The 1,146,486-nt window shown below is 43.3% G+C and overlaps 33 protein-coding genes, 5 long non-coding RNA genes and 4 other non-coding genes across 128 annotated transcripts in view; 26 read left to right on the forward strand and 16 right to left on the reverse strand.

The window, feature by feature from the left end:
- Positions 1 to 464: 464 nt before the first annotated feature.
- EPHB1 (EPH receptor B1) lies at positions 465 to 78,138 on the reverse strand. 3 transcript variants are annotated; one of them, XM_061465236.1, is made up of 18 exons: positions 77,872 to 78,138; positions 53,676 to 53,740; positions 49,624 to 50,305; positions 30,584 to 30,739; positions 27,691 to 28,026; positions 24,907 to 25,088; positions 23,541 to 23,703; positions 21,628 to 21,736; positions 21,351 to 21,415; positions 17,809 to 17,931; positions 15,083 to 15,330; positions 14,726 to 14,941; positions 12,514 to 12,663; positions 11,704 to 11,897; positions 11,037 to 11,192; positions 9,336 to 10,683; positions 3,494 to 3,797; positions 465 to 792 (listed from the first exon to the last, which is right to left on the reverse strand). In XM_061465236.1, exons 1-16 carry the CDS (start codon positions 77,927 to 77,929, stop codon positions 10,575 to 10,577), a joined length of 3,012 nt encoding a protein of 1,003 aa, XP_061321220.1. In that variant the 5' UTR covers positions 77,930 to 78,138; the 3' UTR covers positions 465 to 792; positions 3,494 to 3,797; positions 9,336 to 10,574. The 3 variants fall into 3 exon arrangements, with proteins under 3 accessions (XP_061321220.1, XP_061321219.1, XP_061321221.1); XM_061465235.1 differs by lacking the exon at positions 3,494 to 3,797; XM_061465237.1 differs by lacking the exons at positions 3,494 to 3,797; positions 77,872 to 78,138 and adding an exon at positions 71,556 to 71,655.
- An 8,476-nt stretch (positions 78,139 to 86,614) lies between these two features.
- On the forward strand, positions 86,615 to 165,152 carry ANAPC13 (anaphase promoting complex subunit 13). Of its 2 annotated transcripts, none has more exons than XM_061465243.1 (3): positions 86,615 to 86,618; positions 162,457 to 162,558; positions 164,709 to 165,152. In XM_061465243.1, the coding sequence occupies exons 2-3, from the start codon at positions 162,460 to 162,462 to the stop codon at positions 164,832 to 164,834; spliced, it is 225 nt and encodes a 74-aa protein (XP_061321227.1). In that variant the 5' UTR covers positions 86,615 to 86,618; positions 162,457 to 162,459; the 3' UTR covers positions 164,835 to 165,152. The 2 variants fall into 2 exon arrangements, with proteins under 2 accessions (XP_061321227.1, XP_061321226.1); XM_061465242.1 differs by lacking the exon at positions 86,615 to 86,618 and adding an exon at positions 161,327 to 161,388 and having other exon boundaries at positions 162,433 to 162,558.
- KY (kyphoscoliosis peptidase) lies at positions 113,044 to 132,015 on the forward strand. The gene is made up of 12 exons (XM_061465374.1): positions 113,044 to 113,270; positions 114,240 to 114,302; positions 116,443 to 116,505; positions 118,501 to 118,575; positions 118,747 to 118,788; positions 119,460 to 119,510; positions 120,543 to 120,625; positions 120,989 to 121,097; positions 123,419 to 123,536; positions 128,017 to 128,205; positions 128,783 to 128,973; positions 130,066 to 132,015. Exons 1-12 carry the CDS (start codon positions 113,138 to 113,140, stop codon positions 130,962 to 130,964), a joined length of 2,016 nt encoding a protein of 671 aa, XP_061321358.1. The 5' UTR covers positions 113,044 to 113,137; the 3' UTR covers positions 130,965 to 132,015.
- Positions 135,837 to 161,372, reverse strand: CEP63 (centrosomal protein 63). 2 transcript variants are annotated; one of them, XM_061465239.1, is made up of 14 exons: positions 158,378 to 159,643; positions 156,565 to 156,745; positions 154,599 to 154,694; positions 152,239 to 152,364; positions 151,244 to 151,357; positions 148,601 to 148,834; positions 145,663 to 145,808; positions 144,747 to 144,881; positions 144,004 to 144,118; positions 141,837 to 142,034; positions 141,311 to 141,397; positions 139,283 to 139,482; positions 138,404 to 138,710; positions 135,837 to 136,367 (listed from the first exon to the last, which is right to left on the reverse strand). In XM_061465239.1, exons 1-14 carry the CDS (start codon positions 158,419 to 158,421, stop codon positions 136,209 to 136,211), a joined length of 2,142 nt encoding a protein of 713 aa, XP_061321223.1. In that variant the 5' UTR covers positions 158,422 to 159,643; the 3' UTR covers positions 135,837 to 136,208. The 2 variants fall into 2 exon arrangements, with proteins under 2 accessions (XP_061321223.1, XP_061321222.1); XM_061465238.1 differs by lacking the exons at positions 135,837 to 136,367; positions 138,404 to 138,710; positions 139,283 to 139,482 and adding an exon at positions 161,291 to 161,372 and having other exon boundaries at positions 141,093 to 141,397; positions 158,378 to 158,514.
- Positions 165,153 to 166,808: 1,656 nt separating the features above from the next.
- On the forward strand, positions 166,809 to 180,575 carry LIPH (lipase H). Its single transcript, XM_061465240.1, has 10 exons — positions 166,809 to 167,480; positions 171,316 to 171,683; positions 172,366 to 172,474; positions 172,577 to 172,678; positions 173,636 to 173,725; positions 174,732 to 174,899; positions 175,818 to 175,913; positions 176,897 to 177,008; positions 178,494 to 178,667; positions 180,226 to 180,575. The coding sequence occupies exons 1-10, from the start codon at positions 167,429 to 167,431 to the stop codon at positions 180,296 to 180,298; spliced, it is 1,344 nt and encodes a 447-aa protein (XP_061321224.1). The 5' UTR covers positions 166,809 to 167,428; the 3' UTR covers positions 180,299 to 180,575.
- On the forward strand, positions 180,571 to 183,553 carry TMEM41A (transmembrane protein 41A). Its single transcript, XM_061465241.1, has 5 exons — positions 180,571 to 180,724; positions 180,800 to 180,953; positions 181,128 to 181,289; positions 181,920 to 182,058; positions 182,377 to 183,553. Exons 1-5 carry the CDS (start codon positions 180,627 to 180,629, stop codon positions 182,595 to 182,597), a joined length of 774 nt encoding a protein of 257 aa, XP_061321225.1. The 5' UTR covers positions 180,571 to 180,626; the 3' UTR covers positions 182,598 to 183,553.
- A 1,963-nt stretch (positions 183,554 to 185,516) lies between these two features.
- Positions 185,517 to 264,284, reverse strand: MAP3K13 (mitogen-activated protein kinase kinase kinase 13). 6 transcript variants are annotated; one of them, XM_061465244.1, is made up of 17 exons: positions 264,155 to 264,284; positions 255,762 to 255,850; positions 234,399 to 234,544; positions 210,862 to 211,436; positions 204,389 to 204,572; positions 203,752 to 203,943; positions 202,945 to 203,103; positions 199,805 to 199,963; positions 197,678 to 197,786; positions 196,621 to 196,730; positions 195,312 to 195,428; positions 194,649 to 194,786; positions 192,951 to 193,695; positions 191,489 to 191,559; positions 188,718 to 189,015; positions 187,950 to 188,047; positions 185,517 to 187,861 (listed from the first exon to the last, which is right to left on the reverse strand). In XM_061465244.1, the coding sequence occupies exons 4-17, from the start codon at positions 211,361 to 211,363 to the stop codon at positions 187,825 to 187,827; spliced, it is 2,919 nt and encodes a 972-aa protein (XP_061321228.1). In that variant the 5' UTR covers positions 211,364 to 211,436; positions 234,399 to 234,544; positions 255,762 to 255,850; positions 264,155 to 264,284; the 3' UTR covers positions 185,517 to 187,824. The 6 variants fall into 6 exon arrangements, with proteins under 6 accessions (XP_061321228.1, XP_061321230.1, XP_061321229.1 ...); XM_061465246.1 differs by lacking the exon at positions 264,155 to 264,284 and adding an exon at positions 262,752 to 262,770; XM_061465245.1 differs by lacking the exon at positions 234,399 to 234,544.
- A 7,490-nt stretch (positions 264,285 to 271,774) lies between these two features.
- EHHADH (enoyl-CoA hydratase and 3-hydroxyacyl CoA dehydrogenase) lies at positions 271,775 to 297,789 on the forward strand. The gene is made up of 7 exons (XM_061465250.1): positions 271,775 to 271,888; positions 279,253 to 279,356; positions 279,723 to 279,895; positions 281,277 to 281,388; positions 281,681 to 281,785; positions 287,550 to 287,891; positions 295,259 to 297,789. The coding sequence occupies exons 1-7, from the start codon at positions 271,815 to 271,817 to the stop codon at positions 296,527 to 296,529; spliced, it is 2,181 nt and encodes a 726-aa protein (XP_061321234.1). The 5' UTR covers positions 271,775 to 271,814; the 3' UTR covers positions 296,530 to 297,789.
- LOC133275348 (uncharacterized) lies at positions 281,794 to 283,256 on the forward strand. The gene is made up of 2 exons (XR_009745475.1): positions 281,794 to 282,573; positions 282,728 to 283,256. It is a non-coding gene; the product is annotated as an uncharacterized LOC133275348 (long non-coding RNA).
- A 4,307-nt stretch (positions 297,790 to 302,096) lies between the features above and the next one.
- Positions 302,097 to 323,256, forward strand: CUNH3orf70 (chromosome unknown C3orf70 homolog). Its single transcript, XM_061465253.1, has 2 exons — positions 302,097 to 302,456; positions 320,048 to 323,256. The coding sequence occupies exons 1-2, from the start codon at positions 302,279 to 302,281 to the stop codon at positions 320,602 to 320,604; spliced, it is 735 nt and encodes a 244-aa protein (XP_061321237.1). The 5' UTR covers positions 302,097 to 302,278; the 3' UTR covers positions 320,605 to 323,256.
- A 675-nt stretch (positions 323,257 to 323,931) lies between these two features.
- On the reverse strand, positions 323,932 to 398,176 carry VPS8 (VPS8 subunit of CORVET complex). 2 transcript variants are annotated; one of them, XM_061465251.1, is made up of 45 exons: positions 397,967 to 398,176; positions 397,205 to 397,273; positions 395,010 to 395,140; positions 392,903 to 392,996; positions 391,853 to 391,885; positions 390,402 to 390,456; positions 384,209 to 384,333; positions 382,933 to 383,019; positions 382,078 to 382,145; positions 381,308 to 381,461; positions 381,146 to 381,205; positions 380,188 to 380,295; positions 378,669 to 378,749; positions 377,386 to 377,556; positions 375,286 to 375,360; positions 374,362 to 374,397; positions 373,428 to 373,518; positions 373,157 to 373,203; positions 372,188 to 372,277; positions 371,753 to 371,799; positions 371,021 to 371,243; positions 370,662 to 370,751; positions 369,385 to 369,436; positions 369,076 to 369,118; positions 368,263 to 368,335; positions 364,927 to 365,046; positions 364,306 to 364,377; positions 361,586 to 361,705; positions 360,838 to 360,894; positions 360,360 to 360,442; positions 358,937 to 359,021; positions 357,819 to 357,917; positions 353,837 to 353,926; positions 353,328 to 353,374; positions 349,948 to 350,089; positions 349,166 to 349,255; positions 348,709 to 348,751; positions 347,849 to 347,952; positions 346,372 to 346,450; positions 344,825 to 344,907; positions 338,945 to 339,025; positions 337,595 to 337,764; positions 336,765 to 336,933; positions 325,259 to 325,339; positions 323,932 to 324,601 (listed from the first exon to the last, which is right to left on the reverse strand). In XM_061465251.1, the coding sequence occupies exons 1-45, from the start codon at positions 398,090 to 398,092 to the stop codon at positions 324,452 to 324,454; spliced, it is 4,194 nt and encodes a 1,397-aa protein (XP_061321235.1). In that variant the 5' UTR covers positions 398,093 to 398,176; the 3' UTR covers positions 323,932 to 324,451. The 2 variants fall into 2 exon arrangements, with proteins under 2 accessions (XP_061321235.1, XP_061321236.1); XM_061465252.1 differs by lacking the exons at positions 382,078 to 382,145; positions 390,402 to 390,456; positions 391,853 to 391,885; ... (2 more) ...; positions 397,205 to 397,273; positions 397,967 to 398,176.
- Positions 398,177 to 398,280: 104 nt separating this feature from the next.
- NME9 (NME/NM23 family member 9) lies at positions 398,281 to 407,673 on the reverse strand. 4 transcript variants are annotated; one of them, XM_061465264.1, is made up of 7 exons: positions 405,742 to 407,673; positions 405,395 to 405,520; positions 402,189 to 402,246; positions 401,450 to 401,553; positions 400,234 to 400,305; positions 399,745 to 399,861; positions 398,281 to 399,129 (listed from the first exon to the last, which is right to left on the reverse strand). In XM_061465264.1, the coding sequence occupies exons 2-7, from the start codon at positions 405,425 to 405,427 to the stop codon at positions 399,058 to 399,060; spliced, it is 456 nt and encodes a 151-aa protein (XP_061321248.1). In that variant the 5' UTR covers positions 405,428 to 405,520; positions 405,742 to 407,673; the 3' UTR covers positions 398,281 to 399,057. The 4 variants fall into 4 exon arrangements, with proteins under 4 accessions (XP_061321248.1, XP_061321247.1, XP_061321246.1 ...); XM_061465263.1 differs by having other exon boundaries at positions 405,656 to 407,673; XM_061465262.1 differs by having other exon boundaries at positions 398,281 to 398,359; positions 399,053 to 399,129; positions 405,395 to 407,673.
- Positions 407,674 to 407,826: 153 nt separating this feature from the next.
- Positions 407,827 to 474,983, reverse strand: ARMC8 (armadillo repeat containing 8). 9 transcript variants are annotated; one of them, XM_061465254.1, is made up of 23 exons: positions 474,724 to 474,981; positions 472,287 to 472,363; positions 459,264 to 459,335; positions 442,027 to 442,169; positions 441,829 to 441,926; positions 437,351 to 437,443; positions 432,884 to 432,943; positions 431,612 to 431,692; positions 428,676 to 428,751; positions 428,495 to 428,585; positions 424,923 to 424,983; positions 422,663 to 422,863; positions 421,772 to 421,867; positions 420,189 to 420,271; positions 419,816 to 419,897; positions 418,935 to 419,021; positions 417,982 to 418,074; positions 417,366 to 417,515; positions 415,559 to 415,654; positions 413,652 to 413,747; positions 413,083 to 413,155; positions 411,718 to 411,811; positions 407,827 to 409,824 (listed from the first exon to the last, which is right to left on the reverse strand). In XM_061465254.1, exons 1-23 carry the CDS (start codon positions 474,766 to 474,768, stop codon positions 409,791 to 409,793), a joined length of 2,082 nt encoding a protein of 693 aa, XP_061321238.1. In that variant the 5' UTR covers positions 474,769 to 474,981; the 3' UTR covers positions 407,827 to 409,790. The 9 variants fall into 9 exon arrangements, 8 of the variants coding, with proteins under 8 accessions (XP_061321238.1, XP_061321241.1, XP_061321240.1 ...); XM_061465257.1 differs by lacking the exon at positions 415,559 to 415,654 and having other exon boundaries at positions 474,724 to 474,982; XM_061465256.1 differs by lacking the exon at positions 459,264 to 459,335.
- A 1,622-nt stretch (positions 474,984 to 476,605) lies between these two features.
- DBR1 (debranching RNA lariats 1) lies at positions 476,606 to 485,696 on the reverse strand. Of its 2 annotated transcripts, none has more exons than XM_061465278.1 (8): positions 485,419 to 485,696; positions 485,213 to 485,337; positions 485,046 to 485,126; positions 483,686 to 483,771; positions 482,198 to 482,422; positions 481,256 to 481,336; positions 479,694 to 479,839; positions 476,606 to 479,150 (listed from the first exon to the last, which is right to left on the reverse strand). In XM_061465278.1, the coding sequence occupies exons 1-8, from the start codon at positions 485,613 to 485,615 to the stop codon at positions 478,472 to 478,474; spliced, it is 1,620 nt and encodes a 539-aa protein (XP_061321262.1). In that variant the 5' UTR covers positions 485,616 to 485,696; the 3' UTR covers positions 476,606 to 478,471. The 2 variants fall into 2 exon arrangements, with proteins under 2 accessions (XP_061321262.1, XP_061321263.1); XM_061465279.1 differs by having other exon boundaries at positions 485,242 to 485,337; positions 485,419 to 485,680.
- A 2,820-nt stretch (positions 485,697 to 488,516) lies between these two features.
- PPP2R3A (protein phosphatase 2 regulatory subunit B''alpha) lies at positions 488,517 to 543,846 on the forward strand. Of its 8 annotated transcripts, none has more exons than XM_061465273.1 (14): positions 488,521 to 488,967; positions 499,372 to 501,821; positions 516,095 to 516,355; positions 518,022 to 518,125; positions 519,559 to 519,661; positions 521,438 to 521,512; positions 526,696 to 526,782; positions 529,503 to 529,659; positions 531,500 to 531,548; positions 532,546 to 532,635; positions 533,619 to 533,794; positions 534,324 to 534,442; positions 537,378 to 537,484; positions 543,529 to 543,846. In XM_061465273.1, the coding sequence occupies exons 2-14, from the start codon at positions 499,815 to 499,817 to the stop codon at positions 543,536 to 543,538; spliced, it is 3,345 nt and encodes a 1,114-aa protein (XP_061321257.1). In that variant the 5' UTR covers positions 488,521 to 488,967; positions 499,372 to 499,814; the 3' UTR covers positions 543,539 to 543,846. The 8 variants fall into 8 exon arrangements, with proteins under 8 accessions (XP_061321259.1, XP_061321258.1, XP_061321257.1 ...); XM_061465269.1 differs by lacking the exon at positions 543,529 to 543,846 and adding an exon at positions 541,839 to 542,229; XM_061465271.1 differs by lacking the exon at positions 543,529 to 543,846 and adding an exon at positions 540,834 to 540,968.
- Positions 543,847 to 548,077: 4,231 nt separating this feature from the next.
- MSL2 (MSL complex subunit 2) lies at positions 548,078 to 565,873 on the reverse strand. The gene is made up of 2 exons (XM_061465277.1): positions 565,035 to 565,873; positions 548,078 to 552,036 (listed from the first exon to the last, which is right to left on the reverse strand). Exons 1-2 carry the CDS (start codon positions 565,174 to 565,176, stop codon positions 550,439 to 550,441), a joined length of 1,740 nt encoding a protein of 579 aa, XP_061321261.1. The 5' UTR covers positions 565,177 to 565,873; the 3' UTR covers positions 548,078 to 550,438.
- Positions 565,874 to 568,403: 2,530 nt separating this feature from the next.
- On the forward strand, positions 568,404 to 603,024 carry PCCB (propionyl-CoA carboxylase subunit beta). 4 transcript variants are annotated; one of them, XM_061465281.1, is made up of 15 exons: positions 568,404 to 568,527; positions 579,539 to 579,658; positions 581,816 to 581,884; positions 583,798 to 583,854; positions 587,137 to 587,250; positions 588,831 to 588,941; positions 589,258 to 589,366; positions 590,279 to 590,399; positions 593,733 to 593,814; positions 595,745 to 595,868; positions 596,565 to 596,672; positions 599,686 to 599,786; positions 601,403 to 601,501; positions 601,652 to 601,745; positions 602,752 to 603,024. In XM_061465281.1, the coding sequence occupies exons 1-15, from the start codon at positions 568,471 to 568,473 to the stop codon at positions 602,871 to 602,873; spliced, it is 1,488 nt and encodes a 495-aa protein (XP_061321265.1). In that variant the 5' UTR covers positions 568,404 to 568,470; the 3' UTR covers positions 602,874 to 603,024. The 4 variants fall into 4 exon arrangements, with proteins under 4 accessions (XP_061321265.1, XP_061321267.1, XP_061321266.1 ...); XM_061465282.1 differs by lacking the exon at positions 568,404 to 568,527 and adding an exon at positions 573,708 to 573,831; XM_061465280.1 differs by lacking the exon at positions 568,404 to 568,527 and adding an exon at positions 577,438 to 577,637.
- A 783-nt stretch (positions 603,025 to 603,807) lies between these two features.
- LOC133275359 (uncharacterized) lies at positions 603,808 to 606,101 on the forward strand. Of its 2 annotated transcripts, XR_009745479.1 has the most exons (3): positions 603,808 to 603,973; positions 604,170 to 604,349; positions 604,384 to 606,101. It is a non-coding gene; the product is annotated as an uncharacterized LOC133275359 (long non-coding RNA). The 2 variants fall into 2 exon arrangements; XR_009745480.1 differs by lacking the exon at positions 603,808 to 603,973 and having other exon boundaries at positions 604,124 to 604,349.
- On the reverse strand, positions 605,574 to 787,019 carry STAG1 (STAG1 cohesin complex component). 3 transcript variants are annotated; one of them, XM_061465266.1, is made up of 34 exons: positions 786,916 to 787,019; positions 745,162 to 745,296; positions 738,465 to 738,567; positions 728,501 to 728,665; positions 712,626 to 712,722; positions 683,600 to 683,676; positions 681,808 to 682,012; positions 679,410 to 679,561; positions 674,237 to 674,310; positions 665,529 to 665,652; positions 659,502 to 659,600; positions 654,692 to 654,771; positions 652,429 to 652,536; positions 650,059 to 650,173; positions 647,996 to 648,113; positions 646,915 to 647,018; positions 644,009 to 644,101; positions 643,794 to 643,883; positions 643,391 to 643,594; positions 641,242 to 641,312; positions 636,316 to 636,403; positions 634,700 to 634,780; positions 628,076 to 628,168; positions 624,305 to 624,479; positions 621,897 to 622,036; positions 620,047 to 620,148; positions 618,413 to 618,561; positions 617,237 to 617,365; positions 613,113 to 613,318; positions 612,097 to 612,268; positions 609,404 to 609,514; positions 609,083 to 609,197; positions 607,935 to 608,015; positions 605,574 to 607,839 (listed from the first exon to the last, which is right to left on the reverse strand). In XM_061465266.1, exons 2-34 carry the CDS (start codon positions 745,188 to 745,190, stop codon positions 607,816 to 607,818), a joined length of 3,774 nt encoding a protein of 1,257 aa, XP_061321250.1. In that variant the 5' UTR covers positions 745,191 to 745,296; positions 786,916 to 787,019; the 3' UTR covers positions 605,574 to 607,815. The 3 variants fall into 3 exon arrangements, with proteins under 3 accessions (XP_061321250.1, XP_061321251.1, XP_061321252.1); XM_061465267.1 differs by lacking the exon at positions 786,916 to 787,019 and adding an exon at positions 785,048 to 785,604; XM_061465268.1 differs by lacking the exons at positions 738,465 to 738,567; positions 786,916 to 787,019 and having other exon boundaries at positions 745,162 to 745,294.
- LOC133275391 (proline-rich protein 2-like) lies at positions 783,718 to 787,152 on the forward strand. Its single transcript, XM_061465360.1, has 3 exons — positions 783,718 to 783,776; positions 786,243 to 786,707; positions 786,789 to 787,152. Exons 1-3 carry the CDS (start codon positions 783,718 to 783,720, stop codon positions 787,150 to 787,152), a joined length of 888 nt encoding a protein of 295 aa, XP_061321344.1.
- Positions 787,153 to 791,546: 4,394 nt separating this feature from the next.
- Positions 791,547 to 795,904, forward strand: SLC35G2 (solute carrier family 35 member G2). Its single transcript, XM_061465287.1, has 2 exons — positions 791,547 to 792,421; positions 794,132 to 795,904. The coding sequence occupies exon 2, from the start codon at positions 794,154 to 794,156 to the stop codon at positions 795,387 to 795,389; it is 1,236 nt and encodes a 411-aa protein (XP_061321271.1). The 5' UTR covers positions 791,547 to 792,421; positions 794,132 to 794,153; the 3' UTR covers positions 795,390 to 795,904.
- Positions 795,905 to 797,335: 1,431 nt separating this feature from the next.
- Positions 797,336 to 801,235, reverse strand: SCLY (selenocysteine lyase). Of its 3 annotated transcripts, none has more exons than XM_061465285.1 (12): positions 801,103 to 801,235; positions 800,897 to 801,009; positions 800,708 to 800,808; positions 800,425 to 800,581; positions 799,967 to 800,094; positions 799,692 to 799,856; positions 799,458 to 799,564; positions 799,135 to 799,171; positions 798,719 to 798,802; positions 798,485 to 798,587; positions 798,227 to 798,302; positions 797,336 to 797,603 (listed from the first exon to the last, which is right to left on the reverse strand). In XM_061465285.1, the coding sequence occupies exons 1-12, from the start codon at positions 801,132 to 801,134 to the stop codon at positions 797,444 to 797,446; spliced, it is 1,263 nt and encodes a 420-aa protein (XP_061321269.1). In that variant the 5' UTR covers positions 801,135 to 801,235; the 3' UTR covers positions 797,336 to 797,443. The 3 variants fall into 3 exon arrangements, with proteins under 3 accessions (XP_061321269.1, XP_061321268.1, XP_061321270.1); XM_061465284.1 differs by having other exon boundaries at positions 801,085 to 801,231; XM_061465286.1 differs by lacking the exon at positions 798,227 to 798,302 and having other exon boundaries at positions 797,461 to 797,603; positions 801,085 to 801,234.
- Positions 801,236 to 801,460: 225 nt separating this feature from the next.
- LOC133275362 (uncharacterized) lies at positions 801,461 to 806,240 on the forward strand. Its single transcript, XM_061465288.1, has 2 exons — positions 801,461 to 801,618; positions 802,649 to 806,240. The coding sequence occupies exon 2, from the start codon at positions 802,682 to 802,684 to the stop codon at positions 803,522 to 803,524; it is 843 nt and encodes a 280-aa protein (XP_061321272.1). The 5' UTR covers positions 801,461 to 801,618; positions 802,649 to 802,681; the 3' UTR covers positions 803,525 to 806,240.
- A 457-nt stretch (positions 806,241 to 806,697) lies between these two features.
- LOC133275392 (autoimmune regulator-like) lies at positions 806,698 to 811,568 on the forward strand. The gene is made up of 7 exons (XM_061465361.1): positions 806,698 to 808,966; positions 809,046 to 809,220; positions 809,310 to 809,495; positions 810,215 to 810,292; positions 810,377 to 810,716; positions 810,790 to 810,999; positions 811,104 to 811,568. Exons 1-7 carry the CDS (start codon positions 808,826 to 808,828, stop codon positions 811,246 to 811,248), a joined length of 1,275 nt encoding a protein of 424 aa, XP_061321345.1. The 5' UTR covers positions 806,698 to 808,825; the 3' UTR covers positions 811,249 to 811,568.
- On the forward strand, positions 809,529 to 810,062 carry LOC133275363 (uncharacterized). Its single transcript, XR_009745481.1, has 3 exons — positions 809,529 to 809,602; positions 809,694 to 809,807; positions 809,912 to 810,062. It is a non-coding gene; the product is annotated as an uncharacterized LOC133275363 (long non-coding RNA).
- A 2,066-nt stretch (positions 811,569 to 813,634) lies between the features above and the next one.
- On the reverse strand, positions 813,635 to 813,753 carry LOC133275540 (5S ribosomal RNA). The gene has a single exon (XR_009745583.1). It is a non-coding gene; the product is annotated as a 5S ribosomal RNA (ribosomal RNA).
- A 15,873-nt stretch (positions 813,754 to 829,626) lies between these two features.
- LOC133275393 (uncharacterized) lies at positions 829,627 to 832,575 on the forward strand (the record flags this gene model as incomplete). Its single annotated transcript, XM_061465362.1, is given in 3 exon segments — positions 829,627 to 829,715; positions 830,173 to 830,252; positions 832,466 to 832,575. Coding segments are annotated over 3 exon segments (279 nt in total), but the record flags the coding sequence as incomplete, so codon positions are not given.
- Positions 832,576 to 836,095: 3,520 nt separating this feature from the next.
- LOC133275552 (5S ribosomal RNA) lies at positions 836,096 to 836,214 on the reverse strand. The gene has a single exon (XR_009745590.1). It is a non-coding gene; the product is annotated as a 5S ribosomal RNA (ribosomal RNA).
- A 555-nt stretch (positions 836,215 to 836,769) lies between these two features.
- On the reverse strand, positions 836,770 to 836,888 carry LOC133275558 (5S ribosomal RNA). The gene has a single exon (XR_009745593.1). It is a non-coding gene; the product is annotated as a 5S ribosomal RNA (ribosomal RNA).
- A 2,100-nt stretch (positions 836,889 to 838,988) lies between these two features.
- On the forward strand, positions 838,989 to 855,009 carry EFHD1 (EF-hand domain family member D1). The gene is made up of 4 exons (XM_061465289.1): positions 838,989 to 839,339; positions 846,869 to 847,016; positions 852,132 to 852,266; positions 853,374 to 855,009. Exons 1-4 carry the CDS (start codon positions 839,044 to 839,046, stop codon positions 853,506 to 853,508), a joined length of 714 nt encoding a protein of 237 aa, XP_061321273.1. The 5' UTR covers positions 838,989 to 839,043; the 3' UTR covers positions 853,509 to 855,009.
- Positions 855,010 to 855,481: 472 nt separating this feature from the next.
- Positions 855,482 to 860,656, reverse strand: LOC133275371 (uncharacterized). The gene is made up of 3 exons (XR_009745484.1): positions 860,527 to 860,656; positions 857,265 to 857,391; positions 855,482 to 856,593 (listed from the first exon to the last, which is right to left on the reverse strand). It is a non-coding gene; the product is annotated as an uncharacterized LOC133275371 (long non-coding RNA).
- Positions 859,938 to 935,933, forward strand: GIGYF2 (GRB10 interacting GYF protein 2). 18 transcript variants are annotated; one of them, XM_061465291.1, is made up of 30 exons: positions 859,950 to 860,077; positions 861,093 to 861,119; positions 872,509 to 872,588; positions 874,994 to 875,123; positions 877,355 to 877,450; positions 881,167 to 881,305; positions 888,021 to 888,132; positions 888,685 to 888,725; positions 907,280 to 907,459; positions 913,285 to 913,502; positions 913,593 to 913,755; positions 913,824 to 914,042; positions 914,516 to 914,706; positions 915,389 to 915,548; positions 917,680 to 917,846; positions 918,227 to 918,315; positions 919,321 to 919,428; positions 919,957 to 920,054; positions 920,546 to 920,646; positions 921,428 to 921,589; positions 923,386 to 923,487; positions 926,387 to 926,545; positions 927,708 to 927,944; positions 928,507 to 928,629; positions 929,132 to 929,332; positions 929,431 to 929,631; positions 929,923 to 930,082; positions 931,355 to 931,524; positions 931,902 to 932,049; positions 934,155 to 935,933. In XM_061465291.1, exons 3-30 carry the CDS (start codon positions 872,548 to 872,550, stop codon positions 934,220 to 934,222), a joined length of 3,984 nt encoding a protein of 1,327 aa, XP_061321275.1. In that variant the 5' UTR covers positions 859,950 to 860,077; positions 861,093 to 861,119; positions 872,509 to 872,547; the 3' UTR covers positions 934,223 to 935,933. The 18 variants fall into 18 exon arrangements, with proteins under 18 accessions (XP_061321274.1, XP_061321277.1, XP_061321278.1 ...); XM_061465290.1 differs by lacking the exon at positions 861,093 to 861,119 and having other exon boundaries at positions 859,938 to 860,077; XM_061465293.1 differs by lacking the exon at positions 861,093 to 861,119 and having other exon boundaries at positions 859,938 to 860,077; positions 923,389 to 923,487.
- On the reverse strand, positions 893,611 to 902,775 carry KCNJ13 (potassium inwardly rectifying channel subfamily J member 13). The gene is made up of 3 exons (XM_061465308.1): positions 902,676 to 902,775; positions 896,123 to 896,603; positions 893,611 to 895,228 (listed from the first exon to the last, which is right to left on the reverse strand). Exons 2-3 carry the CDS (start codon positions 896,598 to 896,600, stop codon positions 894,606 to 894,608), a joined length of 1,101 nt encoding a protein of 366 aa, XP_061321292.1. The 5' UTR covers positions 896,601 to 896,603; positions 902,676 to 902,775; the 3' UTR covers positions 893,611 to 894,605.
- Positions 935,934 to 936,862: 929 nt separating the features above from the next.
- SNORC (secondary ossification center associated regulator of chondrocyte maturation) lies at positions 936,863 to 947,665 on the forward strand. 3 transcript variants are annotated; one of them, XM_061465309.1, is made up of 3 exons: positions 936,863 to 940,881; positions 946,788 to 946,967; positions 947,525 to 947,665. In XM_061465309.1, the coding sequence occupies exons 1-3, from the start codon at positions 940,806 to 940,808 to the stop codon at positions 947,632 to 947,634; spliced, it is 366 nt and encodes a 121-aa protein (XP_061321293.1). In that variant the 5' UTR covers positions 936,863 to 940,805; the 3' UTR covers positions 947,635 to 947,665. The 3 variants fall into 3 exon arrangements, with proteins under 3 accessions (XP_061321293.1, XP_061321295.1, XP_061321294.1); XM_061465311.1 differs by having other exon boundaries at positions 936,863 to 938,633; positions 946,791 to 946,967; XM_061465310.1 differs by having other exon boundaries at positions 937,282 to 938,633.
- Positions 947,666 to 950,170: 2,505 nt separating this feature from the next.
- NGEF (neuronal guanine nucleotide exchange factor) lies at positions 950,171 to 999,336 on the reverse strand. 4 transcript variants are annotated; one of them, XM_061465315.1, is made up of 17 exons: positions 999,135 to 999,336; positions 991,014 to 991,072; positions 987,736 to 988,098; positions 984,083 to 984,197; positions 973,964 to 974,149; positions 973,754 to 973,854; positions 968,810 to 969,084; positions 962,311 to 962,471; positions 961,939 to 962,091; positions 959,801 to 959,930; positions 959,235 to 959,309; positions 957,238 to 957,327; positions 955,433 to 955,596; positions 954,264 to 954,419; positions 951,896 to 951,975; positions 951,364 to 951,468; positions 950,171 to 950,769 (listed from the first exon to the last, which is right to left on the reverse strand). In XM_061465315.1, exons 3-17 carry the CDS (start codon positions 987,992 to 987,994, stop codon positions 950,597 to 950,599), a joined length of 2,223 nt encoding a protein of 740 aa, XP_061321299.1. In that variant the 5' UTR covers positions 987,995 to 988,098; positions 991,014 to 991,072; positions 999,135 to 999,336; the 3' UTR covers positions 950,171 to 950,596. The 4 variants fall into 4 exon arrangements, with proteins under 4 accessions (XP_061321299.1, XP_061321300.1, XP_061321301.1 ...); XM_061465316.1 differs by lacking the exons at positions 987,736 to 988,098; positions 991,014 to 991,072; positions 999,135 to 999,336 and adding an exon at positions 985,522 to 986,166; XM_061465317.1 differs by lacking the exons at positions 984,083 to 984,197; positions 987,736 to 988,098; positions 991,014 to 991,072; positions 999,135 to 999,336 and adding an exon at positions 982,871 to 982,935.
- Positions 962,467 to 964,987, forward strand: LOC133275378 (uncharacterized). The gene is made up of 2 exons (XR_009745487.1): positions 962,467 to 962,585; positions 964,088 to 964,987. It is a non-coding gene; the product is annotated as an uncharacterized LOC133275378 (long non-coding RNA).
- On the forward strand, positions 975,420 to 1,012,204 carry NEU2 (neuraminidase 2). Of its 12 annotated transcripts, none has more exons than XM_061465320.1 (5): positions 975,420 to 975,555; positions 978,880 to 979,014; positions 1,007,919 to 1,008,133; positions 1,009,113 to 1,009,317; positions 1,011,093 to 1,012,204. In XM_061465320.1, exons 4-5 carry the CDS (start codon positions 1,009,117 to 1,009,119, stop codon positions 1,012,029 to 1,012,031), a joined length of 1,140 nt encoding a protein of 379 aa, XP_061321304.1. In that variant the 5' UTR covers positions 975,420 to 975,555; positions 978,880 to 979,014; positions 1,007,919 to 1,008,133; positions 1,009,113 to 1,009,116; the 3' UTR covers positions 1,012,032 to 1,012,204. The 12 variants fall into 12 exon arrangements, with proteins under 12 accessions (XP_061321304.1, XP_061321305.1, XP_061321303.1 ...); XM_061465321.1 differs by having other exon boundaries at positions 1,007,919 to 1,008,081; XM_061465319.1 differs by lacking the exon at positions 1,007,919 to 1,008,133.
- Positions 1,012,205 to 1,016,902: 4,698 nt separating this feature from the next.
- INPP5D (inositol polyphosphate-5-phosphatase D) lies at positions 1,016,903 to 1,070,102 on the forward strand. 3 transcript variants are annotated; one of them, XM_061465312.1, is made up of 28 exons: positions 1,016,903 to 1,017,159; positions 1,022,001 to 1,022,064; positions 1,042,341 to 1,042,491; positions 1,044,616 to 1,044,787; positions 1,046,041 to 1,046,181; positions 1,050,793 to 1,050,880; positions 1,051,590 to 1,051,670; positions 1,051,848 to 1,051,919; positions 1,052,188 to 1,052,311; positions 1,053,424 to 1,053,530; positions 1,054,065 to 1,054,167; positions 1,054,959 to 1,055,155; positions 1,055,953 to 1,056,070; positions 1,056,572 to 1,056,668; positions 1,057,956 to 1,058,094; positions 1,058,764 to 1,058,872; positions 1,059,027 to 1,059,115; positions 1,059,353 to 1,059,434; positions 1,060,591 to 1,060,680; positions 1,060,839 to 1,060,952; positions 1,062,056 to 1,062,138; positions 1,063,207 to 1,063,294; positions 1,063,903 to 1,064,052; positions 1,064,776 to 1,064,869; positions 1,065,105 to 1,065,212; positions 1,065,788 to 1,066,060; positions 1,067,610 to 1,068,186; positions 1,069,056 to 1,070,102. In XM_061465312.1, exons 1-28 carry the CDS (start codon positions 1,017,026 to 1,017,028, stop codon positions 1,069,056 to 1,069,058), a joined length of 3,648 nt encoding a protein of 1,215 aa, XP_061321296.1. In that variant the 5' UTR covers positions 1,016,903 to 1,017,025; the 3' UTR covers positions 1,069,059 to 1,070,102. The 3 variants fall into 3 exon arrangements, with proteins under 3 accessions (XP_061321296.1, XP_061321297.1, XP_061321298.1); XM_061465313.1 differs by having other exon boundaries at positions 1,065,791 to 1,066,060; XM_061465314.1 differs by lacking the exon at positions 1,016,903 to 1,017,159 and adding an exon at positions 1,017,638 to 1,017,663.
- An 8,626-nt stretch (positions 1,070,103 to 1,078,728) lies between these two features.
- ATG16L1 (autophagy related 16 like 1) lies at positions 1,078,729 to 1,100,426 on the forward strand. 8 transcript variants are annotated; one of them, XM_061465332.1, is made up of 19 exons: positions 1,078,729 to 1,079,082; positions 1,079,948 to 1,080,041; positions 1,081,964 to 1,082,069; positions 1,083,499 to 1,083,572; positions 1,083,763 to 1,084,014; positions 1,084,907 to 1,084,972; positions 1,087,345 to 1,087,434; positions 1,088,161 to 1,088,217; positions 1,088,410 to 1,088,457; positions 1,089,174 to 1,089,276; positions 1,091,720 to 1,091,825; positions 1,091,941 to 1,092,011; positions 1,093,268 to 1,093,339; positions 1,095,647 to 1,095,767; positions 1,096,600 to 1,096,705; positions 1,097,453 to 1,097,602; positions 1,098,014 to 1,098,061; positions 1,098,428 to 1,098,529; positions 1,098,928 to 1,100,426. In XM_061465332.1, exons 1-19 carry the CDS (start codon positions 1,078,968 to 1,078,970, stop codon positions 1,099,019 to 1,099,021), a joined length of 1,875 nt encoding a protein of 624 aa, XP_061321316.1. In that variant the 5' UTR covers positions 1,078,729 to 1,078,967; the 3' UTR covers positions 1,099,022 to 1,100,426. The 8 variants fall into 8 exon arrangements, with proteins under 8 accessions (XP_061321316.1, XP_061321317.1, XP_061321320.1 ...); XM_061465333.1 differs by having other exon boundaries at positions 1,087,348 to 1,087,434; XM_061465336.1 differs by lacking the exon at positions 1,088,161 to 1,088,217.
- LOC133275557 (small Cajal body-specific RNA 6) lies at positions 1,089,487 to 1,089,758 on the forward strand. The gene has a single exon (XR_009745592.1). It is a non-coding gene; the product is annotated as a small Cajal body-specific RNA 6 (non-coding RNA).
- Positions 1,100,427 to 1,102,425: 1,999 nt separating the features above from the next.
- Positions 1,102,426 to 1,123,349, forward strand: SAG (S-antigen visual arrestin). Of its 2 annotated transcripts, none has more exons than XM_061465340.1 (15): positions 1,102,426 to 1,103,188; positions 1,104,975 to 1,105,120; positions 1,105,692 to 1,105,752; positions 1,105,843 to 1,105,887; positions 1,106,186 to 1,106,379; positions 1,107,922 to 1,107,981; positions 1,109,103 to 1,109,170; positions 1,109,366 to 1,109,501; positions 1,109,853 to 1,109,937; positions 1,111,165 to 1,111,237; positions 1,112,145 to 1,112,282; positions 1,112,585 to 1,112,662; positions 1,113,502 to 1,113,525; positions 1,113,932 to 1,113,996; positions 1,120,772 to 1,123,349. In XM_061465340.1, exons 2-15 carry the CDS (start codon positions 1,105,031 to 1,105,033, stop codon positions 1,120,813 to 1,120,815), a joined length of 1,161 nt encoding a protein of 386 aa, XP_061321324.1. In that variant the 5' UTR covers positions 1,102,426 to 1,103,188; positions 1,104,975 to 1,105,030; the 3' UTR covers positions 1,120,816 to 1,123,349. The 2 variants fall into 2 exon arrangements, with proteins under 2 accessions (XP_061321324.1, XP_061321325.1); XM_061465341.1 differs by lacking the exon at positions 1,102,426 to 1,103,188 and adding an exon at positions 1,120,110 to 1,120,119 and having other exon boundaries at positions 1,103,583 to 1,105,120.
- A 945-nt stretch (positions 1,123,350 to 1,124,294) lies between these two features.
- Positions 1,124,295 to 1,146,486, forward strand: part of DGKD (diacylglycerol kinase delta) — a 64,664-nt gene continuing 42,472 nt past the window's right edge. For 3 of the 7 annotated variants that reach the window (XR_009745489.1, XR_009745488.1, XM_061465342.1), the window contains exons 1-3: positions 1,124,295 to 1,124,473; positions 1,139,903 to 1,140,013; positions 1,141,202 to 1,141,282. Coding sequence is in view for 3 of the 7 variants with exons in the window: in XM_061465342.1 (XP_061321326.1) it covers positions 1,124,315 to 1,124,473; positions 1,139,903 to 1,140,013; positions 1,141,202 to 1,141,282 (351 nt within the window). In the remaining 4 variants the exon portion in view is untranslated. Of the gene's footprint in view, positions 1,124,474 to 1,132,272; positions 1,132,509 to 1,136,913; positions 1,136,933 to 1,139,902; positions 1,140,014 to 1,141,201; positions 1,141,283 to 1,145,800; positions 1,146,046 to 1,146,376 lie in introns of those variants that run through there. The other 4 variants (XM_061465344.1, XM_061465343.1, XM_061465346.1 and 1 more) reach the window with 4 other exon arrangements.

Consider the following 1,146,486-nt stretch of genomic DNA (forward strand, 5'->3'; position numbering starts at 1 on the left):
CTGCAACCATTTACAGTAATCCTTAAGGCAAGCATGTTCAAGCTGAGCATCGGCCTTTTAATCGACAGGCTGCACAAAGGCTGGGGAGGCGAGGAGCCACTGTGCTCCCCCAGCACAGACAGCGCTTTCATCCCAGTCAGCACTTCCAGTGTGGCTTCCCCGAGCGATTCCACATCAGGACTTTGAAACGCACCCTGCAGAGAAACCCATGCCAAGAAAATTCCTTCTCCCGGCTTTTTGCAGCAAGCAACCTCCGATAGGGATCACTGAGAATCGAGTCACTTCATTTACAAACTGGAGAGCCAAATCTGATAGACATCAAAATCTGAGGTAAGTCAAGGAGCGATGGAGCGCTGCCAGTTCCCCAAATGAATATTCATGGCAAATATTCACCCAGCTCCGAGCTGGAGAGAAACCGGCAGCAGAAAGACTGCCCCTGGGAAAGGGAAGGAGAGGGATCAGGCTTATTTCATCATTTTTATTGAGTGCAATTTTCTCTTTAGTACAATATTCTCTGAAAGTTACTGTTACAAACTCCGACAATTTCAACACAATCAACAAATTGGGGAAGGAGGCAGGGGGAGGGAGGGCAAAAAAAAATTACAAGGGTTGAAATCTTTTACAGACATCTCACTGGTTATGTACAGGACAAGGTAGGGCTGGCTGGCACGGGGCACGCTGCGGCTCGGGGGGCATCACCGTCATCATCTCATGGGTGGCGGAGGGCAGCGGTCCCCAGGGACCAGTGTCAATCCCCTCTCCAGTGCCTCTGTGGTGCTGGACTTGATGCCCCTGCAAGGAGGGAAATGAGAAAAGGATGAGAACAAACATGTCCCATGCTGGGAGATGAAGCGGCACTTCCCCAAAACCATGTGCTGGAATGCTGAGCCCCTTTGTCCTGCAGCCGATGGCAACTGCATCCAGCAGAACCCAAAGACTTCTTACAGCAGATCCAGCCTCTCAAAGAAAGAAAGGAAAAAAACCCACAAAAAGCAGTGTTTAATTAATATGCTGTCAGAAAACTGATGATTTCACTGAAAGCTCTCAATTTTTTCCTCGGGGGAACAAAAAGGAATGGAAGAGACACATTTCTTTGTGTGAAGATGAGATGCTTCAGTGAGCAGAGACTGAGCCTTGATTTTGGGGGCGGGAGGGTTACTGTGTACCCCAGCAGTGATGATGCTTTTCTTTCTCCCCCCTCCCACTGTAGTACGAGCACCCTCAGGTCTAAAGCAGAAGCAAACCATCAGGCACCATGAAAAACTCTTTCCAATGTAACAAAGCCCACTCATTTTGTCTGCTGCCAGGGGGAAGCCAGAAGGTCTCCAAACTAGAAGAGCAGCACCAGGAGCACCTCCTTCTCACCCTGCAACCAGGAAGTCCTGTGTAGCAGCAAAATCCCATTATTTAGCTGCTCTGCAGAGGCAAAGATGCTTTTAATATACAGCTGCAGCTTGGAAACATAAAGGCACCACATTAAATAACAAAGCAGTTGACCGCTGTGTCCCTTTGCTGGGCCACTGACAACTGGGGCTCAATGGCTAATTATTGCCGGGTGCCTCTGTGCCTCTCTGAACATACCAATGCTTTCAAAAAACAACTCCAGCTATGTCTGACATTTCAGTGCTCTTAAAATGCATCATTCTCCTGAATTAAAATATTTTTTTTAGCAAGCCTGGGTAGTAATGAAACTTTTATTTAGTAATTTGGTGTTTGCAGAAAAAGGGGCATGGGAGAAAGCATGACAGAAATTGAGACGATCTAAGGAAAAAAAAAGAGCTTTGGCTGGGGGAAAAGATATCACTGCATATTCCTTATGCACCGGGGTCCATTTTCAGTGCTTGGAGATTCAGTCTCATGGCTCCCATTAGCATTAACGGGAGCAGAACAGCTAAACGGCTGGAAAATCAGTGACAACAGAAATACAACTGATGTTTTACAGAAGGCAACAGACGCAGGGTGCAGCAGATGCTGCTGAACACACTGCTGAGCCAGATGGGTCCACAGGAACCCAGGGCTGCAAATCAAGGTGGTTGCACCCAAGTCAGTGAGGTGACAGTGATTGGTATCGGCCACGGATTTGGCCACATTAAAGCTGAAGCCAAGCAATGGCTCCAGCGCCACCTTCTCCCTGTGGCCTTTCCCAGCTCGTTTAGCCACAGCCACCCTGCCCGGGAGCAGTGGAACTGGGGAAGGGTTTGGGGTTTATATTCCCCTGAGGAGCCTGTGCCTCTCCCGGGGGAGGTGCAGCAGCAGCCCCTCCCTTCATCCAGGGACAGCTATGGATGATCTGCAAAGATCCCGAAGGACCCAAAGGTAAGGTCATGGGCAGCCAGGAGATGATGGGGAGGGGGCAGCACATTTGATCACTCCCCAGGTACACAACCACTGAATCACCCCCTGTTGCACATCCCATGCTCCAGCGTGGGAGCCCCTGCAAGCAGCACAGCACAGAGGGCTTTGATCTCAGCCTGTAACTGTTGGCATGACACAAATAGCAATAAAAGGGCCACGTTTGTGAGATGAGAAGGCATCCCATAAGGGAAGGTGTTATCAGCATCAGTATAGCTGTAGGAGAGCCAGCATCGTGGTTGGGATGCAGGCAGCATGCCAACCCTCAGGTGCTCTCCCTTTCCGTGCTTATGGGAATAGGACAGCCCAGGCAGAATTGCAAATACCCCAAATGATCAAAGGATGAATGGCATTGCAAACCCAGCTGCTATTCCTGAATGCTACTGTGGAAAAGGGGTGCGGCTTCAGAGCAGGTAAGGGATGGACGCACGTGTGGAGCTGCCCCCAAAGCCATCACTGTATCACAAACCACTTCAGAGAGCCCTTTTCAGGCTCTGGCCTGGCTCTTGCCCTTTGGGCAGGAACCTGCTGGAGCTCTGTCCCCATTTGGGCATCACTGGGGTTGGGGTATAGCACTGCCACCCTGGCACTAACCCCAGCCAACAGACCAGAGCCAGCAGCATCTGGCTGTGGACACCTCCCCACATTACTGTGGTGGGGAATCAAGAATTCACCCTATAGCATGATGGGGGAACAATGAACCAGCTGGCCTGCACACATTTCACAGCCTGCCTGTGAGAGCATCCTCAAGGCTCCAGCCCACATTTCTGACACCAGGCTCACCTTGCTTCTTAGGCAACACTTGGCATGGTCTGTACCTCCTGCCATCAGTCCTGCTCAGTGCTAATTAGCATTGATAATTGCACTGATGATGACCATAATTTCCCTGCTCTCTCTCCCTTACCTTCTTGCAAGGGTTCAATTGCCTAATAAGACCCCTGGGGATAACAATTGAGAGAGGAGCAGGTTCACCCCCACCACGATGTCAGCTCCTGGGCAAGGTGTGGGGATAGGAGAGCAGAGAAGGGAAAGCCACAGCATGGGCTGGTGGATGGGGAAAGCTTGTTTACTTGGGGACACGGAGAAAAGTTCACTCCAATTAACTTTTTAAGTGGATAGGCATTAACCTCCCTACACTTACCTAGAATTAACACAGCCTTAAGTAGATTTTTGCCTAATCCACCTGCACATCGGCCCTGAAAGAGTGAGTCTGTTTTGGGAAAGAACAGAGTTCAGCTAATCCACTTAAAATTCACACAGCTGGTTTGCCCAGATTAACCTCCTCCAGCACTTCCCCCCAGAGATGGGCCGGGAGACCTCAATGCCATCCCATCTCTGCCACTGGCACGGCCACGCTGTCCACGGTTGCCTCACTTCACACTGCAGCTGGTTTCTCCTCCACTTGCTGTGTGTGTGTTAGGGTCTGCTGGGACCCGCTGATCCGCCTAAAACAGGCACAACAGAGGCACACACCAGGGATAGCCCTGGAGAGCCAGGGGCTTCAACGGCATTTTAAAGGCCAATGGCCAGAGGAAGAAGAGCAGAAGCAATAGAGATGCTCAGACACAGATGGGGAGGGAGCAGGCAGCTAATCCTGGGCGGGAGGGATGCTCACAATGCTGCGCCATGTAGGACAGCCAAAGCAGATGGGACACATTGGGACACTGTCCCCAGAGTGTCAGCAGCTCTGACAACCCAGGAAGGCCCAGCTGGATTGTACCATAGTCACCAAAGGAAGATGCATTTCCTTCCCTAGCACTGATTTGCTTCTCTGACAGGAACTTCTTCTCTAAGCTTTAAGGTCCCTTCTAAGTCAAACCAATCTAGGATTCTATGAACCAAGAGACCAAATTTAGTGCCATGGATACTGACCCAAAGTACCCAAAGGCATTTGCCTGGCTCCCATCTCACAGTTCCTCTCCTGATCAGAGCAGCTGCATCTGCTCCTCTTTCCAAGGCAAACCGTGGGATGGCAATATAGTCCATCATGGTCCAGTGACAGATGGACACAAGCCAGCAGACATCCCTCAAGACACAGATGCAGAACCACAACCCAAGCGCATCAAAAATGGGAGAACGCAACACAACGGCAGCTCTCACACCTCCAAGAGACAGGGTTTGGAGAAGGTTGAGCACAGCCATTCCCCCATGGTAGGAGAGCTGGACAAGATGATCTTTAAAGGACCCACCCAACACAAACCCATTCTATGAAAAATGTAAGCTGAAACAGGAGCAACGGGGTAATCACTGACAGGGTGAAATAACTCGCCATGGAAGTCCCATGGGCATGGACTTCGTATGTTTTCCATCATCACTTAGGAACTTTCCGGCTCCTCTGAAACAGAGGAGATTCACTGGGAACTGCTGAAAAAGGTCTTCTTCAGGCTCTTTGAAGATAATATGGAAGGTTCCCAGGTTCCAAGTCATAATTAGATCAGAATCCACTCTGGCAGGATCTTTCACAGAAGAGGCACCAATGCAGATGATGACATGGTGGTTAAATAATCCCCTGCAGCTCCTTGCACAGTGGGGACATTAAGGAAGCAGGAGACACACAGCACCTGGATGAATGCATGAGCTGGATGTGAAACCGTGGCCCCAACCGCCTCCCTTTCCATCTGCAGTCGGAAGAGGATGGTTGGCCTTGGAGCTGCAGAACATTTCTGAGAGCTTGAAAATCCATCACAGGGTCTATAAATCCATTCCTCATCTTAGAAACCAATTGATCCCTTTTTCTTTAAAGTCAAATTCAATGTTTAAGAGCAATGATTTCCAAGTGAACATAGAGTGGCTCAAATATATCGGCAGCTTTTACGGATCAGAGGCAAAAGCATTAATTCAGACCTCAACAAATGCAAACGTGTCTGTCCCCATCATACAACAAAGGTGTTGGTGGTGATGCAAAAAAACCCTCCATAGGTGATGCCCAATGATTTATGCTAGGCCACAGGCCAGCTGTGATGCTCCCCTGACTCCCAAAGGGATATCCTCAACCAGCAGGCAGGGATGCAGCCAGCTTTATTGACAAGACCTCTGCAAATCAACCCCAATACAACCCTTCCCTCACTCCAAATCGGAATCCTCCCCATTGGCTCGTCAAGAGGATGCCATTGCCCTGCAGAGGAGAAGAAAGCAGAAGAAGAGAACCTGCAGGGCTCAGGCTGGTGCCAGGGAGCTCCTGGGGCAGAGATGAAGGAGAAGGGAAGAGGAACAGGGGGAGAGACAGCCCCATTTTCTCTAGGGAAAGGAGCATTACAAGCACCAGAACCTGACAGGCTCAGAAATAATGGTCTGAACTCGCTGTTATTTAAAAACCGGCTGCCTGCTGTTTTCATCGCAAGCCCCGCTCTGACTTGCAGCAACATTTAAAATTAAATATACATAAGTGCTTTCAAAGAACTGTTAATTTGAAGGTCATTAAATGGCATAAAATACATTCCTTTTCTTTTTTCTTTTTTTCTAGAAAGAGGCACATAATAATGCTATTAATACATGCTCCTCTTCCACGTTCAAAAGCTCCTTCTCGCCTTGGATGTGCTAGTGGATGAGTTCACCTTTGCTTGCAGTGGCACGACATCTCATTTTAATTACTGCTATTGAGAAAGCTGCTGCTGAATCCTCCATCGCGCACAGTGCAGCCCACCAGAGATGGGGTTGTACGAAAGACACAGCAAAACCCCAGGGGAAAAGATGCAGCTGAATTGTCAATGGGGGTTTTTGTGGGGGGATGTGGGGAGCTACACAGGGGGGCTGACACTGGAGGATGCAGAAGGGAGAGGGCAATGTGAAGCCAGTTGGCAACACCCAGTCCAGATGTGATCACCTTGCCCACTCACTCCCACACCAAGACCTGGGGCCAAGGTCTGAAAAGGTGTTTTGAAGCAAAATTCCGTATTTTTTATGTAATACAACATGAAAAAAAAGACAAAGCCAACACAGACACACACACAAAAGACACAAACGGGCTGAGGTTTTTGCAGTTGCCATAGGAATGTAGAGGAGCTGACAACTGCCAAGCATTCCTGTGAAAGGACAGGAACACGGCAAGCACGAGCTGGGCTCACTCAAAGGCAACCCAGGCGAGCAACCACATCCAAGTGCTGCTCCTAAGCACAGAGGCAGGAGCAGTCAGAGGAGCAAGATGCCATGAATGAGCTTCAGCTACAAGAAGCTACAACCAACCCCAGCAGACTCCACCAGTGAAGGGCACCTCTCAGCACTAGCATATGCCAGTTGAACCTACCAGGACCCTGTGTGATGGATAAAACCCAGCCTAGAGGAAAGGTCTGTGGAGTTGGTTCATTTTGACAAGAAAAACCTTTTTCTAACTTTCATTTCCATGCAAACCAAAACTGGAGGGAGGCATAATTTTTGAGCCATCCCTTACCTTTTGGGATCTAAGAAAGGAATTCCAATGGATCAGAAGACGATGTGAAACAGGAGCTTTCGTTTTTGGACCACAGTTAGTGGTTTCACTTTTTTTTTTTTTAATATACTTTTTTTTTTTTTCTTTCTGACAAATGTGGGGGTCTTTCCCTACATTTGGCAGAACTGCTCCACGATGGCAAAGCATCCAATGGATCCAAAACTGCACCACTCCTCAGTGCATAAAAACATACCCCCAGGTCCCACCACTGCCTGTGGCTCCTGCCCCATCTCTGCACAAGGCAAAGTGAGAGCATCTTGACATCTTCTCCATGACATCACTAATGAAGGAGACTTCTTAAATGACCTGGACCAACCAGTGACCAACCAAGTACTCAGGAGTCTGCTTCTGACACAGGACTGAATGTTGGCAGCAAGCCTTGACTTAGGCAGCACCCCTTTGGTGGGGCCCTGCACCTCCTATCCTGGTGAGAGCTTCCTCCTTGGCACCTGATGAAGGAAAAGAAGAGCCAGTCCAAAGACACACAACCACACTGTCATGACTAGGCAGAGATAATGCTATCATTCCTGGACAGAAAGGCTTTGTGAAGCATGGGGAAGGCTGCAAACCACTGCTGTGCAAACATGGTGCCGCTCTCAGACAAAAGCCTCTCCCTCCTCCATCAGTGGCAGTCCTGGGGCCCAGATGTGCTTCCTTTCCATGCTGACACCCACAGCACAAGTTCCTTGCAAGCCAGAAACTTGCCTGCAGCCACCATGCCATGGGCAAGGCAGCAGTGGTACTCTGCCTATGGGTGTTTGGCAGCTCGGGTGAGCCAAGGGCCAGGGAAGGTCATGAGCATCATCCACGTTGGGAAATCAAACCAAGACGTAAAGCAGGACTCAGTATCTCTGAAAGCATCTGAGTACTTGGGCAGCCAGTTTATCCACTTGTGGGTACCCCGTCTGCTGGGTTGGATGTGCAGGACTCAATGCTTCATGTTACAGGTTTTATGCTAAGAAAGGTCTATGGTGCCATCACATCATCCCTCCATCCAGGAGGATGCAGAGCAGGGTGCTGGACCAGCTGCTTCACAGGTGCTTGCGCGGCCAAGTGACATACAGCAGGGGAGTCATAAAGGTGGGGTTTTGATATTTAGCCTGTGTCGCTGTCATTCGCTTCTTTAAATGCCTTTAGCTTCCTTCTAATAAAAGAGAAACCATAAAAAAACCCACAAAGGATCCTTCACTGCCAGCGAATATCAATGTGGCAAGGCAGCGCATTAACATGCACAGCACCCGCTCCATCTGCATGTTGTATTCCTTGTGACAACATCCTGGAATACAGATTTGGGCCACGAGTATCCCAAGAGGTATTAGCAATCGTCTATCAGACAGGACGAGGAGCAGTCCCTGCTGTTGTAAACAAGGGGTGTTTTTCTCTGTCTCCTTCTCTGGGGGGAGTTCAGTGATTTGAAACAAGCTCATTCCTGCATCTTGTTAGTTCCTGTTCTTCAGCAGAGCAGTGGGTCATCTTCTTCAGGCAATTAAAGAACTAAAATTTCAGGTGTAAAAAGCACCCCATCACCAGGGTCCTTCATCTGCTGATGGTGTCAGCCACCATCCTCCTGAACCAAGTACATACTCCCCACAGGACACAAGGGGGTCCCCTAGCCAGAGAGCAGCCTGATGGCCTCAGCACAGGGGACAACACTCACACCCAGGACACATGGACAGGCACTGGCAACAGCAGAGGAAGAGCTTGTCTCTTGCGCTCAGTGCCAGCAAGCAAATCTGCTGAGGCATCTCCATAGTATAAATGGACGTTGGGCAATCCAATGGTGCAGATGGACAAGGAGCAACCCCATGGTGTGATTGGATGTGAGGCATCTCCACAGCAAGGAAGGACAAGGGGGAAAACCCACAGCACAGGTGGACATGAGACATCCTCCAGGCACTGATGGACAAGGCATCCCCACGGCACAGCCAGATATGGGTACCCCCACAGCACAGACACAAGGTATCCCTACGGCACAGCTGGGTGTGGGGCACCCCCAAGGCCCAGGAGGATGCAGTACATCCAACACAACATGGATGCAACTCGGCGCAAGCAGATGTGGGGCATCCCCACAGTGGGGGTGGATGCTCAAGGAGGACAAAGAGTTTCTCACACATGTATGGTCCACCAAATAAGAGCAGGGACCAGCAGCCCTTGAGGCACAGTGGGCAGCCTGCCCATGCCACTGCTCTCCCTGCCATGTGGGTGCCGCTTGCTTCCAGGGCAGTGCCTCCAAGACCATGGTGATGGATCATTACAGCCTGCACACAACCATCTAAGTAAAAGCCTTATTAAGAGTTCATTCATTTTATAAACTCTCAGTGCGATCCACAAAGGGAAGTTAGATTGCCCAGTCTTACAATATTCTGTGTAAACACTGACACGCGTCTAGTAATTTTAACTAGATCAATTTGCAAAGGAAACCGACGGTTGTACAAAAAGAAAATCAAATTAAACACAGGGAAACATTCACTGGAAGAGGCTTTAAGGAAGCAAGTAGTAAAACACAGAGAAAGGACGGATGGATGGACAGAGACACACACAAGACTAATGGACCTACCTCTGAAGCCATGAAACCTAAGTCTGTAAATCAATGTCAAAATCCTTAGGTCCACAAGATGGGGAAAAAAGTCCTCCATAGCCATCTTCCACACATCGCTGAGGCTCGGGAGGCCTTAGCAGTCTGTTTCCCAGAGCACCTCTCCTCCTTTCTCCAGCAGTCACCAACCCAGTCACAACCACACAGCGGCTCCTCTGGTCCCATCCCGTCCCCATCGCACCGGCCGGCCCTTGGCATCCTCCTTGTTTGCAGGATGCTTCGCTGTTGGGCACTTCCCTGCTCCCTCCCACTCCTGGGAGCTGTGGGCACAACCCCTGTTCCCCCCTGGGCTGGGGACCAGCTGGCTGCTGGCCGCAGGGTCAGCGGTGATCTTCGGTTACGGACAAGCAGTGAGTCCACAGTAGGGTAACGATGTACACACACGCATGAGCGCACACACACATGGGAACACCTCTTTCTGTTTTCCAGGATGGATTGGTATCTTTTTTAATCCTTTTTTTTTCCTTTATGGAAAAAAAAAAATGCAAGCAAAAGAGAAAAAGAAAAAAACCCAAACAACAAAAACCCCAAGGTTTTCTATTGAAGGTACATCACTTCTTCAATATGAAGACATTAACTGGATTGAGTCGGATCCTCCATGCAGTGGTCAGCGAAGTCCTTTGGTAGTTGCTGGAGTGGCACCCGGGTGGGATGGCAGGGAGCTGTGGAGAAGTCTTCAGGACACTTCCGCCCAGTCCATGAGCAGAGAAGGGAGTGGGGTGAGCAGGGAAGGACAGGGCAGGGAGGGAGGTCAAAAGAAGAAAAGGAAGGTGGTTTCTCCAGATGGGATGCTCCATCTCATGCCTGTCCCTTCCCCTTTCTCAGTTTTGACCACTGCTCACTGGTGGTGGGATTGGAGTCTGGTATCTAGAGTTTGGGTTTGCTTCCCCAACGCACATTGGTTTGTCTTCATTGTTTTTCTGTGTTTGTTTTGTTTTTTAAATATATGATTTGTACATATTTATATGTATTTATAAGCTGTTCCCCATGACATTGGTAAGTGTGCTTTTGTTGGTGAGGAACGGAAGTCACCAGTTAGAGATGAGTCCCAGGAACATCCTTCATCTGCGGTCACAGTCCCCCAGGCAGCTGCAGCACCTCTCCAAACGCTGCCCCACGGGGCCTGTCAGTTCCTCCCCTCCCACCTCTGCCCCTCCGCTATGTGCCCTCCCCGTCCCCTTCCCCATAGAACAAGGGACGTCATGCCATCGAGGTTGGAGACTGACTCATCTGTACTCGCATGGACTGGACGCTGTTCAGGATCTTCTTCTGGTGCCCAGCCAAAGTCACCCCTATTCTCAAGAGGTCTCTGGAAGACAGACAGAGAAATATCAGTGGGCAGCTGAGGGCTGGCGTATCTGGTTTGCTGTCTCTTGGTGTGGTGAGGGATGTAAACTCAGCTGGTCCATGCCTTTCAGCAGCAGAACAGCCACAGCACCCAAGTACAGCCCTGTGAGTATCACTGGGACAAAGTGGGACTAAGAGCAAGGAGACCCACACACTGACCCCCATATGGTGAACACAGCCACCTCCAGACTCAGGGTGCTTCTGCTGACCAGTGCGATGGATACTCACACCTTTCCTTTGCAGGCGCCTTAAACTGACTTTCCCACCACCCTGCAACCCCAACCAGCCTTGGACCTCACATGGCACCCAACTTACTCGGATGTCATCTGGGCAACAAGCTGCAGGGAGGTGAAGCCAGCAGTCAGGAAGCTGTCTCGGTACTGGCTCATCTTCACAGCGCTCAGCCAGTCGTCTACTGAGGTAAAGGCAGTGAAGTCGGGGATGGAGCGGTCAAGGAGGGGCTGAGAAGGCCTGCAAGAGGACACACCGCTGGGGACAAGCCCAACCAGTGCCAAGGGGCTGCCTTGCAAGAGCCCAGCCAGTGCACAGATGCCCTCCCCAAGCCTGTGCTCTTGTGCATCCCCCAGCACTGCCCTGCTCCCACCACATGCCTGAGACAAGGAAGGCCGTGAGGAAGGCCAGTCCCATGAGGATACTGCTCTGCTGAGCAGCACTTTGCAACCCCACACGTTGTAATCCAGCTGCAGGAGCTGCAGGGACAGAGACACTGGCAGAACAGACACTGCACCAGTATGGTCACACAACATAAAGAATCAATAGCAAAGAATTATTGCTGTGGCTTGACTGAAAACTGTGTTCTTTGTCTGCCTGTCAGGCAGAGCAAAGACAGAAACCCCCCATGCCTGGCAAACGATTGATGAATTCCTATCCTTCCCTCCAGCAGCACAAGCTGTGCAGGGAGCCTCTCGCCACGGCTTGGGATGCAGACCTGAGAGCATCCCCCACATGCTGGGAGACTCACACAGCGGTGATGGTAGCCACAGTTTTGAGGCTTGCCGGGTTGCGGATCATTTTATCCAGGGTGTTGACTATCTCAGTGAAGCGAGGACGGGTGTTGCGGTCCTTCTGCCAGCAGTCCAGCATCAACTGGTGCAGGGCAGCGGGACAGTCCATGGGTGGTGGGAGCCGGTAATCCTGCTCAATGGCATTGATGACCTGCAGGGTAGCGGGGAAGAAAGCAGCATGTGAGGAGGATGAGGGACTTGGAGACCTCATATAGGAGGAAAACACAGCCAGAGCAGTGGGTAAGCCACCCCTGCCACTCCTCATTCTGAGCCAAGCTCCTTGTGCGGGCAGAGGTGCTACAGGCAGTGCTGCCACAGACTGGGAAGGCAGCTGCCAGCCCATCTGATCAGCAGCAAAGGGAGCAGGAGGAGACACTCCTGGCTCTGATGGAGCTGGGGCACTCAGAGGTTAATCTCTGCTCTGATGCTCCGCGCACCGCAGTTCCTCTCTGCGGAGAGCTGCCACTCATTATCTCAGCAGATCGCATCGGAGTACGGCAGTCCAACTACCAAAGCTCTTTCCCTGCTCGCAAACCCTCTGAACATTTTCAAAGGCCCTGTGGCTTGCTGAAGTCCAATTACCAGCCCACTGGCTTTTCTTCCCCATTTCCCTCCTTGCATCCTCCTGTTCCCTAGCCTGTTTCATCTCCAAAACTGAGTGCTGCCGAGGCCCCATGAAAGAGCAGATAACCATTCAGGCAGGGATTTGTTTTGGGAATGAGCCCACCACCACCTCCAGAGCTGTGTAAATGACCCCCAGTGCTTACATCTTGGTTGGACATGTCCCAGTAGGGCCTCTCTCCAAACGACATCACCTCCCACATGACAATGCCATAGCTCCAGACGTCGCTGGCCGAGGTGAACTTGCGGTAGGCAATGGCCTCTGGTGCTGTCCACCTGACAGGGATCTTGCCCCCCTAAGGAAAAAGGAAGAGCAGCTGAGAAACAGCTTCCTTGGCAGAGGTGCCTGGACATCCATGAGCCAGGGTTGGAGCCATTCTGCACAGCCCTGGCTGCCAGTCCTGGGGATGCCACCAAGGAGTGAGCTGGTGGTACCCGATGTGATGAGGAGACAGAAGCCAAAAACATGTTCATGGATGTATCATGTACCTGCACAGAAAGGCCTCACTAAGCAAAACAAAAGGGTTTATCCCACTCACATGTGACCCCTGAATGACATCTCCCCATGCCGGCTGCCCTACAGGACCCAGCACATCAGTAACCTGTCCCCAGGTCCCTTACCCAGGGAGACATTAGATGACAAGGGCTATTAGCAGGAATGTATTAGCACTTATCACAGGTTAAGAAGCCACAGCTATCCCCATGCATCGACCTTCAAGGTCTAACCTAAAAGCATTCTCTTCAGCATCATCTGGGCTCCCACAACTGCTGGAAGGTCCTTCCAGCCCCACTTCTGGAGAGAGATGCAAATAGGAGAACATCTTTAAGCCTCAAAGGAGACTCAGAAAGCACTGAAACAGGAAAGCACCTTTGACACAGGGCCCCTCATTTCTCCTAAAGGCTCAAAATCAGGCTCAGTGTCTCAAGCCATCCCATTAGCTCCTGGCAGAATGCAAAGGACTGGAGGCCATGCCAAGAGGGCAGGGATGCTGTGGAGGGACAGTGTACACAGAGGGAATGCTCCAAGGGAAAGCAACCCTGAAATAACAGCAAAACCAGCCAAGGGATGAAGAAAAACCACAGACATGTCCAGTATTTACTGGGGGCAGAACTGCATTGTAAAGCGTTCAGTGCAATTGTTTTGCGTAGGCTTTCTGCCGAAGTGTCAGCTGCTCTTGAAAGATGAATGGCAAAAAATGTGATTTGAATAACTACAAATGGAGAAATTAACTGCTAGGTTGTTTTTCCTGCCTTTTCCCCAGAGCTAAAAACCTGCTGTGGGAGGCAGAGTGATGTAATTGCAGGCACAGCATCACTTCCCAGCTGCCGGGGAGATCTATTATGGCCTAAATTAAATAAAAACACAGATGAGACAACCTCTTTTATCTCTAAAGGTGGTGAAAAGGCTACTTCTTACCCCATCCCAGCAGATACTGCTGGGTGTCTGACCCAAGGCCATTGCCTGCAGGACAGGTCTGGGCAAGGAGTGGGGCAGGTCCATTGTAGGGGGGAACATCCCATGAGCAGGGGATGAAGAGCAACAGGCTGCAACTGGGCCAAAACACAAAGTCAGCCTTAAAGGCACTCCACGGGTTTCCCACTTTGGAGGCTGGAGCCCAAGAAACTGCTGCTACAGGAGTCGGTGCTGCCTTGTGCTTGCACCCAGTGCAGTCTTTTAATTAATCAATTAGATGAGGCCAAGGGGTTGCTCATTCCCTTCTTCTCTAATCATCTTTAACACTACTAAGGGGCTCACGAGCTCGCTGGCCGGAGAATGGTCATGGTGGGGACTTGGGTGTCTCCTGGGGTGGCAGGGAGCAAAGGGACAGTGGGGTTGCCATGACCTACAAATGAGTTAATTAAAGATGAGAAGGGTGGCTAGGGAACAGCAGAACTCCCATTAGGCTTGACTCTAATTAATACTGGAACAAGCTTCCAGCAGAGAAAGGCAGACCAAACCTGGAGCACCAGGGAGTTAAAATGCCATCGCTGTGCCAATGGGAGATGCTGTGATCTCCCTTACTGTCTCTGCAGTGACTCCTCCATGCACCTTCCCTTCATGGAGGAGAAGGAAGGGGCTTATCTGGAAACTGCTAAGGGCAGAAAGGTGCTTGGAGGAGGAGTGATGCAAAAAACATAAAGGGCGAAAGAGAAAGGAGGCAAAAGAGGATGATGGGTGGGAACCACAGCCAGGGCCTTTGGGGCACAAGCCTGTGTGGTGGGAACCCTCCTGAAATGCTCCCACTCATGGTAGAATCTCTGGAGCATACATCCAGTGCCCTTCCCCCAGGTCCAGCTGGCAGCAGACGCAGGGCAGGCACTGGGGATGGGCAAAATAAAACCTCACAAGGTACCTACCAAGGAGCTGGTGTAGGTAGGGTCGGATGTATCGTCCTGCAAATAGCGCGAGAGGCCAAAGTCAGACACTTTGCACACCAGGTTGCTGTTGACCAGGATGTTCCTGGCAGCCAGATCTCGGTGCACATAATTCATCTCTGCAAGGTACTTCATCCCAGCAGCAATTCCTCTGAGCATCCCCACCAGCTGGATCACTGTGAACTGCCCATCATTTTGCTGCAATCAGAAAGAGTAGGCACTGGGGTGAGCATACAGACCCCAGAGCTGCTCAGCCCAATCTTAGGAGGATGCTGCACCTCCACAGAGGACTACCCACCTGCCCTAACTGATTAAGGCAGAGGTATGCCAGCATCTTACCCGCAGGAAGGAGTCAAGGGCCCCATTCTCCATGAACTCAGTGATGATCATGACTGGTCGGCTTTTGGTCACCACCCCTTCCAGCCGAATGATGTTGGGGTGGTCAAACTGCCCCATGATGCTGGCCTCGCTCAGGAAATCCCGGCGCTGCTTCTCAGAATAGCCAGCCTTGAGTGTTTTGATGGCCACGTAGATCTCCCGCTTGCCAGGCAGCTTCAGGCGTCCTTTATACACTTCTCCAAACTCCCCTGCAAGTGCAAGACCATCCACTACCACCTACTCCTCCACAAAAAACATTGCAAAGCATAATGGTACCTTGAGCTGCTTGGTCTCCAAACCAACTGGATGAGGAATTACCTTCAGCAATACTCTCCTCTATAAATCTACTCACCTGTCCTCTTTAAAAGGGGCAATGTTTGCTGCTGAGGATGTGTTTAGGCTTGCGACCTTCTCCAAGGTGACAGAATCCAGGACCGACAGAAGAAGAGGCTGGGGTTGCTCTTGCAAACCCCCTAATAAGGATTTGCAGAGCAAGAGCAATAACATTTAAGGACTACCCCAAATATCAGTTGTCGGCCTTGATAATCTCAGTTACCTTTTTGCACATCACTTATCTTGGAATGGAAAACAGTTGGGTCGTTTGCATTGCTGCCCTCTGATTTAAAATGCAGAGAAAACATCCTCTCATTTTCAGCAGGAGAGCTTTTCCTTCACCAAGGAAAAATTTGCCTGTGAAGGGATTACGTTTAAGCCAGGTTTTCAGCCACTCTGCCTTGATGAGTAGCAAAGGGCAGCTGAAACATCGCTGAACTCGATCCCGATCAAACTAGCTCATTGCTTCATTGCAACTTCCCCCTGGCTTCTCACTTTCTCTTCTACAAGTATGACACGTTAATTTAAAAATGGCAATAAAACCAGCACAGATGACATACAGATATGTGAATGCATGTATATATATACATATGTATGGAAATATGGCACAGACTAGAGCGAGATCTGATTTTTTCTTGTTATCTCATGGAAAAGCCAAATGGGAAATCCCAAGACACCCCACTGTCATCTAGCAAATATGTTCATAGAGCTTTTCCTGCCTCATAGGAACTTTAAGAACACAAACCAACTTTGTGTCTGTCCTAATCCATCACAAAACCTTGAGGTGTCCTCGTCTAGTGGGCAGATCCCCGAAGACTGGAGATTGGCCAACATGACATCTCTCTACAAAAAGGGCAGGAAGGAGGACCCCAGAAGCTACAAGCTTGCCAGCCTGACCTTAGTGCCAGGGATGGTCATGAAGCAGACGATCCTAAGTGAGATTATAAAGCGTGTGCGGGAAAACACAGGGACCTGGCCAGCAGTCAGCATGGGTTCATGAAGGGAAAGTCCTGCTTGACCAACCTGATCTTCTGCAATAAGGTGACCCATCTGCTTGATGAGGGAAAGGCTGTGGACATTGTCCATTAGGAATTAAGTAAAGCATTTGACACTGTCTCCCACAGTGCTCTCCTGGAGAAACTGGCTGCCCATGGACTGGATAGGTGTATTCTTCACTGGGTTGGAAACTGGCTGGACGGCCGAACCCAAAGAGTGGTGGTAAATGTTATCACATCTTGCTGGTGACCGGTCACTAATGGTATCCCTCAGGGCTCGGTGTTAGGGCCAGTGTTGTTTAACATCTTCACCGGTGATCTGGATGAGGGGATTGAGTGCACTCTCAGTAAATTTGTGGATGACACCAAGCTGGGTGGAAGTGTTGATCTGCTGGAAGATAGGGGGGCTCTATGGAGGGATTTGGACAGGCTGGAATGATGGGCTGTGGCCCTGGGATGAGGCTCAGAAAGGCAAAGTGCTGGGTCCTGAATTTGGGCCACAACAACCCTATGCAATGCTACAGGCCTGGGGAAGAGTGGCTGGAAAGCTGCTTGGCAGAAAAGGACCCGGGGGTGCTGATTGATGGAGCTGAACGTGAGCCAGCTTGTGCCCAGGCAGCCAAGAAGGCCAACAGCATTCTGGCCTGTATCAGCAATAGCGTAGCCAGCAGGGCCAGGGCAGTGACCGTCCCCTGTACTGGGCACTGGTGAGGCTGCACCTCAAATCCTGTGTTCAGTTCTGGGCCCACCACTGCGAGAGAGAGATTAAAGTGCTGAAGCGGGTCCAGGGAGGAGCTGCAGAGCTGGTGAAGGGTTGTGGAGCACAAGTGTGATGAGGAACAGCTGAGGGACCTTGAGGGGTTTAGTCTGAAGAAGAGAAGGCTCAGGGGGGACCTTATAGCTCTCTACAAATACCTGAAAGGAGGTTGTAGTGAGGTGGGAGTCAGTCTCTTCTCCAAGTAGCAAGCGACAGGACAAGAGGTAATGGCCTCAAGCTGCACCAGGGTAGGTTTAAATTGGACATTAGGAAAAAAATTCTTTATCAAAAGGGTAATCAGGCATTGGAACAGGCTGCCCAGGGCAGTGGTGGTATCACCATCCCTAGAAGTGTTCACAAACCATGCAGATGAGGCCCTTACTGACATGGTTTAGTGGGTGGTCTTGGCAGTTCTGGGGTAATGGTTGGCCTTAATGATCTTAAAGGTCTTTTCTAACCTAGTAGATTCTATGATTCCTTGAGGATTTCCCAGTGAAGGACCACACATACACCCCTGAAAACTTCTCCAGGTGGGTGTCTGGCCACGCAAGAGCAGTGGAGAGGGCAGGAAGGAATGGGCGGCAGGCGATGGCAAGACCCACCTGCTCCAATAACTTCTTCAATCTTGACGAAGGATACATCAATCTCCTTGGCGAACTCTCGGACTGCCTCGTTGGGATCCTCATAGGTGAAGGGGTCAATGTAGATCTTCATTCCTGGAGACCCTTGTTGCAGGAAATACAGGAGCAAAGCAAAAGGGAGAGAAAATAAGAGCATTTGTGCCATGGCCAAGAACTGGAGACCCCCATGTCCTCATACTCTCTGTACACCCATTAAGATGACTGCTATCACTGTCCTCACATGCCACCTCCATAGACCCTTATCATCCTCTTTGGTCTCCCCTATTCTACCTGACCCTCCCCTACATTCCCTCTTCTCCCCCTCTGCCTCTGTTCCTCCACTATTATCCTCCTTCTTCTTCTTCCTTGGCAATGGGGAGCAGTTATAGACATGAACTATAATTAGCTGGCTTTATGGTGAGGGCTTTACGAGGCTCTATGCATTAGTCAAGAAATATTTATTTACCCAAAAAAGCCTCTGATAGCTTTGTGGCAGCTACTAAATTGACAGAGTGCAGCAATTATAATCAACAACCTGTATGGAGCCATAAAATACAGCTTGGCCCGCCTCTGTGACAAGTGTGCAGTCCCTCACACAGGGGCAACACACGCAGCAGGACCCAAACATGCTGCAGGGAGATGCAGGAAGTGGGATCTTGCCCTTTTCAAATGGCAGAGAAATCAAAAGAGGCCCCTAGATTCCCCAGATGGTGTTAGCAGACATCTTGTCAGGATGCTCTGGGGCTTGCAGAGCTGCAAGGGGCACAGCCACAGGTCAGAGCATGCCCACAGCCATCCCTGGGCCTGAGCTGAGGACTGTACCATAGTCCCCAAAGGGGAACCTAAATGGGCTGTGGTCCCCCTGAGGGGGATCAGACTCCTGTGCCATTTCTTAACCAAAAGAGGACTGGGGATGGTGTAGCAGCCCCTCAAGGTCATCTCTGGAGGAGACCAGGAAGGACATCACTGCCTGGTCCTCCCTCCTGAGGCACCTTGCCCTTACTGTGATCAACAGTGTTTGATTCCTGTCACACTGGTGTTTCCCAAAGCTCTTCTAGAGGCAACCACAGATGAATGCATGGACCACAGTGTTTTTCCTGTGCAGCTCTACACTGGGAATCCAGATCAGCTCCCGGCCACTTTGCAAGTAATTTGGGAGGAGGCATGAAAGCCTCACAGAGGGGCAGTGCTGGTGTAGAACAGCTACAAAGGGAGAACTGTTTGCAGGGCACCCAGGATTTGAGAGGGACCGGACAGGAGAATCCTCATGCCTAAAAGGGCCACCTGGGGCAAAAGCTCTGCACCTTGGAGGCAGGCGGGGAAAGCTGCAATGAAGCCATCTGTGCATCTCCCAGTTCATAAATCCCTTTACAGCTCTGTCTCATACACTTTAACTGCCCCATAAATTTTTTTACAAGAGCAGCTGATGCTCCAGCCAGGATTACAAAGGGATTTACAGGATCATAACTGAGACTGACTCACTGATCAAAATATTGAAGAAATAAAGGAGGCAATATGCTGAAGTTTCCTGCCCACCACCAATACAGGCTGGTGTTCAAACACCCTCTGATGTGCCCTGGGGTCTGCCCCTAGGCTCAGTGAACACCAGGTTTAGCTCCCCCTCTAATGCCCATCCCATCCGAACAAATGCGATTAGGGCACCTAAACCCATTACTCGTCTCTGCAAACCTCAGCCACCGGCTCATCATCACTATGCTGGCAAAACCCAGGCAAAATGCCAGGTACCGGAGCACAGCACCAAAGGCAACCCACGCTGAGCTTGCCTGCAAAGAAAACTCTGCTCCTAAAATCACCCCAGTACTCCTAGAAACTGGATTAGGCCATTTATCTCTACTGCAGATGACGGCAAACCTTTTATCACTCTGAAAGTTTAAGCACTCTGCCCCACAGCCCTGACTCCAGCATTAGATTCTTTCTGACATCATTTTTCCTTGGGAATAAATATCGCTGGGACAGAGAAAAACCCCTTCCCACTGAATCACCACCACTCCAACAGGGCGCTTTCCCTATCTACCTTATCTCAAGACTCCCAGCAAAGGAGTGGCAGAGATAAAAGCATGAGAAATGACAACCTGAGAGACCCCATCTCACCCCAGAACCAACCCAGGGCAGTCCTTACCAGCCGGCAAACCTGGGGTGCTCCTGGGAGGAACAGCAGAGCTGCAATTGCTGTGCTGCTGCTAAACGTGTGGCTGATTTGTTCCAATGGATGCACTTTTTATTCCATTAGCTGCTGGCCACAAATTTCTCACCTGTTTTGCTCAAGCATCTGCAATAACCAGGCGCCTGGAGGCTTGCTAACCTTGAAAGGGTTTTGCTGTGCATCCAGGAGCCCCAGTACCCAGTCTTCCTGGCACTGATCCTCACATATCCCAGCTTTAAAACTACACACAGACACATGCTTCGTTTCTTTCCTACCTGGTTTGAGCACCCTGTGTTTTGGAGTGCTTGGGGTGAGCTAGGAACACAGCTAGGGCGTGAAACATTTCAAACCAGGAGGAGAAACAGGATAAATAAGCCCACCTGCAGCCTGACACAGACCAAGCCATCAGGCATCAAATAAATCTTCCCCCGACATCCAAGGTGCAGAAACAGAGAAACAAGGAAGGAAAAGCACAGGTCCATTGTATTTAAGCATCACCCAGTGATGTTCTGAAAGCATCCAAAAGGTCCCCCACAGCCCTGCCATCATGTTGGGAAGGTTTGGTATGCAGCTGAGAAGGTCAAGAGTTCTAACGTGGTGTTGCTGGCTTGGCTGGGATCACCTGGCTGCCTCCAAACCCTCTCCTTCCCTGTCAGCACTCCTGTTTTTCTCTGCCAGACTGATCACTCTGTCTCCACCCCTCCCCCCTCGATCCTCCATCCTGCTCCTGCCCTTCCCCAGCCATCTTTCACCCATCCCTGCATCCCATCACATCCCTTTTTTCCCCAAGCAGGTGGTCTCTTCCGACAAGGAAAGCAAACTCCACCTGGGAGACATCTCTAAGAGAGCATAAATGGGATTTACATCCTGTGGGCATGGACCCTGTGAGCACTGGGTGGCAACTACTCACCCCATGAAACTGATACTTTATTATCAAGGGCACCTGAGCAGACATTATACACAACAGTGGAAGGAGCAGCCCAATACTGGGCTGCAGCAGGAAATCAGTTTATCCTCCCTCTGAACACCACCTCTCTCCTTCCCTACCTCCTTTGGAAGTCTTCACAGGATCCTCTCCCCATCCCTTGTCCCCCTACATCTCCCTCTCCCCCCAAATCCATCCTCATCCTCCCGATCCCCCTCATCACTCTTCTTTTCCCACCCTCAATGCTGCACCACTGTAAAATCCCCCCAGACACCCTGACACACAGTTGTGGACATCTCTGCTCCCACCCTATGGCGCTCTCCACCTGTCCCATGGGGCTTTCATCCCCCTGCCACACACACTGAAGGTGGAGGCATGGGGCACATGCTGGGTGCAGGTTTAGGAGTGTTTCCCCAGCCCACTTTCCCCGCTCACCTCTCCCGGTGCTGTAGTGCTGTAACTTATCGCTGTACACCGCCTCCTTGCTATAGGCACGCTTCCTGGGAGACAAGGGGAGAAAACAAGCCAGGCTTGAGGGACCAGTAGCTGGCAGCAGCCCCAAACCACTCCCCTGAAGCAGCACTTGCTGATCAGTGACAGCTTTGTACTCCCTCCATCTATGGGATCTCCCATCCCTCTCTTCTTACCCCACATCTCTCCCGGCTACATCTTAGCACCTCCACTTACAGGGACACATTCCATGGGGACCCACCTGCTGCAGACAATGGAGATGGCCACCAGTGAGACAATGAAGACCACTCCAGCTGCTGCGGACCCTGCGATCAAAGGCAGCTGCTCTCTCAGCTCTGACTTGTAGTCATCTGCAAGAGAAAAGGGATAGGGTGAATTCTCCCTTGCACACTCATGGAGCAAGGGCAGCCTCCTGGGAAGGGATCCTGTCATGCCCCCTCTGATTCCATGGGCGCTGCTCCCCTGGGAGGGTGGTGGAACAAGGGGGATCCAGGCAGGAGTGTTGGTTGAGGTAGGTGATGAATCGGTGCTGCGTTGCACAGGGAAGGATTGTCACACTTGGCTCACACATACTTTGGGTTAAAAATGTGGAAGAGAAGGTCCTGGGAATGAAGTCAAATCCACTGCACATAGGCCCAGTTTGCTGCAGAGATGAGGTTCACAGGGTGGCTTTGTCCATCGCTCGGGAGTTTCTCCTCCCTCAAAAAAAATTTAAACCTGTTGGCCGTTTTGACCAAATTTAACAGGAGCGAACTCCTTTTGTAGAGCCACAGCAACTACAGCACCAAGCATCCCTCAAGCCCCCTGCATGCCCTTGGCCACCTGCTGTGTCCTTCAGCAGCAGACTGAGTTGAAAGCCAAGGTGGCATAGGGAGGACTGGAGGAACCCCAAGAAAGCCACTTGCAACCTCCATGTGCCTCCCCACATTTTCCTCCTCTTCTCCCCTGCCCCATTAGTGGTGTGGGCACCCGCAGCGGGCAGTATCCAGCAGACCCCACACTCACAGGGGCTTCTGCAGCTCCCCAGAAACATCCCCCTACCTCCAATTGTCCCCAGCAAGGTCTGCCAGGCTGTGCCATCAGCCACAAGTGAGTTAAAATAAACTCACTCCAAAAGAAGCACATAAGCACCCCTTTATCTGTATTTTTCTATTCCGCGGTTAATTAGTAGCAACTAGATTTATCTCCTGCATGCTGCTTAAAGCCTGAGAAATTCTCATCTAACCATCAATTATTATTTAATAATCTACACTATCCGTTCTTATTAAATTTCAATTAATTGCTTATTTGAGGCAAGATTTTTTGTCTCGCTTCTCTAATCTTGAATATTCAAGGCACTGGGAGGGTTTATTACCATTTCCTTCCCTTCGGTCCCCTGCGTGGTCCTCCTCTTCCCACTCCACTCAACAGGGTGACCCGGTTTTAGGAAAACAGAAAAGCTTTAGGAAAAGCAGGCAGCAGAGCTGGGACCCATAGGTGTCACCTATGTGGAGCAGGAACCATGCAAGCAGCAGCAGGGAAGGGCTCTCTGAGGGGACTTCATCTGCTCCAGGAGTGCTTCATTCACTGACTTCTGTGTTAGTTCTGAAGCTGGGATTAATGAAGAACCATCCCAAGGGATCTAGTATTTGTGGGTGCAGGGAAGGACTGGGGCCAGAAGAATGACAGCATGAGGCCAGAAGCCACAAAGGTCATGAGCTGGTCCTTTTCCTTCAACACACCACCTCAGGGTGGCAAATCAGCTTTCAGTGATGGCTCTGACCTTTCCAGCTTTGTCCTGATGTCTCATATGCAGTCCTGAGCATCCCACAGTCCTTCCTCCAGGGATCTACAACCCTCCTGTCCTCCCCACCCCACGGTGCCAGGCTCACAGCTGGTGGCAGGGGGTCTCTGCCACCACAGCTGGAGGCAGGAAAGACAGAACCACAGCTAAATAGCAGGGGGAAAAAAAGAGAGCTGAGAGATTCAAAACAGATTACTCCTCCAGCTGGCGATTAATAAGACACTGCTGTAAATCACCTGGCTTTTGCCACGCTGCCCGCTGGGAGCGAGCTTTGCAGAGGCAGGTTCGTTTAATCCAATTAGAGCTTGAAGCTGTCACTGGAACAAAACAACCACCCCGTTTGCCTCCCTGTGCCCCCTCCCCGGACTCACCATCCGTCAGCGTCTGGAAGCACATCTTCCCACTGTATTTGCCATAGCCGGCTACAGTGCGGGCTCGCACCTGCACCACGTACACCATCCCGGGTCGCAGCCCCTCGATCCTGGCTGTGTTGGTCTGGCTGCGGGCCATGGAGGAGTTGTACTCGTTGTGATCCTGAAGGCATCACCGACAGAAACGGTCAGATGCAATGGGAATGGGGAACAGTGCTGGGGACGATGTGCCTTGCAGCCCACCCGTCCACATTGATGGCAGGGATGAGTTTTATCTTCAGGGGAATCAAGCAGTGGCCCTGGTTCTGCTCCAGAAGGGAAAGCACTGGAGCCTGGGGAAGGAGGCTCAGACCCTCCTGGTTGCCCTTGATCCCTGATGCAGAGAATCTCCCAGAAACAGGACCTACAAGCTCTACTTGTCTTCTAAGGATCTGGGGAGGTCCCACAGGCAGCCCTCCTGGTCACAGCATAGCAAAGAGCATGGAGCAGTGGGGAAACAGTAAGAGCATCCACAGCAAATATACTCATGAGCAGCAAATTCCTCCTCTTTGAACCACTGATGTCCCTGCACATTGCAGAAACATCATGCAGTTACAGAAACACCATAACATGCCCTATGAGGCCCTGCTCAAGCAGGTTCAAGGGCAACTGGCCTCTGACAAGAGCCCCAACCCCTACGATCACTGCTTTGCTAACAAGGGTTCTTGTGCTAAACCTTGCTGGAAGCCTCATGCATCCCAAATCTCATTTTCTGCAATGCTCCCCAGTGCTTTGCTGTATAGGGGCTCTGGTGAGATCACCTAATTATTCACATTTAGAGGAATTCATTCAAGCTGGCAAGACACAGGAGGGATGAACAGCTTGGCCATGGCACGGTTCACCGCAAGGGTCGAGTGTGTGTCCCCTGTGGGCAAGGACAGCTGCCAGTGAAAGGATGCAGCGGGAGGCAATGACCCGGCAAAGGGACAACCCTGATAACTCTGCCTGGTGTTTTCCATCCGCTCCTTTCCTCCTGACACTGACCCCAGGCTCCGAGTCACTGCTGGCTTTAGCAGATACCAGAGCCAAGGCAGCAACAGCACTTACGTACCGGAGAAAATGCTGCCATGGGAGAATTAGCATTTGTGGCCACATCTCTTCCCTTCCTCTGGCCGCAAATCATTCCCACCCTCCCAAGCCAGCGCAGGTGACCTGCTGCTTGTTCCACCCCCCATCCCACCACTCTGACTCTTGTCAGCAGAGAGCCTCATCGATGTTCCCCATCTCCCAGCAAGCTCAGAACCTGAGCAGCCTCCTGAGCAGCACAATACAAAGCTCCACGTGTCCCCAGCCCACGCCCCATTGCAAGGTTTCCACTCGAGCTTACTGCTGCTGGCCTGGAGCCCACAGTGTTGCTGACATCGGGTGTGCAGATGCGGCTCAGCTTCTCGTAGTAGCGGATCTCATAATCCAGGATGATGCCATTGGGCTGCTCAGGCTGAGGCCACGAAAGCGTGATGCTCCTCATTGTGGCACTCACCTGGTGCATGATGGGGACAGTAGAGGGTGCTGGCAAGGAAGCAGGGGAAGAGTTAAAATTATCAGAGAGGGGTAGGACCAATGGCCCTGGGGAGGGCAAAAATTCCCTGGACACACAAGAGCATCCCTAATATCCCATGCCTGTGGCTGTTCACCATACAGGACAAGTTCACACGTTAGCGGTGGGAAGAGCAACATCTCAGCAGCTTATGTGGAACCAGAGCAGCAAGCTGCAAGGGAATTCTGGTATTTAAACCAATGACTTTTTAATTAGGGGTTTAGAAATCCTCAGTGCTCCTTCTCCCTGGGACTGCTTGCTCCAAGGATGTCTCCCACAGTGGGGCAAAGACAGCAAAGCTCTCCCCAGCAGGGACAAACCAAGACCCAATGGCATTTTCCAGCTCCACTTGCCATCTTTTGCTGTAACATCCTCTCTGGGGGAGCCAGCATCCAGCACTACAGGAGCCTGTACCGCAGCTGTGACCCCATGTGCTGTTATAATAGGATGTAGGAGCAAAACTCTGCCAACCCCCAGGACGATGATGGGAAACCAGCTCAGGAACACCCCAACCCAGTAAGGAGATCCCAGGGTGCTGGAGCCTGTGGCACAGCTTTGGCTCAGCCCTGTCCCAGAGGAGCTGCTGGGCCTGCTCTCAAAGCTCTCGGGGGATGCTCATCCTCAATGCCCAAATGTGTCTCTCCCAGAAGTTTTTTCCAAACCCCAAGCACTTGCAAAACACTCTCAAACCATCCTTGAGCTCCTCACCCACCCAGAGTTAAGAGAGCAGGTTTCCCAAAATAGTTACCAGGCACATTGTCCCCACTGCTCCTGCTCCATGTTCTGCTCTCTGCTTCCACTGGAACAATCCCAGGGCTAATCTGCGCCTGAGCATCCCTTCAGCCAAGGACTCCCACAGCCAAGTATCCCTGGAGCTGAGCGTCCCAACAGCAACAATGCTGTCCTTCCACCATCAAAGACACCAAACTAATATATTAGCCAGGAGCCACTTTTCCAAAGGCTTTTTGCCCTCCAAGTTATACTTGAAAGAGTCAGAGCCAGCAAATATGGCCCTGATACTGTACTTAATCCTATCAAAAAGCCTCTCTAGCATGACCAGGGCAGAGCTCAGCTTGGCACAACCAGCTTGGAGCATAGGATAGTGCCATGGAGGGAATCTGGGTGTGATGGGAGCTCTATTCCATGTAGCTGCACTGGGAGATGTCGATAGTTTGGCACCACCTTTGTTTACCTGGCATATTTAATACCTGGTTGTTTGGGGGGGGGGGGGGGGGCTAATCTCTCCACAACCATTCCAAGACGTTCATGGGCTGAAATTAAACACTTCGCTTGATTGCTGTTAATTGCTGCGTTCCCCACCCTGTTAGCGTGGATAGCTGTGTGCAGGTGGATGGGGCTGGGAGCAGCCCTGTGGGGTGAGATGCACTAACCAGCCCTGCGGTTGGAAAAGCCAACTGCAAGCCAAGCAGTTTTAGATGGTCAGCACTGATCTTGCCCTTGACATGCCCAACGCATTTCCACCACATTACCCAGCAGCCCATCCTGTGGCACTGGGAGCATTTCCACGTTAATACCCATCCTTTGCAAGACAAACAGCCAGTGCTGGGCTATGAACAGATAGCCACAGGTGGCCTGGCTGTTCCCAGCTTCCAAGCAGCCCCGGGGCAGGATGTGAGCAAAGAAACACCCCAAAAATCCCACCCTGGAAAAGAAAAGGCCTGGAAACAAGAGGCAGGCTTGACTGCATGTGGTTCAGGAGACAGCGATGCCAGCCAGGCACAAGCATAGATTTGTACTGCCCGGAGCCAGGAGACTTAAATATTTATGCCAGGTTTCTCTGCTGCGCTATCCCAAGGGAGCACCTTGGCAAAGCCTGCCTACATGACACGCTCAGCACAAAGCAGGAATTACCATTCCCTTTCTCTGCCCAAAGCAGATGGGTTTCCATCTCCTTTACTCTCTGTGTTCCTTGTTGCAGCCTGGGACCAGTTTCCCCCTTGTCATCTGTACCCCCAGCCTGCTGGCATCCCAGCTTGGCTCAGAGCTGTTGTTCAGCTCCTGACACCTGATCAGAAAAAGGGAGGGAAAGGGGCAGGGGAGCCTGGAAAAGGGAACAAGAGGAAAATTATGGGAGAGCAATTTGCCAGAGGAGACAGAGCCTGAACTCAGCCCTGAGATGATGCTCCTTCCATCCTGTAATGCTGTTCCTTCCATGCTGTAACGCAACCAGGCTGCATTTCATGGCTGGATTCACCCCATCTCCCTGATCCCACTTGGGAAAAGGTGGGAAATGGTGATGCTATTTCATCCCCAAGCAATCTAGAGGTGGATAAAAACCAGATATCAGTCCCCTCTCTCCCACAACCCAGGTCTCACTTTTCCCATCCCATCCACCTCCCCAATACTTTTCCTTCCTCTTTTCCTGGCCTTTCTTCCCTCTTGCCACCTTCCCCACAGCCCACTTGGGGTTGGCTGCAGATTTACCACATCCATCACAGACCACTCACATGCAAGGAGCTTTATCCTTCAGATGTGGAGCTTCCTTCCACATGGAGCTTTTCATTGGTAGAGTATGGCTAAAACCCCCCAGCATTGCATCATCCCAGGACTCACCCGCTTGGTTGGTGGTGATGTTGACGGACACGTGCTGCTGGGGGAAGGGGCTCTTGTTGGAAACCCCATTGACAGCCTGGATCTCAAAGGTGTAGGGCGTGTGTGCCCACAGGTTGCTGATGAAGACCCGGGTCTCTGTCAGCCCCAGCTGCCTGGGGACAAAGTCCACATTGTCATCACAGCGGGAGCAGGCGCGTCGGTCCGACCGGCACTTCTTGCAGATGATGTTGTAGGTGACATCGTCCCGACCCCCTGTCTCTCGTGGTGGGTGCCACTCCAGGATGATGGATGTCTCATTGACGATGGAGATGACGTTGCGGGGACCAGACGGGACACCTGCAGCAAAGGAGAGTGCTTGAGACAGCCCTTGTCCAAAATGTTATGCTCAGCCCTACTGGGGCTCAGCGGGAGCCCTGAGGGCTCCATCATGGCTCCATCTGCTCCTCTGCCCATCACATCCTGCCTCAAGAGGGATTTGGTCTCCATAGCTTTGCCCAAGTCAGGGTCAGGCTCTCCCCATTGGCAACGCTCAACAGCTGCATCACCAGCCACAGAGGGGGTTTCATAGTTCAGACAAGGACTCCCATGGCACAAATCCACTTAGTCTCAAAAAAAAACCAACAAACCCATGCAGAGTGCACACACATCCATCTGCAAAGATGGACTCATTTTAACGATCAGGAGATGTCGAGATACCTCCAGTGCTCACGTGGAGAAGCAACTCAAACAGATTATCACAGCGAGAGAAACTCCACTTAGCCAGCACCGCAGATAAATGGAGGAGCAGTGGGCAAAGGTAGTCAAAAATGGAAAGTGGTTATTAATGGTTCGATATCTCAAGTTGGGAGCGCAGATATTTAACAGCGTGGAGGAGAGCTGGCACCACTCTCTGGTTTGCAAGCAGCTCGGATGTTGGACAAGAGATCAAAATTGCATTGATCAAATCCACTGGGAGCCATTGCAAATGCTTCGGAGGATGGGAATTGAATGTAGCTCCAACTGCAAGCGCTGCCAAAACAGGGCCAGAGTCCGTAAGGAGTGATTCAGGAGGAATCCAGGCAGGACAGCCTCACTGAGGTACAAACATACATCTACCCAGGTCTAGGGAAGGATTTGGCGTTAGCCAGGACAGCTCTGCATCCAAACCCACAAAATCCAGCTGCTGTGTTATGTCAAATAAGGAAAGCAATTAATTACTTGTGCTGGATGGGCTCAGTGCTGCACTTCCAAGGAAGAAAAAGGACTTTGCCGTGATGCAGGGAGCAATAAAAATGATGGATGACTTGACCTGTGAGGAAAGGTTAAGAGCGCGAAGCATGCTCTGTCTTGGGGAAAACCATCCCAGGGGAGCCCTCCACGTGAGTGTGCTGGGGAACATCGTTACTGCCCGCAGATAAATTAGCCCCATTAGTGGCTGGGGATGGGCTGGGCGGAGGCAGCTTCATCAGCGTGGGGGTGACATGGCTGGTGGGATGGATGGAGAGGTCAGCCATTCAGGATGACCTCAGCTGATACCCTGCTCTGGTCACTGCTCCCAGCCAGCCCAGGGGGTCATGGGTGGCCACCCCTGCCCAGCTCCCTGCCTGCACTGCCCTCTTCCCCTGCTCCCTTAATCCAATCCCCCTCTTTGTACCTTAAGCAGACAAGCTGTTTTTCTTCCAGATAAAGGAAAAACCTCTTTCTTCTCTGGCCCAGCAGCAAACCACTGTCTCCCCAAATTCCTCCCCTTTAATTACAGCCCCTTCCCTCCTCTGCCAGGGGTATGGCGCAGGGAACACATTCAAAAGCATTGCCCTTGGGAAGGGCTCTAGTTAAGGGACACAGCTCCACAGTGTTATTTACTCCTCTAACACAGAGAAACTTTGTCAGGGAACAGCTGGCACCTCAAATAGAGCCTTGTAAAATTAAGCATCAACGAGAAGAAATGAAAATTGGCAAATAGACTTTTTTATACTGTATTTGTACAGTGCAGCAATACTGTAAATCAGCTGTGTAACAAGACATAATAAAGATATATGGATTATGTGCAGTTGTGCTACCTGCTGAGTACCTCTGGTTTGACAGCTCAAGTGATCCAGCAAAGCATGCAAATCCTTTCCCCATTTCCAACCTGCATTTCAGGCACTTCCTAGCACCAAGGGTCCAGAGCATCCTTGTGTTAAAGCTTCTTGACAGGCTGACTCAAAATCCCCATGGGGACTAGGAATCGAGGCTGAGATTCATGGTCCCAGTGGGCTTAAGAGCACAGCAGCTCTTTTTTCTCTCCTGGGCTGTTTTCTCACCAAAAGACAGGCTTGAGGAGGCTGCTGCCATCACAGGCAGTTTGGGCAGACACCCAAGCAGCATTGCATTACATGCAACACCGTGCTGAATACCAATGCTTAACACACCTTTTCCCCTATAAAAATAGAAATACTCCATCTGCAATGCTATGAACAAGACAGCAACAGCAGGTAACTTTAAATTCTAATTTATCCTGTGGATTATCTCTGTACCATCATCACCACTGCCAGAGTGAAGTATAAATCCACATGGCTGCCAGAGAGGTAGGTTGCAGGGCTGTCCCATCACTCATTGTTTGGTGTGTGTCACAGCAATGTCCCAGGCAAGCACAGCAAAGGGTGATATAACAACTTCTATAGCACATGGAGGTGGTGTGTGCCATGTGGAAAGGGATGGATGTTCACTGTGGGTACCCCAGCCCTCTGCAAGCCTAAACCCTCACAGTGGATTGACCACAGTTGGCAACCAAATGCCCACCCAGCCCCAATCTTGCTCCCCTCTACAGCAGGACAGGGGGAGAAAAGAAGACAAAAAAGCTCCTGGGTTGAGATGCTATCCCCAGCAGCAGAGGAGTGCGAGACCCTTCCGCCAACTCTGATCTATTACTCACTGGTGCAGGCAGCTGTCGGTGGGTCAAAGTCTGCCCGGTAGTAGCCATTGCGGCACGTGCAGACTGGCGACGCCTCGGCGGTGGAGCGGCTGTTGGAGGGGCACGGCACGCAGACCCCTGCACCCTGGCTGGCCTTGAAGGTCCCTGCTGGACAGGCTGCAAGAGAAGGGAGAGAAAAGCAGTTAGGTGCCAAATCATCCCAGAGAAGAGGTGAGAGCATGTCCTGTCCTTGAAACAGGGCAGAAAGAAAGACAGATACAGAAAAGCTTCATGCCTGTATCAGAGCTAAACAGGGTAGCACCTTCTTATTGAAGTCTGGATGGCCAGAACTTTCCACACTGGCCATGAATTATTTCTGTGGCCACCAGGAAAACACTGAAATCACACAGTAAAGATACAGTAATTAGCCAGGCAGAGCAAGGGGGCTGCAGAAGCTGCTTCACTCCCCACCGTTTTCTACCCAGGCATGGGGATGGAAGGACCCCTGGCCCAGCAGCACCCATGGGGAAACAAACATGAAGGAGCAGGACAGTATTCCCCTTCTGCTGCTCTGGAATGTCCTTTTCCACCACCCCAAGGGTATGGCTCAGGTCTCACATCTCTTTTGCCATGCAAAATCCAAATATTTAATTAAGAAGCTGATGGGAAGCCCATGACAGTGTTTTACAGATCCATCCCCATTAAAGCCCTGCAGCCCAGGGCTGGGGATAATAATCCTCCTGGCCTTTGGCCTCCAAGTTAATTCAAGCAGGAAATGGAAACTAATCCATAAACAAGAAGATGTTCCAGTTACAGCGAGGCTTTAGTCAGTGATAGGAAGAGATTTCATTCATCAACTGCCTTGCTGCTTTGCAGTTAGAGGGTGAAGGTGGAGCGACAAAGATGGGGTCCCCAAACCCTGCTCACTCCACCGGTCCTCACAAACTAGGTGATGATGAATGGATGCTCATTCATCCTGGACATCTAATAAAACCCCCAGGTGGCCCCTATGAAACAGATGGCTGCAGAAGGAGTTGTCTGTATTTTGGCACATGTACTTGAGGGACCAGACCTCCAAACCAGATCCACCACCCATCTGTGGAGAGACCGTGCCTGCCCTCACACACAGAGTGGTCCCACCTCCGTTTGGCTCCTGGCTTTGCCCCTGTGATGCTCCTACCACCAAGGCATGGATCTGCAAAGAAACACCCTAAGTGTCTCATAAACACGGCAATGATTGAGATAATGGAAAGTGCCTCTTAGCCCCTGTCTGCTGCATCAGGATATGAGGCATCTCCTAGCAGCCGTGAAGAGGAAATTAATAGGAGCGAGCAGGAGTAACCACTTTGATGCAATTTCCTTGGGAGATAGTGGACCATCTAATCTTTATTGGAGCCCTTTAACCTGTCATTCAAAACTCATGAAGGCCTCTTGCTCACACAGTCTTTCCAGATATTAAAAGACGATAAAAAAGGATAAATCAAAACAATATTTTACAATTTTATTATTCAGGGGATTTATTCCCCTGCCTAAGGCACACAACCAGCTGCAATGAACCGTCTCTTTCCAATGGCACTAACAGCTGAGTGAGGACATGGCATTCAGAGGGATCAGCTACCATCTCATGCTGCGCTTCCTCCTCCCTACCACTGCCAAGTCCTCTGCATCCTACTACAGCTATTCTACACATATGGCATCTTACAGAAGCTCTTAGGGCCATAAACCACCATCTCTTAGAGACAGACAACTAGGCACACAGGGTCACCACACATCACAGGACACTGGGAGGGCACATAAGGCCTTGAGAGGAAACTGCAGGATACCCGACCAGAAGGCAGCTGGATGCAGACCCCTCCCTGAGCCCCACACGCAGCCCTGTGCCCCATAACAGCACGAGGAAGCACAGAGCTTCACAAGGCACACAAAGCAGGAGACGAAATCACAAGTGGACACCAAGACTTCAAGGTCATTTCCATTTCTCCACCTCTCCCTTCCCACCAGCACCTCCTCATGACATCCCTGCAGCACTACACTCCTGACAGCAAGCGTTAGCATCCATGAGATGCGTAATGGACTCTAAAGCTGAAGGATGTGTTCAGAAACATGCCTGAAACATGCTGGCCTCTTTGGAAGAGCAGGAAGGAGAGTGCAGTGGTACCAGGGAAAGGCCACCTGCATTTTGATGGGTGGAGACAGAAATGGGAGGGAGGGAGATGAAAGGATTGCAGTGCTACAAACATAGCATAGTTTTAAGCACAGGGGCATGTTGGTGGGTCGGTTGAAGGGGTTTGTCAATTTTTAATTACAACTCATCAAAGTGATGCTCTGTCACAATATCCAAACAAAGTACACTCTGCAACCCAGCATCCTCAGGTTTCTTTCATCACTTTGCTTATTCATAAATTCCTGTAATCTGCAAGAACGTGGCTCTTCATTGGTAATGATAACAATTAGCTTTCCCTCTCCTATAATTACACTGTGCTTGCCTAAAGTCTTCCACAGTGTCAGGGGAGGTGGATGCCTTCTCTCTTCTCCCAAGCTGCTGCAAGCTGCAGCCCTCTGCTCTCACTATTGCCTGTGTCTCCTGTCTTTCTGGGGGAGCTAAACCATGACCTCACACTGAAGATGAAGCTGGAACTCTCAAGCCCCCACAATGCCATAATGGGATTTAGAGACCCGTGCAGCATGGGATCCATAACCCTTCAGATGGTAAATGCGCAGTCTGAGCATAAGGCTCAGATAGAGGGCTCAAGACCAGGAGGGAGCAATAAATCACCCCATTATCAGCAAGCACAATGTTTACCCTGATTTAAGGGCTGCTGCAAGAAAGCTTCCCAGAGCTGGCAAGGTCTGAATCCACTTTAACACCTCGGACAAGCACAGGATGAGGCTTTGCCTTGCTTTCCCCTACGGAAACGTGCTCCTTCTGCCAGTGCCCAGGCTGCGGCGCAATCTGCATCTCTCCAGCTCAGAGAAGAATTAATTGATTGTTGATTATGTGGGCTGGATAAGATTAATGATGTGCTTAACTATCCATTTCCTTGTGTTTAAGCATTACGGGTGTGTTTGGAAATGATGAGGCAGAAAACTCAGCAGTAGCGGCACACAGCAGCACTGCGAGGCTTTGTAACTGTTACTGGTAACTCTCCTGCCGTAACAGCCTGTATCCTGCACCCTTATATTTCAGGTGCCTGGGGACCTAGAAAGAGCTGGAGGTAAATGGGATCACTCTGATCCTCCACCCCTGCTCCTACCGAAGGCCAAGCCACCCGTTAACAGACCAGATGCTCTGCAGAAGGGGCACAAGGGCAGGGGCATCCAAGCATTTCATTCTTCAAACTAAATAATCCTCTCGGTTAGCACCTGGAACTTGCACTTTTTAATTACTCTCTCAGGGAAGCTTAGTCTGGTAAAAAAAAAAAAAAAAAGAAGAAAGAAAGAAAGAAAGAAAAGAAAGAAAGGAGACATCTCCTCTATATTAACTTGCTTTAAAGCTCCCTGGGGATGTGGAGTGGCAGTTTTCCTTATCAGGTTTTAAAATAGGAGCTTCTGAAAAGAATTACAGATTTTAGCTGGCCATTCAGTAAGCCCATCTCCTCCCCTCACTGGTACCCCACCGTAGCTCCTTCACCCACAGCAAACTGAGCCTGCGCCGCCTCATTGTTCCCATGCCTCTGATGTCTCTGGTGGGGCAAACCTAACCACATTTGCCAGGTATTCACAAATTCATGCTTGTTTTGGGTTCCCTTTTGGGTCCAATGCCTTTGCAGGACAAGCTCATTGTGTTTAAGCACATCTGTGGTTATGGTGGCTGTTCTGGTTATTTTGTCCTCCTTCCTAGTAGCCGGTGCAGTGCTGTGTTTTGGCTTTAGTCTGAGAATAAAGCTGATAACACACCAATGTTTTAGTTGTTGCTCGGTAATGCTTACCCTGATCAAGGACTTTTTAGTCTCTCATGCTCTGCCAGTGAGGAGGGGCACAAGAAGCAGAGAGGAAGCAGAGACAGGACACCTGACCTCAACTAGCCAAAGGGGTATTCCATAACACAGCATGTCATGCCCAGTGTATAAACTGGGGGAAGTTACCCGGGCCCAGATTGCTACTTGAGTTGGGCTGGGTATCGGTCAGTGGGTGGTGAGTAATTGTATTGTGCGTCACTTGTGTTTATTGTTTTCTTTCCCTTTCTCTTTTTAGTTTTATATTCTCTTCCTTTATTATTTCCGTTATTATTAGTAGTAGATTTCTATTATACTTTAGTTACTGGACTGTTCTTTGATTCTTTCAATTCTCCTCCCCATCCTGCCTGAACAGGGGGGAAGAAAGAAGATGAGATGAGCAAATGACTGCATGGTTCTGAGTTACCAGCTGGGCTTAAACCACAACACTAGCACAGCAGGTAAGAAGAGATGGGTTAGAAATAGCAGTGCTGCAGAATGTGATGCCCTCAAGCAAGCTGGAGGTGCAGAGAGCACTGCCACATGCAAAGGCAATAAAGAGCCCAGATGGTCCAGCCTTGCTCCAAAAAGACATGTGGATGTCACCCACCAGCACCCCCAGGACATGGGTAGCGGGGAAGGTGGCCTGTTGCACCTGAGGACACCACAAGCCATGAGCAAAAGAGGAACTGCAGCTCATTGCACTTACAGCCCACTGGAAAAGGATTCAAGGCCATTTCTCCCCCCTTCTGGAAATGACAGTTTTCATTAAGGAAAAAAACTTGCCCCTAAACCAAATGCTTTCTGCAAGAGGCTCATGAGTTTTCAATGAAACCAAAAATAAAGAGAGAGATGCTTTACTGGAAACCCCTTTGCCCACACCAAATGCATTTATCTTTAAGCACACTAAGAAAAGAAGGTGAGGGGAAAGCCCATCAATTTTTCAGCCTTCAAACTGATTAGCTCAAATGATAGGAATTCTAGTGGCAAGGCAGCTCTCCTCCCTGTCCCACTGCCTCCATACAGGCTAGGAAGCCCTCCTAGATGCTTTCAGCTGAAAGATACCATCCAAGCAAATAAACACCCAACTGAGACTGCATGCCATAGAACAACATTTAGAGGATGTCGTGATTACAGGGGCAGGAAGCACCAGGAGACTGGTGATACCACATCCCCTCTTTTTGTCCTCTCCACAGACATCCAAGCAGGGAGCAGGCACTTGTTGCCAGAGGTTTAACTACTTGATGTTCTCCCATCATCCCTTCCCTCCTGCATCTCTGTTGGAAAAGGGATTGGGGTTGTTTAGGATTCCTCCCCCCGCCTCCTTGCTACTTTTTAAATGATCCAGTTCCCTTTTCTACCAAGTCAAGTGCTTCTCCTGAGCACCTCAGCCCTGGCATGGCCTCACCAAGCTCAGCAGGCAGTCAGTAACACCGGTGCCCACACTGCCATGCCAACCACTATGAGGCATCTGCAAACTAAACTGAAGAGGCTTCTTTATTAGGAGCATTGCTATGCTCCAGCAAGGAGGGGTGGGAGGGTACCCACCATACGCATCCTGCCTTCCTGACCATGCTGAGAAGGGAGGTCAGACCCAGTATTGAAACACCCGTCAGCCACCAAATTTCCCTTCCTACATCCAGTCATTGGGGCAGGGCGAGTAGCATGACCCAGATGGAGAAACAGGGAGGCTGGAGCATCCCCACCCCCTCAGACAGACGTGTGCTCCTCCAGGGAGGAAGCTCACTACAAGTCCCCAAGTAATGCCAGAAATCACAGCACCCTGGGGACAGAACACCCCAACAGAGCCACATCTCAGGGAAAGATAAAAACCACATTTTGGTGCAAACTTCAGCATTTTTGCAGCCAAACACAGAAATTCTCATCATTCCAAACCACTTAGAGCTGCTCCTGCCCCAAGGCCAAGTGCTCACTCAAGCTAATTACAAACAGCGCCTGCCTCGTCCCATTGCCTTTCTGTATTTCAACACTGTATAGGCAAAAACTCATGAGATAAACACGAGCTTCCAGCATCTGGGTTTGCATCCTGTGGGCAACAGGCTGCATCTCTCCTCAGTGTGTAAAGGGAAGAGGCCCTGGCTCTTCATGGCACAGATGGTTAATCAAACCAGACCCTTATCTCTGGAGAAATGGGTTTAGATCTGCCTTGGGACACATGTAAATTGAAGTCAGCAGCTTCCTGGCCTGCCATGGTTTATTCTTGGGAGAAAAGTAAAATTCAGTGTGGTTTTTTCCTTCTCAGGTTTTTTTTTGCTGCTGCTCTTCTCACAGATAAGGAATCAATCAAAGCAGGGCAGGATTTCAGTGGCACTTGCAGGTAGCTGTGCGAAGCCAATCAGAGGTAACAGAGTGTGGGTGCGTCTGCATTTGCCTCTCCCGAAAATCCCATCCCTCATCAACCAAGGATCTGCTCCTCCAGGGCAGAACAGGGTGCCTGCAGATTGAGCCGTGTGTGCTTGGCTGCAAGCAAAACTCAGCCGATCCTCATCCAGAAGTGTTTTTCCTCCAGGAAAGCAGGCTTGGGAAGATTAAGGATCTCTGGATGCAGAAGAACTGTTTAGGTAGTGCCATGAGCCTAAACAATGAATTTAAGCCTCGAGTAGGGCATGGAAGCAGCCAAGTTTGGCTCCCACGTGCCTGCAGCACCCATCTTTCCAACAGGTCCACGCTTGCCTATTTAGCCACCACTTTGGGCTTGACTTTCTCTGCTTTTCATGGTTAGAGGGATTCTGAAGGTCTAAAGATGAAATCTGTCCCAGACCCATTTGCTGGATGAGAAAGGGGAGAGCACGCATGCCCTGGGCAGACGGCATTGCAGGGCTGCCAGCTCACCGCAGAGCAGGGAAACTTGCTTTGCTCTCCAAAACAGACAACAGGGGGTGAAAAAAACCCACTTCTGAAAGTCATTTTGCAGATCACTTTTCTCCCACCTGGGTTTTGCTCCAGTTTAGTTTCCACTTCATGCCAGGCTGAGGCCACCTGCTCTCACACCACAACTTCCCCACCACTTCCCCCTTTTTCCATAAACCTGACACTGAAATAACAACACCAGATCTTCTGCTCCACCAATTTTGCATGGGAAATCAGGCATGAAACGCGGCTGGAGGGCACCTGGCACAGCTCATGGAAACCCTCAAGCCCACTTCCATTTCTCCCCAGTGTTTCAGATCTTCCCCCTTGGGAATTAAAGCACCGCTATTGAAGGGAGCAGGGATACTTGCCTTGCTCTCAAAAACAGTGAACAAGGAGGCACTGCAGGGAAGGATCAGGCTAGCACTGCCTCTCTGAGCACCCACGTTCAGTGGTCAAACACTGAATAATTTGATCAAACACTACACAATTCATCTGCACAGGCTGGAAGGTTTACAGTAGAGCAACCACCAGTCGCATGGCCGCAGTGGTGATGGGCACCAGCTGCTCATCACAGTCTTAATGCTGCCAAGCTTATTATTCTGAGTCAACAAATGAAGGGGGCATGAATCTCTCAGCCATGACTTGAGGCGATTTAACCTTCTACTCTTCTTTAAAAACATATTTAGCAGCTGGAGCCTGCCACGGGCTGTCAGCCGTGCAAGCAGGACAGGGCTGGTTTTGTCATCGCTGTCCCAAACCGCATGGGCTGAGGGGCCAGGAGCTACCTGAATAGTAGCTGCAAATGAAATGCCACGACCTAGCTCTCCCTGGGGATGAGATGTAAGGAAAAGGGAGATTGATTTTCCATGGAAATAGACAGACAGCTCCTAGGCTTCCCCACCCCTACCAGCGACAGATGAATATTTACATCTCTGCTGCATGTTAAAACCAGAGCTAAGGGGTGGGGAAGAAGCCACATGGGAAAACCCTCACAACCTGGGGCACTATTGGTTTTAATGGGGATGATAAAACTAAGGCTGAGCTAAAGATGGCTGGTGCTACGAAGGCAAGAGATGCTCATAGTGTCACATTGGTGATGCTGATGGCCATCAGATTGCATCAATCCTGGTCGACTCGGCCAAGCATGAAAGGGTACCACCAAGACATGTGCTGGTGAGCAAATGCATCTCCAGCACTGCAATGTCACTTGCAATGAATCTCCTGATGAATTTGAAGCAAACAAGTGGGGGGATCAAGATTCAGGATAGGACTCACATTCCAAAAATACAAGCCCCAGAAGATGCTTTACTCCTACCCCGGGCACTGGTCTCAATATAGAATTCATGGCATGAGACTATTTCCCCCATGAATTGCAGCAATGTGAGACTCCAGGAGCCCATAGACACAGACTGAAAGCCGTACAGGAGAGCTGATACTTTGATGTACCACTTCACAGCACATTCCGTTCACCACTCAACACCTACGTGAGCAATCGAGCCACCTAATGAGCAGGAAAGTGAGCTGCCACAAAAATGCATGGTGGATCTCAGAGACTAGCTCTTTCCTCAGATACAGAGGTGCTAGAAGGGGCTGTAGTTAGAAGACCCTAAAAACAATCCATCTTTGCTTTGCAACCAGCAGAAACCCCCTGGGGATTTCAGGAGCCACCAATGTCACACGTAACTCCAGCACCCTTCCCAAATGGGAAACTGGAGCAGCATCGCCCCTGGGCTCCCTGAAGCACAAACCCCTCCTGGCTGGGATGCAAACATCTACCACTCTTAATCGAAACTAATTAAGTACCTTTCCCTCCTTTGCCAGCTCACACCACGCAGTATCCCCTCAATCTAGAGAGCATCAAGTGCTTATTAATTACAGCTGAAGTGGTTCCTTGTTAGTGCTGACACCATGAAGATGAGTCATCCCAGGATGGGGGATAGCTCCAGCTACAGGGACAGGTTTGCACTGCTGGCACAGCCAGGGACATGTGGACACACGGCTTCCATGCATTCACGCCATGACACTGGAGGACATCGTGCCTTGCATTGCACTGGGGTGGTGGGATGCCCCATCATGGAGCAGGACCTTGCCATCCTGATGAAGATGAGCCTCTGGGGCTGCAGTTTGACTGACTGGTGGAGGACCATGCCCAGGGATGGTTTTGGCATGGGAGGATGGATTCAGCAGGGGAAGATGTCCCAGCCAAGGCGCAACTGCTCCCCGAGATCCCTCATTTCCCCCCCCCCCCCCCAAGAGCCCCATGTGTGGAATTAATTAGAAAAGTAATTAAGAGAGCTCCCCTATGAATATTTATAACCAAGCAAGCCATAATTACTGTTCCTCAGAGGAAAGGCACCTTCCTACCCAGGCACAGAGAGGGGAAGGGAAATGTAGCACTGATCAGGGGACTAAAGGCACCCTCTGCTCGTGCCTTCACATCTACTTGCCTGCACAAAGCCCTGGTCCTTGGGAAACTACTTCTATTAATCCACAAAAGCATAAGCTTTCCACCCCTCGGGTGGCATTTTCAGCAGCAAGCTGCCATATTTCCCACAGCTGAGTGCAATTTACTATTATTTCTATATATGAGCATCACTTATGTATATTCTGTACAGAGCAAACCCCGCAAGCATCAAGTAATCCCTGCTCCCAAAGAGAGCAACCAGCTCCCTGTGTGCCATGCTGGCATGCATCAACCCATCCCAAAGCTATGTCCAGGGTAGGTTTATTGAGCAATTGGTTTTAAGTGCCTCAGTAACATATAGTAAAAAATAAAAATAAGAAAATCAGATCAAAATAAGTCGATATCAATCTCAACTCAAAGGCAATTTACCCTCTTGGCTGCTGAACCAGCAAGGGGATAACCAGTTGAGCTAGGGTAGAAATTCAATTCCTATTCGTTTCAATTCGCCTTGTGTATCAATTCCCTAGGAAGCCTCTGCTTTTATGGACCAGTTTTAGACAGCAAAGCCCAGAAACCAGACCTGAGATCACCTCTGAGGTGACACACAGCCCCGTGCTCACCCAAAAAACCAAGGAGATGGCAAAGCTCTGCCACACTGACCAGAGCATCATCCTGGAGAGGCCCCAGGAAGTCAATAGATGAGATGAGAAGAGATGGTGTTAGCCCAAGCATCACTCCCTGCTCACAGGGATGCTGCCACTGGGAGGTCAGCGATTACCATGCAGGATGCAGCCACACCAATAGCATCACCACAATAGCTGGTAGCTCCTACTCTCAGCTCTCTCCTTCCTAACAGCCATTTTCATACAAGAAATACCATATAAGCAGCTAAGTCCTGAGTTTAACATGAAAACTAAGCAATGCAGTTCCACACCATGCCATTAATTGCATTTCCTTGGTTGCTGCTCGCTGTGTGAGGCTCCCCTGGGAGCGCAGTGTGGAGGAACATCAATTCCCTCCTCGTCCAGGTTTGCACATCTTAATTTGAGGCACCCACAGCTGACTACTTCGTTTGGTTTGATGCTCCAATAGACAAGGCGTGGATCTTTTCTTGGCTGCTAGTCTGCTGCGCTGGCTGAAGACGGATGGATTTTCCTCTGGCTCCCCAGCCCTCCTCCAAAAGCCTTGCTTAAGTGCGCCAGTGATGCTTTGATTTAATCACCACGCTCCTACTCTCAACGCATCCTCTGAGATACAAGACACCAGGTGTGACAAATGACCACTTTTAACACACTCAGAGCTAACACCCAAGGCACCGCTCCATTTGTCACCGGCTGGGTGCAGAACGATCCAGGCAGCACATGCAGGGGATTTGGAGAGGGTGGGAAATTAAAACCTCAGTAATCTGTGCTCATTTCTTTTAGCCCTCACCCTGGTGGGCTCCACCCTTCCTCTGCACATACACACAGTGTCCCAGGCCCTGTGGCTGGCAAGTCCAACACATGCAAAAACCCCTCTGACAGCCCAGGGAAAGCAGTGTGAGGTGCAGCAGTGTGACATGCTCCACAACATCCATGGCTTTTCCATGGCTTGCATTTACACAATGGGTCTTTCACTTAATAGAACATCATCAGCGAAGGCCTGTTTCCCAAACCAGCGGTTGCAGGAGACCTGCAAAGCTCAACAATACCTCAAGGGCACAGCCTAGCTTTCAAACATCCTGCACAAGGGACTGCCAATGAGTTATCCCATGGCTTGGGGTAAAAATATGCCCAGTTTATCATTATTATTACTAGACAGCAGGGGTAAAAACACTCCTTTATTTTCCCTTTTTAATTATTATTACTAGCTTTCTGGGAGACATGTTGACTCCTAAAGAGCTTGTCATGGGCTGTACAGTGCAGCACAGCCCCAAACATGGGTGAGATGCCCATCCCTTGGAAAAAAAAACTGCAGTAAAATCATGGTTTGGGTTCCATGGGACCTTAAAGCTCATCCAGTTCCAACCCCTGCCTCGGGCAGGGACACCTCCCCCTAGACCAGGTTGCTCCAAACTCCGTCCAGCCTGGCCTTGAAGACTGCCAGGGATGGGGCAGCCACAGCTTCTCTGGGCACCCTGTGCCAGTGCCTCAGCACCCTCACAGGGAAGAGCTTCTTCCTCGTCTCTAATCTAAATCCCCCTTCTGTCAGGTTAAAGCCATTCCCCCTTGTCCTGTCACTACAAGCCCTTGTAAAAAGCCCCTCTCCATGTTTATTGTAGCCCCTTTAGGCACTGGAGCTGCACTAAGGTCTCCCCAAGAGCCTTCTGTTCCCCAGGCTGCACAAGCCCAGCTCTCTCAGCCCATCTTCAAAGCAGAGGTTCCAGCTAGAGCTGTTCCCAAATGAGCACTCTCGTGACTCAAAAAAAGCAAAAAAAAAAAAAAAAAAAGGAAAAAGTTACAGAATGGCTCTAAACCACCCCGGGCTGAGTCACCGAGTTTGCCAGGTGCTGACTGCTTGCAAACAAGGATGGAAACAATGCGGGGGCAGGACATGAGCCGGATCCTGTGCTTCCTCACAGCTCTCCCATTGTCCAGGAGAACAATCCCAACACTAGCCGGAGAGGGAAGGGCCTTCGACGAGGCCAGGGTGAGAGATGGGTCTCCTGGGCTAGTGTAAGCAGAGGAGGTCAGGAAAACTAAGCGGGTTTTGCAGCCCCACCATTGCACGGATGCACAGACATGTGCCCATAGCAGTTCCTGCAGCATACAGAGAGCTTTGCACCCCTATATCCCCAAGGAAGCACACTTCAGCTACCACAGAAAGCTTTTTAGATGGACCATTAACAAGCCAAGGGTTTGGAAGCAGATTTATGCTCCCATTTGTAAACAGGCTCATGAAAAGCACCCTTGGAGGGGTGGAAATCAAGGGGGGATTTTTCTTTTTAAGACTGGATTAACACTTAAAAGTTCCCATTATAAGGAGGGAAAACACATAAATGGACCATGGGACAATTTGAGAAGGAAAATACTGCATCAAAATAAATACACACACACATACACACACACACACACCCCATACAGCTAGGGTGCCATTCCCTATTCCCTTTGAGGCCACGTGCAGTGACAGTGCGGCCAGGGCAGCCCAGGCTAGTGATGCTTGCCTGACCTCCACTCACATCTTCTCCTGGGCATTATCCAGGTTTCTCCTTCACTTCCCATTTGGAGGGGTCTGGATTGCAAACATCACTCAGACCCTGCTCATGATATGGGGACAAAGCCAGAGAGCAGTAGCTGCAGTGCCCGAGTATCCTTGACAGCAGCATCCAGGGCACACGGTCCTTCCCCATCCCTGTGTTGTGGGAAAGGAAAGGGCCCGAATCCACCAAAGGAACATTTTGGCTAATAATGTCTAATTAAGACTTCCATTAAAACCCATCACACTCATTAGAAAAAATATTTAGCAAGGCTTTCTGGACATTTTCCTTGCAAAATTATCACAGAGGTTAATGGATGTCTTCATTAAGGCATAATTTAAGAAAAATCACACTTTTTTTTTTTCCCTTTCTTTCTTTTTTCTTTTTGGAGGCGCAATGATTCAAACGCTTCCCCTCTGCAGCGTGGCCGTCGTAAAACTGGGCTGCCTGTTCCACCCAGTGGTGGAAGCAGGGAGATGGCTGCCAGGCAAAGGCAAAGCCCCTCCAACAAAGGGGAGCGTCCCTCCATCCCTCCCTCTGGCATCCCTGGGAAGAGCTGGGAGAGCTGCCACTTTCTCAGTAGTCAGAGGTTTGTGGCTCAGCTAAACACAGAATAAAACACTCTCTGCTGCCATTAGGTGTGGAAGGGTGCACGGATGCTCTCACTTTGGTCTAAAATCAGGTTTTCTGATGGTTAATGTCTACCAGGCACCCAAACCCTGGGGGAGCAGAAGTGCAGCCCCAGTGTGCCAGCACACTGCCCAGCCACCCGTTCTTTGGGTGTTGAAGTGGAGAAAAGCTTGAAATCCCACTTCCAAACACACAAAGAAACGTCTTCCCCACAAAGCCACCTAAAGGATCGTGAGCATCAATTGCAGCCGCAGAGTTTCCCTTCCATCCAAGCTGTCGGGCACGCATCCCTGCTGGTGCAGCGACCATGTGTCCGTAAGTACAGATTGAGACAGAAAGGTCTGGAAACAAACTGTTTGACCTTGTCCTGGTCTCCGGGAAAGAGCTTGAGGAAGCTTAAAGCAGGTTTTAAGCCCAATTATTTAAGATTGCAGGTGGGGTTCTTCATAGGGATCCCAGCCCTCAATGTACCCATCCCGCTCTGGGACGCTGCCAGCCCCATCACATATCCTGTCATAGGACAGGGCCAGATGCCATTGTGCCATTGCGCCCTAGGGACACCAGAGCACCCCTCCAACCCCTCCACCTTGCCACAGCCACCAAACCAGGGATGGGGAGAGGGTTGCACTTCCTAAAGCAAGCTGGGAAGCTGTGGCTCCGCTAAACCAAATCCAAGGGAAGGAAAAAGGAGAGATGGGCAGGGCAAACACTTTCTTTTTACCTCTTTGTTTTTCCCTTCCTGTTTTAGAGGATAAAGTGCTCAAAAAGAGATCACCTGTGGGCCAGGCAAGCTGGAATGAGATGCTGAAGAGAAAGCAGTGGGGAAGCAAAGAGGCAGTGAGGTCTTTCTGCAGCCCCTGCAATGCTTGGAGTGCTCACCCTGATCCAGGTGCCAGGGCAGCTAGGCATGAAACTGCATCATCCCGGAACAGATATACCCCAAAGCACAGAGGAGGAGGGCTCTGTATCCCCAAGACACAGTGAGGCAGCTCACAGCCTCCCTTGCTGCTATCCACCCATGCAACAAAACCATCATCATCTTCTTCACCCAATGAAACCTCTACTGGGTGCCACACACAGTACAGGGGCACTGGATCAGAACATGGTGCATGAAAAAGGTAGGCAAAGGGACAGCCAGACAGAACAAAAAGACCCAGTTCTCAGCACAAGCAATGATTTGATCTGGAAAACTTGATGCTTCCCTGGGTTTAAGTGTTAGCAAATTATTCTACTAATAATTACAAAATGTTCCTAATTATTATTAAAAACAAAATCACTTTATAAATCCCATGCTCCGCTATTGTTTCCAGCCTTCTGTGGTGGATAAATAATGGAAATCAATAATTATCACCAGAGCTGCTCAGTGGGAAGGGAGGATAATGGGGGAACTAGCATGGGGCTGCTTGCTCCTTGACATTCCACTGGTAGGAAATTTACCCCCCACAACTCCTTTCCCAAATCCAGCCCTCCGTGCACAAGGAAGGAGAGAAGGCCAAACACAGAAAGGAGACAAAGAAGCCAATGGGATGCAGATCACTAAAATAAACCCGCACACACACACAAAGCTTTGGCAAAGTCTTGGCAAAGCCTGGTGCATGGCAGCTGAAAAAGGGCTGGGGGACCTGCAGATGGGGAAGGGGACTGGCTGCCTTGCAGAAAGCTGGGATGCCTGGGAGCAACGATGCTTGAGGAGCAGTTTCTGCCTCACAGGCATCACAGCCCAGCTTTGCTCTTGTGGTTTGGGTTTAGTTTTTATTTTGCCACCCCTGCTAGCTCAGCTGTTGCAAGCAAGCAGGTCGGTTCATTATCCCAAGCTGCAGCAGCTTGGACGCTCCTGACCACACCACGAAAGGAATTTGCCAGTAGGGAAAACACAAAGGCAAGAGAAGCTTGCGAAGCAGCAGGACCACCCTCACCCCTTCTCCCTGGGTTTATAAATCTTTTATAAAGTAAAAAGATTCAGCACAAAGCTGATTCAGACCCAGACTTCTTCGCTGGCTTCTCTGTGCAACTGAATTATCGCCTGGTACTGAGAAGGTCAGAGAGAAAGAACGCGTGATTCCAGAGGACAAAAGTACAGTGCCCCATCCTCAAAATCAAAAGGGATAAAAGCCAAGACACTCGCAACTGCCATCATTCTAGCGAGGGGTTACCTTGCCATCATTAGGTTTCAGAGTAAAACACCAGCAGAGAAAGGGTTTAATCATCTTCCTTGAGGAGAACAAGCAAAATCCACCCAGCACGCTCATCCAAGGTCTCAAATGATTTCCCTGGCCTCCCAGTGATCCCCACTCCCGCTTTTCCTCCCACCTCCTCACCAGCAAAATGATGCATTACACCTTGACCATGCAAGGAAGCCATAAAGCAAGGCTGAGGGACAGAGCAGAGCAAGATGAATGGATTTAATATCAACCCGAACTGAGCATGGGCTATCGCACCAAATGAATTATTCATTTTGAATTCAGTAACAGCCTCCATTTCACATTGACCCACAAGCTCTCACGGGCATGAGATGCCGAAGAGGATGGGGTAGGCAGTCCAGTGGGTTTTAGGGTATGGCATGCCATCTCCCATATGAGAGCAACACAACTCCACACCAGCCAGGAGGTCTGTGCCAAACCCAAACAGCCTGGGATGGAAATGAAAACCAGGCAAGATGGATAAAGAAAACCTCCCTCCACCCCCACCTTAGTGATGTGTTGGTAATGACCCCTCATCACTTTGACCCTAACACACAACAATAATCTCTTCGGGACTCAAAATACCCCCAGATGAAGATTGCATCCTGCCTGTGCCTTTTGCGAACGGCTAAGTGCCGATAAAAGCTGGTATTAATGAATCCCTCAGCGGCCCCGAGCTCTGCTGTCAGCACGAAACCACTCCAGTCTAATAGCCCCATGACAAACGCAGCCTCTATCCCTGGGGGTGGGAGGGATGAGAGAGGACTGAGGGGGGGGCTAAACAATTCAACCCTAATTTTTCCCCACCACTTTAGAATTAAGCCCATTTTGTCAGCCTTAAAATACCAAGAGATTTTTTACTTCTTTTTTCCTTGGTGACAATTCCCCTGGGTTTGTTAAGTGGCTCATCTCAAGCCAACGAAGGCTTTGAGCAGATGTCAGGAGCACGTGGCTCCTGGGAGCTGGGGTCTAATTCTGGCAGCATCTCTGCGAGGTGAGCCCAGCAGATGAAGGCGGCAGAGGAATGCAATCCCTTCAAAAGCACCAAGACAAATAGAAAACCAACAAATTATTATGACTAAACCTTGTGATGTGACACCTCATGCTCACCAGAAGGGCAGCAGTGTGCCCAGGGCCTTGCAGTATCTCCAAGGTCTAAAGGGCTACAAGGAGAAACTTGTTGGCCAAAGGGTGCACACGAGCTACAGAGAAGACGGAGTCCAACCCAAGGTCAGATTTCTATTCAAATGCAGTTAATTTTTCCAGCAGTCCTAACGTAAGCTCTGGCTCAGGCTTTTAGGACTGGTTTTAATGAACCTTCAGGAGGGGCTGGCAGGTTTAGTGGTTTTGGGTTCCTCGTGCGAACTTCAAACTCACATGTCCCACTTACAACCCTAGCCTCTCATCTATCACCCCAACATGGGAACTGGGAAATACTCTCATAGGACTGGGAGAGGGGAGTTATGGGAGCTCTGCTCTAAAGACAACATCATACCAGCACCCAACAGTGCCCACAGGATCATCAAAAAAACATCGTCTCATCATCACACATATGCTTGGTGCTATTTAATCACCTGCTTGGTCTGCATCCACAGCATACTTTGGTGCCTTTCAGGATCCCAGATTATGTCAGTCAATCCATAAAAGACATTTCTACTGCCTTAGGCCTGACAGAATCCTGAATTTTCCCTCAAGGAGCCCGAATGCAAAGCATGCTCCCCATGCAAGGCAAAACGCTCACTAGAAGCTCTGCAGAGCCCACATTAGGGCAGCACAAGGGGTTTCTCCTTCAGCATCAGCACTGCTGAGGAGTGAGAGCACAGCTGGAGACAAGTGATGTGGCACAGAGAACTCAGCAAATTCCCAATGTACAGGGGTCTGGTCAGCGCAGCTTTGATGGCATAAACACACCATGACTGGTTTGGGGTTTGCATGAGAAAAGGAAACAAAAGAAGCCATGGAGATAGGCCTAATGCCCACCCTGAGCAGGTTTGCTCCCATGCCTCTTTATAGAGTCCTAGAATGGTTTGAGTTGGAAGGGACCTTAAAGCTCATTCAGTTCCAACCCCCTGCCATGGGTAGGGACACCTTCCACTAGACCAGGTTGCACCAAGCCCCGTCCAACCTGGCCTTGAACACTGCCAGGGATGGGGCAGCCACAGCTTCTCTGGGCACCCTGTGGCAGCACCTCAGCACCCTCACAGGGAAGAATTTATATCTAACCTAAATCTCCCCTCTGCCTGGTTAAAGCTGTTTCCCCTTTTCCTGTCACTACAAGCCCTTGTAAAAAGCCCCCCTCCAGATTTCTTGTAGAATCTTGTGTCCTCCTATCCCCCATTCTCTGCCTTGTCCCATACAACAAGCACTGGGTAGGTGCAACAATCTCCTCCTGGGAAGTTAGAAGCATTCAAGACCCCAACTTTCTCCACCACCCCAGGCAGCAGTAGATAGAATGGTCAACATCACTGAAACCTGCAGCAGTTTTACATTATCGTTTTCCCCACATTTCTGGCAAAATGACATTATTTCCCAATTCCAGTCTTTAGTTAAAATGATTATTTATTTTTCAATGACGAGAAAATGTCATTTTGCCATAAAACCATGTGTGCTTTCTGTTTGTTTATTCAATAGTAGAGGAACGTCTCGCCAGAAACACTTCGGTTTGCAGAGCCCTCCCTCCAACAGAGCACTTTAGATCCTCATGGGAATCCATCTCCTAGTGGGAGCAAAATCACATTCAAGATCAACCACAAAACTGAAAGGATCCACCAGCGATGCTACTTGATGGGAAAGCAAGGACTCTGGTCCTTTCCCAGTTGTTGCAGCCCTGGCACAGGAAGGCATCGCCGTCCCTACACTGGCCAGGCAGGAGTGTAGCTTTTCATGGTGAACACCTACACAAGTTCCTAGGTTTAAAGCAGATGAACAAACAAGTTTCTCCATAGCTTGAATCCTAACTTCGCCATTTTCATGAAGAAGACACGCATGATGGCCACCCCAAGGAGCATCACATCCAAGCCTGCTACACTTGCTGCCACCTGCACCAAAAGAGGTTCAAGTCAGACCTCTTCCCATCACTCTCCCTCCTCCAAAACCAACCCTAAAGCCCTTTGACACCTGTCTTTAACCTTCTTCTTCCCAAGATGGTGGTGCCTACCTTCTGGAAAGCACTAATGAAATGAGGTTAGCTTCTCATGCAAAAAGACCTCTCCTTTTCCCTCACTCCAAACAGCATACAAAAAAAAAAAAACAAAACCATCTTAACTGTGAAGAGACAGAAAGGGCAGCAAATAAAGCCAATCCTCCAACAGTAGTTGGGAAATATTCATCAGAACAGCGAAAGGAGATGAAAAGCAGCGAGTGCTGTTTTTATTTTATATTTATAACCCTGTGCTATGGAGGCCTCCAGCAGGCAGCAGCGGGCTGGGGAAACCCAAAAAACACAGCAAAAAAAATTCAAACCAATTAATGCTGAAAATCAGAGCAGCTTCGCTGCAGCCGGGCCCAACAGCAGCTCCCGGCTCCCGCAGCTCTGCTGGGGGAATAACAAGGCAGATGAAAGCGGCTCTGCTTGCGCGGCACTTTGAAGGTAACAGATCACAGAGGAGGCTTCCAGCGGGCTCGCAGCAGCAACTGCTCATGGAGTTTGGCCATGGACTGACCGGAGCACACTAAGAAGACACAGGTTGACTGCTCCCAAATCCCTGCCTGGTCCCCAGAGCAACACTGCTTCGCAGCAGGTAAACGGTGCAGAGCCCATTTCACAACAGGCATTACCCAAAGGAGCTTGTCTGGGGACAAACATTTTGTTAAGCAAAGCTCAAAACCGATAGAAGCACCTTGTTAGCCAAAATCAGCCTTACCTTTGCAAGCCACATTGTTCTCCGGCTCATAACCAGCCTTGCACGTACAGCGGCCGATGGGGACCATCCACTCCCCATCCCCATTGCAGTACAGTTTGATGGGCACATCCACCTCCTCAGCATTGGGGATGCAGGTGCCACGGGCAGTCACTAGAGAGGTGCTCTCCGCTCCTGTCATCGTCTCTGGGAAGATGGCAAAGTTCTGCACCACGCTGGGGCACTTCTTGAAGAAGACCCTGACAGACAGCAGAGACATACAAGCCCCATAGTCCTGGAAAGCCAGGTAAAAGCCATTGCGGGTCAGGGGCCCGAAACTTCTCACTTCTGTGTTCACCTTCATCAACCTGCCACCAAAGTCCACCTGGGAGAAGCTCTCGTCAGCAGCAATGGTGTCCACTTTGAGGTAGGGTGCCTCTGTCCAGAAGGCAGACTTCTTGGTGGCAATGACAGAGTCTGTCTCGTAGTAGTAGAGGTTGAAAGTCTCTTTGCAGGAGCCAGGGACGTTGGGGAGGCTGCTGCAGTCCCGCACAGTGAAGCGCATCTCGGTGTAGATGCGGTGAGCTCCACGCCGGTTGATGAACGTGGTGAGGAGCCAGTTGTTCTGGTTGGGCTCGAAGACATTGCACACCTGGTACGTACGGATGGTGTTGAGGTTTTCGTCGTAGCCACTGACTTCTTCCCACTGCAGAAAGAAGGGAGAAGTGATAAGATGGAGGTAGAAGGGCTGGCAGTGGCCCATGAGCCATGGAGGTGCTACTCACTCTGCACAAGACTGGAAAGAGAATCCTAAAGCCCAAAAGAGACTAGAAACATAGTCAGGGACACACAACAGGATGCATGGGCAGAAACACCACCTGGGACAGCATCAGAAGAAATCCTCACCCTCCTGCCCCTGCTTGTCTCCCTCCATCGCTCCCATCTGAACATCTTTTCCATGTAACCATCTTAGCTGCCCTGAGAAGATGTAAAAATGGAAAGAAATACACTCCAGGTATGGGGAGGTAAGAAGAAAAGCAGCACACAAGGATACAGCTTCATTAAAGCCTAAGCCAGCACATGCGCTGGAGAGTGAGGCTGACCCCAGGCTCTCAGCACGATGGGATCATTTCCCCTGGGAAAGAAAACTAACTAAATAAAACATCACTGCTGCAGAGAGACAGAATATAGATTTGCAATTCGATTTATAGAAGGGCATTAATATAATCCAGGCTACAATTTCAATTAAGGGACAGCGGCAAACTGTGAATAGTCTGTGATGGCATTAGAGTCCTACAGACTGATTTACAACCTCATAATCCATTCATTCTAACTAATCCATGTTTACAGTCTCTTCATAACAGCGTTACTCGTATGACAATCTTTAAACAGCACTCTGAATATCATGCATAACTTCCAGGAGTGATGCTATGGCAGCACTCCTGGGTGTTTGTGCCTACATGGGGATACAACGGCAGATGGTTGATGCCAACCTGCTCTGTCACGTTGAGTCTTCCCAAAGAGCTCATGTACCACAACCAATCCTGTAACCCTGATTTTGCCATCTTTCATTTTCCATTTAACAACCACTTTCCTCACCTACTCCGCAAGCTTCTCCCTTGTAAAACACAGCCCTGATGTAAAAAATCACAGGTTCTTATTTTGTTTTCAAAGCAGGGTCCTCCTCATGCTGCCAAGAAGTGCAGCAGAATGCTTGCTCCTGGGTCCACCTACTCAGCTCCACTAAGTTTAAGCAATGATCACAGCTCAGGGTTGCATGTTGTTGTTAAACAATGTTTACCAAGACAGCAATAAACTCTCACACATCCAGCTGAGTGCTCTCCCTTCTCATTCTGTACCATGAAAGCACTGCAAAAAAACCCTCTCCACCATGGACAAAATGTGTGAATTCACTTCCCTTTCATTATCAGACACCTTTTCACATGAGAAAGGTTCTCCCCAAACCAAGGGGGCTGGCATTGTTCCCCGGTCCCAGTTTCCACCTGGGATGTGCATTACAGCCCTGTCATCCAATCAACACCGGATGACAAGCTCTCTTCCTGCACTCACACCAGCTCCACTGTCTTTGCTGAGGGAATCCTTCCCTTCACTCCACCCGCCAGCTCCTACACCCCAGCCAGGTGCATGGGAGGGGGGACATGACCTGTTATCCTTTATTCCCAGTGCCCATCTGAGAGCCAGCTCTCTCGCCAGATCCTTCTACGGAGCATCTCCTGAGCTTTGCTGCTTTCCTTTGCGGGAGGGCTGTAAACAGCCTCAAAACTCGGAGCCAAAACCTGCCAGCAGACCCTACCCGCACTTCAAGCACCCAGCACATGGTGCTGGAAATAACACGTAATGCCACTTGGAAAACCCTCCTGAGGGTTTGGGGCCAGACCCATATGCTCCCTTGGGAATCCCTTGAGTTCAGCAAGGGATGAATCCTGCAACCAGGCACTGAAGAGCAGCAGGTGCCTGTGTCTGAAAAGACCCACAGTGCCAGCAGCTGCTGCCATCAATGCTCTAACAGCAACAAATGCATCATTTTGACGAGATCCCACTAAATAATTCACAGGGAGCTGGAGATTAAGACAATGTTATTCTATGTCTCTACTGAGATTTAAAGTGCATCCAGTGGGGAGAGCAGAAGGACAGCCCACACCCCACTGCAGCCAGTCCTCAGCGACCACAGCCCCTGCTGTCCAGCTGGCATCTGAGCCCCAGCACTAATGTCAGCATCCCCGCTGAGCCCCAGGGCACATCTGTGAGCCAGGGTGAACAGTTACTCTCAGAGCTCAGCCCAGCACAGGGGGATACCACTACCCAAAGGGACTCAAAGCCTGCACACAGCCCATGCTGATGGCAACCCCAGCATCAAGAGAGGTGGCTCATCAAATCTCTGCACCTCCAGCCCCAAGAGGAATGAGAGGAATGTGGCAGAAAGAGATGACACTCCAGCAGTAGCCAGGAGCCCCTCCCCCACCCCCTCTCTCCTGCCCCAAGGTGCAGGAAGGTTCCATTTATAGATGGCAGCTACTCTTCTCCCTAACAAGCAGAAATTCATACATGTATCTTAGCATCTCTAAGCCAGGTTGCTTGGATGGGTGACACTCTGCAAACCCTGGCACCCACACTCTGGAGAGGCTTGACCAAATACTGGCCATTATCACTGGACAAGCCAAGAAGTGATACAAATTTGCCCCCTAATATTTGTTGTGAGCTATTAAATGGGACAAATCCTAACACTAAGAGCTGTAACCAACCAGCTCATAAAGACTACTGCATGCCTGGAGCAAAAGGTGTGCAGCCTCATTTCTTTCGAGGATCTGGCCAAGTCAGTCACACCCTAATGAAGATGCAGGCTGGCATCCTTTCCCTTTTGGTGACATGTACTGGAGGCCCTGGGGACAGACTCTGCTGCTGTACTCATCCCTGCCTAATCAGATGCCTGTACTACCATGATGCCCATCTATCAGCTCACATCTCCTCCTACCACCACTTCTCTTCCCCACTGGCTGAGTCTCTCACTTTCTCTGCCAGGGGAATGTGAGTCAGGTTATTTTATGCTTCCATTCCTCAAAGGCTCGTATTATATAAAAAAGATGTTTTAAGTGCCTCAGGGTGTTTTGTTCCTCATTACTTCATAAAAGTGACATTAATAGCCAGGGAAGAGCACTGCCGAGTGCAATTATGGATGATGTTCCAGGTATGAAAGCTGTTTTGAGCCTACTAATGTTTCCTAATTACAAGCCTTTTGGCACAGGGAGAGGGAAGGCGTGAGCAGAGGGATGGAGAGTGGTGATGGGGATGGACCCTTCACCTGGGAAGAAGACAGGCAGGGGAGGAGAAACCAAGCAGATAGAGACCACCTTTGCTGAACTCCCAAGACTGGTTCAGGGAAGGGATGCTCAGCCCCAGACCAGCCATGCAGCTTTGCACAGATGTCCCATACTAGCCCAATGGGGCACCACTGTTCCCACTACAACTTCTTCAGCTCCCCACCTGCATTTTAAGTTAAATAGCCCATAAGAACCCCATGAGATCATGTAAGGATCAGCTGGACAAGAAACACTTACCCCTGAAGGCGGGTTGGCGGTCCAGCCCAGCTCGGCCGTCGCTGTCCGTGTATCCATCAAAGTTTCTGAAGAAACACAAGAAAAGGAAAGCAAACTATTCACTCCTGAAGTTTTCAATGACATTATGAGCTTGGAGCCACAGAAAAACATTCGGCTGGGTTCACAGAACATGCATCTGACCCTTGGAGCTGCTCAGAAATAAAGCAGCAGGTGCCCTAATACATCTAATGAACAGCTTCACTCCAGAGCAAATGGTGCAGGACAAGACTCTTTGCAGAGTCTCAGCCTGAACCAAGCCCATGCTACCATCTCTGACCCTCCCAACAGTGTTACCAAATAAAACTATTTAAAAACTAAGAAGGATGCTGCATTTCAAGGAGTCATTACATGCACATACAAAACCCCATTCAGGCCCGTGAGTTTGCATTAACTCCTTGGAAGCAGCAGGAGACAGGGGGAAAGACTCCTACCACAGGCAGAGCCCACCCTCTCCTCCAGAACCTCCATATGGGCTTTTCAAGTGGGTCCCATTCAACTTGTTCGCAGCTACTTGCTTCGCCCTGCAACACCAGACATCCCCTTTTATGCACTGCAGCTGTCTGGTGCCCTGAGTTGCCCTGGCACACAGTTGTTATTTGTCAGAGTGATTTCATATAAGCAAATAAAAATCACACTGTTTGAGCCGGTTTAGTCTGCTAGGGGTCTTCAGATGGAGAATTTGGTGGGAAATGTTTAGAAGCTGTAATACAGCTGACATATCCCCACTTTCAGTCTTTAAAAATAAAACCCAACAAAACACAAGAAGAATAACAGCGAGAGCAACAACATATAGAAACAGATGGGGAAAATGCTCCAGGTTTTATTTATTTGTTTGCAGCAAGCAGACATGCAGATTCATTTCCTCAGTTCTTGTGTCTCGAACAAGCAGGAGGAGGAGATGCTGGCACAGCCGAGCACCTCCCGTCGTTCCCCTTTCCCAGGTATTCATGGCAGCTTTACAGTGCCAGGAAAATGGGTGCAACCAGAGAAATAAAGGTCAGGAAATAAAAATCAGCCCAGGAACATGAACTGCCGCTGGACCGCTGTTTTTAATCTCTCCACGCCTGCTCCAGCAATTGCATGAGGGAAATGAGACTCCTATTAATCTTCCCACCCCTCCCTTTGCTGGCTGCTCTGGGATGGGAAGCCAGAGAAGCGTGACCAGGAACTCCCCACCCTGCTACAACTGATAAATGCTCTAACAAAATCCCTGCCGGAGCTGCTGGCCCAGCCTGGCTTCCAGAGGTAAGCATAGCCGTGGAGGGAGGGAGAGCAAGGCAACTGCCCCAAAGAGAGAAGGAAAGGGTGCTCGGGAGCATGCAAGGCTTCTGCGCCCCTAACCAATCCCAGGATGCTTCTGTGGCACTGCCAGGGAGCCTTCAAAGCCCACAGCACCCACTCATTCACCCCTACAGGGTACACAAAAGCATGGTGGCCTTCATGCTATCACAGCATGTTACTCCATACAGTTTCAGCCCTTTTCTGTTTGGCAGAAGCCAGATAATACAATCCCAGTTCCAACTCCTCAGGACCAGGGGCTCCAGACCTCCAGGAAGTTTCTGCTCACCACCAAGCCTTCCATCCCTTGCAAACAGCCCCACACCTCATTAAGTTGTCATTTAATGCTCACTATGGCCCTTCAAATAGCAGGCAGACGTGCCCATGCATAAATGGAAGCAAAGGCGGAAGCAAAAGGCCGTGCAAGCACCTCCCAGTCCCCCCTCCCAGCAGGGCTGTGCAGGGAAGAATGCTCTGAGAGCCCCTAAAATGATCTCTGCTTTTCCCCACAGCAAATGCAGTATCCTCGTGCCATGCACAGGAAACTGAGGCAGCAGAGTCCAGGGTGACGCAGGGAGCGTTGGCCAGCCTGGGACCCAGCTCACCCACCCCATGGTAAGTAAGGACACACTCAGTTACAGGAAAGGCACTTCTTGCAAGGGTTTGTTCAGGCAGCATTCTCACTCCATCATCTCCCTTCCTGTTCCACACACTTACAGCTTCCTTCTCCAAGCCATTGGGATGGGATTTGGGATTTTTTGGGGGGTGGGATGATGACAGAGGAATGTACTCCTGATAAAATACAGCTGCTGTGCAGGGCAGTAGCACACGAGGACCAGCGCTGCTCTGAGGCGACATCCACCAGGATCCCACCCAGGAGATCTCACCCCTTAGCTCCAGTTTCTCCCCAAAGGCTCTTTTGGAAAGAAAGCAGCAGCAGCAATGATCACTAAAGAGCAGACTTCAAAATAACTAATTAAATAAATAAATTAATTGAACACAGAGAAGCTTTCATTTGGAGGTTGTTGGAGCCCCAAGGGGACTGTGTGGCTGTGGCCAGGGAGGTTGCATTCACGAGGTTTCCACACTGATGCACATCTCACACTTCAACAGCTTTGTGTTTCTAAAGCAATTTGCACACCCAATGAAAAAGAGGGCTGAGAGCCACTGCTAAAAGTTTGACCCTCTACAGACCACCTCTTGCTCAGATTCTGCCCTGAAGCTGCCATATACAAGAAGATCCATAACCTGGTAAAGTGGTTTGGTTGGCTTGTTGTTTTTTTTTTACATAAACTGGCTAAATTTCAGCTCAAATTCCTGCTGAGCTCACCCTAACCCCGTGACTGCAGAGGCACTGGCACCAGAAAGACTCAGCTGAGCAATTTCCCATTGACCTCCGCTGCTTCCTCTTGGAGGAAATCTTGGCTTTTACTTCATTTTCTGGGAGGTTCAAGTAACCCCGTGACACCAGGGGAAATCCCACAGGGACGTTTACGGCCAGGCCACTTAGGGCTAAGGCTGCTGAGCACCCTCCTTCAGCACTGGGGGGGTTGCAGATGATGCTGCCTCTTGCCCTAGTTCCTTGCAAAGCAATGGGGGATGAGAGGAGGCTCTCAGTGCTCATGTCTCCATCTCTGGGCTGCAAAATATCACTACCAGTGTGCAGACACAGGGGTCGCTTCCCCCAGGCATCCAGCCCTTGGGAGCAGGCAAAGCAGGGGCAGGAAGTGAGATCCCTTTGCCTGCTAGCAAGGGGATTACTGCAGACCACTGCCTGAGTGGCATTAACCAGTGGAAAAGCCACACAGATACCTTGTACCTCTCCTCTTGCCTGCCTCATCCTGCTGTGAGGACCACTCCTTGTTATTTGGCACTGGGTATTAACGCTATCATCTCCCCATGCCTCCTACATCTAGCATGACACCATTAGCCACACCACATGAACCCCGTGCTGCCTGTTCACCTGCATCAGACAATCCCAGCACCTCCACTGTGCCAGCAGGCAGGCTCAGTGCCCACAGGGCAAATGCAGGTAAGGCGCTGCCCTTCCCTTGCCTGCTCAAGGTACAGCTACTCCAGCAACTCATTTCACACACGTGTGCAGAGCAGATGCCCAGGGGATGCTCTGCTCAGGAGGGAGCTCAATACAATTCACTCAGAGAAGTCTTCAGTACCTGAGCCTCCACTGAAGGCAGCTGACCAGGCTATAATGGCTGAAGTCCTCATTAGAGAGAAGACAAGCTCTGCTACCAAGAGCTTAGCTCTCAGAGTGAAGAATCTTCAGCTGTATACAGTAGATTTTCTTTAATGGACACATTACTTTAAACTAAGCCTTCACCATCTGTTCCAGTCCCTAATTATCAATACAAAAACAAACGTCTACTCACAATTACACTCATAACAAGTAAAGATGCCAGCAATTAGAATGCACCAGCATCCTCGCTGCTGAGCGGCACATCCATCTGTGACAGTGCTCATGCAATCCGGGCAGGGAGAACCGGCTGCCATCCCCGGCTCCCCTCACCCTCCTGTCCAAACCAGTGAGAGATGTGGCCAGAGCTGATGCCTGTGGTGGGATAAGCTGGATCTCAGAGAAGCAAAGGGAAGGGTGGCATCCTTCAAGTTACTCAGGCAAGAGTAGACAGGTGGGGAGCAGGGCAGCACAGGATCCACTGCAGGAGCTGATGCCACCTCACCAACCACCCTTCCCAACAGGATTTAAGCCTCTTCCAGAAAAACCTTTCTGAACTACCTAAACCAAAGTGAAACTTATTTCCTGAAACCCCCAGCTTGAAACCTGTATTTCAGATCTCTCCAGCAAAGAGGGCTCCTGCCAATCTCATCATAGAAGGTGGGACTTTTCCCTGGCAGGGTGCAAGGTCTGGCTACAGGCAGAGAGAGGCGGAAGAAAGGAGACCAACACAACTTGATCCTGTTTCAGCACTGTCATCTGGACAGAAAGAGGTGTGACAACAAATCTGTCCAGGGGGGCCATGAAGAAACTTCCAGGAGTACTGCACTCCTCAATAGATGCCTTGGGAACATGGTCCCTCTCCCAGAACAAGAAGCAACAGCTCTCGCTCCGACAACATAATGGCAGGAACCAGCCTAAGGCACTTAAAAGCAAATGCTTGGGCATATGCAAAGAGATGCAGGCATGTCTAAGATAACCAAGAGGAAAAAAGACAGAAATTAAGCAAAATAGGGAGAGAAGGCTTGGTAACAACAGATGGGTAGAAGGAGATTTGGAAAGGATGCCAGCTGCTGGGAATAAGCCCCCAAGATGCGTGGGGAGCAGAGGGGTGCATGTCAATAGCTGAACCTTCACAGGGAGACGGGAGGGCAGGCATTGAGCGAGAGGCAGCGCACATGTGGCCATGCAGGGCTCAAGTCTAGGGTCCAGGGTGACAGAGGATGCACTGTGGGTAAGATCTTCAGAAACTTGTCCTGATGTGCTACAGTACAAAGCTATCACTGGCGGGTTCACTGCATGGTCCAGCCCCAGGGCATGTCCTCTGGGCAGTCCCAGCCCCATAGCATGACTTCCTGAAGGGGAACAAAAGCAAAAGAGTTTTTTCCACAAGCAAAGCACCATATTTTCCCCTTTATTTCATGCTCATAAATGCCAAGCTTTCCTTCTACCTCCTCTTTCTCTCCCAGGAGCTTCAGCAAAATCAACCCAAGGCAAGCGCACAGCTTGGGAAGCTTCTGTCCAAGTTTGGTGACATTACCAGAAAAAGGGAACTATAAAGGAACAGAGCCAAGATGCTTTATTACAAAGACTAGTGCTAAATAATATCAACTGCTATGATGCCGCAAGCTCTGCCTTGCCATGGTTGTCATGACTTCAGGCCAAGCCCAGACTGCATCCATGGCTTTCATCACCATTAATTCATGATTGCATCACACCTCTCAACATCAATGGGAAGAAAGTCCCACAGGTGCCAGGGGAATAGTCTGAATTTAATTCTATTTCCCACAGATGAAGGGGTTCAAGCACACACCAGGAGGTTGCCTGAGTAATTCCAGGTGCTCTTCATGACATTGCTTCTGACCACAACATCCTATAATGTGGTCCAGGTTCACCCTTGCAAGGCTTCAATATACCCTGAGCTTGGACTAAGCTGGGAAAAAGCATGAACATGTGATGTGTGTGGCTTTGCCACAGGGACCAAGGCAGCAAGGTGCTGGGCACACATACCCCACAAAAAGCCTCTTCTGCAGGAGGACTCCCCATCTGGTTCCTGCTCCTAACTGAGAGGGAGCACTACTGCTCACCCCTTATGCCACAAAGGAGCCAGCAGCTACACTGCATGAATGCCATGACATCTCCAAGATGGTTTAATTACAGTGCTATAGAGGTAGGCAAGGTAAGAGCAGGATCAGCCTCTCTCCTTTGGTAAGAGCTGCTGCTCTGAACAGTTTCCTGAGAGCACCAGCTTCCAAAACAGCCTCTTACTGTATCTAAATACTTTCAATCAAAAATATTACAGCAACAACTAATTACATCCCATCATTCCCATAGCTCTCTGCCTTTAATGGTGCATTTTGCTGCTACGGAATGATGTTGAAACTGCTCTGGAAGTGCATAACGAGCTCTCCCTATCAATCTCCCGCGGGTTCGTTATGAAGGATTACCCACTGAATAACGAACCCGTCGAGAAGGGGGAGGATGTGCTAAACAACAACAAAACAAGTCAACACCCAGCATCTTCTGCCTGTGTTTTAAAGGAAACCACCAATGCTCTGGGGTCTACATGAACCTCTTGGGGTAGAGGAGCCTGCTCTGCAAAGACACCTCAACCATGACACTACCATCAATGGCCACCAGCCAGCATAAGAACATCTGTGGTGGCCAAGAAAGCCCTGCTTTTGGTTGGAAAAAAGAAAGAATTTATACATATACATATCAGCTGAGGACGAGTGTGTTGTGTCAATTTGTGATGGGATGCGTTAAGCTGTGGCTGCACAACACAGTCCTGGACCTCCTCTGGGATCCCTTGTCAATGGCATGGATTTCAGCATGCAATGAAGACGCATCACAGCAGGGCAGGCAATAACTTAATGAAGCTCAGATTTGGGGGTGTTTGCTCAGCAACTATATAACAACTTTATCAATAAGCCGCTGCCTGCTGTGACTGCAGGATGAAACGCTCTAATTACAAACAGCAAACACTACCCATATCAGGATATAGCAAATTGAAATATACTGGTTGATGTGCCTGAAAACAGACAGTAAAATACCTGCTTGAATTTCTGGAAGCGTATATGCATACGCACGGCAAACCCAGCATATCAGGCAAGAGCAAAGCACAGGAGAAAGACCCTCCACCAAGCCCATGTTTAACACCAGCTAAAAAAGTTCAGGAGGTGATGTAAAGTTTGGACCATAAGTCCCACTGACCAACACTCACTCCTCCCTGCACACCATGCAGAAGAGACCCAGCCCCAGCATTCCCTCTGGGTTTTCACACTTGGAAGGGGCTTGACCCAGCATGGGTACGTGGTGTTGGATGAGCTCAGCTGAAGCCATACAATCCATTAATTATAATCCTACCAAGGAGAGAGACAGTAAATCAAAGAGACAACCTGCCTGCAAATAAATTACACGGGGGAGGTGGAGGGGGAGAGGAATGGAGAGGAAAAGAGAAAGAACTGCAGAGGGAGAGATAAGGAAGAGGGAAGGAAACAGCAGCAAATTACCAAAACAAAAAGAGCACACATCACAGGGAAAAAGAAAAAGGGGACTAAATCACATACAAAGACAAGAGAGAGGAGATAGGGCTTTCAATACCTTTTGTTTTCTTAATTGTAAATCTACTTCAGAAAAACTGGGAACAAGTTTTAATCCACCAAGCTCAAACCCAGATATCGGATGCTAGGGGAGAATCTCAGGACAGCTTGTTACAGGTAATCCAATGTTTTCCAAATATAAAGGAGCTCATTTGCTCCTGTAAGTGACAAAAGTCAGTTGATGATATCATACTTTTTATAATTGCAAACAGGCCACAGGTATACAAAATCCACACACAGATCATAGTCCATGCCTAAGTATTTACAGATGGGAGCAGATGTGTTTGGCAACTCAAAATCAAGCAGCAACAAGGGCCGAGAGAGCACTTTAAGGAATGCTCTGGCCCACCAGGACAGAGCCAGCCATCCCAAGAGACATCCCTACTATCACCACCCAGGAGCACATGCCAAAGCAGATGAAGACTCAAGGTTGGGTGCCTGAGGACACTCTATCCCTTGTCACACAGTCAGGTGGTTTCAACATCAGATGGGCGCAGCACCTTGCATTCTGGACCTCTTGGGTAGAGACCTGCTGACTTGAACAACCATCTCACCAGTCAAGCAAGTGAGGAGGATCCAGTCCCCCAGCCCACCACAAACCCCAGGGGTAGCACAGCACCTTAAGGGATGGCAAGGATAAACCAAACATGGGATAGTGATGTCAGCAACTTCATGTTTCTGCTACTTTTCTGTAGCTCACTACTTGGTCATCAGCCATGTATAGCATTGGTTGCACATGGTGTGCTCCAGGCAGGTTGAATGGAAGCAAGCGAGCGAGCTCTATGAGAAGGATATTCTGCCAGGAGCTCTTCCCTTGAGAAGAGATAACTTGATCTTCATCATGCTATATATGAAAAGACAAGGAACCTCCCTAAAAGGAAATAAAATAAGAGCAGCATTTAGGATTTCACAGACAAGGACCATTGAAGCCTAATGAGTTCAGTGAAACTGGGATTTCCCTTGGAAAGGATAACCTTTAAATACAGAATTAGTCAACTAAGAAGACAGAGAAACCATAAACATCAATATCATCCGTGATTACACATGCTAGAATAAATAAAAAAGATGAATAGTCTTCATGTGTGGATACACAGGACATTCACCTGTGGAATTGCCTGAGGATCTCCGCAGCAGTATGCTCATACATGTCTTACAGCTGCACCATGCTTGGCTATGAAGCCAGTCTTCAAGACCTACTCCAGCAATGTCTCTGTGCTGGTGGTGCATGACGTTTTGCTGAGCTACTGCACCAGACCTATCCATGCAGCTCTGCTTCCCTGCTGGATTTATTTTGCCTTACTGTGGGATAGCACTGCCTATGAGGAAAGCTCTATAAACCCAAAACATTTATCCTACATTTCCCTTCTTGAGGGATTCAGGATGAGTCACAGTCTTGGACCATGTTCTCCAGGAAAGCTTTGTGCTCGCTACAAGAACATGCATCTCGCAGAGCCCTAAATCTAAAATGCCAGCCATAAAGAGCCCTCAAGACGAGAGATGCACCTGGCATAGTCCAGCTCCTATTTACTAGATCTGATTTTAAAATGTCAAAGGGATTCTGCATGAGCTATGAACATGACAGACTGCTCAGATGGCGAGCAAGCACTATCGGGGGACTGAAGCTTAGCAAACAGCATCCCTTCGCCCATGCGCATCTCCTCCCAACACATCCAGGGGCTTGGTGTTTCAGACACCAAAATCTGGGAGAAAAACCTCCCTTTTCACCCTGACAAACACCCTGACTGCCAACAGCCAAAGCCAGACTGCTTGGTCGAGCCAGAAAACAGTTTACTCCCCTTCCGAACCAAAATTAGAGGCTTGCAAAGAAAAATCCCGCTCTGGACAAGCCGGCGTGAAGCAAGCATGCAATGAGCTTGCTGGCACAGCCCAGCATAGAATAACGGCAGCCAGATTGATCCTGTATTTTTTAATGCAGCATCCAACACGTACTAAAGCCTTCAGGGAGGCCAGTCAATTATTCTTCAGGTGTAAATAATAACCAAACAATAGCAACAGTACTGCTGACATGAGGATGCATCCTGAACATCGTGCCCTGGGAGCCTCAGAGGGTGGAGAGGAGGGAAGGCAGGGTAGCACGTCTGGAAACATGCAGGGATGCTCTGACTGCCACTGGAGATGTGGAACTCGGCTCTGGCCTCAGCGTAGCACAGGCATCGAGGGGAGGAGGTGGAAATATTGAACCTCAAATGGAAGAAGCTGCAAAAGCTTGTTGGGAAGCGGCTCCCGCACCACCTCCCTCCCAGCACCGGCCGCCGTGCCGAGCATCAGCTCTACAGTTTTTGCACCATATGGAGTCATCTCACGAGTGCAAATGAGGCAAAGAGCACGAGAGGCAAAGTGAAATAAATCTGTGCCGCCACGGGGGCTGCTGGCAGCAAGGGAAAGCCTCTGGTGGGACACAAATGGGAGTGGAGGAGGCTCCACTGCATCCCCCTTTGGTGGAAAGCCAGCCCCATCACCTGCCATGTCCTCCCCACCATAAAGCTACACACATGGGAAAGGGAGGGAAAGGGGATGTAGCAAAACCAACAGGTCCATGACAAAGGGCACAGCACCCTGTGAGCAGACCCCAATGGGTTTTTTTTGCTCTGGCCCCACAACCAAACGCTGCTTCCCAAAATGTCCTGCAAACCCATCCCTTGGCTTTACAGGTTTGCCTGGAACTCACCTTTTTTCTGTCTTTTTATTTTTCTCCACTCTGATTTAGGCTAAAGAGCCAATGGCCAGGATCTGTAACTACCCTCCATCCTGTCCCCCAAAATTTTACTATCAATCTGAGCTATCTTTAGGTACGTATGCACGTGATAGCTGGTCCATTGAGTAAATAAAATGTGTTTGCCAAGGTGTCTAAACACCCATCCACACAAGGATGACACTGACAGGCCAGTGGAGCTGTGTTAAACCCTTGCCTAAAACTACTGACAGCTACAATCAACTGCAGTTACCCCTTTAGAAGGTGTTCTTCATTAATGGGGTGCACTGCAGGGGCTGCAGGACCCCTCTTCATAAGCTGTTGGTGCATAACCTGAACTGTGCCAGGAGCAGTGGGCAAACTGCTGCCTGCCTTCTCCTGCTCCTGGCCGTGCCAGCACGAGGCCCTATGTCCCCCAGGTTTCTCCCCACCAGGATCTGTACTCTGTGAGAAGAGGGGGAAAAAGGAACACTGCTGAAAGTCAGCCTTAGATCACAAGGTTTTGCTTAGGACTCGGCTTACGCCAAGCTTTTCCTGCAAGCTGCAGCTGACTGAACTGCTGCGTGTCCACAGCTCCCACCAGCTCTGGGAGGCAAGGAAGGAGGAAGAGAAGGATGCTGGCAGGAGGCACTGCTTGGCTGCTGGCCTGCCCAGCATCCTCTGCCTCCAGTGCCTGCACGGGTGCAAGCTGGGAGAAGGCTCTAGCATGAGGACAGCCATCTGTGTGCCAGGAGTGGTGCCAAGGCAAGGTTGGGGGATTGTTTTCCCTACACACACCCCAGGATGGTCTCCTTCCCAAATGCACAGGTAAAGATGACTTAACACATGGGTGACACCTCACCAAAACACTTAAGCATGGGGTTGCAAGGAGGTAAGCAAGGAGAAATCCACTTGAGGCACCTCCAGCAGCCCGCCAGTCCCTGGCCAGATCCCAGGGAGGTACCGAAGATCAACTGTGAGCAAGGGATGGTTCCAGCATGATCGGCAGAGCTCCATTTCATGCAACACCAGCTCTGCTCATTTTTAAAGCGGCACCATTGATGATAAAGTTCCCCCTAAACTCATCTCCATATCAACCTCTTCTCCTGATGACACTGACCCATCCTCCCTGATTGTAGTTTCCTTACTGAAATAAATCATTTTAAGTGCACGTTGTGCTCTGGGTCTCATTACTGTTCATCATCTTCTGCACAACGGAGCTGTCACATCTTCACAAACTCTGACACCTGGGTGACACAGAAGCAATTTGGGATGGCAGGCAGGTGGGGAGAAAGCACTCACAGCTCAGCAGGGCACCAGAAGCTTCCTATCCCTCTTCCCTGCAGCTTTCAGATGGTGGGCTCACGCTTTCCAGCCCCTCGTGGCACAAGAACTCAGAACAAAAGCACAAAGGCGCAACAAGAATGCAAGAAGGGATCATTGAAAGCAAGTACCAAGACGATGGAAGGATGTCAGGAGCAATGGCAGATGCACATTGATAGCCAAAAGCATCTTCCTTCAGCAGGGAAGCTTCCTCCAGAAGAGGTGTCAGAAACTCTTTCCTCCCCAGATTTAAATCAGAAACACCTACAGAAGGAAAGGAGGAAGAGCTGAGCACAGGGCAGCAAGATGGTCACCGAACCTTCTCTGTCATGGATCCTAGGCAGCACCACATTCAAGTCCTCATCACAGATGGGCGTTTCCAACTCCACCAGGTTACTCCAGATTAATATAGAACAGAAGATCACAGTCGCACTGCACATAGTACATTAAAAGCTCTATGCCAAAACCCGTGAGGACAGATCAGACAGAAGCAATGCAAAGGCGTTGTTTGCCTGTCACATCACTTTTGAAAGCCAAACACTCAGAAGTCACAAAAGGGAGCAATTAAGGCTGCTGCTGATCTTGTAGAGCCCACAAAGACAAGCCTGTGGGGTTTTTAATTGAGGAGTGTAAGTGCTACCAGTTTCCAGATGGCCAGCAGCCCCACGAGGGGCTGGAACCTGCTTGGTATCAAAGGCCAACGTCACTGGCAAGGAAGGAGCAGCTCATCCATTGCCATGCAGCTGACACCTGCATCCCTGCACATCAGCATGGCTCCCTAGGAAAAGGAGCTGTTTCCCAGTGCAGTTTTTAGGAGAGCACAAAGGTTGGATTTCCCAGGTACACAGCACCTACATACACCCCTGAGCACGGACATGGAAAAGATGTGCTGCTCTCATTCCTTCCATAAGGACAACACTTATGCTTGTCTCAATGTCTCCACCTCCGCCATCCCATCACAACCTCACTGGAAAACATCCCTCACTGCCCCAGTGCCCACAGCAGGAGGAGAATGCAGAAGGAGATGCAGGAGAAGAAGATCACGGACATGCATGCACACCAGGACATCTAACACTGCCAGGAAGGACACCCCAAGTGATTCCACAGGCTTTGCTCTTCTCTTCCACTATCTGACCCCAAAAACCGAACCAGCCCACTGCAGCCCAGCCTAAGAGACCCCGTATCCCCCCCTCTTTGCCCAGGGCACTTGCACACATGTTCGCACACGCCAGCACGGAGCAGGAGGGGAAGTCGTGTTGCAGAAATAACACAGGCACACAAACAAAAGAGCACAAGCCATTAATCTGGGTGAACCAAAGGAAATGAAATCATTATGTCTACAGCTACAACATCCCGAAGAACAAATTTCCTGCCTGGATAATAAATGGATTCTTTTGTTTCACGTTGGCCCCAACCACGTGAGTATCTTGGCCTATTCCTCATCCAAAACATCTTGCTGTATAAATACCCAGACGGGCTCGAGTTTCAGCTGCTAAAAATATGTTTTAATTACAATAATATATAATAACAAAAAAAACACCAAAAAGCGCTAGATCTACAAGCTCCCCTTGCCTCCTAAACAACCTCTGAAGGCTTTTCAGCATGCAGGCAGGCAAACAAAAAGTCAAAAAGTTGCCAATTACAGCTGAACAGCATAAATGCAATCTTTAAAAGTAAGACCAAGGCACACGAGAGGCAGCCCTGGGTTAATGCCCAGAATAAATAACCCCTGCCAGAAAGAGAAGTGATGGGTTCGTGAGCATTTGAAGCACTGATGCCCCGAAAGTACCTTGTAGGTACCTCCCAGAAGCAGGACAGGCACACCGAGAGCTGCTCCTGACCTCTAAAACCTCAGGGCTGTGCAGGTTTTCTTCTGAGCCAGGTTTTCTGCTGGTGCCTCACTAGTGCTTGGGATTTCTTAGCTAGATGGATGGGGAAATACAAGTTCTGGCTTCTCCTGGCCTGGCAAGGGTATGTGTCAGCTCTAGGAAAGGCTCTGGGGGTCTCAAGGGAATGCAGACTTCTAAGAGAGTTGTGTCAATTACTGGTTTCAACTGATACTTTAACTGCAACTCCACCAGATCACTCTGTTAAACCCATTTTTGCATCTATGTATTTTGCTTCTGACTTCAGCTTTTTTTCACTTGCCTTCCCAGTTTTACAAACACATAGCAAATGCTGCATCAAGTTTCAAAACAAGACATGGTTTTGAATCCAAACATCAAGCGCCTTAGTGCAAAAAAGTCCAAATTGTTTGGATGTTAAAGAGATAGATACTTCCATGAATGGAAACAAGCTCCAAAATCCCCCCAGCCTAGCAGGCACCTGGAGGCAAAAGATTCAACCAAGGCCATGACACTCAATCATAGCTCTTACGGTCCCTGGGTTGCACTTGCTCTCCATCACGCCACACATCCCAGCATCCCAAGGCAAAACACTCTTCAACTTCAAAGACAAGCTGAGGAAACCCTGTTTTAAAAGCTGGCTTGGTGCATCGCACCAGCAAAACTTCATTTTCCTTTGTGGGTCATCTTTAATGTCAATTATGTTATAGACACCGGGAGAAGTGTCCAAGCATAGCTGCTGCCTCATTCCAATTGCTTATCACCACTGTTTCTTCAAGGAAGGGGAGGAAAAAAATAAGAAAGTCCTTGGAAACTAAATATTTACACACCCACGTACGCTAATCCCAACGGATCCAAGGGTGGGAAGCCTATTTAAAAAGCCATCCCTAATTACTTTCCCATTTGAAAGGGAATAATCTGGTGATTAACTAGAGCGCTTTATGTTAGTAATCACATACTTTTGAAGAGGAATAATCTGCTGGTGTGTGCACAGACAGTACAGGGACCCAACAAGCAGTGCCATGAGCTGGAAGCACAGTGGGTTATTAGTGCAATACACAGATTTATCAAGAGCATCTTTGAAACCCTTTTTGCCGATGTATTAGCAAAACTAACTCTCTTATCAGACAATAAGGGAGTTTCTGCTGGTAAAAGGCTAAATAATCCAGACCAGGGGATGTACACAAGGATTTCCAAGGTCCCTCCTGCCACTGCAAAGCAAATAGCAATAATTCGCTAATTGGCAACAGCCGCTGCGCTGCTCAAGGAAAGGGCTGAAGCCTTCAGGATAGGTGAAAGTTTGATTATAAGACATGCATGGCAGATCATTTAGAGAAATAAAACCGCATTTGCTTTGCCACAGCCAGCTATTAAAAGTGGAGAATGTTATTTCAGGTAATAAAGAGCAAGACCTGAGGACCAGCCTGGGAATTCAAATTTATAGCCTGTATCAAATTCATACGCTGTAAAACTTCACCTAGTTTATAAGTTTCTCACCAACTTCATAAAACATGTTTTATTATTATTGTTTTCTGACTCTCCTGCCTTAATAAAATTCCTCTCCCAGCCCGTGTGGGTGTCGCATTATAAACATTTGCACTTTGATTCATTCAAGACTGAAGAAAGCTTTCAAGGTAACCTATTAGGAATACTTTAAATGTTTCAAAGACATCCCAGTTTCCCCTGAACGCTGCAAAGCTTTAAAGCAATAAATAAAAACGTGCCTTGCCACAAGCCACCTCCAAAAATCTGCTGGGCTGCTGACTCAAGACATCACATTTGGGAGCGATCGAGTTGCATACCAGCCCGGCAGGGTCCATGCCTGGCATGGGATGAGAAAACACAGGGGTTATCAGGGCACAGGGGAAGGCAGGTACCCACCCATCACCCCCCAAGCCCCTTTAGCAAGGAGCCCTGGGATGCTGCTCAGTGGATCCCACTGGTTGAAGGCAACCAGACCATTTCCTCACAGTTAGGAGCCAGACTGTGCAAAAGCAAGGGTTTCCCCATCCCCAATCAGCCCCAGCACTGGCACACAAAGGCAGAGCGGGAGGGTGTTCTAAGCAGCATCCTTCTCAAAGAAGCCCATTTTCTCCAGCCTCAGCCAAAGCCCGTCGAAGTTAATGAGCGTCTTTTTATAGCTTTCAGCAGGCTTTCGAGAAAGCCTTTCAGTGCAGGGGACTCCAGCATGTGCGCAGTGGTGCCAGCCATTGCAGTAATAACCCACGCACAGTGCAAGGAGGGATAATAAAAGCTGATTTTTGTAAAGATACTGAACACAATTAACTCTCAACCTTACAGCTCCCACCAGCCTCCTTCAACCTCCTCCCCTCTGCAGGGTCAGTTTCAGCATCCATTGGAGGGGCATCACCAGGTGATGGAAGAGTTTGGGAAGGTCCTACCTAAACTGGGTCCAAATTAAAGGCATCAGTGCCTTTAATTCCTGCACAGCTGAGGCTTCTCTCTATTTCACTGAGGAAGAGTGAGGCTACCTGGTGTGGTGCACGTGGCTCAAGGAACCACACCATCCCTCCCCAGGAAACATGGCATAGAGGTGATCCTCCTATATTTTATTAATCCAGAAATTACCCCTTTACAGTTTTGTACCTGGTGACAATAACACCATTATATATGGCCTCACAGTGCCTCTGCCAATAGCCTGATGCGCTCAAGCGATTTAGACCCTCACCAGCAACTCATCTCAAAGACCATGCATCTCCAGGAAGTCCACCCACTTGCATGAAGCTTCTGGACAGCTTCAGCCAAACCCTACGGGCTGAGGCACGCAGCATCTCAGGCTCACTTGCAGCCAGACCGTGCTTCTAATTGCCAGCACTCAATAAAGGATGCAAAGACCCAACATCACTGCTTAAAAATCGTTACAGCAGTAGCTATATGAACATATTGAACATATTTGTTTCATATGAAAAGCAGAGCTGATGCATCACAGAGCGCTCTAAAAGCATCTTGCTCCTGCTCTGTCTCTGTGTGTCCATCTCATTCCTTGGGCATCTGGAAATTTCAAGGGACTCCAGCATCAGGCACTGCGGCTACTTCCATTCCTGTGACAAGTGCTGCAGGTACTAAAACCCTTGCAACAAGCACTGTGACTACTCAAACCCCAGCAACAGGCCCTGTGGGTACTCAAACCAGAAAAGTGCAGTGGTGATGGAATCAGAACTAGCTCGAGCACACAGCAACCCAACACCACACACCATCTTTCCTGCCTTAACAGGCAGTTATGACAGATGGAGCCCAAAGTCATGGATTAAATTAACTCAATGGACTTTTACAGGGATGGTCCATAGACTAAGGGAATGATATCTGTGTGTATATCTCAAATGTCTGGAAAGGTGATGGTCTGTTCCTATGCATCAATCTCCTTCCTTGGGCATTTAGAAATATGAAAGTGTTCGGTGAAAAACAATAAAATTAAGGTGCTCAGCCACCTACCAAAGCCAGCACCCCGCTATTTCTTTGAGCTGCCCCAGGTTGTCCCCAGTACATGAGTCTATCCCCCTCCCAGCTCCCCCCAGCCAGACGACAGGGGGCTGCCCAACAGGACTGGAGCAGATCCCCAGCAGCCAGCCCACTTCTCCTGCCTCCCAAGGGCAGTGCTTCCTTTTCAACTCTTCTGTTGGGTTCCTGGTTTTCCTGGGGAAGATGTAATTCACACCCCTTCGCCTCTTCCACGGTCATTTAATGTCTTTTGAGCAAAAAGCAATTATCCTCATATGAACAGGACCCTGGCGAGGATGATAATGAGTCCGCTCCGACCCTGCGGCTAAGGAAGCAGCTGAAGAGAGTGGAGGCCTCTGGTAATCAAAGGCGCATCCCTGGCCTCCAATGGCATAAAGAATAAAAGAAAAGAAAATTTAGAGCCTCCATACAACTTCTGTTGTTGCCGTTCCTTGCTCCATCTCTCCAGCCATGGCATAGGTTATAGCACCAGGAGAAAGGCGACCAACACCAGCCCTGGATCCCCTCCACTTTGCCTTGTAGATGCATTTTGTGTGTTGCTTGCCAGCTCACCCACAGCACCCCGCAACAGGGAGCTGGCACAGGGGGGGTTGGTCTCATGCTCAAAAGCCAACACCACACACCTGTTTTCCCAGGTTTTGGAGCTCAAGGAGCACCCCCCTATTTGGAGTTAAGCCCAGAATGAAGAAGACCTGCCCTGCCCCCGGACTGGCATGCAGGGCCAGGCAAAAATGGGTGTCCCCGTATTCTGCCCTGCAAATGGAAAGAAAATAGGAAAAGGAATGCGAAGACATGTACCTGCAACAGGTCTTGGGCTTTGCAAGACTGAAAAGGCTCCCCAGGAGATGGTAGAGCCATGAGGAGAACATCCAGAGATGCCAAACACCAGGGCAGTGTGCTGAGCTGCTCTTCCCCTCAAAAACATGAATATATAGCCAAGCAAAGACACCAAAACCCAGCCACATCCAAAGCAATCCAAGGAAGATGCTCACTAGGTTTGAATAATCCAAAACTTGGTGCCCTGTTGCTGCTGGGTTGTAGCATACACAGTACCAGTGCATCAGAGAGACAGGCAGAATGTAAGAAGGACTTTTTGGGGAAAACATCATGAAACAATCCTTTAACATCATGACAAAGCCCCTGTGTGGGATGGGAGAAAAGAGCCTAAAAGCTAAAAGGATAGCCACAGCCTCTCACCTATTCCCAGCCTCCACTTTTACTCCTTGCATAACAAATCAACACTTCATCAGCTTTGAACAACAGTAACACCCACTGGATGCCTCCCCAGATATTAAATGTGTTTCTTACTACACAACAAGTGCATACCTGAGGGCTTATTAATAAGAGCTTATCACTTGGCGTGGCTATTTCCCAATTTAAATAAATAAATAAATACTGTAACCCCCCTATCTCCCCCCAAACAAACTTAACAGGTTTGTATTGGAAGAAGCAAGGCCAAAAGAAAGTCATCTTCCTTGGCCAGGGCTCAGCGCAGGGCCCCTTCCCCTTTGAACTGTTGCCTCTGATTTTTCACCACAGGCCTCCCAGCAGGAACTTATTAAAGCCAGACCAAAGCACGTATGCTTTAATAGTAATTAGGTCACCCTGGGTTGTGGGCTTAGCAGGCAAAACTATAATTATTTAGAAACATCAAGTTTAAATGCCAAAGAGCCTTAATGCAGCTGAGCTAATTAACTAATTTCAACTAAGTAACTGATTAGCTTAAAAAAGAAAAGGAAAAAGAAAAATCAATGATCATAGACAACAACATTTTCTTTTAACAGGTTGTTTTCTTGCAGCAATTCTCAACTGCACAAAAGGAGACCAACAACCCCCGCTAACCAAATATTATTGTAATTAAATATTCAACAGAAAGCCTCTTCAATTATTCAGAAGACTGATAACACTTGTTTATAATTGGGGTGGTGGAAGAGGTTTCCAGAAGCAGGGATTCTGCACATTATCAGGCTCTGCTTACAGATGCAAACCCACATGGGCAGATGGGTCATGGCATCAGTACACAGTGCCGGCTCCGGCACAGCTCCAGCCACCACTCCCATCCCTCCTGCAAAACTAAACTCAGGAGAAGGATGCTTTCCAGCCTCGACATAAGAAAATGGACCATATGGTCCACATGCTTTCTGGATTTTTGTCATTAGACCAAAAATTTAAGGGACTAATGGCCAGTTTCCAGGTTTCACACCATTTTCCTATGGTAGCGTTATTCCCTCAACAGAGAACCAGAAGGAAAAGCAGACCCTGGTGTATCATTATAACTCACTAAGCAGCATTACCATAGGAAATTACAAATTAGCTTTTCAGCAAAGGATATGGGGATATTTAGATTAGCTATAGAGGAACTACAGAACCTTTCAGTCCATTTATCAAAGCTCTCGTAGCTCCAACTTCCAGAGAAATGAAACAATAATAAATATTGAGCAGGGAAAGTTAATCTCTGCCGAACGCACTTTAATAATTCAAAAGTTATGAGAAATTAATAAATAAAGCAGACCCTTCAGCTCCTACAAACACACATCACATTTTTCTCACCATTTCTCATGATGTGACTTTGTGGAAAATGGATGGTGACGCAAAGAAGAAAACCCAAACCAAACCACAAATATCAGCTATGCCTGGGAGCAACCACATTTACAGTGCAGAAGGGAGCTATGTCTGCCACTTATCTGGAAAGCAGTAGTACTGATTTGGGCAAGAGTTTGCTCTCGTTGTCCCCAAAACAAGGGCTGTGCTGCCTCTACCTGCTACTGGATGGTGTCCACATCAGTCCCCTGTGCCTGCTCCCACTCCTGCACACTCTGATGCAGCCTCTCAAGCTGCTCACCTTTGGAAAGACTAGTTTTAGCCCCTAAAAACTGGACTGTGCAATAACCAGCCTGGCATTCCGGGGCCATCCAAGATCCCCGCTCTCTCCTGATGCTGCTCTGATATCACTCCATCTCTTTCTCCTCCCACACCAACCTCCACCAAGAGGGGAAAATGGGAGGGATGCTGGAGGCCCAGCCAGCAGAAGCACCCTGTGTTCACAGGTGGACCATGATGCATCCAAAAGTCTTCTGGATTCATGTTCATTTGCCATCCCCACCACTCAGCATCACTTTGCAAGGTGCTCTCGGTCACCAGTGGACTTCTACCATGTGGGATATCCACACCACTCCCATCACCCCAGCTCTGTAGACCTCCATGAGCAACAGGCACTCTGGCTTTGTAACATCACAACTGAGGCTGTGCCTTTCCAAATCACTACCCAGCAAATACCCAAGCTTAACATTTGCCTTGTGCAAGTATTCAAGCATGCAATGCTTGATAGCTCAAATGTTTGCAGAAAGAGAACAAGGTCAAATTGAAATGCACTTTCAAATTCTAATGAATATTTGGGGAAAACATTCCCTCCCCCAACCCCAACTATTTACTCAGCCTCCCTGTGCTGTTAAATGACTGCTTATACCAACTGTGTCTGTTCAGAGGGAACGGAGCACTGCAGTGTCTTTTGGGCTGTATCACAGAAGTCTGGGTATCCTCCATGAAGCTATTTCCGCATCAGAGTATGATGAGCTCGTACCCGCAGCTGGGAGAGGTATAAAAAGCCTCCTTGAGCTGTCTGGATCTCAGCTGGAGTGGTGCAGCACACACCACAGGCATTACAAGAGCAGCACTCTGAGAGCCTCAGCCTTGCTCTGAGCATGTCTTCCATTAGCCTCATAGAATCAACTAGGTTGGAAAAGACCTTTAAGATCATCAAGTCCAACCTCTACCCCAGGACTGCCAAGTTAAGTCCACCATTAAACTATGTCACTAAGGGCCTCATCTACACCCCACAGCAGTCCTTCTGCACTAGGGACCAAGACTTTGCTGACCTGATCAGCATTGAGTTCCCCATTGCCCAAGGAACTATTTTCCCCCTTTCACCAAATCTGAGTATTTCTTTCACTTACAGAATCCATTTCTGCTAGAAACATCTATTATTTAGCACCGTGGTCTGGATCCAGAGCCAAACACATTCAGGCTACTTCATAGGCATCAATATTTTCTTCCGATTCTTATGGCCAGCAGAAGATTTTTACTCTGTCATGTTGTGCTAGGAGCTGCATCTGGGGTAGGGATGAGGCCACCTTACAAACCTTCCCCGGCAGCTCATGCCACAGTAGACAGGGCCGCTAAACATTCTGGAGCACAGGACAGCAACACTGTGTCCATAGGGAGACAGTAAGCAGAAAGAGCAGAAAAATATACGCATTTATCACAAACCTCACATTTTTATTGACTGGAGATACCAGCAATTAGTAAAACCAAAAAAATACCAGCAACACAGGTATCTGCAGTCTCAGGGCAGTTTTCTATGACTTGACAAAATGCTTTCCCTTCAGGCTAACAAGATCTGGGCTCACTCATCATGCCAAGGATAAAGTTATTCCCCTTGAGGTTTTGGGGTTTTTTCTTTCCCAAACAGTTAGTGCAAAAAAGTAAGAGTAAAGGAATGGCTAGATATCAGCACTTGCAAATTCCCATGCAGGATAACAGCACTTGCAAATCTCTCCTGAAGACTTGTTCCTAGCTTCTCCTTGAAAACTGCTCTGCTCCCGGTGAAGTAGCTGGGCCAAAGGTGGAAGCTCACATGGTGACAGCGGTGATGGGAAGGGTGGTGCGGCAGCCACCGGCTCTCAGCTTGCTCGGTGCAGGCACCACTCCGGCGCCTGACGGAAGCAGAGGAAGCCCAAAGGATGCCTGCAACAGATGTGTGCATCCCGAGCCAAAACGGGAGGAGAGAGGGCGCCTGGGATGGGCGGCACGCAATGAGTAGGAGCCAGGGACAACATGCTGTATGCAAACTCTTCATCCCCGGTCCTCCCTCAGGCTGTGATTCCGAAGGCAAGGCAGGTAAGCAAGCACATAAGCACAGAAAGCAAAACTAAGCCGGATCTGCCAGCCCTGAGTGAAGCTTTTCACCTCCCTCCCCCCTTGCTTTGCTTATCGTAATGCTGCAAGCAGCAATACAGGAGATGGAGAGAAAAATCTGTCTTTTAAAAGAGCAGGCATGAGGCAGAGAGATGATGGATAGGTGAGCAGGCACGCAGATTAAATATCCTGTGTGGAGAAACTGCACCAAAATGGACATCAGCCCCAACTGACATACCAGCACCTCAAATTCCAACAACTCCTGTATTAAAAGGCGCAGCAATGTCCCATTACCATCCTCTCTATATGCTAAATGTGACTATATTTGGTTCAGCTAACACAAGAGAGAGCACACGAGCGGCGCCTGAGTGATTGCAGGGTGTGGGAGAGATGGAGTATTTCTTCCTGTCATCTTCTCATGTCCCTCTTCCTCTTCACAAGCCACAAAAAGATTTTAAAACTACTATAAAGATCCAGGTGTCCAGCAGAAAGCAGCCAGCCAAGCCCCAAGATTTGGTAAAAATCAAGTAACCATAAGAAAACTCAGATAAGCGACTCCACTATCTCCAGGTTCATGTGCCGCAGGCAATGAGTTAGCAAGGTTTTATGGAGGATAAAGAGATGTTTGCAGGCAGCCCTGACCCCGGCTGCATCCTCCTCCTCCTCCCCCTCCAACCGGGTCCAGACCCTCAAACAACTCTCCCCCTACCCCCCCCCCCCCCCCCCGCATCCCAGAAAAAAGACTTTTTGTTCGGATGGCTCATCTGGGACACAGGGAGCCATGGCACAGCCATCCTCCAGCCGTGGCTTTGACTTGCTGTCAGAGAGGGCTGCTGGCAAAACCGGTCTCATGGTTGTTCCAGGGGAAAAGCCAGACCCCAAGGTAGGTCAGGCTCTAGGAAATGCTTCAGCTTAGGCAGCAAAACCCATGTTTCAATCGAGCAAATGTGACCTCTGCACCAGGAGGATCCATGCGATTTAAATAAGCTCCATAAAAAGGTGTTTTCCTTATATAACGATGCCAGCAGCCTGTCGCCTTAAGTCCAAACCAGATTCGATTGCTTTGCCTCAGGAATTTCTCATCCAAAATTTCCCCTTTAATCTGAGGTCTCCCCCAGGATACTACTTTACTATCCAAGCCATTTCCTCAGCTGAGTAGAAATGACACTGCTCTTCAACAGGTTCAGTCCCAGGCAAGGATGCTGGCTCTGCCAGCCCAGCACACACTCCCAGGGATGGCTTGGGGCAAGCAGGGGAAGACCCTGCATGACAGACAGACAGACACATCACCCAGGAGACTGCTCTCAGACAGGGACCAAGCCGAGGTCTCCCAGACAGCCGCGATGTCAGCAGTACCTCAAGCAGCTGACGCTGCAAACACCAGCTAGTGAAGTGCTGCTAACAGGTCTGGCATCTTCACGTGCGGCTTTGCGACCAAGCAAGCATGCACCCGTTTGCATCACGCTTAAGCAACACATCAGCATTTCCACCTCGAGTTATTTCTATACAGAGATGAAACGAGGGAGGAAGCCTGAGAAATAAGAAAGCAAATGCCTGGCTCAGCCAAAAGCTGGCAGAAAGTAGATGCTGCAGCAAATGGGCCTGGCTGCCACAACCCAGCAGGCATGCTTGTGAGCAGAGGGCAACCATGGCCAACACTCCCATCCCACTGGAGACCATCACAGCAGCATTCCAGCTCCTGAACCAGCTCTGTGCTGCCCAGAGCTGAGCTGCCACTCTCCAGCCAGCTCTATCAGTATCTAGTTCAGCTGTAACCATGCTCATAATAGCTGTATCACCCTAAAGAGGGGACAAACCCCACACAGGCCAGCACCTCAGCTAGCCCACAAGACTCCATGCATCATCTTTCTGTAGCCACATGCTTCTTGTTGCCTCAAGCGGGGGACCACACAATATTCCTCACTCACAGATACTGCTCAAGCACCAGGCAACCCCTGCCACGGCCTCTTTGCTCGTGTTGTACCAGGAGCAAAGGAGGCAGTAGCAAAATAAAGCAAACCAATAACCCAATAAATACTTCCAAAGCCACACCAGCCAGAGCAGCAATGCACCACCAACACCAGCCTGGGGCGACCTGGCTGTCCTGCCAGGCCCAGCACCCAGAGGCTGGGTCTCAACCGTGGGCACCATCCCAGTGCACAGAGTCCCACAGCCAGGCAGGTTGATGGGGAAAAAAGACTTCAGCCCGACAGCACGGACCTCGCCGAAGGGATGTCCATGCATCTGCCCACCAATGGGACAAGCATTTCCTGGACCAGCCCATCCCAAAGAAAGGAGACCCCTTGCCCACATCGCAGGTGCACCCATCCTCCTTTGACTCAAAGCTTTCACGGGTGCTGCTGGGAAGCACGGGAGGAGGAAGACAGCCAGAGGCAGCCTACTGCACAGCCACGGCCCCTGGAGGTGTTCCCCACCGCGACCCCAGGCAGGGCTCTGCCGGGGACAGCATCCGGAGCAGCCGCCGGTCCCACGCAGATCCGGACGGCTTTTCCACAGCCGCCCCCGAGCGCTGGAAAACCCCCAGCCCCTTCCCGCAGCCACCCACGGCCGCGGGCGAGCCCCGTGCTGCCAGCACCGGCTCCCCCCGGCTGCGGGAGAGCGGCTGCCAGGACCGGCCGGCGCCAAGGGGAGCTCCGCGCCCCTCGAAACGGACAGGGACCGCGCCGGGAGCCAGCCCCGTGACAGTCTGCCGCCCGCGGCACACTGCGCGACGGGGGAGCCGGTTCCCCGCGGCGCTGGGACTCGCGGCTGAGCATCACCCCCGACTCCTTTCCCATTCCCATTCCCATTCCCGGTCCCGGTCGCGTCTCACCTTCCACGGCGGCCGCGGCGGCAGCCAGGCAGAGCAACACCACCAGATCCGCAGCCATCGCCTCCCCGGGCTCCTCGCGTGTCTGCTCCGCAGGCGTCAGCCGCTACCGGCGGGCGGCCGTGAGCGGGCATGGGGGTGCGTCCGCGGGACGGGCCGGGGTAGGTCGGGTCTGGCCGGGACGGGGCCGGAACCGCGCCGCCTCCCCACGCCGCCCGGGTCACATCGCCGCCGCGAGTGGAGCAGCGGCCACGCCGCAGCCGGCCCCCGCCGCCGCCCGGCCCCGCCCCTCGCCACCGCCCTGCCAATCCCCGCGGCGCTCCCCGCCTTCGCCCCGCCTCTGTCACCACCCCGCCAATCCCCGCGGAGCGCTCCGCCTCCGCCCGCCGCTAGCTGCTGTCCGAAGGGGGACGGCGCCCCCTGGCGGCTCAGCGCAGGCGCCGTCACCCTCCCCCATCAATCCTGCTCGGGGGACCCCACCTCCGCAACCCACTATGGGGCGGACGCAGAGCCCTCACCCCGGGGACGGAAGGGTGGGTCCGGTTCCTCCCTTTTGTACCCGCAGGAAGCTGGAGCAAACAGGCAGCGCCACGGCGAGCCGGGCCCCCGGGCAGGCCAAAACGCTGCTGCTCCCATCTCAGGGTCAGCACGCTGCAGCCACATAAAAGTCAATGTAGGGTCTTCCTCAGCCTCTTGCCTTCCTCCGGCATCCTCACTGCTTGCAGGGCATCGCCCCGGGGCCCAAGGTAAGATGGCACCCAGGAGGAGGGGAGCCGCAGGCTGCTCTCCCTCCCCGCCAGACGCCAGGGTCCCCAGGGTATAGCATCCCTGTCTCTGCCAGCAGAAGGTGCTTGTCCCAGGGGCCACGTCCTTGTGCGCGTGAGCCTTTGGCAGCGTGGAGTGTCACCACTGCACAGATGGGAGCTGAAATGATCCCTCCAGAAGGGGATTCACCCTGTCCCCACCACCCCATGCACTGTGACAAGGCAGCTCTGGTTCATAGAATCGGATCGGTTTGGGTTGGAAGGGACCTTCAAAGCTCATCTAAATTCCAACCCCCTGCAATAAGCAGGAACATCTTTAACTAGATCAGGTTGCTCAGAACCACATCCAGCCTGGTCTTGAATGGTTCTAGGGATGTGCACCCACCACCTCTCAGGGCAACCTGTGCGGTATTTACCACCCTCAATGTAAAGAACTTTTTCTTCACATCCAGCCTGAGTCTTCCCTCTTTTAGTTTAAAACCATCATCCCTCATCCTATCACAACAGGTCCTGCAAAAAAGTCTCTCCCCATCTTTCCTATAGGCCCCTTCTAAGAACTGAAGCAATAAGGTGTCCATGGAGTCTTCTCCAGGCTGAACAACCCCAACTCTCATCTGTTCCCCATAGGAGAGATACTCTATCCTGCTGATTTCTGTGACCTTCCTCTGTACCCTCTCCCGCAAGTCCATACCTTCCCTGTACTAAGGACTGCAGAGCTGGATGCAGGGCTGCAGGAGAGGTCTCACCAGAACGGAGTAGAGGGGCAGAATCCCCTCTCTTGTCCTGCTGCTCATGCTCCTTTGGATGTGGCCAAGGATTCAACAGGCCTTCCCGGGGTCAGCATCCGCCTTAGCTCCTCTCCCCAACCAGGCAGTCACTTCACCTGGTTCAAAGATGACCCCATCCCTCTCTCCTGCAAGGTTCATGCACCCCAGCACACACAGGAAAAAGAGGGGCAAAACTGAGGGCAGGGAAAGCAGCAAGGGCTTATTCAGGTCATAGCCTGTATCCTGTATCCAGAGCGCATCTGCTATTACAGTGGGACGAGCAGCCCTGCAGAGGTACCAAGCACAGGAAAACAGTCATAGAACAGTTTGGATTTGAAGGGACCTTAAATTATCATCTAGTTCCACAGCTTCTCAGTGAAAGAGTGCACAAAACCCACCATTCAGCAGTGCCACAGGAACAAGAGTTTTCTTTTGCAGTTGTGCAAAATGTATTTCGAGCAGGTCCTATTCAGTTGAGCAAATAACAGAAAAAAATTGCCAAGAAGCTTCTGGTGATGTTTTAAGGAAATTTGCTTTTATCTTGACAACCCTTCTTCATTTCCTTCCCATGAATATCTCAGCAATCCAGTTTACTCACTCAGAGGATCACAGAAAGAAAACTGTGAAGTAAATGTCAGTATTATTTGCATCTTTATCCAGTCTGCCACAAAAGCAACACCATGTTATTTATCTGATCTAGCACAACTCAGTAACAGCTCAAGTATAGAATATTCATGATGTGCAAAGCAAAAAATGTTAATCATTTGAAAATACAAGAGGCAAAGAGCTGAGCCTGCGAGTTATCCAGAGAACTGCCTCGGTTATTGGGGGGGGGAATAACCAAAATAAACAATTGCTATCCACTGAAAAACTTAAACTTGCATTCAGAAGCCAACGTCTGACAAAGAAAAAGAGCCTGACAACTTTTGTATAAAGAAAAAAAAGAAGAAAATAAATCAATATTCTTCTGATTTCTTTTCAGCTGGCCAAAGAGTTGGCTGTGCTGGGTAAAAGCCAGCTGTGTTTGTTCAGAAAGCTTTCTCTTCTGTCAGCCTTGCTCCAAGTCTCAACAGCAATGCTTCACTTTTAGAGGAAGCAGCTCAGGAAAAGCCCTCATTCAGAGGGCAGGCACAGGGAGGCAGCATCATTTGCCATAGGGCCACTCTTTCTTGCTCACCTGATGGGATTATGGTCATCAGCTTCCACAGAAATCACGGCCACACCAACATCCCGCTAAAGGACACACCAAGGGCAATAAAGCTGGCTGGCTGGCATATTTTGCCCCATTTCGCCTTCTGAACTAGCCATGTTTGGGATGCTTCTCCTGCAGTGCCCCATCCATCAGGATGGACTTCCTTCAGATCCCCACCTGAAGGCCACCAGCAGGGTCCCATCTCATTTGCTTCTCCCCAGAACCCCACATCCCAGAGCTGCAATCAGAGCAAAAGGCCCCAGACCACAGGCAGCGGCAGCAGTGCATCACAGTGCTCAAAGTGTCTTGCAGAAGGCAAAGCACCCCTCCAGGCCACACATAACCCCCAGTGATGCCCACCAGGCATCCATCCAGGAAGGACACAGGGCTAAAAAGTCATGCTAAGAGTACAAAGAGCCTCCGGGAGGGCTTCTGGCAGTCCCATGCCTGCTGTGCACGGCCAGTCCCTCTGCTCCTGCGGCACAGCCGGCAGCACATTGAGATGGCGGCAGTCAGCTGCCAGAATTAGCTCTGTCTTAATTAACAGCTTTGCCTTTGTTCTCTGATGATGCTTCAGGCAATGCCAAGCCCTTTCTGGAGGATGAAGATCTGGGATCCCAGTGAAAGGAAACATCAAGAGTTATCACATACTGCAGCACAGATCTCCCCCTTAAAACCACTTTCAGGACCAAAGGTGTCACAGTCTGTGATTGTCCCACTCCTCTCCCACCACACTGAACCATCTGAAACACAAAGATTAATCCCATCTGACTGTCCCTGTGCATGTGGTGGCAGGAATCGTGCTGCAAGGGGGTTCTGGAAGGGTCACCCCGAATCTTTTGAGCTGTGAACCAGCAAGTCCAAGCCCTGGGAGAGTCTGACACCTCTTGCAATACAGTGCATTCATCCCTAGGGTGACCAAGGCTCCTGTCCTGCCCCAGAGCTACTGCCCAGCTCAGACCAGGAGGATCACTGGGAAGGTGCCCTTGGGGGGGGGGGGGGGGGGGGGGGCTGGCAAGCTGCTTGCTAACATAGGAGCATCTCAAAGCAGACATAAAGGTTAAACAAGCCTTCCACTGAATCAGCCCCACCAGCACAGTGCGGACCCACAGGCAGAGGGGCCTCCTCTTGCCAGAATAAGCACAGGCACTAAAGCAGCCACAATGTTCCCAGTTTATTTTCCAAGCCAAAGCCAGGTCTGTGAAGAGGGCAGGAAGATCTGTGCACAGCACATCCTCAGCAAGTGCTCTCGCAGGAAGCCATCCTCAGCAGTGCTCTCACATCCCTAATCCTGCTAGCAGCTTGCCTGTGCATTAATTGCAGAGGAAAAGCATGCACCTACAGCGTCTTCCCAGCAGTCAAAGCCTGAGGAGCTGATAAATGATAAGAAAAGCAGATTCCTTCTATTTTTTAGCGTTTCAGACTTGTCTACTGTGAACCAATACAAGCCGTATGAGACAAGTAAGCACAGGGGATGTTGGTGAGCAGCATCCAGCCTCTGCAGTACTGCCTATGCAATACTAAAGTCTAAATAAATGTGATATGATGCAATAACATTAATTAGCACCAGTAAGTGCTTTAGTGTATTCACCAAGGGCAACAACTCAGTCACTTGGCACACTGCAGTCCAAACTGCTTACTGCACTCCCAGGAGAAGTAGCCTCAGGGAGACTTCTGGACCTAAAATACCATAGGGAAACTAAAGGGAGGGAGGGAGAGAAGATATTCCCTTCTTCAGCCATTCACAGAAAACTCAGGTATCTTATCAGAGCAGAAGCTGTAGGAAGGACAACTCCTTTTGTCATGTGAACAATTTGAGAACTAAATTGAAGTGAGACATGAAGAAAAAGTAGGTGAGATGAAGGTTAATTTGGCAACCAGAGTGAGAACAGAGGGAGCTAAGCTATGGAAGAGTCTATTAATTCCCTGGGCAAAAGAGACGCACAGTCAGAGCTGGGACTTGGAGTAACTCCCCGCACAGTAGTGAAAGATGAATTGCAAGTTCTTCTTGTGGAATATTCTGTTTATTAAGTACAGAAATAGGAGACAGTCAAGTGCCTCAAGCCTCTCAGTGCCTGAGAGCATATTAATCACTCCACATGATTGAACAAAAGATGAGAGCGGCATTAAGACAGTCTCTAGTGCAATGCTAGTCACCATATAATAGAATGGACCCACAGCTTTCTCCACTCCACAATACCACCAGCTATAGGGGCAGGGAAGGCTCTTCCTTTTCTAGCAGTGCATGGCAGGATGACCTTTCTCTGCAGGACAAGGTAAAGATCAGCAGGTTCTCCTCTTTGGAGGAAAGAAAACCCCACATCACTTTGATTCCACAGATGCTGCAACTTCTGCTTCCTGGGTTTTCCCTTTAATTGGGCTTTCCAGGATGGTTGCAAGGCTGCAGGACAATACAAGCGCAGATCAGGCATGCTGCTTGCTCCACATTTTTCCTTCTTTCCAGCCTCTCCAGGTGGAAGAATCTCTTTGTTCCCTTGAAGGCAGAGGATTAACAAAGGCAAATGCAAAAAAAAAAAAGAGAGAGAGAGAAAAACAAAGCCTCCTTTGAGGATGGATGACTTCTTTTTATCTGTTTCTAATCTGGCTTCAACTTTCATTTCTTCAGGAGAAAAAAAAAAAAATGAAGATTAAATTTTATGCCAAGGCAAGCTATAATAAGTGACAGAAACACTCTGTCTCAGGCTCTCTGCTGGCTCTGTGAAGTCAGAACATTCATGGGGAAGAAAGCGAAATACAGACAGGAAAACACTTTCAATGGAGATTTAAAATAAAAACTCTGCTCATGTTCCGAATGCAAAACCTACAAAAAAATACGCCTCTCCTCCAAGGAAATTTTGTTATCCTGAAGCAAAATGCAATTTATCTTTGGAAGCTTTAAGAAAACAGGGAGGGGAACCTGCCACAAGAGCTCCACTTTATCACAGTATTTGGCTTGTTGCAGTCTGAGCTGTGTTCCTACTTCTGGAAGCAAACAAGAGATGTGAAGTTTAAGGTGCAAGACTACCCAAAGCAGCAGGAAGGAGGGAGAATGGTCCAGCCCACCACATATCAGCTGTTTCAGGGTCTCATTCAGATGTTTCTCTACTGAAATCACTTAGAGCGCAAAAAGCTGGCTTGCAGTGGCTGCTTTGGATTGGATTCCCTTCTCATGCAGAGGAAAGTTCCCCTTTTCCCCTACTACATCATGATGAATTTCCAATTGTCACCTTAATCAATGGTCCTGTGAACACTATCATGAGGGTAATATGAATTTTTTCCCTTTTCTTATCACTCACAGGGTAATTACATAGATGATTGCACTCAAGGACAAGAGCGTGTGTCCTGCACCCTTGCACAGAGCACACCACACAAGCACAGACATGGCAAAATCACGCAAATTCTTCCCCAGGTAAAGGGAAGGCCAGGAATATTCAATCAAATCTACAACCCATATGCACAAACAAGTGAATGCCACTGCAGGCACTGTAGCCTGCCTGATGTTATTTGTCATCAAATCCCACAGATGGATAGATGCAAAGGCCAGAAGGACCTGCTTCACCCCCATAACCTAACTGCATTAGGCACTAAACCTCACCCAGCAAGTTTTGCCTTGCTCATTTGGCTGCTTGCAAGAGAAACCTGCGTCTCAACAAAGTCCTTACAAAGCTACCCCTTCGTATACCCCAGGTACACATTTAAACTGCCCCAGCAGCTCCTGTGGCAGTTTGAATGCCACAGGTTCACTTGACATGACTCAGGCTGCCCTTCCCAAACTCCTCTTGGGGAACCAGCTGCCAAGACCATGAGATGCAGCACCCTGGCTCCTGCTGTGCACAGCTTCCTGCTTTGGCAGCCAGGGTCTACGTGATCATAACCCTACTAGTGACCTACGCATCCCTAGCTCTACCTTATGCCATCAACAAGGAAGGGAGAAAGACTATGTCATTACTCTGAAAGGAAGGAGAGTACACAAGATATACTCTGTGCAGTGATAACTGCACAGTTCTCTGCTCTCATCCCTCCACACCACAGCGCACAATGCCCGGGCACTTTACACAGCTACATTCAAGTGTAATTCTTAATACAAGTATTTGGAAGAGGAATGAAGTAAGTCTTCACTAGGTTTGATTGGCAAGAGACATCAAGAGCCGTGCAGGAGGGGATTTGAGGAAGGATTGCATTTCAAACAGGGCAGGCAGTCAGAGGTTTACCCAGAGCAAAGAGGGAAGCAGCAAGGCTGTCGTTTCATCGGTTAACATCTGGCAGCTGCAGAACTTGGAGATAATTCTGCCTCCGTCCTCCAGAGAGTTCGGATCTGGGAGGGATGCCAGGGACATGGCAACCAGGAGGGGATGAAATTCCTTCACAGAATCCAAAACAGGCAGTCAAACATCACAATATTCTTCCTCCCTTTAAATGAGTGACTGTCTGGTGCTGATTGAGCCTGTGGAAACTGGGGGAAAGGGAGATACAGTGGGGGAAGGTGAAACACAGGCAACAGCTTTTTTATCAAAATCACAGCTTTTTGATCAAAACCTGCAAAGACAGCTTTTAACAGTTACCTACATTTCTATTTTTTAAAAAGCTAACAAAGAAACCTAATTGTTTCCATTTACAAATACCAGGGCTTGGTTACAGACAAACAACAGAAAATTCTGGGGTTGGAGAAAAAGAAAGCTAAGCCTGCTCTGATCTTCCAGCCAAAACTTGAAACTTATTCAAGGGCAATTCTGAACATTAACAAGCATGTGCTATAACAGCTTGTGTAACATCATCACTTGCAATCAGATTTATTTCACTGCAGGGAAAAGGGTAATCTCCACCTGAGCGGCATCCTATGTCCCCCGCCTCTCTGCCAGCTTTGCACTGGAGATGACCACAGCCCAGCCTGGGAAGGTGGTGGTCTTCACCAGGAAGGCGTAACAGAGCAGTGAGGCAGGTTTTTCAATTACAAAGGAAGTTGTTCTAATGAAGTCTGAACACATAGGCTGCCTCTCCACAGGCACTTCTCTTACATATGCCACAAGGCTCATTCCAGACCCCTTTCCAGGTTGCACATCTCTGACTCAAGGACACAAGCCCTCAGACTGGAGAAGAGGCTCCTTGCTGGTACAAAGTAAATGAGACCCTTTGGGGGGCACTCAAGCAAGGAGAGCTGCTCAGGGCTTCACCCAGGCTACATGCCTCCATTCCCAGTTATTCATCCATAAGACGCAGTGTTAGTCTGAGTCCAGACACCCCATTTTGCTGATGCCCATGCTGCAACCCGGGCTGGGGTCCAGCATCCCAAGTCTCCTCTGACCATGCAGATGACAGAGGTTTTCTCCCACCAGCCTCTGGAGGTCAGCAATCAGCAGCACTGGGGCTCTGCATTAGAACTGCCACTGCGGGAGAGAACGACCAAGGAAAGAGTGCAAGGGAAGACCCAGTGTTCTGAGCACAATACGCTCCCTGCCTGCATAACATAGGTGATGCCAAATATTGCAGGGGTCAGGCACACACATCTCCCCTGCACTGCTTTCCTTCCCAGCAGGCATGCAGGAGTACAGGACCTTCCTTGTTAATAGGAAATTATTCATTTCTAAAGCCTGGTTTTCCCATTTAAAAGCTACAGTCTTGTGCCAATTTGTCCACAAGAAAGCCCCATTTCTGGGAACAGGAATGAACCTGCATTGCACTTAGCCAGCCTCCAATATCAGCTTCTCATTTCATATCTCTTGGCTACAGCCAACCATTTACAGCTAAATCATCACTGAATTTACAGAGGTTAGGAGTTGCTGGTAACAAAAAAACTCTTGTTAAATTTATTACCTATAATCTGACATTGTCCTGCATAAATCTCAGTGTTCCTGGTAAATACAAAGACTTCCAGTAAATGAAAGATACCAATAAGAGTATAGGTAAGTGAACTGGAGAGTTATCTGTTATGGAGGAGAAGCAGGGCAGAGACCCTATCCAGACCCATTAGAAACCTCCAGCAAAACCCACTATGCAGAGCAGGGAAGGAAAACATCTCCCTCACCTGCTCCAGAAAGGTAAATAGTGAACGAGGAAAGTGGGAAAAGTCCCTCTGCCAGAACAACGCTGACATTGCCTCTCTGGGACACATTTCCCTGTGCATCAGCAGGAAAGCCATCAGCATCTCCCAGAGCCACTGCTCTGCTGTTTGCCAAAAGTCAAATGTTAATCAAAAGAGGGGACTGCTCCTGGATAGGGATACAACAGAACATGAGGGCTTCTGGCAGGGCTAAAACCTGCTATCTGCTAGCAGGAAACAAGTTTTCCTGCCCCCTGGTAAAGAGTTTTTATTGCTGGTTTCCATCCAGCTCTCTAGGAAAGCAAAAGTCTTACTTGTGGGAGAGGATCATTAATCTCATTATTTTTGGATGACATTTCTAGGTGTGTTCTCAAAGCTCCAGGTTCATGGCAAAAGCACAAACAAGAGGACTGGTCCATCATGTACTAACACAAGATCACTCTCCCCAGAAATGGGAGTGGATAAAAGGGAATGAGTCTGGGACTCAGGAGATTAAAGAGGAGAAGTGGAGGACATGTGCAGGAGGTCAGCCAACTGCTCCCTCCTCTCCCCAGCCCAGCCTTAGCACCATCCTCCCTGAAGTACTCAATACAGGCCCTCAGTCTCTGCAGCAGCACACCAGCTCTGCCCCTGCCTGCATCATCTTTGCTGCGAAGCAACAAGGGAAAAAACAATGTGGTACCCAAGGGGAAAGGCAGACACAATGGATTTTCTCATGACCCTACCACCTCAAGGGATGAGATCAGAGCCATTAAGGCAAAGTGCTGCTCTCTTCATGCACTTCCACGAATCAGAAGCCCTGTTGCACAACTCTGCAATGTTATCAGACACCCAGATTTCCCAATCCAATGGCAGCTTCTGCAAACATTCACCTACTACAGGTAGGTGCTTCAGTCCTACACACAGTCATCATCACATCTCTGAAGCTGCTTGCAGCCCTGAGTACCACAGCAGCTAGCTGGAGCCTCCTACAGTACACTTGGGTCCTTATTTATCTTGTGACCACACCTCAGCTGTGACTCGTCTCATCCTAACAGGGCTCCTCGGCAGCTGGGCTGAAGAGGGGTGCAGTCCACAGGTACAACCTCTCTATCAACCCACCTTTAGCTCTTCCTCACTGAGTGACAGCTCTCAGAGACTTGCCAGCTGAGAAGGAGCTGTCTGTGCTGAGGCAGATGCTTCAAAAGCAGCAGGAAGGGACATTGGGCTGGGTTGACTGGTCATGACGTGCTCCTAACCCAAACTGCTCCACACTGTGACTGTGGCCAGGCAGCCACAGGCCTGCTCCCAGCACCTTCACTGCTCCCATCCATCAGCATCTCCTTAAAACCCACCAGCCTGCACTCACCCATGGTATTACTCCCACTTTCTCTCTGGGAGCTTCAAGCACCTCCTGACAACGTTGCTCTACGCCCCCTTCCTCTCCCTGCCCTTTCATTTCTCTCATCAAAGTTTCTTTTCATCTCCCACCTTCTTGCCTCGGGGGGCTATTGTTCACCTCTCAGCAGCCCACAGAGCCATGCCGCTGTGCTAGGAAGGGCTCTGCACCCAGCACGGAGCTGGGGAGCGGGCACCAGTGTGGTGCCTCTCCAGGGGGGAGCAAACACCAGCACCAAAGCGGCTCAAAGTGCCCCTGAGCCTCAGGAGCTCCCCATGAAACCAGCAGGGTTACAACAGGGTTATGTGGGATGAAGTGCCTCTCTGTCAGACAAGCACATGCATAGGAAGAGGAAGGCATGTAGTAAAGTATGTTTTAGCGCAGGCTCAAAACATTAAATCTGTGGGAGCCTACACGCTCACAAACTCAGGTTGTGTCAGCACAGTGAAGCACAGTGATCCTAAATGCAAAAGGAATAAATGAGGACAAATATCCCCCAGGATGGACGGGCAGACACAGCCAGAGGCGCAAAGGTTATCTCCAGATTACAGACGTGATACTCCCAACACTAAGGTGCAGAGACAGCACAACACGAGCAAGACCTGAGAGAGGGAGAAGAGATAACAGCTTGAGTGAAGCAACACTTTGCAGCCTCTTTGGCAACAGCAAAACCATCCCTTCATTTCAGATTAGCTGATTTTTGTGCCTGTTTAGTTTCTTCTAAAGGTCAGAACATCTGCACAGGTTTGTGTGAGTGTGCACACATGTGTTTGAAGCAAAACACTGACTCCTTTTGAGGCTATTCAGTGTTACATTCAGTTTATTCCCTTCATCTCTTATGAAGTAATTTGGGAAAATCTTTAAAATTGCTCACACTCAAAACCAAACTGTTCACTGAAATGTCTTTGTTTGGTTTTTAACTGTCCATTGTTCCTTGTACACAAGGGCATCACCAGGAGCCCCCAGACTAACACAAGCCTCCTTCATAGAATCATAAAATCATTAGGGTTGGAAAGGACCTTAAGATCATCTAGTTCCAACTCCCCTGCCGTGGGCAGGGACACCTCACGCTAAACCATATCACCCAAGGCCTCATCCAACCTGGTCTTGAACACTGCCAGGGATGGAGCATTCACAACCTCCCTGGGCAACCCATTCCAGTGCCTCACCACCCTAACGGGAAAGAATTTCCTCCTTGTATCCAATCTAAACTTCCCCTGTTTAAGTTTGAACCCATTACCCCTTGTCCTATCATTACAGTCCCTAATGAAGAGTCCCTCCCCAGCACCCCTATAGGCCCCCTTCAGATACTGGAAGGCTGCTATGAGGTCTCCACGCAGCCTTCTCTTCTCCAGGCTGAACAGCCCCAACTTCCTCAGCCTATCTTCATAGGGGAGGTGCTCCACTCCCCTGATCATCCTTGTGGCCCTTCTCGGGACTTGTTCCAACAGTTCCATGTCCTTTTTACATTGAGGACACCAGAACTGCACACAATACTCCAGGTGAGGTCTCACAAGAGCAGAGTAGAGGGGCAGGATCACCTCCTTCGACCTGCTGGTCACGCTCCTTTTGATGCAGCCCAGGATTTGGTTGTCTTTCTGGGCTGCAAGCGCACACTGAAGCTGGCTTATGTTCATTTTCTCATCAACCAACACCCCCAAGTCCTTCTCCTTAGGGCTGCTCTGAATCTCTTCTTTGCCCAACCTGTAGCTGTGCCTGACCCAGGTGTAGGACCTTGCACTTGTCATGGTTAAACCTCATAAGGTTGGCATCAGCCCATCTCACAATTGTGTCAAGGTCCCTCTGGATGGCATTCCTTCCCTCCAGCGTATGAACCGAACCACACAGCTTGGTGTCATCAGCAAACTTGCTGAGGGTGCACTCAATCCCACTGTCCATGTCAGCGACAAAGATGTTGAACAAGACCGGTCCCAACACCGATCCCTGAGGGACACCACTCGTTACTGGTCTCCAGCCGGACATTGAGCCATTGACCACAACTCTTTGTGTGAGGCCATCCAGCCAGCTCTTTATCCGCTGAGTGGTCCATCCATCAAATTGGTGTCTCTCCAATTTAGAGACAAGGATGTCATGTGGAACAGTGTCGAATGCTTTGCACAAGTCCAGGTAGATGACATCAACTGTTCTACCCCTGTCCACCAGTTCTGTAGCCCCATCATAGAAGGCCACCAAATTGGTCAGGCAGGATTTCCCCTAAGTGAAGCCATGCTGGCTGTCACCAAGCACCTTGTTGATTTTCATGTGCCTTAGCATGCCTTCCAGGAGAATCTGCTCCAAGATTTTGCCAGGCACAGAGGTGAGACTGACTGGTCTGTAGTTCCCCTTCTTGAAAATGGGGGTTATATTTCCCTTTTTCCAGTCATTGGGAACTTCACCTGACTGCTGTGATTTCTCAAATATGATGGCCAGCGGCTTCCCAACTTCATTTGCCAGCTCCTTCAGGACCCCCGGATGGATCTCATCAGGACCCATGGACTTGTGTACGTTCACGTTTTTAAGATGGTCTCAAACCAGTTCCTCTCCTACAGTGGGCGCAAGGTCTTCATTCTCACAGTCCCTGCATCTGCCTTCCAAGACTTGGGTGGTTTGGTCAGAGCCTTTGCCAGTGAAGACCGAGGCAAAGAAGTCATTCAGAACCTCAGCCTTCTCCAAATCCTGTGTAGCCAGTTCTCCCGAGAGCTTCCTGAGGGGGCCTACATTCTCCCTAGTCTGTCTTTTATTTGCTATGTACCGGTAGAATCCCTTCCTGTTATCTTTAATACCTCTAGCTAAGTTTAATTCTAACTGAGGCTTAGCTTTCCTAACCTGGTCCCTAGCTTCTCGGACGACATCCCTGTACTCTTCCCATGCCACCTGTCCTTGCTTCCACCCTTTATAAGCCTCTTTTTTCATTTGAATTTTCCTCAGCATCTCCTTATCCATCCAAGGAGGTCTCCTGGCCCTCCTGCTGCACTTCCTTCTGGTTGGGATGCAACACTCCTGAGCTTGTATTAGGTGATCCTGGAATATCAACCAAGAGTCTTGGGCCCCCCTGCCCCCTAGGGCTGTATCCCATGAAACCTTACTAAGCAGGTTCCTGAAGAGGCCAAAGTCTGCTCTTTTGAAGTCCAGGGCAGTGAGCTTGCTGCACACTCTTCTCACTGTCCTGAGGATCTCAAATTTGAGCATCTCGTGATCACTGCATCCAAGGCTGCCCTGGAGCGTCACATTTCCAACGAGCCCTTCCCTGTTGGTGAGCACGAGGTCAAGCATGGCACCTCTCCTTGTCGGCTCCTCTGTTACTTGCAGAAGGAAGTTGTCTTCCACACAATCGAGGAACCTCCTGGATTGCTTGTGCCGGGCCGTACCGTTGTTCCAACAGATGTCAGGGTGGTTGAAGTCACCCATGAGAACAAGGGCCTGCGAGCGTGAGGCTTTTCCTATCTGTCTATGGAGTGCTTCATCCACAGGTTCTCCTTGATCAGGCGGTCTTTAACAGATCCCCACAGTAATGTCTCCCATAGCTATATTCCCTTTAACCCTGACCCACAAACTCTCTGTTGACTGCTCACCAGTCCCCAGACAGAGTTCCATACTCTCCAGCCTATCCCTAACATAAAGGGCAACTCCCCCTCCCTGCCTGCCAGGCCTGTCTTTCCTAAAGAGCCTGTAACCTTCCATTCCAACACTTCCATTCAGTTCTTGGCTGCCTATCTCCGCCTTGTCCAAGAGAGATGAGGCTTTCCACACACATGGTGCTTTCTGCAGAGTCACATACACTGTGGGCTGACCCAAAGCCACCAGCAAAGCCCTGCTGTGCCATCCCAAGGGCAGTGCTCAACACAAACAGCCCACAGCTGGGAAAACATAGATGAAGAATGCAAGATGTGCTGGTTTGGAAGCTCAAGAGGGTTGATGCTGTGCAGAGACATTCCTCTTTTCAGCTAGAAGTGTCCCCTGCACTCAGCTCACAGCATGCCTACTTGCAAAGCATGCCCAAGCCCCACAGTCTCTGCCCTACTTGAGCTGCTCCAGCCCATATGGCTGGCAGCACACAGGCTAGACTGAACTGAGGCTTCTGGGACAAAAATACACTTTTTCCCCATCACACTGAATGCTGACATTTTGCCAGCATCCAAGCCCCCACAGCTGGTTGTAAATCATCCATCAATCACTAAATAAAACAACCCCGACCCTTTACCATCCCTCATCCCCACTAGCAAGCCAGGGCAACGCATGCCAGAGCATGGGGATGGGCACAATGCTGCTGCCTCAGGGCCAGGCAGCACCTTGGGGCTGACACACACCAGCCTTAACTATACCTACAGTTGTAAGAACTGCATAAATGTATGTATAAAATAACCTACTTAGCTCTTAAAATATAATAAAAATCAACAAGTTGAGAGCCACAGCACAACAGACAACCTTATCTGTGAGCCCTTTATTTTTATATGATATATCCAAATATGATGATGCGATGAGCGGAATATACCAACTTGGGTAATTGGTGATGGCCTGAGCACATGTATGCACTGCTGATCTGGTTGCCTTAAGGTCTATGTATATTTACAGTGCCAGCTTGTTTGCATTTCTGATGATTTGAAACACTGAGAAGGTAATCAGCTCCTCTAGTGCATGCAATCAGCTCCGCGGCATTCCTTGCTCTGTTGTGGGTGAAGCCACTAAGACTGTAATTTCGGAGCTGACAAACGCCAATAAGCTGTTAAACGGAGCTGGGGAAGGCTGCTGTTGGGACCAAGCACTGAGCTGCAAGGACACCGGGTGCTGCAGGGAGATGGAAGCAGTGAGGAGCGACACCAGGATCCAAGGCTGCCCAGCAACCATGATGGGACTGTGTTGACACTTGGAGGCTGGCTGCAATTTAAGTCTGAGCATTGGCTCAACTCTTTTCACTGGATGTTAGCATTCCCATTTCTTCACCTAAAATCCACTTGAGTAATCAGCCACAAAGCTAATGACTCGGGCCCCAAATCAGCAAAGTACTTGAGCACATGCTGAAGTCCCATTGAAAGAAATTAGACATAAGCAGACTCTTTGCTCCAAAGGGAGGGGGCTTTCTGTAAAAAGAAGTAAGAAGGAGGTTCCAAATAGGCGAAATATTCTATGGAAGCAATCCATGCTCACTTGAGTAACCTCCAAGCACCCTGCTCAGTGTTTGTAAGGACCCATCTGAAGCACGGGAAACCTACAGCCCTAGACCTGGCTTTATTTTCTTGGCAGCCAAACCTGAATAGTCTTCAGAGGGTAGCCTTTGGACTTGCAGGCTGCTCCCAGATCATGTGCATCCCGCACTCACATGCTGCAAGAACGCCTCCTGGTGTGCCCTGAAACAGCAGCCAGGGTGGGGAAGAAGGGATGAAGGGCACAGCATACACAGTCACCCAGGCAGGACCAGCATCTCTGCATGGTGCCACACTGGGTTTCCCCAGCAAGCTGCAGACAGGCTCTGAGCACCACCAGTGATCAACAGGTTACAGCCCAGGGACCCCAAAACAAGCCCCCTCTTGTTATTGCAAGGATTAGTGCCCAAGCAGGACTGAGTGTGCACATTCCCACAGCCATGCTCCCACCCCGATGATCCCCCTCACACCTGCTTGCCAGTGGGTTCACAGAAACCCATCATCTCAGCCCCCCCAGCCTCCTCCCTCCCAGTCACGCTCTGAAGTGATGGGAAGAGCAGCGATCAAATTTCCCCATGCACCAGAGAACAGGAATAGCATTCACTCCTGCCAAGGACAACACCTCGCTCTGGCAGGTTGCACAGGTATCCACCCAGAGCAGTTGAAATCCAGCTATAACTTGCCTTAAATATGGAATCTTACAGCCTGACATGGTGTTAATGCATACATATCGATATTCATACAGATCGGCAACCAACCTGATCAAAGGAGAAGGTTTCACTGGAAGTTTTCCAGCATCTGGATATCTTTATTACAGTGAATTACTTAGGTCAAAGCCCTAACTTGTGTAAACTGGCACAGCTCTGCTGAAATCAATACCCTTACGCCAGTTTCTGCTACTTGATGAGGTGGCCTAGGATCTCTGTATTGGTTTTACTGTCTTCTGCCATCATCTGCTTAGTTCCCATTTCAGGGCCTCTTGCTGAAGTTTGTGAAGAAATACAGCCAGCAAGCACATATTCAGACTAAAACAAACTGTAAATAGGCCTCAGAGAAGGTAAAGAGCAGACACGCTGAAGTAGGTGGTGATTTGCTGGAGCCACTTGGTGCTGAGTACCACGCTCAGCCCTCTGCTAGTCACCAAGAGAACTACTGAGCATACCCCAGCTCTTGGGAGCTAGTTCTGCTCAGAGATAACAGGGAGGCTTTTAGAAGTGATAACAAGGACTGAGATACTTGTTGGGTAGGCTGAGCAGAGCTGGTGCCTGGCTATAGCAGGATGTAGTTGAGAGCTTGTGCCAGGGCAGTTCCTGCATTCCAGCACACTGAGAGGACTTGTGCCCTGCACCATCACAGTGGCTTCTGGTGCTCTGCTTTTTCCTTCATGGAGTAAAAAAGGAAAATGCAACCCCATTCATTCAGCTAATCCATCCATAATAGCTCTAAGAAAACAGAGAGGCTGAACTTTTAGTTGACAATTTTTAAAAGATACTCAATACTTCTATTTTCAGCTCATTTTGGTTTTGCTTGCAGAATCCTGGGGAGAGGGTTAATTCTGCAAGTGAGAGAGTGCACCAGAACAGCTTTACTTGTAACTGAGTAGCTCAGTGGTGTTAGCTGTCTCAGGAAGGGTTTGCTTCTTTAGGTCTCACAGTGCTTTGGAGATTATTCCTTGGTTTCCTGGAGATCCCCCTGTCTTCCCCTTAATCCATTCTAAAGAGGTGTCCAATAGAGAGCCAGCCTGAGACAAGGTGGACCAAGAGGCATTCATGCCCTTCCACATGCAGAGAGCACGAAAAGAAGGGAAAAAACCCCTTATTATAACAGCCTTTTGCAGAAAGTCAAAAGCAAAGTCGTATCAGACACCTTTTACAGAGGCAACAGCAGCCAGAGGGGTAAAAGAAAAGGCCATGCTCGGCTTCTCTGGTGGGACTGGACCAGTTTACGTGCTAATCCCAGTGTGAGCAACCAGAGCTGTCTCCAGCCGGAGCCAGTTGTCTGACTTCAGCACTTGGCAGAGATGAACAGAGATCTGTAGCGCAGGCGCTGGCTGCCTGAAGCCATGGGCTGCTCGGTGTCAGCAAATGGAGCTAGATGGAAAAACAAATACAGAGAACATCTTGAATTTGGAGAGTGATTCCTGCACCACTACAGGGCTCAGCAATACCGCTGCCTTGGCTTTTTAGTGCCTGCAGCATGCTTTATGGTGTGGCCAATGGCAGGGAGGAAGCTGCCATCCCTCCCGCAGCTTGTGCAATGCCTGCAAGCTCAGGGATATTTCAGCATTTTTTGTCCCTGAAAAAGAAAAGAAAAAGCCCATAATTCTGAGGCCAAAGCAGAGAACTGAGGGCAAAGAAGGGATTTTGGCAGGAAGGCACTGGAGGATGATGCTGCGGATGGGTTATATTCTAGGGGATAGCAGCTCGATGCTCCCATGGAACGGCCAGTGCTGTCCTCGCTGACAGCCCAGGATCCAAGCACCCATCCCCAGATGCTTTTGGAAATGCCACCTGTATATGTGTAACATCATGACACTACATGCCGCTGTGACAGGGCTGGCAGTGCAGAGGGCACCAATGGGGAGGGAGCGGGGGATGCGAGGCAGCGTACAGATCTAAATAAGGCCAGAGAAGTAAGGGCAGGATCATTTTAATCAGTTAAAGTTTCATTACCATGGATACCACAAGGGGGGAAACATTCCCTATAGGAAAGGGTGAAGCATGTACTTTCTTTTCCCAGATGGCAGGTCTTGCAGCCAGCCTCCCTGATGAAATGAAGCATGTCTGCATCCATGTCCCCTTCCTAACCCTCAGTTTTAGAACCTGTTGGTTAATTTTAGCCAGGTCATATCTGGGGATGTCTCAGGGGACTTCTGCTCCTTTGCCTTCTAGGAAGTGGAGACAGACAGCCGTGGACAGTCCCCCTCACAAATCCCACAGGGGAGATGCTGCTACCACAGGGCACAGAGTTCACTCATGCCCTCTGAGCAGTAGCTGCATAAGCATATGTCCTTTATACCCATATATAGTTCAGGTTCAAGTGAAAACAAAGTAGAAATGGCTAAATACTAACCCTGATCCTCCTCCCAGCAATGCACTCAGCAAAGCCCCCCCTCCTTCCCTCCCCAGGGAGAGCCAGGCAGCAGGGAGTGCTCAATGGGGCACAGCACACTCTATTCTTTGGTCGATATTTCAGCCTGCAGATCAAAAGTCTCAATTTCCAGCCAGCTTCCCTAGAGGACACAGATAGTTAAGGCAGTACTTTCTCCCCTGCTCAACTTCCCATTTTTTTTGGAGAAAAGTGGCAGTGCTACTTGTTCAAAAGCTTATAATATCCTTTCAACCAAAAAAAAAAAGAGAATTAAAAATACTTCTGCTAGTGCAGCTGAATGGCCAAACCCCAGCCAAGCTCACTGAGCGCACCTCTCATTCAAACTTTATCTATTATCTTGTCCAGCTTGAACAGCACAGATTTACACGCACCTAGCAGGGGTGTACCCGATTTCCACCCCCACCCCACCCCACCCCCCCCCCCAAAAAAAAGGTCATTAGCATCAGCATTTCTGAGACCGGTTGAGACAGCCCTCTGCTTGGAAATAACCAGAGGCAGAAGCTGTTGGTGCCTTGGCACACCAGACACCTCATCCAGCCTCGTTTTGTGAGTCTGTGCTTTGCATCAGGGTAAACTCACTGCCACCTAAGCAGGTTGCTTCAGGGACAGCTAATTAAATAAGGCCAAGCAAATCAGTCATTGGAAATAACAGCTCTAGCGAGCCTCACACCTTCTCGTTCCAGTGAAGTGCTCGTGAGCCGGTCCGTTCTCTCATGTGTTCACTAAGGAAAACAGAATATACAGCATGTGGCCTCAGGCCTTCCCAAGCATTTGCTGGCAATCCATGGCACTGGGTGCATCCACTCTGAACACAGCAGGTAAAACTTTTCTCTTTCTACAAGGACCCATGTCAGAGAACAGAAGGCTTTTCTCACTCCTTCTGAGGCAGGCAGGATTCTGGTATCACCCATGGACTCCAGCATCCCACACTGTCAGAGTGAGGAAGATTCTGGGTAAAACCCCTGTGTTTTAACTAAGCAGAATCACAGCGGTGATTGCTTCACTGTTTGTTTTTTCCTGGTCTATTCTGAATTTCAATTGGATTTGGGGCTGGAGGGACAGCAGCTTGGTCCTGCTCCTGTTGCAATCCCAGTGGCTCTCCCATGGCATGGGGGAATTAAATCAAATTACACATGGGCCAGGTGAGGAGTAGTGGGATTAGAAGGCAGCTATGATATTTCCCTTTTAAAGACCAGCAAGGCAGGGGATGGAAGCTAAGTGGTAATTGATCTGACTTCTGAAGAACAACATTTCAAAGTAAATTGTTAGGGATGAACCAGTCATTGCCATTTACATTTCCCATGGTTGATAACAGGTTCCAGCTGCCCCAGAGACAGGAGAAACAGCACAGCCCACCTAGCAAAATGCCAAAGAGCACAAACCATCCCAGCAGCAGTATATTCGTGGGTGGAAAAGACCCTTCCCAGACCAGAGCCACTGCCCTGCCAAAGTACCTCTTGGAAATCTCCACCAAAAACCATGTCTGAGCCTCTTAACCACTCCCTCCACTGTCACAGTGGATTTGCTCCACTAAGTTAGGCAGCCCCAGGACTGGCTACCGGCATGTGCTTCAGCATGTCTGCAAGCACCAGGCTGGCCTCAGATCTGAGCCACAGAGTTCTCATAAGTATTAATAAACCTAGGTTCATCATCCTGACTTCAGCCACTGACCCAAAGCTGATGGGTCCCTTTTAGTATGGTGTACAGGCTGCTCTTACCTCTCTGCATGTGGACACCAAGTGGAAACTCAGAGAGATATCACCATGTTTTAAACCTGATGGATCGTGGCGCAAGCATCACCCTTCGCGCTTGTAACAGCCGTGCACCTCTCTGGGTGTCTGTGCGCAAAGACGGGCAATGTTATCTTCCCGCGGCTCTCTTAACTGCTTATCGATCCCAGAGAGCCTCCAAATGGATTTCTGCAGCTAGCTATCATCCTCCATAGCCTGGGAGATCCCTTCTATATCATAAAGTAGACATCTCCGTTACAGCTTTATTTACTGCAAAAGAGCAATTAAGCCATCCCAATTCGATTTATGGCTAGCGCAGATAACTCTTCTTAACACAGGCCAAGACCAGCTTAACTTTTGGATGCTTACCTCTTGCTAAGTGAAAGAAAAAACAAAAACCCAGCTTCATTTGTGCATTTTTTGCATCTCTAGCCCAAATTCAAGCCTCACCTGTGATCAATCATGTACAAGCTGGGAAAACATCCACTAGAAGTGCATTTAATAGATTTCCACTGTGTTCATTGCACAGTCACAAAGTCGGACCTCAGCTCATCTAGCTTTATTTTCTGAAAGCTGCATCCTGAAGCTGGTATTCAGGACGTGGTGGGTTTGATACCCAAAGCTATTTAAACATACAGCTTCATACCCAGGACAGCACAACAAAGCCATGGGGCAATAAGGTACGTAAGGAGAAAGGCATACACAGCCAAGCCCAGGATGATGCTCCACTTTACATATGAGTCACCAGGGCAAGGCCACCCGACTGGGGATGCAGTGGCCCAGCCAAATGTCCAGCCAGTATGGCAGGGGGCTGGAAGCCAGGACATCCCTCCCAGCCCCTTCCTGACACTCTCTGGGGGTGCACTGTGACAGCCATCACCCCAGCACACAAAGCCTCTTGTGGGTTTGAGCCTTAGCTGCTATTCCAACAGCTTTCACTGGATAATGTTCATGCTTTACAGCTTTACAGAAAAGAGCACTGAGATTGATACAGATCTGCACTTTATTAATTTTTCCAACTACCAGCACTGAACTAATCCAGTTGGAGACTAATCTAATTTCTCAATAACGTGTAGATTTTCCGCATTATCAAATTCATTTCTCATTACCCATTAGGGCAAGTGGAGTTTCCGTAGCAAGGTGGATACCTCAGCATCGCTGCGTAATGCTCCTTCCAATATTCCACTCGGCTAATGGATATCCTCTCTGGGTGAGAGTCTGTGGTATTTAAAGACATTCTCTTTTTAACTAATTTTATGTCTAGGCAGGACAGAGCATTAAGACTGGGGAGCCCAGGGTGAGCAGTAAATGTCTCAAGGTGCTGCTTTTGCTTAATCATACGCTTAGAAAGGTTCTAAATAATACATAAATAAATAAAGATATCAACAATAATAGCCTGGCTATTTTTGAGCTAATCCTTGCAAACAAAAATGGGCTAGGCTCTGCATGCCAGCCCTGCTTTCCTGGTGCACTCGCACATGTGCCTTCAGTCACAAAACCCCATCTCAGCCTGTACATTTGCACCACACTTTGCAGGTAAAGGGACCTGCTCCTTTGCCAGCTCATGTCAATAGTACTGCCACTGTGACTCAAGCTCACAGGTACAGAGATCAGCCTCAGCAGGAGTACATACTTCATCTCATTTCCTCCTTCTTCCATACTCATCCCATTTACCCTAAGGAAAGCAGACCTGCAACCTGTTTCACCAAGTCCCAGAAGCCGGAGGTTTGCTCTCATCCTCACCTGTATGGGAAACATCAGGCAGGTTTATATGCTCACTTGCCTGTTTGTTCTTGGACATAGCAAAGACAAGAAGGGAAAAAAAATAAGGACCCATGCCCTTTCTATGTTTTCCCCCTTCAGCACTTCAGACAATGTCTGAATGTTAATTTAACAACTTCTGGACAGGACAGTAGCCTTATTTAATGTATGGTGACAAATTAATTTACAAGGACAAGAAAAACAACCATAGCCGTTCAGCATCTGAAACACAGCATTATTTCCTGCGGCATTAATTGGTGGCATCAGTACTGTGCAATTTGTTACTGGTGGCACATTTCTGTATGGCTTCATTTCCTTAAAAGCGTGGGAATTAATTAGGGGTTTGTGGCAGCACGGGACTGGCAGGCACCAAGCATAATGTGGGCAATCACCAGAGAGGCTTCCTCGCTGCACGTGTGCATTAAAGGTTAGTAAACCACTGGTGTAAATACCACAGCTCCCCTGACTTACGGGGATTCATTTACTCTGAGGCAGATGTGTTTACACCAGCTGAGCACTTGCACCCCTGTGTTTAAGTGCAGAACAAGAATTCACCTCTTCTAAGTGATATATGGCAATGTTTAATCATCGGTGTTTGTTTCTAAGTAGCAGGGTTACTGAGGATGCCTTTTCCCAGTTAGCTGTTATCCTCAGTAATTTCTGCTGACAAGAAATTCAACCAGGCAGCTCCAGCGCTGAGATGTCACTGTCCCTTCTGCTGACACCATAATTGTATTTCACCTCCATTTCTTTTATATGCTGAGTAACTCCGAGGGGGAAAATAGAAGCACAGCCCATGCCATTCTGTCCAGGTGTCATCAGCAAACTTGCTGAGGGTGCATCAATCCCACTGTCCATGTCACCAACAAAGATGTTGAACAGTGCTGATCCCAGTACAGACCCCTGAGGAACATCACTCGTCACTGTTCTCCACTGCAACATTGAGATGTTGACCACAATACTGTGAGTGCAACCATCCAGCCATTTCCTTATCCACCAAGTGGTCCTTCCATCAAATCCATGTCTCTCCAGTTTAGAGACAAGGATGTCGTGCACGACAGTGTCAAATGCTTTTGCACAAGTCCAGGTCCAGAGGACAAGATCAATCTGTATTGGTGCTATGAGATGGATGAGGCTGGGGAGGGAGGATAAGGTGCTCCACAAGAAGATTCATGCTCCGCAAGTCAAAGAACATTGCAGGGCTGCAAAAAACAGAACTGTGGACACGCTGCATGCCTGGAGAGCAGAGGCTCATCCTTACCTGTTTCCTCAGCAGAGGTTGAGAAGGCCACACTTATGGGCACAGCCAGCCCTGCTGCAGCTTTGAGAGCTGCATTGATGCCAGGTTCCTCACCGCATGCTTTGGGCTCCTCAACACTACAGCAGAATTACTGCTGCTGGTGTCAGGCAACATTCCTTGAAAACACTAATCACCTTTTACCCCTTCAAGCAGTGCAATACGCCATAAAACCAGGGCATGAGTTTGGCTGGAAGCTCATAAGACTCCCCAGCATGTGAGCAATGCTGGGATTTGAGAGCCCCGATGTACGGCTTGAGCACCAACAATTCAAACTCCATTTTGACTTCAACACATGGCCAGAAAAGCTTATAAATCAAAATACAGTGTGTCCAGGGGTCCTCTGACCTAGCACTGAAATTGGTTACCCCAAGAAAACCTTCCCATGTCTTCCAGTGGTTCAGAATTTATTCTAAAATGATGTATTTTATACATATGCATTAGATATTTATATAAACCTGACCTTTAAAGAGCTGCCCTGAGCACTACATATAAACCAAATATGAAATATTTCAACCAACAGCTTCAAGATGACATGTGGGTAAAATTCAGGGCTGGGGAAAGGAGAAAAGAGGCAGGCTCTAAAAATTGAATACTGCAGAAAAATGTGCTTCTAACCTTGGCTCTGCACCAGGTTCACGAGATGTGTCACCCCCAGACCTCGGTCCTCACTCTCCAAGACACAGGCATGAGCTCAGATGACCTATTTAAGGTATGCTGAGATCCCAGAGGACAAAAACTAGAGATGCAATGGTGACATTTAGCTGCCCAAATCCTAAATAACTAATGAGCACTTTTGGGGCTGGTCAGCAAAAGCAGTAAAGTTGTAAGAATTCAGGAAAAATTACTCAGTTTCATACTTTCTCATGGGCCTTGTTTAAAAGACCTTTCCTACAGGTAACCTGATAACCCTGTCATCAAACCTTCACTAAAGCAGATCAGAAACAACTTGAGTCTCCAAGTCATAGCTGATGACTAGTGGCAGTGCATCTCCTAACACAGGGCTTGCAGTATTAACATTTACAAAATCACAAGACCCTGACGCTAAGTCTCATGACCTTTAAGTCAACTAGATTCAGGTTTCTTTTTTCTTTCACTCTCACTGCACTTTTGGGATGGATTTAGGGAACATTGCAGGGAGTCACCATCACCCATTTCTTCTGACATTTACATTTCTGGTCCCCTAAATTCAGGTACTGTAAGCACTGATTTATTTTTCAATAGTTCTTTTCAATTGGTACATTTTGATAATCCCTGGATTTAGGCCAATTCATGAAAGATTTTAGAGCTTGGTTGAAATTTATCTCCCTTTGAAACTCAGTCTGACCCAAACCAGCATTAAACAGGTCCTGAAGGTTGTCCAAATTGGCTCACAAAGAAAACCTCTTTCCACTGAGCTAGGAGTGACCTTATGCATTTTATAGGTCACAAGGAAAGGAGAAGGACTAAGATTCAAAGAGAGGATAATAGAAAATCCCGTAACACTGAGCCTGCACCATGGCCCTAGGTGCGCAATACCAGAGCAGTCCTTATTCAGTCCTTTCGCCACATTTCTGCCTTTGATAACACATTCCCCCGGAAAGTGAAAACCAAGTTCAGAGAAAGCTTTGCACTGGACTGCATTTATGTGGTTGGCTAAAATAAAAAAGCAGAGTCAGGTGTTTGATGGCTGCTCTATGGCACTGAGTGAAAGCCCTGCTTCTTTCTTTTGCATTGCTAAGGTGTGCATTGTAGATAAAAGTCCCATTTCTGACTGAGGCACTCACTGCTGCTCCCATTAGTGAGAGAACCGGGTCTGCTCCTGCTCTGCCCCATCTTGCTCACCACCACAGGATGACTCTTGGCTTTACTGGCTGCCATGAGCAAGTGGGAACCCCTGACATCCCTTCTCCGTGTTGCAAACAGGCACCAAAACCCACCCAATCCTGCTGCCCACTTTTGGTGACTCCAACTTTCTGCCTCGCTGGCTGCTGCCCTGTGAGCCTTTTGGCTCACCAAGGCTGGATGGAGGTGAAGGCACAGTGACACTGTGAGCCAGCTCAGCATGGCCCAGCACAGCTTAGCAACACCCAACCGCCTCAGCTGGCTCTATTTGTACATACAGATAAATATACATTAGACAGAGCTGAAAAGACAGAGTCAGCTCCTCTCTGAGGCCCTTCAGCTCCTGTTACCAACAGATCCCCCACGCTCTGTGGCACGCACGCTCTTTATAGCAGCCATCAGCCTGGCACAGCATAGAGCAGATGGTCATAACGACTTGGCCCACGGCCGCTGTCAGCCCCCAGCTCCTTGCCTCACATGATGTTCAATGGGCCACCTGGGCTCCTGCATGCCTGTGGGGCCAGGCAGGACACAGTGCAACCGGGGACAATGCTGCAGCAGTTGCTGGCATGGCAGGGGTTAACACCGGATGGTCCCAGAAATTATTGGCTCGTGCTGCCCTGGCATCTCCACCTACCACTGATGATACTGCTCCTGCTCGGGGTAGCTGTGGCAGAAATTGGCAGGGAGAGATGCTCTGAGCAACACTGAATGGCAGAGAGAATGCAGGACCTTCGGCTAAACCTCAAAAGTCTTATTACCACCATTAATTACCTGCTCTTGGTGCTCATTGCTGATGCAGCTTCATCCTGCTGATGTGGCTGCACAAAGGTCCCCAGGAAGCGTCCACTGCCACTGTTTGCACCTAAGACGAGGGCACAAGGGGTAGAAGATATCAGCGTGTGGCACATGGCCAGCTCTGCAGGAGAGAGGCAGCAACAGCAGGGGCAGAAACCACATGCTTTACCCCTCAAAGCACATGTATTACCCCCAAAGGTGTAAGGAGACAAAGGGCAGCCTGGGCACAGCCACAACCCATCACCTCCACGGGGCTGAGGACATGGTCAAGAGACAGGTCTTGCAGCTTGGCTGTAGGGAGCCTTGGGCAGGTAGAAACCATGTGCAGAGATTGGCTTTGTGCATCGGTCAGGTGTTTCCCCCACAGCTGGTGGTTTTGCACTGTCACCAGCAAACTGTTGTTTGTTTTTCAGCCAAGAGCAATAGCCATTCCAGGAGGCTCCATGAGAGAGCCCTCGTGGTACTGGTAAAGCAGGGGCCCAGCAATGCACTGGTTGCAGGGAGTTAGTGCAGCGTCAGTACAGCCCTGAGCACGTGAGACCCTGCAGAGCTTCTCCTCCAAACTTTGCTTGGAGGAGCCCCACTCAGCGAGCAGCCGGGCTGCACAAGTCCATAAAGAGGAGAGGCAGCAGCGCTCCAACTTCCTGGCACTCGGGGAATCTTCCTGGATCACATTACGTTCATGTGTCCTCGGCTCATCTCTGTACAGTTGAAAAACACTGTAAGGGGAGACAGTTAATTGAGACAGAGCAAACCCCAAGGTAACAGTTCCTCTCCATTATGCTCAACTGGAGACCTGCTGCTTTAACCAAACCAGCCTATTTGCTTCTGGAGATGATCCTCAGCTTGCATTAGTTTGTGGGTCAGGATCAGAGGGGCCGTGCTGCCTGCTAAAGCTTCACATTGCTCCCAAGGAGCAGTTGGTTCCCTAAGATTTTGGCTTATCAAATTAACTAGAGTCAAGGAAGGAATTAACAGTGATGCTACCCTGAGCTAACACTGAAGCAGGGTGATGAGGATGGTGGTGAGGCGGTGTCACTGCAATGACACTCAGTGTTTACTCCACTGGTGATGCATGTCACAACCTGCGCTGTGTTTGCCTGCAGCATGAAGGGCTCCCGGTCCATGGCGGAGATGTTTCTAGGCACGGCCACGACACAAATATATAACAGTAGTAATACTCGGGATGAGGGGGAAGCTCTTATCTGACCCAGGAGGACAGGGCATGCTGCTGTGGCACCCACACCGCGCTGGACATTACTGGTGCAAACTGCTCCAAACACCGTCTGCACTGTGCACAGCCCTCATGTGCAACACCCAGGAGCGCTTATCTTACCTTTTTAATGGATGCTTGTTTAAAGGGATGCTTTCAGAGCAATGAAGATGCTTTGTCACTTCAGCAAAGTGATTTCCCTTGTTGAACAGGGAGCAGTGCTTGTGTCCTCAGCTCTGCAGGGTGGTCACAGGGGCTGAGTCTTCTTTTGTTTGAATGCTAAAGCAGACAGGCACAGAAATGAGGAAAACAAGACACGCCTTTGGCACAAAGGGGCACAGGCTCCTAACACAGCCCTGACCTGAGGGGTAGGGAGCAGGCAGAAGGCTCTTATTTTACTTTTCTAGAAGTATGTCAATATTACATGGCATAGCAAAGTATTTTTGGAAAGGAAAAAAAAAGCAAAAGAAAATTAAAAAAGGAAAAAAAAACAAGAGAAAATTAAGAAAGAAACAAAACAAGCAAAAAAAACCCAAACATACAAAAAAAAACAAAACCACAAACAAAAAAAACCCAAACATATAAAAAACCCAAACAAACCTATTCTTGCTAAGCAATGACTGGTATTCTTCCCACCCAGTTTGGCTGCACTGAACCTAAGCACATCTACTCTTGCCTTTAGTCATGATATGTGTCCTTGGCTGGATGAACAGGGAAAGGAGGGTGGTTGGTACGCACCAGCTCATCTTTGAAAGAGCCAAATTACAGGCTTTGCTGAGCACAGTGGCTGTTTCAGCACTATGGTAAACCTGGGACTTCTCTGGGCAATCTGAAGGAGCTGGCAGGAGAGAGAAGGCAAAGCAGAGCATCATTCCTGGGGTAACAGCCCATGCACACTTCTTCCCCAAAGCTCAGGCTTAGCAGGAGCCTCCAGGAATTGAGCCCATCACATTTCCAATAGGAAAGCAGAGTGAACAGCACTGTCCTTGCAAGCGTCTCAATGACACGAATAATGTGCCACAGAGCTAAGAGGGACAAATGGTAAATCTCCAGCTAAGACAATGATAATGGAAGTACAGAAGTGAAAAATCATTACCTGAGTCTGCTCTGGAGCTATCCTGAGGGACCCCCGTAGGCTTTCTGGGTTAATTTAACCCTTTGGTTCTCATTCCAATATTCAGGCTGATGTGCTGTGCACTGACTGTGCTCAGTTAGGTTTTTCCCATTTCTTCACCAAAACAACTTTCTCCTTCTCCAAACAAAGCACCATGCACCTCATCAGACCAGCAGCATCATGCCATTTGGTGCTCAGCTTCCCTAAACTATGCAAGCAGAACAAAAAGCATAATGTTATTTCTAGCCAGCTGCTCAAGGAAAGAGCCTAATAATGATTCTCCTATTTCTAACAGCTCACATTGGTGAGGTGGGAGCAGTGACTGGACAAGACAGCCCAGCTCCACAGGTAAGCTCATTCCCTCCCGAGTAGGGAAGTCTTTCCTGACTGCTTTTTGGACTCCTGGAGTGGAAGGGAACTATTTCAGCCCTGCTAACATTGCTTAGTGTGCCCCAGCATCCTGCCAGCTCTCTGAAAAGTTAGAAATGCCCATCAAGCATCTCCATGGCAACCCCAGAATGCTCATTCCAGCCAGGACCAGTGTCCGTGTCAGAGCTGCAGGTTGCCAAGTTCATCTTCCTCCTTCTGGAAGGGCAATGGGAACCAAGAGGGTATCTGCTTCCTCTTGGTGAGCTACCAGGCTGATGGGAAGCAGTGTGCCAGACGCCTGGGGGGCATTGACCTGAAGAACTGACCAACCAGCTCCTCCGAGCTGGTAGCAAAACGCCTTGCAAAGCATGAAGATATGGGCTGGAGGACTCTCAGCTATACAATCTCTGCCAGACATAGACTCATAGAATTGCTTGTGTTGGGAGGGACATGCACAGCACAAGAGCCAGAATTTCAGAGGAGGGATGTGTTGGGAAAGCCAGCCTGCCCCAGGGAAGAGACCCCCTTCATATTTACTACTGGTGTAAGTAGAAATAATGTTTTCCACCCACCCACCCTCATGTCTTCATTTATGTCTCATAAAACATTTGTAAGTGTACTACCCATCCCAGATGCATTTTGCATTGCGCATTAACCCCACTTGTCTGAGAGCAATTTTATGGTAAGTGGTTAACAATAAAGCACGTCTCCCAAGGGCATGGCTAACTCATAATTCAGGTTACTGGGACACCTTAACGAATGATCCCCAAGCCCTCTGCAGGGTACCCACAGGCTAACACAGACTGTCCCTGGAAAAGCTGAAAGAGCCATTTTGAGAGGTGGTCTTGTGGTGGTTGGGAGAGGACAAAACCTCAACCAGCAGAAGCCAGGAAAGCTCACTGGCCTCCCAGAAAGGTCAGGGGCATTGCACTTGCCCCCACTGCCTTCAAAGCATCAGTTATTTGAAGATCACAAAAGGATCAGTGCCTTAATGACCACACACAGCCCTACCAGAAGCACTCTCCTCATCTAGAAACGCCAGCAACAACACATAAGCCAAGCAGCACGCTGAAGGTCAATATATCCATGCTTGGACAGACAAGACAACATAGCTCTGCAGCCCTGGCAACCTCTGGTGGTGAATGTCCTGCCAAGAGCACCCCTCCTTCCCTTCCTCCAGCAGCCCTGTGTGCTGGGGACAGAGGTTGCTTTGCCTTCAGCTGCTGGTGCTGCAGGCAGAGAATCCAGCAACCATGCAAGACAAGGAGGAGCAGCCTGCCAGAGCAACCGCAAGTGGCTGAGGACACAGGGCCACCCCTCCAGACCTCTGCCACAGGGCATCAACATTGGGTTTTTCATTTTTAAGAAAACTTAGCTAAACTTCTGCTGACTCTTCAGTTGCTGAAGGCTTGGTCTTCAAGGAGCAAAGAGCAGTGATCATCACGGCTGTATTGGTTTTCACTGAAAAAGAAGGAAAGTAGCAGAAACCTTCTATTTGCAGTCCTCTCTCTGAGCACAGAGATGTGACACTCATATTCCCTGAGCCACAGCTCTGCTTCTCACCCTGCTCCGCACTCATCATATGGCTGCTTCCAGCATCACTGTGCAGGCAACCAGGGCAAAGCTGTCCACACACTCCGCAGTGCAATGAGTGCTGTGCTGTACCACTGGCCAGAGGCCAACCAGGCTTGGCTTTTATGGACCAGCAATCCCATCCAAGATGCCTTACCTCCTGCCAGAGGCTCATCCACCTGGGGACAGCTCTTTCTCCAAGGCAGGTAGACTCAAGCTTCAAAGCATCGCCCCCAGCATGTCTCTTCCTGGGGGTCATGGCATTCAATTCAGTTCTGCAGCAGCCATCATTGTCTCCCTGCAAACTGAATACGTCCTTGACCTCTCCTCACAGGACTTTCCCAGCCATCAATTAGCTTCCCCGTTGTGTGGATACCAGGAACTGAATACATGGTTTTATAGTTCAGTGGAAAGTTCTGCTGCTGTCTTAAATCATAAAGCACAGCTGCTGACACAGCAGAAGCTGCAAAATGAACAGAGCATCTGAGCAAGCTGTGGTTTGGAAGCCGCTGGGAGGAGAACAAGTCTTGCAGCTCTGTTGGAGGCAGGAAGAAAGGACAGGCAGGCCAAAAGAGTAGATTAAAACTCATCAGAGTGCAATTGTAATGCATTATACAACATGAACGCGTCCTGGTGCTCCAAAGTTAACTTGCAATTGAGAGAGAAAATGGCAGCTGAGATTCAGTGTCTACAAATGCAAAGTAAAGCCAGGGGAGGGGGGGGAAGAGGAAAAAAAACACCTCCAAATATATACGCACACAATAATGGGCTCTAAATGAGCTATTCTGAGTTGGGAGACAGATCTTGGGAGTCTATGTGGATAGTTCTGTGAAAACACCCGCCCATGGTGAGTGAACAAAGGAAAGCTAATGCTGGGAAAGGACTTGAACAGGAAGGGCACGAAGAACAAGACAGGAATCACTGGTATGCCTGCACATGGAGCAGCATGTCTAGCCCTGGTCCCCCATCTCAAAAGGGGTACAGTAGAGCTTACAAGGGCACAGAAGAGGAGCAGCAGCAACAGGGAACAACTCCTGCACAAAGGCTCTGAAGCTTGGAGGTGACTGCTTATGGATGGCACAAGTAGGAGAAACCAGGCTATTATTTGCCAGAACCCAAGAACCAGTAAGTATCAAATGGAAGGCAAAAGTTTTAAAGCAGTGAGTATAGCCAGTTACCAAAGGTGTCATCAAGGGCATGTTGCCTGGGTTATTGCTGTGTCCACCTCTGGAGGGATGTGAAGTTGTTGAAGCAAGTCCAGAAGAGTCCATGAAGATGCTCCAAGGGCTGGAGCAGCTCTGCTCTGGAGGCAGGCTGAGAGAGCTGGGCTGGTTCAGCCTGGAGAAGAGAAGGCTCCTTAAGGGGAGACCTTAGAGCAGCTCGAGTGACTAAAGGGGCTACAAGAAATCTTGTCAAATGCCTGATGAGGGCATGGAGTGACAGGACAAGGGGGAATGGCTTTAAACTGACAGAGGGGAGACTGAGACACTAGAAAGTTCTTCCCTGTGAGGGTGCTGAGGCACTGGCACAAGGTGCCCAGAGAAGCTGTGGCTGCCCATCCCTGGCAGTGTTCAAGGCCCGGTTGGACAGGGCTTGGAGCAACCTGGTCTAGTGGAAGGTGTCCCTGCCCATGGCAGGGGAACTTGAACTAGATGAGCTTCAAGACCCCTTCAACCCAAACCATTCCATGATTCTGTGTTAGTTCCAAACTAAGTTAAAGGGTCTGACATTCATCTGTAGGTGACCTTGACATTGGGCCAGGCCTTCCTCTCCAGACAGTGGAGAAGATCCTGTACCACCAGGGTGTAAGCCATTGCCTCCAAGCTAGCCAGGTCAAGAGAACATACCCTGTCTCTGCACCGAGGAGAAGGCAGCCCTAGCACTTTTTCCAGGTGCAGACATCTACAGCAGTCTTGGAAAAGCATTTAGGTCTCCTCACCCATGGTCCTAGTAGGACCAAGGCTTCCAGCAGCCACCCTTCAGCACAGGGCATCTTCCCACCGCATCTTCTCCTGGAGCCTTTATGGACCACAGTGAAGGCAAAACACCTGCAGAAGAGTTAAAATGCTTTCCCGGGGAACACAGCCTGCAATTTTCCTTTCTACCCAATGGGATTCAAATAATCTAATTCTTCCTCTACATCTGTACAGTCTCACTCTCCCCCAGATCACCCCTGGAGAAATGACAGCCATGTGGTAAATACCTGTAATCATGACACTCTGATAGCTTCTCTTGTTCTCTGGCCATTAATTCATCTCCCTGGGACTTAGGTGAATATTTTAAACCCTACAGCAAATTCAAAGAGCTTCCTTTATTTTAAAATCAACACAGCAATAAAAGGCTTTCTCCTTTTCATCCTCAAAATGTAAATTATGGTGGTTTTATAAGGTTCAAAAATATCCTTACACACAGACAGATGCTGCTGGTTGTGACCCTATCTCAGGCCAGTGACAGGCTTTCTATGCATGAGAAACCACATGGACATGTAAACCCCTCAAACAAGGAGAGCTTGCTGCTGCAAGGGGGAGGTGGCAGCACCCACCCCAAGCAAAGCCTTTGCCTTCATGCTCATGGCACTGTCATAAAAGCACAATCAGAAACCTTCCCTTTCCCCTCTCAAGGTACCCTTTTGTTCAGAAAAAAATAGAATACAAGAACTGAAAATGCAAAAGAGCCCTCCAAAACCAACCACCTTCTCCCTGGTATCGTTATTTCTAGAAAGCAGAAACTTCCTGCAAATGTTTTCATTGTGCTGGAAGCACATTTTGGCTGAATTTAAAGCAATGAGGCTACCAGAAGAAAGACAACGGCATGGTGCTGGGGCAGCTGGGCCAGGAGCAGCCAGTTCACCATTAGGAGAAAGAAAATAAGGCTCTAGTATTTTTTTACATCCCACCAGGAAGGAAAACACCAGCAGCAACCACCACGTGCTCAGCTGTGGAGGCTCCAGCTCAGAGCTGCCAGGGAAGAAATGCATCAGCTTAACATCAGCTGGTGCCACCACATGTACTTGGATGTCTGCACTGAGTTCAGCTTGTGTTCTCAGTGTGACTTGGGTTGCACCACTGAAACCTTCTTTTACCAATGTCCCCAGCCACAGCTTTATTCTTTCTTGTCACTGAGCCACCACCTTGCTGGAACTGGAGAGGAATGAGGTTAAGAGCAGACCTGGAGGAGCAGCAAGCTGCTTTGCTGGAGGAGCAAGGCCAGGACATGCAGGGAAATCACTGTGGATAGCAGGCAGTAGCAGAGTAAGTGGGATGGTGGGAAGAAGCATTTGTTGGAGCAGAGCTTGGTACAGGACCTGTGCAACACCAGAATCAGGATTGAGCCATGCCAATGAGTGATTTAGGAGATCAGAGCGTCCCACCTGGGAAGATGAGGTAGAAGGGACCTGCAGGAAGAAGGGCTGCGTCTTGGATGAGTGGCTGGGGCAATGGGGAGGAAAGGGTGCTCCTCGCTGGGCACACAGGCAGAGAGATGGGACTGGTGACAGGTGAGAAGGGGTGCTAAAGGCCAGCGGGCAGATGGAGAAACTGTGATTAGAAAGTCACTCCAGCCATAAATCCTGGGACCTGAACAGGAGACGGGCAAGCCCCAGATGGCTTGGAAAGTCTGTCTGGCAGAGCCCAGCACGCCTCAGGGTGCATCTGTCCTTCTTCCTCCTCCTCTTCAGGTTTAACCACCTACAGCTAGCTCCTTATAGCCAGAGCTGAACCAGGCACCCCTAGTGAACCTAAAGCAACTCAAATACATTAACTATAGAGCAAAATCACTACCTAAACCCCTACAACATTATCCACCCCCAGCACAGGACTCCTGCTGCATTACTGGGGGTTACATGCAATGTCTCATCCCTGACGATCCTCTCTTGGCAGGGATGCTGCAGGCACCATCCAGGGCATCACAGTGTGTGCAAGGCCATATAAATGTGCACCACCAAGGGTGAATGGAGGAAGGCTCCCCACAGCCACATAGGCTATTTCTGGTTACACTGAGGAGCTGTTTAGGGCTGGATTTGCAGGCAAGCACGGGGCCAGACCGGCTGTCCGTGCTTTGGAAGGGGCTCAGGAACAGAAAAGGGCCAGGAGATGGGGAGGGAACAGGATTTATATAGAGATCCACTGGGAAAAACCATGTCTCCAAACACAAGTAACCTAACACCAAGCAGTAGTATCAGCTCCTGCACACAGACCCCGGACAACAACTCTGGCTGTGGGCTGGGGAGAAGAACCCCCCAGCCCCAAAAGCACCCTTGACACCTGCATAAAGGCACCTTGCTCGTGCCAAGCACCCAAGCCCCCTCCTCTGCCAGCAGAGCCTCCTGTGCCCCCAGAGCCCTTCCCAACACTGCCGAGAGCCCTTCAGCCCACAGGTGCTGTTGCTCCCTGAGGACCACCGGCCAAGCCGGGCCAGCGGCCAGCAGTAAAATTAGAACGTGTGTCCCTGCCAGCCCCTTCTGCGAGCTGCAGGGACCAGCTGAGCCCCGCTGCGAACCCGCACTGCAGCCCTTCTTGTACCCCTTTTTCTTAGCTGGGTGAGTACATTAGCTGGCTTCTTTGGGACACAGCATGGATTGCACCCTGCAACTCGCTTTGCTGCTGACACTGTGCGCAACCAGCAACGCTGTGAAGGCTGATCGTCCCCATCACACGAGGCTGGTCATGCCCCGTTTCTAGCCCCTTTTCCCCCACTGCAGCTGCTGCCCTCATCCTGCAGCGGTTATTATTTACACTCCTAAGTATCCCTCCAGTGTCAGCCGGGGCAGAGGATCAAAAGAGAAAGCCTTTTAAGGATTTCTGCCAGAGCTGGGAAGCAAATCCCCCCCAGCCAGCAGCGCTGATGGGGGATTTGAGTGTAGACAAGTGCTTAAAGCCAAAAAGGGCATCGAGAAGGGAGGGGGAGCTGGGGCACTCTCTGAAACCAGACACACACACAACTCCCCCCCACACCGAAACCAAGCTCTTTCCTCTGCTTTAGGAAACGGATCCCTCCCGTGATTTCCTTTCAAAGGTGACCAGTAACCTCTTCATTAGGGTTGGCTTTGGCAGGGCTCTCATGGTGCAGTTGGCAGGGCCAGCCCGCCGGTGCTGCGGCTTGGGGGGGGAGAGCACTCGCCTTTCCCCAAGGGTGGAAAATAAACAGGGCAGCTCGCAGCAGCGGCAGCTCGGCGGCAGGACCAGCACCCTGGCCATGCTCTGATGGGTACCATGGACTTTAAGACAGATCCAAGCGCGGTAACCATCAATTTGCTGCTTATCGTCCACCCTGAGGAGGCAGTGAGCAAGCAGAAAGGGCAGAAGGAGAGGCCAACAGACAACGACGGAAGCACAGGTAACCTCTGTTTGGTGCCAGGGAGGGGAGGGCAGTGTGTGTCTCAGACAGTGAACTGAAGCAGCAGCTTTGGAGCATGCATTGGACTTCCCCCCAGTCCCACCACCCTTCTCCTCTTTTCCTTTGCAGATGTGCTGCAAAGCCCTAGACTTCAAGCTCTGCCCATAGAAACCCAGTGTGCCTTCCCTGGTCCTGATGCAGGACAGTCCTTGCTTGTGTAACACTGCATGTCGCACTCTGTGCATGCAACCCATGGTGCAGGAGGTGACATACACACAGATACTAATCCAAGGGCCATGTTTGCACCTTGCTTTGCCATGCCCCGAGGTGCCTCCACAGCCTCTGTGGCTATGCAAAGGGAATAGGGTGAGAGCTCTGCAGTTTCACCCCAGAGCAGTGCCTACTACACCGGAGTACAGGGGCAAAGCTGTTGGAAGCATGTCCAGGCTTTGTCTCCAGGGATGACTGCCCTGAGCCATTTATAGCTACAGTTTGAGACAGTGTCCCTGTCCCTCCAGGGGATGTTCCAAAAAGCTAAGGCTGTGCTCTGCAACTGTGGGGGGACCCTCTGAGCAGAAATAAAAGGAGAAAAAGGAGCACTCCTGCTCTAAAACACTGTTGAAAACCTATGTTTGCAGACAATCAGTTCCAGGCTAACAAGGGCAGCAAAACTAACGCAGAGGTTGTGTTCATGCTTCATCTAACTTAGCATCCACCGCATACCCAAAGAAGAGCAAACCCTATCAAAGCAACTTAGGCCTAGACTTATGCTCTTTCTTCCTCCTGGTATTTCCTATTCTAGCAACAGGGGCTGCCACAAATGCTGCAGACAAGACAGGGAAGGTGGAATCCTGGTAGATCAGCTGGAATGATGGGTTACATGAAAGGCTTGGGTGTGCTTGGCCTCTAGGCAGTGCCAGAACCTCCCTGCAGGAGGACAGCCTATGATCTCACCTTTATGTTTTATAGGTCTGCAGGATGATGGAAATGGAAACAGCAGGTCACAGCCACCTCAGGGGAGAGACCTTAACGGTATGATGTCTTCTCACTCTACTGATAAACTAACCACAGCACACAAAACCCATCTGCAAGCTTTTAGCACCCAGCTGTGCCTCTAGAACATAAACATGCTTGAAACAGCTCATCCCTTTCCAGAGCTTTGAGGGGTTTCAACAGACAAGCAGAGGGCATCAGGCCTTGTACCCTGGGAAGCATCCCCTCCTCTGCCCCATGGCCAGGATGCACGTGGGTGGCACTGCAGAGCCCTATGCAAGCAGACATGCAGCTCAGCCCTACTTCAGGTGCTCAGAGCTCTTGCATTTCACAGTCAGCTGATGACAAGGTAAATTCAGTGCCCTAAATCACTCAGGTTGCAGATAGAGCTTCCAGAGTCTTCCCCAGCACTCACACAGCTCAAGCAGGGTCTGGGGTGTGCAAGAAACCTTTCAATGCATCTATTCACCAATCCTTTCTCCATCTCCCCTGCTCACCTTGCTGAGTGCAAGGCAAGTTGATTGCTATCCAGGAATGATGTGGCTGTTAGTCTTGAGTGTTCCCCTGCCAATTCCTCACCCATCTGCCCCGAAACAGTTCAGAAGGAACATCTGAAAATGCTACCCCAGGCTGCACACAGCCAGGCTGCAGGACTGCAATGCAACGGGACAGAGCAGCTCCCAGGAAAGGAAATCAGACCATCTGACTTGCTTTCTTGGTAGCCTAAGCCTAACGGGGTGTCTAGCAGAGAAAGACAGTGGGCAAAGGTAGGGCAAAGGTAATTCTCATGGTACCAATGGATTCTAGTTATACAGAACAGGAGCTCTGTTTCCACAGGCCAAGCAATAGCAGCATACAAAAGCCACGGCTGTGCCCTGTACTATGCTCAATAGGAACCCTGATCAAATCCCCTCTGAAATCAGCAGTGGCTGGATGGTTCTCACAGACTGTGAGCAGTGACATTTCATGGCAAGATACACCTCTGGGTTTGTCTTTTTACAAATCTGATAGTCTCAGACACCAGGTAACAAAAACCTCCACTCTGGGAAGCAGATAAACATTCAACACTCTATGCTCCTCGGTCACACTCAACAGGGTCTGCAACCAGAGCTGCAGAGCACAAGTCAAAGCCCCCATTACGAGAGAATGGTATCAGTCTTTTACCACCCTGAACTAATGTTAAGAGTATTTAGTATGCATATGGAAAACCTACCCTTACAGCTCTACCTAAGGCACAATCTAAATCCCTGCGAGGATTACTAAGGAATTCCTACACTGGAGAAGCAAGCAGAGCTTTTGCTCCTCTAGCACCACAGGGGTTAATAAATTCCCCTTTAATCAGCTGTGTTAGCATCTTGATGAAACCTCTGATACCACAGAGCAGCTGGTGCTGCCGCAGTATTTACAAACTGGATGACATAAGCCTCGTCCCAGCCTCACTGAGGCAAACAGGCTGCAGCCCTGCATTGTGCCACAGAACCCCATCCTTCTCCCAGCCACAAGGTACAGATGGTATCCGGCCTTCAGGACTAGCCATGGTCTCCTTGCTCTGGTCTCTGGTGGCTGGCAGGACAGTGATCCCACGACACTTTGAGAAGAGAGCAAGGGATCACCTTGGCCAGTGTCCACCGCAAGGCTGAACCATCCAGCCCTGGCATTTGCTGCCTGCCCTGGCGTGTCAGTGGAGCCCAGGGGAGCGGACCTGTGCTGCCTGCAGCTGCATAGATCTCCACACTTTCCTCTGCTCCAAGGACCCCAGGGCTAGCTGGCATAGCTGAGATGGTCAGGGGCTCCCAGAGCACAGAGGGGAGAGGTGAGTATGAGGATGAGATAATGACAACCACAATGCTCCCTCTCAGGGACCAAATCACCTCCAAGCCTTCTTGTGCTGCCCTTCCACCCACCTCCCCAAACAGTGACCTGCTGGTCTAAAACCCCTAACTCCTCACCCTGAGCAGCAGCACCCACTCCAGCACTTCCTGGTCTGGAGCATCCCTCTGGAGTGGGGCCAGGCACCCCAGGACCCTGACCAATTGGGCATCAAAGCTGGAGAATAAGGTCAAACTCCTTGTGTCATTACTTACTTGGCTGCTGAACAAAGGCACAGATTTAATCAATTTCCACACCAGGCACCTCCACTGTCTTCAAGGCACTGAAATGTTTTTCTTTGTGCAACCAGGCTGTCATGTCTCCAAGGAGCCCTGCAAGCAGACACAAGCCCTTACTTCATACTCCAATGAAGGTAAGTGGTATCCCAAAGGATATCAGTTTTTAAGAGCAGGGCTCCAGTGAGTTCCCTGTCAAGCTTTTGCTGTAATAAACCAACCTCAGAATGTCCCCAAAGAGGGGAAGAGCCCTACCCTGACAATTTTGTGATCTTAAGCCTGAGGAATTAAAAGTTCCAAAATCCCTGGAGAATCCTCAGGTCTTTCAGTGTGGGTGCATGGAGGTGGATCCTGAAGCACCAGGGGTCCCATCAACCCCCTTGACATAGAATAGGTGTAATCGGAAAGCATGGTAAGAACATACAGCTGCTAATGTCAGATATCCCAGTGCTGATGGAAGGGTGCAAAGGCTGGAAGAAATAATTTTGGTAGAATAGCTTGAGATGACTGCAGAAGTCCTTTCATAAGGACTTGCAAGGAGCCATCCCTGCACTAGAACAGGGGCACTGCTGGGCCAGCTGGATCCCAAGGCACTTGCTGGCAAAGAACCACAGAGAAGGAGGAGAAGAACCAGTGTTTCTTTATGAAAGATATCTTGATTAGGAACAGTAAAATAAGTCATAAAATCTGCAGTAAGCATTTCATAGCATTAGTTTTCAAAGCAATGGATGTAGCACTTTGGAAAATTTCCATAGAATTACAGTTTTAGTCATTTGGTCAATGCCTTTTAAGCTGACTAGAAGGTGGCATTCCTTGCCATTAAATTTGTTTCTTGAAAACGTAGAATCTTAATTTATGGGGAAAAATGGAGGAAGTGGAAGTTGGCAACAAAACCCAGAAACCCCAAACCAAAAAATAATCTTGGGAAACAAACAAAAAAAAAAGACTCCTGAAAATATAAAAATCCTAAGGAAATGATATCATTTGCACAAAGGCATCCCTTTGAGAAGCAATTTCATTTTACCTTTGAGTTAACTGACAAAATACAGCAGCCAGCTCTAGTCTTGCCATCCCAATACCTGCAGTCATCACAGACTTAGAGTCATGCTCTAGAATTTAAAAGGAGGGGTTTTACAGGTTTCTGGCTTTCTGTTTTGTGGGCTTAAAGGACATGGAACCTTCCTGCATAATCACAGGAGATGCTTAACTTCTTCTGAAGTTAAATGCCATGGAAAAACTTTGTGCTTAAAGTGCAGATTCCCCCTAATTAGCTGGTTCCAAGAGCTGGCTTTCAAGGAAAACCACAAATGTCATGAGACTTTTTGATAACATTGGTAACATATGTGGTTGGATGGCAGCCCCAAGCGCATTAACATCTTGACCTTCAGTCTCCAAAGCAGCCTCTGTCTGATCCGAAACAGGGAGCCGACGAGTGCACTGAGTTCCCCAGGGAGCCTCGGTGGTTGCAAAGCCTCCTGAAATGCTTGCCCAAAACAATGTAGTTTCTTTCAATAAGTTCAGGTAATTCCTTCAAGACAATTCCAAACTTTTTCCCTTGTACTTCCCTCTGTGAAACTTTAAACACAAGACCCCCAGGTTTCCAGTGAGGTTGCTCTATAGCACCATGGCATGCGGAGTGCAAGCCTCAGCCTGGACCTGGACTCTGCCTCTGACAGGGAATGGCCCTTGCAAAGCATTTTAATATCACAAGTCAAACCATTTTCATAGCTCTGAGCCATTTTTTTGTTTGATTCCAAGAAAAATCAATGAAACAAATTAAGTCTCCAATTACCGTATCTCCATCAATAGCTATTTAATATGGTGATAAACGTGGGGTTTTTAAGCTGCCACATAATCCTCACTGAGGACCTCTGCTTTATTTATGATCCCCTTTATCACCTGTGAGGCTCTTATGGGCTGTCTTGTGTTTTTTGAGAGCTACAAATTACACCAGAGGCGACCCCAGGCTGAGTGCACAGTTTATCTTATGGGTGCTTTGTTTTGCCTGGAAACCCAAGTGTTTTGATACCTTCACAGTCACCAACTTAAGAGTCAGCTCTTAAGTCTTCCCCTCTCCTCCACGTCTGGGTTAGTTTTGCCTTCCTTAGGGAGTCTGTCATCGTTTCTTGCAGGAACCCAAATGACAGTGGAGATTCATCCCAAGGACACCACCCCGCAACTCTTCAAGAAACTCTCCTTTGGAAAAGGTACGGCCTGGGTTTTCCATCCTAGCAAAGCAGGCCAAGGGTGGGAGGGCAAAGGGGCTGCATCCTTCCCTTTGCACAAGTAGGGAAGGCAAGAAACACTTGAGCTTGAGGAGATGCAGCATCTGGGGTGGGTGTTGGGGTGATTGCACTAACCATGCTGGGGTATTGCAGGTCCCCGGAGGCTGCCCAGACTGAGAGGTCAGGACAACAAAGGTGGGTCACTGCTCTACCACAGCACGTATCTCACCTAGGAGAAGACACGGGTCTCTTCTCCCCATGGAGCTTGAGGCTCTTTAGAGGATGCCAACCCCTGTACCCACTCTCCCTGCAGGGCAGATGCTGCTGGACCCTGGGGCTTGAGGAACAAAATCCTTCTTCTCCTAGGGCAGGGGGGGTCTTCTCCTCCAGCCCTGCGATAATGAAGGTGGTGACAGTCGGGCCCACAGCATCCCTCAGCAATCCTGCAGTTGCCACAGAGCTCTCTGCAGGGTGATCATCTGACAGCTCTGGAGCTCAGCGCTCCCTTCTTCCCTGCCTGGGGGGTGTTTGGCTGCGTGGTGGGCAGGGGGTTTGATGTCCCCAGCCCTCTGGCTAGAACAGGAGATGCCTGACTGCTGGGGAATGTGGCCTCTGCAGAGCCAAAGGACTGCAGGGAGAGGACACAGCCCACTGTGGTTCAGGCAGCTTGCTTCATCCCACTCCCCTCCACACACGCACTCTGCAGGATGTTGACATCCACACCAAATGCAAGAGAACAAGGCAAAGAAAAGCCTCAATTTCAGCTTTTCCCACCCAGTCCTGCTCCCCAGAATCACTTATTTCTGTTTGTCTTTTCCCACCTGCCAACAACTGCTCATCTCCCTTTCCCTTCTCCACTGTGCCAGGTTTCCAAAGGACTGAAGCCCCACGGCCGCCAGGAAAAAAGGACCTGCATGGTAACACTCAGCTGTCCCCACACCACTGGCACAATGGGCACAATGCAAGGCAGCCCTAGATAGGGAGCCCATCACTCCTAGGAACATGGCTTGCCCTGCCTCAAGCCTAGACTGAAGCACACTGGAAAGGGATTTACTTTATATTGCCACAATTAGCATTCTGCTTCCCAACCCTCCGTTCATTGGGTCAGTGGATGGGGAGAGCTTGGGGTATCAGAAGAGCAGGGCTTATGTTAACAAAACACCTTTACAAGTCAGGAACAGACCTTCTGGCCACCTCCCCAGTAGGACAGAGCCCTGTTTGGGGGTGATGGGGAAGCAGTGGGTGATGAATACAGATCTCGGAAGTACTGCTGGCTTTTCAGCTAGGATAGGGTGGAACTGGATGAGCTTTAAGGTCCCTTCCAATCCAAACCATACCATAATTCTATGAGAAGTTAGTAACCGTTTGTTCACACCAAGTAGAATCGGGAGCCTGGAGCCTGCAAAGATGCAGACAGAGAGGTAGACACAGCAGTTTCAGTCCAGCCGTTTCCTGTGTTACATTTCTCATGTGCTTGAATTCTTGCAGAATTTTCCACCCAAAATACTCATTTCTATCAGCAAAGCTGCTGCAGAACCCAGCTCTTTTGTGGGTTTTGTTTGTTTTTGGTTTTGTTTTTTTTTTTGGAAGGTCACACTTTTGCCAGGTCTTTCACCATGCAGATTTTTCCTGATGCTTCTGCATTTTTTCTCCTAAATATAATATCCTGGGATTTTCTATGCTGTTGTACAGTGCCAAAGACAGGGGGGCACATCCCACTCCAGCATTGCCCAGATTACACCAGACTAGACAGGATGGCTCCTGCTTTCCATGCAGCTGGCAGGGACCTTCTGCAAATGCCCTCATGTCCTCTGCTCCCTAAGCACCTGCTGATGGATCCCTCCACGGGTCAGGCAGGAGCTCTACAGCATCCACTTATTCAAGCATACAGCCAGGAGAAATACCCCCTCCCTCCCTTTCCGAGACAACGACAACTCATTTCTTCCCAGCCTATCCATGGGACAAATCCTCTCTGAAGTCCATGCCAATAGATCTGCAGCAATTTGAGAAGCTGGATGCCTACGCATTAAAAGTAAGTCTCTCTTTTGCCTCTGTCCTCCCCCTCAGCTCCCCTCTGGGGATGATCCTTGAAACCCAGCTATCAGCACTAACACCAGCTTAGCCTGAGATACTGGGGCCAGTGCCTCGGAACCTCCCAGTTTCCTTAGAAAGATCAGCAATGTAGATCCCACTCTAGGGGGGAAACTATGATCAAAAATACTTCCTAAAACATATAATACAGCTCTGTATTTCTATGTTAAGGAAGCTTGAGTCAGATCAGTCTCCCAGCAGGAGGGTTCTCACTAGCTTTAAAAGAATAAGAGCGTGGGGATGAAGGGAGTTGTACCATAGCCATTTCTTCACCATGCTTGCAATGATTCCCCCTCTCAAACAGGTAAACATCAAGAACAGCGTAGAAGAACTGGTTAAAGCCCTGCTTAAACAAGCCCGGACTGATCTGGAAAAAGTCCGAGCCATATGGATGTGGATATGCCATCACATAGGTAGGTTTTGATCTTCAGTTGAAAAGATAAGGCTGTTGCTATCAGGACTGTTACACCACCATTGTGGTTGACTATACATCCTGTGGGTTAGCTTCACGGGGTGGGTATGAGGGAGGAAGGTTTTCTGTATGTATTTATCCAGAAATGTATTCAGAGGTTGTCTCACTCGATACATCCAACAGAGATATCTCACATCTCTGCCTCCATAGTCCCTCTCCCAGCACTGACGGGCTCTACGAGGTTTTGTGTGTAAATGATTTCATTCCACATGATGAATCTGTAACTCCTACCCAACTCATCCGAAAGTGTAACCATAAAAGTCCCTATGAGCTCGATGAGCTTGAAGGTCCTTTCCAACCCAAACCATTCCATGATTCTATGACAGTCTGATGGCTGTCCTGCTGCACCTTTGCCCCTGTGTTTTGTGGATACATGCTGTGGTGCAGTTTCTAGCTGGTACCTTAACTGCATTCATCCTGTTGACACATCCATCACTCGTGTCAGTGCAGCACACTGGAGAGGCCAGCCTTGGTAAAACACGCTGTCATCTGTGTGACTGCCATTCCTGCCTGTACAGGCACCTATTCAATCTTGATGACAACTGCAATGACCCAGTGATATACATACACAAAAATGTTTGTTTCCCATTAACTCCTGGGGATGGAGGGGGAAAGCACAGCTATTCCTCCCCTCACCTCTTCAGCATCCTGATGGGCTTTTGGTGAGGTGCAGTTCTCTGGCTGAAGCTGCCACCTGACAGAGAGCAGTGGAGCAATTTGGGAAGCACTGGCCTAATCTCACACCCACTGCAATCAGCAGAGCTTTGCCAGCAGCTGCATGGTTAGCATAGTGAGGTCAACCCCGAGCAGCTTTAATCTTCCCCTGCACTACGCAGGCTGCTGATTTCCTGAAACCCAGCATTTGACTCATCCCAGCACTGCTGACCATTCAGCCTTTACTCTGTTAACTCATTTCTGCCTGCCACTGCCTGGGCTGGGTCCTGCTCAGGGCAGACACTCTGCTTTGAGCTGGTCCGTTTACACATGCATGGCAGGTGTTTGATCCCTGACAGGTAGGCTGCAAAAATCCTCACAGGTTTTTTCACCATCTCAGCCCCAGTTCTCCTTCATCCCTGCAGAAACTGACCCCCATTTACGGGTATGGGAAATAAACACAGTGCTAGGGATGTAAACTGGTGAGCAAAACCTCAGTGTGTCTATCCTAGAAGAGCACTGATTATATAAACTCTTACCTTGGATGGATTTTAAGTGAGAGCACTGCTCTCTGGGTATTAATTCCCACCCAGTTCAACTCCCTGCCTCTGATGGACTGTTACCTCCATAAAGCAGCAGCACTAAAAGAAATGTTAGCAACCATTTCCAGCATGAATATGGAGCCACACGCAGCCAGATATCCCTCCATACCCCTCAGAGTGCCCTGCAGCTTTGCTGGTGGCCCAGTGAAGAGCCCCAGTGGAGAAAGCCAGCCCTTCCCTACAGCCCCACAGGCTGACCCACAGGCAGCTGCCATCTGAGCCCTTCACATACAAGCCAAGCAGCCGCAGCATTTCATCAAAGCACAAATACAGCATGTTGCCAGCTTTCTTTTCCTCTCCCACAGCATTAAAAGGAGGATAAATCAGCTGATGCAGCATTCCTTAGAGCTTTGTCAGAAAAATATGTTCGTATTTTAAGAGGTTACGGACATGGCCAAGGTTGGTCAGCATTGAATTAACCTTCCCAGGCCAGTTCCTCAAGCTCTGCCTGAAGAAACCCCGCTGCGCCACTTTTCTGTATTCATTCAAAGTACTTAAGATTTCCTACACTTCCAGGTATTGCTATGACTCACTTGCAGCAAGTCATTTCAGGTATTTCTCGATGAGTTACTTCCCAGGTATTTTTAATACAAATTGCTTGTAAAGAGTGCAAAATGTTCAGTGTCTTCCTTTGACAGTAACAGCAGTCCAACTCCTCCTAATGCGGAGCACTCTTGCTTTTACCGGGAGCTCCTCAGATGATAGATCCCCCTGCACAAGTGCCACCCCTGGGGAGACTCTCTGTAAAAAAGCAGAGTTCTCCTCTCATTTCAATTCAACTGCTGAACCCCAGCCCAGGCTTAAAACAAACTGTGAGGAGAGATAAGACTTTGTCCCTCTCCCCCCAACCACCATCCACAGCATCCTTGTGCAGCACATGCCATGGCTCATTTCTCCTTGCTCATGCTCATGGAGATGAAAAGCAATCCAAGTGTGGCTCCCACTACCCATCGATTCCATTGCCTCAGGCTTTTGGATGAACCTTTGTCTGTGTTCCTTCCCACAGAATACGACGTAGTGGGCTACCATAACAAAAGCCAGCTGTCAAGCAAGCCCATAGATGTGCTTCAGATGGGGAAGAGCATTTGTGAGGGATACGCTGGGCTCTTTGAACACATGTGCAGGTAAATTAAGTTCAGAAACATTCAATGCCAGGGAGAGTTAATATTCATTGTCATCGCTGTGCCTCTTCTGTCTGCCTTTGCATTGACTGATGTGACTCTAAGCAGGATGTAGAACTTTAGCTTTCAAATACATGCTGTGGAAAACCAGCAAGCCCCAGAAAGGTCAATTTTGCCTCCTCCTCCACTCCCTCCACCCTCCCTCCCCAGCATAATTTACTTTGTGCCATCTGCTGAGCTTCGCGTTGCATTAACATAATGGCAGATGAAAACACTGAGCTAATTCAGTTAGAAGAAGCTGTGTTTTCCCTTTGATATCTGTATGTGAAGGTTAAAAGCATGGCAAGACTTAAACAAGGAGCGTTGTCTCCAGCATGCTCCCACGCAAGTGGTAGGCGCAGGCCCAAAAGGAGCTTCCCCAAAACCTTCTGGAGATGCCCTCTCCCCTCCATTACCAAAGCACCATCTCACACTTACCACACTGTTTTCTGCCGTCAATCTCAAGGTCCATCACCCTGGAGGCCAACATTGCAGTTTCCATTTTATAGCTACGTGGGCATTTAGTGACTAAAATCCATTCTCCTGCCTACAAAACTGTGTTGACTTCACTGGGGATCCAGTGGGGTTTCCCCCACAAAGCAGGATTTACAATCACAAAGCCATTTCATGGAAAAGGCAGCCATTTCTTCAGTGGGGAGCACAGTGCCTTGCATGTGAACAGAGCATAAATCCCTTCTCCCTCATTTTTCTCCAACCCAGTAAAGGAAAGAGGTGGCCTTTGTGCAAGGCAACCCTCAAGCACCACAGCAAGAAGCAGCACCTCACCTCTCACAGCTCTATGCAATAGTTCAGCTTAGATTAGCAAAGGCTGTGAGGGTGCTTGTCAAGTTTGGGACCAGCCTTATGTAGAAGGGATGTCCAAGGGGAGAAAACTGGACCTGACAACTCAGAGACACAAGATTGGAAAGGTCTTCCTAACACCAGAAAGCAATGGTGTGCTTTCCTAAGGGCATGGGCTTGCAAGGTGGCTCTCCTAGGGAGCACCTTCTCAGCAGAGCAGCTGCCATGTACAAGATAGCTTTGGGAAAAATTAAAGACCAGTTACTAACTGCCATGTGTAAGTTAACAATTGGCTTTCCACAACATCCAACAAAACTTGGGAAGGTTTTCACCACGAAACAAACAAAATAAACAGGGAAAAGGACAGATCAGACGCTAAAGTGGTGAATGCTTCCAACCAGTGACATATCCCTCGATATTGCATCTTGCTTTCTGAACAGTAACATAAAGAAATAGGGTAATGAAGTATGAATTTATAACTGCATCTTATGAAACAGTTATTAGCACTTAGAAGTGGGAAAAATTTGCATCTGTTCATTAAAAAGCATATGTTTCATTCATTAACAAATCTTTCCAAGGATATTTTTTCCTATTGAAAGGCTCGGTTGATTTACTCTTAATTCTGCAGTTCCACGACGATTATGCATTTCATGATTTGGGAAACCTCCCAGTCATCCAAGCCTATCACTTTTTCAAATATTAGCTAGATGTTTAGCTCCTTTCCTTGCAAAATTGTAACCAAAGACAACAACGCTTTCCTGCAAGGGGATCTCCTCATTGCTGCTTCTTGTGCACTGTTCAAGTCTGATGCTGAGTCTAGGCATAAAAGCAAGCGCAAAGGTTTTTCAGAGCCAAGTTTTTGAGAGAAAAAGGCCTTTTAAAGTGCCCTTTTCTTCTAGCTCCCACTGAGGCAACTTAAAAAACTCAATTCACCAGTCACCAGTAATTCCCCCAATACTCACGCTGGTCAATGGCTGACACCGGCTGAGTCCCACTATGTCCTTACTCATAATTAGTCTGCAAATTATCCAGGTTTCACATCCTCTTGCTTTTCCTGTTTACTACAGTCAGTAGCCTTCCTTCTTTTTAGGCACAGTGTACACTTACCTAATACAAGTATAAACCATTCTGTCTCCCTCTGGAGAAGCCAGACTTGCCTTTTAAGATGAAATCATCAAAGTCAATCTGAAATCAAAGGGAAGAAGGTGCCGTTGAATTCCAATGACACCTATAGCAAGATCCAGATTATTTCCCTACTCTTTTTGGGGCAGAAAAGCAACTTAGCTTTTAACCTCTGTGCTGCACCAAGCAGATGTTGCCAACTGTTTCCAAACTCAGTTGTTCCAGTCCACCTTGTGTTTAGGTTATCTGCTGCCATCACATTGCCACTTCAAGCATTTCTGGAGATATTCTCAATCTTTCCTTTTCCTGGTTAATTTATATGCATAAAGTAATTTAAATGAGAACAGAGAGATGATCACTCTTTTAACTAGTACAGGATTGCTCTTTTACAGGATGTTTAGAACAAACTCTTCCTGTTGCTTTGCGTATGTTAACTGTGAGAGTACAGAGAGAACGAAAGGCAGAACTTGCCCCTTAATGTTCTCACCAAATATCCCAGCTAACAGGAATGTCTAGAGAAGCCTAGAAGGATTAGATGCCAAATCCCCATGAAATTAGTGGGAATTTGGTATTTAGCTCCTGTTAGGCCCCTTGGGAACTCCTAGGATCAAATCTTCCTTGAAGATCCCAGGATCCCAGTCTCAGTTACATCATGTAAATCCAAGCTCTCACCAGTCTTGTCAGTGGAGTTGCTCCAGTTACCACCCAGCTCCACGTTAGAATTTGGCTCACGGGCGGCTGCTGGCTGGCAGGGACTTTATAGACCACCCATGACACCAGGTTTCTCAATGGCATTCCTTCCAGGCTGGCCACGTTCACTCTGAATACCTCCTGTGACAGGCACTGCCTCGCTCACACTACAAACAGCCCACGCTCTATGAGAGCTGGATTGAACGCTCCCTCCTCTTCTTTGCTGGCCATCTTCAGCAGGGATGGGGTCCTGCCATGTTTCTCCTCTCTATGGGTTGTCTTCTCTCTGCAGACTACACAGCTGGCTCTCAATCAACCCTTTGCAGCAGTGATTCTACCTTTTACACTCTTTCTTAAAGAATTTTGGAAAGAATATAAGAATACTCTTCAAGAGCATCAAATAACTAAGTAGTACAAAGACATCCAGGTTTAGAGCTTAGTAAATCCTATGAGAAGCTGAAGTTGCCACCTTCCCTTTAAACCAGCATCATCTGTGTAAAGAAAGCAGTCCTCCCTGCAAGCACTGCTGCACTGCCAATTACCTGATGCAATGATAACAGATACTGCCAGTATCTCTTATCAGACCTCGACTTCCACAACCATGCTAATTATCTTCTCCATAAATACCACTTTTCCTCTGAGTTAAACCCACATTATGCAGGCAGCCTTGCTCTTGAAGCATGCACAGTTTATTACTTTAGGTAGTTGATCCATTTAATGTACCTTTCAATGAAGAAGAAAAATGTCAATACCATCCTACATGAAAGACAATCCTCTAAGCAAAGCAGTTTTAGATTAATGCTGAAATAAGACACCAATGATAAAATCCTATCAACAGCAGATAGCTTATTACATGGTGCTTATTTAAGTCTTATTTACACTTCAACACAGGTATTCATTATATTTCTTTCAAAAGAGACCAATCATTTGTACCCTGGGCAAGCACAAGCTCACTCTTTAAGGAAACTAAATCAGCATTCACGCTCCCATGAGGTCTAAGATACCTTAGCGGGTGTCAAACACCAGGCCTGCCACCACAGAGAGAACACAAGCATGAACAGGCACACTTTTAATTTCTAATTACACAGGCTAATTGTGGACAGCTTCAAAGGGATTCCACTGAGTAAGAAGGCAGAGAGCAATTAAGCACACTTCATCTCTGTCATCCTCCTCTAATAACGCTGAATTGATGGTGCATCAGGTAAAAAGAGAGAGAATATGCAAAAACTGGAAAAGGAAAGCCCCTTCCTCCAGTGGGATGCTCTCTCAAAGTCCCTGTGCAAAGACTACAAGAAAACAAATGGCCCCTACCCAACACCTTGGCATCATTACCTTGGGTCACTCTTGCATGCCCACCCCATATGAAGCCATTCACTAGCACAGCTGAGAAAAGCAGTCTTTACATGATGTCAGTGGTAAAGGGGAGAACTCGCCTGTCTCTGGATGTGCTGACAGGCTGCTATGGGAAGGCAGTTAGAGGAAAGCTGTACGAAGTACAGAGATTCCGCCAGCAAGAAAAGTAGAGGGGCCCAGCTAACAGCAAGCTTTCCAAAGAATGAAGAAGCACAGTAACCTAGGCATTTAGCACAGCGTCTGTCACCACGAGCAGAAGCTGGAGTTTTCAAAGAACACAAGCACACTTGGACGTATAAAACCCTTAACTCCCTTGGGACTCAGCTGTAAGGAAGCACCCGAGGAGCTGATGGAGCTGGTCCATTTGACTACAGGATTGAAGTTCTGTAGGCCTTGCCCCTCCTTTTGTCCTTCCACAAAAGTACACCAACAGGTTTAAAACAGAAGTCTCCTGCTGCATCTTACTGTTTCCTTTTAGTATTGCAGGTATCCAGTGCATGAAGCTATCGGGACACTCTAAGGGGAATGGGTATAAGATGGGACAGACCTTTACAGGGGACTCTGACCATACCTGGAATGCTGTTTATCTTGATGGAAGGTGGCATTTACTCGATAGCACCTGGGGAAGTGGTGCTGTTGATGACTCTTTCACCAAGTTCACCTTCAGGTAAAGAACCATCCTCTATGTTAATACATAATAAACCTACCACAAAGGCAGAAGGAAAGCTGATGGGTTTGGCCCACCAAGCAGTGACAAATATTAGGTCTCACAGCAAGACCCAAACCCCTGAGCAAAGTGTTGAGGTTGCCTATACAAGGGATGGAGCATGTATCTGTAGAAAGGCAGTGACTCTGAGCAACAAACTGTAACTGCTAAAAGTGACCTTGTTTTGTGCATCACACCCTCAGTTTATACAATAGTAGCTGTCACTTGATTCATAGCCTTCACCTGCCTGAGAGAGGGTGCCTCAAACAACAAGCAGTGCCTCCCTCTGCAGAAGCCCATGGTTGCAGGGGGTAGTGCAGACACCCTGGTTTTATACAAAAGCTCTGCATTTGCCCTGGAAATGGAAGATCAAAGATCAGGTTCCTTCTCTGCCCAGGAAATTTCAAGCCCACCAATCTCAGTTTCTCAGCAGCCCGAAACATTCCAACTTGCTCCTGCTGAAACCACCACCACTGCGCAGGGGAAGAATTAACTATTTATAATAACTCATTTTCCTTTAATCTCCTCTTTCTTCCAGATACAATGAGTTTTATTTTCTGACTCACCCGGCCCTGTTCATTAACAATCACTTCCCAGACAACAGTAACTGGCAGCTTCTTAAACCAGCCCTGACGCTGAAAGACTTTGAGAACAACATGCTGCACAACAGCAACTTTTACACGTTGGGCCTGCTGACAGCACACCCGGAGACGGCTGTCATCCAAACAGGTAACAACACTCTGGGAGGGAACCTGCAGAGCATCCTCCTTTATGTAGCCCCGCTTCCTCCACACTCTGTTGTGCATGCAGCACATTATATTTTCATCTTGGTTCTGGCAAGCAGAGTGCACTCAGAGCACTTGGGGCAGAGGCGGGTATGTTGTATTCGTTTTGGTTTGATTTGTTGGGGTTTTGGGTTTCTGTTGTTATTGTTGTCCAAGCCATGAAAATCTGTAGTAGCCACTGGGTCTAAAAGAAAGCCTCAGTCAGCAGCTGAAGCTGAACTACTCTATCAATCGGCATCAGCGGTGTAAAATTAGAAGTATTGCCATTATATAGTAGCAACTCTGGCTTGGAAAAAAAAAAAAAAAAAAAGAGATAAAGAGATTAAAGCCTTTTACAGTGTTCCATAAGTTTGAATTAGTGAACAACACATAAAGGGGCACTTCTATGCGGCATCCTGTGTAAGTCCACAGCAGCCCTTTCCACATAAAACTATTCAGGTAACACCACAGAACTACAGGGCCCACATTTAAGATCCCTTCTCCAGATTTTTCAAGAGAACTGCAGGAATTCAACTATGTCACAAATGCTAAGAACATAGAGTTAAAACTTGAAGGCAGCAGCATTTTAGGACTTCATGTTGTCTTCAAGCTGTTTGGGAACAGGCTCATAGGGAGGTAGATTATCTCCTTCTACATAATGGAGGGTTCCTGCACTTTTCTCTGAAGCTTCTTGGAACAACTACTAGACTAGTAATGGTACTAATCACATCTAATTAAGCCCTTCTCGAGGACACAAGCTGACAATACTTTCAGTTATATTAACTATTCTATAGGACCACAGTGCATATCAAATATAGCGTGTATCAAAATAGGATGAATGCACATCTCTAAAACAAAGGCCACTTTTCACTTCATTCTTTTTGAGACACTGGCCTAAGCAGACAGCTGACAAGCTATGACCTGGCAATTGCAGCTCTTTATTTCATTATTAGTGAAGCAGCAATTTACTGGGACAGATTAGTAACCCCAGAACACAGTGCACATGGAAAAATGTACTGAAACTCCTATGCAGTTTCTTTTCTTTTGTATTTCATAGTCAATGGAAAAGCCTCTGTATCAGTGGACTGCCGCTCTGCCACACTATTCACGTTTAAGCTGAAGGGAACAGATGAACACGGTTTAATGACTTTGAAAAAACACGGAATGAAGCTGGATCTCTATCCACAGAAGACAGGGAGTCACAAGCTGCAGATCTTTGCCAAGTCCTCCAAAGCCTCAGATGTCTACAGCTGCGTGTTAGAGTATGTGGTAGAGTGCAAGTCTGTGGACAAGGCCATGCGCTTCCCAAAGGACCTACATCAGCCTGTTGGACCCAGCTGGTTCACGGAGCGGCAAGGGTTCCTAAGGCCATCCCACCCCGACCCCATCATTCACACCAATGATGGGCGGTGTTCTGTCACCTTCACCCTGGGCAAAGACATAAGCGTCTTGGCCTCGCTGCACTGCGATAGCAGCAGCCTGACAGAGGATATGGGAAGGCGGCACATCATGCAAATCCATCGTGGGAACCAGATTGAGTTGAAGATCCATCTCCCCCACGCAGGGAACTTTGTTCTGAAAATCTATGCCAGGAAAAAGTCAGATCCCGGCAATTACGACTATATCTTCAACTACCTCATCACCTGCCTGAACACTGAAGTGAAGTGGCCAGCTTTCCCTCAGAGCTACAGCAAGTGGGTGGAAGACTATGAAATACTGGAGCCACTCTCCGGCTTGCTGCCAGCCAATCGCAATGTTCAGTTTAAACTCAAAATGCACGGGATAGCAAAGGTGCTAGTTCAAGCTGAGAACGCTTACCCTCTCACCCAGAGCAGAGGCTACTGGGAGGGAACCTGCAACACCTCAGGATGCAGAGAGGTGTTTGTGATGGTGCACGAGAACGCCAACCACAGCTTTTATTCACATGTCCTGAAATACGAAGTTGAGAGCCAGTAACACCCCTTCCTTGTTCTTTCACCCACCTGCATGAACCAACCTTTCCAACATGCCCAAAACCAACACAGCTTTAGAAGATTGCTCATTCTCTCAATCAGACCTGTTCTTTCAAACGAATACAGGACAACACTTGCAGGCTTTTGCAAGACCATGGGCTCAAAAGTTTAAAGAAGCAGAAAATCCTGTTAAGAAGGGAGCAGCAGAGGAAGAAATGAAATGAAACCCTCACCTATGTTTCAGCAATACTGCCCAGGCAAACGCTTTGAAGAAAACAAATGTCTGGCCATAGGTCATTCTGTGCCAGCAGTGGTTGCTGGCTTCCAAGTTATGGACCATAAGAAAAGTCTTACAATGGCTACTCCAAGAAGAATCCACCTAGTTACAGGGCAGGATGAAGAAAGTACACCCTGGTTTTGAGCAGCAATATTGGACACAGGGAACTTCAGGATATTTAAACCAAGTTTCTGTTTATCTTCAGACAAGCTGCAAAATACAGCCCAGGAGAGACAAGCATTAAGAAGAAGATACAACATGAAGTTTTCTTGTGCACTTCATTGTCTTACAAATTTAAGCAATACTGCGAAATTACTTTTTACAGTGACTCTTAAATACAATAAACAAAATCATTTTTACCTTTTTATATTAGAGTATGTGAATTGTAAACACTTTTTCTGTGATATCAGCACTACTATCATATCTCAAGAATATAGGTGTTTCCATAACTAAAACAACAGTAAAGTGGAGAATAAAGTTCTCAAAAGAAATCACTCCTTACTCCAACTTGTCTATGCAACACTGCAACTGAAAAACCAAAGGTGTTATGTGGAATAGCTGGCTGAGTGAGATTATTATCATGTAAAAACCTACATGGTGCTGTACTCTTGGAAAACCCCTACATGCACAAGGCAAAGGTGGTCTTCTAGCGAATCTCACCACAAGTACACATCAAAAGATCAAGCAACGCTTTTGTAACCGACTGAGATGTCTGTATTAGCATGGCCCGAGAGATACTATGTTTGAGCTTGAATTTACAATAAACCTGTTATGTTTTTGCATTCTGTTTCATTGACCACACGATACGAATTCCTCTTCACAAAGCTGCTGCATTTTCCACACGCATATGGGGGCTGTTCCCACGATTCTCTTCTTCTCAGCAAGCGGGTGGCGGTTCTACACGATAGCAAAGGGCTGCCCAGATGCAGCAGGCTCACTGCCTCCACATCCCTCCTACTTAACTTCCTCTACCTCAACACCCAGGATTGAGTCCCCATTTTAAGTTGAGTATCTGGAGCTGTATTCCAAGTAGCAGAACTCCCAGTGGGGATGCAGGCTACTGCAGACACAAGTTGCAAGTACAAACACAAGACGTAAGCTAATAAAGCTTACTCTAGTATGCCAGGAGTACAGCAATGCTGTAGGGTCTTTTTGTACTTGGAGACCAGGAGGCTCCATATGTGACATAAAAGTAGGTTTTAAGTCCTTCTCCAAACAGCTGAGTGTCTTTGCCCTCAAAAACTGGCAGCAGCAGCAGCTCCTTCCTGCAGGAACACTAACAAGCCTTGTAGCCCAGCAGGCATCTGCTCCCTGGACAGCAACACATACTGAACAGCACAGATGCAGACGCAAGAAAGACTTAGGGATTTTTTGATTGACTGGGACCTTGAAGGCTAAAGCAAGCCTTGTCCATAAGCACAGACAGCCCCGGCTTATTCTGATGCCTAGCAGAAGAATTCTTTTTTCTTAGACCCCATTTTTTCCACATCAAGGAGGACACATTTCAGCAGTTTACAGGTCAAGCTGATACAGTCAAATACGTCACCTTCTTACAATGGGAAGATAAGGCCGTACCCCAGAGTTTAGGAGCTAAAGAAAACTACTTTTTCCACATAACAGAGTCAAGGATATCAAACTATATACACCTTTTATGCAACCAAATACTTGATGTTCACTTACATGCATATAAACAGGCACAACTATTGGGCAGCTATAGTAAAGCCTCTCTGAAGGATGACACCAGGATGAATGCAGTTGTGCTCCTCCTCTCAAAGACTCCCTGTTGCAAGGTCTCTCTCAGCCCACGTGCTCTATTTCCATATCCAAAAGGCTGAGGAGTCGGGGGTGGAAATTATCCCAGGGGAGTAGAGAGAACAGTTTATACACTTTTGCCTCCTACCTAGTAAGTTCTCCAGTATTCCCTCCTCCCCCTACACAGCACTGCAGACCCCAGGCACCTGCGATTACACACATCATACAGGCACAAACTCATTTAACCTCTCATAGTAAAGACTGACCCAATGTACTGTCACACCCATGGAAGAACATGTGTAGCACGCTGATGAAAGAGCCTGCAACAGCCTCCTACTTTTTTGATGCTAGGCTGGTCCCAACAGAAGCACTGAAAGTCAAGTTCCACATTTTTGTTTCAAAGAGGAAACAAACGTCTGCCTCAGCCCTGCAAATGTGTGAGAAATTCTTTAGTATTATCGAAGACATGAGTTCAAAGACATAAAAAAAGAACCCTCTACAGCTTCATTAATTATAAAGCTTCCAGGACCAGGTGATTATTCCAAGGGATGTTTGACACTGCAAAGGCAGAGAACACCCAAGAAACCCTGCAGCCCTAGATAAAAGCATCTCAGAAGTCTGTGCTTGTTATGACATCTCCCTCCAGGATAAACAAGCCTTTTTCCTCCCAATCATATAAAAAAATGCACATTCTTCACTGCAGCCAAGACTCTTAACACCAGGAGAACATCACTGGAACAGACTTCGTTATCTCAGCACTACCAGCTCTCCCATTTCAGTCAGAGCTCTCCTTTGGCAGGCCTTCAGACTGAACAGGTTTTGTAATCCTTACCCCACCAAGAGGTGCAATTACTTAGCACTATGAATTCAGGTCATTCAGTTTTGCAAACACCTTGTTTCTCAGGGAAGGTAAATAAACTATGTGTAGAACAAGCTCTTCTCTCAGGCAAGTACATCTCTGCACTTCCATCTACCCACAAGCTAACTTCCTCACCCATGGAACAAATCTGGTTAGCATACAACCAGATGCTCTGCTGTTTCCATGTTGTCTGTTAGAAAGGCAGGTGAGTAAACATAAGTAATGCAGAGAAACTGTTCAACTCATCACACCGCCCTGCTCAACCTCTGTTCTCTCCTGTTGTCTGAGCACAGCACCTCCAGAAACAGCAGGCACACAGCAATCCATGGCACTGTGCTTCTGCAAAGAGAGAAGGTGGCACAGAGAGGGTACATACACCAGCACAGAGAAGTAATTCAGCAGCTGTCCTGTTGCAAATTTTACTCTTTTGATCACTTTAGATCAAATCTTGACATCATACTCCCTGAATGGAGGTGCTTATTACATGTATTAGAAGTCAACAAATACTGTAGGGTTACAGCTGCTAATTAAACAAATGGATCATCTGCAGTTTCGCTCTTCACTTCTGCCAACATGAAATGCCAAGTATCTCTAAAAGCAAGGAATACGAAAGCAAACATCACTAACGACCCAAAACATCTTCTGAACTTCTGGAAACTCTTAGTGCATGATGCAACTCAGTAACTTATTTAAAAAATCTTCAAGAAATATGGTTTGTAAAGTATCATTTAAAATATGGTATTGCTGTCACCACTGAAGGACAAGGGGAATCCCTAAGAGTTCCAGCATACCACACTCAGTGGACCTATAGTTTCACCCTGCAAGAGAAAGCAAGTTTGATCTATCCTATTTTGCTGTCCAGCTTTTGTCAAAAAACCCCATGACCAGCAACCCCTTACTTGAGATCTGCATAGTTAAGGTAGACATTCCAAAAACACTTGCCTGTGGACAGCTCGACAGGAACCAAGGCCAGTGCTGCAAAACGCACAACCAGAGTTTATTTCCAGTTGTGGGCAGCTCAAACCTTCATGACAAAGACTGCACAATGAGAATCCAGACTGGATCTGAAGGTTTTATCCTTATGGAGTTCGAAGGACTTCATTCAAATGGCTTTGAACTCTGGAATGCAGAATTGCTTGACCAAGTGCAATTCCATTTTCTGGCATGCTGAAGAGGCTGCAGTCTGCAGACGGGCATCACCTTTACTGAACTCATCTGTCTAATCGTATGGCTGGGTTTTGCATGCATATGTTGGTTTTGATTCCTGTTTCTTGACAGCATTAAGACAAGATGAAACTGATGGAAAGGAACAGGAAACTTACAGACATGGACAAGGGGTGTCTCCGTTCCTAGATTTACCTATACAAAAGTTGTAAAGGCTCAGCCAGAGAACTGCAGAGTGCACCTGGAAGATTGAGTCCATAGGAATAGGTTCCGTTCACTCATTAAAAACTTCCTTTCCTTGAAGGACTGAATAAATTCCTCTGAACAGGCCACAGATGCATTTTAAGAAAGCACTTCAACTTGACTGGATAGCATCTGAAACTGCCTAGATTCAAAACAGGCTGATACCAGCTTACACAGCAGCTGCAACTACATCTGCCATCCAGATGAATCTCACTTGTTTGCAGGTTTCCTCCCATTCAATGTCATTTCCAGTTCCAGCTCCTCTCTTTTATAAGAGCTATGTCCATAATAAGAATTCAGGCATTCATTCCTCAGCTATTTTGTAGTACTTCAAGCAATGTGCAAGGCAAGATAAAGACACCAAATACTACACAAACAGTAAAAGGAAGAAGTTGCAAGAACCAGGAAATATTATGAAATTCCACTAAGGGGAAATTAGCTGGAGAAAATATAGGTAGCCTAAAGGAAACACGAATTATATTACATGCTCTTTGAAGAAGATGTTGATTAAAGTTCCTGAGAAAAGGCAAGATAAGCCACAAGAGATTTACTCTGTATATCTGCATGAACAAGAAAAGAGGTGGAGTTTTAATTCTCTTTTATTTCAATGCTTTTAACATGTATAAAATATACTTAAAATACTTTACATTAAAATTAGCAAATAGTTTGCTTCTAAAAAAAACACCACTATGTCTTTATGAGTGCACAAACACAACTGATGCACCTTTCTGACCTACAGCAAGCTATCTAAAGCGTCTGTGGGGTAGTATCGTCCATGAGATGAAACGTTAGAAAGGAGTTTCCTTTCCTCAATATCCATCCTGCTGATTCAGCTCAAAGTGAGAGATGCAGCCTCTCACTCTAGCTCCAATGGCACCTAGTTTATAGGTAACCTTCCCAGTCACACTTTGGAACCATGTAAGCATACCAGCACTCAAATTCAGTAAGAAGCATTATTCCTGGTGTCCAAATTGTCTCACTATCTTTTCACTCTCCTTTTTCAGCTCCTCAACGTGAGCATTTAGGCACTCCAAGATGTGCTGGGATCTCAGTTCTTCCTCTTCCAAGTATCTTGCAGCTATCGATCCAACTGAAGCTGTAGGCAGGGGGTACTAAAAGGGAAACAAAAGGACATCACGCATTCTTTCATTCCAAGTTTCAGCAGAAATACTACTGATCCACTAACCATACCAACAAATATGCCTCTAAAGGGCTCTTGTGTCATTTCTTTTATTAGGCAGACTATGCACTCAGATTTCATGCTTTTATCATAGGTAAATGTCCCTCCCAACAGTCTCCAACCAACAGCAAAAGCCTCCCAATTCCACAAAGGAAGTACAGACCAAACTCCCATGGGAAAGGCAGCTCACTGGTCAATAAACTACCCCAGATTCTTTTCTTTACAGTCAAGAACTATTCCTGCTACTCGCATCACTTAACCACAAGATCTTAACTTACAAAAGTAAGACTGTAAACTAGGCTTAATTTAGGAGTTGATGAAGAGAAGCTTCCTGCACAGGGCCTGGCAGGTGAATTATAAAGTTACTAAGGGGCTGCTTTCCATTACAGAAATCTTGCCTTAGTGTCTTGGCAAGAGAACAACATAACTGGTTGTTTCCAACTGGAGTCTTATGAGGTTTTTTTTGATCTTTTATCAACAGCCAAGAACAAAGGAACACAGAAAATAGGCTGTAGATAACAAGCAAATCTCTCCTACCCCACTACTGTCTGCTGACTAGAAAGCTCTTAATAAGTTCCTGGTAATTAGCTCTCTTAATTCTCCTCTCGATGTTAAAGGAACTGATTTACAGACACTGGAGCCTGATCATGAGCAAGGAATCCCAATCAACACCAAGAGAAATAACCTGCATTTCCTTACAAGCCTTATTTCTACCTCTCAGAACAAGAAGTAACACATTCTTTTCTACCAAACATCAAGCCCAAGAGCTCCTCAGGCCCTTAAGTGGAACTGTTTGCCCTTCATTTCTAATCCTGCAATCTGAAGAGTTTCCATTTGGAATATTACAGTTCCCTAAGCTCCCAACATGTGTTTTCTGGACATGCCACCAAGCTAATTTAGTCTTGAAATAATCAAGACCTATTCTTGGTAGTAACCCTCACCAAGATCTACAAATCTGACAAGTCTCCACTTATCTGTGCACCAGCCTTACTCTTCTCCGATCTCCCCACAAAATTAACTGTTGTCACTGCTAACAACACACAACCAGAGGAGAAAAGACTGCTAGGGGAACACATCTGGAGCAAGGTCCAGTACTCGGGATTCTCCCCTCCCTGAACTACTACAGTTCTGTCTGACTCAGAGTATGACAATCACTCTTGCTATCCCTCTTCCATTCCCCTCCCTGCACAGGTCAGCATACAGCCTGGTCATTACAGTGGGTACTAGGATAAATGGTCTTAAACACTAAGGAAGAAGTGATTGAGTCCAAGTTTCCTGTATCTTGGGCAGCTGAGCTGAGGTAAAAGAGCAGATAAGGTGCCAACACTGCTCTCTACTTAAAAAGGTATGATTAGTGACTGAGAAAAATAATAGCTTCCCCTTTTGCAGTGAAGCACTGATTTCAAGCTTTCCTATCAGCCAGCATAAGTGGTTCTAAGTTCAGTGTGCTGACTACTGCAGTCCCATACAGAGGGGTCAAACTCACCCCATGCATTACAGTGAACATAAACGCGCATGCAGCACTAGCTTTCAGATTCACCCAGAAACTCTTACGTTGAAATACTCAGCACTCTGTATCCCCCTCTGAGCCTCTACCAAGCCAAAAGCTGAAGGAGAATTCTGAAGTGGCATAAGCAGGTAATGGTACATGCTGTGCATGATGTACAGCACCAGGATAGAGAACACCATGAGCTTCTGGATTTAGCTTAGCAATTACACCAAATCCAAAGCCCTTCCCCAGAGACTTCTGAAGAATAACCACATGGCTCTCATTGTCCAAGTATTACCCACCCAGCAGTGGTTTCTCCTCCCTATTTAATGTTTGATATATGCTTACAGAATCACTCATATCATGCAGCCAGACTGTACATTCAAAAACCTGGCTCCTTTTGCCAGGCAAGAGCCCAGCTATATCCTCAGCTGTCCAACAGCAACCAGCTTACCTCTGTTGTCTGTACAATGACTTACCAGGGGCACAGATTCTCTCTGATGATTTGAGATGGACTGCTGAGATGCTTCATCTGCAAAATCTTTGTTCCCATCCAGCACATGGAACAAAGAAACCATTCCTGGCAAGATGCCCAAAGAATGTGACTCCATGGAGTTCTTCCTGCTGGTCTGGGTGGGAAGTTCACCCATCTCAGGGGTCACAGTTCTTATTTCATCAGTCCCACACCTCTGGAGCTCCCCTTGATGATGCTGAACAGATCCACCAGGCTGGCGATGTGCTCTCTCTGCTTGTTCGTCATGTTTGTGCTGTGCTTCCCGAGTTGTCCTGGAAGGCAGGTTTGAACACGTAACTGTTTGACAGTTCGCCTCTTAGCAGCTGAACTTTAGCAAACACTTGCACAGAGATAACAATCAACATAGAGGTTACTAATAGCCCTGACAATCCACAAACTGGCTGCTGTTTCCATAGCAGTTCCAGATGCTCATTCAGCATCTACAGAGTCATTTCTCATTCTTCTGCTATTGTAGATGCCACAAACTACAGTCTGTACATGCCAGCAATGCAAAAGAATGGAGCACAGCTACCTGGGCCACAAGTAACTCTTTCACCAAATAGGGCACATGCTGCTCTTCAATCAAAGAAAAAGGCAAAGGCAGTCAAAAGATAGTTAAATGCTAGCTAGCTTTGCAGAACACGAACCAGCTGAGACTAAAAGCTACTGCACTACTTAAAGCACAAAGGCAGATTCCAAAACACTCCTTGTGTTCTCCCACACATACTATATGCTGGAGATAGATACTATACATAAAGCATGTCATTAAAACCCCACACATCCCTATGTCTCTGTTCTCCTCCATAATAAGGAAGCAGCATCCTGCGATTAATGCAACACTCACCTGTGCTGCACATCCTTGGCCTCAGACTCTCCCCCTTGCATCTGCTGAGCGGTGCCCTCAGGTTCATCCTGGCATACCTGTCGAGGGAGCTCCAGTTTTCCTCTGGCCTCTGCAAGATCCTTCCGCAACTGCTGGTTCTCAGATTTTAACTTCTTTATTTCAGCAACATAGTCTTCAGTGAGCGTTCTGACATCTTTTTCCTGATAGACAGAGAAAGGCTGAAGCTGAAACTTCTGATTTGCAAAACACCATAGTCAAATCCAGAGCAAAGGCTGTCAAGTGATTCCTTCAGGCATATTCTCTAATGTCAATTCTGACTGGCAAGATTTTCAAGGGTTTCATAAGAGCAGATCAATTATATATGCCTTGTTGTGTTTGCATCCAGACAAGCTGTGTTGATCTGCCTAGGAAAGGAAGTTTCTCTCACCACTGGATGCTTCTGAACACACGAAAATATAGACTGAGAATAGGTCACAGATACCTCCCTCTGGCCTTGGGATAATGAGAAAGACTACATCACCTCGAGTTCTCCTCCAGGTGTATATTCTCAAGATTCCCCACCTAGCTAAGGTGCAAGCCCCTCAGTCAAAGCTGGGAACACTCAGGTGGCACCCCAATAACCTGTCTCAATCTGAGCAACACTCCAGGTATCAGAGTAGCAGGTTTCTCATAGAGGCTGAAGAAACACATAGCCCAGTGGCTAAATATGCAAGCAAAGATGTTTGCAAGAACGTTTCTAGATCCCCTCACTCAAATTAGCAAAGGCCTATGGCAGTAGTTACAGAAGGCCATGCATATACCTCTCCACCTGGGATGACCCATATTCCCTTGGAAACTGTCACCAGTTAAAGAGAATTTACTTGTATTTTCTTTTTGGAACTCTGAACGAATTGCTTCTCCCAGTCTCCTTATCAGGCTCAGTGGATATAATTTCCATTGTTTCTACTCCTGCAACAGTCCTGCTTTCATTTTGCCAATTCTATTCAATTTAGATGCATTATCATCACTGCTGTATCTAAGGACTTTCCAAATGTGCATTAGAAGAACCTGGCCTAGATCTTCTTTTGCACTGTGCTATGAAGTTTTCGGTAAGTCAGGCAGGCAAAAGCTCAGCACTTCAAGCAGAAAGTAATGGGCCTTAGGTCATTCTAGTCTCAAATCAGCCATTCAGAAAGCTTTGGGTTTTTCTCTATCTCACCAGCCACAAGTTTTCATTCAACACTATCCCCAAGAACCTGGCACATTTGGCAATCACCCCAAGCTAATACGAAGAGCTGAGTATTTCCCTCCCACAGACTGACAGGATAAAACCTCTGACATTATATTCCCATCAGGTTTTCAGCTGTCTGAATCCAGTCCTTTCCCTCATAAGGCATCCATTTTTGTTTATGTGAGACAGAACTTGCAAACTAGACGTCTCTTGCTTCCTGCAGGCACTAAAATGAATCACCTTCAAGGTATTATTCTGACAAGACTGCACCTCTTCCATTGGGGCTCCACTTCTCCCCTGTGGACAAGGCGACCTCACCTAGCGACAGTGCCTCTTCTCAGTGCACTGTCCCAAAGTATCCAGCCCATATTCCCAGGCTGCAACCTCCCTGTAGAGTGCAAAGGACAGCCCTGTTGAATGGCTCCTCACCAGAAGGGAAACATGCTCTCACCCCAGAAACTGCAAGGACCACAGCAGTTACAGCTCTGAGACAGATCAAAAGGATATCACAGATTTAGAATCAGGAGTGAAATGGCATAAAATGGAAATGTAACAAAATGTACTAAAAAAAAAACAAAAAAAAACCACTGACCAGACCCCATGGAGAAGAAACTGAGAAGATGGCTCTGTTTGTGAAGTTTTCCTCACTACTCTCTGACCAAATAAGATGCTCAGTGTTTCTGTGCCTTAATTGCTCAGAAATTTTAAAGTTCACTGAACTGTACCAAGCATTTTGAGAAGCCTGGGCAAAGATTACTGTTCCCTGGTAGGGAAAACACAATACTAGCCCCTTCCCATCTTTGGTGCCCCATGCATACTTCTGGTATACCGCATTCTGCTTTTTTCAGCATCTCTGAGAGATGACGGTTTTCCAGCCTCAAGGTTTCCAGCTGGACCAGAATTACCTGAGGGGACAGAGGCAAACAACAAGCTCACAATAAAGAACACAACACATGCCCGCAACACCCTACAGGCATTTTGCACCCTCAATTCAAGCACGAGTACAAAGCAAGTTTTGGGCTGTTAGTTCTACAGAGACGCTATAGAGAAGGCCATGCAAATAACCAGTCATTTACTTTAATTTCCACAGATGTCATCATGAGACCTAGTAAACATAAGCCATCTCAAAGAATTCTGATGGATTGTCAGTTACTGGCTGGAAAAGACGTAACAAGACAGATTCAGTGACCACCATAAATTTGAAGGTTTCATCAGAAGGGTCCCAAAGTCTTTGTCCAAAGGCTGAAAAGAGAAGGGAGCTATTAACATGACTAAAAGCTAGGATAGTATTCCAACCTTCATATCCCTTAAAGAGACAGCATAAAAGTCTTTTGCCTTTTTTACCCTGTGTTCCACTGCTTTCCTCTCTGCTCTTTCAATCTCTGTTCTCAGCCGTTGTTCTAGGTCTGATGTGGAGCCACTTGCAGACGCAATTGTGATGTCTCGCTGGTGTAACTCTTGTGTCAGCCTGGAGATTTCCCTTTTCATCCCTTCTAGCTCACTGCTGTGAGTCTGCTCAGCTTGAGAGAGCTGCTCTTTCAGCTGGAGGAAGATATGCACACACCACCCATAAACTTTTAAAAGATGTTTCAGCAAAAAAGCAAAAGTATTGCACATGGTTATGCGAAATCTAAGTATTGGAAACAAAAAGCTCTATGTAACAAGCAATCTGTGCAAGCTTGTCTTTCTTGATTGACAAGTACCTCATCACAAACCTTTTCCACACTGTAAACTGCCAACTGGGACACCGTATCAGTTACATGCTGTGGTGCACTCAAGAAGACCCATAACTGATCAAATCACAGTCTGTTTAGCTCACCATTTACCCTCCACGGCCAACAACAGATACCCAAAGGTTTACCATCACTGGACAAGCACAGTAACACTTCCATAATATAACTTTGCAATGTGCCATTCTGCCTTCCTGAGGCAGAGATGGTATCTTTAAATAGCTCTAGCCAGACTTTTCTTCCTTGAATTTCTCCTAAGCCTTTTGAATCAATATTAGCTTGTAGCAACTAAAGCTACCATGGCAAACTTCCATAAGCTAGCTATGCACAGGGTAAAAATACACCTCTTTGTTTTTGTAACTCCATTTGATGACCACTGGTCCCTGCATTATGAGAGAATAATCATTCCCTACTTACTTTGCACATGACAGGCATTTTATTTTTAGTATATTCAATCTCATATATCTCTTTTCTAATCTGGTAAACCCTATTCCATTCAGCTGTTCCTTGTATAAAAACATCCCATGCCATCCTTTCGGTCATCTTTTTCCATCTCTGATCTTCTTTTATACAATCTTTTTTGAGATGGCAGACCTGCACTGCATACAATATGCTGGTAAGCACACTGTATATTTATTCAGCGACAGAACAACAACATAGCATAATTTCTTCCCTAGCATTCCATTAGCCAGAAATATTAACTACCCAAAACACCAGGATTTTTCTAAGAATTACAAGCATTTTAGCAAAGTGAACCAGATGATCTCTGCCTAGCCATGTAAATACTATACATATAGTGATTTATCTCCATGTCACCCCAATGCCTCCCAAGCATATAAAACAGAACCATAATAAATCTCCCTTTCCTTCCCAGCAGCCTGTAGGAGACTCATTTATTGTGTGGTTGTTTAAATGTGCAACCAGGCACACATCTCCAACAAGACCTCCACCTCTGTACATTCAGAATAAAGGATTAAAAGACTTTCAGCGAAGTGAAGTTTTTCACTCAGGCCAATGAGGTTTCTACTCTAACCAGGCTCCAGTGAAATCTCCTATCCTAATTTATCTTGACCATTATTAAAAGTCAAGCTTTTTGGAAGGCTATGACATTTTACAAGGTCCTGTCATGACAGGACAAGGGGAATGGCTTCAAGCTGACAGAGAGAAGATGTAGGTGAGATCTTAGGCAGAAATTCTTCCCTGTGAGGGTGCTGAGGCGCTGGCACAGGTGCCCAGAGAAGCTGTGGCTGCCCCATCCCTGGCAGTGCTCAAGGCCAGGCTGGACAGAGATTGGAGCAACCTGGTCTAGTGGAAGGTGCCCCTGCCCATGGCAGGGGGGTTGGAAATGGATGAGCTTTAAGGTCCCTTCGAATCCAAGCCATTCTGTGAAAACCCATTCACCCCTTCTTCTTCACTCTGTTGGGATCCTGTATTAGGTTCAAACTTGGCATTCCAGGCCTTAATTTCTTTGCATACTTGTCCCTCCAGCACTAATTCAAGTATCTCCACACTGTAGAGAAGTGCTGCATGACACAGAGGCAGGCCTGAGAGATGCTCACGAAGTAAGCCACAAAGCCAAGAACCTCTAAACCTATCCTCTAAAGTCCACCTTTGGCAGACCTCCTCCTTACCCTTCAGCATATCACAGCCTCCATAAGACTCCCAGCCTTTGGCCCCATTTGGAGCTTTGCTAACCATACACTACTGAGACACATGACACACAGAAGAACAGCTGACTCCACAAGTGCCTTTCCCACTCTCCAGGAACAAAGCAGCATTACCTTTTTAATCTCTGCCTTTGACTCAGTATGGTGCTCTTCCATTGACTGCAGCTCTTTGATATTCTCATCCAGCTCTTCGCTCAGCTGTACACACCTTGCATTTGAAGACACCAGGCTGGGTGCCAAATGTAAAACTACAGATTAGAATACCCCAAGGAGGAGGACATGGTCAGAGAAACTTTGATCTTTCAAGCAGCCTCCTATATCCATCATAACAGAAACTGGACTCTTAACCTAGAACTTCCTACCAATCCTTTGGTTTTGTTTACCAAATCATTTCAAAAGAGATCAGGAAACTGATATAACAGATAATAGCTGTTTCTTGTTTGTTTCTTTACCATACTAAGATTACAAACTTCCCCTGCAAACGTTAGTCTGAAAGCCACAAACTCAGAAAGGAAGACTTGTTTATAATTCTTATTTCACAGGAAGGTTTAGATCTGGTTCTTACCAGCTGACTAACAAAGACTCCTTAATCTATTAGGAATGAAGGTGCTAAGCCTAAGCAAGCCAGAACACGGAGAACACCCACAGTGTGCAGTGAAAAGCAGCCAACCAATTAGCAAAACAGCCTCACTATTCAACTGCAAAATGAATAGCTTTTGATTTCTTTAGCCTTTTTATATTTAAAATAAGCCTACAAAACTCAGCGGGACTGGTTAACTTAATGAATACAATATATTAGCTATTGTATTATTATCCGAGTTTTACTGCACATTCACTGGAAGCAAGCAGTCAACTACCTGTTCTCAAGATGAGTCACCTCTGACTGCAAGTGCTGCTCCTTCTCCTGGGCAATATCCAGCTGCAGTAGTATATGCTCCAGCTCTAGCCCCGGAGAAGACAATTGTTTCTCTTGCAAGCGCTCTTCCAAGGCCCTAAGCAGAAACAGGAACTTTAATCTCAGCACAGAAATACTATGTCTGAGTTCACAGGGAATATAATCACTAATTTTTCTGGAATTCTCTGAAAAATATGCAAAACCTAACAGTAGGTGACACCTGTGTGTATCGTGAATATGCAAACATACCTGCCAGATGACAGCCCCCTGTTTGAATTCAGGCTGATTGAAAAAGATTACATCCTTTTGTGATGGCCTCCCTGCCCCAGACAGTCTCCCTGACATTAGCAGACATGCAGCCTGCAAGAAACAGTGTGGCTGTTAGGTAACATAAGCCAAAAGTTTTGACACAGCCATCAGAACAGCATGTTGTCAGCACAGAAGGCCAAGATGATTCTGTCACACAGGTTGTTACCTTATCAATACCCTAACCTGACAACATTAAATCGCTGAGAACTTTTACTTATGTTAATAAGCACATTACCAAATCTTGACAGGCCTCCAGCACTTGACTAAAAATGCCTGGGGAAAGCAAAAGAAATAAAAATCAAAAGCCCTATGCTGCCTCCAGAAACCTAGCTGAGCAGAAAGCTGATTCCTTGACACTCTTCACTGAGTATCAGTTGATTTCAAAAGCAATGCAATTTGGCAAATGCTGCAAGGAAGCACAGCACTTGTGAGAAACTACAGTATATCATTCTACAGATCAACCAATACAGACCCAGCTGTATGAAAATACTTCTACAATCTTCAGTGGGAGATCCTGAACTATAAATTTGGATTCAAGAGCATAAACACCATTGAGGCACAGATGCTACCTGATCAGGAGTTCTTTTGTGCAAAGAGTTTCCGTCGCCCTGGCCAGCTCACTCTGTAACTGTTCCTGGTGCAGCTTGGAGCTGTCAATGAAATCTTCTTGAGACTGCAAGGTGGCTCTAAGTTCCATCTTCTCATCCTGTAGCACCTGCATGGGAGGAAGAAGGAATGACTGTTGCAAGATGGACCAGCAAAATCAGTCTGCTGTAATGCACTGAGAGGTTGACCAGATTTTTAAGGAATCCTTGGAAATACTGCAGAGCACAACACGGGTGCAAAGACAGCTTTGAGGCCAATCAGGAACTTTACAAAAGCTCTAGAAAGAGACAAGAGCTCTGGGATGAAGAGCCTTCCTGCTACTTCTCACAGCATTGCTTTATATTTGATCAAGAAGAGCCTGTGGATGAAGCATTCTATAGACAGATAGGAAAAGCCTCACGCTCACAGGCCCTTGTTCTCATGGGTGACTTCAACTACCCTGACATCTGCTGAATGACGGTATGGCCCAGCACAAGCAATCCAGGAGGTTCCTCGATTGTGTGGAAGACAACTTCCTTCTGCAAGTCAGAGGAGCCGACAAGGAGAGGTGCCATGCTTGACCTCGTGCTCACCAACAGGGAAGGGCTCGTTGGAAATGTGACACTCCAGGGCAGCCTTGGATGCAGCGATCACGAGATGCTCGAATTCGAGATCCTCAGGACAGTGAGAAGAGTGTGCAGCAAGCTCACTGCCCTGGACTTCAAAAGAGCAGACTTCAGCCTCTTCAGGAACCTGCTTCGGAAGGTTCCATGGGATACAGCCCTAGGGGGCAGGGGGGCCCAAGACTCTTGGTTGATATTCCAGGGTCACCTAATACAAGCTCAGGAGTGATGCATCCCAACCAGAAGGAAGTGCAGCAGGAGGGCCAGGAGACCTCCTTGGATGGATAAGGAGATGCTGAGGAAAATTCAAATGAAAAAAGAGGCTTATAAAAAGTGGAAGCAAGGACAGGCGTCCTGGGAAGAGTACAGGGATGTTGTCCAGGAAGCTAGGGACCAGGTCAGGAAAGATAAGGCCCAGTTAGAATTAAACTTGGCTAGGGATGTTAAGGATAACAGGAAGGGATTCTACAGGTACATAGCAAATAAAAAACAGACTAGGTACAACGTAGGCCCCCTCAGGAAGCTCTCGGGAGAACTGGCTACACAGGATTTGGAGAAGGTTGAGGTTCTGAATGACTTCTTTGCCTCGGTCTTCACTGGCAAAGGCTCTGACCAAACCACCTAAGTCTTGGAAGGCAGATGCAGGGACTGTGAGAATGAAGACCTTGCGCCCACTGTAGGAGAGGATCTGGTTCGAGACCATCTTAAAAATCTGAATGTGCACAAGTCCGTGGGTCCTGATGAGATCCATCTGCGGGTCCTGAAGGAGCTGGAGAATGAAGTTGCTAAGCTGCTGGCCATCAAATTTGAAAAATCATGGCAGTCAGGTGAAGTTCCCAATGACTGGAAAAAAGGAAATATAACCCCCATTTTCAAGAAGGGGAAAATGGATGACCCGGGGAACTACAGACCAGTCAGTCTCACCTCTGTGCCTGGCAAAACCTTGGAGCAGATTCTCCTGGAAGGCATGCTAAGGCACATGAAAATCAACAAGGTGCTTGGTGACAGCCAGCATGGCTTCACTAAGGGGAAACCCTGCCTGACCAATTTGGTGGCCTTCTATGATGGGGCTACCGAACTGATGGACAGGGGTAGAGCAGTTGACGTCATCTACCTGGACTTGTGAAAAGTGCTCGACACTGTCCCACACGACATCCTTGTCTCTAAATTGGAGAGACATCAATTTGATGGATGGACCACTCGGTGGATAAAGAACTGGCTGGATGGCCGCACACAAAGAGTTGTGGTCAATGGCTCAATGCCTGGCTGGAGACCAGTAATGAGTGGTGTCCCTCAGGGATCAGTGCTGGGACCGGTCTTAACATCTTTGTCGCTGACATGGACAGTGGGATTGAGTGCACCCTCAGCGAGTTTGCCGATGACACCAAGCTGTGTGGTTCGGTTGATACGCTGGAGGGAAGGAATGCCATCCAGAGGGACCTTGAACACAATTGTGAGGTGGGCTGATGCCAACCTCATGAGGTTTAACCATGTCAAGAGCAAGGTCCTACACCTGGGTCGGAGCAATCCCAGGCACAGCTACAGGTTGGGCAGAGAAGAGATTCAGAGCAGCCCTGTGGAGAAGGACTTGGGGGTGCTGGTTGATGAGAAAATGAACATGGGCCGGCAGTGTGCACTTGCAGCCCAGAAAGCCAACCAAATCCTGGGCTGCATGAAAAGGAGTGTGACCAGCAGGTCAAAGGAGGTGATCCTGCCCCTCTACTCTGCTCTTGTGAGACCTCACCTGGAGTATTGTGTGCAGTTCTGGTGTCCTCAACATAAAAAGGACATGGAACTGTTGGAACAAGTCCAGAGAAGGGCCACGAGGATGATCAGGGGACTGGAGCACCTCCCGTATGAAGACAGGCTGAGAAAGTTGGGGCTGTTCAGCCTGGAGAAGAGAAGGCTGTGTGGAGACCTCATAGCAGCCTTCCAGTATCTGAAGGGGGCCTATAGGGATGCTGGGGAGGGACTCTTCATTAGGGACAGTAGTGACAGGACAAGGGGTAACGGGTTCAAACTTAAACAGGGGAAGTTTAGATTGGATTTAAGGAGGAAATTCTTTCCTGTTAGGGTGGTGAGGCATTGGAATGGGTTGCCCAGGGAGGTTGTGAATGCTCCATCTCTGGCAGCGTTCAAGGCCAGATTGGACAAAGCCTTGGGTGATATGGTTTAGTGTGAGGTGTCCCTGCCCATGGCAGGGGGGCTGGAACTAGACGATCTTAAGATCCTTTCCAACCCTAACTATTCTATGATTCTATGATTCTATATTCCATTTCCTAACAGCTCCTCCACTGACCTCCAACATTTTCTTGGATTGCCTTAACTCTTCTTGAACTCGTTGTTGATCTTCCAGAATCATCCGATTGTTTTTGGTCAGGTCATCCACCCTCATATTCAGCCTCTCCACCTCCAGCTCATTGGCACAGATAGCATCATTTGCCCTCTCCAGCTTGTTGGTTAAATGCTGGATTTCCGATCGGCTGGCCAGCTCCACAGACTCCAGAATCTGCTTCCGATTGGCAAGCTGAGTCTGCAGAGAGCAATTGGTTTGCGTTAAAGCTGAACTACAGAAAACACTGCATATCAAAACTACATTCAAAACAACTACCCATTTCTCTGTGTAACACTACCTTGCAGGGAATTAGGGGAGTTACAATGGGTAAAACTTCTGAGGGCAAACAGAATTCATTCAAAGAAAAAAAGGAAGAGGGAAAGGAGGAATCTCCAATTCCAAAAGGGGTGAAAGAGAATTTGGGTAGAGAGGATGTCAAATCACTCATGTTGTCTGAGTATGAGCTATCTCAGAACAAATCTAACTACTACTTTTTTGCTCCTTAACCTAAGGCTAGACCAGGACAAAGGGCAGTATGTAAGAAGGTTTGTAAATACCATACACAAGTAGAGATTGTTAACAGATTGTTAATTCCACACCAGGATAAAAAGCAGCTCTTGGTGCACAGGGGAAAAAACAAACCCACAACCATCACATAGACCCAAAAACCAAACTGCCTGTAACAGTCAATTATCTTTTGCTTTATGCAGTAAATATCTGGTTCTAACAGCTTGCGAGAATGCTCACTTTGAATGTGTCATTGTTTTAATGGCAGACAAAAAAAGTTACAAGGAACATATGACTAGCAAACAATACATGCTCTATTATTTATAGGCACAATATTTCATAGCATTTCTTTCCATGTAGCTAGCTGGTGAAATTTAATAAGCCAGCTCTCATATAAAGCTTCCAAGAATATTCATTTCATATACTCCCTTTCTGTATAGTACCTTATAATTTTTAAAGGCTGAAACAAAATATTTGAGCACTCTTTTACTCCCAATTTTTAAGAGTACCAATTCCTGCCAGCTTCAGAATCACCACATGCCTTGATTTATTGCCTGACACGTAATGCCTCGTAACTGAGAAAACTATAGGAACTGTGCATTTGGAAGACTATCATACAATTTTGATTACAGCCTTTTCATTATTTGAATAGTCATGACAGAAAATGTAACCGGGAGGGGCAAGAGTTTAAAGCACAGCCTTTCTCCACCCAAGAAAAAGGAGTACCAGACTACCTGAATATTTATTTCTGCATTAAGAAAATATTTAAGCTATCTCTTATTTCCAACCACAGAATATGCAGGATAGCCCAGAATTCCAAGTTTCCCCTGTTGGCTTTCAAAGCTGCAGGTGCTACAGCAGTAAGAATGCCAGGCTTCCCAAAGCTGAATTGAAAGATATGAGGGGAAGCCAGCTGAAAGTAAAGAAAGGGGAAGTACTCCATGGTCACAGATCTCAGCTTGACCTTGTGCCAGAAAAAAAAAAAAACAAGCATACAAAATGCACAGAAACATCCAAGGCAAAAATTTAGCACTTTCATGTTTGTCTTGTCAAAGAAATTGAGGATTCAGGTAGTCTGCTCACAGTACCTCTGCACCAAAGTCATCTGCACCACTCAGGAAAATCTCCCCAAATCCCTCTTTTTCTGCTGCACAGTAAGAAGAGTTCCTCTGCACTCCAGTTGCCAGCCTGCACTCCAAGGACACATCTGTTCTCAAACAATTGAGCTATCAATGATACAAAGACAGCAGAGCAGCAAGACCTTCCGCTTAAGGACTCTCTGCATTTGTAGATCTACCAGTGTCAGCCTCTCACAAAGCCGCTGTCAGAGTCAGCTTCAATCCTGTCATCACAAACTTCCTCCTTGCAGGAGCTCCCACTCAAGAGCAACTCAGGAGCCCATTAAGTGTAAAGCCCCCAGCAAGAGCTTCTTATCAGTGTCTGCTGTGATTGTGTCAGTGTGACTTCACAGCTGTGCTCTAGGTCAATTCATCTTGCTCTGCTTCAGCAATACTAACTCACTGAATGATTAGCTTTTCAGGAACTGCAGTCCCACTACTTCTTGTTTTTAAGAGACATAGAAAAAGAAACGTAAAAGAGACATAAGAAAGAGAAAGGGGGGCTGGAGGGAGGGGCTGAAAACTGCTATTACTGCAGTACTTTGCAGAAGTAAGTGCCTGTTGTAGGGGAGGACTATCTTCCAACATCATCCTCTGAGCTGGATCCACAAGGTACATACTTAGCAACTGGCAGGTGCACAGCTTTGAACTAGGTGACATGATGTAACAGCTATTTTAAAGTGTCACGTGCTGTGGTCTCTGCCACCAAGTGAAAGCTTCACCCTACTATCTTCTCTACTAATTGGAGGGATGGTAGGGAGAACTGCAGAAGGTTGATCCAATCTCTGTTGACAGACTCCAGATCTTTTTTTCCACACAGCACTTATACAAGTAAACCTTATTCCACCAGGACATTAAAAGTCATTTCAATAGCAACTTAAACTGGATTCAAGCCTGAGAGTTTTCATTAGACTCTCCACCTTCCCCCCTCCCTTCTGCTGCCACAAACAAAACAAAAACTTTCAGCATATATTAACTGTACCTGAATGAGCTCAGACTGCTCAGCCAAAGCCTTCCTCTGTGCTTCCAGTGATGCCACCTGCTGCTGGTAAAGCAAGCGCTGTTTCTCCCAGTCAAGTGATTTTTGCCGAAACTCCTGCAAGGACAGCAGGGGTGGGTTGGAGCAGTATGTCCATGCAGTTGACAAGAAGACCCCCTTCTAGTTCATATCTGCGTTTGCTTTCCCTCTCCACCATATCCTCATGCACCTTTCCCCACAGCAGGGAAACCATTAGCTAGTCATTTGATGCAACAACTCAGCAGTACAAAACCCCCCTCATACTGTGCTTGCTGAATTTCTTTCCCCCCTGCGTTAAAGCATCAGTGTCAGTTATTGCTGTTTACAAATGTTAAGTGCTAAAAGATTCATGGCTAATTTCATGGATTTGCTGTCAGAGGTTTAACAACTGGCTTTAGCTTCCAAAACATGCTGCTACTGAAATCACCAAGATGACAAGTATGAATTACAGAATTTTAATGCTAATCTCTGCTCCAGAAATTGGACACTACATCAGTGTGTTTGTGTGTTTGACACTACAGTCAGATGTGTTTGCTGGCCACATCTTCAGGGCACAGTAGAAGAAAACTGAGTGCGGTTGAGCTCCGTGTAGCAGGAAGATTAAAAGATGAGACAGAGTTGAGAAGTGTGACACATAGCTCCCTCCTCCTCAAAGAAGTGAGATGACAACCTCACCACACTGGAATTCATTCCATTCACATAATTAATTACTCTTCCAGCACCTTCTTCCTTTTATTTAGTCTAAAAACAGCAGCACAGTCTATCCTGTGTTCTGAGTGCAGTGCAGGAAATCACCTTTATTACACAACCAGTTGAGAAGAGCTACACCTTGAGTAGAGAGGGAGTACTTCTTAAGCAGGATTAACAGTCCTCTTCCTAGGTGACTACTGAGTCACAATTGAAGCCCAGTCAGTTAACGCATACAAACTCCGGTTAGCACTTGCTTTTTCACTACATACCTCCAGCTTCCTGGTCAGTCGGCTTATTTCAAAATGGTCCTCCCCTTGTCCCTTGCTAGCTTCTCCTCTAGCTTCTCTTAGCTGTTTCTTCTGCAGCTTCTCATAGCTCCTCCTCAGCCTAGACAACTGCAAAGTGAAAGAGCCAACTTTGTTTGAGGCCTCAAGGCAAGAGTTAAACAGCAATTTAAAGGAAGGCACACAAAATGGCTTCACACAAGCAATTCCCCTAATCAAGGCCACACAGCCTGCAAGTGAAGACTTCTAGATGTATAATGAGCCTATTATACCAACAGAACAGAAAAATATGCCAATTTGTATCAGGGTAGCAAGATGCCATTGAAATCATGATATCAGCAGCTCTAGTTAGACCTCTGTCTTAGCACTATTAAAACACGACTGTAATATTGATAAGATGGAGGTTTACATGTAACTGTTACTGCAGCAAGAGCATGGTACCCCTCTCTCTGGCTCCCAGCCACAGTAATTGCAGGTAGTACCTGTGATTGCTCTCCTCATACAGAGGAGCATGTCACACCACACATGGGGTGGGGGGTAGTTCTACCCAGAGATACAGTTTCTTATGTGATTAAAACACACTTGTGAAGCTCAGGTGGGAAACGGAACTCTTCTGCTCAGTGGGAGAAGGAAGATTTGAGAATTGCCATTATACATAATATTAATACTACTTCATGTGTTATTTTCTACTTAGACACACTATGTATTTCACAATGAGTGCAGAATGCCAACAGAAAATATCACACCTATGCCTACTGCTAGAATGCCAAAGTCATATCAGAAGCAGGAATGAGAAGAAAACTCTTGACATTTAAATGACCTGCTGTGCAAATAAGCACTTGCAACTTGTATGGAATTTTCCATCTGATAAGCTCTCCCAAATCAACTATTAAATAAAAAGTTTCCATATAGCCACATGGATTTGAGAAGTCACCATTCCAATTTTACTGATGGAGAAAGCTTAGTCCACGGATGACAAGAAGGACCATGAGAAGAAAAAGCATCTCAATCAAGACCTCATGAACTGGTCACAAAAGGTTCTCCAGTGCCCTGAGTCAGCAAAGTACTTAAGCATGTTCCATGGGAATGGACAGACATACAGGTTTAGAGTTAATATACCAACATCTTTTGCCAAACACAACAGATTACAGAGATGGTTGAAAGAATAAACCTGTGAGTTGGACACTGTACCTGTAATTTTACAGTTAATGGTGGTAAACCGAGACCACAAGAATTTTCCCCAACAGTACTAAGAAGACTGAGGAATATTGGAGCTTAATGTCTTCCACATTAGTACTGTGTGGGTAATACAACAACACATTGCAATTCTGACCACAACACACACACTGTATTTTAGCCTTAGCAATTCAGGCAGACCTGCCAATGCAACTCAGCTTTGCTTTGCAGCTTATTCACAATACCAGTGGGAATGCCTAGTGAATGAAGGCTCTTAGTCATACTGAATAGTAAGGTGTTTTAAATAAGGACAGATGGCTTCTGTCATCAAAGCTGAGACTACCAAATTAGTTTAACTTATGCCTTATAGTGAGCATGAACTAGGCACAACCTTCCAGAGAAAACAGGTCAGTGCTCTACTAGCTGCTCATGCCATTTAACTCCCTGCTACTGACAAGCAAATGGAGGCAGGCAAAGAGTTAAGGCATAAACATGGAATGCTGTTATACCACCTGCAGGACATTCCACATGCACCACCATGGAGTGAATAAGAAGCTTTTTGAGATGAAAGCTATTAAAAAATATTTTCTAGTTATACTTAGTTTTTATTAAGTGTATTAAGATTAATATGCCTTGAGAGAACAAAATCTTTACCAACAAAATCAGAGTCAATGGAGGCAAAAAGAAGACAAGCTACGTTCCATTCTTATTTCTTGATCTCATATGATCCAGACCAGCTACACCACCACCCTTTTTTAATGTCATGAAATGCTGAACGAGCAAAATGCTGCTTCCTGTACCCATGGCAACTTCAGAATAAGCACAATGGTGACTAGGGTGGATGAACACAGGACATTTTTGCAGTAAACTTCTGCAGATGTCTAACAGATGAAAACTCCAACACCACATCTGCTACACATCTCTACTCCAACAGCTTTCTGTTTGCCACCAAGTTCCTCCAAAGCACAAAAAATGGGTCTAATGAAGCATAAAAATATTACTTTGCCTGTATTCAATGCTCTTTCTTTCTTTTTCTAAGAACATAAAAATTAAGAGTGGGAAGTTTTAAAACCATGGCATTAAATAAAAGTAATACCACAAAGTGTATCACCCATTACATTTTATATCAACTGGGAACTAAAACCCAGTCTTTTCTTTTTGCAACTCACCTCCTCCTGAAATTTCTTCAGCTGTTGTTCATATTCTCTAGCCATGTCCAGTTTGGCCTTTTCCATGTCTTCTACCTGGTGACGCAACATGTCAACCTGAATGAAGAGTTAAAAAGCGAATAAATACAATACAACTGGACCTTATTGTCAGTAGGTACTAGGATCAGTTTTGATTTCATAAATATAAATTACAGTAGGAGTGGGGACTATTAAAGGATCCTAATTCTGTTAGCAATTGCACCTTTCAATGGGGTCACTCACTATGAATCAGATTAAGTCTATGCCTAAATCTTTGGTAGGCTACAGGCAGAACTGTTTGTGTTCTGGCCTCTTGTTTTGAGCTAGTTTCTGGCTTTCATTTTTTGAGGATGAAACCTACAGTTTTGGCTTGCATCAAAAAGCTATTTCTATCTGGTATTTTCATCAAATTCCTTACAAGCATGAATTATGATTTCAAGCTATCTACCAAGAGAAAGGATGGCCATGTCATTACCTTAAAAAGCTCAGGTGAAGCAAAGATTCGACATAACACATGGCAATGAGAGGAACAAAGTAAAAATAGGGCTCTGAAACTCATGGGGAAGATTTCTCTTCCATTGATTCAAGTGCTCCTGTGACTCTTTCTTGTCTTCCTTCTTCCCCCCCCCCCCTCGTTTCCCATCCCCAACTATGAGTGGGCAGCTTTCTAACTGCAGGTCCAAAGGACAGCAAGCGAGCAAACACAGAAAATTCATGAGTGTATTCAGAAGTGTGAATATACTCCAGCAGGGACTTTACCCATAGCCTACAGTTCAGTTTTTAAATCAATGTTTGCCGGTGGTGGTAAGAAATATTTCAAAAGTGTCTTGAGAAAACACAATTGATAATAACAACGATAACCTACATGATAAAAAACACCGTTCTTGCAAGTGTCCTGTGGCATGACTGCAGATTTAATAACTCTGTAGCAAAGACATTCATCCCAACACTTACTGTGCAGACCAGTAGTAGCACCTGACCATATCAACAAGAAACTACAGCTTTCTTAACCCACTGCTGCTACAGCCTATCACACTACCAAAAGCTACACAGCAGTACTTGAGTAATTCTGAGGATGTAACATAGATGCACAGGCACCAAGAAAACCCAACTACTTGTGCAGTTATCAGCTGGCTTTCAACCCAAGAAGTCAAAGCAACTTCACAGAGTTGCCAAAAACACAATTTGTAGTACAGAGTCTGCCAAAATAAATGACACAGCAGCTATAAATAGAAGGACAAATTTTAAGTGCTTTCAGAAAATGTCAATGTGGCTAGATCTTAAGATACAGCCACCCAGACTCCTGCTGATTTCCTCTGATCCAAGAAAAGATACATCAGTTCATTTGCACAAGTGCAAGTTTATGGTCCTCATCCTGTGCAAAATCGTCACTTACGGGTACTTCTCCATCAATACAGAAATTTTTGCAGTTGCCCTAGGCCTTTAAAGGCTACAAAATCTTGGGCTGCAAAAAATAGCCCTTAGAGAATCAACCAGCAATATCTTGCTGTAGTTCACACCACCAAATGACTGCAGGTTGCTGGGCTGTCCATTACGGCTATAGCCAGATTCTGGGTTCTCTCCAGAAACTCTGACAATTCAATCTGTGGGTTTCCACCAACCCTTAGGGAGTTGATCACTTGACTTTGACTGAATTATGAATCAGACACCTTGCTCCTACAGGCTCCTTTGTAAATGCTGTTCCTTATTTCCAACTATGAGACAGGCTCCTGTTTCACTTAACACAGCTATTTGCCAAAGTGAAATTTAAATATTAAAGAAAAAGAAACCTCACAACCAAAAATAAGACCCCAAACTAATGAAACAATCCCAAAACACACGTCCATTCAAAGGCAAACTCTAAAATCCAGGTTCAGTCATTATATTGCAGTACAGTATGTAAAACACACAGGCTGATACCAATCAGAACAGTATGAACCTAAGGTACCTCCTTATACGTTTCCTGCAGAGCCGCCCTGGCAGAGGAAAGTTCCTGCTCCCGAACACTCAGGCAAGCTTCCAAAGCCTGTGTCTGTCCTTCCCATTCAGTTTTCTTGTGAGCCACCATAATGTCAATCTGCTTCATCAGCTCTTGCAGCTCAGCCTCACAGGAAGTCAAGAACCCACCACTGGAAAAGAAAGAGGTTGAAGTCACAAAGCAGGCACCAAGCAACACAGGCCCAGTGTCCCATCCCAACAGAGTCAGCAGAATAAACTGACTTGCACCAAGGGACCAACTCTGCATTTGCAGTGTTCTGACCTCTATGAAATTAGCTGGCAGAGAAATACATTTAATACTTGCTTTAATCCCATTCTCCAATGCAGCATCTCACACATTATGTTCATATGTCTGGGCAGAGATCTAAATTTGATAATGGCCAACAAAGAATACTTGTGAAATCCCAGCAAGAACAAATGACCTACACACTTTAAATGTAGGGGGTTTGTCTTCTACACAGAGAACATTACAAGCACCTATAAACACTTCTCTCTGTCTCAGTACTATGCATTATCTAAGTAAACTGGAGCATGCTTTATCCATTTTTTATTTGCCTTAATTGCTCTCCAGGCAGAGGCGTTTTATACCAAGTTTCAGTCAACACAGAATTCTTAGAGCCAACCTATCAGCTCCTGAAAACAGAAGCTTATCACAAATGCAGACAAAGCCCTGAGTAGAGGCAGCTGGATGACAACACGATAATGAAGAATAAACCATTTGCAATCCATTGGGAGAGTATGCTCCCTAGCGACCCTGCACTTTCTAATTTGGTACAGTAATTATTGAAGCTAATTCAACTAACTCCTCTAAAACTTCACCAGCTGCTAAGCCAGGGCCAATATTAAGGCTGCAAGGTACAGCCCTAGAGGCCGGTGAACTCCATGATGATCTGTACCCCTTTAATTTGCCTGTCAAACAGGAAGCACTGAAAAGAAATGGAAATCAATAGGTTAAGGAATTGAAATTTCTCTGTTCCCCCAGGGCATATGCACACTTCACAAGTTAGCAGTTTTTTTGGGAAAGAAATATCTCTTAAAGGAGCTAAAATCAGTTAAAGTTCACTCTGTCCCGTGAGTTAACCAAAAATTAGCAGCTATTATGCAGAGCAGTATTTCCTTCACAGCATCTGCTAACATAAAGTTAAGCCTAAACTTGATTTCTGCAAACAGCTCTCTACCAGTAAACTTGTCACGTTCTCAAAGATGACTATGAAAATAGCATCAGTGACATTTGCTTAACACACCAAACATTTTATTTCCATTACTGGCACTACAGTCGCTCTCAGAGATCCAAAAGTCTAAGACAGAACATTAAGGATTCTTCAGAGATGAATGGGACTCTGCAATTTCAACACAAGCAGGAAATAATCAGATGTTTTCAATAAAAAAAGGTAACAGTCATGTCCTATTAACCTTGCAAGGCTGTTTTATTCACACTTTTGATTACTACTGCTCCTGCCGTTGGATGGTAAGAAGAGTTCACAGCAAGAAAAACAAAAAAAGGGAGGCAGGGTTTTCAGGAAGATGTAAAACTAAATTAAGACTATAATACCTAACAAGGGATTACTGCAAAGCCAGCTAACTCAGTGACTTTGCTTCTGCACCAGCTGAAGGCCACTGCACCAGTGTTTATCCACCATCATGTGCTAGTGGACAAATTCCAAAGCCCTTATTTAAGCAATGGAAGTCTTGTCTGATATCACAGTATTTGATTCCAAATAAGAAGGAATGTTAATACTTCAATGATACTGTCACATACATACCTCCCCTGCCCATTTCTTTGCATTCCTTCCAGCAAAGCCTCCATCACTAAATCCTGGTGACTTTAGCAGCTAGGAACATACACAGCTGCAGTGGTCACCCATCGCAGTGTAGGAAACAAGGCTACTTCTCCATCCTGCTGCAGAACAAGCAGAAGCCCACAGACAAGTTTGAAAAATTACAATTAGCACACAATTTCAGGTGAGGAAAACAATGGTCATCTTCATGAACCTGCAAGCCAAGTACCTGCCAAACAAAGGAAACCAGATTTTTCTGGCAAACCCAGCATTATCAAACTGCAGTAATAGAACTGTGTGATCTAATAAATGGAATAACTCAGCAGCAGTGAAAGAGAAGCTGCACTTCAGCAAATGGGCAAATTCAACCCACTGGGACTGACAGATCTCCTGACTCCTATATGCACTTGGGAACTTCCAAATGGGCCAGCCCAAGACCTACCACTGACAGAGACATTCGTCAGTCAAGGGAAAAACCGTAAGTGGCAGTAAGGATATATCCATAAATTAGATCTCTCCTGTGTCTCTTTTGACAGACTAGGCTAAAGAGACCCCCTATAGTGATGAGTTCTGAATGCAAGCTCATGATCACATTCAGAATGCATCACTAGTTCATATGGTTGTGAGGATTTTCTTTTAAGATAGCACTAACCCTTTAAAAATTCATGTGGTGCCCTAAGATATGAAAATAAGTTGCAGAGGTTTTCAGTAGCAGTACATTGTCTTAGTCAAAAATTACCTTCTTTATGTCATAAACATGTATGCAGGCACACAGAAGTTTCATGTATTTGTGAAGCAAGAAAGGTTTACATTGAAGGCAAAAATGGGGAACAAAAGAGCTAGGATTTATTTCAGTGGCTCCTACATGAAACTGTGGCTCTAACAGAAAAGATGGCTATACTTTTTGTACCTGAGGGTACAAAACTACACTTCAGTTTCAGTCTGTGGAGGTATTCACACAATCTTGTTTTCAAAACATCTGTGCACTTTCTCAAGTATTTAGAGATGGAACCTCACAGCATCTTTCCTCAAAGATCAATATGGCATTATTAAGCAATCAACAAAAGGGGCAGCAGGTCACAAAAACTGAGACCTTCGGAAGCAAAGACTCAGTTTTGCTTCCTTTCACTTCCATCAGAGCTTCTATCCTGCTCCTACAGCTTTTTAAACCCATCCAGAGAATCAAGCCTGTCTCCTGCTAGGAATTCAGCTGTATTTAAACCACATACAGAAAATACATACTTCACTGAGGAAAAAAAAAATAACCCCTATCCCTACACTGATAGTGTTTTGTCTCTCTTTGGTCCTGCCTGCACTTAAGAAAACTTTAATCCATATGCAGAACATGTTTGCTGTACTGCTGATGGCAAGAGCTGCTGAGGAGAGCAGATGAGCAGATCCCCTGAGCTGCTGACAGCTCTCCAAGAGAGCTCTCCAGGTGCCAAGAGCAGACATTAGCCAGTTGCTGTTTCATTCTAATCACCCCTACACAGAATCAGTTTTCAGTGGGTAGCAGAGAGATTTCACTGTCCACTACAGAGATGTTCTGCTAAAATTCAGAAAGGAAATCCAGAGAGAAATCCAGGTCCTTTACCCGCAGCTCCTTCCACGAGAAGCCAGGATCACTTCAACACTGAAAGCTTTAATGCTACAAGGAGCCAGACGGCATCCCCTTTTGCTTCTGCTAGGCTTTAAGCAGGGTCCCCAAGGTAAGACACCTGAATCTGTCAGCCCTGCATACTTGCCAGCCCATCTGGGTTTGGGAGAAGAGCCTCAAAATCTGACACCTCTGAACAGTTATGCTACGCAGAATCATGGAATGGTTTGGGTTGGAAAGGGCCTTAAGGCTCATCCAGTTCCAACCCCTGCCATGGGCAGGGACACCTTCCACTAGAGCAGGTTGTTCCAAGCCCCATCCAACCTGGCCTTGAACACTGCCAGGGATGGGGCAGCCACAGTAAAAACCCCCTCTCCAGATTTCTTGTGAGCCCCTTTAGGCACAGGAAGCTGCTCTAAGGTCTCCCTGAAGCCTTCTCTTCTCCAGGCTGAACCAGCCCAGATCTCTCAGCCTGTCTCAGAGCAGAGCTGCTCCAGCCCTCACAGTATCTCTGTGGCCTCCTCTGGACTCTCTCCAACAGCTCCACATCCCCCTTGTGTTGTTGCCTCAGAGCTGGATGCAGGACTGCAGGAGAGGTCTCACTAGAGCACAGCAGAGGCAAAGAATCCCCTCCCTCGACCTGCTGGTCACACTGCTGGGGATGCAGCACAGAACATGGGAGGTTTCTGGGCTTAAGCACACACTTCTGGGTCATGGAGTGCTTCTTGTCAATGAACACCCCCAAGTCCTCCTCTGGGCTGTTCTCTATCCACTCATCAGGTTTAAGTCGGTATTATATCCTGACCTCCCAAGCTTGCAAGTCACTATGTGCACGTTACAGGCAACTGAGTAAAGACCCCACACGGACACCAGAGGACGAAACAATCTGCCATCAACTACAGGTGAAGCAAGAAGAGCTGGCCCGTTACTTCTGAAACTGACATAAAAGTATTTGAAAAACAAACAAACAAAGCAAAACAAAAACCGTTTAAAACCCAACAATTCACGAACGCATCACATCCACTGAGTCGAGCGCACTCCGACCCGCAGGCCCCCGCTCCCCAGGGAGAAGCCCCCGCCCGTCCCGCGGGGCCGACCTGTGCTCCGGGCTCCCCGGGAGGCCCCGGCCAGGCCCGGCCGCTGATCAGCGATGGGGCCTCGCCGCGAGGGGCCACGGTCCAGCGGCGGCCCCTACCGACTGTGTCCGCCGCCCGCCCGCCCGCCATCGGGCCGGCACAGCACCTCCCCGCCACCAGCGCCCTCCCTCCCGCCCTCCCTCCCTCCCAGCACCGCTGACCTACCGGCGCAGCCAAGCCGCGGCCTCGGCGGCTGGAGGCCGCTACGCCTGCGCAGGGTCCGCGCCTGCGCACTGCCGCGCCGCCGAGCCGGAATGGGCAGGGTATGGGGGAATGGGCCGCGGTCCTCGGCGGGCAGTGGGGCTGGAGGGGCGGTGGGGCACAGAGAGGTCTCCGGCGGGAGCGGCGCGGGGGGGGCCGGGGCCTTATCTCACTGCACCGGTCGCCTGTGCTCCCTTCGGGGCCGCCTCGCTGATTGTAGAGGCAAGGCCTGTGCAACATACAGCTCTGGAGCCAGGCATGGCCACGGGGCTCCTGCACCCCCCGAGATACCCGGGTTCGGTACCCTCCAGCCCTGGCTGTTGTCCCGAGTGCCTGCGGGGACGTGTTGAAGAGGACAGAGTAGTAACAAAATGATGACAGGAAACCCCTGGAGTGATAACAGTGGCTGAGGGGGAAGGCAGGTCTCTCTTGCCCAGAGAAACTGTGGCTGCCCCATCCCTGGCAGTGCTCAAGGCCAGGCTGGACGGGGCTTGGAGCCGCCTGGTCCATTGGAAGGTGACCCTGCCAGTGGCAGGGGGTGGGAACTGAATGAGCTTTGAGGTCAAATTCCAACCTAAACCGTTCTTAATTCTCTGATTTTTCTCGTTTCACCCATTTCCTGGATTTACGGGTTTGTCAGTATTCTGGGTGCCTTTGTTCTGACTTTCCCAGACTCACAAAGGTGTGGATGAGTTAACAGCATTGAGCAGGGACAGAAAGTGAGCAGGCACCAAACACAAGCAACAGTTCTGTGAAGAGTAAGAGGGGACAGGGAAGCTCTAGGTCCTTAAGCTTACCCAAAAGAGATTTCTGAGGGTCGGCAGCTATAAACATACGTAAATCTATAATTAATAATAAGAGGCTAGTTTTCGATATGCATTAGAGATGAATGTATGTATCTGCAGTTCAGTTTGATAGTGTGCTTTCCAGGTGTAGTTCTCCTGTGTTATAACCACATAGCCCTTTTTCAGTGGATTAGGAAAATCAAGGTTTTCCATAAAAGCTTAATAGAAATTGGATCAGAACTGGAGCAAGCCCGTACTCCAAACTCCAACTACTTGGTTAGAGATGTGGTTGTTAGCAGTACTGCCTGCTTTGTGTCACAGATTTAGCTGTCCTCACCTTCTACAACGATGGACAGCGAAGTGCTAAGGGATGGCAGAATCCTGGATTTGATCGACGATGCATGGAGAGAAGATAAATTACCGTACGAGGATGTAGCTATCCCTGTGGTAGGTGAACTGCTCTTATCAATCACAGTTAAGGCTGATGTGTTTATCACAGCCACTTCCAAGAAACAGCACAAAGAGTATTGCTCGTGGTACAGCTTATGTGTGCAAAAGATTCCCAGGATGGATGTGACTCACTCATGTCCTGTATGCCAGTCATTCCTGTGGGCATACAAGGATGTGGATGTTTCTCTCCCCCACTCCCCTGTGGGGAAAAATCTCACAACTTGAGTGTTCTTTCCATGGCACAATTCTGGGTTTGGCACCAGGGAGAAGCAGAAGTGCCTTTTCTCTGTGTTTCCCCTTCCTGTTGCTAGTGTTTGAAGTGGTTTCCCAGTTGGTTAGTAGAACAGAGGAACAGTCACATGCTGAGAGTCTTGGTTACTCTTTATTTTCTGAAATTCCATTTTAAAAAACCAAAATTTTCTCAAATATCTTCCTAAACAGTCTATTCAGATACAGTGTTGCTGTGGCCAGTTCAAGGGTAGTAGTGAACAAACTGGCATCTGTAGTATGACTCGTTTGTAGCACTGCATCCAATGCATGGCACCTGTCTTTTCATTCAGTGTACAGCTTGTTGTACAGCTACAAGACCAGAGAGGTGCAGCTGGAAAAAGGTTACTTCTGATCCCATAAAGCCCACAACTGAAACTTCAGATCTCCCACAATGACACCTTTCCTTAGCCATCTTGAAACTACCAGGGCAGTGGGAGATATCCGAGGAGTTTCCTTTTCCTTGTTCTCTCTGGTACACAAGCTTTGCCCTGGCTAGCATTCACAAAGCAGTCATGCTAAGGTCACGGGGACTTGATAGGCTGCTAGTTTCTAGAGAGACATTTCCACATTGCTGGTGACATAGCTCAAGCTTTAGCCCTTACACCGCTGCATTTTCAGAGAGGGCAAGGAGCAGCTACACACCTCCAAAATCCATATATACAGCATACAAGTTATATCCTGCCAAGATTTGGGCTTGAGGAATGATCTTGGAGAGCTGTGATTCTCAGATACAGAAGCCCAAACCCCTCTTTGCTTGGAATAACCTTTATTAGACAGGCTAATAATTACGAACTTGTTCCTTGCTGACAATTGCCTTTACCCTGTGCCCAAACATTGTGGTGTCTTTCCTTGCAGTCATTTCTTGAGCTACTTACAGTCACATACAGAAGGCAGCCTCAAAGCAGGAAGCTTCGTTAAATAACAATGGCAAAAAGGACTGGCTGTGGATATAAAGATCCCCAGGGATAGGATTGGCTCTGATCACATAGAAAAACCAGCACAAAATCACAGGAGATTTACTCAGTGGTATTGTCAAAGAGCAAATAGAATGGCTGCAGAGTGGTATTTGAGCCTGTCCTGAGCATCTGATCGTAGTGCTCACTTGAGAGATTCCTATGAACTCAAAGGGGCTGAAACCATATGTTGCTTTCAAAACTGAAACGTTTTATTGAGCTCATGCTGGGGTTTCCAGAGATCTAGAACTCCCAATTCTTGCCCAAGTGGTATCTAGCAGAAACAACAAGCACTCCTTACGACTGCACCAATACATCAGCACAGAGAACAAATAATATGAGGGAGGAAAATGAAATCTCAGTTAAACTGTACCTCCTTCTTACTGTGTTGTGAGCAGCTCTATGTTGCACCTGACTTCTACTACTGATACAGCACAGCCACCCCTGAGTTCTGAATGCAGAAAGAGGAAGGATTTCTCACCTGCCATAGGAAAGTAACATATTACAGAACCACTTGTCTTAATAAGAGCTATAATAAATACAGTATCTGTATGCTTGGCAACAGCAGAAGAAACACATTGGAAATGAGCAATAGAATAATTGCATTATACTATTATTATTTTGCATTTGCTGTATATTCTCCTTCACTGCATGTGCAGTCGGAGTGTATAGCAACACCCCAGGGGCCTGGAAAACCAATTTGCCTTTCAGATTAAGCACCATATTCATGTGAAGAGAATATTGTTCACAACTGGGCTTAGTAATATTTTTAAGTGGCTCAGTATGTATGATATGTATTGTTCAGATACACCCTCTGGTCTTGTTTGTGGATTTGTGTATTTACCCATATGAAGTCTTAGTAACCTACTCCTTTCAGGAAGTGTATTATGTGTGAAATGCAGTGTATCTCTCTTTGGTTCTCAGAATGAGCTTCCTGAACCAGAGCAAGACAATGGTGGAACAACTGAGTCTGTGAAAGAGCAAGAAATGAAGTGGACAGATTTGGCTCTCCAGTATCTCCATGAAAACGTTCCTCCCACGGGAAACTAGTGAATCAGTGAGATTTCATGCTGTGGATGCATGAATGCAATATAAAGAATATTTTTCAGCTGACCATCGCTGTCAAAGGCTTCTCTAAGGAGGAAACAGCACTTCTGAAAAAGCCTCAAACAGTGGCCACACACAGTTTAAAATGCTTCTGTAATAAGTGTGAAATAACAGTGGCTGCCTGACACCTCAGAGCTAATATAAAAAATGTTTCTCTTATGTAAAATTATTTCCTATCTTCTGTTAAATTGTTCTTAAGTTGGTGCCAGTTTCAATCGTAAATGTTTTCTACATGTAATAAAAGAAGTTATTTTTACTGTCTCAAGTTGGTTTTGATTTCAAAACTCACAATGGGATCATTTCTGACTCTGAAGGTTTATGTCCCAAGAAGTATTCCTATGTGTTCTGTGGTGAGAGTTCAGTGTACAAAACCTAATATCCCTAAGTCAGTTGTTACCATCTTTAACGAGTGTGTGGCTGAGGAAGGTTGTGTGGGGCAGGCATGACAGATTGGTCAACAGGATTCAAGAGCTGGAAGTAACTTGTAAACATATGTGGTTATTTGAACGCCTCATCTCATGGTTTGATGGTGGTGGTAATACTGGCATTTCCAGTGCTGACATGCTGGGTATGTTTGCCAGTACATGTACTGCAAACAGACAGTCTGATTTGTGCTAAAAAAATAGCATATTTTTGAGTAGTTACTCAAAATCATTGGTTTTTGAGGGAAGATTGAGGCTGACAAGGAAGAGCCTGCCAGTCCCAGTGTACCACCTATTGAATTGATAGCCACTTGGATGTGCTATCTCAGATGGGAAATAGAAATCTGAGGAAAACAATGGGGAAAAGAAACAAGCAGGCCTTAGCTTGAGGCAATAAATTGTTACCTCTTTTTGTGCTGAGAAGAAAGGCAATGCCTTCTTGATTTCTTCTTCTCATTTTATCTCTGATTCTGATATGTCTTTTGCAATAGGTAAAAGCCTTCTGTTCATCTTGCCTGTTTCACTGTTGGACCAATTCCTTCACATCATTGGCAGAACTTGCTAAGGAGCAAATATTTTGACAGAGTTTAGGATTACTGGTAGAGGTGAGAAAGGAACTGGAAGGAAAACAATATTCCAAGTTACTTTCTTTTGCCAGTGCATCAGAAAAAGCACTTCCCTGGAGCCTGCAGCTTCCAGACTCCAGTGTTTTTGGTGTCTTTTCTCAATGTGTAACCTCTTCAAAATAACACGGCTTTTGCCTGTGTGATTACCAAATGGCATCATAGCACATGTCCTGTAAGACTGATTGCTGAACTGTATGAGGATGGAGAGCTCAAGGTGCTTGTGAAGCAAACATGTATGTTACTGGGCTTGCACCCATGGCTGCAGCGTAACCTGCGCCTGCACCAGGGAAGCAGCAGGCACTTGTCTGAACAGGAAAGAGCAGCAGCCAGCCAGCAGGCAGAGCTAACGATTAACCCAAGAATTAGCAAAGTCAAAATGCTTAATACATACAGAATGGACCAAAGAAACAGTTATGCCACTGGGAACTGTAAGAGTGCAGCTCCTCACTGGATCATCACCGGGGGAAAGTAAGCAGAGCCTGTGCTTAATGAGGTGTTTCTGATCCTCCCCATGTTCCCTGTCCCTGGTCTGTGTTAGAAGAATTTGCTAAGGAAACATTAGGAAAAGCTACCACATAGCTTCTACACAGCAGCCATCCCTGCTCTCCGCTCCCCTCACTTCTTAACAAACTTCCCACCACCTCATGTTTCCAATTCTGCCACTAGATCTTCCAGCTCCAGCTTCAGACTTCCTTTCCTGCCCCTGACAGTGGTCTTTACATCTGCCATCTTCCTGCCATCCAGCACGGGAAAAAGAAAACCCTTTCTTACTTAAATTAGAGCTGGATTCATGAGGTTCCAGCAGGTCTGCAAGAAAATATGGATCTGGTGAGGGTGCCAGATGTAGTGTCATCCAACACAGCAGTCACTTGACAGCCCAGTGGAGACCCAGACTGACTCAAACTGGTACCTTCTCTTGGTCACACCATAGTGCTGTGCCTCCTGCTTGAGGTGACAGGGTCTCATAGGTTAGAAGGGATGCTGGGCCAGAGTGCTCAGCACAGCTGGAGGGATGTGGGAGAGTATGAATCCTTCAATGTAGGGCCCTGTGAAACCAGGCGCTTGCCCTGCCCAGATGCTTATCACACTTGCAGTGACACACAGGTTCTCCACTGCCTATTGACATTCTTTGCAACAGACAGACATGCAATAATTCCCTTAGTTTCAACACCTGTAGTCAAATTGCTGCTTACAGTGATACCAAACCATTTGTGTCTTGGATTAGTCATTTCCCAGGGCAAACTAGATTTAAAATAAGGAGACCTGGTAAAATAGAAGGTGCCCCACCTTTTTCAGAAGAAGCTTTAGTTGTATAACTAAAGACTGGTCTTCATTTCTTGGCTGGTAACTTCCTCCTTTCACCACACCTACGGTTACTGTCAGGGAAAAAAAAGAGAGCAAACTGTTGTCAGAGACAGAAGATACGTGCCAAAGAAATTGTGGGATCCTTCAAACCTTTTACCTGCAGAAGTTCCATGTGGGAATCCATATGCTGAGGCTGTGCGTTGTGTTGATCTACCTTTTGTATGCGGTGAAAACAGGTAAGAAACCAAGCATTTGTTTTCAATGTTTCTGTCAAATATAACACGCTTTCTGTGCTTTGCAGAAGCATGAATATATCTACTCTCTGCATTACAGTTACTGCGTAGGGTTTTTCACCAGCATTATTTATTCTGGCAAAGCAAATTATACGGGTTACATGAATGTAGTCAGCTCTAAGAGTTCCAAATATAAAACCAGCAGTCATTTTTATTATCTTTTCCTCCCTTTGCAAACATTCCTCTTATATAAGTACTATCCATCCACACTGAAAATGTCATTTGAAATCTTCAGAGAAGAGTGATTTCTTCTCAGCAGTGTCTGATATGACAGACGCAAAGGATGAATTACCATTCGTGAACATAAGCTTCATTTGATATCCTCACAGCCCTACCAAGAATCAACCTGTGTAACAATAAACAAATGTACTGCCTTGTGCTACCATACTCATGGGAGCAAGTCAAGTTATAGCTCTCTGCTTTATAGGGAAAACATAGGATTAAAGAAACCCCAGAAGAATTCTTGTAAATAATAACTTGTATTTCTGGGTTCTCTGGAGTAATCCTGGGGTCGCATTTTGCTTGGTTTGTTAAATATGCTTTAGGAAATGTAGTCGTAAGAAGTGGAAAAAGGCACCAAGGAAACCCAGTGAGATACTGAAGACCAGTTTAAGAGGTAGAGGGCATGCTCCCTCTTTGGAAAAGTGATAGAAACGTTCACTGATGCTACTGGGATTTGCTGTATGGTAGTGAAATGTGCTTAAAGCTGAAGGCTCATTATTGATGCATAGGACAAATCTGTTGGAACACACTGTAGAGAGCCCAGGCAAGGTGACTGTTTTCAGTGTCAGTGAAACTGCAGGCAGGCACAGAAGCGGCAACATGCTTATCTGAGATCCATGCAAAGCACTGACTGGGAGAGCAGCCCCCTTCACAGGCTCTTTGTGGAAATACAGTCTTCCAAGGACCACAGCTAGGACAACTGCAAATCTGACCCTCTGAAGTGAAAATCCGTTGGAACTTCACTTTGCAAGAGGACAGACCAGTGGAGTTAAAAAATTCAGCTGCTATTCTATTCATGCAGACAGCCTCCAGATCACAGCCCTGAAAATGCCACTATTGCAAACCCTGCCTGTGCGCAGGGTGAGCATCCTGGACAGATACATCCAGAGCAGAAGAACATCCAGGACAGAAGGAAGAAAAAGCCTGGTTCTGAAGCTACATATATATATAATGTGGTTCTGAAGTTACACATATATATATAGATATATTCATATTCATATATGTAACTTCAGAACTTCAGAATCCTGCTGCATTAGCACCTCTGAGGCTGATCTCAAGCTTGTGAGGAAACTAGTGTTTGCCATCCTATTTTACACACCAGAAAACTGAGCAGACAGAGGAAAGTGAATTGCCTGAGGCTGTTCAGCAAGCTAATGACCTAGACAGGGCTGGAAGCTAGTTAATGGGACACTGAGTTAATTGTCACATTTATTCACCTTTCCTTGAGGGAAGAGGACTGTTGGACATGGGTTAAGTACAGTGGTCTGTTTCCACCTCACTTACTTGCTTGCAGAGTTAAGCTCAATCAGCCTCTTGTCCATCAGAGAAATCATGCTGGAGTTTCAAAGACAATTCCAGCCATTTGCGTAGGATTCGCTGTGCTTATCAGAATGAAGAGCAAATCCAGGATCACTGGCGGTCCTCATGTGTCAGCTTTTGTAACACATGGTGGATGAGTCTGGGATATGCACCAGCCTGCCTGAAGAGAAGCTGGCAGGTTTCCCCCCACTATTAGCACTGATCTGATTTTGTTAATCAAAATAGAACGAATCTAACAGACTTGGTGCAGATATAACAAGGCTTTTCAAACAGTTCCTGTGTTAGGTATTAGCAAATGCTGATCAGATCCTTAAAACCTCCTCTTTAGCAGAAGGTTTGGGCTGTTCTGGTGACAAACATAGCGCTCCTGTGGGCAAGTCTCAGCACAATGCAGGAGATACAGAAACAAATGAAGCAATCAGTGCGATCTTGCACCATGTAGAAGTAATTCTTGCCTGCATTTCTGCCTGTACTCCTACAGCTTCAGCGGTGGTAAAGACGACTAACAAGACTATATAAAAATACCATAGAATAAAACAATGGTTATTAATGAAAAAGAAATATTGTATTATTTATGTTGCAGTAGCACCTAAAGGACAGTCGCTGAGAATCACTGTGAATGCTGGTGTATAGCAGCAAAAAATGATGCCTTTTCTCTGCTAGCTACTTTGAGATCTCCATGTGAGCAGTGTCACAGGGGAGCTCTTACTGCTGCTTCTCTGGAGCATCTTAGCACTGTAAGAGCAAGGTGAGAGCAAGCTGCTCAGGAGACAGCCATGCAGGTCACCTTTACTCTTGCAGGCAGGACCCAGAGTCCCACTGCCCCTGTGAGCCCTGATTGAAGCATTACAGAGGCAGAACACCCTCAATTCAAAGGCCACTGATTTCAACTGAGGTTCACTGGGCCTGGCTGAGGGCTCATTTTCTACCACTCCTCTCCCACTTAGTCATATTTTACCATAGGCTTTATACAGGAAGGACTCCATGGGTTTCTAGTGCTAAAATTTATTTCTGAATTTATGGTAGCAATTTAAAATATCCAGTTGGACTTAACTGCAACATACTTCCAGCCTATTAACTTTTATTTCTGGAGCTCCTGGGAATTCTACAAAGTAATTAGCAGAACTATGGCAACTGAGCGGATCATTTTATGTGCTGGGCACATAGCATTTATATCACTCTTACGCTTCTGATTTCCATAGGAGGAGAACAAGGAAAGTTGCTCCTAGAAACTGTGAGAGTTTCATCATTTGGAAATTGAAATGCACAGAGCAATGGAGATTTGCTCGAGCTCAATTAGCTTACAGCTGTGGGGTTTCTAAACCCTTCTACCTACTGCACAGCCCTTCAAACAACAAAGCTCAGGAAGATTTCTCTAGCAACTGCAGCCTGAACAGTTAATTGCAGCCCAGGCTGTATGTGTGAGAGACTCACTCTCCCACAGGGTTCTTCAATCAGATTAAGGGGATTTGCAGAAAAGGACTGTGACGCAGGAAGAGGCTACAAAACCTGAGAGAGCCTTCATAAGCAGTGCCTGTCTGGAGACAGCTACTCCATTCCCTCCCAGTGCCCTGCTGGAGATAGCATTGGACTCAGAAGGCTCAGCTGGTGTTCTGCTGGAAAAGCAAGGAACAAAGACAGGCTTTCAAATGGCAGAGGCCATCCCATAAAGCAGCACTTACATAAATCTCAGTTACTCTTCAGCTGTGTATGAAACAGTATCAGTACCGTATTTCATGCGGTCAAAGGGTGTCCCATTTTGCAGTCTGAAACAGCAGGCTGCATCTGCAAACACAAATGAAGGACTGAGCTGTCCCTCACAACAGCAAGATCCTCTGCAGCTTGTCAGCTCCAGTTACAAACAAACCATGAAGGTATCTCTTTACTCTAGAACCTGTCCGGAGCACCTGGGTCTGCTCTCAAACCAATACAACAATTGGTTGTCAGTCTCTAATTCCTTTCCTCACACCAGAGGGATTCTTGGAGAGAGTATATGCCATCTCCCAGATGCTAGTGGAAGCAGGACTGTGCTGCTCCAAGATGGTACACCTGCTGTCTTTGTTCCAACATGACAAGAAAGCCTAAGGTTCAGGGTAGCTCCAGCCATGAACATGATGGAGAGGAAAGAGGTAGCTCACAACATATATTCCTGTGCCTGTGCAGGCTGGCAGGAAGAAGGGATCAAAGCAAATGCATTGGTGCTAACCTCAGGATTGCCACACTGTGCTCTTTTCAGATCCCGAGGAGACATGCCCTGCATTCACAACTCTCAGCATCGGCAATGCTTTGGTAGGGACACACCTGAACGTGAAGCTGCTGCTCTACACCAGACAGAACCCAACCTGTGCTGAAAAGCTCAATTCACCAGCCTCCAAGTATCTAGATGTGACCAAGAAAACTACCTTCATCATCCATGGGTACCGATTCACAGGCTCTGCCCCCGTCTGGATCCCAGACTTGGTGCACCTCCTGCTTTCTGTAGAAGACATGAATGTCATCGTTGTGGACTGGAACCATGGGGCAACAACTCTCATCTACAGCCATGCTTCCAGAAACTGCAAAAGAGTTGCTGAGATTCTGAAGAAACTGATTGATGAGACGTTGGTAAGTTGAACACTCACACTATGATACAGTCATTAAGGCACCCTATGGAGAGGGCACAAAGGAAGTGGTTAAAACAGCAGCAGTTCTGGGAAAATAAACTCCTAAAAGGAAATATATTATTTTTTTCGAAGTGCAGCTGTACTTGCAGTGCCAAACTCTACCCTCAGTCTTGGTACAATGGTATTTTGTTGCAATATTCAGTTTATATATAAAAATAAAAAACTCTACAGATATGTTTTCCCATACATAGAAACTCTATTTCCACTTAATGTATGTCCAAAAGTAAGCTTGTGGGCATCCACTAGAGTTTGCAACTCCTCTAAGATGTTGCACAGGTACAGACAATGATGACACTGGAATTCTTGCAGGAACTACATGTGGGGCTAATGGAATCGTTCTCATGGGGCTGATGAATATTCTCTCCTTCCATACTTGTAGTCACTGCCACAGTAAAATACAACCATTGCCTGAGCAGCTCTCATCACAGCTCTGTCAGATATGGGCCTCAAACATGAGCGCTGGTGGTACTGTGGGATCATCAAAGGGGGAATAGTCACAGAATGGAACACACCAAGGGAGAACGTGGGAAAAGTAGCGAGATACATTTACATTCCTTCTCCTAATACTGTTTGTGCCTTTCATGTGCCTAAAATCTGTGACCACGAGTACTTTTAAATCTCAGATTGATGGAGCATCCCTTAACTCCATGCACATGATAGGAGTGAGCCTGGGAGCACACATCTCTGGCTTTGTGGGGCAGCTGTTTGATGGTGCACTTGGAAGAATCACGGGTAAGCTCTTCCTCCTGTCAGTCCTTTTGCTGCAAGGATAGCTGTTCACCACGACCACAGTCAGTGCTCAAGTGACACCAAGTGCCTGGCTTTGTGTTGCAGGTCTTGACCCAGCAGGCCCATTGTACCGAGGAAAACCACCCAGTGAGAGGCTGGACCCTACAGATGCACAGTTTGTTGATGTCATTCATTCAGACACGGATGGTACCTGATATTTGTCCTCTTTACCATAACAAAGAAACCTAGAGGCTGATAGGGAGCATGGGAAAGCAGGGGCTCTGGTAGGCAGCAGTGATCCTTGCTCCCCTATCCCAGGAGAGCAGCAGTCTCCTTCAGTGGTGCTGTGAAGGGCTCTGTGTCCCTGCCTTGTCCTCACTGTCATCAGCACTCCCTCGGGAGCTGCTGTTTTATTTGCATTTCAAACATGCCGCAGGTTTATAGCAATTACAACCTCATGGCCCATGAATAGCAAGGACTTAGGCACTGGTGCAGCAGTCCCCTGTTGAGACCAGCACACAGTCCTGCCGGAGCAGCTCCGCACTAACCTCACACTGGGGGGTCATCCCAAAAGCTAGTCACACCGCTGAATGCCTTGCATAGCAGATCAGTTATTCCCAACCCAGTGGCTCCCTGCACTCTTCATCCCACCTCCCATAGGCTAAACCCTCCTCCAGGGTGAATCTGGAATCTCCTCCAGCCCTCTCTTTTCCCAGCCGGTGCACAGCACATCTCCAAACCCACAGCAGTGCAATGCAAGCCCTCCGCTCTGCTCACACTGGCATCCGGACCCACTGGGCTCGGCTTTCTGACCTCATCTTCTCCCAGCCCTTCCAAGAACTCAGACTTCAGCAGCACAGCGATACACAGTGTTTCACATCCCTTTTCCTCTCCCACACACAATGACACAAAAAGCCAGAGTTTGTACAGTCGCATGCACTGACTTATTTTAGGTATTTGATAGCATTGCTAAGCTGACACAGCTGGGTCACAGCCATTTGGCCTGCTGCCTAAACAGATGAATGACATTAATATTCCTGCACAGGCAGGCATCCTAAAGCTAAATAACTATTTTTTCCCCCTAGTTGTTTTCTTATGTTTCCTTCTTCTGCATTTTATGATTCAATATTCCCACTCCTCACCTCTCATATTTTCTTTTATCAGGACTAGGTTACAGAGAAGCATTAGGCCACATTGACTTCTACCCCAACGGTGGGACCGACCAGCCTGGCTGCCCACTGACAATATTTTCTGGTAATTCATTCTGCCTTGAATTGCACAAACACTGACAGAAAGAGAGGAGAAGGACAGAGAAACATCATCATTGCTTAGAAAATACATGAAGCCCAATTCTGGGAAAACCATAACAGCAGTCTCTTCCCAGCACTGACGTGGCCCAGAGGTGGAAGAGGGGGTTAGCTGATGTGTATCAGGAAGCCATACGAATCAGGATTAATCCTGTTCTGTCACAAATGCAAATAGGATAATTGTCCATACACTGAGTTATAAGGTGGATTTGTGCCTTTATTTTGTGAATATATTTAGAAAACCTGTGGGGTTATTATTATTATTACTACTAATAATAATATTATTATTACTTCTTAGAACACACACAAACTCCAAAGACAAGTAATAGCAAGAACCTGTTCAGAAAACAGGTTCAAGATGAATGGGGTTATAATGACCCCAATGCCCCTTTCTTGGCAGTGACAGGCAGTGCAGTCTGGAAGGCAGAGGCCTGGTCTTGAGTGCAAGAAAGCTTTTACCCTTTCCAGCCTGGCAGCAATGGTTTTGTGGAAGTTGGGTGAAGAAGGTACCTCATGGAAGAAAAGGCAGTAATGTGAACTCAACCCTTTCGAGACCCAAAAGGATCTGCATAGAAAACAAACCTGAAATAAATATCCATAGGAAATATGGATTTTTTTTTAATGGGAATGAGGCTTCACCCATTTTGCTGCTCATGCAACACCTCATTTTATTTGTTATGTCTTTCTAAAGAGTTTTTTACACCAAAAAGAAGAGAACACCTGACACTGAATAGTGTCTACAGCTGGATCCTCTGAAACTGCACCAGTAGACACAGGCAGAGCTGAGTGCACTCAAAGGGAGAGGCCAGTGCCCACTTAGTGTTCTGCCACAGCCCCATGCAATCTGCTGTTCAGGCTGGTCAGTGATTGTCCCTTTTAGCTAGTGCATTGATGCTGTTTTCCGGAAGCACGAGGGTTGCTAACAAAATGTTTCTTCCCTGTGTATGATTAAGGATTGCAGTATTTTAAATGTGACCACCAGAGGTCTGTTTTCCTGTTCATGTCATCCCTGAAACAGAGCTGCAATATCACGGCGTACCCGTGTGACTCCTACAGGAATTACCGGAATGGCAAGTGTGCCAGCTGCAAAACCTTCTGGCCTATGCCGTGCCCCATCCTAGGTGAGGATCCAGGGAATGTAAATACATCCTGAACACACGTGTCTGACAGAGCTGCCCACTGTTACTGAGACTTGGAGTGTGACAAGTGTTTTGCTGAAGGGCTAACACCACATGGTGCTTTGCGAAAGCATGTCAGTTATTCCCGCTGAAGCTGTTGAGATGGTGTCTCACTGACATCTGCAGGGCCACAAACCTCTGCTGCAGGCAAAACAGGCCTGAGAAACGTCCCTGCTCTTTGTACAGTCACATGGCACTACGGTCTAGAACACAATGCACGTGTAAAGGATTCTAGAACTGGAAAAGCCAAAACAAGATGGGATCTTTACACAAAAGTCTCAGAAACAATGAATTAAGGTCCATTAGTTGCAGAGTTTGAGGGACAGGGACATGTTCTTACTACAACAGAATCTTTTCTAAGAAATCTTCAGCTCCACAAAGCCCTCTTGACTGTAAAAGGAACGGCAGTGTGATGGACAAAGGGCATTCTGGGTGTTCGTAACTGACCCACAGAGGTGTCCCAGCCTGGATGTGACAGGCTGCCATTTCTGAAATGCTGATGTTAAACCCCCTGACAGTTCCAGAAATGAGCTCACAAAAAAGGGGATGATTTTCATTCTGCACTGCAAAATGAAATCCTTTTTGACCATGGATGGTCATAAGGTGTGGAAAAAAGACTGACCTTAAAATAAGCATTGAGCAGTAACCAGGCATATTTAGACACTCAGCTGGCTTTAGTTACACAAGTCAAACCCAGCCCTGGTACAAGTCTGCAGAGCCCAGGAGCATGCGTCACAGCACCACCTCACAGCTGGCAAGCAATATGCTATTTCTTAAATACTTGCTTTGTTATTTTCAGCAATTTAGTTGCTTACCTACCTGTGCAGTAACTCTGTTTCCTCTACAAACTGTCATCTATAGGTTATTATACCCATGAGTGGAAAAGCTATTTAACACAACAGAGCCATCCAGTGACAAGTATGTTTTTTGATACGGCAGACAAAGAGCCATTCTGCAGTAAGTGACTAAGATTTCTGAGATCGTTTTTCTCTGCGTATTGCCTCCTTCCACAGCAGCTGAGCAGGGACGTTTAGTTGCAATTGGCATCATAGGCAGCATTTTAGAAGCAAAGCCAGCAGCTGCTGGGTAGAATTGTGTCCATCTGCAGCCTTGCCATTACGTTCTTTATCTGCAAACCTGCCCGGTGCTGTGGAAAGCCAGTTGCTTGCTAGAGATGTGTTAAGAACAGGCTCATCTTGCTTACGGTGCTAGGAAATTTGCTGAGAACACGCAAATGAAACATGAAAGGGTAGTTCCTAAGCTGTGTTTCAAAACAACACACCACAAGGTGTGGTGCAAGGAAAAGTTGTGTGGGAACAATGAGAGTCAAAGGCATGCTCTGAGCTGAACAGGTGAAAGAGCTACCATGGACAAAAGCAAAAGGCACAGGGAAAGGGCCCAGGCAAGGGAGAATCGGTGTAAAAAAAGGTTTCCCCAAGGTTTCTCCTCATCTCAGTGGCCACCAACATACCAAGCCATGGGCAGGGATTATGGCTGGTCAGCAAGCGAATTCTGTGACTGACAGAGCAGAGGAAAGAACAGACAATTCTGCTCTAAGACGGAGAAGACAAATGAAAGATGGCAAAAAAGAAATGAAGGGGTTCAGGAGTGGACATTCAGAGGCAGATAGGACAAAGAAAAGGCAATCTGAAAATGAATGAGGAAGGCAGGGAGTGAGAGGGCGTGTGCTGAAAGGCCATCTTGCATGCCATTTGTGTAACCCTTGCTGCAGGGCTTTCCCACATCTCTTAATATTTCTGTTAGCAATCTCTGCAAAGGGAGGTGGAAAAAGGGATGGAGAAAGAGGTTTTAGAGATGAACTGAATGGGAGGAAGTCATCCTCTGACTGCAGTTCAGCTCCAGACAGGCACAGAGCTGGGCTGGAAAGCAAAGCAAGCATGCAGAGTCTGACCAAGCTTGTGCTCTCTCTCTCTCCTCAGTTTATCACTACTTTGTGGATATAATTACATGGAACAAAGACACCAGAAGAGGCACCTTCAGCATTGTACTAGCTGATGAAACTGGGAAGGAGGCAGAATCTAAAGTTAACCCGTAAGTCTTACCCATCTATGGTCCCTAAATATTAGCAAACCACTTGGTATGACTGCATCTGCGAGGAGGCAAGATACCCTCCTCTCATTTCCCTGCTGATCCTTGGCAGGGTACATGCCTTAGGGCTTTCCTGGCCCTACGCAATCCTCACAGGCTTCCCTGCCGCAGAGCAGCTGACAGCCCAGGCATTTGGTTTGGGCTCTTCGCAGTCATCTAAAGGACTGAAGTGGACAATCTCAGCCAGGGGCACAGCTGTCCTGCACTTCCACTAAAGCAGGAGGAAAAAAACACATCTCCCCCTCTTTCCTTCCCCTTCCAGGGAGTATTCCGTTGCAGCTCTGGGTGCCCAAGACAGCTGGGATGAACCTGAGCCTGACTATGTAACACCCAAATCAATTCATTTCACTTGGAGAGGCAAATTAATGACTGGTCTTATGTTGACATACAAATTCCCAATTGATCATAACACGCTTCAGACAAACAAGTCCTGCTCAACTAGTTTTCTCTATCTGCATACTCTCTCAGCCATATCTGCTTGCACTGGAGCAATCTGCATAGCTCCCTGAGGCTGCACAACAGGACCAGCGAGTGTGTGGCAGCCCACCAGGCAGCTTGCCTACACACACACGCATCAGAAACACCTTTGGCAGGTTAAAACCTGCCCTATTTTGTCAGACTCCTAAAACTTCTCAACAAGACCAGACATTTTGAGCATTGCAACCAGGATACACTTCCATCACAACTGCACTCTTCACCTTCCTAAGGGAAAACTTTAAACGATGGCCATACAACCAGAGATATAAAGAATGTGTTGTGTGGTCATGGCCACGGTTGTGCTGCTTCTGCACCAAGACAGGTTCTGTTTTCATGCATATCTCAAAGTGGAACTGGCCATCCTGTCAAACCCCAGCCCTGCAAGTTTTCATGTCTCTAAGCCTGTGCTTAAAGCTGGATTACTTTCCATTCATTCCACTCAACACTGCACTGTTTCACAGATGCTTCTGCTGCATTTGCTGGAAGAGACCTACCAGAAATTTAGCTAGGGGCATTAATACCCCCAAGGTACAGTCTTCCATTTGTAGAGCTTCCTCAGCCATACAGTGTTGTTACAAACAGATGTCTATATACAGCAGTGTATTCTCCAGACTCCACAAGTGACTCAGTGTTCAGGTCTGCACACACAGCCAGGTACAAACATCATTCGAGTCTGGGCCACTTGGATTCAAAACAGCATCACAGTGGGGATTCTGGTTTGGGACCAGAGCAAATGACATCAGACCTCTGTGTCCCCACTCTCACCCCGAATAACTGAGTGCAAAAGTGGCTGAGCAGGTTCACACCTGGAGACCTGAATTTCCTGTAAATCAGAAGCTGATTGTGAGTTCAGTCCTCACCCCAGCACTGTTCCTAATATCACACTGAATGTATTACAAGTGGTGCTATTCCCTTAGTGACTCTCCAACACCTTGTCTGCTTTATCTTTAGAGAAGTTTCAGCCTTTCAGCGTTACAACCAAATCACTTTGCTAGTTGGATTTGACCAGGATTTTGAAAATATAGAAAGGATTTCCCTGACGTTTTCCACAGGATCTGTCATTGGCCCAAAATTCAAACTCAGGATTCTCCAAATGAGGTTCCGGTCACTTACAAATCCAGAAAGGTAAGCAGAGGTTTAGAAGCCATTGCAGACTGGACAGAAGTGAATCAATCTCCCACATTCCTGGCCTGGCTAAGTTTGTCCAGAAGAATTAGTTTTATTTCACATTTCACTCTTGTACACCTGCCTTAGGAATAAATGCTGTCTTTAGTGCCTACACACAAATCCCATAGGTGAGCACGCACCTGAACACAGACTTTGTCTTATTGTACTAAACACATGTACTTAGTGGCCCAACTCTGATGTGGCCTGACCTTTGTACCTTTGGTCAGGAAAACAACTGTTGAGAAGCTGCCCGGACGCGAACTCTAGACTGCAGGTAAATCTAATACAGATATCCAGCCCCAAATACACATTTTATAACCCAGCCAATTTCTAAGTCCAGCCAAGCAGGGAGATTAATTTACTCCTGGAATTCCAGGAACTGGGAGCTGCTTGCCGCTATGCCCTAACGCACTGACTACCGTCCACATCGTGAGGCACCTGCTAGGTTATTTGCGGATGAGACCTCTACAGCTGCTTCAGTCACCTCTGCTCTGGAGTCCTACCCTTAAGCTTCCCTGATTTCTAGGGCACCTTTGCAGGACAGGATCTCTACCTGAGCTCAGCAAGTACATAATCTCTTAGGTTGACCCTATGTTGCTATGTGAACATCAATCCATACCATGCTTTAAACTTGGGTTAAACAAGGATTGCATATCACAGAGTGAGGAGGGTGAAGCAAAAACAAAAGGACAGAGCTGCGGAACATGTTTGCTTGCAGACGATGAAGGTCAGCTTATCTTAGCCTTGCAATAAGGAAAAGACGGTGTATATACCTAATAAGCAAAGTCAGTCCTTCTGCACCTCCCCCTTGCTGACACTCACTTTCTCCTGTTCCCTATCTCCACAGTCACTTCCAGCCCAAGAGCCACATACAACCTTTAAAAAGCAGGTGCAAATGCCCTAACTTTTCATCAGAGGCTGTCTAGTCTCTCCTAGGAGGAGCTGCTACAGACTATGAGCACAGTTACATGACTGTTTTAACACCATTATGTGTCGCTGTCACATGGAGGGATGTCCTGCCCTGTCTTTTTCCTTACTCCAGTGCTAATTAACAATGCTCACGTGGTCCCAGGTGAAACCGTAAGTGTTTCCACTGTTTTTTGGCTGGTCTAGCTCTAAGCCAGATCAATGCCTGGTCCCAGCTCCAAGTGCCAGCACAATCCCTAACACTGGCACCAGGGAATTGGTGAGCTGGAAGGACCACCCCGCTCAGGGTGCACACAAGTGTAGACTGGCTTAGAGGGAACCATGAACTCCAGAGCCTCAGTTTGCTTGCTGACTTTTGTGTTGCTTTTTCCACAAGGAAATGCCAAAGATAACAAAGAACAGAATGATCAAGGTATCCCTGACATCGGTAAGGCTTGAACTCAACCTCACTTTAGGTGGAATTCAAGCTAGCTGTCCTGAGAACGACTGATTAAATGTGAGCCTCCAGCATGCTGGGAGACTTGACTGGGAGGTGATACAAGAAAGGCTGATCTTTCACTTTCTGGCTTGCATTACTGTGTTTATGCAGACCACAGCTGTGCAGGTACGACCTTGTGCTGATGGAGAACACCAAACACACCTTCAAGCCTATCCCATGCTGAGGTAGGAGCTAAGACCTGCACATCTGACGGTGACAGCCGTTCACAGCCGTCTGGGGACTCACCCGAAAGCTCCACGGCACCTTCTGCGGAGAACAGACGACAGCGCGGCAGGGCACTTGTATCAATGACCTGATTTATAAACGGGGCTGTGGAACTGACATAAGAAACACGAGGTCCTGCCGTGCTTCTGGGATTCGGGACCGCCTTTGTGCCCTGGGAGGAGGCGGGTCCCTCGGGGCGGCCGCGCTCCGCTCCGCCCCGCGCCTGCGCGGCGTGTGAGGCCGCGCCGCACCGCACCGCACCGCACCGCACCGCACCGCACCGCGGGATGTGGCGGCGGCTGGCGGGGCTGCTGCTCGCCTTCGCGGCCGCCACGGCCGGGTTGTGGCTGCTGTCGTCGCGGCTGAGCGCCGGGCAGGCGCGCAGGTGGGTACGGCGGGGGTGATGCGGGTCTGCGCCCCGGCGTTCCCCGTGCTCTTCCTTCCCATCCTTCCCCTTCAGGCCACTGCGGTTCCCGTCGGACCTGGAGGAGCTGCGGGAGTTGGCCGAGGCGCTGCGGGACTACGAGAGGCAGCACCGGGGCGCGGCGCTGGCCTTGTTTTGCGCCGCGTACCTCTACAAGCAGAGCTTCGCCATCCCCGGCTCCAGCCTCCTGGTACGGGAGCGGGGCGAGGGGTGCTTGCAGGGCGGGAGCCGGTACCAACCTCTTAGAGGGGCCCTGTGCCCGCAGCTGGTGCTGGGTGAGGAACAGGGCTATCGCCTGAAGGCAGCGGGTGTGAGGGCACACGCGTTTGTCCCGTCCGGCTCTCAGTCTGTTGTGCCCCGGCAGAACGTCCTGGCTGGAGCGCTGTTCGGGCCGTGGACCGGGCTGGTGCTGTGCTCAGCCCTAACGTCTGTGGGAGCGACCTTCTGCTACCTGATCTCTGGCGCGTTCGGGAAGCAGCTCATCGTCTACTACTTTCCTGACAAAGTGGCTCTGCTGCAAGGAAAGGTAAGAACGGGGCTGGCTGTGCAGACACGCAGAGCAGCCCCTGGTTGAGGCTGCCTTGTGAGCTGACTTTGTGAAACAATGAAAGCACACAGGTCTGTAAGAGACCTCTGGCACAACCTAAGAGCAGACTGCTTTCTTGGGAGCAAGCCTGATTGCAAAGAGGGTGCATGGAAAGTCCCAGACTGGTTTGGTTTGGAAAGGATCTTAAAGCTCATCCAGTTCCAATCCCCTGCCACAGCAGGGACACCTTCCACTAGACCAGGCTGCTCCAAGTCCCGTCCAGCCTGGCCTTGAACACTGCCAGGGATCAAAAGTAACATCAAATGGATTGGCTGGGAAGCCCCTGTGCTCCAGAGCTGCCTCTTGCCCATTTTGTGCTACATTGTACAGCTCGAGGTGGTTCTGACATTGACTTCCTGATGTCATGCAGGTTACAGCCCATTTTCACCACTTGAATGGAAGGGGCTGCCTTACCATTAGGCACACATACATACATATATTTGATGCTTTTCATCAGTTCTGGACTGATGTAATGGCATGTTAGAAGAAAACCTCACTTTAGTATTGTTGCCATTCAGATATTACTTGTGTCTGAAGGGCAGAAATAATTTGGAACGTTTCTCTTGGCAGGTAGAAGAGAACAGGAGCTGCTTATTTTTCTTCTTGTTGTTCCTGAGGCTGTTCCCCATGACACCAAACTGGTTTCTGAATCTCTCAGCTCCCATTTTAAACATCCCTGTGTCCCAGTTCTTCTTCTCCGTCCTCATTGGTAAGGCCTGGGGAGACTGTCTGAGGGGGTAGTGTGACACTGCCTGTCTCCTCATCATCAAGCCTTGGGCAGTACACTGGGCTCTGGAAGGCAGAGCACCAGGGTCATAGCTGGGACTCTGCCCCGTTGAACTGTTTGCCTTTGTGCTGCCCTTACACTTGGAGGTCTTGAGCATTTTACAGATACCAGTGGAGAAAGAACCCCATTCTTTCCATTATGAACACAGACTCCTGTGTCTGGCCTTGGGCAAGGGTGTACTTGAGATAATTTTACGTAGGTGCGATGCTAACAGGGTTTTTTCTGCTCTGATTCTTTCAGGTCTTACCCCATATAATTTCATCTGTGTGCAGACAGGAGCCATTCTGTCACAAATCACCTCTTTGGATGCCATTTTCTCCTGGGACACATTGCTCAAACTGCTCGCAATGGCTGTGGCAGCACTGATACCAGGGACCCTTATCAAGAAGTACAGCAAGAAGCGCTTGAAGCTGGATGACAACAAGCACACTCAGATACTCAACGGCAAAAAGAGCTTGTGATGGCCCAGGTGCCCCAGATGTTGGGGCCTCACAACAGCTCTCTGTCTCGGGGGCTATATTCTGCATGCTCTGTGCCAGCGTGGACCAAGGACAATTGCAGTTTTTAAATCATTCTTCTTGTCAAAGAGGAGGTATAAGGATCTTTATTTTTAATTAATGTTTTAACTGTGCATGTATCTGCACGGAGAGCACTATACAGGGGCTCTGTGAATACTTCGGTTAATGTGCCTGTTTTGTTTAAATTGGCCTGTGCCTCCAGCGTGCCTGAGGATATTGACAACCCCCTGCAAATGTATCAGCACGGGGATGAAAAACAGGGAGAATTAGCATCCCATGAGGAAGGCAAATCAGAACCCCTTAGTTCCTCCCAGCTCTTGAACAGAGGGAGCCCAAGCACCACAGTCTCCCTCCCAAGTCAAGACAGGCTTCCACTGGGCTCCCATCCTTCCTTCCAAATCCAGCTCCATAAGCCCAGCTTGTCTCACTGGTGTGACTGATGTGGCAGCAGACAGCTGGGTTTCTGCCCAGCCTCATCCCTTGGCGCTTGGGAGGCCACAGCACATAGGGCTGTGTCAAGCTGCAACAGCAGCTAGTTTGCAGCAGCATTTCCCAGCTTTAGGCAGGCCCTGCTCCCTCCTCCCCCTGTCCTCTCCAAACCCATATTTGTTCAGCATTTTTGGCCTGAAATGAGAAACCATGCACTTCTGTGCTGTTAGGTACAGTAGTACAAGGACCAAGTTGAGAAGAAAGTAATCATGTTTCTGCACCTTCTGTAGGAGAGCTTGCACAGTTGTAAAAGACTGTTCCTCTATCATTCAGATGTTAAGTGCACCCTGCAGCAAAATCATTCAGGATTTGGGACCAGCTGTGAGCTGCTGGTACGTACCATTCATATGTCAGAACTCAGGAGATTGTTTCTGTCAGTGGCTGCTACTCCCCACAAAGTCTAAGGGCGGGGGGAAGAAATAAAGAGCTTGATGTGCCCAGCTGGCAGTACCTTTGAAACCTACACATTTGTTCATGTGTAACTAGAAGGTTTCCAAATAAGCAGGTTAAGTCTTTGTTCCATTGCTGAAGGTCATATTATCTTATTAGATACTCTGCTTCTGGGGTTTTGGTATTTGCACCTCCTTGCTCTACTCTTCATGAGTCTGCCCTCCACTCAGAGGACAAAGTAAACTTTCTGGCATGGAAGAGGGCAGATGGGAGCACTCGGGAAGATGAGACAGTGAATGCTTCATCCCCACCAGTAGGGCTGAAACTGAGTGGGACAGCAAGGTTCCCAGGATGAAAAGTCATGGCTGCAGATTCAGTCCCCAGTTCACATTGCAAAAAAATCACTCATTTGACAAGAGCAAAAGCCAATGCTTTCGTGCACTGATAGGCTACATGTGTCCAACCAAGGCTTCCCTGCTACTTGGAGCTCCTGGTAGTTCCAGTTGAGCTGTGTTCAGAGATACGTAACAATTAGTTATTAAAAGGCTTCATGACATTGTCCCAAAGTACACAAGAAACCATTCCCACATCACCAAACCAGCCTGAGAAGCATTGAAGTACACTGGCTTTTTATTCCATGCATTGTTTGCTTTGATAGTCATTCTTGTTTCCATCACTGTACACTGTTCAATACAAAAAAAAAAAAAATAAATCAAGTTTGTATCAGGAATCCACAGAGCAGGGAGGAGGGAGATGAACACTACTGGACAGGGCCAAGATGAAATGGTTACTTAGAACACGACAGTGGGGAACGCAACATTCAGCTCTGAGAGAAAATCTAGGCTAGTGTTCAGGAGCTGTCAGCAGCCGTGAGAACTGGATCAGGGTAGTCAGGATGCTGAAAAAGGAACCAACAGTTTACTTCTGCCCTGCAAATACAGTGTTGCTGAGAGGAGAAAGCAGGCTGACTTACACCTCTCAGCCCCATACCCTGCTAGGGGAGAACATGTGAGGAACCGCAGCAGAAGTGCCCATACAGCAACATGGAGATCATGTCTATGTGCAGATCTAGGGAGGTTTCATTAAGGAAAATGCCTATATAACCCCCTGAAAAACTGCCAAGAATGCAGGGGAATGCTGAGCCACTCCTGCCTGCACACAGCCAAGGGCATGGGATGTGCGCAGCGGGAGCCTGGGATTACATCTCCATGGGTACAGTGTTATGTGTTTAGGCAAGGGGGGGATGCCCTAGTGGCAGTCCCAAAGGGACACTGCATAGTAGGCAGCAGTTAGGATGAGCGACACTGGACTGCAACAATGCAATGACTGGGGCATGTAAAGAAACTAGAGCTAAGTGTGGCAGCAGATAACCTGAAGGGTTCAGCTCTGCTTTTCCGGGCTGCAGAATGGGCCAGTGTCCCCAGGCAAGGATGGGGAGGAATCAGCACACATCTGGGACCACCTGGCCCAGAAAGGTCCCAAAATCCCACACATCAAAGTTTCTCTGCACGCCCAGAGAAATTTCATTATATGGTGGAAGAGGGCTAAGCAGAGACCACAGCTACCAAAACCCCTCTGGGATCTTTGTTAGGGACTGAATCATTGCAGACAAGTCCCTGCACAGAGACTCCGACAGGCCTGAGCTGGAGGCAGCTCTCCTTTGGCTGTAAGGCTGCCCTAGGACACCAGTGCTGCCCAGGCTGGGAATAGCTCTGCCTGCCGGAGCTCAAGAAGCCTGTCAAATCTGAGCAGCAGAGTGTCTCCAGGGACATAAGGTCTGGCATCCTCTGCTGTGGGGGACATTTGATGGCAGTTCTCAACCTCTGTATGCAATTGTTCAGTCTCTCTCTTTGTGTGCGTATGTTAAGTGCACACAGTTCTCCATTGCTAAATTCCTGCACCCCGGCCTCTAGCCTCCTGAGTGACCATCTGCACCACCTATTCCACACCAAAATCACACACACACCATGACAGCAAGCCTTTCACCTCCTCCTGCCGCTGGCCAATAAACAGAGAACATCTGGGGGAGAAATGAGGGATGAGAAGAGTGAGGAAACAAGAAACAAGCCAGGAAAGAGCTTCACTCCCCAATGGCATTCTGCTTCCACCCAGAGCTGAGTATTGCTGCTGCACGCAGGTATGAGCTGGTTGCTCCCTCTCCAGCAACCTCTTTGGTCCGACACGGATAATCCACCATGTGGATCCACTGCTGGCCACCCCAATCTTGTACCTGCTGCCCAGAGCAACTGCCCTCCTCTCTGCTTGTCCTTTTGAGTGCTCTTGCCAGGGATCTTGTTCATTTTGTGACCAGTTCAGAAGCCACTCACTCCCTGATCACCATTCCCCATGAGATCAGGAGCTGTCAACTCTACCAGCAAAACAAGCACATTGCAGCATTAACCACGAGGAGTACCATGAGGCTGACTGCATCCACCTCTCAGAACAGCCTTGACAGGTTCTCTGGCCCAGTGTAACAGCATCCTTAGAAACCACGAGAGGCAGCCACTACTGACAGCTGCTGAGACCAGCTCTGCTCCCATTCCCCCCCAGCTACCAGGGAGAAGGTAACATCACACAAACAGATTACAATTGTGCTAGCAGTGAAGCAAACCTTCTGATCTACAGAAATGATAATAAATAATAAAATAACATCATAACTTAAGATCTGTGTGTAGTCCAGCTACAAAAATTTAAAAATATGGGATAATTTAAACTCATACAATACTGCTCTCTGTATAAGTAAGACATTTTCCTTCACTTTGCCATGAGGCTATAAATTACCACAGTTAAATTCAAACCAGTATTTTAACATAAAATGTAAACAAACAAAGCAACAAAAGTACCTGTCCATGGTCCATTCCTGCCGTTCACCTCAGGCTGGTGTGCCAGTCTGCAGAGCAGCACCCAGCACGCTAGGAAGGGCAGAGTGAAAGCTCTTGCAGGGCAACATCAGCTAAAGGGGTAGGGGGGGAATCGTGCTCTATCGTTTTGTTCTCTTTAAATATTGTTTTAGAAGAGTAGTGTTTGAAGGGAAGGCACTATGAGTTCTATCAGAAAACAAATTTTTCTCATCTGCCAATGCCTCGGCCTGTCACATAGCAGTACTATTCTCACTTTCACCTGCAGAGTGTCAGCTTAAAGGAGAAACAGAGGCCTCAGGGTACACCTGAGACACAGCTGTGACACAGCTACCATGGAGATTCCCTGTGCAACCCGTTTTGCACAAAGCCTGACATGAAGGGCAGGCAGCTGTTAATGCTTTCAAGAATGTACAGTGAATAAGGAGACAGAGCAGGGCTGATGCTCTTAACCTAGGCCAGTGATTCCCAGTCTTCCCCCTCAACGCACAGCTCTCTGCTGGTTATTGATGCTGTTGTAGGTGAGAGACTGCTTCTCCAAGTCCAGGACAGGCATCTCCAGTTTCCTCCCCAGAAGAGTGCTCAGGCTCTGCAGAATGTGCTTTCCACGGTTTGCAAGTTCTTGCTTTTCCAACACTGATTTGATTGATTATTTTGACTGACTGAAACAGACAGGAGGTAAGAGAAGGAAGTAAACTGGGAAATGGCACACTGCATCTGAAAGAGGTTTCCCTGCTCAACTGGAGATCGACATTGCCAGAGTGAAGCAAGGACGATGTTAAGAAGTGCTCTTATACCAATTCTCGAGAGGACGAGGTTAGAATACATTTGCAGGGTCTCACAACAAAATGCTGATTAAAAAAAGAAACTAAAAATCTTTAAAATAAAACCCACTATTACATTCCTGGGGATGTATCAACTCAGAAGATCCTGGAAGTTAGCACCTCGGTACCAATATTCTCCAGGAACACGTCCAACCTTCTGATTAAAAATGACCCAGCTGGTTATACTGAATACGCTTTGTTCACAGGTTACCCTATAGTAAGGTCTTTTTATGCTTCCTCATTTGGTAAGACTGAGTGGTTTAGTTTTCTTGATCTGTTCTCCAATCTTCAGGGCCATGAGGCCTGGTCCCCTGTGAAAGCAGCAAGAGAAGCCCCTCACGTCTGTACACATAGCTGTCCAGGCAGGACTCCCAGGATGTTTCTCTGTAATGTGCTTGCTTTCTGAACTTAATTTTTTGCAATAAGTCTGTGTGTCTATAAATACAATCCACTCTTTACAGTAAAAAGTGTTAAAATGTCAAAAAAATAAATATCCATGTTACAGTAACTAGATTATTCAATAAAATACATCCCTGCCATTCTTGATTGAAATGCTCAAAGAGAATTAATTTCATTTGGACATTTTCCAGAGATTCGGGTTATTGCAAATCACTCCTGGGGTGGGAAGGAGAAGCATCTTCTCTTCCTGTAAAGTGTGATGAAGGGGAATGAAGTGGAATCTCAGGGAAATCAAAATGCCAGTATCAGGAAGCTTTGGGGGAGATCTGTTTTACCAAGTAGCAGAGCTGCAGGGCTTATTGGTCCTGACTGTGGCATCAGAACACTCCCCTTCAGAAGAGTCACAGTCTGATTCTCCAAACTGTGCTGGGTTCTGCAAAGCAAAAGGAAAAGTGGAGACCTGAGCAACATTCCTGCACCGCAGATCAACCACACCATCCCAACCTGTCACAGCAGACAGGCAAAGGTCACCACCAGCAGAGAGATTAGCAGCACACAGGAGATAACAACAGTGCACAGTCACCCTGCCAAAGGTCACTTGTCTCAACAAGGGTACAGCAGAAAAGTATCTGGTCAGAGCATTACCAAGGACACATGGAGTTATGAGAAGATAGCACAGCAGGCTCTGCCCTACCCCTCCCAAATACTTGGCAGACAGTAAAAGGATGAAAATCGTTCTAGCTTCGCCAGCAAGACTGCCAATGGGTAAGCTTGAAGCAAACAGTTTATATCCATTCCATTTCATTATCTATGTACTATTTTTATTCCACTTAATGCAACTGCAAACCTGATGGCCTCCCAGCATCATGCTCATCTTGACCAGGAAATTATGTACAGCTTGCTTTGTGCTACTTTTTCCCCCAGCTACTCATGTGGCCAGTTATAAGAAAGACCTATTTAAGCAGTTGCTTTGCTATAGTACATCTACCACAGCATTTCTTAGACAGTCACCCAAATTTATGGCTTTTGGATTCATTTCCATAACATTTATGGGGGTTTTTACTCAACAGAAAGAAGAGGGGAGACCTAAACTTACAACTCACCTCACAGCTGTGTTCATCTGCACAAAGTTTGCCCAGAGACATCTGAGTCTTGACTCTCCGCACTGCACACTCTTTGTCTGAAAGCCCATCAGACTGGGTAGAGATTTCAATGGGGATCTCTGGAGTCTGGGACAACATGTCCTCCAGCTTCTCAGCCAGCTCATCTTCCAGCTTGGCTGCCACCTCATCTGGACTGTTTGAATGATCACTTGTGTTCCCCTCCTCTCCATCTGACACAGAGAAGTTCTCCGAGCTGAAGGTTGAGTAGGACTGGCAGCTACTGATGCAGCGGTGAGGTCTGCAAACCAGGAGAGTAGATCAGCATGCAGCTTGTATCACAGTATCTCTGACTGCAGAGAGTTTCCCGGGTGCTGTGCTTGGCTATTCTGTTATACCTGGTCTTGACAGACTTCACTGCTGGTGCCTGTTCAGCCCTGGGTGAGCTTTTCCCCAGGAGCACACTGCCAGCCAGAACAGTTACAGCTTCTCAGTGGGCAGGTTTCCACACGTGCTCTCACTGAACAGAGTAAGAATGAGCTAGAGAGCCAGCACAGCCTTACAGTTCAAATATCAGGAACTCTGTTTCTGACATGTAGCAAGAGCAGCCCTCTTTTGGAACATATATCACAATCAAACCCCTCACAGCATTAGTAGTGCAGTGAATGCAGAGTGGCTGCTACATTCTACACAGGTTTCCCCAGCAAAATTCTCGTCCTCCTTTCTGAAGCATGACATGCAGAGCAGAGTTTTGCACCTGTACTTTTAACTGGCATCTTCAGCACAACATGAACAGGGCTTCCCTGCTGTAACAGGCAGCCTGGGCTGCTCAATACCCGTCTCCCTAGAAGACATCACTCAGGCACAGCACATGCAATACTGCCTGGTTGCTTCTCCACACTGGGCTGAGGACTTGATGCTTCCAAAAACATCTTTGCGCAAACAAGGTTCTATCCATTTCCAGGGGATAGAAGGCTTCACATCAACTCTCTGAGAGTCTCTTCCCACTCTACGAACACTCCTGCAGCTGCATCAGAACTGATCTGCAAGGCTGGCAGCAAGAGCTCTGCAAAGTGCTGGGCTGCCTTTCTTATCTTGAAGCTATGGAAACCTACCACTGTTTGAATGATGTAGTTCAATATCTACATCTTTAAAATTCATATGTTTCTATTCTGGCTTGTCTGCTACATGTTCATACTAGCTGATCTGCTCTGGAGCATAGTCTTCTTTAACAGTCCTTTGTCCTAAAGCAAGACTGTACTTTAATATACAAACCTAAACTGTATTAGGTTTCAAGCTAATTCAGTTGGGAAAAACAGTGATCTCAACAGCCAGGCTAGAATTTAGATATGTGCACTCGAAAGTCCTCAGTTACCTGAATGTGGAAATTGCTTCATACCAGGATTGAACAGTAATAGCACAAATTATCAGTTGGCTGATCATGCCAGGAGACCCACAACAGGTCATCACATTGAATTTAGGAAAGGCAATTTGTCTTCCAAGTTATTAAATCACAGAAGTGGCAATTATCACGCAAGGACTGTATGAGTGAGCAAGCTCCTCTAGTTCAGTGTTGTCTTTGACCCTAGGCAGGAAGACATAATCTGGGTAAAGTATGACAAAACAGAGTATGCAGACAGAGCCTGCTTTCTCCTGGCATATCTTCTTGGTTTGTATCACTCAGCAAATCTAACTTCTGAGCTGAAGATCAAACCTGCAGTGCCAATAGACACTGATGGATCTATACTCCATAAATATAGCACTTATTCTTGTTTATGTTTTGATTTCCACAGCATACCTAGACAAAGAGCTCCACATATGAAAGCACTTTCTTTTTTTCATTTTAAGCCCCCATTTGCTTCATGAAATGTCTCTAACACGAAACGTATCATTGTTTGTCCATTTTTTCCACATAAATTACAATTTCATGCACCTCCAGTACCATCTCCCCTCCTGCTAGACAAGTATTTTTCATGGACGTAATCTCTTTTTTTCTATGGAAACCACCTCTAACCATTCTTGTCAGACATTCTCAGTACCTTTTCAAGTTTTACCATGGTCTTTGAGCTGGGGCAATGCAGTTGGCATTCAGGAGTCAAGCTGCATGATGTGCTGTGAATGTACGCAACAGCAGACACAATTTTATTTTCTTCTCTGCTTTCTTCCTAACAGCCTTTAACCTGTTTGCCCACTGTATCACTTCTGCACTTCAAGCAGCTGCTTTCATAAAGCCACAGCACCAATTCTATTATCTATTTCCTGAGCACAGGACTGTAAAGCCCACTATTACATAGGCTTCAGTAAGAATGCCCCTGCAAGTCTTATTTTACAAGCAACACCATCAAATTTGATCTCCCTTGTTGTCACCTAGCTCTTCAATCCTACTTGAATTCAACGACAAAGGTGCTGGAGTCTGCTCCACTGCAGCAATAGTTAATAAACATTTGAAAGAGCCCACAGAGGGTCCCAACATTCAGGAAGCCTGAATCTGGTGAAACAGATGTAGCAGCTTATTATTACAGGCTGAATGTCATCAAGTGTGATCCAACTGTGCTATAAAAAGCCTGCAGAAGAAAGGCTGTGCTGAAGATACCACCTCAGAACAGGCTGAAAACAGCGAGCGAACATGGGGGAAAAACAGTGGGGACGGGACACACTGAACGCAATTCTATTCTTTTGTCAGCACCTCTTACAGTTTCAGTCCTGGTGCTACGACAGTTCTCCTCCTGAATTTTGTCCCAACAGAGACTGATTAGAGTGAATTCACCTTTTACCTTTGTCTACGAGGGAACTCCACTTCACTGTCTACTTCGCCCTCTTCCTCTTCTGAAGAGTCATCACCACTCTGGCAGAAAACAAAGACAGGAATGGTATCATTTTGGTGAAAGAACAAACATGCAACTACATGGTTGCCCTTTGGTCCTCCAGGACAAAGTCACAGTGTCAGCAGCCTGCAACAAGAGGAAAATAACCTGCACATCAGTGAAAACTGGCTCAGGCATCTTCTCACCAGGAAATCCAGCAGTCTTCATGCTGCCATTTCTGAATTTGGAGTGACTGGCTTTGAAATACACTGGAGTACTTCAGCAGGTATTGAGTACATAACATTCCAGATTTCTACAGAAGCAAATTAAGTAGTTAATACCATTCTGAAACCCACATAAATTACTGAGGTTATCTAGCACTCTCGGCTTTGCAACGTCAACCCTCTTCTGCATGAGCCCACCATGGAGCAGGACGGGGGATGACATAGCCTTTGCTGGTGTGTTTCACCATCTAGAAAAACTTGAGTTTTGTTCCATTCTCTGCCTCAGCAATCAGAGCCCTTTATTCTCCTTTTCTCATCCAAATCCACCTCCTGCACTCTTAGTTTTTGCAGCCTTGTCCTAGCCTACCCAACCTGCCAACCCTTCATTCAGAATCAGTCTCTTATTTCATCCCATCCCATTGTAATGTGAGGTCCTCCTCCCTTCATTCATGACGCAAACCACACTCTTGGTCTCATCCTCCTTTTCCTTCAGTTTTACACCCAGACCCAGTTTTCCTACTCTTTGAACTCACTCAGACTGGTTCCTACTTCTCTCACCACCTGGTGGATGGAAGCAGGAAGAATGAACTGTTTCTGTACAACTGTGCTGTAACATCTTTTCGAACTCCTGCAAAACCTTCACAAACACACAAGAACTATGACTTTCAGTCAAGGAGATAGTTTCTGGCAGGTGCAGCAAAAGGCATGTCCCCAAGATGATGGCAAACGTTGAATTCCTGTTCCAAGACACAGCAGTGCTACAGATTCTCAATGAAACTGTTACAGGATATTTAACATCTCCAAAACAATGCAGTTACCCCCTCCTTTGTTTTGAGAAAGGCTGGAAAACATTTTGAGACAGTTGCAACAACAAAAATTCAGTAGACTAAGTTTCAGATCAAACAAAAACTCACTAAATTGCAAGTAACAGACCTAGGCCCTATCAAAACCCCATTTGACAGCCCTCATTATTAGCAGTATGCTCCAATATGCCTACAGTACTTCTGACATTAAATGTATGTCCAGATCACAAAGTGAAGTTCAGATAGGCATTATTTCTTTAAGATGAAGTTGTACATATAACTCTACTGCTATGTGCATGGGAAACATGGCTTTGCTACTATCCTATATCCAGACACCTCCTTTTGGTGGAGAGGGAAAAGAGGAACAAACTTCAGATTTCCTAAATCACTATGTTTTGTCCTTACCTTCTGAAGGGGTCTTGGTTTGCAAGGTAGCACTGAGGAAGCCATGTGCTGAGGAGTACCTAGGGCAGATGCTGACTTACAGCTGTCAAAGCCCTCTTCATCCATCTTCTCAATGAACTGAGCGTTTTCATATAGGGAAACGGATGTTGGTGATTGAGAATGGCTCATCCCTGTTTCAACAGATGACATCTGCACCTGACCACTGTCCTCTTCCCTGCACTCTAGACAGGAATGATATGGATCCGTTTTGCAACACTCCCAATGATCAGCTTTGCTTTCGTTGCTCTCCAGGTTCCTTCGGCAATCTGCTTCCATGGCAGCAGAGATGAGGTCAGGGCTAGAACCAGACATCCGCCTTTGCGCATGGTTACTGAGAGGGCTCCGCAGCGCTGCTGCAGGGCCGAAGTACCTTAAGTTGTTTGCACAATTGGCAATATCTTGTCCGTGGGCATGAAGCCGTGAGTGATGGCCATGTGGATGGCTGTGGCCAGGTTGCTGTGGTAGGCTGGAGTGATGAGAAGGATTATGAAGTGGAGGAGGAGGTGCATCGTCTTGCACTGGCTGGTTTTTCAAGATCCCTGCAAAATCATTGTAGCTGCCTTTGCTGTTCCCTCGGCGGTGACGTGGCTTACTGCGGTAGCGGCTTTTGCCACTCAGCGTGGACATTTTGGGACTTCCTGAGACTGGTGAGCCATTGGATGCTGCTTCTGTGCTGGGTATGCCCTCTGACTTCAGTAGATCTGGCCTGGGAGACAGTCAGCAGAAGTTATTCATTAAACCACACTCAGACGTGACATCAGCTTGGAGTCAGGATGAAGAGGCAGCTGTAGCCATAAGCACACCCCACTTTTTAAAATCTACAGGCTACCCTCTTATTCAGCTGTTTGACTTGTGCATTTTAGGTTTATTTAATTCTCTCCACTCAATGTCCTTTCTGTTCAGCTTATGCTCTACACTTTTTTCTTGGTGATTTTTCCAATATATGCCACATACTCTCCTTTTTCCACTCTTATTTTGATGTTCTGTTCCCAAAATAGCTCCTTCCTAAGACCTTGGTGCAGGGCACGTCTTTTACTATGCACTCAGCATGGTAGGATCCCAATCTGCTCATGGTTACCAGCCTGTTCATTTCAGAAGCATGTGTGGCTATTATTTCAGAGTGATTATTTACTGTTAATCAGGACTCTCTAACTTCTGGAAATCCCAGAAAATAAAGAAGAATAAGATAGAAAGCTCCCATTAAAAAAAAAAAAAAAAAAAAAATCACTTACTGAAAGTCATGCAAAAGAGACACAGCTGAAGAAGACAGCATGAATTCCCAAATCTCTCATCCCAGTTTAATTCCTCAGTAATGAAACCATCCTCTCTGAGGACTGGTTTATTCCCACAATTCCTTATCCCGCTTAGAAATTTGAGACAATACATTAGACACCTCCTGTCAAAGCAACATCATCTGCAAAAAAATTATATGGGCCAAACAGCTCCAGAAAGCTGCCCAGGTAGAAGGGACGGCAGAATTCATTCCTTCTACCTTCAGATAATTAAACAGATGTGGTTCTGAGGATCAGATCACGCCCAAGAGTGAACATCCCTTTGGCCTGTTCTTTGTTGTCATCAGACTCAAAGGCAAGTAAGCTGCCTGCTTATCTCAGTGGGGATCTACTGCTGGTTCCCGGCACAGGGCTAGGTTGCTCTTACCGTTTAGTCTGGCTGCCTGGTTTATGGGAGACCCCTTTCCTCTTCATCAGCTTCTCCACCGTATTGGGGTGGATTATTGGTCTAACTGGGTGGCGTTTGTAAGTCCCAGGGTATTTCTTTTCTACTGCTTGTTCCCTCCTGAAACACAGGGAAGAAAACCAAACCCCATAAAACAGATCAATTCTCTCTTTATCCAAGTGCAGCTCCTGCAGGGCAGAAGCACAGCTCCACTGCGAGCACACTGTGTGCCTGTTTCTCAGCTACGGCTGGGTGCAACACAACATGCAGCATGAAAGGGTACAATCCTTTTCTAAATACTCTCTGCAGAGATCAGGCAACTGGAACAGGGCCCTAGCACACAGTCCTGAAACAACACTGCTTTTTTCTTTACAAAGGGGCCAAAGGATGCCAGCATCACAAGGGAAAGGTGCCTTTCTCCCAGTCAGTGGACACTGGGTAAAGATATGTGCACTAAGTGGTCTGCAGTAATCTCCTCTTAAGGGGCCTCTCTCTGCTTGTCAGCTCTTCACTTACCCTGTGAGCTTGTCGGGGGCACTAAATCTACAAGTACCACTGTGCAGTTTAGGTGTAAAGCACTCGTTTTTTGATCCTGTATGCATACTGCCACATGCATGGCATGCCATTAGGCCTAGAAATACATACTTTATGAGCTCCTTCTCACGGACCTCCAGCTGCAGCATAATAGCACTGAGCTCCATGTATAAGTTATTGGCTCGTTCCAGTTTCCTCTCATAGTGTTCACGGATATCTAGTGCATGTCTGAAAAACAGAAAAGTTGTTATTCCACAGTTCACAGACCAAGAGAGGAGGATAAGTATAGGTGCTTTAGGAAAAAACCTTTTAAAAGCTCAATTTTCCAGCTGTATTGCACTGAACCTCAGATAGAGGTAACAGTGAACAGTAACTAAGAGCTTGATACAGCAATGAATCATTGTGTGATTTAGAAAGCATTTCAGTCTTGAAAGAGTGGCAACACTTCTCACTAGAGAAGCTGCAAATGCCTCACATGCATCCTTTGGCCAAGCCCTGAACATCCTGTTTGCACAGAGAAGGGGCTAAATCAGCTTCTAAAGAAACAGGAAAAGAAGTCATCCCTTTGTATTTCACAAAAAGCAGTATTACCCTATAACTACTATATAGCTGCAGAAGACATCTTGACCCACAGCTGAAAGATGTGACTATCAAAAGCTCCCTAGGGCTGGGGAACACTCATCAACAACTACATAAAACTGCTAAACAAGGTTTTCTTTAGACTCTCAAGTTTGACATAGAACTGCTACTCAGTGGTTCATGTTTCTCTGTCACAACTACATTGCAAATGTTACCACAGAAGATAACACTTTCTTAAATAAACGTTCCGCTTTCATTGTTAAGCTGGTGTAATGTTCAAAACGAATTTCAGTAGGCTGGTAAATTGGAGTGTGCTCACTTCTCTGGAAATAACTAATCCAAAGAAAGTACCAGGGCAGAGACAGCTCACAGCAAACTGCAAGATGTGTTTTCCACCGAGACGGATGTACAGGCTTGAGTGCTGTCAACACACACATCAAAACTCAGGCAGAAACATTCTGTGGTAAATATACAGGCCTTTGCACATCTTGCCTGGAGCAAACTGCTCGGACTGCCCAAAAGCAGGGAGAGTTTCTACTGTTCTCTCTCTCTCTCTGTCTCTCACTAGATTCCCATCTGCCAAGCAGCGCTCAAGGCCTAGGGCACGTCCATGGGAACTTCAGTTTCTGGACTCACAAGGAATTTAGGCTGCCCAAATTTATACCATCAGGAATACTGCATTCTGTTTTGAGGTCATCAGTAAAAGAGGAGCATGAAAACATTTGGGGGCTAGAGCACATGCCCTGTGAAGAGAAGCTGAGAGAGCTGGGCTCATTTAGCTGGAGAAGAGAAGGGCTGGGTGGGAAAAGTGAGCAGTAAACATAAAAGTCTGTCAACAGACCTCAGCTCTTCTCTTCGACGACGAATCAATTCTTCATCTAGCCGGTGGATACAAGTTCCTTCACTTTTAATTTTCTCAAAATGTTTCTTCACTTCTTCTCTCCATTCAGCCTAGGAAAGCAATTTACTTTTAGGTATTTACAATGAATTGGGAACCCTAGCTGCACCAAAGAAACACTCTCGGGCAACATTCTTTGTGTCTGCAGAAAATTACAGGTTTGGGTTGAAAACATGTTTCTGGTAATTCAACTATTTGGGTAACAACATTGCAGCATGTTCAGCTTTTTCTAATGGTGTTTTCATTTGTGCTCCAATTAGTTTAAAATATAACTGCATTTTTTAAAATATATATTTTTAAGAATTCCTAAAGCTCTTTTCATCTTAACACAACATTTTGTCCCTTTTGCCATTTAAAGTAAACATAAAGGCTTATGATTTGGAAAGCTGTATTCATAACAATGACTCTCATTAGGGTGATACCAGCTCTGTTTTCCCCTTAAAGCCCTGGTGCTTGCAGGTTGAATAAATACACCTGCTTCCTCACATAAACCCTAACACCATACAGATCCTCTCTACTGGAGGCAAGGTTTCATTCTCATTCCCTCCTTGGAAGTAGACAATAGCACACTGGGTAGGACTCAGAGGAATCTTTGAGAACATACTTTCAAATCTTTTCTGGAAGTCCCAGAATCCCTTCACTGCCCTGTAACAGCTCTTTGTTCCACTGGCTGCCTGCTCATCTTCACTATGAATGCAATGGTTCCGCTCTCAGCAGTCTCATGGTCTCCTGTACAACAGTACTGGGAGAACAGCTGGGAGCAGAACATCTAAAGTCAGCAGTCTGAGGGAGAAGTGAATGAGACAATGCTGAGTTTCTGACTCACGTCAGCAGCTGTCTTAGTTTGTGGAAGTTTGGGGAAAAGATTTTCAAATACTCATCAGTTTGCTTCTCCCTAGGAGTCAAACTGAAATCATGGATCCAGATTTCTGCTGTATTCAGTGCAGCCTCTGAAATCAGATCCTTGGAGCTAACTCTTGTACTCATGGGCTACAGTTACCTGCGATTTGAAATAGGTTTCCTGAGGAGTAGCCAGCACATCAGCAGATGCAATATCCAGGTGCATCAGTGTTTGCCGGAAAGAGGGACGATTCCGGGGCTTGCTCTGCCTGAAGCAAAACAAATACCCAAGCATTAGGTGAGGTTAATACTGCTAGCTTCTCTTACCATTCCAAAAGGCTTTCTCACTAGACCATGTTTTCTGTATTGTGTGGCTGACAGATTAGAGCAAAGGAGATTTTGTAGCTTTCTCTTTTTCTGAATATGAGTTGCTTTATAATCGTCTTTGGTTTGTGATGATCTATTCTGAAGACACACAGAGATGAAAATCATCTAAAATAGAAAAATGTGTTTACAAAGTGGAAGATAGGATACAAACTGAAACTGTTCCTAACTTGTTTGTCAAGACCAAACAGGTGTAAATTCACTATCATGGTAATTTCCAAATTTTAGAATGGTAATACTCAATCTAGTAGAGATGATAATTTACATTCAACTAAACAGGGTGTTTATAAACACCAATGTCTCTATGTTGCCACATAGTACATGCCTGAGCCTACAAGTATTGTAATGCACTAAACATCTAAGATCACATTCAAGTACAAAAGCATTTGTATCTTTGAGAAAAAACACCAGTACTTGAGCTTCAGGACCGAACCCACCAGGACTTGTTCCATGGATTCGGTGCCCAGGACAAAAAAAACCAGCTTCTACAAATTACCTACTCCCACTAGGTGGAGGTAAAAGTGTATGTACTCGGTGTTGGGAGCCTGCCTTTTGCAGCCATGCCTAGAAGCACAGCCAGGCAGAGCAGTCTCAGCACAGATCCTGCAACAGCATGACCTGCTGCAGCTCAGGGTCGGGGGGTAAGGAGTCACCTGAAAAGATCCATAAATGCTCTCACCTATTTTTCCCTTTGTGCCATCAAAAGGATGGCTGGTAAAATTCATGGAGTGGGAAAATGCTGAAGACCCCTTACACTCCATGTCAAATCCAATTACAAGGACAAAGCATTTTCCATATCTATCCCTGTAAAATACCAGTTCCATAAAGAAAGCTTTAATTTCTCTTTGTCCAGTTTAAAACCCAGTCACTTACAAGGGGGTTTCAGAGTGAAAAATCATTTCCTTTAACCCTGGAGGCAGCCTATAGAAATTTTACCCCTACTCTCCTTCTATCTCCTTTTCTCTTTGCACAGAGCTACCTTTTATCACCTACTTTGCTACAACAAAGCACCCACCTCTGTGAAGGCTACTAAAGATGACCTTCATGCTGCCTGACCTTGTATCATAGAATTAACTAGGGTGGAAAAGAACTTTTAAGATCATCGAGTCTAACCTTTATTCCAGGACTGCCAAGAGCATCACTGAACCATGTCAATAAGGGCCTCATCTGCACGGTCTGTGAACACTTCCAGGGACTGTGACTACCACTGCCCTGGGCAGACTGTTCCAATGTCTGACCACCCTTTTGGTGAAGAAATTTTTCCCAATATCCAATCTAAACCTCCCCCGCTGCAACTTGAGGCCATTTCCTCTTGTCCTATCACTTGTTACTTCAGAGAAGAGACCAGCCACCTCCTCTCTCCGTCCTCCTTTCAGGTAGCTGTAGAGAGAGATAAGTTCCCTTCCTTTTCTCCAGCCTAAAAACCCCCAGTTCCCTCAGCCATTCCTTATAAGACATGTGCTTCCAGACCCTCCATCAGCTCTTCTCTGGACTCCAAATCCTGATTCACACTGGTCAGCCAACTCAGAAGTAATCATCACCCTGCTGGGGCTCCCATCAAGTTCTACTCCCCCATTTCTCTCCTGTTGAATTCCTTCCCCCTCACTAGCCTGTCTCAACAGCATCACCCACTCCCTCCCCCACCCATCTGCCCAGCAAACCAGACAGGTTGCTTCCTGCTTCCCCTAAGCAACAAACATCCTCCTGGAGTCCAAGCCTGCTGCCACAAGGATGCAGAATCAAAACGTTAGAACTTACTGCTCTCATGACAAGTGTGAGAGTATTCAAGAGCCCTCTGCTCTGGGCTCAACACCCTGACTCTGGTTTCACTGGTTTTACTGGGAGTCTCGCAAGAGCAGGGAGCCAGCCCTGGGTCTCTGCAGTGTGGGGTTCAGGCTCTTACCAAGTCTGCTTCATGAGGATTTTGAAACCATCTGGGCAGGTAGAAGGGACTGGAAGGTGCAGGCTGTTGCTGCCCACACCCCAAATGATGGCCGAAGAGTCCACATCCTTGTAGGGTATCTCTCCTGTAAGCAGCTCCCACAAAACTACCCCAAACGACCTGATGAAGAAATAAATCAGGATAAAAGCTTCTGTGTGAATTCAATTTAACAGAAACACATGGAGCTTGAAAAAAAAACTCCACTGTTTGATCTGAAATTGCAAGTAGGTGCAAGTGTGTTTACATACTAATTTTTACCAAAGAGTACCTATTTCACCTACCAGGTAACTCTTCCTCCTCTGCCCCAGCACTGGGCTGAACACCAAATCACATTGGTTTTCACCCACCCTTCCCTACTTGTGAGATTTTAAAGAACCTGAAAGCACATTTTCTGCACAGATTAAAGCTCACTCCTGGTAAATGAAAAGGAAAGTTAGCTTTCCTCAGATAGACTTTTGACTATTCTTATTGTTAAGAACAGTTATTCTGTTGTTCTACTAGTTACTCGGTTATTTCTAACTGATAAGTGTCTTACAGAGAAAACACAAAGGTTTTGTGTTGTGTTTTTTTTTAAACACTTCAACTTTGTTTTCCCTAGACAAAAGCTCCCTCTGCTGTTACAGATACTCCTAGGTGAGTTTCGCAGGCTTGAGACTCAGCGCTACAACTACTGCAACATAGAAACTAAGAAGCAAATGCAACATGTCTAAGTGACAGTATCATAAGCACATGCAGTCTCATCCAGTATTTATTTTGTGCTGAAGAAAGGTAGGCTGAAAGGTGAAAAAAATAATTAAGAGAACTCTTCCTGGAAAAGAGCCTCCTATTACAAGAACTGAAAGGCAAAGGTGAAGAAACTCCCTCTGTTTCTCTTCCTTAGATCAACAGGACCAAAACCTAAATTTATAACAGGAAACAGCTACTTGGTTTTTTTACAATCTTCACTCAGTAAAACACCAAAGACATCTCAAACCAGTCAATAAGGAAGTAATCAAAATGCTGCTGAGAGTCAACACCAGTCTTACTGTACGTAAACAACCACCTACGATGCAAGCTGAGGTACAGCCCTCTCAATTTCAAACCCAGATATATCACCTTACCTGCCTGCCCCATCCATCTGTGGGACACCAGCCCTGCCAAGCTTGCTTCAGCAGGTGAAAAGTGAGAAGTGAGTTTCTGGCTTGTACTAATATCAAGTTGCTTTTAGCAAGTACAGATGAACCGACTGGGTCTGGACAACCAGTCAGGAAACAGAACTTCATGTGAAAAACGCTGCACTTCCAAAGCCCATCGGCTTCAAATCTTGGGGGGGAGAAGGACCAAAAAGCAAATCTGAACATTTTTTCCCTCAAAACATTTTCCCCTGGGCTGCAGGAAAGCATACGGGACAAACTACGAGGACACCCTATCTGGTTTCAGCTTTGTTATGATTAAGAACTGACAAAGGATTTGTTTATGATTAAGACAAAGGATTTTCAAGACTCCTGGTAAGATTATAGATTTCTTTATTTTTTTAGCATGTTGTTAAAGAGGAAAGAGAGCAGACATATATAAGCAGCTCAGGAGCTGTTCCCATTTGTTGTCCGCATTCATGAACATCAGTTTTACTCATATTGGAGATGGAACGGATATCAAGGAGGAGTTTGAGCAATTGTGACTGCAGCGAACTCAAGAAGAACTTGCACCAAAGAACCTATAGCTTTGCAACAAGAAGCAACATCTCTAAGTCACTGAGGAAAGGAGGAAGGGAGGGCCCTGATCTTCAACACAGCAAGCACGTGGTTTTTATTGCACATGGTGCTCCACACAATATTCCTTAACCTAAGCCACTCTAAAGGACAGAAAGATGAAAGTGGAAATCCAGCAGTATGCCTCCTCATGAGCCTGTGATTCAAAGGAAGGAGCCTCAAAAGACAAATGGCAAGTGTATTTTCTTTCCAAAACTACCCATGAGTTTCTCCTTGAAGTGCTGGCTCTGCTAAAGCCTGCTACATCCACATAAAATGAACATACAAAACACTGTGGGTGCAAGAAGATCTGTATACTGAAGATTACAAGACTTTCCCTATCCCTTCAGGAAATCTCAACTTAAAGTCATGACCTAGCTCTGAGCTACAACACCAGCAGCAGCCTGCTGTGTGACTCCACTTGCACTCTGAACCACCCATGGCTTTGACCTGCAGCTTCATGCTGCATGAGGGAGATGACAGCATTTGAAGCTGAAAAAACACAAGAAAGAAAATCCATCTCGGCTAGCAAGCAGGGAAAGGGCATCCACCCTGGCTACTGACATTCAGCATGCAGAAATAACAGGGCAGAAACATAGTTGCAGTTCCCTTGAGGATCCCAAATGCTGTGAAGAGGAGCTCCAAAGGAGCTCCAGGGCTGAGTCCTCTCTCAAGCATGGTTAATAGCATGGAGATCTGAACCTTTCCTGTGTTCCCTTGTACACAGAACATTTCATGAGGGATAGAAAGAGGCATTCAAAAAACTCTTACAATATATCCTGGTTTCATTCCTCTCAGTCCCAGCGTGAGGGGTTAGATTGACTGGACTATAATCCTGTGGCTATACATACAACAGGAGAGACCAGTATAAGGAAGGCAAAAGCTGGCTGGACCCTTCAAGCTAGCAGAGTAGAGGGCTACCTTCAGCTCAAGCGTGGCCCTAAAGAGGGTAGAAAGCAAGTGAAAAAAAATCTGGCTGCAGAAGTTGAGGTGGCTTCTGAGCACCAGGAGCGGAAGAAAGCTCTGGCCTGAATAATGACGCAGGGAAGAGCTGTTGCATTTGCTTACTGCAAGACACAGATAGTCTGCACTGAGTCTCGCTAGGTATCTTCAGATCTCAACACACAGCTTTTACACATGTATGTCATTTCTCTTCCCATTATAGCCATTATAGCTCATTCCATTATAGTTCAATAACAGAGTTCAGGGCACTAGGGAGGTGGAAAAAAGAATAATCTACCACAGAGCAAACTGTCCCCATGCTTAGGATGAGAAAAGAGCACTGAATATGTAAAGTGCTAGGAAACCAAGTGGCTTTTAAAACCTTGGCCAGGAAACAGAAGGTGAAGATACTTAAATGTTAATACTACTCACCAGATATCCACCTTTTCAGAGACGGGCTCATTGCGTATCACCTCTGGGGCCATCCAAGCCACAGTTCCCGCAAAAGACATTTTGGTACTTTTATCACTGAGTTCTTTAGATGTACCAAAATCTGAAATTTTTACTGCATCTGTGTGTGTAACTAAAACACTAGAGAGAGGAGAGGGAAGAAAAAACAAAACCAAGAGAAATCAGCGTTTACACTGGGAGAAAAATCCCTTCTTCATCAACACATTTGATACGGCCATCCTGTTCACAACTGCAGTACAAGAACAAAGACTATGCATTTTCAGCAATGAAAACACTCACTTTCTTTGGGGCAGTTGCGTTTTGTGCCTCAAATGCATTTCTAAATGTGACTAGTCAAAAATCAATCTTGATAAAATTGCAAATTAACAAGTCACTGAAGAGCCACTGTATCTGGGGACATTTGAGAATTGCAGTAAAGCTGTCCTTTGAACCGCACTTTAAAGCATCTAAAAGTATGCTCTTAACACATTGTCACAGTCATGTTATAGGCTAAAGAAGTGATAAACGTCTAGGGAATAAGAATATAAGCAGACAGATAGTTTTAGTCAGACAGCAACAGAGAAATGAGAAAGATGGGTTCAAAAAAAAACAGGGAAATAACAAAAGAGCAAATAAGAAGGAAAAATAAAAAAGCAGAAAACAACAGAATATCCCATTTTCAAAAAGGAAAAAAAGTAATGGGGATTTTGACCTAACTTTAAATTATTCCTCAAGGAAAACAAAAAAGACAACCACAACTGGAGGATGTTCAAGTAGCTAGAGTCTCACTTTGGTGACTTGAGGTCTCGATGGATGATTTTGTGAAGGTGCAGATAATTCATCCCACTTGCGATCCCTGTGGACCAATCCACAAGCAGCCGAGGGGTGACTTTCCGCCCTGCTCGCAGGACTTCGTAGAGCTGTCCATGTGCACAGTACTCCATGATAATACAGTAGCATGGGGCTTGAGTGCAAACTCCCCTGTCAAAGGAAACACACAGCTAGTGAGGACCACAGTAAAAGTGCCAGAGCAGCTCTCAAAGGTGGCAGTCAAAGGGCAGGAGAGTAGCCTATTCAGTCTGCCTGGCCAAGGCTCTGCTAACAGCTCTCCTTCCTGAACAGGAAGGGGAATGTTCCTGCATGCTTTGGACAGGAGAAAGCTCATTTATGACAGGGATGGGTTTCCTTTAACTTTCACACCACGCAGATTTGTAAGGTTCACTGCATGCAAAGTACAGCATTAGGTGAGAATGGTGTCCACAGCTTTGTTTTCACCAAAATGTGTGACAACTGAAGAGGAAGGATGACCACCCATTTTTTTCTATAGACAGCTTAGTTCCTGGGTTTTAAAAACCTTAGTCAGGATACGTAACCAAATAGCTCTTCCTGTGATAAAGGTATATTTCTAACAAGTTTCATAACCTACTTGAATGCAATGATGTTCGGATGTTTGAGTTTCCGCAAGTGCTTGATATCCGTTTCATTCTGATCTCTCACTTTCTTGATGGCCACCTCCTCCGCCCGGAATTTGCCCAGGAAGACAGCTCCCTGTGCACCACTGCCCAGCCACTGCAGCTCCGAGATCTCCTCAAATGGGACCTCCCATGTATCTAGGCACAGGCAAGCAAAGGGGATAAAAGATCAAGACCACACAAATGTTCTGCTTTAAGATCACACCAGGACAGCACCTACCATCTCCCTTGCTAAATCTCAAAGGTGGACTTTTTTGGAGGTAGTAGATGGCATCTCCTCCCATTAGAGGTACAGCTGAGGCATGCACCACACATACTCACCCCCAGCATCCCTTTCATCTAGCTCCTCTCCCCCACCTTCCCCACCACAGTCACGCCCAGCCTGCTCCTTCCCATTCTCCCATCTGCTTTTTCAACAGAGCTCACCACCACTGCTAACCACTCAGGTGAGCTGCTTCCACTTAGCAGGCAGCAATTTAATGTACCAGGGACACTGGATTAACAATTTAGGGAGGACTGCTCCAAAACTGAACGAGGATGGTATCTCTTATGAAGTACTTGACTCCGTTGGGATGAGAAGACACATTTAATATTCACAACCGACAGAAAGAATATTGAGGGTTGTCCATCCCTCACCCAAGATAGGGCAAAAATAGAAAATAAAAGTCAGAGATAGAAAGTTATAAACCACAGACCAGCAACCACCAAGTTACCCAACACAAAGCACATTAATCACCACTACCAGTCACAGAAACAGGCCTTTCCCGCACCAACATTGGGTATATCAGTGTCAAATAGGCTAAAAAATCTTAAGTGATTTTTACTCTTAGCACCCAAATGCCTCTTCAGAGGATACTGCCAGAGTTGTCCAGCAGCACTATATAAACTGTTTCAAGACAGCTGTGCCCATCAGAACAAAAAGCCTTGTTGGCTGGGAGTCACCTTGAAATTACCTTAACATACCCCAAACAGCAAGATAAAAGGTAGGCAATAGTTTATTTACTGTAACTCAATAAATGTCTAAGTTAAGAGAATAAATTATTTAGCAGCAAAACCAACAAGCAACCCTCTGATTTCCGAAATAAAAGCAAGTTGCACCTGTACAGATCCCTCTTTCAGATGTTTACAAAGATGTGTTTTCTTGTTTCATACAGTTTCCAAGCCATTGGGGTGTTCCCAGGACTGTAACTGGGATGATGCAGAAGTGTCCCTTTTAGCTACTGTCACCACTGAAGGGAAAGTTATATACCAAACTGCCTCTGGACTGATCTCAATTCACATCTTCCCCTGAGATCATTCCTGCAGCAGTCAGCCACTAGCTGGATGTCTCCTGCCAAATGCCTGGTCTCCAAGCATGGCCAGGGAAAGACATAAGCTCCCATCTGGAGCCAGATCCCAGCACTCTGCTCACTGAACTAGAAAAAACCATGTTCATCTACAGCAAAAATTTCCTTCAACTTGGCAGGGCAAAGTTCAGTCCTCAGCAAGTTTCCTCACAGACACAAATCTATTTCTCATACTGATACATCCACTTGCAACCTTACATCATATACAAATATTAAGAGTGCATGCAGCTCTCAACTGAAAAAGCATTAGAACTAACCAACCCCAGTAACCATGGACTGGGCATGGATTATCCCTATCCTCAGTTTTCCATAATGACACTGTGAAGGTGATATTGTGTACCAGGCAACTTCTCTAAGGCACCCAAAGCATGGGAGTAGTGATGGGTAACTATATTGCTGTCACCTAGGAGCCCTAATTTGCTCTTAATATTACCTATTAACCTCTGCAATGAGAAAGGCTGAGGAAGATTGTAAACAAAGTAAGTGCAAGTTCATGCACTTCTTCCTGCAAAGCCATCTGTCATCTTGTGTTTATTCAGTAAGATAGATACTTTCCCATATCCCTCTCACACCCTGATCATCAGGGGCACGATTCAGGGAAGGGGATTCAGTGCAGCAACAACCAGTGAAACATGGTACATCTTAGGGAATTTTAAGAAGAAAAAAGAGCCAAATTATATGGAACATCAAACGCAACAGTAAGACAAAAGTAAAATTAAAACACCTCCACTGAATAGGAGCATGTTCCTACATTACAAGGCTGCCAGCATCAGCGATTTCATTGGGACCCATAACATAGCAGGCACTGAAAAGCTTCCTAAAGAAAGTGATGCTGGTGGAGAAAAGCACTGGACTGCGCTCAGTTGAAAACCAGGGTTTGAGAGCATTTCCTACTACAACCCAAACCCACCTACTAAAATATGTAAATTACCCTGCATATGTGCTCCCTATGGCTGCCTGGGACTACCCTCAAGGCCAACAGGCTGACAAGGGTCAGTAAGACAAAGTTAGTCTTATCAGCCCTGCAGAGGGGCAATGGGCAAGGCTGGAAAAGGGAGGACTCAACATACCACCAGGTGAATACAGATGAAAGTTGAGAGCATGCACATCACCCAGACAGCAGGTCTAAAGCTCTGCCCGCTGCCTGTATGGATCTGTTCTGAACAGCCCACAACACCTTGAAGCAAAGATTGGTGAATTATTGCTGTCCCATCTACACAGCAGGTACAATGAGAAACTGAGATCTCTGTCACCTCAACCAACAGCTCGAAACAGAAACAGACATGCATAAACCAGCTGCAATAACTTGGGTGCCTGGCTATGATAATTCACCATAGTTATGTCAAAGAGCCTGTCCAGAAGAGTAACACCTCAGATGATCAGCAGGGTGACTAGGAAACACATCTGGACACACTAATCAAGACCAGGCTGCACCAGCAGCCTTGTTCAAAAAAGACCATTACCATTGCTTGCCTAAACATCCTTTGAGATTGCACAGACCTTGAATACAGCACTCCTCTTCCACCAGCATACGACAGATGAAGTTGCCTCCTGCCAGGATGGAGCAGTTTTTATTCCAGACTCTTCTGGGCCTAAAGAGAACTGTGGGATACCTCCCCTAAATAAATTAAAGTGTAATAGAAGCAGGAATTACGCAAGAGCTTGTGTTTCTAAGGTGATTAAGAGCCATTTGAGTATAATGATGGGAATCTGTTTCCCATGGGGAAGAAACACAGGAGCAGCCTGAGCCAATCTACTTGAAGCAAATTTTGCCATTTGCCAGCGCTGGCTGCTCACCAGCACTGGCATTTTGACAAGAAGCATCTCGGGTTTACAAAAACCCCCACAAACACAAGCACACTTTGTAAAGCACCTCACTGCCCAGGTTGACACAAAAACACACACACTGGTGGTAAACACATAACTTGTGAAAGGGAAGGTGAAAGCAGCTCCTGAAGACAGATTCTTAATCCAAAGGAAATAGCTTGGAAGTCTAATGAGTCTGTAAAAACACAAGTCAATATAAAGTGCTAGAGTCCCAACAATCCAAATTAAATAACTGGTAGACACAAATTAAAGAACAAAGTATATCTCCCTGAAAGCACTCACCAACAGCCTTTAGAAATCAGGGTAAACAACTGGAAAACATCATCAGGAGTGATTTTATGGGTCAAACACAAAATACTTAAAACTCAGATAATCAACCTACAGCCACTGAACAATACAGAAGCAAACACTCCCTGCAGGAATAACTGCTCACCGAGCAGACAGAGCATTTAACAGCAGCAACTGGCACTGCTTAGTCAAACAGTGGACCACCCTGCAGCAAATGCCAGTTGGCCAAAGCTCTGCCCAGTGTGGGTCCTCAAGGGAAGCACAGAAATGCATTCCTTCTGATGACCACCTCAGGTGTTGAGAAGCAAACTCAAGTACTAATTTCAACAGAAAGATAATCTGGAATCTTGAAAAAGTTGTTCTTATCTTTACCCCATTCACCAAGTTACAAGCCAAGCCTTTCTGGGCAATACGGACTCAAGTATCAGACACCTGCAAAGGGCATGAAACCTATTTATATGCTGCTACTTGCAACCACACCACAACCTCACAGCCACCACATCCTAAAGTCTGGGCCTGCAGGAGATCCAAAGCAGGTGAGCAGGGATGCTAGCAAGCAGCACAAACTACTAGGAAGCATCTGCAGGCAATGTGAAGTCCCCCATGGCTTCAGGTCCAAACTGGTCTCTCACCCCAGCTGCTGATTCAGGCCAACATAAAGGATTGCTCCTGGATAAGGCTTAAAGTATTTGTTTCATGAAAAGGGGAAAAAAAAAAAAAAGAAAAATCACCTGCACAGATCAGTGGCACCAGCCCAAAGCTGTAAATAAACTCCCATGGGAATGAAAGGCTACCACAAGCCTCCATTTACTGCTGAAAGAGCCAGAGACATTTCCTCAGCCTGTTTCCTCCAAGTGCATAGCACGTGCACAAACACAAACCTTGCAATGCCGACAGCAAACTCAAAGCATCCATGAGTCTATGGCTCTGAACATGTGACGACACTGAGAACAGCAAGATACTTATGTGTGCACAAATTGGAGCTCTGCATGTACCCTCCAAACACAACAACGCTCTCAGCTGCTCCGTTTCATTAGTTAGCATGTCAATCTTTTTTATTAGTTACTTTCACACAAAAGAAAGTGTCCCATGTGAGCCATTCAAAGCACATATTAAACTGTGATCTCCCATGCACCTGCTGTCCCAATTATACATGAAATACAAGCTTTTCATCTCACAGGTAGCTTTCCTGAAGCTACCCATCTAAGCCCACAGGCACAGGCAAGCACTCCACAGCAGGCAGCAGGGAACACTCTGACCAGGTGAGATAGTGCCTGTATGGAACAGTCACAGAGCTGCTGGAAGCAGTCAATGTAACTCTGTATCTGTAAACTATTCAAGGAAAGTTTTAGCTTCACTTAAAACCATGAGCATCCAAACCAAAGCAGTATAACACAGGCATATTGACACCACACCTCCTTTGAATGCTATCCAACGGCTCTGAAGTTTCTTTTCCTTCACAAGGGAGACTCCCCAGCCAGATGCAGTCTCTTCCAAAACTCACCACATCTGACTCCACATACTGTGCAATCCCCCCAGTAAGTGCTAATTCCCCAAGGAGTTTTCAGTCACTTGTTTTATTTATAGACTCAACCATGCGTGACATGCTGATTTTACAACATGCAGACAAAACTTTGAACCAACTTTGCCAAAGGATGTCAAAATCAAGTCAACTCTTGCTGAGCACACAGAATCATAGAATGGTTTGGACTCAAAGACACCTTAAAGATTATTCAGTTCCAGCCCCCTGCCACAGGCAGGGACACCTTCCACTAGACCAGGCTATTCAAAGCCCTGTGCAACCTGGCCTTAAAAACTGCCAGGGATGGGGCAGCCACAGCTTCTCTGGGCACCCTGTGCCAGCGCCTCAGCACCCTCATAGGGAAAAGCTTCTGCCTAAGGTCTAATCTCACCCTCCCCTCTGTCAAGTTAAAGCCATTCCCCCTTGTTCTGTCCCTACAGGCCCTTGTAAAAAGCCCCAACATGTCATTTTACAGCTCTGTTCCTTCGTATTAGGAACTGTTCCTTCATATTAGGAACTGTTCCCCTACTCTGGGGCTTAGATATGAATCACTCAGATGGGTTTTCTAATCACGTATCTTACGATTTGCCTATCCAGGAAACTATTTGGTTAATACCGAGTCATGATCACGGCAATACAGGAGAATTCTACCCCATGGATTACAATGGTGGCCAGGCTGTTCCCATTTATAAGCCTCAACCATTTTGGCTCCTTAATTCTTATGACAGCTTGTTCTCTCCCCATCTGCCACTTCCCTCCCCCTTGTGCTAGGGGAGAAATTAGACACCAAAGGCAAAGCATACTCTGCTCTTTAGCTTTCAGTAACCCCTAAAGATATATGTATGCCACTGACTGGGACAGCACTTATTCCCAAACTAAACTTATACATGTATACATCTAAGTGAAAAATATATAAATGTTAAAGGACATATTTCTGGCATAATAAGCACCAAATGATATTTTAAAGAATAAAATTACTCCTGAACAAAAGTTCATGTAATATGCCCACAGAGAAATAGTACTGCTATTCAGTGATCAGCTGGAGATAGCCTTCACACATCCATACAGGAATACAAATGCCTTCATCAATGTTTTTCATCTGGCATGAAAAAAAAGAAGATATGAAGTAGCTGGTACAATCCCTGTCTTCAACACAAGTATTTCTGATCCTCACTTACACAAATACTCGGTTCAGATTCAGACCTTGTTACAATGGTCCAAGGCATGGTTCAGAACAGGCAATTGTTTCTGAGTTCATCACAAGCTTTCTTTGCTACAAATGATAGCCTTTGGCTATACAGTGCAGGAGTTCTCTTTGCAAACCCATATTAGGGCTACACAAGACAAAAAGTGGTCACATGAGAAGTTTAGGAAAAGCCATGGGTTGCTCTTCTCACCTTCACACATTCCCCCTAAAGCAATAAAGGTTTGCTTCCCTACTTACCTTGCTGTTGCAGTTTGTAGTCTGTGGAGTATGCCTTGCCTATGATGTTCCACACAGGCCGCAGACAACCAAAAAGTCCCTCAAGAAACCCACCGCTCCCACTGCCTGATCTGTTGAACTGGACTTTAACATCATCCGCTCCACTGTTGCTCTCTCCATCCATAGTGTTCCTGTTGCCCTGAGGAATGGCTGTTTCAGACTCATCCTGCTCTCGCAGCTGCAGCACACTGTTCTCAAATTGGTCCCTAGAGTCCTCGCTGATGCTGGTCAGCACTGCTGCAGTGACCGGGCTGCTCACATTTTCAATGAGGTCTGCCTGCAGCAAGCCCTTCTCACGCACATCCTCTATGAGCTCCGGGGATGGGTGGTTTCCAGCAGGTGCATGTTCATCATGTAACCTACTAAAGTCTTTGTCTTCACAGAAAGCTTTACTGATCGAGTTTGGAGAGGAAGACAAGCTCAGGCGCTCCTGAGTACTGGCCATGATGCAGTGAGTGTGCATCAAGGAGATGGTCTGAGCTGGTACTTAGAGAATGAGTACAACATAATTCAGATGTGACACATGGAGCCAGTACCTGAAACGAGAGGACGAAGAGCAACTTTCACATTTTCAGGTAAGTATTCTCACTAAGTGCACTTTCACCGAGGCGAGCTGATAATTAACCAGACATTCCAGACGACTGCTGATAGTTAGTAATTACTGCCCTGAAAGAAGCAAATAAATTATTCCAACAGAAACTCCACTCAGACTATAGTCTTGGTAACTCACAACATGAATTACTTTGTAAAAAAACACCACAAGTTTTAAACAAAGGCCTAAAGGTCAAAACCATGAAAATGTGTTTGCAATAAAGACCTATTTCTTCATGGTTAACCATGGTTACAGCATTTATCAGACTCAAGCTGAGCCCCAGATGTTTCCCCGCTCAGGTATGGTTGAGTCCAGTCACTGTTTCTGGGTCTGGCACAGTCCACAAGTTCAGGATTCCTCTTCAAACCCTTGAGACAAGGCATTAGAAAACCAAAGCACAGTGACAAAAGTACCTTGAGTCCACCAAGAGATGGTTTGGAGCTGTCCCTTCAGAGCACGACCTAGTTATAACCATACTGGTCCTTTATTTTAATCCTTTCAAGTTCAAAGTAGCAAGGTAAGTTACACTCTCTGACCATGTAAATGTCACTCTCCTGAACAACTAAGACTCGGAGAGCTTACGGGAACAATCTTCTCTGATCTCCCTCCTTCAACAAGCCTGAAGAGCATCTCCTCACATTGCTCTCTGCTTTCTTCATGCATGAAATTCCTGGTAGGTTGCATATCAGAGCTGGTGTCCCATTTAAAAAGTTTCCCCATCTCTTGCTACATGCTCCACTGAAAGATCCTTTTTCCACTATCCAGCATAGCACCAAATTTCTACAGTGCCAGGGGTCACACTGCAAAAGCTGCCCACAGCCAAAGCACATTCCTGGGGTACAGCCACTTCTGAAATAAGTCTCTAGTTTTGCACCAGGAGTAATCAAGCACCTTCAGCCTGTAGCACAAAACACAGTTCAATTTAGAATTCCATATGAGGTTGAAAGGGAGGAAAAAACCTAGCATTAACAGAAACTACTTTGTTAAAAAGCAAGCTCAGTTACACTGGTGCAAAGTCCCAGGATCTGCAAACAGCCACTGAAAGGAAGAAAGAGGTGGCCAGACAGCCCACAGCCAATTGAAAGGGAACAGCTCAGCCCCATAACTTCTCAAGATGAGGTCACTACAGAGATGAGAGATAAATCCCTCAGCCAGGTGTATGAGAAGCTTACGCCCTGGGCTTCAGTCCCTCTCTGACAGCAGAAGCAGCAAATGGGAATAGCCAGGAGCCTCTTATGTTCCCATATTTCTGCCTGATCACACCGGATATGCATAAAGCTTTATTAGAACATTGTTTAGCCTGTAAACTTTGTTCTTTGAAGGGAAACAAAACAGCAAGTGAGACAAAAACTGCAGCACAGTCCATACTAGTAAAGGAGCTGAGTTAGACTAGCACGGAAAGTTCAAGAGTTGGTTACTCCTGGCCGACCTGTAACCAGCACTACAGTAATCTATTCCCAGCACAGGAAGCTGTAGGGTGACTACACTAGTGTGGGTATGGTTACTTGTAGTAGCAATTACATGATCACAGATTTTGTTGTTGATAGAAAGAACAGCAAGAAGTTTCAGATCTGAACAGAATTTAAGACCTAAAGAGATATCAAACCAACTCTAATCCAGCATTTGTGAGCACTGTCCCTGCTCATTTCCAAAAGTCTGAGACAGGAGATTCTTTGAACAAAAATAATGAGACCAGTGTTCCTACAGAGAAATCTGCTTTGCATACCATCTTGTTAAGCAACATAAATAAAACAGCAGTCAGTTTTCCCTGCAAGAAAGCTTAGAGTAAGAGGCGAAACAAGAATTTGAGGTAATGGTGTCATGAAGTATCTCAAATTTAAACAGATGGTAATTGCATTAAGGACTAAATCAGACTTAAAGGATAAAATTGTTTTGTTGTTACATGACTCTCAGAGTACACTAACTGTCTAGGATTTGGCTTTTAGCTTTCTATGTAGTTTTCAGACTTGGGAATGTTTGTGTAGATTTAACAGGGAAAGAACAGCTTCTCCTGTACATATTCCATATTTTCCTAGTTTCTAAATGGATTATCAGCAGCATGTGTGTCTCCTCCTCTCCCCATGCATTTCTCAGTATTGCCTGGAAAGTTAAGCCCCTCTCTTCCATCCTGCTCCTGAAGCACCACAACATATATATATTCTGCTGCTAATAGCTACTAGACCACCCTGACCCTCAAGTTCACTTCTACTCTGATATCATTTGCCCTAGAGAAAACTACTTTCCCCCCATGACTGGGGCTCAGTCCAGGGCTCACAAGTGTACAGAGATCCCTCTCTTCAATTTCAATAAAAAGATCAGGTTTAGGAAATCTTGGATGTTCCAAATAAAAAGTCTTTAAGCACAGTGCCCTGCCGCATTATGTGCCACTGTGTGTGCTTCATGAGAAGAGGAGGCATGCAAAAGTTACACAATTATTTCCAAATTGTCATGGTACAGCCTTACTGAGGTACTTGCATCAGCAGCCTGAGTTTTCAGAGGTTTTGAGAGCATGAGACAGCAGCCTTCATTTGAAAATAACTTCATATCAAGACAACTTGAAGCGGTTCAGATATGTTGGGGGGGAGGGTAGAAGGCAGCTTCTGCCACAATGCATGGATGCTGACTTATTGAGGAAATTTAATTTTTTTAATTATCTTCCATTACAGTAAAGTCTACAATGTGCAGCCTCTTGTCTTAGCAAAGTCTGATCTAACACAGACAAATAAGGTTGTCTTTGACCTTGCCATCTCTTCAAGCAAGGGATGAAGAACATGTATCAAGCTTTACCGTCATGCCTCCCCTACTCTTTTGGTGAGAGTACCAAAGATATGGCTGATTGTGTTCATGTTGAACTCCTCCCAATAAAATAAATCTTAGTTTCATTTGATGCAAAGAAAACGTTTTCTTGAAAGTTTAAAGTTTCTCTATAAATAGACTGTTTCTCAGCTGGAATGTTTATGACCTGTATGTGCTTCCTTAACTTTTACAGTGAAGACTGTAGTGAAGCAGTGTTCTATCTTTGCACTGTTTCTGCTGTAGCAGTCTTCAAGTCAAAAGCTGAGCACTGTGTGTGGAGGAATATTGTGTGCTTATTGAAGAAACTCAGATTTCACAATGTGCTGCTGCAAAAGCAGACTTCAAGGCAGACTCTGAACTATTTTGATGAGTTCATGCACTCTGAAGCTAACAAATTTATAAGGAAATTAGAGGCTCGGTGTAATTTTGCATGGCCACAACTTCTTGTAAATTATTCCATTTCCAGGGCAAAGCATTCTTCCAGGCAAACTCCCACCGTACCCAGACAAAAGGAGCACAAAGTGCACCTCTTCCAGTAAGAGCTGAGACTGTACCTCAATACATCAGACAGCCTGAACTGCAGTTCAAAACTATTAGGAAAGTGACAGCTTACCCAAAACAGCACCAGAGCAGGTGAGTAAGTTCTCACAATGCATTTTGCTTGATACTGTGTCTGCCAGTAAGTGTTCTCACACACACAGAGAAACCAAAGCCCGCTATTTATGAGTGTGTCAAAGCAATGGTCAGGTTTGAAGACATGTGGCATGGGCCACAATGGAAGTTTATCCTTTAAAGAGCTGTGCTAAAAATAGAGCAACAAATCACAATTCCAGACACAGCATGCCAACAGACTGTATGCTGTAAAGGTTGCATAAGTACAAAGCGGTTGCCGCTCAGTTTCCTAATAGCACTAATGTCTAGTAATATTATTTTCTTTGAAGCATTAGTTTCTATATTACCCAGTCAAGCATATTCTATGCTTGCACTTCCAATATATAAAGGAAATAAAAGCAACTGTGTGATCCACGATTAAGGGCTGAAAAACAGCAGCTGGCAGAAACTAACCAGCTGATAAATGGCAAATATCAAGGACAGAATAAATTCCTGTCCATATCACTATTTGCATTTGAGCTCTGAAGTTCCCTGGATTTTTCCTGGTACTCAGTGTGATTTCCTTCTGGCTCCATTAGGTACAGCAAGGTAACAACAAACACCTTTCTGCACTGGTAAAAGTGCAATTTACGTGTGTATCATCTCAAGACTACTGCAATACTCCTGGCTTAGGACAATACTTCAAACTGTTCTAGAATCTAACAAAAATACAAACAGCATGCTTATAAAGTGTATTTATCTTGCTACACAGATCCTGCAGCTCTGTTATCCTGCCCTTTGTGATTATTTCTCCATATCTACAAGGAATTTTTACAACAGGTTGACACCCAGTCCTCTTCCATCTCTTGACCTTCCACACTGTACAATGTCAGCACAGGAAAGCACTCAGAGTTGCTGAGCTGGCAAGTACCACCGTTTGCTGTCTCTTCTGACCTTTGTGTTTTGAAATCACATGATTTTATTACAAAGGATTCCAATAAACTCTCTTTTTCTGGTCTCCTGGTGAGGAAAGTGCTGCACTTGTGGATCTCATACTCCTCTTATGCTGCACTTTTATGGTTTTACAGTACTTGGAATATGTGTTTTGCATGGTTGTGTTGAACACAAACCATAATAGCAGATTTACTACTAGAGAATAAGTTACACATCATCAAAATGCAGCCTCTTTGTTTTCAGAGATTTTGGTTTAGGTTTCTGATTGGGATTTTTTTCTTTCCCTTCTCCAGGAAGGGGAATAGCTTGGGGTTTTTTAAAACAACCAACCTCTTGATCTCAAGATGCATTGCTCCTTCAAGGAAGCATGTTTCTTCCATATCACGACATAGATCCCACCTCTCCCCTGCATGAATGCTCAGCCACAATACAGCATCATTTTTAAATATTATAATTATGACATTGTCCAAGCATAATTAAACTATTGCAAAACAGTTAAAAATGCTTCACCGGACCCACTTGAGATTTTCTGTCACTACACAGCTCTGAACACATCTGCACACATACCCTAACCCACTCTACAAGAAAACAGCAGATTTACCTGGGAATCCTCCAGCGTTATAACACTGGCTTTTTTGTGCTTTACCTTGCTCTTTCTTGTTGTCAAATAAATACTACGTTACTCTGTCCTCCTGCAGAATGCTAGCTGGAATATGTACTTCAAATTCCTTTCTCCAGTAATTATTTGGATGCCACTTCAACATAAGGTGAGTAACTTTCACAGATATCAAAATCATCACCTGAGCTATGTAGTAGCAAATGCTTAGGGTCCACAGCTATCAGGATCACTCTAAAATGTAAACAGAATATTTTAACATGACCATGGGCATTAAGCACACGAGAGCACAGACATGTAACTGCTGTATGTAGCTATGTCCATATTATCACAACAGAAGCTTGAATTCATGTGTCTACTGATGTAAATTAGCCTTTATTTAATATAGCCTAAGTTAGGGAGATACAATTTTTGGCAAAAAGTTATTTTACAATTGTAACATACTTTTGTCTGTCTCTGTGTCAGTGAGAAAGAGAATTATGTCTAGCTTTCTGATCTGAACCCTTTCTGACAATGACAAAAATAGTACAGTCTACCAGCCAAGAAATATTCAGAATGGCTGAATTCAAGCTCTCTGCACAAAGCCAAAGCCAGCTGGAGGCTTGATATGCACCTTACCTATTCCAACTAAGCCTGTTAGAGCAGAAATAAGTGGCACCTAGACTACAGAATAAGAAGAAACCATACCACACCACAATGACAGGTTCATCTATCCCTATTTCCTGTCTCCAAAACCTAAGGAAAGGATCTGCATGCAGCAAAACCTCACTAGTGCAGTGCCATCCATGATCTGCAGCTCACTGACTTCTCCATCAGCAGCACACAGGGGTATTTTTACATTCTTTAGCCCACAGAATATTGTTCCTGTGCAAATGTGTCACAGAATTTTTTTAACCAGAACACTTTGGCAACCACTGTGCTGTGGCAAGGAGTTCTGTAGCCTAACTGTATGATGCATAAGGTAATACCAACTATTCTCCTCTTTGTACCTCTCATCCAGTTCCTTTCTTCAAACCACCAGTTGGTCATTGTTTCAATGACACCTGAACCCTTACTTATCTTCTCAGTGCCAGCTGTGATTTTATGAACTCTCATTCTCCACTCCAACATCTTTTCTCAAGTTTAAAAATCCCCACTCTACCTTCTCATTCACCATATGAAAGCTGCTCTGTATCTTTAATCACCTCTCTACATATTTTCCATTTCTCCTACTCCCCCAACTGTAACTTACATCACTGTAAGGGGATACAAGACCACAGAGAGAATCCCCAATGTGGGCACACCACAGGAACGTACAAAGGCATAACGATCATTTTTGTTCTTTGTTGCTTTCCTAACTATTCCTCTAATGCTGCTTGGTGTTTAAGCATACTGAGCTAACTTCTATGGATCTTTTACAACCTTAAAACCTCTCTCCTGAGCAGTAAAAGCTGGGTCAGAGACCAGTTTCTACATATAGGGTGGTAAGATTAAATTGTATTTAATCAACAATAAATCTGACTGATGTTTTATCATACAAGCTCACAAGAGCTTTCCAATACTCTCTGCCATTCTCTTACATGTTTATTATCCTCAACACCTTACTACTGTAGTCTCACAGCCTAAATGCTCCTGCTTCAGAATATTCCTACAATATCGAGTCAAGGGATGAAAAGGTGGATAAAGTATAAATAGTGCCATCAAAGCAGAGCCATATGACAGTTCCTTTTAGAGAAAAATGTTTCAAAGTTGATTTATACCTGCTTAGTTTCTGTAAGAGCCTCCGGTAAGTATTCTTGCCAAAATCCCAACAGATTGTATCAACCGGGTCCCCTTTTCTTACATGCTCTTGACTCCTCCAAAGGAATTTAATAGATTTACCTTAACCGAATTGTGTTGACTGTTATCCCCCACATGAAATGTGTGCATCTGCACTGGCTCTGAGCATAGGAATGGATTTCTACCTCCACAAACACTAGGCAAATATTTAACTAGGAAATCCTTCAACACACAAATTTGTAGGGGGTGGAGAAGTGGTGCTTGAATCGGAAAAAGAAATCAAGCACCTACTTCTATTTTCAGCACAAGGAACAAACAGAGCAGGGGGGAAAAACAAAATCACCTCTGCAAACAACACAGACAAAGAACCAACCCCCCCCCTCATGTTTCAGGAGACCTCTTCAGCTGATTTCAATGGAAGCAAGCTGGATTCCCATTCCACCTGCTAGCCATCTATGCAAGGTGCAGTTTGGGAACTAAGCACCTTACGTAACTGCGTATTTTCAGCCCTACATACATAAATGCTTCCTCTATCATGCAGAAGATATTTTTGGATCTGCTAAAATGCTACTGTGTTCTTCCAGGGCTTTGCATTCTTCTGCTCAGAAATTGCATAATCTGATGCCATAGGAAATAAGTGATGTTGCATAATGATTCTTCTATTCACTGCAGGATTTTGGTGCTCCACGTTTCTGGGGCACAGCGGGCCTTCTCTGTGTTCCTGACTTTAGGTCCTTGGTTTTTGAAGGACAATCCATCAGTTACATGCCTTTGGGAGGCGGAGGGTAAAAAACTAAGGACCATCTTACACTGCATTGTTACAAGAATTTCTCTTCACAAAAGTCAGTTTAACTCTGTACACTCATTTGCTACTTCTGTTTTCCCTCACCCTGGTTGTTTGCATGCCTTGAGCTATGACCATACATAAAGCACAGGGAGTTTCATATACAATGTCCTGAAGTCTAATTGTCCATAGATACCCTCCATCACAGCCTCATCAATACTATAGTAAAACATTTAGCTTGCGTAAAAGACAGACTAAACTCTGATTAGCTTTTCATACTACTGAATTACGATTGGAATCTGCTCAAAATTTAGAAATGACCTTAAGTTACATTCTCCTCTTTCATCTTTCCAGCTGTCTTCATAGTATGAAACAACATTTAAAGTCCAGTCACAGACTTCAGGCTCTGCTCTGCTTTTTTCTTCTCTTCATCCTTCAGAATTCTGCACTTTTTTCTTACTTCATTCAAAAGCCACATTATTTTACTAAATAACAATAACAGGTTAAGGGATTTAAATTCAAATATTTTAAAACTACAAATCCCAGGAAAATCTCAAAGTTAAGTTCACAGACACTTCACAGCCTCATTGACATTGCCACATGAAGCCATTAAAATGCTCCAGTACTACTAATGAACAGTACCTTGTAATTTTCCCCACTTTCAGAACTGAAACATCATATTTTCCTCCAAGGAATAGCATTAAGATTAATTAATGTCTGAAAGACCTTTGAGGATGAAGATCAATATCAAAGTGCTATTTTCAGGAATCCAGTGAATGAATCAAGCTCTCACTTTAATTCATGTGAGGCATCCGCCTGGTCTCAGGTAAACTCACTCACATGCTTGTTTTTGTAGTAGATATGAATTATTCAGTACTTGCAAAGCACACACAGCTACACACATAAACTTCTCAGCACTAACAACTTACATGCTTCATACCTAGTACTAAAGTAATAAATAACTGTTCATAAAAGTACAAAAATTACTGGGGTACATGCACTGCTTTGGCCTCTATCAAAACTATACGAGAGAGTGTGTGCACCTGATGCAAAGGGGACAGTTGAAATCCAGCTGGCAGATCTCTCAGATGAGAAATGACAGTAGTATTAAGTTGCATTTAGCAAGCTCCATACATGAGCAAAGAGGATTACTCCTTGATAGAGAAGCAAGCACAATGACTTGCTCAGGAGCCTCTATTAAGCCTGTATTACTGACACAGCGTTAAGGGGTTAGAGCAACATCTGAGAGGCATGATCCTCTTCTTAGGCCACTAGAGCTTTACATGATGGTAACACGATCAAGACAGCACACACAAAACATGGTCATGGGCTGAGAAACCATTGAGGAGCCTCCAGAGGCCTGACATCACATGTGCCACCCAACACCCTGCAGAAACCTTCTTCCAAAGCAGCACTCAGCCCCTTGGCTCTTGGCTCACCCCTAAATACACCACATTTAGCTACAGTTGATAACCCAACATTTGAGAATCTCCTCAGACAGATAAGGATGGTGAGGTTTTATTTTCTGTGTTTCAGCAGGAAAGTCACATGTCTACAGCTGCATCCCTGGTTCTGGTGCCCTCCTGAGATATCAGAGTAAGGGGTTGGGGACAGGAACGGACAAACATGCTAGGAGTTAATAAAATGTCCAATGCAGAGAGACCTCCATTCCACTATGCTGAAGCCCAGCTTCCCACCCACACCCCATCAAGACTTTCTCCTTCCTTCCCTTACAGCACCTCTCACACTGAGTTAGCAAGAAGAAACAGAACAATTACGGGGTCACAGGAGGATTATAAAACCCATGTGCTTCACACCAGAAAGCTATTCTTCACTCTGGCCTACACCCAACTGTTGCTAATGCTTTTGAACCCACTCCAAGGACCAACTTTTCAGTTGAAGCAGCAAACAGAGAAAGAGAACAGAGGTCAAAATGCTTGTTGAGTATTTACAGGGGTGGGAGTAAGTACACACAGAGTTTCTGTTCCCAGCCCACCTTGGTATTCCTGACGCAGCTGCCAATTTATCATTCAAAACTCAATCCAAAGTGGATTGTGTTTTAGGTGAAATATTTACTTCCTTCTCCCCAGGAGAGGAGAGTGATTTGCTGTAATGTCACAAACTCAGCAGCCTGAGCCCCTGCACAGGACATATTTGCCAAGGAGGGATAAAGAAATCCCCAAACAAACCACCAAACAAGAAGCTGGCCACAGCTTGCTGAAGTGCCAGCTGTCCAAGAGCTTCAGCCCTCTCTGAGGTTGCAGAGGTAATATTTGCCTCAGGTGACACATTTTGATTCAGTAACGGCTGAGAAACTCACTGGCAGCTGTAAGGCACTAAATCTGCTGCTGCTGTTTTCCTCCAAACACAGGACATCAGGTGAGAGCTTGGCTACAATGCTTTATGCACATCAAGGTGTGGCCACCTTTCCCTGCCTACCCCGGCCCCAAGGACCACTGCTGAAGAGGAACCTGCACTGATTTTAACCTGCTCATATGATCAGTGTCAAACTTCTTTAGTTTGATATATAGAAGCTTTATTTTAAAACTACCATCTTGAGAAGTCCTGCTATTTGAAATCAAATCCACACATCAAGACTGCAGAAAGCCTGGAATGGGTACCAGATATGGACAACTCCAGTCCAATCAGTCACCATCTCACATTTGTTGTTAATAAAGTCATGAGAACACAGGAAATAACTGTAAAACCTTTCTCACCCTGCCACTGCTTAGAGCAGAACCATTTTCTAATAACTACTAATTGTGAAACAGCTTACTTAGGAAGAGATTGTCCAATAAATCACTAGTCAATTTTCTGATCCACTGGAGATAAGCCACTTACCAAATCTTTACAATAGGAAACAAAAGAGGAAGGTTAAAAATGCAACCAAAAAAACCCAAACCCAAACATTCTTAAACACAAGTTCACATACAGCTGAGAAGTTTAAGAGTCTCTACCATATATTCTGTGCTAGAAGTTATTTCCTAATTCCAGGCACAGGGGTCAAAACGAATGCCAGCTATAAATTAAACTATCAGGCAGCAAGGGACAAAGACAAATCTGAATGACAGAACCATTCCAGATCAAAGAATCAGACTGGCGGACCAAAATACAGGAAACAAAACTGGTGGTAAAGCAAAACAAACAAACAAAAACCACTACCACATCAAAATCAGGATTTATTTGTGTTTCACAGCTGAGGTCTACTACACAAACAAAGGTTCAAAGGGTTGCCTCTCTCTCTGCAAACAAAAACCCTCATACACTTGGGGACACAACAAAAAGGATAGTAACAAAAACTTTCAAAGCACTGGCAACTTTCACCTCCACATTCTAGGCCATCCCGGGATGTCTGTGGCTACACACCCCCACCCCCACACACTGTGACAACTGCCCACACTGGGAAGTCAGACTGGCAGAGTCTTTGCACTTTACTTCAGCCATTTGTTTTTTATTTCAAATATTCCCATAATTTCTCCTTCAAAACTATCAATCTAAATATATTCCTCCAGATTCTTCTGTTGAACAGACTATTAGTAAAAATGGGTATATCCAAACACATAGGCCTGATGTCATCTTTCTCCAGATCAACTTAAAATACCCAGTTTTTCATTTACATGAGAGACATGTGGCTTGCTGTGATGAAGCTATTGCAGTATTTAAACCACCCCCCCAAAACAAAAAAAAGAGCATCTGCACTCATTTCATGGGAAAAAAACATGACATCATGCCCCATTAAGCTAAGCAAGAATATGACAAATCTTGCCCCAGTGAACAGTATCCTTTACTCCTAGCTTCCTCATCTATTAGGAAAATGAGGGCTAAAAATCATGTGTTCAGCACAAAAGAGACAGCTCAAACTCCTATTTTCAATAATAATAATGGAACAAATTCCTACCCGGCTGATAGGAAGAAAACCACATCTCTTCTTCATCTCAAAAACAAAATTCAGTTATTGATTACTGTAATACAACAGAGGAATTGTTTGATTAGACCACAAGGGGAAAAAATTATGATTGCCTAGAAGGCAAAAAATACAGTTCTGCTTCTTGATATTATCTTCAGCAATTCTTATGTCATTCCCTGTATATTCCATATATATCCATTCTCCATTGCCATTCCCTTCCCCTTTAAAAGGGGGGCACAAGAAGATAACGTGCAAAATTGCAACTGAAAAATGTCTAGCACACCGACACGCAAAAGGACAGGCCAGCTATCAGATCTATGTGCACTGATGGATAAATCCAGGTTTATGTTTCCTGCTCCCTTCTTTCAGCATCATTTTTTCCCCAGCCCTTTCACATCACAAATGCAACATCCATCTGTCCTTCTGATATAAATGGTGAAAGGGTAAAGCTGACCATTAAACACACACACACAAACCCACATGCTTAATGAGAAAAAGACATTTTCATCTAGGTACTCACAAGGATGAAGATTCCCAATGTGATGCTCCATTTTCTTGTTTTAAAAAAGATGGAAGGCAAAAAAAAAAAAAAAGAAAAAAGGAAAAAAAAAAAGGAAAGGAAGTGTTGCAAAATAAAAGGAAATTCCACCCACACAACCCTGCAGCCTGCTGCAAAGAAGCACCGAAGCGTGCTGACGTCAGGATTCATGAATGGATGTAAATCGGGCTGTTCCCAGATTCGGTGAGCAGGAGCAGGGAGCAGGGGGGCAGCCAATCGGCGTGGGCACCGCCGGCAGCCTTCTGCCACCACAGAGCTGGGTACCCACTATCCAGAGCCCAGCGCTGAGCCGCCCCAAGGGGCCAGGCCGTGGTGCTCCCCCACGAGCAGGAAGGGCTGCGATGTGCAGGAGAGGACACTGGAAACAAGTTGTTCATGACCCAAGTGAAGCTGTTGGGTAAAATGGCATCGCTGCTGCCATTCCACAGAGAGGAGCGGGTGAGGACATCCTCTAATGCCTTCAAGTCATTGCTCCAGTGAATCTCTGCCCCTCCGTACGGCTTGGATAACAACAGCCTATCAAATAACAGCCATCTGTTATATGAATCAAATGTATTTAGTAATCAGCAAAGGAGTTTATCATCTCCCTGGCTGCTTGCAGGATTACAAACCCTGGGTGTTATTATTAAAATAACTAAATATAAGCATGTACCGGAGGAAGCTGCAGGGAGAACAATAGGAGGCTTGTGTTTGATTAGTGATGCAAAAGCACCAACAAAATAAAAATAGGAGCGCTAACAAAATCACGCATTCAGCTCTCCTCAAACGTTCCCAACAGTGGGCAGACAAGCTCACAACATTGCACACATTCAGAAACAAGAACTGGAGCACGTACAGTTTCACGCTTACAGCTACGTAATAAATGATGGGCACAACATAACCACAGAGCAGCCTACCAGCCATTTTCATTTCATTTTCAATTCCATACCAATGGACATACTTAAAACTGCACAGCAGATGTAAGGAGGCAGGGTGTCATTTTGGGACACTCAAATAGATGGCAATGTTGTGGTGAATGCACAAGAACAGCTATGATTAACTTGGACCTGGACAGGGTAAGCGCATGAGTTCTGCCTTATTTCTGTAGCTTTGAAATATGAGGGAAGGACTGGAGGGATGAGCATAACTAGGAATTAAGGTTAAGGTTTAAAGAAGAACGTAGGCTGTAAGATATGCAATTACACCACCCCAGGGTTTACCAGAATTCACCAATTTGGCCTTTAAAACTCAATCTAAACAATTATTGAGCCAGAATTTCTATATACTTTCACCACCTCTTTTGCTAGCAAGTAGGAAGCAGTTATACCAAAATAGGATGTCCCAAAAAGCTACTCTGGTGGAGCACATCTCAGGAGAGTGTCTGAGAGAATCCCTCCTTTCCTTATGAAAACTGGGTAACATCCCAAAATAAACCAGGACTGGATGTAACAACACTGCAGATCTGGGTTTAGAAACCAAGGATTTTGTGCTACACGAGTGATATCATGTGAGCCAGCACCAGTTATTCCAGTTTGTGTGAAGGGAGAAGGAGGGCAGGATGCAAAAGCCTTCCTGGAGGCCAATACAGCCACCCCTACAGAGACAATGCCTAGCTAAAAATGCATGTGTATGAGAAGATATGTGGGGTTTACATATATTAAGGCAGTAGTTTATATTTTTAATGCATATTTGACATGAAACAAGGAAAGGGGACAGAGCAGTAGTTCTGCATGCAGTTCTTCTCCAGTTATGTTATGTCAAAAGATGCTGCCTGGGAGCTGTTGAACTTCTACATGTGCTTCTTTGCACATCTTCATCTATTAGTTGTACCATAGTGTATTATTCAATACTATCACCCACAAAAAAGTTGCAATGATGGAAATGCATCAGTGTGCTCTAAATTCGACAGCAGCCACAATAAATTGAGCTTTGATTTTGGACTTGGATTTTTTAATTGGGCTTTATAAAGCTGGCCAGATAAAATTAAAATTAATGCAAATTTCTTGTTACCTACTTTGGAAGCCAAAGAAAGCACAAGTTAGCTTTAGTTGAAGAAATATCCACTGTTTAAGAACTAAAAGTCACAAAACACTAGGCATAAGATTTCCATCCAGGCAATACAACTGCAGACTGAGCACTACTATACAAAAGGAGAAGCAGACGCGCAGGTATGGTGAGACATCTCCTCTTCAAAGGCATCATTTCGCGTCACTATTTCAAACCCCAGTTGCACCAGGGTACTTAGACCTGCTCTGATTCCCTGCTTTCCTTTCCCTTCAGAGCCCAACACTGCTTTTAACTGCCATCACCACGGTGGCACAAGAACAACAGTCTCCAGATTTCCCTGGCATTTTCGGAACAGAAACAAAAATGTTAATGTACTCTCTTACCCTAAAGCAAAAAGGGGTAAGTTCAGGAACTAGAAGGGGGAGCACAGTACCACATGCAAGAAGTGGAACAAAAAGAGAAATATTGCTATAGAACAAGAAAAGTCAGAATAAAAATAGAAATGAAAATTATTTTTGGAGGATTCCAACAGTTAATTGCAGTGACATTTAAAAAAAAAAAAAAAAACAAAAAAACAAAAAACCAATCACCCAGCTGGGGAAATAAGTGGGAACAAAACTCCAGGAAGACTCCAGCAGGAGAAAAGAGCTTGCACATACAACTCAGATTTTAATTCTCCATGGTGACTTGGTTCAACATACCAACACTCAATTTCATCTGTGTCTCAACAGCTCAGGTTAAAATCTCCAAACACAAAGGTCCTGAATGTAAAGCAAGCCAAATACTTTAACTTGTGATGGAAAAGGAAATACAATCATTGGCCTAAAATTGGTGGCTGTCAAAAGATCATGTCGGTAGCCAAATAATATTAGCAATAGAAAACAGGATGGTTGCAACTGATTACATATTTTAACAGTACACATTACATAGTGCGTTCAGTGGCAACTAAGTGGATCAGTATCACAAAGAGTAATTATTTTCCTCCTCCTCATTTAGACAAAACCACTAGTAGATGCAGGGAACTGTAGGTATCAGACACCCAAACACAATCCTGTGGATAAGTTTAGCTCAGTATCAATGTGAAAATGGGAAAAAAAGTACAGAGTACAGCAAGGATATTAAAGAAACCCCAAACTTCATGAGGGACCACACAAGTGCCAGTGAACCGTTCACAGGGAGCAGGATTTCAGAAAGAATACATGAGTAACTAAGTAACTAGACCACTGAGAGACATAGTAGGCAAAAGTGGCAGTAAGGGGTGCAAAAAGGAAAGCTACAAGTAGCTAAAAAGTATCTGTTTGCCACTTTTGAAAAAGAAGATAATTAAGTGCTTTCAAGCCAATTAGCAACTCCAAGGAATGTTATACAGCATCTGCTAGACATAAGTTTCAAGTTGGCACATCATAGTAATTTCAGCCCAGTCCTAAAATAATCATTTAACAAGTTCTCCAACCCCCGTGACCTTCAATTTTAATACCCCTGAAAACTACTAAAATTGCAGAAGACTGAGAATAACAATATTGTGCCAATATTAAAAAGTAGCATACGTTTGCTATTTGTAGTCCTTGGTAACTTGATGCTGAATCCTGGGCAAAAATCCTAATAGCACCTCTGATTGGAAAAGTTCTGCTGCATCACAGCAAAGTCCCATTCATCCCAGTGTCCTGTCTCTGATGGTGACCAGTAACAGACACAAAGGGAAGCAAAGAAAAAAATCAAAGTAAATGCCTAACACTTACTGTTGCGTATTCCACTAACAAAAGCAGAAAATTAGAAAAGCGATGAAAGTGACTCAAAGGCTAATTCCATAATCATGCATCAATAAGGCTGTTTAGAAACTTATCTGACACACACCTGAAGGTACAAGAGGGACTCCACTGTAAAAGCTTTCTACCTAGATTAGTAAATAGGTGAGGTGAAACAGCAAATGATTCTCTAACAGGAGAAAGCCTAGGTAAATATTTGCACGGTTAGGGTAGCTAGTGGGACATTTTACTGTCAAGTTCTAAAACTCCATGAAATCTTTGATCCACTCTTCCAAACCTGTAGGCGTACATTCCTCTTCTGAATGTCCTAACCCTTAGCAGTGGGGTGGGCAACGGAAAGGAAAAGGATCATACTGAAACCTTTCACCATCAGATCTTCAGGCTTCTAACCAGGATCTCCCTGGATCTGGAACTTTGAGAAGTCCTCCCCGCAAAGGCAGGTGAAGAGGAACTACAATTTGACAGGACCATCACCAAGAGTTAGGAGTCAAGAATTGTGACCAAAGGACAAAAAGACACTCAAAAAGCCCCAAACCTTTTGGCATATGCAATACCATGAGAACAGGTGAGTTGTAATTTCAGCCAGGGCCATAACTATGAGCCCTATTTTGAAAGGGAGTCCATTTACAACAGGACAGCCATAGTGATTCCAGACCCTGGCCCTGCCTTGCTGCTCCTGCGGCAGCTAAAGAGCCACCACCTGGAAGATGAACCCTACACCCAATAAGAGGCTGCCTTTGGAGTAGGATAAATCTAGGATGTACATTTGGGTGACCAAGTTGCTGCTCCACAGGCAATAGGACTATCCCTGGAACAAGGCTTGGACCCTTTCAGATCAGAAACATCAGAGCTTCCTCAGCTCACAAGACAGCATAATAAGTGAGCCATGATGAGAGGTTTAGGTCTGCTTAAAAATGAAAGCAGAGAGCTTGAGATGGCTGCAAACTCATAGATGTGCAATAGCTTGAGAGAAAGCTACCCGTATAGTCAACTGTCTGCCCAAAAGCTATTCAAACAAACTCACAGACACTTGTACCACCACCCTACAGTCTTCAAATGAAATTGTTACCAAATTCTGTGACCAAAGAGAGGCTTCTTACAACAAAAAAGGTCATTCACACAGTTGCCAGTTGTTGGGGGTTTTCTGACTGAGTGTGCCCTGCAAGATATGATGGGTAGGAGTACATAAGACTATATGATGACTTCCTTTAACCTTGTATCACCTTTATCAACACTCCAGGAACTAAAAGGGAAAAAAATTACACTAAAGGCACTAGAATGACAAGACAAAATGCATTATCACAGAATGGTTTGGGCTGGAAGGGACCTTAAAGCTCATCCAGTTCCAACCCCCCCACCATGGGCAGGGACACCCTCCACTAGAGCAGCTTGCTTGCTTCAAGCCCTGTCCAACCTGACCTTGAACACTACCAGGGAAGGGGCAGCCACAGCTTCTCTGGGCAACCTGAGCCAGCACCTCACCACCCTCACAGGGAAGAATTTCTTCCTAATATATAATCTAAATCTCTCTTTCAGCTTAAAGTCATTAACGTCTTTCCTTCGTTAAGCCTGAGGCTGGTATACATTCTTTTTTAAGGAGTTTCCGGGTGATTTTCCCAGCACATCTACTCTTTCCAGAGGTGCCCTGATTTTCAGGTTCCTCACAAAGACAGAAGTCTGTGCAGTTTTAGGAGAAGGCATGCCACTACAACAAAAGCAACATGCACTGATAAGGCTGGGGAAGCTCAAAAGAGTACCTTTGCAGATTTTTATCTTCCTGAAGGAAGATGGCCTGGTTCCACCATAAAGAAAAGCTCTGGAACTCCATCAGGAAAGAAAGCACTACTACAGAAGAGACATGACAGCCTATTTCCTTGCTGCTAAAAAGGCAGTTAATGCAGCAAGTGAACAACAGTCTTTCCAGATTTACAGTCATCATGGCCAGCTGGCAGGAAGCACAGAGGAGACACGTAAAGCAGAACGTGCACATAGACAGCACCCTTGTGTCTGGGGAAGCTGCTAACTAAGGTGTTCCTCCTTGAGGGAAGTCTCTGACACCTGAAACTACATGGACTCTGGCCACATGCTTTCCCTTAGCCAGGGGTGTGTGAGGGCACTTCATTTATCTCTTTCCAAGCTCCCCATCTGTTTGTGCAAAACCTGTTGGAATTTCATTATCTTAAAACCTCCATCTCTAACATGTGGTTGAAATCAGACAATGGGCTGTACAATTATCAAGGAGAGGATGAACAAACAGGAAGTCAGCCTGAATACAGATAGTCAGGAGTAGGGTAATACAACTAGAAAAATGAAAAATGTGTTTCTCTGCTGTTTTTTTTCCTCTAGAAATCATTTGCAGAATCATTAGCAGAGGCCATGTGAAAAAAGCAGATCTATTTGTTTTAGAGAACATGCCAAAATGAAGTCTTCCGTAACAATAATTGACTCTAGTAGAATTGTCAGCAGTGAGAAATACTGCAAGTAAAAATAAGTATGCATAATTAGCTGTTCTAAGGGACACATTTAAAGCCAACTGAGCTACAGTCACCTTTCCTCTCCCAGGTTAGGAGCCTGCAAAAGAAATGAGAGACCTGACAACGAAGCCTCAATATTAGTGCCATCTGGAAAGAAAAGTCCTGTAATTTATGTTATTCCCATAAAACAACATATTCCTATAAAAAGGCATGCATAAATGGGAAGCTATTGCAGGGAGGAATTAATGAAACTGGAGAAGTGATTAAAAAATGTGGTACAATTCCCTAAGGTCAAGTTCTGCTCAGAGGAAAAAAAATCACCTGAATAAATATAGAATCAGCTGCTGAGCAGCTGGTGTGTAGATAAGGATTCAAGGTAGAGAGGATCACAGACTGAGCACAAATTATGAATACCAAGTTGTCACAAACAAGGCAACTTCTATCCTTTGAAGAAGCAGAAATTCCCAATCTACTTAGTTTTTATAAGGCCTTTGGTAAAGGCCATTTATGGGTCAGGCTTGTCAAGAAAGAGAGAAACCATGCCAGAACTACAAGACAGACAGTAAGGAGAGCTATGAGGGATGAGTGAGCTAACTCACTGGGGTTACTCCATCTGAACAGAGTAAAAAAAGAAGCTAGGATTGAGGTATGATGTACTCTTTAAAGATAAAAAACAGTTTCTGCAAAGAAAGAGGAAATCTATCCTCCACATCTGTGCTGAGTAGGAAGAGCACTGGACCCAAAATGCAACAAGAAAAATTTACCTAGGCCACTAGAAGAACTTTTCTAAATGGTAAACAGTGAAAACACCAGCTCAAGGAAGTCACACTGCCTCCCATTATGAGGTAAAAGAAAAATCATCTTAAGAACTGTCCAGTAATAGTGATGATGATTTAATGCAAAAGGTCAAGATGATCTTTTGGAACCTTTCAGGCCTCTTCTATGAAGATATCAAAATACTGAAAGCTTTGCAGCAAGACCAGAAGCTAAAAAATTAATCTGATCTTTTGCAGTATAAGGTCTTGCCAAATTAAATCCTTCATCCTTGTTACTGTTACACAACCTCTCTGAGGAATATTATTCAGATTTCTACCAAAAAAAAACCAACAAAAAACCACCATCCTACAAAAACTGCTGACAGCGGAATTCAAGCATTTGTAAGTCAGAGACTGCCAGAATTAGGCACTATATTTAGTACTAACAGTCTTCTCTGTAGTCCTGTGATACAATTCTTTCAGGAACAGTGGATCAGCTTTACATAAATATTCTCAAGACAAATAAAACCAGCTGAGCATCTTCCTCCAAGACTAGCATCAGTCACGAGGCTATCAGTAGCTTTTGCTTCAGAGCTTTCTGCTTGTCTTTCCTCTATCGAAAAAAACCTGTTCTGTTCCCCCGCTGCTAAATGCAGACCCTAAAAGAATCCTCTTGATTCTTGACACAGAATTACTCGTTTCATGAAGTTATGACAACACCTTATACAGTTACAATCATGATTAACAGATTTTTAGTCCAGAATATTCAGATAGAGAACATTAAACTTGTTGGCAGTGGTGATTTTGATCAATTTTGGACAATGCAGCAAGATGTAGAAGGCACCCCAAATCAGGACTCTTTCAGGAGATGCTGTATGAGATACTAAACACTTGCTTTCTGAATTAAGTCACAGAACTGACTTTAAGGGACAAGCAAATTTAAACAGCCTTCATCAAAAGGGCACATAAAAGTTAGCTGATTTCCTAATACTCCAACCAACTCAATCAAATCGTCAACATTGCAATGCACAGGTTTTGCCTATTCAGGGAAAATAAGCACCACATTAGTGAAGTCAAGTAATGGCTAAGAGAGAAAGCATGAGAGGCACGTTCAAAAACATGTCAGCTGAAGCATTAACCCCAAGACCTTCCAGGACAACCCTTTCACAAGAGTGGTTTATAACCTATAGGCCTCCATAAACAGAGTGAAAAAAGTGACTGCACTTCTTTTCAAGCAGACAGATGTGAGCCTGCTCAAGCTCCAATTTCCCCCTTATTAATAAGAAAAGGTTTACAGGATACGCATGTATACTTTCCACAAAAAATTAATATACTGGAGGAAAGAACCATGACAAGCTACATAATTAGAAGCTTGCCTGGTTCAGTTGCTCTCCCATTACATACCATCTATAAATGTCAAACCCCCTTACAAGCCACACTTTCTATCCTTAAGCCACCTCTATTACATTGCTGCTATGCATATGGCACTGCAATATAGAGTGCCTTGTCTATTAACTGAAAAAAAAAAAGCTAAATAAGAAGCAGCAATGCCAATGAAGTAACTGATGAAGTGTCGTTGATGAAGAAAGGACAGGGTAGCTCATGCAACTAATTGCTTTCATTGAAATGAAACCACATTCACATCAAGGGAGAATTCAATTCTTCAGTAAAATACTTCACCTTATTTATAACTCTTAATGAGAGACAGCTAAAGTCTAAATATATGGATGCTCTACCTCTACAGCACCCACCACTCCTCAGAGAACAGATAAAAATTGACAGCTTTTATATTAAGAAATTAATCCCAAAATGTAGCTCTATCTCATTTCTTCTTGCAACCCCACTCAAAAGTGGCTCAGACACCTCTTAAAACTTACATAGCTGTAGCCTTCTCTGCATGAAGTTATCTCCTTATGACAAAGATCATACAACCGTAAGAATATTTACAGAACAAAACCATTTTTAGTCTCCTTAAGCGAAGCACATAAATGTTTTCTTCTATTATGCATATATCCATTCACTAACTGAAGAAAACTTTACACGATTTTACAGTTAGAGACAAGGATAAGAGATTTTTCAGCTAACATCTATAAAGAAAACAAGAAACAATTTTTTAAAATTATTCCTCTAAACTTAATTCCCAAAAGATTACAGAATTTTTATACATTTTGCTCCTTTTCAGTTCTTTACAGAGATATATGAACATTTGCTAACTAACAAATTTTGCAATACATAAAATAGGTGTAGTTAAACTAAAAAAACCACATTCAACAGGTGGTATATTCCTTGAAAGAGCAATATCCATAACACAGGAAGTGTCCTGCTAACACCAACAGTGATCTCCATTACAAAAAATATTACAAGCTCACACTGATACATTAGACTATTAGAGAATATGAGACAAAGAAAGAAACCTTGAGCCATTTACATCATGTTTCAAAAGTGCCAGCAGACCACAGTGACTCACTCAGAGGGCAAAGAGAAAGAACAGTACACTTGAAGGACAACAGCCCTCTTAAAGCCCCTAACCTGTGTCCTAAGTGGTCGCTCTGTCATGCCCAAGGGTGCTCTTACATGGCTGGCCACTCCTCAGAAAATGAAATTTTCTGGATCCACCTGTCTGAGCCTGGACTCCTTTTCAGTTAAAACTTTTTGCCACAGACCTTGCAGGAAGCTCCTTGAAGAAGAGAGCCAAGTTTTCTTAGACTATGAACTAGAATGTTTTCCGTAAGGGAAACTCAGAGGGACTAGGTCAGTCAGACTAGAAATAGGAAGGGTTTATATAGCACCCCCCTGCCTGCTTCGCCTTGTTCCCAGCCTTCCATTTGGCCCTCAATGTTCCAATTGCAGCAAACTCTGCCCAGTGCTGTCTGATCCCTAGGGAAGTTTGTCATCACCTCTGAGGACTGCTTCTCAGTGTTACCCTACACGAGTGGCAGACTTCTGGCTGCCTACTGCATCTCTCACTCCCTGCCTCTTCCTTGCACTGCTCAGCCTCCCAGAGCTCCTCTCCTGAAGCTAAACCTGGCTGCTCCCCGGTAGTAGTCACCTCCTCCGTGATGCAGGCTCTTTCTTCCCAAAGACAGACAGCACAACTGTGAACAGAAGTACAAAACAAACAAATTCTGTCTACCGCAGAAGTGCCAAGCTACTTTTAATGAATCCCCCCCTTTACTATAACAAAATGGGCTGGGAGCTTGCTAAAGCACATCCCTGATCATGGCTGATAATTGCCAAAGGGAAGTATCAGAGGTAGGACACCAGATGTGCACAAGCTCTGTACTACCTATAGCAACAGACATCAGACACAGAATCAGCAAGAGAGCCAGCTAAACAAAGTACCTACTCAGAGCACTCACCTCCAATAGCAAAGTCTGATACTACTCCAGACATTTGACATCATTTTTGAATCAAGAACAGCTGCCTGAAAACAAATAGCTAAAACCATTGAGTTCTTACCTCACTAAACCAATAACCTGCTCAGATTTCAAAATGAACCACAACACTGCATTTTCTGGAGCTTTGCTGGTGTCTCCACTCTAGCTACAAGAGCCTGGATTCCTGTAAGGATATCTGCATTCTCCAGCCAGTCACCAAAGGACAATGAAAAATATCAAAATTATCCCCTCTCAGAATTAATAAACCTGAATTAAGAGATTCAAACGCTTTCAAAGTCCAAGTTATATTTAAAAAAATCTGAACACTGTAAGATTAACTTTAATCTACGGAAACACCTCTTTGGCACTTGCCCACATCTGAACTGGATCCCATTAGGTGTCTGCAATTGAGCTATGGACACAGTATAACATGAGAAGAGGTGAACTCACCTCATTCCCTAACCTCAAAAGGAAAGCATATCTAAAATTTAAGGACAACTGCAGGAGTGAGTATGTTACCGCTTCATGCCTTCTCCAGCTTCTGACTGGTTACTACAGTTTAAATGTCAACAACTGCTGATACCTGATCATTTTTCCAGATGCACTGAAAGCCCATGTCCTCTTGGCTTACTGCACACGTGCTTCCTCTTCAAGTCAGATAAATCAAGCTGTTCTCTGAAGTTGCACCATAGGTAATGTTTAGGACAATCCAGCACTGAAATCTTCTCCCTAGAAAGAACAAGAAAACTCAAAATCCTACTACCAAAGATGCACTTAAATAAATGCTCCTAAGATCAACCTGAAACATCCCATTAGCACAGCCTGATGTTACTTGGCACATTAAAACACAGCAGAAAACATCCCAAATTAAGTAGGCACATTCAAAAAAGAGGCTGGGAGTAGAAAAATGCCTCAAAACATTTAGTACATCCTTTCTAAGCACAGGCATACACTCTCTAATCCTTTTGTGGCACAATTTTAATCTAAATTAAGCAAGCAGCTCCAGTAAAAGAGCTCAAGGCTTTCCTTATTACAAATTACACCATTCAGGATTGGATTAGACTTCAAAATAACATGCTTCAAGATAATCTGCTAATGATTTTTCGCACTTAGTGTTTTACCTGAACTCCACATTATTTGTTTTCTCCCTTTCAAGCAAATTTTAGGAAAAGCATAGGTTATTACAGTCCTCCTATGTATATACAACTCATAATACCATTGTTCCTCTTGCTATCAGAAATATGCAAGCAAAGAGACAACGAATACTGAGACTGCCAACCCTGAGCCTACTGCATCTTCTTCCCACTCCTCAAAAATCTACAAGGCTACAAAGACTAAAGCCAGTTATACATAAAATTAATCAACAACTTTAAATTACGCAACTGGCTAATGCTAGTCTTTAATGCAAAACACTAAACTAACTGATCTTAAGTAAGGATTACCTCTACCCTCAAACATTGCTTTCCATATATCCTTAATCATCATGGACACAACAAGGCTACTACAACACTGAAGAAGGGATTCAGTAATACCAGCACAACTGTTTTCCCAGCATGAAGAGACTTTAGACAACATAAGCTGAGTGGCCTTGCAAAAATATAGGCACTATCTGCCTCATGTGATTCAAATGGTCTCAAAACCACTCCCCAAGTTTGGGAAGTTTAGTGTATTTCTATTTTGCAGAAGAAGGAGCAAGCATTGCTCATTCCCCTAACACGTTAACACTGCATACTTTGATTTAACCCAAGATTAACTTTCAGGATTATTTAATAAATTATGGAGGAAACAAGAAGGGGATGTATAACACCAGTCCTCAGCAAGAAAGAAGGTGCCACCAGCACTCTTGTATGGGAGACAGCAATGACTATCAGTGGGAGCTGGTTTTATTCTTAGGGGTCCCTCCCACAGAGCAATTCACCCCACACTCTTCACAACTTTTTCTGATATTCTTTTATTCTCATACATTAAATTATCAGCAGTCACACCTTCTGAAACAGTCACTTTCAATGGTAGCAGGAAAACAATCTCAGAAGGAGTTAGGACTTGGTCATTACAATTATACACACAAGAGAATAACAGTTACACTCTGCTACAGGAAAGAAATGTGAAGATCTGCAGTTGAGAAAAAAACAGTTCACAATTACAGAAGATGAATAATTTCTATTGAATATGCCTTAAAAACTACTAACCGAGGAGTAGTGAAAACAAGTCCTACAAACCAAATCCCTGTCACTCATAGCTCAGCCCAGCACACATTTGCTGGTTTTCTACCAAGAACACTAAGTCTTGCCACCACTGCCATTTTATTTTAATCTGTATTAGTTCTCTTACCTTCTCTAATTTGCCACACAACCAGGAAAGGTAATTACACATTCCCAGTAGGAAGTCAAGGTTAGGCTACATACACTGTATTTGGGAATAGAAAGAGGGACATAGAAATATTCTTTGCAGGAGAAACTACTGACCTGCAGCCGCTATTGCCCCATATTAACCATTTATTTACAGACTAATTTCCAGGTCAATCACTTTCCTGGAAGCAATACATCAATATTGGCAATGACAGATACACAACTGTAGTGAATCTGTTCATCCATTTACACTGCTCCACCATCAGGAGCAGAAGGTATTTCCACCAATGCATTAAAGCCTCTTGCTGTGCCTTCATACTGCGTTACCTAAAGCAAGTGACAATGCTCCTCAGGGAGGACTTCACCCATTTTAGTCAGCAGTTTGCAGAGAACAAGAAAATCCCCAAATGAGATAAACCAGCCCAGCTCTGGTGTGCACTGCCTGAAGTTGAAACCACTGGCCACCAACACCAGCACTACTCTAGTAGGAGCTGGTGCCCGAGTAGTATTACAAAAGCACACAGCCAGCAACTCGGTGGCACCAGTAGAGCAGCCTCACAGACACATCCTGAGATCAAGATGGGGATACAACAGAGAAACATAAGAGATGTGCTATCCAAATTCCTTACAAGTGTAGACATTTGACCACTCCAAAGCAGATGAACATGTATATACATTGTTACAGATCACATCACTTAGCAAACACACCCAGAAATTGGGAACATAGCACATAGATATGTAGTTTAATTCCTAATGAGCACACCACTGAGAAGTGTATTTATTAAGCAGTTAAGAACTCCTTCCTGATAAGGAGGTAAGGAGGGATTACTTTAAGATAAAACCCAGAGTAAATATACATATACTTTAACAGGTTTATTTGACAAACTTCAGAGTTTATAACTTTTATCTATTAAAAACAGAAATACTTGCCTTTGTTTGTAATAAAGTTACATGACTCTATGAAATCAATTTTAGAAAGCTCCCAAAAGCCAGTAATTACAATTTTTACCACTGCTTTAAGACAGGAATGGTGCATGTAAACAAACCAAGGTTTATATTCTTGCTTAGAAAAAAAAAAACAAATACTGTAAGTAGATACTGTAGATGAAACAATAATACAGACTTGAAGATCAAAAACACACACAAAAAAAAAAAGAGTGTATTTGATTACACTATAGTTTTAAACATAGCTTGCATATATAGAAAACAGCACATAAAATTAGAGAGATGTTCATGAAACCACGAGACACCAGATGCCCGAAGCTGGCAGAATGCCACTGGAATAAATTACTGAATTTCACACTAAAAATGCAGCCTTCTGAGGCCAGGTTTTCAAACACCATTTGATAACTGGTAGCAAAGGTAGGAGCTGACAGGCCCATAGACGAGAAAGGGTTTCTGGGGCTGGAGGACTTTCACCACCAGATGAGTTTAGCTCTTCCTGCACTTTCATTTGCCACCAGCTTTTGTAGTATTCTATTGGCTTTCAACAGATGCTGTCTAGATTCGCCCTTAGAGATTTTATGCATCTATATGCTAATACAGAAGACAGCATGGTGTATCACAGATTTTAGTTCTTAAGAATGCATAAATGTACCTACCAACTTACTTAATAATTATTAATAGTAGAAACAATTAATGTGAATAGAACAAACAAAATCCAAATGAATGTAATACAGAATTCATACCAACCGGAAACTGAGTTACAAAACATAACCCATTAATTGGATTTTTCCTCTTTAACATAATCACAGTGGATCCAAGGAATTCTTTCAATGTGGTATTTCTCATACTAACAAAATATCAGCAGAATTCTGAACTTGTATTCAAACAGTAATCCCTGCAGATGGATTTTGTTTAAAGAACTGACAGGAAAAAAAAACATTCTTTGCTCCAAAACTCTTCTACTTGTGGTAAAAACCAAGCTGTACTGAAATCAAATAGTTCTTTCTTAGATATACTTCCATTATGTTCTCTGATATTCTCTTCCCTTATAATCTATCTTGTATTCTGTTACATTATCTTCTCTTACATTCTCTCCTCTTACATTCTCTTCCCTTCTCTTATACTTTTTTCTAGTTTACTCTCTTATAAGAGAATAAAAGTGAAAAGAATACCAAAGACCAGAGAATACAAGAGTTTCTGAGGAGAGACTGTGAGATAACACAAGAGATTCTAAGACAATTTAAGAGAACCCGAGAGATTCTAAGAGAACCTAAGAGAAGACATCCCAAGAGATCCCAAGAGAACCAAATTTAAGAAAAGAGAACATAAGAGATTATTAGAGACTATTAAAAAAGAGAACATACGAGAGAACATAAGAGACTATTAGAGAAGAGAATACTGAAGAAGGGAATCTAAGAGAACCTAAGGGAAGAGAGAGAACCTAAGGAAAGAGAGAGAACCTAAGGAAAGAGAGAGAACCTAAGGGAAGAGAGAGAACCTAAGGGAAGAGAGAGAACCTAAGGGAAGAGAGAGAACCTAAGGGAAGAGAGAGAACCTAAGGGAAGAGAGAGAACCTAAGGGAAGAGAGAGAACCTAAGGGAAGAGAGAGAACCTAAGGGAAGAGAGAGAACCTAAGGGAAGAGAGAGAACCTAAGGGAAGAGAGAGAACCTAAGGGAAGAGAGAGAACCTAAGGGAAGAGAGAGAACCTAAGGGAAGAGAGAGAACCTAAGGGAAGAGAGAGAACCTAAGGGAAGAGAGAGAACCTAGGGGAAGAGAGAGAACCTAGGGGAAGAGAGAGAACCTAGGGGAAGAGAGAGAACCTAGGGGAAGAGAGAGAACCTAGGGGAAGAGAGAGAACCTAGGGGAAGAGAGAGAACCTAGGGGAAGAGAGAGAACCTAGGGGAAGAGAGAGAACCTAGGGGAAGAGAGAGAACCTAGGGGAAGAGAGAGAACCTAGGGGAAGAGAGAGAACCTAGGGGAAGAGAGAGAACCTAGGGGAAGAGAGAGAACCTAGGGGAAGAGAGAGAACCTAGGGGAAGAGAGAGAACCTAGGGGAAGAGAGAGAACCTAGGGGAAGAGAGAGAACCTAGGGGAAGAGAGAGAACCTAGGGGAAGAGAGAGAACCTAGGGGAAGAGAGAGAACCTAGGGGAAGAGAGAGAACCTAGGGGAAGAGAGAGAACCTAGGGGAAGAGAGAGAACCTAGGGGAAGAGAGAGAACCTAAGGGACCCTTGGGGAAGAGAATCTTAGGGAAGAGAATCTAAGGAAAAAGGGAAATATAACCCCCATTTTCAAGAAGGTGAAAATGGATGACCCGGGGAATTACAGACCAGTCAGTCTCACCTCTGTGCCTGGCAAAATCTTGGAGCAGATTCTCCTGGAAGGCATGCTAAGGTGCTTGGTGACAGCCAGCATGGCTTCACTAAGGGGAAATCCTGCCTGACCAATTTGGTGGCCTTCTATGATGGGGCTAGAGAACTGATGGACAGGGGTAGAACAGTTGATGTCATCTACCTGGACTTGTGCAAAGCATTCGACACTGACCCACATGACATCCTTGTCTCTAAATTGGAGAGACATCAATTTGATGGATGGACCACTCGGTGGATAAAGAACTGGCTGGATGGCCGCACGCAAAGAGTTGTGGTCAATGGCTCAATGTCCGGCTGGAGACCAGCAACGAGTGGCATCCCTCAGGGATCGGTGTTGGGACCGGTCCTGTTTAACATCTTTGTTGATGACATGGATAGTGGGATTGAGTGCACCCTCAGCAAGTTTGCCGATGACACCAAGCTGTGTGGTTTGGCTGATACACTGGAGGGAAGGAATGCCATCCAGAGGGACCTCGGCACGCTTGTGAGGTGGGCTGATGCCAACCTCATGAAGTTTAACCATGCCAAGTGCAAGGTCCTACACCTGGGTCAGAGAAATCCCAGGCACAGCTACAGGTTGGGCAAAGAAGAGATTGAGAGCAACCCTAAGGAGAAGGCCTTGGGGGTGTTGGTCGATGAGAAAATGAACATGAGCCAGCTTCAGTGTGCGCTTGCAGCCCAGAAAGCCAACCAAATCCTGGGCTGCATCAAAAGAAGCATGACCAGCAGGTCGAAGGAGGTGATCCTGCCCCTCTGCTCTACTCTTGTGAGACCTCACCTGGAGTATTGTGTGCAGTTCTGGTGTCCTCAACATAAAAAGGACAGGGAACTGTTGGAACAAGTCCAGAGAAGGGCCATGAGGATGATCAGGGGACTGAGGATGAAGACAGGCTGAGAAAGTTGGGGCTGTTCAGCCTGGAGAAGAGAAGGCTGCGTGGAGACCTCACAGCAGCCTTCCAGTATCTGAAGGGGGCCTATAGGGATATTGGGGAGGGACTTCATTAGGGACTGTAGTGAAAGGATAAGGGGTAACAGGTTCAAACTTAAACAGGTGAAGTTTAGATTGGATGTAAGGAAGAAGTTCTTTACTGTGAGGGTTGTGAGGCACTGGAATGGGTTGCCCAAGGAAGTTGTGAATGCTCCATCCCTGGTGGTGTTCAAGGCCAGGCTGGACAGAGCCTTGGTTGACACGAGGCGAGGTGTCCCTGCCCATAGCAGGGGGGTTGGAACTAGATGATCTTAAGGTCCTTTCCAACCCTAACTAGTCTATGATTCTATGAGTCTATGATTAGGTTTCGGGCAATAGCTGAGGTCCAAAGAACCAGGGCACCACCAAAATGGTACTTGTAATTCAGAGACCCACAGGGTGCTTGGCTTCTGCCAAGGTCTGAGCAGAAGTAAGAAAAATGATGGGAGTATCTCTAGCAGAGCAGCTCTCTTTATAGATGAATACCAGTATGATGAAACAAAAGATGGGAGAAAGAGGAGGCCACACATTCAGCCTCTGTTGCTCAAGATTTTCATTAATAATAAATAGAATATCACCAAGATACAGCCATTGTGCAGGGAGATCAGACTGATGTTGTGATGCCCAATGACCACATCTCTGCACACAGAAATCAAAAGAGCCCACATGTGCACCTTGTCTTCCTACCCTCCAGTGTGCCACAGCCACACTGCCTTTTGGAGAGACTGGCCTTAAAGCAAACGATTATAGCAATAACACAATCAGAACAATCAACTGGAAACAATGCACTTCTCCCACAGAGCCTCCACAGGTACTTCAGTGGCCTACTTGCTCTGTGCTGTTAAGTGTGCTGGAAGCCACTTATGTATAAACAACTGTACACATTGCACATTTCATTTACACAGTATGCTCCCAGCAAACCAGCAGGCAGTAGCATCTCAGAGGCTGTGCTCCTATGAGCTTACTGCCAAGTGGGCCACAGTCAATGTGTAGACACCAGTGATCTAGAGCTGAGAGGAGATGCTGGGCCAGCCAAATTAGACTTCAAGGTGCACACTGACAATTTAGATACTACATGAAAGGCTCAAGCAGATCTTGCAATGCATTTATTATAGCAAAAGCTAGAATAATGCCATTCAAGCTGATATTGAAATTGGAAGAATTCAGTTATTTCTGAGGTATTGGGCCTTTGTACTAGACTTTCAGCAGAGACAATGGCATTACAAGCATGGCAGCTCCAAGGAGTGATACTCTGAGAGGCTTGTCAAACATACAAGGGAATGGCTTTCAAATTGGGCAGGTAAAAGCAGGCTCAGGATCTGTCCAGGACTTTGAGCCTCTGTGAGCGTACTCAGCTCATTTGGCTGCAAGTCCCCTTATTTTCTCAGATCCCCTCTATCTCTATCCTGGGCAACTTAAATATCTAGTCTGGTTTGATAGGAGAACTCATTCTCTCCACCACCTTTGTGCTAATAGCATCCAGGGTCTTCAGATCTATTAGGTGATATGACTAATACCTGCCATCTGTTCATTATTACCTTCCTTCTCTCCTCTCCTGAATAGGAGTCATCAGTAAAGAGCTTGTTCTACTCAATCTATTTTAGGAGCGTGGGCTTTTAGCATCCGTGGAGCACTGTTCTAAGCTAAAAGTTAAACCAAAGAAGTAGACCATGCTCTTGCAACATCCCCTAGGTCCTGTAAAAGTCTCTGACTAGGCTCAGGAACAACTCTGTTTTCTGTAAGTTATCTTCACTCCCAGTGTGCCCAACAAACAGAACTATTGCTCAGGTTTCAAGCCACAGAGCAGCCTGCAAATAAGATGCAAGCCTCAGAAGGTATTCTACTGCTCTCTGCAAAAACCAAGTCTGTCAACACAGGTTACAGCATCAGCAGGTAACATGCTGCAGCACTGTTACCTGGTTTGAGGAATTAGGAGCTCTTGATCAATTACACCAGCTTGGTACAGACCACTGAAAACGAAAATAGGTACAAATAACTGAGGCCAGATTTCTGCCCATCAGACTTGGGTGAAATCTTCCAGCTCACAGGGAATATTAAGCAATACTTATACCAACAGCTGTTCCCCGTAAGCTATGGTTAAGGGAAAAAAACAAGCTGAACACAAAAAGGGAAGGTGGGCTTGTAAGGAGAGAGGCCCGTGGAGGATAATTTCAATGTATTTCTTGCAGGAGCTGTTTCGAAGTGCAGGGAAAATAATCACCACACTGTAGGAAGCCTGGAACACTGAGGAGTCTCTGGCCCCATAAATGTTTAATTTGAGCAAAGTAGCAGATTCATAGTAAGCATAGTTCTGCCACAGCTGAATTGCACACTCCTGCTTTGAGTTCTTAATGACACAAAGGTTAAAACTAAGTATAAAAATAGAAGAAAAAGAACAGGGAGATTTTTATCCCTGGGACTACAGATGCAGTGTGCACAAGCCAGCAATTTACTCAGCTCTCTCTCTTTGCTATTGCACAATGCAGTAGCAACATATACAGAGCCCTGAAGTAGGTACCTTGATTTCACAGCTTTGACAGTTTGACCCAGTGCTTGGGATAACATCACCTGAGAACACGAGCCATGGCACCACATCTTAGAAACCAGCAAATGCTCCAATTAAAGGTATCATGCTGCCTGTTACAAAAACTGCAAAACTATAGAACCAGAGTGAAGATGTATGTGGAAATAGAGATGAAAATGAACCCACAAGGCCCTGGGAGCAGAAGAGGGACTTACCTGGAACTGTTCCACCAGAAGAAGGAGGGATTTCCCCCCTGTGCTGTTACCCTTGCAAATAAAACCCATCATCTTCAGTTATTCCCATCCCACCCTAAACAATAAGCTCAGACTGGTTAAATAAATGTGAGAGGAGAAAAGTTGCTAATTATGTGTTTCTTCTTGCCTAAAATGCAAGAAGATCCTAAAAAAGAAGTTAATGCATTCCATGACCTCATGAGATATCCACCTTTATTTTTCTTCCCTGCTCTTTACTTTAACCAGACTGTCACCTGATCACCATTATCTGCTTCTTTTCCCTCCACCTTCAGAGGAGCATATTTTCTGTCCCTATTTATACCTTTCTCATCACAGACTTAATTCTTTTTCCTTCTACACACACTTGCTGCAACTCGTACAACTACCTCTCTCTCCTCCACACACCTAGTCTTCCTCCCCGTTTCCAATCCTCAAGACATATACGGCTTCACTAAAATCAAGTGCATAAGTTCAATTAGACCCAGGTTTTTCTCCAGCAGCATAACCATATCTTATTAGAGTTATGTCACTTATCCCAAGCCAGCTCTCCATAAGTACTGAGTGGACAAGCACCATCAGGAGCAGGAAAACCCTGTGCTTATCTTTCCTTATTCCCAGGATGAGAGCATCAAAAGCTGATAACACTGGAAAACTAGGAAATAGCAAACAGAAAATGCTATGGAGCCTGTTAAAATCTGTTCAGCCTCTGGAAACCCTCCACAGAAGTGCAGATTTTCTCTTTTTAAAGTATGAATAGAGTCAAAAACACATACACTACTATTCGCATATTTTGTAATCTCCTCAGGATTTGCAGTATATTTTAGAAAGTAACCATGAGTTTCAGAAGCAGTTCCAAGAAGTAGTTTTATTTCCTGAAGCAGTGGAAAAAAAGCAGAGGAAGAAACAGAAATCACTGCAATTAGCTGCTGGCAACAAACTTGCAAAGCCAAGACAGCACCCTGGGCTCTTCCATACACACCTCAGGTAGGAACATATTACCACTGATAAAGCCAGACCTTTAGAGCAATTTTCACTGATGGCTGCTCTGAATTTTTGGCTTCCCAAAAACTGATGTCAAGTGGCATTTCTCCTTGCAGAACACTGACCTTTGCAGGCCTCTGGAAGAAGAAGCAAATCCAATACTAAAAAGATACAGATGACAACCAACGTGCTGGTGTGCCGTGCTACTCCAATGACAGAAAACATTAAATATTTGCATTAACATACTATGATATATTCTACTGTGATTGCAATCTTCTGTTCTTATGAGAAACACTCTCTCACTCTGAATACAAGACAGATGGTACTAAGTAAGCAAAACAGTTGTTCTGTAGCTTATCAAACACTGATCAATGACCTCACAATCATACAAAGGCTGCAGAAGGCAGAACCTTCCAAAGATGCAGTTAATGGACAGACTCATGAAACACCTTCTGGAGACTCAGCCTTAGTCATACTCTGTGACTTTAAACTACAAGGAGGATCCCTCCTCACTAGGATCAAGGTGACCATGGGGACTTGAGGGTACTGATTGATGGCTGCTGAACATGAGCCAGCTTGTGCCCAGGCAGTCAAGAAGGCCAACAGCATTCTGGCCTGTATCAGCAATAGCGTAGCCAGCAGGGCCAGAGCAGTGACCATCCCCTGTACTGGGCACTGGTGAGGCTGCACCTCGAATCCTGTGTTCAGGTCTGGGCCACTCACTACAAGAGAGACATTGAGGTGCTGGAGCAAGTCCAGAAAAGGGTAACGGAGCTGGTGCAGGGCCTGGAGCACAAGTGTGATGAGGAACGGCTGAGGGACCTGGAGGTGCTTAGTCTGGAGGACAGAAGGCTTAGGGGGGACCTTATAGCTCTCTATAACTACCTGACAGAAGGATGGAGGCAGGAGGTGCTCATCTCTTCTCCCAACTAACAAGCAATAGTACAAGAGGTAACAGCCTCAAGCTGCACCAGGGGAGGTTTAGATTGGATATTAGGAAAAATTTCTTCACCAAGAGGGTGATCAGGAACAGGCTGCTCAGGGCAGTGGTAGTCACTGTCCCTGCAAGTGTTCAGAAACCACCGTAGATGAGGCCCCCAGTGACGTGGCTTAGTGGTGGTCTTGGCAGACCTGGGATAAAGGTTGGACTTGATGATTTTAAAGGTCTTTTCCAATCGAGTTGATTCTATGATTACTCCCCAGATCAAGAACCTGTTTCAGAAAAAAGCATAGATACACCAAGAAGTTTAAGACACTGCTACGTAAAACCACCTGCAGCATTTCATGTGCAACCAGTAAAACTAACAACCGCCGCCACCACCACTGCTGTATTGTACATCTCATTTCTCACTGAAGAGCCAAAAGGAAGCCTCCCTCCATCTGCAGCTGACAACAGCAGCCACAGATCTGTTCTTCTAGAACAGAACTGGCTGTAAATATTGGCTGGAAACATTTATTCCCACTAGGGAGTGGTTACAGTCCTTAATTGTTGCCAGCAGCTGGGGTCTGGGGAGTCTTTCCTGTGCCAAACAGCAGAGAAAACAAAACAAACAGAAAATGACTGCACCTTGAATATACCACAATACCTGAACTTATGTGGCCTAAAAGGGGCCCCTGCACTTGCATTTAGGCTGGAGAGACTGAAAGCAAAAACATATTTTAGAACAGCTATAGTCAACCACTTAAGCAAAATTACTGAAAAGGCGCTCTGTCCTTTATGTCACAGATTGAAAGGTGAGAAAACACCACATAAAGGTACGGGACCAAAACATCAGAGGTGAATGGCAGACCTGTAGACCTGCACGTGGACAGTGATCCTAGTCTTTTCTATCACTTTTACAACACTGACAAAGTTCACTCCATAAATACAACCCCAGCTTGCCAGAAATGCATTACTGACTGAGCACAGTTAATAAAATACACAGCATGAACAGCGAATACAGATTAAACAACGTTCTGTGTGAAGTTCAGCCACATCAGTGTAGACTGCCAGATACTTTCCTCCATCTTCTTCAAACAGAAAGAGTTCAGGAGTTCCCTGAAGTTCTTCATAAGCAATTCTTCACACCAGCTGATCGATATAAACCCTTTTTTGAACAGAAAAGAGAAAAAAAAAAAAAAAAGCTCTATTATGGGACATTTTTTTCTACTCCTATAAGGTATCTGTGTAAGCTGTGTTGCAAACCTGAAGGTCAAAGCTTCACACTGATTTGTTGACTGTCCCTGGGAAGACCAAGAAAATCGTAAAAGGAATACCCAGAAAGAAGGCCAAAGAACAACTCAGTATGGCTTGTATAGACTACACCAAAGTTTCCTTGTGACGAGATTTCTGGCCAGGATATAAACATGAAATAATCCTTGAGAAACTATCTTGTTCATATGCTGAAGAATTGTTAGCCATTATATAGGAAGATGACAAGGTGAATTTATAACCTGGTAAACTTTAAGCCTGAAGAGATGGAGAGCAATAGGAGGTGGTCTTTGTTACCAAAGTCTTTGCTATTGCAGATTCAGTACAGATTCTCTTGCTCCAGGCAATCACTTGATCTCACGCGATTACCAGAAAGACCAAATTCTACTTCAGAGGTTGAACAAAACTCAGGAAACGTTTTGTCTCAAAAAACATCTTGGAAACATGAAGCAATCAGAATGATGTAGCTTTTTTGTCCTGCTCGGTGTCCAAGGTAACAAAGGTAATCAAGACAAAGGCACAAAATAAGACCGACTGTTGATGGTTAGTGTCCAATACAGGTATGATTTTTCTAGGTTGGATTTTGTGAATATAATCATCTGAAATGACATGAAGGACAATTTTCTTTAGCACATCTGAAGTGCTTGCTGAGAAGAAAAGAACCCTTAATGCTCACTTCTGTATCCCCTTTGGGTTTACCTTGTATCTTCCTCTTCTAGAAACCAGTTGATCAAACTTTTTCACATGCTTTCTCACATGCTTCATTGGAAGCATTACAGATACAGCCTTGTTGCTCTGAACATTTCAAAAGCAAGTGTGTGTTAAGGATAATGAATCTCAGCTACATAAGTATTTTAATCTGAGGATGCCAGAAACTAACCCTTGATGTTGAAAAATGTAGATCAGAGACAGTAAGAGAGGGGACTTCACATTTACTCAAGTGTGAGAACAGTTATTCATGCTCCAGATAGATCATCAGTTCAGAATGAGGAAACACAGGCAGTGGAATTCTGTTCCCTAGGAGCTATAAGATGTCCTGCAAGCCTAAACACACTGGTGTATCTTCTTGTTCTGCTAACAGCATGACAGACCAACAGTCCACACAGGTAAGAGGCAAGAGTTAGCTATGAAGGTACGGCTACTGATTACCCAGGATTATCCTTTTTCCCAAATTCATAGCTTCAAACATCAGCCAGACTGCTGATAGGAGAATAATGAGACAGCACTATCAGAAATCATTCCTGAAGTTCAATCCTCAAGCACAATGGTGAGCTCCTTGCAAAGAAGAGTAGAGCAGAACATCTTTTCCTTTAGCAAAGAGCCCCATTTATTCTAACAAGTAGTTTTTTGATTGTCAACTTGATTGTTAGACTAGAAGACTAACAGCCAAGAAGCCTAATGGTTACTGGTCATGGCTGCTGAGCAAAGAGCCTTCATGTATGCAGCTGTTTATGGGACTGTTGTCTAATACCTGGCTTTCTACATAACACCCTTTCATTCCTTCCAGTTGTCCTGTTACTCTTGCACTTCAAGAAGAGACTAGAAATTCTGCTTACTGAATAATTCCCAGTAGATCACTCCAGGTTGTTTCAATGAGAAGGTTAAAAGGTTAAAGATAACTCTCACACAAGGCCACCTTCCAAGATTCTGGTTCTTGGAATATGCTGCTCAGAAACTTTTTTTCTACTGCAGTATCACAATCAAATATCTTAAGACATGACAGAAGGAAAACATAATACCTTAGGAAAAGGTGAGAATAGTACATTAAAAAGTACTTGATGTCAATCCTTCAAACATTTAAGTATTAGCTAAACAGTGACAGGGGTTTATGAGAGTTTCTTAGCTGCTGTGCCTTCCCTGCTCCCAGCATCAGGGGAAGCAAAGCCATCAGCTGATGGTAAGTCCCCTGTGTAGCCAGTGTGGCACAATCAGGTTGAAGAGAAACAACTCTTAATGGCTCAAGCATCAGGCTTGATAACAAAGAAGCCTTTCATGACAAACAGGTCAAAGAACAGATTCCTTTGACCTACATGTCCTACTGCAAACAGTAACACAGTTTGCCTTTTTTCTTTTTCTTTTTGTTTAAAGCATCAGGAAGAGTGAAAAAATCGGTCCTAATGCACTTAACAAACCTTGGCAACATTAGCCTGTTTTCTCTGATAACTGCTACTCACCCTTATCCATGCTAACTTCTGGTAAATTTGTATGCTCTCCCCTCTCAAAAGCAAGAGTGAGAGCTGACACTTCCTTCACCCTTTTCCCCCCCCCTCTTGTTGAAACCTTACTTCCACTGCTCTAATAGTTCTTGACTTAACTGGGACAAGGAATATTATTCTGGGCTTCTCTGTCCTAGCAGTTAGTCTACTCTGTATTAACCATCCAGAGCACTAAAAAAGTCATACTGAAGCCCCAGGCAACCATTCTAACACTGCCTTAAATTTGTGGTTTAGTAAAACTGCCTAATTTTACTGGACTTATATAGCCATTTATTTTTATACACACACACACACACACACACATACTTCAGTGCTAATTATATTCAGAAAATTCTCTTCTCTGCTACACGAAATGAAGTTCATTTAACAGCATTTGTTCCAAGAAGTCCCAGTGAGTTAAATTTCTATCCAACCTTAAAACATAGCTATTTCTTGGGTAATACTTTTTTTTCCATCCTTTTAAGCAATATGCAGAAGCATTTATAATACTTAAGAACAGGCATCGTAGTAAATATTACACTCTAATACAAGATAGAATTGTACCCACAAGTTTTAATCTAGGCTAGCACATCCAGCCACCCAAACAAAGGGGAGGGTTTTCTAAGTAGGCAGGGTATACTACCATTGCACCAACATTTTCAGTTTTTAAGGATGCAAAATGTTTCTGTACAACCCCAGTTTTCACAGAAATGTAATTAAAAATTTGATTTGACTCATCTGTAGCAGCAACAGTTTCATACTACAACATGTATACCTCTAATAGCTCCTGTCAGTAAACCAAAATCATAGAGTCTCAGAATCACAGAATGGTTTGGGTTGGAATGGACCTTAAGATCATCTATTTCCAACCCCTCCCACAGGCAGGGATACCTTCCATTAGACCAGGCTGCTCAAAGCCCCGTCCAACCTGGCCTGAAATGAAATTAAAACCTGCAGTGGCGCACATCTTAACTTCGTGACAGAGCATTGCTATTTCTGGTGCAGGAACAACAAAATGGAGTTTTCTTTTATATACTGCAAGAAAGCAAATCCCTTGCATTTTTCAGATGGCACTTCCTATAAACTGCCACTCATTTTAACTCCAAGACACAACATGCTAGATACATGTATTAATACTTACTGGAAGAAAAGTGCCCACAGAAAAGGCTTTCCTTTGAGTCACTTTATCTAAGTTTTGAAACTCTTCTATCAGGTAAAATGAAGATAGGTTTCAACTTCCTGGAGTCTGTGCCTGGAATAACCAACCATAATTGAGAGTCACCGCTAAATTATGCTGTTCAGGTTCTCAGTGTACAAGACTCCCTCATTCACAAGCAAGGAATTAAGCACCAGCTAAAGACTGGTATCAGTACAGGGCAGAGCAAATAAAGATACCAGCATTATCACTTTTCAGGTAAGTTAGCCAGTGCAAGCACAGCTGACCAGAAAATATACAGTGGAGAAGCAGGAATGTATCAAAGCAGAAGCAGTTCTTGCTAGACCTGAAATAATACACACTGAGAATACAATATCCTCTGCTACAGCTGCAAAATTTGGCAAAGTAAACATTATGCTTCTTAACCGTCATCTCGGGAAAAAACAACCCATTTAAAAGCACACAGCTCAGTTCTTCAAATATAACAGAAAAATACAAAGTAGCACCAGAGACACAATCAAGTTCTGGGTGGTAAACTACACACACTCAGTTTTCACTTCCTAAATGACAATGGATAATTATTTTTCTTAACCTCAGTAGTGTTGTGTCAGGCAGTGTTTACAGAAAACATAATTTCTCGTATTGGTAGATGACATAACAGCTGAGATAGCCTGCACTTGCCTTCACAGGCTGTGACTTTAATTGAGGCATACTAGAGTACATTAATAACACTTTTTGAAAGACCAATATCGGCTTCATTTATTTTTATAAAGCCTTTCCCTGCCCTCATTTTCACTGACTACACATGTCAGAGCAAGGTCAAAATAGCTTAATTTCCTTCTGCACTGGACAAAGAGGCATAAAGAAGAGCCAGTAAATTTAGCATCTTTCATTTTCACTGTGGCTTAAGGAAGAACAGAAGGAATTTATTAGCATCAGATTGACTCCAGCATAACCTGGCTGCTTTTATCAAGGTTGCATAAATTAAAAAGCTAAAACCAAAACTCCACTTTGCTTGAGGTAAAAAAGATGCATCAACCCAAGGGCAGCATTTAGATTTCAAGGAAAAATAAATCTTGGTAGCAGATACGAGAACAGTTGAGCACTTTTCCACTATTTCAACATAACAAATAATGCAATGCTTACGCATCAGAGAATGGGGACCGAGTCAAGTGCCAAAAGAACTAAGTTTGCCATGTACCTCACCGGTAAATACTAAACTTCTCCTTTACTTGAGAGCACTGAGCAAATGTTATTTTAATGAAAAACGTAATTCTGTTTAAAAATGGCAAATGCAATGTGCTTGAGAAGCAGGATCTTTGTATTTGGTAAGGCAACATGCAGACAAGTAGTGCCACCTGGCAAATCTACAGTTACTTGAATGATGCACCTCTTTCATGCCAATCAATATTTAATCATTACAACAATCATAATGTAATCAAACTCTTTTTTTTTTTAATATATCCACAGAATATTTAAATGTAGGGAAAAAAACATAAAAATAGAATTGTTGTACTTGGGAAGCTGGAAGAAACACCAAAGGAATCTGAAGTGGTACCTCCTTTTCCCCTCCAAAGACTTTTCCAGTTTATTCCCTTAACTAGATGACAGCTTAATATGCTCTGCTTAGCACACACAAAAAAAAAAAAAAAAAAAAAAAAAAAAAGGTATTTTCTTAATAGCAGACCTTAACAGAAGAAAAGCTTGTGGTGACTTTCAGCCTGGACACTTGCTCTCTAAGTAAAGTGGGTTGCAGACTCCTTCTGGCACAGTGAGGTCTCAGATCAGGAATTCCTATAGTTTTGTTCATGGAAAGTTAATGAAAGTGCAGTGGCTGTGTAAAACAGCTCTAAGAACAGCAAGCCTCAGGCTAATACTGATAGTACAGCCTCCTGTGCCATTACGTGAAACCTATCAGTCCACAGAGGTAATATTTCACATCCAGTTGCAGTAAAACAAATGGTCCCCAGCACAGCAAATGAAACATCTGAAAAAGTCTACGTACATCTAGTAACTAAGTTGTCAAATCCACCACTGTAACACTGACAACAGCTATAAATTCAATGTGGGGATGAACGTGATGGATTTTCCTCTAGGAAACTTGGTGTGTCTCAAGCTACTTAACACTACTTATACAACTGAGTTGCATCTATCGTGCTTTCAGTTTAAACATGAAACCCTCATGATCTCCAGTAAAAAAAAAAAAAAAGAGATAATCCCATGATTAGTTGGACTTCTTTAAGCAACTCTAGAGATGGCTGGGAGCACTGCCCTTAGCAGAAGGGGATAAGCAAAGGAATATCTAAAAGTTGACGCGGTTCTCATCCACAGCTCTAGTGGCCTGGAGAGCTCCCCCAAAACAGTCTCAGTCATCCAACACTCAAAACATTCCTTACGCCCAAGAGTAAGATGGCAACTGATTCTGCCTGGGCAGTACCATCCAGTTTGTGCATCTGCCCGAAGTTCAAATTGTCCATATTTAGTCAAGATTCAGGTTAAATTGGTAGCAAATTTTTCTCCCGATGAGGCAAGAATTTAATCCAGAAACACCAAGGCATTTTTCACATCCAGAAGGCCACAAGCGATGACACAGCTAGGACAGACAGGCAAGGGAAAAAAGCTAACAGTCTACTTAGGATAAAAGCCTGTTACAGTCTAATCCATATGAAAAACAGACAAGGCCTCAGCAAAACCCAGTGGTTACACAATATCTGAAGGGTACACATGGGAAGCCAGTCTTACAGTACCTCAGTGAGCCAGTGGATGTCTCATAGACCATATCCTATTCCTTGCCATGTCTATTTCTTCCCAAGTAGTGTTGCCCAGTGAGCTCAAACACTCGGAGCACTCTGTACCCCAATTTAAGCTGCAAATACCCTCTTTGAGGAGACAGCAACACATCATCATCACTCAGGCACCCTTTGGCTGCAGTAGCTGTCAGAGAAGCACAGACCTCCAATCCTAAGGCCCTCTCTGCAGCAGCCAGCAGTACTTAAAAGCAATCAAGCAGGAGTGAACTGCTGAAACCTCCTGCCCTAGTAACAGCCCTGAATACAGTGCACTTTGCTGCTCCCATGGGAGGCCAGAGATGCACTTCCTCCTGTGCCCTGTCCTGCAGGAGGGATGCGATCAGAGCAGGCATCAGATCCAGCTTGCTGGCCATCTGGCAAACCACAATGCTGCCTCTGATCAAGAGGAGGCTTCAAGCCAAGAATTAGTACCAACTGTTTTACTGGAAACATCTCCAAACATTTTCCAGCTACCTAACAAGGCTGGAACAGCTACTAGTTCCAATGGAGGCACCTCTTTACAACTACATGCTGTGAGAAGACCCTGCGCTGACAAGATCTGCTGGGGTTGTGACAGCAGCTAAGAAATCAGCAAGGAACAGGAATAAGTACTCAGAGCAGACAGTATCAGGAATACCAGTACTGCCTGATTATTTACTTAATGACTCATATGGAGGAGGATACATCCATTTAGACTTACTGACCAGTATGTAAACAGGTAATAAAAGAGCTTATGAAATCACTGGGAGCTCAGCCTTTCCTGACCTCAGAGAACAAAGAAGCCTTATAACAGCCAAGTATCTTCTTTTCACTCTCCGTCTTTCTTTACCCTGTTGCACAATCTTTCTCCACAGATTAAAGTTACACTTTTCACCAAATGTGAATGCAGAAGAGGAGAGAGCAAAAGGTATTTCTGTTCATCTACATCAATAGAAAAGTACAGACTATGCCAGCATAAATATATCCAAGTGAGATTCCTTAGTTTTCCAGATTTTTTTTTTTTTTTTGGCAAAAGGGTTCACAGGTAACATTTTTACTTTCAAAACATGAAGAGCATGTGGCTTAACTATAGACTTCTGCAATCAAGCATCATAAGAACTTTTTAATATTGGAGATTAATATACAGATGCTGATTCGTGCAGAATTCAGAGACTGCACTTAGACATACTTCCCCCCCAAAAAAAAACAACTAAAAATCATTATACACATACATAACCATTTACAGCCTCTTTACATATCAGAAACACATAATGTAGAAGAAACTATGACACTCCAAGACCTGCAGGCATGTTTTGAATGTGTAGACTGCAAACACAAGACAGGGGAAAAAAAATGGCTATTTCTTCATATACATGGAAAACAACTAACATATGCTCTTGAAATACATCCTACTTTTTCACAGCACTAGCTTCCACATTATTAAGTAGGAAGTGTGAAACATCAATAGCAAGTTCCTATTTAAAGGCCTGCAGGAGTTCTCAGTGTCTAAATATATATAACAATACCAACTCAAAATCCAGTTATGCCAGTTCACAAAGATACTCAGTTGACCTCAGTTTATACTTTTGTACACTTCAGTATTACTTTTCCCCACACACCGTTGCAAGGAACACCCAGGGCAACACACTTTCACTTAATGAAAGAGAAGCAAAGATGCTGATTCCAAAACATGGACCCAGTATTGCAGATCGCTTTCCTCCAGAACTAATCTTACATAAAAATTCCCATGGCTCTAATGTATATAAATTAAGTTACTCAAACATGTTCCCAAAAATTCCCACAGCTCATCCTCTTGAATCTGAAGAGGACACTTGCAAAACATAGACAACTAGTCAATGCAAGAGAACCTTTTAGAACTTGGTAACACTCTGGTTTGGGGATTTTGGGTTTCCATCATTTTTATGCAAAATTGTGCAGATTATACCAGAAACCAAATAGCACAAATTATTATGAACAGTATTTCTCTCTCCAGATACAAGTCTTATCTTCCTCAAGTAGTAAAGCCCCCTGACCCTGCATCCTTCCTACCTCTGTCAAGTACTACAGTCATGAGAGGCTCATCAGCACTACCAAATATACAAATATTTAAGAAACTCACATGGATAATGAGACACAGCTTAAATTTGCAAAACACAGGAAATGAGAGTTCAGTGCAGGCTGAATTTCTACAAGGCCCTTTCTTCTCACACCAAAAGGGATTTATGCACAACAGGCCTGTGACTCCACTGCTGAACACTTTAGAACAATTTCTGCACAGACAGAATGACAACTGACAACCCCCCAGAGCTATTTTTCACCACTTGCATTTCTCTATTAGCTCTGAGTCCATAGGTATCAGGTTGCTCATACCAAAATATAGAAAAATTAAAAAAGTAACCAACAGAAAAGCACATTTATTAGCCTAATTAAAAATTAGAACTAATGTTGCTGAAGAGGCAAACTTAGGCATACCTAAGCTCATGGCTTCTTCTTGTATGTTCTTCATTAAAGTGACAGTAAATGCTAAAACAAGATATTTTAAACCTCAACTGTTTGCCTCAGAAATCCTGGTTTTATTTGAATGTTGAATGCAGGACTCGTGTGACATTTCCCATTTTGACTTCTGTTATTAGAGGATTTAAAAACAATACCACACAGCCACTGCCTACAGCCCCGATGGGCTGAGTAGAAAAATAACATAAAAGATATCAAGAACTCTACGAAATATAATTTTTATTTCATTTAATTCAAGCTTTATGCTCTTTACTTTGGGGAAATTAACTTACCATCTTTAATAGTAAGCACTCTTCTTCAGCTACTCTGAATGCTGATAGCATCAACTGAGGTACAACTGGAACAGAACTTGAAAATGCCTAACGTGATTTAATATATTCACCAAACTAAACAAAAGTTTGCCTTCCAAACTGAACTTTCTCATCCTGCAAATGAAACTCCTGAGTTTCCTCCACTCACCAAAAAATATCCATGTTCCCACTGGCTCACCTCTTTCACTGAGTACTCCAGCTTTTTCAGATCTTTCAAATCAGTGATAATCAATAGCTATGGTGGAAAATGTTACCTACTTCCTACATATTTCTCCCAGTGATAAAATACGTATTTTCACAAGCACACTTCTATGGGCTGTGCCAGCCCAGAAAGGCAGCTGCACACTAAGCTGAAACGAGGACAGACCTACCTTCAGGAAGACTGATGGTCAAGGGTCAAGGCACTGGGCAGCTCATCTGTCACATGCAAAGTCTACTCACCTTCAATACATGGCTTATTTTGGAAGATGTAACGGTCCATCAGTTTTAGTCATTAGCTGTCTTTGGTCTTCCTCTCAGAAACTGGTATTCTGGAGATATAAGAAAAACTTCAACTTAAAATACAGCACTCTCAGGAAAAATTGTATGTTACATAAACATTGCATTTTTCCTGCTTTTTACAAGGCACACTCTAAATTCACCCAAAACCAATTTGACAGATCAAGTCGCTGAATTGCTAGGTTGTCTTATCTCAAAGAAGGTGGTGAGGGCTTCTTTCTTCACCCCTGCAACTCTCACAGCTTACACATTTACTATCTACATTAGAGTTTAAAGCTACACAGGTGCCAGAACTGAGAATTATGCTGTGTTATCAAAAGTCCCTTTTCACCTTGTCTGCTACATTTTACATACTGACATATATTCACTACACTTAGGTTTATCTCACAAGCACTGAGCTTTTCTGCTGAATTTCTCCAAGGTTCCCTTGATAATAGTTTAGCTTCCTTAACCTCACTAGAGACACTGGTTTCCAACTATGCAGCACAATCAGGGCCACTTCTTAGTCTGCTTTGAGAACTTCCAAGGATTATGATATATGTGGAAAATAAGGCTGAAAAGGCAAAGCAAAAGCACTAGGATTGTAAATGAGCAAATGCCACACTAGAAATAAATTCCCTAGGAGGCCCATTTTGCAGCCAAAATAATTAGATCACTAGCAAGAATCATCCTGAGCAGGTAGCTGGTGTGTTAGGATATTAACCAAGGTCATGTGCCTCTCACATCACAGTTTTTAAAATGATTCCTCCCCTGAAAACTTAACCCTAGGGCTCCATCCAAATTAAGTATTCACTGTTGATGTACATCGGTTCAAACTGAATCAAAGCATGCCAGAGTCTGTCAAGAGCTGACTGCCCAAGGAAAGGCAGTGTGCCTTCTAAGTGAGAGAAGGCCACATCTGAGAGCCACCTATACTCTGTGACTGCTGCTGCTGGGTGTTCAGAGACAACTGCCAACTCATTAAAATCCCACAGTAAAAGTTTATTAAATATGCAAACATTAATGGAATTGGACTAGCAGCTACTTAGGCAGATAAAATTTCAACACAGCGTGTTCCTGCAGTTCCTGTTACCAGTATTCTGCCCTTTTGGAAGTGCCTGTGAAAGAGTCAACTCTACTTAAGGGAGTAAAACTCTCTATCTCTTTCAGATCATTCAGGTCACATTCTCCAAGGCTCTTAAGAGCCAGGAAGCTTAGGAAAAGACACATATCTCCCAATAATTACAGCTCAGTATATACTATTCTCACTTGTCTGCTTGCGATACACAGTCTCCCCACCACTTTTTTTTCCCCTTTGGCCCTATCTGCAGGACAGGTCCCAAACCACTCTGCAGGCTTACAGGTATAAAGATTTTGCATATATCCCAAATTCACAGTTCTTGTCACCTTGCTGCTGGAGTTTGAGAGAACTACAAAGAGAGAAGTAGAGCTTCCTACAGACAATTTAGATTTAAGATTATATATAGATTGAAGAAAACCAGCCACTTAAAAACAACTCTGCTGAGTAGAGCTCTGCTTGGAGTGACTCTTTCTAAAAAAAAGTGTCAGAGTCCTCCATGCAAACAACAATCTCAATACAATTTGTTCCACAAAATGCAGTTTCATTCCTGGATGACTCTGCAAAGTCCCAGTGCTTGGTCAGTACCTCAGCAAGCCTTCAGGTTTTGCTGTAGAGTGAGATCAGACTTGGAAATGTTCTTCACTAATACTATCAACATAATCTGAGCTAGCCCAGGAGGGAAAGGAGGACTCATTACACAAAGCATAAACACACTCCTAAGTCTGTAATACACCTCCATGTGACTCTGGCAATAGCCCTTGCTTCCTCAGTAGTAGTTTCAAAGAACATATGGAAGATTTAATCCTCTAATCATTAAATAAAAAAAAGTCTTCTCCCAACACACAGGTGTGGTATAGCACCTCTGCCTTGGAGATGGGAAGTTTCAGAAACAAAGACTGAAATGAAATCTTATGGAGCAACCTGGAAAAAGCATAACTTGCCAGGAAAGAAATGAAATTAAGAAGTACAATGCACTGCAACCTCCAAACTAAAGAGTGAATTCATTGACTGCAAGAAGGGGAAACTGTCCATTCGGGTGAGCAGGTTCTTTACTACCATCTTTCCTGATACTGAGACAGTTGGGTAGTAGAAAAATGTGGGCCATTTTAAGTGCCAAGAACCACCCAGCTTATGCAAAGCAATGCAAATCTGAAGTTAGTGGTTTCTTTCATTCCTGCAACCACAGGGGCCAACACAAAACAGACAGAAGGCTCAAGGATGCCTTGACCAGGAGGGAATCAACAAAATCAGATGTCCGTTATCTGCGGCAACACAAGGCATCACGTGTCACAGAACCTTGAGCAGCAGCCAATTTGGAGTCCACAATAGCATTCCAGTCCATGAATCAGGAAGCCTGGGCTTAGATTTAGGTTTTTTTGAGAAAGAAATGACAGATCCTGTTGGAAATGAAGGCAAAGAGATCAACTTTCTGAACAGGGCACTGATCAAATCTCACACTCAGAGTCTGGAGAATCATCTTTGCTGCTTAAGTGTGCTCAGAACCACAGGAAAGCATCCAGCTCATCAGTAAGCTTGAGGTGCTGGTCCCGAGGTCAGCTGCTCCCTGACAAAGGAAAGGAAAATCCATACAAATCCTTTAATCTCTTAGGGACATCATGATGATTCTTTCTGTTACAACTTGTATATTCTGGCCCTAGACATAGGTGAAAAAAAAAACCCTGAAAACATTCCCTATGGCTCCAAGCACCAGGAATTTTCTATAAAGATTTCTCCTCAGTCAACTGCCTCGGTCAGCTTACTGAGCTCCTGAACTTGACTGCACTAAGCAGCACCCATCAACAGCTTGGATCCTCTCTCCCCAGAGAGCTCTTGCCCCCCAGGAATGGGCTATAGATAAACAAATACAAAAAATAATACTTCATTGAACAAAGGTGCTGGCTGTGAGCTACTGCCCATCAGACTGCAAGAGGAGTCTCTAATCACAAGATCACATCAAATCAGTTAACCAGCATCACTATTTCCTCCCATTACAGACAGATAAGCACATCGAAACTACAGGACATTGCGCAGGAATGTAAACGACCCATTAAAAAAGCTCTCTATTTGTAAGTGAACCAGGAAGGTCAAAGTACTCTGTATCAGCTGTAAAACATATTAACCTTCACTTAGGAAGATATGAAGGGAGAGAAGTCCTCCCAGCAACCCTATGAGTACAGCAACTTTTAAACGTTCTCATTTCTAAAGGGGTGTTGCAATACCACTGAGCAACACCGTGAACTTTAGCATTCAGGTTGTTATAGGGAAAACAGGTAGAAAACAAATGATGCTAAGGAAAACTCAGAAATCAATCTGCTACCTGCTGAGGCCCATGGCACCACTAGCATGAGACCCCACCACTGTTTTCTCCACCTCTGCCAATATTCAGGTGCTTGGCTGATCTGAAGCCAGCAGCAGCACTGGATACACAGCACCAGTGAGAAACTGCTCTTCAAAGGATAAAAAAGTAGTCCAGAAACAGAAAGGAAATTCCACCTCCTTTAGCACTAAGCTGTCTTGTCACAGACCAAAGGCCAAAACTGTAATGGCCATAGCACCAGGCACCAAATAAGACAGTGAGATTGCAACCTGATGAGCCAGGCTGGTACAGTGATCCAGAGCTGCAGACACCAAGGGCATTGACCATTATCTATGAGTCATGGGGCAAATCTCTTGAGCTAAGACAGGAGCAGTCATAACTCACAAGCCTCTTAAACGCGGACAAGGTGTTTCCTGACAACCATAACCAGTCAAGGGAGTTAAATGAACGTTTTCTGGCCAACTTGCTGCTGGATGACCCCACTAACACTTCTTGGCAGAAGACAGGATCCTCTCTGACAGAACCACCACCAACAGCTGATCCAGCACAGTGAGACCAAAGCTGACATTGCTGTACTTGCCTTTGCTTGGCTGTGAGGTTAGATGGGCTGACCACCTTCTCCCCGAGGGAACTCCAAAAATAGCATTCACTAACTCAAGGGAGTCCACGCCTGAATAAACCACAGGCAGAGGTCTTTGTTCACAGCTCACACCACAGCAGTAACTCACTCAGTAGATGGATACAAGGAGAAACATAGGTCACACATGCAGAGAAAAAGAGATATCCATACTTCAAAGATATCATAGATCTTGTTTTCAGGGTCACGAAATAAACATCCATTAAAATAGCCTGCAAGTGCTGGTGTACAGCTCAATATGAGCCAGATGGGCCAAGGGAAAAACATGATTCATTAGAAAGTAAAGAAGTTGTTGGTTATTTTCCCCACTAAATTGCCCAATGAATCACTAAAGAAAAATCTTTGTGATGTAACTATTCAGACTTACATAAAGAACACTCGTAATTAGCTCTTCAAGTAATCCTCTGACCACCATCTGGAGTTCAGCCTAAACCTTGACCTCACTCACACCAAACATCCGTGCATCTTTGAAACACACCCAACAGCGAATCCCATCACACTAAATCCATGAAGTGGAAAAAGCTGACAGAAGTATCAAAACTTGAAATACCTTTCACTTCATGGGCTCTACACAAACAGCTCTATAAATCCATGTTCCAGAATATCCAGAGTAAGCAAAGAGCAATTCACCCCCATCACATTTAGGGAAATGGTTTCAAAAGGACTAAGAGGCAGGATTTATTAACCCAATCCTACATGTAAAAGAAAATATTTCTTCCACCAAAACCTTAGTTTATAGCAAAAGAAGTCAACATATGACATACTCAACCTTATTGCAATAACACAGGAGAAAAGTCTCCCTAGAACTAGATTCTGACAGGAAACTAGACTTACCAAAGATATTAAGTCACTTATTCCCCCACCCACCTATAAACAGCTCAAAATATATTACTATTAAAGGATGCAGAAATTCCTTCATCTAAAGCACCACAGATGTCTGAGGTTTTTTTTTCTTTTCGCTAACAACCTCCTGATTAGTATGAAACTCCTATTCCCACAGACAAATGAGAAAGACTAAGATGCCTCCCACCTACAAAGCCTCTCAGCTAGAAAAAAAATTAGTTTTCCATAATATACAACTGTGTTGCATGCCGAGCTCCCCACAGCAAAGCATTCAATGATACATGCCACAGCACCAAAGAAAAACTATCTCCTTAGTTCCAGAGGAATTCTGTTTTCAATAAAGTTTAGCAAGCAGATTTTTAGACCTTTGTAAGAAAGCCCACAACAGCAAGGGAAGAGGCATGAAGCAGGCCAAAAATACTGAACCAGTTATGCTTAGTTCATATCTGAATCTGCAAGAAGGAGAAATGTTTATTTTTTCAAGGCATCATGCATACATAAAACACAAAGAGCCTTCTGTACTGAGAGACATGGTCCCAGAGACAGACCTCCTGACAGCTGGCCTACTGGCACACTGGTACTTTTCAGTAAAAATAAGAACAAGATGAGAAAGGACCACCAGGGCTGGCACCAATGATGAGACCCCAAAGTCTAGATATTTCACTATCAACAGAGAAACAGAAAAGGACTGTCACCACCCCCAGGTACAAAATTTACTACCTACTCATGTAATGCAGCAGAAACTAACATGGGGCATGAATATATTACAGGAAGGTTGCCGAGCCTCCTCTGCAATCATTAGCTGTCTCTGTGCACAGCTAGGCTGGCTTCAGTTTGGTAGGGGGTAATTTTAAGTCGTTGCTATCTTTGCCACAATACCCTTCTCTTGGCAGCAGCTTCAGCAAGGGTTACACAAGACCAAAGTCCTACACAGCAAGTCAATATTTAACTTAAGCACTGTACTGTTGAGACCCACCTAAAATATTTGATAAAGTAACTTATTAAATCTTACACTATCTTTTCTAACAAACAATAATAAGGAGCAATTTATCTTCTAGTTGTAAAGATAAATTCAACAACAAAAGCAGTTAGATCCAGCTTTAGCAACTTTAATAAGGGACCTAATAGAAAACGTTTCCATGAAAGGAGATCAAAACAATACAACATATATACTGCAGAACAGGTTCAAGGCAGGGGCAGAAGCCACAGTACAAAAATCATTTAAAACAAAACCACAGTGAGTTCTGGAAAGTCAGCACTTTTTCCAAGAAGTAGCATTTTAACACTGCAATTAAAGCCATTGAACTATGTCACAAAGGCATATATAAAACTCCTGGACATTACAAGGAGAATTCATTCTCCCTAAATAGCTGAATAAAATCTATGAGCTGCTGTACTAACGTGGACTTTAAAACAGTACAATAAATAGAACACTGGGTTGTTGTTTTTTTCCTTTTCAGGATGATTCTTCTTAATCTTAGTGAAGCTAATCAAATTATTTATATCCCTAAAATGTCTTAGCATGCACCTGATGCAAAGTTTTGCTAATAGTCTTATCTTTTATCATCTTAATGGACAAAAATTTAGCTGATGTCAGAAACAGCTGTTAAAATACAGTTCAGACCAAAACTGAGCAACTGAGAGTAACTTCCCATTTGCTACATCCATTTCAATTCTTTATCCACCTCTTTCCTGTGCCTAATGTGATCTCTTTATACATTGCTAGTACTCCTATCCTTACACTTAGCAAAAACTCCTTTTGTTCTCTGAACATCTGTTTTAGTGATGATTCCAGTGGAGTTACTGGTAATAATCATCACAGGCAAAGTCCTAAAAGCTCTCCAGTTCTACATGTCTAATCCTTCACATTTAACAGTCTGGTCATCAAGCAAAAGTAAACTTTTTCAGGAAACAACATAAATATGAAAGTCTGGAGGGGGGCTGAGATTTTTAGTCACATCATAAAATAAGGAGACAGTATCACACAGCTGTCAGCTAAAAAAGTACCAAACCAAAACAACAACCACCACAAAAAGCCACACAAAAAACCCAGCCACCAACACTAGGCCAGCTCACCTGTGCAGGGAAGTGCAGCCCCAGGGAACATTTTCACAAGCAGCTTAACTGATTTTGCCCCATGACACTGCCTAATGGGCGGACCTGCCTCTCCCTGTTACATACACTGCATTAGTACAGATACACAGCTCCATCGGTTCACTTGCTGTATGGTGCTAACTGCTGGTGGGTTTAGCAGAGGAATCCAGCCAACCACACAACCACTTGCACCTGCACAAGACAGGCAATGGAAATAGGCAGACAGAGAGCTGGAAAAGAGGTGCACAGGGCCACCCTTCTGAGCGGGAACATAATCTTAAACCTGATCTCCTGAAATTCCACACCTCATGGTACCTATAGTTATGTACACATAGAAGTTAGCTTTCACATCTCAAATGCCTCCTTGGCACAATCAGATCAGGACTCTAATCCAACTCAGAGTGAATGCAGAAAGTATTTACCTTATGTTTTCACTCTGCTTTGAGAGCAAGATCAGTCTGTTAAGACCAGTCTATCTCTGAACTACTAAAGCTAGAGGATAAAAGAACAACTGCAAATGAAGTCACAACAAGGTCTTAGCAATTTCCAGCAGCAAAACTCCCACAAAGCTGAAACGAGAAAGGAGTCTGACAGGGTCCTATCCATTTCCTCTACATGCTTCGTTTTCATTGTGCTACATTTGCAAGTGTTACTTCTATCTATTTCCATTCTCTTAGCAAAAATAAGCTAGAGGTACTAGATTCTGCCATGGGAACTGCTTCTTCACACAAAGACGGCAAGATGCTGTCTTCCTTCAGTTTTAAGCACTGCAATTCTTACCAGCTATCCCCTTGTTTCACTCTATTGAGCTAAGCCAAAGATAGTCCAAGCAGTGCACCTGCTAAAGCCATCCCTTTCACTCTTCCAACCTCCTGCCAGGTGACAGAAGCACAGAAATTACTTACACTTTTTTTTTTTTTATGTCAGCAGCCCCTGGGACGTTTTGCTCAGACAGGATTACAACAGTACACCAGACACCATGGTCTTAACTCAGTAATGATCTACCTCCGATCCCCTCTGAAGAGCTACTTAAACGCTTCCTCCTTCCCGGGAAGAGGAGATAACACCCTGCGATTGTTCACCTGTCTCAAAATAAGCATTACCAACACCTTGCCTCATTATAGGGCTGAGAAACAGCTACTGCCACAGATATCACTGTTTCTTTTAAATACTAAAACCTCCTTTTTTTTTAATATGCCACTCAACACAGGACAAATCCTGTCTCGACGCGTGCAAAGCAGAAGCGAACCCCGCGGGATGCGCTCAGTGCCCCTAGGGAGTCCCGAGAGGAGAGGCACCCAACGCTCCGACAGCGCTCAGGTGTCTGAGGGGCCACCTCAGCAGCGACCCTGAGGGCCCTGCCCGCACCGCCCTCCCCGCGTTACCTGGGCACCGCGTCCGGCGCCGGTAACACCGCCCGGCTCCGCACCGCGCCGGCCTCGCCTCCGCAGCGTCACTTCCGAAGAGGGGCAGGACCGCAACACCTTCCTCTCCGCCCCGCCGCGGTTCGCTGGGCGCGCAGGCGCAGGAGGCCTCCTGCGCCTGCGCGCCCAGCGAACCGCGGCGGGGCGGCGGGTCCGTGAAGCAGCGCGGTGTGCCCGAGAGGCTCCCGCAAGAGGCTCCGCGGTCCCGTAGCAGTGGGGAATCCCTGCTGCCGAGGATCGGGCCTCTCGGACAATGGACGGGCCCCAGCCAGGCGTGTTCTCGGCCGCCAGGGCAGCCAGTTTAGTCACCTGTGTGGGCTGACGTGGAAAACAGTGCCCGAATTCGTGGCTGAGTGCAAGTAGGGCAGGCAAACCACAAAATTCTTGTAACCTCAGGTTTCCCCTGTTACCCCAATAGTCATAATTTTTCATCCAGTTCTTACAGAAACCCGGACTGGTTTGGGTTGAAGGGACCTTAAAGCTCATCCAGTTCCACCCCCCTGCCACAGGCAGGGACACCTTCCACTAAACCAGGTTGCTCCAAGCCCCTGTGTGCAACCTGGCCTTGAACGCTGCCAGGGATGGGGCAGCCACAGCTTCTCCGGGCACCCTGTGCCAGCGCCTCAGCACCCGCACAGGGAAGAGCTTCTGCCTAAAATCTCATGTCAATCTCCTCACTGTCAGGATAAAGCCATTCCCCCTTGTCTTGTCACTGCAGGCCCTTGTCAAAAGCCCCTTTCCAGATTTCTTGTAGCCCCTTTATGCACTGGCAGCTGCTCCAAGGTCTCCCCGAAGCCTTCTCTTCTCCAGGCTGAACCAGCCCAGCTCTCTCAGCCTGTCTCCAGAGCAGAGCTTCTCCAGCCGTCGCAGTATCTCTGTGGCCTCCTCTGGACTCTCTCCAACAGCTCCACATCACCCTTGTGTTGTTGCCCCAGAGCTGGATGCAGGACTGCAGGGGGGGGTCTCACAAGAGCACAGCAGAGAGGGAGAATCCCCTCCCTCGACCTGCTGGTCACACTGCTGGGAATGCAGCACAGAACATGGGAGGTTTCTGGGCTCAAACACACACTGCTGGGTCATGGAGAACTTCTTGTCAACACCCTCAAGTCCCTCTCAGGCCTGCTCTCAATCCAGTTTCTGTCCAGCCTGTATTGCCCCGTCCATTACACCATTACAGAGGTGACAGCAAGCATCCATAGCTCGCTGGTGTCACCGGTTTTTGGATAAAGTCCTGTAGTGCTTTTGGTGACACCATCTACTGCAAACCAGCACATGCAGTACAAATAATTAAAATAAATAAATACAAAAGGCAGCAATACCTGTATGACAGCACTAAGTGCTTGTGTTTGCTGGCATTTTAAAAATCCTGGAACATGTCCCCCACTTCTAGTTCTCACCCAGTGGAAATCGTAACAGCCACATCAATTTCCATGGTAAGTAATGAGGAACCATCGCTGCAGTTCACTCTGCTGTCTTACTGCATATCAATCCAAGAAAAAGGTCTCTCTACGTGCACAAGCAATACCACGGCTTGCCAGGAGGTGTTGCTTTGAAACCACTCAAATATCGGAGCTTAAAAATCATGAAATGGGCTTGGACTCTTAAAAATAGCTGACTGACACTTTGTTCTGGCAGGGAGAAATCACGATCCTCCATTTGAAATGATAATTTTTCTTTAAGAGTATTTAAATCTGAAATGCACAGAGTAGTTTGGAGGGAAACAAATGCTGAACAGGCAACCTACTCGATGGGAAATAGTACTGGTTTGACCATTGCTAACAAATACGTTAAATCAGCTTTATGTATGTAAAACTGTCTGGCTTTGTCTTTGAAGGTCTGGATGTTAATACATATCTTAACAGACCCGATGTGGTGGGGAGTTTTAGAGGGGTAACTCTTGTTTTCAAGAAGCCAGGGAGTATACTAAAGTCTCAATAAGACAAATAGTCATGCTGCTCAGCTGTGTCACTGCACTCTCCACATCTGCAAACATACCTCTTTAAAGAAAATTAGCTTTTTTTTCAAAGGGGAGTGTGCAGTTTTGGATATATAACTGTTCTGTGCCTACAGCCCTGTTTCCAAGTGCATTTAACAGTGACAAAATTAGTTATTCATTTAATTATGCCCAGCCTCTGTCTAGAAGACAGAACAGGAGGAGAAGTTTCCAAGCCATTTGAAACCTTTCTTGCTAAAGGAAAAACTGCCTCAAAGGATACCCAGCAAGGAGATATTTTCAAATATGTCTTTATCACATCAAGCTAAAATGACCTTCATGGCTAAAACAAGCTGAAGCTTTTCAGCAGAAATTTCAACTCTAGATTGGATGATATTTCACAGCCCACAATATGCCTTGTTGTGTAGACATAGTTATCACACTTACTCCAGCTGTGCCTTTCAAAGAGCTATACATGCCAGCCCTGAGGCAATGAACTCCAGCTCACTGAGGCTCTGGAAGGCTGTTTTTGGAGACAGATTACAAAAGGACCTTAGAAGAGGAGGTCACCTAAGTGTGTGTATAACCAAAGGAGCCTTTGAAAACTATTTTATGATCAAATGTTTACCAATATTGGGTTTTAGCACAGTTTAAGGTATTACCTAGGATCAGAGAACAGCATACCAGATAAAAGATTACAGATGTGAGGAGATCCACAGCTCTTTTTACAACAAATAATTTCTTTTAAATAAATATATATAATATATAAAATTTGAAAGTCATAACTGTAAAAGGGAAACCAGAAAACAGTTGTTGGTGAATTTAACTGGCCTCTACAAGCCATTGTTTTCAACAGCAGGGTGTAAATCAAGTCTGATGTTTGGACCCACTGCTGTCAAGAACAAGTAAGTTTTCAGAGCTCCCACACTTCTCAGCACCATGACCACAAATTTTACCACAAAACCTCAGCACGGATTCTGCAGCTAGTTAGAACTTCCATATTCCTCAGACATAATTTCAGCAGAAATACTTCTACAGCTGGAACACCACTGCAAACCCTCCTTTTCAAATGCCTCTGGGGTCAGGAATTGACATGTTTTGTGCAACTAGTCAAATAATAATTTTCCAGAAATTTTTGTTCTGTGTGAATAGGTTTATAGGAAATCAAGCTGCATCTTCTGAAACACCTTGCAGCAATGATATACTAGAATAAAAAATAAGCTGAGCCTCCTATAAATAAAGCACTTGTTCGTATCCTTCAGCACTTCCTGATGATTCCTAAGGCTGATGATCCCAGGAGACCTGACAGACTCTTGTTGCTCTGGCTCAGGAAGAAGCAGGATTCTTTTCCTTTTACCACAGCACATTCTGAGGGGTGTGGAAGACAAAGCACAACATTCACATTCCTTGAAATCATAGAATCATAGAACGGTTAGGGTTGTAAAAGACCTTAAGATCATCTAGTTACAACCTCCCTACCATGGGCAGGGACACCTCACACTAAACCATATCACTCAAGCTACGTCCACCCTGGTCTTGAACACTGCCAGGGATGGAGCATTCACAACCTCCCTGGGCAACCTATTCCAGTGCCTCAACACCCTAACAGGAAAGCATTTCCTCCTTATACCCAATCTAAACTTCCCCTGTTTAAGTTTGAACCCGTTACCCCTTGTCCTATCACTACAGTCCCTAATGAAGAGTCCCTCCCCAGCATCCCTATAGGCCCCCTTCAGATACTGGAAGGCTGCTATGAGGTCTCCACGCAGCCTTCTCTTCTCCAGGCTGAACAGCCCCAACTTTCTCAGCCTATCTTCATATGGGAGGTGCTCCAGTCCCCTGATCATCCTCGTGGCCCTTCTCTGGACTTGTTCCAACAGTTCCATGTCCTTTTTATGCTGAGGACACCAGAACTGCACACTATACTCCAAGTGAGGTCTCACAAGAGCAGAGTAGAGGGGCAGGATCACCTCCTTTGACCTGCTGGTCACACTCCTTTTCATGCAGCCCAGGATTTGGTTGGCTTTCTGGGCTGCAAGCGCACACTGAAGCCAACTCATGTTCATTTTCTCATCAACCAACACCCCCAAGTCCTTCTCCGCAGGGCTGCTCTGAATCTCTTCTCTGCCCAACCTGTAGCTGTGCCTGGGATTGCTCCAACCCAGGTGTAGGACCTTGCACTTGACATGGTTAACCTTCATAAGGTTGGCATCAGCCCACCTCACAATTGTGTCAAGGTCCCTCTGGATGGCATTCCTTCCCTCCAGCGTATCAACCAAACCACACAGCTTGGTGTCATTGGCAAACTTGCTGAGGGCGCATTCAATCCCACTGTCCATGTCAGCGACAAAGATGTTGAACAAGACCGGTCCCAACACCGATCCCTGAGGGACGCCACTCGTTGCTGGTCTCCAGCCGGACATTGAGCCATTCATCACAACTCTTTGCGTGAGGCCATCCAGCCAGTTCTTTATCCACCGAGTGGTCCTTTGGTGAATAATCCCTCACTTTCACTTATAATAATGGAGTTTCTAAGGATTTAATATTGCCATTTTGAGAAGCCTTGCCTTTCTCCAGAGCTAGAATGGGCCCCAGGTATATGTACATGTAATAATACAATAATACATATAATAATACATAAATGTATTATTGTGTACAGTTCTGGTGTCCTCAATGTAAAAAGGACATGGAACTGTTGGAACAAGTCCAGAGAAGGACCACGAGGATAATCAGGGGACTGAAGCACCTTCCGTATGAAGATAGGCTGAGAAAGTTGGGGCTGTTCAGCCTGGAGAAGAGAAGGCTGCGTGGAGACCTCACAGCAGCCTTCCAGTATCTGAAGGGGGCCTATAGGGATACAGGGGAGGGACTCTTCATTAGGGACTGTAGTGATGGGACAAGGGGTAACGGGTTCAAACTTAAACAGGGGAAGTTTAGATTGGGTATAAGGAGGAAGTTCTTTACTGTAAGGGTGGTGAGGTACTGGAATGGGTTGCTAAGGAAGTGAATGCTCCATCCCTGGAGGTGCTCAAGGCCACGTTGGACAGAGCCTTGGGTGACATGGTTTAGTGTGAGGCATCCTTGTCCATGGCAGGGGGGCTGGAACTTGATGATCTTAAGGTCCTTTCCAACCCAAATTATTCTATGATTATATATTTACTGAGCATTATTCTCTACTACACAGTAGTCAAAAGCCCAGTAATCAAACGGATGACAAAACTGGACAACTGCAGAGGAATATCCATGACCTACCTGCCTTGTCCTGTTGAAAGCAAGCCTTTCATTACTCCTCAAACTTTCTTACACAAAGTTAAGCCTCTGTCATAATCATAGTTCACTTCAGAAGTGGCACCAGCTAGCACAGACAGCTAGTACAGCTATCCCCTAGAAGAGGATGAAGACATGAGCAACTTTAGACAGTCACTTTTAGTTATATTTCTCTTCATATAGCAAGATATCATTTCTTTTGGCAGGCCTAGGGCTAGAGGAAGATTCCACAATGTCTTGTGGTTTCACAGTCAACAGCTGCCAGGCAGGGAAGAGCCCTGCCCCTTGCAGAACAGCTTTACGAATAGAAGCGCTGTACAAGAATAGAAATATAGAAAAAATAGAAACCTGTACAAGCTTTTGGTGAATTGCTCAAAAGCTTATAAAAAAGAAGCTTAACCATCTTGATTACATTTTGTCAAGGTTAAGTGCACCAACTGGCTCTGCAACCGCAACCCCCTCCCATGGTTGCCTATGCTCAAGATCATCTCTGATAGAGCAGACCTGCATTGGCTTGGATCAGACTGTGAGAGTTAAAAACAGGAAGGAGCCTAATCTGGGACCTATGCCCATGTACTCACCTTCTCCTTTGGACTGAGAGTTGCAGTTAAGCTCAGGCCTTTGCACTTGGTCCTGTACAATTCAGCACAGAACAAAGGTCTGAAGACTTTAATTTCCTTTGCTGTATACATTTAAACACACTTCTTCTCATTACCAAACTCTATTTGTCTTTAAGGAGAAAAAAGCATATATGGCTTGCAACAATAAACCTGAAACTTTTACTGGAGCTTTGCCACAATCTTTTAAATCTTTCTTTTTTTTCTTTTTCTTTCTTTTTTTTTTTTTCCTGTGAAATGTCTTTTCCTGAGACCTGTTTTCTTCTGTGTTTATTCATGCTCAGAAGTGCCCTGTTTTGTCACTACTACAGCAGTTGTGTTATTAAAGGACAAGTAAAATAAAGCTGTAAATAATAAACAGAAAGTACAACTCAGAGTGATCTTTGATTTTATTACAGTTAATAAAAACACACCAGGCCAGTTAGCCCTCCAAGGAACAGTTTACCTATTTTTATGAACTCCCCAAACACACTGTTTTACAAGCGAATTGCAGAGTATTGTCCCTGGTTTTGGTTGTTGTGTTGGGTTTGGGGTTTTTTTACATAACAAGTGACAGAAGAGCTGCAGGGATCCATCACAACAGCAATAACAATAAAGGCAGCAGTTGCTATGAGTGAAGACTACATGTTCATACAGACTTTTCCATAGACATAAATCAAGTTCTAAAATTATCTACACCTATTCCAGACCAGGGGAAGGAGCTGTAGCCATTCTGCCCCATGGCTGACTTTTAAAGGCCAAGAGATAGAAAAGAGAGATTGTAGAGACATAAAAACGTTTCAAGCAAAGATCACATTCCACAGCAAGCTAGGACAAAATACACCTCACCCCATAGATTGAACCAACAGCCTACAGTCCGTAGGGAAAGACAGGCCTCATTACACACTCATACCTGTGAGCAGCATGTGTGGTTGATGGCTTTTTTTCCGCAGGAGTTACTGGGGGGACTCACGCTGTTCTGTGATCAACTCTGATGTGTCTCTTACCAGCACTGTGAGAACACAGACTGGAAGCATCCTTGTGTTTTCTGCATTGCTTCTGGAATAGCTGCATAGGGGATGGTCACAGGGCAGGACAACCAGACACCAGCAGATCCATGTAAAAAGTCATTCAACAGCCAGGAATTTTCCCTCCAAAGAACCTTCTTTCTCCCTAAAATTACTTTTTTTGTGTGAAGGACATATTTTGTAATATAAGAAACAACTTATTTATTTGTTTGTTTATTTATTTATTTCCCCCTACCTTCTAGGTTTTTTGTTACAAACTGGTATTTTTCTGAGTAAGATTTTACAATGTGTCAGAGCTGACTATATCATAGAATCACAGAATAGTTTGGGTTGGAAGGGGCCTTAAAGCTCATCCAATTCCAACCCCCTGCCACAGGCAGGGACACCTTCCACTAGACCAGGTTGCTCCAAGCCCCGTCCAACCTGGCCTTGAACACCTCCAGGGAAGGGGCAGCCACAGCTTCTCTGGGCACCCTGTGCCAGCGTCTCAGCACCCTCACAGGGAAGAGCTTCTGCCTAATAACGAGTCTAAATCTCCCCGCTGCACTAAACTGAGTGTTGTAAAGGTAATGGCCGAGGAGACCGAGGCTACGTAACTCGAAGGAAAGTGCACACTAAACCCCGGGCAGAGCCACCGGGTCCCTGCGGGCCAGGGCCACGCCGCCTCTGGGTCGGGAGCCGCATCGGGCGCTGTGGGCGTCCCTGGCCTGGCTGAGGGCGGAGCCCAGCGGGGGCCGGCCAGGGTGGTGTACCCGGGCGGCGTGCCCGGGCGGCGGGGACAGGGAGGAGAGCTCGTCATGGCGCAGTACACGAGGGGTGCTGCCTCCGTGGCCGTCATCCGGCTCCGCAACCCGCCTGTCAACGCGCTGAGGTAACGCCGGGCGCCTGCCATTTCCTGCGGCGGCCGGTCCCGCCGCTCCTCGCCTGGGCAGGGGCCATGGGTGTGGAGCGGCCGCAGGCTCGGCCCTGTGGCTGGCCCTCCCGTGGTGAGAGGGGTGGGGGGTTCTCTGACTGATTTCATCGTGTCCTAATGGCCCGCCTCTCCTTGTCGGTGTGAGGCCCCTCCTGGCCGCAGGACAGGCACCCCTGAAAGCCTCTGACGAGGGGCTTCAAACACCACTCGGGTACCTGCTTCAGAGAGAGCTTAGATCTCCCTTGGCAGAAACCATGCTGAACTTTTCCGTGACTTCTGCACTTTGTAATGATTTCTAGTCGGTTTCGGCTGTTTTTTTTCAAGGAGGGTGTCAGGCTCACCAGTCTGTATTTTCTGTCATCCTCCCTGGAAGCTGTTCGAAAGCTCAGTGTGTTTCTCGTCTTTAAGCATCAAGATGATGTTTCCAGCAAAAAATCGCACTCAGCAGTGTTAGCAGTTCAGCTGCTTCACCCTGACATTCCTTCAGAGCTCGTAGGTGAAAACCAGCCTTTCCTCATCCGTTTGCTACTGTTGTAGTCGCCTGCCCCACATGCTCCATGTACCGGCTTGGCAAGTCCCTGCGCTATCCAAGTGAGCACAGAGGTTAGGACAAAGGGCTTCGTAGGTAACAGACATGGTTCAGCAAGAGGATCTGGCACCAGGATTAAACCATGGTTAAAGGCTATCAGAAGCAAAGACTGTTCATTTGCTGTTTAAAAATGATTAAGGAATTGACCTCTAAATACTGATCTTGGTCAAGAAAGGGCTCAAGTGATTTCAAACATGAGTCAGTGACAAGGCAAACACCAATCCGTAGGAGCGTCTGAAATTGTAGTTTTTCATGTGCTTTGAAAAGAACAAACATGATTTTTTTACTTTACATTATTTCTTGTAATGTGCATTTTAGTTTATTTAGTTCTGAGTAGCACATAGATCCTTTTTAAGCAGCTGTAGTTGAAGAGCTGTTCTGCAACAGTGACCATAGTATCTATTCATTGTATATTCACAAGCCCAAAAAAAGTCCTCTGCATTTATGCTCAACTTGTAAGCAGAAAGTTTATTAAAGAGAAGCCAAAATAGACAACAGCATGAATAGGAAATGCAACTTGCTCTTCTGTAGCAAGCTACATTGCTCTGCTGTAACTGGCAACGCTTACCCCCTGGTTGCAACACATTTACAAGGGAAATAAGATCATTTTTCACGTGCTGAGATAATTATGATGAGAAAACAAACTTTGAGTGACTTGATGAGATTGGCTGAACTGAATCCCAGAACTGCAAGGTGCAGGAAATCCCTTGGACCTCCTGTGACCAAGACCAGCCTAAGAAAACTTCCAGGCTGTGCCCACAATAAACTTTCCATCCTTACCAGGAAAAACTGAAATGCAGAGATAAAGAATCATAAAATCACTTAGGTTGGAAAAAACCTTTAAGATCATCAAGTGCAACTGTTAACAGTAACATATATGTGCTTAAGGAACCTCAACTCTGCCTCTTTTGAGAAATCCTGGAGAGGACACGAAAGTTCCCTTCTGCCTTCAAACAGCAACAGCATGCAGCTGTGCAACAGCCTCTTGAGAACAGACCCCTGCCTCTCCTACCCGTTACTCTTCAACTCTCAGTGACCTCACAGCAGGGTTCAATTCTGACAAACCAAGGGTAACAGACAGTGTGGTCCTGGTCCTGTCCCCCAACCCCAGGAGAGAGAAGGAAGAGCTTGGCAGACTTCAGATTCATTAAAAAGGCAGTTTCCATTGAGTGCTGTATCTTCAATCCCCCCCCCCCAAACATATCGTGATGCCCACACACTTTTATCTGCTGACAGTCCCACAGCACAAAGGCCCCAGAGAGACCCAAGTACTTACTGCACCCAGTAGGCTCATTCCCTTGTTATGAGCTCTGTAGCACCATAGCACAACCTAAGGTAGGACTGTGTCATGCTGTGCCATGTGTCCTCACAGCTTCTGCTCTGCTAGCATTGGTGCTCCTGGGGCTGGCAGCAAGCAAATGTGGCTGAACACCAGCAGGCTGGTTTAGATTGGTTTTCAGCCAGTCTAACTCTTGCTGTCAGCTCCTTGTGCAATTGCACAAGGAGCATGGCTGGCACAAGGGACTGAGTAGGAGTACGTGGGGAAGGATGGGAGCCTGCACAACGTGTATTTAAAACAGGTAAGCTGCTATGAAACTATAACATGATACACGCCTGTGGTCTTCGATCATGTCAGGGTAATACCTGTTTTAGAAGGTATCCATAATTATCTCATACTGGCCATCTGGTAGTTTTTAGCTGAGACCTGGGTATAGCTAGGAAAGGTAGAGTACTCTGATCCTTGTGTGTTCCTCCTGCTGCTGCATACTTTATGTACTGGACAGTAGGGGAGCAGGTTTGTGATTGCTGTTGGAAATGTCTGACTAGGTAGGTGATAGCCGGCAGTGAAAGCTACAGACAGGAGCCATTTCCTGCAATCCTGAAAATTTAATTTCACAGCAGGCACAGATGCTTTCTAAAATGCTGGTGAGGTTTTGCTGCTGTACTCAAACCTCACCTGTCTCTCCCCATTCTTTGTGGTGCTGTTTTCCCAGCACCCAGGCCATCACACTGGCCATTAGCACTTAATATCCACCGATGGGTAGGAATTAGCTTTCTCATGTCTGACACCATCCACTGCTGTGCAAATACCTCCAGGGCATACGCTCCTGAGGAACATATGCTGACTTGTGAATCTACAGCAAATTTGGCTCCCAGATTGACTCCCCTCCAAGCTAATCTTTCTCTCCACCAGCAGAGGTGGCATGTGCCAAATGTGATTTGTTTGGAGGTGTTTTTTTAAACTAGTTTGGAGAAGTTTATTATTCAGAGATCTGCATTTATGAGACCATGGCATAGAGAGGAGAGATTTAGATATATCAAGAACTGGGAAGTTTTGGGGAACAGATATACAAGACTTGTAGGAGAAAGGACCAGCCACACCTTATTAGCAGAGGCAGGCTGCTGCACTGAAAATGAAGAAGGATGTGGAAGAGGATTTCAGCACTTGAGCTGGCAAGTGTAGAAAAGCTCCAGAGCTGAAAAGATGGGACATGGGATAGGAAGTGTATGTGAGATTATATAAAGTGTAACAGTGTAACAGTCATGACTGGAAAAGGCTTTCCCTGGCTGCCAGGATTGTCCTTCTGACCCCAGATCAGCGTAATGATCAGAACATACAAAGGAGATAAGAGAAGCTGCAACTTCGGGTAGGTTGCAGTGATGTGTGATAACCTGTGTTGGACTGGATCAGCATCTCATCAAGATGATGCATCAAGATGAGATGCAGAGAGAAAATTCTGGGATGAAGTACGTGTCTGCTTCCTAGAACAATTATTCTAAAACCCCACAGAAAGGATGCCATTCTGGGTTTGGCCTTAATTTACGTGCATGACTCCATTCAAGCCATGTTAGCTGCTGTGTGTCAGCAACTACTACACAGCTGGATCTGACGCTGAGGGAAGAGAGAGCAGACCAGGTAAATCCAGCACAGGAGTACTCAATTTCAAGAAGAGAATTATGTGAATACCCAGCAGTTAGTTCAAACAGAAACACTGCAAGAAGCTGTCCAACAGACAAGAAGCCTGCAACAAGGGTGGAGGGTGGATTGATGTTTGGGTTTGGATTTTGGAGGGGGTGTGAAAGTTTATTAGAAGCCCAGGCAAACTGTTCAGCCAGTAAATGATCCAGTAGAAGCCCTCCATGGCTTGATGAGAAAGCTGAGACAAATAAGGAAAAAGTTTTTTTTTAAGAAGTGGAAAGGTTACTCAAATGAGGAGAACAAGAAAGCCTGTAAAACTTGACAGGAGAGATGCAAACTGGAAAATAAGACTAGAAAAATATGAAAACTGGATCAAAACATGCTAAAAAACAGTAGCAAAAATTCTTCAAATAAAAAAATATAACCCGGGACAAGCTTACAGGATGCTGATATCAAAACTGGCAATTGCAGCTCAGGGAAGGGAGCCTTAGCTTTGATAGTTATGTGATCAGCTCAATGTGCTGGGGTAGCCTGAAAAGCCCACAGAATATTGACCACCGCAGAATATTGGAAGCAAACAGAGGACATCCCTTTTCTGAAATATTAACCATCTTAACTGTTGTGTGTAGTTCTGGATTTTGCACTTGCAGACGGATATAGGGACAAACCAAAAAGGGACAGCCAAGGGGGATGGTTCACTGCATGAAGCAAGTGGACTGAAAAAGCTGAGAGTCATCAGTTTGGAGAGGAAAAAGCTGTGGGAGAATAAGATCAAGGTTTACAAAATCATGAAGAAAGTAAATAAATCAAAGGCAACCAAATCCTGCAGCAGTTGTACTAGGGGACTAGGGGTATTTGATTAAACTAGTAGGAGATTGTTTTAAAACAGATAATACGGAGCTTGCTGCCACAGCAGCCTGTGGAGGCAGATGGATCAGCAGAATCAGAAAGGGATTAGGCAAATTCATGGACAGCAGGTGTATGAGGGGTGCTGAAAAGAACGTGCATAGGCGTATGCAGCAACATTCCCAATGCAGTGATTGTGGATGTTAGGGGAAGTGCAAGAGGAAAGGACCACACCTGCATGTTTTCCATAGATAGCATTTTCTACTGTTGGATTCGTCTCACTTCTTTAGAGGTGACTAAGTAAATTTTTTGAATTCCTTTAAAATTACTCTTTTTTTCCTCTTTTTTTTATTTTTTAATGAAAGTAATTCATTTCAAACATTCACAAGTCCTATCTAAAATCTGAAATTACTCAGGTAAATAATAAAACCTTGTTACAAATTTTGCACATCATCACTGCAATGAGTTTTATGCAAAATAAAAGCATGGTGTGGTCACTTACAAGAATATTTTCTTACCCTGGTGTGCAGATGTTCTTTAACAGCACCTGAGGTTTGTTTCTGATAACTAATACTGAATCATCTTGGCAGAATCACTTTTCTTGCAGCCAGAATAGTATACATGGGGGAGCTAGTTTTGTAAAGTGTAATGACATTTCATAATGGTTTTCCCTTTAAGCTTCCAGCCTCTAGGTGAATTCGGTATTTCTGGGGCCTGGCCCTCCACTGGTGCAAAAATAGACCTCTAAGAGCAGCAAGCACTGGGTGCAGCCTGTGGGTCCTTGTCAAATAGCAGCAGCCACTGCACTTGATATTCCAAAGGGAGATAAAATCCAAAATTTTAATACGTATTTTTTTCTCCCACAGAATATGAAACCATATATTAGAATTGGAAAGGCTTTCATATTCTGTTACACAGAACTATATGCACTGGAAGGACCTTTACCAGGTCATCTAACAGTTTTTCTTTGTCATGGCCAAATTATTCTCATTTTAAGTTTCAGCTTTCAGAACCGTTACTAATGCTAGACCTCAGAGTTGTCTTTGATGTCTGGATGAAGCAGTTGATACATAGAATCATAGAATAGTTAGGGTTGGAAAGGACCTTAAGATCACCTAGTTCCAACCCCCCTGCAATGGACAGGGATGCCTCACACTAAACCATCTCACCTAAGGCTCTGCACAACCTGGCCTAGAAGGGATGGAGCATTCACAGCTTCCCTGGGCAACCCATTCCAGTGCTTGACCACCTTTACAGTAAAGAACTTCCTCTTTATATCCAATATAATCTTCCCCTGTTTAATAATAAGTCTCTAGCTCTCAGGGCTCCCACTGATCCTTCTGTGTAGCATGGCCTTTACCAGGCAGCAGCTGATGTTGGACACCTCCCTACAGCCAACAGCCTTGATTAATAGACTTTGCTAACAGCTTCTCTTCATTTTTGATTTTGAAGGAGGAATATGCAGATGTTGTCTGGCAGGATCCAACACAGCTGGCTTACAGGACATTTCTCAGGCTCCCTAGATTTTCCTTTTCAGTCTGTGGATTTCCACTTACATGCTGCAAGCTTTTGCACATACATATGTGCAAATATGTGATAACCCACCCTGGACACTCCTAGAAGCATTACACTTAGGTACAGTGATGGTTTTTTTATCTACTTCATGACAAGCTTCCTTTTTAGATTAAATGCCTTCAGACATATTAAAATCATGCATAAACTAAGTATGTGTCAGGCCTTCCTATCAGTTCATTTTAATTAACACTCCTCCTTCCACTGGGCATCAACAGAACTCTGCTCCCTTTGCGTCAGCTACCAAGCTTGTGCTTATGGTAGCAACCAAGCTTATGCAACCAAGATGGGCTTATGGTTTGCAGAAGATGTAAGAACAGAAGTTGTATTTATAAAGGACTGGCAAGCATCAGTGATATTCCACAGCTTCCAGCTTCTTGTGGCTCAGATTTTCTGAATCAGATCTACATATATAGTATTTATTCACATGTGCACACAGGAAAGTCACACAAACTATATATACACTTACATACAAGTGTGTGTTTATGATATACACACAATTTGCATTAATATTTCTACTAATAAAGTGTTAGGTCTTAATGCTTCTATTTTTACCTACCATCGTCTTTATTGTCACTGTCTTCTAAAACAGGCTATACTCTCCATGTCCATCCATCCCACACATGTACATATAAATTAGTTTCTGAGCTTCAAAAGTGAGGTGAGCATGAAGTCAGGTCAGATTTTTTGAATACCTGATATGTAAAAAATACTATTTATACTTTTACTATTCCATTTTGAAGCTTGTTGTTAATTCTTTGCTGGCCATATTCCCTTCTTGTGTCTGTGGAAATATATTCAGTGAAACAAAAGAAGACATTTTATGTAGTGTTTTAGGCCCAGATTCACTTTGTCAAGATCCCACACAACTCTAAGTCTGGACCTATAAACAGATCCACAAGGTAGAAAGCATTATAATCATCAGCATAGCACCAACTCTGTGTCAGGTGTTTGGAAGATGATAACTTTTTATCCCTGGAGCTTCTTTCCCTTTTTAAAAAAGTCTTAGATTGTCAGTGGTTTAGCATTAATTAACTTTAAATTATGCTAAACTGTTTTCCTGAAAATCTAAATGTTTAATTCATAAAGGTATTTTCAAAATAACATTTCCCTGTGCTGCTTACTTTTGAAACAGCAACGCCATAGTCAGAAGATGACCCTCCAGGAGGTAAATGACTGGTCAGCAGTCATAAACTTGTTGGATTTTGGCACTTGGCTGTAAAGTAAGTGGGGAACTAATGAAAGGATTCACACAGAGAAGCTGTGGCAGAAGGCAGGCTAGGGGAGAGATATGCTAGGACATACAGCTCATTTTCACTGGAACAGTGTTTATGACAGACCTCTTGGAAGGGTAAGGTACTCAACTGTTACTCACCGAATCTCTAATTCTTTCAGTTTGACAGTTCTCCAGGCATTAGAGGATGGCCTGAAGAAAGCAGATGCAGATCCTTCAGTGAAAGCTGTTACGATTTGTGGCGAAAATGGGAAATTCAGTGCAGGTACAACATGTTCCATCAAATACAGCCTGAGAAAAAGAGGAGACACCCACTGTGTCTGAAGATTCTTTGCCTCATAACACTGCTGATAGAAGTCCTGATTAGGCTGGAAATAGCCACAGGACAGTGGGCTTTTTCTATTCTGCTCTGCCACAATTGACATGGGGCACATAACAAGCTGGCTCAAGGAGCTGGGGTTTCTTGAAGGTGGTCCCAAAAGGGGCTGATTCCTGTTAATCACTCTCCTGCAAACAGCCTCCTTTGCAAGGACTTGATCATCTGTGAGCAATTCTGATTGCACAGGGGGACAGACTGTTCCACTCACTGCCTTGCCCAATAATTTTTCTTCATGTCTCTATTCTAATTTAGGAGCTGACATTCAAGGATTTTCTTCTCCAAGGAGCCATGGTACTTTCTTGGGCCCCATTGTGTCTCTCATAGAAAGGAGTGAGAAGCCTGTGGTGGCTGCCATTGAAGGCATTGCCTTGGGAGGAGGCCTGGAGATAACACTTGGCTGTCACTATCGGATTGCACATGTGAAGGTAACACACACTGTGAAACAGAGAGGCTGGTGAAGGCGTCAGGAGCCATGTACGTATGGCTATGGACAGGGTGGTGCAGCATACCTTTCCTGGGATCATCTGCCTGGAGAAGTGGAGCTTTATAGCTACAGGATACAGGTCTGCATGGTCAGACGTTCTTCACCTACAGTATCCCCTTTGACATGCTTTACTATATAACTAACTTCTAGTCATTTCTAAATATAAAATTGATCTGTAACTAATACAGTAAGATGGCAGCATAGAAACTCCAGTAACTGAGTCTTAAGTTGCCCTAGGTCTCAGGAGTTATTGTCTATATTCTGATTTAGATGGCTGTATCTTACTGGCTCGTACAGTGTGACTTTCTCTTACTTATTTCTTTTAACCCAGCCATGTGAATTTTGCATTTCTTTCTGCTAGTGGCCTAGTTTCAATAGGTAATTGAAACAGCGAGCACACAGCATTTACAGTTTGATTCCCCCAAGCTCTTGGCCCTCAAGGAGCACTCTGACCAAAAGACAGTTTTACAAGTCTTTTGAGGAATGAACCATTTTGGGGGAGTTTGTTTTCTTGAAACCCTTCATTCAAGATTTGGGAATGCTGAGCTACCTTTTAGCAGTGCATGGTATCCCTGTAGAGACTCTTCAGTGATAGGGCCATCCCCTCGCTCTTGCAATGTAAATCACTGTTTCTCCATGACAGTGTAGGTTGCTGTAACAGCATAAAGAGGTAGTCTACATCACCTTATATGCCATCCAAGGTGTGTACCACAAGTAGTGGTCTTAAAATGACTCCACATCTCTTAGGAGCTCAATGGGAAATATGCAAGCTATTTTTTTTTTTAAATGAAACAACAAAATCTAGATAGATTTTTAAGAGAAGACTCCACCTTTCTGCTGCCCCAGCTTCTCTGCCATTACTAACCTTTAAGTGCACGAAGAACCATTTGAAGGAAGATTAGAGAAGGGTTCAGTACCAATTTTCCTTTACTAAACTTCCAAGAATTAGAGCAGGGAGGTATAGTTAAATCAGAGTGCTCACCAGCATTTGGTAACAACTTGAAAGTATTAGTTTACATGTGTCAATCTGGGGGATGCTGTTGGCCTCACAGCTGTCCTCCAGTGCTGCGCTAGCGCACATACATCCCCTGAAAATTGGTGTCTTTCCTGTGCATTTGTACACAGGTTGTTGAAATGGTCGTGCGGGCTTTTGTCTTAATGTCTTGTGTGGCAAAAAGCAAGGATGAAGTTTCTACATAGAAGTTTTGAGGCTTCCTAAAGGAGCGATGTGTGAATCAGATTTGCTTGTCTTTCCTCTATTCTGCTCAGTTTGTAGTGATCACTCTTTCTAATCAGATTTGTTGTTGAATTTGACATTTTAGGCACAGTTGGGTTTACCAGAGGTCACCCTTGGGTTACTTCCAGGTGCTGAAGGCACTCAGCGACTTCCCAGACTGATTGGGGTACCAGCTGCTCTGGATATAATCACTACAGGTAAATTACTGTGCCTCAGCCTTGCTCTGTATATAGGAATATAGCATTGAGTCATACCACCAGCTTGGTCTAAGAAACATGAATTTCTTCTATCTGTGTAGCTGCTTAGGTTGAAATTCAGCCAGCTTCCACTAATGATGGGCTAAGGGATGGATGCACATGCTTCCGAGGCATGTAGTTAGTAATGCATTTTATGTACCTGATAATAAACATGTCTAATATTTGAAGCCAGCTACACATTTATTGCCCATCATGCCCCACTGTAGTCACCTTATTTCTCTTTTTATCACAGGAAGACATATTCCTGCAACTGAAGCACTGAAACTGGGCTTGGTTGATGAAATTGTGGAAGAAAACACAGTTGAGGCAGCAATTCGCTTGGCAAACAAAGTGATTGGTGAGGAAACAATTGTAGCAATGCCAAGAAATAATTGGTGACGTTTCAGGGATAGAGAGACTCAGAACAAAGCCCATCAGTTTGTTCCAATCTATATGCTCCATTCACTGAGTTTTGGCATCCATGTAAGATAGAATTAATTGCAGAATTTGTTTTCTTTTGTCTGAAGTGGAAAAATTAGATGCTGGAGAGCCGCAGGAATTCAAATGAGGATACAGAAAATAGATATGTATCAAGTCCTCCTGCTTCTTGATTATATAGCCAAACTCACATGTCCCTCTGGGCTGCTGCACTCCACTGATTCGGGGGAGTATGAGCTCTTTCCATATATAGTTTGGATCACATCTGGTACTGCATGTATTCTGGTTGCACCATCAATAATGGCTGATCAGAAATAACTTTCTCCCTCTAGTGAAGGGGCTAGCACATCCTCAGCCCAACTTCATGAGATATGAGTCCGGAAGGGACTCTGTCCCTAATGCTTAAACTGCTGTGTAAGAAAATGGCCTGTGGAGATGGGAGGGTTGTGGAGAGAGATATCCCCCCACCCTTAGAAATTACAAAATCAAATTCACTGGAGTTGACACAAGAAGAGGAACGTTCCTTGTGCAACGTGAGGAGAATCACTTTGAGAGGAAACAGGATATTTTTCCACTACTACCCTTCCTTGTACCTTTGGAAACAAACCACTGACTTCCATCAGGATTTCATTTGGAGTTCTGCCACAATGGCATGCTTGCATGGTATTTTGGGGCTTCATTTTTAGTGCAGATTTGATGACGTAAGCAGTCCTCTTTTCTCTTATATATATTGAGACTATTTAAATATAATTCTTTATAAAGAGATGAGTGATGTGCTTCACTATGGCTTCTAGGAAAAACAAAGATACTTTGGTTCACTGATTTTGAATGAAAGCTGTTTCTCCATCTGTTGGGAGAGCAGTGAAATATTGCTACTCTTCTAGGCAAATGAACCCAACAAACAGTGTTACCTTTGATGTACCCTCTGGGCTTCTCAATGATGCCCTACATAAAATCTGTACCAGTACTGATGGCAGCGGCAGTATATCATAAAATGAGTAATGGATACATTGCTAGAGCTGCAAACCAGCAAGAACTCTGGATTTCAACAAATGCCATGTGAAATTGGGTGAAATTTAGATATTTGTATGCTTATTTCTTCTGTGACAGACATTGTGCAGTGGTTGACAACTACAAAAGTCAAATTGACCTTAAAGGACAGCCTCAGGGTTGAATCGCCACTATTCCTCAGTGTAACTTTCTTTCTGGAACTTATGCCCGCTACCACTACTGGCAAATTCCTCTTCTGTAGCTTCATCTTCACTGTGAATTGTCACTACCAAGAAAAGATCCTGAGAATTGTATAAGCATTCAAGGAACTTAGCTGGATGTTCAGCAGGTGACCTGTCTCAGTCTTACTCAATATTAGTGGTAAATTTTCTATCTGTTTATTGCTGGTTTGAGTTACTCTAGTTAAAATGAGTAATGTCACTTGAAGGTGCTTCACATCACACTGTATACCAGCTCCAACAGGACTTTAAAAATGCTTTCAGACTCCTTCCAAAACCTTTACTGGAATTGGCAGTATGTGCTTTAATAGTGAAAATGCTGAAAAGTCAGCTAGTCTTTACTTCTTTCCTGCCTGGAAAGTTTCTCATTAGACCTTGCAGAAGGCCATGAAAAGTTTTGATTCACAGTTTAGCCTCAGGTTACCTGATGATTTGAAAGAATATTATACCCAAAGTCTGTATGTTCCTTTTGATTCATTCCTAGCTTTGGCATTTGCCTAAAGTTAATAGAATTATTCTGCCATACAAATGCAAACTTTTCTTTCTCCACATCAAGCAGAAGAGACTACAGGCTTGCATAGCTGGTCTGGGTTTTGTTCACATTATGCTCTGGTTTGATTGAACGTTTTTCAGATAATCTTAGTGTAACCACATAGTTGCATAAAAAAAAAAAGCCATCACCGAAGCCCACTGTCTTTGTAGGGCATGCAGCATTTTGTTTCCAAGTATCTCTTACTTTCTTTTTTTCAACATGAGGCTAACAACTGCTGGCAGAGCAGTTTGGCTAAATAACTGGCTTTGTCACCAATGAAATTTCTGTTCCTGGGGAGGCTGTACTGCAAGAGAAGTCTCAAAGAGTCAATTCAGAAATTCTTTTCTCCTAAATCTTTCTCAGCACTGGAGCTGCAGTATCTCATAGCAAGAGAGCCAGCTCAATTGACTGGCCTTACTAAAGCAAGGGTCCTTGATTATTGGTTTGATATGCAGTTGACAGAGCTACCTTTACAGTAGGTATGCTGGGAAAACATCTTCATCCTTGCATTTTTAGAGGTTGTTCCTAATGAGGAACACCTTCAAAAGGAATTTGTAAACAAACCTGAATAAGAGGTTGTAGGGATACACAAAGACAATTATGAATTCTAATTGAAATTCTTCATTGAAAAACAGTGATTATAAATTGCAGATAGGAAGCAAGCAAGTGTTCCTGGCCTTCTTCAGGCCGACTGGCCTCTTTTTCACTTCTGAAGGGATTTTTTAGAAGGAATAGACAGGAGCTAAATCCTTGGAGACAAGGAGAATGTTCTTTCATTTGATGTGCTTGGTAATTGCTGCTCTAATTCAAAGCTGCATTACAGAATTTATCCACCTGATGGCATCACAAAATTGAAGAATTGCTGTAATTGCTTGTGGTAGGCAGTAGCTTGCAGCTTACACTGGCCACCTCTTTCTTTCTGTAGTCTTCCTCAGCTGGAGCAGAAACTGGCTGATGATCTGCCACACAGCACCCTTCTTTGAGGCTCTCCCTTCATATATAATTATGCCTTGCTTTCTGACCACATCTGCTGATTGACCTTTAGCATCTTTCTCAGAGTGCAAAGGTATCAATGGCTTGCACCAAAGAGCCAAGGAAAATCAGTTCAATTTAGACTAGCTCAGGCCCCATGAGTATTAAACTGTGCATGGAAAGATGACGGAGTTCCTTACTGTAAGCCACCTAGGAGTAACTGTGGAAGAAGCATGTGTTTCTTCTGAGCCTCATAGAACCCAAAGGAGTAACAGATAGTGCTGTTAGGTAACTGCATGCTTTAAATGGAGCCTGATGGAGAAAGGCTTTCAGTTACCATTGCAAGGGAATATGCATAATACAAGACATTTTAATCTCTCTCCAGGGCTCATGATTCTGGCTGCCACCCTCTTTAGCCTGAAGGTCTAGCAAAGTGCCCCTTTGACACAACCAGAGCTTGTGAAATGTCTGACAAACTGGACTGTTCTCTTCAGGCCTGAGACCACTCTAAGCCTGAGGAGCAGGGGTCCAGTCTCAGCTTTGTTTCTGAAATTAACAAGCAGTTCACTGTGCCAAGACCACCATTAGGCTAACCCGGTCTCTTGCATGGGAAGTCCTAGAATACCTCAGAGGTTTACAACTCTGGGATAATGGGGGGGAGCGGTTTATTGCTTAAATAGCACAGTATTTGATAGCTTACATGTTGCTTTCACTGATAGAAATGTTACAGACTTGATCTGCCCTTTGTGACATCTGCACTACAAGCCCTAGTAAAACAAAGCATCTGTGCTAGCTCCTGTGCATGGATGATGCTTTTCCCTGCAGCACAGATGTTTGATACTGTTCACATTCCTGCTGCTTTGATTTCAGCAATCAAGCTGCGCATGTCCCACACTGATCTCTTCTTCCCAGGTTTGGATACAGATAATTTTTTTCCTGTTCATAAATGTCCTTGACTCTTGATTGATGTCTTGATTGCAGAAGCATAGACGCTGCATGGAGATGCTGCAGAAATACTTGGCAAAAGCTTATTTGGCTTGCAACTAATAAGGGTTGTATTACAGGACCCTGAGGAGTGTTACTTTTCTTTTTTACCCTGAGGAATTGTCTCATGTCTCCCATCACTATTTGTGCTTACAAGTAGTATTTATCTGAAGATAAAGCTTAAAGGCTCCCAGTAGTATTCCTTTTTTACTGGTCCTTTCCATATGAGAGATGTCCTATGAAGACCCTTGATCTATCCAGTCTTAAGTGGCTTTCCAGTCATGAGATCTGCTTTCTGGGGTAAACTCAAGATTTCCTCGTGATGAAATGAAACCCACTATTTACGTCCTAAAGAAAGGACTGTGGATAAAGAGCATTTCTAGGCTAAAAACACAAATTCAAGCAAGAAACAAAGAATTCCAAAATGAAGGAACATTATCCTGACTAAATCCTGCAACACTGGCAGATACAAATTATATTCACTGTCAATTTGAAAGCATTTTTATGAACTCTGATTAAAAGGGAAGCTACTTACACAGTGAGGGTTCATATTTATGTTCTCTAAAAGGCATAATTAAAAAGCCTGAGTTCTGAAGACCATTATTTCAGGAAATCAGTGTCTCAGCTCATTTAGGAAACTCATATTTCTGTTTCTCTCAAACATAACTCAGTTTTGGAGGAAGACCTAGGGTCAGGACATGTTCTTTGAGTAACTATGATTGCAGTGCTGCCATTATTCCAGTTTTTCAGCATCCTCTGTATGAATTCCTGCTCCCAGATCTTTTGCTGATATACTGAAACTCTGGAACTTTCCTAATTCAGACAATAGGAAGAGAAAGGAGCTGGATGCAATATGCCACCTTTGAAGGAAGTGTTCTCCTGTTGCAGAGCTCTCCTCTAAGAAGCTAGGGCAATGAGGCTGTATAGCAGAGAGCTTCTCAGCATAAGGTTCTCACTGGGGGGGGGGGCATCCAGCACCCTTCTTTGATGGCAGTCCTGGGTGCTTCTGAGAGCAGAACTGCAGCAGTCAGTGCAATAACGTTGCTACACAGTTCACAGTTCAGATGTGGCCGTGATGACAAAATTGTCTCTATAAAAATGTTGGGATATTAAGGGGATACATCCTGAATTTCTGCTCTTGTTTCTTCATGGTCTTTACTGAGGCAAGCTGCCATTAAGAGCATAGGAACAGCCTGAGTATAGACAGATCAGAGATCTTGTAGCAAGCATCAAGGTTTGCACTTCTGAAGAAGATGGAGAAGACTTCGGCCTCAGAAATGTAACTAAATTCTCTGAATTAAAATCCTTTCTAGGTATCACCATAGCAACCTCTGTCTGTAATGAGACTCACATATTTATGTGGCTGCTTGATTCACCCCTTGCTGACACAGAGGCATGAACTCTCCCTTGTTATTCATTTGCTCCCCAACTCACACTAGGTGAGCTCTTGGTTAGTCCCAAAGTGAATAGAAAGACTCCTGAAGTCAGTGTCTATTTCCCAGTCTCTTATAAATGCCTGGGTCAGGACACTGGCTGGAATCCATCTGGCTAGCAAAGTCCATTCAGCACCGAGTACTAAACAATACTGCAGGAAATCTTTAGTTCTGAAGCTAATGGAGCAATATGAATGTGGCAGCTGGGACTGTGCAGTAAGAGAGCTGGAGAAGTAGAGGCACTCTGTATAGCTGAGAAAAAGGAGAGAATTACTTCTTTGAAATTGAAATCTTGCTTTTTTGAAGTCTGAGAAAGGACTTGAAAAATTGCAATTGTCACAGCAAACAGGAGACTAAAGAGGAATGACAAACACTTTAGTTCTAGACCCAGATCACTGTGCCATGCAAGCCCCATTGGAGTGGGCTGATGAGGAAGAGGCAAACTGCATTCTCAGTCTATGTAGAAACACCTGAACATCCATAGTCTTCCAGATCTGGATGCTTTGGTCCATAACTCAATTTTTCTACCCCCAGGCCAGCCACTGGGACCCCACAGGCTCAGCCTGAAGCCAGTTCCAAAACTGCCCAACATGGAAGCATTTCTCCGTGAAGCTCTTCTGAAGGTGAAGAAACGGGCCCACGGGTGTCTGGCTCCAGAGCTGTGCTTCCAGGCAGTCAGAGCTGCCACAGAACAGCCTTTTGCAGATGGCGTCCGGAAGGAGCGAGAGCTGTTTAACATCCTGCTGACCTCAGGCCAGGCACAAGCACTGCAGTATGCTTTCTTTGCCGAAAGATCAACGCAGAAGTGGACGACACCCAGTGGAGCTTCTTGGAAAAGTGCTTCCCCTCAGCCCATCCACAAAGCAGCTGTGATAGGTAAGGGAATGGGAAAGCTGAGTAGCTGCTAACTGAAGAGTTGAAGGGAAGTGGGATGAATATAATTGGGCTTTACTCATGGCAGAAGGCTGAAGTGGGATTCCCTAGTGATCATTTGCCAAAGTCACGGGTACCCATCACAGGCAAAGATGCTCCATAGGTGCAAGGCTGGAACTTGTTACTGCATTGATAAGCTCAGAAATTCAGATAGCAAGTCACATCCTACTAGACTGTTATCTGATGCCTGTTCTTTCAGCTTCATCTGGACCATAAGCAGTCTGTTCCCTTTAAAATACTGCTGTGCTAGTCCCGGCTTTGTTCCACATTATAAGCAGGTTTGCTCAAAATTCTCCTCCTCGTAGTCTAGGTCTGTACTGCAAGTGCGTATGCAGAGTCTCTCTCAGGGATGTATTAACACAAAAACGTTTTGACAGCTGTATTTTAAGAAGATTTCATCTCACTGGGATCCACTCCTGCCATTTTGTAGCCCAGCAAGATAATGCCTTCATTAATTTTTTATAAGAGCAATTTAAATAAAACCTTTGATGCACTGCTGAGATTAAAAAAATACTATCATTCAGCTCTGCCTGTTGATAGTAGCACTCAAAAAATCGTTAGACAAGTAATGGAGCATTTGGAAAACATCCATTCTGGTTTAGAGAAAGCTCACCAGATAACACAGCTCTTTCCTGGGTGCTTCTCAGGTCTCTCTTGCCCTTCAACATGAACTCTAATATGAGCTTTGACAGTTCATTTCAAACCACAAAACTTTTTTTTTTTTTCCTTTTTAAAAGTTCCCATCTCTTCATTAGCTGCCATATTGTATTTTTAATCAAAATGGTGTTTAAACATTGGTCCACCATTCTTGTGAGAAGGATCCATGACTCTTACAGCATTTAGGTAAAGAGTCATGAATTATTGCCAAGTTTATCATATGGCTTGAAGAGCATAGCACTTCAGACACATGCAATCCCAGACATGTCAGTCCTGCAACATGTGCTTGGGCAGGAAGGGCTTGTGGTGGAGTTTTGTAGGAATGCTGAGGTGACCAGAACGGGGATTCTCTGCTACATCCTGATAAACCATGGCAGAAAATACATTTGCAGAGTCAGAGTGACCATTTAGCCAAAAGGGCTGTTTAGATTCCTATCTGCTTATGTTGGTGATGTAACTGAGCTAGAGGGAATTCTGTGGAGAAATGCAGACAGGTTTCTGAATTCTGGTCTGAAATTGTGCCAAACTCTACCCCCAGTTTCAGTGGTTTTGTAGCTGGTTACAAACAATGCTCAATTTAACACATACATTTTGCAGAATAAGTAAACTAAGTGCTTTGATACTTTTGCTGCAGAGTATGATCTGTCACACTGTGAGCATTTTCAGGACTCTGAACTTGCCCTAATTTTTCAGCACTACATAAAACACACACAGCCAAAGTGGGAACAGTATTCCAGGAATAATTATGCTAAGACCAGGTACCAATATGTTTCTTCCTTTTTTCTACTTAGTATGCTAAAGGTAACAGCCAACTTTCGTATTAGCAGTGTACAATACATCCTGTTAATTAACTACTGACAGGAAGCAGCTGCACACCAGGGATGGGGAGCCAGTGGCAATAACACCTCCAAGGGGGACAGAACCATAGAACCTTTGAAGCTGAATGTCTTGTTGTGCAACCTCTCATCTCAAATAGGACCATCTAGAGCCAGTTGCCCAGGACCATGTCTAAACAGCTTTTGAATATCTCCAAGGATGCAACCTCTGTGGGCAGACTGTGCCAGTGCTCAGTCACCCCACATTAAAAAAAAAAGATGTTCAGATAGAAGCTCACATGTTTCAGTTCATACCCATTGTCTGTCACTAAGAGCCACTGAAAAGAGTCTGGCTCTTTACACCTTCCCTTCAGGTATTTGTATACATTGATGAGATTCCTCAAGCCTTCCTTAGGCTGGTGTCACAGCTCTTCAGCCTTTCCTCATGAGACACTCTTCAATCCCTTAATTATCTTAGTGACCCTTTACTGAACTAACTCCAAAAGCTCCAAATCACTCTTGTACTGGGAGCCCAGAACTGGGCACAGTACTCCAAGTACAGTCTCACCAGTGCTAAGAGGGGGACAAGGATCATATCCCTCAACCCGCCACTAAGGCTTCTCCTAAACCAGCCTAGTATACCATTGGTCTTTTTTGCCACAAGAACATATTGCTGCTTATAGTCAACTTGGTGTCCCCCAGGATCCCCAGATCCTTTTGTGCAGAGCTGCTTTCAGAGAGTCAGCCCGCACCATACATTGGTGCATAGGAAAACTACTTCCTTTCAAAGTCAAGGGCTTTGCACTTCCCCTTGCTGAACTTCTTGAAGTTCCTATCAACCCATTTCTCCCTCTGGATGGCAGCACAACCCACTGCTGTATCAATTATTTACAATAGCTGAGCAGAATCAAGCAGGGCAGATCCAGAGATCATGGGCAGTATCTAGTAGAAGTATAGATGATCAAACAAAGCTCACGTGATGGTACAGGTCCGAGGGAAAGTTGAGAAGCCAGTGTGCAAGCTGAGATCTGGCTCAACAGTATCTGTAGCCTCCACACCCACAGTGAGGCACCAGAACTCTTCCAGCATATCTTAAGAAAAGAGCAAAGGTCTGGGTCTGAGCTTAAATAGATCTCTGATGCCCATGGGCCATGCTTCACCTGGGTGAAGGCTCCAGGTGTAGCTGGTCAGGGTCATTAAAGTTTATCAGTGCACTGAGGGCCTTGACACTTACCAAGAATCCTAATGCCCTTTCTGAATCACTGCTTATAGTTATAGCTGGCTTTGTTTATGCTATACTATTTATGCTATGTTCATGTTATACTTTATTTGATAGGTGACATCTCCTATTTTCGAGGTTATTGATCACCTCCTTTTAACTCTGAATCCCACACCATATTGTCACTGCTTTGTGTCACTCCTTTCTTCCACCTGTGCTTTTTCCCCTCCCCTTAGAAAGTTTTCCTCCTGTTTTCCTTTTGATATCATTGAAATTGCAAGTCTGTTAGTGACAGGTGTAGAATATGCCAGCACAATTGGATTTTGTCTTTCAGGATGCTGTAACAAAAAGCCATTCTCCAGCCAGTACCATTCTGTACAGTATCTCATGACTTTACATTCTGGATCTTAAATACATTCTTGAAGCATCAAAAATCAAAATCTTAGGGATGGTTTTTGAGAGACTAACACCTTTTAAAACAGTGTGGCTCATCTGTGCAGGTACTGAGCCTACCTATGTGATCCAGGGCCTCTCTATTTTTACTGCAGAGAAGGGGAGTCAGAGAAAAATGTTGCATAAATTTTGTCTAGTCAGAAATCACACAGACCCCATTTTCCAATAGACAGTGCTGTGCTGTTTCACTAAGACCATGTTGCATTATGTTGCTGCTTCCATCTTTTTTCACTGCACGATGGGAAGCAACTGCAAAAATCACACTGACTTCCTCCTCCTTTGGTACATTTTCATATGCCTAGGGGACCTAGAGTGTGGAAGCAGTGCCATGAATTCCAGGGGAGCCTTGCGTTGTGGTTCTTCTGCCTTTCTAACATCAGCAAGAACTTGTTGGAGGGAGCTGGCCCATGGCTTGCCAACCATGTCTTAATGTAGATTCAGCATCAAGGATGATCTATTATTTCTGTGGGCATACTTGATACACAGCATTGATGATGAACTGGCAACCATCCCTGTGCAGTGCGTGCTTCCCAGTAGCTGCCTTTGTCTGCAGTTTGCTTGCTGAAAGATTTCTAAGTGGGTAACACCCAGTTATATGGTTTCCCTCCTGCTCTTAGCCTAGCTGTCTTTGAATGTCTTCAGCCACCTGCAATATCACCTACTTCACTTGCTGCTTCTTGTTCTAAACTCTTGGCTCTCATCTCTTTCCACCTTCTCTGGTTCCTTCTCTTGCAGAAGCAGAGCTCTTCTCTGTCCCTTCTCCTGTCCCATAGCTCCCTGCTTGCCATGAGTATCACATTATTTCTGCTTGAAATTAATACCCTGAAACAGAGAAAGAAGCTCTTTGCAGCAGCAGCCTGCAGCAGTCCACCACTGCCAACTGCTCATTGTTGTTTTTATCAGGAAAACTGGAACAGTCTTTGCATATTTTTACCAATCTATGAAGTATTATTTCCACTGCCTGGCATTGTAAAGTCCAAATATTCATTATAGTTCAGAATATGTTTTTCTCTAGTGTGTGTGACTGTACGTAAGTTGCTTTGTACATATTTGCAGATCTTTTGGTTTGAAATTTGTCTTTCCAGTCCTTCAATTAATTTTGCATGATTTTTTGTACTCTGAGTACCTCATGTGACAGATCAATAATTAACAGTTATTATTCACTCAGCTTGTCTAGCAAGTGGATTTGTCATCTCCAGATTTGGCCTGAAATTGCATGAGTTCAACTGTGGTTTTATTTATGTGTCAAAGCTACATTTCACAACAAAAGAACAAAGGCAGGATGGCTAGACACTGTTTTTTCCTGAAGTGGTTTTCAGTCTTCCTTTGAAAGATGTGCCTTGCGCATGGAAGAGGGCACAGCTCTGAAAACTGTTCCCTGCATGAAAGATAATAATATAGGGGTGTTTTTTTATGGTTTGGGAGAAGAGAGAGCGCTACTGAGTAAGAAAATGGAACATATAGTAGCAGTTCTGCAGTAGTTCCTGTGTGATCTGAGCTGAGCATGTGACATTTCCCTTTCTCTTTCTTCTGTAGCCTTCTACACATCTAAGTCCCAGAGATTCCCCACCATTTTTTTCTGCTCTAATATATGCTTCCCCAAGATAACTTGACTTTAAAAAATTCAAAAGGGGAGTCCTCTGAAATGCTTCTTTCCCTGCTGCATATCCAAATCACTCCTTAGCTTTATAGCCCAGTTTTAGAAAATATTTCCAGGGGAGTCATGCTGTGCAGACTCTAATGTAACAAAACCCTTGGAGCTTTCATTACTCTCTCTGCCAGCTTCATTAAATGTCATTTCATACATGCCACTGAAGAGTTATGTTGTAAGTTAAGTTGAGAGACAGCATTTCTAGGTCAGAAACAAGCTTGGCAAGCTCGTATCTTATCTATAAGCCTGTTCCTGTGGCCTAGAAAATGAAGTACTACAAGCATATATTCCTGTCTATCATTGGATGGCTAAAACCTAGGCGGGAGTACTCATACTACATACGGATGGAACCAAATGGTTAGCACCACTGCAGAACTTAGGCTGGAGAACCTCTGCTTATGGAAGAGGTTTGGATTTAGGAAGAAGCAAAGTGTTCATATTGTGAGAGAACTGCTGAGATTTCAGTCATGGAATTGACACAAAGAGGAACAGGAGTTGATAAGGCCGAGGATGTGTGCATTATCTGTTTACAAGAGCTTGGAAAGCCTAGGGGGAAAGCCTAGGGAGAAACCTGAGGTCTCCACCCTGGAAAGTAAGAGACTTCAAAAGGGAGCCATGTCAAACTACAAACACTTTAGCTTGCTATCTAAAGAGAGCCTTAAAGAGGGGACTGGGCTTGGTGTGTGTACACGAGGTGGTGACTTACCCTCCTGCACTCTCTGAGAAGAAAGCAGCTCATGTAGCTCACCAACGACGGGGAAAAAAGCTCTCTCATGAACTGTACCTACCATGTCTAAGGCTTTGAGTACTGAGCACAGTGAGAGGAGCTAAGTGTTTGGGTTTTTCAGGTCAGCAAAGCATGGACACTGAAATACCAAGGACCGATTTATGTTACTCTAGTTTTATTTTCAAATCAGTTTTTAGTAGTAATTGATTATGAAGTAACAAATCTAATTTCCTAGCAAGAAACTTCAGCATTTGCTTGGCAGTGTAATTGCTTATAAGCAGGCTGCCAGATATTGATGTCTTATTGTGGCTAAGCAGGGAATGTTTTAATGCCTTGTGTATACACATGCTGAGGGTGGACAGAACTAAACCAAGGGTGTGTGGCTTGCAGGAAAACCCACCTTGTTTGAACTTGGTTGTTGGAACTTGCTTAGATGATGACATAATTTCAGCTCATCTTTACAAAGCTGCTTAGACAATTTTTTTAATCCCTTTGTTTCTGTTTATTTGTTTAGCTGACTTCATTCGTAAACCTGGGATTAAAACTATAATCATTTTTACGGAATTATAACAAACCTCTGCTTTGTTTGTTGCTTTATTTAGGATATTCATAATCCTCCCATTCAGATGCTTTGCACTTTTAAAACTAGTGAAATTGTGCTGGCTTTCTCTCACTAGTTTGTATTAACTTAGTCCAAAAAGCCTCCATCACTGGAGAGCAGGATAAATAGTGTGGGTCATGTATCACAGGAAAGTGTAAGCATGCAGCTTCATTTAATGTAACAGAGGACAGAGCTGGTGGAAGGGCCCAAAAGGGGTGAAGGGATCAAGCCACTAAACTCCACACTGGTTTTCCTGGGATATGAGCTGGTAGCAGTGCATTTATGGATCTTGGAGAAAAAAAGTACACCTTGAATGGATGTTCAGTTACAGGAATTCTGGGCAAGCACTTGAACTGTGTGATTGGACAAGGCAGACTGTGTCTTTGAGAATCTTCAAAGTTGGGAATGGCCTGTGTTGGAGGACTTGTCCTCCTAGTGCCAGTGGGCCCAGTGGGGGGCCCAGTGGGCAGAGATGCCTGATAATACAGTGCAAACAGTAAGCAAAAGGCTACTGATGTTCCAGAGAGATTAAAAAGGAGATAGGAGATAGAAGATTTTGAAATCTGGGTGAAGAACACTGTGTTGCTTCCATCCCATTTGACCTGGCAAGGAGAAACATAAACGACACTAGAGACAAAGTTTAGTGCAGATCACTGTAGCAGGGCCTTTACAGAAATAGCAGGTGAATTTTCTTTGCTTCAAAGATCACACAGTGAAGTGCAGAGGGAGAAGAGGAGAGAAGCAAAGAGGAAGCTTGGAAGGAGGAGGGAGAAACCAATTGTCTAAGCTTTGCTGATATCAAATGCTCTGTATGGGGTGTATTTGCTTACACTAATTTTCTGTGAGTGCCTATAAGGGACCATCTCACAGGAACTCAGAGGCACTGGTAACCTCAGGGTTGTGAAACTGCCTGCTAGAAGTTGGTAAAAGGGTTGAAGCTGAAACTCAGGTCTCCTGTCTTTGATCCCTAGGTTCTTACTCTTAACTAATGCTGGTTTCTCTAGGTGTAAAACCTTGAGAGGAGAAGACACGTATCACATGTTCTGCACACACTGGAATGTGTGCATAGTCTTCCACATAGGCTTCCACATCTTATCCTGGAGACAGACAGGAAATACCACTGTCAAGTGATTAATTGTAACATTTTCTATTCATAGTCTCTGATTCTGTCTCACTTTTATCCTTAGGGCTGGGAACAATGGGCCGAGGCATTGTGACCTGTCTTGTTAAAGCAAACATCCCTGTGGTAGCCCTGGAGCAGGACCTGAAGTATCTGAACATGGGAAGAAAAGCTGTGATGCTCCTTTTGGACCATGAGGCTATGAAAATGGAGCAGAGTGCCAAAACCCTGGATTTCCATAACCCTGCACGTCTTCAGTTCACTGTGAATTTTGATGCGCTGCGTGATGTAGATCTAGTCATTGAGGCTGTGTTTGAGAATATGGCACTAAAGAAGGAAATATTCCACAAGCTGTCCAGAATCTGCAAGCCAGGGGCCTTTCTGTGTACAAACACATCAGCCCTGAACATTGATGAGATAGCTTCTGCCACAAGCCGCCCACAGCAGGTCATTGGCACGCACTTCTTCTCCCCTGCTCATGTGATGAGGCTATTAGAAATAGTATATGGCCATCACACATCCCCCACCACCATTGCCACTGCTATGCAGCTAGCCAAAGCACTGAAAAAAGTTGGTGTGGTGGTAGGGAATTGTTTTGGATTTGTTGGGAATCGAATGATGTTTCCATATGTACAACAGGCAGTTTTCCTTTTAGAGGAAGGAGGCAGCCCAGAAGCAGTAGATCAGGTTCTCGAAGATTTTGGCTTTAAGATAGGACCTTTCCGAATGTCTGATCTTGCTGGGCTGGATGTGGGCTGGAGGTCTCGAAAGGACCAGGGCCTCACTGGGGCCTCACTGCCTCCAGGAGCTCCTGCCCGCCAGCGGCACGGCCATCGCTACAGCCCACTGCCTGATCTGCTGTGTGAGAATGGCAGGTTTGGCCAGAAAACTGGAAAAGGCTGGTATCAGTATGAAAAGGCTGGGGGCAGGATAGCCAAGCCAGATCCATGGCTTCACAACTTTCTGTCCCAGTACAGAGATACCCATCACATAAAGACCCACTTTATAGACCAGGAAGAAATCCTGGAGCGCTGTTTGTTTGCCCTCATCAATGAAGGGTTTAACGTTCTGGCTGAGGGAATAGCATCACACCCAGAACACCTGGATATAATTTATATCAATGGCTATGGGTGGCCAAAACACAGGGGTGGTCCCATGTTCTATGCTTCCACCGTTGGGCTCCCTTGCGTTCTGGCTAAGCTGCAGAAATACTCCAAGGCCCACCCTGATGTTCCTGAACTACAGCCCAGTGCCTTTCTAAAAAAGCTGGTAGCTATGGGGAACCCTCCCCTCAAAGAGTGGATGTCCTACCTCAGCCGCCAGAGCAACAAGCTGTGATTTCACTGATGCTTGCTATACACATTCAATGGAGGCCGATCTCATGAAACAGATGCTGTAATTGCACTGTCTTTTCCAATCAAAACCAAAGTGCTATATGCTCATAAACAATGTCACTGGCCTTCATGGGCATTTGCAGAGAATAGTTTGGCCAATGATTGCTTTCAGTTCCCCTCTTGCTGCAGGTAGCCACTGCCATCACCTACCCTTCCTTCTCAGCACCAGCCTCACCCACCTTTGCACATCGCTGTGTAAATGCCCCTCTTATTTTGTTCTGCCTTCAGGCCTTCACAGATATGCATCTCTTCTAGTCTGTGGAAGTGAGGGAGCAGCATCCACAGCCTACAAAACAAATAACTGTGGGAGGCAAGAGAGAGGTGATCACAGTTCACCCAAGACCAGCTGATCTACTGGATCCTGTCTTAAATCTACTTCCCAGTTTGTTCAGGTCTTTCCTGTGCAGCCCACCGCCCCTGGATTCCCTGGCTCTCTCTCAAAGAGCCAGCTGGAGGCTGTTGCCTTCCTGCTGCTGGGAGAGAGATGGCACAAGGGGTGCAGCATGAAGAGATGAAGTCAAATGAATTGGAGAGAACATGTTTGGGCAGAGAGAAAGGGGCAGAGCTGGTACTGTCCCTCTTCCTTGCTGCAGAGGAGATCCTAATAAATGACACAGAAACCACAAACACATTGACCTGACTAACCTGCCCTGTGGTGTTGGCTCACAACTGGCCTTCTGCATCCAGAATCCATCCTCCATCTTCATTATCCCCACCTGACTTTGTCCAAGCAGAAACATCTTCTGGCATCTCTTTAGATGTGGCTATGTGTTGGATCACTCTCCCCATCTTGCCTGCCTACAGTTACCAGGTCTTGGGGATCAGCATGCTCTAGTTGACCAGACTGAGACATGGCGTGGTACTTACCGGGTTTCTACAAGAGCAGAGGACATGCTGAGAAGTGCATGGCTCAAGAGCTGTGCAGGCAGAAACATTGCTGCAGACAGGCAGGGAGGTGGCAGGTCTCAATCAGAGAGTAGAGCAGGGTGAGAGTGTGCCAGACTCACTCCAGGCTTGATACTTTGGGACAAAATCTCCCATTTCTCGTGTCTAGTGAATGTATCTTCCACAGATAGGTTGTGTGGGGAATAGGTTGGTGTGGATTCTCTTCTCGGGGACGTTGGATGTCTAACTTTTGCTTTTTATTTTAATAAAACTGCTTTAAATATCTAATGACAGATTATAAGGTATCATATGGGATAGCTGTTCTTTTTTCTCCATCGCTTCTCTACATGGTAGAGTTAGATATTTTTCCCATTTGTGGAGGAGTTTGCATCTGAAAAGGCTGCATGCTTTTTTTTTTCCTAAATATGTCTTATTTTACCCTTTATCTGCCCCTGTCCTTCAGTGGGCGAGGGTACGAAATTGAGGGCAGGAAACCTTTCAGAAGTCACAAGCCAAACCAAGTGCCTTTTTTTCAGGGAGGATTTTCCTCCAGGACCAGAGAAAGTGATAACTCCAGGCTCAGCAAAGAGCTGTGGTTTCCTCTGAATCACTTGTGTGCCACAGCCGAGAGCAGCCCAGCATTTGCTGAAAGGTGAAGCACTACTTCCATGCAAGCAGGCTCCGCGTGACATGTTACACAACAGCACTGGCTGGTGCTGGCGGCTGTCATGTCATCCACAGGACAGCTCTGGACACGATGTGCTGCCCAGGCTAACATCCTCTCTCCAGTCTCTCACGCTGTAGTGCTCACCTGGGCTGGAGATGAGTTGGGAAAGGGCAATTCCCCTTACAGCAGGATCAGGCTCTGGAGGAGAGGGCATGCCCTTTCTCTGTTGGAGATATGCTGGTCTCGGGATATTGAGACCCACCAGCCCTGTGGCCAGAATGCTCCTCCTCACCTGCAGCACTTTTGTACTGGTGCATTTGATGTACCCATTCCCCTTCTCATCTACCCTGAAATTACTGAGAATAGAGGCTGTTCACTCTAGTAATGTCTCTCCTGACAGAAGCTCATTTGTAAATTCATATTGATCAAAGCAGCACAGCATTGATCGTCCTGTCCAGCCATCGGTGACGTTGCTGCGCTGAGAGGTTGCATTTGTAGCTTTGAGAGGGCGGGCACGAGGTTCGCTGCTGATGGCAGGAGTGTGTGGCAGTCCTGCTCCACTGCTCTGCTCCCCTGCCCTCAGCCCTGCAGGGCAGTGCCCATGCTCTGCAGCCTGATTCCAAGCCCTAGGTGTCTGCTGACAGGCAATCTAATCAGAAAGCACCAGCCTATCCGTGAGCTTCTTGGGTAAGTTGTTAAAATAACAGCCTTGCAAAGTCCCTGACTAGCTCAAATATGCAGTGATACCAGAAATACGAGTGACACGTTTCTTCATTTAACAGGGAGAAAACACAGCCCCGTGCAGAGAGGACTTCATAACCACTTGGTACAGGATTAGTTTTCCCAGCTGTCTTTTTAAACCAGCTAAATAGTTTCACTCAGTGAGAAAATACCTGTTAAAGATGCTTTCCGGATAAAACCATCTCTGCTACATCCCTAAACCATCCAGAGCCAGGAATGTCACTTGTTGCAAGTCTGACCATTCGAAGCTATGTGAGCATGAACTGAGGCAGTGCAGTTGTTGGTGACACACAGTGCAAGCTGGCTGTAGTTCATTCTTAATCTTGGGGACCTGCTTCTACTTTCATGTGAGTGTCTGGCTGCACATCTAAGCTTTCTGCATAGCGGGGTTGCCAGCTTTCAGTGCTGAGGATATTTGGTTCCAGCCCTGCAAGTACCTATGGTCTCCTCCATGCAGCTGCAAAATTGTTAGATGTCTTTAATTAAGCCAGTGAACTCTGCCAGTGCAGCAGATGCCTCCATTAACTGCTCAACCACAGGCATTTTGTGAAACAGTAAAGAATGGGAGTGCACCAAAGGAGAGAATTGCTTTAGCTTTGATCACCATCCCCTGCAGCATTGGGTCTTCAAAGGGAGGCAAAAAGCTCCCTGCCTTATGGTGTGCTAAGAAGCACTGTCCTGCAGTGTGTGTCCGAATTTGCTGTGGCTCTTGAGGTTTGTCAGAAGCGTATACACCATTTCTGTAACCCATTTCATTTCTTTTTAACAGAAAGTGATCTTACAGCCCACAGACTAGGTCTGAGAGCAGCTCAGAAGGTGAAACAGCAGTAGAGAGGGAGAGCTCCACACCAGCACATAGAAGACACAGTTCTCCTTCTGCAAGGGGTCTCGTGGGAGCTCAGCTGCATCCTCTCTTTGCTGCTGGGGACTCCAGGGAACAGGACGACAACAGGACAATGTCAAAGAAACACCTGATTTCGCAGTCAGTTTCTTCTCGGCTTGCAAACAGCTGAGCAAGGTCCTGAATGTGTACAGATTTCAGTGGGATTTTGGCAAAACAAAGACAGGTAAGCCTTGAGAATTTATTTGGAAAGCTCACTTTCCAGTGCAATTAACCCTGGAGGAATTTAAAATCCATAGGCCTGTGAAGTTCCCTCAGTCCTGATGATCGGTTTGAGGAAGGTTCAAAGCCCCTGCTCCGTGCAGCTAGGCAACCATCTCCTGCCCAGTTAGGCTAGTTTCATGGGTCCCTGCAGCCCTCAGCCAGCTCTGATTGCTTTTATCCCAGCAATCAAAACCAGCCCCAGAAACATCCATTTAGCCTGTGCAGAGATCTCCCTTGAACCATGGGCAGCCAGCCTGCTGAGAGGGAGAGGCTGCAGCCCCCACTTGCACATCCCAAGGGCGTAAGCTGGGATGCAGCTGTGTATGCCCAGGGCTCACCTAGCACTGAGATACTGCAGGAGGGAGCGAAAGACTCCCTGAAACCATGTAAGAGCAGGAAGGGCAGCAGCAGACCAGGTATGTGCTGACTGCCCATGTGCGTTGCATTGAAAGGAGGCTGGTATACCGCAGGTGAGCATTCCAGCCTTCCCACTCTGGGGCTCAGTTCAGAAGGGACCAGCAGGACTGTTTTGTGCAGCCTCCCTTGTGACACAGGACAGAGACTTCCCCACCCAATGAGCCCTCCATTTAACCATCCAGCCGATGAAACTCCATCCTCCAGCGCCTTTGCTTTGGGGGGAAAAGAGTGCTGTGGGTGTGCAGCATGAGTGCTGCGTACATGCATACAGCTAACGAGTTCAGCAGCCTGACTGAGGGTAGGGTAGTGCATGGGTTAGGAGCTGCTCAACTGTATGTGTTGTTTTGGTGGGTCTCAGCCTTGTGGCTCAGAATTGGTACAAGCAGTGAAACGTCCCAGGGCCAGCAGCACTGCAGGGAGCTGGTCTGTGCTGCCAGGCAGGGACGATGGCCAGAGGCCGAAGTCTCAGTGCATCTCTCTGCTCTGTAGTTATGATCCATATTCCTTGTTTTTACCCATGAAGCACATAGCTGATCACAGCAATACACCTGCAGCTTGATTGTTCTTCAGCTCTTTTGGTTGGCAAGAAGCAAATGATTCTCTCAGTGCATCTTCAGGAGGGGGGACACCATGGGGACACCTCTGGGATCTATCCCAAGGATAGACCCCAAAGGAACTGTCTGGGAATATTCTGGAGAACACATGAGTATTTTTTCACTACTTCTGACAAAGAGCTATCGGGTGTTGTACAAAGATAAATGACTATGAAACTGACAGGTCTGCTCTAACAGAAAGCTGAATTCAACTCTCCTACTACTGAGCAGAGGGGCAACAAAAACAGTTTACTTTCAAACATGACAGGGGAACAAGCCCACCACTACACTTTGGAAACCAAATCATGTTGCCCCTGCTCAAGATAAATCCAAACTTTAATTCTGGCCTGAAGATATGATTGTCAGAGAATAACAATACACTTCCATTATTAATCAAAATTGTATCTACCGATATTTTACAGAAATGGAAGGCAAAGGTTATCTGTTTTAAAATTACTGCATGCATAGAAAGAAATAGTTTCCTCATTAGATGACCTGAGAATAAGTAGCAAGAAGAATAAAACAACAACTGCCTCTGCCACAGCCCACGTGTACAGCTCAGTCTCCTGGTTCGTTGACTCGCAGAGGTGATCTTTGTCCATGCCATCTGGTAAAATCGCCAAGTGCCACACACTTGGAACACTCAGATCACTTGTACCTGGTCACATAATCGAGCCTGCTTGCCTCCTTCTCGTGCTCCTTGGAGGCTGCTGTTCAGATGCAAAGATGCCTGGATATCATTTAACATGCCAGGCAGGGTCCAGATTGGAGCTCTTCACGCCCTACCATGGCAGAGGCAAGCAGGGGATGGATGCTCCATGAACTAAATGCCTGGCACCGTGGCCTGCCGGCATTGCTCACCTCTGCTGGGAGCCAGGCTGGCCCAGCCAGGGTTGGTCTCTACCGGTGCACGTGTGCTCCTGCACCTACAGGAGACCTTTGAAAAACAGGTAAATCTCACAGCGGGTCCAAGCTCACTGCGGCAGGTGCTCTCAGTGTAACCCCCGTGCGCAGGGCGGCCCCCGAGCTCACAGCCCGGGCTCCCCAGGGTTACCGGTCCCGGCTGCGGGCGGTGCCGAAGGACGGGCGGAGCCGGCGGGGCGGGGCGGCCGGGCCCTGCCCGCGGCGCTGTCCCCCGCGGCGCTGGGCGGGCGGGCGGTCCCCGCTGCGGCTCGGCGCCTTCTCCTCCTACTCTTCCTTCTCCTCCTCCTCCACCTCCTTCTTTTCCTTCTCCTCCTCCTGCTGGCCGCTGCGGCGCGGGGGCTGCGGGCGGAGCGGCGGCGCCATGAGCGGGGCGGCGGCGGCGGCGAAGAGCGAGAAGCTGGACGAGGCTCAGGCGCTGGCCCGCAGCTGCGCGGGCAGACCCGACTTCCAGCCCTGCGACGGGCTCTCGCTCTGCGCCACGCACAGCCACGGCCGCTGCTTCCGCCTGCACTGGTGCTGCCACCTCGGATGGTGCCACTGTGAGTGAGTGTGAGCGACCCTACCGCGCGGCCCCAACGGTCCCCGCGCGCCGCGCTGACCGGGGCCCGCCTCACCGCCCCGTCCCGTCCAGTCCAGTCCTCCCCCAGCTGCCCCTGCCTGCTTGGCGGCCGCAGTGGGGACCCCGGCGTTGAGGCTGATGCGGTGGGACCCCGAACTTGGGGCGGCGGCGGGGCTCGAGAGCTGCCTCAGGGCCTGGCGTCCGGACACCCCTCAGAGCTGCTGTGGCACCCCGCTGGTGCTGCGTACCGCTGTCCTCATGGAGCGGGCGTTCACTAGCGTTCACTTCGTTCTCGGGTCTAACTGTCTTGTTTTTGCAGGCGTGCGGTTTAAAAACCCTTCTGAGTAGAGAAGTGCTTTAGGGTATCTATGTAACAGTGACTGCTTTAAAACCCGGCGTTGATCCGATTCTGTTGAAAAGGCGCCCGACCAGTTTAATATCTGTATTCAGGTACTAATGCGTATAGTAATGGAGGCTGGGATTGAACTGTAGATGTCCAAACATAGTTTGATGAATAATTAATCACATATAGCGTTGAAGAGCAGGCTTTTCAAACAGTGGGTCGATACGAGGTCAGGAAGTGGTGGTGGAGCTGTGTACTTAGGTCGTACTGTGTTTTGGAGATCTTAAAGCCTGAATGGTTGGGGTTAATGTTGGACACTTATGTGAGGGTTGCTTGGTGCTGCTGAAGGTATCCCTTGACTCCTGACATCCCCTTTTTTTAGAGTCTGTCGCCATCTCTCCTTGTAGTTTAATCTCCTACATGGATTCCCTCTCACATACACACCCCTGATGGGGAAAAGCCACCTTTTATTTGGAGCTTCTATTGGAATTAAATACACATTCCAGGAATTTTGCCTTGATTTGGGGTTCATTTGAAATCACTTCAGAAAAATGGCTTGTTTTTGCTGCCTGTGCCCTGAAATGAGTACTGTGTGGTGGCACAAGTGGCTATGTGAGAAGGTACTGTAGTCACCTGCTGCACAGAGACAGGGATGACTCATTGGCACTTCATAGGTAACACGAAGGCCCTCAAGTTGTGACCTAGATACACTCTTTTCCAAAACGTCTCTGGTCTCAGTTGTGGTCGCCATCAAGATAGATGAGCATATACGCATGCTGGAGTACAGAATCAGAGCTCAAAATGGTGTTGATAAACTGATGGTGTTACCTGAAATCAATCGGGGATCATCTTGGGAAGGGGAAACCAAATGCAGAGCTGGGAACATCAGGAGAAGTAACATTGTGGAGAAGGATCTGGGGATTAAGGTGGATCGCAAACTCAGTGTGCGTCAGCAGCAGGAGGCCTTTCTGGTAAAAATCCCAAACCAGAACCCGAGCCTTCACTTGGGGATGCATTAACAGGAGCATTGCAAGCTTGCAATTTAATTAGTCTCTTCAGCTCAGCAGTGATGAAACCAGACTGATGAGCTTGGTTTTGAGCATTGCACTTCAAAAAGCTGTCAGAGAATTGGGGAGGTTCTGTAGGAGATCAGCTTAGAAAATATGATTTACAGCAGGGTGCAAAAGCAGAGGGGTTTCTTTTGCGGTAAAAGACTGATGGAGGGAGGGTAGAGGAGCTTTGCAAAGTGTAAAGGTGGCCTTGCAAAGAAAGCTGTGTTCTAGTCCTCTGCACAGACTTAGTAAATAACCAGTTACCACTTACCTGTGGCAAGAAAAATGTAGGTTTGGATATTGGAAAATATTTTAACTAGGAAAAGAAATGAATCAATAGAACAGAGTACTTAAAGTGAGAAATCACGGTCTTTGAAAGCCTTTAAAGAAGGCTTAGACTGGTGTCTTTTACGAGTTGCTTGGAGCTGATTCCCTCTTGGAAGGACCACACAAGATCGTATCCAACCCTGAGCTTCCGTGGGGCAATCACAAGATTTAAATGTAATTAAAGCTTTTGTAAGAAGTATGGACTTCCTTCTTAATTCCTCCTGTATGACTAAGGAACCTTTGAGATATATTTGCCCCATGAAACTATTTTAAATGAGGTCTTTTCTTGTTTAATCTTCTGACAGTGATGAAGACGTGCTCCTTATTGCCTCCTTATGTCCTCGTGCACTTTCAGAGCTAAGGATCGCTTTGTATCCTGCTCCTGCAGAATGAGTTGAGTTGGACTTAAAAGGAGTGAGAATGAGGCCCATAATGGAAAATCATATAGAGGTCAGAGATGTAATTAAACAGTGTTGGGAGTTATCTTCCATAAACATAGTACTGTAATATTGACTTGGGAATTCTCAGAGGGTTCTTGAAAGTGGTTTTCTGTGACTCTTAAGAGCTGTGTTGGGGTACAGGAAGCTCTACATCAATTAAAAAGGCCTTTGAAGTATTATTTTCCATCAGTGTCCGAGGTCCTGGAGAATGTCAACTCGGTTAAAGCGCACTTACACTGAAAAATTACAAAAACTCACCACCACTACGGTGAGTAGATTGTCTTCTCATGTGTATTCAGGATCACATCTGCTTACTTCAATGACAGAGGCAATTTAGTGTTGCAGAGCCACTAGGCTATAGAAGTAATAATTGAGAAAGAACCTAGTCTGAATTCCCCAAAGCCATTTTTGTTGGCACGCTCTGAAGTGAACAATACTTTAAGGGCTCTCTTTACCTCTGATGTTTCTTTCTCCATAAAATGGCAATAATAGCTGGCGGGCAAAATTACAGAGACTGTTGTGTATCCAAACAGCTCCAAGAACCTCAAGTGCTGTGGGTACCTGTATGACTTCTGTGTCTAAGCCTGGGAGTTTATTTCAGGTCATTTTCAGTCAGTTTTGGACTTGGTGAGTAGCAGATTTCCCTCTGAGATGGGAGATGGTTTTCTAGTGTGCCCCTGAGCCTGGGAGGTCTGAACCCAACTAAAATCTGTAAGCAGGCGCACACAAGATGTGCAGCACCAGTGGGCCTGGAGAGGCTGCAGGAGTGAGGGCTGGCAGGATGCGTAGGGTGTCACTGCCTGGCTCTGTGGGCATCAGGGATCCGGGAAAGCAGGCAGCACCCTGTATCCTGCTGCAGCAGGTATCTACAGCATCGTTCCCCTCTGTGCTGCCAGACATCTATCTATACACTCCTGTCTCCATGTGGAAGCAGGATGAGGGTTTAAGCCTTCTGACTCCTCTTTCCCATAGGGAAGAAGGTGTTTCGGCTTCAGCCCCTAAGTTTGTCCATTTACACATTTCTCTTGCTTGTGCTGTGCCCTTTCAGTCTATCCCTGCGTGCATTCCCCTTGCCAGGGTGACAGTCCCCTGTACACCTTCCTCCCCTTCCGTGTGACAGCCTTGTGAGGTTTTGTTTATTAGATGCAGGTTAGAGCCTTAAATTACTCAGATCTACTTTTTCCAGAAGTCAGAGAAAACATGCGCCAGAGGCAGGTCTGCAGCAAGGCACCTGCCTTCCTTTCCTCACCTCTGGATTTCTGCTGCAGCTCTGATTTGCACTGACGCTGTCTGTGAGGCTGCTGGCCGTGTAGTGGCGCCAGCTTCTGTCAGAAGGGCTCAAATCCTTGGCGTTACATCTGTATTGACAGCAGGACTTTGATTTTACTTCCTAAGAACTAGCCCACCAGAGAAAGCACCACACTTGATACAAGATTGGCTTCATCACTGGACAGTGCAAAATAAGGTGTTCTGTTGCAACTGTATTTCTTAATTTGAATTTCTTGCATTATGTTAAAATACTGTGTAAAACTCAGTACGTTATGTTGCAGTTATCAAGAATATGTCATGAATAATGGTTCCACAACACTCGTTTCGCAGCAATATAATACTATCAACAGATAGTAATTCTGCTACCTTGTATTAGCCTTTCCATGATCAGCATCAAAAAAGCAGGCTTTTAGATACTTAAATCCTCTTACATATATTAAAAATAAATGCAGCAAATGAATTTCAATTTGCCACTTCTGCGAGATTCGGCTGTTGGGACCATTTACAAGGAAACAAACTGATCATGGATGAAAGCTGTGAGTCTCCTTTGGGTGGTCAGAAAGGGAAAAAAGCAGTTATTAGGCTCAGAAGTGTAAATTGTTGTGACAGCAGAGGTTTTAAAAAACAGGAGTGCTCCCCTGCCCTTGTGTTTTGCTAAGTGGTGTGTAGCAGTTGGAGGTCTGCCTTGAAATAGCTTCCTGCTCCCTGGAATGCATCATGTAATTATGGGACTGTTATGCCCCGAGTTTAGATGCAGACCTGCCAGTTTCTGCATGAGGTCAGGCAGGCTTGGCAGGAAACCCAAGAAACTGTCATTCCTTGGCCAAGAGAACATGGTTTTATAGGATGGGTGGCACACCGTGGAGGGCTTGTGTTTTCTGAGTAAGGAGAGGAGGACTTACCTGATATTGGCTGTGCCAGCACATATTCTGGGGATGCAGAATGCAAATATACTTGAATTGCTTGTTCATCTGCCAACTGAGCAGGAAGCCCAGGATTTCTCTTCATTCTCAGGGCAAGCTCCATTGCTTCCTCACTGTGTCTGTTTTAGAGGCATCTGCAAGTCCCCTGGAGGTGCACAAGCCAGTTGTAGTTTTGGGTCTGCAGTCAGTCTCTGCTGTGTGTTTGAGTGGGGAGAGGTGATTAACAATCTCCCACAGCTGCTGCCAGGGAATGAAGCAAATCAGTCACTGCACCTGGGTGTACTCTGAGCAGATACTTGTTCCGTACATTCTTTTTTGCTTGAAATACCAGTGGTTTTCTTTGGTAACATTTTTAAAATTGAAAAAAAAAGAAATTAAAAAAATAGTTTTGTTGTCCCTCTCCATTGAGGCCAGCCTTGGTTATACCTCTTCCAGAGAGAAAGATGTGCTCTCAAATGTCACATCACATCTCCTTGCTGTCCTCTGGCAGCGTGCACACGCTAGTTCCATGCACCAGGAGCTGGTATTTTCCCCTGCTATGCAAGGATGTGTGCAGCATTTAGGTAGCTCTGCACACCAGTAGCTTTTCTGTGGTGTCTCTCCCACCTCTCAAGCAACAGAAGCGATCAGCAGGGGCTTTGACAATCTTTGAAGCCCATGTAATTATTCAGACCCCAGTCTGCCTATGGGAACTGTAAGCAGGGAATCAGCAAGGCAGCCTTTAAGTTTCCTGCAACAGATCACTGGTAAGAGAGCTAAAATGGTTATTGACGGTATTCAAGTGTACCATGACAGAGGTGGAGGGGGGAGGGAGGGTCTAAAGAGGGGCTGTGTCTGCCTGCCAGAGAGTTTCTGTTGGAGAAGTTCATGTCAGTTCATGTTAGAGAAGCAGCTACTGCCCTGGAGGGGGATCCTAAAATGAGCCCTTGGGTACTCTGTAGCACTGCACACATTGTAGATCTCCAAAAGCCTTGCTTGTGTCCTGGAGGGGGTTTCTTTATATTGGCTTTTTGGTGGCTCTCTGCCACATCCAGGAGAGAGCAGAAGGGCAGTAGTGTACCAGTGCTTCACTTGTGTCTCTGCAACAGGTAATGCAGACTGGAAATAGCTAGCCTGGCACTTGTGGTGGCAACTTGAATTTCTAGCAGTGCTCTTCTACAGGGCAAAACTACATCCTGATGATTGAGTTGTTGGATAAACATGAAAAGGGAGTTGTCACATGCTTATCTTCTAAATTCTGAACCTGAATATTTGGAGCATATCATACATTTTTCTTTGTGGGAAACTGTCTAAAGGAATGGAGTAGTGGGACTAGGAACTGGATCTGGGTGTTCTCTGAAAACTGGACCTGAGGGTTCTCTGAAAACATGGTTTGTCTTGATGAGAGGATGATTACAAGGCGCAGGAGATACAGGCTTTTTTCATTTGCTTTTGCTGTGAAAAGGATTTGAACATACATCCAGTTTAAGCGTGTGTATGTGGACAAAATGTTTGTGCACAAGCAAGGCATTATGCTGAGCACCAGGCAAGAGCCACAGAAAGGTGGATTTTTCAGCTTGTAATGGGAAAAGGCTTTTAATGAGGATTTGATGCCTGTGGCTGTGCAAGATCTTCTCTTCACCTGTATTTTGAAGAGCTATGATGTTCCAGCTTCATTTCACTAAGCTGTACATAATGAAGGAGAGAATGTCAGCTTAATATATTCTGAAGTGTTACTCTAAGGGAAAACACTTATCCACCAGTTTTGATGGGTGCACCATTCTGGACCTGGATGGCATTTTGTTGCTCTGCTTTTAGTTATAATCTGCAGTTCACAATATGAATGTACTATTGATGCTGTGTCTCTGAAAGAGAAACCACAGGTGTAGATTCATCATACCCTGTGGGAACATCAGTGCCTTTAAAAGAACCTGCTGACATTAATTTTGAAATCCTTACTATAATGCAGTTATGTATTATAGTAAGGAGACATACATGTTCTATTACTATTAATAAAACCCCTGATACCACTTAAGAGGAATAGACCACAAGAAAATCCTTGAGTTCAAGTTACTTGCTGTAAGTACACCCTGTAGGACTAAATCTTCTATGTTTCATACAGGCTTGAATAGAAATCACTGCACTTCTTTCTCCAAAAGACCTGAGAAAAAGAGGCCTTGTGTACCAAAACACTTCCTGCCAGCCAAAAACTCTTGTTTGTCATGCATGACTGTGAGGCTGTGTTTTGTAATCTGTCCATCCATCTGAAGAGCGTGATGCACAAATTATTATGTCTGCTTGCCCAAAACTCAATGATCTGCTAGTAAGAGCCTCTGAGATTTGCAGCTAAATGACCCTTCTCTATAGTTGCTTGAAAGGTTAACCCACTGTTTTCATAAAGCCTGCTCAGGACCACCCTAAAATGACAAGTCTCTGGATGTTTCCTCTGAGAAGCAAGTAATTCCAAAAGAAAAGTTAATTATCATTGCATCCTGTCAGCTGGTGTGGTTGTCTTGTGAATTCAGGGCACTCTAAAAGGCTTCTTGGTGAAGGCAGCGCCTCTGCTCCTGCTCGGAGATCTTCATTCTAGTAAAAGGTTTCAGGCACTTTTCTCACTGCAAAGTAACAGCTCAAAGATAACATTTGTATTGGAGTACAATGCCTGTGGCAAGTGTGTGGCTTCCTTCCTGGACTCTGTAGGTGAGGAAATCTGTTTGCCAGCTTGAATCTGTGAATGTGCTTACTCCAAGCGCCTAAATGCAGAAGTGTGTAACTGCAGTGCCTTCTAACATATCCTTGCTCTCGTGGTTATTGATGGAAGTGTCTTGAACTGCAGCCCGTGGTCATACCCTTGCATTGCCCTATGAGACAAAACTGAGTCACAAGATTGTAATCTTCATGGCTTCCATCCTGCAGGTCTGCAGAGCTGACAGTGTGCTCAGGTTTGCTGGAAGCACTGAAAAGGGCTTTCAGGTACTTGGCACAGGACCTTGAATTTCCGGGCAGCACCTGTGTACTCATCAAGCATGTTTTGTTGCTGCTCCTGTTGACGCAACCAGCAGAGCTGGGCTTGTAAAGGATGCAGATCTTGGGGTGGTTTTATGTAATGGCTCTCAATTTAACCAATGTTGCCTTATGCTTCATGACTCATGTCAAGTCTTGGTAACTTAGTTCTGCACACTGATAAGGCTATACCAGAAATTCTTGTTTTTCTAAAGGACAAAAAGCAAAATGCTTTACTTATAAACATTGTAAGATGTTTCAGAATGATAACTGTGACAGTGTGGGCTTAGCTGTTGATGGATGGCACAAGCTTATATTAATGTAAAAACCTGGTTAACGGTAAATTGAATTCCAGGTAGTGCATATATATATATATATATGTACCTCTCTCTCTCTGCATATAAAGTGACCCTGTTTTAGTGTGTTGTGGTTTTTATTCCAGCACCTTCATGGATTCATCTTCCCACAACATACAGAGTATGTTTTCATGACAGCTTTGATTCTGCCACTGATCAGTTTTTATGTATGACTGATCACAGAATTCAAGAAGTGCAGTTGGTGCAATTTGGAGATGTTTTTGCCAGTAGCTGAGTTTATTCACGTAGATGGAAGTCAAAAACCTACTGGGAAAGTAAAATCTGATTGCTTGGCAACTGGGCCTTGTTTTTAGTATACCCATACTTTAATTTAGGCAACGTAACAGTTGGAATTCGTACATAACCTATGTTGTAAAACAGTTTCAACAAGAGGCATGCATTTGTATTCTTGTCCTCACTGGTGGCTGTGGAACTTGAGAGCCCACACATGTGCTCTCAAAACTGCATGTTTTGCTTGTGTACTTGCACCCAGCCCTGAGATACTCTCCCTGCTGTGCCCAGTGAGAGCATGTTCTGCTGTTGTCCCTCTCACTGCTTGATGCATGACGCTGGTGCTGGAGCACACCTGCAGCAGTTTCAGGCAGGGTGCTTGTCTGCTTCATGCTGTGTAGCTGCCTGTGTTGTTGGCATTTCAGTGCTTTGCTGATCCTGAGCCACATTGCAGATGTTTGCATTCACAAGTGCCACTTGTCCCTGGTGAAAGCTTCAGACCATGAGGTGTGCCAGGGTGGACTGATCTACTCTTGCAACCTTTCTGCAGTCCACCATTTGCCTGCCTATAGGCAGGGCAGGCAAAAAGAGACACATTTTTCCTTGTTTTTCCTACCCTGTGCCACTAGACCTTAGCATTCCTCAGCTGGTCTTGTGAGATCTTGGCTCTCTGAGTATGAAACCAAGTGCAGTGCTCTTACCTCTCTGCTAGTGTTTGCTCCCACCTGAGTCGTCCAGCTGCTTTGCCTGCCATTTGCCCTCAGTAGCACTGTGTGACATGATGGCCCTCCTCCTCCTCTCCTCCAGTGGTGGCACTTCATCTGTTTGCTCATGCAGAATGTTGCTGGAGCCCATACCCCCTAAGGGAACAGTTGGTATCCATACCTACACACATCAGTTCCATGTGGTGATATATTTTGGGTGCAAGCCAGGAGAGCAGCCCTTTAAATTCTCCAGAAATGGGTTCTGTAATAGAAACACGAAAAATGGTTTGAAGTATGAATGGCAATGTGTGTAGATAGGCAGCAGAAAAAGGAATAGTATGGGGGTTAAAAGAATGGCCTGTACTGATAATAGGGACACTGTTACCCTCAGTGAAGTTAAAGAATGTGTTGTTTGTCAAGCCAAGAAAGCTTGGGCTCTGGTAAGGCCACTGCACAGCAGGAAACCGAGCACTCTGACATGAGGAAGGCAGCAGCATAGGTACAGCACACCACATATGCCGTTGTTTCTCCTGTCAGCCCACCAGAAGAACAGGCTGTAGCCGTAAAGGTGTGCCTGTTCCAAGCTGCAAAAGCCAATCTCCTGACTCAGTTGTCCGTCCAGGCTGTCTCCTGTGGGTGCAGAGTATGGGTCTTTCTTGCATGGTACAGTCCTTTGGAGAGGACTTGAAGAACCCATGAACTGTTCTGCTTATTTGAGAATTCACAGGAAAACAGTCCCATGGTATACAGGGGCTCATGGGTGCCCCTCTGCGGTATGTACTGCACACCTGAACGAGACTATAACTTGTCTCCCTAGTGCCTGTGATTTCTCTATAGCAGGAAATGCCTTCATTTTCTAGGTAGCTTCTGACACTGATCTGTGCTGATCAGTTACCATATCAGCACACTGTCTGTCTGCATGAAAATGATGGGATGCTGAAGCTTGAGCAGATGGTGCACAGGGATGGTTTTGCAGAATAAATATTTAGCACTAAGCTTTTTTTTTTTTTTTTCTATTTTTTGTACTGATTTTTTTTAAGAAAATGTAGCATAACTTGAAGGACAAATCTTTTCAGGGAAATGTGCAAACGTGGCTGTTCTCCCCTTTATGGCACTTCTCATGGGTACTGAAATGAAACAGCTCCTTTCAGGACACACGTGTGGTGTGCATTGTTGTTCACTGGGTGTCAATATTCTGTTCCCTAACAATGGTTAATAAGCAAATGTGTCCCCTTCAAGAGGGTTTATAGCTACGTGAAACATTTCTCAAGCTCTCTGGGTTGCTTTTTCTCTAACTCCGGTAAATTCATGCAAGCAATGAGAGGAAAGAGCAGGGATGACAGAAGAAAGCTGCAGGGTCTGTTTGCATTTAAGAGTTACCTGCTCTAAAGGGAGGTGCACAGAAAAACCTCAAAGGCTTAGACAGCTCACAGCATGTACCGTCATGATCCTCTTTGTATTTAAAACAGATCAAGACAAAAGGGCATTAAAATACAAATTTGATGAAGAAAAACTTTCCGTTCCCCCCCCCCCCCCTTCTTGGTTTCTTGTGAAAAGCTTATGGCTCATCAAGTCAAGGGCTGTCACAGATGTTTCTGCTATTCAGCAATGAGAGGGAACACCTCTCAGTCACCTGAGAACTGGCAACTGTTCAAAATCACCACTGTAGAAACACTGCTAGACCGATTCTTTTCTGTGCTTGGATGAGGTTGGGAATGGGATGGATTTGTTAGTGCTCTGAAGTAGGTGATTCTGTGCAAAGGTGCTGTTTGTGATGATACACTTCAGTTAGGTCAGAGTCTGCTAATGTTTCCTGGTATATTTCCAGGCTGCTAAGGTCCTGTTGCATGACTTCTTTTTCATTTATGGTGGTGGTAGGGTAACTGGTGTTCCTTTGCAGAGCTGACTTGTATCCTTGGAGTCTCTTTTACGGTCACTTATTATGCCTTCCAGCTATTCAAGAAGTACTGGAAACATGCAGGATGTTCCGTTTGCCTTCCCCACAGTAGAAATTTGTTTGAACAAATTCAGTGCATTTTCAAAGTTCTTTAGAAGAAGCTCAGGGCAAGGTATCACTTCCATTAAGGTATTGCATATCTTCATCTACAAGGCTCCTTCCACGTTGACAAACACTTCAGTTGTGCTTCATTATGGCCACCAATAGCACAGTTCAGCTCTATTTGATCTTGCACTTTAAATCTGGCAGTGCCTGTGTCCTGAAATTTTCTTTTCCTCTGGTGGCTTATTCTCTGTCTCATGTTCCTAACACAGCCCATAATGTTTTGCTACATATGCCATGATGGCTATTCCGTACGATACAAAGAAATGGAAACTGGGTTAGGGTGGGCTTTTTTTTTAACATCTGACATCTGTAAATGTAGTCCAGGGTTTCTCCTTCCATTTGTTCTCTCCCCTCTGGAAGAGCTATTACTATGCTCTATGCAAAGTGTAATTTGAAGCTATTATAGTCCTTGGTGAATATTTATAGTTAGGGTAATCTTTGTTTGCAAAGGTTTGTTGTTCCAAGCTGTGCATATAAGAGGAGAGAGAAAGAGGGAGAAAGGCCAGAGGCAGTCATTTTATCCTCTGTTGCAGCCTGCGGGGATGGAAGGCAGTATCCCAGTGTAACTCAGACCACTATCACACTTCTCTGCTGAATATAGTAGGTACTTTAAGCAGGTTTAGGGTGTGGAGTGTCCTTCAGTATACATCTCTGGACTGTGGGCAGTGAGCTTTGCTTTACCCTGTAGAAGATGAAAACCATCCCTCTGACTTTCTGCTTTGTCAGTGTTGAAATGAAACCTGCTTCCTTCCCTTGTACGGGCTGGGTCCGACCGTGGGCCAGTCTGGCACGGCAGAACTGTCTGCCACCAGTGCCACCCACCGCCACGGGGAGCTTGGAAAACCAGCTGGGTGTTTGACAGTTTATACATGGTCCTTGGGTTACAGTGCCAATCCAGGCAGCAACACAGGACTCCAGCTTGTAGCTGTCATCACCTGCGAGACAACTTCATTCAGATGTCAGAGGGGTGTGCTTCCAGTCAGCTTTTCCTAAAGAAACAGACTTGTCTCTCCTGCCACTCTGATGACATAGGAAACAACTCCCACTGGAATAATGTTTGGGAGTTGTCCATCTTTTGCTGTGCAGAAAGCTAGAGCTCAAGAAGCTGATCTCCAAAGTCTCCCCACGCAGAGAAATGTGGAAGAGCAGCCTTGCCATGAACTCTCCTTGGAGTAATGCAGAATCCCTCCAAGCTAACACTGTCTCCTCTTATACATACATGATTAATACTTGCTTTGCATTCACTCCTTCAAAGCTGTGAAGTATCTAATTAGTTTGGGTTTTTTTCCATGTTTTTCATAGTGGGACCAATTTCCCCTCCCACGTAAGCTGATCTGTTTTGGCAGGGTTCTGTGTGGCAATACAAGATCCTTGCAGGGCTGGAGTAAGAGTCACAGCTGACTGCAATGGAAGATCACTGATGCCATTAGAAAGGTATAGGTTCAAGCAGAAAACAGTCACCAGCATTTAACAATCAGCTCTCTGCTCTCAAACCATGGGCACCACCCTCCATAGGCCTTTTGCATACCCTTACCCAGTGGGAACAACCAGCTGCCCAAATATCAGCCCATGTGCTTTGCCCTGCCTTTGAAGCCACTGCTTCATCCTCTCCAAAGCACACACCGCAGCCAAAGGCAGTGGAATCTCCAGTGGGGTTAGAGCTGGTTCTCCCCCAGTGTCTGTTGGTTAGATTCTTTCACCACAAGCACCCAGCTCAGGTGCATGGGAGCAGTTCCTCGGCCATACTGGTCGAAATGAGCCAGGTTATGTTAAATAACGTACGGTCAGCAGGTCTTTGTTAACCTTGCTGCTTTTTGGAGAGTAAATGAGCTGACAGATTGGAGTGTGTAGAAGTACTTGTCCAAGCACCTGTAGGGGAAAGAATATGTATGAAAAAAAGCTTTTATATTTCAGTTAAAAGATGTCTAAATGTCATGCATGCAAACAGATACACACAATATGTATCACTGACTTAGACTCATAAGACCCTCAGCTATCTTTCACCATTTCCTAAAGCGCAGTACACTTCATGGTGTTATGGGCAAAATATCCTCCAAGGTAGCATTCTGAGAGGGAAAAACTGAGGGTTTGTGATGAGAAATCTCGCTGCTGAATAATGCATTTAGTATGGTCTTTTTAACATGCCAAACATGTTAATGAGTGCCAGAGGTAAACTGGAACACCAGGATGAAGGGAAGTGGAGACTAAAATCTTCAAGCAGCACCTCTGCTTATTTCATGGTTAAGTTACTTTGTATTAGCCATGGAAATTGCTGCTGTGCCTGTTCAGTGAGGATGCATGCAGACTGCTCAATTAGCAAAAAAACAGAAATGACCTCATGGCTCGCTTCTGAAGGCGGGTATGTATTTATGGTTTTGTAAGCAGGAACACTATAATACAGCTTCCAATCAATCAACCATATAGTTCTGGTAATCAAAGCCACAAACAGGCTTTAAATAGATAGTACATGGAAGTATGTGTCTGCTTTTGGGGATAAACAGTTTTCCGTGGTGCAGGGGTTTGCTGGAGATCTGCAGGTCGTGATAGAGCTTACTGCTCTGCTGGGTTCTGCCTTAACGTGCTGGCAGGTGGCACTGGGGGCATGGAGGCATGGCTCTGGTGAACAGCCTCCATCCGGTTTGGCAATAAAAATCCTATTCCTGTGAACAGAGAAGCAGGGAGATAAGCACTGCCCAGAACTTACTTCCTTGGGCACGGTGAATAGTGGTTTTGCAGTTAAGTATTGCCATTAGTGTGTGCTAATTTGGTTTTTAGGCTTTCACAAGGGTCAGCTGAATCATGAAGAAATGGAAAAAAGAATCAGTCCGTTTTAATTGTGCTCCAATGGCTCTAACTGTGTGACTGGGATCCAAGAGGAGCAGTGTTTATGGCGGGTAACAGTTCACCAGTACATAACAGCAGCAAGTGTAGATACTGGTGCAGGCAGGCACAACAGTTCAGTGTAGCCTACGTACCTGCTTCTTGTTGCCTCGTATTTCATTATCTCATCTGTTAGCATATGACTGTCATGGGTAATTGAGACTTACCATGATGAGAGTTTTGTCAGAGCCTCGTTTCACATGTTTCCTGTTAAACGCCCAGGAGAGGAATGGGCTGTTTTTCACCCTGAGCCTTTTTGCCATAGTGGTGGAACTGCAGAGCCAGAACTACCGCTTCCCCACAGCGGCTGTTGCAGTGCTCGAGAACTTCCCAGACTTGTGCACACGCAGCAAACTGCTTCTCACAGGAGCTGCAGTTTAATTTTGGACACGTGTTCAGCACGTGCGGAGTTTTTCCTCCACTGAATTACCATCTTCCGCGTAGGCAGCGGTGGCAGGTGACCCAGGAAACAGCTTGCAGCGCAGTGTCTAGTCTGACATCTGGATTTGTACAAGACACCGTAATTTACGGGAGCATTCATCAGTACAGCTCAACTGCAGAGTTCTTCAACTGACTTGGTTGGAATAAGTAGGCAATCAATTACATGCTAGCATATTGAAAGGAATGCATCGGAATAGGTGCCCCAAACACTATTTTATCATACGCTTTTGCCAGCTGTTTGAAGTCAGCAGAAATACTTTTCTTGATTTCAGTGAGAGTTCAATCAGGCTGTTATTTTTTCATACAAATATTAAAAGAACTTTGGGGCTCATGCTTTTGGATAATTTTCTGGGAAAAGCTCGCAAGCTGCAGGGGCAGAGGCACATCTTATTTTTAAGTTTCTGCATTTATTTTTCATTGGCTGTATCATGGCTGATGCATTTACACACATTATGTAGGCTAAAGAGTTGTAACGGAGGCTGCAATCACAGCTTTGTCCGTGATTCAGTCTGACAGTCCCAGCTGTGAGTACGAGCACCCCTTAAAGAGATCTGATCCTGTTCTAAACCACAAGTTTAATCTGAAATAAACTTGGCCCTAAAACAAGCTAAAACTTAACAAACTTGTACCAGAATTCTAAGGAAGTGTAGAAATAAGTTCCTGGAGAAAAACTTGGTTTTTCCATTGGGCAGTTCCTGGTTTACCCTGGCAGAGCTTGTCCTTGGAACATGAGGAAACTTTGGGCTGTTCCAGGGTCACACACATGGAGATCCCAAATCCTCTGTTAACAGAGTAGCAGCTGTTTTCTTTTACCTTGAAATTAGTGCCAGCAGGGCAATTTTGAAACACACAGAGGACTACCTCGTGCTGGTGCAATGGTAAAACAAGCAGCTGAGCTCCCAGGTAACACCTCATCTGCCCCTGCCCCTGCTTCTTTTGGGGAAAAGTCAAGCTGATGAATCAGATTCATCATTCCATGTCCACGCTTGGCTTAAACCCCCTGCTTTCTCCCCCACACTGCCTCCCAGCCTTCTGCCAGCACATCGTGGCTATTTTAAGTGGAAAAATATAACCCTGTTGTACAGATACCTTTTTTACTTGAGCCTGTTAAAAACCTTCACCAGCGGCATCCATGGATGCTTCAAGTAGAGGTGGCACAAAACTGAGTTGAGAATTTTTTTATCACTCGTTGTCAATGGAAGAGAATAGGAGCCCACACAGGAGCACTCCAGATAGAGGAATAAATACAGCATCGTGGTTTTAGGCAAGGGTAGGCTGCATTTCAGTTTCCATGAGCTGAATGCTAGGCATTCCAGCCAGCAGCACACTAATTGGTCATCTGCATTGCTTTGCAAGAAAAGAGCATCTTTAATGGCCATTAATTCCAAAGAAGGATTTCTGGAGAGCAGTGGATGGCAGGAAGCCGTGGGCTGCTGCTGTTACAGTGGGTCTGCCCACCTGCCCCCAAGGCAGTGACTACCAGTACTGAAATATCTGTGATGCTGCTCCAAAGGGCACCAGAGGAATAAGGGCCCTGCTCTGCCTGCGGTTGAAGTGTTCAGTTGTTTGATGCAGGCACTTAATTCCTCTGAGTCACACTGAGTTTTGTCTCTAGACGATGGTATGTTGGAAAGATGGGAAGTGGAGAGGATGGCTTTGTATTTTCTGTCATCCAGCCACAAACAGGAGGGAAAAAAGCATCTTTTATTTTCACTGAGCTTTTCCGTGAGCTCCGTTAACAATTATCATTCCACAGCTTGTAAGAAAGAAGTGCTTGATGAGGTATTCAAGGGGAGCTGGTCAGATCTGTTCATGAAATGTTCTTTTCCCCTGCACACCCACTGCTGCCGTCTCACTGCTCTCATTCTGGCTGGTCTCCAGGGCTGGGCTGTTCTCAGCATGGCTGGTTCCTGTGAGCCCACTTCCAGTGTCGGCTTCCTCACAGCACGCTCCCCTTGGCTCTGTGCTCTCTGTGAAGCTTCCTCTGTTCTCCCCATCCTGCAGCAATGGGAGGTTATGTCGTAGCAGAGGGACGTGGCTGATGTCACACGAGCCATTTCCCTTCCAACAGCAATAGTGCAGCAAGGGTGGGAAAAGCCTTCCCAGTGCTCCAGGCTTCCCCACTGATGTGCCGGAGCAGGGCTGGCAAAGCACAGGCTGTGCGTGGGCCCTGGCGCAGCCAGCCAGCACCCCGGAGGCTGCTGCAGCCAAGAGCTGGGATCCCTCAGCCTATCCCAGGGCTTTCACCCTGCTGCAGGGGCACTGGCTGCAGTCAGAGCTCTTCCCACGTCTGGGAAGGACGCCCAGGCTGAGGTTGGGATTTGTTTATGGCAGAGAGGAATAGCAAGGAGGGCAAGCAATCCCTTCCTTGAGGAAAGTCCTTCTCTAGTGCTGCTGTCCCAGGCCACGCTCAGCCTCCCTGAGTGGAAACGCAATCACTGCTCCGATTTTCCAGAGGAATGGGTAATTCAGGGGAGAAGGGCTGCACCTACCTCTGAGCTGCAAGCACAGGAATGCGTGGCAGGTCTCATCACGGCACAGCCCAACTCATTAATGCGCCTTTCTGCCCCTTACCTGGAGAGCTTCAAGCATCCAAACCAGCCCTTCAGTGCTGTGGTACTTTTCTGCCTTGGCAAAGCATTTGAACTCGTGCATCAAAACTCCTCCTCGAGCCCCAGTACTTGTAGGTCTTCTGGAAATCTGTGTTGTCACAGTGTACGAGCCCCTAGAGAGACATGAATCTTGCAGAGGCTTCATGCAAATAAAATGCAGCATTTACAGGCTTAGGCGTTGCCTCAGGTTCTCAGTTTTTCTTAACAAAGTACTGATTTTCTACTCTTTTATTTATTTCTTTACTAAAAGATGTTCAGTTCACACTTGTTTCAGCTGTAGAAAATCAACATAATCCTATTTTGTTACTACTTAAGCAGACAATCAGGATGCCAAAAGCATTTCTATGGCTTGAGAATTCCCTTATTTTCTGCTTTAAAGTTCTAATTGTAATCATGTATGAATCTCTGGTTTATAATATGGAAAACCATAATTGAGTCCCCAGAAAAAGAATGGGAAACACATGCAGGGAGACTTGGTGTAATTTTGAATAATAATAATATAATAAAATCTTGATCATTATAGCAAAGACATGAGCTCAAATTGCTCTGTGTTCGGTGAAAAAAACAAAGTCTGAGCATCTTTTCAGTTCTTGTCCCCCTCGAAAGGGGTGCTGTCAGCCTTGCCATCTGTCCCACCTCAAAGCTATGGAGCTGTGCCCCTGCAGTTAATTTTCCAGAGTTAAGTGATGTCCTGCAGCTGTGTTCAAAGCAGGGGCAGGGAGAGAAGTAGGACTGCGTAAGGACAATTGTGCTTATGCACAGTATTAAGCATCAGAGAATCCATACCAGGAGAGGACTAAGGACCCTGAGGCCATTGCAAACAGAGCAGCTGCTGAGCACAGGGAACCGCTGGTTGTTCTTAATGGCCAAAGGCAAGCATCATGTCATCAGTTTGTTTCTGACTTAAAGATAATGATCTTTAAGTGCTGCTTTTCTGTTTTCCCCGCAGGTAAATACGTCTATCAGCCCATGACACCCGTAGAGCAGCTTCCCAGCACTGAAATACCCATTCGTCCTCGGGAGTCTACAAACACCATCCAGATCTCTGTGTCGCTCACCGAACACTTCCTGAAGTTCGCCCCGGTCTTCCAGCCCCCTCTGCCCCCTGACTCCCCGCAGTTCTGCACCATCGCAGACCTCTTCATTGACAATTACCGAGTGAAATGCATCAACGGGAAGATGTGCTACGTGCAGAGGCAGCCTCCCCCCGTGCCCCACAAGATAAAGCCTGAGGAAGTCCCTGTTCGCAATGCCTTAATCACAAAAGAGAGCAATACACCAAAACCAGATCACTGCTCGTCCCCTTCCAGCTCTGAGGACTCTGGGATCAATGCGGTGGGGGTTCACTACATGGAGTCGTGTGATGAGGACACGGAGGGGGTGGCTGAGCTAAGTTCAGAAGAAGATTACAGCCCGGATAGCAGCTGGGAACCAGATGAATGCCCGCTCCTGTCACCCTCGCAGTGCGAGATGGAGGTGATTGAGACTATAGAAACCACTGTGTGATCCAACAAGTTGGTATCAGATCAGTCCAGTTCCCACTCAGTAATGTTGCTTTTGTAGTATTTCTATTTTCTGTTTTCTCTGACAATCCTTTTTTTCCAGTGCACTTGATATTTCAGATTCCTCATGGGAGTGCAGTCACAGGACATGCATATTGGTGAACTAGTAGCAGCCTGAGCATGTTCTCTGAGCATGTTCACTGAGCATGTTCTCGGCCTGATCAGATCTCCCAAGTCTGCACGTAAGGTAGTGATAGATCTTAAGACTTTTATAGCTGAAACAGGCCCTTTTCTTGGTCTGGGTTACATCATATACTACTTCCCATCCAAGGATGTGCCACTCGAGATGTTTCCATCTGTCAGGATGTTTGCAATGGGCCTCCAAAGCACAGAGGGTGAGCTGGTGCAGCACGCCTGCAAGCAGCAAAACCAAGTAGCCCTTATCCTTTCTCCAATAGCTACGTGAGGTACCGCAACCAGAGGCTCTGTCCATCTCCCTGTCCTTGCGCATTGTCCATCCTCTTTGTGCTGGTGTGATCCTTCTTGCAGGCCATTGGCACCACTCTTCCAGCAGGTTGGTATGGCAGGCTACAGAACGCACAAAGTGCCTCCAACTTCACTACAGGCTATGCACCGAGCATCTGCTGAGTTAGGTCAGGCTCTGGAATCTCCTGAGAAGGCAACTGTTGCCCCAGAGGGGGATTGGTTGCCTGGATCCCACTGGTCCCTTTTCTCTACAAGGATTTCAGGAAGGGGATCTGGCTTTCACAGCTTAGCAGGAGAGGGAGCAGGCAGAGATGAAGCGTGGCCATCTAACTACTACCGTGCTAGACCGGGTGCGAAACAATTGGCAAAGGAAGTGACTACCTCCAAACACACAAAATCCACCCTCGGCTCTGCCTGCTGCTCTCTGCTGTGCTGTTTGGTGCCGGACACGTGCACTCAGGACCAAACGGCCTCAGGGCCTGCATCTGCCCGAATAACAACAGAACTTTACACAAGTAGTTACCAGCCACACCACTGTGTCGGCAGAGCTTGGGGACTGGAGGTGCCCAGGGGAGGTGGCCCAGGGGCTCAGGAGTGTGCACACTTGTTAAAATACAGCCTAAGGTTGTTCTAGCAGAGAGAGAAAGCTTCGGCTCCTGCTCCTTTGCACCCAGTTCAGGAGCAGGCCCTGAGCAAGGGGTTCCTCAACCCGCAGGTTGAGAGCAAACTGTCTCACTGTGGGTTGGTTTCAGCCCTGCTTGATGAAACAACAATGTCCTTCTGGTTTCAGCGAGCTGGAATCGGTTGGAGTCAGTAATAACTGTGTTTTCAACAGCATCACTGAACTTCTTGGTGTATTTGCTGTTTACCTTTCAGAAGTCATTGGTGAATATAAGGCTGTATAAATGTGTACAGTTTAGTGGTTGATACTAGATTATAGTCCATGTTCAAGGGTGGCTCATCGCTCTCACTGTATCCTGACAATGTACTACTAATTTTATACACTTTGTAATCAGTATCTTTAGGAAGCGTTTAGGCAACAGTGTGTGTGTGTGCACATGCGCGTGTGCTCGGAGTTTACCATTAATGGTTATAAAGTAATACTGTACTTTTTAGACTAACACCTTCAGACAAAAATAATAGGGTTTATAGTTTTGATGACTTAACACAAAGAAGTGCAGTGCTTGTTAAATGAGGAACTTGGGTCATTGCATGAACAGATAACATCCTCACAAAGCACCTGGAAATACTCTGGTTTTAATGAGGGCATTTAAATGAAGGCCGTAGGAAAACTGAATAGGATTTATTTATTTTTTAAGGGCAGGGCTGTCTTTCTTGGTTAACTGAGGTTTCTAGCAATGTTTTAGTGTCTTTTGACCATTCAGACACATTCCATAGGTAGAAGGAAGCATTATGTATAAACCTACGACATTTACTCATATTTAATCTTTCAATTGTAATCTGAGCGGAGCATTGGAAAAAGCTCACTCTTATGCCTGGCCTGCCTGAGCTTTCTTCCAGAGGCAGCTCCTCCTTCCTGGGAGGATGGGTTGGGCTGGGTGTTCCCAAAGGACTATGGGCAGTGAGGACAGGGTCTCCTCACCCCTCTCGCTGTGGGTGCCAAGCACAGGGAGGGTCACCATGACCCTCTGGCTTGGCATGAGCTCACCTTGTTGTTAAGCAAGCAGGAGCCGCCTCCTCCTGCTGTCAGGGGGCACCGGCTGTGAGCGCAGTGAAATGACGTTGGGTGTCGATGACCAAGACTTACCGTGGGGTCCTGTGGTCTTGCAGGTTTGTATGACTGTTGTCAGGATACGTTCTTTACTAACTGTAAGTAATTAGCAATATTCACAAGCTGTGAGTGTCTCCTACCCAGGATTTGTTCAGATGTCTTAAGCACAATAAGCTGCCTCTTCCCTCTGTACCTGTAAAACGTCAGTGGAGCAGCCTCGTGTGGAACGGTGTTTCGTCAGCCAGCACGGTGGCCCGTGTGTCACCGTGCTCCATCGCACACCCCAGTTCAGAAACACGCTCGCACAGAAACGTGGTTTCTTTTCTTTGCACAAACACGGGCGTACGTGTGCTGTAAGAGACGTGCCCTGGGCTCACGCTCCATGCTGCCAGGGAGAGGTGTGTATATTTCTCTTTAATAAAATACTAAGCAACTGGAGCTCTGCTTGTCCTAACTGTGTGTTTGCCACACCAGAGGGAAACATTCTCATGTTTCCAGTAAAGGAAAAGCCAGGGGAAAGACGGCAGGGAAAAGAGCTGCAAGCCTAAGCTGAGGTCTGCCAGCAGCCCCTTGACTTACCTCTGGGTGAGTAGGCCTACATATGGCTGCAAGCTGGGAACATCAGCCTGGGGCACCATGTTGTAGTTCTTGATGCTTGGGGTGAAGGTGAGCACACGGTACCCCAGGGTGCACAGCAATAATGCTCCTCCCCAGCTGTGGGCTCTGCACAACTGCCAGTGCTTCTGTTTTCCTTGGAGGCAGCAGCGCTGCCCCGTATTCCTGCTGGGACCCTAAGGGTATGGTACCCTGAAACATCCAAGTGAACAAGGGGACAGGAAAGATAATGATCACCAGACCAATAACACACATGGCTGGGGCAGGAGGTGATATAGCATAGAAACACCACTGCTATTAGGTTGCAGCTGTGTGAGCAGCGTGACAAAGGTGGTGCATCTTTCTCTATCAGAGTTCAGCAGCAACTGCACTAAAAAAACGGGAGCCAGCAGCACTGCCAGAGCACAGCCCTCACCCACTCCCTGGGGCACAGTTCACACAAGAAAGTTCAACCAAGGGACTTTTAATGGATGTTTGTAGGTACACGCCACGTGCAGGTTGTTTGCTCACACATTCTCTGTGTTCTTCAGCCTTTTCCCATCTGCCTGTTCTGTGCCCTCAGACCCCTGACTGCTACCATGAGACAGTGAGTCAGGCCTTGCCAAAACAGCTGCTTTTACAAGTACTACAATTAAACCTCAGGTACAGTACCCATCCACAGAAACCACACAGCACCGTGGAACACGGGCTCTGGGCTTAGGACAGGCCACGCTCCTCCAGTGGAGTGGAGCTGGCTCAGTTACTTGGCCAAGTTGCCACCGCTGCCATGAGCCTCTGGGTCAGTGCAGGTAGCCCAGCACTGCACGGTGCTTTGGCACACTTGGTTTTGCCCCCAGAGTTCCCCCCAGGGCTGCCTCAGGCACCCACAAACCCACCAGAGCCCAGCAAGACTCCACACAGCACAGAGGGTCCTAGGAAAGGTGGGAGAGGGTGGAAAGTCCAGCGTTGTGATGGAAAAGCTTCCCAGCACCAAGACCTGAAACCAACCATAGCCTTGCTGGGGCTGGGGGCAGCAGTGTTAGTCTTCAGCCAGCGGAGGGGGAGCCAGATGGAGTTGGAAGTTCTCGTTCTGGAAGACACTGCTGGTGGTTGGGTCACCGTGGGAGATGCTGAGCAGCCCGTGCTTCTCACTGCTGTGGCCACGGGACAGCTCTGTCAGGAGAGCCAGCTGCAAGGCAAAACCCATATACATCACCCACTGCACGGCAGCACTCGTGCAACCACAAAACCTTAACATCTGCAGAGAAAAGGGCACAGGGTATATATGGTACGTAGTAACCCTGCAGAACTCCATGCAGGACAACTTCAAAACAACCTGAAGGTTGTTTTAACGTTACCTAATTGAAAACAATCCCAGAAAGAGCTGGAAATAAAATACCAACAGCTGCAGCCACAACAGGCAGGAGGCACAAGGAAAATGCAGGGGACAGGGGGAGCTGCACTTCCCTTGAGACAACACGGGGGGCAGGAGGAGGGAACCTGGGTGATGGAAGGAGCCAGTGGCTGGAGAGGAGGTTATCTGCAAATCTAAGCGGATTTAAGAAACTTCACGCCGTTTGTCAGGCCCAGCCCCGAAGCCTGAGGCATTTCCATGGCTTCACTGCCAGTGGATTCCCCAGCTCTGTCAGAGGCAGCGTGACTGCCTTGGGATGTGCAACAGCCAGCTCCCGGCACAGCAAACTGCCAGCACTATAGCACTAAACGAAACCCAAGAGAGAAGCCAAAGCCCATGCTGCTTTGTAGCACAAGTGTTAGTACCGGGCTTGACAACAAGCAAAATACCCTTTCCCAGTTGAAACCCAACGGAAGACAGGCGGGTACGTACCCTGGAGGTTCCTCGGTTGAGTCGGCAGAGCTGGTCAAAAGCTTGGATTTGCTGAGGATCCAACAGGGACTCTGAACTTGTCTGATAAAAGAGAGGGAAGAGGTTACAGAAATAACACACAACGAGATGCCAAGTTACTACACACAGAAATTCATCCCTGCTCCCATGCTTGGGCCTGGAGCAGCCGGTCTGCAGCCTGTTCAGGGGGGCTTTCATAGCCACCCTCCTCTGGCTTGAAGCCACTGTCTGGGAAAAAAATACCCTATTCTTGCTCAAAGAACAGAGATACGCTTACATCCACAATGACTTCTTGTTGAGGTCTGTAGCTGATGGCAGACAAACAGAACTCGGTTACCTTTGAGGAAAGGAAGACAAAAAAGAAAGGAAAAGGAGAGATGGAAAAAGAGAGAAAGAAATGGGACGGGAAAACTCCCCCACAGCCAGCTGGGGAGAGAAGTAATGGGTCTGCAGATGGGCAGCCTCTCCTGGGCTTTTCCCCAGGCAGCACCAGCTCCCCCCAGCCCTTTCTTGTCATCTGATAGTCTCCCCCAGCCCAGCTCAGCCTCCCTGCTGGGTCATGACACACTGTGATCAGGCACAGGCTGTGCATGGCTATTATGGGGAAGGATTACTGTGCCAATGACTAGTATCTACTAATGGTATCTCTTCTAAGGTCCATTTTTAACCTTAGTAGGATGTTGCAGCCTAAAAGGTAGGAAACAAAGGGTGGGAAGGGGGCGAGGAGACAAGGCAGCCTGTGCATCAGCGGCAGCCACATCCCCTGAGGAACTGGACACAAAGGACATCATGGTACTGCCCAGCAACGCCAGCATTTGCTGGGTACAAGGGCAAGCATCTCCCAGCAGTGCCAAGGCAGAACTGCAAACAGGGGGACCACAGCCTGCAACAAGAGCATTAACGCAAGGAGGGCTGCATACATACTCAAGCTGCTTTAAAAGGCATCATTAACATATCCCAGGGGGAGGTGACAGAGCATCACGGATCCTTGTAGGTTTGTTCCATTTTATCACATCACAATGTTTCTATTTTGAATGTTTCTGCTCATATTCCAAAGCAAAAGCATCATCAAGAAACTACAACAGAAGCCAAGGAGAACAGCCTCCCTCATGAGCAGCAATCTGGCATCTGTTGTCTCTGGCGATCTATTTTTAAGGGAACATTCAATGTTCATTCTCAAATATTTTCCCCAAAATATATTTCCCAAGGGCTATTATCTCAAGATGCTGCAGTCCTACCAGTGCGTACTGACTGAAGCTGCATTTACTTTAAAGTCTCCTTGGCACTGGATCAAGCCCAACATGAAGAACTTGTATCACTGCCTTCAAGGAAGGTGATAACTGCAATGATGGCTGAATTCCTGATCCCAGGAAGGCAGAGAGGGCTTCACTGTTCTGCCTAAGCCAGGAGTTGGGACCATTCCCAGTCAGGAACAAGCTCCTTGGCTCCTACCAGCAGCCAGGCCCTTCTCCCAGGGATGGTGTTCTCTAGGGTTGCAGCACATTCATTTGCTTTCTACTTCTCATCCATTACCGGGCGTTTAAAGAGCACGTTCCAAAGCTCTGCGAAGATGACTCCCAGTCCTATCTGGGGAAATCAGCACATGCTGTAGTGATATGATGCTCTTCAGGGCACGGCACACTGGCTCCCAAGCTCCTCTGGAAGAGCTCACCATCAGCTCTTCGTAAGAGCCAGCAAGATTCAGTACACACCCTAGAAAGTACACCCAATAGTTACCCAAAGCCCAGGGTACTAAGGTACAGCTTTAAGGTACTCACCCCATGGTGAGAAGCACCCTATGTCCCAAGCAGAACCAAGCAGCCCTGCCCAAAGAGGGTGAGAAGCTGCAGTCTGCAGTGGATAAGTTCTGGTGGAAGAAGGAACAATGCTTTGCCAGAGATCCTCCATCACATGCTCCCCTTCGTACTCAGCTCCAAGCAAAGCACAGCCAGGACAGAACCTGGCCACTCACCTCTCCATCATGTGAATGTCCCAGAGGTGGCTCAGAGCTGGTGAGCCCAGGAATGCTCTGGGGGAAGAGGCACCGAACCCACAATGGCTGTCCTGAAACCTGAATCATTCCATTAACTCTCCTGAAGCCACGTGCATCTTGCCTTTGAGGCGTTCATAGGTCTGAGGGGAATGTGTTAAGTGCAATCATTATGTTGGAAGCACCTGCTCAGCCTCACTTCTTCCCCCTCTGAGATATTCTTTATACATGTAAATAGCTATTTGCTAATCACCAATCAAGCAACCAATGTCCATATTCCCTGCACATATGGCATCGGCTTTGAACCAGAGAGCCTGTGACAGCGGGGGTCACGTATCTGCAGCTGCCAGGTTTTAAAGGGACTTCCCAAGGGACAGGCAGGTCAGTCTCACTTGGAAAAGAACAACAAAAAGCAAAGAGGGAATAAAAGAGTTACTGGGACCACAGGCATTCAAGGACAAGGAAAATGCAATGTAATTGGCCTCCCCTCTTCTGCTATCTCTTTACCACACATATGTAACTATCAATCAGACTGTTCTCCAGGCTGATGAGCTGAAATATCGCAGGCAATTCTTTCTGTTGTCATGGAAACAAGTGCTGTCAGGCCTTTTCCTTTTTTTAACTGTGTCACTAAAGGCATGTTTTCATTCAAGAGCTACAGGGAGGCTCCTGGAGTCCAGCATCAGGAGTCAGGCATTAGTGGAACCTACTCAGCTCACTCACCCCGCAACACAGCTTATGCCTCCAGTGCTGCTGCAGGGCCAGCCAGCTCGTCAGTGTCTACATCAGTACCAAGTGGTTCAGCACCTCCAAGCCATTTCCAGCCAAACCCTTCAGAAAGGGCTCAGGCTAGATTCAGAACCCAAGGGATGCAATTTATCCCCTTGAGGATCTGGGCCAGCAAGGAGAAGAAAGGTTCCTTTGTGTTTTACAGTTCTCACAGATCCCACCACTATAATGCTAATCTCCATTGCACATTTTGCTTGCACGCATTCCACCTCCTTCAGATAGTCACCACACAGCCCTCCTAAGCCTACAATTATCTGTAATTTAACAGCTACAAAATCCATCACCAGCTAGTGCCTAAGCAAAGCAGATTATACAGCAGTTGTAAGCAGAGGCACCATTAACAGTCATACCAAGAGACCCATCCAAGCGCTGCCTTCCAGAGCCACACCTTCCACAAAAGATACTGTTACATCAATTAGAGAATCAGAGCATCAGAGCATCACATTACCCTGGAGGCAGCTCCAGAACATGGTGTGGATGCAGCCAGAAGTCCTGGGGAAGGTTTTGGGATTCCCGGGAATAAAACTAAAATCCACCTCCCTCATTTACAGAGCCAAATCCATAGGCAACAGATGCCAAGTCCACCTTTTGCCATTCCTCCCCTGTGGTTGGACACCTATTCCATCATGGCTCAAGTAGCCTTACAAAAAGGTACCTCAGTTCAGATTTTTAATAAGCCAATTCATGTAAACCCAAGTATATCTACCTCTTTTTCACAGAAAAAGGACCTGCTGTTTTCATGGTGCCCCCAAGAACATGGAGCAGTCAACTAAAAAGAGAGCAAGGCAGGTAGCTGCTCTGACCCAAAGTCACTAGAATGACACTGAAGTTACAGAATTGTTACTGGAGTTTGGCAAAACCTCAGGACACCCCTTGCAGGGCACAAGCTGCCTGCTGCAGACCTCTGCAGAGCTACTGCAGCATAAAGCACCACTGCTGCGGGACAGATGCTGACTGGAGGTAGGAAGTCTTGCAAGTCCCTCTGGGCAGTGCCCTCTTTGGCACTGACTTGCCAAAGCCTTCCCTCAGCACTGCAGCAGCAGCACTGTCACACAGGCCCGTGCTACAGCTCTGTCCTCTGATGTCTATGGCAGCAGAACAGGAAAGCAGATGTCTCTTATTTCTACTTGAACTTAGCTAAACTTCAGGAGCAAACCTCCTACTCAAGGCAAAGGATAGGACAGGATTCTTTGTGGTTTAATAAACTCGCTGCTGCTGCAACATGAGATACTGCAGTGACCGAGGAGAGAGGAAGAACTGTCTGTATTAAATACCAGAAGCACACTGGCATACCTCCATTCTCCCTCTGCTAGGCTGTTCAGCAGCTCACGCCTGCAGCGGGCACTGTTGGAATATTCCTTTGGACTCCCGCTGATGCCTTCAGCCAAAAGAGCAGTAACACTGCTCAGGATTAATTAATCCAACAGAAAACACACATCTCACTGGACAGACAGCATGGCCCAGCAGATGAGATTCTTATTTGTAATGTAGCAGGCTTCAAGGGCAGCATGGCACATGGATTAACCATTACATAAAGATGAAGTGCAACAGACTGATCTCAATTCAGTGCCGGAACCCAAGAGGACAGAGTGCCATGAATGAAGGCAAATAATTCATTTTCTAAATGTGAGCTAAGAGGCTGCTGTACAGCATCCCACAAGAGCCAACCACAGAAGACAAGAGGTGCAGAGTTCTCTCAATGGCATGAGACTGGGGAGGGAAAGAGAAGGCAAAGACATAAAGGACAAAGCCCTACTTGGTGTACAAAGGATTAGTGACCGCTCCTGCCAGAGGTTTACTGATAACATGACCCCAAACCTTATAGAAAATCCAAGTGGACACCTCTTCTATCAGTTCCCTTCATAGCTCCTGACACCTGTGTAGCAACCTGCTATTGCTGTTTAACAGGGAAGTTTACAACATGCTTACAAACAACTCTGGCCTTGGGAGCTCAGCTGCAGCTGCCCAAGCCTGTCTACACTCAACTCCCATACAGGATGCCATTTTCATTGTGCCACGTGAGAGTAAAGGAATGGGTAAGAAGGTGGGACATGGAAACTGCAGCTTTCCATTTTAGGTATTTACAAGAGACAGATGCTCATCTGCCACCTGCATTCCTGAAAGCTGCCCTCCGAAACAGCCAGTGACACCCTCAGCTACAGCAAACACTACTGAAACAGCCATAATTCCCTCTCATACCCTCCCAACTGTGTACTACAAACTGAACCAAACCTTCAGCTTCTACTTATTTTGCTCCCCTCCTTCAGAGGAATATCAGAAGAAAGGAGTCATCTGCCATCGCCTTAACCATTTGGCCTCTTAGTTATTGCTCAGCTTGGAATGGGCAGCAATCACCCCCTCCAGCAGCAGCAGCAAGCACAGCACCACAGGTAGGTCACTGGGCCTCTCCACTCTGTGCTGGGTCTGGAAAAGCAGCCTCTCCTGGCAGATGGGAAGTCACACATTTTCCTTCCCGGCTGTGCTCCAAGGCAGATCTGTGAAGATAGACTGAAAGCCTGCGATTGCACAGAGAGGACATGCAATGAGCTCTGCTGGCTCCTTGGAGAGCAGAGACGTAACTGTCAAGCACTGTGCTAAGCTACATAGAACTATTGGCAACAGGGACTGATGCAGTTAGTGGGAATATCAACAGGCTGCAGCAGCCCAGCATCTGTTACTATCTTATCGTATCACAGAATGGTTTGGGTTGGAAGGGACCTTAAAGCTCATCAAACCCATCCAACCTGGCCTTGAACACCTTCAGGGATGGGGCAGCCACAGCTTCTCTGGGCACCTGTGCCAGCGCCTCAGCACCCTCACAGGGAAGAACTGCTTCCTTACATTTATCTCAATCTCCCCCCTGTCAGGTTAAAGCCATTCCCCCTTGTCCTGTCCCTACAGGCCCCTGTCCAAAGTCCCTCTCCAGGTTTCTTGTTGCCCCCTTTAGGCACAGGAGCTGCTCTAAGGTCTCCCCTTAAGGAGCCTTCTCTTCTCCAGGCTGAACCAGCCCAGCTCTCTCAGCCTGCCTCCAGAGCAGAGCTGCTCCAGCCCTCACGGCTATCTCTATGGCATCTGGACTCACTCCAACAGCTCCATGTCCCTCTTGTGTTGTTGTCCCCAGAGCTGGATGCAGGACTGTGGGGGGGTGGGGGGGTGGTGTGTGACTCAGCACAGCAGAGGGGAGAATCCCCTCCCTTGACCTGCTGGTCACACTCCTTTTGATGCCGATTTACATGAGTCTGTCCTACAGATCCTTCTAGATATTAAATGTTTCAATAAAAGGGAGGAAATTTTCATCAAACCATGATGAAAATGAGATGCAAAGTAAAGCAAGGATTACCCACTGAAATTTTGCCATCTTTTCTCTTAACCACGACACAGCACTTCTCCAGGTGAGCCCAGGAGCACAGGGCAGCCAGTCTCACTGGGCTTCACTTCAGGGAGTATGAAAGTCAGCTGTCTCTGCATCGTGTTAGCCTCTCATGAGTCCTAGAGGGCAACACTTTGAATTGTAGGCAGTAAAAGGAGATTTCTGCCAGGCTACAGATTGCTATAGGAAGGAAGGGGTCTGATTTTCTAAAACAAAAACCAAATCAAACACAAACCAACAACAACGGCAACAAAACCAGCACCAAAACCCAAAGAAAACAAACAAACCAACCTCAAACACCCAAACCAACTGAACAAGAAATTTAACTAACCACCCCCCAGTATGAAAAGTCCAAGAAAATAGTTTTGATTTAAAAGCTGTTAAAGGAGAATTATGATTTTGAAATGAGTCTTCTAAATGTGTGGTTTATTTTCCATTTCAGCTGTGGTGCCAGTCCTCCTCTAGTTAAGGCTCCCACGCTCCATTTTCTCTTACCAAATCACTTGTTTTTCCAATACATTACAAGAAATCTTATAGCACAGATGTTCTGCTGATGAGAAGCCAACAGTACAAAGTGTCTCTAGTTCCTCCCTTACATGGATTTTCCTATGCATTGCTGAAGAAGGAGTCTGCCACCAAAGCCACCTCCAAAGCCAAAGGACTGAGTATTTTCTCAGTTAATATGGATGTGGGAATATTATCTATGGAGGAGAATGCATAATCTTGTAACTGTTTAAAATGCTAATTACTGGCTTGGTGCCATTGGGGGGCAGGGGGGGAAAGCATCACACTTGGGCATTTTAAAAGTTACAGAGTCCTTGGAAAAATCTTGCTGTTGCTGGGATTCAAGCTATAACTGATGTTCACCGGTGCACTGAAAACAGTGAAACCGGCTCCGTCTCTGATTGAGAGGGGTCATGTAACATTTGACTAGCTCTAAAGTAAGTACTGACAAAAAAAGAAGTCCTAAACCTTCATTCTTACCCAATACAAAGTGCACAGACATGCTGCAGCGGGACATTTAACATCTCAGGTAAGTGATGCACCATGGTACCAGCTCCTCACAGGTAGAAGTGAGTCACGAAGCTCTGGGTTGGGTGGAAGGCTGTGTCCCAAATTGGGGTGCTGGTGGTAGGCACAGAACAGAGCTCAAAGGTGGAGTGTGACAAAGTGGATTAACTATGGATCACATTCATTGTCCATCCTGGTGTGACTTGACAGGACTAAACTTCATCTGGAAAGCCCTAACAACAGTGCCCTTAGAACTCAGGCACAATCTCAAACTGAGAATAACCAGAGCATGTCAGCTTAGGGGCTCATGGCATGTTCTGCAGAGCTCACGGCCCAAGAGCCAAAACCGTGTGCCTCTGTGATGCCTAGTATATAGGCTAGCAGAATAAACGGAAAACACAAACTAGCTCACTGAAACGAGGCAAATTAGTTTTGGAGATCAATGACTAAGATACCACGAGTATTTCACTTAAGTATTTAGGCAGAAGCCCAGCTACTGTGCTTTCACTTAACAGGCCTCAGCGAACTTCAAACACTGTAACGTAAAACCTGCACATTTTAAATCAGATTTGAAAACCACACCACAAACACACATGCTTTCATTTCTTTTAACATTCATTTATGGTATGGTATCAGGTAGGAAGGACAGGAAAGATAATAGATGATCAGTTTAGACCCAGAAAATTTCCCTTGGGAAGACAGCAACGCTTAGGGCATAACAGAGGAAGCACAAACTTTTGGTAGCAAAACCAGAAAAAGTCCCTTTGCCCTAGTGATAGGAGAAGGGGGAATGGCTTTATGCTGAGAAAGGGTAGATTTCGATAAGATATAAGGAAGAGGCTCTTCCCTATAAGGATGGTGAGGCCCTGGCACAGGTTTCCCAGAGAAGCTGTGGCTGCCCCATCCCTGGCAAGTGTTCAAGACCAGACTGGACAGGGCTTGAGGCAACCCGCTTTAGTGGAAGGTGTCCCTGCCTTTGGCAGGGAGTTGGAACTGGATGAGCCTTCCAACCCAAACCAGTCTGTGTGATTCTATTCTTCTTCACTGGGGCAGAATGTCTCAAGCACTCATCACAGCAATGCTCCATTTAAGTAAGTGCTATCACCAGATTCAATAATGGTTCAGTGCTGCCTCGTGCCATCTCTCCACCTCCTCCAGTTTCAAGGCAATTGCTACAAAAGTCATGCATGCAAAGCAGGGACAGAGAAAACACTGTCTTTTGGGCTGTCGTTTCACATACAAATCTCAACAGCATTGCAAAATTCCAACTGACAGTCTTTGTTTCAGCAGAGCAGAACTGGTACTACGAAATGCACTCCAGATGCTCACTGGCATTTCTCAGTATGAATCTATTCCTAATTCAAGGCTTGCTAAGAAAATAAATGCCTAAACAGAAGATTTCACTAGCGGGGAAGGGGGGTATATGCGTGTGTGAAAAAAACAACCCACATTAGATTTTGCCAACAGACAGACTAAGCTTTCAGGGTCTTCAAAGTGCTTGCAGAAGAATACCCTCCCCACATATCTATGCACAGAATGTCCGGAAGCTTTGGAGCTGGCTCTCCAGGGTCTAGGGAAGGCAGGGCTGGAAGCACTACTTTGTTAGTGTAACCTCCCTCTGGGATTTCCTGTTCCTTGTTTGCAGGAACACCAGCTGTGGAAGCAAGAACAGCTTGACCAACAGAGACCTCTTGGTCTGCCCAGTGCCAGCAGAGTTCAGAGACAATGCAGAGAAGCCCTTCAGCAGAGAACTGCAGCACCAAAAGGCTGAACAGACATTGTGACAAACGGGAATAAACCCCTTCTGCACCTAGGGTGGTACCAGCGACCATGGCTATCTTGGACACAGGCTAAGGACCGTTGAGAACACACAAATGGGGAGGGGAAGGAGCCCCTTCCTTCAGTTCCTTTGCTTGCCTGCATCTATCTCCAGTATCTTGCATCATCCACTAGGTTACTATAGAAAATGCACCTTTCAAACAGGCCTTAATTCTGCACAGAGCCGTGTCATTTCAAAACATGGGGGCTCAGCTGTTTTTCATGCTTTATTCTCTGCTTATATTTGAGACTGAGTAAGACCAAACCCTGCCACACCAGCAGGCAACAGCCTTCCCCCAGCACCCAGTTCTGTGCTCCACAGGACCCTCCTCACCCTCCTGCTTTTATCTCCAGTGCAGCCAGGCAACACTGCATCCACCTCCTCCACCTGGCATTCCCAGCACTTCCTCCCCAGAAGGAAAGGCCTGTTCTGTAATGCAGATCACTGCCTGGCCAGCTGAATTGTTATAGAGGGTTAATGAACACCACTGAGCAGCAATTGTTGAGCAAACAAACTTCCCGGAGAAGCTAGAGATTTTACTCTCGATTGCCAAGTCTAAATATATTGAGCTTTTTAAAGACCTGACTGCGCAACAGTTTAATCACATGCAAGTACAACAGTTAAATATTATAATGTATGAGTAACATCGCAAACTTGGAGAGGATCTGGGACATCAGGAGGTGGGGGGCTTGAAGCAGTGTTCAGGCTCCACTGAGACAGAGCCAAGCTCTGCTGGGTCGGCTGCGTGCCGCAGGAAGCGATGGGCTTCTCTGCCAAGAGCACATGACAGACAGCAGGGAAGCATCCAGCACTCTCAGATGGTCTGGCACAGACATTTTCTAGGTAGTGCTAGGTGATCTGTGCTGTAGCCTGCTTTCTTCCCCATCCAGTCTCTCCATGCCTCCCTTTATGCTGCAGTCCCAACCAGCCCCTCACTTTTACAGACAGAGCAGTTAAATAAACTGATAATATCCCTGTCCCAATGATTCTGGTGTCATCTGGAGCATTTTCCACTTTATTCTGCTCTGGGGTATGTCCAGACTGGTATTAAAGGGGAGACACAGGTGTTCCCTGACTGACCAGCCCATGGGAAACCCAGTGATAACCAAGTTTTAAGGCACTGGTACAAAATGTCAGGCACTTTAACGATGAATGTAGTTTTAGTACTTAGTTCTGCCTTTAGCTTCTGAAGTTAAACCTGGTCTGTCAAACCCATTTGCACACATTCCTTTGGAGATCTCTAGAAGGTAAAATATGGGGCTGCTGAATCTGGCGAGCTTTAGAGCCAGCATCGATACTTCACTGTAGCAAGACGGTACATAAAGTGACGAGCATTTCTAAGCAGGCTGTTGGGACAACAGTTGGTTTTATAATCTCCTGGGAAAGCTGTTCTTTCTGCCACTATATGAGAAACTAACACAAGTTGACTGCAACGATTGCATTGTGCTCCATACGTTCCTCAGAGATTACTTTCCCCCCAAGTCTCCCTTCAAGCAGGAAGTTTCTGGCTTTGTTAATACAGAAGCTGATGGAAGTTGACTAATGCTGTTAGCCATCTTTTGATTGGAACTGATTTGGCAGAAATTGAAATAATCTGCTCAAAGAAAACTAAAGTACTACTATAAAAACATACTCCAAGATTGAATTACTCTGGTTTCAGAAGTGGAAAAACACTGCTTTGCATGCATCTGTGCAGTGACAAATGCATAAAGTACCTTGAGGCATTTAGGAACAAACCTTCACAAGTGACTGCCTTTGCAGGAATGTTGGGAAAGGGGTTCAGCTCCCCATGGTGCAATACCCCTAAAACATATCCCAACAAGCTACCTGCCATGTTTGCTTACAATCCACAGTACCACAGAAGCATTCATATTGAGACTGGACTTCTTTTCACATTAGCGATGGTGAAAAAATTCTTGCACACAAATATGGACAATAAACACAAACTAATTATCTCCTCCCTCACCCAAATCCAGCTGTATCTGTCTTGTTTACACACAAGCTTCTTAAAACATTGTGCAAGCACTTAATGAGTGGGATCAATTCCAGATCTTTTACCCAGAGCCAGGTTATCTGTCATGAAGATAGAATGGAGGCTCCACGATCCAGCCACAAGCAACGTGACAGCTTTTAATACAAGTTTTATATAAAAGGCACCTAAAAATAGTTTGAAAGGAACTGTCCCCAGTGGCCCACCCCAGGCTCTCACAAACAAGAAGCAGCAGTGGATGCATCTAGCGGGCTATCAGCTGCAAGCATCCAGCTCCCCTTCAGGCTGGTTAGTAGTTCCCAGACCTTCTGGATGAACACGTATCAATTACTTCCACAGCTCTGTATACCCACACCAAAACAAAATGACATTCATAAATGTGACTAGTTAGCTGCTGATACTGTTTGACAGTTACTGATCATGGGTTTGTCTGGAAGCAAAGACAGACAGAACAATGAAGTGACAAAGCCTCTAAGCACTGCTTGATGTTTACTTGAAGAACTGCCTCACAAACCTTACCTGTGCCAAGGGTGCTCCACTTCCTTTTTTTAGCTCTGAGAAGTTCTCGCTCAGTTTTCCTCCCTTGTTACTTGAGTTGCACTTGTAGCATATCCACCTCATCAGGCCTTTAGTTACTGTCCCACACTCTTTACTCAACAGACACAGCGAATGGTACAAGTGGCCACAGCTGTAGAAGAGAAAAGTTTTGCTAGGTCCTTGAAAGAAGGGTGACACAACCTGACAGCTCTACACTGTGGAAGAGAAATCATACTCAATGGAAAACAAGGCTGCTTATATGTAAATACAGCTCAGTAGTATATACACTCCCTTCATACCTCCACATCCTCCTGCAATATTTCTAGACTTGCAAAGGTAACAGTAGATGTCCATTTGCTGATACAGCCACAGATCATAATACCAAGGTAACAGTGATCTTATTTAACAGCCACCTGGCCACAGACAGGAATATCAGAGATTCCAACTAGGGACAGAGTCAGACCTGCAGTAGATCCAAGATGTACAAATACAGGCAAGGGAACCCCAGGTGCTGCAATTGTACATGTTGTATTTCTGGGAGAGATGACTGATAACCTGACAGCTTACTGAACAGCTCTCACTGAATTGTAAGACAATTCTTTCCAGCAGAGACAGAGCTGGCTGCATGTAAAGAAGGCTGGCTCTGATAAGTTTGATTAGCCAGCCTATTTACAGTGCAAGGGAGCAGGGAGGGATACATGCTCACAGGAATACACAGGATTACTTGTGCAAGTCAAAAGACCAGTAGTCGTTTGTGTCTTTTACAGCTACTAACATGATCACAGCTGTGACCCTATACCCCTTAACTTTACCTGAAAATAATGATTTCATCAGCAGTTTCTTGCCTTCTTTTGTACTGCTGCAGACAAATGCAGCAGTAATCCTGCTTTGGGGTAAGCCCTCTAGTGACAGAAGCTCTTAGATTACACAGGGACCAGTGGAGATCATGGTTGAGAAGATTCGTAGTTGTCTCTAGAAGGGTCTGTGTGGAAGATAATATACAGAATAACTAGGTCATTTTGTCACCTCCAGACTGCAGAAACTTTATACTTATTGATTCTTCACAACAAGCAGCTTAGCAGATCACTAACAGCAAAACCAACCCAACAAAATTGCTTCTCTTTATGTATTCTAGCCATTGTCCTCAAAATTGTCCTTTTACCACATGTGCATGGAGGCAATACCCTTTCAGTCATAAATGGGTCTTCTACTGATTTTTGTCAAAGACCATTAAGAGATACATGGTAAGCTCATTTTGTCATCTTCCATAGCAGACACTCCCTTTACCCCCCCCACCCCCGGTAAGCCACTGCTTACATCCCCCATTTTAGGGCTCTGGTCTGTGATCTATCAGTGCTCTGTCGCAGCAACTCAGAAAACATTACAGAGGTTGCACCAGTTGTACAAGCAGCCTGTACCAGACAACTGCCAGGCAACAACAGAAGACCTGTCATGCTGCTCAGAGCAGTCCTTTACCAAGAACCCAAACAGAGATAATGGCTTTTTATGTTCAGTCCTTCACAGTAAAGCTATTTCCCATTTTATTGTTCAATTGTATGCTCCTGCATGGAGGCCTGAGCCATAGCTTGGATGGTAGTGCCATATGGTAGGCAGGATGAGGGAGGGTGAGTTTGGAAGAAGACTCTACATTCTGTTATAGGGAAAGAGTGTTTTAAAAACTGTTGAAGTTTGGACACTGCCTGGGATTTGAGACTGGACAAAGGAAGGCAGGAATGAGACAAAGGTGAAATCTCATCAGGTGACAAAGGAAGTGCAGCACTGCCGTTGGGAAGTGGCAAAGCAGCCCAATTAAAAAAGCTTTTATTTAAAACCACATAAAAAGACAAAACATACTGGGCTTGAGTTTCTAAATCCCTAACTGCAGGATGAGCTGGAGAAAAAGCAGATGTTTATCCTTTCAGTACATTAAACAGAAAACTGAACTACAGGGGTGTTCACCATGTACTTGTCAGCCCCTTCACTTGCAATCTGTTTGTGAGCAATGCAAACTCATTCCCCTTCCCCCAATCACACAAACATGTCACTTTCACATCCATTTGCTTTCCTTTGCAGAGAGAAATGGAAAACAGAGTAGAAGGCTAGATAGCTAAAAGTAATCCCAGTACACAGCAGTGGACAGAGCAAAAATGCATGTAACTTACTTGTTCATAGTTAAAAGTGTCCAGCATTCCCAGGACAAGTCCTTGAATTTCTCCAAGTTTCCCTTTTCCATAAACTGGATCCTGCATGAAGAAATGAAAAGCAGCAGTTGAATCACAGGATGTGACCATTTTGGCTTTTTTTTTAACCCCTCCAGGGTGGCATTGCAAACAGGCACACGGGCAAAGCATTGGAAGAGGGGAGAGGGAGAGACTTCTGCAATGTCCTCCCCTCCTGCCAGGCCCCACTGCACAACAAGAGAGCAGGCTTCTGCTAATGGGTGTACTGGACCATGCCAGAAAATACCTCTGCCCAGCAACTAGCACAGCCAGAGTTTCCCAACAGCTCCTAGTGTCCACCAGCACTAGCAGCCACCAGCACTAGGGTCTCCTGAGCAGAACTGACCCTGAAAATCTCTCCACACAGTTGCAGAAGTGCCAGCCCCTACCAATGTGCAGTGTGGTATCATTTCCAACATGCATGTGCCAGGAACAGCTTCCTCCTATTTGCCTTTACAGCAACAGCATGATTGGACTAGAAAACTGCACAGTTTCACTGAGGAAGATGCCCTGCAAGCTGTTGGCTAACCAGCTGGGATCCAGCCCATCTTTGTGTCCTTAACATAAACAGCATGGAAAAGGTGCCAGGTTAGTAGCAGGATCTGCCACTGACTATTGCAGTGGTACTGATCCACATTGTGTAGCCCTGTGGCCTCAAAAGTCTGATGCACAGAAAAGCAAAGCTTGGTCCTCCCCACCCCAAACTGGCACCAGTGAGGCACACACATGCCTATAATCAGAACAAGCCTATTCAGGAACACCTCAAAAGAGGATCAGGGGAATTCATCTTTGTGTAACACGCAAATCCCTGAGGCTGACAGCCAGTCATTGAATTAGACTAGAAAAAAAGTACTTTGCCCTGCTGGGAAGCAGGGAAGGATAGTGGGGGAGGCCTTCTTTCAAGAAGCTGACTGATGGAATGGGCAAGACACTGGCAAAAATAGACTGGCAAGATGTGAAACTAACGAGAGAGTAGAAAAGTGATGAAGACACAATGGAAACAGAAACAGAAGGAGTTGGATGAACAAGCTCTAGATGAAATGAATGAGAAAAAGAGCAAGGCTATTCCATGCTGGAACTGAGAGCAAGGGAGAGAAAGGAGAATCAAAGAGTGCAAAAGCAAGTTGACAAATATGACTAAAGTAGCATAGAAGTTACACTGCAAGATACCCAGAGAGATCACCAAATCAGCAATAGAAAGTAAGGCACAATTTTTGAACAACAGTCTTCAGAGGAAATGTGACAGGCAGAAACGCCAATGTTCAAGCCTAAATAAAAACAACACTGAGTAATAGCATTTGAGTCAAAATCAGCTCTAGCTTTGGAATATACAAAAGAGCTCAATATACTGCAGAAGCTACTGTTTAACTAGGTGAACAGTACAGACACAAACACCACCAAGTTTTCTTTCTGCATGCATAATTTAAAAGCAACAGCATAGAAAGTACACTACACTGAGTCACCACATGAATTATGGAGGGCAACAGGGAACTCAGGACATCCAACACAGCACGTACATGCTTCATAACATAGAGCAAGTTATTTTTGCATTCACCAGATACTTTTCTAAAGCTCTCAAGTATATGGCCAAGGAAACTCAGGCAGGTAACTCACAAAATGTACAGGTGCAACCATTTACATACAGATACTCAAATTTCTCAAGCCACAAGTGGACACATTCAAAGCAACTTGTTTCTTGCCTGGGTAGAAATAAAGGAGGAAGAGAAGTTGTGAAGAAGAGAGAAGGAGAGCTGCCTACCACTTTGCAGAGGAGGAACCTTGAGTCTGAGGAGCAACTTTCAGTTCCTCATTTTTCTCAAGTCACACTAGATGATCACTTAAAAAATGGCAGGTAGGAAAAGAATGGACTTTTCTCTAAAGAGGAGGCATGTGGCCTAACAAAGTCTTATACCAGGTGAAAGTGGCAGAGTTCATGCAGTTGTAATGATTTCTTCCAATTTGCTGGTTTCAGCCCCCACAAAATTTACCCTCACAAGAACCCTGTGGGATCAATTACTTTCGTGGAGGAATATGTTTCATTAATTTCACCTTATAAAATCTGTCTCCCTTTGGAACTTATGCACGCTCCAAATACACTGTATGAGATGGCACATAAGTAACAGTCAGTTGCACCAAGCCAGGAACAGATCACAGCTACAGCTTCCAAGCTGGTATTTCCCTGGGAACATGGCAACTCTCAGCATGCTAAACCAAATCCAAACTTACTGCCCAGGAAAAGTCCACTAATCAGGAACAGCTGGCAGGTATCCAGATGCAAGCCAGAGGTGCTCATTCACTTTTAGCCAGTTCTGTCTCCTTTATTCCCAATTTTTTCCCAGGTCCAGGAAATAGCATTTTCTTTGCAAACGCTCTTACAGAACTGTGCTAATAAGTGCACTATGAACTCAGAAAACACATTCACTTGCAGCTTGTCCCATCTGGAAGGGGACAGAAGCAACTATTGTATCCAAAACTAATTCCCAGTATTGACCTTCAGGACTGGAAAGAAAAAAAAAGGCAGAGCCCTAAGCAGAGATGGAAAAAAAGTCAAGCAAAAGCTTTCTGGATCTTACTGCTTCCAGTCTGGAACAGTTTTTACAGATTCCTTCCTTCCTTCCCCACTTTGGGATTCCTACAGGTAGAGTTTAAGTTTCTGGCTTCTCCAGTTCTCTTTTTTGTAGGAGGCATCAGCTGCATCTACTTAGAAAGCATTCATGAAGGATTACAGCTTTGTAAGGGAATTAACACTCAACCTTTCAGCCCTCTTCAGACAGCATTCACATCCTTAATGACATGGAATTTTTCTTAATGCTCAAGAGGATTCCTCTAGTATCTCCCCTAATAAGGTTATTTCAGATTTCTTATTTACAACTTTACAACTTTATTAAGGACGAGCAACTACATAACTGTGTCAATTATTATTTCATGTGACTTCAATTCTATCAAGCTGAATCAATACACTGTAATAGGCAGATGAGAGGAGCCTGCCTATTTTCCGTGAGAGCTGTGGAGTCTGCTCATAGCCCTGTGCAAGGTGCCCTTCAGCAAAGCATTTTGGTTGCAAAGTTAACATTTGCATAAGGAATAATCTGTAAGGAATTAAGGGCAGAAGAGGAAGAAAAACAGCCCACTAAAATTGGAATACTCTTAATTCCTTTTCAGAAAAGGCAAGATAATCTACCTCAGTTCACTGATATCATCCACCTTAGAAAAAATCCCCCAGTTAATTCCTGGGCAGCTGCTCTACCTTCCAGGCCTGCAGCTCCAGTGCATCTATGCTCTACCACCAAGACTCGACCTCTTGGAACAGCTTTTGAGGTCATTTTTAGAAAAGCACTGCTTATAATTCTGAGTTTCACAGAAGTACTTTGGGGGCTTGGGCAAGGCTGTATGTCTCCAGGGCCAAGAAGAGCTGGTTTAAGAATTTTACTTAAGGTCACAGTTAAAGCGGCACATCAATAACAGTTCGAACAAGGCCCTGTGTACTGCTCAGAGCTAAGACAGAGCAGTTTGACACCAGAGTTCAGAATTTTACTCTTTTTCAGTGAGCAACTACACAGCTCTGCAAGAGGAATACCCACACAAATAAAGGTCTTTCTAGCTGAGAATGCTGTGGACACAGAGTGTTTTGGGGAAACACCATGTATGCATGCCATGTTGTGATTCTTCCCGGCAGGGCAATTAAATGCCATTCCCAGATAATCCAAGGAAGCAGACTTCAGGGCACACTACACACAGAGGCAAAAATCCAGTGCTCCCAGCTGCCTAACATGGGGGGAGTTTCTCTCCTGATCCCAAGCATGGCAAAGGTTCAGAACCCCTGAACATTCGAGCTAGGCACTCAAAGACATGGCCTCAGAGTAAGACGCAGTCATCACCACTTCTGACATCATCTTCCCAGCTGAATTCCAAGCAACATTCTTCTAAGGGCCAAGCTGTGCCTCAAAATAAAACCCAAAGAAAAACTCCTATGGGCATCCAGTCCAAGCCCTGAAGCAATAGTTTAATACAACACAGCTACAAACACACAACCTAACGTGACCTAGAGCAGTGAATTCCCAGAAATACAGATATAAAGGTTGATGTAAACAGAAATCACACCTGTGCCAGGGGAGGTTTAGATTGGATATTAGGAAAAATTTCCTCAAAGAGAGGGTAATCAGGTATTGGAACAGGTTGCCCGGGGCAGGGGTGGAGTCACCTTCCCTGGAAGCATTCAAAAACCATGTAGATGAAGCCCTTAGTGACATGGTTCAGTGGTGCTCTTGGCAGTCCTGGGTAATGGTTGGACTTGATGATCTTAAAGGTCTTTTCCAATCTAATTGATTTTATGATTCCATGAAATGTGTGATTTAAGCACAAGAATGAAGGGTTAAATGAATGGTGTGTCTTATTAACAAAGGAAACTGCCCAGCTGCAAAGCTGAGGACAGTGTCAAGCACTGAAAGCAGCAGACTGATAAGAGCCCAGCACAGACAAGATCTCAGTGGAAGACTCCATGTCCTAATGTGAAGAGGATGACAAGTTCGTAGAATATCATTTTTCTGTTAGCCCAACAGGAGAACAGATTATAACCATGTGTTTCAAACCTAGCTTCCAAACAAGGGAAAACAAAATGTGCAGTTATCTGATCTATGATTTATGGAAGCCTAAGTGAGAATAAGAGGCAAAATTACACTTTATAACAGCCAGTAATACCTCCCAGATGTGTTATCTTCACAGTGGTCTCTGTTTTGCCCCTCACCCCATTCTGGTAATTCTCAACATAACCCAGGAAAGCCTTGCTGTCAACCTCCCCACTTATTCATTCACAGCTTCTGTATAATATCCTGCCTACATTAGACATCAAACAAAGCCCAATAGGAAACTGCATCTAACACCCCAGTTCAAACTAGATGAAATAAGTTATTGAAGAGCCATTAAGTTTGCTCGACACTTTCTACCTTTGATAAAACCACATTTCATTTGATCATGCTTTCTATCCATTCCTTTAGAACATGTTTCACTGTCTCTAACTGTGATTTTTTCCAAAATCCAAAGTTGTGCATAATATTAAGATCAAACTAATAGGTTGTTAGAGCTGTGTGTTCACCTTGTGAAGCCTGTAAGACTTCTTCTACATTTTTTTCTTCTCATCTGTAATAGAAACCCTGAAGTCATTCAACACTTTCTCAACCTTTCAATCATTCTACTCTGCAATGCAGACAACTTTTTTAATTTGTTTCCTGCATTTCTCAAGGTTTGCTATTAAATCCCACCTCATCTTTTGTCTATTTTGCAAATTAACAAATCAAATCTGCTTGTGATCATTCAACCCGAGATCCCATTTTGAAATCAGCTCTTCTATAAAATGTTTGCTGCCGACAAACATCTCTAAAATAATACATTGCACTGTCAATCAAAATGGCCTGGTTGTGATTTCTTTCTCCAAAGCCTATAAACTTTGCCTCAAAACTCTCCATCCCATAGCCTTAGCTAAATAACTTGCAACAAATTTAGTTCCAAGTTCTGAGAAATTCATAGTGGCTTTGTTCCTAAAACTGCCGAGTTTCAGTTCAAAGTAATTGCAACATTTGAGATAATATTTTATTTGGTTTGCAGGTTACCTCAATTAACTTCTCACAGGTTTGTGCGTTCCCCCAAGTCTCCTTAGAGCATCAATCTCCGAGGTCTTTCTATCAGCTTTTCCAACTTATATCTCACCAACTTGCACTGAAATACTCTGAACTAGACAAGTAGCTAATCTGATCTTTAGTGACCTGGATATTGCTCTTCCCAAGAACTGAGTGGCACAGTAAAAGCTTCTTCTCTTCACAAACTCACCTGTAGAATTCTCTGCAGAATTGAAGGAAGAGCAATAAATGCAGCCATGTTGTTCAGCACTTGCATTGTCAAACTCTTCAAAGCTGAAACACCACACATAAAAGCCACCAGCAGTTCATTAGGATTCAAGGAGTAAAGAGAGATCTATCTTACAGATTAAGAGAGTTCCATTTCAGTTCAAGTTTTCTCATTTGAACACAACTTCCATCTTTTTATTTCTGCGTGTTTTGCACTAAGCACACACAGCTTTCTGCATCAGAAAGTATAATTAAAAGGTTTCGATATCACAATGCCTCTCCATTCTCGTCCCACACCCCACCTACAGTAAATATTTTGAGACTGACTTTGCAGCACTGCCATCCACTTTCCCTACTGCTACCAAAACCCAATTTGGATTCCTTGGCCATGTTATAGCCCCACAGACTCTAAAACTTCCTAGAATTGATCTTTGCATGAATCTTGTTCTTCGAATCCCAAAATTCCCCAAAGAGCCAGTACTCAGATATGCATGGACCCAGCAATTCAGCTTCTTTGTGGGGATAATTAGCTAGTTAGAGCAGCTTGAGAAGTATATACACTAGGAATAAAAACAAAATAGTTATGCAGGATCCAAGTGTATTATCCCCTCATCATTTCTCAGTCACTTCAGATGATTACTTTTCTGCAGGCATTAGCTCCCCAAAATAGATAATCTAGGGGACATTCTGAATTTAGAGGAAAAGATAAGTTGAGGGAAAAGGAGTGCTTTTTGGGGGGATTACTGATCTCTGCAAGATCAGGGTTCCAGATATAGCTAACCATCACTGCAAGGTAATAATGATGCAAAGAGGACAGACAACATGATAACCACCACACTTCCTTGTAATAGGCTGTGACCCTTAACCACACACAGCTACAATCAGTAGAAAGCATAATGCTGGAATGGACCAAAAGACATTATTCTGTGTCAAGACCACACTATCTAAGCTCATTTTTAACTAGTCTTAAGCTTTCCATAAAAGGAGGCTTTTCAAGGTATGCTGCTGACACCCACAACAGATTTAGGGCACTAGAACTGGAGCAGAGAATTTAGCTAGTGTATTCCAGTTTCACTGGTTTTATATACAATAGACAGGTACAGGGATAGGCATACAAAAAGGCTGGGCATGGAACATGACAGTTTATTAAGTCAGAAGCTCATAAAGTGTAGACTGCAACCTACTTAAAACCTAGAAAGCCTTTGTATGTGCTGTGCACCTTGGCTTTTTCAAAGAGACCATCTTCAGTGGAACCAACTTACTTAGAGAATTTTATGGTAGGGTCCATTTTTCACTCAACAGAAAAGCCCAAAACCAACCAAACAAGAAGTACCTCACAGACAGCTGCAGCCTACCAAGCACCCAGCCTGAGCTCAGCCCTACAGTCACTGCAGTTGGGATCTGCTGCGAAACCAGAAAGTTAAGGAACTGAGTAACAAATCTGCTTTTCTTCTATTCAGTCAGTAGAGGATAACAGACTGTACACACATTTTCATTAATATTTGGAGTCACAAAAGCCAAAATACTTACATTCGGAGTAACGACACTGTGAAGAACCAGACAATTTCTGTGGGGACATCATAGCCTCTAGCAGGGGAAACCAGAGGGCCTGAAATAATTGAGTGCAAGGAAAAAACCATTAAGAACACAGCAGTACTAAAAATGAACTGTGAGCAATGTCCAATCCATTTCCAAAGACTCAGTTACACATTCTGAAGAACACAACTACATTTCCCATGTTTGAAATGGAACAGAACTGAAGCATGTTAACATAACCTCAGAGCAAAGCACTTTGGGATCTGCTTTCAGTCTAGACTGCTCATCTTAGACCAAGATAGTGTTTGATGGAGGCCTACGCACAGAAGACCTTTGACTCCTGTTTCTCCCTCTTCTCCATCCTCATCTGTTTCTTACTCGAACTGTGACAACAATCTTCTTTTACTTCATTCAGTCCCCAACTACTTCTCCATGTGAGATGCAAACTCTCTGCTGTAGACACTGCTTACAGAAGAGGAAGCACAGTAAAGGGATCCCAGCTGGAAAGGGGTATCTAAATTCTGCAGGCAGTATACAGGAGTTGTGAAAACTCACATAAACTTGTAGTGGGGAAGCCGGTCCTTCATATGGTGACCAGAGTCAAATCTTATTTGGGCATCAACATTCCAGCAGGTGGAACAGGATCCAGAGTGAGAGCAAATTCTAACTCAAATCTATCCAACTAGGCAGGTGGGCTATAAGGATGCTGGGTGTGCACACAGACACCTCTTCAGTAAAACACAGCAGCTATCTGTATCACAATAAAATAATTTAAAAGAAGAAACTGAGTGGGTCACCTCATACACTGGACAGAATCCTTGATTTCCAGACATGTCACCTCTTCAGACCCAGTAATAATATTCTCAGTTTTGAGTTCAGCTACGTAAGTTATGCATAACCTTAGGAGTCACTGCCTTCTGTCACTAACGCTGGTAAAATGGAAACGCAACCACAGTACAAGGAAACAGGCAGACCCAGCTCTCTCTGTAGGAGCTCAAGCAAGCTCTATTGTCTCCACCCCTGAAAGAGCAGGCTGACATTACGTTCAGTATTTTTGAACATATTCGAAACAGCAGTATTCTGCAGTCACGGTGACAGCAGGATCAGCTTTGTGCCACCATGAAGTTGGCTCAAAGCTTATTATGCCTTCCTTAGTGTCTGATTGACATTCAAGCCAGAATTTCAACTAGAGCTAAAAAGGGGAAAGGATGTTGTCTCATCTGTGTGTCATCAGTGTTCACTGCTGACATGCACTTTATTTTGTGCTTCACCCTTACAAATGAGGATTTCTCTCTTGTGGGTCTAAAATCTGCAGCACTGCAAGAACACCACAAGGCAGAGGAAAACAATGACTGCTTGAGATATACCAGTATTTAATAGACAGGGAAAGAAATAAGTACATGAAGAAAAAGGTTTAGGAGATGCAGAGGACTTTATTGATTTTAGTGATGCATTTTTTTTATTACCTTACCTCTCGCTGTTGCTGGTCTAAATTGTGTGAATTTCTCTGGCAAAGGGCAATTGTTTTCATTAAGGTATCTTCAACGTTTTCTAGCAAGGTGAGTTCAGCTGAGCCTAAGTTTTGGGGGGTAAAAAGAAATTGCAATTATAAACGCTGTTAAATATGTTAATTCCCAATCACTCTGCAAAATAAAATCATGCTGTTTATCTAAAGTCTGTTCACTACAGTGAGCAACTAAATTATAAAGACAGGTCCTGATTTTTAGCACTTTCCTGAGTAGCACAATAAATTTGCATTTCATGTAATCAAACAAGGAAGATCTTAGCTGTGGTTTAGGATACCAACAACAAATATGGAAACTGCATTTAATTAATTGTCCATGAGTCCATGGGCTAGTGAACAGCACACCTGTGCATATGCTTACTTTCTGTCAGCAGAACATTCTTATTTCTCTGAGAAGTTTGCTTCAAAAAAAGCAACTTCCAGATGTCTCTCATCACTGTTCATATATAATGCCTGCTATAGCTCAGTAATGAGTTTGAATGGATTCTAACATAGGAAATATGTCTGGTAAGCCAGTAAGAGTACCAGTCACAATCAAAAAAGCTAAGAGGGCAGCTGACCACACACACACAAAAAAAAACCCATCCATCACAGCTTGTTCTAGATCTCCAGCAAGATCAGAGCAAGTGTAAGGAAGTGGCATCAGAATAACTACCAGGGCCATGTGAATATAAATTTAAGCAAATGTCGCTGCAGTAAGTAGACACCTGAGCCAGGATCTCATTATGCCAGGTGTCAGACATATGCACTTTACATTTTTGTATTTATCTCTAAAAGAAAATGGAATTTAACTTGATAACTCTTACTTTCATCATCTTGTGTAAGCATCAGCAACTTGCTCTGCAATCGCTGAAACAAAAGAGAGAACTCGGAACAGTAAACTTGCAGAATCTTGACAGAAGCATTTTTACAAGATGTGGTTACAAAGGCTCACCCTCATTTTCTTCCCCAGTATGACTAAACATAGCATAAATGTCTTTCCAAATATGGAAAGGAAAACAGGAGCTGAAAGATGATTTTTTTGATTACCAAATTTCAGCATATGTTATGTCCTAGATGTTTAAAGATGTGCCAGAAAACGATATTGTTCTGCTGAGTCTGCAGACAACTCCTATTGTTATTTGACAAAAGGCAAATGCTTCCACGGATTCCAGTGGGAAATAAATTAAGAAGCAATGACAACATCAAGCCATCATGCTGCTGGCATGTCATGCCATGCTGGTATGTCAAGAGTGCCACGTTCAGGATATCAGTGTACTGTACCTCAAGCATAACCAAAAAGGCACCATGGATATCTCCTTTCTTCTCCAGTAAATATGAAGAAGCTTCATGGAGCTGATGTTTCTGGGTTATCTGAGTTAAAAGGGAAAAAAACCAACCAAACAAAAAAGGTAAATGTTTGTCTTGGGAAGCCTGCCAGTGTTTGTTTACTCCACAAGACAGTGACAACCAGACGGCCAGAAAGGAATGTCTTCCCATGTGTTCACAGGCACCTTACCCAGCCAGAGCAGCATGCCTACTTCCCATCATTACCGGCTCTGCTGGGTTTATTTCTCAACCTGCACTATTGCTACCATCAGCATTAAAATCTTTAAATAAAAATCTGTAAATCAAAATCAAGGACAGATTATCATCAAGATTTTCATAAAGGAAGGAAACGGTTGCTCTCCCAGCGCTAGTCAGATTTTGGTAGTTTTACTTTCCAAAAAACCCAGGCCCATGATTTCATACCTTCAATATATCAACCAACATTAACACACCCAGCCTATATTCTGCAGTTACTTAGTAGCTTCAGAGCACTAATGGCCTTTTGCTTATTAGCCCGAAGACTAAACTCAGAAACAGTACATTAATTATAGCTAACCATGCTGCAGGAGAGCAGTTCAGCAGCTTGAAGGGACAAACAGCATTAGAAACGGAGTGGAAGAGTATCCAGGAGCTAAGCCACAAAGTAGGCTAAAGTACTTTTACAGTTCTGATTCAACTGTAAAACAGCTGATATGAATGCTTCCCCTAGCCCTTGTCCTTATACTTGTCTTTCCTACCTGGGTGGTTTCTTCCAATCTGCAGTATTCCAGAACTTTAAGTGTCTCCAAAACCTGGCCTGGGCTGTACTGACACAACAGCTCAATGAACTGCTCAGTGATGCTGGGTGATAAGTGTATCAGTTCTTGGTTAATACCTTCTCTGTAATAGAAAAGCCACAGGAGACTGAAGTCAAATTCCAGCTCAGAAATTTGGCTGGAAAGAGTAATTTCTTATTCAATCATGTGTTGTCTTTTTCTCCCTAACACAGATGCAAAAAATCTGTGGTTTTAAGAGAAAAATTACACTTTTCCACTAGTTACTGGTGCTGGAGGTCTGTTAGCAGGTATTTCAGTTGTTTACAGCATATTCTATTGATGCTTCAGTATAAATTAGACAATCAAAGACCCCTTATAAGAAAGATATCAGCACAGACACATCTTCAGCAATTCTATTGGAAAGGGGTGCAAAGAACTCACCTAAATTCTTCCGGCACCTAGTATTCATGACTTGATGAGCAAACTGATCTTTCCCTTAATCATTTCACTCAAGAAATGCAGAGGAGAGAGAATGGAAAGAAACCTGGACATTCATAATGTTAAAAACTAAGCAACAGTCTTGAGACTTGCAGGTCCTGCAACATGACTATGGTCATCTTCAACATAACCATGCCAACCATCTCCCCTGCCAGAATCTACATGCTCTTTCCTAAAAGGAAGAGATAACCACTGGTTTCTCACAAAACCTAGCACAAGTGACCCTTGCAAGTGTTCTGGAGAGCTAGTCAGTGAGAAGAGCCATCATAACAGAACCTAGAAGTTTAGCTATCTGTTAGTACACTTATAGACCCAGAACACTGTGTTGCTAAGGAAGCTAATATGGGTGGTAAAATACACAAACATACACTGCAAACAGATATGCTTCACTGTGTTGTTTTTTTAGAGTTAAAAAACGGTAAGAGTTTAAAATGGAAATGTAGCAAAAGCTGTGAATAATGAGCTAAGCAATACCACATTCCTCATTTTCTGTGGTTGCTTGTAAGATACAAACATGTGGACATTTGGTTTTAATTTCCCCAGGCAATTCCTGTTAACCCTGTTTCCTCCCTTCCCCCTCCTTTAAAATAAATCTCTAGCTAAATTAAATGGGCCAAATTAATCCCTAATGCAATTCCACCAACCAGGATAGTTACACTAGTATGATGAGTCTTGTCCACATATGATCAAGCAATCATTCATTTGTGGTTGAGACATTAAAAGCTCATTTACTGCTCTAAGAATTTTGTTCAAAAAAAGCATATAAGCACTTCAATTGACTTGAGAGACAGATGTTTTCCGGAGAATCTCATCACTGTCTTATGTATAGATATACTGAAAACTATACGTTTATGTGCAGATTAGGTCATGCATAGCAAGATTTCTCCCTCCTTCCATATCTCTCCCAGGATACAGTTCTGCTCATTTCGATAGGTCTTAGAAGCTGGCAATCTCAAAGCACTGAAAACAGACCACAGGACCTGAAGTGTTATAAGAAACCCTGCAACACTCCAGCAGTGTAGCATCTCTACAAAACACTTATTAGCAACATAGTTTAATAAATTAAACCTTGGGCTTCCAGACCTTCCAATCTATGGTGAGTCACTGCCACATGTGAATCCAAAATATTTAGTAGTATTTTGTTCATTTTTCTGTACAACTGTCCAACTTATCTGTTGCTTATTGAGTATTCTGACATCTACAACCCAGTCAGTATGTGGTTTACCTCCATTACTTGCGGTGCTGAACACAGAATCACAAAATGGTTTGGGTCAGAAGGAACTTTAAAGTTCTAACCCCTCTGCCATGGGAAGAGGCACCTTTCACTAGACCAGGTTGCTCAAAGTCCCATCCAGCCTGGTCTTACCATATCTTACTGCAGTGCAGAGAATTAGTTGATTTTGGAACTCAGAGGGAAAAAGGAACTTTCCTAAGACACATATGGCCCAACAAGCCAAGCCACGTCGCCTCATGCACCTTACTGAACATCAGTCTTTGGGGGGAAAGTGGAGATCTTTCAAAAGATCAGATACAGAAAACTGCTTCCTATTGCTGGCTTGAACGTGCATGTGTTGCTTTTGATTAGAAAATAACTACAGGAGAAATGACTATATTTAGCTCTAAATGTGGTAGAGTTAAATTAGATACATTTATTGCTCAGAGATTATGGAAGCCACTCCATGCATAAAATTAAAATCCAGGTTAATTACTACCTTCACTGGGTCTCACTTGCTGCAAGTGCTATCATAGCATAAACAAAGCCCTACTTTACATGCAGTTAAGGGATCATTTCTGCTTAACTATTCAAATATTAAAAATTATTCCATTACTAAGTCATCCCATTTCTCTTCTCTAAAACCCAACCAAGATATTTACTTGGCAAAATTCTAATTTTATTTTGGCTTGTAAGAAAACAGGTATGGAAGTTAACACCTTCCATACAAACATGGTGTGAAACTCAAAAAATAACAAAATAATGTGTCCTTTTTTAAAATTTACATCCTAGCAAAATCCCAAAAGTGGTTAATTCCAGGTTCTGGATTCCAAAGCACCCTTTTTATTTCAATTCAACAAGAACTGAAACATTGACATTTGAATTTAGATAGTATTACCTTTTCCTGCCATTAATCTTCCTCATAAAGCACAATTAATTTGTAGCTAACTGACAAAACAAGACCTCTCCTTCAGCTGCATTAACAATTGCTTGAAAGCAATTGGTGCTGTGCAGATATAAATGTCTTACAAAATACACAAATAAAATCAAGGTCTTGTAGCATCTGAAACTGATTCAACAGAAAGAGAACACTCAGTGCTGAAATACTGAAAAGAACAGGAGCAGATGGAGCAAGCACGTAGTTAAAGAGAAGTTTGCAGTGAAATATGGCAGCAAGTCTGAAATAAGATAAAAATGAAAAATGCCAATAGACCAAAATGCTTTTCTATTTATGCTAAACTTGGGTCCCTTGGTCAAGTAATCAAATAGGTGGGTTGAGAACAGAAACTGCCATTTCTGAGAAAAGAAATGGCAGTTTCAGTCACAGGGTAACCATTTCACAGCCTTCCCAAAGAAGCTGTTACAGTAATGCCCAAACTCCCACCAGCATGGGGGACGTGTCACATTGCATGTACTGGAACCCACACCACTCCCCAGTTAGGAAGCCAGCAAGGGCTCTGCTAAAGGTTACTCCCCAGAACACTTATTTCTGGGCTACCCTACTTGACTTGGGGCAGTTAGAAGAACAAGTCACATTTTCTAAGCCCTTATCTTGGCTGTAGGCTGTCTACTGATATACCATTTCAAAAGAATTTATTTTAACCCATGTTTTCAAGCTGTAGTTTGGAAGTGGTCCAATTTTCTTACATACCTTGGATCAAGGAGACTCCTCAGAAACTGGAAGAGTAAGAACTGGTCCTGTAAAACAGGAGGAGACAGAGTATTACTATTTTCAGTAATGTGCTATAAACCAGTGATTCCTGAATTATACCCATTGAAGAAGATACTGTTCACAGCTGGTGCCTGCTGAACAAGTTGGTTTAGGCATATGTCTTGTGTAAATACTCAGAGGATAAGTTTGCTGACAACAGCTCTCTTGGATCTTTGAGTACAAGTCATTACTGAACTCCAAACTAAAAACCGCATCAAGTGATGCAACCAGAAACCCAGAGGTCATACATTTTTTATGGCCACAACTCTACAAACAGGCCAAATAATTTAAATTTAGCAATTCCTGCAGCTGAGTAGTTATCCAGCTATTTTTCTTCTGTTTATGACATAGCAACAACTTACTATTACTCTTAGCAATCATTCCCTTCAAGAATGGCATCCCCACCGTGGAGAAGCACCAGTATCAATCAATGAAGTCGGACACTTTACCTGAAGTTTTGCAATGATGCTCTCAATCTGCTCACTGAAGTGAATGGCTACCAAATCAGCTGCTTTACATGGGCTCAGCAACAGTAATTCCTTCAGAGAATCACAACAAAAATAATAACTTTTAATTTCATAGGCAGTGTAATTATGCAGTATTGCTGAGTCCATTCATACTGTAACTGCACCTTTGCCTACATGAAAGCTATAAAATTATGAATACCATCACACAAAAAGTGATTTTGAAAAACAAAACAACACATAGAAGGAAGGGTAGTTTTCAAGGCATTTTTGAAAGTCATGATTTTACTACGTGACAGGCCTGCTAAGAATGCAAAACTCTTCACACCAATGAGACCACATCTTAGTCCTCAGGCAAGGAAATCACCAGATTATCTGACAACTGCCTTTCACCCCTGCCAATAAGACATTCCTAGTGTCAACTAAGAGCCAGCAGTAGAGAGGAAACAGAACCCTCAGTTGACCGTGTTGTATGAACTCAGCATGAGTCGGGCTTCTCAGTTAGCATATGTAGAGCTTCAGTTAGCATAAGTAGAGCTTCTCTGTAAGTGGAAAAATACTAGGCCAGAGGGGAGGTTAGCAAGAGATAACTGTGGAGGAAATGAAATCGCAACGTTAGTGATGAAATTACAATGTTAGCGATGTTAAGAACAGATGTTAAGGACAAAAGACAGGATGTAAAACTGCAGTGTATGGATGTTGAGGCTAGTGCTAAACATAGGTAACTGTTGTAACTTGTATTAAGCAACTTTGTGTAAAGCCCAATCAGAAGCTTGTTGGCAAGGCATGTTAACCAATCAGCGTATAATCAATGTGTGGATTTGTGTATAAAAGATCAATTGCTTGATCACATTGATCGTCTCTGCGCTGTCCACGACTCCCGCGTCTACAGACCCTAGGGCATTTTTCAGTCAAATGGAAACAGTGCTTAACTGGCTTGAACTGAACAGAACCAGAAGTTTATAAGCAGGTTTCCTGTAACTGTTAACTTCAATTGATACCTGTCCAGATGTAACAAAAAAAAACAAACAACAAAAACCCCACTAAACAATTTATTGTCACAAAAGGAAAAAAAAAAATCTTTTTAGATGCCTGTGGGTTTGCCTCCTGTCATACTTGATCTAAAAGGCTTCATAACATACATGTTTACAAAACCCAGAACATGCAATTTTTGCTCATAATGCTTCCAAATGCATCCGTATTTCCAAATATATGAGAACCAACTGCTTCAAACCAACATTGGCTACCTAGTAACCATTTCCAAAAGCCCCTGCTTACACCTACAGAGGGGAAAACATTGCTTTACTAAACAAAACCAACTGTCACAGTGGTAAAGAAAGAAGCATACATCTGGAATTAAAAAAAAAACAATCTGAAAAAGTTACTTAGCACTAACGTGGTCTCCAGGCAGCTGTAGCAGCCACCAAATTCAGCCAATGTTAGGAAGAGACCAGGGTGAAGGGAAGAAAGCAAGCAACAAGGAAGAGTGTGACTACTCCACAAGCTCTTTAAGGAAGACCTATCATAGAAAATGTTTTTTGTGAGGTTTTCAAACCAAAATTTGTCTACTGTATTGTATATTAAACAGCTCTGTGGTGTCTGACCCCACAGCTTTACTGGCTGAGCCACCACAGCTCTTAGTTGCTTCCCCAGCATTCAGAAGCACAACTCTTTCATCTCACAAGCCAGGGCAAAGGACCCAGAAGATCTTACCCACATCAGTTCAGAGGAATGCAGAAAGGATGTAGTGTGACTGCCCTAATTTGCTTCTCACTCTGGATAAACCCTCTCTGGGAGGCTGGACTGCTGAAGATAGGACTGACTGGCTGGAGGGAGATGACCCAGCCTCCCTGTAAGTGACTGCATCTCTTGAATCACTCTAACCTTCACAACCTGCCCCAGAGCTTGGGTTTTCATCCTCTCCCAGGCTTGGACAACTTGCAAACATGGTGGTAGAGGCAGACAGCCCTTAAAGGAAACAGGACTGACACAAGGCATGTAGGTCTGAGGACAGGAAGTGACCACCACAAACAGCACTATGATTGAAGAGAAGCCTTAGGCTTTATTTTCAAGATAAACATCAAGAGACAACAACTATGCAGGATGACAGAGAAAAGAAGTGGCACTGATCACAAACCCCACTTTCTGTCATACAGTCATCAAGGAAGCCTCTGTAGTTTCAACTAAAGAGTTCAGTTTGCTGCTTTCATACCTCAGCAGATGAAAGGTCAGTTGTTCCAAGACCTGAAATCACACCACTGCCCTAGTAAAATCTTATTTATTATTTTAAGTCTTCTGAATGTCTGAGAGCATGATTAATAAAACGGAAAATAACGAAAGCCCATAGCAGCCAATAAGCTGCTAAACCACATGAAATTGTATATACTATTCACCAATCCTGGGAAACAGAAGATGCCAAAAGGAAAGAGGGAGTTGATCTTAGTGACAAAAACCAAGAAAGGTGACCAGCAGCTTTTTGGAGGAAACTGCAAAAAGCATAGGTAAAAGCACCTGGATGTTATCAAAATGGCTGATGGAACAGTGAAGGAAACCCTGTTTTTAAAGACAGTGACTTCAGAAAAGTACCAGCTCTGACAAGTTGGGCACTGGGCACTTTTGACACTGTATAATAATCAGAAGTAGCTCCAGACAGAGAAAACAAACAACTATCAGAAGCTTAGCAAAACTGGTACAACACAATGAGAAACATCAGGAAGGGCAACCCAGGACATTTTTTATTTGTGCTGAGACATCCAAACATGGAACAGCAATTGTAAAGGCCTCAGACTGAAGAGCAAGGAGACCTACCTGCAGTTTGACAGACACAAAATAAAGCTTACAGAGGGAGGGTGACTCACTCATAATGCCAAACAATTTGGGTTGTATATACCAGCACAAGCAGAGACAAAAGATGCAGTAGGACAACAAAGCAGACACAGGAAGCAGCACAGCAGACAGCAGTATGCTCAACTTGGAAAGCCCAGCATGGAACCACAGTTGCTCTGATTAGGTAGTAACAAGCCAGGCCAGCTCAGTCACAGCGCAACCATCATGCCAACAATTAGCACAGGCTCTGAAAGTGCATCTGGAGAGTGGGTGTGAGCTCACTGAACTGCACACCATACAGCTGGATTCACAGGATTTCTTTGTTTATTGTTTTTTAGTCATTTTCCCTCTTGGCCCATTTTCCTCATTAGACACGCATTAGTGGGGATGCTGGCAGAGATCAAAAGTATTCTGTATCTTCCAAATGTGCCCAGTACTTTCTTTGTTCACCTCACAGGATACAGACTTCCGTGGCCCTTTTCTGCTAAGTAGCTGAGAAAGTGCATGACTGCTTGTTTTATAGACAGAGGTTCCTGGCTTATCTCCACATAAACCTTCAGGGGACTGACACTACTTTACAGGAACTAGAGATATTACGAATTTTCCATGTCTACTGACTGGACAATTGTTTCAGACACATCTCCATTCCCTGAAGGAAAGAGATCTTAAAGACATAGGGAAAATTACTAGCTAAAGAAGTCTAGCAACAGTGTGTGCCTTACAGTAGAAGTCACGTCTTCAAACAAGTTAGAAGTGCCAGGGTACCAAGGTTGAATGTTATTATCATTGTAACATAAGGAACTGGATACCACAGACCATGAGGTCAACAATGTCAGTGTCCTGTCCTTGCTGCTGCTCCATGCTCAGGAGATGCTAATGCATCCCTTCCCTGCTATACAGCACTCACTAACCATCATCCCCTGATAAAGTCCTATTATCAAAAGAGCAGGAAACCAAGGAAGCCATACTAAATCTAAGAGATGCTTTTATATTAATCTATGAGACTACTGAACCTTAAACTCAGAGCTCTCTAAACAGTTGTGATTCAACATTGTTACACTCCCACTGTCAGAACGGCACTAGGCAGATCCAACAGGAGTTAGCAGTAGCTGAATTACCATAGGTTTAGGATACACTGTACCTCTATATGTTCCAAAGCTTTCTGCCACACCGACTGCTTTTCTTCAGCGCTGTAGCCAGGCATGGACAGGATGTTGTGAATGTAGTTGAAAACTTCTTCCTGTGAGGCATAAAACCATAGATGGCATAGTATGTTCTGTAGCACCACTAACAGCATTAGATATTGCTATGGAAGTCTTAGGTGACCTCAGGACTAGTCCTCTCTTAGTAAGTCAATATAAATTACCTCCAAGAAAAATTATATGTCCCTAAATAGCTTTTGAGGAACTGCTAGGATAAAAAAAAAGGCAAGAGGAACGGAACTGATGCTAAACATGTTAAGCACTGAGGTCAAAGAGAACTGTTTTTCCACTATTAAAAATGTCCCCCTCTTGCTCACAAGAGGAAAAGACAGGACATCACTCTTTAGCTAGGAGCATAGGCAGAGAAAAGTGTGCTCCATCAGAGGGTAAGTCAGTTTTCCCAGCATATTCCTGAATTGCTTTTCAACACTAGCCTGTCTCCCGGGTTCTGCTGCACTGTCGACAGCTCAGATGCTCTCTCGTGCCAGATTTTTTGATGATTTCACTATCACAACATATCTATTCTGACTCAGTCACCCACATAACTTTCAGCATAGTGGCTTTACAAGGAGCTGGTAAGATCCCATTTGCCAACTTCTGTTGGTGCTAGGAAAGAGAATACCTCAAAAACTGTGGCAGATATGCAACTTGTGCACATGCAGAAGGTAAATGCAAAGAGGATTCCAAATTGCAAATTAAGGGCAGAGAAAGTCTGTACAGGGGGAGAAAAGAGAATTCTGGTGGCAGAAGCAAAGTAGTATTGTAGTTAGCAACATCTGCAATCAATCCCATCCTGAACTCAAGTTTTATGTATTAGCATTATTTAAATTTAAAAAGAAAACTCCAAAGCTTTAAAAAGAAAATCATCACCTCTCCAACACATGCATGAACAGAAAAAGCCTTAACTGTAACTAAGAATACTCAGCTGTAAAGGAGGACACTTACTAAGACAGAGAAGTACAACAAAAGAGCAGGGCTGTTGTGCCCATTTACACTCCAGACAGCAGGGCAGGCTGCACTGCTGTGAAGAAAGGTCAGAAGAACCAGATTTACTCACTTTTCTCACTGGATCACGCAGGTAACAGTCAATTATTTTGTCATAGCGAAGCTCTCGTTCATACATGAACTCGCAAATCTGATAGCTAAAATGAAAAATACTTTCTGCATTAGGAAAAACACACTCAGCTGAGTCATCAGAATAGAGGCAGGTAGCTCAGATCCAGCACAGTTTGGCAGCACTCAGAAAATACAGCATGTTTTACAAAAGGCATCTGAAAGTATCTTACATCAAGGTTTTCAGTAGATAGGTTGGGTGGCTCCAGTTTACATGTACCATTTGGTATCAACCACAGACTAATAAGCCTATCAATCTCCCTCTTTTGGAGAAATTATCATACAGAGTAAAGAAAACCAGAGTTACTAAGGTAAGGGACAGAGGAGAAAAATCCTTGAAGAAATCACGTTTCACAGGTTCTGCTGTTCACAGATCATCTTTTGTTTCCATAAAACACTCAACTAAGCTAGGCCAATCCACAAGACTACTTTGAAGAAATACACTGAAAATGACTCAATAATGCGTGACACAGCTCTCTACTACCAAATTTTAATAAGCATCTTAAGTATTTTGAGACTTCAGATAAAAAGGATGCAAATGAGGCAGAACAAGTAAAATGTCTGCTAAATAACATTACATTATAGGTCTTTCAGTTCTGATGGAAGAGGCTAGTTGGTGGTCCTGAAACAAGGAAAAAAAAAATGCATTTCTTGAGTCTGATGAATTTGACCGAGTAACTCCTAGGACACACAGGAAAACAGGCATGGTAATCCCCACCACTGGACCTCTAGCCCTCTCATCCTTTGTAGTATGGTGGATTAATTCACATAATACCCAGATTCAAGATTTGGCTGAAGATGCTCTCATTGGCTGACTCTGCTCTGGCATAAGAGACTCTTTCTAGGAGCGTAAAGCATCTAAAGGAGACGGTGGAAATTTTAAGCCTTTCCAGACATTGTGTTTGTCTCTCCTACTCAATTCTAAAATAAGTACCATGGGGGTGGCTCCAGACCCCTTCACGCTTTTAAATCCACCTGTGGGTCTCACCCCAATGAGTCATCTCCATCTGTCAGTGGTAGAGCATTCAAATATACAACTTTACCTTTGAACAAAGCCTGGGGTCTTGCATATAAAGTGCCAAAACTCATCAAGCCCCACAGAGCTTCATGCTGAAGGGTTTCCACAGCTCTACCCCCTCTTATCTTAACAATGCCTTCTGTAAGAACACCCAGTAGAGATAAGACAGAAAGACTGGGACTAAATATAAACATATTAGATGAAGCATATGTGAATGCACACAGAAAATCATCCCAAACACAGCTGCAAAGTAGGAACAAGAAATGTGGAGGAAAAAAGCTTTGCAGGAGATTTAAATCTCAAACACAAGATTTAAAGGCAACATTCTATACTGCACACAGCAACTTACAATTCAGCTTTTTCTGCCATTTGGATAAGACGACTCTCTTCAAACTGTACAATCCCTCCTGCCTGGAGCAATTCTAAAAGGACCTGCAGGTATTGAAGACCAGTTATTTGTATTGCTCTAGCAGCTGCCATTAAAAGTACACTGCTCCTGCTCCATTAAACTTTGTATTAACACAGAGCTTATTTCACAGACCTTTTTTAATTGTCTGTCCATTAGCTATGAAGGTCATAAGCTTTTCCAGGATTTTTTTTGCCTCTGTTCTTACTTGTCCAGCAGGCAATGCTGGGGTAGGATCCTCCTTCACTTCTGCTGTGTATACAGCACTGTCCAGTTCATCCATACTGGTCACCATTCCTAGGCTAGGTGTCTGCTTTGGCATACGAAATTCAGCCAACATCCATTCCCAGGGAGGCCAAACTCTGCTCTACAGTCTGGTCATACTTGGTGCTTAAAGAAATGTTTCCTTGAAAGCTATTACCTGCTGCCTCTCTGAATGGCGGGAGTCATCATCTGGACTGCACAGAAATTCAAGGACCTGCACAAGAGTGTAGAAGTTAGCATGACCTAGGCCCTCTTAGCATAGCTGTTAGCGTAAACTCAACAAGCAGACTGTGAGCATCAGTAGTGGAAAGAGCAAATCAGAACACAGTGGTGCAATTTGAATGAACTATTCATCTGTGAGGTACTCTCTACTTGGTCCTGTAACTAAGGACACTTAGGAATACCAGAGCAATCAAGAACTGCTGAAAGACTCCAGGGAAGGAAACCCATGACTCTGCACCAGAATATAAAACCAAACTTTGGGGAACCCAGAGAATATAAAGAACTAGGGGATCCTGTGGCCCTGCCTTAGACTACGTGCCAAACAACTGAAACCACTATGCTGACCCTCTTGACTCATCTCCTGGACTGAGCCATCTCTCTCCAGGAAAAGAGGAAATCATGTAATTAATAAGTTTCATATATCTTTAATTAAAGTGTTTAATCCAAATCTATTTAGCCTCCACAGAGCTTAAATTACAACAAAAGAAATATGGAGCTTACTGTGTTTCTGTGGTCTCTTCTACTGTGCTTCTTCAAAACCACAGCAAAGTCCCAGCAAGATGCTACATGTTTTATAATGCACCAGTACTTCCAGAATTGCTTCAGTCTACAGCACTAGCCACACTTTCTGTAGTGCTGTGCCGTCTCTGGGATTTTTCCAACCTTCACAAAGGAATACTTGCCTGGTCAAAAAGTGTCCTGTTCACAAACAGTGTGTTGTTGGGTTTGGCGAGCTGACGGGCAAGGAAAGTAAAGAGACAGCCAACTTGAGATGGAGTGAAGTCAGAATTCTCCACCATGACCTGAGAAGCATTACAGAGAAAAGGGAAAAATAAAAACACAAGTGATAGATTCTGCAGCTGCAACAAGAAAACCCTGTACAGCCCTTGTGTCTCCTCCTGCCCTAGACATCTACACAATCTCCTGGTGTTAGTCCATCCTAAAGATCAAAAGGTAAGCCACCTTCCACAGCATTTAGCTGTCTGACCTTAAGACAAACAGTGGATGTGCCCTTGCTAAATCCCCTCTGTTCTAAAGCTGAAGAGGCTCAACCTTCTGTTGTGTACTTAAGGGAAGTATTCTTGTATGTCCCTGACTTTTGGGTGTGAAGGGCCTCCAAGCTCATGCTTATCTCCATCTCTGTAGTCTGCGCTGATCACTGGACATGTAAAAGAGCTTCTGAGCAGAGAAATGTAACATGAGAAAAAAGATTAAGAATTACAGAAGGGAAGAAAATAATCTGACTTCTAGCCCCTGACACCCACCTTTTCAACTGTGGTACGCAGAAGATCTGATCTAATGACTAAGAAACTCTAAAAACTAAAATGAGTAAAAACTGTAGGTTTGGAGAAAACTTTCTTTTCTCACATTAAATTAGCTGTTAGTTTATAAATATTTTGGAAAACTTCTAACTGTGCTAACTTGACTTGAAATTACAGAAAAAAGAATATCTAAGATTCACTACAAAAGGGATTTAAAACTCGACAAGTGCTTGTCACCCATCAGGCATGTAGCAAATGAGTGTGATGCATCCTGAATTGGTGTCTCATACTTCTAAAAAAATCCTCATCACTAAGGGGATATGAAATGCCCCTGTTTGGAGAGTCCCCCTCTAAAAGTACTGAGTTTAGCTGGGAGGAAATCCATCACCTGAACAATTCTGTCAGCTAAAATCTAAGAATTGCTCATAGCAAGGCCTAGACACAGAGCATTTCAGTTTATAACCTCATTCAGTTTAAGCTTGAGGGATACAATTGATTTCTTAAAGTGACCTAGAGCTGAAGATCATCATGAGCTATCATCATGGTTATCTGGCACAAGTAGAGGCAGACAGTTAAGACACATGGAAGTATCAAGTAGAGCTCTGCTTGAAACATCAGGTAGTGCTATAATTCTTTTTTCATCTTCATTTTCTGTTTAAAAAGGCCATTTCCTACAGAAGCCTAATAATGCTAATAGCATTAAATATATGGCTCACTAAAACAATAGACATGTTCCTTCATTTTGGCTTTGTTTTTCACAAACTGGGTCCTCATTAGTCCCTGTGAACGTGAAAATACTGCACCTCTGAAATAGAGCAACCTTACAGAGGCTGCAGGCCAACCATGTGGATGTTTTAAAAGATGATATATTCGGCAAAGTTTAGATTAGCATAAGCAGAACATCTGTGTTGACCAAACAATTTTAGAAGTGCAGCTATTTCCTAAGAAGATCTTTTTTTTCTCAATTATAAAATTAAATAAAAAGCTCAAAGATTTTTTTATTTATTTTTTTATCCAGAAGGACAGCAGATTCCAGACTAAGGGACCAACAGTTCTCATAACACCAAATTGTCTGTAGATGCATTTAATCCTGCAGCACTTCTCACAGTTGCCTTCCTTTCTGCCTCCAAGAGCAGGGTTGGTGGACATTTGCTACATGACCAGCAGCACAGAACAGGGCTGTAAACAGCTCCATCCAGCCTATGTAGTGCAACAGGAACACATTCCACAGCAGCTCCAGAACACAGCTGCAGTATGCCACCTCCTGCTGATGACAGCTAAAGACACAAAAAGTCATGGTCAAACCCAGCAGAGGGCTAACATCCTACTCGGGCAGTCACAAAAGTTCCCCCACAGTGGCATTATCTCAGCCCCTCCAGCACAGTCTGCTGCAGTAGTGCTATCACTGAACTCACTCACTGGTGCCCTTGCTCTCATCTATCAGTGACAAAAGTGACTGGGAAATGCTACTTATGATATGTTTATACATAAACAGCTTCCAAGTGGAGTTACTCATTATTAATGCTGACAGCTCAGAAGGGGAAAGCAAATGGCATTTGGCAGAGATAGGTTTTTAATGAGAACATTCATTGTTAAGGAACATGGTTTGCAGATGACAAGTGATTTCTAGAGCACCAGCCTGATAACTCTGACATTCCTCTTCTCTCCCATTTACTAAAGATAGGCCTGTCATTCTGTGTATGTTACATCTCAAACACAACATTTACAGATAGAGGGAGCAGGATTTTATCAGAAGAGCACTGGCACCCTGCCAAGCTCAGGATTCCTAGGACCCTTTTTTCCTGCTCAGAAGGAATCAGGGAGTGGAATCAATAAGAAGCTTATCAAAATAAACTTAACAGTGCAGAAGAGAAATCCGACAATGAAGTACAACCCAGGTGAAATAACAGACAGGAAGGGAGACCTCTCTGTCACCATATTTAATGTGCATGAAGCACCACTTTCAAATATCCAACTGACAGCCCTGGCTGAGGTTAACCCACACTCCAGCACATCACCTTCTTAGAGGTGTCATCCACAGCAGGATTGGGACACCTCATCCAAGTCACAGGCTTTGCTGCACAGTGTTGTACATAATCACTTAAATGTAAACACAGAGGTTAATTTTTAGGCACACTCACTTTCAGAAGTATGTCCACAATTCTCTGTTGATATTCCACAGCTTGCTTGTCATTCTTAAAGTCTTCAAAAGTCTGCATGAAGCAAAACACTGACACCTTGAGCAGAATGCTCTCTACTGCCAACCCCAGAAATACAAACAGACACAAAGAAGCAGCCGTATCACAAAACTGGCAATGCTTTTAAATCCCTTCTGTGCATATCACCGAAGCAGCAGGTTCCAAGACAAGTTAGGTAAAAGTAAAAGGTCCAATAGACAGAGGAAATTTGGAAAGGAAGAAAGATGAATCTTTATGCAGGAGAAAGATGTAGGTACTAAAATACTCTTTCCAAATGCATTATTCTTGTTTCACCTGTGCTTTAAAGATGGCTTCTGTTACCAGTCTTGACTGTACAACATCATGTTCATCAGTTTTTGCTTAAGGACATAAAGAACTACAATGATTTCCTCTGATATCTTATAGAACACCCACTAAACCTGTTCTTGCATCAAGCCAATAACTTCTGGTTTAGCTAAAGAATGAACTTTTTTAAAGGAATTTTAGAGATCATGCAACTATGACATAGATGAAGGAAGAACCGGGGTTGCATTTTTCTCTTGGAGGAGATCAGTGATCTCTTACCAGTGCAAGAACATTAAGGAATTCCCGAGTGTCGAAATGCAGCAAGGTACGAACATAAGGGTAGACCTCTTCATCCACAGATCCCTCAGTTGAATGCAGCCGGATGAGAAATTCAAAGACCTGCAATGAAAATTCAAACAGACACAGCAGGTTTCCTCTGAGTTTCAGAAAACTGATAGCACAAGCACAGGGAAAAGCAGCATCATTACCAGCTTTGCACTTCAGCTTTAAATCACTTTAGGAGCCCATCAGTGTTCTTACTTGAATGATGTTTTCTTCTGCTTGTTAGCAGGAAAAAAAGCTCCCCTCTTTAGACTCACTAACCAATTGAAGATCAATCAAAATCTGAGATCAAGCAAAAATTAAGGCTTATACTTGCAGACTGAAGCACATGAAATTAGGTAACTCCCTCCCCTTTTTAGCATCTTTCCTGGGAAGCTGTGCAACTCCTCCTTATCCAGGGCACAGCTCCTCTCCTTGTCATCTGTTCCCTTGGGAAGAGCCAGTCAATCTGCCTCCTCACTCTCATGCTCAAAGCTTTTGGTGCTGCAAAGACTGACTTCAGTGCTGCTCAATTTTGTCTCCTCCACTGACTTCATAGTTCCTGAAATATGAACATGTTTTTCAAAATGAAGGCAAACTCCTTTACTGAACTGCTGACAGAGGCATCCAGACCCTTCCAGGGAATGAACAGGGCAGCAACAGCTCCAGTTGTCTCACAAGAGAGACACACTCACAAGAGACCTGGCTACCAGCTGAAAGAGAGCAGACTGACTAACACTCATGAATATGTATTAAAATACACACTGGGATCCCATGGAGAACTGTCAGGCAACATGCTCTTCCTAGTCATCCTCAGGAAATGCCATGCTCCTGTGACCACAGTGGCAGTGAAGCCAGAAGGAGTTAGCAGCTTGACTTTCAGACCCACAATCTTCCCTGCTGGCCTCCTTGAGCCTTCTATCCACCTTGCCATCTACGAACAAGTAAGAAAATAAAACATCCTAGACTGCAGCTAGAGTGGATTCAAGCACCCAGACAGAAAGGTATCACTGAAGCCAAGTTCTCAGGAACAGTATCAGAGATCATAGAAAGGAGAGATTGATGGCTCTTCCCCAGAGCTACTGCTGCTGGGTGGGCTATCACTTCCCTTCAGGCTATGAGCCACAGTCCATTGCTGCGCCAGCTCTACTCTGTGCAGTGGGCAACTTGGTAAGGACCATGAGAGAGGGCAATAGCTTAGTGCTTGATCCAGCAAGGGGGAGCAGACTGGTTTGCACACTGTGAGAAAAGGGTCTACAATAACCCAGAGCTACCACATACATACAGCTACAAGCTCTGGATTAGGAAAAAAACAAAATCCCAGACAACCAACAAACAAAATCAAAACACACAGCCACACTCAAAAACAAAACAAGCAAACAAAAATTCCCCCCAAACCAACCAAACAAAACCCCTCGAAACACCCAAAACCACCACACAACTAAAAAACATTTGTTTTATTTTACTGCAAAAAGAAAATGCAAAACAGAAGGTGCTTCTTCTCACTGAAATTCTGTAACTAAAGTGGAATGCTAGAGACCCCCCCCCCCCCCCCCCAAAATTTTTCCAGTAAAACTGGCCAGAAACTCAGGAGTTTTATGAGCACAAAGTGATCAGGAGCATCCTCTGTTTTAAGAAATTGTCAGAGATGATTCTAAAGGAGTTAAGCTTTGCCTTAAGCCAAGCTTCAGACACAGTTTAAAAAGAAAGAAATAGTCCGCTTGAGGGCTTTGATGGAAATAATGGACCAGGAAAGGAGATTCACTTTGGCAGTGACCAAGCCAACTCTCATGACATGTAACCTGCATGTCTAGTCATGCTTTTGGCATAAGTTCACTGTTATTCTAGCTAGGTATTAATCCTTAGGTTAGTTTTATTATCATACTTATGATGAAGCCATTAAGAACATGCTCACACTTTCCTGAACAAATTATAAGGTGTATGCAATAGTATTTGTTTCCTCAAAACAACCTGTCAACAACTTGGGCAATCCACATGGAAAACGTTATTTCTCCCAGTCGAAAGCTACTGGTGCAGAGTCAGAACAGTGTGATGAATCTAGCTCAGCCAAAAATTCTGCACTGAACAGGGCAGCAAAGAACAACACAAAGAGATGCAGCTCCAGAACCAAACCTTCTCCCCAAGGGGGACAGCAGGATAAGCCTGCACTGTCATGGGATAATAGCACACAGAAGCCTTAAAACATTGGCTGCTGTTCCTACAGCACCCTGGAAAGATGACTGGAATATTAGGCCACCATTCTTCTTAGTAGGACTAGGCAGAACAACAAAGAACAAGAGATGGGTAGTCAGCCTTTGCTCAACCCAGAACATGTAGAACAAACAGCTTTAGAGCCTATACACATAAAGACTTTTCTGAAGCAGTTAAGATTATGCCTTGTACCAGAATGGCTGGAAATGCTCAGGGCCAACTCTCCCAAACTAAGGTTTGCCAAGATGGGTGGGTGAAAAGAATTTAGTATCAACTTATTGCCTCTTAACCAGAGATGGAACAGACTGAGAAAGCAGATGATCCTGAAGTCACCAAAAGACCAGAAAATATCAAGCCATGGGGTGCTTCATGATTTTTCTCAAAAGAAGGAAGAAACTGGCTACCTTTTAAGTTGTCTCAAAACAAGCTGTCTCTTTAGCTGACAACTATAGGAAAAGGGAATTGTACAAGGATGCAGTTTGGAACACTTGACTACAATACGCTCTCGACCTCAGCTGAATATCTGCAGTAATCACAAGGCTGGAAACTTATCTTCAGCAAATACAATGTTTTGATGAGCAGAGACAACCATGAACAAGTTTTAGCAACAGTCAAACAGAGGAAGGAATATTTAGTTAATGTTCTTTGGTGTTACCTCCCTTTCTACTCCTGTCCATCCCACATTACGTGCATTTGAAAAGAGGGAAGATCCCCATATTTGACATGTTATAGTCAAGTTTAGAAAGAAGAGACAGTGACAAATTTCTGGTAACTCTGTGGTAAAGAATAAGGAAAAAACAAAAACAAACCCAATCAAAATTAGTGCCACTAAGAACTCTATGTTCCCACACCCCAATTTACAGTTGAAGGAAAAATACAAAGTTTAAATGTTCAGATTGCAACAACTGTTTGATTTAATTTCCTAAAAGTTTGTTTGGTATTTACAGTGGCACATACTTGTATCACAAGGTTAACAGCTACCAGACTGAGAATAGTTTTCTATCAGAATCCCATGAAATAAGACATATGTACCTTCTTTAAAAAACCTCATACAGGAAAGTTCCTTTCCAAAAGGTTGCTCACCTGATTTTTAACCAAAGGTACCAGATCTTCAGGAATATCACCCAATGGATATGCACGGCCTGCCAAGCAGCAGCTAAAGAAAAGGAGGGAAAAGGCATTTTTAATACATCCTGACATTGAACAGATAATGAGTTAGTTTTCAGGATGCTTTTAAAACAAGCCAAGTTATTTTATGAATCATGAAAGCAAGCATTGCAGACTGCACTGCTCAATAAGCCAATCCACTGCATGAATTTGCATCCACAGTATGCTATTCCACAGCACAAAAGGAATAGAGAAACTCAGTATTTCTCACAAAAATCTTTAATCTTGCATTTTAGGAAGCTGGACTAATGCAGACTCTAATGTTCACCATCTTGAGTAGATTCCAGAAAGAGAAATTCCCTAATTAATCATTACCATGCAATCTCAGACTGACTCCTGCAAATGACGAGCAACACAGAAAGCAGCAAGCAAAGCTATCCCAAAAGGCATGGTGGAAAGGGCTAAAACACAGCTTTTCAGGCTGCAAGTCCTTGTTCAAGGAGCACTGTGCCACACACAGGACAAAGAACATACTCTAACCAAGTTCTAAGATACGGTCTTGGTGTATCAGCAGTAATCTGAGCTATAAAGCCACCAACTTCACCCTACCTATCCACTCACACCACCTGTAACAAGAAGTTACAGTAACTTCAAGTCAGCTGTACAAAGTAGCCATTGCTATTGCAATCACTCAGGCCTCCAAACACACTAAGATTCTGCAACTACAGTGAATTAAACAGTTGGCGTCACCACTAGGAAATGCCTCACACCCTTTCTAAAGGACCTTACCTTATATATACAAGCAGCTTGTTGCCCATTATCACCTGCTCATCTACAAAACAAGAATTATTTGTTACCTTTTCTTCACAAGACAACAGACAGCTGCAATTCTTTTTCCCAGCTGTTAGCAAAACATTTCATCTCATACACATGGAGAGTTTAACACACCATAAATAGTACTAGAAAACTTTTCTGTTCTCCAAGACACTTATGGGAGACATGCATTTCCTTCTTGCATCCCTCTGTTGGAAGTGACTAGAGATATTCAAAACATCAAATATCAAAACTAGAAACCTTTACAAAGAAAGAATTCCGTACCTGTGAGAGACTTCCCAGCATTCAGTGGAGAAGCAATAACTTTGAACAGCTTCTGCAACAAGAAAGAAGGCAGTGCTCAAGCAGCTGGAAAAGCTCAATGCAAAGAATCTGTGTGGGTTTAAAGCAGAGGTCAATGGTGTATCTTCCCCACAGAAAGTCTGCTGTCTCAACATGTCTTACGATTAAAAGGCTCAGGAGACACCAAGATGTGGCAAAGGATACTTTTCCCAGCTGATGTTAGAACATATGAGAAAAGAGCCCCAGAGAGTGCTCAGTTTGGGTATGTAGAATGAGGACTCATCTAAATACTTAGCTCTAGAAAGCAGAAAAAGTTATTTGTACTTGTACAGCTAGTGTTAGGTTTCCAGAAGTCCTTTTTAAATCATGAACACTTCAAAATTATCTTTCCTTTGAAAAATCAGATTATGTTGTAATTGCTAAAAATTGGGCAGTTTAAGGTTTTCGCACTCAAATGGACCCAGCTCTCCTTTTCAGCACTACTGAGAAAATAGCAGTACTTCCCTAATGAAACATACTGATGTTATAGCTATAGCCTTCAAGAGCAAGTGGTGTACCAGGCACATTTTCAGGATTACGAGCAGCAGCAGCAACAGGACCTCCAGTTACAGCATTACAGAGTCCTGTGCTTACTGTCAATAGATCACACCCAAAAGCTAAGAACAAAGCCTGCCCCAGTTCAAGGACTGTTTCTAGCCTTTTTTCTGAATTCTGTACACAGGTAAGTTCACCCTTTGTTTCCATTACTCTTTAATACATATTAATATACTAGGGTGTCAGCAGAGGAAGAACAGGAAGAAAAAAACGCATGAGGTGTTCATACAAGCTCTCACACCTATACCCCTGTTAATCCTATTGTGTAAAATACTGATGCTTTCTCAGCATGTCATGTCACATAGGCCAGGATCACCACAAGCAGCAAAGCTGTTAGAAGACATCATCTTGTTTTTCTGCTGCTTTTGTTTCATGTTTGTTTCAGTAACACAACTAAATTTCCTGCTCTAACTTTGCAGAGCATTGCCACCTCAGCAGGGAAACTTGTGCTCTAAAGCATCGTAATTACAAACTGCTTTTCTCCTCTACTGCATCTAGTCAAATACACTGCATGTATCATGTGATTTCTCCCTTGAATTAAAAAGAACAAGAATATCTACACACTGAATGAGAAGATAATGCATTGGGTTTGAAATGCAGTTTCTCAGAAAGAACATGTGCTGAACACGCAGAAATCAACTCACTGCACTGAACATCTTTCCTACCTCCATGGGACTAATGTAGTCATTCATCCCACTGTTATAGACATAGATCATGGCATCATAGAGATGGTTTTCCCAGCATAGAAGAACTACCTGCAAGGCAAACAAATCATAATGGAGATATACAGCTGGTCTTAGCTCACAGTTTTCTTATTTCCAATTTGATCCGAGGGACACAGGGCTAAATTCTGTTACAAATTAGTGACCAAAACGCATGAATGGCTTGGACTACATAAGTTTTGTCTGCTAAAAGGTGACACCTTTTTTTCCACATTCTAGGCTGTGCTTAAAAGCACAAGAAGTTTGCATCAGCAACTAGTGTATGCTGCCATCTTTTAGAGGAACTCAATACAAGAGCTCACCTGCTGTATGTCCAAGCTGGTGATATCCATATGCACAATGCAGGCTTCCAAATTTTCCAGCCTATTCTTGTCTTGGAAGTGAAGCAGCAAGTCTTTCATCACTTGAGGTGTGATTCCCATCAGCTTATCACTTAAAATATATGGCTCCAAGCACTCCAGAAAGATGCCTTTAGCTACAGAATTCTCACTCATCTTATCATATACCTGGTTAAATAATAAATCCCTAGGAGAAGAAAAGCATTTAGTTATCAAATAACCTTATTAAAATCTCCTTATCTGCTTTCTGAGGGCTCCAAATTAAACTCTAGTTTCCCTGTATTTATCAAACTCAGGAGCAGAATGCCCTGTTCAGCTTCTTTACTGATGCAAGTGACAGGCAGCTACACAGAACCAATCAGCTATGGATGCTGCAGCAAGAAAACCTGCTGTCAGAGGGGAAATTACAACAAGAAGAAAACGTATCAGGGTGCCTTCTTAAGGTGATGGTGCGGGGGAAGCAGTTTGAAGCAAATTCTTCCTCAACACTTCAATGAAAATTTAAGACACTTTTTGAGTATTTAGTACCCTGACTTTAGTATCAGTTTTTCAGCATTTCTCTAAACTGTGACATGATATACGATATGACAATGACATTATATGATTCCTCTAAACCATGTGATATTATAGGAGACAGTACTCAGGACTACATGGATTTGGGAGACTTGGGAGACAGGCTTGCAAACTGAGACTTACGTGCGCTGGAGTACGAGACAATAATCAACTATGACAGGCACCACATCCTGAGAAAGAAACATAAAAAAGCTGTGGGGATTGGCAAAAATCCTGCCAAACAGCACAACCTACAGAGCACAAAATGAAGCCTGGCCAATACAGAGCAGAATCAATGAGTTATTTGAATCAGCTGGTAGCTGGCACAGTTACAGGTTTTCCCATATGCTGTTTCATATGGACAAAAAACCTTAGTGACACTTCTGCAGAGGACAGAAAACATACAGGTTCTGCTCTGCTGCCTAGCCATAGCTAAGTCCTGATTTCACTAGTGCACACAATAGATGAGAGTGTTCAGGTAAACCACAGCAGTATTATTCAAAACTAGACAATTTTTGCAGCAAAGTCTGATTAAAAAATTTCAAGATCTGTACAAGAGAGTCCTCTAGAGCATCATACCTGAAAATGTTGCTCCATAACCTGGATTTTCCCTTGGTCAGGACATTTCTTCAAAGTCCGATCAGCATAATGGAGAAGTATTTCAACCATCTGAATTACAATAAACACGAAAATTCATTCAAATCCCAGACTAGAGGCCCTACTTGGTAGCACATTTAATAGACTGACTTGGAGGCTGGGGCAGCACTGTAAACTTTGTTGTCCCATTTTGGGTATAACCTACTGTGGGCAGGGAGAAGAGGCTGCCAGGAGACAATGGTATGATTGGCATAGAAGTGGCCTGGTGGGACACTGAAGGCCTACACTAACTGACACAGAAACCGGGCAGCCAGTCTGCCAGCAAATTTTCAGGCAGATGAACACATTTGGAAACACAAGACTCATGTGGGTCATGTTTTTACCCAAAGCTTAAGCTACAGTATCTTAAACAGCAAAACTTATTTACCTGCAAATAAAATATACGTGAAGAACATGTAAAGTTCTTCACAGTACAAGCTGAATAACTACTCCAATAACTGTGTATTTTTAAACATACTCTTCCCAGAAAAAGGTTCCTCTAACAACTGAGCAGGATCACTTGATGAGTTTATTCCATGTCCATGTATACATGGAGCAAAGTTTCCATCTTGAGTCACCAAATAAGCTGCTAACTTGCTAACCAAAAGTCAGGAAACTCTGGAGTTACCTACAAAAAAAGTTTCTCTCCACTGTGAAGGGACCAGAGATCTCAAGGGCTGGATGATAATGTCAAGTTTTCATTTGCTAATGCTGGAGATTTTATCCCCACCTTTACCTAAAAGGTATTCCCAAGTCTCCTCTAAAATCCTGCTCACAATTTTAGCAAAGGTGCACACGTACATGTTCTAGAGTTAGATGGATTAACTTTTGGAGGACAGAAACTTTCTTCCAGGAACACAGTATCACACCAGTATACATGAAAATCCACTTAGGAAGAGATCAGTGACTCACTCTGTCAGCAATCACTGCTTTCCGCTTGCTTGTGTCCCCAGACAAGCCTAGAAAGAATGAGGGAGGAAGGAAAACCATGAAGCTATTCTCATCTGAGGTACCAGTGGAAAGGTAAAAAGCCAAACCCAAAGCAACACGTCCTACTTTCTCTTCTTCAATTCAATTACCTTTTTCTCCACCCCAGAAAAGTGATTTCTGTACCTGCATAGGTTAAACTCTTCCACAGTGGTTTCAATTAAAAAATAATTAAAAAACCCAAACCCAAACTTACCTACCACAGCCTTTGCTTTCCCTTCATGAAAAGACCAAGCTAGAGCCAGGGCATCAGTGAGACACTCTTGTTTCAGAAGGTGGTCAACTCTCTAAAATGACAAGTAATACTGGAACTTAGTATTACAGAAAAGGCCAATTTATAATCAGCACTTCCCAGTGACACTGTGCATGGTGTTTGTAAGACCCTACCCAGAGCAGTATGTGCCACAGTTCAAGAAACTGAGCAGAGAGGAGGTACAGAGAACAGAGATAGGAAAGAAGAAAGGAATGGAAAGATGCTCTTACAAAAGAATGATGAAGGAGCTTCATTTAGCCTTGCAAAACGAAATCTGAGAGAGAACATGCATACATCAAATAAACATAAGGTGAACTGAAAAGAACAACACAGGAACAAATAGGCATAAACGGATCACTAAGAACTTTAATGTGGAAACTGATGAGATTTCAGCTGTCAGAGAAATGACGTTAAAAAAAATACAATCTTCTATCAACAGAAACAAGGATCTAGAATCCAAGGAACTTTCTAGGTAGTCTGTGTTGGATTTTATGATGTAGCTCCTGCAGTAGCTGGAGACAAAATTCAGTGAGCCAGATTTCCTTCTGCTCCCATATACATATCTGGCAGACAGAAGGCTTACATTTACTCAGTCCTTCAAAGTCATACATTGCACTAACTTTATCTTGTTAGCAGAAGCTGCCACATGGCAAGGCATTATGTCTTGCTTGGGAGAACAAGGTCTCCATTCAGCCTGCAAGTTTACACAAGCAGGAATCCCACAGCATCTCACCTTAGAAAGCAGTGTACCTGTGGTGCTGGCAGCACGTAGAAATCAGGAATCCTGAATACAGTGCTTGGAACATACTTCACAAATGCTCCCTCCCTCCTCTCAAGCAATTCATACCTAAGCTGTACAGTTTTCCTCTCAACGTACCTCTCTCCAGCTTCTCAATGTCATGACATGAACAGACTAGAAAAGAAAGGGAAAAAAATCATTTAGATGAAAGTAAGTAATGCAATTCTCAAGCTCAGCATGGCAGGAATAAATTGGATGTTCATATTTAACAGAAAATAATGCCTCACATGGCCTTAAAACCTGTATGTTCCAAGATACTGTCCCTCACTTCTTCCACTACTTCCACATGCTATCCCATAAGCCACCTCTCTCTTTTTCACAGACAGCCTGCACTGCATGACAGGGAAAGTGAACATGATATTCCTCTTATCATTTCATGCAACAGAGTCTAGTTTTCCCTGCTTTCTTATTTTCTTCTGTTTACTTACTAGTGCATTTAGGACAGAAAAATTGAAGCTTAGGACAGAGGAGTAATGTAATGCTAAGTCTACCCAGAAGTAGCATGAGCCAGGATGCTGTGAAACTATGACCATGTCTCATTTAGTGCATACCTTGGCTAAAACCAAATTATTGCACATTTCTTTAATCACACAACATGTAGTAGGACAAGGGGGAATGGCTTTAAATTGACAGAGGGGAGATTGAGATTAGACGTTAGGAAGAAATTCTTCCCTGTGAGGGTTGTGAGACAGTGGAACAGGTTGTCCAGAGAATCTGTGGCTGCCCCATCCCTGGCAGTGTTCAAGGCCAGGTTGAACAGAGCCTTGTGCAACCTGGTCTAGTGGAAGGTGACCCTGCTCATGGCAGGGGGTTAGAACTAGATGAGCTTTAAGATCTCTTCCAACCCAAACCAGTCCATGATTATGATGATTCTATACGCTCACAAAGAACCCATCCTTTACCCACATCTCCACAGAATAAAAAATTGGCTTTCTCCAGAAGATAAGCTACTATCAACAGTGAATGACCTGTATTTTTATTTAAAAATCCCCATATCTTTACCTTAGTTCCAAGGTAAAAGATCTGACCACCGCAGCTGCTGATGGACTGGTAACAAGCTTTCTCTCCAACCAGTGCCTACAGGGAGGAAAGTTAAATGCAGGTAAAACTCCTTTCTGTTTTCATAAAGTTTCCCAAGAACATATACATACACTTGAACTTTAGAGACACTTTGCAATTCAAAAATCAAAATGAGGACTGGGAGAGAACAACACAGATTGCTGGGCAGCAGTAAGTAATAAAGTTCTGATGTCACTCCTTCCTGCTTGTGAATGCAGCTTAAAGCGCTACTAAGCTCTTGTTGCCCAGAAAATATGACAGAATCATAAGGACCCTCAAGCATTGCTCTGTGTCTATCTTCAGAAGCAAAAAAAGTTATGGGGCTCTTCCCTTGCCATCTGCTTTTTCACAGATCTTCCTCAAGAGCAAATGTGTATGAGACACAGATGGAAAGAATACTGAAGTTGCTACAACAGGAGTTTGAATGCCAGTAACTAGTGTTCAAAAGGCACATTTATAATGTGAGAAATGGAGGATCACATCAAAATTAGAGATTTTACCCACGGGCAGTGCTTGCTTCCCACTCAGCTATATAGTTACACAGCGTAGTTATTTGTCCTGTGCTTTTCTCAGTATGGTCAGATAGCAAAGCTTCCTGGATCTCTTCACACTGCTGAAAGGTGTGTCCATTCCAGGGACTTTCATTAAGTAGAGTTATTTTGTAGACTCGCAATAGCATTTTAACAGGCAGCACTTATCTGGGCCTGTTAGTTTGTCAAGCCGCACATTTCTGGCTTTCAGGGTAATCACCAGAAGTCATCACAGGACATGTCAGAACTTCTGGAACTGAGTACAAGATTACTCCACGTAATGACCTATACCGCCTTAGTGCCAATCTCTACCTGTGCTCTGTAAGGTTGTGCCTGACAATTCCAGATGGCAGACGGTGATTGCTCATTCAGACTAGACTCCACCTTCTGAATCTTTCTTCCTCAATATGCATCTGCAGCAGAAATAATGACAGCAATGCTATCATGGGAAGCAGATAAAGCAGTGAATGCCAGAGAAGCAACATCTTTGTAGATCTAAAAGGCTGCAAAGACTTCTCCGTAGATCTGGCCATTCAGATTTGAAGAAGCACTCTTTTCTTTGCTGCTAAAGAAAACCGTGACAGAGAGGTCTTTCTTAAGAAAGTCTGCCATTCTGCACTGAAGGCACTTCTCCTTGGGCTTCTGGAGGCAAGTCATGACCATATGCTGGGTCTGAAATTGCTACAGACCCACGAGCCTTCTGCTAGTACTTTGGGCCAGCTAGTCTCACAGAGCTATAGCAGAATTGAAGAGGAACCATCTTCTCCAGCTGTGGAATTTCAGAATCCCTAGGCTATCTCTGGGGAAGGAAGCACTGGGAGGTTGAATGAAAGGACAGAAGGCCCTTTCCTACACACACTCTTGGCAAACTGTTTCCAAAACAGAAGCAGCCTTTATTCCATTGAAAGCAGTAACTTTTCCCACAACCATGACTTAAAAAAAATCCTCCACAATTCTATGGCAATACAAATACCACATCAAAGCAAGCTTGCTAAAGGCACATGTGAGTTACTGGAGATACCAGGAGGCACTGAAATTAACACCTACTTCAGAAATAAAACATGTCTAGACACCACAAGGGCCAGGGTGTAAAAAATAAATAACAAGCATGAAAATCAAAATAAATGAAAGACAAATAAACAAAAGAGGAAAAACCAGAAAACACGATGTTTGAAGTGTTGCAGCTTCAACGGCAGGGAACGTGTACTGCACAGACACTGCTATAGCAGAGTATTTGGCACACAAAGTGGAAAAGCTTACAGGTATCTCTTGAAGAATAAAGTACACCAGCTTTTTTTCCTGTACAAAGTATTCCAAAGCTTGGCAACTTAAAAGCAGCTCCCCAAAAACATCAGTGCACAAAAAGAAACATGAGCTGTCTGTTAGCTTACCACATCAATACCATATATGATTTTTGAGATACTTCAAAAAAGCTTTTTCCAAAGCTCCAGGCTTGTGCTTAGAGTATATCTGAAACAGAGCTACCTAACACAAGCAGACAATTTGTGCCTACCAGGGCTTCGCTGACATTGCCTCCCGTAGCCAGGGATTTGAAGTGGCTGCTGTTGTATACCAGCTGCACTTCTGAGATCTCTATGGTCTCCAGCTCCTCCTGTGTCTGACGATCTATAACATGCAGCTTCTCCACACTGTCCAGAAGCACAGCTGTCCGTGAGTTTATCCACTGAAAAAGCAACAAATCACAGATTTCAGCAACACACACACAATTTGGGGCAAACCAAACAGGCTCTGACCATATCCGTGAGTATCAATTGTGGAAGTTCTAGGATGGCAAGTCACTTCACAACAGCACCCACGCATAACTCCAAAGGTAAAGACTCCTTCTGGAGTACCAGCTTTTACATTGAGAAAAAATACAGGGAACCTTCTTACAGAAAACACCTGGAGACAAATGGCAACCCACCAGAGTTCTTGTGCTCCTGGTACACTATTTATGCTCTAGCACACTTTCTGTCCAAAGGTCTGAAAACCAAGACTACTACAACACCTCAGTGCCGGTTCTCAAGTCCCTTAAGAGGGAAATATGGCACCAGGACACATTCAAAAGAGAAATAGTACATCTAAGTTTAACTCAAAGCCTGTCATTCACATTCTGTGGCATTGACTTTAATGTTTAAAACCCTGCAAATAAAAAGACATTTTTTTACACCACTTTCACAATATTTTTTATAAGCAGCCAAGCACATTTGTTCACAAACTTCCAAAAATTCCAAAATTCCAGCTGATGTGGATGTTTATCTTGGTATTTTGGCCTTTTACGTTTTACTCACTGCATTCTGTAAATGTGTTTTAGAATCAAACCATTTTTTTTGGTGTTGAAAGCATCAAGCAGTTTTGGTGCTTTAGCAAACAATCACATATGGAAACACTAGAATTTTATTGAGCCGATTACACAGAAGCTTGCTTTTTTTTTTTTACTGAGAATACAGAATTAAAAAAACAAAAAAAAAAAACTTTCTTGCCAGATTTTCTCTGGATCTTGAAAACATTTCCTCCAAAAGGCTAACCCTCTTTCCCAAGAAAAGGGAGTATAGTTGCCTCCCTGCTACTATTTTTTTATCTTTTAGCTATTACTTGCTATTTCACTTGTGCTGGTTTTCCACTGAGTCCCAAGTTTAGTGGCACTTTCATTAGTTAGGTCCAGGTAACACAGCCACTTCTTACGCTACATTTGTAAAGCCAATGGTATAGAACTAAGGGCTATTGAGATACATTTACAAGAAAACTAGTGCAAACCAGAAAAAAAAATAGCCATTCAATACTATTAAGACTCACAGTAAAGTTGATGAGGTCATAATGCAAATGAAGCTGCCTCTGCTTTGTGACATGTATTGCACCAGTATCATCTCTCTTCACCTAAAAGAGAAATTGGACAGGTCTGACTCAAACTCAAGAGACTTTCTTCAGCTCAACTTCTCTTGTCCCAGAGGGCATCACACCAGCTCCAGGAGTCTGAAGCTCTGCTCAGACACATTGAACATGCAGTAACAGCACACACACTTCTCAAATGAAGTGTGATGTCTCACTTTCAAAAGCACTCATGCAAGTGAGGAAAAGGAATGCTCTGAGCAGGGGGCAGTAAAAATACACGCCCTCTGCTGGGCCAATTTTAAACCATTTATTTGTACTACAAGAGTTGAATATCATAAACAAGTTGGCACTACATGTGTTCAAGGGATTATTCTCCCCAGTCCCATCTCAAGTATTATCTAAGGCAATTCAGTTTCTAAAAGGGGTGTAAGCCTCCAGTATTCAGACAGAGAGCACTAAAGGAGGACTGGTTCTCATTCACTGACTCCCAAGAGACCCAGCCCCATTGGAATACTGAATTGAAGGGAGATACTGCATGACAACTGCCAGTCAAGGGTTCTCGCAGCCCATGCAGGAACTAGTATATTTCCTGCTCATTAAATTACAGAACACTGATGTGAAACTGGCTTTAATTTATCATCATTAAAAAAAAACATTCTGCAGACCAAGAAAAGGGTTTTTACATTTTGATAATTTGAAGTACAAGTGGGACCTGAATTCAAGGAACATGGCTACTGTTTAGTAACCTATAAGCAGAGCAGCACCATTGGCCATAGCTGAGCTGCGTATCTGTGCAGAGGCTCATGCGATGACATGCACACCTTCAGCAAGACAGGCTTAAACATAAACATACATCCTTTTCTTTCTCCCCAGGTTTAGAGGGGAGAAAGAGGATTTAATCCAGACAACACAACGCCTGGGCGCTTGAGCAAAGCTTAAGGTCCAAGATGACAGCAGAGCTGGGAAACAAAATTAGCACTCTGAAGCCAAAATGCCAAATCTTCTGAAGCCTAGGTACTGCTCTTATAGTGAAATCAGACATGAAATCATCTTCAAACATATCTGCACATGTAACTTCTGCAGATCTAAACAGGACAAGTAGCATGCTCTTAAGTCACATTCCAACAAGACCTGAATGCTGTTTTTTCCAGACTCGTGTTTTAAAGCAAAAAAATAAAATGGTATCTCAAATTCACATGATCTCCCTGAAAACAATTCACATTTTTCTACTTACAGCAGAAATAAGCTGCAAATCAACACTTCTGGAATGCATGTAGCTCATACCTCTAGATTCGCAGGGAAGGGCACCCCTGCTTGCTGAAGAGCAATGACCAACACGTTTGTCTTTCCAAGCTGGTTGCAAGCTGCAGACATCCTCAGCATGCACTGACATCATACTGACATTGAGACAGAGGCTCAGTCAAATGAATATGTGGATAAGCCATGATCATCTGAAAAGCAGCATAGAACATCCAAGGCTTACCAGAAGAAAGTGAACGACGTCTCCTCGACAAAACGCAAGCATTGGGTTCACAGAGTTCTGTACAGCCACAAAGTGCCACGCCAAAAGAGGGACACTAGAAGGGTCCATCTGTTAGACAAAAAGCACAGGCAGTATTTAAGGTACACAGGGCAGAACCTCAGTTTCAGGCCACATGCTGCTCATCAGCTGCTACTCACTGACTTTGCCATGTACACACATAGGCTGTAAAGCAATTTCCTGGTCTGCTGGCAGCTGAGCAGTAGCTTATGCTCTTTGATGCAGTCACACAGTTTAGGGGCAATGTGTATCTCTTGACAAAGTGGACAGCCAGTCAGAACAAAACCTGTGTCCTAGCTGTATAACGTAAATCCAATCTCACATGGACTGATGGACTACAACAAGCTGCAGCTTGCTAGCAGCCTTGACTCCATTCTCCCAATCTAGCATGTCCCACATCTTCCCCCAGGTGCTTTTCCAGGAGGAATTAAAACAGCAATTAGTGAAAGTACATAATCAAGAGTTCAGAAGACTATTCAGTGCTCTAATTCCACTTTGTTTCTGTCCCTCTGGTCAAGGGTTCTGTCATACTGTTCTCATGTAAAGCAACGGCCCCAGTCCAAGCTGACTGTAGCAATAACCAGGTGAACATCCCATCTGCGGGTGCATTCAGGCTGCAGCAGGGAAGACAAGAAGTTAGCAGTCTTCTACATTACTCCCTTCCTACTTATTGGAGAAATTCAGCATCTTTGCATAGGTACCGCTGGAAGCAGCCTTTTCACCTCCTTTCTGTCTACAAAAAGCACACATCAGACCAATAGATTATCACTGCAACTCTACAATGTAGAGTTTACTGCATGCTGATAAAGTAACAATACCAAAGACCTGATCTCAACCCCTTCACTCTAGAAACTGTTTGCAGCCATAATCCAAAAAGCAGGTCTTTGGCTTCATTACTCACACGACCATAGGGAAAGGTCATCCACACTTTCAGAGATGGCTTCAGGCCAATAACCAATATCTTTAAGAAAAATAGAAAGGCAAATTAAAATGTTTGAACATATACCAGCAAACCTCTCCTTTGCGATTTCTCACAGAAAACCTTCTGCAAGCAGCAAGTTACCTTTGTCAGGGAGGCCATAGCCAGCAGTGAATACTGGGTGATAGGATGGTCTCTCAGATCAACTTTTGCATGTAATGGTTCAATACAGCAAACTTCCCCTTTTGAGCCACTGAAGAGACATCGAGATTCACATGTTCTCACTCCCATAACCCTCCTGCAACGAAAAGAAATCAGCTTGGTGGCGAGCTATGAAGAAGAGATCAGCCCAACAACCTCATGAAATCTCAAGAGCCATCCTTCGTAAATATTGTTTTTAAGAAGTCCTTTACACAACTCTAGATATCACTTTTAGTGTCACTAAAAGCAGTCACATAAGCTGCTCAACTATGGACAAGAATTACTTAAGATCTTACTTAAAAGTAAAGTTTTGGAATTACAGGACATGATCAGATTCCCTTGACTGTCAATAGTTCCTCCTTGTCCTTCCTCCTCTTGAAGAGACCATGAAGAAAACAAGCAGTTACTGCAGGGCAGTTCTCACTAATGAAATAAGTAAAACCAAGAGGCAGAACTTTTATGGCAACTACCAAGAGCCCACAAGGAATGCCAGGATTGATACTTTAATAATTTAGGCTATTCTTTGCTATTATACTGCCAGATAAAATCTTACTTCAGCTGTGAAATTGTACTGCAGTCCTAAATCACACCTTCAACATTCAGACAGTAGCATTACTTGTTCCAGGGGGGATTTTTTTGCTTGGGTTTTAAAAACTGTAACCTAGAATTATTTTCTTGTACTTTCTACAGGTACTTAAGAGTTATTGTCTTACTTAAATGACAGTTCAAATACGGAGCCTCCACTGTCATTGCAAATTGCAAGCGTCGGGTCATCTGTAAACTGAGGAGATAATTAGAAGTGTCACTAAGAAATAAACTACAGGCAGAAAAAAGGAAAGAAAAAATGTATCTATTGCATTAGTAACAGCACCCAAAAGTACAAGCATTGTATCTACCAGAAAGGCACTTTTGACATACAGAACTGAGATAATTACATGATGTGTGAGAAAAGTAAGGGAGAAGAATTTGTGTGATGCATCAAAGTCTCTGCTCTGACCAGACTGCCAAGGAGCATTATGCTCTGGTAGGAAAAGTCCACTTATAATGAAGACATGCACAAAATCAGATGTTTCTGTGCGTGACAACAACACTGTGATGAGCAAGAAGCCATAGATGATTCCTCTTCCAACACAAACATTCACAACAAGTTATTTGAAAAACTTGAAGTTTCTACACTCCCAACTCATTTAAGTTTAAAGTTGGCAAGTCACATATCCAGTTCAAACCACAGCAAATTTTAGAGAAGTGTATGCTAATAACTATTTCTTCATAAATGTTGGCATCAGAGAGAGGAGTTAGAACAGACAACAACTGTTGTTTCTTATAGTACAACCCACAGCAGTACAATTATTTCAGCTCTCAAAACACTCAGTTTCTTTTTGAAATAGATTTTCTGCTCCTTTTTCTAACCTCCGGATACTATTACCATATAGCTCCTAGGTAGCTGCTCTAATCTATAAACCTGAAAGCTCTACACAAGGAAAGTCAACACAAATGACTGAACACAAATGTGTTTAAAAAAGTAACTAGTATAGAATCACAGAATGAGCACATGTAGTGTTTGTTACCTTGATATGCAGTATGGCTGTCCCTGGGGGGTGGGCATCTGTTATTGATCGCAGAAGCTTCCCACTGGCCAGATCCCACATTGTGATCTGCAAGCAGATTGTTGTCAGTACATATGTTTACTGCCAAGGGCCTCTCTTCACCACCTTACAAATTATTACATGGTAAACTTCTATATTCCCAATATCATCCCAGGTTAGTAGGGTCTTCCTATCAAGAAAAGTGATTTGAAATCTCTTCCTACCCTGTTCTTATAAGCAATTTACTTCTCTACTTATACTCTCACCACAAACCTTGTCACTCCCCTTCTCCTGCATTTGCTCAGCATGACAGATCAGAAAGAGGAAACAGCTTGGCTTGAGCTTGGATATTAAATTCAGGCAATTTAAATCAAACTTTTTATTGGAAATACTGTTTTATATGGTTCCATGTAACATCTATCAATGTTTCATAGACCAGACGTTTCAGAACTGCTCCTCCAAAATACTTTATATGAGTATCATTTAAAACTGGCCATTGGCTCTGCATGGATTAGATCTGTATTTCCACATCATCTGGAACAGTCCCTCATTTAGCCCTGTCACAGGCACTGGAGCATGTTTTATCTAGAACGGATGTGAAAGCCAAAGAAGCAAAGGGAAATGAAACCAAAAGAAAAACAAAACAACCTTCTTTGTATTCCATGGTCCTCCCAGTTTTACCAAGTTAACTCTATCTATTTTGCTTTTGTTTCAGTCTTATAACTTTTGGTCAGGAATTGTTTTCTCTCCTTAAGTTCAGGGAAGGGCATAAAACTAGAACAGTAGTTCTTAAGGTATTAGTAAAAACTAATCTCGGGACTAGACACAGGTTTCAAGAAATTCAAGTCATTGCTACAACAAAAACTAGCTTTACATTACAAAGCACAGATCTCAAAGTGATCTGGGAAGACTAAGTTGGGCGTCCTGTCATCGCACATTTCAGTTTATTAGGGTCAGGATTTATGTCAGAACAAGCTGTGATTAACCAAATCCTTCACTGTATTCTGCATTACCCATTTCCTCCACAGAAACCTACCCCCAATTAATTTGTCTGAGTTAGCTCGCTGGATGCAGGAACTGGCCAGCCAAAAACGCTCCGGACAGATCAAGCCACATACACTACTTTCTCAACACAAAACCAATGAACAGCTACATACTGAATGTGCTTGGCTTGGAGATATTGTCACCTCTGGATAGTCTCTCAGTAACAGCATGCAGAAGGGCAGGGCACTGGACCATCTCATCCTATGGGAATTACCTGTCCTTTTGCAAAGCCACACAGAAGCCTCGAGCAGTCATTGTTGATACTGAGAGCAGAGATAGCCCCATACTGGGCCCCAAGTGCAGTGCTGCCCAGACACAGCCGAAGAGCCTGGTTTTGATCTACAGCAGAAATAAGAAATTAAAGAGAAAGAAAGAGCAATCATTAAATTTAACATCATGCAATTATTTACATTTAAAATTCACTTGATTCACAGGCTTACAATTAAGTTCTTAAGAGTTTACAAGATGAGAGCACATGTTAGTACAGATATAGTGCGACACTCTTGCAGGGAAATACAAAAATTATAAATTATTTTAAAGCTACAAGACAGGCACAGGGAATATGGAAATGCAGGGGTACTAGAAAAATCAAAGCACTATGCAGCTTTCCTTTTATTGTTCTGCAATGGTGCTTAAATTGCAGCAGTCTGATGCCAGGGAGCCACAGCAAACCACAGCACCTTCTGCTCCAGGGGCCAGGCAGAGTGTTTCAGCCACCACCTCTATTAACTAAGCATAAGGCAGTGGAAACACTTCAAACTTAAGGCCATCGCTCTGCACACAGCTCTCTTTAGTAGGATAAGATGGAAGCAGAAGCCATGTGATGGAAATAAAAATCATCCTTTGCCATGCTACTAAAAAACACCTTGACATCACTGTGACAAGGGTGTATATGGCATAGATTAGAATGAGTCAAAGAAGAAAAATCATAGAAAATTTGCATGGAAACTCAGAAAACAGAGCTACAGCTGGAAAACAAGTTCCCCCAAGAGGTATTCTCCAGATGGTGTCCTTCAGGTCCCAAAGAAATAAATCCTCTTCCAGAGGTCTGGAATTACAGTTCATTTACCAAAAGGCCATCTCCTAACCATAGAAATATGTTTAAAAATAAGAAAAATACTGCTGCTTTTGCTGTTGAAGGTGAATTGCATTCTTTTTCTTCCACTTTAGCTTAAACCTGTCAGTAAGTCGATCAGTAACCTGTTTCCTGTAAAGCATGAAAAAGGAGAATCCTTCACAGCTTTCAAACAGAAAAGGGTAGCAGCTCCAGAATCACTACTGCTTTCAGTTCAGCCTGAGATCTTAATATGCACACCGACATGAACTTTAAAGTCAATTTCCTTCTTCCCTCACCGTCATTTCAAAATAAACAAGACCCCCACCCCAAAATTAAATGCTTTGTATGACTCAAGTCATTTCTTCCTAAGAAGGAAGTGCCCACTGCTTGCCAGTGATGCATTTTTAGAGTTGGGAAATGATCACTTGGAAAGCTAATCCCACAGAAACCCACACCAGTACATCAAAAGATGACACATGGAGAAGCCATTAAATAAGATGGATGAAATTGCTTCCAAAGCAAAGCAAGACACCTGTATCAATACACTCATATTAATCAACTGGTAAAGTAGTAAAAATGGATAAAAGCAAAAGGTTATAAAAGTTGATCTAATGGTTTTCCAGATTAATATTATCAACTTTTAACTAAGGCACATTCAGGATTAGGCACAAAAAGCTTTTTCCAGGTGTTTGAAACAAAGGGGCTATCAACTGTCAAAAAAATGCTTTTCATTTTGCAATTGACATACAGCAAATTTTCAGCTGAAAAAAACTTCTGGCAGTAACTATTTGTGTTGCTGTCAAAGTCTGAAGTCAAATGAGATGGCACATTGATACAGCTCTACAAGTAAAGAATAAAAAGTTTGTGAATAGAAATCACTTTCCAGCAGAAAGGAATACACATAGCACTCCAGAAGCTATTACTTCTCAGATCACCAGGTTTTAATCAAGATCTTTCCCTTGAGCCATGATTTTCATAAGTTTGAAAGGCCTGCTTTATTTCCTGCAGAATTACTTGGATGTTATATGTCCTTTCCTCCCACCTTTATTAGGCACAGTGCCCATAAATGCTCTCCCAAGAGATATATCCCTCTTGGCTGGGGGATGGTAAGCTAATGGGTGAGCTCCTCACCCCCTGCCTTCAGCTTAAGCTATTGAAATGATTACTCAGAGCAAGGGTTAAGTCAGGAACCTGTGGTTACCACATCAGGGACCCACTGCTCCCTCCTCAGCAGCGTAACCCATGCACGAGCAGGATTTTTAGAAGTTGCTGTCTGCTTGCACAGATTTCACAATTTCTGGCTTGCTGCTCTCTGAATTGGGTTCCTTCTTCATAGTGGTCCCACTTGACAGCTCTCAGGCAGAAACAGATGGATTGTAATCTTTGTCCTGTCCCAAAATAATTCCTTTAAAACCAGCTATGGACCTGCTGCCCTAAGGCATTATAAATAGCACATTTACCTGTTGCTCTGCTGATATTGCCTGGAGAATTTGGAAGTGTGCAATGCACATGCATTCAATAACCAATTCCCAGAGCAGCCAGCAGTATCACCCACTGACTGATTACTGTACTGCCTTACTTGCTGCTTATCTGGTATTTTAAATTCTTGCATAGACAACATGCAAACTGGGCAAGACAGGAGTTGTTCATGCAGGGTACGTGCACAGTGCAATGTTACTGTACCTTTTCCTTTTCAGTCCACACAGAAAGGGCCAAAAGAGGAAAGAAAAAGCCAGAAATCAATATAAAAGGAAGGAGCAAAGTAACAAACAGCATATATGTGAAGTTCTTCAGAGAGAACCTTCAGATTTTGCTGACAGTGCTTCCTTTTACTAACATTTGCCCTTTTGATTTATTCAAGTAACTGAGAGGATGCTGTGGCAGCTAGTGTTTTAAAATCAAGTGGTTTAAAAAGCATATGGAATCAGTGAAGAAAAATGAATTTATAAATTTGGACTTCATTGTATTGAAAAAAACCCAGACATCAGAGAGGAAATAAAACTGGAAGTTCACAGTGATGTAACTGGTAAGACTATTTTCAGCAGGTGTCACCACCCAGCCAATCAACTCCCCATTAACGTCAAAAAACATTCAAGGACAACAGTTCCCGAAGTCTAGATTTAATGCTGTCTTTAGGTGCTTTGGGTCTCCCACGATATCATATCATTCTCACAGCTCAACAAAGGCTCAAGACACTAAGTTTTACAGCCAACAGAGAAAATAAGTGGTTCCACACTAATCAATACAAAGCTTAGCTATACAGACTTTTTCTGTCCAGAACATAAAGTCTCCATGAAAAATAACACATTTCAGTGACTTCTGTTTAAAGGATAGTTTTTGAGTAGTGTAAAAATCTCTTGATTTACTTTTACGTTACTTATAAGTAGTGTAAAAAGCTCTTCTAGAAGGATGGAGGAAAAAAAATCTGAAAATTATTTATTGCTTTAAGATCCCTTCCAACCCAAACCATTCTATGATTCTATATAACTAACATCAGATACCAGACATGGCAGATCAAGAGGTTTAGATGGGATGTTAGGTTGGGGGCTTTTGCCTCTACAAGATTATGTGGCCCTGGAGCAGGTTACTAGGAGTGTGCAAATGCATTTGCCCGTTGGGCAGTATTTTCCATCCGTAAGAGTTCTTCAAGACTTGGCCAGACAAAGCCAGGGCTGCCCTGATCCGATTATTGGTGACAGCACCAAACACAGGGTGACTACAGGTCTCTAGAATCCCTTCCTACCAATACTTGTAGCACAAGATGTCAAAGAGTTGGCACCTAATCTAACAACTCCACCAGAAAAGCATTCAAAAAAGCAGAATGAAAGCCACCCAAGAGTCCTCAAAATGACAAAGCAGAGACATCAAAAGGTACAGGTGGACTTAGGAGAAGAGACAAGCAAAATAGCTACATAAAGCAAAAATATATGCAAGAAAAAATAATGAGTTAAAAGATGTGCTGGTGACACAACACTCAGAGAAATTTAAACATCAGCAATGTTCAACCAGAAAACAGACCTACATTTCTGCAGGGAAAAAAAAAATTATGTTTCCATTGTACAGTATCAGCCATGCGCACAGCTTACAAAACTCAAGTAAATCTCATCTGCATTAACACACCTTGCAGAAAAACTTCTTCATAAAAAAAAGTACAGAAATTGATCAATCTACAGACATAAACTGCTGGTTTAAATGACAGACTAAACCCAAGCCAGAACACTAATCCTCAACCTTTGTGCACAACAAGGACTTATGCAGCCATATCCTGCAAGGATTTCTCTCTTTGCAGATAGTTCTGAGAGCACTGTGATCAACACCCAGGTTTTAGTTACAGAACTGAAAGAATTTAGCAGAGAATGGAAGCGTCCAGCCTCCTTCAGCCTACTAATGCTTCATCACCCTGATGGCAAAAAATTTCATCAGAGCTTCCCATGCTGCAGCTTGTATCCACTGCCTCTTACCTAACACCACGGACCATTGAGAAGGGTCCAAGCCTCTCTTCTCTATACTTTTCCATTAGGTAGTAGAAGATATGATATTCCCTTAGTCACCTTCTCACCAAATTTTCTCAGACTTTCTTCATGTATCATGCGCTTCAGCCTCACAGTAATCTTGGTGAACCCTCTCCACTGGGCTCGCTCACTGTGGTACATAGAAGTCTTCCTTGTACTGAGCAGTCCAAAACTGTACCCAGTACTTCAGATGTGATCTTAAAAGTGCAGAATAGAGGCAAGTATTCATTTTTTAGAACCTGCTGAATGCACTTGTGATAATACAGCCCAGCACATAGCTGTATAAACAATAACTTTGTATGTTTCAATAGATCAGAAAGCTTTAAAGGCTCTGTTGCAAGTATGCAGAGAAGTTCTTCAAAGCACAGACATTTATTTTATTTTAATTTATTTTAATAAAAGCTAACTAGTGGAGAGCTTGCATTGCTCCAAGTTTCCTAAAGGCCACAAAATGAACCAAATAACTACAGACTATACAGCCTTGCAAATATCATGGATAAAACAACAGTAAACATGTTGGTCCAGTCATCAAAGAAAACTAGCATTGAGCAAAACAAGCAAACCTTACAAAATACATAACCCAAAATAAGACAGCATACTAAGCATCCTGGACATTCAGGCATTCAGTGGCCCACTCTGTTAAACAGGGCTTGATGCAGAAATAATCACGACAAAGGTAAGAATGACCATTCCTCTTTGCATGCTTATATGGAGTGTTACAGCCCCTTCTGCAGTATAAAATGCTAAAAATAACTGTTCTCTATTATGATACTTGCAGAGAATAATTTCTTGTTTAAAAGGTTACTGACTTCAGAGTGTCTGCAAATAGAGGCACAACAGGAAAATCAGAGTAAATATGTGTTCCATAGCAGTGGTATTGGAGATCTCCATTTATCAGACAAATTCTAGGAAAACCACAAAGATGTACAACTAAAACCTCTGTAATATCATGTACTGACTGTAGCAGGTAAGTAGTTTTTTACATACAGATTAAGCACATCATGTAATCATTTCAATACTGGTAAGCAAATGGCATCAAATAGTTTTCAAATCACCCAGAAAGGTGAGTTTTACACTGTTTGTCTTTCCCATCCTTCTGTTGTACCCTGTCCCTCATAACTTTTGGTCTCTTGAATAGTTTAAGCCAACTTCAAAAGAAAAGCAAAGAAGATAATGAAATTTCTAAACCTGTTAAGGATTTGCTGCTGCATAAACAAAAGGCACAGAACCCCAATGTGACAGGAGCAATTCAGGATCTGTTCTTGCTCAGCTGGCAAGCTGGATACACAAAGGCAAAAGCTCAGAAACCTTTTAAAGAAAGTTTGGTGTTAAGAGGAAGGAAATAATAACTGAATGAAGGGACACAGAAGTGACTGGTGCAGGGGAAAGTCAGGGAAGGAGAAACCTATGATGCAAGCCTGCAGGTACCATGGGTCAGAAGTTTCACTTCCAGAAGAATGCATTTTTGTTTCCCTAATTCTGGCAGCCAGTATGCCATAAGTAAGATAAACACTGTGCGAGATGACGGTTGCAAACTGGTTCTGGTTTCTTCCACATGTAAACAGAGTAATTTATATTTAAAAAAAACAAAAGACTCTAAATTGTCTCAGAGCTAAATATCTCAATGTGCCAATCCCCAACGAAGCAGAAGAAATATGCAAATATAGAATATTACATGTGCTTCATTTCTTTCAGTAAAGAAAATCCCATTTAGCACACGCAGAACACACTACAAGAAATCCACGCTGCAATTCTAATTCAGGCTGGGCTTTTCTTCCTTGTGCTTGGGTTTAAGATCATTAAAATGCAAAAAACTCAAAACATTATTTTAAACTTACCAAAGATGAGTGCTAACCCATGGGAAGTCCCCACTGCGATCAGATTTGATGCTGCCTGAAACAGTCATGCAGAAGGATCAAAAGTAGATGAAATGTCAGTGACAAATCCACCACTTAAACTCTTGCTACATTCATGCGAAGTTTGCCAAAAAAGGGGACGATTCAGAAGGTTACAGACAGAACCATTTTCTAATTTGTGACAAGCAATTCCTATGTGAAAGCTAGAGAAGTATTGCACCTAAACAACCATCACATGCATTTTCTCATGTCCAGAGGGCTGCCATTTCCTCTGCTGTTTGAAATTCAAATGCTCAGAGTGATACCCACAGTGAAGTATCTTCTCCGTAAAGGTAGCCTCACTCTTTTGCTATGGTAGCTGAGTCTAAATACCCAGAAGGTTTTTCTCACTCAGCTGTTTATACCCACATCTGAACTCTCCCACAACCCTGGGCAGTGCTGGTCCCCTGAAGAGACAGTCCACAGCAAGCCCAGAGACTCCAGCTTCATTCCATGGGGAATTAAACATAGTTCCAAGGTCCTACTGCACTTGCAAACCTGCACCAAATTAAATAAAATTTAATAGAAACACAAGATGCTGTAGATATATTAATGTTGTTCTACTTCATGTTTCTTAGCAAGTGTAAGTCAGATTAAAAATATTAAGCACTTTAACATATGGAGTATGTAAGTACAGGTTTTTATCCCATGCGCACGAGCGTGCTTCCACTTCTGCTGTGCAACCTTCTGCCTTAGATGTGACATTTTTTGTTTTTCTTTTTTAAACAAAAAATCTTATTTCTTTTGGACTGCTGCAACTAAGCACATCTTTAGTTTCTTCCTAAAACATCAAAACTCATTTCACAGGGACAGAACAAATACTTGCTGTATTTCACCTCCTTAAAATAATTCTCTTCTCCTTTAACTACAGACACTTCAGTATTTTAATTAGCACACTTGACTTCAGAAGTTTAATGCAAATTGCTAAGCAGGAGTATCTTTCAGGCAGGGTTTTAGTGAAATGTTATGTTTTAAGAGCTGTAGAGATTTTGAGCCCATCACTTTTTATGAGCACTTCAGTTTAAGTTTCTCTAAAAACTTTTTAGGAGTCAAAGCAATAACTGGCAAAGAAGAAATAGCTAGGGAAATGTAATGTGTTCAACAGATGAACACTTACTCTATGGGGAAGGGTTAGGTACTCAACTAACAAGCCCTAGTGATGACATGAAAATGGGGAGAGTGTGGGGACTGATCAGCAGAGAAGCAGCTGGACAGTTAATAAAGGTTGCACTGTCCCCAGTAACTAGATACTTCATGCTGCTTCTCCCACCCCTCATATCTGAAAATTTTCAATAAGGCTAAGAAGGCAGATGCCTTTATTAGCTGTCTTAAATTACTGCTTTAACAAACTTGCATGGAAGCTAACTACAGCTGAAAATTGCTAGAGTACTCACAATTGCAGTGGGCAAGCCAGCATCCACTTTGTCCTAAAAAAACAGGAGAAGTCATGAGTTAAGAGAGACAGAACTTCCAGCTCCATGCATATGTCTCATAATTAGAACCACAAAATGCAGAAAAAACACCAAGTTGCATTTTAATAGTCCCACCAAGGCAGAGAGTGCTGAGGGAGGGAACCACTGGCTAGAAATACCCAGAAGCGATGAGAAAGTGCACGGAAGTGGAGAGAAAGTAGAATATCCTGTAATTCCGTATGGAAGTTATTGTGTCTTTCTCAAAACAATCTAATCTTAATAACAGTTCTCAGTATTCTCTCTGTACACAGCATAGTCATCGTCTGCAAAACTACTCCCCCCTTCCCTCTCAAGCACACCTTCTTAGCTCCACATGCAGGTGGCTCTCCCACACCTCCATCAACCTGAATAACAGCAGCAGCACACCACAGAGACTCTGGTCACACAGCCATCACACACTCTACAGATGAGTCACTTCTAACAGGCCTACCCTTGCATGCTTTAGAAATCGTATGCTTAGTAAATCACCACCTTAGCTGTAATCTGGGACAGTCGGTTTTCCCCTGGCAGTACAATCTACAGAGCAGCTCTACTGCACCTGTGACTCAAGCGCAGTCACAGACACAGGAACATGCAAACCCCCTCCTCACTCCACTCAGAGGAGTATAGTCTGTCCCTGCTGCAGGCATTAAGCAAACCTTTTTCCAGCATCTTCAATCAAGCAGACCAACAACACTGCTATCATTTTATATTAACATTTCCCATCAAGTTTAATGATACCTAGCAACATAAACCAGTGTTAAATAGGATCTTCTGTATTTCTACCATATTACTGCTGCAGTAAGAGTCAGCTACTGCCCTATTCTCTACCAGCTAGGGATTACTAGCTAGTAAGTTATGTACTAAACATCTTGGTATTATCCAAAACCAATAGTAGGCGGAGGGAGGAGACTGCACGCACATTCTCTTTCACACCAGAAGTTACTTTTTTTTATTCTTAATGGTTGCAAACCAGGAGAAAAGGACACTTACTGCTGCAGACACTATTTGGGCAGAAATTCCTTTCAGAAGTGAGAGCCGTATAACTGATCCATGGAGTGAGAGAGAATCTGGGAGCTTTTTCTTCCTAAGGAAATGAGATATAAACCAAATGTATTAGAGCAGTATAAAAGTTTGTGACTTCGCCTAAACCACAGCTAAACCAGAAGGTAAATCCTGCATGCAGTTTCCATTCCTGTTCTCGGGGCCTACACACACAGAATGAAATGGGCATGAGGTTATTAGCAAAGCCTGCTATGTACCACTGTGCCTGCATAAAATAGGTTTTTATCTCATCACCCATGGGATAAAAGAAAAAAAAAACCAGTTATTAAAAAAAATTTCAAGCACGTATCTGCAAACCTTAGATTTATTAATGAAGCCTGAAAGCAACACTTTTGCTCTTTAATTAATCTTCCAGTAAGTCAGGAAGTTTCAGCTTTTAAAGGTGAGTATACAAGGAACATACACAATTGGAAAAGACTCATTAATAGAATATAAACCCCTAGGAAAACTGAAGGCATGCATAAGGTATAACATTCAATTAAAACACAGATGATCTGCTATGAAAGGTTAAGTGTTTCTGCTTATGGAGAAAACGTCTTTACAAAGTAACTAGTCTAAGTGGGACAGTTACTTCTAAGGAGCATTGGTATACTGTAGCATACACAGCAGAAGAAAAATCCCCAAGGAAGTTGCAGTTTTGTTACCAAGTACACACCACCACAAAGGCAGATTTCCAAAACTAACACACAAACATTTGGTTCTTATCTCTCCAGAGGTGCACAAGTCAGTAGCTAACATGTAAGAGGGCTAGAAGGATGCCAGAGAGGGACACTTCATCAGGGACTGTAGTGATCAGACCAGGGGTGATGGGTTCAAACTTAAACAGGGGAGATTTAGGTTAGATATAAGGAAGAAATTTTTCCCTGTGAGGGTGCTGAGGTGCTGGTACAAGGTGCCCAGAGAAGCTGTGGCTGCCCCATCCCTGGCAGTGTTCAAGGCCAGGTTGGACAGGGCTTGGAGCAACCTGGTCTTGTGGAAGGTGTCCCTGCCTGTCGGAACTGCATGCGCTGGAACTGGATGATCTCAAGGTCCTTTCAAACCCAAATCATGTATGACTCTGTGTAGGAAATATGCTAATAGCTTATATTATGGCTAAGGACCCATAAACATGGCAACTAGCTTCATCCAAAGATGACGGTAACACTCCCAGGTTTTTCTGCCCACTTTCTACGGGAAAATGTCTAAGCCACTCCAGGTAACATTTCCCTCAACAGGAACCATCTTATTGGAAAAAAGAAAGGAGTCAGTACACCACTATATGCAACCATAAGCCATGACACTTAAAAGTGTTTCTATTCTATTACTCATGCAACAATCACATCTTCACACAGCACATACGGCATCCTGAGTGGCTCAGGATGTAGGATCAGGCCATCATTTGAGTAATTAATGAAACGAGTCAGCAGTATTATAACTAATTATCACTTTCTGGGCTGCTCTTAGATGTCAAGATTAGCATTCCATTGACAGGAATGACAGACGTTCACTTGACTTTTCAAAATACCCACCAGCTATTTGCAGACTCTGGCATTCACCAGAAACACCTCCAAAAGATTTTCTTTAAAGTCATCGTGGTTCAGTGTTTGAAAGATTCCATTAAAAATTCAGAGAAATTTAAATAGTCCATCTCCCATTAAATGCATTTATTTAGCTAAACAGGTGAGCCCTCAGTACAAAACTAAATCCCATCTTTGCCTACTTGATCTTGCAGGAGTAACTGTGTTCTGCCAAAAGCAGCTTCACTGGAGCCCCTGCAGCTTTCCTGTGGGACTTCAGCATTGGATGTAACAGCACAAGACAAAATCTATCCATGCAATTAAAGGGTTACTACTCAAGTAACAGACAACTTGCATGCTCAAAGCAATGCTCAGGGAGGAGGCAGCAGGAAGTTGCCTTAGGAAGTTTCAACTGCTCTTAGCTTTAGATTGTCCTTCTACCCACTCCAAAAAAAAAAAAAAAAGGAATTTTTTTAATGGATATAAGCAGTATCCCTTCAAAAATCATTTATCTTCCCAGGGTATAAGTCCTGCAATACCTTTTCAGGTGCGTCCGGTCCCCACTGTCAGAGCTTGCTACAGAAGATGTGTCATAGGAGTGTGTATCTGTGTTATCAATGTTCAAGAGAAAGGGATCCTCCAAAATGAAAGACTCTTCTTCATCATCAGTCTGAAGGAAGAGAATCAACGCAGCTTATTACACATTCAAAATACAAAACACCCAAACTGGAACATTAGCAAAACAGCATCAAGTTAAGCAGAAAACTCGAGGAGATGACAAGATAGTCTTACATGTAAAGAACAGAACTACGCATTATTTTAAGAGACCAATTCTGTCCAAAAAATGGTTTCCAGAATTCACAATAAACACAGAAGTGGACTGGAGAGTCAGTCAACTGATCTTTCTTCACCAGATATTATCTACTCCATCAGAACTTCAACTGACCTTTAACTAAGCTGTTCTCGAAAGTCTCCAATTGCAGAGAGAAGGCCTAGAATTATCATCATCTGCTCCAGCTCTTCACCAAGTGGTGGCTAAGAGTCTAGCAATCCCTCTGGCTGATATGAGGGTTGATTTTGCTCTCCTCTGTGCTCTTGCTGGTGATAACCTTCCCTCTTTCTCTCTCAGGCTTAGCCTGAAATTTTTTTGGACAGTATGTTTTAAACAACCATTCTCCCTGATGTCTTCAAATTCCATACAGTTCACATTGCTCTCAAAGCACAGAGCCAAAGAGAACAGCCCCACCTAATGCTAAATGTACAGGGAATAGAGCAGGTACACCCCAGTTGTCTTACAGCTGGCAGTCCTGTGCCCATTAAAGTGCTCCTTTTTCCAGCGTAGCTGTATACCTTTTTGGCTCAGTCTCCACTAAAACCCTTTCTGGAAGGTGCTCTGCCAGTTATTCCATCCCGTATGTACTGAGATAAATAGCAGTGAAGTCAGACTTTGGATTTGTTTGCACTGAACTACACTTTCTTTGTGATTTCCTCTCAAGTTCAAGATTTGGATTCTACTCCTCTGCATTGCCTTACAGTTTGGTAATACCCAAATCCAGTAAGTTCCTTCTGCCTTCATCATCCAAGGCATCTGTGGGAACAGGACATATCTCTGTACACTGCTGCTTCTACTATTCTTCTCATTCCCAGACTGTATCTCCTTGGGACTCCTTACACATGCATCTTTAATACAGCTTTTAAAAAGCCCTGTCACTTCACCCAGGCTTCTTTTCCCTTATACTGGGTTCCTAGGAGGTCCAACCACAATTTCTTCAGTTTGCTAAAACACTTGTTTTCTTAAAAATTTATCTTTACTTCCATGCCCTTCTTTTTATTTGTAAGGATCATGTACTCATGTTGCTATTGTAAAAGAAGTACTGAATGGGGATATAAACAAGACAGAATCGGCTCTCCTCTGCAAGGTACTACAATAGCCAACATCAGATGTTGAGACAGTTCGGAGGGCTACATACACGAAATTTACAATATAAATGGAGTTGTGAAGAACCCAGCTCTCATCTCCTCTCACAATTTAAGAACTACCCAAAAATCTCTGCATTTATTTCTAGCCAAAAAGAAAAAAAGTTGCTTGATGACCCTGACCTTTAATGGACTTTAATAGTCTTTAGGTGACTGTCCAAAGCCACAGGTTAACATGTTAAATTTGATGAAAACACTTTATATATACCTAACCAGGGGGTACAAGAAACTTGGAGAGGGGCTTCTGACAAGGGCCTGTACGGACAGGACAGGGGGAATGGCTTTAACCTGACAGAGGGGAGATTGACATGAGGCATTAGGAAAAAATTTTTCCCTGTGAGGGTGCTGAGGTGCTGGCACAAGTTGCCCAGAGAAGCTGTGGCTGCCCCATCCCTGGCAGTGTTCAAGGCAAGGTTGGACAGGGCTTGGAGCAACCTGGCCTAGTGGAAGGTGTCCCTGCCCATGGCAGGGGGTTGGAACTGGATGAACTTTCAGATTCCTTCCAGCACAAACCATTGCCTGATTCTATGTTTCAGCAGTAGATATTTTGATTAAAAAAACCCACTCCAAACATATTACAAACTGTACAGCAATCAGTTAACTGAGCACATGTTTTGTCAGGTATCAGGAAATTAGTAAGTTATACAGTTTTATTTCCCACAAAAACACAACATGAGAAGAGCCACAGGAGTACGTGCTGCCTCATCTTAGCTCCTCCCTGTCTTGGAGCCGGTTGCATGTCCAATGGATCACTCACCTCGTTCAAGATGCTCTCCAGTGTTGGAGGGGTATCAACTTGAGGAATGTCGAATTCTTTATCATCAATCTGTACATCAGAAACCACAGACCGAGTTTAAATTGCCTACTCCAATTTCCAAACTAATTTCTAACTAAAGAAAAACAAACCCAAAAAGCAGCTATGTATGCACTCCTTCCAACCAGAGTCTGCCCAGAAAGGCAGTATACACACTGCAGTTTCTCCTATTAGAAATGCAGTCTCTGAAACCTGGCATTGCAGGACTGAACAAGAAGTATTTAGCATCTGAAATAGAAAATAGTTATATAGTGGCCAGATCTGTCAATCCGACAGATATCAAAATCCTTTTTCTATTTGTAAAGATCGCTACCAATGTTACACTGTCCTTCTAATACCGACAGACATCAGTACACAAGATTCTTTTTTTTCCTGACTGCTTACTAACGGGAAAAACGCATAGTTTTCTCAAAAAAAAAGGCACTTTAACCAGATGTTTGCATAACTGAACAGCAAGCTTTGCTATAGCAGTGAACTAGCGCAGCACTTGCGTCCTGCTCACCCACCTAACTTCTGCGGTCCTGTCCCCACAGACCCTCCCCTCATGGCTGCCTCAGCGGGCTCGCAGCCGCCAGCGCCGAGCGGAAGGGAGGGAGCGGCCGGGCCTCAGCCGCGGCCGCCTCCCTCAGACTGCTTGTCCCCGAAGGAGGTAGGAAGCGCCCCGGCAGGCGGAGATCTACGCCCGAGCACAACATCGCGACGCACCAGCTCGCTGCGGCAGTCCAGCTCGCGCTCGAGCTCCGCCACGCTCAGCCGATGTACAGGAGGCTCCGGGCACGGGTCGGCCTCCGCTCCCGTGGGGCAGGCACCCTGCTCCGGCGCCGCGTCCATCACCGGGCCTGCGAGCGCCGCGGCGGTGACAGCGCCAGGCCGGCACCGGCGGAACTCGAACCCGCGTCCGGAGACGCCCCCTGCCTGCGCAGGCGCAGCCCGGCGAGGCCACCTTCCCAGGTGCCGGCCTTAAAGGGGCCGAGGTGCCTGCGCTATCGAGAAAGAGACAGAGAACGGCGGTGGTGGTGTCGCACAAAATCCATGTGTTTATTGGGAAATCCCACGTCTGCTCCACGACAACGGCTGGGAATCAACAGGTGCCTTAGCCTCCGAGGGAAGGAAAGGGGAAAAAAGTTAGTAATAGGTAAAGAAATGAGAGATCAAAATTCATTACATCCCTTCCAGACCCACGGTGCCTTAGCTAAAGCCCAGTGGGTTTTGCTGCAATTTCCAGCATTTTGGGAGCCAGCACGTGGTGTGCGCAGCGGCAGACTGCAGCTGCGTCCCAGCAAAGCCAAAGCGAGTGTCACTGTAGGTTAGAAGTCTGGTGAGAGGCAAAAGCCTTTGGGAATATGTGGCTAATTTTAGACAAGGCAAGAGCTGGTGTAATAAGATTTGGTGCCCAAACGTGTTTTCTTCTAAAAGCCACTTGGAACAGCTGAGCAGCATGTGCAGCTAGTTCAGTATTTGTTATTAAAGACAGAAGAAAGCCCTCACCAAGCTCAGGGGAAAGGTCAGTACTGACAAATGCAGTTTAAACCATTGGAAGGATAAATAGTTCAATGGTATCAGGCACCTAAGCTACCTTGCTTTCTTATTTGTGCCTACAAAGACTGTTTCAAGGTGATATATCCTTAGTATTGCTCTGTTAGAGAGTGGGGAAGAGCACGTGGTGCCCATTTGGAGGAATGTCCCCTCCAGCACTCAAGGAGCAGCAGCAGCTGAATCATCATTTAGGGTTCCAGCTTTAGCAAATGCAGATGCTAAGGGCAAAAAAGAGCATCCTACAGCTGTACCTACCTCACCTATTTAGCCTTCCACTGTTCCTGAAGAACAGCCACTTTTCCCTCTTCTTTGGAGAAGGCTCTGTCTTGTACCTAGCAGTAAGAGCATGTGCATAAGCAAGGAACATCCTGAGCATCCTCTTGCCTTCTAGGAGGGCATCTGCCAGGCAGGTCCCCACTTTCCACCTCAGCAGCCCAGACAGGGCTTTGAGCAACCTAATCTAGTGGAAGGTGTCCCTGCCCGTGGCAGGGGGTTGGAACTGGATGAGCTTTAAAGTCCCTTCCAACCCAAACCAGTCTGGGGTTCTACTATAGAGACCTGCTAGAGATGCTGGAATTAGAAACTGATTTGGAAGGCAGCTTTAAGGAATACCATAAATGCTATGGGTAGGTGAAGAGGTGAAAAGAAGTCACAGCAGAGTTTCCCTTTCATCCTCTAGAGCCGGATGATATGCACTCCTTTTACCTCTTGTCAAGAGCACCGAAGTTTTAAAAACTGCAGTCACCCTATCCAGGTTCCTCCACCCAGGTAGGCTCCACAGGCTTGTGAACGCTCAAACAATGTAGTAACTGGATTTCAGAGTCAGTTCAGACGAAAGGACAGGATTTTTGCAGAGAAGTGACTCCGCTTTAGAGCTATGCTGGCAATGGGGAACTGAACCTTTTCTCTGGTGTGCACATCTGCAGGTAAAGGATTTATTGACTTACTACCACACGCTGTCTTCCATGTTCTAAAACCTTCCTTTCCACAGCCAGCTGTTCAAGGATGGTCTTCTGCAGCAATGGTGCATTTGCTCCTCTTACTGCAGCTACTAATTCTCCTCCCTGAAAGGTGTGAAATCTGTCAGTATGTGCTCCAGTTGTGCCCTCTGAGCTCTAGAAATCACCACAGCAGCACATCATGTATGGTATTATGTACCAGTCTCTCCACCCTAACAGAGCTGTTCTGTTCCAGAACAAGAAAACTTTGGAATTAGCTTCTTTGTCATTATTACATTATTCTGTTTCTTCGTGGTAAACTCTGGCTGTGTGTTGTTATCCATGTAGCACTTGATCACCAGCAGATACTGGCATATACAGAGCAAATAAAATTGTCCTGCACACACATGAAAGAAGAGTATCCCTCAAAACAGTTGTTCCCACTGGTAAGTCATGTTTATTGCTATGCAACTACTGTAAAAAAATATTTTCACTCACTGCATAAAACAGAAAGACAGGCTCGCATTTTCCTCTGTATTTTTCCAGACTGTCAATGGAATCAACTTCAGCCTAAAATGAATGGAAAATAAAACAGGTGTTTCTAGAAAAGCATTTCTGCTTTGGAGGAATACCCATGTTAACCACCTGGGCTCAGGCATCCCCAGCTGGCTGGCACTCATCCCCCACATAGAGCAGAACAGCTCCACATCCCATTCTTATGGGGCAAAATGACACTCGTCAGAGCCAGGGCGACAACCAACTCCCAGCTCACGATCAGTGATGAGAAGCCAGCAGATTTCACTCACAGCTCTTGTGGGGCAGGGACATCTATCTCATAGCAGCTTACCCTAGCAAATCCCAGAGAAAAAGCCTGAAAGAATGAAATCAAGCCCTTTTGTCTACAGGGAGTGAGAGAAGAGACTGGAGGAGCTGTGGTGGCAGCAGCAGCAGTAGGCTGCATAGAGTCCTGGGCAGGAGCTTCTATGAGAAACCTCATTGCCCATGGCTGTCGGCAAGTAAAAGCTGGCCTTCAGCAACGAAAGGCATTTAAAGACAGAATCACAGCATGGTTGAGATAGGGAGGGACTTCTGAAGGGCTCTAGTCCAAGGCCAAGACTCTGCCTCACAGCAGGGCTAGTCTGAATGCAATAGGAGGTTTCTCAAGACTGTGTTAATTTTGAGAATCTCCAAGAATCAGTGCTCCATAGCCTCTCTGGGAACTAATCCCAGTGTCCAGCCGCTCCTACACTGAATGAATACTTTTTCCTTCTATCTACTTGTATTTTTCCCTGCTGCAACTTGATCCTGTTGTTCTTTTGCTGCGCATCATTGTGAAGTGCCTGTCTCTGCCTTCTCTATTTATACCCTACTAGACATCTGTATCTTAAGTGTTCTCCAGGGTGAAAAAACCCAGCTCCTTCAGACTCTCCCTGTACATCAGAAGGACATGCATGTTAATGATTCTCTTTAGCATTACTTGCTTAAGCAGAAATCTGAAAAGTACAGAACACTTGAAGCTTGAAAATTCTTATTGATCTGGATTCTTACTGATGTAGCCAAGTGTCTGTATTTGGCAGGCTCATTCTCACAAGCTGGAACTCCTGGACTGTTAGAATTTTAGCTCAATATTGGAAAGATAAAATGGCTTTAGCCTTTAGCTACAAGCTGTTTTCAGGGGACTAGGTATTTTAAGCAGTGCCAAATTAGTCCTTACCACAGCAAAATGCAGGAGATCACTGCCAACTTCATTCCTTATTTTTTGGAAAAGATCCACTACTGTTTTGCATGGACCACACCAGGCTTGATACACATCAACAACTGCAAGCAGAAAAATTAGTAAGAATGAGGTCAAAATGGGTCAGTTTAGACACAGACCATTAAGTTGGTTTTGGCATTTTTCCACTTTGCAACATAAGCATTTGGAAGGGCACTGCAGAAGGGTGCCAGTGCAGTAAGAAGAATCTTGAAAACCTCTGAGGACTGAAGTCCTCTTTGGTGACCTCTGGAGCACCACCCTGGGGAAGATTAGCCTCATGTCCAATCAGAATTTCCCAAGCTGCAACTTGTGGCTGTTGCTCCTAGACTTCTGTCTAGAGTGTGGCAAGACCCCTGTTGAATGCTAGAAAGGCTATAGATTCAATTCTGAAGTAGAAACTATTATCCTCTGTCAGGCTTCAAATGCTAGATCTGAGAATCAAATCACATTATAAATAAACAAGCTAATAACAGTAATATAGAGGAGTCTTTAGAGGAAACATTGACATGTCCCTCATAAATGATGAGGGCTACAACCTCCAGCTAGTCACACCTCTATTAGCATATTTCTTTCATTCAGGGCCAGAGGAGTAGAGGAACTGACTGAACGTCCGTATCACTAGTAACTGACTCCTGATAGTACTGGTGTCTTTTTAACACAGAACAAAAGCAATCTATTATATTGATCAAACCCTTACCAATGAGTCCTTTGAGACACAGCATTTCTTCCCAAAGCTCCTGGCTATTGATGTTAATCTGTGTGAAAATTTAAAAACACAGTAAAAGCAATGGTAAGTCATCACCCTGACTGCTGCAAATATCTTGACAAATCACTTCAAGCTTGCCTGATGTTACCTGAGCACTCAAAACTCTTTTTGACTGCAATTCTTTCACCTTTGACCAGATAGGCAAGGCCAAGCTGTGCTAGAAAGTGTGTGGAAGACCTCAGAGAAAAAGCAGCTGAGAAGTCAGATATTCTCACACCCAAACTCTCATTCGTTCCTCCTTTCCACATGCTCTTGCTACTACCTGATGCCAGCTCCAAGACAGCCACCAGTAAGCCAGCTAACTCTAGAAAAGCTTATTAGAGACTCACAAGAACCAAGGAAAGACAGATAGAAACGGTAACAGCATCCAGCCAACAGCAAGCCTTCCCCTCTTTAGTGGCAGTAATTACTTGAACAGCCTGGTTACCTGGGGGCCCCACACTCTGCAGTGAGACTAAGTCACCTCCTGTTCTGAGGGGTGACTGGGGATGTGGTCCCTTGCAACCCAACAGGACCTCTGGATGGCTGACCGGAGCCCCAGTTTATCCTACCAGGCTGTGCTATGGCACAAGAGGGAAGGTCTGAAATACCTGTACAACCTCAGGTTTTTCCTGGCACCCTCCTGCTTTTATGGCAACAAAAGTCTTTCTGGGGCCATGCAGCAAGATCTGAAAGCATGGAAGGGCTCCAGATATTCCTCCTGTGCCTTGGCTTATCATACAGCCCTGCAAATGTGCTGCTACCAGGAAGAACAGCAAGGCAGCAGGTCTCAGAGACCCTGAGCTCCCTACCACAGCACTTTGCTACAGGAGAAACACAAAGAGCTACTTTGCTTTCACTTAAATGGAAGTCTGATATGTAATGATGTTTTAACACAGGCTAGCAGCTAACACAGTTTAGAGCCACTGGCAAATAACTGGACCAGTTCTCTGCAGGCTGCCTGGGTCACGCAACACAGGCTTGGAGGAGAGCCACACACAGACACCACTAGGTTGCAGAGACCTCCTATCAGAGCCAGCATGGTGCTCAAAAGCAGTGCAAGGTTGTGGCCTGGGCTAACCTGAGCATTCAGAGTGCTACTTCAACATGCTCATCTCCAGCACACAATCCTACTTTCCTCACACCTATTTCAGACCCCGTTCTCATCCCATTTTACAAGGGATGAGAATGATGATTCTCCACAAGCAGTTTCTCACGTTACCTGCACACATGCTATGCTACTTCCTTAAGATGTTTCAGGTGTTTCTTGATAAACTAGTAAATACGCAGCTTTCACAATGTCTGGTCACTAGAGGGTGATCTGAGCTCATCATGTCCTTACCTGAATTACCAGCTGCTACTTAAAGACTTCCAAAACATAGTGAACAATAGAGATTTAGGCTGGAAGAGGTCTATGGAGTCCTTAGTCTAATCCACTGCTCAAAGGTCAGTATTAGAGCAGATTGCTCAGGAACTTACCCAGTCAAGGATGCCCTAGACAATCCCATATTGTGCCACATGCTATTTTATCCCATGTTTCCTGTTATTAGAAAGGGAAGTATCTTCAGCATCTTTCCTATCTTACAGGACTTGCCCTGTAGTATGTACTTAGAAAAACACAGTAAGATTAAAAAAAAAAAAAAAAAGCTCCTTGAGAAATGTAAGATCTTCTGGTTTTGTTCATCCTGAACAATGAGGATTCCTAATAACTTTCACAGTTGGCATCATAAACCCTAACTACATTTAGTCTACATTGGAAGACAGTAAGTTTCAGTAAGACCAGTGATTTTACAATAACTAGCACCAACATTTCTAAAATTGCAAAGAATACTAAGAGTGGAAACTCCAGTGCAAATTAAATGGCCTCATACAGACTTCCAGAGTCCAGCATCTCCCAGAGAATGACGAGTTGGTCCAACACCTCCATCCGTTCTCTTTAACACATGTCCCCAAGCCTACTTTTATTCAGAGAACACCTGCAGAATTAAGTAATGTAATGATTCCAGTTACCTCTAGTGCTGGGACCACCCTCGGAGTGTTTCACAGAACATTAATGAATTCAAATGATTTCAGATAATAATTTGTGATAACGAGTTAAAGCCTGAGTTGAACTGATAGATTGAGGTACCCTTCAAAGTGCTTTGCTAATTTCGATGCCCTGAGGTTGCTAGGACTTGGCTCTTCTCTAATACAACGAGAACCTTTCCAGGACATCACATTATGTCTTACACAAAGTTCAGCTTTCATCTGCAGATGTGATCATATTTTTGCAAATCTAGACCTAGCTTTCCCTTAGTTGCAAAAGTTGCAAAGCCTGCTTGACGTTTTCTGCATGGCACAGGAATACAGCTAGACAAACAGCAGGGGAAAGCAGTTTTACCTTAACAGTGATCCTTTCTGTCTTATAGAAATGCTCACATTTGCACTCCATGCTTTCCAGTTTTAACAGTGAATAAAGAAGGTTATAGAGACCATAATCTCCTTCCATATTTCTCTCTTGCAAAGACTGAGCTTTTTTTTCAAAATTTTAAGACCTTCATAACTACTTTTGGTTTTTTTTTCAATGTCTTTGCATATGAAACTATTCTCCGAAATACTCTCTCCCCTATGCAGGTAATTATAATGCATCATTAGGTCACTTGTGCAGTGTAAACAGGAAGAAATTCATCTACTCACCATTGTGAAATAGATTTTTCAGCCTTTGAATTTTTTCTTGTACCTCCTAACTTTTCTTTCATTACAGTGATTTTTCTAAGTATGTGAACTGGTCAGATGCTCAGTGACAATTGCCCTTCAGGAGAAATGCTCCCTCCCCCAGTTCCCTACTTCTGAATGGCTTCTGAACCATTGTCCCATGAAACACAGACGCATTTTGATCTATGAAAGTAGCCAAACCTGTGCCAGCTCTTAACAGCTCTGGAATACAACCTGCAGCCCCATAGCAACCTCCCTCTGCACACCATAGCACTGACCCTGAGGACAGGTTTGACTTGCCATGTTTTCCCATACTTCCTACCTGCCTTCAGGAAGGTTTTTCCACCCCAGAAACCTCACAGCAGGGCTTTGCCAGGAGAATCTGAAATATCCCAAGACCGAACTTCATCCTTTGCACATACTATGAGTTTAAAAGACACTTTAAAAGCCTGGCTCCTACTGACCTGCAGTACTACTTCCTTCTTCTTTGCAGCCATCCTTCTGCAGGAACAAGGGTCTTCTGAGCAGCAGTCCCAAGTGCAAAGCACTGCAGATGTCCTCTAATTACATGAATCCAGTTGCTGTTCAATCTGCACCACAGAGAAAGCTTTTTACGTGTCTTTGCTCCTCCAACCCACCACATACAGCCTGACAACCCTGCCCTTTTGGAAGGGAGCAGTGTTGGCTCAGCAGTGTCCAAAGCCTGGACACAGCTTTGGTCACACCCTTTTCACAGAGGCAGGGTGCTGCTGCTAGCCCGAACTTGCCGTTTGCTTTCAGCAGCCTGTCCCCACACAGGGCCCATCAGTACCTGTGCAGCAGCTGGCAGCACCCCAACGCTGCTATGGCAGCACCCTAACGCTGCTATGGCAGCCATGGCAATGCCAGGGGGAGCGGAAGCCAAGCCCAGCCCGCCCCACTCTCTTATCGAAGTCCCCTGCAGACAGGAAGTTCAGCTCGGTCTTCTCGAATTCCCATTCATGCAGCAGCAGCTGCAGTTGGAGCCTCTCTGCCTTCCCTTTGTCTGTCAAACCTGCCCAGCTCCCCACAGCCCTGCCTAGAACCCAGGAGAGGCGATGAGCTGCTGGCCCTACTCCAAAGGCAGCTCAGGTTTTGAAGGTTGGTTGGTTTTAACCTTATTTGCAGTGAGAGGCCAGTGCTGTGCCCAGCACACCCCAGGACGATGTGCTTTTGAGCACGGCTGCTGCTCAACTCGTCCCTTCACATGCCTGGGGGGGGGGTCACTGGGCTCCAGATGCAGACACATAATGTCTGGTAGCTTGGTCCCCCAGCTGCCCAAGGTCTCTGCTGCTTGAGGATTTGGCTTTTGGCACGTCAGCTCTCCTAGTGCCCCTGGCAACTTAAGGTGACATTGTCTAGTACCTGCAGGGGACATGGTTCTGCTGAACGTTGGCAGGGGCTCCCCTGCCTCCAGCACCAGCTCAGCAGAGCAAACTGCACCCTGGATGCCCCCTGCATCTTTCTTTTTGTAGGAATAAGCCTTCAGTAAAGTCCAGATGATTTTAACCGCTACTGAAATTTTGCATGTTTACACATATGTGCTTACACTTTAGGATTACCAAAGACACTCCTGTTAAACCCATTTTCTGGTCTTCAAGAATCTACTTTCATTCACCTCAATTATTCCTTCCTCTGCCTGTTCTGTCACTGCTTCAGCAGTTTCGTGGAGGTGCAGCACCTAATGCAATTAGATCTACTGCAGGTTTAAGTCTGCAAGAACAAGTTTTAAAAAATGAGATGTTTTCCTTAAGAATATATTGGCACAATATGCTTTTAAGCAGATCATTTGGCTTCTTTCATAACTAAAATGCAAATCTGTGATATAAACAACAGCCAAATAAGTCTCATTTGACTTTCTGAGTGGGAGAGACCACTACCCTGACAACTAGCATGCCAAACTATTCGTTTCTTTTAACACATGTAACCTTTGAGAGAAGCACTACCGCTGCTGGACACTGATACATAGACTTGACATACTTATCAAAATTAAGACTGCTTTTTAAAAGAGAAATGGCACAAGAACAGCAGAAATCCTGGTGATTGGTATTATGCCAACTTGAAGAACTTTGCTTTGGTTCTGCAAGCAAATACATAAGTAACTCATAAGATGCTGTTACCTAAATGAAGTCGGTAAAGATCTGGCTGACCAGCAAACAAGTTTGTTCCCACTGTGAATCTCAGGCTAGCAACTGTCAGTCTGCAGAGAAGCTGGCACAGAAAGCTGAGGTTTCTCCATGAAGCTGAGAAAAATCTAGATGTTCTGGTAAAGTTCTTTTATTTACAGTATTCTTTTTGTACATATCTATAGCGACATCAAAAATTATTCACAAAGCTTAACTGAATGTAAAAATGTTCTCATCCAACAGTTTGTCCTACCAATATCTGTGGAAAATGCCAACTGCTCTCATGCAGAAACACGATTGTCTGAGCACTGGTTTTTACTGTTTCTGGAAGAATTTTAGGAAACCACCTTGAAACATGTACAGAGATACTTACCTTCTTCTGAACACCTTTAGGCACCGGAATGTTATAGAAGCAAACTCAGATTTGTTTTTAGAAACATGAACTGGGGGAGGATGAGAAGAGGTATGTAAAAACTTGAGCTCCTAAACACACATAGCAGGAGTGCAAATGTGGAAGTCAGATGCATGCTGTACAGTTTTGTGTTTACAGTATCTGCTTTTGGAAGGTCTTTTTCCCCACGTCAAGCAAAAAATCTACTTGATTGACTTTTGTGAAGAAGACTTCACTTCTGAGATACTGGTATTGATCAAGTTCTCACATATTTTTACTTTTGCTTTTGTTCAGCCCCCAACGTCCATCATGGAAAATTTGCAGAAGGACATTAAAAAACTGCCAGTCACTTACTGCTATGTCTAGGAAAAAAGTGTCAGGTGCTCACTTTTATTTGTCTTTCAAGGATGGAAGAAGTTACATGAAATGCATATATTGTCCTTTGCAACCAAGTGATAACAGTTATCTGATACATAGCACATTCAAATTCCAGGCCAAACTGTTGTCACATTTTCTGACACAAGTAGTTACCTTGGAAAAAAGTAAGGCTATCACAATGTGACCTTCTGATTAGAAATAAAAGACTAAGATACTTATCAAAATTGGTTAGCAAAGTTACAGACCTCTCTTCTTGCTGCAGCCTTTCTGAAGTTGAGTGTAACAAAAGGAAGATTTGGTTTAAGACATCGGCTGCTACCTTTAGTGTGCTAGTTAGTGCTATGTAAATACAGTGCTTGGAGATTCTGACTACTAGAACTATGGCCTAAACTGAAATCAGAAAGTGGACACAGGAAGAAAGCAAGAACCCTGAACTGCATGAAGGAGAGCTCCTTGCTGCCCACCTTTGTTCCTATGTATATTTGACTGGGTTCTCATCATATTCCAGCCTAACCTTACACAGTTGTCTTTTTCTGTATTTTTTTTCTCCACACTTACAGGCATAATTTCAGGAACTTATGAACAATCTAGGCTTCTGAATGCAGTAAAATCCCATCACTTATTATCCAGGTATCCAAATCCATGCAAGTGTGTATATCTGCATATATACAGAAAATCTGTAGCAACATTACTCAACTAAAAATAAAACAAAACAAAACCCAAAACCCCCAAAACCAAACCACCAAACCCAATTTTTCCATCCCTTCCCCAACTTAATGCACCCAGCTGATCTTTCACTGAAGTAATTTGTAAGTCACTTCATTATATCTGGAGGCAAAGGATGCAGAACAAAAGCAATCCCTTAATCACTGCTTGCCAGCTCCTTCTGGCCTCTTGAAAGTACAACTTCTGCAATATAGTGTTTGCTCTACTGCTATTCATGATTAGCAAAAAAATAAAAAATTAAAAAAAAAATCACCAGTGAAATAGGCCAATCCTTCAGCAATTATCTGAGCAAGTTCTTGGCTACTAAAGCAATAGCTTATGCCTGCCAATATTGCCGCCACCTGTTCCTTTCCAGACAAGTCAACAGTCATGCAAACTCTGAAGTATGAGCTTTTCTTCTGAAAACCAAAGAAACCCAAAGCAATCCCGTTCACCCATTCCATGGATTTGAGCATGTCATCAGTACCAGGTGACCTTGTACGGTAGCAAAAACCTCTTGGACCTCATGAGTACAGAATGCACTGCTTATAATTTAGGGTCTACTATCTTGCTCTACTTTTCTTTTTAAAAAGGAAGTATAATGTAAGTTAAGCTGAAGTTCAGAAATGCATATATTTTACTTAAAAACATTCATCTGCTCAAAATTCAAAATAAACTTTATGGGATACAACAGTTTGGTTTTTCTTTTTAAATAACATTTCATTCAAACTGTATATAATTCATTGAAGTATTCATACAGCAAACAATGGTTAATCCTTGAAAACCTGTAGAAAAAGATTTTCACACACACACAAAAAAAGGAAAAACGAAACTGAGGTCTCACACTCGCACACATTCACCCAAGCACACACTCGAGCACATCCTCGCACATCCACACACAGGCTGCAGCAAAAGCAGAAAATTGTAGGCCCAAAAGGAAGGTGATGACTGATTGTTCTATCCGGAAGTCCAGGTAGCTCAGGGAAAAAAAAAAACAAACAACCAAAACCCCAAAAAATACCAAAACAACCCCCCAGGAGTCCTCTGAGTAAAGAAACTACCTCAAGAAAATTCTCAAGTGCACTGGAGACCTGATCATTTAAACTGTTTCTGCAAAGCAGCTCCCTGCACCTGAGAAAAACGCAGCCCAAGGTGACTTGTGCAAATACAAGGAGTCAGGAATATCTCCTGTTATTCCTTAAGTAGACATGAGGGGTGTCCATAGATTCAGTTAGTCTTTGATCATGCAAGATACTGCTGGAGTGCTGTCTTCGCCCTGCAATAAAGGAACAACCTGTCAGTTATTGGGGTTTGGCTTTATCAGCAACAGCTTTATGTACAAGACTGTACAAGACATACAGGATGAACGAGTGAGGTAAAAGGAAGCCGCACGGCTGCCTCCTTCAGTTTGGAAGGATCGAGCCCATGGTGCAGAAGTGTTCTGCATGGGCTGTAACCATTTATGAATCCACCCTGCATCTAAGAATAACATGGTCTATCCAAGTATATAGATGCTCAGCCCAACTGAGCAACTTTTAAGCATGGTGGGGCTCAAGATGTATATTGAACCTCGTTATCAACACACCTTAAGAGCAGTAATTGTGAAAAATAGTTACTTTTCTGAAATACATATGTACCATGAAAAGTAGGTCTTTGACCTGGGAAATGAAAGAGGTGTCATAACTCAGAACATATTACAAGCAAATCAGTCTTGTCAGGAATGCCATCCCTGACATATAATGTATGTTGAAACATACCATGATGTGAAAGGGAGAAAAGAACCAACAGTCACTGTAATACTGGAATTTATGTAATCTAACATTGTGCAACATTTCTGTTAAGAAAAAAACACCTCCCAGAAGTCCACGGTTACAGTTTCATAATAATCACTTCAGTTAATTCAGTGTTTCCTATCACCTGAAGTGAGCAGCTTTGCTCTTCTTTTGTCTCCCACACTTCCCAGCCATGCTATCATGATCCTGACAGACTTTCCTAAGATCCAATACAACTCAGTGACTCTGAGGGAGATCACTTATTTTTTCTTCCAAGTTTCCTGCTGCCCTTGCAAGCTGTATCAGCTCATCACGAGGGCTGATGAGGCTGAGTTTGGACAGGGTAAACATCCAAACATCTCAGGTAAACCTGGGAGCAGGTGGCCAGAAGAAACAGGAGACACTGTCTTGGGACAGTGCTAAGCACAAGCAGCTCCATGTCTCTTAAAAACAAGTCTTACACGTTGACAAGCAAGGCCCATTTACCAGGAGGTATTTTTACTGGTAGAAGTTTTATTCCTATTTCTCACTGTTTGAAAACCTTATTTAATTATTCCATAACTTTCTGTAAGCCTGCTTGTTGATATCTATTTGCTGCTGGTTATCACCTTCAATAGTGATACTTCATCACAGACTTTTAAGCAGAAGTCCTAACTTTACTACAAAGTTGTCCAAGAATGCTAAGAGTATCTTCCATAGAAACAAGAAACCAAAATCTAAAGATTTTTAAATACTGTACAGTTTGTAGTTGTCTGTGTACGACCTCTTCCGAAAAACAGGTCATCTCCTTTAGTTCATGAAAGAAGTATGGGTCATTACTAACTGTAGATCAGATAACTGCAAAAAGTTACCATAAAAAAACAGAAACTTTCATTAGCTATTTTGGTTATTTGAAGAAGTTAGATGATCTGTGTAGATACTTTGAGTGACAGAACAGGTATGTGAAAACTTACTGTTGAGCTTAGTTAGTTTAAAAGAATTTGAGATCAACAACAGTGCTGATCCTGTATTACCTTTTTAATTCAGTGTTATGTGATTGTTCACTATTGTTGCAATCCTCTGGAACTTTGTTAGTAACCCAAGGTTTACACAAATATTTGTGTATCAGTGAGATATCAGTGAGATTTCAGAGAGGACTTTCCACTGGTTTAGAAGACCTTATGTGTAGTTATTTTAGACTATTGAGAACTGCAGTAAAATTTGCTACTCCTGAGCAATACAAAACCTGTTCCTTAAGTACTCGTCATTATTTCTTTCTATACCATAAAACTTAGTGCAATAATAAACAGCTTTTTTTCTGGGGATTTTTTTTTAATAATCAAGATATAAAAAAAAAATCTTAATAAAAGCAAAGATTTCCCTCTAATCATCTTTTTTGATTTCTTCTTTATACTCACTTGTCACACAGATTTGGATCTGATGACTGACTCAATTTATGTAGAATATCTACTATTCCCATGTCTCGTAGTTTATCTTGGCGTTCTTGTGAACCTACAATGATAAATCACATTGTTGGGAACACCACCAAAAATAAATGTCTACAGAACAGAAGAAAGGAGTGGTTGTAGAAACCAGCTTAAAGGAGGGGTATGGAACACAGTTCAGCTAGAACACAGCAACGGAAAAACTTCACTGCAGCTACTTCCCAAAGGAGTTGTAGTTTCTTTTTTTTTGTACTCTTGGTGCATATATTTAAAGAAAATAAAATGTTGAAGGCAAAAATCTGAACACATTTTATCCTAAAGTAAGAAGCTTGACTTTAGTTTGTTTATTCTCATCTCTCTGATTTGGATGGAGAGAACATTTAACTGGAGGTGCGTTTCTGAGTCTGTCTTGTAGCACTGTACAATTCCAGTATAATGAGCAGAAAGCCAGCAGGAACACAGCTGTTATCTGTCGAGTATCAAACACTGAATGAAGTTCTGTGATCTGAGAGATGTGGAATGAAGTACATAGTTGAGGTGGGGACAGGGAAGACACTAATCAAAGCCAAGTAGAGACACTAACTTCTTTGCTGAAGAGCAGCACAGTCAACTTGAGGGTTTTGAAATCATCCACCTCAAAGTCCTCCTCCCAGATTCACCATTCCACAAAGCATACCACCTCCCACCACTCCTTCCCTTGCCATTTCTTCTAGCTCCACACTGCTGACTCCACCTCCCCTCTCCGCCCCTCAACACAAACACATGTATTTTTCTCTGCAGCAGCAACCTTCAGCTCTCTCCTGGTTATTTTTCACTGTTCCAGGCCATGACTCTACCAAATGCCTTCCCCATTCCTTCCAGTTCCAACCACAAGCCTTTTGACTGGTTTCGGAGTCTCACCACCCAACCCATTCAAACCATACATACTGGGGAAAATTTCTCTGCAACAAACCCCAGGCTGATCCTCTCCAGTAAGCCTGTTTCCTCCAACAATTAGTTTTCACAACCCTTTTGAGACTTGGAAGCTCTCACTTCACTACAACTGTTTACAGCTATTACAGAAATGCTATAGGCAGAAACCTTCCACCATGTGCCTCTCATCAACTCCGATTTATTGACAGTCTTGTGACTCTTCTTCCTGCCCCACAAAAGCTCTCTACACTTTCCTCAATGGCCTCTTGACCACTCTCACTTATTCTGTGTTATACCTATAATGATGTCTCCTTTTATGCTTTGGATCCCACTGCATTGTGCACTGCAAATAGTGATCACTATGCAACATTAACCTTTCAATCAGGATAGTAACTTGTATATGCATTAATAGTGAGGCTTTCTTACCTTCTTCTTCATTCCATATGAGATTAGATATACAGAACATGGCAGCAAGCTGAAGTTTAGCATTTGAATGACTCTAAATATAGAAAAACATTACTCAAATTTAGAATAAATTCAGAAATCCTCAGAGTTACATTTTTGCATTCATCCTGCAATAAATAAGGTAGCAAAGCAGGGACTAATTCTTATCTAATTCTTATCTAAAAATTCTCTCAGAGATAGTGCCATAACATAAGGCTCTTGAGTAGCTTTAAATCACATCCTTCCAAATATTTATTGGGGTCTACAGGAAATGCCTTTTCCAAGATCATGATGCTTTTTCCAGGTGTGTTAGAAGCACTGCTTAAGTCACTGTAACATTCTTATGGGAAATAACCACGGACTTTTCCTTTTTATCAGATCCTCAGTATGCCTGCCATACAGAACTGCACTACATTATTCCTTAAACAAAACTGGGTATATGAAAGTTAAGTGCATGATACTGAATAATTTACACACCAAAATGCTAAAGTACCCTTTTTTTCATTCCTGCAAAAGATCAACATAAAACCTTTCAGAGAAATTTTCCATACCATGTAATATTTGATTTTCTGCAGGATGTCATCATTGGTCATAATCAGTTCTTTTGCTGTTGTCCCATCTGCTATATTGGCAAGTATACATAATGTCTGAAAGACAGAAAAACTGTTATTTGGCCACAGATCACATCCCATGATTTATACAGTTTCTCTGACAGCTTTGAACTTGTGACAAACAATTTCTTTAATTAGTTTTAATATCTTTAATCTGGAGTTTTCAGCTTGCATACATCTGGGGCCAATGCCAGAGTTAACAGCCATGGATGAACAGCCCTGGCAAAAAACCCAGTCACTGCCATTTTAAAATAAAAAGCAATAGTCACTAAAGTTTTACTCATTGAAATGAATTAAGTCTCTCATAGAAATAAGCAGCATATAAAAAAATAAATATACTGGAAAATTAAGCAGTCTATTCTGTATCAGTGGCTAGGGAAAAAACCTGATCCAGAACAACCAAACTAACATATCCATCTAGTTCTTCAGGCCAGAAAAGGAAAAAACAGACCTATATTCTGATCTGGCAGAGTAATAATTTGTTGTTAACAAATCTAATCACACATTTTGCCTGCAGAAATAATTGAAACTATTAATGCATCTGGTTATTTCTTGCAAATCAGAGGAGCAATCCTACCGAACACCCATGAAGCACCTAGGCCCATTTTGGAACTACATGCACAAAGCATTAAGACTTGAGCAGGCATCTTTGCTTGCTCTCAGGAGGCACTGGGAAATGCTCTAAAAATTCTTTCCCAAAGAGCTGTGGAAGAACTTAACCGTCCTTTCTGGACATACAGGGATGACTTCAGAGGACACCAGGGAATGATTAGCACTGGTATGACGCCTGTGTGTACACTCTATTCATGTCAGCAGTAGCAGAGATTTATTATTTCCAAGCTGCTAACTACACACTGCTGAACAAGTCAGCCAGTAAGTACTGTCCTGCTAGAAGTATGGTCTCTCGTGTGCAGACAGGCAGTGTTGCATAGATGACTTGACCCGTCTGGATTTAGCTCAGTGACTTTACACTCAGTTGCAATGCTGTTTGCTACCAGTACCTATCTTAAGCCAAAACAATCCTCTGGAATCACCCACAGTTTCTCGCTGTCCCCATTCTTCATCACCACATGTTTTGTATAGGGAAGAAACAGGGTTCTCCAACTGTCTTGTCTGTCAGAAGAGTTAATCAGCCAAACTCTGCCCATCTATCCTCTTGCTTTAGCACACCCACAGCAGGAATTCCTGTCTGCTGGCCTCCTTATGCAGCCACCAAGCCAGAGATGCTTTTCCCTACTCGCCTTCCTCCTGCACACTGCTTTTCTTAAAGCTTTATTTTTTGTAGGCATGTCCTTCCCCACTTTCTCCTGGGCTACACCAGCATGCTCTTTTCCCTGCTAGCGCTTCTCCTCTCATTGCTGCTGGCTCCTGCAGGCACCCAAAAGTAGGTGAGTTACCCAGTCTCCCAGCAGATCATACATAACTGCCAGCAAGGCAGGTGATGATGGTATTCTTCCTTACTGCCTGCTCCTGTGACTGCTATAGGAGGAAATAACCATAATGCTTTCCCCAGCACGACATACTGGCTTCTTTATCTTCCATTGTTCCTACTGTCACTTTTCTGCTACTGCAATTGCCTTAAATTTAATTCTTTTGCTCTCACATACAGTGCCCTTCTCTTTACCAAACCTACATTGAAAAAAATACTTTTAATTCAATTCAAACACATTTGTAATAATTCATTATAAAAAACAATGTTCTTGTAGGTAAAGTTATTCATTTCCCAGATCTCAGTAAAATATTCACATCATAATCCCAAACAAAAATGACATGTTGAGAAAAGTAAGCCTTCTCAGCCATTTCTTACATTTTATTCCACCAAGGCACCATGAAACAAAAAAGGATACCTGTTCTTTGACTTCTATATTGTGCTCCCCTTCCAGAATGAGGGTCACTGCTTGCATGATTTGCTTCCCATGAGTGCTCATGATATGATCTATGTGCTGCCAAAGCAATGATGAAATACAATCAGTGTAACTTTCCAGACAAAGAAGGGGCATTCCTACTTGAATTACTTTAAGAGTAACAACACTGCACAAAGGCCCTAGCTCCTAGTGAGGTCTCCCAAAACCAAGAACTTCTTACAGCAGAAACACTTCATAATATTCCTCTTCATCTGAAGCCTGGTCTTGTTTGAGAGAGCATGATATGGGCCTTGGTTCTGATTTCACTGTAACCTGCAGAAAAGACACTGGTTTCTCAGTTGTATGGAGGCCAGTCTGAAGACTAAATCCTGCTGGACTCGAGCTCTAAGTATGATGCTGCAGTTAGAAGGAAACACTTCTCTTCTGATAACAGGGGGATATCAGAGAGGGGTAAGAAAACTGTTGTTTCTTAACAGCTACTCTTACTGGCAATCTGTGACCAGATCAGATATCCATATTTTAAAAGTCTGACAGGGTTCAGAGAAATAAGCCATATATGTTACTTATCACCCAGGAAAACTGTCTCAAGAGACTTAACAAGTAAAAGCTCATTTGATCACAGACTATAAACACTTACACTAGAACAAGCCTGATCATTAGGAGTAACAGAAAAAGATGAAACTAGGCCTACTGGATTAACAGATACCAAAACTCAAGAGTGGCAGCACCAGAGATTACCAGTACATGGCACACTACAATTTTTTTAAGACATTAGGGATTCTCATAGGACTTCCTAAAATTGCTAATAATGAGACTTCATTCAAAAGCTGCTGGATGAGTTACTCCGGAGTGAGTTTTGGGTAGAGAATGAGAATGGCTGGTTCTGGCTCTAAGACATACTATAGAAAGCAGGTGAAGCTAGTGAAGAAAGCCTTCAGTGATAAATGAGACTCTGCTGTCAAGAGCTCAGGGTGAATTTAATGAATGGTTATTAAATATCCTTTCACATTAAGACAGAGCTAATTTTCTATGAAGCGCATTGAGACTCAACGAGTACAAATATCAGAAGATTTTTTGCAGTGACCTTTTTATGGTAGAAACACAATACGTGATAAATGCACAGTAGAGGCTTCGTGGTTTTTTTCCCCCACAAAAATGTTGGCTTGCCAAATGTTTGTTGCATGTTTTCCCTCTGTTCTTCACAGGGGATTACCCCTTTCTTTTCCTCCACCAATATCTCTTTCTCCCTGTCAAAAACAATTCACGGGCTTACATTTTCAAACCATTTTATTTCAGTGTGTAAAATGAACGTATGTATTTTGTAAGTGCACAGTCCCACAGTCAAACTCAAAAAGCCAGTACTATCGATACAATTGGATAAGAGCAGAAATGTATCAGGTGTCAAGAAAGAAGAAACACAGATACCCTTAAGATATGTACCTCTCCACACATTGACTCAACAGTGCAATCTTGTTGTTCTGGACAAGTTTCACAAAGACTGTTAAAAAAATTCTTTTGCTGAAACTTAAATGCAATGGAATTTAATATTAAACATAACCATCTAGCTCCATACTTGATAATAAATACAGAGTTTGAGTGGATGCAGAGAATTCTTTCAAGTATTTTCTTACATTGATTTGTATATTTAGTTACAGATACTTGGATAAAGCCTCAATTTTAGCAAATATCTAATATTAAAAAGACAAATAACTTGTCTTTCAAAGAAGTGTTGTAATATCTGAAAGTTTTATCAGCTTTCAGAAGAAAGTCTGTCTGCAGCTCTACTTACTGGGCGAGTAGATAGAAGATTCCTGAGCAGTCCCAAAGTTTTCATCAGAACATTTACATCAGAGTCAGAAAGCAACTGGAATAACTGCTCTGTACTCAGACCTCGTAAGATGTCTGATTTAATCTTCTGTTCTGCTTGAAACGCCATATTCTGAAAGAGAGAAATTGGTTTTGCTTGATTTTGTCTTAACTTAAATTTGAGCTTTCACTCTTGTAGCAGACAATTATCTGCAAGCATATATCTTTCCTAAATTAAGCTTGCAAAGGTTCTAATTTATGAGCAACTGCTACACAGTGAACTGAATTTCCACACATCATTACAGCTGACCTGGTTATTTTACCTACTTTTACTTGTCCCCTGGCATGCTACCGACACTACTTAAGACACTAAACTGTTTCCCTGAATAATGTGGGCAACCAAACTTATATCAGAACTGAAGAGCTTATTTTATTTTACAGACTAATTGATGAAGTGTTCCAAGCTGATACTGTTCTCCAGTAGTAGTAGGGTGGAAAGACAAGCCAGATTTCAGCTATGATGAGTTCTTTAAGTTACATTCACAAACTTTTTAAAAGGCAAAATCAGAAGTGGTATTTCATCAGTGTGATCTACTTACCATTAAAGCCCAAATGCCATTCACTCGCAAGGCAAGATTTTCACTCTGTGTTAAACTACATAGAAGTTCTATGGCTCCTGATTCTAAAATAGGCTAAAATGAAAAGGGAAAAGGAAAAAACAAACAAACAAACAAAACTTTAAAACATTACTTTGACTAACTACATATCTATACAAGCATAAATATATACAAAGACATGAACCATGTATCCCAATAGAAAAACACATTATTTCAAGCCATTCTGAAGTGGAAACACTAAGCCAACTCTGATCCGCAGTACGAACAAGAAAGCCATGGGCCAATGAACTGTCCTTGGCATTATTTCAGTTAATTTTCTATCTCACAGACATGACTAAAGCCACCAAGATCGATTATAAAACCAATGTAATCCCAACTGCCTTGTAGGAGCCCACATATACCACAACCTTGCGAGAGTTTTCTGTAATTAAGTAATATTTAAGACTTGAACTGTTCCACTGCTATCAAGTATTGATACGTATGAAGTGCACAAAATACAGACATCACAGAACTCAAGAACAGATCCTGTACTGTTCACTCAAGAACAATAAAACCCACAAGACTCAGCTTTGCCAGCATTTTCAAGATTACAGCAGTAATTCTCCAAGACAATGAATGGATCATAGTGCCAATGATCAGTTTGTCGTCTTCTTGCTTTTGAGTTTTTTAGATAATACTGTTTTACGAGTCAAAACCTCCACAATTTCATGTCTACTTCTTTGAGACATTTAACTATTCAACCATGTTTAACTGTCACAACACTTTAAACAGAGTTTTATTCACAAGCTATCAGTAGTACACTCTGCCTAACCTTACAGCTCTGTAGTGTTTCACAAGCAGTGGCTACCAATTAAAATACATTATACAATGGTTCTATAAGCATAAAAGGTAACTTTTGTCTATTACTACCTTCTTGTTTCTGGATAAATACTGACCTCCTTGCTTGGAGAGAATTCCAGAAGAAGATTGCATAGAGTAGAAGATGCTACTACAAGAATTTCATTTGGAGCATTCTGTAAAACCTGCAGTTATAAGGGGGAGAGTGAGGAATTTCTGTTAACTGGTAGGATAAAGAAGGAATAATTCTCAAATGGAATACTAGTAATCATGCTGCATTCTGATATTCCATACTTTAGGAGACACTTTGATGCTAGTAGTGCAGATCCAGACAGTGCTCATTCAACTCAGTGTGATGATACACATTATATGACAAGCTGGAGAAATGCAAAGTTATTTCACAGAAGCCAGATTTGAGAGCTTTCAGGCCAAATTAAAAAGAAATCAGTAGCAGCAGATCCCCACTCTGCAAAGCATGTATGTGCTGGCAGTTGTAATTTAGCTCTGCAGCCAATCTCTCAGCAGAGAGCAGGCTGTATCCTGTAGTGCACCTCTGTGCCATGGTTTACAGAAAAGCAGATGAAACTCCAGGAGGAGCCTCCTCAACACTTCCGTACCTTGTGCAAAGCACAACAGGGTAAACTTCCTCCTGACTATCTTTTCAGGAAAGCATGTAGCCTGCAACAAGTTACACTCTCTTATCTGTGCCCAGAATCTCCAGCAGGACCCATACATGCCACTCTTAAAACGAGCATCTCTTTTGCATGTTCTGAAAAAGCTCAGTGAGGAAATAGGCATTTGAGATAAAACCGCTTCTCCACAGTCCTCTTCACTGCTGCTTGGCTTTTCCTAATTTACTACTCCTAATTAGGAGATCATGGGATTTTGATGTCTGGGTAATTTCTATTATGATTCTACAGAAAGGCATGCAAATAGAACAGACACCATAGTATTTGAGACTTGACTTTTCTTTACTTACCTTCATTAAAGGTTTCCATACAGCATGATCCTGAAAACTTGTCCTGAGCTGCTGTACGGAACGGGACAAACTGTGCAAACATCTGTACAGGAAAATAAACTGTCATTGTGAAACATACATGCCACATGTACCATACTGTAACACTGCTTCTACAAAAAGATTCATCTTAGAATTTGGGATGTAGTAGACTGTAAATAGCAAAAAAACCCAATTGTACTAGTCCAGGATAACCCCCTCCCTCCCCCAGTGACTATGCCAACAACAGAACTAACTTCAAATTAGCTTTTAAAAAATTAACGGAACTTCTAACTAACAAGTGCAGCACTGGCTTTTGGCCAGACAAGTATCTGTATGAATCAGAAAAGCCTCCTACCTGACTGCAGCTAATCGCACCTTGATACTAGATTCAGACAAGCCATTAACAATACGATCCATCATATTTTCGGTCTCAATGATCTGGAACAAAAAGGGTTATGAATGGTGTATGAACAAAGTAATATGAATACTTATGGTTTGTTGGTTTTTTTTGTCTGCAACATTTGAAATACTGCATATAAAAAACATAGCTAAAACCAGCAAGCCATATTCTCTTCCCAAATTAGGTGGAAAGCAGCGTGTATCTGCACACAATTTAGAAAAAAAAAATTTACATTCTATGCCCCACTACTGCTTTAAATTACTTTATTAATCATCAAGGAACAAGAGGGTCTTTTATATATATACACACACATATATGAATTACCCTTAAAGTCATACTAAAGCAAAAGAGAGCACGTGTGACTGCACACAATATATACAAACTACAGAGTAGAGGTATGTTGTAGAGCTATCTGGAAAAAAATACATGGTAGTTCATCTGCCACATTTAGACATGGCCAGCACAAGCACTCAGGACTAGGATAAAATGGAACTTGTACCAAGATGAAAGATGGCTTTTCTATAATCAGTCAACTTGGTCATGTACACACCCCTACCACTTAGTAAAAAAACAAAGCTTTGACTGTAAAAGAAGGATCCTTACTATTAAGTAAAGAAGTTAATCCTGCAACAAACCAGAAGCTTATGGGTTTGAATTCTGGAGATCCTGAATGGCTCCCCAGTGATGTACCTTCCTGTGAGTTATCTTTTCAACACTGTTTTCCTGCCTCCTTCATGTCCAGATCTTTCTTCTTTCTGTTTTCCCCCCTTAACTAGCAAGTAAACTCAGGAAATTCTCCTGCCCTTGCCACGTTTAATATAGCAACTCCATGCTTAATTCTAAAATAAATTTTGCTTTTAATTATTCATTGTTTAATTTCCCCACCACTTTCCAAATAAATTTTTAACTATAAGTGCTCCAATCATCCCATCTCTTTACTGTGATGTTTGAATACAGTCTGCTTTCCTTCATACCAACTGCTTTGCTATGACACTGCAAGCCCCCTTGGTTGCTTCAGAATCATGGAACAAATTTTGAATTTGTTTACCAATATAATTAGGCCTTTCCAGGGGTTACCTAAAAACAAACCAAAACAAAACCAACCCCACAAACAAACTAAACCCCCCAAACCCCCAACATTTCTTTTATAATAGGATATATGACAACAGAGGTATATTCTGTCCCTCAGATCATAGGCTTTAGAAATTACTCATATGCCACAATATTTCTTAAGAGTAGCAAGGGCCATAACATGTTGAAAAACAAGTTATTGTGAGAATCTAGTTCATCCCTGTAAAGATGCTTACATAAATAACCTTTACTTTTGTATTTTATGATGACAAGACATTAATGTTTCTTCAAGTACCATGCAAAGAAAGTGCAATCTGGACATTTATATTAATGTCAGAGAAAGAAATCCTTCTCATTTCAACCTATTTACATCACAGTGAATAAAAAAACAAACCAAAGGGCTGGAAAGGGTGCAAATTCTTTCAGCTACATCTTTGCCCAACTGCTAACATTTTTCAGAGGCTCACCTTTTTTCTGATATCTTCGTCATTTGCTCCCAGGGAAGCATAGAGCTTGAAAGCAGCTTGGCGCAGTTCATGGGCATGCTTCAAATCATGGTCAAGCTGTTTAAATAAAGCACAGATACCTAATTTAGACACTGAAAAATTACAGGTGTGATGTTCTTATCTTTTTGTAAGTTAATGCTTAGCTACTGGGCTTTTGTCTACCACACCACGGGCAGCCAGAAACACAAATGAACTGATGTTCCATTAGCTGATGTCCACATTTACCAACTGAATACAGTAACTGAAGAATATGGTTGATTTCTCTGCTGAGTTACAGATAAGTCAACTTAAACAATTGAGGCCAAAACAGTTCTGTAAAATTATGACTCCATCCAGACCATATTCAGGCAGAACATATTCTTTTTTACCCAACAGAAAGAAGGCAGACTTAAGAAAAAAAAAAAAAGAAAAAAAAAAGGAGAGAATCAAGGGAATTTTTATCAAGAGAACTGTGTTCAAGGCCAGGCTGGACAGGGCTTAGAGCAACCTGGTCTAGTGGAAGATGTCCCTGCCCATGGCAAGGGGATGAACTTTAAGGTCCCTTCCAATCCAAACCATTCCAAAAGCAGCCAAAAGCAACCAAAGCCAGTCTTCTAAAGTCACATGACATCCATATTAAGGTGGATATTAACTTCTGACTTCTGCTGCAAAGATAACTCAGCAGGGTACAAACTTTCTAGGAGGTTTCTGGAAGGTTATATGCATCAAGAATCAAGTCCTTCTGGACTTCTGGTCACTTTTCTGTTGAGGAACTCTGAATAAGGTTTAAATAGAATTAAAAAATATCCTGAGCCCATTTATTGTTGGTTTTGCACATTTTTCAAAGCTTCAGAACTGGGTAAGGAAACATACCCTCTTGATATCAGTGATTGCACTCACTGAGCTGGGATACTTGAAGTAGTCAGCAAGCATGACAATGAGGTGGTCAGTAATGCTGGCAATTCTCTGGAGCTCCACATCTGTTTCAATCAAATAGGCCAGTGTTTCTGCTCCTTCTACTCGCTCCTCCAGAAGTCTTTCCTTACTACACATTCGAACCAAACACGGCAAAGTCTGAAAAGTTAAAAACCAAAACACAAACAAAAAACACCAACCACCATTGTTTAGTGCAGCTACATTCATAAAGAAGCTCACACACACAAAAAAAGGAAAAAAAACAGCTATCCTAGAGCAATTCTCAACAATGTTCTTTAGATTTCTGCTTTCGAACAAAAAGATTTTAGAGGTTTTAAAGACACACTGAGCAATTGTTCAGGCATTACAAAGTTTACAGGAGGCTACTTACAATCAACTTCTCATGCAATCAAAATTATACAATGCTTAGAAGTGACCATGGTCAAAGTTTCACAAAAGTTGGGGGGGATGGAGTGGAAAATCCTCTCAAAAGTTCATATTTGCACAGGTTTATTCTTACTATACGCAAGAACCAAAAGTACCTAAGCTGTACTCAAGAAGTACTCGACCACTCCTGCCCTTCTGCAATCTAGGACTGACTAAGGACAATGCAGTCAAAAACAATCTCAGGGCTTCCTTGACCCACACTGGCTCCTAGTAGTAGGGAAGGGAGGACTACTCCTAACTAGCATATTTGGTCAAGCAGAAATGAAGTCGACTTGGAATCCAGGTCCATTCTGCCTTATTCTGACATTCCCCCTAGGCTGGTTACACTCACATGGCAGCATTTTTGTCATCCCTTCTCTATTTTATATAGTAAAACCAATCAATTCGTTCTTTACCTGAAGCTCAATAAAAAGCACTTAATAGTGGAAAGATCAGTTCTTCAGTGGTTGGGGACTCTGTTCACTTAAGTCTCACCAAATAGAAGTATGAACATGGATGAAGAGTAACATCAAGGTTTTTGCTTGTGTAACTCTACCAATTTCAACAGAATTACACTAGTAGAAAATGTTTCTGAGAGTTATATTTTTGGGGACCTGAAATAACATCTATCCATTGATCGTTCAAATAATTAAATAGGTTAGTACCTCATCTCCACTCCACAGGTAAGGAAGCAGAATTACAGGACTTGCCTACATTTAGTAAAAAAAAAATAGATGCTACCACAAGGATTACCATTTAGGTTGTGCATCTTGTACCTAATCAAATGAGCCAAAACACATTCTCCCTGCGTATCTGCCACTTAAGACACCAGATAAGACTTCCAGCCTGAGCAGTTGAAAACTTGTTCTAACAGCACAGACACACCTAAAGACCTTCTGCTTCCTCAGGAAGTCTTCCAGAACTCTTTAAAAGAGAAAACAGCTGCTGAGGGTTGGTAAATTTAAGCAGCCCTGGGAAATCACCTCATTCCAAAAGTGAGATTTCTAAGACCTCAGCAAGTTTGTTCAAAGTTTGCCTTAAAAGCCTTCAGGTGTTTAATTATTACTATACTTTCTAATCAGTAAATTTAGATCTGCACCATTATGATTTAAATATCATCAGTTTCTATTACCAGGCTGGCATAAGATTATATTAAAAACATGAGGCAAGCATAAATAAATTAATGAAAGTTGAACATAAGCTCTCAAAATTGATATTTAGGTTGAGTAAGGAAAAAAAAGTGGAATTCCACATCTAAATCACAAAGATAACCTAATTCCCAACTCCTTCCAAGGTCAAGCATTGTGAAAGCTGAGAAATCGCCTGCTCATGACAGACTCCAGATTGTGCAAGTATTTTGACTATAGCCATATAAAACAAGCTATTGGAAGACAAACCAGTGCCTTGTTCATACACAGAGACCAAGGCAGTAATGTTGTTTCCAAGTTTCTTTCCAAGGATATTGAAATGATTACAAATCTCAGATGGATGTGTGTAAAACTCTGCAATATTTATTCTTGGTTACTGACCTTTTAGTATGGTCTTTTATTAAAAGCTTCTTAAAAAAGCTTTTAATAAAAGCTTTTTGCTTAATGCTTAAAAACATAAAGGGAAACTAGGGAAATAATCTTTTAAATAAATAAAAAAAAACCAAACAAACAAACATGAGAGCTTGGTGCTTTGAAGCCTTTGGTATAACAGATTTTGTGCTACGTCTTATATCAGACATGAAACCAGGATAGCCCTACATGAGAAAAAACATTTTAAACAGAAAACTGTTTAACCAGCTCACCTTAAGAACGATGCAAGAATCATCTGTTCGTATTGCTCCAGCTCTGCACATGGAAGTAAGGCTGTAACAACACAACAAAACATACATTCAGCTATCATTGTTCTTATGCACTTCAGATATTGCAGAACAACCAACAGTACTAACAAGATATACTCCCCTTTGCTCTACCATTGATTTAAATACATTTGTGCTTACTAGACTTGAGCACACAAACTACTACAGGTGTATTTTTAAGCAGATTTCTAGTACAGGACATCATGCTGGAGCACCTATTAATACATACACCACACACTGGTTCAAAAAAGGTCTAACCATCAAACTCAACTGATTCACAGATCCCTTTTACCAACAGACTCCCCCCCTCCCGCCCCAAATTAACAACATACCTTAAAATAAAGGAGCAATATACATAGACATGTGGGTGCACTTAAACAATTGGGGAAGAATCTATACAGGGTTGGTACATTGTCAGCTTAGTCAGAAACCCTTCAAGCTTTGCATTACCTTAGGAGATGTGCTATTGTGATGCTTGTCCACAGGCATGCCTTAAGCTCTACCGAAATAAGCACTTCCTTGCTAATGATGAGCCCAATTAAGTCTCTTGCCTCTGAACTAAACCACCATTTGCTCTTTGTTAGACAACTTAGCGGACATGACAACTCCAAGGTCTCAAACTACAGTGCTGACACACAACATCAGACTAACAAGTAAGTTGCTCTGTTATTTTACCTGCACACCTGCTAGAAGCTACCAGAAACGCAAAGTAGTTCACTCACCACTAAAAGTGGTTTACATTTAAGTGGCTTATAGTTTCTACCTGCTCTGCTACAAGGACGTAGAATGAAGATAGATGGTAACTACTCTGCATTCACTGCAGGAAGTCGAGTACCTTTTGATTCAGCTTTGAACTAAATCATTGTAACTGGCTTTTATCACCACAGTTGAGATTAAAAAAAATAACAGAATTTCAGTAAAGGTGACTTAAAAGTAACATGTTTCAACTCTCAACTGGGCAGGTCAAAAGTGTACATAGAGTCCATTATAACTGCTCAGCTAAGGAACAGTAATAAGCTAACGTACTGTAACTATTGTGTTTCACTGCATTCCTGAGCTCCTTCCAAGTGCCTAAAGAAAGTTCTTTCACCTCTTAGAAGGTATCATCACTGATCCTTTTCCAAACAACTATCAGTTGACAGACAAAGCTAACATCCCATAATCAAAAGTCTTTTTAGATACTATTTGTCAGAAGATAAAAGGCTTGACTGTTAGCATAGAGATAATTTTATAAACTTTACTGTGCAAGCCCTGTAGCTGACAGCAGAAACTACTCATTTTCACACCTGAACAATCAGGAGAAAAGCGCTTGTCTTGCAGTTGTCATTTAGTACAGCCAAACCCTATTTGCCAGACAAAGTAGCTCTATTTCAAACTTGAAATAATTTAAAGTATGTTCACTTCAGGTAAAATATGCTTGGCTTAGCTGGAAGCAATTCCAGTAATTTTACTAGAGAAGGTTACTGCTGCACTCATAGCTGCAAATCACTCTCCCAAGAGGCTTCCTGTTCTTCCCTCTGTGCCAACACTGCTGCTCAAGTGAAGGATATTTACTCCATTTCAATCAAGAGGTATTAACTTGATATTAGTCTTCCAGGTCTACTTCAATTGTTGAAAATCAAACAAAACTTCATAAGATAGCCTTGTATGTTTTTATACACAAATACATAAAACACCAAGCAGGAGTTAAGTCTAATTTAAAAGCAGAGAAAAGAGGACCTATGACAATTTCCCCTACTACTCCTATTACAAAAAAAGAAAAGAGAGAGACTGACTTGAAGGCAATTAAGCAGGGAATGGACTTATAGAAGAAAAGCCAATAGGTCTTTGCAAGACCCCAGGACTGTTGTGAAACTGAGGTCTTGAGTGCTCTTCTAAGAAGGATGACTGCCCATGGACTAATCAGAAACCCAATCTGAAACTCAAGATTCTAGCTTGTCTTCCATTTCCCTGCAATCTACTTTTCACTACGTCATTTCTTCCATGCTTCCAAAGGTCCATGTGAGCCAAAGTACTGAAAAGCAACAGCAAAAGATGGGACTATCTACCCAACTCCTCCCAGTTTGAAGCAGATCAGTAAAGAACACCAACAGACCTGAAAGCATTCATCCCAGAATCAGTAAAAGCAACCAACAGACCTAGGAGCATTCCTCCCAGAACAAGGAGACAGTCCAGAGCCAGAACAATTTGTTTAACTCCAACCTACCTTCATGACTTAAGAAATAATCTAATAATTCTCTATGTATACTTTGAATTCTCAAAGAAACATCAATCAGAACTGAGACTGCTACAACACAGTTAATTTAACTTGCCTTCTTCACTAAGACCCACCTAGCAAAACCAGCTTGCATAGACTAATTGTGGTTAGAAGGGAGCACAGGAGGCCCCAGATGGACATCCCACGTTGAGCAGGATTACCTAACCCCCCCCCCACATACACACCTCTACAGCTTCTTCCACGAATGGGTTAAGTCATCATAACCTGGAAACATTATGAAAGAAGTCACCCTACCTACCCTACATGTTCTTCACACAGAATCTTGAGATCTTACACTGAGACAAGTGCCAATGAAATTGTATGGTGAACTGAACCAGACAACTCACTGATCCAGGTCAAAAGCTAAAACAATAATCAAACAATATATCATCAGTGTCCAAACTCTTGAGTTATGTTTAATTTTAGCGGTTTATAGCAATGGGTAGTTTTATCTTTTCAACTGCCTGAAAGAATTTATTCCATTATTATCAACACAAGGAAAAGGGTCTTAAAGAGAGTCAATTCCCAGCTTACGAAGTGAGTATAACCCTAGTGTTGCTGTTACAGAACTTGATCACATTTTGTCACAGGGTAGAAAGTCATCATGAATATGAACACATAGACATGTGCCCACACTAGAAGGGAAAGTTTGATTTGAACTATAAAATTAATTGATAACATTAATGCTGCTGTACGACCACAAGAAGCTTAAAGAATAATCTATTTTAATTAAAACATTTGGCAATAATGCCTACCTCTGCTCTATCATCATCTTAGTGCAGATAGCTCTCAACAAACCACAGCCCTAGTTACCCAAGTGAGTCCTCTAAACAGTGTTGCAACAAGGACTTTAAATTACACTACATGGTGATATTTCAGTATTATACTTTGTAAGGAGTATGTACATTATGTAAGGGCTATATACATTGAGTATATACATTGCATTGACCGTAGCCTATTCAAAGCAAAATCCAATTTACTTATGAAAACTGCAGTTCAGCTTAAGAAAATTCATATATCTGAATACACATTCCTGACAAAACTGCAGCTCAGCAACCTTTTTTCCTGTTTATGTACAGCAAAGTGAAAGTTATGCTATAAAGATCATTAGATAAGAACCACTTATTCAAGGATTAAGTTGATGCAAAAGAATAATTATTCCTAAGATTTCAGATCACATTACTATGCAACAAGCAAAAAACAAACAGTTAAAAAGTATGAAATTGCATACTATTTCATTCTAATTCCTGGTGAAAATTACCATTTGGCTGATGTGAGCTGCATTTCAATAGGCTTGTCCCTTTGTAACATCTTCACAAAAATTTGTGGTAACAATTCTCCATCAACTGACACTGAAAGCAAGGAAAGAGAACTCCAAGTCATTCTAATTCAGCCAGTTAATAAAATGAACGTCAAATAAGCAACAGCAGCATTATACTTACCATTTACAAGTGTCATTGATACCTGTGGGTTTTCAAAGGCTAGAACTGAGAAGCATTTCAATGCTTGCATTCGAACCTGTGTAAAAACATAATATGTGAACTATAAATGTAAATGCTAATTTAAAATTAATTTTATAATATCTAATCACAGCTGCAGTAAAATCTCTTCTCAGTAGTAGTGAGATCTTAAGTGAGGAGGAACAGATAAGAGGCTACCTGGCTTCAGAACAAAAGCTTTGACAACACTTCCATTTACTTTTCAGACAATCTAATGAATACAGCCTATGCTTCAAATCAGCAGGAAGCAGATTGTGTATTGAAAAAGCACTGAAAAAAAATCAGACCCATATTCCTGCCAGGTGGAAGTCAGGGAGGGGTGGGGTGGTAAAGGTTCTAATGAGAACAATAAAGTCTAGCTGGAAGTTACTTGTTTTATAAAATACTGTTTTATTAAATACATTAAAATTACTACAGCGACTACTTTCTTTGCTAGTAAAGACTACTTAAGGGCAATTAGTTTGTAGTTACATGAGAAAGAGAAGGCAAGCATTTGGGAAAATACGTAAATGTGGTCTTGAAAATGTTATCTGTAATGCTGCTGTAAAAGCGTAGTCCCTTCGTGTTAGACATCTCACCAGTGGTGAAGATGCACATTTGTAATGATGCAACACATGGGAAAGATACTTATGCAATCAGCTGGCTATGGGACAATCTCAGAACCAAAGGAAAAGAGTTTCTTGAAAAAAAGCAGCCAAACCTCTTGGCAGACCAAGACAAACTCTTCTAGTGGGGACTGAAATCCCATTTTGAGAGTTTCTGCTGTTTACTGATGTGGTCCTATTGCCTAACTCATCTGAGATACCTTGCTTTGCTTTACTGTAAGTATTGCAAAATAGTCAATGGCAAACAATGATAGGACAAGGGGTAATGGGTACAAACTGGAACACAAGAGGTTCCATTTAAACTTGAGAAGAAACTTCTTCTCAGTGAGGGTGACGGAACACTGGAACAGGCTGCCCAGGGAGGTTGTGGAGTCTCCTTCCCTGGAGACATTCAAAACCCACCTGGACACATTCCTGTGTAACATTATCTAGGTGTTCCTGCTCCGGCAGGGGGATTGGACTAGATGATCTTTCAAGGTCCCTTCCAATCTCTAGCATACTGTGATACTGTGTAATTAGAAATACATGCTGACCTTCCTGTTAAATTCTATTTGACTGAATATTAAGAAACTGGATATAAAAGCATGAGAATGAGATGGCTTGTATTCTGCAAAAATGTATCAGTTACATGAGAAGTCTGAGAATGTTTAATTACTGCAGAACACTAAGAATGCAGCTAGAACTACAAGGAAGCTATTAATCCCCCAAGTATGAAAGTGTATGAAGAGCAGTTCAGTATGTGCACTGGGAATTTAAAGGCCTCGCCAAACTAGCAAAGAAGGAAATAAAGAGTACGTATCTCTCCAGTAAGGTAGGACTAAAAATATGTACTTTAATGCAATGCTATGTGTATCTTGTTGTGAAAAAACAACTTGGAAAACTTCACCTTGCTCCAATTTCTTTATTTTCAAGCAGCTCTTTGAAAAACTTAGGGAAGATTCAAAGCCAAAAAGCTGTTAGAATAGGTTGCAACCCAAACATAGCTTGGAAAATTTACCTTAAGCTACAGGATAAAAAACGTTAGCTAATGAGAGAAAGAGTAAAATTTTGCCTTATCATGGTGAAAACTATTCAGTACAGAGAGACAGAAGATAGAAATTTATCAGTTCCTCTAACAAAATATTGAACACACACTTCCTACTGGATTTATTAAAAAAAATAAAGCAAAACCGCAAACCAAACAAAAAGCACCACACAGGAGATTAACAAGCCCCTGGAACAGAGCACCAAACCTCCCTTCACTTTAAGTTCTCATTTAAAGAGTTTTTCCTGCTGAAAGATACTTTATCAGGAATGTTCTGCATTAGGCAGGAGATCAAAATAAACAAGCACAATTATCTCCTCCAACCTCAATTAACCAGCAATCAGCCTACTTTCAACAAAATAAAAATGGCACGATAACATACCAGGTATACTGTATGAGAGATTTTAGTAAAAATAACTCAAGATAAATTTGGATACACTGAAGTGTTTCTTATTTTCAGAACTGAGACATTCATACTTGGAGGGGAATAACTGATAGATTCATAAGAAAGTCCTTGAAAGTTCAACTCCTGAGACATCATAGGACTGGCTTCAGATTTAAAATTATCTGTGTAGCAGACATCTGCTAGCCCTAAAAACCCCACACTACACAGGAGAGCCTCAGAAAGCATTTTATGCACTCAAACATTTTATTAAGTCATCTACAGCAGACTACTAAGGCTGTGCTCAGGATCTGAAAATTTGGCCTTAGACTTCAAAGATCTAGTTGACCCTCCAAGTTACAGCTAGAGTATGATGCCTTTCTCTAGAGGCAGTACTTTCAGATAGTCCAGGATGGACTTGCAAAATGCAAAGGACAATGGAGTTGAGACTTCGGAAATTCAGCGAGCACAAAACACAGGTAGTCAGCAGCCTCCACACATTACATGTGCATGCTTTCGCAGGTGTGACTTCTGTTTAGGACAGCTCACATTTGCTTCTCATTGTCTAAATTTCTTTTTCTCAACTACTGTTCAGCAAATCAGACCGTATTTATTGGATTGCCAAGTGACTGTTCTCCTTTGGATGAATGACAGATAGCTTTATTTTAATTAATTGTGTTTTAACTTCACAGAGCACTTCAAATCAGTCTCGTTTTGCTAGAAATCCATGTAAGTAAAACCAACTTTTATTCTAGTAATACATATTACACCTGTTTAGAGTTCATATGCACAGACATAATTTTTATAATCCTCATTTGGATTCCTTTCATAAATATATGTAAAACATGGAATAATTTTAACGTCTTACTTTGTAGGAGGTGGAGACTAATAGATGTGCGATATTCTGAACAGCTCCATGGTTAAATAAGATTGTCTGGTGATCTGGACCCTTCAAGGGAAAACATACAACATGATTTACTTGATTTACTTTTTTTAACAAACATGGAAGAGGCTTCCACTATCTACAACTTACTGTTAAGTATTAAAGGTAGATATATTAACATTTACATCGTAATCAGCTGGCATATCAACTATTTTTAAAATAAAGGAGTACAACTCTTTATTTTTATAGCATTTGTCCTTTTCCAGTAATCATTTCCACTCTTTTCAATAAGCAATGAAATTAGTTGCCACAACTGAAAAAACTTTAGAGTTATAGAAAATTTCAGAAAAATAGAGTATTTATATTTCTATTCTTTCTATTGGAAACAACTGAAAGCTCCTGATTTTCTCTGAAAGTTTTATCAATTACCCTCAGTTACTAACATCTTCATTGGTAGTATTAAGTATTTTCAACAATTTTAAGTTAATTTTTAATTCTGAAACTGTTTCCTGAATGTGGTAGTGCTTTGAGATTGACATTCTCCTCCTACAGATTACTTTAGTTTCAAACATATTTAGCCATAAACCTAGTCAGCCACCATTCATTTATTGTCTTCAAGATCTAAGCTGGCAATGGCTGATACATCAATATTTTTCCAAGATTTAAAAAGCATCTGGAGTTAAACAGATACTGGATTTTGCAGTAGAAAGGTCTCAGAACTTCTGTAGTATGACAAAGCTTGATGAGGTTGGAATAAACATGAAGTCTCAGTAGGACCTGTAACCCTCAACTGTCTCTTGTGAAATCTGATCTGTGACTTACAAACATCTCTTCAGAAGTAGCTTCACAACTCTAGTCATCTTTGCATTAAGTACGAGCTACGTGCAATTTAAATCCAGCTTTTGGAATGTGACAGCATTAATCATACCTTGATGCATTTTTTTGACTAATCTGCAAGTGAAGAAAGTTATCTTCACTTGCTCTTTTGTTCAAACCCAGCTGAGTTTATGTGCACATCTAAACATCCTAGTAGGCATGAGTGGTGTTTTCACATTTGAAAAACGGTTGAAATCAGATTCCTCTTACAGTCAAAAGAACATCTTATAACATCCCTTACTCTAAGTAAAAAAGCATAAAATTACTTCAGATGTAACATATCTGGTGCTTTAAGAGATGCTTCAGCTGCTACTGCCACCAAGAGCTTTCTATCAAAAAATGCAATTAGAACAGCATGGTTGAAGTAGGAAAACAACTTACATTGGCACACAGAAGTGGCTGAGGCAATGATTTAAAGCCGCAGCTATGCCAGTGTTGAAGCTGAAGAACAGACATTAAAATATGTGAAAAAAAAAAGAATGAAATTAAAGTAAAAGAATTCATATTGACCTACACAGTTTTAGTAATCTACAAGTATTAGTTACTTTTCAAAGAGATGCAGATGGTAAATTCTGTGCAAACAGGACAAATGCATTTCAGAGTTGACACCTAGGTGTATTCTCATTTGCGTACTGCTAGATGAACAAGAAAATACCTAAGCTGTACACATTGTGTTTGCACACACCAATCCTGCTTCTTTTAATTCACAACCAGGTTAATCACTAACACACAAATAGGGACAGCTTCAAATTTAAATGTGAAAACTTGAGAATACGATGTATCATTTCCAAGCAGCTTAGGCACCAATTTAATAGCAAGACCTTCCACTTTTGTATCTTTTTGCATATACCAACAGAGTTCCAGGAGCCAGTCCTACTAGAGTGATCTTTTAACTCCAAATATGATTGAATGCCATAATATTTTGGGAACAGAAATCATACTGCTTGCATGATTTTCCACCATAAAAATGTCAATTTTCAACAAAACAGTAGAACAGAACAATGTAACAATTAATTCCATAATGACATTTTAAAAGCAGGTATCTAAATGCAAATGTACCTTGGTTCAGGAATCCAGCACCAGGCCTAAGATCATGTAAGAAAACATTCTCAGAACAGGCTTGGGAGGAAGCTGCCTTGATTACAGGCTGTATCCTGGATCTTTCCCAGACACAAGATTTTAATTTTCAACTGGTGGTGAAATTACTACTTACAGAGATGTCACCACATTCAAATACAAGTTCCAGAACTATCCTTCCAATTATTCAAACAACATGTTTCCAAATGCACCTTATGTTTTTAATTTGACCATTAGAATAGTAAAGCTTACCTACCCATATCACTTTCTCTGTGCAATAGAGAGAAACTTAAAAAGTAAATTTTGACTTGCATTTTAGCTTACTGTGTACATCAACCTCTTTTTTTTTTTTTTTTGTTTGCTTATATGTTGATAGAATCCTGTCTCTGTATGTTAAGGACGTCATCTGCTCCCCCTGTAAATCAACACTTTCCCTTGCTTAGGATGACTCTTCTCCAAGGACAATGTTTTTCATTAGTTAATTAAAGTGCAGTGAGACACTATAAAATAAGCAGTAAAACCAGAAAACAGCAGCAATACGCTAGCAGCCTGAGTTAAGTATTGCCTAGCTCAAGAGAACAGATTTGAGCTTTTCCAGGGATATTTGAGCAGGCAAGAAAGAAAGAAACCTGAGAAGCCCAACCAAACAAGATTCTGGCAAGGAAGAGGAAGAAATAGATTCACAAGATCTAAGCAGAGAACAGTATGCAGGGAAAAGGAGGGTAGGAGCTATGATACATCAGTATTAGTTTAATGAATGAATGTACTAAAACAAGGAAAAAGAAAAACATTAATACCTCTTATAATATATGCTAAGCCTTACCTAAATACTAAAGATTATATTAACTTACTTCTGAAAAAAGTTAGAAAAGTTCTTTCACTCATGCCCTTTTGGGGGGAAGCTGAGGTCTTCTTTAAAAATGTACTAAATACTAAAACTTCCAGTATTTCAGTTTTCTTCTTCAAATTATAAGAATGTACATTGCCTATCCATATAAATCACAAAATTCCCTGCAAATTTTCCTTCACTGTATTAGATGCATTTTGTTATGGGTAATGGTTGGACTTTATGATCTTAAGAAGTCTTTTTCAACCTACTTGATCCTATGAAAATACAATAATTGACTTTGATAATCAGACCTGAAACCCAAGAGCTAAACAACAAAGAAAACAGGCATTTCAGATTTTTGCTGAACAGCTGCATTTGCCTGGGCAAGAAAGAAATAAACGAGTTCTTGACCAATTTAACATTTGCGATGATCTGGTTACTCAACCTCAAATATTTTTGTTAAGTAGCAGATGTTTATTCTGTAAATGCAACTATTTTCTAATACTCTTTTCATGTGCATTCATGTTCCTATCTGTTCACACAATCATCTTTCTCTTTCCAAAAACTTGATTATTCAAAACATTCACTGTAAAATTTGCTCAAGAGATATTTGAGGGGTGGAGGAGGCATTAAAAACCTCAGTGAGCACAGTGAGTTTGTAAGATCTTCTTTACCCTACTCCTGTTAAGTAATTCATTTGGAAAAAGACGACAATAACAGTTTTCGTGTTGGATTAATTATGTGGAGTTACTCAGCAGTCCTCACACAGCCAACAGTGTTTATACTGCTACAGAGCTAACTCCTGATTGTATGAACTGACTTCTATACCACCCAATAAGCAGTCCTGTGTTATTTTGTAAGCCAGCATGGTCCATTTTTTCACCTGTTCCAGCTACTAAGGAGACTTTCAAGGGCTTGAAAGATGCCTCAACTGTACTTTTCTTCTTAAAATACCAATTTCTTTTTGGCTGGATGGCTGCACGCAGAGTTGCGGTCAGTGGCTTGGTGTCCAAGTGGAGACCAGTGATGAGTGGTGTTCCTCAGGGGTCCATATTGGGACCAGCGCCATTTAACATCTTTCCCAGTGACACGGACAGTGAGACTGATGCACCCTCAGCATGTATGCTGATGACACCAAGCTGTGTGGTGTGACTGACATGCTGGAGGGAACGGATGCCATCCAGAGAGACCTGGACAGGCTGGAGAAGTGGGACCGTACGAACATCACAAAGTTCAACAAGGCCAAGTGCAAGGTCCTGCACCTGGGCTGGGAAAATACCAAGCAAAACACAGGTTGCACAGATACTGGATGGAGCAGCCCTGAGGCGGTGTTGGTTGACAAGAAGCTCAGCATGAGCCATCAGTGCGCACCTGAGCCCAGAAACCACCCATGTTCTGGGCTGCATCCCCAGCAGTGTGACCAGCAGGTTGAGGGAGGGGATTCTCCCCCTCTGCTGTGCTCTGGGAACACACACACACACACACACACACACAGTCCTGCATCCAGCTCTGGGGGCAAAAATACAAGAGGGATGTGGAGCTGTTGGAGCGAGGTCAAAGGAGGCCATGGAGATGCTGTGAGGGCTGGAGCAGCTCTGCTCTGGAGGCAGGCTGAGAGAGCTGGGCTGGTTCAGCCTGGAGAAGAAAAGGCTCCAGGGAAACCTTAGAGCAGCTCCAGTGCCTAAAGGGGCTACAAGAAATCTGGAGAGGGGCTTTTGACAAGGGTCTGTAGGGACAGGACAATGGGGAATGGCTTTAACCTAACAGAGGGGAGACTGAGATTAGACATTAGGCAGTTCTTCCCTGTGAGAAGCTGAGGCGCTGGCACAGGTTGCCCAGAGAAGCTGTGGCTGCCCCATCCCTGGAGGTGTTCAAGGCCAGGCTGGACGGGGCTTGGAGCAATCTGCTTTAGTCGAAAGTGTTCCTGCCTGTGTCAGGGGGCTGGAACTGGATGAGCTTTAAGGTCCCTTCCAACCCAAACTATTTCATAACTCTTTTTCCAGTATTAGCTAGAGAACTGAACTTCCACAGTCCAGTGTAGGATTTTGTCTTCATGTTTTCTTTAAACAATTCCATAACTATTAGCAGCTGAGTTACATTTTTATATCACACTAACTTTGCAGTTTTCAGCCTTTCAAAAGAAATGCAATTGGATGACTGTACATAAAGAATACTTAAGGTAGAGAAAAAAATAGTTTTAAATAAGGAATAATTCAGAGTTCCAGAAGACTCACAGTGATAAGGAAGGAAGAAATTGGAGGTAAATGCTTAAAAATCCATAAATTTTAGACAGTTTTCATTTGTTAGTCTGGGAGATAAATATGATGTATGATCTTTTAGTTTTAAACTGTTTCTACAAGGGAAAGATGCTGTACAAGTCTGATTTCCTATACTGAATTATTTTGATGCAGTTACTGTATAACTCATGGGTTTAGTAGATACCAGAGAAACACAACAATTAAAAAAAACAGTGGTGTATACAAACATGGTGGGGGAGAAGGGGGAAGAAACAAAACCCTCTGTGTTTGGAGTGGGTTTACTGCTGTTTTTAAATTAGTTTTCCCATATCAGTGGCATTGCACTACATAGCTGCAATGCACATGTATCTGGAGAAACCTGGTAGAGCTCAACTGAAAAGAGCATTTTACTTCCTCTCACCCTACAGCCTTCCAAAATTTGTACTGACAACAGTGAGGACTGAAACTTGCCTGCACCGCTGACTTTATTTAGAAGCCAAAGGTACAAACACACACACTAGAAATAAAACACTTATTCACATATTTCATTTTACTGTGTGAACCCCAATGAATCTGTCAGCAAATCCAGAACAATAACAGTTAAGTCATTACTGTCCTACTGTTCCTGCCACAAAAGGCATTTTTCACAGCTTCTTATATGCCAAAAACACAAGTTACATAAAGAACATGTATTCTCTTTCTTACTTTGCAACAATGTGAGAAGATCTGACATATGTATTCTTGTGTGTATCGAGACCTACTGAGCAGTGCCATGAGGTGGGAGATAACTGTAGCATCCTGGAAACAAGTGAGAAAAGAAAATAGTATTAACACTGTATTTCAACATAGTTTCTTCACAGTTTGCTACTTAAAAAGAATACTCTTGATACTGCATTCCATTTTCTCCCTTTCATTTGCAAGGGCACAGGACAAGATCATTAAAATAGTACAGGAGAAACTTCAAGGCAAGAGTGACAGTTCTGAATTAAGTCTGCATGGAAAACATAACGGGTCAATGCAAGTTAGATATAAAACTTCTGGGATTTGTCTCCAGATTATTTACTTCATAAGACAGCAAAGAAAGAATGGGGGGAAAGCCCAAAAACTTACTGACTGCAGATATGGTTACTGAAAGCAATTACTTCAGGAGTTGTGTTTGTATTTTCTCAGTACAAGTGTGATTTACTTACCTCTTCATTTCATGTCCAAGTACAAGAAAGCAGGGAGAGGAACAAGGTACCAGACTGAACCATGTACAGTCCACCATAAATTCTGTGGCACTCACTTTCTAACTGAATCACGTGATTCACTGACTGACTTTAAGTCAAACATACACAATAGGTGCTATTAGCATGTGTGACACTAATTCCAAACATATCAGCTAAAGAAAAATCATTATACTAAAGTTCCCTTCTGAAAACACATCCAGTTACTTAAGCTGTGTAGTATACCATGAAATTTTAAAGCTTTTAAGTTACTTTTACCAGTACATCCCGGTATGCAGGATGGCAGCAACGGGAATGGTGTTAAAAGAAATACTAGTCATTTTAGTTTGGAATAATGGTTAACTAAATTACTCCTATGAGAGAAAGGGTGTTGAATGCAAGAGTTGAACGACTGTGTGAGTCTTCCTTTACAAAGGATGTATGCTATACTTTCCCTATACAAGCAAATCATACTCTTTGTTTTATCTGCAGAATGATGAATTGCAACCCTCCGACTAGGGAAAAGGGGATTAAAATTAGAGAAAAATCTTCATGCTCTTCAGCTGCTTTTACAGTAATGAAAGTAGCACCAGCCTGTTTTCATGACTACAGCTTCAGAGCTATACAGCTGTTTATGACAAATTTTATTTCCCAGTTACTTGGGAAATCTTTAAGCACACTTTTTTATATTAGCAAAATGAACGTGTATAAGTCTCTCTTTTTTTTGGATACATTTTGAGGTCAGGCTAAGCTCTGCAGTATTTTAAAGTATTTTTATATATATATAATTTACCAGCTTATTTTAGAAAGCTTTGCTGCCAACAACCAGGCCTTCTTATTCTCCACAGAAAACAATAGACCAACAGAGCCAAAAAACACATGGAGAACAAAAACAAGTTGTTTCTACTGCTTGTTTCTCAATAACTGGAAAGGGTCAATACGCAAAAGCCTCATTTGCCATTTCAACATCTTATAGAGAGATGTCCTGGAGCTCTTCCACATCCACAAGCACGCGCACAGGAAAAGCAAGGAACAAACTATTCTAAGCAGTATTCTTATTGTCTGGTTAACAGTAGCGCCATCTTCTACCTTTACACATCGCATATATAAAAATGCATCTATTTCTCTGGTTTCTTTGCAACTTCAGAACCCAAACGCCTGCAGGGAAATGGTTTAGTTGCAGGGTAATAGTGAAAATTAAATCTAAAACCATGTTGTAATAGCACTGATGGTGCTCTTGACTCCCTCTGACAGAAGTAAGCCTGCAATGGTGTGTAAACTAAGTGGGCACTGTGTTTAGGCCATATGCCAAGCAGAACAGCAAACCTCCATGAAAAAGCAAACAGAAGCAGCTAAGAGGCCAAACTTGTTGTCAAGAAAGACATGGTACAAAGTCACAGCAGGTCCTAAGACTTCAAAGTGTCTCCTTTGAGTTACATCAAAACAAGCTGACAATGTACCCAGGATTCCTCTGTGGTTTAACACATTGAACCCATTAAAACAGATTCTTGCCATCATCTGTAAATCTCTGGCAGCTGAAGATATCAAGCCACAGTACTATCCAATATGTATGTGTGTATATATATATATATATGTATGTATGTATATATATACAGTATGTATATATGTATGTACAGCATACATATATATATGCTAAGAAGCTTATCACTGGTGAAGTGCATCTTACACAAAACAAACAAGAAGTCAGGAAGGCAGGAGGAAAAGAGACACCCCACAATTCAGAGATAGCAAAATTTACAAAAAGGAGCTTCAAAATGCAAGATGCAGGACCTGACATCTGCAGGGAAATCACTGGTTATGTCATACGGCTTATTTAAAAAGGTGCAACTACAAGGATGAAAATGTTGGTCTAAGTTCTTCTCAGTTTTGGGAAAGTGGAATGTCTGCCCTAAATTTTTGATTAGACCTGTAATTACTTTTCTCAAATGGTGCCTTGTGGAACACAGTTTGCAGCAGTGGGGGCTGTGGCTATACCTTCCAAGAAACAGGAAAAGCACCCCTTCTTTTCAAGGGATTTTCATTCATTACTGTTCAAAGCACGGGTTTGGGTATTCCCACAAGAGAAGCAAAAAAGAAGCTAATGCACAGAAATTTTAAGCATGGCCATAAAATACTTAACATTCAGGTGTCCAACTGGAATGGGTGATTGGAAAATGGGTATTACACTTGAAAGTAAACATGGCACCCTCACCAGATGATCTTTTCCTGTAGCTGTGATTAAAGGACATCATGTCTGCCTGAATAAGGAACGGAGTAGCAGAATTCTGATGTCACTGCTATGAAGCAGAGAAACACAAAGGGTGAAATAGAAAATCCATTATCTTAGGCATATAGTTCCACAATGTTAGTGGTAATTTATATGATAATAGAGGTTCTTCCACATTTCTGTATATGCTCTTCCACTTCCTCTCCCTTCCAGATATCACATCTCTCCTCCAAATAGGGAGGAATTAACAGTCTCATTAAGCACTGATTCCCAAGAAGAGATATGGATTGTTAATGGAGACAATCATCTTAAGCCCTCACTTTGGACACTTGAGTGCAGGAAGCAGATGCCCCTGCAATTATAAGCTCTTAGGGGCCAACCTGGGGGAATCTGGGAGCATAAAGTGGAGTCAAAGGAAGGAACTGAGAAACAAAGAGGAAACTCTCACATCACTCGTAAGGGGTGCCTCCAGCGGTCATACATTCAATCTGCAGATGGCTTCCTTGCTGAACAATCAAAAAAACAATTGGAAAAAGGCAACGAGCAGAGGACAAAGCTGGCGGATTACCTACACATACTAAATACAAGGGTAAGCTCTAAAGAGCTGCAGAAGGATTTCATGAGATGGACTACCTAGCAGATGAAATTCAGAACAGGTATGGTAAAACTGAGTTCATAGAAAACAAGTTTACATACCTATTTCTGCAATGAAAATGTAAGAAATCATTAGAAAAGAAATAGAGAACAAAGCCATCATTACAGTACTATGTAACAACTAGACAAAATCATGAGGAAAATCTGTTGAAGATTATTAATACACAGAAATTGTCTGTAGTAATGACAGAGACACCTGAACCACAGAGAAAGTACAAAATCAGAGGCCAGCTTCACTACAAGCATCAGGTCTTCCTCAGCAAGCAAGAGTCATTCCTTTGAGTGGTGGGACTAGGGTGGTTAGCATTATGGGCTTCCAATTGCCCTCAGAATTTGAACCTATTAACTGGCATCCAGTCAGCTGACCGGTGCACTGCTATCCTTTTCCTAACAGACTGCTGGTACAGTACAGTTCACATGCCAGAGCTTGCCTCATCCCTTACACTGGGACAAAAGAGAAGGGAAAAGTGCAAATCCCTTTTCCCCTCTTTCCAATTAAGAGATAGCGAGTTTCAGCTAGGCCTTTTGGGTCTAAGCTGCTAAAAGACAGCCTTACCTTCACTGGCTTTGCCCAGTCACCTTAACAAAGTCAGCACCAACAGGCCTATTGCTCACACGCTCCAAGCTGAACTTAAGATTATGAGTTCAACTGCTCATATGAGCATATTCCTGTCAGTTAAATGTAAATCACATATACATTAATGAAAAGAACAGAAGAGTTGAGGGTGAATCTTTTCCACATCAAGTGCTCAAACTAAGCAAGCACGCTCACAGCTGGAGTGGGAAGATAGCGTCAATATTTTAAATTTCAGAAACTAACTTTTGCAAATATAACTGTGATAATGGTACCTGCAAATACCATTTAGAAACAGTTTTTACTCGTTAAGATTGCACACAAGCCTGAAAATTTTGGTGTGCTACTTTGTTGACCATCTCATATCAAATATTGCTACAAACATTGGCAAGACAGAGGCCTTAAACGTAGATGAGAAATACTAACACTGTTGGTCAAATAAGTCCTCATTACTACTGCAGACAGCAAGATCTTTCACTCCCAAATTTACAGGTTTTAAAAGGACAGTCATCTTGCAACTTACTGTATATAACAGATCTTCTGGAGTTACAGGGCTAATGAAAATAGTACGAAGACATCGCAAGCAAGCTTCAATAAACTTCAGATCTGGTGACAGCAATCCTACAAATACAAACAAAAACTCCTATTCAGCTTCATTATCTTCGTTTATTTGAGTACTTTAGGAACATTCATTAACATAGATCCATTAAGTGGAAAGTACCTTGCAATAAGGCTGGGATAATATGGCAGTCTAGTAGGGATTTGACATTATTCTCTGTACCCATTGCGAGGCTTCCAAGGACCACGGCACATTCTGTTCTCAGTTCTGTGCTGGAGGTTTCTTGCTGAAGTAAATACAGCAACCTGGAAATAGAATTATTTATAAAGATAAATTCAGATTAAAGAGAACTTCTACATATGGAAAAAAAAATTATCTGAATCCTGCTATGTAAAGAAGATGAAGGCTGAACTAAAGAGCAAGATGAACACCTTAGTCATGAGACCCTTTTTACACTGTGTGTTCCTACACAGGTTTTACTTGCTGTTATGGTACAGAGATATCACACTGGTGGTTCAGGTTTTTTTGTCCCCTAAAAAATGCAGTGTCACAGTACTAATATCCCAGACGAGGTCTTTCAGGATACCAGGAAGACTGCAAATTTCAATTAAAGGAAACGAGTCTGCAGTTTGACGTCAACGGGAAAGGGAACCTCAAGAATCTCCCCTAACACCTAGGGACATTATTGCCTAGATGATGATCTTTGGCAGTGACTTCTTCTGGGTCCAGGTTCATATTAAATGCCATCATTAAGAATAAGCATGGGGTCCGAGAGTAATCCGAGTTTTGAACACTGAGGAATGATCATATAGAACATAAAGAAAGCACAGTAAAATTTTATATGCAGGAAGGCAGCTGAATTGTAGCTAAACAGGATCACTTCAAGCTTAAAACACATCTTGCCAAACTCATACTTTGGGTCTCAACCAATTTGGATTCTTCATACAGAATCAAGACAGCTAAAAGCCCCTTTGAACATACTTCAGATTACACATGTAGCACCTGAATCACAGCAGAGGTCCCCAATCACTTTCAGTCTAAATCTGAGTCATATAGAGAGTGACCAGATTCCTACTTCACATCAGCAGAGAAGATAATCACTTAAAGATTCACATGGTTTACAAGCTGAAGATGAAAAGTGTTTAACTAAGGACACCCACATTACATACAAGTCTGAGCAAAACCGAAAGAGGTAAGATGACTTAAGTGGACACAGAGATACAATTCTCTCTGTATATGCAACATACACTGTCACTTTTCTAGATTCACTGAGCTAAGACAGAAATATTCTCAATTTAGTAACACACTACCCTATCTAGTTTCAAAAGGTCTCCCGTAAAGCCAGGCAACATACTAAACCCTTCTCTAGGAGCAAAAAGGAGCCACTGCTGAAAGGGAGAGTAGTAGTTACTGAGGTTGACAGATCCCTGAACAAAATACCCCAAAAGCTGACTTCCCCAATTAAAGGCAAGGGAAAAAGTAACCAGAAACACAAAACAAAAATGCAATTTATTTACATGGGAATGGAAAAGGCCAACCAAGGGAATAGCAAGCAGCCCCACAACAGACAGTAACACAGAAGAGTATCTTTTAACACGCATTCCAAGTGTTTTCCACTTATGTAAGGCAAAAATTGCTTCCACTACGTTTGAAATCTAAAGTAAAAGGCCACAGACATAACTATGGCATGCCACTGCAAGAAAGGCATGAGATGAAAGGTCTCCTCAATACCTATAAGCAGCCTCAATACCTATGAGCAGCACGTTCTTTACATAAAATTCATTCTATCCCAGGCAGCAGATAATTTCCCAATCTCTTAGAGAAGAACAGCAAAATAATCCCCCACTATTCCCTAAGAATCTATTTAGATGAAAAATTCTGTGATTGCCAATCTGCTTTGCTAAACACAGGTTTGACAGCAGCCAGGAAGCAGAGGTATGCTAGTATCACTCAAAGCATACATGTACCCTTCCTGATTTCACGGTGGAAAAAAGCTCCAAAACATGAACACATACTAAGAAAATGAAATACAGTTTCTCCCTGAATACAAACAAAGCAGTTGAAATGTGGCACAAAATTAATGTGTGAGATGCAAGCAAACCCAAAAGCACAGACATCTTTTCTCCTTTCAACTTTCTTCATATTCAAAGGTTCAGACTGGCATATGTTCAGAATGGCACAGATTTCCAGAGTCATTGATGTTTTCCTTAATCCACTTCTTCCAAAAAACTTACCAAAGGCACCCAGGTTCTTTGTCCCTTGCCATCTGATTATCTGAAAGGCCCCTTATTCCTGATATTTAGAAATCTCTAATTTTTTGTAGAAAGCGATTCCTGACTGATTTACATGCATTTCATATTGCATGGATATTATCCTTTAATTTGTGTATTTCTTCTCATTTCTTATTGACATAATGGTCCTGAGACACTTTGGCCCAGAGTGCCCACATGGCTCAGTGGAGTTGATCTGCTCATCCATTTATCTTCATTGTACCATTGCCTGTAATACTGACAGAGCAAGGTTTGTAAAGAAAACTCAGATTATCAGGTGTTCACACATTATTTGTACAAACTCACAATTAACCGCACCTGTATAATGACCTTCTGGAAAAGTAACAAAAATCATACTTACGGCAATTTAATTACATGTTTCTAAAGCTACAAATTCTGGTATGTACCCTTTGAACTATCAACTGCACTATGTTCAGGGTAAAGATTAGCGCTGCTTCTGAAAGGCTACAAAATAAGTAAAATACATAGCCAATGTTATGCAAAAGCATCGCAAAGGAAAAAAAACATTCCACTTCTATTCCAAATGCGACAGAATAACCCTGCATCACTGTTACATCTTCACAGACAGCTGGTTTTGTTCTCTGCCGTCCAGATCAGGTAAGGATACACAGGAAGCAGAAACTTCTTTGATCGTGTACAAATGCAATGCAAGTGATCCCAGCTAAAATTCCTCCTTGAAAAGGTGTTACATTTTTTTCTGGACTCTGAGATATATGGAAAGCACACTCTCACCTACTACTCTAACTGTGACATTTGCCAATTATCAAGAAAAATCCATTAATGTAGAAAATAATTTGACATGAATTACCATGAGCAGATTAATTCATTTAGTGGAGTAACCTGTACAGCTGTTCTAACACCAAAGACTTGACATTTCTTGACCCTTTTAACTTACACACATATATTTTGTAAGCTAATGTTGCAGAACACTTCTCAACACGTTCTAACTCTACTACTAGAAACAGTTACGTATCTTCTATAATCTTTATCACTTCATTTCACCATAAAATTTAACACACACAATTTAAAAAGCTGGAAAATTTGACTTTGAAGAATTGGCAATTTAGAAAACTTCAATAAATAACCTGTTCCTTGTAACCAGAAATGTTCAAAGAACTACAGAATTATTTAGGTTGGAAAAAACATTTAATAGAGTCCAACCATTAACCCAGCACTGCCAAGTCCATCACTAAACCATGTCCTGAAGTGCCACATCTAAATATCTTCTAAATATATCCAGGAGTGGCAACTCCACCACCTCCCTAGGCAGCCTGTTCCAGTGCTTAATAACCTTTCAGTGATGAAATTCTTCAGTCTGAACCTCCCCTGGCGCAGCTTGAGGCCATTATCTCTTGTCCTGTTGCTTGTTACGTGGGAGAAGGGGCCAACCCCCACCTCACTACAACCTCCTTTCAGGTATTTGTAGACAGTGATAAGGTCCCCCCTGAGCCTTCTCTCCTCCAGACTAAACCAGTCCCAGTTCCCTCAGCCACTCCTCTTAAGACATATTCTAGAGCCTTCACCAGCTTGGTTACCATCCTTTGAGCATGCTCCAGCACCTCAATGCCATGTCCTAAAACACTTTAAAAAGGTATTTTTTACAAAGTCCAAAAGCACCCTAAATTCTGAAGGTTGTTCTCTTCCAAAGAAATTAATTGCTACTTTCTTTTCCATGAACACTCTGCAGTTGGAACAGATGTTACAGCTATGTTAATGTTAGAGAGTGAAAATGAAACATGCTGACTATATGGTCTTTCTGTGTGTCTAAAATAGAAATCCTTAACTCAGCTTTATAATTAGTTAAGATGAAAATTTAAGTTCAGATTTTACACACAATACATTTTGGAACTATTAATGATATCTTTTCCTAGATCTTTAAAATATGCTTGTTTTTCAGATTAGGTTTTCCACAGAGCTAGATACCCATATTATAACATTTTCTGTGTCCTTCTTTAAAAAGAGAGCACTGATGGCAAGTAACATTGAAAACTAAGTAGTTAAATGACAAACTGTAAAACTACAAAAAATATAGTGAAAAGAACTCATATAATTAATAAAGATGAAACTATCAATTAATAAATTACTGTTAAACATTAAAGACAAAGACCACATCCTTCTATTGTCAAAAGGAACACAGGAATAGCACACTAATGTACATCCTGGACTGGTTTGGGGTTTCCAAGGGTCTAATATAGACAAATTCAGTAAAGATATTTGTAATTCATTCCACCAATGTCAATATTAAGAAGTTAAAAAGGTAAAAAAATGGCACGTTCACGCAAGGGATAAGAGGAAAAGTCATCATTTGGATTTTTGAAATTTAAAAGATATTACTATGGTAATTGTCCACATTTTTTAAGAACATGACATCCCTACTTATCCTGGATCTCTTATATCCAGCATTGCTCCTTAATCAGCCAGACTTATACTAAACCTGCAGAAATACTGGAACAAAGGCTCTGCTAGAACCACCATAACTCAGTTTTGTAGAGCCTGAGTGTTTCAGGAGGAATCAAAAGAACAGGTATTATAAAATAGCAAAAAGGTACTCATGCTCTTATTGACTCAGTTTTCAGCCTGTGATCCCACAGTAAAGCTCATTACAATGAGACACAAAATGAAATAAATGGGAAGATCTTGCAACACCTTCATTAACATTAAGACACTGTTTGAGGCTAAGTAGTTTAAAACACAATATTTGGACTTTTGCAACCTTCTAGAAGGCTTCCCTATGCTATTTTCCTCTACTGCTGATGTAGAATACAATTTCTTCCATTTGTCCCTGCAATTCTAATAACAATTAACTAATTAAGGCTTTTTTCTCAGATATCAGTAATGGTATCCAGGCAATTGTATCTAAATGAGGTAGGGCAGTAAATCCATACAGAGAGACAATTCTATTAACTCCATGAACGCTTAGAAACCAAAAACAAGGTCAGCTGAAGGCATGATGTATTCTGAACAAGTGACTGGGATTCATCTAGGGAAAGCATAAAGGATTCTACGTGAAGTAGAAAACTTTCCAGGAAAGTAGCTGCTGAAAAAATGGGAACTATCATGGCTTGGCAAGGAAGATTCAAATTCAAATTTGCCTTTCTTTTTAAGACTGAGATTTGGTGCATCCAAGTTGTGCACTGTAAAACAGACTCATACGATTTAGACCTCATCAATCCACTGTGAACACAGACCTCACAGTTAGCTAAAAATAGCAGAAATTTACTCTTTGACATTCCATCCCACTTACAAGTTGTCACAAAAATCTCTGCAGCTTTTAAAACACCTGGGAAGGAGACAAAACTCAGCACTTCATCAAGCCCCATAATCAAGGAAAAAGAGCTCAGGGCTACAGTTCCAAGTTATAGTGCCATGAATCTTGAGATACCTTATATCAAAGTATATGAATAAATAAGAGCTGTAATTCAAATCACGATTATCTGAATATGTATTAATAGTACCCCCACAAAGCAGATGAATGCACTATATGCTGGAATGGTCATGATTTCTTCTTATTCTGCCCTGGAAGATGCTTGTCTTTCAGTCCATTGCCAACAGGCCTGAAAAATATACAATGGAAACATGCAAAGAATATACAGCTGAAAGTACTACTGAGGCATATTCTTTTGTGTTAGCTTACAGAATATTGAATAACAAACAAGTTAATACATAAAGAGGTTGACCTCTGAACACATGGGAAGCCCCAGCTAATACTGATCACAAACTGTGAACTGAAGTATTAGAATAGGTCAAACAGGATAGGACAATTTACAGACTTTATTCAAACTGCCCATTTTAATGCATTCTAAGCATTGGTTTTCAAACAGTGTACAAGAAGCAATCACTGGCCACAGAATTTTCCAATGCAAGAACTAAATATCATTTTGAAAGTACACAGATTAATTTCTGTAAAATATCTGAAATGACAAACAATGTTATGGATTCTTACACATTAGGACTCAAGAATGAGTTATTTTTATGACTGTTAGTCAAACAAATATATCCCAAACTGAGATGTCACATTCTCACTTCTGGACGCAACAACTTAATTCAAAATCTCCAGAAGCTGGAGCCAAAGGGCCTGGGTTAATTCTACTACCAACCTACAAAGCAAAGATAACTGCTTCTGAAGAATTTCATACAAAGCAAACAGTACCTGTAACTTTTATTTTTTAAAGCCAAGTTAAGAAAACTAATGTTAGGACTCTGCTTTGAGCCATACTATTGAAAATGCTCTCACTACTTCAACATCTCTAAAAGAGATAGTAACACTAGCAGTCCCCTTCCATGCGAATTAGAGAGAAAAACCCTTCTGCACTAACACAAGCAGTAGGAAAGAAAGTTGCAAAGAAATCTTTTTCCTTTAGGAACAAAACAAGGAGTCTCAGGTCACAGCTCTAGTAATTTATTCTAATGCTTAATCTTATTTTTGTTCACTTAACTAAATCCAGTGTTGGAGCAGTACAATACCTACTGAGCTGTAAGCTCAGTCTGAATTAAAGAAGAAACAAAACAACATGGAGTAAATAAGGACTATGATCAAGTTTTTCCTCACCTTTCTCTTTAATGATCAATTTCATTTGAAAATAACTCTTGCTACTTTCCATTGAACTATTGCAGTTTGATTCACCTTTTTATAACATGAATGTTTTCATTCAGCATGTAACACTGTGTATCCCAACGTGCTACCAGATCTCTGAAGTTGTTCACATGCAGGCACTTTTAAAGTAACTTGAAGGATATTGAATTTGATACAGTATGGCTTCTTTCTGCTACTAGATAATCTCACATCCAAGTGCATTTACACTGTCTGTATGAGCTAAATTATTCTATTTCCACCTCCAAGAAAACTCTGGAAGCCATTTAGCAAAAATAAAAACATCCTTTATTTGCAGCCATTTATACTAGAATATGTGGGATCAACACATAGCCCCTGAAGCCAAACAGGGCTTACATTTCACTAACAATACTCAAAGCTTTTTAACTTACACAGTGAAAGACACTGATTCAGTTTAGTATTATTTAAAGTGTGACACAGGCTAAAAGATTTTACTACATCAGTTGCCTTCATCAAAGTAAGACTATTTTTGACATGATACAAGCTTTATAATAGGCATTATATAAAGCAACATCTTCATCCAGTCTTGCTTCAAGCACTCTACCACTCTGCTCAAGACTGATGTAAGTTCACTGTTCATTCCATTTACCTTTGCAAACCATCAACATGCAAACTTCATTCCAAGTCTTCCAGAAGTTACTGTGTGAAAATACTCTTGTGTTAAAACATCAGTGAATCAGCCAGCCTATGAGCACTATCTGAAAAACTACTGTTCATTTAGACCAACTCATTTTAAAAGGCTTTTGAATGAAAATACTAAGGAGTTTTAAAGCATAAAATACATTGTTTCAACTTCCCATTCAGCTGCATTTTGAAATTCTTTACTGTACACAAAACAGCTACACTACACTTTCACTCTGATATCACCATCCTGCACATCAAAGAGGATGTAAAGAATTTCTTCTTTACTGTACTGTACTTCTTACAAATTTGATTCTTACAGCTCCTTAGGAACAGATATGAGATATCCTAAAACTACCTTTTATATGAGGTTTTTAAGCTCACACCCCCCCCCCCCCCAAAAAAAAACAAACCAAAACAAACCACACTTTAAAAGGTGCCATTAGAAGGAGAGCTAATATTAACAACTTTTTTGCTAACAGAAAAGGCACTTAAGCAATACAGGGCTGCTCAGCTTTTAAACAAAACCATCTCTGATGCAATTCTGCTGACTGCAAATATTTGCCTTGACTCACATGTACTTCATAGCTGAATTACAATACTTTGTTCTAGTTACATATAACCCTCATGATGAGGGTTATTCCTCATAAAGAAACATATAATTACTTAAACAGGCTCTCACTTGCTTTGAGGAAAAAGCAGGGATAACCACAGGAAGCCTATTAGAGCCTCTGCTCTCCACTTCTTTCACCACTCTAAAAGCAAAGGAAGCCTTTAAAAATATCAGCATTGCAGATGAAGCTCCTTTATGTAAGCACACAAACCACTAGTTTTGGGCACAGATCCCTACCTTATGGAGCACATGACACAAAACCTCCAATTTTAAAGTCAACTGCAGCCAAGAACAGGACAAAGTGTCAGGAAAACAATGGCTCCTCAGGACTTCAGACAGATCACTTTGTTAATGTGCATGACAAACTTAGTAATACTGCGTCCAAAAGTACTGAGTTCTTGACAACTGGTAACATGCCAGAGATCGTGAATGTCTTAAAAGACGTGTGTAACTGATGATGAGTACAATTCTTATTTCCACCACCAGCAGTGGTCATGCAGCTCAAGTTGACCTGAAGACATCACAATTTCTGCAGTCAGCAAGTCAATTAGGTAGGAACTGAGGATCACAGAACCAGAGCTGTGAGGAATCTTGACAGATCTTCTAGTCACTAACCTTGCTCCAAGGCAAAATTATCAGTCATTAAACTGCTTGCAGTTACTGTCTTGCTTTCAGTACTTCCATTGGTGGAGATTCACCACACACTGCCACCACCAGCAGCCTTTCAGCACTGCAAGGTGTAGGATGTACATACATTTCTCTGCTACTATGGTGCAGTCTCACTCTCTCTGTGCTCTTATGTCCATTTTTCTTTTTAACTTAACAGAACAATGCTTTTTTTGTGAAAACTTTTGTTAAGTTTTTTTGTGATTACTGAGCTGAAGCAGTTTTCAGCGCAGCAACACTAACATCACCACAAGTGGTGGCAGGATACGATCAGAAGCAGAGAAGGATGGTTCTGTGAGAAGAGACCTGTGAAATCAACTTGGCTTTTCACCTGCACCTTTACATAACACTGCCTAGGTCAGAGCCACCAAAGGCAGCTTCATTAGCATAACAAAGTCCTAATCCCAAGGCAACAGACAGACGAGATGCACAAAAGATGCACTTCCACCAACAGAAGTTTTCACAAGAAAGGAATTGCTACCCAGCGCTGAGAGATGAGGAACAGGATTACTCCAGAAATACTAATTTTAGAGAAGACACCAAAGCAAAAATAAACAAAAAAGCTCAAAACACAGGCATGAAGCTTGAAGGCTCATTTGAACCTAAATCATCACCTCAACAGATAATGTTTAGAATGGAAGGTAGCATCAGGACAACAAAGTGCTAGCATGTTGCATATTTGGCAACCCTTCTCTAAGAAATAAACCCCCACTTGCAAAAAAAACGAGCTCCATCTCATGTCCATGCTGTTATCCTTATGGTTTCCCACTGAAACAGAACAAGTTGAAAAGGTGCCCACACTGGAAGGCAAGCTGAAGATCAGAAATGGAGTAGATCCTAGTATTTTCTGGCTTTGGACACAATCTTGCCAATAACTACTTTATAAAGATGTAACAAACTAGGAAGATCAAAATTATTTCCTGTATCACTAAGCACACGAGGTCTCTCTTCTGGAGAAGAGATGATACACAACACATTTTTCTGCAGTTAAGAGAGATCTCGTGCCAAAACAATTCATATAATGATTATTGATAAACCAAAGGCTTTATTAGAACAATCAAGCCAACTCTTTGTCAGAAACATCAGCTTACAGTTTTAGAACAATTTGTTCCCTGCAGTATCAAATGACCAAGGGAAACGTAACAGATTCCTTGCCTTCTGTAAACTGCAGTTTCACTATCCTAAAAAGAGACTTTGATCCCTTTATTGGTAAGCACTTAAAATTTAGGGTAAATAGTTATAACACCCAAACCTCACATGCAAATTTGACATAGGTTTTTTTAGGCTGAAATTTATGCCTTTTCTTTTTGTTCCTCCAAGCTTGATTTCTGAACACTGTCTATTCCTGTTAGAACCAAAGATCCTACCACACATTTAGACAAGTTATCTGGCATATCAAAGTCCAGCTTATCACCCAAACCACAACAAATAATACTATTGACAGCTTCCTATCTGTCACTTCACTAACATTTCTAGAGCTGCTCTTTTTCTAGGCCTCAGACTAGAAATCTTTCTTCATGTCTGCAGGAGCTACTGCAGGCATGCTTCATCCCCTCAGGCTTAAGAATGCTTCGGGTTTTATTCCCTCTTTAACAAATGGTGCTGCACAGACACATTGACAGGAAGGAGTTGCCATTTCCTTTCCATAAAAGGGGTTCATCTTTCATGATGAGGTTTCTTCTCTCTCCTCCATGTCATAAAAGTAACTGGCTGCTCCCTTTTCCTCATACAAAAGCATGTAGTGAATCTAGAAACCTCCAAAGGTGCAGTTCTTCCTGTATTGAATAAAAATATACTTTTGTGTGTGTGTGTATATATATACGCACACACATATTGTATTTTACTGTATTGAATCCTAGGTTTGTATGATTTGGCAAAACAGGCAACCCTGCAATATTATTCACAGCTAATCAAGAAGAACAATGCCCAGCTACTAAGGATTTTTTACCTTTTCAAAATTATTCATAGTAGAAACTGAAAGATATAAATCATCAGATATAGAAATAGTCACCTGCAGACAATTTACCAGTCACTCAGGTAACAGAGAATAAAAAACCCCCCAAAAAACCAAAACAAACAAAAAAACCAACCAAAACACAAGTTAAATGTTTCTCATACCAGTTTCCACCATTCATCAGCCCTTCCCACTTCACAATATCAGAACTTTTCCAACAGAAGAACTTATTTTTGGTGGACACCTTAAGACTAGAAACCAGAAAACATTAAAAAAAAAAATAATCTGCCATCATTGCTAAACCTAATCACATCTGCCTACTAACCTAGGCTGTAGTGAAACCTGATGGCCAAATTTGTTCCCTGAAACTGTTCAGCAGCTTTACTGCCCCAGACACAAACAAGAAAAAACCTTCTTTACCAAAGTTCAGTATCAGGTCCACAGAGCAGGGCATACCTCCCCAAAGGTGTTGTTTTAGAGAATCAGTCTAAAGCCATTTTGGGATAGCACTAGGTTCAATACTGCTCTGCCTAATCCTAACCAGACAGTAATTAAAGAGATTTGCATGACACCAAGCACAACATATATTTGCACAAATACATCTTTCATGCATAATCTTAGCATATAAAGTTATAAATTAAGAAATTAAAGCTTTCATTAAAACCATACCCTCACTCATATGGGGAGGCTTCCTTATACTAGCTAATAATAGATTTTAGAGCGCAATATTCTCAGGCAAGTACTAACACATTTTGTCTGTACAGGAGATGTTCTGTCAAGTAGTCCTACAGTTAAAAGATGGCCAGTCCTTTAGCAGTAGTGTTATAATAGGACACTAATTAAAACAACTTCTTGAGCAAGTGTCTGAATTCAAGGCTAACGCTAAGGAAAAAGTAGACACATCAAGGCAGTTTTTCATTAAATCAGGTTACAGAATCAAAGAGTAGATGATACTGGAAGTGATCTCTGGAGGTCACCTAGATCAATGCTCTGCTCAAAGCAGGGTCAGATAGAGTATTTGGGTAAGTATGTCAGCCATGAAGACAAGCTTTCCAGGACACAAAGTAATAGACATACTTTCTTTGTGTTAAACTAAAATTGTACTTACTATACGCACAAGCCTCTATATTCCTAAATACCCAAACACAGGCAGCTTCTTGCATATCTTTTACATAAACAGTAAGTTAATTGTTTAACTAATAACATTATCTGACATGTGTCTAACTCCAAGAAAAGCTGAAAGCAACAGCGTGTTTTTTCACCCTGCACTCCTGCAACTGCTCTCACAATAGTCAGCACCCCAGCATAAAAGTACTCCATTTGCAAGGGTGTTCTTCTGCTAAGCTCCATGCAGGATCATTAATATCATGGGTCATCTACGAATTTGTAATACCATGCATTTAAAGAATTGTTTGGGGTACTTGTGAGCTATGCAAAACCATCCTGCCTAAGTTTTCTTTTTAAGTCTCAAAACAAAAGTAAGACACACACAAACATTTCAAATTATATCAGTGATACGCAAATTCCTCTACTTACTTATCAGCCCATCAGCTTTAAGTTTTCCAGATTTGCCAGCTAATAATGGACACAAAAATCATCTTTACAGATCCTTTTGCGTTTAATGTAGATACTAGCCTATATAAAATCCTTTTCCTCAGCTGACAGACTGGGATCTAACAGAACTTTCCAGTTAATAGACATCTTATCATCTTAGTGGGTTTCACAGTTGTCAAAGCAGCAGTCTTACTTTCTGTTAAACATTAAAAGAACACTGCCTGGAGGAATTTCAAAAGGAATGTCAAATTTCACGGATGTCCACATGGGTGTGGCCCCAGAAACAACTTAAAACCCCAACAAATTTTTACTACCTTTCACTACCACACAATCTAGCAGTATGCTTCGCAGAACTCAAATTTTAAATGATGGAATGGGTAAGAGTTCATCAGCTGCTCTACACGTCATTTCAAATGTGCTCCAAATAAATAGATAGATAGATAAGTAAATAATTGAATAGATGAAAGCCACAGCAACAGTTAAACAGAATCCCTAATAGATTACTTTGGGAAAGGCGAAAATTAACTGTATAAAGTTTTTTGAGGTGAACCTACCTGGAGATTGGCCTTTAGCTTTTTCAGGAAGAAGTACACTACCATATTATAGCTCCAGACTTAAGCACTTTATAGAATCATAGAATAGCTACGGTTGGAAAGAACCCTAAGATCATCTAGTTCCAACCCCCCTGCCATGGGCAGGGACACCTCACACTAAACCATCTCACCCAAGGCTTCCAACCTGGCCTTGAACACCGCCAGGGATGGAGAATTCACAACCTCCCTGGGCATCCCATTCCCATGCCTTACCACCCTAACAGGAAAGAATTCCCTCCTTACATCCAATCTGAACTTCCCCTGTTTAAGTTTGAACCCATTACCCCTTGTCCTGTCACTACAGTCCCTAATGAAGAGTCCCTCCCCACCATCCCTATAGGCCCCCTTCAGATACTGGAAGGCTGCTATGAGGTCTCCATGCAGCCTTCTCTTCTCCAGGCTGAACAGCCCCAACCTTCTCAGCCTATCTTCATATGAGAGGTGCTCCAGTCCCCTGATTATCCTCGTGGCCCTCCTCTGGACTTGTTCCAACAGTTCCATGGCCTTTTTATGTTGACACCAGAACTGCACACAATACTCCAGGTGAGGTCCCACAAGAGCAGAGTAAAGGGGCAGGATCACCTCCTCTGACCTGCTGGTCACGCTTCTTTTGATGCAGCCCTGGATTTGGTTGGCTTTCTGGGCTGCAAGTGCACACTGCCAGCTCATGTTCAGTTTCTCATCGACCAGCACCCCCAAGTCTTTCTTATGCCTTAAAACTCTGGAGAACAATCAACTGGAAGTTAGAAAATCATTTTGTTAAATGACAAGAATGTTTTAATGTTTTTTGTTATAGGACTTGGATGGTAAAGTTGAAGATCTGATTTAAAAACCTCTGTATTCATTTTGGAGCAAAGGAGTAACTGAAGCTCTTAATGAGAAACTAGCTCTGAAGTGAATTAGACTTTAAATATTAAACTCTCAGTAATAATTAGATAGTCAATAACTTGATTCAGTGAACATTTGTGATGTAATAGCACAGGTCAGAGCTTTAACAGGCAACCACAACACACAGGAAGACAAAGCTTTGTTCTGATGACTGGAACTTAATACTGTCTTCTCTACACTCTGCCACCCGCCAGATGAAGGGAGGAAATATGTCACCAGCTTGAAAGGGCCAACTGTTGACTGTGTAACCAACCACTGAATGCCATCTCTTTCAGGGTACCAGAAAGTAGTCCGCAGACTTGCAAAACAGTTATCAAGAACTTACTCATGTGTTCATTTCATGGAATGTTCTTCTTTTTCAATTCCACCTCTATAAGCCAGAGGCTTTAGACTGTTTACTGCAGAATTCAGAAAGGGCTGTCAAGCGATAACTTCTGCCTACAACAGAACCTAAACTACTCACTAGCTCAGTGGCCTTAAAATGTAGCTGATGTGCAGCTCATGGGAAAGCTCATAAAGAAGGCCTCAAGGTACCACAGAGCAGGGAGAGAAAAACTACTTAGTTTCAGAAGTTATGTCAAAGAATGGTGAGACTTCTGGGTGGTCCTAGTAACCACTTCTGTGAGTCTCTAGTTCCTTCTGTATTCCTCTATGCCTTATGTGTTACTAAGTGGCAATGAACATGGTGACATTTCTACCCTCTACTACAAACTCCACCACAAAGGGGCTTCAATTACAATTCAGATTATTGGGAGCCAGCAGCACTTCAGATAAACTGCTACTAGAGGGAAGTTGTTTCATTGAATCAGAAGTCCCACCAAGATGACTTCGTAAAAAAAATTTACTTTGAGCTGAGGACTTAATCATCTTCCTGAGATTTACGAGTCAAGAGCAACTGACAAAAAACTTCAATTACTGATCCTGTATTCTGAAGAGCTTTCTAATTATGTTCATAGGCACAAGAGCAGCAGTATTAAATTGCCAAGTGAATGAGCACACCAACAATTAGTACGGACTTTCTCATTCTCTGCTAGCTGTGATGTAGAGTAGAAGGGTAAAAAAAAAAACCTAGAAAATTGAAGGACAATACAGGTAGTAAACTGTTTTTAGGCAAGGCTATTTTTGGCCTGCCACTGAAGGAACTTGGTATATCATGGCATTAAAATACCCGCTTTCCCCCTGAACTTCAGAAATTTTGTTTTCTGGCATTGCTACTAAAAAAGTTACGGTTTCAAAAAGTAAAATTTTTGCAGTCCTGACAGAGGTGCCCAAGGCCAGCATTTCCTGAGAATGTAAAGGAGTAACTCTCATTCTGTAGCAAGGAAGACATACAGAATATAATTTCTTAAGAAAGAAAACCCACATACAGGTTGTTGCATTTATATTCTTAACATCCAGGACCATGTTTGTACATCCATCTGTACAGTTCATTACAAGTCTTAAGTCCCCCTTCTAGTCCACTGGCCTAGAAATGACAAGAGATTCAGCCATACTACCCTGCCATTTTCTTCCTGTACAGAGATATTCAAAGGACTTTGCATTTCTTTCCGACCAAGTAGCAGTCAGATATTTTAAAATAGGGATATTTCAAACCTACCAGTAGTATTTCACCCAATTTTAACAAGATTCCTAGACTAGTCTCCAAATCCCATATGAATTTGTTCTAATATCTGAACATACTGTTTTCTTTCTCAGTAAGTGACAGAAATCTGAAGGGGTTCTTTGGGTCTAAAGGGTCTCTTCTGAAAGCTTGGTGGAGAAATACTTTGGGAAGAAAAGAGAAGCACGAAATGTGTAAACAAGAAGTTGAGCTACAGGACAAAGCAGCAGTAGAACTCTAACAATCCCCATGCCATTACAGAAAAGACTCAGCTTCCCTTGGGAGACCACAATCTAACACTGTGAAAACTGTTCTCATTAACTTTGCAGAGGAGACTTAAAACACTAGCTTGCTTAACTCCTATTCTTATTGAGGGAAAGGTCTGACTTTGCAATTGGAATTCCAGAGGTTCCCATTCTCTAAGGGCTTCAGTGGCCATTTCACAAATTATAAAGTATCCAAAGCACCAATGAATTCCTACCACTTTGTTAGAGAGAACAACAAAAGCAGTTCTCTAACCTATAATCTAAGCCTGTCAACACCGTGAGGGAATTCTAAAGCTTTCAGAAAGGTACTTGGGAGTAGATGATGATGCCACTTAAGTTTTAGCCAGGGAGAATCAATCCTCTTTTCTCACTATAACCCAGCCAATTTAGCATCATTTACACCTCTAGTCTGAAAAGCCTTGGCATTAGAATTACTTCCATTTGAGGATAACTTGTACTGAAGTGAGGACAAGCATGATAGTTTAACCTTTTAAGATTTTCCAAATCCAGTCATTTATCTGCAGTTACAGATTAACCATATAATTTACCTGGACAGCCAGAAGGCATTAACAGAAAAAGCCCATTTGGATTTTCATTACTGGGCATAGAACAAGTAACAGCAGAAAGCAGGATAACTGAAAGAACATGAAGTCCTACGAAATTTAAGAACAGGCAGATTCTAGATTTGGAAGCTAGAGATCTGTCACTTTTAAAATGGGAACCACAAGAATCAAAAACAGTTGCAAGAATCCCTTAGGGCATGTTAATGAAAAAAAAAATCCCTTAATCGCTGCATAATGAACAAATGTCCACTTTGATCTTTTCCTCTCATGTGAAGTCTTCTCTGCACCTGTTTATATTTGGTCAAAACAGAAGATAATTCAGCAGGTTTTTTACAGGGGGGTTTCCTCACAGCTAATCCTTAGAGAACTTTAAGGACAAGCCTTAACACAAACTCAATCTGTAAATAAGAAGGTATTTCCTGCAAATAAGACATTTTTAACAAGCCAGAAGCTTTCTGAAGCAGGACAGTTTTGGGACTTAGTTACCATTTAAGCAAACAGATCATAGGGGGTCCCATACTCCTAGCACTAGTACATTGCTCCATGTTTTCCTTCTCCATTGCTGCAAATTGTTGGGAGAAAGAAGCCTGGAGGAGAAGAGGTGTGAAATGAAAACTGGAGTGAGCAATCCAGTAGATAAAGTTACCTGTTAAATCTGTACTAGTGGAATCAGGATCCAGAAAACATTAACATCAGCTGAAGCAGTAATTCAGCAATAAAGTATGATCAATGGTTTTTAGTCCACTGAAGCAGGTAGAGAAGACAAGCAAATTATCTCAGATGGCTTTCAGTATTTTTAAATTATTTTTTAACATAACCTTACACATTTTCACTTGTGAACTCACCAGGCAATTGGCTAAAGAACAGGATTAAGATACAACCACTTTCATTCACCATTAATATCCATGTCAGAAATCAGATTTCATTCCTGAGCTGAAAAAGTTTAATAAAAATCACCAAGACTTCTTTACAGAATTCTATAAAATTCTAAATTAAAAAGCATTACTCAGCAGCTTGTTCTGTAATACATGAGTTCAACATTTCAAGTCTCTCTTACATTAAAGAAAGTATGCAGTCAACTACAAACAAAAGTTAAAGCAAAAAAGTGCCTGTGATCTAAGGATCATTATTCCAGATCTGTTGTGAATCAGTGAAAAGGAGAGTAGCAAAGGACATACCTTGGAACTGCTCCCAAAACAATCAAGTTGGCTTTTTGTTTGTTGTTTCCAATTACAGCATTTTTCATATCTCTGTAAATCCAGAAAGAAAAACAAACCCTGGTAAATTATGCTGAGGTACTGAGGGCTTAAACTATAGAACTTACTATTTCCATGAAGGCTTATCAGGTAGTCTTCCACATGTCCACGCTGCACCTACAGGACTGGGGAGTGCTTTAGGGCAGAGTTTCCACAGCCCACACATAAATACCCCAGAGCTCTGGGATTCTATTACATCCCAGTTTACACGAGTAAGCAAAACCCCAAACTCTCTCACATGCACGCCAGACACTAAGAAGTCTCATTATTGAGGAAAACTAGATATACTGGTTCTTTGTGCCCATATATTGAACTAGACTTCCAAAATAAACCCCCCACTATTGGGCTGGGAAAGCAGGTGTGGGTAATTTGAAGTATTAACTGAATATTCTACTGGGTGCAGGAAAGAACAAGCTGGAAATGAATAAAATTAAGAAAAAAAGGAGGGGGGGAAAAAAAGGAAAAAAAAAGAACTATCACCAGTCTCCAGAGACCAGGCTTTCACTCTCCTCTTCACCACAGGCTTCCTTTAATAAATTTCAGCAGGACACCTAAATATCTGTATGCCAAAATCCCAGGTGTAAAGTGCAAACAAAGACATTTTCCTGTCTTGGTGTTACTACAAGGTTAAATATATTAAAGACGCTCATACTATGGTAAAGGAACAAGGGAAGTATTTTCGGAAGAGGACACGGGGAGCATATACTAAGAAGTTCTGTGAAAATGTGTAATTTGCAACTATGTTGTTCAGAAAACTGCTACTGTATCTTAATAACCACCGCTGCCTTTTAAAGATCTATGAACAACCAGAGCAACTTATGGCCAGGTTCAGAAAAATAAAGATTACACACTTCCAGGAATCTTCCTAGCTGTAGGGATATTTATAAGAGCAGAAAACAAAACCAGTCCAAATTCAGATAATTCTTTATCAACAAGTAACAAAGCAATATTTATTATTATAGTGTTTGTAGTCGCAAAACTGGTAAGTAAATCACTGGCTAACTATGTCCATCATTCAAGTCATTTGAGAGCTTCAGTGATTGCTTTAAGTGAGTATATTTGCCTGCCACTATATCACTCTTTCACCTGTTATCTTCAAATCTTAAGAGATTTAGAGCAGTCTTGTTCTTTAAGATCTATCTGGCCCTGCATGAACACTACATATACCTCAGGTACCCACTGAACATGCCAATTCCACTGCAATAAGAAGTTGTCCCAAGTGTTAAACTCACTCCATTAGAGCTATAAAGAACTCTTTAGCCAAGGCAGCCAATATCTAGACTGGCATAAGCAGAACCTTTATAAACCTCAATTAGTAAAAAGTAATTGCCCGTTCCTCCTGACTTATGTCTCCGCGTGACTCACTTTCCCATTGCAGTTATCCAGCCACAGAATAGTGCTCTAGGAATCTTAAGCAAATGGAAGCTGTCCAAGTTTGGCTAGTGATCTTGCAGCTCCAACAGGTGAGCAGCATTAAAAGCAGCTGAACACTGCAGTTTTACGTATGTCAATGCAGGCAGAGTCAGGAAACCACTTGACTCGTCGAGTGAGCCCTTACTTCAGGGGAATCTGCCTGTACACCACAGCTTAATGCAGCTGAGCATCAGCATAAAATGCTGGACCTTCTGTTGTAGCTACTGTAAGTTTGGTAACTACACCGCAAGACAGGAGGAGAGGAGAAGGAGCAAGATCAGAAGACAGGCTAAGCTGGAAGGAAGCCCAAGAAAGTTTAAGGAATGGACTTGAAACTTCCACTAACCTCAGAAACAGTACCTCAGTGGTTTCTGTGCTGAATGATTGACATGAAAGTATCCTCGTCATTTTGAAAGGCTTTTAAAATACAAGAGACAGTCCCAAACAGTGGCAGAAACAATGATCAGATGTCTCAAAGGAATGGAAACTGTATCAAAAGATGTGCGAGGTTCAGGCACTAAAGTGAGTGCTCAAGCCACTCTTAAGACTTTTAAAAAGGCTACCTCTCCCTGTTATCTGTAAGACACCAGCTCCCAAAGTCATCAGAAAGGCTTCATCATGCCATGCATTCATGAAGGCATCCTGAGAAGCTAAAGAAAAGGCACTTGCCAAGCACTCTGAAGAACTGACAGATTTTGGTGACATTTTTATGGCCGGCTCAAGTGATTTTACACACTATTTTGTGTTATACAAAACAACAAACCCACTACCAAACTTTGGTGACTCCTGCACCAGCTCCACAGTAGAATGGCTTGATAACCTTTCAACCATTTATTATGTCTTAAGTAGGGCCTAGACAATTTGATTGAGACACCCCTTCAGAAGCGGCAGGAACATGGACAACCTCCATAACACTCAAACTCAGAGGTCACAGACCTCATCTGTAAACAATCCAGATGAGTTTCTACATCCTAGTTCACAAAGTTCCTCAGAAAGGTAGACAAGAAATATCACAAGCTTGAGACTTCTGACAAATCCAAAACATGTACATCTGACCACTTCAACTTGCAAACAAGTAAAATACCTTCAAGTTGGTGATTAAAAACTGTCAGAGAAAGACCAGCAAAGATCACCATGTTTGCATGCATTATGCCTTGGCACTCCCAAGTTCCATGCCACACTTATCTCTTCAAATTTGCCTTACAGAAACGAACCTACTCAATAACAAAGAAGCAGGTGGATATGGAAACCAAGAATATCCTTAAAATGCCATAATCCAATGTAGAATAACAGTAGAGGATTCCTCCCCCTCATTCCTGTTTACCATAAAAAAACAATTATGTGATTCCACATTACATTTGAAGGAGATTTCCCTCATCAGGAAGCTAATCTCCTTAAGAATCAAAGAAGTACCAGGTACTGTCCCAGTGTACATGGTCCTTGGTGAATCATGAACCTTGGAAAAACTGAGGAAAAATCCCTTATTTGAAAACATCATCTCCAACAAGTTTGAGCTTGACTGATTTCAGATCCAAGACAATGTGAAATTAATTCAAGGAGAAAAAGCAGTAAAGATCACTATCTTCTATAACAGGTAACAAAGAAACCTCAGAAATCTGTAGTTCAAAACTGGATACCCACTCTACTTCTGAATGTCATGCACACTGCTCATACCTCCCTGATGGGTGAAAAGGAGTCCTCGACATGAGGAAAAAGGAAACGTTAGAAAAAAGGTAAGAACCTCAAAAGAACAATTAGTCGATGGTGATTCTAGGCCTAATCTGAGAGAAGGCCGTGATCCAGAAATGGGATATACACAGGCTTTCTCCCAATGATCAGCTCCAAGTTCTCAGGTAGGTTATCAATACTGCCACGCAAAAGCACATTGTGAACAGCTTCAGAAGAAAAATGCAGATATCCCTAGTGTCTCAGCCTCACAAAGGTGCCTTTCTATAGCCAAAAGTCAAACCATGCAGCTTTCATACGACAGAGGTCTTAAGATGTATTTGAGGTTGGTTGTTTTTGTGTTCAATCTTCTAGTTTAGAATCAAACTATATTCATAGAACAAAATAACCTGAATTACAATAATTTTAATGTATAGGTTTAAAATCTGATAGCTGATATTTATGCCTACATTTACTATAATACAATAAAGTAATTCATATTATTTTTCAAATGGGATAATATAGGCTGCCAGCAGTAAAATATGGCAAAGAGATCCTAGCTAAGCACTCAGAAATATTGTTTCCTCTTCTGCTGAACCAGCTTTTTCCACCTCTTATTGCTTATGAAAAATAAGAATATAGTTTCATCAGTTCAATCCTGTGACCACTCAGTTTTAAATTATGAAACCAACTACAGGCTGGAAAAGCAGAACAGCAGAACAACACATTTTCTTCCCACAAACTTGGGGGGGGGGGGGGGGTGTGTGTGTGTGCATGTCAAGAGATTATCAGGCGAGGTTTATCAGCTTGAAATCTTCTGGAACATAGTAACCCCGAAGCAATCAGATCAATTAAATAGCTATATATAAAATGCAATGCATGCTAGATTCGTAAGTGTATTAGCGCAGTAGGAGTGTTTAAAATAAAGTAGCTTAGGAGTACATTAAAATCACCCCACCCTAATTTCCATACACATGCAGCTCGACAAGAGTTACAAGAGGAACTAATCTGCCAATTGTGTATTAAGTTGATATGTTTTTATTCTGATGCTTCATGTGCCATCGTTTAAAGGCACCAGCTCTAGCTCACTTTAGATAAGCAAAAAGCAGTATTAAATAAAACAACCTGTGAGTAAAATACAAGGTTTGAGTTTTAATGATTCTAGCAAATAAGAAAAATAGTATTATGACATGTCTCCGTCCTGAGAAAATGAGCATTTTAGTCTGTCCATGTAAGTTATTACTGCAGAAGCAGCTTAAGGTGTTGAACCTTTTTCTAAGCAGAAATCACTGAAGTTCAACTTTCCCATGAAGTTGATCTAGTTCAGGGCTCCTCCCATCATAAGTGTCCGTCCAGTACTTAAGTGTTCAGTTTTCTGACATGGTATGAGCCAGCCTCCAGTGGAGAAAGGACAGACCTCTAAAGCATTCCCAGAAGACCTCAAACCTGCCCCTCTTCTGCAAAAAGAGCACAAGAACGCAACACGGATACACGGACTCCTCAATGACATTTGTTTTTTTCCTAGATTTTTAAATACAGTAAATCAAGCACAAATACACGAAATATTAACTTTCTGATAGGAAGCCCTGGAGCCCGTGTCACTTTCCAGCAAAGCAAACCAGAAGAACTTGAAACAAGCTAGTGTAACTTACTAAGGAAGCAGCAACAGGAACTACACAGAAGAGGGTGAAATAAACAGCCTGCATGATATTTTCTCATGTCTTTTGAAAATAGAGTAAGTAACAACATTTAAGAGGTTCCTAGACAGAGAACAAACTTGAGATGAACAATCACAGAAGGAAAAGCAGTCCTAGACACTTCCAAGTCAATGTTTTCACCTTTAGTATAAAATTACGTATTTACAAGGGATTCCAAGAACATTACGCACACAGAGGAAGCATCTAAAACAATGCACTGTCAGACCAAAAGATTTATCTACCAGAGACTGGTCAAAATTATGAACAATAGAACGAACAAAAACCATCATTTTGAACAGGATTTCAAAAACTCAAACTGCAACTATATGAAAAGCTGAGGTACTGGGAGCTGATACAAGGACATAGCTCAAAAAGAAACTTGTTTGCCCCAGCCTCAGCATGGTTTCTAGGTTCCAGTATCATGTAAGCCAATAGTACCTGGGCAGACTGGACTCGCATAAGAAGCTAACTGTACAGCTTTGACAATTATGCTCTCTGTAGCTTTCACCTCCTTTTCCTTCTCCCTTCCACCCACTCTCCCATTTTTATGGGCAGATGCAAAAACAATGAGCAATGGAAATTAATGACAAATTTTGCATGTTAAAATATGTCCATACTTATTTTGACAGAATTCGTTTCCCAGATGGACATCTGTTAATTACCAAAAAACCAACTTGTTTTCTACCCCTTTAGCAGGGAGCATGTTTGTACTAACATGATTACTAGTCCAACCAAGTGAATAAAAATGTTAACAACTCCTGCCAACTAAAGCAAACCACAGAAATCATAAATCAGCTTATTTTTAAGGTTAATCATCAGGTTGGGAAGAAAGGTTTCCAGATTTCTGATCTCATTCAGAAAAAAAAATACCACATGGAGACACTGTTACTCAATGTTTTCCGGTTTTAACACTTAGAAATTGCTACACAATTAATATACAGTGCAAACTAAACAAACTCAATGTTCAAACAAGGAAACCCTAAAATCCATGGTTGTTCCCAATCTTAATTCTGTACTCTCAGACACTGCATAAAATCAAAGTACTGTAGAAAAACAGCAGATGGCTATAATTACAGCAATGCAGAACACTAAATGTAACATAGATAATGCCAAAAGTGACTGTTTAATCCAGCTTATCCAGATCACAATGTCACAGAAACCACTCGAACTCCTACCTGAAGTCTCCTCTTTGGAGAGACAACTTACCTTATAATAAGTTTTCTTGCCAAGGAAAGTCTACTAAATACAAAGGTCAGCTATTTGAACGATCCGTAACTGTAGTTAGAAACATCTACACTTTATTCCTACCCTGAATCTACCCAGGTTTCCAGTACTCGTCTTACTATACGTGTAAGACTGAAGAAACCTCACATATCAAATCTCTACTTCCATATAAGAACTTACATCAGCCAATTCACATCCTAGGCTTCTACATAAAGCTTAACAACTTCAGCTCTCCATGTCTTTGGCTGCAGTTTCAACCCAAGTTCCTTTCAAATCTCTAGGCTGATTGACAAAACAGGAGATGCTGCTTTGCCCACATGTCTCTTAAGCATGTTTTATTGCCTCATCCTTTACACTAAGCCTTAAAATTGTGTTACAAGTTGCATGATCAATAATAAAAATGGCGTACTCAATTTTAAGAATGATGTAGCTCAAATTTAAAATGCTGAATTCAGTGAAGGATGGGAGTTTAGCTTTTATTATGTAAACTTTTTAAACTAAAAAAAACCCAACCATAAAAAACATAGCTGGAACTCTATATATCAGCATTTCATGTTCAGATTCAATATCCATTATTTAAATAAACTAGGTCATAACAGCAAAGAATTATCCAAAGAGAGGTGTGGGGAAAACAGCTGCAGTTCAGAACTCTGGGAAACTGAGATATCTCCTGCTCTGTGACATCAGGTCAGCAAAACACTTTTTTAACCATCTCAAAACAGACAAACCACACAGAAAGAACAGCCTTCACACTGTTGCTTCAGGTGAATGAGCCAGACCACCAAATGTAACTGTTACTTTTTTGTGTCTCCATCTTCCCCCAAGGGTATTTCCCCTCCCTTGACGAAGCAGTGCCTTCAGGATTTAGCAGTATATCCCACAGTTGAAGCAAAAATTAAATGAAACTTCATTAAGAGGCATCCTGCAATGCTCCATTCTTGTAGCACTAGTATACATTCACTGTTGCTGGGTTTAATGTTATTTTCATCCATTCTCCCACTTTAAGACCACCAGTCTGTATCTAATGAATGTTATCCACCAAAAGTCATTCACATAGAGAACTCAAGTTTCATTCAGTACAAGAAAACACCTTAAAGTGGCCCTCTAGCACCTGCTTAGCTATTCTCGGGTATGAGCTTGTAATAGTGTATGACACAATGTCCACTTCTGCTTACGCCAGCAGTCACTGAAGGATCACAAAAACCTGTTCATATGACACAGCTACTACCTGCTAGATTATAATCTGTTTCTAACATGAAAGTCCAATCTCAGATTTTTAGCTCCAAATAGCTGTCAGTTAAGATGATGTACTGGCATTCATTTGCCACAAACTCAGACGTCGAAACTTTTGTGACCAATACTCACTTGATTTTCTCCAGCTACATCAGCTAGGTCTGACAGAAGTTGCTTTTCCTCTCTCATCCTACGTACAGCCTCAAACCATCACAACAACAGCAGTACTCTGGCATCCAGGGGATTTGGGAGAAAAATGGCTTCATGCCCTTCAGAAATGCAGCACTGAAGCACATTTATTAATCATCAATTCTCTCTCACAGGCTCACAGTGGCAAATGCAAGCTTGAAATATTAAACAACCCCATTAGACTGAAAACTGCAAGCCAAATGGAATAAGGATAACTAATCTCCTAAAGTTTAGACCACCTCTAAATATTAGAGCAAGAGATAAAGAACAATTTGCTTGCAAAAAAATAGGATTGTACATTCGTACCTTTTGCTGCATGATAAAGGAAGCACAAGAGCAGGAGAGTATCTTACTCTGACCCTTCCTATTGCATCTTCCTCTCTTTACCTACCCTATTCTTCTGTTTGACTCTCCAAAACCCATTATATTGAAAATTACTCTTCACAGAGCACTACGTAATTCTCAAATGATGCTTGAGGCCTTTCAATTTCATCTTCTCTCATTCTGAAAAGCTTGTCTAGCTATTAGATTCCTCAGCTTACCTCTTGAAAGGGAGAAAAAAAAACCCAAAGGGAGTAGAGCTCCCAGCACTCTCTCAGCATCACTTAAACCTGCTCAAAGTTCCGTCAGGTCCTGCAACCTAAAGAACATGCTTTCCATTTCTAAGCCACAAGGAGCCTACCCTGCACTTCATAAAGTATCAACAGAGGACATTCAGGAGCCTCTTCCCTCAATACATGAATGACGAAGCACGAAAACAGTGCTTAAAAAAATTGCATCACTTGTTCTAAGCCAATCAGACCTCAAAGTTCCCTTTTGCATCTGTAAGAATATGTATTTACTACAGAGTACTGTCTAGGAGATAAAAGAATCAGTCAAAAATATAGGCAGAATGTATCAGGAGTAACCCTCTAAGGACCACTCTGTTTCCACAAGGCCATTCTGGCGAAAACTGAAGCAAAAGAACATGCAAAGAACAAAGCATGGCTCCTGCAGAAAATTTAGGTTCAGAAGTGCCCATTGAGACTGGAAATGTGATTGCATATGTTTGGGATACACAATGTGTAAACAAGTCCTGTTCATCATTTACTGTTAAAAGATTTGTTTAACAGGACATAAAAAACAAGAGGCAGAAGTAGCATCTTCACAACTGTCTGAAGGAGGTACCTGCTGCTTCATTAGAGCCAAGACAGGAATTTCTTCTCTTCCCACTCCATGAAGCTGCCTCTTATATTTCACACAACCTTCCCTGAAGGCACGTGTGGAACACTGCACTGATGCCCTTGTTCCAATTGCCATAGGTGAGAAATACAAGACACTATTATACAGTCAATATTAAACACATGCCTGGAACTTTTTAATTTTTTTTCTCAAAACCAAGAACACACAAATGAAAACAGTTGTATATCAAAACCACACACAATTTGAGGTGTTCCTAATTCATTTCAAAGCAACCAACCACTAAAGAGACATAAAACAGGTTCCGCAAAAGCAGGGTGGGTTTGGGCTTTTTTCTCTGGTTTGTGACTACTTTGAAGAAGGCAGAAACCATCAGGCAGTACAACGCATCTTCAGTCAAATGCAATACAAGTCCACTGTCCCTTAGAGGTGCTTTTAACACATACCTAACTTTGCATCCAAGTTTCCAACTGACATCCAATGTCAGTTTCAGTCTTCAAAACACTAAGCGTAATCACTAACCACTGCAGTGCTGTCAATATTTTAGGGTCTCCAGGGACCCTAAAAACATAACTGTCAGATTCAAAGCCATCCACAAGTTCTTACCCATAAACCAGCTATCATACTTTTATTATCAACTACACAAATTCTCAATCACTCAAAACCATACTGTGCAGAAAGCATCTATAATTCCAATCAAATACACTGCACAGATCTGTACCAGTGCTCCCACCACATGCTCCCTGGGAAAAAGGAAGATGCTGTCAGACATTTGGAAATTGGTTCTTCAGTACCAAGTGCTACTTCTATAGTATGTTTACCTCATTTTTCTGAGAAAGAAAATGCTCACACAAGTTTGGAAAATGCTTATCTAATAACTGCAGCTGGCTGGATAAGCACACTCATAAAGGACAGAAACAGCAGTAGCACAGGAATTCTCAGTGCATCAAAGATGATTATTTACAAGCTTTAAAAGATGACATCCTCTGACTGCTGACAAATAGCCTGATGAGAAACAGTTGGGACCTTGAGTAAGCTAGATTTGTCAGAAAGAATGCTCCTTTCAACACCAGCCCTTGAGATGGACTTAAATAGCTCTTCATAAAATGATAGGTTGCCTCTTTGAAGACATCAGGTAAATGTAAGCACAACAAGAAGTCTCTCAAAGAAGCCCCAGACCAGAAAATAAACTAGAGGACAAAAATTGGTATTAGTCTTGCATCTGAACAATGTGGTTCTGAGCTTAAGAGCAGATGAAAAGCAAATTATAGTCTAAAGATCACCACCCAGAACTGTTTAAATGAAATACTGCTGCACACAGAGCACAGGATAATGTTGTAGCAACTATTTTGGGAAAAATTAAACTCTTCCAACAATGCAGAAATTTACAGAGCTATGTTCTGCTCCCCTGACAATAACAGCAAGATATTTTAAGAGAACACAGTATTTAATCCCCTACAGTATCTGGCTGAGGTAATCTATGTGCTGTCAACACTAACATATTCAATAGCTGCACACCTGACACTAATGCTGACCTTGCAGAATGCAGTCAAAGCATACTTGAGAAAACCTGAACTGTAAAACAGTATGTAGAAGGTGAAAAGTTTAGAAGACCGCTCAAGGAGTCACAGAGTAAAGCTGGAAAGACCTTCCAGGCATAAGTATGGCCACAATGTAGACTTACAGAATAAAGCTAGTATACTAAGTTCCATTTATAGAAACAGTAAATAGAAAGGTAAATACATACACTGCCAGACAGATGTGGGTATGAAGATGTGGGCCTGGCACACTTTAAATAGTTTGCTACCACAATCAGTAAGAGGTAGCAGTCACCTTTGTAAGAATCTCAACATTTCCAATTAAGAACTGAAACTGATTTACTGGCAGGTACACACAACTCTGCCCTTCCTATCTACTATCAATACCCAGATGAACACGATAGAAACAATGTGAACAGAAGTTCTGCAGGAAACTTGTTATTTGGAAATAAAGATCAATGGAACCACATACAGCAGCACTTGACAAAAGCGAAATGGTCTCTCAGTTTTCCCTTGAGGAGAAAAAGGAAAAAGCTCCTAGCCAGGTAAGACTTCACTGACTGGACAGAAGATTCTGAACACCACCTCTCTGACAATTCATGAGAAAGAAAAGAAAAGATGATATTTAATCTTTTAAATACTTTCAGAATGTGTAAATAAAAGCTTTCTCAAGTTACAAGATGACAACTGGACTGGCATGATTTTCAAGTTCAGGAAGCACTTAGCTATATTCTACCTTTATCAAACCATCAGAAGATGGTTTTCATTGAAATTAAAAGGATGCAATTAAAAAAGCCCCAAACCAAAGTTCATTCAAGTGTCTTTAACACCATATGAAAAACATGAGTATTGTTAACTGAAACCAACGTGCAAAACCAAAGTCTCTTAAGACAGCCTATTTTCTGATCCTTGATATTCATACTGTTCCATCAATCAAAATCAAAATCTAGGTCATCAGTATTTTCAGCCAGGATGCAGGGATGTAACCCAAAAAACACCCACAGCACATCTTAGGAACCAAAGATTTCCAGCAAATTATGCACAATATCTAGTAAGGCTTCTGACAGACACTTCTGGTAGAACTTTAATCCTCTTCTACCCCACCTCCTAAATACCAGTTCATTCCAAATTCAATCTCTTCAGATACCCTGAAGCCAAAAGAAGTGCAAAGCAGTATCTTTCTGCCCAAAGGAAATCTTGGCCTTAGAGCCATTTTTAATACATACACTATTCTAAACTCTATTTTTAGATATACACTTTTCTAAACTGGAATGTTTCACACTCATCCACCAATATTCCAAAAGTCACTAATCTATCACAGAGGATTTGCTCAGTCTCAGGAAAGATACGCTCTCAAAACTAGGGTTTTGACCAGAGCATCACAAATATGGTTTACCCAAATCTGCCATTTGAAAGCTACTGTGAAATATATTGGTATTTTCTTGTCTTGAAATGCAAGAAAAGCATCTCAGCATAGAACCCACTGACATCTATGGACAAGATGAAGAATTTCAGATGTTAGCCAAGACAAAGATACTGCTCAAAACTTCTATTTCTGGGAAATCAGTTATACTTCAAAAGACAAGGAAGGGATTACCAAGGGTTGTGGGTTCCAGTCCTTGGACAAGAAAGGAGAGCAGGGAGGAAGCACCACCCAAGGCTCGGACATCTGACAAGGAGAAAAGAGGGTCTCAGTCAACCCACCTGGATATAAGGTGAGGCACATCCTTGCCTCTGGGACCATCACACAAGCCCTTACAAGCAGTGAACTAAAAGTCACGGGTGGAAGCAAAACCAGACTCTCCTACAGCAGAGTTAAGAAACTGTACATAGTTATAGTGGAGTACCACCAGTTTTTATACAGGTAAGGGGGCATTTCAACCAATGAAGTTCCCAGGACAGTTTCATGTATTTTGTGTTTTCCATGTATTTCAAAGGGACACCAACTCTGGTATGTTGCCCCTGGGACACCATCTGGAATAATTTTTTTCACCTCCTACTGGTAAACACCTCACACTGTCCTAAGCAACACAACCAACACTCTTGGCTTTTTGATCCACTTGGTTCTTCAATGTCTTCTGGCTAGATAGCCACAGCCAGCAAGTTACTGGTAGGCCTGAAAAGGTCTGGTTTTACCATCAAGAGTCTGTCCTGGGCAAGGAGTTGTTTGCCACGTTATATGTGGTTACAATAAAAAACTTATAGCCCAAGGACAGCTAGAAAACAACTAGATCTTTGCACCAGTTCTACTACCTATTCAACAGGGCAAGTCTTCTACTCACTCCTTCAATGATTACCCCTTATCACTGGCACACAGCAGAGCACTGAAATATAATTTGCATCCAAATTAATTTCTATGGAAGCATTTTCTTTCAGCCTGCACTTCCCATCAGTAAGACAGAGGCCACACATTAAAAAAAGAAAAGAAAAGAAAACATTCAGGCACAGCAGCAGGGGAAAGAATAAGAGGCAGGTACACTGGCTTGGCAGTGGAATAAGAGTTTCAGTAGACCTGGAAGAAGAATAATGGGTGACCAAAAGGAAGAAATGTACCCAAATAAAATTCTGAATGTCCACAGAACATTTAACCTCATTTCTGGCAACTGGAAGGCTCTTATGAACCATATGCAATTCAGAGTGACAGTCTGCTTCAACAATGCTGTCACTTTCGCATTAAAACTTTTCCAACAAGATTTCTCAAAAAAAGATAGGAAGAACTTCTGGCCCTTGACATAAAATTCTAGTGGAATTCAAGTAAACCTAGCCTATGCACAACCAACAGCCCAAGGGTGTTTCAGATGACTTACATGACACCTTGCAGGACTTTCTGAGGATCAAGGTCGAATAATCTATCAACATAGTGGCGGCTACTCGCTGTTACCTCCTGTGGAGACAGGAAAAAAAAAGTAATGCTTTAAATATTTCATATCAATTAATTACATTAGATATTAGGAAGAGGTTCTTCCTTTTGAGGGTGCTGAGGCACTAACCCAGGTTGCCCAGAGAAGCTGTGGCTTCCCCAGTCCCTGGCAGTGTTCAGGGCCAGGTTGGATGATCTTGGAACAACCTGGTCTAGTGGAAGATATCCCTGCCCATGGCAGAGATTTGGAATTATGAGCTTTAAGGTCCCTTCCAACCCAAACAAGTCTGAGATTATATCATATAATGGCAGACAACCAGAAATGGCTAACACAGCAGCAAGTTTACAAAATCTATCAGGCAAGATAGCAGCAAAACCACAGAATCATATTTAACTGTGTAGTATGTTACTGCTGGGCAACACTCACGCAAAGAATTAAGCTTGTGTTGAAGTGCGATTTAAAGAAGATGATATACGTAATATACATAACCTGTTATGATTCAAAGCAAGTTAACAGTGTCAGCTGTGAACAGGGCATGCAAAAAGCATCTACTTCAGTTACATTAAATTCCAATTTTATTATGTTTAATTACTACATAGAAAAAACATGAATTCCTGAAAGAAAGCTTTAAGAGCAGTTAATGCTGCTCAAGAAGAACACCCACAAACAAGCTCCTGAAAATAAGGAAGCCTGTATGAAGGCATTTTTCTGTAACTGACTTTAACATGACATATGTACACAATTCAGAGACTGTCCTTCTATACAGCGTCCCACACAGCTCCAACAGAGACAGCAGCAAAACATTCTCTGTAATTCCCACAGCTACTTTGTAAAACAAAGTGAACTCTCCTCTCAGCAACAGGACCATGCTTGTAAGCTAAACATTTACGCACCAATGAATTGTTATTCCCTTTGAGAAGATCCAAAGTTGCACATGACAAGCGTTCCAAAAACTAAGGATGGGACAGGGGAAGGGAATTTTCCCTCCAGGTTCTCAGGAACATGTGCCAGGGTGCTTTTCCATTATGTCTTGGGTTTTTTTCTTTTTGCCAGCTCAACTTTTCCTTAGGCTTTTCATATATTTTTTCCTTCTGAATTTTCCCTGAAAGAAGCTATAAGGGAACTGACAACCCCTCCTTGCTTTTACAAGTATCTACTCTCAAGCTGAATCTGCTCCTGCTTCCCCACCCAGATGTCAGAAGCACCATCAGCATCTTGCCTGTAGTCTCAAAGAGAATCATCTAGAGGTAGCAATGCTTCTCTGACTCCAGAAAAACTATTTAATTATGCAAAATGAATTCTACAGCTTCATAGTCACTGTGTAATGAAAGTATTTTCTGACAAAAGCAGTAGACTTTGATCTACCTGATCTACATATTTATACACAAAAGTCTTCTAGACTTCAGAGATCCCACTGTTTTCTGTTTCTAAAATACCCTAGCTTTCACCCTATCAACTATTATGTTTGCAATATGTAGAAGAGCTTTCGTATCCAGGCAAACAAGTTTTTCAAGTAGTCCCCAAAAAACCTACCAACATCAGCAGTTTCAAGGTTCTAATAACCACTAAGAAATAATAAGGGAAGAAACAGCCCCAAAATTCAGTTCTTTTAAGCAGCATCTACACTACATCTTTTGCATTATTACTCCCAGGTAGCAGAACCCTGATGAGCAGCAGGACTAGGCTAGCAGCACCGTCAGTTCTACTTACTCTCAGCTTCCCCAAGGAAGCTACCGGTAGTTGTCAGACCCTCCTGCCACACCAGCGCCCTGCCCACAGATGCAACCCATCAGCCTCCTCCCTTCAGCACAGGCCATGCCGGGAGATCCCCAGTAGCTCCTACGAGAGGATTAGCGTTTCGCCACCAAAACACCACCCACATGCTCCGCCAGCCCGCCGCGCTTGGGAGAGACCCTGCCTCAGCTCTGCCCTGCCGCAGCCGCGCTGTTTCAGCGCAAAACAATGTCAGCGAAGCCTCTTTTTGCTGAATCGGAGCTTCGGGGGGCTGGAGGAAAGACTGGCAAAAACATTTACAGGAGAGCAACTGAACAGCCTAAGTCGTGTCATGAGGTAAAACACGTTCAGAAGACCCGGCACCTTTAGCCAGAACAGGAACGCACTCCTCTGAAAAAGAGAGGATGCCGTTCTGAAGAGAAGTCTCCCTCTCTCGAGAAGTTGTTGCCACAGGGGATGACGGGGTACACGCCACACAAGAGAACGAGCGCCCTACCGACCCCCGCGCCACCCTTGCGGCCCACCATAGCCCGCGCCCCCCCCAGTCACCCCCGCTACCGTACAAAGGGGCCGGAAGGCCGGCCCCCCTCAGCAAAGGCCAAGGTCAGGCCGAGGAGCGCAGCGGCGGCGCAGGCCCCGCGGCACTCACCGAGAGGACGCTCATGCGGAGCGGCGCCTCCAGCACGCACGCCATCTTGGCGGACGCAGCAGCAGCTCCGGCGGCGGCGCCCTCACGCTCGCGCGCGCGCCGCTGCCGCCGCCGGCGGGCACGGCCTCATGGCGGAGCGCAACACAGCGCCGCCGGGCGGGAGGAGAGCGGCGGGGGGAAAGGAGGCGGAGCTCCGCGGCCTCCCGCGCGGCGAATCGGCCGACGCTGACACCACGCTCCCTTCCGGCGGCCCACCGCCAGCCCGCATGCGCCGGCCATGGCCCGTCCCGCCCTGGGCGGGAACCGCGTGAGGACGCTGTAGACGCGAGCCTGGCCGTGAGGGAGAGGCCGAGGGGCCTCAGCGCGGGCTGCTCTCGCAGCACCGAAATGGGCACGATGCGGTACACGGTCACAGCCCGACCTTATCGCGATCAACCGAGTGTAGCTTCAGCTACCTGGAATAGAAATCATGGAATTCGGTAGGCCCTCCTGTAGCCCTGCCCCTGCCTGTGTGGAGCTCCTGGGACTTAATGAGCGTGAACAGGGCGTGGGCCTGCGGTTCATCCACAGAGCTGGAGCGTTAGGAGAACCGGTTACTCTGGGACACGGGCATGGCACGGTTTCCCAGGCTCTGCCTTGCTGCACAGAAACTAAACGGTTTAGGAACTTTAGGTTTGGTCATAGCTTTTTTTGCTTTCATGGATCTTTTAGTTTGGAGGTTTTGTAGAAAACGCCTCAAACACCCACAACTTCACACAGTAAGATCTGATATTTTTGTATTAGCACCCCTGTATTTCACCTCTTGTGGCACGGAGGTTCCAATTCTATCAACCATTGCTCCTCAAAGCAGAATTAAAGGGGCAGCAGGTAGGATAGTAAAAGGCACAAAGGTCAGGTTAACTTCTGCTGTTGCAAGTTAAACACAGGCTTGCCAGCTGTTAGAAATGGCAGAGGAGAATGGGAGCACAATAGCTCGGGATGCTGTCACACACTGACTTTAATACTTGAATTAAGAAGAGAAAAAAATGATGAAGCTTTGAACAAAACACCTGTGCTGGTCTGGAATAAAACAGGTGAACACTTTTCTCAGGCACTTTGTAGGGAATAGCACATATAATTTTAGACTAAGTGCAAGTTGCTCATGCTGAAAAACACTGTGGTACAAGACAGAGATCTTGACAGAGAATTTCTCAATTTACTCAAGAAACAAAATTTCTCACAAAAATTTGAAAAGTTCTCAAAATCCTCTAAAGCTTCTTTTTGAAGAGGGCTGAAGCATCTGGGTCTTAAAAGCTGAATAAACTTTGTCAGCCTTCCCTGGTGTTTTTTGTAATTTGTGGAGTACTTGATATTCACTGGAGATGCTTCAAGTTCAGAGCTTCAACTGAATTCTACATGCAGCAAAGGATCTTGCTGACAGGGAAAGCCTATCATGGACAAAAGCTCAGTAGGGGAGGACACTTCAGACTGCAAAGAGGGTGTGAACAACTGCAAGAAAGGGCACAGTGACATTATACAGATCACACACGATTTGTACTCAAAAACAGGTTAACTATATTTACCAGCTAAACTCTGCTCAATGGATGCTGAAATACTGTATTAAAATATATTTAAATATTCAAAAATCATTATCTTGTCAAAGTCTCCTGCTTTATGGAAAGCAGAAACACATATCAGAAAAGGGGGGGGGGGGCGGACGGGACAGACACGACAGGGACGGACATGGGACAACACTCAACAGAACAGTTTGTTTTTAAAACATCAAATAAGACTAAAAAGTCTACCTATTACATGTAACATAAATCTACTCCAGTTCACAGGCAATCTGACAGCTGAATACTACACCCGGATATCTTGTGAGACTTTCCAAGTTCGCAACACATTTTATGCTTAAAATATTTTATTTCCAATATAGTCTTCAGATCATGAGGCATGCTTAAAATTTTAGCACTGCAAACTCAAGACCCTTAAAGATAGTTAAATATCTACAGTAATGTCGCTAATAATTCACAACTGCTTTAGATAACCTGAGGGTTACACCAAACACTTCCAGTTTTTCCATCACATCTTAGTACAGTTCTCTTTGGTGGGTGTTCTGAGAGATAAGCAGGCACAGACAGACAGAGGAGGAGTATTAAAAGGGCTCAACTAATCGTTTAGTAAACAAGATAACATCCTCTGGAAGAAAGCCCAGGATGTTAGTAGCCACCAGTATAAAGCTGTTAATTGAAGGTGGAGAACATTAATTTTGCCATTTAATAGCCCCTGAATACTTACACATATTTAGTTTTCACAGTGAACTGCTGACAGGAGAGGAACCAAGATGAATCCCACAATGCAGAAAGACAAAGTCTTGCCCTTAGTCTTTCCCTGCAACATAACTCACACTCACCAATCCATTTCACTTATTTCTCCCTGTCCAGTTCCCTTTTCCTGTCAGGATGCTTTTTTCTCTCCACAGTGCCTGTGCCTCAGAGGAGCAAAAGCACACAGGAGCTATTTGTGCTCTCAAGGGCAGCAGAGTCATAAGGAAGCCACACTGTCTGGACTCCAAAACCTCAGCACAGCACACCAGCAGTATTTGATAGGAAGACTAGCGAGTGTAAAGACATACGCTTGAAAACGTTGTCTTTTCATTAATTCAGTAAGTTTTGTTATCCTTGGCCTTGTAGGCCAGAAGAGTGTAATCAGTTTGCTAATAATTCAGGACAAACTGGAACAGTAAACAGAAAACTCCCAAGAGGGTCCCTCTTCTGGCAGCTCCTGTCTTCCCTCAGCTGAAGTTTGTGAAGGTATTGTGGAAGATCGCAAATCCAGTGGTAAGAATATGGCAAGTCACAAACTGCTGAAGAGAAGTGACAGGTGAAACCCCAGGCTAATGACAATGGTAGGCATTATTGTCTCAAGCAACTAATAATTATAAACATCAACCACCTTATCTGAAACCAGCCTTAATTAAGGCGAGACAGTGATGATGTCCATGTTTAGGAAGCTCTTCATCCTAACTACTTGCATTTTAATTTCAAGACATTGTTTTCAAGTTTTAGGAAACAGCACACAAGTGAGTTTTTGAGAAGAGATGCACTTTTCCATGGTCCACATAAAACTGCCATGCTTCAAATTAAGAGACGTTGTTCTCTATCAAACAGTAAGTAAAAGCCTATACTGGACAACATTGTTTTGTTTATGACATTTTTCTGTGGCATGAATATCATCAGAAACAAAAATCTTCACTCTTCTATTGCTGTTTTGTAATCAAGGGAATTCTATTTTCAAATTTAGTTCATGGAGTTATTGCATATGCTACTTTGTATTAAAAGTTCAGTATAAAACAAAAGCAGTAAAATCAAATCATTCAGTCTTGTAAGTCAGACATCCTCCTACTTTGACTTGAGTTATAATTTAAGATTCCTTTTCTTGTTAAACAGACATGGTGAATTCTTATATAGCAGTACAGTGAAAGATATGTAGTATACACTAATAACCAAGAACTGAAGCAAAATCAGGTGATTATACATAAGCTTTAAATCCTTTGACAAAGTACTTTCTTGGAAAAGTCTGCTTCTGACTTAGATGTTCAATCCAGATAAATCTTCTTCCTTGTAAGAGGTACACAGAGCCTCTTCAGCTTAAGAAAGTAATATCAATAAGATCAAGTAACATTAAAAGCATGAGTAGTCCACAACAGTTCTTGCCATCTTCCCATAAAAAGGCAGGGTGAGAACTTAGTTATACATCATATGAAGTATTATTCTGTTTTATCTTCATCCTCTGCAGCATAAATAGCTTGATTCCTTCTCTTAATTTTTTTAATGCCAGTGTTCCCATTTTCACTACCACAAATGCGCTTTAATGGTCTCTCACTTAAGCTCTTCTCTTCCACCTGCTTACTCACACCAGATTTCTCCAGTTCCTCATTAGTGGAGTCCATAGCATCATCAGATGATACCGCCATGGAGTCTGGCATGATCCGGATGTCAGAAAAACTTGCAGAGAAGTCAGGAGGATGGTCAGGAGAAGGATCAACGGAACATGTACTCAAGTCTTCATCACCACCTTCTTCATCCAGCATTATTTCATCTGGATTAATGGATGAAAGTCCAGAATTATCTGTACTATATTCACTGGGTTCCTCTGCTGACCCAGTACTGTCCATCTCCTCTTCCTCCTCCTCTTCTTCATATTCACCTCGTACTGAGCCCTCATCTTTAGCTTGCTGGATCCTGTCATTGATGTCAGTGAGACCAAACCGGGCACAAAACTCAGTGGTCTGTGGATTGATGGTATGAACTGGTTCCACATGTTTTTGGGGCTTCCTGGGATCATAACAAGCAGCTGTCAATGTGAAGTTACAAGGGATTTTGAGGTTATGATTCATCTCTTCTAACACCTCTTTGATGGCTTCTTCTGATGCACTGTAGTCCCACCTAAATAAATGTATAAAGCTTAAACAAGTGTGGCTAATGAAAACCTATTTCCTGCTCCCGCTGCAAAGAGAATCTTCATAAAATGGATAAAGAATTCATCTTACAATAGACACCTAATTCCTCAAATGAGTTTTCAGTTAAGTACATTACCTTTGGAAAATATTAACATTCCCCTCTCCCCATTTTTGTATTATGTCACCCTTGTGTACTGAGGCACCCAAGAAACATTAACCCACCCACCCTTATAATCCAGCCTGATTTTCAGTCTCACAGTGTAACTGCCAGGATGATCAGCAACCATGTATATTTCACTCCTCAAATGGTTGTGTCTAAGTTTGCAAAACAAAACTAACTGCCCCTGCAGAGCAGCAAAGAAGTCATATACTCTAGAGTACAGCTCTTGTCAAAATCCCCTTTGCTCTCCAAGGCATTTAGCAGGACCTACAGGCATTACAAGCTGCAGAACAAGAAACACAATTCTAAGGTAAGTTTGCTTCCAGTTCAGCAAAAATCACCCTTTCATCTGTTTTGCATGCAACTTACTTTCCATGAAGGCCATTCTTTTCAGGCATATTCCATGAGCTCTGAGTCACATTAACAAGACTGTTGGTGGCCTTGAGGATTGCAATCCACTCAGCATCATACTCCAGCGAATCACCTGCACTAGGATCATGTTCTATGTCTATTATCTGTTTACAAAACCACAAAAACACATGAGGTGAGTTATTTCCCTTGGCACCAGAAACTGATTAAAGTTTCAAGTATTACTTGCATGGTTTACAGTTTTAATTAAGTTTCAAGAACACTGAGATAGTGATCTCAAACAAGTCCTCTCAGTTAGTCCTAAAGTTTACAGCAATAAAGGGCTAAGAAAGGACAATCAGCAATAGTAAAAAAAAGCATTACTGTATTTTACCTTACAAGCAACTAAAGCAGAACATCCTCCTCCCCACTGCCACAGCTACTGGACAGTTATGGAACTTGGAAAACAGAATTTGCCTACTCTTGAAATTCATACCACCTTCTAGGCAAATATATAATCAAGAATTGATAGCAACAGTCACTCTGCTGTATAAACAAAACAAAGATACACTTTAAACCAGAGCTACATACAGCCGAATCACCATGCTGCTGGAGGCAGTATTACTCCAGATCAGTTTTGCTACAGGAGTCTAAGTCTGGACTAGCACCCCAGTGTACCTTTGCATAGCAAAAGATCATCCTCTCTCTATCCTTCAAAGGTAGCTACTAGGGCAAATGGATACCACCACACATCCAAAAGACAGATAATGAACCATCTTCCCTTTAAGCTGACAAAAAAGGGCTACTTTAAAGGAAGATCACTGAAATACTTCACTGCATTTGAAGAACACGTTGCCAGCAGCTCCCTTTCATAACAAAAGATTTTACATACATCCATATGAGATTTTACAGATGGCACCCCAAGCAGCACAAGCCACAAACATGAACATTGTTTTGCTCATAGTTTGGCAGTTGTATTAAGAATTCCCACAACCCAGACCTCCTACTTGTCCACTGCCCTTCCTAGCCAAGATATGCACTAAACAAAAAGAAGCAGAACCATTCTCATAGGAAGCCACAGCAATTCCTGCTGGAATTAAGAAAACTGAAAGGAAATTACAATATTCAACTTAGGACTCAATCCTGTCTGCATTCATGAGTCCAGAGGCAGAGGCCTTAACTTACCCAGACTAAACTGTAAAAGAAGAAAAGCCCCAGGATGGCCTTTCTTTTTAGGTTTGACATCTGGGGAGGGGTGGGACCAAACAAAAAAAAACAAAACCCAAACACCATAAGAGAAGATTCAATTCAGGTTAAAGTAGGGCTACTCCTCCAGTTAAGTGTTTGTTCTAAGGTGGAAAGAAACAATAGGAATAAGCAAGCACCACACGTGCATGACAGGACACAAGGTTTGCTTATTTTAACACTATACAAAGAGCATTCTATACATGGACCATTCCTAGTTTCTTTCCAATTCCTCCATTAATCAGAACTATTTTTATGCTTGTACCCAGAAACACCACTTAGCAGTCCAGATAAGTGAGGCACTTCAAAAGTGATAACCCACTGCACAAAGTCATCACCTGCAGAAAGTCTCTGTGTGGCAGGCATTTATCCAGAGCCAAAAACTTCGTTGCTTTTGGTAGCTCTTCTTTGGAATTTGTCTAGGAAACAAATGGTGTTAACACAGTCATTACCATTTCTGTGAAATTTGACCATTCTAAATAAGTTATATAGAGAGATTCAAAGGCATACTGTATACAGAAGATGACTTTCTGAAAATCAGCATGGGACTGTAAGAAAGAGATGGTGGGACAAAGACAGACTTTATGTGAAGTCTAACAGGAAGCCAGATGCAAATGACAGCAATAGAAAGCAAGGGCCATACTTCATCCTTAATCCAGGCAGCTGAGCACACATAGCCTTGAAGCAAAAAGAAAAGCCTTAACATAATTTGAAATAGACTTGTTGAGAATAGGTCTAGAATTACAGATTTACAGCTAAATAATCTGCAAATAGGAATAGCGTGTCACACCACTTTCAGGAATAACTCAAACCAAGAGAAGCTGCAACCTACAGGGGGTGTCTTTTGGCTTTACCCAGGCCACCAGACAACTTAACCTGCCAAGCCTTACTACAGGTATCCTCCCATCACCAGTTAACTGCTCTCTTCTTGTTCAGTTGCTTCTCTATAACCTTGTTTTATAGTTGTCTCCTTCCTCAGTGAAGTGTTAAAAAAGACTGATTCTCTAATAAACTTTATCAGTTTCAAGTGCAGTAATGTTAGCTGTTTCACATTGTCCCTGAAGAAGATTAGGTACTTCCACCACTGATTTATAATGTCTCTTTAACTTACATAGCTCAGTAGTCTTAAAACCTCTTCATGTTTTGCAGCTTAAGCTGAGCTTTAATAACTGAGCAAAAATATTAAGAAGTTGCTTTTCTGGACATGATTACCTGCACTGGAATTCTAAATGTGCTTGGGATATATACATTTCTGATACTTCCCCCACCACTCCCTTTACCTGGTGTTGCATAAAAGCTGCAAATTTAACATGAAGATGTGCTGAGAACCAGTAGGTGGGTTTCAGATGCTGCAGAAGCTCTGAGGCAGCAGGGCTTCCTAACGTGTTGTTCTCCACTTCTTGTCGGAAGAAAGACTTCATCTTAAGAAGCTGTTTCTTGTTCCCATAGTGATAGATGCTCCTTGGCCAATCATGTGACATAAATATATCAATTGGACGCTTTAACTGTCAAGCCAAAATGCATATAATATAAATAAAACACATATGGTAACTTTCAAAATTACACAGCACAAGATGGAACACGTGTAACATGTTCTACCTCAGATCAATGCAGAGATAGCTGTGACAATAGCCTCACTTTCAAAGCAAGGAAGCACACCACTGAGCCCCATCTTTCAGGTGGCCTTTGCAGTTGTCGAGGGACTCTAGTCTCCATGGTGTGTACTGCACTTTCTTGAGACAGTCAGCTGTGGTTTATATATACTGCCTTATAAAAGAGATCATATCATCACAGTAAGTGTCAGGCACTCTGAAGGAGACTCTTATAAATTACAGTTATAGAGCAAATTCTCTACCCACAATCAAAGGAATCTTCTTCCTCCTGAAAATTTTTAAACAGCTTTGTTTAAAAGGGATAATGGCTAAGCCATTTCTCCTCAAAGGAAGCACCCTCTGAAGTCTAATCTAAATCCAAATGCAACTAATAAGAAACTTCGAATGACAGCAAACCTTTGTCATATGTGCAGCATTGCTGTATCTACTGAACACTTAAGTGTGCAACTGCAACCTGAATAACCATTCACAAGATGCTTATAAATACATGTATTTACACCACAACTTAAGCCAAAGGGAGTAGCCCTTCTGACAAAGCAGGGAGTAGGCAACAGCTCAAAACTAAAGCTAATCTGTCTTTTGAACTTCTCACCCTGGAGTCAAAAATAGTTCAGCCATAGAAACCTGGTATCCGCTTATTCAGCTGGTTCAATTTTGATTAGTTAACTTTTCACCAACCATCTCGCATGTTAGACAAGGCAGCACCCCATCTTCCTAAAGCTAACATAAGAGAGGAGTATAGCTGGAGTACTTTCCATTCTGTGAATTTTATCCAATTAATTAAAACAAAATCACTCCTGCCTGTGCCAATTCAGATCAAATATGCACTGCCACACAAAGCTTTAGAAGAATAACTGTCCCTCGAAGTGTTCAAAAACCATGTAGATTAGGCCCTTAGTGACATGGTTTAGTGGTGGACTCAGCAGTGGTGGGGAACAATTGGGCTGGATGATTTTGAAGGTCTTTTCCAACCTAGCTGATTCTAATAACATCCAGCATGAAATGGCCTGTCCAGATTAGCTAGGAGATATTGGTAAGATTTGCTATCCAATAGTGTATTTGCTCAGAGTAGCTTTAGCAGTTTACTTCTAAATTAATGATAACTATTTACCACTGTTTAAAAAAAAAAAAAAAAAAAAAAGATTTTTCACTAACCTGCTTGAGTTTGAAGACTTCAATATTCCTCACATGGTAAGCACTTCTGATTGTTTGCTGGTTATATGGCGGACACTCAAAGTGGCCTGAAACGTTTGGGAAAAGGAAAAGTAGTTGCCCAAATTGATAGTTGCCTCTTAATGCTATTGAAAGCTAACTTCTTGGGGTTACACAGACACCTAGAGCAATCCCAAATACAAGGCTGCCAATCAAAGGAGACACTGTATTTCCTTTACACAAGGCTTACACCAGCATGTGTTGCACACAGCAAGTCTCTGTGAGTGGTTAGTGACCAGAACATAACTTAGGACCTAACAACTCAAAAAGAGGTAGAAACCAAAAGATCACAAAGCAATGCATGAGTACTGACTCAGGCCACTGAGGCTGTGATCTTTTCGTGTTTCTTCAAGATTGCTACTGTCAATCATGAAACTACATCTTAACAGATTCAGCAGCAGTTTGAACATGTCTGTAATTGCCCACAGGCACCACAGGATCTGGAAGTGCAAACACATACCCTGCCAAAAGAGACGGAGTCTCCAACTTTCCCTCAGGACAAGAAACCTGAATGCCTATCAGAGCTCCCAAGGACTCTTAAGAATGGACAGAAAAATTTCTTTTCTAGTAGTCAGCGCTATTGTCGACAAAGCCTAATTTCCCCATGCAACACTCAGCATATCAAGCAGGTATGCTTGATAACAAATTTAGGTAGCATTAACAAATATCTGACAGAATCATGTTTTCTCTGAAGCACTGTATTACTAAACATAATATTACTGGACAAGAAATCGTAAGTAAGAGAGCACTATTTAATGTGTTGAGGAGATCAGAAAGGCTAAACTATCTTCTATTTGATATGAATGTATAGATTCATATCAGCTAGATATAAATCTATGATTCAGCTAGATATCTTCTAGGTAATACCAGATATCATCTGTACAATGATGGAGACCCTTCCAAGGAATAACTTGAATATACAAACATATAACCAGGAGGAACCAATCCCGAGATGCACCAACACTAAGCCTCAGTCCATTTGTACAATATCATACTTATTGACTGTTTCACACAAGGAAAACGAAACAGTCTTCCATTGCATGCTAAAAGGTCACTACCATGGAAAAACAAGACTATTCCAACAACAACATTTAAAAGGTGCATTGCTTCCTGCTGTGTCACCACACAGCTACCGACTCATCTACCACCTCCGGAAAAATCCGTGTGTTGAGCCAAGAAAGGCTTCCATCATAAGAGTCAGTCTAGAAGAGAGGAGGCACAGACAGACCCACACATGACAGCTCGGGCCTAGTGCTTCCCTCCCGGCTACCCACTCAGCGAGGCCCGCTCTGTCCAGCCATACCTTTCCGGTAGTCGTGTGACTTGAAGATGCCGGAGATGCCGCCAATCCTCACTCCGCGATATCGCACAACACCTGCGTAACCTAGGAGAGACGGGAGCGCGGCTTGTCACGGCGGAGCTGGGGCACGGCGAAGGGCTGGGGGGGAAAACGGCTCTGGGAAACCCTACCGAGGTAGTAGATGTTGGGCGCCACCCACCCGCCGTAGGGCAGCTCCTGCAAGTGGTTGGATGCCTCGTGGTTCCCACCAATGAACACCGTGAGGACCGGGGCTTTCTTCTCGCCGGAGTAGTACCTGAGGAGAAACGACAGATGCTGTAGCAGGGTGGGCCGTGCCGGGCCCCGGTGGGACGAGGCCAGGCCGGGCGGCGCTCACCGGTAGAAGGTCTGCATATGGCGGTACTTGGCGGGCACAGCCATGCAGTGCAGGTCGGCCTCGTTGCGCACGGCCTGGAAGTCGCCGCAGCAGAGCAGGAGGTCGGGCCGCACATTGTGCCGCCGCTGCAGCAGCTCCAGTGTCTCGTACATCTTGTCCAGGGCGCCATGGCAGCACCCCGCGACCGCCACCTTCATCGCCGCCGCCCCGCCACCGCGCACGCGCCGCGCGCGCCTACCTCGTCACCACTCTCGTCACCAACTACGTCACTAACCACCGCCCTCCCCGGTGCCGGCACCGCGGCGGAGCTCGGTGGGTGCGACCGGTCCCCCCTAGCCCGTGTAGAAGCCACGGCCTCGGGTGCCCAGGCCCGCCAAAGCCGCTCCAAGCTCGCCGGCTGTCAGGCTGGCCTAGGGAATCTAGCGCTGAGCTCCCCGTCTCTCTCCCCAACAGCCGCGGGGAAGAGTCACACCGCTGGCAGGTGGGACCTGCACAAAGGGGAGGGGGGAACTGCCCCGGCACAACGAACCGTAATCGGTCAGAAACGCCTGTTACACGCAACCGAGCTTCGCGAACCCGCGATGCCTTCTGCAACGGGGCAGGGGGCCCCGCAGAGGGAACGCTGCTTAGCTCGCAAACCACCACGCAGCTCTCTCCACAGGCACAGCCGGTGAGTGCAGCCCACGCTACCTGCCAGCTTAGCAGGGAAGCTGCAAGGCTTCACTTGGTTCTCATTGCATGGCACAAGAACAAGGAGCAAAGATGTTGGTGGAGCAGCAACAGAGCAAGCAGTAGCTGTGCATGCTTTTGCCTGGCATTTGTGCCAATAAAAGGCAGGCTTTGGGCTTGCAAAGGACATGGCATTCCTTCAGTGTGTTTGTCCTGCCACTTCAGCATTAAGCAAGCATATTTTCAGCATATTCAAGCACTGGCTTCTTGTAACTTCCTAACATAGGACAGGAGCAGTCAATGCCTTTACCAGGGCAATGGGGCACAAGGCAGGGCAAAAAATCAGGCATCTCCCGTTTTACTCACAGAATGTCAGGCTCCCTCATTTGGAAAGCAGTGGTTTCTTTGGTTTTAAGGGCAGTGAACCGGATCATAGGGTGGTACCTGTGTGTCACAAAACCCACTCCAGATACTTTCCACTGTTCAGGTTTGCTGGTTTTGGGTTTTCTGAAGCAGTCTTGAGGGATGGAGCAAAATTACAAGAACATAATTAAGCATGAACTTGCTGCTGCTTACCCTGTAATCATGAAACCAAGCAAACATTCCTGTTCCCCTACCATAGCAAGTATTACATAATGATCCCCCTTTTGATACTAAGAAAATATGAGTGTTCTCTGATACATGTCATAATTTCACAATCTCAGGTTACTGTGTGTTCTTTGGGACTCTCATCCAAGCCCAGCTGAAGTGAAGGGGAAAGTTCCTCTGGCTTTTAACACATTCCCTCCCCCCCCCCCCCCCCAGGGTCTCCAGGGTAAAAGCACACACAGGAGCAGTCCTGGGTGCATGAAACTCGTTCACTAATTTTGCTGACACCCACCTAGGTGTGCTGTGAGAATCTGGTCAGCCCCACACATCTGCTGGGAAGGTTTTACAGGTTCTCTGGGAGAGAGCTGGAGCCCCTCCAATTTACATCTCAGACTTGCTGAAAGGGAATGGGTGAAAGACAGAAAAAGTCCATGAGTCTCTGGAAATCACCCTCCCCAACGTACGCTATCTCAGGGAGCAGATGCTTCTCCTGCCTACCCAAATTCATCTCCAGTCAGTCAAGATAAGATGATACTGCAATTTTAATTCCCGGATTTGTTAGCTTGCCTCATTTCTCATACTCCATGTGCCACTTATCCCAAGTAAATTGGTACACAGTAAAGTCTGTAAGGGTTGTTTGGTTAGTTGGCTTTTTCTAGTAGCCGTGCTACTATTTACAGGGTAAGTAGCAGCAAGTTAATGTTTTAACCGTGTTACTGTAATTCTGTCCAGTCCTTCAAGAACGTGAAGGTCCTTCACCCCTGTGACTGAAGCGCAGTCCTCTTCCACTCCATTGTCTAGCTATGGATTGGGCTTTGTAGTCATAGTCCCTTGGCCTGAACTGCTTATGCAGGTCTCTTATCTTTGCATGTCCCGTCCTCCAGCAGAGGACCCTCACTTCTTGGATGTGACCAAATGCACACCCTGTCCTGCGCAACAGGTGAAGGAACTGTGAGGCCAAGAGGGAAGAGTCCCAGCAGATCAGTGGATGCTTTGGATAGGAGGTATTTGCCTTTTTGGCCTGACAAGTAATGATTCTTTCTTGAGTTAACTATGATAATTTAGTGACGTGGAAGTAATTAAGATTTCCTCTCCAGAGGAAAGAGGAAGAATGAAAGGCATCCTAAGGGGCAGTGGATGACAGGATTGCTTCCCTCATCTCCCAGAACAGAATGAAAGATGTTCTTGGAGATTTTCCTCCCAAGTCCTTTGTGGTGCTTTTAGAAGATATTAAAGGATTTCCAGCACATTTAGAAGATACTAAAATGAAGAGGAATAGCAAAAAGGAGACATCTGTTTCAGACTTTTAGGGAGGAATAGCGTGGCTGAGAAGGAATGTATGAGGGAGAAGTGCTAGGAGGCAGTAGTGTACATGTTGGTGAAGAAGAGGAATATAAAATGGAGGCACAGGAGACATACCTGTTGCGTTCCAGCTGGGATTTTAAGGTGTCCCTGTAAGCTGCGAGGGAGCATGGGGTAGCACGTTGGTGTGCATGTGTGCGACTGAAGAAAGAGGCTGCTGCAACTAAGCAAGAGCTTGTGAGGTTGGCCTAAACATCACAAGGCTTACCTGCAGCTGTGTTCCGGTGTCGCTGGGCACCTCCTCCTGCAGTACTGGGAGTTGCAACGTAAAACCACGACCTGCAGCGTAGCAAAACACACTGTCAACACAAGCACCACTCGGGGCCTCGCCACTGAGGCCCTTCCAATTGCATTTTGGCTTTTTTGCCTCTTAATTTTTCTAATTTTTACCTTTTCTCGGAGGCACTCATCACGCTGCTTTGCTGGCGGACACTACTAATGGCCTCCAGCCAAAGGAGGCTGAAAACCCGATGAAGCCAACAGATGAAGCAACGGTGTATTGCCGGATTTCCCGAGTGGCCGAGACACAACACAAGCCACCGCCCGAGGACGCTAAGTCCCGGTACACCGGGGTCCCGCCCGGCCGGCGCTGTGGTACAGGCGCTCAGGCGAAGGGCCCCCATCGCGCTCCCCTCCTCACACCCGGCGGCTGTGGGGAGAAGGAGGGGCGGAGCAAGGCGCATGCACGCGCGCGGGGGGAGCGGCGTTCTCCCGCCTCCTCCTTCTCCTCTCCCCTCAGCGCGGGCAGCGCCATTCCGCCGCCGCCCCCTCATAGCCCGGCCTCGACCTGAACGCCCGCGGCCCTCCCGCCGCGCCTCTAGGGCGGGGTCCCCCCAGCTGCGCGGAAGGGGCTGGACGGGGCGGGCGGTGAGAGCGTGCCCAGCGGCGGGAGCAGAGGCTTCGGCATGGGACGGGGCGCTGCCCCGACGGGTAGGTGTGGTGCGGGGCCGCTGAGGGGGTGACAACGACGCGGAGGTGAGGTGGGATCGAGCGGTCGCTGGCTCTCCCTGGTTGGGGACAGCGGTTGCTCCCCTCAGGGCCCGGTGGCAGGTGCCGGGCGGGCCCTCGGGGTGGGGGGCGCCGGTGTGTTGTGTGTCGGTGGCGAACCGTCCCGTTGTCGGTGCCGGTGCTGACAGGGTATGTCGGGGAGCTGCGGGCCGCGCCGGGGGCTGTGGGGAGCGGCGCTGCTGACGGGCTGCTTCTGGGAGTGCGGTCGGGACAGATGGGCTGAGCCGCGGTTGTGGGGAGCGGTGCCTGGATGGAGATACCAGGTAGTACAGAGGGTGAAGGGCGAAGAAATACTCGCATCGCACGCGTTTTAGACGTGAGCACCAGTACGAGGTGGGGGTGTGGAAAGCGAGGCTATAAATTGTCTGAAATTGTTTTGACAATGTGCTGAGAGGCATAACGGCTTTTTAGCACAGTGGTCTGGGTGTAGTTTCCAGTTCGGGATGGCCCGAAGCTGTTAGTTGTAAAGCAGGTGGTTAACACCGTTGAAGGATCGTCTCTACTTATGCTGTTCTCTTTTTCGGTGAATGCTTGCTGCTTGCTACTTGCTGCAGGACCCTGTGTGTCTGGACCTTTGTCTTCAGTGCAGCCGTTAATACATGAAAGTAGGGCTATCTTTTCTATGCTTTATGAAGTATTTTTTCGTGAGCAAGAAGGGAACAGCGTGGGCACAAGGTTCCTCGGTTTGTGGGTAGGCAAATCCAGGATTAAGTTGGGCATAAACTTGTAAAACTGAGATTGAACAACTAATGGAATTATTTACTGAAGTACATATTCCTAACGTAGTGATACTTTCTGAAGGTTATCACACTACACTGTCTCAAGTAACGTAAATGTTTTTAAGGCTGGTGCTAATTTTATTACCTCTTCTCCACACTAGAGAAGCAGCCCTGGAAGGTGTGCTTTTATGTGCCCCCATTTTCCCTGTAAAGGCAGGCTAGCAGTGCAAAGAGCTCAAGAGGTAAATAGTCCCACAGTTGTTTGCTGTTGAAGTGAAAAGCTGGGTACGTTTTTGTTGGTGGTGTCATGGCATTACCTCACATGATCTGATACCAGCTTCAGGAAATAAATCCAAGCATTTACTTATGATAGCCACCTCTTGTCATGATTTTCCTGTGAATCTCTCAAGCTTGGTAAGTGTGCTCTCACAGGTTACATGTGGGGAAGTTATTTCTGTGACAGCTTTGAAGAAATTGTCAGTATTGCTGGATTTCTCTCAGTTGTGTAAAATTACCTATTAAATGGCTGTTGTATTCTGAGAAGTTGAAGCAAGAGAGAGTGGTGGGTTGCTTTTTGTTGTTGCTTTGGTTTTGTTTTTTTTTTTTGTTTTGGAGGTGTTTCCAGTATTTATGTATCTGGAAATGGTAACATTGTATATCAGCTGAGACTGATTTACATTTGACTTCATATAAAATAAAAAAGTTGTTCTCTGATGGCACATAGCCAGTTTCCATTACCTAGACCATTGCAACCACTGTCATGTGTCATCCTATTTTGTACTCGTAATTTGCACAGCAGTGCAGTGTTAAAGGTAGCTACGGGCAAAGTGGCTCAAGTTCAGAGGCAGAGTGCAGAGATTCACTGGTAAAGCATCTACTTCATTTCCTTCAGCTGCAACCTGTGGAGCAGGTGAAGCATATTGTGGCTCAGGCACTTCAGAAATCTCTGTAGTGGAGCCATGTGGTCTAAGACTCATTGCTGCTATCCCTGGAGGTGTAAATATGATGCTGCGCAGTGGAATTTGTTTTCATTTTAGTTCTTTCCTCCTTGTAAAAGAGCGGAAAAAAACCCCACAAAACCCAGAACCTTTCTCCATCCTTCAAACAGTACCTCTGAGTTACGTGCATGTTGATCCAGCACAAAGGTTGCTGTGCAATCTTGCTTCACTTCCTTTATATAAATGTTTTCAATACTGTTTTTACTTGAATGATTGCATGCTGTTCTTCCCCATAAGACTAGGTTTTCTTCTGTTAGCCTGAACTGAACTTTTCTGAAGACTAAATTAGAGTTTAGATCCTGAGCTCCAATGCTGGCAAAAACTGGATGGCAAAGTAGAACTGTGGGAGTTTTCTCATTCATAATTAAGGTAGCTAAGTGCTGTCTTTAAGAACTGGTTTAATTTGTGTGATGGGACAAGCTTCTACCAGACTTCACTGTTGTATTTCCTGAGCTGTTTATGTCCTTGGACCTGATCTGTGGAATGTCTGATGTGCAGCTGAGCAGGTACTGTGCCTTGACCACATGAAACCTGCTGTCATGTCACATACTTTGGAAAATCAGGCTTTGAGCACCAAAAACTGATGTATTCTCTTTGCAGCAATTCTTGCAAGGTAAAATGAGGATAGTAGTGGAAAGTAAGTTAATGATTAAGTAGCATGTAAATACTGTGCTGAAGGAAAAAAAAGAATTCTAATTCCAGGATTGTGTATGAATAGACTGCAGGGAGCAATACCTGAGGTCACACAGGTAACAGGCAAGCTTGTGAAAAATGACTAGTCGTTTTAAAGAATATTAGGATTCATGAATGTGAGCACAGCTGTTCACTCAAATTAAAATAAGGCAATCTTCACTTTTTTTTTTGTTTTCTGGGTTTTGTGTGTATCATTTAGCTTTCTAACCTGTTTCTTTTTAAATACATGGGTTGGGGAGGCAGATAAAGTTGGGTTGGTTTTTGTTTGGGTTTTTTTTTTTCTTGTTTGTTTTTTAAATGTCCCAGGTTAAAGATACAGGGGAAGATACTTCCTCTGTCTTGCTGGGATGTTGGGCTCAAACACCTTTTCCTTGGTAGAGGAAATGAGTTAGAAAAGTTAACCCCCGCTTAAGTTACGTGTTGCTTTGATGGTGCTGCTCTGTGCCTGTGGTGTGGCTTATCAAAGTTATAAGCAATAAAGGCTGTAGGAGTGCCAAACTTCTTGAATGCTAGGACACTTTGCACCTTTTGGCATAATTTGTTACATTTCAACAGCTGCTCCTCTTCAGTGTGAGATGGAAAGCCGGCAGGAATGGGCTTGTGGAAGGTATGACTGGTGGAAATGACTGCTAGCTTTGTACTGCTGTGGTGATGCATCAGAGGAAAGGATGTGTGTGCAGCACAGAATTGCATCGCTTCTCTCCAGCTTGGCATTTCACTGTTCTCATTGCTGACCTGCTCAGGAGCTGGGGCCAGATATGGGCTGGGAACTGAGGCTACTTTGGAGAAATGGCATGTCACTTTAGACAGAGAGAACTTTACCAAAACTATTGACTGCATGAGGAAGTAAGTGAATAAAGAGCAACGAGATGCAGATAAGACACATAAGCCAAATAGGACAGCAGTGAGAAATGTATGTGTTCTGAATAGATTGGCAAGGAATGAAAACAAGTTTTGGTTTTTCTTATTAATTTAAAGATTTATTGTACTCTGTAGATCATTAGCAAATGGCTGGGCAGCTACGGAGGAGTTTTACCTAACTCAGAAATAAGTTTCCAAAGTGTGTTCAGGGAGTCTGTATATTGGAACCTCAGTATCAACAAAGGTTAATAACTGAGGGAATGCTGCCTTGGACACAACTCTTCCTCTGTTATTTTAACAGTCTAATAAAATCACTTTGTGGAAAGTAGCTGGATACTGTTAACTCTAAATTAACTGATTCCAGGGAAAATAAATGTAGCTTGCAAATATGAAGTTATCCCCTTCCATATAAGGATATAACCAGCCAAGAGATGCATTACTTAATCAAGATGGCTCTGACCCCTGCTCTGAGCATTGCTAATTACATGCTTTTGAAGCTGTTTCACCTCCTGTGTTTTCTGGTTGGTCACCTTAATTTCTGTCAGCATGACAAAGCTCAGTTAGGGTTATACTTCCTACAGTGTGTTTTATTGGGGTTTTTTGTTGTTTATTTTTACTTGCACCTTGCTAAGCTTCAACATGTATGTTGATGTATTTGGGCCTGATAAATGAGCTAAAATTAAATAGTAGCTTTAGAGAGACATGGGACTGGAACAAAAAATAGTTAGCAAGTTGTTTCTACTTAACAGACTGGTGTTGTGTGGAAAAATCGTGTGAGCTTTTACTCTTTTGCTGTCTCATCTGTAGAACTGGAAACCAGTCTCATGGGACACAAATTCCTGTCTGGTCAGTTTTTGCTCCAAGTCTCTGCAGAGGAAAAGTTGAAGAAAGATATTTCAGAAAAGTTGAAAAGGGTGAAATCGTTCTTGATATTATTAACTATTGTCCTCCCCAGCCAAGGCCCATAATGACAGGCTTTACAAGGCCCATACATCTGTCATCCCTAACAGTTTCTAGTATACTGGTGTTCAAAGATCCTTCATGCTGGTATTTGCGAAGGGTATAGAAGCACTGGAATATTAGAGAACCCTGTGACTTAACCTGAAGGAATGACACTGAATAATACAGCATTCACTAACTGCAAGTCAGTAGTTTAGAACAATAGTTTAGTGTCTGCTGCCAGGTTTGTTTTCTAAGAAGTGTAGACTAGACTATTGTTATTTATACAAGTATAAACCTTTTGAAGTGTTGGGCTTGCTTTACATCACTGCTACTACAAACATGGAGAGCTTGTATTTAAGTTACTGTTGGGAGATTATTTTTACAGTAAATCTACTGAAACAAGATTTCCTAATATAAAAATTGACTTCTTCAAATCTATATGGACTGCAGAGCAGTATTTATTCTGCCATGGATGGTGATTCTCAAGGTCATGTCTATTTGGAAGCCTGCCTTGATAAGTGTTCCCATTGCAGTGACCTTCATGGTTCACTGCAAGAATGCTGAAGTCCAGCTTCAGATGGTAAAGGTAGATGGTCTGAGGCTATTCAACAGGAAGACACAAGAGGTGAATGAGTATTCTGCCTTTTCTGGATTTTCAGAGAGCGTTCTTTGCTAATGCTTTTTAAATGAAATGATCTGCTATGGAGAAGGAGTGTAGGTTTTTCAGTAATTAATACCTGGTTAAAGTGTAGGAAGAACTGTCAGCTTTTCTAGTGAAGAGTAATCACTAGTGGAATCCCATGGGGATCTGTGTTCAGGCTTGTGTTGCTCAACATAGTTATAAATGGTCTGGAAGAGAGGCTGAGTATGAGGTGACAGTATATGCTGAAAATCACTAATCAGGGTAGCAGAAAAAAGAGGTGACTGGGGGTGCAGAATGTTCTCGCAGTACTTGCTTGTAGGTGAGTTTTATTTGATGCGAGTAGTGATAAAATTACATACACAGAGAGAAACAACTGTGTCTACGTAGTGATGAGCTCTTAATCTGTGCCATTAGAGAAAGATCTTTTAAGTACTCCAGATAGTGCTCTGCAAAACTATGATCAGGAGTCAAAAAAAAAAAGAAAAGGGAGGGGGGAGGAGGAGCAAATAGGAATAATGGAGATCTCTAGGAAAATGAGAAGGAGCAAATCAGGATGCCAAGCTGTAGATCTGTTTTATGTTTCTCTAATGAATAACATACCCTCCTCAAAGTTAGGGGCAGACATTCTCCCCTCTCCAAAGAATTAGAGTAAGAATAGGGGGAAACACAGAGGAGCATGATTGAAATAGCTTTTAGTAAGAAGAGTAGCCAAATAAACTGAAGCTTAGCCTGGAAAATACATGATTGGAAGTAGGATGGGTAAGAGGAGGGATTATGATAGTAATCTGCCACCATGGGAATATGAAGCAATTCTTTCCTGTTTATTTTGTCGCCCAAATACAGCTAGAATTAGAGGGCATCAAGTGGTACCCCAGCAAAGATGGTAACTGCTGACAGAGGAAGTGTTAAAACATGACCTCTTGATTCCCCAGAACCCTATTGGGTCCATGACATCCTTTGAGGCATTTCAGAGGTTTGCTGCATGTGTGCTTTTTAAGCTACTTCCTGCAGTACGTCATTGCACCCATGTCTTGTGCTGGAGGAGGAGGAGGTGAGGAGTCAGACCATATCTACCCTTTCAATGCCATTCATAATTTTATAGAAGAATAGATATTCTTCCAGAGTCATCTCTCTTCCAGTCTGAAATGCCTAGTCCTGCTCAGTCATTCCTGACAGACAACCTGCTCAGTTCCTTTGGATCATTGTTGTTACCCATCTCCCAGCCTTTCTTATGAGACTGTATGAAAATTTTAGTCTTTAAGAGTGAAAACCTTCCACTTGCATAGAGCATTCTATCATTAGGTAGCTCCCTGCACATTTTACAAAGGACAGCACTATCATTGTTTACCCTTGAAAGATGGGTTAACAAGAGGGACAGAATGCATGAATTAACCTAGGTGGCCATGAGAGCAGATGCTTTGGAATATATTATCTGAAAACAGTGAGGCTTGGAAGAGGGGGGTACTCTACAGTGATAATCTGTTCTGGATATTGTGCACAGTTTGGATTTCTACATCTCAAAGTGTGTAGTTGAACCAGAAGAGCTTATTAGAGGAGCAGTGTAAGTGATCAGAGGCACAAAGTGGCTTCTATACAAGAGCAACTGTGTAATCAAGGATTAATAATCCTGGAAAGGTGAAGACGGGGAGGATGTAGAATTCCATAGATTCAGGAATGCTGTGGATAATGTGCATACAGGTCTAGTGTTTGTGGTCTGTTTCAGTACAAGAACTTGACATACTGAAGCTGGTGAATAACAGAATTGAAAGAGGCGGTATGTGATGGAAAGTCTTTTCAAAAGAAGTGAAGGGTTTCTGTTGAATCTGAGGGATGCCTAAGCACATGGGAGGGAAATCCTTTGAAGGTTCCTAAGTACAGAGAAACCAAATCCAGCTTCACAATTCTCATGAGCTGGAGAGAGTTGGAGGCTAGGAGAGCATTCCTAGGAAATACTGTATGTCTTATAATACTGTTACTTGAGCATTGGCATATTGATACTTTGTTTGGTAAACTGCAAACAAAAGTCACATATTTGTAAGTAAGAGGATGCAGTTATATGCTGGTTTTTGCCACCACAAGCTCCTCTAAGAGGGTAAGACCTGAGACCTGATTATGTAGCTAGGATAATGCTTCTGAAAATGTACTGATGACTGTCCAAATGGCAAAGCTGTTCTGTGTGTCTTTCTGTTTGTCCTTTGCAAGATTACCAAACAGGAGAGTTTGTCCAAACGCCTCTTCTACTAGAAATAAGCACACTTGCATAGTGATCCTCATGCCATGCATTGGTGCAGAAAGGGCTAGTTTACCCCATAGTACGTTATGGTGGTTTCTAGCTTGTGATTGCTAATAATGTTGTTGCTAGTGCTGGAGATAAGAGTTCAAGAAGTCTTTGCTGAATTTGAGACCTTCAGAGGTAGCAGAGGCCTGTCTAGTAGCTTTCGAGACTTCTGCTGACAAGTAAGACAGTCCCCATCCTAACAGATTTTCATTGTTCAGTTATTTAACTCCAACATAATCTTTGCATGAATAGAATTTCTTGTGTGTTTTATATAATAACCTTTTATATAATTAGTATCTGCAATAATTTTTTCCTTTGAAAAGTGATTCATGTCATCTTGCAGATAGGAAAGACATAAAGCATTATTCTGCAGTCATACAAGAAGCCCTATTCATTCACAGTTTGTATTGTGAAGCCAGTCCCATATCCTCGGGGTTGGAACTGGTTTTGTGGCAGCAGTCCTATTTACAGAATCTTTATACAGTATATCTGAACTGGGGGCTGTTCTAGAGCCCCAACTGGAATGAAATGCAGGCTGAAAAGAACGAAGTATGAATGTTTTTTCATGCAGTCAGTCTTTCCATTGTTGCTATTCATAACTAGTAGGTATTAGTCAGCAACTGAAAATCACAACAAAAGTCCATTCAAGCTAAGCTTGGGTTCAGGTTCCCCAGATGGTAACAGGAATACTCTCAGCTTAGGTTTTGCCTTGACTAGGTTTACATGCTGGATCATGTTTGGTGGATCACTGGAAAATAAAGCTACAATCTGTGCATGTGCTACCTTGGTCAAGCCAGGGGAAAAATGAGGAAAATAGTTTCTACTCTGTATCTATATGTATTTGTGCTGCCTATACAATAATAGGGTTTGGTTGGGGGGGCTTTGTAGTTCTTCTCTGTGTGTTTTTGTTGGGTTTTTTGGTCTTGCATAGTTGGAATGAAGTGCTCCAGCACCTTGAATAACCTTAGGGAGAAAATTACCCTTGGAGTTGTATAAAAAAGGAGATAGTGATTCTAATACCTTATTTCTCTAATTAAGGAATAACTTAATCAAGATGTATTTATTTCCCAAATTAGGTGTAAACCCAGACTGTTCTCTCCTGAAGACTACTAGTCTCTCCTTGCTGTGTGTGAGATGGAAGGAGCTCAGAGAAAATCCCACGCATTTTCAGAAGCAGTATTAATTCTTCATCAGATCTTTTGTCCTGAAATACCCTACTTTCTCTAAATATTATTTAACTTTGATTTCAGGAAATGCCAGAAGGTTTGTTTGTAATTGATGAAGGCTCAGAAAAGGAAAAGCAGAAGACCTCTTACCCTGAATGTGTTAGAAGGCACTCTCAGGGAGTTGGTGGATCATTTAGACTTTTTGGAGGCTTAGAAGTATGGGTTTTCCTGTCTGAACAAAGCCCATTAAGTCCTGTAAGGTGAAAACATTGGGGAGCCAACAGTACTTTTTCTTAACTGAGGCTCTGATTCAGCAGAGCATTTAGCACACCCCATAGTGAAGCCTGAGAGTCAGTGGCTGCAGGGTGTGGAGTCTTACTACCTGGGTTGATGCCTGATGGTAGAAGCACCCCGGGGTTTAAAAACGATTCTGTTTATGCTCTTTGTGCCCAGCGCCCTGACTCACTGCTGTGGCTGGGGCACACCTCATAGCTCAGATCATCCCTCTGGAAGGCCCTCCCATGCCTATGGGGCTTTGGGGCAGTGCCAGTGGGCGTAGAGGGGAGCAGGACAGGCACAGAAGTGTACTGAGGAGCTGGCCCTGGCACAACATGCAACTTGGCCTGTGATGTTTGATAGGCAGGTGGCAGCCTGTTACAGATACCAGCGTGGTAGTTGGAGCAGTTAGTTCTTCACCTTGAATGCAAGCGTTTCAGTGCTTTATATAATCTAAACAAATAGGGAAGGTTTCTTTGCAGTGTACAAATCTACCTAATTGTGATGAGCACACATGGCACACTACAAAGTCCATTGAATACTCTTGTCACTGCTGCTGAATTGCAAATTAAGACTTTAAAAATATGTAAAATGTGGAAGTTCAGCAGTCATCAGCTATCCTCAGTTCTTAATTACAACAGCACCAAACTCGGGAACTTCCCTTTTGTGTGATACATTCGTACAGCCTTATGAGCTGGATAGGTGGGATATAACGTGCATGTAGGGCATTCCTTTCATCGGGTGCAGGTCTGGCCTTTCACTTGGTGCTAGATATTTACCTTTAAAAGCCACAAAATAAACCCATGTGATAATATGACTTAGCTGCGAGATAAGCATGTTTGATTAAGTGGTTTTCTGTTTGTACAGGAATATAGAGGATGCTCAGAATTTCATTGGGGTGTTCTGATTATTGAAATATTAAACACAGATGAAGCAATTACTAAAATATAAGCGTCTTAAACCTAGGATTTTCTATCTTTTTGTAACAAAGTTGAGCAGCTTTTGTGTTTTCTGGTGTACATCTAACTGATGAAGGGAAATGCAACTCAAAATGGCTGTGCTAAGTGTAAAACAGTCAATTCCTAGTTTTCACAGGCTTAACCTTTTTGCAAATGTTGCTTTCTGTTCTTGATGTCTACACAAAAAAGTGTAAAGTATGCTGCTATTCATGGGTTCTGAGAGAAAGGAAAAACAGTTATTCCTCCTTAAAATACTTTGCCATGGTCCCAGAGACCCTGGTGAAAGGCTAATGGAAGCCCATGTGCCCTTTCCTAAAGGCCATGCATTCTTAGGGGCATTCATCTACTTTGCTCCAGGCTGTTTGCAGCTTTTTATAATCCAGAGAATTTGGAAATCCTGAAAATACTTTTCTCCACTGCTCTTTGCCTTATCTTTAGAGCCTTGGAAAATTGAAGTCAGAAATTCATGTGATCCAAATGTTTTGCTCCATTAGAATTCAAGGTAATGTTTTCTTCAGTCTGTGGAGGAGAAAAAGCAAGTCTGAAAGAAATTAATGAGTGGTTAAAATAGAGCTGTTAAAATGGCAACACGCAGACAGCCTGTGTATAAATATAGGCTAGCTCCTCAGCAGTGTTCTTATATGGTAGATCTGAGTGAAGGAAAAATATCAGCCTACTCTTACTCTGTACAAGCTTGTGTGTTGGTTGTTACAGGCTGGTGCCATATGCTTGGTAGTAGACAAGGCTGCATATTACATGGAAATCATAATGACACCTTTTTTCTGTTGCAGGGACCTACCTTACCAGTGTGAGAGGGGAATCTCAGAAGCATACTGTGGATTTTTTGTCTGTACATGCTACTTGATCTATCTTTTATTGACCCACGCAAAAGTAGAGTCAAACAAAAATCATTGTCACTTCTGCCTAAGAACTGGCTGACTTTTCTGACACCTGCTGGAGAAGCTTCCTGGACTATTAGAAATAGAGCAGCTTGTGCTGCATCTCTGGTCAGCAAAGCTTTATGCATGGAGTACAAAAATCAAGTTGCCTTACGTTAAACCGTATGCAAGTTGCACTAATTGTCATAACTGTACTGCTGATACCACTCCAGACTTGGCATTTCCAAGTTTCTCATGTAGTTTGAGTGTTTCCAACTGACATTGGAATGTTTTTATCAAATCTGGTGTGGCTGTGAAAAGTTTATGTGTGGGGTGAACTTTTTCCTGTTAAGTTCATGGTAAATTTTGAAGCCTCACTTCCAAGTGTGATCTGTGCTATGGCAGCAACCTACAGGCTTATGGTCACTTCTGTGAACTGCTACAGCAGCGTGGTGATAGACCAGCACTTTCGGCACACTGTACATTACTGCACAGGGACTTGCCAAGTGTTTAAGCAAGGGGTTACATGCATAGTTGCCCACCACAGTGTCTGCGCAGAGCTCACTACCCAAGATACCAACCAAGACCATAAAATTCCTGTTCCTGAAAATGGACTTGCCTTGCCTGGAAATGAGGACTTTCACCAAATCCTCCCAAATAATCTAAGAATCAAAAAGGGGTCTTCAGTGCAAGCCTCCAGCAGTTTGAAAGACATTACTGGTGAGGCAATAAACCTTGCCAGTGGTAAAATAAAGGAATTCTCCTTTGAAAAGCTCAAAAACTCTTCCAGCCACGTGGCCTACAGAAAGGGAAGGAAGGTTCGCTCAGAATCCTTCAGCAGACGTTCATTTGATTTTGACTTGATCTGTGGGCATTTCGGCAATGATGAGAACTGCCCTCCATGTGGATTTTTGCAGAGTTCCTCACCTGTGGAGAAATGGCAGGAAAGCAGTGATGCTCCAGAAGTTACCATGAATAATCCCGTGGTTACCTTCTCGCCTCATTCGTTCTCTGAAGAAAACTTCATTACCCAGATTTTGGAAAAACACAAGCTAGATGGTGGTTCTGGTGGAGATATCAAGGTGTGCTTAGACATCTTGCTCAAGTGCTCAGAGGATCTGAAAAAGTGCACAGACATAATAAAACATTGCATCAAAAAGAAATCTGCAGACAGTGTTAGTGGAGGGAACAGCAATGACCCCCTGGCCAGTTCAGAAATGATATATATGAACCTGATGACAAGATTTTCTTCATACCTGAAAAAGCTACCTTTTGAGCTCAAGCACCCAGGACACAAGGAAGCTAGTGACTTAGCAGATCTGGTTAACTGTTTTCATGGCTTGCAGCAAACTCCCTTTCCCCCAGTATTTGGAGATGAGCAGCCACCTAGGTATGAAGATATTATTCAGCAGCCATCCTCAAGTGCACTTTCTCTCAGACCAGGTGATCAGTGGGAGGTGACAAGCACCTCTCAGTCCATCCCAGCAAGTACTGTGACGTTTACCTCAAACTCACTTCATAGCATCCCACAGGAGAACAGTGAGAGAGCTGTGAAAGATGGTTGTGCTCTACCTCAGTTACCAGCCACAAGCCCTTCTGACTGCACATCCTCCGCTGAGGCTCTGTACATTGAGGAGGAGTATGATGGGGAAAGAACATTAGGGAAAACAAAGAAGGCAGAGCAGAAAGGGGGCTGGGAGAGTTTAGAGCTCAGCTACCAGCTAGCTGGTGGTTCAGATCTAGCTGCCAATGCTAAAGCAGAATGTGCCAGAGCGGGAGATGCTGAGGTTTCACACCCCTCTGAGAAAATCACTCATTTAAAACCAGCTTCAGATTCTGTATTGTGTGGTTCCCAAGCTGATGTGTCCAAAGGAGAACAGATGTGCAGTAAGATAGACAAGGATGAGATAGACAAACTGCTGCTGGACTTGGAGTGCTTCTCACAGAAAATGGAGCGTACTTTGAGGGAACCTTCTAAAAAGGAGAGTGAACCTGCCCATTTCCAGATGTTTGGCTGGCAGGGTAGGCAGGTACTACCTTTGTCTCTTGAACCTAAAAGTAAACCAGTTGACCCTGCTTCCCCTTTGTCAAAAATCATGGAAACCAATGGACATAAAATGGAAGAGGACGATAAAGCCCTCTTACTGCGTATCCTGGGAAGCATTGAGGACTTTGCCCAGGAGCTTGTGGAATTCCAGACAGGCAGGGGAAGCTTATCCAAGGAGCGGGAAGTGATGCAAATTCTTCAGGAAACTTTAACGACTTCTTCACAGTCCCTCCTAGCAGGGCAAAAATGCTGTGCTGGGATTGTCTCCAGAGACTCTGTCCCAGCTTCAATTCAGCAGGCCCCAGAAGTGATTAAGGTAAGAGAACCAAACCTTTGATGGGGTAGTGAGTAAAACAAACATGGGAAACATGTGTAGGGGCACACAGTTACCACTGTTAAATGATTCATTGTGCTTGGGATGCTGTAGTGTGGAATAACATGCTAAACCTGGCAGAAATGGAGCCTTTATTTAAATACAAACAAAAAAAGGAAATGAAACCCCCTAAGCAAACTAAGTATGCCATGACATGGTTTTACCCTTGAGCTTGTTCCTTTCCTGCTGGTAATCCTGTAGGCTGTTTGCTTGTGATTTAAATGGGTCCTATATAATAGCAAGTAGAAACTATTCCAGCTAGCTACTTTCTTCCTGGGAGCAGATACTGGATTAATGAGAACTGAATATTCTACCTCTGCCTTTCCCTATCTCTGGGCAGGCCTTTGTTGTTCTCCTCATTTCTAGCTTCTAAGGAGAGAGATCCTCCATAGCACAAAGGTCAGAATCTAGGAGGATTTAATATACCTCTCCCTGTCCCTAGTGCATGTAGTCATTGTGGAGTCTTCATTGCTTGTATCTCTCAAATAATGAGTAGCTTTTCCCAGGAAAAAGGGTCTTAATGGGAGCCTACTTTAGAGGGAAGCCACGGGTGTTTGTCCATCTTTTAATGCTTTTTATCTGATAAGTGCCAAGTTTTCAAGACAACTTGGTGTCAAACTTCCTTCCAGGTGAACAGAAAGTATAGAGAGGGCTTCAGTTTCCAAAATTCACCTTTCATACAGGCACTTAAAAAGTGCCAAGGTTGGAAGTGTACTTTCACAGGTGCTTCCAGTGGAGCATGATGTATGTGTCTGCAAAACTGTCTGCTTTTCTGAAAATACAGGAGTTTGGTGCAATTTTGAAAGGCTGGAGTGTGTCTGACCCAAGATGACCACTGAGATCTTTTTAGACTGGGTTTTCTGAGTGTTTCTGATGTTTCTCTGCACATCTTTGCTTACAGAAAATGGTGAGCATAACCTTATCTGATATCTCCAGCAAGGGAAAAAGTCTTTTTCCCTTGAAGAGTGTAGAATTAAGAACCTGCAAAAGCTCTAAAGTGATCTCTTATAATAGCTATTCTTGCCTTGAATAATAATTTAGAATTTTTTCTAACTTGTGAACTTCAAATAAAAATGTTTGACAGCATGGCAGTGAGTTTGTGGCAGTTTTTCTGGAATTCTTGAAAGCTGGATGCGTTTACACTGTTAAATAGCTTATCAATCTGGTCCCTTGCCAGCTTCTGTTTCCCTAATCACCCACCTAGCCTGTGTGTTAGTTTGCTCCCAGCCTGCCTTCTTTGGACATAAAACATGCACCCATGCTACAGGAGCTCTTCTTTTCTGTGCAGCAGCACAAGCCTTGCTTTGTGTAGATGCCTAGAACCAAAGATCGTAAGAGAAAATAACTCCCTTGAGGACCCAGAGGAGCTGGAGGGGGCCTGGGCTGAGCACTGTGCAGCATGGATGCAGCTGGTAAGCTTTGGAGGGAGTTAGCCCTTGGCAGAGTGGACAAAAGTCATCTGAACCGCTGCCTCTATACTTATTCTGAGGTTTGCTGTCATTTATAGTACAGATGTGGCCACACATCTGGCTGTGGTCACAAGGCCCTCTCTAGGTATAGCATCTAGGCAATATGCCCATGTTCCTTGATAACTCTGGATCTGCCGTGGAGCTCCATATGGATTCTGATTCAGTATTGCACATCTGTGCTTGAGTAAATAATATGTAAAGTATTTGTTGTATTTTATTAGGGCTCATAAAACTCTTATCAAATGATTGCATGCACAAGCAAAACCCCAGAGATCTAGTGCCAATGAAAATGCAGTCCAGCTTTCATTTATGAAGGCTGTGACAGTTTTAATATGCCTCAAATCCTAAATGGTAAAAAAAGAGAGGGAGAGCTGCTTCAAACAGGACTGTTTTCTGGCTCAGTTGGCCTATCTATGCTGAAATCTGTGCTAATGTATATCAGCAAAAGCCTTTATCATAAAACAAATTATGATTTTCCACAGAGAACAATAGAATTGCCTCTTCATTTTTAAAGCCAAAATATTTAGAAACTCGGAAATGAATACTCAAGAAGTCCATCAACTTTACAGAGCACATAATGAATGCATCATGCTTCTTTCAGGCAGGCCCGGAAGTGTTACATACTTTGAGACTGTCCAACATTTCCCATTCTGAGGTTCAGTTTTCCATTGCTTATCTCTAAACCTCCAACTATTTGTTTTAACATTTCCTGTTCTGTGTGCCTGTCTTAAGCTGATTATTTTAATGTGTTGGTTTTGAAAGAAATAGTTGAGTAAAAACAGTTCAGTTGTCTAGTAGAGGCTAGCAAAGAGCCCAAGTGTTTATCTGTAGCTTTGTCTCTAGATAGAGAGGCAGTAAGGAGTCCTGGGTGGACTGGCACGTGTGAGGGAGATAGGAAAAACTAGAACCAGTGAGTAGTGAGGAAGGTGGAGATGGGGCTGTTGGGATCATGAGACCTGAACTGCAGGAGTGCTAGGGTCAGGGTTTGGGGTCTTTTGGTTTTATTCTGTTTGGGGTTTGGTTGGTTGTTTTGGGGGTTCTTTTGGAAGGCAAAGGGTGCTGCCTTTGGGGTAAACTGTTGTCTTACATAAAGTCCTTTGAAAAGTCAGTGGTAGATGGTTTTGACTTTAGCCTCTCTGTGCCCTTCGTCTACTGCCTGTACAGAATGGCTGATTTGACAAAGTATTTAAATCGGGTAATGTTTGCGGAATACTCTGAACTCTAGTGAAAGTACCCTAGAAAAGTCTGTAAGGAACTACCCTGTTTGAGTAGTACAGGGCTCTGATGCAAGTCCTGCTCATGCATTTTATTTTAAGAGCTGTTAGATAAAGTTTGTAAATAACTTAGCAGAGACCAGGACCAGAGTTTGATACAAGAAGAGATCTCTCTTTTTGTCTTTCTTCTGTTGAGTATATCTTCTCAAGAGATGTAGTAGTGAGATGGTGTAGTGAGCCAGAAAGCAGTCCTGCTTCCCATTTCTCTCTTCCCCCATGCCGCTACCTGCTGTTGCATGGTTCTGAATCTTTATGCCAACTCTGATACTTTGTGCAAGATAGAAATTATAGGTAGGTTTGTTTTCTGCCAGATTAGTAAATGGAATTGCTCACAGAGGTCAAATGGGTGACACAACCGTTTCTGGACAGAGAGGGTAGGTCTGAGAGCAGAGGGTTTACAGTTTGCAGGGTTGATGGATGGTATCAGACCATTTTGTCTAACTGCATTGTATCTGACTGAGATAGTAGAGCCGCAAGTCAAGTATCCAAGAGACCATTGCCTGCCGCCATGTTTCCTCTCAGCTGGCTCTAGGTAGCATCTGTCTAGTCCTGCCTCTCCTTAATGGCTGAGGTGGGTATTGCTGGGATCCTCAGAAGTATTCTTAACTCACCGTGCTCTAGAATGCTGTCCTGAGGCCAGGCACCTTAATTTTTTTTTTGTCAAAATGTCTATATTGCATGCTTAAACAGGTGGCATGCATATGGCTCTGAGTGGAATTGAGTTTCATAATCATATAAAGCTGAAGTTGACCTAGCAGCTTCATAATTCTGCCCCTTCAAAATGTTACTTCATAATTCTGTGTAACTTTTCATTCAGCAAATCTAATTATATGATTATGAAGGATCTTGTGTGGGGCAATTGACTCTAAAAAGTGGCTTCTATAACATCAGTGTAACTTCAGCTTTTTCAGGAAATAATCACATTTTCTCAAAATGCATCCAAAATATGATGTAAAACCACTTGTGGGAAATCAGCTTTCATCTCATGTATTACAAATTGTTTTCATCAAATATTTGTATCTGTCAAGCTTGCACACAGTCTGCATTCTTTTCAAACATCAATTATTCATTAATCTAAACCAAATAGTAAAAAAGGTACTTTTTTTTTTTTCTGCTTGGTAATAATTATTAAAAGAAATGAAAATAGGAAGTGAATCTTAGATCAAAGATGCTAGAGAAAAAAAACAAAATGTTAAATTGGATGACTTGGGGAGATGCTCATGACATGGGCACCTTGTAGTCAGGGACAGACACAGTCTCTGCTTGTGTGAAACTGATTTATTTTGAAGTAGACATCTAAAGGCAGGTGAAACAGTCTAGTGGTAGACATTGAGGTTTTTCAGCTTCATTGACTCTAAAACCAATAAAACACCACACTGTTGCTGGAAAAGTTTAACCAGTTTAGGAAGCAGTTGAAGCTGGTGCCCTTCTCAGCTGTGCAGAGTGCATTGAATTGTTGCAGCCAGGCTTTGGGGTACAGCTAAGTCCTGTGATGATCAAATCATACAAGTATTTTGGGACTAAGCCTCCAGCTTTAGGTGCAGGTGAGATTCTATGTTCTGGTGGCTAATGAAGGCAGTCTGACACCTCTTTAGATTTGACACCTCTAACCTTCACATTTTAAACTGGGTCAATTATAGTGAAAAGGAATTTCTTAAGTTTGACTTGGTTTCTTCAGTTGATCCATAGGCTGCTGGTATCAGATTTTTCTGCTGTGGATTTTGTCCAGTTGACTTTGAAACTGTTGATACAAGGTTCTTTTACAGTGAATTTCTCACAGTATTGTATATTTATGTTTTTATCTGTACCCACCTTATGTGTTTTGAGGGTAGGAACTACTGTGCTAGGAACCTGCTGTAGTGCAAAACACTGGCATTCAGACACAGCAAGCCTTGCCTGCAATTTACTTGTCTTTTCCTAGGTTATCAGTGCAAAAACCCCCAGACTTCCAGGATCTTTTGTGGCTGGTTAATCTGTGAGTGTCAAGTATGTGGCTGATTTTTTGGGGGGTATTTTTAAGTAGTAGTTATGTCTCTTTCATGCATCCATCTTTTAAAGTCCTCTGTAGCTGGTCTGGATGCAGCTGTAGGTACCAGAGGTTCTTCAGACAGCATTTCCTCTGCAGTCTGTAAAAGGAATAGCAGTCTGTAGCTGGGTTAGAGTTCAGTTAAAGACAAAGTAAGTACACTTGCCACAAATGATTTAAAATGCCCCTTCTGACATGCTGCTATATATGTGCAGAACTCTCAGTGCAGTGGAGCCTTGTGGACTCTTCAGGCATTGCCTTCACGTTTAGAAAAAACTTTCACAGTAAGGAAACAAAAATGTATTCCAAAGCTGTTGCACATGGATCTGTGTATCCTTCACTTAGTGGCAATTCCAGTTAAAACATTCCTGCCTGCTTTTTTTTTTTTTTTTTTTTTTTCTCCTAGGGCTTCCTTTTCTTATTGTCGTCATCATCCTACCACCCTGTTAGGCCATGTTCAGTTGCAGGGCGCACAGCAAAGTGGGCTGATGACATGGTAATAGCCTTGCAATTCTTGGGACTTGTAGCTGTGAAGATACATCTGGGATTAAAGGTTTTCAGTTCCCAGGCTGCACAGTTCAGTGACCTAATGGGACCTGAACTATGATACATTCTTGTTCGAATCTTCTTTCATAAAGAACTGGGCTCCCCAGCCTAGGTTTTGGGACCGTGACCTGGTGATTGAGAAACGCGAGGAGAGAAAATCAACTGGGGGGTGGGGGGGTGATGCAGATTTCCAAAGACATTAAAAAAGTATTTTTGTGAATGCCATCTGGGGAGTCTCTGTCTTTTAGTAAATAGCCTATTTAACTACACAAGAGCAAACCTGTGGTAAGAACAACCTTTTGTATTGGCTGTTTCTGTGTCTACCTGTAATGCAGTAAGTCACATTAGGTGATGCTGCATTTGAATTAACTTTGGGCCTCCTACAGTAAATCAGGAAAAGGACATCAGAGGCACATATTGAACAAAAGCTTTCTGTTACTGAGGCCTAGTGAGACCTTTTCATTTCAAATGCAGTACGTTGGTGAAAGCAAGCCCTACTAGCTAGAAATGGGATGTTGTTCTGTGTTACTAAGCTTAGAAAGTAAACTGGCCATGTAGCTAGAATTTCTCAAGTCAAGTAGAGAAAACAGTTCATGGGACTAAGTGTTCATTTGGTGGAGTAAGAACTGCATTTAGACCTTTGTTCAGCACCATTGTCATGATAGGGGAGGGAGAACACACTTTTAACAAGTCTAGACAAAGTCTGAGCAAGACTTTGAAGTCTGTTCGCTCAAAAGTTGTGCAGAGAAAGAGTAGACTATTGTCCACTGAGAAATGCTCTGCCTTTGCCTTGAGGGTTATGGGAAAAGTGAATAATGGTGCATTTTTGGTGTCTGTATGAAACCTTTTTCTTAAGAACTGCTTTAGAATGCCCGAGCTTATTATCCAAGATCATCATTATGTGCTTGCTTGGTGTTAAAGAAAATTGATCATTTGCTTTTTCCAAGCAAGAAGGAAAAGTTGATGTTTTTTTAAAATTGCAGCCTTTGGTCTGGAGTGGGAACTAATGTTGATCCTCTGCTTCACCACCTTGGAAGCAGGAACCTCAAACTGCTAGCATTATATAGGCACAGGCCTTGGCTGAGATCATGTGGTTTAACTCTAGCTGAGTCTGATACATGTTTACACCTAAACTTTCAACACTGAAGTGCATAAAGTAAGTACTATTGGGGAAGATGGTATATTTAGCCACTTCTGCAGTGCATCTAATTTTAGCACTCTTGGTAGTGGTGGTGGGTGCTTCCTTTCCCATATTACCCCTGGCCTATTACAAGCCAAGGACAGATTGTCTGTCATGTAGCCAGCAGGGAAATAGATTCTGTTGTAGATCATGTTTCTCAATTAAACTATTACAAGAAGGCAGAAGATCCTTGTGGTACTGAAAGATACTTTGAATATCAGTTAAAAAAGGGAGCTTTGGCTTCAGGAGTTGAGATAAAATCTCTAGATGTTGTCCTTGTGAAGAGAGAGAAGACATAGTATGTTGAAGCCACTTGGCATTTTTTGCATGTAAAAATCAAAACCAAGAAAGCAACGTGCTGGTCTTGACGTGGTCTCCTTCTGGAAAGGGCAGCATCTGCTTAGGAGCTGACCAGGATGATGATCAAAGAAAGTTCTCTGCGGAGGGACCCAGACTTGGGAGGGGAGCTAGCTTTCCTTGCGAAGGGCTGTGACTTCGTTCTTCCATCTCGATTCAAGAAGAGGCTGAAGTTATTCCAGCAGGCCCAGGTTTGAACGCTTGGCATTTCTTTTTTTCTTTCCCCCCTTTTTGTATTTTTTTCCTTGGATCAGAGAATCAAACTGTCCCCCCTCTAGGCATGTCTATTTGCAGAAAGCTATTTGCAGCTAGATACCAGCAGGTTTAAAAATAAACCTTCCAGGCTTAGATTGCAGAGTTAAGTGTCTGTAAACAAGGGGAAAAAATTAACAGCAAGGGCAGTGATTGAATAATGAGAGGTAGTGTAAGACACTGAAGTCTTTTCTGTGTTTTTCTAAAACTCTTTGTGTGATTGCTCTGAATGCCTCCTGTTGCATGTGAAACAACCACAACATTCTGTTGTATTTAGTGGGTTATGCTCTCTACTATACAAATCTGTGCACAGAGCAGCCTACCTGGCTTTGGCGTTTGTGATTTTACCAGCAAGGTGCTTCTTTGTGTTGTTTCCTGTAATCTGTGGGCTGGGGATGAAGGAGATCATAGAATCACTTAGGTTGGAAAAGGCCCTTAAGATCATGGAGATGTAGCCGCAGAACTGGAAACTGCACCACGGCTGTATGTCTTGGTCAACCCCAGCTGCTGTACTCAGTTTCTGAGACAACTGTCAAAAGATTGGGGTATTTTATGCTAGGACACCAAATGGTCATGTAGCCACCCCAGATTTACATTGTGTCCCAATATGCTGGAATCAGCTGATCTTGAGCTTCATCTATATTTAAGTAATCAGTGACCCAGTAAGGAAGTTAAAAAGTTTAAATTCTGAGTGGTGCAGCTGTTTTCCAAAGAAACAGCTGTTAAAGTTGCTCCGGAGTATATTGTAGTGCTTTTGTTTTCGTGATTCCTGGTGACAGGCTAAAGTACATATGAGGTTAATTTCTGGAACATGTTTTTTTGCTCCCTAGAGGAGAATTGCATGAAGTAATAATGCGGAGTAATAACTTGGGTGTGGACCATGAGCAATTTAGGAGAGACTAACAAGAACCACTCAGCACAGTGAGGTTCACTCTCCAGAGCTGGCCTGATCACCTAAGGACATCATCAGGGAATGGATTGCAGGGGGAGATAAGATCTCCTGGTAGACCAGCTGGAAAACCTGACTAGCCTTCGGTATACAAGCCCTGTGCCTGGGCTGAAGTAGGAGCAGCACCTTCACTGCTAAATGCGTCAAGAATAGCTGCTCTGGGGCTACAGATCCAAGGCAAGTAAGTGAGTTAATGCAGTGGGCAGGCAGCTGAAAAAATAGTGCCTTCCTTTCTCTTATCTTTCTTCCAGTACGTGTTCCCTCTTGCTACTGTGTGTCACCCCCATCTTGCAGTGGGCCCCACAGACCTTTCTATGAGCTGGCTTAACTCCTAACATGGTAAAATATCATCCAGCAAGTCTGTTTTCCTCCTTTTAGTGGGTTAAATTGGCTCACAGAGGGCAAGCTTGGGATCTGGCATTTAGTACACAGTGGCAGTGTACATTTGTGGTGCAGTGATAGGAGTTCTCCCACTTGGTAGCAGTGAGATGTTAAGTTTTGTGTCTTGTTGGGCTATACCTTATGGTTTGGGTTTATTAGTGTGAAGTGAGCCAAGAGTGGAGGTAATTTGTCTCACTAAGTAGAGAAAAAATGCTAGCAGGAGAAAAGGTAGTAAGGTGGTTGTAGGGAGCAGACAGATGTTTGTGGAACACGTAGATGTTGGCCTGAAAGGCAAGGGAGAAGCTTTATTGTAAACCCATGTCTCAAGTACTGTACATTTCAGGTTTTGTGCTCATCTCTTGCAGGACTATTTATGGAAGGATCAGAGAGCCTCCCATAGTAGTGTTGGTAGGAAGGAAGGTCTCTAATCCAAAATCTCACTTGCAGGAAAACTATTCCTAACACTAGGTCACATTAGCACTGGCTTTCTTCAAGTCTTGAAAACTCCCCAAGGATAGGGGTTCCCCTCACCCCTTTCCAATGACCTCTTGCAGGCTATAGTACCAGCAGTTAAATTCATCCTCCAGCCTAACCCTCCCAAGCTGCAGTTTATAGCTCTCGCCCCTTTTATACCATTTACCATTACTGAGTTTGGCTCCATCATCTCTACCTATACTTCAAATAGCTGTAGGCTGTGGTTATCCTGTCCCTTAGCTTTCATTTTGCCTGCCTAAACAGGCCCAGCCCCTCAGTCTCTCCTGCTGTTTGATACTGACCCTGGCTGTCTCATTTGTCTTCTGTAGATCACTGTCTAGTCTCTCCCCATCCTTTCTGAAGGCTCAGAACTGGTCACAGTAATGCTGATGCAGCCTCACTAGTGTCAGGCAGAGAAGGTGGTAAATTCCCATGTTCTTCTGGCACTACTTCTAGTGCAGTTTGCCTTATTTATAATTAGCCAGTGCTGCAGGCTCGTGTTCAGCCTGATGCACCTATTTCCCCCACATCTTTTTTCAGCAGAGCGGTTGCTCAGCCAGTGGGTCCCCAGCCTGAGGTAGTGCTTGGGATTGCTGTACTCAGGAGCAGAACTTGTCACCTTTACTAATGGAAGCAGTTGAACAGTTTGTCAAAGCCTCTCTGCCTGAGAGGCCTTTCATCATGGCAGTCTTCCCCTAGAGAAGTGTCATCTGCAAATCAGAATAGATGAGAATTGCAGTGGAGCTTCTGAGAGGAGTGGGGATTTATGCCCACTGTTGTCCTTCTGTCTGAATTAACACTGGTGGTTTTCTCTATGGAATTTCCAGGAAAGCATTTGGAGAGTGGGGTGAAGTATATCAGTTGTGGGAAGGGTATGTGTAAGATCTATAGGCACGCCTGTCAGGCATGCGAGGCCTGTGTTTGAAAAACTCAACTGGATAAATCCATGAGGAACTTGGTCTAGCCATAGAGTTATCCCTGCGTCCCTTCTCACCTAAATCCTCTTGTGATTGTGTTGCTTAAGTAGAGTTTATTCTCAGTTTTGTTTTGCTACAGTTGAACTTTATTTCTGCAGGAGAGTTTACAATTCACAGTAGAAAACAGTCTATTCAGAAATGCATTTTCTCAGAGCCTCACTTTCTTGGGCTGTTTGGAGCCATTTGCGGATGAAACTTTGCTGTTCTTACTGTCCTTAGAGATGGGTGAGAGAGGCAGCGGATAAATACAATGAAGGGAAAGTGCTTCAGGGAAGGAAAGGAAGAGGAGGTCTCAGGCAATAGATACGAGTCAGCTTTGGAGAACTGATGATCTTTTGAGGATGGCTTATGTCCAGTTACCATCAGACTTCAGGAAGACAGGAACCATTAAAAAAAAAATGGAAAGAGACATGAAGTCAGCAGTGTGGACTGCGAGAAACCAGGCTGAGTCACTGTCCCATAGAAGAGATGATTACAGAATCCAATTTGGAAAAAAACCCTCAAGAAACTGCTAAATTTATTATCTAGAATCCTGTTGGAGCCTGGGGCCAGGAGGAAGGAGTAGAAAGTATCTGAGCGTTTGATGTGATACTGCTTCCTTCTGCAGTTTTCTGCTGGGACTGGCAGAGGCTTATTCTCTGTGCTTTGTGTAGCTACAATGAGGCTGCAGTTCTGTCTGGTTTATTTATAATCCAGATGTCACTGTTTTAGTCTGTCCCTAAATAAATTATATGACTGGCAAAAGGTGTTATATGGTGGATAGAGAGAGTTAAGGTAAATTACACTGCACTGTAGGGTAATATTTAAAAATGGGCTTTACTCTCACCTTCCTATTTGGAAAAAAAAGAAAGCCCATTAGCTTTTCATAACAAAGCCAAAAGATTATTATAGTATTTGTAGCTTCCATTCTTAGTTGCCCTTTCTGAAAATGCACATCCCTGTTAGAGGAATGTATTTGACTAATCGAATAGCACTAAGTTTAACTTTTTGCAATGAGAAACTTTTTTTCCCTAAGGAATTGCCACAGAATTACCCCTTGTGTTGCTTTCTTTGTTGATTGTTGGTTGGTTTCGTTTCCACAAACAGTTGTAATTGACTCCCTGCTGTGCCCAGAGTGGTTGACATCTGGTTATACCATTTCCAGAATATTCACTTACAAGATTGTTCTAAGGAATGGGATGGTCAGGAGCTAGCTGCTGCTGCTTGTTTTTTCTTTATGTTGTAGAAAGCTCATTTCTTACATGAGAAGGAAGAAAAGTTCAAAGGTTTTATTTCTATTTCTGAAATAGATTCTTCTGAAAAGAAGCTGTCTACAAGCAACGCTTCCACCTTGTTTGACTTGGACTGAGTAAGAGTTAGTGACTTAGTCTTATTGGGAAGGTCAGCTGCAAACCTGTGTCTGAACTGGCACCCTAGTTTGAAGCTTAGCATCATTCCCTCTATTTCTCCTATAGATATGTGACCTCGCTTGTGTTGTGGATCAGGAAATTAATGTAGATTCTGGACTCCTGACTTGTGGCTTGTGTGAGCTGGCACCGAGTATTGCTGACTTTGGCAGTACCTGGAGGTATCTGCTCAGCCTTTCAGAAGGTGGAGGCCAAAGCAAAGTGGAAGAGTTGTGTTACAGGATGATCAGCTCAAGTCTTGTGCCATATCAGGATGTATGTGGTATGCAGAAGAGGAGGAGAATGGCATAGTGCTGTCATGGTCTCTTGTACCCTAAGGGAGGGGGATATATTGTTCAAGTGAAGAGGTAGTGTCCATGAGGAGAACAATATGTTGGTTTGCTTCCTTTTGGTTTGTGGACCAGTTTGTTAAATTTGAATCACTTCTAGTTCATCACAGCCCTGACAGCTGGGAGTGCATGAGGGCACTGAAGAGAGTAGTGAGCAATAAACCTGTTTCTGAGGACAGACTCATGTTAGGTCCTATTATAGAAGTCAAGAGTCTGCAGTTGGCACCTTATTGTCTGTTCCAGCTTTGCATTGTTTGTATGAATATGGTACTGTAAGAGACCAGCAGGGATTTCCCTTCTGCTGGAATCCAGAAAGTGAAAACTAGTGAGTGCAGTCAGGTCTTGGCTGGAAAAGCCACTAGCTAGGCAGGGCAGGCGGGGGAGGCAGATTGTAAAAGCAGAAGTGGTGGTGTGAGAGAGTTCTCCAAGTCCTAGCTTGGCTTAGACACCAAGGTCTGATTCATGAACGCACTATTTACCAGTCAGATGAAGACTTCTTGCAAAGGCCTGTCCTTGGGAGCTCTATTCACCCCTTGCTTTGCTTTCCTTTCTGAAGCACCCATCCATGGGAAGGAGATGGATCTTCATCTACCTCTAATATGCAGCAGTGTCTGCTCTAGGGCCATGTGTTCCCTCTCCAGATACATTCAACGTGTCTGGGTTTTGCTTTTGTTACTATGGGTGTAGAGCAAAAGGAACCCAGGAGAAGTGTTGTCTTGTATTAGACTTGTGAGCTGCTGCTCACAGAGTGAACAACTGCCCCATCTTAACTCCTGCCACCATTTGAGATCACCTACCTGCATTGTCATACTATGAGACAGAGTAACCCAGGCTGATGCTTACCCTGTCCCACAGTTCTCTTCAGCCCTAGTAGTACTTTGAGCCTCAGACCTGGCCTGCTCCAGTGTCACTCAGGATCAGACACAAAGATGAGCAGTATGTGAGGGAGTAGGAAAAGTCAAGGAAGATGGGAGGAAGAACAGATGGGCTTGTTCACCAAAGGTTAAGAGCTATACTGAGGGATATACAGACTATGAGTACTGGTCTTGATAGACTCAGAAATCCTGAAGGCTGAAAGTGATCTTCAGCTTTTCCTCTGTTGTTAAGACACAGGAGGACTTCAAGAAACTCAAGCTCCAGGCTAATGTGTTCTGTACAGAGCAGTTACACTATAAAAGTATACTTTGGGTGGCATGTATGTGTGAGTGTTCCTGCTACTGAAATGGGATGGCATTTGGGAGAAGGAAGACTTCCTCCCCATTCAAAGAAAGATCAGTGAGGCAGCACAGTGAAGATGGAATCCTTCCATCTCTCATTTCACAGGTCTCTGAAGAATGGGTTATGATATCCTCTAAGCTGCAAGTAAAAACAGGGGTTAGGGACACTTTCACACTCACTTCTTCACTTTCCTAAAAGTAAGCCCATGGTAAATTGAGATAGTCAGTATGTGTTAAGGAAAAAGCTCCAAGTTCCTGGAAATTAAGGCAAAGAGTTTAGTCAGTTCATCATATACATTCTTCTGTATTTAGTGAACTTGGACTTGGCTACTTTATCCTAAAACCATTTTGTTTTGAAGCATTTAGAATAAACAAACTGAAAGTTGCAGCTGTGTTTACTTGACTACTCCCTTATTAGCCTCTTATCACATTTGTTGTAATATTAATAACAACTCTTGCATTTGAACCCTTGTGCAACAGACAAGCCTGTCGCCCTTTCCCAAGACAGTGTGTATTCATGGGGGAGCAGGAATTTGTCATCTCTTGGCATTCCAGCGTCTGAATTCTCTTATACTGTGACTGCTTTTCTTAGTTTAAGAAGTGTTCTCTCCCTTGTCTGAAAAATTACCTATTTTAGGCTCTCATGATGTACTTAAATACAAATGCTGCCATTTATGAGAATTCTTGATGTATAGCTAGAACTAGAAAGTTGCAGATTCCCATTAGAAAGGGGATCTAGTGGGATCACCACATCAGCCATATGTTTATTACAGACAGGAGAGGAGTGGTAGGCTCATAGAACTAATGAATAAAGAGGAGGTAGGCATAGGAAGAAAGACCACCCTCAAACAGGCACGCAGAAAGCCTACTTTCAGTTCCCTGTTTTCTCCTTGTTTCTCACCAAACGTTGTAGGTGCTGATTCAGTAATACCTTTGGGTGCTTTGCCTGCAAAAGGGTCCTTTTCAACTGGAGTTGAAAACATACCTTTTGCATTTTGCACTAGCTCTGTGTGCTATATCATGTGGGTGCCTAACAGCAAACTGCTGGCTACTCCTGATTCCTGATGTAAAAATTGATTTTCCAGTACTCAGTACCCTGAACAGAATCAGATCTTGGGCTGTTAGGCATAGAATAAAAGGCTACATATATTAAATGCACAGAAGCTACATAAAAGCAGATGTGATGTGTCCTAAATTTGCCATGTTTGATATTGTGGAAACATTTTATTTGCTACTTAATATATGCGTTTTTATCCCTGTGCTGTAATTTAGTTGTTGTTGGTTTCCAGTATCTTTCCAGTCACTGGGAGCACAAACTAATTCCTCCTGCTCTGTGTGCCATGCTGTTAAAAAGTGTCTGTTTTTCATTATCTTTTCAGGTTCAAAGTAAACAAGAGAAGAAATCTGGAACTTCACCCCCAGTCTCTTTGAACTCTGCAGTTAGCTCTTGCACTGTTCTGCCTGTGAATAAAGCCACCAGCAGTACCCCTTTGTCCATAAACATTCCACGTTTCTACTTCCCTAAAGGACTTCCAAATGTCTGCACTAATCATGAAGAAACCATTGCCAGGATTGAAGAAGCCTTTACAGAGTTTGAAGACGAGAAAGCAAACATCTGTGAAATGGGGAAAATTGCTAAGGTAACTGTTCTCTAGGGTTTTAATTTTCTGAGAGACAGACTGAAACTAAAGCTAATAAAGTATCTCATAGCTGTTCTCATTTTTGGGGGGGAAGAACCAATATCCTTTTGCTCTGAATCATTTTGTTTAGATTAAGAAAATAGTAAACAAAAAGGAGCTCAATTTGATGTTTGCCGCACCTGATGTGTATGCTCTTTCTTGCTTTGATTTGCAAAATGGCTCTTAGATTTCTTGCTAAATGCAGATGGCATTTTTGTTTTTCTGTTCCTCCATAGTTATGCTCAGGAGATAGTAGAAACTTAGCCTCTTCAGGTAGTGCTAGCTAACTGCTTTGTGATTAGCTGCCTCGCTGATCTGGCCAGGATCTGTGTGTGCTCTTGCAGTGTTGCTTGAGAAGGCCATTTGCAGCCTACAGCCTCTTTGGATGCAGAAGAGAAAAACACTTAGCCCTCAGCCACTGAGATGTGTATACTCAATATCCATAATTCAGGTGTCAGCAGACTTGGAGTAGCTACAGTCTGCTAATGAGTTCCTGGCTTCAGGGAACAAAATGCAGCACTTGTGTGGGAGCATGATGCAGATGGGTGGTTTTATTTTCCTTTCCTTCATCCATGGTTTTTAGTAATGCTGATCTAAAACTAGCAGTTGTCAGACACACTTCATATGTTCAGTTTGCCCTGAATGCATCTTTGGCACTGTAGATTGAGAAGTAAATGAAGGTTCTGTCAAAGAGGAGCCCTTTTCTTCCAAGAAGGAAGATTTTTCTGAAAGGAGAGACTGGGTTGGTATTTGTTTGTTGGTTTAAGGAATCCGGGGCATTATTTGTAAACTATCTCTGGAAAAAAAACAAACAAGTTCTTTGCTCAAGCAAAAAAACAAACAAACAAACAAAAACCCAAAACATTTGAAACTGATTTTTATGGCAAGACAGGCAACTGAGTGTGGCCTGTCATGTTCAAACTGAGAAAAGCAGGATGGTGGTGTAGAAGAGACCTCTACCTTTCTGTCTGGTCTCTGCATCATCTGTCCCTATATGGATATACTCTATGCTATTTAGCTATTGTAAGGCTTGTTTCTGTTCAGTGGGATTAGCAATAATGGTACAAGTTTCGAGGCTTTGAAAGAAATGCTACAAAAAAGCCCACTAAAATAGCAGAAAGTAAATGGGCTGTTCTGGGTGGAAGACACCACACCAAAAACTGTGAATTTTCACCTTCAGGCATTTAATCATTAATTGTCTATAATCAGGATTGAAGTTTCCTTGCTGTCAATAAGAAGTCAGCTCATATAGAATGGGTCATCCTTTTCTAAGGCAGGCCAGTGAGGCAGCTGGTGTGAGTGCCCTTCTGGAAGGAGGTACCTGTTTTTTTCCACTGTGCCGGGTATCTTGCTGAGCGGTTCAGTCAGAGACGGAGCTTAAGAGCTTGATAGTCTCTGATCCATTTCCTAGCCTCACAGGACATTTTTCTCAGCTACTTAAAAAGGCAGAAAGTTTTTGTTGAATTCTGAACCTTGGCATACAGTAAAGAGCTTTTTGACCAACCTGTGTGCCTTACCACTTCCTTTCCCTTATGTAGAAGGGTCGATGATGAATTTGGTGTGTAAACAAGCAAGCTCCTCTGGTGAGTGATATTGTATTCCTCTTTCTTCTGGTGTTTTATTACAGATATGTGGCTGCCCACTCTACTGGAAAGCACCTATGTTCCATGCATCAGGAGGAGAAAGGACAGGATGTGTACCTCTACACTCTTTTGTATCTATGTGGAGAAAGTGAGTATAACAAATGCAGAGTTCTCTTTCTGGAATAAGAGCAGCCTACCATGAAAGTCTTTCTCATCCCCCTTTCCCCTCGCCCCCTTCTCTTTCCACCAGATTTTTCATATCACTGTCTGTTCTTTAGAAGAAAATAAATGGCTTAAAAATCTCCATTGGCCTAAAGTTATTTTATATGCCAGCTGTATGCCTATAGTTGGCATATAAAATATACTAACATGCTCTCTAGAAATAAGTCAGCTATTCTGAGATAGCTGGTAGATGTCAGTGGATTTTGGATATATTTCTCTCAGGCCTTATGTGTGTGCTGCTACATTAATGCAACTGAGTGAGTGCTGTTTGGGAATGGGAAGAGGAGGCATGTGATAATGTTCTAGGACAGGAAGAAGGAATGTAAAATCAGGAAGCATCATACAGGTGAAAACTCTGGGAGCTTTAATAGTTACTCCTTTCCTCAAGCATGCTGTGTAGTAAATCCTTGGGGTTTGACAGTCACTTCCATATATCTTTGTCAAGGCTTCTTTTTGAAATTGAGAGCTCTGGATATATTGTACTCGAAGTCAGAGCTGTGAGATGGAACAGGCTTACTCTTTTGCCTAACCTTTTTTTTCACTCCAGAACTATTCAGTCTATGTTGTGAAACACCTGAGAAATGTCTACATCTCATGTCTAGAGAGAGTTCTAATTTTTCACTTAATGGTTTGCTCTTCAGATTCTTGAAGTAGCCTTTAACCCTGGACTCCCAAAGTATTTCCTGTGATAATATTGTCAAAACAGCTTCTAGTTACCCTGGCAAAATTTCAAAAATGTTTAGGGTGACTGTGATCAGTAAGTTTTCCTTAACATAGCCAACGTTTTTTCCTTCCTTAGGTTCTTCCAATTACTCTTAATTAATCCCTCATGAAACCACATATTTTCACTCCTCTGATTTTCACATCCTTCAGATATTTGCACACTGTGGTCATGCCCCTCTTCTGTATTCTCTTAACCACACCATTCCAAAGACAAGTTTTTCTCACTGTAATTGCTATAATGCAGCATTTTTAAAAGTCAGGTTACTTACTATATTGCTGTGAATCAAAGTAAGAACGGTCTTCAATAAGAAACTGTTTACCACTGCAATGTTAACATGAAAAAAGCTACACTGGCTGGAAGTACCTTGGTGCTGCTGAAAGATATTGAAGAAAATGGGTGCTGGTAGCCTGAGGTCAATTTTGCATCATTCACAGTGTAGAAGTATGGTGTAACGTAGAATTACAGAACGGTTTGGTTTGGAAGGAACCTCGAAAATCATCTAGTTCCAACCCCCCTGCCATGGGCAGGGACACCTTTCAAACATGTAATAAAGCACTTCGTAATCAATCTATAGTTCATTATTGTCCTGCAAAGTACTCCTGTGTGGTTGGAGTAACTTTTTCTCTCTCTTGTAGAATCCTATGTAACTGCCATGATGATGCATCCAGATTTACGTCCCTTTTAGCAAAGCCCAACTGTGACTACCTAGAACAGGAGGACTTCATCCCACTGCTTCAGGTACCTGCAACAGCTTGGCAGTGAAGGGATGGGGAAGCAAGCTGTGTTTATTTTGTAACTACTTCCATTTTCATGCCTTTAAACCTTTACAAAGGAGCTGCAGACCTTTGATTTAACAGCTCCTTGGTGAGGTTTATTTTGGAGTGAAATAAAAATAAGCATTTAAAGTGGACTGTTTTGCAAAAGTACCAACCAACTACATGTCTTGCTGTAGTCACTGAAGATTGTCAAAGCTTTATTTAGTCTCTTAGGATTAATATTTATCAGTATCTGGTAACCAGTCTGAAAATTGACCCATTTCCCTAAGTGGTTATTGGGGAAAATGCATGGTGCTGTTGATAGTCAAGCACAATATAAAAGCTTATTAGGAAAGTTGTAAAAGTTGCTTGATAAGACCATTATGATTGAATTTGTGTAGTAAGACTCTCAGTTACAATATGTGGAAATCTCCAATTTTTTTTCAGTTCCAGTTGTTCTGTATATGCCTCTAAACCTGCTAGTGCACAAGTCTCAGTGCTGATTTATCATTTCCTAATATTTAGGCTAAGTGTGTGCATCCTGATTTAATTTCTTTTCCTCTTATTCCCATGTGATGTTTTTAACAAAGCAAAGTATCATTCTTTAATTATTTGTGGCCATTTAGGCAGGTTCTGGATAGGTTTCTTCATGGCTTCTCTATAAATCGGGTCCATCTGCTCCTCAGATAATTTGTTGATGCTTTTTCTGAGCTTTCCCACATATCTGTAGGTTTCTCACGTTGAGTTGCCCTCTGTACAGAATGTCTGAGGAGATGCTGCTCTGGGGAAAGATTTTGTCTGCACTGAGTATTTCTGTGTCTCAAAACCAGGACTGTGATGGGTATATTTTCTCGTGTTGCTTTTATCTTTTCTCCACTGGGCACGCTGCCTTTGCTGATTGCAGCTCTGCTTTTTAGCTACTGGTGCAATCAGAGGCATGTACAATCTTGTTTGTCAGTCAACCAGAGACTAGCAATATTACACCATCATATTAAACATCAAGTTAGACTGGCCAGTATTTGGTCATATCGCACCCCTAAGGGTACTGTGTCTGCTTTATCCCTTTGCCATGTTGTGCTATGGACAAGCAAAACTTTGAGCACTTCTTTAAAGGGTAGAGGAGTCACACATAGAGATTACACAAATATTGATTCATACAGGATCTGAACTGATCGTTCATGGCCTGAGCAGTTTATCTATGACTTTGGTCATGTATTTGACTTGCAAAAGGCTGATCTTGAGAAAGAGGCATTTCTAAAGTAGTTCAAGTTGGAAAAGCAGTGATCATATCTGTATGCATTCTAAGGCTCACAGGAGCTTTCATTGTTGTGGAGAACAAAAAAGGTAACTTTCTCAACCTGTAAAGGAATGTCTATTTCTGACGTGTAGCTCTAATAAATGTTAATATCTTCAATGAATGGAAGAAAAAGGTCTTGGAAGGGAGGTAGTTGCATGGCCAACTAACTAATTTTTTGTCTCATTCAATGAAAATGATTTTTCATCTACTCACTAACTCTCTTCCTTTGTTTTTCTGTCCTTAAGTAAATCAAAATGGCCCAACAGGTGCGTATTGCCCAGAAAATGTATTCTACTTATAATATGAGAAGGTTATAGATAAAAGATGTCATTTTGGTTTTACCATTAATGTTGCAAATACAGTTTCAAAAGTAAGCACAAGTATTGGTTTGTAAACCCAGTAACTTCTAAACATTAAAAGGAGAAGAAAATCTATTTCATTTTATTTGGTCTTATCTTGCAGGATGTGGTGGAAACGCATCCTGGCCTGACGTTCCTGAAGGATGCTCCGGAGTTCCATTCGCGGTATATTACGACGGTAGGCTGGCTCCTTTGATCTGCTATGATACCAACCTTCCCTTTGTGATTTGTCACTGTTTCCATCAGTGAATCCTTGGGTTGTTTTGTTTTTTTTTTTTTAAAGGTGTTTTTAATATTATTGGCAATGAGTTATGTGAAGAACGGCTTCCAAAGGCAAAATGAATCTGCCTGTGTGTGCAAGAGGTTATTCAAAAGGTTAATAATGATTTTCTGGTCTTAAGCAAATCTATGAAAACATCTTCTTTGGCCTTTAATACTCATGAAAGAAAACGAGATGTCCTCATTTGGTGGAGATGTGGAAGGCTGTATGCTTGAAGATTTCTGTCACTCAGACCTAAAGAATCTGTGGTTGTTCTGTGGTACAAAGTATCCACTGCATTCAGTGGTCTCCTGACCAGTCTCCTGCCCCTTGCACTTACCAGAAAGCCTATCAAGTCTGAGTCTTTGAGGTTTCTACTGTTTGTTGTTGGGTTTGTTCTGTAGTTTTGTTCCAATGTTGCAGTCAGCAGTTAGACTGTTACTTTATAGAATAAGTTGTACTTTCTCTAAGCCTTTAGCCTGTCTCATATTGAGTATAAACCTGGTAAAAAGTATAAATGATAGACCTGATGGGAGCTATATCGCAGCAGGGCTTTAGATCTTAAGGTTTCTCCTATTTGCTTTGAGGTCTGCATGGGGGCCAGCTGCACCATGTACTGGCAGCTGAGAGATTACTGACAGACATAGGCTTGTTCCTGTCATTTAAAGCACTGATGGTGGAAAGACACTGTTTTTTATGGGTTAACCTCGCTGTCACACTAATATTTTATGAAAATGTGTGACAAGAATCGATTCTAAATGTTTCAGATGCACTTGAACCTGACAGTGAACATCTGTATATTATCAACATATTTAGTCCCTATGGAGCAAGGCAGTAGATACATTAAGCATAGTAACTGGACAGAATAGGTATAACAGTGGCAAAGGGATTAGAGGCACGTGAATGGGTGAGTGGAAGGTACCTGTGGCACGCGTACCCTTATATGTGTTGCTTAAAGTAAAGGTGAGAGCTGAGAGATTTAAGGTCATACTAGCATTGGTTTCTGACTGCAATATCAACCAGTTGCTCTTTGCTGGTGAGTGGGTCATGATACAGTGCCCTGTTGCTAGCTGTTTGCTGATGACAAAAGCATTTCTGTGCATCTGCCTTTTCTCTTCTCAAGTCATATGCTGTTTCCTGTATATTTCAGCGTCTAAATGAGGGAATAAAGGCAAGAAACAAAAATCTTTGTAGAGTAAGCCCTACATAATCACCCTTGCTGCACTTTTTGGACCTCATTGGGATGCAGTGCATGTTCTGATCTGAGAGACCAGCTGTGTGAAGCTGAGGTTCCACTTCAAGATAAGTGAAGTGCAGGCTGCTACTAAAAACAGCAGCACCTTTTTCTTCCTCTCCTTTTCCACAACTTCCCTTGTGCCTGGGCAAGGCCCTGCGTGACCGTCACAAAGCAGTCTCATAACCAGACCATTCATGAGGATGTGAAGCTCCTTAGTGCTTCTTGATTGTGCTTGTCTCTCCACTGAAGAGTTGGAGCCTTCAGGCACCGTCACTCACAATACTCTGACAGAGGTGACTTCCTAGGCTTGCTCCCATGGAGACAGGAAACTTGTGTTTGCGTTGGAGTTGAATGCATATAGCAGCAAATCTTACAAAGCTGAGAAGTCCCTTTAGACTTCTCACATTGGCAGGCCAGTGCTGTTCCGGGTGTCTGTCCTAACAGACAAATACCTTCTGAGCTCAGTGTTTGGCCTCGGACATATCACTGAGTTGGAGCAGAGTCAAGACACTGGGAGACAGACGGTCTGTTGGGTCAGGTTGTTGCCATGTGGAGTGGCAGTACTTGGCCCACTGCAGCAGTGACTCTCCTCTGATACCAGGAGTTCCTATTTCTCACATCTCCTTTCACAGACAGTTTGGCACTTTTGTCTCTTCAATATTACAAAACTCAGTATTTCCACCAGGAGGTAATGAAGGAAACAGCTTTGTCCTTGGATTTTGGGACTACTTGGATCCTTTTGATTCCTTCAAGGTAGAGTGCCTTATACCTACTTACACTGAGAGAATGCTATATTTGCTGCCAGTGCAAGAGTTTAAGTTTATTTTTGTGTTACAGAGAAGGGCTGTAAGGAGACTGACTTGTGTGTCCATTGCTGGATACAGCATCACTTGATTGAAATCACCTGGAGCATAAGCTAGCAGTCTAGTATGGGTAAGATGTGTACACATGCTTCTTTTTGCCTACCTCTGCACCTTTTAGAGGCGCCTTTTGGATACAATAAGCTGTAATTTACCTATATCAGTATCTGTGAGCTGTTGTATTGCCAGTGTACTAAACTACTTGTGTTTGTTTCAACAGAGACAGACTCCTGAAGCTGGTGAAGACGGTGCAGAATATCATGTGGCATTTATTGGGAAATCTTTAAAATGTGACTTTTGGCAGAATGTTCAGACAAGGCTCTGAGTTAGCACTGCATGCTGTTGTTGAAGAGCTGATTCAACTAAAAACAGCTTGGCAAAACATATTGGTTGTTGAAAAATGTTTTGGCTTATGCAGTATTACCAATGCGAATGTGTAAGGGGAGGGTTTAATAAAGTCTTACGGCTTTTTCCAGAAGTGGTATTGCTTTTGTTCTTCAATGGGAAAATGGGGGAAATGTCTATAACTGACCTATCAATGGTTTGGGTCCTGGAGGTAGATTTCATGAGGATAATGGTTAAATAGGAAGGGATTCTCCCTTCCAAAGGCTGTTGTACTGAGTTTAGAATAAATAATCTTTCATGCTGGGAAAAATGAAACTAGTTTTGGCTTTCCGTAAGGTGTAAGGCTTGAATGCTGCAGATTATCTCAGATTGTGTAACTGTGTTCTAGGATGTTTTCCAAATGCTATTTTTGACAGCTTAGTTTTCATAACCTGAAGAAGAGAGGTATTGACATTTTTCTACTGAAATATAGAAGAGAGGTATTGACATTTTTCTACTGAAATATACACTATGTAGTGTCTGTTGAAACTGGACCATTATTTGAATAATAAAGGATGCACTGAGTGACTTGCTGTGGTAAAAGATGAAAGAAGATTCCGTTTTACCTCTGAATGCTTTACCACTAAGTGAGGACAGAGCAGCTGGAACGTCTATATGAATATGATCTGATAAGGGAACTGTTTCTTAGATGTCATAAAGGGGGATATTTTGTCTTTCCTGAAGGCAGAGCAAAAAAATGCTGGTTAGGTGTCCCTTTTCTGATTCTTCAGATTGTTATTTTTGAGTCCTTGAAATGGTGTGCAAATGATGCATCTTGAGGAATAGCTGCAGCATTGTCAGGTGTGATAATATGAGGTGAGACCCATTTCAGTCTCTGGGATCTTGTGCAATCTGGAAGTAAAGGCCAAACAAAGTACAATATTGTAGTCCAGAATGGCAGGGACTGCCACAGGCATTCAAAAAGAAGCAAGCATACAGTTTTTTTTCATTGTACTTAAGACCAGAAAAGATCATTGTAATTACCTAGTCTGACCTCTTGCATTATACAGGCTATAGGACATTACTCAATGACTCCTATAGTTAGGTTTTTCTGTTTGTTTTTAAATGAATTGATACCTAACTCCAGAAAGACATTCATCTTTGAAGTCTGGAGTGATAGTTGCAGCGTTTCCTTAGGAGTGGTCCCAGTGGTTAATCTGTGGCAGTGTAAAAGTAATGCACTCTTATCTGTCTGAATTAGGCTGATCTCAGCTTCTAGTTATATATTTTGTGAGACCAAAAGTCCTCTTGCTATCCCACATCTCCATGTGTAGGCTTTCAAGGACCAGAATAGTTACCAATAGGTGTCATGTTCATCTAATTTGAATTTATTAGTTCTCTCTCTTGAGGATGCATTTTAAGTCCTCAGATCATTCTTGTCGCTTTCAAAAATCATTTGTGCTCATCAGCATTTACTGGCTTACTGATCTGTGTATCCCAAAGCAGGCTGTTAGCAGCAATCTCATACTTGGTTCCAGATCCATTCTGGACTAAGAACCAGCACTTGTGTGACTGAGTCAAAAGTATGACCCTTAAACGGTGATTGCCTACTCAGAGCTAGTTGTAGTTATGAAACAAATCCATCCCATTTAATTTAACTGGCTTAATCTCTATAATGTCCATATTGTTGTGTAAAGTTAATTTGCATGTTGGAAAAGCATGCATTATTATTAAGGTTTACCAGGATTCTATAATAGTATGTCAACTTGATATTGGAGACATCAAAGGCTTGTTTGTATTTGGTTTCATCAGCAAGAACTCTATTCCATATCTTTCAGTGCTGATGGTCAAGTTAATTATATTTTTAATTTTTCTTGTTGAGTAAATTGTTGATTCCTCTGTTAAGTTTATTCTTGCATGTACGTGCTTGCTTGGTCACACATTACTTTTTCCCCGCTGTGATATTTGGCAAGCTAGGAAAGAGCAGGCTATTCAGAGTTCAGCTTACTTTCTTTAGGTGCTTGGGAGCATACTGTCTCTGACTATGAACTGTTTCCCTTGGGTTCTCAGAAGTCTGTGTATTTCCCCCCATGCTTTTTACTTTCACCAGAGGCAGATCAGTAAAGGAGACAAATGAGGCTGACACCTTCCTAAGATAAATGCAGAGAGATAATCCCAGTTGCTTACTTTCAGTGGAGCCACAGAGAGGATGAGATACTGTTATAGACACAATAGGTCAGACATCAATTGTGGCTTTCATTTACATGTCCTGTTTCCTCTTCTAAAGTCCTGATTTTATTTTTGCTTGTGCAGAGTATTCAGTTGAGATCCATGCAAACTACAGTGCCTGAAACCTGAAAAACTATTTCAAAGTGATTTGTGAGCACTTTAAACGTATTTCCTGACATAAATAATGTATCTGCATGCTCAGATGTGTGAACTAAGATCGGTAAAAATATTTGCAAAGTCAAAATGGATAATACTGTTTCAGAAACACATGTGCCTTTCAGACTGCATGGGGAAATAAGGATAGTAGTAGCTACAAAAAAGACCACAAAGTGATTTTTCAGAAAGAATTTCCCTTAAGATGAGTGAATAAACAAAATAAAGTTTCTGCATTTATGTTCCCAAACTGGTATATTTCAGGAGTTGACTTCAAGAGCACTATTCATGTGTTACAGGTTATACAGAGAGTATTCTACACAGTCAACCGATCCTGGTCTGGGAAGATCACTCTAACAGAGCTGAGGAAAAGCAACTTCTTGCAAGTATGTTGGTTTCTGCCTGGATAAGATATGGAATGCATCAGACCTTTGTTCCTGTAGCTCTGTACTGTATAGCGAGGGAGCTGTGCCTGGGGTGTAGTGAGGTAGGCCAAATGCAAATGCTCAGTGCCAGGAGATGGCTGAAGGTAGTGGAGGAATTCTGTCTGAGTTGAGGTGAGAGAAGGCCAGACAGGCTGAGAGAGTTGGGCTTGTTCAGCCTGAAGAGAAGGCTCTGAGGAGATCTTATTGCAGCCTTCCAGTACCTGAAGAGGCCTAGAAGAAATCTGGAGAGGGACTTCTCATAAGTGCATGTAGTGACAGGACAGGGGGAGTGGCTTTAAAGTGACAGAGGGGAGATTTAGATTAGATACTGGGAAGAAGTTTTTCCCGTGAGGGTGCTGAGGTGCTGGCACAGGTTGCCCTGAGAAGCTGTGGCTGCCCCAGCCCTGGCAGTGTTCAAGGCCAGGTTGGATGGGGCTTGGAGCAAGCTGCTCTAGTGGAAGGTGTCCCTTCCCATGGCAGGGGGTTGGAACTGGATGAGTGTTAAGGTCCCTTCCAACCCAAACCACTCTGGGATTTTCTGACTGGAGTAGCCAAGAGTGCACTTGATGGAAGGTCAGGGGCGACTGTGCACCCACTCTAAACCTACATCTGGCAGATTGGCTCTTGGCTCCTGACCCAGCCAGAGAGGAAGGGAAGCAAGACACAGCAGTGCACTATTTTTAAGTGGCTCATTGAGCAGCCAGGAATAGCTGCTGGATTGCCTACAGTAGGTGGTGGGTAGGACAGCCAATTTCCTGACTTCCAGCCAGCAGTTAGCCCACTTGACAGTTGGTCAGGTATGTATCTCAGGAGCAGATCTCCACTTCTGCAGTAGACTCCTTCAGAAAAGTTAATAAATGAAGCTTGGTTCTTGTTACAATCCCTGTGATATGTTGTTATATTGGGCAGATGCTTCAGGATTTGGGTATCTGTTCCCTGTGTACTTTGCCAAGAGAGTACCAGGTTAAAACTGTCTAAGGCTGCTGAAGTTCAGCCCAACCTAAAAGTCATTAGGTTGAAAGGTTAAGGACTCAGCTAAAGCAGTGAGGCTTCCCTATTGCATCCTATTCTCCCTTCCAGATATAGCATGCTGGCTTCCTCAAAAACCTCAAGCATGAATTCACACTCCTCCTTTGAGACATCGTCTGCCCCACTAATCACATCAGCTAATGGAGACATCAGTGCTCTCTTGAATTGTTTCATGCCAGTCCAAGCTCTCTGATGCTAGTTCTTCCCTAGAGTCTGCTACAAACAAATCTCAACTTATCCTGCATCTTTACTCACTCATTTTGTCCCTTTATGCACTCTTCCCATTTTTCTCCTTGCATATCTACTCTTTCATCTCCTGCTGCAGGGAAGTTCAGCTAAAGGAACTTAATTTTGCTTGGGCAGTTCTTTACTGTGTGTAGATGGCATATTTTGGCATGAGCTATGAAAGAAAAAAGAAAAAAAGAGCTATTGAAAAACCTCCCCAAGTGGTTATCACCTGCAGAGAAATGGAGAGACCAGTGAGGAATCTGAAGACTACTGAGTGACTGATCAGAAGTTTTTAGACTTGAGAACCAGCAAGCCAGAACAGTACATATGGTAGTGCTTGAAACTTCACTGAACCTTGTGGATCGCAGGATGTTAGAGTTTTGCTGAGACTCAGTCGGGCTCCTTGAATGTCAAGATGACTGAAAGCTGATGTTAACTATCAGTACCTACATATAGTACAGCATCTGTTTTTGTGGTTATGGATAGGAGGGCCACTAAGCCTGCCTGCTTAGAGGCCCAACTTCCTGGGATAGAGCTCTTGGGCTGTGTTTCACCTCCTTCCCTCTGAGGGGCTGTGAGGGGAGGCCAGACTTACAGCTCACTGGAGTCTGTTAGCTTTTATATATTCCTGCAGCCATAATTTATTAGACAGAAAAGGTGGTCTGGTATCCTCTGCACTAGGAGAAGGGCAAGCAGGGAGTTGGCACTGGTAAACGTGATACCCTCATGAGAGGGAAGAGTAGACTTTGATGTGAAGTGGGAATGAAACAAGAAAGTTGTCTCTAAATGTTTTCTAACAAGCCATGCTAACAGATGTCATGGCTGGAAATCTATCTAAGCTTCCCAGTTAAACCAGTCTAATTCCTGCCAGCTGCAGCCCAGGAAAATTAGTATGATTGGTTTGAGCTGCTTGGGATCCATCCCTCCTTCCCCAGTTCAGGCATGAGTCTGAAGCAAGACTTGATTTTGCCTTTTGGGAGCCAGGCAAGGATGTGTGATGTGTAAAGATGGATCTCGGTTCTTGTGGAGAACTATGGACTTGCTGCTGTAAATGGCTCTAAGAGTCTTTGGTGCAGCTTAGAAATGTTCCACAAATAATGGATCCCAGCTGAGACAGCAGTTGTGTTATTTCTCTGCCTCACTTTTCACTTTAGGTGAAAATTAGCAGAAATTGTTCACAGGAATGGCAGAAATATGGTGCATATATATACACACACACACTAACCAGGATAACTGAGCCAGATGCTCTGTAAGTGCCTCTTGAGGAATGAAGCAGCAAAATCTCCTACAGGGGAGAAAGGCTGTATTTTTGGATTAGCTCTTGGAGCTGTGTTCACCCAACTTCCCCAGAGGTTGGAGGACTTCAGCTGCTGAACTGCCTCTTTGTCTAGGTTTAACTTCCCACTTTATTTGTACTCTTTCAGACTCTTGCTCTCTTGGAAGAAGAGGATGACATAAATCAGATCACAGATTATTTCTCCTATGAGCACTTCTATGTTATATACTGTAAATTCTGGGAGCTGGACACTGACCATGATCTTTACATCAGCCAGAAGGATCTGGCTAGGTACAGTGATCAAGGTATGCTGCCTTTAAGCCATGGTGGGATAAAGGGGATGGATGAAAATAGAATGTTCCCACTAAAGAGTAAAGCCTAGCTTTAATTTGGTTGTTTTGATGCCTCAAAAAAAATCTAAATGGAGCCATCCATTTCTTACACAAATGCTGATTTACAGAGCCAGTTGTAGGGGCTTAGACACAGACACATGCAGTACGAGTTATTTTCTTCATGAGCAGCTAGAGAGGGAGTTTCTGTTCAGGTGTGAGCCACTGCTAGAAGGGGAAGCTAATACCATGTCTTGAAGCTTGCTTATTATTTATTAAGGATTTTGCTGGAACTTGGAAGTAGGGACAAGGACAAACCCATATGAACTTCAGAGACTGCTGAAGTGCAGTCTCATTATGCATGAGAAATATTCCAGAGTTCAGTGAAGCTGTTAAGACTTTAGGATATAATGTCTTGGACAAGAGCTTGAGCTGTTGACCAGCACCTTTAATCCTGAAAACAAAGCTTTCTTGGATTCTTTTTGTAGTAGCTGCATCTTTGGGGAAAGTAGGTCTAGGACAGAGAATCAGATTTGGGAAAATGAGTTGTTTGGACACGTGACTGGCTGTGTCAGGAAAGGTGAAGTATGTGGTGATCTGTTTTAGTATGTAGGGCTATAGGGAGCTGGGCGTGTGACAAGTTGTAAGGCATTGTTGGAGCTCTGGGATGGGGACGCTTTGTACAAGCCAAAGCTTTGTACAAGGCTGAAGTAAGAAAGAAGTAAAGGGGTGTGAGAATGACAATGCTGTAGCGGTGTGCGTGTGTCAGTGGTGTGGTGGCTCATGTGTTCTGAGTGCAGATATTTATGGGAAGGCCATGGAGGTTCTGGGTGAGTGTGGCAGTCACAGGAGTCAGGAGCATTGATAATAGGGCTGGATGGGGTGAGGACGGACCTGACTTGGGGTGAGGATGGACCTGACTTAGGGTAAATGATATGGGAGACTTGGTCCCTGCTGGGAGGGTGGAGTGTGGGGATGAAGTATTTGTTGCACAGGAAGCTTGAGAGCACTGTGCACTGGGAAGCTGAAGACAGAAGGGGTGCTGTGGGCAGGGTGAAGGGGAGAAGCCATCAATTCAGTGCTACAGCAGCCTGTCAGCACTATACCAGGGAGGTATGAGGGGTGGTACAGGTTGAGTCTGCCTGGCTGGTGTGTCAGAAGTGTTCCAGGACTAGAGGACTGATGGAGAATGTGTAGAAGGAGCTAAGGTAGGGGTCTAAACAAAGGGTGTCAGCAGTCTAGGAAGGTATAGTCCTCAGGACTTCTTACTGCTTGGCTGTTGTGTCTCTGACGTAACAATCTATAGCACACATTTCCTGAATGGCAAAGCCTTCCCATTCACCTAAAACTATGCTTGGTTTCCGTTGTGCTTCCCTGCAGCAGAAATGCCACAGCTTGTGCTCTGCAAAGAAGTGTTTTGTAGGGATTTAATATGTGGGTTTTTGCTTGATAACTGAACTTCTTTTGCAATACACAGTGAAATAGTCTCCTATCATCAGGATTTGCTTATGTGAGAAATCCTACTGCAGCAAAGTAGGAGTAACAACACTGCCCATGTCCAAGAATCGAGACAAGACAGTTGCCATATCTGTGGGAAGATATAGTGTTTGGGAGGGTACAAAAGCAGATACACTGCAAGAGTTATCTTTGGTTTTTACAAAATGCTGATAAAAAGAGACCATGAAGTGGTTAGACAGTATAGATAGAGCATTATTTCAGTAGTGGGAAATGGCTTTGTGTAGATGTAGCATAAACAACTGACTAGGTATTCCTGTGACCTGTAGTTTCATTTTCTCCATGTTTTCTTTGTTTCCAGCTTTATCGAACAGGATTATTGAGCGAATATTCAGCGGCGCTGTGGTGAGGTGAGGAATAGCATCCTGGCTGGGGATGGAAGCAAAGGGAATTTCTGTCAGGCTGATTAGAAATGCAGGATACCCTCAGAAATCCCACTGATCAGAACGGTTTCCAACATGGTGCTGCAGCTGCCTGAAAATGGAGTGACACTTCTGAGTGTCTTAAGAAAATAAGTACAAAATTCCCATAGGATGACCACCTATAGACCTCATTGTGGAATAAGCTGGGCATAGCTGGAGGGAACATGGAAGCACTGTGTTTGTGCCCTGCAGTGTCACAGGGATAGCTGGAGAGCCCTGCTTTAAAGTCACTGAAAACTAAACAGCCCAGCACTTGTTGTGAGAGGGAATGTGGTAGATGAGCCTCAGCTCTGCAGTGACAGCAAGGCAGCAAGTGCTGTGCCTGTGGGGAAGCACACAAAGATGGGTGCTGCAGAGGGCATGGAGTACAGGCTAAATGGGTGACCATGCCCCATTTTCTCTTATCAATGATTTGGGGCCTTTGAAAAATGTGTTTGATAACATATAAAGGCAGGCTGAGGAAGTTGGGGATGTTCAGCCTGGACAAGAGAAGGCTGCATGGAGACCTCATAGCAGCCTTCCAGTATCTGAAGGGGGCCTATAGGGATGCTGGAGAGGGACTCTTCATTAGGAACTGTAGTGATAGGACAAGGGGTAGTGGGTTAAAACTTAAACAGGGGAAGTTAGATTGGATGTAAGGAGGAAATTCTTTCCTGTTAGGATGGTGAGGCATGGCAATAGGTTGCCCAGGGAGGTCATGAATGCTCCATACCTGGCAGTGTTGAAGACCAGGTTGGACGAGGCCTTGGGTGATATGGTTTAGTGTGAGGTGTCTCTGCCCATGGCAGGGGGGTTGGAACTAGATGATCTTAAGGTTTTTTCCAACCCGAACTATTCTATGATTCTATGATCCTGAGTATTTAGGAGCTTGGTGGTTTGGTTTTGGGTTTTTTTTGTTTATTATTTTTCTTCATGTATGTTTCAGAGGCAACGAAGTTCAAAAGGAAGGCCGCATGAGTTACGCTGATTTTGTGTGGCTCCTGATTTCGGAGGAAGACAAAAGGAGTGCTACAAGGTCTTGACTGATTTCTGTGTCTTAGTAAAAGCATTGATATGAGCAGATAAGAGTATACAAAACTTCTGTGACCTACTGCTTTCTACAAGAGATGGCAGCTTGGGTTCCAGTGATTTTTAGGAAGAAAGCAACTTACTGTCAATGTTTGATCAAATAATTTGCCTCTCAGAGAAATTGTGTAGAAGCAGAGTTTTCTTTTAATGTTAAAGTGCCTTCTTAGTCATTAATCCCTTTGGTCACTCCATGGCATGAAACACTGGCTTTGAGGGTAAACCCATGATATGTTTCCAGCAGATGGGCATGTTCCCCTCATATATGTAGTAAATGTGTAAGAAGGGTTTGTAGGAAAACTTTGCTGTGTCACTTTGTAGAACCTGCCTGTGTACGTGGTTTGTACAGCCACTGTGAGACTTGTGCAGAGCTGAACTAGATCTGCATGTGATTATGACAGAGATTCTTACGAGTGAAAATGAGAAGACAGCTTCATAAATGTTGGACTGCCCAGAGGTGAAGGGAGGATGTAACGTGCAGCTGCCTCAAAGCATTGCCTTCTGTATGAAGGAGTAGAGAAAATAAGCGCATACCATGCCTGCCTCATCACTCACCAGGGTCACTTGGGCACAACCAGTGTCCTGGGTTTAGAGTTGGTTGTATTTAGCCAACATTTGCCACTGAATCAGAGAGAGACAAATGAGCCACTTGAGCTGCAGCACAGTGGACGCTTGCTACAGCTACCAGGTGAAGTACGTCATGAACATGGCTGTGCTCACAAGCTGCCTAGGAGGTTAACAGGAGATGCTCTTGAGTGTTGGCCTGTGTCTCGATTCTTCCCAGAAGGTATTTTTGTACCTCATTTTATGCCATCCTTTGTGCAGAAGAGGATTAGAGGATAAGAAAAGGGGAATGTGCATTGCTGCAATCTCTGCTGTACAGATTTCCTAGCGCAGTGCTGTGCTTTCACTAGACTTGTCTCTATTTCCTAGCATTGAGTACTGGTTTCGGTGCATGGACCTGGATGGGGATGGAGTGCTCTCCATGTATGAACTGGAGTACTTTTATGAGGAGCAGTGTGAGCGGATGGAAGTGATGGGCATAGAACCACTGCCATTTCATGACTTGCTGTGTCAGATGCTTGATCTCGTTAAGCCAGAGAAGGAAGGTAAGTCCTGTTTAATGAGAGTTTCCATCCTCTTAGATCTGTGATGAACTGAGAGAGTAATGTTACTGTGAAATCCATCTGTAAGTGCTGGAATCACAGGGCTGAAATTACTGCACAAGGTCAAAGTCTGAACACTGGCTATTGTCCCATGTTATGCATCAGGAGGTTTGAAATACTGAAACAAGAGACCTTGTGAATTAACTTGCTGGAACTGGAGCTACAAGTCTTGTATATTGCAGCTGTGGGAAGTGCTGACAGCTTAGATTATGAAACTGAACCATCCCCATTCACATTCTTTCATATTTCTCATGAATGTGAAAGACCTCCATATGTATGTGAGATACAAGCCTAATAAACATATACATTTATTGAATAGTGTTAAAATCCTTTACTGACTTGGGAAGAAATGTAATATTGTAGAATATCGGTGTTATAATTAAAACTTTTATGAGACTGACAAGGAACAGGTCCAGTCTCTCACTAAGTAAAAACTCAGTAGCACAATAATGTGGGGTTTTTTTTTCTGTAGGAAGAGTAACCCTGCGAGACTTGAAGAGGTGCAGAATGGCTCATGTATTCTACAACACCTTCTTCAATTTAGAGAAATATCTGGACAATGAACAGAGGGATCCCTTTGCAGTGCAAAAGGTATAAATCATCTTTATTTCTAAATACAGATTTCTAAAAAATTCCCATATCTGCTACTGGGATGTAAGGGAAAATCCAGCTTAATATAAGAATACTTTTTCCCCAAGCAGGCCTGTCAGACACTGGAACAGGTTGCCCAGAGAGGTTGTGCAGCTTTTGTTCTGAGGTTTTCAGCATGTGACTGGACAAAGCCTTGAACCCCCTGAATGTGACCTCATAGCAAATCCTGATTTGAGCAGAGGCTGGGACTAGACACCTCCTGGTTCTCATCCAACACAAGTTATACTACTACAGAAATACATTTTATATATATATATATATATATGTTGTAGTATATATATATTTTTTATATATATGTATTACTTGTATAATAGTAACACAAGTTATACTAATCTATATATATAGTTTTATACTACATATATACATGTGTGTACATATATATACATATATATATGTAGTTATGCTAATACAGTTCTGTGATTTGGTTACCATCACTGATCCTACTACACCAGCACTGGCAGTGCAGTGTGTAATTCTAGAGCGAATGACGAGAGTCTGCTGAGTTGCACTGATTCAATTCAGAGCGGGGTGGGTTCAGCTGCACTGGAAAGGAATCTGGTTGTTGTGGTTTAAGCCCAGCCACACAGCCTCTCACTCCCGCACTTCCTCCCCCTGCTCCCAGAGGGATGGGGAGGAGAATCAAAAGAATGTAACTCCACGGGTTGAGATGAAAACAGTCCAGTAGCTAAGGTATAACACAAACCACTGCTGCTGCCACTAATAATAATGGTAAAGGAAATAACAAGGGAAGAGAATACAACTGCTCACCACCTGCCGACCAATACCCAGCCTGACTGAGCAGTGATCTAGCCTTTCTGGGTAACTCCCCCGGTTTATATACTGGGCATGACGTGCTGTGGTATGGAATACTTCTTTGGTCAGTTTGTGTCAGGTGTCACGTCTCTCTTCCTCCCGCCTTCCCCTCCTCCCTGGCAGAGCATGAAACTCACAAAGTCCTTGGTCAGGGTAAACATTACTTAGCAACAACTAAAAACATTGGTGTTATGAGCACTGTTCCCAGGCCGAAAGTCAAAAACACAGCACTGCACCAGCTACTAAGAAGGAGAAAAATGGCTGCTACTGCTGAACCCAGGACAGTGGTTAACTCAGTTTGGAAAGGAGCTGTGAGATTCAGAACTTGAGATCCCATTTGTCTCTTTCCATCTCCCATACACAGCTGTAGGCTACGTGTGAAGTTCATTAAACATCTGGGCTGGTGCCTGATCCTTAACACTAGCAATTTTCCCATAGCCTAAGCAGAACAGAAGAAACAGATCTTCTTTACAACACAGGGACTGAGGCAGATGAGATGCCAGCTTCATGATTAGGTCACACATGTAGCGGACTAGATGGAAGCTTTGAATGTTGCAGATTGTGCCTGGCTGCAGTTATTCATCATCCTCTCTTCGCAAGCAGAGAAAATACAGGAGGAAATTGTGGCTGTTGTATTTTGAGGTTGTTGCTCACCACTGTGGGATGTTCAGAGACCTGAGTTTTGTCAGCTGTTGGTGTAAAGTCCCTCATTTCTGGCTCCCCTTGCACATCCAGTGAAACCAGATGTGACTACAGCTTAGAGACTATCTCCCAGAAGCCTCTTATCTGGTCAAAGTACAGTAAAGTGAAGGGGGTGCCAAAATTAACTCTGGTTCCCTCCCAGCTGTTCCCATGTAATCTGTAAGAACTTTTGTGGTTCCATGATTCAAGGCTTAAATATATCTCAGGCCAGAACCACCCTCTTTGTTTGTTTGCTTGCTTGCTTGCTTGCTTAAACTGGATCATCGTAAGAGCAGTCAAGCGGGCCCTGGGGGATAACTTATTTTCCCTGTCCTATAGTAAATGGCAGAGAGCCAGATGTTTATAATGATGTTGCTCTGATACCTTCTCACAGACTTAGTGTCCTGGTTTAACCCCAGCTGGGAGCTCAGCCCCACACAGCTGCTCACTCACTCCACCCCAGTGTGATGGGGGAAGAGAATCAGAAGAGTTAAAATGAGAAAACTCATGAGCTGAGATAAAGACAGGTTAATAGATAAACCAAAAGCCATACACGCAAGCAAAGCATACCAAGACAGGAAATTTATTCACTCCCTCCAGTGGCCAGGCAGGTGTTCAACCATCTCCAGGAAGGCAAAGCTCCATCATTCCTAACTTGGGAAGACAAGCACTACCACTCCACATGTTCCTCCTTCTTCCCCCAGCTTTATATGCTGAGCACAATCCCATATTGTATGGAATATCCCTTGGGTCAGTTGAGGTCAGCTGTCCTGGCTGTGTCCTCTCCCAGCTTCTTGTTGGGGTGGTGTGGGGAGCAGAAAAGGCCTAGGTTCTGTGTCAGCACTGATTAGCAGTAATCAAAACATCCCTTAATTACCAACGCTGTTTTCATCACAAATCCAAAACATAGTCTCATACTAGCTCCTGTGAAAATGAACTCTATCCCAGCCAAAACCAGGACACTTAGCAAATTGTGAAAATTTCCTCAAAACATCAGTTAAAATTGACATTTCATTAAAGATTTTAAATCACTAAGTTCTTTAACCAGTTACAAAGTGCACAGATGCAGGGCTTGCTGTGCTGGAGCAAAGAAAATGTGTGGTTCTTCACGTTCAGCATTTGTGAAATGAAGTAGGCTGTTTGTTGGCAGCTCAGGTCAGCTTTGTTGACTAAGTAATGTATTTTTTTTCACAGTCATTTATGGGCAGATGTTAAAATTAAGAGAACTTGAAGATAATTGTGAATCTTTCAGTTATAGGCAATTTTTGATTAGCTGTTTCTGTATAGTTGCTTACTGTTCCTAGCATTGCTGTTTGCAGTAGGTCTAAACATGTGAAACAGCTGTATGGATGTAGTGTGCTTGACTGTCTGATTTCTTTAGGACATTGAAAATGATGGCCCTGAACCCTCTGACTGGGACAGATATGCTGCCGAAGAGTATGAGATTCTTGTGGCTGAAGAGTCTGGGAATGAACAGTTGCAAGAAGGGTAAGCACAGGCATTGCTCTGCCCTTGAGATGCACTCCTTGGCTCCAGCTGAGGGTTAGTAGTTTGTGGATGCCATTTTTAACAGAGGTTTAGTGGACTTCCCATTTGAACTCAACACTGAAGCATGTGAAGCCTGAAACAGTGGCTCCAAATGCGGTATTGGTGAGGTTGTCACAATGGGCTGCTTTGTGGGCAGCCATTTGAATCAGCTGCACACGCTGTAGTAATGAAGAAGCTGGGGAAAAGGACAAAGCCTTTTTCTTTTTGCAACGATACAAATAAAGCAATCAAATTACTTTGGCTGGTCTTGGCCATGCATTGACCATGTCACGCTACCATATATTAGAAGCTGGAGCTATGTTACATTAATTATACCAAGCAGAGATTTTCTTTATTCAAGTAATTTTACTTTTGTCAAACTCCATGCCTGCCAGCCTGTGCTCTTAGCTGTGTTTCAACATTCTAATTAATATAATATGTTCGTTGAGATGTTTTCTTTAAAATACTGATGGTTTCTGCAGTAACTAGACTTTTTTTGCAGCCTTCTATAAAATTATGGACAGATACTCCAGCTATCTTTAGAGTCAGTGAATTTAGACAGAGCAGTTGCTCCATAACCTTTCTGTGTACCAGGGCTTCCTGCAGAGGCTTTTGATGGAGACTCAGTACAATAGTCTTTTTGAGTTGCACTTGTGTTAATATATTCTGGAGAATATTTCTCTAAAGTCTCAAGGTTAATATAACAAACATCCAAAGAATGCTTACCCCATGTTAATCTTGCATGATTCAGGACTTCATCCATTCTTGAACAGTATTTGCTGAGTAATTAAAGTGAGAGTACTGAGAAGATTGCATACTTGTCAGATTTCCCCCACTGAAAACTGCTTGGGCTAACAGTAGCACCTACTAATTAGCCACAGAGATTTGCAATGCTGTTGAGAGCAGTGTTTCCCTTTCTCCCTGTGATGTGCATCCAAACAGCTATGGGCTGTTCCCTCATCTCGTTTGAGCAGCCTTGCCTTTTTGTGGCCTTCACAATGGAAGATGAGGTAACATGGATGGAAGATAAAATTGCTGTATTCTGTGCAGCTGCTTTGCAACACCTGTGTCCTCAGCACAGGAAAGAAATAGGAATCTGCCATAAAAGCTTTGCAGGATCATGAATCCCCAAACTCACCAAAACCAGAGGAAAAGTGACACGTGATGTCAGATATTTGAAGTCTGTCAGAAACAGCTCTGTGTCTTCCTGTAAAGAGCATGTCAGCAACCTTGCTGCTTGCTTTTAAGAGCCCCTGGAAAGCTCTGTAGTCATGGCAGCAGGATTAGATCTCATTTGTGCAGCATAGCAACAGACCACACAGGAAAAAAGGAATGGAAAAGGAAAAACAAAGAGCTGGGTGCCCAGACAAATTTGCCAGAAACAGGCATTGAGTTTTTGCACATACATTATTTCTGCTGTCTTTTGAGGATGACAGAGGCAGGGAGTGGGGACAAAACCAAGACAATTTATGAGCTCTATCATACCAGAAGATTAGCTGACAAAATAAGGAAACTGATATTTGTCTTATTATTTGTATTAACATTTGAAAATAGCCATCATTGAGCAATCACAGACGAATTGGTGTGTACCACATTTGTGACATAGCCTTGTTCGTAGTTTCTATGGATGGAAAGTTCTAAACCCAGTCAGTGTCTTTCTGGCTGTCTGCAGGCTTGCCCATGTGTGAGCACTGGTCCTGGAAGAGGAATCTCATCAAGACATAGTAGATACTCAGTGACTTCAACGCTGCTGTGACCCTGTTGAGAGCTGTAGTCACCAAAAATAAGATGAGAAAGGAGTGGTCTTGCTCAAGACAATAATGAAGCATCATGTTCCACTGGAAGCTTAAGCTCATCTGAACACTTCTCAGCCATGCTCTGCTTTATACATCTATGCATGAGATTCAGGGAAGAGAGTCTGTTCCCTGGTGAATGTACACACACATTGTTTGAAGGCAGAACCAATAGCTGAAGCTGACCAACACAAGCTTTTTGTGCAGATATAAGCATTTGTTTTGCAGAAGTCCTTTTTTGCAGTCCAGGCTACAGCCTGCCTAGCAGAAGTGGGCACCGTTTCGTTCACTGTTCCAGAAACCAGTTTCAACCAGCTGATATACATGGAAACCACAACTGATTTCATGTAAAGAGGTATTTCTCCATAGGAAGAGAAATAAGGAGGCAGAGGCCCTCTTATATCAGCTGCTGGTACAAGAGAATCCCCTTCACCTGAGCAACAAGGAGGGGGCACACAACAGGGCAACTCTGCTCCAAGGCAGGACAAAGACACAGAAGCAGATAAACGTAAATAAGGTTTAGGCAGCTCAGGCTATTTTTCTTGCCTCCCTGATGGCTGATGGCTCAGTTGCTTTCATGAACCTGGCAGTATAAGGGAAAGGGGTGAGAAGCACATCACTGAACCACCCAGTGGCAAAATGTGTGCTTGCTGGAAAGATGGACAAAGAAGTTCCTGGAGTATTTTGCCTTCTCTGAACAAACTAGAGTTGCCATGGCTGAGTCTTGAGGAATGGGTGTTTAATCTGCACAAGTCCATATTTGTATTTATAGGACTGTGAAATTTTTAAACTGGCCTGGAAGGAGAGAAGGTGACTTATCTTTAGTGATAATCTTGTGGAAAAGCTGTCCCTTGGATGCTTCTTGTCCATAAAGGTGGGATTTTTTCAAAGATGGGAAAGGCAGACATTGCTGAGACTTAAGGAGAAAAGAGTGAAGTGGAAAGGCAACTAACTTGGGAAAGGACAATGGGAAGCCCCTTTTAAAGCAGACATGAGAAGGTTTAGTCTAGAAGCAAAAGGCACTGGAAAGAAATAGTAGAATGGAGCTCCAAGGGCTGGTGTATGTGCAAGATAAACAATACAGGACAGAAGTCATATTTCACATACAGAAGGAAGAAAGCTGACAGAAGTTGGTGAGATTGAAGGAAAAGGGGACACAGCAGGAACATCCCTAAGAACAGCGTTCAAATGGAAATAGAGGTTTCCTCAGCTGCATCATCTTTAACCAGGGAAACAGAGAAACCAAGGCACAGAGAGACATGCACAGTCCCTTCCCAGGTAGGGGTGCAGGAGGCAGAGCCACAGGTACCACGGAAGCAAGAAGTGTGTACATTGTGTACTGACAATCTTTACATGCATGATCAGAACAGTTACTGGTGTAGGATCCAGACTGTTCTTTCTCCCACTTATGCAAGAATCCAGAAGGTGGCAGAATTAATAAGCAGGTGCTTTCCGTTACAGAAGAGATAACGCTGTTGTCCAGGAAGATCTCTGCTGTTTGTCTCTTTTTCATATAGGGATCACCATACTATAGCACAGAATCCTCTCCACAGCAGGACATACACACTGACAGGCACCTGAGGATTTGCTCTGCCTGCATCTGAGTTACTGAAGGGAAGAGCAGCACAAGAAGCAGTACAGAGCTCTTTCTTGGCATCCAAGACCATCTTGGATCCAAGGGGTATTGGAGGAGTTAACCTTTGTGCAGCACAGATTACCATGAAGAAACTAGAGTTATTCCTGTGCTTGCCATTGAAACATCTGCTGCAACATTTCCTTCATAAGCAGCATTGCTTTCAGAACAAAAGGAAGAATTTTAGTTTCTTGGGAGCCCTGAGAAACTAACCTGTAGTGTGCTGAGACTGAGCGCACTAAAAGTGGTATTTCTCGGGAATAGGAATGGGATGAGAGACCTAAAGCAATATCCTCTGCTGCAGAGCACAGAACCCAGCCAGTCCGAAAAGAGTAACTGGCTGGAGCTGAGGATTCACAGCCGAACCTCCTCAGACCATAACTGCTAAGGCCTGGATATTAAACTTGGAGTGAGAAAGGAATATAACAGAATGGCCACAATTGTTCATTTGTGGATGTCAAAACATACCCTAAGCCAGAAGATGTTTTGGAAACCAGGTGTTTCTGAGCAAGTCTAAGAAAGCCAACTCTCCTCTAGGGCCCTGATGCGTGGCTGGATGACTTTATTTCTACCCTGAACTACTAATGCTACTTGTGAGCTACTGACAGTTGTTACTGAAAGTGGATTTGAGTTTTAGAATGCTGAACACCGGTGAAAAGTTGTTCCAGAATTTAGGAATGAGGATGGATGGGAGCACAAACTCATGTCAGCTGTCAGAATACTGATTAATACCACGCTGTTTTCAGTGTCTTGTTAACCTGGACGAGGATATATATATTTTGCATGCAACTGTGTTTTAGCCAGCTGGTTTAGTAGCCACTGAAATAACTTACCTGAAAACACTTGCAGCAAAACGCAGCTTTTAAAGACATACCTTTTATCTTTGCAGATCATTTGAAGAAGACTATGACACAGATGAAGTTTTATCTCCCCCTGAAACTGGAGACAAGTCAGACAAACTAGCTGTTATCTCAGATCTCTCAGCATAGAGAAATGGAAGACATTTAATCAGTATCTTTCAAACTGGATAGTGTTCTGTCCCGAGACACTTAGGGATTTTTCTGAAGTCTGTCATTGGAACAATGTGCTTTATTTTGTACACTGTAACTTGAGAACCCCTTTTCTTTTCCCGTGTAATTGCATTAAGGTAATTTCTATAAAAAGGCTTTTTACAATGTGTTATCATGCACGCTCATTAAAAATGGTGATTGCACCTTTTTTCATTTATATATAAATCCTGTTGTGTCCCCAAATGTGCAATAAATGCCAGCATCAAATGATTAACTGTAATAACTGCATGCGAGATCTACAGTGGTTGTTTCCCACTTCAGCCCTCTGCCATTCTGTCCCCTTGACTTTATACCAGGAGTGACAGAAGAGCTGCCAAATTCACTTAGTTTAAATGTATGTCTAGAAACCTTTTAAAACCAAGTCACAATGAAGTTCCCTTTCTTTCTCAGTGTCCTGGAAGCCAAGGCAACATGCCTCCACGTGGGGAGAGGGAAGTCCCCTGGTGTGCTTTAAACCACAAGCTCTTAGAGTTGATATTGGACATTATTTTACTTGTATGAATGTGTGGACAGTTAAAGCACTACATGATGTAATGTTTGTCTAAGAATCTGAGATACAGATAACATTTCTACATATTCTCCTCTGTCTAAGAGGATCTTCCTCAGGCTAGTGCTTTGTCTCTGGAGAAGTACCTTGTAGCATATTTACAAAACAAGACATGCTGCTCAGCTGGTATGCAGAAACTGCCATGTCTTGTGTGCACCAGTTCCATCCATTCCCTGTGTTCTCCTGCTCTCCTGTATTGCTAACCTGTAGCCTTCTCTAAGAGCCTAAGCTGAGATAGATAGTGAAGAAAAAAATCTAACCCTCATGTGCTATATTTCTGTCACCAGAGGGATCCTTTAACTAGTAAAAGAATTGGTCTGTAATACTTTCCACCCATCTCAGAGAGAAAACTAACTAATAAACTATTGCTTTAAGTGCAAAATTAACCTTACTTTCTTCATAGAATCACAACTGGTGGCTCTTGTAATAATAGCACATGCTCTGCTGCTGGAGATGTTTCTCCTTGCTGACTAGCAGCTGTCTGTGATTCAGCACAGAGGTGATTATAACAGATTCTTACCAGTTCTCAATTTTAGCCATCATATACACACAAGCAATATCTGGTACTTACCTTCTCCAGCTTGGGATAGGTTTCAGCTGTCATATTTTATTTTAACTGTCATAATTGTGCTCAAATATGTACTGCTTGGTTGATGTGTATACACTGTATTTCCTCTTACCTCACTGTAAGACTATCAGACCATGCTTCCTCAGGACATTGCCTCCAGAATACGCAGGAGACAACTGCCAATGCCATGATGAGTTCTTCAAGCAGGCACCTCCTTACTAAAGCCAGAAGCCATCCAGTTAATAGAGAACTTGTGTATACACACTATTAGCTGGGTGTGTTTAGTATAAACACACTAGCACAATGGAACACTAATCCCTAGATGATACCCCTGAGTGTTAATAACCAAATAAGTAATTGGCTGATCACTACAATGCAGCTTTGACTTTTCCAGGAGCCTTTGAAGCACAATGCCTGCCTGCCAGTGCCCAGGTGGGATACACTGCTGCCTGGTGGAGGTTAGTGACTCTCCTCAGGATCGAATTCCAGAAAAGAGGAAGATTTCAATTGTACTGAGCTTGGAGATCTATTTTCTTTTTCCTGAACGAAGCTGCTGTTAAATCCAGAAGCATAAACACACACCCAGGATCCTGGATTTGATACTTGGGAAAATTCTGGATGCCCAGGTTATTAGGAAAGACACTGCAAGGTAACTTCCATTCCATAATAAAAGATGTAAGCAGGAGGGAGCACTCTAGCCAAACTAGGATAAATCTCTACTAGGATAAGTCTCTTTGAATGTAGCAAGCACACGAGCAGCTCTGTTCAACACCAGGGTTCTGGAATCGCATCTCCATCATGACTATAAGCTTGAGGGGAAAAGCTTTACTGGGGCTGATTCTACAAAGGCCCAAACGCAGAAGAAACTAAGTCATGGGTGCAGAAATGAACATGGGATGGAAGTCATACAACTGCTAATTCTAACAAGCTCCATCCATGTTGTACCTTAAGGAACCCAGGCAAAGTAGTTCTTTGCTTTTCTTCACTGTCAAGGTCCAGAATGGCCTTTTAGCTTGGTAAAATTTTACACCTCTCCAAAGACAAAATTCCTCAAAGGAACAAGAAGAACCTGACCCCATTCTAGGCTGAAATTGAACCTCCATGTTACGTCAGCATTGTTAGCTTTTAACTCCATAAGCAGCAGTACTGGAATGTCCAGTTTGCAAATTATGTACAGCCTCAATCCAGAGTAACTTGGTGATTGTCTCTTTAAGTTTTTAACCTGGGATAGCCCTTGTGCCTCAAAGAAAAGAAGCTCTCCTAATGCTGTTGTACAGATTAATAGATTAAGTCAGGTTGGAAGGGACCTCCATGTGTCTCTAGTCCACCTCCTCACTCAAAGACAGGACAGCTTCAACGTTAGAGCAAGTTTCTCAGGACCTCATCCAGCCAATTTCTGAAGATTCTCCAGAGATGGTGATCCTACAACCCTTCTGTGTATTACATTTCTTCCTCCTCCCTATGGGAGTTCAGAGATACATCCTTTTCCAGGAAGGACCTGTATTCCTGGGAATGCACAATTCCATTTTCACACTAGGAGGAAGTGGGATGAAGGACTTGAGGACTCACCTGTTGAGCAAGTGACACCCTGTTCTCAAGCAGCAGATGTGTGCTGGGATGCAGACACAGCCCATGGTGGCCTGAACAGCTGGTACCCCAACATCCTTTGGTGCATCGCTCTCTTAGTTTGGCATTTCTGTTCCTGCTGGGTTGTGCCTCAAGCGCACTGCTGCTGTTCCTGTTCACTCTGTTCACCCACTGCTTCAGGATACTTCGTCTTTCTCCTTGTATGCCTTTTGCAGAGGGGCTTTACCTCAACCCATCAAATCAGTTCAGCTCTCCATCTCACACCACACCAGTCTGCCTGAACTTGTGCCTTTTTTTTGGAAGAAGCTGGTAAAAATTGCCAGTTACCTTTTCAAGGTTTGACTTCAGTCAATTCAGACAAGCCTGTAGCTGCTCTGCTGAGCTCTTTGGTCCCCAAACCCAGGACCCTCTCTTCTACAAACAGAGGCTCACTGCTGCTATGACAAAGTGAAGTGATTCCAAACCCTGGTCATGCTTCGTACTACATCAACACAAAAAGCTAATCAAAGTAAAAAAAAAAAAAAAAAAACACAACCGATTTTAAGCAAATGTTTTACCTTAAATGTGACTATAAAGACAAGCTATAGCCACCACTGCTAGTGTGGTATCAGTGAAAAACTGGCAGCAATTTGTATTATTTACTCCAAGAGCAGAAATCCATTCTCTCTCACAAATAACTTTGAAAATAACCACCATTCAGCAGCCACAGCTGAATTAAAGGAGATGGGTAAGTTAGCCCTGTCCACAGCTTCTCTGGGTGGAAGGTTTCCAAATCAGCAAGGTAAATTTGGGAGCTCCTGTCCTTTTCTTTCTGGGACAGTCCAGAAGAAGCTTCAGAGGTCAGCAAGCACTCCAGAATGAAGCAACCCAAGGATCACCACACAGAAACCTTGCAGGAGTCCGCTTCACTCTGACTTTGCCTCCATCCCCAGTTGCCAACACCACTTTAGATGTTGCATACTTTTAAAGAAGGACAGATCATGCAGTGATCATTGTAAACCAGCTCAAGCTGAAGTCTTAGGAGCTGGATTCCTTTTTCCGTATGAATAGCCAGAAAAGCGAGTAAAATTCAGTTTTGCGTGATAAAAACAAAATACCCTTTCGTTAATTTGTTCTCTCTAGTTGTTTGCTTTTGCGTGGCTCAGTCCTGTGTCCTTACAAAACCCTTGCTCTTTATCTGTGTATTTGCAAGTATTTTTTCTGCAGTACTAAGATTGGAGATACAGCTCAATACAACCACAGCTCCTGCTGCAATGGTACTAGCTTGATTTTTCTTCTTCCAAAATCTCAGCAGTAACTGCTGCATGAGTTTTCCTCAGCAAACCTGGCACCGATAAAGGTCCCCTCCTGCGGCCTGCCACCGAGTGGCAGTGCTGCAAAACAGACGTGGATAGCAAAAGAAATTCCAGTCAGGCTCCAGCTTCCAGGAAACACTGCGGAAAACTTTCCTGATCTCCTGAACTAAGGATTTAAGAACGGTGACTCGAGATACTCTCACCAAGCCACGGTGCTTAGCTTTGGAAACAAAATAGGCCTGCAAGGCCAAAAAAAGGCCACTAAAGTGTCATTTTAATGGTGGCTTTGGAGGACAGCATTTCTAAATCACAGTATCTTAGGTCTATGCAATCACAAATGAACCTCAGCAAAAGAGCATGAGCTACTGTAAGAAAAACATGCAAACAGTGCTTACCCTTGTGTTCTGAGCTCTTCCCTCTATCACTGGGTGATGGGTTTAGAAACAGAATATTTAATAATAAAGGTTCTCATACTTTGTAAAAGTAGTTTGGAGACATTTTGTGCTGGCATGGTTTGAACTTTGTATTTTTACTTTGTATTTTCTTCTTTTTTGGCAAATAAAAGACTTTTGAATTTAAAGTCCAAGCCCTGCTCAGTGGTGGGGCAGTATTACTGTTCACTTCATCTCCAGCTACTGCCCAAAATTGCCTTCCTGGCTGTTGCTGCGCTCACACCATCCAGTTACCTGTCAGCAAGCCTGCCAAAGCCAAAATTCCAGGCTTGCTTCACAGAAATACTGGGGCAAAGCAGTGTGATCATTGTTAATAGTTAAGACCAAAGAAGCTGTGTTCACAACATTCTCAGTACCACTTTAAGTAATAGTGTGTACCTTTCAGAAGGAGTTTCATCAGCTGTGCCACATACTTGGAATTATTCTAACATACAAAGCCACTCTTCTTGCCATTTCACTTGTTAGATAGTTAGCAATAGAAGGAGTTTTTTAAATCAGTGTAATCTGTATAAACAATAACGTCAGGGAGGGGCTTCTTCCATCAAGTAAAAAGCAGCTTTTATTCTGGATCATGCCAGAATCCTTGCACAATTCATGTGCCACATCTGTATCATCTCTTCCTTGGAAATCTATCAGTGTTCCATTGAACACGCAGCTCCTTGCCCTGCCATAAGTACCTGTATGAATGAACTACAGGAAGAGCAGCAAGGTCAACACAATCCAAGTGTCATTTCCAGTTTTGTTCCCCCTTCCTCTGGGATTTAATCCCAACCAATGATTTCACTCATACATGATTATGTGGAAACAGCCTTTCCACCCAAAATGAAAACTTAGATGTCTACTCTTTCTTGAACAAGCATCTTCCACATGTACACATCAGGGTGGGCAAAAGCACCAGACTAATTTGGTACCACTACACATGACCCTAAGTCCAGAAGGAGTTCTGTTCTTCCCATCTTTGCAACAAACTTTCAGGCAGTTAGCCTCCCGGAGCAAAACATTTGATGAACCACTTTTCTTTTCTGATGCAGCGCTACAAACTACAGGATTTCCATAAAGTTTGGAAGTTAATCACCGTCTTCAAGCGGATTGGGAAGAAAGCTGAAACATCACACACTTCCTATATGAAAAGAATCCCCGCAGCAGCTTCCTCTTACACTAACGCTGAGAACGGTTCCCAGCTCCAGAGCCCGCAGGAGGAACACCTGCCAGCCCAGCCTAAACTGGAGCTAAAATGCCCCTTGACTGCTCTCCATGAGTGATCCCCAGCATACAGGCAGCAGGGGGCAAGTCCTTGCTGTGGGCTGCACTGGGCTGAGTTTCCACTCAACTCTTTGACCACAGCCGAGGCTGGAAGGTCCCACACAGTACTATTGCTATAAATCAGAAACTAAAGTTTTTCAGAGTAGAACCACTTCAATTATTTCCACCAACATTCTGATCCTTTCCCTTGCTCAGCTTATTCAAGAACAGTTAGCCAGGAGGTTAAGAAAACCAAACCAAGCCAACCCTAATTTAAACAATTACAGAATTAGTCATCAACGGACTAAGTGGTATTTAGACAGTAAGTTCAACATATGCCACACTGATGTCCTCAGCAGTTGCAAAATAGAATTAGAAAACTAACATTTATTAAATCAATTTGAATTTTAATATACATTTCAAGAACGTGGCAGCATAAAAGGAAATTGTTTTAGAAACAACCTGAATCTACCATTTGCAGTTTTACATTAACGATCAGGGCTCTCCTGTCCATGGTTCCAAAACACACTTGACCTAAATTCTCCAACTTTTGGTACCACATTTAATGCAGCAGTGAGATAGTAAAGATTCCAAGTTCTCCCACATTTCTGGAGCAAAGGTACTATGTATTTCATTTAATGAAAGTCCTAATAAATGTACCATCAACAATCTCAGCAAAACTTTAACAGCTCTGCAAAAGCATTCAGAAACAACCCACACTGTGCAGTTCACTCGCCTTAAATCAGACTCTGGTTCAGCTACTTTTCTTACACGTAGTGAACTAATAAACAGATTTACATTAGTAGGTCACCATCAAACCATCAAGTTAGAAAATGGCAGGATCCTTCTGGGTCAACACAAAAATCACATACAAGTTTAACTAAATACATTTTAATAGGACATTGTTAAATCTCATTCATGAGGGCTAAAAAACACAGATCCTGGGTACTTGGGTTGGCAAATAAAGACAAGAATACTAAGAAGCATTTTCCACCATTTACTCATTATCAAAAATATTTTTCAACTCTTCTTGCAAAACAAAAACAAAAAAAGTACAGACTGGACACGTACATCACATTTTTCTTCCTATGGCTTTAACCCCCCACCCTACCCACCCCACGAAAAAGACGGGGGGAGAAACAAACCAAAACCAACAAAAAGATCTGACCACATTCACAGAGAATGACACCACGGTACACTACAAAACAAAAGGAGGTGTCATTTGTGTCCAAAGGTTTTTGCTTATTTCTTAGGTGAGGAACCATCATTGTACATGCTTTGTGCCAAATCAAAAACACCTCACATTAGGTCAGAAAGCGTGCGGGGTTCACTGCATGAGTAAAAGCAAAGGTGGAAGCAGTAAAGTAACGCAAAAAATTCACATACTATTTAACATGCTGTCAAAACAGGAATTAGCTTTTAAATCAGAAGGTAATGTTTTGTGTTCTAGTCAGCCCATGTTTTGTTTGTGCTGTATCATCCAAAGAAGAGAAATTTCACGAAAGAAAATTACTTTTTTAGGCTGCCAACAGAGACCTAAATTCAAGACTAAATTCTTCTGCTTGTACTCTTCTTATTCAGGGATTACACTAATAAAAACTCTTTTGCATAAAGCTCAATTCTTACAAAGACACTCTCATTTTAACACTTCAACAACTTTGTGGGACTTTTCCCTTTTGGAGCCCTTTAGCCCACGTTGAAAAGCACTGACATTTGAAAGCTGCTTTCAACGAAAAATGAGATAGACTCTGGGTAGAGTGAGTTATTGTAGCTTGTTCTATCTAATAAACATCCAAAATACTTGACCTTAGATAGCAATGGATCCTCTGACCTAGCTGAGAGAAGATACCTGTCAGTGAAGAATTACCCTCAAGGGGATAGATCCCAGGCCTCTTACAGTACAAACTTCATCAGACACACAATGCCCCCGCCCCACTGGGGATAGCTGCTGTGGAAGTCTCCCTGTATCCCAGGCACTGAATGGTGCTACTAAAACTTGAGCCTTCTTTGCGTACAAGTAATTTTCTCACCCCAGCCAAAGAGTCAGGAACATGACCTGTAGAACTGTCAAGAAAAAAGGATGATGTTCTTAAAGGGGACTCACCATTCATATCTGACCAACTGAGCTTCCTGGTCCTCCTCTGGAGCCTGAGCTGCTCTTTGGGCAACAAGTTTTCTCAATGTATGTACTAATCTTGTTTTAGTTTTAAGCTGTTCTACAGAGTAGATAACCAATTCTCACACTCAGACATTATCTACCCCTTTCAGACTGTATTCTCCAGCTCAGGGCTGTATACCCTACAGGAATATCAGGTTATTTTCTAGTCATGGTGACAGTAACTAATCAATAATTATTTACACCATAATCTAGCACAGTTTAGATGGACTAACTAGATACCACTTCCTACATTTAAGCAGAAGCTTTGACTGAGCACAAAGCATGACCAAGTACAATGAGGTTAATATACTCCTTGCCAAAGATCTTGTGATAGAATCATTTACATCAGCAATTGATCTCAAACTATGAGGTGCTGTAAGAACTAAAAACAGTTTTAGGGTAACTCCTCCATTTTCTGCAACTATTTCCCAGACACTAATACACATAACATAGCAATGAAAAACACTTGATACAAGTGATCTAAACGCAGGAGCTCCAGCAAGTTAAACAGAACCATAGCTGCCTTAAAACTGTAGCAGTTCCCCTACTGATGGCAGGGAAAAGAAAGATTCAACAGTCATATCTCATGTCTATAGCTTCATCCAAACTTTTATCATCGTGTGTACTGGCAGCTAAAAACGTCGTTACTGGTGACCCTGTCACATTGATTACACTGGTGCTTGTGCTGGCATTGCGCACCGCAATGCTTGTCACATTAATGCCCAAAGTAAGCCTAGTCTGCTCCAAGGCCTTTTCTGGCACTGCAAATGCCTCCAGCTTCTTCTCCCCATTAGCCATGTATGAGTTTTGGCAGCCACGGCATATGCAGTCAAGGCAGGCTTTGCGGTTAGAATAGCAAGGGCAGCGTTGGCCACGGCATGTAAGAACACTTGGATTTTGGGTGGCACGACCGCACTTACACCCCTTCTTTTCTTGTGGCTTTTTGTACACAGTTTTTGTTGGGCTTCCCGGCATAACATTACTGCTAGGAACTTTCTCCTTTGCTTTGTCTTTTGTTTTCAGCACCCCCGGTTTGGCTTTCGGGTGAGATTTTTTAGGGGCATGTTCCAAATTCTTTTTCACGCTTTTGTTAGACAGGAGCACAGTTTTGCTTATTTTGGGAGTGGTGCCTCCATTGGGTACAGTTGCAATAGGCTGCAAAGACATTTTATTTTCCTGTTTCACTGTTACAGGAGCTGATGCTCCCAGTGTTGGGCCACATATGATGCTGGAAATGGGTAGAGGTTGAACTTTCTCACTGTCGCTTTCTGATCGAGACCGCTTTCTGTTTAACTTCACTACCTTGGGCGTCGCTGCTGTACAGGAGATCCCATGAGGAGAAGCGTCTGTGGACATGAAAATGTTATGGCTAAGAGGAGGGGGAGAAAGCTGCAGGAAAGGACCGTTAGTCATGTTTGCTTCCAAGTTGGGCTGCAAATTAGAGTCACAGACTTCAGTATTTGAAACTGTCTCTAAGCTCCGGAGAACTTCCTCAACGCTAAGGAGAAGTGAGCCCCCTGGTTTTATGTCTTCACTGAAACTGCAGATGTCGATGCCTGTCGTACACAAGTCACTACTGGAAACTGTATCGCACACAGGCTGCAGGCTGCTGGAGATGTCCTCAGTTTTTATATACTCTCCAGTACTACAGACATCAATTGTGTTTGCATGTTCAGGAGAAGGAATATTCACTCCAAGTTTATCTACCGAAAGCCCATTACAATTGGGCAACCCGTTGATAACAGAACCTCTAATATCGATGTTGTGTGTGCTTTCAGGGATCGATGTAAAACTAGCTGGAGGATCAGTTGTGAGTTCTGAGGTTGAAGGTACTGGGGAATGTGTCAAACACAAAGCCAAGGCTGTATCAGAAGATTTGTCTGTCTCTTCATGGAGTGGCGATCCATCTTTGAGCAAAGCCAAAAGATCTGCAGAACAATCAACTGCCTGGATAATATCTCGTGCCAGCGGAGTTTGCGTTATGTATTCGCAGAGTTTCTTATAGCAGTTCACTAAGATGCTTAGTTGCTTATTCTCCTCAAACTGTTCGTAGTCCTTGCACCAGCTACATGACGGTTTCATCATCATCTTCTTGCCTTTACACGTTTTGCAGACATAATGCTGACATGTGGAGTTCGTAGGAGCAATAGGGTCTTGTAGCAAATTTCCTAAGGAAGAAAGAGAGAGAAAGATTACAATGGACCCAAGGCATGTTTCTGGGATAGTATGGGATGAATTTTTTGTACTATCAAAGCAAAATATCCTGAAAACCTTCAGTAGGTCACAAGAGAACACAGCATCCAAGCGCTGTCCTGTAAAAATGTTCACAGCTGCCATTATCTGGTTTTAAAACAACATTAAAAAAAATAAGAAAACCATCACACCATCATCTGTTGTGCTTCTACAGCCTTTATAAACCTCTCAATTAAACCACTACCAAAGCCCTTGTCTCATTCAGCAGTTTCTGCCATTGCAACTTCTAAAACACACAAAATTTCTAGGAGTCTACCAAACTGCAGCAATAAACTCCCATGAAGAGCTACTGCAGAGATTGTAAAGAAATTAGTGAAAACAAATGGCAATGGAGCAGAGGGAAATTCTAAACGGAATGTGAAAATGATGAAATCCCAACCCCAGAAGGAAAGAAGACACAGCAGACTTTGGTTTACTTCTCATTTAGCTGGGACTAAAAATAGAGCCTAGCTTTGTGACAGTCATTGCAGTGACTACACCACAGAATTTCTAACTTTGCAAGCAAGAGCAGTTAAATGGATCCCATAAACTCTCACAAACACTGAATGAAGTACCTAGTAATATATTTGAATAAAAAAAGGGGGGGGGGGGGGGGGGGGGATGGGGGGGAAATATACTGTATTGCTCTGTAATTGCCTGTGCCAAACCAGAAGGTGCAACAAGGCAACTATTAACACATCCTGGGGAGTGGTAGCTCCTGGTCTTCCCATACACAGACCTTAGTCAAGAATCTAAGCCATCAGGTAGTAGAGCAAGACATTATACTAACCCTTGGCTGTAACAGCACTTACAATACAAAACTTGTCCCTCACTCTGTAGCTTTTCACAAAAAGTTCCTCATCCTTTCCCAACATTTTCACTGTTCAAACCACTTTTGAAAATTCAACTTTGTGCATTAGCACAGTATTTCTGTGACTCTTGCATTCCATAACCAAGCAGACAATCCCAATTTCCCTTTGAAATCTCAATTCCTTAGTACCTCTTTGGGAAAGGGCTACTCCAGGCCTCCATCTGAGCTGCCTTTCAGTAGAGTGGCTTGATGTAACTTGGTTTTTGATGACCTCAGCACTGACTCTTATTGCTCATTATGTTGTATTTTTTTGTAACAAGATGTGATGGTTTAGGAAGTTGGCCAGTGGCACCCAGCACACATCTACACAGAGTCAAACACTGGGAACTGCCATCATTGTGAACCTGGAACAGCGGCCACTGGAACAGTGCAGTATTTGAACAAGCCAACTGAAAGAAGTGCAGGAGGAGCACTGAAGAGGAGAGACTGTAGAACAGAGAAAGGTTCAAAGCACAGTTACAGCAACAGTTGATGGGAAATAGACTTCACAACCAGAGCCAAGGTATTTAGCTTTTCTTTGCTGATCTAGTGAGGAGGGGCTGACTGAGGAAGAGTGACTCCACAAGACCCCACCGTGAGAAGAAGTAACAAAACACTCTTCAAGTTAAGCAGTGAAGATTTCAAGCCAACAGGTGGAACATTAAGCCACATAATCCAACCTGCAGTGGAAATTTTAATTTCTTTTAAAAGTTCCCTTTAAATGACATTATGTAAGCAGCAACGCAGGCAAAGACTTCCACCATCGTCTTGTTAGAAAACTCCCTAACTCCCATGGGGGGAAAATGAAACAAACTTATTTAAATCACATTAGATAGTTTCCGAAGTCACATCCTTCAGCAGAAGCAGTTCATGAACAACTGTCCCTCCTGGATCTTTGAGTCTTTCTAGCAGGACAAGCAGAAAGCTATGCCCTGACCAGTGCAGGAGACAAACGCATCTAACGCTCATTCATTTAATGCTTTCAGACCTTAGAAGCCATCATACAACTACATGCATCCACAGCACTTCCACAACCAAAATCCAGGACCAGCATTACACCCAATGCAGCAGAGTTGGGTGCTCCTTGGACTGTCGTTAGCATCATCATAAGCAGCAAAAAGAGGCTAAGGATGAGTTATGATGATCAATGCTTCACACATTATGAAGCACTTCAGAGATGAGACCAAATAAACAATATACCATTTTAACTTTTAATTAGATGAAAAAAAAAGTCATCACCAACTGTGCATTTTATTTCTCCCAAAATAAAATTGGCTGGAACTGTTGAATGGGTATGAATGCTAAAAAAAGGATACTGAAAAATTTAGATTTCAAGAAGCTTTGAGGAAAAAAACCCAAACAGACGGAGAGACAAGATAAAACACTTCACATGCTCTCACTGAAGAACAGGGCGAGTTACTCTTGGTAAATGCCAGGCAACCTACATGAGAGAGACATCAGGAATGCCTGTGCTGTGGGAGTATTTTCAGCTTCAGTTCAAATCTCATTAAATATTCATTCTTCAGTTAGAGTCTCTCTTGTATGGATTCTGTGGCACCGATCACTCTCTTCAGCTTTAGTAATGTTAAGATAAAGAGTCAACCATGAGATGCAAATTCACAGAAAATTAAGTTTCATTATTTTAATACTCAGGGAATGATAATAAGCAGTAATTTCCCAGAAAGACACCACCCGAGTTGCTACTCAGAATCTTGAGGTACTAAGCTCTGTTACATTGCAAACTGCTGGACTGTAGGGGCTACCAAGCCATAACACTCATTTGGTGCTGCAAATTTCCAGATCTTCCCAGATGATGATTATAAACTCCACCATGAAAATAAAGCCAGGAAGGATTCTAAGATGTTACCTAGCCCATCCTTAAACTCCTATAATCACACTGAGTTAGACCAAAGATCCATCTAGCCCAGCGGGCCATACCACTAGCGGCCAAAAACAGATGCTTAGGGGAAAGAGTAAGAACAAGGCAAATAAACTTCTAATACCTGCCCAGTTTTTAACTAACCATTATTAGCTGAGATAATTCTCATGCAAGATGGGGTTTCCATGGACTCAGTATCCCTCAGATGCTCTCCTTAGGTTTGCCTCATCTTGTCTTTCCCTCTTTCAAATGTAATTGCAGCAGGCTTTGACCAGAAGGTCCTACTGTGCCGAATTTCTGGTTCTCATGTTGCATGAGGTTAACAGTGAATTCCTACTTCTCTCTTCAACACTACTCACGGTTTTACGGACATTTACCACATCAGCCTCAATGTTGTCTCTGTTCCAGACTACAGTAGTTCCCTACAATAGGTCACCCTTCTAAATCTTCCACAGTTCTTTTTTTTGAGATGGAGTACCACAACGTAAGATACAGGTGAACCACAGCCTTATACAGTGCCATAACAAAGTTCTCAATTTTATTCTCTATTCCAGTCCTGATTTTTAGCATTTGCTTTGCTTTTCAACTGATACTCAGTACTGAGCCGTTATTCTCATGGAGTTTTCCATCACAAGGGCAAGATCTCACTTTTGGCTGGCAGCCATAAATGCTACCCCTTCCTATACATTTACAGATGTAAATAGATCTACAAGATATAAAAATGGTAGGCTCTGAGAAGTTAATATTTTTCCATGTTTATAACTTAATATTTGTCTAAGCTAAATGTAATTTTACGTTTTATTGCGCACTCATTTATCAGTCCAAGATCCTTCCATAACTACCTAATGCAGGCCTTCACTTTTACTACCGTAAATAGGTGGTATTGCTAGACTTTGCCTCATCTTTTCTCACCCTCTTTTGCAAGGGCTTTATTAATACACCAAACGCAACATCATGTTCTTACAAAGTCTCCAGTAAAAGGCCTTCCCTAAACAACATCAACTCTTAACATCTACTTTCAGAAAAGTTTACTCAACATCTGCATTAATTTGAGCACTTACAATTACTAAGAAGCATCTAACAGAAGAAATACTTTTAATATATTATTTACAAAATATCACAGCTGTCCTGGAAAAGCTGCTTACAGGAGGGAGGTCATTGAAACCACAAGGAATACTTCCTATTGTGTTCCTTAATGAGCATTACTTCACAGCTGCAGGAAGAGGGGAAGCATCTGCAAATTGTATCTCACAGACCAAAGGGAGGAGAAGAATTGGCAATCAAAGCAATTGTTAGGTGTATCAATCCAGCAAATGTGCTCCAAATGGATGACATTCACTGAGAAGGAAGACTTGAAACAGATCACCTTCCATTCTCATCCTTAGCAAAGGCAGAAATACAATGCTCCCAAAAAGAGGGTAAACACAAATAACTAGCTTAGCACCCTTGGAAAAGCATGCTGAAACATAATATTTTGCTTTTTTTAAAAACTCAAACTCTTCATAATGATATAACTATTAAATATAAATTTGCAGAACTAGGAAAAAATGTGTTACAAGTAGAATTAAATGTATCACTGGGGTTAATCTGACATTTGTCTGCCAAAGAGCCTTTAATCCTCAACTGCATTCATATCACCAGAAATTGCCCTCATTTTATAGTGCACAGCAAGCAAGTGGAAAGCTCAGTAGTCCAGCCCTCTACTCCCTGCACTCTCTACCTGACTAAAGGGGCATATCTGCTCCATAATGCAAAAGCAGGTGCGCCATCCATGAAGAAGGAAGCTCACCTGCACCAGTTAATCTGTCAACATCAAACATTACAGTTACTGTGACTGCATTTTTAAACCAACATTACAAAAAAGCTTCTGTGAACTTTAGTCAGATGAAAGCAATTCTACAGCACTGTGAATCTAGCAAGTTTTAAAAATCAGGAAGCTATAATCAGTCCAATGCAGCACACAGACACTTCTATGTTACACTTAATATTCAGCAAACACCTCTGAAGTAACAAGAAGATGGAGATTTAATAGTTGCTCTGCTACACTTTCAGCATTTTCATTTCTGGATTAAACGTGATCTGATTGTTTCGACTAAAATAATTAGCAACAGGCAGTAAGCTCAGACAAATTACTACATTCAAGCTTCAGAGTTAACCACCTCCTGAAGGATGGGAGGTAGTTCTCATTTATGGACAGTACCACTTGGATAGGCTTTCTGAAGTCCATCTACTGCAGCTTAAGTACTTCAGCTTAAACAGCCTCTGATAGGAAAAAGATGCTTGCCCCCCTTCTTCCATGCATTGCTCCCTTCTCAACCCCACACTGCATCTTTTCATCTAAGTATCAGCTAGATCCAACTGAAGAATAAGTAGCTCAATGAGGTTTCAAAGGAAAACATGCAAAAGAAAGAGTCATAAAAGCAGTAGCTTTTGCAAAACTATTTGATGATAGTTACCAGACTTTAGTACTTATGCCTGCCTATCTGTAGAAAAATAAAACAAATGTTTAAGATCTGTTTTACATGGGTGAAAGATGCTGGTACTTACTAGAAAAGAAGATCACTAAATCCACGCAAACGCAGAGAAACTTCAAGAGAGGTTAGTGTGAGGGACAATTGCCAAGGACAAGATGACAGTGAAAGGTCTCCTTCCACCAATCTCAAGCCAGAACATAAACCCCTTCCAAACTGTATGCTTAAGATGGTGAGCCCAAACCATGGTCTGGTTGATCCACCTCACATATATGGCACTTAAGTCAAGAGGCAGGTTCACCAGATGGAAGTTTGTCCTATCCCTGCCCTGATGAACTGCCCAGTTAGATAAATGGTTGGCAACTTCTCTCATCATTCAGACACCTACTGGATCACCGGACAGAGGTGCTGCCCAGGTATCCTACAAATCAACATTTGTAGCCACCACACTCTTGACTGAGGCATGAAGACACAAGGCATGCGCAATATTACTAGCACACAACTTGGAAGCCATGTCTACAAAGCACAGATTGTAATAGTTCACAACGACAACACTAGAAATTTATTTATCCTTTAATGTTCTTTGTGAGACAAGGTTTTCTAGACAGAAATGTTTTTTTTCTACCAAAAACTACAAGTGGAAAAACTTGTTCAAGACTTTCAGCACACAATCCTTTTTCAGGTCTGAGACAGCAAGAGTTTACCTGTTAATTAAATGATAGGATTTCTTCAAACAGTAAATAAAAACCTTGCTTTTGGATCACCACAATTACAACAGTGCCTCTAGAATTTGTCCAAAGACATTCATAACTTTTAACAGGTTAACAGAATTCTCATCAGATGAAATAGAAACATGGAGGATATACCAAAAGTGCATTTAAAAAAAAATAAAAAATAAAAGCAACAACTTATTTCAAAGTTTTATCAGAGAAAATATTCTGGTAGCTGCTGAATAGATCTGAGCATCCTCCATCAACAAACAATGAAAAATTAGCTACAGAAATTATTACCCTCATATAGGGATGGTTGTGACTAAACAACTAAGGATTCTACAACTGTTTGGAAAAATAAAAACTGCACTGTTTTTGTCGGAACACCATGGGAACCCAAATTAACCATGGTAAGAATACAGTTGGCCTATTTTTCTGCATAGAAATACAGTCAATGTCTTTAGCTAAAGTTCAAAGAAAAAAAAACATCACCACAGAAAATGACAACAAATTGCATTTAAATGTAGAAGGGCCTGCATTGTTCTCTGACTTCAGCCCCTGCACAATAAACAACAGAACACATTTTACCAAGTCCTATGTCAAAGTTGTGTTTCTGTTTGAAAGTCTTTTTGTTTACAAAATCACAGCCTAGAAAAATTCTAAATGTATTTTTAACAAACTAGGTGGAGAAGTTCAAACTTGCTGATGCACAAACTTCAAGAAGATAAATTTATCTTTTTCACCCTCCGATGTCAAATTTTCATGTGATGATATTTTCCGGAAGTCAAGGTTGCTGTATTTTAAGAGGTTTTAAATAGCAAAGTTCACATTTCTCTTGTGTATAAGACATGCTTCCATGCAGCATAAATACTCCTAAAACTTGCTTTGAAAGTTATAGGATCAAGTTGATCATACTCTCTGAGCAAACCAAGAAGTAATGAAAACTGATTTCTGCCCACCAACAAAAACATTCATACCATGAACTGCACAATCTTAAACTAAACTGTCCTCTTCAAGGCCATTGGAGAAGCAGCAAGCCCTGTGCTGTGACCGCAAGGCTCAGGGAATAACAAATTACATCACTGAAGGACTCCAAGGTGAATTCCCCCATAAAAGCAGGGAAATCTTTGGAAAGCACTATCTGGGAAGCACACTGATCAAGAAAGGTTGTGCAGTGTAGTATTTCAAGAAAGGTTGTGCTGTGCAGTATTTCTCAAGTCATACACTAGTTGGAAAAATCTTTTCTGGCCTCACAAAAAACTCCAACATAACATCCACCAACTGCTTACTCCATATGTGGTCAACCTAATCTGTAAATTATGACATAGTAAGAAAACAAACCTGAAGAAATCTGTGTTTGAAAGCACTATGTCCATAGACCCAGACAACTAAGTTGTCCCAATAAGGATGCCTTTTGGCAACACTAACTTTTCTTCAAACACTCTGAAACGCTATCAGTTTAACCAATATCCTCAGGCAACCATCAAAAACCCATCCATCATTTCCCACTGCTGTAATGAGAAACACACTCTCATCTCAAATCACATCAGAAGACAATATTGCAATCTCCACTTTGTGACCTTCTTTTGAAGCCCACTATCAACCAGTTGGAATCAACAGTGGAAACCAGAGCTACTTCTCTTCCTACTCCTCAATTTTGTTCAAAGACAGAGGAATATTTTTAGGTTAGAAATCAATTTAAATTCAAATGGTAAAACTTTACGTTATCAAAACTTATTCAGTACAATGCAGACAACCTTGAAAAAGCAGCTTTCCTAGGAGTCACACACAGGATTTAAAAATAGGAAACTGAATTTAAGTAAGGAGATCTTAGGAGGAACAAAAATAATCCAACATGTTCCTGGCTAAAAGTGGGTGTATTCAGAGATAAGCGAGTGAACATTTTAGAGACAACTGCCCATGCTGGTTACCTCCAAAACAAGAATACCTGCAGCAAAAGGTGTTTAATAGGTACTTAGTCCTATAGTCCATGCTCCCTGATGACTGTTTCAAAGGTTCTGGTTATTTTGCACATTCTTCAGAAATTCTGAAGTCTTTTGGCAACCGCTCATGTAATTTTTAAGGGCAACATAACATATTTTTAAAAACTACCAATATGTGATAGCTGCACAGCATTTTTCATCATTGAAAATGGAGAAAAGAAGAAAATGTGAATGAAAAAATATCTTAAAAAGCAGTGATCCAGATCAGTTTTCAAACATAAAAGGCTGCTCATCTGGAAGCACAGATCATGAATCAATCTTCACTCTCCTTAATCTAGGGAGAATGGACAAGAAAGGAGATCTCCATCACAAAACATAAACACGCCTTCTCACTGTAACACTCTTAATCCAGACTGAACTCAATCATGGCTCACATCCTAAACAGAAAATCCAGTATCATGCATATAATTAAGTTTCATTAGTAGTGGGAATTGGTTTCTTCTGCCTTCTTCCATCTCAGCGACCAGAAATTGCATTTCTAGAAAGCTTCAACCTATTTAGGTGTCACCCAACATTCTTTGAAGGACATGAGCAGGATGGAAATAACATTCCTATGCTAATATTTCTATAGGGAAACAAAAAGTCAACAATTTTTGTGGGTTTAGTAATCCATGCCGTTTCCCATACTTGGGAATTGCTTCCATAATGCTACTTTACCATTTAGCCTTCAACCATCTAACTAAAACCGTCAAGAACAATCACAGAACTGACAGGAGCTATGTAAGGTACCAGCCAGTACTGACACATTGTTTCTTTGTTCTGTCCTACCTCTACCTCTTAATCTCCCTTAAGCCACATGTTGCCTCACATCCCCTTACTGAGTTTACAGGATGTTTAACGCAGGAACTGTATTCTTACCCTGTATTTCTACAGCTGGGTTCCTGGTCAAAATGTTGTCCTAAAACCATGCTCTCTTTCAAGCACTTTCACATTAGATATGAGCAATAACAATCTTTCACACACCTTTTCAGTATCTTTCTGAGGTTTCAGGATGAAGTCTTCCACTTAGGTAAAAAGCTAAGCTGATCTGACTGGCAATGTGTCTTTCACAATCACTGTAACTGAATTTCAAAGAAGGCTGTTAATGCTGAACCTCTGGATGACTTGCAGTAAGCTAAGTGGTATTTGAAATAGAGAAAAGCACTTTTTTAGAAGATTTTTATCCCAACAGACAGTATTTTAAAGCACAGAAGTTTGCTACATAAATTCTTTTAAGCTATTTTTAAATTAAATATGGTATTAACATGCAATTTAGTAATAATCACTTTAGTCCAGAAACTAAGCTCAGATTTCGCATCTGCTAAACTATTTTTAAATTAAATATGACATTAATGTGCAATTTAATAATAACCACTTTAGTGCAGAGACAAAAACTCAGATTTCACATCCCCAAAACACATAAAGGCCCATACCTTCTGTCTAATGCACACTCAGGAGTGGCTATTTTTATGTTTTAAAAGCTCTAGGAAATACTGTCCCTGTAAAAGGATGATGCATTACCTACAACACCATCTAGGAAACTATCACATGATCCCACTTAAATCCTAGAAACATACACCGCCGTATCGACATAATTTCACCTTTATAACCCATTAGGCAAGAGAGAGACCTCAAATCCACCTAGAACAGATGTAACTCACAACGGCATACTGGATTTACATTATGACTTTCTACTGATGGAACTGCATGTGTTGCCAATTTGAATCTAAAATCAGAGCTTTAATTTCACAGTTATGTGGGTCCAAAAACTTCTGCCACCCTTACTATGTGAGCTGGTTTAAAAGACTATCAGATCAAAAGAAAGTAACCTGGCTTATGTGTAGCGCAGTGAGAAAATAGTGAAAGCACAATAATGTTAGTTGATTTATATAGCTGTCACTCATTTCTTCTAAAAAAATTCCTCTAAACTTAAAGGGACAATCTTGACAGTAGAATTAATAACTACATCATAACAAAGCATTACAGAATGCATTCAGAGAGATTAAATATCGAGGAAAGACTGATGACATAAGGAGCACTAATTTGGGGAGTAATTTCCCAAGGGAAGTCCAGGAAGTCCAACACTCAAGACTAACCAAGTGTAGCAGTTTTACACATTACTGGTAATTCATGCAGCATTTCTTCAACAAATCATGATTTTTAAACATCACAGTCATGAGAGCATCCTGCTAAGATCTGTGCAAGGGAAGTACCAGACACTCACAAAGTTCTGTGTACATGAATGAACCCATACCCAGATATTTGCATCTTATAGCCTAAAAATACAAATAAAGGGGAAAGAAATGACCATCTGAAAACCTTTTAAATACTTTTAAACCCTGTACAATGTAAAGTTTAGGATCATCATAGCATTTACTCTTTTGATCATGACATGTCACAAAGTAATCACAGAATGGGTTAAAAGGGACCTTAAAGATCATATGGTTCCAAATTGCCTGCCATAGGCAGGCACACCTTCCACAGCTCTTAGCACTAATGTGTACAAAGAGGAAAGGATTTAAAAAATACCATAGCAAGGTCAGAGGGCCAAACATCAAGAGGCACCAACATTCACCTATGACAGAAGTGGGAGAAAAGGAACAGAAAGGTCCAACAAGAAGGTGAATTTGCCTTTACCAGCCTCAGCTGAATATTTATGACTGCTGGCCAGCAGTTTTGTATCAGGCTGGACCACTCTCCCATGACTGACTGCCTGCAGGTTCAAGATAGACACTCTACTAATTCTGCAGGACAGATACTGTATTTTACTGTATGGCTTCACAAAGAGCCTGGTATTTACTGAGGCCTCTGTATGCTAGCATGCCACAAACAGGAGCCCGGGACACAGAGACATAATACTGGGGAATTCTAATTTGAAACAAATAGCAGCTGCAGTTACCTGAAAGCTAGCCACAGTAGGAAAAACAAACAAACAAAGCCAAAGCAATAACTTTAAGATTCAAAGAAAATAAGGGATGAAGAGAAGTATTTTGTAGATAAGAATGGTCAATGGAAGAGAGCAAACTAAAAAGCATGCTTTGCTCTACCAAACTGAGAGTAACAGAAAAGCCAAGCAAGAAAAGCTGAAGAAGATTAAAATAGCTCAGGAATTTGGGCAGGGGCAAATTAGACAATTTCAATAGCATAGAGTGTAAAAATAAGATTGCAAAAGGCCAAGAAGGGAAGAAGTCAAGGCAAAGAGAACAAAGAACACATTTCAGAAGAGCATTCTTACACTGGAGAGGCCAAACAGCACAGCAGTTAGAAGCACATAGTCCCTATGCAAATATCGTATTAAAAAAAAATAAAAATCAGGAAAATATTAACATATTTTTAGGCAAAAGCAGTCTGGTGATTGACCAAAAGAAAGGTGAATTTATAGAAAAAATCAGTTAGAGATTGGAATTAACAGGGCTGAAGGTAATAAGCAAGAACGAAAGAGTAGAGGTAAATCGATACATCGATACTGACATCAGGGTTACATGAGGCAAAAAAAAAAACCTTAGACAAATTATTGCAGGAAATGACGACGCAGTGATCCTGGGAACAGGCTCCCTCTTTCCCAGCACAAACAGATCGCTATTTTCTAAGACTCTAGAGGGAGGAGCCAATAGCTACAGGATAGGAAGCATCCAACACTAGTTCAGCAGCTTCAACAGTTGAAATCCTGATCCTGTAAATAAATTATTTAGCTTTCTAAACCCCAGTAATTCCATTAAATCTTAGCGTGACCACACACATTAGCAAAGATAAATACATGCAAACATAGTGGATGTAAGTCCACTCAGTTAAGAAAATACAAACATACACAGGGCCAGGACTTTAACAGAGAGAAAAAAGGACTGATCAACTGAGACAGCTAAGAGCTCAAGTCCCTCTCCCAACACTGACCAAGGCTTCCAAAGGGAAGTTCAAGAAAGGCTGACAGCTTATTCCGCAACTTCCTACCAGGAACGGACACATGCCCCCACTTCATAAATACAGAAGAGTTCAATTCCTTCCCAATGTTCCCCAGACTGCAACACTGAAATTCCAGATACCTGCCTTTGCCCACAAAATGCAGAATGCTCTTTTCTTTGGGGAGAAGAAGCAGGAAAATCCCAGCAGCCTTTCAGCCTATTTGCTTTTATGGTAATTACTGTTATAGGACAATTACATACACCGCACAAAAAAGGAAAAAAAAAAACAACAAACCCAAATATTGTTTCTTTGTACTTAAAAATCTTGGCTTTCCCTCTGAATTATTTTTTGTTCTTTACCTTTCAAGGAGGTAACAAAAAAAAAAAAGGGGGGGATAAAAAGTTATTTCCCTGCCCCTATGCTGTTTATTGTTTTGAGTATCTTTTACCATGCTTTTAGTCATCACTTTTTGAAAGCAATTAACTCCACTATACCAGTGCATCCCAATAACCACTAATAACTACCACAGCCTTTACCACATAAAGTGACCATAATAAAACATTGCAATTTAGGGGGAAAACAGAGTCTCTCAACAACAAAAAAAACCAACAGATTATTTCTTGTGTAGCTTGCCAGGCTACTAAACATGCAGACCCCTGACGCCTCTATTTTTTACCAATATTGCCGCAGCCTGCCCCCCATTCGGGTTGGGTTTTTGCCCGAGAGGAGGGGGGCGGGTTTAAACCAGCAATATTTCCGCTCCGCCTCTCCCAACTGGCTCAACAACCACACCGCTACAGCGGTCCCCCCTCCGCGCCCCCCGGGGCCACTGCCCCCCCCCCCCCCCCCCCCGGCGGGAGAACCGCGGCCGCCCACGTGGGCTCCCTCCTCGGCGGTGAGAGATTCCCCCTGGGAGCAGAGGCGCCGCGGCCAAAGGCTGAGCAAAGTTTCGTGGGCCAGCGCCGTGCGGGGCGGGAGGAGCCCTACTGCAGCGCTGTCTCCGGAGGCCGGGGCGAAGGCAACCCGGCGGGGCAACACCGAGGCGGGCTCTGTGGGCAGCGCGGCCCAGGGCAGCCCGCAGCGCCGTGCGGGGAGCCCCGGGGGAAGGCTCATTGTGCAGGGAACAAAAGAAAGATCCTCACCGCAAACGCAGCAGGAGAGGGACTGCCTGAAGTAGGGCAGGAGCTTGTTAATCTCTGTAAAGGACTGGGGATCTCCAGGGTCGTAGTTGAGCACCAGGCGGCTCGCTGAAACGTAGAGAGCAGTGGCATTCACCGGGTTCATCGCAGCCGCTCGCACGCCGCCGGCTCCGGGGTGAGAAGAAGGCGCGGCGCCGAGTCCGTGCGGGCCGCGGGGGCAGGTGGCCCCGGGGCGGGGGCAGGCCGGGTGTCACCTTGGTCCGGGGCCACCTGGAGCCGCGCGGCGGCGGCAGCGCGGAGGCCGCGGCGGCCCGGCGGCCCTGTCAGAGGGGCCGCGCTGGCTCCTCCTCCGCCTCCAGCGGGGCCTCACTCCCGAGCAGCGGCCTCGGCCCGCCCGCAGCCACACAGCGCAGGGAAAGGCGGCGGCGCTACTCCAGACTGCGGGCCATGCCGGGCCGCCTTCCCCGGGGCCCTGCTCCTCTCCGAGCGGACGCTGCCTCAGCGGCGGCCCGGCATGGCGGCGGCCGCAGAGAGGAACCGCGAAGCCAGCTCAGGGCGGCGGCGGGCCGGGCCGCGCTGCCCGCTCCGGCGGCGGGGGAGGGAGGGAGGGAGGGAGGCGGATGCACCTGGGCCTCAGCGCGGCCGCATCACCGCGGCGCTGCCGCGGCCTCCTCCGCGGGGCCGGTGGCTCCTGGCTGCGCGGCCGCCGCTCGCGGGGCCGGACCCGCCGCCTGATCCGCGCCGCAATGTCAATAGCAACCGTTAGGTCCAACCGTCACTGCGGAGCCATCGCCGCTGCCGTCCAGCACCCCGCACTGCGCATGCGCGGCCGGGACGCTGCCCTCCCCGCAGCGGGGGCCCATCCCGCGGGGCGGGGGGGTGGGGAGGGAGTGGTGTAGCGCCCTCTAGCGGGGAGCGGGGCTGCCCTGCCGCCCTCGGCCTGGGAGCGGCGCTGGCCTGAGGGAGCGCGCGCCGCGGCGAGCGGTCGCCCCAACCGCCGCCTCACCCCGCTCCGCTCAGCGGAGGGCGGGCCGCCACCGTCGCTCCCTCGCCAGGCGGGCTGGGTCGGCTGCCGGCAAGGCCCCACCGGCGCGTGTGCTGCCCCCGTGCCCCGGGTGATGAGGCTTATGCCCGCGCTCAGGGCCTCCACCTCACGGGCAGCCGTGCCTCCGGAGCGGCTGGGCGCAGTCACTGCTCCCTGCTCCTGTCATGGCGAATGCCTCCGCTCACCTATCGGGCTGAGGAATCAGGCTCCGCCTCTGCCTTATGTCATCCTGGAACCTGCAGCCAGGCCTGTCAAATAGATCAGGTTTCCGTCTGGGCTTGAGATGCTGGGGTTCCGACTGGCCCCCCCCCTTCCACCTAGCAAGGAGCAAGTCCAGTGTGTATACCTTCAAAGTCAGAGCTGCAGGGCCTGCGAGGTCCTTAGAAGATATGGCACAGGACCTGCAAAACACACCCTTCTCAGATGCGGTCTGGATGCCCCAGTGGACACCACTAGCTGCCTCCACAGGGCTGAGTAGACAGAGGCTTACCACAAGTGTTCTTGCTGCCCATACCATCACTCTGGAGACCCTAACATATAACACAGCAGTGGATCTACAGGTTTTGGCAGGTATGACCAAGATACAGGCACAGGAGGGATTTTTTTTTATCTTCATCGGGTTTTAGGTTACTGGGGACATGTGGAAGGAACTTCTGATATTTCCACTGTAAGCACCACTGCAGCCATTTCACACATCTCCAGTTCCTGTGTTGCAACACAGCCAGTGCCATCAAAGCAGTCCTCTCCGTGCTTGGCCTTTTGGGGAACCATCTGATAGAACCTCTCTTTTTTCCCAGTTGTCCCTCTCTGTGTTCACCTAGAGTTGCCCACATTAAACTAATCATAGGATAGTTAGGGTTGGAAAGGACTTTAAGATCTAGTTCCAACCTCCCTAATGAAGGAGTTCCACCTCTATCTTTTTGTTTGTTGTTCTCTTCATGAATGCCCCCCAGCTTTCCAGCCCAAGTCAAAATGAGTGTGTATACAAAATGAAGGAATTTGGGTCTTGACTACTAATACACGGTTAGCATTGCTGGTCCTCATCAAGCTGTACAGCTCATTCCCCACCTGACACTGTTTTAACATAGCACACATACAGCCCCTGTCTCCTCACTCGGTGCTTTTCTCATATTAATATGCATATTATTAATATTCTCAACATACACCCCCTTGTTCCTTTTGGCCTCACAGCAAACACTCAGTATGCCATCTATGGACCATAACTCCTTGGACATATTGAGTCCCTAACCTGACTTTATTTCATGGTACAGCATCTTCATTCTCCCCCTCAGCCTACATGTATGTTGTCTGTAAAAGGCCCAATTCCTTCTTCAGCTTACTGCCAGAAACACCTGAACCAAGCCAACAAACTGAATTAACATTCAAACAATTTCCCACCAAGCACACATTCTCATGCACACCTCCCTGTATCACACCTTCTGCCAAACTCCAAACAAAGTGTCCTGAACACTCTCATCTCAACCCCTCTCAACTATATCTCACACTGCTCTCTGGCTGTTATGCAAGGAACTGACTTGACACCCAACATCCAAAGAGTTCTAGCAGTCTTGGCTAATTTCTGGGATTTACTCCTCCTGGGTATCATGCACAAGCTGGATTCAACAGTTGCCATCCGTAGTGTTCCAGGAGCAAACCTCAATACCCCATCCACAGCACTATCCTGCACTACTCTCACATTCCCTGATAGAGCTAAATAAGTAGGTTTGGATTCCATCTAAGAAGAACTGCATCTAAATGCTCTAGAACTGCAAGTAAAACTTATTAAAATCTTGAAAACTATGGTAATTTGAAACTGCAAGAATAGCAAGATTGACTAGATCATACTCTTTTGGCCAAAGGAAGCCCATAATGCTTTTTTCCTTCCCACTGTTGCTGGCTGATGTGCTGAATTTGACTTTTCTTCTAGTCAAACCCTTAAGTAGAGGATTCGTGTTTCTAACAGCGCAGTCCAAGAAGGAGATTCAATTTTTTCTACCTCTATTGATTGTGGTCTATCACCATCACTATTCTGGAGAGCGAGTCGTGCTACCCAAACATTTTGGTTTAGGTCCTCAGCTGTTTGAAATCTAGGACAAATAGAGTGGTGAGGCTAAATATGAGAGCACCAAGAAGATCTGCAACCTCTTCCCCCTGCCTTCAGGGGTTTGGCTGACTGCCTGTGCATTAGGCCAGCTCTGATGGGGTGCAGCTGTGTGACCTTGGATCAGACTGCTGAGAACTAGCCTAGACGTGGAAAGTTCATCTAGGCCCTCTCAGCTGTGCCTTAGGAGCTGCCTTTAAGCTGTCTTTTTCTGAACTATACTGCATCTGTTTGTTGACTTCCTGCTTTAACCTTAGACCTGCCTCATTGTTGTGGATGTCTTGCAAGTGGTCATGGGGCTCACCCTTGTTCCTGCTGCTGGACCTTACTGTTCTGCTCTTGTTGTTCAGGTACTGTGGGACTGTATTTGTTGTCAATGTTAATACTGCCTTGCCCACTTTCCTGTGGCTTTCCTGGCTCACCTTCCAAAAGTAGCTACTTTTGCTGCTTTCTGATACTGAAAGTACTGTAGCACAAGTGTTGTCTCTGCTCACCTACTTCTCCAGCCAGTGGTATGTGCTTAATATTGAACAAGCTCTGAAACACTCAAACTATTTCATATGCCCATGGAAGTAACCTTCACTAGCCATCCTCTTTCCTCTGCTGGGAGAGTAGCAGGAAGAAGGGCTTAATGTGTAATTCTTCTTACATGTCCAACTGCTGTGGTTTTATTTCTACTTCTATGTTACATCTTTTACCTCCCTGAACCCATCTGCCTTGGGAGATCATTTTAAGAGACCTGTGTAGGAAGCAAAGACTCTGCTTCTAATTGGTGAAGAAGAGATAGTATTTCCAGAGATCTAGAAGGGGGAGGGTAGAGTGCAAAAGAAAACAGATAGAACATTTATTTAGAAAACTTAATCTAAAGCACTTTAAAAACAAGGGGAGGCAAGAAGTTTTTTTTTATGTTTTCCTGAGAATCAGTTCAATATTTCAAACCTGCTGCTGTTTCAACATACCCAATTCCTTGGTGTTGGACAGCAAACAAGTTCCTTCACTCTACAGGTTACAGACTGCTTCTAAGTTAACTCTTCTAAGTTAATCGCAAACCTATTCCTGTCCTTCAGTAGAGCTACCTGTCTGTCTGACTGACCCTCAGTCATATTGTGGTCATGGATTAATTCAACTGCTTCAAGTCTGAGCTTGTATGCTGATCTTGATTTACATCCCTTCATCTTTTCAATGGAAAATGAATCTGAGTAAGGTTAGAATAGGGATGTTATTCCACTTCCCTGGTCCTGCCAACATTCTACTCATGGCTGCATTTGGAAGAACTAGATATTTCATTCAGATTAGGTTAGAATAGGGTGTCTGAAATCTGCCAAACACAAATATTTTCATTAATGCCCAATGTCCTTGGGTTATATTTTAAGTCCTTGATACTTTACTACAGTGCTTGAATAAAAACAAACAAACAAACCACCAACACACCACCCCCCCACCCCCACCCTCCCCAACCAAAAAAAAACCTACAAACATGTAGATCTTAATGGAAGGTTCTCTGTAAACGTGCCAGATAGAATATGAGGTGATGAAGATGCTCCCTGTATCAGGACAGCCTTTTCTTGTGGAATTGGTGCATCGTAAAATGTGTAATTACTACAGTGCTCCAACTTTAAGGGAAAGTTACCAACTGAGAACACTTTAAAAAAAATACTGGTCACCACATACAGTGCCTTTGAAAAGCTTGCACATTAAGAAACTGGTGGGGTTTGTTGTTTTGTTATGAGATTTGTTTGGGTTTTTTTCCCCTCAGACAATGGCAAACTTACTTCTAATTGTTTGACTTGCTGTATGTTTCCTTCTTTGTCACTGCATTTTGAGTATCATGTCAAGAAAGGCAGGATAAGACTGGAGTGACTGTAACAGTTCTAACAATAGTTACAGATGCTCATGTTTTCTGGGCTAACTTTATTAATGAATTAAAAAACTAACTCGAACACTAATAAATATGAAATCATAGTAGATACAAAAGAAATGAAATGAATACAACCTGCGCCAGTTGTGCAGGGTTTATTTGTAATTCTCCCTGATTTTTTTATTTTTTTTTTTTTCTCTCATAGGGTTTTCCATTTAGCTTTGTAACCCTCAAATGCACAAGGCAGGGGGGGATGACATGGCTTCAGAATCCTGGGGAAACAGAGCATACTAGCATCCCCCAGTCCATTGAGTTTGCCTTATTTTATATCCATGAATGAACTGTAGACTTTCCCATTATTTTTACCCATCTATGTTCAAAAGCATTCTTATGTTATTCCAGAACAGCCACATTTTCTAAAAAGTACTCCAGTTGCTTACTGATCTCTTACTGAGATCTCTCTCTGACGATTGTTGTCCTTGCCTGCAATGCCACATCTGGGGACATCCTATTTTTCCATATTATAGGAGTGGCTGCAATAGCCCTTTCATTCAAGTACATATTCACATATGAAGAAGCCAATTCCTGCTTTTTCATCTGAGTGTATTTTTGCAAGTAGCCTTTCTTGGAGGACAAAAAAGGTGTCTACATCATCAAGCTTGAGACCTGGAGTAGTGCAGTACAATGTGTGTTTTTACTGGTGCAGAGGAGTTCCCTGTTTTAAGCCAGAAAGTTTTCTACACTGTTGTTGAACATTGAAACATACAGTGCTGTACAAACAGTTTTATAACAATGTTTGTTAGGTTCACCAGTTATTTGCAACTGTGTGGAGTTTTCTTTTTGGTTGGTTGGTTTTGGTTTTTAACTATCTGCTGCTTTTCAGAAACCCCAAGAAAATAACCAAGAATTTATTTCTGGTTTGGATCCACAAGGGCTTGAGAATGAATATTGCCAAGAATGTAAAGGTCCCCAAGATCTCAGTATAAAAACCACCCACTAAGTCACTATTGTTATGGGGTTTGCTTATTGTTCTCCACAAGCCAGTCACCCACAATTCACTTACTTCATTTGGGTGATATGTTTAAAGGGAATTTTCATAGGCTGAATTAATAGGACACATTCCCCAGCATTTATTATTCAGCATGGCTTTTTCCTTTAGTTGTCCCAGCACTTCCCTGGTGTGAAACAGGCCAGTGGGTGTAGCTGCAAGAGCTTTTCTCCAGCTGTGTGAGCATGCCTGGCCTGATAATTGTTCTATTTGAATCAGTATCAAGTACCGTCATGCATTTTGCATATCATATTAGATCTTTGGTAATCAAGTTCCTCCTGTTGTTGTTAAACTGTGTAGGTATAAGCAGAAGTAATGAGGTATCTCTTTGCAACTCCTCTCTTGGATGAGATGGATTCCTCCTTTTTTCCAGAACTGGATCTGAAAGCTTTTACCAGATACTAAACATGTTCTGTGTTGGTCTCCTTCATATTTACAAAAGTACCCTTTCCAGTTATTTTTTCCTTGTAGTGGTATTTACATAATTGCACCAGTAAGCTTTTATTGTTGCTAATGTAAAAAATCTGTTTACCTTACCTTTCAAAATCATCACAAAACAGTTTTCCAACATGCACATTAGAAGCAGAAGGGTATCAATAAAGCTCACAGCAGTCCATCTCCTCACTGAAGCTGTTTCTTTCTTACTGGTGTTGCCAAGCAGCTAGCCACTGAATTTTGGCTCGAGGAGCATGGTTCTCTTCCTCTCTGATCATCTTCCCAGCTGCCCACTGAGCTGTGAGGTTAAGAAGTACTATAGAAGCTCATGCAGGGAGCCCCTCTTTCAAAAAAGTAGATTGTTTTTAGCTTGGTGGTTTGTGGTGGTGATGATGCTGTTGTTATTGTTATTAAAGTAGGAATATTCTGACCTCTCTCTTTTAGGTCTTAGTTGTAAGTGAGACAGATAAACAACTGGAACAACACTGTCCTTACTTGTTTCCTTGACTGCCTTGTTCCCTCTGTGGGCTAGTAAGTATTACTGTGACTTCCTAAAGGTGACTTCTTGGATCCATATGTTCTCTCTGCAGCTTTTCTTTGAGCAAAGCATTTCTGCTGCTCTGTAATGAAAACTCTTCTGCCAAATGGCAGATAGATTGTTAATCCTCTTGGTGCTTTTCCTTGTTTTGACACTGAAAAATTTCAACTGCTTTTTTCAATAGATACTTTGTAGTTACTCTGCTGACAAACATTATACCAATATTATATCTTCATGGGCTGTTTTTGAGAAAGCAGTATAGTACAGACTGATTATTTCATTTTATCAGACAAAGAATATAAAGTTTTCTTTTCTCCTTTTTTTTTTTCTTTTTACAAGATAATACCAGTATTTAATAGTTGATTAAAATACACCATTCAGAGTATCTCACCGAGACAACCTCATGTCTGACATGATCACAGCAGTCATTTCTGGCTTTTAGTATCTATGAATTCAGTTTTGGCTTTGTAACTAGTCTGAAGTCTGCTTATTTTTGTGAGTCTCCAGCTCATCAGTGGTGTAAGCTGTGAGTCAGTTCAAAACCTGAGCTTCCAGGAGTGCAGGAGTTTTGTCAGAACAGGACTCTCAGTGCGGTCTGGAATGGCACAAAGCAAGTAGAGATGATCTGGGATTAGCACTAAGTATTCAAGCTGATTCTGAGCCGAACTGCTATGTAGAAATACTGGTTCAGCTCTGCATGTGTTCCAGCTTAATTCGGGTTTAGTGAGAATGCTACTGTACATACTTATCTCAGAACAAGAATCTATACACTTCATACACTTGAGTTACCCCTCTGACTTAATAAATCAACCAACATTGACCTTGGACTGTTTCTTACAGGCATACAAATTAATGATGGAACTGGTTTTTTTTATTGATGACTTATGTTTACAAAAAATATACACAAATTACTACTTGACTGAACATAAGAAAATTGAATAACAGGAGAATGTTTTCTCATAGTTAAAAGTCCTCTTGCAAATGGATTTGGCCTCAGAATACCTTCTCCTCTTTCACTGAATTGCATTGTGGGGGCTTCTTGAGAAACTGCTTGAAGAATTTTTGTGTTCTATTGCATCTCTGAGACAATATCTAACTAAACAATTCTAACAATATAGGACTGTGTCAGAACTAAAGTCCAGTATCCTGCTTCAAAAAGCAGGCAATGACAAATATGTAGAGAACACTAATAATATAGTAAGCATATAGTGTTATTTTCCTAGCATAGTCTTCCAACAATTTGCGTCTTGAACCTTCAAAGACCAAAGTGACATGTTTGCATTTTATAGCCTTAGATAAGTGTTTCCAAACTCTTTTAGCACACAGGGTACCCTGTTGTAAGTAGTTCCTTAGTTCAGCTATGTGGTACAGAGAAGTACCTCCTTGTAACAGATCATCTATCTGCCTGTTCCAGCTGAAGCCAATAATGTTTGTGTTGAAATAGCTGGTGAAGAAGGATCAATCCCCATTCCCTCCTTTCATGTTACTGCTGATTTTGCAGGTGTCCATCATTCTACCTCAGCTGTTCCTTTTCTAGGCTGAGGACTATTTATTTGCTGCTTTTGCAGAAGCTGCTTCATGCCCTCAGTCAACTCTGTTCTTTTTGCAGTCTTTCTGAGTGTGTGTATATATGTGTGTGTATATATGTATGCGTATATATATACTAGAGAATACACAGAATCATATCTCTGTATCTCATTTTCAAGAGTGGGGCACAAAGTGCAATGGAGGGCCAGAGCTGCATGCAGTATTGGTCATGTGGATTTACCATACAGGTATTTTGTAGCATAGTATATTTTTTATTTTGTTCTTTTTAGCAATCATTACTAATATTAAGTTTACTTTTTAACCATAATTGAAAATCAAGCTGATGTTTTTCTAGAGGTATTATGAACTTGTGCCTTTTAGTACCAAACAGTTCAAGCGCCCAAGGTGTATGTGTTCTTGGGATTGTTTTTCCCTAGTGCATCATTTGACATCTATTTGAACTTCTTTTTCTGCACTCTGTGAGGTCCTTCAGTGATACTTTTTTTTTTAGTCATAACTGTTAAGCAAATCTTTTGGTCTTGACAGGAAATTGCACCTCACTAAGGCCCTTTTCCAGATCTTTCACAGTTGCATTGAACAGAATAAATCTCAGTGCAAAGAAGAAAAGATGTCCTAGCTCAAGAGCCCAGTGGGATTTGCTAGTTAAATTGTTTCACACTGAAAATTTACTTTTCACTCTTAATTTCCTAAACAACTGCCCTGTGTGACAGGATTTTAATCTAATGGCAACTTAGTTTCAAGAGGTTCTAATAAGGGACACTCTCAAAAGCCTCTGGAAACCCTCGTAATCATGTGAACTGAATCTCTGGTGTGGGTGTTTGACTTCATTAAATAGGGCTACTAGGTCTGCATGGCATGACTTTCTGTAAAACCTGTGTCGGTTCCTCCCCAGTATGTCCTCCCCATGAACACTGGGGTTTAGTTGGATGTGGGGGTGTTTTAGTGGTTTGCTTGGTATTTTTTTTTCCACTTTGCTTCATAATTCGTATTGGATTTACAGGTTTGCAATTTTCTTCAATCTGTTAACGCCTGTCTTAAAAATTGGCATTGCGGTAGGCACCTGCCATATGAGGTTTATAGCAAGAAACTTGCTATTGAAGCTAGTTCATGTCTGAATTATAACACCAAGGTGGAAAAAAAGTCCTGGAGACATGTTAGTATTAATCATGTGGTCTATAGCTTAATTTTCTGCTCTTCAGGGTGAAGCAGGACCTCCAATGTCTCACTTTGTCAAATAAAAATGGGGTTTGGTACAGAAATCTTCTCAAGTTCTTTTGCACTGACATAGATGGGGGAAAAAAAAACACCAAAAACCAAACCCCAAAATAGATTTTTCTGCAATGGTTGTATAGTCTCTGAGTAATCTCTTTAATGTTGATGTGTCTCATTGCCAGATTCTCTGGCATGCTTCCTTTTTCTCAGGTATTTGGAAAAAGTATTTACTGGCTTTCCTACTTGTAGCAAGCTGTTCCTAAGAGTATTTTTTACCCTCTTCCCTCTGTTTTTTTTTCACATGTAACCAGCAATAGTTTACAATTCTGTTTTACCCTGTACTCCTCTCTTGGGCAGAGTTTCAATTATCTGAAGAGTGCCTTTTTTTTTTTTTTTTTTCTAGTAACTCCCATTGCCATGCTGTTGAGGCATGCCACCTCTCTTTTCCAGGATGGGCTCTTTTTGAAACCTCTCTGTACCCAGAATGTGGATTTTTAACCCTTTTTGCTTGTGACCCATGTTCTGAATAGTGATTATTTTCATTTCTAAAGTCGCAGTAGCCAGCCTGAGTGATACCTAACCAACCTGTTTCCCACTGAGGGACAGTGGAGGCTTTTGTTTCAAACATCTCCTGTTGTCTGTTTCCTGCTTGAGCTATTTTGTGATCAGGGAACCCTCCTTGGGTTTTCACTGAGCCTGATGGGCAGTGTTAAGTGTCTGTTCAGCTGCTGCAGGGGAGCAGCTATCTCACAGATAGGCAGGAATGCAGCTAATAACATTTTGCAGTTATGCTGGCTGGGGGTTGAAATAGTCTCATGCTAGGTAGGTGTGGGCTGAGGTGCTCAGTGCCTTCCTTGTCTTGGTCTTCACTGACAAGATGTCCCCAGGCTTTTTTGCCTGCAGGCAGGGATTACCAGTAGTGGAGGATGATTGAGTTGGCAGTTACTGAGAAAGTCTGACAGCTACAGTCTGGGGGAACTAGACAGAATGACCCAAGTGTGCTGAGAGGGGTCATGGAGATCAGGGCAGATCCCTGATGAATGGGGAAAGGCTGAGGTTACACCCATCTAGAAAAAAAACTGGGGAGGATGACTGCAAGGCAGTAACCTTCAATTTGTTTTCTGAGGAAAACCATGGACTAAGTCTTCTTGAATGCCTCTTTCTGGCACAGGAAGGAGGTGTTTAGTAATAGCCAACACAGATTAATCTCGGGTAAATCACGTGTGACCAACCTCAGTGCCTTCTAGTGATAAGGTGACTAGCTCTGTAGATGAGGGAAGAGCAATGAATGTCATTTACCTTGATTTGTGCAAGGTTTTTGATGATCTGTTACTATACAGTTGTACCTAGGTTGGGACATCATGGCGAAGAGAGATAGTATGGTGGTGAAGGGCTGGAGCACTTCCAGAGGTGGAAAGGCTGAGGGACTGGCCTTCATCTTTCCTAACCTCTCTGTTGAAGTGCCTAGTCAGGGCAAGAGACAGTTATCTTGAACTGAAACAGGGCAGGCTGCTGCTTAATAGAAGGGGTGGGAGGGGAATTAAGTTTCTCCCATCAGGCCAAATCTTTGCAGACTTTTAAGATCCAGATGATGCCCTGAGAAAACTGGTATGAATTCAGTGCTAACTCTGTTCTGAGTAGGAGGCTGGACTGGAGCCTGAGAACCCTTCCAAAATGAATTTTTATGCGCCAGCTTGTATATGCCATGTAATCCAAGAATTTCCATTCTTGGAGATTCTTCTTCAGAATTACCCTTGTGCTGTGTATAGGGCCATGCTTGTGTCCTCCTTTGTGCTTAGTGTTGCGCATGTAAGGCAATATTCACCTAGGGCTAGCTCAGTTCTTTTCCACTGACTTATTTCTTGGTCGCCAGCAGCTGAAGTGGGCTACAGGGGTAACAAATGATCTGCTATATACAGACGGCTGCTTTTGCAGAGCAGGCAACTGCCTGGGAAGCGATGACATCAGATCTCTGGATTGCGGATACGCTGCAGCTAGGTCACTTGGTCTGCGCAAATGTGTATTCCCCAAACACCCTAATCCTCTCCCTTTTTATGGAGGTCTTTATTTTCTTCATCCTTGTGAAAGTGTGATGTGACGAGAGCCAGACTGCCCGTTAATAGGGGGAGAATTGGTGCCTATGTATCACAGGGACAGTGTTTTCATAAGAAATACTTTCTAGCACTCAGAACAAAGAGAGGGCAGCTAATCTTTAAACGCTTCTGCTTGCCGGCTCCATTTTTGAAAAGCCAGTTTTCCAAAGTCCCGGTGGTTTTCCGGAAGCCAAAACAGTATGTCCGCAAAAGAGGAAAAGGAGGCCGGGAAGAGACGATGCATTTTCACATTGCTCTGTCGGAAAGCTTCCCTGCGCAAAGACAAAAGCGATTAACAATTCGGCTGAGGAAAACCCGGCCTGCCCGTCTGGCAGCTGTCTGCTTGCGGCAGCGCCCGGCTACTGGCTACCCCTTTAAGGGCCTCCCGGCCCGGAAGGACCGCACTTACTGGTACCCCCGAGCCGTCCGTAGGCCCGTCTTCCGTAGGAACGCCGCGCTGGTTCCCGGGGCAGCGAGGCCGTGCCCGCGCAGGGCCGAGTGCAGGCTCCGGGCCAGGCCCCCGCGGTCGCGCGCAGGCGCTGCCGTGGCTGGTGCGCGACATGGCGGCGGCGCTCGTGTTGCGGCGGGCGGCGGGGTCTCGGGCGCTCTGCCTGTGCCGGGCCGCCTCGGGGGGCCGCCCGCCCTCCGTGCCCGAGCGGATAGAGGAGAAGCGCCGCGCCGCGCTGCTTGGGGGCGGCCAGGCCCGCATCGACGCCCAGCACAAGCGGGTGAGCTGTGGGCGGCGGGGAGAACAGCCCCTTCCCCGCTGCGCTCCCCCCTCCCGGCCGGGGCGCTGGCACGGCCGTCCAGCCGCCGGGCTCAATAGCGGGGCGTCTCCGCTTCGCGGCAGGCACGGTCGGGATGGGATGGGTAGTCGTAGCGAACGCCGACCCTCCCGGGTAGGCAGGGAGCGGTGCTGTGCCGCGGGCAGGGCTCAAACGGCCTCCTGCGGTCAGAGGCGGAAAACGCTCGAGTCTTAAAATCACAGAATGGTTTGTGTTGGAAAGGACCTTAAGGTCATATAGTTCCAATCCTCTGCTATGGGCAGGAACAGCTTCCACTAGCCCAGGTTGCTCAAGTCCTCGTAACCCCGGGCGGTTTTGCTTTTCAATTGCAGAGGCATTTTTTTTGCAGTGGAGTTATACTGAAGTTACATTAGAGACAGCATTACCTGTTATTCGAGGCAGGAAAAAAAATTAATTTATCTCAGCTTTGTCGCCGAGATTGGCTATAATGTGTGTGTATGAGGGGTACTGCCTAACGTATGGCAAGTTCTAGGTTGCTTAATACTTTGTTGGGCTTGGAGGCATACTGTGCAGTGCAGTGTCATCTTTTACACTGCTGTTGCAAATCTAAGCTGGTCAAAGACAAATGGAAATAAGGCAGAGAAAAAGGCAGATGGGAAGGGTGAGAACAGCTGGATTTTTAGTCTCATGTTTCTATTATTAAAATTTTAGGCAGTACTGAAGTGGGTGACAATGTAGTTTTCCTGGTTTTGTGTGTTGTTTCTTGCTGGGATGTCTTTTAATTTTAGTGCAAGGACCTAGTGGTACTATGACGGTTTGTAGGCATCGAGAAGATGGGGATAGCTGTTTGTGTGAAGGCTGCATGAATGATCAGTTTGCCTATTATAACTTTGTTTCCTGCGGCTGTACAGCATCTGAACATTCATAGGCTCACTGAGTTACGTTTAGGATACTGACAGAATCACAGAATGGTTTGGGTTGTAAAGACTTTAAGATCGTCTAGTTCCAGCCCCTTGCCATGGGCAGGGATGCCTTGCAGTAGATCATTATGCAATTATTTCTGCATCTTGGGGTGTCTCAAACATCTTATGTTTTATGTAAACTAAATCTCCGGCTTATGTTAGTCTTTGCTGCATTTGTTGATTTTCATGGACTTTCTGACTTCGTGGTCAGAAGTTTTGTAGAGAAGCCAAGCTATGTTTTAATGTCACGTTGAGATAGGGTTATACCATCCCTTAAAGAAGATAACCCAGCTGCCCTGAGCTTTGTAGGCAGATACTTACCTGGGCTGGACAGAACACATTTGTTTGGAAGGTTAAGATAAAAAGGACTTTGCGGTCCTTTATTCCTGCATGGCATCATTATTACTGAGCAAGGGACAATGCGTGTCTTGTCAGTTGATAACTTTCGTGGATCTTACTCTACTTTTGCTCATACCAGTGTCCAACAGAAGAAAAAAAAAAAACTGAACCAAAAGGATTTTGTCAGAATTTTCCCTTTTCCTGTCATTTGCTGCAGTCAGATATAGAGCATAGTGAATTGAGCTTTGAACTGTTGGTAAGGATTGGTTTAGCTGTGGAAGAGTTCCATGTTTAAGAATAGAACAAAGACCTTAATAGTGGCATTTAAATGTGTAGGCAAAAATAGCTGTGATGCTATTAGATCTTGTTGAAAAGACTCTGGTATGGTTTCCTTTATCTTGTGGTAGTGCTGCTCCAGTAGTCAGCCTTTTCAAAGTGTGGCTTGCATGATGTTTGTTTTTAATGGGCCAAATGTAGCAAATGAAGTGAAGCCATGTTTGATTAAACTATATCTGCTGGTGGTCAGTAAACTGAGCCAGAACCACCTCATGGCTGTAGTAACTGTTGTTTGTTTTGTTTCAGGGAAAGCTGACAGCAAGGGAACGAATTCTTTTGCTGTTGGACCCCGACACTTTTGATGAATATGATATGTTTGTGGAACACAGATGTTCTGATTTTGGGATGGACTCTAGTAAGAATAAGGTAATTTTACTTCATATAACTCTTACTTCTTTGTCCTCTGTTCTTCAGCCATTTAGCCAGCCAGCTGGTTGATGGAAAATAGGCTGTTCTGTTCACATGTAATCTCTTTTAATTGTTTTATTTTTTGTTTTCTAATTTCTCTTTTATTACTCTCAGTTTCCATTTAAGAGCTTACCTGGTTTACTTTTCCATTGTCTAAACTTGATACCTTTTTTTTTTTTAAGGTCAGATATCTCTAGGATATTGCCTTAATTTGTATTTTAAATAATAGAGGAAGCTGCAGAGCTTTGATGTTAAAGCTTTGTTAATCAAGATGGGTATGAAGAACAAACATAGGTAGATACTTCTGCCTCCCTGCAGGTGACATCCAAGTTATAGAATGAAATAACTCAGATCTAGCCAAACTAGAGAGTAATAAAATCCTTTAGGGCCTTAAAATCTGCTGTGTTAGGAATTTCAAGCATTCATACTAGTCTGTTAGCAAGTCTGAGAACTGTGTAGCAAACTTCTGCAGTTTTCAGGTACACAGCTGTGTATCATAAATTGAAATGGTACCTGAGGCTCATCACATAGAGGGAAAATTTACGGCTCCCTAAAGTCTCTCACTGTAACATTGATGCCTGATAAATTACTACATGGGAAAAGTATTTTGTTGTGATTTAGTACAGAAAGGACAATGAACGTGCTGGGATGTGTGGGTGTGCCTGGTCAGTGTGAATCTTCCTGTAGCAAAACGTCCTATTTGCTGTGGAGTGTTCAGTTTTGGTGTGTGGTGAGAACCTGCTCTGCATATGCCACTGCCCCATGCTGCATATAATGACTGCAAGTTCCATTTATATGGCTATTAAACTAGTTCATCAGTTTTCAGTCCTTCAAGTCGCAGGGCTGCATCCTATAGATGAGGGAGGATTCAGCAGGCTTCCACCATGAGCAGCTGGAGCATTGGGAACTGGCAAAGGTCTAGAATTTGGTGTTGTTTTAGTAGCCAGGAGTCTGATGGGACTTGGTGTTAGGAAGGATGTCGTGTTAGACCTTCTCTCAGGGAGCATAGGAGCAAACTTCTCTAAGTACTTTCTTCTCCTCTGTTCCCTAGCAAACTCAAATAACTGCAGTGTTGCCTCTCATCATGCTACTCAGCACTGCATCCCACAATGATGATAACAAATGGCTGTTTCTGAAGAGATGAGGAGTGACTGAGTCCTGAAAGTTGACAAGAGGGTTAATTTTTTCCTTGTCCTTCAGAATTTACCTTTTGGTGAGCTGCATATTGTGTTTACAGAGTAGGGTTTCACAACAGATGTCCTGACTGTGGCCAGTGAGCTGGAATATTAGTTTAGCATTTAATTTCTCAGAGTTCCTGGAACTTTCTGAAGGTAGGCTAAGACCTGTACTTACACTCAGGCCACTCTGCAGGCTGCTTGGGCTTTTAGGAGTCATCTGCATGAGACAGCATCTGGAACTACAGGTGTGTTTCCTGCTGTTCTATGTGCTAAGAACTATGGGTTGGTAGCAGTGCTGTCTGTGCAGCCTGAGAGAACTCCCCAACTTGTATGACTTTCCTGAATACAGATCACCTTGAGCATAAATATTCTTTCAAATACCAAACAGTAAGAAGCATTCCTTCTCTACTGTTGTCTTGAAAGATTTCTGTGTATATTTCCTTTTCTGAAAAGTGAAACAAAGGTAAGAGATCTTAAGATTTACAGGCTCCATTTCCTCTTCCAGCTCTTTATTCTTCCCTTATTTACAGGATGGCAAATGGAACAGGTTAGGTTGAAGTGTTTTTGACCTTTCAGAGGTTTTTTTCCCCCCTGCATCAACACCTCAAGAAAGGTTTGTGTTCTGTGTCCATTCTGTAAAAAACATCAATTGGTTCTGATAAAAAGTACATCCTGTCTCTAAGGACATGAATTTGCTTTAACTCCAGATGTGCTGAAATTCAAGAGGGAACTGTGAAATTCAGTAATCTTAACACTTAATACACAAATAATACTTGTAACACATAAGGCCAGTCCTCTCTGAGAATCAGCCTTTACTTTGACTTGGTATTCAGTATAAGTTTGTGGGGTTTTTAGTGGATGTTGTCACTGCTTTGATTTTTTTTTTTTTTTTTTTTTTCTAATTTTACTTTTAATGAATTTGGTTTTTTTTATGCAGTATCCTGGAGACAGTGTGGTGACTGGCCGGGGACGGATTAATGGGAGACTGGCTTACGTTTTCAGTCAGGTATGCTTTTACTTGTTGTTTTGGTTTGTTTTTTTTTGTTTTTTTTTTTTTTTTTTGTTTTTAAATAACATGAACTCAAATATTGTGAATATATTCCAAAGGATCAGTGTGGCCATGTAATAATGTACCTGTTTACCTTCTAGCAGTAAGTGCAAATTAGATGTAACGTCCTGTGGGAGGAAGCAGGGCACCTTCAGACAAGAAGCAGCAGCAAAAAAAGCATTTCTAAAACTTTTGTTGAGTGATAGAAGTAGTTGTGATGAAGGCGAGGTGAAAATATGAAAGAATGCAAAGCCAGTGGGAATGTTTTGAAAAGACAGTGTTATTACTTCATTAGATATTGACATGCTGAGAGACTGGAGGAGTCCTCCAGAACTGCAGTTTTGATAACCAAGAAGTGAATTAATGGGGAAGTCAGCGACTGAGCACTGTGTGCTTAAATCAACTTTAAGCTTTGACTCTGTCCCTCCAGTTGGATGCGTGTGGATGAGCTCCTGCAGGCATGTGGAGACCTGTAAGTGTCAGTGGAAGGCTTTGCAAGTTCTAAGAACTGTCTTCTGGGTTTCAGACTGCAGAATGGGGGCTGTTTGCTGGAGATGGCAACTGGAATTGCAAGGAGTGGAATTCATGACAGAAGGCACTTGAGCAACCTTGAATTGTTTCTCAGGTTCAAACTCTGAATAGTTGAAGAGACTGTGATAGATAGTATATAAATAGAAACATAAAGTATCCTTTTAATGTTAAGGTATGCTTTTTATGTTTCAATAAAAATATTTTAAAGGAATCATCATAAGTAAGTTATTTGTTTTGGTTCATCTTAACACTGTGAAAGAGAGGCTTTCTTTCAGATCATGGTAACTGCTGCTCTGTTCTGGGCCACAAAGTAGCCTTTGTTCAATTTGCTCTCATGGCTAAAATGATTGCTTCTGTGTGACCTTGGAGAAAGTCATACACCCTACTTTTTTTTTCTTGGATATGTAGTCCTTCCAAGGAAGGGCACTGTTATGTGGGCCTGAACATAAGACAGGAACTGAACACAGACCTAAATTTTAGAAGAACACAAGTAGAGGGCAGTTTTTATATTAAAAGAATTTAAATGTGCCCCTTCATGATACACCGCTCATATTTATATTTCAAGACCTTTTACCCCCTCCAAATTGAGATGCCACCTAAGATGTTCCTTCCTTTTTGGATTAACTGCTACTTGTTGTCCACACAGTTTTTAGAGCTTATCTGAGAGTAAGACTTGGTGGGAATACATCAGAGAAACTCACCACAAGTTGGCTTTGGGCTCTGTTGGTGCCGGTAGATGTCAATGTCCCCTTTTTCTTCTGTGTCAGTCCTAGGGCCTCATGTTGCTTGCTCAAGATCTTACTGCTCATGCTTAGGGGTAGCACTAGTAATCAAGTTTTGGCTGACATAGTCCCTATAGCACTCATTAAAAAATTATCAACTCTTGAAGCATAACTCATGAGTACAGAACAATGGCATATATTTTCAGGTTTTTACTTCAGCCTGTTTGTGCGCATGTCTTGCATGCCCCTTGCAGTGAGACCCTCCTCACAGGTGAAACTTCCCCAGACTGTTCCACTATTGATAATACTGACAAAAAAGGAATATACATTTGTAGAAAGAGAGAATGTTTCTGTAGGGAAAAAAAAAGGGAGGGAGCAAAACTAAGTTTGTGATTTCAACATGGAATCCACTGGCAAATACATCTAATAGATCTTTTTACTTGTCAGGAGGTTTGAATAGAGCAGGATTGATCTGCAGGCTGCACTGAGGGATTCCGGTTGTTTTGGAACAGCATACCAAATATAGAGCATTGTAGGATTGTACTAGATTTACTTGCAGTGATTTTACTTAAATGATTTTATTTTTCCCCCTAATCTGAAAATTTGTTTTCCCTCCAGGATTTTACTGTATTTGGAGGCAGTTTATCTGGAGCTCATGCCCAGAAGATCTGCAAGGTAATATTTCACAGGTGAAAATAAACCAGAAAAATTGTCAGTGTCCTTTTCTCAATCTGTTGTCTTAATGACTTTGGAGAAAATAATTTGTGACTGACTTCAGTGGACTCTGGCCATGTGTCTTGGCAACCTGAAAATACCTGCCTCCTCATGGCAGTTCAGATGTGAAAGCACAGGTGAGCAGAGAGGTACTCTTTGGAAACCTTTCAGGTATAAGAGAGCTTTTCCAAGTAATACCTTGTTTAACCAAAGCTGCCCTTTCTACTGTGCTGTAAAAGACAAGAGAGACTTGCAAAGTACAAATACGAATTAACTAGCCATTGTCTGCTGGAGAAATGTGAAATGCTATGTGGAAGTGTGTGGTATTTATAAAAAACAAATGTAACAAGTAAACAATCTGAAGAGAAACAGTTTTACATCTTGGAGGTCATACTGATACTCAGAGCTTCTGTTATCAGGCACTTGTGGTCATTTATTCTCATTTGTCTGCTTGTTTCATTGGAAAAGCTGGTGTTTGAATCCCATGGGGAGGAAGAGAGCTTTGTCATGCGTGAGTGTTCAGTGGTGTGGACTGGTGAAAACTTCCCGAATTTTCTGGCTAATGAATCAGAAACAAGGTTTTTGATGCCCAAGGTGTTTTCTCTTGATGGAAGTAAGTACCTTTTTTGGCATAGGCTCCTCAGCAGTGAGGAGGTATAAAACTAAAAAACGCAAAAACTTTGGGCTCGATAATAACAACTTGGCTTTACTAATATTGGGAAAGACTTGATATTACCCTTTTACACTGGAGCTTTGGGAAGGGCTGTAATAGTGCTGAAATGGGAGGATGCTTCCTGATGGTTCTTTTGTCTCTTATTTCTAAAAAAAAAAAAAACAACCAGGGAGAGCACAAATAGCAGAACCAGAGAAAAACGTGAGTCCTTCCTAGCTGGTACTGTTCTTCGTTGGCATCAGTGTCAGTGGTAGCCTCTGAAGTTTGAAGGCCCTGGATGCATCAGTTGCTTTGGGGCTCACAGTCTTTGAGGCTGCAGCCTGTGCAGTGCAGAGTTGAGAACAGGCTGGCAGGGTGGTGTGGTATCTGTATTGCTTCTCTGAGTTCTTACTGGGCTCAATTCTGGGAAGCAAAAATCTGTTAGGAGAGAGATGATCTTGGCTCCTGCAAACCTTATCAGTGGCATAAGAGTTGTGAAATGTTGTGGAATGTGGAAGTGAAGTTGTTCTCCTTCGGCTGGGCTTTCCTGGAGATGTGCCCTATTGGTGATTATTGTTTGCCACTTGGGAGTTTTGCATGTAGCTGCAGAGGGGTAGCAGGATTTGGCATCTTGCAGTGACGCTTCAGGCAGGCTGGGTAGGTCTGGCCTACAGATTTCGAGTTGTTTTTGCAGAAGAGCTTTGTGGTCTTTCACACTCCATTAAATGCTTGCAGTGGTTTCCCTGAAGCAGCAGAGACTTTGTGTGGCTCTTTTGAGAGTAACAGGTGCTTGCTTGTGGTGGGGAATGCTTTAAAGCCTGTATACATAACAGGCTTCTATGATGTGTTTCAAGGCAATTACTGAGTCTGTGAGATGAAGAAAAGTGTTTTTGAGAATCAGTTCTGAAATGTTCCGTACAAATACTAGTATGTCAAATAAATGTCTGGTCTCAAATATATGAACACATTTTTAGTAGTCTGCATGTGCATTTTGATGTGTGATTTAGGAAGAACTTCAGTGTCTGGAAAAGCCTTGAAATGATTAATCCATGTGCAATTCCATGGAAAACAGCAATGTTGTGTCAGTGAACTTGTCACTAACCTGTTGTAATAGGATAATAGGCCTTCTAGGAAGAAGCAATAACTGACTCAACTGATCTTTAATAAGGCATTCGCTAATGCCTTGTGTAACATTCACATAAGCAAAGGAGGGCACTCATGGCTCACAGAGCCTCTCTTTACAATCCACACAGATGTTTTCTAAATGTGGATTTGTATTTAAACTGTAAAGTCATTCTGTGTGTCTGCCACTGGGATGTTTCACTTTATAAATGAACATACAGGCACAAAGCATGAAGAACCCCTGTTTTGCATTGAATGACTGCAGGGAGGAACAAAGCCACTCTAGAACTAGACAATTATCACAAATTCATGCTGGAATGTTGGTACTGCTGTGATGCCATTGATTTGAACAGGACCGAGCGTGGTTCCTGCAGCATCAACTTTGACATTTATATTGCCAAGAAACACACTAGTCTGAAAGACAGGACTGAAGTCTTACAAAGCTTAATTAATTAAAGGTCTGAAATGTCTGAAATCGGATGCAATCTTGTAACAATGATTGAAAGGGCTAATACCAGGCAGGGAAAAGCAATTCTGAAACTCAAAATGGGGATTGGTTGACAATGTGTACTTTGACAGAAAATTATTTGGGAGATAAAGCAGATCTTAAAGCAGATTTTGACATAATATGCCAGTGCTATAGTGTTATGGAAATGGCAAACCTTTTACTTGGATCCAGTAAGATGTTTTATGTAAGGAATGTAAGTAATTCAATCCTCCCACTTAAGCCTCTGTTGAAGCATTGATCCTGAGGCATGTAACCAAATGATCAGATATCTAGAAAATGGGATGTAGAAAGAATGGTGCTTAGTTTAGAAACATGAGGAAGATATAAAGACTGAAGGGACATTTGAGGTACTGGAATGTTTATGAAGATGGAGGCAATGAAGTAGTTACTTGCTCCCCCTGACTAGTGTATTTCAGGAAAGAAGTAGTATTTCTGAATTTACAGAGGAAAGGTTTAGTTTAGTCTTTTCAAAGAACTTCTAAGAAGGATAATCAAGCGTTAGAATATACTGCTTAGGGAGATTACACAGTGACCACTGCAATAAACTTTTAAGATCAGATTAGACATATACAAGGGAATGTTTAAGGTGCAGTTGAGACCTCTTACGAACAGTGATAGATTGGTCTTCTCTGGTCCAGACTCCTGTGATCATGTCACTTGGCACAGGGTTTGGGTAATACAGTGAGTATGGAGATGCACGACTGGTAAGGCAGATAAATATGAAAGGTCTTGGGAAAGATTATATGTGTATCTTTTAGCCTCCAGTCTGAGTGAGTCAAAATGCGATACCTCAGTAAGCAGTTGGTGACTGTGATAGTTAATACAGAGAAGCCGAGTGCTATGTAGGCAATTCAGATTCTGGCACATAGGAATTTTTCTTTATTTTTTTTTTTTCAGGGGATTTTCATTTTGTGGTTTTAGCTTATCTAGGTCAGTAATGAGGAGTTTGTATTCATACTAGGTCATGGATCAAGCTGCTATGGTTGGAGCACCTGTGATTGGGCTGAATGACTCTGGAGGAGCCCGTATCCAGGAAGGAGTGGAGTCCTTGGCAGGCTATGCAGACATATTTTTGGTAAGTAGACTGGTGATTGACCAGGAAGCTTCACATCCACAAAGATGGCCAAAGTAAGCAAGCTTTTAGGTTGTCATCATCCTATTTCAGCCACTGTTACCTGGTGAATAAAACAGCATATACAAGGGCTTGTGAGACATGGACTGTCCTCTTGGTTCTCTTCTTGGCTTTGGACAAATAGTATTGCTTAGTTACATTTACCCATTTGTGAAGGGTAATGCTGAGCCTTGTAAAATGCTGTGATCCAATGAAAAGCCTTGTAGGAGCTGCACTATATATGGAGCTATGCCATAAGGATGGAAGAATGGGCAATATATTTAATTGAAAGAAATCTCTAACTGTTTAGCTTTCTGATTTACGCTAAAGTATGGGTTGCTTATGTTGGGATGTAATTTCTCTCAAGTGTTTATCCATTTGAGACAGGTGGACACGCTGTAGTTCAGAGAGTGGTTTGTTAGGTGAGTGATGGTTGTGATCCACCACCAGCTGTCTCTGTGTCTCCTCTGAAATACAGACATGGTAAGAATTTCACATAGCAGATTTGTTTTTAGTAGGGCTGATAAAAGGTAGAGTATTTCCACTGCAGAAAGAGGGACTTAAAGTAAATCAAATACTATGCGCTTGAAGAAAACTTGAGAAACCCTGAGCAGAAGGACCAAGTGCCTGTTCTGTCAAGGTGGTAGCGTATGGGGGGGGGGGACTTTTGGAAAGGAAAAAAAATACGCAAGTCAGAGGTTTCTGTTCTAACAGCATGCCGTACAGTGTTAACCTCACCATTTGGGCATTTCCAGTACTGACTGGACTGGTGAAAGTTTTCTTTTTGTACAGTATTTCTGTGGCTAATGCAAGAATTGTTCCTCTAGAAATGCAACTGATAATTTTTTTTTTTTGCTAGAATGGCGTTATTTTATATGCCTACCAAAACACATTGCTTTGGATACAAAGCACGTAAACATGATTGTGCTTTCAGTAGGAATGTGAGCAGGTGGGATGACAAGTTAGTCAGCTGCTTGCACTCTTATGGATTAGTGCAATCTGGGATGATGTAGCTGAGCAGTTACAGAAGTCAGTTGTAATCCAGTTGATCAATGAGCAGTGTAAACAGTTTCTGGACAACATCCATCCCTGTTGGTGGACAGCAGTTAATTCACCATTGTGTCAAACTTGAGCCAGTGCAGGAATCTTGATTTTAAAAGAATCTCTGCCAAAGTTGGTTAGTAAAGCTTACTTCTACCTCTGAGGGGTAGTGTACCAGTGTGTTCACATTTGAGATATGTACACATCTCGCCAGTCCAGGCTCAGTGCAGTATTTGCACATACCGTGACTTCCTTTGCAGTCATTGTATGGTATATGAAATCAAATGTATGGGAACAGAAGGAAGCAAAACAAAAGCAACAACATTATTTTGGTTATATTTGCATCAAGGTGTTTTCTCTAGATGTTTGTCTCCCGCTAACTGAAGCAAGCTGGCCTCCCCTGTGTGTGACTGTGTGTTCTTACAGAACCTGTGCACAGGCTTAAAGAGAGACTTCCCTTTTTTTTTTGCTAAAACTAGATGTCTTTTTTTTCTCTGTTGCAGAGGAATGTTCTGTGTTCTGGGGTAGTTCCACAGATCTCCCTCATTATGGGTCCTTGTGCTGGTGGAGCTGTGTATTCACCTGCTTTAACTGACTTCACATTCATGGTAAAGGTAAGCGTGGAGTGCATCCTCCCCTGCGGCTGGTAACATTGATCAGACACTAACTCCACAGGTAGAGGTTTTTGAAGTCATCTCTTTGGATTAAGTTTATTCTTAATGAAAAGTCAAGAAAAACTTTCCCAAATAACTTGTGGCTAATTGCATTTTTAATATAATGCATTAAGGATTTTAAAGACTTTTTTTTTTCCCGGTGTTCTACTGTTTTCTTTTTTTGGGGCAAGTCTCTAGAGGCTGTGGCTTTTCCTCAGGTGCTTTTGCAGCTTGGGTCTAGCATTTACCGTGTGTTTGCTTTTTTCCCTTCCCCCAGGATACATCCTATCTCTTCATCACTGGCCCGGATGTTGTTAAGTCTGTTACCAATGAAGATGTCACCCAAGAGCAGCTTGGGGGTGCGAAGACACACACTGCTGTGTCTGGTGAGAGCTGGGTAGTTTACTTAACACACTAATTGTTCCTTAAAGTAAATGACATACTTGTTCTAGCTAAACAGCTGATTGTACTCCTGAGTGTCACTTGAGTCTAAGTGATAAAGCCTTAAGCACAGGATCTTACTCTGCATAGGGATCTCTTGTGGCAGTCCTTTTTAATAATGAAAAACAGAGTAGGAAAAGCAAGGGAGCATGGGAGAGTTTAGGAATTTGGAAGAGAAAGTAGCAAATCCACAAAAGATTCTAGAAGAGGAAAGACTGTTGGAGGCAGGGCTTATCAATGCAGGCTTGGTGTGGTGTGGAGTTTTGTTGTTTGTTGTCCAGAAATTTGCATGGGTTGAAAGATTCTTAACAGTCCTTTGTTTGCTTACTAATGCGCTTGAACTTCTGAACTATGAACTGAGTGGCAATGTGAGATAAAGGTTTTTTCCCCCTCCTATCTGGGGAAACTTGGTAACTCATGGATCTTCTTGATGCTCAAAATGACTGTGGGATCTCAAATCCTGTGTGAACTGAGCTGATGATGAACAGTACCAAATACAGATATGCTGTTCAGATCCAGCCTTTAGAAAAGATCTTGTAGTCCAAAGCTTGAGTGCAGCAAGGTACCTGGACTGAATTCCAGAAGGCTGGAATCCAGCTAGGTCTGTGATAGCTGATAAGCCAGTTTAAATTATTTTAAGTACGAGATCAACAATCCAGACCTGTTAAGGAGGAAGTCTGAGAGAGCCACACATTTTCTAGATATTTTTAACTGGTCAAATTTGGTGGCTTAAAACTCCTGATTGTTAATACCTCAGGTTTAAAAATTCTTACTTCTTTGTGTCTTTCTTTGTACATACTTGAAAAGGAAACCTTGCAAAATAATTCCACTAACTGCTTAATAATGTTTCTTTCCAGGAGTTGCACACAGAGCCTTTGAGAATGATATAGATGCTCTACTTAATCTCCGAGAGTTCTTTAATTATTTACCTCTTAGCAACCGTGATCCAGCACCCGTCTGTGAATGTCATGACCCCAGGTAAGTGGAGACTCAGATCTGTGGTCCCTGACCACTGAATTTCATGGCTTCTCTGGTTCAAGTAGTGTACAGAGGTGAACATCAGCCTGGGATCTTGGCTGATAATTCTGCCTTGTGGTGTGTGAACATGAGATGTGTTTCATCATGTATGTGTACATACGTACATGCTCACTGTTACGTTTCGTGTTTGAAAGCAGCGTTACGCAGGCTGATGTACAGAATTGGGGAAAAGTTATGTCTGTACAGATGGGCTGTCACAGTCCTTCGAAACAAGTGAGCAAGGCAGAAAACGGCATAGTGAACTGAAGTGGGAGAACTTTCCCTGCTTTCTAAGTTATGTGTCTGTTAGGCAAGATCTGCTTGTTAAGGTTTCAGGTGGGAAAGCGACAAGGAAGCAAGAGGCAGAAAGTTGTGTTAGGTACTTGTCTCTCAGCCTCCTTGTGTACTTGGCAACATAAAAAAGGAAGGACTCGTCATTTCAAGAGGAGAAAACCAGTGACTGTCTGGACTTTCATCAGAGAATTTTCCCAAGAGTTTGAGGGGCAGCACGGGGCTGTGAGTAGCCAGCCTTGCTTAGTAGTGCTAACAACAGAGAATGTCAAGGAAGTAAAACAATTTTGACCTGAGATTGTTTCACACCCAGCTCAGCCCTTTCAGTAGGGAATCCGTAAGAGGCCGTCACTCTCTCTTCTATGGGAGCTGTGCCTGACTTTGGTCCTTTCAGCTCTATAGCTGTGTGTGATGTATGTCTCGTGGTTCTTACTTGCCTGAAGATGTTCCCATGTGAGACAGGAAGGTTATCTTCTTTACATGCTTCACTGTTCTTTGCAGTGTCTTTGAAACAAATAGTTTGAGGAGGTGGTTTTGGATCAGTTTTACAAATCACTGCTCTGGTACCTGAAGCACATTGTTCACTCTTAGGCACCAGATACACTGTTAGAGGATCACAATATAATAAATGCAATTTGTACTAAGAACTTGAATTTACTAGCCTCTCTACATGTGAAGATAGATCTGTCTGTTAAATTTGCTTATTTTTGTAGCAACATCTCCAATATTTATCCCATTGTACTCTTAATGTTTGCATTGGTATTATTTCATCTGGACATACTGACATCTTAATAGTCCTTCAGCTTTGAATCGATGTGTTTGATCCTTACATTGCTCCAGTCAAAGCCCATTACTCTAGAGTAATTTCTTTCTTGTTGCATCATTTTTACACCAGAGAAAATGGGCATAAATGATGCAAATTAAATGTAATTTTGTAGGTAAGTAGGTTCTTTGTGGTGCTGAAAAATGCCAGTCTTGGTTGCTGAAACTTCTGTCAGCTGGAATTTCGGGTGTCAGTGGCTTGGGCTCTAAAGAGTTAGAGGGTTCCTTACAGTACCAAATTGTCTAATGGTGAATGCCCTGCCTTTGAAGGGTGTATGGTTCATTGCATTTGGTATATTGTACAGTGTGATTTTTACCTTTGTGTGTCTTTGACTATAAGCAAATTCCATTTCCTCTAAGGCCTGAAGTATGCACACAGATTTCTGGAGGAGGTTATTATCAGTTCTTGGTAACTGTTTCACTTTTGTACCGAGTGAAAACCACTGTTGCTGTGGGTGAGGGTAACTCAAGCTGTCGCAGGCTTCAGATGACTGCTCTGATGATGAGCAGCAGTTCCTTCCTGCTCACTGGGATCTGTAAGAAACACAGTTCTCAACCTCTGGAGTCTTGTGACTCCACTAGCAAGCACCAGCTGTCCTTTATCTGTGATGATTGGAAGGAGACTGTCAAGCTTGTGGTATCCTGGGTAATGTCTTCATTGTGAATGTGGGTATTTACTTTAATGTCATTACAGTTTCCCTCAGTACTGTACAGCACTGTGAATTTATGGGAAGAGTAATTTCATTTTTCCACTTTCCTTATCCTTTGGGGGACCACTGGTAACACAGAACTAAGAGCACATTCATACCTACCTTATGGACAAGAAGTTTTAGAATCTTTTGTGGCTCGAGGTTTGATATGTTAAAACTGGTTGCTTTTATCAGATTAAGGTTTCATTATATAATTTTATGGAAGTATTTGCATGCAATACTCTTTAATCATGTGGAAAAAAATACCTGAAGTGTTGCTCTCAGTTTTAATCTATTAATAGATGCATTGCAGTGTCTCGGCAAGCAATTGTGCCTCTCTAGTCCTGTGTATGTGAGGGAGCACAGAGCCAGCGGTGCGGCTTGCACTAGTGTTTTCCATCTGATTTTGACAAACTGCAGATCGCTTTGGTTTTAAATTGAGTGTCTAGAGCCTTGTGTTGTCTTGTTTCAAATACACTAAATCACAGGATTGTTAAAATAGGAACTCCACAGAAACACCATTTATAACAACTGTAGATCAGTATTTTTATGGAATAGCACAAATAGAATAATCCCTGAAGCCTTCTTAGTGATGACTCATAAAAATTAACACCATCCTCTGCCTGCCCTCCCTTGGGACTGAATGAATCTAGAGACCCAGTTTTTCCTAACATTTGCAGGTTCTTAGTGAAGCCAGTATGATCAGAGATGGAGGTGAGGTAACTGATAGTGTCAGCTGCCAGCAGGGAGGCAGCACTTTTGTTACATATAAAGCCCCCCATGAAGTGAGTCCCTGTTAAGCAGGGTAACAGTCAAGATGCTTTAAACGCAGACACTGAACTGCAGAAGCTGAGAGTGGATGCGTTTTCCCCACCCAGGAAGCTCTGCTTGTTTTCAACATCACGGGTGCACAGTGCGGTCAGGGAAAGGATCTGAGCTATAAATGTGCAGCTCCTGAATTGTGTGCACACAGTAGATGAGGGTAGATGGCAGGAGGCTTTGCTCTGCCACTGGGAGAAACCCTTGTGCCTGTCAAGCTGTGAGGACTGGAGCTGCTGGCTAAGCAGGCTCTTCTGCTTTGGCAGCTTGGCACTTGCTCTACATCCTTTTCCCCATGGCTGAATTGTGCCCCACCGCAGTATTCCTCATACCTTCCTCCAGTGTCCCCTGCAGATGTTCCCCACACATAACATGAGGCTCTTCTAGTCAAAGAGGAGCAATGTGTTTCCAGAAGGTGGTTCAGGAACAGAAGCATCTGTGGAAGAGATGTCTCCATCAGGAAGGGATAGCTCATACTTTTCTTCTCCCAGTGTGTGAGAGCTCAGGGGACTGAGGCACAACTGCCTGAGGCCAAAAGCACTTTTTTCTTTTCCCTATATCAGAGCAGCAGTTCCCATGAAGTCTCTTCAGAGGTGGAATTCTTTACCCGAGTTTTTGGTCTTGGTGTTCATCTGACGTGTAAATACTGTTGCTCACACTCTGTCTTCTGCAGTGACCGTTTGGCTCCTGAGCTGGACACGATTGTACCAATTGAATCTACTAAAGCCTATGATATGCTGGATATCATACACTCTGTAAGTCTGCTACTGTGAGCACTGGTGAGATGAATATGGATAAATTATATTCTGTATGTGAGTAATTGAAAGATATCCATAGAATGACACTGAAGAGATTTTTATTTTTACTCTTCCCAGGTTACTGTTTGACCTGGGCAGTAGCCATGAATGAAGGGACAACAAAAACCACAGAAAAAAACACTTTAGCAGATGAAAGGAATCCTAAACCTTGATTCAGGATCCATCTTTTTATACTGCATATGTAACTATACAGATGAGAGATGCTGTAATTCAGTTTTCTCTCTGGGGCTGAAATCCCCTCCCCACCTGTCCTGAGTTCTGTCACTTGCCCCCTCCCATACTTTGTTATTACTGTCTTGAATTCTCTCTTATAAAAGGTGATAAACTGCATAGAGTGCGCTCAGAGTTCTTACCCTTCTCTGTTTAGTCCAACAGTTAGTTACACACATAGGCAGTACAGGAATGCTTTTTTTTAATTAGAAGTCAAGCCCTCAGAAGCTTGGAATCTCTGATGTTAATGTTCATCCTGTGAAGCAGAGCTCCTGGGAAGCTGGCGTGCAAGGGAACATCTGACTCTTTTTTTAATACCGCCTGAAAGCCAGTACTGCAGTGTGTGAATAGTTGAAGTAGCACAGGCAGTGCTGGTAATTCTCTTGCCTAACTTTGAGTACTTCACTTTTCCAGTTATAAGAACTTAATGCAGTCTAAATGCTCGGGCAGAGAACATGGTTGTAAAATAAGTTTTATCACATGACAGTGTTACATCCCCTTATAATGTAACCCCCGAGTCCAGATTTTGAGTACTGAAATTGCTAGCTGCTGCTTTTGCCACTCAGCTGTTGAATGGTGGATGTCCACCCCAGAGTTCCAGGGTTCTGAGGTGGATGCTGAACCTAGGACCGAATCCATTTCAAGGCAGGATACGCAAACAGGGGTGGGGTGTCAGCTGTGTTTGTAGGACCTTTACATATTTCTCCCTTTTGCTGTTTTATTGAACTCTCTCTCCACAGACTCACTCAGCCATCACATTTCAGTTTGCACTTGCTCCATTCAGGTTTATCTCAGTGTAGAAAGTAAGCTCAGGATGTCTTTAATCTCTGGATTTTTCCATTCTGAGTTTCAGTACTACCTCCAAGGTAAAAGGTGGCATCTAAAAAAAAACCCTTTTTAGAATTAGGGAACCAAGCCAAAGCCCTCCCATGGTCTTTGAGAACTATTAAGGAAAGAAATAACACTACTTCAATAATGCTTAAATTTTTTCCACTACTTTTCATTTGGCTTAGGCTCAGAAATGACTGACAAACTGCAGTCTGTATTGGCAAAGTTGTCATAAACAGTTGAAAACAAGGAAATAGAGTTGAAAACACTAGGTAGGCATCCATGTATAGGTGTCGCTACTGCTCCATATGTAATTATGTTCTCTTTTGAACACAGCAATTTTGTATTGGCCTCTGTTAGATCAGTGCTCCAAACGTGCAAGGAAGTAGAGTATGTATTAAACACGTCCTGGAGCATTCCTGAGATCCGTGAAGTACTATTTGCTTTGTATCATTGGGACTTGTTCTTTGCAGGTGTAGTCTGCCAGTTACTAAGCTGTGAGAAGGCAGTTCTTAACATCTGATTTGAAATGCCTGTTTCTTGTAAGCTAGGAAAAAGGCTGTCTACAGAGGAAGTGTCAGACAGATGTTCTCTGATGGAATGCCGAAGTGGCGGTTTTGATGAGTGCAGCGCTAGTTAATTCCTGGAAGTAAGGCTGAAAAGGGGACTAAAAGGTGTCTTTCTTCCTCCTCCTAATTCTGTGAATTCTGATATGTTTTAAAAGTTGCAGTACTGACGTAACTGATTTTGTGTTTGCCTCTGTAAAGAAATATGCATATATATGTAAGTCAGCCCTCATGAGGGCTCTGCCTAACTCTCACCCTTGCAGGTTGTCGATGAAAGGGAATTCTTCGAAATCATGCCGTCCTATGCCAGGAACATTGTTGTTGGCTTTGCCAGGATGAATGGACGAACTGTTGGGATAGTGGGCAACCAACCCAAAGTAGCATCAGGTTAGAGCTAGCTGTACAAGTCCGGTCTGAAACTGCCACCAATCATGACTTTCTGGTTTGCTCCTTGTTTTTAATTTTTGTGCCTTTTTGTTTGGGAAGATCAGATGACCCAGTGTGATGTGTTATTCTTTTGTAATGTTGACAAGATACTGGACAGCAGGTTTTAATATTAATTTTCATTTGGCTTTTAATGTTTCACATAGGTGGCTTATGCAAAATGTGTTTAATATTATAGCGCATAATAAATTCTAAATCCACTGAAACGGAACAGAAACTTTGCAGCGTGTTTACCAACCCCACAATATTAGTGGACTAAACTGATTTTTTGTTTTAGTGGAGAGCTCTGCAGCCCTTCAACATGATTGATCTGAAAAATATCAATGAAGAGAAAATGACAGAAAAATATTTAAAATTGCAAGAATATACTGAATTTAGATTGCTGCTTTGGGGGATAGAAAGTCTTTATGCAGAGTGTTCGGAAATTAGTTCCTCTTGAATATAGTCTGTACTCTTAACCTTAGTTCTAAACCAGGCAAACTTCATGGCAGATTATCTCCATATTGTCTACAGATAAGCTTTTGTTCTGTTCTATGAAGACAGTAGAGCTGCAATAGTGTGATTCTGAGTTGTCTTGAATTACTGCCATTAGCTTATCACTGGAATTGTTAACACCTTATCCTGTTTTCTTAACTTTAGGGTGCTTAGATATAAATTCTTCTGTGAAAGGAGCCCGCTTTGTTCGTTTCTGTGATGCTTTCAACATACCACTGATTACTTTTGTGGATGTTCCTGGATTTTTGCCAGGTAAACCTTGCCTTTATATCTTACCTCATTGCAGGGTGGGGTTGGTGTTAAAAACTCATTTCAAAAGCTCTGTGAGAAGACCTTTACAGTAATAGACTTAAATAAACCAGGCTTTAAAATCCTACTTCTGGGGACAGAAACTCTATTCTGAGTACAGTAGCCATAATAAGGAGATTGAAATACACAAGAGATTGCAGGAAAACAAAAGAAGCGCCTGTACCATGCCACTAAGTGTGTTCTGAGGTTACAAAGCTTTTTAGGACTTACTGGAGAAGAGGGACAGTTCATGCAATAAGTCAATGCAGAATGTTTAGCAGTCTGATAGAGATGCTGGAATGACCAGTTGGCCAGAGGTGACCATGGGTATGTCATTCCATGGAAAGCTCTGTCCTGCTGTTTGGAATTCCAGCACAATGTCACAGCTGTGACTATGGCCTGTCCAGGAAAAAAAAAATCTGCATTTCCTAGAGATGTTGTCCTTGTCATAAATGGTGTGGAATTCGCACTGTTTCCTTTATTATAAGGAGACTCCCTGTCCCTTTAAATGCTCAGATGTTTTATTTAGATGCTGTTTTATTTATAAGCCTGTAACCTGGATAGTGTGGTAGCAGAAGGCCCCGCAGAGACTGTGGCTGCCCAAGAAGCAGTGGAAAGCAGTCCCACACATGGTTTCTGAGCCCTCTGGTTAGGGTTACATGGGAGCACAGCACTGCTGATTCTCCTGTGGGCAGGGAGGCCACTGGTCAAAGCAGCTGTGTTACTGAGCTAGTACAGGCCTCTGTTGCTCTCCAAGCTTTGCTGCAGGAAGAGAAACTACCTCACCTACCAGCTTCATCTGCTGTACTTAATGCCCAAATGTGTAAAAGGCTGAAGCTATAGAGGGGAAGAAAATACTACATCCTTGGTTGCTGTTGATTCAGTTATACACAACCCCCCATCTCTGTATTGTTTTTTTCATGCTTCAAGGCATTTTTCAGATAAAAGAATGCTCATGGTTGAGAAGCTTTAGGTGAATCAGTAAGGAAAGGTCTGAGATTAGACTTTTTCCAGCATAGGCTTCATGAGCAGTTAATGTTAAAATGACCTTTTGGAAAACAGGTTACGAGAGGATGATGAATGCTATCCAAATAAACATGCTACATCTTTCATACCACTCAATATATAAGGTTAATACTGTTGGATAAACCAAGGTTTGCCTCAAGGCCTCTACAGCAATCAAAGCATCAAAATGTCACGAGTCAACATTCCAGTTCTTGCTTTGATACATGTTTTTACAATGAGGCAGTACAGAAGGTGTTAACAGAACACCTTCTTCCCTCCTGGCCTCTGTCCTTTTTCTCCTGCTGTGGACATCCCCTCCTTCTCTGAGGTGGACCAAGCAGCAGCTTAGTTCACTTGAGGGCTACTGCAGGAATCTAGATTTGGACAGTTGCTCAGAGTCCAAGACCAAAGCTATTTCCATACAGCTAATTAAAAGTAGTTAACTTAGTGTATTGCACAATAGAACGCGGGTTTGAAAGTATGTAAATAGAAGATAAACAAAAGTAGAGAAAGCTAAAAAGAGGAGACCTGAGGCTTGGCACTGATCCTAAACTGATGTATTTTTAGGAGCGTGACAAGATCAGTACAATAGCATCAGAAATTTCAGGTTACGTAACAAATTCTGAAGGTGGCGGTCAACTCATCCCTCTATGCAGTACAGAAGACGAATGAATGTTAGTGATCCAAATACTTTAATAGGTGTGCACAGAGATGACATTTAAGACATTCATAACCAGTAGCTGGATCAAAACATGTATTTAGAACAAGTCTGGGATTGAATCTATGATCAGAAGAGTTTGTTACTTGGCCATGGGTGACAGTGTCAATAGTTCAAATAATAACTGAATGGTCTTACACTTGAAGTATTTTAAGTGATTGGCTATGCTGCTCAATGTGTGAATTAGAAACTGAGACCAGGGGTAGATCACAGGGTCTGCAAGAGCTCTGCAGCATCCAGGTCTCTGCTGAACATCCCAGCTGTGCTCAGACTGTTGTTGTGCTGGTTCCGGTTGGTGCTGCGGGGAAGGTTCTGCAGGCTTTACAAGTCCCACAGGCTGGAGGGAAACAACAACCAAAAGTGAAGTTGTAGCTGAGAAGAGACATTTCTAAGTGTAATAATTTGTATGTGATTAGACACTCAAATGACACTGAGGGAAGCACTAAAGTCAGGCCACCCAGAGAGTTACTACAGCTCACTAAAGAGTTTTTCTTTAAAATCTTACATTTTAAAAAAGATATAAATTAAAAAAATCCCAAAGTACTCTAAGAAGTTTTCTCAGGTGCTGAAAGCAAAAGTCAGGAGGTGGATAAACTGCTAGAAAATAATTGTAGAGTTACATCTGGTGGTCTGAAATTCAGAAATCCTATAAATAAGGTGTATGGGATTGCTGTTTCCGAGTCACGCCAATGAGGCCTGTGTTTAACCTCCTGTGAAACAAATGACTTGTATTCATGTTTGCTGCATATGATCATTCTCCAGCAGCGCCTGCTGTGAGAATCTTTACAGAGGAATTCATGCTCCATTGTTTAAGGTCCATCATCTTGGCCTTGCTTGAAGGACAACTAGGATAGGTCTCTGATAGCCAAACTGCCTTTCAGTATGGCCTAGAAAAAAGGGGATGTGGAAGAGTGGGTTTCTGGAGAAGTGAATCTCAGTTGTGTTTTCAGCTGGTAGTCACAGTCGAAGTCCTGAAAATGATATAACTGTATTTTGTTCCTAAGAACATACCATCTGGTGAGTGTGCTGGTTCTGTGACCTCATCCGCAAATAATATATGCCGCTTTTGGTGCGAGTCTTACTGTAGTGTTGCTCAGTATCTGATTGAGACCATTGCCTGGTATTGCCTTCTCCTGGATATTAACACGTCTCTGGTTGTTGTCAGGTTTGCTGCCAGTAACGGATGATGATGCCAAACTGCATAGGGGGTTTTGTGAATTCCCTGGAGTAAAAAAAGTTTCTTGTCATTTATAGGTACAGCTCAGGAGTATGGTGGAATCATACGTCATGGTGCGAAGCTACTCTTCGCCTTTGCAGAGGCAACTGTGCCTAAAATCACCATCATCACCAGAAAGGTAAGCTGGCATGATTCCATGGTGCTCTGCTGGAGTTCTTGTTTTCACTAGTAGCAATTTTAGCTATGCAAAGCTCTGCCCATCTGTCCCACTTGTGCTTTCTGTTGTCACATCTCCATTTGTCCCATCTGGTAACACCTCTTTATGTCCAGTTACAAGAGGCCATTTCTTCTTTTCTCAGACTGTTACCTCAGCTCCTTCATTCCTTGTACCTCTGCACTCCTCTAAAATCACACGTTTTTGCTCTTTGCTTTCTCCCTGGAATGCTTTCAGTCAAGTATTTGTCCTTTGTCACCCAGCTTGTGTCACTGAGGACATGCCATCTGTTTGCACAGAGCAAATCATCTTTCTGCGTTCTTGCCACTTCAGTCTCCTTTTCCAAAACCGGTGCTGACTGTATCTTTATACGTTATGCCTGCAGGTTTCATGCTCACATGGTTTCTCTTCTTCCATTTACTGCTGCTATAGTCTATTTATTTTTTTCTCCTCTCTCTTTTTCTGCAAGGTGCCTGATACCATGCTGCCATAAGCTCCGCGATTTTCTAGGTCCTAAAAGGCTTAGCTTTTTCCTTGCTGGTCTGCCCCTCCTGCTTTGTTTTCTGAGAGGTTTGCTTTCCTTCTTGCTGTCCCTTTTTTCTTTCTCTGATTCTTGTCAATATTGCCATCCTTTACTTCCCAAGTTTGCAGCCTTGCTGTAGCTTTCAGTAATGCCTTGCAACAGACTGTACTGCAGTCTGCTCTGCAGTTCTGCAGTATCTGTTCATCATTGCTGTCTGGAGCGCTTCCAGTACCAAAGTGGAGCACTGCAGAGCCTGAGTGCTGCATTCCCTGGCCAGGAAATTCCAGAAGCATGTCATTTGTTTGTGTGCATGTGCACGGTGTGGCTTGAGGCCTGCTGTTCAAGATATATGGTGATTCCTCCCTACCTGCCATCAAGAAGAGTAGTGGGTTACCAGCAACTGCCTTCCTTGCTCTTCGGGGTTCTAGTTGAAGAGATATCTGTCTTAGGAGAGCAGAGCAAAAGGGAGACAGATGCTCATGGTCTCTTTCAGGTAAAATTTAGCCCCACTTGCTTGTCTTCAAACTAGTAAAAACTGCAAGAGGAATGTAGGCTATTGCTGTGAGCAACTTCACACTAATTAATTAATTAGGGCCATGAGGATGATCAGGGGACTGGAGCACCTCCCCTATGAAGACAGGCTGAGAAAGTTGGGGCTGTTCAGCCTGGAGAAGAGAAGGCTGCGTGGAGACCTCATAGCAGCCTTCCAGTATCTGAAGGGGGCCTATAGGGATGCTGGGGAGGGACTCTTCATTAGGGACTGTAGTGATAGGACAAGGGGTAATGGGTTGAAACTTAAACAGGAGAAGTTTAGATTGCATATGAGGAGGAAGTTCTTTATTGTGAGGGTGGTGAGGCACTGGAATAGGTTGTCCAGGGAGGTTGTGAATGCTCGATCCCTGGCAGTGTTCAACACCAGGTTGGATGAGACCTTGGGTGAGATGGCATAATGTGAGGTGTCCCTGCCCATGGCAGGGGGTTGGAACTTGATGATCTTAAGGTCCTTTTCAGCCCTAACGATTCTATGATTCTAATCCCTTTTTTTTTTTTGTTCCAGGCCTATGGGGGTGCCTATGATGTAATGAGCTCAAAGCATTTAAGAGGAGATGCAAATTATGCCTGGCCTACTGCAGAGGTGGCAGTGATGGGTGCAAAGGTAAATCCAGGGTGACTCCTTACACTCTGAAGCAGCTGACCAGAATGCACATCTGTACAGTGTGGCAGGGGGAAGGGGCTGGTGGAACACACAAATATCTTCTGTACAGCCCCAATTACTGTCACTGACATGTAGACTTTATCTTCTTAGGGTGCTGTCCAGATCATTTTCAGAGGAAAAGAGGCAGCTGCAGAGGCAGAATACGTGGATAAGTTTGCAAATCCCTTTCCTGCTGCCATGAGAGGTATGGTTTTCTCACACTTTGTGTCCCCTGTTTGAGTTTCCCATTGCATGTAGTAAATTTGTAGCTGTTGAGTTCCTTTCTGCTAGTGATATTTGCATCCGAGTCAGAAAGGTGATGCTTGACCACAGCTTGTGGAAAAACACAGAACATATTCAAATGGAGAGGGACTGGTAAGATGTGGGGATTGCACTGAAAAGCAGATTTTCAGTTTCATAGACACTGGAAAGCATCTCAAAACGCAGCCTTCCACTTAAAGGCACAGATGCTTTGACAGTCTGTTTTGACGGTGGCCTTAAGAAAAGGTCAGAGTCTGGTTCAGTTTAGTGATGTGACCCGGGACTCTCTGGAGTAAATCCTCCCACTGTATTTCCTTCTGGCTTAACTGTGCTGTGGAAGGCAGTTCTGCAGGCTCTGGAGCTGGCGCTCTCCATTTCCAGTTGTGCTGGCTTACTCTGTTGATAGGGTTTGTACTTCATTTAAATCCCAGTAATAGTGCCACAGAGCTGGGAAGACTTAGCCAAGCTGTTTTCCACCATAATCACTGTGCACAGTATATCCCTCCCTCTGGTTTTGCAGTAGACTACTACTGCTGTTAGAGCCAGAAAAAAAAACCAGCTTCCTGCATGTGTGAAGTCAAGGGATGTCTCTTCTAGTCAATACCTGTAAATAAGTCAGACTAATGGTAGTACATGGAAGGAGATGGTATGACTAAACTTTGCAGTGACAGGTACCGCACTCAGTGAGTAAAGCCCCTCCTTAACATTTTATGGCTTGCTAACTTTTACAAAAATTAAACCCCCAAATGTTTCTGATTTAAAAACTGCTGACACAGGAATATTTCCTTTTCAGGCTGTTTAAATTATCTTAAGTTAATTTGTAACTTGTGAACTGTTTATTCCAAGCACTGTTTTGATTTAGCTGATTGACATTGCAGCCTCCCTACAGCAGGCTGAGAAGCAAGCAAACACTTCATGGTTGGTCAGGTTTTGTTTTCTTTTCTTTACAGGGTTTGTTGATGATATCATCCAACCTTCAACCACTCGCATGCGCATCTGCCATGACCTAGATGTGCTGGCTAGTAAAACACAGTCCAGTCCCTGGAAGAAACATGCTAATATCCCACTGTGAGCATGAGAAGGGGCTTGGCCATGCTGGAAGACACAGCAGTATTCTGAATGCAGATACTCCCTGTTTAAGTGCAGGTCTACCTTGCAATGGAAACAATGTTTTCATTTTGATTTTGTTAATACCATTAAATCATACTACATATCTCATTTAATTTGGGGTCTTACCACGTCATCTCTACAAACCCATTTTTGTGGATTAATAATCCACATAACCTGCTATGCTTGCTGCAGGTGAGTAGTTACAAATTGCACAAGGTCAGATGCTCCATGGGCTGCTCCATCCTGTAGGCCCTTGGAGGTGGCTTGGGCAGGCAGAGCTGCAGCAACCTCTCACTGCTCAGAGTCAGACCCTGGGGAGTTCACGTCTAGCCTTGGGTCCACCTCTGGAGTCTGACTCCACTTCCCTCACCACAGACTTGGAGAGAAAAATCCTGAGCTTGGATTTCAGTGCACTGGAATCCAGGCCCTGCCCATCTCAGACTAACCTGTTCTGTTCCTCAGCTAGACTGTCTGACTCGCAGCTTTTACACATTGGCTGGGTCTTGGTTGGTATCGGTGATCTCCAGGCTGTGACACAGGTAGTTAAGAGTTGTGGGGCCAGTCTCCTCTCAAAGGACAAGAGACAGTGCATCCACATTGGAAAAAAGGCAGTTCTGGTGGGACACTAGAGTCTTCCTCCGTGGGTGTGGGGGGCCTTTCTCCCTCAGCACAGGATTGGAACAGACACCTCCAGGGGCCCCTTGCAGCCTTATTTTTTTCTATGATTGTTTGCCAGACTTGCAAGGAACTGCTCCAGTAGCGTTACTACAGATGATCAGCCCTGCACCCTGTGCTCACTCTGCTCATTAGAGGTAGTGCTTCAACTACATCCCCAGAAGGGTAGTGAGTAACAGCTGTCAGCGTGTTTAGCACTACTGCAAACAGCTGCCAACTTCTGTAATGATCTGTTTGTTAAAAGTAACCTCAGTAACTTACGGCACTGTATTAGAAGACAGAGAACTACCCTACCTGCACGCTGCTGCTGCTCTTGACTCCCCCAGGCACGTGCCTGAAGTGGAAGAAAGACAAGATGGCAACTTGGCAGGTAGCATCTCTTCCCAGGTAGGTGCAGCTGATGCCTGAGTGAGTACAGCCATGGAGCGTGGAGCCTGTACCTGGTGGAGAAGGGCAACAACTAAAAATCATCTGAAAACACAGTACAGAAGGAGTGCTTCAAGTACGAGTCCCAGCTCCACTGTTCTTTGTACTAGCCAGAAGCAATGTCTTGTTTACTAGACATTGTTAAATCCTGTTACAGGTGTACTGTCCATCCTGGCTGCGGACACACTGAAGCTACCTATAGGAATGTACCTGGTGGTACTGCAGCAGAAACATGCACTTGGAGCAGATGTGTGTACCTGCTGCCCACAGAACAGAGCTGGCTGCAACAAGGTAAGGTAAACTGAAATATTGCTATATTGAGGGTCGCTGCCATGAAGTGAGTTCTTAGGTAACTGAGAAGCTATAGTCAGAGTCTGGAAGGAGCAAGAGGATTTTTTGGAGGTAATTAGTAGCTGAGAGTTGCTGGTGGCTATCTCAGGTTTAGAGGCAAAAGCTGTTTTAAATGAAGCAATATGCACGCAGTTTCCTCAGCCTGCCCAGTGTCAGGAGGAGATGCTAAATGAGAAACCCAGTTGTCATAGTCACAAACAGTAAAATAAAACCTTTCTTGTTTCCTAACCTCATTAGTTCTGTAGACTTCATCCTGTCTTCTGTTCCTTGCCAGGACAAGAACTTGCCTTTTATATCCCCTCGATTCCCAAGCAGTCAGTTGCTCTAGCAGCACAATGCTTTGGAAGCCCACTGGGAAGCTGCTCTGGCCACATGCCTTGAGTTTCTCTTGAATTTCAGTCACCTGCAGAAACAACAGAAATAAAATCCTTTCAACAGAGAGCAGCCCCTGAACTTAGAAGTGTGAAAGGTTACTTACTGTGTTGCACAGCGCATCAGGAGTTGAGCATCACTTACAAGCAGTTTGAGACGTAGCATTTGGGCTGTGTTTCAGGAGTAGTCAGGCCTTGAATCCTATCCCTGTTCCTCACCTGTGGCATCTTGTTACTTTCTCTGACTCAAGATGATTTTCCTTTAGGAAGTGGGCCAGGCGAGAAGTCAAGTCAGTTTTTCTTTAATGCTACAGAGATGAAATCATTCACAGGTTGGACAATCATAGCACCTTTCTCTCTCAGGCATGGGAATAAGGAGCACATTCATTGCAGGGATCTGTGAAACTCCATTTAGCCCAGCTGGTTGTTGGACCTTCCAAGCCTTTAGTACATTGTCCAGTTCACTTCAGGCATACATGGCAGGAAGGTGAGATTTTCGTTAGAATTTGTGACAGTTCAGACAGTGTTAAGTTTTAACAATACAACTCTCCCAACTTGGGTGAGGACTTGCCAGATTTACAGCAATTTCACAATAAACCCCTCCCAGATCAACCAAAATCCAAAAATCCACCACAGTAGAAAGAAGAAAGAGCAGGCAGGGTTTTCCTTTGCGCTGCAGCTGAGTGGGTGAGGTTGCTTATGGAATCTGGGGGTGAAGCCTGGACTGCAAGAGCTACCTTTCAGTATTTCCTTTGGCTACTAAGAAATGGGATGGTAAGATGTGATGGTCCAAACGAGCTTTTAAAAGAAAGTTATAGTGAAGAGGGTGCTCATCATACTCATGATTTTGAATAGTTTATTAAATGAAAGGTGAAGCATCAGTTTTAAATTGTACAAAAGGAAAAAAAAACCTCATATTGTAAATGTACAATTTACAGAATTACTAGCAAAACCAATCAAGGAGACACTCATAATACAAAAACCTATTGACTGCAAACTGAACTGGAAACCCATTGCAGGTACCGTGATAATAAATGTTTGTTATACAGTATTCTACAATGTTAAATTAGGAATCAGTTTTCCACACAGAGGACTGTGAAGCACAAGGTTCGTCTGAGACTACGACTGAAACCAGGCAGCATTTGTTATGCTACTATGCTCACAGGGTTACTGTGATGACAATTTAATGCAGCCATTCCTGCCCACCCTATTACTTTTGGGGTGGGCAGAATAAGAAGGGAGGTAACGTGATTTTGTAAGGTTCCAGCTACGTCTCAGGTTTTATACATTACCCAACCACCATCTGAGGAATGGCTGAATTACCTAGTCAAACATTTTTGGCAACCATGTCTGAGAACTGCACATGTTGTAATAAACAAACCTCAGATGAGTGAAAGGCAGGTTTGTTTTTAAGATCTTTTCTTTCCCAGCAAGTAAGCACTGGGCACTGATGTGTTGGTTTGTTTTTCAACAAGCTCGTAACAGAAAAAAAACTCCATGATTATTTTGCAGTTGCTAAAAACACAGAAAAAGCACCTCTAAACCTGCTGTGCTCCAAGTGGGTCAATCTGCTTCGTGTCTCAAATGTTAATGTTAGAATGCAGAAAGGAAGATTAACATTTTGGGGCTGATTCTTTGAGATCCTAGAGTCAGTGCAAGTCGTGGATGGGCAGCACCTCTGGTATTGGGCCTGTGTAGCAGCTCCTAGGCAGAGTCATAATGGAATTCCAAATTATTGAAGACATTGAAAAATCTCTTATTACAATGACTTAGGTTGAGAATGTTTTGGGTTTTTTTTTTTGATGTTTTTAGCTTTTCTGAAAAATCTTATTTCATTCCCCCAAAGAATTATTCTTAATATGCACAGTTAACACTGAAAATGTAGCTGTATTCCATTGTAAGCTTAAGAACTTCACCATCTAAGCACAAATTTCTATGCAGCACATACAGTACTTCTAACTGGCAAAATTAATTTACAAAAATAGCAGAAAAGGGTATTTATGGCATGGAAAGTAGACATTCTCTTCTTTTATGGTACAGTTAAAATTGCTTTTAGTTATGCTAAAATGATTCCTTTCCCCCACCCTTGACTTCTCTTTTTTATTTTTTTGACTAGGAAAGTTGCTGTTTATGTACCTTGGGTTGGCAAGGGCTTGAAGTAGGTAGTAAAAACAGCAAAGTGATTACTTGAGAACCATTTGTGTGTTTTACTGAGAATACTTTATTTGCTGGTATAAGTTGCTAAAAATGCACAGAGCAAGTACCAATAGAAAATTTACTGTTTTTGTGTCCCCGTGTGCTATATAAAATGAATGTTACACAGCGTCTGTTGGAAAAGTGGCTTCACGGACATCTCTTACTTTCTGTCCCATTATAAATAAAAATAAATCTTCTCAAGAGTATAAAATCTGGGTTTATCATATCAGAATCTGAATTTTTTTGGCAGAGATGCACGTCATTAGAATTCTAACCTCTTCTACAAGAGTGTTCTTCTCAATGCCTATGAGAGGATATAAGCGTACCATAATGTTAATCAAATCCAGTGTGCTCAAAAACACTTTTCTGTAGCCAGAATGACCTGCTTATAGCATCATCGCTAGTCAATGGCTGATAGGCATAGGTTTAATAAAAATGGCTAGCTCTTAAAACATAAAAAGGCAAATGTTAAAACTGTTTTAAATTGTACAGCAGAAAAATAAAGTTAAAAAGTTCTGTTTTCACTCAATGTTGTTTTCAGAAAACATACTTAGAACAGTGTTTATTTTGACAGCTGTCTTAACAATTTAAAACTTCCTCCTCATCCAGAAAAAAAAATATCTGTATTAGGACAGTCAAGAACAGGGATACAAATGATTTTTCAGGTCAGCCCTTCTGAGGTGACTGGATTGGCCAACATTCCTTTCTGTCATTAAGAAGTTCCTCTTCTTTCTGTCACTACAAAAAGGGATTGACCTCAATCATTTGGTTAAAAATCAAACTGTATCACATCAAAAATGTGGTTTTCATACAAGCTATCACAGTATATAGGCCTCTAGCTCTAAACAATAGAGTTCCAAATTTGTAAAATGTCTTCACCAGACTTCAGAACATAGGCATTCCAAATCCCTAGAAAAATGATGTAAAAGACAGTAATCAATGAGGTGTAACAATCATCAGAAAGCACCGCAGATAAACAGGAAATGATACTAGTAAAGCCTTACTGAATCGTCCTCAATGATAGCTGCGGAGTCAAAGAAGTCTGGCCTCAGTTCAGCCCGTTCTCGCCGATTCCTTGAAGGTGGCTAAAAAAGAGGAGGTAGCAGGTTTAGAACATAGCAGCAACCGCTCGGGTACAAAGGATTCACGTGGCTCTGCAGCCAGTGGGTGCATCTGGCTTTGGGCTTTCCTAGAAGGTCTGATACAAAGATAGGCTCTGGCTTAGGGAAGTGCTGCTTATGTTCACACTTACTATTTAAGGACTGGGGTGAAAGCTCAAGTGATTTTAAGTCTGTGCTCGCAGCTAAGGACAGGCCTGAGGCTGTTGCTGATCTAAGGATGTTCTTGTTTTAGGACTGTAGGCCACACTGCATAAAATCTGTCCTTTAACTCTCTTTATGCTTTTAAGTTTATGGTGAAGTTTCAGCTCTGACCTCGACAGAAAAATGGGTTTAGAACAAAAAAAGGTATTTAAAGATTTCATAGCATTTCTGAGAATTAAATCTTTTATGCTGTCTTTCCCTAGGAACATAAGAGTAAATCTGATATTCACTATCTTGATCAAATTCCTTCACTTCCTTGCCTGGGTTACTAGGATAAGAGAGATTTTACTTACTTGATGCTAGCAATAACCTTGGTATTCGGCAGCAGCAACTGAATTACTGCCTAAATTTTCTTTCCAAGACATTATAGCCCAGTCCTCAAGTAACCCCTGCCTTACTGTTTGGATATAAAAGGAGAAACAGGAAAGCACAAAAATGGTGAAGTGTATAATGCAAATGGCTTTTTTTTTTCCTATTTTACATGGAAAAGGCCATCCAGAGGGCCCTGGAGAGAATGGGCCAATGCAAATCTCACGGATTTCAAGAAGGTCAAGTACAAGGTCCTGCACAGGGATTGGGGCAGTCTGAAGCAAAAATATAGGCTGTATGGAGAGCAGCCCTGAGAATGATTTGGGAGTGTTGGGTGATGAGCAGCTCACCTTCCTGAATCTGCAGCTGTAAGTTCTAGGGAGCATTCGGATCATTTCTGCTCTCTCAGACAACAGGAAATGTGGCTCAAAATTTTGTACTTTTTTTTGTTTGCACTTCTAAAATTCCTTTTAAATTACCTCTCATCCATTGCAAACTTGTTGTTAATAAGATTTACTGACCAGATCAATGACCATCGTGTCCTCAAATTCTTCATTCATATCCTCTAGCTGACCTCGTGAGGACATCATTACATCTTCAAAGATGGGCTCAGCATCATCTTCCATTAGACCTCGTCTGATTATATAATGAGAAAGAAAAAGTCATTTCCAGGCATTTCAACTTCACCCATGATTTTCATCATTACAAAGAATGCCTTCATTAACAAGAGGTCAAATGTCACAGAAGCTGATGGCAGCAAACCAGAAGAAGGTGACATTTAAATTGAGGCACTGTCATTTAAATGGTTCTGGGCTAGAGATGAGAATGCTCTGAACACTTACACTGCATGCCTTACACCAGTTCTCCCTTTCATGTAGTTCATGGCTGTCCTGTCCTTTCGATTTAAATCTTCTAGCTTCTGTTGGCCCAACCAAGATATCTGCATCTGGGGACTAACAATCAAAGCAGTGTTACGAGTGCAAACACAAACAATTTTGAGTTGGCTTTTTTAGACAATATCTACTTAAGTATTGTGTTTGGCCATGCTTCAGATTAAGGTATTTAAATCACATCCCATCATTGTACATGTCTTCAGGATTCCCTTCCAAAACTTGTTCCCTCTTACTGAATGTGTGCACAAACAAAAAAATTCCATTAATTGTTATAATAAAAACAGCTACATAAAATGGCAACATCACTCTTTCATTAGTGTGACACCTGAAGTGGGAGCATTACTAAATCCTACTTCACTGTCACAGATCAGGCAAAATATCAGCAAGAATTGATCCAAATTAGCAACTGACACACATTTTAAAACAAAAATGTCACATGACACAAAAACCAAATTGCTTTTAAATATATACACTGATTAGCGTCCACTAACTTAGCCCACATGTAAATACCTTAAATGCTGTACCATCTAAATCCAGTAGTATATAGCAACAGATTTGATATGATTTGTATATTGCAGCACAAAGAAACAGTAGTAAGCTAAGGGTAGCTCTTGATGGGCAACACCAGTTTTTATTATTTTACTATTGTTAATTATTTTTATTTTTAAATTGTTAGATAGTTTTGTTGGATTCTGTTAAACAATTTTGTTAAATTTTGGTTTTTGTTATATTTTTGTTAGATGATTTTGTTAAATTTTGTTAAATTTAACAGATTTTTATTAAATATTGTAAGATGATTTGTTAGATGATTTTGGCAGATTTGGTTAGATAATTTTGTTAGCTTTTGAATTTAGTTAAATTTAGATTGTTTTGTTAGCTTTTATTAAATTTTGAACAATAATTTTGTTAGATAATTTTGTTAAATTTAGTTAATTCAGATAATTTAGATTCTGTTAAATATTGTTACATGATACTTTTTAGATGATTTTGGTAGCTTTTGTTAAATGTAGTTAATTTTATTAGATGACTTTGGTAGCTTTTGTTAGCTATTGTTAGCTTTTGCTGGATTTTGGTAGCTTTTGTTAAATTTAGTTAATTTGGTTAGATGATTTTGGCAGATTTTAGATTTTGGTAGCTTTTTTGTTAATTTTGTTAGATTATTTTGTTAGTTTTTTGGTAGTTTCTGTTAAATTTAGTTAATTTGGTTAGATTAATTTGGTAGTTTTTGTTAGATTTTGGTAGATATTGTTAGAGTGACAGCTTTTGTTAGATTTTGGTAGCTTTTGTTAAATGTAGTTAATGTGGTTAGACAATTTTGTTAGATTCTGGTAACTTGTGTTAGATTTTGCTAGATGGTGGTAGCTTTTGTTAGATTTTGCTAGAGTGTGTTAGATTTGGGTAACTTTTTTAGATTTAGTTAATTTTGGTAGGTGATTTTTGTTAGATTGTGTTAGCTTTTGGTAGCTTTTGTTAATTTTAATTAATTTTGGTAGGTGATTTTTGTTAGATTGTAGTAGCTTTTGTTAGACTGTTAAATTTGTTAAATTTAGTTAATTTTCTGAGGTGAATCTGGTAGCTTTTGGTAGATTTTGTTAAATTTAGTTAATTTTGTTAGATGATTTTGTAAAATTTTAGCTAATTTTAGATAATTTAGTTATTTTTTTAATTTATTTTTGCAGAACATTTTACCTTCTGAGGCAAAAATTATTATCAATTATTTCTATTTAGAAAATACTATGACTAAAGAATACAGGATGAAGCAGGAAAGTTTACGATTAAACAGGGATCAAGCAGGGTGGCTGCATGTTCAGTAAGAACTGGGAACCTGGGGAACATATATCAAGAAAAACACAATGGACAAAATCTGGAAGAAAGCCAAAAAGCATAATCTGGCTATTTTATACTATACTACATTGGTTGAGACCTCATTCATCTGGCAAGTAGAATATGACTTTTTAATACAGCTACATCAGTGCATACAGCTATAAAAGTTATAAAAATAGTCTTCAAAACAGGTATTGCTATTCTGTATCCTCAAATTAATAGAAATAGCACATAATAGCATTCTCTCAAGACGTGTATTCTGAACGTACTGTTACATAATAACCACCGTTTTCTTCCCCCTCTAAATGGAGGTCATAAAATGCGAATTGAGTGAAAAAAGCTATATATTATTTAGCGCAAAATAAACTTGGCAGAGAAGGCAGTTATCCCAGAAACAGGAAATACTAGCCAAGCTGCTAGAATTGGACTGAAGAGTTAATTTACAAGAAATCATTAGGATGGCTGGAGACCAGTAAGTGCACTATGACAAAGGGCAGAAGGGAAGAAAAGAGAACATCTAACAGGTCTTCCAGGGAAACACTTCAATCCAACCTGGGGCCACAAACACTAGAAAGATTTAACCATAACCATATGGTTATGCTATGAGATAATTTTAACATATGGATTTTCTACTATGGTTTCATGATAACATATTTTCCTGGGAACTGAAAATAAAGTCTTGCTAGCCAAGACATTTCCAGTTGTTCTTGCAAATAAATACTGCATCTGTGGAGCCACCGACTAAGACTTTCTGTGTAAATAACATGTAACTCCTGTGCCTGGCTCATCGTGCTTGATACTGAAATTCCAACACTTACTTGTGTAAAAAATCTTGTTCAGATCCCTGCTCCGATTCATGCTCCTGGATCTGCTCTCCCATTTGTCTGGTGTTCTCTCTCAAGACAGTTGAGGTGAGCTGTGGTGGTTGCAGTGTCCCTGGAGTATGTATATTTTCGTTCCTGTTCAGCCACGAGCCTTCTAGACTCTCATCTAGAAAAAGGACATTTTGAATTAATTACACAGTCCTGATAAGGGGCAGCACAGCATTACCGCTGTTGGGATTTGTTCAGCCTGCTCTGAAAGAACACCTAACATTAGTACTGACAGCTTTCCAGCTGCTGACACACTTTGCTACAGTTAATTTTATTTGCAGCACTTTCGCCAAATCAGATTTTCAACAGTTTAGTAGCTTTTCAAACAAGTGGATAAATGCTTGAAATCATAAAGTTTTCAGCTCTCATTTAATTTTGTGTTCTTTTAAGGTAGGATTATTACAGCTATTCTCAGTGGTAACACAAGTGAAGGCAGAAATACTTAACAAACCATCAGAAGTCATTGCAAATATCATACTGCAGCACTGCCTGTATTATTACTGGGTGTCTTGCATACTTCTACCAAAAATAATTATTTCCCAATTACTGAGTTTAGAATCTAAATGTAAGATTGTTAATTTCATATGCACACAGCAACCAAGATACAGGTAAACGCTAAGATGAGTTTGGAGCATAAACCCCCCAAATCTGGTCAACCTCAGCAGTTGAATTCTGTGAAAATCATGGCATCCTGAAGGAAGCAAAAGAGTACCTGAAGAAAGGAAGTGGTATTTTATCTACCTGAACTCCAGGCTGGCTATGAGAAACTGAAGGACTTGGTGCATGTACTGCTCAACAGAAGCTCTAGTGGAGAATGGGCCAGCTCAATGTTTGCAGCTGTCTTGTTTTTACTACATACAGAATATCTCATACAGTTCAGCAGTAACTGATAAACTATAAGGGCTCCTAAAAAGGAAACTTAATATTAGGTACAAAATGAGGCACTCTAAACCCACACAAACCTTCTACTCTCTTTTTGTGGAGTGGTGGCCGTCCTTTCTTATTCCTCACTGAAGAGGCTTTGCTGCTGCTGCTTCCACTGTTAACTGACATTCTGTCATCTTCACCACCTGTAACCAGTGAGTTTCTATAGGAAATGAGTGGAAGCCATACATCTTCTCTTCTTTCCATCATCTGTTCTGTCAGAAACTTCTCCAAGTACGAGTGACTGAAAATAAAAGAAAGACAATGGGTACAGAGACACAACACACTGTTCCCTCTTTAATTAATCTGCAGCCCCAATTTGTGGTGTTGAGAGCTTAACATAAATCCTGCGTGATGTTTCATTATTTTAATTTAATATATGCTGATAGGGCATTGTGTCTCTGACTGATTAAGAGTATATGGCATTCCCTGAAAACGAGCTAACACATTTAATGATGCACAGGTTACTCACAGATAAATGATATAAAATGTTGTCTCCCCAGCATCTTCCTCCTGCATTTGTCTGCGATCATTCACAGCACACTCTACTTGAATACCTTTTCTGTTTTGCTTAATGAGGAAGCCACCTCTCTATACGGCTACTGTGTCAACAGAATTAGAACCCCTATGGTGAGGATGTAGGCTATCTTTTTGCATCTTGGAAGAAGAACAACGGCTTCTTCTTCAAGCAGTCATTTTCTGATAAAACAGTTGAAAGCCTGTTCCACTGCCATGAAGAAGTCCAATATACACATGTTAACTAAAGGGTGGAACCAAACAGCCTCCCTCCCCTGTGTTTTTTGTCTGTCTGCTGTTTTATTAAATAGTGTGAATGTGTCTTCCTTCCCATAACACCCAAACCCTGCACTGAAGGCCAAATTCTTGGTTTATTCTCCTTCTCTTTTACAGTACCAAAGACTGTTAACACTTGAGTGTTTCATGACCTCATAGAATTTATCTGCAGAATAGTCATGGAAAATGGGAAGCTTTCTGCATCCAATTTATACAGTGCACAGATTGTGCCCAAACTGTGAGGAAGGAAAAACTACAGCACTTGAGAGTTCTTAACTGATTAGATGCCAAAGGTGCGGTAACTTTCTCTCAGCATTTTAGAAGAGCTTCATAGTGGTAGTTCTCACCAGCTTCAGCAAAGATGATAGAAACTCTCAATTTTAAGGAGTCGGAGCACCTCACCGAGCTCTGTCTAATCTCATGTCAGACACCCAACAGTCAGCTGTCCAACCTAAGCTACAGTCTCTATTTGAGAAAAATAAATGGAAAAGAATGCCTCCACAGGGCAATTCGCTTCTCTACTGTCTTAGATGAATTCCTCAGAAACTCCCTGCCTGCATCTCCTTACAGTGATTGTAACTGCATTAGTATAAATCTTTCTTTGCTAAGTGTAAGAAAGAGTCTGGCATCTTTGATGTACAGTTTTATATTAAATCCACAGATTTGAATATACCCATGTGGCTATCACTAATTGTGGAGATTACTGATAAACGGAGAAGTCAAACAAACAAATAGAATAGGAAAACTAAACGAAATCAATGTTGCTGCTCCATTCCCAAACTAGAAACATCTTGCTTTTCTCCTCCCAAATAAAAAAAAACACCCAGCAGTAAACCAGAAAGGAAGTAGGATCCCTGTAAAAGAGCAGTATTTGCTGAACTGTGACAGGAAGGGTATTTTGTACCAAGGACAGATGACACATGCAGACATACTGGGCAGACAGTTCATTTTTACGAGGTAGGGAAGCCAAGCTTAAGGACTTACAGGAGACAGGAAGCTCTATGCTCATGAGACATTCAGGGTTATTGTAGAGCACTGGACACTAACAGCCCATTGCTGAGTTTAGGGACAGTAATTTGGCAGGAGGAGACAGAGCCGGGGCAGGAGATAAAGGATCCTGTACGCAGGACTCCTCCACCAGATGGTGGTCATGTACCTTCCTCTTCATAGGCAACCCCTTCAGAGGGAAGGGGAAGAGGTCCCTGAGGATTGGAGGAGTAGTGCTACCGAGAAGGGCAAATCAACTCTCCAGAGTATAGCTGGGTATGTAATGTCAGTGAAGCACTATGGGCAATGCAGCCACTGCCTGATGGGTGCAACCATGACACGTATCTCAAGGAAAGGAATGCAGATTTCTCAAGACGACATCTTTACATATAAGCAAGTTATCTTGACTCTTTTCATAGTCACCACAGCCAATGGAATCCAGGGCATGTCTGCACTCATCCTAAAGCAGTAATTTAGCAAAAATCAGATAAATCATGCCCTAAAGGACCTATCTGTTTGCACTGATCTTCAAATTCAGCAAAAGTAAATAGTTCAGAGACAGAGGACTACAATAAAGACAGATAAAATCATCAATCTTTACAGTCCTGCAAAGAAGCCAGTGGTTGGGTGTGCAGGCACCAATGAATGGGGAACCTTCAAGAATAAATATGAAATGGCCACATAGAAGGCAAAGGAACAAGAACTCCTCCCATACTTAATTTCAAGGATCAGGTCATGTAAACTGTACACAGCGATGTAACTTTAACTTCTAGACACTGGAGAAACTTATGGAAAGGATGATGACTGTCCATGAAGGATAAATGTCACAAAATTAGACAGGAATCAGGCTAATGGCACTTAAACCAACAGATGCAGGAGAATCTATGATTCAGCTAGGAAGACAGTAATAAAATTCTATTATCCTTAAGTCCTGTCCTGAAGAAAAGGCCAAAGGTTGTCAATATTCAAGGATGTAACAATGGAAAGCAGTTTCAGACATGAGTGCCAAGCTAGCCCAACTGGATCATCCAGTTCTGAAGCTCATTCAACTATTTCTTCTACTATGTTTGCTGAATTGACAAATGACTGATACAATAAAAGACTCAAATTGGTTCAAGTGTGTATACGTTAAAAATTATACAAAGTTAATAAAGATACATAATAAAGATACGCTGTTCCCAGGCTGAAAGTCAAAACCACAGCACTGCACCGGCTACTAAGAAGGAGAAAAATGACTGCTACTGCTGAACCCAGGACAATAACACATGTAAAGCTGTAGTATTCAGAACTGTTTACTCTATTAGAAAATTCCTTTAAATCAAATGTTTTCACAGAAAAACTACAGAAAAGTTTGACACAAAGAGTCAGTCGAGGTAGTTAGACTAGATAAATATGACTTACACTCATTGTGGTCAGAAAATTGAGTGGAAAGGTATCTATAACCATAAATCATAAGATTTATGGCAACTGCACTTTTTAAATGGCCATAAAGCTATTCAAAGAATTCAGTTGTACACTGGGCACATACTGCTTGGCTGATTTTTGACTAGAGACCTCTTCCTTTTTCCCTTACTACTTCTGTGCAGCACCAGATCCTGGATATTTCCACATAACATAAATGTGCAGCATTCTCTCTGCAGCGATGCTGACAACATGTCCATGCTGTGAGCTTGCCCTGAATAATGCAGTTTTCTCTTTGCCCATTGTGTTGATATCCACAGGCTCTCTTATCAGTCTGTTCAAATGGCGCTCGTAACACAGCATTTCTTGCTCTTTATTCAGATCTTATCAACACTACCTCTGATTTCACCTGCAGTAATTACCACATCAAATTCAGACTGCTTGTTTTAGCCTGTCAGGTCTCTAACACCCTGCTCTATCCTAACCGTGTCCTCTCCAAGCCTCTTTCTCTGACCTGTTGTGCCAGTAACAGAAGCCTTGACAAACCTTTATTGCCAAGTTTAACTCAATATATTAAACTAAACAACAAATATACATTTACATTTTATGTAAGTATCTAACAGGAACAGATGTTAGGTGTGGTGTTCACAAGCCTGTAAATGTCCTGCACTGCTAACATTTAATTTCCTTTTAATTCTAGCCTGGAAAAAGACAGGTTTTTATTTTCAGTGCCCCATGGGAAATTCTAAGGAACATTGTTTTGTGAGGTCTCAAACACACCTCATCAGTGGATCCGAATATCCTTTTCTCATTCATTTTTATTACTTTAAAATATAAAATGATCAATAACTGCGTATGTGGAATGTCTCACTGGGAATTCCTATAGGCTGTCAGATCATGAGAACATCAAATCAGAGAGCTTAAACACACGCTACAGTGATTAACAGAGCCCACCAAAACCCACAGAAGGAGCATTACTTACACAGTCTTTTTATCCTGTCGCAAGAGTTTAGAAGAAAATTCACTAAGCACTTCAAGGAAAGCAAGGTTAGGAGGTGGATAGTCTTGTCCTTTTTGATTCTGGTATTTGAAGGCAAACTCTATGCCATCTCTACAGTAAAGAAACAGTAACATTTTCAGACGTTTGTAATCAAATTTAAAAAATGTTGCATGTCACGGAATTCTTTGTATCTTTACATCCCATCCTAACTTTTTCTTTTCTCCTTCACTGCTAGCAGGCACCTGCTTTTGGACAAAGGGAAGTCGAATGTTCTCTCTCTGTTTGTGAGGATTGTCAAAGACAACATCCCTCCAGTCACATGCTAAGAAGGGACTTACTGCAGCCTAAGAACTTGTCAGGTGCTGAAAGCTCTGCCTCAGCAGGAATAGCCAATGGGCTCTTGATTCTGCATGAAGCAGAAGCTTGCAATAAGAATAATATATAAGATACAACAAGATCTTTTGCATTAAGAGTCAGAGAACTGGTGTACCAGAACATTGATATGTGCACCTCTGCCTTATCTTTGCTTTATCATTTGAAAACAATTTAATTTCACATTATCTAATAAGGGCGCACGCGTGTCTTGAACTTCTCTTTTGCTTGGTACAGGGAAGTGACTGGTAGCATTTTGGTCAGGCTTTGCTCATCTTAGTCTTAATGACTCAGTCTCTGAGATAGCAAATATTAATATTTTAACCTTTTTATGGCACGGGAAAGTCAGAATATAAATTCAGCAGTGCCCTTCTACACTTTCCAATGCAGCAGTTGCGTAAAAAGCTTAAATCCATTTAAAAAAAAAACCTAGAATTCCAAAGTATTTTTGAATATTTTTTTATAAAAGCCCTTGTCGCCTATAGAATCCAGTGGTGTGGTATAAAGAACCATTTATAACTGTTAGATACAGTCTACACAAATATATATAACACCAGTGGCTTTACCTGAGATAGATGAACACAGCCAACCCAATAAATTCCAACAAATAATTAGATAGCAGTTAGTTTTTCTTCCTTTCTTATACGTACACATGTACGGCCCCCACCATTTTTCTACATAAACTGTACAGGAGCAATTAAGATTCCGTACCTTTAGAAAAGGGATGCTCAGCTAAAGGTTTCATCTGAGGTAATATAAAAATCTAGTTTATTTACCACCACTCACTTGTGTAGTGTGGCCACAGCTTCTCTTGTCTTGATCTGATCCAAGCCAAAAGTGAGGGCAAACCGACGAGCCAGTTCCTTAATTCCACTAACATGGGCAGATGTCCTGTCCAAATTAGGACCTTGCTCCTGAACAAGCTCATTAAACAGCTAAAGAAAGAATTTGATTGTTAAAATCTGTGAGCTAGGAAACACTTGTCTTGAGAAAGACATTTGTTCTTAACCTGTTATTGCTAAGAGTGGACATGCCAATGGCATTTTTCTCTTATATTCATCTTCTAATCCACTGCCAATTGTCACCCATCTTGTGCAGATGATAACCCTTAACCAGAATTTTGCACTTACCTTCACTGAATTGCATCTGTTATTCTCCCAACTCATCAAGGTGGTTCTGCATTCTGATGCTCTAAAATACCTACATCACCATTAGATCAGCATCTTTGAATTTAGGAAGCAAAACTGCTCTTCCATCAATCAAGACAATACTTTAAGAGTATTACTGAGTAAATGCCTTTGGAACCTCCTTGGTAATGCCTTTTCAGTGCAATAACGAACTACTCAGTAGCTTTCCAGTCAGTTCTGTATCTAACTTTCTGCTATTGCCATTCAGACCACATTTTCCTAACTTGCTAATGAGAATATCAAGAGAGACAGCGTCAGTCACAATATTAATCAAGCTGCATTAAAGCTACTGTTTCTCTGATGTCCACAAACTCTGTTACCATATAATTAATGAAAGCAGCTTAATTTGACATGATTTCTCCTTCACAGAATCCTACTAGCTGTTACCTATCACTCAGGCACTTGCAAATAGCTCATCTAATTATCACACCCCCCCCCCCCCCCCCCGAAAATTATACCAAGCTGACTGCCCTATGGCACCTGGCTTCTTCCTCTCCAAATTTAAAGGCAGGAACTACTTTTGAGACCCAACAACTCTTCTGTAAGTACATCTGTTTTTCTCATGTTTTCACAGCTCTTTCTCAGCTTCCAGATTGCTACAGAAAATCCCTCAGGACGCCGGAATGAATTTTGGAAGGCTTCAAAAAGATTTGCAAACATCTAGTTTATAGAAGTGATTTCTCTGTGTGATGGATATAGTTAGTACTTCAAGGGCCTAAATGGTATTTAGTGAAGCACATGCTTGCTGCTGTTGGCAGAACAAGGATGGATTTCATCATCAAGCCAGTAATTTGTGGTTGATGTAATATTTTCAGGGAAAAAAACATGTTTAACCACACTGGAAGACTCAAACTGATTAGCCTGAAGTTTGAAAAAAATCAATCTGTATTCAGACAAAATGTAAAGAAGATGCATTACTTCCAGCTAATTAAAAGTCATCCTCATTCCTCTCGTTCACTAGGTACCAGTAAGCAAATGCTAATACTCAGCTTGGACCAAACTGCCTACAAAGCTCTTCTCTCCCTTTCTTCCATTTTCATCTGACCAAAACTTTCTCAGTGTGGTCTTGAGAGAGATTAGGGAGACAAATGAGTACTGACAGCCTGAATTGAGGAGCAAGAAGATCTCGTATCAGAATTGCAGTATTTTCGCTCCATTGTAAAGGGCATCACAGAAAATCCTGTCCAGTATATTTTGCAGTGAGGCATTTCTTACAAAAATCAATATTCTTACCTGTTGCAAACTGAGAATGAGTGTCTTTGCACACTGGATTTTATCAATTTGCCTTGTTTTGCTCAGGGTTTCCTTAATGATATCTCCATAGTCATTGTAGTACTAGGAAAACAGGGGAAAAAAACCTCTTTATATCCTTAAATTGAACTTCTTACACAATTTCTTAAATTTTCCTGATAGAAAGATTGCTTGTGGTTCTTGTTTTAAAAAGGCAGCAGTTGCTAAAAACCCTACTCTCAAATCCCCATCGTTTGTGTGTGTGTGAGGTAATGTTTCAATATCAACATTTAAACTGACTGGCAGCCTGTACCCAGTGATGAGGTAAGGAAATCCTCTATTTGTTAGTATCTTCAGTAAAATATATGTTGAAAACCAAACGAGAGAGCATTTCCTACCCCAAAGTGAGTGTCTGATGTAAGTGACCCACGGCTACAGATTCTAAGAAACACCAGTACGTTGAGCCCGTAAGTAAGTGTGGCTGTGAGTAGTTGTTCACAGACATGAGCACACAGGTGTGAAGCTCCACGTACAATGCAAGGTGAGTTAGATGGCCAAGAAAGAAACCCACTGAAGCCAGAAAACTGAGTAAGAAATTAGCCTGTATGAAGTGCTGGTTTTCTTGATGTTAGAGGAATGGTTGCTGAAAACCACAGCCTTTGGTACTGACCATCTGGGTAGAAAAACCTGTATAATCATTAAAACTTCCAGGCTGAGAATATTAAAAAAAAATCTTTTCCAAGCAGTATGCTTTCAGCCTCATTAAGATTTCTGCACTTGCAATCACTTATTTTCATTCCCTCTAAAATATTACTCCTGCCTTTATTGGTATAGAGATCCTTTTAGTTTGTATTCTAATTTAAATTCAATTTCTCTCACTCACCCCCAATTTCAAGAGCAGGAGGGGTGTGGGGAGAGGAGAAGCAGGGAGGAAGCCAACCTGGATTGTGACAGCTTCAGTTTGAAACTCCTGCTCTGGAAAAAAATCCCTAAGCAAGACTAAGCCTGAGCAGTGACATGGCTGATGTATGTGTGCATTGGGGATTTTATTGTACTGCTGCTCCTGATGAACAGGAGGAGGAGGATTTAAAGTCAAATCCTTTGTATTTCATATCAACAGCTCAAACACTGTCTGTAGTACAGGACCTACTCTCCACTCTGTCTTCAGCTTTTCCTCTTTGATTGTCAACTTTGTGATGACTGATCCCTCACAGGCAGGTTTTGTGTGGCTTGGCAGTGTGAGGACTGCTAATGTGCCTGGTTTCTGGCAGGTAGACTCACCAGACCACGGTGCAGTGGTAGCTGCACTAAATTTCATTGGGCCTAAATACTGTATGTTGGCAAGACATTCAGTTAACGTACACCCACTTCGAGCAGTACCATATAGAGCTTTTTCTCTTTTACTGCTTTCCTGTTTAAGACAATCTTTTCTCACAAAATCAACCTGCTTCCTTATGGCAAGCACCAAGATTGGGAGACTGCCAGTGAGATATGACACTGAACAGATAACTGTCATTGAGGATTCTAGGACTGAATTTGAGAGGCAGAATAAGAACTTCTCTGTAGAGAGGAACCTCTGTGGAATCACTTAGCACCTTGTAGGACCGACTTCTGATGCTGCCTTTAATAAGGCACTCCTGCTACACAGGACAGGAAGTCCAGAGCTCACTGCTTCTCAGTAGCAGAAAAGGAAAATAAAGGAATTTTGCAAGGAAAAACTATTACAAAAATCAAATAAGGCTGAATAAGCTTTCAAAAGCATTCAATCTTCTACTGCACTGGAAGGGTGAGAAAGAGGGGGCCTGACACTACAGACCATTCAGTTAGGAAGAGGAGAGTACACTGAGCTGTACCTTCATATAGTGCTTGAAGATATCTGCTGCTGCATGCATGTCCACAATGTCATAAATTATCAGCTTACTAAAGGCAGCCAAAAGGTTTCTTCTCTTATGTAAAGCTTCAATTTTGTTGGCTTCATCTTCTTCATCTCCCTCTGAAAGCAACAACAACAATAAAACGTTCATAAGAAACTGCGATGTTCTAAAGCTACGTTATCAAAGAGCAGCTTCTGGAAAAAAAACAGTTCTTTAACATGGAGCAGGGGTTTTTGCTAAAATGAAAGGTGTGAATTCTTGAGTCCTCCCTATGGTAGGACTTTCAGGAAAGCTCAGGAACATGAAACGCCAATGACCCAGGATGCTCTCTACAGTCCTGAGTAGGTACTGAACATAATCCACATGGAACTGAATCGCTTATTTACTTTACCCTGTAAAAGGCCATGGAAAAGACTTCTTTAATGCTTTTTGCTGAACTTATGAAACACAGGACATTTGGAGATGATTCATTAATGTAGCTAAACTATAAATATTCCACAGAAGGAAAATTAGAAGCAGCAATACTTGTACTACATGCCTGGGATTTTCAGATATGAAATCGATGACTCTAAAGCATCAATAACAACAGGGAGTTAAACTGAGTTGTAAGAAACATTAATATTGAATACCAATGTTGTAAGTATTAAGTCCCCATGTAAGACTCCACTCTGTGAATGAAAATGAAACTACACACAAAGAAATGTTAAATACAATATATATATAAAATAAAAACATTCCACAACTTATATAAGAAAATTAAATCATCTGTCACAGTGTGATTAAAGTAAGTATTCTCTGGTACTGAGAAGAGCTTATTCTTGGAGGGAATCTTCCAGCCAGTTTGAAGAAGTACAGAGCTGGGCAGGGGGAGGATTAAGTCACGTATGTGATCAGAGGCAATCTCTCATGACTGGAGTTGACTGTAACTCTGTAAGCACATTTTAATACTGAGATGCTTTAACCCACAGGATTGAAGCCCATTAGCACACACCCACCCCCTTTCTTTATTTTTTATTACTACTGATGTGTTCTGAATACCAAAAGTTATAAATGGCCAGACTGACTTCATGAGTCAGAGTAGCATAAGGGAACGGAGATTACATATAAAAAGATCTTGATCCATCTTTTTACTGCCTTCCCAGTTCAATCACAGGATGTTAAAGAACAGCAAAAAAACAGACACTGTCCTCCTAAAGTCTATCCTTGATGTATTATTCTGAACGTTGAACTCGCCAAGTATGATTAACTGCACATGGATTTCTGATGAAGGTACTTCAAAATGTGTTCTTCCCAGGAAACTTTAAAGAGATGCTTAACAAAGATGCTAGCTACTGAGGAGCTGGGGAGCTAGAAAACTGAAAGCACCTTTAGGGCCAGAATACATTCTCCAAGACCTTAGTTCTACATATTGCTGTCTGAAACAGCCCCTGTGTGTCATGCTGACATGCAAATAAGTGAATAATGCGCTAATTCAGATGATGTGCCAAAAAGAGTACTAGAGTGTGAACTCAGCAGCTCTTTCACAAAGTTTGACTATCTGGGAATCCATCACTGTCTAAAGCTATTTAGAATTTGGAAATTGGATACCTCTGTACTTGCATTTAGGCATTTATAACTCACAACAGCAGCACCAAGTGATATAAAACCAGACCTAAATGACAAATCTGCCTCTCCCTGACTGAAAGCCAAAAATCTCACATCATCCTCTGAAGAGGTAGAGATGGGGCTCACCTCAAACTCTGGCCTCTCAAAGTGCAGCCATACACAAAAGCCTAGGAATGAGCTAGGAAGCAAGCAAGCATACTTGATACTTTTCCCCAAGTACTTTCCTAGTCTCCAACCACACCAATGATGTCCTGAGCTTGATTTGATTATCCTGGGGGAGGAGGAGAAGAGATGTTTATTTAGTAACTGCAGTTTCTTAAGGCCTTCTTTGCCTAGAGCTTTGCTGGTAAGGTTTGTCTTCAGGATCCTATAACTCTGTTGGGAAACTCTAAAGGGTTTCTCTATGTACTGTTCCATCATACTTCTTCCCTTGAAGCCATATTAAATGAAGCCTGCTGCTGAGATAAGACTGTACTGTTATGGAAATAAATGTTAAGAAAAATATAGAACAGTAAAAGAAGAATAATTCTGTCCAGATTTATGGCACGTAGTTACAGGCTAGTCCCATGCCTTCTGAAAATATATTTTTTTATCAAGTGAACTTTATAAGTACATACTCTTCTTTAACACAGTAGTACTGAATATTGAATATTTCATATTCACACCTCCCAGAAATAAAGATGGAATAATTCAAAAACATTTGAGGAAACTCGCCTGAAAATTCTGTTTTCTTCTTTCTTTTATGGCTGTTAAAAAGTAGAAAACATGGAAGCTGAACATACCCATGCTCTGGTTTTCATCATCTTGGTCAATGAAGACATGGTCCATCACAAAACTGAGAAGTTCTGACTGGAGGCCTGAATCTGGATTGAACACCAAAGGCTGAAGACCTTCTCGGCCTCCAGTCATCAGCTGATGACTAAATATCATCAAGAGATCACAGAGCAGCATGAAAGCCTGAAAGGCAAAAGAGAATGAATGCAGAAAGGAGGGTCAGTCAGTAAGTACAATATTTAAATCTATATAATATATAAAAATATGTATTTATATATATTTTATATATTATATTTATATATAAATATAAATATATAATTTATCTAATTTTCCCATATGCCCTGCTATTATTAAATGTCTTTAACTGTACTCAATTGCAGTACAATTGTACTCAATAACTTTAAAATTTGGTGTGATTCCTACATAAAGTTTACTACCTCTTCCATGTCAAAGGTTGATCTATATCAAACTTCCATTTCTTCTCTATGAGAAAAATTCTAAATCTACCTCTGATCCAAGAACTGTAGCCAAATTTACAGTAAAGAAAAAACACCTCTTTTGATAAGCACTTAGACAAGTTAAACAAGCACAAAAATAAACATTATGAGAGAAAATCCAAGCTCAGTCACTGTCAGATCCTGAAAATAGAGAAGCAGCTTTAAAGAAATTCTTGCAGTATTTCATCAAATCTCTGCAAAAAGAATCAAGTACCTAAACAGCTTTCAAATCTAGATAAAAACCAACCACAGCACAACTCTTAATGATTTATGCTCATAACTGTTACACCCTCACTACTTGAGAACAGAGTGAGAAGGCAGCTATTACCAGCTTGCTTTCTTTCAAGGGCTTATCTGCATGCTCTCATGCACGAGAATAACAGTTTTCCCCAATGGCTTAAGTCAGTGTCATAGCCAGCTGTATTCATTTGCACTACATTCAACGCCTGAGCACCTTTCAGAAAGTACTTTTTAATCATCTTATTTTTTCTGTCTTTAACCTCAGATTCTGAAAACTGAGAGGATGGTTCAGTGTCTGCATGTGTAGAAAGACTCCTAGAAGGTCGATGTTGGATGTGCTGTCTCTTCCCCAGAAGCCTGCAGGAGTCTCACTTAGGGCAGTGTCAATCACGATTCCCAGGTAGGTGGTAGGCCAGAGGCCTTTTCAACTGAACAGAGGCTGTAGAATAGCCCTGAGAGAGTCATGAAATCCAGTGTAGGCTTTAATTCAGTCCCATATTCCCCCTTTACAAAGGGCTGAACAGAAAAGATAGTTGTATGTGTGTTTAACACATTTTTGAACCAAGCCTTAGGAAAAGCAGCGAATGAGAGCAATCTGCTTTATAAACTTTCAGAATGAAATCTTTGTGAAAGGTGAACATCATAGCAACTCACTTCTTGGAGTATGTTATAAAATCTGAATGAGCTATACTCAGACAAGAACAAACTCGTTGTAAACTATGTTCTACTTAGGCTTTGGAAACGGATGCCACCATTTGGGATTTTTTTTATACTGGATCCAGAAAGTTGTGATTCATTTCAGTGATGATCTCACCTGCTCTAAAGTCCTCTGCTAGTCAATAGAATTTAGGCTCATCTTAATGTAGACTTCTAAAATAGAGCACATGAATAATGCACTAAATTATTTATACTATTTCTGTCCCATATAAAGACAGCAGTGGGCTCAGATACAGATGTCTGTGCATTGTAGCTATGTCGAGTCATTCAAATAGTCTAGGAAATTTTGAAATGTTTAAGTCATGTTTCTATAAAGACCTAACATTTTTTTCCCTTCCTTTGGTATATGCATTGATCTTCTCTGGAAAGAATGCATAGATAAATAATCAAACGAGGCAGGAAGACAATACAATTTACACAGAATTTTCAAAAAAGAAAAAGCCAGTAAACCAAATGGATTAAGACGCAGTCCTGCATTTGCAGCAATATATTTTTTAAGGAACAAAACTGAAAGACCAGAGAGGTGTCAGTTGGAAGGGACCTCTGGAGTCTCTAGTCAAACCTACTCTGACTGGGACACTTGCTGTCTCTAGGTGGTTGGTCGTGGCTTTGTCTTGCTGAAGCTTGCAAGCTTCCACAGAACTGTGAACTGCAAAGGAGCTTCTAAGAAAAGTTTAAATCGCCAATGAAAAGCCCAACACTGCGGCTACCAGTAATGAGAGAATAAAAACATGTTGAGGTTTATAATGAACAAAAAAAATCCCACTGCAGCAACAGGAAGGATCATTTGCCATTTGTTGATGTAGAAAAGACATTCATGATAGTTTAAGCTAGAATGGTTGGCATTCTCAGGAAGGTAGATGATATATTCACATTATGTAATATTAATAAAATATACCAAGAGTAACTACTCAGAATATTAAAAAACAATTACTAAAGTTAAATCTGCTGGAAGACAATGACACATCAGGGTCTTTTAAAAATACATAAACCAGCAACATCTACCAGCCTTTTATATTTAGATTGATTGTTGCAGAACGTGTAAATGCCAAGGAGAGCTATCTTTCAAAAAACTAGAGATGTCTTAAGAAGTAGTATCTTTTAGAAAAACACAGGCAAAAACCACAGGTGAGTTATTTACAGTCTTTGCAGAATCTTGGGAGGTCTGATAGAAACGCAATTTGTAGACAACTAAAAGATGTCAAAAGACTTGATACAAATCAGCATCTATCCATAAAATCTCAGCAAACAAACCAGCCATTTCCTTTTCAAAGACGGAATTATTTCAACAAGCCCTTCTATTTAATTTCTTTTATTTCCATTTCTAAACACATAGAGCAAAAGCTTCCCATTCCATGCATGCAGAGCTTCCCAAAAATCTAAACCAGAGAACTGGATAAGTAAACTGAGCCATAAAAAAAATCTAGTACCTTATTATGCAATCATATTTCACATATTTACTTATGGCGTATGTGTGCATGCACATACACATGCAAGAGAGATGCATGCACTTCAGTTTTCAGTCAGCTATGACAGAGGGAAGGACAGCAACCTAAGCTATTATGCTTATACTGATGAGACTCTAAAACCCCTTCCAGACATTTATATTTCTATAATGAAGACACTGTTTAAATACTTTACTCTGATTTTTCAAGAAGATCTAACTATTTGTGAAGTGATCATTTTTTCTACAGTGTGAGAGGACATCACATTCTTGGCAATATTCAGAGTATTTTTGTAAAATGAATTAACTTTTTTCCTGCTAGAAAACATGCAGTACTATGACCTGTACTGCTAGAAGCCTCAATTTTCTCCCATTAGCCACAATGGGAAAGAGATACAATAATTAGTATTCACCCCTGCATTTAACTGAATTATTAGGATAACAAAACAATGAAATACCATTGAGACTTCAGGCATTTGCTTTTGGCAGGAAAGGAGTCACTCCAGACTCCCTATTAGTTGGTAACAGGTAGAATATATCCCAAAATATACAGAGGAATATGCAGCCCATTTAAGGTCTCAGTCACCCTCTAAAAGTGCCTATTTCAAGCAATTAATAGTTGTCTAAAGAAACAGGCTTTTATTTTAGGTGATTTAGATGACTGAAGTTATGAGAGCTGAACATGAGCCTAAGCATCTAGGTAATCATTATATCAAAAATGAATTTGACATTAGCTGTGCTTTGAAGGTGCTTTTAACACAGCTCTTATTAAGAGTGTGTGTTTTATTTAGACAGAAGTTTTAAGTTTGATATAGTGTCATCCTGAGTTACAATTTAACATTCGCACTTCTCTAAAAGCACATGACAGACATTTCCTTTACCTGTTCTTTGACTGGAGTGTTGACATTTGATAAACACTGTTGGCAGACAGCCAGAAAGGATTTCACAGTTTTCCTCAATACCAACAAGTCCTCCTAGAATAAACATTAAAAAGGGATAATACATGGACATTAATAAAAGGTTGATAGGAATAAGAAAAATAAAAATATGGTCATAATTTCATACATTCAACCCTATAAACTGGCCAAACAAAAAAGGCCATGAGAAAGCATTCTACTTATAAAGCAGAATAAACCAAGCCACTAATTTTCAGAGGAATGACCCAAAGTTTCCCTGCAATAAATAACAGTAACAACAATAACAATAATCATCATCATAGAATATACATAACTAATTCTGTAACAATAATATCAATAACAATAATAATAAAAATAATAATAACAATTACATCCATTAGTTAAATTGTCTGTAATTTACCTTGAATCTAAATGTAACATTCAGAACAAAAGGGTTTAATACCTCAAGGTCAGCCTACCTGGTGGTTTATAAAGAATCCTGTACTTGGATATAAACAAAAGATGTAAAATACCAATGAATGTCTCAAGTTCAACAAAAGTATAATCCTAGCTGTCCACAGACATGGGAAACGTGAAGGCAAATCACAGAAACCTGATGAGTTACAGAGGAAGAAAGGAGGACTGCTGATCTGGAGAAAAAGGGATTTGTGGGTGGAAAAGATAAATGAATGACTGCTGTTGGTCACCTTGATATAGAGACAACTGTTTTGTATTTTAAATGCGGGTGCCAGAAGTGGCAGGCTCAATAGGAAAGCTGTGTACTTCAAGCTGGAAAATTAATGCTGTATCTTGATGAATTATTCGGGGTTTTTATGGATAACAAAATAAACTAGTGAAAACAAATCAAAACAAAATACTTTCCTCCATGATACCTCTACCAGCTTTCAGACAGAAGACAGTGTGCCCTGCAGAACAACCTCCAACCTAAATCTAAAAAAATCCTAAACAGGTTTATTTTACCTATTAAATGTTACTACATGTAACATTTTCCTTGCTAAAAATTCCAACATCCTAATTATGCTGGCTGTTCAGTCCATATCTCTTATTTCTAGTTTTAGCTTTTCTTATTGCTTCCTACTATAAGATCTTGTTACTCTTTGTTTACTGAAAAGCCTTTTTGTTGTCCATATGGTCTTCCTGTACTTGTTCACAACAGAAGGCAGGTCTGCAAGCATCCAAAAGCACCTCAAAGGGTTTCTAAATCTCTGACCCTCTTAAAATGTTCAACAGAGTGTAATTTTCTGATACAGACACTGAAGGTCTATCAGCTACCTCACCCTTCTTATTCCTAATAATTTTTAATCTGATCAGCCTTCTTGTTCCCAGATATAAACCTTCCACTTGGCATCATTACAATACCTCTTTGGGTTTTTAGTTGTATTTTGTTTATCAACTGATCTATATAATCTGCATTTTAAATGCCTTCACTTTTCCTCCTTTGATGATTGGTAAAAATGGATGATTGGATAAAAATCAGGGAATGGATGTCTCCTGGAATGCATCAGGAGCTATCCCATTGGGTGATGATTTCCAACCTACAGCTTTTTCTAATATATTAATCAGCTTTAAGCTACTGAATAGCAATTACATTAAATTCACATATTCACCTGAAATGCAGTGTGGTACCTAGTGTCTTACAGAAACTGGTATTTCAACTGCTTTCCTTATCAGTCAAAACCACAATCTTCTCAAGAACAGATTTATTTGTTCCTTCCAGTCTTATCTCCTGGCCACGTTCATTCTGCCCTTCAGCCTTGTATCAACTGTGTTTTCTGTCAGCCCGCCCAACATTTTACCTAGGACTGATGTCAGGCTTCTCAGTTCACTCTAACATAACCATCTGATTTATACTTTTGAACACTGGGCTTACAATCACTTTAATAACTTCCTACTTTCTATCACAATTATCTTTCATTTAGATGTTAATGAATTCAACAGAGAAATGAAAACCTATGAAAAATCCTATATAAAGGTTAAAAAGTGAATGAGTATGGCTCCCATTTGTCTGTCAAAGAATGAATAACATGTAGGTACACATTATTTATCCTCTCTCCTGATATCATGACGAAGATTCATTCTGAGAAGTTACAAACAGCAAGAGAAAGCCCAACTGAACAGAGCAACTGAGCCATCTGGAACTCTTCTAAATTTGGAGAAATCCCCAGACTACTACAGAGTAGTATTTTTCAAAAGAGAAAATGGGAACTACAAAAAATAATTAGATTTTCAAGTCTTTTACCATTCTCAGGCACACAGCCAAGGTCCTGCCTGATCTGCTGGCTTCAGCAGAAAACCGCTATGAAAATATTTTATGTCCTCTTGGTTGTTAGAGGAAAACCATGGGGCCACACCATGACCCAGGATAAAAATAGCCCTTTCCTGAACAAGTACAGCATAATATCTTCAAATTTAAGTAGTCCATGACAAGAACAAGAATAAGCTCCTAACCCTAATTATCACTTTTCTATTGAAACATTTTTGAAACATTAATACGCTGTTATCACTTCTTTAATATATATGATAACAATTGTAATCTACAAATGATATTACACAGATCTGCAGAGCACCCTCTTGTTAATAGCCTGGATAAACAACAGATGATATAATAAGAATGTAAGTGCAATAGTGCCTGTGAACAAAACACCCAAACCTACCTGTTCTGAGGAGTTCTTCGTCTAAAGACCGATAATGCTAAGAGGAAAGTTAACATGAATTTGCTTACAATTACCAGATTAAACAGTAACCTGGATATTACAAGGAAGCTTTTGAGAAAAGGAGAAGTCACCTTGTAAAGAAGTATAAAATCAGCATGAAAAGTGATCATGGAGAGGAACCTTGGGCTGGAACAGAGCAGCAGTTAAACCAAGTCAGACACCCCACCACTGCCTGGGCCTGGTGGCACGTCCTCTCTGCTAGAAGCCATAAGCAGCCTGCATCCACCTGCAGGACTGTCAGTTTAGGGTGTGACATGCAGGAACCCATACCTCAAACGCAGGTATGTGACTGTGGACTGCTTTGTGAGTGTAGGTACACATGAAGCTGGAGTACCCATGTGTCCAACAGCAGCCACGTGTAAGCAGGGGACCTCACGCTCCCCAGAAGAAGGGCAATGGGCCTGTACCCCACATATCCTGTGAGGGCTGGGGTGTGCACGTGTAACTCTTAAGCTGCGTGTGTCCTGGGGAGGGGATTAGCATAACTTGTGAACAGTTACAGGAGTGTAGTTTGACATTCGTAGGCATACATTAGCATTGTTCTATGATTATAAAAGTGTCTAGTATTCTGGTTTACCTGCGATATAGCTGATACTTATCCTGAGGATGTGTTACCCTGACTGCAGGTTAATTATATGTTGTTAATAAATCAATGAGTTGACTTCATCCTAATTTGATTTAAACCACAAACAGTTTTTCCCTGCCACACATAAAAAGCCTAGAGACCAACACACCCAGCCAGAGTCCAAAACATTCTGCAATATAAAGTATCTCTCAGAAAGCAATAAATGTGCCCTGGGCTTGGGCATAATGCCCACGACAGTTTCCAAACAAGGGCAATCCTCTCGGCAGAGAGGCTGTATTTTTGGAAGAGCCACCTGAACACCAGGATAAAGAATAACTGAATTTCAAAATAATTCTGTTCCCAACTGCATACCCCTGGTTGTTGTGTGTGACTTCGCTCTAGAACCAACACACAACATTCTTAAGCAATGTTGAACTCTTCTCAGAACTCATTTTCAAAGAAATCTTACCAGAAGCACCCATCCTGCCTCAAACTCCCTGCAATAAAATGTACACCTCATGGATGCCGAGCATACCTAATTGAGAAATGTAAAACTTGCAAATATATGCCCACTACAACCAAACTAAACACTTCCTCCCACAGAAACAGAACACCCTTGAATATTGTACACAGCAACTGAACGGCTACATGGTAACTAACTAGGCCAAACAGAGCAGCTACTATTTGCCAGCATGTGCTCACACACGCCCCAGCTGGCAGCAGACATTTCTTACAAATCAACCTCTCTCCATCTCTGATCTCTCAGCTTGGGTGCTTAAGATAAATCTAAAAAATTCATCTTCTAAACACGAGCCTGCAAACAAAAATTCATAAATCTAAGGGGTACAGAAAAACAAGGCCTCAGGATGGGGTTTATGAGAGATTATAAATTCCCCTCTCCCCAATTAGCCTTTTCATATTTTATTTTTCTTCTCTTCCCCACTATCCAGCTCCTACTTCCCTCCTACTGTGTTACCACCTTGCCTCCCCTTGCCCCTACCATCCTATAGGTAACAATGACCTTTCTTTCACAGACAGTTTACGTGATCTGTATTTAAGCAGAATCCAAGCAATTGCTCTCAGCTTGTATTTTTCTTTGTAATCTCCTGCTTTTATTTCAAACCTGAAATGTTTGTGTGTCCAAAAGCCTCTCTAATTTTTACAGCTACATCCACTGGTTTACTAAAGTTACCACTTCAGCCTACAAACCATCACCCCCCTCTGTCCTTAGAACCTTACAGCTACAGCAAAATCACACCAGAGAGCTGGATGGACATACATATTAAAATACTGCATCAGAAATGTTCCTGCTAAAGCCTGACTATATAAAAATTGCTCATGCAATTCCCTATTTTTCATTTTGAGATGCTCATGTTAATGCTTTTGTCTTCCCATACATCATACTTTAGATGTGAACCCCTTTAATGCCTACTAATTTACACGACTTATAAAACAACCATGGGCAAAATGATCTCCTAATGGATTAAATGACAGATATAGTGCAGATCAGATTTATTTTCACAGTGAACAAACTATGATGGTTTGATAGAAAAAACTCTCACAGAACAAAATGCTACAACCACATCACATTGCAAATTTATCCCATTTCTGTGGTGAGCACAGCTGCGGTTGCTGCTGGCCAGGTATGAAGAGCCAAAGGGCATTAATACAGACTACTCTTGAACTAAGCATGCAGCACACTCATTACTTTTATAAGGGGTGGGGTGAAACACCAACCACTAAGTTAATAACAGCTCTCCAGGTTACAGTAATTATGATTTTCATTCAGGATTCCAGAAGCAGAATTGATGTGTACTTCAAATGGTCATTCTTGATGGAGCTTTCATAATTCTTTCCATTCCTATAAACTACATTGTGAATCATTATGACTAATATAAATCAGAATAGTATTAGAAATATATGAAAGATCAGGGCTATTCTGCATTCATCACATAAAACAATGCCTCATACAAATGTATCCTATTTGGAAAAAGTAGGCAAAGCCATACAATTGCACTAAGCTTGTCTGCTAGAACAGTGGCTGAAATAAAGGTCTTTTTCAGTTTAACTGGACCGCCATGGTAAGATTGCAGAAAACAACCAGTATTTATACTTCGATATGAAAATGCAAAGCTTCTGACCAGGTTCTATACAGAAAGATGCTGTATATATTAGCCACTAGCTGTGGTTTAGAGTGAATGTTTCTTTTGCTGTAGCTTAGACACAAGGGAACAATGAAGCTTTCTTCCAGCAACGCTGACAGCTATCACTCTGCACCACCTATGTTATATTGCAGCAATTTACTGCATTTAGTTCCAAAAAATGGAGAAATGCAGTGGAAGGAGATTAAAATCTTGCCAAACGTTCGGCCTCTTGGCATTTGCACCAAGAGTCCACTGCTACTCAAGGGGGCCAGCAAATGGGATATATTCAATTTTCTCAGTTATAAGGATTCAGGATATAATGTAATATACTACCAGAATGCTAAAGAGAAATAAGCTAAAGAAGCTGAGAGAGGAAAATGAGAATGAAAGCTAAGAATAAAGAATACCAATTATTCTTTTTTTTTTCCTAGTAGCTTTTTAAAATTTCAATATATGTCAGTATTCAAAACAACTCAAAGAATTTACATTGTATTTTTATCATTTTATGTGCATTAAAAGCTTATTTTAGCAGTACTTTAGTATAGTAACTTTTTGATGCTGATGGGGAAATATGCTTACTACTTCAGCTTTCATATAATTTTCATTTGATGCATTACTTTTGAAAAAGCCCTAAAAAGACAGGATGTTGGCCCTGATTGATAAAGGTCCTGGAAAGTATAATAAATAAGTTACATGTAACATTGTTTTTACTGCATTACACTTGCATGCACTCACTTTTTATTAGTAATCATCTGCTAGTGACTTTACATTTCTATTTAGCACCATAAAAGATGAAAGTAAAAGGTAACAGACCAACAGTATTGTTTACAACTGTTAGGTATTGTCAACAATAGTTACCCATCCATTCCTGCAAACTGCTGCACTCACAATAAAGTGCATTTATCTTCAGCAATACAAATGTAAGAATCAGCTAGTATAAAACCCTGATAAAGACAAGCTTTAGCTGTTTGTACAGCTTTTATAGACATATGCATGATGGTAAATATATCCTGAAATATTGAATAAATCAAAACACCAACATTTTGTATGTTTCACGACATGAAATGACAGTACAGCAGGTGGAGTTACAGAGAATAAAATCTAATGCCTTCCTAGGCAAGTTGTGTTTCTTCAGTAAAATCTGTGTGATCAAATGTCTACTTACTTTGGAAGGGGAACCTTCAGTGATTTTCACCAGCTGCCAGAGGATAGAGTAATGGGAACACTGCAGTGCCTGAACAACAATCTGTAACAGAGAGGATACAAAGAATTCCAGCACATTGGAATTATCAAGCATATCAGTAAAGTGTATGTAGAATTTACAATGCATTTTTGGGAGAAGAAATAAGAGCAGTTCTTAAATAGCAATTTTTGTTTTCAGTGATGTTTCTCCTTAGTCAGTTTGGTGCAATAAGAAATGAGCCTACTACAGGTGAAAAATATACTGTCTAAATGCTGGGAAATGGAACAGAAAACTGTGCATTAGAGTACACCAAGAGGTGATGTCACAGCATGCTGGAAGTACAACCCAACATCTCCATCTCTCACATCAAAAGCATCTGTTTAAATATAAAACAGTCTAAAAGTTTGTTCCATTGTTTAAATGACAGCCCAATTGCTAAGAAAAAAAAAGGGAGAAAATACAAACTGTCTCATGGAGAAGACCAGGCTCGTACTTAGGGAACCCATAAAAGTCTTTAAAATTTCAAATCTCTATTAGGCGCTAAAAATGTCAAAACTTTTTTGGCTTGAAGATGCTTCCAGCAGTCAGTGGTTCTGTGCAGAATAAATCAAGTTTGTAACAGCTTTAATCAATTCACAAAGTACTTTTTTTAAAGGTATCACTAAAGACTAAAAATCATTACTTTTCAGTGAACTTCTTCGAGTGGACTGAAGGAAGAAACACTGAGGAGAGTTGAGATTTCAGAAGGCTGCTCTTAACTTGTTACAGAAGTATCTGGGGAGCCATATCACTCTCAAACCTAGAAACTGAAGATGCCTGGTAGCTGCATGTACAGTTTTTATCTTCTGGCCCCTTCCCTCCAGGTAGCACAATTCCAACATTAAGTAGCAACCTCAGAGAGAGCAGGAGGTCCCAGAGCTTAAAGCCATGACTTTCATGTGGTCTGTGGTGACATGTCCTCCATATGGTCCTTTTTAGAAAATAACTTTATGGCATTTCATGAGATTTTTTTTTTTTTCTTCTAAATGAAGTTGATTTAGAATTAACAACTGGCTTCTAACTGAAATCAAATTATAACTTAAAATGTGCTGAAATGCTGGAGTAGGCATTCTGCAGTCTAAACTGGAATCTTGGGAGAATCTGAAATGACTCGTGCGCTCATCCATTAGAGATTAAGACCAAACAGGGAAGAAACAAAGTCTAAGATGTGTCTACTCTAAGAACTCCACTGGAAAGGCTGGCCATCATCCCTGCTATATGTTCGTGTTTACTTGTGATAATACTGATTACAGCCAAGGTTTACAAATGTTGGGTTTCATTGTAAACATGATGATTTATGCATTGCTTTTCACAGCAAGGAACATTAGTTATTCCTTACTTCACAGTTGAGAAAGGTGAGGAAGTAGCTCAAAAATCTCATATTCCAAGATTTTTCACCTCCTCATCAGGGCCTCACTACAGCATAAATTTCATTCAAAACTCCATGGTTTTCCTAAATAACTGCAGTCTAGTGCATTAACCTTTTGAATTTCTCGATGAATAGACTCTCTAAAACTTTGAATCCCCAAATGATGCAGTGCAGATATTGCTCACCGTACCTGTTCTGGCATAGCTCCGTGTTCAATTCCAGTTCTTAGTAATCTGTAGCAGTTACTGAACAGATCCCATTTTGTGAGATCATGTGCGCTAGAATGAGAGGTAACAAAGAGAGATTAGTTGTGTTCCTCAAAACCACAGGACAGCAAGAATATAGTCTGACCTGGCAGCTCAGTGAGCTTTGGTATTTTTGCAAAGCTGTGACAATCCAGTCTGCTGACAAAGCAGCTGCACAATTAGTTCACACCATGCTAAAAGCAGAAGTTAGGCTTTTGGATAATTGAGGAAAAATGTTTTACTACATGGGAATTCTGTAGGAATGAGATAAACTCTCTGCATATCATACATCTTTAAGGGTTACTTAAGTGTAGCTACAAATTCCTCCTGAATGTTGCCTCTAAATCATCTTTCCTTTTCGGTTCTAAACACTGAAAGAACTCCAGAAGGCACTTTCCTGGACACTACAGCAGAAACTATGGCCAAAGTCTAGCAACATATACTGAATTAAAAATGGCTTTAAACAGAATTAAATTACAGATTTTTCTGCTGTATCATTTGGAGAAAAATAATATACATTAACACTAGATGTTAAATACCCTGAAATACTAAAGTAAGACAGCATGGCATGATGTACACAAGACAGGTGGTTGCCACCCCCCGGTCACTGTTTCACATTTCAGTTGTACCAACTTGATTGACCACTGAGAGGAATACAAGTGAGATTAGCAACATACATTAAACAGCCTCAGAGACCTCAACAGCTTGTGATACAGCTTTTTTAAATACACAGGTGAGAAAGGCCATGAACTTGGTTTGAGGGTTGGAGCACCTCTCCTATGGACACAGGCTTGAAAGAGTTGGGGTTGTTGAGCCTGGAGAAGGATCCAGGGAAACCTCAGAGCAGCTTCCAGTGCCTAAAGGGGGTACAAGAAACCTGGGGAGGGGCTTTTTACAAGGGCCTGTAATGGCAAAACACAGGGGAATGGCTTTAAGGTGACAGAGGGGACATTGAGATGAGACATTAGGCAGAATTTCTTTCCTGTGAGGGTGGTGAGGCCCAGAGAAGCTGTGACTGCCCCATCCCTGGCAGTGTTCAAAGCCAGGTTGGACAGGGCTTGGAGCAATCTGGTCTAGTGGAAGGTGACCCTGCCCATGGCAGGGGGTGGGAAATGGATGAGCTTTAAGGTCCCTTCCTACCCATCCTGTGATTTTATGATTCTATGAAATCCAGAAGAAATTACAAAACATCAGGTTGCCTGAAAGCCAAAAATTCTCTCTCACAAAATTTTAAACTTTTTTTCTGCAATGGAATTAAACTGAGATAATTTGAAACAGTTTATAACATGTTTGTAAAAGACCAAGGCACCTCAGAATAATCTGAACTGTGGTGATTATTTATGGTGATTTAAATACTCACCTGGAAGAAGGGATACTCAGTTTGGCAAGTGTAAATTAGGTAAAGCTGGCTCTTGCATCTGGCTCCCTTTCATCCCAGCACCTCGATCACCAAGAGACGCTTCACTTTTCCCACCCCTTTGTGTCTTCCCTGCTTTGGAGCCGTCCCACTTTGTTTAAATAACTAACTACCCTGCTCAGCCAGAAAAAATAATTCTCTAGTTCTGAAACAGAGGCTGAATTTGAGATTGGGAATAGCCAGATCCTGCTGAAAGCCTAGTATGAAATGCTTCTAGTCTGGAGTGTGTCAGCGCTGGAAAACCTCACTGGTTAAGTTTCACAGAAAACATTAATGGCCTTGTGCTGAGAGCAAGTGAAATATGCCTGACGGTTGTGTCATTAAGGCAAGGTGCATCTTGACTTCTAGCTCAAATCCATGCATAGAACAACAGGAAAACTTACAAACAAAAGGAAACTAGAATGTAAAAATATTGGCTCTACCTTTGAATCTGGATGCTCTTCAAAATATGAAAATAAAATGTTTCATAGGTAAATTACAGGCTGTCAGAGAACTGCTTCTGACTAGTGATATTAAGCACATAGTTTCTGCTTCAGCAAATCACAAGAACTGCTAGTAAGGCAGAGTTGTACCTCCTTAATTACAGAGCTGTAATTAAAGCAGTAAAATCTCCTTGGTGTGCAGAGGAAGATATCAGCATAGATTATCCCACAGGGAATAGGAAAGGAAAAACTGTCTCATTTCCACCTTTTCATATTAGAGTCCCCCATGTCAGGAACCCTTCATGGGGGGCATGCCCCTCTGACTTGGCAGCTGGGGGGCACCTGAGCACTGTGCTCTGAGCCTGGTCTTACAGCTGATCTCAGGAAGAGCTTTTCAGCTTCCAAACCAGAAAAATTCTAACTACATACATATTCCATAGGAGTTTTCCAAATACACTTCCTTAACGAAGAGCCTCATTAAATTTAGGCACATTCTGGCACATCTTTGTCTCTTCTGAAGTACTTAACAATCAAAACTATAGTTATAAAGGTACCTTGGACACAATACAATTCTCCACAGAGGTTCAGATTGGCACAAATGCTCCAGAACGAAAAACCACCCAACATGGAATTTTCCCTTTGTCCCTCCATGTCAGAGAGTCTTCATGGATTACAGAAAACATTTCATCCAAGGTTTCTTTTCATCCCTATAGATAGCACTGTCTGCTGGGCATGTTTCTGCCAGGAAGTAGTTAGATGAAGTAAAGGTACCAGTTCCACAATGTTTCTGAAAGCTTGGCAAGAAGCGGCTTAGAAAACTTCCTTTTCACAGAGGTGATCTCTCCACCCAAAAAACTGCTTCTCTTTTTGAAGATGCACAATGTGGAAGACTTTGAACAGCTGTGCTAGATGCAGTCTAATTTCTCTACTGAGGTTTCATTTATCATCATTTCTACTACTTCTGGATATAACAAACTTCTGAGTACATTAGTCTGAAGGATGCACTGGCCAACTACTAGAAAAAAGCTTAAGCAAACAGTTTTTATAACAGGTAGAGAAGATCTGGTCTGACCATGAATTTACCTACCTGGGTAGTGTTCTGACTGATGATGCTTATACTGACTCTCGAGAGTTACTCTAGCCACCTGCAGGCTTATGAAGCCAGTGTGGAGGCAGGAGGGAATCTAATTCAAAAGCATACTTGAGGACTACTGGACAGTAATACCAACAACCCCGATTTCTAAACATGAAACATTTCCTATACAAGACAGCATCAAAGGGCACATCCACACTAACAGAGGTGACGCTTGAGATGCACACATCTTGCACTGAATTAACTGAAGTAATTATATAAGAAATGCTGATATTTTACAGTACACAAACTGCTACAGCACTGGTGTGCTATGCGTGAAAGCTCAGCTGAATTAGGCTGGAGTCAGTATAAAAAAATTGCCTCCATGTAGTTAAGGACAGAAAAATCTCTATAAACATCATTGAGACCCTGGCAAAGAAAAGAAGCCCAAGTATATAATCCAGGTGTTCTACTCCAAAGACCTCAAGAAAATTTGTTCTTGCATTCTGAAAACTTGGAAGGAAGCACTGTAATGATGAATTTCATTTGTACTGCAATACTGATATCCTTGTTTTATGAAAAGACATGAATTAAAAAGTGTGCTGTGAGCCCTCTTGGAAAAAGTATTAGCTTAGGCTTGGGCAATCTCAGTAGGGAAGCTTTTTGGTCTGGAAAGCTTTCCTAATAATCCCCTGTATTTTCACCTTGCTGGGCTGCTTCTTCCTAAGACATGAACAAGCAGCAGCTACCAAGAAACACAAGAACAGATAAGATACAGAGGAGTTTCTCTCACTGGAAGAAGAGATGATTTGTTTCTTTTCAAAGCCTCAGCAACAACTTTATCAGTGCACATTTATAAGATAGGAAAGGCATCAGTTGTCAGCCTGCAATTTCAGCTTCTTCCATTCATTTAATTTCTTTTGGCTTCCAACTGGTGACAGACAATGACAATATCAGACAACAGCCACTGTTTTTGACATGAGAAAGCTCAATGCAAGATTTGAAGATTCTAATCTCATAGCTAAACGTTCAGCAAAAATCGCATTGTATGGTATGATTGTTTCCTTTCACAAAGAAATCACATAGGACATTACATTCAGTAGAGAAACTAAAAGATTTCATTACTTCATTATATACAAGCAGATATTAATTAGAAATTCCCATTGAACTATAACCACTAATAACATATCAGCTTCAGCTTTCATTCTTTTCTCTTTCTTATTTTTTGAAGGCGAAGGTAGATGTCCCCAACCCCTATTTGTGTGTTATTCTGCAAGGCTTTCTTTACAGTCTGAATTAACTCCCCAGAGATTTGGAGCCCAAAAGGAAAAAAATATATATGGGAGATGCAAAAAAGCTTTAAGATCTGTGCTTCTTTTCTGGATGTGAACTATAGCTTTCCCCAGTCCTCTCAGGAAAGGCAGAAGTGGCTCCAGTGTGTTACCAGGGAGACTGAAAACCTAATTTGCACATGTGTCAGTCTGCTGCTGTATAGAAATTAGTAATGATTTAATGATCTCTGTGGGACTCCTGTTGAATGGAAACAAACAGGAGATACTTCAGAGCCATTCTGTACGATGATCCAAGGCAGAATTTAGGATAAGCGAAGACTAAGCACAGAAAGAAAAGAGAAACTGAATCAGTTAAAATAATTCATGTAAGAGAGGTGGCAGAAGCAAGGTCCTCTCACTTACTGTGATAAGGAAGCATCCCTTGTGCACTGACTGTCTGCCGTGCAGGGGAATAGGACTTTTAGTAAGACACTCATGGGTGTAAAAATATTTAGTGCAAGGGATAGCATACCATTTGCAAATCAAATCTGTAAAAGTAATAGCACAAATGCCACTGATCATACAGCAATCTCTATGTCATATTTCAGGCCATATATTTTCTCATTTCTCAGCACTAAACATCAACTGATACTCACTGATAACATTTTTGAGGGAAAAAAATCACCTACTTGTGAAAAGAGGTTAACCTCTTTAATGTGGAGAGCACATTGTATATATCATCATCATCAGCTTCTTCCCCCTGAAAATGAAAGGACATCCATTAAAGTTCAGCAATCCAGCAGAGAACATTACTGCACAGGGGGAGCAGATTACTTTGAGGGTTTATGCTGACATTCAACTGTCTCCAAATTTTCCAATGACTTTTATCTGGATTCTATAACAATAATATTTAAATAACCACTGCATAGAACTAGGAAATAAATGAGATCATCTGACAATATTCAGCAGTACCACTGTGTTAATACTCAAATCAGTATTCTCCAGCAGTAGAAATCATTCCCAAGAATAAAACCTGAGTTCTACCTTATTTTACAAAAACAAATGAATTATCAGCTTTAACCATCAGCTGATGAAAGTGCTACAAGAATAAAGCCAAACACTTGTGACTCTCCACACCAGAAACCTGCAGGTATGAACAGCAAGTTTTTTAATATTATCAATAAAAAAATGTCTTTTCATATCCTTCACTGCTGTTCACTGTGTTACAGCCCGTAATGTATGCCAATCCCATTATGTGCATAGATTCACATACATTCAGAGCTGGATGGAAGGTTGGTGTTTTTTAATTTAGATTTTACAAACCTGAGGTAACAAGAAGAATAAATATTGCACAATTCAATCAAAACTTTCCATTTTTTTTTCTTTCTGGCTTTTAAAAATATTATTACCCTAATACTTTATGCAAACTGATTAGCAAATTCTCTTAGTGAAACAAGTTACTTTCAAAAGATAGTTCTTAAACCTCTGTCAGTGGGTGCCAGTGGAAAGAGCAAAGGCTGTTACTTATGGTGTCAGTTACTGGGCATCTGGTGTGGAGAACTAGGCTGGTTCTGAAGCTGGCAGTCCCACTCCAACCCTTTTTGCTACCTAGCTCAGCAACAGATTCCCAAAGTTTTTTGCCTTGCAGTTTCTGGTCCTGTTGGCCAGGGTCAAGGAACTTCAGCTATCCAAGTCTATCATCCATCTACTAAAACAGATGGCTAAGACATGTAATGTGGCATTAACTGAAAGGATTCTCTTGCTACACAGAGCTGGGCAGAGATGTAGCACAAATTCTGTAATGTCTTTCCACGTTCTGCTAAAGAAATTCCTAAGAAAGTGCATATAAAGTGGCAGACAGGTAGATAGCAAAGTAAATGTATCCTATCAAAGGATGTACAGTGACTCCACTTGTTCCTCTGGGTTGTGGAGTGCTTGCTTCCTGCATGCACTGTCTTTTTTACTCATGTATACTCCTACAGCAACAGAAAAATCTGTATTTACTCTGCAATGTGACAAGGCATTTATACAGTATACATCTATGTGACATATTAAAGACAAAAAAAAAGCTTATTTAATGTGCAATTCTGAAATTAAGACTGTAGATTAACTTTCTATAATTTTACATAAAAAATTAAATGTATCTGTCACGGTGCAATGCACGACTAGAAGAAGATCTATTTAACCCATAAATTGTGCTTAAAAAGCGTAAGAATTACAGCAAATTAAGTAATGTTACATGAAGTTAAACTGACGTAAAGCAAAAAAAAATGAGCAAGTTTTCTAGTGTTATTTAATGTATTCTGTCTTATGCATTTTGAAGTATACATTCTTACAAGTAATTCCCAGGTACCTCCAGGTTTCAGATTTCTATCTTTATTTCATTCTTTCTAGAGCTCTTGCAATATGACATTATAAATATTTTACTAAATCCTCTCTTCCATTCAAGACATAATCCAATCTTCATTCTGCTGCCTACATACTTGGGACAACTGGAATCATCACAAGCATTAATGTAAATGCACCTTTCTCTGCATTTTACATCAGCTTTCACCCATTCATCCAGTTAATTTCTTACGTGGACTGTTAAATACTAAACTAAATTTTCAGAAGCATGACTGCTTCATGGTCTTTGTTTCACAGCATCAGTGTTTTGCACGCTTAATGGCCAGCCCAAGGGATTTTTTACACAGTTATATAGCTCCAAATAATTATGAAATAGCTACTGCTGCACTACATCTTCAGATGGGTAATTTAATGACTTGGTAAGAATGTTTTCTGCAGTTCATTATACTGTATTTTAGAGAGTCTAACTAAATTAATTTTAAGAAAACAAACCTCCTGCAGCAGATCTTCTACAGAATGGTTGAACCGATCCACAAATTCATCAATAAGTTGGCTGTGGGCTATGTCAACTCTGTTCTGGATTGTATATTCTTCACTACAGAGTATGCTGTAAGTTTTGCTGCAGGCTTCGAGAACATCTGATTCCACGTGCTTTTCCACAACAAACTTGATCTGTTTCAATAAGGCATCCAGATGCTGTAGATCAGAAAAGAAGTTCAGCTTTCACCTCACCTGAACAATGAAACTCAAAGAAAAAAGTCATTCAAAGAATACACCAAATCAAGGTTAGATTACTAATATGCAAGATGCAGGCACACTGCTGTGGGACTAGAATAGTAATCAGATACTTGAAAGCAACCTTTGCTTGAAAGACTTCTTGCTCAAGGTACTGTACCTTTTCCATTCTGCCCGTGCTATAGATTTCCAGATCAAAATACTGAGGGATTTGCAGGAGATTTGCAACCTTCTCGGCATCAGCAGAATACTAGAACATCATTGAAATAAAATAAAAAAATAAGTGAAGTAAAAATAAATACCTACGCTACAGAATGAAAAAATTAAAGATAACTGCAAATACCAGCAAGAGATTTCTTTTGTTGAAAAATGTACCTTTGATAGCAACATAGGAAGCGCAATAATGAAATGTTCAGTCAATTTATTTCTGTCATCTATCTGAGTTTTCCTTTCTTTTGCTGTCAAGACCTGCAAGCAACCAAAAATAACTAAAATAAATACAACTTCCGCATATGGCTTTCATTATTTTTTCTAAAGTCTGCATTACAAACAAAAATCTACGCAAGTGTATTTTTAATAAATCAAAAGAGGAGGGAATAAAACACTCAAACACATTTGGACTGAAGAGTGATTAAATGGGAGGACCATGTGTCCTAAGAAGCCATGATTGAAAAGGAAAATATTATATTATCCAGCATGATATTGTCTCAACACATCATCATTTTATGAAGATTGAAATTCAAATATAACCAAAGTCAGTGGAAGTTTTGCTACTGCTTCCAAGTGAATTGAGCTGTGGCTTTCACACATTTAACGAAGTGTTAATGTAAGACCTCAGGGCTAACTGAAGTATAATTAAGAAAACCAAAAGCAAAACCACACTGTAACAGTGGTTTTCACTAGTAGATTCATGACCTCATCTCTAAACTGGAATGTAATTCTCAGTGAGAACATACATCCAAATTCACAGAATTCATTTACAAATTTCAGTGACAGATATACCGAAGTTACTAATGCTGTCATAGCAAAACCACCTTGAAACAGTGAACACAGAGACAATAATCAAAACGGCATGCTTCATAAAAGCTTAGATCTGGCTTTGTGGCTTCAGAAAAGAGAAAATACTTCTGAAAACAAAGAACGATAAAAATACTCAAGTTAGCTGATGATTTGTGTATAGCAAAGCTGCCAGACTGCACAATAAGGGTTACAAGCTGAAGTCAGAGAAGAGACTATTTCACAAGAAGGTGAGTGCACAATCAGAAATCTGCTCCCATTTCAACTTGGAGAATATGCTAGCAAGAGATGAGAACATGACAAACCTCTACTGACAAGTCAAGAGATCCCTGCAGTTACCATCCCACAACTCATGATCTAACTGAAAAGAAGCAAAAGCTAAATGTCATACCTACATCTCTCTGTAAGTGAGGAGGAACAGCTGGAAACAAAACATGTGCTTGGATGACAGGCAGCCTATTTTGTCAGCAGAAATTTGAAATAACCATGGAAGTGAGGTGGAACAGATTTGTAACCAGGTTAAGACATCACTTCCATAGTACATGGCATACAGCTGGATACATACAGCAGCAGTTGTAATCCCTGTACCAATGTGCGGTGCAGCACCATGGTGTCAGCAAAAGCTGCTTGCTCACCAGAAGGCAATGCAAATGTGTCTAGGACAACCACCCAGTCATATTCTGGTGACCTAATATTTGTATTCAGTGGTGCAATGAATTAATCTGGGCCCCCAAGCATGATCTCAAGGCTCTTTTGATCATACTATAGAAGGTGAAACTACTGAAATGTTTTCTTTAGCTTTAAAGAAAACAATACAGATATTGAAAAACTAAGACTAAGCAATTTGTTCAACTTACGTGAACTGAAGTGTAGATCTCTTGACATAAAAAAAATAACTTGGAAAGCTGATAGTGACACTATTTGGTGCTCCAAACAGAAAATACAAACATGACATTCTTGTTAAATTTAAAGGCTGCTTTGCCTGCTAGAACAGTCTGCAGCCACAGAAATGTTTCAATAAATTAGGAATTTATTAGAATATGCTATATGAATTTAGGTACATCAAGCATGTTTAAATTGGTGCTTTCTTGGAGCTTTTCCTGGGATGCTGTTTCTGGACATGAGGTTAACCTGCTTATTAACTGCTAGTTTATATCAATTCATAAGGTAAGTAACTGCATTTAGTTTAGAAATGAAGAATGCCAAGTCTATCTCCAGATTTCACCTTCATTAAGTCTGGGCATTTCTAATAAAGTAGTTACGATTATTTGGAACAGAACCTAACACAAGTACCAAATGTTTCCATGTTTGGTTTTTTTTCATTTTTAGTCTAACCTAAAGAAAAGGGGAACTATCAAAAACCAGGAAAGTACGTTTGGGAAGCTAGGATTCTTTTGGAACATGGATGTTGTTATTTATGAAGCATACACATGAAAGCCTATTGATCATCCTGACCTTGTGACTTACACTGAAATGCTTAAAAGTCCATGCCCAGCCTTGGGAACGGACTTCCACTGATCCCCAGTCACTATAAAATAAATGAAAGAGGCAGCTAGATTGCAATATGGCCAGAATGTCACATTCTTAAATGTTTAGGGCACTCAGCAGAAAAGACAAAGAGAGTAAACACGTAAAACCACAGATGTATTCAGGCTGGTCCCAGTTCCAATACTCCTACTCAAAGTAGACTCAGTTCAGGGATCAGACCAGGGTGCCCAGGGCTTTGTCCAGTCAAGTCTTGAAAGCCGCTAAGGATAGAAACTGCACAGACTCTCAGCTTCTGTTCCAGTGCTTAACTACTCTCATGATGAACATACTGTCAGCTTTTTCTGCAAATCCTACATCCATATTAGCAGCACATTCCCTTTTATGGAAGACAAAGGTAATCTTGTTCTATTCCTAAGGTATGCACTTTCGATTCTAATCTAGATTTAACATTAAGGGCTGTAGATGTGGGTACATTTCAAGTGTAAGCCAGGGGTATGCTAAAAAGACCATCTGGAAAAAAAAAAAAAAAAAAAAGATTTTTATGCTGCAACGTTTTTACTATTTGGCAATACAAAATCCCAAATCAGAGAAACAGAAACCTAAACATGTCCAGAAATAGAATTTCTACTACTTTTCTTCAAGTATGTTCACATGAAACAGGAAATGCCAATTATAAAAATCTAATTTAAAAGTGTCAAATTGTGTATGCAAACAAGTATTTTACGTCACTGTAGTAGTACACACAGGTCTGAGCTACCTACTGCAGTACCACTTACTCTCTTGCCAGTGCCTCTGCCTACTGGAGGATGTGCTTCAGCAGCTTGTCTGATTGTACACACCATCAACTCAATAAGAGCACTCTCCTGCCGGTCAGACATTGCTATGGAGGGAAAAGAACAAGTCACATCAGTTCTGATATGTGTGCAAGACATCTTAAAGAAGACAAATCTGTAAATGCAGTTATGAAACACAGTGAATAGAGACAACATTTTGTCCCATTTCTAAAATCAAGGCTTTCTTGCTTCCTCTTTGAATTACCACTCACATCATCTCAAAACGGGTACAGCAGAACTGAAAGAAGTCCAGAGAAATGTAATCTAGAAAAAGGATGAACGAAGGGGAATGTAACAAGGATCTAGAAAATAAAGAGCATCATGGAGGATAGAGAGCAACTGACTATTCACCATCCCCTTCCTTCTGTTCTTTGGGAAGTTCTTCTGGTCATATCTACAGGATCAAAACCCACCAGGCTATGCACAAGCAAAGAACCAAAGTGCCTAATTTCCTACCTGTGAAGGTCCCTGAACTAGGACAATCCTGAAGGATTCTGAAGGCTCTTGAGTGACACTCCTCACCATTAAGGACTCACTGCCAACAACCTCCCTGGCTACCTTGTGCACACAGATCTATTATTAGTGAAAAGAGATTCAAAACTAATGGTGAAAGAACCCCCTTACTTTTTTTTAATTCTTGAGAATTCATTAGGTTTTAACATTGTCTGGAAAATAATTAACAATACCTGAAGTGCTTGTCTGTTCAAAACTCTATTAGCCATTTAATTTATTGAAAAGCTCATTTATACACTTGTTATTTAAACATTCAGACAAGAAGTAATCCTAGCCTTTAATATCAGCGAACTACAGTATAGCACGCATCACAAGATGAAAAATAAGAGCACAAAAATGTTGCTTTTGAAACGAAGTACATTAAAAATGGATTAAATGAAAATCCTCTTTGAATAGGCTTTCTAAACAAACCACAACATAAATACCTCTATCACCCAGGATGAAACATCTTTTTAAGGACTAATTAACAGTATTGGGCAATATCAGTAAAGTATAGTGCCTAAACAAATACCTTCTTCTCCTTGGACTGGTTCTTCCAAGAGCAATTCGGTCATACATTCCCAGTCCTTCAACAGCTCTTGAGAACTCTCCCACAAACTGTCCACCAAATAGGCTGCATGTTCATGCAACTAGAAAATCCAAAGCAACCATTAATACAGAGTTCTGGTACAGGCAGCATTTCTTCAACTTTCACCATCATTTGGCCATGGAGAACGTCCTGGGCATGTACTCTTGTTAGTTGGAAAGAAAATTCAGTTTAAAACTAACAGTGGAAGATCTTCTTCTAACTGAATGATACAACGGCATGACAATGGGACTGTATTTTAACAGAAAACGGAAAAAAAACAAATTGAGCTTCTTTTCCATAAGCAGCTTGTTTGTGAAAAATCCTAAGAGTTTTGACTTAGAAGCTTTCCTCACTTTCTTCCTCTTTTTCTTAATGAAAAAAAGAGTTGGTGAGACATGGACTAAGAGAGCTTTTATATGTCTTGAACAGGCATTTATTTTTCATACATGCTGTTACATAGACCAAAACCAGCAGCAGAAATCCTACAGGAGGTACAGAATTAACACTAACTTTACCTGCAAAAAATGTTTTTATGTGAATTAAGGCAACTGTTGTAAAGTGAGAAAAATAATCCATAGGCTCCTAGTGGTCTATAAACTGTTCTTTAACCTCTATCAAAAAATAATAAGCACAACATGCAGTTCTGATTTGCCTGCCAGACATGGAACTGATTCCTTAACTGTAAAACACCTAAGATCGTACAGCAGGAAAACTGAAGTCACAAAATTCTACTTTGTTTCTAACAAATCCCTCAAAACCAGCAACAGCAAAAACTGGCCCTGAGAGAGAAGTGATCTTGGGGAGCAGCTTCCGGCTTGCCTGGGAAGGCATTTTGCTGATCATGGCTTTGGGAGTAAATCTGAGTTCCTTTTCTCCACAGAAGGACAGATACGATTAACGTTAGGTAACTCCCAATCTCACACACTCAGATTTAAGGTTATTTTCTCTGGAAAATACAATGACCTGTTACAATCTAAGTTTTTAAGAAGCTGGAACTAAAAATACATTCACATAGCAGATTGAAGGCTCACACAAGTAGCAACGTTTCGTCTGGACTTAACCTGTAGGTTTATAAGGTGTCTCTAAAAGGTTAACTGGGTCTAAATGTTATCCTTCCTTCCCAGCATCTCCGATTGTGTTTCTTTTCATTGTCAGAGTCAAGTGTCTTGTTCAAGCCTTTGTAACAAGTAAAATACCTGACTGAAATACCTTTCCTTTTTACACAAAATATACTACCCTCCCTTATGCAGTGAAACATTTCTGTCATTCCTTTCTTTCAGTCTTTTTTTGCCAATCAAATGTCTAATAGTTAAACCTTTCCCCCTCTACCTTCAAAGCATCCTGTACCTGATGGTTTACCTTCTCAAGTTTTCCCTCCACTTCACTGCCATTCTTCACCTGAATTGCTGTTAGTATGTTTACCATAAAACTTCCCATGTATGCTATCTCTATGAACTATGGGCAGAATCCAATCCTGAATGTGTTCATCAAATACTTAATGTCATCATATGTATGCTTGCAGTCTCCATCCTCCAACGTTTTCAAGGTGCAACTGCATAAAGCTCTGAACAACCTCATTTAATCTCACAGCTGTCTCTGCTTTGCGCTAATGACCCTCAGGCCCTTTCCACTCTGAATTATTCTGATTCTAATAGTAATTGGAGATATTATGTAATTTTTGTTCCATTCTGGTTCAATTTATTTTACTCCATTAAGTGTAACTCCAGAGGTATACTCCTTACATGGTTATCTCAAAAAATAACCAGTTACATTTTTATGTAGCAATGGATTTTGGTAGCCATCTTGTTACTAGAAATGCCATACTGGGTACATGCAAGAGCAAAATAAATCATGAAAAAGAACAGGGGGCAGGCAGGGTAAAGGACATACAGTATTTTTCAAATGATGAAAAAAAAAAGAGAAAGAACTTGTTATTGTATGTGGATACATCACTACTAAAGTTTCAGGTTTTATAAACATGTAAAGGTTAGAGAAGAATTTTTTACCTCACTTTCAAGAAAGAAAAGAACCAACATTCTAATAAGGTTTCCATTTGGACTATTTCGTCCTCTCCTCTTTGCTAGAGCCTCTTCAGCTTGGGGATCATGTCTGCTGAACAGTCTACAAATAAGCAAAAGGAGCTATCATATTTATCAAAACAAATCTCATGTCTGCAATAATATGATACGCATTTTCTTCATATAGTAGAATTGTTCATAGTACACACTGAAAGTAACTCAAGCTATATCTTTCAAGGGAAAGAGGGCATGACCTTCACCTGTCTGAAAAGATTAATTTCTCTTCAGAGTCTTCGAGTTCAACAGGGCTAGAAAAAATTCACACAGGAAAAAGCTCTTCAATATATATTTATATTGAAGGATTCTCAGCAGTTTTATATATTTGCATAATTCTTATAGCTCTGCATTTTTAATTTACCCAGTTTACACTGATGTTAGCACTTATTCCACTAATGCCTTAAGAACAAAAGTTTCATCTCCCCTGCAGTCACACTGAGTGGGATATGGTATAAACAAACTTGACATCTCATTGAGCAACCAACCTCAGGTACAGGTAGCAGCATAAAGGACAAAGCAATCCACCAGTCAGCTATGTAGGTGTTTATTTCTGCACTGAATTCCTTGATACATGGCTAATTCCAAACTCCTCTCCATGCTCAAATTTGCTAGCTTATCGAGATCTCAGGTGTGCCTACATTACAGTTGCTGCAATGATTGTTTCATTTTGAGAAGACTGAAAACTGTTTCCTGCTTTCACAGTGAAACCAGTTTCAAAGCGATTTTACTATTATAATTCACTGAAGGATGAGTTACACAAACCTGTAACTGCAACACAAAGGTGATGTCTTTAGTTGAAGACATCACCTCTTCCCCCCTGCTTATCTTAATAGGTAAGAAATGAGCACCTCTGCAATTGCTGAATTATCTTAAAACACGCAACTCAAGGTTGAGTCAGTAATCCTCTGTGTTACTTGCTTTCCTCTGCTAACTACAGGGAGAAATTCTAATGACTAGCTTACATGTAGAAAGTTATATATAAACATATAAAATTAGGTGAGATAAATCCCACCTCAAACGCCGCAAGGAGATTCTACTAACTTATTTAAATGGAGCACCAGCTTTTATGTCTTAGCAAAAACCAAGAGAAAAATGAGTGTTAGGAATGGAATGATCTTCCCTCAATGCTGTTCACTTTGAGAGACACTTGTAGTAACAAAGAATAATATCTCACTGTAAAGAAAAGTTAGAATAAAGTCTTTAAATGAAGTGCACTAAGGTGCAGATACGTCTTCATTTACCTTCTAAGCATTTTTCAAAATTATTTTGTCACATGTTGATTAACAGAGGAATTTCAGTGTATGCTTTTAAAAAGAACCTAACCCTTTCCTCTAACTTGTAAAATGATGCATAGGAAACTACACATAAATGCATTTTGTAAATTACCTCCTTGAAACAGATAATGCCTGATCACAAAGATGGAATTCCAGAAATCCACAAATGAAAGCTTACAAATTACAATGTGGACTTCTAAATCACTAATAAACCACAGAATACTAGAACACTGACAAAGGAAAGCTTATGTTTTTACATATTTTTTTCTATCATGTATCTTGGCATGAAAAATTAGATAACCTGAATTCTGATACAAATAATCTATAAATATATTAAAGAACTCCAGTGTTACAACCCATGAGGAGAAAAAATAAAATTACTGCTAAAAGAATTTTAAATGGAAACCCTAAAAAAAGTTAACTGTTTTTTTTTACTTTCACAGTAAGCTGTGATGCGGCAATGTTCTAGTCATAGTTACTGAAGCAGTATGATTCACACTGAAAATGTAGCTCATTTCTTCTGGCAGAGTGGGTACATGAAAGATGTAACCACAAGTGCAATATATCTTCAGGGAAAGTCAGTGAGACTAGAAACTAATTTCTTAATTATTACCACATACACCCCTCACAAGTTGACAATTCTGAAATAAACTTGTTTAAAATTTTGTAAAAAGGATGAGTGCCTATCAGGTCAACAATAGGGATGTGTAGGCCCTATATATGTATTATCACAACAGTAATTCAGCAAGAGTTGTGGGATTTAAACCAACTTTAGAAGTTTATGCAGTCTTTGCATATTTAACTCTTGAGGAGTTAGGAAAAGTTACTGAATTGCAGAGGAAGGAAAATGTGAATTCAGTTTCTTCGTCTTTAGGTCTTGAATTTAAACAAGAGGGTAAGTCTCTGTTTTAAATTAAATTCCCAATTTGCTACATTGGGGTATTTCACTCTATTGCTTCTTTTGATCTTACCTCTAATAGGAAGCATTCACAAATCTGGTCTTAATCCAGGGCAAAAGAGAACTTACTTTTTGTGAAGAAATTCTCCAGCTGCTACTGCAACAGGCCGGTGTGCTGAATACACCAAGTGATAAACATTCTCACAGTCTTCATTTGACAGAGCTTCTTCGCTTCCACTGAAAGAGTTAGAAAGTAACACCTGAACTAAAACACGTTTTATTTCAATCCCCTTGCCTCCCATAACGTACTTTTAACAGCTACAAGATTGATTTCCTTCATACAAAATCCTAAATGGTTGAACACCGACTTCACGAATCTTGGGTTCAGTTTCCAAATACAGGAAATATAAGGCCTATAAGACTGGAAGTTTGTCCAATTTCCTCCTCCCAGGTGTAGAAATACATATATATGAGAAACAATCTTACTAAAAAAAAAAAAGTCATCACTGCTTACAAATCTTGCCCTGCTTAATTACTTACACCATCACACTAACTACAATGGACATACTGCAACATACTAAACATTCACTATCAAGCATTATTAAACTAAAAAGCCTAGAGTGTTACTCGAGGAAAACATAATTGCTTGCTTAAACGTATTTACTTCTATAGCAATGGCTGTTTGCTTTCAAAGCTTTCAATTTTTAATATATTCAGACCTGGGACTGGGAAAACCTGCTTCAGTCTCCTGACCGAGTCCATTTGCAGGAATTAAGTCTTTTCACATGACAGCCTGTGAGCTCTTGTGTACTGTGGGGCAGTACCTGCTTCTCTGCTGGCCTGGTAAGTAGGAAAAAATATTCCCGACTCCAGCTGCCAAGAGGGCAATCAGATAAAACTACCTCGGCAATGGGAGAAAGCACAGAAATGCTCTGGATGTTGGCAGTAGAAAACTAAACCAGATTATGTCACAAAGTTGGGACACAGAACTAGCACTGTGCACCCACCGATCACGTCAACACATAGTTGCTTTAGGACTGAATCACAGTGTGCATGCAGAATTACAATAAAGCTGATACAATAAACTGTTCATCACTTTTACAGCAGTTGTGCTGACTAGAAATAGACTTCATTTTCAACAGCAAGGAACTGTCTGATCATACCCTGCTGTGCTGGATGAAAGATGATAAAAAGTTTATTTTTCAGAATTATTTATTGAAAGAACAAGCCACCTTTTACCCTTGCCATAGGTAAACAACATAGCTGGGGCTTCTGCTGTTTCTAACGTCAAGGCAGATTTTGTGCGTGAGTTTTCTGAAACTGAGAAAAAACTTCAATTTCTCAGCAATATTCCTGAAAAATGCTATTGCCCATGGAACAATTACATTCCATCAATCAATATACCTGCACTGTTGCATACAGGAATATTACTTCCCTCCTTGCTTGGTCAGTATTTGTCAGAATTATCTATTTATCAAGACATCATTCGGCTTCATACTACAAATACTTTTTCACTGGTCATTTCCCATGGTGATTTTTCATGAGATCTTTTTGGAGTTCCTACCTGACAGAACACTGCCCTGAGCTGTTCAATATGACCCACATTCTTCTGGTGCTAAATGCATTTAACTATGTTTTCATCATGCATCTCTCATCAAAGAGAGAACAGAACAGGGGAAAAAAAAAGGTGCACTGGAAAATTTTTGACCTAAAATCTTACTGTGTTCCTGAACATTGCTATTAATGCAGGGCATAGGTGTGCTCTACATCTCCTTTGTGATCACATTTGTTACATTTGCCTCAAAAATGTAACAGTACATACAAGATGTCCTTTCCTCCAAATATTAGAAGTCTAATATCTGTAAAACAGTAAGCCATAAATAAAAAAATGAAGTCCAGACTTCTTTACTAAGAGGAAAAGCCAGTCTGATCTTTCACTCAAATTCTGCATGTCCAAAAACGTTCTTTAAAGTGAAGCCACTATAAAGTACAGTGTATAAGCACAGTGCAGAAATTCTACACATCTATTTGTAAAACAGAGGCAAAATAATATGGTCATGAAGCTAAAAGAAGATATTTCATCTCATGGAAATACAGCAGGTAAAGTATAAAAAAGTACTGATGTACTGAGACTACTAGTACATCCATTCATCCATTCCAGTTCAGCCTTCCAATACCTTAAGAGGCCTACAAGAAACTTTTTTAAAAGGGCAGGTAGTGACAGGACAGGAGGGAATGGCTTTGAACTGAGAGAAGGAAGATTTAGATTAGATACTAGCAAGTGTAAAGTAACAGATTCACTTCATTACACAAGCAAAGAAATCAAGTCAATTACATTTTACTGCTTTAGGTAACTTTCAAAGGGAATATACAGGTTTTGAAAAATACTCACTGAAGTATTAGCGTGACTAATCGAATGGCTTCCACAGCTACATCATATTCCTTATCAAGTGTCATTGATACAATGCGATCCTGAAAAGGAATATTATTACAGTGACAAACCAGAAACACACAAACAGCTATCAGATGAAGAATTCCACAGATGACAAAAGAAATACTCTCAGGGATAAAGATCTTTCAACTAGACACATGAAAGCCCTTTAGTATTACTCAGCCATTTAATGTACATCTTAGGAAGCTGTGTGCTATAAGCACAATGGAGCAACAGGCAAGTACACAGGAATGAGAATGACTGATTAACAAACAATCCTTATCCTTGTGTGCTTTCCAGAAAACAAGCAAGCAGACTTTCAAGTTGAAGCACTGTTCCAGACTGATCTTATTTAACAGTTCTTTCCTGAAAAAGAATGCACTTGCATTGGATGCCAGCAGAAAAATTGCCCCACTTCATCCCCTGGAAACAAATAATTTGAGAGCAATGAATGCTGCATAGATACATACCTGGAAACACTGTGAAGAAAGTCACACCTGCATATTGTCTATCAAGTTGTGGCCTTTATACCTGGCTACATTTTAAGGTTTGAAGCTGATCTCAAGATCAAGCTACAGACCTTCCACAGGAAATCAGTAAATTCTATGGGTTTACTTTCCTGTACTCTTTATTTTCCTATATTCTTTCTAGCGGAGAAAAGCACACCCCCTTCCAGTCAAATCTGATGATTTTATAATTCCTAAGGACCCTGTAGTTATGAAAAGTCTCCTAAAGGTTTCTTTCTCCTTAGTTTCAGTTTGCTTACTAGCAACTGAAAATATCCTTCCTACCTGGGGAGAATTTATATCTATCCATAAAAATTCAATATGTCTTGATGTTCTCTGCTTGACTGATCAAGTTAACGAAATCGGGCCATCTGAAAATAAAACTTGACGGCTATTGCTTGACCTACTTCAGAAAAGACTAGGTACTATATGGCATTTTTGGATTTGAAAAAATAGTTAGGGACTGAGAAGAAAAAAGGGAAGTGTTAGGAAACAACAGTGAAAGTCACCAAGAACAAATCAGGACAAAATAAAGGTGTTCACCTCTTTTCTCTAATGTTCAGGGCATTTAAAGGCTGAAGGAGACTTTCAAGCAACCAATGTTTATTTCAATATTGAAACTTGGGAATAGCATGTGGCTTTCTCAAGTGTTACCACTCAACAAAACCAAAGCTGCTAAGATACCTCGTGTCACTATGACTGAATGCACCTCTATTAACTGCCATTAAGCTCCTGGGAAATACTCTGCATTTAAATGTTATATCTAGACAGTTTTAGAGACTCCAAGAACTGCATTAAGAGAGTCAAGCAGTGAAATGACTTTCCAAGCAGGAAATTCTGTGGATGGACAAGACAAAAAATGGCTATCTATTTTTCCTAAGGTCCTGGCCAAGGAACGACAACTAATAACATCAAGAGAAAGAACAGCCGGAGATACTAGTATTAAAAGTTTCAGTGAAATTTCACATACTCCCTCAATGTGTATCTTGAACTCCAGGATACCACAAGGAGGGAACTAATTGCACATGAAGGAGCAAGCACACAAGTATAAAACTCCTCCTTCGTCTCTGAAAAAAAAAAAGCCTGCAAGTGAAGGGATAGTCTCTCCTACCTACAAAGCAAGAGATACTCCCTGAATTTGGAGTCCTTTTGGACTTTGAAACTGACTGATGCGACAAAGATTTCTTATCCAAAAAGACTGTTCCCTCCTCTTAGTTTTCCTCAGAAACATCAGGCTTAAAATAAACAGTGTGGATGTGTCACTTGCTTATTTTCTGCCTTGGTGCCAGCATTTGTGTGTGATGGCATCTACCACAAGTACCAAGATCCCTGAAAGTGAGACCTGAACACCTAACGTCTCTGGAAATGTAGCTTCTGTGCTTTAGCAAGTTACAAACCCCAGCTGCTCAATTTGCTTTGACAAAAATTTGCTGTACCGCTCTACAGCAGTAGAACAGGGCACAGGCTTGTATTAAGAACATGAAATAGTAATTTTCACTGTCCGTGAAGATCAGTTTGCAATCACGTATCAGGCTGTGAATAAGGCCAGCTGAAGAGCGAGTCTATCTCCTTCTACCTCTTAGATGATGAAGACAGAACTGTCCTGCAAAGGGTCAGGGATGAGGCACAGGAATTTAACAGCTGCACCTAAAATTGCTGGTGTCTTGACTTTGGCACTGACTGCAAAAGAGCTAATTTGCATCTCTCCCATATGGCTCCAGTTATTGCTTGCATCAGACAGGACTTTTTGATGGAAAACAAAAGTCTCCTCTTCAATGGACATCGTTTGGGTTTTTTTCTGGACAAAGCTTTTTTTAGCATATCACCAACTCCTAGAAACACAAACGTTGGAAAGAACATACATCTTTCCTTTGGAGAAGTGACATTATTAGATCCCTGTCACAGCTATTTGGAAGACGGTGAAATATTAACACCCCAGTGCAAGTAATTCTGGATCAAATTAATTTATACTTTGAACAGCCAGAAGATCTCTAGAGAGATTTCTCTTGACAGTTTGAATGGATTGAGCTGAATAGCAGCTGAACTGTGTAGCTCCATTAAAGTCTGATGAGGAAAAATAAATAAGCAGCCATAGAACTGAGAATGACATTTAGCTCAATTATTTTTCAGGGGGTGGTGGTAGAGTTTGTGGTGGCAAGACATTTAAGTAATGTATCACAGATTCAAAAAGCATTAATTTGAAACTTTGCTCCATCCTGATGGCAAAGGCCGCATCCCTGTCAGCACAGCTGTAAATCCAAGTCCAGGCATTTGGGAAATGCCAGCTTTTTGTTCTCTTGCAGTGGCTGCAAACTGAAATGAATAAATCATCATGTTAAACTTATCTGTACTCGAGGCTCACAGAGACTGAGCTCACTTTTTCTCTAATTTATTTCATGATACAGATTTCTGTAGTAAAAACAGCTTTAATGGAATAGAAGACAAGGATTTCTAACAGAGCTCCCCTTCATCTTTTTGACAGAAATGAGAATTCTTCATGCCATTCTAAACCAAGCAGCAATGCCCAGGCTAACTTAACTTCTTCTAACAAAGAAAATTGTCTATGCAGTGAAAAAGCCAGGAAAAAGTACTTAAAGGTTCTATGTTCTGCTGGCTTTTTGAAGTACATTACCGAGTAACTATTTCTCAAAGTGTCTTCAATTGCCTTGAAAGTTTTGCTGGTGATGCGACAAGTTCAGACATGAAGCAGCATTCCCCTAACAAATTGCAGGAGACTAAGGGAGAAGCATCCAGCACATTTTCTAGTAAAGAGTAGATATGGAGATCATGACAGTTTTAGTGGCCTGTTTCAAAATACATCAAATTACAGAAGGAGCAAATACAAACAGATCTGTAGGTCTGCACAGATGGAACAATAAAAACATCACAGTTGGACAGTTCATTTTTCTGGAAAGTGAACTAGTATTTCTGGTTGTCCTGCGATGATAAGCAAACCAGACTTATGGAGGTATTACAGAAATAGTTTGAGGTCTGAACGTATTTGCCAGGTACTCTTCTAAGAGGGGAAACTTGGTCTTTGATGCAACAGTCCCAGAAACGTAGTTTGTAACATCAGAAAAACACAGGCCTTCAAGCGATCTCACAAAATGACCTAGTTTCGTCTCCTACTTAAAAGTCAACTATACCTAGTCCATTCCTGACAAATATTTATCTATTTAATCTGCCCTTAAAAATCTCAAACAAATAAACAAATATTAAAAAAAGAGCCTGATCTATTATATAACTATCAGTCTGGACAAAAAAATCCTTTAATATCTAGACTTTACTGCAGCTTAAGCATCCTTTTTCTCCATCTCAAGTGAAATGTGGCAAAAGGCTGATAACCGTTATGTTTTTATGAATCGTTTATATGCAAGCAAGATATGACAAGTTTTCTACATTCTGTGCTTTCCTAGATCAAACTGGAGGAGCTAACAGTAACCGCAATGACAGACAAAATCAGGAAACAGTATAAAAATCTGTAGCGATAAATTTTTAACTCTCATGCATAGTATAACAATTTATGAGTATTTAAATCAAACAGAAGCAATGGCTGTGTTTCCACACTCATCTCTCCAAACAGCACACTCATGAAACAAAGCAGTTATGCCACAAAGTGAGTTACAGCCACGTTCTTATCAAGATAGTAAGCAAAAAGTGTGTTTGCGCCAGTAAAAAAACCTGTAAAATCTTTCTCCAGTACTTATCTTCTAAACAGGACAATAATGCTTACAGGTTTGTCTAAAAGACCTTCTGTTCTGCAGCAAGAAGGCATTTCACTGTGTGTTACTGTATAACGCTCTGCATCACAGAATATTGTGATGCAGATCAAAGTATCTTTCTCCAAACACAAGCACATATTCAGCTAAAAAGCTGTCATACAAACAATCTTTTGTTACAGGCTGTTACTTTCAGATGTATTTCACATTGAGTGAAGCACCCAGTACACATCCTTAAAATTCAATAAATCTGAAATTAAATAAGTACAAGCAGATTGAATGATGACAATTATAAACTATCAATAATGCAAACAGATAAGTAAGCATCCTGGCCAAGACTGACAAATCTCACAAAATAAACACTGTAAATTTGGCTTAATCTCAGCATTTAGTAATACAGTTTTACTACTGCAGTTACAATCCCTGCCACAAACAAATGATTTCATTTTTGCATTTAATATACATGACTAAAAAGACCGCAACAGGATGAGACAGATGATAGTTTTGTTTTGCGTACTCCATGCAAAAAATTTTATTTCCTCTTACCTTGAATCTATTAGTGAACAGCTCCAGTTTTGGAAATAACTCTCTGTTGGTATACAGACTCTGAAGAGCTTTCAAACACTTCAACCTCACTTCACCTTGCTGAACAAAACACACTAAGATTAGCCAATAGAATATCCTAAGCAAATGCACATGAGTATTAATATCATACTGTAATTTGTTTAATGTACATTTAAAATTTTATGAGCTACCCAAGCCAATTTGCAATTCAGCTAAAAAACAAAAAACCCATGCAGCTGCAGACAAACAATGTTAAATTTTATCCCCATTTGCATATATGAAGGATTTAATTTGCCATCACTTAAATGACTGTTACTGTTTGGCTTTCAAGTGAACTCCACAAAAAAGATAAAGAATACAGCAATTATTACAAATTAAAGACATATGATCTCAAGGTGTTTGCTGAAGACAGCATGGCTATTTAGCTTTAGAAAAGAGATGACAGGCAACTTCTGCCTGCTATCTGGTGTTTACAATCAATGTACAAGCGTTTAAAATGACTGAGCATGGGCTGTGTGTAGCCCAGTCAAGCAACAACCATCTCTGAGCATTGTCTTTCCTTTTCCCAGGGTCAGAAGAAATACGTGCTGGATTTATTATTCTGAAATTTTCTACATTCCATCTCTCATCATAGGATAGGCACATGCTGAAGGATGCAAAAGGCCCGAGAGACCCTCCAGTGGGGAGCAGGCCGATGCCACAAGAACACTACATCTAAGCCACAGCATGAGGAAGCCCCTGGGAAGAAGAGCAGCTCATTCCATCTGACTTGTTCTGGTGGCAGCAGGTCATTCCCAGCTACTCTTTAGATTGCTTTGGTCTGGTGGACTGTAGGCAGTAAATGTCATCACTGATCATTAGCAGAGGATGTAAGCATGTTATGGCCTTGGCTTATTTCGCCACAGAAGATCAGCATCAGTTCTGGCATGCCATGAACACTACAGAGCAAGAGTGAGGTAGCAGGTTTAGTTGTAACTCCACTGAAGACTGTCCCACTTGCCAGCAGATGGCTTATTATTCACTCGGTGCTGTGGCTCCGAAATGAGAAACTTCACATTGGTTATAATAAAAAAAAAAAAAAAAAAAGATAAAAATCACTGCCAACAGCAGTAGAACATGAGACTTGTGTAGAAAAGGTCTGGACTCCCTGTGGAGTCCAAAGCCTTTGTGGACTTCAGCAAACACCCTGGATCAGTAGGCCCAGAGTTAAGTTCAGGCCTGATACTGAGAGCCCCTAAGTCTTAAATGTACAAATCAAGCCAGGTAGATAGGAAACACATCTGTGAACCTGGTACTTGCGTGGCTTGCCAGGAGACTGAAGCCGGATGCTAACAGAAACATACTGAACCAGGCTACTGCCCTGTTGCTTACCAGATATGACGTAGAATACAAGTGACTACAGGAGTAGGCGAGGAAGAGAGAAATGTGTTACATCTCATCCCTCTAGCTGACAGGAAAGGCACAGGAGATGCAGAGGCAATCCCTGGAAACCACCGCCTTTCTTGGCAGGATAGCTAAAAAGCCTGGTTTTTAAACTATCGGTCAAGGTTGGAATTTATCTCTTTGGAGAAGGAAGAACCCCTGCATGTCAGCTTGCTAATCCTGTTAAGAAGGTTTTAAAATAGAGCCAGTGGAGATTAGTGAAAGGAACCCAGCACGAAAGCATGAACTGCAATGACCTGGACAAGAACTTAAGAAAGGCAGAAAAGGAATGCGTACATGGATACACTCCACTGAAGTCCAGAATGGGGTAGCACTGTGCCACAGACCAGCAACATGCCAGACATGAGACATTTCACGAGTATGAGAATCATCCAAGTAATATGAGCTTTTAATACCCCAAACACTTTCTGGGGAAGGAAACACACCAGAAATTTCATATCTAGCAGGTAAGAAAGCTAAAGTTAGGGTAATTCCTAAGTAACTTATGCCAGGGTAAAAGCTGCAAACAGTGATGCAGAGCAAGGACAGGAAGATATATACTCAACTAAGAGATTAATTTATATAACTAATTAATTAATTAGGAGGTCAAGCACAAGAAGAATACAAAAAAAGTCCAGAAGGAAGATATGATCAAAAAGGCCTGGGCACAGTATGCAATGGACGCAAGAGATAATGAAGAAAACTTCCTGCAAATATCTGTAGCTCAACAAAAAAAAAGTTACCTTGCTTTGAAGGGAGAGGAAAAAAGTAACTGCCACTTTTTATGTGTACAGTGGGTAGGAAAAGAAATAATAAATTAAAATTACAACAAAGACTATTATCTTATGCAAGTAAGAACTTCTTAGTGACACAGTTAAGTACCGAAGCTGCTACAGAAAGCTGTAGAATAACCAACACTAGAGGGTCTTCAACAATATGACTGAGAATCACTGTGGATTTACATTGAAGCAGGGAAGGAAAAAGCAAAAATACTTCCAGACCAGATTTTAGCCAGATTTTCTGCACTTCTGAGCTGAAGCTCATTGTGAGTATAAGTCAATCTAAGGCAGCAAATATTTGCAACTATGCAGTAACTTCAATTCTGTTAAAGAAAACAAGCAGTGCTTTCCAGCTGTTATTGTGTATTCACATCTATGCTTTACAGACATAAAGAACGTATCTGAAAGCCTTGCCATTTTCTAAGTAAATAACGGATAAATTATATACATTATCTGCATTCTAAAATTAAGACTTTGCATCTTCCTGAGTTTCTTCTTTCACAAAAATATACTTGGGGTTCTGTCCAATTTATAATTGTGACACTGATTACTGCAGAATCCTGAATTAATCCACACTGTCATTGGTTCTGTGCATGCCTCTTCCTCCAATCTAATTATACCTGTAATTCCCCTTCTCTCAAAGCATTTTTAGACAATTACTTTTATATTTTTATTCTTTGTTATAGAAATAGCTACAAAAAATCATTTTTCATGAATATGAAAATGTGTCACACTAATACTTAATTGCTAATGCTTTCTTTTGTATACAATTTGAAACTCGAACCTAAGCCAAAAACATTGAATTTATCAACTCTGTTTAATGACAGTTTTCATATTTTCCTTATTTTTGTTGAGGTAAGTTCCAAGTTGAGACAATTTATAGCCTTTCAAGCAAAAAACTGATACTGCTGCTAATTTAGCAAAAAGAAATACATACACCTTTCATGATAGCAGTGTGGGGTAGTCTGCATTTGTCTGGAAGAGTCATGCTCTACTCAATATTCTCTTTAATATGGCAGACCTGTGAAGAAGAATCAATCTTGATGGAAGCTGACCACTCCTGTATTTTTAACATGCTAATCATAGAGCTCAAACCAACAATCTGTAACTCTGAGTGTAAGAACTGTGTCCTCCCTGTGCTTTAATTTGTATGTCTTCTGAAGTGGAATATGAAACTGTTCATTAATCTCTCTTGCACTGCTGTCTCCTCCTTTTTTGTAGTAGCAAGATTCCAGAGAACTGAATTATTTTGGAGCAACTTCTGTTCACATAAAATGGAAATACCTTATGACTATTGCCTTCATTTTTTCCTAATATTTTAGGTACTCACCCACAAGAAAAAATTATCTCCTGATCAAAGCTAAGCAAAATCAAGAAACTTGGGTACTAGCTGGCAGGTTTTCAGGAAGTGCCAATAAAACCAACACTGTTCCAGGATCTAGTACTTTTGGAGGGTTAGCATTTTTAGTAGGTTCTTATTCCATCCTTTTTCAATATATTCTTCCCATTGAACTTCCTTCCTTCTTTCTCCCCAAATGCCTCCCTCCAGTCGCTCCAGTTCCATCCTTAAGACACATGGCTCACCTCCTCTTGACTCTTACCCTATTTTACTTACAACCTGTCCCAGTCTATACACTAAACATACACTACCTCAGTAAAAAATACCACATACCACATACAGCAGATTAGCTAGAGATTCAAAGACTTAGAGCCCCAACACGCTTCTGAGGTCTACAATTAAAAATGCTACAAAGCAAGAAGCAGGTGAATAGATAGACAGCTTGACAGAATTCTGTGTCTGGTCCAGATGGAAAACAATTTTTTTTTAACATAACACTGTAAGTTAAAATTTATCTAATACAAAAGAACATACTAATTTTAGAAAAGCTGGATATTAATATATGTTAAGGTTGCAGGCAGATGAGTAGAACCTGGCCTGAGGTTAAGCTAACTGAAGAGGATGTGAGAAACTACTGGACATGACACGAGAAATTGCTGGATGTGACAGAGAAGAGTGAGAGGCTGACATCAGCCACAGACTGCCACAAGGAATGGCTGGATTTCACAGATGGTTAAAGGGGGTTATGTGAGAAATGGCTGGACTTCACAGACACTAGAAGGGGACTGAGAGCTGTGAAGTGCAAAACTGCTAGATTCTACTCTCCCATTGGAAGTGCTGCTTTGTGGAAAAGTTCTGCAAGGATTAGGATGTGCTCCAAAAGATTCACTGCAATTATTCAAGGGATAATTGATTTTCATTAAAAGCCCTAGTAAAATAAAGCCTTCCACCACCCCTGAATAGTAATCCTCAAACCCAAATTGACCTCCCCACTCATTTGATAACTTGAAGCAATGATCACCTCCTGAAGCATGCTTACTAGTTAAGCACATCAACATTAAAAATAAGGTACACAGAGGAAGCAGCAGCTCTGCCTCTCAAAGCACTGTGATGACTGTATTTTCCATGTTTAACCTTTAATAATAGCAAGTTTAGTGTCTCTAGAGTAAACAGTGGTCATGGCTGCATGTAGAAGTAAGCGGGATCTTCCTCCTTATCAAGATTTGTAATGGGATGCAATGTAAAAGTTAGTAAAGCAGTAAGTTTGGGAACTACAGGTTTAGAGAGGAAAGATTTCACATTTCTAGTCTCTAAAGCATACAGGATACTCTAAGGAAATAAACTGCTGATCCACATGAAGGCAAGATGCTAAAGCAAAGAACCACTAACTTCTTTCATTAGTGAAAGCTAGCTTTCTAACTGATCTTGTTCAGACTTGAGCAAAAGAGTGGCCAAGTCATATCCTCAATGTTAACGTACTGTCCAAAGTTACTGAAGAAATCATCTTTTTAAAGAATCAGCTGTTAACTACCAGTTATGCAAGTCATGAGAATGAACCTGCAAACATTTTATTTTGTCCAGTAGTGCTCCTGGGAAAAAAGAATAGTCTGAATAAGGATGCTAGAATTCAATGAGCATTTCAAGGGTATAGGTATAGGTCTCATCTGTTTTCCTTGGATAATGTTAGCAAAATTGTTAAGAGCAAAATAAATTTTCTACTGATTTTGGTGGGAGTGGAAGAAAGCTACTCCCAGTTGCTGCCTCGTGTACAAAACTGTCATGCAGTCAGAAGTCCAAGGTTCTGTTCTATTAGCATTAGGAATGGGCTGCAGGAACTGAGTAGTACTTAAGCATGCTGCCACCCAGCAGAGACATGTTGCGTATACCATCAAAACTAAGAACTGTGGTGAGATAGGAAAGAACCTCTGGGTATAAATCTTGTGGCTTCCATCTGGTGTTTCAATTTTTTTTTTTTTTTGAAGAAAAAGCTAAAGAGCTCCTTGAAGAGATTCTTCAAGGGAAAATTAATTGATGAGAACTCTACTAGTTGTAGAGCCAGTGATGTCTGCTGGGGACCCAGAGATGTTCTCTTTAACTATTGGCATTGTAAATGGATGACACATCTGGAAGCCTCTACTCCATACTGCTTCAGACACAAAGGTTCTCAGGGGTGATCTCAGATGACTTTTCTTTCCCTTGTAATCAGAAGAAAAAGCACCATGGAAACATTTTTATTCAAATATTCTAATGGAGACTGAAAACACGAAAGGCACATGAACCAAGCATGCAGTTTGGGAGCACTGTAAAATAATTTAAGCAAATACCTTGAAATAGGATGATTGAAAGATAAATAAAAGGCAAGAAAAAATGTCTTAATAAATTAAGATGGTATACTAAATATGTCTTGGGTAGTAGAACACCAACTATGCATAGTGCACTCTGCTATGTACAGTAAAATACAATACTTACCCTGTCATGCAGTGTCCAACCAACATATTTTAAATAACTATCATTCAGGAAAGCATCACTGTACATTTTCATCCAGACACCAATTTCTTCAATACAGACAGCTCTAATTTCAGCAATAGCATCACTAATAAAGAAGAAAAGAAAAAGTATTAACCAGATTACAGATACATACCAATAACTTCTCATTCCCACTGCCCTAGCTATTTTGCTTTTGCTGAATTTCACTCTGTAAGGCTTCTCAATGTTCTCACTGCCATCTCACTGACTTCCTGTTCCTTTATGTCCTGGAACTCACTAATCTATTTAATAATTTCAATATTTCTGCAGTCAGATATGATACTTCCATTAACTCAAAAAGCCTTACCCTAGTTTGCTACCCTAGTCTATTACTCTTTTACCTTTCTCTTTTCAAACAGAATTACGGATCAAAGCTACAAACCTTCTCTATACAATCATTTCTAAGCATCATCACTGACATTTGCTTAGCAGGCTTGACTTTCTCCAGCTAGAGGTGTAGAAGGATTAGCAAGTGGAAAATGTTTGTTGGTTTAACCAAAGGAGCCCGTCAGAGGAGCAGAACAGAATTTGGTACCTACACAGATCTTGTTTCATGCACCGCATGAAAGCCCCTTAACAAAACCAGGAGAATGTTTACATTTCAACATTGGTTTCTTCCAGTTTTCTTGCTTTTTTCTATGTTCTGACTGTGGCAAGTGATGGAAGAGGCAAAGACATGTTTTAGGCAGAATTATCAGCTGCTTATTGAGGAGGGACAGCAGGAAACTGTCTGGAGAGATCACCTAAAAAGATGAGGGATGGAATTTATTTCAATCTGATTGGCACTTTCCTGCCTGACTGACATAGAGCATGGCATATTTACTAATAATGAACATCGGCTAAACAACAGGAAAAGGGATTGAGGCCATCTGGCCCTTCAGGAATTTCATCTCTGAGACATCTGTTACTATGAGAAATCACTTGTGCCACTCCAGCTGGTACTGCTTCACAGTTCGAAATTTCAGCTGTAATGAAAGAGGAGCATAAAGAGCCACTGTACAGAAGAAGGGAATGTCTTGTGGTTTGCAAACAGTGGCCTTCTTTATAATTGAGACTCTTGTTCTGTATTTTTATTAAAAAATCTTTTTTGAAAGATAATAAAATCTATTTAATTCTAAAATAGACCAAGAGAGCCTCAAAATGAAATCTAATTCAAGGGGAAGAAAAAGAAAATAAAATTCCCACTTCAAGCAAGAGAATAATTGCAAAATAAAGAGAAACTGTATTTTTCCTAAAGTTTTCCATTTTATAAAATGTAAAAAACATGCACTCAATATTATGTTCAAGATACTGCATAAATTCATACACACAAAGCAGTATAACAAAACCATGACTACTCCATACCGTAACTGCCTATGTACTTGCAACCTCCAGACTGGTCCACCTCAATAGGTCCCATTCTACTGTGTATGGCCGTCCAGATACCAAGTCACCTTTTTCACAAAACGCATTACCAATGTAAACACGACAATGAATCGCGGTATCACAGGTGACTAGAAACTTCTACAGTTAAGTCTCTGTTATTCTCATTCAATTTCAAATTACAGGGAGGAAACTACTGATGCAACAGCATAAAACATGCATCTAAACTTAATGTGTGAATGTGTGGGCAAACTCTGTAGGAATGCCATCAAACCTGTGTCATTGTCTGTCTTTGCCTATGTGAAGCACACTGAGTCTATCAACTTCCAAAGAGAATCATTAAAACTGGTCTGCCAAAATCCATGAAGACTCTATAACCTCAAAACCAATTGTCAATTCACAGTGTAAACAAGCTGCATTACAAGAAGAGCAGGGCATTAAATAAACTGCTCCTATTAGGGAGCTCTCAAACAGGTTTTGGATACAGTAAGGAAGAATGTGCTAAAATACTAGATACAAGGGTTTGCACTACAAAAACTGCATTCACTGTGTAGAATGCAGTTACAATGAAGACAAATTTTAATTAAAACTATTAATATTTTCATATATATAAGTCAAATTATATATTACTTCACCCTAAACTAGATTAGTAATTCTCTTATATGGAATTATTTTTAAACTATTTTAAAAACAAAATATAAGTGGAACGAATCAGAATGCAAGACACAAAGACCAATCTAAAAGATTAAGTACAAATAAAGGGGGAAAAAAGGTGAGCTACACATGCAGCAGCATAAAGTAGCCATGAAGACATTTCTACTAGGGGATGACAGTCTGAGTCTTCACATTCAAGTAGATTATTTCACCACCTTATTAATTTACTAACTTTAGGAAGGATTTAATGGAAATCCCAGAAAGAACCCAAGTGTCAACAGCCATTCAATCATGCAGCATAGCCAGCCAAAAATCAGGAAAATTTATCTTTTCTGTAAAAATGCATTCAAGCTTTTCTAGGCAGACAATGAACAACTGATTCCCAATTCAAAAGCTTCTCAGGCTTCCCTAGGTACTATGGGCAAACACTCACTACAAGCTGTTATTTATAACAGAGGAAAAAAAACCAAACCACAACAGAAATAATAAAGCTTTTCAAGTAATTACAAGATTTAGTACAATAAAAATTTAACATCTTCAGTGTAATTGAAAATGTGAAAGAATCATGCATTTAAGGAATGTGAAGCTAGCAAACAGACTCAAGTTGCTGGAGAGGCAGCAGAATTTGTGAGACACCAATTTCACACTCCACCACCATCTTCCAGGTAACTGGATTACCAATAAGAATCACTCAAATTCTGGCAGGAATCATGAACACAGATTCCACACCTGTATGATGCTGTATTAAACATGGTCCAGCCAAAAAGACTTTATCCTTCTGCTATACATGTGGTCAATTGCTTGTTATTAAACTACAGTTCTTTTCTTATCACTTTTACACTTCCGCTTATCACAGTCACTTTGAATTGTTTAGTTTTTTAAAAATATAAACTATTTTTGGATAACATAACATACAAACATAAATCATACCAGCACTGGAAGTATTTTCAGACTAATTAGTACATTATTAAATATCACAATTATAAATTAGTGATGTGAGTTTGTATTGCTTGTCAAATGCTTCTAGAAAGGAACAGAATCTAGTCCAGCACAGAAACTAAAACTAATGCTGGATCTACAAATATTAGACATAAAATATATTTAACTTTTTCAGCACAAACTGTAAATAAATGTCTCATGCAGTAAATGAGAAACACATAGCAAACTATTCCAGCCAAATTCACGACCTATATTGCTACTCTTAGTAAAGAGGCCTCCAATGATGCAACTTAGTAAAGACATTTGACTAAAGCGGAACAAGAAATTCACTGGTTCCTTTTAAAATTTTGACTTGACAAGGCAGGCCTATAAAACTTAGGACAAACCACAGCTAACAGTGTCAAGAAATAGGTTTTACTAGTTCTGTTTCAGAGAAGCAATTATTGAAAGTGCCACTTTAGCATGTATTTCATGCTAAATTATACTCAAGTATTTTGATTAAGGCCAAAAATACTGACCTTGAAACACAGAATATGTAATGGATAGTTGGAGTATGTCAGGTGGACACCGGTATGTTCCTCAGGGTCTTGTTGGAGTGACTGCCAGTTGCAACTCCTGGCAACTGTTTGATCACAAACTCAAGTTAATCAAGACCAAAACGGAAGGGAATTTAAGCTAACCTGGCTGATCTGTACTGAAGATCTGCACTGAAATGGACGGTTACATCCTTAAATCATTACAAATGTTGATGTAAAACATCCAAGGCAAGAGAGGGAGATTACCAGCAGAGCAGTAACTGCTTCTAGACGTCTTGGAAGCTCCTAAAGGATGCCTGAATACACTCTTATTTCATGTTTGCTTGCCTAATATAACCACTGGAGCTGGTGCTTCTCACACCTTGCTCTCGAGGCGGAGAGAATTATAGATAACCTTCAGCAGAACATGGTATTACTCAACACACAAATTGGATATGGACAGAAATAAAAGATAAGATGTTCCATTAATAGGTTGGGACAACAGCCTATGAAAAAACTTCCCAAGAAAAACAGAAATGAGGGCTGCTCACCCGCCTTTGGCATTTTTTGAAGTGGAATGTCAAATTCCCAGTGAAGGGATATGAAATGGTGCAGCTCTCCAATAATATACCATTGTCAGATGGACCAAACTATGCCTGCCTCTTGGGCTGCTGTTTCTAAAAATTTTGAAGATGTAGTTGTAAGAACTCGCCAAATTTCTAATTTTTCTATGACTCTCTCATTTCTGGAGCTGATTTATGACCCCATAAGGGAAGAAGGGTAAGAAAAGTAAGAGTGCAGAGCCCACTTCCAAAAAATCTGGTGGTCAGTGCATATCCCACTCCTGGGAGGGGCTGATAAGCAGCACTATCACTCTAAGTAATTCTACACAGTTATTTGAATAGGTATTTCAATGAAGTGTTACTAAGCTGATTATCCAACATAATTGCCAGGCAAAGGAACTGAATTGTCTGAAGGCATGATTTGAATTTCAAGATGTAGCTCTACGTATCTCTAAACCCAGTGTTTCTCAAAGACTTACCATACTGACACCTTTGCTTATATTAAGTATGATACATGGCTTTGTAGGAAAGGGAGCAGTGTGTACTTTTAAACTTAATAGTAAGGTCCAACTCATTTAAGCACAAAGATATATCTTTCTGCCCTTCTCTGCCTATTAATGACAAACTGCCTCAGTAATATCCATATGGTTTTTCAACTTACATTTAAAAAAAGGGCATTTTTTTGTCACTTAAGACATATGTTTCACCTCCTTAGGATAATATTTAGAGAGGAGGGAAAAGGATTTTCCCACGGTTTTGCTTGCATTTTCACATCCCTGTGCTAAATGGGTTTTACTTGTCTCAGTGTCTTACCTGCTTTCCCACCAGACTTCCATCTAATATTCCCTCTCCCTTTTCTTCATGCAACACTCTTACTTCCCAGAGTGGAACTCACATATAACTTGTCACCATCATCCGATTTACTCAGTACGAAGGAAAGAAGCGCCCTGGAAGGCAAGAACCATCTTCTCTGCAAAGATGACACCTAAATTTGGTAAATTTTACCTTTTCAGTACTGCCAAAAATAGTATCTTGGGGGCAGGCTCACTGAACTGCATAAATTCACAAAATCATTGTGTCCATCAGTCTGAGAATCCCTATTCAGGTCTGCCAGAAGTCAAAACTGTAATAGTTCTGTTTGCTGGAATTCATTATCAGGAGAAGTAGCTCTTTGAGCATTCAAAACGAAAAGATACTAGGAAGTACTACTCAAATAAGAATTCCATGAGTCTTACCCTCTGAAAGAAATTGTGTCTGCACACACACTGCTAAGGCAAAAGTGGGCAAGTAGCAGAAACAAAATTTTGACATCTCAGATGACAGTTGAGAGTAAGGAACACTAGAATGGTGACTGGGAAAAGGGCACTATCACACCCATTTTTAAAAAGGGTAGGAAACAGCCTGGGCACTACTGACTTATCAGCCTCACCTCTGTGCCTGGGAAGATCATGGAACAGATCCTTTGATAGGAGCTTCTAGCAGCTCTTTCTAAGAAGCTATGCTAAGGCACATGGAGGACAGAGAGGCATTAAAATCCTGGCACAGGCTGCCCAGAGAGGCAACTTACTACATCTGAGAAGCTATGTGGCAATAATCTCAGATTCAAAATAATCTCTGCTATGCAGATGCAACTCAAATGTTAAAATAAACCTCCCCTCCTTTTTTCATTTTAATAGATATGTACCCTGCAATTTTCAGCTTAATTTCAGACGAAAAAAAAATTACTTTTCAGAAGAACCCTGAACTACCAGTATACAGTATCTAATTACTACATACCAAAAGTATTACTCATACAGGCACAAAACTCATTATTTTGAGCATTACCATATCCAGAGTTCCTACACTTGCCTCATACAATCAGTTTTTGTTAATTTCAAGGACTGATATTCCACAGCCTCTCTGGACAACCTGTTCCAGAGTCTGGTTACCCTCAAGGCTCTGCAGTCCTACTTACCAGAGCCACCATCTCTGCCTGTTTACTGACCAACATGAGCTCAGCAACTTGACTCTAACTAAACTTACTCTTACTCTCCTCTTTGACATTAACTCTGTTTTAGAAACAATAAAAAATAATCAATTGACAAATACATCATGAAGCCACACAAAAATAGTCAGAAAAAGTGATTCAGGAAAGAGATAAGGAAATATGCAATGAGGTAGGTATATCTCCTGCATGTTTATCTCAGATTTTGACCAGATCTGCTAGAACATTACACCTAGAAACTTGTTTAGCTGTTTCTGCAAATCTTTTATGTGAGAAGTAGGCACTGAAAAATCTTTTAGTAAATTAGAAGCCAACCTACAGAAAGAAGATATAACCTCACTTCAGCATCAGCTTACTTCGGAAGACAACTACATTCGGAATGAAACAGTTTTGGAGGGCTTTTTATTTAAAGACTTGCTGTTTAAGTTACAAAGGTCACTAAGCATGAATCACTGTGGCAGAGTCTGAATCATATTATGGAAACGCATTTATACTCTGGGAATAATAAAATAATGCTCCTTTGAAATCATTACCACTTGTGCATGCTTTAAGGACTGTAAAATGACATCAACTAAATAAATCATATGAACTATTTGACAGAAGGAATGCTTAAGAAACATTATGGAAGCAGACAGAAGTTTGAAATCCTTTCCTTTTTACTCCCTGCAGCCCTAGTTTTCACTTCAATTAGTTGGTTTTAATACAGGTATTTTTTTTCCCTGTATGTTCTTGCATAGCTGTGGCTGCAGAAATTTGAATCTATGTTCTCTGCTGCCTACCGATTAGTCATTCAGATTTAAGTTGTAACAGACTCTCCTAGGAGCTTCACAGAAGTTACAGAAGCTGGAGAGGAGATAATTTCTCACAAAAGTGGCTCTTGGTGGCAGACTTGGAAGCAGTTACTTCCTCGGAACTTCTCTATATAGTGGCAGAAGTGGTGGCATTCGCCCTGCTCGGAGCACATAACTGCTTGACTGATTTCAGCAATTTCTTCAGTGGTCTAACAGCGTCAGCCTGGGCATCTTTTTTCAGGGCACAGATAAACAGAGTTTATTTATTTGGCCTCTCTTTTGTTACAGTAGCATCAGCAAAATCAGGCCTTTATAATGGTGGTGGGAGGCATGAAAAGAAATCTTGGTTACAAAAGGAGAATTTAAAAAGAAACCAAAACCAAAACCCAACCCAAACATAAACTAGCATGCAGACCATCAAAAGGTAGAGTCTTTTTCCAACCCCACACAAGCACATGAGCTACTTGGAAGACATTTTAAACTGACTTCTTGTTTGATACAATAGATTAAATTCTGAAGGGACAAAATATGGAAACACTTCTCATTTAATTTCTTCAACTTACCTGTAAGAATACTCAGCTATCCCTATGAGTATTACCTACATGCCATAAAGCTCCTTTCATAACAAAACAGTGTAAACGCTATACTGAGCTAACATCAAAAATTATCTGTTGACTCTGCATACACATCCTTCTGTGGCCACGTAGTTCAAGACTTACTGACCATAACTATAAACTTCCTTTCAAGTATCATGCTTGGATACTGAAGACGCACACTCCAGCTCCCCTGTGTTGTTCATACTTACATATTTCTTAGCATGAGCCCCTTCTAGGTTTCCTGAATGCTTTTCTCTCTATTTGCAATAATCCCTCTGCCCAACTGAACTATAGGTCCCCTCTCATACACCCTCTTTGGTTTTATGCCTTTTGTTGAAAAGATTTCATAAATGATAAAGTTTTAAAACAATTTAAAACTGAAAGGTCAACTGCATAGTTTAGCATATATGAATTTTTTCTTTTCACTTCGGTAAGTCAATTAACACTTAAGGAACAGGTTGCACCAGGATGCTGCAGACACTATGAGGTATCTTGTGATGCAAGACAACCCTAATTTTATTTTTAAATAGACTACTTTTCTCTGATCAACCATATTCCAAAATAGCGTGTACAAGTCCAAATCTACTGCATGCATGTGCACATTCACAGATACACAAGAATATATCCTGCTGCAGTTTTGTATTCACAAGACATAGCATATCAACTGTTAAAACCACCCCTTTTGGTGTGCTAACACTACAGTTACTTTTTTAATGTTTTTGTTGTAAACTTCCAAAACAATTAACAAACAGAAAAACCCATGTTAACTTCAATTAAAACTTTTAATTGTTTTAATGTAATTTAAGAAGGAAAAAGCCTGAAGTTGTAGATGTGGCTAAAGTGTATATGGTGGAAACATCAATAATTTGCTGTTTATGCCTAAAACATACAAAAGGAAATGCAGAGTAAAGGTACTCGGCAACCAAAACTGCCAACTAACAATATGCAGTGATCATTTGATTATTTTTAGGATATCTCATGTTTGTGCTCCCACCTTGGAAAATCCATGATTCTCATAACTCTTTAAAGTTGTTTTACTGAATTAAAATAAAGTTACGTGGATGGCTCTAGTATGTAATTAAGAGGGGTTACACTTTTATTTTCTTCCAGAACTTCAGTGGTTTTGAAACTGCTTTTGTGGCATCTAGAGTATTACATCAGAAGAAAAATCAACATAGAAACTGACCTTGACGTTATTTATGATTATACTTTGTTAGCAGAGTCTACTGTAGCATGCATTTTCTTACCGGTATCTATGAACAAATATACCCTTAAAAATAGAGTTCATCATATTTTCGATTTCATCTTGGTTTTCTTGTAGCTGGAAAAAAAAAAAGGCAAAACAAAAAATAAATTAAAGATCACTGCTTACTATAATTTGATATTCTATAATTCTTTATTGAGATACATCAGAAGACCATGAAACAGCACTTAATTAACAGTATTCATAGACTCATTATTTTCTGCTTTTCCAGCATATGCCTGTATTATGTGCATACACATGTATATATGTGTATATATATATATATGTATATATGTATATATGCAATTCCTTAATGGAAGTTAACAGTGGAAGAAAGTTAACATTCCCCACACATATCAATTATTTTAGTTTCAAATTAGTCCTTTGAAGACGTCATCACCATTTTTTTTGCTACTGAAATTTAGGCAAGTCGAGACCGTGTACTCAGAAATGTCAACGACCATGTATTCAGTTAAACTGATAGAACTACGAGTGAATGACAGCTGCAGAAATGAAGCTGGTTACACATCAGGAATCCCCTCTGAAAAAATTCAATTTTCCATTTCAGAAAAGTACTTAAAGATGTCCTTAATCTTGAGTTTGTCAGTTGCTTCAACTTCAGCACCCATGATAACTGAGTTTCTGAACCAGGAAGCTTTCCAGAATCAGAGTATGGGTGCTTGCTGTTGGAGCACACCTGACATCCAGGCCTTATATTGCAAACCAAACCCAAATAAGAAGGTGTTATGAGCATGTACAATCAGCTTTTGGAGCAGAACTGCTAGTACACTCAAAGCCATCATTTTTCCATCAAGGTGTTTCTTAATGTCAAAGCAGAATACCACATGTGTGAATGTAAATTTTCCCACATTTTCAGTATAAAAACCACAACAAAGCCTTGCTAATACAGAGTGCAAATATGCATAAAATGATCAAACCTATGTAATTATGGACATATATAACAGATAAAAAATCTTAAAGCTACAGGCAGAATTATGATCACCTCTTTTGACTTACCACACAGCGTGAGCTCAGAAACACTTTCACCCAGGGATTTGTATTTTTCAAGCCATGTTTATAAATATTTCTACACTATCTTCCAGATAAGATCTAAAGCAGCTTGCAAAGCTCAGTAAATGAAGTCTCCCAGTTGTCTAAAAGGTAAAGAGGTGCTGTCTGCATTTTGCATATGGGGAAAACAAGGTATTGAGGGCTCCTGACTAAACTGTCAAACACCTGCCAAAGAAATTAATTTCATAGTAAAAGGGATTATTTACAGAGGGAAAAGTTGGATGCACACCAAAGGTCTCATAAACAAAACAACTTCAGACACTGCTTCTGAGAGAAGCACTATTTTCAGCATCAGCTCAACCCAAATATGCATAGACTAAATGTTTGTTCTAGAACACATAATCCAAAAGGGAGTGTGAATTTCTAATCACTCCTCAGTTCGTTGACTTCAAAGGCTACAAGCAGGCAAGCATCCACAGAAACATGAGGCTAGAGACAAACTAGCAGAGAGTGTGGAGTAAAATGAGGTTAGGAATGAATCAAGAAACCTCAGGAGGAACTCTGCAAAACTACTGAGACCCTGAAAGGGAAAGGGGAAGCTAATGAGAACTTTGGGTAGGAATCATTAATATCAAAGCGCACCACAGAAGAGAGGTAGAAGAGACTGAACTTTATGAGAAGATCAAGATACTGAAGAAAAGTGTACTTTGACATTTGCTCAAGTGTGAAATGGAGCAGCACCATACAACACTTAGTGGCACAGATAAGGGGACAGCATGGTTGGCTTCCTCTGTCTTTTTTTCTGTGTGGAATTTACAGCTTGCTATAAACATGGTTAAGTTATCAGCTATATAACTCACACAAGGATCCAGAGCTGGTGTAGAATCAGAATCAGAGATTCAGTAGGTCCATGTGAGATCTCTTGTGTGGTAACGTTTAAAAGCATTTAAAAGCTCCAAAGTGTTTTAGATTCAGGTAAGGAAAAAAAAAAAAAAAAATCCAAAACTGTAATTGCTTTTTACCATTCTAGCTTTTCTAGATCACGTACTTGAATTTGAGTGTTAAATTTGAGGCATCTTGAGAGACCATTTGGGCCTTGGAATTCCTGCTCTTACCAATGCAAAAGTGATACTCACCCTTAAACCTAAGTAAAAATAAAGGAAACATTCTCTTACAGATGCTGCAAGAATTTTGAGAAGGTCAAAACCACATGTACAACAAGCACCATATTCAGATTACTACTGACAGCAGCTAAAACACAACCTCCTCTCTATTATGTGAGACTTTCATAAATCACACAATCACAGAAATAAAGGTTGGAAGGGACCTCAAGGATCACCTGGTCCAACCTTTCTAGGCAAAGCATGGTCTAGACGACATGTCCCAGCATCCCATCCGGCTAAGTTTTAACCGCATTCAATGCTGGGGGACCTACCACTGTGGAGATTATTATAGTGGCTGATTGTTCTCATGGTGAAAAATGTTCCCTTGTGCTCAACCAGCATCCCCCCCAGGAATAACTTGTACCATCACCCCTCATCTTTTCCACATGACTCCGTGTAAAAAAGGGAGTCTCCATCTTCTTTATCCCCATTTTCCAGTACTTAAAGGCTGGCTACAAAGTCTCCCTTAAACCTTCCTTTCTCCAAGCTGATCAGTCCCAGCTCTCTCAGCCTTTCCTCACACACTGCCCAGTCCTTTGATCATCTTTGTGGCTCTTCCTGGGACCCTCTCCAGTCTGTCCACATGTAGAGCAGGGACTAATGTAGAGCAGGGACTAAAACTGAACCCAGTATTCCAGGCGTGGCCTGAGAAGCACCGACTGAGGCAACGACATCTTTATCTCTGCTGGTGTTGCTCTTGTTGATGTTCCCTAGCATCCTGTTGGCTTTCTTTGCCAGAGCCGCACACTGTTCACTCCTATTGAGCCTGCTGTCTATCAGGACCCCCCACTACTAACTTCACCCCACTCCTGTGCAGCATCAACAGCACAAGTCTCAACTTATACTTGTGGCTCAGAAAATAAGCAGCTAAAAGGCTGCTGAGACACTACATCATGTAAACTTAGCTTCCATGTAAGCAGGCACATGATGCTGAAGGAGGACTCCCTCTCCCTCAAGTCCTCGAGGGAGGTTTGCAATTGCTTTCTAACTTTAGTTGCTTTAATATCCATGTAACCAACAATCTGTGCCAGCTCATACAAAGGTACATGATGAAGGTCATTTCCAGTTTAGTGACACAAAGTTTGAAGCCATTTTCATTGAAATTCAGTCACTTGGCCTCCATAAAGCAGAGCAGGAGCTGGGCTGAAAATCATCCAGTTTAGTTCAAAATCTCACTGATGACACTACACCTTCACACACTATTCTCACTTCAGGAATGAGAACGAAACACTTGGGAGAGTGTTCCATTTCTTCTACTTCAGCTTAATTTGCCACACTTAGCTCAAGAACTGTACCTCTATAACTTCATGAAGATAAACATATGCCTTTGCATGTGCTTATGAGGGTTTATGATGTCACTACATCAAAGAATCTACCAGCACAGAATACAATTGTAAATTCAGTATATTTAAACACAGGAAATATATAAGAGTATGTCAGGTGTTCTTACAGAGAGTCATTAATGACATCTGATCTTAATAAATCTCTTCTACACAGGTCACCCTACTATGCTTAACACAATGTGTCTGAGGACATACTCAGTCCTCATCACTCCTCTCTGGCCTACTCCTGTGCAACATTTTGATTATTTACGGTGAGTAGTGGTGTGAGAGAGACTGAACAGACCTATAAAAAGTTAATGTTTGCTAAATGCTCATTTTGTAAGTGTTTCACAGCCCCGTGCTGGCCTGAGCATCATTGCTTCAAAGTCTCTCCAGAGCAATTCTATACTGCAGCTCCAAAAGACATTGAAAAGAAAGCTGAAGGAATGAGCACAGAGGATGTTCATAGACACAGAGATGCTAAACCAAGTTAATCAGTGTAATTGGTGACTTTGTCCTTCTCTGGAAATTCAAAGCAATAATTAACAAATGTGGATTAGGAACTATGCTCCAGCTGTTTTAACAAAGCAACTCTGCTTTTTGAAATGCTTTAAGGCTAACATTAAAATTAGTACTTAATTTAAACTCTTTCTCTTGCAGTTTGGGCAGGAGAGATTGTTCTTGCTCTGTATCTTAATGCAAGATTTTTAAAGAATTATGAAAGCCAAATAAAATTGTGTTACGGATCATAGGGGTGACATAAAAATATATAATTGCAATTATCCCCAGACAAAGACTTTAAAGTCAAGCAATTCTGAGTCAAAATTATACCTAGAAGAATTAAAGGTGCACACAGGTAAAGCACCCAGACATCCTTAATGTGCCATGGAAAAAACCAGAGGTGGACGAAATATATTCAAAACCTAATATATTAAAATATTAAAACTAAATCTAAGTCATATATACTTCAATTTTTCAATCCATCTTGTGAGTTTTCTATCTTTACACATTATAGTTGTTTGGGTGTATATGTATTCATTTTTTACTTATCATCTTTAAACTGCCTTTAAGTACACCTCTAAACCTGAATTCCCTGGGATATAATACTTTATTTAGGGATGATTACAGCAACCTCCTAATGGTTTTGCTCACCTAATACCAGACTAGCACTCACTAAAAACAATCTCCCTAGCTTCTTCTCCAGGTGCCACAGCCCCCACTCCACTGTTGCTTGAAAACAGCTACAAAAAGAAGTACTAATGAGACACTATGTCATAATTGCAGTGATCAAAGGGAGAAAGGGGCAGTGCAGTGAGGGACTACATATGATCCTCTTTTCAGAATCTTTCTGCATAATCAAAACAGTTACTGCTTATAACTTGAACCTTATCTTCTTCCTGCCTGCATGACCCCTATAACGGGTCATATATAAAAACCTGTAAATAGAATTCTCCTGTGTGTGCAGAACAGCACATGTACTCACCAATGTATTAGTACAAGATTCGAAAATGTGGTCCAAGTAATATGCTTGAGATCACACAAACACAACTGCAGAAACCTATCTCTTGTTTCTTTTTTACTACGGCACTCAAGTCACAAACTACCCTGGACTTTCTGTAGAGGGAATGCATATAAACCAGGCCAAAAAAAAAAAAAAAAAAAAAATCATGTTTTTACTTGCCTCTTTTCTTTTCTGAAGCAGCAGCTCCAATCTTTCATTAGCTCTTTTACCAATCATTTTGTTTCTCTCAGCTTCATACTGCCTCTGAGTATTATCCTGATGAATGCTCAGGTTTAAGGCAACATTCACAAGAGCAGTCATAAGCTTCATAGCTGCAAAGGCAGAAGACAGAATATGACTCTTTACCTGTAGTCAGAGCTAAAAAATATTTCCTCAGCAGATCCATGGTCACAGAAAATAACCAACTCAATCCTGACACAAAGCCACCTGGAAAGGCACTTCCCATCTAAGCAATACCCAGGTCACACAGCTCATCTAAAACCAAGAACAACGTATACATTTACTGCATTGAGCTTCAGGCCATGCTTCAATACATGCTTCATGGCATATATTATCACAGGAAAATGCTGGAGATCTTTGGCTTCTCCTGTTCCTAATGTAAGTACTCGATAAACATGCATCTAATGCCAGAAGCCATCAGTGCCTTAAGTAACTCAAGCTAGTTGTGATGAACCTTGTTTTTTGCATTTGTTTATCCTTGCTTGAAGTTTCTAGCTACATAATCCATTCCAAATGATGGCAACTATTTCTTCCACATAGCACAATCTTGGGTAACATCTCTAATGCATGGTGTGGTTTTCTGTCTTGTCAGTCAAGCCTCTCAAACCTTCCAAGCATCTCTCCCACATGATTGCCATGAAACCAGAGTGCATGCCTCATTCCATAATCTCTCTTATGAAACAATCAACCACAATCTAAGATAACAACAAATCAAGATCGCCTAGAATTGAAGATAGTTGGACAGGAATACAGTTTCCATCTCAGTTTAAACAGCAGGCACAGATTTACGGGAGGTTATCTGCAACTCAAGTAGTGTTCACCTTCGAATACCTGATTTGTGGAAGTGAACTCTGAACCTGGAAATTTACGCTTGCATAATTCACGTTTTTACCATCCCACTACTGACTATGGTGAAGAAACTCTAAACTGCAGAAATATGGATTTGATGAATGGACTGTTTGGTGGATGAGGAACTGCCCGGATGGTTGCATCCAAAAGGGTAGTGGTCAATGGCTCAATGTCTGGATGGACACCAGTGACAAGTGGTGTCCCTCAGGGGTCCATAACGGGACCAGTACTCTGATAGTATCTTAATCAACAACATAGTGGGATTGAGTGCACCATCAGTGAGTCTGAAGATGACAGGAAGCTGAGGGGTGCAGGTGACAGAGCCGAATGAGAAGTCATGCAGAGGGACTCAGACAAGCTCGAAGGTGGGCCCATATGAGCCTCACAGGGTTCAAAGGGGCCAAGTGCATGTGAGTTGGGGCAAACCCTGGTATCAATACAGGCTGGCAGATGAAGGGATTGAGAGTACCCCTGAGGAGAAAGACTTAGGGCTACTGGTGGATAAAAGATTGGCTATGAGCCGGCAATGTGCACTTGCAGCCCAGAAGGCCAATTATATCTTGGGCTACATCCAAAGCAGCATGTCAGCAGGACAAGAGAGGCAATTCTGCCCCTCTGTTCTGCTGTGGTGAGACCCCATCTGGAGTACTGCATCCAGCTCTGGAGTCCTCAGTACAGGAAAGATACAAACACTTCAAATATTTGGCATGATCTATGAACAATCTAGACAGAAGAATCTTCTAATATTTCAGCTCATGAGATGAGCAGAAAGGTTATCACCTGACATAACCAGCTTTAGACACCTACACCCAAGCCAGCCACCCTAGTATTGATTTGTAATCGAAGAAAAACAGTTAGTTACAAAGAGAAATTAATCTGGCTTGCAGGAGACATCTCATATAGATCTGATGAAATATACTCTAGAAAATCCTATTTCGAGCTAATGATATAGGCAGTGCTTTCATTAGATGTAGGCAGCTGTGTTAAAAGGTGCAGCGTGGCTGGAGGTAGAAGACAAGAAGACCTACAACTATGGTCCAGTGCTCCCAAATCTAATGCTTCTTAAGAGTGAAGGCACAGATTTTACTTTCTGGTGGACTGAAATTCTTTGATGATACAATTTTCATAATGCTTATTTAGAATAGATTTGTTACTCTAAAATACGGAATTATTAAGACATTCTATACAGCAAATGAACATCTAGTAACAAAATACAAGACGCAGGCTTACCACTTCTGATTCACAGGATTCAAAAGTGTCAATTCTCTGACACTAAGTGCCTGAGCATACTCCTTTCCAAACAAAAAAGTGCACTTAAAGTACACTTTAAGTATAGTTATACCATATATGATACTTGGATTTGATCAAGCTTTTCAGAGTTCTCAGTGCTGGTCAAATTCCACCTCAATCAAAATCAGGAATAATTCACAAAGTGGCTAAATAGTAGCAACTTCTTTGAAGAAACTCTTCTCTGTGCTAGTTTACTTACCAGCTAATGTACTGGTGTGCCTGAAAGCCCGGACCTGGGAATCTGATAAACCAGTCAGAAGAGAGATCACTGTGTCCATCATGTATTCATCATAAATGATGCTGTACTGACACTGTCGAATGAGCACTCCAATGAACTCGCAGAAATTGGATCGAAATTTCTTCCACTGTGGCCCAGGCATGGTAAGTGGATAATCACCACTGTCCTGAAGAACAAGAAAATGGAAATATGAAGTACTAAGAGTCTCCCATTTAATGTATTTTAATGGTTATGTAGCCATTGTGGTCTAAGCCTCTAAGCAAAACACTAACTTTATCCTCCAAGCTAACAGAAAATAATAAAAAAACCCCAGGACATTATTCTCCAGTAAGCAAAGAAACTTGTTGGCATGAAAGTACTTTTACAAAGATTTCATTGTAACTGTTCTACACTTGCAACACTAACTCTGTGCGGTACAAAATATGCATCAAGACTCATTTCTTTGTGTCCTGGGAAATGGGGGGAAAAGATGAAAAAGAAGTATTTCCAGGTATTGAAGGTCAAAACACAAAGGCAGTCTTGTGTGATTGAAAGTTTGTGTCATTCTCCATCCCTTCTTTAACTCATGTTAATATCCTAATACTTGTTCAAGGCCATGGATAAGACGGAAGACTTGCAGAAGTAAATCCTGAAAAAGAGCAGTGTTCATATTTATGGTTACCCTGCTTAACTTCTTGAATCATAGCCTTGGCATTCCATTTAGAATTGGTCAGAAAAAGATGCTGCTGTCCTACAGAAAATTTGTGTTTCATTATTTGTTTTCCTCACTGTACAAAATGAACACTCAGAACATGTCATTTTTTTATACATGAAAAATAATTTAAAAAAAAACCCAAACCCCACAGTTAAAACAATCTCAAAACTAAAAATCGTTCACCATTAGGAACATTTTTATTTTAACAGAAGATACCCAATCTGAATTGAAATACACTTGTTTCAAACAAAGATACCTAGGTCTACTCTACAGAAAGAGTACTTCTTTCTGTAATACTGTTCCCAATGGTAATTTTCATTTCAAGCTACTCTTTGGTTTAAAGTGCCATTTCAGATGAACAAAACATTAATTTGCACACAGAAAACAGAGTAGAGTGCTGAAAAAACCTGCAGTCTTATCTTAGTAATCTGGAGTTCTTTGTTGTGTGCTGGCAGTTCCAAGAGGTGAACTTCAGAACCCAGAATACTACCACCAATTTCATGGGATGAGAAAACTTTCTACAGTTCTTCCTGCCTCCCCTTACTAATTTCTCTAACATCCAGGACAAATAAGTATATCCCCCTCAAAGACATACAAAGATACATGAAGGTCTACACAGATCCAGACCAGGACTAATGTGAACTCAAGCAGAGGCAGACCTGGCTGGGCTCTCTCACCCCACCAGTTGTGAGTTTGCTCCATGCTTTTGTGTGACAGTACACTTGTGCCCTTAAACTGGCTAAATCACGAACTTTTCTGTACCAGCAATTAAGCATCTAGGGCCTACTCAATCCACCACACTGACTTTTCAAGTGAGTGATTGTAACTACCTTTTCAAGTAATTCTATTACTTTTTGGTTTCCAATTACTACTCTTTCCTAAAGCTCATGCTGGCTTGTTATTCCTCACCCAACAGTTTAAATCACTGCTTTGCCTGTCAATGCAGTTTCTCAAACTGAGCCACTGGTCATCCACTGGTTTCTTGCCCATTGCATTTTTAAACAAAAAGTATGTTGTAATATATTCCAGAATGTTTGAAGAACTATGTGTATACTATACCTCATCAAATTCTTCTGTCATCTTCCTTATGATTTCTGCATTTTGCATGTTCCTAAACATTTCAATTCTTACAGTGCCTGTGAGGTAACAAAGGAAAAAAAGAAATTAACCAAATCCATTTCACTGTTATGTCAAATATCAATGTCTTCCTGCTGCTAAATTTACAGCTCACTAATATGTAAGAAGAAGTATATAACGCAATAACAGGAACACACTGAACAAGACTGTCTTTTGAAGAAGTGGGTAAAAAAAAAAAATCATCTCTCCTGTAAAATACTGTCAGACTAGGAGTTAGTAAAAATGTCCATCTTTTTACTCTTTACAACTGAGCAAGTAGAATTCAGAAGTGATAGCAATGTAGGACTCATGCCATCTCTGCAGTTGCCAAGAGCTTTTCATTTGTGTCCAAAATAAAATGAAGCCCATCTTTCAGTTTGAAAGCCAATACTAGCAATTCTCCACTTGTTATGATGAGTCACCTGGATAACAGATATACCATGATCTCTGTGGAGAGACACAGGAGTGGTTTTCATACTGCTTAGCTCAGGACCAACAGGGTTTATTGATATGGACACAGCACCTGCAGAGCAGAGCTAGCATAATCACATCACATGACGCTATTGTCAGGAGGTTTTTCCAGAACTAATGGCTCCAAAGGGCCCAATCAAGATGTGAGGCAGATCAGGACCAAAAGCAGCAACTGTATTTATGTTATTCCTTCATCTGGATTATGGCATTCCCCACTGTTACCTGAACAGCAAAGCTGATTTACTTTTCATTGTTAATTTTACAAAGGTACCAGAATTTAAAATATAATGACACAACAATAAATGAAAATTCTTGTGACTTGATCCTAAATGCAACTGGTATAAACAAATATTTTTACAAAATAAAAAAATTTTCCACTTTACTGCCTTTGCAACTGATTATATACCAACCATATAACACAAGGCAACACTGGAACATTTTTTTGCTACTACATGATCTTTTTGCCACTTCACTTCTTCTATTGTTAATGGAAGAGGAGGAAATACAGAAAAATTAAGCAAACTGCAGAGCCGGAAAATCCATCCCAACATCATTAACATTACAAACTGTTTAACAGTTTTCCTGCTTTTGGAAAAAGTTCAACTGGATTAATGATCCACTGCACAGCTCCAAAACTTCAAACCATAATAGAAGAAGCTTAACAATTAATAGTGTTAGTCCCTCTACAAAGGATAAAGATTAAATATCCTAAATATTATGAGAATGTTTTAATTTCTTGAAAAACGCATACTAGAAACATAAGCATTTCAAAATATACTAGCACAGGTACAGCACAACAATCCTCTGTATCTTGCTAAAGGTTTTGTTTTACAATGCAACTTAAACCCTGATTTCTTGAATCTGTTTTGCTTCTTCATGAAATAATGTTTATTTGCTATCTGTTCCATGCTGGGTAACACTGTCAACCTCAGTTCTAACAACGTCAATTTAAGTTTGTGCATGGCAATTTCCACATGATCAATAAATGATTACTAATGCAATATATTATGATAAAACCAGAAACCAGAGAATCTTACCATATGACAGTTGAAGATCTATTTTATTAGCTTTGAAATCATCTGTACATGCAGCTTTATTTTAATGTTTCCCCCAGTACTGCAAGTTTTCTTTGATTATGTGAAACAGTTTCACAGCATGTCTCAGAGTATTGAATAGTGGACTGCTATTCTTAGTAATCCACCTCAACTGCATTAATTCTTTATCTCACTGCATGCTGTCATCTGTTGCTCTTCTCATTGGTACTATAACCTTGACTAAATAAATAACCTAAAGACTTTTGACTTGTTTGTTTTTTGTTTTTTTTTTTAACAGCCCCAATTCTAATTTTATTTATTGATTTATGACTTCTGTTAATAACCTTAAATAGCTTCCACATAATATATAACCATGATACTTTCTTAGAGAAAGTACCATAAAAATACCATGAATAAAATCCCTCATTAATGCACTTAAATCAAATCTCCCTTCAACTTTGTATAATTCTGCTCTGGTTTGTAAAGCAAACTGTGTACATGGTGGCACAGCCACACATGGAACCTGCCTGCTAAACTGACACCAAGGGAAGAGGCTGCAACCACAAGACTACGTACCACAGGTAGTTTCTCTTGAATCATGGAAAGGCTTTTACCTTCCATGGCTAGAACTGAGACAGCACCATCTATCTGTTGGGCTTTTTAGGATTTCTACTGATCAGTGTGTGCAAGTATTGCAGATAAGGCTAGTGTAGTTTCTATACATCTTCCAAACAAGCAATGGTTCAGTTCTTTGGGAGCAGGAGGCAAGAGAATGCACAGGATGAACAACATTTTGACATCTAGGGATGCCACGGTGGACAGGAGCTCAATACTGCCAAGGAGTGAAGATGAACAGCTCTTATCAACTCGCTGTTATGTCTCTTTCTTTCCTCCACTTTTTTTTGACAAAGTTTGTCAAGCAAAATGAACATTTCTACTTACCTGGCAGTATGTATTAGCTTTGGGCTGACTGCTTTTCCCAGGTGGACTTCCTCCACCTGACCAAAACACAAAACCAAAACCTGTCTGGTTTTCTGGGAAACTGATTTAATATTCTGTAAATATGCTATGAAGACTCTGCTAACAAATATTTCAGGGTGTCATCACAACTTTTCTACACTGCAACGGTGGACACTGTTCAAATTTAGAGGTTTTAATGATGAGTGAAAGTCTAAAGTCATCATCTGCCCAAACTGAGTAAGCTGCAAGAAAAGTGGTGGGAAAATTCCATCTCAAGACTGAAGTCAATGGATATAAAGTAAGCCCACAGTCTCCTGCCAAAGGATTAATTATAGGACCTTAAATCTGTGGTGACTGACTTGTATCTCGCAACCACACAAACTGGAAAAACAATAACCAGAAGAAAGATTTATAAAGGCATCAAGATGCAGACACAGGAAGATTTCTACTGGAAAGTATCATATGAAAAAACCAATATGCGCTTCCGCATTAGCTGAAGGTTGATAGTTGGGATCAGAGCACTGGAAAGTAATTTTGACTGTTGAAACTGCTGAAAGAGGACATGTTAATAAAGATTTTTCAAAGGTGGATGATGATTACAGAACTGCTGGGTGGGCAATGTTTCTTTCCCTTTATATCATAGAATCATAGAGTAGTTAGGGCTGGAAAGGACCTCAACATCATTTAGTTCCAACCCCCATACCGTGGGCAGGGACACCTCACACTAAACCATATCACCCAAGGTTCTGTCCAGCCTGGCCCTGAATACTGCCAGGGGTGGAAGCATTCACAACTTCCTTGGGCAACCCATTCCAGTGCCTCACCACCATCACAGTAAAGAACTTCTTCTTTATAACCAATCTAAACTTCCCCTGTTTAAGTTTCAATCCATTACCCCTTGTCCTATCACTACAGTCCCTAATGAAGAGTCCCTCCCTAGAATACTTATAGGCCCCCTTCAGATACTGGAAGGCTGCTATGAGGTCTCCACACAGCCTTCTCTTCTCCAGGCTGAACAGCCCCAACTTTCTCAGCCTGTCTTCATAGGGGAGGTGCTCCAGTCCCCTGATCATCCTCATGGCCCTTCTCTGGACTTGTTCCAACAGTTCCCTGTCCTTTTTATGTTGAGGACACAAGAACTGCACACAATACTCCAGGTGAGGTCTCACAAGAGCAGAGTGGAGGGGCAGGATCACCTCCTTCAACCTGCTGATCACGCTCCTTTTGATGCAGCCCAGGATACAGTTGGCTTTCTGGGCTGCAAGCGCACGCTGCCGGCTCATGTTCATTTTCTCATCAACCAACACCCCCAAGTCCTTCTCCACAGGGCTGCGCTGAATCTCTTCTCTGCCCAACCTGTAGCTGTGCCTGGGATTGCTCCGACCCAGGTGTAGGACCTTGCACTTGTCATCGTTAGACTTCATAAGGTCGGCATCAGTCCACCTCACAAGCGTGTCGAGGTCCCTCTGGATGGCATTCCTTCCCTCCAGCATATCAACCGAACCACACAGCTTGGTGTCATCGGCAAACTTGCTGAGGGCGCATTCAATCCCACTATCCATGTCATCAACAAAGATGTTGAATAAGACCAGTCCCAACACCGATCCCTGAGGGACGCCACTCGTTACTGGTCTCCAGCTGGACATTGAGCCATTGACCACAACTCTGCGTGTGGCCATCCAGCCAGTTCTTTATCCACCGAGTGGTCCATCTATTAAAAAGGATGTCTCTCCAACTTAGAGACAGGGATGTCATGCGGAACAGTTGCACAAGTCCAGGTAGATGACGTCAACTGCTCTACCCCTGTCCATCAGTTCCGTAGCCCCATCATAGAAGGCCACCAAATTGGTCAGGCAGGATTTCCCCTAAGTGAAGCCATGCTGGCTGTCACCAAGCACCTTGTTGATTTTCATGTGCCTTAGCATGCCTTCCAGGAGAACCTGCTCTAAGATTCTGCCAGGCACAGAGGTAAGACTGACTGGTCTGTAGTTCCCTGGGTCACCCATTTTGCACTTCTTGAAAATGGGGGTTACATTTCCTTTTTTCCAGTCATCAGGAACTTCACCTGACTGCCATGATTTTTCAAATATGGTGGACAGTGGCTTGGCAACTTCATTCGTCAGCTTCTTCAGGACCCGCGGATGGATTTTATCAGGTCCCATGGACTTGTGCATGTTCAGGTTCTTAAGATGGTCTCAAACAAGATCCTTTCCTACAGTGGGCCTAAGATCTTCATTCTCACAGTCCCTGCATCTGCCTTCCAAGACTTGGGTGGTGTGGTCAGAGCATTTCCCAGTGAAGGCTAAGGCAAATATTCAGTGTGCATTTCCTATACCTTTCTCCCCCATTACCATTTAGGTAAGAAACAACCACTTCTACAATGTCTGGAAGTGCTGGTTTTAATTGTCTCAGAAGTGTTAGTGAAAAATCTCTGCATGAAAGATGATAAACAAAGACTGAAGTCAAACCATATGGAGCACATGATTTTTCACTGCTCAACGTGGGCCATGGTACACTTCTGTAACATTTCCTTTACTGTTCCCAGAAGAGAGCTGCCTGAAACTAACCAGAAATTACTCATGCCAGTAAAAAAGTTTATGTGGCTTGCTCACAATCACATAGGAACAGTGAAGTAGATCTTACCTCATAGGAATCAATAGGCGTTAATCATTAATCTAAATGGAAGCTGCACTGGGACAGCTGAAACACATCCAAATAGATGCCGAGTCTCCTAAATCCCATGGGGACTCCTAACTCTTTATTGATTTCTGTGCTTGAAAACTGAAACACTTTACTGAAAACAGACGACAGGATTCTAGAAAGATGTTAGCCTAAATACTTAGTTAAATTTCAGCTTTTGCAGCACATGCAGATTTATTCCCAAATTCTTGCTGTTGCATGGACTCTACGTGGCCCAACTTCTGCTGCCAGTGAAGCCATATGCAAAAGACAGTATCTTCCTAAAAGACACAGCCCTAATTCATCCTTAGAACAACTTTAGACAGTGAACTCTTACTGAGTGAATCAGCAAGAACGCCAGTGGGAAAAATCAAAAAGCATAGCCTCATGCAATTAAAACCTTATCAAATAATCACAGGCAACTGTCAAAAAGAATTCTAATAGTTCAGACAAGTCTACCTTCCTACAACAAAAACCAAACCCAAAAATCTGTCAGTTACCAAAATACACTCAATGCGTTATCTGAAAAACCCCTGCAATGTCAACTCCTTACCATTCACCTGACACAGAGTATACACAGGGAAGGTGCATTCTGCTGCTGCAGTTCCATTATCTAATTTACATAGAAAAATAGAATTTTGCAACACTTCATCTTGTTTTATTTATTTTATGCATTGCTATGATTTTGTCCCCCATGCTCCTACAGTTCCTGATGGTTTACCTTTAATTTTTCGAATTTTAGACCACTGCATAGCACATGATTCAAACCAGTCGTTGTAATTCTATTTATCCTTTGCTTTAGGTTATTTTGCACTTAAGTCTTGAACATAATTTCAAGTTATATTTCAAGTCTTGAATATAATTTAATATCATTTCAAGACTTAAGTGTAATTTGGAACAAGAAGCTCTTCTTTCATTTTTGCCTTGGTTGCCTTTCCCATGCAGACTTGTGTACCTACTTTTTCAGTGTATCTACTTTTTCAGTATAGTCTTTTCCACTTTTGAAGACCAGTATCATTATTTTGCCCTTCACTTTGCTCTCACAGAACTAGGAATATTATTATTCTAATGACTGAATTCATCTGAATTGCCATCCCAATAATGAGAATTAGCTCTAAAGGAGAGTGTTTTCCATTTATATTCTCCATCTCCTGTATTGAAAAATTGTCACCACCACACTATAAGAATTCACTCGACAATCCTTGACTTCCTATATTCTACTCTTTGATAACACCTTGCTAAGTTTAAGCCCCTTTACCTCAGAGCCTACTGTACATCCCACCACTCTACATACTGACTAAAAAACACCAATGAAGCTTTAGTACATGGCCCTCTTGCTTTGATGGCTCATAGTAGACATGTACAGCAGAAACTTCTGGCTTCTCTCCCATTCTATCACTGTCTAGACATTTTCAAGAAAGCTATTCCAGATTTCAGAACAAATGCAACTGTTACAAAGTGCAAGGATTGTGTGGCAAACTCCTTTTCCTGGATTTACACATCTTGATTTTGCTAAAATTCTTTCCAAGCAAATTTTTTTGAATTAGATAAAGACCAGAAAAGCCATTAGACAGAACTGTGTTAGCTCCACTGTGAGTCTCAAGCTGTATGAGAAACATATGAATACAACAGACTTCCACTAGATAGCAAGGAGGAGAAATAAAGTAATTTGTTACTTGTCATCATGAACAGATACTTGAGGGCAGAGACATATTTCCCTATTTCAATGTGATGTTAAATCTGAGAAAATCTGCAATGGAATCTAGGCTCTGGAATGAAGCAAACTTTGGTCGTTACAGTCCTTTTATCATTCTTACAGCCCTTTTGTGCTCTCTCCTCCCAACGCCTGACTGCCACCTACAGTTTCAACTCTGTGCTCTTTACCTCCCCAATGATGTCATATACAGATAACATAAAGAGTCATTAGCAGAGAAAGAGGCACATTCAAAAGGATCACTATTAAAGCATTTTGAATTTACCTCCTTCATAACACAAGGCTCAGAAATCCTTACTATGCTGGTTTACATAAGCTAAACATAAGAAAACACTTTTTTCTTATTCAAAGATTTAGTTCAACTGTTTCTGCCGGCTTTTCACAACTAAATTCAGCCTAAAGGAAGACGTCATGCCCAGCATGGAAACGTTATTATAATCCATTTAAGTTCACTAAAATGGAAACTGATTTAAAACAATCAGCAATATTAATAGTGCCAACAGCTAATAAGGAGTATCGAAGGTTGTCAAAACATCAGGAAAACTGGGAAGACTTATTGTTTTGACTATCATAGGGCTCACTGCACGAAACAGTGGAATCTTAGTATCAAATCCTCGCTATTTCCGATACCCAAATTCAGGGATGATTTTATTGTTACTTATATTTACACTATATTACATTAAGAAGTTCAAATTTCTGAATGAGATAAAGAAGTTGATAACTTCATGTATGTAACTTGCATTTCATACAATTCTAAATGGTTGTATTTTTTAAAAACTGAAATGCTATTTGATCCAGAAGATTAACAGTGAAAGCCACAATTCCATCATTACAGGTATGGGAAGAAACACATTGAAGACCATGAGAAATTTTTACAAAGAGGACGACAATGGTTCAAGCCAACAATTATTTCCACTTGCTGGGATAAAAAGAAGAAAAAGTACACATTCTTATAGTAAAAAGTGACAGAAACTTAATGTCTACTGTAAAGAAACCCAATCCTATGAAATTCCTAAGCTCCAATTACTACTACTTGCTTAAATTACCCTGAGTGTTAGAATAAAAAAAAGGAAAATTAAAGAATCCAGGAGTGACCCAAAGAACTACATACCATTAAATCCCACTATAGAACTGGTGGGCCTATTAAAGGCTTGATGTTAACTTTTGTGAAGCTATGCATCACAAGCCTGCTTGAGATCTATAAGGCATCAACATATAGCTCAAAGTCATACATTTATGCAACACATTTTTAAAGTCCTATAATGATCTTCCTAGTCTTAGTTCTTAAGGAAGTTGACATGCAATATAAAGTTCTCAGATTAAAATATAGGAAAGCAAAACCAGCAAAAATGGTCAGTTTTCAGAATGAAATGAACCTTTCAACACATCTATTCTAAGCAGTGGTGTTGATAGAAATATGATAAATAACAGATACAAATGTTCTGAAAGGATAATAATGGAGCAGACAAAGTTTGATGCTGACAGCCAACTTAATTATTTATAACAGATAGAAATAAAGCTGACAGTCAACATTGTCAAAGGATTTTGCGGTAATGAAATTGACAAAAAGGCAAATAACGCTCTTGAGGAAAAAAAGCATACTAATTCACAAGCTACTAGTCAAAAAAGAAGTAGGCCTACATAATTTAGCACATGAAAAAATAGTACACTTCATGTGTTCAAGTCTTAAAAATTTGACAAAGGGAACTTCCTTAATCTGAGTTTAAGGCAGATAATACGGTTTTGATATGGCTCTACAGTATTTGCATTTGGAAACTGTAAGCTGCTTTTCACCTTGATGTTAATGTCACTGACTGAGAAACAGAAGCAAAATAATTAATAACCAAAGCCACTAACCTTGCAATCTTGTATTCATACTGAATGATTTTACTAAATAGATCTTTTAATCTTTTGATGGCTTGAAGTAGTAATTCTCACAAAACACCCACCTTTTTGTCAGATAACTTCATATCTGAACAACAGTAAATGACATGATCACGAGTAAAAAGCTCAGGAGCTTTTGCTTCCCAAAGGTAACTCTTTGCTCCTAGCAGTTTCACAGCTTTTGCACTTGGAAGCATCCACAACTGCAATCATTCCGGCAGCCACATGGGGTGACTCCCTGCACTGCCTCAGTTCACTTTAGTTCACTTCAGTTTTTAGCTGAATGAGAAGTCTGTGATCAAGGAGGACACTTAACACTTGAGGAGGGAAGAAAAGCACTGAGTCCAATGTATTCCTGGGTTTATGCTCCTCTGAAACTTTCCATCTGTTTACTTAGTGGTTCCAAGATTCATTTCTGGAACAAGTTATTGGAACCAGCGGTTCCAAGATCTGCTTCTGTGAGCACTACTCCTTGCTGCAGTTTCCTGCATGGGTGCTGCATGGGAACGCTTGGTAAGAAAAATATTCCTTATGGACCAGATGAAACAAAAACTAACAAAATGGATTTTTGCACGCAGTAATCAGCACTAGGCATTGGGAAGAGTGCAAGTACAAGTCATCATTAGATGACGCATGCATTTGACAGTAGATTAATTTACCTGAACGGCAGGTTGTTAAGCCACACTGTGACTATTGGGTTTAATAGCTGCTAGTAGATCTATCATTTCATAATTCATTTGTAGTTTTTATCTCCATAGACATCCACAGTGTACCAATAAAATCTGCAGTTTAGCTCTGTATTCCTTAAGAAGGTAACTCATTCTATTTTTAAAGCTGCTGCCCAATAATTTTATTTGATACGCCTGGGATCTTTTTGCCAAGAGTAAATAACTGTTCCCCTATTTGCCACTCTTTTCCTGATTGCTTGGCTTTTTATCTCTAACTTGGTATATACTTTTGGAAGTGGGATGGTCAGAACTACATTTAATGCTCAAGATGGAGGTGCAACACGACTTTGAGAGACAGGATTCTTTTTTGTTTCCAATATGCAGACACATAAATTTGTCCTTTATTTCTCATTCTTAACTTCACCACTCAGAGTACTGCCAAGCAAAGAGGCTGTATTTTCAAATTACCTACAATGCCAGCAAGCTCCAGGAGCAAAACATCAGTAACTACAGTCTATCACTGCGTATATGGAACCCAACTTTGGCTGCATACTGTCAGAAGTTCCTCATATCCAGCAAGATAAACATAATAGCCTGGAGGTAAATCTGAAAAGTAAGTGTCAGATACGGCAATGAATACTATTTGAACTAAGTCCATTTAGGTATATCTACCCTTTCAAAGTGCTTTTATCAAAGACTGTTTTCATATATAGACTCACCCATCACTTGCGCTTTAACATGCAACCACAAAAGCTTCACTCTGTAAGGTGAGGGGCCTAGCAGGAGTCTAAGCTCTTCCTCACTCTTGGGTGGGGATGCATTCTCCATGTACAAAGGGTGGAAATACCAGATGCTTCTCAGTGGTGCCCAGTGACAGGAGAACAGCCCAACAAAAGAGCACATTAATAGAACATAACTGTGTAAACATTTTTGTAGCCAAGGGCAGAGTAAAAATACTATTGCCACTGCTGAACAAGAGGCTATAGGCATTGTAACTATGCCTATGTTCATTACACACAGTCCTAGTCCTAAACTGTTAGGCTAGTTATCAACATGAGTACCTGCTCTGTGAACTGAAGCTTAGTATTAGGTGTCTTTTCTTTTAATGCAATTTAAATGTGGGATGATATAATAGCAAAGGCCTTGAAAATATGCTATGTCTGATAAACTGATTTCAGCTAAGACTTACTGCTTTGTGCCAATACTTTGTATTTAACATGTACCAATATACCCTTTTTGTACTTCGTACAATATTTAATAGCAATTACAATAAACCCCCAAGCAGTATTAAAGATACTGAGTACTCTTAAAGGAGAACTAATGGATCTCTGTTCCACCATGCTAGAAGAGGCTACAAATGCTACAGATGCCTTACTACGTGCTCTTCTGGGTAACTAAAATGTTTAATCCACCAGTTTTGAGATTAATAAATAGGTAATTATGATTTTAAAGTAACAGATGATTTACTCCTGTTTCCCTATGATTTTTACCAAATGTTTGTTCCCGTAAGGACAAACGCACAGCTACTGATTTTCCTTCAAACTGCAGAATAATTTCAGCTGGCGCACTGCTGGCTAGTGCAAACCCTTCACAAAGCAGGGTCAACTAGATCAGGCTGCCCAGGCAAATTCTGAACATATCTGAGGACTGTGCTCCCACAGCCTTCCTGAACCCTTATGCCTCCAGTACTCAACCACCTCACAGCAAAACCATCTTCCGTTATGTCAAAGTGGAATTTCCCATGTTTCAACTTGTACCTGTAAACTGTCTTCCTATTACTATGGCATTGCATGAAGAGCCTAGCTTCATGTTCTCTCTAGTCTCTTGTTAAGAGAGTGGGTAAGATCCCCTTTACGCCTTCTCTTCCCGAGACTGAGCAATGCTGTTCCCTCAAGCTTCCCTCCATTCTGGAGAGTGAGGACTCCACTGAAGTCCTTCTGGAAATCCAGGCAGGCTTCCAACCAAATTGCACTTATCCACATTTCCTGCTTCAAAGAACTTCAAGCTCAATCCCTTAGAAACCATCTACCAAAGACATTCACCTCAGAAGTCTGTCCACCCTTCCTTCCATTTTCTATGCATGCCCTTGTCCTACCTACAGGTTAACACTGACAAGACAGCTCGGCAGTGACCCACACACACACCGTCAACCTTTAACACACCTTCATCAATGTTTTTGCCAAAAGGATCCTTATCAGAGGACCAAGTTTCTTGCTAGTCGATGTCTAAATTTCTCCCAATACCTAACACAAAACTCCACAGAACATGGCACCTCCACTTCCCAGGAAGTTAGGAGGCAAAAGGCTATCACAGGAAGATTACACAGCCAAGATCCACACTCTTTCCCTCAGTCTTTCTGCTCTCCCTGATGAAGTATTGATCCTTTCCTCAGTCCTCTGTGACTCTTATTTCTAGCCCTATTTCTGAGTGTCTCTCAGAAAAAGTACAGAAAATGAAAGAGAAGTCCTAAAAAACTACAAAAGAGAGGTAACTCTCTAAAGATCTGCAACCGATGTGACAGGCTCTAGATTCCACAAAATAACCCCCCAAACTACCTCACAAGAAAGAAAACAAAGCAACAACAGCAACAACAACAAAAACAACAAAAAGAGAGGAACAGAATCCTCACAGCACCCTTCTTCCCTCAGAGCACCCGGCGAGGCTTTGCTGTGGGCTGTGACACATACGGGTACTGCCAAAGGCCTGACAGAACTCCGTAGGCCCAAAAAGCCAGTGCCCTGAACGAGGCAAACACTGACTGGTGCCCTCCCTTATCACTTATTTGATGGAAAAAAACAGACATGCTAAACAATAATAGTAAAAAAGACACTTTGTGGGCACTGCACACAGAGCTGCAGCAGAAAGCTGAAGAATTTTTAATGATACAAGCTGGTGTGCTTCATAAAATGCAATCAGAAATGTTGAAACACCTTCAAAACAATTTCTATCTAAACCATTTGATTCCCCTCATTAAATGAAAGCCACCATCTACATGAAAACTTTCTGTGCTTCTTTTAATTTATCTGAAAAAAAGAAGTGAGACATGTACATTTCCCTCAATAAATACACTGCTTAATAAATTCTGAACTATTTAAACCAAATCTGACTGATCTTGGGTATAAAATGTCCCAATAGATTTTACAAAAGCAGGCAGGTGAACAGAACCCAAAGAGGTCACTCAGGCATGGTCCAAACCATGACCCCAATGTCTGTTAATCTATCTCAGCCTTTAACTGAGCCTGGAGAAAGACACAGACACTCACACTGTGAATACTGCTGCCTCTTCAAGAACAGCTTCAGATAGAGCACAAGCACCTCTTCTCCAATAGTGTTTGCCTACGTGGCTTTTTTCGTTTCCAAAAAGTTACAAGCTTCTTCCAAATCCTTTGTAGAATTCCATGGCATTCAGAACATCATCTCTCATACAGAGCATCTCACACTTCATGACTACAATCAGCAGCTTTTGCGTAATTCAGTAGTCGATCAACACACACTAGAAATCACTCTTCATTAGTTCAGCTTCTCATGAAATCACTTATTTAGAGTATATTAAAGACTAAAGTATTTACTGATCATGACTGTGAAAAGACAATGCAAAAATCAGCTAGGCCGGCCCAATGCAGTGCCTTTATCCTCCTCTCCTCATATTATCTCCACATAATTCTTCTTCCTGCTTTGCTAGGAAAAAATAAAATTGTTTCCTCTTGTTAGAGTGTTAGTTCATTCCAACACCTCTTTTTACTTCTTGACTATCCAAACACATGTATAGAGGTTTTTCTTTGTCTACAGAATTGTGAAATCTCATGCAAAAAATAACACTATCTTCGTGCTTTGTGACCAACTTAAGATGCTCTGTGCAACCTTGATTTAGTTTCTTCGTGTGTCAGCTCTGATGAGTCACCAACTTACAGGACCATCTACTATTCTGTCTAGCTTCATTAGCTGCAGAAAACATAACTCATTTGGAAGTCAACAGGAGTTGTATAGCTGAAATCATTTAATCGCTGAGGTCTGCAGCTCTTGCTACAGCAAATGAACTAGATAAGCAAGTGCAGGAAGAAAGAAGGTGGTCTTAATTCAATTGATTACGATGCTGCAGACTGCTCTTTTCTTTCACTTCTGAGTTCCTGTACGAGTCTGCTCAGGACTGTTTCAAAGATGGTCCATAATAGCACACTATTTTCAAGGTGTCTATCTTGCAGTCTCATGGGCTAATTCACGAAAGCGCAGCACACAAACAATTGTAACTGTGTGCACACTGACTAGTGTACATGTACTAATGTATATGTAACAGTCCTCTATGTAGGTAAAAAAAAAAAAATCCCTAAACCTCAGAAAAAAGGGAAAAAGCTTGAATTAGCCCTTCCTTACTGGAGAGGATAAGAAGAGGGCTTAAGTCCAGCTTTTTCCTTATCGCAAATACATTTATATTCTACAAAATTAAGAACTTCAAGTTTCCATTCCATCAACTTTAAGAAATCTTTTAGGTACTCTAAGCATAGTCATTAAGGCATCTGAAGAGAAGGAGTAGGAAAATCAGTTAACAGCTATGGTTTAAACATGTAATACGTTGTCTGAAAGAAATATCCCACAGGGAGTAGCACGCACACTGTATCTGCTGTCTTAAAAGCTTTTTATATTAATGACTCTGTGCCTGGATTAGTCATTTACAGAGCAAAGACAGGATCTTTCTTTATAAGGGATTTACAAAGAAAAACTAGATAAAACTACAGGAAAAAGCCTCTGAGGAACTTTTTTCCTTTGTGATTGGAATTTGGCTACTATGGAAAAATAAGAAGCAGCCAATGGCATCCTGGGGTGTATTAGAAGGGGGGTGGTTAGTAGGTCGAGAGAGGTCCTCCTTCCCCTCTACTCTGCCCTGGTGAGATCCCATCTGGAATATTGTGTCCAGTTCTGGGCCCCTCAGTTCAAGAAGGACAGGGAGCTGCTGGAGAGAGTCCAGCAAAGGGCAACAAAGATGATTAGGGGAGTGGAGCATCTCCCTTATGAGGAAAGACTGAGGGAGCTGGGTCTCTATAGTTTGGAGAAGAGGAGACTGAGGGGTGACCTTATCAGTGTCTATAAATATATAAAGGGGGAGTGTCACGAGGATGGAGCCAGGCTCTACTCAGTGGCAAACAATGATAGGAGAAGGGGTAATGGGTACAAACTGGAACACAAGAGGTTCCATTTAAACTTGAGAAGAAACTTCTCAGTGAGGGTGACGGAACACTGGAACAGGCTGCCCAGGGAGGTTGTGGAGTCTCCTTCCCTGGAGACATTCAAAACCCGCCTGGACACATTCCTGTGTAACATTATCTAGGTGTTCCTGCTCCGGCAGGGGGATTGGACTAGATGATCTTTCGAGGTCCCTTCCAATCTCTAGCATACTGTGATACTGTGATCATATTAAAAGTGAAGTTAAAACAACACAATGAATAGTTGCTCAACATGCCTTGGCATGGGTAAGAGAACAAGACAGCACATACTAGAGCCAAAAATCAGTAAAAGCCTGGATATGCTTGTAAAAAAATATAATGCAAGAGGGAACTGTCACCTCAGAACTGAGAAAAGATAATCTGCTGGAACACACAAAGATCACAAGCAGCATTGACCAGACAAATGTAACTGCGAATCTGAAAAAAGGAGCAGAAAACTAAGAAAGACCAACATGTAACTTGTTTCTCAACAATGGATATCTCGGATTCACTAAGGAGTATTTGAGAACAAAATGTAAAAAAAAAAAAAAAAAAAAAGATAAACCTTGTTAAACTTAGTAATACTAGAAAAAAAACCCAAAACTTTACATAAGTGATAAAGCAGCAAGTACTGAAAAAAGTGCTGAAAGACAAATAGTAATATATATATAGAAATAGTAATACACAGTAATAGCAGATGAAATACAAGAGAGAATGAAGAGTTTGACTACATTAATTAACACAAAGATAACTCAAGGGGAAAAATTAATCAAATACCACTAAGGAAAAGGGAAAGAAGAAAAACACAGAGGAACACTGCAACTAAGGAAGGTTTAATTTGGAAAATGGCTTTAAACCTTATTTACATTCTCCTCTCAGATTGCTTTACCTTACAAATTTTAATATCAGTCTTCTTTGAAATAGTGTGTTTTGCTCAAATTAAAAAAGGCCCTATAAATACATCAAGAATTATCATGCCACTACTACTCTTCTTTGTAAATATCCAGATGCAAAATGCCACTTATGCAGCCACAGAATAAAGCAGCCACCTTACTCTTCTGGTAGCGTCTTACAGCTTGGTGGAAAAATCTTTAAAGTGGCAAAATACAAAGAATACTTGGGTAAAATAAAATATTTTAACATACCCATAAGCTAATGTTTGATTTGTAAATCACATTTAGTTTTCTCAATGTTCTGTAACAAACTGCTCAGAATTCTGCCTACAACCCCAACTTTCAGCACTTCAGGCAAACTTTCCTTTGAAGGCTTTTCAATGCTCCCTCTCCCCCACTATCAGTTTATGATGTCTGGGAGTATTAATATCAGGATATCTTTACTGAAATATGCTCACCTTTTAAAGGTTAACCATAATACTGAATTTTCTGTATAGTACCCTTATTTTTTTGGCATAACTACATTCTCAACTGTAACTCCATGTCAACACAGACTGTCTGGTAATTGCTTTGTTATCCTTCTCCCATGAAGTTTACAATAAAATCAGCAAAAGGAGCTGTGATAAACTCCTTGATGAAAGGATTAAAAAGCTGAGTCATGTTTTTAATTTATGGCCCTGTTCAGCTGTATATATATTCTGGTTCTATCATTCTGCAGCAGCTTAAAGCAGCCCCACAACATACTCATCCGATAAAATAAGTATACTACTATTTTGGCTGTTGGAGCAAAGCTAAACCACTGGGATGTACACCTGTCTGCCTCTTCTGCTTTCTAAGCGCATCTATGTAAATGTGTCCTCACAGAACACATTCATTTCTTGTAATTTTTGGATTCCATAATTCCTGCCTTTTGCCTTATACTTTCCTGCATTTAAAGGCACAAGTTTACCTCTATCTTTCATTCCATTGTTACAGATGTTTCAGTCTCCCCATCTCCTTATATTTTCCCTATTAATGAGATCTCATGCATGTAATTGATTTTTTTTTCTGGGATGTTTAGTACTTTTTTTCTGTTATTACAGGCTGAGAAGAACTAAAAATAAATGCATAGAGGATTGCCCATTTTTGAAATGCTTGCCACTTTACACAGTTTCCATGAGAACAAAGACTAAAAACATCAAAGGGTTAAACGCATTTCTCAAAGCAGTGCAATGTCTTTCAGTGTTTCTTAACAGAAGGAACTGCTAGCTTTGCTCAGCACAGGCAGGCACAGAGGAGCACTACAAGGGCGTGAGGAGTGCAGATGCTCACCTCTCCCGAGAGCAGCTTATTGCCCAGTCTCCTTCAAAGCACTAGGAAACATTAACCACCTAGTAAGATCAACTCTGTGCGTATTTCCCTAAGAGAAAGGGGATATCCATCTATGCATATTAAATCTAAATCTAAGCCCTGCAGTTTATCTCTAACATGTCTCAGGTCTTCACAGCTCAGTATTAAACCTGGTCCATAGTATTGCTCTTGGTTTTATAACTTACCGTAAGTGGAGCACAGGCAGTGCAAGTAAGCTCAACTATTAACACTGTATGCTACAATAAATACACTTTATAATCAAAACAGTGACTATACTAATATGCATTACATTATACTATACTGTATTACTATTACTTTAGTACACAGTTAAGATCAGTTAACTTACTTTGAATATCTTAAAGCTCTTCCTTCCCCAAAATTATTTTTTTCTCTCTAAAATGTATTAAACACCTCTGCAATCACTGAGTTAAGCTACTAAGCTACCATTCAAGCACAAAACCACTGTCAAAACTAAATCCAACTTTAATTTTATACCCCAATTAAGGAGGTAAAAGAAATAATTATGGCATTATATACATAACATTCAAAGTAGCACTACAAAGTAATCACTGGGCAATGTATCAGACAACCAAAACAATAAAGTAATATACCAAATTACATTGATAATATTTACAGACTGTAAATATTGTCTTCCTCAAGACCAAACAGCTTGTACCCAGCAATTATAACTCTACTCTGATAATACTTGGTGAATTGCTGAACCCAGGCCACTGCCCCTTATCAGTAAACTGTTTACATCAAAGCCTCATTTGAATGCAGATACCTCAGAAACTTATGGCAGAAGTCACAGCTGAGTTAGCACGTAAAGAACCATGGCATCTAAGATCAGGTCATACGTATACTATGAATGGAGAGTCACTCTTCGATCTTAATTGATGCATTTTTTAATACAAAGGAATAATTGGAAAGAAATGAAAAAGAGTGGTGAAAAGAAAGTTATGAGAAATCTCTACAAAATTCCATGTGGGACAGAGAAGATGTATTTTGAATTATTCGTTATGTCTGGAAAATAAAATTCCAGGGAAGCAGCCAGTGAAGTATCGCAGCTAAATAAAATGATTTTTCCACACAGCACAGAAGTATAATCCAACTGTCACAGGCTACCACAGAAACAAGGAAAAGGTTAAAAAAAAGGGGTTGAAAATTAGATAGCAAACAAATTTAAGAGTGAGAACATCCTTCACTGCTATTAGACAAAATGGTTTGCAAGTGCTTATAATGAGCCTAGGCTGGTATCCTTCCTGTTTGACACATTCTTCTGTAAGCAGCTACAAGTGAAACCAGACGGACAAGACATACAGAGCGGTTGAAAAGAGCTCAAGTATCCTCTCCCACCACCACAACAACAAAAAAAAGTACTTGTTTGACAAAAGTAGAAGTAACTGCAAGTACACAACATAAATTTAACTCTAACCCATGGGTTTAGTTCTACATTGTCAAAAAAAAAAAAAAAATTACATCCAATACCAAAACATCATATAAGGGAAAATAAGCTGTATTCTGCATACAACACCAGTAAGTCAAATTTCTGCATCAGCTACAAACCTTCTTCATCTTGATGCTAGCCCTAGAATACTGGAGTTCCAGCAAAAATTTAAATTTAATTAAAAAAATAAAACTATAATTACAATAATAAGAGATTATAAAAACAAAAAGCAAAGCAACTCACCCAAGTTTTCTGCATCATATTGTTAAGATTAAACCTGTTGTAACTCAGATAAAGAATTTAAGACTGTTTGAATCTCTTATGTCTCCCCTGTAATCAGGACTTAAAATTCCAAACCGTTACTGAAGTATCTACAAGTGGCACCATGAATTGATTGGCATATATTTTCTTCCATATATTACATCTTCTGGAAGTAAATTCAATGGAGACTGGTTGAAAATACTTAACAGTTCAACAGTTGCTTGGAAAATTACAAATGAAAGTGTTGCTGATCCATGAACTCCATCTTCTCATAATTCACAGCAAGAAGCTACTCGCTGATCACTTACCCAACTCAGCAAACAAGCAAGATACGAAAACAAACTTAGACCTTTCCTCTGAACCTAGAAAGACTGTGGTTTGCCAACAGTCTACCAATGGTGCCATATCAGGGTGAAACTAGAATTTCTACTGAGGCATAATAGTTGAATTTTCTTTCTTTCTTTAAAAGTGGATGTGCTAGCGCACATGAGTCCCTGCTTTGAACTGGTGGATGAAAACCTGAGTATGACCCTGCAGTGTGTGCTTGCAGGCCAGAAGCCAACTGTGTCCAAGCAGGGTGACCAGCAGGTCAAGGGAGGGGATTCTCCCTCTATACTCCACTCTGGTGAGAACCCCCCTGCAGTCCTGCATCCAGCTCTGGGGGCAACAATACAAGAGGGATGTGGAGTTGTTGGAGAGAGTCCAGAGGAGGCCACAGAGATACTGCGAGGGCTGGAGCAGCTCTACCCTGGAGACAGGCTGAGAGAGCTGGGCTGGTTCAGCCTGGAGAAGAGAAGGTTCTGAATACACCTTAGAGTACCCTCCAGTGCCTAAAGGGGCTGACAAGAAATCTGGAGAGAGGTTTTGACAAGGGCCTGTAGGGACAGGACAAGGGGGAATGGTTTTAAATTGAAAGAGGGGAGACTGAGATTAAACATTAGGCAGAAGTTCTTCCCTGTGAGGGTGCGGAGGCACTGGCACAGGTTGCCCAGAGAAGCTGTGGCTGCCCCATCCCTGGCAATGCTCAAGGCCAGGCTGGACAGGGATTGGAGCGACCCGGTCTAGTGGAAGGTGTCCCTGCCTGTGGCAGGGGGGTGGAACTGGATGAGTTTTAAGGTCCCTTCCAACCCAAACCATTCCATGAGTCTATGGTCAATAGGAAATGTATTCTTGTCATAGCAAATTAGATCTGAAGTAAAACTTATTTTAGAGCGATAATTTTGGGAAGTGGTAATTTCTAGAGTGTAAGAAAAAGGTCATTTAAAATACTATTATTGACTCTATGCAGTTAAATACATCTACAATAAATTTTCATTCCCAAAAGTTGCTAAAAATATTTTTAGGCCCTTTTTCCATTATCACAGTTGCCTAGTCACAAGATCTTACAAGCTATTAATAAGACTTATTTTCATAATGATGAAATAAATAGTAGAGTTTGTAGTAAATCTGACAAGCTACATTAAAGGTATTTCAACAGATGATATTACGACTTCATAGAAACTTACTTCCACAACAGATGGTGCTTATTGAACTCCACAAATGACGCCTCAGAAAAAAAGGCCTTATAATCAAAGGTGTTTTAACCTCATAACTTCCGAGTTCATCCCTTTATGAAATCATGCAGTTACAAACTGAAATACACAGGACCCAATGCCGCAGGTGTAGAGCACCAGTGGCTCTAAACTGAAGCTTAAACTTAAGGTGCTAACTGAAAGAAATGTAAACACTCTCTACTGCTCACTGTTCAGTGGCTGACAGCTATCCAAAAAGCTGGTTCAGCTCTGCTAGGGGTTATGAGTTCCTTATTTAAACCAGGGTACAGAGGCTGCTGGCAAAGGAGCTCCTCATTGTTCCTGTAAGATCTGATAATAGTTCTGCACAACTCCCTTTTCCACCCTTCGAGGTTCACAAAAACATTCCATGCAAGTACGGACGACAACAATGTGGAAGTCAATGCCATTTTACACTAGGCTTCCCTGTAATGGGTTTGACTCTACCACTGTCAGAAACTGCCGTAACTTCCAGTTAAAAGGCGGTGAAAAATTGTAAGGCTCAACTGGTCACGGTTGAGGATAAAGATGACTGAGGCAACATGATCAGATTGATATAAAGAAAGAATTAAGTAGGGAGCAGTGGAATGTGGGCAGGATTGTATCTGTTTAAGAGCCCACTTCTTCCTTTTCCAAATTTAGATGAACCTTCTTTGAAACCCAGGCTACCCTTCTGCTATATTCAGCTACTTTTGAGTGCTTGAACATTCAGAGAACTCTGAATTTATTGCAACCACTTTCTTTGTGCCAGAGAATAAGGCTTTTCCATTAGGATGTGGACTGTTTTAATCATCCCAGTCTTTTTCTCTTCAAAAGTAATTACTGCAGTGTGTATTAGTATTGCACTTCATGAAATAAATCCATGGATTCCTTAATGAAAAAGAGAGAAAATCATGATTACAGTGTTTGCTGAGAGAAAGACCATTTGTGGAATTTAATTCCTACCCTCGGCCTGGAAAAGTCTGACTCAACCTTCAGCAGAATTTGCATCTTTGAAAAGACTGGAGACATAAAGACCCTTCTTATTTGTAATGCAGCAAGCAAGTGCTAAGATCTAGTGATATTTGGTTCCTTTTCATAATTAGTTCCTTTCCTCACAGAAACTATCATCAATGGCATCTAAAAAAGAAAAATAATCCAGCAATGCATCTAATACTTAGGTAGAGACAAACTCATACACAGGCATAATTTGCTCATAAGCCTTAGAAAATATTGTCAAAAATATCCAACTGATGTTTTCTCTTACCTACTTAGTTCAGAGGTGTCCCCTCCTTTAACAAATCGGTATTATACAGAAAACAAACTAAGCCTAAATAAAGAGGAAATGACACAGATCTGGCTAGTAAGACAACAACTATTCTGAATCATTAACACAAAGAAGTAATTATTGCTCTTCTCTTAGGAAGCTGCAGCATTAAAGCATCAGCAATCCGAGAGAGATATCTCAGTAACTTTGCAGTCATATGAGTCCTACCACTTTCCAGATCAATATGTATGTAATTAAATGAATACAGTGGAAAGCAAGTAGTAACATTTGAAAGCCTTGCACAATTTATCTCCAGTGAGCAGTGCCAAAAATAATTTTACAACCTATGAATTTTCTTATGAGTACACAGGAGTAGAACGTAGACTTTGTTCCACGCTTACAAGGAGTGCTTTCATTTTCAGCAGAGATTTGAACATATACAGAGCTAGCAGTGCAGAACTTGCCCTTAAACTGTCACTTCAGAAGTAATCTTTCTTTACATTATATATTTGCTCTAAAATATTCCATTATCACAAGTTCTGTCAATTAGTTCAATAAATTTCTTTAAAATTATTTGCAAGTTTATGTTAGTTCATATGAACAAATTCGTTAATAGCTGATTTTAGGCCAGCTTAATTTTGTTCTGCTGTCATATTTGAAACATGAATACTTCAATATATTCAGGTAGCAAGTAATACAGAAAAATGTTTGGTTTAAATTACTGTCCCTCCTGTTACCAATTCATAAGGTGCAATCTTGGACTGAAGTCAGACCTTGACACAGCAGGTATTTCATTCACATTTTGAAACCACAGAGCAGTACGCCTTTCATTCCACTCTCCTGTACTGAAAGGTCAGCAAATTCCTGTGTTTCCCCCCCCCCAGTTTCTGGAAGTAGCAGGATGCACCTTTTGGGAAAAAGGTGCCATTAATTCACAAGTTGCTATAAAATGTGATGCATTCCTTCAAATGAAAACCAACAAACCAAGCAGTAAGGAAGACAGAGTATATGAGATGAAAAGTACAGATACCATTCAGCAGCAAACGGGAAGAAATACTGGAAACATTTTTGGATTAGAAAATGATACACACAACAAAACTAAAGCTTTACTTTCAAGAATGCCAACAAATGCCAATAATTGGTACTTAATAAAAAAATTGATTGTAACCATATTAGTTGTCAAGTGTTTGATACGAACATTTTAACCTTACTTATCTTCATTGAAACGACTGAACTGATGAAACATTTGATGCACGTCTTGGTGATGTGATTTATCTTCCACCCAAGCCAGTTAATAATTTGCATGTTACCTTCAGTTTGAGTATTATGAGCTTTCACTTCAAGATAAACACACTACAGAAATGACCCCAAGGCTCAGAAACAAGAAGTAGAAAATTAGGATCTGGTTTAACTACAGCACACATGAAATTAAAATTAACTAATTTCCATCTTTCGGTCTTACCTTTCCAGCTTTTGAGTGTGGTTAACAGCACGCTTTTAATTGTATCATACAGTTATGGGGGTTGTATTTATTTCTGTACAGTATGCATATAAAATATTTTATAAATCCTTGACATTACTATGACTTAAATAATGTACAAGTATCAATTTTTTTAATGTTCATTAGTGCTTCACTTTACAACTTCTTCCTTATATTCACACACTGAAAAGGGATTTTGTTGGAGAAATTGTGACAAAGTATACTTTATATCCTTAATAAAAATACAGGCTCCAGTGCAATGAATAGCATTATTTTCTAATTTGTTCAAAATACTAAGCATTTATGATATCTACCTCTTAATAGTGAATGACTGAAGAGATAAAGCTTTTTAATGGATGCCAAAGCCAGCAACATTTCTCACTGACAATTTGCAGATCCTTGTGAAAGAACCATTAGCAGGAATGTTATCAAGCAACTCTTTCCATGCTCAATAACACCCATCTGTATAGAGAAATATTATTCCATCAACCACAAAACTGTGTACAAATAAATGATAAAAGATACAGGTTTTCTAAACCATTATTCTACTTACAATGTTATATCCCCTATTAAAATGTTGGAACAAGTCCAGAGAAGGGCCACAAGGATGATCAGGGAACTGGAGCACCTCTCGTATGAAGATAGGCTGAGAAAGTTGGGGCTGTTCAGCCTGGAGAAGAGAAGGCTGTGTGGAGACAGCAGCCTTACAGTATCTGAAGGGTGCTATAAGGATGCTGGGGAGGGACTCTTCATTAGGGACTGTAGTGACAGGACAAGGGGTAATGGGTTAAAACTTAAACAGGGGAAGTTTAGATTGGATATGAGGAGGAAGTTCTTTATTGTGAGGGTGGTGAGGCACTGGAATAGGTTGCCCAGGGAGGTTGTGAATGCTCCATCCCTGGCAGTGTTCAAGATCAGGTTGGACGAGGCCTTGGGTGATATGGTTTAGTGTGAGGTGACCCTGCCCATGGCAAGGGGGTTGGAACTTGATGATCTTAAGGTCTTTTCCAACCCTAACTATTCTATGATTCTATGAAAATATTAATCAGAGTAAATAACACTATTTCCTGGCTAATCTGCTTTTTGAAATCCTGTCCAAAGGAAAAGAAGCAGCTGCTTGTTCTTTTCCTTTTCCAGACCATACAGTGGCCACTTTACAGTGCTTTTGCTTAGTTTTAGCCTTCAATATCCTTTGGCAAAACAGAAATCTATTAGTCTGCTCTTAATTAAGAGCAGAGAGCATTAATAGAAATGAATATCAATATGCATCCTGTATTTGAGAAAGCTAACTTCAAACTCCTGCACTTCTTCACTCAGTTTGTACCATTCAATCACAGAATTTTACAGAGGATCTTACTAGAATAAGTGACAACAACCAGAGATTCAAGGCTCAAGCTGGAAGAGGAATGGGGATCCTCAAGTGTCTGATTCACAAGGAAAATTACCATAAAGATGTCCTGCTTTAATCACACAGATTCCTGCTTACTCTCAACCTAAAAAACCCAACCCTTAACACCACCAGCAATCAACATTGATAGGTGCCAGTTTTAACATTTGTGCATTAATATTTGATTCTGCAAGATGAGAAGATGAGAAAAGAAAATAAAGAGTATTCACCTGCGTCCTGCATCAACTACTTCTGAAAACAACTTCAGTGCTAAATCACCAAACTATTTAAATGGAGAGCCTCTTACAAACCAGAGAAGGCTACAACACTGCTAAGAATTTAACTGTAAGAGATGTTCACCCGTTTTGTTCCGTCAGGAACTGGTGCATCAGTTGTCTGACAGATGTAAGGTTAGCAGAAGAAGCAGTGATTAAATCACTTGCGAAAGTCTGATGAAGAGCTGACAGGTTTCTGGCTTACCTATCAGTTATAAATGGGAGGGAAAGAGAGGGTAGGAGAGAAAGAATGAGAATAATTTCACTATATATTTTAAAGCAGTCAAGTAGTTCTCCTCTTCAGCTATGCGAGAGACCTTTTTCCCCTGCAAAAGAAAGCTTCTTCTCTTACACAGGCTCGATGGCTCAGTTTTTTCTTCACAGCTTAAGAAGCTGTTTCAAGCACTAATTGCTTCTGGTTAGGGAAAAAAAAAATATTTATTCATAAGAATGGCTTTCCTCCTTTAAAATGCAGAAAGGTCAGAGTGCTCGTGGGGTTTGCTGTTTGTTTTATATCAATAACAGAAGGCAAAAGCAGACAGCAATGAATATACCCAAGCCAGCTCTAAATCCATATTGCTCCAGAAATGGAAACAGCCTGGTTGTCACAGCAGCAGAGCATGATACCTGAGCTAATTACTAAGTCTGAGAGGCAGAGCTAATTAGTCCAGATGCAGCATCATCCTGACACAGTTATAATCCTTCAGAGACCTGGGCACGCATATTGCTGATTAGACATTTCAGCTTGCTTGCAACTAGCTCAGGGATCTCCACGTATCATGCTGTGCTTTACACAAGTGTTCATAAAAAGAAAAGGAAGAAGAGGAAAAAAAGCAAAATTACATTCCTAGAATGGAAAAGAGCTGGCAACCCCGCCCCCCAAAACTCTGAACAATGATCTGCAACTCTTCTGCAAGAGAGGGTTCCTGTATCCACAATCCTACAGACCAAATGACAGCATGCGAAACAGAAATCTCAGTAATATGGATATAATTCCACCCCCAGCCAACAGAAAGTTGTTTGAAATATCAGTTTATCATTATGACACCCTAAAATCAAAAAGTTCCTGTAATCTAAAAATAAAAACTCCTAAACTAAGTTCCTGACAGAGAAGAAAGAAGATAAACACACCACCACCTGCTTCACAGACTTTCAATACTGTGGATAACAAATACCTACTATCAACAGAGCTGTTTTTTCCAAGGACTGGAAACAGCATTTATTTGCTATTTTTCCTGGGAAAAAAAAAGTATTTGAATACTAACTTTTCCATCTTTCTTAGGTACTGTCTGATACAAGATCCTCTCTATACGAGGGTAGGAAACAAAAAATGAATAGGTGAATTTATCAACCCCTGTTAACCATGTTTTCTACCACACAAATACCATGTAGCATCATGGAGAAGACTACACAGACAAGCTGTGAAAGGCAGGGAGTTTTGTTGGTATTGAAGAAAGGAACAGCAAGACAAAAAAATGCTTAAACTATTTTCACTTCTTTGTAATCAAAATCAACAAAGGCAATAAACATACATATTGAGCAGGAAAACTAGAGGAGAGATGGCAAGAAGAGTGATTTTAAGTCTCATGCAACTCTGATTATTGAATTTAAATGCTTTGGGTAGTTCAATACAATAAGCTTCTAATTTGTACCAACTGGCCCTTTAAAACCCCTGAAAGATTACTGAAGTCATACTAAAACCACGTTTTAATGGACATTATTGTATGAATCGGAACACATTATATAGAAAGCAACTGATTAAACAGACGCTTCAGAAGAGCTGACAAAAGACAAACATGCTTGAATATTTGGGTTACATTTATTCAATTTAAGTTGCAAAAGTCTCTTAAGATCACCTGCAAAATTAAATCATTTTACAATTTTTTAGTATTAATAATTTACATACCATGCCTGCTCATTCATATTTACAAGAGATCACTTCTCATTTCAGGTACATCTCTAAACAAAGCTGGAGAATGCTAAGAAGTTCATTGACACGTACGCACTGGCCAAGAGAATGGGATAAATATATAAAAATCAATGTTTCTCTGAACACAAAGATATTTTTGTCAGGGTCAATACCATTGCTAAATAAAACAGTTTGGTGCCTAAACAATTTCAAATTCAAGTCAGAAACAGACATACTCTCTTTACCTGCTTCAAACCTTTGAAAGAATGTCAAGTTACATGTATTTTATACATATTTAGCTATCAAATAATCTTAAACACTGTTAAAATGGTAGATTTATAAACCTAGCATCACTTGCCAAGTTTCCTGAGGAACTTTCTCCCAAGTGAGCTGTCCTCCTCCCTTCAAGTTAATGATCAGAGTTAGATATATTATCAGTAAGCGTTTAGATCCAACACTGGGAAAGAAGTCTGGACAATCTGAAACAATGTTAGTGGAGCCAACTGAAAAGAAGAAAATTAAGGACTAATAAGGAAGATAAAGCAGCCGTTGAGCCAACAGATAAGGAGCTGTTACTTAGCAGAAATGGAAATAAGCAAGAACATCAGCAAAATCTTTAACAAGAAATTAAAATGACATATTCCAGCATATAATCTTCCTACAAGAAAGGTGGTCTTCCTCACAAAACACAGAACATCCACAGATTTCCATATCTCAGTTCCATTAAAGAGAGCTCAAATACGTGTTCTACCCTCAGCGCTATCAATAAAATTCACTCTCTTCTAATGAAGTCTTTACTTATTCTAGAAACAAAGCATCCTACTGGGAATTGGAAAGAACAGAACTGGTTTACATCTGTTACTGTCCCCACTGCAAAAATTTTAACACTAAAATAAATCGCTCCCAATGCACTATAAACTCAGGGAAGAAGTAATTATTGCTTCCTTTCTCCTGTCATTGCTGTTTGGGACTAGAAGGCCACACTAGAGCAAGCTCAGCAGAGAGATATCCCTGAGGGTCCAAGGCAGAGTACTGCTAATACAGAGAAAGTCACCATTTAAAAACAAAAGGAAAGTAAATGACATCAGCCACTTGAATTGCTGCTGCTTCACAGCCAATAACAGAAAGCTTTTCTGGGAAGCAACTGCTTCAGCAGCATATGGCTGACAGTGGGCATTCAGCCTGCATCAGTCAGTAAGGGGAGGCTCGAAAAAATATGAATCTTCTGAGATTGTCAGAGAGCTGCTTTCTCTAACAGGGAGAAAGAAAGGAAGTAGAAATTAGAGACCAGCAGGGGAATGAAGATATTTATGACATGCCTTCACCAAAAGCTTGCATCAACAAGAATAAAAACATATGGCCAAGAATCCCTTTGGTTTAATGCTACCCAAATTCTTCTAAGGCAGCTTGTGGGTTTGGGTTGTTTTTTTTTTAGCATATACACCTTTAGGAGAGTGTTGAAAAAGCAAACAGAATACAGCTACTTTTATGTGAACTGCCAGACAAGCCTGAAAAATATTTTAGGGAATCTGTGTGAACAGTACAGACACTGACGCAGGCTGGCAGTCTAAACCCTGAGCTTCACAGAATGCTTCCAGAGCTTCCACAAAGTAAGTTTGTTACCATAAGCTATGATAAAGGGTTGCGGAAGCTGCTGATAATTCATATTTCTTTTCTCTGATGTACCTGAGACTTCATTATTAAGAAAGAAGGGACTTCTATCCAGATGGTTTGGTATCTAAAGTTGTATTTCTGTATCTGTTACAAAATGAAGAAAAAGAATTTCCAAATTGTGTGTAATTTCCAAATTCTACTCAAGGCAAATTATAGGAAGCATAAGAAACAGTAGTTTGGTTCTGGGAGCTAAAGAGAGAGTAGAGCTCTGCCCTTCTCTCTTTTCAAGGCTGAGTTAACTGAAAAAAGACAACACATGTAAAATTCATTAGAAGGTACAGTGTGGCAACTGAATGATACAAAGACTGACTGCCACATGCCTGGTCATGGAGACTGCTTAAATAAGGTATAAAAGGAAGGCCACTTGCTGCTGACTTAATAAAGTATTACAACAGAGAAAGAAATAAGATTGGTGCTTCATCGAGAAGAAATCTTTCTTGGTAATTAAAGTCAGCTGAAGTCTGACTCCTTCCTCTTCAGTTTAAAAAAAAAATCATTCCTAGAAAGAAAGAAAAATATCAAAGTTAAGGTATCGTTACACCTACTAATTCTCATAGCAAAAAATTAGGGAAGAAACAGGAGGGGGAAGTAAAGATACGCCTACCTTGATTAACAGGTCTTTTGTCTCCTTTTGCTGATGAGTAGAGTGTCTCTGTAAGGATCTGTACACTTTAGGATGATGACAGGGAAATGAGAAAAAGAAAGGGTAGGCCCTTGACAAACAAGCTTTAAATAAAATTATTCTTGAACGTAGACAACATTTCTATATAAACCATGCATACAAGGAGTACCAATCCATGTGTCTCTCACACCTTTACCAGCATTTGTACTAAGACATTTGTATGACTATCAGATTTATTCCATACAACTTGTTTCCAACGTTCTGTACCTCGACATCCTGAACACTGGATAAAGAAGTTGATTAAATCCAGAAGTGCTATGTCCCTGTCTTGTTTATATGATTCAATCCAGTCGTCCACCACAGACTGTCAAGAAAAAAAGAATACTTATCAGAGACTCTTAAAACAGTGTTTTATTACAGGCAAATGACTTACTCTTTTCAGAATATAATTTGATAACAGAGCATTTATTTTGCATAATCACACATGTGTACAAATTCAGAAATCTATACACCTTCTCTCAGGGTGGAGACAGAACAAATATTGTTAGAGAACAGAACTACAGGTATCATTTGCTGGTACTATAATTGTATAAACAGAAGTTCAAACTGAAATGATAATCATTCCTCAAAACTCTACTCATGGAATTTAACCAGTTTCAAAATTGTATTGAAAACAAACGGACAAACAAACAAACACGGTGATTCTGCTCAGAATGACCAACATTATTCCCAGAAAACTATTAGTAGAAACACTTTGGAATAAAACCTGATCTTATACTGCAGAGTGAACTTCTTAGTATTTATAAAGGCCAAAGCAGTGTTATCATTTATTCAAAAACACCGTACATAATTCAGGAAGATAGAATGCAATAAGGAATACATTCAAAGTAAAAAAAAAAAAAAAAAAGTAAGCAGAAGTTGGCCTTACAGGGCCTGAGAGTCAAAAAGCCATCTGAAGCACAGTATATGAAGCTGAGTCACAGGTTCAAACTATGCTAAGTAGCCAGGAGATATTTTTATAATGACTGATAAGCAGGAGTAGCACACAGTCATTATCATGAGTAGTAAGAGGGAGGGGGACAGAAAGCATACAGGTGTCAAAAATGTTTATCATTTGTCAATACTAGTCTCTGGGGACAGAAAACATGCCTGAGCAGCTTAATGAGAAAGAACACTAAGCGAATTTTGCCAATCAACATGAAAATGCAATCATAGCATCAGAAAGAGTTAATGGCAGATATATATCAGATGAAAGGAATGCAAAGCCTATTACTGCCTCCCATACAGACACTTCAGACTACAAAACCCCATCAGACCTGTGCAGACCCATGATTTTTAAAACTCCAGATGTAGGCAAAATGAAGCAATGATGACAAAGCAAACAAAATAACTATGGAAACACTTAAAAACTGCTCTAGATAAGGCTTGCGTGAGGTCCATCTTCAGCCCACTTCATGCTTAAGGAAGACAAGTATGGCTTTTTTTCCATATGACTACAATACAGTATTCCAAGTTCCTCAGTTGCATAAACACTGAAGGTAATAAACTGTGTATATTTAATGTAACCAAACACCATATTTTACTCATTTTACAAGGGGAAAAAAAAAATCTTTACTGTTCCATACATGCAGCAGCATTCATTAGGAGAAGCTTGATCATGCTATCAGAGCACATCCTGCAAATGGATTATTCCATTTTGGAAAGTCCAGGTGTACAGTGAATTTGTATAAACTTAATTTAAAAATTCCTCAACATGCCCCCCCCACCACCATCCCCACGTAACCAGCTTCCAACCAGGCTGAGAAAGAATGAATAAGAAAGACAAAATCCAAACAATTCAGCCTCTTAGAAAAAAAAATGGCCTCTTTCTAAACCAGAAGATACAAGGATAGGATCTTGATCTTGAAAAATCCCTCTGCAGTTTCGAGCTTATTCAAACACAAAGTCCCCTGATAACCAGTGCAACTGCAGTAAGTGTATGAGAAAAAGGAAGCAGAAAAACAGTTGTGTATGTACTAGAGACATACACAACTCCATGAATTGAGAGCCAAAACACTTCATGTTTAGAACAGATCACTGTACTCTCTCTTAACCCAAGACAGAATGATACTATCAGTGCTATCAGTATTATGTTACCCAACAACCGGCATGAATCACTGAACATTCAATTTGCCAGGAACCTAAGTCCTTACAGGCTTTGCCTACCAATACACACACATGCCCAGTAGGAGAAGGATTCTTACAAAGAGGTCCATCTGCTAATTAGAGGAAATTAAAAAGAAGGTCCTGGCCTCTAATTAATCTTCATACAAGTTGAGAAAACACAAAGCAACAGCACAAGAACAGTTATCTAGAATGCTTCACTGTTATTTCATCATGAAATTAGACCTGTTGCTGTAAGACTCAATCTTCTCAATCAATCAGCAGAACTCTCCACAGAACATAAATACAAGTGTAGTCAAATACAAAAATGATCTACTAAACCAAATATTGACACAGCTTAATGACCAGACTGTTGGTGTACTACCAACTTAGAAGATTTGTTTGAACAGCTACATCACCACAGATATCAGAACAACAGGCAATTGCCAGCAGCTGTTTTTTTCACTGAAGAAAGTAACAGCTGCGCTGGATGAGACCACAGGTCACTTGCCCAACAGGGCTTATGCACACAAGAAAAAGCATAAGAATGGGGCAAGAATACACTCATACTTCCAAGTTACTTGACCAGATCCTTACCGTATTTCTTCTCTAATGACTGTGTCTGTCTAAACCATAAAGTTTTAGAACTATATCATCTTGCAGCAATGTGTCTCAGGGGTTATTATTCACTGCAAAAAAAGAAAAACGGTTTTCTTTTAAACTTGCCAATTCCTAGATCTATTTGATGAGAGCTAACAGAAGAACAGAAAAGAAACCTCAAGTCCTACTTGTACTTCCCATGGTTCCACTTGGTCACCTTTTTTCAGGTAGAATACCCTACTCTGTGCCATGTGGCTTCCACAGAAATACTTCCATACCTTTATCTTTGCTCGCTCTTGTCAGAGATCTCTTAACAGTTTCTGAAGTCTACTCTATTCTTCTTTGAGCCTGGGAAATCTCAGATGCTTTCCCTTACTGTTAATAACTAGTTTGCCAGCATCCATGCACTCTCCACGTCTCTTTCACCCAAACATTCCCTGTAGAAGTAAGGCTGGCCTGAGAGACACCTTTCTACATTCAGTCTACCCCTGTTTCTTGCTATAACATACTGCCCCTTTAGCTGAACCACAGCAACTTTTACTGGCAGATGCTATAAATATCACCAGTGAACCCATCTGGACTTTATAAAAGGGGGAGCAAATAGGAGGAATATCTTTCAATTTGTTTCTGCTTCTTTTAAACAATTACTTGATTTTTGCAGCATTACCTCAAACCCACAGCACCATTGCAGCTCATCTCCTTCTGCTATTTTTGTCTCTTAATAAAAAAAGAAATGCAAGAGATGTGCTATGTCCCTGGGCACTAAGGGTCCACTCTATCCTATCTAGTACATCACTTGTATTTTCAACCCAGAACTGTAATGCAATTCATAGACAAGCAGATAACCTCAAGACTTGTGGACCAGTCTTGAAGCAATGCAGTCTTTAGGGGCAGCAGCAGATAAAGTCCCACAAATTGTTGTTCACTAGTCCCGAAAGATGAGAAGGGTATTTTCAGTGTATCCAAAGCAAAGTAACACCCACAGATCTACAGCATTCAACCCCTCATGCACACTTGGCATGCTGCTTGGTAAATTTTGTTAGAGATTACAGTTTAAGGCAACAGGAGATAATGAAGCCAGACTACATATGCTACAACAGTTGGAACTTAATCAAACTGCTGACTTCTGATGTAACAGAAAAGAGCTAGAAAAACATTGAAAACACTAGCATGAAAAAAAGAAAATCACACACATAAAACCTAAAATAGAGACAAGTATCAACTGAACCAAGAGAAAAACAGCAAATATCAGGAAAAAGGTCGAATAATAGCGAAAAAGAAATCAAACAACAGGCAATAGTGTAGCAAATGAGGCAATGAGCAACCACTGCCAGAAAAGGAATTCTTTTGCATAAAAAACATTGAGAGCCCTATTAAAAACAAGGGTTTCTAACCTTTCACAGGCCACAGCACACCCCCCAGGATGATTTTATCTTGTTAGCAGCCTCCATCCAGTCACCCTGTCTTTAAGAGCTTCTCAGACATAAGCAAAGAGCAAACTCAGGGTGAACACTCACGTTTGGTCCTCCCGTTGCCCAGAGACATCTTGCCGTGGCCACCCCCCATCATCTTAGCTAGAGGTATTAAAGATAACAGGAAGGGATCCTACAGGTACATAGCAACTAAAAAACAGACTAGGGAGAATGTAGGCCCCCTCAGGAAGCTCTAGGGAGAACTGGCTACACAGGATTTGGAGAAGGCTGAGGTTCTGAATGACTTCTTTGCCTCGGTCTTCACTGCCAAAGGCTCTGACCGCACCACCCAAGTCTTGGAAGGCAGATGCAGGGACTGTGAGAATGAAGACCCTGGGCCCACTGTAGGAGAGGATCTGGTTCGAGACCATCTTAAAAATCTGAATGTGCACAAGTCCGTGGGTCCTGATGAGATCCATCTGCGGGTCCTGAAGGAGCTGGCAAATGAAGTTGCGAAGCCGCTGGCCATCAAATTTGAAAAATCATGGCAATCAGGTGAAGTTCCCGATGACTGGAAAAAAGGAAATATAACCCCCATTTTCAAGAAGGGGAAAATGGATGACCCGGGGAATTACAGACCAGTCATTCTTACCTCTGTGCCTGGCAAAATCTTAGAGCAGGTTCGCCTGGAAGGCATGCTAAGGCACATGAAAATCAACAAGGTGCTTGGTGACAGCCAGCATGGCTTCACTTAGGGGAAATCCTGCCTGACTAATTTGGTGACCTTCTATGATGGGGCTACAGAACTGATGGACGGGGTAGAACAGTTGATGTCATCTACCTGGACTTGTGCAAAGCATTCGACACTGACCCACATGACATCCTTGTCTCTAAATTGGAGAGACATCAATTTGATGGATGGACCACTCGGTGGATAAAGAACTGGCTGGATGGCCGCACACAAAGAGTTGTGGTCAATGGCTCAATGTCCAGCTGGAGACTAGTAACGAGTGGCGTCCCTCAGGGGTCAGTGTTGGGACCGATCTTGTTTAACATCTTTGTCGCTGACATGGACAGTGGGATTGAATGCGCCCTCAGCAAGTTTGCCGATGACACCAAGCTGTGTGGTTCGGTTGATACGCTGAAGGAATGCCATCCAGAGGGACCTCGACACACTTGTGAGGTGGGCTGATGCCAACCTCATGAGGTTTAACCATGACAAGTGCAAGGTCCTACACCTGGGTCGGAGCAATCCCAGGCACAGCTACAGGTTGGGCAGAGAAGAGATTCAGAGCAGCCCTGCGGAGAAGGACCTGGGGGTGCTGGTCGATGAGAAACTGAACATGAGCCAGCAGTGTGCGCTTGCAGCCCAGAAAGCCAAGCGTATCCTGGGCTGCATCGAAAGAAGCGTGATCAGCAGGTTGAAGGAGGTGATCCTGCCCCTCCACTCTGCTCTTGTGAGACCTCACCTGGAGTACTGTGTGCAGTTCTGGTGTCCTCAGCATAAAAAGGACAGGGAACTGTTGGAACAAGTCCCGAGAAGGGCCATGAGGATGATCAGGGGACTGGAGCACCTCCCGTATGAAGACAGGCTGAGGAAGTTGGGGCTGTTCAGCCTGGAGAAGAGAAGGCTGTGTGGAGACCTCACAGCAGCCTTACAGTATCGCAAGGGGGGCTATAGGGATGCTGGGAAGGGACTCTTCATTAGGGACTGTAGTGATAGGACAAGGGGTAATGAGTTAAAACTTAAACAGGGGAAGTTTAGGTTGGATATAAGAAGGAAGTTCTTTCCTGTTAGGGTGGTGAGGCACTGGAATGGGTTGCCCAGGGAGGTTGTGAATGCTCCATCTCTGGCAGTGTTCAAGGCCAGGTTGGACGAGGCCTTGGGTGATATGATTTAGCGTAAGGTGTCCCTGCCCACAGCAGGGGGGTTGGAACTAGATGATCTTAAGGTCCTTTCCAACCCTAACGATTCTATGATTCTATGATAACTGGGAAGCACAAGATGTGCAGTACATGTGCTGCAATACTCTGCCAAGATGCAATATATCCATGCTTTTGGGATTCACCAAATTCAGGGCACATGCAGAAGGAAAATGCTCCCTTGACCACAAGGTTATGAAGCACAACGATTGGGAAATTGCATTTAAAACTCTGCAGCTTTTCATCTTCATTAACAGATTGGAGTGGGGCAAGGAGTACTGGAACTTAAGCAAGGTAAAAATGATCTAGCTCAGTTACATAGGTGAAATCTCAGTATTACTCCAGTAACACCCACATGACCCTCTTTACTCTCTCCTGTCAGAAAACAATAAGACATATATATACACACACACATACACGTATATATGTACATACATATATATGCATACACACAGACACACCACATCTCTGGATCAGTCTGCATAAGAGATCCATACAAGTACATGTTCCAAAATGAGACTCTTAAGCACTGTTTTTTAAACCTGAAAATGCCTCTAATCTTAGGAGAACTGAGTGGAAAATCAAGGTCTGCAAATAGCAGATGATGTATGGTACAAATACAGTCAGCAGAGAGATTTTCAAAAGCCCCTATCTGCTTTCAAGAGAATCTCACAGTAATTAATTCTCCAGTGGATCTGCTTTAAGAAATATCATGAAGCATAATATGAAGAACATGCCAAACAGGCAACCCTACAGAAATGAGAAGCTGAAAGAAAGTCAAGCAAGTAGCAGAACAGATCCACAGTATGAATCAGCAACCTAAAATCAGTCAAGGAGACTTGCAGATATATTGACCTTCACATCTCAAAGTGTGCTAGAAGACAAATAGGAAGAGAAATAGCAGCCGGGATTGCCGGTAAAGGTAGAAGTCTGATGCGGTGAATGAAATAATGAAGGTACCGTGTTACCTCCTGGAGGCTTTACAACTGCAAAATCATATCCCTTCAGTGCGAGAACATTGGTACATTTAGGAGCATTAAGTGCTACAGGAAACACAGGGACTAACTGCAGATGATACCTTGCCAGCTCATGCAAAATACCACAGTCCCACTAATTATTAATGGAAGCTGATTTCAAAACCAGCTATTTCACAATTAAATATAGTAACAATCTGGCAGCAGTGCTACTACCACAAAATGACAACAAATGACAGCATAGATGAAGTGCATGGTCAAGTGTAAAATCTGAGTCAACTGCAAACCAAGGCAACAAAAGTACAAAGAACATCTAAATAAAATGTCATTTCATACAACTGATCATGGACATGCTTCATTTACAGTGAATATGACAGAACAAAAGAAGACTCTAGAATGGGTGCATAGCGTGTTTACATTAAAGACAGGCGAAGAGAAAAACACAAAATCAAAGCTTATGCTAACATCTTCTGCCAAAAAACCAAAGTTATTCAAATGAAATTCAAAGCTTACTAAACTAAAAAAGGAATGTGAAGTGAAATTAAAGATCTCAATTATCTGTACAAAGAGCAGCCCAAAGACAAGACAGGAGTTAAAAAATGTGCTGGGTTTTTTTTTAGTGAACCTGTGCAGGTTTTTTTAAAAACAATAAAAGTCATTTAAGGTCAAATTTTGTGAGAACTGAATAATTCCATACACAGTTATTGGGGAGAAAGTAGTTCCTAACACACGAGAGTACTTGCAGTTTAAGACTGTGCATTAGACTTCAGGATGACTGTTTAGTTGCATTCCAAATTGCAGCCAGCAAGTCTAATATATACTAGCAGAAAAACCTCATATAAGGTTAAGTGAAAAAATAACTGTAGATTATGAAGCTGCAACTTATTATTTTTCCCCTAAAGATGGTCATTTTAGATTATGAGAGTTCATACTTTGCTAACACCTAGCAAGCATCTTCTGAAAAGCTCAAATGATTCTTTTTTTTTTAATGTAACAGTACCTGTTTCTTGGTTTTGTCATCATAAGCAAAGATGGGAAAATCCACTTTATGCAGTGTCTACCAATATAACTTCTTTTTCCCTGAAGCAAGAGACTGAAGTAATACAATCCCAGACGTATTCCAAATAAAACTAAAGGATTCATACTGTCCATACAGAGATATCGGTGTTGGGATTTCATATAAATACGTATTTCCATGCAGGAAAATGGGCTTTAAATATTATTACGTAGGGAAATCAGTGCAACACATTTTATGGAACCATTTGGGAGGAAACAAAAAAAAAAAAAAACAAAAAAAAAACAAAAACACTGCTGGAAGATAAAAATATTTAGTTCTCTTTTGAGAGTATTGGAATGGCACAGTTCAACTGGCATTACACTTACGCGCATAAAGAGCATTGGGAAAATTCTTCTTTCAAATAGGTTAAAATCATAGGAACTACTAGGGATGAGCGCTCTTAACACAGCAGATCCATACTGCTCAGAGCTGTATTTCCTCACCTGAGTCCTCAGAAATGACAGATGGATCATGCAACAGTCCCATACCCAGCAGATTTTCTGCTACGGTACAGACTGTTCATAGGTGCCTCTCTCTTACAATCAGGTTACACAACCTTTATGGGGCTGGGGCTGTTTAAGCTGGGCCAATCATGTGCATTTCCAAGATGCCACAAAGCACCAAAACTACTCATACATTGGACATGAGAACAAAAAAAAATTCCTTAGAGGAGTGTGGCAACTAAGTCAATTATTCCACTAAGAGAGACCCAACGATTTATTAAAAAACACAAGTTCCTTTGCTAGCACAATTTGTAAAGGGTTCACAGATCACCCAGACACTTCAAGAAATAGAGAACAAAAGACTTCTCCAGCTTTAAGTATAATAAGCATTTTTAGGTATAAATGTTTTCACAGACTGTACTGCTGGCACATGTGTTCACATGAAGAGCAAAATCATCCTACATCTTATTACATCACAAAGGAAAACACGTGATGTAACGTGTCATGACTGTAGAACAACTCATTTGGTAGTAAGGGACACCCTTCTAATTAATTACTGCTTCATCTGGTGGCTGAATTGTTCCTAGGATAACAAGTATGAAAATATGTACCTCATTTTCATTTTGTTTTTCTTTTAATTCAGTAGCATACAACCAAAAGCAAATAAATATCGGGCTGCAGAAGAAATCCAACTAGCAATATGAACATAAAATACCAGTTAAAATGTCAATAATAGCTGCAGTTAGTTTATCCCGTGAACTTTAGGGAATGCATACTTAAACTCCTAAGGAGTTTCTCAGACAGTCTGGGGAAACCCAAAGTTATTATCCAGCCTTCAAGTTGGAGAATACAGAACTGTTAAAATATGACAAAGGACAATTAAATTAAAACATGTCTTTAACACAAAAAACAACAATACTTTAAAAAAAAAGGCTGTATATTACTAATCTTCAAAAAAACCTTCACTCCCAAAAATGGCAGCAGCAGATGCAGAGACACTATCCAGCAAAGAGGACTTCTAATAGGGACAAGAGACAAACTCAGGGAAGACAAAACCATTAATGCTACGAAGAACACAGACAACACATTCACCCTGAGCTGCAAACTGTCAGACATACAGAGAATTCCCAAAACACATCTTTGCTGACTTACTCTCTTTCTTAATTGCCATCGTCAGAGAATGGATATTGGACTTTTGGTATGATACAGTTACAGCTGCTCTGATGTTTTAAGCTCAAGGATATATATATATACACATAAACACATGTAATTCCTCCTACATAAGGTAGGTATGGTGATGGTTATAAAGTCATCCTAATGAAAATTAAGTCTGAGCTGCTCCCACAGACGAGTTGAATCCAGGAGCTGACTCAGTTAAAAAAAAAAAAAATAATCCATCAAAGTGTCAGGCTCTAATTAAATCTATTTCTTGGTGTGACTACAAAACACACAAGAAAGGTGTAAAAAACATCAGGTGTGGGAGAAGGTGAGACCAATCTGCTCAACAGCTGCCTCAGTTTATGCAAGATTAAAGCAGGTGTGTAACAAGTCTTTCTAACCAGAACCACTGGAAGGACTAAGGAACATGGGGATTATTTATACTGCATAATGATTATGTGATTAAAATAACTGTGAGAGAAAATTCCAGGGAGTTGAGAGAAGTAAGCAAAGCAAAGCTTAATCCATGCAGAATGCATCAGGAACCAGCTGACAAAGCTGAGCAGTCACTGCAGTTCGCTCTACTGTCTTCTTCCTCCCCTGGAAACAGCTAGCCCAAGGAGCAGCCTCACTCTCTGGGAGGACACCAGATGCCTTCTCTAAGGCCAATGCCACCTCCTGCTCCTTGTTCCCAAACCCAGCTTCCTGCTGCAATGGCCAACGTACCTGTGATCACCAGGATAGGGGAGCTGAATGATTCTGCAGCAAGACGTGATGGGGAACAATGATGTTCAAAACTTCTGCTCTGCCTGTACAGTGGCTAAGTCTGGCCTCCCCTAACTTCTAATTAACTGAAACTAATGTTACTACGAACACAGGAAAAATTACGGTTGTAAAAGAAGCTGTTGGCTTAATAATGGAATGGGTGTAATTCCATGGTCTGAGCTATGAAGGGAAGTAGTATACAGACCATAATTTCTGCCCTAAATGCTACAAAAATATAAAAATTACTGAAATTATATAGCATATGCTGTATTAACAAGAAGCATAAAAACACATCAGTATGGAAGAACTTACTATCTTGCATTTTCTTGACCAGATCATCAAATCTCAAAGTGTCAGGAAAAGGCGCTTGATGTACTAAGAATTTCAGTCATAAAATAATTGCAGATAAGGTGTTGATAACCGAACTTCACCCAAACCTGATACATTATGAACTGGAAACTGGGGGAAAAAGAACAAAAAAAGAGCACTGCTGAAAGTGGGGATAGTATTTCCTTTATCTCTTCCATATTATTTCCAACAAATGAAAGGCGTAATTGTAAGGATACATACCCTTTATTTTTGCATGTAGTAATCTTGAACCTGTCTGTCTGCAACAGACAGGTGGATAAACACTGAAAGTGAGTATAATATCAAAAATATTGTTAACATTTCAGAAATATTTTAAATTAATATTAATGAAGTGTTTTTAATCATTTCAGGTAATCAACTGAAGGGGAAAAAGCAACTGATGATGCTCCTGTTCTGATACTCAAACTTTCTAGCCAGTGCAGTACTGCAAACAAGAGTCACAGCTTGCCAACATGAGGCTAGTAGGTGCAGAGATGACAAAAATATGAGAAGCTGAAATGTAAAAAACAAAGAAAACCTGCTGTAACAGGGTAAGCAGTGCTGCAAATACAGCTTTACTCAAATAGGGAGGGAGCCTTTCAGGAATCAAATCCACTCGTGCCAAGGTGCGCAGACAAGAACAATGAGTAACCACATACATTCCTGATTTCTGGTGGCACAAAGAAAACTCCCATTTCAATACACTAGAAAGCTCTCTTTGTATACATATCCTAAAATGCCTGTTGGCAGACTTTCACCATACTTACTCTGAACCATGTCTGACACCAAGATTACTTTTATTAGCTAGGCAAAGTAGAGGGTTCAGACTTTTTTTTCCTAACCTATAGTGAACTGATTAACATCAGTTAAGGGTAAATGGCAATGCATGTGAAGTGAGACAGTGAGGCACTGGCACAGGTTGCCCAGAGAAGCTGTGGCTGCCCCATCCCTGACAGTGCTCAAGGCCAGGTTGGACAGGGATTGGAGCAACCTGCTCTAACGGAAGGTGTCCCTGCCCGTGGCAGGGGGTTGGAACTGGATGAGCTTTAAGGTCCCTTCCAACCCAAACCATTCCATGATTCTACGGTGAACAGGAAATGTATTCTTGTCATAGCAAATTAGATCTGAAGTAAAACTTATTTTAGAGCGTTAATAATTGATAATTTTGGGAAGTGGTAATTTCTAGAGTCTAAGAAAAAGGTTATTTAAAATAATATTATTGACTCTATGTAGTTAAATATATCTATAATAAATTTTCATTCCCAAAAGTTGCTAAAAATATTTTTAGGCCCTTTTTCCATTATCACATTTGCCTAGTTGCAAGATCTTACAAGTTATTAATAAGACTTATTTCCACAATGATGAAATAAATTGTAGAGTTTGTAGTAAATCTGACAAGCTATATTAAAGGTATTTCAACCTGTAGTGAACTGATAACATCAGTTAGGGGTAAATGGTAATGCATGTAAAGTGAGACAGTGAGGCACTGGCACAGGGTGCCCACAGAAGCTGTGGCTGCCCCATTCCTGGCAGTGGTCAAGGCCAGGCTGGATAGGGTTTGGAGCAACCTGGTCTAGTGGAAGGTGTCCCTGTCTGTGGCATGGGGTTGGGACTGGATGAGCTTTAAGGTCCCTTCCAATTCTAACTATTCTATGATAATACTACAGAGTAATCAAGGAATAGATTGGTCATGCTTTGGTATTGAACACCTCTTACAATTACCAATGATTCTCTCTGATGTTCTGGGGGGGCACAAATTCCCTTTGCACACAAGAAAGCAGAACACTTTCATGCTTAGTTTGACCAACGTACAAGAACAAACTTCATTACAGCCAATTGGTCACAATTTACTTAGGAGAAATTTTCAGACTGAAGCCTTAGCAAAATTGGAGATCGTCACACACTGTTTCACTGCTGGCTTAATGCTAGGGTCAGAGACCAATACAGAAGTATCCATGAAGATTTAAACTACAAGTTACCCTCTGTATTGGGGCCTCAGCTGGAGGAGTGGAGGTTCACCCATACCCTTAATTCCCATCAGGTTCAAATCAGGCAGTTTAGGACATGAGAAATGGCAATAGTCATACCTATAGAAGTTTAGAGAGGGGGAAACATAGTGGATATAGCTGTCTACATAAAATCACTGTAGGAAAAAATAAATAAACAAGAGAGACAAATGAGAAAAAGCAGAAGAGTATTATGCTTGCCTAAGAAAAAAACCCATAGAGCCTAAAAAAAGCTCAATGACAAGTCTTAATGGACTAACAAAACGTACACAAGGGAACACGAACAGCAGGTCACATCACAGTTCATATATGGCAGCTGCCAACATAAAAACATTTTAAGCAACTAACTGCACAAAATGTTACAGAGCAAATTAAAAAGCAGTGACAACAACCCAATACCAACTTAATGCGGGTATCAAACTGATTTATAGAATTCAAGTAAGATTTAACCTGAACACAACTAGCACTTCATAATAGAGGCGAAGATTTATATGCAATGAGCAGCTCTGAAGTTACATATATGTGAAATACAAAATACCAACCTAACTTTGTTTCCCTGGAAGAACCAAACAGCAATAAGCCTGAAGGGAAGAATTAAATGAATCCTGCTATGAGAACCAAAACAGAGGAGAAACTTAAAAGAAGTGAGAATTGAATTCAGCTACAGACTTCCAAGAGTTGGCAACACAAAGCCAGAAAAATCTAACAACTAAAATAAATCCTGAGAGCAAACAGCAGGAGCAGATAGATCAGAAAACACATGATTCCCATGTAATCTCAGAATGTATAAATGGAATTTTACTGGGTTTTCATTGCTGCAAGAAAACTTAAGAGCACTAAAAAAAAAAAATGGAGGTTCATTATTACAGGGAAATAACTAGATATTGAGAAATGACAGGTTCTGACAAATCCAAATATATGTAATTTATCAGAAAATTGGCAATACTGACAAAACTCCTAAATTAGCTACAAGACTAACATCCAAACTATGAAAAAAAAAAGTGCCAAGCACTCCCAATTGCTACATCAAAATCTCTAAGCAATTAAGGAAAAAGTATAAAGATGCTAGTAAGTTTGGTTGGATCTACAGAACCTTGGTTTCCCTTGATTATTGTTCAGAAGTGCAAGTTAAAAGATATTAAATAAATTTTAATTGTATCCTCTTTCTCACTATATGGTTTCTTTCTCTTTTTTTCCTTTCCTTTTAATATATTTTTACCAACAGTAGAATTTGCAGAGATGCACAAGTGACACATACTTTGGAAATTATGGTTCAAGTCATTTATGCCTGTTTGTGGCCCAGGCCTTCAAACAGAAACTATACTAAAAGAGGGGAGGTTCAGGGTTAATCGTGAGGAAGAAATTTTTTGCAATGAGGGTGGTAAAATCGTGGCACAGCTCACCCAGAGAGATGGTGGATGCACATCCCTGGAGACACTCAAGGCCAGGCTGGATGTGGGTCTGGGCAACGTCATAGTTGAAGATGTCCCTGCTCCTTGCAACATCTCTTCCAACCCAAACTATACTACGATTTCATAAACTTGCCTATTCCTTTACTATTTGCTTATCATTTCTCCACTGCTTAAAATATGCTGTCTACTTCTTTCTCATATATGTAGGTGGGGCAGATTTTAAGCATGTGTGTGCAAATATATATTTACACAAATATACAGACACACACCCTTCTATATCTGCATATACAACAGTAAATTTCTCAAAACAATTTCTTTGTATTTGAATTCCAAAGCTCTCTTAATGCATGCATGCAATTTCCTTTTAGAATTTCATCTGCGAAGACTTCTTCTGATGGCACCTCTTGAAAAAGATGAAATGTAGCAAAGTCAATTCCACACACACACATATGCAGACTCATCCAATATCAAAGCACTCACTCATTCCTCTTCATTTGGCTCCTGCAAATATCAATAACTCTAAGACAACCCATACTACATAAAGCATATTGTATGTTCTGTACCACAGTAAAACCAGAAAATAGACTCCAGATGTTTCCTCAAATCCTGCCAAAAATGAAATTTAAAAAAGTGTTGAAACCCAAGCAAAGTTAGAAGGAAGCCCTGACTTAAAACATATAGGAAGAAGAGGAACAAGTAACCTGTAGCTTTGCTAGGAGTAAATTTGTTCTGTCTTCACCTACTAGATAAGAAGGGTCAATCTCTATTAACTGTAAATACAGCAATTATAAAGAATGAAAATTCTCATTTTCTTCCCATTTATTATTTCTTTAGAATGACATCTCAGACCTTCCAGAGATTTGAGACTGGGAAAAAGCCTTAAACAGCTTTCACTCTTTTGGAAGACTAGATTCCTTCGGGAGTTAATTAGACTTTGCTTTTAGCTACACTAAAAGCAATACTGAAAATGGGACTTGGCCCCTAAATGTTTAGAATTTGCCATTTTATCATGTCAGTTAGCACCATAAAGCAAAATGAACTGATACTGCATGAGTCCTTTCTTGTTGAACTGCAAAGTAAAGGAGGTTTGCTTAAAACAATCCTTCAGTAGGAATGACTGTCAGCTTCGCACTGCACAGGATGTTTTGGGCTCACTGTTACTCCTTTGAGTGCCAAAACCAACAGGCAAAGCCCAGTAGCTTCTTAAAAAAAAAGAATAAAAGTACTGTCAAGACCAATTATCTGTAGAGATTCTCGAGGTGGAACTCATCTGGCCCAAGAGATCCTGTAAGACCTCTGAAACTGATCAAAACATAAAGGAGGAAGAAACACTTCCAGAGGCAATTCACTATAACTATCTTAAGATAATTAATTTACAATTAAAAATTTGCCTTCAAGATGTGTCCATCTTTGTCCCTTAGACACAGAGGAAGTCCAAGCAAATTGTTTAGCCTTCATCTGCTGCTCTGGTGGGGACAGCAAGAAGAGTACAGAGAAAAATACTCAAAGCTGCTTGTGTCAGCAGGTATTTTTGATAAAAAGAAGCAAACAAAAAAGCCTTGGATCCATCACTAATATATATTTTTTCCTCATATAAAACTTATTATAGGATACTTTTTAATGGACTGCTTAATAACCAAGATGTATTTTCAATTTGGAAGTAATGGACGAAATAATGGAGAATTTGAAATACGTAACTTTCTGATCGGTCTCGTCTTTCAGAATTATATATGATAGTGCTCAATCAAAACACATTCTGTCCCTTCACTTTATCATATGCAGACAGGCTAATGGACCAATACAGGGTATAAAAAAAATACAACTGTTTACAAAAGCATAGCTTTATGTCCTGCAGTCAAGATATACGGAATTGCGAAGGGATGACTTAATTGGTTATTTTACCTGCATGGCACTCTTTCCAAGCTTAACCACCTCAAATAAAGTGACAGGGTCCCCTTCTCCATTCTGCTGAGGGTGGCCATTAGCTCTTCCACGACTTGCTCCTCTGGCTCCAGATTCAGAACGACCCTTGTCCGCTGGAGACTTTCGTGGTTTCTTAGTGGCAGACTGGGCAAAGAAAACCAGCAGAACAAAAATCTATTATAGCTCTATCTGAAATCATTCAACGTATCTTTATACATAAATATTACACATATTTATACACTCACACATGTATACACACACAAGTATCACAGAATAAGCCAGGCTGGAAGGGACCTCAGGAGGTCTCCAGCCTCCAGCCTTTCCTGCTCAAAGCTGGAAATTCAACCAGGTTGCTTAGAGCTTTATCGCATGAGGTACCTATGTTTTTATTCATCAGTAATTGTTGAGGAACAACTTAAAAGCCACTGTCATATCACAGTAAATAGTGGTGACTTCCCAACACAGGAATATCAGCTCATGTCAGTACCCGGATTAGTCTTATTCAACACAGACAGTTGACAATATGACTAAAACTAGATAAACGGTAGCAAATTGCAGAAAGCAAAAGTGGTTTATGCTGGCACACAAAATCTTTTAGAACTAATGATCTTTGGAAGACAGTAAGTTATTAAAAATGCACTTGTCATGTTAACATTCGGTTTCTGTATTTTTATTTTTATGCAATTTGTATAAGAAATTGTGCACATAATGAGTCGGCTCTTCAACTCAAATTAAATCACTGGATTTATACAGCCAGTACACAGATTTAACAGATAATCATAGCAGCCCCGTGCTTCAAATTTTTATGAGTTAGGACATTTTCCCTGTGAATCTAAATTATTTATTGTAAATTTTCACTAGATTCTTCAAGCTTACATCAGGTGGTATAGATCCCGCTTGTAAGAAGTCACCCAGTGAACAGTTTGCTCTGAATTTAGCTTTCTGGAGAAAATAATGCAGGATTCTTGCTATGATCTTATTTCCATATTCTGTTTTTCTCCCTCCTGTGAGGCTGAGAAAAGTAAAAGCTGCCATCTTCCACAGAACTATGAAGCTGTTTTGAGGAATTACATCAAAGAAAACAGCATGCAAGCAACCTGAACATTACATTTAGAACAATATCCTCCTGGTACCATTTTCTTGAATATACTGGCAGATGGATTCTATTAAAGCTTTTCATAAAGAACATCAAGTCAGTGTTTTTGGTTGCATCTTCCAAATGCAGACACATTAAGAATATTCCTGCAGAGGAAAGGGATCACATTTCTGGAAGAGAGCTGTAGAAGACAGACCTGCAGTCTAGCGGGTCCTTACTTTAAAAGGGATCACAGCTGGTGGAGCCAGAGTGCTAAAGGAAAGGGCAAGGCAGAGTGAACTGCAACTGCCTCTTGCAAGACTTGTGTACAAATGCAAGCTGGAAAGCTTAAAATACGGAACAATCTCTGCGAGAAGTTTTGTGGATAACATCTGCACTTATGATCAAAAGAATAGGTGCTCTCCCTCAATGAATTTTTAAACATATGCAAAGCTGTCTTTATCAGCAAGAAAACTATCAATATGTGACATGTTTGAGCTCCACTGAGCTCCAAAGAGACATATGATCACTACTTTATAAAATGGAAAATAATTAGAAGTAAATTATCTCTTTTGAGATACATAATTCCTGTGCTTCTCCAGTCTGGGTGACAGTAAGCCATAAGCTCTTCAACTAGCTACAAGGACTGCTAAATGAAACAGGAGTGCAAGTTGATGACCTCCACGGAAGCTAATGGAAGCCCTCCTATAGTCAGTTTTCTCAACATATACTTCAGTGGGAAACTCTAAACGCTGCCAGGATGAAGGGAAAACAAGGAGGAACTGGAAGTGAAATGCACACATCCAAAGATACCTTGCTACTGGAAAGGAGTAAGAGCCACCTACATGGCGTGAGTACCATGGATCAGCATGCACATGCCCCAAATGAGTAATCACAAGACATGTAAATGCTCAGTTTGAACTCCACTTTTGTCAGGTATCTTGGGAAAAAGGGGTGCTCTGACCAAGACTCTCAGTTTGAATTAGAAGGGTGGGAACACCAGTGGGCTCTCAGAAGAGAGAAATAACTGAAAGAGGTACTTCTCACAAAGTAACTGACAAAGCCAGATTCTTCAAATCCAGGTAAAGATCTCAATATCCTGGACCCAAGTTAACACCAGTACTGAAACTACCTGAATAAATTTTCTCTTTGGTATAGATTTTCTTTCAACAAACAGAACATCTCTCACAATGCAGGAAACAAGTCTTTCATTTAATAAAAACCATTCTGCATCCAGACTGGGGTAGCTTAACTCAGATGCAAGATCTATACTTAATCCTTTCTCAAGATATAAAATAAGCAAAAGATCCTCTGCTAAGACACCAAAGGAAATCCAAAACTAGAACATTCTGAGTTAGGCAAGGATTAACATTTTCAGGTGGAGAGGTACTAGAGAAGGGGTGTCCACCAGACTTCCACTCCAGAGCACTTCCACCCAGTAGGCATATGACAGGAAGCCCAAGATCAACCCCACTCTGGAGTATAAATATGAAAGCAAGTCACACATGGGTCCTCAAGCCTCCAGAAACTGCCTGGTACTCTAATTACAAATGTCTGCAAGCACAAGGGCAGAACTGAGGAACTGGCATTATCTTATTAACATACAACACTACAATGCTGTTGTCAGACACGCGTAGTGCCCCTGAATATACAGCAAGAAACTTCTCAGGCCATCCTGACAGATCTGAGCTTCATACAGGTTCCTACCTCTGAGTACGAAGTTGAATAGGTAAACCTATTTCAAGAGGAGATTTTTTCATGATGAGAACAACCAGCCATTGCAATAATCTCCCTAGGGAAGTCGTAGATTCCCCAGTGTTGGACACTCCAACTTCAGCTGGACAGGATGCTGGGCCACCCTGCCTAGCTCGTCATTTGCCAAGAAAGATAGGACTAATTGATCTCTAAGATCCCTTCCAACCTCATGCTCTGCAGTTCTATCCCAAGATGGAGACAACCAACACCACTGAAGCAAGTGAAGAAAAAGCATGGACTGGTACATCACTAGAAATGCAAGAGGACCCCTTCCTGATACAGAGTATCTGCGGTATATCTGCAGAGGCAGTGTGCTCTTGGAAGTGGAAACAACAGTAATGTCTCTTTGGGACGCAGGGCTACCTCTGTCTGGCATCCTCAATGCCTAACACAATCTTTAGATTCATAGCTTGACTTTGCAGCTCCACTTCCAGCTGTCCAGAATATTTGTCTTTCATAAAGAAAGGGTTTGCACTGAGCTAAAGGATCACTCTTGACAGTGAACGCTGGAAGTTTCCAGGAGCATTGCTATAAGTAGTACTGCTGCTTTAAGGCTTAAACTAAGGCAAACAAAATACTTATCTTGCCTGTAGTTAAGCTAAGATGATGGCAGTTCAGAATTTTGAAATAAATTAGCTACGTAATACTTTTGCTTTCATGCCTTTAAAATGATTGGGAAGGGAAAAAAAAGCAACCCACATTTGTAAGATCAAGTAATACAGTGAAAGTTGATTCGTTACACTAACAAAGAAAAAAAAAAGTGAAAGTGGCTCGACATTTCCTATTAACATTCCCCAGAGTGATCCAACACACTTCATGAAGAAATAAAGACAGTAAAAGTGTTACAGGTCAGTAACTCCATCTAACCTGCCACCTTAAATGATGACCTCTACGTGTGCATTCATACTGTAAGTAATTTAAAGCAGTACCTATTTCTCAAGATAGCTGGAAGAACCTTTTTAACCTTCCACTTGAGTAAAACTGAAGAACTTGCCTCTCCACAGCACCATCCTCCTGAGAGGCCTCTGCACTACAACCTCCTGTTAAGTGAAAAAGTGGTAATGTCTGAGCTCCTTCTGAATTAATCCTGATTAAAAACAGAAGGCTACTGCACACTTTGTAACATCATCATGGTTATCTTGGAAGTTTTGGGATTCAAATGGTCAGTCTTTTAGACTTTATTCATCTAGAAACAAACAAGGTGCTCTCTATGAAAAACCTCATGCCACAGATAAAGACAGATGCAGGTCCCCTAGCATCCCGTGCATACAGAGCTGCTTCAGCTATAACACATGCAGTTTAGAACAAAACAAAAAGCAGAGGCAGTGCTGAGGCATGCTGTTGCTTTTTTAAAATTCTCATGTAAAAACCTAGCAGGAGTTCTAAAAGTTATCTTAAAGAATCGGGATTCTGCTATAAATGCCTGAATCACTTCGATTCTTCTAGCTAAGAGAATTGCTATCAAAACCAGATTATTTACATAGAAAAATGAAGAATAATTAGATTGCCAAAAATACAAGGACCATCCCATCAAAAGCCTAAACCAAAGCCTTCTAATGCCATTCGGATTTCTCCACCAGGAAGCTTCAAGTGGCGGGATAGAAAAGTATCCACATACTGGCTGTATGTGCATCGCATTTCCACAGAGCTACAAAAAGACAGTCACTTCAGTTTTAAGGGATACACCTAAAATACCATGCAATCAAAACAGGACAATGATGTAAGTCACATCAAACTACAAACTTTGACTACTATGAAAATAAATTCTTCCAAGAGGATTCCTTCCTACTGTTCACTAGGACGTGTATGATTTGGAACCAGAAGGAAAACTCAATCCCCACCAGTACCTAACATTCATGCTACAAGACTGAATACGGCTAAGAGTCCTCTGCAAAGTCGAAATACCACATATGAATGCAGAGATAAGGCACTGTGGTCTGTCATCTCCATACAAAAAAAAAAACCAAAACAAAAGGACCTGAAAGCAAAACTGTACAGTCTGCACAGGGGATAAAAGGACTGCAAGTGCCTTGTTCCACCTTGCCTTAATAGAAGAATCTGAGGAGCTGGAGAAAGGCATGCTGGGGTCCTGGTTATGGGATGAGAGAGTCATCAGCAGAGATCACAGAATTGCCACCTTTGGAACAGAAAGACTGGTATTTCTTCTTGTCCTCTGAACCAAATAGACTAATCTGTACTCCTACCTCAAAGCTGAAATACAGCCAGGAGATCTCTCTCTCTCTCCCTCAACATCTGACAGCTGAGGCTTAAGCCATGCTGTCCTGAGCCCCTAGGAAGGTAAGGCCAGATAGGTCAAAATAAAGCATGCCAATAACATTGAACAGAAAGTGTTGATCCAAGAAAGGAGACAAAAAAGGATAGACAATTAACTGAACTGAGCCTGAGCTCACTAATGTGAAAGCTACACCACATCATAAGCCCTTGGGCTTTCAAACCCCCTATCTACAACAGGAGAGCAGTCTATACCCACGTGTTTCAATAATGCAGAAGACAGAAAAGGCATTTTTGGCCAGTGTTACTCAGCAGCTTCAACCAGAGGACTATTATAGGTCACTCATTAAATACACCCCACACAATTCCCTAAATATATAGTCAGATGGTATGCTTACATGTATTTAAGCAATACTGCGTGCAACAAAATATCCCACTGTTGGCTAGTCATTCCACAGGCATCTGGTCTACAAGACTCAGCATTCAGAAGCACATGGGCAAGGGGGAGGCCAGCCTCAGCCACTGTCAATGCTAGGAAAGGACATGGTGCAACTCCTGCTAAATTCACAGCAAGGCTTGGTGAATTCAGGACAACCAGGTTAGATTGTGAGAGTTATCCTGAATGACCAATGCACTGGATCTCTTAGTAAGTTGATGGTATAATCTACCCAGTCAAGTACTCATTAGAATAGTCCCTTATAGAAGTGGAGGGGCAACTTGGAAACAGCGTTTTCAGGAAGGGAAAGCTCCCCAGAACATTAAGATTCTCTATGAACTGAAGAGATTGTACAAATGGTAAACCCTCAAATGTGGACCATCTCTGTACAAAAGTGTCAAATCTGCAAAGAAGAATGTCTTTCTTTGGAAAATAAGTCTGGAAAACCCTTTAGTAGTAGTCTATCTTTCTGATAAAATGTATCTATCATCCTGTAGATAAAATTTATCTATTTATTCTATAGATGAAATTTATCTATTTATTCACCTCATTAAATACCTACATATATTTGATGGAGTACATTGTGTGCAGCTCTGTAACAGAACCATGCAGCAAACCAAAACAGCACAGAACACTTTCAAAAGAAGACAGTATGTTTATGGCAGATGTGTCACTGCAGTTGTGATGGCCTAAGGGCATAAGCAAATCAGCATTTGCAGGGAGAGATCAAATCTTATTAGACCATAATATTTTAGTTAGGAAAAAAAACAAAACAACCAAACCCCCCAAAAAACCCCAAACCACAAGAAACAGTAGACCCTTTGGGCAGAAAACCCTTTCTTTAGGTCTATAACAGAAATTAAAAACATCAAAGCTAAGTAACAGTTGAGAATAACAGCTCTGAATTTAACTAAACATTTTAATCTGTGTCATATCTGAGAATAAAGGTAGGTGGTACCTGTGGAGGAAACAAAAAAATCATGTTAGCATATGGAAGAGTGGGGAGGGGAAAAAACATCAGAGCTGCACCTCCTGTAAGAAAGAGATAATTCACCTAAGGAAAGTGAATGAGTTAGCAGCATGAATGGGAGAACTACGTGGAGGAGGATAGATAGAAAGCGAAATACAATGTTTGCAAAACCAATACCTCAATTACTAAGTCCAAGACTTCACATCAAATTACACTATAAATTGCCTAGATTAGACTTTCCAAGGTGTTTGCATTTCTATTCAAGGATATTAAGATGTTAAATGGCTCTTTCCTTTTGGCCAATTTCTGTAGATCCACCATATTTATTCCTTTCTGTTGCTGCAATATCAAAGGCAGGATTTGATTGCATGCCCAAACATACATATATATATATATATATATATATATAAAGTCATCCAAAAAACTGTAGTCAAATGACTGAATTTGTGGATCAGGGGAGAGCAATAGAAGCCATTTATGTTGACTTTAGCAAGGTTTTCAACAGTCTTCCACAATATTCTTGCATCCAAATTGGGAAGTTATGATCTGGATGGGTAGAAACACTGTTGAACTCTTGGGCTCAGAGCACAGCAGTTCATAGTAGATCATTCGCTACCCCAAAGCTGGCAATGAGGGAATATGACAGAAGTCTAACTGGAACATGTCCACTTTCCCATCTTTATCAGATAGCGGGGACGGGGGGGGGGGGGGGGAGGTGTGGGAGAATGTGCTCCCATCAAGAGTACAGATGACACAACACTGGCAGAGAGACTACATCAAGGGCAAAACAGCTATCAACAGTCTGGAGGACTGGGCTATGTGCACACTCAAAATTCAACATGGACAAATGCAAAGACCTGCACCTGGCAGAGTAATAAAGCCCTGCACCAGTGCAGGCTGGAGAGTGGCTAGGAAAGGAACAGATCTGTGGAAAAGGATCTCGGGATCTTGAGGGACATGAAACTACCATGTACCTGAGCATCAAAGGCCAACAGCACCTCAGACTGTACAAAGAGAATACAGAAGAACAGCAAGGAAACTGATTATACCCTTTTACTTAGCGCTTCTTAGCCCATATCTGGAATACATCCAGATCTAAACTGTGTCCAGTTTTAGCCCCCTCAGTGTGAGAGAGGTATTGATAAACTAGAACATGTTCAAGCAGAGGGGCTACCAACTTGGTCAGGGGGCTGGGAACACCCTTCTGTGGGGCTTTTTGTAACAGCAGATATTAAGTAGGAGGACAACTGACAGCAGTCACAAAGTGAAGACAGACAGGCTCTGACTGCTTACAAGGGAGAAACTGTTCACAAAATAAAATGAAACCGATTGCTAAGAGGGGATGTGCAGTCTCCAGCCTTAGTGGTTTTCAAGACCAGAGTAGAAAAGCCCCAAGCAATGTGGTTTGATCCTAAAGCAGGCCCTGCTCTGAGCAGGAGGCTGCAATGAGAACTCCTGAGGTCCTTCCCAGCCTGATTCCATGACTGACCATCACCATTTCTCTTCTCTGAAACTCTTCCAGTCCTAATATACCCATTCTTGAGAATTTGGAGCAGAGCTCAAGAGGGGAAGAGAAACTAGAATTGTGCAAAGTTTTCCAAATTTTGGCAATCCACACTTTCATAAAAGACACGGTATTTCTTTTAATTTTTATTCTCTATTCTCTTCCTTAGTTCTAAGATTGGATTTATCTTTTTTGACCCTTAATCAGCATTAAGATGATGTTTTCAAAGAATGATCTCTGATAACCCCAAGGGTCTTACTCCTTAGCATCAACAGTCAGCTCACAGCCCGTCATTTTATGTATGAAGTAATGGCCACTTCCTCTGAATGTTAATCAATGTTCATACAATCATGTATACATTTAACGAGCCTGGAGTTGTTCTAAGCATAGTAAGCAATTGCTCCTGTAGAAACTTGATAGCAGGACCAGTAAAGTGCTTCAGAGAATACTTTCACAGGACCTTCTAATAAGCTCAAACAGAGGGAAACACCTTTTTTAACTTTCACCTTTCCCTTCCAGTTAAAGTGTGGTGGGTACAAAATATCACTAGCGTTGCTTTAACGTAAATTCTTCTACTCTGACAACCTCCTGGCGTAGCAGTCAGGTTGCACCATCCTCTGTTTTGGGGGTTTTTTATTAAATCTGCAAAACCTCGTAGATTTAATAATGAGATATTCTTAAGATAATTACTGGTTTTGCCCTTTGCTTACAAGCTATATAAGGAGATGACCAGTTCTCTTTACAAGCTTCTTTAAAATCTCCCGTAAAGAAGATCCACATTTGTGAGCAAATCTGTCTGTATGATGAACATATGCCACCATAGGAAACTGTTCAAAAGCTTTCAAAAAAGAAGACAACGTGCCCAGAAAAGACGAGGATTTAAAATGTTGGTTCCCAAAGTATGTCCAGAAAATGTGATGTAAATTGAAAACCAGTACTAAGGAGGAGTTTACACCAGCCTGGCCAGCATGCTTCAGAGGAACACATTGTCCTGTCCATTTTTACAGCCTCACTAGCCCATGCTTAATGAGTTAGACTTAGGGTGGAACGTCTTGGGCAGGGTATTTCAATCTTCTAGTGCTACATATATAGCACATTCATACTGGGGATGTACACATAGACACTACAAGGAGAATCAAAACCATTAATAACAAACACACAGAAGTTCCCACCAAAAATCTTATTCCACAGTGTGTACTTCAAGTGGTACAATCACAACAGCTACATCTTATGACCTTGAAGACCTAAAATGACCACATGACACAAAACTTTTTCTGTAGTTTCCAATAAATTGTCTGTTTTATAAAACAAAAATAAAAGGGAAAGCCTTCTTAAATACTCCATCTAACAGAGAATTGTTTCTGTATGGTCCCATTTATGGGCCAGCAATAGGCTAAGACTAATGAAGAATAGCAGATAGCAATATTATCTGCTGTGCTATGCTGGAGAATAGGTTGAAGCTCCCAATCCATAAATAGGACAGAGTGTATGTCAATTACATCAATTTTTAAACTGTTTTAATAGACCTTCTGAGGCATTTATAGTTAATACTATGCTGCAACTCTTCCATTCACAATAAGAGATTATCAGTTACTAGAAGGATGGTTCAAACGTCATTTGTCACTTAAAATCCACTGCACTTTCAAAACAGACAGCAGTCGTACGTACTGAGATTACTCTCTTGTCTGGAAGAATGTTGTAATATGACAATAATAACAAAATAGCAGTGTTCACGTAAGTAGCTAGCAAAAGAAAAAGTAACAGCTATTATGAGCTCACTTTATGTCCCTTTTTAAACACTCCAAACATTGTGTATCAATCTGATAAATATTTCATACTACAAGTCTTCATAAAGTTTGACATAGGGCTCATTAAAAGCCTATTTATGTGACCACAAGATGATTAGATGAAAAACAGTTTGCAGTCAATTTTAAATAGATGCATAACGAAACAAAACTAAATTACACATACTGGAGGCCTGCCAGGACGGCCCCTTTTTCTTTTTCCTTTGACTTCTGCTTCTTCAAGCTCACTGCCAGCATCTGAATGTGCAGTAGTTTCATTTGTAGAATCCCTAAGGGGGAAAAAACACTAGATAAATTAAAATGATTTGAAATCAACAAGTAATCTATAACTGACTGATTAAATATTTAGTCCTAAGCCAGGAAAAAAAAACCCAAAAGTCAGTATTAAAAGGCTTGCCACATTTATTCTGCAAATGAAGGAACTAAGCATAGTTATCCCTGGCAAAAAGCCTTACCTTTTTATGATACAGAATGTCATTTTATAGACTAGAAGTTATTTAAATTAACAACTTCTTTTGAAGCCATATTACACTTAAAAAACTGGCTATATTAAACAGCACATTCTCAACATATACAACCCACAATGTATTCACTTAGTATCAACTTTCTTTTACCCTTATTAACCACTTCCAAACTGCTTTCACGGTCATGAGAGAGCAAACTGTAGTCCAATCCAGCTATCACATCATTAGAACAATTACACACGTTCCCACTCAGATTACACCAGGTTTTAGTCACACTCAAAAACAATGGTATCGAGCAGCTGTTAAGAAAGAGAGGGTTAATGCTGAGCAGAGGCACAAACCAAAAAACTCACTTTGGTCTGAAGACATTTGTGTTTCTTGCAGCTAGAAAAATGTTCTCACTTATACAATGATAAAGCCTTGACATTGCTCAACGACTGTAGCAAAGCAGCCCACAGTATCACTTGTCAATCATTTCTGTTTTAACACCATCCTAAGCAGGGAAAAAAGCATCCCAATTTCCACCACCCACTCCCCCCAGGGCAGGTGCACAGGTACTTCTCTGCTTCCAAAACAGACCTGGCTGCTTGAAGAAACTCAGTTTCTAAGTGATCTTCTGAGGCATTAGATTTTGCCCAAGAACCCACAACCAAAACCATACCTGTTAATGATGTGCTTTATATTTAGTTTGCAAGACCACAGTGCATGAGGTCTCTCTAAATGGTAAAAGTAACTGCAATAATGTCCCAGATTACTCCAAGATGGATGGGTCAAGTCTAGCTCTAATCAGAGATTTCTTTAAATCAAACATAATTTACTTGAAGTGAAAGGAGTTAAACTGCTATAAAATTTATGCAAGGGAAAGGTGAAAATCAGACCTATTGCATTACTTTATACAGAATCAAATACAAAAGGCAGCATTAGTTATTTGATTTACAGAAACGGAAAAGCTCCTGCAAGACAAGATCCACACTGATCTTCCACACTGTTTATTGTTTGGGGTTTGGTTTTGTTTGTTTGGGATTTTTGATTTTATTTCATAAAACAGGAATCCTTCATAAATTTGCTCAAGGCTATTTACAATGTCTAAAGATACAAACATCACTGTATCAGAATCAAGAATGTTCTGATACTTCTCTTTGCTGAAATTAAGCAAAAGGACAAGGAACTTTTGGAACAAGTCTCAGGGAACTGGAGCACCTCCCGTATGAAGATAGGCTGAGAAAGTTGGGGCTGTTCAGCCTGGAGAAGAGGAGGCTGCGTGGAGACCTCACAGCAGCCTTCCAGTATCTGAAGGGGGCTATAAGGATGCTGGGAAGGGACTCTTCATTAGGGACTGTAATGATAGGACAAGGGGTAATGGGTTAAAACTTAAACAGGGGAAGTTTAGATTGGATATAAGTTCTTTACTCTAAGGATGGTGAAGCACTGGAATGGGTTGCCCAGGGAAGTTGTGAATGCTCCATCCCTGGCAGTGTTCAAGGCCAGGCTGCACAGAGCCTTGGGTGACATGATGTAGTGTGAGGTGTCCCTGCCCATGGCAGGGGGGTTGGAACTTGATGATCTTAAGGTCCTTTCCAACCCTAACCATTCTGTGATTCTAATTACTGTATTGTTCTGCATTTGCTCTACCTCAATTAATTCTGCAGAACTATCATGAATTTCTAATATTAAGACATTATTTTCCAACTTGCAAGCACAAAGGGGGCATACAGAATCCTCTACAAAAGCTAGAATGCAGTAGAACATAAATAAATCTCCTTTTCTGAAAGGAACTTCAATGGATTATCTCTAAATACTATAAACACCCTAGAAAACCAGGCATCTAGATTAAAAACCAGTATTCAAGCACATCTGAATTCCTAAATTATACGCTTGCAAACCAGTATCTCCACAAAATACCGAAAATGCAGCTTTGTTGTCATAAAAATCAAAGCCAAGCAGCTTTTCTGCTTCATAAAGTATGAAATTTACAAAACTCAATATCAGGCTATTAATTAAAATAAACAGTCAAAAGCCTAAAACCAAATCAAAGATAGCCCACACTAGTGAAAAGCAATGCAATGAATACAGCTGAACACAGCGTCTACGCGAATGGATGTAGCCAGCCTTTTCTCAAAGGCCGGCCATTACACTGCAACTCCATCTGACTAAAATGCATATTGCTTCACAACGTTATTTTTTTATTTAAATAACTTGAATACAGAAGGGAGGAACCCCATGAAAACATCTGCTGCTTTCTATTGCTGTAGAGGAATTAAAGCTGTTCTCTCTTGCTCTTTTTAATAAAAATAAGCTTCTCTCTGCTCTACACAGATCCTTGCTGGAAAAAATTTAGGCATGGTGCGGTCTAAGCAATACCCCCCTTTGTGGGGAAATGGTGGAGCTGTGTTAGCTTACAAAACCGCACCCTTAATATCATCGGGATAAAGATTTTTCTCTATTAAAACCAGATTCAGCAGTCCTCCTAGGCAAATGGCTCAGACACTTCCCTTGAAACACTAAAGCTATATAAATAAATTAAACTGTACTACTATTTTGCAAGCATCCAGTCCGCAGAGAACTTGATTTCGCTACAGCCTCTATACACATCTAGCAAAACCTACTGAGATTTGTGTATTTAGTTCTGGGAATCTCAATTGCTTTGGAACACTGCATGTGGAAGGAACAGTTTAATTATTAACCACCTTCTCCTCTTTGTCTTAAAGAGACTGTTGTCTTAAACCCAATAACCATGCTTCCTTAATATTTTTCTGCTAAAACTTCTCTGGTTTGCTGGAAGCCTTTTCAGAAAGGCTCAGTAAACAAGTATTAATTAAGGATGAGATTCATCTAATTTAAATTTGACACATACTCAATGCAGAAAACAGAAAACCTTAAGGTGCAGCACAACTCATACTAAGGTCAGTGTCCAAAACTGGTCAGGTGGTTTATGTTTTATAAATCTCCTTTTCTCTCCATTGACGGTAAGGTCATGTAGACAAGCAGCTCAAATATACGTTTAAAATTAAACAAGATGAATCTCCCCCAAACAATATGTGAGACAGAAGAGATGTCTTTCTGACAAAGAGTGTTAGTATGTAAGGAGTACAGGGTAAACATCAGACAGTAATTTTCCTTTAATCTTCACACTATTTGGAGTAGGGAGTCCAGGATCAAAGACAACCGACAGTCCTTGGCTGATTTAACATTAGAATAAATATCACTTCAAACAGCAGGGAATTCTATCTGAATCACTTCCATCGCAGCCTTGGGACACAGTGTTTCTTGCTTCTGTCAAAGCCTTACAGTTGCTCTGGATACACACACACATATGACCCTTTCCTTATTTCTGAACTCAGAGGAGGAGTACAGAACATCTTAACTACCTGCAGTGCTGTCAGGTTTTTAACACTCACTGAGAAGAGCATCTGGCCAGCATCCATCTCCCTCACTCCCATACTCATCTTGCAGAACTGCTAGGAAGTAATTTATCAGGTGGCAGTCATCCACATCTCAATAGACCAGAATTACCCTATCCTTATTTTATGTGTGTGTGACTAGTCACCTGAGGGGAAAAACTTAGCCTTAGACACAATTTATCTTTCCTGAAGCTGCTGGGAGGGGAAAACAATGCGGAGACCTGCCTCGTCCAAGAGAAGGAGAGGTGGTGATGCTGAAGGTTAAATCTTTCCTCTCTTAAGACACCTTTGACATGATAGAGACATAAGAGAATTTGGCAGAGTGGGGGAGACACACAGGACTGGGGTGAGCAGTGTAAAGCATACAGGCAATAACCCCTTCCATGGGTTCAGATTTACTCTGCTTTTTTTTCTGGTTTCTTTGGTGGCTAAAGCACCCTAAAAAACTGGCAGTAACTCCAGAATCCCACCTAAAAACTCTGGATATTATTCCAAAGTTATAATAACTAGCCATTGAAACCAATCATATTGTAATGAAGAATTAACAGATTACTGGGCAGCCATTTAACACGGCATGCTTCTGAGCAAATTCCCACCTCTGCAAAATAAAACAAGTTTGCCTTCCTTCTACTATTACACAAAGCCCTACCCATAGAGCTTATATCACCCCACCCCCCCCCCCCCCAAAAAAAACACCCACACCAAAAACCTTGCTTCATGTATTAGTCTTTGTAAATAAAAATGCTTTTATAAGCTTTTATAGGTGTTGCTGAGGTGGCTCAGGGTTTGGGCAGAGATAAATTCAGTAATTGGTACCACCAGGTTCAGCCTTGTGAATAAAAAGCATTCATGAAGAAAACCAGCTAAATGCACATGAATCATGGATGAATCAGCTCTCATGGTTGATCTTCAGAATGTAGAGAGGAACACGCCTCACAGCAAATGTGAATCATCCCATTGAGAGAAGACTCAAAACAGTCAGTCACCCAGGCCAAACACACCAGAGGATTTCTTCCCCTACGTCTGAAACACCAGTAAATGAAATCTTGCCTCCACTGCATTCTGAAGCCACTTCTATGAATCCAGAAAGTTCAATATTCCCTCAGTGAAGAAGAAATCGGAAGGGAATATTTTATATGGTCCTAAGAAAAGTACATTAATGTATCAATTTGACTTAAGGACCCTATATTTAAAGCGGATAGGCAAAAAGATTAGAAAACATTATGAAAAAGTAGAAATAAGGCACCTGAATGGTACATTATATATAATAATCCTTCAAAGCTGCTTATTTAAGAACTAGAAACAAAACCTTGGCTTTCTCTGTGTGGAACCATATTGTGGCTTCCCAGATCTAAATGTGTGAAGCTTATACCCCTAAACCAAAGACTGCTTCAGATTTTTGCACCCTTGGCCAGACTCCTTTCTAATAGAAGTCTGGCTGCGACCTACTGAAACAGCAGTTACCACTTTCTGTGATACCTTGTCCACACTAGACAATGTTTTGAGCTCTCAAGAAAGCCTCAGAATCTTTATGTGCAAATCCTGGTCGTTTTAATTTTGTAGCAAGAAAGATCTCACCTTGTTTATGAGCAAGCAAACTATACATATTATTGATGATGACATCTCACCAGCGCTGCACACAGTGGCATTAAGTGATTCCCAGCTCTACTGGAAAACAGCAAGATAAATGTTTTCTTTATTTTTTAATATTGCATAATATTGGTGGCTCACAAGCATCTTCTGATTAAAGAATGTGCCAACATCTTTAATGTCCCTCAGGCTTTTCAGCTGATGGGCAGAGTTACCATTTTTAACTTTAAACTCTACAGTATCTCGTTCACTTCTTATGGCCATCTAGCTTCTTGAACTCAGAACACGAATACCCCTTTCCTACCACTGCTGTGACAAAATCTCCCAGCTTTCTGCACATTTCACAAGCACACTCTCACCTCCTCAATGGGGCACATCCAGGAAAATTTGAACAGAGAACATTTTGTTCCACTATTACTCTCAAAGCAAACCAGAACTTCACTGCATGCTCCCCTATCAGTGCTAACCATCATCCCTGTCTTTAGCTATATGCTTACATACAGCAGAATGCAATTTTTTTTAAATGAAATTTAAAATTATAAGAAAAAATGGCAATACAGAGCATGTGTCACTAAAGTTAGACAAATAACTTTACAATTGTCCAAGCGTTCAGTTTCTCAAATAAAGGGATATAACATCTTAGTTTTGCAACACCACCTGACCTTGATAAACAGGGTCCCTTACACCCTGTCATTCCTATTTGCGTATGTCCAGTCCAAGCAAAAAACAGTACATACCAATGGTTTTGGTCTATATGCCCAGGTGGCAGCAGCAGGCTGGCCACAGGGTGGAATCTGCACTAGACACAGGACACAGGGGTTCTGGATGCTTCCAACAGCCCCAGGACATGGCACAGCTGGATCAGTCAGTGGAGCTGATGGTACCCCTCTGAGAACTAAAGGGCTGAATGCTCCAGCTCCTCTCATTACAGACTTCCACTCTGTTCTTTAGAATAGTTCCCTTCATCCAGGCACAATGATGTTCCAATTTGTAGAAGCCACTCCTATTTCCCAGCAAGATCAAAACATGCTAGTGCCACTGGCTGTCTTCAATTGCAGAAGCCAAAAGCTTTTGGCACAATAAATACAGTCTGCAACTGGAATATACAAACATGGTCAATTATGACTAAAGCCCATACACATTTCTGAAGTCTCTCAACATTCAGAAGCATAGAAGTGGCAAAGATCTCATTTTACTTTTCAAACCAAGATAAATCTCCATGCATATACATAATACATTTTAGAGTAAGTATTTTATTTTTTAACACAGTTCAACAAAAGACACCTGGAAGAGCCACACTAATCTGCACTTCTCTCAAGGTTGTGCTTTATCTTCATGATCATCTTCCTGTTTACTTCAACCTTTTTAAAGCTTAAGATTTCAAATACAGAGAGAAGTGTATACTCACTGTAGTACTGGCAAATCTGAAGTAATCATTTTTGCACCACTCTTGAAAGTAAGAGCTACATAGAACTTCTTCTCAAAGTTATTGTGAGACAACTACTTGGAAACCTCTTTCATGAAAAGAATGTCAAAGTCCAGTCTGTAAAAAAGTGGAAAAAAAATCTGTTAGATGTGTTCCAAAGTAGTCATACATAGAATAAAAAAAACACGATAAACAAAAAAGGTCAATTTTGAAGTAGCATCACTATTAAACCATGTGAAATTCAGAATGGATGTTCCCCAGGACAGCTTAATCCTATTCTTGCTTTCAGTTTTTACAATTCTGTTTAGGCAACTTTACTTTTTTAATATTTTAATTGCAAAAAGTATTTTGCATTACCTCCCATGTTCATTTATGGTAACTCTAATGTAAAAAGAGAAGCAAAACGCTGAGAAAATTTAAATGAGATAAATATATAAGCCTAAACAGTCAGAGAATGCAATGATCTAGAATTTATTTTCAGTCATACAACAGACTAAACTTGCAAGACCAAAGCTTGGTTTCATGAGAAACAGCCTTTCCGAGTTTTGAATCCAGAAGACAAAAGGTCTGCATCTAAAATCATAGAGGCTTTAATAAAACAGGTAAAAAATAATACTGATGATAACATTCCCTTTAATGGAACTACACCTATTCAATCAGACTCACTGGCTCACAATTTTATGTGACTGAATTTCAGTCACAGAGTAGTCAGAAGCTGTGCAAACGTCTAACTGCAGTAGAAAGCATTCTAACCTGAAAGCAAAGCTGTAAGTTAAAATAATAATTTAGACTGCAACCGTGGTACCACTACACCCACTAGTAACATCTCACCACCCAAAAGACTAAACAAGAGTTGACTAACGACAGCAAACATGACTTGACCATTAAATAATAGCACAATGTGACACATGCAATGATCTTTGATGCAATAAAACCTAGAGCTGCCATTACTTCCTTCCAGAAAATGCAAGTTCTGGAAAATCTAAAATGATTTGTTTCCTTCTCCCCTTTTACAGATCCTGGGCTAATACACACAGCTGCATGGAGGGAGCACTGCAGCTGAGCAATGGCAATGAATACCAAGGACTTAACTGCCTAATTTGAAAACAAGATATTTTAAATCTCTTTTAAATACTTAATTTCCCTCAATGGGCAGCATTTTTTTAATGTGCTCTAGTAGCTTTGCACAAGACACCAGGAAAATCAAGCCAGGAGGTAACATAACCTACAAATACAGTCTCTAAATAAAACTACACCAGTCTAAGTGAAACAGTACAACATGTGAAGTACTATTTTCCATCCTACTATCTGCACATCAGTATTTACTTACCAAAACTATAACCATACAGCGTGAACAGACTTTTTTGCCGCCGGTTATAACAGTCCCAATTAGACTCACAGATGCAAACAACCAGTTCTTCTAGGACTTATTTTGTGCTATCAACAGTTTTACTTACAGTGTATATAAAAACAAATCCTCAATGAATTTAAAGTTTTCACTTTATACTGCCATCTCACTGGCCATTTTTTCTACTGTATCATTATCAAGCCACTTGGTAGCAAAACAAATGTTAACAAAAGATAAGTTTACTTATAATTAAAAGTATCACTCTGGCGTTAATGGTTTAAAGAGGGTCACTTTCCACAGCTGGTACACCAGGTTGGTGTAAAAGTTCTCCTGTTTCACTGTAAGACACAAGGTAGACTGAGTTCTTCATGAACAAAAAAAGTTATGTGACAGGCTATTTGAGCTATATTTCCATAACTGATTTCCATAACAGTATTTCTTCATTAGAGACACTGGTGATTACTCTATTTTGAAGGATGCAAAATTACTCTTAACATAGGAATGATATGCCCATTCAACAACATAAAGCACTCATTTCAGACACTTGGAAGACTTCATCATAAACAAAAGTAGCTAAATTAAATTTGAGATGATTTCCTATACCAAGTAAAAAAGGGAACATTCAGATCTCTGGAAAGGTTTACCACAAGTGGAACAAGGTACATTCTGATGGTCATAGAACACTAACACAATGTTTAGGTAAAACGTAAGAATAATATTTAATGAAATCCTGAACTAGAAGAAGAAAACTTTTGATCAAGCCTCTTCAAGTATTTTTTCCTCCTGCCATGACAACCAGATGTACACATTTTTGTAATACTTCCCTTTGTTTAAAGCAGAAGAAAAAGTTTTTCTTGTACACACACACACACACACACATTCACATACCCTCCTGCATATGCTAACTAGACCTCAAAGCAAACCTATCCACTTTGGATTTTCAGATTATCTAATTCTAGTAGGATACGGGGCATTAATCTTACTTTTCAGAACAGCTTTTGAAATAAGATCAAGAAAACCTGAACCTGGCAGTGTTCGAGGCCAGGCTGGATGGGACTTGGAGCAACCTGGTCTAGTGGAAGGTGTCTCTGCCTGTGGCAGGGGGTTGGAACTGGATGAGCTTTCACGATTCTTTCAAACCAAACCATTCTATGATTCTGTGGTTCTCTAAGTCATGTGAGATATTTTCCATAGATGTTTAATGCGTCCTACACAACTGTGATGCGAAATCTCTTTTTTTACCATTATTTTCTATTTTTGTTAACCTAGTTATCTTTCACAACTGTTGCGCTGTGCATGCTCAGATATAGTAACAAGTAGCATTCAACTACTCTAGGGAAGTACCTGCTCAGAGAGGACTTACTTGAAAAGCAAAGTTCCGGCCTAAATAAAGTATGGAGTGAAGGGTATAAAAAGCCAGGAGGAGGACACTTAGAAGTGACTGAAAATCCAAGGAATCTGGACCTACAGCTTTGACATGGAGGTAACAGCATGACACCAACCTGACAGAGGGAACTGCAAGGTCATGTGGTATTTTCTCATAGTCCCAGTGCTAAACAGGAAACTGCAAAATAGCGCTGGAAAAAAAAAAACCCATCTGTATGTGGTTAGGTCCAGGCTGGACCACTGAGAAGATGACAAAGTTGCCCTTCTACTGTCTTGTGTTAATAAAGGCACTTAACAAGAGTTAAGCTGAAGAGTGCTAAAATACAAGAACTGTCAATACTGATGAGCCAGAAAATGAACAGCTCAGAGCCAAAGGCACAAAAAGAAACAGCACAATCCTGCACACAATTCCTGGTTTGGAAATAAAATAAGACACTATAGTGACTAATGGAAATCTGTATGTGCTTGCAACAGTGTTCTCAATTCAGTCGTGCAACTAAATTAAATTTGACAACTGTGGAAAAATCATTGGTCCTTATGGAATACACAAATGTGAACCTTCACATTTTTTTTCCAGTTTTAATAAAAGAAATACCTGTTTCTTAAAGAGAACATTCTTATAAACAGGAAAACCAAACTCTCCTCCTTTCTGTCGTGTTCAGCCTGAGATAAAGCCATTGATAAAAAACCTTGAAAGCTTGAGACAGATTCCTATTTTGCCACCTTTACCCTGGATAAGAGAAAAGTAGGGGGAGGAAACCTTTCTTCAGCATTTTGGCTTATTTAAACCATAATAAACACAATATACTTGAACAAGTCCTTCAACTTGCAGTCAACTGCTTCTATTTTAGGAGTTTAAAAACAGAAATCTGATGTTTTCATTCGATCCCAATGTTAATGACCTTAGCATGACTGCAGCTTTTTAAGCCTGCACATCTGTATTTCAAGATGACATATATTTATGCTAGCATAGTTAAAAATGACCAAAAGAAGAATACAAAGCGGGCAATGGAAGACACCACTCAGTTGACACATGCAGTGGGAAAACAAGTAAATATTTCTTTTTTTTTGCTCTTTTTTCCTTAACCTGCAAAACAATCAGGGCAGATATAATGACTTGTATAAAACTGCTTCTTTAAAAACAAAGCCTTTCCAAGTAAGTTGCCAGTTTTACGACACTTTTTCTTGAATAAGTATCTCATAATGAGTTTAGCTTCAAGAAAAGCTCTACAATTTTATAACAACGAATCCAATTACGCATTCCATCAATATTTTCTCTATTTCTACTAACATGAAAAGCTCCCTATATTTTTTGTAACCTTTAGATTGTTTATTTGCCTCTCTGGTGCTGAAGTAATTCACCCATTTGAGCCAAACAACAAACAAATGAAAAGACTGACATAAGCCCTAAAACCTCACAGAGTTGGTGCAAGCAACCACCTGGTAGCAACAAGCAAATAGAGATCAACTAACCTTATTATAAACTACGCACCTTGTAAACCTACACTTTAAAAAGCTCAAACCAAAACTTAAAATGGAACAAACAAAACCAAGCAAAAAACCCTACTAAATTTAGCAGTAAGCACTATTAATTCCATTGCCTAGAAGATATAGAAAGTAAAAGATAACTGGTAGTTATCTTGACTCCCAGTTCAAGATCCTTTCCTTGTTGACCAAGTAACCTTTTTCCATATAGAGTGCAAAATCTATTCAAACAATGCCTCACACTAACAGCTACAACTTCTGCTCTGTAATTGGTAATGCCTGTGTGCCATAACTTCATTTTCCACTTAAAATTACTTTGCTTTCTCTCTTGGTACTCCATGCTATGTCTTTTCTTGCAAGTTGAAAAAAGATAAAGCAGTATATTTCTCCATCCCATCATGGCTCAAAGGAAATTTGAGAACTACAAACATCGTGCTGTGTATATATATATAAATATATTGCACATCATCACATTTTAGCATTTAGAACAATATTGAAAGTCAAAGTGATAGAAAAACTAACATTAAGAATTAGTGAGTTCCTTCAAGACTTAAAAGTACATAGCAGGCTCTGCTGATACGTGATATATGTTTTTAATCCAGTCTAACCACAACAAAAGGAAGTAATATTAGGAACAACCAGGTTAGCATAGCATGGCAATGCTGCATTGGCTACATCCTTCAAATCATACCTGACATATTATTATTACTGCACATCCCTCACCCAGATGCGTATCAGCTGTTGCTGTTACCCACTTAATACCCAGTAGGACCTGCAGCTCCCAACCTGCAAAGGCACATCAAAAAAACCTGGGAGAGTTGATGTATACACCGGATGTTTGTGTCGCTGTTCAGGTGGACCTGGACAAGCTGGAGCAATCGACACAGCAAGTTCAATAAAGGGAACATTCCTGCACCTGGGGAGGAACAACCCCACGCACAGGTTTGGGACCAGCCACCTGGAAAGCAGCTTTCCTGAGAAAGCTAGCAGACAACCACTAGAACATAAGCCACCAATGCACCCTTGCTACAAAGCCTACAGCATGTCCTGGGCTGCTTTAGGCACAGTCCTGCCAGCACACTGAAGGGGGTGATCCTTCCCCTTTTCTTAGAGCTGATGAGACATACTTGGAGTGTTGTGTTCAGTGCTGGGCTCCCAGTACCAGAGAGACATGGGCATATGTTGTTTCGGAGTAAAGGGAGAATTCTGAACAGTGCGGCGTACGTTTTGGCTAGGGGTCTTTCAGAATGATGGAGTTACCAGAACAGCAAGCTGGATGCTTGGTTTTTCCTCAGAAAATATCAATAGGAAATTAATACGTAAACAAAACAAAGGGCAGTGAGCTCATGGAGGTAACGTATGTAATACAAGAAAAATGTAAGGCAAAGAATAACAAAGCAAGACTGCATAAAAAATTAAAGCATTTAGTAGATGACCACTATCACTGATCAAAGCTTCTTCCCCCCCCCCCCCCCCCCCCCCAGTATTTCCAGACATGTTACACATACATGTGGGAACAAGAATTATGTTGTGACAACCCCTATCTGTTCATTTAACCTTCCTTTCAACTTCAGTTGTCTCCTCAGATGCGCTCTACTGTTGCACCAACATGCAGAACTGACTCTACAGGCAAAACAGCTGTTGCTGCTTCCTCTGACCAAATACATTTAGCCTAGAAAGGTCCTAGTCAGTCAGCCAGAAAAATAATCTGAAGTCTCACTTTCTAGTGTACAATGTAATTCTGTGCTCTTCACAATTACGAATGCAAGACCTTCACACTGAAAGGTTATACAAATCACTTCTTGCAGAGCTGGGCATAAAACATTTAAATGACAAAAAACTCCAAGTCATACTACCTCATTTCTATTCTTAGTTTTCTGTCTCTAAAAATGTGTTTAGTGCCAAAACCAATCAGTTTTTCTCTATCTTCTGCTACTATTTCCAAAAGGTAGTAGCTAATTCCCACGCTGAGCACGTCTGTGCTGAGGCAATGACACCGAGATTACACAGGGAAGCCGATACAATCTTTTAACCATGGCTATAATAGCATAGTTGATTCAAATGTCACACATCGCTACAACAATTTTGTTTGATCATCTTCAGTGTTTACTTCAATCATTTTAAACTGTATTATCATACTGCTTTATTATAATGCCTAGCAAGGCTAATATCTAAAGATACTGATCAAATGCTTTGTGCAAAGATTGCCTGTAGATGTGGCTTGCTCAAAACCAGAAACTTTATGGTTTTCCATTTGTAATTATTTTAATTAAAAAAAAAACGATGGACTGAGCATGTGAAAACAAGCTTGCTTTCCCCTTGTTATTCTTACAGGCACTTCAGACATAACTGCTCCTCGCTCTGTGGACACCCAGTGAGACACTTGACCTGATTTTCTGCAGCACTAAGCATTGACAAATGTGACTGAGATCACTGGGGGCTATGGGCACTCCATCACTCATAAGGCAAGTAATTATGGACTTACTGCACAAGACTAAAAGTTAAGGCACTGAGTTCTAATGCCAGTCCACAACCTGGATAATTAAGGTCTAAATTAACAACTTGCTCCTTGCCATCTGTCTATTAGAGTAACATCAGTGATCTACCACCCTTCTACCTCACCTGCTTTAAACATAAAATGCACATAACAAAAAGGGCTCTAGAAAGCTAGGTTCTACTATCTTCAAACTGTGAGCATGAAGAGATGGATCCTCAAAGTCTTTTGGTTCTCTGCAGTTGTATTTCCAAGACTCAGAAGGAGTCTTGAGAAGATAAAGTCATTCATCTTTTTAAGACAATGCAAAAGCATTGAGAGTCACAAAAAAAAGCCCATGGGACAAAATTTTAAAGTCAAGAGAAATTTTGCCTGTCACGGAAACCCTGGCGTTATCCTCCAAGACTGAGCAATCAATGAAAACTTGCAAAATACTGAATACCCACAGAATCATACGGTTTGGGTTAGAAGGGATCTTAAAGATTATCTGGTTCCAGCCCCTTGCCATGGCCTCCTCTGGATTCACTCCAACAGCTCCATGTCCCTCTTGTATTGCGGCCCCCAGAGCTGGAAGCAGGACTGCAGAGGGGTGTCTCACAAAAGCTGAGCAAAGGCAGCGTAAGTGTTCACCATACTTAGCATAAAGTTTTACAAGTTATCAAGACAACAAAATCCTTCCCTAAAAAAGAACCATCCTGTTCAGTTATTTCCTAGTAAAACAGCGTTAAACTTTCAAGGTTCTCCATAGTTAATTTTAGTGGGCCAAGCAAGGGTTCCAGAAGGCTCAGAAAGATCTGTGTGCAGGAAAGCAATACGAGAGCACAGCTGGACACAGACAAGACTGAAGGGAGATGACTTGTTTTTCAATATGCAACAACTGCTGCAAAGGCAGGAGGAGGAGAATTAAACTCTTAGTCTGTCAGAACAGGAAAAGTAATGGGTTTAAACTGCAGGAAGGAAAACTCAGGTAAGGCACTGAGATAAAGTTGACAAGGACTAGTGAAGCACTCCAAGAGTTTGCTCAAACAAATGTCAAGTATCCACCACTGAAGATTTTTTTATTTTCCCAAATAGATGGGTCACACTTGTCAGGTGTAACAACAAGCAAAAGTCTGTGGTAAAACACAGACAAAGCTTTGGTAGTTCAGCCTGCTTTGGGTCTGAAAATATGGTGTAACTGTGCCTGCTGGAGGGGAAAGGGTGAGAACTAGATGAACTCTTGACATCCGTGCTTATCCCCCCATTTCTTCTAATGTTTCTAGGACTTTACCCTCAATCAAATCCATGTGTGACAATAATTAAAATTAAATCCAGTTATTAAACTCACACTCCAGCACTTCAGCAAGTGACTGCTTGTTTCTGCAAAATAATCCACACCTAGAGGAAGGAAGGAATCCCTGTGCAGTCAAACACATTTAGATGGTCACACAGGCTTTGGATTTTCATCTCTGTACAGCACAAAGCACAGCAGGCCAAGAGCGTTCAGTCTGCAGGCATGCTAGAAGAAGCGTTAATAGATTTTTATGCTACCTCAGAAAAGTGTTTACTCATCTGTAATTTTCCTTGGCAGTGGACATCTGGTGTTCTATTATTCATTGCATCTGGAAAATTGCCAACAATAAAACCAATTTTCACAAAAAGAAGCAAAACCTGACATGCAGAATGTTGGAATAAAGGGAAAAAACCTCTCAGAATGATTCAGGGGTTTGTTCTTTGGGCATTTGTTTCTTTGTTTTCTCTTCCTTTTTTTATCCCCTCATATGGGACATTGATGATAAAAGCCAAGAGGAACTGCAAAACATTTTGTCCAGATTATCGAAGAAAACTGCATTTTGAAGTTACACAAAAATTAAACACTCTGGGAAGTGACTAATTCTGATATCATATGAACTTGGGGGGGAATGTGCATAAAGGCTTTAGGAAAGTAAGGCCACTAAAGAACAACTTCTTTAAGTTCAAGCACCTGCTAACAGAAAGTATATTTAATTGTTAATATAGAGACTCTTGCATGTATCAAGTAGATGTAACTGTAGGACCACTCTAAAGCATAATAACCAATTTTCCTGACAGGCTCCTTTATTACCCTACCCTCAAAAGAATATGAAGGCATAATGGTTCTTCAGAAGAAGGCAGCATTGAAGGCCCATGTTAAAGCACTGCTGCCACTGAAAACTGCTCATTCAGAAACCCACGTGTCTTGGGCTCCAAGCTTTGGGAAGCAGCTGCACCAATTTCCTAATTGTTAGACTTGTCAAGATCCTTGTCCTTACAAAGATACCATGATCCAAGTCCCTCAAACAGCAAAGACTTCTGGACATCATCTAGGTGTGATGGGGGTATTGGAAGTCTCTACTCATACTTACTCCAGAGATAACTCTTACAAAGTTTTAGACCAGAAGAGTTTTTCAATGCTACCAGTCAACGAACTGGAAGACCTGTAAGAACCAGTTTTATCTAGTCCAGGGACTTGAGCAATGCTCATGAGGAAAAACCTATGGATTCCCATACTATTGCCCCTCTATTAAGAGGCCGGAGATTCACTTAAACCCTCAGTCTGATGAAGCTAATTGGCATCTGTTTCACTAAGGTTCCTTTTTCAGTCAAACACAATCTTTGTGTGTGCAATGGCTATGTGAGGGTTTTTTAAATTACTGAATCTCACATGTTTTGAGCTCCTTAGAAGAGGGGTTGCATTTAATAAAGGGATTAGAAAATATCCAGTAGGCATTACTCTAAGTAGCATATTGCTGTCTTTCTGCAGTAAGGCAATCTAAATACCCTTGCTTTTAGTAACCATTTTTAACTTGTACTATCATTAGGGATTCCACTGATGCTTTTCACTTAAACAGGAATAAATTCCAACAAGAATCACAAGAAAGCCGTTTTCCTTTCCCTGGTAACCCAAATAACTCTGTAAATCATAAAACCTAAAAATAAATGAATAAAACACACATGTGCCTTATCACAAAAGAACGTATTTTCTGACTCTTGATTCTTGACACTCCGCTGGAGTATCGGCAGAACACAGTAGTAGTGTACCACGGTGAGGGAGTAATTTACGTATTCTTCCTCTATCCATTAACCAAAGTACCTAAATTACAAATTCCTGGTAAGCTCCTAAAACGTATTTGTGCAAACTGAACAAGAACCAAAAAAATTAGCAGAGACAGACAAAAACAATTAAGTTAGTCAATAAAGTCATTAGATAGAAATAAATATATCTGTATCTTTCAACTACAGAATCAAAGCCTAACTCCCAACCCCAGCAATTTCCTAAGAAAATCCAACCCCATACCACCTATGTCTTGCACCACTACAATCCTGCAATCCCTCTCCTGAAACAATTTACAGCTACAGTCTTCTAGGGAAGATCATCCAACTCTTAAATCCCAACATGTCCTAGATACCAACAAGAGAACTGTAAGTAATCTCAAGCCCTGACAAACAGCAAAACAAGCTGGCAACTCTGACTTGTTTCCTTTCACCTTCAAACTTGTTTCAAGCTCTCTTCCCAGAAACTAAGCAACCCTATTCTCCTACTCTAGGAGCTTTTCTATATGCTCCCCAAGACTGAGAAGCCTGCCAGGTCTGTAATCCAAATACAATAGAACAAAACCCATCACAAAGCGTTGGAGAATTTCTTTCTTTAGTACCCAGTAAGCCTGTTATCTTCAATACAAATTAAACTACCTATAAACTATACAATTTAAATCATCCCTCCATTAAAGCCACCAATGGTACCACAAATGCATTAAGTCAATCTCAAATTTGTCATTCTGTGATACCTCTTTCTTTCTTTTTAAGAATTTATAAGAACATTTAACTCCAGAAACTACAAGCTCCTAAATACCGTCATTTCATCCTGACACTGCCCCAGTTCTAAATAATGGCAGTGGATCAGACCAATAAATATGCTGAAATCATCATGAGCTTACTTAAGGGAAGAGATTCTAAAATGGTATAAGAAAGCCTATTCATTTACTAAAAACATTCAGATGACATCTATTTTCTTAGTCTGAAAACTTGTAGTCTTTCAAAGTTATCCAGTTTGTGATACCAAGCAAACTCTTTTCTACCAAACTGTTCCCAGAGTTTACACTGATATCCATCTCTTGCTCACCAGACCAACAACACCTACTGTCAGAAAGCCAGGGGAACAGGATATTCAAACAAGCCATAATGTCTAAGCAGCACATCAAGAACCACAAAACTACATCAACATTTTGAACAAGCACAGCTGAAATGTATTCTAACAGCCACTACTGCATTACAAATGCCAGATTATGACTATATATCAGCTATACAGTTAAAACTTCTACTAGAAAAGTATACCTTCCCCTCATCCTCCAATCTTAAAACAACACGACCACCACAATAAACTTGTGATGAGAAGCATATTTTTCCAGTGGACACATGTAACCATGCTGGAGATAAAAACAAAAACTCTTGCAAACATGTTTCCCCACTGACCACAAATGCCTCACACTGCAATCAAAATTCAAGCCCAAGATCCACACAGACCCCAGATTAACATAATTCACCAAAGCCCTAAAATGACATCCCTAAAACTACACAGGTGGAAACCAACATCAGGACTAGCAACAGACACTGAAATAATGATTTACCATCAGAAGACTTCACAGAGCAAAACCATTTCATTTCTGAATTTCCCACTCCTGATCCTAAAGACTTAGGAAAGCACATGGCTGGGAATTTAAAATTCACAATCATTTAAAATAACTGACTCAGAGGGAAAGTGGGTTTATTACACATAAATTATAGGGATGGAGGGAACTAATCTCTCTGCCCCCCCAGGCAATACGAATTTCAGTATTCTCCCCCACAGCAGCAGAGCTCACAGCAATTAATTGCTCTATACCTGTACTGAGCTTCTGATTTTATTTCAGGCTAAAGGCGTTTGATCCAGAAAGCTTGTCTGCTTTTTCACAGCCATGTCAACTGACTTAAAACCAATACATTACCTGTACCTGTAAGCCTTTCTTGATGTGGATTCTGACGTGAGGGAAAAAAATGAAATCTAACAACTCAAGAAATTAAACTAAACAGGGTTGGCTACCCACCAGCGTTCCCTAATGACTTCCCTGACACATCATTCACAAGAAATCAATAAAACCGTAAGAATAAACAGGAAAGAAGTCATTATCAAGTACTACATAAAATTGGAAATAGTTCTGCAATAGTCAATATCACTGGGGAAAAAACAGATTAGCACCTGGCAACAAGATTTACTTTAGCTCAGAGAATAATCCTGAAAAAAAACTTTATCATTCAGTGCTGAATGAACCTGGTTAGTCAACAACCCTAGGAAGAATCAGTAAGGGGGTGAAACTGTCTATTCTTTGCTGTTTAAAAATGTCTTAGACACCAAAATAAATCCATTACTTTCTTGGGAAAAAATGCTTGAAAAATATAATATCTCTTTTACTAGCTGTTAATTGCTCCAGATAACAAGAATGATGACTGTACAAATGGAAGAAGATAAATCCCACTGTGTGAAACCAGTTGAAAGCCCAGTTCCAAACTGGACAAACTGAAAAATCAGGTAAGCATTATCTGAAATACAAAGAGAAGAAGCAAGAACAGAGAAGCCAACCAATGAGTTGGACAAAAAGCTGATTCAGCTTCATTTCCCAAGGACTGCACATCCAATCTGGCTGTTCGACCTTCAGAAATTGGCAATTTCTGAATGTGTTGCCAAATGCAAACAGATTGGCCATAAGTATAGGTACCTCAAAAGATAAGTTCTGAAAATCAACTCAAACTGAAAAGCTACCACCAAGCGGATATCCACACTGTAGATTGCAAATACTGGTGCTTTTTACAAGCCAGAAGGACATTTTACAAGGACATGTTCAAGACCAGACTGGTTGGGGCCTGGAGCACCCTGCTCTAGTGGAAGGTGTCCCTGCCCATGGCAGGGGGTTGGAACTGGATGAGCTTTAAGGTCCCTTCCAACCCAAACATTCTATGCTTTAAAAAACAACAAACCTGTATGTTGCATTGCTTGCAGAAATACGGAACACTTTTTTTTTTACTCCTGAACAGTCACTCAGATAAGCAAATGACAAAAAACAGAAAAAGGGTGACTGTGTCCAAGCAGGCATCACTCATTTTAGTGCTCACGTCCTGCGTGCTTTAAAGCCTAGTCAAAAGTGTTTTCTCCCAGTAATACTGGCAGCAATCCTTCCTCCTGGACAATGAAGAATTTTTGATCTGGAAGATATTTACCAAAACAGTTCACTGGACTAATGCAGGTGTTGGGATTAATGAAACAGCTTAGATAACTCTTAGCAAAAATGGACCACTTAAAAAAGACAAAGAAGAAAGAAGAGGTCTCACTTGGAAAGGTTGCCATCAGATGAAAGGTGCTCCATGATGTTGTAATGAAGCCATCATGAGTTCCAGCATGAACTGGCAGAATGCTTTATTCTTCTAAAGATACCCAATCAGAGTGGAAACCATGTGGTACCAGAAAGGTAGAACATGGGCTTTCCCAGCAACCCAAACAGTAACCCTTTTGGCTCCCATGGGAAAAAGAAAAGCAACCAAACCTCCTCCCTGCCCCAATCCCTACAGACAGCTAACCTCAACTGTGAACCAAGAAGGGAAATCAAGGATTAACTCCCACCAGACTAGAAATACAGGGTAGCTGCAGTGAGATGCCTCACAGAAAAGAGGCTGACAGATGACCTCAGGAATCTATCTACAGGAGCCATTCTGTACAAACCAACATCTCCAAGGGACCCAACAAGAGGAACAACTTAGAATCCTGAGGCTACCCTGACACAACCAAAGCTTGTTCAAAAAGGTGTTGGGGTTTAGGGATACCTGGCTGGTTTCCAAGTCTGTGGAAAGTCATGTCTCTGTTCAGGGGAAGAGTGGCAAAATTAAAGTTCAGAGCATGTATCATGCTACCTTCAACAACTGAACAGAAAACCACTTGCTGTTCATGGAGTTCTCTGCTTAGTTACAATGATGGTTTCTAACAGGCCTGCTAATACCAACCTTCTGCTTAGATATACAACAGCCTTACAAATCTCTTCCTGGTAAATGACAGACTGAAAAGAAAAATTAACAAGTAAGAGAAGAAAACACCCCTCTTCCCTAAAAGAGAAAAGAATCGCCTTACCTCTTAACACTGAATACAAGACACTGAAAATAGGAAAAACACAGTTCTCAAAACACTGCTGGTAAAATTGAGTGAAACTTAACACAAGTTCTGAAGACAGAAACTGCCATCACCAGAAGCTGAGACTGTCCATGAGAGAGGAAATACTCAAGAGGTTATTCTCCCCTGTAACACTTCTTGGCTTTTGCCTTTGCATAGAAGGGTCAGACCATATAGTCCTAATAATGGCAGAATTTGCAGACACTTTCTTCTGCACTTTGGAAAGGTAGGAAGAGGATTTTCACATCTTTTACAGTTACATAAAATGAAACTACATACAGTAATGGATATGTGAAACTGTCAGCCTGTAAGAGCAAGAGTGGGAATATTTTGAAGAATTTCTTTAAACAGATTCTCAACTCCCATGAGATACAAACAAGTTCTAAATTAAAACTGTAACCCCAGGAGTTAAATAAGGGAACATTTCCTTATTGAGAACACAAGGAAGATACAAGATTTCATTTCTCGTGTACCTGCTTCTACATCCATGTCCCTACAAATTATTAAAATAAATTTAAACATTAATCTCTAAGTATTATCTTCACCCTTGAGGCAAAGCTGGAGCAAGCATTCCCAGACTACACAGGATACAGGAGTACATTTAGTAAAGCATTCAACAATCATTTAAATACTAAACAAAAATCATCAAGGAAGTTGTTCTTTTTTTCTTTCCCCGGGGTTTAAATTAACACAGAAAACATGACTACGTATCTGGGGTGGGGTGGGGCTGGGAGGGGTGGGGAAACCCAAAAAAAACAATATGAAACAGGTACTTTCTTTTTCAGTAGAGTCTTGTGATGACATTTCATGCAATGTCATCTTATTGTTGCAATCTTATTGGTTGCTGTTGCCAAAAATGTAGTTCCCACTCTTTGCTCTTACTCCTGGCCACATGGTACTGTGCCTTCCATTACAGCAGCTTTGATACTGACCTGGCCATCAGCAAAGCAGTGAATGGAGAGACAGGAGACACTGGAAAAGAGAAAGCAGCAAGCAGCTCAAGCACTACTGCCCCCCCTCCACTCCTTATCATGATCTCTCACTGCTCCCATCCAGACAGCAGAACAATTCTCCATACTGATTCAACTGCAAATGCAGCACAGCTTGCCATTTCTTTTGGAGAACAAGAGAGTCAACAGAAAATAAAATTCCCATTATTATACGTACAAAAAACAACCCCAAACAACCACAAAACCCAATAACACTGTAATTTGAGAAAAATCTACTGGATTACAGTGGGGTAAAGCACTTGCTACATTTGACATTATTTTCATTAATCACAAACCAGAACGTATCACCTTAAATCATTAATTTTTCTAGTATTTTTCCAAGACTGAAACGTAATGGCCTGGCTACAGGTTGAACACTCTAAAAGAGATATACAAACGCTCTCTAATCAGAGCAATAAAAAAAAAAACAAAAACCTAAAAAATAATAATAATAATGAAAAAAAACACCACCACCACCACCACCACCCCCCCCCCCAAAAAACAAAAAACAAAACAACACAAACACAAACAAAATCCAAAGATAACTATTTCAAAGAAAAACAAGACTTCGGGAAAGAGTCCTCTGTACAGTACTTCTGGTGAAGTTTCAGAGCAAACTAAAACCAGAAGTCACCACCACCCAAGTACACTGACCTGAACTGCAGGTACTGTGGTTCCTCCCTCCTGTAGTTGTACTGGCAGGTGGCTCTCTGCCCACTAACACAATTTAAGAAATCTCCTAGCAATTCTGAAATTGTTTTCAAGTTGTTTGTATCTGGATCAGCTCCCTGGACTGCTCTCCTCTTGCTCACACAAGCACAGGACTAGTGCTAGGGAAGAGATGGGTGCGGGCAGGGCAGAATGGGACCACAAGACTTAGATGGGCCTAAATTGCTATGGAAATGCTTTGTATCTGGCTGAAAGGTCTTAAAAATGAAGAAAAAGAAGCATCTTCTCCAATTTTTCACTTCCAGCATATAATACAGATCTACTTTCACTTCAAAAACAGATCTTCATGCTCCATACATACTTCTGGATTAATTGAATGTGCATTCCTTTCCTAACCAAACTCTAAACATGTCAAAGAAAAAGCAGAATGAGATTAAGGCAATCTGTGCTTTGGGGTCTTTTTAATCTTTGCATAAATAAAAGAAAACATCTAATTATAGCAGATGATAGCCAGTTTCTTGCCAATACATGCAGTATTCTAAGTAAGCATTTTCTCCACTAAATAACCTTGCCCTGTTTTTGAGGGGAGAGGACAAGGAGGGGGAAGGGCTACCTTCTTCCTCACTCTCACATTTCTCATTTTTCTATCAGTATTAGTCTGCATTAACCACCAAATCATACGCACTCACACAACACCACCAGTGACCTACTAGAAAGTTGCTATAGCAACGACTGCTTTCAGAAATACACGTTGTGCATTTTAAGTGCCATCATAGTGTAACTCATCTGTCAATTAATAACCACAGCTCAGAGCAACATATCACATACATCCCCAAAACAATTAAAAAATTAACATTGTGGCTTTACAGCTACAAAAGGAAGTACCTGGAAACCCAAAGCAGCCTTAGACTCATTACCAATTAAAACCCAACCAAACATGCATATTCAGCATCAAGATATAACTCTATTTAAGTGCACATTAAGTATGAAAAACTCTACTGCAACCTTCAAGGTGAAAATCACTCATGTATATCATTAACATATCTAATTTAAGCAGGTCCAATCTACTTATAAAATCATCTACAGGAGCACAGTGAAAACAATTTAATTTAGATTTCTTTTATTTATTATACAGAAATACCTGTGAAATCCCTGTGATAAGAAACACCACTACTGTATTTTAAAATACACTGAGTGAACCAAAATGAGCATACGATTTCAGCCTCACCAGGCTTCATGGAATTACCTGATCAAGTTTTTTCTAATGAACAGCCAGACTAAGTGAACCGTACTGTCTCCTTCTCTGGACCTAGATACCTAACAATTTTGGGTTAGTGTACTTGGTTATAACTATTATACAGAAAGCATAACCATAGCAAAGGAGCACCAACCTAAAATGCCAACTGGTTATTCTCAAAAAGAAAATTCAACTATCACGATTTAAAAAACAACTGTAGCTTGTTTAGTATTGCTTCCTCCCAACACCTTGCTTTATACTAGCAGGTTCTTTTCATCAAAGTGCATGTACTAAATTCCAACTTTTTGCTGATCTTAACTACAACACACATTCTGTTCATGGACTGTCCTGTCTGACCTTTGAAAGGTAAGTGCATTTTAATGTGGAGAACATTCTCCCTCTATAAAACATGAGGGAGAATTAGAGAGTTTTGCAAAGAGGCTGGATCATCAAGTGCTGCCTCTGTCAGTGATACAGTCAGAAACACTGCAGTGTTTTCTCAGCTCCAATGTGAGCTTGAAAACTGTTTCAATTTCCTTTCTCACATCCTCTAAATCCAGTTCAAATCATTTTCTCACATGACAAAGGTAAAAAAAAAATGGTTTCCTATTACATTTTCTGCTTTGGGATAAACATCAAGCTCTCACAGTACCCAGTCTTTGACAATATACTAGTACTGATGCAAGGTGAAATCCTTCTGCAAGACACTATGGGTATCAGAATACAGACAAAATATACTTCCTAAACTTCATCATAACTTCAGTAAGCAGCCCAGTCTAGATAAGCTCTACTCAGTACATCGGGCTGGTGACACGTATGCAACAATTTCTATGGGGACTTTCCACTCGCCCTTGATTTAACAGGATTTTCTAAAAACTGAATCATAATCAACACTTTCAGCTTGGATGAAAAGGAACAACTTTGACAGTTCCATCCTTACACGTATATATAAAATATGTATTATAAGACATCTGTGTGATAATGTATCTCTCCTAGATCACCAAAGGAGCAAGGCCCAGAGACAGGGGTACAAGGACATTTCTTTCTGAAAGCCACCTGGCAGTCAGTTCATGTGAGCAAAGCTGGCTAGGGCACAATGTTTCATTTCTACTCAGAGTTAATCTAACACTCTGAAGAACAGGAAGAAAAACAGTGCCTTAAGAAGTCACTTTTTATATCAAGATGGGAGAAAATGTTTTGCTGGTGCCTGTGGACCAGCTGGCAGCAGTCATGAGGCACAGGACTAATTAAACAGTATTGTTTAAATATGACAATCAAGTTTCTCTTAACCTTTCCACTGAGATACCAGTAAACGCAACTCTCAAAGTTTTGTAACAAGACTTCTAAACTGTTTTTTTTTTAATCCAGAATTTATCTGATCACGGTTTCATGAATCAAACCTTTAAATAACAAAGAGGGAAGATGTCTTAATTTTAGAAGTTATTGAAAAAGTGAAGCCCATTCCTGGTTAAATTATGTTTATTTCTTTTTAAAACACCAGTATAAATACATCTACAACAATAAAAACAGCACACTAGGAACAAAAAAGACCTGTAAACACCAGTAACTTGATGGAGGCCAAAAGCCCAGAGCAGAGCACAAGACAAGTGCACATATGAAGCCATACACCTAGAACACTCTCAGAAGCCAGATCTTCCCGATTACATGTATTTACATGCATTAGATTTTGTATCAATATTATCCTTGAAAATAATACTTTTCATTCTTTAATACTCACCTTGGCCAGCTTTTCTCTGATTCAAAAATGTATGCCACCTCGACAAACCCCTATGAGAATAAACAAACCAAGTAATCTTTTACTACCATCTACATTCAATACTACAGTTGCTCATATACTTTCCACACTACCTTTCCCTCTCTGGATCTCCTCCTTTATTCAGTACAAAATCCCCACTCATCTTGACATCCACCCTGTGATCTCCAGGCATCAGGTATGTTTACAGAGTGACTCCTTAGTGTGAACACCACAAACCAGCTCCAGCTCTTGACCCATGCAGCCAGACCGCACCCTATCCACATTTTATGCTCCCCTTTCACACCTTCAGGAAGGCTAATTTCTCCCCACAGACACAACGTGAGAACCTTGATCACACAGATCTTGACTGATGCGGTTTCCTTCACTTTCAATGACTGTGACTCAAGGACCACAGAAGAGTAACACCTCCCTTCCAGGAACCAACTTCCCTCCCTGTCCCTTTTCTTCCACTGATCCAAATGACAGTTCCATCTCATCCCATCCCATTCCATCCCAACCCCTCCCTTGTTCTTGAGTCTGTGCCCCAGTTTACATTCCTGTCACCAAGTTCAGGTCTAACAGCAAAATCACCTTTTGAGTGCTGCTCTGCTTGGGTCTCAAATACTTCATGTATTTCCCAGGCCTCCCCTTCTAAGTGGGAAATATTTCCATTTAAAAATTTCTATATTCACAATTTTAGAATAAATCCCTCCAAAAAGTTAACCATTGCTATGATGCAGACTCTGCTGGCAAGAGCACAAAGTTCAGAAAATGAGAGAGCACAAAGTTCAGAAAATGAGAGAGGAAGGAGAAATTGGATACATCTTTCTGCAGCAGCCTGCAGTCAGCTTAAGAAAGTATACAGTTACCTCCCATAAACTCCTCCAGAATTCATTTGTGACCCCAAACATTTAACTCCAAACACTTCTTGGGGTTTTTTATTACCTCAAAATGAGTCTCTCTGTTTTATCCTGTGTCTGCTGCTGCCTCACTCTTCAGAGGAGATACAGTGCTAGCACTTACATAAATGAGATATGTTTTACAAAATCCCACTGTTTGCTTTATACATAAATTTGCCCTTGTAATTAAACATTTGAACTGTGATGCTTATCACTGAAAATTCATGTGGTCTTTTAGCTTCTGTTTTACTTCAGATGGAAGTCAAAAGGCCGCATTAATAGCAGCTTTGTTATTAAGATCCCATGAACATTATCGTTTCTTACTAAATTAATACATTAGCACCAACATGAAAAATTGATTGTTTAAATGAATCCTACATGGCTTTTTTCCAATAACCTATTCATCATGTAGATAATTCTCACACTTTAATTCTTACAAGGTACTAGTAACAAGGCTGTGGGACTCACAAGGCCTTCCTTTCATTTGAGGGTTGGGTTTTCTTCTGGATTTTATTATAACATTAAATTGTATAAGGTTATATTCATTAGCAATCTAGAGATAATTCCTCATTTGAGGCTACACAAAACTCAAGTTTGTACTGAAGAGGACAGGTGTCAGTTTTGAGTGAAAACTCATAGGAGCTGATTTTTTTTCCCCAGTAAATGGATCACTGCTCCCAACAACTTGCCAGATTTCAAAACTAATTCTTAGAACAACTAACGTGCTTCTTACAAGTAAACCACTGATTCATAACATGCTACATAACATGCATAAAGTAGAATAAAATCTTACTCCTTGTTACACTCTTCAATGGGCATTCCCATCCCACAGCCACTTGCTGCCTGAGTATGAGAGGTTGACTGCATCAACCCCTTCTCCCTAGGGAACTAATGTAACAACTAGTAAAAAGAAAGTAAACAGTGAAACCATCTCCTCACCCAGACAAAAAGAAAATCTCATCTAACAGCACTTTGCTCCTGGACACAGATTTCTGTCAGTGCAGTAAGTGGATTACATGGCTTTCCAACAGTCAAGCACAATCCTACTTTAAGAAAACAAAACACAATCTGCAAGAACAGATCATGAGCCATCAAACAAGATACTAAATCTGATCGACTACTTCACAGAGGGATTTCTGAGAATGTATTGCTGCATTTTTCTGTCCCTTCCGCTATCCTGAGAATGGAATTGCTGTTTTAAACCACACTGAAAATTTTCTTCCCTGGTAAGAACACAAGTCTTTGCTGCCATCCTGATACACTGATAAAAGAGCTCTCTTTTTAGTGTTTGTCCAACTAAGACTGCTGTACCCTTACACATTCCTCATGTTTGTCTTTTCCAGCAGTTTCATAAGCTGTGGAAACAATTAAGCTTGGTTTTCCACAGCTCACTGTACTGTAACTCTGCGTGGGTTCTCTAGCATGTAACAACAGTTCAAATCTGGCTGTTGCTTTTATTTAGAAAAGCATGTGTACATAGAAAAGGGATGGGAAAGGAAGATGCTATTAACAAAGTAACTTTAGCCAGTCATCTGCCTCCACAAAGAACTGCAGAAATTTGTCTTTCGGACACCCTCCACCCCTCAAACTTTACTAAAATTAGTCACTATAACCAAAAGAGACACGCAGCAACTCTCCCTAATCCGTTTAAATAACATGTCATGTCATGCCATAAAAAAAAAATGAACCCTGCCCTATTTAAAAACAAAACCAAAAACTAACACTATAAAAGCATCCCAAACTGCTATTCCTTGTCTCCTTCTGGATCAGGATTCCCAGCCCCTCCTCCATCCCTTGCTGACCCAACTGTCCTGTCAGGGACAAGAGCAACTGAAACACTTGAAAGCCACATCACCTTAGAAAGCCAAGCTAAAACACATGAATCTTCAAAAGGTGACATCAAACTGCCTGCATGGATATAAATTACATGGACCAAGGAAAGCCAAGCCATTCCCCAGAAAGCAGCTGTTAAAATCCTTGGGTTTCCATCCAAGAAGCACCTATTTGCCAAAAAAGCTTCATGCTCCTTTGCTACCTTAACAAGTGTCTGGAATACACAGAGATTATGAAATGCATAGTGAAGAACTAGTTTAAAGTACTGATTTCTCTGTTTCTGAACTAACACATGTTCCTTACTTCAAAGGCTTGTTTCAAAACAACACAGGATACAACACAGTACATTTGATGAAACTAAAACACCTACTGAAAACACTGCTAATACTCATGGAAATGTTTGGAGTGGGGTATTTTTTAACTCCAACTGTGACTCCTAGATAATGTGTAGCTCCACAGAACTACACTCCCTGAATGGAAAACTATTAGGAAGTTACAGTAAAACTCTCAGTGATAAGACAGTGTATGAAACATCACTATGTGAAGGAGTGCCACCTAATAAAGGGATAAATAATAAATTACAGTCTGATAAACACAACTGTTCCTCTCAAAGAGAAAGCTTAACCCAACTCAATTCATTTTCCAGTACCTGTGAAACCACTTCTTTTACAAGTAAATGCCTGGACAGGAAAAGCAAAGCTCAATACTACAGGTTTAAAAGACTCCACTGCCCAAACACTAAGACTACAGGAGAGCTGCACATGCAGAGAACACTTACATCTGCTATACCTTCATCTGCACTAACATAATCGGATTTTAAGTCATCTTCCAAGCTGACCATCTGTAAGCAGGACATTTAGAATTATTTTGCTGTTTAAATAAAACTTTGAACGACCAGTGGCTTTTAAGAAACAGTAACATAATTTGAGAGAAGAGGAAGCTATTAATGATTTCTCTGATAATATAAAAAGCAGTGATATGAACAGGTAACATCAATGAATGCAGATAGCTTAATAAATTATTGTAAGATTTTAGGATGAGAGGCAACTTCCTGGTCCATCACCACATGGTTTTCTCTTCCCAGTGAACAAACAGCATAATCGCTTCCAGACAATAATTTCTACCCGTTGGTAACACACATTCTATCTAAATCGGACTCTATCCTGAGAAATTATGAAGTACTATATTGATCACAGTCCTGCTAAGAGAAATGCTAAAGAGCACACTAATGTAGGACTCACAAGAAGTGCTCTAGGAGCACTGGCACTATTTCTCTCAGAATTTAGTTGAGTGGTCAAGGCAATGTCTATTCACTTGTGAGCTACCTGTAACAAGAAAAAGCACTTAGCTTCTAATCTGAAGAAAAGCCTATTAAATTAATAGCTTTATTTTCCAGAAATACTTCTCAGGGAAGATGCAGCAAGTGTAAAATTTAAGAGTAACAAAGCAAATTAAAACATTTCCAGTAGTATTCACTCAGTGACACACAAGATACCAATTCTACTTCAGGTTTCAAGAGGTGAATGGACATGCTCAAACTCCATTTAGGGAAGCCACCTGAACAGTGAGCTAGAACAACAGCTCAGAGTCTGATAGATATCTTCATGTATTTGTCATTTCTGGAAAAGGAAATGCTGGTCATTAGCCTTCAATGATGCTGGTGCTAATCAGCATCAAATGCTAATCAAAGTTTACTCATCATTAAACACAGATAACAATAAACAAAGATTACTCATCAATAAACACAGTCCATAAGCCAGCCTCTACATATTCCCCTATCTCAAAGGGCCTTGGTCTTAACTTTCAAACCTGCTCAGACTCACCCATGCAGGGCTCTACTGCAGAGGCCCAAACAATGAAAGGCAAAAGCCTGCACTAGAGAACAAACATTGATATTTTAGCACAAAGGGGGACATCCTAGTAAGAAGGAAAAAACCTGATTATCTCCAGTGGAAAGCAGTTAAGAACACAAGTTAGCAAACTGAAAGGCCTCATTCATTTACTTAATCCAATTTACTGACACAAAAAATAACTGTATGCCTTACTGAAAGGAGGGTGGATGGCTCAAAAACGAAGGTACATACCCTCTTACAGAAGTATCTTTCCAGGTGACAAGATGTAACTCAATATTCAGAATAACACACTACAGGTTCTGGTGAGCTTTTGAATAAATACGTGAGACTAGACAACTTCTTGCCAAAGGGCTTTCTCCTGTTTCCCAACAGCTTCTTGGCTACTGTTTGAGCTTATTCAAAAGTCTGTGGGTTGATGGGGAATTAGCTTGGATCTTCTCTTACTGCTCGATTAGGCAATTCCATCACCAAAAGGGTCATCCAAAGCCAGCTGCTATAAACAGAGCTTCCTTCATTTTCTTCAGGGAGCTGCCATTATCTGAGCAGTAGTAGCCCAACAGCTATAGCAAGGATAGTTGAGAACAGGATGCCAAAAATCTTTCATCAGCTAAAAATGAGGAAGCTGCTTGATTAGGCAGAGGCCTACAGCTTTTATTTCATCCATGATCTCAGAAGCTCTAAAATGGAAAAAGCTCAGAAAATATAGGGAAAAAAAAAATAAAAAAAAATCACAACATAGTTTATAATTCCCTACCAACTGAAGTACAAAAGTAGATAAACATGCAAAGGACTATCTTCCCCAACTTTAGCAAGGACACGGGAATATCCTGAATTATACTATGTAAGGAAGAGCACGGTCTAGTTTCACATTTCTTAATTATTTAACTAAACCCGAAAGAGAGACAATAAGAGAGAATTTAAAAGTAGATTTTTCCTTTCACACTATGCCTTCTGAGATGCAGCAGGATTTTTCATTACTAAACTTTAATGAATTTCATATATGAAAATAGAAACCTTAATTACTGCTTAGAGCTTTTATAAACATTTAATACTCAAATTTTATTGCAGCCATTTTAATACCCTTAATTAGCTCATTCAGATTTTTTTATGCTAAATATTCTGAATTACCAAGTACTCTACCATTGCAGTTTTCTAATACTAAGACAGCTTTTTAGTATCATAGATGTGACAGGTTCTCTCATTTAATGTGGTTGGGCTCACCTCTCTACTTCATTACACAGTCTATGTTCAATACAGTCCAAATTGCTAGTGGCTCTTTTCATCATTAATTACATATTTCAAGTCCAACACTAATCGATTCTCAGCCCATGACCAGCAGGAAAGATAAGAGCAATCTCATCTCTTGCTCTTTATCTCAGCCTGGCCAGATCTACTGTTATTACCACATTCTCCTATGGCTGTCATACCCTGCCTTCTAAATAATGTTTTTCAATAAGGATATGTTCCTTTAATATGTATTTGTCAAATATCTGGCAAAACACATTATCAATCTAACCCGAGCCCCAAGGCACTTCTAAAACAGAACATGTGCTAGACTGCAACTGGCCTTCCCCTACCTAGTTGGAAGAGGCAATAAGAGAAACACATGCTTTAAAAGCTGTGCAACTCTAGAGCAATTTCCATCACTGATTTATACATTTTTTATCAGCAATGTTCATAAATCTGGTCTTACTGCTGACAAGGAGAGAAAATGGAACAGACTACCTTTTCAAATCTTTAAGCCCTTTAGGCTTACTGTTTTTTTCCAGGAACACTGGGAATTGTGTGTTTTCTATGGAAGGTACCTGTCTTACCTGCAGGCTGAAACCTGGATTTCACTGTATGCTTAAAGCACTTGTTCAATGCTTTAAAATATCATAAAATCACAGAATGGTTTGGGTTGAAGGGACCTTAAAGCTCATCCAGTTCCAACCCCCTGCCATGGGCACGGACACCTTCCACTAGACCAGGTTGCTCCAAGCCCTCTCCAATCTGGCCTTAAACACTGCCACGGATGGGGCAGCCACAGCTTCTCTGGGCACCCTCTGCCAGTGCTTCACCACCCTCACAGGGAAGAACTTCTTCCTAATATCTGATCTCAATCTCCCCTCTGTCAGTTTAAAACCATTCCCCCTTGTCCTGTTCCTACAGGCCCTTGTCAAAAATCCCTCTCCAGATTTCTTGTCAGCTCCTTTAAGCACTGGAAGCTGCTCTAAGGTCTATTCAGAACCTCCTCTTCTCCAGGTGAACCAGCCTAGCTCCCTCAGTATACATGCTGAAAATAACATATCCTTCGTAAGTGCAAAAACTCCCAGATGCAGAGCTCCCAGGGAATTTACAGGTAATTCTTCATTTGATGTATTTGGCAAAAACCCGCCCTTGCCTGCATTTGAGCTTTTAATGCCTGGGTTGGGTTTTGGTGTTTGGGGTGTTTTTTTTCCTCTTTGTACCTTTTCAGTTAAACAAAAATAAGAAGGTGTGAAGCTGATTTCTGTCTAAAGCTTTTTATTTCTGCAGGTACCACTCAAAAGCAGAATTAGAAGAGGGACTTAACCTTGTAGGCAGGACTATCATGGGCAGATTTGACACAACACATAAATTTCAATGACACCTGCCTTCTCCAGCAGTGTAATTGAAAATTGATATATGACCACATTTATTTCATTAATATATAACTACAGTTTTCTTACAGACCTCATGCTACATCGTGATGACACCTAACACACAGCACTGATAAAATAGGCTCAGTTTTCCCTCCCCTACAGTGCTGCCACTGAAGTTGTATACTCGTTTGATCACAGAAACACCCAAACTCCTTCACAGTAATACAACTCTTACTATAAATCTAACTAGATACAAAATCAAGAAAAAGGGCTCCTGGAGGAGCATATGGAATATGTAGTGTTCCCACATTCACTAGTTCATATTAAATCAGTGCAATTGAATTGCTACTCTTCGGTGGCAAGACTGAAAATCACTTCTTTGCCAGGCAGACACCACAGAAGTATCAATTGATCAAAGATTACTACTTTCAAAGGCTTGTTCCTGTCTGATAGAACTTGTGGATACTGAAGCTTTTCGAGAAAAGCCTGTTTTAATGCCAGCCCTCTGAATGAACAATGCTAGCGAAGCCTAACACTGAGCGCTTCAAAAACTTGAACCTTCCTTTGCTGTCAGGATTCACGGAACTCTTCAATCCTTTTGTGTCAGTGTTTTACTCTGATACAAGCTGCATTCAATACAAGCATCTTCCAGTCTCAGCTATACTGGGCAGCTTAAAAGAACACAAAATGAGCCAGTTATTAGTTTCAGCAAAATTTCCTATGCTGAAGCTAAAAACATCTTGTCAATAATCCTCAAAGGAGGGAGTACTGATTCATTAACAGCAGTGAGCAGAAATGGAACGGTTAATCTTCTCTCTAACAAGAGTGCCCACATTTTCTTTGAAGGCAGAAGATACTCCTCAAATATGAAAATGCAATTTGGCAGCCACACTTGAAAAGAGGTTGTCGTTTTGAGTAGCTGTTGATCTTATTCAAACATCAGGAGAATGATCTGGGAGAATGAGATACCAGATTAATTGCCAAAGGAAGAAAAAAGGAAAGAGAAGGAGATTTCCATTAGCTAGAAAAATGGAAACCTGAACACATTTTTAAGTATCATTTTTATTAGGAGGGAGGTTTACAAATCTTTTAATTTAAATGTGAACATTTAAAAGTATTGTTTATTATTGACTGTCCGCTACCATACAATTTAATTTCTAGTCTGCTTGCAAACTCCCAGACTGATGAAGGCTTGGATAAAATTAAACTGCATTACAGGGAAATAGAAGAGAAAATAATTAGTATGGTAGTTAAACTTTGACTTGCAAATATAAAATGGTTTCCTGAATCAACAAACAATTGTCATTAGACTAAGCTAAGACTGAAATGAACATTTAAAGTCTGTGATCTCTTTTTCCGAGCAGAAGCTCCGAGGTTACAGGGGAAAATGAGCCCTCAAGGTCAAAAGGACAATTCCTAACCGCAGTGGATGATTTAAAGGACAAATCACTTTGTCAGCCAGCTGGTGAGATTCTTGCTTCTAACACCAACCATCTAGCTCTTTGCTGTCAGAAGCAACTCTTTAAGAGCCACTGTGGAAAACCTCTCTAGACTATGAAGGGTCAGGAAACCAGTTTTGGAGCTTAAACAAGGAAAGGATTCTTTGGAATATTGCAATGTTAAAAGAACAGAGCAGAAGAGAAACTGGTGGTGGGATTGTGCACTACACTGATGAAACCAAACTAAAGATGCTGTACAAACTAAAGCTGTTATGATATAAACACCTAGAGCTCAAACACCTCATGCACATACAGTGCCAAACTCTTAAGGAATCAAAGAGCAGTTGACTTTTTTCTTTTTACTTTGGATATTTGAACACTCTTAGAAGGGAAAGTAAAAGATTGATGATTGGGTTCTTCCTAGTCTATTAAAGAGGTCAATATATTGGTAAGAGAAGTGATATAATCATGGAGGCAAGAGTTCCCCTGAGTGGTACATCTGAAGAATAAAGTACTGATAGTCTCCCAACTGCAATGATAGCAAAGTAACTCATATTCCCAGAGAACAAGCCAGGCTACTTGAAAAATCATTTATTCCTCCACTATAGACTGTTACAACTAGTCAAACGCTTAATTAAAGAACAAAGCATGCTCCATTTGGTTGAGAGCTACACTAAGAAATGCAGTTGCCCCAGAAATTCATAATCAAAACACTAACTACTTCACCACCAAAACAACCTCAGTATCACAATTATTATACATTAGACCACAAACCACTCTCTAAGCTGCAGAGATACCTGTCTTCCAACATGCCTTTATTAACAACCACCACCAAAGAAACAGCACAGCAAAATATAGTTAAAAGTGCTGGGGAACTGCAACTTAAAGAGAGGACACACAGGAGGAAAGGAAGGTTGTTTAGTCACTGTTCTCTTAACTTTTTCACTACTAAATGACTTGTTCATCTGGTGACAAGCCAACTGCCAACAAACTTCAAACTGATTCAATGTGTTTTCACAAAACATTACAAGCATAGTGGCTACTGATGATTTGGCAAATGCAGACAGCATTGTAACTGCTAAGTCAAACATACAATACCCCCTATTTTATTGTGAGAACTGTGTAAAGCACTCGTTCCCTACTGGAGACATGGCCTGGAACAACCCGCCAAGCCCTGGCAGGCAGATGACCTTGTGCTCCAAGCAGAAACCAAACTGCTCCTGGAGGAAGCAGTGACAAGGGTGAAGGGAACACGGGCTCATCAGTCAAAAGTAGATGCTTGGGGGGTGACATAAGGGCAGCAAAGGTGATAGCAGTGACTGTCACCTTTAAAAAAAGTGGGAAAATAACAATTTGATAACAAAAAAGCACTTAAAAATTAAGCACGTTTATCAACACAAAGCTACTAAGCGAACAAAATCCAGTAAAGACTAGAAAACATAAGCTAGGTTCATTGCAATTTTAAGTCTTCATCCTACCTCTACCAATAGTCCCCCCCCCCAAATTAGCTTGTAATATACACATTGAGACAGATTGTCAAAATAAGCAAACAAGAAGCGAAACCCAGGTTTCAAACCATCATGCACTTAAAATAGCATAGTACCAATTCAGATCTCTGCCTGAAGTTATTTGCTGAAGATTATACATTGACAGGAAAGAAATACTGTTATTTGAGGAAGCCAGGATCCAAACAGTTAATAAATAAATGCTGCTAATTAAGTCACAACTAGAAGATGGTTTCAAGGCTCAAAATATCCTTACTTGGTACAAAAATATACCCACAGTCTGGAAGAAATAGAAGCTGCAAATACTGTCCATGATGGAAGACAGCTGTTTTTTAGGTAAATTTTAGAGGAAGACTGTAAAAAAAAAAAAAAAAAACCCACAACAAAAAAAAAAAGAGACTATGTTCTTCACATTAAATGTATCCTTTTTCCCTTTTTTAGCATTCATGTTTATATTTTCTTTCTCAGCTCTTTTCCTCTTAAAGCTGCCATTAGACTTTTACCATGAAAAAGCAAATCTTTCTGTATTGACAAAAGTAGTCTTGAAGATTTGTACCATTTTACAGAAACAAAAAACCAGCATTTGAAATCAAAGGATGTAGAGAAACTGATGCTCCATGTATGCTTTCAAAAGCTTGACACTGAACAAACAAGGCAGCCTCTTTCGTCACTACTCTTCATGAATATTGAAGACTGCAGCTAATCAAACGACAACAGAGACAACTGCATCAGGCAACAATATCAACAAGGGAAGTCCTGATTCTTCTAGACAGGAGCAGTAAGAAAGCCACAGCTCCTGTTTGATCAAATGGCATCAGCCAAGAAACTAATAAAATGTTTAGATTCCACATCTTGTTAACCACATAGGGGAAGCTGTTTTTAATAACAGGCAAATACTGATTTTTTTCACCACTATCAATTGTTTTCCATGCTGACCCTCATCCTGCTTTTAATTCCTCTATTTGTGAGAAGGATGAACATGCCTCTCTGACAAACCAAGAATGAATCCAGACATGCAACCAAGTGCAGGCTAACACAGAATCTCAAATACTGGGATTGCTCGCAAAGCCTTACATGAGTTACAAACAAGAGAGTAACAATGCAGCAATGGAGTCTTGCAAAGAGCTCTTTAAAACAAAGAGAGAACAATACACCCAGGACTACTAAACCTTGAGCATTAAAGCGGGGTGCCCAGTTTAGGGTTCCAGGCTTCAAGATATGAACTGACAGGAGAAAGTCTACAAAGCAGTAAACTGGATCAGAAGTAAGCTGTGTTAGAGGAGAGAGCTGGGGGGGGTGGGGGGTGGGGGTGGGGGGGGGGGGTGTGTGTTAAATGATAGCTCAAATACATCCAGGTACATCATAAATAGCTGGACATAACCAAATAAAAACCTCAACCCTTATTGCAAAATGTGTCAATTAAGCATTAGGGAAAAAACAAGTGGTAAGAACAGAAAGCCCTGGAATAAGCTGCTTAAGAAATGCAGTGGAATTTCCAGCAATTAAGAGATTAGACAACCACCTGTCAAGAATATTGTGAATGATCTTCCCTCAAGACAGAGAAAGGGATTAGCTCAAGGTCTCCCTTCATTCTTTTTTTTTGTTCAGTACTCTTCCAGGAACAAAAAAAGCCCAGGCAGAACCATGAAAGTAAAAGTAAATAAATAACCATTCTAGTACAAGTCCATTGTTACGGTAAAGCACAAGAATGTATAGAGATCTCCAAACACTACACTTTTAATACCCCTTAGTGGCTGTAAAAGCAAGATGAATTTGGATTTAAGAGTTATGTCAAGAGGGATTCCAGCAATGCACCAAAAAAAAAAAAAAGCAGTGAAAGAAATCATGTAAAACAATCAGGTATAAACACACTTTAAACAATCTCCCCAATACCAGTTCTTTCATTAAATGATGCTTCGATGGTAAAAATCTCTGTATCCTTCCAACACAGCATGTCCCAGTTAGAAGATGAAGATGCCTGAGTGATGTCTGCTTTCCGTTTTTCAAATAGAAGCTACCATTTCTAAAGCAAAAGAATTACAGGACAAAATAACAGTGCATTTCTATTTGAAACAGGTGCAGAAGACTGCAAAGCAGGTATTACACAAAACTATTACCACTTGAACATTTTGGGTAGTGGTCTTCAAGAAAACATACTGCCATGTTAAATCTGTGTTGGTAATACAGGAAAATTCTTATGAGTGGGACAGTAAAGAAGAAAGATTAGAAAGAACAGAATATGGAGGGGGCAGAGTGGTCTCAATTCTTCTCATCACATATGATCAGGATATTTAGAACTGATGGGTAAAAACAGTATTAGAGCCACCCAGTTTCACCAGTGAGAGCACTGATACCCATGCAACAAAGTCACCAAATGGCTCCCCAACAAAATAACCTTGCACTTGGGTACTGCAGCAGAACAGAGACCTTCAATACAGATACTTTTTATCACCTTTATAATGCATTTGGAAGCACCAATAATGCTGATCTTGACATCAACATTTAGCTTTTGGCAAGGTTAAAACCAGTTTACGTTTCTCTTCTATTTCATATTCCTCTATAACATTTTAACCTGCCCAAGCACAAAAATGTTGTTGTACCCAGCTAGTTTTACTAATTTTCCCATGCTGGTATCTGCTTAAGTTGCTCTGGAAGATTTCAGCCAAAGTAAATACTCTAAACAAAGTTAGGAAAAACATTTGTTCGTTATTTGAGTTCTCACCAGCTTGCATGCTTTGGAGGAAACACGAATATAGCACAAAAGATACCCAACTGGCAAGATCTGCCATTTAGCAACTTAATGATGAAAAGGAATTTGAAGCCTACTTTTCAAATCTTGGAAGTTATGCTTAAGATAGTCTGGTGTTCAGGGAATGGCCTGTGTTTACATGGAAACAGACTAATGTCTGTCAAACTCCTGTCCTTCCCGACAAAATTGGAAAGAGACAGCTTAGGTTACTCTCTCAATGTGGCACATGCAATCTGTTCCTTATGCAAAATCTGCACAATAATGAAATCTGCGAAGTACGGATCCACACCAAAAAAAAACTATCTTGTAGCCCCTACCAAGCTGCCGTTTACTATTTTGCCTACACTTACAAACTGATCAAGCTACATGGATTCTTTTTGTTGTTGTTTTAAGCAACAACTCCGAGCAATCCTATTAAAACCACAGAATAGGTCAACTACAGGTCTCTACCCTAAAGCGGGAAAACTCAACAGGAGTTTCCCAATGAAATCCCTAGGAAAAAAAATGCATATTTACTACAGCCCAAATAAATTCCTTAATCTCATATTCAGTAATTAATTAGAATAATTTTTGTTGGAACACAACAAAAATAATCTTCAGGTAAAAATCCAATATGGAATTTCCAGTCCGAATGATTTCTCAGAGGCATATATGTTTGGAACAAGATTTTAGTAACTGCCTAACAATACCCATCTAAACCACAGGCATGCTCATCTGAGCCATCTATAATAATGTAATAACCAAAGTTCCCTTTAGGATTAAAAAAATCCCCAGCAACTAAATCCTTAACTGCCTGGACTAACAGCCAAGAAAAAAATACAAACAAGGCTGTTGTGTGCCTTAAAGCTTTGGTCTTTGTTGCAGTTAAAAAGGATGCCCGGCAAATGCAAGATGACATTCAGATAATTTCTGACCGTCTACCAACATGTTCTTTTCTTTCTTCACCACAGCTTTTTGTCTTCTCAACTTAAGCCTCTGTTTCAGGGAACTCTGCCAGTAATGTCAAATGCAAGAGCTCACAGGAAGAACAGAATGGTTCTTCAACTAACTTCACTTTTGAATCATCTCTGAAAGAGTCTGATGGGCAACAAATATTAGCAATAGCTTGACCAGAGATTAAAAAGGCTAATTGTGGTGTTTTTTTACTATTATTATTAATAAACCACAATACTACAAAGGAAATCAGCGAGCTGCAGGAGCTGTGGTTACTTTGCATGATACTTTCTCTACTAGCTGCGATCAGTATGCAATAGGAACAGCCTGGCTCCTTCACCCCTGCCACCTCATTTGGTGCAAAGGGAGCTCACCATGTAATTATTTCTTCCAGTAAGCTGCAAGGCAATGTCTTTTTTTGTACATTCTCATGTTCTTGAATTATGTATTTGTTCCATAAGCTTTTCCCTGTGTCATGCTTGCCTCTGCCAGTAATAGTGAACCTGCACATATGCTCAGGATTCAAAGAGTATAAATAAACCTAATGGCACTTCATAGCATTTCACAATGCTATGTGCCATTTACCAGTCTTGTAGGTGAAGAGATCAGAACTGGGGAACTAAAAATCAGTGCTGATTGTCCTACATGCTGAATGCTTTTTGTGATTACTGTCACAGAAAGTCATTATCTTTTGACACAAGCCTGAATGCAAACATGAGTTACAAAGGAGCACCACACTGCCTTCAGGACAGAGGCAGATACAATAGTTAAACTCTAGATGTGGGTGTTATCAAAGCATGACTTTAGGTCAGGGAAGTCTTTCAAGGAAGAAACAACAAAGGAGGTGACTGCCAAAAATTTATGGGCTAGTAAGATGTGAAAGGGTTATTCTTAGCTGTGTATTTCACAATAAAATGAACTACATCAGTGACATACCCTAGCAACACCCAACACCTCAGGATTTACTTGTGGTATTACATGGAGAGAGACTCCAAGCTCTGCACAAATGCGATGGATGACACTGGGGAATGACAACACTCTTGCAAAAGGCCTGGCACTCCTCACAGATGAAGTCCTGGCACAAACCTTGAAGAAAATACTCTGGAGGCTTTGAAAAGTATAAACTTCCAAGTTTTAGCAGTTTTGTAACAATGCATTTGCCTAGGGAAAACAAAATGTCAAGGAAATAATGGCAGCTGCAACTGACAATTCCTTTCCCTACCCCAAAATGTGAGACAATGCTTTCTTCTAGTTTTACTTCTCACTAACTTTTCCTTTTCAACTTTATACCAGGACACCAGGACACACTCTAAATCAACTAACAGTAATGAGACATCAGAAAAGTAAGGCATACCAATGGAAAAAGTTTGGTTTACCAGCTTTAATGGCTATTACAAACATTCCAACTCCAAGACAAGAAATTCATAATCCAATAGCCACCTCAGGCAATGAGCCTTTACAGAGAAACCCACGCACCAGTGCTTCCAGTCCATAAGGCCCATGCTCTATAGTTACACAGAAGTGTGCCAAAACCTTCCTTTGCAAAGGAAAGGACCAGCAGCTTCTCTGGTTTCTTTTGGGGAGAAAACCAAGTATAATAGTAATATACTGAAACACAGTAAGAAAAATGCAAGTGGGGTGTTTGATTTCCATTCCTTTTCTGACAGTGCCAGTAGCATAGGTTATACCCGAAATTTGACTAACTCCATTGCCTGTATTCTCCCACTTGCTTGGAACAGTGTGGCAGAGTGAGGAAACCCTCAAGCTGTGCAACAGGATGCACAGAACAGTCTCCCTCCTTCCATTCCATTTGACAGTTCCACTTGTTACACTCCAGCTTTGGGGATATTTCACAGGACCCAGGTGCAAGGTCTTACTGCCATCCAACCTTCCGTCCTCTCTTTCACCTCTGCAAATGGATGGCACTGCCACAATTCAGACTGGCCATTTGTAATGAAATAGTGCAATATTCTGCATGTCTCTTCCTCTTCAGGTTCTGGACACATCCAGTGTCTTGTACAACAACATAATTACTATTCAGAATTTCCCTAAACCATTCTGAAACAGAAATTAAACTTCAGCTCCATTTATCTCTTTGGCAGAGTGTTTCAAATGAAGCTTACAAAACAAAAACACACTGAAGAGAAAAAAATCACCCCTGTGACTTGGGAAAGCAATAGATATGCCATTTCTTCTGACCCACTATACCGACCCTTTTAAGAGGGATAAGAAAGGACACATTATAGGTAAATTTTATTTATGCACATACAAGCAGAACAATCAGCTAAAGCTAAAATAGGAAAAGCCTCCAAGAGCTGAGGAAAAACACTGGAACTGTGGAATACAAAGGAGATGAAGAATAAACAAACCATGACCTCTAACTAAAAGGGAGGAGTACCCAAAATGTTGCAATCTTTCAGGAAACTCCCTCAAAATGCTTGGTACTTATCCTTACCATTTTAACTCTGTATCTTCACTCTCATTCTCAGAGCATTATGTACAGCACAACACAAACACTGCAGATTGCTCAGTACAGTTTGTAAGTAGTCAAAGGAAGGCAGACTTCAGCCCTGTGAGCAAGGATGATCTATCTCTACAGTGGTGACTTGCACTCCCTGTACTGTGTTGTTCACAGTATCACTGCCTCGTGTTGTTTCGTTTGGGGTCATTTTTAAGCTCACTATCAAACAGAAACAGGTCTACACAACTGTATTCTGTGTGCGTATCTTTCCCTCCCTGTCCTTTTCTTCAATTCCAACTACCAATAATTGTCAGTCCCTGAACCAATTTCCACTTAACTCCAAAAACCAGAGATCCCAAAATAAGTTCCTCTACATTTTTAAAAATACTAATTTCTTAGAAGACAGATTCTTAATTCCTCTCACCCAAGCACTGTCCTATTAAAGTAAGGTTACAGGAAAAACAAAATCATTAAGAGACCAAAGAAGACAAGTAAGGGTGAATCAAAAGAAAACAGCCCTCAAAAAGAATTCTACTTCTTGGAGCAGTGCTTTCTCTTGAGCACAACTTACAATTGTATTTACATTCTCACCTGACACTTCCTAAAGCTACAGTCTACTCCGCCTATCTTAGTAGAAACTATTCTAGAAGACAGATCAGTAGACAGCTAAACAGATGACATTCAGACAGGGAAATTAACCCCACTTTTGTCCAGGAGAGCCAAGCTCCACAACCCACAACCATACAACAGTTCTCCAGAAGATCTCCCTTACCCACACACCAATGGACTCTACTTGGTAAAACCTGCTTTAATTTCCAAGAGACATTTAACAAGATTCTTCACAAAAGGCTCTTAAAGAAATTAAGCTGTCATGGCAATAAAAGGCCTTGCATAGATAGGTTATCTGAGTAGAAGAGATAAAACAAAGAGCAAAACAAATGGTCATTTCTGACAATACAGTAAGGTCACCAGTGAATTCTCACAGGAATATGAGCTAGAGCCCAAACTGAGATATTCTTATATCAGGAGAATCAGGTGAGTGCTACCAATTTACTGGTGACACCAATGGTAAAAAGAAAGAACAGAAGAACAAACACAGGCTGCAAACAGCAAAGCTTGCAGGGAGAATTCAGTAAAGGTAAGCGCTACCTGCAGGAATCCCAAATTCACATACACAGTGATGGGCCCCACACTGAACACTCCCACCCAGGGTGAGCACATAGAGCTGAGTCAATCTCAATCTCCCACCTGAAGAAGCCAGGGTCTTGATCTACAAAACCGCTTTTCCCCGCAAAATATTCTTGCCACTGACCTTGCATCACCTCTAGCAACACCTTACTCTGATGGCCTGATTCAGTTAATTCACTGGGCAAAAAAACACCCCTCCCAGTCAGATGGGCTTTGCCAGGTAGGGAATTCAACTAGCCCAAGGAAAGGTCAATTTAGCAACAGCAAGCACGAGCACAAAGGAAAGGGAAGAACTGTGCAGCTGTGCAGAAATAGATTGCTCTCTCAGCTGTGGCAGATCAACTCAATCATCTTGTGCAATTCCACTGGCAGAAACAAGCTCATGTAGTCCTAGTGAACTAATCTGAGAAAATAACAATGCAAAATGGGCATATCTGTTACTCATTTAAGAGAGAATTTCTTACCCATTTGCAAATGAAGTTTCATTTTCCCACTTATAAACACTAACACATTAGTATCTTCCTGGTCCTTGGGGATTCTAACCCTAGAAGGAGCAAGAAACCCTCATGTGGGGGAGAGCAAACAGATTCTCAGCTTGTCATTTAATTCTTGTTTCAAAGAAAAACACCACCACCTGCTATGCTCTGGTATACAAAAACATGTATCCAAGATGAACTGGTTTCATGTGTATTGTTTTCTTGTAGAAAAAATATTTGATATTTAGAAGCATTTCTGACACACAGGTCTGTTCTTACGTAACCTTATAAAGGAAGATTTTTTTTTCCCTGTGAGCAGAACCATCTGCTAATGCTGTGCTCACTCAGCTGACCTGCCAGTATAATGCAAGTCTGCTATATGGAGAGTTACAGTAGATAGACTCATTCTATTTATCTATAGAATAAATAGCATGTATTCTGCTGAAACAATGCACAGCGAAGAACACAGCTGGCTGGGTATTGCCTCATGTTGCTTTCTAGTTAGACATCACTTTTGGGGACCACCTGAAACAACCTGCCTTTCAGTTGAGGGTGGAGAGGCTTAAGAATTCAACCTCTTGCTCTTAATTCTGCAACAAAAGGTTAATAACTGTGCAACTGGAACTCAGAATATACTCTCACATCAAGCTCTTGTATCTAATAATGCTGCCCGAGACTCCTGTCCCACCAAACAACGTTGTGCAACCCATGCCTTTTTTCATGTTTTAAGACTAAGACTACAAATCCACCCTGGGCAAGACTAGCATCATAATCACAGAACATGTATTTGGCAGCTCACGGCTAGCCAGTGCTCTACATCTTTGGCTACATAGAGAGCAGCACAAAACAAAGTCAGATGCCTGAAGGAATGAAAACCAAAGGGCCATGAAGATGCTGCAAGGGCTGGAGCAGCTCTGCTCTGGTGACAACACAGAGAGCTGGGCTTGTTCAGCCTGGAGAAGGCTCTGGGGAGACATTAGGGCAGCTCCCAGTGCCTAAAGGGGCTAAAAGAAATGTGGAAAGGGACTTTTGACAAGGGCCCAAAGAAGCTGTGGCTGCCCCATCCCTGGCAGTGTTCAAGGCCAGGTTGGATGGGGGTTGGAACAACCTAGTCTAGTAGAAGGTGTTCCTGCCCATGGCAGGGGGTTGGATTCAGATAAGCTTTAACCCTTCCTACCCAAGCCACTCTATGGCTCTGTAACTTGCACCACATATGTAATTAGCTGTATTTATAAATGGACATCTTGCAAAGTAAGGTGGCTTTGAGATTGCATAATATGAAAGCAGAATTACCAGCTTTTTCACAGGATACATGTGATACTGTATGGGCACAGCAGAGATACCCTGATGAACCTATTCTCCAAGAAATCCTGCTACTTCAAGCACACTGTTATTATTAAAAAAAAAAAAATTCTAAAATACTAAAATGCCTGCTGAGATGCCAATGAGGAAACGTTGCAAAACTATCAAATCCAGGAGCATAGATCCTTCTCATGTTAGCGAAGACCCGAGTCACTGGCTATTCTCTCATGAACAAAACGTCCAGTGGTGAAATCATTACTTATGTTCAGTCATGTCAGAAACGAGAAAGTAGCTACGAAATGAGAACTACGGAGAAGATTCCTCTGCAGTTCCTTCTCTTCAGCTCTTTTAAGCCAAGCTAAACGTGGTGTCTACCTTAACACAAATGAATTAGTGTGGATCTCCCAAAACACTTGGTTTTGGAAGTATATTTTCAGACCGCAAAGTTGCAACAATCATAATCATGTTCTCTCAACCCCTTATTTTCTAGGGAAACAAAGAAATACATCTCTCTCTTCTGATCACATATTCGACACCCAAACCAACACAGTTAAATCAGTTTTGGGAAAGCAAAATATTGCTGAGAATAGAACATAACTCTACATGTCCTGGATAGAAATGACAGAATAATTATCTGCTGGTAAACTCAAACTTCGTAGGATTTCTTTTCCAAGAAAGAAATCTAACTCTATTCCCTTCTATTTTTAGCCAGATGAGCAAACACAGAGGCACTGCAATCAGGACATGGCAATCTGCAATGGGAGAGTTTCAGAGCTCCACATGAGAAATTTGAGTGACTGCAAGTAAACACCCAGAACTTAAAAAAAGCATTAAGTACCTTAAAGATTCTGTTTGGGATTTTAAGTCTTGAAGCCCGTACACCAGATTTAGATAAGGTGCATTCTTATCTTGGCACCAGGCTTCAGCATCACCTTCTGGTTTTGACTTCAAGCCAGAGCACCACCTGAACACTTGAGCACTTTGAGGTGCAGAATAGAGAGCCAGATCTCTGAGAGGCCAAGCACCCATTCAGCAGCACTGCATCCAAATTCAGGTTTTAGCATTCCTGCACAGCTTAAGTAGACAAGTTTTCTGCTTTCAGTATGTCTTGTGTTAACTACAGGACAAGCACTTTCAAATTTTCAGCAGGGTATTAAAGTCTCTTGTGGAAATGCTTGTATTTCTTGCGCAAATACCAGAGAACAATTTACAAAAGATTAATGAACGTCTGAACACTGACAAGAACATGTCACAATATACATGTTCTTATCCCAGAAAGGACTTTTCTTAGAAAGTCATCACAATTAAGCAGTTCTCTCCCACTGTGTCCTTACACTTTTATAGGCCCACTTGCCTACTAAAATGATATTTAAAATACCAATATTTAGGTACCTTCCATCAGGGCAAGTCTTTACAACAAAGGGGAAGAAAGAAGAGAACCCAAAGTCACCAGTTCAAACTTGAAATACATGTTCTTCTTTAAAAGAGGGTTCTTTCAAATCAAAAATATCCACTTGCTGTGTTTCTGAGCATCCCAAGTAATTCGTTTTGTCAAGGGATCCAAATATTTAATGTTCTATTTTCAGCAGACATTATATGAAGATTTGCACAATATGACAGGCTGGCTATGGACAAAGACAGTAACTGAAGTCTTGGAACCCTAATCACACCACCAGGATTTAGGCTGCCCTCAAATTCTGTCCATGGCATATTGTGTGTGGATGTTTGGTCATAAATGCTGTCTCTCAAAGTAAACTTGTCAACTTCAGCATGTTTGTACACGTTAGGAAACACCAGAGACTGTGAGCTGTCAACTGCCATGTGCTTCAGTCCTTAAACACAGGGGTTATACAAAAGGTGTTTTAAACCTCCAGAACTGACACTAACTCTTTGTTCAGCTTCGGAAAAATACAATTTTCCATTATTCCCTCCAACTGCTGTCAATCTACAAGGAGCCCATCAGCAGTAGCCAACCAAGAGTCTAAACTGAACACTTTGTATTAAACAGTCAGTAAAAACTACATCCTCCCAGATTAACCCTAGCCCTGGAATTAGCCCCTCCGCTGCTGCTCACCAGGAAATCCTGCTGCATCACGGGTTGGCGTGCTGTTCCAAAACCACACTAATAAACCAGCCTCTCATCCCACTTCTTCCTGTAGTTTCAGCAGACAACACATACATTGCCTTGAGGTCTAGTGATTTCTTCATGGATTGATGGAATATACTGTAGAAACACTCATCAAATGACCTTGCTGTCTACAGATAAACAAAAAAAAAACCCAAACAAACAACACTAGACATAGCAAAACTGCTTTGGATCCATAAAATCTGGACTAACCTTTCTCCCATACCACCCCTATCACTAGTGTGATAACATGGAGAAGTTAAGCATGTCTTAAGATGTTTGAATCCATACGTTAATGTTATCCATCACACCAAACTCAAGACACAACTTAGAAACAGTTGTGTTAGTGGTGTGATCTGGGAAAGGTTTTTTCCTCCTCAACAACTCAATAAACGTTACTGCTAGACTAACTCTACAAAGCTATATGTATCACAAACTTGTGAACAACACAACTGAAATAACCAATACTCATAAACCAGCTCAATTTAGTTTAATTAAACTCACACTGTCTTACTAGAAACTAAGTTTTTTGACACTGGTATTGGCAGCCTTTTGCGCCACTCTACAGATACTACTGCTATCCTGTTTCTCCCAAGTCACACTTTATCCCAACCACTGCTCACACTCCTCACTCCACCCCAGGAACACACAGAAAGCTAAGTGTGGCTGACCACTACTCCCTACCACAGGCCAGTCACCAAGCCACCAGCACCCATCACAGCAGCTTTCCTCCTTGCCAACCAAAACCCTTGCTATTTTTGTGTCCTACAGCTCAGGACCCCAGCTTGGTGTCTCTTCCCTGCCTCCCAGAACTGGTCAGAGGGCATTGCCTACACTCGACTTCTCCCCAGAGCCACGGTTCCCACCTCCAGTACCACCAGTCGGTCCACCCTAGGCGCCAGCCACCCGGGGCTCAGCATACTGCATCTCCCACCCCAAAGGTCAGGGAAGCTTCACCTTTACATGACACGGGTCTACTCCCCCTTGACAAATCAAGGAGCGGCCTCTCGCCGCCAGGCAAGCTGCCCACCCCACCGCAAGCCTTCCGCCCCGGTGCCACGGCACTAACAACTCGAGGATAAGCAACAGGAGCAGCAGGCTGAGGGTCCCCAGCTCTGGGGCTGCAGCCCCACATTCTCCCCAGGCTCCACGTTTGTGGCCCCCCAACCCCGCCTGTCCCGCCTGGACGCCAGCCAGACAACGGCGGCGCTGGGGCGGCCGGGGCCCTCCCGCTGTCCTCCCCCGGGCCGGTCCCAGGTGGCGGGTCGTGGCGGGCCGAGTCGAACCGGGCAGCGCACCGGCTCCTGCAACTTTCCCTCCCCGCGGCCACGGCACCAACTCCGCCGCCGCCCGGGCCGGCCGGGGGCCGCCACCAGCGTGCCCCGCGCGGCGGAAGCGCCACCCCCGCTCCGCCCGAGCATCCCCCGCCGCCGCCACCGCCCGAGCCGCCCCCACCCGCGGGCCGCGCAGCGGGAACGCCGCCGCCGCCGCCCGGAGCGGGGCGCAGGCCCGGCAGCCGGGAGAGGCCGCCCGAGCTCGGCCCGGCGCCCCCGGCAGCCCCGGCGGGGACAATGAGATGGCGGCGAAGAGCGCCGCGCCCGGGGGACCCGTTGCTCCGGCAGGAGCCGCCCCGCCCCGCGCCGCCTCCTCTTCCCTCCCCTCCCCTTCTCCTCTCTCCTCGCACGGGCAGCGCCCGCTCCCGGCCCGGCCGCCGCGGAGACCGAGCGAGCGAGCGGCCCCGGCCCGCTGCCCCCGCCCCTCGCGCCTCCATCTTGGATCGGCGCCTCAGCGCCCTCCCTCCCGCGCGCCCCGCTCACCTCGGGCCGCGCCGCAGCCGGGCCGGGCGGCACCCCAGGAGCTCTGCGGAGCCGCTGGCGCGCGGGGTCCGGGCGGGTGCGGGCCGGGGCCGGGGCGGCGGCGCTGGCGGGGGCCGCGCTCACCGGAGCCGCAATCCTAAACCGCCATCTGGCGGCATGTCCGACCCGCCAATGGCGCAGCCGCCGCCGCGCGCCGGACCCCCAGCGCCCCCTGGCGCCCACCCGCCGCCGCGCTGAGGTAACGGGGAGGTGAAGGGGGGGGACACCGTGGGTAGAGACGGCCCCGCCCAGCGCCCAGCACGCGGGCGCCGCAAACGTCTTTCGCGCGAAAACGCCGCGCATGCGCCCCGCAGCTTTCTGCTCGCGCGTGGCCGCGGGGCGGAAGGGGGTCGCGAGCGCCGCCGCTGAGGAGGCGGGGCGTCGCCGGGGTGACAGGAAACCGGGGGAAGGAGCGAGGGGACCCGCTGGCGCCTGTCGCGACATAGGGCGGGAGAGGTGGCGGTCGCGGTGCTCTGTGTGGCCGTCAGTGCCCGCTTGGGTGCTGGAGGCGTCTCCTTGGTGCCCCTGCCGTGGGTCGGGGTTGCGGCGATGCGGCCAGTAGGCTGAGGGGAGTCGGGGATCTGCTGGCATGGGAGAGGGGGGCAGCGGCCGCCGAGCCAGAGGCGGCCTGAGGCGGTGTTTCGGCACTGGTAAGTATTTCGGAGCTGGAGAAGGCGAGGCTCGCACCCAGGGGTCGCAGGGACGGCGGTGAGGGAAGGGCTTGGCGGGGAAGGAGCAGCAGCAGCAGCAGTAGTCCCTCGTCAGGCTCTCGCAGTCGAGACGCCAGACCGTGCCATGGCCACCGCGGGGGGCTGCTGCTCGCTCTTAGTGAACCCGCTCCCTGTGCTCTCTGCGGAGATGCGCTGCTTCTCTGTAGCGGTGCAAACGTGGCAGTTGCCATCGCAACTTGTGCCATCCTCTCTGTGCAATTCCCAGTCTCCCGGTTTCACTCGGCTATTCTCAGGAGCCCTTCTGCACACACTTAACACACGCACGGGGTTGCTGCCTTTATGCAATTTGTCGGGAGGAGGTCAAAAGCAGTAAGCAAAATACCTGATTTTAATCTATAAACCTGCAACTGCCTTCTTGTACTCTGTTTCAGGCTGTTGTGCTATGTCTTATATCTAGTTAAGCTATTTTTGTATGCTGTAGGATGCTCTATTTAAGTGTTGATTTGTTCTCTGTTGTTTACCCCATGCCTGGAATTGTAATATAAAAGGGTTTGTTCATATCGGTATTTTTAGAAGAGAAAGTTTGCAGGCTCTTCTAAAATCGCTTCATTCAAGTCTTGCTGCTGTAGAGGTCGTAGTTGCAGCAGGCAACAGACGCGACTGAAGAAATTAGGGAAGTGTTTTTTCAGATAACTGGATGCATTTGGAGCCTTTACACGGCAAGAGAATAGGTCAGTGAAAGCAAGGGAAATTAAAGGTGTTACATATAATCCCATTGAAATCGCATGTGGCAGCTTTAGCAAATTAGCAGAAATACGGATTGGGTTTTGGGGTAGCAAAATATCAGGAACGTGTTTATGATTTCTGGGGCTTAAGTGCAGGGTTTATATTTCAATTCTGTGAAGGGTGTGCTGGCTCTTCCCTTAGGCAGTGCTATCAGACACGACTCGATTAACTTCGAAGACATGGGATACCAGTTTGCTGGTTTGTGTATAATGTTTGTTCTTGTGCTTAAGTGCTAAAAAATCCGTTAATGTAATTGCTTTTTCATTTTCTTCAGTACCTTTTTTCATTAAATTTTAATAAAGATTTGAGTTTATTTGCATAATTCTCAATAAAATTTATATGGTCAAACCATCTGGCTTAAAAGATAAAGGGTCTCTGATTTTCCAGCATGTACCTTACTGAATACTTACAAAGTGCAATAGAAATGTAGGCCGTTTCAGTGAAATCAACATTTAATTGCGTGCTGTGTACCTTACATTGCCTTTTCTTCCCCTCCGTTCACATTGTGTTCCACTAATTAGTAGATCCCTTGATATGTGCAGTTGCCTGAACTATCAAGCACTGAAGAATCTCCAAGAAGGTTAAGGTGGCTTAATGGAGAGGGTGCTGAAACAGGAATTTAGGGTATTTTCCTGCACTCGATAGGGAACCAAAAAAAAATAAGTTAGTGTAATGCATAGAAGTGCTTGGTGAATGTGGCACAAGTTCAGTCTGTTACATGAGCTTGTAAGGATGGAACTGGTCTTCTGTATGTGTAATATTCAGGGAAATTTGTTAGTCTGTAGTTGTCTTACAGGGATTGCTTACAGCCTTCTGGTAGTCTAAACTGGTCAGGATTTGGGGTACTTTCCACAGAGGAGGCAAAGGACCATCCCTGCAAGGCATGTCTTTGAGAACACAGGAATAGCTGGCTGCTGATTTTCGACTTTATCTGCCAGGGTTACAAACCTTGTAACATTTCATGTCATGAAACATTTCATGTAACATTTCACATGTCATGAAATGTGGTAACATTTAAATCATCTGATTGATTCTGACTAATCTGGCAGAAGATGAGGGTATTTTCCTGTGAGCTCACTGAAAATTAGCAGTTAGAATCATCAGTCAAACCTCAAAGCCTTAACTCCTTCAGGCACTGCAAACAGGAAAGCTTAGCCTCCCACCCCCCCAGTCAAGTGGTGTGTAACCACCTATTTCTACCTTGCTAATAAGCACATTTGTAATGATTGAGGTAGGGAAGAGGGAGAGTACTGTTTTTTTGTGTTTTTTTTTCGTTTTGGGGTTGGGGGGGGGTGGGTTTTTTTTCAGTTAAATCATGGTGTGTATTCTGTTCATGATTTGTGACACTTCGTGAATTCATTGTGATTATTTGTTCGCCCATGGGAAGATGGGGCTCCCACTTTGGCAGTCAGTGATTTCCATGAGCTGGTAGTTTGAATGGGTTTCCCAGGTTGTAGTTTTAATTGGGAATGCTTGCTTTATTAACTGAGTATTTGCATAGTACTTAACCTTCAGCCTTGCATTAAACTCGAGTCAAAGAAAAATTATATTTTTGATAGAAAATGAAAAATTATATTTCCAGACATGAAGAAAAATAAGGACTTCATGTGATCTCCACAAAAGAAAGGCACTAGCAGAAAGAGAAGTAGCAAATTTTCTGCATAGGCTCTGATGATTTCTGTTGATTGTAAACTTGTGGCTGGGACAAATAGAATGGATTTTGAGATATGCATTAATCTTGGTCTCCATTGAAATTCTCACTGGTTAAGAAAAACAAGGTCACCAAAGAGCACAAATAAATGCACTGTGCAAGAGTTGGTTTAATATTTGTCATTATCTCAGTATTTAATAGAGAAAATTAAATTTTGCTTTAAGCACTCCTGTTATATTTTTTGTTCTTTTCTCATCTCCTGCCTTTCTCATTTCCCCTGCATTTGCCCTTCAGCCTTCCAGCTCTTCCAACCGTTAGAATTCCTAGTGGTGGAAAGGAATACAGAAAATACTGTGTCTGTATAGGACAGCCATTTTGAGCTGCGTGTTCATGATCTATTGTTTTCCTCCAGAGAGATCTCTGAATACATTACACAGGCCCAGTGTTAAATTTGCAACTGCATTTTGTTTCTCTTTTATACCATTTTCTATATTTGTTGGAAGAAAATGTAATCTAAACTTTGGAAGAAAAAAAAAATCCCATTGTATGCTAATGGTAAAACATTACTAGTTTTGTTTTCATGAGCCAGTAGTTGCAGTGTGTACTCAGGTGTTTCTTGGTCAAATGATTGCATTTGCACAGGCTAGATCCACTATCAGTTTAATATTAATGCCTGTTGTGCATACTTAGTCTTCTTTTCCTCCCACTTAATTTTATTTCTGATCCAAATATTGTGCCTTAAATCAAGATCTTATTTTTAAGATGTGAGGCCAGCAAGGCAGAATTGTGAATTTATAGCACAATGAAATAGCTGAGTGAGAAAAGCTGTGCTTGTGAAAATCACTGCCTTCCTGGACTCATTCAGTACATTTTGCATTTGCACATTAAGGGAATCTGAAATTAACAATTTATCGTCACTATGAAGTGCAAGTAGCAGGTGAGACTGAGGTAGATTTTCTGCTAATGTTTGAACTACTTGCTAGTGCAGCAGTTTACCCAGCTCTTACGCTCTTTGTTTACTCTCTTTGGCATTTCAGCTGTTTCTTCTCAAGTTTCTTGCAGTATTTAAACTGCAGTGTTTAATGGGCGCTGTGGAGTACTCCTCCACTGTTCAGCAGCACACTGGGTATGCTTTGGTTTTTTAAGCTGAGCTCTGCTGAAAATGCGTTGGCAGCAGAAGCATGAACAGGAGGAGTAGCACAAGGCCTCCTGCAACACAAGGACCTCTCTTGTCCTCAGACCCTCAGTGGGGTATCTCAGAGCTGGGAGCGGGCTTAGTCAGCCAAAGGCAAGAGTAAGGTGGTGCCTTGGGATCCCTTTCTTGCTTGCACAGGTCTAAACTGGCACTGCCTTCTTGCCCACCCCTCTCCCTGTTCAAAGTCCCCACCAGGGATTTGCTCTGCCTGCAAGAAGTAGGAGACAGTTTAGCTTGGGTGTAGCACTGGGTTCAATAAACACTCAGCCCCGCCTATTCTTACGTAAATTATTTTTGCCTGGAGACATGCAGTGCTTGGCTGTCACACAGGGAGAATATCCACATCCACAGGTGGTGGAGAAAATGCAAAGGCTGAACGTGGCCACAATATTTTTAGGAGTATTTCTGTGCCAAGCTCCTGCACCCACTTCTACATTGCCTTTTGAATTGTGGTCTCCCCAACAAACAGCCGTTGTGCTGTTCAGCCCAATTCTCTACTTGGCTGTGGTCTTGCACCTTCAGGATCCACCTGCTCTGCTGCTTCCATAGTCCCTGTGGAAAAGGGCTGCAGAGAGGTCCATACCCATCGCCTACTGATATCACAGGGGCCAAACTGCTGCTGTCTGCAGGGCTGGGATCAGCTTATGGGGATGGATGGCTGGAGCAGGAGGACGGTTCTTCCTGGGGGTCCTCTGCTCCGCAGTGCCAGTGGGGCAGGCATGGGATGGTGAATTTGCTTGTTGTTAAACTGTAGGAGCCTTACACTTACAAAACCACCACTTGTTCTTTGCATTAGGTCCATCAATAACTCTGAGAGATGGCTGTGGAGTGGTTTTGGCAAGACAACACTGATTGCTTTTTCTCCATCTAAAGTTCTTGGGGTTTTGTGGTGGGGTGTTTTCCATAATGATGCACCAGGGTTGCCAGTTTCCAAGAAGCATGGCCTCAGAGGCATGCTAGTGCTTCTCAAATTTGCAGCTTTGAAAAATAAGCAGAATGTTTCGTGCCTCCTTTAAGTATTACTTTCTGTGTTGAGATGATTGTAACCTTTCCTGTTTGATATCTGAGAGCATCTGTTGTTTCTGTTTAGACACCCGGGCAAAGATGTAGATGACCAAGAGGTGTTTTCCCCTCCTGGCTTGGGATTAAATTTCTCAGTCACAGGTAAGGTCTTTGTGTATTTATTTGCTGGGCAAAGAGAAGGCAGGGAAGGTTGCATTTCTCCTGCTGGCACTTCATTTGGAAGGGCTCTTTGTGCAGATGATGGAGGGTGCTGGGAAAACAAAGTAATCTCAATGACATCCCTGTGCCTGAATTAAACTGACCTGCTGCTGTCACACTAGGCTTTGGGACAGTGATGGCATACTCAGTGGAGAGCTGGAGGGAATTAAGGCTGCAGGTGGGCTCTCTGTGGGCAAGATGCCTATGCCTGCAACAGCAAAGACCAGGTGGTGTTTGTGCTGGTGAAGTGCTGACATTGCTCTCTTGCTTGTTTTGAGAGGCTGTTGCTGTTCTGACACATACAGCAGCATGCGTGTTGCTGCCTGTGCCACAGTGGTGTGCACAAACCACAGGCACTCTTTGTTATAGAATGAAATGGACCTCCAATAAGAGACAGATTTTGTGGCTGTGTTTTTTAAATGTCTGCCACAGCGTCTTGGTTCTGGCTGGGATAGAGTTAATTTTCTTCTAGTAGCTGGTGCAGTGCTGTGTTTTGGCTTTAGTCTGAGAACAAAGCTGATAACACACCAGTGTTTTAGTTGTTGCTAAGTAGCGCTTGCCCTGATCAAGGACTTTTTCAGTCTTATACTCTGCCAGTGAGGAGGGGCACAAGAAGCTGGGAGGGAGCAGACAGGACACCTGACCTGAACTAGCCAAAGGGGTATTTGAATACCACAGCACATCATGCCCAGTATATAAATGGTAGGGGGAGGGTAGTTATCCAGAAGGGACAGATCACTGCTTAGGTCAGGCTGGGTATCAGTCAGTGGGTGGTGAGCAATTGTATTGTGAATCACTTGTGTTGGTTTTTTGGGTTGTGTTCCCCCCCCCCCCCGGCTTTGGTTTTATATTCTCTCCCTTTGTTATTTCCTGTATCATTAATAGTAGTTTTATTTGTATTTTAGTTACTGGACTGTTCTTGTCTCAACCTGTGAGGTTTACATTCTTTCGATTCTCCTCCACATCCTCCCCAGGGGGGGCAAGGGGAAGTTAGTGAATGGCTGCATGATGCTGAGTCACTGGCTGGGTTTAAACCAGGACACACAGGAAGGTCTGGCTGGCAGTTTGGATCAGCACTTCTAAATTTACCCCCTTTAAAAAAATAAATCGGATTTGAAGAACAAATGTGTTGCAAAATCTATCTCTGGAAATGAAAGGATATGAAGAGAGAAAGGAACTTTTAACACTGTCAAAGAAGCACTGCTCAAACTGTGTTGTTTATTTATACAGTAGCTATGCTGACTTGCTCAGGGATACTCCCTATTTCCCTGTGTGCTTTCTGTCAGTTTAGGAACAAGGCGATCATCTCCTGCTGCCAAATTTCTTCCATAATCTTGTAACATTAGCAAGCAATTAACAATAAGTATATACAGGGTATATACTGTTCATAAAGCTTTGCAAGGGAACCTCCTCATTAGAATAAGTATATACTAGAATGCATTATATGTAGTATACATAATGAGAATATATGTGATTTAAAGTAATGACTAAAGCAAAGTGTCATGGTTGACTTTGGAAAAGCAAAACCAAGAATAATCTACTAGTACTGACTTGGCTGATAAAAGTAGCTTGTAAACACTAATGACATTTGCATACTAATGAAACCCTTGGTATTCATTACATAAAAATAACAGTGCATCTCCTTTTCTTAAGGCAAGGAAGTTTCCCTAAGGAAATGGATTCGTCTTCCCAAAAATACCCAGTCAAAAAGCGAGTGAAAATTCATCCCAACACAGTAACAGTGAAATATACTTCTCATTATCCCCAGCCAGGAGAAGAGGGATATGAGGATGTTAATGAAGATACTGGAGTATTTATGGAGGATAATCCTAAGAAAAGACTATTGAATGATGGGAAAAAGAGAGAAAGGACTTTTTTCGGTACAATAGACACCAAACTTCAGCCAGCACAACTGGCAAAACCTAATGAGATGGGGCAATCCCAGCATTTTCCTGAGGGAAATATACTGCAGTCAAGGAAAACGTGGGTAGTCCTTTTTGGATCTGCTGTGGCTCACGGATGCGTGGCTCTAATTACAAGATTAATTTCTGATCGTTCCAAAGTGCCATCCCTAGAGTTAATTTTCATCCGCTCAGTCTTACAAGTGCTGTCCGTTACTGTTGTGTGTTACTACCATGAGCCTCCCTTTGGCCCAAAAGGCTACAGACTCCGGCTCTTCTTCTATGGGGTCTGCAATGTTATCTCTATTACCTGTGCTTATACTTCCTTCTCCATAGTTCCCCCCAGCAATGGGACCATTATGTGGAGGGCTACCACTACAGTGTTCAGTGCCATTTTGGCTTTTTTACTCATAGATGAAGGAATGGGATACATAGACCTTATTACTGTATTTGGCAGCGTGTTTGGTGTTTGTCTGGTCATGATACCCAATATTGTTAAGGAGGAAAACTCTTTGCTAAGCACCTGGAAGGAAGCTTTTGGCTATACCATGACTGTTATGGCAGGCTTGACCACTGCCCTCTCCATGATAGTCTATAGGTCAATCAAAGATAACATCAGCATGTGGACAGCACTATTCACCTTTAGTTGGACGGGAACGGTGTGGGGAGCATCCACCATGTTCTTACTTCAAGAGCCAATCGTCCCACTGGATGGAGAAACCTGGAGCTATCTCCTTGCCATCTGCCTGTGCTCCACAGCAGCCTTCCTGGGGGTCTACTATGCCCTGAGCAAGTTCCACCCTGCTTTGGTCAGCACCGTACAGCACCTGGAAATAGTCATTGCCATGGTCCTGCAACTTGTCGTGTTGCGGATCTTCCCAGGTGCTTATGATCTTGTCGGGGGAGCTGTTATTTTGGTTAGTGTCTTCTTCCTTGCGTGTTACAAACTGTCCTGGAAGAATTTAGGAAGGCAAGATTATCAGGAGATTGTGGATTCTTCCATTAAATGAACTGTGGTTTTGTCCTCTGAATCTGGCTATGTGACCATATGGAAGTTAGTTATTTCAACTTTAGTGTTCATGGGTTATGTCTCTGTCTAGAGCAGCCAGATTCTCTCTCTACTGTTTAAATTCACAGCTGGTGTAGCAATGTTGGTGTTTCTAGACTTCCATGACAGGTGAATTTGTTCTAGCACATACCACCACTGGCGTTCTGTCATGTGAGGAAAGACTATTTGTCCCCAGCAAGTAGGGTGCATGAGCAGGGACTGCTGGCCAAGCCTTGGGCAGGTTTCCTCCTCACCTTCCCTGGATAAGGCAACAGAGACAGAGGAATTCACTAGTGACTCTCATTCCTGTGCAATGTGGTAGTAGGCAAATTAATAGTAAAGCCATTAAAATGGCCAACCAGAGTACTCATCTCCTCTGTAACACTACTTCTGCTTTGGCTGTAATGCTCAAAGTGATGCTGATACTTCTGTGGTTAAAACCTGCATTTCCTGTGTATAAAGAATCAGTCAGTAAAAGCTTTTTGTGCTTTGTGGTTAAGTTTCTATCTGAATCAATGCAGGAAGCCCAGATCTCCTGTAGGGTTAAAAAGCCCCAAAAATGGGATCTCCAGTTGTGCCACGGCTGTGAAAGAAAGGTCCCCAAGAGCTGTAAGGTCTACGGTATATCAAAGATCCATGCCTGAAGCAGAGCAATATTCTTTCTATGGAATCACTTTTTCTAAAAGCGGTTTTGACAATTATGCAAGGAAAAAAAGTAAAAAGAGAAGGCATTTGAGATTGAGGTGTGAACAGCAGTGGTAACAGGGGCAGTTAGAAATTAGATTTAGAAAAAGCCCCAAGGTTTTATGGTCCCAAATAGTATTCCTGGCTGTGCTAATGTATGGCTAGTGAAGACCAGTGTTTAAAAACCCATGTCCTTGGGCTCCAGGACCAGCACGCACCTGCCTGTTGAAGCAAACTGTGCCTCTGTTCTGGGACATGTGCATTTTCTGAGGGCAAAGGTACTGCTCTGATGACCCCAACCAGTCCAGCTTCCCCCATGGAAAATACATTTTACTTGTAAAAAGCCACAGCAACAGCAAACACTTTTATTCCTATGAATATCCAGGGAGACCAGATTCCCCAGCATCAGCCCATCAGCAACGCTCTTAATCTGTGCAATGTGGAGGACACTTATGTCCTCTGTCAGTGATGAGAGCAATCTCCTGGGTCACACACTTCCTCAGAGATGGTGCTGGCACAGTTACAGCTGCCACAACATGTCTCCTTTGGGATCACATGGAGCTGGTGACAGGAGTTCTGCCTACTGTAGGAAGGACAGGAGAGAGAGGAACAGGTGATGCAATGCAGTGCTGAGAAAGCCACACCAAACACTTTCCCAGCCAAAAACCCCCTTGGTAGCTGCGGGCCCTGGCAGTTCCCAGCCTGGAATCTTGCTGTTCTATAAACTCATTTCCTTCTGAGGCAGATGGCCTTTACTCCTCTGAGCGGTAAGACAGCAGGAAAGCTTCCTTTGTGGAAAGCAACCAGGGCAAAAGGCTCCATCTCCTACGGCTTCCACATTTATAATACCTAGGATGCAGCTGAGCTTTGGGACTCCATCATGCCAACATGCACACATGCATGCAGGCAGCTGGGTATGTCCTGGCAGATGAGAAGCATTTAACAGTGAAACTCCCCAGATGCCTGCACCATGCAGTGTGACAGTCCTGACCAAGCTCTTGCTGAGCTGCCCCAGCACAGCTCCCTGCTGCTTCCACTCTCTGCTCAAGCTGCACATGCTGCAGAGCCGTGCCAGCCCTGCTGTGACCCCTGTGAGTGCAAGCTAAGCAGCCCTAAGAGCACATGGCTGCCAAAACGGGTAATCCCACTTCCTCCTCCTGCCCCCTCCCCTGTGTCTGATCCACAGTCACAAGATGCAGGCTTACAGACCAGGTACAAAACTAATCCTGCCAAACCCTGAGCCCAAATTGATACAGGGAGCCAGGAGTCAATCAGACACAACCGCATCCCAAGAACCTGCCTGATGGCCAGGGAGCAAGCAATTCCCAAGCTCTATGGGGCTTGGTCCTGGTCCAGCTGCGCCACAGCCTGTATGAGGTCCTGCACAACCAGGTCCACGTCGGCCCGGGTGGTGTCCCGCCCCACGCTCAGCCGCAAGGCGTTCTGTGCCACATCATAGGGGATCCCACAGCTGAGCAGAATCAAGGAGGGCCTGAAACACAGGCATGGGGGAAATCAGGTTTAACTTGAAGGCAAAGGAAGCACATGTCATCACCAGAAAGCTCCATCAAGCCCTAAGAAGGGGCACATCTGTAGGCAAATCTGTCTCCTGCACAGCGCCCTGCTCCGTTTCCAAAAGCATCTGCTCCTACTGAGCTTGTTACCCTGTGGAGGATTTAGCTTTTCCCCTTCAAGGAAGGACCTCTCACATGCCTGCATGGGTTAGGAGTTCTGCCATTTCTAGAGGGAATTACTCTAGACCAGGCCAGTTGCCTGCTGGAGGCCAGTCTGGGCTTGAGCAGGTGAGCCACGCACACAGAGACATAAGGCAGGCCCTTTTCTGGCAGTACCAGCTGCTTAAGAGTACTTCCAAGCTCAGCTGCACCACCAAAGCCAGGAGGGGCAAAGTCCTTCCAAGCAGCAGTCAAGTATTCCGTCTGTGCCTCCTGCAATTACCTCCTTCAGCACCTTTCAGCCCCTCTAGAAAGCTCTGCACCCTCTTTGTTCCAGGTGACCATGCCCACAGAAAACAAAAGTGCCTTTCCCTGTCCTTTTTCCTTCCCTCCCACACTCCTCTAGGAAGACACCCTCAGCCTGGCCAAGGCAGCTGCTTACCTATCCCCTTTCTCAGAGTGGCAGGCAGCCCCAACACTGGCGAGAAGCATCTTACAGCAGGACAGCACCCTTCGCCCTGCAGCACACACAAGCACAAGTCTCCCATCACCCAGACTCTCTCTGAGGGCCACTGCCTGCTTCATTTCTCTGCCAAAGCCCTGGCTGAGCACTCCCTGATGTCTAGCCACAGGGTGCTGTGCAGGGCAGGTACTTGGCTCCATGGGCACCATAATGAGGCAGTCATGGGGTAAGAGCTACCTTGAAGGCCTGGGCCCAGGATGGAGAAGTTAGAGGTGTTGCAAAGTCGCTTGGAGCCTGTAAAGTGGCTGTTGAGGTGGATCCTCTGCTTCCCAAAGGAAGTCTGGAGAAATCAGAGAGTTGTGAACCACTCTAGGTTTGTGAGCAGCTTTGTCCTGATGTGGGTCCAGGCCCCACATTCTGCAGGCTGAGACCCCAGGAGGGGAGAGACAAACAGGAACAAGGTCTGCCTACCTCCAGCTTGGCCTCCAGGTAATCTCGAACATCCCGCATATGAGCCTCATAGGTCTCCCAGTTCTTGCTCACCAACTCTGCAGCCTAAGGAGAGAAAACCCAGACAGGTTCCATCGGCACCCCCCCAACACCTCTATATGTGCACAGCCCCCTGGCACATGAGTCCAGCGTGGGAACTGCCAGATTCCCTGCATCCCTCAACAGCTTCTTGGTGCCTTGCACCATGTGAGCTCCGTGACTGCCCGCTGCCAGGGCTGCAAAACCTGCATCAAGTGCTCTGAAGCACCTTGTTTGGCACCAGAAAGCCCCAGGTTTGTCACTTTTAGTGACCAGGGAGCGCAGGTGGCCGTCGCCATGCTGGAAGTGCCAGAGAGCACCCCCAGAGAACTGCTCACCCATGAACATCACTGACTCACCTTGCCAAGGCCGGCAATCATTGGGGTGTTCTCAGTGCTGGAAGCGAAGAGGGAGCAGGGAGTTATTTCTCCGGACAGAAACCCAACCTCAGGGCACAGGTGTTTCTCTCATTGCTGACAGGGGGTCCTGGACCCTTCTCTGTGGTGGTTAGGAGGGCCCCCACATCAGGATCCCACAGTTCCCATGCACAGACCCATCTCCCTGTGCTGGGCTGCCCATCCAAGGGCTTGCAAGTGACAGAGCTGCCAGCTCAGCTCGCACTAAGTAGCTATGCATGGTTTGGCATGGCCTAGCTCCCCAGGCCATCACCCAGCCACCTTACCCTGGCCGGAAACTCCTCTCCTGTCCCCCTCCGAAGAGCATGGGGTGTAGCGGGGTGGTGGTGCCAGGGCCGCGCACGTACAGCGCGCCAATCCGCGGGCCATAGAACTGTGAGGAGAAAGAGCCACGGTCACAGTGGGGTATTAAGCTGGGGGGGCTGCCAAAGTCTCCTTGGCACCCAACAGAGATGTCTTAGAGAGCAAAGAGTGGCTGGGGCACGTGAACAGTGCCACACCTTGTGTCCCACGATGGTGAGGTAGTCCACCCCCAGCTCCTGCACATCCACGCGACCCTTGCCAATCATCTGCGCTGCATCTGTGTGCACTAGGATCCTGGGCAGCCCCTTCGCCACTCTCAGCTGATTGAGGGCATGGACACGCTGGCTCAGCTCCATGACAGGCTGGTAGGAGGGAAAAGGGGCTGCATCCCAAGGACTGTCTGGTCCCCCTTACTGAGCACCTTCTTGTGAGGATTTCCCTACCCCATCCTACTTGCTGCCCACAGACTCACCATGATGATCCCAGTCTCATTATTAGCCAACATGATGGAAACCAGGCAGGTGGTCGGCCGGATGGCAGCAAGGACATCATCCACCTCAGCCTGCCCACTTCTCTGGGACACAGGCACAAAAGTGGCTTCTGCAAGCCAAGAAACAAGCTCTGAGGTTTGCTGGGAAGCCCAACAATGGCCAGGGCTGCCTGCAACCCACTAAGTGGTGGGGCAGGAGAACTGTGCAGGCAGCTGGTGCACAGGCAGAAAGCATGGTGGTTCTCAGGATGCCAACAGGGTAGTGCACCCAGCTTAAGGAAAGGGGGACACTATGGGGAAACTCGGTGCCCTTTGGGAGGAGAAAGAGGAACATCATGGAGCAAGCGTGTCCCTGTTCTCCACCAGCAGAGAAAAGCTCCGGTTGTGGGGGGGCCAGATCTGCAGCCAGGTGCCTCCCAGCCTGCCCCTCTGCCGCTCACCTGCCAAGCCCTCCTTCACCAGCTGCTCCAGTGGCAGTCGGACTGAGTCATGCTCCACACTCGATGTGACAATGTGTGGTGTCCCCCAGCTGTCCCCGGGCATGGCCTGGCTGTTGTGGAAGTGCCTGCAGGCAGTCTGGATCACCATGTTGTTTGCCTGAAGGCAGGAAGGCAGAGAGGAAAACGAAATTCTACAGGGAACACTGCGCCCTTCGAACCCACCCTCCTCATGACCACTTGGCGAGGAAGTGGCAGGCAGGGGAAGCATGGGGGTTGCTCCCACCTCCGTGCCCCCCGAGGTGAAGACGATGTCCTCTGGCCGGCCTCCCACCATCCTCGCCACGCTCTCCCGGGCACTGCCAATGTGCTCCTTTGCCTTCCTCCCTGCAGGACGAGACGTGGCAGCTCTGCCATGAGCTCCCCTGGCCACGGGGCAGCAGATAACCAACACGGCAGCTCCCCGGGTCCCTACCTGCGGGGTAGGAGCTGCTGGGGTTGCCCCAGGCCTGGCTCATGGCATCCCGCACGGCTTGGACCACCTCGGGGGCCGGGGGGGTGGTGGCGTTGTAGTCCAGGTACACCCTCCTGCAGAGTGGACAGGCAAGAGGTGAGCGGGTGCCAGGGGGGGGGCAGGAGGGTCTGCACGGGGCAGGCTCTCACCCCTCCGACTCCTCGCACCGAGACTCCACCGGGTCCATCCCGGCGCCCATCGCCGCCTCCACGGTACACACAGAGGAGGGCGCAGCTGCTCTGCCCGCCCACCGCCGCGGCAGCACCAATCAGCTCCCTCCTGCACGCTCCATGGCCACAGAGCTCACGAATCACCTTCCCTCTTTCCTCCCTTCCCTGCAGCCATGACGCCCGCCCGCCAATCCACTACCAGCTGTTTGCGAGTTGGGCCTATCAGCTGCCGTTGTTCTCGCGGCACGCACTGCGCCCGCCCATTGGCAAGGGGACTCCGGGCGCGCGGAGCTCCTATTGGCCTCCGGCAAGCTCTTTCTCACCCGCCAGGCCAATCGCGGGCGCGCTTCTGGCGCGCACCCTCGCTCTGCGGGAGGCGGGGGCGGATGTTCCGGGCGCGGGAGGGCGGGAGGCTTCGAGGCGCTGCCCCTCTTCAAGATGGCGGCGGCTCCCTCGGCCCGTTCCCCCTGTTCCTTCCTGCGCAGGCTCCGCAGACCCCCCTCCAAGATGGCGGTGAGCCCCGGGGAGGGGAGGGGCTGGGCCGGGCCGGGGGCAGGGCGCGCCAGGCTCCGCCGACCCCCGCCCGGGGCCCGTGGTCCGTAGGAGGCCTCAGGCGGGTCGGGCGTGGGGCGCCCTGGGTTCTCTCGGCACAGCGCCGTGACTCAGCTCTGCAGGGGGGGGCAGCGGGGGTGGGGAGCAGCCACGACCCTGCTCCCCTGTGGTGGTCCCGGGCGCGCTCCTGCTTTCCTGAGCTGTCGGCTGAAGGGGGCCAAGGCGGCGGGCGGGCTTGCGACGCTCCCGGTGTCCTCAGCGGGCCTGGGCCTCGTGCCTCCCCGGGCCCCTTCGGCCATGGCGGTGGCAGCGGCAGCGGGCGGAGGGGGCCTAGGTGCGGCCGAAGAGCCGCGGGCTGTGGTACCGCTCGCCCCGGCTCCCCTCGCTGCTTGCGCGGCCGGGAAAAGTGCCAGTCATGCTGCGGGGCAGGCCGGGCCTAGGCAGGGCCGCGGCGGGCGTCGATGAGTAATCCTCAGCCGCGGCCTCTGTGCTGCGGGCGGTGTCTCAGTCGGGGGCAGGGAGGGCACCGGGAAGGCGAGCCGGCGTTTAGCGGCCGCTCCCAGCGAGGGGACGCGGGGAAGCGAGCTCGCCTGTTGACTGCTTTAGGCAGCCTCGTACCCGCGCAGGGGAAGCCGCGGAGAGGTGCGGCCGGTGTCCAGACTTGCCTGTCCTTGCACGTCGGAGCTGAAGTCCGGTGCCCTAAGCCGTTTTGATTGACTGTAATTGACAATACGAAGTCTAAAGCCCCATTAAAAACTAATTAACATAAACAGGCACACTGTATTAAGCTTTAAGAACGCACGGAGGAGAGAGAGTCTCAACGTGCAGATGTTTAGATGGGCTGGGCTAGCAGCAGCCATCCAACAGCAACCGAGTATACCATAAACTCCCAGATCTTATTGGTCTGAGTGGTTTCTCATCTGTTTATTTATATTAATGGCAAGAAAAAAATAAAAAAGCATTTGACATACTTCCCCCCCCCTTCTTCCAGGTTGTGTCATAACTACAATATAAACGAGCAGTGATGGAATCACTGGATACCGAGGTGAGAGCACGGAAGACTCTGGGGACTGTTGAATATGTAGAGTCTTCAGGTTTCACCCAGGGAATACTGCCAACCAAGAAGGATGTGGTTCAGAACATGCTGTATTTATTGCAGCCCAAAAGAGCTGGCCAGGCCCAGCGATCCAAAGAGGATGCAGCCCAGTTGCTTGCAGAGCACCTGCAGGAGCACTGGTTGGTTTGCAACTTGCACACCATCGCGACGCAAAACATAAAGAAACTTATCCTCAAAATGTACGAGGAGTTTACCCGATTGTATCAGACCAGGAAGCAGAGACAGAACCAGGCTTTTACTGAGAAAGCAGACAGATTCAATGAGAGTTCGGAGAAGCTCTTTGACGTGTTTTGCACAGACACGCAGACAAGAAATAAACTGGAGGAGTGCAGTGGGATAAAAATGACTAGCATCGAGTGGAAATTCCTTGAAGATCAAAGAAGCGAGAGAAAAATGTACTATGAAGATTTCACAGACAAGCAAGAATTGAAGATGATGGACAGAAGACGAAAGATACAGTGTCTGGAGCACTTCAGAAAACTTGCCAGGGAGGAGAAGGAAGGGAACAAAGTGAAGGAAACAAAATACAAAAGTGAGCAATCAGATGAAGGCACAAGTGTCGATGAATCCTACCTGGCTGAAGAGAATGGCGGGGCCCCAGCTTTTTCATTGCGGGGCAGAAGGAAGCGCCTGTGCACCACGACTCCTGAAAGCACTGCCATGCCACTGGAGTGCCAGCATATAAGAATGAGCATCAGGAGGGTTAGGCCTGGTTTCTACGAGACTGTGGAGAAGGTCAAAAACTGCTAGTGCATGCCGGAGTCGGCAGGCAGAGCTGCTGGAGTATGAAGTGGCAGTGCACACGTTAGGCAAGTTTGAAATCCCACCATCAATTGGAAGTGATTGTTGTAGATCCCCAAGCCAGAGCTCAGGAACATCCTGCTTCCAGGAAAAAGCGCTGGGATAACAGCAACAAGGACTAAACCACGTGAATTTGGAAGGATAAATAGCCAGCAGCTTATGATGCAAGGGCTCAAACGTAGCAGATGATCTAAGGTTACGTAGCATATAAGCCTCTTCTTCCAAGGTCCTGTCTACACCAGTGGGTTTTTGAAAGTCTCTCGCCATTTCTGGGCCAGTGGTGACCTAACAGTATGAAACAGGACTCGGATTTACTGCAGGGAAATAACTTGGACTTGTTGCTGACAGGAAGTGCTGTGCTGAAAAGCCCTAACGCGTTCTGGTTTCAGTGGAAGTGAAAGGTGCTTGGCCCCTTTCAGCAGAATTTGGTGTTGCTGCGAGGAAAGAAGGTGATTTTTAAGCTTGTATCACCCAGTCCCAGAGAGGAACCCTGCAGTTTTGCAAAGGGATTGCTCTCTTGCTTGAGGAGGGGAGAAGAGAGATCAGGAGACACTTGAGTGCTTTGGCTGTAAAAGCATTGGTGATTCTGAATGTTTTATTCTAGATTCTATTTTACTGACGTTTCCTTGATCAGGATAAACCTTCCCATAATTGGATGAGTTATAACATGAAGTCCCTAATCTAGGATCTAAGGTGTGAATCCTAAATGAAGTGGTAATGCTTTATCTTGGGGGGGGGGGAGTGGGGGGCTAAATATAGGGAGATGGATGCAAATTGCTTTATTTAGTTTGAAGATGAATAGAATTTTATAAATTGTTATCCTGCCTCATAGGGTATAGGAAAGAAAAAGCCTTTCCCAGGTGTGGATAGCTGTGGTATTTACAGCAAAAGGCACCTGAGCCTGGGCTTGCTTTTCCACCCCTGAGATCTGTGCAGGCCAGCCGGGGGGAAATGGTAGTTTTCCACCCAGAGTTGGTTTGAACAAAGTATAACCCTCTTGTCCACCTACACTCTGAGCAGTGATGTGTCTGTGACCTCGGATGCCCCCAGTATGAGGGTATCTGCTGTTTTTAGTTAGAGTTGCTAACTGCTGGTTTTTAAAGATAAGAGACTTGAACTTTCAGTGAAACGCAGTGCTGGAGATCTCTCGTGAGATTCCCAAGCCTCACCAGAGTACACTGAGATCTAAAAACCCCAAGTCTCTATTTGCCCACAGAAGTTCTCTGGTAAGAAGAGTGCAAACTTGCCTGGTTTTCAAATTTACCTTTCAGTGTGAATGTTGGTTTCCCCACTCCAGTATCTCGGCTTTTCTCCATTTCTTTTCCTCTCCGTCCCGCACATCATTTTACTGACATTAACCCGTGCTGTTTCATTCTTTGGCTTTTACTCCCTTTAACAATAAATGCATGTACGAATAATTTTGACAGTTCCTTTACTTTTAATGAATCAGCTCTTGGACTGCTTTGAAGTCCTATGCCAAAGGAGGAATGAAACACAAATCAGCTGCTGGTCCAGTTGGGACACAGCAGAGCGAGCAAGCACAAGAGGTGGCGGCAGCCCTGGCCTCGCTGCTCAGGCCAGCTCTGGTGTACCTCTGATCCATCCCTCCGCCCAAGGACGGATCTGTCCGGCTCTGAGCCATGCATCAGCTTCCCAGTGACCTTGCTCATTAGTCATTGCCGGGATCCTTATACTGTATCTCTGAGAAGTTCTTCACGGTAAGTTGCTCCAAAATACATAGTGAACTCAGTGTATTCTGCATCACCCGTAGTGTGTCGTTACAGGTTTAATAGCACGCACCCACGTTCTGCAGCACCCTTCAGCCTCTGCTGTTTGAGCGTTTGCAGCCCTCCCTCTCCTCTCTCTGACGTGCTTCACTGACTTCCCCATGCAGCTTATGTCACGTTTGAACTATTTGCCTTCCAGCCCTGAGGTGCTGGACTTGAGCCTCTCACTGGGCTTTTACACCAGCAGCTCTGTTTCAGCAGGGAATATAGCCAAGCTCGGACCTCGCCGAAGTAGATGTTTTTTAAGATAACTGCTGTAACCCCCCCTTTGTATTACAAATATAGCTGACAGTATACATGCTTGTGTGTAAAGCAAATCCACCAGGGTTGACTCGAATATGGAACACAGCTGTGTAGTGTTTTACGATTTTTCAGGGATTCAGGGAATTTAAGGTTGTCGAATCTGACTTCCTGTTTGCCACAGGGAATTGCATTTCATCCAGAAGCCCCAAGCTCAGCCTGCTAGTTTCAGTTGAACTGACGTGTGTTACAGAAAGTTGAGCTGAAAACCTCAAAAGTCTGCAGTCTTCCTCAGTTATTAGTGATGTGTCACCTTTGCTGTTTTGAAGAAGTCCAACCATCCTCTAGGCTGTGATTCTTTCCATGAGATCCTGTACAGGCTGAGCAGTGTTCATTGCATTTAAATTGTTTTTATTTTAAACTGGGTTTGACTGTGGATAGAGCCAAAGCCTGGCTCTGTTTCTGCTGCAACAGGGGAGGGAAATTTCTAAATGATGTATTCTGATTACTTCTTCTTTGGGACCATGGTGCCTTTTTAATCAGGACAGTAAATCTTGTCCCAGGATTCTGTACTTTTGTACGTTGACAGTTGTTGACTTTCCTTTTTTGGTGTGTCCCAAATAAATTAATATAACATACCTCTGGGCTTTTGTTTCTTCTTTCTAAAGGGGGAGAAAAGAGGAAACTGAAGCTAAAATAAACCACCTCTACTCCAGCTCTCCCTCCCAGGCTCTTGCAGGAGCTGCAGCTGGACCTGCTCTCAGCTGGACTGCATGGGGCAGCAGGAGGGGAGCTGCTAGAAATGGGAGTCTAGGATTTGAGGCCTACCTAGAGCCCTTTTGTACCAACAGTGCTGGAGCCTGGAGCAGCCAAAGGTAAGGGCAGAGGGATGAAACCTCTGAGCATCGTGGCAGCATTTCACCCAGTGTGCTTGAGGTATGGAGAGATCGGTATCGGGGAGCGAGGGACCTAACTTCCTGGCATGATCCCAGGGGAGGGTTTCCCACTTCTGTCTGTTTCAGGGACCTGTTGTATGAGATGAGCACTGGGCAAGTGGTGTCCAAAGACCAAAAGTGCACCGTGAGACCTTGACCTGGAAAGGAAATGGGAAAGAGACATGCTCTAAAGGGCCCATTTGCTTCAACAGCTTTTCGCAGGAGGAGGGAATCAGTGTGCATTCCAGGGCTACATATGTTTTTGCTGGGCACTGAGTTGCTGATTTAACTGGGTGTGGAGAAACACCTTCAGCCTTCACAGATTTCAGCTCCGATTGAGCTGACCTAGCTTGAACCTTTTCCTCTGATTTCTGCAAGGGGAGCAACAGAAAAGCTGAAAGCATGACCAGGCTCCTCTGTGCCCCAACCTTGGGCCCTTGCAGCTAGGCAGGGCTCATGCCAGCCCCAGGGAGGGCTTTACACCCCTCTGCAAGTAAAAGCTGACTTTTCATGGCCCTTACAAGTACCTTCCAGCTGCCAAGGTGTGCTCTAAGCAAGGACATATAGAAATACCCACCTGAATACACCAGAATGTACATGCCTCTTAACATGGCACCTGGCAGCTGCTGCTCCACCTCCTGTGCAGCATTTCAGAAAGGGGAAGGAACACAAAAATAACAACCCAAAATGCAAATCAGTACACTGCTGAGCAGTGTGGATGTGGAAAACAATCTGCTGTGATTCAGGGCACAGAAACAGTCAAAATGCTGGAATTTAACACAAGTCTGAGCCCAGTGCTGTGGGCTCATGGCTCACAGCTGCACTGGGCAGCACCTGATCTCGAAGGAGCTGCCCTAACTGCGGGTGGGTGGACCTTGGGAGGGGACAACCATCAGCTGGCCTACAGCAAGCACCAGGGTCTTGTCCTAGAGGCATGGGACAGCTTAACAGGGTCGTGGTGACACATTTTGGCCCTGCAGGTGGAACACTGGGGAAAATGGTTTTCCTGGGAAGGATGGAACAGACTTGTGAGAATGTGTCATTGATGGGCTTGTGCTCAGTGCCTGTGGCTTGGCTGCAGGGAGCTTCAGCTCCCATTTCTCCTGACTCCCGTGTTTTGGGGGGTAAAGGGGTGCATCAGGCAGTGGCAAAGCCATCCCTGCCACAGCAGAACTGGGAACTAAAATTCCTGTGTGGGGCATGGGAACCTAGAAGGTCACCTGCCTGACCCCAATCTCATTTCTCCCAGTGCCTCTGTGGGAAGAGTCACCCCAAATGCTGAAAGGAGCTTCAGGGTGGGTATTTCCATGGTGAACACATTAATTTATTAAGCAGATGTGTATGAGGGTATTTCCTGCTCTCACAGAAGATGATGTCTTGTTATTCCCAAGTTTCTGAACAGCAGCCACTTCCTTCTGGCACAGCTTTGGAGCCAGCAGATACCACAGTTGGGATAGGAGCTTTGGAGCTTTCTCTTTCCTGGACATGTGCTAACAGAGCAGCCAGTCCCAGACTTTTCTATGCCCAGTGCTCCCAAGGAGCCAGTTCGCACCAGTTCCAAGGTTTTTACAATTGTGTATATGCGGTGAAATCACTTTATTGCCCAATTTCCGGGAGTGGGGGTTTAGGAGCTGCAAGCAGCGCCTGCCCAGGTAATCCCTGGCCTTGTTTGTGGCACTGGCAGGCTGGAAGGCAGTGATGCCACACTTCAGGCAGGCTGTTTGCTTGCTCAGCGTTCCTGATTGTACCTGATCACACATTTGGTGTCAGTGCTTTCCTATTGGTGGTTTGCAGGCAGCCAGAGCAAATATCCCCATTTTCCCCTGCTGTCAGGGCATTGCTTCCCACGTGCTCTGGGGCTGAGTTTCTGGATGAGAGAAGCAGGTCCTGTGGAAAGTCCAGAAATTTTGGGGCAATGCCTGGCCAGCCACAGGGCAAGAGAGGCAGGAGCCCCTGTGCCAGCACCCCACAGACCTGCTCTCCCTGGCCATGCAGGGGTGGTCATTGCAGTGTTGGCTGTCCTTCACGCTAACACCACTCTTAATGCCCTGAGCTGAGGGGCAGCCGGAGCCCAAATCCCAGTGCTGGGGGTGGAGCAGTGCCATGGGGGTAAGCCCAACCATGCCAACGGTGAGCTGGTGTCGAGAGGAACAATCTCAGGTTACATGGCCTCATACAGAAATGAGTGGGTCTGCGGGAGCCTGATAAGATTTCCACTGTTGGTGGCCAGGGCATATTAAAGGGGAGTGTCGGGGCAGGCTGCTCATCCCCGGCAGCCTCCCTGCAGCATGGCAGTGCCGGGCGGCGAGGGGGACCTGCGGCGCCTGCTGAAGCTGCACCGCACCGAGATTGCCATGGCAGTGGATGACATCTTCCCTCTGCTGCACGGCTTGGCTGACCACGATGTTGTCCCGGAGCACATCTTCAAGGTGAGACTGCAGGGTGGGAGAGGATGGCCACGCCGTGGGGCTGGCTGATGACAGCGACAGGCTGTGATGGCACCGGTAGGAGACGTTGAGCCGGACGGAGCGGGAGGGTTCCCACCGTGCCTTCCATGCACTGCTCACCTGGCTGCTGGGCCAAGACGCTGCTGCTGTCCGGGACTTCTGGGAAGTGCTCTTCAAGGACTACAACCTGGAGCGCTACACACGGCTTCGGCCCCTCCGTGGTGCCTTCCCCAGAGGTAGCAGGAGGGCATCCCTGGCTCCCCTCCCAGCTCTGCTGGCAGGCAGGGGTGACACCCAGGCCTGGCTGTGTCTGTCCCCTTCACAGAGGTGGAGCTGGGGCGCCAGCACCGTGGCAGGCGTCTCTCCCCCAGCCCCGTAGCACCGCACAGACCCCAAGGCAAGAGGAGAGCCCCTGAGGAGCGGGATGGAGCCCGAGCCGTGCAGCTCTCCCCGCGGCACACCGCCAGCCCTGGTATGGAGACACAGAGTGGGATGGAGATGTGCCGGGGGGATCCCTGAGGTGCAGTGTTCCCTGATGCCCTGCAGGGCCTCTGGTGAAGTTGAGGACTGTGAAGAAGGCAGAGGGTGTGGATGCCCCTCGCGCCCCTCGTGGCGGTGGTGAGTGCCTAACCCCGATGGGGCAGTGTCTGCCCGGGCACTGTTTGCCTGCAGTTGATGCCTACTCCACTAAGCCAATCCCTGCTTGCAGCCCTTCAGGCAGCGGCCACCTCTGTGCAGAGAGCAGTGGCTGTGGCAAGCGGTGAGGTGCCTGTCACTCAAGGGGCCATCGAGGGCATCCTCATCAAGCACACACTGGAACCAGGTAGCACCAGCTAACATCCCATCCAGTTTAGCCCCCCCAAAGCCAGAAGCTGCCCCCAGTAGGAGGGGTGGGAGTAAGGGCGCTGCTGTTGGCCTCTCTTGCAGGCAGCTCCAAGGTGGGCAGCAAAGCTGGGGACGAGCTGCATGCTGCAGCCACCTGTGAGGAGCCAGGTGCCAGGAGCAGAAGCCGCAGCCTGAGGCCCCCTGCCCGGCCCAAGGCATCCCAAAGTGTAAAGACCCCACCACCACCTGCTTCCCCCCCCCCCCCCCCCCCCCCACTTCTGCAGCTACCCAAGGCTGTGGCAGGGAACTGTTCCTGCCTGGCAGCATGACCATGGCCTGGGGGTGTCCCCCCATGTCAGGCTGTCCCAGCAGCTCGCCCAACCCCCTTGCTTGTCTTTCCTGCAGAGTGGGGAGCCCCGAATGCACCCCCGGGACCAGCTGCTGACACCCACTGTGCACAGCCAGGACCCTGTGCCACACCAGGTGAGCCCCTGTGCATCCCTGAGAGGCACCTGGTGAAACAGGGACCACTGGAGTGTCCCTTGCATGTCCCTTTGCTCAGCTGAGCACAGGCAACCTGGGGCTTAGCTGCCCGCTGTCACAAGGCTACAGCTCCCCAGAAACAGGCAATTCCCACCCTGACTGCAGTTGGCGCGCTTGGTGCAGGGCGGGTGATGCAAGGGGAAAGGGTGATGGGGATAACAGGCTCTGGGGTCCCTTGGCAGCATGAGCCCCAGCACTGCTGCAGCCTGCTGGCTGGTGGTGACCCCCTGCCCGCTCCCCTGGGGCAGGAGAACGAGGACGAGTGTGCGGTGTGCGGTGACGGTGGTGAGCTCATCTGCTGCGATGGCTGCCCCAGGGCCTTCCACCTCGCCTGCCTGGTACCCCCACTGCCCCGCGTCCCCAGGTGAGCCCCAGGGTGCCATCAGGAACCCGGTGCCCCCCCAGCTGTCCCTCACCACCTGGCTTCGGCTGTGCAGTGGGACATGGCAGTGTGGCTCCTGTGTGGTGACAGCGGCTGAGTCAAGCGGGCTGCAGGAGGCGAATGCAGCTGTGGAGAGAGCCCTGGACACCCTGGGGGAGGAGGCATGTGGACCCCAGGGCAACGGAGGTGATGGCAGTGTCTGCAGCCGCTGCTTCACCCAGATACCTGCACCCCGACACTGCTCTGCACCCAGCAGGGACCCCAGGTGAGTCTCCTGTCATCATCCCCCACATCCTAGCCTTAAATCCCCCCCATGGCTGGGAAGGGGGAGGCTACGCTGATGGTCTCTGTCACCCCTCATGGTTGTAGGAGGCTGCTGCTATGCCCGTCCTGCGTGACCACCCCAGACACAGGCAGGCTGGAGAGCACCACAGTGGCCAGCAACCACCCACTACAGGCAGCAAAGGTTGGTACCACCAGCAACCAGCCCCATGGAGGGAAACAGGCTGGGTGAGGCAGCAGTGGTGGGTACAAAGGGAATGATAAGGCTGAGGAATGTTATCTCAGGCTGGGTGAGGGACTGGCTGAGTGTTACTGAAGGCAAGTTAGTGAATGGGAGAACTGGCTATCCTTCATTTGGAGAAGGCTGAGGTTCTCAATGACTTCTTTGTCTCAGTCTTCACTGGCAAGAGCTCTAGCCATGCTGCTCAAGTCCTGTGAGGTGGGCCAATGCCAGCCTTATGAAATTTACCCATGACAAGTGCTAGGTCCTACACCTGGGTTGGAGCAACCCCAGGCACAGCTACAGGTTGGGCAGAGAAGAGATTCAGAGCAGCCCTGCGGAGAAGGACTTGGGGGTGCTGGTCAATGAGAAACTTAACATGAGTGGCCTTCAGTATGCACTCACAGCCCAGAAAGCTAACCATATCCTGGGCCGCATCAAAACGAGCATGACCAGCAGGTCAAAGGAGGTGATCCTGCCCCTCTGCTCTGCTCTTGTGAGACCTCACCTGGAGTATTGTGTGCAGTTCTTGTGTCCTCAGCATCAAAAGGACATGGAACTGTTGGAACAAGTCCAGAGGAGGGCCATGAGGATGATCAGGGGACTGGAGCACCTCCTGTATGAAGACAGGCTGAGGAAGTTGGGGCTGTTCAGCCTGGAGAAGAGAAGGCTGCGTGGAGACCTCATAGCAGCCTTCCAGTATCTGAAGGGGGCCTATAGGAATGCTGGAGAGGGACTCTTCATTAGGGACTGTAGTGACAGGACAAGGCGTAACGGGTTAAAACTTAAACAGGGGAAGTTTAGATCGGTTATTAAGGAAAAAGTTCTTTACTGTGATGGTGGTGAGGCACTGGAATGTGTTGCCCAAGAAGTTGTGAATGCTCCATCCCTGGCAGTGTTCAAGGTCAGGTCGAACAGCACCTTGGGTGACATGGTCTAGGCTGAGGCACCCCTGCCCATTTCAGGGGGATTGGAACTAGATAATCTTACAGTCCTCTCAAACCCTAACCATTCTATGAAGCTGTATTGGGGAGGGAGGTGAGGGGGGGTAGGGGGCTACAGACATGTAGCATGATATGAGGCTGCACCAGGTGACAGATTTAACCCAGTCAACCAGCCTTGACCCAAGGGCTGCAGGCAGAGAGCAGGCAGGAAAGCTGACAGGACGTGTCTCCTCCTGCAGGCAGAGGATGGCTCCCTCGGCAGTGACCCTGTGCTGAGCAGGGATGAGCTTGACGCCCTCCTGGGTGAGGTATGGCACCACAGACAGCAACAGGCATAGTCCATTCAGGGGACTATGTCTCCAGTGTGACCTACAGGATGACGTTAGGCAGGGGGTGAGGTAGAGATAGCCAGGACAGACAAGGGCGCAAGGAGAATGACCTTGGGGCTGTCCTGCAGGGCGCCTGGGACGGGATCCTGCAGTGGGCATTCCAGAGCATGGCACGGCCCCTTGCAGACACCCATGGGCTCTTCGCCTAGCGCCTGCTGCCCTGAAGGCAGCTCCCACAGCACAGGCTGTGGAACGGCATTGCTGCAGGAACTGTAGAAGCATGATGGCACCCCTGAAAACAGGTAACAGCATCAGGCACTGCGACCATTGAGCCAGTGCTCCAACCACGGAGACAAGTACAGAAATGCGGGTACAGCTAACGACTCTAGGTAAAGTGTGGACAGGATAAATAAGCATCATGATCAGAGAATATACAACAAGAGAAATTTATTTTAAAACTATACAAAATATTTTAAGCTTAGGTGAAAAAAGCGCCAAAAGTACTTAAAAGACTGAACAGCAGAGAAAAAAAAAAAATCAAAAATTAAATCCCACCTGTCCATCATCAGCACAAAACAAAGGCCAATCAAAGAGCAAGAAGCCACATAACCAAGGAAGAATTCCCATCGAAGTACACCATGATCTCTACCACCCCCTACAACAGCTGCATGGGACCACCCCACAGACCTGCCCCTATGCAACACCCTACAGAACTGGCTCCCACTAACATCCAAATCAATACTCATTGATTTCTGAAAAATCTATTTTCCAATAATCTCCTGGTTCCATTCCTGATTTCAGTGTTCCCTTTTGAATCTTTTTCATTACAACTGGATGGTTTTTCAAACCCGTTCCATGTTTTGTGGTTGTCATTTTCGCTATTTCTAGCATTTTTACTGATCCTCTGTGTTTCTTTCAAAGTGCCACTAATGCTGCTGCTCCCCAGCGACATTCTTTCTGGTTTGTCTGTATTATTTCCCTCCAAGTAGTGGGATTACTACTTGGCCTTATGAGCCCCCCAGCAACACGGCACGGGCACCCCCTGCGGACCTGCACCTCCGCAATATCCCAGCAAGAAAAAAAAGGTGCCGCCATAGCTCGCAGGGTCCCCTATGGGCTGGCAAAAGCCTACAGCACCCGGGATTCCCAGGCGGTCTCCCATCCAAGTACTAACCGAGCCCGACCCTGCTTAGCTTCCGAGATCAGACGAGATCGGGCGTTTTCAGGGTGGTGTGGCCGTAGGCAGCCTCTCTCTTGCCACCACCGCTCTCGGTGCGCCCGCCCACGCTGCCCACCCGCACTCAGCCCCAGCACCCAAAACTGGCACCCTTATGATGCACTCATGCCCTGCTGGCACTCCTTGTAGAAGAACACAAGCTACCTCAGCCACATACTCCTTCTCTGTATATGCACTCGGCTAAAGGCTGGGTACAAGAAAAGATGACTTAACTCTTCTCTGTTGTGTACAAGTGCACAACGTGCTCTTGCCCAGCACTGTGGATCTTTGTTTTCACTTATGAATTGTACCAGCCTGGCAGGGAAGCATGTTCACCTGCTTCAGGTGATGATACAAGGCACAATGCAGAAGCATCAGGCTTCAGTTTGGAGCAGGTAATTGGTGTGCATGGCCATAGATATCTCAGATCCTAGCAAATGCTCCAGAAACAATATGCCTCAGGGATGGAAATGGCTTCATGTGTTTGTAGGAGAAGTGGAAGTGGGAAAGAGCTTGTGAAGGTGTGAACATATCACCCGATGGCCTGAGAAGGGGGCTACCTGCAATATATTCAGCATGGCATCACCTGGACCTAATGAGCTTAAATGATGGGAGCAAGATGGGACCTGGCTGGCTTTGTGCCTCTCTCCAGGTCAGAAGGAGCCACAGATCAGTCTTTCCTTTGGAGGGCAGAGCATGCAAGGAAGTGGGTGTGCTTGTTTCTAGCTTGTTTTTAAAATGCAGATGAAGGAAAACAGGTAAGTGGTCCTCTCTGCTCTGTAAGCAAATAGGTTCTCCTTCTGACCTGAGCTCAATGAGCTGCTTAGCAGCCTTGTTTTGTGAAAAGCATGGAAAATGGGTTCAGTGCACAAGGTTGATCAGTCATCCTGTAACACAGGGAGCTCTGGTGTCTCCTGGAGTTGGTGATGTACAGCTCATGTCATGCACAACTTGTCTGCTGTTCTAGAGGTGGATATGGAAGGCTTCTTGCAGGGGATGGGGCTACAGGGTTGTAACCACAGCACCCTCACACACTGAAAAAAAGGAAGGAGCCCTCATAGGGGCCAGTTTTTACACCATCCTTCATTCGAGTCCTGTGAAATGCTTTCTCTCTGTAGATACATGGCCCTTGCTGGTCCTTACCCTCCAGGATGTCATCTCTTACCTTGCAGCTTCCTCTGTGGTGAAAGGAGAATTTCACATCAATTGCATCTTTTGACAGCAGGTCAGGCTTGAAGCTTGGCACTGCCATTAACTTATGCTCAGTGTACAATGGACAGACTAACCTGGGGGGAAATTTAAGCAATGAGAATCTGGAAAAGCAAGCAAACAACCAATCAAGGTGTGCTTTGGCAAGATAACACAGGTGTTTGCAGAGGCAGAATGGAAGGTGAGCAGGGAAAAATTGCCCTCAGCAATGGGCTGGAAAAGTGTGTCTCCAGTGCAACTTGTTCTGAGTAACTCAGAAAGTGGGAGATGGGGAGGAGCAGAGGGAGTGGGCTGAGAGTGGTTTGGAGTGAGTAACTTCTGGCAGAAAGTAGATCTCTTTAAACAGAAACAAGTATTTCCCCAAGCCCAGTGAGCTTGGCTTGTCCCCATGCCAGCCCTGAGTGTGCTGCTGGTTTGGAAGGTCAGTGTACATTGAAAACTGTGCTTCTGGGGGCAGAAGCAGCTGAGAATGTCTTTATTTATATTCAGGCAAGAATCTTGCAGTGTTTATCCTGCCTGTCCCTGGCATCCTTTACAAAAACAGCAGCAAGGCACTTCCGTAAGCCAACACCATTTCCAACCTGTGGCAAACCCCTTCTCAGTAGATGCTGCTGGCTGTCCCGCATGTCGGAAGAAGTGAACAAATTTAGCATGGGGGTGTGTACTTTACAGTTTCAAGGAGCTCTAAAACCTCGTGGGGGTCTGTGGAAGGTGGTTTGTTGAAATACACCAACAGGAGCTTTCGAAATCTCTCCTTGATTGGTTGCTCTGTAAACACAGCGGAAGTTATCTGTGCCCTGAGAAGGTAGATTTAGGGGGGCTCATGGGGTCACAGCTGTCAGCATATGGAAGAGAAGATGACACTTCTCAGTGGTGTGAATAGGCATGGTGAAGTAGGACAGATGGCACATTGGTTCTGCTGTACCAGCAGTCCTCCTCTGCCCGTGTGCTCCAGCTGACCACTATGGCTGTGCCTCCCACATGGCTCTGGGCTGAACAGAGGGATGAGCTTCTACCCCCCTCAGCACAGGGGAGACAAAAGTGGTTGGCAGGGGTATTAATCCTTCCACGTGGTACCCCATTGTATCAGTGCAGGAGAACCTCAGAAGGAGGGTCCTTGTAGCAGGGTGATTAAATCACCACAGAGTCACAGAATTGTTTGGGTTGGAAGGGACCTTAAAGCTCATCCAGTTCCAACCCCCTGCCATGGGCAGGGACACCTTCCACTAGACCAGGTTGCTCCAAGCCCCATCCAACCTGGCCTTGAACACTGCCAGGGATGGGGCAGCCACAGCTTCTCTGGGCAACTTGTGCCAGCACCTCAGCACCCTCACAGGGAAGAGCTTCTTCTCAATGTCTAATGTAAATCCCTCCTCTGTCAGGTTAAAGCCATTCCCCCTTGTCCTGTCACTACTGTCAAAAGCCCCTCTCCAGGTTTCTTGTAACACTTTTAGGCGCTGGGAGCTGCTCTAAGGTCTCCTCAGAGCCTTCTTTTCTCCAGGCTGAACCAGCCCAGCTCTCTCAGTTTGTCTCCACAGGGGAAAATGACATTTGCTTTGTCACAAGACAGGGAAATCTTGTGAGTCACTAAGTCAGTATCTGAAGGGCTTTGGCACATGAGCCTGTTTTGCAGCTGGGGTTATCAATGAAAAGACATAAGCTAAAATACCTTTGGCGGATGTTCCCATATTGTTGTTGCACATCACCCAAGGACAGAACTGAAGTCTGACCTAGGGAGCTGCTCATTAGAAGCTGACTGTTAAGGAAGCTGTAGTGTCGCTTGCCTGGATCTCACAGTTACCTTGTAAATAAACCTCTGCCCTGGCAGATGGGTCAGACCTGACCTCCCAGTTGGAAGGCTTGGGCCCCTTCATTGAGTTGCATCCGTTTTAGATTAAAACACAGCCTTGCAGAGCATATTAGTTTCTGTAGCCACTTCACTCTTCTGGTCTGTTCCAGCAGGTCTAGATTTATTTCCTCTATCCCCTGTGTCTTAGTTACTTCATTCTCATCTGGAAGCGAATTTGGAGTACAACTAAAATAAACATCCCCTCTCTTTCCTTGGAAACCCAGATCCCTGTTTGTCAGACATGTCTATGACCTCCCAGTTTAATGAGCAACTTCCTGATGCATGGGGTAAACCTTTCCTCTAGCCTGGTATCAGGTGGAGAGTTCAGTAGATGGATGCATTTTCCACCCGGAGAAAGGCTTGGAAATTCATAGTGATGAACAGCCTTCATACAGATGTCTGCATCAGGCAGCTGTGTCCTGCACAGTACCGTGGTGCAGAGGCTTGGCCAGTGATGGAGTGAGGGGCCAGTGCCCCTCTCCAGCAGTAGTGTATTGTTGATGCTGCTGAGCTGGTTCATTACACTGGGTCAGGAGCTGATGCTCCTGGTTTCATAGCAGTTACAAACCCAGCTACAGATACTTTGGCACTGAAAAGCCTGTCTTATAGTCTTATTCGTATTGATTTACTAGCATGTATTTTTTTTTTAATAGAAACCCCTTTTTTTAAGCAAACTAAACAAAACTCGTCTATTTAGGCATATTAAAGAAATCAATATATAGAAATAAGATGGAATTGAGCAGTAAGAGCTCAATTCAATGCTATTTCTTTTACTGTTTCTCTGATTAATCCATCTTCTTTTGTTCCATAAACACATTTTTATTCTACCATCTTCTGTGCTTTTTTGCAAAGTGAGTTTATTTTATGATGAATTACTGTGATATCTTAGATAATGCTGATAACAAAAAAATCTTGGATGTTAGTCCTCCTATTTGCATGCTTTCAAATGTTATTATATTTTCCCTAGACCTATCTTATGACACTCTTTTGAGCTGTATCTTACATATGTTCAGTAGAATAAACATCTGATTGTAAAAGATGTGAGGTTTGTACTGTGTTTGTACAGATCCATCTATCACATGCAGTGATGAGAAGGCTAATGGGGGCATGATTGTATTCCCTTTCCATGTTTTTCAGTGAAAAGAAGCATGACTTTGCTTTAGTACAGTAAGAGATGATAGACTCTGATGTGATAAAACAGACTTTTTCACTAAAAATTAGCTGCACTTCAATGGGTGCAAGGGTTTGAAAACCATATGGATAACAAGGATATATTAAGACTTGAATAACTTTATTCCAAACCTTTTTATTCCCTTTTGCTTCAGGAAAAACACCAATGCCTGGTAAACATGGATTAAGAGCAGACTTCCTGCTGCTTCAGCAGTGTCAATCAGATGAGGCTGCATTTTTCCAACATTTCAGTTACTCCTGAGGTTGTTAACAAAGGCAGAGAAAAGGGAGTCCTTCAGCAGACATCCCTGTATTGTCATCAAGCTCTAAATAAGCATTAATGAAATCTAACCTGCCTGACACTGTTTTAGAGTGGGCAGAATAGATACGCAGAAACACGCAGTCCTCTCTGTAAGGTCATTGTAGAAGGCCTTGTGCAGGAACGCCTCAAGTTACCAACAGTATTTGGGTTATGTGGATGTGCAAGATAGGATCTTGTTCTCCTCTATAGGAGTTGCTTCGGTTTGATGTGAACAATCATCAAACTTGGGCAGCTCCCCAAGGCAAAGGCAGGCAGTGATACAATGCTTGTATGAATCTACTTCCAGTTCTTATGCACTTTGACTTTAATCCTCTTCTACTGTTTATTTTGCATCTTTCTTTTAATAGATACTGAAATTCTTGCTCCATTGTTCATCCAGTTTGGGCTGTGTGACTATGTCAGCTAATAATTTAGAGCAAAATAGGATCCTCTGCATTCATTCTTCCCGTATCTCCTTTGACAGGATGTTTTTTCTTCTTGGATCACAGCAACTGCTGCTAGAAGTGCTTGTGGTTGGCACTCAGTGCATTTTTACTACATTTAGATTGTAAGTGTGACACTTGAATGAACCCTCATCATTGAGTTGATGTCTTCACCTTCAAAAGCAGGCTTTTAAATCTCATACATGGGAGGTATTTTGCAAAGGTTCATTATGTGTGAGCAGTAGGCTTTGATTTATTTGGTGAAAACACTCTTATTGTGTGTAACGCTACTTGCTGTGGGACTGTAAGCAATGAGAAGTCTCATCTTTTAGGAGCATCAAATGTGATGTGGCAAGTGTACTGCCATTAGGGTGTAGCAACAGGCATCCTTTGAGCTTGTTAAGATCTTCAGCTTCATTTTTGCCTTTGGTTATAGCTGTGGCTTAGTGCCCTGTAGGTGTGCAGGTGGGGCATGCTGTCTGCTACAGAAGCCATCAGCAAATTTGTGGTGGTGCCTCAAAAGGGCTTTTGAGGTCTGGAGCATCTCCAGTGCCCAGGGCAGGACAGCCCTGTGGCAGGGGCTTTCTTCCGACTCTCGTGAGGACTTGGATATCAAATAATTTCATTTTCTGTAACCCGAGCTTATTTATGTCCTAAAGTGGAGTAAAGACCACTTACTCAGAATTAAAGCACCTTAATGTAGATTAACCAATTCACTTTAAATCTGTACCTCTTAGTTAACTCAGACTGATTTCCCTCTGTGTGTCTTCAGTGTCCTGTACCATGGCAGATTTAGAGTGATGTCTTCATGTTTCCCACAGGTGCTAATTCTTACATGGAAAACTAACGAAAAGGTCAGGAATATCTGGGAAACTCTGCAAATATCTGCCATACTCAGTTAAGGTCCTGACCACTTCTGTACTGGGCTCTATCCTGCATTCAGTCCCTGCCATGAGGAAGCAGTAAAGTCTGATGCAGGGAACCATTGCTGTGTAGTGCAAAGATGATGATTCAGCCTGCAGAAGTTATTCCATTGCTTTTTTTTCATTGACCATAACTGGGAGCTTACACATCCATCCTCCTGGTGTAGGAGCGGAAATGCTCACAAGTGGTGTGTTTGTGTGGTGTGCATTGGGTGTCACGGACAGGAGAGGGGCATGGAGAATGTCCTAACGCAAGAGGGATGTGGGGCTGTTGGAGAGAGTCCAGAGGAGGCCACAGAGATGCTGCGAGGGCTGGAGCAGCTCTGCTCTGGAGACAGGCTGAGAGAGCTGGGCTGGTTCAGCCTGGAGAAGAGAAGGCTCCTTAAGGGGAGACCTTAGAGCAGCTCCTGTGCCTAAAGGGGCTACAAGAAACGTGGAAAGGTGCTTTTGACAAGGGCCTGTAGGGACAGGACAAGGGGCAATGGTTTTAACCTGACAGTGGGGAGATTGACATGAGCTCTTAGGCAGAAGTTCTTCCCTGTGAGGGTGCCGAGGCGCTGGCACAGGTGCCCAGAGAAGCTGTGGCTGCCCCATCCCTGGCAGTGTTCAAGGCCAGGTTGGAGAGGGCTTGGAGCAACCTGGTCTAGTGGAGGGTGCCCCTGCCTGTGTCAGGGGGTTGGAACTGAATGAGCTTTAAGGTCCCTTCCAACCCAGCCATCCTGTGATTCTGTGTATGATTCTACGATGTGCAGGGCCCATCAGGAAGTCTCACATCCACTTCAGAAGAAATTGGATTGACCTTTAATGTAAAGGCAGTGCAATTTAATTGCAACTCTATTAGCTTAGAATCTGTTTCTCCAGTATGTATTCAAGTAGCTGCAGCTATGAATTCGCCAGGGCAGAGTATAACCAGGTGTATCTGATAGCTCAGAGGCACTGTTTCCTGGTGAACAAGCAGTGATGTCTGAAGGTGGTTCGGCTGCAGCCACGGCTCAGGGGTGTCTGTGCTGCCCATTTGAGAGAAATACAGCAGCTTTGCTCACAGAAGCCCTGGGCTGGTGTGCTCAGGCCATCACACACCCAGTTTGGTTGAGTGCTTTTCTGCCTCTACCTCCCTTTATTTGACTTTTATCTGGGATCATCCTTCTAGTCCCATGAGTGTCCTTGTCACCTCTCCAAACAATCAATAGTGTGGTGGTTTCACAAAACAAAACCCCAAGAGGAAACAGTCTCTCAGCTGAGATTCCTTGAGGTCACCCTGGGGATTCAGGAATTAACCCCAGTGAGAACTTTATGCCTACATCTCCCAGGCAGCTGAACGTAGACTCAGCTGTGCTTGCTGGTCCTGGATGCTACTGAGCAATTTCCATAGCCGTTGCTGAAAGTGCCTATCTTTTACTTTCCCAGCAACACAACAACTCTGTTATTCCTGTACAGGTCTGTGTCAGCAATATCAACCAGGAATTTGCTGTGTCCACACTGACTTCTACTTAAACCTGTGCTTACCGTTTGTTGCACTGGTCTCTCTGCCATTGATAAATGTAAGTACTGGGTTTGCAGTGTGCTTCAGGAGAAGCTCTTAACCCTTCCAAGTGTTACTGTGCTGTCTGCCCTTGGTTGATGTTCAAAACTCAGGTCAGGGCATCTGTGGGCACGCACAGTACACCTGGGTGTCGCTTGGAAAGGTGCTTAAATTGACCTCAGGTGTATCCTGTGCACAAAGCAGGTTGCCAGGGGAGCCTGGTGAGTGGGGATAGAAGCTTCAGAGCCCATGAGACCTTGTGGCACAAGAATATCCTCCCTCTGCAAGCATGGGCTTGCTTGGCAAGGGCTGAACAAAGAGAAATGGAAGCCCAGCAGAAAGCTTCACACAGTAAGTCAGGAGGGTGCCTGCAGTAAGAGGTTTGCCTTGGAACCTGTTGCTGGGGCTTAATGAGAATTTTCTTGAAGCTGTGAAACAGTGTGCAGTGAGGCAGTGGCTGGTTTAACAGGAGCTCATGGTCTCTCCTAGTAATAAAAAAGAGTTTGGATTGGAGAGGAAATACAGATGTTTGTCAAGGAAAATAAATGTCTGATGCTGCCACCCAAAAATGTTGCAAGATCAAGTTAGATTTTAAGGAAGTTTTTTGGATCCCCCCTAAAATGACTCTTAGAATTATGCTTAAAAGCTTCTCACTGCAGTCATAAAACCCAAGAACAGGTTATCTGTATTCATAACAGAAATGTTTTCATTTAGTCTTTGATTTGGAGCTTAGGCTTCCTTTAACTCCCCATGCATTCAGTGCCTTGTCATAGAAACAAGAGTGAGGAAAGCAAGTTGCCAGCTTTGTGTTCCGTTTTGGTTTAATGCTCGTCCAGGAGAGGAGTGCAGCTTTCTCCTGGCAGATCTGGTGCTTTTATTCCACAAATCGGGTTCTTTACCCCAATGCGAGAGTCCTGAACCCAGCAGGTCCGACTGCAGCGCAGCACAGCACAGGGAGAGGTGGGGAAGAGCAAAGCTGGAGACAGGGCTTAAAATGGCTTGAGTCAAAAAAGCAGCAACGATGCTGGTTTGCCAAATACAAACATCTGCCTTGCGGGTTTCCCCATGTGCTGTTACCTGGTCTAGATCTAGTAAATTAGGATGTGCCGGGGCTTAGGAGTGTCATTGTTCAGGTGACAAAACCCCAAATTCCTTCATCTGAATCCAAGACAAACCTTTTCTAGTGCCCTTGTGCAATGCTAATTAGGCAAGGTCCGTGCTGGTTGGGTTTGTTAGGGTCCAGGTCTGCCCTATGTGCAAGAAGGCAATTACTAAGTGCCTCCAAGATGTCTGTATCTGCATAACTTTATATCTGTATCCCAGATCTGCTTTTGGTGAAACTGGGAGGCTCTTCTGTCTCCTGCTGCAGCCCAAGCAAATCTGAGCAGAGACAGGATCTGATTTCAGATAGCTGGGATTAGTGTCAGGTGCACAAATGTGCTTATTCCTGAGGCTGGGAAACCTTTGTCAGGATTCCCAGGAAGGAAGCAAGCGTGTCTACAGGTGGTGCATGGAGGGCTGTGGGGACTTCCAGTAGCAATTGCACATTTCTTCTGTGACCAGAGCATTCTTGGCACCTGGTTTCTTGCCTGGGTGCCTAAATGTGATTTTATGGCTTATAGAACACCTCATGCACAGGGAGGAATAATACAGGGAGGAATGGCTTTTGCCTCCAACCACTAATTAACCGCAACCAGAATTCCATCCTTCTGCACAAGAGAGGTAGCTGGAGGGAGCTGAGCCTCATGTTTGGATTCACATAGGAGGTGCTCTGCTTTCCCTGCTCAAGGTTTTGGCTCCCACCTACACTGCCCCTCTGCTCACTTCTTGTCCAAGCAGAGATTCAAAGGCAAATGTCTATGGATTACTCGCCTAAGAGATGGAACTCTTTCTCCTCAGGGTACATGAAAATGCAAAGAAGTCTTCAGTGGCATTAATACTTTTTTATTGTTGAAGCTTGAAAAGAGTCCACCCAAGCGATGAGCGATGTCTTTTTGTAGCCAAGTATTTCCTTTTCCCCAGCCTTCCCCCTGTGCTTTTTCACCTTTCAGTCCCTCCATTACTGAGGCACAGTTTGGGCTGACCTCGAGTGCTGTAGATACTTCCACCTCACTTGGCTGTGCTACAGGAGAAGGGAACCAGATGACAAATGTTAGAACCATTCACGATGTGCAGAACATCTTGTGTTCCCATGAATGCTTATGCATCGAATTGTATTCAAAACCACACAGCTTCAACCCTAAGTGCAGGGTATGGTCGTACACCTTAATGAGTTGGGTTTACACCAGCATTATCCCAAGTTTGCCTGTTCATACAGAGGGGACACTAACAGCTCCCTTTTGGTGGGTCCAAATGAAACTTCAGACCCTCAGGCTGTGCTCTCAGTTCTGCCCAGCTCTAGGAGCTGGGTGAAGATTTGCCTCTGCAAATCATCTCTTGTTTTTTTCAAATAAATGGAGGCTGTGGAAAATCATAGAATCCCAGACTGGTTTGGGTTGAAGGGACCTTGAAGCTCATCCAGTTCCAACCCCCTGCCACAGGCAGGGACACCTTCCACTCCAAGCCCCATCCAACCTGGCCTTGAACACTGCCAGGGATGGGGCAGCCACAGCTTCTCTGGGCACCCTGTGCCTGTGCCTCAGCACCCTCACAGGGAAGAACTTCTTCTTAATGTATGTTATAAATCCCCCTCTGTCATCTCAAAGCCATTAAAACCATCTCCCACAGTGAGTGTATTAGCAAGAATGATACTGTGGAAATTTCACCAAAAGCACTTAAAGCTGTCTGTAGCCAGACGAAGGTGATCTTGGGCTGTGTCCCATTGGAAGGGGACCACACAGCACCTGCAGGGACCTTCATTGCATGGGCAGAGGGACCAGGCCTCACTTACTGACTGCTTTCTGTAAGCTGTGGTTTCCAATATTAACACGGACCTCGGCCAAAGCATATCAGGAGGCAAGAGGGGAGAGAAGAAAAAAGCCCATTTCTGTCCTTTGTGCTGATGTCTTTCCCCTCTGCTATTGTAATTGTTCTCATCCCTGAGAGGGCTTGGAAGGTGCCAAATGGGTAATAGCAAGGGCCTTGTGCTGCACAAGGGGGAGAGCTCTGGGGCTCGAATGTGCCCTCGAAGTTCTCACAGCATCCTCTCACACTCACCTCTGTCCTCAAAGGGTGGACCACATGATTTAAGATTAAAGTTTAAATTCAGTTCTTCACTTGCCTTTATAAACATAGAGGGCTCCATCACTGTAAGTAGAGGTCTTGTGATCTCTCAAGGGGGTTAATGATTAATATTAAATATCAGGATGTTAAAATAGCTCATTGTGGTGGTTGTTTGCAAAAGCTTGAGTGCAGCGCTGGGGGAGGTTTCTGGATTCCAGGCCAAGGGCATGGTGCAGCACTGCTGAGAGGTTTCTGGATTCCAAGCATTGCCTTGTCCTTCTCATACTGAGTCTCCTGTAACACGGTGCGTGTGCTTTGAGGCACTTGGCTGTGTAAGGCAGAAAGTGTTTGTGGTTTGAAGGAAGCATGTTCTTTGGAGTTATTAATCTGCAGTGAGAATCAGTGTTAACATACTTCAGCACTGCTTAGGTTCACACAGGTTTGGTACCCTCATTATGTATCTTTCTTTGCTGCTTTAATCAGTAATGACTGTGATGATAGCACGTTCTGCTGGTTGAGAGTGTGGGTTTCTCAAACATCATGTGATTTCTACATATAAAATCAAATATTAGTTCAATAGGAGCACAGGATACATTCACCCAAGGCTGTTCAGAGTGTCTTTGGGATCTTCAGGCAGGCAGGGTCCACAGCAAAGCCCAGACCTTGTGGCTGCTGACAGCCATGAGAAAGGGTGTCCTGGTGCCTCCCCTTCCAGGGGAGCTGGACACTCTGCACTGGTCTCCCAAAGAGCACAGGCAATAGCTGTGCTCCGAGATGGGTATGACTTCAAGGCAAATTAATTGGATTAGTGCTAGTGTATGCCATAACAGCCGAGTATATCTGTACAGCAGCTCTTCGCTGATACACGCTCTTAAGTGCGACCTTTGCAATTGCAGGCTGGCTCAGAGAAGTCTCTTGAGCTCCACTCTGTGGAGTATTTGCAGAGCTGAACCTCTTCTAATAGGGTAGACGGAGCCTTCTCTGTGAATCCAGATAGCTGGTGGTTTGGTGATGTCAGTTGTGTCTTCACACTGCTACAGCAGCTCTCGTGGTTGACCATCATGGATCAGGGAGCACAGGGCACGCAGATGCTCAGGGAACCAAGAAGAGAGTTTTGTGGGGCAGCAGCAAAGGGGTTTTGCGTGGGATCTGCCATCCCTTTCTGTTGGTGGAGACAAAAGTGACTGCACTGCAGCAGGGCTGCATTAGCATTAGCAGCTGGGCTCTGTGCAGGCAGCTTTGCTGTTGTGCCAGTGTTGAGTATTATCGGTGTTCAGCTAGTACCAAAGAATGCATTTCCTATACCAGTACTTTGATAATGCCTGAAAAGCAGCAGGAAAGGGACCAGGCCAATTCCTACTTGGTTTCCCCACTCTACAGTTTGTGGTTCCCGCCAGTGTGTGTCCTCTAAGTACCTGGTCCTGTTGTGGAAATACAGCCTGTGTTGTGTGGGCCCTTGGCTGGTGGTATCTGTGGATCGTGAAAGTGGAGATGTTGAAAGGGAAGTTGTGAGGGTGGTGAGCTGGTAGCAGAAGCCATCAGTGGCAATGCGGCAAATGAGGTTTTGTCTCTTGTTAATGACAGGAGAGGTAATAATCCCTCTACTGCACTAACTACAGCCAGTGAAAATATGGTAATGAAAATAAGCCCACTGCCAGTATCTGAACAGTTACAATTTGCATTTATAAAGAGGCTTATGTGAATAGCGATTCTTGTTTTGTACATGGCTCTCTTTTGTCCCATCTATTCTGATCTCAGCAAATGCTGGTGTAATTGATCACAGAGGATTAAATGCTGCAGGGAAAGGACCAGGAAATCATGTAAAAGGAAAACTCTGGTTGGTTTTGACTTAAAGTAAACTCGGGTTATGTGTCACAAAGAACATGCTGCCTGCTCAGTCATCATAATGCCCACCAGCACTTCCCAGAGCTGCATATGGTTGTCTGCCAGTAACACACACAATAAACTCTCACTATTAGTTTACGTTGTCCTGGATGCCTGGAGTGAATAATTCCAATTACTGGAATTATTATTATTATTATTGTTAGTAGTAGTAGTAGTAGATTTATGCCCTCTACCCTTTGGGTTTGGCCAGTGATGGTAATGAAGATGTAGTTTTGTTGGCAGATCAGCCTAAATTCCTGCAAAAGCTGCTCCTGTAACTGCTCGTAGTCGAATATTTGATATGTATTTTGTATTCTCTCTTTGCTATTGCAGTCCCTGATGATATCTCATCTTTATTCTCCAAAATAAAGCCTCTTAGCTAATGAGTTCCCTAATGATTATGTGAGTGATTCCTGCTTGAACAATTGCTACTCTTTGCTATGAAGGGGCAGGCTTGGAACAGACTTTTGCATTTGGTTCTTATTCTTTCACATTTTGTGTTGGTATTTTTTGTTTCTTGAAGTTTTGGGGGTTTATTTTAATGCCTTGTAAATCATCACCTCCTTGCAGGGCTGTTAGACCAGAAGTATCTTAATGGAACTTGGTGAGTTTGAATGGTAGTTATGCCTGCTTGGTGTCACCTCTTTCTCTTGATGTAGATAGTGACAAATACTAGTGATTAGTGAGCACCATTAAGATCCTAGTGAGGTGCTGAATCCCTGGAGCGACCTAGTTATTTAAGCACCTGAATGCTTCCTGTGGGATCCCTTAGGGTTGCCCCATTAAATGTGTTTTGCAGGTCCTCTACAGAGAACTTTGTCTTCACACTTGTTGCTGCTGTGACTGCAGCAGCTGTGGTCTGTTTACCCTTTTTCTAGCCAGAACTGAATAGTTATCAAACTAGAGTGATTTTAACTTAAACTCAACAGTAGCCGTGGATAGGAATGAAGCCTCTAGCAGCCCTATTCATTAGCAGCCACTTCCCCTCAAGTTATCAGGAATGGTTTGCAGTGTGTGGACAAACTATGCTGTGGTGGGGAGGGTGATGGAGACACAAACTGAATGCTGAGCTGCCCTTTTTCCAGGAGGCAAAGGAAAAGGACTGATATTTTTCTCTTTTATAACAAGGCCAGGTTGGATGGGGCTTGGAGCAACCTGGTCTAGTGGAAGGTGTCCCTGCACATGGCAGGGTTTGGAACTGGATGAGCTCTAAGGTCCCTTCCAGCCTCAACTGTTCTATTGATTCTGTGACAAGGGGTATATGTGAATACATTTAAAACACTTGTTTTACATTTAAAAATTAAATTAAATTTTAAGTTAAAAAATTTAAAAGCATTTGTTGCTGGTTTTGTGTTTTTTCTCTAGATAGCCCCTGATAACACACGAAACATCTGTGGCTTCCAGTAATGTCTCTGTTCTGAGCACTGTCATGAAGAGGAATGAAGAAGAAAAACACTTGAGCAAGGAAATAATTTGAGGTCTGCTTGGTTATAGTGAGCTTCAAGAAACCTGGTGTAACTTTAGCCCTGAGTGCAGGGTCAGCTCTCACAACAAGCTGCGAGCAGCCAATATCACTGCTTCCCAGGCTGCAGTGTTTCAGGTATTCCAGCAAAACATTGCTCTTTGCAGTGCTCCTTAGCGCAGGTCTGCAATCTGTACTCCTCTCTCAGCTTTCAGACCTCATCACAAAGAGAGGGGTGTTGTCAAAGCGGTGAGCACAACACTATCCATCATCCTTATGGAGCCAGGAGAGCTGAGACAGTGGTCTCGGAGAGCCTGGAAATTAAAACTGATGGATATCAAATGGAAAGAACATTTTAATTTAGCACTGAGGGCAATCAGACACCAAAACAACAAAGGAAAAGCAAAATAAATCCTTTATTGCTGGAGACCTTAAAGCCAGTATCCTGAAAGAAGACTTGGTACAAAACCAGGGTGTTCTCCATGCAGAAACCTCAATGAGAATCAGGGAAGGGCTTTGGCTGGTTGGAGTCACTGACCTCCTGCCTTGCCAGGCAGCCCAAGCAGATGGGTGCACAGTGCAAAGGCTACAGCAGGGCTGTGACATGACAGGGATCACTAGCAAGCAGTGCTGTAAAAAATGCATCCTGTAACATTGGTCACTGACACATGGATTCACAAATGTTGTTTTCACAGGTGTTAAAAGGGTTAAATCTTCCTTTCTCCTCTTTTTGCTTGTTTTCCTTCTAATGTGCCGGTCTTTTTTTTTCTTCATTGAAGGAGTAGAAAAATCATAGTCCCAAAAGAATTTCAGGCCCACCACCAGCCTCCATAGCAAGATGTCTCCAAGGAACCTCCCTGGTCTGTTCTCTCCCCCAGTGCCCCAGCAGGACTTCACATCAGGAAGCACTTGCCTGTAGCTAAGCCATCAGTAATGTCTTTGCAAGGACAGCTCAATGTGTTCTCAGATGCAGAAGGTGCCAATGCTCCCTTCTCAGGGGGCTGGGAGACCCCAGCTTGTGCAGCAAGGTTGGATTCACACATGGTGACCTGGGCAATGTTAATCATATTCTCTTTCCTCTCCTCTGGTCTCTTCAGGGTCTCGTCTCTTAGATTCTCTTAGATTCTCCTCCCTTAGATTCCCTTCCCTTAGATTCCCTTCTCATAGATTCTCATCACTTAGATTCTCATCTCTAATAGTCTCTTACATTTTCTTCTATTTTCTTCTCTTACGTTGGATTCTCTTAGAATCTCTTCTCTTGTTTTCTTAGATTCTCTTAGAATCTCTTATCTTGTATTCTCTTACATTCTCTTTTCCAAGATTCTCTTAGATTGTCTTAAATTCTCTTCTCTTGTTTTCTCTTACATTCTCTTCTCTTAGAATCTCTTCTCTTGCATTCTGTTACATTCTCCTCTCTTGGAATCTCTTGGAATCTCTTGGAATCTCTTGGAATCTCTTGGAATCTCTTCCCTTATATTCTATTCTTATATGACAATCCAAGAGAAAGAAGAGGAGTGGGAGAAAGAGAAGAGAATAGGAGAGAGGAAGAAGAGGAGAAAGGAAGAGAACAGGAGAGAAGAGGCGAAAGAAAGAGAATGGGGGGGGGAGAGAGAAGAGAATAAGAGAAAGAAAGAATAAAAGAGAACAGTAGAAAGAAAGAATAGAAGAGAGGATGGGAGAGAGAACAAAGAATGGAAAAAAAGAGGAGAATAGGAGAAAGAGAAAATGGGAGGAAGAGAATAGGAGAGAATAGTAGAAAGAAAGAAAAGAGAATTGGAGAGAAGAGAGAATGGGGGGAGAGAAAGAATGGGGGGAGGGAGAAAAGAGGGAGAGAGAGAATGGGGGAGAGAGAAAGAATGATGGGAGAGACAAAAAAGAAGAAAGAAGAGAAGAAAAAGGGACCAGTAGGGAGAGAAGAAAGAAGAGAATAGAAGGGAGAGAAGAAACAGAAGAGAATAGAAGGGAGAGAGGAAAAAGAAGAAAGAGAGAAGAGAAAGGAGAGAAGAAAAAGAGAAGAAATAAAAGAAAGAGAAAAGAGAATAGAAGAAAGACTAAAAGATAAAAGAGAATAGAAGAGAATAGGATAGAAGAAAGAGAATAGAACAGTAGAAGAGAAGAGTAGAAGAGAAGAAAGAATAGAAGAGTAGAAGAGAACAGAAGAGAGTAGAAGAGAGTAGAAGAGAGCAGAAGAGAATAGAAGAAAGAGTAGAAGAGAATAGAAGAAAGAGAGTAGAAGATTCTAAGAGGCTCTAAGACATTCTAAGAACTTCTAAGAGAGGAGAATACAAGAGAATACACGGAAGAGAATCTAAGAGAATATGGGGAAGCAAATATAAGAGAATGTAAGAGAATAGAATCTAAGAGATAATAAGAGTAGAGAATGTAAGAGAAAAGAATGTCAGAGAAGAGAATGCAATAGAAGGGAAGGGAATATATGAGAAGAAAAGGGAAGAGACTCAAAGAGAATATAGGAGACTATAAGAGAAGAGAACCTAAGACAGGAGAAGACAATGTAAGAGAAGGGAAGGGAATATAAAGGAAGAAAAGGGAAAAGCCTCTAGGAGAATATAAGAGAAGAGAATGTAAGAGAGGAGAAGAGAATGTAAGAGAGGAGAAGAGGATGTAAGAGAGGAGAAGGGAATATAAAAGAAAAGGGAAGAGACTAAGAATATAAGAGAATATAGGAGAACATAAGAGAAAAAGAATATAAGAGAAGAAAATGTAAGAGAATAAAAGGGAAGGAAATGTAAGAGAAGAAAAGGGAAGAGACTCTAAGACAATGCAAGAGAAGAGGAGAGAATACAAGAAAAGGGAAGGGAATATAAGAGAAGAGAAGAGACTAAGAGAATGCAAGGAAGGGAAGGGGTTATTAAAGAATACAGGAGAAGGGAACGGAAAGGAAGGGGAGTTTTCCATTAGCATCCCCAGTGGCCTTACCTCTTCCTCCCATGCCACTTTGCCATGCTCCACTGCAGGATCCAAGGACCTTGTCCCTATATGTCTGGGTTCATCAGCCCACTGCTTGCTGGGCAGCATGCATCATCTGCAAGGCTGGGCTTCCTAGAGGCTCTGCGATCACCAGGGTGCGACAGAGGCATCAGTATATAGGGGTCTCTGGAAACGTGCTTTTTGCCTGCATGGACCTTTCTGTTATAGTATTTTCTTGAAATCAGGGGGTTAAATACACATCTCTGTCCCTGTAGATGGTAGCCCAGGCTGCAGGAAAGTGAGTCTGTGGAATAGATGTGTGTGTTACGGTGTATAAGACACCCCATCAGCTATGATACGTTTGAAATCTTGTCACTGTAAAATGTTTAGCAGATAGTACCCTTTACTGAACTAGAAACCTGCACTAGTGCTGCATGCCTGGCAGGCTTGGAAAGGTAGATAAATTTGGGGCTATGCCCATGAAAGCTCTACATCCTGCTGTGGTTCAGGTGTCATTTTTCTTATAGGTAAATGGCAGAGCAGCCTCAGGGCTCCTGCTGAGCTCAGGGGCCCATCAGCTGCAGCAGAGGAGCTTTGCTTTCAGATGTGACACTTGCTTCTCTGATAAATGACCAGTTCAAACAGGTTGAAATAGAAGTGAATTTCCCCAGAACTGGGTGTTGTTCACACGCGGTACGTGTGGTAGCAAACGTTCAATGTGAACCACGTGCCAAACAGACCTTAGTATATCAGATAAGCCAGGTTACTCTCTCTGGCTGCATTAAAATGTGTTCCCCCAGGTGAATTTAACCTCATGTCAGCAAAGCACTTCAGCTCAAGGTACTGAAGACAAGCTCCAGCAATGGTACAGTCCCACCAGACATACCAAAGAGTGTGAGGGAGAGAAGCCTTTCCCATAAGAAAGAAGGATAACTGTGGCTTTGGGGTTTTTCTACAAAGAGCTGAAGAGACCCTCAGCAGCTGTGGGAAATGCCTGCACTTCCTGGGGTTCTAATTGTAGAATCACTGAATAGCTTGGGTTGGAAGGGACCTTCACAGCTCATTGAGTCCAACCTCCCCTGCAATGAGCAGGGATGTCTTCAACTAGATTAAGGTTCCTCAGAACCACATCCAGCCTGGCACTGAATGTCTCCACCACCTCTCTGGGCAGCCTGTGCCAGTGTTTCACCACCCTCATTGCAGAAAGTAATGCAGCAGACCTGCTGTGATTCTCCCTCCCTCTAGCCCTTTTTTTCTCCTCAGCAGTGCAGCTCATCTGCTGCAGAGCTGGGCTCCCTCTCAGGAAAATCAACTCCTAGCCCTGAAAGTGCCCCAGCAGCCTCTACTCACACAAGCAGATCAAGATGGCAAAGCTTTGTTAATTTGTGTACATCGCCTAGACAGGAGACATCATAAACAGCAAGGTCCGCACACCATGAGTACTGTGGTGGACTCCCCTTGGGTTGGAAAGGCTGCATGGGTACTCATTCAACAAAACAATACCAAGAGCTTTAAACTCTGCTATTTCAGACTTAAGTGGAGCGTGCTGCTTGTGAAAGACCTCTCCTGAAATAGTTAACAAATACAGCAAAAGCTCTGTCCTGGATGCCAATGCTTCCGGTGGGGGGGCATTGGCTGCAGCAGGTAGGGCTCATCAGGGGGCATTGCCTTAAGCACAGGTACAACACCAGGTGCTGCCCGCTGGTAGAACTGCTTGTGCTGTGCTTTGACTAATGCCACTGTTTTCAGAACAGGGGATTTTAAACTCCAAGATGTTTCAGGCAGGGATGACTTTTACTCTGCATGTGTAGGACCTAAATACAGCCCTGACCAGGTCTAGGACTTGTGGTGCTCCTGCATTGGTGCGGATGACTGCTTCTCTCCCAGGTATGAACCCTTCCCTAGAGAGAGGGTCAAAGCCATGGGAGCTGGAAGCACTCAAATGTCAAGAGGAAACTGGCGACCTGCATTGTTACAGCATCCAGCAGGATGATTAGAAAAATAGCGGTAAATCCCCACTGAGCTGCTGCAAAACAGCCTGCAAGCAAATTAATTACTTTTTAAGCAAAAGGCAATGCAATGATCCCAAATCAGGAAAGCAAATCAAGCTGAGAGTTTCTGTGAAAATATTTTCAATCAAATGAGTGTAACTGACTGGAAGGGAAACTACTTTTTGAATTAAGCAGGTAGACAAGAGCAAAGTAATTTCTTGTTTGTTCAAGCAGAGGACATGGTTTTGCTCAGATTTACTGGCCCCAGGTATTTCTATATGAGGATCTAGATCTGTCCAGCTGTTCAAGCGTCACTCTGAATTTATGCCAGTGTAAGAGGAAACCAAGTCCTGCATCCAGCTCTGGGGCCTCAACTCAAGAGGGATATGGAGCTGCTAAAGTGAGCCAGAGGAGGCCACGGAGATGCTGTGAGGGCTGGAGCAGCTCTGCCCTGGAGACAGGCTGAGAGAGCTGGGCTGGTTCAGCCTGGAGAAGAGAAGGCTCTGGGGAGACCTTAGAGCAACTGCCAGTGCATAAAGGGGCTAAAAGAAATGTGGAAAGGGGCTTTGGACAAAAGCCTGTAGTGACAGGACAAGGGGAAATGGCTTTAAATTGACAGAGGGGAGACTGAGAAAACACATTAAGAAGTTCTTCCCTGTAAAGGTGCTGAGATGATGACACAGGGTTCCCTGAGAAGCTGTGGCTGCCCCATCCCTGGCAGTGTTCAAGGCCGGGTTGGATGGGGCTTGGAGCAACCTGGTCTAGTGGAAGGTGTCCCTGCCCATGTCAGGGGGCTGGAACTGGATGAGCTTCAAGGATGAGCTTCCAACCCAAATCACTCTGGGATTCTATAAAAGATGTAAAGGAAACAGAAAGCAAGTAAGCACCTCAGAGAGATGGCGATGGGGAAATGGCAGTGGCTGTGGCATGAAGAGGAGAAGACAAACACTTGGCATAAATTTAGTTCCTGATGTGTTAGGTTTATAAAACTAGAGAAACCAGGAATTTCTGATGACTAATATGTCTGAGCAGAGAGCATGGGTAGTTCACTGTATATCTATATAACTGCTCTATTTTCTTGAACTCTTGGTTCTAAGGTGTTCTGCATGAAGCAGGAGGTGTAGTCAATATTCTCCAGATGGGACTACCAGACTTCAATCAGGGTTGGGTTGTTTTCTCCTCTCTCTCATTACAGTAATGAGCCTCTGTGCTAAGCTGCCTTTTCAAGTGTCTGAAGGAGCTGTATTCCCATGACACGTTCTCTCTGGTCTTCTGAAAACAAATGCCTTCAGTCATTGGTAGCCAGAGCTGCTTCCTGTTACTGAGCTCTAACTCTGCTGCACACTGTCAGTGACTGCTGTGAGTCTCTGCTCTTCCCTGTCAGTACAGAGATCTCGTTTGTAGGCAGCTGGAGACAAAGTGCAAGTGCATGACCCCTCCACCTCTCCCACGTGCCATGAGGAAGAGAGTCCTTCATGGAAATCAGCCTCCCGCAGTGCAGGTCACCTCCCCACCAGGTTGTTTCCAGTTGAGGTCACACTGAATAGGAAGCAGAAACCCAGCACAGCCCAAGTGCTGCCCCAGTCCCTGATGCTGTCTGCAGCATCTGAGTCCCAGGAAGGTTGGATCTGCAGGGCCCTGGCACTGCTCCACAAATCTGGAATCCTACCAGGTATGTTCCTGGGTTACTGCAGCCTCTAATTTAGGAACCTCCTAAACCAGAGGTTGCTCTTTCATGTAACATGGCCTATCAGGGGCTTTTCTGCTTTCCATGAGCACACAGAACCATTTTTATACCCAATCTCTCACCACACCATCAACACCCAGCCTTGCACAGTGCAGTCAGTACATCCCCGTGCCTGCCAGAGCTTGGTGCTGCACGGCACCAGGCAGACCACAAGGAGCCAACACAGCCAGCACCCTCCTGGTAAATCCTGAGCTGGATCCTGCTCCGAATGGAAAACCTCTGCTCCCCCCTCGAGCTGCCAAGGGCTAAAGAGCACTCTGGAACTTCACAAGGCCCAAGCTCAGCTCCACGTCAGGGCTGCACAGAAAGTGTCGAACCACTAGAGGGAAACCGGAGCGCAGCTTCCCTCTGAGGCAAACAGCGGTTGAAGATGCTAAAGGTGCAACACTGACAAGGAATGCTCTGACCACTGTTCATTCACTTGCAGTGCACAGATGACCACACTGAGGCAAGCTCTCACCAGTTAATTGCAGTATGGCAGAGCAGAATCTCACAGTGTTTGTCATAAGTGGTTCTCTTTAACAGTAAAAATACAGCATTTCTTTTACTGTTAAGCAGGTATCTTGCTTGTATGGGTTTACCAGATTATTTTTTATATTAGATAAAATAAACTGTACAACTGGAAGAACAGTCAACAATTAGTAGTAAGCTCCAGGTTTGTCATCTACATCAACTGCCGCTGGATGGGATCTCTACCCTTTTCTTTATACAGCAGTAGTGATTTTGGCAGCAGAATAATGTATTTTAAAACAGACATTGTTTAGTCAAGTGATACAAAACTGCATACAATAATCTACCTTCTTTTGCTGGACAAAGCTGCAGTGTAATGGGTATTGTGCAATATCAGCATTAGCACTGAAACCCAGAATACCCTTTAGCCAGGTCCTGAAAGATTTAACATACAAGAAGATACAACCTCCTTTACCTCAATTTCCAGACAATAACCCAGAAAAGACTGCTTCAGGGAAGCTTACTCTTGCCTACAGACGATGATGGCAAAAAAGCATCTGAAGAAAATGACATTGTTTTCAAGTCCTTTATTCTGTTTTCTCCCCTAACCCCCTCTTTTTTATAGCTTTCTGTTGCTGGGTTTCTCTATAGAGTGCAGTGACATATGGGAGAACTCCTGACTTCCAATCAGTTGTAGACACTGCTGACATCAGAGAACAAATCCGGGCTAAATTAGGCAAGGAGTAAAGAAACCTGATGATGACACTACCTGGTGAAAGGGCTCCTGTCAACTCAGACACGGAGGACTCATACCCAGGTGAGAGTTTGTGCCACTCTGGGATGACATTCGTTTGCACTTTGTACTGAGGGCGTGCAGTCAGTTTGGCTCTTCTCTGCCCCCTGCAGTGCTAACACACGTGTAGCGGTCACATTATCTCTAATTCTCCTCAATTCACGTGTGAAAGCAAAGGTTTGCAAAAAAGGGGCAGGAAGAGACCAACTAAAGAAAGCTCAGTTTTCTCATGTCATAACTAGTAGGTTTCTGTCTAGCCTGCTTTTAACAACACCTCACCGCAAGGGATGTTTGTAGGTTCAATTATCTTCAGCATTAGCAGAGTTTATTTTTATCTCCAGACAGAGCATTTCCAACTGCAGTGTAAAACATAGAATGATAGAACAGTGTGGGTTGGAAGTGACCTCCAAAAATCCATTATCTCTTGTATTATCTACCGTGGATATAGCAAGCTATTTACTATTTTCCTTCTTAGGAAGACCCCAGCAAGAAAAAGGGGCTGACATTGCTCGCAGGGTCCCCTATGGGCTGGCAAAAGCCTACAGCACCCGGGATTCCCAGGCGGTCTCCCATCCAAGTACTAACCGAGCCCGACCCTGCTTAGCTTCCGAGATCAGACGAGATCGGGCGTTTTCAGGGTGGTGTGGCCGTAGGCAGCCTCTCCCCTGCCACCACCGCTCTCGGCGCCCCCGCACACGCTGCCCACCCGCACTCAGCCCCAGCCCCCAAAGCCAGGGGCACCATTGTGACGCCCAACCACGCCAGCGCCCCCACGCACACAGCCCCGCACGCCTCTGCCCGCGACGACCCGACACGCGCCCCCCCGCAAATCCCCCCCCCCCCCCGGCCCGCGCATAAACAACGCCACGCTCCTTCCCTCATGTCCCCCAACAACAGGAACAGGGTCTCCCATGGACCTGCCCCTCCGCAGCACCCCACCGAGAACAAGAAGTCCGGGACTGCCCGCAAGGACCCCTGTGGCCTCAACGTCCCGCAAGAAAAAAACGGCTGGAATTGCTCGCAGGGGCCTAAATAGCTTAAAAAGGCAAGCCAGCAAAAGGGGGAGAAGCTTGCAAACAGGGGACCCTAAGTGCTTCAAATGCCAGCAAGAAAAAGGGGTCTGCAATTCCTGATGGTGCCCCAAAGACGCAAAAGCCCGCACAGAAAAAGAGGCTGACATTGCCCGCAGGGTCCCCTATGGGCTGGCAAAAGCCTACAGCACCCGGGATTCCCAGGCGGTCTCCCATCCAAGTACTAACCGAGCCCGACCCTGCTTAGCTTCCGAGATCAGACGAGATCGGGCGTTTTCAGGGTGGTGTGGCCGTAGGCAGCCTCTCCCCTGCCACCACCGCTCTCGGCGCCCCCGCACACGCTCCCGACCCGCACTCAGCCCCAACCCCCAAAGCCACCGGCAGCAATGGGTCACACACCCACCTTGAGGCACCCGCTGCCACGCAGTAACCCCTCCGAGCACAGAGCCCCGCAAGCCCTGGCCCCGATGCCCCAACACAAACCCCCCTGCGCAAGCGTCGCCGCGCTCTTTCCCTGCTGCCCCCAGCAACACGGCAAGGGGACACCTGCGGACCTGCCCCTCCACAACACCCCACCGAGAAAAAGGTGGCCCGACATTGCCCACAGGGGCCTCAATCACCCCAACAGCCCAGCAGGAAAAATGGTCAACCCCTGCAACAAGCCTCTCTAGCACAGACTCCTATATACCTGCCCTCTGCTGTCTTCTTTCGTAACTGACACATCACTTGTATTCCTCAATAATCGCTTTCCAATGCCATTGGTTAGTTTTTTACACTGTAATATTCCCTATCAATGTTCTGATATGCTTATATCTTGTTGCCTTATGTTATATCTTGTTGCCTTATGTAGTTGTTGCCATTCCCTTAAACATCTCACTGAAACTTCTGTGTCTTGTCTCTAATGATTGCCCTTTTCAGATGATTGTTCCTTTCCTTTTTTTTTTTTTTTTTTTTACCACCCATCTCATACCCCAGACATTTATTTCCAGTAGGTGGCAACCTGGTTGTGCTTTTTCTTACTTTTTCTTCGTTATGTCTCTAGACACCTCTCAGGCCAAAGCTTATGAGTCGCTGCAGTGGTGAGTGACCTGTCACAGATCCCATCTCTCCTCTCAATGTCCTTTGGGTGGAAGGAGGATCTCTCCACCATGGATATGGCATTTTCTGAAAGCACAGTAGCGTGAGCATAGCATATGCTGCTCCTGTCACTCTGACCCCTTGTTTTCAGGTGGTCCTGGTGTGGTACACCTGCACTGGCATTCCTGTGTCAGACAGTCTGGTGACCCTGTGGCCACCTCGGCCCCTGTTGGAGCAGCCTCAAGCTGCCCAGGCAGCAGGTACCAGGCAGGGTTCCTCTGAGCAGCCTCAGCAGTTATTTTCTGAGGAGGTTTCCTGGGAATGAGCTTGCCAAAGAGTGTTAGCTGTAGGTCACCACACTATGGTAGGGTCAGAGCTGCTTACTACACACCTGCAGCGTGAAGCAGCCACATAACAGCCACCGGGACAGGTCCCCCATGGCACACAGGCTTGGGCACATGGAAGCCATAACAGGCTGCGTGTCTCCGCTACTGCTTTCCTCTCCCCCTCCTCCCCGGTGGGTAAATCGCATCAGCAGCCACCCTGAACAGTCTCATAACGGCCATAATCCCATCCCGGGGGATGCCACCAACCACCTAGCAGCCGGGACAGGAACGATGGGTGCTGGGAGGGACATGCATATGACCTGCCAGGGCCTGGGGACAGCGGGGATGGTACTGGGCACTGTGCCGGGAAGGGGAGCAGGGTGGTGGAAAAGGTCTGCCTTGTCTTCCGTGCTGCCTGTACAAGGAGGGGCAGCCCAGCGCTGAGCTGGGCTTTGTCCTGGGTTAATTTTAGCCCAAGGAGATAAGAGGGGAGGCGCATGGCGGGACTTAAGGGGTCCCTCTGCCCCGCCGCGGGCGGGCCTGGCCTCTGCCACCCATGCAGGCACGGAGCAGGCTATGCTGTGCCTGGGGAGCCGGCGGGGCCCGGCTGCTTCCACCGGCGCGGGGTGGTGCCGGCAGCAGTGAGCCCTGGGCCAGCGCACAGCCCGGTGTTGGGTGCAGGGGACCCTGCCCGTGGAGAGGTAACCATGGAGTTGTACCTCAGTGGGGGCTCTCTCTGCCTGGGAAAGTGGTTGAGATAGCCTGTGCGTATGTGTGATAATGTACCCGTGAGGGTAACAGCCTGTGCGGTTGAACCCGACGGTGGGTGTACCTGTGGTGGGTACCTCCGACGGCAGCGCCGCCACCCCACACCGCGCTGCACCCACCACCACACGATGCCGCTGGGCCTCCTTAAGTTCCCGCCCCGTCCGGGCCTCGTCCCGCCCCGCTCCGCCCCGCCCCGCTCCCTCCAAGTGAGGGAATAAAGTTGCGGGTCGGGGCAGGCAGGCCCGGCAGGAGCGGCGCGGTTCGGGTAGAAGGCTGCGGGCTATGGCCTCGGAGGAGCTGGCGCAGAAGCTGCAGCGGCGGCTGCAGCTGGAGGAGAGCGGAGTGGCGGTGGAGGGCGAGGAGGTAGCGGCCAAGGGCGAGGCGGCGGCCGGGGCCGAGGCGGAGCGGAGCTGCCTGACGGCCAGCGCGGGCGCGGAGCTGAGCGCCAAGCTGTGCCGGCGGCAGGACATCAACGAGGGGGCGGCGCAGCCCCGGCAGGCCGCGGTGTTCAACGTTTACACCGAGTTCAAGGAGTTAAGCCGCCGGCAGATCAAGGACATGGAGCGCTTGTTCCGCCTGTGAGTGGGGCGGGAGCGGGGACGGGAAAGAACTCTCTTGGCCGGACTCGTGGGATCGGCCGTCGGGTATGGGGCTCTGACTTCTCCCCGCGGGTCCTCCCAGTGCTTTTCCCGGGGGGGACATCTGGAGAGAGTCTGCCTGCTCTTGGCTGGATACTTGCATTTCTTCGCGGTTTGCGGTCGGGCTGGGAGAAGCTGCGGCGCGTTACCAGCGCCATCTGATCCCCACGTTATCCCTGTGCTTTTTCGGGGGGGGGGGGGGGGCGGAGAGGTTGCTCGTGGGGTTTGCCCCGGACTCGGGGCTGGAGCTGAGACTTGTGCTTAGCTCACGACTTAGTGTTGCCTCTGGTCTACCTGGGTGTGGGACGGCGGCTGTTTGTGGTGGCACCCATGTGGTGGCGGGTTTGGAGGACGCTGTGTCCCGGGGCCTCGCAGCAGTGCTGGGGATCTGCCTCAAACAACCGTGACCCTGAACATCCCTTTTAGCTCTGCCTGGCAGTGCTGGAGCTCCTTCCACAGTCCCATTTGCCAGACTTGGTGTTCCCTCCTGTGCTCCCAAACAAAGCTTGTGTACAGCTTCCTCTTGCTTTGCCCTTCCTGGGGGCTAGGATAGGGATCCTCTCCTGGCAGAAAGGTTTGTATTAGAGTCGGGATGCTGGTGGCAATGCAGAGAGGGCTTGGCCCTTCCTGGGATTCTGCTCTTTTCTCTACAAGCCCTGTCCTGGACCGTGCATGGGTGGCTTTATGTGTGCTCGGGCTTCCCTGACCAACGCAAACCCCTGTGCTCCTGAGGATCGATGTTCTCCCAGCCCCAAGGAGAGGGGTCAAGCAGGCATGGCTGCCGGGCTGGGGGTGAGCTGCTGCCCAGCGTGAGGCAGGACCACAGAGGACTTACATGGGTTTTTATGGCAAGGTGCAGAGACCTATTTCCACTTATAGAGGTGATAGCAGCAGGGCTTGTTCGGTTTTTGTTCTCCTATGTGAAAGCTGCCCTGGGCACCCTGGAGGCTGGGGTCATTGCAAGGATCAAGAGCCTGGTTAAGTGCTCCTGATGCTATATGGTGTTGCTGTTGCTGCAGGAGACCAGGCAGTGAGCCTTCCGAGCTCACCGGAGTTCTTTGTTGCACAGGCAGTGTTTTGTCGGCAGCCGGGCGCGGGAAGAGAAGCGGGATGGGTGAGGCTGCTCTTCTGCCTGCTCCTGTGTGTCCCTTTTGACGTTGGTTAAAGGGGTCCTACTCTGCGGAGCACTGAGACATGGCACTGTGGGGGCAGGAGGACTAAAGATACAGGCAGCTGCAGTGGCCAGAAGCTGCGTGTGAGAGCCTGGAGTGGGCAGCAGCACTGCTTCAATAGAGATGAGGAAAGGAACAGCGGTGGTTTGGGGAATAAACAGTGGACGAGCTGAATTGCAGCCGAATTTTTCAACAATGAGCTCATTAAACGCCAGCCTTGTAAGTGGAGAAACCTAGGCTTTGCAGTTGAATGCTAATCAGATGGTCAATGTAACTGGGAAACATTGCATGCCCTGTGAGGACTACCGCAGCTGAGCGCCGGCTGGTTGTGCCAAAAGGGAAAGAAGGCTGCTGCTCCCCGGACAGTCGGATGGAAAAGCCCGTCCTGGTTTTCCCTCTGTTACAGGCACCTGCCATTTGCAGTGGTGGAGAGTCTGGTCTTTGCTCCATCTGCTGCCAGCGACCTCTTTTCAAGTGTCAGCTCACACCATGTGCTCTATGAGGAGAGGAAATATTCCCCTTAATTCCTGCCAATCAGAACTTTAGTTAATGTGATTAAGGCTTTTATTCTCTGTATGGCTTATTGGCTGTGGCCACCACAACCCAGGATCTTTCTTATTAAAGGTAAAGTAAGCTTTTGACAGACAGGCATGTGTCTTCTCACTACACAGGATGCAGCTTTCCACTGTACGACTTCCCACCCAAAAGTGTTTCTCATCAGTTTAGTCTGACTTGTAAATCTATAGCTTGGACTAAACATGAGCCTGTGGGACCTGTGCACAGTATGGGCTGAGCCAGGGTGCTCCAGCCAGAAAGGGACTTGCTTGTGATTGTGGCTGCTCTGGTGTTTTCCAGGGCATTTCACAGTATAGCTGGTGGCAGTGACCACCCTGTGCCAGGGTGGAAGCAAAGGGCTTGTTGGAACATGGGGCTTCCCAAAATCCAGCGGTTCATTCAGGTGCTCTGTGTTGCTGGCTGCACCAGGAGCATCCTTCCAAAGTAGAAATGATGCTCCTTGCTCTTGCTGCCATGGTTGGCTCACTTCTCTTGTCCAAGACTCCTGGCAGCATCCCCCCATTTTGGCACCATTCCCTTGGAGATGGGGTACAGGTATCTGTTGTGGGTGCTGGGTACAGGTATCTCTTGGGGTGGGTATCTTTTTTTGGCTGAGGGACCAGCAAGTCTGCAGCTCAGGCTAATTATGTGACCTAATTAGCTGCTTGTGTGTGAGAGGACTGTGGTAGCCATGATAACCTCCCTTCACCAAGTCTTGCACCTCTGGAGCTCTGCAGTGTCACAGCTCCCCTTGGTACCCTCTTGTCCAGATAAGTGGCAGAGTGGGGTATGAAAGCCAGGCTTGTGAGGCTGTTCCAGGCAGGAATGACCTTTCTGAGGGAGGAAAACAGCCACTGGCTTCATCTGCAGGGTGCAAGGGAGTGGAGAAATTCCAGCCTTGCTGTTGCTTTTGTATCTAGGGAATTCCATGCGTTGCCTGCGTATCTTGAAGCGCCTTGTGCCTTGCTGGTGGGAGAGGCTGTGATGTCTCCTTGCCCTCCTGGAGCTCTTTGGGAGCTACTCAGCCTGTACCAAAGGACGTGTCCAATGTGCTGCAGCAGACCTGCTTGCTCCAGCGCTGCCATGCTCCCAGTGTGACCAGCTGTCTCTGGAGCCCAGTGCTCAGGCACATCATCCCCACAGGGACTTGGCCACCCAGCCCGGGCCCTGAATGCTGTGGTGCCTTAGGGTCTTGCCCAGGTCTTGCTGGAGGATACTTTGATCTTACTGTCATGTCCCTTCTAAAGAAGGAGAGTTCCTGCTACCCAGGCTGGGGAGGATGGGGCCGCACGTGGCTGAGGAGCCTGTCCCTGCCTCCAGCCTGCTATGGAAGAATTGTTTCCAAAGCTCTTGGCAATAGAATATCTCAGTTGGAAGGGGCTTGCAGTGATTAAGTCCAACTGCATGTACTGAGTCAGGGCTGACCCAAAAGTTAGAGTGTTAAGGGCATTGCCCGGATGTCTTTTAAACACTGACAGGCTTGGGGCATTGACCACCCTCCTAGGAAGCCTGTTCAAGTGTCTGACCATCTCCTTGGTAAAGAAGTGGTGCTTCGTGTCCAGTCTGATCCTCCCCTGAGGCAGCTTTGAATCGTTCCCATGGGTCCTATCACTGGATACCAGGAAGAAGACATCAGCACCTCCCTCTCCATGTAAGGTGAAACACAACGCTCAGAGGGAATGAAGTATTGCTTAGGATTTTGAAATGTTTAAGTGAAGATTATTGCCACTTCAGCTTTATTTCAAAGCCTGTTAAGCCACTGCAGCGTGCAGAAACTGCAGATCAAAGTACAGGTGCCCACAGCATGTGGAGCAAGCTCAGATACAGCACATGTGAACAAGGAGGACAGGTTTTCTTTCCAGCCCTTCTCAAGAAGCATGAATGTTTAGAAACTGCTCTTTGATCCTTCAGAATTTGGGAATTCTCTTCAACTACCCTTTTATTTCCCTTGGTGTTTTTCAGATGGCTGGGAGGTGACTGCAGTGAATACAGGTGGTGCTGTCCTCAGCATCTCCTTTCTCCTCTCCTCCTGATCCCTCTTTCTTCTGTGGTGTAACCCCCCAGTTATGCTGTGTATAACACCAGTACGATGACTGTACTTGGGCTGTAATAGTGCATAACAGACTTCTTTGCTCTTAAGCAGGTCTGCTGAGCAGGTATTCCCTCCTTGCCTTCAACGTCTGCTCCTGCTTTCTTCTCTCAGCACTTCAGCAGCCCAAATGGAAGCGAGCCAGAGTGGTGGGAATCTTGGTGCATCCTTGCTGCAGATCTTGGCAGCTGCTGCTGATGTCTCATGTGCTGCCAACAGCGCTGCTGTGGTGGCAGTGCTCTGGAGCCATATCACACCAGCCTGTATTCCTATTCCAGCCATTGCAGGTGGGGACCTGCCGTGGCACTGACTTGGTGCTGGAGTTGCCCGCCTGTGATGCAAGATGTCTCTGCCTATTGGCACAAGATCCTCTCTGTCCATGATGCCTGCATGTCACCTGGATGAAGCTTTGTTCATGTCCCAGGGAGCTTTGAGCCCAAAGGAGGCAAAGCCCCAGTGTCACAGCAGGGATGGGAAGGGCTGGCAAGGCACCCAAGTGCTCCATACGCTTGCTGCAGCATTCCTGGAGTACAAGATGTGATGGCTCCCCAGAATGGAGAGGGACTTTTTACGTGGGCATGTAGTGATGGGACAAGGGGGAACGGCTTTAAACTGACAGAGGGCAGATTTGGGTCAGGTATTAGGAAGAAATTCTTCTCTGTGAGGGTGCTGAGGCGCTGGCACAGGGTGCCCAGAGAAGCTGTGGCTGCCCCATTCCTGGCAGTGTTCAAGGCTGGGTTGGATGGGACTTGGAGCACCCTGCTCTGGTGAAAGGTGTCCCTGCCCATGTCAGGGGGTTAGAACTGGGTGAGCTTTAAGGTCCTTCCAATTCTAGTGATTCTACAATGCGCTTAGGGACCAAACTTGCCCTCGTGCCCTCTTCCAACGCTGCCTGTGGGGGCTGACCAGTGCCCATCACCAGAACAGAGCTGCTCTGGGGGCAGTGACTCAGGTGTGAATGGTATTGGGCAGCTCCCAGAAAGCAGACAGTGGGGGTTTTGGTAGGACTGAGGTGTGCCAGGAGCATCGGCTGACTAACAAGTTGCAGTCTGCGTTGTGCCCCATGATGCCTGTGTCGGCAGGGGCTGGAGGGAATGAATTTCACCATCTCGCATGCCCTATAAATATGCCTCTCCCTAAATAGTCGGGCTGCGTGGCCCGTGGCAGCCGAGTGGCTCTGCTCAGGTCCTAAAATACTTGGGCTGTTTTCGGAGATGAGGTGGGGGTGGGGAGAGAACGCAGCAGTCTGCAGCGTGCTGCTGTGGGGATGGCGCCGAGCATCCGGGGGGCTTCAGTGTCCCTCTGGCTGTTCCCCACTGCAAGGCGCTGTTAATCTGGTTTTGGGGTGCATCTCGGTGTCAGCGGGTGTGCTCCTCAACACCCATTGTGGGGCTGGTACAGCGTGCTGCCCTGCCACCACAGCCTGCCGATGGCAAGTCCCCATTTCTCACAATCCTGGCTTTGTGCTGCCTCTCTGCGGGAATGATGAGCCCTGAAGCTGTGCCCCATGCTTAACCCTTTCGGGGCAGTGCGTTTACCAGGGCAGGCACCGAGGGCTGGTGTTTGCCTGTGGGTAGTGTCTGCTAGAATCAGGGTGAGATGAGCGTAGCAGGCACTGTAGGGCTTCTGCCTTCATCTCCATTACCCAGTGCTCCTGAGAGGGGATGGACAGTGTTCTGACCCTGTTTGGGTAGCCCTTGGTTGGGATTATCCTTCTGCACCCAGCCCAAGGGCAGAGTGAGCTTGCTGGGGCCAAAACAACCAAGCCCAAGTACCTCCCTACCACTTTGTTCTTGCTGCTTTATCTCATCAAAAGCACTGCCGCCCCAACCACCTTGCTCTGGAGGAGCAGCTCCACACCCTTCCTCCCAAACTTAAGGGAAAAACAAATTGGCAATTAAACATTGCACTCACCATGCTTCTGTAAGGTCTTGAAAGTGTGTCTCAGAGCTGGGCTGGGTGATGCTGTGAACATGTGCCTTAATTAACTGATGCCTGCATCACTGTGATGAACTTGCTGCTTCCCTGTGACGTCTTGGGTTTGTGACCTGGTTTCTGCTCCGACAGTGGTTTCTTTGCTAGTGTTCCAGAAAGGTGTCTGGCCTAGTGGGCTCATGGGTTAGGGTGCAGAGCATGCAAGCAGATTGGTAGCAGGGGTTGCCTCTAGCCTGGTGGTGATGTCCCTGCTGTTTGGGGTGTCTTGGGCCTGGGACCCTTGGAAACAAAGAAACAGAGAGAGGTAGGGGGACTCTGGAAAGCTGCAGAAGCTGCCTCAGTTTGGGAGGGAAAGCACCAGGCTTGTGGAGGCAGGGGCAGAGCTTTTGGCTGCAGCTCTTCCTTGTGCTGCCCAAGCAGCTCAGAGCCAGCAGCTTTGTTCTTGCCTTCCTGTGCCACAACTTCCTCTGTGGCTGTGAGGTTTCTCAGCTGGAAAGGGTTTTCTTCCAGGGTAACCACAACTGTGCAGGTCTTGGTCTGCTACAGCCCTTATGTCTTTGGAAGGGAGCTAACAGTCAATGAAAGATGATGGGTTGGAGGGTTTGACTGGCTCCTGCTTCAAAGGATTTAACTCTGAGGGTTGAGGTGGAGGCAAGGGAACAGTGGCACATGTGCGCAGGGGCTGAGCCCAGCTTGGCAGACCCTGCCCTGTCCTCCCATGTGAACCCCCAGCTCTGCTGTACCCCAGGCTGAGGGAGGGTTGTTGATGAGAGAGCTGATAGCAGAGCGCCCGTCCCTTCAGCCTTTGGACTTTGAAACCCGGTGATAGCCCTGGCAGTGTGAAGCATGGGTTGCTGGGTGGGCTGAATGCTTATATGCAGTGGATGTTAGGGGGGAATTGGTGTGTGGTCCCAGGCTGACTGTGGCAGGTCTCTGTCTCCCCATTCCCTAAAGCACTCCGCTCCTTGCGTGGGTGCTCTCCTCCTGTAAAGAGTCCATGGAGTCCTTTGTGCTCCACTGGGATCATGGTCCCACTTCAGTCTTGCTCCTAGTGTCCTAGAGGCGGGCACTGGCTTCCTCTACCAGCCTGGCCCTGTGATGCAGCCCGCAGCACTGGCTGGGATTGCTGTGCTTCCCCAGGACCGCAGTTCTTCTCTGCCGGGAACACTGGATAAATGGCTGCCCTGAAGCATGGCGCTCGTGTGGTACAAAACCATTTCCGTTTTGTAGAGAAAAGATCTTAACAGCTCTTTGTGTTTTGCCTACAAAGAGATATATCTGCTTTCTGCTGGGTTGGTCTGTGCTTCCCGTTTCTCCTCAAATCGAGCAGCAGACCTGGCAGGAGCTGGCTTGGGCACGTGTTTGCCTCCCTGTGCTGGTGCGTGGTGTAAAGTTGTGTACAAGGTAACCTTTGTGCCGGGCACAGAAGTGGGCGAGATGGAAATCCCACTGAGATAAGCTGAGTTCCTCCGTGCTCCTTCTGTGTGGGTGGTTTGGTCTGAGCTCCCCTGAGCACTTCTCTATCTGAGGCAGCTCTGAAAGCCGTCAGCTACATCCCTGAGCTTAAAATATCTCAGTGCTGGTCATGTCCTGCAGCTTCTCCCCCTCCCCTGAGCTTTGAGCCACTCTGTGACTTTATCCTCTGGGCATAGTTCCTCTTCTGGGAAGATGGAGATGGGGATTTTGAGGGCTGACCCCCTCGCCTTTGTACCCTGTAGGTATGACTCAGGACGGGATGGATACATTGACCTGATGGAACTGAAGCTGATGATGGAAAAGCTGGGAGCCCCGCAGACCCACCTGGGGCTGAAGAACATGATCAAGGAGGTGGATGAAGACTTTGATGGGAAGCTCAGCTTCTGTGAGGTGAGGGTGACCTGCAGGAGCAGACAGGGATGTGGCTGTGGGGTAGAGGGAGGAGGCAGCCAGGTCTGTACTCTGACGGTTCCCTCTGTTTCCCCAGCTGTGGGGTGCAGTGGAGAAGCAGGAAAGCTTCCCCATGCTATGGGGAGCTCGAGCACTGTCAGCATCCATCTCCCCATGGTAGCTGATGCCAAAGCTCTCCAACCTCCCTGCTTGGTTTGTGAGCACATATGAGCTGGGCTGCAGCTTCTTGGGAGTGCTGACAGAGCTCCTTGCTGTACCTGGAGGTGGCACATCCCTTCGGTCACAAGATCTCACTGCTGGGCTCCTGTGATACAGTGGCTCAGGCCTCATTTGAGGTGCAGGGCAAGGGCTCTGCTCAGAGCAGCTGATTTCATGTGGCACTGGAGGATTCCTCATCCAGTTTATACTGTATCCCTCTGCATCAGGCAGTAACCAGCCATGGGGAGCTTCCTGGGGGGTGGTCACCTCTGTGCACCAAGGAACAAGTGTGGTGATTCAGCAGCTCAGTGCTGGATGCTGGCTCAGCAGGGACACGCAGCGGACAGGTCTGTCACCACTGGGCTAAGACCACTGGGAGCAGCATGAACAGGCCAGGAACTGCTGCCAGGCAGAGAGGGAGTTTGAGCAGTTACCTGCATGCACGCACAGGTACCCAGCTTACCTTAGCAGGAAGGGAGAGTTCAGATGCCAAAACCTCCTGCTGCATCTTCCTAGGCTTTAGTTGCTGTCTCAGAAGCATATGTCACACCGTGACATCTAAATTAACTAACATCCCTTTAGGTAGCAGGAGGGCCAGTGCTGCTTTTGTCCTGTGCTGGCTGAGGGCTGTGCCGCTGTCCTGCCCCAGGGGATGGCAGCAGTGGTGTTGTGCCATGCCTCCTTCATGGTGGTGGTTTGGTTGTGAGACAAGGTGCAGAGCTCTCCGCAGCTCAGGACATAGAATTGTTCATTTTGGAGGTTCTGAGGCATTTGGCAGTGCCTGGGAGGAAGGAAGAGCAGCCACAGCCTATATCTGGCTGGGCTGGTTGGGGTGAGGGGCAGCTTACAGAGCTGATGCTTTGTCTCTCCCTGCTTTCGCCCCCCCCAAGGGTTTTCTTGCATTTCTTTCTCTGCAAGAGGGCAGCAGTACAAGACAGAGGCCAAAGACTGTTGAGTTACAGGCCTCAGCCCTTAGAGAGCAGGGAAAGGCATGCAAATCTGGGAAATGAGAGCCTGTCGCTTTATACCGTGAAAGCCCTAGGCCAGCAGCTCCTCTGGGCAGAGAAGATGTGCCAGGTCAGAGGTGAACTAGGGGTAGTGAAGAATCCAGTGGAGCAGGAAGAGCACCATTCCCTTGGCCCCAGGTAAGACTGCGATTGCCAAATCACTGTGGGCTGGAGAAGCTCTGTGTGCCTCCTGGGCTGCCCTTCACCCTGGATGAAGAGCTGGAGACAGCCTCTGGGTTTGCTGCTGGGGCTCCCTACTGTGCAAAATAAGTGCCTTTATCCTCAGAACTCTGGAAGGTACCAGCAGCAGAGGGAGCAGCTCCTCTTCCCCTTGGAGCACAGCCCCCCATCAGCTGGCATGGTCTGCTTGTGCTTCCAGCCCTTGGCTTTACAACAGTTGGTGCTGTTGTAGCTTCTTGCCAGAAACAAAATGATGGTCAAGCAACCCCCAGCTTGAGCGGCTCATGGTTAGAATGAGGGAGCATTGCTGGCAGAGCTCCAGCGACAAATTACACAGCAGCTTTGTCATGTACCCAGAACTCCTTCCGCAAGGAGCAGGGTGCTTCTTGCTTTATTGCAGATGTGCTGTGTCCAGCTGCTGTATTTGAGCAGAGGGCTGTCAGGGAGGCAGGTTTCACAGTGGGTGAGGAGGCCTGAACTAGCCTGTAGCACTGTCCCACTCTTCCTGTTGGTGGTGACAAGCAAGCATGTGGAGGGTGATGAAGCTGACTTGGGGCTCAGAGAACACGAGGAAAAAGCCCTGGTTTAAATGAGTGTCTGAACTCAGCAGGGTTGAACTCAAGGGCTGGAGGGCTTCTGTCTGCCTCTCCAGAGAATGACAACTCCTGACATTCCTGCCTGAAGACGTGCTTCTTGTGGCCTGGGCAGAGAATTGCTAAGGACCTCTAACTTGCAATAGGTCGCCTTTTGCTGCTGCTTTGAGTAGTGTCATGTCCTCTCATTCCAGGTAAGCTGTTGCCTGGGAAGCAGGCTTTGTATGGCTCTGACTTGCTGCTGACAAACTGCTGGCCCCATTGGGAAAGCTGCCTTGTACCACTGACCTTTGAGCATCCATCAATACATCAACAATTAACTGCACAATTGCAGCAAAGGAATTTAGGCTTAAAAAAAGAGGTACAGTGTGTGGAGGAAACGCCTCTGCCTGCCTGCTTTTGTCATGACCACAGGAAACCAGTTAATTGTTATAATAGTAATGTCTAATTGTGGCTGTTGTCTAGAACCCTCAAAAATCCACCCAATGTCCACCATGCCCACACCAGCTTAAATGCTCACCCACATTATGTGTTTGCTGGCAGGGCTAGTGCAAACCACAGCCTCGGGTGACACTGCTTTTCTGGCAAGCTGTTGCAAGGCTGCTGCTGCCAGTCAATCCTGTGCCTTCCCTCATATCTCCGGGGCCAGCATGGAGCCTGGTGGGGCTGCATAATTGCAGCATTGCTCTGAGGCCTGGCAATGGGAGGGTAGATTATGGATCATGAAGGATGTGAGCAGATATGTCTCTTCTTTTATGGGGTTACGTGATGCAAAGTGTGCCATCTTCTCCTCCTTGAGAGCACAGCTTTTAAAGATAACATTATTCACTTGTTTTTCCTCTATTGCCCTTTTTCTGAGGCTTAGCTGCAGGTTATGTGCCCTGGGCCTAGCAAGAGTGTCAGACAGGCTGGGAATGGAAGCTGAACGCAGATTGCTGGTGGTCTCAAGATGGCAAGGACTGATGCCTTGGGGGCAAGTAACTGGTGAGGTGAGCTGCAGGTGGTGTGCTGGTGTAAGGATTGCTCCTGTGGAAACCAGCATGATGCCACATAGTCCACCTTGCTGGGTGCTTGGGGCTGATGTTATGCTGTGTAAGCCCCAAAAGGTGATTCAGTCCCTGGTTTCCTTTAGCTCAGCCCACATCTTGTGGCTGTGGCAGCCCATATTCCACCCCTGGAGGATCGCTGTGCTATCCTCTAGTTTCAGGATGATTCATGCACAGTTGTACTCATGACTGGGTGTTTCCAGTTCCTCCTTGGGCAGCAGCTGTAGCAGACCTCAGGATTGTGCTGCCTCCACGGCTCTTTTCCAATGCCAGGAAGTGGGACTCGCAGGGTGGAGCAGAAACTGTGAGGAGGAGCCATGACTAATGCCAGCCTGGCTGCCAGCCCTGTGTCCCCTGCTTGGTGTTGGAGGAGGAGAGGAACCAGCCTGAGCGCAGCGGAACTGAGCAGAGGGAGAGTATATCTTGGGCAGGATTTGGTTTCTTTCTGAGCAGGGTGTTCTGCCCATTCAGCAGAGCATCATCTAATTTCTTCCATGTGTTTGGAGGGTGGGAAAGTTCCCTGCCCAGCCGCAGCCTACTGTCTGGCTGCTCTGTGCTGAGCACACGCAGGTTATGAGGCAGCAAGCAAAGCCTGGTGATGCCGCTTCTGTGAGAGGCAGCCAGTGTTTCTGTCATCTCCACACCCTTCCCCATGGGAAGCCTTTGCATCTCCACCAGCTTCTGCAAGCAACTTGGAATCATCGAATCACAGAATGGTTTGGGTTGGAAAGGGCCTTAAGACCATCCAGTTCCACCCCCCTGCCTTGCTCAGGGACATCTCGCGCTAGACCAGGTTTTTCCAAGCACTATCCAACCTGGACTTGAACACTGCCAAGGATGGAGCATTCACTTCCATGGGCAGCTTGTTCCAGTGCCTCACCACCCTCACAGAGAACAATTTCTTCTTTATATCTAACCCAAATCTCCCCTGTTGAAGTGTGAACTCATCACCCCTTCTCTTACGGATGAAGAGACCCTCTCCAGCATCATTCTAGCAGGCAAGCAGATGCTGGGACTCTGCTGCCCTCTGCTGGGACAGCTCAGGCTCTGTAGAAGAGGCCAAGTCCCCAGCCTGGCCGCCTGAGGGGCATGTTTGATGTTCCCGTTCAGTTTCAGGATTTATGGGCAGCCCAGTGTGATATATGCAGCCCTCTGCCCTGGACTAAAGCAGTGTGGCTTTGTGCTGCCTTTGAACCTGGTGACTTGTCCCAGTCTCTGTTCTTTCCACACTGTTCCAAGGACAGAGACACCTTGGGTGGCTAAGAAGAGCTGGCAGTTACAGGACAAATGATGCATAGAGCATCCCTGTCTTAACCTGGATCTCGGTTAGCAGGTAGTAAGTGGTGCAGAGGTCTTTATTTTTAAGCAGGCAGATTTTCGCATCCTTTCTGTAAAATAAAGTGTGCTTTCTTCATTTGTTTCCCAATGCAGTTCACGTGCCAATATGTACTCTGTTGTAGTGGTTCTGGATTTAAATGTCTGTGGTCCAGTGCAGAACAGAGGTTTCTAAACAAGTTGCTCTGTGCAGTTGTGCAAGCCACTCCATCACAATGCTATACCCATGCTTAGGCTGCTGTTCTCTCTCACAGGAATGCACTGGTGCTGCTGTAAAGGGAGCCTGGGGTTCAGCTGTGAGCCAGAGCCATTTTTGCCCTGCTTTCTATGTTATGGGATATCATTTGAGTCCCCAGAAGACTGGGAAAGCTGATGAGGGGCTTGTGAATACATCAGTAGGGTGTGGGGACATAACAAAGTATATCTGAGCCTATCACATGGTTGTACCAAGCAGGTGACATCCTTCCTCTGGCTGTGTAGCAGCCCAGGCTCAGTAGGAGCTGTGCTTCACCAGGAAACCCTATTTTCTTATTTGATCCTACCTCTTTTAGTTTGACAGGGCTGTGAGCTAAAGCTGGGCACAAGGTCCATGGCACTGCTTGGTTTGTATAGACCTGGATTCCTTTGCTCAGAAATGTAAATTCCAGCCCCCTGCAGGTGGGGCTGCAATTGTGCTGTTTGTGTTTTGTTCGAGCCTCAGTGAAGAGCTTGAGTGTTTTCTGTCTGTATTGCTAGTTCCTGCTGATTTTCCATAAAGCTGCAGCTGGGGAGCTCGAGGAGGACAGCGGCCTGTTGACTCTTGCAAAGCTCTCGGAGATAGATGTCTCCATTGAGGGAGTCAAAGGAGCCAAGAACTTCTTTGAAGCTAAGGTATGGTGTGTCACAGAGAAACATGAAAAAGCTCTGTATGCAGGCCTTAACTGCCACCGAGACACTGAGCCTCCTTGCTTTTGAGTAGAAGATATGCCTAGTGTTACTTCCTAGCTAAAAGGATGCATATTTCATTCTTCTCACCCCAACCTCAGCTATAGCTTTTCCCCTCAAATTTTGTTGGACTCTGTCTATATCCTTCTGCAGATCTGTCAATGCTACAACAGCTTAATTCACTACCTCTGCTTTGGGTCTTGCAGGGTCAGCCACAGGGACTGGCCAGCCTGTGTCTCTGTGGCTGTGAGCTCTATGGGAGAAGATGGCTGACTGCTTTTAAAGACAAAAGTATCCTGGAAACTAATGCAATAGGGACAGTGTTTCCCATTTTGCAAAACCTCCCTCAACCAGAACACTCTGAATTCAGTGGTGAATGGAGTGTTTTGGAGTATAAGGTTTCAGACATCTCTTTCTCGAGCAGCTCTCTAACCTTTGGAATCAGAATTATTCTACAGGGTCCTGGGGTTGGCAGAAAGAGCTTTGCACCATTCAAATCTGACAAAGCACCCTTTTTGAAAGCTCTCTTGGAGAGAAAATAATCCTGCTTGTTTATACAAGTTTTTTTTTCCCAAGAGCATAGCACAGCTCTTGCCCAGCAGATGTACTGAGATGAAAGCTGGAAAAATAGCCAGCAAATAAACAATGTCTCTTTGATCTGCAGATTATCCATGGTGTAGTATGATGTTCTCAGATTTGGCTGTCATTCAGAACTGTCTTCTGCAGTAGTTTCTCCCACCGTACACTCACAACTTACGCTATGCTGCCTGCCTACAGAAAGAATGTGTGTGACCCAGTACTGAGCATCGTTTTGGTCACTTGTTAGTGACTTACTAGTAAACGACCTTTCTTTTTTTGATGTTCAAGTCAAGCAAGCTAACAGGTACTGCATGTAAATACCCAGGCATTGCAGTGTAATTAATACTTGAGCCACCCTGGCAGAGCACTGCGTGACACAGCAAACAGTTCTCCATTGCTCATCTGGGAGTAGTTTAGGCTCTGGCTCCCCCTCTGCAAGGCTTGATATGCTTTTATTTTCTCTTTCTCATAAAGGTTCAAGCCCTCTCTTCAGCCAGTAAGTTTGAAGCAGAGATAAAAGCTGAGCAGGATGAGCGAAAGCAGGAAGAGGAAGAGAGGAAACACCGCCGAGCAGCTTTCAGGGAGTTAAAGTCTGCATTTATCCAGTAACCGGCCAGCCAATATGCACTCTGAGATTGCACGTGACTTGGTACGTTTCCCAAATTAGGGCTCTACCTGGAGAGAACTGCTTGGATCCTGCCTAAAACTTGTTACCGCTTTGCTAACCTTCCTTTCCTGAAGATCCTCCTGAGTATAAGGGCACAGTTCTTGCAGTTACTATGCATTCATAACAATGTGAATCCTAAGAGCTGTGTACATGCTGTTGTGCTCTGAACTGTCAGGAGTACATCACCCTGAAGCAGACACAGCAGGTAGCAAATCATGGGTGAGCACTGACGAGTGTCATGCTTACCTACTTTATTCTTTCCTTCTTTTCTATACGTTCTTTTTCTCTTAACACCATATTAATTAATTCCTTCCTTGCAGGCAAGTAGTGAGGTCTTGTGTAAATCAGGGTGTACAAATTACAGCTTGACTTCCTGTATGTTTGTATTGCTGTTGGGTGTTGTCACCCTTTTCTTTCTCAAAGCCCTGTGCCACAGGCACTGTGAAAACACTGTGAAGAGAGAAAGATAGTTACTAGGACATGGATCAAATTAGTTACCATTTCCTGTAGTTTTTCTGCCACCCAGCATGTTGTAGAGTCTTCCAGTTTTTCTTCTCTGAAGTGCCATAGTTACAAATCTTTCTATAAGAGGCAAGAATTCCCCAGACTTTGAAGGGAGGAAGCTGGCTCTCTCTTAAATGAGGAATAGAAAACTGAATTGCCTGACCATGTATCTTCTTTCACATTCCATCACATTTAGTGTACTGTACGGCTTCACTGTATTTTCCAGCCTTAGGCAGCTGTATGTGTTTTTAAGGGATATTGCCAGCTGGACAATGCAATCAGATGGCACAAGGGGTTTTCTATTTGGAAATCCTGAATCATGAAGGTGACATTGTGATTTTATTAGAGCCATGACATACCATCAGCCCAGCATATTGAGCAATCCCTGCTCAAGAAGGACAGAGCAGCAAGGTGAGCACATTTAGCTGAACTGAAATCAGAGGGCTTGCACTGTACTATTAGCCATTTTCTTCTGCAAACACAGGAAACTTGTCCACAAATGTTAAAATGCCCACTGCTCATCTGGATACATACACTGTAGGTCAGGGGAGCTGTGTTCCCTCTGAGACCTCTCTTGAAACATGGGTTTGCTCAAATTTTGCCTCTGCTATTGCCCCACTTTATGCTTCTTTTCTTTCCAGAATGAAACTCACCAGTTATGTTTTAATTTGTCTGTTTTGCTTCTTAAACTGTGAGCACTAAACTGTGAGCATGGAATAATAAATAGAAAAAAACTCTCTTTAATGTCAGGTGAAAGAATTGCTAAACAATTAAACTGTGTATATATATCTTCACAGATTATATTTTATAAATCATGCTTTTTTAGCTAAATATTTATAATTAAATGTTTTTATACTTTACAACAAAGCAGATAATTTCATCTTTCAATTATTTCTCCTGTTGCTGAAATGTACAAATAAAGCATTGTTATCTTCTGTCTTGTCTGCGATTTATCTTAGGTCCCTGACTCTACCATTTTGTTCACAAATTACGGTAGTGATCCCCAGAACTGTGTCTTGACTTGGATGAATAAGGGAAGTATTCTCAGGCAGATGCTCAATAGCACTTCCCCGTCTGTGCAGCAGTTCTGGTGTAAAAAGCCCTAATGTTTGCAATTCCTCAGAAAGGGATGTGGCTGTTTAAATATTTGAAATACTGCCCACTGCTAAATGCTGACATCTGAAGGTTTTCAGCCTTCCATTATCTTAAAATAGCCACTGTCTCAGCTGTGGTAGTGCCCCAGCTGGGATCTAGGCAGGTTGCTTCAGCTATGTTTCTCTTAGCATTTTCTCCTGCTGCATTTATAGAAAGGAGGGAGGGAGTACATGGACATCTGAAAATGGGTCCAAGCATCTTGTTCTTACTGTTGCTGATGTGCTAACCACTGACCACTGGCATGGTCAATTTGGGAAAAGGGAGGGTGTGCTCAGGAGGAGGTTTAACAATGCATCATTTCAGGTATAGTCCAGTGGTGAAATGGAATATGTGAATAATTTATCCAGTGTGACTCCTACTCTGTGCATTGTCAGCAGTTGATGCTGTGTGTCTGTGGGCCATTGGGTCTCGGAGGTGAGTTAAAATCAGGATGAAGGCTCCTTAGTCTCTGCTTCCAAGGAAAACTGCAACACTGCAGCTTTTTATTTTCTTCTTCCCACTGCTTACTTGTGCTGTTTTGCACGTGTAGCTGTGTGAGGAGATGGGGACAGCAGGAAGAGAGGGTGGGAAAAGGGCTTGCAGTGGTTTTATTCCAATAGACGCCGGTCAACTCCAGTTGACAAACTTCAATAAGGAAGTGAGCAAAGTGTGGTATTTGTGTTTAGCTCCAATAGGTGCTGTTAGCTGCAGCTTTCATTCAGTGCAATGAACAGTAAGTGTTTTTGGGTGTGCATTTATTTTGAATTTAGCTTTGCAAAAATTGACACTGGGAAATTAATTGGGTTCTAAATTGCTTTGTTTTGCTGGCAATTATTGGATTGAATAACCATGTCATTAGGTTATGCAAAAGTACTTAAAATTGCTTAGCAAAACCTCCCATCTAATACTTACTGCCTGACAATGCTTAATTGTATTTACCTATAATTAGCATATACGATCCTTGATCCTCTGACCTTTCATGCCTGATGTCACCACAGGTGGTTCTTAAGGGTCGTGGCAATCCCAACTCTTTACTGATACCTGCTGGTGCATCAATGCTGCTCTGGCATTCCTGACATGCCCCAAGTGGCACTAAGTAGAGAAGGCTGATTAAAAGCCTGTTGTGCTTTTGGGTCTTTCCCTGAAGAGAAAAAGACTTGCCTCAAGTCACTCATCTCCTAGAATGGGAACTCCAGATGGTCGTTGATCCCTCGAGGGTTTTTGTTTAAAGTTTCCCAGAGTAGAAGATGTACGGTAGAGAAGTCACTAGCACTTCAGCCAGCACTGAGGATGGCTTTAGCCTGTGTGGATATACAGATCACAGTGTGTTTCTCAATGACACTTCTGTCTTAGGCATTGTTGTTGGCTTCAGGGGACAGTGTTTGTTGCCTAAAAAGCACAGTGTAAACACGGTCAGGAGAGAAAGGGAAACAGTATGATCAGGTTCTTCCTGGCCTAGGGTTCAGGGTTTGTCTGTGAGGATTAAGGTGACCAAATCATATTTTAACCTTATGGGAGCATCCAAATAAATTCCTTCCAAGATGGATTGGAGTAACTGAAGTGCTTTATTGTTGCCTTTCAAACTCAGCTTGTCACATGGGTGAAAGATCTTAAAATAACTGTGTTGCAGAACGAGCAGTGTGTTTGCGGTAATGTCTTTTAAGCCATCTGAGGGTGATGGATGTGTTGAAGTGACTGACTTGAAAAACCTACAGTTGGATGTTCACCTGCCTGCCTTTGTCTGTTGCTTTTATTATTTTTAGGGATATGCCAGAGGACATGGAAAAATGGGCTGTTGGGAAGACAATGACACTTCTTAGACAAAATCCCTGATATTTTGACAAACAGGGAAGCCACTTTTCCAAATAACAAAAAAGTGAGGGTGACAAGGGGAAACGTGACAGACTGCTGCATCTTCTGGGCTGCTTTATGCCATTGTTTACCAGTTCAAGGCTGTGCTCTGTTTGTTGTTCCACTGTTGTAGTAAAGGAGGCAAGCTAAGGTGGGTGAAAGCAATGGGTCAATGAGGAACTTTTTAGTCTGTTAGGAATGCCTCTTACTTGTATGTGGGGTTTTAACAGTGAGGATGAATTGGCATGGAAAGCCAGGGCTCTGAAGTACATCATGTTCTCGGTATCCAGAGTAGCTGCTGGGGTATTTCATTCCTACCTTGTATCAGCTGAAGTCCTGTAATTGAAACATGTAGGAATTTACCCCCACGGGTACAGCACTGAACTTTTATGACAGTCTCCCTGTTCTGTTTGGATGAGTGTTGTGGAGGATTTAAGATGCATCTGCTATTACCAACCCCCAGAAACTCATCCGAGTTTCCTTAAGGTATTTTACAAAAATGCCAAGTTCTGCAAATGAGGCATGCTTCAGACACTCTTGATTTCTTTTGTCTCAATAATACAATGCTTGTGCTAACTGGGATAAAAAGTTTCCCGCAAGTGCTAAACTTCCCACATCTCAGAAGAAGCTTGTCTTAGAACATGTGAAAACGTTTTTGAGTCCTCAGACTCGTGTTTGGTGAGTAGAGTAACAAGGTGCAGCCATTTCTACAGTGAAATTAGAAGTTCTTACTGAGGGCTTCAAAGACAGTGCTGCCTCTCTTCCTCCCCACACCATTATTAGTTATTGCGTCAAGCTGCGTGACAACAGCCAGGGGGATCAAATGCAGCTTATCACAGGCCAGCCTTTTGCTAAAGGGAGCTTTGCTTTTACATGCCAGCCTCCCTAAAGGAGGAGTTCAACTCTAAGTTTTTTGGGTGAAGTAGTCCTGTGTTGTTCTAAGCTAAAAACAAGCCCCAAGGATTAGACGCTTTCAACCCGTTCACTCAGAAGAATCGCTTGTGTTCACTGTTGCATCAGTTTTGGCTGGTGTTCAGTGCACAATGACAAGTATTTATTCACCTAGAAGCAAAGGGAGAAAGCTACATGGACTGTGACAGAAATCACAACTGGAGTGAAATTGTTTCAGCTGAAAATGGTTGTAACTTCAATAGCGCATAATAGACAAGAATAGTTTTTTAGGCTGAAGGAACCACATGGGGCTATTCTGCATCATAGACTAATATGGGTTTGAGGACTAAAAATAAGACAGTTATGTTTAGCAAAAAAAAAAAAAAATTGAGCTTGTCATTTTCCCCATCAGGAAACTCAGAGTCAAAATATGTGCACCTAATGCCCTTTTTCTGTCAGTGTCAGCATCCTCCTTCCCAGCTGTATCCCACAGCAGCATACCTGCAGGGCTCCTCTGGTGCAGGGGTGAGAGTGGGTTTGACCCTCTCGCACCAGGGATAATGCATGAGCTCAAAACAGGGTTGCTTCCCAGAGGTAAGGAAGATTTCTATGGCCTTGTAGTGCCACCAGTAAAGCTGAGTTACCTACATGCAAGCTAATGGGAGAGAAACAGTAAGGCTGCAGGTGGGAGATTATACCTTGAGAAAGATGTCTACTGTATGGAAAAGGGCTTGGAGTATTGTGCGTGTTTGCTTAGAGCTTTAAAAAATCCTTAATATCTACAGGTGTGGATAATTATGGAACTTCCTGCACATGTACCAAAGACATTGCAACCAACCCTGGAAGAACTGAAGTTAGAAAGTGCTATACTTCTATACAAGTGCATTGATACTAAGACCAATAAGCAACATTGCTAAGGGCCTTTGAAGGAAATTCCGTACAAGCTTTTCTTGATCACCGTAATGGGGTCAAAATTCATGACCAAATGGAAAACTATTTGAGACATTTTTATAGTGATACCAAAGTTTTGCCATGGCTTAGAGGGCAGAGTGTGAAAAGCACTATGTCTCTTGAATCAGTTTTGTGTTATAAGCAGAAACTTTGCGTGAAGTCTCTAAATGGAATAAGTATAGGAAATTAAAACCATTAATTTATAATTGTGTACCTATACAGCAAAACATTGCAGGCAGTTTCTTGTTTGGCCTAGATCTGTGTCAAAATAGCAAGTTTAATAGTTGGGTGATCAAATTGCGTTTGGTGGGGGTAGTTTCGGGGTGGGGTGTTTTTTTATTATTATTTTCTTAATATTGTTTTTCATTTCTCTAACTTCTGTCTTGAAAGAAACCCATGAAGAGCAAAATCAGGCTATAGTAATTTTCTTTTGAGGAGAAGTCACTAGCATGTGATTGGGTAATATGAAATCTTAAATGGCATTAGTGATGCACAGTAGATTTAAGAGGATAGCAGGGTAATGCATTTAGGCGACAGCCTTTTATGCTATTCTTTGTCTCTATGCTACCACTGCTAACCCTTCAGCAGTGTGCCTTGGATCTAGTAGTGATCTTTGAATGGAGGAAGCTTTGACAGTGAAACAGCTTGTAAACCAGGATTCCTTTTGGCTGAGGTTGTCTGTACTGATATCTAACTCCTGCTACGGGGCTTGGAGCACCCTGCTCTAGTGGAAGGTGTCCCTGCCCGTGGCAAGGGGGTGGAATTGGATGAGCTTTAAGGTCCCTTCCACCCAAACCACTCTGATTCCATGGCGACGACCGCTGCTGCAGGAGGCAGGGCGGGAGCAGCAGCCGGTCTCACGGGGAAGGCGTCAGCGCCGACCCGGCCGCCGGCGCACAGCGGGAGGCTGCAGTGCGCCACTACCTCCGGCTGGGGGCGCCCGCTTTCCCGCGGGAGTGAGGGGCGCTGTGCGCGCAGCTGCGGCGCCGTCACGCGGGCGGGGCCGGGATGCGGGGGGAGCAGAAAAGGAGCCCCGTCGCCCATCCGGGTTCTCCGCGGCGGAGGCAGATGGGCGGGGCCTTGCCTCACGTGACGTTGCGTGGCGGCGCGACCGCCATCTTGTGTTGTTGGGGCTGAGGAGTCGCTGTGGTCGTGAGGGACTCTCCGTCCGGGAGCGCAGGTAACGCCGTCTCGTCGGCTCCCTGCCCCCGGCACCGTCTCGGCCGCTCCCGCAGCCTCGCTGCCTCTGCGCTCCCACCGCTATCGCCGCCGCGTTCCCCCGCCTGTGGGAGCGGGCCTAGGCCGCGCGCCGAGCACCGGCCTTGCCGGCAGCTCCAGTCCGCCGCGGATGCCGCAGCCCCGAGGCGCCTCGCGGCCTACCGGGAGGCGAGGCTGTCTCGGTCTGGCGGTGAGGGGCACGTCCGGAGGGGCTCCCCTGCGCTCCAGGCGATGGGCTTTTGAGGGGCTGCTTGGGCCTAACCCTGCTTGGGGGTGTGGGCCTTGTCCTCTCCATGCGGCTTCTTGGCAGCGGAGGACGGTGCCTGTCAGGCGACGGCTGGGTGCTCGCGGCTTCTCACTCCCCGTGGGGCTGGCACCTGTGTCCCCGGCGGTGTCTCCCCTCACACTGACCCTTGTGAACTCGCCCGTCCACTCGCAGCCCAGGGGAAGCTGGCCTGTGCTCCAGCAGCGCTCGCATTGAAGCCGCTGTGTGCCCTGCTGCGAGCACGCCCAGCCCTGTCACAGGCTGAGGAAGGAGGGAGCTCATCGAGCATTCGAGCCTTCCCCCCATCCCCCAGGCAGCAGGGTGTTGGGAGCAGCAATGACCAGCAGTGTTTGACTGCAGAGGCCTTGGCAGGCTGAAGAGAACATCGATCAGGATTGTGTACGTTTGGTATTGATCCAAGACAAGTAGTTTCAGTGTCAACAAAACAGTCTCTGCTTTTTCAGTTCTGTGTAATTGCGCTTTAAAGTGGGACAAGTAGTAGGCTGAAAGGAGATGCTGCCAAGTAGTACTTCTGGAATAAAACCTATATTTTCCCCAGTAACCTTCAGCGCCACGTTCTTGCTTTGCTGCTGTAATGGTTTATCTCTTGTTGTCGTTCTTAAGTGTCTGTTTTCTTGGGTGGGAGGGGAAAAAATTCTGGTTGTGTTTTTCTGTCTAACTTCTTGTTGCTCATTCTGTTTTCTTGCTTCAGGAGCTGACTTGGGCAAGTTCCTGGAAAGTACGTGTGAATTCTTTTTTTTCCCTTCCCCATAACTGCTTGTTGCTTTTGTTCTTAAGAAACTTTTAAATGAACACAGATTAATTTGCTGCTTTGTGAATAGGACTTTTAGTAGATGCACAGTGTGATAATTGGGAACCTTTGTGAACAAAATTAGTTGCAGTTGTCACTAATAAAAGCTTTGCTCTGGTATTTTTGAGCTCTGCTATTGGGTGTTGTCTCCAATAGATAATAGGAGTTTTAGTATTACAAGATACTAGAATGTTTGCCATTAACTTGAATAGGAATCCTTTGAACAGTTATCTGATGCTGCAGTGAAAATGTGTACCCTGATCAGTCTGGGGGGTATCAACAGAAAAGGAGTGTCCATTGCCCCTTCTCCACCATCTTCACTCCCTAGGCTCATATGTTTCTACAAGTTAACTGATGTCAAGGGTCACATGTGGAAGTGTTAACTTCTTACTGAATGTGATAAAAACCAAGTTTCTCTCTAATGGACAGCTATATTAAAAAGGAGTCAGATATTTATCCATGGGAATTAAATGTCACTTCAAGTACGACTCTTGTGTTGAGACTTCAATAGCCCCTTTTCAATATCTGACAACATTGTGTATAAATACTAGGATTTCATAATGATTCCAAGAGCTGCTCAGGCTCTTGCTGGCTCTGGATACATGAGGATACATGAATGTGCAGGTGGATACCTTGTCACTGTGTTTCTCTTAGGACCTTTTCTGAATGGTTAAAGCAGGAGCGTAGAACTAAAATGCAAAGTAATTATGTTGCAGTGATGATTTGTTTCACAGGGTGATTAAAAAATAATTTTATACCACAGTAAAAACTTGGACTCTTGCAGATCCTCTCTTCACTACAGATGTTGATCTTAAGAGGACTGTGAAATAGGAATATCTGGAGATACTCTTGTTAGTGCGTTGTGTTTTTTTCTTGCCTTCCTAAAACATATAGTAAATGAAAAATGCAATCTTTATGTTGATGCAGGTTGAAAAAAAGCTTGTAAGTAGAGACTTGAGTGCTTTACAGCTAACTTAATTTTCTCAACTGTTTTGCTGCTTGATTGAGGAAAAGACTGTGTGTAAAACAGAAGTACAAACAAGATGATATTTTTTTTTTTTTTTAGGGAGGTTAGACTAAGCATCTTTGTGTCACTTCTCCTGTGCTTGCTGTCTCCAAAGGCCAGTTGCCTAAATGTAGTTCTGTCACAAACTGGAGTTTCTTATACCTGAAAACGAGAAGAAGGTTGGCAGCTCTTTTAAGATCTATAGGTACTTATTTTTTAAGACCCCCTCACCTAGTTGTCAGTCATATGGAACATCTGACTGGGGCAGCTGACTGGCTGAAGAGGTGCTACCTGCCTCTGCTGAAGGTTCTTTCTGTTTAAACATAGAAGGGAAACGCTGGTTCATAGTAATTGATGAAGGTGAGACAGGTACTTGACCATGGTCTTTTCTTGCTTCTCTGCTTCTTCCTTTAAAGTAATTCAAGGCTCCAGCTTTTTTGTGTGTGTTTGAAATACCAAGAATCTGAAATCTGATTCTGCCCACTTCTGTCTGATCTTGTGAGTTCAAGTAATTATCAAATATATGTTTAGTACTTTTCATTTAGGTTTTTAAAATTCCTTCTTAGGGCTTTTAAGGTATGATTTTATGTCTTCTCATAGTCTGATATAGAAATAAGTTCCTTTTCCTAGCATTTTTTTTTCCTCATTTTTCTGTGTTGTTTTTTATTTTCCCTCTTCTCAGTGCTTCTGCTCAAAGATGACTGGAGATAAGCTATATTTAATTCATGATTGTAGATAGAGCTACGAGCACTGTAAAAAAGAGCAGAGAAATAAAATTTCTGCTCACAAGTGTAAATGCACACGCCTGATCTGCCTTCTCCTTTCTACATAGCTTACCATTGGATGCTTTGATAAGGGGAAACTCATCTCTCTGTTACTGAAGAAGTGTTTGTGTTGAAAGGGACTCTGTGTGGTTTTCTCATCCATTTATTTTAATTCAGAGAGTGACATTTGAAAGTCTAGGTGTGTAAAATGCTGCAGGGGTGATGGTATTTGGTTTTACAGGAACAAAGTCAATTTTCACCCCAGCTTAGCCTCTCTTTTCTTCTGTTCCAGTCAACTCCTGAACATTTGTGTTTGCACAAATGATCTCGCTTGAAAATTGTCAGAACTGAGAAATCTTAGCAAGTGTATTCAAGGTGTATGTAAGTTATGAATGGAATGAAGACGAATTAAGTGTTTTAAATTATAAGGTCTATACAACATTGGCCCTCTTGTGGTTGCTGGTAGCATGTATATGTGTGTATATATGTATATAAAATCATGTAATTTATCATAGTGATGTTTAGTCTTTTAGCTCAGATAGTGATGGGGGGTGGTAACAGACTGAGGTCTTTCATTTGCTTTGTTAGTAGGTGAGGTTGCCACAGTGTGTTGATCACAAAATGGTCCACTTCTCTTTTTTGTAGAGGGACGGCTGCCAGTCCATTTCTCCCTAAGGTGGTTAAACATTCCTTGAATATGGAAACTGTAGCAATGGCTTGATGTGCGTGCTGCAGGGAAACTAGGCTGCCACTGAAGTTCGTATGTCCCTCTTGCATTTTGTTTTCTTTAGGGATGGAGAGGATGCACAGAATTGTTTTGATGCATCTGAGGTTTTTCATCAAGAATGAAATCCGAGTGTGTGTTTTCAGGAGTTCACCTCTCCTGTAGTCGTTAAAGCTTGTAATATATAGAAGCTGGATGTCCAGACCAGGATTGTGGAGAAAACCAGAAGGGATAACAGGAGCTTTATAGAGGCACTAGAGTCTATAGGTCAATGAGAAATTCTGATGGACATCTAGAAAATTTCTGTTAAATGCTGCCTTGTTGACAGTGTCTTTGAGATCATTTATTGTGTGTTATGTGAGGGCTTTTTTTTTTTCTCTCAGTTAAAACTGTGCATTATGATTTTTGTCTCTTCTGCCATATATTTTAAAAAAGGCAGATAAGAAAGAATGATTACTTGATGCCTTCAACAGTGGGTCTTGAATTTGTCATTATAAACTGGTAAATGAGCCTATGTATAACATGTCAGGAAAATAAATGGTTGGGAAAATGCTTGTATGCTAAATAGGTGTTATTACAGTGAAAGCAAGCATGATGCATTGCATTTGTGCAGGTAATATTTTGTTACAAGTGTTTGGTCCTTTTTATTTAGTAGAGGAATACTTGTTTCTAATCGTGGCTACTATGCAATAATTATTTTTTTTCTTTCCTCCTCTTGTCATTGACAACAAATTTAAATACTTTGTGTTCTTATGATGAAGGTACTGGTTTGTGTGACTGTGAGATTCAGAGGGTATAGATGTCCATGTGTGGATAAGATTGGGTAAAAGCAGATTTGTGGTCTGTGTATGGTGTCATGAGCCAGGTCAGATTGGAAGAAACAGAAGGAAAGAAGATGCTGTGCACTGTAAAAAATTTCTTTGGGTGAACTTTTACAATGGTGAATGGATAGGTTGATTTATGTAACTTCAGACGTGGAGTCAGAATGTCATGTGGCAAAGAGCTGGCATGACTGGCAGGTAATGGATGTATGAGCAGTTTTGAGTTTTGTAAACCGTATGTGGTAGGACCTGAGGATGATTTGGGTTGGAAGAAACCAGACTTTGGTAGTTGTTTGCTCCGGCCTCCTGCTCAAAGCAGGGCTGATGTCAGTGTTAAACTGAATAATACGTGTGATAGAAAGTGGGTGAGGCTGATCATGGAAGTAGCATATGACAAGGTTTTTAAGTAAAAGCTTCTAACAACTGGTTTAATAAACTGGAGGCTCAGTTCAACTACCATTAAAACCAGTGGAAGCTTTACATTAAGCTAAGTTAATGCTGAATCATCTGTATATGTAATTTTCTCTATTTATACTAGGCTAGTACTAAGGCAGGATCACGTCATCACAAGTCAGCTTACAAAGAGGTGACTCTTAGATCAAAACAAGTGACTATCTTTAGCAATAGTAACATAAAGAGAAAAAAGTGATAAGCTATTAAAAAGCGTTGTAATTCATATGTAGTAACAAGTTACCTTCTGACTTACTGGTTGATGAACATATGTAACCTGATTCATGCACTAATTCTCTTTAAGACCTTTTATTAGACAATTTCTCAGTATTGAGTATTTGTTTCCTTAAGTATAGGACATTTCAGAACCGTATGAGTAAGAAACCTGAAAGAAGGGGTGGGGGAGAGCATTTCTACAAACCCCAAAGAAAGTGTTTATGTAAATGACATTTAAAAACAAAACCAGAAAACTTCACAACAACGCATATCTGTTCATTCAGTTAATGTTTTCAATGAAGGTAGTCTGAAACTTTGTTCTGCCACTTTAAATAGATGTATGGTCTGTATAATGTGTGTGATGAGTGCGAGAGAGGTGCAACAGCGTGATTTTTTGGTTGCGTTCATGTAGTCTGGCTACTGGCCTTGTTGAGGAGCAGGTCAGCATCCTGAGCTCTAACGTCTTGTGGAATGCACACACTAAATATTTACCTACCAGCAAATTTTGGATGTACAGGGTAGAGAGATGTGGAAGTGATTTTTCAGTTGGGAAACAAGAATGCTGGCAGGATTTGGGGATAGGATTTGGAATGAGAAGTGGTTTGTATTCCAGCCAGTGGCAGGGCCAAGGGTGTGGTCCCCTGACTGCTTGGAACTTAATCGCTGGTGTCTGGCTTTGGCTGGAAGTCTTGTAATAAAGGTGGAGGTCACACTGCTTTCTTGTGGAGAAACTGGGGAAAGCTTTCAGTTCTTGTTTTCAGGTGAAGCAAGAAGTGGATAGCTTTCTAACCACCCAGTTCACAATAGTAGGTAGGAAAGGAGGAAAACATCTGGAATTGTGATATTTCATGTTCCTTTATCTTTCTTGGATTTTGTTAGGTGTGCATATCTCCCTAGTTTCTTTTGTCATCCTATCCCAGAAGAGTTTCAGTGCCTAGTTCTTGTGTTTGTCATTCTTGACTGTGGTGTAACATGTTGCAAGCTGCAGTGCTCCATGAAGCTTTAGATGGATCTATATGAAGTGAGTAGGGGGATATCAGTTTAGTATTGCCATTTGGGAAAGTCATAGGCAATTTTTAATCAAAAACTGCTGAGAGATCAAAAGACTTTTGCAATGATTTGAGACAGGAAGGTTAGAAGACTTTCGGAGATCTAAAAATGTAACTGTGATATTAGAGATGTAGTTTCTGGAGAAGTGGATGGTTTAGACACTGTTCCCTTAGGAAAAACTTCCTCTTGGCATGTGAAAAGGCCTTGAAAAATTTACCACCTTTTGTCAGGATAAAGGCTTGGTGAGCCAGAAGGGCCTATTGTATACCATCTTGTGTAATGGGACTAATGGATTTTTTTTTCCGATTAATTTTTTGTTTAAACTAGAACATACTTTTTAGAAAACCATTTAGTGTTCACCTGAAAACAACTTACTTTATCTCTAAATGTCTTGCTTCAGTCCCTTCACTGAATAAGCTTGGGTCTTCAGCCTTTTTTACCTGCATGATAATGTACAGACTGAGAATGATAGTTTAATGTTTCTCAGAGCTCAGTAAATAGAGTTTTAGTGTGGAGGGGTTGTTCTTTGTTTTGTTTTTTCTCCCGCTGTAAGGAGTATCTATCACGTTCAGTTTTTGAACACTTGATTTATCTTGCCTTTGTTGGACAACATAACAGGACCCAGCAACCCAAGATCCACTCTAGATTTACTCTATATTTCCGTATTTCTGTGTTCAGTATTTAGATCTTTAGTCAAAATTGCATATGTTCCTTTTCAGCTGATTAACATCCTAAATCTCAGACTGCTTTCAGGACCGTGCTTGTCCAGAGTAGCTGTATATCACCTATGTTTTCTGCTTGTGAATCTTCTGATTGTATGCTTGGCCTTGTTAAACGCAACCTGTTATACTGGACCTAATAAGTGAATAACTTGTAATGGTATTGTTGATGTGTCATTTTCATTCTTTACCATATCCGTATTTGTCATCCTCAGGTTTTATAAATTTTGTGGGCCAGTGTGACAGATTCTAGAAAAGTAGAGGATAGCTTCTGGGGTTGTCCCCCGGTTTGGGAATATTTTGCCTTCTGAGATGTCTTGTAGATTTGTTAGAAGAGAAGGTTAAAAAACCAATAGGTTGTGATGATTTGGGACTTTTCATGTGGTTCTGAATGATTTTGCCTGTTTTAGCATTCTACTTAATTGGAATGTCCTGCAGAAGTTAAAATGTATTTTGTCTACTTGCCTGAGCAATGAATTACAAACTATTTTTTGATTAAATGTGTTCCCTAACTCCATGTTGGCTGGTCTTAATTATGTTAGTGTCCTTTAATCAGTCTTGTCTGCTTTAGCCAATGATTAGTGTCAAATGTAGTGTAGCCTCCTGAGTCATCCTGTTTACCACTATACTTAAAAGGTGGCTTGCATATAGTGCTGAGTGTTCTTTAATATTTCAAGAATTAGAGAAAATCAGTGTTAATTATTCAATCAACCTGTTAATTTTCTTTTAAAACACAGTTACTGGCTCTGAAATTAGCTCTAATAGCAGCCTGGAGAAGGTGAAGCCTTTCTTGTGGAAGGTGAAGTTTTATTATCTTGATGTAATGGTAGTGTTGCCTGATGAAATACTGCTGTTAAATTCCTGTTCCAAATTTATTTAAGGAGAACCTAGTTCCTCGCACTTAAATTTGCTCATGTTAAATTTCTGTTGTGTTCTTTGATTCTCACAATTTTCAGACAATTTCTAGACTAGAAAGGCTGTTTGAAACCTACAGTAGCAACAGAACTAGCTTGAAAGGAAAGGATATTTTTCTATATAAACACCTCTGATCATACAGGAGACAGCTTCATAATAAGGTAGCTGTGTATAGGAAGGATCAGTGGTATATCTTTTTTCCAAGGTTTAGGTTTTTCAAAGTTAATAAAAAACCGAAGCAAGCACCAGCCTCAGAGCTATAAACTGTAGTCACAGTCCAAATTTTATATATATATATATATATGTTTTTTGGGTTGTGGTTTTTTTTTGTTGTTGTTTTTTTTTGTCTTTTGGAAAGATTAGATGGGCAGCACTGAACACAGTCATTGCCTAAGAGCTCAGCTTGGGATGCTAGGAATCAGTTTATCTCCATCCAAATCAGCAAAACATCTTGGCTAGACAGATTGCCATGTGGTACAAGCTGACAGAATTCTCTAATAGAAATGTAGGAATTTACCACTGCCTAAAAATCTGTTGTGTAAAACTTGAGGTTGGGCAAAGTCTGGAAAACATGGCAGTTCAGATTTTTTTTTTTTTTTGCCTATCTGTTTTAAAAGGCTAAAGCTTGTGACCAGAATGTGCCACAGTAATTCTAGAGCTTCCTTAGATTTTTTTATTTTTTATTTAACGGAAACATCATCTTATTTTAACACATAAATTTAGCTGGTAGAATCAAGTTCCAGCTTATGTCTGAGGCAGATATTACTGAGAGCTTTAATAGATTTGTCAGGTACTAAATAGTAAGCTTAAAAAAAAATTAAAAACCCATGAGCTTGGTAAACAACCTTTGTACCTAAAGCAAACCAATGAAATAAGTTGAGTGTTGCTGATAGCAACTTCTGCACCTGTAATATTACCTGTTAATTGTGAGTGAAAGCCACTTAAAGGCTTAATGTTATTGGATTGCACTTTGTGTCTGTTCAGAGGATGGACTTCTGACTTCCGAAGTACTAAGCTGCTGATAGAATAGAGAGGATATTTCTTCCCTTGCCAGTCCACAGGCTGACGGTGGGATTGATGTGATTTCTTCTCTTTCCAGTCCTTGATGCTGATAGTGGGTTGGTACAACCCCAGGAAAATGGCGTCCCAGTTCCAGTTTATGAAGTAATTCCCCTTTTTTCCCAAATATACAATAAAACTGCAAGTATTTGTAGGGTTGCACTGGCACTTTGATCAAGGATCGCTCTGATTTGAAGAAAACGTTGGAGAAAAGGTTCCTTTTTGAAGGACTGGTGGAAAGTCCTCAGGTAGCATTTTTGCCTAAGCAGTGGTGCTGTTTGGACGCTGTCAAACATGGCTTCGTTTTCTTTCTTCACCTTGAGGCTGTCCCTGTGTGCTCTTTCCCATGTAAAATCTGTGGCTGTGCAGATCCCTCAATCAGTAGCCATTAATTTGTAGAAAATCTTGATTTACAAAGCTAGCAGTTCAGAAGGGGGCATTTCCCTCATCAAATGATGTCAAGGAGGAAATGTGTTAGGTATGTATTGTGATTTGGCATCCTTGATTAATAAGGGGCAGCATAGATCAGAAAGACCGAAATTAACATTTTGGTTATTTCTGTTGAAGTTTAGAGCCTAAGGAAGCTATCTAGGTAATAAGCATCTATCATGATATAAATCATGCCTTTTACTTGGTCAAAAGAGTTAAATTTATGAGCTGATCATCCATTCCCTTCCATTAATTCCTCACCCTTTTTCTTGCTCCACCCTGACTCTTCGTTCTCATGATGTAAGTGCTGAATAGTCCACCCCAGCTTGCCTTTCCGGTTAGTACAGCTTCTCCTTTGCACACCAGCTGTGTGTGTTATGCAGTTTCTGTCAGAGGTTCTTCTCCAGTTTGGCTTCTATGCTCTCACCTTCAGGCTGCTGCTTTGTGAACCAGCAGAAACAGCACATGGTTTCTGCTTTCCATGTCTTCTCTGCTCTGACATGGCTAAGTGTACTCTTGCACACACACAGTCTGGTGTTCTTGAACTTCTCTTTCCTGTTCCTCTGACCCCTTCCTCCCAAATTGTTACCTGTTTCCAGGGTGTCTCCTTTCCAAAGGTTTTCTCTCAGCCTTACTTGTAATGTCTCTTTCATGCATGTTTTGTTTCTAGGTAATGTTGCCTGTAATGAGTAAATTCATCTGGTAAACCTACTCAAATAATACACAGTTCATTTTTTTCCTTTTTTTTATTGTTCATCTACAATTCATCCATTTACAGGTTGTCTCGCTTTCAGTTCAAAATTCATACAGGCAAAACTTCTAGGGAGGAAGTAACTTCACTGAATGCAATCTGAATCTTACCTGAATCCTCTTTCACAGAAGAGGAAGCCAGCAAAGAGTTCCCAAAACAAACTGTGATGTCCAAAATGAGGGACAAGGAAAACCAATTTTCAGTTCAGTGGGATGAGATTAGCAGGCTTTGAGTATGCTTGTAGATAATAAAGTGCTTAGGAATCTAGTAGAGAAAGATGACACAGCATCCTCAGGCTTTGGGAAGGAAACCTAGAGATGGTGAAGAGGGTAGGGCTCAGTGGTTCCAAAACTAGTAAGCTGCTTGATCTTAACTGGTTTTTAGAGCTTTATCCTTGCATCTGATGCTTTTCAGCTGTATTTTCATTGCAGTTTAACACAAAAGGGCTAGCCTTTTTAGTATTACTGATACTAAGCTAGCTTTGATGTTAGAAGCAAAAGATCCCAGGTGATCCACATGGGTTGATGTCAAATCTCTTCCTCCCTGCCACTCTCCAGCGGAAGGATTACAGGCATTGTAGGAAGTGAAGGGACAGTCATCCAACTAAGGCTAGTAGGAATTGTGTTAGAGGCTTGTCTCTCCTGAAGTGTGCATGTTGGTTTGCTCGAGTTGCCCCACAGTATTTTCACATAGTTAGTGTATGTCTTCTGTAGGTACCTAACCTTGTCTTTTGGTTTTTAGAATAATGAATTGATACGCCATGAACATTCTAATGAGCTGTTGGTTGCTTCAAAAAGGCAACCCAAATCAGACCAGAATCAGATTAGGCGTGTGGGAATGGCTGGATGTTTTCTGTATTAGCTTTTGGCTAATGAATCCCATTTCATTATTTAGGGTTATTATGAAAACCAAAATATGATTTATATATAAATTACATTGTATATAGAGGGGAAAAAAGTTAATGTGACATATAGTAAAAATGCATGGGCCAAATGTTGTTTGGTAGGTTTAGGCTGCAGAGAGTTTCACAAATATTTGTAATCTTATGCCCCAAAAGATTTGGGTAAAATCTGCTCAAGCAGTTTTAGTGTGTTTTGGGTTTTTCTCATTTTCTAGCTTTCAGGATGCTTGTTATTATTTTATTTTCTAACTTAAATGTCATTACTTCAATAGTGCATATATATTTTATATTAAAAAAAATGAAAAAAACAGCTCCTTTTTTGTCTTTTTCTTTTCTTCAGTCACTAATGCCCTTTCCATTTCTATCCCCCCACATTTTATTTCTCTCATCCGTCACCTTTTCATGCAAAGTATAAACAAATTTATGGAACTCCTTATTTAGCCCTTGTTCTGATATGGCAAAGCTCCCTACCAAACATGTATTTTTATGGGTTCTTGAAGGCTAATCAACCAGTTTATGTAGGTGATGCCTCAAATCCTTTTTTGTTTGGGCTTTGGCTACAGTGTGCTTGATTTTAAAAAAACAAAACAAAACCCCTTCCTTTGCAGAACTGGACTTTGCCATTGCTGGAAGAAAAGAGGAGCTGTATTTTCTTACTGCAAAAGACACTTAAAAACTGCCTGGGCTGTACATGGCTCTCATAGACAAAACTTCATAGCCTTCCCTTAGTCTTGTTCTTTCTCTCCAGTATGGCTTCATGTGCTGTATCCCTAGAGTCTTGGTATATAGGAACTTGGCCTGACCTTCACTAGCACTTGCAGGACCTTGACTAACAGGAATTAAAGTAGCTGAACTCTCAAGTTGTGTGGTTTTTTTGCTTAATAAAACCAAGAATGAGAGAAACTCTCTCATCTGCCTGCAGATCTAGGAGGATGTCACAGCACTGGATGTACTCAGTCTTTAGAGGGCTTATTTTCAAGAATGGGTAGTAGAGATTTCTTGAATACTGTGCCACTCAACTGGCAAATCTTTCTTGCTGTAATTCTAGTGGGGCTTTTATCCTCTTGTAATTGTCAGGAAGCTGCAGTTCTCTTAATTAAGCATTACTGTTCTTGCAGAAGAGGATTATGCATCAAATTCTCCATGTTTGGTTGTCTTGCAGTCACTGACTTGAAAAGGGACTGTTGGTACAAATTGTTTCTTCAAATGCTCTGATCCAGGTTAAGAAAGAAATCTGGGGAAGGGATCTTGATGCAGTTACTCCTGTATTAGTAAATTAATCTGTGTTGAAGAGTTGAAATGGATCTCTTAAAAAAAACCTACCCCAAAAACCAAATACAACCCCGCCCCAACCCCATAGTAAATAAATAAATTCGACATGGTCAGTTGTGTGGTTTTTTTTTTTTTTCCCCACTTCTTTGCATGGCCAGATGTGCTTTTGTATTGTGAAAAAAATCATGAAGGACTGTATTAATTAATCAGTTTTCATAGAAATCGTTTTTTATTTTTCAGATTCACGCTTCTTATAAAAGAGGAATATAACAGGAAAAAATGGCAGCAGAAACTCAGACACTTAACTTTGGGCCTGAATGGTGAGTTTTTCTGTTTTGCGACTCTGGAACCTTGTCTAAAACTAAAAAAGATGATTATGAATTTCTGTCCTTTGGGACTGAATTGCTCATATCCCACTCAGTCTTACAATGTCTTTGTTCCACACTGCTTCACCTCAGTCCGTGGCCAGTGACTGAGAGCAGTATTTACTTCTTTAGTGTACTATAGAGTATATGTGGTATACTTAGTATATATACATTTGGTATATATAAATATTACTTTTTAATTGGCATTGTGTATGAAATTAGTTGGGTTTCATGTTACGGTGAATGCATAACATTCACATGGCCACCAAGTATCTGAGGGAGGAACGATGTTTATGATCCATGAGGCATGATCTTGTGTCAGCTGTTAGCTTTCCAGCTTGTCTGACATGTGTTGTTCTGACTTTTGATAAACAGTAATTGCACAGATGTGGTTATTGTTCAGTATTTGTTCCAGTTTCGTGTTAAAGTGTTGGTGGCTGCAATTATAAGAGTTCTGAATGGTGTGGTTTCTGAAGAGTGATGTGATCCTTACATGTGTAAACGGGAGTGTGGAGTGGTTATAGGAATATAGAATTGCTGCAGAGCATGTGGTAAAATTATTACCAGAGTAACATAGTCATTGTTGCTGACATATTTGTGTATACAATGTACAAAAATTGGAGAGTAACAAAGAAGCAAGACATGATTTGTGGCCTGGGAAACAATGAGAGAGCTCAGTCTATTTTGTTAGATTGAAAGAAGGTTAAAGAATGACTTTATCACTCTCTATAAATACACCCACCAGGCAGATATCTTATGCTGGAGTGCTCTTCAGTGTAGGAGACGGACAGGATTAGATTCATTGATGGATGGAAGCCCAAGTTACATTAATAAAAAGAAGGGGGAAGGTAACTCTAAAAAAGACACGTATCTTAACAGTAACTTGATTGCTGCGTCATAGTGAGGGGGCTTTAGTCTCCACTTAGTTTAAAGAATAAGTTAGATTGTGTATGAAAGTATATACTAAAGTGAGTTACTAGATTTTTACAGGAATAACAAGATTCTGTAATTTATAGTTATTATTTTGGGTTGCAGTATATTCGTGTCTGTCATGTTTACTGCTTTATCACTTAATAGTGAAATTGAGAGTCACGTCTCATCGGGATTGGAGCTGAACATACATAGCACTGAGATGTCAAATCGATTGAGTAATGCTTCCCCAGTTAGTTTTTGTTTGAAAGTGGTAGGCGAAGAAGCTGCCACTGGGTGGCACCAAACTAAAAAATAAGACAAACGTTTGACTTGCAAATTATTGTTCTTTAAACAGAAAGGAAAAAATAAAGCATCTTTTGATAATTAGGTGAAAGGTAGCCTCGGAATCAGTGTTTTATCTTAGAGAACCTTTCTTTTGAAAGGTTTTGTGATTATTGAGGAGTATCTTCATTGTTTTCCTTGTCTGAGATGAACATCAAGGAGAATGTAGGGAAACGGTCTGGGTTTTGTTTCTTGACACGCATCCTTTTGTAAAACATAGCTCAAAGCTTCAAAATACAGGGGGTTTGGGTAGCTGAGGAAAGGATTATATAGAATGAGACTAATCCACATGTAAAGTGAGAATCATATCATAGAACTAGAAGATGTTAACTGCAGGAAGTCAAGTTGCTTATCTGTGTGGGGGGGAACCAAACTTAATAGCGTATTTATCTATTGCCGTAAGATACGTTACTTCTTTGAACGTCTCTGAAGTGAAGTGTGGCTGTATTTTGTCTGTCTTTTTTTATTGAGACACTAAGCTAAATGATGTATGCATGCTCTGAAAAATGCCATTAATTTTAAGTTCTGGAAGAGGAATGTGGAGTACAGTAGGATTCCAGAGACATGAGAGGCAACCTTATTGCAAAATTTACTGTACTAAGCTGTTTGTTAGACTTTATGGAACATCTGAATAAACTTTTTCATAGGTCAGTGCTAGCTACACTGTCCCTGGTGGGGTAAGAATTTTTCTTGTCAAAAGGAAGCTGTTGTCCTTAATATCTGTGGAAGATTTATAACTGAAATTTGTGCAGTGTAAATAGCTTAGTCAAGGCTTTAGGTGTGCAGCTGGTTTGTTATACAGTCAACATAAGAGTTAGCCAGGGGATGAGCAATTCCTTGACGTGCGCATGGGAATGTGTGGTTGGTTTTGTTTTTGTTTTCCTTTCCCTCCTCTCTCCTGGCTGTGGGAAAAGTGAGGGAAGCTCTTTTATTCTTCTTGTTGAAGCACCAGGTGTTAGAGTTTTGAAGTTAGACTGTTAATATCTCTGCTTTCAGTGCTGTATTTATTTCATTTGTCAAATCTGTAAATGTGCAGAGGGATGATAACATGGGTGAGAACATGTTCTTCTTAATTCAGTAGTCATTGCTTTTCTGCTTTATTTTAGGCTGCGAGCTTTGTCTAGTGGTGGGAGCGTGACATCCCCTCCTCTGTCTCCGGCTTTGCCAAAGTACAAACTAGCAGACTATCGCTATGGGAGAGAAGAAATGTTGGCACTTTTTCTAAAGGATAATAAGGTGAGCAGGAAGAGGAAAAAGGTCTGATGTGTGAATGCCTAATGACAGTCTTGTGATTATGAGCAGTTATTTGTATTTTGTGCTTATGGACAAAGAAATCGGGTATCCCTTGGCAAAGATCAGAGGAGTTCTGATTGTGGTGTTTGTTTTTTTTTGTGTGTGGGTGCTTATTTGTTCCCACTCATGTTTGATTCTTTTTGCTACTTTAGCAGCAACTTTCTGTATCCCTGAGAACAAAACAACCTGATTGCCATATTTAGTCCCACTGCCACAGATGACTGAGGGTTAAAGTCTCCTTGCAGCTGTGAAGATTTGCTTGCCTCAGTAGGGTTTTTTTTTTAATACAGTGTGAAATAGTTATTTGGTTCAGCTTGAAAGGCAATAAATCATATTAGCAGATTCATCTGAAAAAGGCAAGAACTGCCCATTTGTCTTGACCTAAGGCAGTTCACTTCAACATGTAAGCAGCTCACTTCTCTGGGTCTAAAGGACACAAATACCGTCTAACACATGTAATACAGAAGAGCAGTATAGAAAGTCAGGAACTTCCTTCTGGTTTAATTTCAAACAAAGGTTCTTAGTGGTACAAAAGTCATGTTTCAGAGGGTGTTTCAGGCAAATGATTCATATATTCTGCATTTCTAAACCCTAGGTTATTCTGTATATGGTGACAGGTTGGTTTATTGTTGCAGCAGGCATAAAGTGACTTGGAAGTCTGAATTCCTCTCAGAGCCTTACCCTTGAGTCAGGGAGAGACTGCAAGAAATTATGTCAGGTTGTGCCTTTAGCTTTGCATGTAGATGTGCACACTTACCTCTTTTTTTTTTTTTACCCTACCGTGACTGTGCTGACATTTTCATATAGTGCTGGGAGCTCTTCATTGCTTGTACACAGGTTCAAGGATGTTGAATGTCTAAGATTTTTTTTAAAGTTAAATGTGTTACAGCTTAAAGCCATGTTTTAATGGGCAGAATTATTCTGTTCTGCTTTGAGAAGCTGTGATTTAATCATTGATGTTATGCTTCAATAAGTCAGCCTGCCAGAAGTCATTTTTTACAATTTATGTGTGTTATATCAGATGATGATAAGACCTCCACAGCTGATTCGGAGCAACCTGTTAATACCCTGTGTTACAGGAAGCTCTCTGATGGTTATGAGTGGTCCAAAAGAGTATTTTCTGTGTTTGCCAGAAGGATGTTATTATTAAATGAGTATGTCCTGCTTTCAATATGAATGTGCTTCCATGTTGTTGAGTAATTCTAGTTACTGAGACTAAAAGGACTCCTGACACTGTTTCTAGTCAATAGTCACTATGTCTAGTCTAGATGTGATGGTTTTCTAAGGTGTATCTTGTACCCTAATCCTTTTTTCACTGAATCATCTGCAGTCTTTGCTGGCTGAAGATTAGGCAAAGTTGCATCTCTGATTAAAGGCACTCTGAATGAAAGCAGAAAGCCTTCTGCTAGAGTACACCTAAATGAAAAGAAATTCACCAAACTCTAGGTTTCTTTGCTTCAGTTAAAACTGGTAGGAGTCTTTATCTCTAGTATTGTGAGCTACGTATTTTTTGAAACAAATCTGTATTGGCATTACTAGAGCTCACTTGGCTGTGATTTGCAGCTTCTTGTCCACATGTTCACAGTCACATCTGCTGATGGGGCTGCCATCTGATGGACTGGTTAAAAACTAGCATTAAAATTTACTTTTATTTAAATCACCAGTGTTCTCTAGTTAATAAATCCATACCTATAGTTCCACTTTTTTTTTCTTTGTGATTGTTTTATTGTCCTTGTTGGTCATAAATTGAAAATACTGACTTTAAATCAAACAGAGCCTCTGTGTTATATGTGGTAGCATGGTTAATACATAATAAAAGTACAAATAAAAATCTGGCTAAGAAGTTAAAGCAATACTTTTTAAATTTACCAGACAAAATTTCACTTGGTTCAGTTTTGACCTGCAGTGGTGTGGAAGTTTGAACTCTATGTATAATCTTGATACTTTATGTATTACAGTTGTGGATTGTGGATGCTTTGGATGTTTTGTCTCTAAGAATTATATTTTCGGGGGGGGCATAAATTTGCAGTGAAGTTATACCCACCCCCAGTAAATGTTTTTGGAAGTACTGGTGTACTGGCTAGATGGAGATGGCTTTTATCAATCAGTGTGTGGCGTCATCCCTGAAATGGAAGTACTTGGGTATATGTGCGTGCTGTTTTCCTTTCATACAGATACCTTCAGACCTTCTCGATAAGGAGTTTCTTCCTATTTTACAAGAGGAGCCCCTGCCACCACTGGCACTCGTACCTTTTACAGAAGAAGAACAGGTTGGTGTCCCTTTTTCAAAAAATAAAAGCTTTACATTGTCATTAGTGTTAGTAAGCCTCCATTAAAAACAAAGTTTGAGATTAGCAGATTTCAGGGAACGAAATTACGAAAGGAAAGCATGCTGTGTTAGTGTGAGGTTTAAATTCTATTCATGCTCAATTATTATCTTAAATTTGAACAAATATTTTTCATACAATGTTCTCTTGATGGCAGACAGTCAACTTGTTAAATCCAGGGTCATCGTCTGGGAAGTAGTCCTGTTTTTTAAAGTATGCAGCATTTTCAGATCAGTGAGACTTTTTCTACAGTTTTTTGACCACCTTCTCTGCATGTTTGTAATAGAAATTCTGTAACTCCGATTTCATGGTCTTTGGAGAAGTGTTGAGGGTTTTTGACTGTTAACCTCGCTTAGGGAGGTGCAGTAATCTTAACTACTATGTGTGTAAGCAGTTACTTGATTATTTCCTTGTGTGGTCTCTATAGGTATATAATTAAGTGATGAATAGGTTAAGTGTGATAACAGGTAGTCCACAAAGAGTCCATTTCAAGGATGATTGATCTAAGTAGTTGGAAAGGTCTTGCTCTAAATTTGATTCTAGTACTGAAAACCTGCCCCCCTCTGGATAAATGTCTATGACTCTTACCTTTATGGCTGTCAGAATGTGTGGTTTTGCAGTTGCTCTCTGGTTTGTCATGTTTTTAACTGTCCTGGGTTCAGCAGTAGCAGTCATTTTTTCTCCTTCTTGGTAGCTGGTGCAGTGCAGTGTTTTGACTTTCAGCTCGGGAACAGAGCTGATAACACAGCAAATACCGGCTCTATGTAAGTTACAACATTCTGAAGCTGTGAGATCAAGAGAAACAACTCTGAGAGCCAATAAATCGTCATTGTGATGAGTGACTATTAATCCAGTCAAACCTGTCGTTATCTCAACCCTTCGTGCCCCACGTTGGGCGCCAAAAAGAACTGTCGTGGTTTAAACCCAGTCAGGTAATTCGTTCGCTCACTTCCCCCCCTTTCTTGCCCTCCCCCTGCTCTCGGAGGGACGGAGAGGAGAATCAAAAGAATGCAACTCCCACGGGTTGAGATAAGAACAGTTTAGTAACTAAGGTATAACACAAATCACTACTGCTACCACCAATGATAATAATGATAAAGGAATACTTCTTAATAAAGTCTTCCCTTTAATGCTTTCTGGAGACCCAGAGGATGTGAACAACCTGTTTTTTTTTCTTGTCTGAAGGCCTTTCTCCCTCTTCATAATTCATTTGAGATAATAAAGGAACAGCCTTATTTAAGCTAACAGAAATTCCTGATGTTTGTTCCCCATGATGTAAGAAATAGTCATCACGAATCACGTTCAGAAGTGATCTTGAGGTGAATATTACTGGCTTTGCTGCTAGTCATGGTGCAGGCAACTTCTTTCACCTAAGGTTTATAAGAGTTTACAACATCATTGTGACCCCTCTGTGCATGCTGAAGGTAGTATTATCCTCTCTGAACTTGAGGGATGGAGAATCTGAGGGTCCTGTAGAGGACAGGCTGATCAGAACACATGTACTTTGGGGAAGTGTTCAGTTGAAGCTGAACCTGTTGGGCTTACTCTAGGCTTGGATTCAGAGCAATTGTGGCTTGCAACCTGGGAGTTACTGGCTTGATAGCATTATTGTTGTATGTGTTGTATGTCTAGGAAGAACTTGTCTCGAGCTGATTTAAAGATGCGTTAGCTAGAGGTTAATGATAATTGTTCAGTCCTCTAGAGTTTAGGACATGGGACTGCTGGTCCTTTTTATCCTTTTTGTCGCTTTCCTGGTCATAAGGATGCTGAACTAACTTAGACCTCAACTGGTTCACCTTGTGGTAAGTTTTGTTATATGACATCATAGATTTTTAAGATCTGTTTTCAGGGAACTGTCTTTTGAAGATAGCTTTAACAGAGGTTTCTACTCCTGACCACTGGCAATAATGCAGCATGTGTTCCCTTGCCTTTCCCTGTTGCCCCCATATTCCTATTTGCATAAGGAAACCATTCAGTTGTCTTAGCTGCTTGTGGACTATGAGAGTGTCAGTCTCTTGCTGAATATAATGGAGAATTTTTGTGTCCTCATTGGTTATATTTCTGATGGCTGTTTCTAAGGATCTCTTCCATTTCAGCTGCTGCTGAAGAATTAAGTGAGCCTCTGTGTTGGGCCAGCTCTGCTGTTTGTTGTGCATTGTCAGGGATGGACACTAAAGTAATACACTAATCAGTTATAGGGAGTGTTTTACTTTTTTGACTTTGCTTTTTTGCTATTTACTGTGATCTTACCATGTAGATTATTATCACTATACGCATTGCAGTGATCACATCCTCATCACAGGAAGCTCTACAGAAGTGAGGAAGAATTTTTTCAGAGTTTAGGCAAGCAAATTAAAAGCGAGATTCCTATTTTGTTCTTACTGGAAAAATAACGCATCAAAACTGAGCGGTCTCTTCTACAAGACTGTGAATCTCATCAGCAGCTTTAACTTGTTTTTGTAGTAAAGTATTTCACTGCTTCACAAAAAAAAAACCTGAGGTATCAACATCAGGAAAGGAGGGAGGAGATTCTTTTTGACTTGCTGTGTTGCTTTAAACCTTTAAGAGCCATCTAGGAAGATAGAATGAGATTGACTAGAGGTTGACCTTACTGTGTTGCCTTGCATGACTGGGTTTTTATACCCCCTTAAGTCTACTTAGTTACGAGTTATCTCTTGAAGATCTACTTTGTAACAAGAACATACCAAGCAGTTAGGCTTGTTTCTGAAATGGCTTAAAACTCCTTCAAATGTCTGTTGGCTTTGATGTTAGCCGTTTAGATTTTAAATAGTATGTAATTGCTTGTCTCATTGTTCCTTGAAGACTTTCAAAGTCATAGTAATTCATATGAGTTCATGTAAGCAAAAATAATTTTATTTTAAATTCATGTAGGTAAAAAAACTAGCTGTTTGGAGTCCTTTGCATTCAGATTATTTAAAACTTGCATTCTGAAGCAACATGTGAATTTAGGTTTGCTTGTTAATGTTTATGAATATTAACCTGAACTCCTGAATTCTTTGGCCCAATTTTCCAAATGCTTGTACTTGGAGAGTGGGGCCAGAGTTCATTATAATTATTCATTCTTTTTCAAAACAGGTTTTTGTTTAGCAATAATTTCAGATTAAAATTAAGTTGAACTTATTGTGGTATTTTTTGTCTTATTAGAATTAGTATCACTTAAATTTCAGAAGTCATATTTAACATTTAATTTTCCCCAAAGTATGTTACTTCTATGATATATTTAAAGAAAGGACTTATTTCTGCAAAGAAGATTGGTAAATATAATTTTAATCAAGTTCTATTGCTTTTTACAGGTTTCTGCTTTGCTTAAGAAGTATGTTTAGAATTGGTGTTAATTAATGGTGTCAGGTATAGGCAAGTGCCGATCCCTTTTTGCAACAAAGTGTTTTTAAAGCTATCAATATTTTTATCACATCTTGTAAAGGAGTAGGTGCTCACTTGCTTCCTTTAGAACATGGAAATTTCAGGTAAGTAACTTAAACCACTGATATTGACCAAGATCCTTCTATAGACTGTTTCAGTTGTTCACGTCTCCCAGGAATCCTTTTCCTTGTCAATTATAGAGAATTTGTAACAAACATAAGGAAACCAAAATCAGAATAATGGTAAGCATTTCTGGTTTTGCTTTTTTACAACAGAATCTCACCTTGGCTCTTTCTTCTTGGCAGAGAAATTTCTCGATGTCTGTAAACAGTGCTGCTGTCCTGCGGTTGACGGGACGTGGAGGAGGAACTGTGGTAGGGGCTCCTCGAGGTCGAAGTTCCTCTAGAGGTCGAGGTGAGCCGTTGTTCGTGGGATGTGCTGCAATGTCTGCAGGTGATCCAGGCTAAAGATTCTGAAAGATGTTCAGTGGAGCTTCTCAGGCTAGGTTTCCTTTTCCTTAAAGCTTTGAAGCCTTTCCAATAAGGTGGTAGTAGAGAATGAATATTGTGTTTAGTGATTGTTCTGCACACCTTAGTACATGTCTGTACCTATGTTATGTGCCTTTGTCACGTTGATAGGTGTGGAAAGCAAAAGGGAAAGGTAGTCTTGAGGTGGAATAGGAATTTGGTTCAGAGTTGGTAAAATGCTGTCATTAAAAAAAAACCAAAACAATTTATAGGGAAAGGGGAGAAGAATCTACAAATTTATTTAAAAGCATTAAGATTATAGTAGGTGGTGTTCAGGTGGTGTTCTGAAAAGTCATTTTTACTTATTAACATCCCAAGATGTTAACAGGAGAAGGATAATGGAAAGATGTAATCAGATTTGGGAGAAATTTGAGTCTTGCCAATTGTAGTGCATTATTATAGTTGATATCTCATGCTGGATCACTTCAAACATTTGCAGATGAATTGAGAAATATGTCCTCAAGCCATATAACCGGATTCAAACAAATTATTAAACCTAGAATTTATCTTAGCAGTTAGCTGTCAATGTGCTTACTGCTGTTAACACTGTTTTGGGGGGGGGGTTATGTATAATAGATTACTTTTAGAATACAAAGCTAATAATTTGGAAATATCAGGAGTAATTAATCATGAGACATCTGTCTTTCCAGGTGCGTAGGTGAGGTTTCTCTTAGGATCCTTTCTAATTTAATTCTAAATGTTAAGTGGTGATATTTTCAATAGCAGCTTCAAAAATCACTTCCAAATGCCTGACCAAAATTGTACTCTGGCTTAATTTGTTCTCTCAGTTCTGTTCTTATTCCTCAGTCCTGCTTTCTTCTTATCTTAAGTCTTTCAGTTTTTTCTAGATTGTCATGTGTCCTCTTGTGGTTGCTTTACAGCTGAAGCATATGTATTTAAGCTTTCTTGAGGCTATCCCTCTATTTTGCTGTCTTCCCTTTTGTTATTTGTCATTGTCTTTGCCCAAATGCTCAGGGTTTAATAAAAAGGAGCGGGAGAATGGAAAAGTGTATGCATGTATATACATGTAGTGTGGCACTCTACTTGTCTATACCTTGGTTATATTTCTGTTGTACATTTGAAAGCTGATGCTTTTTTGCAGTGTTTTTGATGTGCATATTGCATTGCTACTGTCCATGTTTCACTTTTGTAGGAATGCATGTAGTAGCATGTTAGATGCATTAAGGCAAATGAAATGAATGCTACTTAAAACATGCTGATTTGAGATCATATGACCACTAGTGTGCTCTCTAGTTTCAGTATCAAGATACCTTGACCATTTCTGATTTGTCAAACCCTTTATTTTTCTTTCTTTTGTCAAATTTTGGTGTTTTTTTTGCTGTATCATTATAGTGGATGGCATCCTTATACAGTGAGCAGTGGGTTGTTTTATAATTGCCTCCACTAGTTTCAATGAGGTCATAGGGTTAAATGTGGCAGAATATGGCTTCTAATTTGGTAATTTTACTATTAAATCTATTTGTATACATGGAAATTTTGTTTGGCAGTGGAGTTTGATTCATTATGCTTTAGTGGACAGAACTTGAAATATAGGCAGTAAATATGAGGATTTCTACTGCCTATCTTCCTGGTTTTCATACTTTATTTTTAAGATGGGTTAAGAAGTATTAGCTGAAGAACTTTGTTGCATAATTCATCTCTTTCACTTTTTTGCATCCTAATTTGATCTTTTACTTTGTATACATCATTAGATGCTCTGCTTCTTAGGCTTCTCTGTCATCCTTATCTGCTAAGGTGAGAAGGACACATTTATCCAGTAAACTTCAGTAAATTACCGAGCTTTCCTTCATTCATTGATCCTGGTTGCTGCTTATTTCTTCCACTTTCCGCTTTTCATAAGCAGTTAGTCTTGGGCTTTAGGCATGATGAGTCTTCCCAAAGTTTCTTTCTCTCAGCAAACAAACGAGGGCTTCTGCCAGGACAAAAATCCTGCTTTTTTTTTTCTTTTTCTTTTCATAATTATACACATGATGTTCTTGTAATTATGGGCTTTGTTTCTAATATTTATGAAAAGCTTAGTGCAGGACTGTTGACCTCTAATTTACAAAACTAGCATGTTGTTTGTAAGTAGCAAACTTTAAATGCAGCTCTGGTTTTTCAGGTTACAGTGAAAAGGACTTGGAATGTCTTTGGAGTTTGTTCACTAAATGAAATGCTTCACCTAACAGTTGGAAAACATCTTTCTTTATTGCCTTGCAAAATTGCCGGGGTTCAAAAGTTTATCTGGTATTTTTCATGAACTTTACATTGTATGCAACAAAGCTGCCACTGATCAAATGCAGGTTTCAGCTTTACCAGAACAAGATTACAGTCTGGAAGTGACTTGCACAACAGTAACTTGAGGCAAGAATTTGCATGTACGATTAGATTTGTTAATTAAGTTCCCTTACTGAGACACAAATCACAGAACTGTGTTCCAGCATTTGGGCGTGTTAGAGGGAATCTATTGAGTCAGATAAGCAAAGGGAAGAATGGGTGAACTGCTGGTAAAAGAAAGTTATTATTAGAACACTTAAATGTGACTTACCTGTATTTAAAATTCCAACATAATGCTCAGTAAATGTTTTCTCGGTGTTTGCCCAAGTCTTGCTGACAGTGGTTAGTTTAGGTGATGTGAAAATGGTCACAGTGTGAAAGTTGATTTGGGTTTTGTTTAAATTTCTTATGATTGTGTGCTGAAATACAACTTGGAGATAATGTTCAAAACCGTTTGTAGCGTGCAACTGCTGTCACTAGTACTGTGTGTGTCTTTCCTGGAGACGTAAATCCAAACCTGTTTATTTGGTTCCATTCTCTAAAGAAACCAAGTACGTGCACGTGACCTTTTTTCTAATTGACTTGTTTTCCTGGGAGCTCCCTGTGGTGTGCAGTTAAGCCCTGTGCTTTGTGCTGGTGGGACTGGAATGTCAACATTCATGAATAAGAGCCTCAGATGAGGAGAGATTTAAATAGTCCCTGGAATGGGCTGTAAGCTTACAGGCACCCTGTTTTGTAGCTGTTCTTCTCTTTGCTTAAGACCCTTATGAAGGGTACTTTGCTTCTCATTAGAGCTCTTCTTCTCTTCCACCCTCTCTCCCCTTTGTAATCTGTCTTTACTGCTGTTGGAGAGTGTGTAAAATAGTGTCAAGTGGAAGGTTCTCGTATGTACTCAGCAGCAGCTGAACTGCAGTTTTCCTTCTGTTCCCACGCAGTATTATGGCAGTGACCATAGATCCTAAACTCCAGTCATGCTGTAATTTCAAGAATTTGCTTGTTATATTGTGGTGTGTTTTGTGTGTGGGTGGTTGTTTTTTGACTGTAAGAATGGCAGTGTGTGCAGCTTTTTGCCCTTTTGCTTGTGTCTCATATTGTTTACTTAAATTCAGACCTGTCTGATTTTCAGGTTAGACTCTTTTGGCTGTTATTATTAAAATATCCATTGGGTTGAGGTCTTCTTTCTGAGGCTTTTAAGGAATTACTGAAATACACAGCTGCTCCATTCTGTTCTTAAATGGAAGGGTTCATTGTCATCTGTTGACTTTGCATTCAATACTTTGTGCAACATCTACACTTACAAAGTCTGCTCCTCATGTGGTAAGCACTTTCATGGAAGTGGCATTCTATTTAGAATAAGGATGTCATTCTAGATGTATTAGCCAAAAAAAAAAAAAGCCAAGAAGTGCAGCAAACAGTATGCTTATACATGCAGTTATATCCTCTCTGCAAGCATTTTTCCTATATTTTTTAATCAGTATTAGCTGTGTCCTAATGTGCACTTTCAGGTCAGACTCTTCCATGCAATAGTGTCTGAATAACTGTACACCATGGTATTCCTTACTAGGTATTTTACTTCTATAGTTTGGTATGCCCTGTTTTAATGCAGTATGCTTCTCATGCAGTGGTCTACTCAGTTTCTTCTGGAGTTGCACCTGTACTTCTTCTGGTTACTGTTGAATGGGCACATATTGTTAGTGTACCTGTATGGTGTGCCTTGTAGAATACGTTGGAGGAGGGTGACAACACAACCAGGGCAAAGGTGGCTTAAATAGGTCTTGTCTGGTACTAAGTGGTATCAGAACAGCTTGGAGTTTACTACTGTGGCCCCACAGCCTTAAACTGAATTGCTGGGATCATTTGTTTAAGCCTTTTGCAAGGTTATCTTTTAACTCAGGCCACTTTAGTGGCTAAGCATAACTGGAATACTGATGAACTGTGACATGGCAGGGGTAAGTGGAGGGAGGTTTCTCAGGCTTTCACATGCTTTTAAAGCTGCCATAAGCTATGCTGCTGTTGAAATAACTCTGATTCTGATCTTTACCTTCTACAGGACACTTGCTTTATTTGCTGATGGAATTTCCCATCTGGCTCTGCTTGTTGTGTGTCTGCTATCGGTAATCGGGATGCATTCATGCTTACTTGTACTGCGAGGGGAGCACTACAGATGCTGCTGTCACTCACTGTAAAAACCAGGAAAGGACAATTTTTTTTTTTTGTGTTGGAAGAGTGTATGCAACTTTCCACCTCCACTACCTCAGGGACATGAGAAGAATCGGTACCTTTGTTTTGATTCTGCCTGCCTGTGGCTTCCTCTTGTGAACTGCTGTTGCTTTATTACCTCCTATGAGAGGAAGGAAGTGAGCTTTCCTCCTCTATCTCCATCTGAGTTTGTGTAAGAACAGCTATGGTGAATCAGGAAAGGGCTTGTTTAAGTCGATTGCCTGTTGAGCAACAGTTGAAACACAACACCTTGGCAAGACAATAAGGACTGTGTAAAAATACAAAGGTGAAGAAGCTCCACATAGATGCTCAGCTTCCAGACACGTGCAGCTGAAATGTATTTCTGAACCTAGATGTGGTTTCTCTTTTTAGTAAATCTGTGTTATTCATCTTCTATGAATTTGTCCAGTTTCCATCTGAACTTTAGCATCTCCAAAACTCTGTGGCAAAGAGATCTGCCTGTCTGTGACAAGGAGGTCTCCCAGCAAACTGCTTTGCTGGTCCTAGGAACGTGATAGTTTTGTCAAAAAAAGGACTTTTAAATCCTGTTTCTGAAGCAGGAGAGATTGTACAATTAGCTTTGTGGCTTCCTTGTGCACCCTGCAACCTGTACTGCCTGATACAGAATCAGTGTGTATTTGAAGAGCCTTACTGGATTATATGGGGATCACTTTTCTTTTTCTCTACCTTGGAAGCAACTCTTTCTTCCTTTCTTCCTCCCCCTCCCCCCCCAGTAGATCTAGTATAGAATAGTGGAGAAGTTGTAACTGCTTTGATAATTTCCATTTGTAGGGCCTTTTTTCATAGGACACTGAAATACAGTACAATTCCAGGGGTCTTCAGTTTTTTAGATGTAGAGGTTTCTTATCACTGCTCTCCTCTCATCAGAAGACTACAGATAATGGAGTCCATTCCCAAGGTGTTTATTTCCTGTTTCATATAGTCATTCTGTCTAATTTCTCTGGTTCTGTGGCCAGGTTTGCACCTCATCCTTTGAGGTGTTTATTTTCTCGAAGCCACAAAGAGAGAAATATGAACGGATTGAGATTTGTGAGTCTCACTGCCAAGAATTCCCTATGTCAGGTGCTTTTTAGGTTCTTGGTATAGAGACTGAATATGTATGTAGGCAAGGCATTATCCTGATAACCAGCTGATTGATGTGTTTCACTTGTTCATCTTCTTTCCATGAGATCCTTGAAATGGGAAATTAGCTGATAAAAACATCCAGTTGCTTCTGCTGTAGTACTTTGTGAAGCAGTTGTAGATCTGGAAGCTTCAGCCCAGCAATTAATCTAACCAGCGTTGGAAGCTCTCTTGAAGGTCTGGGGATGTGGGTGGTTTGGTTTTGTTTTTTTTTTCTGTTTTGGGGTTTTTTTTTGTCTTTGTTTTTGTTTTGTTTCATTTTTAACCAAACACCCCACATGTACCCAGGCACTGAAGATTTGCTTCAAGATGCTTTACTTGATGGTACATCTGTAACTTTTTGGCTTGAAGCTTGATATTCGATAGTCATCTATGGAGAATCATTTCCTGACAAAGTGAGGATAACTTTTTATTCTGTAACTATTGGAGTTCTTCATGCTGTCCTGCGTATATTGATCTTGTGATGCTTCCTTTTCCCCACTGCTCCTGGGGGAGATTTCAGCTGGGCATCACTAGAACTTAATCGTGGTGAAGCTTCCTTCTCCTTTGTTAACCTTGATAGCGGTGATGGTGAATACATGTGCAGTGCAGTAACATTATACTGGATTCCACTGTTTAAAGTAATCTGATTTTTGAGTATCAAGTGCACACATACTGTGTGGATGTTGTGTGAGCAATGCATCTTTGTTTAGTAGTTTGTGTTGGGTGAGTATCTGTGTTCTGTTTTTCTGCATAGTATTTATTTCAGAATTGTTTGCCTGTTCTGTCTGATCTTGTGCTTCTTGATAAGAATTTTTACATGAGACTCTTCAGTCTTTGTTCCTTTTTCCCCTTTGCCTCAGATCACTTCTCTGGGGCTTAAGACTAAGATGAGTTCAGAGACGCCACGAAAGGGAAACCTACCTGATTCTTTCAACTTCTATTATTATTTATACAAACACTTGTGGTTTTTGTCTTTTCAGGCAGAGGCCGAGGAGAAAGCGGTTTCTACCAAAGAAGTTTTGATGAAGTGGAGGGTGGATTTGGTCGAGGAGGGGGCAGGGAAATGCACAGATCACAGAGTTGGGAGGAAAGGTAACAGAGCTCTAGCTCTTAAAGTTTTTTATATACATCTTCTCAGCTTCTGTTTGTGCCTTTTGACTTCATAAAAACACTGTAGGAAAGGGGATTAAGGTGTATCTGTGAGTGGAGCGTCTTAATTTCTAAGATGGAGTCAACACAGTAATGTTTTTAGAAACTCAGGAACAAGTAAAAGAGACTTTTGCAAGACTGCTGTGTTCCTGGGAAGAAGGAACTGCTTTAAGGGAATATAAATGATGACAGTTGCAGTGGAAGTGATGAGTGAAAATATGGATTGCTAAAGGATTTGCTTCAGTTATAGTCTCAACATTGTTAGTTGAGTTGACGTTGACAGTGCTTTGGGTCACATTTCAAAACATACCTAGTTGCTAAAGGCCATGTGTGTATTGGTGTTCCTGAAAATTTCACTTGTCACTTGGACCTTTTGAAAGTACTGTCTCTCAAGCTCTGTTTTTAAAAAAGCCCCCTACCAAGTTAAAAAGCCATACCTTAAATGAGTGGAGTAATTGCAAAACCTTATTTGAAACTTCTATTCTGCCTTTCTAGGGGAGACAGACGCTTTGAAAAACCAGGGCGAAAAGATCCAGGTATGGTTTTGTTACTGTATGGGCATAAAATGGGAGGGAGGAGCAGGGTGTGTTTTGGGGAAGGTACCCATATATACACATAAACAGGGAAGGTACCTATATATACATAAACTTATTGCTCCAAGTGTGGTGTTGATACAAAATTCATGATGCTGTGCCAGGCTACCTAATCGTGTCCTCACAGTGTTGGCTATGCTTACTCTTGTTGCTTTTACTACTAGGCATTTAAATGTTTTAAATAAGAAAAACCTGCAGTAAGTAGTTTCTATTTATGTGATTAAGATGTGATGTCTACAGCTGGAACTAAATTTCTGGAACTCTGAAACGAGTCTGTACTGATTAACAGGTGTGCTGTGGCAATATGCCTTTTTAGTGCAGCTTTTAAACATTCTTGATGTGTGCTGCTTTGATACTAGGACTTCTGGACCATGTGAACTGTTAATTATTTTTGAATGCTTGCTAGTGTGCAGTAAATCCTGGCATCATTATTCTGCTGTTCCCATGCTGATGGATTTACTGTCTGTTAAATTAGTTGGTATCATTGTATGAATCTTCTTTTCATTCAGGTTATTATCTGGTCTCCCTCTCTGCCATTCCTTTCCTGTTGTTTCCTAAATGCTTCATACTGGCCATATTCAGGCAGAATACTAGATCCTTAACTGTGACCCAGTATGTCTGTTTGGACATTCAGCTAAACTTGGAGTGGGTTATGGAACATACCCATTTAGGTAAAATCTGTATTCTGAGAGTGGTAAGAACATTCAAGAAGTTCTCCTCTATCAACTGGTTATGTGGTAACTGCAGTGATTTTTCTGCTTCGTGAGACTGTGCATTGATTGCTCTCTGGTATGACCTTGCTCTTTCTCTGTGGCAATTTTCAATATGCATGTACCACAGCTGTGCTTAGTGAGAGATTTGAAGCTTGCTGACAGCGAGTCTTGTCTTTTTAGGACCCAGGATCTTTCGGTCTTTGCTGAAGGGAGTCTTATCCTAAAATAAGAAGTGTCCTCCTTAGTGAACATACTGATAAATCGTAGGTCAGAAAAGACAATCGCAAATTGAATTTCAGGACAAACAAAACTGAAAAGATTCAGTTGCAATTAAAGATTGACAGGAATGTATTTTAATTCCTGCTTGGTTGTCGGTGTGTTCTTAGTGAGAGTAGCATAAATTGCCATTTTAATAATCTTCCAGATTAGCATGGTGACGCATGTTTTATGAGTCTAAAATTACCATGTTTGCTTTCAAAGCCTTCTGAATCCTCTCTCCATGTAGGAATTTATTTTCATATATTTTGAAGAGTGCTTCTGGTTTTCTGCTTTTAAGTTCAAAGTTAAGACAAAACTAATATGTTGCTTGTGTTCCTCATTATTTTCTTTAGAAAGAGGTTACTTCTAAAAATAATTTGAGATAAGTCTGAGGTTATCCATCTTTATATGCTAGTACACTTTCATTCAGTGTCTCTATCTTCAGAGAACTTACGGAAAAAAAACTGAAAATAGGAAAAACTAAGTACTACTGAGGTTTCAGGACTGTGTGTTTTTACTAACTGATTAGTGTATACCACAGTTGATTCGATTTATTTAGCCCCTTTCTGTTCTTGTGATGAAGTTAAAGAACTTGCAGATCCAGACTGTAGAATGTACCACGTTTCTGATTAAGACTGTGGTAAAAATACTGCTTGTCAGTTTAAGGTGAGATGTATATCTCAGTTGAAATTGAGAGGAATTTACTGCAAGATGATTTATTTGCAAGATTTACTACAAGATTTATTTGCAAGATGTCCTACTGAAGCTGACTTCTGCCTGATCTTGGGGGTTCATGCATCAGCTAGTATACAGTGTCTTCATTGTAGCAACTACTAGAGATAAGGACTTCAGAATGCATCTTCTATGACTCATTTTCTAGGGAAGATGGTGTCATTGTATGCTTTTTTGGAAGTCCTAGCTCATTGCGAGGGATGGTGTGCTTAAATCATGAAGCTTTCTGTAGCACCTGGTTGTTCCTCTTTAAGTTTCTTGGTCTGTTTCTCTTCTAGTTTGAGCTTATTTAGCTAAGAGTTCTGTAGCACAGTATGATAAAGGCAAGATACCTGCAATCTTTCTGAAGTTTTAATGTATAAAACCCAAGTTAAACAGTGGTAATTGATGCTGCATATCTCTGTTAAGAGTTTAATGTCCTGGTAAGTGGAGGACCATTTATCTCCTCTTTACCTTCAGACAGAAATAAGGTGGAGAGCACAAAAGTATCAACAGAAGTTTGGTCTATTTTGACTCAAGCCTTGATTAATGAACATACAGTTACTGTTGTGTAAAGGCTTCCCAATCACAAAATATTTTGAGTATGAGATAGGGATACAGATGTGCCGAAAGAAGTCCCAGGTCAATACCGAGTGCTAGTATACCACACAAAGCAATGGAAGCAGAAAGGTCAGGGAGTGAATTGACGTGCAGCTTGTAATTCAGGCTAACATGCTTTAGCAGGTGTATATATTGGTTTCTGTTACCCTGGTTAAATTCCTTAGTTTAGGATTTTATTCTTTACCTTTATGGGGCTTCAGTTTTAAATTGCTCTTTCACAGGACTTTGGACTAACCTCAAATTACATAATTTGCTAAGTTTTTCATTGTCTTTGTTCTGGCTGATCACATTACAAAATTAATGAGATCAAATATTAAACTTTTCTGGATCGTCATAATGAATGACAACACAAGAGCCCCTCAATTGAAAATCATGAGATGGAAAAACTAGTAGACCCTCCACAAAGAATTATTTCTCAAATACAATCAATATGCTGTGAGTAAAAATTAATGTTTGCTTTTTTGGTGCTCACAACAGTTTCAAGTTCACCTTTGACTGATTCTCAACATGAAGAGGATCTGTTCCTACTTTGTGTATGCAAATTGAAGATGCACACAGTGTTTATGGGTTTCTGTTGCTGGTTGTCACAGTTCTGACAGGTTTCATTGAGAACTCAAATCGTTTCTGGAAAGCTGAGGCCATTAGCAGAGAAAATGAGCAAGCTGTTTTTTTGATCATGGCTGTCTTTTAGAACTGCACAAAAGCTGCCTAATTTTCTGTGCAGCCTCTTGACTAATACCAGTTTAGTAGCTGAGGGGATTTGTTTAGTTACCAGCAGTTAAACACACTGCTAGTAAATAACTGTAATTTAGATTAAACAAGATGTTTCATGAGTCACTTGTGGAACCTGATTGAGTTCTGTCTAATGTGTATTTTTTGGGTAAGTTAAGATGACTTGAATATAAAAATGGGGTGTCCAAGTGACTACAAAGAAAGATGTTGAACTCCTTTGAATCACACCCTTACTCAGCCTGGCTTGCTTTGCTTCTCTGTCTTGATAGCCACAAGTTTGTCCAAAGAAGGTTCATCACCAGTTGCTCTTGCAGTGTTAGTCAAGATGTAGAGTGCAGTTTTTGTTGCGTTGGAGCCCATCAGCAATTTTTCTAGGCTTGTGTTCCAATCTGGGTCATGGCGTACTTCCAGTATTTTGTCAGACATCCATGATTCACCAGTTCTCTGGAACTGGAAAAGCAATAGGGGTGTTTTGTCTGTCCTCTTCTTTGTAGCTGTTCTGAAGTAGTTACACAGTTGTGCTTGTCTAATTTACTTTTACAGTATTCCTCAGCTTGACATTCCAAAATGTAGTATTTGAAGATAGCATTTAGTGTATACTAACCATGTTTTGCCTTTATATTTGCTGTTGTACATCCTTTTAAATCAAATCTATAAATAGAAAATTATATAAAAATCAGGACAACTTTAAAGCATCAAGTTATTTAGAAACCATATGAAGCAGCCCCCACTTTGATAAGACATTAATTGAAATTAAAACCAGCTTTCTGTATCTTTGGCTCTAAATGGTGACATCATAGTACTGTCCTGTTGGGATTATGCATCTGAATTTGAGAACGATTGTGTGTCTGAGTCTGCAGTATGTGACGATATGTGGGGGAAACAATACCTCACACGTAATACTGCTCTTTTTTTCCTAAACTGGTATTTCAGACTTGACACAGAAATCTGTTCTACTACTCTTGCACTGGTTCTTGGTTTGTAGGACTCTTCTTCTGTTGACAGAGAACATGGAAATAACTCTTCCAAGAAATAATTATTGGTACTGATATGAGGGTTGAAGAGGAATCTTTAGCCTGGCTATGTGTCAACACTAAGAAAGGTAGAGATGAAGGCAGTTTAACTTGATAGGGTGTTGCTCTCCAAGCTTCATAATATTTGTGAATGCTTTTACATTAAACTAAACAAAAAAGATATTTTGAGGGTGTCTGTGATAATACCTGTCTGAGATGTGGAATGTAGGGAAGCGATACTGAATTTTGGGAAAAGAATTTAATTGCACTGAAAATGTCTGCCTTCTGCCTCATTTCCCTTTCCCTGTGTGAAATACTTCTGCAGGGCTGTTTCCCATTTTCTCAGACCCTAAAGCAAAGTAACCTCTTTTGGGTTGTGAACATACTTCAGCTAACAGAGTTTTGGAACTTGAGAAGAATTCAGTTAAACAGTGTCTCATCAGAGACCTTGATCATTTTTCCTGTTGCCGACGGCTTCAGTGAAGTTAAAAGGAAGTGTAGCTCATAGAGTATTATGCTGTTGTCAATGAAAATTGCTATTTATGCTGTCTTGGTTTGTGGGGAAAGTCTTTACCTTCGAAAGATGACTTTTACTTTATTTTGATGCTTGACTGCTCAAGTATGAACACATAATAGGCACTGCTTTTGTTGAGAGCTTGGAAATAATTACCCATCACTCTGTTTATCCTTTATCTTCTTAAATTATGTAGGAACTTCAGAACAGCATTCAAATTGCAATGGGCTTGTGAGGCACTTAAATAAAGAAGTCTCATGCGTAGTTTGTTTTAATTTTTTTTATTTTAAAATTGATTTAAGTGTCTCAATATTTATGCTGTGTGTACAGGCAAATAGTGATGATAAAAGCATAAAATTAAATGGATGCAGTTCTAATTCTCATATACATAGTGCATCCTTCTGGGTCAGATCTACTTGAGACAAGCAGCGCAAAGGTGAGAACACGTGGAATGTACGGTCCTTTTAAAAAGTGCATTAATTTAAATAGTCTCTTTTCTACAGCTAAATAATTTATTCAGTATTTCCAAACATGGAAAAAAAAATCCACTTCAGCATTTGTCATATACATCAAGATTTTTTGGTACTGTCTTCATAGACACGTCTTGAAATTAGATGTTCTCCTGTTTGGCAGAATGAAGAACTACAGTTAGTATTTACAATTTTTCTTAATAAGCACAGCAGGAGTGCTTTTCACTGCCATGAGAGGTTGGCAGTACTTTCTGAGAGTGAATTCGGCCATCTGAAGTCTGATATAACTCTGTATCCCCCAAAGAGTTAGGAGAACAGAAAACTTAGGATCTTGGATGAACAGAGTTGCTTATACCAGAACTTATATATTGACTGAATGACCTCATGTTGGTTTTGACTGATATTTTTCTTTTATACTGTCCATTTTGTCCCAGTCTGGTTAATTATGGTTTTGGTGAGCTTTAGGAGTTTTGAAGTTCTCTCCTTTCAGGGTCAGTGTGGCTTTAATCATAGTCTAGTGAATTCAGCAGGTAATTCTTCTAGTTTCCAAGAATTAGTACTGTGATTCTTGTACCTGACTTTGTCCTGGGTGGTTAATCCAGCCTCTTCTCAGTTTACATGGTCACACTGGTTCTTTTTACCTTGCATATCATGTTGTAATCTAAAGGATGTGAGTAAAAAGAGAAAGATCACTAGAAGATGGCAGGGTAGGCAAGGAAAGAAGGCTGTGAATGGAACCTGAAAGTTTAATGTAATAATTAAAAAAGCACTAAGTTCACAGTCTGCTCTCTCTATTCTGTGAGGCCAGCCTCGGAGAGCTGGAAGCTGTCGACGTGCTGTCCATTGATGCGGATCTCCTTGTCAGTCCTTCTTGGACAATTTGAGTCAGCTGCAGCTGGAAGCTCAGGAATAGTCTTGTCAAAATTTTCCATCTTGATCTGATACTCGCCTTTGGCATTGCGGGCTAGCACGGAGGCGAAGCGATGGTACAGCATGATCTCTGAGGGGAGGTAGGATGTTCTCCTTTGACATATTTCCCCTGTGCCCTCCTGCACAGCTGACAGAAAGATGACCAGCTCAAAGTGGTGAGAAGCTTCTCTTTGGAGGAGGGCATCCAGAGGGCTGGAGGGAGTGACTGAATGGTAGTAGGTCAGTGGGAAGATGAAAAAAGGACACTCGTCTGAAGTAACGCTGTCTAGGTGGAAGTCAATGCTAGTTTGGTGCAGCTGCCCGTTCTCTCGTTCTTGGTAAAGTATAGCAGAAATCTGGACACTAGTCAGTGGGCTGGAGCGTGTGTTGGCCACTTGGAACATAAGGTATGGCTTCCCCTCGGTGTGTGTCACTACAGCAGAGCGGGTGAAGCGGATGGAGAATGCCCGATTCTTTGGTCGGGCAATCTTGGCCACAAAAGCACCTATATCATGGAAGGGAACAAACTGAATATGAGCACAGTGCCTGCAGCTTCCAAGCTCTGTGAAACAGAAGCAGACTTGGGTGAACATAATCTTTCTAGCCTCAGCCTGTGTTTTTGAAAACTTCTAGGCTGGCATCACAGTAACCCATTTTTGTTTAAAAAGCACAGCTTTCCTAAAATGCTTCTTTTTCTAAACTGTCCCTGCCCATGGTAGGGGTTGGAACTAGATGGTCTTTAAGGTCCTTTCCAACCCAAACCAGTCTGATTCTATGATGATTCTGTGATGCTTGGAGAGTAATCTTTAGCTGTTGGAAGGGAGATAGTTCAGCTTGCCCCGATTTACTGTAGTTGGTAATAAATAGTACTTGATCTTGGTGTGCTGCGACTGGGGAAGCTCTTTCTTAATACACAGTCAAGTAACCCATGCATTTTTAGTCTTCTGAAATAATTTAAACCTGCAAATTACATAACTTGAAATGTCTCAGAATAGCTATGACATTGTAAAAATTTTCATTACATTGAGTACTGAGGAGTACTTAAACATGGCGTTAAAGCTCAACTGAAATACTTCAGCTAGATTAAAGCAAACCTTAAAATCAAAACAAATTCCATGGAAGAAATGTTGAGAGATAGTGAGGTTGATAAGTAGGTATCTGCCACAAACACCATCCAGTTAGTAGTGGAAGTCTCAAGTCCAGATCTTGATATTACGTAATTTATGTCTTGTAATGAAAGGCGTTCAACTTGTAATACTACATAGCTGAAGTCTCATCATTCTTCTAGTGACTTAGTTATTTTTTTGGATATCAATATGATCATTATTTATTTATAGCTCCATTTCCTAAGTCTAATTATTACAGCTGTTCTATTTAAAGATTAATTATGAAGGATTACCTGTGATGAAGGCTTCCAGCATAAGCCCCAGGACCATCTGTATTGCAAGTAGTGCAATAGCACTGGGGCAGTCCCCGCTTGGGAACATAGTGCCGTAACCAATTGTGAGTTGCGTCTCCAGTGAGAAGGAGAAAGCAGCTGTAAAACTGGTGATGTACTTGACACATATAGTGTGGTTGTCAGGTGGAGCATCATGGTCCAGCTCCAGGTCCCCATTCATCTCAGCTAGTAAATACCAAAGCACTGCAAAGACTAGCCAGTGAATGACAAAAGAAGCAGAAAAGACAAGCATCATCCATCTCCAGCGCATGTCCATTAATATTCCCCATGCATCTCGAAGGTATGCTAGACCTTTCCCTTGCGCACCATCCATCTGGAACGTGCTGTGTCCATCCTTGGTCACCATCCTCAGGTATCTCTGGGTCAGGAGGGGAACGCTGGATTTGGTATTATTGCTCTCTATCATATCTGTTGTCATCTTCTAAAAAAGAGGAAAAAAGGGGAAAAAGTGTGATACAGTGCAGCATGTTTGTATTTTGCCTAATGTTCACAGTTTTTGACACATCAGCAGGGGTTGAAATACTGCAGCCAACAAAGGAGGGCTTATACATTGCAATCCAGAGAAGATTAAGTCGGGAGCCTGGAGAGGAATTTACCACTGTTGTGGTAATACTTTGCTAAAAAAGATTAAGTATAAAAATCTGACTACTTCTCAAATTTTTCCCTGCTTAGTTGTTTAAATTAAACTTTCATACTTTAGCTTCCTAAACTTGCACTTGAGTTGCATGTTCAGTTCTTTGGGGCTGAGTGGGATGGAATTGGGCATGTTGTATCTGAAAAGAAACTGAATTTTGTCAGATTATACCAGTTTTTGTAACTTCTTTTTAGCAGAGTTTAAGTTTACTGGTGCTATTACGAATACTATTAATACAATAGAAATTATGTTTACTATATTATTTCTCTAACATGTTTATGCATTTTGATGGAATGATGTAGTTTACCTAGTAACCCTAGTAGCCCTTTCAGATTTTCCTAGCTCAGGAAATGAGAGCTGGTCTGCACCCATCATGTCCAGTTCAGCAAAATTACAGTGCTCAGGGCAGAGCTGCTTCTGAGAGTCTGAGGCTGTTTATGTAAGGGTCAGGTAAAAAGAGGGCATAAGACCAATACTGAAAAATATACTGTGGTGTAATTTGAAGTCTAGTCTGCCTAAGCAGTTATTTTGTGTTAGTGGCTAAGTAAGAAAATAAGACGGCAAGCGTACGGGATTTAGGGGGTGAAGGTAGAATTGCACATGTGGGCAGCAAAAAGGATACATTTAGATGTTTCACATGTTAGGCTCCTTGGTTTACTTCTAAATGGCAAAACTTGTTAAACTTGTCAGAGATGGGAAAGACACTGGCCACTCTAAATCCATATTATAAATACTGAATATTTAAAGATCACCTTGGATAGATTAAAACTAAATATGGGCTCATGTGAAATAGAGACTTCATAGTGTGTACAGCCTACCTGAAGAAGGTTGTGGTGAAGCTTGTTTGTAGAACAAAAGAGATTTAAAAATATGTATGTAAATTCTGCAAATCATAATTATACATTAATTATACATCAATTTTGCTGATTTCCTATCAGTTTTGACCTTTTCTCTGAATTATGACCTTTTTGGTATATAACACAAGCATACAAACAGCCTAGGCACATTGGATTTCCCCCCTGCAAAGAGTGCTGGCTTAGTTTTGTCTTGAAACATGTTAGATCTAAGGATCCTGAACTTCAGAATGAACTGATGAAAGGTAAAAATCTTTCCTGTAATCTTTGATCCTGTAAACCAGCAGTTTTCATGATTGTTTACTTGATCTTGATACCAAGTTCTAGTACTAACAGAACGTTCTCTTTAGCTCTTCTTGTGCTTAATGCATTCTGAGTATGACACTTGACATCACAGTGAACATTTAGCTCCATTTTATTTTTCCTTTCCTCCTGTAGGTTCTCAGAACCATCCAGCTCTTTCCTCTCTCTGTGCTGTAGTCAAAGGATGTAGAGTGGATGGTGGTCTGAGTAGAATTTGGTGGGTTTTCCCCTCATTTTTATTTTCCAATTTACATCTCCTAGAAGGAGTATTTTAAAACTGCTCTCTGTGCCAAAGAATACAATGAGCTTACTGAGATTCTCCTGGTTAGTAGTACCAGGCTGCTGGTACCCTTCTGATCATAGGCCATTTAGCTATAGCTTGACCCCCAGCCTTCACCTGAGTTTGATCTTTGGTGTGCTGTGTTGCTCTCTAAATGACAGTTTTCAGTCTTGCTGCAATGTTACAGAATTGACAGTAACTTGAATACAACTTTAAATGCTTCAGGAATGAGATGGTTAGTCAGTTGTCTGTAGAGCAGAGTCCTTGTGCCAAGATTTAGAAAAGCCCTTCTGGATTCCTTGAGGCAATTGGAAAATGGGCATCTTTGGGAAAGATGACAGTGATGATGCTCAGTATGAGCTGTGGACTGTGCCTTGATTTTATCATCTTAGAATAGGAAGTATCCACAAGAACTCCTCCCTTTGCTTGAATAGAGGAAAATACTTAGAACAAACTGCTTCTGGGTGTAAACATGCATTCCTGGAAAAAAAAACCCACCACAAAAACCAACCAACAACAGTAAAACACAAAACCAAAAACCAAAATTAGTATGTTACTGTAAATTCTGATGGTATTTTGAGGGCAGCATCTGCTTCATTGCTCCAAGTAATTTGGGTTAGCAAAACAACCATCTGCTGTTAGGAATGAATCTGATGCTGGCTTATTTGTAACAGAAGCCTTTTCTGCAGTGCTATGGTAAAAGGGAAAATATACTTAATGTGGTACATTCTTCTTGGCTATGCTTCAGATCTTCCACACATCAGTGCTAAGGTAGCATACTTGAGTGCCTGCAGCCTTTACTCAGAGCAAAATGCTATTAGCATTGCAGGGTCTCAGTTTTGTTAAGGAGCTTTCGGGGGTGGTCAGTAATCCCTTAATGTTGAATTAAAGCTCTGAAGAAATTTAGTCAGTGTTCACAGTCGGGTTATTTGGGATCTTTCTATGGGGGAGGATCCATTGCTGGCAGATTTTTAAAGGTACTTCAGAAAGAGAACCTCCATTAACCTCAACAGCACACTTCACAGGAGTCCTCTGTCCTCCTTGAGACTCCTAGCAGGGGATTTTGCCTGCTGAGGTTAACCAGGTTATTGCTCTGATCTCATTTGAGGTATCTGTAATTCTTTTTTTCCTTGTCTAGGACCATTTAAAATATTAAGTACCTAAATTGATGGCAGTGATGATATTAGAAATGTGTAAGCTTGAGTTCCAAAGCTGCTTTTCTTGCAAAAGCTCTTGTTGGCTTTAAGAGCCACAAATCTTAACTTCTTGGGCTTGGAAAAATGGGTAAGAAACTCTGAATAGAGCAGTGCAGTTGGTTTAAAATAAGAGGCAAAAGAGCAACTGCCCTGTGGGAAATAGTTTACTTAGGCTGGATGATTAGTCCTCTTTATTCTCAAAGCACAGTCAACTTAAGAGTAGATGTGACTTTGAATTTACAAGGAATTATCTTCTGTCTACTCCTTTGCTTGCCTGCTGTAGTAGAAAAATACCAGTCTTTTCTTTCCTTGCTGGTGATAAACTATTGAAACTTGGACCATCTGATTTGATCCCATGGCCTGCCTGGTCCTTGATGTCCCTGCATTAATCCCAGTTTTAAACGGTATGTTTTAGGAAAGACACTCAACTTCACAGAATTCTTATTTTCAGGTCACTGTTTGTTGGAGAATGCCCATGTCCACTGCTAAATACATACTGTGCTTCTAATCCAGGTTTGTCTAATGTAAACTCTTAACCCTCATGTTATGCTGTTTGTCTGGTTTTGCTTTTCATGGTTCGTGACTTGTGAAACTCTTAGTAGCTTTGGGGTGTCCTTCTCCCACTATCTCCCATCTGATAGACCTTGTCTGGAAAGACAGGAACTGTCAGAAATGACTTCAAAACCTCCTTTGGCATGTTGACCTGTCTTTTATCATGCATTCAATGTGTCTAATCCTTCCTGTTTCCAGTCTACTGAAAATTAAATTGCTATCACCAGCTCCAGTGTGTATGTCAGTTTTCAGCTCTTATTAAATCTCTCTGCCATCATTGTCCCTTATTCTGGCTTCTCTCTTCTGTGTGATTTTGTAAGATAAGTCAAGGTAGGATGAGTACTACCTTATTAACTCAAAAGCATGGTTTCCCTTTTCCTAGCAGTCAGGTTCTAAACTGACATGGCTTGCTAATGATTTGTGGGGAAGAAGAAACCCAACAAAAAAACCTCTTTGCCTTAAAGCTCTAAGATACTGCTTACATTTCTGCAATTCATGATCTAGCACACTGATCTCCCACGCTTTGCCTTTTTCATTGAGATCTTCCTTGTGTTGTAACATCTCTTTCTTAGCTTGCTGCTTCATGCCACTATGTGCTTTCCTCTTTTCTTTTGCTTAGCCTTTCTGTTGACAGCAGAAGCTCAGCTGCTGAGATCTGGTAGGATTGCAGGGGAGCTCATTTACAGCAGCCTATTTTCTTTTTGTTTGCCTTCTCGGTTGAAGGCATTTTGACACCTCCATCCTGTTTACAGCTCAGTACAATGCACCTGCAGCCTTCTTAGCAGCCTGAATGTTCAAGGGAGACATTTGCAGTGCTGCCCTACCTGCCCAACTTCTATTCCTTAAAAAATCTGTTCTAACTGACCTTGGAAGCGATTTGAGGCAGTTTGTAATGCACTGCTTCATCATGAGAGCAGGGTAGTCAAGAGGACCTGCTGTTTGCTGGGAGTAACTGCAAAACCTGCTTGCAACTCTAGCACAATTCAAAGATTTATTAGAACCCAGATGGTGCTCCAGGAATGTGTACAATCCCTCTTTTCTTGACCTGGATCTGCTTAACTTTGCACTAGTTTCAAATTCCAACATGAGGTTTGTATTCAAAGCTGGGATCATTCAGATGTTGCAAATAAAAAGGCATTAACAAACTAAGTTTATCACTTTTTAAAGGGTACTTTCATGCTGTTAATCTCTGTATTGTTGATTTTAGATTGAATGGCAATCCTTGAGATGCTCTGACATTAATATTAGGAAATGAAGGGTTGTTTTCAGTATACATGACTGCATCATGTAATTTACATGAGGGGACAAGGGGGCAATCTTAGAAATGTGGGAAGCAGTTCAGTTAGAATAACTGCTTTGGTTGAAAGCTTATGCTAAGGTTGTTAGTAGGATAGTTAAAATTTCAAACATGTTTGTCCTTCAGGTTTTGTAGCTAATGCCTCATTGAGGTGAACAGCAGTAGTTTGACCGAACTGTTTTTTCCAAGCAGTCTGCAGAATTAAGATAACAGTTTTCAGGACTTGTTACACATATAAATCTTGTGAAAGTGGGAACTTTAGTTTGTTGAGCCCAAGTCAATACTTCTCAGAGGAAGTGCCTTTAAGTTCAGCATGTGAGAGCTCATACTTTTGACCTTCTATGACAGTTTACTACAGAATGCACTTCAAAAACATCCCTCCCTACACTCCAGTTTTTTATTACAATACAGAAAACAATGCTGCTTATATACTTGATTATTGGGGATATCGTAATGCTTCATTTTGTGTACAATGTATTTTCACATAGTACAGCATGCTGAAAATGCTGTGAGAATCCATATGAACCCTAACAGACCATCTTGTCTGGCCACCTTTAGAGAAGCAGAAAAACTTCACTGAGACGTTGCCTAAATGTTGTTTAAGGCTTTAAAATATGCTAGTGTATATTAAATCCTTATAGAGAAGCTTAAAATGCAAAATTAAGTATTGCTAATGGAGGAATAAATTTACAGTTGAGGGAGGGTTTTATTTGATGTAAATCTGTAGTAATAGAAGTCTGCTGCCATCCGTTTCTTGTGAACTTACTGTTTTTGAAGAGCTGTTCTGCCCTGTGTGATGCAAAATTCCTAATGGCTTGTATGGAATGGCGGAGTATTCTAGGACATTGGAGTTCATACTTGGTGCCCATGAACAGAGAATGCGTTGATTGAAAATAGTTAAGGGTATGAGATGTAATTATAGTTGGTAGTAGCAGCAGACCTGAAGAGGTGATGGTCACTTCTTTAATTTACTATGGTACTGAAGTTAAATGCTGAGTTACAGTGAATGTAGCAAGAAGGTGAGGATGACATTTTCATAACGCATGGCCAGGTAACACCCAGCTACAGTGGTATTCCTGCTGTTTGTCTTGAAATCTTTCTGAAAAAAATCCTGCATGATGCCTTTGTTTTTACTCTGTATGCTTTTAGAAAATGCTTTTCCAGATGATTACAGCCCTTGTTTTTCAGGTGGGGGGAATCAAACCATTTTGTTGAAGATGATACTTAATTTAGCAAACTTTAGAAGGAAAACTACTGTGTGCCCTGAGAACAACTTTGAGTTCTTTGAATAAAGAATGGCAGAACAATTTCTAATTGTACAGTAAAAAAAAAAAACAAACAAAAAACCAAAGAAAAATGATTGCTTTGTGTACTTACCGGTTTTTGAAGGGTTTCTGTGCAGAAGAAGGGGAAGAACCTGGGCTTCAGGAGAGGGACTGGGCTGGTCTTGTGTATTGGTCCCAGCACTGGAAAGAACTTCCCCCAAGTGGTTGGTAAAGATTTTTTTTCAAAACCCCACCAAAAATCACTTTTAAAATGGGTTTGTATGTCTCATTCCTGTGTTTATAGTGCTGGGGGGGGATTGGGGGGTTGGTTTTCATGTGAAGCTGATTTAATTGGTCATTTTGCCTGCAGGGGGGCCGGTTAGCTCTGATCATGTGGAAAAGAATGCTGGTTTGTTAGGAGCATTTCTTTACCCAACACAAATCCTTAGCAGCCAAGGAGAAATCCTTAAACACTTGCTTGGGGAAGGGGTGCATTTCCCCTTGCCACCTTTGTCAAGATAATTTTTTAGGTTCGAATAAGGTTAAAAGTTCCATGTGAAAAGCTGAGAGGGTTGTTGCTGAACTGTAGCTTAATGCTGGTCAGAAGGTGTAGATCTGGCCACTTCCCTTCCATCTCCACATTGCTCCTTTGTGAAACATGGAATTAATCACAGGGTTTTGCTAATGCCCAAGGATGCAGCAATGCGGAATAGGTGGGCTGCTGTTTCCATGCAGTCAGTGAAACCACTTTCACTTCAGCTATTTTCTCTCTTGTCAGATGAGAACAGTTATTTAGGGAAGATATTTTAGCTGAATGGCTGTGCAGATTGCTACTAAACCTATCGCTGGAGGACAGCTTTGTAATGCAGTAGTATTTCACACTTTTTTCCTTTGGTGAGCTGCTAATGTGAGGGCTTTAATCGAACATCAGATGTAAGAGGATCTGAGAAACAAAGGCTGTGGTTGTTTGCAGTAAAACTACTGAAAGCCTGCTGGGAAAATTTATTAATGTAGACTTTCTTGCTTAGGAAACAAAATCCTCCCTGTTTATTTTCTTCTCTTTCTCTCTTTAACCTTCCCCCAACCCTAAATTGCAAAACATTAATTCTTTGCTTCGTTAGTATGGAACATTTTAATACATGTTCAGGCACAGCACTGAAAATAGTGGTAGGCATGGTGTGACCTTTAGAGCCAGGGCAAATAACGTAGTGCAAGGGGACTCCCGGCTCTGTGGTAAGCCCATAGGACAATGTGACTTGCCCTTCCCCTTTCATTCTATACTTGAGCAAAGTTGATCTTCCACTACAGGCAGAGCTTTTTAACTTATTTTAAGAAGCCGTATTTTATTACAAACTGTATTTTGTACTGTAGAATGCACATGGTATCTGGTCACAGGTTTTCTAATCTGATTCTACTGGATGGATTGAAAAATTAATGTGTCTGTACAGCAGATGGAGTAGCTACAGTATGTGATTTCCTGGTGTGTGTTACAGAACTGAACTCTTGTTAATTCCTTTGAATTCATTTCATCCATACTCATGACAGTGGATGATGGTCAATTGAGCAAAAAAGGTATGGAGTGGTGTTTGATGTGTATGTCAATGAGACCAACTGTTGAGGCTGAGATTTGATGGAGAGAGGCAGGCAATGTGAATGTGGAAATAGTCATTGGAGCTTCTGATCTCTGTCACTGACTTTGGTTACAAGTAAGTCACTTCATGATGTATGTGTTCCTGTGGAGTCCCTAGCATGGCAAATACTGTCCTAATGAGAAAGTAGTTCTTCTATAGAAACATCATCTTAAGGCCATTTGTTTTATTCTTTTGTAAAATGAGCTGCATACCTAGGCAAAGTTATTTGAATTCCTTAAAAACACTAGCTGCTGTGTTTTTTCTTTTTATCCTCTTCTTGAAGAATTAATTGTGCAGCAGAAAGAGAGCCCAAGTGAAAACAATAGAATCTTCAAGTTTTCTCCTCTGTAGAGGAAACAGTATTACTGTCAGTCATCATTTTCTTGTTTATCCTTTACAAACAGTGAGCATGTCATAGGAAACATGGCCTGACAGCATGGAGAACAGAAGTTATTTGCCATTCTGTTAGTAAGTCCTCTTCCTAAACATGTTGCCACAGGCTATACCCCAGAATCGCAGTCTTGTTCTTCTCAGTCTCCCTTCAGTTCAGTGTTGCACAGCTGTAGGCTTTTTTGGCTGGATACTGCTAGGCTCTATCTGAAGTTTTCTGTAAACACCACTGCTGGCTTTGTGACAGACTTGAACAGAGGTGCCCTTTTACTGCTCCTTCTCTTCAGGAAGTCCAGTCAATTAGTCCAAGGCAAAAACCATAGACTGCATTTTAGTTGTTTTTTTTTATCCTTAAAACATTGCCAAATCCTGATTCTCTGACCTAAGTCATTTCAGCTGAAATGAGCATTCTCAAGTCTAGGAATAGCTTGCAAAGACAGTATACTGGGACTTTGCAAGTTCTGAATTTAGATGCAAGCTGTAGGAGTAGTCTCGTATACACCTTTGTCCTAGTCTTTTTGTCACTTTGTTAGCTTGATTTTTTTATTTTATTTTATTTTTTATTTTATAATTTTTAACCTGTGATCAATTTGTTTGTAAAGAACCAGTTTTTTGGCTGGTATGTTTAATGTTCAAGGTCAGATATGTTTTGACACATACTTTGCAGTCTTCTGAATATTGCTTGCAATGATGTCCTAGTACCAGAAAAATTCAGTATGTCATGATATACTGCATTGTTTCTCTTAATTCCACTGAAGTGTGGCATCAGAACAGTCATCTGATGTGACACACTGGAGTGCTGCTGTGTTCAGAAAGATTGCAGAATCAAAGCTGATACCATCCTCAGAAAAATAATATCTCTTATAATTGATTCTTTTGTTTCTTATATTTCTAATGCTGTAGAATTTAAAATCAGAGGAGAGGCAATAGCCCATCTGAGTCTGGTCCTGGCAAACAGCATTTGACATCTTGTCACCTCTGTAGAGATGTGTTTCAAACTCCACAGCAGCAAACGGGGATGCCGTTTGCTGCAAGTTCAAAATACAAACCCAGGCTTTGATAGCTCATTTCTTGGGAGCAAACCCAGCTGTCTCAAGGTCTAAGAAAACTTGAGTTGCCTTGGGTATGCCTGTAACATGTATAGCTGCAGAGAGGCACAGCTATTCAGCGGCCAAGTAGACTTCACAGTACCTCTTGGGAAGAGTAGAGCAGAGCCTGTGAGCTGATGGCTTGCCAGTGTTTAAGAGCAGTCTCCAGAATCTTAACTGAACTTAATAACAATGGAAAGAAATAACTTCTTTTCCTTAACCAATGGAGTCTGAAATCTCTAGAATTACTGTTACTGTGTGAGTGTCAGGTAATAGCTGTGAATTTTGTTGAAAAGATTATTTACATCTCTAAAAATAATACCGTTTCTGGTCTCCAAATAGCAAATTAACATTTTTCTGTTGGTGACTGTTTTAATGAGGAAACTTGAGTGTCTTGTGCTGCAGAGTCAAAAAAAAAACAACAAAACCCACATTTTTATTTCTTGTAGCACTTTAAAAATAAGTTCAGAAAGAATGAGGCATATTCCTTATCATCTGGGTCTTAGGCTGGTCCTGTCTGTTGGATTGCAGCTCTCTTCTGGGTTACTATCTCTGTGTTATTTTACTTTCCACTGAGTTGGCTCTGTAGCTCTGTCTCCTAGTCTTCTATGATGCAAAGCTTATCAAAGGAGCAATAATGAGAGGCCTACCTGCACCTCCTATTATATTTTTTTGTGTGACATTTTTCAGAGATTTAAGATGACAAAAACCCCACCCAAATCCAGTATTCCCCAGTATTTCACTAGTGGTGTATCCAAGTCAGGATGAGTCAACAGTGAAAGCCCTGTTTATGTTTAACCTGACTTATTTGTGTATATGTGGATTCTTTTTATTATTCACACCATCCTTTTGTGGCAGTGTTGCTCTTCGCTCTTCATTAAGTACTCAAGGATTTTGGTTTATTTTAAATGTAATGCAAACTCGGAACTAAAAGACTATGTACTAAAAGACTATGTACTAAACTCTTGGTAGACTCATCCTTGAAGCTGCATAGGTGCTTCTCACTCTTAATATGCTGACCTTGGCTCTCCAGAAGATGGATTCACAGGATAATGTAAACACTGCTTAAAGTTTTTTCCTTTAACTCTTAATCCTACCTTAAATCTTCTGTTTTTCTTGAGGGAATGCTGTATGTCTTACTGGGTTAACTATATAGATCTCATTCTTTTTATTACAGAAGTAGAAAACGTTTGGCTTATGTGAAATGTGTGCAATGTTTAGTTTACTGCGTTCCCATTTTCATTTAGCATGAGACTGTTCATGATACAGCAGTTTATCCTCTCTGCATACTTTGGCTTTCCTTTTATGCTTCCATTTGTCTCTTAAACTGTTGTCTTTTCCTTCTCTGTCTTACCTGTGTGATTTCTTGTGTTCTTTGCTTTCTTTTGTTATTTTCCTCAGTCTTTCCATCCTAAGATACATAGGGATGTGGAGAGATTTCCTAAGTATGTCACGTGTTTCCTTCCATGAACTTCTGTTCTTCTCCTAGGTTCCTGTCAATGCTTCTAGTGCATTAAATGCCTCTAAGGGAGCACGATTTCAACCGTTTTGTTTCTAGGTTCCTAAAGACAGGACGGATGTTCACTGGGTATGTGTTTTCTTTGCAGTGAGACCAAACTTTGAGGAAGGTGGGACAGCAACAACAGGGAGAAAGCATGAGTTTATACGCTCTGAGAGCGAAAACTGGCGCATCTTCAGGGAGGAACAAAATGGGGAAGATGATGATGGAGGCTGGCGACTGGCTGGGTCACGGAGGGATGGTGAGAGGTGGCGCCCTCACAGTCCAGGTGAGAGGAGATCTGGAGAAAAATGCAGCCATGGCTATAGGGAAAGGGCATGGGGAAAGCAGAGGAAAGGGAGGTGGCGCCTGCTTTCCAGCACTGCTTTGCTAGAGTTGCAGGAAAAATACAAAGTGGAGCTTGGTATCTGAGTAGTATGGCTGAAACATATATAAAAATATACATGTATGCACATATGTAATCTTTTTTTTTTTTTTCTACTTGGAAAAGATCTGGCTAGCCAGTCATGTTTGTTGTGGGATCTTGGTTCTGGCCATCTTTTGGCTGCAGAAGGCTTCTGGGAACTAGGAAAATATTGTGGCTCTTCTACTGTTACATCTTTATGTGGGAAGCAAAGGAAGCACAGGATGTTTTTTTGGGCTGAGGTGGACAACTTTTTCTCCTCAATTAAAGAAAGCCACACTTGCTCTTACAATAGATCTGTCACCATTTTCAATGCCACAAAGACTTTCATTACTGTAAGGATTGTGAGCAACTGTTATCTCTGTTCCTAGCCATCACCAGAGCTATGTATTATTCTATCCTCAAACAACTGTTAGCTTGTACTAAAATTCAGTGGCGAGCCCAGGGCTAGATGTATTTTCAGATGTTTTGGATTTAGAGCAGAGCTAAAGGGCAAATTTTGAGCAATGTAGTTTTCCCCAGGGCTTGATCATAATTGTTCATTAGACACTGCTGCTTTGTTATATAGTTCACATGTCATCAGGCCAGCTGTGATTATATCTCATGGCTGATGTACCTCATGATGTGAACTTCATGAAGTTAAACAAGGCCAAGTGCAAGGTCCTGGATGTGGGTAGAGCAATCCCCAAGCGCAAATACGTGCCACACAGAGAATGGATTGAGAGCAGCCCTGAGGAAAAGGAGAAGCAGGGGGTTTGGAACTAGTTGAACTTTATAGTTCCCTCCAACCCAAACCTTTCCTTGATACTCAGGAGTGGACTGTTTGTCAGTACAAATCTGTGTGCTTTATCTTAAAAGGAAGCATAGATGGTAAAGTTCAGAAGTTCATTCTTGTCATCTCTTTTGAAAGATTTTTTTGTGGAGGGTTTTGAAAACTCATCTTCCATCACAGGAAGTATTACTGCTTGTTTGAATTTTAGCTGCTATAACAATTAAGTTAACTTCACTTACAAATTAGTTTTAGCAAGTGTAATGAAAAGCCTGTCCTAAAAGTTCTGTGAGTCTGCAGAGAAGTTGCTAATTTTGAGGTAGAGGCTGAGCTGAGTGCTGTATTGTTCTGTCTCAACTTCCCTCAGAGCTGTATTTGAAGTCTCCTGTTAGTAGTAGCCACAGGACTATCAAAATGGTTTTAATCATATTCTTGCTTTAAACAAAGAATTTAACTCAAATTGGCATGGCTTAAACAGTTTCTTTATACTTATTCTGGTGTTAGATAATAGTACTAATCATGTGTCCTGCCAAAAATCGAGAAATGTCTTCAGAGTACTGTTGTCAGTTAGCTAGACCTTCCTTTCACTTGGTTTTGCATATTCCCTACTAGAATGTGTGCTGCTTATTGTTGTTGTTTTGTTTTTTTTTTTTCCTTTTGGGTGAGAACAGATTAGAAGAACATAGCAGTTGTCAGGCTTGAGTTTATTGTCTTCTGCTGTTAAGCAAAGAACACTTTGATTCCCACAGACCACTGTTTTTCCAGCTTTTGAATTATTATTGTTCCTTTAGCTGTGTTAGCTGCAGAATGGCTGACCTAAATCTGCTCCTTTTGTGCTTTCTTACTAGGCACAAAGGATCAAGAAGGTGCACTGCGGCTGCTGAAGCAGTCTTGTGCCTCTAGATAGTTGCATGGATTCTGTGGTCCTTATCTGAAGTTAACTCCCTTGACATACTTGAAGGGGTCTGTCATGCATCCATGCTGTTTTTAAACTGTTCTCCTCTCACATGTAAAGTGAGGGATCATCTGAGTATTGGTAGTGAAGAAGCAAATGGGTGAGGCTTCTCCGGAGACAAGCTTAATGCTTCTGTACTTCTACTTAATTCATAGGGATGTTAACTTGTCTGGTTTTGCAGCATGAAAACTGGATTGTATCACCAGGCTTTTCCAGTCAAGGTTTATGGGGTTTTCTACTTTTTTGAGTACCATGTCTGCATTAGGACTGGAAGTCTGATGAAAAGACATCTTTACTTGGCCTATACAGTGGAAAAGTTGTTTTGCTGGTATTTCTGAATAAATGTGGTATTGCTGCTATTGTAGATGTGAAATAGGATCTTTAGACAGGTTAACTATATGCTAAATAGATTTAAAGTCACAGGTTGCTTCAAAGTTCCATTGATTTTTTTTTTTTTTTTGGTGGGTTGTTGGTCATGGGTTTTGGGGGTTTTGCTTTTTTGGTTTTGGTTTGGTTTTGCGTTTTTTTTTTTTTTAGCCTTCATTTTATAATGATTTAATGACTGGTTACCTAAAAAGCCTCTTGTTCCAGTTCTTGCATTCATACAGTGATTGCACTTCAGATTTGCAGAGCCAAGTCCATTTTATCAGATACACATACAAAACCTTTTCTGTATCAAAACTAGAGAATTATGTATAGGTGCTTTGGGGTTTTGGTTTGGGTTTGGTTTTTAAGTCTGTAATCATATAAATATTTTTTTGGTTGCTGTTTTTGTCAAATTCATCTTGGCTCATTCCCTTTTCAGGGAATCAATCAAGTAGACTTGTTTTTGGGGTGTTGTGTTTTGTGCTTCTTGAATATCTTAAAGCAGCTAAAATATCTTGAGCAAAATAAAAACTAGTTGCAAAATAAGAGCAAAATAAAAATGAAAGTTACATGTACAATATATGGCAAAAAAAGTTATGTGTACTATTCGTTTGCCTTTTACATAGTGGTTAGTTTTGTTTCAGTGTACACTGAATTATTCTCTGAATTAGGGAATATAACTTTTAAGAGATAAATAGCTATTAATAATTGAGACTGAAGTGTACTTGGATTTCCTGAAGCTGCTAATAGTCCTTTCTTGTAATTAACGATTACATTATAGGTGAAAAGGCTAAATTCAGCTCAACATTATTTCTTTTACCTTGGGATCTTGAGATATATATACATATAACTGGTGCCTGATGATACTATAGGGCTGAATTTAAAGCCATGTTTTGTCTTTAGTTTTGTTTAAAAAACTTTAGGTAAGAATTTAAGATTTATCTTTACTTTTGTGTTGCTTTAAAGATTGGCAGCCCTGTACTTCACACCCGAGTTGCTCACTGTACTCTTAACTGGGCTTTTGTAAGCCTTTGTTGTTATTAAGAAACAAGGGTATGTGTCTGCTCCACTTTCCTCTTCTTTTCCATTGTCTTCCTAGCTCTGAAAATATGAATTATAAAAGGAGGTTTTGTGACTAAATCTTTGCAAGCAGACCATATGGTAAACAAAATCTCTTAAGTTCTTAATTTGAACTTTGAAGATACCTGGAATTAACAAAATACTGAGAATCACCTTCAAAAACCATGTTTCTGGGTCTCACTATGACAAGCCTGTGCTCCTGGTATAGGGGTGTGAACCATGTATAAATAATCAAGGCTTTTCTCAATGCATAGTCTCAAGATGGTCCCTTTACTGCTGTACGGAAGGTTCTTAATACTGAATTTTCCTCTTCTATGCAAAAGAGAACTGAAGAAGAGATGTTCAGCTATTGGTGAGTCCCAGGACAGCAAGCAGGCAGAGATGTTAATATGTTTGTACACTAATTGCCAGGTTCAGACCATAGCTCTTTTTTTTTTTTTTCTCCCATGCATTGGGAAACCTAACACAGACGTTGCGTACTGTACTGAGGAGATGCCTGCCTGTGGTTTTAATCAGAAATGCAGCCTGGTTGTCAGCAACTTCTCACACTTAAACCTTGGAAAAAGCCCTTCAATTCCAGAGGAAGTCCTGGTTTTGATGCGTTGATTTTTCTTATGAGAAGGGGGGAGGTAAAGTTAACACTGCTTCTGATACCCTATCAGTGGAGTTCCAGTGCCAGGCCTCCTCTTAGGTAGGTAGACCATGTCCTGCTTAGTTGTAGGTTGCTCCCAGAGATGCTTTTGTTCTTTCAAAATTTAGCAGTATTCTAATGAGATGTTCGTATGTCTGACTTGCTTGAAAAGAAAGAAATCTGCACCTCCTGAATTTGCACCAAGTTGGAGTCTAGAGTGCTGTGGGCAGGGATGCGTGGGGTGTGTTGCAGACATCCTCTTATGAAGAGGATGTGGAAAATGACTATTACTTCATAGAATACCAGCTTGGAAGGGACCTTAAGGATCATCTGGTCTAACCTTTCTTGTCAAAAGCACAGCCTAGACAAGGTGGTCCAGCACCCTGTCCAGCTGTTCAGCGTACAGAAGTGTTTTGGGAGGTGTCTGGAGTACTTACTCCATTGCTGCATCTTCAGTGAGCCTTTGCCTTTGCTTACATACTTCTTGAGAAGTTACTGATGAGCAAGAGGTTGACATAACAGGCCTAAGATGTTAAGAACTACTTTAAAGCAGACAGAAGAGATGGGATAAGTGCAAGCTTACTGTGCCTTACATCTTTCCTTAATGATGTTAAAAAGATAGCCTCAGAACATTGATTTGACAGTTTTGCGTACCAAAAATGTCAGTTACTAGTTTCCAAGGCATAACTACAAGCATGGATTAAGTTATACAGTGGAATTATTTGTAGGTAAGCACATATGGTATAGCGAAGGCTTGGTTAAAGCCTAACCTTCTGTGTTTCCTTGATGAAATATAACCTTAAAGTTCTTAGTGCTTCTAAAAGGGGCTTATTTTACATTTCCTGCATTTGTGAGACAAAAGTTGATTTTTGCGTGGTTACTATTAAATACTTAGGGTTGATATGAGAACATTCCTCATTCATATGATGCAAATGGAACAGAGGACACAGTTTCTTTTGCTGTGATGGGTTTTTTTTTTGGTAGCCATCTGATGAACAGTGAGACTGCACTGATTGCACAAATTCCGAGACTAAAAAGAATTTTGTTTTAATTTTTTTTTCTCCAGAAAAGATGCTTAAAAACTTAAGATGCTTTTGTTTTTTCTTTCCACCTTTATGGTAAAGATAGCTTCTATTGGATGGAAAGCCGTTTACAATCCTTTCACTCCCAATTTGTTTTCCTTAGCAGCAAGATTTTTACAGTTTAAATAGCATGACTGCAGTCAGAGGATTTTAAGGTTGGCTGAATGAAGATGTTTTCTGAATAGATTAGAAAGAAAATTAAAATAAAACTTCAATTTGGAAAGTTTTCCCACTCATTTTTTTTCCTTACCATTCCAAGTTATGGTATTCCATGGCTAAAAAGTTAATATTTGAGAGTCTTAACAGTATTTTCAAAGGTATTCAGACAGTTGGCAGTCCATTTTTCATGTTTATGCACAGAAGGGTCTCTGGGTGGTATGGTCAGGATGTGACTTTGCAGATTGCTTCAAAGTAAACACGAAATCTTACAAAGATGCCAGAGAAGGTTTAAGTCAATGATGGCTGGTAAATTCAGTCAGCATCTAGTGTTGCTTGTTCTGTTTTGGTGCTCCAGCATGTTTTAGGTTATGTAACCCAATTTTCTTAGCCTTATTTGGTTTTTATAATGCTCATAATACAATTTATAATGTGGGGGAATATATAGTGAGCAATATTTGAAAGTCTCCTGCTTAATGGCAAAATACTCATTTTCTTTCCCTTGTCCTTCAAGATGCCTTTTCACAGTTGGATTGTACCTTGTAGGGCCTTTCTCTGTCACTTTGTCATCTCTTCACTGACTCCTTCACCCTCCCAAGTAAGCTACTACCCCTAGGACTGTGTTGTAAAGTTGCTTTCCCCCTACCTTAGACGGCCCTCGTTCTGCAGGCTGGCGAGAGCACATGGAGCGTCGGCGGAGGTTTGAGTTTGATTTCCGGGAACGAGATGACGAACGGGGTTATCGACGGGTGCGGTGTGGGAGCGGCAGCATGGATGACGACAGGGATAGTCTCCCTGAGTGGTGCTTAGAAGATGCAGAAGAAGAAATGGGAACATTTGACTCCTCTGGAGCGTTTCTCTCTTTAAAGGTGAGCAGCTGTCTTGGGCCCTTTGTTTGCTTTGAGCAAGTATCCTGTTACATTGGGAATGGATTATGAATGGTTGTGTTGACTTTGTAGAAGGTGCAGAAGGAGCCAATCCCTGAGGAGCAGGAGATGGACTTCCGACCTGTGGAGGAAGGTGAAGAAAGATCTGACTCTGAAGGGAGCCACAATGAAGAAGCCAAAGATCATGAAAAGACCACCAAGAAAGAGGGAGAGAAAACAGATAGAGCAGTGGCAGGTAAGGGGAACGTCTTGCACATCTGTTCTATGCTGCAGGGTAGAGTTTCCATTAATTCAGTTACGTAGACTTATGCAATGTTACAGAAGCAGTGGAAGAAGCAGTCCAAGCGTCTTCACCAGCTGCTAGGTCAGATACCCCACCGAAATCCCAGCCTCCAGACCTGCTGCAGACGAGTCTTTTTGAAAGGAAGGAAGAGTCTTTGCCAGAAAGAACAGAAAAAACAGAGGATAAAGAGAGTCGAATGGAGAATACAACACCAGCCAAAATGTCCAGCAGAGGGGAAGGTAATAAACTCGATAGGTAAATTTAGTAAGTTTCCATTACTCATTGTGATTAAGTTGGCCTCTTAAGAGGCAAGGACTGGAATGTGGAGGCAAAGAGACAGAGTTCACCAACTGGGTTAAAAACACGTGATTTGTTGGACATACTGTCTCAAATGCTTGCAGTGTACAAGTACTTCACTTTGCAACACAGTCTAGAGAAACATCAGCTAGTTGTGGATATGCTTTATTGTTGTAGAGCAGATAGCCTGGCAAATGTATGTGGCCAGGGAGCAGGATTACTGGAATGTGTGGAGTTCTGCGCTATTTGGACTTAAACTGTTCCTTGAAGTTAGGTTGGGTGCCTTTGCTGTAAACAGTACCAGTATAGGAAGATTTGAAAATCATTTTGCTTTGGTGCTAATTTTGAGTTGTTGAATGATTTTCTACAGTAAGTTTTCATTTGATAGTTCATTATCTCTAACACTTTTCTTTAGATTTGGCTTCAGTTGCTCAACCTTTGCCACAGATTTCTGCAGACACAGCTTCTCCTGCTCATCTTTCTCCTCCTGTTTCCAATTCAAATCCTGCTTTGCGGCCAGTTCAGACACCTGTCACGGCTGCTCCAGGCATGGGCAACATTCCTACTGACCCAGATGATGAAGAGGGCCTCAAACACCTAGAGCAGGTGAAATTTCTTCAATTCCTTTGTTGTTGACAGTTGTGAGACTGGAGTAACTTGACATGCAAAAAAATATTTGAAGCCCATAAAACCAGAAATACAGCTGAAACTTTACATTCTGTGGTGCATACTTGAAAGCTGCTTTTCTTCCCTCTATTATTATTTTGGAGAGTAATTCAAGCTGAAGTAGTATGTTTCTGAATAAGGGTACTATACCTAGTATTAGAGAGCTAGAGATCCTAGTGCTTACGACCATTATCAAGTAGCCTTACCATTTGCCTTGGAAACGATAAAACAATGTGTCGAACAGGTTTTAAAAAAAAACCACAACTAAATACCTAAATGGAGTGCAGACTGCATGTATGGAAGTTTAGCAACAGCTGGGATGCAGAGTATTTTTCATGCTAGTGCTCCTATGAATGTTTTATTTTTTCACCATGATTCTGTGTGGGGCCTTGTTGGCAAGTGTTCTAAAGCTTTACTTAAGCAGGTCAGCCATGCTTACTCAGGATCCTGACATGGTGGTAGACTGAGCTGAGGGTTTGTGGTGCAGTTACACCAGTCCTTGAGTTGCTTATAATTGCTGGTGCACTTTTGAGCACTGGGCTGTATTTGGCACACTCATTTTCAGATCTGTATGCAGACATCTAACTCTGGTATTCCTTGCTGGTTTTGATGTCTCCTGCAGCAAGCAGAGAAGATGGTGGCATACCTGCAGGACAGTGCCCTTGATGATGAAAGACTAGCAGCAAAAATTCAAGAGCACAGAGCAAAGGGTTCCTCAATGCCTTTGTTCCATGAAGCCATGCAGAAGTGGTACTACAAAGATCCACAAGGAGAAATTCAGGGTAGGTCTGTGCCCTTTACACTTCCTCTTTTGTTTCACAGAACTGCTAGAGTTCTACACAAGATTACTTCCAGCAAATACTCATGCATGTTTTTACAAAAGCAGCGTAGGGAATGTACCACTCTAGAACTGGGTTTTGAAAATAGATCTTCTGCCCATCACTACCACCATCAGCTCAGCATGCCTAATGTCCAGAGTTATCATGGATAAGGTTTGCCATCATTTCCTGTTTCCGTAAATTGAGGTTAGAATAAAACTCGTTTTATGCCAATAGTTACTCAGTTTCCAGATAGTACTAGAAATAAAACAAGAATTTGAATGTTCAGTAGATGTTGAAGAATCCATGAGAAACACTGAAATCAGCTTTCTAGTCTCAGCCTGAAGACATTGAGTATTGAGGGAAGGACAATTTCTTTAGAATCTAGAGCAAAGAAAAATTTTCACAAGCCAGTGCTCGAGTGTGATCTCAATTTAATTTGCAGTTGCAGCCAGTGCATTGTTAGTTCATATAATGCAGTTTCATGCTTGCTGGTTTTGCTAAAGAAATTCCAGTTTTTGTGCCATGGAAGTTGGAATAAGCCTTTCATGTAGATATTTGCATCTTTGCCTTCAGAAGATACTTTTGAAAGTCTCAGGGCTCTGTTTTAGCAGTTGTTAGCTGACTCATGAAAATGCAATTGAGCAGTGATTTATGTACTTACTGTACTTAGTAGTAGTTGCTAATACTGTTGAGTATGAATGACTTCCTCAGTGATGAGCTCTAGATAGGATTTGAGGGGGTGTTATTTGTGGGATCTGTGCCAGTCTCGTCTGCAGGTATTGCACATTTTTAAGGTTTTCTTCTTGCCCTTTTAAGTTTAACAGGGTGTTAACTATAAAGTGTTCGTATTTGCTCAGTGTGCTTTAAACCGTGTGTTAGTTGCTGTTGGGTGTTTATTGCTCAGTGACAATCTAAAGCTTTTTTTTTTTTATTAAAGTACTTCCTTGAAATGAAAGGAAGGATGGCAAGGCAGTGGCACAGACTGCCCAGAGAAGCTGTGGCTACTCCATCCCTGGCAGTGTTCAAGGCCAAGCTGGATGGTGCTTGAGGCAGCCTGGTCTAGTGGAACGTGTCCCTGCCTGTGGCAGGGGGTTGGAACTGGATGAGCTTTGAGGTCCTCTCCAACCCAAACCATTCCATGGTTCTATGAATGTGGCCTCCAAAATTAAACACTACCATGTGATTTTTTTTTTTTTTTTTTTTTCTGTGATACCTCTTGTGGTTTCATATTCTCTAGGAGGATTTCTCTTCTAAAGATACTTCAGAAAGAGAAGGCAAGAATTTACTGAATTTTGCTTTTCAAAAGATATTTTTGCAAAACTTGGTTTTTTTTATGGTTCTTACGTTAAATATTCTTTTATACTGGCTTTGTGTCCATTTAGGATATGTAAAATTAGTACAGGAGCCCTCCTTTAAAGGGAATGACTGAAATCTTTGTCAGGAAAAGATGAAGAGGAGGAAAAGTGTAACTCTTTGAGGAAGGAAAGAGAAACTGGTTTCCTCATGATCTTAAAAAATGTAATCATCCAAGTTAGATTGGCTTGTCTGCTAAGGTCCAGAAACAAAACTTCTGTAAAGCATGAATTCCTCAGATTTGAAGGCTAGTATTGGAACAGGCTAAGATGGTTTAATTATCTGTGCGGTGTATGCGGGGAAAATAGTGCTTGTGCTTGCAGCACTGTCAGCTAGCAGATGCTGTTGAGGTCCACACTGAAGTTGCAGCTGTTGTCAGCCTGATATTGAGCCTGAAGTAGTGAGCTGTGCTGGAAGGCAGGACCAAGCTACACACCACTGTGGCTGCTTGGCTTTCATTTCAGAGCTGTCTTGTCTCTCTCCAGTACATGGTAAAAGGAGTAATGCACTTTACATTAAAGGCTGTCTGGGGGAATGCTGTAGCCACTGTAAAGACCTAGCATGCACTGATGCTCTAGACTTGAATGTACTCTCTCCAGATAAGTGGATGAGATGGAAAGGAAGGCCTGATGCTACGTACTGTGTTACTTCAGCAAGCACCATGCTCTTTGTTTCCAGTATGCTCAACTTGGCCTTACTTCCCCTTCCCCCCCATGTGTATTGGTTGCTGTTATTTCAGGTCCTTTCAGTAATCAGGAGATGGCAGAGTGGTTCCAGGCTGGATACTTCACTATGTCGCTGTTGGTTAAGAGGGCTTGTGATGAGACTTTCCAGCCACTTGGAGACATCATGAAAATGTGGGGCAGGGTTCCCTTCACTCCAGGTCCAGCACCACTTCCACATCTGGTAATTGTGACAGTTACAGTATTCCAATAGTCCTGTAAAAAGGAAATTAAATTATTTACATGTCATCTGCTCTGTCTTGGGATTTCGGGTGTTCCAAACACCAAAGTTGAATAACTTTAAGAGGAGAAAAGACACACTCAATTTAAAAATGTTTGTTTTGCCATGTCTGTGGCTGGAAGGCTTGGTCCTGTTGTATATAGGCACTGAGTATTTCACAGTGACCATATTACAGACTTCATAAATGTTGATCTCTTTATAGGTGTTTTTCCATTTTCTTTGTTTTTTCAGTTCAGAATACAACTTATAGATTGTTTGCATTTGCAATATGCTACTGTTACTACATATGTTATTAAAATAAAATGTTTTATTTCTACACATAGGGCGAGCTGGACCAAGAGCGGCTGACTAGGCAACAAGAGTTGGCCCTGATCCAAATGCAGCACCTCCAGTATCAGCATCTTTTAATACAGTAAGGCTGCCAGTTCCAGAGATCTTCCAGTGGCTGTGTTCTGCTCTGCATTCTTAATCATCTGGGTTCACCTTCTTGTCATTGTTTCCTTGGGCAATGGGGCTGGGAGTCCTTCACGTCCCACAGCAATAGCCTGTCTCCACAAGCACCAGAGGCCTCGACAGGATTAGCAGAGACAGAGTGGGGCTACCTCAGGCACACTTTTCAGAGTCTCTTTCAGTGTCATGTATAGCTCCTGTGCTGAGACCTACTATGTAGATAGCTGTTATAGTCAAACTGAGTCTTGGCTGTCCTTGTAATGCAGCTCAGGTGTTCTGGAGTCAGGGGAAAGCTACAGGTTTTTGAACTGGAGGTGGAGAAGGCAAAACTTAGTTTTGGTCTGCTTGCTCAGTGAAGATCAGTGGAAGATAACTGCTGGGAGAAGTGGTTTGTCATCCACTTTGCCAAAGGTGTCAGTTATTCATCTGTGGTCAGTTTCTAACAATTTGTTTTGTAGGAGCTTGGAGAAAAGAAAGGAGTCAGAGTACTCATTCAAGGGGTCTTGAAAGCATATGCCATGATAATGATTTTTGAATACTGTTTGTCAGCTTATGATTTGATTGTGCAGGAATTTGTCCCTGTACTGTGGATACTTTGACATACTGGGGAAGAGATTGCTTTATGTAGGTGGGCAGTCATCAAAATCAGATTAATTTGAGCAATCTGTATATAATATGTAAAAAAGGGGAAGTAGTGTTGCACAGGGAAACATTGGACAGCAATAACCAGTTGATATAGTTGAGGGTGAGAGAAATTTCATTGTCATGTGGGCCAATTTGGTTTATTCTTGTATTTTGATTTTTTTCAAGGCCCCGTTCTGTGGTTTCCTTTAGTATTTAGCATGTACATGATATAGGTCAGTGGGCATTAGTCATGGAGAATGAATCTGTGCAGCTTCTGCAACTTGGGCATTATATAAATAAGCAAGTGAACAAATACCAGTGATTCTCTGCTTCTCTTTTGAAGACAACAATATGCACAGGTGCTAGCTCAGCAGCAAAAGGCAGCCCTCTCATCCCAGCAGCAGCAGCAGCTTGCTATTCTCTTGCAACAGTTCCAGGCCTTGAAGATGAGGTGAGTTAGCCCAGACTTGAACTGAATTCCATTCTCTGCTACATGCTAGCTTGTATATAATCATTAAAATCTTGTCAGTGTCTGTCCTATTCCAGTTTGCTTATATTTGAGCATTACATGTTTTCAAGATTGTGTGAATGTGATACAGGATGTCGAATACTTCCTCAGATAAATAGCCTTTATCTCAGAGAATGTTTAGGGAAAATCTTTGTAGTTGAAATCATACCTTTTTGACAGATCTGTTGTGTCAGTAACAGAACAATGCTGCAATACCAGATGCTTGTTCCTCAAACTAGCCTATCAGCAACAAATGTGAAACTAGCAGTCGCTGGCTTAGCCATTGACTTGGCAGCAGGGATGAGATAAGCAAGAGCTCTGCAAGCAACTAGTGTTGTCCGCATCATATTTTTTGTTTTAAATAGAGGTGTGGAAGGAAAAGAGTATGTTACAAGTTACTGAATCGCATGTGTGTTCAGAGCACTCCTGTCCCTGGAAGTGGCATGTTGATTCTTCCTGTTGGTATTACAGAATATCTGAACAGAACATGATGCCCCCTGTTACAAGGTCTGTGTCAGTGCCGGACACTGGCTCAATATGGGAACTACAGTCAGCTTCACAACCTACAGGTAAGACGCTTAGCATGTGTCAGACCTGTAGAGAAAAGTTCGTGTATTAAGAATCAGCATCTTTGAGATGATCACTCCCTTCTTGACATGAGGGCAACTTATCAGTATTTTTTAATTGGTTCAGCCTACTTGGCCTTGCAGTTTGCTTCATTTGAGCTGTGAAGAATATGGTAATTTTTCTGATGGTTATGGGAAATTTTGATGCAGAGGGATTGAGTGTTACGTTATAAAGGTGTTGTGCTCTGATGGGAGGAGTTTGAATAGCTGATTCTTGTGTAGAATTTTGTTGGAAACCCAGCCTTGCTTCAGTAATGGACAAGCCTTTTTCTGCAGGAAGAAAAGGTGGCCCTCTGCTGACTAAGACTAATGCGTTGTCATAATTTTAGTTCATAGAACATACCAACAGCATACAAAGAGTTTTTCCCTTTCAGATGTCTTATTGTTGATGTGCTTATTTTTGCTTGTCAATGTTTGTTTTCTTCCCTATCTAGTTTGGGAAGGAAGCAGTGTCTGGGATCTCCCCATTGATACTGCAGCTCAGGGATCAGCTCTAGAACAACTTCAGCAGCTCGAGAAGGCCAAAGCTGCAAAGGTCAGAAACTGTTTAATACTGTAAGAAGTTGGGATTGCTGTTCTGCAATGAACTGTGTTTCCTAAGCCAACGGAAGGCACTTAGCTCCTCAGTCTTCATGCCACTGTATGATTTTGATTGTATTTTCATGGAAAACACTGTAAAGGGAATAGGGAATATAGAAACCAGTTATGAAATCCTCGTGGACTGCTGTTTGGAAACCATTGCTGTGGAGGTACTACTGACCTCTAAAATAGTGCTTATGTATTTTACACTTGTGACTAAAACCAATTCACTTAGCCACCTCTGTTTCAAAATGGAATCATCATGAGCTGTCATGCTGTGCAGGTAGTTCTCTTAATCTTTGCATCTTGTCACCAGAGTCGGTTTGGGGAATCTCAGTTTGTCAGGGTTGTTTCACATTTAGGTTAGTATTAAATTATTTTTGTAAGTTTGAACCTTTATGATTCTGTACATTTCCTGAAATTGATTATTTTATGATGGCTGCAAAGCAACTCGCTGCTAGCTTCTAGAGTTGGAGGTTATTTTAAGGAGCTGATAAAGAAAGACTGACTAGAGAACTGGTGTTCATTACTGAACAAAAAATGTCAAACATGGTTCTAGACTTCTTGAGGAATCTGACCCCAGTAGGCAGCCAGCTGATAGGTAAAATTACAGTTAAGGCAGAGCATCTGTCAGAGTCTGTTTTTTATGGTGTTACTATAATCTCCGCAGAGTTGCCCTAGGAAATGGTGTAGGAATACGTTACCTGCATCTGAGTGTAGTTTTATGTGAATTGTAGCTAGAGCAAGAGAGGAGAGAAGTGGAAATGAGGGCCAAACGAGAGGAAGAGGAGAGGAAAAGGCAGGAGGAGCTTCGGAGGCAACAAGAAGAGCTACTTAGGAGGCAGCAGGAAGATGAGAGGAAACGACGGGAAGAAGAAGAGCTGGCCCGCAGGAAGCAAGTGAGTTTCCTCAATGTAGTTAATCTCTAATTAATTTTAATGATTTAAAAAACTCACTTTAAGAATCCTGTGGGGTCTAATTAACCTTTGGTAGGTGTGTATGAAGAGAGTTCTAATATTTTCATGTGAGTATGTGAAATTTTTCTTCTACTCTTGATTTTAAGAGCCCGTATTGCAGTTTGAGAAATGGGCTTTGATGCTTCGATTCAAGACAGGTTTCTGTTTGTGAGATGAGAGGCTTTTATTCCTGGTGGAATATTCCCTCCCAGCTTCTTAGTGTCAATATTAGACTTCAGTTAGTTGCCCAGTCATTGCATGTTTAATCTTTATTTAGGATTTATACAGTCTAGTGTTTTTTTATAATAGTACGGTCTGGACCTGTTCCAGATGGATATAGAGGGTTATAGTGGAAAAAAGTGATGTGGCATTTAGCTTTTTTCCCCTGTTGTTTGGGGCCTTTTATGACTTAGTGAAGACTTTTTTTTTAAATAATGTATCTGGTTTATGTCACAGTCTGTCAGCTTGGTTTTCTTGAGTTGATATTTGGAAAAGGAAGGGTATAGTTGGGGCAAGCAGATTGATAAGAATGAATTATGTGATTTGTGTTGCAGGATGAATGAACGTAGGGGTTGTAGTATATTCTTAATATTCTTCAAGAATATGGAATTGAGGCATTATTAGCTTATGGTTTCTAGCTGTAACTTCTGAATATTGTATAGAAGAAAGATTAATTGTTCCTTAAGTGTTGCAGGAGGGAAAGACAGTGAAAGTTCAAAGTTTCACTCTGTATGTGAAGGACATGGGCAAGCACATTGGTGAGCTTATTCACTAAGGAGTTAGTCAATAAATGCCCTCTAAAGTAGCTCATGAATAATAGGTGAAAGTAATAAATAATTCTGTCCTTTATCATATTTTCTATTTCCTTAGGTAGGCAGTTGTAAAGTGTTTTTCCTGGTTTAAGGATCAGACGCTTTTGAGGAAGCCTCTAGAATCTTTAGTTAGTCATAGACCTCAATTCACTCATTGTTTGGGTTTTGTCATTGAAGATTTATTTTAAGTGACTGCAGTATGTGGTTAACTTTCATGGTATCTTTAAGAATCAAGTCTGTAAATTAATGGCTCTTTGCTTTACTGTATTTACTTTTGTTTACAGCCAGTCATTATGGTCTAAAGTAGAAAAGCATCCTTTGATGCTCAAGTTCAAGCTTTACTGTAGCATTAAAGCAGTAATATGCTCAAGTTGAAATTTTGAGTTAAGTTGCTTTAGATTTGTTCTAATAACTAATTTTTCAGCTGATCACGTGGTAACTCAATGTGTGTCATCCATGGTGGCTTCAAATAAATAGACTTGGGTTGTTTCTTTTTATATTAATGCTTTTGCTACTGTGTATAACATCATAGAAATGTCAATTAAATTCCAAAGCTTTTTTGTCCACTTTGGATTTGTATGGTAAACAATTTGACTCTGTAAGATGTCATGGGAAATAATTTACAAGGAGGAAGCCGAATGGGGTTGAAAAGCAGTATCAACAACTATCTTAGTTCATTACCAATGGAATAATTGCCACAATGCTTAATTCTGAGCAGTAAAGTCTTGAAAAGGTAACAAAGGGTTTAAGCACTTCTCTGGAAAGAGAAAATAATATTGTATTATGTATTTTAAAAACAAAAAGAAACTGGTCTAATATTTGAATCTGAATTCTGAAGGCATTGTAGAATCAGGGATGAACTGATTTATTAGCATGGATTTATACAGAGGAGATGATGCTTAACAAATTTGATTAACTTCTTTTGAGGAGATGACAGTGAGAGCTGAGAGGGGTGAAGCAGTAGACTTAATCTGCCTGGACTTCAGGAAGGCTTTTGATGTAATACTGCATAAAAGACTAGTATATAAGGTTAGTAAATATGCTGTTGATGGTGAATTCTAAGTAAATTAAAAAAAAAAACAAAACAAAAGCAACAAACCAAAACTAATAGACATTCAATTTTATAGGTTGAAATGTCATACCAGATGTTGAATCCAGTTCTGTTCATAGTTTTCCTCAGTTACTTGCACTGTGAAATTGCAAACAATAATGCTCAGCTTGTGTAGCTCCTGTATTTCTTTTTTGCTTCTGGTCTAATATCTTCTATTTTGTAATGATTGATTACTTTCAGGAACCAAATGTGAGGTTTAATAATTAGCTAATAATTGTTTTGTCTGAGTTACATCTTCAGTGCTCCCTTTAAAGAACCTGGGTCAAAGATGAGATCCATAAAATGAAAAAAAAATAGGTCCTAGTGACATAAACAAGCAGAATTGCAGGTGCTACCAATTACAAAAAAAAACCCATAATATTTCATTGAAGAATCCAGTGTCTATTGAAATGGGAATTGCTACTTACGGATTTTCTGCTATATTACAGGTATTTTAAAAGACCTAAAACGAGTTGTCTGTACAGCAGTATGTTTACTTGAAAACAATTATTAGAGAAGATGCTAAAGAATATTGGGATTCTTCTAGAGGAGGAAGCTATAAATATGGGACCAGTAAGAGCCAAAGGAATGAGTCTGTTTCCCATACAAGTTAGTGGCAGAATGCTGGAGAGCTTTGAATACTTTTGGTCACATGTTCAAACAAAAATCCTTTAATAAGAAGACACAGAAATAAACGTTAAATCAACGTTTTCTATAGCTGTGAAGAGTAGGAAAAAAAGAATTCCATCAGCTGCATGGTTCCCAAGTTTTCATAACCTTGCAGTTTTTTTCCCTCATGCTGGTACAACACTGTTCAGCTTTAGTTCTTTAGGAGAGTGAAGGCTTTTTAAATTGCTGCTATTCAACAGTACCTTTTCTAGCATTCCTGAGCAAGAAGGAGATCCCTACAGCTTTATTCATGTCAATTCTAGCTTTGCTTCCCAAAGGGAAAGTAGGGCAGAGATGCCAATGAACTGCTGTCCTATAGGCAGACTTGGTGACTTTTGTTTATCTCAGGTATATGTTATGTAGGTGACTAGTGCGGAACATCCTACCCAGCCCGGGCAGCGGCTTGGCATCCTGAGCTGAGATCCTGGTGTGTGGTCTGTAGTCAAAGAAAACATACTGGCATACCTCCAGCCTCCTCAGTAGACTTTTCAGTGCAATAAACAATAAGTGGAAATTTTTCAGCACTTGTACTGGGGACACAATTACTGCAACTTGACTGCATGTGTCCAATCAATACGCTTACAGGCCCAAGTTACAGAAGTAGTTGAGGTGATGTGTGTTGTGCTTAAAGCTTTTGTGAATATGACAAATCAAGACTTCATTAATGCGGAAGTCATTCAAAGGCTGTTGGTTTATGTCCAGCAAGTAGAACTTACTGCACTTGCATTTAGCACTAAACCAGTTAAGTGATACACAAAAGTATGAATTGCTTGGCTTGTAGATGGTGCCATAGGATTGCTTGTAAAAAAAAATCCTCTGCCTACTGACAGTTATAGTAGACATCTGAAGTTAGCCATATCAAACACCTGGTCCAGATGTTCATTTAACTGTATTGCAGTTTATCTGTGCTGTGTATAGAAGGCTTGTAACCAGATTGAGTAAAAGGGTCTTGGATTTCAGAATTAATTTCCTTGTTTTAACAGAGTTCAAAATTTATGTCAATGCTGCACAATTAGTCTCCCTTTGCCCTATAAATAATATATTGCTTAAAGAAACTTGAGAGGACAGTTGCACAGTACTGATCATTCAAAAGGAAAATGTATTTATGAAAACTCAAAAGTTCTGGTTCAAACAGTAGGATCTATAGGTTGAGCTGGTAGGGTAAGTGAGAAAGTGGAGAGAAAAATAAAGGGATGAAAAGTATGGTGGCCTTAACAGAGTTCCTAGGCTTTAGAAATTAGAAAAGTCAGCAAAACCCAAGGCTATTTAATGCAAAGGGAAAGTCAGAACCAGGGGACACCCAGATGCACTCCCATGTAACAGCATACAGGAAACCAGTGGAAGACTGGTTATTCCCTATTCCTCCAAAAGCAAGTAGCAGAATGGAAAAAGCAATGTTTAACCTTGATCTTCAGAATGGTAGGAATGGGTGCTGATGATTTATTTTTGAGTTAAGTAAATAATTTTTTTACTTGGAAAGCAAACCATAATTTATTGGAAGCTATTTAAATAATATAGGGATAACCAAAAATCAAAGCTCTCAAGAGCCCATAGTATTTAAATAGTATAGGAATACTCTAGTCAAAGCCCTTTTGTTAAGTTCCACATCTGAGGCTTCCAAAGGTTACAGTGTCCTCAAGTGCACTGGGCTTCTTCAGTTTATTTCTGGTGCCTGGAGATGTGGTTTTAGTTTTGTAGGGCACTTGAGTAGTCAGTGTTTAGAAACTCCTGTAAGTGGGGAAAAAAGCTACTCCTGTAAGTAGGAAAAGCTTCCAACTTATAGCTGACACCCCAAAAAAATGATTTAATGATATTCAAACATTGAAATACATGTATATGTTTAGGTGCAGTTAGTGCATAGTGGAGAGAGGAGTCTTGCCCATTGTTTTCATTCTCAACACCATTCTTTTTAAAACCAAAGATAGTGATTTTATGTGTTTCCTGTTTCATTAGAATAATTATGTATGAGATGCACACTACATCAAAAAAAACCCTGTTAACATATTGGTCTGTAGTGTTTAATAGAGCTGTTTTTAGTAGTGCATAGCTTGGAGCTAAGGAGCTCTTCTTGAGGCCATTTATCTGGCCAGACCATGTTGTAGTCTGTGTTCTGATGCAGTTCATCAATAAAATGGCATTTATAGACTGACACTTTGTTCCCAACTCCAGGAGGAGGCCCTGAGGCGACAACGGGAGCAGGAAATTGCACTAAGGCGGCAGCGGGAAGAAGAGGAGAGGCAACAACAAGAGGAAGCACTTAGAAGATTGGAAGAGAGAAGAAGAGAAGAGGAAGAAAGACGGCAGAGAGAGGAGTTACTGCGTAAACAGGTGAAAAATGGGACCAGGGACTTAGTTTATTTAATTATGGAGCCTGCCAGTATGAACAAGCTTTGCAACTTGCATCTGTACCTCAGACACCATCAGTTTTGGTGGAGGAAAGCAAAGCTTGTAGACAGTATCAAGTGAATAGTTTACCTGTATCCTGATTTCAGAGTAGATAACCAGAATCCGATCTGCTGTTTGGCATATTGATTAGTGTTGAATGAATGCCTTCCTACATGTTTGAGTCTTAAGTATAGCTTTGCAGAATGGTATGTCTACTCCTTTCTGCAAGAGTACAGTACCATAATAATATTGATTTATTTTGAGCGTTTGCTATAGAATCATACTGTAGAATGATACTTCTTCAGCATCAACTGAGATGATTGGTTTTGCCAGTCTTCCTGTACTATGCCAAGACTATACCCACTGTCAAAGTTTCATCTTTTTTCTTTCCTGTCTTACTGTTAACAATTGTTATGTTTTCCTTTGGGACAAGCTTTAGAAGTCCCTAATGGGTAACTTGAGCTTCCAGACCCCTAATTCATACTGTCACCATTCCTAAATCAAACTAACCTTGAAACATGATTGGCTTCACATTAACTTCCAGGTTTACTTCAGAATTGACAGGGTTTTTTCAGGGACTTCCTTTGTAAGACATTCATCAACATTTTTGTCCCACCACACAATCATCTCCTTTTGTTAGCAGAAATATCTTTCCCTTTGCAACTCTGATGTTGAATTTACAACAGTCAGTATTGCTGTTTTCTTCTTTCATGCCAAATCCTCTTCCCCCTTTATTCCTGTCAAGTTTTATTCAAGTGTAGCAGTACTTGACTGTAGGTAGTATGAGCAGACAGAAGGTCACACTGAAAGGTATGTAACTCCTCAAAGGAAAGTGTTACGAAATTAGCTAGTCTGAATTACAGAGATGTTTTTCTCTTCCAAATTCTTCATTTCTTGGTGGAGCAATGGGAAACCTCGCATCTTTATAAGACATAAACTATATTAGTGGGCTGAGAAATGTAAAGGTAAATTAACAACTTAAACAGCACAGATTCCAAATACAAAGTACTCTCCCTGTTCTGTCAGAATGTTGATACCACAGAGTACGAGTAATTTTGACCTTCTAAGTCTGCTTAGCCTTTACTTCTCTTTATGTCCTGGGAAGGAAGAGGAGGCTGCCAAGTGGGCACGTGAAGAGGAGGAAGCTCAACGGCGACTTGAAGAAAGTCGGCTACGCATGGAAGAAGAGGCAGCCAGACAGCGGCTCGAAGAAGAAGAACGAAAGCGCAAGGAGCTGGAACTCCAGCGCCAGAAAGAAATAATGAGACAGAGGCAGCAGCAGCAGGAGGCTTTACGACGGCTGCAACAGCAGCAGCAACAGCAGCAACTTGCACAAATGAAGGTAAGGTGTTTCTGTAGTTTAACTTCCTCTTCAGTTTGGTGTAGTAAGTGAAACCATGGCTGGATTCAGGGTTGTCTGGGCTCGCTTGAGCAGAGCAGGGACGGATGAACTATCTGGAGAGGGAGGAGGATAGGTTACAAAATGAAAAGGGAAAAGGTTGTCAATAGAAGTGTACTGGAAAGGGATTCACAGATGAGTACAGATGTTTTGAGTGCTGTAGTAAGTAAGGGCCACTGCAGAGTTCCTAAAGCTTAGAATATCTTTAAAATCAAAATTGATTTTTCTGGTTTTAGACAGTGATGTGTTAATTATCACTGATTGATACTGATTGATACACTGTCTTTGATACTGATCAAAGGGCAATTAAAAGAAATATACTATTGGTACTTTTTCCTAACTAATTATTCCATCTTATACTTTTCAGTTTTGTGTTAAACTTTAAAGGTGGCCTGATTTTTCCCCCTGTGCAATGGGCTTATGCTGTTGTTTTTCATTATTACACTTTAGTAGTGTTCTCTAAGATGTTTTATAATTCCTAATGATGTGGGGTTTTTTTGCCTAGCTCCCTTCATCTTCAACATGGGGTCAACAGTCAAATTCAGGAGCTTGTCAATCCCAGACCACACTGTCATTGGCAGAAATCCAGAAGTTAGAAGAAGAACGAGAACGGCAGCTTCGAGAAGAGGTAAGTGCTAACAGTGATGGAGTGTAACTTATTAGAGTAGACTCAACTATGTGACTGCTTAATTGTCGATTTAGGAATGGTGAGGATGAGGAATGGTTTCTTAAAACAGTATAACTCAGGTATAGTTATTTCATATTGATGCTCTGATATGTTTGTAATATGCACAAGACCAGGGCAGCTGGGGGTTACAGACTGGGAAACACAGGGTGGGAACAACTGATGGTAGAAGAGAATTTTTTTCCTCCAAGACACCAAATCCTTAGTTGGCTGCAGTCATGATTTAACCTATTTATTCTGTCCTGGGCTAATAAACTATTTGTATTTACTGGTTAGTTAGGTGTTTCCCTTTTAGAGGAACTGTAATGGCTAAAAAAAAAAGTAGGTCAGGCAAACTCCTCCAGAAAAGAGTGAAATCAGTTTGAAACCAGTTTCCCAGCTAATATTTTGAATAGTTATGATCTTCTGTAAGTATGGACAAGCACTTTTGTCTTGCATGCAACAGCAAAGGCGTCAGCAGCGTGAACTAATGAAGGCCCTCCAGCAGCAGCAGCAACAGCAGCAAAAGTTGTCAGGCTGGGGTAATGTCACCAAACCAGCAGGCACTACCAAGTCCCTGCTGGAGATACAGCAGGAAGAGGCACGGCAGATGCAGAAACAGCAGCAACAGCAGCACCAGCAGCCGAACAGAGTCAGAAATACTACGGTACGCATGGCTTTTGTCTGATTAGTACATGGAGGGAAACGGTGACAGTTCTCCATGTCTGGTTCTAATAACAGGATCTCTTTATTATGTTTCAACAGCACTCTAACCTGCACACCAGCATTGGGAATTCAGTGTGGGGCTCCCTAAACACTAATCCCAGCAACCAGTGGGCATCTGACCTAGTCAGTAGCATCTGGAGTAATGCTGATACAAAAAACTCAAACATGGGTTTCTGGGATGATGCAGTGAAGGAAGTGGGACCTCGTAACTCGACCAATAAAAACAAAAGCAATGCCAGCCTCAGGTAGGAATTGGGGAAGCAGACTTTGCAAAGAAAGGCTACAATTCCTGAGATAATCACTTAGCAGTTATAACGTCTTCACGTGTTTTCCTTTTTTTCTGTGACAGGATCTGTTTTGACAACAAAAGTAGCTAATAGGTGACCCTTCACAATTTACTTTGTCATCTACTTAAATTAGTTGGTTCTTGAACAGTTTGTTTCTTGTAAACTAGTGAGTCTCATAACACTGTACTGTGTACTATACTGTTAAGTCTGGCAATTTGTAATTTATTATCTGTGTTTTGTTTACCTCAGTAAATCTGTTGGTATTACAAGTAGACAAAACAAGAAGGTGGAAGAAGAGGAGAAGCTGTTGAAATTGTTCCAGGGGGTAAATAAAGCCCAGGATGGATTCACTCAGTGGTGTGAACAGATGCTTCATGCGCTCAACACAGCCAACAACTTAGATGGTAAGAGGTGGGAGGAACATAAATGATTCACTGTGAGAAACAATATCTTTGTTTCTTGAGCAGGTTGTTCTGAGGGAAAGTAGTGGCATCAAAGTAATGTTTTTAATGCAGTCAGCAAAATTTTTATAATAAAAATCTTTAATAGTGATATGAAGAGCTGGCTACATCTTCTCCATGGTTTTTGTTGGCTTAACTGTATGAAATCGGGGGGGATGGGAAACAGTTGTAAAGTCTGCCACCCAGAGGATTTTTGGTGATCATAGAAGCATTATCAGGCAGATGGATGAGGATCCAGTTCACTTCTAATGCAGGCCAAGTTACATGCCTCTGTGCAAAGCATTTTTTGGTGTGAAACTGGTTGGGTTTTGTACTACCTCTGCTGGAGCACACATAGAGGAGCACCCAGTCTGAAATCACAGACTCGTACCTTCTTGTACCAAAGTACTGCAGGCATCCCACTGCCTCCAGTGTGGACCTGTGCAAGCCCTTGTACTCCAGCACCTGCATGCTGCAAAGTTGTGGTTCTGTGGGACCCATGAACTTGAGTGGGGAACCAGTGCTGCCCTAAAAGCCAGGAGGATCACTCCTTGCACAGCTTCCCTTTTCTTAGGGGAGTAATACCAGTAGTAACTTGTTGGCTTCATCTGTGATGTACTAACTAGCTGCATCTGTTGTCTGAGGAGAGGGTTTTGCCCCACAGTGCCATTGTGGGTCATACATTCTCAGTGTTTCCATGCTTCCAAGGCTGCTTTGTGCCACAGGTGGCAGCCTGTTGTCCTGGTGTCTTCCTGGCCAGTGATTTTTCTTTGTCCTTCTCCATGTTAAAATTAAACTCAGTGCAAGAAAGATAGTTTAAGAAAAGGAAAGCTGGTAAGGAAGGCTTGCAAGTGACCTAGCTGTGGAACTTTAGGTGCTTGCAGGTCAGGTCAGTGACTGTGGGGTGTGATCTGTTGTGCTACAGACAAAAAGGGATTGTACTGATGACAGCTCTTGCATTAAATTTGAGCTTTATAATCTGGTGGAGTACCATACCCTTAGGATTGTCAGTTTATTTTTCATTCTCATTGCATCAGCTGGCTTTCTTACCCTTGCTTTGACTGCACATAGGTGCAGCATTGTATCATAGGGTTTTACTGTAGGGAAAGTGGAAGGGCAAGGGGTTTTTGTGGGTATGAGATTAGCAAATATTTGAAACAAATCCAAAGCTTTTTATTGCATGCATGTGTTCACATACCAACACGCATTCCCTCATGGTCTGCTTTCTTTTTGCAGTTCCCACATTTGTCTCCTTCCTGAAGGAAGTGGAGTCTCCATATGAGGTCCATGATTACATCAGAGCCTATCTTGGAGATACTCCTGAGGCCAAGGAGTTTGCCAAGCAGTTTCTTGAGCGCCGTGCCAAACAGAAAGCCAGTCAGCAGCGGCAACAGCAGCAGCAACAGGTAAATCTTAACTCTACAGTCCTCAGGAGTGTATAGAGGTTATGTTTGAATTCATAGGAGGATGGGTTGATACAAGGATGAGCAGGATTTTACAGCTCATGTGAAATGCAGAGGAAGAAGCAGGTTTCAGATGCTTACTGCAGAATCAAGTTTTCTCTAGAACTTAACAGTTGAGGCCAGTTGTAGATCAAATAGTGTTTTAGCATGCTGATCTAGGATATGCTTTAGAAAGGTGAGGTACCTGTACTGGATGGATGCATCAGTGGCTAGTGCTGCCACATGATGTAGAAAGTGCTTTGGGCTCTCTGAATGTTTTCAATATAAATAAAACCAAACTTAATTGCACTTTATAAACTTGAACTCGCTTTGTTTTCTAGGATTCAGTGTGGGGAATGAACCACAGTTCGCTACATTCGGTCTTTCAGACCAATCAGAGCAACAACCAGCAATCCAATTTTGAGGCTGTGCAGAGTGGCAAGAAAAAGAAGAAACAGAAAATGGTTCGTGCAGATCCCAGCTTGCTAGGTCAGTTTTAACTTTTAGAAATTACTCTTTGATTGGGAGAAGTGTTGTGGAGTGTGGAATGCTTGTAAGCCCTAAATGGGAATATCAGACCTGAGCAGAACAGGTAGTTGTTGAAGCATCTTTAGAATTTGTTTCAGTATTACTATTTAAAGATTTAAAAAATACTGTTTTGGTTTCGTCAAACATCTGTCACTTTTCCTCCTAAGAAGGCCTCTTCAGTATGTTGGTTATTACCTGCAAACATTAAAGTAGTTAAAGGATGTCATTTAAACTGCCTTTTTTCTTTTGAGTGGACCTTAGCCTATTTTGTTGAATTAATGATAATTCTCTTAAGAAAAACCTGTTTTCTCTTTCCTCATGAGGAACAGCTTTTTGAGGCTTGCCTTTATTCCTTCCTACCTTTCTACATGAGCTAACCACCCATGAGTCAGAAAAGGTGGCAAAGATCTTTAGAAAAAAAGGTGAATAACTGTCACAAGTTTTCATATGGAGGCAGTGGAGATGACTGCATCATTAGTACTCAGGGTTTTTAATATTTATGTTCTGTATCTTAATTTTTATGTGAAGATGGTAGTTACCCAGCCCCTGTAGCATTGATGGAAAGGTTCCTTTAAAGTGGCCTTTAAGATACAAGGGGATCATGTAGTAGTGAGCATTGTGGGGTATAATGCATTGCTGTAGTGTTTTAGTAGCATAAATGAGTCTGCATTTGTGCTGTGTGTGATAGAAAGGAAATGAGGGCACTGCACTGGGCCAGTATTTGTTGTGCTGCTTAGCTTGTGCTTGTGTAAAGCAGACTGGTATTAACCACATTGAAGTCACTGCTGTTTTTTAAGGCTTTAACAGAGCCCTCTCTGGTTTTTGTCTTTGCTTTTTGTTCTCAACAAAATCAATACTCTTTAAATCAGTATTTTCTGTGTTGAAGTATATTGAACTTTTCAGTGGAATCCTGACTTATGCCAGCCCATATGCCAGTATAGTGAGTCTGATCTGGGTCTTCAGTTGAGGAGTTTAAAACCCTGCCCATGTAATATGAAGAAGAAATCACTAAGTATGACTAGGAAGTTGCAACTGTAAGTGAAGTACCACTTGCACCTTCTCAAAAATCAGTATGCTCCATGAAAAATAATTCCAAAACCTTTTAGGTAACATTGTGCCACGAGAGGGAGCCAGAACAGTTCTCTAAAACCTGCTGAACAGAGCACTTTGTTGAAGATAATGACTGTGAAAAGAAGTCTGTTTTCTAGCCCAGAGTGAGCCTACAGAGCAGTGAAATTTCAGATTTGTGTTAAGTAGCCTTAACACAGGAAAACTTTCCTTTTTCCCCATACTCTGTATGGGAGTGGTACAACCATAAAGGTTGGATTTTATGAGGAAAGTTGCATATGATATGTTGTATTTTTTCCTTGTAGGAAATGTTTTTGCTTTTTTTTCCTCTCTTTCCTCATGTATTTTATGCCCTCAGCCCTTACAGTTAAAGGATTGGGTACAAGTTTAGGTGCATTTTGAGCCATCTGCATAGGCCTGTATAACTTTGTACACGTTCATGTTGTACTCCTGAAACAGATGATTGTGAAAAAGCATAGTAATACATGGAATTGTCACTAGATTTCATAGGTACGTACATGTATTTAAACTTTAAGGGATAGAATTGCTCATGCTCTCTGAAGTGTTGATTTGTATTTTATGTTCACAAAATGTCTATTTCTGCCTTTTGGACCATGTAAGTACAGTGTTGACAGGCGATCCGAAGTACCAGTTGACTCAGAGGTGCTCCGTTCCAAGATGTAGCTCGGCCATGTCACCACTGTGCCTAGATGTGCCTCGTAAAAGATGGCACCTTTTAAGTGAAAGTTGAAACCAGTCTTCTGCTGATCTGTTTCTAAAGACCAAGTGATACTTAGCTAAATATAAAGTTCCTTTTACTAAGGAAAAAAGTGCTTGTTTAATTTTCTCTTTAGTCTCACTGACTTTCCACCTGAGTTTATATTTGATAGGTATCACTCACTTTATCTTGCATGTGCCACTGCATGTAACAAATGTGTTGCATCAAATACACTATACCCCATCCAGATTTTTAACACAAGTCCTTTTTTGGCTTACAGGCTTTTCAGTGAATGCCTCATCAGAGCGGCTCAATATGGGAGAAATAGAGACTTTGGAAGACTACTGAGCATGTGCAAATCAACTGGCTTTTCCTGCATCTGTTAACCATGGGTTCTCCGTTTTGGACACAGTACTCTCCACCATGCGTTCTTCTTCGCCTTGCAGTGAATCACAGAATCGATCATCTCAGGCTGCTTCCTTTAGCCCCAGCAAACCCTTTCTGCCCAGGACTGCACAGGCATTTTTCCTACTGTCAGCCTAGAGTCAAGTGGACTTTGTTTGGAGTCCTGGGAGGGTGGGAGATAGGATTCATTCACAACAAGGCTGATTTGGGCAGCAAGCTTTCACTGTGCTGTGATCTCCTCTGCTGACATACCTGGAAAAAAGAAATCAATTGGGATTCTGCAAACCATTGCTTCCCTCTCCTGGTTACTCTTACCACAGCCAACACGTGCAGTCATGGAGAGAGAAAGAGGGAGTGTTTGTGGTTAACAGATGTTGGTCAAAACCAAAATGCCACACAGATACTGACTTCCACGCTCCATCAGGGCAAGAGGTGCTCTCCCAAGCCAGGAGTTGCATTCATAAGCTAACCTTAGAACTGGCAACAGCAGGAGAGGGGCGGTGGCGGGCGCAGTTTAGCTTGGGTTGGTTTGAAGTTGCACACACCCTGCCAGCCCTTCTCAGCACATTATTTTTGGAGGGAAAGCTCGAGTCTGTCTTCATTAGGTGGTGATGCTGAAGCTTGTGGAGTTCCCTGTCGGCCTGCTCCAGCCTTCCTGGACAAGTGGGGACTTTTGCTCTCGGGAAAAAGAGGTGGCATCTCTTCTTTCAGGTTGAATTTATCCCTTAAATGCTACCTTCAGAGGGTTAGGACCAGTTTATTTTGAGCTCTTTTCCTGCAAATTTGTCTCGTTTAAGAGACAGTAGGATCTTTACTGTGTGAATCTTTAGTCTTTGAGGGTGAACACTGGCTTTCGGATGTATACCCCAGCAGTCTTAGCTTTGTCATTTCAAGCAGTGCTTAGGTTAACGAGCAGAGATGCCCTTTTGTCATGAAGAGAGACTGCGGAGGGCGAAGCTATGTGCAATGACGGCCCTGCTTATCTCCTACACCTTAAACTATTTCATGCACCTTCACTGGGATCCATAATCTTTAAGTATTTATGGAATTGTAACCTTCGTCTCTCACGGAAAGATTAACACCACCTTCCCTTCTCCACCCGCTCACATGCATACACCATGAAAGAAAGGAAATGAAAACTGCCAAACGCACTTAGTTTCAAGCCCCTGGTCCCGTCTCCCATGCCCAGAGGGTTATAACCTGTGAATGAAGAGACGCTACGGTTCTGGTGGAGTTGTATAAAGGTGTCTGTTGTTCTGTCATCACTGCCTAAAGAAAACAGTTCGAGTTGCTCAAGAGGAGTTTGGCTTTGGATTTTATTTCATTTGGTTTATTCATTTTTTGGGGTCACCTTCCCCTCCTCCTCCTCTTCCTCTTTTTCCTCTCTCTTCCCCCTGCCCCTAAACATGTACAGTAACTATACAGAGACTGCTGCAGACTTGTATATAGTTTTTGGATCCAATAGCATGGAGAGACTTGGAACTGTTGCAAATCTGGTCTCCCTGTCTCCTTTGCTTTGTAAATTCATAAAAGGGGGAAGAGGGGTAGTTAAAATGTTTACAAAACTTTAAACTCCCTCTGAACTTTTGCCAGTGGGGGGGGGGGGGGGGGTGGGGGGGAAGAGAGAACTTAAATAAAACCTGGTTGTATTATATCTGAGAGAAAACTTTCTGCTTGCTTTTGTCCAAGCTGAGTTTTAAGGTGACTCCTGGTGCTAAAACTGACCCCAAACTCAACTGCGAACATGCAGGATGTGGAACAACAGCTGCTGCTTTATTTCTTCCCTGGTGAGGAATACCGGTGGTTTTTTTCTACTTGATAATTTTAGAGTTCAGATAAACACCAGTAAGTCAAGATTGGAAAATTCTGACAAGAAAGCTTTAATTCTGCCCCCCGTACAGAAACATGTGCATTCATGCTCATGTTGTTTATGCAGGAAAGATCAAGCCATGGCTGGCTTTCTGTTAGTACAGACACTTGGCCATGGAGCCTTTTCTGTGCCAGTCAGTAACCACCCCACCCACCCCAATTCCTTTCCCTAAATGAGAGGTTTTATTTCTCCCCACTGCGCAAAGGTCCACAGGCACACCTTGTAGGCGTCCCTTTTTAGACAAAAATCTTATTTTTGTCTTTTTTTTTCTATTTGATGCTTGTTTTTGTGTGGAAAATCCCAGTAAAAGTTAATGATGAATGTCCTTGTACCGTTCACGTGACCACGAAGAATATGGAGTCAATATGCTAAGATCTAACTTGCACAGTAGCTTTGCATTGTGTTCAGCTAATGGCTCAGGAGAACAGTACATGTTTAGGCTGATAATTTTACTTGGTTTGACTGCCTACTTTTGTGTGTGTGTGTGTGTGTGTGTGTGTGTGTGTACAAGGTGTCTGGTTCATAAGTACTTTCTGCTGCTTGTTTGGTTGGTGGGGTTTTGTAATGGTATGATCTAACTCCTACAAGCCAATTTTGGACTACTCTATACTACATAACAAATAAGCAAAAGTATGCTAATTCCCAGCTCAGCTGGGGAGCAGGAAAAGGAGCAACTTGTCAGTTTCTCAGTGGAAATACAGAAATGCGAGCAGGAAAAGGAGCAACTTGTCAGTTTCTCAGTGGAAATACAGAAATGCAAGCAGGGAAAAATGTGCAATGATAATCTGTCGAACCCTGAGAACCTTACTCGCCTTCTGAGAGCTGGTAGATAATGGACCAGTGGGGAAGATGTTGGTTTTAATACTTAAATATTCTGGCTCCTGTATTTAGTACAAAGGTAAGATGATGGCATGTTCAGATTCTATGCTCAGGTGACTGACTGCCCTGTCACCTTCTGTAACAAACTGGGCCTGTTTCTGTAGCCACAGTCATTTGGATCAGTAGGGATGGAAAAAATAGGAGCTACAGCTTTGTGTCTGCTGCTGAATATACATTTATGTACTTCCCAGCTCCTTTTCAGATGGAGTGTGAACCTGGAAAGCTAACAGGGCTTTGATCCAAGTTTGGCAGATAATGTTGACCGTAATGCTAGAGATCTGAGGTTGGTATTGATCACGTTTCACCATGTTCCTTCCTAACTTACCATTTCACTGCAGGGTCAGTGCTCTGTCCTCTGTTTTTCCTGCTTCCTCTCACAGCCAGGCACTAATGCAAAGAACTGCAGCAAGCAGGATGATTTAACAGGACACCTGAACTGTATCTGGCTGCCTGTCTAAGCCAAAAAGCAGAGATCTCGTAGCAGAAACATCTGAATCTAAAATTTAAGACAAAACTACTCATGTTTTCAGAGCATAAAGAACTGATATGAGGGTATTTTCGTACTTTATTACATCTTTTTCTGAAGGAACCCATGAAGCATCTAATCTTCATATCAACTTTAAAAAATGCTAACGAAATTCTTCTGATAATGAACCAGAGCGTTCCCCTTTTGATACACTTCATCCTTTCCCAAACCTCTTTTGGTGCAAATGTGATTTGAAACAAACCTCAGTTCTCTTTGCTATGAAGTTCTTACTTGGAGGGGAAGGCTGGGGTGGCAGAGGGTTGCAGGAGGAGGTGGTGTCCATGAGGTTTGGATCTGAGGAGGATGCTCGCCTTCCTTGACAAGGGCAACTCTCTTGGAAGACTTACCAGGTTTTAACAGGCAGTTCTGCCTGTGAAGACCACACACTGCTCCTAGTCCACCGCTGTAAGTATACACTCAGAAAACAAGGATGCCATGGAGCTGCTCTGGCTGCATTTCAGAGCATTTTAGTCTCAAAAGATTGAGGCCCTTGTTTCTTTGCTGCACCCACCCTTGAAAGACCACTGCCACCCCTGCACACTGAGAGGAGAGCAAAGCCCTCCAGTGGTCAGCTTGGTTTTGGGGTTAGCTCCCCCAATGGCTCCTTGTGTCTGGCCGTGGGATGCCTGGCCAGAGGGAAGGCATTTCAGGAGCATCCCTATGTCCACTGAGAAGGACTTGCCAAGAACAGCTCCTGTGTGCACTGGCCTGGCAGGGTGACTGATGCCTAATGGCTGGGCTGCCTATGGGGTTTTAGGCACAACTTAGAGGGTGGAGCTGCCTTCAGGAGGAGGTGTGCTCCACAAGCCGGAGCGAGTGAGTCTCTGCTGGGGTTTGCACACACTCCATCCACTTGCTGTTGTGAAGTAAATTCTTTATTTTTTAATCTTTTAAATCTTTCTTAACCTGGCTGGACAAAATTTTATTGCACCAGTGAAATTCCCAAGTTGTTTCATACTTCGAAGAGTTTTAAGAATTTCTGGTGACGCTTTTCCCGAGGGAAGCCATGCCCTACCACAGAGTCCTTCGCCTGGTCCTGCTAATGCTGTGTGGCATCCTGGTCCCTGCTGTGCTGGCAGGTAAGGAGTTTTGTTTGCATTTCAAGCACAAAAGCATGGGTGGTCTTTTACTAACCTGCCTGCCTCTCCTCTATTGCATACCTCCTCTCCCTCCTCTAAAAAAATCTGGTTTTATTGAGTTATAATTAATGGAAACTAGTTTTGGGATCACTTGTGGTGAGAATGTGTTCACCACCCTGAGACGAAGCTGCTGCTGGGGAGAACATAATTTGTAATTTTTCCTAAGCAGAAGAGCAGTAGCACCTACGTGAGCGTTAGTGGCAGTAGTAGATCAGGACATGTAGATGGAAAGTTCTCAGCAGCTGATGGGATAGCTTGTTTGTTAGCTTCTAATGGCAGGAAGAAGCTACAGTGATGAAAAGGAACACTTTTCTCTGGCTAAAGCATATGTGCCAGTTTTTGGTTCCTTCTATGCTTCCTGCTACAGCAGAGCACAACTGCTGCTGTAAGTAGAAGTGGGAAAGTGTCTATGAATACTCAGCTTGGTTGAAAGCTGAGGTGTGCATCTAAATGGAATTTGTCTGGAGCTGGATGTGCTGGGGCAGGTGGCAGTGCTGGGAAGTGTGTATGTGGCTCTGACTCAAGTTCAGTGAGGTGATGGGAACAGGAATAGGTGAGACACTGATTCTGTAAGGCACTGTTTTTTAAGGAGATGACTAGTAATTCCAGCCTTATCTGCTCCTGCCTTCGGAAACTCATGAGGAGCTGCTTCCCTCAAAGCCTCTTTCTTTAAGTGGGGGTGAGGCTGAAGGAACCACTCAGGCAAAGAAAATAGGCAAGAGCACAGTGCTTGTTTTCCTGAATTCTCATCCTGCCTTCCAAGATCTGGAGCAAAGCTGGATCACAGTCCCCTCCCAATTTATGAGCATCTTGCCCAGCAGGGAGATCCTGACCAGCCATCCGTTTCTTATTAAAGGAGCTTTCACGTGACTAGGGGAATTTATCACTGCACCTAGCTTGGTACATGAACAGAATTACTGTGGCTGATATCCCCCACAGATCCTTCCCTTCTAGGATGCCTTCTTGCTAGGAAACCTTTAAAATAACCAAGAAATGAGCACTAAGAAGTGATGTTTTCGCTGTCTAAACCCCAAGCTTTTATGTCTGTATAGTGGAACATTAATTGCTGAAGCACAGTTTGTTTGTAGCTTGCTTGTGCTCCCAGAAGCAGTGTCAGTGCTCCTCCCCAAAACCAGATAAGGTCTTAACTGGTAACAGTACTTCACTGCAGAAAGTGATTCATTCCCATGAAAACTTCACCTGCTTCCTTCCTGAGCTAGGATTCCTTTTACACTGTTTTGTTTCCAGTATTTGGTATGTATTTGCTCTGCCCCTGGCCTTGCCAGCTTTCCTATGTATTCGCCCTCGGCTCAGCATCACAGCCATAGTCTGTAGCTGTCATTGCCTCTGTGTGTCACTTTGCTCCTGTGAAATACTCCACATTCACTTCATTCCTTTCCTGGGTGAGTCACACGTGTGCAGCAAGGCCAGTAGCTCTCGAAGAGCTTTGTACTGATGAATGCAGCATTTGGATCCTGGAGTGCAGGAGAGTCTCCATGCTTCCTTTGTGGCATTTTAGAGGCTAGAGGCCTTTAAGAAGTTTGTTCTCTACTACCTCAAAGCAGGACATGAGGGACCAGCATGTACAGTAAGCCATCCCAGGAGCACAATGATTTTCTGCTGCATTGGAAGTGAAGTTACCTGCCCCCAAAATGGGGCTTTTAGTGCACAGTGGAGTTTTTTCTGCTTTTCACCCCATTAGCAAAGGAAATTTCCTGCCTTGGGCAGACAAAGAAGGGAAGGGCATGCAGACAGCCCTCTGCTCTCCTGCGTACACATGCAGCCCTGCCTTTCTGTAAACAAGTTTATTTAACATTCATCAGAACCGCAGCGCTCTGCGCTGCTCCACACTCCAGCTCCGGCTTTCGCACATCACAGGCTGCCCTTTGTGCTCCCCATGAAGGCCTCTTTTCATCCTTGCCCTGGCCCTGTGCCCGCTGGAGCCACCTGGGGCTGGACAGCCCATTGCTGGCCTCAGGGTTCACCCAGCCTCTGCCCTCCCATCTCGGCACCTTGTGCCTTCCATGGCAAAGCCCTCCATGGGGGGCAGGAGCAGAATCTGCCTTGGAGGGAGCTGTAGCTGATGCCAACCTTGCAGACCCCACGTCTGGAATGAGTCTTCCCATCTTCATTGGGCTTAATTTTATCACAGTGGGGTCTTGGAGCTACCTGGTACCAGAAGCCTTGTGTAAGCGCTCAGTTCAGCAACGCATGAAGGCTCTCCACTGGCAGTTGAGGTTCCCATATGGATATGGCAGTTGGAGCACTTTTGGGGTGCTGGTGGGTTGCGTACCTTGATCTGGCTTCTTGCCTGGCCATTCCGGTTTCCTGGACAGTGCTCTGTGACTGAAGAAAGTATGAGTATCTCTTCAGAGTTACTGAGCTCTTTCAAATGTCCCATTTGTCAAAGATGGGGGGGACACAACTGACTGAGTCTTTAATGCTCTTTGTCCACATCATCTAGGTGCAACAGGAAACGGCCAGCTCAAGGACTTTCTGCACACCTAAATCTTCTCTGCTTCTGCTGCCTCCAAACCCAAGTAAAGCATGGGCCTAGCGTGCAGGAGGGTTGTGAAGAGCTGATTTTTATTTTTTGCTTTCAGCAAAGCCAGCTTCAATTCGCATGATGGATTCAGAGCTCCAAGTGGAAGTCGGTAAAAAGCCTTTGCGAGGCCTTGCCTTCTGAACCATGTATATATTTAGTATATAAATTCTGTGGGCTTATGGATTACCTTGTTTTGAGCTGATGTGGCTGTACATTGTACTGCAGTAGCACATCAGAATGCATACAGGGAAAAAAGCAAAGCAGGAGACTTGCTGAAGGAAAACATACGTAGCAACTCATGTGTCCTCATTTTCAACAACAGGAGAATAAAAGTCTATTAGGGAGTTTTTAAAGTTCGACTGCTAGAATGTGGTAAGTTGTAAATAGGTTTTGTCAGGCACATGTCTTAAAAAGATGCAGTTGTTGCAACAGTGTGTCTAGACTTATTGCAAGTCTTTTTAGACCATTACCCAACCTTGCTCTGCACCACCACTCCTTAAAACTTACTGACACTAGTACCAGCTCTCAGCTAAGGTTACCACTGGGTTGGAGGTGGAGAGTGAAGATGAGGAGGTGCTGAGACCAGCCTCTGTGAGGAACAGTATTGGTCCTGGTGAGGGATCTCCAGGGATAAAGATGTTAGGTGGCCTCATCTGCTTTGCCTTGAGGTCTTGCTGCCTGCCTGTGGGCGAGGGTCTGGTGTCTTGAAGGATGCTTGAGATTTGATCAGCTTCCTCAAAAGCTATCACTGGTGGAGACTCTTCCAGTCTTCTTTCAGCCATCAGTTATCTGGAGTGCTGGATACTGTGTCGCGCTGCTGGCAGCTCACCCACCTTCTACCTGAGCATGGAAATAATGGTTTCATCAAGTTGCATTTGGCATCGTCCTGTCTAGATCTGGCTACAGCCCATGTAGCTCAAGTCCTTCTGGGGTCCCTCGTCATTCACAAATCTCAGTGTATTTCTTTAAAGGGTAAGAACCTGATGTTCCATTTTCCTGGGCTCAGTTGTAACTACCCTGTGCTGGAGAGAGGGAGAAGGCATGGTGTGGTACAGATATTTCCTTAAAATAAGGCAATTTGGAGTGTCAACATATGGAAAGGAGGAGGTGCCACCCTCCACCTGGCCTGTTTTAAACCACTGGAATACTTTTAGTCCATTTTTTTTCCAGGTACCATCTCTGCCCAGTAAAACCCCAATAACCAAGATTATTCCATGTCTTTCTCTTGAGTGCTCTCAAACTGTGTGTTTCACCAAGTGAAACAGCAGCTGCCCTCAGTCTGTGCTTTAGTGCTGATACAGGGTTAATGCTGAGGGAGAACTGCTTCGTGCCACAGGGTCAAGGTTTCTCTCCCTTCAGAGCACCAAGGCACAAAGCTCTTGAAGTGGTGGTGGGGTTACCCATGTGTGTTGGTAGCTCCGCTGTGCCTGCTGAGTTGCTCTGGGGTAAACAGACTGTGTGAGTGTACCCACTGGGTTTTCCTAGAGACAGGACTGGTCCTAAGACTGATGCCAGCACAACTAATGCATGGCTGTCACCCATCACTGGTCTTGTGATGATGTTCTGAGCGTGTTTCTTGGTAATTCTTTATTTCTACAAAGTTCTTGGTTGAACAGGGACACCATGCACTGCCTTGCTTTGATATTTGGTTGCCAACTCTCGGTTCCACCCCCTCACTTGAGATTGCAATGCCTTTGGGGTTTTACGCACAGCCCCAAAGCCAGGTGTGACTTGCCCTTTCCCAGTGAAAGGCTGACACTGAGCCTGGAGCTGTCACTCGGAGGCATTTGTTCAGGTGCACAGACTGTGTCCCCCTCTTCACAATCAGGGTGTCACCAACTGCAGGTGGCCAAGCCTGGTTGCTCTGGTGCTGCTTCTCTCATAGATCATCTTTAGAATCCTGGTTTCCTGCTCATGCACAGAGAAACCCAGCTCAGGAGGGAGAGGGACACGCAGTGGTCACACAGAACAGCAGCAGAGCAGAGAATTGAATCTCTGAACTGGGTCCTGTGCCTGTACTTGGAGCCTGTCTGTTGAGACTGTATCCAGCAGGTGACTGGAAGGGCACTCATCTCTTAGGTTTGAGACCTTATTAATAGTTTGTTGGGTTTTGACACATAAGCTCTGAGCTTCTCCCTCACCTTTCTCGCTTTTACCAGAGGACTGAAATCAGAGTGTGGCTTTTAATACTGCTCCATTGTGGATCTGCTGCTCTCAGCCAGCAGCAGCATCACTGATGCTCACTGGGATGACTGCAGAGGGGTGGAGGCATGACTCCTGCAGTTGTTAAGCCCACTGGATGTGTGGGGATAGCTGGATATGGGTGGTTGGGCCTCTCAAATGGGGAGGTATGTGAGGGCACAAGCTGTTATTTAGGAGGGAAAATCAAAGGTGAGTCTTGGAAAGCAAAGCACTGGTTCCAAACAGACTCTCCTGGTCTGCAGCAGCTTTCTCTGGAGGGACTGGTAGCATTGAGGTGCAGGAACTAAAGAGGAGACCCAGCAGCAAGCCCTGGCTCTTGCTGATGTTCAGATGCAAGTATCTTACTTTATGTGTGTGCACGACTCTGCTGCTTCTGCTGACAACTCTGTTGGTGAGGCACTAGAGTGACTGAAAGGAGTTGTGTTTGCCTTGGTTGAAGTGCCGTTAAGGTAAAACCACAAGGACTTGGGACAGAAAACGTATGTTTAGCACACTCTGCCCCTTCTGTGTGGGTGAACTGAAAGCGTGTTTTAATCAGATGAGGGGAATTAGCAAAATACATGTCCAGAAGCCATCCAGGACTCTGTACAGGTCTTAAAAATCACTGAGATCATAAACAAATTAGACTGTTTACTCAGCTATCAAACATAAGCTCTGTGCCCTGCTTAGAGAGAGCTGCAATAAATTTTTAGGAATTGGATGCACAGGGGACAGGGAAACTTTCCAGGACCTGTGGGTCTGGTTAGAAAGAGAGCCTTTGCACTGTGGTTGGAAAGGGTAGCGTTCCCTCCTTGTCCAGTTGAGAATGGGGAGTTGGGAAGACCCTGTTCACATCCTACAGCCTCCCTGAATGGTGCCTGCATCTGTTATAGATGATCTGAGCTAACATTTCCCCCCAGTTAATGTGAGGGTTCACTCAGCTCTCTTGGCTTTGGGGAGAAAAACATTCTTGGGAAGTGCAAGGACATCCTCCCAGCATGGTGTTCTCTTGCCAGCTAGGAACGGCTGCAGTGTTGGTGCTGGCCTTGGTGGTGTTGACACAGTCAGGAAGGTTGTAGCTGGAGGGTGGATCTTCTGTGTGGAGTTGCTCTGCTTGTGAAAGCAGCCTGGAACCAGGGCTTCACAGGCATTACATGCATTTGATTTGTGCCTAAACCAGCAGCTTCCTAAAGCCACTGCTGTGAACTAAATAGCCCCAGCTCTCCTTGGTTTCTTTCCCTGTTGTTTTAAGGACATTTACCTACTCAGTTCTAGACTTCACAGAATGGTTTGGGTTGGAAGGGACCTTAAAAATCATCCAGTTTCAAATCTTGCCACAGGCCAGGAACACCTTCCATTAGATTAGGTTGCTTAAAGCCCTGTCCAGCTTCCTTGGGCAACCTGCTTGGTATCTCACTACCCTTATAGTAAAAAACTTCTTCCTAATGTCTCATCTCAGTCTTCCCTCTGTCAGGTTAAAGCCATTCCCCTTGTTCTGTCACTACCTGCCTTTGTTCAAAGCCCCTCTCCAGGTTTCTCGTAGTCCCTTTAGGCAATGGAACCTGCTGTAAGGTCTCTTCTCCAGGCTGAACAATCCCAGCTCTCAGCCTGTCTCCAGAGCAGAGCTGCTCCAGCCCTCACAGCATCTCCATAGCCTTTGCTGGATTTGCTCCAACACCTCCATGTCTCTCTTGTGTTGGGGGCCCGTGATCTGGATGCAGGACTCCAGATGTATCCAAACCGCAGGATTTATAGAAGTGAAGTCCACTGGAAATTGGTACTTTCTAGAAGAGCCTCTGGATGGGATGCGAGTCTCCAGCATCTGATTAGTTTTGCAGGACAGGCTGAGAAGGGCCCTGCCAAGGGCTCGGGTTTTGCTGGGGAGCCCTCATGGAGCCACAGGTCTCTTGTGAGTTTGTAGCAAGAACCCAAGATGCCAGCTCTGATGCACACAGTGACCACAGATGTACCAAGCACATTGAGGACATGGTACTTGCTGCTACTGCCACGTGCTGGGTCAGCCAGCCACAGCATGCCGACCAGGAACAGGTCTCAAACTGGGGTCTTGTTTGTCTCTCACTGCTTGTTGGGCCAGGGTTAAACCTAGCAGCTGTCTCACTGAAAATCCTGCCACTTTTTTATGGCTGTAGAAAGGCCTTTCCACAGCTAGTCTGGAGCCCTGTCATGTTCCTGAGTCTGCAGACAGCTTGGGATAGCTTTGGGGATGGTGGGAGCTGCTCTGATGTAAGCCCTGCAGTAAGTTGTACTGGTGGGTTTCTCCCGGCAGCAAAGGTGAGTGTTCTGGTGCTGGTGTTCCTGTTCCTTCTGATGCAGGGCTCCCATGGGAGAATCAAGTGTAGTGGAACCCTTAGCATTGATTCTTCAGTTCACTCTCCTCCCATAAGGTGCCAGCTGCCAGCGGGAGGCAAGGAGGGTTCCACATTCTTAAAGCTCTGGCTGGTGCTGCCAAGGTGCGCTGGTGCCACCTTCCTTGGGGGCCAGGGAGAGCCTGAGACAAGGCTTTGAGTGCCCCTGGTTCACCAAGAGGCACCATGCTGAAGCGGGGATGCCCAGCATACCCCTGTGCCTTGCCCCAGAGAACCCAGGCTGCTTGCTCTGACTCCTCTGATGCCCTTTCCCAGCCTGATACCCACCCTGTCAGTTCAAATGGGCTCTGGTGCTGGATGCTGTTTGTTTCCCTCCTCCCCAGTTTTTTTCCCCATCCCAGTGCAACATTCCCAGTGGTTTCGGCAGGGAGCTGTGGAATTTCTCCTGTTCCTGCCGGGGCCCACCTGAACAAGCCAGGCATTGACAGGGAGCACTCAGCTTAGCCACACACACACAGACAGGGCTCTCTGCTTTGGTCCCTGACCCCACAGGGGAACGAATAACAGGAGGTAAATGGTAACATCAAACAGAGCCCGGCCTGGCTTTCATCTCCCCAGCATGGCATGGAGGTGGGCAGAGGGAAGTGGGGCTCCTGCCTGGGGAGGCTGTGTCCTGCTCCCTGCCAGCACCTCTGGCACCCTGCACTGCACAGGCCAGTGGTGCAGCACAGAAGGGCCCTGACATGATGTGGGTTTTGCCAGCATGTGTCCAGGTTGCAGGAATATGTCAGCCCAGTCCCATGGGCATCCACAGACTGGCTGTGGATGCTGGTGCACGAGCAGAGGCTGCGGGGAGTTCCCTGTTGTCCCATGTGTGCTGTGTGTACACCAGGAGGCTTCCAGAGCCTGTGGTAGAGGGGTTGCACCCTGGGGCACAGGCACTGCCTTCAGCTGCTCTGGTTGTTAGTTTTCTGCAGCCTCCTTAAGCCCTCGGGTCACCCTGCATCCGCAGCAGGGTGACCATGGGCGCTTGTTTCTCAGCAGAGCACCTGCAGGGCCCAGTACCCACCCTCTGGAACGAGCCTCCTGAGCTGCCCTCTGGAGCTGGCCCCATGGACACCACCACAGCCCGGCTCTCGGATGCCACAGCCTTCCCCGTGTACACGTCTGAGCTGGAGCCTGAGGACACCACTCACCTGCACCGGCTGGATGCTGGGAATGGTACATGGTGGCACCATGGGCGCTCTGGGGATCACGAGAGGATGTCCTCGCTCTGCAGTTGCTCTTTATGGTCCTGTTGCCTCCCAAGAGGGGGTTGAGAATCCTGAGGTGGCCTGACCACTGCTGGGGAGGGGGGTGAATAGGCAAGAATATGCCTCAAACTCTCTAAATAGGGAGTGTGAGCACCTTGCCTGGCTCCTGATCTACAGCAAACACCTGTTGTAATGTGCTTTGAGCAAAGCAGCTCTTGCTGTGAGTGTTAGCAGGAAAGCTGAGTGCCAAAGACCTGCTGTGTTATGGCTGTCTTGGTCACTGGGTAAGGAGCAGTGGGTGGCTCCAGCCACCTGCCCAAGGGCTTAATGCCTCTGGGGCACAGGATTGGGCCTCAGCTGCACTGGGACATGGGAACAGGGCCATCATGGGCAGTGCATGGGGCTTGGGAGTGTGACCCCATGGCCAGGGACATGCTGGTGTGGGGCTGATTCCCCCTTAGCCCTTCCCGCCTGGGACCCAATGGCTATGCTGATCTCATACAATCTTGTTCTCTGTCCCTGCAGGGTCACTGGGACCTGGAGCTATTGGTGCCATTGTCATCGCCTCCCTCCTGGGCACCTCTGTGCTTGTGGCCTTGGTCATCATCACGCTGAGAAAGTTCTCTGCCTCCTGAACTCAATAAAAGGTTTCTCTGTAACACACCAGCCCTTGGCTGCTCCTGCTGCCCATCTGCCTGGGGTTCCCTGGGGAGACACGCTGCCATGGATGTTGCAAAGGGCACTCTAGCTTCTGCACTGGGCAGCAGAGCTGCCCTAGTGTGCTGTGCTCTTGGCATGTGGATCCTTGGGGTGCACACAGACCTGGCAGGCTTGACCACAGCAGTCGGGGGGTCCCTGCAGCAGTGAGTGAGTGGCTCCGAGCTGGCACCATCTCTCTTGGTTGTTGGTAACGATGTTGGGCATCATCTTGTGCAGGTGTCCTTGGGAAGGGCTGTTCATTTGGTGTAGACCACCCTCATACTTCCCTTGCCTCACCTGACCCCATGTTCACATTCAGCCCCACTCCCACCCCCTGTGTTGGGGCCCATTGCCCCCCACCAGTTGCACTGGAGGAGTCTGGGGAGGAAGGAGACGCACACGTGTGGCTTTGGCGCTGGCTCGCTCAGGTACATTTCATCACACAGGAAAACAAGACAACAAGAAGTTCCCGTCAGGTCGCTGAGGCAGCCCAGCAGGGCCGGGGGGGGCTTCAGCCCGTGCATGTGGGCCCCAGGCCTGGCCCTGTACAACACTTGAGACCACGGAAACGGAGGCGTGCAGGGCTGGATCTGAGGAGGTAACACTGGATGCCACTCGGTGCCTGAAAACACACAGCCTGTGCCTATGGTTTGGGGTCCTAAAAGGTCACAACAGAGTAAGAGGGGGGCAGAGCAAGTCCCAGGGTCTGGTCGTGGGTCATGGCATGGTGCATGGCAGCCCTGAGCCCTTGTTCCCTGGAGAAATGCAGTGAGGAACCAGCATCCCAGTACCAGGAAACCTGGGTCAGCCCCTCCCCTGGTGAAATAGCTGTTCTGATGGGTAAGGGAGCATTTCTGTGTTAGGAGAAACACCCCAGGCAGGCACTGGGGCAGCAGTGCCTGGGTTGTGCTGGCTGCTGGGCTGTGGAGCTGTACCATCTGCTGTGTGGCAACTTCTCAGGTCATTTTAAGGATTTCCTGGAGCTGGAGCTCCTCTGGGTTTTGCATTAGAGAATTTGTGGTTGCTGTAAGGTCTGGACCCTTGGTTGTACTCAAAAGCTGACTGTAGGGTGCTGTTAGAGGGGAATATGTGTGTGTGGGGGGGGGGGGGGGGGCATGTCTAATTTGGGGGGTCCCCATTAAATAAGCCCAGTGCACCAGGTTAGATTCTGCGGCCCCTTCCTGGTCCCCACCTCTGGGCTGGGCGTCAGCAGGGGGCCTGTGGCCCTCTCCCTGGGGTGCTATAGGCAAGCACAGCCCTGCTGTCACTGCTGACCTGGTGCCACTGACCTGGGCACGAGGAGGGATGCCTTCATTCTCCCTTTGCTGCTATGGTCCCAGCAGGGCTGCAGCCACTCGCCCAGTGCAGAGCTGCCCATCCCAGGACCATGGTGATAGCCCCAGCCCTCCCTCACCTGGCTCTGGCTGCACACCCCATGTGTAACCTGGTCCTGGGTGGCCCAAAGACCAGCCCCAGCCAGAACCAACTCCCTGGTCCCTGCTGCTTTTCCAAGCTGCCATCCCCATGGCTCTGCTCTGTGCATGGCTCTGTTGGCAGGCAGCTCTTCTCCGTCCCCTTCTGGAGCACAGCCGTGGCGCTGCAGGAGCGTGGGGCACTGCAGGTCATGGCACCTGCAAGACTCCTTTGCAGTGGTACAGAAAGATGCCGAACAATCCATTTCCCTGATGCATGCTGGCCGCAGCTCAGGACCAGCCTGTAGCCAAGGGGCCCGCTGCTGTGGCCACGTGTGGGACTGTTCATAGCGAGGCTGTTGGACAACAGGTGGCTGCCGTGAGTCTGTCCCCTGGTTGGTCTCAGTGCAATGCCCTGGGCTTCATGCAAGGAAGGAGTGCTGCCTGGCTCTGCGCAGCCTCGCGACGGGGTTGATGTATATACATGGAGGTGTGGCTGTACAGGGAGATGGTGTGCTCTGCCTGTGCAGGCAGCGGCGCGCCGTGGGTTACAAGCATGCAGGCAGCAATCGCTGGGCCTCCCACAGCGTGTGGGACAGCAGCTCCTGGGGTAAGGTCACTCGCCTGCTGCTGGTGCTCCCATGGTGGTGTGCGGGGAAGCGCTGGCACGGCTACCCTGCCCTGTGCCTCTGCAGCAGAGAAGTAGCAGTGACCACAGAGACCACAAGTGCCGGATCAACCAGGAAAGGATGTGGTGCCAGGACCCTGTGGAGGGGCTGAGCCATGGGCAGGGCCTTGATGTGCTCTGAGGCCATTTGGCAGGCAGAGGTGTGGGTCAGGGCTGGTGAGGTTGTGCTGCTGGTGGAGCAGGGCTGGATGTGGAGCATCTAACTGAAGCAGATTGGGGGTCTGCCCATGGGAATTGGCCCAAGTGGCTCCACAAGCAGGACTGCTGGAGTTACTGGGGCTTGCCCCAGCCCGGTGCTGATGGGCTGTATAGAGGTGGTGAGACAGCTCTTCTGCTTCAGCTTTATCCCTGTAAGATGGTGTTTTAGGAGCGACCCAAACTATAAGTCGTGATGAGCTGCAAGTGCTCAAACTGGGCAACATTAATGCTTTTTTATGCTTGTGGCCATGTGCCTTTCCCAGGCAGCCCGAGCCAGCCCCAGCTAGCATGTGTGCAGGGAATGGGGATCAGCCACCCGGCACCTTTGGGCTGTGTCAGCTTGGCTTGTGCTCTCTGCAGCTGTACAGAATGCCTGGGAAAGGGTTATCCAAGCCAGTTCAGAACATAGATCTCTAGGGAAGCATCAGTGCTGCAGGGAGCCCAGGACGTGCAGTCTCTCTGTTCATGGGTGCATGTGCCTGCTCTGGCACAACAGGTCCTGCACCATGGCCCACCACACCATCACCATATCCTTCCAGTTGTGCTTCTGTCCTTTGCCCCTCTCCCAGAGGTGCTGCAGATGTTCAGGGATGCCAGTGGTCATTGGCGGTTCCTGCTGCCCAGTTTTCTCCGCTGGCTGTCATCCGACTTGTGCACCCGGAAACACTCCTTCAAGTTCTGGGCTCGGATTTTGGGGTTCAGGATCTCCTCCCCCATAGAACTGGGGAACCAGCCCCTCTCCTGGTCGTGAAGACGCTCTCCAAATATCCAGCCTGAGCAGAGACAGAGACAGGTATAAATGAGTGGTCCTTGTTCCTATGCTGGGACAGTGGTGCTGGGAAGAGCCTATACAGCTGGCAGTGCTTTCTGGAAGCTGCTCGGAGGCCTGTGCTGGAGTGACCCCAGTTTGTCAATTTGGTCAAGGAAGCCCGCTTGCCTGAGCAGCACTGTGTGGACAGCTAGCTCAAGGGATGCCAGCACAAAGCAGGCACTGCTGCTACTGTGTGCTCCTGGCTGCCCCTCGTGCTGCAGGAGTGGTACCCAGCACACATCCAGTGTGACTTGAGTCCACCAGCTACAAGTGTGCCCCAGGGACCAGGACCAGGTGGCTGTGAAGCATCATCAAGGTAAGAACAGGTCTGGGTTACATCTGTGTCAGCCCTGCCATGTCTGACAGCCAGTGCCAGGGTGACTGTGCCAGCACTACCTGGATTTGCTGAGTGTCAGAAGGAGGCAGTAGCTCCCCCCTCCTGCTCTGAGCTTCCTCAGCTGTGATGCCAATGATGGGTCTCTCCCTGCCTGGCCCCTCCTGTCTGCCAAGGGCAAAGCCCACCCTCCCGCAGACGCCCCCATCCTGTCCCTCATACCATCATCTGTCTTGTCCAGGATGTTGAGGACATCAGCCAGTTCCAAGGACAGCTCATCTGGCTGCTGGGCCACGTACGGGTGGACACACTGGATCTGTGGGCAGTCTGCCAGGAACAGGGCAAGAGTGAGGGATGGAATGGGATGGATTCTGCTGTAGGACCATGAACTCTGCGAATGGTCCCTCTGATGTGGTAAGAAACCCCGTGGAAGACAAGGGGTGCCCCAGTCACAGGGACCAGGGAAGCACCTCTGAGGGGAAAGGAGCTGGGTGCGCATCATCACTTCAGTGCCACCCTTGAGTAGCTTGGGTGGGAGGGAGAGCGCTGGTGCAGCCCAGCCTGGGTTGGAGGGGTGCAAGGTCAGGGCCAGGCCCACAGACAAGTGGCTGTGGGCGGTGGGAACACAAGGGGTGCCAGGGACAGTCCAGCTTCAGCAGAGGCCCCAAGCCTGGGGTTGGATTGAGATGAAGGCAGAATAAGGTGCCCTGGTGTAGGGGTGAAGAGCATGTGGCTCCCATGCTGTGTCTCTTACCAACAAGTCTGGATGTAAATGAAACAAACTTGGTTCTGCGGTTCGGGGCCAGTGAGATCATCCAGCGCTTCATCTCACTCCTGCATAGGGATGACAAACCAAATCTGTGAGTATGGGACAGTCATAGGGACCCAGCTCTCCTGCCCAGCCAGCCCTGGGCTCCTAAATTGTTTCTTTCATGGCCAGTTCCTGCCTTCCCCACCCTAGGGTCCTTGACTCCCAGGCAACGCTGAGGCCCACTCTTCTACACGCAGTGGTTGGGATGTCACACATCCCGTGCCCTGGGCTCTGCTGGCTGTCCCCAGAACAGGAAGATCCCACTTTGGGGAGCAGCCTGGCTTCAGAGAGCCAGCAGCAGGGTGGGGAGGCCTGGCATCCTCTGGGCTCTAACCAGGGCTTGGTCAATAGGAGCAGCTCTTCCTGCAGAGAAGCAGTTAGAGGTTCATTTATGCTTGGAGCTGCTGTGTGGGAACATTTAAAGGACAGAACTGATGAATTCACTTGCAAATGCTGCAGCACACCAAGGGTACCGCTCAGCTGGCAGCAGATGAGACACAGACCCATGTGAGCATATTCAGCATGCTGCTATGCAAAACCCGGGCCTGCAGCAGGAGGGGGGGGAAGATCCACAGTGCTGGAGAAGCCCCATGCCTGGAGCTCCCTCAGTCCTGCTTGGAAACAGGCAGCTCATCTCCACAGGCTGCAGCTCCTGCTTGGAGAACCAGCAATGCTCCCAGCCCTGCGGGAGCCAGAGCTTTGTACCTTCTCTGATGCGAGTTCTAAAGCCTGAACTTGACACACATCTAAAGCCACAAAAGTGTCTTCTGGGAGGAGAGAGGCCTATAAGGGAGATGTGAAGGACAAGCACTGGCAGGCTGATCTGCAGGGTTGGGAATACCTCGTGCTTCAGGGCTGAAGGGCAATGCCAAGGACCAGAGAGGACACCTGCAGGTCAAGTGCAGCCCCTCATGCCATGGAGACGTGCAGGATGAGGGTGCTGTGCCCTGAGGGATTGGCACCTAGAGATCAAACCAAGTGTCTTGCTGTGCTTGTGGCGCTATCTGCAGGCTGGCCTTGCACACAGTTCCTTGCAGGGCTATTTGGATCCTGCCTGCAGCCTCTGGTTCCTCTCAGCCTGTGCTCCAGTCCTGCCCTTGTGACTAGCTGTGTCCAAATGCACTGTACAGCCCACCCAGGACATCAGCTGCAAGCTGCCTCCATGCAGGTCACCATATGTGCTGGGTCACATACTCACTGCGGCCATCAAGAAGATGGGACAGGATGCAGAAGCACAGAAGTGCCATTGCCTCCCCTGGGCTGGGGCAAACCCTGGCCTGGTTTATCGTTCCCTGCACAGCGAAGTCTCACAGACGTCACATGTGCGCTTGCCCTCCATAACATGACTGACATCTCTATTTTCAGTATAGCAAAGCTGCAGTCACATGCCTGGGGAGAAGGTGCAGTTGCTCACTCACTGTACTAGGGGGTTGTCTTCCTGATGCTGGTGCTACACTGTGCTGGGGTGTCAGGGTGCAGCCCTGGGCTGTAGCAGGATGTGGTCCTGGCTGGGCCTGGCATTCATTAAGCAATATGGATGTTGAACAACTGATAGCAAAGTAACACCAAGTTTTTAGTGCACATCATCTCTAGTAGCTGTTTAGCTGGTAGTACATGTGCACCTATAATGGCATAGATGCTGTGCCTGGAAAATGCAGGGCTGCTAAGGCTTGAGTCAAAGGTAAGGCTTGTGTTGGTGCAGCTGAATCATTTGCCCAGTCTGAGCTTGTTGGAACCTGAAGTGTAAAATCAGTGAGCCAAGAAATACTGTATCCAAGGAGACAAGGAGGCCCCGCGCAGCAGAAGGGCTGCAAGATCAGCATCGGCTGTGGAAGGTGCTGAGGAAGCAGCCGTTTCTCCCACCTTTGCCTTACAAGCAGGACCCACTTCATAGTGCTGACTGAGTACGGCCTTGATCTTTGGAGTGTACAGCATACGGATGTATGCTTGCTTTTACTTTGTGAATATGAAGTGGTCTATAAATCCATTGAGCTCCTGTGCCAGGGCCGGTTTCTGACCTCTGTCCCACAATGCAAAGTACCCATCCATCCTCCACGCTGGTTGCTACAAATACATTGTACAGGAGGGAAACATGCCTGGTTGACTAGTGCCTGTCAGCGGGAGAGGTCAAAGGTAGCCTTAGGGGAGCCATGTTGGACAGAGAGGTTTGTAGGGCCAGCAGTGGGATCTCTGCCTGCCTGACCCTGGTAAGTGTGGAGAGCTGCTCCCTGTGCCACAGGGTGCTGCCCATGCGTGGGTGTAAAGAGAGGGCATTCCTGAGCTCTGGTGAGTGGGTGACTGTTGTACTCACTGGGATGATGCCTTCAGCATGTAGCTCGCCTCCCGGTCATCTGCGTTCTCCAGCAGCCTCAAGATGAAGACGTTGGCCAAACTCTGCCCCTGGTCTTCTAACTCCTCTACCCGAAGGAGTCCCCGAGGAGCAGAGTCAAACACTTGGTACTTGTCCCTGGGAGAGGATAGAGAGGAGATGAGGAAAAACTGCAGTTATCTCAGGGGACTTTGGCTTCAGCCACCCAGAACTGCACTGAGGACACGGACCAGGAACCACTTCATGGCAAGAGCAAAATGATGTCCTGGTGCGGGAAGACGTGTGCAGCTATGAAAACCCTCTGCAAAGCAAGAAACCCTCTTCTTGTTCTGCCTTAGGCATCTCCTATGGCCAAATGCTTGCTCTGAGCTCCCTATGTACAAAATGCAGACAGTGCTCCCTCAAAGGGGACTGTGAGGCTTACTTCATTCCTCTTTGTGAAATGCCTCTGTGTTCTCTGGATACAGGCTGCCACAGAAGCAAAATATTTCCAGGCATCAGACACTGCGGCGACATGTTTATTAGAAACATTGGACTGGCAAGATGCTCCCTACCGGTGAGTCTGGTCAGTGCAACAAAGAACACGCTGTTCTCTGGAGCCATCTGTGCGGCTCTGTTTCACCAGAGTGAAACAAGACCTAGTCCTGAGTACAATGATGTTTTCCTCCTCCTGGGGCAGGTTACAGCCTGTCAAATAGAACTGTTAGCTTCAGGCTTAAATGTATACCCCTCCCTGCTGCTCATGTTCTCTAGACTGCTTTCTTAGACGTTTAACTGACTAAATCTGAGCTGTTCTTGAGACAGTGATGAGTCAAAAATCACTTCTTGACAGGAAGACGGGCCTCCTGGGCCAGCCCACCAGCTGTGACTTGTTGCGGCAGAAACTGGTGGATACCTGTTCGCTTATCCTGCTGGGAAACCTGGAATCCAAGGTGGTTTTGCCATCAGTTTTTGGTTGGAGAGAGCTGACCCATGAGGAGTCAACTGTACTCAAAACCAAGGAAACTGCTGGAGGGAGATGTACAGGTCAGGCCAGGATGCCTCCCTGTACTTGGGGAACAGGACAGGGACACAGCATCACAGCTTAGATAAACCCATGGGCAAACAGGAATAAGGAAGTGCCCTGTGTACTTCCCAAATTGTGTACTCACCCAGGAATTTGCCGGCAGATTACCAGCAGGTCATTGAAAAGGAACAAGTAGATTTCTCTGAAGAGTTTCTTGGTGCGAAGTGTTCGTGATGTCTTTGGACCATTCATTTGCTGCAGTTCCCCCTGCTTCAGCAGCCAGCGGGAGTGAGAGATGATGGGCACAGACTGGAAGTGAGGAAAGGATGGCAAAGATCAGGAGAACAGCAAAACCCAGTGGGTTTATGTGGTCAACATGCTGAAAAGCAAGAGATGCAAAAGGAAGGGTGGTGAGCTCCCATCACCACAGCTTGCACTGCAGAAGGTGGAGCAGAGCTGCACAGAGAGGGCAGTGCGCTCTGTCATTCACACCGCAGCCTAGCTGAGAGCGTAACAAAACTCAGGGGCATGGCAGGAGCCTGAAAGTGAACAAACACGAAAGGACAGCAATGCTGGAGTGCCAAGTGCTGGATTTAAACACCAGGACCTGCACATGCTGATCTGTCTCTGGGACATCCCCTGTGTCATCACATGGACTGAGCTTTTACAGACATCTATTGTACATACTGGCAATACATGCGTATTGCCTTTCGGCTACAAAACCCCCTAGGTTAATCGGGTCCTTACTCGCTGGGTCTGTTCCAGCTAGGAGGAGATACTGTCCATGCAGCTGCAACAGCACTTCCGCTAGAGTTTTGGCACACACTGTGCTAAAAATAAGAAGTCCAGCACATCTTACATTAGAAGAACACTACACTTGCAGTCAAATGACTGAAATACTGGGAATTATCTATGTAACTGCTGCTGTTTCCATCTTCACTCCGTCCTTGTGCTCTTATGTGCACGGTGGCACAGTCTGACTTTCTGCATTCTTGCACTCCTTTCACCAGTGGAGAAGGGTTCCTAAGGCAGAGCTACTCCAGGGATGAACCAGCTCAAGCCTGTCATTACAGCCTCAGCTTTACAGGAGATGAGGGCAGCCTTGTAACTATCCCAGTCTAGAGCTGTCTTGTGGACTGTGGTCTAGCCCTGAGTGGAAAAACAAATTCTTGTTCACCCAGTGCAGCTTTCCAAACAAATGGTCTTGCTTTATTCTGTTTTGTTGGTTTTGCTTCGGTTGTTCAGGTACATGAAAAGGTTGCTGGGAAGCTAAATATGCTCCTTAAAGTTTGTGAAGCAGATGGATCTGCAAAGCATCTCCATAGTGCTCGAGAAGAGAATTGGCAACTCTATACTCAGCACTGGAGTTTCATGGCATGAATGAGACATGGTCAGACACCCCTAAATATGGACTCGGTCATTCCCTGAGTGGAGCCAAAATGAATCATCAGCAGGTAATTAGAGACTGTACATAGTGCATAAATGCATGGATGAATTAAAATGGCAGGGCAGTCTTTATTTTGGTGTTTTCCAGCTTTAAAGTGTTTTGCTTTGTAAGCTTTCATCTTCCTTCAATGTAATTTGTAATGTGAAATAATAGCTCAGAGTTGACCTGCATTTTGAAGGGAGGTGAGAGGGAAGAGCCAGAACGGAGTGCTGGAGCAGGGGGCACCCACTGTGCTCGGATGGTTTGATGACAGCATGTCAAATCTGCATAGGGGCACAACACATTGGCCTCAGTGCTGCCCCTGACCTCTGCAGCATGTGTGCACTGAGATCACACAGATGGATGCAGCAGCATTCCCTTCAAAGGCTTTGGAGTTGGGACAGTGTGGACCAGGCTACCACTGAACACACACTGAAATAAGGGCAACTAGGCTACTACTGCCATGTATGTCCACACAACAGTTGGAGGGTATTGGTTTGCTTCTCTGCAAAGGGTGTTTATACCTTGATCTTGAATTCCAGTTTCTTCTGGATGCTGATCATCTGCTCTGTTCGGCTCATCTTTCTGACACCTTCATTACATGCTTTCACCACCTGGGATAAAGAGTGTACAAAGATTTGCCTTCACTGGTAAGCAACGATGGACAGCACAGAAAGGCCTGACTGTGACAGGGTAAGTGCCCTGCTGTAACAGGAACTGACCCAGCCAAACTCTTCTGTCAGCACTGTATTTGCATGAAAAAAGGAGTGGAAAACAAACAAAAACAACAATAAAGAAAACCCCTCGCCAAATACGCAGATGGTGTTATAGCTGGCTGGCTATCAGAGGACATGTTAGATGGCTGCATTCGGTTACTGAAACAGAAAGTATTAAGCAATAGTCCGTGTTGCCCAGCACAGGGTATATCACCTTTTCCAGATCCTGACATGCCATGTATCTCATCTTCCTTGTTCCCAACACTTGAACACACACAGTATCTTCTTCAAGAAGAAAATGAAGCCAAAGATCTTAATTTCAAAGATGCAAATGCTGTGGTTCTGCCAAGCAGCACCAGGTGCCAAGGCTATGAAATGTCCCAGCAAAAGAGACATTCATCATACAGAGCCCAGCTGTGTTCTAAGCACAAATTTTAACTGAAAACCCACAACCAACGTGCGAGCACTACCCTATTGCAGGGACCTTAACCTAGATGCCACTGCCTGTTTCATAAGGAGCAATTCTCTTGAGAACTGGCTAGGTAGAAAAATCACATTGGAGAACAAGTTCCACTTTGTGCTCTGTTTCTGCTACTCAAAACCCACCAGAATATCAGCAATTTAAACTGTGATCAGCTCTTCCCTCTTGAATAGGGATACATACAGGGAAAATAAGCACCAGATGACCTCTGCTGTAATGCCTGTACTTAGCTGGACTTTAGGCATCTAAACTTCCAACACTTACAGATAAGTAACCATGCAAAGGCAGTTAAGAAACTGATCAGGTGAGTCAGCAGCAGCTGAATCTAGAAAGAGCATTTTTCCATCAGCAGTTGTAGTTACCTGCATGTTTCAGGAACAGCTTTCCTCAGGCTTCTGACCAATGGATAAAAACCATTGCTACCAGATGCAAGAGGGATTCTGCAAACACTAACTTAATGCAGAATACTGTTCATTGTAAAGGTCTCTGTCTTTCTCCCTAGCGATCTCCAAAGTGTACGCTTCCTACACTAATCCAGGGAAATCCAGGAGCCTGTTTTTCAGTCAGAAGCTATGACTGTATCCTCAGGTTGATATTCTAGCACAGTTTTTAACTTCAAATACTTCTACTGAACTGCAGGACTTGAGATGTCCCAAGCTTCTGATGAAGAAGGGTTCAAACACTGTTCCATGTGGCTGCCATCTACACGCAGAGACCATTGAGTTATGTAGCTTGGAGGTGGGATTGCCCTGTTTGACCGTGTCAGATGGAAAACATCCCAATGCTTTCCTGTTTCGTGTGCAGCAGTAACTAGCCCAACCGAACAGCTACCTACCAGCTTCAGGGAAGAGGGCTAAAAGCAGGCTTGAGTACTTCATTAAGAAATTGTTATTCTAGGTCAGAGGAAGAAGCATGCTGCATTGGAGGAAGCCTGACACAGTTGTGCTCTGTTGCCTGATGCGGCTAATTACATCCCTTAGTGAGATCCATCACCTTCAACTATCTGCAAAAAACAATTTGTAATCTTGAATTCTCCAAGGGAAAACATTCTCTCTGCCCTTTCCTACAGCAGAAACATACACATCTGTTGTTAGCAAAGGACTCCTTGTCACTGACATCTGAGTGCTGCTGGATTAGTCTATCTTTGAGAACAAGAAAGGCTTCAGGAAAAAAATATTACTCCTGAAACACAGTGATAGGATTTAAAGAGACAGCTTCAGGAGCTAATGTGGTTTATATGTCTTTTTTTATGGAGGGGAAGGTGGGAGGAATGAACATGATGGTTTCATCTTAATGGCCTTCAGTTTAGCTCATTCAGACTTACTGTTTCCAGCTCTTTATGTGCATCCAGGGCAGTGTTTTCCCTGTCAGACTTCTCTTCTACTTTCTTCAAAATATTCTGCAGGGGAGGAAAAGCTGTGTTAATTCTGATCCCAATTTGACAGCACAGAAACTGTCAAACTAGCCTCTGAGTTATTTCTGGCCATCAGCCTCATTACAGGGTAGGTGACAGAGTACAGTGACTCTCACCTCTTTGTTCCTCTTTCTCATTAAAACCTGGTCCCATCTGACCTTATATCTAAAAGAAATACAGCAGGCAGAATCCTATTTTATATATATAAAAAAGAAAAGAAAAATAGATGGAGCTGGCACTAACAGACAACTCTTGCTCAGTAAAAGCTATGTGGCAAATTCAACACTAGCTTGGGGATGGTCTCTGAGTGAATAAATCTTTTCCATAGTGGTTTATAATGTCTAATTCTGTGGAAAGGCTTCACCCATCTCTAAGTTTGATTGTGGCTGTATCTAAGCCTCATTTACAACTGCTGAAAAGAAAAATGGAGTGATCCAGAAGACCCTCAGAAGAGAGAGAAGAGCACAAATCTCTACCTGCACCAGCAGTTTGAGCCGAGTGATCCTTTGAAACGGCAGAATAAGGAAGGAAGAAAAGGACAGGCCTTTGCACTTAGGATCCAGCTCCAGCTGTGAGATCACTTCTCGGAAAGCTGGCTTGTCCTGCCTGAAAGGAGAGAGAACAAAGGTGTGAGGGCTTTGAGTGCTCCTCTGCCTGAGCCTCTGGTATGTGGCTGGTGACCCAAAAGCAGGTTAGTCCCATACTCAGCATCTGCCTGGCCTCTCCAGTGGGAGAGAAGAGGGGACTCAATGCTTCTAGGTGTACTTTAGTTTAAATCCAGAGTTATTTATAGTGTTGGGGGAGGGAAAAAAATAGACTTTTAATGTAGAAGCCATGGTAGTGTTCACATGTGTTAGCACATCTAGCTCAGCAGCATGCACTGTGTGCGTAGGTGCGTGTGAATGGGGTGTGTGTCCAAGTAGATGAGTCAGAGGCATAATTATACATTTTTACACAGTTGGAACTCTGTGACAAGGTGAAATTTGCTCAGCCATAAGAACAAGACAAGCCACTAAACAGTTCAGGCTTGGCTACTGCTACTCCTGGCTGCTGCTTAGCTGGAGGAAGGACATCATTACCTGGCCTGAGAAGGGCATGGGCCGTACCCTGATGGTTTGGAGCAGATGAGGGTATTGCTGAGCCATGGACACAGCTGTACAGAGCAGCTAAAAGTCCCAGCTGCCATAGTCAAAGTCAATGCTTCCTGGCAACTGCAGGGACCTGAGGAAGACTTACACTGCTGGAGTCCTGGCTAGCAGAAACAGCGCGGATGTGAAGAGATTGCTAACTGTGCAAAACCTGTCTTTACTGTGTGTGACTTGCAGCATCTAGGAGAAGCCACTGTACATGGTTCCCCCTGCTGCAGCAGGTACTTATGTGATGGTGTGGCTCTCCAGAGCCATAGCAGAATGAACCTGAGTGTACCTGAGGAACTGCCAAATGGGGTGAGCTGTGACCACACCTCAGACTTTGAGTTCAACCAAGTGCTGTAGAATTGCTGTGCCAGCTAGGAGCCTGTGGAACAAGTCTATTCTTTTCAGTTTGCTTTTTGTTCTCCTGCAGACAGAAAGAATGCTGCCTTCTAAATTCATATCTAGGAATACCTCTATCTCCAACAGGTCCTTTTCAAGCTCATCTAATCTAGCCTATTGCTGCTTCACTTCTGAGTGTTTAGCTAATGAGTCTAGGCAAACTGTTCATATTCTGCTGCTATATTGCTTGCCTCTGACTGAAGGAAACCCAGTGGTACCCTTCCTTTGGAGTCAACAGTTGGGAAAGCACAACAGAGGCCCCTTGAAGTGTTGGGGGTTTTTGTTCCTCAAAAGCTGGGGAGCAGAGAAAGGATAGGATTAGGGTTTGTTACACTCCCCTGAACTAGCTTCTGCTGCAGGCAGGAAATACAGTGCAGTATGCGCAATGGGCTGTCCTGAAAGAATCTAGGACATTGTAACTAAAGAAAAAACAATTCTCCTGCTTGAAGACAAGCTTGGAGGGCACTCTTTGTTTTGAGCTGGGGAAAGACAGTTCCTATGGGATCAAAAGACTTGCTAAGCTTGAAAAATAATGCAAAAATATTTTGCATTTTATCCTCAGGCCTAGGTAGTGTCTGTGCGTGTGACACTAGAACGTGAAGAAAATGCCTTTTTTTTTTACAGCTTTTTTTTTTTTTTTAAAGAAAATTTTGCTCTGAAACACAAAAGAAATCAGAGCTTTGGGAAACTCAAATGCCTTGCTGAGCAGCCTGGGAAAAACACTGGGTGTTCTTTTCATCAGAGATCTGTATTATATTCTTGGGCTTTCAATCTCTTGCCTGTACTTGCAGTTTAAAAATACATCTATTTCACAAGCGTGTGCCCCTGTGTACATCATGAATATTTCCCACAGCTGGAAAACGCTGGCTCTGAATTTACTTGGTATGATACCTGCACACTGTATCACCCCACCCTGGCTATAAACCCTTTTAATTGTGTTTTCTTTTTATAGGTGCAGTGAAAAATCAGTGACGTGGGAAATCTTTTTCTGTACCACCTAATCCTTTCTCACAAATATCAAAATTACAGTGAAATCTCATGCAATTTTGCACAATAATTTAGCATCAAGCACCGGCACTCACAGAAGCTGCTTGTAAGCTCTCTCCTGGTAGGTCTGGTTGGAGACGTAGGTGATGTACACAGAGAAGTGGTTAACTGTATGCTGATAGACAATATCGCACACATCCGAGATGACAATGTTCTCCTCCACCCGCTGCTCGAGGTCCAAAAGGAAGCTAGGTGAGAAACCCGGTGCTCATATTAATTGTGACATGTCTGTTGCAGGGAATTCCCAGAAGAAGGCCTTGAGGTTCAAAGCAAGACATGTATCCGCAGGCTCTTTGAAAAGACAATGAGTAACAGACTGCCCCTGCTCAGCTCCTCCATCCCTCTACAAATGAGGTTAGTTAAAGCAATGCCATTCAGCTGGACTAAAACCCAGCAGCAGTTCTTACCGCTCACTGACAGCCATGACATCCAGGACATTGGAGAAGAGGATGTGTGCTTCAGAAGGGTGTAAGATTTTTTTCAGACGTTCATTCTCCATGAAGTGAGACACCAAAAGATTCAGGCTCTTGTAATAGGAGGCTTCGGAAGTAACCAGCTCAAACATGGCCTGGGGGAGAATTCCAGAGGAAATCAACAGGTACCTTCTATAGTAGAACAGTGCTAATGAGAACATCAGTCATGGACCTTGCACCCATCCGCCAAGCTCAGACTACAGGGAGAGGTAAGCCCACAATGGCATTTGTCATGTGTTACACAGGATAGTGACTTGAATGGGGAAGATTTCCTCCTTCAACCATCAGCTTGGGCTGTTTCTGTCTCTCCTAAGTTGTTAGACCCCATTTCCTCCACTGAATCTCTCCAGCAGAATTATCTTTCTTTCTCATTGTATATAAGCAGTCTGATTTTGTGCACATGCATGCATATGAGGGCTCCATGGGCTCCCTCCTTCCTCCCTAGTGTCACTTAATCTTGACTTGAAGCTGCTCCAGGCACCAGCGCTCTCTATGTCCACTTGTCGCAGTCCTGCACTTCCATCTCCTTTTAGGAGAGGTCCCCTGACAGCCCCCATACACCCTCTAGCACCCTGCTGATCATGAGAGCACTGGCTTGTTGCTCTGCTCACTGTGGCTGGTTGTGCTACCCAGGAGGGGTCTCCTTGCACCATCTACATCCTTTGTTTTAGCAAAGCCATGTTGTATGGGCTGGGATGTACAGCACCCAGCACACTGCAGTCGCAGTGTGCGATGCGCTCCTTTCAGGAGCGCTAATACAAATAAACAGCCGTGGTGCTCCAAGGCCCTGTGTCTTTTCTGACCCAAAGGAATTGTCCAAGTAAGGCTCCCCAGTCAACCCTGGCCACATACTTTTCTGACCCAATCACCAAGGACTGGGACAAGACACACAAGTCCCTAACTATTACCGTAAGTCATAAACAATCTCTGAGTATTCAGCCCTTACTTCTCCTGTTAGAAAACTGGAGCAAAGCCTGGCTTCCTCAGGCCAGGGAAGTGGCCAGGGGAAGAAGAAAGACAAACTGGTGGTTTGGGTCAGAGATAAACAATTTAATGAGATGAGGATAAAAAGCCTTCTGCCTGCAGCAGGTGCCACAGGGTCACTCCACTATTGCCACGCAGAGGTCCCTTAATCTCCAGGCAAGTCTTTGTTGTCTTTTCTCAGAGCTAGATGAGCAAGGTGATTATTTACACAACTACTCAATCTGTTAGTTGAAGTAAGACTAACTGAAGATTAACAAGGGCTTCAAAACAGTGAAAAATCATTAGATCCTATCTCAGATATCTCTTGATGAAGATGTGTCTTGGGCTTCTTGTCCCAGGACTGGCCCATGCTGCCGCTGCTAAAGAGGAACCTTTTGGTAGCTCAGTGAAAGTCTCACTTCTTTGAACCCAAAGTCGCTTTGACCCTTGAGCCTAAGCTCCCCTATGCCTGTAGCTCCCCTGCTGCTCCTCAGTGAGGGTGGCAGGGTGCGTGTCCCTGAGCTCTGCTAGCTCTCAGAGGTGGCAGGGGTTCAGCTAGAGCTGAGGAGATCAGTGGAGCAGCAGGTACATGCAGTATTTTCTGTGTTGTGAATATGGAAAAATATCTTCCAAATCAGTTGTTCTTTTTTGGTGGGTTTTTGTTTGTTTATGGTTTTAGTGGGGAGTGAGGATTTTTTCTGGTTTGTATTTTTCATTTTAAATAAATGATTTGAACTCTCCTGATCAGTTTTTGGCCTTTTGCTGGAAATACTGCTATGTATCACAGAAGAACCTGAGGTACAGAGACCTGGTTATATTCCTGACACATTCCTGGGTTATATGACACTGCACTGCAATTCAAGATCTGCCTGTTTGGAGAAATTAATTTGCGTGTATTTGCTGTTTACCTTGGTGGGGGATGCTTGATCTGCATGGTCATGTGCAGAGTGCAAGGTGTACTAAGAAATAATGAAAATGGTAGTAAAAACATCGATGCACAGGGTTCTGATTTAAAGGAGATCTTAGGAAAGTACAGAGCATCTCCACTGATTGGGACAAGCTTCTGTAAGTGTTCACAGCATGTGAAAGGCACAGGTTTCTGAATTTACTTTGGAGATCCAACTGGTCCTTTGCAGGCCCAAATCCCCTACTTCATGCAGCCCAGACTGCTGTCTCCCTTTTGAATGGTAAGCATGAGCTGCAAACCTCGTAAACTGGCACCAAATATCCAACCTTGCGATGTGATGATGTGATCACTGTGGAATAACTGAGCTTTGCTAGCTTGAAGTAGTTGCTATTAAAAAGAATACAAGCTTCTGGTCTCTGCAAAAATAATTAGGAAAAAAAAAAAAGAACTAAATGTCAACTGATGTAATACTGCCTTCCTTAGCCTACAAGTAGTCTGAAGCTGTCTCTTGGAAACGTGACTAACACTGATCCATCAGCCCTCTAGGTCATTACCTTCATGAAATCTCATAATCTCCCATACTAATAATTTTTATTGCTTATGTTTTGGCAGGCAGGCTGAGAAAGGACAAGAGAAGTGAAGCCTATGGAAGAAGGAAACGTAGGAGATAAAAAAGGAGAAAAATTAAGAGTCACCAAAGACAAGAGTAAGTCATCATATGAGCTTAATTCCCTTGAGACACTACCGTGTTTTACTTCATAGATTGGAAGTAACTCTTCCAAATGGCTCTGTAAACCACTTTCTTCATGTAAACCACCAGGCAAGAAGGGAGTATTCTGGTCTAGTCTAGGAGGGATGTTGTTCTGATGCCACAGCATTGCCTGTGACCAGCTCTCAGACCTGGTTGCCTTCACAGGGCCAGTGCGACATCCACCTGCTAGATATGGCCATGTCACCGCTGTGCACAACCAGGTTTAAGTCCCTCTTTTGCTCCAACAAAGAATATTTTCAGAGCAGCAGCTCTCTGATTTAAATTCACACCATGACACATGGTGCAGATCAGTCTGTCTCTGCCCCTTTTTATAACACCAAAGAGACCTGAATCCACATAATCCCTGGTAAAAGCTTTATCAAAGCTCATACATTTTAGCAAAAATGGTTCAGTTCAAAGACTGAGAATACTTTACTTTGCTAAACTATTTTTATTAATAAGTTGTTTTGGCCGAGTTCCACTGAGCTCAGAATCTCCTAAAACATAAGGTGAACACAGTGTAGGAAAATCAATACAGTTGACAAGAAGAAAAGGACAAAATGAAGAAACTAGATGGAAATTAAACAATGATAAACTGAAAGGTAGAGAACTGAACTGGGAAAGAGGGAAAAACCAGACACTCCACAAAAAAGTTCATGCTGAAAGAAGTTTCACTGAGTGTTGTTTCTTCTAATCTCTGGACCACGACCTTTTCAGAGCCTAGTGCTTTGGTGATGGAATTTCTTTTAACATAACCCACATTTAATCCAGGGAGTGTGTGTTTTCTCTAGTCACTTGTTCATCCTGCTACACACGTTGCCTGTCATTTCCTCCACGTTGACTCCATGTCAGAACCCAAAGAACATTTCTTTTGCCTTGCTCATTATTAAATTTTCTATTAAATTAAAAGAAAGCCCTTGGTGATGCACCTTTTGCTGTGTTTGATGCTCAACAGATGTCCAGATAATTAAAACTTGCCTATCAATGACTTAGAAATCTCTATTTCTATCCCAGTAGCACACCATTTTCGTATTGACCTCTGTGGTCTGTAACTGCCTTCTTTTTTTGTTCTTCCTTTTTTCTGCATTTGTATCCACATTTTCTGTGACACTTCCAGTTTTACATCTTGCTACTCTCACATTCATTTCAGATGAAAAAGGCTGGTGTTGCAGAGGCCACCGATGCCTGAATTCTGTTTGAATTCCCGGGGCTAATGGGCCATGCTGCAACATATTTTTGCTGAAATTGCTGGGAGATAGAAGTGTTTTGGGTTTTTTGGCTGGTTGGTTGGTGGGGTTTTTTGTTTGGTTTGGGTTTTTTCCCCTCCTTGTTTGGGTGGGTTCTTTTTGTTTTGTTCTGTTTTGGTTTGTTTCCTGAAACTCCATATTCCAGCTTATTTGCTGCAGTGGGGACAATGACAAATTGCCTTCCATGACACTTTTCAAGCATCCATTGCTCTTCTTGTCAAGTTTCTTGTTTTGATGCTTGAAAAACACCTAGGTCTTGTTTTTTATCTTGTATTGATAACCTGCTCAGTCATTTTCTGTCATTGCCAAAATCAAGACCAGATTCCTCCTCTTGTTCTTGTCTTTAATTTTGAGGATTACTGCAGGTAAGGAACTTTTAATCTGGCTGTTTAAGCCCTGCTCCATCATACCTATGGTGGGGTTCCCTTCCTCAGCTCTGAACAGGGGTGTTTGCTTCAATTTTTAGTTTGTGTGCCAGTATTCTTCCCTGTGGTCTAAATAATACTCTTATTCCACCTTTCCTGGCTGAAGAGCTGCAAGCTCTTCTGGTCCCTGTGTTTACCATAGGTTTGAGGATTACAGGGGTCAGAAAGGAATGATTTCTTACTTTAGACAGTTACTCCAGAATTTCTGCTGCTCAGAAATTACTTCTCAATTACTTCAGGTAAATTCCTCCAATTCTCCTTCATGAAGCTGAAAACTTTACGTTCACTTCATCAAGCCTTCATGTACAGCTCATATTGCTAATTCATATCCAACATAAGTACAGTTCCAGTACTGCAGGAGCAAGCAGTGCTCACATATAGCAAGGTTGAATTCAACCTTATCTCTTTAATTGCCTCGGAGACTTCTCCATCATTCCTAGTTTCCTGTCCTTCACTCTCCTCACAAAGCCAGTTCTCCACTTCATTCAATGTTCAGCCAATTTCACAGCTTTCTGGCTTTGAGCAATTTTATATTCTCTCACTGTGCTAATCCTAGAACAAATAGGAAGAAAATTTCAGCTCTGATAAACTAACATTGGTGGAAACAGCACTTCTTTAAGGCAGCAACGTCCCATCTCCATCTGCTTTATTTCTCTTGTTATTTAAGCAGAGAGAAGAAAATTCATCACACTTAGTGCTGGGGTTTAGCAGTGCAGAGATTTTTTCCTTAAAACACCCACAGGTAATGAACGTAACTCAACAGAAATTGCAGGTTTTGAAATCTCTAGTGCAAACTTTTAAGCAAATGTTTCTCTGTAAAAGACTCTTCATTTTGAAGCAGAAAGAAAAATAAAAGCTCATTATTTTTCAGATGCCAGACTGTGTTTGTAACGCTGGCAGTTAAAAGTACCCTGTTTTGCCAGGTATACAGAACACATCTGATATGAAAATAACCAGAGCAGAGGAAGATCATGGAAAAGCAACAAATCATTTCAGTCACCTTCAGACATAACCCTAACACACTAACAGCCTGTGCTTGCTGGCCCAAGCTACCCTATATAAACACCAATCCCTTCTACCAAGGGTGTAAGTAACACACCCCTGCAGTTCATAAGATAAGCCTTTCCAGTGTAACAGTGAAGTTATAATTTGGCCAGGACGAGGATGGCACTGTATAGACCCAGGATTCGTAAAGGTTGATTGTGCAAATTCAAGTAAGTTTAGGGGGAACTGCTCACACCCTGAGATGTTCCCCAGCGTTTGGGGTACAATCTCATGAGCCAGAGCTGAACAGACACACGGCAACAATGGTCTCACCATTGTTGAGAAGCAATCCTGGCACAGGGAGTACAGCAGGACCTGCAGGATAGAGCCCTTGAAGGCCAATTGCACACCACACACTAAACAAGGCTTGCTCATCTCCACTGCTGGCTGTACATTATCAAAGAGCACTCTCAGCCTCCACGCTGTCCAAAATAGCACTCAGTTGTAAGCTGTTGTGTGACTGATGTTTTCATTAATTATGGCAGCTGCCCCCCCCCCCCCCCCTTCTTTCACTGTTGATACAGACCTATACATTAACAGTGTAGGACTCTTAAACAGTGATGCCACTGCACTGTATGGCTAAAATGCAAATATACCTGTCACTGGTTTTTACTGTTTTGCATAAGACTCCAAGTAACAACATTTAAAATTAAGGCAGTTCATCCATCTCTTCCCTTTCTGTTAATGCAATCATGTTTAAAACAGATTACAGTTAATAGTTGAAGTCTTCTAAGAGTTCTGGTGGAAAGTATGTATCCTGCTAGTAAGTAACTTCAGAAGAGGATTCATGTGCACTGGGAACCAAAAGCTGTATTGCAAGTGCCTCTTCATTATCCCTTTTCCTTTGTAAGTTGCTCCTAATGCTGAATCAGAAAAGGGAAAAGAAGTTCTTTTTTTTTTTTTTTTCTACAGAAACAACATCTGTAGTTTCAAGAAATGAGTGAGTGGTGTTAATGCAGAAGAGTACCCAGCAGGGGCAAGGCTTGTCTGTGACTCCTATGGGGCTTTTAATTTTTAAGTCTTGATCATTTGACTAATTTACTCTCACTCTTTTAAGCAGCGACCGAGTTAAAAAACATTCCACCTTCCCCGTTACCTCCTGCAGCTTGATCTCATCTGGCTGGAGAATGCTGAGGACCCCACTGCTCCGGATCTCGGGAAGATCCTGCCATAAGTTGAACCTGGAGTTGGAGTTCCTCAGCAAACTGATTTGTGGTGGAGCTTTGCTTTCAGGTGTACTGGTAGGTTCTGCTTCAGATGGGGTTTCCTCACTGGGTGAACTCTCCTCGGGGTCTGTCTGTGAATCCTGCAGTCGTCTGGTTTCAATTTCCTGGCGTGTAGATTTATCTCGATATTCCTGGTACAAGAGCCCTAGGAGGCAACATAATAGGTCTGAGAGGTTACAGCTGAACAAGAGTAGAAATGTATCATAGGCAAAGATAGTTGTTCTGCATCAATTGGTCTCAGCAGAGATGAGAGAGATCCCACCAGTGCTAAGCAGGAAAGCCAATTCCGGCATTCCTATTTCAGCCAGAAGTGGAAACTATAAATGGAAGGCCATTTCTAAATCTAAAGCGTTGTCAACAATCTGCTCTCATAAAACATTTAGTAACAGTCAGATGAATCCATGACCCATTGGAAGACATAAAACAAGTGGTTTGTTAGTTGCCAGGCTTTAAAAGGTTTCTTTCAAAACTCAACTTTCTTTGCAATATTATTATGTTACAAGTTACAGGTTGTTAGGTATGTGTAACTGTGTGCCTGGAAACCTAATACTGCATTCATTGAAACTACTTTCAAGGAGCAATCTGATGGCCCTGAAAATCCTTAAGGAGGAAAAACAGAGCTTCTGTTAAGGCATTGGACAGGTGAAGCATTGGGACAACAAGCCACAGTTACTAGCTTGTTTTGGTATTGACTTTGTGGTTAGCCTTGGACGTGTTGCTTAATAGTCTCCTGTGTTTTCTGTCTAAGTTTCTGTGATGATTGAAGATAGGAAATTAACATTCAAAAGGTACCCAAACGCTACAGCACTAAGGAAAAGGCTCTGATTTCACACCATCTTGTGGCACATCAATCACAAGATGCGTCTTCTGAGTTTCAGTTATAAATTTCAGGAGCAGACGATATTGCACAGGATTTGCCCCCACCCCTGATTCCAGCTGGCAGCATGGAAAGGGCAGGAATACTGAAATTCCTTGGCCATCCTGAGCAGATCCTCTGTCTCTCCTAGGGCTTTCTACTGTCCCACTTTTCTTTCTGGACCATCGGTAGGACCAGAATATTAATTGCTTGAATGTAAAATATCATTTAGAATATATGAAAAGACAAGAAAGCATGAGCCTGCTCTGAGTCACTCTCCTCACTCAAACTGAAGGAACACAATTTACATTATCTCCCTTGCTTTGTACTTAAATTGCGAAGTGTAACATGAATGAATAAAGAGAAAAGTTACTGATGTTAAAAAAAAAAAAGGAAAAAGGCACAACATACATAATTTATTTTGGATCATTAGGGTTTAAAGTCTATCTGGTCCCATGCATTCATGATATTGGATCTCAGAAGCAGATCCCATGTGCAATAAGGTGAGAGGCAACTAGGACAGGAGTTTGTCTAGAGAGGGCAGAAATGTATATGCTACTGCCTGTTAAATCTCTGGACCGGTTTTCACAAGTCTCTGTGCCAGTCACTGTTAGAACTATATCAGAGGTATGCCTAGGGAAAAGCACAGGCACAGGGACATCGTTCCCACAGCCCGTGAGTGCATCCTGTTATCTGTTCTGCCTGGAAAGATGTTCAACACCAGATTAAAATAGCAATAAGGGTAGCTGTGCCTAGGAAACCATACAGGCTTCTGTTAGCTTCCTACATGATAACCAGAGAGAGGAGAGTTCCCCCCAAGTTCTGCATGCTGCTGCTACTTACATAATTTCTCTCTGTGTCAACTAGGCTTGTATGGTTTTCCAAAGCATTTCTGCCTGTTATTCAGCATCCATGAGGGTACCAAGGATGTAGAGGGGTGGAAAGGCTCCTTTGGGAACAGAGTGAAGAGCCTGCTGAATCAGACCTGCTTTTGGTGGCACTTACCTGTCTTTAAGTTCAGCCTGTGCTTGAAGGCTTTTGTGTGGTAGGGCACCGAACGCCTTCTTCACGCTAGACAGCAGGACAGGCTGGGAAGTACCACCCTGCAGCAGTATGGGCAGTGCTTTACTCAAGGGAAGGCATACTGGGAAACTGAATCATAATCTCTTTTACTCATATTGGAGATAATTATACTTGCATTGTCTGACTGCGCAGACATGTTGTGCTGGTGGGTCTGCCCTTCAAGTCAGAGGCAGTTAAGGATATTTTGTGTAAAGGGGATTTAATGTCCCTTGTGCAGATCTGTAAAGCAGCCCTTCAAAAAAGATCCTCAAGACAAACCTCCCCTTGCTTTTAAGGAAATAAAATCCAGGTGATGAAACTTGATTTTCCTTCCAGGTTCCCTGTCTGGCCAATCAAACAGATAAGACCTATGGAGTCTTCAGTGGCAGGCAAAGGCAAATATGGACACGTGACTAAAGGCATCTACCACCAGAACTCATTTGGAAATGACAGCAAGGTAACTCATTTATGGGGGAACTGATGAGATATTAGCTGAAGCTCTACCACAGGCATATGGGGAGGAAGAAGAAAGCTGATACCCAGCAGAAAGATGAAAGACAGGTACGTGTTTAGGCAGAAGAAGGGTAGGCAGAAACGAAGAGGGTTGTACTAGCAAGGATAAAAGATATCTTGCTGTCTTGGGGTAAAAGGTCCATCCATGTGTTCGTAAAGAGGATACAATGGGTAGAAGCAAAGGCTCAGATGAGAAAGAGAAGGAGAGAAGCCATGCAAAATTCTATACTAGATGAAGCAGGAGATGGTCGTGGCACAAGATGGGTGGCATAACAGATGCAAGGTCAGGGAACAGGGTTTTGACTTGTTGAAAGGAGAGCAATACAACTGGGAACTGACAATGTGTAGAATGAAGCTGAGATCAGTAGTTGAATGTGACTCAGAAGCTCCAATGATTTAGTAAATGCTTACATTTAGTAAGTGAACAAGTGCAAAATGTCAGAGACGTGTAAAAGTTCCATTAATTGCTTAATGCCCCAACTATCCCTACTGTGACCTGGGTAGAGGTTAGCTATGTGGTCAGAGCACAGGTTTGGTGTCGCCTGTTGACATAAGTGGTTAAGGCTGATCTTCCTAAGGGGTGTTTACATAGTTTGTACAGTACATAACAGACTCTTCTGTTTGTGTTTATTCCATTTAATTTAGCTGTCACAGTCTCCCTTCCCAGCTCTCTCAAAAACTGTGAGGAAAATTGACAAACTAGTTACTAAATGTGGAAATGCCTGCCTTAGAGAGTTCGCAGTGCTCTTAAAGTGAATGCTATTACATTGAAAGCCATGTAAAATCTCAGGAGGTCCAGAGACGTTTTCTCTGAAATTCTCTGCTCCAGTTTCAAGCAAAAAGCCCATTAATGTCTCAAAAGCAAGAGAGAGGGAAGGGAGAGAGTGTGCTCCAGCCGTTTGAAATGACACCTCTTCTGGGCATTAGCATAGCAAACCCCATCTCCTCCACCAAGGTGCGACAGACCTACTTGCAGTTGCACTGACAAGTGCAGATCTATAACACGGCAGGCATCCCTCTGATACACACCACATAAAAATATACATGAATATAGCAACTGGATAGATTTGAAGTCCTGCTGGCTTAAGTATTTTTACCATGCCTCTTAATTAACTGACAACATATGCCACATCTGCCTTGGGAGATTAGTACTTACACAGCCACAAGCAAGCAACAGATCTGGCAACACTTACGTAAATTGCTCACCACTTTCCTCCAGAAGGCCTGCTGAACTCAGCTCTTTGGTCTTGACACTGTCAGGCTTCTGGTTTCACACCAGCCCCTTTCCCCAGCACTGTCCCACTGGCATCAGGTGCTCCAGGAATGAGCCCTGCCTGCCATGACCTGACACCAAACTGCAGAGACTGCATGAGGATCCTCCTTGTTCCTGGCAGAGAGGCTCACCTAACTGCTCATGAGATTTATCTACCTGATTTCCCCACACAAAGTGCTGCATTCCTGCCCTCTAGATTCAAGCATCTTGCAATTTAATTTCCTGAAATTGATCAGAACTGTTTAAAAATGAAGCTTCTCTATTCCCACCATAAAACCTGCCTCAGGATAGGGTTTCACTTTGCAGTTGCCCAAATCTCTGGGGAATCTCACAATACCATATGGGAAACCAAGAAACAAGCTGTGAAAGTCCTCTCCACATCCCACAAGAAAAAAAATGAATTCAGAGATACCACAAGAGCAAAATCATAACCATCCTTTCCTCCACTGCCACCTGACACCCGCCACTCTCCTTTTATAAAGAGACTGCAAATGGTAAAATGACTTACTCCTCTGCTGCAAATGCTACCTTAGTGTATACAACTAATGTCCAACATGATGGTTGATCCTGTGCTTTAGACTTACACCTTTTTGAGTAGGCAGAATGAGATTTCAGCAGAAAGTTGGCTATAGCCTTAACAATTAACGACTACATAATTACAAAAAGTAATCATTATTTATGGATGGGGTAAAGTTGCTCAGCGACAGCATAAGATCTCATGTCAGGCAGCGTGAGAGCCTGCTGCCCCTAAAGACAGCAAAGAGTCACCGGTAAGGCGATGGTCATGATGTCTTACGCCAACAGTGAGGGACCAGGGAGAGAGAGTTGGGTTCCCACAACACAGTAGCCCTACCCCTGCCTGGGGCTGCCTCCTGCCACGTACCGCTCGGGTTCAGACCTGGGTCTCACTCGCTGAACTCTGAGGCTTTGGGGGTGTTTAAAGGGGATGGGACACGACGGCTCGGAGCGGGTGAGGGTCCCAACCCGCTGCGGCAGCACCTCTAGGGGCTGCTGTGCTGCCGCCAGCGCGGGCAGCGGGCAAAGCGGCGAAGTTGGAGAGCGCGGTTGGCCGCACACCCCGGCCGGGACCGCCGCTGGACGGCTCCTTACCGATGTGCTCGATGAGGTTTCTCCAGGAGTCGGCCGTCATGGGGTGGGCAGGCGGCGCCGTGGCTGCGGCGGGGCTCTCCTCAGCGGCCGCGGGGGGCTCCCTGTGGGAGGCAAAGGCACCCACCCTCAGGGGCAGCAGCGGGGCGCCCCGCTCCCGGCCGTGGCCCCTCGCACCCCTCCATGCCCCTCAGTCCCGCCCTCTCCGCTCACCTGCCGGGCTGTCCCGCAGAGCCGTCCTGGTCGAGGGCGCAGGCGGCGCTGAGGGCCGCGGCCAGCAGCTCCATGGCCGGCGGCGGCAGGTGGCTGCCGAGCAGCTCCGGCGGCGGCGGCGGCAGCGGCGCGGGGCTGGGGGAGCCCGGGCGGTTGCCACGGTAACGGGGGTAGGAAGGCAGCAGCCTGCGCGGGAGGGAGAGGGGAGCTGCGGCCTCCCCCGGGGCGCCCCCGCAGCACCCCGAGACCCTCTGAGCCCCCCGGATCCCCTCAGAGCATCCCCGGTCCCCTCGGACCCTCTCCGCAGACGCTCCCCCCGAAACCTCCTAAGAGCAGCCTCAAATCCTCTCAGAGCCTCCCCTCAGACCCCCCTATCAGCCAGACCTCCAGGGTCTCTCCACCCAGATCCCCTCAGAGCCTTCCCAAGCCTCCTCAGAACCACCATGGGGCTCTCCCCCTAAATCGCCACAGAGCTACCTCAGACCTTCCTCAGGTATTCCCATAGATTCTCTGCACACAGACCTCTCAAAATCCCCTCGGAGCCTTCCGTCGGGCTCCCACAAGCCACTCAGAACGCCATATCCCCTTGCAGCCCCTCTACTGCGTTCCTAGATCTCCTCCGAGAGCTCTTGCCACATCCCTGCAGAGCCCCCTCAGCCTTCCCCAAGTTCGAGACCTCTCCGAGCCCGTTAGAGTTCTTTAACCCAGCTCTCTCAGAGCTCCCTGCAGCCCCTTCGGAGCCCCCCCAAACTCAGCCATCGGAGCTCCCACCCGATCCCTCAGGCTTCCCACAGCCCCTCAGGTTCCGAGCCTCAAAAATCCTTTCCAAGCCCCTCAGGATCTCCCCGTCTCAGAGGGCCCGACCCCCCCGCAGCCCCATGCCCGGCACCGCTGCCCGCAGAGACCTTCTCAGCCCCCCACCTCTCCCTTCCAGCGCTCCAACGCAGGTCCCTCCTCCACCGGGAGGCTCACTCCCTCCTCCCCAAGGGCCCCCCCAAAAGGCGGTGATGCCTGCCCCAGGGCCCCCCCACCTTCACGGGCACCCCTACCTCCATCCCCCCTGCTCTCCTGAAGAGAGGCTTCTTCAGACGCAGGGAAGCCCCTTCTCCATCTCCCTCCCTCCCCTCCCCAGCAAGGCACCCTCCCCCAGCAAGCACCTACACCCGCCATCCCACCCTATGCACCAGTAAGGGCCTCAGCCCCCTCTGCTCCATGCACAGCCACCCCTCAGGGTTCTCCTCCCTCTGACCCAGGACATAGCGCTGCTCCCCATCCTCTGCACCTCTCTGCCTATGTGCACCGGCTTTGAGGGAGAAAAAGGAGTAGGAGAGGGGGTCTCTCCTGAACTGCTTCCAGATCTGGTGCATATGGTGCTTTTCTTCTCCAGGACTGAAACCCCGAGATGGAGGAATGTAACTGGGAAACTCAGCCTAATCCCTCCTGCTGGGAACTGCACCCCTGGTTACCCCACAGGAGTGACCGCTCTCCTCTTCTCCTCCTCCGGCAGGGCTTTGCACCCGCTCAGTCATCTCCCCCGTCTCCCCTTCCTTAGCGTTGCTACTTCCATAAGGATATATTGTCTCGTTTAAGTAGTAAGCGTCTCAGTACTCAATGATCTGTATCTGTCTTCGTTCAGGTAATTGTTTTTCCGCCTCAGGGGTAAATCCTCTTGAGCTCCAGACTACGGTTACACCCTTGGATCAGTTTGAGTGCTTGTGGACAGGTTGGGTGCAGCTCTTCCCTACACGTTAGTAACCCTCAGCTAAAAAAAAACCGTCATCTGCACCACGTTGCAATTGAGGAGTTAACAGCCAGAAATCGCTCAGCTATCCCCCGTGTTCTCTTGCTCCCTGTCGCATAAATAACTGTGTTTCTTTCTGTTCTTGGTAACATAATTTATGCACCAATACAAAACCTGTGTGTTGGTCTCTGTGTGTAATATGCTTTCCTTTTTTGTCATTTTTATATTGTATTTGCTAAATAGTACATCAGGATAGCTTCCAATCGGTACACGACTGTACATTCAGAAAAACTCCGTCAGCTTATGTGAACTAGATCTTGATCTGGCACAGCAGAGACCTCACTCCTTAAGTCATTAAGAGGCAGAACAGCAAAGAAAAACAGCTAGAAATGGTGAAGACTCAGAGAAAACTGTCAGTCCAGCCCCACACTGAGAAGTCGGAAGGGCCAAACAACGGATAGGAAAAATCAGAATGAGGTTGAGAGCTGTAGCTGTAGACAGCCTTTTGCACTTGAGAGGAGTAGGAAGAGAGCATGACAGCTGGGGCTGCATTGGGAAGATTGTCACCAGGTAGATGGTCAGTATGAGATGAACGTGAGTTATCAGACATTAAACACAGGGGCTATAGGGGGTTTGAGGAGACAAAGGTGCATTGTGGAAAAGATAAAGCACCAGAGACTATCTGAAGCTCTGCCTAGTGACTGACGTCATTTTTGGTGGCTTGCTGCCAGGGCAAAAATGTTGTCAAGGGTTTCAGTAAGTGGGTGGGATGCTAAAAAGCTTGTTTCTTAGAGAAGTGGAGCCTCCTTATCTTGAGTTCTGGAAAAGCATGGTGGCTGTTTACTATTTTCTGAAGGGAAGGACCAAGAGCAGTGGGGAGTTCTCCCTAGTTTGCAAAAGGAAGTCACTGCATAAGTTCTTGCTGATACTGCTGGAATTAATATTTATCTAAATGTAACTTCTGGGTGTATCTACTGAAAAAACAATCAGAAGTATGCTTTAGGAGTTTAACAGACTCTCACCCCTCTCATTTCTTCCCTCCCAAGGGTTAAATGTCTTGCAAGTTGAAATTTCTTTTTAGAAAAAGCATCTAGGTCATGGTGTGAAAAACATTCAGAAATAGAAAGCATCTTTCCAGGATCCCAAATTTGATAAGTTGATCCAAATTTGGTAATTTGATCCTGCCTGTCTTCCTTTTTACTTCACATTTTCCAAACTAATTTCACTTTTGGCCTGAGATGAAAACCCGAAAATATCACTAAAAGTAATGATGGTAATAAATACGTTGGAAGCTACGAAGAGGTGAGAGCACCAGCTGAGAGTGAAATGCCTCCTGTGGCCACGGGAGGCCACAGCTCGTATTTTTGTGTCGGAGATCTGTTCCACTGTGTAGAAATCAATGACTAATAGTCTAATTTTCCTTCCCTTAGAACTTTTCTCTTTTTTAACTGTAACTTGGTCTTTCTAAAATGTTGCTCTTTCTGCCTTTCCATGTTTATGCTCATACTTCATGTTGATACATGGGAGTATATCAACATGATACACTGTCCATAAGCCTGAGAAACACTTTTTCTCCCAAGAGAGGTGACAGATATTTAGCAAGAATGAGATATTTTTGTCCTACAAAAATTGTCAGGATTTTCTAAATCTTTCTTTTCTCTTTGGGGACAAACCAGAAAGCTTTCAGCATTCATAATGGAAAATGAAGGTGGGCAACCAAGTGATTCTCTCACAGTGGGTTTGTGGCTGGGATGTTCGTGCTGGGTGTGGAAGATCCAGGTCCAAGTCATGGCTGTGTCATTCTTTCCCACCCCACATGTTACTGCCTGTTCCAGGGTGGATCAGTCTCTCTTCCTGGAGCTGCTCTGCTTTCGCTGGTCACTGGAAAAGGTTCTTGAACCTGGTGAATGACTTATTCACCAGATACTACTTTAGGTCAGCTAATACCAGGCTATCTGTGCCAAGTAGAATAGCTCCAGTACAGCTGCCTCTTTCTTCCTCCCTACTTCTACAACTGATAGGACTGTGTGCAGTTTAAGCTGACCTAGCTGCTCAATTCCAGTCTTCACTTGGCTCCCTGAGGCAGATTTCTACCTCAGCTTCTATGCTAGCACTCATGCTCATCTCTTTCTCGATGAACAGGTTGGGGCAGCTACACTGGTGGAAAATGATTTTTTTTTTTTTTTTTTTTGTAGAACTAGCTTTGTTGTGTCTGGATTGTCTCACTATGGAGCGAGTTCAAAGTGAGTGCCAGCATAGTGGAGGTGGCAGACATGCAGATGGATGGCAGGACATGGCAGTGCCACCTTGGATTGTTTTACACTGCTGTGGAGCTTCAGGCTCAAGCAGAAGTTCCTGCTCCATCTAATCTTAACCATCTGGGTAGGAGTTTGGAGGAGGTTTTCGTTTTTCTCTCTGTATCAACAACAAATTTGATACAGAGCCTAAAAAGCTTTCCTCCATATCATTAAAGTCAGTTAAATCTCATGATGGCAAATCAGTTTTCTGACCAAAATCCCTGTATTTCATCCTAAAAATTTCCTGTCTAGTTGTAGAGGAAGAAAAAGAATCTGACTTTATGTTTTACTAGAACCACATACACTCAAGCAACCAGTGAAAAATCCTATCCCAGAACCATACAAGTGCATTGTGCTCTTGTTGGTGACAGAAGTCATGCAGCTCCCTGACACACCAAAGCCCAGTTTTGTCTCAGGACTGCTTAGCATTCCCAAGCACACAGGCACTGGAACTAATCTGTGTGCTCTGGTGACATAGAGCATAACCATGATTCAGCTCTCTGTGGGCAAAGGAGAGCTGGTGTGAGTTTGCATATGTGCTGCAAAGAAGGGGTTCATGTGGTTGCACGCTGTTTCCAGATTCACTGCACTGCTGTTGGAAAAGACTAAATGTTGACTGACCTGGTCCATGGTTGCATTAAAAATGTGGTAATTGCTGTGAGTTTATAGTTAGTTTATTACAATTATCTCGTTTAAGTTGGGTTTGGGGGATTAATTAATTGTATTTTCAGGCATAGGAATTTGGAAAAATGATTAATTATTTGTATTAAGATTTTTTAATGTGTGTCTAAACTCCAAAGCAATCGTTAGAATAAAACTGTGCAAAGAGCTTGTCTTCAAATGATATTGAAATTCATTTTTTTAATGTTCTTTTACAGCAGCTTTTAGAAATTAGACCTCCTCTTCCAGAAACTAAAAAGAGAAGCAGCAGCCCAGGAGATCTTATTCATGAAAAATCCCCCAAATCCTTCCAGTCAGTGGGAGTTTCACACCAAGAAAGGCCACAAGATGAGGTAAGAAGCACTGTTTTAATCTGAGCTAACCAAATTTGTGGAGAAGTGTGAAGCCAGTAATAGATTTGAATAATGTTATACCTAGTCAAGGGTATTTTCATCCTTCAGGTTCATTCAGGTTCTCTCCGTTCATGTGTGGCTTTTAGCAGTGTTTTTGACAATGGGTGTGTCTGTGCAAGTTTTATTTCTGGGTTTTGACTTTTTAGTGGGAGATAAGTGGAACTCCTCATCCCTAATATTTTTAGATCCTAAAGGCCAAGAGCACATCTGTTCTCCTGAACGTCCTTCATCAAAATATCTTCATTATATCTGCTGCGGCTGGCAGCCATGCCAATAACTAAAAATGTGCAGAACTTCCTGTTATGAGATCCTTCTGTTTTGGTGCTTTGAACCTTTTGATGCTACATTTTTATTTACTGTGACCATCTTCCACAGACACGCTGTTTTTTTATTTATTGAAAACAATTATCAATTTCTTAAGCTTAAGAATAAAGTATTGAATTCCTATTAAAGGAAAACAGAAAACCTATCCTTAGGAAGCCTTGGTTTCTGTTGATATACGAGTTGAAATTTGTGAGGGCTTCATCTTTGCCATACTTATGAAAATCCATAGGAATTAATAGGCCCTTTTCCACTCTCTGTAATACACACAAATGTTAGACTTAGATTTTAGCATCTAAAATCCGTGAGCTGCTGCCCATGGAGAGAACACATGCCCTGCTCAGAGCTAAGAGAAACAATTGTGATATTGCAGCTACAAACTCTGCCTGGTCCAATTCTAGACACTGTGAATAAAGGCTGTTTCTGCTGTAACCTCAGTGATGCTTGTGCTGGGTCTCAGCATCATGGTGAGAAAACTACTTGATTGAAGAGCAGAGGGGGCAATATTCAAGTATGCAGGGGGAAAGGTCTACTTTTGGACCAGGAAACTGCTATAAAAAAAAGGAACTCACCCACACCTGGGTGCTTTAGGAAACAAAGAGTTGGAAAAGGCTGTAAAATGGAGCACTGGGGCTAGGAGGAGGGGTGGGAGACTAGGTTTGTATGAGAATTCAAAAGGTGAGGGGCCTGGGGCATGGTAGGATGCTGAGGTATGAGCTGCAGGAGGGAAGAGAGAGGAATAATATGTCTGGGAAATAGTAGGCTGAGGAAATTGTCAGGAATTACAAGTTGAAGCTGACAGAAAAAAGGTGAATTAAAGGAGTGAAGCAGAGAGATTGGTTGAGGACCTGAGGGTCAGGGTATAACCAGATGAAGTGGATCACACTGGGAGAGCAGGAGGGCAAAACCTAGAGCTTGCTGGGTAAGGAAACCATGACTGGGCTGAAAAACCTGGCAAGCAGAGACTGGGTAGAGTAAGTGGGCAGACTGGGATTGGGATCTCCATTGGCTGCATGCTGGAAGGATACCTAATCAGACTTGTGTATGTTATTGCTTACTTCTCTATATGATCCTGTGAAATATGAGATGTTGACAGTATAAACAGTGGCTATTTTTACTGAAAATTTAGAAGTTTTTAAAATTATTCTCCCCGCAAATACTGTTGCTCTTAGACTTTTCAAGGTTCAGATTGTACAAAAAGAGGGATAAAAAATTATCTATCTGTCTATCTATAGCGATCTATCTATCTGTCTGCTTACCCACCTACCTACCTGCCTACCTATCTCTAAAAGAGCAAAAATTGTTGTACTTTGAGAAAATACAAAGGTTTGGTCAACGTGTTTGCACCAGCTGTTCCTGACTTCACCACTTGCAAACTGATCACTGCTGGCAGCATAGAGAAGAGATAACTGTAAGCAATTTATTTCGTAAATAGAAAGAAAGTGCTCGAGTATGGTATAGGACCTTTTGCAATACAGGTTCCAGCCTCTCCAGAGGCTTCCTTGCTTTCCTGGTTAAACCACGCTATAACCAGTGCCCTCTGCTGCCTAGGACAGTGTTGAGCTAAGAGATGCTAACTCAAAATTTGCACAGGCACCCTTCAGAGTGCTGTTTTACATGCATACTGTTTCTTTCTAATATACGTGTTTGCATAAATTCAATGAAGTTAGATTCCCTTTTGCTGCTGAAGGTGACTATTTGTATTCACTGTTGTAGTACTTCTATTCTTTGAACTCAGATCTAACACAATCAAATGATTTTTAGATGATCTTTGTTTCTCTGAATTGGAGGGTTTGTAACCAGCCTAAAGAAATGGTTTGCTCTGCACCAGTAGACTGATCACCTTGCAGTGAGCTTGGCAACATGAAATTTCTCACTGAATTTCTCTTCTGCTGTTTCTAGTGGCCCATAATAAAGACATATCATTTTTTGAATGTGACTCAGTGGGAAATGGAAGGTAAATAAGACAGTCATGCTGCCAAAACATCCGTATTCTATTAGAAATGAAGAGAAGGCAACATCCTATTAGCTGGTAATATAGGGTAGACACTGATTAGTGAATCTCCTTTCTAGGGTTTGAAATGACTAATTTCTTAGTCTCTGTGGGAGCTGCTTTCAGCTGAGGCAGTTGTGGAGGGACACTCCAGGTGAGTGTTTTTCTGTGATGCCTTTCCATGGTCTCAGTCTACACAACTGCTGCCTCTGTGAAGCTGGAAGGACTCATCACAGAGGGAAAGAGCAGCTTTAGCTTTTATTTTAGTCCAGTTCCTTCAAGGTCTTTGGCTCTGGTTACTCTGAAAAACAGCAGTTGTGCTGGAAGATCAGCCCTGAAATATTCAGGGTGAATCAGTTGAGTTGTTGGAAAGTGGCTTGTCATGTGGAGGGCTTGGGTCTTTGTATGATTTGAAAGACTGGGATGGAGCCATGGGATGTTGTGGAGAAAACTTGAGAGTGGTCAAGGGGGAGCTGACAGTTGCACAGAAGAAAGATCATGGGGAAAAAAAAAGTGCTTTGAGAATAGTTAGGCATAAAAATGCTCATAAGAAGTATCTTACAAAGGGCATATGGGAGATTCTGGAACACCAGCAGTAATGTTTGAGGTCATTCTAATGTTTTCAGACATCATTGTTCTGAGATCAGTGAACTACCTGACTATTCTCAGAGTTTTGAATAGCACATAGATTCAAGTCACTGGTGGATTTGAAGGCACCTGTGGTGCTTTTTCTTAATCAGAGTGTATCAATCTGTATCACATCTACGCACAGTGCAGATAATGATGCCTTTTCCTGAGCTGTTTACTACATTGCCCTGCTGTGTTTACTTCCTTTTCTAAATTATGCAGCATGGCGATATGTGAAGTGACATCCTTATCAGTGAAGAACCCATTTGTGTTAAACTTGCTGTTTATCTTCATGCAAGGAGAAGGGATTGTGCCCAAACATTTATATAGTTGGTGTGAGACACTGCTGAATGTGAAGAGATGCAGCAGTGATGCCCCATTTGCCCTCAGGATTGTGGTGATTCACTCCTGAGAACCCCAGTGCTAGTCAAAAGTGCCTATATGTCCTTTTTGTAGAACTGCTAGCTTCTACTTTCAGCAGAATGCTCTTGGCTGACAGGTACCAGTTTTACTCTTCCAGAGAGAGATTAAATGAGTTTCTTAAGACCGGTGGTAGTATTTTAGGTGTCTTATCTGCACGATGGTTTCTTTTCTCTATAGAAGGGGGAGCATAGTGATTACTGCAAATAATGGCAATATCCTTAGGCTCCTGCAGGCTTTTCACAATGCAGATTCCTAGTGGTTCTCTTATAAATTACAGCTGGTCTTTTGGAGAAGGGAAGAAGAGGAATGGGCTCAGTTTAAGCTGGGACTCCAGACTCATTTCCTGTCAAATTTTCTTGCTTGCTTTAAAGAGATGCTGTCACTCAGCAGCATTGCCTGCTTTGGCAGACACGATTTAGAACATGTACTGACCTGTCAAGCTCTGTGCACAGCAGCATCTTTGACTCCCAGCACAGGCTCATTGTTCCCAGCTCCAGAGAGAATCAGATTTTGCACGTTTCAGTTCTGCCTAAGTGGTGATGTCAGGATGTCAGAGGCTGACAGTGATGATTGTGCCACAAGGAGAGGAAGACAGATGGGTTTGACATTGCAGCAGACTATAACTGTCTAATTTCATTTGCTCAGTTTAACGCCAAAGGCAATCAGCTTTAGCCAGGGCAATTAATTCATTTCAATCCAACTTGGTAGTTTGGCTAAAACTATTTTACTGAAGTCCTCTCCATAAGGAAAGGTGAATTACACCAACACAGCTGGGCTCAGCAATTAGGACCACACAGTACAGCATTAGAGGGCAAGTGTTTAGCACTTCCATCTTGAACTTCTACAGTACAAATAGGGGACTATCTCGCAGTTATACACACAAGAGGAGGAGCTGGGAGGGAGTTTGGGAGAATACATTATTAGTTTGAAAATGTAAGACTTTGTAGCTGCTCCTCTCTCTGCCTGGCTGCAGTGGCAGAAGAGCAGGGATGAGGGTAAATATATATGGGATTATGTACATTTACGGGCCCTTTGCTGGACCTAGGTCGTTGAGGGATTTAAGGCAAAAAGGGCTATCGCACTGAAAGCCTCTGTTGCCTGTCAGTTCTTCAAAGTAAGCAGCTAACAGAAACTCAGAATACTTTAGAAAACATCTTTGTAGCTATTTCTTCAGCTATAAAATCCTGGTTTCTTATGTGGGGTTGTATAACAGGCTTCAGGTGAGCCCTCTGGGAAGACCAAGAATGGGATCAACCTTATGTTCAGATGTTCCATAAGAAAATGCTTCCAGGCTCTCCTTATTCTCTCAACAAATTTCTGAAGGCAGTTTGTCTGCTTTGCTTATACCACTGGGTGATCCTACATCACATTCCCTTTTTTTCCATCTTCCCCACTGTCTTCTTGTTCCCTCTTTTTCCTTCACTGTCTTCTCCAAACTTATACTGATGAGACCTTTTATACCATGATGCTACTACTATGTAATATATATCATTAAGACTGAAACCAGCAAGGAGAGAAGGCATGGATCAGAGCTATAACTTAGTCCAGCTGTCCTTCCCAGAACCAGCATTCTTGCTCTGACTCCACTCTGACTATATTCTTCAGTGGAAGCACCGTGAATACCCTGTGTGTGCACTTCCTTACCTTTGGAGCCACAGTTCATCTAATGTTGTCTTATCAGAGTCTGCTGGAGATGGCGATCCCTTATGAGATAGGACGTTCACAGGCTTTGTGATGGGCTCATTATTTTTGAGTGAACCTGTGATATAAGAGAAACCCAAGAGGGTGTTAAAACAGTCATTTTCTTAAGGGTCATCTTTAGTTCTACTAGAAGTAGTGGCTTGCTTACATCAAAGGCAACAGGAAGACCACAGCCACAAAGACAGCTATATTTTAGCTTGGATTTTCAAACAAGATTGAAGTGTCATCAATTTGCACAGTACAGAATTGTATAGCCTTTGTCAGAGATGCAAATGCAGTTGAGGTGAAGATATATATACATTATCAGTTCATATCAGTGCAAGTAGCACTTTCACCACTGAAAACTGGTGGTGAATGTTGGGTCCCAACATTTTTAGTACATTTCCCAGTGATTTTGATGCAATTCTTTAAGCAGAAGAGGTTTAGCTGTGTGTGCCTGTGCATGCCAATACTTGGTTCCCAAAGTTGTTATTGCTCTGCTTTCATGCACACAGTAGATATTCAGTTTACTGCTTAAGTCAAGGCTAGATTTGGGTGAGGCAGGAGCTTTACTTTTAATTGCTTCTTCAATTTCCCTCAGATGAACCTCTGATCCTTTCACAGGGAGCCAAAGTTTTATTAAGTCCATGGCTTACTACTGCAGTAGTTGGCAGGAGACGGTGCATCTCACTTTTCAAATGAAACCTCCTGTTGTCTGAGGCTTGTTGATAAATGGCCTTGTTGGTTTTTAGTAGAAATATTTTGGTTTAAATCATAATTCTGTTTGCATTTCAAACTGGTGACAGCACAGGCAGTTCAATGCTCTGACTGAAGCTTTTCTGACTGAAGGTTTCTGATGCACTCTCTTAATCAGTGCTATGGACTTTTGAAGGGAAATGGTGAAATCCAGACATTTAAAACTCCCTAAAACAGTGCCAAGGGCTTATGAAATGCTGTTTGAGTTATTCTCTTTGCTTTTTGAATAATTTAAACACTTTATCCTTCTGTCAGAGGAGATTGCTAAAAAAAAAACAAACTCTTTTTCAGTTAAAGGAAAACATCTATTATGTTTTACAGCTCCTAGGCTATAAGCCAAAGCTAGGCTGGTGCAAAGGGTGCCTATATAAAAGCCTTTCTCTGTGCTGGATTTACATTCTTTTAAATTAATTTTTGTGCTCTCATTTCTTGAGTCTTTATTTTTCCCATTTTGCATCCTACTCTGTATTTTCCCCTGTATCTTTCCCTTTCTTCCTTTCTTCTTTCTTTCTTTCTTTCTTTCCTTCTTTCCTCCCCCTCCCAGTCATTCCCTAGCAGAAATGAGAACAGGTTAACATTTGAGCTTGAGTCAGTCTCTTGGATAGCTGCTGTTCAAATGGGTTTGAAGTCAAGATAAAAGAGCTCACCCATCCCTTGCTTCCATGCACGTCAGCAAATCTGTCAGAAGATGTTTCTGCTACAAATGAGGCTGGTGTAGAAGCACTCGCTGTCCGGTTTCAGGGAGAGGGGATGGAATCAGTTAAGTAGAGGGAGAGGGCAGAAGAGCTGCTTACACAATCCTAGCTGAATTTAAAAGATAGAGCTCTGAGCTGGACTTGCTACAGTCATACTGGAGAAAGAGCTATTGCTCCTAGCCCAGGTCTTGCTGTATGGGCTGGAAAAAAAGAAATGTTCCCAGTGTGTCTTGCTGAACAATTGCAGATATGGAAGAAAAAGCCCTGTTTGGAACAGATCCTGTTTCAAGCAGTGGTAACAGGGAGGGGCGTGTGGAAGACAAGTGCAGGTCAGCTTCTGTGGATGCTCAAATGACTTGCTAAGAGAGAAGCCCTTCTTTTTGCTTGTCCTTCCTCAATGACACTGTCTAGACAGAAGGGAGTCCTCCTGTGCTGTTGTCCTGATGCCGTGATGCTGCAGATGTGTGAAGAAGGTCTGTCCTCCCATGCTGGTCCTCCTGCAGTGGCACCAGCAGGTAACAGGAGTGAGGGTCTTCTCAGCAGTGGTCTGGATGCTGTGATGCTGAGGGAGCAGGAGAGAGGGCAAGTCCCTTCTGTGCGTGCTGTGCAGCAGTGCTCTGGGGAGGTGGTGAGAGGAGGGCTCTGCTCTGGTCCTGCTGCTGCACTGGCAGGGTGGAGAGCAGCTCTGCTCTGGCACAGGCAATGCTCAGTTTATCCACAAACCTCATTGCAACGGTACGAGAATATTAAACAGGAGCTCTTTGCTCTGCTGCTGTCTGCTTGGAAACTTTGAGAAAGGAGGGAACTTCCCTTCTGTCCACGCCACAGGGTTGAATGGGCCTTTATATTGCTGAAATAGCGTGGCTCCCTTGGCAAGGCAGGCAGGAGACACCTATTTTCTTGGGGATATTTCCCAGACCTCCTTTATTTTGGGCTAGAGGATGTCTATTCTCATAGAGAACTTGGTCTGCTTTCAGGGGCTGAAGCACTGTGTTTTGCTACTGCACAACAAAGCAACAGCTTTCATAGGCTTGCATAGCACTCAAACATCACAGAATCATAGAATAGTTGGGGTTGGAAAGGACCTTAAGAACATCAAATTCCAACCCCTCCTGCCATGAGCAGGAGTAGTGTTGTATCATTTTGACTCATGCAGCTAGCCAAAGTTCAGAGTCCAGTGCACTGTTTCTGTTAGATTATAATCTGAAGCTAGGATAGGTGTCTTTGCTGCAATTCCTTTTAATTACAAGGAGTTCTAAAATTCAGTTTCTCTGAACAGCTGTTGGATGAAGGGCACTTTCTGCTTTCACAGTTCCAGGTCTCTATCATCTAGCATTTAAATTAAAACCGCTTCCAGTTTTCTCTTGCAGCCCTGTTTCCAGTACTTCTGAGTGTGTTCCAATAACTCCTTTCTGGGGTCACTCTTCAGCTCTCATCACTCTTGTTTCTTTCACAGACAAGGCACCAGCTCAGTGAACACCTGGTTTTGCAGTCATGCTCTGTTCAGACTCAGAGAAAGCAAACTCATTCCATTTCTGCTGAAGCCATGACTGAGTGCATGTATGTTCTGGATGGTGTTCCTGTTAATTCAGCCTCCCAGTTCAAAGGGAGCTTAGGTGTTTATTACAGCTGTATGCAATTCAAGGTGGCAGCAACTGTATTTTCAGGGAAGTCTTGCTCCCCTCTCACAGAGGTCCATTGCAATTTCCAGAGGCTTGGTCCGTCAATGTACTGAGCTGGTTTTGCTGACTGTTTCCTTGCCAGCTTCTTCTTTGTATGCGGTTACTTCTATAGATCTCACTGCTTTTGAATATATGTCCTTTCTGCTAACGAAAGAAGTATCTACTTCATTGACAGGTTCATGTTTCTCCCTGTTTAGATAATTTTTCTCTTAGAGAGTAGAGAGATGGCAAAGCAGAGCCCCACATTTAGATTCTCTGCCATGAAGCATGTTTAAGCATCCAACCATTTTGCATTACCAAGCTGAGCAAAGAAGGATGGCACCTCTGTGCCAGCTGTGTCATAAGACAGGGGTGTTCTGTAATGTGAATGTGCTGATTGGTGACCTGCTTTTAACCTCCCTGTCCCCTTTCTAATCTCATCAACTCCTATAGTTCCTAATCTCACTGGAAAAGGGAGCATTATGCTGTTTGGGTCAGCACTCACCTGTAGCATGCCCCGTGTGCACTGCTTCTCTTAAAGTCCTTTTCTCTCTACTTGGCAGCCTCATGGAGCGGTAGTACCTGGAGTTTCTTTGAATGGCAATGTAATGTGTGTTCCTCTCGTGGGTCATGGGGTTAGCATCTTCTGAGTCTTCCTCACCTTCAGAGACTGAATCTGATTCTCTCAGTACCTGCTGAGAAAGGTCCTCCCAGAGCCCACAGAAGGACAGCCTGTGTGAGGCTTCTCTCCCATGCCCATCCATGGCTTCCAGATCTTGTCTCTATGGCAACTGAGAGGATGGATCAGCAGCAGGGCGACAGAAGACAGGTAGCCTCCACAACTCCATCAGCTTTATCTGAATTAGAGCTAGAGACAGACAAAACACACCAAAATAGGAAAAGAGAGGAAAAATTTCTGGTTAGTTCAGAGGCTGTAGTGAATGATCTTGTTCGGATAACGGATTTCCCAGGACTTTTTGTCTGAGCAGTCTGAGATCATCACCTTATAAGCCTTATTACAACATCCTGAATGTTGCTTTGACATGCTTATGATTGTCTTGCCATGATACATTGTAGTGCTATAGTTGTTACTGGAAAAGTGTCCTATTTGACGACTGCTCCCTTTGTCATTTGTGAGGAGTAGACTGGTTTTCAGTGGATACAAGTAATGGCCATGTTCTTTTTTATGAGGGTGAAGATGTTACAGAATAGCAAGTAAAAGCTGAAGAGAAAGCTCTGTGAGTCAGTCTATTATCTGTGTACTTCTCCCTACAGTAGAAGTAAAATGCATTTTACAGGTCTGGTGCCTTCTAACATTTATTAACAACACTCCTGCGGTGCAGATAAGTGAAATAAAATCTGTAACTATTGATAAGTGAAGGTAGGAGAGACAAAATTATGTAGTATGGAGAGTGCAGAGACCTGATTTTGGTTCCCAGAATTGCCCTCAAATGCTGATATACCCCCTCAGTGGCACAAAGACTTCAGCACAGGTGTCCCACTACTCTGCTTGCTTGTCAGTACATGGACTATGCAGAGTACTTCTAAGCATTTTTAGGGGCCAAATCACTATGACAGCAGCATTTGATCCTTCAGCCTTTGCAAGACTGGGTAAAATGTGAACGGATTACTTAAGCATTCACTGCTGGCTTTGTCTCATTGAATTCTCATAGCTGTCAAAGCCTTTCTAAGTAAGTAACGTGATTTTGTGATTGATGGGGCTATCATGAATAGGAGAAAGAGATGCTGTATAGGAAATGTGAATATAAAAATGACAGCTCACTGAGAAGGGCATAAAATGGTGCTATGGATTAGTCATTAGTTGCTGTTTTGAGAATCTATATGTATCACTGGTTTGTTACTGGTTGAGTATATTCAAGAAGTATGAAGTATGTCCTCCTCTAGAAGGTACGTGTCTCAATTTTTATTGTGGGTCTTCTGCAGTCTCTATGAAGCCATGTGTGCCACAAACCTTTCTCCTGCCTGCCCCCAGGGTCATTCCACAGCTGATCCTGGGACATCAGGGGCAGCTGGGACATCATCTTTGAATTCTCTGGTTCCTAAAATTTCTGAGTGTCCTACGTTTTATCCTCATAAAAAGGAGGGTCACTACCTGAAATCATGCACTGGGCTTGAGTTGTTCTGCTTCCTGGCTTTACAGATGAGAAAGTCTGCTTTCTCCTTTCATAACCTGAACCACAGCATGCAGCTCATAGCTGCTAAATTTGGATCCTGACTTCAGTTCTGCCAAGACTTTTGGATTGTTTGGAATTGGTGGCTGCTCTGGGGCTGTTTCCAGTGTTACTGGAACTGTGTGAAGGACCCGTTTGTTGGTTGTGGTGTTAAGTTTGGTTTGTAAATCACTCTGAGGTATAGGGATTCACCAAGTCTGTTTCTGTGGCTCAGTGGTACAGCTAAATAAAAACAGCTGCTGTTGGAGTGGTTTGAAAAGAAAGAGGCTATTTTTTTTTTCCTGTGCCTTTCTTACTGTCCCAAGACTAAATCCCCAAAGGCTTGATCCTTGCAACTGTGATGGAAGCATTTTTGTTAGACCACAAGTAATATTGCACCTATAATCCTTCCTAACCCTAAACTCTAACAATCCCTTATTTTTTATTTCTCTTCTGTTTTATGAACATCAAGGAGATGAACCTGCAGCAATCTCCTCTACATCAAAGTTCCTACATGCTTCAGGTAGCCACCCCTTGGCCATGTTACTCAGCCGGGAGCAGAAACCTGTCTCTTTGATGGCCTTTGCAATGCCCACATAGTTTGCAATGCTTAGCAAGTTGCTGCTGGTGTTCTCTTGAAAAAAAAAAGGAGTAAAAGTTTTTACAGGAGCTGCTCACAAGTCAGGAGCAATTTCAAACCATGTAAATCTCCAAAGGAATCATTAGGCAAATAGATAGGTGCTTGCGTGTGTGTGTGGGAGTGTATGCATGCATGGAGAAGGCTGTTTTCCCCTTACACTTAACCTGGTGAATATGAAAGTATATGGATGTCATTGTTGAGCTTTTACAAAGATACTTGGTAGCAAAGGAGCCTCCTGCATGGCCAAGTGAAACTCACTCAGCTGGGCTGCCTGAAGACCTAACCAGCTACGTCCCAAGTAGCCCCATCAAACCAGGGTAGTTATCTTTGCCAGATACACCTTTTTGGTCCATGAGAGGAATGAGGGGTGCCTATCCTGAACAGTTAGCTTGCTGTCAGGCTACCCAGCAGTTGTTGACAAACAAGATGTTTGACCAGAAGTGAATATAGCAATGGATAAGAGAAAGACTTACATGTTTTCTAGGAGAGGCAGGGATGAGAGGGCACTTGTTTATTGTGGTGGCTATAAACAATAGATATGGGGTTTTACTTTCTTCAGTGAGGAGTTCAAGAAGAGAACGTGTTTTTGAAGGCAGTGCTTCTGCTTCCAAAATCAATTTTGGATTCTTAAGAAATTATTGAGAAACAATTTATTGATATGCCAGTCAAATAGTCACGGCTTTTGCAGTTCCTTTAGGTGTACTAAAAAGTAGGGGTGAGATTAAAGGATACATTCAAATTTAGTATTATGTTATTCTGGTAGCAGTCAAGCTAATCAGTGACAGAGAATGAGTAAGTGAAGGTGTGGATGTAGCTATCCCTGTCTGAGTGTTTGTACTGAATTTCTGAAGCAGGTATTCACCTCTGACAGTCACAGGTAGGTGAGTGTCAGGTCTTGCGTCAGGAGTAGCCTATCCCAAGTGTATTCATTTGGCATCTTGAGATCACATGTCTTGCTGCAGCTACACCTACCTGAATGTGCTTTGCAGGCAAACATACTTTCTGTAGTTCAAGGATACCAAGGTAGCAGTCTGTAGGGAAGAAGAGAAACAGGACAACAGTTTAAACCAGCAAATGATGCTCATGCAGCAGCATTAGAGATACACATTTTGACTCACATAATACCGCCAGGAATTTGACTGTATGGAAATTTTACTTGCCAATTTAAAACAAAAAATGGCATTTACCAGTAAATACCATGAATTTGTGCAAAATCAGTTGAACTTGGGGAGCCCAAATATCTCCAAGCAACACAGCAAGAAGTGGGGTGCAGTTTATGGCAGGTTTTTCATGGCTTCTGGTTGGACTTGATGATCTTAAAGGTCTTTCCCAACCTAGCTGATTCTGTGATTCTGTATTAGGTAAAATGCTAATCAAAATTGTACTGAGGACTGAGGTTCCTAGAGCAGTGTGGACCTTGGCATGTGGATGTGCTGGGAAATTGACTGCTGCTGCTTGTGGGAGGGTGGGATTGGATATGTTTGCAAGGCGCATGCTCTGGCTGTAGAGGCCAATGAGCTAACTGCTGGTCCATGCTCTACAAAGAGATGAGCTGAGGGGGATTCAAAGGGTAACAGCTGTATGAAAAGGGCAACTCCTTTTAATCAGTTAGATTTAATCATGATAATCATAATCTACGACCTCATGGCAGCCTTCCAATATCTGAAGGAGGCCTACAAGGATGCTGGAGAGGGGCTCTTCATCAGGGACTGTAGTGATAGGACAAGGGGTGATGGGTTCAAACTTAAACAGGGGAAGTTCAGGTTAGATATAACAAAGAAGTTCTTTACTGTAAGGGTGGTGAGGTGCTGGAATGAGTTGCCCAAGGAAGTTGTGAATGGTCCATCCCTGGCAGTGTTCAAGGCCAGGTTGGACAGAGCCTTGAGTGTCATGGTTTAGTGTGAGGTGTCCCTGTCCATGGCAGGGGGGTTGGAACTAGGTGATCTTAAGGTCCTTTCCAACCCCAACTATTTTATGATTCTATTAGGATTATTTAGTAGCAGAAGCTGAGATTGCAGCTGTGTAGGCCTGCAGGTATTTCAGACAGGCTCAGTCTGCTCTGGGAATGAGGAGCAAGAGGCTGATCTAGCTCTGGTAGATCATCTCTCCCTGTTTGCTCACCCCTCAGCGTGCCAGTGGACGCAGCTGTGTGAACCGGTGTAGAGGCAGACTGTGTGGTCTGTCACTGGTACAGCCCCAGTGGGCACTGGTGGCAGAGGGAGGTGCTATGTGCTGGCAGCCCTGGGAAGTCAGACTGGCTGCCTTGGCTGCTGCTGTAACAAGGAGGGGTGCAAGCAGTGCACTGTGAAGAGCCACCTCATTTCCCCACCAAACCTGCTGCTCCACAAGCTGAGTCCTCTCCTGGCAGCAGTTTTCTAAGAGTCCAGCACAGCAGAGCAGCCAAATGGATCACAGCTGCTTTGCTGCCCCTGGTAATTTGCTGCCCTGAGTAATGGGCTATTTTGTTGTGCCTGGTGCTGGCCTTGAGCTGACAGCTTCTGTCTCTGGGAGGTTTTCTTCTGCACCCTCCCTTCCACCACCACCAGGCAATTGTTTGTGTGGGACTTAGCTGGCTCCCTGCACTCAGTCTTCCCTGTGATAGAAGAGGTGTAGTAGAAAGAGACTAGTTGCTCTGCTTGCTGGTCGATCTAGTGCTTCATTCACATCCTAATTCCCCTTTAAAATGGGGAAGTGTATTGTCTGATCAAGAAGTGTTAAGTACTGTAGTAAGAAAGCATATGCTTAAAGAATGCTAAATGATTTTGAAATGAAAAATGCTCTATTTGCCAGTGTTATACAATGCTGCTGCCTAGTCTGAAAGGGTAATGAAGATTGCTTGATTAATATAACAGCCAGGCTCAAATCTCAAGCTATGCAACTCGGGGATATTTCAAAGCAGAAAATAACAGGTATGAATACAACTTGACTGTATGGTTCTTCTATACAGATGCATACAGTCACAGAAGATTAGCTGCCCTTGTCTTATTGTATAACATGTCCCTACCACCACCAGGGACAAGATAACAGTATTGATGTGCCTAAGTGGCCACACAAAATATGCAAGGGTTGTGTCCTGGCAGAAGGTAGGCAGATGCTTTCAGCACACAGGGCAGTGAACTTCTACACTGAGTTATCTGGTGGTGTGTTAGTTTTGCCGTCACCTTAAATCCATCCATGACTGGATGCCCCTTCAATCTATGCAGAAAGTACTGTCTTGGCTGCAGGGTGTTCATGCTCTATAAAGGCAGAAGGTCATACAGTCTTTTCTTCTTTTTTGTATATTGAAGTTGTTTCCAGTATAAGCTCTATTAATGACTCATCTGGAAGGTTTTGCACACTGAATGTAGGGATGAACCTTTCATGTATATTTGATGAAGCAGATGGAGCTCTTTAAGACAGTGTTTTGTCTTCAAGCCCTCGTAGTTAACACAGCTCCTTTAATACTTATTCTTTATATGCAATCTAAATATACATGCAAATGCCGATTTAGTTGCATCTTATCAGTTTCTTTCTAAACTGCTTTAATTATTTTGAAAGTCTTGTGCAAACGGAAACCAAACCTCTGCCTCCCACTGCCATCAGTCCCCCATTACGTCCCTACTCATGTATTAGGCATTGATTTTCTTTCTCTCTTCCCCAGTTTTAAGTGGAGTGGAATTTCATCTCTAAACTATTTCACTCCTCATCACAACGAGGCGAAAACAGCTCTGTTGGGATGGGGCACAGTCCAAAATCCAGCAGCAGGATTTACTCACCCGCTGCCGTTCCTGCTCATGTGGGTGCCAATCCCTTGAGGAGTGCCACACACCAGTGAGCTCTACTGAAGGCACTGGGGCTCCACACAGGCTCAGGCCTGCATTTGCATCAGGAGATATTTCTGTCTGAGTCAGGGGAATAGTAACACCCACAGACTCAGCCCTAGGCTCTGGCAGATTTAGCTCTCAGCAGATGTAGCTATGAATTCATCTAGCCTCATCAGTGTTTTAAGCTAATGCACAGACTTTAAGCCAGTGTAAGTGAGGCACTCTCACGTGTCCTGTTGAGCCACCCCTGCTACAGGGGTACTAACTTCCAGGAGAAGGATGCACAGGCTGCACATGTTACTGCCTCAGCCTAAGGGCCCTGACCTGCCTGACCATATGTATATTTATGTTTTCATCGTTACTGGTTGGATAACACTTCTTGGAGGTGTTATAGGTCCTGACCCTTTCTTTTAGGTGGTGGCAAGAGACAGTTAAGCATATGTCCTTGCTCAAAGCAAGGTACATGACATTTCACAAAGGAATTTGAACTATTTAGGTGCAAGGCCAAACTATTATTTGATTAAGGCTCAGGGGTGGAGAAAAATGGGAGGAGCATGAGATCAGACTGCCAAGAAAGTGAGATACAGACCAAAGAGCTTCACAGCAGAAGCCAGAGAAAAGTATACAATATTTTTGGGGATGCTGTCTGAAAGAATATCAAATTTTTTGACTCCACATGTTTCCAGAAAAACAAACATTTGGTGCTTATTTTGTAAATAAGATTGGATTCTATCACCAGTCCTAATAGAACCAAACTACAACCACTCCTATTTTGTGGTAGCCTTTCAGGTGAGAAAGGCTACAGAATGGTTTTATTGCCATGATTTAGTGAAGGTACCTTATTTATAGCAAGCAAAATCAAGACAGAATTATGCAGTTCATTACGTGCTTGTGACAATAAGACCTTTAAGTCTTGCACATATGTTACATAGGACCTATTTAGAAACACTTCAGAGACTAAAAATAAATACATTGGATCGGTTTAATATAGCCTGCAAAGCCATGTGCTTTAGGCACCATGAGACCAATAGAACAGGGCTTGGAGAGAGAAATCAGTGCATTTAAAATGGCTCAAAATGACTCAAATAGCCTTGCTAGATCTAAAACTTTTTCCAGAATTAAGTCTGTCATTGTGGGCCCTGCTACAGGTAGAGGTAAGCATACATGTGTAAACATAGGCACAGAATGAGTGTGTCCTACACATGGGTACTTACTTGTGACAGAAAAGCATACATGCCTTCACGCAACTTCCTCTGCATGAAAGATGGACTATTTATAACAGCTATTTTGTGTTAATTAACAAATATATATATCAATAGATACTTAATTATTGACACTAACAGCATGTTTTTCTGCTGTCAGCATGATTTATCTTTCTGACTTTTACTAATTATTTACAATTCAAAAATAATTATTAGAAATAGGTGCTTTCTTGTATGCCCCTAATAATTGTCATCTCTGCTCAATCCATGCATCTCAGAGTGTTCCAGCCCTGTCCCATTGCACTCCATTCTTCATCCATTGGGTCTCATGTAGCGGACATAGCTATGAGCTATAACTAAGATGTTAAAGAATTTCCCCTCTGGAGCTATACTTTATATGTGTATAGGTACATATATATATGCATTTATAAACATACATGCTCTCCAGCTGTGTAGGGGCAGTCAATCTAATTTTTAAAGTGGAAATCTACAAGCCCTTCTGGTTTTCAATATAAGCCCTTTAAACTAATTAAACACAAACCTGACCTTATTTTTATTCCTTCCCTTAAATTAGTGCACATGCAATGGCAAAAGTACATCCTTGCTTGAGACAGTCCTATGAAGGAAAATGTATAAAGCTCATCATGTCGTTCTGACATCACTGACATATTCCTCTCTACTACCAGTAACTCCTGTCTCTAGAGGATGCCCCTTCTCCTTTTTCCTACTGATTATGAAACATTGTCCCTGATGCCATCCCATTCCCCATTTCTGCTTAGAAGGTTACTAGTGAAATTGTTGCTAAGTAGCTGTGGTCTTAAACTCATGAGGTTTTGCTGGCTTTTCTCTGGAAAGTAAATGAATAATTAAAAGCCAAATCACTGCATCTCCTAGGCTAGGGGGGAGAACACAACTATCAGCTCAGGGCTAGGTGCAAATCACAGGACATAGCCTCAAAGCATACAACATGCAGTCTGCCTGGTGATACTTTCTTTTTTCTACAGGGTTGCAAATGGGAGCTGTGAGTCCTTTTTCCTTTTTGTTTGTTCTGTTCTGTATGGACCATGTGAAGCCTTTTAGCCATGGGAAGAATATGCAACATAAAGCTTACACTTAAAAATTAAAGGATTCTGGTATAGAAAGTTTACTTTGTGATGAAATAGTTTAGTCAAGTATACAGATTTAACAATAATGTCCTGAGCATAACACCTGGCTGAAAGCAGAGAGGTTTATTAATGCCAGGACGCTTAGAAGAGGAGGTTAGCAGATATCCTGGTTGAAGCTTTTCAAAACAGACTGGTTAGCAAGCATACAGGCCCAGTGTCCCCAGGGCAGACACCACCTGTGCTGTTACTTGGGGGAAAAATATGACATCCACTTCTATTTCTAGTTGCTGGTTGTCTATGAGACACTTGTTATGGAAGAAATGAGCTTGGGTGGTTATTTGAACTGCAGAGAGGTAAGAACTCAAAGAGGGTTTTATTTGAAAGCTTCCCTACAGAAGCAGTGAGAGAAGGTGGCTGATTTTGTTGATCAAGGAATAGTAGAGCTCTCAGTTTTGCCTCCCTCAGTGTTTATTGGGTGGAGGGTCCAAGGAGTGCCTGTTTGGTGAATCTGCTTGCAAATTTCTAGCTGCAAAGGAGCCAGAAGTCAGTTAGACATCAGAATCCTGTTAAACTGGTTTCTACTGGTTTGAAATGTCAGGCAGGCTTGGAGTGTTGCTGTGCCAGGCTATCCTTGTCAACTGCATCAAGCTAATTCCAGCTAATTTCAAACCTGACATAAGCTGATACTATTCTTACAGCCTCTTACTCTGACTGCATGTGTCTTTAGTAACTCAAGAAAAATACTTGATAGACAACTCTGGAAACTGTACAGCAAACAGCATCACTCATGCTACCTTGCCCTTCAGAAGGGCTCTTTTTAGCCCTACAAGAGGACCTGGCAGCAAGGGGAGCTTGCAGGACTGCAGCTTCCAATGCAGAGCAGCCTCTTCTGTCCTAGTATTGGGGTCGCAGCTCAGGGTTTAGGCAATCCCATCCAGAAGCCACTCCTACTTGCCTCTAGTTTGCCAGCTACAGCATTGCACTGCAGAGAAACAGGAACACGCGTAGTGTTCTCTGTCTGTGCATCCACAGTAAGTCTCTGATTTTTGGTCACACAACTGACATGGTCTCCTCAACCATAGTTCTGTAGGTCACCAAATGCTGTAAAAGGTTGGCAAACCTTTCCCTTTCAAGCCTTTCCTTCTAAGAGCGATTGTTACCCTCCTCTTCTTTTAAGCACAGGAAGAGGAAGGGTATTGAATTGACAGCTGCGGCACTGAATCAGGTCCTGTGAGAGCAGGTGTCATTTTTCAGCTCTGCCGCAGTTCCCTGGGCAACCTTGAGCTTTTCTTGTGTCTTAGTTCCCCAAGTCTAGACTGGGAGTGATATACTGTTTATGAATACTGTATTTCTTCCATAGTCTTTTTTTCTACTGAGTGACTTCAGCAGGAACTCAGTGTAAGTACAAAAGCACAACATGAGATAGCCTGATGGGTTCAAAAGAGCTCTGGCCAGTACTGTAATTAAAGAAAAAATTACCCAGTTTGGACATTCTTTTTTTTGGGGGGGGTGATATTTACATTTGGTATTTCCTACATTTCTGTGCTCATGTGGCACATTGTCTAGATTTCTAGTTCCTCAGTGTCTCTGTTGCTCTTTCCCCCCTAAGAAAGAGTCCTTATTTTAGGAATTGCTCCCTTTTGGAACAAAAAAAAACTTTCCGGGTTTTGAAGATTGAGTAACGTGCTAGACCTGTTGGGGTTTTGCTTCGTAGACATCTGTTTCAAAGATAATTTTGGCTAGGAAACAAGGCAGGGAGAAGATGAAATTTGTAGATGGTTCTAGGTTTTACTGAGTCTTGGCAGTTTTTCTTACTTTAGGTCTCATGGGGCTGCTTCCATGGGTTGCTGTTTGGAAACATGAAATATTGGCTCCAAGCACTATTGTGGGAAAGATGGTAATTGCCTATGAAAATCATAAAACAAGCTACTTCCAAAAGGAGAATTGGAGTGAAAGCCTCAGGCACTGGCCATATACTCAGGGACAGATGACAGTTATTATATAGCTAAAGCATTTTGCATTGTCCTCATTGCAAATGTCCTCTCCAAATTATAGCAGTGTGGGACAATGGGTTCTTTGTCTCAGGGCTCTTCTTATCTGGTAATTACTCTGGTGGTTCACACATCTCCTGTATTGACAGTTAGTCTTAAAGTAGATTTGATTTATCACTCCCAATTTGAGTCTGGAGAAAATCAGACCTGAATAAATTTTCTGTCCATCTCTTAATGTCAGCCAATTAGTCCTTTATGCAGGTTCAATGAAAAGTTTTCTTTTTTTTTCCTACTATTTTAGTGCAATCTCCTACTTTCAACTAGATCTGGAAGTGGCAGCTCCACTATAACAGTTGGATCTGTCGATAGTCTCATCTCTCAAGAGCTAGCTTGTTCTTAGGGAATTTTAGTCCCTGTTTACTTTGTGCATTTAAAAATACACAGAATTGCTGGTGCAGTGTTCACAGCTACACTGGAGACACAGCAATTGGTCTCCTGAGAGTGAAAGATCAGCTAAGGGGAATGGTCAGCCTGGTGTTAGGAGGAAAACAGGCTGTTTTTCCTATTTCCTGTCTTTATTTATGTATTTTTTTTAAGCAAGACCCCATTTGCCAGGAAAAATCACAGCTTGTCCTGCCCCTGGAAAAAGACACACAGGTTGGTTGGCTGTTTTGGGGGATGTTTGCTCTTCAGTTGGTCACATTAATGCCCGTTCTGTGCAGGCTGGGTCTCCTCTGACTAGGCTTCCTCCCTGCTGTGGTTTTTATGCATGTCAAGCTGTGCCAATGGTGTCTCTCATCTCTGTTAGCCAGCATTTCAACAGTGTCATGGCTGTGCTCTGTCTGGGTTGCATAGGACTCCTTCAGTGTGACTTCACTTGTAGAGCAAAGTCGGCTCTTTCTTGGGCGCTGAATTCGTCCCGCTGTGGCCTGAGGTTTCTTCCTCAGACCGTTCCTCTTCCAATATCCCCCCAGAATAGGATTTTACTCACCTGACAGTCTGGGGCTGAACCAGTCTCATTTGTCATAGGGATGAGGTATGTCCAACAAGTCTGGACTAAACTCCCCCAGGTTGTTAGATTTGCAATTCAGTTGTGGCTCCAGAGGTGGGTATGTCCTTTGGAAAGAAGATCCCTGTCCTTCGGTCCTTGTACCTTCTGTCAGTTCTGCTTAAGAGTGAAGTTTCCCTCAGACTTTGTTTGCTCAGTTTCCAGAGTCACAGCAAACATAATTTAAAGGAACAGCTTTCCCTTTACCCAGATAAGTTAGTACAAATATGCCCTGAATGTCCTTTGCACTGCTTGTGCCAAAGGCTTGATGACAGGGCATTGTTAAACCTCCCATATAAATCTTTAACAACTGGGTGAAGCTCTTGTCCAAATCTGCAAACGCAAAGAGTGGAAACAGCAAATGGTATTTGCTCACACTTTAAAGGCCCACTGGCTGAGAAACTGCTCCTGCTTTACATGATTTACAGCCATTTGAGATGAAAAGACCCGAATGTTTATGACTATTTTTAGGTTGCCAGTTTTAAATTTCATGTGTGTTCACACACCTGGACACTGGGGTGGATATAGCAGAGCAAGCCTGGTTTTATTTTAAGGCTTTTCGGATCTGTTAATCCAAATGCCAGTTAAAATTTTCTCCCTTGCAATATATGATTTCTTACTCAAGTTGTGCTTACATTTGCTGCTCTCTCCACTGGGCTTGCATGCTACTCTTTGAATGTCCCTCTTCTGTGGGCAGCTTAGGGCCCAACACTTCAAAGGAAGAGAAATAAGCCTGTAATGCTTGTAGATACCTCTGCAGTGCTATACTTAGGAGAGAAGTTTTTCCTCATCCTTGGGTAACTCACTTGGTATTTTTAAGCCTGCAGTTTGAATGACTCTTACAAACAGAATCACTGCGCAATTTGACGGTAGTCTTTCCTTTGACTTTTGAAGTTCACTGAACTTACCAAGTGCCTTGCTCATATCAAAATATTTTAATTAGTCATGACATTATGCTATTCTATTTAAAATGGAGCTGTATGCCCAGCCTCCAGCCTACTCCACGGGAGACCAAATGTTGCTTGAGTAAAGCTTTGGTTAATCTGAGGTCAGTCATTGTGTGCCAGTGTCCCTTTATATCAGATGGGGGCCTGAAATGGATGTAGAGGACTGTCAACAATTAATCCTATAATAATTAATCAAAGCCACCATCAGACCTGCGCACTCCTGGTCTGTCGGCTAGCAGGACACGGGAATGAGATATACACTGGAATTTGGCTGCCCCTCTGTCACAAGATTCACCGCAGGGTGAATTCATCCCGGGGTGAATCTACCTAACCTTGTGCGTCAGACTTGCTTATCTGAGTGCCCTGGCACTGGCAGAGTACATGAAGCAAAGGCCTCCAGTTTTATTGCATTTTCCAGTTATTAAATTGCTTCAGTGACTCCTTCCCAGTGTCGCTATTTTGAGAGCTAAATAAATCCTGCTTCTACAATCCCCTTTTTGTATGTAAATCTCACCACCTCTCTTCTTTTGCTTCCCATAGGTTGTGCCATTCGTTTAGTTACAAAAATAAAGTTTGTTGAGTTTTTTTTTTTGCATTCCAAATAGGCAAAGTAAATGGAAAAATGGTGTAATGTGTGTCATAGGCAGGCTGTTTAATGGATGTCTCTCACAGGGTAAGGAAGCTTTCCTGTTACAAACCCACGACTCGCCATGGAGTGTCAGCAGTTCTTATGGGTCCACTGTGGGGTGATGTTGTTGCTCTTTGGGCTGAGGGAGTATTATTTTGATTTTGCCCAATTCTTTCCATAAGGAGGCTATTACTTACTGGGAAAGAAACACTAGCAGCACCATTCTGTGCTTACTCTTTCTGAGGGAAATAAGAAACAACTTCATTGGAGTAAATAGAGTATGAAATGGTACAAATGCAAAGAGTACCTGCTCCTCTTACCTGCTGCTCTTACAGCTGGTATGGATATGATGCTGGTTTTAAATGTGCTCTAAATTCCTTAACTAGAATTGGAGTGAAAATAAAATGGCAGAATTTTCCTTGTCCAATGAACCCTCTTTCCCAAAGAGCTCTGCCACTACCATTTGCATTATTATTGTTATTCTGGCTTTTTCGTGTTTCGGTTTGGTTTTGGTTCTTTTCCCCTGACAGAGCAGACTTTCAGTCAGACCTCAGGTCTATAGGATTTGTGTTCTGCACAGATTATACCATATTCCGTCATAGAATCCCTAATGTCTGAAAAGCAGCCCAAGGTGTTCTACCTGAAAATTTGCAGAACTGCATCATTTCTTTCTCATATGGCCTGACTCTACAGAAGACCTCTGGATTCTAACTACAGCTGCCTGACAGCAGCTGCTGCACTGTACAGCACAACAAAAATGCTGAATTACCTGAGCTGGGCCTGCTTTTCTAATAGTGTCAGCAATCAATGGAATCAGGTTTGAACACTCTGCACTGATTATTTTTAATGGACTAGGTATCACTCCTTAAATGTAACCTGTGTTTGTTTCCTACTCACTTCTTTTCACATATGTTCATAAAAGCACTAGCTTCTGAATTCTTAGCCTTCATTTGCAGCTATTGCTATATCTTTCCTAAGAGGTGGCACCCGCAATTGAACATGGTCCTCAAAATGCAAATGCTCCATTGTTCAGTATTCTGTCATTATATTATCTTCTGCATTATTTTTATATCCTCTTATTAATGCACCCACACAGCCCATTTGCATTTTTTAACCTTTTTAAAAACGTTTTCATTACAACAATCAGATCTAAGGGCAATGAAGTAAGCGTGGAACAATAGAAGTGAAGAGCTTGATTCTCCTCAGACCTATACCCGTTTTAAACTTCACTAGTGACACTGATTTTGATTTACACCAAAAGCAAAGAAGGAGGATCAAGCCTAGCAGGTCTGCACCGAGACATCCATTTTTGATAGTTAGCAAGGAAGAGTTTTGTAATACAGTTGCAGCATACAACATGTTGTTTGGAAAAAAGCACTTTTTCCAAAGAGGAGGGGTTTTTTTGCAGATACAAGTCTGTGGTATGTATGAAGAGCAGTGCTGGAGGCCTGGGTGTTGGCAGTGCTTGGCAGTGGCCATGCAGGGGAAGCACTGCAGGGTGCCCATATGTTGACTGTGTGGCTGTCCTGCACAGGCACTGGGGTTCACCCTGGTTAATCTCAACATGACTAAGCAGTGCATTCCTCATTGTGGGAGTAGTTTTATCCATTGTAGGCTGTTACCTTCTGCACAGCCATATCTGATTCCTGCCCTGGGGAGCAGGGCAAGGCAGTACACCCCAGCTGGCTGCAGGGGAAGGTGGGAGCCTTAGTTGAGGAGGAGAAGATGATAAGGAGAGATCAGAGGTGGCCAGAGGCATGGCCACTCTGCCATGTGCACACTGCCAATGTAAAACAGCAAAACATTGCCACCACAGCAAGCCACATCTGGGACTTCCTGCACTAAGAAGAGATGGACAACCAGTTTTAAGTTGCATCTGGGCAAGGTGATTTCTGTTGAACAAATGAGCATTTATGTGTTGTCTGGCTGCAGAAGTGTGACTCAGAAAAGCACCTGAGTAACACTGCTGTCAGCCTGGAAGCTGAAAAAAGGTGAAGAAATCCACAAAGCAATCGTTCATGTCTGGCTTTCTGGCAGACTGCACCTTAGCAGCTTGTTAGTGCCTCCCTTCCTCAATTGCTTCTGTTTTACCTGACTCTGGATTTTCTCCATGAGTCACTGTTAAAAGTTACTATCTAGTGGATATCAATGTCATGGTCTCTGAAAGGACTTTCCCTCACATTGAATATTGTTTGATTCGAGGTAAAGCAGAGAGCTAAAAATGCCCTCAGGCTTCTCCTGTGTGTCTCAGTTAAAGCAACACTAGCCTAGTTAGGCAGAGTTTGTAAACATGGGGTGTGGGTTTGCGATACAGCTAATTTGATCTAACGTCAGCTGCCAGTCACAGAGGTGAGCCTGCTCCTCCTGTCAACAGCTTCATGCTCCTGCTTCAGATCATGCTGCTTGTTTGACTCCTGCTGACGCAGTCCAAGACAATGACCCAGCAGAAAACTTCACTTCTTTTTTTTTTCCTGGACTCATTTCTGCCAGGCTGACATCCTCTGATGGCTTGCCCAGGTGAGATGAGCATCAGCGCTGGCACAAGAAGGGATACAGGGTTGCTCAAGAGAGAGGGAAGATGGTAATTAGTAATACAGAAGCATTAAAGCATTTGGTTGATTGGCTGTAAATCCATGCTTTTGCAACTCCCTATTTGGCTTGCACAGATGGACTACAACTGCCATCAAATGAGGAGACTTTTATTACTCCTTTTTCATCACTAGCAAGATCTGTTTGTAGGATTGTTGTTTTCATTTTCTTGGGTCACTTCAAAGACAAGAAGCACTAATGGCAGCAGTGGAAACACAGTAGAGAAGAGGGTAAAGTGAAAGAAGCAGATAGGAAAGGTCATCTCTGTCAGCAGCAGCACAACATTAGATCATTATCACAAGGTAGTCCTGAAATCATTGGCTTGGCTACTCCCAGCACTGCAGGTGCTGCCTCTAAGCTAGGGCACAGCTGGGAGAAGGGGTGATGCCATCCTCTTCTTCCTCACCTGGGACCCCAGGCTCATACTCTCCTCTCTGTCCTTATGCCTAACTCTCCCCATTAGCTCATTGACTGGAGCTGCTGGGGTAGTTTGGCCCTGTCAACACCTCCACAGATGCTGCTGGGCCTGTATCTGCCTGCACCAGCACATTATTCCTGTACCACTGCGTGGGGACTCCTGTGCTAGTCCATTTCTTCATCCAAAACCAGCACGCTGATGGATTGGATGTGCCTGGAGCCAGAAGAGGAATATATCAGATGATCACAGCACCATCACCTGCTGGTTATAGCTATTTTCTGGGGTTTTGTGGCAAACTTTACCAGAGCTCAGGAGCACTCTGAGTGCAAGCGCCGGGAGTCTGCAGTTCCAGAGGAACTTTCCCCTCCTCAAATCAAGTGGACAAGAAGACCAAGACATAAGACAGCATGCTGAACTGCATGACCATTAGAAACAACAGCAGTTCTACAGCGCTGTCGATCCATGCAGGTAGAAGTATGCTGCTTAATTACTATGATAATTTCTTTCCCTAGTGCTTGTCCAGCTCACATGGAACCTCCCCTTATATGCAAAACAGGTTTGCTATTTTAAATGTCTCCTTGTGTATACATGCCAGCTGCTAGCTTTTCCTGGGATCCAGGGCAGCTGACATTGCTGCCAATATAAATTATTTTGCAGGTTGGAGACTAGTTGGCAAGAGTGTGGTGAGCCTCCCTTTTATCTAATCCAGTAGGAGTGCTTTTTGGGTTTGTTGTTTGGGTTGTGTTTTTCCCATTTGACGTGGCTTCCAGGAGACACAGAGTGAAAGAGGTATTTATTTATTTATTTATTTATTTTTAGTTCTTTAAGACAAAAAAACAACAACTTTTCCATAACAGTGGGCAGTGCTAGGAACTAGAAAGGTAAATACAACATCCTGTAGGTTCAAGTAGGAGTGCAGTTTGTGTATGCCTCCACCAAACATGCGCTAACATTAATACTGCTGCTTCATGTAATTCTTCTCTAGTGCTAAGAAAACCTCCACTTAAAGGTACAGCAGCTCGTGCTAGGCTGAGCCATGAGCCAAAAGCAGAACTTGATTGATTAGGAAAGCGTGTAATGGGGAGGCTGAAAATCCCCTTGTAAGTGTGGTACGAAGTTTTTACCACAAGAAACCCTTTCTGTTTCTAGTGTGGTTAAAAAGTTTAATCCAGTTGGCTGATGGATTAAAGTAATTCCAGTTCTGTGCCTCTTCACTTTTGAAATCTGAACGTTTTAATTTGTTTATTGTTCTCACTGATAACTCTTCTTTCAGACTTTATACTGAAGGTGATTTATTGGACTAAATAAATATGTGTGCTGTCTGGCTTGGTAGGAAATCCCATAGCCTAGGTTTAGTGTAGGATCTGCTCTAGGGGCACAAGAAAGCTGCAAATGGAGCACTGTGATGCTAGGCTTTGGCAGAAACAAGCACAATCATGCTGTTTGCCTAGGAGGAAAGGCTTGCACACAGGAATACGCCGTGTAGCAAGTATTCTAGAAGAAAATTGGGTCTGCTCTTTCTTAGCACTGTACAATTGGAATGTGGCTACTCCTGCCTCTCTCCCTCCCACAGTATCCCAATGGAAATGTCTTTATTTCTTCCAGTGAAACAAGAAATGTATTTCAACATAGCACTTAGTTGACTTTTATAAGTTTGGAAAGGATCAGGTCTGATGTTGAGTAGAGAACTATTGGACCTGGATTCTTGTGCTTGCTTTGAAAAGCAGGATTTTAGTTGGGTTTTGCACTTGACTTCGTTGGGCGTTTTGTTTGTATTTTCCCTCCTAAAGCTCCCTGAATGGATTGGTTTGTTCTTCTGGGATCTATCTGAATTCCTTCAGGAACAAGCTGCCTTCTGCACAGAACACTCTGATGGGGGCCAAGGGATAAAGTTCAGCATATTACCTCATTTCTGCTGGGTTTCTTTCTTTGTTTTTAGAGACATACTGTCATTTCAGCTTGGATCTGAACATGTTGAGGGCTGAGGCCAGGGGAAATGTTATCCTTTTTAGTCACTTTTTTTTTGGAGAGGGCAAATAAACATGCAAGGGCTCATCCTGCTCTTTAGACAAGTTTGTGTGTGCTTCCTTGAAGGACAGAAGCGGAAGGAACAAGTACCTTCTCCTAGTGTCTGCCAGCACCTAGCCTTTATGCAGCTTGAGCGCCTTCCAGGCATCAGATCCATCAGAGATCCATTTGTTGACAGCTGTTACTGCTTTTGACTCTTCTGGTGGGCTGGAAACACTCTCTGCTTTGGAAATCGTTACAGCCGTGTAACTTGCAAACTATGAGTAATGGTTTCCTCCAATTTAACTCTCCCCTTCTCTTACGTGTTTCCACTGTGCCCGTCCTTCCTCGTGTTTGCCCAGCTCAGGGGTGAGGTACTGGATCTCAGTACAGCAGCTTCCCTGGCGTCTTGCAGAGGAACTGCAGGTCGAGGTCAGCCTCCCTGAACAGGACACCTCACAGGGATAAACCTGGCAAATAAATGCGAAACTCCAGTAAATGCCATAGTGCGGAAGGGAATAATGGCTCAGTGGTTACCTGATAAACTTCCCTTTCCCTCACTAGCACCTCTGTCATCTGGAAAGAGGTTACCAGCTACCTCTTTTTCTCCTAGGAAAGAATTACACATCAACTCTGCTTCCCTTTTCTCACCCTTTTACCTCACGCAAAAGCACAGCTAACTCCAAGGTGACTGAATTGATACTGGTCTGAGCGGTTTGTGTGCTGCTCTCCAGTCTCCTGCTTGTATTTCAGGCCTTTGTGTTCCCACAAGTTTGTGGGGTTTTCCAGTTAAACCTCTTGGTCTTTCAGAATATATTGCTGTGGTCTACAAACTTTGCCTTGCCAATGTCCTTAGATTGTGCTGCCTGAAATGCTGCTACCTTCTTCCTTGCAAGCCACTCAATGCTATTTCAGTAGGGTTTAGGAGCAAAGTAGCACATGCATCCCTTGGCAGTTAAACCTCAGAGGGACTGGTATGTATGATATGAATTCCTATCTATTTCAAATAGATGGAAGTCACTTGATTTTAGTATTTTCCTCAATTACAGTTGCAAGTGCTGTGTCCAGGACCCTTGGGCTTGTTTCTATGGCAGTTATTCCCAGCCTTTTAACATCACACCTTCCCTCAAACCCCATTTGGCAATATGAGGAAATGAAGTGTTGCAACACCCACACCGAGCATCTCACAGAGCTCAGTGGACTAAGGACTAAGAACATGGGCAGAGATGTCCACAGATGACAGGCTCGTATGGGAGGGACTCGGGTGCAGTACACTGCAGCACAGCCTCCCATGGCACTGGTTTCTTGTCTTTGCATTGGGGACTTCATGTGGCAGCCTAGATCTTCATTCTCCCCTTGGTTTTGTTTTCCTTTCTTTTCTTCTCCCCTTGCCCTGCCCTCAAGCAGGATTGCAGTATTGGAATGGCATCATGAGCAGGAATGCCAGGGAACCTGTGCTGCACTAGGCAGGCTGACTAATCTCCCTTTAAATAATCTCCCTTTAAAATAGTCTGGAAGCACTCTAGGGCGTTTCTGTTTCAGGAGCCATGAGAACACAGCCATGACTGTGGTCTGTATAAATAGCCAGATCCATGCTGGTAAGTACTGAACAGCGCAGTTATTTGTTCTAGGAGGGTCTTCCTATTTTTTTCATGTTGCTGCATGGATAGCTGGGATAAATTCTGGTAACATTTCTGTACAGTAGTGGTGCTGCTGCCTTTTCTCAGACTGCCATTTCATCAGCAACAGTAAGGAGGAAACAGCTACTCTTCGGAGACAGATTTCTGTCTCCTGTGGCTTTTCCTACATCTCCTTTGTCTCCCGTACAGCTGCCTTTAGCTAAGACAGTGCAGTTCAAATCCTCTTGATCAGTGCTGTGAGTTGAAAAATCTCACTGATATTTATAGCATCTGGAAGGTGAAGACAAGGGATGTTTGAATACTCACTGCCTAGCTATGGATCTGGATAGAGCATAATGTGATGGTCCTGTCTGAGGAGGATTAGTTCAGCTTATCTGTGCTGTCCTAACTCAGTAATCAGCAATGCAAAAAACCCCCAAACAAACACACACAAAACCACAAAACAAATTGTTAACCAGGTCTGTGTTAGTTATGCTGGCTAATATAATCTTTTCTAAGATGGAATAGCGCAAACTATTCTCCAGGTAGGTATGTGCACTCTGCAGCTGCATAAGCAGTTGTCAGGTTGCCTCCATCTGGTCCTGGATTATCAAGGCAGCCTTCAAAAACATAAGTATCTGATACCTGGCCAATAGCCACTACAGAGCTTTCCAAGATTTAGGTAAATACGAGAATTCTCAACAAAGAGCGCAGCAAGTCTTGCCTCAGCTGAGGTAGGAGGCATTTGAATTTCTTACTCATAGTGTATTGTCATCTTCTCCCTGCCATCCTACCCACTCAATGCGTCAGAGATCTAATATTTTTTTCCCCTATCCCTGCTGAGCAGAGGATATTCAGGCCTTCAGCTTCTGGTATATCATGTCAGAGATCTTTCCCCCTGCTGCTCAGACACAGTCCCCCTGAGATAGTGGGGTTCTACCAGGGTAGGAGAGGCTTGGTGCAAGAGGATAGAGGGCTGAGCAGGTCTGAGGAAGAGAGGCTGTGTGGGGGTATAGCACAGACCACTTACATAGAGGTAGCTTCCCTAAATGCTTCCTCATGTTTAACTTCCTCCCTAATGTTGCTTTTAATTCACTGTACAGATGACAAGGAATGGGACACGATTCAGACAATTCTTTAATCTTATAGGGGAAAGGATGTGCTCTTTCTTTTTTCATGCTTAGTGCTCACTACCCTCAAATAGGGACACAGCGGAGGCCAGGGATTGCCTCAGTGTGTCATTGAGATGGGCATTTAAGCTCCTGTTTGGCAAAGCAGAAGTTCTGTGCTGGTTTTTGGAAACACAATCAACAAAGGCAGTAATGGTCTTCTGAGGGAAAATACTATAATGTTTAATTATCAACAGTTTGCTGAATTGGAAAGCAAATCGACAAAAATCCCAGGCCGTGGATTTAATTAAAAAGAAACAACAAACCATAGGCAGCTTTTCATTAACTGTTTTTACTGTACTTGCATCACTCCAGTAAGATCAGCCAGGCTGCTCCTGGGGTAAGATTGGTCTGTGTTGCCAGTATGCAACATGTGGGTTCTCTCTGGAAAAGCACAAGAAAAAGACAAAGCTGAAAGCAGAAGTTGTGTTTCAATGCAGGACAGGTCCCACTGAGCTGGGAGGGCAAAAAGCAGTGAAATCTGTCCCATTTTGCTGTGTTAAGTGTGGGTCAAATGCAGTGTGTTTTCTCTTCTTCCCCCTAGCACGATGGCTTCATTTCCTGTCTTGAAGCAAGAGACGTTGTTCCGGAATGGTACCTGGAGCTATCGAATTCCAGCTCTGCTCTACCTGCCACGGTTCAGCATCATCCTGGCATTCGCTGAGGAACGAGAGGATGTGGTGGATGAACATGCCAAGCTAATAGCAATGCGCAGAGGCACATATGACCCAGCCACGCACCATGTGCAGGTACCAGCGTGGGGAGGAAAGGGAGGAGGCTGCTCACCTGTACTGCTCACTTGTCCTTGCATGAGTTGAATGCTTGCCCTCTCACTGTGGGAGAAGGCAGCTTTTCATTCTCCCCAATTACACGAGACATATCTGCTTGTAAGTAATGCATGTGTCATTATTTAGATTAGATATAAGGAAGAAGTTGGTTATTGTGAGGGTCTTAAAGCACTGGAACGGATTGCCCAGAGAAGCCCCGTACCTGACAGTGTTCAAGGCCAGGTTGGATGGGGCTTTGAGCAACCTGGTCTAGTGGAAGTTGTCCCTCCCATAGCAGAGGGGGTGGGACCAGATGAACTTCAGGGTTCCTTCCAACCCAAACCATTCTGTGATTCTGTGTGATTATAACTGCTGGGATTTGACCCACCATTGCAGAGCTGGGGAAGCAAATGGAGAGATGGAACAAAAGCCCTCTTGCAACAGCAAAAATGTGGAGGAGAGGCAGAAATGGGGAATGCCACAGGGATGGTGAGGAGTGAATTAGCATTTTTTTTTTTATTTAATTCATTTTCTTAGGACTAATTTCTAGTTTAAAAACCAATTCAGAACAGCTAATCACCCCACGCAGAAGTGTCTGGTTTTTCTGTGCCAGTGAATTGGCTACCTTATTAATCAACTAGTTATTATTAACAGTTATCTTCCTGGGTGACTGGGGGTGGTGGATACTCTATTTATAATATTTTTTTGCATTTGCAAATGCATTAATGTCTTGAGGGAAAAAAAGTCATTATATTTTTCTATTCCAGTCCTTTCTTGGTGACTGGTTGTCATAGACTATAGACTCTCTTAAGAGCTGGGATCTGCCTAGCAGGAGCAGCTTCTGAGTGCACCTGCAGTGTCATACCATTCAGCTAACATCTTGTGTAACCCCGTGTAATTCAGTTAGGTAGGGCTCAGTTGGTTTTAAACTCAGTAACTTGTGTTCACATGCTAGAATTTCTTAAAATGGAAATAATAAATATTCCCAAGAAGTTAATACTGGTGGAATAGACAAAGACAAGACACGACCGAAAAGGGCAATGAGCAAGTCAGAAAAGCCAATTAATATAAGATTACTGGAAAATAGTGCTGCTTTTACTAAGCCAATAACATGATGTAGGAATAATTTTCTAATTGCAATGTTAGTGTCAGAAATGTGATTGTGTTTTGTGCTATTCATTTAAAGACAGTCAAGGCTTGGAGAGTTGTTACACCTGCTCTGTGACCTGTTTTCTGTGTTGGACGACTCAGGGTCCAAGTTTCCATACCAGAGTGTGTAAAGCCATACAGTCTGCTCTAGTGAGGTGCCTCAGTGTGGGTTGATATGCTCATTCACACAAATGGAATAGGAATCTGAATGGAAAGGAATTTCTCAGCACCTAGGATACTTGAAAAGGGCGCAGTTACCTAGCTGACTTCCTAAAAAACACTGACAGCACAGTGTCTGTACACTTTGACCACTGGGCATGTCTGTGTGTCAGACATGAGCTGCAATAAGATTTCAGCTCCAAAGCAATAATGAAAAAGGACATAATCCACCTGTTTGGTGAGATGCACATGCATTGTGTCATGCAAATGATTTTCATTTATGTCTGGCAGTGCCAGTGTACCGTCTTCCCATTTCTTGCTCTATCCACTAACTTCCCTTCTGTTCTCTTCGTGCTCTTCTGTAATTTTTATCTAGCCATCTTTACACTGAAACATGGACCTGTTTGTAATGGTGTGTTTCATTCTTGTCTCCACACGGGGCCTGGCAGTGGAGTAGAATGGAGACCATTGTCAACGCACAGCTGAAAGACCACCGATCTATGAACCCCTGTCCTGTTTACGATGAGGTCTCAGGGAAACTGATCCTGTTCTTCATAGCTGTCCCAGGAAAGATCTCTGAGCAGCATCAGCTCAGGACAAAGATCAACCTGGTACGTCTCTGCTACGTCACTAGCATGGACCAAGGGCAGACCTGGAGCGCTGCCCGGGATGTCACCAACAGTACCATTAGCACTGAGTACAAGAACTGGGCCACTTTTGCAGTGGGGCCAGGTCATGGATTACAATTGCTCAACAAGGTCCGGAGCCTCGTGATTCCTGCCTATGCCTATCGTATCTTGCACCCTAAGCAACACCCCACCCCTCATGCCTTCTGCTTCATCAGCTCTGATCATGGGACAACGTGGGAGATGGGGAACTTTGTTGGGGAGGAGAGTGCAGTGGAGTGCCAGGTTGCAGAGGTGCATACCTGTGGCAGGAAGGTCCTCTACTGCAATGCAAGGAGCAGCAGGGGAGCCAGAATCCAGGCTGTCAGCTACAACCATGGGGTGGACTTTGAGGGAGGCCAGCGGGTAGAAATGCTGGTAGAACCTCCTTCTGGTTGTCACGGAAGTGTAACTGCCTTCCCACCTCCCCCTGATGCCAGATGCCAAGACAGTTGGTTGCTCTACACTCATCCTACAGATCCAAAGGGTCGAAGAGATTTGGGAGTTTACCTCAACAAAAGCCCTTTAAATCCAGCACACTGGACAAAACCAAGCATCCTCTTCAAGGGTCTGTGTGCTTATTCGGATCTGCAGTACATGGGGGTTGGGCCAGATGGCTCACCCTTGTTCTCCTGCCTCTTTGAATACGGGACCCACCAACAATGTGAAGAGATAATCTTTGTAATGTTCACTTTGAAGCAAGCCTTTCCATTAGAGTGCTGAGGCTTGAGCCTTTCCATCATCAACCCTCTGAAAACCACATTTGCTGATAATTCTTTCACTGTTACTTGTCATCTTTCAGCAAAAGGTTTTTTCTGCTCCTCCTGCACCCTTATTTTGGCATTGGCCTGTGTTGTCTGTGGATTACAAAGTCTATTAAACATAGTAAAAATAAATATGTGTTTGGTTTTGTTTTCTATTGCTTGTTCTAGCTTTTTGCCTTCCCCTTTGGCTGCTATCTTAAGCATCATGCACTCAAAACAAGCATGACCTTTGTATAGGTCCTCTTGCCTTGAGGCTTCTGATAGACTTGATTAGGGACAACATAGGGCCTATGTTGGAACAGATGGCAGTGATTTTATGTGAGCTGAATTCAGAAAGTTGCGGAGAAAATGCTAGGGAGGACCCTGGGCTGACTGCCCTACGGCTGCAGTTCCCTTCTTCAGAAAAGTGCTTTGTCAGGTGCGATGCTTCTTGCAGTCAGTGCAGGACTTGCTGGCAACCCCAGATTTCAGGGCTTGCTGTCTTCAATTCAGCAGGGCCATGGGATGCTGTGTGCTCAGGATGTTCCTTGCTCACTTCTGCAGTGGGTTTGGGTTTGCCTTGCTGAATGGTCCCCCAGGGACTTCTGTCTTACTTAGCCTTCTCCTTACTTCCCATGCAGTACAGTCTTCCTTATTTGCCCTTTTGCTTACACTGCACTGAGAAGATGGTTTCTCATGTAAGAAAACTTGTGCTCCGGCTGCTCCCTCTTCCTGGACAGTGACAGTAGGACCTATGTAGGACACAAAGCTGTGGTTTGGGACCCTGCCGTGTTTGGGGATGGGGCAAGTGGCAGAAATGGCATTTTGCCTGTATCAGAACTGCAGGATCAGGACAGGGCTGCAGGGGGAGCTCCCAATTTGTAATCAGGAGGGGAAATACTTGCTGGTCTTTTGAACACAAATGCTATGATCCACACAGCAACTGCTCTTATCGCTGGCAACCCAATGTCTTGCGAGCATAGCTGCTATTATTACACAGTATTATTGGCATGTGAGGCAATGTGACAAACAAGTAACATTGCCCCACTTCCAGTAAATTGGAAAGGCAATTTGAGTGTCTTTGGTGCCAGAGGATGGAGACCTGACCAAGTCCAGAGCATCATGAAAGTGCTGAAGCTTTAAGGCTTTCCAACACAGACAGATTTTCAGCAGGTGTCTGAAGGACACAGCCCCAGTTATGGTGAGAGAGATGATTCTGTGGCTATGGTGTGATTTGAAAGGAGGCATTATGCCCTGAGTAGACAAGGGGAGTGACCAGAAATGAAAGGGTACCAAGGGAAACACGTCAGAGAAGATGGAGCAAGGAAAGCTTTACCCATGCCTCTGGACAAAATCCTGCTCTATAAACTAGACTGTGCTTGTTTGCTGTGTGCTGTGTTTGTATGTGTGCACATGTAGAATGGCTCCAAGGAAAATACGTTTTTTTTTTTTCTCTATTGGTGGAGAAAAATACCTGCTTTCCAGAGAACACTCAGAACATGTCCATCTTTGGGGAATGCTAGCAGGTCCAATAGGATCCTTAGCACTCTCATTGCTCATATCTGTGAGTCTCTGCTAGATCTGTGGCCCCACTCTTGCCTTTTATTGCTGATAGCTTTCAGGGATAGTGGGAGAAGGGGCTCTGATTTTTTTCATCTAGATTTGTTTCAGGGCACCTGGAGACTGCAGGTACCAAGGGAGTGAAGAGATCTCATGGCCTTCACAATGCACCTGTAATTTGCCAAGGCTTTCTCAAGCAGCATGTCAGTAACATACTGGGCTGGAGTAGCACACAGTGGCCCAGCTAACCAGTACTTTGTGGGTGTTACTCACGTGCTCTTTAGATGTAGGCCGGAGTCTAAGTACACCTTTGTGGCCAATATCCTGTTGGCTAATGAGGAAATGTTGTATTTAGACTTCAGCAAAGCTAACTGCTGTCCTGCAGACTTCCCTTGTCAGGCATACTATGAAATCCTTTTGTTTGGTGACATGAAAACATATATTTGAGAACTCATCTGACAGTGCACAGGCTGAGAATATAGGGGGTGGTTGGGTGGCCACTGTGCGTCTTGAATGATGCTACAGACAGTGTTTACTCACTGATTTTGGGCAGGCTGGTGAGTTTGCAGCCAGCTGGTACTGTACTACCTAGGCACCTGTAGCAAACCCAATTTAGATAAAGTATTTATTGCAATGTCTGAGAGACAGCCTGGAATAATATCCTAATGTGAAGGGAAATAATGTTTGCTTTGTCCATAGACTGCAAGAAATGCAATTTTTGATTATCCAACATCAAAATGTGTCACAGTTCTTTGTCTCTGGCCTCATTCTCTCAAATAAGTTTAAAGGGAATACTGCTGCTGGTGCAGTTATCTAAAAGCTTCTTTTGAGCTGACTGATGTACCTGCTATTCTTTTGTTTTACAAGTGTAGCTCTTACATCATGCTTTGTCCTGGCTGTGGGATGACAGTGTGGTCTATTTGAAGCACATCCTATTCCTTGTGGAAACAGTAGGGCTGTGCTGGCTACATGTATAATATCACCTGGCAGGTTACTGGTGCAGGCTGAACACTGCACTAGCTGTCTACGATAAACGCTTAGCTCTCCTCTATATAACTTCTCTAATCTCTCCTTCCTCAGGTCCACTCACCAGTCTTCTCTGACACAGGCATGAAAGGAAAGAAGAAGAATGCTTATTTCCTGCAGAACAGCCTCTTGTCTCTGTGTGGGACAGAAGAAGTTGCCGCAGGCCTTTGGGAACCAGGTAGTTGAGGACATGTATAAACTTGTTTGCTGACCATGCATGGATCAGTCTTTCTCCAGCACTGCAGAATACACATGCCAGAACCATAAGAAACAAACCAGATGCATTTTCCCCTTCAGGCAGTGTTGCAAATGAGCCATTAGGGATGGCATGTTTATGTTAGGGGATTGGGATTCACCTTTTGGGCAGCTGGAGCTGTACTGTGCTTTTTTTTTTACGACCAAGAAATACAGAAACCAGCTCTCATATCTTATTGCCACAATCATCACACGTGTTTGGATCCCATACATTTGATACACTTTGGATGCCATACACTCAAGGACGTGTGTGTGGCTGGACAGGGATTCACACGTGAAGGAAATAACAGCAACTTGCTAAAAACTGGTGGTAAATTGGTGGTGAGATGGATAGAAGTTAAGTATTCAGCTAATCAGTCTCAAATGTCTGACTAGGGCTTGTACTTATCTGTTACCTTATGTTAACTTGCAGTACATCAGAAGCTCTCAGTTTCATTTCAGCAAAACTCATGTTGTTCAGCAGCTCTGTCCACTTTGTATCCCCATATGGGTCTGTTGCACGGAAAACACTGTGAGGTCAAGCAGTGGTTTGACATTCAGAGATGTTCTGCTTCCTGCTGCAGCTGTGCTCCAGAGAAGCTACTCTTAAGTATCAGAAATCCCAAAGTTGGTACAGGTGAGGCTAGCAGCACATTATGGCCAAGCAGGACTGTCAAAGGAGCTGCACAATCCCTTTGCCATATGCAGCACTCTTCTTGGTGAACACAATAGGATTTGTAACCACTCTAGCTTACAAGAGCTTACAGCTGCTGTCCAGGCAAAACCACTTCATGGCATTCAGCATCTGACTCCATTCAGGCACCTGTATCTGTGGGAGTCTGGCTCCTAAAGCACCGTATGAATCTGTGTGCAGTTGAAGGGCAGGTCCAGCTGAGCTAATTTTGGTCTGGAGACAGTGCTTACTCAGCAGGGACAGGAAGCCCTGCACATTGCAGTTCTGCCATTTTGGCAGGGTACCATGCTGGCCACACAGTTTTGAATTGCAGTGCCCACAGCTGAATGTCAGTGGCACAGATTAAGCTGGACGCAGAGCAGATGTCTAGATAACTGAAAGCACTACGAAGGCTGGCAGGAACAAATGCTGGGCTGTACTGCTTCACTCTCTTGATACCCACAGATTCTGGTCTCTCCCAGTTTGGTGATAAGCTGCTCTCCCCTGCCATGCTGTGAACAGGGGCAGCACTCTGGGAGGTGAGTGTTGCATAGGCCCAGCACTGTCTGTGCCTCTCCTGGGAGCTCCCCTCCGTACTCTGAGTCCCAGACAGTAGTCCCTGCTCAGCTGCTGCTTTTAGCTATAGATCAAATGTGGATGTGCAGAACTGCTGCCTGCAAAAGCAGAGTGGCTGGAGGTACAGGGTAACCAAATCTGTCATACAGGCAGTGCCCCTAGCAGTGTCCTTGCTTGCTGCAGACATGCCCCTCATTGCTCTGCCTTGGAGATGCAGCACTGAGCGTGCTGTAGAGGAGGGGCAGATATACAAAGAGAAGGGAAGTGAAAGCTTTAGTTCTCCCCACCCTGATGCAGCTTGTCAGACATGGCTTTGCTCCATCGCATCTTTGGGGATTTAGAGGAAGAATGATCTTTGAATCCATCTCACAGTAGGTGACAGGGAGCTTTGGTCAGGAATGGGGCAGTCAGTGCTAAGTATCCTAATGCGCAGTGTGTTCCTGATCAATTTGAAGTTTATTTAATCCCCATGGAGACCTGTTATGGGTAGGATATAGACAGGAAAAAGATGGAAACTCAGAGGGTCTGGCAACAGATCAGACATGGGATGGCAGGCCACCAAAGCTTGGGGCACTGAATTGGTGGGGAGTAGAAGACATTCCCAGCTGGGACTTTGTATCATGGAGTATCAGGACACGAAGGGGGAGGGAAAGGCAGGTAACATGGGCTTGCTAGTCGCTTCAGCAGCAGCATGAAGAGGGAGAGCGGGGGCTGCAGTAACATGTCACACTCAACTCTCTGAGCTGTTTGAGTTGAGGAAGTTGTCCGTGGCTGAGTTTCCTTTCCCTCTCTGTACTACTGAAACAGGAAGCTGGTGAGCTGAAGCTGCCTGATCGTTACACACAGACACACAGCCAGCTCTGGCAGCTGCTGCACTGGCATTCAGGTCTCCTCCAGCTCCAGCAATGGATCAATGCTGGTACCACGGCAACATCACTCGCTCCAGAGCCGAAGACCTGCTCTCCAAAGTAGGCAAGGATGGCAGCTTCCTTGTGCGGGCCAGTGAGTCAATTGCTTCGGCATATGCACTCTGCGTGCTGTAAGTACAGCTTTCCAACGCGCGCTTCACGCGGACACTTCTGTCCCCACTTGTGCAGGGTGTTATTCCTGTACTTCCCCAGCACAAACAGTTGCTGTGGCCACTGGGAAGGTGAAACCCCTGTCAGAGCATGGCTGGTTTCACCTGACTGGGCCACAGGGAAGGGAAGGGTTGGGAACAGGGCCAGGCCGAACAAAACAATGTTCTTTCACTACCATACTGCTCACGCTACTCCTGCCCCTGGTTCAAAAGGAGAGAATAATCAAAGAGACTGGCTGTGCTCTGAGAAAAAATAACCTCTTGGCCTCTTTGTTAACAGCTTGGGTCAGGTATTTACATTGAACAACTCAAATACTGAGCTTGGTACCCAGCTAGGACTTTCTTTTCTCTGGGCAGTGTTTGATACACCTGCCTGTACAGTGCTGTATTCCATTCAGCTAAAAGGCTTGAAATAACTGCTGGAGCTGTGCATGATAGGCCTGGCACAGTGGTGATGCTCGCAGGGTAAATATTTCACGTGGGAGAGAAGTGCTGGCAGCCCTGTCCATGCTTCCCTTTCTAGGCTGGGGATAGGAACCAGAGCAAGACCTGCTGCCCTGGGTTTGTGAGGGGCAGGTGTTATTCCTAGAGGCAGGAATAAGAGGAGACTGAAGTCAGTAGGTGTGAAGTATGAGGCATTTTACTTGCATTGCAGAGAGCTAAGACAGCTTCTCTCTGCTTAGGAAATACCACGAGAGTCTGCTGTAGGCTCCTCTTTGCTTAGGAAATACCACGAGAGTCTGCCTGTAGGCTCCTCTTTGCTGCCGTTGCACATCAGATGAACAGAATTCATCCTTACCCCACGTTAAACTACCAGCAGGTTTCTCAGTGTAGTTTCCTTCTGAGAGTCTATTTCTTGCGATGGTAACGGCGGTGCTGCTGTTTATAACTCTGGTCTAACTGCTTGTCTCTGAGGTCAGGCTTCTGGTGACAGCCCTGGCTGCTGCAGAGGAGTCATCTGCAGCAAGCGCAGGGCTGGGTAACTGCCCTGTGAGTGTAGGTGTTGGGGATGGGTGGCTGGGTGATGGGGGGTTCAGAGAGCAGGGGGCGTGCCTGCCTGTTGAGGTGTTTGTAATAACATGGGGAAGGGTTGTGTCCTTCTGGAGGGAGCAGAGAAAGAAGGGTGTCTGTAGATAGATAGCCAGGACAAGCAGGAGGAAGGAGGAGCAAACATGTAGCATGAGCAGAGGGCCCAAGTTGTGAGTTGGGGAACACTGTACTAGAATAGACTGTTGCTTCCATTGAGTATTTTTAGTATGACACCTTTGATTTGACCTGTAACCAGTATGTACACAAAATATTTTACCAAGTGATGGTGGGGATTATGGAAAAGGAAGGTGCTGCAAGAATGTCTATTAATATGCATCTGCATAAGTTTTTCCATTGTAAATGTTTATGCAGCCAACTTTGAAAGCCTTTTGTGACTTGAGAGACATGGGATCAGGAAATAGAAACAATATCATGACCAGGATTTTCTGATCCAGGAGCCAAAGGTTATGTTCTTAAATCCATTCTGAGGTGGCTAACATGAATGGCTTGATTAAAGGAATGGGGAGCACCCAGCCTTGTCAGCCAAGAGCAGCTGGATTGATGAAGGGCTAGTAATAATTGCACTGAGAATTGTCACCAACTTCTGTCCAAGTTCTCAACAGGCTTTTAGCTTATGCTGATTTGCAGTTAGCTTGTGAAAAGAAAGGGTTAAATAAGTCCCTCCTAATGTTAGCTTTGCTGAAGCTGAAAACTTCCTCATAGATGTATCAGTTTCAGCTGTGCTGCTGACTGGAAGGTGCTTGAATTCTGAGCTCTTCAGTCACTTCTGTTTAAAAAACAGACTGGAGACAAAGAATGAGCAGGAGGAATTGAAAGCCCAGCTGCAAAGTGTTTTCCCAAAAAGAAAGTGAGAAAGTGCCAACTGTGTATAGACATGGAAAGCAAAAAAACCCCATGAAATTTGCTCTGAAAAAGAGCTGTCGTATTCTACAAACCTCTAATATTTATTGGGCAGATGAGTCAAAATCCAGTAAAAGCACTTATTCTATAATAAAATGAAATGGTGACTTTATAGAAGAGCTGCTTTAGGAAAACAGGGTTTATAAAGAATACAGACAATAAGGGGGGAGGTGTACTTGCAGGGCTTTCCTCCCCTGCTAATTCTGAAACTTGCAGCAGCAGCATTTCACTTCGCACAGCGCTGAGCGGTTAGCAGAAGCAGACGGGATGCTCCTCCCCCTGCGCTGCTGTCCTCTGCTCCGCTGGGCACTGCCCCATAAAAGGCAAGAAACAGAGCCGTTTTCCTCCTCCTTTCTCTCTGCATGGATCGTCCGATCTGCCCGTTTATTGTCAAGAAACGGGCTCTTTAACTTACCTGGAAGGGAATGCCTGGATCTGAAATCAACAAGAGCTTGCTCAGCGTTCACAGCGCTGGTGTCATTCCTCCAGGGGATCTGCTTTTGGTGGCTCGTGTGAATGGCTGCAGGATTAACACTTCCAGAGATGACTCTAAAGGCTAGGGGCAGCTTTGGGATCCCGTTCGGAGGACACTACCTGTGAGATGCCCTTTCCAACCCCCTGTGGGGACAGCCTCTCTCATGGTGCATCTAGCATCATGGAGAGCACTGTAGTCCTGTTTAGGATTTCCAGGGGCTCCCAATATGTATATCATCATCTGTGCATACAAATAGGAGAGGACAGAGGAAACAAAAGCCTTGTCCTGTTTCCCCATTCTGGTTGATTGAGAGTACAGAGAGATGATAAAGTACTTGCAGACATGTTTAAGCTGAGGCTGATGTTTTATTTACCCCCCACATAGGCATCCTGAACAGTGGCTGAGCAATTCTGAACTCAGCCCAGTTTCTAGGGAGGACCTGGAATGTGACAGTAATTGGGACCACATAACTTGACAGTCAGGATGCCATGGAGAGAAAGCCTAAGGGTAGAAATGGGGTAAGGGTTCCAGTCTTCTCTGTCCATATGCACTAAATTAAGGGACTGCAAAAGAGTATTCCTGCTTTTGATTCTAGGAAGTGCTCCTCCCTGCTTCTCCCATCCAACAGCCCTTTCAATTCCCCTCGTCTTACCTGTCCTCACATTAAAGCTCTGTAAAGAGATTTAAGCTGAGGACCTCTCTTACGACAGCAGTCTCGTAAGGCCTGTGTGTTGGGGCACTTTTTGTGAAGGTAACAAGGAGGGTCCTCTTGTGACACAAGAGCCATTGAGCTGGTTTGTTAATCAGTTTCATAGTCTATACACTCACAACTTTTCTCTGTCAGCTGCATAAGCAGTTCTGCTTGACCCTCTTTGCATATCAGCACAAGGAAATGGTGTAAGAGAACTGCACTGACAGATAAAACCAAACCCTCTGCCCTTCCTTGGGGCATATTCTCATCTGGTGTTGATTGCCATGTGGTTGGTGAAATCAGCAGTGTTGTGGGTAGCCGAAGCAGTTGGGAGTTATGTCCGTGACTTCCAGTTCTGTACCAGATCCTCAGATGTGTGAATGAGTAGATGCCTGTGAAATGGTTTTGTACTGCTTGATGAAGTGGTACTGAGCTCTGGGAGCAGTTCTAATTCTTCTGTGTCTTTTGCATTAATGCCATCAAAAGATACAGGTTCATGTGGATACATGGCAAAATCCTCCAAACACCCTGGGAAAACTAAGCTGTGATCTAAGAATATTTTCTTTTAATGCCCAGTTGCTCTTTGTGACTCCTTGTATAAAGCTGCCTAAAATCCTGGCAATTTCTCTCCTGCATGGAGTGATTCTAAAAGGCACATGATGAACAGACTCACAGTGTAATTGTAGAAGAGATGGTGCTTTATTGATTTGCCCAGTCTCCCCATGTGGGGGACTGACCTCAGCTCACATTTCATGACAATTCCACAGGTAATGCAGTGTTTCTCTTAGTGCCAAGGAAGCTCTGAGAATGGATTCTGGTGTTTTCCTTTGAGAGGAAGGGGTTGAAACCAGCATTGTTTATTGTCTTAAAGCCATAGTGTGTGTTTAACAGAGTGCTTTGCCGGTGATATGAAAGATTTGATCAATCTGTTTTTTACTTGGGAGAAAGGTAAAAAATGTATTTTTTAGTCAGTACTTCTTGGGTAATATCCACCATGCTACAGCACTGCTCAGCCTTCCCTTGGGCACTGGGCAAAGGACTCCTCCACACCCCATATCCCTGTCCCCCCTTAAATAAGAATCTAATTGAATTTATTGGGGACAAAATATTCATTATGGCTGATACACAGATGCACACGTGCACTGTGCATCTGCACCAGGATAGCAAGATGGGGTTTCATTCAGGCTGATGGTCAGGATGAGAATGTGCCTAGCAATTAGCTGCCTATCTATGATTTAGCTGAAGTCTATTATTTGGATTTTTCCAGCACAAGTCAATGCACATACTAGCCCTTCAATTTACTCATTCAGTGCTGATTTTGGCCCTGTGTCTTTTGGATTTCTGCTTTTTTATTCCTTCCTGAGACGCCCACTCTCCTGACAGCTAGAGCCATTTGGTGTTTTCTTTCTTTCCAGCCAGAAGAGTTGAATAACTCATTCTGAGGCTGATGCTGGTAGCACTTTCTGAAGTCACATCTGCAGACATGTCTCATGACCATGAACACTTCAGGTTTGTGTTAGTTCACAGACTCCAGGGAAAGAAAGAAAGAGAAATGTTTAAAACCCTTGTGCATGAAGCCACCTCTGTGTCTTGGGAGCTTCCAATACTTTTTCTCATGGGGAGGGGTGCCACAGTGCAATTGCCTTCTGGCCATGATCTAACCATATCTCCTTTGATGTGTTTCAGGTTCCGGAATTGCGTTTATACCTACCGAATTCTGCCTGATAAAGAAAATAAGCTAATTGTCCAGGTAAGCCATGCCACATATCTCTTGGTCCCACTGAGATGCACCTAAGACCCCACTGCTTTTTACTAAGTAGTTCTAACACCAAGAGAAAAAGGATACAAGGAGTTAAACTGATGTTCCCAGCCAGCACAGCGCTAGTCTCCATTCCACTGCTATGGAGATTTTAGTCTCTGGTCTGCTGCTATGGCCATCAGCACTGTGTGTGCCTTCAACTCAGTGGCACTACCATGTTTTATATATCTGAGGACCTCAGCCCATGAAATACCTTTTTCTCTAAAGGCAGCCTCTTGTCAATACATCATGGATATTTTCAGATCCAGAACTGCAGCACAATTTACCTACACCCAGAGAATGCATATTGAGTTGTGGTCTCAGTATACAGAAGGTATCAGGATTGAGGGCAGGAGTTTCAGACCTGCTTTAGGATCCCAAACAAGCCACTTCTCCTTCATGAACCACTTCTTAGCCCTTGTTTAGATAATGAAACTTGGGGTGGGTTGGGAGGCATGGTCTCTTCCAGCCTCAAAAAGTGTGCATGGGTTTATTCAGAGGCAGTGTGGGCTATAGCCTACCTACCCTCTTAGCACAGCCAATGCTGCATGGGCATTCCTTGTAAAATGGAATGGAAATGACTGTGCTACTCACATGCCCCAGTCTGCCCTGCTATTCGGAGTGGATGTACGTTTATTCCTTCCCATTTCAGATATCAATTAGCTTCCCGCACTAGAAATACAGACTTACACCAATTCCATGTGCAGCTTGTACAGCTCATGGTCACCATGTTACTTGTGTATTTCCAGATGTGCTTTAGGGACATCAGTTTTTCCTTTGCACCAAAGAGGCAGTGTATCTGAAGCCAGAGTGATCAGGTCAGTGAGAGCAGTTGAGTGTGGGCAGCTTGCTTTCCACTGTGGGCTCTTGATAAGAATTGTGGATTGTGTGTCCTGGCTGCCTACACACAGACTGGCTCCCTCAAGATGCATCTTCATGTGGCTCAGACTTAGGCTGTTCTTAGGAGCCCCACTCAGATGCAACTGCACACACATGGTTGTATTGCCACCAAGGCCAACTCCAGGCTCTAGGCTGCTCCAGGACCAGCCATCAGAATCAGTGCAGTGTCCCACTTGTCCTTGCCAGCTACAGCTGGTTTTCACAGAGCCATCAAATTACCTCTGTCTCACTTGCCACAGCACTGCTGTTTCAGAGGAGAAACTGGCAGCAGGACACTGGCTCTGTATGCATTGCTGTGGCATGTCACCAAAGCTAATCCATCTTCCCGGAGCACTGGGCAAAACCACATAGAGAATCCTGTACAGGCTCTGTGGGCTAATAGCACGGGGTCAGCACTTGGCTGGAATGAATAACCTGTCATTCTGAGCTGGCTCCACATAGCATGCTGCAGGCCATTTGTAGGAATGCTCAATTTTTTTCTCCGTCATCTGATATATCTCAGCCTTATTGTCCTAAATAATGTGTTTTGGCATATTGTGCTAGTAGGATGATGCATTCTAATGGTAGAGATAGCAGTGGGCAGCTGTCATGCTGGATCAAGGATTGTGAAAAAGCACAAGGTGTGGCTGATGTCTGTCAGCACAGGCTTTCCTCACCACACAGCCCTTCACCTTGTCACCCAGTTCTTCATAGAAAATTCTGCAGGGTATTATTTAAGAATAATGTGTCCTCGTGCTCTCTGGTGAGGGACTATTGCTGGATCCAGACAGTGTTGTTAGAACTCCATGGGATCTTTCTGAATGAAACCTCTTGACATCTACTAGATCTGTTAAGGAAATATGATAATCTAGAAGTACACCTGAACCAATTTGTTAAGATTCCTTTGGGATCTGTGCTGTGATTGTGAGGGATTTCTCTTGTTTATATGTTGTGGGATGCCTAGGGATTGTGGTGGAATACCTTTGTATGCTGGGTTGCCAGGAGCTGTAGGTTGAATATTAGGAGTAAGCTAAATAAAGTGTGTTGTTAGATCATGTTTAGAAGACACAAACACCTCCCGCTTTGTGCTGCTTTATGCCAGTGGTAGGAGAGAGGCAGAAGAAGGGGGCTGGCTTCTTCTGGAAGGAGAGATGGAGCGAGAGTTGTAAGTGAGGCTCAGAGCAAAACAGCCTCATGTTGTTGGCTGCTGTTCCTGGTACATTGTTCCAGCTGGGCCAGAATAGTTCTCTTGTGCAAGGACATAAAAGCTGTTGAATAGGAAGGAGGTTTAACTTTTTTTTTTTAATCCATTAAGAGAGCCGACTAATCCTATGGAATTAGAACAGGTGTTAATACAGTAATCAGTAGATGCTTCTCATTGCTGGGTTTATTGAAAATAACAATAAAGCATAAGAAAGATTCAATACCAAGTCCTGAAATTAGGCTGTATTGGTTACAAATATAGGCTGTAATTGTGCAATGTGACCTTCCTTGACTGCACAGTGCTCCTTCCAGAAGCTAACAAAGTTGTCTTCCTGCCCAGATCTGGACTGATGTCTGGAAAGGACCTTACAGCTCATCCAGTTCCAACCCCCTGCCACAGGCAGCGACACCTTCCATTAGACCAGGTTACTCCAAGCCCTGTCCAGCCTGGCCTTGAACACTGCCAGGGATGGGGCAGCCACAGCTTCTCTGGGCAACCTGTACCAGGGCCTCAGCACCCTCACAGGGAAGAACTTCTTCCTAATGTCTAAAGTAAATCTTCCTTCTGTCAGTGTAAAGCCATTCTAAACCTGAACAGGAAAAGTTCTGGTTTGGCCTTGTTGAACCTCATGAGATTTGCATGGTCCCACCTCTCCAGCCTGTCCAGGTCCCTCTGGATAGCAACCTTTCCCTCCAAAATGTCAACTGCACCACACATCTTGATGTCACCAGCAAACCAGCTCTTCCACTGTCCATGTCACTGACAAAGATGTGGCCCCATCAAGAAAGCCATCAATGTATTATATCCATACACAGCACTTTCGACATGACAGCACTCTCACTGCCACTCTGTGGACTATTTCTGCTTTTAAAGTTGCAAGCTGCTTCATACTGTTTTGAGCTTTGGAGAGCAGATTTCATTTTTCTTTGTTAATTAGAGCCTGTGCCCGTACTGGTGGAACAATGCTCAGTGTCATTTCTTGCATGGTTAGATCAGCTGCTCAAGCACAGGTGGCACACAAGGAGTTGTGTATTTTTGCATTCAGAGGTGCATGTTTGTGCATTCAGGTTGAAGAAAAATATATTTGCATATGTCTTTCCAGCATTCTGTGGCATGCTACATGATCTGCCATTGGGTTACTGCGTCTGTACCAGCTCTCAGCACACAGCATAGTCAGGAATCCCTCTTGCCTGCCATATCTGGAATCAAACTGGTATCCCCCCAAAATGTATCAGGACATAGTGGTTGCAGTTATAGCCTTTTTTCTTTAAATATAAATAGATTTTTTTCCCTGTTGTTTTCTGGGACTGCTGAATTTTCTCCTTCCATTACTTGAGACTTCAAAATATAGACAAAGAAATGCCTGGCTTGGGTGAACCAAACTGGCATCCTGCTGGTGAAAGTATATTTAAGGAAGGCGGGCAGGAGTAATAAACTCACCTTAAAACACAGGATCTGCAAGAGCGAGTAGAGATCTTTGTCCTTAGGCTAAGAATGATTAGTCATCAATTTATGCCTGTTAGCCTGAAGACTCTCACTGTAGTAAAACACTGAGAACTGAGAAGCTGAGACAGGAAGAGAGCAAAAAGTTATCCAGAAATCCAGGAGCAGGGGTACAAGACTGGAAATCAACTGCTCCTTATTCATCCTGTTGGGCCAGTCACAGCTGGAGTACCTAACTTCTATAAAAACAAAGATGATCTTCCCTTGCTCAAATTGGCAGGCATAATCACTGTGGAGTTGTTGAAAGTTTGGGGACTAGCTGAGTGTAGTAATGTTTGTGCAAAGAGACGAAGAGGAGCAAAGGAGTCCTTGAGGGTTACAAGATCAAACTAAGCACTGGAGACAAACTAAAGATACTAAATTTGTCTTTCTAAGGCAGGCATCTATGGCCAGTTATTGGCACCCAGATTCACATAAGGTGAAACTTTCCTATATTGTCACTTAAAGCATCTCACACAGCTAGCTGAGGTGTCAGTATGACCCTCATCACTGCATATTCTGAATTCCTTGTCAGCATCTCCTCAATGAGGAGTACTCTTGTTCCCACTTCATAAATGGGGAACTTGGTCCTAGTCTGAGCACTGTGTTACCAAAAATAATTTTAAATAGCTGTTTGTTGCTACCCCACCAGGATGAGTAGATGTGTTATACATCTGTATTCATCCCCTCCCATTTCAGACAAGCAGTCAAAGTGAGTCAAAGCTGAGCTGTATTTCTGTAATCAGTGGGGAAGAAACAAGTTGCTGATCTGGGTGGGCTAACCTGTCCTTGGCAGGTCCTGTCTCTGTTGGTTAAAGAGCCCAGAGAGCCCCCTTAAGCTGCCAGACTCGGCAGGCTGCAGTCAGGTAAGGAGATTCCTGTTACAGCTGAGTTCAGTGTGAGAAGGCAGTGAGGTCAAAAGCTGCCATTGAAAAACTGGTACTGCCTTTCCTAATGCTTTATCCTGTGCTGCCTTTTTATACTGCATTGTTAAAAGGTCACTGTTAAGAGTATAAACTGCCTCATGGGTGAGGATGCTTGCAAAAGGTGGTAAGAAGGAAGAAGACACTGGTATTGGCTGGTCAGTGAATATGGAGGGGTACAGGGTAGCATGGTATAATCTCTAAAACCCTGTGGAATTTGATTTCTCTAGATTTCTGGTTCATCTCAAATAGGCATTCACAACTTGCGCTATCTGAGGGCTGTTTGGCAATCTAGCTGCTGCACGATCAGTCATTTCTCAGTGGCAGCTAGGTTGCATCTTAGTTTATGCTCATAGTCTATCAGATAACATTTCAAAGGTTGTTTGCAGGATCAAGGGCTCATGCCACTCTGTGTGAAGGCTGGGAGGAGATAGCATGATGGACAGATGTCAACACTGCACAAACAGGAGTGTCACCAAAGATGCCTCTGGTAAAGCCAGAGAGAGTGAGTCAACCTAGTAGTTATGGGAGCAACTTTAGCTTGCCGTTAAAGGTGGAGTCTCCTTCATAAACTGGGGCATCTGCAGAACAGGCTTTGGTAGCTCAGTGCTGTGGACAGATGTTATAATCGTGTGCTGTTTTCTCCTGGACAGCACAGTTTGGCCTCATAAGTCTGAGGAAGGCACAGCCTCCCCATGGGCACAACCTGGTACTTTAGCTCAGCCACATAATGTTCCCACTCTGCAACCCAGAACTTGAGCCACACACATTTGTCTGTCACCTCAGGGCTCAGGCCTCACACAATTATGGCTGCTTCCTTCTGGCAAGGATATTACTTCCTTCTACTTATTGCTAACCTGTTTTGTTTTTTTTCTTGTATTACCCTTAAGTCTGCTCTCTTCATGTCGCTGAGCTCTTGCTTTAAGTTGTGAACTTGCCTGAAATACTGCTGCCAAAGATCCAGGCTTCAGCCACCCATAATGCTTTGAATGGTGTTTGTATCTTTTGGCTGCCTTGTAGGAGAGAGCAGAAATAAAGCTTGGCTTGAGCAGGAGTAGGAACCATGTTGTGTCTTCAAGCAAAATGGAAAATTGAAAGAAAAAGCATTCAGGTGAAACGTTTCATTTTGATTTTGAGCTTTTCAGAAATTATCACAGTGTTGAGGGAATGTTGGAGAAAAATTGTGTTTCAGATGGAAAACCTGGATCGTACTATTGAAAAAAGCCAGATAAGCAGTTTTCACTTTTCACCTTGGTTTTTTATATTAATGGGGAAGGCGGGGGGGGGGGGGGGGGGGGGGGGTGAGCAAAGACACACAGCACACACTCCAACACCCTTCAGTTTGTTAATAAACCTTTCCTTTTTAGCCTTGAGCAAAACTGACCAGCTCCAGAGTTTGCCAATTTCTGTGGATTACTTTGTTGTGAGAAGGAATCGCAAGAGCTGCTGCCTTCTCACACCATGTAAGAGCCTGTGTTACAGTATGGAAAACATCAGCACTTTTCAAAGTGACTGCCTGTCTTTTATGTTCCGCTTCACCTTCCTGGACTGTCCTGGCTGCCCGGCTCCTTGACAGAAAGCAGCAGTGTGTATGTGTCTTCCTGTGCTCTGCTCCACGGGTAAGCAGGGAGATGTTCATTTTACAGTTCTAGCGCCAGATCATCACCTCTGTGAGCATGAGCACTGCTTGTGTTTGTACTGAAACTCACCATTGTTGCAAGGGCTTTTTAACCACTACGTACATTTACACTTACTACTTGTTCCAAAGGGATGGCCAGACTCTACTTGCTTTGGCTGACTTCAGTGAGAACTGTAGATGCCCTGGCAGTGCTGTTTTACATTGAGAGATCGTCTAGCTCTCCCTTTCTTTTCTGGTATTTTTTCTCTAGTCTGATATGAGGCTGTGTGCAACAGGAAATAAATGGTGCTATGTGAGCGGTTAGAAAGCAGGCCAGCAGCTGTGAGTCACTGTACCAACTGACACTGAAGCTGTAGATTACCACTGTACTCTCAGAAGGTAGGAGAACTGATAAATGCTCTGTAAAGGGTTTCCTGCTGAAACCCTCCCTCTCTGGCACATTTCTAGAAAGACAATTTGGGGAATGCATCTGGACTTGTACTTTGTCTGCATATGGGTTGGTTAAAGAGTCCAGAATGACAAAAATTCTCTGTCCCTGGACAGGCAAGGCATTCAGTGATAGGGCTGCATGTTGGCATCAGCTGCTTGGCAAGATTGTCCCTGCCTCTTAGCAGAACTCATTCTGGCTTCTGCTTGTGAGTTGCACAGGGTGGAGCTTGGAGCAGAAGATTCATCTGGCAACCTGCTCTCGGAGCACAGACCCACGGCTGGCCATCCTGCCTGCGTGGTCTGATGAGAGCCTAGGTTTTGGTCAGCTCCTGCATACCTGCTGTCACTGCTGTTGTCACCAATGGCAGTGGCAGTTATCTGGCTATGGCACATGAAGTACCAAGTCCTTTGTGAGCCCTCTGCAGAAGGATGCAAGGTTTTTGTTGTTCTCTTGGATACTGCACTGCAATCCCAATTTGCTGTGCTGCTCTGACATGTGCGGCCAAGAAAAGGTTTTCCATAGTAAGGATTTTGTGATGTGCCTTGGATTTTGCTGATCTATTTATATCTGATTAAAACCCTTCTTCTAGGAAATTGCACTTGAGCTGGTTTCAGAGGGAGATGATGCAAAGCAAAATCTTTTGGGTGATGGTTATCCATTCACAATGTTGCAGTCCCTTACAGCTTCTGTCAGACAGCTGTGTAAAGATTTTGTACTTGCTCAAACTGATATCAAAACCTCATGGTCTCCAGTGAGGACAGGGGAGGCCTGTGCATGCCTCCATGCAGCCAAAAGGCATTGGGCACTGTTGGCTTTCCTCTGTGTTAAAAGGCAGGAGGAAACCAAGTGTCCCATCAAGAAGGATGCTGGTGTGTTGAGACACACCAGCTGGACACCTACTCCCTAGAACTGATTTCACCCGAGCTAGTTACTACCACAGGAATTTTGCTGTGCTTTTGGTACTGCATTGGGACAGAAGGGCTGAGGTATAATTGGGGTTATTACTTTTCTTGGATGGAAACAAGGGACCAGGGGACACCCAGATAGTACTTAGGAGCACTGTCTTGAAGTGTGTTTAGGGAAACACGTTTCTAGTATGCCCAAATACATAATTTAATGATATTAAGCTTTGTTTTATTACTGAAAATGGTAGATACTCCAATTTGAATGTTTTTCAGTATGAGTTAATGTTGATTTAAATCAGTTTGTAAAACACTTTACAGAGTGAAGGTCTTTATATGTAGGACTGAAAATAATTTGGAGTCAGGGCTTAGCAAAATCTGTGCAGTTCCTTTTTCTGCGAACTGTGCAAATCTGTTTGTACAAGGAAATTGTATCTGAGGTAGGAATAAATATAATGCATTTCACAGGTTCTGACAAACTGAAAGAAGCAGCATTTAATAAGAGAACTAGTGTTTCCTCAAACATGCACATTCCTGTCACTGAATCTGTTGCTATACAAAATTCTTCATATAAACAAACCATACCCAGCTTTTGTCTAGTTTGAAACCTCAAGAATGTTTCCAGTTTCCTGAAAATATATTGAAAAACCCCACAACTCAGAGATGGCTTAAATCAGGTTAAAGTGATATTATTTTGCTTTTCAAACTTCAGAAAATGAAATCAGATGTTTGAAAGCTAGTGCATGCCATAAGTAAAATCACATTATGAAGAGATTTCACTCCAGTGAGTAAAATGCCACAGAATGTCATCAATTTCTCTTACAGTTTGCCCTGCAATAAATGTGTTATGTCATAAAGCCTTCATCACACTTAAACGATTGAAAATTGCAAATAGGTAATCCTCACTGAGTGTACAAAAGCAACTTTCAGGTGCAGCAAAATACGCTTAAGATTCAGAAGATGAAGATTAGGGCTGTTAAACAGTACTCAGTTTAACAATTATTGGTCTAGAAGCATAATTGTTTTACTGTATTACCCTTTCAAAAGGCTTTGACCACTCACAACCATGTATGCAGCAGCTCTTTCCCACTCTGCTGGATCTTTCAGTTCCTGCTACAAGAGCTGGAGTGCACAAACAACCTGGTTTGCTCTGGACAAAACAGTGGGCCAGGGACTTTGTGTGTGGGACAGGAATGAGTGGTTGGGAGCCTCAGCCTCCAATGATACACAGACTTTTTCCAGCTGCAAACACACTTTAGGAAGTTCTTGCTCTCCCCTCAGTCTCCTAAAGACATTTCCATCCCAAATCAACTGTTTCTGTGGGCTTTTTAAAGGAAGGAGTAGCAACCTCTCCCCATGGATTGAGAATTGTAAGAAGGGTTGTTTAGATAGGCTTTTCAAATTAGCTGCCGTTGGTGCTTGAGAGGGCAAGTGTATTATTCTCATTTCTCAAGATTCTAAAGTATTCTAAACCTTTTCTGGCAGTTGGGGAAAACGATTGAAAACTTACACAGCCAAAATTATCAACAAGAAAATATTCTACTTTTTGCATCAATTTAATGGATGTTTGCTTTAATACTATCAGTCACACAATGTTGAAACCGTTTGGTTGTCTTATCCTTTTTATATTTTATATTTCCAAAGACTTCTGATGAAGCTTTGTAACTGAATTTGGAGTCTTCAGGGAGACAACAGATCATATCTTTTTCAGCAGTGCAGTAATGAAGCACTAGGTTTTATTGCTTCAGTGTGTTAAGGCATGATGGGTCACAGAGAAAAGTACTTGTTTTCAGGCAAGTCTTGAGTTGTTTTCTCAGAGAAGCCAATACATACAGCTGGTGCTGTATGAGGCTTTTTGTCCTGATCATTTAAGATGGGAAAGAGTCTTGGCAAACACTGCTACTAAATTTGTTTACAGTGAGTCTTAGGGCAAATATCACCATCTGTACAAAATTGTTTCTGCACTTGTTACTGACAGGGTGACTCCTTTTCTGCTTTAGAGATGTATCTTGATTTGCTGATGTATCATTGCAGGCTGCGTTCCCCGTGCAGAGATGCAACTCATCCAGCAGCTCACAAGTAATACTTAGGCTCCAGTTCACTTGACTGCAGTGCACCCTTGGGCAGTGGGACCACTAGACTACATGCGCTCAGCTTATTGCTGATATAAATACAAAATAGAAAGAGACAATCACCTTTAAATAACAACACGTTCAATTAAAAGTACTGTCCTGGTTACACATGTTTTAGGTAAATAAAGTCTGCTCCACCAGTGCTTTTCAAATTTACCTTTTGGTGGTTGAAGCTGTTCATGAAGTTTTAACAGAAATTTAGACTCTTACTTCTCAAATTGCTGCAGAAATGCAAAGCATGCAGGACCTGATTTCAAATGACAAAATGGTTTAGGGAAATGAAACAACCTTTAGCAAAGATAGCTCAGATTCAGCCATTTCAGAGTCCGTCTGAGAGAATGAAGTCACAAAGCAGCTTTCGGTTGTTCTCAGGTCTTTGCCCTGCTGTCTAACTTATTTGTCTTCAGTTCTTAACTTCTGACAGAGTTTTTCATCTTGCTTCTCTTCTGAAATAATAACTTAGTTCCCTTCTGTTACACCCCACATCTCTAAAGCTTTTCTGCTCCAGTATTTTAAAAGGTAACATGCAGCACAGCTGGGTTCAGCAATCCCCATGGGCAAAGTAAAGCAAAGATCTCTATGAGCTATATGTTAGCAGATCAGTTAAGCCTGAATTAAAATTTCCATACAGTTCTGTGTTAGACTCATTCTCCATAACTTGACAGGGGTGTAGGGACCTGTGTTGTTTAAGTCTTAGTATGTAAATATTCTTTGGGATTGAACACAGCAGAACCTACATGCAGTAAGCACTGGTTGTTCGCAGAGGCGCTAGGTTTGTCTTTATTTTATGCCACATGCAAAACCAGAAAACTTGGGCTGGGTCTATTTCTAGGGGGCCAAGTCTAACACAAAATGTGCAACACCGCATCTGCTGTTTTTATCCCAGAGGTGCAGTTCAGGGGAGAACATAAAAGGAGAGGGTTTGAGGAATGTTTTTTGTTTGGTGTAACCTTTGTTAAATGGTGGTGCTTCTGCAGGCTGGATTCTCTGTTCAACTGGCAGGCATGGCTCAGTGCTTCTTTCTAATTGAGTAAGGGTTTGTCTTACTCATGCAGTAAATGAACAAAGTAAGGGACAGTCCTTTGAAAAAAAGGACAAGCAGTCACCCTTAGTGTCAGAAAAATAGAAAACAGCTGCTGTAGGTTAAAGCCTGAGAAATTTTGCAGGCTGAAGACAGGAAATTGTAACACTAAGGTGCTTATCCTTATCTGGGCATTGCTAATTGGTTTTAGTTATGCAATCCTAGAAAGTTATGCAGTATCATGTGGTGAATGCACCTGTTTTACATGCAGCTTCTGCCTGCATGGCTTTGCTTCAGCAATGTATCTTCAATAATTGTAACTTCTTCAATCCTGCATTTTCTTTTTTTCACTGGATATTTCATGTAATTTCTGCACATTTAGTGCTTGGTGTCTGTTGAAACTGGGATTCATTCAGCAGAGGAGACAACAGGAAAAGCAGAGAGATGATCATGGATCCTCCACTGTCTGCCTGCACAGGTTAGAGGAAACCCCTAGGAATACAGCGTAGGAGTGATGCGAACTGAGGGGTCCTGCACTGCTATGCAGGCAGAGGCAGTGTAGACAGCCCTCACCTTTCTCGCAGGACTTTAAACCCCCCACTCAGTTTCCTGGGGATACGTTTGTTGCCTTCAGTAGAGGGAAAAGCTGAGGGGTGCTTGGGAATTTCCACTGGGAAGCAGGTATCAGTGACATGCAATAATTTCCCCACCTTGGCTACCGTCAGCAGTGAGCAATGACAGAATCAGAACAATGACCTCTATAAACTACCTTCAGAAATTATGACTGTTACATCTGATGCCTTGCTAGGTCTTGGGGACCTGTGTTTTTAAGCTTGTCTTGGTATTTCCTGGAGATAGATCCTTTATGAAGAAATTAAAATGGAAACTTTAATTTGACTTCAAGTGCTGAAGCTTTTCAGTGGAAAACCAAAAGGCACAAATCTTGTGATTAAATCCCAAATGTTGTTAGAAGTAGCGTACTCCAAAACTTTTCCTTAAATTCCACCCACACACTAGAAGTGCCAAGAAAAAATTGCATCAGATTCCCATAGATCTGCAGTCCTTGCTCATTCATCACCAGCTCATCTGACTTGCACCCTGTAGCTAAATTTAATACCAGTCCCTAATGTTCTATCATGGAGCTGTACTCTTGTTTGCTTGTTGTTGCTACAAATCTTTTTTATTCTAACACGGAGAAATGCTGAAAGGGTTCCTTGCTCAGGAGGTTTCTCTTGGTGCTACAAGTTGGATCATTATATGCTGTGTTGCTGAAGTGTTTTTTTGATGGCAAGAGTTTGAACGGTTTATTTAGTGCAAAGAACTACCTCAAGTAACTGTTGTGGTGCTTTGTATAATTGCTTGGTGTTCTTACTGTCTTCTGTTTAACTATGTTTGTTAGGTATTTAGCAATTAACATGAATTGTGGAGTGCCAGAGCAGAGTGGAATGGGGTCCTTAAGTAGGATCTGAGTACGTTATTTTTATGACCTGTGTCTATCTTGTGTGGGAGAATGCAGGTTCAAAAGACTTCCATAGGTCCTTTACCTTTCAGAACTTCTGATATGTTTTTCTTTAGCATGTAGAATTTGCAGAAGGAACTTGAGATGATAATTTGGCAGCCAGCTATACTCTGCTGAGAACTTCTTTCAAGATTCCTTCTCTTCAACAGAATCTCTTAATTTGCAAGTGTCCCAGTTCTGCCACGGGAGCAATTCCTACCTGTGAACGCAGCCAATCCTCAGGCTGCCAGAATGAAACCTGTGTGGGATCACATAGAGGAAAACTTCTGCAGGGCCAGAAGAGATCAGAAGTGGTAGATAGGTCAGTCAGGATCTTTTTAAGGTTAACTCAAACCAGGCTCAAATTCCACACATAGAATGTGTTATGCATTTGAAGCTGAACATGAGCAAAACGCATCGTACTTCCCAAGTCTTTTCTATGACACTGGGGATAGGAAAAAGTGAGATGGCCATTTTGGCCAAAATTGAATCAGGAGGGAGTTCAGATTTTAATGTAGATTTGCACTGTACCAGACAATTTGGAAGTGAACTCATGATGTGCCCTGCTGCCCAGTTATCAGTGGAGGCAAGAAGCTAGATGTAATGCATACTTAGTTGTTGTTAAACTACAATTCCTCGTTTCCTTCCATGAATAATCTCTCTCAGAATTTCTGAAGCCCTCTTTTCCTGCACTCTCTGATTTCCATGATTTTCACCCGAAGTCTTAAATGTAAAAGGTCTCTGATGCAGAAGTGATATGAATAAACAAACTTGAGCATCAGGACCAAACCGTTTGCAGAATGAGACATGAAAGCCTTCAGCATCTCTCGGAGGAGACAGGGACTACTCACATTCCATTCTGTTCAGCATTAATCAAATCATATAATTTACAGCTGCATTTACCCTGTGCCATTCTCCTGAAAATCCATATGATTTTTTCAAGGTGAGGAGGTGCTGCTCCAGTCACCCAGGTTCTCTGAATTCCTCCCCTTGCCTCTTCTCTCAAGCCCAGTTCCCCTGTCAGAGACCCTCTAGCTGAGGTTTACCCAGTATCCACATTGCCCTGCCAGCTTGCAGGTTCCAACCACTTACTGCAGTCCATTCCTTTACCTCCAACCACTTACTAAAGTCCATTCCTTTCCCTCCATGTCACAGGATTCCCTTTTTCCTCAGCCACACACTTACTCCTCTCCATTTGTACTCATAGTCAGCCCTATTTCTCCCCAGCCTTGGGTGTTGCATTCAAAATAGAGTATATTCCTGGGTGGCTTGTATTTTGGGAAATGGCTGATTCTCCCAGCTGTGATTCCTGTCTATGATCCCATTCCTGTGAAATGCTCCTGAAATTTCTTAGCACAAGATTTGATCTAAAAATAAGGAATGTTTTCTAATAAAACAAAGCTGAAACATAACTAGGTTGCTTTAAAATACTTGTAAAAAGTAATTTACCAGGACATCTAGTTCTAGGTCATGCTTGCCTAGAAAGGTTGGAGCAGATGATACTTGAGGTCTCTTCCAACCTGGTATTCTATGATTCTTAGCTCTTACATTCAGCTCTTCAGTAAAATATAAGAGCTTGCCTACATGAGAGCCAAAAGTAGATTTAAAAATGCCACTAAACTTCCTAGCTAGAAGACAGTCTGGGAGACAACTTTTTTCCAAACTGGGAAGCCTAAGAAATTTCTTTTCAAATCTAAAAGGAAAAAAGTTCCTGTCAGGCTTTCGCACCAAAGCCGAATGACCTGATTTTCAGCTCCATCTAAGCTGGTGGGTATTCCAAGAATTTCATAACTTTGAAAACTCATGGACTGGTACTGAAATGCCTATATATGGGTTTGAATACCTGTTTAAAGGCACTCTGATTATAACAGATTGGCCTTAAGCAATATAACCAGATGACCAGTTTCCTAGTTCCTCCTTGGCTCAGGAAAGGAAAACACTTCCTCTTCGTTCTGAGGGCCCCAGACTTCCTGTGCCATCTATTTATACTATTGTTGTAATGAACCCCAAGTTAACCACTTCCTTGCCTGGCCTAGTGTAGGCTTTACATCTTTTCAATCTCCTTTCATTTTATGTCTTTATACTCCAACTGCAGCTTCTCTTAAAGATATGGTCAGAGCTGCTTCCCAGCAAACCCATATTTGGAGTATCTTGGTGAAGGTTTTCTCTTGGCCAGTGGGCATTGCCTGGAGATAATGAAGTAGAGGAGACTTGGGTTGTGTCCTTTTTACACCAGATGTAAAGGAAAATTGTATCATCTCAGCCATACAAAAACCTGTTGAAAAGTTTAGATGGGTGAATTTGGAAAGGGCATTGCAAGATTTGACAAAAGACTAGTGATTAAAGGCTTTAGTTGTACTTTTCATCATGAAGGCAGGATCAAGTTGTAGCTAATTGCGTTAAACCATCGTACAGTGAGTGTACAGAAGATGGAAGGGAAATTGGTAACTCGAAGGACCTGCAGAATTCAGGGCAGTTTCTGGAGGCCAGGAGACACCAGGACATCCTGCGGGAAAGGAGGTCTCCAGCCAGAAGGGCTGGAGTCAGAAGATCTGAGAGTGCATGGTTTGTGATGTAGTTGAAATGGCTGGGCTGGTCATGACAAGCATTGTCATGTTCATTTTTACCAGTCTTCTTCAAGGATACAGCAGGATCTGGACAAAGAGGCAGCACGCAGATTTGCCAAGGGCTTCCTTAGGGGCAGTGGTGAGGCCTTGTGAGGTCTCTGATCCCAGCGTTTGTCCTGTTTTCAAGCTGAAGCTGGATCAGCTAGCTGGGAGAAATGCCTTTGTAGGGTACTCAGCACTGAAATGCTGAGGGACTTCCTGCACTGAGTCCCTTGAGGGACTTCCTGCACTGCTGGTTGCCATCATCTTCATAAGAGAATGTAAAACTTGTAAGACTGTACTAGTTTTACAAGTCTCCACATCGAACCAGTCCCTGGCTTCGGAGCTTTCCTTGTAAATCACATTTTCCAGCTCTTCCCCATGCCCATATTTTTTCACTGGGACACTCTATGGTATTTCTACATGTTCCATAAAAAGTGGTGCCCTAGGCTGGACACAATACTCCATCTAATACCTTATGGCACCAAGTACAGCAGAAGAGTTTCTTCCTGCATCTCATATGACACTCCTACTAATAGATGTTAAAAAGGCAGGCTTTTTCTAATGCAGTTTCCCACTTTAAAATTGCTACACAGCCTCTGATTCATTATTATCCAGATTCCTTTGTGCAACTCTGCTGTTTTACAGGCTGTTCCCTGTATTGCATATGTTCACTAGGTGTTTCCTTCCCGTATGTCATGGCTGTGAGCAGTGCAAAACTGAGGTACCAGCAGTGGTGCCATGGAAGGAGAGCCTGCCCTCCATCCTGTGCCAGTGTCCCAGGAGCAGTGTGAGCATGGGTCTGGGGGATATGTGTGTTGCCATGGAGATGACACTTGCCATCCACATTTCTAATGACTTGAAACAATTCACTTGGCAATTAAAACGAGATCTATCCTGTGATAACCCTGAGGAAATAGTTACTAAATGACAGCGGGAAGGGGGAGGGAAGTGGATTTCATTGTTGCGCTCTGCTCGGGTGGCTCCAGCTTGCTCCGCTTGGTTTTGTTTGCAGTGCTGTGTTCTGCGTCTGCTCCCTCAAAAGCCTGAGCAAGTTGGCATAAAGTTCAGGCTCCATTTTGCCTCACTCCTGTCATCCAGCGTGGTTGTCTTAAGGACATCTATTCAGAGAGCACCATCAGTCCAGTTTTCACTAATGCACTCTGCAACCCGATGTGGAGTGACTCAGTGCCAGTATGCAGCTATCCATCACTGCTTTTCCTTCCCAATCTATAAATCTTTGCCACAAGTTCAAGTGTGAAGAAAGCGCATGTCTCAGCTACATGCTGCTTTCCTTGCTTGCTGGCAGTGCAAATTGTTTGACCAGCCTTCAGGTAGGTCATCTAGACATGAGTGCTAGCTGCAACATCACTGAATCAGGTTTTCTGTGTTAAATGATGCTACACAGACATCATTTAATGAGCACAAGTAGTGCTAGGCTGGAAACACATGGCTTGGGGGATAGTTATATTGTGCTGTGGCTGGTAGCAAAGTTACAGGCTGTTGGAGGGCTCACATGGCACTCATCCCTAGTGGTATCTGAGCACCTTGCAGTCGTGCAAGATCTTGCCTTTACTGTTCTCTCCCCCAGTTCCAACAACATATAGTATTTGCTGTGCCTCTGTGCAGAGGGGGGCAGAGCAAAGCAGTGTGCCCTGCTCTGTTGGGCAAATGGGGAAATTTTGGGGGTGCCCTGAACCAACAGGAGCTCATTTCATAGTGCAGGCCAACAGGCAGAGAGGGTTGTTGGGCACTGCTTTGTACTGGAGGGTCACAGCCCTTCCCGCATGCTTCCTCTTGAGGTCCTTGAAAATAACAACAATAATACAAAAGAAAGTGAGTGAGAATAATGCAGCAATCTTTGCTTTCAGGCTCTGAAATGTGTAAAATGTGAAAAGCTAATGTGTAGCAAGGCGGTGCTTGCTATGGCTTTCATGGGGCAGGGCAGGGCCCTCGAGCTTCCCCAGTGTGAGCAGGTGCTGAGCATGTTTGAGGGTCCCCATACTTCCCTCTGAGCTTGGCCACAGATGGTTCCCTGTTTCCTTATTGCAGCTCCCACTGTCTCTGTGCAGCTGCTTGGGACACGTGTCAGCTCCCTGGTGAATTCTATCTCAACATATATGAAAATGCCATCTTTTATTTTTACTCTGTGCTATGGGGAGTTGGTCCTTTCTATCCTGACTGGACTTGTGGAAGGTGTGTTACTGGAGGAATGCAGACTGCCTCTCTTTGGGAGTGAGTGGCTGGATCTGGGTGAATGCAAAGCCCAGCTCCTCCTCATGGCCACAAATACCAGTTGAGAGAGTAGATGGTGGCATTCAAGAAAGGTGGCTGGAGATGGTGGGAAAGTACTACGGTAGAAAGGATGCATAATAGTGGGGCTGCTGTGCGTGTGCATCCAGCTACCCTGCACATGCGCTGGGCTTATGGCCACTCCAGGGAATTTGAGCAGGACCACGGGCTTTGGTCAACTCTTGAAACATGGTGCAATGAGTTAGAGGAAGGAGGCCTGTTACAAAATGCTCCTTCTTCTGGTTACCACAGAGACCAGCCCAGTTTTAGAGACTGAACTATCCTTGGCAGCAAAAAGTGCTAATTCAGCCTTTCCTCCCACTTACATCAAGGCTCCATTTGACCTTGAAAGAGCTGTGCAGGACAGTCCATCTTCTTGCAGGTGCCCTGGGAGAGCAGGAGCTGAGAGCTAAAACAAGGCTGAGAAGACAGTGTTTGGGCACTGAGGGTGGGAGCGATGTTGTGCAGGGGTGGGATGGAGGAGCTTCAGGGACAGTCATCCATCAGGGAGATATGGGAGAGCGGGAAGACAGTGTGGTCTTTGGAAAGTGAAGTAGGAGTGTGAAGACAACTTTGGAAAGAGGAGGAGCCAAGGTAGACTGCAGTAATTCAAGAGGTGGGAGAGCACCGATGGCAAAGTTTTTCTCCTACAAATGTGCGTATGGCAAACCCTGACAATCCTGTTTACCTTTGATGTGTTTTCAGGTCCAGAGTGTGTGCTCTGATGGGGCTGATGCCTTTTTCCAGGTGCCCTTTGGGATAGCTTAGGGCAAAGCAATCCATAAAAAGCATTGTTTCCCATGTCAGTCCATCTATGGGTGCTGTAGGTGGTGAGCAGAAGGCAGCCCAGGGAGGTTAAATCCAGAGGATGAAGTGTGGTAACACTGCCACGAGCTGGGCACGAAGGCTGAGTGTGCTGCCATCCTGCAGTCAGTGCTGCTAACAGAGCACTCTGGGCTGCCAGGGGGGACTGCTGGTCACAGCTGCAAAATAATCACAAAAATTGGGATTTTGGAGCAGAGGAAGGTACTGCAGGAAACATGAGCAGAAAAACACAGAACGGAGCTATTCCAGGTCCATCCCAGTGCAGCACCATGATTGCAGGATCCTTTCATATGGTGGATTAGAGCTGAATGCATTTTCCTTGATGGTTTTCCCTGATTCCCAGCCTTCAGAGTAGGCATCAAGAAGCAGAAGAGCTTGGGAGAACCAAGACACTGTTCGCACTGGTTGGTGTAAACCATAAGTCATTCTGATTTTGCTGAGGCTGTGCTGCTCTAGCCAAGCAGGATTTGGCCTATGCTGTTATGGTAATGTGAGGTTTTAAGCAGCAATTTGTTTCACTACCTCACAAAACAGGTGTTTGCCCAAGCATTGCCTTCATGCTGAATGCGACATTTTCCAGTGTACAAGAATAATAGATCTTGATGAACGCAGGAACACCCAGGAGGCAGAAAAGGAGCCTGTACAGGCAGAGCTCTCAGAAACATCTCACACGTTTTTTACAAAAATGTGCCTTTAAAGACATGTAAGTGTAGTTAAAAATGAAAGGTATTTCTGATGCCAGGCCTGAGGGCACTGAAGGTTTCAAATGCAGCTCAGTATTGACAGCACTGTCCTAATTTCTGGCTGGAGATTTTGTTCTTTAGGAAGAATTAAAAGGAAATGTTGTTGCTAGGACTCACTGAAGATACTTTTCTGTGTTGTGCTCACCATGAGTAATGCTCTTGGTTTTGCAACATTTGCCTTTTAAACACAAACTGTTCACAGACGAGACTGGACAAACACAAATGGCATATAAATAAGCTTGTTAAAACTTTGTGTATGTTAATTTTTACAGCCAATAATTGCAATCCAAAAAGAAATTAAAATACCCTGCCTGTTAGTCAGGCAGAATGTCTAAAGTGTGGCTGTATAACAAGTTACTTCAAATTGGAGGCAAAGCTTTCGTTAGTTATTAGCTAGCAGTGTTTCCTGTGCAAAATCTAGCTTTATGCATGTAAAAGAGTGCAAGTCAAGCCTGCCATTAGGGTCATCAGGTCTTCCTTTTGATTGCCTGCTGCTGCTGTATCCCGGGTTGTGAACAGCTCCTAGTGTTAATCTTTTAAGTCTTGAACAGTTTTGTGGGGCTGGAAAGCATCTACTCTGCACTGTTCTGCCCTGGGTCCTTTATGTTTTGCTGCATGTGTAGTTAGGGCTTTCTTGGGTTGGTTTCTCTGGGAAAACCTTGCATTCACAAAAACAGCACCGCACTGGGAAGAGCATGCCCTGGGAAGAACAATCAGAGCTTTGGTTACATGTTGCTGTGGGTTTGGATGGTACTTAAGTGCAGTTCTGGCGGTAATGCAGACCTCTTTCTTTTGGTCAGGAGGTCTGTGCTGAGCCATGACAAATCATTTATCAGGTAGGGCGCTTGGTTGAAGCAAATGGACAAGGGCAGCATGGATGGCAGCTCTTCCTGCCTGGTGAATCCAGCAGATTCACCATTTGTACCAATGCGTGGATAGAACTGCTCTTAAAGCTTTACCTCTGAAGACCTCTATAAACGTCATATCCCTGTGTTTGCCCTCTGCAAGTATCCATTTCCCAAGATGAGTGGCCAGGGCTGTGCCAGAAATAGATTTAGTCACAGTTAAAATTCAGCCGGCAAGCTCAGTGTCATGCGTGGTGCATTCACAGTCCTGGCTGCGTCCGAAACCTCAGCTTTCTCAGTGACAGTACCTTGCTAGCTTGTTTCACTTGAACCTAGTTCTGAGCCTCTGAATCCTGGAAGGGATGCTAATACCCAGCTTTAGACATGTTTATCTTGCAATTTCACAGAAAAATTCATCCCGGATAGTACAAAATGTAATACAGTCCAGGGGGGTTGTGCTCATTAAAAGAGGGAATGCAAAAAAAGACTTTGTTTTTAAAGTCTTCCTTTGCTTTGAAGCCAAGCACACTGAATCAAATGAGAGAGCTCTTCCATTTGGCTTCAGTGAATCTTTGAGGTTGCCATCTTTGCTGACTCTGGCTGGGACATGTATGTGTATATCTGTTTCTGTTTGTACTGCAGGAGTCCTTCTGCACAGAGCCTGTGGTCAGGTGGGCACTGAGAGCTGGGCTGGCTGACTACAGCAGTAGTGGGGTTTTCTTTATGACTTTGTTTTTCCTTCTGTGAGGAGCATTGTTTCTGCAGTAGGAAGTCCCATGCCATGATAGCGTCTGTGTTTTGTTTCAGGCATCAGAGGGTGTTCCTGTGAAGTATTTTGAGAACTTGGTGGAACTGATAGAGTTTTACAAGAAGGAGAACATGGGTCTGGTATGGCACCTCAAATATCCAGTGCTAAGGGAAGCAGAGGAGGCTGCAGATGAACCAGAGGAGGATGCTGGTAAGAAACCCATGATGTGACTTGGTGATACTTGATACTGACCCTTGATACTTCCTCTGGACTGGATACACACAGTGCAGGCAGGGGGGTTACAGCATGTCATGCAATAAAATGGAGCAGGGTGTAGAGAGGCCTGAGCTGGCAAGACCTTGAGGCAGTGAGTCCTCATGGCTCTGGGTTTGTACTGTATCTGAAGCATCTGTTTAGCACACCTGAGGGAATACATTGAGACTCTTTGCGGTATATTGTTATCACATGCAGGGCTGAGTAATCTGTGGTCCTTCATTTGGACTCAAGATGGTTTATATCCAGCCATCTCACATGTCTCTGTACCCTTCTCCCCGCACTGCATCTGTAGGGCCACTGTCTCAGCAACAGAGATGCTCCCCTAGAGACTAGAAGCACATCTCTCTGCAGCTGCTGCAGGTCTTGATTCATCTGGAACTCAGGCCCCCTTATCTGCTCTAATCCAGAGGACATGTCTAACAGCCATAACCAGAGGGTGCAGATCTGCAGTGGCAGACAGCCTAACTCTATGTATAAAGGAAGATGTATGATGACGAGGTGTGATTGGCATCATCCCAACTATTTTATACGAAATGTCACTGCGGGTTCCTGACACTCACTGGTCTTGGATCGTTCCTCAGATTTTTCCTGGATCATCTCTTAGATCTGTCATTGTTCTCCTTAATCCCAGGGGAAGGTCATACCCACAGAGCCATCCTTCCTGTCCTTTCTGACGTCTGTCCAAAAATGATGAGAGTTCCAATAAAACTTGTCTGAGGGACTAGTCCCTGTGACTATGACCCATAGTCCCTCATAGTCTGCCTGTGACAGGCAGATAGGCGTGTGCACTAAAGCAGATTTATGTGCCTATGTGCATTAATGCAATCCAATGGATGTCTAATAGGACTGGAAGATTTTGGTGTGCAATTCTCATGAAGAAACAGAACAAGATTTTGCAAAGCTGCTCAGGAAAGATGTTCCTGGTTCTTGGCCAGCTGCACCAAGTCTCCAGCTTTCATGGTTGGAGGAGGGAACTACAGCAAAAATAATACACAGAGAGGGGAGCAGCAGGGAATGACGTTCTAGCCAAGACCGAGAGCCTTTAGATGAAGAAATACTAGCACTGGAGCTGGGCTGTTCATGTCTAGGATTTAATTTTGTTAAGGTACTTTGTTGCCATCGTGCTGGAGACAAGGCCAACAGATGTCTGGCCACCTTACACATAGAATTGCAGAGGTGGAAGATGAGCACCCTGCAGATGCACAACCCAGCTGTGCCATTGCTCAGTGCTGCAGTGGCTCTGTGAATCACAGCTTCTGCCCAGGAGCAATGAATCAGTTTTAAGTGTCTCTTTGTAATGAAAATGTCACCATTAGGAAATGACCGAAGAAAACCTCACAACTCAACCAGCTACATACAACATGTGTGACAAAGTGTTGGAGCAATTGCTATGAAAAGAAAGACAACCATGAACCATGGCTAGGATAAATGGAGATGAACCCACTCCTCTCCCAGGAGAGGAGAGTATGCTGGGCAACAGCATTACAGAGCAGGAAAACCATTTGTGCTTCCAACTTGATGCCCTAACGACAAAGCAGAATGCTCAGCCCCTCTGTATTGGATTATGGGTTCTATATTCTCCATCTGTGTTTGCTTACTTTAGCTGCTCATTTCTTTCTATTATCAGCTTCTGGTGCTCTTTCAATCATGCCCCTCCACCCCATTCTGCCCCAGTGGCAGGTCTGGTAATGATATGGATGAGGTACATCTGTGTTCCCTGAGCATTATATTCAAAGTAACTAATTAACCTTCATAGTGGCTGTGCAGATGGGAGAGTCAAACTGACTCGGATGAGGTTACACTGCCAGGCAGAGGCGCACACTGCTTGTACATGAAGCCTGGCAGCTCAGCCCGCTGGTCTCACACCACTGACATCCCTGAGAACAGGGCTGGGCCAGTATCAAGCCCTGAGTTTTCCAGCTCTGAAATCAGAGGCAGTTCAGAATGGATGGTCCCTGCAGTGACTGCCACTGTGGTACAGACTCTGCCCTGCCTATGGGTGAGTGGATCAAATTGCCACACTGGGAGTGACTCTGCCTTTCCCTTCCTCCTTGCCAGACCTGGTACCCATGCCTCCTATCCTTCCCCTGCGCAACATCCTCATGACATTGCCAAGCAGCGAGACAAAGGAGGTATCTTCTCTCCCTGAGAACTCCAAGGTGGCAGATGTTAACAAACTGTCCCTTTCCGAGACACTACTCCAGCGGCTGCAGCACCAGGACACAAGCAGGTGAGGATGGATGGCAAGTCACAGGGCTGCAGAATCAGCCTTCAGCCCAGCACTGTGCTTTCTGGGACTCTCTGTTTGGACCTATTTGATTAGTGAAACTAATTATTCATACTAACAAATGAACAGAATAAGATCTACAGTGCACTGGCTATTCTTGACAGTCCAGCTGTCATCTAGAAAAAGTACCTTTTGGAAGTATTGAAATCACCAATAGACTTTCTCCGCTGAGATATAGGTTTCTAATATAAAAGCTGGTAATATTTGAGAGAACTTGTTGTATTAGCTATGCACCTAAACTACAGATTGTATCAGAAAGCACCAGCTAGTTGTCAAAAAGAATAAGCTTGTGTGTGGGTTTCCAGGTACTCGCTGATTTACTGCAGCTACAGGTCTGACTCACATTGTCCCACCTGCTGTCAAATCTGGACATGCACTGAAGTCTTAGAGGAAGCCACGTGACATTTAATGACTAGATTTAAAAGTAAAATGAAAACAGAATCAGAAGGCATGGCTGTTAGCAGGGCAGTGAGAGGCTGTGAGCAAACAGTGGTCATGTGTGGCATCACAGGACCTGTTGTGGTGGCTCGGTAGCACACTGGGAGAAATCCAGTTTTGTTCAGCTGCCTGCACCATTTCATCTGCATCATCAAAGCCAGCTGGGACCTCCTGCATTTATTAAGCCACAAGACAGCACATACAGTCTGCCTGGTTCATCCTTCCCTGCGGGGCTGGAGTCCAGGCACCACAGCGACAGGGAGGAGAGCATCCCATTCAGCTCTATGGTCTCAAGCCCATTAGGACAGTTTTGAATTGTTTGGAGTAAAACCTTCAAAGTGGGACTTGGTGAGGTGAAAGGGAGCCTTCTTGTCCCCAGAATCCCTGAGCTGCCATTAGCAACCTCACAGCAGCCTGGCTTCACCTGCCAAGTCTAATGATCCCACAATAGTTTTGGCAGAGCTGGGTATCAGAAGACTTCTGACGTAGTAGCTCAGCAGTCACAGAAGAGAGGATTTGATATGGAGAAGGAGGAAGAGGAGAAGATGTCACCAGTGTAGTAGGGAACCCATGGTTCAGTTCTGAGAACTGTGTATTTACACTGAAATCCAAGGCAAATTGCTTCCCATCTGTCTATACAAGCAGTGGAAGTTTCAGAAAAATAATAAAGCTGTCTATATTAATAAAAATAATAAAGCTGTCTGACATTTGGGAACAGAGGGAAGAGCTGGCTTTTGACCTGCCTATTTCTTTCACAGTGTCCCTGATGAGCATCTTAAGCTCATCCAAGATTACCTGCAAGCTCACATCATCAGTGACTTTGAGATGGTGCAGACTGGCTCAAGCAACCTTCCTCAGCTGAAGAAACTACTTGCACTTCTTTGCAAAGGACTCTTCAGGTAACTGGAGATGGTTTTTCAGAGTATAATGTTGTGACACTGTAGTCTAACACAGGTTCCATGTGCGTGCATTCAGAACCTGTATTTCTGGCACAGGAAATTGGCTTATCCTCAAAAACATTATATTTAGCTCTCATGACCTGTGATTCTGGTCCAAAGCTGTGAAATCTATATAAAAGAGACAGCTCTAACAGTGAAGTTCCCCTGTAGGCGGTTTTGGTCGGTGGAGCATTGTTTTTTTAGGGTTTGTTTAGAAAGAAACAAAACAAAAAATGCTCTAATGTTTAACTGCATAATTTGGTAATACAGAAGTGACACCCACAGAATTGTCAGGCAGGAATCGTTTATGGAAACAAGCACATACTGGTGTATAGCTATGTTTTAAACACTGATTTTTCCTTCCCACTAATGCACTGTGAACCTGGGGTGATTCCAATGATGTCAATGAGGTCCAGCTCAAATGAAAAGAGAAACAAGCCTCAACTCTACCGATTTTACCTTTGCTATTTAGAGATCTTCTAGGTCCCAAATAGGTAAACTCCAATAGGGAACTAAAACCTTGCAGAGCTCCCTCTTTCTCCAGTGGAAGGATGTGATTCCACCACTACCACCCCCACCCCCACCCCCCCCACCTTGCTGCTTGTAAGCAAAAGAGGAAGTTAATGCATACTTCTGCAAAGACCTTAGAGCACTCTACGGCAGAGGGCACATAGTTCCACACTTGTATCTGTGGCTTGCAAAATCCTTCTCTCCAGTGTATTTAGAAGTGAGGCTGGTAGTGCTAGTGGCCCGATCTTGTTTTCCTAGAGCTCACCAAGGCTGAAAAGTGGCCTAAAATGAGGGGTGTATATTGCTGATTTGCTTGGTTTTAACCCATGGAAGAAAGGCAGGGAGTGAGTGAGATGCTCAGTTGCTTGGGACCACGGTTGCTCCTCTGAAGTGGTGGTCATTGTGCACGTTTTACCAGGCAAAGGGGAGGAACATGCAGTTCTGTTCCTTCTGTGAGAACCCAGCTGCCCACAGGCAAGCCCCTGGCACGACTGAGGATGGGCTTGTGCAAAATGCTGCCTTTCCTCTGCGCCCTGCTTGGAGGTTTTGCTTCTCTACACCCACAGAGAGGGAGACCCAGGTGGCTTGCTAAGAATAAACCTGAACAATGGAAACTAAAATCTAATGAAATCACAAGTGAGAGTTTCGTGTTAAGAAAATACCTCCACTACTGCTGTTATGGTGAAGGCTGGCTTTTTCCATTTCCCACTTAACTCCTCTTCACCTTATCTGAGTTTTACATCCCTGCTCCTCATAAATGCATATGGTATGGCAAGACAGAAGACACAAGAGGTTCAGAATCCGTTCAAGTATCATAGAATCCCAGACTGGTTTGGGTTGGAAGGGACCTTAAAGCTCATCCAGTTCCAACCCCTGCCATGGGCAGGGACACCTTCCACTAGACCAGGTTGCTCCAAGCCCCGTCCAACCTGGCCTTGAACACTGCCAGGGATGGGGCAGCCACAGCTTCTCTGGGCAGCCTGTGCCAGTGTCTCAGCACCCTCACAGGAAAGAACTTCTTCCCAATGTCTAATCTCAGTCTCCCCTCTGTCAGGTTAAAGCCATTCTCCCTTGTCCTGTCACTACATGCCCTTGTATAAAGTCCTTCTCCAGCTTCCTTATCAGCCCCTTTAGATAATAGAATGTTAAAAGGTCTTCCCATCCCTTCCGCAGAATTTTCTCTCCATACCTCCAGTATTTCAGCAAGATGAAGCTGCCTTCTCAGTTTTCTTATGAAGTCCAGAACTGCAGCCTGTTTCCCGTCCCAGATCTCTCTGAGTAATCTCTCCTCCTCTGTTCGGATTGTCCCATGGATGTCTACCATCCATTGCTTAGCTTTAGCTGACTAATAGTCAGGTGCTTGGGTATCTTATTGTTTTCTGCAGTCTTAATCTCCAAGGTTATCTGGTTTTTAGCTTACTTCCCTTATTGGACTTCTGAACTCTCAAATTAATCAGTGGCATTACCTAAATTTAGTTTTTATTTACCTCAGCTTTCTTCAGATTCACAGGGATTCCAGCCAAAGGTACAGGTAATTCCTAGGCTGCTGCTCAGTGGCTGTGTCCTCTTGTTCTTAACAATGTTCAGTTTCATTATTTTCACAGTATTTCAGAACAGGTTAAACAAACAGACAAGAAGAAGAAATTTTAATTGGCACAGCTTGGGCTGATGCTCCTTTGAATTTCCTGGCACTGCCAAGGGTTCAGAGCGTACAGGAGGACACTTGCTGTGGCTGTTTGTGAGCCACACTGATTTACTGTGAATCTGAGGTTTTGTGATGCTGTGTTCTGGCTTCTCCCTATCTCCCAGAGCCCAGCTGTGCCACCTTTCAGAGCTGCTCTCAGACACACTGCCATCACTGTGAAAAACGAGCACCCTGATGACTTTTGTCTGACTCACTCCTGAATTTTGATACCAGGCTGTGGGTAAATACTGACTGCCATTGCTAGCAAGGTAGAGGGGATGTATACTGGAGCTGCTCAGTGGTTAGGAGAAGAAAAGAGCTTATAGTGAACCACTGGGTTTGGAGAGGAGTTGGGCTAACTGTTAATGAACAGTCTGTTCCTTTTGCAGTTTCACATATTACCCGTGGGCAGGCGCAAGACCCATTTCTGACCAACAAGCTCAAGCACTGCTAGCACTGCTAGGCCACAGCAGACAGGGAAGGCAGTGGTCTAGTGGTCTTGAGATCACTTGCCCTTACCCTCCTCATCATTGATCCCTGGTTAATTCAGCAAGGACCAGACACCAGTGTGCATTAGAGACACTGAAAGCTCACTTTAACTCTGCTGGAAGCTATCGTTACCTTCTAGGGCTCGCTATGGCCAAGGGAGTCAGGACAACCATGTCACATCTTCTTATCAGAGCCTGAGGGACAATGGAACAACCTCTGTTGGGAGAGGCTGTTCGCTCTGGAAGCTCATATACTAAAACCGAAGTAAAACAGAGACTTGTAAGGCTCATGCATACTTTTGTGGAGCACTGCTAAAATAAATTGGGTCCCCTCTAGGGACTGCAAAACTGATTCATGGAGAGCTTTGTGCCACTGCAGCACACAGTGGGGACTACCCATGCAGGTGGACTTTGTTCAGAGTTTAATACCAGCTTTAAGTGAAAAACGCTAGTACTGGCCTAGTCAGCCTGCTACTGTCTGGAGCCACGATTTGGTCATCTATCACTACTCTGCATGCTTCTGTTTATTCTCCCTCACTGGATAATTTGTACATAGAGCCTTTTCAAGCACTTGTGATACCAGCATTTGTGCAATTATATGTGTACACACAGACCTCTGACACTTCAGTGATGATCACTATATTTATTTCCTTTATTCTGTCAAGAGCAGAAAACAAATGGAGTTATCAGTGCAACTAAAACCACTCTGTGGTTTTGTTGAGTTTGATCGCCTGCACATGGTCTTCCCCCATCCTCACATGTGTGCTACATGTTGCACTGTACAGTAAACAGAGGGCAGTTTTCCCATGAGAAATCATTTCTGAACTGCTTCAAGCAGCTGCTGCTCTCTTTTCAAAAGATGGCCTACACTTCCTGCACTCTTGGTCTTGTCCTTCTGTGTGCCACATAGCATTTCATGTCTTCATTTCATCTGCATCTTCATTTCAGTCTGAATTTTTTTCAGACTGACGTTTCAAACGTCTTTAATTTAGGCAATTAATCAGCCATGGTTCAGCACCTAGACAAATATCTAATCTTCAGACAGTCAGGCATACTTTTACTTTGAAGCACTTTCTCCAGCAAACAGGGCATAAAATCCGGTCCATTCAGGCTTTGGAAAGAGGGAAATCATCTATATCCACTGTTGACTAGGCACAATGCAAGCATCCTAGTGCTCACCACCACTACCTTCCTTTTGACCTGTGCTCCCTGGCTGCTCTTTCCCTGATAAGTCTTGTCATTATCACAGCATGGCTTCTGTGCCAAATTCATACAACAGTGTTTTGACAAATGAGCATCCTGTGGAATCTAATTGGGAAATGCTAAAGGAGTCTTGTAACCCACAAACAGTTCCCATTCAGGAGATTAAAGGCTGGCTTTTCCACCCCCTTGCTGTGTCCAGCCCCTCTTTGGCATGTGAGCTGAAAATCTGAAAATGAGTTTCCTCTTTGTGCAGTGTCCCCAGCATCCTGCATCAACATCAGCAGCTGCAGAGACCTTTGCAAAACTGAGCTGCTCCCGCTGCTGCAGCCTTCATAGACACCAAACCTTGCTGGGCATTGAGATTTCTAAGTGAACTTTGGTATGTGAGTTGGCATAGTTATAGTGATGCTCCGTCCCTGGCAGTGTTTAAGGCCACGCTGGATGGAGCTTTGGGTGACATGATCTAGTGTGAGGTGTCCCTGCCCATGGCAGGGGGTTGGAACTGGATGATCTTAAGGTCCTTTACAACACAAACTATTCTGTGATTCTATGACACTTGCAAGAGCAAGCCTGATGTGAATGCATGCCTGTAGTCTAAGCTGCACAACTCTGTCTGAAGAGACCAAGTGCTAATCTACCCAAGGACCTGACCGCAGCCTTACACCTCTGCCATGTCTCTGTTCCCAGTGAAGCCTCTAGGACTCTCCCATCTCTGGAATCCATCCAGAAAGTGTTTGAGCAGCAGCTGCACCCTAGTATCCATCAGCGCTCACAAGTAAGTCGGGTGAAGGATGGGAAAAGGAGAGAGGAGTGTGGGTGGCTACCAGCACGAGGGGGAGAGCACAGCAATGACCCATGGGATTCTGGTGATCAGTTACAGCTTCTGTTCTCTCTAGCCTCTTTGTGGCTGCAGTGCAGAGGGCACACAGTGAGTTGTATCACCACAGTTTCACTTATCCTGTAGTCCTCTCTGCCTGCTCCCCTCTCTTGCCCCAGAGGCAAGTGCAGTGAACGTCAATCTCCCCACTCTTCCTCAGCCTGTGTGCTGGGACTGCACGTCTCATTCCATAAACACTCCAGGATGTTGCACTACCAAATCCTTCCTTCTCCCAAGCTCCCTTAAGCCCCATGACCTTCCTCTCCCTACCAGTAGCCCAGAAACCAAAAGTCCAGAACTTCTGGATGTCCTGGTCATGCAAAACTGTCTCCCAGCAACAAGCTGACTCCCTTGCATGCCCAGCTGCTTTTAACCTATGGACAAGGTTTACAAATTCATCCTTCCACCCTCCCATACTTCTGCATGTTGAGACAAACTCTGTGCTCCTGCACTGCCTGTTATGGATTAGAGTAGCAGAGGCACCAGTGCTGCTCCTTGCTCTGTGTGTGAGGGTTCTGGGGTGAGACTGCTGCGCTTTCAGGCCATGCCCTGTGGTTTAGTAATTAATCATATCTCTCTCTTTTTGTTTCTTTGTTGTGGTTATCAGATGCTCGGTGAAGCTAGTCCAGTCAATATTGTATTGAAACTCAATCAGCTGATTTCTTTGCTGTCTTCTATTGAAGAAAAGGTACAGTTTTAAAGCTATTTATATTACCTTCTTGTCATATTTTGCCTCTAGTTATGCGTCTTTTTCATCATCAGAGCAGTTTTCTGCTAGAGTAAGATTTCTTTGCTTTCACTTCATTACTCTCAATGTAGTGCAGAATCACCAAATGCAATGTGGTGCACATCAATTCTTTTACAGGTGAAAACACTGTTGATTGAAGGTCCTGATTCAACCCACCGGCGCTCCCTCATTCCCCCTGTCACTTTTGAGGTAATGTTCTTTTTTGACGATGCTGATCACAGTGTGGCAGGGCAGCAATGCAGATTTTTGTTGGTATCTCGGTTCCTGAGAACTTTGCTGAGCTGCCACAGAGATAACAGCTATTCCTGGATGCTGTTTAGCACCATGCAAATGCTTCAGAGATGTCTAGTGAGATTTGCAGAATGATGATATGTGTCCATAAATTCAGGAGGGTGTTGCTTTTGTAATACACGACTGAAGCATAGATTGCTTATGAAAAATCTCTGTTTTCTGATAGGTGAAGGCTGACTCCCTAGGAATTTTCTCAAAAATACACCTCAAGGTTGATGTGGAAATGGGAAAACTGATTATCAAGAGAGCTAAGGATGGTCCAGAGGACAAGTTTTATACCCACAAGAAAAGTAAGATGTTTTAAGTTCACAAATGCTGGGCTAGATTCTCAGTCCCTTGAGTGATGGAGAGGGGTACCCTCTGGCCCCACTGAGGGGAAGGTTTTGCCCAAAGTACAGATAGCTCTGCTAGGTCCTGGGTGTTGTGCAAGGCTCTAGTCAGTCTAGACTGCCTATCCACAAAGTGGCCTGCAGGGAGTCATCACTGGGCTAACCAACTTACACAGATTGGTTTAGACCTGGACTCTTGGTCTAAATGAAGACAGAGGGAGCAGGGAGCAGGTTTTGATAGAAGATTCCACATAAAGCTAGTTACAATAGATGCATTTTCTACTGAAAAGCAGTGTCACTTGAAAAATAAGTTCTGCTGGAACACACTGACTTCTGTGATGATTTTTGGTGGCAGAAAGTGAGATACTCAGTTTCAGTAACATTTTTCAGTGAATTTCTCTTTGGTTTTGGGTTGTTTTGCTGGCATTTTTTCTGTATGTGAATCAATATCTCTACTGATGAGCAATGCTGCTTTGGTCTTGGAAGGCCCAATTCAGACAACTTCCCTTTTTTCCTATTGTGTTTCTGGACAGGCAGCTCACTGAGATTGAGACAAATGGATTTATTAGAAGGAAGGTGATACCCTTGGCCTCTTTCCTGCTAGAAAATCAACCTGTTGCTGGCAGTGATTTAAAAGATTAGCTATTATGCATGGCTTTCTCCTCCTGTCCTTCATAATTACTTAGCTGCTATTTTAGATGGGGAGGAACCACCTTTATTATCAAATGAGGTTTTACCTCCTCTTTCACAGGTGGGGAAGGAATATATGTAGGCTGACTCAGGATACAAAGAGATTACCTGCAGGAAGCCAAGGTTTCACTTCAGACAGGAGGGCTTGGTATGGACAAGAGTTGAGGCAGAATGAGTTTTGGGGGGGTTCTCTTCACTTCAGAGTCCAAATCTATTCATATAGAAAACAGGACTAAGCAACATTACAATGCAGTTATGTGGGGCAAAGTGAGCCTCAGACATAAAAGACCATGTAAGTCCTGAGCCTGTGAACACTGTCATATTAGTTTTGGTGGGATTCTAGTCTCAGTGTCTGCAGCTCATGAAACTCAGCTTCTGTTTAGTCTTGCAGCTGATCAAGTCCCAGAAGGTCCCGAACAAACTGGTCATTTTGCTGGAAACGGAAAAAGAAAAAACACAGCGGAAGGAATATGTTTTCTCTGATTCCAAGGTACACACATAGTGTATTTTCCTCCCACCAGCCTGGAGCAGGTAGCAGGTACCTGAGTGGGAGCGGTACAAGGGGCATTCCTTGGCAGAAAGAGGACCTGCTGAGGAACAGTGGTTTTTGCACTGCAAAAATGAAATTATTCCTTTGTTCTGGAAGCATCCAGAAAGTGAACAAGTGTACTGTGTAAAGGGATAAACTGGAAAGGGCAACCGTCACCGAGGCAGGAGAACAGTGTCGGCAAGCAGTGAGAAGAGGCAAGGAGTCAGCTGAGGGTAGCTGCAAGGAGGTTCATGTAGACAAACAAGAGGGAAGCCTAGGTTTTATTCTGACTAGCTCAGCACGTGTTAAAGTAATACGCAAGCTAAGCACCTAAGAAAATACCACAGGAAACAGAGCCTCTTTGAAGGTTCCAGATAGTGGGGAGCTAACATGCCCTTCAAGTGTGGAGGGAATTTCCTGGTTCAGCTAGTTTTTCAAGATGTTGTGTTGGAGAAGTTAAGCAACTTGTTAATTGTCTCTGCTCCCCCTGTCTAGAAGAGAGAAGGGTTCTGCCAACTTCTGCAGCAGATGAAGAATAAACACTCGGAGCAACCAGAGCCTGATATGATCACCATCTTCATTGGGACTTGGAATATGGGTATGGGCTCATACAGTGCCTTCTGATGTGGGCATTCCTCTGAAGGAATAGACACTTCTCAAAATGTGTGCTCACCTGTCACAATATGCTCCAGACACTGTGTTTGTTCTGGAGCAGACCTGTACACCAGGGTTGTACTGGTGTAGGGGAGGAGCTGGTCTCTAGGCATATTCTCACATATGGTTTGACAGTTTTAATGGTTCCAGAAAAAGGACCTTAAAGAGTACTGAAGGATTCCTCCAGTGACAGGCACTTGTGGCCAGCATGAAGCTGGCACAACAAGCAGCAGTGTATGCTATCCTCCATCTTGCATGCCAGCTGCTTCTGAACCTGACTAGGGACTGTTCATGTCCAGCCTGGGAAGAGAGCTGAGTATCTGCAATATTAAGGGAAGGGGACAGGGTGTAGTTGAGGAGACTGGAACTTAAGTTATTTTTCCAATCTGGGGAGAAAAGCCTGGTTCAACTGCTGTAAGCTGAGCTGTCTGTGCTCAGTCATACTTAAGGGGTAAGGTAAATGCAGTGGCAGGCCAGGACTACCCTTGGCTAGCCTTGGCCTTGGTAAGCTAATGAAAGACAGGAAGATGGCCAAAGCAGAGTCAGTCCTTCATCAGTGACTCAGTTAGGGTTAACATCTTTGTCATCTTAGAACAGTGTGCCCTGGCTAATAGGGAACTGGTATAGGATAGAGTACATGTGAAGCCTGTTATTTCTGTCCCCATGGGTTGTCTGTATCCTCAGTCTGACAGAACATACTCTGACTTACTTTGGTGTTTGATTTGCAAATAAAAGGTGCTGCACCTTCCCCAAAGAAGATCACCTCCTGGTTTCTCTCCAAGGGGCAGGGGAAGACCCGTGATGACACTGCTGACTACATTCCTCATGACATCTATGTGATTGGCACCCAGGAGGATGCCCAAGGGGAGAAGGAATGGCTGGAGACCCTGAGGCAATCCTTGCAGGAAATCACCAGTATCAGCTTCAAAGTGGTGAGAGGTTATTCCAGCTATTGCACATTGCTCAGGCATATGAGGAGAGTAGATTTTCTGCAAATAAGTGACAGAATAAGTGGTGTGTTGCCTACATCTCCTCCCATTCCCTCCCTTCTATTGTCATTGCATTTGGATGAGGGAGAGTGAACTGAATCTGTCTGTGGACTCCACAAGATCCTCCCCTGGAACTTGCTGGATGGGCTTATTGCTATGGATAGTGACCCCCTCACTGCCAAAGCAGGGACCCTGCCATGAGCTCCTCTGCCTGCCAGTCTGTGAGCACTGCAGATGCTGAGCACTTGGGTCAAGTAGTGGTGATATTTTGACCTTCATACAGGAAGAGACTAAAACTTTCTGAGCCAGCAGTAGCCTAGATCTCACCCTAGGCTACTGCACTTACAATAGGAGGTAACAGCACACAGGTATAATCATAAAAGAAACTGAACCTTATTAAGACCATGTTCAGACATTCCTGAGTTTCAGTGATACCAAGAAATAAATCTAAGAATATCTGGAAGGCCACAGTAGAACAGGACTTACGGCTCTCATGATAGTTAGAAAACTGTGCAAATTTTGTGCAAGCAAGGCAATCCAGTGATTAACTTGAAAATAGCACTAGAAAACAGCTAGGTCCTTCCTCCCACCTCTGATTAAAATGACTGAAAGCATATCCTAAGCACAGGAAGAAAATTTGTGTAGGAGAAGTACCACAGAAAGAGCCAGAACGGCTGCAGCTACAGCGCAGCTCTGCAGCACGTGAAGAAATACAACCTCTAACCTTCCCATCCATGCAGATAGCAATCCATACCCTCTGGAACATCAGGATTGTCGTGCTGGCCAAACCAGAACATGAGAACCGCATCAGCCACATCTGCACAGACAACGTGAAGACAGGCATCGCAAACACACTGGGTGAGGAACAGACCTGGTCTTATCCAAAGGACTGAGATCTGCTCAGTCCCTGCCAATACCGTCCTTGAAATGGAACAGCTTTTTCTCCACAAGACTCCTTTGACTGCAGATATGTGACACTAGTGTTACTAAAATTGTATCCCACTAGCACTGATTATAGGTTACCCTGTAAAAAAGGAAATTTATTTGTGTGTATACTTAGCACACATATATTTATATTCCCAGCAAACACCTTTGACTGGCTATTGGATTGCCTTTCCTTGGGTTTCACAAGGAAATTGCACTTCTTTCCCTTCAATTAATCTTTTTTTTTAGCATCCTTAGAAAAACTGTTACCACAATCTGTGCTGTATGCACTAATTCTTTCTGTGCTGATTAAGTTAACTTATTTCTTTTCTCCATTCCACTTCACTTAAGATGTACTGGGTGCTTTATTATCTTTGCTAGACTCAGCCTGGAGGTGGATTGATTTCTTGACATTTTTCACTTACCTTTTTCCAGGTAATAAAGGAGCTGTGGGGGTGTCATTCATGTTCAATGGAACCTCCTTTGGGTTTGTTAACAGCCATTTGACTTCAGGAAGTGAAAAGAAACACAGGTAAGACACATCCTTCCCTCTCTAAAATGGTTGTTGTCCCAAGATGAAATTCCCTGGGCCATGTTTGGAAGGAGGGCCCAACAGACAGTCACAAGCACGTTTTTCTGATCATAAAAGATTATTAAATGTCTCCTGTGACGGCAACCTGTGCTAAAGACACTGCTCATTGTGTCACCATTTAAACGAGGGACTACTATATAGCCATTCCACATGGGCACAGGTGAAATGGACAGGAAAATACCTTCAGAGCCAAGTGTAAATGCCATGCAAGCCCAGTACATGAGGAAAACAGTTTCCTGATCTACAGTATTTCGGAGACATGTGGGAAGGTTTTTCCCATCCCAGAATCATGTGCTGAAGGGTACTGTCTGCCTCCTCAATGTGGGCCGTGCTGCGAGCGCAGGAGCTGTGGTACACCCTGAGGCACACATCCTGCTGGGCAGAGCATTCTGTCAGGAATACCAAGACGGAGTTGTGCAGCACAGAAATACCTCCATGGTGGCTAATTCTCTATACCCAGCTGTGAAATGAGTTTCCATGGTCTAGGCAGGTTCTGTGCTGCATGGGATTGAAGGCAAAGATCCTGACATTGTTGGGAGATATGTACCCACACTGGGAAGAGATGGAGCAGTCAAAGGGATGGTCTTGAAAGCAGAGGTCTTGAAATGGAGAGGTTGGCTTTGCCATCTTTTCCAGTCCAGGACCCAGAAAAGATACGGTGTGGAACTTCTACACAAGGTATTTGCCACTGATGTAGTTAACCTCTATGGAATCATTCCACAGGGCTTGGAATAGCTGTCAGAATCTAGGAATGTGTTTGCTGCTGAAACCCGAAGGCAACAATCTAATGCTGGGTTTCTAGGACATGCAGCTCAGAAAAGCACAGCCCCAGGAGGCAACAGAAGTGGCTTTAGGATAGCTTTCCAGCTTTTCAATTCAGGTGGAAGCAGTCTGACACCCAAGGAGCTGCTCTAAATGCCACTGCCCCTCCTCAGAGCAGGCTGCCCCCCAGCTCACCAGATACACAACTTACAAGGTGCAGCATGAGCTGTGCTGTGCTATTGGCCGCATTGAGTAGGTTGGGAGACACTGAGCATGTCACCTGGGCCTGTCTGCTGAGGTGCAGTGCCAGACAGGGGTGGCAAGTTCTCAGCTTCTGATGTGCCCTCCTCTAGATGTCGAGCCAGACTGGTTCCTGCCTGGTAAAGCATCAGTTTGTGCCAGTGCAGGCACTTAGAAACCGCATGGCAATTTAGTTTGTCAGGCAGATGTTTCTTGTCTTGACAGACGCAACCAGAACTACATGAGCATCCTGCGCTTCCTGACACTGGGAGATAAGAAACTGAGTCCGTTTAACATCACTCATCGCTTTACTCATCTATTCTGGCTGGGAGACTTGAACTACCGCGTGGAGCAGCCCCCAACGGTTAGGGATGCTGTGTGAATCCCTGGGGAGAGAAAATACTGTGTTGCCATAGAAGCGCTGTCTTTTCCCAATCTAAGGCAACATGGCAGACAGTGGCAGAAATAGGGGAGGCAGAAAGGATCCCTAGGGCATAAGTGTGACACCAGTTGAGGGAGGAAAGGAAATCCCTTTTGCCCTCTCCAAGGATTAATGGACCCAGGAATGGCATCTGGCATACTCTGCTGCTCCGGGTGGCATCACTTCCCCAGACTCCTAACTCCCCACTGTGAGTAAGCATCTGTCTGTGAACAGCTTGATGCAGAGATTGCCTTTCTGCACTATTTGGTTAGCTTTTAATGGCTCAGAACCGGCCTTCAGAAACAAGCAAGCCATAATAAATACTGGATAGGTTTCAGTAGGTGGGAGACAACAGCCAGGCTGGTGTTGATGTACATCTGGCAGTGTGTGTGCTTGTGTGGGGGTTGTGTGGGCATTTTGATGTGTGTTTTGATAGACAAATGTTTGGTCACGCAGCAAAGACTGGGGCCTTTCAGTGAAGGGAACAGTGGGAAAGTGGCAGGGGCATGGCTCTGTGAATCAGTTCAGAAGCACTTGCTGGCTCCTCACTGAAGGGAGTATTTATAAGGAGCTTTTGCATCATCTGCAGCTCTGCTGTTTCCCTGTTGGCAGGAAGCAGAGAATATTATCCAGAAGATCAGGCAGCAGCAGTATCCGGAGCTGCTGGCCTTCGACCAGCTTCTCATAGAGAGAAAGGACCAAAAGGTGTTTCTGCAATTTGGTAAGATTCTGAGGTTGTTGGCAGGTTCCTCTCCCGTTTCCACCAACTTTCTGTGCCAGACTTGATGTGGGGCAGCGTGTACAGAGCAGTGCCTGTCTCAGCCAGGTGAGGGTTCTCAATGGGCCACACTGTAACAGCTATCTCTCTGTTTTAGAGGAAGAAGAGATCACTTTTGCTCCAACCTACCGCTTTGAAAGAGGCACCCGGGAGAAGTATGTTTACACCAAGCAAAAAGCTACAGGGGTAGGTGAAAACTCATGTCTCTTCAGAAGTATGTGACAGAGCAGGGAAATAACTCCTACAGAAGGAAGTGACCTAAACCAGTCTCTGCATTTTTTGCCCTTGTACTGTTCTGAAAGGAGTCAATACAAAGAAAAAGATTTGACACAGATCTGTGGTGCTTGAGCAAGTGAATTTCCTGTTCTTTTGTGAGCTGGTCCTTTCTCTTCTTCTTGACATCACTTCTCCTTTGGTTTGCAGATGAAGTACAATTTGCCATCCTGGTGTGATCGAGTGCTCTGGAAATCATATCCCATGGTGCACGTTGTGTGTCAGTCCTATGGTGGGTAGATAACAGATTGTAGATAGCAAAGCAATCAGTCTGAAGCGGAAATGATTCAGAGCACAGTCTGTAGGATCTCCCTGCACTGCCAGGCACTCAGCACAGAGGGACCTGATGTTAAACCGGGCAGAGTGGAGCCAGATCTCTCTGCCTGTAACCTTACAAGGTTGGGAATTAATTCTGATACTCTTTTCTATGCAGAATACCCCTCAGACAGTTGCAGCTGTCCAGTTTCAGGCCACACTGCAGGATCATTTTACACCAGTCATTTCTTGGCAACAACAACTTTTCCTGTGCAGTTACCATCAGGAGCTCCTTGCTTGATGGTGCCAGCAGGGTACGTGGTACTGTGTACTGCATACACAGTCCAGTCTGAGGCTGGAGCTGCAAACATCCCTCTTCTGTCAAATCGCATTCCAGAAAGACTGTGTGGTACCAAGAACCTGTTCCCTTTCTCACTGAGAAACATCACAGAAGTGCAGTGCAGGGAAGAGAGGAATCTCATAAGACCTGTTTAAAAAATGACTCAGAATTTCATTGAGTCCATGTAGGACCAAGCATCTGAGCATGATGTTGATGGTTTCCTGTGTATGGGAATGAGAAGAGGGCTGTAGATGTCTCTTGGGGTATAAGGTGGACTGCTCTGATCAGAGAGCCTATGATGATGAGGTGTGTGGTCAAGTAAGTACCTTTATGAAGTCTGTTCAGTGGACTGGGCTTGCTAGAACTCAGTGTGCACTTAGGTCAAGTCAGGACCTTGCTCAATCACTGTTAATCTTGGGCCATGAGTTGCAGTGTAGCACTGAAGCAGCACCAGTGTACTCTTCTGTGATTTCCTGCCATATTTGCACTTTAGTTAGCTGTGCAAACTGCAGAGGCAACCAGAAAGCCTGTAACTGCCTTTTGTGCTGTGAGAATCTAACACTGACAGTCGCTTGCCAAATGTTGTGTCCGTTAACCTAATCTTTATGTATTTTGACAGAAGAGTTACATTCCCAAATACTAACATGAGATTATGTAGAAACACCTTTGACTGGAGACAGTTACCACAGCGACTGTTATGTTTGCTGGAAAATTACTGAATAATATTGCTATTGCAGTGATTTCACCAGAGCAGAACATAAGGCAGTAACTCTCCTCCCTTTCTCATTGGCAGGCTGCACCACTGACATCATGACAAGTGACCACAGTCCTGTCTTCGCCACCTTCGAAGTGGGAGTCACCTCACAGTTTGTTTCCAAGAATGGTTAGTCAGTCTGGGTGCAATCATGCTGTCTTCACCTTTGGGCACAAAACACAATGCTTTGTATATGTTAAAAGAAAAAGCTGACCCTTTAAGAGTCGAAAATGCACTTTCTTTATCTCCTGTTGAAAATGCTGTTTTTTTCCCTTCTTCTTTTCTAGACTCCAAGTACACAAATTCCCAAGGGGAGATAGAGTTCCTGCACTGTTACGCCACTCTGAAGACCAAGTCCCAGACCAAGTTCTACATCGAGTTTCACTCCAGCTGCTTAGAAAGTAGGGTTTTGCCCAACTTTATTCTTTCTGTCAGAGTTTCCCGCTAGTTTGGATTAGTTCCCCTTCCTTTTGCTTGGATCTCAGTAAATAGCTGTGTGGATCACTTGTTCCAGTGCAAAAAAGGGATGTCCTAGAGATTTGTTGTAGTTTACGAATCATCCTATACTGTCAGCAATACAATCCAAAACACACAGCCATTTAGCTATAATCCATGCTTAGACATGTAGTCTTCCACCATTTCTTCCATCTTGTTTGGCAACCTGATAATTTCTTGAAGAGAAGCACATGTTGTTCTTGCTTATTACACAGGCAATCTCTACTTAGCAAGCACATGATCAATTGCATTTCTGACTGTGCCTGCTACAAATGATCGGCTGCTTTCAAAGCAAAGCATCTGCTTTAAGCTAATAAAAATAACTGCCCTGGTTTAAAAAAGAATAAACCAGAGGATCAGCCTCAGGTGAAAGGAAAAGGAGTGATCTGACTCCATAAATGTACCCTCCAGTGCTGCAGGTTTCATTCCCTGTCCCTGTGCTGCAGGGCTGAGCCTCAGCTGTTTATGTAATGCAAGCCTACATGCCCTTGCTGTGTGTTTTTTTAAGCGGTTCCCCATCACAGGACAGCTCCTGTAAGTGGGACAGCATGCCTTCAGTGTATGCTTCATCACATTATCGCATGTCAGAGCGCCGTGTCAAAGGCAGCTCCATAAAAGATTATTTTTTGGCTGTATCGAAATTTGCATAAATTTCTATGGAAACAGTGTATTACGAATCTTAAATTAGAATTTCAAAAGTGTGCTATCTTGAGTGGCGTAGGAAGAGCTGTCATGTTCTTATCCTCCAGTCCATGTATGCACTGAGCTTCTCAGTGCCAAGTTTAACTGTAAAATAAAACCATTTAGCAATGCACCAGGAAAATCACATGTAAAGTTACTGTGTAAACATGGACCCAAAGCTCAGACTTGAAGCTTCTTAATACTTGCAAAACTTGTGTCCAATTGGGATAATAACTGTAGGCGTTTTGGAGATCTGGCATCTGAAGAGGATTCGTAGCCAAGTTCTGGTGTCTTTTTTCTGGCAAACTCCTTTCTCATCACTTTGCAGGTTTTGTGAAGAGCCAGGAAGGAGAAAATGAGGATGGGAGTGAAGGGGAGCTTGTGGTAAAGTTCATTGATGCACTTCCAAAGGTAAGCAGGGACTCCGTTTCCATATCCATATGGAAGAGAAGCCTTCCACTTGCATCCTGTTAGCAACATTAAGTCTTATATGAACGTTATTTTCAGGAACATGGCTGTGGTCTTGTTTACACTCAAAAGAGGCTGTAAGAATGCAGGATGGGCTTAAGCTAACCAGAGTGTGTTATAAGCAGGAAAGAACTTTCTTGCCAGTATACTACATAAAAAATGTCTCTTTTATACAGTATGCTTTCATCTCTATCAGGAATTCTGCTGGCGTGATCATGTCACTCAGGAGTGTGACCTTCTTCTCACACTTCTAGTGAACACAACTATGCTGACAAGTCTTTTAAGCAGGCCCTATTAGTTTTTATGTTTTAGATGGAAGAGAAGACAAAGAGCAGCTCTACCCTGGAGTTTCTCTGCCCTGTCAGGCAAAGTTTTTCTCAGTATTTTATAGAAAAGTTGACTATTTTTTACCTGTGTTAAAAAAGACCATCAGTGGCCAGACATAGTGTTCCATGCGTCAGTGTCAGAGACAAGTCCTACCCTTGAGATCAGAGCTCTTCTCCATTTTCTGTCATGGCGAGAGCTGGAAGTATTATCAGAGCTCCTGGATTTGGAGTAAACATACATGTCAGTGCCCTTCTGAAAAGTTAACAAATGCTGACTTTGAAAAGAGTGCCTTAACACTGAAAGATTGGGGAAAGGCTGTACAATAAGTGATTGTAACAACAACCAAACAGATTTTGGGGACCAAACTGAATCAAAGTCCAGATCACTTCCTCCTAGAGCAGTTTTTAGTCCTGCACTGCAGAAGAAAATTGCAGCTTAGGCCGTTAGTGTTTGATTTGTAGCATTCCATCTGCGGTGCTGGGAGTGAGAGTGGGGGGACTCTAAAAGTATGTAGCCTCCTACCACAGATCTCCAAACATCATCAAAGAGGCTGATCCTAGAGGTGGCATGATATCCTCATCCGTTTGTCCAGCTGAGCTCTGCTCATTTGGGACTGAGGCACAGGGATAACTGTGTTCATGTAGCCCACCTATTGTATTGACCCACATTAACTTGTCTTTGCAGCTGACTCCCATTATTTCAGACCCAGAATACCTTCTGGATCAACACATCCTGATCAGCATTAAGTCATCAGACAGTGATGAATCTTACGGTAAGTGTTTAGCTCTAAAGTTCTAGATGAGTCAAAATCTACTTAGAGTTTTCCAAACTGCTGAAGGAGTGGGAGAGAACAGAAGTTACTCTTATAGACTGAACGTCCATGATGCTCTGACTTCTGATTTGGAACTCAATACACACAAGAATACATTCTGGGGAATAATTTGTGAGCTAAGGATGATTAGAAGCAAATTAACTTGAAGCAACAATCTGTGTGAGCTTTACCAGCCCCAAAAGAGCAATGGCTTAAAAAGAAAGTACAGAAATTAATTCAGGAGTCAATCTGTTTAAATTAGTTAACTCAAAACATACAAATCCTCTTTTATGGATTTGGCTCATGTTTTCTTTACCACTAATGGAAGCTCAGAACCCTGTAGCCACCTGCAGCTGTCTCCAATGCCCAAATCCTTCACACATATGTGAAGAAGTGAAATGAATGCTGCTGATTTCTCCAGGGACATTACATTCCTTACTGTGATCCAGAGCAGATTCTCTCCGGTAATCTCAGCCCTGTCAGCACAGTGAGAGTAGATGACTGACAGGAGAAAAATACTTCAATGCTTTTTTTTCCCAGTCCCAGGCTCGTTGTCTCCTTGTCTCTAGGGGAAGGCTGCATTGCCCTGCGAATAGAAGCAACAGAATCCTTAGTTCCTATCCATACTGTGCTGACACACCATGGTGAGAAAACAGGAGTCTTCCAAGGTGAAATCAAGCTACAGACATCACAAGGAAAACAGAGAGAGAAACTGTATGGTAAGGAACGAGATTATCTCTGCAGTGCTCACCCCAGAGAATATCCATCTCTAAATACATCTGTCAAAGAACTGAAAATTATCCTTGCAGTGCTTTTAGTCCAAAGAGGCAAGAACTTTTGATGCTGACTGCAAGATATGAGTATCCTTAGTTCTCAGGAGTATACGTGTGCTCTTTCGGAAAGGCACAGCAATGTGATTTGTTTTTTTTCCTTTTTCATCATTCAAGTAAATTCAGCAGACTGAGAGAGCCCCCTGTCTGTCACTAATACTGGTTTTATTGAATGGCGATGCCTTAGTTCCACTTGTGGCCATATGATAAGGTGCCGAAGCTTGCCCTGTTCTGGTCATCCTGGGGGAACATCAACAAAGAGCATATGAGGCTCTCAAGTAGCACTCCTTAGCTAAAGGATCACAACCCTGCTCATTTTCATCTTGCTACCTGTTGTTCTCTTTCAGAGTACAAAAGCAGCCTCTTTACATTTACTATTATTCTCGATGGTAAAATGATCTGTATGTGGCTGTTTGGTGGATCATGACCTTTCTATTTCAAGAAACACAATTTTTCCTGTGTCATATTGTTGAAAGTAATACCATCAACTGCTTAAAACTGTCATTCTGATAGTCAAGAGAGATGCCTTAATACAAGCAGTAACACAGAAAACTTATGCAATCATACTGTGAAGCTGCCAAAACACTTTTTAATGCCTTTTCTTTCCTTCAGATTTTGTCAAGATTGAACGTGATGAAATTGCTGGGCAGAAACCAAAGAATAACAGCAACTTAGAGCCTAGCAAAGACTGGGATCAGACTAACAGGTAAAGGACAAGTGTGTGAGCTGGTTATGGAAAAGTAGTTGACTCAATAAAGGCAAAGCTGTGCTTGCTGTGGGAGCAGTATTAATAGGCATGCTGAGCACTGGGAAGCTGCCTTTGTGGCTCTCTGGTCAGGGCTGGTCAATGCTTCTGTGCCCAAAGCTTCACAAACTGAGAATGCATTAGTCAGGGTAGGTTCCTGCATCTCACTGAAAGAGGGACCTTTTATTTCCAACAGAAAGTCAAAATCTACTCATCTGGTGGCCAGAGAGGCAGCAGCCATTGCTCGCTACTGGGGGAGTGCTTCCTCTTCTCCAGACAACTTGGGAAAGGAGGACACATTACGGTAATCTTGTTGCTTCACCTCTGCCGGCTTGGGGTGGGAAGCTGTGCTCACACTGCCTGTCTTTTCCTTCCCAAGAATCACAGGCTTACAGCTTCATAGGCGCATTTCTTTGCAGGCAACTTCCTGCCTTCTCCCTGCTAGACTATATAGGTACACCTCAAAAGACCTCTCCTGTTGTTCCTTATTCCTATGCTGTGCAATGCTGCCCAGTGCTGCCATTTGCCTCTTGCTTGGAGCCATTCTGCTACAGCTTCCAGCTGAACTGCTGGGCCTAGAAACCTGTATAAGCCTCTGAGTGCTCTCTGCAGCCTGGAAATGGAAGTGCCTGTGACAGCCAGGGAAACTATTTGGTGCTGGGACCTTGACCCAGCTGCTTCCTCTCCAATGACCCAGGGCAGAGAGAGGCACTAACAGGACTCCTACTTATTCTCTGATTCCAAAGCATCAGTGGCCAAAAAAATAAGTAGGTGGCACTAAATCTAAGCACTTAGTGGGCACTAACTCCTTTAGATCTGGCAGGGAGACAAGAAACGTATTTGTTCATGTGTCTTCCTAACAGTTTTTTTTCTCTTCAGCAGCTCCACTCCCACAGACATCAGCAACCCCAACTACCTGGGGATGGCTGCTTTCTCTCAGCAGCCGTCTGCAACTAGCCAGCTTAAGCAGATACCTTCACCAGACCAACCACCTGCTCTCTGGAGCTATGAGCAGCAGCCCAAAGAGACTACATCTGTAATGGGACAGAGTCAGTCATCCTCCACATCACCTTCTGTGTCACCTCTATCTCCAAAACCATCTCTCCAGCCTACAGTAAACAGAAGCATTTGTAGTCGGAGCCAAGAGTACCTGTAAGTCTTTGAGTTGAGTGCCCTCTCTTCTGTCATTCTGCACAGTCACTGTTTCATGATCTGTAGAGAATTCAAGGTGCTGCATATTCTCTCAGACTTTCATCTCCAGAATTAGAGAAAGATAACTGAGGGTCACAAGTGCAGCACATCACATATTCAAAGAAAACTAGTATAGCTAGTTTTGTGAAAGGAAAACACAAAATATATGTGTAAATTTCATTCTCTACCAAGAGAAAAGAAGGAAAAGGCCACAGAGTTGGTAACAAAGAAGAAAAGGGAAGAGTGACATAGATCTTTCCACTGGATGTGAAGGAGGAGAGCTCCTTCACATGTCCTGTGTGAAGTACTTAAACCGAATTTCTGTGTACACCACTACACAAGTGTCCAGTTTGCCGTAGAAGTTAGTGTCCATCTACTGCATCTGTCACAAGTCTTGATGCAGAATTTTCATCCAGCAATTGAAAATATCCCATCCGTATGCATCTAAGTAAAGTGATGAGGCTATTCCACCCCAGTGCTGTACACACTGTCCTTGTTCAGACCTTCTTTTCATAGTGACAGATGCTTCCTGTGTCTGGGCTATAGTTCACTAGTAAATGGATGTTGCACTCCATAAGCCAGAACTTGCAGAATTCAGAGCTGCAAGCAGTGCCTCAATCTGTTATGCACCTGACAAGGCTTCATCATGGTCTCAGCTCTTTTCTCCTGCATGTACTGACTTCCAGAAAATAACTTGAAGAAAGCAGCACAACTCATTTGAAGACTTCCAAAGAATATGTGCCACTCACACCTATTCTCCTCTGTTCAGTGATATTGTGGCTGATCTTTTAAGAATCATGATGGCTCTCCAGATGAAAGCCTTGCCAAATCAGGTCAAGTCACATAAAACCCACAAAACCTCCCTTGTCCCACTGTATAGCTGTGCTGTCATTCCAGTCTGAGCCCCAATTCAAAGGCCTCAGCTGTGAATGAACAATGATTGCCTCACCTACAGAATTATAGCTGTTACTCGTATATAGTGCATTTGAGTGCATCAAGGAGTCTTATCCCTTCCCCAGGAATACCATGTAACATTGGTAGCGAGAGGAGATTGACCTAGTTGTAAAATGCTACAGTATGATGTGAGCTATGACTCAGCTAACTGTCCAGACAGACGTTTCAATCCTTTCTGCCAAATCTGAATATTCTTTTTAGTATTTAAATTCAGATTTGTGAGTGTCACAGAGCCTTCAGAGCACTTGACACAGTTTGGCTCAGTAGCTTATCTCTGTTTAAAGAGAAGCCAATTACCACTTGACAAAGACTGTAGTCCAGCAGGGAGTTTATACAGTACCATGCTTATCTGGTCTCTGCTGTCATATTAATAATGATTAAACAAAGTAAAAACAATGCAAAATTCTGTTCTCTTCCCAAATTTTACTGTTATCCTGCCACCCCTTTGCACAGTCTGTTCAGTCTTGCTATGCTCATTTCCTATTCACTTTCTGTTTAAATCAGTCTCTTGCCTGCTTTTTACAAGTCTCTCTTTACAATGCTTTGATGACTATAGGCCACCTGAACTGGGGAAAACCATAGCAGAGCCTTCACTTCAGGAGGAGGGGCAGCAAAAGCCAGAGATGTTTGAGAACCCACTGTATGGCTCTATGGGGTATAAGGGCAAGGTGGCACCAAAGAAAGAGCAGGACTACCCCAAGGCCTCGCGAAAAGAGCAGCCACCACTGCCTGATCAGAGCTGTCATCTCACAAAACCCCAGGAGCCTGAGAGCAGCAAGACCCCCAGCAAACAGCCATCACCACCTTTCCTGGTCCCCACACAGCGCTTTCGGTCCTATACCTGCTCTGGCCAATCCGAAGAAAAGAATACAGGTGAAAAGACTCAAGGCAAGCTGAAGATTACCACACCATTAGAAAACTCAGCACCGCTCAAAAAGCTAGTCAAGCCATTGAGGTCTGAAGTCAGCCCAAGTGCCCAGGGGCAGCAGAACAAACCGCCCCTTCCCTCGAAGAGCCAGGCAGTGCTGGACATGCAGAACTCCAAGGGGCGAGACTATCGGGACAGTTCAGAGCTGCCTCACTCTGGGAAGCATTGGACAGAAGAAGGACCGGTCAGCAGGACAACTACACCGGTGTGTTACTTGTGGCAGTGGGGCAGGGTAGAAGTTGGCCTCACAGCAGAATGCTGCTAGAGTAGCACTGGCTTAATCACTCTGCCCTTGCTCTGCCTTTCCTAACCAAGCTCAGAGCACTGTCCCACAAGCCTACAGGGCCTGCAGAGGAGGGAGTGTCGTACAGCAGTATTGCTGCAGAAGATGTCATGTTGCGAAGCCATAGTTTTGCATGTAGTTTTAATTTCTTCTGAAATGTTTAAACTTGATGGCCAGAACAGGAACACAAATAGTCAGCTACTTCATTATTGCTCCTTTGGTGCATGCTGCATTATGCCTGAAAATGTCCACAGCACAAACCTACAGCACAAACCTACAGTATTGGCTAAGAGATGTGCTTTGCTATAAATAATAAAAAGATGATTAAAAGTAGTTATCCGTGGGAAGCATTTATCAGCTTAGAACAGCGGTGTCCAAACCCATTACTGAACCCCCCACAGAAATAATCACACATCTACTTCTCTGGGTGGTGGGGTTTTGGGGGGCAGAAGGTTCTTTTTTTTCTTGGTTTTGGGGTTTCTTTTGTTTGTTGGCTTTGGTTTTGTTTGGGGGTTTTTGTTTGTTTTGTGGAAGGTTCTTCTGATTTTTTTCTTTTTTTCTTTCTTGTGGGTTTTGTTTGTTTGTGGGGGTTGGGGTTGTTTTTTTGTTGGCTCGGGTTTTTTCTCCTCCAGAACATCACGAGCTGGATGAGAAGAAGCAGGGGAGGTCATAGTAAATGGGCTTGGGAGAAAACAAGATCCCACTTGAGTGAGCTGTAGGATTGTGGTTTTTTTTGCTTCTCAATCAAGACTTTGAGAATTGACACTAGATGTCTTCTCTTGTGTCCACAGTGACAATGACACAGCAGATGGCACCCTAGGAGGAATCCTGATGGGAAGAAAGATGGAGATCGCTGCTTGGTTCACACTGATGTCCTCTGGTCTGGTTCTTAAAAGACTGGGCAGTTTTACTTCTGAGGGTGTATCCGTCCCTATGATTATGAAAATATTCGAGCTGAGAAGTTTATCCTATGTTACTCAGAACAAGAGGAGCCGGGACCACAATACCAAATGCAAGTTACCCTTTTATAGTGTCACCCTGGTACTTCTGTTAAGAGGCAGGTGATTCAGTACACACATTAGTAAACGTTCTGAAAAAGAGGAAGGTACGGTAAAAGGCCCAAGAGACAGAAGGGGTGTATTTAAAGAGCTTCCTTTCCAAAAAAAGCAAAATTTTTATTTTGTGTTACAGAATCCCTACTGAAGAGTGATGTGTAAAAGAAAGCATTTTGAAAGCGGTACAGCTCCAAAAGCACGTCCTGTCTGTGGAGCAAGGAGTTAGGGGAGGGTGGGAAAACAGTTGGAATGGCAGATACCGATGTCACACACTGCCAATGGAGCCAGTTTTGCCTCTAGCATTAGCTGGCAGGTTGCATTCATGCATGATTCATGCGGAGTGTGAGGGCTGGCCCTTGGCACTGTGGCTCTTTTTCTTTCTAGCAGGTAGTGCTTTTGTACCCCTAACAAACAAAGGGAGCTATCAGAAACACATGCAGGAATGGGAGAATAGGCAGGACCCATAGGCAGTCCAGGAGTATAGCTGCCTGAAGGGATGGACAGCAGTCATTCCAGCCAGTCTTACAGCAAGCGCTCTGGTTTTGAAGGACAATGGCCAGCTGGTTTTGTAGCATTCTGAATAGATTAATGCTGACCTTACTGTACACTTAAGTACAATGACTGAGAATGAATAATGTTCACATACTTGTAATATCTGTTATATTCACATTAAGTATTAATGCTGTGGTTACAATTAGGCTATGCCTGTTTGTGACTTAATTGTTGCTATTGTTTCCATGTTGGTTACTTAAAAAAGTAATAAAATATTCACCTTTCTGATCATTTTTTTTCTGAAAATTCAGCACTGCCTGCCATGATTCAGCTTCAGTTGGGTGCTACACTCAGTGACTGTAGTCCCTGCCCAGAAGAAACACCAAAGCATCAAGGAGCGCCCAGAGATAAAACCGAGGACATATTTGTGTGTGTGTGTGTGTGTGTGTGTGTGCACAGACCCTTCGTGGATACAACTTGTTTAAAAACTCTAGCACCTGTTAGCAGGTACAGTTACAGTTGTGTGAGTATAGAAAATGCACAGTAATTTTACTGGAGCAGAAGATGCTGAGCATAGGCTTGTGAGACTGGGTGGGAAAGGTAGAAACCTTCTAAAAAGAGAGGTTTTTCTGCCATGCAGGTTAGAGTTTCAAGGCATCATTACTGAAACACCTGGCACTCCACCTAGAAGTCAGCAAGACAGGCCATGAATTTACATTCCTCTTGCTTTATTCAACAGAGTCCTCTCTCTGTAATCCTCGTAATTCAATAGCTGTGGTATTTCCCTGAACCTGGGGAGAGTTTCACTTTTCCAGATTGCAGAATAATTCATACAGCCACAGAGTAAGACTTTCTTGGAGCAGGAGAACTTTCTGTGCAATATGGAGTGGGATCTCCATGCTAATCCTGTGTTCTTGTATGTTCAGAGATGGAAATGTGACAGGATTTCTACAAAGCGTTTTTAACTTCTCAACAAGGAGACAGGGTCAGATTTTCTGTGTTTATCCACCAACTTCCTAAGCTCTAGAAAAGAAAGTAGATTCCCCAAAGTTTGCAAAATAAAAGTTTGATATAAAGCAAATATAGCTTCTTGCAAAAATATTCTCCTGTTTGGCAATACTGCTTAAAACTGGCACAGATTTGCGAATGAGCAGTTTAAGAACACGGGACTTACTAAGGCATAACATCCAGGTACTTGATCTGGCCTGTCCTTTAGAAGGGTGTATTGCTGGGGGAGGAGAGAAGCTCTCTGCAGAGTTTCCTGCAGTAAGAAAATGCATTTCTATTCCCATGCTAAGAATGCATTACCTACTAGATTGAGAGCTGGGTAAAAGTTATCACTTGTGTCTCCAAAGAGAGTCTGAGGTATCCTCTGTATCAGGAATGATGGAAAATGCCACCAGACATTTTGCAAGTGGAAAACGTGCAAAAGGACGTTCAGTAAAGAGTTTTCTGAGGCCTCTGCAGAAGAGAGTTCTCAGGTGAGCAATTTAGACACAGAGTGGTAGAGACAGGCTGGTGCAAAAAAAGTAGGGGTACACTACACAATATTTGTCTCTATGGTAAGACTAGCAGAACCTTGAGATGGCAGAATTGGTCACACCAACTGTGAGAGCTTCCCAGATGTGAATATTAGAAAATCTAAACTTAACAAATGTCTTGTGCTTATGTTTGTTTCATTTGTGCCTTCTGTCATAATGCCTTTAATATTTAAAGGTTTTACTGCCTTGTGTCCTGAACCAGATGAAACCTGGACTGAACACGAGCTTCTTCTTTACCTTGTGTCCCTGGGCTTATGAACCTCTTGCCAAACCAGGCACATTATTCTGCAAGCTCTTTTATTGTCCAGTTAAGTTGGTACAGACAGTACAAGTAGAAGAAATGAAGGGTCTGAATTGACCAGTTTTCCTCAGGTGTAATACCTGTCTGCAACCTTCCAGCATCCTTTAACTTCTTAAAATAGCTGCAGTCATAGTGTACTTATTTCAGGGGAGACCCAGCTGTCAGAAATGCTTTAAGTTCCAAGTTACAGGATGTAATGTGTAGAACACAGTAACTTTAAAATCCTGTTTCCTGCCAGCACCTGATGCATCTAACGCAAGCCTCTGCATCCTCTCAACTGTGAAACTATCACAGGGCACTGTTAAATCTCTTCCTAAAATGCTGTATTTGGCTAAATTTTTCCCTCCTGTTGAAAATAGGGTCTTATAGAAAATGGCTCAAGGAGGAGGGAAAACAGAAGGAAAAAAACCCAAAACAAATGAAGACAAGTTAGTCCCTCCAAAATAGCAAGGGGATAATTTTGATGTTGGTTACAAATTATGATGCTTAGGCCTCTAGTCTGCTGGGACCAAACACTCTTTTTCTGTACAGCTTAAAACAAAGCGTTTAGTCACTATCTTTCAGGTTTTTTTTTAAACTAAAGTTCATCCTAAAGTTTTTGTGTTTTTCTGTTTTCCTTGTCATAGTACAGTTAAATTAGGGGTATCTTGTAAAAAAATTAATTGATTCCTCCCCCCCCCCCCCCCCCAATCAATTTTTATAATTTATTCGGAGAAAACTCCAGGAACAAACTCACCAACAGAATTTCAAGTTGACAAGCGGGTATTCTTTACTGTGGCGCCGGGAGGCACGGGGGATAGCTCCTCCTAACGTGTGTCCCCGAATTGCTATACAGGTCATCCTTATATGGTCACCGAGCATATTACATCATTTCCTCAAAAGTTTCCGGCATGCATACAAAAATGTGGTGGTCTTTAAGGGTCGTTTACTTTTCCCAACAAGCTTAATTAACATTACAGACAGACATAGCAATCATCCTGCCCTTCTACTTATCAGTTAGTTTAACTGCTCTCATCCTGGACATCCGCTAGTCCAGGATACTCACTAGTAGATGCTTACACCAGCTTAATGGGTTTATTAACACCCCAAGCATAGCAATCATCCTGTCCTTTTACTTACCAGTTAGTTTATCTGTGCCCACCCTGGACATCTGCTAGTCCCAGATACTCCCCATCCCCAGGTCCTGTCCTTCTATTCTGCTTTTCTCACACCTTTTGTACTGAGGTCCTGAGGGCCTGAAACTATGTCAACTACCTTCAAGTGCCGCAGTTATTTTCCATTACAAAGCCATCAAACTTAACATTACTTAGAACTGATTATATTTTGTATTTTTGTGTCTCATAATGAAGGCTCAGTTACTTGTGCATGATTAAACTGTGGGTGTTAGGACTAGCTAACTGACCAAAGTGACTCAGGGCAATTCCCAGAGACCTCCTAACCAATGACTCCAGATGGCAATAGACTGGATATGCACAATATCCAAATACTTATTTATTTTCCTAATTTCTGCCTAAGAGAAATACACACTTTTCCCTCTGGGGCATTTGCTGAAGACACTCCATCCCTCCCCTCATTTGTTATATCCCTTGCTGATAACATAAATGAGAAATGCAGCTAGTGGACTGTGCATCAGGAAAGTTTAGGTGATGGTGAAGGCTTCTCTTTATCTGCAGTTATAACTGACAGTTTGGTGCCATAATATATGTCAGCTGCATCTGTGTGGTGCTTGTTTTGTGGTGGCTGAAATATTTAATGAAGGAGTCGATGACTTTCCCTATTTTCTGTGCACAGCTGAAGCAAGAGCCCTGTACAACTGGAACTGTCTCGTAACTGCTCACATCTGCCACCCAAGTGCCTATGGAGGGGGCTCATTATGCAAGTGATACAGAATCCAAATAGTCATTTCAACATGCCAAATTTCCCTAGCGAAGAAAAGGTGTTAGCTGTAGGGGTACAAGATGTTCTTTCTCTCTCTCTATATATATATATAAGCAAACATCAGTTTATTATTCACATGAATATGAAAAAGATCTCCTTTCTAATTCCACAGAGTGCATGTGGTGTGTTTCAAATGTGTCTCTTAATAAGAAGTATTTTAAGATTGCATTTGTGTCAAAACTTGTGAAGTCTTTCAGAAGCTCTTTCACAGCTGAATCCCAGGTTGACTGAAGCGATTTCTTTTCACCTACTGTAATTTGCTTTATTTTCTTCTGATGCATCACCAAATTTCCCTGAACTTCTATTCTCAGTTCACCACCATTATCCTGTTTTATTAATTTAATTTGAGCTCCCAAGTCAGCTAAACAAAAGGTACATTAGACATGCAGAGATTAATTCAGCTCAGCAGAACCATCCGCTGGTTCATAATGTCATGTGTATGAATGCAGTCTATATTGAAGCCATGGTTTATTTCTGTCCCAGTTCTGCTTCACTTTATTTCAGCTTCTAGACCTGGATAAAGGTTTTTGTCCAAAAACACTCAGTTTCTGCAAACGCACAGAAGGGCTTCAGTGTATCCTTTTCGATCAAAAATAACATTGCTCTGTAGCATTCAGAAAACTGTAATCAAAACTCTAATCTCAAAATCCCTGTTTTTCAGCAGATATCAGGAATACTAGCCATGAGCATTTGCTGAGATTTGGGGGCTGGACTTGAGGATCTCCAGAGGCCCATCCAGTCTCAACTATTTTCTGCTTCTGTGTTTATACTTAAATGAAGTTATTCTGTGCCAGAGATGGTGATCTGCTACACGTTATGGTTATTACTAACATTTTATTGCATTTTTTACAGGGTCTGGTGTAGATTGCATATAGAATAAATTAATCTCTGATCATAAAGCATTACATTATATCATAACTAATAGAGATATAGATTGCACACAACAGAATAGTAAATGGTTGACTTTTGGAAAAGAATTAATGAATCAAAAAGGATGAAGCAGACGGGGTCCAGCAACAAGCAGGAGGTTGCAGTAAAGCAACCAGTGAAGTAGAGACTGTGGCATAAGAGAGGATCCAGCAGAAAGCAGGTGGGTAAAAGCCATCTCTAACAGAAAGGTCGAGCCAGAGAAGGGACAAAGGAACAGCAAAGAAACTGGAAAAGAAACAAGAGACCTTTGTAACAGACAGGATGAAGAGTTAGCATGGAAATTATGTCTGCTTGGTACTTTACAGCAATTTGCATCTTCACAATTACAGCTTGTAAGCACAAAGAAAAAGACAAGATGTGGGAAATGTTCCTTCTTTTCAAATGTAAACTCCAAGATCCAAAACAAAGGCTAATTTGAAAATGGAGCTTTGAATTTAATTTAGCCTTTGGGGAGCACACTGGTGATCAGCATCTTCCCAGAAAATGAGTATTTCCAGTTCTGTCATGGTTTAAGCTGCTGGATTTGGGTCAGAAAGAGCATGTCAAAACATGACCCTCTCAGCATAGAATTTCTGAAAAATTAGACTTGAAGGGACCCATGTAATCCATTCCCCATGCCAGCAAAGCATAAACTGCTAAATTCTTCATGGGGAAATGCTTTTACTGGCCTAACACACCTCCAGCGTAGAAGTTTCTCATCTTCCTCGAGCAGTCTGTTTCAGAGCTTCACCTGCCTTTCCAGCCTTTCCTTGTCTCTAGTGGGCATTTCTGGTGGACTTCAAGCACTTTTGAAATCTAATCTTATCCCCCATGAACAAGCAGATCAGGTTATTGTCTTCATATTCTGACACGCTATGTTTACATACTGCTGTCATGTTCCACATCAGCTTCCTCCTCTTTAGCTTAAACAGTCCCAACTGCCCAAATCTTTCCTCTGGGCCACTCCTTATATGTATTTTGGCCATTCCTTCTAGGCTACTTTGACACTCCGGATTTTTCTTGACATGTGCCGGCTAAAGCTGGACATGTCTCCATCAGAAGCCTTGCTCTTGCTGACTAAAAGGGAAGGATCATTTCATGTCCCTTGTTGACAACAGCCCTGTTTATCTCAGAGACAAGGTTTGCCTGTTTCGTGATAGTATGCTGTTGCTAACCCATGTTCAGCTGGTGAGCCAATACAAACCCTAGGTCCTTTTCTATAGATTTTTCTGCATTCGTGTGTTCAGTTCCTCCTGCCTGAGGTAGTGCCTTTCATTTATCATTGCTGAACGTCATCCTGTTCTTCAAGAGAATTTTGACCTGGAAACCTGCTCTCCAGCTTAGTTGCAGTCTTCAGTCTCTGCATACGAAACTGCAGCTGCTGCAGGTGTTAGAGTGGAGCTTGCCACCAGAAAGAGAAATGGATCTAGAAGCATGACAGAGACCTCACAAAATGGACAGCACCTTCTAGGAATGCTGGAGTTACAGGAAGTGCTGGGTGAAAATCCTTTTTAAACACAGACTATAGCATATAGCTTTTGTCTTCTGTGGCACTGGCTGACTCAACACAGTACTGGACTACACTTAGATATTGCTGCTTCTCCACTTCCTTCTTTTGTAAGTAATACAATACAAATGGTTGTAACCTGGGGTTAAGGAGGACACTATGCCTCATGTGGTGGTGAGTTTAATCTCAGCTAGGATGCACAGCCTGCACCAGCTTGTGTGCTGGGAGAGCTGGTGAAGGTGTATGGCCCCACATCCAGGCACACCTGAGCACAGAAGGAAGTTGTCCCAGCATTTTTCTTTTTATCCAAGAGTCTGTGACCAGTACAGTGCATGTCTGACTGTTCTGCCTGGCTCCACTATGAACCTCTCTGACAAGCACTTCATGTCTGGCCCATCACCTGGTACAGAACTGGCCTTCACAGCAAGTCAATCAGTGAAATAGTTTTATATTAACCTTTTCTGTGCCTGTACGCAATCTGGCATGCTTGCTGCAAGAATCTCTTTAATACTTGAAATAGCCTCAATGTGTTTCCCTTTCATATCTGCTGAAGAGGGTTTATTCTCCTTTGCATTTTTTCACTTGCACAGCTACCAAACCCACAGTAAGCTTTCTGCGGGAAGTGAAGTTTCAACCTTTAGAGATGTAGAGCACAGCACACTCTCACTGGAGGCAGAGTTTTCACCTTTTCACTGTGGGATGAGTTTTCTGAACATCATTAGAGTTGTTAGAAGTCCTGAATGTTTATTCCTGAAGGAGGCTGTTGAACGAATGAGCAGATTTTAATGGTGGAGGCAGCAGAAAGGTGCTCCAGGCAGAGAAGGAAGCTACTTCCAGTCTGAATGAGCTGTTTTATCACATGTGTTCTTGAACTCTTGTTCATATGAAAAGAGAGAAAGACGACAGATGATGACATGGAGCAGGCATGTGCTATTAGAAAGACTGACAGAAGCTTTAGATGAGTTTAAGAAGAGGAACTTCATGCTGGAGTGGAAAAACCATTGTTACAAGTATCATATAAAATATAATCAGGATGTCCTGCCATTACAGATATCATAGATTACAGAAAGGTGAATATCTTTAACATAGTGTGTTTTTTCTAAGACTCAGACCTATACAGATGAAAATTAATTGGAATCCTTCCCTTGGAACAGCCTCGTTATTATTCTAAATGGTAAACACTGCGTTTCCAGTATCCAATTTATCTAATGCTTGAAAACACTTTTCCTTTCGTATTTTTTTCCATGCCAGTTCTGCTCACATTGATTCTTTCTCCTGCCCCCCTGAAAGAAGTAGTGGACAATTATCTTCTCTCCCAGTTTTAGTGGGAAAAGCCTTCTCTCAAAGATGAGCTGAAGGATTTTTGTTGGAGAGGCTGAAAGCAAGCCGTGGTTGGCCACTCAAAGGCAGTGAGGCGCTTTAGGATTGGTTATATATTAAGGCCAAGATAAAAGCATCAGGGGACAAGTAACTAAGTCTAACCCCTGTATTCTTCTCTTCTCCCTCTTTCCCCATGCTTTATGTTTGCTTTCTGCTTTCTCTGCAGAGGATTAAGATGTAGAGAAGATTTGAAAGGATGAATTTCAGCACTGCCCTTTGGGAGTCTCGTAACTGTATCTGTAGAATTAGGACTTGAGCTTACAGTTTCAAGTAATTTCGTGTTTTTAAACATCTAATTTGATTTTATGATGTATAAGCAGAAAAAAGTAGGCTGCATGCTTAATTAGTTTCATAGAGAACATGCATAACCTTGTGTATTATGTACTTGATAAGACAGAGCTGTGCAAGAGCTATTATTAGCCCAGCTCCAGTGTAATAATTTAGTGAATCATCTGTTTTATTCTGTTACAATTTAATAACTGCATCTTCATTCATTTACCCAAAAGAGAAACAAAGCTCTTTCGCTAGCCCAAGACAAAAAGCTTTGTGCACCCTGCCCAGTTTCAAATTGAATTACAATAATATGGTTACCTAACACATTACTTAACAAGCCAAGCAGTTAAAAGTAAAGCAGTGAAGCAAGAGTTAGGGATTTTTACATTCACCAGAGCACACATGGCTTCTTTGTGATGCTGTGCAGGATGTGCTGATGCTGTGAAGGCTGTCCTTGTAGTTTATGCTGTGTTCCAAGTAATTTTTCAAAGTAATTCTATCTGAAGACCCCCAAACCGCACTTTATTTCACCACTGCCCTCCTTGAACAGCTTGCAACTCAAGTAAAGCTTCATGATTGATGCTCTGCATGCAATGCAGGAGCTGGACGTTGTCTTGTAGGGAGATCTGGGGGAAAAGGCTACAAAAACAAAAAAAAGTACGGCAGGTGTATCTTGGGTGATGCAGTACATCACCCTTCGGGTAGCTGTGGGGCTTTTAGTAACTGTTTAATGTTCATTCATAGCTATAATACGGTACTACCACCAACACGAGGGTAGAGCCCTCTTAAGATGGCGGCTCGGGCTGGACTGATGAGCTCGCCGCTCTCAAGATGGCGGCAGCGCATGGACGCTCATTCGGGAGAGGACAGAAAATGGCGCAAGGCCCCCTCCTCTCGGAAGGGTGTCGTCCTGGCTGCCTGGCGGTGGAGGCCGACTCCGCGGTTGCCGTGCAGCCTCGCGGTGGTGTACTGCCCGGTGCTGAAGCGAGGGTGGTGTGGTGAGCGGTGCCGGAGGCGGGGGGGGTAGGTGGCGCCAGGCAGTGGCGGGACAGCCGCTGTCGCCAGTGCCGTGCGCCTCTGAGGAAAGAGGGCCCCTGACGGAGCGCGGCCGCAGCGCCATGGCGGGCGTGGGGCGGCGGCCTCGGGCCGAGCTCCTTTTCTGAGCAGGCGTTCCTCGCCGCCGCGGGCCGGGCACCGGCCTTCCGCCGCCTTCTGGTGCTCCTGCCCGCCTCACCCTCCCCTCGGCTGGCCTTCGTGGGCCGCGGCCTGGGCGGCGCTCGCCCTCGCTGCCCCTTCCCGCCGCGGAGATGGCGTCGGGGCTGCGCGCCGCCGGTTTCCCCCCGTGGAAGCGGCACATAGCGGCGGAGCTGCGGCGGAGGGACCGGCTGCAGCGGCAGGCCTTCGAGGAGATCATCGGGCAGTGTAAGTGGGATGCGGATCCGCCGGTGGGGTCGAGGCCGAGAGGCTCTTGTTTTCCTCCCTTTTCCTCAGAAAGTGGGGAAACCGCCTTGGTAAGGGGCTCGCAAGGCCTCGCCCGTGTCGTTTCCAGGTCACAGGTTGGGAGATGCTTGATAAAACTGAGTGAAGCTGGGGGCTCCTCATCACTGAGGTAAAAAAAAAGCAGTTCTTCCTCTGAGTCCCCTCACAGGCTAAACTGGGTTCGTGCTGTGGACAGTCACTGAATGTCTAAATTGTCTGCACCATTCCCACTTAGATGTTTGTGGAATTGGGAACAACAGCACTATTGACCATGTTCATGGTCTTCTGTAAAATTTGGAGCTATTCAGGGCCAGCGCTTTCTATCCAGTGCTTACTTGCCCATCCTTTTCCTGCCTCACCTATGACAGGACTGAATGGGAGTGGGGGTCACCTAAGAGCAGCTGGCTTAGATGCTGAGGGGCTGCATGTTATGGGAGGGGGGAGCAAACACACCTTGACAGGACTGTGCAGTGTTGGATGCGACCATATTTTTCTCCTTGTTATCACTGGAGGGGCTATAAAGAGTTTTGTACTTTGAACTTCTGTATTAGCAGATAGCAACATGCTTGGGCAGTCTCTTAAGACCAGCCCCACACAACTTATGAATTAATGAGGAATTCTTGGAGTTGTAGCTGACTGCTGTTTTAGCCTGCTGACATCAAAGAGGAGTGAATGCTGACGTGGCTTGCATAACATTAGCTTGTGTCAGAATAATTAAAGATACTAAATCTTAGTTGTTAGAAGAAGAATGAGGGAATCTGGTTTTGATTTTTGGTTATTTGCTTACTTGTACTTTTTTCCCTTTCAGATAACAAGCTACTAGAGAAGTCAGACCTTCATGCGGTGCTGGCTGATAAGCTTCAAGCAGAAAAATACGACATGCAGAGCAGACATGAGATCAGGTATTTAAAATTGCTTTTCTGTCAGTCAGCTCTTTGTCATACGCACTATAACCTAAACCATTCTTGGATGCATTACACAAACAACTTCTAGGTTACTGTAGTAACTTGGAATAAAACAAACTGGGAAATCTGTTGATATAAAACCAAAATATAACTAACTCTAAACACATGATAAAGTAACAATACGTTTGCAGTATATGGTGCAGAAAGATCTGACCAAGTTTTGGTCACATTTTTGTCACAAACTTGAGGTATGGAGGTGGACCAGAATGAACTGCTTCTGATCTGTTTGCCTTGTAATGCTTATAAGGTTTACCTGGTATTAGTTCCTAATGATTGTGATGTGACTCTTTAAGTTGTTTGATCTTACAAGCAGTGCAGTGGAGGAAGAAATAGATACTTAGTTTCTTCCAATCTGTGTTATCACATAGAAGGGTAGAAAGGAAAAAAAAGATTGTAAAGTGTTAGTCCTAAATAGGCGTCATATTTTAAAGAGAATCATAGAATGGTTTGTGTTGGAAGGGACCTTAAAGCTCATTCAGTTCCAACCCCCTGCCACGGGCTGGGGCACCTTCCACTAGAGCTGGGTGCTCCAAGCCCTGTCCAGCCTGGCCTTGAACACTGCCAGGGATGGAGCAGCCACAGCTTCTTTGGGCAACCTGTGCCTCACCCACATAGAAGAGCCATCATTGGTGTGTGGGAATCCGTTTCTTGTTGAGCACCTACTCTAAGAGGTGAGGCTGGAGTAGGTGAGGATGAGAAGAAATGCACAGAAACAGCATCTTCAGAGTAAATGCTAAGCTGAACTTTGATTCAACGTTTTTTGGAAACAGAATGAATTCCCTAATCCTAGTTAGCTGAGGAAAAATGCTTTTATTTACCTTAAGGCCAAAGAGGAGTACCTAGCTCTGACTGTAGGGGTGTGCATGGCCAGAGTTGTTGGATGTGTTGGATATTACCACAGGTCCTGGCTTCCTGTCTGCTTGGACACATTTTCTTGGAAATGCAGTGTCTTCTAGTACAGTGTTAGCTCAGTCAGGTGTTGTCTGATGTTGAGGTGAGTGTAAAGTTACTAATAGCACTGTGAGACCTTTCAGCATCTGAATGCGTTATCTGTTTCCCATTGGACCATTATAACACAGAATGACTGCAGAAACAGATGCTTACAATTACCTTGTATTGTGTGTATGGTATAATAGTAACAAATCTAAAACTACTACTTTTAAAAACGGTAATTTAAAATATAGCAGCTAACTTGCTCTGAGTCTGTGTGTGTGATCTGTGTGTGTGTATGGTGTTCTGGTGTGGGGAAATTACAGCTTATGTCATGGTCCTACTGTTTTGTAAAACACAATTAATACACCAAAACCTTTACAAAGGAAGAGGCTAGAACATAGGGCAGTGGAGGAGTGACTTGTAACACTTGGGACTGTAAATCTAGGGGCCTGGAAATATACCCTTGGTTCCCTGGCTTTCGGTTCTGTGCTCTGTATAATGCTCTCTCCAGGTATCTGTCATCTTTGTGGTCCCACCAGCTCAATTGAAACAAACTCAAGGTGCTAAAATATTTGTAGTTCTTTCAGGATTTGAAGAGAGTACTTCTAAGACTTGGTTGTTTTAATGCAAATTAAAACAAAGGTTAATTATCTTTCATTTGAGTTTGAATTCTGTTTTAGAAATATACAAAAGGTGAATTGAGTTCTCAGTAAATTTAATTTCCAGTACTGTATAATGGCATTTTGGTTGGTGAGAAGTGTGTTGAAGGGGAGCTAGCTGTGGTTTAGTTCTTCAGGAATGACCTGTGTCTCTGATGTAGTATGGAAAATCCAGGGGAGGTAGCATCTGAAGATCAACTGTCAAAGGCACAGAACCAATTGGATTCTAGTTTGTGACATGTCATTTTCCTCTCTCTTAAACTCCAGTCCAGGACATGATGGCACATGGAATGATGCTCAGTTGCAGGAACTGGCACAGCTGAAGATAAAGCATCAAGAGGAGCTGACAGAGCTGCATAAGAAACGTGGAGAGGTTAGAAAGCCTTCTGTTCTGTATGGTGCATACTTGGCCTATTGTGAACATGACCTTAAGTTACCAAGATTTAAAAAAAATTCAAAAAAAAAAAGAGGAAAACCAGCCTTTTTAAGCTCCTCATGTTGATGATAAAAATAAACCAGAGGTCTTTAAAACTGACAGCTGGGAGATGAGAGCTTGCATTGTCAGTATAGCATGAGTGTTAAGAAGTACTTAATTTTGTGTTTTCATGAGTAGGTTTTTAACTGTGTTTGTTAAAGGAGGAAGAAACTCTTTAGAGCTGTGCATGACCACTAGTTCTACGTTATCAAGACTGAATGAGAGAATAGGTGGCTGTGTGAGGTTTCATTTGTCTCCATTTGCAGCACCACTGCTACAAAAGAGTGCACAAAATAAGCAAGCACAAAGAAAGATTGATGGTTCTGTGGTGTTGAACTGAAAAGGGAGTACTGGTTCTGCTGTGTAGATACAGTAAGGAGCCCAGGAGTCCTGTTAGCTGTGAGATTTGGGCCCAGAAGAGAGGAAAAGCTGCTCCCTCTCGTTTGTTTGTTTTCCTTTTCTTTTTGATGCGAAGATGTGGAAGCTTCATCTGCAGAATTCAGTTTTTCAAAATCCCAGCAGTGGATTGAATGTGCCAGGAGCTAGTACCTGAATGATGCTGCAGACTTTTACAGAGAGACCTGGAAAATGTTATGCTCCTTTTCTCACAGAGGAGACAGCTTTCTGCAGGAGGTGTGCACTGACTAATCAAAGCACTGAAAATTCCTTCTTTCCCCCCAGCCTGGTATCCTAAGCCACCTACCCAGGCAGGCACCTCTCTCAAAACTCAGTCTTTCTTTTCCCTAGGCAGCTGAGGCTCTGCATACTGTGGGGCTTGCTCATTGTCTGATTGTCACTAATGACTAAGTTGTCATTAGTGCTGACCTCTGCACCTGTTTCCTGTGCACTGCAGAGACTCCACCAGCAACTTTCTTTGTGGGGAAGACCTGTATTTACAACATGTGAACATGTCTGTCCTGGCCATACCAGGAATATTTGTTGATTAGTTCTTAGTACTCATTTATTGGTTTACTTTCTTGGCAATTTTTAGGTTCTGTGTTGATTTTTCCACTACTTCAAAAAATGTCTTCCTAATACATATTCTGTTTGATGTGACTTTATTAAAGAAACTCCTGAGGGAAGGGATGGGATATCAAAGGACAGTAATCTTTTCACGATTCATTTTTGAAAGTGGATTCTATGATTTAATGACCTGTGTGATAGGTGAAGTCCACAGATCTGTATAGGAAACTGTGAAAGAAGAGCTAAAACATGTGTTCCATGCTTGTTGTATTAGATTGCTCTGTACTCCTGCTGGTTGCTGCTCAGTGTGTATTATCCAGTTGGCACCCCTGCATTTTGTAATACAATTTTCTCCTTTTCCTAGTTGGCCCAGTCTGTAATTGATCTGAATAACCAAATGCAGCAGAAGGACAAAGAGATGCAGATGAATGAAGCAAAGTGAGTAGGAACTGTTTCTTCATCAGTGTGGTTAGTATGAGACTCGGGCTTCTGATTGTTTATTACTGTTATAATATTCTCTTAGGGTCTTGGGCTAAAAATCCCTTCGTTAGGCATTGTGCAAAGAGCACAAAGATGATGGCATATGTCCCAGAGGAGAGCCTCATGGTTTTATGTTTTGTTGTTCCAGGATTGCAGAGTATTTGCAAAAGATCTCTGAACTAGAAACAGAGTGCCAGGAATTACGTAGCAAACTGCAAGATCTTGAGCGAGCTAATCAGACACTGAAAGACGAATATGATGCTCTCCAGATCACCTTCAATGCCTTGGAGGAGAAACTGAGGAAAACTACTGAAGACAACCAGGAGTTGGTCTCGCGTTGGATGGCAGAGAAAGCACAAGAAGCCAATCGTTTGAATGCAGAAAATGAAAAGGATTCAAGGTGAGACTGATGACCTCTGTTTGATAAACAACTTCACAATACATGTTTGACTAACAATGAGTGCATAGGATAAAACCAGATTTAGTTTTAATTTGAGGTCTCTGTATTCTTGCAGAACCGAGAATCCACAACTTTGTGTTCATCCTTCTGGCCAGCACAGATGGATGCTTTGTGAAAACATTCCTGTCTTCTAAATTAATAAAACATGTTCTTTTGTTTCTTGCGAAACACCTAACTATGGCCTTTAGATGATAAATCAGATAGGAACTGTTGGGTTCTTTTCTGGTATTTGATTTGGATGTCTCTTGTTCATATTACATCTTGATACTATGTGAAGTTTTGTCTTTTTTTGACTTAACTAACTTCAGGGTTTTTTGCATTCTGCTAAAAGGAGCAGCTCCCACGAGACTAATCTGTGTGTATCTGTTTGTAACTTGCAAAAAGTTTGCAAATTATTTTTTTTTTTTCCCCTCTGCAAAATAAGATTTTTTTTCTTCTGAATTGCTTCAGCTTGCTTGTCAGCTAAGGGTGCTTGGAGACTAAAAGCTATAATTCAAGTCTCATAGCGCTTGGCAGTTTTATATTTCCTAACAGTCATTGTATTACTAATATAATTACTATTTTAGCAAGTTCTTGCACTCCAAGCAAATCCTCATTCTTCTGGGTCATAAAGGGCCATAGGTACATTTTGCCGTGTTCCTTCACTTGGTTGACTGTCCTATGCTATTCATAGTAAGAAAACTGCCTCTCCTGCTCTCAGTATCTTGAAAAGCAGGATAAAATTAAGGTAGTGGTCTGATTTCCCCATCAAAACTGTGCAGGGTAACCTTTGAAATGGGATTAAGGAGTTTTGGTTCTGGTTTTCTAATAACCTTGTTTTCTTCCTTCTTAGGAGACGACAAGCCAGGCTGCAGAAGGAACTAGCAGAAGCTGCCAAAGAGCCCCTGCCTGTTGAACCGTAAGCAGTCTTGATTTGTAGAGTCTCCTTCATCACTTCATGCTTCAGTTTTATGCAGAAGCATGACAGATGGTATTTTTGTTATTTCTAAATTTGGTGACATAGAGGAGAGTTTAAACTTTGTAAAGTCACAAATGTACAGTAACACTCCCTACTTGAACTTTCAGAAGAAGGAGCTCTGTTACGACTAAAAATAGCTGCTTGGACTGAAAGTCCCAAGAGCTGTTCGTACGGTGAATATATATTAATATTTCAGCATTAAAACTTTATTATGCAGTGTTGTTGGTCTTCAGAATAGTTCTTCATTTGTGCACTCTGCAGGTGCCTACATTTTCAAGTGTTAGGCTGCAAATACATTCAAGGATTACCTATAGGAACAGGTACTGAATGAGTGAAAATATACTTCCATACTGGGAGAGATTTTTTTCTTTAGGAAAAAAAGTAGATGTGGAGTTACTTTTCCTGGCAAGCCAGAGCTGAATCTCTAGTCTCTTGTTCTTTCTACTGCTGTGTTTACTCCTGGGTGGTTTTTAATCAGGTGACTGAAGTGGGCAGCTGGTAGTATAGGTGCTTTGCATGAGATTGATAAGGTTATTGGCACTTGTTTTAGCCAAATCTAGGAAAAGTACACCTGCTGCATTATTATTGCATTATATCACTGAGAGCTCTTCAGAGCACAGTGACAGAGCAGTGTGCAGGCTTTTCCTTGGTATCTGTTGTCTTTGTAAACACACAGGGAATATCTTGGAACTTTAAGCTCTTAAATAAACAATGTTGCACTGAGAAGGAAAACGCACGTACAATGTCTGTGGCTGTTTTCCCTGTTAAGCTTCTTCCTCTCCATTACCCAAAGCGAGATCTTCCTATCTTAGACCTGAGCTCAGAGGTAGCTGTAGCACAGCAGCTTAAAGTTTTGCTTCCTATTGTGGTGGGGATGGTGGTCTCAGTGTTTCATAAATAATTTCAAATAAACTGAGAAGTTGAAAAGAAGCCTGTTCAAATCTGTAAAATAATTGTTTATGTAAATGACTCAAACCCTGCTTCACAGATGTTTTTGATTCTTCTTTGATTTTGTAATTTTAGAGGGTTTGTGTTGTTTAAATGTGCTGCTTACTGAAGGGGGAGATTGCACCATTTCAAGGAGTGTGCCTTGGTGTTTATATTCACTTCAAAAACAGGTTAACATGGAAAGTTCAGGGAAAGCATGAGCTGTTTTTTAAAATCTGAAGTTTGAGCTATTACAAGAAATATTGTGTTTTATTGAAATATCAGCCTGATATTTTAAATCAGAGTATGTATTTTCCATAGCCTTTTCAGATATACTGTCCTCCAGAATCTTAGGCCTTTTAAATGCAGCTGTATTCTGAAATGAGAGATTAAAAATGGTCCCGTCCTTTTCAATTTTTTGTAGCGGGGTGTTATCTGATGGCAGGAATTGGTTTATTCCTTCTTAAATGCTGAATTTAAACTTCCTGTTCAGTCAAATGGCATTAGGTTGATAAAGTGTGTTTAAAAATAGCTTGTCCTGCAAAATCAACAGTGGAAGAAAAATCATTATTGAAGGAAAAAACTACTAGACTGTCAGAAACTATGATGATTAATGGGGAAAAACCTTTTAGCATCAGATGATTATTTGAGCTGGATTCAGTAACGATGTATGTATTGGAACCTCACACTTCTGTTCAGTCGCTCACCAGCATTTCAATGAAGTGAACCAAGACGTCCCTTGTACTTAGTGGAGCAGAACCTGAAGTAAAACCATGTAGAAAATATCAGAATGTCTTTGGCATGGATGAACAGGGAAAATTCAAACTTTTGTAGTTTTTTTTATATGTCCTTGTTTTGAATAGCAAAAAAAAGTGCTGTGAAAATAGGATATCACACATAGCTGGGGTTGCATTAACTCCTGTTTTTGCTGTTCTCTAATTGTTCCAGCAAATACTCACTCCATAGGAAAGTCTTGCTCAGATGTGATATTATAATGCCATCTGTAGTGCTGCAAGCTGAAATATAATGTATGGAATGGATGCCTGTCAACGTAGCCCATAACTGTCCAACACTGTTGTCAGTGAAGAGTGTAATTAGCAACTGCAAAGAAAAAGTAAACAAAACCTAAAATTTATATAGGTGCATATACTTGTTTGCAGATACTGTATGTTAAATGTAGTATCTCTGGCAGCGTCAGCCAGATCAGCATTTGCATTGTCTGGGTCTACCTACGTGTTGCCACAGCTCAATAAATCTAGATGTGGATTGGGTGCAGATACTTGCAGACCATGGACCGTGTCATCCATTCAGTTCATATGCATCAGCAGGTGGTTTCCATAGCAAGCTCTGACTGATTGAAAATGAGGTGTTTTCTCTCCCTTCAGCAGGGATGATGATATTGAAGTGCTTGCAGATGAAACCTCTGACACAGCTGAGGAGACATCTCCAGTGCGAACTGGCAGCCGAGCAGCCAGGTTTGTAGACCAAAAGATTTCTGTACCATGTCATTGAGAAACAACAAGGGGTGTAAGAGAGTTGGAGCTATGCTACTTACGAGTCTTACTTGCTTTTGGCTGGAACAGAGTTTAGTACTTTCCCCATAGTATGAAACTCCTATGTTGTGTTCTGTTACCATGCTATAGATATGCTGGTTTTCCTTTGCTGTTTTAACTAAATTACACAAGTATTTGAAAAATCTGTGTTTAATCTTAAAACCAAAGGTTTAAAAACCAAACAGGCAGTAACATGGGTATTACAGTGCCTCTGTGAGTATTCAGACTATCAGTGTGACTTTGCAAACAGCCAGGTTTTTGGATTTAGCTAAAATGCTGCAAATAATCTTCAGCTAGTTTAAATGCATCTTTTTCTTCTTTAAAATAGCAGTGAGTGGAAAGTAAGAGGTAGTTACATGAGAGCACAGATTAATTTGGCTGAAACTTCATACTTGTTACATCTAAAACCAGTAATTCAGACGGTGGAGGTTGAGGGCAAATTGAAGAAACTTCATATGCAGATTATGTCCTGAGTTGTAGTTGCTGGTGACTTTTGAACTGATGCCTGCCTCTGGTGTTTTCTGTCTTTGGACTGGGTCTGCAGGGGAGGGAGTCTTTCCAGAGACTTGTTGCTATGAAATGTATTTGTGTTGATCTTTATGTGGAGAAGCTATTCAGAAGGTTTAAACCTGTCCTCCCCTCCTTCAGTAAGCGACTCTCCCAGCCAGCTGGAGGTCTTCTGGACTCTATCACTAATATCTTTGGGTAGGTTAGAACACTTTCACCTCTTTGTTTTGTATATTGGTTTAAATGTATGCCAAAATCTTGGTGATGCAGGGAATACAAACAATAACTTCAGCTTTCTTCTAGCTTCTGCCTCTCTTTTTCTTTTTTGTTCTCCTCAACTTCCTGTCTCTTCCATCTTGCCGTGTGCTGACCTCTGACCTTTCCCTCCAGTCTGTCTGAGTCTCCCCTTTTGGGACATCAATCTTCTGATGCTGCCAGGTGAAAACATTATCCACTCTTAGTCCAGCATGTGATTGTATTCCATTGAGTAAAGTGGAAGTAAAGTGGAACCCAGCTTCATTATCCTGATTAGATTTCAGATGTTGATAACAGTAGCTAGAAACTGTCTACAGTTGAGAGGCAATGAGCCCCTCTTTGTGAAGAGAATACATGAGGTTTGCTCTTACTTTCCACTGCACTTTGCTCCTTTAATAGGGTTATTTAAGTCATTGGGTTCTGTGTCTAGGCTCCACAGGGGAGCCACCCCATCTAAGTTAAGCTCTGCTTTATGTGGACAGTCTTTGGTTAAAGCTTGAGCTTTTGAATAGAGCATTTTGCTGCCTCGGAGGCAGTGCTGCAATGATGTTTGGTTTCCCTAGGCATAATGATGGACTTGCAGTCTCTCCAGCTGAACTCAGCTGCAGTTATTCCTATGTTTCTCTTTGCTATTAACAAAAACAAAAAGGTTACTCCAAAATGAGGTCAGTAATCAGTTCAGGTAATTTTTCTGGCACACTATGGAATATCTAAAGCCGCAAGTGGATGTAGCGCTATGAGATATAATTTTTGAAAGTTTTGATAAAAGTTAAAACCTCCTTCCCCCATTTCTTAATCACTGTGCAGTGTAGTTAAGTGACAGGTACAGATCTGGATGAACTCATGAGAAGCAGCATTCACTTCTCATTTTAAAATATTTCTACTTTGTTTCATCTCAGGAGACGTTCTTTGTCCTCATTCCCTGCTCCCCAGGACAACATAGAGCCACATCCAGGTGCCAGTAAAGAAGTGAGAGTGCCCACTATTGCCATATGTGTCTTTGTAAGTATAGAAGTAATTCTTGGGTTTACTAATCCTTTTACTGTCCTTGGGGGAAGTGAATTCTATATGTGTGGGAACTGATCTCCCAAAACTTTCTACTTATATTGCCAAACAAGAAAGGAATTTGTGATTTGGTAGCATGGTTTGTCCCGTTTAATTCTTAGCACAAATGCTTCTCAGAGCCAATGAGCTTGATGTCTGTCATACTGAGGTCAATGATGACTTAGTAAAAGGTCTGAGGGCACAGGGGAATTACACTCTATTACCCTTTTGGCTCCCAGCACTCCCAGTTCTGTCATGCTATAGTAGAGCTATGATTGAGGAAGGGATTGCTGACAATTTGGGATTAATTCAGTTCCAGTTCTCCACAGTGAAGGGAGTTGTGGCACTGAATGTTATCCGACAGAGCTGGTTAAGAGGAGCTCCTGGTAGTGGGGTGTCTTCATTTTTTGTGTGTGATCTAAAGTTTTCAAGCTGAGACCTCTTTCATATGTTGCTTTGGCCTGTGAAGGGCATTGCCTTCTGAATGAAAGATACTGGGGTAAATTGTCTTGTACTGTAGATACTTGTTTGAACACTCCTCTTGAGCTTTCACAGGCACTGCAGTGCTGGATGTGGATATCTCATGCATATGAAATGACTTCCTTTTTTTTTCATCCAGAGTAAGAGTGGCTCACAGCAGTATGGAGGCTTGTGTATTCTTAGCCTGCCCTGTTACCATCTTCTCCAGTGGAAGTCATGGTGTGGAGGGAGTACCAGTGTTACTTTAAGTGAGAGTAACTTAAGTGACAGCCTGGTGCTGTCAAAGGAGGTGTTCATGGCAGCAGCATGTGTTGCAACCTCTCTCCTCTTCTGGCTATGTACAGCAAGCAGAGTTGGTGAACAGATATAATCCTGGCTAATTTCATCATAAAAGGCATTGGAGGTTATGCTGTTTTCACTCTTGATCTTCTTTAACGTATCTGAACTTACAAGAGCAGTGCAGCCTGTCTTCCTGATAGAGGGGGCAAACCACAGTAGACTGTGCTGACCCCCTAGTCTTGACAATGTGGAGAGTGCTGCCCATCTTGCAGCAGTACTAGGAACAGCTGCAGATGTAAGCCTGTGAGACTGTTGCACTATGGAGGCAATATGTGGTTAGCACTGCAATACTTGAAGTAAAAAGGCCCTACTGTTCCATGGGAATCCATATGATCTTTCTGGAAGGGATCTGTGTTACGTTTTAGCTCGTGTTTGGAGCCCAGGTGGAGGTGAGGACGTGTCTAGGTCCAGCAGATCATTCTAGGAATTAATACAAGGACTGTGTGCCAGAGGTTTGGCAGATACAGGGAGCAGACCAGGCTCACTTCCTGAGAGATGAGTAAAAGAACAGGCTTGGGAAGGCAGAGAAGGCAGTCACTTCAGCCACTATTTTCAGGCATAGTTTCTGGGCAAGACATTTGACCAGTTTTGTTCTGAATGGCTCTTCTGCACTTGGAGAAAGATCAGATTTGAAGTGTGATAACCCCTAAATGTGAGCTGGCAGACCAAATTCGAGCAACAAGTTCCAGAAAAATACAAGTTTCCAGAAAAATGGATTTTGAAAGAACAGTTACTGAAAATACTTAAAAAGGAATGCAGCAAATGAGTTAAGGATATGGTATTAATGCTGTGTGGGAAGTAGTATAAAGCTGTGAAGTTAACAAGGGGTAAAAAAGGAAGGAACCTTAAATTTTCATAGGTTTTAAAAGGTGGAAGAATCACTATAAGAGGCCAATTCAAGTTTCAAAACATTAAGGTGTGAGGAAGCAGGGGTGCAGGGATGTCACTGCATCTGCAGGTAGGAACCCCAAGTTCTCTTTGAGAGAAGGTACTGTCACAATTGTGCTGGGACTACTAAAGCACCAATATAAAGTAGCATTATCACCAGTACAGTAAACAAATGCAGTTAATCTGTTATACTGTTTTCTAACAGACTTTCCTAAATCAAGCATGACTTGGTTGTTCTGTGGTTGCATGAACTGATTGGATCATGTTCCATGGCTGGCTCTAGATGGAGAAGTGAAAAGTTAGTTTCCTTCTACAGTGTATCATGTTACTGTTTTCTTTACTTGTTGTTTCCTTTTTTTTTTTTTCTTCTGGTGTAACTTAAAAGCCTTACCTTATAAAGCCTAAACTTACGAAGCATGGTAAAGCTTCTGGCAGTTTATCTCTATTGAGTCCTTGGTAGTGGTTTTTCTTTATGTGCTTTTGTTTTTACCTTTAGATAAGGATCAGCCCTTTTTGCTCTCTCTGCACACCATCAACCATAACAGAGTTTCAGTCTGTGGCTTTGTTTCCTGTATACTGTTGAAAGATCAACAGCTGTGGTTCTGTATAACCTTTAAGTTCTATAGCTTTCTGATCTGTGGGTTTTGGGTCTAACTTGATTTTGGGTGGCTGTTCTGTTCCTCCCACTCCTCAGGATGCACATGATGGAGAGGTGAATGCAGTGCAGTTCAGCCCTGGCTCCAGGTTACTAGCAACAGGAGGCATGGACCGGAGGGTTAAGCTTTGGGAAGTCTTGGGAGGTAAATCTTTTTTTGCTTTGGGGTATGGTGGGATGCTAAACCAACTCATAGTTCACTTTGTGTTAGGTTCTGTTCTAATCTACTGCTTAAGTTTTGTTCATCTTCCCTTGTGCAGACAGGTGTGAGCCCAAAGGTTCCCTCTCTGGTAGTAACGCTGGGATTACAAGCATAGAATTTGATAGTGCTGTGAGTATCTGAGCAATATCCACTGTTTGTGATGGAGAATAAAATAATTCAATTATGTTGTGGTCTGCTATCAATTACCATTTTAACACTTTGAAAAGTTACTTAAGAATGAGTTAAAATACTTACAGGAGTAACTGCAAGTAGTTTAAGATTATACTAAAGATCTTTATTTGGTATGCCACAGTCTGTAATTCTCTTATATGCTTTACAGTTCAGAAGATGATATGCAGCTCAGCCACTGGCTGTTATGGGCTATTATGATGAAATTAAAGTACAGTATGCTAGGTTATGTCTAAAGTAAGAAATCAGTTTCCAGCTTCCCACTAAAGCTGGTGTAACAGCATAGAAGAAGCAAATACACTGAGGCTTTATTTCTGTGAAGTTTATTTTCATCAGTGCTCTACTGAGATCTGATGAATAGAAAACGGTCTGATAATCCTAAATACTTGGATTTCCATGGCCTTTTCTCCCAGCAGTTTCTCAACAGTCACACCACAGTAATGTTTGCTGGCACCTTGTGGTGTGTGTGGTTCGTGTTAACCTGAAGTGTCAGAGCCATGACTGGGATCAGCATCCAACAGTCCTACTTGCAGGAGTTTGAGGTCTTGGATTGTTCTAACTGGACATGTGATCTGTCTTTTCTGCTCAGACCTCTTCCACTGTGTATGGACAGTAGACCAAAGCTGACATTTCTTCCATTCAGTGATTCCAAGTGCTGAGCTTTATTGATAACACACCCAAAAGGGTCCTTCCTTTAGACGTTGACCAGCTCATTTGAGGTTGCTGGCACCATTAATTTGCAGGAGGTAATACTTCTGATTTTGGCAAGTTGCTTGAACACATCTGAGGCAAGAGCTGCCTGAAGTGAGATGCTGGTGGTCTTTAAGTGTTCCGGAAAGTCTTTTGAGATGGACAGGAGTGCAAGCCTGAATCTTGTGGTGACCATTCTTCAGCATGACATGAGGAGCCCTAAGCCTGAAGTCATGAGCAAGTAAATTTTTCTATCCTTGGACAGATTTAGTTGTTGTAATCGTATTTTAAAATGTTAGAATTTTAATGAAAATTGCAAGAATTGAGTGAATTCCACTGAGGCGTATCTAAGCAGTTGTTACAATAGCTTTCCATAGTGGTTTTGTCCTTTTTTTCCCTTGGCAATATAGCATTAATGTGGTTTTAATGATTTATTGGAAATGCTTTTGGATTTAATTTACGTATTGACTTGCAGAAGTAGTTTTAAATTAATCTTGTGTCCACAGGGTTCTTACCTCTTAGCAGCTTCAAATGACTTTGCCAGCAGAATCTGGACAGTTGATGACAATCGGTTACGGGTGAGTCTCTTGAAGGCAAAGCAGTGCTCAGGCTGTTGCTGTGTTGTGTTTCCAGTTTTGCTAATGGGGACATGGTGATTTTGGAAGCTGGGCATTTGCAGGCACTTTAAATAGTTCTTTAGTTAACAGGGTCTTGTTTTCTTAAGGGTCTTTACAGCAAGGCATAAAATACAGTATTGGTCTCTGCGCAGGCCTGCAGGAAACTCCAGTTACTGCATATTTTCGCAGTACAGCTCCACCCCCCACCCCCCCCCCCCCCCCCGCCACTAGCTACATAAACCCAGTGTACTTTTGCAAACCTCTCTGGAAATTTAAATGCTTCTTACAGTCTGGTGAGAACCATGTCAATATTTATCCTCAGTCTAAGGAACAAACTGCTGAAGAAGGTTTGTGAAAGAGGGATTCTGTTGTCATAAGTCAGCAGCAGCGTTCTCGGAGTCTTCTGTCTAGCTTTTAAGATCTTGCAGGTCTTTTCCAACCTAGTAGATTCTATGATTCTGTGACTTGATTCTGCATGTCTTTTGAAAGATTCCTCCTCTGCTCCTGATTTCTTCTTACTCATGTTCTTCTCCAACGTCTAGCTCTAGTTTAACGAAGGATTTGTCTTTGATTGGCCAAAAGAAAAGCTTATTTTCAGCTTTCTAGGAGTGTTTTTATTGTCATTCCTGCGTACACTTTTCCTCAACTTTTTGTTTAGGAAGATGCTACTTTGTTCTGAATCTTCTGACATTTCACATGTCAGTTCTAACCTACAGTTGCACTGTAAATCACTGGGTAATTCTTAGTGTGGAGATACAAGATCTCATTTAGAAAAGTGAAGAATACCATTTCTTTTGCAGTTTCTGTTTGGCTGCAAAACCTACTGTTGAATATGAATTATAGTGAATAAAAGTTTAACAGACTAGAGATTACTCACTGCAGGAAGTTAGTTATCCCTGCAAACATCCACCTGCCTTCACAGTATCTTCCTGTAGTTTTTTGGTGTCCTGGTGACTGCCAGCTTTGGGCAAGTGCATTCACTGTTTGCTGAGATTCTTTGTGCATTCTTGTTTTTGAGCATGTGTTTCTTATGGCTTGCACATGAGTAGGAGGCAGTGAAGCTGAAATCATGGTAAATTTTGCCAAAACCTCCCTATTTAAATTGAAATATCTGTATGTAATGGCTGTGCAGCAGGAGCAGGAGAGAGATGTAGAGTGAAGGTTTAGATCCTATTTTCTGGAATTTGTGTCCTTAAGACAAAGTGGGTTTTATGGGATGATATGTTCATTCATAGTTTGTGAACTGTTTTTTTTCAGGTTTGCTTCTTTTTCCCCAAACTTTGCTCCCATTCCTTTCTATTCTTAAGGGTTTTTCTTTTATATTTCCCAAGCCCAGATCACTTTGTGTAATTTGATATTCCTTTGAGTATCAGGGAAAAGAAATAAATCTAAGTACATGTCACAAAGGCTTTTCTCTTGTTTTTCACAGTTCTTACTTATAGAATCCCAGACTGGTTTGGTTTGGAAGGGACCTTAAAGCTCATCCAGTTCCAACCCCCTGCCACAGTCAGGGTCACCTTCCACTAGACCAGATTGCTCCAAGCCCTGTCCAGCCTAGGCTTGAACACTGCCAGGGGAGGGGCAGCCACAGCTTCTCTGGGCAACCTGTGCCAGTGTCTCATCATCTGTCTCACTTCAGTCATTCATTACCTGTGTTTTTTTTTATTTTGGTATGTAAATATTCAGCAATATGAAGTGAATGTGGTTCATGTTCTTGTCAGCCCCAAAAACTGCTGCAGGGAGTTCTTCCGAAATCTCTGGTTGTCTCAGCTTTCAGGCTTGAAGATAGTAACAGCTGAGACTAGATAACCTGTTGCATCCTTCACAGAAGCTCATTATAAAAACCTGAAGGCACAATTTCCATTTTCAGCTTGCTTTATCCCCTTCTCATAGCTCCTGCAAGGCTGTGTTGCAGTTGCCATCTGTCTTGAAACATAGGTGTATGGAGTGTTGAGGAAGACAGCTTGCAGGTTCTCCGAGTAGATAAGCAACTGCAGCCAAAGGTGACCTGTGTCTCCCAGCTTCAGGTTGAACTCTGTATTATTGACATTCCTACTCAGTATTAATCTCTGTGTTTAACTATAATAGATTATATTTTTTTCTCCAAGCAATGCATTACGTATGCCAGTTATGATTTAAGATTACCTTTGAGTTGTTAAATAGCAGAACTAGTAAGTTCTGCTATTTAACAGTGGTTAAATAGTAAGTTACAGGAAAAGGGAGCAAGTGGAACTGTGCAATTTAACCATGTCAATCTCTTTTCCTCAGCACACTCTGACAGGTCACAGTGGCAAAGTTCTGTCAGCCAAGTTCTTGCTGGACAATGCACGTATTGTTTCAGGAAGTCATGACCGGACCCTCAAGCTCTGGGACCTCCGCAGCAAAGTTTGTAAGGAAACCTAACTTCTGTCTTTCATCCATGTTCTGTGCTTCTACTAAATGTAAATATAAGTTTGACAGCTAGGTTATTTCAACTGCTTGCTAGTCTAAAAATAAGCAAAAGCTAGCAGCCATCCCATCTTGTGTTGTTATTCAAGTAATTGGATACTTTCTGCCTGTTACCTGAAATAAGAAAGCATGTGTATGCAGGAAGCACTGTTAATGCTATTACATTAACAGCAGCTGTTTTCTGTGAATGTTCTTTGTTTACCAGTCTGGGGGTGGGTATTTTAGTCTTCCAGAAAAATCTGGTGCCAGGTCAGAATTTTTAACCCTAAGGTGGATGGAAATGTCTCCTGGAAGCGTACAAAAAAACTCACATGAAGGAAATGCTAGGATCCGGATTTTTCTCTGGGGAAAGCACCTTATTTCCTTGGCTTGTCTCCTATTTATGGTTCTTAAACATGCTTGTCCTGAGAGAGAAGTGGAGATTCAGGGTTACCTTGATACCTGGACTACAAACATAGGTCAAGGACACAGTTTCATGTTGTTTAACAGCCGCAAATTATAGCTGTCTAAATACCAAGTGGAAGTAAAGCAGTTCTCTTGGGAGCATTTAAAGGGATATTAACCATAGCAAAGGAGATTGAGAAGGGCAGAGAGGTTGTTGAAGACTTAAGTCAGGATTATTCTAAGACAGAATTTGTCTGCCCTGTGGCACTCCTTGGACACTGCTTGTGTGACCACTGTGTGTGCATGTGGTATAATGATTTTTCTGTCTGTTTTCGTTAGTCTGTACAGTATAAACTTCAGTGTGTCACCATTAGCTTATCTTTTTTTAGGTATAAAAACAGTGTTTGCAGGATCTAGCTGCAATGACATCGTATGTACTGAGCAATGTGTAATGAGTGGACATTTTGATAAGAAAATTCGTTTCTGGGACATCAGGTAAAACTATTGTAAGAGAGGTAACAGCATAGGAGTGGTTATGGGATTTCTGTCCAAGTATAATCTGAACTAGGGAATTTCTCTTCCTGAGCTTGGAAGCTAATGATGTGTTGTAAGAGTTGCAAAAGGCCATTGAAAGAGACTTTTGTTACTACTTTTACACTGCTTGGTGGTTTAGATTTGGGATACTTGTATTGGGGGGGGGGGGAATGACTTTTCCAAAAGGGCAGTCAGCTTTCTTGTAAATATTTTGCATCGGTTAGTATTTGCCATTCTAGATACTGTTTAGGTTTTCAGAGTGTGGGTAGTGATGGAAGTAGTATCTATTGTTAGATAGCTGGAAGTGTTATCCACAAAGTGAGATCTAGCTTGGGCGAGAATAAACCAATAAACTTTTTCTCCTCTTCTTTCACACTGGGACAAGTCAAAGCTTTAATGTGGAGGTGGTTTGGACTCTGGATGCTGGGTTTACCCTGTCTGTCTGTCTTTCTGTCTGTCTGTCTTTCTGTCTGTCTGTCTTTCTGTCTGTCTGTCTTTCTGTCTGTCTGTCTTTCTGTCTGTCTGTCTTTCTGTCTGTCTGTCTTTCTGTCTGTCTGTCTTTCTGTCTGTCTGTCTTTCTGTCTGTCTGTCTTTCTGTCTGTCTGTCTTTCTGTCTGTCTGTCTTTCTGTCTGTCTGTCTTTCTGTCTGTCTGTCTTTCTGTCTGTCTGTCTTTCTGTCTGTCTGTCTTTCTGTCTGTCTGTCTTCAGGACTGAAACCATAGTAAAAGAACTGGAGCTGCTTGGAAGAATCACAGCTCTGGACCTGAACTCAGAGCGAACAGAGCTTTTGACCTGTTCCCGTGATGATCTGCTAAAGATAATTGATCTACGGGTTGGTGCTGTCAAACAGACATTCAGGTGAGCGTGTTCTCCACAAGAACATTATGAATTTCAGTGCTTTTGGATTGCAGATTGTTCTCAGTACTGGGGTGTTTTTAAGTATCTCCATGGAGAGAGCAGTTTCCAAGATGTTTTTCTACATGGATAGCAAAGTTCTCTCAAGCCTAACAGCAAAGGTCTGCTCTATTGGGTCTTTTCATTTATCTCTTTAAAGAAGATAGCTTGGCTTAGAAGTCTTTGGCCTAAAGGAAAGAATTTCTTCAGATGCATTTGAGGGTTGGTGTATGAGAAATGCAAATTATGATAAAGGGATACCAGAGCTTATTCCAAACCTCTTGTAGAAATCCTTACCATACTCTTTAGTGAAAACCTGCAAGTCCATCTGCTTATAAATGAGCTTATAATTATCTGATTCTTCTAACTTTTCAGTGCCCAGGGATTCAAATGTGGCTCTGACTGGACAAGAGTTGTGTTCAGGTAAGGTCAGATATGTAAGCAAGATGCCTGATAAATCTTCCCCCAGCAAAAATAGTGATTTCTGATGCTTGGCTGCATTGTCCACATTTACAGGTACAATAACTGGGGCAGAGTTCATGATTTGGCCAAGGTTACCTTTTGGTCAAGACAGAGTATATCTGTAGGTGTTGATCCAATGGGTTGGAAACTTTCTGATTTTAGAGGGCTTTCACCTCTTAGTGTTAGCAGCTGGTAATAATACATAACTCTTGGAAGACTTTAAAGCCGAGTTGCTTGCTTAGGAAGCTGCTGGTGAAGTGATTACGTGTGCTGATAAATTGCTGACTTGAAAATTGTTCTTGCCTTCTGCACCTTCTGATCTCGTAGCCCTGACGGTAACTATGTGGCTGCTGGTTCAGCTGATGGGGCCCTTTACATCTGGAATGTGCTCACTGGGAAATTGGAGAGGACACTAACAAAGCATCACAGGTGAGGGGAAGCTGGCCATATGATCTAAAGCAGGTATCTGGGTTGTGAATCTTGATGAGCTATGGAATAATTACAGTTGTACAGCTCTGCAACTTACATTAGCGTGTCAGAATTCTTAATATGTAGATTCTTTATGGATTGCTGGCAGTATTCTATAGCTTGAATTAAGGTTGGGTTTGTTATTTTTCAACTTCTTAAACTGAGATATGATTTTAATAAAGTACGTTTGATATAGTCAGAAGAAACTGTATCTCTCATAGGCTTATGAAAAGCCAGAGTCTCCTGAGAGCTGGGAAAGTGCCTTTTCTTTGATAGAGTACTGTAATACTTCATTCCAGTGTTAAGTGCTGTTGTGGAATTCAGTGTTTTTGTGAACTTATACCTGGCTTCCATTTCAGTTCTCCTATCAATGCAGTTGCGTGGTCACCAGCGGGTGCCCATGTGGTCAGTGTGGACAAAGGAAACAAGGCTGTCCTGTGGTCTGAATTCTGACTGGTTGGAGGGTGAAAGGCAGAGCATCTAACACCTCTGAGTATGGTGGTGCTGGTCCATGGCTGAACAGAATGGAGACCCAAGCCCAGATCCATCTGGAGTCGGGATATTAACCAGCGCATGGGCTTCACTTTCCAGAGGAAAGTTCTAATGCAATGGAGAAGGAGCCTGAGTCAGAGACTTCTTTGTGCCATAACTGCACTGTGGCACTGGACTCGGCAAGAGATTAGTTGTTCTGGATGGAGAATGCTACTTAGTCATGCCTTTACATGAAGTATCTTTGCACCAAGTGGAGCTGAAGATACTAATGGGTTTCCTCACCAGTCAGCTGTGCCAAATACCCTGTCACACAAATGTATCCAAGCACCTCTGAGTTTGGAATGTTGGAAAGAAGTTACTGTGTATGCTGACTTAATACATGTTCTGTCTCCTGTGTTCTGTTCTTGTGGCCTAGTTCAGGCATGGGGTGAGAAGATCCTGAAATGTCGACAGGTCCTAGGCAGCCTGAAGTGTTGGAACAGCTTTTAAAGAGTCTCCCATGGTTCCGGCAGCTCTGCCTTTGAGTTGCCAGATCAATTCAGGTCTGTTCTGATTCTGACACAGGTTCTCCAACACTGTTGTGTGAACTCTGTGTATCAGTTTCACCTGTTCTTAAGGCAGTGGTCCATTGTTCAGGACTTCTGCACCCTTTTGTTAAAATGCCCTTCAACACCTTGGGTATTACAAAATAGGAGATTTTTATCTTTTTATTCCACAAGCAGTTTGGTTACTGGATGTGAGGAGAGAGAAGCTGAGCTTCTGTTGTGCTGCTGTGATAAGGAATGTAGTCATACTGTGATTTCAGTACCGGAATATTCATGTTTGGTCCCTTTTTCTGTTCTCCGTCCTGTCCTGGAGGCTGTCAGCAGAGCACAGGGGAGCAGTGGGGTTAAATCCCAAATTCATTGTTTTGGTGCTGGCAGTTCCAGGCCACTTTCCCCCTTCTTGAGCACACGTGCAATATCCCCATTTGCGCTGGAGCCCTCTCTGTGCTACGGAGTGGAGTCTTGGCTCTGTCCCTGTTTAAGTCTCCAAAACCATGGTGTGGCTGGGTGTGAGCTACCTGGCATACCTTTATCCAGCCAAACCTTTCCACATCATCTGGGCCTCAAGACAAGCCACCAGCGTTTTATTGCCTTTTTATTTGCACTTTATTTTCTTCTTTCCTGGTAGTGTTCTACTAAGGAAGTGTGTTCATTGGAGGGACTGGATTAGGGGGCAGCTGCTATAACAGGCATCTCTCTAACCTAGCCTTTTGTTCAGACACTTTCTGCAGAGGGGAATTAGAGTATATGGGGCAAAGTTTTTATTTATTCAGCTGCCCATAAGAACTTGATTGTAAATAAACCTGTGTTCTGCTTTTAAACCTCCACAATGCCTGATTCATTTATTTCAGTCTGTGTGAGATCTGAATGAGATCTTCATTCTTCTGAATGAAGATGGGATCCTGAAATGCGTTCTCCTGTGCTGTTTTCCTGATGAGTTGTGGATTTGTGTTCAGCTGCATTGTGGGATTTGGCATAGAGCAGGAAAGAAGATAATGCTCTTAGATTGAAGCTAGCCATCCTGCAGATACACCTGTTCTAACCCTGTCTTGGGAATGCTGCCTTGAGACTGAATGTAGTTTTAACATGTTGAACAAATGCCTCTATCCTTGGAAGGTTGATGTGTTCTTGGCTGTTTTGGATAAAATACTGAATTGAGGAAATTGGTATCTGTGTTTCGGACACCACTGAAAATAGAAGGCTTTTTCTGCTGTGGCACTTTGACTGCTACCTTTGAAGTTTCTAAGCCAGGAATAGGAGTTGCACGTTTCTTTAGAAAACACAGAAACCCTTGTTGAAGATAATGCTCTTGTTCCTACTTCAGAGTAACGAAACAAAGGCTTCAGCTGTTCAACATACAAATTCATACATAACTAAGAGCCGTCACTAACCACCCTCCTGTTTCCGTAAGAAAAGTAGCCTTCTGTCCAGCTCTTGGAAGTGAGAACTGTAGCAACAATGGAAAGATTCACTTTGGCATTCTGAAGCATTTCTAAAGACAAGTTATTTTCTGTTCTGCCTATTGCTGTGGCAGAAGGTCCTGAAAAGGCACCTACCAAGAGTCCAGGTGACCTTGGTTACTGCAGGAAAGCAGATCACTAAATGACAAGTCAGCATGATGAAAGATTATTGGAGATTAACATAATAAAAACTGCAGGCTGTACTGGGGAGGATCAGAATGGGTTTAGGATGTTTATAACTCAGGCTGCTACATTTGTGGTTTTCTACAGCATGGGTGCAGGTCTTACACAAGGGCTTTGTTTTGCCTGCTGATGCTGTTACGTAGTAGGTTAGTAAAACTCAAGGATAAGGGTTAGCTAGCTAAGACCTTAAGCATTTTAGATTAAAATTCCGTAGGACCAAGGTATGTAGGAAATTCTGGTAACCATTTTTTTCCCCTATAGTTTATTTACTTCTGTGACTCCTTTTTCCGCTTCAGCCTGCAGAGCGAACAGGAGGAATCGATGTACCTGCTGTGCAGAGGTGGCTGTTGCAGTGTTTCTCTGCTAAAGGTGCAGCTGCCCTTCAGGTGGTTCGGGGGCTGGGCACTTTCTCCAGACATCAGGGTGCATTAGGAACATGTGTTACGGCAGAGCTGCTTCCAAGCTGCCCTGAAGATGTTTGCAGTGGTGCATTTACCCGCATCTCCCAGGCCCTCAGAGGAGTAGCAGGTACAACAGGAATGCTCATTCCTGTCCTGAATGACTAGTAATCCTGTAGTGGCAGCAGCACAAGCTTAACAAAACCAGCTTCTCTCTTTTGCTTTTGCATTGCATAACTGAACAAATGTGTTGATTTTTGTGGGTTAACTTACAGGGTCTCTTCCCTACTTTGTGCAACCAGGATCTGGCTTTTCTTCTGCAGCACAGGCACATGTGAGTTTCCATGGTTTAGGGCTGTCTGGCTTATCTGTGCCAGATGATTAGGCAGACTAGTGATTAAGCTTTCCAAATAATCCACCTCCAGTTAATAAAATTTTGCTGGAATTTGGAAAACACTGAAAGAACTGATGAACACTGGTTCTGTGTTCATTTTGTTGCGATAACTTGTGTACCCAGGCCACTATATTCGCAAATGTTGGTGGTTGTTTGCAAGAAAAGCAAGCTTGATTTGTGGCAGCAGGATTGCCTGAGATGGAGGGTGCTGTTCAAGCTGGCAAGTGGGCGGGATATCATGTGATCCTTCTAATCAAAGTAACAGATGCAGCCCAGAGGAAAGCTGCAGCTGTTTATGCAGCTTGTAAGCCAAAAATTACACATACTGTTGTGCATAATGTCAAGACCAAATTCGGGGGGGGGGGGGGGGGTGGGGTGTGGAAGCTATGCTTAGACATTCATCAACAGAAAAGCTAAATTGACTGAAATCTTTGTTCATGTGTCTTAGATCTTGGGTGTTGTGCCTCACTCCGTAAGTCAATTAAGGAGGGGAGGTGTACTAGCTAGCAATATACTGTTTTGCATCAGTATGCCAGTGGGATGCTGGTGGAGCAATAATAAATAGCATAGTCGTTACGAGAATAACACATTGTTCTCAATGTTTGGTAGTCTTTCATAATGGCATCTATTTATAGAGACTTGGTTTGGTGCTTTATGAGCTCCCTTTTTTCATAAATGGCTCTTCTTTGTTCAGTTTATCAGGCTGGATGGCTTACAACCTTAGAAAGAAGATAGAGAAAGAGCTTTAGAATAAAGCTGCTTTCAGTAACCATCCTGTTCTATGTTAAGTCTGTAGTCTTTGCAGATGTGAGTTTGACATTGGAGACCTCTTCATTAATAATCTGAGCTTCCTTAGGTAATGCTTCATGTTGCTGACTTAACCACTTTCTAGTTGAATCTTAGCCCAGGTGCAATATTTGCTTTTGGTGGGGGATTAATTCTTGAAATCCTGGATGGGACGCAATGAGGGACGTGCTTTCAAATCCCCTACAAATTGTCTTCCTTGTTTGAGAAGAGGTTAGTGATTCTCTCAGGTAGATGTGAAGAAGAATAGGACACAGCTGTGTGGAAAATCCATCTTTCTCCAGTAGTTAGGAGTTCACGTCTTTGTCCTGTGGCAGCTCCTGTGGCATTTGAAACGCAGCAAGGTATTTGATTTTATTTGCTGGTTTGTTTATTTGGGTCTACAGCGTGAATAGGGTGTCTGTTCAGCAGCAAATACTATTCTGGAGTTGGATAACTTACCTGTAGTTGATAGAAATTCTTAAACGTGTGTTAAGTCTGTCCTTAATTCTTAAACCTTACTTTTCTTTTTTCCCCTAGCTTTCCAAGAAGGGAAATGTTTTCTTTTCTACAGTTTGTTGCATGTAAATAAGACCTAGAAATTATTTCTACTTTTGAAACAGTTTTTAAATGGGAAAACAAGAAGAAAAATAGTATGGAAGCAGACTGGAAGGACAGTCACACACTGTCAGACCAACAGTCTCTAACACAGTACGGTAATTCACACAGGTCCAATGGGCAGAATCGTACGAACAGGGCACGTGTAGCATCGTCCTTTCCTGATGCTGCTCCTCAGCTTCAGAGTCAGGGGGTTAAGGTTGCACATGGGTTGTCCTGTCTGTCCACTATCTGCCAAAAGCCTTTTTTTTGCCTGTGAACACATCTAACTCTGTGAATCCATTCATGTTGGTGATTTCCCTTTCCCTGAAGAATTGTATTCCACCTGTTTTTTTTCCTTGGATACAAGCTGTATCCTACCCCTGGATATAATTGTTACCTTTCTGGACCCATAGCTGGACTGTTACATTCCAGAAGACTGTTCTGATTTGAGTTCAGTGTTACCCTGCAAGTAACCAGTTGCATTTAGTTCTGATTTAGTAAAATGCAGCAGGATGAGTGAGTTAAGTTCTTGTTTTGAGTTTAGTTTGACTGCTTATTAATACATGCCACCTTTTAAGTCTTAGACTGAAAATTCTGTATCCAAGATGTGGGTATGTAAGGAGCTCTGAAACGGTATAGATGGCATTCTCTTGTGTTCTTGATTTATTTCCTAATAACTATTCTCCTTATATCAAGACACACTCTTGACGTGATACCAAGTGTAACTGCACGTGTCAGACTATAGTTGTATATTCCTTGAGTGCAATACTTTTCACTTACCATTATAGAATGTACAGGATTTCATCACCTATTCCATCTGCATCATGAAGGGCTCTTCCAGCTTAACATAGCTTAATTTTGGGGAATCCAGAATAGCTTTGTGTCTGTGGGCAGACTTTTCACCCCTTATCTAGGCTTCTTTCCATTCAGTCAAGGATATGCTGTCCCAGGACAGATGACATTGCACTGTTGAATACTTGTAGTGGTAAAAAACCACCAAAACAAAGCCAAACAACCACTCCCCCACACACCTTAAAGCAGCCAAAACCCTTAAGCACTGATATTTGTTATTTCCTGTATTTTATCTGATTGTTAACAAGTGAAATGTCCTTCCTTCTTATGACCACTTAGAGGCTCTGATGACAAATCTTGAGGAAACTTTTGAAAATCAAAGTACCTTGTGTTGATCAGATTACCTTTATCTGTACTCTCATAGATTTCTTCACAAACTTACTACAAAACTCTCAGCAAAGGCCAAGCTAACCCTTCCGCTCCAGTTTTTTCTATTAGTCTATTACTTTTTAAATACAAATTAGAAGGAGTTTTTGGTCTTTTGTAGTATTTCCGAAGAGCTGTTTTTAAATAGTTGTTACGGGGTTTATTTAATGAGGAACTGCTAGAATAAGAAGAAATCAACCTTCTGTGCTGTGTGTGAGTACCTATTGAGAGGAGTCTTTGGTAAACTATGCATGGGAGCATAGAGTGCTTTACCCACCAAGTATAATTCAGCTTTTGTCTCATCCACCTGTTTTCTTCTGACATCTTTCCCAGGGCATTTTGGGGCAGCAAATCTTCATTCACCCACAGTCACATACCCATCTTTGATCATGAGCTGCCCCGAGTCTCAAAAGACAAATGGGAAGAATGCTGGTTCTCAAAAACAAGTTATCTTCAGAAAAAGCACCCGTGACAAAGCTGTAAGTACCGTGACTATGGGTTTATATAGGTATGAGTTTTCCTTGTAGTCAGACAAGTAAAGACTTATTAGAAAGTTATTTCCTGTCTCCTTCATTACTTTCTGAAGAAGGACCATGAACTATATTTAGTGCTAAGTTTGAGAAGATGATGTAAACAGAGTGTATAGGCCAAGCTTCTCATAATACAACAGGAAGGCAACTCGCCTCTCTCTACTCCTGGGTTGTACTCCTGCTGATAGATGTTTAACAACAAACAAAGGTAATTCAGTGTCTTTCCAGCCTGATGGCGCCAAAAATCTTTATAGTTTCTTGTCCTGTGTACAAGAATTAATGTTGTACTCTTGAGAGTTTGTCTACATCTGGTCTTCAATTCTGATGTCCTGAAGCATGTAAATAGTTCTATTGCCTGGTGTGAATTGCATGTTTGCTGGAAAAGAAAATCCATTTAAAATAGAATTATTCTGATCTCTACAAGATTTATCGCTGTGTGTTGTGTGTCTATCTGTGTGACACACAGACGCACAACCATCAACAATTTGTGGTTCAACCATGGTCTCGTATCTCCCTACAGCTGACTATCTACCTGGGAAAGCGGGACTTTGTTGACAACATAGGGAGTGTGGAGCCTGTAGGTAAGTCCACAAGGATATGTGCTGCCCTTCCTGCTCTCTGAACCCTGGTTATCCTCTGATAATGTTTGTTATTTTTTTCCTTTCTTTCAGATGGTGTTGTGTTGGTGGATCCTACACTTCTCAAGGAGAAAAAAGGTTTGAGGTTTTATGCGCTGTATGTTTCAGAGATTGTCAGTCCTCTTTTGAAGTGAGATGCTGAGATAGAATCTCTTATTTTTATTGTTTTAAGGGTACAAATGTAACTTTCCTCCCTGTGAATGGGCTTTTTACTTAGTGTAATGTGTTTTCTTACAGGTGGTATAAGTACTGGCTAGGTTATGTAACACTGTCAAAATGGATTTCCCTGGCTGTGTAGTGGAGGAAGAGTTTGCATCCTGTGCTGGCTGCATTGTTAGCTTGCAGCATGATTTACCCATCATGTCCTTCTTTCCAGTGTATGTGTCCCTGACTTGTGCTTTCCGGTATGGCCAGGAAGACATTGATGTGATTGGCCTCACTTTCCGACGGGACCTATACTTCTCTAGGGTCCAAGTGTACCCACCTGTTGACAAGCCAGAGACTCTTTCCCACTTGCAGGAATCTCTGCTAAAGAAGCTGGGGAAAAATGCTTATCCCTTTTTCTTTACAGTAAGTATCTTATAGGAGCCTCTGACCCTCCTCTCCTTACCTGTTATTATCAGGCTGCCGAGACTTGGTGATGGAGAGAAGACGGGGATTAACAGTGAATTCATATTATGCAATGTTCCAATATTGAGTTACAGGCAATCTACCATTTTTGTTTTCTTGCTGTCCTAAGTGGTAAAGTGCAAGAAGATCCTAACTATGTGAAAAAGTCATTTTCTTGAAAAGAGAAGGAAATACGCACTGGCTATCAGGGTTGGAATACATTCTACCATTGCCTCACTGCTCACAGAAGTGCTAAATTTTTTCTCTTTAAAAACTTTATGGATCAAACAAGTGGATGAAAAGCTCTTTACCAGATGTTTCAAAAATAACAGCTCGTTGCCAAACTCTTATTCTGATAGGATATGCTTCCAGTACTGTCAGTGACACGTCTGCCTTAGCATTACCTAGGAAGGCCCAGGTTTGAAAAACAGATGCTCTGATGCAGCAACAAACAAGTCCTTGAACAATTCTGCCTAGTTGTTACCCACTGCAATGTTATTAACAACTAATGTACAAGTAGTGATCTTCAAACTGCTGGAGTCTCTAACAGGGTGTTAGCACTCAGTCCCCATGAGTTACTCTGCAGCCTTCCCAGTCAATGTCAGAAGTTGCTGGCCCTGCCCAGGCCAGGAGCAAATGAATACTGGCTGGTGGCTGGCTGGTTTTCATGGCCTTAATTGTGTTTCTGACATGGACGCTCTTTACTCAAGCTTCAAGCCTACATGAACAGTGAGTACCACTGCTGTGAGGTGTATTGAGTATCTTGGATGAGGAGGCAGATGTGGTAGCTTCTACTCCAGACTCTGCTTCTAGGGCTCTGTTTGATTTTTAGACCAGCTGCTTTTTGAACTTTTTTCTCTTTTGACCCCTGCCCGTTTTTTTTGCTATTGAAGTATTTCTGGAAGAGAGGAATGTGTTCCTACAAGGCAAGATAAGGCCTAGTATATTAAGGCCCCTATCCTAGCCAGAAGTTCAAAAAGTTGTGCACAAGTATTAGGAGGAACGGCTGAGGGTACTGCGGTGCTTTAGTCTGGGAAGACAAGGCTTTGGAGGGACCTTATTGCTCTCTACAACTGTCTGAAAGGAGGTTGTAGGGAGGTGGGGGTCAGTCTCTTCTCCCAGATAACAAGCAATAGGACACAAGGTGACGGTCTCAAGCTGCACCAGGGGAGGTTTAGACTGGATACTGGGAAAAATTCCTTCACAGAAATTCAACCATTGGAACAGGCTGCCCAGGGCAGTGGTGGAATCATCATCCCTGGAAGTGTTCAAAAACAGTGTAGATGAGGCCCTCAGTGATGTGGTTTACTGGTGTCCTTGACAGTGCTGAGGAACAGTTGGACTTGATCTTAAAGAACTTTTCCAACCTCGTTGATTCTGTGATTACAGTGAGGGACCTGTTGTCTTCAGGATTGCTTTGTATCTTTTCTGAGCGATATGTTAACTACAGTAATTAACTGTGTAATATTGCTTTGGGGTATTTTTCTCTTCTTCCTCCCACAGTTTCCAGATTACCTGCCTTGTTCAGTCTGTCTGCAGCCTGCACCTCATGATGTTGATAAGGTGAGACCAATGGGACACTTCTGCTTAACATGGTTGAGGAAAGTCAGATGGAAAAAATTGATGTGAATTCATTTGGCTAGCTTGAAAAAAAATTGAGGTGATAATGGGTTTTACTGTGCTATGCCAAAAATGTCAAGAACCTGACTTAAGAGCTGCAAGTGAGTGTCATGGAGCTGAAGTTCTCCGAATAAGAAAGGGAATCTAGTCTAATAGCAAGACTACTGAATCTGCAAAGCTTGTAGTTTCCTTAAGGGTACCACATGCTTTGGAGGTTGACTGCACATAAAATGATTGCAGCTGTCAGGCTACATGAGACAAAAGCAGACAGAGTGCCTAAAATCTCCTAGTTCTCTATAAATAGCATGTGTTAAGTCTTACTTCAGAATTAAAACAAATGCAGAGGACTGGCCTTTACATGTGTTTGAACAAAACAAAAACCCTGGAGTAAAAGTCATAATGAGATGTTCTGCAAGATTTCTGACACCATTTAAAATAGACCTTTTCCGCTTAGCAGGGTGCTTCTCTGAACAGCAGAGCTAGGCTAACAGCTGGGCAAGGTGAATACAGGTTGTAGAATCCAGCAGAATCCAAGGATAAGTTGTGGGTTTTGTTAAGGGATGATATTCCAGCAAAAATTTCTATATTGCTCTGTAGAGGGTTATCTGGGAATCACAGATGTCCCATGGTGGTATAAACCCATAAATCTTAGACACTGGGAAAGATGAAGATTGACCTGAGTCAGGTGATTGGCATTATAAAGCCAACTGAGAAATTCAGTTCAGAAACCCGGGGTGGACTGGAGAGCCTTGTATGCTGGTCAGTCTCATAACCCATACCATGCTGTAACCACTACAGCACTGCTCTCACAGAAAACCTTTTAGGAGTAAGGATATTATCTGGCAAAGATTGGGAATTAAGCTTCATTTACTAGAAGCAGCATGGAACAGGTGGATGCTGCCATACGGCTTGGCAGGGGTCTCTATTTCAATGGTAGGAGGCTGGAAGAATTTGCAGTTGGCAGGAGTCTAAGAATTTCTGGTGTACAGAAAGATATTTAAACATCTGCAGATGTTGTTGGCTTCTGACACTGATTTCACAGCTGCCCTCTCTCTATCTGGCAGACCTGTGGGGTGGACTTTGAGGTGAAAGCTTTCTCAACAGAGAATCTGGAAGAGAGAATTCATAAGAGGTAACAGAACCTGTGTGTCTTCAACTTCGCCCTTCTTAAAGGGGATGGGTTGTTGGTCCAGTAGTGCACCTTGTTTGCTTGTTCAGCTTTACCCCACGTGTCATTGGACTTCTTGGGTGTTAGCATGTGTGAATGCAGAACTCCTACCTCTGCCAAGCACAAAGTACCACCTCATTTTCCTCTGCTGCTTCCCAGGAACTCTGCACGTCTGCTGATCCGTAAGGTGCAATATGCTCCAGAACAGCCAGGACCTCAACCTTGTGCAGAGACCACCTGGCAGTTCTTCATGTCCAAAAAGCCATTGCACTTGAAAGCTTGTCTCAGTAAAGAGGTGAGGAATTTGCTCTGGGCTGTGGACATCATAGTATTGGCATGCCAATATGCATTTTGCTGCCTGTAGTAGCTACTTCTTGTGTTACTCGAATGGTCTCAGCTGAAATTGACTTGTCCCACCACTTAAGGGCTCTGATGTATTTTCTGTCAGTAGCTACTGTTAAGAGAGCCTGAGACCAGACACATTTGAGGCTAAATATATCATTGAAGGGTCATGAATCATTGGGAAGGGTTTCTGTGCATTTTGTCTTCTGGCTTCTGTGAGGACATTTAATCTGGGATGACTAGAGGGGTTTAGGGCTTAGGAGAAGCCTTCTGGCTGGATATCTGAGCATCACATTTCTTCCAGGTGTATTACCATGGCGAGCCCATTCCAGTCACTGTCATGATCAATAACAGCACAGAGAAAACAGTGAAGAAGATCCAAGTCCAGGGTATTTTTTTACTGTTGCTTGGGGCTCTTTGAGGGCAAGAACACTGAATGATGAAAGGACTGAGAGGAAACCAGTGCTTGCAACAGCTTAAGCAGGCAGTATGGGACAAGTCAGGAATTTGTCCCTCCACCGTGTTTCTGTTTCTTTGCTGTTCAACAAGTGATACACTACAGCTTTTTGCCTGACTCATGGTTACTCCTTACATACTGGCTTAATTTCAGGCACCAGTATGTCCCCTCTAGTACAAGGACATATGCCTCTAGGACAGGTCAGATGCTGTGAGGGAAAAGCTGCCTTTTGGGAGGCCAGTGGGAAGGGCTCTCCTGTCAATGTGATGCTCCTGCTAAGTGTGATTGTGCCTTAGGTTGCATACAAGTTTGCTTGGGGTTTCAGAAATACCTGGCAAAGTGAGAAAGGCTGCTCTGCCAGTGATGGTGTAACCTCTCCTGAGGAAGCTGTGGGCAGGGGCTGAGGTTCAGAGAATTCTCCTGTGCCTGTGTTTTACTTGTGGCACTGCATGTTTTCATTCCACAAACCCCATTGCACTCGGACCTGTGGAAGACAGTCTGTGACACAAAGTATGAGAAAGAGAAGTCAGGGAGGGAGCAACATTGCTGAGGTTTTTACAGAACTCTACAGCAGTGAAAGCCAGTTCAGAGCTGGTCTTGGATGTACTGTCTAGTGATTGCCAAATGTTTTAGGCTGACACACCTCTGTCAGATTTAGAAAGACCTCGTTGGTCCCCATATTTTCTCCTCACCATTGTTTCAGGGTTTTTGTGTTTGATTGGAGAATATAAGCTATTTATTATCACAGGCTCTTGACTGCAGTCTGCCTGGTGATGGTGTTTCCTGAATGCAAACGTGTGGGCTATAGATACACAAGAGATACTAGTGACCAGAGATGAAAGCAGATGTGCTTAGAGAAGAAAGAGGAAGATCTTTATAATGGAAAGAGTAGGCTCCCAAGGGAAACTGTAGGTTGTGGACTTTGTCTTCTCTAAATCAAGACTGAGTGCCTCTCAGGGAAGATAGGAAGGTAGACTTTGTCCATTTCTGAGCTGTTGGTCTCTATCCAGGCCAGGCTGTCTGACCTGGTGGTCCCTTCAGGCTCCAAATGGATGAGTTTTCCTGTTTTCCCCATACTTTCTTCCATTCCAAGACTTAGGGGAGCAGCTGTGTTGTTTCTGATGCTTATGCAAAACTGATTGTCCTCTTTCTCACTCAGTGGAGCAGGTTGCCAATGTGGTTTTGTACTCCAGTGATTTCTATACAAAAGTGGTAGCTTCTGAGGAAGCACAGTGAGTAAATGCTCTGCTTATCCCTTCTTGCTCCTTCACACCCTTTTAATTACCCTCTTCCTCAGTAATGGGAGGTACCCCTAGCTGTAGTCTGGCAGTTGCCTACTATTATAATGCTCTCTCCTCTCATCTTTCTTTGTGTGTATGTCCCACACCACCTGTACTGTCTGGATGCAGGCAGCTGGCCTCCTTTGCACATAACCAGCAGGGACCCTGCACCTTTATTCAGAGAATGGGGAGTTTGCAGAAGAGGTTTGAAGAGTAATTACCTACTAGAAAAGCTTGGCAGGGGCTGTGGAAGGCTCCCCATTGCTTGAAAGCTGTATTAAATAGAGATGCAACATTTTTCTGAAAGGTGTTGCTGTTTGGGTGTAAGTCATGGATGATCTAGCTTGAGGTTAGTTTCTTCCACACCATTTCATTTGCTTTCTTCTGGCCTTAGAAAGCCCATTAAAACCATGAGCCTGTTGGCATTGTGGGGAGCCACCTGCTCTTTTGTACTGCACAGTGCAGCATTGAACTTCACTTTGTGAGGAGGGTTAGACACACCAGGCACTTCCACTTTTCTGGTCTTCTGCTCTATAGCTCAGGGACATGTTTTTCACTGAGAATTGGTCTTCTCAACTAGGATACATTTTGTCCAAATTTGGAGGTCTGCAGCATAGTTTAGACCCGCTTTAGAAGTCTTCCTTAATGTGAAATGGATCATTTTTTACAACTGCTTGTTCCTCTGTGATTAGGGAATTTTTTTACTAGCTTAGATGTAGACATCTGCATTGTAGACAATTTGGAATTTGGACAGATAAATCCCACTCCTTCTGGATGGCTTTGTAATCTGTTTTGGTTGGGTGTGCAACACAATTCTGAGTGTATCACTTTTCTCCTCTCACCTGCTTCTTATTTTCAGAGAAAAGGTGCAGCCAAACAGCAGTCTGACCAAGACACTGACACTTCTGCCATTGCTAGCAAATAACCGGGAGACACGGGAAATAGCTCTGGATGGAAGGCTAAAGGATGAGGATACCAATTTGGCTTCTAGTACTATGTGAGTAGAGTTTTAAATGGAGGGTTATAAAGAAAAGGGGACGATGGAGCAGACACTTCTATCAGGAGTTTGTAGCTGTAAATGTGTGTTCAGATGGGTACATCTAAGTTGCATTACTTACTCTATCATATTCATTTAGGTTAACTAGTGACCACAGATCTGGAGAGGTATTAGCTGTCCCTGAGCCGTGTCTGCTTTATCACTTTTAGGAGAATAGGATGTTCACCTAGTTCTCACTCCAGCTGTACATTGTTGCTATGTTGCACTGTTGCCACCTGACACTGCTCTGTTTTCTCTGGTAGTATTAAGGATGGAATAGACAAGACAGTGATGGGGATTCTGGTTTCCTACAAGGTTAAAGTGAAGCTCACTGTTCCAGGGTAAGAGTATCAAACTTTTTGCTTCTGCATAGATTTAAGAGGGGAGTGTGTGTACTTCATTGACAAGTGGGGAGAGGGCAGGACAGTGTACCCCAAGAGAAAGGGCACAGCTATAAGACATGAGGATCCTCTAAAGCAGAAATTTACCAGTAATCAATTTTGGCCTATCCAAAGGACTTGTCTTGAGCAAGAGGGGTTGGATTAACTTCCTTAGATACCAGATGACTTTTCAGCTGAAGTACAAATCTCTCATTTGCAGTTCATGTGAGGCTTTATGTTGTCATTCTTATTCTTCCAGAGCAGAGGTAGAGACATCTGCCTGCAAGTCCTAAATACTGTGAGTCATAAATACCAGTGTTCTGTACTGACCCAGCTTTCTGGGAGAAGCTCATGTTACTAACATGAAATAGTTCCCAGCATAGAGTGCCAAAGAAGACCAGGACAACAACTCTGTGATGCTTGTCACTGTTTACATTTGTATTTCATTCATCTGTCCTTCTTTCTGGTATAAAAATGAGGCAATGACTTGCCTAAAACATGATAAAATGACTGCCTCCTGTAGTCCTGCAATTGCCTTTGCCCTCTGGCTGTCAGAAAAGGAGCCGTGCCCAAAACTTGGTCAGGAGTTCAAAACTTAGACGTTCTTCATGGGAAGGACATGAAAAGTTAAAGTTACATTTTTTAAGAACAAGTTTATTTGCATGTTGTGCTTTGCAGCATGTAGAGAAGAGTATATGAGGAAGGTGATTTTAATAGTCTACCAATAAAACATTTGGTAGAGCACCAGAATGGAAAGGTACTAAATATGCTTCTGTTTTTCTCCTTGTTTTCTTCTGTAGCATGCTGGGAGACCTCACCTCCAGGTAAATGTCATCTTCCCTTTCAGACCATGCAGTTATAGTTGATAATTTGTCTTTTTTTTTTACCCTCTTACCTATTCTCTTTCCCACCTCCCTGAAAAACATAACTATACGTTCAGCTGATAGAAGTCTGTGCATTCAGCTGTGAAAATGAAGCACTTACAGAAATACCATTGCTTTTATGTACGTGCAAGTACATGATAAATGCAGTTTATTAAAGTGGCTGTATCTGGGATATTTGTGGGTAAATCAGAGTTTAACTCTTTTTGAGGAGAAACTTACGATTAGATAAAGATGGAAGAATTGGTGAAGCTGGAGTTCAGGGCTTGGGCTGGCCTGAGGTGGGAAGGGGATTGAATCAGGCATGAATGGAGCTGTGGATCTGATGCATTCTATCTTCTTCTCAAAGTGAAGTGGGCACAGAGCTGCCATTTCGTCTCATGCACTACAAGCCTGATGAAAAGAACTCAGCAGGTCAGTTATTCTTGTTTTTTGTCTTTTTTCATTAGCAGACTCAGATGAAATCTTACCATTGTAAGGCTTATAGTGATTTGTTCCACAGGAAACCTTTAGAGTCTACAAGAGTCCAGTATGGGGGCTGCTCTGTATGTATATCTATGTATTTGCATGTGTGTATATATGTTGTTCTTTCAACCACAAAGCACAAATCAGTAGGGAGGGCAGATGCTAAGACGGGAGAAGGTAGAAAGGGATCATGTTCTGGTTTTATCTTTCATCTGTGGAATCAGAATTTAAAGTGCAGTGCTTGAGGAAGCAGTTAAATCTCATGACTGCTGTGCAGAATGTCCTGAATGAAGCTGTCAGCAATTCCAAGACAGATCCCAATATAGCAAACAAGCTGTCACAGAAAACACTTAAGACATGAGCAATGTAAAAAGCAAAATACTTTCAAGCAAAGTTGAGAGGTACTAAAACTGTACATGATTTTATAGTTCCCATTACCTTTATGTGGCCTTGGCCATGGTGTCTGTTCAGTAGTTATCTCGGAGGAATGTCTCTTCAGAGTCAGGTCAGTTAGTAGGAACTTTGAAGCAGTGTATGCAGCTAGCCTTCCCCAGTCATGTGGAGGCTTGAGATCAGATGCCAAAACTTTCTTGAGCATCTGTGTTCTCCTCCCACTTCCTCAGGCCCTGGCTGGCTCTGCTGTCTAATGGTGAACATACAGAAACTGCAAGGTGCCTGCACTGAATCTGAAGCTCCTGAGGCAGCTGAATCCTGAATCTGAGGCAGCTACTGAACAAAAAAAACCCCACTATGCCAGCATTTCAGTTTTGGGGTTGTTGTAGATAGGTCTTCTTGTCCTGCCCTCTGTATTTGGACAGAGTTACATGGGCTTCAAACAGAACCCCATGGCTGCTTCTGTGTTACTTTTCTTTTTCTTTCTTTTAATTTTCTCTTTGGGCCCAACCTTACCTAAAGCTGCTGTTTCTAAGAAACCATTGGACAATGGTGGGCCCTGTAGGAAGAGCTATCCTGAGATAGGTGCTTTGCTCTATACTGGAAGCATTAGAAAGGACTTGAGTCCTTATTGTATGAAATTGTTGGAGGAATCAAGTGGGAGTGATGAGGAGAGACTGGTGATCCATTCTCCATTCGGTTGCTCTGGTTAGGAATCCGTGTTTGCTAATTACGGAATTGCCTGAGTGAGCAGAATTAAGTTTCTTCACTCTTCTAAGAACTGCATTTTAGGATATTTTCACTTTCGCTGGGAGAAGCCCTGCTGTGAGCTGTGCCAGCATGGCCTGCTAGCACAGAGACAGAACATGCTCATAGGAGAATGCATGTTATGCCCCCCATCAGAGTAGCACAATGAGTCTGGGAAGCACTTTCAGGACAAATCCACAAGATCTGTTCTCCTCTTATCGCCTTTATGCTGTGGCTGCAAAGGAGACAGCCACATCACTGGGGACTAGCACACAACACCCCACAGCAGCACACAGCCCAGACCTGCCCCCAAATGTCCTGTGAAGTGGAAATTGGGTCCTCAAGATTAGTCCATAGGACTAATAAGGTTGGATCACCCTGGAGAAGCTGCTGTGAAGCAAATGCTTTTGTTGGCACAGCTGTGCCCACACTGGGGGTTTCCCTTTCATGGTGCAGGTCAGCAAAGCTCTGCCAGCAAAACACTGAGATAGCTGCACACTTGATCTCATATGGATGCCTCATTGGGAGAACTGCTTTGGCAGGGGTCTTCTGTCTCTTCTGGTAGCTTGTACATGCTGAAGCATTTCCCTCACGCTTCCCTGCAGCAATCCCCCTGCCAGGTACTTGATGAGGGGCTAGGGGTGGCACTAGTGGCCCCAGGAGCAGTGTCTGGTGAGGGCCATTTAGTGTCAGTGGGAGCCCCATATGGCAGAGGTGCTGGGTGGGCAGCTTAGGAGCTTTCATGAATATGGAGGAAAGGAACAGGCTGCCCAGGGGAGTGGTGGAATTGCTGTCCCTGGAAGTGTTCAAAACTGTGAAGATGAGGCCCCCACTGATATGGTTTAGTGGTGGCCTTAGCAGTCCTGGGGTAAAGGCTGGACTTGATGATCTCAAAGGCCTTTTCCAATCGAGCTGATTCTATGATTCTATGAAAGCTTGAAAACTTAAAACAAGGATCATCCGAAGACTTAGGCAACTGTAGATTTTATATTTTTAGAATGGTGTGAATTTTTTACATGACATTTTTTTGGTGTTAACAGTGCCACCATCCCTTTTTTATTACTTATGCTTCAGGCAGATCATTCTGGCATAAGTATTTGTAATATGAGGAAAATGGGAGTAATTTTTCGGTTAAAACATAATTTCAGAGGATGGCTGATATACTCCTTTATATAGGACACTCAAAATGATGTGGGTAGAAGACTTTACAAGGGAAATGAACTGCGATATTTCTTAGATTGCTTCCCCCAACCCATTCTCTTAACCAAAGAGAATACAAAACAATATAACCCATGTATTGTTTGCTACATCAAAGTCTTCTAGGAGCTGTCAGAAGACAGCTGTGGTTCCATGTATTTTGCACAGGTTGAAATTTCAGGTTTCTTGTAAACTGAAAACTTGTATTTTTTTTTCAGTTATGAGAAACAAAATTTCAGCCTTTCAGGAGCTCCCATGGGAAAGCCTTACAAATGATTACCTCCAGAAATAATGTTTTCTCATAAAAAAGATACTGTAACACAACAGCAAATTCCTCTGAAGCCTGCACAGCTGACTTGAAAACTGTGTTGGAATGTGGTGTCTGAGCTCATTATAGGGAATAAGACAGCCTCCCATTTGAAGATGGTAAATGTAAACTACTTTTAGCTTTATAGTTTTCCATGCACTGTGCCTAATCACGCTTCCTAATTGTGAGTTTGTGGGTTTAAATTTTTATTCTACCACCTTAGCTCATAAACTCTGAGAAATAAAATGTGTTTCATTAGCGAAACACCATCTAATTTGGAATCAAGCGAATCAAGACTTGATTGCAGAGATGGAGCTTCAACAGTGTTTAGGCTCTCAAAGCCCCCAAAAGATGGGCTTTTTCTTTGTTGGCTTGTTCTGCAGCCTCTGCAGTGGGTGTAGACAGGGGTGCATGGACAGGGAATTCTGCCATCACTTCTTATCTTCTTTTTCCATTCCTTTTTGTTTTTATGGATGAGTCAGTAGCAACCAGTTTGCCTATTGCATTCCCCGCTGACTTGACTTTCACTTCATCTTAAGGCGCAGCTGGGAAAAAGGAAAGAAGTCAAACCATCTTATAGAGTCAAAGCTAAACTGGGATGAAAAGATACTGCATACTATGATTTATTCCTTGCGGTGGAGCAATATAATTTTCCTTTCTCTAGCCAAGATGATTTATGGCAAAGATAACTAAAACATGTGTAGCATCAGTATATTTAATCATGTAGGGCTGGTTTGAGTGTAGACAACCTCAAAAAGAGAAGCTTCTCAAGAACATGGTTTAATTTTGGGGGGGTCAAAGTGGGGTTAGTGTGATGAACTTCTGTGTGCTTTATTTCACAGCAGATTACTTTGCCCTTTTTATTTGTCTGTGAGTGAGCCGTGCAGCATTCAGCACTCGGTAAAAAGCAGGTCTCTCAGAGTCTGTGGCTGTTGCAGCTTGCTTGGTCTCTGTGCCTGGAGGAGACAAAAAAGGAATGGCTTGCTACCTTTCCTTTCCCATATTTATTTATAGCTTCCTTGTCTTGGTCTTCTTGTAGGCCAGCATTTTGCATGTTTCATGTGCGCTGGTTTTGTAACTGCTTTTGTACCCATGTGTTTCACAGGTGGTTATTTTCAGTGCAAGCAGCTCCTGTCACATTGGCAAGTCTGTCTTTTCCGCCTGTTGACAAAAATGTAGAGAGATCTGTTTCTTTTAAAGATAGATTCAAACTGGGCTGTGTCTCTTCATGCTTCCAAGACCTTTCCCAATCAGCAGTTAGCCCAGAAGCTCCTGCTGGGTTTTTCTCAAGGCTGTGGTCTCAGCGTGAGTTCTTTGGTCTGGGGTTTTCCTGCCCTTCTCCTGATGTTTTACATTTTGTGGGCCTATGTCTTGGATACTGGCCTTTGTTTTGGCTGTCGTTCAACAAATAGTCATTTATCTGCTTCCTTGTTAAACTTGAATGAAAGGGCTGGTTTGAAGAAACCCATAAATGCTTTGTTCCTTTAATAGTAAAGTTATGCCTGCCCTATATTGGTATTGTAACTTTGAGAAATTAGGGGATTTTTAAAGCGCTCGAATGTCTTGAAAAATAACAGTGCTTACTCCCTTCCCCCCCCCCCCGCCCTGAAGTTAGGAGAGGTTAAAAGCAAGCTTATAATGAAAATTACCATATGCCACAACTTTATACGGAATCATTTCTGTGGCTGCCTAATAAAAGCTTACAGAAAACCCTCTGCAGAGAGTATGATGCCATTCTGGAGCCTTCTTGTTCCTTGAACACAGCACCTTCCTATCCCAACCCTTAAAACAACTGCTGGCATGGCAGTTAAAAAAGGAAAGTCTTTCCATTATCAGGCTCCTGAGAATTTTTGTCTGTTACAATGTTAAATAAGCCACAGGACAGCAAGACAACTATGTGGAGTGGGCCTAAGCTGCAAATGTTGCTATTTAACAAGCACATGGGATGTAGTATAGCAGCCTGAAGGTAAAGTAGTGCATCTTTGAATACATCTGGTGTGTATGATAAACATTACTCCCAGCTACCCATGTACTGATTCAGTAATAATTTATCTGACAGACAAGTGTATGTCTAACTGAAACAATACTCATTTTGTAAAATTGGCTTCAAACTGCTTTGGTAGGTATCTCAGCTTCACCCACACCACTGATGTCACTGTTCCCATAGTAATGAATGTACTTCAAAGTGGGGAAAGAGAGCAGACTATTTAAAGAATAGAAATTGGAGAAAAATTTAAATGAGAGTGATGCTCTATATATTGGAAATTTTAAAAGTTCTAAATATTTCATTTTTTTAAAATATGAATGAATATTTTTTAAATCCATTTCAGTCAAGCATGCATGCCCTGAAACTTTCCAGACTTCATCTTGGCTTCTGTGAGTAGAGGAGAATATCCTTTCTGAGTCTGGATGGGCACCATCATGAAGGTCTTTACAGGATCCATCCTTTGAGGCATTTTGGCCAGAGTGGCCCCATTTGGCATGCTTTTAATGCTGACTTTTCCAGCAGTGCCAGTCACCTCTTCTTGCCCTTGATTTCAGTGTCCATTGTGGGTGGGAATTCTCAAGGTAGTGAGTTATCTAGTCACTGAAGCATCTCAAATCTCAGACAGCTTCAGTAGAAAGATAGACTAGGTGCACCTTGCTCCATGACTTCAGCTCATGAGAAGTAAGCCAATGAAGTGACTGTTACTTGCTAAAGTAACTGTGAGAACAAGAAGAAAAAAATCCCCACCCCTATTTCATCCCTGCAATACAGGCTGCTCTGCTTATTTTAGGCTGTGCTGAAACAGCTTCCAAAGAATCCTGCTGGCAAGCAGAGTTTGCTACCTGCTTGTGGTGTGGTTAGCAAAGATCTCATTGAAGAAGTGCATGTGCCAAAGGTTTTAGGATTATATTTAGGAAAAGATGAACAGGGGTATTGCCTCAAGCATGTAACCTATCTAATGAGAGACCACCTAGGCCTTCCTGTATTCTGACCTCTGTTTGATTTTAATACCTTTATGTTTATTGAACATCATCTTCGTATCAGCTGACTACTTACATTACAGTGACAGACCAACTAAAATTAACATCAGGTCATGCATGCACTCTCATCTCTGAGTAGAAATGTGTGCACAGGTGTGTCTCTCAGCTGTGATCACTAGCAAGCATAAATGGGAAAATCTGTCTTTGTTTCCTAGCTCTTTTGATGTCTTGGGCAATGTTGCTTTCCTGTTTGGGAGATCAGGTTTTGCTCCATCAGGTGCACGTATGCACGTTTTGAGACTTCCTGGAGTTCTCCTTGTCCTGCTGCAAATCCTTCTGCTTGTCACTGTTCTGGCTTGTCAGTTTATAAGTTTTTACTGGTTTTAGCATCCATTATTCTAACTAATTGGTATATCTTTTTTCCTCCTGTACTGCATGCTGATGACTGCAGGGAAGGATGGGTAAGTTTCTTTTAGCTAGCTGCGGTTGTGAATTGACTCTTTGAAAAGTCCTTGAAACTGTCTGAAAATCCATGGGGTCCACAGAGTACACTTAACTCCAAAGTGAGAAAGTTATTATGTCTTGACAAATTACTGATCAGTTGAACTGCTATGACTGACCATGTGAAACTAGTTTAAGAGAACATGGTTTTGCCTCACAGTTGGAGGGAGGAATGTGTTTGTGGTCAGCTGATGTTCTCTAAATCTGAGTTTCAGGAACTCAATACACTTGACCATGTGCCCTATTTTACTACAGAAGGAATAAGGATGAAAGGTTTCACATTTTGTATCTAGACAAAGACTCTTTCAGGCTGCAGACTGTTCGGCTAGCTGATAAACACTTAGCTGGAATTGACGTGATTTGGTACAGATGAAAACCTTCTCAGTTTCTGTCCTGACTTGCTCAATCAACTGCTTTTCATGCTAGCTAGAATACCACTAATTAAGATGGTGCCTGTGGGAATGTGATCTAAATCCCTTTGAAGACAAAGGAAACATTACCAGAGCCTACTCCAAGTTTCTCTTCTTCCTCCTATCTGTTGCCTTTAGTCTCCTGGTATAAAAAAAAAATTGGTAACTTTGTGATTTGGTTTCTTTTTTTTTTCCATTTCAGTGAAGCAGAGCTGGTATTTGAGGAATTTGCTCGTCAAGGCATAAAAGATACGGCTGATGATGAAGACAAGAATATGCCCTCAGCTGATGAGTGACTAAAAGAACAAGCTGCCAGAGAAGATATGTAGTCTGGCATCAATTAGAAATGTTAGGACCTAGGTTTCTAGTAAACTGCATGTTCTCAGTGCATGCATGGTCTTCCAGGGATCAGCCCTGATGTCAGTGGACATAAAATTATCTCTATTGCTTATTAAAAGTTTCACCTTTAGAGGAATGTAGCAAACTCAAGACCTGATGCTTACTTGCGCTACCAGAGGAGGACAGGGAAGGCTGTTGTGCCATGACTCCTGCTTTCAGAGCTACCTAATAAAAAGCTTGGTTGCTTTCAGCACTGCTGATGGTGCTGCTGCCTAGACTTACTCTGTGTCAAAAAGTCTCTTAATTTTGAAATGCTAGTGAACCAAATCCTAGTCTGGAAGGCTGACTTGCAGCCCTTGGTGATTTACTGAAGTTTCTCAGTGGACTGTACAAAACTGATTTTATTTCCTTTTGGTTGCTTTTTTGTTTATGCGTTACCAAACTCATCTAGTGAATATCCTCACTGACCTTGCACCCTTTACTGTGGCTTACATCCACTTTCTGTACCATTAAATTTCTTGCAAGTTATCTTCCACAGCAGCTATAATGCTGAGATACGATATTAGCTTTCTAGCAATGTGCTTAACAGCCTCATTATTAAAGATGAGAGAAATGTGCACTATTAATTCCTTAACAGATCTCCCCTTCTATAACCCCAAATAGCAAACTGCAAGTCCAGACTTGATCCTGTATGTAATCTAATTTCCTGTATGCAACAGTGCTTCAAAAGAGGGTGCAGTAAAATTAAGGAGGAAATTACGGGGCAGCCTGCCCTGAAGAGCTTTTTCCAACATCCATCTTCCAGAGGTTGGGTTATGCTTTAAGAAATGAGATTGTATTCTGCAAACTTTGTTCTTTCTTGTTGATCTGGATATTCTCATTATCCATGTAAATGTCTAACCCTTTCCTGAATCTCACTTAGATTTTGGCTGAAGTGAGTTGCATCAGCTAATTACATTTTGCATGTAAAACAACTGGTGTTTTCTTTCTCTTGTTTTTGCTCTAAATCTCTTTTTCAATGTCTCTGGTTTAAATCTGGAAAGCCTGAATGCAGGGCCTTACATTTTTAATATAAACTTACATTTTCCACCCTATGCACCGGAAAATGGAATTAAGAGCTTTTCACTTAGTGAACAACGATGCGCTTTTCACAGAGAAGAAAATGAAGGAGACATTGAGATGTCCGCTTCCTCCCGGCAGGAGTGGGACTGCTGCTGAAATCCTGCTGCAAGCACGATGCATTTCCGTCCTGCTTCACACTGCAGAGGCTGACAAACCGAGCTTGCCCTCTCTTTGGCTTAGGTTACTACTGGTAACTGTGACAAGCTAAAGCAGTTGAAGTGTGGGCTGCACTCTGGTATTTCTGCAGAATCACTCTACATACAGACCTTATTTTCTGAGCAGAGTTTTGTTTATTTTTTCTTACAGACTTCATCATGGTTACAAGCCCTACTTTTACAGACGGGCCAAAGTCATTAACCAAACAGCTTTGTGTGTGGCCTCTAATACAAATAGATTGGGTTAAAAGTTAAGCCTTCTCCTGTTTGTTTCTGTAAACTGGTCTCGATTAAGATGAATTAAGACCACAGCTGATTTCACAGTTCCATCAGTGTTCTCACCCAGTACCACCTGGAACCGTGTTTGGTTCCATTAGTCACAATTGTCTCACCTTAGATGAAATTGCAAGAGTTGGTATGTTTGCTCTGCTCTTTTCTAAGCACTGTGTGCTTTGCTGCTGAAGAGACCCTGTGGCCGTTTTCAGGTGTTTGTGGTCAGTGTAATTTGTATGATTTCAACTTTGGCTTTTGGAGGAGGACTAGGCATTTTTCACTTGGATTTCTGGCCAGGCTTTTCCAATAACTGTCCTGGCATTTTTATTACCAAGTTCTTTGTGGCTTGTGAAGACCACACCAATGCAGTAAGAATTGAACAAATTGCTCTTTGTGAATATGATGGCTTTGGAGAGCTAGTGTTTAGGATTTAAAGATACTAAGAAGAGGTACAACAGTCTTCTAGTATTGCTTCAAAGTGTGGCTTCTTCCACAGAGCTGTTTGCTTCAGTGTTCCTGGCTACTGCACTCATAGGTATGGGACTAACAAACTTAGAGGCCTGATGCCTTTTTTTCTTTTTCCTTCTTCTGTGTCATCCTTGTTGAGGTACCTCTCACTGACTTTCAAATTCCTCTCAAATTCATCTGTGGTGATGACTTCTGTAAGCTGTGTAACAAAATCACAGTGCACTCTGCTGTGCAGCAGGGAGGAGTTGAAATGGTTGTTAACCTGTTCTTTTGCCTGGCCTTAGGAAAGCACTTTCAGACATTGACCGTTTGTTTAGCCATGTTGGATGTTTGCTCATTTACTCAGAGAGCAAGGGCTTTCTGCTGGTTCCTCCATGTCCTGCTGCAGGCCAGGTTAGACTTGTACTCTCCTGCCTTTCAGTCAGCAGAAAAGAGGTCTCTAGCAGGAGCTGTTTGCCTTTTATCTTCCCTTTCTTCTGGTTCTGATGTTGTGTTGATCTTCCACCAAGTAAGACCTGTAGCCTGCTGCCCCTGTTTACAGCGGGGGGGGGAGTGATCCAATTTCCTGACCCTCTGCCTTTGATGTGGTGGGACTCCATTTATAGAAAGCCTGCCAGCTCTGGGAGAGGGATGCGCCCTGGTAGCGATAGCATCTCTGAAACGTAAGTGGCCTCTGTGCTTTAGCTGTCTGCTGATGGACTGGTTTGGTGACAGATGCTTCCCCCGGAACATCTTCATGAAATCCCGGCTGACATGCTTGGTAGTGTCCCATGACTGCAGCTAATGTGGTGTTACCTTATGGAACCCATGAGGAATGGTGTGGTGATAGGCCTAGTCAGGCAAGAGTGTTTCTCTACTGCAAAATACAGAGGCATTTGGCAGCAGGAACCAGTTTTGGTGCTGTATGTGATTAAAAAGATGCGTGAAGTGGAGGAGGTGCAAAGTACTTTTGTCTGCAGGAGGTTGGTACAGCAGATCTTACCTAGGGAGAGGAGGATTTAGGTAGTGTTTTTAAATGGAACAATTGTAGTGCTGGAAACAACCCCTGTGCTTGGCACTGAGATTCAAACTTTTGGACTCACCAGTTCCCCGACGTCTGAGCTGAAACCCTTTTCTCTGGCTCCAAGCAATCATAGTGCGCTCGGGCGCGGCAGGGGCCAGTGTGAACGATGCTCGGGACCGTGCCCGTTCTCGCCCGTGTCGGGTGCGTGTGTATGGCCGGGGCCGGCGGCCTGCCTGGGCCCGCCTCTCTTCGCCTCAGCGGTTCCCCTCCGACATGCGCCATTGCGCGCGGGCCCCGCCAGAGGGCGCCGCAGCGACGGGACGGGCGAGCGGCTGCAGAGTGCGGCGGGAGGGGGCGCCGGCCGCGCCGCCCCGCACCGTGCAGCATGGCGGCGGCGGCGGGCGCCGAGCAGCCCCAGGCCGGGGTGGTCGCCGCCGCCAGCGCCGCGGCGGAGGAATCGTCGGACAGCGAGCCGGAGCAGGAGCCGGGCTCCCCGCAGAAACTCATCCGCAAAGTCTCTACGTCCGGGCAAATCCGCCAGAAGGTGCGTGCGGCGGGCGGGGGCCGCGGGCAGGGCCTCGGGCTCCAGCAGCGCTGCGCCCGGCTCTGCCTCCGCGTCTGTCAGCGCCGCCGCCTCCCCTCCCGCCCGGCATGGCCTGCGCCTCTGCCGCGGAGAATGCCCGCCGGCGATCCCAGTGCGCTCCTTTTGGAGTTGCCCAGGACCCCCCAGACCTCTCTCGGTTGCCTGCCGGGGGGCCCCTCCAGCCCGCCCTTCAGGGGGCTGCCGGCGATTCCTTCTCCACTCTCCCGCTTCTCAGGGACTTGCTGGTGACGCCCCGTCCCCCGCATCCACCCCTCAAGGACCTGCCACCGATCACCTCACGCCCACCCCGTTTTCTCCGGGACCTGCCCGCCATCCCCTCCCACAGCCCCCACCGCCCCTCACGGACTCGGCCATTTTCTCGCTTCCCCTTCCCCAGCCGCCCCGCAGGGACATGCCGGCGACCCTCAAACCGCACCTCGGAAACCTGCTGACAACAGCTTCCCCTGCAGTTCTTCATGGACTTCCAAACCCCCAGATGCTTCTCGGGGATCCCCATACCTAACTGCTTCTTAGGTGCCGGTCAATAGCTGCCCCCTAAATGCCCTTCAGTGTATGCCAGTGACCCCCTAACTTCCCTCGGGCTCTTGGAATTGTCCCTAGCCACCCTGCAGGTAGCACTCCCAAACTACGTCTCTGGAGTCATGTAGGAACCTTCCCAAGAGCCCAGCTTAGGCCACCTTCTTCCCAGTGCCTAGGTTCAGACGTGCTGGGGAGCCTCTCTGTCTTAAGTGATCAGTGTGCCCAGGCTGAGCAGGCCCCTGGCTTACCTCTTTTCTTCCTTGCTTTCTTCACCTGCATTATTTTCTTGGAGTCATGGAAGTCAGATTTGAGCTGCCCTCTATTATCTCATATATCTGACATATTTGACCTGTAAGGGCATTCCCAGGCCCTGAAGTTGTATCTTCTCCTTTTTCCCCATATCAGAGTTGCCGGGGGCTCCCCTCCTCACCTCCCTTTGCTTTCCCTGAAGGACCCTGTCACAAGCTCTCCCCCACTGCCACTTTCCTAACCCCCTTCCCGTGGCCCTGTCGGACATGGCACAAGTCACTGTGTCAAAGCACTGTGCTTTGAAAGGTGCATCCCTCATGGGGTGTGCCTTCCTCAGCATCTTCCCATCCTTTTTATGGTTGCACCCCAGTTTTCCCTATCTTGTATTGTGGTATTTTTCCTTTCTGTAACCATGTAGCCTCCTGTCTGGGCAGCAGTCTTATGGCTGGTTGGTCTTTGCGCCCATCTTTTTCTGCCCTACTTTGCCTCCCTGGTCAGCCGACAATCTTTTTTACCTTGCTTCCCTCGGCCGAGTCAGGTTTTACCCCTTTGTGGCTCATTCTGGAACAATAGTGCTGTTTTGAGGGGCAGGAACGGTCTTCTGCAACTGCAGCTACAGCTGTAGTTCCTCTGTATTGTTACTGTAAGAGAAGATGTGAAGATTTCCTTGAGCCTTAGGCTAGGAACCACCCACAGGGAGTTGCCCTGTTTTGTACTATTTTTATTATAGCTACATGATTTTTCTTTGTAGCCATTAAAATCCTGTATAACTCTTGGATAGTTGTGTGATATGTGTCTGCTTAGAAATACTAGGTTAAGTTACTCTTATGCCATCACCTTTCTGTTGTCTCTGGAGCATGGGCAAGCAGCTCTGTGAGTGCAGAAGGCTTGCTCAGTGTGATGCTGCTAGCTCAGTGCTGTGTATCTTGTATTCATAGTGAAAGAGAGTAAATATCTCTGCATGATGCAGTGCTGAAGAATTATTCATAGGGATCTTTCTTCTGCTGGCTAGCTTGCCCTGCTTTCAAACACATAATGTATTGTTATTCTGCTGCTCGTCATCATTATGCTACATTGGTTCCAGTTATGAAAACCCTGGTGACAAAGTATGGTCATACATGAGGACCATGTGCTCGCTTCATTACACATGGCAGGGCTGCTTCCTCCATCTGTGCAGTGCTGCTTATGCTGTCACTCATGGAGTTAAGGCACTGAGGGTCTGGGCTGTGTGAGTGAGATGGTTCTGTTGGCCACAACAGGAAACAGTGAAGCCCTCTACATGGGTTGGTATTCAGTGCATCAAGCAGATTTGAGCCATGCTGTAGCACCAGGTGACTTGCTCTAGTCTGCTGTGAAAAAAAAATAAATAAGCCTTTTGAGATCTTTTCCTATGCACAGGATGCTGAATATGAGAAATTTGTCTCGCTGGAGATTAAATGAACCTTGTGATTTCTTAATAACACTTGTGACAGGGGTCCCATGTGGGAAAGGAGGGAAGATGCCATAGTCTGATTTTAATACCTACATGATGATGTCTGTGATAACAGCAAGGATGATGACTTTCTCAGTGCCAGAGCAGGGACTCTCGCTTACAGCGAGATGTTAGAGATGCTAAGTTAAAAGGTGCATTGGATTTTACTTTTGTTAGAGTATACCAGAACATGTCTCCTTTTTTCTACTTACCTATTTGTCCAGTTTTACATACTTCCTGCATCAGCATGGCTGGAAAAAGCCTAAACCAGCCACTTGTACTATGTGAACATAAACATGTTAAGAGCAAGGATTATAAACAGATATTGTCTACAGCTATTAAGCCTCCTGTGTGTTAATCTGCAGAAGACCTTCTAAACAGTGAATAATTTTCTGAGTAAGCCCAGGTATTATGATATCAATGTTGCTTGTTGATGTCTTTTTGTTTCATCATCTTTTCTGCATGCTGCTGCATGTTTACTTCTTGGCAAGGAGCAAAAGCAACTTTGTGAGTAATCATAGCTCTGATGAGAGTTTAAGGAGCTTGCTTCCTCTGTGAAGGCAGGTCTAATTCTGAATTTGTCTATTGAGTGACAGAGTGCAGACTGTAACCTGCAGAAGCTGTTGGACAGGTCTGTCAGGGTGACAGTAAGAGATGCAGGCAGACTTTTACTGTGCCCTGAGGATATAAATCTCTTCTAACCAAATCTGCTGCTGTAGGTAGCTCAGGACCATGCCTGTGAGTACAGTTACATCACCATGGATACCTACTCTTAGCACAGCTTCAGTGTGAAGTCAGCTGTACCCATGAAGTTCCTCAGAATTTACTTGTTTGTCAGTCATGTTGAAGATGCTTTTTCTGTACTCTGGTCCTGTCATCTGTTGATTTTCAAGAAGCACTGTAAAATAAAGCTGCTTGCTTACAAGACCCTAAAGCTTCCATGAACTTGTTTCTGAGCCCACAGGTTGCCCAGGTGTGTTTGACTTAAATGCGTTGGTGTGGTAATACTGCGGGGCAAATGCAGTTGTTTGGATGTATGGGCACTGTGACTTTGTCAAGCAGTGTCTGAAGGCAAATCATAGCTAATATCTGTTTAGCTGAAAAATCTGTCCCTTGGGACGATACAGGGCAGGGGAAGGAGTAGCGGTAAGCTGTGTTTGGAAAGTGAAATGTACTATGTTTTAATGTACTTGGGTTTAGCTAGTAATATTTTTTGAGGAAGAGGAGAAATATGTTTAGTAGTCTCTTTATTATTCTGGGGAAAGAAGGATACCTTTTATGATCAGGTGTAGCTGCTAGTATAACGGCAGAGGCTGCAGCCATTTTGAGACCTGTCAGACTTGTACCAGGATCAAACTTCATAGTAAGGTGCTTTTAGCCCCGCTCCTCGTCTTAGACTGGCATTGGTGCAGCTAAAGATACTGTTGGTCAACTAAGATAAAGTACTTTTGAGTGGATGGGAATTAGGAAAGGGGTGAAATAAAGTAAGACAAGGATGATGTGTAAGGAGAAGCAACAGTTTCTAAGCTCCCACCTTCTAAGCAGTGTTTAGGACTCAGCTGGAATCAGCTAAAGTTGTAGTATCATCTCAGTTGTCACTTGGCATGGATGAAGACACAGTAAGTCAAAGGTGGTCTTGGGAGATGAGGGTGTGAAACAGAGGAGCACTGCACCTTCCATGAGCTCTGACGGTAACACACGCTTCCTCCTTTGCCCTGTGACCTTTCATTGCAAGCATCAGGTTACAAGCCTCAGAAAGCAAGAGTGGATGAATAGGACATGTTCTTGTTTCATTCATTAGTTAGTGTGATTTCCAGTGTGCCAGCTTTGGTATGTCGAGACCTCTGTTTACTAGGCAGGATTTCAGCAATGTCCTTGCATGGCATCAGGAGGACTTCTTGTTTAGACTAATTCAAGTCTAACTTCTGTTTACTTTTATGAGCAATTTCTGTGTAACATTTTAGGTTTTATAACCATTTATCATTGACTTAAACTTTTAAAGACAAGGTTGCAATATATTATTTCAACAGAGTTGCAAACAGAGCAAGCAGCTCTCCAAAGTTTCTGGGATATTGGAAGCTGCCTGGCTGCAGTAGCAGGGATATGTCAGGTTAATTTATGTTATAAAAAGCAGGATAAATTAACTGGTATTAAGCTTTTTGCTGTGGTGTACAGACTGTTCAGTATCTAAACTAGCAAGTTTCCAGTTTCTGTGCTGTGCAGCAGTCTGTGGTATAGATAACTTTAGCGCTATGGGAGGTTGTGATTCTCTTTCTGATTAGCAGCTTTGAGGTCTAGGAGCCACCCTGAAGCGTACAAGCAAGAAAAAAAAGGAGGAAGCAAAATGTTTCTCCTCATTTTTGTGCAGGTTTCCAGAACGGACTAAACAAGTTCTGAAACCTATAGTAGGTAGCATTAGTAACTGAGGAAAGCTCATTTTGTTTCTTCTTGTATTGCCTAATGGATAAAAGACCATTTTTATAGGTAAAGAAGTGTTATTTTTACTTCTGGAGGGCAAGCGTTCAAAAGTTTTCTGAGATGAGAGTGAGGAAATAGGGAAGTTTATTAGTTTGATACAAGTATTGAAAGAAGTGTTATAAGAAGCAATGCATTTCAGTGAAGAGACAATATGAAGGAGATATGCAACAAGTGAGGAGGGGATTTTCAGTAATTTATGGCTTAATTCATGTTCTGGCTGTGGCATCCCCACTGAAATGTCAGAATGTCTGGTTTTGTTATGCTGCCTTCTAACAGGGTGTCTAAAGAGGACATTTGGGAACTTCACATGTTGTAAACTGTAGTGGCTCATGCTTTAGTCCAGGTAGAAACTGAGAACTCTTCACTTAAAGAGGTGGATAATCACTGCAAAAGAGAAGTTCTTGTGATTGGATTGAAACTGAACATCTTGAGCACAGGTTTTATGAGCGTGAATTTTCTTGGATTAACACCAATCATACTAGTTCCTTCTCTGTCACTATGGAAAAAGGGAGGATTTTAGGCCACAATATACGGACGCAAGAATGTTTCTGTCTCTTAATCAATGCTATGTTTTGCATGCTCTTCTGGCTCAGCTGTTCTGACAAAATCTGGGAGGCCTCCCAGTGCTGTTACCACTGGTGTACTCTTAAGTTTTGCCTCACTGCTGGAGAGTTTTGGATGCTATGTGAAAGCAACAGCTGTTACTTCCTTTAAAAAAAAAAAAAAAACACATAAACCAACAAAACAAAGCACAAAACCACATACACTTGTAGCTTTTCTCGTTCTTTCTAACTATAGTTCAGGTTCCTGGAACCAAAACGCTAACATTAATCTGTTGCATGTTTTGAGAGCATGGATTTACTTAGACCACATTGCTAAGAAGTACGTTGTCAGGCGAGTAACTGTTCTCTCAAATTAGAGACAAAATAACGTGGGTATTAAAGGGTTTGGTTCTTCTTTAAAATAAAACTAAGTGAAATATTTAGAGTATTTCCTCCTACCCCAAACCTGTTACCAAAAAATCATTGATATTTTTCTTTGGAGGAGTACTGGATTGTGAATGAAAACTGTAAAATGTCTATCTCAAGATTACCCGGTGAGAAACTCCATCCGAGTATACCATCCGAGACACTGCTTAACTTTACCTTCTTTAATTACAAGTCCAGTGGGATTCTTTCTAAAGTAGCAGATATACCTGCATTCTTATGAGAGCAGAAATAAAGACAGGTTTTTGTATTCCCCATTTCCTTGAAAGCTTAAGGTTTAGAATAGATAGTGTCACAGTATCATTGGAAATTTCAGGACAAAATGCTGGCCCAAGTGAAAAGCACCTTCCTCTTGGAATGTGTTTTATAAAGGTTTCAAATGTACAAACAATTATTTAAAGGAATTTTTATTAACTCATCGCTTAAACCATTTGTTCCCTGCTTTTTCCTTACTAAGTGGTTATTGCTACTTGTTTCGCTAAGAATTTATGTGTCTCTTAAAGAAAGATGTTTCTGTTTGATTCTGCAGACCCATGGGACAGTTCAGCTTCAGGCAGACAAATAGCTGAGGCAGCAGCAGTGATCCACCTCAGCTGCCATCTTTTGTGGTTCTGTATAGCACGCTTTATATAAAGCACTCCAGAAAGCAGTGAGCTTACTGTGCATGCCTGATTCAGTAGTGCTGCACCCCTGCAGAAGCAGGCCAGTGCTTCCATAGGGTACAGTGCTTACTGTCTGGGCTACACGTGGAAATTGAAGCAGTTACACAGAGGAAGACATCCAAAGCCTGCTGCATTCCTTTTATCCGGAGCGGAAAAAAGGTGGCTTGTCTGGTTAAAACATTGCAACTGTTAAGTTTGGTAGTTGATTAGTAGGTGATTACTCAGTCTGGGTTTGGAGAAAATCTTCTTTCCTCACAGTGTCGTTGCTATGTTAGAAAGTTTTACATCTGATCCCTATTCTAATGTTGTGGTTTGCTTTTTTGAAGAAGTTAACACTGTCTTGCTTACATAATCTTTGCATCAAGCATATTGTGTTTCAATCTTGCAAGTTTTAGTCAATTTAGCTATGTAATATCCTAGCAGGGAGAGGTGATATCATCTCAGTTTCCCCCACAGGGAATTGAGATGCATGCTGCTTGTATCATATACACAAAATCACATAGGACATCCCCAGGTGAGCAGGGCACTGAGGCAGGTGTCACAAGCTTTGGGGTAATGTCTTGACCTGGGGGACAACTGCCTTTGCTGGGTCTTGAAAGACAGGAGTGTGGCTGATAAAATAGTGTATTTCTTCTCCTTTGCAACAATTCTATCTCTTTTTAAGTGAAGAGTTTCCAGTTTCTACTTGGGCTAAAGCATGAGCTGCTATTATTTGCTTTTCAGTCTGCTCTCTGCCAAAGCAGGTCAGAGCTGTCTTTCAGAAGGCGTAGATCTGTCACTGGGATCTTATTAGAAATCAGTTTTCTATGAACTCACACCAGCCCCTTGTGTTCTGTTTAGCTGAAAGTTAACAAAACGGTGTTCCCAGGGTTGTGCTGATCTTCCTTGTTGTTGCTGGTGCTGATCAAGATGTCTTGGCATGGTCAAAGGTATTTGCAGGACATTAAAACAGGGAAAATGGAAAAACAAATTAAAAACTTTGGAGTATCCTTTAAAAACCATGTTAAATGGATGAGGAAAAAAAAACTTAAAAGCATAGGTTGTTTAATACATAAATATGGAAAATCTGATAACACCAATTGTTACAGATGAGATAAAAATAAATTCTAAGATACCTTAACTATTAATTAAATGGCCAAAGGCCAAAAGTTGCTTTCTGCTCTCAATAGTGTAATCCCATTGGAATACCAGTTGGTGTAAAAGGATCAGGATTTGGCCCTACATCTACCAGCCACTACCAAATAAGGCTTCTTGCAGAATTCCGTAGCGGAGTTGATGGGAATCCAGACACAGTGGGAGGAAGCTTTCTCCCAGCCTCCTCGACACAAGGGCAAAGGATTCAGTTTTCTTCCTAAAGGTATAAATTTTAACTTTCCCATGTCCTGAAGTCCTTGTACCAGTACTTTCTGCTGGCTTTTCCTTCCTACTTGGCCAGGATCTCCATGACATTTAGCAGAATGGGAAGGATGGGGTGGTTATGATTGCAAGGATGAGATCCACAACTGTATTCTGGATATGCTTTCCCTTATGTTCGCTATTCTTTGAATAGCTCTGATCTCGCCTTCCCAGCTCAATACACTCATATCAAATGGACCTGACATGCTGCTATGGTAAGTGTCTGCCTTATTCTACCTGCCTGTGAAGGCTTAGATGGGCAGTAGTATTTTTTGATAATAACTTGTCTCTCTCTGAATGTGTAAGAGTGTTACTTAAGCTCTGGTGGTATAGGCTGCAGCATTAGAGGGTTCTGTGTACAGTGCTGTGATTCGATATGAGATTATATTGCTGCGTTTCAGCAGCAAAGCCCTGTGCTTCTGAGTTAGTATAGGGGATTCCGTGGTGCTGGTGCATAGCTGTGTGCCAGAAATGGCTTGGAGATGGAGGTTTCACAGCAGGTAACGTGTTTTGACATTTTTTGTTATGGGGAAAATGCCCTAAGGAGGGGTTGTAGTTGTGCATATGTAATTTGAGATGGTATAAAAAATAGCAGCATATTTTCATGTTTATACTTAAATGTATAAAGCTCATGTTTAATTAGTACTCTCTAAAATTTTACTCTGTTCCAAAGTTTACAAGTAGCTTTTAAACTGTTGCTTTTTTTGCTTTGGTTATCTCTTTGGATGTACTTGAGCCCTTATCATCCAGTTTTGCTGTAGTCTGCTGGGATGACTTGAGCTTTGTGCTCAGTTCCCCTCTTGTGATAAATGTGCTTGGGAAGTATGCCCAGAGCCTATGGAAAGCATACTCTGAGGGCTTAAGCAGTTAGCGTGCCAGGAGTTGTCCAGCTACTAACTCATCCTGAATCAGTGTGCTGGTGTGGTTTTCATTCTGTCTTCTAAGTAGCTGACCAGAGTATTCATCTATTTTAAGTACTTCATTTGGAGCTCTCTAACTGAGCTTATTTTACCAGGGGACTGTGTGATGATATGCTGGTATGTTGTATTTCCTTTCCCATATATGTGCAGCCTTTCTGTGTGCTTTCAAATTTGTTTTTCTTTGTTAACTTGTTCACTTTAAGTCTGTGGTGCTTGTTCCTTTAGAAGAGAATCATTCACAATAGTAGCAGCTGAACAGGATATTGAAAAGAAGCTGCATCAAAGACCTTTTCTTACTGGCTGCAGCATTAACTAGTGAAGAATAAAGTGTATGAGTATTTGTTTCTCTGTGCCTAGGTAGATTCTAACTCAAGCTGTTTCAGTATTTTTTTTGATGCAAACTCCTGTTTTTCACTGCTGATCTGGGGAATAAGCTTGCATTTCCTGTTTCAGTGACATCTCAGATACGCTATCAGCAGCTTGCTGCACTCTGTTCTGGATTCTGCTTGTCTTAGTAGTTGCAGAGAGGCTGTACTGAGAGCAGTCAGCCAAGGCTTCTGCTGGTCTCTCACTGGGTATGCAGAGTCCAGCTATATCAGCAAAGCTGGAAGTTAGAAAAGAGGATGGATTGGGAGGAGGGTTGTCGGGGGAGATTTTGCAGACTTTTGCATGTGCTGTGACCTGACATGGGTGCTTCCCAGTTTACAAAACATAGGTTATTAAAACAAAATGATGTCAAACAACTTAGACTAAAAGCCTGGACAGTACCCCATTCATCAGTGGAGAGCTCAGCTCCTGTTCATTGACTGACAGCCCTAGCTTCTACTTTGATGTTGATTCCAGTGGCTGACCTCAGATTTTCTTTCCTTTTTCCCCTCTTCTGGAGGCCTTTTATTACTGTGAATACACATAATAGCTTGTCCTTTTGATACCAGTGGAAGAAACCTCTATGCAGTTTTCAGTTTTGCAAAAGGCAAGTGCATTCAATGTCGAATTCCCAAACAGGGCTACACAACCTGTGTAGTCCTAATTCCTTGTGCTCCCCTATGGATCTGTATAGCTGTCTGTGTGTCCCATACTTAGAATTGCTTTGCTGATCCAGATTTCCCCCCTCCAAGCTTCCTGGAGTTAATTTCCAGGGTGTGACCACTGTCTGGTGGAAGGATGTTGCTCTCCAATTAGCTTGTTAACCCCTACCCTTTTGACCTTTCGTGTGTTGCTCTGTGGGGTTGTTTAGATTTATTCCTGTAGTTTCTGTGTTGGATCTACTGTATTTCATTTGATTTTTAAATAATTATTAGTTCCGTATTTTTGACCACAAAGAGCTTTTATTGAGCCAGCTACTAAAACTGTTTTACCCACAACAAGGTAGAGCACTCCTGATTTCTACCTGCTCCAACATGGCAGGATGCCATGTTGCCATGTTTAAGTGACTGCGGATCTACTTGCATCTTTTTTGCCAAGCTTACCTGAAGTCATTGGCTGGATGATGTTGCTGGGTGTCTGGGGATCAGCTGCCTGTAAAATTACATTGTAAACATGTATAGAGATAGTCAATTTTGCATATGCTTTTCAGTTTTTCTCCTTCTCTGTGCATTTGGTGCTTCCTTTAGTTAGTTGTTTGTTGTTTGGCATCAGCACCCTGCTCAAAGTTTTATAGTACATACAAATAAAAATAGGCTGTGCCCTGAAGTTTTTACATTCTGAAGACACATGGAAAACAGAAATCCAGATGCTGAGGATTTTGGTGTTTGGATTCTTTAATGGCTGTTTAGATAGATTTGAATGATTTTCCTTGTACACAGTTCTTTTTCTGCATTGGAAGGAAACACCAGTGGATCAAAACTTGTGTTTCAGATACACTGCGCTTAGTAACTGCCCCTACGAATATGTCATGATCTCAGTTGTAAAATAGGTTGCATTGTTCTTCCTCTGTCTATATCGAATGCAGTTTGGAGCCTCCCTGTGCCAAAGGCCTCTTGCCAGCTTGGGTATGGTTGAGAGTTGTCTTTCCTCTGGTTAATAGGGTCTTGTTTACCAGATTAGGAAGTTGATTCTATCAAGAACAGTACTTCCAAATGGAGGCAAGAGGCTTAAGCTTCAGGAAAGGATGAGCTACTGCTGTGTTGCACATAGTGAGCAGTACTACATGCAGGAGAACAAGGGATGCGGTCTGAAAGTAGCTGAAATCTGATGTGATTGTTCTTAACTTTCTACTAGAATCATTCAGTTTATCAGTATAGAAAGCATTTAATCTGTGTAGGTTGGTGGGCTGATCTCCTGATGTGGGTTACTGGGTACAGAGACTCCTCTGACAAGTAATGCTGAAAAAAATATGACTATGGTTTTGTGAATGACTACTGTTAATCATTTGGCTTCTTATTCTTACGAGATGGGACTGTGTGAAAGGGAAGCAGTCAAGCACAAGACTCTCCCTGTATTAAAGTCCTTAACTTAAATCCTATGAGTTGTTTGAAACCATTCCCATTGAGGTCTGTGGCAAAGCTTTTCTTTTGTCATGTCAGGATTAGGCCTAAACCTGGCACCCATTTTGACAGGAGAAATCTGAGAACGTATTATTTCTTTTCCTAAATATCAAGTCTTAAAAGGAGATGAGTTGGGGGGAGGGTTGTGTATGGCTCACCCTGAACTGAACTTTTTTCTGCAGGAAGTTGCTTTTCTTCAAGGCCAAAGATAAATAGTGAAATGCTAGAAATTTCCTAAGACCTGCCTTTCAGCTGTCTAATCATATTCTTTGCAGAGATGCTTAAGACTCTCTGCTGTGTGCAGTGTTGCTTTAAATTGTCAGTTTGCTCAGTAACCTTTTTTACACTGATTCTTAACATGATAAAAGGCGGTCACTACTGAAACTAGTAGCACATCATTTTAGGCTTGATCCGAGTTGTCTGGACATGGAGTGCCGTGCCACAGGACACACCATGCTGAAGATAAATGTAGCTGGATAGAAGGCAGTCTGGATAGTTCCATCACAAACAATTTTTGTATTTACCCTTGATAGGATGCACATAATGAAACCTCATGATGTTTCAGGGCAGCAGCTTTTCCTGTGGGATTCAGTGTATACCACTAAAACTAGATGTGTTATGGGAGAAGTTATTTTACTTTTGTCTTGATAATTTACATGCCTGGTAATCTGATCAGAGAGATCTTAAATTAAAAAGGCTAGAGAGAGGCTGTGAGCAGAAATAACTGTTCAGCTTCCCCCTTTTCTTTCATTTGCTGTCACTGCTGTCAGGTCCTTACCCAAGTTAATTCTCTTCAGCTGCATTCCTCTGCAAGTAGCAAGTCCTTTGGCTGTAAAATTAAAATAGAGGAGGAGAAAGGCAGCAATGTCTGAATTATTTTATAAAGTCATCTTGATCTTATCTCCAGCTCTTTCCGCCCAAACCCACCAAACTCTTTACTGAGCTGAGTGCCTATAAATAGAACAGCTGCTCTCGTGCAGAGATGGGCAGCTCTGAACCAGAGGCTTGTTTTCTCTGAGCAGTGCATGCATGCGAGAGCTTGCTTCTCACTGGTCTTTCATGTCTGAGTTATGTAGCTGTGAGGTTTTCTATAGATAGAGGCCGGCAAATGACATAAACTGCTGCTTAGGGAGGGGCAAGGTGACCTCTGGGATCGTTGCCTTTTGGTTAATTAAAAAAAAAAGAGGGTTCTGTTTTAAAAGAGGAATGGAGGAATGTACGTCTTGTGCAGAGGTGAGTGAGCCCTGCTGAGGTGCGGGGAGCTGAGCAGGGCAGGTGGGAGCAGTGGGAGCTGAGGAAAGCAGAGGTATCTTTCTGCTGTGAGTTACTGTTCTGGTGGGCTGAGCAGGAGTTTGAGCGGCCAGAGTGCTTTTGGCTGAGCCTGGGGAATGAGAAGCTCTGGCTGACCCCAGTTTAAGCATATCTGAATAGGCAGAGCTCTGAAACCTCCTGCAAGTTATTTTTTTATTAGACTCCTGACTGACTTGATATATTTGGGCATTGCATCCTGGGAGTCTTCCCCAGGATTTTTAGTTCCTCTTGGACTTCAGGTCAGGGCTTCGCAGAATTCAGTGGCTACTTTTCCCTGTCTCATTTCTAAACTTTATGTGCTTTTGTTCAAGAATGTTCTGTCTTAATCTGGAAAATCTCTTGCTACTGTTCCATTTTCTTCCCTTCAGAAAGAACTGCAGAAATGTATGATTTCTTTAGCATGGTGATTTAGATGCTGTTGCTTTGCATTTCGCTTTGATACTCAGGTGCTGGAGGATAAAGTAACTCATCAGAAAGACATACACACACATGCATATTCCAGCAGGACTCCACAGAGTTAGTAGTGCTGTTTGTTCTACTTGGCAGATGGGAGATGGGTACACACAGAGTGAAAATAGCTTTATTGGGGTCTTGCAAAAAGTCCAAGGCAGAGTAGGAACCTGAATGCAGATGGTTTGTGGTTGCAGATGATTGCCTTCAGCTCAGGCCTCGCCTTCAGGGTCATTTCCCCAAGGGATACTGTTGGGTCAGTCTTTGAACTCAATTTTCCTTTACACTGAAGCTTCAGATTAAGATCATGGCCGAGTTTCATATTCTTTGCATGACACCAGCTCTAAGTTAGTTTAACATCCTCTTTCTTGGTATTGCTATATAGTGTGTTTGACTTGTGGACCCAAGAGCCTCTCCCAGATGACATATAGCATCTTAAGAGTGTATTCTTACTGCTCTGTCCCTGCTGTGACTTGTGGAAGATGTGTGCCAAGATGTATTTCAGAGTTCTGGGGAGCTGATGCGGGAGATGGCCATTTTTTGATATGAGCTTAGTCTTTGATCACGCATTTTCATTATCTCTTTTCATTTTGTTGGAAATACTGTGGAGTTTGATGGTTCCTGGTTGAACCACGCACACTGAGCTGGTGTTTGCCTGAGCACTGACAGGTGCTCCTGCCAAGTGTGCGGGTGGCTTTGTGAAACAGAACACTGGGAAATGGTGAGATTTGGTGTTCGCTAGCCTCAGAGCTGGCCAGGTCCCAGGCTCCCAAGGTAGATGAAGCTTCTTTTGGAGGAGATAGGGGAGCTGTCACCCTTATCTCTTTCCCAGCACAGTGGAGGAAGGTAAATAGTGGCTCCTATGGCTGGCAGCTCTCTTTCGAATGCAGAGGTATGCGGGAGCCCACTCCTTCCCAGCTGATTTGTGAGCAGGGGCATCACCATGGTGGTCCGGGCCCTATGATCTCTCAGGCCAGTTTGAGGACAGCTCAGTGGAGCGAGAGAGAAGCACGTATTGTCAGACGGATGTTTCTTCTTGGAGTCAGCATTTTTTTCCAAGTGCTTTTTGAGGAAACTTTGAGCTTGGCAAAGGCCAGTGTGTGTGTGGAAAGTATTAAAATCTGCAGCTGTTTCAGAAAGGAAAGACCCACATTAGAAATATATATAGCATTTTTAAAGCAAGCTTAGTGCCCTGGAAAGGATTTCTAAAATGAACTAAACCCTGTGGATCAGTGAGAGTATTTATTTTGTGCTCCTGGCACACCTGGCTCACTGCCTGGCAATGTGCATTTAGCACTGTGTTTGTGAATTGATACTCATCAGTGACCTGACTGTTACAAATCTGAGCTCCGCTGAGACCTCTGGTACGTTAAAGCTGTGTAATTTTCCTGGCATCAAGATACAGAATAACCTGTCTTACAAGATTGTTGGACCATTTGTTTCTTGTGTTTTAACTGTGTATTTATCGCATTGGGCTCTCTCAGCAAGAAGTGGGCTCCTGGGAGCTGTTTCTTGGGGAGAAAAGTAGGTTTCTTGTGGTTCTGAGGCATGACTTAACACCTTTTGCAGTTCCTAGGCAATACCCTCAGTTAGTAATTTGGGGCTGAACCCTCAGCTCTGACTTTTGTCTTTCTAAGCTGCAGTTCTTGAGATTATTTTCATGCAGCTATTCCAGCAAAGGAATCTATTTGACAAAGTAGAATGAAGTGCATGTGGATGAGATATATACCCCTAGGTATGCGTAGTATGTGAGCAAGCGTATGGGACTGTGTATGCTGGTATGTCAATCTAGTTATAAAGCAGTTAAAGGGAAAAAAAAGAGGCAGTGTGCGTAGACAGTTTTGGCGCTGCAGCCCTGGGAAATGGCAGCCAGCCAGAGAGTGCTGAGGCTGGGCCAAGACTATCTGAAGAATACCAAATGCTGAAGTTGGATATAGCTCCTTCTTCACACTACTTTCACTCTGCCTTGTGGGCCTGCAGCTTGCCAGCTCTGTGCCAGGTAGATGCTGATAATTTTGCAAGACAGAACTGGAGATAGGGACAGATATACTGTGGTGTGTATGTGCGTGTAATCAAATGCCTCTTAAATGAAAGGCACAATTACCCACAACTGAAATCTGACCACAGCAAGTTTAACTGTTGCACTCCCTTAGTCCTTGTTAGACTTTGAAATGCTCATTCAGTCATGAGTTCTTTATCTCTTTTGGTGTTAACACTGGAGATGAAGATAAAACTGCACCCGATGTGGGTTGTGCACTGTATGGTTTGATCTTAAATTTGCTCACTTTTGTTAGTGAATTTGTTAAGCACTTCCAGCAGAGGGCACTAAGATTATTGATCTCAAGATTCAGTCTTCTTTGGTATCGGTATGGAGTGGGAGAGCATAAAAGATGCCTGTCAGTAAAATACGTGCTTCACTCTTCTCCTCTCCTTGTTTTGTAGACTATCATAAAAGAGGGGATGCTGATGAAACAGACCAGCTCCTTCCAGCGCTGGAAGAGACGATATTTTAAGCTGCGAGGACGAACACTCTACTATGCAAAAACTGCTAAGGTAAGGTCTTGACAATACACGAATCCAAGGGAAGAAAGTTAGTTGTGGGAGCTTTGGAGGCAGATGGGTGTCTGTGAGAAGGCAGCCCTCAATAGGTGAAAGACCTCTGCTGTTTAAGCACGTATCTTCAGGTTTTGTAGTTAGTAGAAGATTCCTGTGTCTTGCCTCATTCTTAGAATCTTCGGGTTTTGAGTAAAGCATCATGTGGACATGTGATACTGATCTTCTGATCTTCCAATCTCCCCCCTCCCCAGTACATTTTAGTAGGTGTCGTGGTTTAAACCCAGTCAGGTAATTCGTTCGCTCACTTCCCCCCCCTTTCTTGCCCTCCCCCTGCTCTCGGAGGGACAGAGAGGAGAATCGAAAAGAATGCAACTCCCACGGGTTGAGATAAGAACAGTTTAGTAACTAAGGTATAACACAAATCACTACTGCTACCACCAATGATAATAATGATAAAGGAAATAACAAGGGAAGAGAATACAACACCTCAGCCCCAGCCGACCGATAACTCGCCCCCCTCAGCCCGACCAAGCACCGACCGATACCTCCTCCAACCCTGCAGTCTCCCCAGCCCTTCCGGCTAACTCCCAGTTACATCCTGGGCATGACGTGCTGTGGTATGGAATACCTCTTTGGTCAGTTTGGGTCAGGTGTCCTGTCTCTGCTTCCTCCTGGCTTCCCCTCCTCCCTGGCAGAGCATGAGGCTCACAAAGTCCTTGGCCAAACCAAAACATCTCTATCAGCTCTGTTCCCAAGCTAAAAGTCAAAACACTGCACTGCACCAGCTACCAAGAAGGAGAAAAAATGACTGCTACTGCTGAACCCAGGACAGTAGGGAATGGGTTCTCAATCAATAGAAGCTGACAAAGAAAGGGAAAAATGTGAATGAAAAAAGTTCTTGATATAAATATGTCTCTTTTCACAAGAACAAACCCTACTTTTTAAAAAAAATCTTTAATAAAAATAAAGTTGTCATGTTCACTGCCTGAAGACAGGCAAGTGCAAGCCCCAGTGTATGGAACTAGATGTCCAAGTCCTTCATGTTGTTGGTGCTGGGTTTTTCCTTCAAATCACATAAGGTTCTGATGGAGTCTGCTAGGCAGACGTACAAGCATGTCCCTTTAAGTGTGCTGCTTCTACACTGGATTCAGTAATTCATTGGGGTTTTGAATTTTTTCTTTCCAGTCCATTATTTTTGATGAGGTGGATCTGACAGATGCCAGTGTGGCAGAATCCAGCACTAAGAATGTCAACAACAGCTTCACGGTAGGCTTTTTTGCATTGTTTTCCATTCTTGCATCTTTCCACCACATCTCTTCTCTTCTGCAGAGCTTAAAAACATCTTAACAGTCTTTGCAGCATCTTTTACTGGAAAAAGCTACTTGTTTTCCTCATAACATCATAATTCATCTCCATGCATGTGGGAAATACCATGGGTTACTACATATAGTGCTAGAACTTTGCATTCAGGTATTTTCATCCAATAGGAGGATTTGGTACAAGCCATTTATGCAGTGGGACAGAAAAATTTGTTCTGCTGAGGGAATTGGGGGTGATATTGATGTTTATGCTGGAGATCTTGCTCAAGGAATTTAGTTTTCCCTTCAGGCCTTAAAATATGTAAACTTCTTTCTCTGACTTTATTTGTGTGTGGCAGTACGTGTGTTTTATATGCATACTATATATAGTAGCAAAGCAAAAGGAGGAACAAAAGTCATATAGAAATAACTGTGGAATTGGTTTAGAATACTTGTTAGATGTGAAATATGTTTGGAAATGTCATGGTGTCGCTTCGTAATTTTCTCCAGGCTTAGTAACTGGGACAAAAAATGTGTTGCTGAGGTGCAGGTGTTCCACAATCTCCATTTTGGGGGAAATGCCTGGTGTGCAGAAAAAAGCTTTTAACAGCCGTGCAGGGTGAGTGTCAAGCAGCAGCATGAGCTTCAGAACTGGCTAACGGCAGTAACCTCCATGTAGCCTCTGAAGAGGTCAAAAGGGAGGGTGTGGAGAAAGGAAGCAGCAAAGTGAAGGGGGGAGCAGTCCAGGTAGAGGGAGGAGGCTGATACTGTAGGTTGGTGACTTGCAGGTGGTGACCAAGGCTGAGCAAGTGTGCCTAGAGTTAATGCTTTAAACATCTGGCAAAGGATGTTTCTGTTACGTAGCTGTAGCTTTTTGCTTTGCAGTACCTTTGCAAAGCAGCTATGATGCCCACCCTATGTCCAAATGAAATCCCAGCACTTACTTAAAGTTTGAAAACATTTTCTGCATCCGTAATTGGACAAGTAAGAGACACATTTTGGTCTCATAGTGAGTAGAATAAGGTGTCAGTGTGTGTGCACAGAGAGAAGGATTCTGCAGTGATTTCAATAGGGGATTACATTTTCAAGAATTTGAAGTTATTTACCTGGAAATAAAGCTTTTTTTTCTTGGGTTTTGCTTCAGTTTTCCCGTATACAAACAAAGACTGAATTTTCAGGTTACTTTTTTGCTTATTTTTATAGCTGGGAGAGATCTAATCTCTGTCAGGCATACTGTGTAGGGACAGGAGGAAATGGTGTGTTTGCACTCTGATTGCCCCATCTGAGTCCAACAATGAAGAGTTATTTCCATGATTATGGTATCAGGCTCTGCCTTCCCTAGAGTGTAAAAAGTATAGGATTACTTTGATGCTCAAGTAGCAGAGTTTGCACTGTCTCCAGCTGATCACTATGTAATGGGGTTCAGGTAAACTTAATTAAAACATCTCTTCTCTTAATTTCTATCAACTCTTTCTACCATGGCTTGTAGAGAGGTTTGACTGTGGTTTACCCTAAGCTATACAATTACTTAGAAAATCAGAGGGTTGCCTTGTCTTGCTGCTGTTTGGTCTGCCACATCACTGCCATCAGTGCTTTGGATTCCTTGCAGTCTTGCAATTTCCTCTCTGTTTTCTTTGAGAGCACTCTGTTTTCCCCTGTATCCCTCCAGCTTGGTTATTTTCTAAATTCAGTGTTCTCTGATGCTTTTAATGTTTTTTATCTGTTTCAAATCAGTGGGACTTACTGAGCTTTTATCCTAAACCAAAAACTTCCAACATTTAGTGTTGTATAGCAGAGAAAGTTATTCTGGAGTTTTAGGTGTTCTGGTTTTCTTTTTGTTTCTGTGTTTTCTTCAATGGAGACTGGTGGGTTTGGATTTATGAAAGAGTGGTTGCTTTCTGAGGAAACTCATCCTCTATCCAGGCATCAGTACTGCTTAATGTATAGATTTTGAAGGTCAGGTTGCATTAATGACACTTCTGAAGTACTAACAGAAGAGGTGGAAAGCAAACACTAGATAAACCACTCAAGAGGAGCAGTGTGGATCCAACACAAAGAGATAATAAGGGTGACCAGTCAGAGGAGAAACTGATGAACAGTACATGGAGAGGCAACACCTTGAGAGAAGAAAACCAGAGCATGGAGCCAACAAAGGTTATATCACATAAACAGAGGAATAAAGGTTAAAAATCCAGCTGTCAGTAAGCCTTTTACATAGGACATAAGTCTTGACAGCTGATTTGTTTGCTGTTAGCAGACAGCAGAGGAAGAAGAGCGAGTATTACAACACAGACCTCTTTCTCTAAAAAGAAAAGTGTGTAATACAGGTTCCACTGTTGTTTACTTAGTTGATCTTGCATAGATTTCTTCAGTAAGTGTATCCTGTTTGGGGACAGTTTTCAGGACTGCTACCCAGAGTTAATGGATATGTGACTATAGAATGGGCTGGGAGTATGTGACTAGGGACATCTTTGAGCTTAGGATGTCATACAGCTCTGTCCCCTGAGAGGTGTAAGGAAAAGCTTTATGTTTAGCTATTGTTCCTTTAATTCAGGTCAGGCAGAGTAGCTGCAGAGTTATTTAGCAGGAAGCCTCTGGGGACAAATCAGATAGGAGTCCCATGTCAGGCTCTCTTCTCTCAGGACGACTGTAGGTGTAATATTTGCTGCTTCTGTCACGTCTGCCACTGGTGTCCTTCTAAGTCATCTGTCTAGAAGGTAAATTATTTTGGGATGTCTGGGCTGTAAGTAGCTGGTTCTTTATATGTATGGCCCTTAGTACCTGGTGCATAGATGTCTCACCAGTGGATTTTCCCAGGAGTGCTGTCTTTCACAACACCTTAGAGGATCTGCTGGGGTACAAACTCAGCCATCACAGAATCACAAAATTGTGAGTGTTGGAAGAGACTTCTGGAGATCATCCAGTCCAACCACCTGCCAAGGCAGGGTCACATTGAGCATGCTACACAGGGACGTGCCCAGGCGGGTTTTGAATGACTCCACTCTGGTGAGCCCAGGGAGACTCCACGACTCCCTGGACAGCCTGGTCCAGTGCTCTGCTACTCTCAACATAAGTAAGTTCTTCCTCATTTTGAGGTGATCTCCTTGTGATTTAGTTTATGGCCACTGTTCCTCATCCTGTCGCTGAGCACCACTGAGAAGAGTCTGGCACCATCCTCTTGGTACCTGCCTTTGAGATATTATATGCATTAATGATAACTATGTTGTCCTGGTACTTTAGACCCATTTATTTCAAAGATAGTGATCAGCTTTTAGCCTGGATTCTTGCCATTGATGTGTGCCTACATTTGTACTCGTTATGAGAGAGCAGCAGCGTTGGATGGGTGAGGTCAAAGCCTGACCCGGACTTCTGAGCAGAGCTTTCCCAGCCACACCCTGTGATTTCTGAAAAGCGGAGGATTTGGGATCACACTGGATGCCCTGGGTCTTCCCAAAGAGACTTCAGCTGTTTTCATGAGCAATTTTTTCTTGGACAGTGCAATTTTGCAGTAACTTGATTTGTGGATGTGCTCACCTAATGCGTTAGCCTGCAGTTGCTTTAGGAGCTTTAAAACAAAATGCATGATGAGGATGAGTTCTATGCTTGAACCTACAATAGTTTTTGATCCAGATCATTCCAGGAAGCCTGGGATTTGGAGATACAAAATGACTTCTTTACTTGTATTATGGACCTGAATTATCCAGCATTCCCATTCTAACCTGTGAAGCCTGTGAGGTTTGGGGAGCACCAGTGGTTCTAACTGTTGCTCAGGCCAACACTTTGCCATCACAGCTGTCCCCTCAAGAGTCTGTGAAAGGACTTTGGGTCATTTCCTTAGGCCCAGTTTTGTAAATATTTGTGTGTGGAGCAAATTCTTACTCCTCAGGTTGTTGGTGTGTTGCCTGAAGATCTGCCTTTTTCTAGAAGGTGCCAACTGAATTAAGCCTGCTGCCTTCAGTGCAATTGGCACAGCTGAAGGAGTGATCGGTTCATTGACCCTTTCCTGCCTTGTGCAGGATTTGTGTAAAGCCAAGGGGGGGGAAAGCCCCTCAAATATCTCCAAAACCCTAACTAAAAAACACCTGTCATCAAGAGGAGAGGGCCAAGGAAGGACGTTAGATCTTTCCAGGTACATATTTTGCGTATCAGTATGATTCTCATATGTTCCAGTTATTGCTAGCAAATGGTGATGTAGTGGTGTGGACTTTTGCCCTCATAATTCACATAACTTGAATTGCAACATTCACTTCCCATCCCATTTTATTTTGAGCTTTGAAATCCCATAGGAGGAAGCTCCTCTCTGTGAAGGGACATGTGTAGTTTAATCTTTCTGATGCTTTAGTGGAAGTGAAGCTCAGTCAGGAGCTGTGCTGCTGACCCCTCCTCCCTAGTTAAAGGCTCTTCACTGGAAGAGGTGGTGCCTGAACTCCTCAGCTCCTGTAAACCCTTTTTTGTTGTGAAGTACCTCTCAGCTCAGCCGCAGACAGGAAACAGCATATTATTACAGTCAGTGCCTGCCTCTCCACTGCCGTCAGAAGGAAACTTATCCCAGCTCCTCCTTAAGCAGACAGCTAATCAGCTTGTGGCAAGTGGAACATAGCTCAGGAAGGCTGACCACAAGAGGAGACTAATCCTATTAATCGAATGTCAAGCAATCTGTTCAGGTTCCTTTCTTTTCTGAGGGAGTAGGCTGCTCTGGACACTAGATTAGAGGAAGATTGAACATGAAAGGTAAGAGCAGGAGTCCCAAGTTTTCTGGACTGAGCATTGAGAACCATGGCACCTGTGGCAGCATACCAGATCATCAGGAGCTCAGGTTCTTTGGAATAAGTTTGCTACAAGCTCTTAGTGGTCAGGTGTTTGCACAGTGTCTCCTGTGTGGATTTATGTAGCTAAGTTCTGCAGCACAAGGGTAGAGGGAAATGCGTCTGCAGTGCTGTTGAAAATGCTGCACCCATCAGTTAAGAAAAACTGTTTATTAACTGATGATTCATCCTCATCAGTGGCACGGGAGAGAGGAAGTACTGAGATTAGAGTAATACCTCTCTTCCAGCACTTGTCTGTCTGGAGGCAACCCTGGTTGTGGTAGGTTGAGGAACACGGATTTTCTGGTGCTCCTGAATGAGAGCGTGCTGTCATCTCTGAGAAGCAGTATGGATGTCATTCTTCAGC

Source organism: Pezoporus flaviventris, unplaced genomic scaffold (assembly GCF_033815535.1).
Source record: "Pezoporus flaviventris isolate CSIRO_AGI_PZ_B2104156 unplaced genomic scaffold, CSIRO_AGI_Pfla_v1 ptg000040l, whole genome shotgun sequence".
In the NCBI taxonomy this organism is placed as follows: Eukaryota; Metazoa; Chordata; class Aves; order Psittaciformes; family Psittacidae; genus Pezoporus; species Pezoporus flaviventris.

Coding starts and splice junctions, on each gene's coding strand:
- SAG (XM_061465341.1), top strand. CDS start 1,105,031: ATGAGCTGCCCCGAGTCTCAAAAGACAAATGGGAAGAATGCTGGTTCT. Junction 1,109,502..1,109,852: donor AAGCTTGTCTCAGTAAAGAG/GTGAGGAATTTG, acceptor CATTTCTTCCAG/GTGTATTACCATGGCGAGCC. Junction 1,113,526..1,113,931: donor CTGGGAGACCTCACCTCCAG/GTAAATGTCATC, acceptor TTCTTCTCAAAG/TGAAGTGGGCACAGAGCTGC.
- LOC133275391 (XM_061465360.1), top strand. CDS start 783,718: ATGGCAATCTGCAATGGGAGAGTTTCAGAGCTCCACATGAGAAATTTG. Junction 783,777..786,242: donor AGAAATTTGAGTGACTGCAA/GTAAACACCCAG, acceptor CATTCTCCCCAG/GCTCCACGTTTGTGGCCCCC. Junction 786,708..786,788: donor GCGCCGCGCCCGGGGGACCC/GTTGCTCCGGCA, acceptor TCGCACGGGCAG/CGCCCGCTCCCGGCCCGGCC.
- GIGYF2 (XM_061465290.1), top strand. CDS start 872,548: ATGGCAGCAGAAACTCAGACACTTAACTTTGGGCCTGAATG. Junction 872,589..874,993: donor CTTAACTTTGGGCCTGAATG/GTGAGTTTTTCT, acceptor GCTTTATTTTAG/GCTGCGAGCTTTGTCTAGTG. Junction 914,707..915,388: donor GCCTCAAACACCTAGAGCAG/GTGAAATTTCTT, acceptor TGTCTCCTGCAG/CAAGCAGAGAAGATGGTGGC.
- STAG1 (XM_061465266.1), bottom strand. CDS start 745,190: ATGATTACTTCAGATTTGCCAGTACTACA. Junction 659,601..665,528: donor GTTGGACACTGCATGACAGG/GTAAGTATTGTA, acceptor TGTTTTGTTCAG/CAAGGTGAAGTGAGGTTGAA. Junction 643,884..644,008: donor TTCCTATGTTGCTATCAAAG/GTACATTTTTCA, acceptor ATGATGTTCTAG/TATTCTGCTGATGCCGAGAA.
- PCCB (XM_061465280.1), top strand. CDS start 577,470: ATGGCGGCGGCGCTCGTGTTGCGGCGGGCGGCGGGGTCTCGGGCGCTC. Junction 599,787..601,402: donor TCACCATCATCACCAGAAAG/GTAAGCTGGCAT, acceptor TTTTTGTTCCAG/GCCTATGGGGGTGCCTATGA. Junction 601,746..602,751: donor CTTTCCTGCTGCCATGAGAG/GTATGGTTTTCT, acceptor TTTTCTTTACAG/GGTTTGTTGATGATATCATC.
- KY (XM_061465374.1), top strand. CDS start 113,138: ATGGGTACCATGGACTTTAAGACAGATCCAAGCGCGGTAACCATCAAT. Junction 113,271..114,239: donor AGACAACGACGGAAGCACAG/GTAACCTCTGTT, acceptor TATGTTTTATAG/GTCTGCAGGATGATGGAAAT. Junction 123,537..128,016: donor CTCTTTGAACACATGTGCAG/GTAAATTAAGTT, acceptor GTTTCCTTTTAG/TATTGCAGGTATCCAGTGCA.
- NGEF (XM_061465315.1), bottom strand. CDS start 987,994: ATGGATGGGCATGGGAGAGAAGCCTCACACAGGCTGTCCTTCTGTGGG. Junction 962,092..962,310: donor GTCATGGCTGTCAGTGAGCG/GTAAGAACTGCT, acceptor TTTCTCACCTAG/CTTCCTTTTGGACCTCGAGC. Junction 951,469..951,895: donor ATTTACATCCAGACTTGTTG/GTAAGAGACACA, acceptor TGTTCCTGGCAG/ACTGCCCACAGATCCAGTGT.
- NEU2 (XM_061465319.1), top strand. CDS start 978,950: ATGAAAAATCCCCCAAATCCTTCCAGTCAGTGGGAGTTTCACACCAAG. Junction 979,015..1,009,112: donor AAGAAAGGCCACAAGATGAG/GTAAGAAGCACT, acceptor TCTTCCCCCTAG/CACGATGGCTTCATTTCCTG. Junction 1,009,318..1,011,092: donor CAGCCACGCACCATGTGCAG/GTACCAGCGTGG, acceptor GGGGCCTGGCAG/TGGAGTAGAATGGAGACCAT.
- INPP5D (XM_061465312.1), top strand. CDS start 1,017,026: ATGGATCAATGCTGGTACCACGGCAACATCACTCGCTCCAGAGCCGAA. Junction 1,050,881..1,051,589: donor GTATCCATCAGCGCTCACAA/GTAAGTCGGGTG, acceptor TGTGGTTATCAG/ATGCTCGGTGAAGCTAGTCC. Junction 1,054,168..1,054,958: donor CATTGGGACTTGGAATATGG/GTATGGGCTCAT, acceptor TGCAAATAAAAG/GTGCTGCACCTTCCCCAAAG.
- PPP2R3A (XM_061465269.1), top strand. CDS start 499,815: ATGGTAAATTTTGAAGCCTCACTTCCAAGTGTGATCTGTGCTATGGCA. Junction 519,662..521,437: donor ACTTCATCCCACTGCTTCAG/GTACCTGCAACA, acceptor CTTATCTTGCAG/GATGTGGTGGAAACGCATCC. Junction 521,513..526,695: donor ATTCGCGGTATATTACGACG/GTAGGCTGGCTC, acceptor CATGTGTTACAG/GTTATACAGAGAGTATTCTA.
- SNORC (XM_061465309.1), top strand. CDS start 940,806: ATGAGTCTTCCCATCTTCATTGGGCTTAATTTTATCACAGTGGGGTCT. Junction 940,882..946,787: donor CCTGGTACCAGAAGCCTTGT/GTAAGCGCTCAG, acceptor CTTGTTTCTCAG/CAGAGCACCTGCAGGGCCCA. Junction 946,968..947,524: donor CCGGCTGGATGCTGGGAATG/GTACATGGTGGC, acceptor CTGTCCCTGCAG/GGTCACTGGGACCTGGAGCT.
- VPS8 (XM_061465251.1), bottom strand. CDS start 398,092: ATGGACGCGGCGCCGGAGCAGGGTGCCTGCCCCACGGGAGCGGAGGCC. Junction 381,206..381,307: donor CTATGGCCTCCCTGACAAAG/GTAACTTGCTGC, acceptor TTTTTCTTAAAG/ATATTGGTTATTGGCCTGAA. Junction 365,047..368,262: donor TACCTTTGGTTAAAAATCAG/GTGAGCAACCTT, acceptor TTTTCATTGCAG/GTCTTTGAATTTCTCATCCG.
- KCNJ13 (XM_061465308.1), bottom strand. CDS start 896,600: ATGACAACAGATATGATAGAGAGCAATAATACCAAATCCAGCGTTCCC. Junction 895,229..896,122: donor GCTGGAAGCCTTCATCACAG/GTAATCCTTCAT, acceptor TCCATGATATAG/GTGCTTTTGTGGCCAAGATT.
- TMEM41A (XM_061465241.1), top strand. CDS start 180,627: ATGTGGCGGCGGCTGGCGGGGCTGCTGCTCGCCTTCGCGGCCGCCACG. Junction 180,725..180,799: donor AGCGCCGGGCAGGCGCGCAG/GTGGGTACGGCG, acceptor CTTCCCCTTCAG/GCCACTGCGGTTCCCGTCGG. Junction 182,059..182,376: donor CTTCTTCTCCGTCCTCATTG/GTAAGGCCTGGG, acceptor TGATTCTTTCAG/GTCTTACCCCATATAATTTC.
- MSL2 (XM_061465277.1), bottom strand. CDS start 565,176: ATGAACCCGGTGAATGCCACTGCTCTCTACGTTTCAGCGAGCCGCCTG. Junction 552,037..565,034: donor CCTCTCCTGCTGCGTTTGCG/GTGAGGATCTTT, acceptor TTTCTTCCTTAG/GAAATTTGCTACAAGACCCT.
- NME9 (XM_061465264.1), bottom strand. CDS start 405,427: ATGGCTGCAAAGAAGAAGGAAGTAGTACTGCAG. Junction 401,554..402,188: donor GTGTCTCAAAGGACTCATTG/GTAAGGGTTTGA, acceptor TTCTGCTTGCAG/TTGTTGATGTGTATCAAGCC. Junction 399,130..399,744: donor ATGGAAGACAGCGTGTGGTA/GTAAGTCAATAA, acceptor TCTTACTGCTAG/GTACAAGACAGAGCCTTCTC.
- CEP63 (XM_061465239.1), bottom strand. CDS start 158,421: ATGGAGGCTTTGCTGGAAGGAATGCAAAGAAATGGGCAGGGGAG. Junction 142,035..144,003: donor CAAAGGCAGAGATTAAAAAG/GTAATGCTGCTT, acceptor ATCTTCCTCCAG/CTGAAAGAGCAGCTCTCTCA. Junction 139,483..141,310: donor CAGAATGCGGTATACCAGAA/GTATGCATGGGG, acceptor TCTGTCTATCAG/GAAAAAGATGTCAGAACGCT.
- DBR1 (XM_061465278.1), bottom strand. CDS start 485,615: ATGAAGGTGGCGGTCGCGGGGTGCTGCCATGGCGCCCTGGACAAGATG. Junction 485,338..485,418: donor CATATGCAGACCTTCTACCG/GTGAGCGCCGCC, acceptor GTTTCTCCTCAG/GTACTACTCCGGCGAGAAGA. Junction 483,772..485,045: donor GTCACACGACTACCGGAAAG/GTATGGCTGGAC, acceptor CAAACGTTTCAG/GCCACTTTGAGTGTCCGCCA.
- ANAPC13 (XM_061465243.1), top strand. CDS start 162,460: ATGGACAGCGAAGTGCTAAGGGATGGCAGAATCCTGGATTTGATCGAC. Junction 162,559..164,708: donor AGGATGTAGCTATCCCTGTG/GTAGGTGAACTG, acceptor TTTGGTTCTCAG/AATGAGCTTCCTGAACCAGA.
- ARMC8 (XM_061465254.1), bottom strand. CDS start 474,768: ATGGCGTGCGTGCTGGAGGCGCCGCTCCGCATGAGCGTCCTCTCG. Junction 441,927..442,026: donor TATCCCAGCCTTATTGCAAG/GTACTTTCCACT, acceptor TTGTATTTGTAG/GATTGCTGTCACCAGATCTG. Junction 411,812..413,082: donor CATATGGAATGAAGAAGAAG/GTAAGAAAGCCT, acceptor TTATCATTGTAG/GTTCACAAGAACGCCAAGAT.
- EHHADH (XM_061465250.1), top strand. CDS start 271,815: ATGGCGCAGTACACGAGGGGTGCTGCCTCCGTGGCCGTCATCCGGCTC. Junction 271,889..279,252: donor CCGCCTGTCAACGCGCTGAG/GTAACGCCGGGC, acceptor TAATTCTTTCAG/TTTGACAGTTCTCCAGGCAT. Junction 279,357..279,722: donor AAATGGGAAATTCAGTGCAG/GTACAACATGTT, acceptor ATTCTAATTTAG/GAGCTGACATTCAAGGATTT.
- SCLY (XM_061465284.1), bottom strand. CDS start 801,134: ATGGGCGCCGGGATGGACCCGGTGGAGTCTCGGTGCGAGGAGTCGGAG. Junction 800,809..800,896: donor CAGCAGCTCCTACCCCGCAG/GTAGGGACCCGG, acceptor CTCGTCCTGCAG/GGAGGAAGGCAAAGGAGCAC. Junction 798,803..799,134: donor TGATTGCCGGCCTTGGCAAG/GTGAGTCAGTGA, acceptor TTCTCTCCTTAG/GCTGCAGAGTTGGTGAGCAA.
- LOC133275362 (XM_061465288.1), top strand. CDS start 802,682: ATGGAATCACTGGATACCGAGGTGAGAGCACGGAAGACTCTGGGGACT.
- ATG16L1 (XM_061465332.1), top strand. CDS start 1,078,968: ATGGCGTCGGGGCTGCGCGCCGCCGGTTTCCCCCCGTGGAAGCGGCAC. Junction 1,084,973..1,087,344: donor GAGCCCCTGCCTGTTGAACC/GTAAGCAGTCTT, acceptor CTCTCCCTTCAG/CAGGGATGATGATATTGAAG. Junction 1,088,458..1,089,173: donor CAATCTTCTGATGCTGCCAG/GTGAAAACATTA, acceptor GTTTCATCTCAG/GAGACGTTCTTTGTCCTCAT.
- CUNH3orf70 (XM_061465253.1), top strand. CDS start 302,279: ATGAGCGGGGCGGCGGCGGCGGCGAAGAGCGAGAAGCTGGACGAGGCT. Junction 302,457..320,047: donor CCACCTCGGATGGTGCCACT/GTGAGTGAGTGT, acceptor TTTTCCCCGCAG/GTAAATACGTCTATCAGCCC.
- LOC133275392 (XM_061465361.1), top strand. CDS start 808,826: ATGGCAGTGCCGGGCGGCGAGGGGGACCTGCGGCGCCTGCTGAAGCTG. Junction 810,293..810,376: donor AGGACCCTGTGCCACACCAG/GTGAGCCCCTGT, acceptor TGCTCAGCTGAG/CACAGGCAACCTGGGGCTTA. Junction 811,000..811,103: donor GCACCCAGCAGGGACCCCAG/GTGAGTCTCCTG, acceptor TCATGGTTGTAG/GAGGCTGCTGCTATGCCCGT.
- LIPH (XM_061465240.1), top strand. CDS start 167,429: ATGCTGAGGCTGTGCGTTGTGTTGATCTACCTTTTGTATGCGGTGAAA. Junction 171,684..172,365: donor AACTGATTGATGAGACGTTG/GTAAGTTGAACA, acceptor TTTAAATCTCAG/ATTGATGGAGCATCCCTTAA. Junction 172,679..173,635: donor CATTCATTCAGACACGGATG/GTACCTGATATT, acceptor TTCTTTTATCAG/GACTAGGTTACAGAGAAGCA.
- SLC35G2 (XM_061465287.1), top strand. CDS start 794,154: ATGGATTCGTCTTCCCAAAAATACCCAGTCAAAAAGCGAGTGAAAATT.
- MAP3K13 (XM_061465245.1), bottom strand. CDS start 211,363: ATGCACACTCACTGCATCATGGCCAGTACTCAGGAGCGCCTGAGCTTG. Junction 199,964..202,944: donor TCTGAAAAGGTGGATATCTG/GTGAGTAGTATT, acceptor TTTCTTCATCAG/GTCGTTTGGGGTAGTTTTGT. Junction 193,696..194,648: donor CCAGGCAGCCAGACTAAACG/GTAAGAGCAACC, acceptor ACTGTCTCCCAG/GCCAGATCTACTGAAGTCAG.
- EFHD1 (XM_061465289.1), top strand. CDS start 839,044: ATGGCCTCGGAGGAGCTGGCGCAGAAGCTGCAGCGGCGGCTGCAGCTG. Junction 839,340..846,868: donor ATGGAGCGCTTGTTCCGCCT/GTGAGTGGGGCG, acceptor TGTACCCTGTAG/GTATGACTCAGGACGGGATG. Junction 852,267..853,373: donor AGAACTTCTTTGAAGCTAAG/GTATGGTGTGTC, acceptor TTTCTCATAAAG/GTTCAAGCCCTCTCTTCAGC.
- EPHB1 (XM_061465235.1), bottom strand. CDS start 77,929: ATGGCTGCGGATCTGGTGGTGTTGCTCTGCCTGGCTGCCGCCGCGGCC. Junction 23,704..24,906: donor TGGGCTCCAGGCCAGCAGCA/GTAAGCTCGAGT, acceptor TGATGCCTTCAG/GATCACAACGAGTACAACTC. Junction 10,684..11,036: donor GTTGCCCAGATGACATCCGA/GTAAGTTGGGTG, acceptor TCTGTCTTCCAG/AGACCTCTTGAGAATAGGGG.